The sequence below is a fragment of the Ptiloglossa arizonensis genome, chromosome 2 (assembly GCF_051014685.1).
Source record: "Ptiloglossa arizonensis isolate GNS036 chromosome 2, iyPtiAriz1_principal, whole genome shotgun sequence".
Classification (NCBI taxonomy): Eukaryota; Metazoa; Arthropoda; class Insecta; order Hymenoptera; family Colletidae; genus Ptiloglossa; species Ptiloglossa arizonensis.
Window position 1 is genome coordinate 18,997,825 of NC_135049.1, and position 852,466 is coordinate 19,850,290.

The following is an 852,466-nucleotide window of genomic DNA, read 5'->3' on the forward strand; positions in this document are numbered from 1 at the left end:
AGTCATAGTTCTCTAAGTGGGTGGACGGGTGGGTGGTCAAGTACACACGTAGGAACAGAGCCGGTACACATGTACGACATATCTTCACGCACACCGGTCTGCGCAATACGTGCGCCGCTGGCTGCGCGGACGCGAGTTGGGAGCCGCGATGACGTAATCTTCGAAGGGAAGGAACAACATCGCCGTTGACCTACTAAAGACTCCACGTTTCTTTCGTTCTTTTTCAGCCCTATTTCCACGGGTTCGTAGGGCCATCGTTTTCTCTAAATCGTATCCGTTCCTCGCCAAGGAGTTTCCGTAATGACGAAATTTCAATGCGCTCTTTGCCCCGTTCACTCGACGCTTCGACTACACATCGTGGGTACGCGAACGTTCACCGACGTCATTTCAATTTTTCTTCGCTGGAAGATATGCAAGCTTCCCTAACGACAACGTTTAAATGCACTTTCCGTTCGCTTATTAACATTACTTCGCGTTTTCTTCGCTCGAGGACGTGTACGTTTCCGTAACGACAAAATTTAAATACACTTTCCGTTTGTTTACCGATGCCGTTTTCAATTTTTCCTTCGTTCGAGAACGCCGCGGTCTTTTCCTAAGCGGGAATACGAAAAATAATCCGACGAGAAACACGTGGAAACGAACTCGATTGTAAATTACACGCGGGTTATTCCTTCGCCAAGGTTTCCAAGGTCTTTCGTTCCTTCGAGTTAGATAATTTATGTTAAAAAATGTCCCACCTTTTTAATACCGCGACCTAGTCGGTGGATTTTTTTCAGCCACCGTGAAAAACTTTGGTCGGACGGTGGAATCATTAGTGTCCAACCTTGTCATTAAATGTTCGTGTTGTATCGTTTCACGTGTTGGACAACTGTACCTCAAAGAGTCAATTTTAACGGAACTCGAAACTTGTAATATCTGTAGATATTCTGCAATGTGAAAGGCGAGTAAACGAAAAAGAAAAAAAGAAACGGAAAGTACGATATTTCGAACAAGGTGGATAATTAAAAAGATACAAATTGTACACCACGGTATATAAAATACGTTTAATAATATGTTGGTGAAAATTACTTGTACCACTATAAGATATACATTTCTTTCGGTTTAAAATTAAAAACGCAAGTCCGTGACAAATCCTTCGTATAAAAATACGAGTTCATTACCGAAATCGTGTATCAAGAGTTGAGAAATCGACAACCTCGGAGTATGCATCTACCGTTGCAAAAAAAATTGATCTAAAATATGCAAATACGAAAAGTACCCCCGACTACGTGTCAAGAAATCGAAAAACGAGACGAACGAATACTCGAAACTCAATTATTTCCAAAAAACGAATATAGACGTCCTAATTAGGTTCGTAAAATGAAATTACTCGAAATACGTAATTCGCGAGAGCGCGTTAATCGTTCGATCGAACGAACAACGCGAGCACGAGTTTCTTATTTACCGAGTCTCGCGCGTGTCCATTTCTCCCCGTTCCTGGAACGCGGTATTAAAATCCGGAAAAGTATCGTTTCTTCGAAAGTTAGACGGAAACTAGTCGTGCGCGACTCGCGAGGCGAGAAGAATAAATGCGTGACAAGTGCTGTGTGCCGCAGAAATACCAAAGTAGGTCCTACAGGTCCCTCGATGGACCACCCTATCGTTACGCTGTGGTGACTTCTGACGCGTGAATACGCCCTTTGTCCGTGAGCTGGTGCTCCCCCTCCCTCCCTTCCCCGTGCCAGCGCGTTTCCCTTTATTTCGTCGTCCCTCTCCGCACCCCAAGAGCCCGCAGGTAAGCAGGTAGACAGGTAGCAGGAGCAAAGTCAATTTCGATTCGATTCGAAAAGACCTAAACCCCTCATTGTACCAACCGAGGGGGCACTCCGCGTGAATTGGGGATTATTCGCAGCTGGATCGGTACCGTGGCACTTCAATTCGACAACGATACCTTTCCACCTGTTTTTCCTGATTTTTTTTCCATCTGTTTCTCTTCTCCCGCGACACGGTCAACGTTCAGGAACGAAACGGGATCGTTATCGATGCATCGTGCCCGTAGTAATCGGTACGATCGTGAATTTTGAATAAATAACAAAAAATAATCGAAACGTATCCGATCGGCGAACACGATCAAGTAATCATTCGTTAATCACGAGGCGATCACACATTCGATAACGATTAAGCCAGTATCTTAACCCTTTGGCCACTGCACTCGAGTGTACACGAGCTGTGTACAGTATCGCTCCGGATGCTCGAGTCGGAGAAAAACATCGAGGTGTGGACAAGTTACCGATTCTTGTTTTTTTTAAACGGCTCGATAAGGTTTTCTCGTTTCCTCGTTTCTTCGATTACAGTATCACGCGTGTACGTTGGAAAATTAATCGTGAAAGTAATTCGGCAGCGAGATCGCCACCGTTGCTAATTAATTCGGATCGATCGTAGAAAGGTTAAACGAATCCGGGTAAAAGGTAGGGCAATCTCTCGTTGATTAAAAATTTACGAACCTGGTCGAACAATCTTTGAAATAATCTCGGTGTCGAACCTCTCGATTACTTTTATCGACCGTGGTGTGTTCCTCGGGTCTTTTTCGATCGTACTATCGTGTTAGAAAGCTGGAAACCCGAGGTTCGTACATTCCGGACATTTTTGCCCCAGAGTTGCGTGTATACTCGAATGGAAGAACGCTCGAAGATTAATCGATCACAAAAGAATCCAATTACTATCAACTCTGCTACCGAGTGATTCAATCTGGAATATCACCGATGGAGGAAACTAATCGCTTCGGGTTAGATCGATTAATAATTTTTCCCACGTCGTACGATGTTTCACGAAAACTGATAAAGAATTATTATATAAATTTAACCACTCGTTCCCCCTTCCCCTCGTTCCTTAACCCATTCGAATCATTCGACGAGTCGAGCTTAAACCTTAAAATCACTCAACGACTCGCGACGTTACAGCCCGCGTAAATATGCGTGTAAAATTGCAACGTAAAATATTTATTACCATTTTGACTCTCACTCGTAATTCGATTCGGTGCACCAACCCACCGTCTCATTGAACCAAAATCTACCGAAACCCGAATGAAAAATCTTGCAAAATGTAAAGATACTTGAACCATTGACGCAAGAAATATTTTTATTTTTTCCTTCAGAAATTTCTAAACTGTGTTCTAAGTAGTACATACTCTACCGAAACCCGAATAAAAAATCTTGCAAAATGTAAAGATACCTGAACCATTGACGTGAGAAATATTTTTACTTTTGCCTCGAGAAATTTCCAAACTGTATTAAATGGTACATACTCTACCGAAACCCGGATAAAAAATCTTGCAAAATGTAAAGATACCTGAAACATTGACGTAAGAAATATTTTTACTTTTTCCTTAAGAAATTTCCAAAGTGTGTACTAAATAGTATATACTCTACCGAAACCCGGATAAAAAATCTTGCAAAATGTAAAGATACCTGAAACATTGAAGCAAAAAATATTTTTATTTTTTCCTTAAGAAATTTCCAATCTGTGTACTAAATGGTACATACTCTACCGAAACCCGGATAAAAAATTTTGCAAAATGTAAAGATACCTGAAAAATAAACGCAAGAAATATTTTTACTTCTGCCTCGAGAAATTTCCAAATTGTGTACTAAATTTCCTCCGAACAATGTCCGAGACGAAGAAAACTTGGAGCGTCGAAGGGTCGACACCAGAAGTACCAAATTCGGTGATCTACGTGCTGCTTCGTGACACGATCGTACGAACGATCCCTCGTTAAATCGTACGTTACCAAAGATAAACCCGAGTCGTCGTTCAGTTCCTCCACGGCGACGTAAATTCACCGAAGTGAACGAGAAACTCGGCCGCCAGTGGCTACGTAGGTTCTCGGTTCGCTTCGGACCAGTTGGACGTCTCCCGCTGGCTATGGCGTGTCGGGGTGGTTGCAACAGGTTGTTGCTATAGCAGCACCATCACCCGTAACCGCGGCTCCCTTTGGTTCACCGAATAACCCGGCTAAGCTCTGCCACGGGGAATCCTTTCAGGAACGACATTTGGGGGGGTCTGCGTAATTATTCGGATACTTTCTCCATGGGACCGAAGTCGAAGGTGATCGAGGTACGCACACCGCGCGGAATTAACATATTCGTGTAACCCTCCCGACAATGACGATGTCAAAAATATCGGGACAAACGAGACGACGATTCACCACGGTCTTGTGTATCGCGCGCGAGACACCACGATAACGTAATATCTCCTTTATCTGCCATTATCGCCCTTAGAAAAGGGCATTGCCTCTTAACGAACACGTGTATATACAACCGTATCACGAATTTCCCTCGATCCAGCGGGTAAACCTAGCAATACGGTACGTAGACACTCCGAACGGGGACAAGGTTCTCTCGTTTCGATGCCCTAAGCTGGTAAATCTCCTCTCGAACCGGAAAATTAGAGGTATCCGAAGTTCCCCGAGAGAGTCAAGGTCCCTTCGTTTCCGTGTCGATTCTCCAAACTGGTAAACCGGGGAATCAGAGGTCTCCGAAGTTCCCTGAGAGAGTCAAGGTCCACTCGTTTCCGTGTCGATTCTCTAAACTGGTAAACCGGAGAATTAAAGGTCCCTGGGAGAGTCAAGGTCCTCCTGTTTCCGTGTCGATTCTCCAAACTGGTAAAACGGAGAATCGGTGGTGTCTTTCACGGTGGCAAGGTTCCCTTGTTTCCGTTTCGTGCACGGAACGCGACAACTTCCACGAAACGCAACCCCGCCCTCGTGAAACGGGTAGCGAAGCTCTCACGAGGCATCGAGAAGATGAGCGCAGGATGCTGCGGACGTAGTCTGACGTAATGTAGTGTGGGAGCGGCGTGGCACCGGGGGTCAATGCCCCCCGTAAGAGTGGTCCGTGACGGACCAACGTTCCCCAACAACCCCGTGCCAGAGACGAGAACTCGGCTACCGATCCTTGGTAAACGGCTCAACCCTACGTGATCGGTTCGTCGTTGCTCCGATACGCGATCCACGAATTTCAATTATCCGTGTCGAGTCGAGACAGAAGCGGAGAACAGCTTTCGAGAGAGCGGATCACCGAGCGATCCAGTTTCTTCTTCTCTCGATTAATCGACAAGTGTTTTTCTCGTATTGGAAAACCTTTTGGAGCACCGGTTCGTCATCGAGGATTCCGTCTCGGTTCGCGCGACACGGGAATTTTTTTCAACGGGAATTTTTTTCAACGAAACAGACTCGTAGGAAGAGGGTCCTTAGGCGACGATGAACCATTCTCGCGCAAACTTTCACGAAACTGTTATTCGGTAGAAGTATCGAAGAGGTAGCGAGAATCTATCGTATTGCGATAATCTTACGGTACAATGTTTCACGGAAGAAGTAAAGAAACATAGTGTGAAACAATCGAAAGGAAGATTACTGGACGGTCGAGTAATGTCTGGAGCGTTTCGAGAAGTCCACGAATAAACGTCAGTTCGTGCAACGATAGAATTTGCTGTCGCGAAGTTCTTCGTTGATTCGCCAATTTGCAAAGTTTACGTAAAACCATTCTCTGTGTACAGTGTGGATGAATCTGTCAGACGTTACCACGACACGGCGGATCGTGAGTAGTCTCCGACGATTTCGAGCCTCGGGAAACTATCGTCGAATTGCAAAATTCGAGCCAAGTCGAATTTCAAATTTTGACCGATCGATCGGAGCGTGTCGATCGATCGCCCTTGGACGACAACCTGTGCAACGGTACGGGGCGATATTGCGTACGGATAAGGGAGGTTGTCGCGACACCATAAGAACGGTGTGTTTATCGATCGAGAAAGGTACAGCGCCCGATCTCGCAATTTTTCCGTCTCAATTTCCGATACCGGTGGGCGTGGAACGACGAAGACGGTTACACAGTGGTAAGTTTCACGAGAAATTCGGGCGGTGGATATATCGCGGGTGGGCGTAGATCGTAAAAAAAGGGAAAGAAAAAAAAAATATATATATATGTATATATATATATATACACATGTATATATATATATATACACATGTATATATATATATGTATATATATACGTCGAGAACGCCGCGAAGAAGAGCGCCTTAAGAGAGCTATGAATTTCGTTAAACCCCATTCCACGCGTAAGGATCGAAGCCTGACTGAGCTCTCGGGTGATACCGTTAAACTGACTTCCGTCTGCCCACCTACCTACCTACCTACCTACTTTCGTCCTCGTACATCGTCCGGCACCGTCCGAGCCGCGCGTATTTCGCAATCCGGAGGAGAGAGAATATCTCGAATCAGGGGCTCAAAATATTTGGACGAGTGGGACTCCGCCACGCTAATTTCGTCCAGAAAGTAACGGCGGAAAGAGACGCGCCGCCTTTGAAACAAACTAGCCCCGGCTAAGTGTGCCCCGTAAATATATATTTCGTTTACGTTCGACGTTTCGAGTGAACTTACATTCTTTATCCACGCGGGGTACTCGTTAAAGAACTTTTACGTACTTTATACATATATATTATATATATTATGTATGTATTATATTACATATTTATATATATTATGTATATTATATTATACATTCATATATATTATGTTATATATTTATATGTCTTATTTATATTTATATATATATATATATTCGCGAGCACGTTACGCGAACGTAGAGACAGAGCCAGAAGTTATATAGAACGAACGAAGCACGAAGTGTGTAAAGTGCCGTAAGTGGTTAGGTGTAGTCACGATGGTAATCTAACCTCAAACTTTTGTCTCCGGCCACCTTGTCGTCTGTATAGTTACGCGTACGTAGGATCGTAAGTTATTTTATATAACGTGTAAACGACCGTTAAAGTTGCGAAGAAATGCACGTAATTAAATGAGAAACCAAAGGAGAATTCTTTTCGCCTTTTAAGTAAAAGGAAGCGACGACTTCGCCTTCGTGGCACTCTCGTGAAGTAACCGAACAGCGAGAAATAAGAATTCCGTTGGGTGGAGAGAAAAAAAATGATCGTAATTAAAATTCTCGATGATGTAACACGACCATGTCCCGGCAACGCTGATAAATCTCACGAGTCGGTATCAGTTTGAATTTTTATTCGCTACTGGAGAGATCCGAGCTACGAATTACACTTCGTTCGATAGACACTGAATTTATTATCCAAGTTGTTCCGACTATTGTGGAACAATCTTTGTTTTCGATACGATTGGATTTCAACGAAGATTTATGTTTGCATTCGAGCGTAGTTTTTGATTTTTGGTGAAATTTTGCGTGCAACGGTTCGCTAAAACTCTATCTTCTATATTTCAATTTAACGTACTTTTTCATTTCAGCTTTCATCTTTAGCAATTAGTACATATACAGAGCGCCGCTCGAAAGTCACGGAATATTTATTTTAAAATATGTCGCAGAGGACAAGATTTTAAATAATTTTGTCCTGCATATATAATCCTGTTCAGCTCTGGTTTCCGAGATATTAATAAAATTCCTTTACTGCTGTTACATCGACTTATACATTTAGTATATCCTCGTGTCTAAAGTCCTAATATTGGATCGTGAAAATAACTATATAAATTATCAATCGTACGTCACTGCACTTTCCCACGAAAAAAGTGTGCTTTAAGTACGTAACGAGTAAAGTTTCTTTCAATTTCCATATATACGTACAATTCACTATAACGATAACAAAGGAATTTTTCCTATACCTCAAAAACTGGGCTTGGACGAAGGTTATATATACGTAAAAAAAATTGTTCAAAATATAAATTTTCATAACGTATTTCAAAATCATCGAAATCGAACAATTACCATTCTTTTTCCTCACTGAGTACCGAACATACTTAATATCTGCGAAAGTAAATAAAAATAATTTCAATAATTTGTACGATCGAAATTTGTCAACAAGAACGACCTACGATTTTCTGAAAGGGGGTATAAAATTTCTGAGAATATTTGTCTGAAAGTATTCAATAATTATATCCCTGGATGAGAAGAGTATCGCGTTTCGCGTTCGTCCCCGTTCGTATTTATTTGGTAAACGCGGTTACGGATTAATAAATATGGTGGGCTCGCGCGCGAGTATTCGCGGTTCACGACGGGACGTCGGTACCGCGGCATGTCGGTACCGGCAAGTAGGCTGATCGCGCGAGAGAATCCAGCATATAGAATAGGTCACACCCTCTGGGGACCATTATTGCCGGGCACTGTACGTGCACGTGACTTGTATAGGGTCGACGCAAGTGGGTTGGTGCAGTCGTTACTGTTGTCCTCGGTACCCCCTGCTCGTTCAACGACCCCGCATGTACGCACTCGCCGGCGTACGGTGTACGCATGCACGCATGCATGCACGTGACGGGCGGCGGGCACGGTGCTGCGGGAACGAAGGCGTAGGACGGTGTGACAACGAAAAAGGAAAAAAAGGAAAAAGAAAAAAAGGAAGGAAGAATCGGGAGTGATTTCTCTTCTTTTATCCTAGCGCTCTTCGTGGCGCAGCGCCGCGCGTAACTTCTCCCGAACAATCGCTCGCCGACGGTGAATGTATCTCGCGCATCGACCCATCAACGAACGAGGCGAGGAAATACGGAGATTTAGAAAGGAATCAACCACCTATTGTAGCGTGCGCACGCACGTCGGGCAACGATGAACGTGTGGATCCACGGTGATCGTATGTGAAACGCGGTCCGTCGCAGGATCGCTCGCCGTGACAAATACGACGCGATCGTACGGGAGAGGGTCGCGTGAATTTTACGCGAGACGAAAAAGAAAGAACGAAATGCATGCGCGCGCGCGCAAGGAAGCGAGAGAAAGAGACTCGAGAAGGGAAAAAGCGAATAGGGAGCCGCACGAAGGAATTTTCCAAAGTCTCGCGTCGACGCGTTCGACTCGTTGCGTGCGGTACGATGTGTGTCGCGAGCACGCGGGCGCGGGCGCGGGCACGGGTGCACGCGCGCGCACGCGTTAAATTGAAATTACGTCGGGCGAAGCGGGGGTCACGTGGGCTAGACCAAGCGGGACCAAGGGGTCACGAGAGACAGGAAACCGACGGTATTGTGTACCGGATGTCGCAACTTCCGAGTCCTTTGGCCTCTCTTGTTTTCCTTGGTTCGCGCACGCGATCGCGATCGCGTTGTTCGATGACACCGTTCATCGGATCGGACGAGGGGTTGGCGGGGCGGGGAGGGGAGGGGAGGTGGTAGGGCTCCGGTGGGAGACGGATTTCGCATCGAGGAAATTTCGGCACGCACGAGTCGGAAACGTTTAAGATGCGCGAGCGACCGGCGGAGCGCCCTAACGCGCCCTCCTCGAGAGATCAGCCGACCGGGCAATAGAACGAGAGAGTATGAGTGAGGTCGTGCAGTCGAGGTTCTGATAAGAGCAACAGAGAGAGAGAGACGGAACGAGGGAAGGAAAGAGAGAGGGTACGCAGAGAGGGAAGCGAAGAAAGAAGGGAGAGAAAGGGACGGTGGCAAAAGATCGAGAAGGAGGGCGGTGTCGGCGCGGGGGGGCGACACGAGGGACGGGGACGAGGGAGAAGAGAGGGGGAGGGAGAGGGTATAGTCGTCGTGAGCTCCTTACAGTGCATTGCCTTTACGATGCCTCCGAGTCCCCGTCACACCCCGTGCCCCGACAAATCGCGTACGACGTGCCTCTCATGAAGAGATCCACGAAACCAGCTTCGCTGTCGAGCGATTCGGGTCGTCGAGATTCATCGAGAGGAAGAGTTTCTGTATGCGTGACAATGACACACGAACGCACCGTACCGGGGAACGTGTGTGCGGCACGTAGGGTTTACCGCACCCCATAGACTGACCGATCACCACACGAAGCAAAGGAGCCCGATCTCCCGGCGCAACGTTCTCCTTTCGTTCCCCTCCGAGAACACTGAACTCTCGTCTACCGTACAGTGGAGACTTTCACCGATATGTTGTACGCGTTTCGAGGGTAACAAGATTATCGGCGTCGGCCTCGCCGCGAATTCGCGGCACACCGTTGTTGATACCGGGACACCGTCGAAATGTTTCCACGTAGCGCGTAGAGAGCAGAGATACATACTTACGTACGTGTACACGCCGAGGGACGAATTCCGCGCAACATAACCTACGTTTTCGATCGCGGGCAACCAAATGTTTCTCGTACCACCGGTGACTCCGTAAATCATCGGGAAAAATCACGAGGTTCCCGGGATTCGTTCCAATTCTATTGTTCGGGGGTAACGAGACCGCGTGCACCGCCGAAAACGATTTACAAGTCGAAACGGTTCGTAGCATCTAAAATAGGCTCTTCGAGTTGGAACTTTCGAAACAGCCACGTTTCATAGCGCACGAGCGCCTTCGCAAGAGGGGAGCGCAAAGATGTGTTCGTCCCGATCCCCACCATCCCCCATTCTCTCCATCTTGCTCGGCACGTTTCTCATCTCGATGTCACGACAAATACGTCGCTTCCTTGTCGCGTCCGCATCTGATAATCTGTACTTCGATACGTATTGTGTATACGTATACACGCATGTACCTGCCGTTTGTTTCCCTCTGCCGCGCGCGTCGCGATAAGAAGAACGACCGATGTAGAATAAAAGAGTTTACGCAGAAATAAGCGCTAAACTGATAAAAAAAAAGAGAGATGCAACGTACAGTGTTAGTCAAGTAGCACTGGCAGTACCGTAACGGGTGGATTTGTCGGTGTCCTGCTTCACCTGTGCCTGCAGTTCACGCCCTTCTTCTTTTACACCGTTCTCACTAACGGTTAATCGACGTCGACCACTTCTTGCGTTTAAAAGAAAACCAAACGCACAAGTGACGCCATCGAGTGGCGATATCGTGTAACATATTTTACCGCCCTTCGTTTCTATGTTTTCCGGTTTTGCATTTCGTTCGGTGCATAACCTGAATAAGCGACGATCGTTTAAATGATTTTTTCGAACGTTACAAAGAAATGGCGCAATTATTTAATAAATTAAAATTGGGAGACTTAACGAAAGTGTCGATTAGGTACAAACATGGGCCTGATCACTGGGTTTGTATCTGTGTAGTTTTGTAATTAAAAATTGACTATTTCCTCCATCCGATCGTGAACATGTTGAAATATTAAACTGTTTTTTTATAGTCTGTACTCAAGAAAAAGAAAACAGCTAAGGATAAAGCACTGGAACATTTTGATGACTTTTATGGATCCGTATATGGAGATACATGGAAGAATATACGAGCTGCATTATTGAAGAAAGAATCTAAATATATAGCAGTGGTCAATAATTTTAGCGATTCAGAAAGAATAAGAACAGAGATAGAAGTATGTTTTTATTAAATCTTATGAAATTCTAAGTTGAAAATGAATTTAATAAAAATTATTTTAGTTGCTAGGTGCAATTAATTTGAAATCATTTTACAATGTGTATAAACAAAATATCGATTGTTCGACGTCTAAAACTGTTCAGTCGCAAAATGTACAGAATTCAATGGAGACTTATCTATCTAATGCTCAGTTATCGGAAGTTCAATCTATTTATCCAACTGATCATCAACATTTGCCGGAAACATTAGAGTCGGAAGAAAATGAAGAGTTTCTTACAACCGAGAAACCACCTCCTGTAAAATTACAGTCTATCGAAAAAGACTTAAATGAGATTGAAATAGAGACTAATCGTATTATAGACTCGTCTATGAAAATATCTATGCTTCAAGAGTATGTACCTGCCACAAAATTAAAGGGTTAGTTAAATCGACGTTTTTATTAATTTATTAAGTCAAGAATTGTTAATGTATTATATCTGTGTAAATATATTTTGCAGGTTTGAACGATTGGGTATTGGAATCTGACTATTATAAGTATTATAATAAAAAGACTGATTTTGAAGTAGATATTGTACCTGAATCTATTCTGTCGTTTCCAGAACATTTACATGCGTATGCTTTTGAAAGTGGAAATACAACTAGATTCCCACCTCCTAAAAAAGGATCCACCAATGTCCTAGGTTCGTATTATTTTCTTAATTTAAGTCAGAATAATCTCTTAAGTGTGTAGATTCTAGAATATTATATTAATTTTTAACAAAAATTTTATTTTGTAGATTATTATTTGTTCGATGGTGGATCTCTACTACCACTGTTGGCCCTTGATATACAACAAGGCGATATTGTGCTCGATATGTGCGCTGCACCTGGTGGTAAAGCTTTAACTATTTATCAGACACTCTTGCCTCATATATTGGTTGCTAACGATGTTACAGCGGCTAGAGTGAAGAGAATAACCAATGTTAAGGATCAATATATTTGTACAAAAGATAATACATTCTTTGTAACGAAAAATGATGCTCGAGTAATAGATGATAAAGATATATATAATAAGGTATTACTATTTACTTAATATTTAACATACCTTGATTAACGTACAATAAAATGTTTATCGATTGTGACGAATCTATTTTTCTTTTTTTAGATTTTAGTTGATGTACCTTGCACAGTGGATAGACATGTGCTACACTCTGATGAAAATAATTTATTTAAAGCCTCTAGATTTAACGAAAGAATAAAACTTCCAGAACTTCAATCTGAGATTTTAAAGTTAGAATACATATATTATGATATATATGTATATATATTATTTTGACTTTATAATATATAATTGTTATTCTCTTTTTTCATAGACATGCGTTAAAATTAATAAGAGTGGGAGGTACGGTTGTTTATGCAACATGTTCTCTCAGTCCTGTACAAAATGATGGTGTTGTTCATGTAGCATTGAAAGACGCATGGAACGAAAGTGATTCCATTATGATTGTAAAGTATGTTTTCTTTGGAGTAAATAATTTTATTAATTGTATTGTTTGTAATCATTGTTTGGTATTTTATATAATTTTTAGGGATATGTCAGAAGTGCTGTCGCCTCTAAAATATATTTATAAATTTGCTGATATTGGATTAAAGTATGGCCATATTGTTGTTCCTAGTGTCAGAAGTAATTGGGGACCAATATACTTTTGTAAAATAGTAAGAATAAAATAAGGGTGAGTGATTTGAGAATATATTTTATAATTTAGGATAATACATATATCTAAAATGTATATATAATGAATGTATAATGTTGCACTACTGTAAATAATATTATTTAGTGTAGTATTCGTGAAATTTTAGTAGAAATTATTATGTAAGTCATTTCGTGTAATAGGATATAATTTTTACTGTTTTGTAAAAAGAAGTACCTAATAATATTTTTTAATTTAACATAATATGAATCGGAGAAATGTTTATTTATAGTAATACTGTGATTCTATTATATGAGTAGGAAATGAATAAAAATTAATTCTCACTGTACATCAATTAAATTTACTTTTTAGCATCTTTTAGAGGTAATGTTTGATCTGTTGCTTCTTCATCGATCGGTTTGTTCCAGAATTGTTCTTTACCGCTTCCAAAAATAGTATAAACTAACATTTCAACAATGTACAATGCAACAGTTGCGAAAAATATAATCCTCCAGGCTCCTATTGTTTGCTATAAATAAGAAAAGATTAAATAGATAATGAAGCACATGTTTATTAAGAAAGTATTATACAGGGTGTTACCAGGCATGTGGTGATTCTACTTGCGAAAATAAGTTGAACAAAAGAAATAACATTTTTCTGTTTGTACCTTCGTTTACAAGGAAAACACATGAAAGTGTGTAAGTAATACGTTTGCTATTATTAGGTAATACTTAGACGCCGAGTTTGAAAATTTGTACTGATGCCCTCTCGTTACGAGCACCGAACGCTTTCACTAGTAATTTAATTATTTATGATCGTATACAGCGTATTCACAACGCTGTAGCAAGACACTTATCAGCTAACACACTAATAAGCCTAGTCGATGATCGAAAGTGTAAACGGAAATGGTTATGCTATAAGTTTCAAACTCGCTCTTTTCGTAAACAAAGTTTCGAATGGAAATTTTTTCTCGACTAGTTTTCGCACGTAGAATCACCCCCTCTCCGATGGTGTTACTCATTCAGTAACACCCTGTATATAATAGTAGTTCTATGAAATTTAATATCTCAATAAGTTTAGCGTATTTACGTGTTCATGCATTTCACAATTTTTAAAGGTATAATAATAAAATATTGTTATAATTACTTACATTTCCGTGTGTCAATTTTCCCACAAATATCGGCACTACAAATCCAGGTATAGTAGCGACACAATTTGTGATAGCAACGAGAGTACCTGCAAAATTTGGAGCAATGTCGATATGGTTCGACAAAAATCCGCTATACATTCCACCGATACAAGTTACTCCGATGGTCATTAATGTAACAGCTAATGTTCGATTACAACCAACGTAAGACACTCCTATCAAGCAGATCATGGGGACCACAGATGCTGCAAACAGAAATGGTTTAAACAATCGTTAGCTACATTCGTCTCCTGTTTCAAGCACACACACAACTGGCATAAGTGAGAAACTTACAGAATAATGTACCAATTTTTCTAGACGTTGTTACCGTGATCCATTCTTTATCCTGCATAGTAGCTAATACTTTGCTAAGCACCATGGTGAAAATCCACATACATAAGAATGGCATAGAAGAGAGTCCAGCATTCTGCGGATAAAAAATATTTGATTATGGAGTTGATTAAATATCTGTACCATATTTGGACCAACAATACCCACCGAGCTCATGTCGAATTTCAAGATCTGATTCATAAAAGTAGGCAACTCGATGAGTAACATGTACCAACCAAAATTACTACAAAAGTGTGCGATTAAAATCGCCATGAATGGCTTGGACCTTAACACTTGGCCCCACGGGACCGATAATCTCTGTAAGATAAAAAAAGGTTTCAAAATATTCAGATACAAGCGTAATCTCGTCGAACATTGATCTCTCGAAACTAAACGAACCTCTTTTCGTTCGTTGTCGTGTTGACCGTGTCCCAAGGATTGCATGATGTAGTCCTTCTCCTTTTGACTGATAAATTTCGTTTGTTTTTCCGGGCTGTCCTCGATCATTATCCACCAAGCGGTACACCAAATCAAGCAAAGAATACCTTCTATGTAGAATATCCATATCCATTCCAGATTTGCTGCTAATATCCCCGTCAGCAGTATAGAAATCACGGTACCGAGTGCAGTCCCTGTGGCAAGCAGATGTTAACGTGTATCTTTGCACCAAAAGGAGAGGAACAAGTTTCTAGGAAGAAATAATAGTCTACCTGCATAAACGATAGACGCGAGAACGCTTCTCTCGTTCGGTGGAGCCCACTTGGCGACCATGACATGCATAGCAGGAAACGTTACACCCTACGAGTATAAGATACATCATTCTGCGTACGAATGCGATTATTGCTCAACAAGTTTACAATACTAACACCACCGATCCCCTGAATGACTCTCATCACTATGAACAGGGAGTAATGAATATTGGCCGCAACAGGTGACAATATTGATGCTACAACGTTCAGGAGCACGGATACGTTCATCACCCATTTAGCAGATAATAATTCGGCCATTCTTCCTCCCGGGAGCAACGACACCATGTATCCCCAAAAATACGATGACAAAATGAGACCTTGCAACGGTTCATTCCATACAAACGGACCATCCTGTATAAAAACATTAATACTTTGTACACACGGTGTTTACACTGGAAAATTTTCTTCTTATTGTTTCTATTTTTCTTCAAAGTAACGATTAATGTTCAATTAAAAGTAATAGTTGCAAACTAACGCAAAATTTTATAAAATATCAACAAAGGATCAGTATATAGATGAAAAAGTGTTTTATAAAACGGTGGATAATTTTTAGCGCGATCAACTGTATATCATTTTTGGAAATTCTTTTTAATTAACGTTGGTATTGGATCTGGGACGATTTAACAAATTTTTAGGCATTCGAATATATCTTAAAAAAATTTTAACAACCATATGTTACGAACGTATTGCAAATATTCGTGTATTCTGTGCTGTAAATTAAATTCTTCAAGTTCATTGTTCTTCGAGCGCCACTTTCGTGTCAGATTTTACATAAATTTCCGATTTTCAGTCACTATGTTTCCAGCTGTAGGAAAGACTCTTTCCAGCGTAAGAAATGTTGCGGAAACGAGGCGCTGCATTTGCATATATAGATGTTGTCCATTGGACGCGTACTCGATAGAAATTGTAAACAATGATATACTATACTGCATGTAGTATACTACATCGCAAAAGATCTAATCTAGATATCACCGATGACGAGGTACGATAATTAAATACATAACAAATATATTCGAATAATGCAAATATACCGATACACGTTCGCATTGCAGTAATAATCTCGTAGTACCAGATTGTTCGTAAATTTACTCGTAACGTGCGAGTACATTTAAAATGTTCGAATAGTTTCAGTAAATATAGTGTGATTTGCATAGCATAATTTTGCAACGATTCTCAGATCTTTGTCGTACGTTTTTTATATCTACAAATAAAATAACACGACCATTTAAATACTCGTGTTACCAGTGGAATTGTTATATGCGTCCGTATAAACATTTTTTCATCATTTTTGATCGGTATAAAGTTTATAATATAAATACTTCATAATATAAATACTTTATGTTAAAAATACTTTATACTATATATTTTATATTATATATATACTTTATACAGTTTATAATATAAATACTTCATAGTATAAATACTTTATGTTAAAAATACTTTATACTATATATTTTATATTATATATATATACCTTATTCAGTTTATACTATAAATACTTCGTACTGCACAATTTATACTGTTTAATTTATCCTGTAAAATCAATGGTAATAACGTGTAATTCGTATACCTCGACGACAGCTTTCACCATATCGGAAGATGCACCATCATGGCGACACTCTTCCGCGGTGATCATAGTTGTATTCTCAGATTCCAACTTGTGCAACGTGGATAGCTTTACAGCAGTGTGGTTCACCATAGCGACGATCGCTACACTTACGTTTACCTTGAACCCGTAAATGATAGCGAGCCCGATGGAACCCATGATCGCCATCAGGTATCGCATAGGGAATTTGATACCCTCTGTTCCTGTAAATATATTTTAAAAGATTCAATTTATGTATTAATCAGGAAAGTGATTGTGTTTCAGGGTGAACAATGCAAAAAAATACTTAATAGAAGCTCGATGCAAAGGAGGTTCAAGATTAACATTTTTTAACCAATTCAATAAGGTTTCTCACTTATACTGACTGTGTATTTTCACTACTTATGGCTACTGTTATTTCATTCGAATTAAATTAAAGAATGTAAACCAACAGATCATCACGTGATTAGGTTTTCGCTGGTTCGTTATGACGACCAATTGCTATTCCAATTAGGGGGTGCAATTGAAGTCTCTCGAAGAACGAATCGAGAGATGAAAAAAAATGCAACAGGTGATTGGAGAATCGATGATAGAACTTTCATCAGTGCTCTTTTAAATAATTTTTAAAAAATCTAATAATTGTTACAACGATCGACTCTCTGAATATGTTTACGTTCTAGGTGTTCCAAGGTTTTCTGCAAATTTGGTTTAAATATACGTATCGATAACTGTGTCGCATTGTATCAATGGCAACGTTGTAGAAATGCCAACATGATTCACAGTTACACATCGTTAGATTGCAAAACAACATTTCGTGGAACCTCGCCTTTTCACCATACTTTCTCCATTCGTATTCTTTTAACTCGTATTTGTACTCATTTTTTCATTAAATATTAAAAGAAAAGAAATCAGAAGCGTTACGTGCGTTCACTGTTCAAAACAAATACTGGAATGCTCAAAACATTAAATATACGTGAAAGTAAAGACAGTATAATAAATAGTATCTCACGTGGCTTTCCATACTGGCAACAACTCGTGGAACATCAATCGTGCTATTCTCGTCGTGCAAGTATTTAGCGGGTGACAATTTTCTACTGCTGGAAATGTTGTATCGGCGAGAAATGAACAGCACGAGGATTATTTCAAGGTATTTCTTCAAAGCTTGAAAATTTCAGTACTTGAGAATTAAATTTTAAATACAGTCGGTCGCACAATTCTACCACGAGTTCATCAGAAATCAAATTGAACCAAGCGTATACGTCGGTGTGTGATTGTTTATATTTGTAGCAAAGAATCAAGGGAATATTAAGAAGTAATTGATAAATTATTAGTATTCGTTTTTAGTATAATTATTGGAATTATTGGTTCCATATGGATTATTAGAATTATTAGGATCATCTGAGCAATAAATAATTAGACTTTTCTCCTATACTAGTGATTCAAGGGAATATTAAGAAGATATTAATAAATTATTAGTACTCATTTTTAGTATAATTACGAATGTAATTATTAGTATAAATTATTGGTTCCATACGGATTATTAGAATTATTAGCATCATCTGAACACTAAATAATTAGACTTTTCTCGTATACTAGTGATTCAAGGGAATATTAAGAAGATATTAATAAATTATTAGTATTAATTTTTAGTATAAATTACGAATGTAATTATTAGTACAAATTAGTAGTTCCATACGGATTATTAGAATTATCTGAGCAATAAATAATTAGACTTTCCTCCTATACCAGTGATTCTTTTTCACTGTGAAGGAATATCTTTCTACTGTGAGTTATGTAGGACGAGTAAACGTCTTTCAAGTCCTCGGTCCTAGGAACCATAGTTCCAAGAATCGTACCAGGAAAAAAGTTTCAAGTGACTAATTTTTGATTACTAAATACTCCGCCGGCTTACATTGCTTCACCAAGTATCTCGTTAATATTCAATTTGTTGATTCTCCGTTGTAAATGTATTCGAGCCTCGTAACAGTTTGATATTAAATCTTACACAAAGCATTACCAATAATATATCACTATATTTTATTTTTATCATCACGTTCGTATAAACTCGTATACTTACCATTAATTTCTTGAAAATATTCACAACTTTCAACGACGCGAATAAATAACCCAAGGTTGTAAAATAGTTGACACACGACATATTTGATATCCTACTCGATCGAAACGTTCGATAATTATTCGCGAAGAAATTGAAGAATTTCATCGATATCGATTCGCTGTAATCGTATTTCGTGCAATAATACAAATTCTTAGGGTGTGCAAAAATTTCTACATCCGACTGTACGCGTTGAGGAATTTTAGTGATCCCGATTTGATCTCGATTAAAATATCCGGTACCACCCAATACGAGGTTTTTGAAGTACCATCGCAACCCTAGTAAGAATATATTTTCGGAAGTCGCATGATCTATAGGCAACGTGATACCTTCGTTAAACCTTGATCGTACGATACAAACGAAGGACGTGCCGATCGGCATGAAGTGCATGCAAGTGTGCTTCAGGTCCTGAACTTCACCTGTTGGCACGGATCTGTTAAGTGCGAGGGATACATATAAGTGAAAATAGCGTCTTCTTACGTGACAATTCGTACGTATAAATGTTCCCATTACGATCTACTCTGTTTGTTAAACCACTGACTAACTTCGAATCAACGAAAATTACTCGAATGAGTTTACACGGTGAATTTGATCGCACTTGCTCCAAAAGTAATTTTATCGCGCAAATTCGATTACACGCGATTACATCGTACTTGAAATATTACTCGACGTAACCAATAACGCGCGTAAAAATTTATGCAAACGTTTTACAACGCTCACTGGTTTTCTAATAACGAGATAAAAGTGATCGCGGTTGTTTCGTTACGGTAATATATATTTAATAACATATTATAGTATTTTACGTTTCGATCAAGAAACTCTTTCAAAATATCCACCGATTATTGGTACGATAAATATTTAATATCAGTTGAATCGAGTTCAATAAATTCGTTGAAATGATATTGTTGATCTTGTAATCTTTTACCACTTAATGCAATGGAACGTGTACTCCTTTCTTTGTTTTGACATTCGACCGTAACTTGGCTGTTTAGTGGATACGTTTATTTCCATTCGAAATATAGGTCAACGAACACATAAAATGTTGCCTCCAGAATATCCCTCGTCAAGTACGTGACACACATATGGTTAACAAACCGTTAAAGCGGGTTTATAAAGGTCAATACATCGATATACTCTCGCGATAAATTTTTGATTAAATTTCAAGCAAACGACCGATGCGTATGATTTCCAGCCACCGTGCTAGAAATACAGATTCATAAATCCCATAACCATTTGACAATAACAAAGATGACGAGAACTCGCGCGAATTGCAACGTGATACCTTCGTTAAACCTTGATCGTACGATACAAACGAAGGACGTGCCGATCGGCATGAAGTGCATGCAAGTGTGCTTCAGGTCCTGAACTTCACCTGTTGGCACGGATCTGTTAAGTGCGAGGGATACATATAAGTGAAAATAGCGTCTTCTTACGTGACAATTCGTACGTATAAATGTTCCCATTACGATCTACTCTGTTTGTTAAACCACTGACTAACTTCGAATCAACGAAAATTACTCGAATGAGTTTACACGGTGAATTTGATCGCACTTGCTCCAAAAGTAATTTTATCGCGCAAATTCGATTACACGCGATTACATCGTACTTGAAATATTACTCGACGTAACCAATAACGCGCGTAAAAATTTATGCAAACGTTTTACAACGCTCACTGGTTTTCTAATAACGAGATAAAAGTGATCGCGGTTGTTTCGTTACGGTAATATATATTTAATAACATATTATAGTATTTTACGTTTCGATCAAGAAACTCTTTCAAAATATCCACCGATTATTGGTACGATAAATATTTAATATCAGTTGAATCGAGTTCAATAAATTCGTTGAAATGATATTGTTGATCTTGTAATCTTTTACCACTTAATGCAATGGAACGTGTACTCCTTTCTTTGTTTTGACATTCGACCGTAACTTGGCTGTTTAGTGGATACGTTTATTTCCATTCGAAATATAGGTCAACGAACACATAAAATGTTGCCTCCAGAATATCCCTCGTCAAGTACGTGACACACATATGGTTAACAAACCGTTAAAGCGGGTTTATAAAGGTCAATACATCGATATACTCTCGCGATAAATTTTTGATTAAATTTCAAGCAAACGACCGATGCGTATGATTTCCAGCCACCGTGCTAGAAATACAGATTCATAAATCCCATAACCATTTGACAATAACAAAGATGACGAGAACTCGCGCGAATTGCTAATTGTAGTTGACATTGCATCAACGCAGTGTGGTATGCAATATATAGCACACGCGCAAGTAACGCGTGTCACGTTGGTGCAGTGCACGTTTTTAAATTACATCAGACCGTTCGTTTTCATCTTTCAATTATTCCAACCATACGAGTCGCGTATTTTCTTCAATTGCGTTACATTCACGGATATTTGCATCACGCTTTTAATTCACGTGTACTCGGAAATCACGTGCTCGAACTTTTTCACGAAACACTCGAAACTGTACCGCTGCGCGAAGATCCGGTCCAGAGGACGTTTGAAGGTCACAGGGATAATTTCTCGCAACGATGAAAGAGTGGCGAAATTTCGTACGCAAAATTTCACCTCGAAAAAACGCGATGACGCAATAGCATCGCGGAGCACACGAACGTGATCACTCACCCTTAGAATAATTTTTGTCAGCCATGATTTCCCTTCGGTCGGTGATCCTCACTCGGTTTTTGCAAAATCAATACGCGGTGTACGCGAAATGTTTCACGATACAATTTGATCAACCCGTTGAAAAATTCTACACGCGAACGATTTATGATGTTCAATGTTTCCAAACTCGTACAATTGAATGTTATCGGGGAGAAATCGATGTAAATTCGATTTTAAGCGTTTTTAAATGTTACGGTTGACGAATTGGTCGTAGAAACGATCGAATCGGGCACTTTCGTTCTTTCCGGTTCGATTCCTCGTGCACGCAAGGTGTTACTGAAACTGAGCGGGATGCTCTGATCCTCGGAGCCTTTCAGAGGGAACACCGGGCGTGCGTCTTTTCTATAAATGCCGTACCACGCGTGGACGCAGACTCGAATTCACCGTCTTACACCTCCGGCCCTGTGACGTGACGCACAAATGTTTACTTTTGAGCCAATCAGAGTTTCCAAGAAGTTTCTTTTCAATCTTTCGAGCTTTTTGCGAATCAGTTTTAACGTTTTATCGTTACCCGTACTGTTATTGACTGGCCGGAGCATTCGGTATCGTGTTTCTAGCGAAAGAGAAACGATTTGGAAGTACATGTATGTAAATACATACGCAACAAGTGTGAAGATAAACGTGTACATACGCAACAAGTGTAGAGACCGAAGTAGATATAGATATCTAAATATTTTATAAATAATTAGGACACTATTGATTAAACAAACGTTAATCGTTTCACGTTGAATGGAAAGTTTTCGATGAAACGCGCGTAACGATGTATCAAAAATTTATATCGATGGAATAATCGAGAAACGAAAGAGAATTATTTCGGGGTGAATTTAAATAACGAAACTGATTATGAAAAGGAGAGGCCGTTGATTGAACTTTAGTTTGTTACATTGTGATTCAATTTCACTTATACGATGTAATATTTACAGGTTTTTTAGTGCCTGACCACGTCTGATGCAATACGAAAGTGGCATTGGTACAAAACTTATTCGAAGATCCTCAACCTAGATGAAGTTGCTTTCAAATAGAATACTTTCTAAAGGATGTTTTCCAATCAAATTTAATAATCTGGAGGTTGGCAGAACGTGACAAATGTATAACGACGTCACCAACGAATTTAAATGTATAAAGAAGTGTATTTTTAGATCTTGTAGTTGCAAATAAAATCGAAGTATGAGCCTGGTATCGGAAACTGGCGATAATCTTGAGGAAATATATGTTTGGATCGAGCAAATGTCGTTTTCCAAACCGAAGAAAAGTCTGTCGCGAGATTTTTCCGATGCTGGTACAAGAAAAAAGATTGTCAATTATAAAAGAATTTTTTAATTATTAATACAAGATTTTACCCGTTGAATTTCAGTTTTTATGGCCGAGCTGCTAAAACGATATTATCCGAAACACGTTGACATACATAATTACATACCTGGAAATAGCATTGCAAAGAAGATAGATAATTGGTGCACCCTGAATCGTAAGGTGCTCTCTAAACTCGACATAAAATTGGATAAGGATATAATTAATCAATTAGCAAATTCGCAACCGGGAGCTATCGAAAAATTATTGACTGACGTACGAGTTAAAATTTTAAAAGATTGTAATGCCGACAGGGATTCTTTGTATTCTGTATATGAGGAAAACGGAGAAGGAGGTGGGTAAAAATCATAAAAAAATATGGTATTTGTGTGAACAAATTGGTATGAAAAATTATTTAAGATAAATATTGTTATTGCTTGAAAAGAGGTTGTTAAGTCAGTACTTAATTCTGAAGAAATAGAGAATAAAACTGTTCCGCGACACGTTTTCGTTCGACTCAAGCAGCAGCTAGAAGAAAAAAATACAATTATAAACACGCTCCACCAAAAAGTGATTCATCTTGAATCTTTGATAAAACTCAAAGATCAAAGGATTGTAGATCTTACCACGCAAATAGTAAAACTTGCAGAGCCTTCTTCTGCATTCAGATCTGGTAATTTAACTAATGCAAGCAATACAATCTCAGAATTTTAAGTTAAAATATAGTATATTATAATTCTTTAAATTAACACAGCCATAATATTTCAAACATTATTATACTTCTAAAGTTTATATTGTTTTAAACTTTTATTTAATGTACTTGTTTTAATATAGTATACCACACTTTACTTCCCAATGTTTGTGTCCATGTTATAGGATTTTGTTAGAATTCGGCTAACTTGGTTGAATTTCGTATCATAATTCTTGAATAGTAATACAATAATTGATAACATTAAAGTAGAACTGTACTGTAAATGCTTGTGATTTTTACATACATTACATCTAAGTAAAAAATTTTATATCGGAGCTCTCATACTAGGTGGAGAGACCAGAATTACACCATCGCCACGGACAAAGAGCATAGAAATATTCCTTTTTGTAGTCCGATAAACTTCTTCGTAAGTTTCTTCGTCAATCTCTATAGTTGTCACAGTTTCCTCGGCTTCTCCTAACACCATGTTTAAGTGCTGGTCGTAAGCCTGCAATTAATATTCTTATAAATCCTTTAGATTCAAAACTCGATAAAATATACTCTAAAACAAAATATTTACGTGTAATCGTCCCCGTAGTTCTCTCTCATTTCTCATTTTAACGTATATCCGTTCATCAAGACTTAATCGAATAAGATCCAATGGTTCTTTAACATTTATTGCCGGAACCTAAAAGGAAAGTATATGTTAGATTATAACGTGTTAGGTTAGATTTATGTTTAAAATTACGAATTAAGTGTTTTCACCTGTTCCGTTTCATCAGCCATAATATAAGTAAATTTTGTCGTTGGTAGTATTACTTACAACTTATTAGCAAATTCAGATTATAGTATTACAAGTGTATGAAACAGTAAACGCTACATTTATCTGTAATACAACTAATCATAGCGCGGCATAATTCAGATAAACCGTTAAAAGACACCATTTTATCGCGTTATAGAACAAGCCGACAAGTGGCGCCACACATAAGCTTCGATAAAAATATATAAAAATGTACACAATTTTAATTCAATAATTCGCGAAGAAAGACTCTGACAGGATCCTCGATAATATTACTTCGAACTTTTCAAGGGCACGTCCTTTGATAAATACATACTCGGTTCATAAATTCTAGATAATTATTACGAATTGAAAATGTCATTTAAATTCTCCCGCGTATTAATTCTCAGTTCGACCGCATCGGGGAACTAGCGCTCGTGTGACCAGGCGATGGAAATCAGCGTAGCTTGAGGTATTGCTAGAGCGAGCGAGCGCGAGGGAGTGAACAACGCCATTTTCTTGATTCGCGGGTGAAGTCGGTGCACAGTGCGTGAATCATTTGGCGACGTTTTTTCACGTTTCTCCTTTACGACGACGATATTAGGGGCTGTCCGTCGGCCCTGGTGCGTTAGGCAGTGTTATGCGTGGACACGCGGGCAGCTGTGCGGTGGATATGGTGAGTTCAGAGAGATCGAAGCGCTCCCGGGAGACGTGACGTCTTGTCAGTCGGCCTTTTCCCATTCCCCCTTCTTGGTGAGCTCCCGCAGGGATGGCTCGTGCAGAGTTGTCGTTCATGATAACGTAACAGAGACCATACGACCGACCGACCGTTACGTTCTAAATTCGTCTTCGCGTCGGGCACGATTCACGTGGAATTAAAAGGCTCCTTGAAAAACCGGGAGTCGTAGAATGTTTCGTCCGGGCCAATGGGCGGAGGTTTAGGGCGGCACATGGCTGTTGGGGCGCCGGTTGTACAGGGGGTGGTTTTCCCTACGGCTAGCTCGCGCTGACGAAAATTCACCGTTATCATCGGTCACGGTATTCTGTGGATACGTATCTCTTGATCGGAATTGCGTGTAATTGCGGCCGGTCACGGTTCGAATAACAAGTTCATAGTGACAGTGGAAAGAGAAGTACTCCGTTATATGTCTCGATTTCTTCGCCGAAGAGAGGAAGCTGCCGATGCATTCGGCCTTTCGCGGATCACGCATATCTCCCGTGTGTAGCGATTTGTATTTTGTGCACGTAAAGATCGGACGAAGAGACGACAGCGATCACGGACAATCTCTGGGGAGATATCTGCGATCCTTGTGCGACGAAGCAGGGCCAACGAGTAACGTAAGCTCCTCCTTTCACATTGCTTTTGTAAATTTTCTAACATCGTCTTGTTAACCGCTTAATCCGATCTTTGGCAATGATTTTTCAATGGACCGTTAGATCGTACGGAACGTATATGCGTCAACATTATCGATCGACGGCTGTTGACACATTCGAGACATGGCTCTCATTCTTTTTTACTAGAAACACACAGTGCGGTCCGTTATGTTTCATTCTGCACTCTTGTTCGCTCGTACAGACGTAAAGTTTTACCGATCGCGAAGATCGTTTCGATAATTTCGCACGTTCGACCGTAAATACCAGTTTGGCTGGTTACGCGTATTGCCACGACATTACGTGCTGTAACGTAATGTACGAGCGTGAAGTGTGGTTTTCGTGGCAGGTATCGCCCGATCTTTGAATTTGTGTCATTGATACGAACTTTACCTTGGATTGATCGTATCTCTATACGTCTTTCGCGTACTATACGGTGCTTGGTGGTTAAAATCTACCGTGACATTCATGCACCGATTAACTCGCTCGGTGTTTTGACCTTGTTGACATTTTAAATGTTTTCTGCCCGCCTCAGAAATCCGATAGGTAAGTTCGCCCGCACTTCCGCGGTTAGCTTCTAATCTCGTATTATCTTTTTCCGATAGGTCTTCCCATGCGTATCACTCCTGTCATTCCACGAATTTATCTCGTTTAGTGTACATGGCAGCCTACGCAATTCGTTGATTCGCCGAAACTTACGAGATGAAATTGCCGGTAGTAGTGGCGCTAATAAGTGGCAGTGATGAGTAGTGATGGGATTAAGTGTATCGCAAGTGGTATCGAAATATAATGTAATATGTCCAAGATCTTTACGCGTACAAAACGAAAGCGTTATTTATTCGAATTATTCGACTGAAACAGCTATATTCGGATAATTATCGTAGGTAAATATTCGTTTGAAATTATTTGAATAATATTCAACTGCGATTAAACTTGACGTCGTCATTGGTAAATAGTGCTACTTACAAAATAAATTCGACAATTTTATTTGTATTGTTTTCATTGGTGTATTCGTTTTTTTCTTTTCTTATTAAGTAACGTTGGAAAACAAAATTATGCAATCGGTGGATGAATTAACAGTAATAAGTTGTAGCACTCATTTATGAGGAAACAGCTTGTTTACTCGAACGTTGTCGCTGCTTTATCGTCCGACGATATCTGTATTTTATGTTACAATGACGCAACACGATAAACTTATGATAGACATTTTCTACAAAATCGTACGATTGGGAACTCGATAATAACGGCTTAATTGGAATCGAGGTGGACCGATTAAAACGAGTCTCGGGTAGAAATTATTAGTGGTGTTTGTTTGTAAAATTATACCTTTGTGCCCCGTATAAATATATAAATAATTTATTTATTTATTTATTTATTACGTTAATTTTGCACTTGTAAAAGTATTAGATCAAAGTTTTTTGAGACTTTTAAAATTAGGTAGAATTATTTCGTATGTCGAACTTGATCGATTCTTGTAGTTTCTAAAGAAGAAAAAAAAAGTTTTAATGTGCATGCTGTTTTATGCAATTGGGACGGATCGTACTTCCTGGTTCGTTGAACATAGAAACAAACGGAAGGGGAAACAGTTGAATGGTGTAGCACGTTCTATCTTTCTATGATTATACTTTTTTCTATAAGTGCAACGATGCTCTTGCAAAGTGCAATTGCAATCGTTTTTTAAATGTCACTATATGCTTTTTACATGAAACGGTTCATTTTGAACGTAAAAAATGAAGAAATATTTTTAAAAATATTCAGAATGTAACGGTATATTTTAGCGCTTATTGTAATGTAATAATTTTTGAGAATAATATACAAAATATAACGTGAAGAATTGATAAAATCACGGTAAACATAACTTCACATTGAATAGCAACCAAACGTATGTTTTAATTTCAAGACAATATATAATTGCACATCACGGTTATGAAATATGAACAATAAAACAAGAGACGTGCAAGATGCGTGACACACCCTGTATACATGTACGAAAACTGATCCGTTCACTCGTACAAAACATTTCTCTTCTAAGAAAATAGTGTCCCGTGAAGTTAGTTTTTCTCACTATTCTACTTTCTCACCATTGTTTGCCGTTATGTTTTCTCTACCACTACTAAGGATGTAATCACAAGTAATCTATAACGCAACACGTTCAAACGAAACAAAAATTGAAGGTCTGCGACACAATCCGTTTTTTGACCAATATTTGGAACGTTCGTTACGAAAATTAATTTTCCATTATTTATCTTCTTTTCGAGATATAAAAAATATTGCTTTTTAATTGCCTTAGAAATGTCGATGCGCACTAATGGCTTCGCTGTAAGTTTTTGATGATCGTCGATGAGTAAATTTATTAGATATTTAACAATGAAGGGGGAAAAAAAATGTTTTTGGCGATTACAAATAGACTTACGTCACTTTAAAGGTAAACTCATATTATTAATGCTTATTTGTCCCTACGTATGAGCTCTATTAGCCAGTGAAATTTATTTTTATACTTTTTACATTTAATGTTTTCTCAAAATGTTTAATCGTTTGGTGAATATTTTTCGTGATTCCAATGAGCTCGAAATTGATTTCGTTTTTCATTTTGGCGCGTATAGAGATTGCCATTTTATCATCGTGTTCGAACGACTTCACGTTACAAACGTGAAAGAGAAGAATTGTGTAGTATCGAGCGAAGCCAGGCATGTACACGAACACGTGTTCGAACACGCGACCTGTGCGGGAGAACGAATTTAAAATAACCGTGTGTGTTTTATGGGTGGAGTACTGTCGAGATGTTTCTTTATTCATGAGTGCAAACGACGAAGCACTGTGGGGAACATTAATCCTTTAAAATCGTCGCTCCCCGAATGTATATGAAATGAAGTATGTTTTTATCAGAAGTCTATATTTCAACGTTCTGCGCGAAAAATATCACGCCATTTTCGAAGTTGGTCGGTATATCGATAAAGATCGAACAAAATTGATAACCGGTTACACGTTATCGCTTTACGTGTGTTTGGTTCTATAGTTTTTATTAAGCTCGGAACGACATGAGTCACTTTTACGAACAACATAAAAGAACGAAACACTTTCAGTGGTTAAGGCAATATCGTGTATTTGCGCATAAACTGAACGATTCTGTATATTATTAGAAATATGGAAACATTGTTTTTGCGAAAGTAGATTTGGAAATTGAATTCTTTATATTATTATAAATGCGATTTCGACACCGTTTTCGTTCTTTTGAATTGAAATTTATGTTTTTATCGCGTTGATTTTAACGTTCAATTCATAATTGCTTAAACGAGATAAATGACATTTTTTAATAAATATTACTACTATAATATCGTCAATTGATCGTTAATTCGAATATTTTTTCTAGAAATCTTAAGATATCAACGAATACAATAATTTTTGTGTACACGATACGTCCAACTAATTTAATAGTAAAATACGAAAGAGAAAACAGATTTGCGTGAAAAAAATAGAAATAATTTCGATTACTCGGGAAAAAATAAATATTTTATTCCTTTGGATAGTCGTGTGCGGAAATTTCGTAGCTGCATTCTTTAAGCATACCCGTCGAACGCTCATAAGCGTTCACCGCACGCGGTGCACTGATCGACCGACCCTTTGCAAACGCCCATAGCGAGCCAGCGGATCGTTTGATTCAACGAAATTGCCAAACTTTTGCCTCGAGTATATTCTTCCCTTTTTAACAATAAAGCCAATGTATTGTTCTCATCGCGCTACACCGTATATTGCAAACAATTTCATCGCGGGCATACTTTTCTCCCCTGAAATGCTGTTTTTTCGCTCGTTTTATTTCTCGATTCGCTTTCATACACTCGAAAGTCTATTAGAACGATCTGCGCGTGGCGTATTAAGCCGCGTACGTCATAAGTTCGTACTAACCAGTGATTTATGGCATGTAACATGGTATACGAATAATAACGTCTATCCTGTCCCTTGGTGATTCACACACGCAGGCGTGGATGAACGCCTTCACTTCGTAATAGTCGGCGAACGAAAAAAAAAAGACTGATCGTGCTCTTTGTGCGCTACGTAGAAATGAAGTCCGCGGTTTCGTAGCGAGTGAGGTTTATTATTGACGCGCGCCTGGAACTGATCTTTCAGTTCGGGAGATAACAACGCAGCCAGGTCGAAAAATAAGGTCGTATTTACAATTTATTTTCCGACGAGGAAATTCTTCGGCCGAAAATACATTCCTCCGGGAACGAAATAAGAGAACGTTAAGAATGATCGATTCTGTTATTTATCTTTCGAAAAATCGTCAAATTTTTCTCCATTCGAAACATCGTAAAATCAAATGTTTTCCATTACCATTGGATCGTTCGGAAAGTAATTTCGTTTTCCAAAATCGAGAATATATAATATAATTCAATAAAATGTTTGTACACTCTAAAAAAATCGTGTTCCATTTTCACCAAAAAAAAAAAAAAAAATGAAATGACTTTCCAAACAATCTAATATAATCTATAACATTGTTACAGATACAGTAATGCTTTTTTTTACATTTCATCGCGTAATCCTGTCTTTTTATTGTAAAAGAATAATCGACGTTTAAAATCGAGGGTCACTTATCCAAAGTGTTCGACTTTTCGAAAATCGTGAAATCGAAACAGAAGAAGCTGCGCGAAACAATTGGGGATTCGCGCGATGATACAACTTTCGCTTTCCACCATTCGTGGAAATGATCCGTCGCGATGTGATTTTGCACGCTCGCGGTTTACAGCTAGGAAACGATTAACCTTTCGCTCCGACTCGCTCGAACGGCGTAAGAAGGGCAGAGTCGATCGACGGTTATTGTATTATATCACTGTAATTTCACGAAATTATCTCGCACGGCCGATTGAATACGAATTAAACGGTGAAATCTTTGTGCTCGCCGAGCTGAAATTCGTGCGAGACGAAACGAGAGTTGAACAGGTGCGCTGCACGATGCGAATGTTGACCCTTTGCTGGCTGTTTACGACATAACGGTGCGCGAGTAAATGGTACAAGAATAGTTGTTGAAGGTACGGTTGAGCGATTGCCTCTGGAATCCGTCGAATGCACCAGCTATCTCTCCACTTTTTATTTATCGGGAAAAAGTGCATCATTATGTACAGTGTGTCCCGTAATACACGAACCACATTGGGAATCGATTTTATTCGACGTTCAAAAACGATTAAATGAATTCGTACAAGCGTGTGCCCTGTTTGACCTTGCCTCCGGGTTGCAATAATGTTTGAGCCGGCGCAACGGTTTTCATTCGATTGGTCAGATATCGCGCTCGATATCTTACGTGTGACCTTGTTGACCGTTTCGTAAACATTGTCCCCGGATTTAAGTATATTGGACTTTTTTTTTCTCTTGCGACGACGTTTGAGATTCATTGTTTACAGAATACCCTTCGACGATCGATAGGATTATACTTGGTAGGAGAAACGATTATAATTTAGATTATTACATTGAAACTTCTGAGCTTTGTTTTCGATTCTCTTCCGGTGTAGTGTAAAATGGACGGAAAGGGTAATCAGAAGATTTTTTTTTAATAATAAAATCCGCGAGAAGAATTCGAAGTAAATTATTATTTTTCTGTTACGAACGCGTAAAAATGTAATACAGAGTCGATAATGGAACAAAGAGTTTTTGGATGCGTTTTCACTGTAAGATTTATTTAAAAATAGAAACTTCATCCAGGCTCTGCAAGGGATCCAAGATCACAGTTTGAGCGTTTAATAAATATTTTTAACTTACGTTTCCTTTCATCTGTTATTGTCCCATTCATTATTAGTATGTCGAGCAATTTAAGTATTCACTGCTAGATATGGAAATATTTCTGTAATTGAACAAAGACTACGGAAAATCTAAGCGATATCTGGATGCTTTGGAAAGATAAGAAGATCAATGATAAGGCATTTACGGTTTCGCGTTAAGGTGCACGGTTGTCGTTCTAAGTACTTGTTGCGCGTGTAATTGGATATAGATTGCTGAAATACGAAACTTGTTTCACTTTGGATACAAGCTCGAATAACATACATGTTTGCACGAATTTATTTCATCGTTTTTAAACGCTAAATCTTTTCCGGTGTACTTTGGATCCGTGTATCACGGGACACCCTGTACACCGTATTGTCGGAATCGCGGTGGCTGCGATGATCGTCCGCTTTTGGCAAACGCTGGAATGCGGGAGAAGAAATGGGGACAACTTAGCAGCAAGCTGCTACAATTGAGCATCGATATACTATATTGCACAATGCAACGCGTTTGCAGTGCAGCTTGTTTCCTTCTACTTTCAAACGCCGCGAGATAAGTTTCGAGTTGGAATTACGCGGCACCTCGCACAAAACGTGTTACCGATTATTTGGTGGATAAAAAATTTGTGCAAATGCAACAGTGATCGTTGCAAACTTGTATTAGCGATTGTAGTCGAGAATCAATAATTTGAAATTAATTGTAGTTAACTTGTATTATAGATTTAGTATTGTTTTCTAAAAATGTCGATTTATCATTGGTACCGATTATTTTGTGGACGAAAAATTTGTGCAAATGCAACAGTGATCGTTGCAAACTTGTATTAGCGATTGTAGTCGAGAATCAATAATTTGAAATTAATTGTAGTCAACTTGTATTATAGATTTAGTATCGTTTTTTAAAAATGTCGATTCATCATTGGTACCGATTATTTTGTGGACGAAAAATTTGTGCAAATACAACAGTGATCGTTGCAAACTTGTATTAGCGATTGTAGTCGAGAATCAATAATTTGAAATTAATTGTAGTCAACTTGTATTATAGATTTACCATCGTTTTCTAAAAATATCGATTTGTCATTGATACCGATGAGCTTATCGATAAGTCTTATCCAGTAAATTTTTAATTTTAAATTTGTGAAAGTATTATCAATAAAACATTTTTTCAATGAAAATTAAATATTTGCATTACTTAAAATTTACGGTACTCGAATCGTTTTTCAAAAATTTTTAAATTTGAATAATTAAGAATTGTTCGAACGAAACCGTGTTTGGGCCTTTTTTATCGGAAAAACCTTGCCATTCGATTGATAATATTCTCGTGAATAAGAAATATAAAAATTTGAATTTTGCTACGTAAAAGACTACAAATTTTCTTTTTCTTAAAAATTCAGTTTGCTTTACTAATGTATTCACGATGAAATGATATATAAAGTATAGTATCTGTACCAAGCCTGTGACAATCTGAAAGACAGTTATTATATATAATAAAGACGTGAGTGGTAAATTGTGAGAACGAGTAAAATATCGTTAACAGTGGTGGGAATAATTCTGGGACAATTTGATGTACAAACGGTAATGTAATTTTAGTACGAACTATAATTTACATAATCGACGAAATGTGTAAAATATTGAAATTTCCAATTAGTAGCACTAAAATGTGTAGAAAAAATCGTCTATTTTTTCTTTTTCTGCAATTTCACGTTAAATTTGCTATAACTCCATTAATTTGTGTATAATTTATCTTTCAACGGCAACAATAATTTGTTCAGACGAACAAAGATTTATACTCGGGACTGACAATTTGTGTCTAATAGTAGAAAAGCAACATTATCTAAGAATAATAAATGCATCGCAAGTCACTGACCCATGCAAATCATATGTATATTTCAACGTTATTTACAATCAGTGCTCTGGGAAATGCACGCGCATTTCATGCAATTTATTGACCGCACGATTACGCTTAGATACAATTAAGAGAAAAATTATCAATCGAGAAATTGAGATTGTAGCAATCACGTGGAATTAGTAAAATTGCAAAAATAAAATAGAGTAGACAGAAATGTTGATTGTATAAATATTGTTGATCATGTTATAGAACAAAAAAGTTTGAAAATTTAATTTGCAACAACTTTAGGTACATACGGGCGTTGTTGCTATAAAAGTAAACACCGAGTTTTATTACAATTATTCTAGCAGTTTGCCTCGATAAAATAACAAATAAGATTACATTTTGTTTGTATAAAAGTGTTGATGGGGAATCCGTTTTAGCAATATGTATTCAGTAACGAAAAACGATTAAATATTCATACAAACGCGTAGCTTACTTGACCTTGTTTTCGAATTATAACCGTTTTTGTGTTCAATCACCTCACACCCACGCATCTGTGCAACAATTGTTCACAGTGAGCACTCCTTATCTAATCGTACTATTCTCTGGTGCGTTTGAAAATTTTAAGTTCTCTTTGGATATTTTCACAATTTTCTCGTATAAGTTTTCGAAACATTTAAACGTTAACGATATTTTACAACGATCTGACAAATAAAAGTTTAAAAAACTTAAATTGTCGGTTCACGCTATTGTCCTTGAATCACGTTTAATATCGAGGTTTTTCAATAGCACGCTTATTACATGAAATACAAAATTAAAATAAGAACGAAGTATTTAACGCGTAGTGAACTTTATCGCGGAAATCAGATATCAATTCACACGTGAAGTATTCGAACACGACACAGCTACGTTGAAAACAAGGTTAAATACAGTAGTATCGGGTTTTCGGTTCGGGATCATACCTGGACAGTTCGAGGAATTCTCGCTTGCCACGGGATGGCTAAGTCCGAGCGAGGAATATCGAGCGCGAGTGAGATAATAATATTTGACTCGGACACGATTATTTATTTTGGATAGGTAATGTCGTGGCGGCACACGCCACGAAGCCAGTTCTTAGAACTGGTGGGGGTAAAGGCGGACCGCGAAGCTTGGCGAAACGCGGACCGTAAATAGTGTCCCACGATCACGCAGCCTAAGCAGTTGTCTATAAGCCAAGCCGGTGCTATTGTAAGTTATACATGTTTACAGGTATTATTTCTATCGTTCTCGAACACTGGAATCCCTCGTGGACCGTATGTATTAATCTTGTGGACACAATTGACAAGTATTTTTCATTTCTACGGACACAATGAAAGAAACCGTTTCTCATTTTTCGTAGACACTCGTGATCGACGAACGATCGACGCGTAAGGTGGGAGCGAATGTTTTGGAAACGGTTCGTTCGATATTTAATTCAATCCACGCAAGCAGGATATTAAAGTCACATTTTGTTGTTGTATGCATAAGAAACTGAGCCTCGTTTCCTGTTGCGAGGGTTTAGCGAGTACGACGAAACAGGAAAGTGGCAACTATCGATCCGAGCAGTTTACCGCTATTGCCTCGTTCGATATAATTGTTAATTAGCGAGTTAGCCGAGCGTTCAGCCTCGCTCGCTTGCCCGCGTCGGTCGACTCGCTCTTTTTCTTTCTTGCATGGTCGTCTTCTTCGGCGTAGTTCTTCTTTCGTGTTCAATACGCACGGTTGAATTTCTTTGCGACGATCCGGTGTCACACCAGCCCGACAACTTTTTTCCCTCCCGTGTGACGATTTTCGAGCGTGCACCGCGCGGCTCACGATCCCTCTTCTGCTTTTGGCGTCCATGCCAATACCAGAATGCCCGTAAAAGCGCGTGGCTCTCGATCAAAATTCTGTCGCCGCGTCTTGCAAATTTCACTCGCGACTTCGACAAGCCGGTTTTTATCATCCACACCTTTCACGGCATCGATACTGTTCTCCTTCGCTCCGTGGATATCGCTTTTGTAGTTTCGTTCGCAATTAGTCGAATTACTTTACGCGACAAGAGTAACAACGATTTCATTCTTATTGCGAAATTTTTATTACTTTCATTTTTATTGGGTCGTTCGGAAAGTCGTTTTTTTTTTTTTTTTTTTTGTGAAAATGAAACACGATTTTTTTAGAGTGTACGAACATTTTATTAAATCATGTACTCTTCGTTTTGGAAAACGAAATGCTTTTTCGAACAACCGAATAATTTCGTGCTATAAATAATGGAATATTAGGTTACGCGAGGCCAACATAATAATAGAATATTAATTAGGACACGATTCGTTTAGATAATATCGATTCGAATATTAAATCGGAGAAGCGGTTTTTCATATTAAAATTGATTTGCTTGGTATAGAATTCTTGGAACGAACGATCGTAAACGGTTTTATTGAGCGTACACGGGTGAAAGAAATTTTATTATTAATTTCCTCATTGTATTTACTCGTTTCGAACGAGGCGCGCGTTTCGTTTGCATACATTCTATTTGTGTTCAATTTACACAAATTATACGTACCGCTATGATCGTATATTGCGACACAAACATAATTACGGTATTCCCTCGCCGACCGATCGTGAATCTAGTTCGCGTAGAGTGAACGAACACAATACTGGAGATGACCCTGGTCCAATTATCGGTGAAAAAAAATTTGATCGGTTAACGAGTGCATTCTGCGTTTATTTGTTTTCGTCAAATCGACGAGAGAAAGTTAAATACGGAATTGAAAATCTTTCCAAACGTTTATTATTTTATTCGAACATTGATTGCCTATTGATTTTTGATACACCACTTCGGTAAATCAATTCCGATTGTTTTACAGTCGACAATGAAGCAGAAATTGTTCTTTAATCCGACGTATAGAGAAATATCGCGCTCGAATAATAATTTTAACGATACGCGCACGCTTCGAGATTATTTATTCGCGTACGAACAATGCGATGTAGTGCCCCATTCTTCGCGAACGAATTATGATATTGATAAATGCAACGTGGACGGTGACAGAGCACTGGTATTACCCCATACGTCGTTCACGCAACGTTAACTTAAACGCTGACGCATCGAGTGACTTTATTTGAAATATTTCCCTTCTCGAACAGTAAGAGCTCTTATGGTTGTTTATCCACTGGCAGCCGTTGTAACATTCTGCTAGGTATGCGTATACGCGCGTGACCTTGTACTCTTGTCTTCGACAGGGATAAAAAAAGGAGAAGAAAAAAATTACTCACAATAGAATCTAGAATGGCCATTTGACCGGTTCTAGCGATGAAAGGAAAAACTGGTTAGTTTGCAGGCGTCGTTGCTCGAAAAACTTGTATCGTTGGTAAGTTGCGCTAATTTTTCTCGCGACGTTCTTTCTGCTCTGTAAAATTTTTAGTAACAGATTTTGCGGACGATATTATAAGTATTCCACGAACACAGAGTCGCAGATTTGTTCCACCGTGGCTGACACGGTCATTCGTCTAGATTATATAGGGTGGGTCGTGAAATTGGGACGAATTGTAGATCCAGCTTCGACGAAAATAACAAATAGTGACGGGGGAAATAGTTGCACCGTAACGTCTATTCTTGTACGACTTCACCTTTTTCGCAAGTGCAATAATGGATTTGCAAAACGAAGTCGCGAAATCGAATTTCAAATATTAACAAAGTGTTTATATAGTTTTTGTTACATGACAAATCGACGAGAGTCTCTCGGTTAAAATGAGTCCAAATACGATTTCATTTGGATCATTTTTAATTATACGTTATTACACAGTATTATTTTTGAAAAGTTTTCAATTTCGTACAATTAAATATAATTCGAACTCGTTTTTATCGGGAAATATGCCATCTTTTCATAGATAAAATATAATAAAATATAAAAAATAAAGTTTTCAATATTGAAATTTTGAAAATTAAATCGTCAAACGCTATTTCGTTTACTCTTATCGTTACAATATAAAAAGGCGATCTATAGAAAAATATATAAAATAATTGGTTTACGTTTGACGCGATATTTTGTTAAATATTTCCCATTTTATTTTCCAAAATTAATTCGTTACCCCGAACAGTCAAATACATCACCATTGACATAATAAATATTTTCTAACACTTATTCCACGGTTCTCGTTAATCACTAATTCTAGTTAAGCTATTCGCTAGTTACTTTTCTCAAGTAAAATATAAAATACATAAGAAAATATTAATTTCATGAAAAATATATCCCAATACTTTCGTACACAGAATGATAATGAAATCGATATAAAAAAAAATCATATATTTGCATTCGTTTTAAAAGTGTACCATTCTTTCATAATAAAATTAAGGTTGTAGACTTTCTGATACCATCAACGGTTCCCCCGCCATCTTTTTTCGAGCTTCGACAAAACAGGAGCTACGATCCGTTCCGATTGCGCGCCGTACCGTGTGTACTTGTAATTATCGTAAAGAAATCACGAAAAGTAGATCCAGGAGGCACGTGAAAACGATACATCGTAATTTCCTCGTATAGAGAACAAGAAAATTTTCAGCTAATCAAATTGGAGCAACATACATCGAGACAAGTGGATCCGCCTTCGACGCGATATTTGTGCTCTGCATTAATTTAAGAGAAGGCAGAGTATTACGTATCGTGTGTACTTGTAATTATCGTAAAGAAATCACGAAAAGTAGATCCAGGAGGCACGTGAAAACGATACATCGTAATTTCCTCGTATAGAGAACAAGAAAATTTTCAGCTAATCAAATTGGAGCAACATACATCGAGACAAGTGGATCCGCCTTCGACGCGATATTTGTGCTCTGCATTAATTTAAGAGAAGGCAGAGTATTACGTATCGTGTGTACTTGTAATTATCGTAAAGAAATCACGAAAAGTAGATCCAGGAGGCACGTGAAAACGATACATCGTAATTTCCTCGTATAGAGAACAAGAAAATTTTCAGCTAATCAAATTGGAGCAACATACATCGAGACAAGTGGATCCGCCTTCGACGCGATATTTGTGCTCTGCATTAATTTAAGAGAAGGCAGAGTATTACGTATCGTGTGTACTTGTAATTATCGTAAAGAAATCACGAAAAGTAGATTCAGGAGGCACGTGAAAACGATACATCGTAATTTCCCCGTATCGAGAACAAGACAATTTTCAGCTAATCAAATTGGAGCAATACACATCGAGACAAGTGGATCCGCCTTCGCCGCGATGTTTTTGCCCTGCATTAATCTAGCAGAAGGCAGAGTATTACGTACGAGTTTCACAATATTCTTACGCAGAATAATACCTGACCGCGTTTTCGGGACGCTCAGCATCCGAGAAATCGGGTCGAGATGCTAGGTCCGCGGTAGACGTCTAAAGAACCACAGCTGACCAATTCGAATCCTATTTAAACCGATGACTCCTTAATTCGAGGTCACGTTCTAAAGAAATCCTTGTTAAAATTCCGACGCGGCGTCGAAGGATGCCTGCGAGTAGGAATCTATCACTACGCAGCTGGAAATTACAAAAGTAACGCAAAGTTAATAATTTTTTTATTCCAAGTATTAAACTCGGTATTTTAAAACACTTTTTGAATCTTTGTTACTTATGAATTATTGAAGGAGAAACGATTAAGTAAGGTAGAATCGAAAGAAACTCGGTTTCTTTATTCTTCTTTAGTAAAAATTGAACTGTGCTTAAATATTATTACGAGAGAATACAAAAAATTGAATTTCTCAAATTGACGATTTTTTATATACGATCTAGATTCGCAAAAACTTTTGCAAAATTGTAACAGAAATATTTTCCCTAGATTCGTTTCGACTCTTCGAGTTGTCCTCATTGCGGCCTCTCTTTGTAGGTGCAAGCTGTTTCATCTCGTTTTATTTGTGCCACGTCTAAGAGTGGTTTTGTACACTGTCGCGTGAGAAACGATTTTGTCGATGATTCGTTAGAAAATCGTGCGCTAGGATCGAAAGTTACGAAACGGTTTTCGAGTCGAACGAGCCGATTGCGAGCGAACCGTCTCTGTTTACTCATCGTCGTTTCTCGAATGTGAAAAGTGGCAGTAAATTGCTCGTCACTGTACACCGTAGAGCCTTGTCCGAGTGGCATTGAAACCAATTTTGATATCAAGGTGAGTGGTTCGCGGCATGGTAGAAAATTACTCCTCGATCATCCTCGATGAGGCGATATTGCGCGATCGTCTCGTCGTTGGGTCATCTTGGACCGATCTCGAGTCCTAAGAGCCTGGGACTTGCGTGTTAGATGTTTCTTCATCACATTGACCTCGTACCAAACGTATTTAAATTCTCCATCATGCTCATTTCTATATTTAACTTCTATTTATTCGACTTTTTAATCGAATACTCTTGGAGCCAATTTTTGCGACACGATTAAGCAAGACAGAGAGAGAGATGTGCATTTTTACATGTCGTTATCGTTTAACGCACTCTAAACGTACAGTAAAGCTCAAACCGATCTATCGTCGTGTCACAAAGATATTATTAATACTAATCAAATTATCCAAAGCTATTCTGGACTGAAAATATTCTTCGAATTCAAAAATTGTTTACCTATTACAATCGGATCTTGGCTACCCTGTAGGTTACGGTAAGGAAGTTTGGATCAATATCTCGATACCTGTCGATTCTAGCGAGAATTTCAGTAGGACGAAAAAGTTTCCAAATATAATTTCCAATAACTTTTGTCCTGTGTATTGTTACGATAAAAGCAATGGTAAGCGAGATATCGTCCATTGAGTACTTGACTCTCCGACCAAGAATCCTCTGATCGAGGATTCACCGATATTGTCGGATTTTATCTAATCAATAAACGCGAGTATATTTTATTAACATAAATTAACATCGGATACAGAGATATACGGTTATGTTTTGTAAGCAATACCGCGTTTAGAAATCAATTTTGTGGACAAATCGGAACGAAGATATCGTATTGTCGGTCATCCTTGAATCGAGGATTAATTAAGGTCGAGTGGAGACGTTATTAGAAAGATCTTCACGTGCATATTGCACGCTCAACTCTGACGTTCGGCTAATCTACGTTCGTGTAATCAGCAATCCTCCTCGGACGCAGCTGCAGCTGGACGCGATGAAAACTATTCGTTCATAAGAAAGGAGACGAGCAGCTTGTGATGGACCGACTCGGTCTTCTCGCTTTCAATTTTATTGGTACTCGACGTCGCGAGCACGGGTGCTCGACGTTAATTATACGCTAGAGGGATTAATTTAGATGGTATCGTGCCACCGCTGATTCAAGTTTAAGCCCTAAAGTGCCGTAAATGATTAGCCGGAGCTCAGTGAAACCAACGGTCTCTCTGGTATCGCGCGCAGCGAAAAACTGCGCGTAAAACTAGTAACACGAACGAGACGAACGTTAACAGTGCGTTTTAATTAGCGACGAGTGTTGCAATTAACCGGGGATCGTTTCGACGTTCCTTGGTAATCGTCGCGATTTTCGTTTGATTAAAAAGAGCCCGACGATTCTAGGAAAAGAAACGAGCGATTTCGCGTCACTCTTCGTTTGGAAGAGAACGGTAGATCCTGGATAATACTGTTGGATGAAAATAAATTGGCCGCTCAAGGTTAAACTTTATACGGTATACGTTAACTTTATACGATGTACGTTATACGTTGTGTTATTCGTTATTCGTTATACGTTGTACATTTAAAGTTATACATTATGTGTCATTCGTTATACGTTATACGTTATACGTTTAAAGTTATACATTATGAGTTATTCGTTATACGTTATATGTTATTCCTTATTCGTTATACGTTTAAAGTTATACGTCATGTGTTATTCCTTATTCGTTATACGTTTAAAGTTATACGTTATACGTTTAAAGTTATACGTTATACGTTCAAAGTTATACGTTATGTGTTATTCCTTATTCGTTATACGTTATACGTTCAAAGTTATACGTTATGTGTTATTCGTTATTCGTTATACGTTACGCGTATAGGTTACCGAGAAGTATACCCCACTGTACTTCTTAATTTTTGTAAAATTTTGCACAGTGTACTTGAAACATTGAAAATAATTATGTATAGTTTTAGACGTAGACGGATTACAGTTCAACAGATATCGAAGATTACAATTTTGTTAAGATTTTTCAACTAAGATATTATAAATTGTTGTCTGTAATACTTGAGCTTTTCTTTCTTTTTTCCGTATATCTTATAACACGCACTCGTTGCAAACATTCGATGACAAAAGCAGTACGACGAAAACAGAATTGAACATTGTCCTAACAACTGTGCCACTAAAACTTTAACGTTAAATTTCTTCTAACCTGTTAATCGTCTACGTTTGAAATTATACATTATCAACGTCGATGGTTCAAACACCATCAACGTGTAAAGGGTCGTTAAAAAATGAGCTTTGCATTTAGGTACTTTTTCTGGTCGAACAGAGGGAAGAAAGACAGGTGTCATATTTGGCAATATTGACAGTAGGGAAAGTGACCTTGAACGACAAATCGAATTTGATGCTACTATAGTTTCGTACGATATTACTATTGGCCTGGATTAAACTCAATTCTCCCTTACAAGTTTGCAGTGTTCTCAATATATTACTGCAATCGTAGCACTGACATCAGCTCCTGCAAATCTACGCTTGTACGATCAACGGTGCAGTGATGCAGCTGCAACCGCGCACTTCGATCACAAAAGCGTCCATCGAATGTTGCGTAGCACTTTCGCATTGACCTGGCTGGAAGCCAATTCCTTTTCTCACCTTCTCTTGTTCTTATGTACGGCATCCTGCAGAGTTCACCGTTGGTCGGTTAAAGTTTAGAATAACTTTACGGCCGGACTTATTTTCTACAATTTTGTTCAACAGATTGACCGATAGTTTTTTGAAACTTTGAAAACTCGTCCATTGTAGACGCATTATTTCAATACCTTGTTCAATTAAAGAACGATTCGTATCAATTCTGAAGCGGTCGAGTCAGAGTAAAATTAAGTACAGTATTCACATACGTCGATTAATATTTTAAATATTATTAATATTTTAATATTTTAAAGAAAAAAAATGTTTCGATTGTAAAATTCCAGAGTCGATAATTTTTAAGGAGTGACTTTATCGAGCGAAAGAAAAGGTCCATTAAAAATTAATAACCGAACGAAATTGAAATCACGTTGCTCGCAAAAATTCTATAAAAAAAAAGAATGAACATTTCCACAATGTTTATATATCGGTAGCTTCATTTTCCCCGCGATAAAAAAATATGAAAATTCTTCGATGAATAATTCGTAATTCGAAAATCATCGCAAATTTAAAAGTATCGACACAAAGCTATTTGTGAAAACGGTTCGCGTTTTATTGCGAGATTGGATAAAAATCTACATCATAAAAATTCACTTCGGCCACGGATACATCATTACACGGTTTTTAGTTCATCGTTCATTGTCCCGTTAAAATGTAGCCCGTGACCGCTTACAATATCAGCAGTTTTTCTTCATCCCCGATTCGTTTTTCTTCCCTTCCGAGTCTTTCTTCCTTATTATCCTCGTTCCTCGTTTCTTCCCTTTGTATCCGTTTTTTTCCCCCGCTGTCCCCCTAGCTCCTCGTTTTTCCTCTTCCCGCACACGTGAGATCGTTGCACGAAATGAAATGTCCGGGCCGTGCTTCCACAGCACGAATCGTTTTCTTTTACGCTTCTCCATTTACTTTTACACTCGGAATATAAGTTCCGCGAGATTGCGCGCGCGCCGCGATTTCACGTGAAGGGTGCACTCTGCTATTTTAGCCTGAAAATTGAGAGTTATTTATAATTTCGTTCCCGCGCGAAAAATACTCGTATCGAAATGAATATTAATACACACCTTCTACAATACACTATCGCATCGTAACGTTCAGAAATTAATATCTATCTACTACAATCAGAACGTATCCAAAATCGTATAAAAATTCATACCGTAACGATCGTGCATAAATATCTCCACAAAGTTCTCCGTTCTGTAACTTGGTACTTTAAAAGAGAAAAACTCTTGAAAATTTCCATTTCAATTCACAGTTCCTCAACATCGTTAATCTTTCAAATTTCGTCGCAATCCTTTCACCGTGGTACCTTCTAGGAATCTTTCAAAAATATAAAAATCGATTTTGTTTTTTCTTTGCAATTCGATGCACGACCGTCCAATGTTAATTTTACGAGAAACAGGCGGTAGCTCGCTGGTACCGAGACGCGGACGAAGAATCGCGGTGATTACGCGCGGAACGTACTCTTCGCGACGCGTTAATGGACGGACGGGGTTCATTCAAATTGTCGAGGTAAAGTGTGCCTCGACTCGCAACCGAAACAGCTTTCCACACGATGAATAGAATGTAAGTGAATCTCTGGCCAGATTGCGAGTGAAGGATACCGGTGATTGCAGCCAACACAGGCTTTTATACACGGTTGGCATTTAACAGAACGCAATTAATGGGGCCGCGCGACGAATAGTCCTACCGACGGACGAAAACTACATTTACGATCATATATATATTTTTTTTTTTTTACCATCACCATCGTCGCGACCCCCTCGCAATCGGTGCGCGCGACACCGCGGAAAATTGAACGCGTTTACTTGTACATCTGGTCTGTACGGTTCGCGGAAGTGTTTCGAAATAATTCTGCTCGCTCAGCGCGAGTGTCGACAAAAATTGCATCGTTGTTACGTGCAGCGGGGGGGGGAAAAAAAGCGATGTAATACGCGTACAAAGCGTCCCTGGAATATTTCCCTCGGAGGCGAAGATGGAATAAAATTTTGTACACGGCAGCACGGGGAGAAAGAAAGATTATTCCCGTGGGGTATTGCATTTTGCGTTCCATTTATCATGGCGGAGAATACAATTTTCTGGAATTACGCGGGAAGTACGGAGTGTCGTTGGAAACGTTGGAATATATTTCCCTTGGAGGCGAGGATGGAATAAAATTTTTTTATAGGGGTACTCTGGGGGGATGTTCACCGCTGGAGGATACTTTTCAAATTTATGGGTTGCGATTGTACGCTGCGAATTAAGAAACTTGTAACGTGGTTAAAGAGATTCTTTACAGAGAACGGTTTTCCACGTAGCACGTGTACGGTAACGTGCAACGCGTCAGCTTAACGTCGTTCACGGTGCAATGTTGCAACGAAAATACGCGTTCGCGTTGAAAAGAAACACCGATGTTCTTGAAACTTTGAAAAATGCGTCGTGGATCAAATTCGATCTCGTGAGTAATGGGAATATAATTATACAAACCAAGAAACGATTGCAAAATAATTCAGTGGAAATTTTACTATAACTCTATTCTAGAGTATTGAAAGCTGTTACCAATAAGTAGAACTCGAATAAAAATGAAGAATAATAATAATTGGCAACGATAGGAAAAAAATGAAATACACACAGTGAGAATAGAAATTTGACGATGGATCGACATTACGATTTTACTTAAATTATCCAGATAATTGAGAAAAATAATTACCTAAGATTTCGTTGCATCTTGTCCAATGACACGAAACGAATCTCGTGAAATATATTCAACTTATCATTGGAAATATCTTTGAATCGAGTCGCAATCGTTTAGATTTTGCGTACACGGTGTTACGAAGAAGCGTTACACATAATTTACACTATTTTTACATCCACGATAACCGAGCATGCTTTAGCGCGCACGTAACGATGCATTATTGGTTTCCAATAGTGCGCAGCTTATCGGCCTATGACACAACTCGAGAGGAGGAAATCGTTTTCATCGTTCTATAAATCACGCTACGTATATACAGAGTGTACCGTAACGAGCGATACGATCGACAATGGGACGATTGTTTGTTCAAAAATGAAACGAAAACGCTGAAAAAAACATTTTTTTTTTCGTACGTTGTTTCGTTTTTCGAGAAAATGTGAAAACTTGAAAACTGTTTGGGGAGCACACGCAGTGCGTACCGTGATTCGGTTTACGAGTGTAGAATGTTTACTGTATACGTACGAAACGATCATGGATGATAATTTTTACGCAGAGTCACTATTCTCCTATCGTCGAGCGTATATTTTACGTGCAAACACGATAAGAAAGTGTACCGTGATCCATGGCGAACCTTATCGGTGCAACGCGTTCGCGCAACTTTTGAATCGAATTTTCTCAAAAACGAAGCCCCGTAGAAAAAATGTTCTTCCGTGTTATTCGATCATTTTTTCACATAGAAACACTTCCGTTACGGTTCCACCGTTCATTGCGAAACACCGTACCGTATATCCTTCCGTATACCCGATGTGCATCTGCGATTCCACGTGGCCCCTTATTATGCTACACCATTAGATTAATAAAGACCTCTAGCTATCGCGACTGGTATTTTGTAACGTGTATGCTTGTATGGTTGCACCTTAATCCATGTCTGGGTTATGCTGAAGACCCTCAATCGCAATTAAGGTTTATGGGAGAGCTCGTACGCACATGCAAACCGAGTCGTTAACTCGGTCTATATGCCGACTCGCTTTTATAAACCGTACCTGAATATCCGCCATCGAAAGACGTACAAACATTTATAAGGTTGTTTTATGCACGACGGAACGATCCGTGCGCGCGCACCTTTGCATAAACGATAACGGGAAATGTTTACATTGATTGTAACGGGGGAGAAAAAATAACTGTTCTCCGCGCGTGTAACGAATCGCTCGTACGGAACGCGAGATCTGAATTCAAATTGTATTACCTACCAATTGGGAGGATTAATCGTTAAATCGATTCGTCGACGTACGATCTCGGTGTCGAGGACAGTTCTGCTTTTAAAATTGCAGAACGGTTATGGATTCTCCGAGATTTATTTTTTTATTTCGAATGGCACGAGAGTTGAAAGTGTTTAAATTTTCTATGCACGGAAACTCCTCGTTAAAAGTCCGGGTGTTTACCTCGATTATTGTTCGCGAAAGATTGAATTAAATTTGAAGTGCCTATCACGATGCACTTGGCGATGAACCGAGACTTACCTTTTTAATTCAAATGGCACGAAAGTTGAAAATGTTTAAATTTTCTAAAGTCAGAGTGTTACGAGCGTTGCACAGAAACTCCTCGTTAAAAGTTCGGGTGTTTACCTCGATTTTTGTTCGCGAAAGATTGAATTAAATTCGAAGTACCTAACGCGATGCACTTGACGATGATTCAAGACTTACTTTCTTAATTCGAGTGGCACGAGAGTTGGAAATATTTAAATTTTCTATGCACGGAAACTCCTCGTTAAAAGTCCGGGTGTTTACCTCGATTATTGTTCGTGAAAGATTGAATTAAATTCGAAGTGCCTATCACGATGCACTTGGCGATGAACCGAGACTTACCTTTTTAATCCAAATGGCACGAAAGTTGAAAATGTTTAAATTTTCTAAAGTCAGAGTGTTACGAGCGTTGCATGGAAACCCCTCGTTAAAAGTTCGGGTGTTTACCTCGATTATCGTTCGCGAAAGATTGAATTAAATTCGAAGTACCTAACGCGATGCACTTGACGATGATTCAAGACTTACTTTCTTAATTCGAGTGGCACGAGAGTTGGAAATATTTAAATTTTCTATGCACGGAAACTCCTCGTTAAAAGTCCGGGTGTTTACCTCGATTATTGTTCGCGAAAGATTGAATTAAATTCGAAGTACGTAACGCGATGCTCTTGACGATGAGCCGAGACTTACTTTTTTAATCCAAATGGCACGAAAGTTGAAAATGTTTAAATTTTCTAAAGTCAGAGTGTTACGAGCGTTGCATGGAAACCCCTCGTTAAAAGTTTGGGTGTTTACCTCGATTATCGTTCGCGAAAGATTGAATTAAATTCGAAATACCTAACGCGATGCACTTGACGATGATTCAAGACTCACTTTCTTAATTCGAGTGGCACGAGAGTTGGAAATATTTAAATTTTCTATGCACGGAAACTCCTCGTTAAAAGTCCGGGTGTTTACCTCGATTATTGTTCGCGAAAGATTGAATTAAATTCGAAGTACGTAACGCGATGCTCTTGACGATGAGCCGAGACTTACTTTTTTAATCCAAATGGCACGAAAGTTGAAAATGTTTAAATTTTCTAAAGTCAGAGTGTTACGAGCGTTGCATGGAAACCCCTCGTTAAAAGTTCGGGTGTTTACCTCGATTATTGTTCGCGAAAGATTGAATTAAATTCGAAGTACCTAACGCGATGCACTTGACGATGATTCAAGACTTACTTTCTTAATTCGAGTGGCACGAGAGTTGGAAATATTTAAATTTTCTATGCACGGAAACTCCTCGTTAAAAGTCCGGGTGTTTACCTCGATTATTGTTCGCGAAAGATTGAATTAAATTCGAAGTACGTAACGCGATGCTCTTGACGATGAGCCGTGGGCGGTAGTCGGTCGTATCTGCATCGTGGTCGTTTATCGTTATCGTTGCGCCCAGCCCACGATTTACCAATTTCGGTACGAGTGGCGTGCAATGATAAGGCGTCGAGTTCACGCGGCGTTAGTTTATTGATAACCGTCCGCGCTGAATCAGCGCGACGGATAAAGTCGTTCCTAGCTGCCCGTTCAAGGTGCGCTTACACATGTCGATAAGTGGTCAGACTGGTCGTAGACTTCGCGGTGTGGGTGGACACCTTGACGTTGATCGAGTTACGCGGAAACGGTTCCACGGCTTGGACCAAGTTCCCGATACAGTTAGCCCTGGGGACGAAATTGAAATCCAGAAACAGCCGATTATGAAGCCCGGGTTTCGAGCCGAGACGAATCTTGCGCGGAGGGTTAATTTCGTACCAGCCGAAGAGTCATTGACCTTGCACCAGTTCTACGCGGACCCGGTGCATCTCTACTGCAGTCGTATTGCACGTTTCGGAATTTTTTTATGAAAAATAATTTTTTAAAGAACATTTCTACACGGGCCCAGTGTAAGAATTATATTGCACGTTTCTGAATTCTTTTGTGAAAAATAATTTTTCAAAGAACATTTCTACACGGGCCCAGTGTAAGAATTATATTGCACGTTTCTGAATTTTTTTGTGAAAAATAGTTTTTCAAAGAACATTTCTACACGGGCCCGGTGTAAGAATTATATTGCACGTTTCTGAATTCTTTTGTGAAAAATAATTTTTCAAAGAACATTTATACACGGGCCCGGTCTAAGAATTATATTGCACGTTTCTGAATTATTTTGTGAAAAATTGTTTTTCAAAGAACATTTCTACACGGGCCCGGTGTAAGAATTATATTGCACGTTTCTGAATTTTTTTGTGAAAAATACTTTTTCAAAGAACATTTCTACACGGGCCCGGTCTAAGAATTATATTGCACGTTTCTGAATTTTTTCGTGAAAAATTGTTTTTCAAAGAACATTTCTACACGGGCCCGGTGTAAGAATTATATTGCACGTTTCTGAATTCTTTTGTGAAAAAATAGTTTTTCAAAGAGCATTTCTATATGGGCCCAGTGTAAGAATTATATTGCGCGTTTCTGAATTTTTTTTTATACGTAAAATAGTTTTCAATGGAACAATTTCTACACGGGGAGTTTATGAAATTTTTCGCGAAATACAAATTTCAAAAGAACGTACCGGTGGGGACACACGACTGTCCAAATAATGGATTCGTAATAATGATTTTGGACATTGGTCGTTCTATATTTCGGGCGAAGTAATATAAATGGCGCGTAACAGGAGCGAGAGAATAAAGCAAGGTGATTCGTTTTTTTGTTAAATATACGAGCGTCGTGTTATCAGGTATATTTAAATACATAGTACTGCACCTGTTTTGTATCTCGTATCGGTCTGGGTCTTTTTTCCTGAAAGAATAGTACAGAATTTATATAACGGAGGTTTTCTTCTTTAAAAACAAGAGACTAAAATAAAATAATTCTGATAAGGTTTGAATTTGAATAACTTAGGTACCTCGAATTAAAAATCGAACTCGTATCTCTCTAATGAACAATTTCAGCTTCTCCGTAGTGCTCAAAGTCGATCAAAATAACAAAATATCCACCATTAAAATTCCTACACTATTCACTTCCAAATATATATTTACAGCTCCATATTTATTTATTCGTAGCTTGTTATCCGTGCGTGCAAATCGGAGTACGTTCCAGTCTCAAAATGCACGAATCGTCGACATTAACGTACACACGTGCAAACAACATTTTCGAAGAGATCAAAGACCGACACACGCGAGAAGATTATTTTTTTTTTTTTCTTTCTAGGACATCCTGCACGGTACAAGCGAATCGTGATCAAAGCGAGCGAGAAGGTGTATCGGATCGCACGGAAGTTTCCCAGTTTTCCCGTGATCGTCGGAATCCCTAAAATCGTCCCAGAATTCATCGTCGCCCGACACAAGTGTGCCCGACTTTCCTTTTCACAGCCACCTTTGCCGATCCACCCCGATTTAGCGCGTTCAGTCCCGCTAATTGCAGTTTCGTTGCATCCGCGGATCAATGGCACCGGTAGTTCGCTCTCGGTGCTACAAAACGAAGCGAGGGAAGCCGATATTATTGCGGGATGACTCTCGTCATCCCTTCGGGCCTCTCGTTCTTTTTTTTTCTCTTTTTTTTTTTCCGTTGGACTTGGCTCGAGCGTTGGCTCTCTCGTTGATGATGTTTTTCATCGGCCAACGACCGGCCACGAATCTCTTGGCGGAAACGAGGTCTTGTTCCGTCGGTGCGTCGCGCCTCGGAAGAGACGACGGGCCCGGCTGGCTCGCGAGAAGATTAAATTTGTCGTGGACTTGTTACACCGTGTACATCGGTACAGGGATGTCAAACACGCACCGCGATCCATTACAGTTTGACTAACCCAGACCTTTCTATAATAAGCGTTATTATCCGCGCGGATCGTCCATCTTTCGATAATCTAGAAAGGGTCCAGAAAGTGTCGATAATCTGGAAACAGTGTTTTCAAAAGGGGACATTGAGGAGAGTAGGGATGGACATTTGTAATTTTGCAAAGTTTCAACTTTTATCAATCAATTTGTTTTATTACCTAATCCAGATTTTTCTATGAGTATTATTACATGGATTGTCAATCATTCGATAATCTATAATAGGACAGTGTTTTTCAAAGTGGGCATTGAGGATAGTAGGGATGGAAATTTGTAATTTTGCAAAATATCAACTTTTATCAACCCATTTGCATTATTATCTAATCCAGATTTTCCTGTAGTATATATTATTACTTACACTGATCGTCAATCTTTCGATAATCTAGAAACAGTGTTTTCCAAAGTGAGCACTAAATATAGTAAAGATGGACATTTGTAACTTTTCAAAATATCAACTTTTATCAATCCACTTGCTTCATTACCTAATCCAGATTTTTCTATAGTAAGTATTATTACTTACACTGATCGTCAATCATTCCATAATCTAGAACAGTGTTTTCCAAAGTGGGCACTAAATATAGTAGAAATGAAAATTTGTAATTTTGTAAAATATCAATTTCTAGAACCCCATTTATATTTTGTAAATAATCAAAAGTGAACCAAATGTCTTCTTCCTCCCCAAAAGTTACATTCTCCATACTCACATCGTTCTCTCTACGAAACAATTATAAAAACAATTACATAATCAATTACCTAACTGGAATCTTCCACCCCCAAGATATTTTTCATGATCGCGAAACGATCGCACCGAAGTCTCTCGATATCGTTCCAAACTAGAAATTGACCAAGGTGAAACGAGTTGGTTGGTGTAGACGGCTGGACGATGGTCCCCGGATACATGTGACAGCGGCAACTCTAACCGACTACGAGGTCGACGTCTTCGCATTCACCATGACGAACGTCACCCGACACCTCGCGTCGCTGCTTGCAGATTCTTCTCCGTTTTGTTCGTACCTTTGAATTTTTTTCAACGATATCGTTCCACGAAGGGAGGGGACGACTTCTGCCTTTTGTGTCGTCTCAACCGTCCCTCCTTCTCTCCCCCTTCCCTTCTTCTCTACCCCTTCCCCCGCCACTTCGACGTTGTCGAACTCTGCCGTAACTTTGGTTCCATTCTCGCTTTTCGTCGGAAGCAGGTGCACGAACTTCGCCAACACCAACCGGACAGACCACCGTTAAACTCACCGTGATCGATGGATCGAGATGTCCGCGATAACGTCGCGATTTCTATTCAAGTGTCCCGGAAAAATATCGCGCGCATTCCAAAAGTCCAATTTATCGTGTCGCGGCTACATTCCATCGTTTTCTATTTGAACACCTCGGTGGTAATAATTCAGCGACGACAGGTTACCAGACGAGATCGAATGAAGCACGGAGTGTTTACTTAGCGAGCAAGTTAAATATACTCGTAGGTCGCGCTGGTACTTTTGCGTTATTTTGTACCGGGAAACCGGTCGATTATACTTGACTTATTGTTTGTTCAATGTTGTCGGGCAACGTTGGATTCCGTACAAAGATCTTTATTATCGGCGAACGTTTCTCTCTTTTGTCGTATTAAAGAATTTTGATAGGGTTGGTGACTTTTTTTTAGAAGTTTACCATTTTTGGAATTTTTTGCACTATGGTTTCGTATCGTCACCTTTTAAGGTGGGAGGTATTGTAGAATAGTGTTCGAAATGGAGACATTTGTAGCTTTATAGTGATACGAGGTTATGCCATATTATTGGGTATGGGTACTATTATTCTATCGATTATTGAATGTTCATTATTGAGTTTGGAAATTTATCGTTTGTCCGATATTAAATTTAACTCGCAAATATTTGACCATATGAAAGTGTACAGACGCAGAGTATTGTTTTTTTCTTTTACTTGTAAGAAAGATTTGTTGCGTAACTAACCTTACTTTGATCTTTTGGTAAATCTATATTTGATGTTTCAAGCAGGTGGCCTAGAAACACTTGAACACCTCTGTCTATTGACTTTCTTTATGGATTTTTAATGACTTCTCAACTTTCTTTGTACTTGGCGCGTTGAATGTTTCTAGAATAACAAATTTGTCCAGACAATGCGGAACTTTCGATAAGTTCGAGCACAGTAACATTCATTAAAACCGAAAAGAAGAATTTAAGAAGAAAAAAATTTTATTTAGAAAATTAATGTTTTATTTATTCACAAACCGTGTAAAAATACACAAGCTTGACATCGATGTCTGAGATTAGGTTCACCAAATATCGCTACCTTTCCAGATATTTTTAACAAACGACTCAATACCCTTAGGATTATAAAAACTCCTATATTTTTCATAACATGGCAAATTTGTAACTAGATATGCCATATGCTTTTGTGTCTATTCACGTACACATACATGTAATCAGTAAACGTATCAAGTCGTGCGAGGATGCTCATAATGGTACATATAAATGAAAGAGAGTCGTATATCCGGGTTGAACCCGGATACATGAAACCGAGCTGGTCCCCGATTCGATTTCCTGTAACCGGGTAACACTATATCGCTCGGTATAAATTTTCTCCTCGGTGGCACCGATTGCGTCACTTGTTCGTATCTCCGCGTCGTTGAATGTTTATGTAAAACCTCGATAAACGTCCTGAAAATTGTTCGAACACCTCCAGATATCTAACCTCGAAAAATACACTTTTTTCAAGTACACTCTCACAACAGACAATATTATTCTCACATTGAAAAAAAAAAAATTATTCAATGTTTCCACGTATTCGTAGATATTGCACTATTTAACGAACAAATCGCGAAATCGATTCAGCGTCGCGATTTCACCCGTTGAGACGGTTCGAAATACGCGAAACGATACGTATACTCTTACAACCTCGGTATAAGTTCCAAGGGAACTGATTTCCTCTCGGTAGGAAAAATGTAAACATTTTGCTTTTTCAGTATAGCGTTACTCGGAATACGGTAGCGGCGCGCGGTTCCTAAACCGCACTAAGTCGGTGAACGAGTCAGACGTGTTCTTTTTTCTTTTTTCTCGATGTACACATCGTGGCGATAGCGCAAGGTTAACCGATCCGTAACCGGTTCGTGACATTCGATTCCCTCGATTAACCGCGGACGATTTGGATACGATACAGGTACCGCTGCCCACGTTCCGTGTTATCTGTAGATTTTCTACGATGGCCGGTTTGCGTGCGCGCTCGATATACGTTACACGGGACCGACCGGAAACGTCCACGCATGCGGCAGATCCGCTTAAGCCAGGGATTATACGGTAAAGGTAGACGGCGCACAATCGGAGGGTCAAGTTAGCCTGGACCCTACGCACGAGAGCGGTACTTAAGTACTCGAGTATCCGTCTTGCCACGGTCAATTTTCTGCCTACGTTCCAACGGTTGGTCATCGCGTTTCTACTAATTCTCTTACGTGCAGACCTAGCCGTTTCGGGAAGCGTTCCGAGAACCATTTATTTCGACTCGTGCACCACGCCGCTATCTTGATTCGGTTTCGCGATGCTTTCGTCGCGACTTGTAATACTTTTTTTCAAATTGGATCTAGTAAAAAGAAAAGTTACCGATTATGTACACTTACCGATGAAATTTACGAAACGAAGCAAGCAACGAAGGTTTTTTTTTATTAACGAGGTGAAGAAGATTGGAATTGAAAATATTGGGTTCGAAAAGTCATTTTGTTTTTTTTTGGTGAGAATGATACACGATTTTTTTTAGAGCGTGTAAACATTTTATTTCGTTTTAATTTTGTTTTCCAAAATGGAGAATATATAATTTAATAAAATGTTTACGCACTCTTAAAAAATCGTGTTTCATTTTCATTAGGAAAAACGAGATTACTTTCTGAACAACCTCTTAGTACGAAGAATGGTATCTCGTAACTTTTGAGTGCACTTTGCGTAACGATTATAAGTAACAGTGTGTCGGAGAGACAAAATAATCGTTTGTAAATTGTTGTAATTATTGATGAACAATATTCAATCGTTGTTTCTCGATGTGTAAAGTGTTATCTCTTTCTGTTATTTTGAATCCTAATCGATGTGTCTCGAGAGAATATACAGAAGATCGTAAATCATTACTTTGATCCCCAACTTTTGTAAGTGTATATTATTTTCGTCAACTTTATTTTAATAAGTCTCGATACAAAAGGTACAGAATTATCTTCTCTTTTAATAATTAAAAATTTTCTATCACAGTGCTGTATTGCTCAGCTGTCAATGTCCCGTCGATTCAAATGTCACTTCAAATGTCACTTCGAAATATAGCCAGCAGGAAATACGTTCTATACATCCGGACATGACTGAAATTATTTTAATTAAGTGACTTATATTTTATATTCAGTACGTCCGGCAACTGGATCGTATAAATAGTAACATGGTTACTCGATATGAGAAAGTGATTCGAAAATATGAGTGGAGTAAAATTGTTTCATTCGAGAAAATTCATTTTGAACATATATCGAGTACCTGTGCAATTGAGTACTACTTGGTTAACATGTTTAACTATTATTCGTTATTTCTACGTGCGTTGGAGTTCTTAAACATTAATTGTGGTATGGTATTCGATCTTACCGTCTTCTAACTAAATAAAACCAGTTGAAACAGATAATACCGTATCATAATGTTTACAAATATCGACATAAATAGAAATAATGAGTATTGAATAAGCACGTTGGTTAAGTCGTAATCAATTGCACATATACGCAATGCATTTTCAAAAATCGATTTTTTCGAAACCAAAATATTGTACGAAAAATTGGCAAGTACGTTTTCGTGTTAATGTATAATTAACGAATGTATTATGTGGCTTATTAATTACTATATAACACCTACAATTCAGTACACCGTAATATTTGTTAAATTTAATGTATCCATTCTGTTGCATTGCAGTTCATTGGCCGTTTCGAATCAAATTCAGAAAAGAAAGTTTGAATTACCAAATAATCAACGTTTCATGAAATAAATAACTTTTTAATTGGTTATTTCCTCAATCAGTCACTTTATGTTAAGTCGCTTCTGTCGACCGACTACAGGAAATTAAGTCAATCGGAATACATTAGTTACCATTTGATAACTAATCTTTTCTGCTTAACATTATTTGCAGCTTTTATTCGTAACCTATGACTATAGTCACGTTAAGAGTGTTACTTTGTATAAATTTTTCAATAGAAGACGTTTCGTTCGATATTTTAATTTCTTCGATAATACCGACGAGTATACGTGTTTAGTCTGTAAATTAAATTAAACATTCCAACACAAAAGTAACCGCTACAATTCTAAATAAATATACATAATTAATTTTCCAACGACACAACAATATAATCACAAAATTGATAAATGTCACGAGTCGATATCAATTATTTTAAATTTTCGTCTATCTCAGAAAAATTCATTCTTGAAAATATTCGATCCCTTGTTATGTGTATTTATATACATACATTTAACAAAGATGCAAGAATTTGATAATTGTTAAATGTATAAATTAATTCTCGGTCTCTAAGTTAGTACAATCGCACCGCTAATTTAAAAATTAATCTTTCTCCGTGACGTCAGGATATTAAAGTACGATATTAATTTAATAATAAAAGTTTATTTCGAAAAGCTCAAAAATTGTGTACCTAATATTTTTGAAATGTTGATAACATCCGTAATGATACAGTGTTGGTAAGAGCAAACGTAAGTTCGTAATCGTTGCTAAATTTCAACGTATAGAAATAAATTTTGATCGTACCGGAAACACGTTCGAATACTTTCGTAGGTTAGTGTAGTTTGAGTACACAAGGCACGAAGCTGGGCCGTATTTCGTTCGCGCGTGTAACGAGCCACAAATTAAAAACGAATTAAACTTCGTTCCCGAGTGGTTCATTTAAATTTCAAATATAATCGAACGCGTACATTTTTTTCGCTAAACAGCCTGACGTTGCACCAGACGTTACAAAATGTTTGGTCGCATCCTCATTTGAATACTTAATTAACTCACTCGATGGCCTGGGACTGACGTGTACGTCCCTCGTAACGAGCGGCATATACGGACTTAACTAATACCCAGGAACTCGATAGATAGCACGAATCTACTCGGTTGTACAAAATGGATGTTAACCCAAATAACGAGATACATATATCGACTAAGGAAGCTGCGTGTCCGTTATCTCATTGCCATCGATGCTCTTTGTTTCGTACTATCGATAACGAGCGTGCAAATAACTTTGTGAGCTACATTTTGAAAAATCGTTCTCAACCGAATCAATTATCGAGAATGTTGGATCAATAGTTTACAGGTTAAGAGTGTTACTTTGTATAAATTTTTCAATACAAGACGTTTCGTTCGGTACTTTAATTTCTTCGATAATATCGACGAGTATACGTGTTTAGTTTGTAAATTACATTAAATATTGCAACACGAAAGTAATCGTTACAATTCTGAATAAATATACATAATTAATTTTCCAACGATATAACAATATAGTAACAAAATTGATAAATGTCACGAGTCGATATCAATTATTTCAAATTTTCGTCTATCTGGTAGAAAAATTCATCCTTGAAAATATTCAATCCCTTGTTATGTGTATATATGTATATACATATTTAACAAAGATGCAAGAATTTGATTGTTGTATTAATTTAGAGGCAATCTCTAATTCGTATCGAGTTCAAGTACAGTTTCATTAAACTAACAAACGATCGGTCACGTGTAAACTTTCACGATCGATAATTTAATAAAAAGATTCCCATAGAATCGTTAAAAGCGAATATTCGTTAGACATAATTCCTCAAAATTGACGAACGATCAAATTCGAACACCGAATGAAATCATTCGAAGGGGAAACATCGTTATTTCAAAATCGACGAACTAAATCAGAGTTAATTCTACCCAACTCTGTATTAACATTACCATAAAAACGACTCGATGTTATTTCATCGTTTAAACACACCGTAACAATTTGATACTCTAAACCGTGTATTCGATGTAACGTCTGTTTCCTATGAAATTCAGACGTCTGTCGGACACGAATACGTTAATCCGTGCGGATAATCGTCTGTTTCGAGGATTACTAAAAAAAAAAAAAAAAAAACACGTGTAGTTTCGCCAAGGATGGCGAGAGGTAAGAAAAATTAATTCGTCTCATCCGTCGGTATCTGTACACCGATCGTCGTGTTCCAATTTAATTCGAAATACGATCGTACAAGAAATGCCACTTTTCGTTCGTAGATCCGATCGATAAAAACGTTGTTAGCACAGTAGGCACGAAATGTAAGGCACGCGAATAAAAGCCGGCTCGATGTTGTCGGGCAATAAAGCAGAGTTCGGGTGGCACCCAGTGACTCACGATCAGAAGGGAAACGGTTTCACGCCTGCCCAGCCACGACCACCCAGTTCTTGGTCCAATTTACCAATCGGCTTGATCAATATTGCATGCGGGTACACCGTTAAGAAATTCCTTTTCCATTGCGAATTCTCGTCACTGGTGCGTGTCTATCATCGAAGTTCAGTGGAACACATCGTCTAACCGAAACGCACGATTATCCGAACAATATCGTCTGGCAGAGGTGATGGGAATTAGCTCGAGACCACTGCGTTTACTGTTACGTTTCAGAGTGCAGCTCACCAGTTACAAGCTCTAATTAACGGTGTCTACCACCTACAACGGATTATTATTTAACCTTAATTGGATCGGTATTGTAGGCTCAGATTTAAGGGAAATTTGTACGATCGGCAGCTCGGGTTTGCTTAAACTGCCAAGTTGATAAATCTAGTATAATTTGTACCGGTTGGTGGTTGGATGTTAGCGAAAGGATCGAGTTGATTCAAGGTTGGATATTTGATTAAAGATTTTTGTAAACGCAATACAATCTGTCTAGGCAGTGGTCGAGAATCAACGTCGTGTTGGTTAAACATCGGATCGAAATTGTCTCCTTTTGTCGAATTAAAATATGCTGTTAGTGTTTTAAAAATTTAATCTAGAATCCATCAGATCGATCATTTTTAGAAATATCTGGCGTTATCTACGAGTTGAGGAAATTTCGATTAGCTTCTGAGAAACTAATCGAAATATATTCTTCGATGTATTTTTCCAAGTTATCTTCTAAACATTTGGTTAAACGTGTATTCCATTCCATGTGAGGGTAGTTTTCACCCCTAGAATATTTAATATCCGTCGATCTCTCTCTACTTTGGTTTCAAATTTTATCGAAATAGGAGACTATCGATCGAACGACATCGGTGAATGAAATCCTTCGCAAGTTTCATACCCAACGACAAATAGGATCCAGCGATTGGTACGGTCGTGGAGTTCACTTTCAATTCGTTCCACGGGAAATATTCGATTCCATCGAATTCTAATTTCTGTTTAACGAGTAACGGATACACCGAACGTTGTTTCTCTTTCATTCGTTTATTTGGATACAAGTTCGCTCTGCTGGCCGCTCTGTACATCATCGGTAGCGGAAGTGCCGGTGTATCGGGATGTACACGGCCAACATTTCGTTCCGTGGTTTCGTGTTAGTCAATTTTCCTATTCAGTTCATCGGTCGGCCCTTTCGCAAACATTACTGTGTATAAAACTGGGCGTGTAACGTGCTCGAACGGTTTTTGGTGCACGTTGACGATAAAACGTGCACGGTAGTGTCGTGAACACGGGGACAGGATCGTGTACGCGGACGTGTGTGCGTGAATACACGGATGACGTCACCTGCTCCCCCTTTTATTGCACGAAAGAGGGTAGCTAGTTCTGTTATCGAAAGAGCTGACGCATTACACCCCAATACACATTTCTGCCGATTGAACGTAGCGTGGGAGGGTCGTTGTAGCGAAGGTGACTTTCGTTCTATTTTCTTTCAACGAGAACTCGTCGTAAATCGACCGTATGGTTGTTTCTTAATTCACGACGGAACCCTGAGTGAAAATCGTTGTAATTGTCGATCTCTCGTGCGTGCTGAGGGTGGACGAGCGAAAGTGATTCACACATTGTTCCTTTTAGTGGAGTATCCGATAGGTCGTATCGCGGTCGTCAACCTGAAACATTGCTCGATTACAGAGAACAATAATTTAACAATAACAGAAATCGAGCTCGAAGTTTAGACGGTCGATTGTTTTCGTCGACATTGAATCTCGTTCGCCTAGTCGCGCAACCTGGGGTCGAAAATCGTGAAACGTTACTTTGTGCGAACTTTGATCGAAAGTGTGGAATATCATTTTTTTTTTTTACATGGATATTCGTTTTCGAAAAAATCGATTTTTAAAATTCACGAGGCACGTGTGACTCGACTGTACTTGTTCTTTCTACTCGAGTGCAAAGCCACGAATCGATGAATTTTATTCTATCTGGTTCTTCGGAAACATTTCGTTTTACAAAATGGAGAACGTATAATTTAATAAAATTGTTTATACACTCTGAAAAAATCGTGTTTCATTTTCACCAAAAAGAACGAAATGACTTTCATTCATTCAAATCAATACGTTTTCGATTTACTTTTACACGCTTATTTCACGTTATTCATTTTAGAATCTTTTCTCGATTGTACGACGAATTTAGTTTGCGATCTGTATTGGAAACGTTTCGTTCAGATAGTTATGGTTAAGTCTCGGTGGATACTTCGAGGACCGTGACGAAGTAAATTGTGACTCTGGTTTTATCGAGGGGTCACGAGCTTCTTAAGAATAAAATTTAATGAAGTTTTCGTTCTGTAATGTAAGCCACCGCTAATGAGAACCAGGTGTCCTCAAGGGCGTTCGTCCGTGCACTTCAGACATCTTCTTGATGCACTAACCCGTGTACAGATGTTTTCGCGAGTTGACTTTCACTTGGAACGAGCATAGGAATTTATTCACTGTTTCATGCAACTTGTAGTGTAAAGGTTAGGAAATAATTCTTGTAACTGTTACAAAGAGACAGTCTTCGTAACACCTTGAACGCACAATAATTAAATATCACCGCTGAGATATTTCTCTCGCGTAAAGTGTCTTTCGTATAAATTCAAATGTAAATTGTCTAATAAATTTCTTATTTGTTTTGATAAATAAGTAATGATAATTTATTTTGATAAATAAGAAATATGAATTTTTGCTAGATGAATTTATAAAAATATTTTTCTTTCTCTGTTCAAGAAGATACTTATCAAGATTGAACAACCAAGCAACCAATTTGTCGAATAACGAATGCAATATTTTTTCGAAATTTGTATACATACAAAAATTGTTTTACATTTGTTACAAACAGTGTCTCTTATTTTTTCTCTCGTGTTTGTAATATTGGAAGTCTTTTGGTAGTACCAGATAAATCTTTAAATATCTACGATTTTTGGTTCGAATTTTAATATCGAAAAAAAAAAGAAACATGAGTGGTGCAAATGATTTAATATGAAAATATACAATGGAACGTACCAGATACGTACATAGATTGAAAATGTAACTCGTCAGGAATGAGATTGCACTTGTGTAGAGCCATCTAAATCAGCCCTTTCATCCTGTGCTCCACGCGAGCATATAAACGAAACGTGTGATGTAAATATTGTATGGACCGATCTGCACGTTCCTCTCTTAACGCGCAACCATCGGTATAATTTATTCAACCTGTCGTTAGTAACCCCAACGACTCATATCCTTCCTTTATCAATGACCCAAATATAGCGTGGTGTTACCTGCACGTAATTCATCGACACAAGCAGAGTAATCGTGATAAAATTATATCATCGATAAATAAATTTCACAATGCTCGAGCGAAAAGCATTTACACTTCGATACGATACTTGGTCAACTTTTTCAAAATCAAATATTCTTGTCTACGTATTGATTCTAAATCTATAAACACTTATGTTAATAGGAGTAATTATTCATAAACGATCGTTCGATAAATTACCATTGCAAAAGAAAACGTGTATATATTATATATATATTATAGAAAAATACATTTCGATCGATAGAATCAATTTTTATACAAATTGTACAGTTTTAAATATCTTAATGTATACAATAATTATTAGGAAAATATGGACGAGAACCTGGTGCAGAAGTTTAAAAAAATGATTAATTTTGTAGAACAATGGAGTGTTTAATATATTTATGAAGTTATGTAACGGATAATTCATGAAACTCGAATACCATCGAAGAAAGTCCCAGAGTTTCTATTTCATGAATAAGCACAGCGAGACGTATAATGTCCAATGCACCTCGTTTGATCAAGGTGGATTACTGTACTGGATAATTTAGTGTAACCTACTTTCCCTTATGTAATACTTCTTGGCTACCGGTACGATGGTGAATGGAATTTGGAAATTGGTTGGTGTCCAATGATCGTTATTTTTCTTTCCATTTTAATACGATTTTTAATACGAATCGAAACTCGAGATTTATCTTATTTAAATGTTATCATTCCTCTATATTTTTTAATTAATCATATTATTTGTACATATCGAGCTAGACGTGTATTTAAATCGACTAAGAAAGCTCCTCGCTCCAAAGAAATGTCTAGTAATGTATTTTTGTCCATAAATAATTTGTTAACTCATTGTGTGTACGCATTAGTATTTTTGGTTTTGCATCCATTCACGAAGCTTCTAATTCCCTCGTAAATCTATCCTAGTTATTATGTAATTTAAAATAAAAATTACATCAAGAACGATGATTCTCAAATCTTTTCTCGTGGTAATTTTCCTTGCAATTAATCTTTTCTTTTATATTGACAATTTTTTAAAGACATCTAAAACTTCGGTATTGGAGTGATACAACATGTACAATTTATAATTTGTTTGTACCATTTTTTTTTTCTAAAAAATATCTTTTTTAGAGGCATATTTAATTTTCGTAAATATTTAGGTAAACGTATTGCCAAATACGTAAAGTATACGTATCGTATCGGTAAGAAGAAACCTTTCGTTTCACGTTCGACCATCGCGTGACTATTAACACCCAATGGAACACGACAACACAAGTTCGAAGCATAAACGGCATTAGTTTATATAGATAGAGTCGTCATAGTTACGAATTGGGAACATGGCGACAGAACTGGCGCATGTCATAACAAAGTTTCTTTCGCAGTACAAACACTGTCAAAAAGCTCTTTAGTATTCACATATTGACCAGAACGTTCCATTGTATACACGTCGGTACTTCGATTCGTCATCTTTTGTATCCCTGCAGACCCATTACAGCGCATCGAAACGTAATACATTTATTTAATGCTCGAAATCTTCGTCCGAGTTTAAACATTTTCCAAATTTCCTACCTTTAATATCTTCCCCAGAAAATTTAAATCTTCCAACTTTTACACCTCAAAAAATCTATATCCGAGCATTTCAATTTTCCCACTTTCGTATTTACAGAAAGTATTCAAATTATTCGACTTCGATATTTCTAAGATCGTAAATAGTCGTCCAAGTATTTCGATTTTCCAATTTTCTAATATTTTCCTTACGAGTATGCGCAAGTAGATACTCCAAATGCAACGTGAGAAACGCTAGAATATTTATTCGTCCACCTGCTCGATTCCGGTAATCTTTTATCGAGAACTCGAAAGACGGACGTGTTGTATTTCGTTGCAACAGACTAGCTCGGACCTAGGCCCGAAATCACGGGCGAGTCTCACAAATATACCTGACGAAATGTTGGTAGATACCAGTCACGCGTCGAGTGGCTTCTGTATACGTCAGAAATAGCGTTTTATCTTGCTCCGGGCACGGTTGAATATCGTTATCGACAAACAAGATGAATCGTCGGCACGTTCGCGCCAAGAGGTGTATCTGTTTTTCGTCGGCTATTACCTCTGCAGTCGGTCACGACTGCAACATGAAATATTTAACGAACAGGAAATTTAGGTCGTGGTACTGCGCCAACTTACGAACGTGCTACTTGGCCAGGTAATCCGGGACACGGTGTTCTACGAGTTCCTGACGTTACACCGGCAAAATTGCGTTACGTTCATTGTCTTGGCGAATTCATCGGTCGTGAACCGAGATTTTCAGAATCGTAGCTTTTATCGTCTTTACCCAATATTATCTCGCGTTTTATCAGCGTTTTAACGTTCACATCGGCAAATAAATGGCGTTCAAACATCGAGTAAACATTCTCAGATACTTTCATCCGCGTAATTCGAACGATTTCGTAACAATAATGTGAAATAATATCAAAGCGACTGAGTTGGATGTTTAATATTACCAAGTATTAAAATTCAATTGGTTGCAACTTTAAATAATTGATATCTGAGTAATAAAATGAAAAATTGAATTGCATTTCTTAAACACAGAATAGAATCTTGCGAATTAAGGGATAATTCTCCTAAGAAATTTAAAATTTATGATGAACGCTAATAATAATTTTTAATCACCCGTTAATATTTTAATTAAATTGTCCATTTAGTCTTCCAGATACTATCGGAAAGTATTTCTTTTTGAAAGGAAACGTTACATACTTAAAAATTTACTTAACTTAAAAATTTAGTTAAATTTCATTTAAAGTTCATAATATTGTGGCATCACATCGTTTTTAAAATTACTCAATCGTTAACGGTGCCTTTACCCGCAATATTCATTGCCAATTTTCAAAATAGATAACCAAAAGTACTCGTAAATTAATTTGCCATATATCCATTTCACTTCGAAAATGCGTGCAATATACAATTGATTCGATACAAATAGTATCACTGTCTAGCGTTGAGAGTCAATAGTCTAGACGCAGTTGTAAATTTCTGATATCGATTCGAGGGCGGTAATTGATATCGATAAATTTTCTCAAATGGAACCAGATGATATCGAACTCCTTTTTGAAATTACTCAATTATTAACGGTGCCTTTACCCTCAATATTCATTGCCAATTTTCAAAATAGATAACCAAAGGTACTCGTAAATTAATTTGAGAACAATTTCTCCACCTAACTTCGAAGACGCGTGCGATATACAATCGATACAAATAGTAACACGTTCACCGTCTAGCGTTGAGAGTCAATAGTCTAGACGCAGTTGTAAATTTCTGATATCGATTCGAGGGCGGTAAACGTATCGATAAATTTTCCCGAATGGAACCAGACGATATCGAACTTCTTTTTGAAATTACTCAATCATTAACAGTGCCTTTACCCGCAATATTCATTACCAAATATCAAAATAGATAAACCAAAGGTACTCCTAAATGAATTTGCCATATCTCCATTTAACTTCGAAGATGCGTGCAATATACAATCGTACGATACAAATAGTAACACGTTCACTGTCTAGCGTTGAGTGCCCATAATCTAGACGCAGTTGGAGATTCCTGATATCGATTCGAGGTCGGTAATTCGTATCGATAAATTTTCCCGAATGGAACCAGATGATAATGCGATGTAATCGAAGCGATACGGTCTCACGGACAATTGAAAGATGCGTCCGGTTAACCGGCGTCGTCGGCAACAATAAGCTTATGCTAATGCAGGACGTGCAGCGATTTTGCAACATCAGCCGAACGACACGCGTGCTTCGAATCGAATCTACGACGTGGGACTGCCGCTGGTACACGTGCACAACACGCACGCCTGGAATTCCACGTTTTCCCTCTGTAGTGGCATACCTGAAGCCTTTATCGCGTTACCTTCTTCCTCGAACAATTGAGTCGCAATGCTATTTGTCGATCTTCACTCGGCCGAGTAAATGTCTTGCGAAACCCACGCGAACGTGGAAAACGGGTTTCGAGGTGGTAGCTCGATGATTTCTGTGATTTACGGTGCGCGTTGTGAGTATACCGACGACCACCTTCCCTTAAAAATAAATAGGAGTAGTTTTCAGGGCGACCTTTGCGCAACGTCGTCACCGTGAACGATGGTGTCTCGTGACCAAAGAGTATACTTGTGTATTAACCTTCACGACGTGCGAGTAAATTAATTTTGATTAATTAAAACTGTGAGTGAGAGTTACGTCAGAAGAGGTGTTAGTGTAGCGAAGAGTGGAGTGAAAGAAATTAGTACGAGTTTCAGGCTTGAATGTGGGTCCTCTTTGGAAGATTTTTATCTTGATAAAGAGACACAAATCTTTTGAACGCGAGTCGTGTATTAGGACGCAATTAACGATCGTTAAAGTTAACTAGTATATATTATATATGTGTCATGTCGGTAAAGAAACAATTCCTTAATAACGCGTTATTATTTCACATCTTAAGGAATTGTTTGTGAAATTACACAAACGTTATAATTGTCAATCTCAATTTTATAATATTTGCGTTGTATGTAAGTTTACAAATCCACAATATGCATAATTTTATTACACACATAGATGACACTTTGATACATATTTTAAGTTTAATTTGTTTTACAAAGAGGACCAAGAATATTCAAACCTGAAACATCGGTGATTCGTAAGATTTTTAACGACAAACATATTTTAACACATTGATAACACTTAAGGGGCAACGAATTAAACTTCTCGTAGAAATGTACAAGTATTCCGGAATTCTTAAAAATTGAAGAGATTTTCGACGAATAATTCTACACGTCTCGAGTGTGTTTCGTAATTTTACATCGAAGTGTGTAGCACGTGTGTGTTGTCAAAGGTGATTCGTAGGCGCACTTGGAAGAGGATTACATTGAGCCGGGTATATACGTTCTCGTAGCGTATTGGTGGGTTTCTCGCATGCGTGGTCGCATGTCCATATGGGCAGCATGTGCAGGTTTGGTTTTCATAGCCACACGTGCAGGCCAGAGTGGATCGAGTTGAACGTGAACACGATTAACCGACGACCAAATCATTGCCACTTGCTAATGCGTGTTAAGTAAATTAGAATGACGCCTGCGGTTATTGTTCACGAACCTTTCACTAACGCACATACGAGTATATATTGTTTTTAGAACGGACAAATACGATATCAATCGCTCGAGGTTTCTCAATACAGGGTGTTTCGTTATTATCGATACCACAATCGGTTACTCGTACAAAAGTCATTCATTTTTGCAGAGAAGAATCATTTTATCGAAGATATTTACTCGCAATTTCAACGATTAGGTCCAGATTGCAATATTTAAAAATATATTTTGACTCAAATTAATTTTTATTTGATTACGATTTCTAAACGTGTTTCTTGAGAGAAATTTAAAAAATCCATCGTCGTTGCGTTAATATTGTGCGGAAGCAGGTTAAACTATTCGTTAACGTTGTTGTTTCTCGGATATTCGAAGCTCGGGTCAAGTTTCGTTGGGAATTCCATGGGAAAAAGTATAATTTAGCATTTCGAAAAATTTGATTTGCAACAACTCTTCGAATACTCTTGATTCGTTCGAACAAAGGTACCGCTCTTTCCGTCGGTGTCGCGAATTAATTGCAACGGATAACATTCGTCGAGAAACAAACGTAACGAGTAAAGGTACAATAAAATTAATTACGTCGATAATATCTTGGCGGTAAAAGGGTCGATGAAGATAGAAGAAACAGCCAACGAGAGAATTTTGAAGCTCGTTCCAGATCGAGGTGGTTCTTATCGTTACCGTTAATACCGGAGATAAGTTGCGTACACACAACGATGTGAAACGTGAAAACGTAATTACGCAATTCGATGGAAAGATTATTCACAATCCGTTTACGGTTGTACGCGCGATGAAAATACGTTAAGCGAGCTGATTCACTTTCGAGTCGTCGATTTAAAATGGGACCCAATATTGAGTCGCCTTTACCAGGGATTTATGCAAGCCCATCGTGCGTATCGTTGAAAATAAAACGAATTATACAATAACTGGAACCAGTTTGACAACCTTTTCGTAAGTTCACCAATTATTACGCGCGAGTTTCCCTAATTTGGTGCCCGGTGTTTTCGGTACGTCTCTTTTTATTTTGCAAATTTGAAAAATTATGCTTTCGCGAAATCTTACGTAACTCGATAGGCTGGGAAAGTTCGCGTCAATTTCGAAATTTAAGGAACCGATTTATTATACCTGGAACGATTAAGAAGGAATGAAAGGAGTGAAAAAGTGAGAAATAAAAAGGATAGAAAGAGTATCGGGAAAAAATGAGTGTTGTATTATTTAGAAGTAGATTTTCATTTGTGTTTCCTCTGGAGATACTGTTGTACTTGAAAAATAAAACGACACACCGCACATAATTCAGCCATTCGATAAAACTATCTCTATGTGTTCGTGAAACTTTGTTCCTAAAGTTGTAGTCGATTCTCTTGAATTGCTTGGAAACATGATCCTGTAATTACTTTCAGAGCTACTGGATGAAGATAAATTCTTTATCCAGTTTTCTTCAATCTGGTATTCTAATTGAAGGGAGATGGTAATAGTAAAGAGTAACTCGGATGAGCGTAATAGTGACCTTTAAATGTTGCTCGTCTTGCGTAAGACGATCACGAGAACCGAGTTGAGTTCCATTCACTAGCCCCTGAATGAACGAGATCTCTTTTACTATACAGACTGAAATTGGAAGCTACGAAAATAATAAATATGAGAAGTACGAGTGTCTCAATGTTGGCCATTGTTCTCATATGGGATTACACTTCATTGATATTATTCAAATTTTACAAACGACAAAGAAGGAATATTACGACATCGTTAAAATATTCTGAACACACATTACACGTATTACATATTAGTGCAAAGTTACATATTACACTATTAAAATAATTATAATGACAATATTTTTGTCATTACAACAGTATTTTTTACTTGCATAGAAGTTATTGTAAAAATATTCCACCTGTATACACATTACAATATAATCATAATATAATAAGACTAATATTATTTTTTTCTTGTCAATATTTTAAATTGACTCCTACCAAGTTATTCATTAACATCACAGATGATTTCTTACATACACAATCATAATAACAACAACAATAAGACCAATATTATTTTTTTCGTGTCAGTATTTTAAATTGACTTCTACCAAGCTATTTACTGACATTACAGACGATTTCTTACATACACAATCATAACAACAACAACAAGACCAATATTATTTTTTTCGCGTCAGTATTTTAAATTGACTCCTACCAAGCTATTCATTAACATCACAGATGATTTCTTACATACACAATCATAACAACAACAATAAGACCAATATTATTTTTTTCGTGTCAGTATTTTAAATTGACTCCTACCAAGCTATTCATTGACATCAGAGACGATTTCTTACCAGTTACGTAAACGTTTTCAAACGTCATCCATGCAAATACACTGACAATAATAATAACAGTGACACACAACTAATACATTGACAAGAGTAACAACAATAATACACAACTAATACATTGACAAGAGTAACAACAATAACACATAACTAATACATTGACAAGAGTAACAACAACAATACACAAATAATACATTGACAAGAGTAACAACAATAATACACAAATAATACATTGATAAGAGTAACAACAATAACACACAACTAATACATTGACAAGTGTAACAACAATAATACACATTTACAAAGAAAAAGAAGAAAAAAAGAATTATTTGAAAAAGGAAGATCAAAGTCGGGAGAAAGTGACGTAAATGTTACCCGCGGTTCCGAAGAGTTCTCCGTTGTTATTAAATCTAACCCCGGACCGAACCCTTACGAGCAACAATGGAAAGTGAAGAAGAACGTTGTACGATTTCGAAAGTGAATCGGCGCGCATCGTGTCGCCGCGTTTCGCGTTAACAACGCGTTACCGGCGTTAGATTCTATGCAATCACGTGGCAACGTGGTGATTAACGTCGAACAATTATCCACGGGTTTCTTAATAATGGATTCGCCGCGGTTATGTATCCTCGTTACGCGGTTCGACGAGAACGTTGTCTCGTTTTAAACGTGAAACGCGCGTCGTACGGGCGTATTTTTCATTACCTCGCGGCAAGTTCTTCCGTTCGCCAGCTTGCGTTGAATCAGTAAATCCCTACTTGGCACCAAATGCGTGGGAGCGTATATAAAATGCAGATACTAACGTTGGTAAGGTCGAAGGGGGCTAGGTGTACGGTGACTCATATTATACTCGTATAATCTAACAGGCTGTTCCACTCGGAATCATTGCTCTATTGTATTCGCAATTTTAACGTAATTCTCGCTCTCGCTCTCGAGCTTTGCGAAAAGTTACGGTTATCGGTGGTTGTAAACGTGCACGGGCACGCTCGTATGAAAATATCGACAAGTTCGAAGTAATGGCGAGTAACGCTTGTAGTTTGCAAACAAGGCCCCGGTAATCGTGGTGTATCGAAGCACGGCTTGAATTTTAATCGATAAATCTTTCGTAGCTCGTCGGTATTCTTTTACGTGGCGCGTGCCTCGTCTCAATTTCACAATTATTGCGTTTTACCGCAGGAGACTCGAACAGTTGAGTATTTAACACCTCGAGTTGTAGTTACGGACAATTTTCTGCTGAAAATCGCTCGCAGCTTTCACATTCTTACCATTCGACGAAATTAAATATTTCTGGTAGTCGAATCGAGCATTGTATTTATTGGGTTGTTCGGAAAGTCATTTTGTTTTCCAAGATGGAGAATATACGATTTAATAAAATGTTTATACACTCTAAAAAAATCGTGTTTCATTTTCACCAAAAAAAAAAACGAAATGGCTTTCCTAACTAATAGAAACATTCTTTGATTAAGATCCCCTCATAGTTCGGTTGAATAATTGTTTATCGATATTGTACAGAATTTCTTAATCAGTAGATAATTCAACATATAAAATTCTATACTTTCATGTATAATTATACATAACAGTTTGTCAATGTATAACTCTGATATTATATATCAAGAAGATATATTATGAGAATAAAATTGTAGAAATATTTTACAAATAAAATCAAGTATTAGGATTGTAATTTAAGGTTACAGAATTGAAACTTATGTCTACTGGTATACATATAAACAGACTAGTAATCCTCTAAGTTTGTCTTAAACAAGACTTAAACTTATATCAAGAAGATATATTATGAGAATAAAATTGTAGAAATATTTTACAAATAAAATCAAGTATTAGGATTGTAACTTAAGGTTACAGAATTGAAACTTATGTCTACTGGTATACAAATAATACAGACTAATCTCTAAGTTTGTCTTAAACAATTATTCTTATTGTACGTATAATCTCTTTATACTAAATATACATTAACAATTATACAATTAAATTATTTGGAGACGTAGACGAAAGTCGAAAATTTTCATTTTTAAATCCCATGCTCGATTTGAATACGAGTCTCGTTTCGCTCGCGATCGTGCACTCTTCGAATTACCGAGTCAACGAAGCGTCAAATGGAATTCTTTTAGACGGAAATCAGGGAAACGTATGATTCACTGTGTGTCTCGCGGGCAAAAGCCTACGTCCGCGTGGGCTAAGTGGGGAGATCGATGAACGTTTTAACATGTTGAGATTAATCTACAGACGGACGGAAAACGGATAAGGCGGAGTAGGAACTGGTTCTATGCGATGTAATTATAATGTTCGCGAGATTATATATAGATATATACCTCGTTAAGGGGTTCTCGAAGTTCATGCAAATGAAGCAATGTAACGTGACACAATGATTGGTGTTATACGCAACGCAAGGTTCGGTAAATTTTTTCCATCTCGATTAAGATAATGTGTCGTAAAAGCGTTGAAATCCTTTAGAATTGTGCACGATCGAAGAGACAAAAACAAGAAATTTGTACAGTTACTCCGGAACAAATCACTCAACGCGAAGATTGGAATAATTCGAAAGCAAGTTTTATCGAGTAACGATGGATTCTGTGAATTTTCACAGAGTCGATGACCAATCGTGCCAAGTTATCGTAGAATTGGGTAATCGTATTTTTTTAAAGAAATCGTACAGTGGATAGGGTTCGATAAGTGTCTGGTTCGGTTTGCAGTCGAAGAGCAATCGAACCTGCGAGCAAAAGAAATCATCGGAACAGACTTTCTACTTCTTCGCGAGACGTACTGCACGATTGTACAACGTAAATGTCAGCCCACATGTCGACACGACTTCCATCGAAGGTTTCATAAACCTTAGTAACGATACACTCCTATTGGCCTATTCGTGTAACCGCAACATTTTCCGTGTCACTCGGAGAGTTAAAGGATCTGTAGACGGTGCAGTAATTCCCGCTTTCGAGTAACAAAATCGAGGGATCGTTGATTCCCTTGAAAGCGGTGTAGGTAGCGATTTTGATCTCCAATCGAGGTACCAAAGTAGTGAAATGAACCGTGAATTGAAGTGTGTCGAGAGAGAGAGCGTATTGGTTCGTTTATAAATCAATGCAAAATAAATTTTGTTATATTTGTCATTACATCTTCGGGAGAATACTATCCCTAAATCGGCGAGGTTTTCCAGATGAAAATAAGTGTACACGACACTTAATTCGGACTGTTTTTAAATACACGTTATTGCAATCATTTTTTCAAAACTTTCAATTAAAAACGTGTAATTAAAAACAGTCGAAACAAGGTAGTGTTTGGGCTTATTTTCATCGAAAAAACCTCGATAGTTCATTGGCAAGACTTTAAGAAAGATGTAATAAAAATATACAAAATGGTATTCTCATTGTTGGATGAAGTTCGAAATTGTTACTCGAAAGTGGAAATTGCTGTATAAAAATTCAATATTCTTGAAATGTTGAAATGAATAATTTCAAAACGTTCTTGAAATTATTCGCGTTTCTCTTACTTGTGGTATTGTATTCCATTTAATTTGGAACTGATATTTAAATTTTATACAGTTATCATCTATCGGTGTTAAATCGGAATAAAATCGTGTGCAGATTGAGATCAAGAGACTGTAGGAAAAAAATGGATATTGTTAAAGTAGTATCTGTGTTGTAAGGCTCTGTGCGACGTATCCGAGCAACGACCTCTGGAAACAGAGGGATCAGGAAGTAAAAGCAGGAGGGTTTGGCCAACCCTAACAGGTGCCACCTGAAGCTTTTATTCGGTTACATATACATAAGTGACACAAAGGATAGGGGAGCTTTAACGAGGGAAGGAATAAAACTGAGTTTACCCGCGGCTCCACTAATTAAAAGTACTTTGTTCATTGCAAATTACTTCATGGATATTCAATATATCACGAGGGAAAAACGGGAACGTCTTTCGAACTCGAAAGTTTTCAAGTAACTAAGTATATTTATCTTCTATTTTTCTCTTACGTTGAATTTTTCTAGATTCGTTCGTTAACATTTTAATAACCACCAGCACGTATGCACGATTGATCTAATTGCAGAGACTTTTACTTTCCGTGTAGCGATCATCTAGATTGAATCGATATTATCGAAACTAAATTGAATTAAATTTTGAAAAATATTTCAAACGATTCTTAAAGATAATTAAACTTTGCACAAAAAAATGAAACTCATTCCCTATTTTCTACAATATAAGTAAGAACAAATGAAATGAAACTTTATTCATTGTATTCTCGAACCACATCTTTTTCGCTCGAATTAAATATACCTGTAACCTTTATAAAAAGTTAATAATCCATATATAACAAAAATCTTCCAATCTCTTACCATATTGTTCCTAATATTTCGTACTTTCGTTCGAGTAATTATTTCCTCAATCAAAAGTAATTCCACGAATTATAGTGATCTCGATATTATTGGGTTCTTGAAGATCCAATAGTGTGCACATTATGCAATAAATGGTTAATTTCTTTCAAAGTATCGTACGTTTAATTATACAGAACATTACGAGAATATGCAACCACTGGTGCATGTAAAAACTCGCGATTTGCTCCAATAACCCAAGAACTGCATAGTTTTAGCAGCAAGAAAAATTATAATTTGTTATTACTATTTTTTAACATTTTTATTACATATACGTTCATTTCAACAAGAAATTCGAAAATTACGACCCCTTTGATAATTTTCTAGTAATTGTAAAAAAAATCTAGTAAATTTTTAAAAAATGTTGCATATACGTTAATTTCAAAAAGAAATTCGAAAATTACAACCTCTTTGATAATTTTCCAGTAATTTTTTTAAAAATGTAGTAAATTTTAAAAATGTAATAAATTTTTTTAAAAATTTGTTGCAGATACGTTAATTTCAAAAAGAAATTCGAAAATTACGATCCCTTTGATAATTTTCCAGTAATTTTTAAAAAATCTAGTAATTTTTTAAAAAAACCATAATAAATTTTTTTAAAAATTTGTTGCACATACGTTAATTTCAAAAAGAAATTCGAAAATTACGACCCCTTTGATAATTTTCTAGTAATTTAAAAAAAAAACTAGTAAATATTTAAAAAATTTTGTTGCACATACGTTAATTTCAAAAAGAAATTCGAAAATTACAACCCCTTTGGTAATTTTCTAGTAGTGTCAATCCGCGCGCGCGCGCGCGCGCAAATCGCAACGATCTTTCGTCATTGCGTGCCACGAGAGGAACCCCGTATCTTTCGGCCATCGTGTACGCACATATTTACATGTAGGCCAATATCTTGTTCGCGGTGTAAGTTTCTCACCGCAGTGGCGTGTGCGTTTCTCGTAAGTTCCGTGCGAGGGTGCACCGTTTCACGCGCGACCAGTCTTAAGCCGCTAATTATCGTCGCGTATTGACCCTGGGAGAGCTGCAGCGAACGATAAGAGGCAACAACCGGGGCAAGTTAATCGGGGCCAATGGGGTCGCGAAGGGGGGAAACGTAAGGAAAGGAAAGGAGTCAAGGCGAGGCCGCAGTCATTGCACTCGTTAGAATTCTGTCGATCGAAAGGTATATCGGAGACGTAACCGCTGTATCGTGAAACGCGTTGGAAAAATCTAGCTCGATCGCCGTGAATCCGCCACGCTTCGATCGAGAAGTGTTCCTGGAAGGAGAGAAGAAAAAGAAAAAAAAAGAAAATCGAGTTCGCTTCGTCTGTCGTTTTACAACGTCCGTGAACGAGACAGAGACCGAATGTCGAGATAATGTAAATTCTCTGACCGTGAGAACGTAACGCGTTCGTTGTACGATTTACTGTTTAAAAGTTTCTACGGCTAAGAAACATTTACTGTACAATACTTCGAGGTTTGGAATCTTTTCGGGGAAATACGATTGAAAAATTTAGAAATCATCGAGTAATCACGGTGGAGAAAAAGTTCGAACTCGATGGACGATATTTCGACACGTGATTAATATTATTTCGAAAGAGTATAAATTTGAATCGGAGAATTGCGAGAGAAACCTGAAGAGTTCCCAGAATGTGTGCAAACGGTTGAATCGGGGATGAGTATTCCCTTTGTTGGTGCATCGACGACTAGAACCGATATCGTATCTTCTATGCAACAACAAGATAAAATAATAATGTACGGGCAATGGAGTTATCTGTCTGAAATATGAAATAGTGCCGATGCTCGTAGTATATAAAACACTAATTCTAACGAGAAAATTATACAAAGGGTAACAGTAACAAGATTACGCAAACAGTGTTAGTAATAAAGTTACGCAAACAAAGATGTTAATAAAATTATATAAACTGCGACGGTAATGAAATTATGCACGCGCGAAGATAGTATCGTAATAAAATTTAATTTTGCCCTCAGTTTTATACGTTAAGGAAAAAAAAAGCTGCACACATTCTAGAGTTTCTGTGGTCGACTAGAGTACTGATAAGATCCGATAGTTCGCGCTGCGAAGTTACGTAATTAACGGTCCGGACATCACATTTATTTTAACTCGTGCATCGTGGAAACACGTAACGTCTGAGTTTGCAGAATAAATTAGTCTCATACCGAAGACAGTAGAATAACTGGATGCCTCTCGGATAGTTAGGTCAATAATACATATGGTATATGCAACGTGGAATGCCAGGCATGTATTATTTATCGTATTTACGTATACATTACAGTACAGATTATCATTACAGACGAAGCTTTTTCACGGTAAGAGAATTCCGTGGAACATGAAGATTTAACACGTTTTTAATTGAAAAATATTATACCACAAATCTAGTTCAATTATTGCTACGTAGGAAGCAATCTTTTAGATTAACGAGAACGAATGAATTAAAATCGTTAATTATTCTAGGTTAATTACATGTAATTCAGTTTAAGCTGGAGCTTATTCTTTGATGCTCGCATAGAATCGAGAACATTGTTGTGGGTAAAGTACACTCGATTCAAGTGACTGCACTTTGGAATTTCTTAGACTGCAAAAATGGGGAGAAAGATCTTCGATTCCTTCTATTTAGTATTGAATTCTTTTCCAGATCGTTGATTGTAAAGATTTCAAGCCTATCATTATGTTTTTACGTGTAACTATATGTTTTTAATAGACCAACGTTACTATGCACTGCTGAACAAAGTCAACGAGCCATATAACATCCATCTATTTATTTATATCTTAAACGGTTAAAGACCCTCAATTTTACGCATGCCGTACAATGTATACAAATTGAAAATATATAAAACAGCTGCATATAACATTCTGATTGTAATAAATTAATAATAGAAACGGGAAAAAAGTAGACGAATTTTTAAACAATCGCTTAGAAAATTTTGTCACAACGACTGGCAAATTTACAGCTCCGCCTGTCTTAAAAATTCTGTCTCACAAAACACTAGTATGTCGCAGAGTAATAGTTGAGAATCACTGATATACAGCTAAAAATGATATTACTCTTATTACCGATAGAGTATTCTATATTCATAGTACTATTGACGATAAAAAGCTTTCCTGAAACTCATTACAGGAATTTAATAATAATCTTCAATTGTATATAATTGGAGACCAAACTTCATAAACTGGAAAATAAGGGAACAGACATACATATATACAATTAAATCGATTTTGTACGTATTTCATTATACAAAATGAGAGGTTATAAAATGTAATATAATTCATAAGAAGCGAGAGGCAGTGAAGTGTTGTAAATTGTTACTGAAATCTTGCTTCAAAACTACTTAACATAAAATATAGGTTACGGTAAAGTCGTGTACAATAAATGAAATAAACGTAATTCACGATGGTGAAGTAAACCGTAGGTTGCGAATAACGGGAGCAGGAACAACTTCCTGTAACAACAATTACTCATCCAGCACGATAAACGTCTGTTTCGCTTGATCATTCGTAACAAGCCACTCGTACATTGTGTTCTTCCTCAAACTTGACGACGAAACCGCCTTTCCTCGCTCGTACGGTATTTATACGTTAACGAGGGGTCGTTTGGGTACAAACTCGACAATTTTTTCCTTTACGATACGCTCGTAAATGTTCGACGAAAATATTATTCGCGCCCGGGCGTGTACCAATCGTGGTTTATGAATTTTCGAGGGCGATCCTCGTTCCGGGCTCGATATTACCACGGTATTTCAGTGTACCGTGGTGCTGTCTCGCGGAAAGGGCGAAAATTAATTTCGATCGTCGCGTTTGCGTGTCGCAGAGTGAAAAGATCGCTGCGATTGTGTGTGCGCGCGCGTGGATTAACACCAGACGGCCAAAGGTGTCAATTTCACTTGTTTCGAACTTCTTTTAAAATTAACATATCTGCAATAAAAATATTTAAAAATAGTAATAAAGAACTACAATTTTTCTTTATCGTAAAGTTAATCTCGAAGCAACAAGGAAATCGTACGAAATGAATTCTTTTCGATCGAATAAAGTTCACGTAATGCGTTTGGTATAGGTTAGGTAATATCTGAATCTTCGAACGATGAAACGTCACAGAAGGGATTATGATTCTGACACATCGATTCTTTCCAACGCTAAAACTACGAAAAGGGTTAATTGGACTTGTGTCTTTGCCTACGATATTCGTGGACAATTATCAAAATAGACAACTAACGGTACTCGTAAATTAATTATCCTTTTCCTCGTCCAACTTCAAGGATACGTCTGATACAAATAGTAATGCGTTCACCGTCGGTAGTCCTAGTGTTAAAGGGATAACCGCCTGGCCAGATCGAATATTCATCCCGTTAGCGACTCTCGATGTAGACGAGGTCTTCTCACAGAGAGTGTCGAGTGTCGTCTTTGCACTCGAGTCTACTCCGCTGCAAATTACTTTCCCACGTGTTCGGTCGTGCTGGATGCACCGTCATAAAGTCGTCACGATGACTGATTGAAGTACGAGAGCGTTCGAACGCGAATCACCCTTGCGTGCCATTGAAACGCGGCAAAATGTTTACTTCGTCCGCGATGAATCGACGAATTTGTAAGTCGGCGGCGAAATTACAGAGAGCTGATCTTCGCCCGGGCAATCTCGAACAATTCCTTATCCGGTTCATTATTGTAAATAGGGCTCGGTTCGAATATTTAATCCGATATTGCGGAAGAATATTATAAATTACGCAACGCATCCACGCACCACAAAAATAATGCACACATACCACCGCGTAACTACCACACCCATTTCACGTATCGTGTAACGTGTACAGAACGTGGGCATTTGTGTGCAGCGTATACGCGCGGTGTGTTGCGTTATATTTAATACGCGATCTGTATTATTCGGTGTACGGACCGTATATGGTGCGTATATAGCATTTTTGTAGCGCGTGTGGTGTGTTTTTGGTGATTACGAAGTGTGTGAATTTCATGCGTTGTGTAACATGCGTATGACACTCACGAGATCCATATAAATTTTGTACGATGTGTAACTTGTGTTTAGCATTTACGAGTGTGATTTCTGGGCAGTATCTATTCACACGTCACAAAAATATCATCTATATACCGCGCGTACACACGTAACGTAACTGTTTTATCGACTGCGTACTAAATAAATACTTACTCGGCCGTATACGTTATCGGATAATCTTTTATCCTAGAAAATCTTCACAAGTCAAAATGACCGGTTTCAACTGGTTTTACAAAAAAATTTACTTTAAATTCCATAGTATATTTTCAAAAGGCGTAATGACTTTTTCTATTTTATATATATAATCAATTTCATAAATACAAGAAAGCACCCCAATACGCTGGAATCTATCGGTAGTTTTAATATTAAAGAAATTGGAATCAATACTTCGCGTTCTGCACTCGACAGATCTTTTGCAATCCGACATAAATATCGTAGACAGCCGTCGCTTTCGCGTACCAGACTCCGATAAAAAGACTTCACCGACTGTCTGGTTAACCCGATTGATAATGCAGTTATGCCACGGACGATAGATTTCTTTTCTCTCCACATTTTCTAGAAACAGGATCTCCACCTCGTATCTTCGCAATTCGTTTCCACGTTACCAACGCTTTCTACGAACTCGAGTCTCGGGCCGGCTGAACAACAGCCATTCTCGAATATTCATAGTCCGTGTTTACAAACGGTGAACTCCAACAATATTCCACTCTCGTTTCTGAACGGCGCAAAGGTACGTCTGTTCTCCAGTCTTAGAAGAGCTTGCAGTTTAAATTTGTCGTGTCGAAACTGCCTAGAGCCTCTCCGTGGGTCAGTGGACTTTAAACGTATCGACATCGGGGAAGAGAACACCTTGTCTAGCAAAGAACGGTATAGGTTAAAATAAAATCCAGAAGTTCGATTCTCCGTGAAAAGAAATCCCCATCGATCTTCATCCCGCGAGGTGTACGATGCGAAATGAAATTGTCGACTAACGCGCGACGTTGATCCGTTGTTGCAGGTCTCCAGGGAGCGGTAAGTGATCTTCCCAAGAAAGCCAGAAGAGTTGTCCCGCATCTGGCGAGAACATGCCGCTTCCGAAGCGACTGGTGGAGCCAGTGCTCGTCGCACGCGGCACCATTCCTGAGGACTTCCCGCTACCGTCAGAGTTAGAGGCAGTGACCAATGGCACCTTGGCCAACACCATCAGACAACTCTCCAGTCTCTCGAGGCACGCTGAGGATTTGTTCGGCGAACTGGCGAGGGAAGCCCACGGATTGAGCGACAGGGCCAACTCCTTGCAGGCCAGGATAGACCGGCTAGCCGTGAAGGTTACTCAACTCGACAGCAACGTGGAGGAAGGTTGGTTATCCGATTGACCGTAGAATAATATACGTATTTTTCAAGCAGTTGGCTGAACTTTGGCACATTTGTGCGATTGAAGAACCGTGCAGAAGTGTACACCGAAAGTGTACATTTAGATTCTTCTACACCTGGGATAACGTGGGATTTTTCGACAGCTCGTGAACAGTAGGTCCGATAGGTAAACAGCAGGGATGTTTGAAAGTCTCAGAGACTTGTCGATGAGACGACCAAATGACATTGGCACACTGATTCGCAACACGAGGATGAATTACTGTGTATTCGATAAAAGCACGTACAAAGGGATGCCAGTTTCCCTGCTACCAGAGAAATTCTTTTTTACATCACCTTCGGATCTGATTCCACGTGGTTCACTCTCTACTACTCTTGTTTCAGCCGGTGACACGAAAGCCGAGTCGAAGCTCCAACAGGAAACCTGGCATCTCTGCGTGTACATAGAATATCAGAATCCGTCGAAGAAGACAGTATTCATGAGACTCGAATGAAGACACTTAAGAAAATCACTGATCATTGAACAAGAAAAACTTGGTGTACAGTTTAGAACGTATACAGAAGACTTTTTGCGTCTCGAATCAAAATTACACGCATCGTCCAGTGACTTCATTCGATATGAATATATCATAAGAGTGCGGCACGTTCGCCAGTAGAATTTAAACGATCAGAAATCCATTCATGACCCGTGTCGCAACATGTTTGAATATATCTACGCCAAATCCATGCAAACGGGTAACAATAGTCGGATCAGAATTAATTCTCTGCTCAAGGCTAAAGAGTTTGCCCCACCACATCGGTTGGCCGCTCCGTCGCTCCATCTGGCGGCTTGCCGGGTAAACTCAAAAACTCGCAGTCTCCGTCCCTCAAACAGAGACAAACTAGCGCAACGTGAAAGTAGGAGCCGCGTCTAGCTAGCGTGATTCACAATCAGGAAAGTGGTCCCGAGCGGCCAATTGAGTTCGATCCGACTATAATTAGTAGTATAACTATACTACTTTACTTTGTCGAGTGCCCATGTCACGGAATGCAGTTAATAATCTTGTTAGGTTCATAGCTGTCGCGTTCTCAATAGTAATAAACGAATTTATCGAGGCTTTTAACGGTGTCTATAGTGTACGTTATAAGTATACTACGTGTTCTTGTAGAGTTAATATACATCCACTGTCACCGAGAGTGAATCTTATTGTTATCATTAAATCGAAATGGCTTTCTTTTGTAATATATTTATCGAGTTCTCTAATTTTCAGTTTCGTTGCAAGATATACATATGAGGAAGGCGTTCAAGAGTTCAGTGGTGTTCGATCAGCAAGTTGTCTCCAGGGATACCATGCCAACTGCGATGATGGAGACCTACCATCAGTGTGACACACCACCTCCTCTGGATAAACTTAATGTTTACAGGTATATAAATATTTCATTATTTTTACTGTATTTACAACTTGTATAAAATGTGCATCTATTAAATTTTATATCGTACGTAACTTTATGAATAATTATATTAATATTAAGTTACTTAAACCATCGCATAAATTCATATGTATATTGATTATAAGTTGTTGTGTATAGGTAGTGGAACAAACTATATCTCTTATTTATGTGAATATAGATCAAATTTATGCAAGAAAATATCGTACGGTTTAACGAATCTATCTTCTTTTAAATACCTTTTTTTGCAAGTTCAACACTACCTGCAAAATGAATTAAATATTTTGTTTACGTTATGCTTCGTAATTTTTTATGGAAATAGATTCTTCTTCTTATTTTACATTTAAAACTATGAAGGGAAATTATTGAAGAGTAAATATTTTGCGAGATATTTGAAGATGTTTGGAGCTGCGTTTGAAAGAGTGTGCGCAAATGTCTCATGTAGTATTGATTTCTCCAGGACTTTACCCGAAATAAATGAATCGATTTCTGTAAAAAGATTATACAGTTTGATGTAAAAATAGCACGTTTCAGATGCGTTCCAGAGTTGCTGCATGCATGGAAAAATATGGTCAAAGGTCATACTACATATTCAGTAAATTAAACAGTACAATAATTTCACTAAACTTGCAACATTATTCTCTTTTTTTCAGACCTTCGCTTAGAAAAGTGTTCTATCCCATTTTTTAAATTATTCTGTAGAGTAGGATAAATATAATACACAAAATTAATGCCCATTGTTGTTTACACTATTTATCCATAAAATTTCACAATCTTTAGAAACGCAATAAAGTATATTAAATGAACAGCAGAAGCGAGCATAATTTTTATTCGAAGACAAATTTCGAATGACGACGAATAATCGATGACCGACTTTATAAATTCTTCAAATTTAAAATTCCAATTATAAAATAAGACATTTCACCACGAATAATTTACCATACGTTGAATTCATTCGTTTACAATTCGAATAAAATGTTATCCGTTTCTGTTCGTTGGTAATCTCAAAATATGTGGATAAATTTCTAGAATTAAAAGAGGCTATTATACTCTGTTATGAGAATAAGCACGCACAGCGATTAAGTGAAGCAAGCGCAGGCTATGCAATTAATATTCGCTCTTTTCACATTACTTTCAGGGAGGACGGCAAAGACGGGCTGAAGTTTTACACAGATCCAAATTACTTCTTCGACTTGTGGAGTCAGGAAGTGCTCGAGGAAACAGAAAAGAAATTACACGATCGGGGGAAAAAGGTAAAGAAGTGCCGTTTCTTCTGCGTTTCTAAATGTGCACCTCGAGTCAGCTTCTTTTTTTTCTTCTTCTTCTTCTTCTTCTTTTCGAATGTACATCAAAGAGAAGGCAGCTCTCTATTTAACCCATTATTTTTATATTTTTTTTTCTTCTTCTTTCCCTTACGAATATCTACGAAATACGTTCACTCTGTACACGATCAGCTGAAAAATAAAAAAAAAACATTTCCGAGGTGCGCAGTATCACGATACAGTAACACTTTTTTTTTCTCTTTTTTTTTTCTCTCCTCTCTTCTTTAAATACTTTCTAAGTTTATGCTACGATTCTAACTATTGATACTGTCCCCTTCGTTATAGACCGAGTCTGAATATGCCGAACCGTTCAGAGAGGCAAGTCGATGGTTTGGATCTTTGTAGTTTTTTTTATTACCCTTTACCCAGTTTTAATGAATTATCGATCGCCAACAACCACTCACTCATACATAATCAAAGCTCACTTCTTTGTGGTTTTCCATTAACCGACCTTTATTGCGCTGATAGAGATTGCGCTAGATGCTCGCTTGAAAATTTTTGTAGTCACGTACGCTAGGATTAGCCAACGACATTGCATTCATCAATGTTCGTCCTTGGCAGTGAGTTTCGTTGCGTAGACCGAATGCGTTCGCCCGGTTAGAGAAACAAATTCGCTTTTGTGCATCGATCCACCGAAAGGACGAGACGCGGCGCGTTCGATCTACGCAGAGGAAGCGCCCTTTTGACTCAAGCCCTTTTTTTGTAAACGAGTTGTTTCCGAACTCAAATAGTTTTGTCTTATCGCCATTCACTATTGTCGATCACATGTAATGCCAGTTCTATGCCAGTCATGCAACCGTTGGATGTACTCAATAGAAGTCTCTCATCATTCATTCACACGAGTCATCTTTTCAGTCGATGCGATACCTCATGATCTTGAATCATTTCAGGATTAATTTTATTTCCAATTTCTCATGTTTCATACGTAGGAAAGAAAAGTTCGTGTCTGTGATCTTCGTTTTGTCAATCCTATGAATGTAAAAAAAAAAAAAAAAAAACACGTCTCTCTCGCTTGTACGTTTGAACGGAACCACTTTTCTTTCCTACAAACTTTCATGTTCGGTAGTTGATCCTGATTCGTGGTTAATTTAACGATAAACTGAAAGATTTCGTTGCTCGTTGATGGTCACCGAACTCGTTGCATCGATTCCTACCGATTAATTCACGATAGGGTCCATTTTTCAATCGATAAGAGATTATCATTCGAGGAACAATCGTCGTGCATCCCATGGACGCCCATCGCATAGCCGAGAGTTTGTCGAACACCCATAATCGCCCATAGCAACGAAAGCATGAAAGTTATCTGTACGACACATTGCACTATGAAACGTATTGGATCAACCATCGAGTCATGCTTGACTGATGAAATTAAGCTTGTCTTGCACCTTTGCCGCGACACTCGAGCAATGCAACGGTTTAACGATGGATCTTTTTGCGTCACAGCCACATAGGCCTCGGAACGAGGGTGGCGGCGGTGGCGGTGGCAGACATAAGAAGCGTATAAGGCAACCGCATAATACGAGAGAAAGGCAGAGACAGTTGGCCGTCGGTCATGGCGAGTACATTATGCCAACGCAAGGTGTTCAATACAGGGCACCTCATAATCTACCGGATGAATCTTTGTTGGGCATGGTGATGACCGAGCCACGACCACCCAGGCCGAACAGCATCGAACTTCGACGAAGTTATCCGCCAGAAGAACAACATCTGTACAGTCCTCCTTCTTCCGAACACTATAGGTTTGTAACTCTATGCAACTGTGTTTCCTTTTCCGTGGGAAGCGTGAGAGGTAGCCACCGGTAACGTCGTTTCTTTGAGTCGTTGGTGATTGTCACCTAAGTGATAGAAACCTAGGTGATTGTTACCTAAACTGGTAACACGTTGCATTTATTTGTTCATTTGTATCTGTGATGTTAAAGCGTACATCATCGAGGCAAGGCGTATGTAACTTTATTCGCAGAATATATGGTCCTATTCTGTATAATGGAAAGTAACATCTATAATTTCTGGTGTAAATAATTATAGACGTTGTGTATTTTATCGCGAGGTTTCTTTGATTTATTTTTTTTACAAAGGAGGAATCAAATATTTGAAACGTAAATGGACATGAGATATTCGTAAATCATATGATTTTCTTGAAAATAAAATTACCAATTTTATAAACTTATGAGAAACTGTCGTTACTTTTGCTACCTCTAACGAGAGAGTCATTTTTTATTTAAACGATTGGAAAGAGAATCGAGACTGAGTTCACGATATTTCTCCACAAACAGGGCAGCAAATTACGTGACCCAGGGTTACGAAGACAGCTTGTACGGCTCACACTATGGTTCGGGTCAGGGACAAACGGGTAGCGAGACGTACCAGAGTCCTGGTGGTCAAAGTACACCGAGTAGAAGCGGTAGATCGCGACCTTCTCAACCACCACCAGCCCCACCAAGTAATACTTCTAGCAATTCAACGCCTACTGTAGCCTCTGCTAACAATACACCGACTCGGGGAAGGTCAATGAGTACCAGCAGGGATACCCTTCCACCACCACCTCCGCCTCCTGGTGAAATTATGTCTCCTCCTCCTATGAATGGTAATTGCAACATTAAAATCTATATTCAAATATGTTTGTGTGTAGCTGCATTTCCAATTAATATACTCCATTGTTATTTGTTTTTCAGGTTCTATACCGTCACATTTATTGAACAGGAATGGAAGTCGTTCAAACAGCCCGTTACCCAGTCACCACTCCACTCCTACTCCACCAAATCACTCGACTCAAATCGGACAGGATGAAACCGATCCTACTCCGCAAGATTTACCGCCTCCACCCCCAACTCCCGATCCCACACCGCCCAGACCTATTTCTCCGCCTTGTAATATTCCACCTCCTCCTCCACCACCTCCGCCACCGCCTATTGCTAATGGACCGTCGCCGCCGTTGCCCCTAACCAACGGCGATATTGCTAAAATGATAGCGACTAATCCACCGAAGTTGAAACCCCTGAAACCTTTGAAGAATATCGGGGACGGGCAATTGAGGAAGCCTGTTAATCCAAACATCCCCCTTGTCGATCCACGAAATGATCTACTTAAAGCAATTAGAGATGGTAATTATCCTACAATTCAGTTAATCAAAACTAACCATTTGCGGACCGTATGCCCCTTGACATAGTCCACTAACACATCCACAATTTATTTTGGTAGTCACATGCTCTACAATATAAATGTATAACAATAATAATAGTACGAAGCCTACAATATCAGAATGGATCGTGAAGGCTTCGGTAATTGTCCTATAGTTCCTCTAATCAAACTTAATTATTTGCTGTCCGTATGCCTCTTGACATAGTTTAGCAGTACCAACTTAGAAATAGAATTACTATTATAGAAATAGTAGTAATAATAATAATAATAATAATAATAATAGTATAAAGCCTTAAACAGTATTAGTATGGGTCGTAAAAGCTTCACTTATGTTAATGAGTAAAGTAAATTTCGCACGAGTTTAGTAATTCAGAGTGTACCGTATATTTTTCAGGAATAAAGTTACGCAAGGTGGAGAAAATCGAACAGAAAGAAGTGGAACGCGTGAATGCATTGAACGACGTTGCGTCCATATTGGCGCGACGCGTGGCTGTTGAGTTTAGTGACAGCGATTCAGCGTCGGAAAGCGAGTGCGACAGCGAAGGATGGGGCGAGCAGGAGACAAATCTCGCGTGACCAACCTCGCTTCCATCTACCGCCACTGCCACTTAGAAAAATGGCTGACGAATTTTTTCTTTATTCTCTTTCTTTCCGCGTTTCGTTCATTCTCGACGAAACTTCGACTTCTGTTGCACGTTGCACAAGTCGCAACCTCTGTTCGTGCAAGGCTGCCAAATTTAGGAATTCGTTCTAAATTACGGCGCGCGCAGTGAGGCGATGTCGGATTTGAAAGTAGAATTGAAACCAGCGAACATTTCGTTGCTCGGTTGTTTACGTTAAGTTATTTTTAGTACAGAGAGCGTATAAATACAGAAACCGTTACAATAAGTAGTACCATTAAAAGCATAAATGTAATTCACAACAACGATTATTTTATTACACACCATTTCATCACCTTTAACAGGGTTACATTTTGTTTTGTTACGAGAGGAGAATATTTAAAACGATTTTTTTGTATAAAATATATCGAGGCACTTGTTTTTATGTTAACCACAGGCTCAATTCGATAGTATGTATGTAATTGAAAGGTATGATATGAAAATATTTAACATCTCTCGGACGATTTTTGGAATCGTCAGCCAGAAATCCTTTATTATTTATTGCAGTTATTAAGATCTAATTAAAAAAAGGAAGCTATCGGGGAGTAAGAGTAGACTAAAATAAGGAGAGAGTCTACAAAGCATGATAAACATTTAAGTTCATGTAAATTTAGAATCTTTCCGGAGAACAGACACGTACACATTTTTCCTTTACTGCAGACACTTCTGGTTTTGTTTCACTGTTAAAAATAAAAGCATAAAAATTTATGAAATGGATGTAACTACATGTCTTTCCGATTCTCTGATTTTTAAGCAGAATTCAACGAAGGTAAAGAAGATTGTAGATTAGTAGAAAACACGTGGATAAGAAGAAGGTACGCACATAAAAGCAGGCGTTGACCTATCATTGCTCGTTGTCGGTTGTAACGGAAGTGTTTCCTTATCGGCACATTCCATGCTAATACTAATACCATGTAATAAGAATAAACCTTATCCTCCAGTTTGGACATTTAATCGTCTATCTACCGGCCATATACATTGAGAGGACTCTATATTTATAAATCTGTTGGATATTCTTTTGAATCAAGCACATCTCACTAACGCCATTTATTTCTGTACTGTTGAAAACAATTAGGGCTTTACACACCTGGACAATTAAGAAGTGTAATTCAAACATCAGGTATTAAAGAAATGCTCTCTATTAAATGTAATTCATATAGCATGCAGTTAAAACTCTTAAACTATTGGATATCTTATCGAGAAATAAACTTGTGTAGATGATTCTGTAATTACTTTAAATAACGTATAGAGTACATTAGTATATTGTGAGATAAATATAAATACAGAATATAATAAACTTAACGAGCGGAGGTTTTTTTTTTTATTAGCTGTTTCACTGTTCAGCTATTCTAGAGAATATTTCGGGCAGAAATTTTACTACAATTAGACATTTTCCAATATAATTAAACTAGTGTATTAACCAATGTATTTTCATTAGCGGTATTATTCATATAAATATTCTGTATACTCAACGATCAGTAATAGTTGAGAGTGATACAATTAAAGTAAAAAAGCTCTTATCGAACGAATGCAAGGGAGCAAAGAATCAGAAATTGAATGTTTAGCGCCGCTCAACCATGTATATGACCGGTAGTGTATTTAACTAAATACAAGTGCTCTGTGTATATATACACTGTACGCGTGGGTGCGTGTTGTACGTGAACTAAGTCAAACCGCAGAGCCAATATTTTTTTTCCTCCTCGTGTATAAGGTCTGTAAAATACTTGTACCTTAAATGTTTTTGTATGCTTGACGATTAGGGTAGGTACGTGCTCTCTGTCTCGGCGAGAGTAACGGCAGGTGTTTTCCGGTCTTTTCTACGTTTCCAAGTGATCTTCCATGTCGCGGGTGACTCGCGATATCGTGGAGAACTGAGGTTCTTACCAGCGAAGTGTCGAAAACCAAAATAATACTCCGTTTACTTGTAAGATGTAAGGGGAATGTAATTACCGAACGAGTGAGAGGACTCATATTTTTTAGCGTTTAGAGGAAGAAACTTAATATAGCGAGATATACTACTGTTACGGTGAGGATTACAGTTGCCAATTTTAAGCAGAAAGGATAATGATTGTGATTTATTTTGCATCGATGTTGGTGAGGTATGATGAATATTAAGATATGACATATATGTATACATCAACATTCTATATATATATATGTGTGTGTGTATGTTTGTTGTGTGTGTGCGCGTGTATGTGTATATATATATTTGTATATGTACATACATACAATATATATGTATGTATATGTTATACACAGTGTTTCATTTATTTTGGCCAAATTAATGTTCTCGTTGCTTTTGAGGTCATGATAAAATAATCGAGGAAGAGATTGTTTGCTTTGAAAGAAGAGGTATTGTTATTGTAATATTATAATTCTCACATTGTAACTCTTCTGAAGGTCATTTTTCTTTTCGATGGTTTCAAGACTATCAACATTGTTTTCAAATATATTAGGAATTTACAAGGAATATTTAACGTAAAATATTGAATATTTGATGTCATAATATTTTTTATTGGATATCTAAATTATGTAACATATTGGAAATTTTTATTGGATACCTAATTAAGCAAGAAAATTACTCGAGTAGCCGATTCTCTAATTATACTATGCACGAATTTAACCATGATATGTTAACCTTTAGATGACCTTGTTTGCAATCTAAAGTGTACGTATTTCTGTACAAATCGTTTATGAAATTTTGTTTTTGTCAAAGTATCTATCCTTCGAATAATTCCTACCTTAACAGATGTATTAAAATACTCAAGATAAATGAAACACTTTGTATATACATACATATTTAGGGTTTTTAACAGGTTCTGTACAAATTTTTTAATATGTTCAATGGCCAAAACGACCAAAATATTATGTAAATATGCTTCGAAAAATATTTGGTTAAAAAGTCAAAACATACTTGACGTATAAGTGCTGTCGATAGAATATTTATTTCTTTACTTAAATTTCGTTACGATTTTGTAAAGTGTAAAGTATGTTGTTAAACAACTCTAGACATTTTATACAGTATAATTATTTACACGAAATGATTCAAACGGAATTGAACATTTTTAACAATTTATCGTCCAGTAATTAAGTTTTTCTTAAAATCCATTTGATGGCAGAAAACTGGCTTGTATTGCATTACCTACTTCTATTGCGACAATTTAACAAATTACTTTTCCGGCGCACGATCTTTGTTTTATTTATAGTCGTGGACCGCATTTAACAAATTTTGTATAGAAACCTGTTGGTCATCCGGTACATGTACGCATTGATCGTTAAGATTATTGTATAATCTTATGTGTTCGAGTGACAAGAATTGTTCAGGAAGTCTGTTTTCTCCTCTCTCGTTTTTTAACGTTAACCGGATGTTCGTAGAACAGGGGCGAGGACGTCTTCGTCATTCAAGAACGAAATTTAGGCGAAACCGCCCTTCCAGTCGGTTGGTTGGATTAGCATATTTCTTTTAAATACGAAACAAGTTCGATTGATTCGAACCGCGCGAATGGTAATTTATATTTAATAATAATAATAATTCGTTTCCCGCTGGCGTTCGAGACCAGCATTTTATCTTGTATAAAAATATGTTGCGCGAAGGTCGAGTAGCATACAGATTCATCGGCAACGACGCGTGTACATTCAACATGGTTTTAAAAATATAGTCAGAACGCTATTATAACGTAACATGTATTATGAATTAATTGATCCAGTCTCGTCTGTGTTTATACGTATACATATATATATATACATATACATAGTCCATGTATGTATATATAAATACAATATAACTCGCAGTATGAATTCGTTAGGTTGTAAGAATTACGAGCGGTAGGAATTACTTCTAGCCATTTCGCCAACTACGACACAGTATTTATTGAGGATTTTGTAACGCGACGAGACGCTGGTTTAAGCGTTTTGTGTTGTAAAAGCTTGAATATCGTGCAAGTCTGTATGAATGTATATTATCGTCGACCATGCTTACCGCGAACTTATCGCGTGCTAAATTATTGCGAAGCTGTTGTACCTAAATAAGACGGATATTCCAAAGCTTAATTAACGAAGAAGCGTTTTTATTCGCCTCCGCCAGGAAACGAGAGGTGAGGGCGCGACGATCGCATCGCGCTGTTTCCTGTTTCCACTACGAACCACGTACTCGCTCAGCAAGTCGTCGAATTACCACAGGTGCAAAAAAATAAATGTAGGTGTCTCTATCGGTTGTCGATAACCGACAGACGAACGAAGTTTCCGTAAACGATAAGAGAAACGTCGAACACTTACTGCGGATCCATTGCAATGAGAACGATTTTCGTTCGTGTACGATGAACAGTATGTCGGACAAAGACGCAAGCGTAATAGCCCTACCGATGATTACAAATGTACGACGGTATTATTAATAATAATAAATTTGTAGCAAATCTGTACAGAGCCAAATAAATCAAAAACTTTCATAAATCATCGAAGGACTCTCGGTTAAGCTGTTTTTTATTTACCACCGTCCGAAAGTGATATCAGAGGTCAGTTCTTTTTTATTTCAGAATTTTTCGGGTTGTAAATGTTTATCGTTGTATATATTAACCCGATGAACGTTAATTCCGTAAATCATTTAAAATGCTTCATTGTGAAAATAAATAATATTGCAGTGCGAAAATTGATCGATAAGTGTTTGTATATTTCTTTTTCTACTTTGTTTCCATTCTCTATTCTCTATGTAATTATGAATGATAAGTCAAACGAAAAGATTTGCATTGTTTAGCAGAAACACATGATAACATTTGCGAACAATTTTGACAATGATTTCTTAAGTCGTTAATTAGTTATCATCGATTTTCCGAGGTAATAATTCTTTTCGTACTTACATAATCTATGGGTTTCGATATAATATAGGATTGGTAAATCTTATGTCTGCTTTACCGATATCAGACGCTGGTACCAGGATCGCAAAACGTTAATGGAGGTCTTCTAGCGACCGCAGAGAGGGAGGAAAACAGTGGGTGAGAAGGATGGAGAAAAATTGGCGCAAAAATGCCGCAAACAATAACATTCGAAACATACGTACATGTTAATAACAATCGCGTTTGGGAACAAACATTCACTGAAACTGTACGCCTTCCCGGATTTCGCAATATCTTGACGTTTATTTATTATGATAATTAACAACTGTCATAGGACCATACTTTAAACAATTCTTAATAATGTCCTCGTATAAATAATGGCTTAAAATATCATTTCGTTGAAATATTCTTTGTTCGCGAAAGAATTTTTTGTTGAAATTCAACTGACATTATCAAGGTTACACATATCGATTATCGACTCACAGGTGTTCATCACGATGATTTTTCTATCTAGAAAAGCGATTAATTGAATTTCGGCGCTGTCAAGTAAAAAATACAACTTCCACGCGTATTGTGTAAATTATAAGAATTAAACAAATGTTAAATTAATGTATCTAATAAACAATTCTTACTTTCCATGCTTTAAAACTTTACGAAACACGTTTTAACATCGAGTCTCTATCAAAATCAATTTCTATAAGTTTCTTAATCAATTGTAATGCATAAATAGGATGCACATTCTTCGATTAATATCTGGAATATGCTTAAATATTAGTAACAATCGCGGAAATGAAAAATCATTCACCGAAACCGTTCGCCTTCGCAGATTTCGCAATATCTTGACGTTTATTTATCATAATTATTAACAACCGACGTTGGACCGTAGATTAAACAATTACTAACAATGTCCCGGTACAAATAATGGCTAAAAAGCTATAAATTTGTTGAAATATTCGTTAAATGGAGCAATGACAATCGAAGTAACCGTGCGATAAAATAAATGAATATTTCTCTACATATCGAAATTATAGTTTGTATGCATGCGAATATATTCTGAACGCCCAATTGAAAACTCCTGTAACGTGGTAATTACATGGGTTGCCATCTATTGGAGAAAGGGTTAAACTACACTTAAGGGGTGAAAACACCTGGCGGAGAAACGCTCAAGTTTGTCGAGAAATTGTTCGGACCTTCATCCATAGATGGCCTCACAAGCATTATTTACCGACATTACAGATAACTATCTGCTTTCGAATAATATTCCCTACCGTTCGATAAAATAAATGAATAGTTCTTTACATTTCAAAATAATAGTTTGTATGTATGCAAATATATTCTGAATGCGCAATTCCAAACATTTGTGACGTGGTAATTACATGGGTTGTCATCTATTGTAGAACCACTTAAACTACACTTAAGGTGCAAAAACCCTTGGCGGAGAAACGCTGAAGTTTGTTACGTTACCATTATGCTTATGGCGCCATCTATTGATAAAGGTCCGAACAATTCTTCAACAAACTTGAGCGTTTCTCCGCCAGGTGTTTTCACCCCTTAAGTGTAGTTTAACCCTTTCTTCAATAGATGGCAACCCATGTAAATATCACGTCACAAATGTTTGGAAGCGCGCGTTCAGAATATATTTACCGATATTTACCGATACCACATATAAGTAATTCCATTTGTATGATATTCCCTACCGTGCGATCAAATAAATAAATATTTCTGTACAAACTTTTATATGTATCATCTTTCTTATAAAGGTAAAATAATGTAATTTCCCTGCATTCCAGCCTTCCTTTATACATTTAAAAAAATCTTTAATACCTCGAAATTAAGGCTAGACATATCGATTATCGACTCACAAGTATTCATCACGACGATTTTTCAATCTCGAAAAGCGATTAGTTGAATTACGGCGTTTTTAAGTAAAAAATGCAACTTCTACGCGTATTGTGTAAATTATGAGAATTAAACAAATAGAAAATCATTACTTTCCATGCTTTAAAACTTTACGAAACACGTTTTTAGTTCGAATCTCGATCAAAATCAATTTCTATAAGTTACTTAATCATTTGTAATGCATAAATAGGATGCACATTCTTCGATTAATATCTGGAATATGCATAAATATTAGTAACAATCGCGGAAATGAACAAACATTCACCGGAACCGTTTGCCTTCGCAAATTTTGCAATATCTTGATGTTTATTTATCATAATTATTATGAACCGTCACAGGACCGTAGTTTAAACAGTTAGTAACAATTTTCTAGCATAAATAATGGCTTAAAACGTCATTTTGTTGAAATATTCTTTGTTCGCGAAGGAATTTTTCCTTAAGATCCAACTGACATTCTCAAAGCTACACGTATCGATCATCGATTTACGAGTATTCATCGCGATGATTTTTCTATCTAGAGAAGCAATTAATTGAATTTCGTCGCTTTTAAATAAAAAATGCAACTTTTACGCGTATTGTGTATATTATAAAAATTAAACAAATGTTAAATTAATGTATTTAATAAACAATTGTTACTTTCCATGCTTTGAAACAATAAGAAACACGTTTACACCTCAAAACTCGATCAAAATTAGTTGCTGTAGGCAATTCGATCATTTTTAATGCATAAATGAGATACACATTGTTCGATTAATATTGCGAACAAGCGTAAATGTTAGTAACAATCGTGGAAATGAACAAACATTCACCGAAACCGTTCGTCTTCATAGATTTCGCATTATCTTGATGTTTATTTATCATATTTATTAACAACCGTCGTAGGACCGTAGATTAAACAATTATTAACAATGTTCTAGTATTTGGCGTGCTTCCAAACATTTGTGACGTGTATTTACATGGGTTGCCATCTATTGGAGAAAGGGTTAACCTATACTTAAGGGGTGAAAACACCTGGCGGAGAAACGCTCAAGTTTGTTGAAGAATTGTTCGGACCTTTATCAATAGATGGCGCCATAAGCATAATGGTAACGTAACAAACTTGAGCGTTTCTCCGCCAAGGGTTTTTGCACCTTAAGTGTAGTTTAACCGGTTCTACAATAGATGACAACCCATGTAATTACCACGTCACAAATATTTGGAATTGCGCATTCAGAATATATTTGCAAACATACAAACTATTATTCTGAAATGTAAAGAACTATTCATTTATTTTATCGAACGGTAGGGAATATTATTCGAAAGCAGATAGTTATCTGTAATGTCGGTAGATAATGCTCGTAAGGCCATCTATGGATGAAGGTCCGAACAATTCCTCGACAAACTTGAGCGTTTCTCCGCCAGGTGTTTTCACCCCTTAAGTGTAGTTTAACCCTTTCTCCAATAGATGGCAACCCATGTAATTACCACGTTACAGGAGTTTTCAATTGAGCTTTTAGAATATATTTACCGATATTTACCGATACCACATATAAGTAATTCCATTTGTATGATATTCCCTACCTTGCGATCAAATAAATAAATATTTCTGTACAAACTTTTATAAAGGTAAAATTAAACGAAATCAACATAATGTAATTTCTCTGCATTCTAACCTTCCTTTATACATTTAAAAAATTCTTTAATACCTCGAAATCAAGGCTAGACATATCGATTATCGACTCACAAGTCTTTATCACGATAATTTTTCTATCTAGAAAAGCGATTAATAGAATTTCAGCACTTTTGAGTAAAACATACAACTTCCACGCGTATTATCTAAATTATTAGAATTAAACAAACTTTAAATTCATGCCCCAAATAGACAATTATTACTTTCCATGCTTTAAAACTTTATGAAATACGTTTTAACATCGAAGCTCGATCAAAATTAATTTCTATAAGTTTCTTAATCCTTTGTGATGCATAAATAATATGCACATTGTTCGATTAATGTTGGGAACACATATAAATGTTAGTAACAATCGCGGAAAAGGAACAAACATTCACCGAAACCTTTTGCCTTTGCAAATTTCGCGATTGAACTGTCATTTATCCTATCAATTTTTAAGAAAATAATATATATAGCATAACAACTTAGATTTGTTATGCAATATTTTAAATACTGTCCAATCCCATATTATAATGTAAGAATTCATGTCGCTTTAAGTAATTCAATCACAGAAGTATATAGCTGTTCAAAATTATTTATATAAGTTGTTCGTCGTGTTGGATATCAGTAGGTCCACACAAGCATAACAGTGGTCAAGATAAACATAATTTAAATAATACTATAAATTTAGAATATATTAAAAAAGAGAAAGAGTGATAAAATAAAAGCCAGTTGTTTAATATTATAAATTATCAATCTAATAAGTTACTTACTGTCAGAACCGTTGAAAAATAGCAGTTTAATAATGAAAATACATTAAAGTTATAAAATGAACAATTTTGTTGATTATTTAAAAAAAATTGACTAACATTTAATTGATTTTATTATCCTTAACTATTCCATAATTGTTCTTATATATTTAAAAGAAAAAATCTTTCGGACAATTTTAATATATTTTTATTCTTAAACCTCTATTTTTTCGACTTTTATTTTTCTCGAATAAATTTTTTCCGGATCCAAATGCGTAGATTCATCGCTGATGGCCAAGGAAATATTCTCGTTACGTCCTGTATGAAATGAAAAATCATTACGATAAATTGTGAAGTATAAAAAATGGTAGGCCGGTGTAATAAAATCAACATTTTATTTTGAAAAATTGAGACATACACAGATGCGAAAACAATGGTAGCACATTGGTAGCACCGATAAATAGACGTTGAAACGAATTAACGTTAGACTTTAGAGTGACTACGCGCGGGCTAATAATTGCTCCATCGATCGAGCAGTCGATTAATAACGACGAGAACCGATTTACCCATCGATTCTAGTAAAAAGAAATCTCGCAAACCTCTTCCAACGCGTTGCTATTTTACTTGGCCGTAACAGCAATTTTTTTTTTTGTTCTTTTTGTTCTTTTTGATAAATAGATCGAAGCATTTTTTCCTCACACTCGTTATGTCTTTTCGTAGAAGGCAAGAAACCGAATGAACAAGAACGCGTTTCTTTACCTCTGTCAATCTTTACGACAATGTATATATCTAAATTGGAGAGGGTATATAGAAATACGCGTATCGATCCGCGAATCAAAGTATTTTTCCATGCTTCTCGAAAAGAGACAAGAATCGTTTAATTTTATCAATTACCTGATCACCATCCTCTTCTCCTCTTGCCTAAACTGAATTCTCCCTTGTATTGTTTCGCTTTCGGGAATCGTAATGCTCGAAACGCAAAGAGTGAGACAAATAACAATTTATTTTCTTTCGTCTTTAACAATACGCTAATGATTTTGGAAATATATTAGATGGGCAATTGAAATAATCTCACTCGTAACACGTTGTAATACAGATAGGTAAAAGGAACTATCGAGAACTTAGCGGACTAACTTTCGTGGCCTCTGTGTAGCGTTATATATTTAGATTATTTCGTATCGTGAATTGATCTATCGATTATGCGTGAATTGTAGCAGCTTCGTCGATGGGTCAAAGAACAGTAACGCAACGAAAAATTGGTACAACGGTCCAATAATCTGAGGTTTATGTACGTGTAAGTCGATAATTGCGAATTATTAATTAACTCTCAAGGTATGACGTTTTGATGTCAAATCAAACTTCAATTATTTGTGTTATCGCTTCTACCAAACAGTAACTTATACAGTTTACAGCTGGACCCATGAGTTGATGGTTCTTACTGTGCACGTACTAGCACTGTGGAAGAAAAGCTAATATTGAATTTATTTGAAAAACTGATAGAAAATATGGTCGAAATTATTATCAATGTATTAGATTTGAGCAATATATCAAAGAGGTCGTACAAAGTGTTATATTTTGCTTCGTTAAAATTTAACACACAGTGTAAAAAAAAGTATTGTTCGTATGACTTCCTTTCATTAAAATATAATACTTAATATGTAATATTATGTATAATTGAGTTTTTTGTATGAAACTCTGTGACTTGATAAAAAACTAAGTACAATCCAAATTCCAATCATTATAATATCTATTATCCAGTTACACAGCTTTAATTAAATCATCAATCAGTTTTTATGAACAATGAATTCAATTTTGAAACAGTCCACCATAATTTTCCAATTACAGTACTTTAACTTTGTCATCCAGCAACTGTAGGTTTTAATTTCAATTCTGAAACATTCTACAATAATTATACAAGGTTAATATAATATAGATTCCTAGTGGCAACAGCAACTTTCCTTTTGTATTTATTCTTTTTCTCACACAAGTACTTCAATGTTTTGGATCTTACTAACTTACAAATACAAATAGATTTTCTTTCCTTACCTCCTATTGTAAAATTAAACGAGAAATAGATGAATGAAATGGCACTTAATAAAAGATAATTAGAAATCCATTGGAGTAATTTGTGTAAATCAGTTGCACGAAGTTGAAGATATTATATGTAATTTTGTTATTCGTAATTTGTAATAAATTGCTTTTTATACTATGTATCATTAAAAATAGGTAATTGTAAGAGCTTTACTATTATAAATAATAACAATAAATGGTGCTTACAAAAGTTTAGAGTAGATGTACCTCGATAGCCAGAATATAAACAAAGTTTACATTTAAATCTCTTAGCCTCCACTTACAAAGATATTATTGTTAACACATTATATCTATACCAAATGCACATAACTCTTATAAACATAACTTTTTCTTTCTATTTAAAATTGCACAGATATTAAGGTACATTGTTTTCAATAGAACAATCTGTATGTTTTATGAATGAGCGAGTACTTTCAGAATGCAGAAATTTTCTTCTATCAATAATAATATTTATTTTTTAAAAACTACTTAATATTCCTTCTATATTATAATTTCGTCGAGCCTGTTAATTCCTTTAGTTCTTATTTAAATACATGTACATATGCATATAGGTTATGCAAAACTTTGTACCAAACTTTAGACTTTAAAGTTAAAGGCATATAGAATTCATTAAAATAGACAAAAATAAGTTCAAAATGATATAGAAGACAAATAATATTAAATTTACGTCTTAGTATTTTAACGAAGTAAATAATAACTCAATTATCCATTTTTATATTATTAATGCGACAAAATCTCTATAGTAAAGGTTGAATGGTTTCATAAGATGAATGAAATGCAAAAGAACTTTTTCTCAGATGTTATTTATTTTTCAGCATAAATATTTTTTGTGTAAGATCATAATAACAATTTTTTCACATAGATTTAGAAATTTTTCGAAGACAACTTCAAAACCTTTGTTACACATGCACACATATTTTATTATTAAATTAATTACATATGTTACGAGTAAATGTAAATCAATTTACGATCCTACACATATATTTCTATTAATATCTCAGTCCATCAAACTATATAATTGTAGTTTAAAAATAAAACCAAATATTTATGCATGTGTATCATAGGTTGATGAATTTATTTAACAAAAATTTATAATTCGATATACAGAAAAAGATAGGGTTTTATTTGATTGAATATCGTTGACCCCGACTATTGCAAACATATCTCTGTTCCTCATTTCTACTATGAAACCATTCAATAATTTTCTTGCATCTATTTTTAATTCTTTTGCGATAAAAGAGATAATTTCTGTTGGACTACCTTGTATATAACAGCCATACAAATCTTATTGCAACCTGAATGAAATACATTTCTCAAAATATTTTCTGTTTATTATCTACGTCTGACAAATGCACTATGCATGTGTGTCTAAAGTAGCAACTATAATTCAAGGTAAAAGTGGCGAGCTTATTTCACAGGATGTTTATAAATTCATGTTACAAACTTTGCACTCGTTTGAAACATGTCAAAATTTGAAAAAAAAAATGTATGTAAACAAGGATCGTTTACAAAGCTATCTGAAACCCAATTGTTTTTGAATTATGAAGTACAAAACCTTCTATTTATTCATTATAGTAGGTGTTGTATATGTCTTCTATCAATATAAATGCAAAACTTGGCACATTTTTTCATTGAGCCTTGTGTAGATTACAAAATCACCTTTATATCTTGACAATAATTCTAAATTTATCCTCAGTTCATTGTTTCAATCAGTCTAATAATGCTGAAAATACTATACGTTTCAAATATTCCATAATAAAGAAATGATAATAGAAATGTTTCATTATTTAGGAATGGTTAATTTTTGGTAATATTTAGCATAATATACCAAGTTTAGCTAAATATATATGTTATAAACTAAACTCCATCTTCTTTAAAACTATCTACTGTGTATTAACTTTTGAGAAATACCCATTTATTACATTACTAATATTCTTTTTGTTTTCCTTTGACGAGTACTAAATGCATGCAAAATTTATATTGTAAATTTATGAACACCCTCCATATCTGTTTCATGGCAATGGCATTTAGGTGCAGTAGATGTTACATTAAACTGTAGAAAAATCAGTTTTGTAGTACATCTCAGCAAAGATGCTGTATCGTTACAAGAATAATATTCATCTAATTCTAGTAGTCCAGAACACTTTGAATCTATAGAATCATAAGAGATTCTGTTGTTGGCACTAGAAATTACTTTGCAGTGTTTCATTTTACCTAAGATTAACTGGAGTTAACTGAAGTTTCTGTTTCAATCGATCGCTAAAATTTACATTTGCTTTTCAAATGAGTTAATGATTTCTTTAGTCAAAAATTTTAGATTCAGTCACTATTTGAGACATAATTCGTGTTTGCTTTGTGAGAAGAAAATGATTTTTGAGCAACAAGGTATTGATGGCTTATCATTGGCACTATCATTATTTACCTTGATTGTTTCAATCAGCCTTATTTGTTCTTGTCTGGTAAAAGCTGTGTACTTATCTCTTTGGTTTGTTCATTGCCAAGAAGAAAGTTATTAAAATTGAAAAGAATGAAAATTTTAATACCGTTCAACGTTTTCGAGTATAATGATATTTTGCTTGAATTTATGTTTTACTAGGGCTCTAAGGACACACGGATACCAAAGTATTTTTACCAATTATTGTCTATTTGACACATTTCAATTCAAGTATATAATCTATCATTATATTTTTAAATGTATCATATATCTTGTAAATCTACAAAGATATTTGCTTCAAACTTTATATCATACATAAAGCTACAAAATGACTAGAAATAGTCAAATGTAAAGTATTTATTGAGTATAATAATTGGCTTTTAATTAAACTTTTATAACAGTGTAACAAATTAAACTCTATAATTCATTCTACATAACCTTATTGTTCTATAAACAAAATATTCAAAATTCAATTGTTGAAAATATTCAGATTTTTAAATGAAAATCTACATTTTCCTTCAAGTTTTTATAGTTTTCACAAGTGCACAGCTCCAAGATAGCTCGAAAATAAAACAGGATTGCATTGTTGATGCCTAGGGAAGCCTTAATCTCTAATCATAATATTTAATTATTCTGTCGATTATGCAAAAGGAATAGCTTAAATAAACAACAATTAGAAAACGAACTTTGAGGTTTGTGCGTTCTCAGGCTTCTGAAAGCGAAATGATAAAATTAAAATGGAGTATTGTGGACATCTGTAGGTAAAATATTTCTCTTCTTCCTTTTTAAATAATTACCATAATTTCTTCTAAAAGATCCAGCTGGAAGGGTAAGAATTTTACTTTGTAGATGCCTACAATACAATGCGACTTATATTCGAAAGCGTCGAACAGTATTGGTACGAATTTTATACGAATCGTATTCAAGTAAAGCTTGAATCGGAGAATATGATATCGGTAAAATATTCTTGTCAACTGTTTTCTTTCAGGGGTATCACTGACACTTTCTGTTCTTTACTGTTCAGAGATCAATTGACGACTCCTTGAGTTTCAATCGCGGTGCACCGAAAGGAATGAACCGGTAAAAAATTCTATCAAATCGAGAGAGCTCCCCGATGCCACGAGGTTAGTCCACGAGATCAGATATTCGAAGTGCTTCCCAGAAAAAGTTTGTTCCTCCTGGTATCGCGATCCGCGCAGATTACTTTCTTAATTTCAAGGATCGTACGGGTCTACGCTTTGGCACAAAGATCGCGTCTGTCAAAAACGGTAGTAATTGGATTTGAACTCGACGAATATTCGGTAGAAACTCTACTTTCAGGGGACACCGGGCACTAGTCGGGTTACGAGCTGAAACTTCGCACCTCGAGGAAGTTCTCCACGCGGAGGTTTCGAACTGCGAATAGTCGGGGGGGAATCCCTTTCGCGATCTACGTTTTTCGACCATTTATCGACGCGTCCAGGCTGACTCGAAACTACTAGATTCTAGAACATTCGCGATCGCGCTCGAGACAGTCTGATGGCGTCGAAGAAATTTTAATCTTTATATATATAATATATACGATAAAATTCAAAAAATACAACCGTAACTACGTTAAATCGAACGAAAGGACAACAAGATACTTATCGTCGTTACTTTCGAAAACGACCCGTCGAACTTCGGAGTGTTCGAATCGTGCTTCGCGTCGGTGGTTTTCCATTTAAAAGGAGGGCTACATTCTCTAGTCCCTTCTGTGATAAAATCGAACAAAATTATCTTGAAAATTTATCGCATGTTTAGAGAAATAAATAAAAAATAAACAATCGTTATCTTTTCCCTTCTTTGAAATGTCTAGTTGGGCCACTGGTTGGCGAAAAACTTTCTCGTCGACACGGGAATATTTCGCGTTAAAAAATGCGGAAGTCGAGGCAAAGAAGCAAGGCTCTCGAAAAATCTGGAAACAATTTCAACGCGAAAATCCAGAAACCGTTGCGCCATTACGAACACTCGTCTGTCTCTTTGGCGACCGATACAATAATTAATAAACATTTGACAGAGCAACAACCAAATCGAGGAGTTTCTTTTTTTTCTTTTCTTTTTTTGATCTATCGAAGCAATTTAGAGGAGTACTCTGAAGGTTCACGACAAGGCTCGCGGACGAAGCTGACGGATGTCTTGAAACGTGCACACGTTCAACGCCCACGAGACGATCAAAATTAACAAGTCGCAAAATTCTAACGCGTACCGACATGCATCTCGCAAACTACACGATCGGACCTATCTTGAACTCGTGAGTCAAGACGAGAGAAAGAGAGAGAGTTGGTAACGGAGAATCTAAATCTGTCCGTGTCCTTTGTTCGTTGCTCCACGCTAAACGCTCATGGGATGATTAACCGCGTGTCCTCGATTTGGCAAATCGTCTTCCCTTAACCGTCCGTCAACCGACGCTACTAACGATCCTCGACAACCATGTCCAGGTCAGAACTGACCCAGCCTTTTTTTCCTATTTTGTCATTCTATTTTTCGCTCGATCAGCTCCGAAATAAACAATTCTCGGCTCAAATAACTCGTCACGAGTCGAGGAGATCAACGAGGCTTCCGCGAACACGAGTGAAAACAGACCCGCGCTCGGTTGACGGATAGTTAACGATCATCGAGATCTCATCCCGAGAAAGACGATTCGTTTTCGTTCAATTTGCTACCCACTCCGAGATCTCTCCTCAGCTGTTTCGCTCGCGGCCGACAAGGGTCGTCGTGGACGCTACTTTTCGTTAAGAGATGCGAGCCAGGAGATCAAAACTCGTCCTAAAAACGCCCTTTGTCTCGTCCGTCGAACCGCGGCCTGCAATTCAAGTCTTACTAAATTTAGTAAAAAAATTGTTCAAGCGAATACTGGAACATGTCCGGCGTTCATTCCTGTTCGACGCTAATGTCGACGGTTCTGACCCTCGACGAATCCGTTGGAAGCAGCTGAAGACGCTCGGGCTCCACATCGAGTATGATGATGCACATGAAACTCTTCCCTGATGCTTGGTCGCGCGGGTAGATGGTAACCGGTGCGAACTTGTCGACGGTGCCGTCCACGTAGGCGCGCAGCTTCCTGTACACCTGGGGGAAGTGTCTCCTGAGCGATACGCCCCTCAGTTTCAGTTGTCCCTGGATGTTCGTGAAACTGATCTCTCTGATCCTCTTCGGTGTGTTCTGCCCGTTGTTGCCTGGCAACGAGGTCAACACCAGCATCTCCGGCGACTCCATTTCCCTGGTGATGTTGCAGGGTGATGTGGCCTGTTGTCTGCCTTGGGGCGAGGCAGACGACGAGGACGTGTGGTGTCTACTGGCCGAGTCTAGGTGGATTTTCGCGCACCTGGACACCAGTTGACGTTCCCACTTGACTGCCCCACTGGTAGGCACCTCGCTGACCACGCATACGGCCACGTACAACACCAGCCTGGTGTCCGGGTTGTACGACTTGCACAGTCGTATCACCTCCGCGTAGAGGTCAGCGCCCATCTCGCTGGCCAATAAATCGGACCATCTAACGTACGTGGGTTCGCCCAGATCCACGAAACCGTTCCCGATGAACTTCTCGGCTACCTCGGGACTGGAGAAGAAACATTTCACCGCGCCGCGACCGTGGGACGCGTAGCCGCGTTTCGCTAGCGCCGAGATGTGCTTCAGGGTGATCGGGTCCTCCTTGGCGGAAGACAACACCTGTTTGCAGAGGCTACCGGCACGTGAGTGCAAACAGGTACGTCGGTGGCGCTGCCAATGCGCTTTCCTGCACTCCCTCGAGCAGTAGAGGCAGGTGCAGTTGTGACAGCTCTTGTAGGTTTTCTTCGCCTCGGCCAAGGTGGTGCTGTTGGTGCATTTGTTGTTGCGACAACGGACTATCTTCTCCGCGGCGTTCGCGGTCATCAGACCGTTCGCCTCTTGGTTGTTGTCGAAGGAGACACGTCGGTGGCGCAACGGTCCACCACGCGACTGCATCGTTGTCGCCTTCGAGGGTATCGAGTCGCTGCCCTCGCTCTTACGTCGGACCAGCTCACCCACGTAGTACGAGGCACGCTCCTCGGTGGCTCCTTGCACGTCCATCACGCTTCTAGCGGACTCTGCGACATTTGGTAATCGTTTTGGATTGTCAGAACGTACGTACTCGAGGATCGAGTAGCCTACGACGGTCGTACCAGGTTTACCGCTTGGATGGTTCGAAACGATGTACTGCAAATTCATTCGTGATCATAGTTGGAACGAAATCGATCGAGACCACTTTTACCAGTAAGAGTTATCGCGTCGTACGCGATAAGTGCTCGCGCGAGCTTACAGCGTGGAGCTTGAATTTGTTCGATAAAAGTTCGATAACTACGAGGAAAAAAATTTTCAAGTAGTTATTCGACTTTTATCGTTGCAGTTCCAAGAGATACTTACGGTTGAGCTCCATTTAATCGCGTGTCTGTTAGATGGGACAACGCATCAATGGACGGTACTTTCTGCGAAAGTTCCAAGGAATATCTGTGTTGTTTTCAGAACTAAACGTCCAAGCTCTACGCTGTATCTTTCTTTCGAAGAAACAAAGAACGTGCATTCGATTTGAACGATTCTGTCCATACTACCACACAAATGCACATACTACCACAAAAAGGTGCATACGAGCATTCCTTCAGCCGAATCGCCAAAGATGAAAGCACAAGTTTTCGAAAAAAAATATTTGTGCTTAGGATCGCTTTACAATCATCAATACATATCTAAGGCTTTGAAAATTGCCGAATCATTCCTATTCTACTTCCACTCCGATCATCTGTATTCGTTTTATTCGATCTCCAGTGGGTAGACTGTAGGTTGGACAGAATCGTTCGAGATCTACTGTACGACTGTACGATGGCTCGAAGATGCACGAGTACCGCTAACGGAGGGGCAGCCCCTTCCCGAGCACGTGATGCGCAGCGTAGATGCGCGTAACATCGTTTCTTCCGTTGGTGGATCGCGTGGCACGTGCGTCGCCCCGTCGTGGTGTTGTAGTAACGTAACGCGCAGCCGTCTCGCGCATCACGTGGTTAGAAAGGGACCGTTTCTCCGGGGATACCCACTGAAGTGGCCTTGAGCAGTCAATCGACATCGATCCTACTATAGTTAGAATCGTTTTCACTGCGCTCGCGTTCCAAGCACGGTATCGGTACGATCGAGCGTATTGAAGCAGAATGGAACGTGACAATGTAAGCGATGCCGTGTGTATGGAATGAAAATGATTACCGTGATGTTTCCCTGTGACTGCAGTGTTAGTATCGGACCCCCGACAAGTATCGAGAAACGATTCGAACCACGCGTTTATCGTGGTCGCGAGTCGGTTACATTGCGTGGGCAAAACAACGGATACAACGACTCCGTTTTGAATTTTTGTTTCTTTTTTCTTTTTTTATTTTTTAATTTTTTTTTTTCGATTGGTTAAATCACCCTCCCGAGTGCCTTTTAAAGCTCGTAGTGCGGTAAAACGAAACAACTGAAACCAAGTAGCAAGAGAAAAATAACGAAAATGGTAGAACGTAGAGAAAAAAACTTTGAAAAGGCCTTACGAATTTTTTTTTTGGCATTTTTTAATCATTCGCGTCTTCTGCGTTTTCGGGCGGTCGGCGTCATAAATTGTAATTAGCTCCGGGTCCCAGAATGGCATTGTTTCGGCACCACTAAATTCGTCTCTGATCGATAAGCCTCGCATCGAGACGTCTGTATTCAAAGGAGGCGAGATGCTACGATTCCGCCTCCCTGAACTTTAGACGCCGTTTCTCCGCTGCAAAGGTGTAAAACAACGTAAGTGCAACTGAAAGAGAAATTAAACCAGAAACATCGCGGCCGCGCGGTGTTCTCCGTCGCCCGACGAAGTTGCTTTCTGTCGACCGATCGTGGCTGAGAATGAGACAAGCGATCGGGGGAAACACAATTCGCTTGGAAAACTATGCCGAACGGTGCAACAGGGGAACCAGATCGAGAGAAAATTAGAAAGAAAACAATTCAATCATCTCCTGGTGCACCATTCCGAGCAACGATGTCAGCGTTTCGATGTTTGTTCTCAATGTCACGTGTTTGCTACACCAGTACCCTCAGGATGTTATCGAAGATGCTCGAGAATCGATCGATCGAACTCCACCAATACGCAGGACGATTAATTTGCATATTCCAAGTAAAAATGTAACAATAAAAAATTTTTCCAAGGTCATTCTTTTTGAAATTTCGAGATCAAGAATTTTCTTTCTCTTCTATCGCACTTCTTTTCCTTTAAACCTGACAAAAACAGAAGTTCGTCCATGTATGACACCTTGACCTTCAGATGACCTTGGTCAAGAACGTTAATTCGTTGTGTACACGATTTAAGACTATCGTGGCTAGCACGATCGTCGGATATTTTTTTACACCGTTTACTTTTTTGTTGCGAGAGCATCTTATGAATCAGGTCAACAGCGATGTTTCGACTGTTTCTGTAATGTAAAACGAAGGATTGTACACGCTAGTAGAGCCATTCCTCCAAGAGTACTCGAGAGTGCAACGGTTTTTCATCGTGTCGAAGAATGTGTCAAAGTTGATTGGAAATTCAAATGAAATAGATAAAGATTTACACAGAGAATTCACGAGTTTTGTAAGTTTTCCTTATCTCCTCATCGAGTGTGACATTCTCTTGGCCAAAGTCACCTGAAGATCAATTTCTGATACACAGATGCATTTCTCTTAATGTCAGCCACTAGACACAATGATCGGTTACTCGAATAAAAATTTGTCCATTTTTCTAAAACATTTCGGCTTAGTTTGATCGTTTAATTCTGGCACACCAGTTACAATACTTACCTAAAATAGATTCGAAAGAAAACTCTTTTTAAATGTAATCTCTGCATTTTTTTTAACAATATACAAAAGTTTAAAAATATATGATAGATAACGAATGGGTGTTAGTCTTTTTCGTGCCGATACAACGTAATACGCACGTAAATTGAAAATATATACGAAACGCAAACACCGTTTTTTCATAATGAAGAAATGAGAAGAAAATGAAAGATCGTAGTAAAATATTGACATAAAGAAGAGACAGAGAATAGAGAAAGAGGTAAGGGGGGTGTGTTCGTGAGGGGCGAGTGGCGACGAGGCGAAGAGAAACACAATCGGAGCGCATAAATTGAGGACGAAATTAGAATCACAGTGGTTTCACGATTCAAATGTTAACATGTAAATTTCATGCCTGCTGGTTCGAAAGATTACGTGAAAACGGAAATAACGGAGGACGGAATTTCTCTTTTGAGTTCGTTATTAATTTTCACATTTATTCCACATTTAATGGATCCTTACCCGCGCACGGTAGCGTAAAAATTGTTATCGCGCCGCGATATGGAAATTTCTTAAACATCTTCAAATCAGATTCTTTCCTAAATTAATGCGTCAGACTGTATCGTTGTATCCAAATTACTACTTACGCAGTTTAAACGAACGGTCCAGGTTCGTTTAACCCATGAATTATTAATTTCCTTGGTGATGTCATTTTATGTAGGCTTTATTATGTGGTATCACCGAGTGTAGTGCAACGCACAATGATTTTATCGTAATTCGCGAGGAACGAATTATTCTAAGCGACGCTCACGATGAAAACGAATGAAGAAATTGACTCAACGCTCAATTAATAAGGTGGGGTTAAACGATCCACGATGTTTCATCAAAGCGTATTAGTTGATGGATTGTAACAATTAATTATTTGAAACTTTGAAGACTTTGATGTTCATTCTGGTGTCTATGAGTATAATGGATGAATGATTAATTGCTAAAGCAATGAATTATTAAAAATATATGAAGAGTATCGATGTTAATTGTTTGTAACGAGTCAATATATACGATCGGTATGTTAATCGTTATTGATGTCGTGAGTTTTTTTTACACAATATTATGAAAATCTGTTAATGAAATTATCACTCTTTTTTGTTACCGATAAAAAAAAATGTATGGAGACAATTTTCTGAAAATAATTTTTTTGATCAGTTACTGTTCTGGCATATTTTGAATCTATGTGTGCATCGAATCGTATGATAAAAAATTGGAGTATTTATTGTAAACACACATCTTCCAATACAACTCCATGAGAAACTCGTTTTCAAACACATGTTTGCATAAATTTCTTCGTTGATCCGTTACAGTAATTCTCGTTTTCGAACGACAAAATTGAAATTTGAATCGTTATCCCGATCAAAAATAAAATTTTTCATATTCTACTTCATACCTTCGCAAGAGCATCACCGTTGAATCGTTGAAGTTCTCCCGATAAAAATCAGTTCAAACACGACCCAGATCGGAGTATTTTTAGTTACAAAAATCACATTTCCAAAAAGACCACGTCCGATTAAAATTAATCCGAAATAGGTCGTGTTTGTACTCGTTTTAATCGGGAGAACCTGGCCAATCCGCCGGAAATACTCTCGCAGAAATATTACAACGATGAACAAAAAAATTAAAATTTTTCCAAATAAAATTCGATCTCCCATGTTTCGTCGCTCTCGCGTGGCGGGATTCTCGTAGTGAGAAAACGTAAACGGCGAGTTAAAAAAACAAACAAAAAGAAAAAAAAAGAAATTGTGACTCGAAAACGGGGAATTACCGCACACGGAACATTTACCTAAACATCCAACCAACCTTCTCGGAACACTCTCTACCTCGCCGAGTTAAAAGCGAGACGACAATACGCGCTCGAGTTTCGTAATAGACGTACTCTGCTTTATAATAGTCCACTTTTTTTTTCCCCCAGTGTGCGTGCACTCGGCGACTCCGAGACACCGAAAACCTTCTTCGTGTCAGAAATTCCATGTTAACATTCGAACGAACTGCGCTGCGACTGTATAACACGGATACACACACGCAGATACATACACAGATAGAGTTGGTAGGAAGTACATTAGGTTTTGAGCTCTCGAGTCCCTCGAGAGGATCTGCCTCAGAACGAAAACTTACATAGTCCTCCTACCTTGGAGGTCTTGGCGTAGGTCGCTGCAGCTCTTCCCGGCTTTCGCATTAGCCTGGCCGACGTTAGTTCGATGTCGCATGGTGGCGGATGTACCGGTTACGACTGGTCCTGGCCCAGGACTCGGGGTACGCGACGCGGATGGCAGCCCGAGGAGGGAATCAAGGACGTCCTCCAGGGTGGTGGAACCGGGACTCGGTTTGTTCCGTAGAAGAGCTGCCGTCGCCATCGCCTCATCCGTATCGCTCTGGCCCGATCCTAATCGGTTTCATGCAGGGGTCAAGAAAGAGACAGAGACGTCCGCGTCATCCTCTTGGCCTCGAACGTTCGTTCGTTTCACGACACGTGTGGATCGTGTCGTCTTGTCTAATCGCGTCTCGCGATCGTTTGCGTTCGCTTCGTGCAGTTGTCGACCCTTTCGGTGCTGCGTACCGTCGTCGAATGACAGAGTCGACCGTTCACGGCACGCTTTGCCCCTGCTTCGCGTAAACACGACCCCCACCCCCTAGCGCTCGTAGCGGCCAATTCGGTAAACGCGGTACCGCGCATGCGTATCAATTAAACGCTTATACATGTGCGTAGCATCGAAAGGGTCAAGATCCGTTGAAAGTGCTTCGAGTAGCAGTCGATTAACAAAACCGTGCAACGAAAATTAAGGAAGCGAGGCGAGTTGCGATATCACCCGGATAACTGAACGTTCGCTCGCGAAATTATTCCGGTTATTCGGATATTGTTTTCATTTGTCTGCGTCTCACCAGACCGAGGTCACAGGACCACGGTGGTGGGGACGAGTTCGGGACACTTATCCGGGACGAGGTGCGTTCAGTTATCAGGGTGGTAATGTATTTCCCTGTTCCCACTGCACAATTGGAATATTTGACTTTGTAATTTTGCCCCTTCCCCCCTCTTTCCGGGCACTTGTACTTTCAAGTTTTAAACTGTCGGTGACGACGGTGGGGACTTTTGTAAAGTAAAATTTTGTAAAAAATAACAGAGATTAAATTTGTTCAAAAATTATTCCGTATTACTCGACAATTGTCGATAATTTTATTTCGTCTTTTCGTAGCAACGTAGCGAGCAATATTATTTCGACGTTACGTCTACTTTTTTGGGCCATCATTCTTTATTTTGTTTCTGAATAAAGCATGCGATAACGCCGCTTGCAAGTTTAGGTTAGATTTTAATTTCTATCATATTATTACTTACTACTATTCTCAAATACAATTCTACAATTTTCCGTCGAAACAGTTGAATAATATTACTCCAAAATTGCTCTGGAAAGACGAAATAAAATGTTTACTTTATCCATATTCGGTTCTATATAGGCATCCATCTTTGATCTCGTATACTATACTAAATCAGGCACAAGTACAGTACAAAGACCAGTGTACCTGCAATTTTTATTTACGATTGTCACCGACTTCCGAGTTCTGTTGACAATCGTTTGAGTGTCATCGGCAGCAAAATCTAGACAACGGGACGCAGCGCGTGGCAGTGGGATAACACGATGCATAATGCAAATTACGAGTACTCGAACGCGCGGTATACATTCCGCTGTAAAGCATCGTGATTCATCGCGACAAGCGTCACGCAGGCATCGATTGCCACTCGAAGCATTTTTTATCGAAAGCGCGCGAGAGGCGCGACGTATCCGCGAAAAAGGTCGAAAAACTCCCTGGTTCGGTCGACCGTCAACGTTCTAGGGTGCTCGTCATGTGTTTCGTTGGGGCGTCAGTCGAGGATCCTCTTACGCGCCACTTTTTCGGTAGATCGTCTATTACCGTCTCTCTTTCTCCGCGTTTCGTTGCGCACCAGACGCTACGCGAAACTCTTGCATCGTCTCGACACCCGATAGGACGTCGAGAGCCAAAGAAAAATACCGATGTCCTCGACGGCGCGCGCGTCGTCCCTCAACGAAACCCAACGGGACTCGAACAGCGATCTCCGAACAGCTCTTCCCGTGCAAAAGTGTTCTTACCTCGATCGAAGACGTAAAACGGCGCCGTAACTCGTCCGAAGTCTCTTCGTGAATGTCGACAATTGCTGGAAAGATCCCCCCCACCACGCTCTCTCCGTACGAACCCCGTAACGAGCACCCCCGAGTATCGGCGAAAGTTCTCGAGTAAAGCCTCGAGCGCGCGGTACGCGACAAAACGAAGGAGACGACAAACGTTCGATGAGACGCTCGCGTTTTAAACCGTGTGAAACAGAGGCGTTGAAACACTCGAACCAAATCGAGTTGTACTCGGTTCGAACAGTCGAGCCGATCGGAGCAGCTCGAAAGAATCGAGCAACTTGAATCGAAACGAGTATAACTCGAGAAAACCGAGCGACTTGGAAGAATCGAGTTGTTCTGAGTTATTCTAAAAATGTTACGAACGACAGTTGTTTGGTACCAAGAGAAGCGTGCGATGCGATAATTAATTTTTTTGCTATTTTACATCGAGACTTTTAAGCTTAACATATCACAGTTGACCGTGCTAGTCAAATACGAAATGAATAATGATTAAGGTATACGGAGTAAAAAATAAACAATTACCGAGATATTCTCCGGTGAAAGACGATGGAACTTTTGTGCATGAACAATTCTTACGTTTGTCTCCTCGATACACGAGTTTCGTGTTTATAACGATAAAAAAACTACCGCACTGTACGCTCCACTTGATACTACACAACTTTCGTTCGAAACATTTTGCATCCAACGAACGTAGCTATAGTTTATACAGCTGATGGAGTTAAACAACTTACCCTGTATATTTCAATTATACGTACTAACATGCACAACTACTTTAAATAACGTTTCAAGCATTCGCAACGCTCGATTCTTTCGAGTTCTCGGATCGGATGAAAAATACGTGTCCGGTGTCGGTTCGAATTTCGAGCTACTCGTTCGAGTACTTGAACACCTCTAGTGTGAAACGCTCTCTACGGACCCTCGGGGCCGTTTTATTTCCCCGATGAGTCGCGAAGTTACCCGCGTCAGTGTGCACACACACCGCAAGCGTGCGTACATTTCTCTCGAACTTCTTCGTGCGTGGAGAGATTTTCTCGGATGTACTCGGGGGAATAACCGTGATCGAATCGAAGTGACAAAAAAAATAAGAAAAATTCGAGAAAAAAAAAGAAGTAAGTTCAAAGATAGGAGAGAGGAGTGTAGGAATTTCGTAGACGCCCACGATTTTTCTTCACCTGTCGTCTACTTTTCTCTACAGTTTCTACGTGCTGGACTCTCTACTTGCAAACTGCTACTACAGCTACCAGACGCACGCACGCAGGCACGCGGGCACGCACGCACATACGCACGTACGCGCATGCGCACGCGCACGCGCACGCTAGCCTAGTTCTCTAGCGAGCGGGTGGTAGTAGTTATACTTTCTCTCGGCGGAGCTCACGAAAGCGCAGAGAAGGCAAAAACGAAGCCGAAAACGGTTCTCTTTGAACCGGCGTTTACCAGATATTTACGGGGCAGCCTCGTTCTCTTTTTGCCGGAAGAAACGGAGGAACAGTTTCTTTTTTGTTTCACGCTCTATTTCCGTGCTGGAAGTATCGGCCCGACGGGTGTACACGCGCGCGCATGCGCGCACGTCTACACACACGTCTCTGCGAAAATTTGCGCGGATGCAAGAACAAGCTACCGGGAAAAATAAAAAATTTAGAGAGAAAGAGAGAGAGAGACACAGAGAGATAAAGAGATAGAGACAGAGAGAAAGAGTGAAAGAGAACGGGGGTGGGTAAATTTGGCGGGCGGGGGGGCAGAGAGAGATAAAAAGAAAGACGAAAGCGGGCGAAACAAATACAGCACTTACCGTGACGACACAAGCAGAGCGCATCAACCAAATTAATCGATACACGTACATACGTATGTATGTATATACTCGACTAGAGATACTGCAAAACAGGGAAGCGGTGTCTCGGGGGTGGCTAAGATGCTCGAATTGAACGGTGTAGGGGGAGGGGGGAATTAGGTCGGGGGTGGACAGTGATAGAGAGAAAGAGAGAGAGAGAGTGTGTGTGAGAGAGAGAGAGAGTTTGAGATTCTCATAGAAGAGTATACCGAACGTAGGAGAGAGGAACGTCAAACGTAAAACAACACAAAGGGTAATGACAATAATTTATTGTTGTCAAAGGGTAATTACGCTCTACAAAGAAATGATAAATCGTTGGTGGTGTCCGAACAATAAGTACGGAATTACTTAAGAAAGGCAAAAGCACCGGCACGCAGAACCGTCCGGTACGAGAAATAGAAAGAGAAATAGACAGATCGACGGATAAATAGATAGACGGATAGATAGATACATAGTTATAGATAAGAGACCGATAGAGTGTAGTGTGCGTGTGGGAGAGCCGCGAAATGGAACACAAACGAACGACTCGGTGTGATCGATCGTAGTGGATGCAACTTTCACATCGTGGGCTCAAGGCACAACGAGCGTATTGCGGGAAAAAAAAAATAGAGAGAGAGGGAGAGAGAAAAAGAGCGAGAGATAGAGATAGAGAGAAATATATATATATATATATATATATATATATATATGTATAGAGAGAGAGAGAGAGAGAGGGAAAAATAATAAAAAAAAAATATATATATATATACGTACACAGGAGAAACGCAGAAATAACTTAGAGTACGCTTGTGTTTACCGACGGTTCTGCGAACACTGCACTCGTAATTAAATGAGTAACAATAATAATGGCATAATAATCATAATAATAACAATAATAATAATAATTAATAATAATAATTAATAATAATAATTAATAATAATAATAATATCAACGCGTTTTGCAAGTAATAATGAACGGTGTTCTTTTTTTTTTTTTTAATATATACGAATCGTACGTAACTTTTTCTTCGTATGTATACATACATATATATGTATATACGCGTGTATATATATGTATATATATAGATATTTGTAAATTTATATATATATATACATATACATATATATATATATATATATGTATAGACCGAGCTAGCTATAGCTAAAAATATAAACGCGGACAACTTTACAGTAAACATACATGAACGCAAAAAAGTAAGACTACTGGTCAAAGTAAAGGAGGCTAAATCTGAGACGGGGAGTTTCGCACAAAGATATGTGGAGAGCAAGAGGGGACGTGTACTCCAGGAGCAAAGAGGCAGAGGGTGGGGGGTTGGTGAGGGCCTTTAACGGAGTCTTCCAACGACGAGGGGGCGGTCGTAACAAAGTAACAAAGTTTACTACAAAATAGTCTCGTGACGAAAATTAAAAAGAGACGACGAAAAGAAAAAAAAAAAAAAGAACTCGTAATCGTGGTTGTGTGTAAAAACGAACGAGGCTTATAAAAAGTTCTACCGGGTGGTCTCTCGACGCGTACCAGCCAATCGTATAAAAGTTTGACGAACGACGTCGAGAGATCGTCCGTGGAATGACGAAATATATGTGCGGGAAACGTCGACGAGAAAATCCAGGAAAGCTGAATGGTGTCTCGTTTTTACATTTTTCTTTCTTTTTTTTTTTTTTTTTCGTAATAAATTTCCGGCCTCGATCGCGTTCGACGAATTTCGCGAACAATTGCACGCGATTCGAGCGGTAGCTGGAATTATCAACGTCGACGTTCCACCAACGGAGAATTTCAAGAAAGAGTGTAGAAAAGTGTGGACTTCTTTTTCCAGCTTTGAATTACCCTCCTGGTGTGTGCGTGTATGTGTGTGCGTTCGCGTTTTCGTTACAGTAACTAAAAAAAGAAAAAAAAAAAAAAAAAGAATTGTGTGCCGTAGGGATTGATCCAGACCCTCGAGCAGTCCCGACATTACGGTTCGACGTTTAACAAGCGGCAAGCTGACGAAAACGATAAACGAGGGAGGAGAGATAGCCCCGGCAATCAACGTGGGCGTTACGACTCTAATCTCGAGCTCCGTGATTTTTAAATAAGGAAAGCTATACAGACGAAAAGAGAGCACGATGCAACGCGATCATTATAACCTTTGTCGATCCTCTTCGTACCTAACACACGGGGGATAATGAAAGCACTGCGAGCGTACATCGAAGGGCATTGTTAAGCGACACGAGATTATAGGTTAAAGGTCGAACGAGGTCTCGACGTTTCTTCTATTTGCAAGAAGATGATCGGATAATTTTTATCCGCTCCGGGTTCGACCGCGATGCGTTTAAAGTTCAGTTTCGATTCTTCTCTACGTTTAAAGCTCAGTCCCGATCCTTCTCCACGTATAATGTTCAGTTTCGATCCTTCTCCACGTTTAAAGTTCAGTTTCGATTCTTCTCTACGTTTATACATTTCAATGTCATTTTCTTGCTCCCTTCGTATTAACACGTGACACGTTCCTTCTGGACAGAGTTAGTCAACGATTAATCAATTGTTTTTTTCTTTTCTTTGAGCCTTGAACATCGCTACAAATACGAGATAATTGCACTTGCGTAATTGATTGAATAAAAGCTACCTATACAAATACAATAACACTAACGCGAATACTTGTCAAAAAATATCTACTTTATCCAGCGATTGTTAACAATTCGTAATCGTTCAGTTAATCGTAAATAATTCATATTTAACAACAATTTATCAACAACGACTTCGTAGATGTTCGAATAGGAAAGTATTTTGTTCAATTACGAGTAATGTAATTATTTTCTTTTCTTTTTTCCTTTCTTCCTTTCGGGGGAGGGGGACTTTATCGCGAGTCACTTATACAAAATGCGAGAGAGAAGCGACCAAGTGCGTAAGAAGTAGCGTAATAGCGAGAACCGTGAAAAAGTATATAAAGAGTGCAAAAGCTGCGTATAATGTACAAGGGCAGTATAGATCTTCCAACGTTTGATCGATTCTCACGATTATTCGACGCTTTCGTGCGACTCGTAGAAAGATAAAAATTTACGCAGTTTTCGAACATACATATATACACAAATGATTCGCGAAACCGAACAAATATCCTCGTCCTTCGCGACAAGAAGAACGAACGTCGATCGTCGAGGAACGGTGTCTATACGTTGAGAGCTTGCGAGTTCTCAACGTGGAGGGAACGCGGGTTTCTCGTTTCTTTGAATTCCTCCGATTCGTTCTCGTTCTTGCGGAACAGGCACGAATCGAAAATATTACAGTAGGAGTAGCGAGCTTTTAACGTATACATCGACGTTGTCCAACGTGGCGGGTCCTCGTGCACTTGTCTCTACTTTCGTTCCTCTCCGGCGCAACTTACCTACGATGTCATCGAAACCACGCGACGTTAAAGTGGCAGCCATAAGTGTGAGTGTCGCACGAATTGGCCAACGTTGAGTTGAAACGGTGGTGGGGGAATCCGAAATGCAAGACCCAGCTTTGGACACCGGCGTTGCAAGCCAAAACAAGCTCTCAACGAACAGATACCGTAACTCACTTTCGATATTGGTGCTCGCGTTCGTATGCGCGAGCGCGTGTACATTGCGACAAGGTACAAAAATAATTTGTTCTCTTTCGATCGAAATTCTCGATACAGCGTGGAGCGCGGCACGCGCTCGAGACAGACACGTCTCGAGACGACTGTCGTCACATCGGTCCTCGCGGACTTTTTCGACGCGCGGTAAATAATAGCAGGTCACGTGGAAACTGTGAGATCACGACGTTCGTGACGAAACCAAGTTGCGAGACGTCGATTGGAAACCATCCCGGGCCAAAATACACGTACGAATTACGAACGTAACTGACACGATTCGTGGCAGACTGGTCTCGAAACCGCGTCAGAGGAAGCTCTTCCAAGAAGATCGTTCACTGCTCCCTGCCAAGTCCCGAGAGAAAAAAACGCGCGCGGAATTCGCAAACGGTTCCGGCGAACCGTACAGTCGCGAGACGTTGACAACGGGACAAGAAAGAAGCGACTTTTATCGTGAATTCGAGATGCTTTTTACAGAGCACGGAAGTCCACCGAAGAGATTGATTCTGAACGGTCGGACGATATTAAAGAACGTTCCCTAAAAGAAAGCTTTTACTCGCCTCTACCGTTAAATTTTTTATCCTCGTTCCTTTAAGAGTAAACCGAAGCTACAAGCACTCTCCATTTTAAGGACAAATTGCCATGACGCGCTAAATTGTAACTTCAAGCTCTTTCGTTAAACAGGACCAAATACGTACAGTGATTCTCGCTTTCGATCAACAAAATCGCTAGGTTCGAAAACGGGGAATTTATTTTCATCTCGAGCGGAAGATGAGCCTCGAACGATGGCAATAATCAAACACAGTGACTATGCGCGATCGAAATTTCGAAGAAAATGTTTATATTTCGTGTTACATCCTCCCTAGAGTGCTACGAACGAATAGAATAAATTTTCCCGATGAAAACGAGCCCAAACACGACCCGGTTCGGTCGAGGTTCGCGCGCTCCGTGCAATGGCGTCGCAAACGTCGGGCTCCGAACGCGTACAATTGAAAACGGTCCGAAGCGGGTCGAGTTTGGACTCGTTTCAATCGGGAGAACCTCGCCGATCCGTTGACGGTACTCTTATATCGAGACACGATAAAATAAAAAAAAGAATTTTAATTTCCACTGAAAACGTTGCGATAAATATGACACGCGCCGATGCGCGCGACGAATGATGAAACATTCCGCTCGAATTCGGTGAAAAAAAAAAAACTGGTCGCTCGAAAACAGGAATCACGTGTACCCTCGAAGCAACGTCCCGGATGCGTTTCTAGCATTGGCGTAGCAGCCACGGAGCGTGATCACGAGGCGCGATGCGAATCGTCTTCGTCAGCTTGGGCCTAGCGGTTCGACGTGGCAACGTCGCGCCGTGGTATCGTCCGGTATCGCGGCAACGCGACCGAACAACCTGTGTTCCGTTGCTGGATGTTCGCGACCGTACGTGTTCCCTTGTTCGATCTCGTTTATTGTTTTTGGTTTTCCGCTAGGCGAGCAGCAACTCACCGCGGTGATGGCGTTGCTGTTGCTGCGGTTGCTGTTGATGGTGTAGCTGACGATGATGGTGATGGGGATGATGGTGGTGATAATTGAGCGACGAGGACGGTGACGGGCAGAGGCTGCCGCCGCCTAGTTGCTGTTGTTGCTGTTGTAGCTGGTCGTCGTCGCGGGTCGGCGTCAAATCCAAGAACAGACCGGAGGTCGCGGAATCGATGCAACTGCAGGACTCAGTGCCCGTGGCGTTGCAGCCGGGGCAGCAGTCGGTCTCCGTGGCCAAACTCATCGGTGTCTCCGGCGAGTCCACGGGTCTCGTGCCAACGAACGAGCTCTCCATCCAACACAGCTTCACGCTCCCTTCGAGGAGAAGTTTCATTTCATTAGACACATCGCGAGGAGGTCGTCTCGTCGACGACGTATCCCCGGGACACCTCCACGGACGTTTACGATTCCGCGTACTCTTCCACGAAGAGCGCGGACACGCGTCGTGGGCGATCTCGAGGCTGTATCAAAATGTGTAATCTCTGTTCTGTCTGTAGCGGAGGAACGAACTGTTTTCCATAGAGTAACGCAACGAGCATAGTATTTTCTCATTCTCTGTCAGCTACCTCCCTCCGATCGCGCTTTGCGATCGTTCAACAACACCCCCCTCCCCCAAAAGGTATACGTCGATCCGATAGATCCTCCCAAGCAAACTCGCGGGCACGGCATCTGGCGGTTAATTCGTATTAGTGAAGCTCTCTAATACGGAAATATTAATTACAAACAAGCTGACGTTACAACAACAGGTAACAACAAACCGTGTTCCCGGTGTATTCGATTTGCGCGCGCGCGCGCGCGCGCGTACACACACACACACGTTGTTATCGTCGCGTCCACAGGCACAGACGGTTAGTAGAATGCTCGGAGGTGGGGGCCAGCAGCGCATGGACAAAAGCATGTTCGATGGCAAGTTTCTCCCGTGCAACGAGCGAATCCGGCTCGGATTGATGTTAATGCACCGACAGGCGAACCAACCGCGCAAGGACGTTTCTGTGCGAAGTGACCGGGCAGCCCACGTGCTTATCTTCGCGCTGTTTGTTTTAATTTCGTCTTAAGGTCAACCGCGAGAGAGCGGCGGGTAAGTTCGCCCGCACCGAAAAGCGCACGGAGACAAGAGGGGTGTGATTTAAACTTCAGGGTGATCTATTTCGGTGCCACGACGACCACAGGGGCTACAAGGCTATCGAAATAGCAACCAGAGTCGCTTCTGCATACTTTCGGCGAGACTCTCGTGATTAAAGGCGAAGGTAGACGGAAACACCGAACAACCGACAACATCTCGGAGCTCCCTCGGGACAGAGCCATGGGGAGGGATCGTTCGTTTCGAGTAACGGATACTTCGTGGATCTTGAGCCGTGCGTAAATATTCTCCTCGTCGTTCTCTTCGCTCCAAATGCGACCTCGTCGCGAATCTATGCTCTGGAAATACGATTCGGTGTCAAGGTTGCGTCGTTCGACGCCCAATCTCAGCAATCGTGGCGGAGTCTCGCCACCAGCCGATCACAGGGATGGTACTCCATTCGTTGTGGGGATCCCCGATACTAACTGGTTCTTCGTTACGTGGCGTTTCGAGAACGGTCACGATCGATCGACCCAACCAACTACGATCGATTCCACTGAATATCGTTCTCTCTTTATCTCTCTCTCTCTCTTTGTGGCGGTACGGGACGGTTCGGAGCTCTGTCTTGGGACGGGCCAGTCTTGTTTTTGAGCCTCGAACTTACGCGACAAAGACGATCGAGAAACTTTTGCGCTCTTGCGATACAAGAGCTTCACAATTGCACGATACCAAGGCAATTGGGAAATTTTTATATCATCGCGGACAGGTACAGGGGCCTCAAAATTAGACAAAAAGGATACGAAATTGACCGTAACCTCGCGATACAGGGACCTCGAATTGCACGCATCGAGACATTTTTATATACTCGCGGATAGGTGGTACAAGGGCCTCAATATTAGACAAAAAGGATACGAAATTGACCGTAATCTCGCGATACAAGGATCTCGAAATTGCACGAAAGAGACGATTATGGAATATTCACGTTCTACGTGGCGAGGTCTCGAAATTACACGAGGATCTTATCATAGTTCGAATTTTTTTACGATCTCGCAATCGAGACATTTTTATATCCTCGCGGATAGGTACAAGGACCTCAATATTAGACAAGAAAGATACGAAATTGACCATAATCTCGCGATACAAGGACCTCGAAATTGCACGAAAGAGACGATTATGAAATATTCACGTTCTACGTGGCGAGGTCTCGAAATTACACGAGGATCCTATCATAGTTTGAATTTTTTTACGATCTCGCGATACACGGGTCTCAAAATTGCACGAGAGAGACACTCGGGGAAGTTTTTTATAATCTCGCGATACAAGAGCCTCGACGAAATTACTACGAAAAAGATACTTAACGAATTGTTGTTATCTTACGATACGGGAGCTTTAAAATTACTACGGAACTGATAGTCAAGAAATGTGTACTCACACGATTTGGTAACAGTTTCGATACAAACAACAGTATTACCGTACTTCGTGCTGGGTCAGTTGACCCACCCAGTAAGTCTCCAAGATCCTATCTTGGACGTTATTAACTCTTTACGGTCGTATGCCTGCTCTCAGCCGCCACAGCAAGGAACCATATTAATCTTATACTTTATTCAACTACAGTTTAGTTTACACTTTCTCCTAAAGAATCTTTTCACGAACCAATACGGTGCTTCTATTAGAGATAACCGAATCCAGTAAAGTGGAAGGGCTTAACGATTTTCCTTAATGGAAAACTGCATATATCGCGGCGCTACGAAGATGTAAAAAGTAATGATTGTTCTGTACGTTCGAACGGAAAGACCAAGGTCGAAAGACACCAAACTAATTATTTTTGCGATACACGTAATCGAAAAGAATACACAGGTCTGTACGTTGGAGACTGTTTTGAAAGATACCACGCAATGGAGAACTATAAAATACAATTTTTGCATAAAAACATTACATCGAAACACACTGTTGTACGAACGTATATCTAAAGTTTACAAAAGACTCGATAAATCTTGTTTATCCTTTATAATCTTAAATGTTACGTATCATTGTTTTTTCAAGGGAAATTAATTCCAACACTCGTGTCCAAATTTAATACGACCGCAAAGGGTTAATTGTCCAAACTATCGAGGAATTGGTAACTGTTCGAACGACTGACACTATCATTGCCATTACCACTTGACAGAGGTATGATCTGCAATACACCTTCTCGTACCAAATACATTATCGCGCGAAAAAGAGATCGTTTAACGCACCAAGGAGCCTCTAGGAGGTAACCTCTGGTAATCTTCGAGAGATTTTGTTTGCATCGTGCTTAGAAGAACAACGATCGGGACGTTCTGTAACATCTTCTCGGTATTCGAACACAATTGCACGAAATGACAACTCTGTATCGATGGGGTTGTGGTCGGTTCACGTGCGTTCGAAGAGATGAATTTTCCTTTCGCAGAGACGAAAGTTACACAGTTGGAGGAGGGCGTGGGAGTAGGAGGACGGGGCGTTGGAGGAAACGTTCCAAAGAAAAAGAACAGTGGTAACGTCGCGTGAACGAAGCAACTCGCGATACTCTGAAAAGATACGGTGGTCTTGGGAGCACGTTCAAGTGCAGCATTCGCAGAATGAATGGAGGCTGCACGTGCACGACGATACTATTATAGTTTTCCCGCTCGTGAAAGGCTCGGTACGTTGAATGGGTCGGCGGAGGCAGGGGGCCGGGCTTTGAAAATGATTTTCGTTAGTAAACAGGACACGACGAACAGAGACAGCGAACTGGTAGTGCTTTTTTTCGTATTCTTTCTTTTCTTTTTTCCTTTTCTTTTTTCTTCTCCGAACGGCGACAGAGACGAGTAGAACAACAGAGAGGAAAAAAAATTAACTATTTTACAAACATTCCGTCGGAACGAGATACAGTGTATTATATCAAGAGACAAAACAAGAAGAGAGGCGTCTAAGGCCGCAGAGCGGATGCAGAGACATAGAGAACACATCAAGATGGAAAACTCAAAATTACCTTTCTCGTAGAGAGTAAAAGTGGTGATGGTTGTGGTGGTGGTGGGATGTTTTTTGGCATGGGTTGTTTAGTGCTCACCTCTGGGGCTGGTTGACCTTGCTCCGCCCCTGTCGTCCCAGTCTTCGGGTCGAGGGCGAGGCGAGAGCCTGCCACCTCCAGCAACCTCCTGACCGCTTTGCACGTAGTGCACAATGGCCGAGGTTACCTCCTTTATCGAGTTCCTTACTTCTAACTGCTGATTCGTTGTCTGCTGCTGCTGCTGTTGTTGTTGTTGCTGCTGCTGTTGCTGCTGCAAAAGAGTGTGGCGGTTTTACTGCTCGATTCTGCGAAGATTCGAGTACGAAGGGTTCGGAGAAGGGACGATTACATTGGGTTGTTCGGAAAGTCGCTTCGTTTTCCAAAATGGAGAATGTATAATTTAATAAAATGTTTACATACTCCAAAAAAATCGTGTTTCATTTTTACCAAAGGAAATGAAATCTCTATGGATGCTAACTTTAGATTTCCATTTGTAGTAAACTATTGGGTTGTTTGGAAAGTCGTTTCGTTTTCCAAAATGGAGAATGTATAATTTAATAAAATTGTTTGTACACTCTAAAAAAATCGTGTTTCATTTTTATAAAAAAAAAAAAATGAAATCTCTATCGATGCTACCTCTCGACCTCCATTTGTAGTAAACTATTCAGTTGTTCAGAAAGTTGTTTCGTTTTCCAAAATGGAGAATGTATAATTTAATAAAATTGTTTGTACACTCTAAAAAAATCGTGTTTCATTTTTACCAAAGCAAACGAAATCTCTATCGATGCTGACTCTAGACTTCCATTTGTAGTAAACTATTGAGTTGTTCGGAAAGTCGTTTCGTTTTCCAAAATGGAGAATGTATAATTTAATAAAATTGTTTGTACACTCTAAAAAAATCGTGTTTCAGTTTTACCAAAGAAAATGAAATCTCTATGGATGCTAACTTTAGATTTCCATTTGTAGTAAACTATTGGGTTGTTCGGAAAGTCGTTTCGTTTTCCAAAATGGAGAATGTATAATTTAATAAAATTGTTTGTATACTTTAAAAATATTGTGTTTCATTTTCACCAAAGAAAACGAAATCTCTATCGATGTTGACTCTCGACTTCCATTTGTGGTAAACTATTGGGTTGTTCGGAAAGTCGTTTCGTTTTCCAAAATGGAGAATGTATAATTTAATAAAATTGTTTGTATACTTTAAAAATATTGTGTTTCATTTTCACCAAAGAAAACGAAATCTCTATCGATGCTAACTCTAGACTTCTATTTGTAGTAAACTATTGGGTTGTTCGAAAGTCGTTTCGTTTTCCAAAATGGAGAATGTATGATTTAATAAATAATAGCGTATGTGATTAAAAAAAAAATATCTCGGGTCACACTCGAGCGTTGCTAATTTATTTCCTGCATTTACAATTAGGCAATTATTTGCAAAAATTTTACCGATTATTGATAATTAACGAATTCCACTACTTAAAATTATACCTTTGATTCTCTTGAGATTCTATTTTGTAATTTATAATTATCACTGCGCTTCTTCTATCGAAAGTACCTTACACCAGAGTCGTATAATTTTAATCGATGGATTATCAACACATTACAGTGCCATTTGATCAAAACTGTTTTCAAATTGGCATCAAATTGTATTATTTTATTCAGAAAAAATATGAATAAATATCAAGTCCGAAAAATATCGAAATACCTCCGGTCTTCGAATCTACGAACAAACGATGCTGGGAACAAACATTTAGTCTCTCGAAATCTGTGTTGTTACGATGACATCGAGTTTAAATTTAAATAAAAAGTTTCACAACTCGTTGCAACTTTTGTAATCCCACGAAAATGTTACTACCTGTTCCTAACTCAACGTTACACGCCCGTTAAAAGTTTTCAATCGATATCGTTGCACAAAAGTTTCGCTAACAGTTAACAAACGTTAAAATTTGTTACTTTTATTTCCTTCTACGCGCAATAAAAATTAATAAATGTTAAAGTTTCTTAATTTGTCCCTAGTATACCATTAATATTGACACTTTAAGCAAGTTACTTACCAAATAACTTTACCGAGTACCTTATTCAATTTATTATACAAAAAAAAAAAAAAAGAAAGAAACTGAGCGCTTGTAATCACGTCGATGCGAGTATATTGTTCGAAAAGCGATGTTCGTTTAGAATTGTTCGCAAAATTTGGAAAGCAAAGTGTAACCTCGAACCGGTCGCGGCCATGGCTGACCCCTGCCCCGCCCACGTTCTCTTCGCTTTCCTCTTTGTCCAATTTATTTTTAATTTGCGCAGACAGCGCGCAAATGCTGCGAGGTTTCTAATATTAGAAATTCTGGCAGAAATCCTCGTCCTGGCGTCTACGTGGCCTTTGCAACCCGCGACAAATTGACTGTTACCCGAAGCGCCCTCCTGTTAAGGTTCAACTGGCCAGAGATTTTATTCGACTTCACCAATTATACGTATACTAATATATTTGATCGTTACTAATATATTTAGCAATACAAGAACTTTAACAATTAACAAAAACACTATGTTTCACGATTGCATCTTTCGTCATTGACGATCATTATCGTCGCGACGAATCCAAGTTCACGATCACGCTCGTCGCAGATTTATTTTATTTGCACATTGAAACGAGCAACGCTTCTAGGGGAGAATCGATCGCAAAATTTGATTATATTCTTATTTTAAAATTGAAGGTACTCCAGATCTCTTTATAATTTCAATTGTTCAAATTTTCCTCATTTCCAACGACCGGTGGGAAACATTTCTAATAATAACGAACACATCAGAAGTCGCGCGGGCTGAGTGAAAGAAGACTCGGAATATTTTTAATTTGACGAGTATTTGTAACGGGCGTTAGAGAAGTTGTAAATTTGAAATGGAGATTCAAGTGGTTCGTGTATCTGGCCTCTTGTGATATTTGTTGCGTGAGTCGTTAATTGACAATGTTTTGAATAAAAGATGCCGCGAGATTCGTGAGACCTTCCGGTACACGTGAGAAGTTTCCCACTGTTGCGTTTAAAATTTGACGACCGGCGCCAATTTCCTTGTCCTTGCGGTGGATGTTTAAATTTCTTTGGCATTATTGTTCAACGCGTACAAAAGAGTCTGTTAGACGTTTGACGTTTACGAGATCCAGACAGATATCTTTAATAAATTCGTAGAAAGCAGCGTGCTAACCGAGCTTTCACAATGTCAGATTACTGTACCGAGTGATAAAGCTAGAACCACAATAAAAAGAAACAAGTAATTCCTCGGTAAACATAATATTTCCAAAATTGCTATAAAATTTTTAATATTTACGTTCTTTCGTTCAATAGAAGTATAGTTATTTTATACGTCACGATCTATTGAACAAAATTTCTTGCACCTGAATCTTCGTATCGTTAATATTTGAAACGTCTGTGATTAAAGTCTGAACTCTGAAAGAGTATATTGTATTCGTTTTGAAAACGATTAAGCACAGATAGTCATACGCGGGTGGAAAAACACGTTTTTTTGCGTTACAAACAAATAACTAAAGAAAGAAAATTTACGAAGTTTGGATAATAAAATTCTTCCTCTCGTTTTGTACAATGTCAAGGTGATTTATCCAATCAGATTAGAAACTATTTACCACCGTAAACGGATAAATATAATATTGGTACAATGAACTTTGATAATTGAAAAAATCCAAAGAGAACTACCCGTTCCACTTACAACATGACTCGTTTTCAAGTAACCATCTCTTCTCACTTGTCGACGCGAGACACGAAAGAAATTCCCATACCATTGGATTGCATTTATCAAGGTTTGTTCTACAGAGATTACTTTTATCGAGGTTCCACCGCGCACGTCTTTCTGACGTTGGTTAAATTTTTTTTATAAAACTACACACCTCCTACAAGAAACATTTAAGCTCGAAAGTTATAATTTAAATTTCAAGAAGTACTACGATCTTTTCTGTTCTACAGACATTACTTTTATCGAGGTTCCACCGTGCACGTCTCTTTGACGTTGGTTAAATTTTTTTTATAAAACTACACACCTCCTACAAGAAACATTTAAGCTCGAAAGTTATAATTTAAATTTCAAGAAGTACTACCATCTTTTCTGTTCTACAGAGATTACTTTTATCGAGGTTCCACCGCGCACGTCTTTCTGACGTTGGTTAAATACTTTTTTTTTTATAAAACTACACAGCTCCTACAAGAAGCATTTAAGCTCAAAAATTATAATTTAAATTTCAAAAAGTACTACCATCTTTTCTGATCCTCGATGTAAGTAAGCTCCTAATGTTTGATAACGTATCTCCGAGATAGACTGCACTCAGGATGGATTTAAAATTCTTTTCCTGGACGACACAAAAGAGCTCTCTGTACGATGGAGATTTAAAGAGAGTTTCGCATCGATATCTCTAATGATTCCACAAAGAGGAGCGTGTGACAGATTCTTAGGATAGTCTTGCCCGAGTTACACACAGGGTATTACACTGTACCAAATACACGGTGTCCCTTTCGTCTCTCGATGGATTCTCCAGAATCGTTCGAAAGTGTAATCTCTTATCTGTTTCGTCGAAATGAAAGAACTTCTGAACACGTACCTTGTTTGCTGCTTGCAACTGGGGAAGAATACCCTGAGCGAGACGTTCGGCCGGTGTTCGTGGATTTGTCAATCGTTCCTGTGAACGCCATCCCAAGTATGGTTGTCGATGATTGAACGACGACCGTGCCGAACTTGCTGGCGAACTTCCGGCGCTGTTCAGCAGACTGGTACTCCATCTTGAGAAGACAGGTGGTGTGGGACTTGGACTTAAAAGGGCACCTGAAAACATTTGCCAGAAAACAAGCTCGATAAAATTCTCAATTACGAACTATTGAGTTGTAATTATTGGATTGTTCCGAAGAGTCGTTTCCTTTTCCAAATTGGAGAATATGTAATTTAATTAAACGTTTGTACACTCTAAAAAAATCGTGTTTCATTTTCACCGAAAAAAAAAAACGAAATGACTTTCGAAAGTCATCAAAATTTTTTCAACGAAGAAACCAAATATTTTCTCAAGGTTGACACCGTGAATACTGTCGCCCTTTGAAATGGAAAAGAAAAGAAATTTTTATTTTACGAAAACAAATTTAACACGGCGATAAACTCAACGATTATTTCCCTTTTGTCGACCTCGTGTCAAATTTACGCAGAGTATATCTCAATGGTGTATTTTTTCAAACGAGGTTTCGAAATTTTTTTAAAGAACTTAAGCAGAGAACCGAGTAATTGGATTAAGGATTTCACGCACGACGTATGCGAATATGAGAAACGTATGCTAAATGTGATTAGAATATACGATTATGTAAAGCGACTTATGCAACGAAAACTTGCGCAAAATAAAGTAGTAATATTATTGTATTAATTTCTACTATACGCCGTGAATGCAGTAGATTCTCATACTATTAGTCACTAATAAAGAAACTGTAATTTTAACGTTGTGACTTAATTTAGGTTTTAATAACAGCAATTTTAGCTCCGTTTTTACATTGCACAAAGTTACGCGGTTCTTTTTTTGTACGCTCGTTACACTTACGTAATAAAGAAGGGTAACGGTAATAATAACGGTAATAATAATAATTGGAAAACGGTTGGTTTTTTTTAAATCAAACGCGTTTGATACTTTTCTATTTAACCTTGACGAGTGCACACGAGCGTCTGTACAATGAATTCGCGAATACTTTGTACAGTTTCATGTTTAAGGTCTACAATATAACGATACCACGTCGGAATCCTGACTCGTTTTACAAGCTGTTCGTTACTTGATCCGTCTTTGAAATCGATTACAACAGTAGACACTTTGACCGATGGTTTTGTAAGTCGAGCGATTGGCCAGCGTTGCTAGGGAAGTTTTCAACGATGAAATAAATGCTTATCAACGGTTTAAGTCGACATGTTACGATGTCACCGATATACTGAACGAACCTAAGAATGTTTCAAACGAACATCGATAAATTCTTGACAATGTACCACTTCTTATCGTTCGTCTTCGACGGAGATAACTTAAAAATTTCGAGCAATTATTTCTCTACGAAACGGTCGATAAAAATTTTAGATAAAAATAGTCAAATCTTCGCGAGAGTTTGCGGGAAAATAGTGACAAATTTCGTTAAAATTTATACACGTTTCGCTTTACAAATCACTACTTCATTTAAATTCGATCAATCGTTCGATTTTAATATTGTTACGTAGCCACGGTTTCTCTATTTGCTAACAATTATTTAATAAGTTTTACTTTTACAAATAGACGTTTAATTACAGACAGTTTGCACCAATTTGACCGTTCTCCAAATCTGTCCATTCCTTTCTTTAATTAGACCGTTCTATTCCTCGCTGTGTTCGAATAGTCTAAAAACGGGAGAAAAACATCAAAGACCGAGTTATCAAACCGAGACTCAAAATAGCAAACCGACCAGAAGGTTAAGGATTGCTTAACCTTCGTCGTGCCACGCGCGGGTCTCTTCAGACCCAGAGAGACTTCAACAATCTATAATCGTACCACCGTTGCAATTTACCTTGAAAAATGTATAAAACGATAGAATTCTCATTCCATAAAATGATTTCTCCAACGACGAACATACATTAAGACAATTAAGACACAACGTACATTAAGATACACCAATTCCGGTTAATCGGAGCGCAAGATTGCAAACAGATAACCGTTGATCGCGAGGAAATCGCGCGATCGGTGTCACGAATTTTACTCTCGATTGAGACAATTTTTATTTCAAATTTTTATCGACTGTTTCGTAGAAAAATAATTGCTCGAAATTTTTAAGTTATTCCCGTCGAAGACGAACGATAAGAAGTGGTGCATTGTCAAATCGATTAAAAATTGCCTGGAATTCTAGATCGAATTCTCGAACTCCAATCGAATCTAAACCGGTCGACGAACGCGAAAACGAGGGCTGGAAGAGGGGAGGTAGGTAGAAGCTGTAAATCTCGTAATTAGGGCTCTCCCTTAACAAATTGTCTTCTCTCGTTATAAGCGTCCTTGAAGGTTTCCAAGCCACCCTCTGGAGTCAACCCTTCCGCGGTAACCCGACATGGGTTCGCTCGGTATGTTCGTTCCCCCTCGGCCGAGCCAGACGAGTGGCAGGGTCGAATTAATCGAGTTAACGTGCTCGGCTAAATTTATTAGTCGCTTCCTATTAGCCGTTGCTTGCCGCACCGAGTGAATATCAGCGACTCTGTCGCCCAGAGAGACGCGAAGACGCGCACAAATGAAATTGGCCGACACTCCGCTCGCCACGCGCTAATTTCGGACTGCTACTTGTCTTTTTACGAGCGGAGCCGCAACCACGTTTCGACCATATTGCGCCATTTACCGCGAATCGTTTCGAGGTACCGGCGTCACGAACGATGCATAACGTTGGGTTCATTTTTACGAAATTTTACGAAGCATTTTCGGAAAGGAGAATTTTGAGAGTTCGTTTTGGTAATTAACGCGAATGAAAATTAGACGAGGTTGTTCAGTAAAAGTGTTATGGAGAAGTAGGAGAGGAGATTGTTAAGTTTGTTAAGGAAATGGTAATTGAATTGTATATTTTGGGGATGGAGTAGGGGGATCGGTGTGTAGTCGTGAGATTGAGTTAATTCGGATAAAGTTTCACAGAGTTGATTTAGATCTAATGGAAAGTGAGTTATTTGTGGAAATGGAGGGTAAGGATCAATGTGTTCTTGTGAAACCGAGTTAAGTCGGACAAAGTTCCACAGAGTTAAATTACATCTAATTGAAAATGAGTTATACGTAGAAATTGAGTATAAGGATCAATAGGTACTTGTGAAACTGAGTTAATTCGGATAAAGTTTCACAGAGTTAATCTAGACTTAATCGAAATTGAGTTATTGGTAGAAATGGAGTATAAGGATCAATGAGTACTTGTGAAACCGAGTTAATTCGGAAAAAGTTTCACAGAGTTAATCTAGATTTAATCGAAAGTGAGTTATTGGTAGAAATGGAGTATAAGGATCAATGTGTACTTGTGAAACCGAATTAATTTGGAAAAAGTCTCACAAATTTAATCTAGACTTAATCGAAAGTGAGTTATTAATAGAAATGGAGTATAAGGATCAATAGATACTTGTGAAACCGAGTTAATTTGGAAAAAGTTTCACAGAGTTAATCTAGATTTAATCGAAAGTGAGTTATTGGTAGAAATGGAGGGTAAGGATCAATGTGTACTCGTAAAACCGAGATAATTTGGAAAAAGTCTCACAAATTTAATCTAGACTTAATCGAAAGTGAGTTATTGGTAGAAATGGAATGTAAGGATCAATGTGTACTTGTGAAACCGAGTTAATTTGAAAAAAGTTTCACAGAGTTATATTACATTTAATCGAAAATGAGTTGTACGTAGAAATTGAGTATAAGGATCAATAGGTACTTGTGAAACCGAGTTAATTCGGAAAAAGTTTCACAGAGTTAATCTAGACCTAACCAAAAGTGAGTTATTGATAGAAATGGGGGATCTAAGGTTAACGAGTAGTTACGAAACCGAGCCAATACCCAAAGTTCTCCGGACCTAACCTAGAGCGAGTTACAGATAAAGATGAGCTCTCGAGTTCAATGCGCACTCGCAAGACCGAGTCAATTTCAATGCTCAAGGTTCTCCAGACCTAACCTAGATCGTGTCATTGACACATGGAACTTTAAGTTCAACGTGCATCCATGAAATCGAATCAATTTCAATACCGAAGTTTCGTTTCAGAAGTTCAGATACAACTCGCGAGAAATAATGTTTGCACTTGTAAATTACTTGGTTATATCGGCAGAATATTGGTACCCATCGCTACTTATCGACTAAGTTACATTACACGTACGAGAACTCTGCACAAGGATACTCACGTTTAGTGACGATATCATGGATCAACGCGTTGTATCGAAACAATAAAATTATAATATTATTGAAGCCCCGTTAACGTAACGAGACGTGTCTGGACCTGGAGGCAGTATTGCGTAATATACCAAGAATATATGTGTTTCATAACAGGTGGACTCTTTAGAGGTGGACAGGGGACATAAAGCCACGAAAAAGGTTCGTATAAACGTGTGCCCAGTGTGACCTTGTTTTCAAGTTATTGGCTATTTTTGTACCATTGGTAATTCTGGACGACGAACTGTCACAACCGATTCTGCTGAATTGTTTGTATATAATTCTTCGATAAGTTAAAACTTATTATTGTTATTATTTACTTTTCTTCACTTCGTGTACGTTATTCTTCCAATTAAGTCATCGACGACAATTCCAGTGTGAATCTATGGTCAGAGATGATTGGCTGCAATGTAATCGAACCTGTTTTCCTTGACGTGGGATTGCAAATAAATGTTATGTCAGTTCCTTGGATAATTATATAATTATAGTAATTAAAGTTATAGCTATTTCTGTCCTCTGGGAATTCTGGATGACAAACCGAGCCAGTGTAACCGATTCTGTTTAACTGTTTGTACACAATGCTCGATAAGTCCTTGATACGTCTCGACGTTATTGACTATTCCGTTCTATAAGACAAATTACTCCAATTCATTCGAGGCAATAGGTCCTGCACGACCTATCCATCTGTTAGGAAATTATGCAATTGATTACTCAAGAAACTGACATAAGATTGACCCGTTGATCCTCCATCAAAGAAACCATTGTCCAATTACATTATCACCGATCATCCCTGACCGTGCGTTTACCCTTGATTGTAGTTTACGACTCGATGGAAGTACGAGTGAAACAATGGCAATCGTAACGATGAATAAAGTTTCGAATTATCGAGAATAATTTAGTAGGATCGATTACAATAATTTCTTATCCAGAATTCCTGATACACAACAATGACTACAACTCGTGAACAAGGTCAAATAGGACACACCCATACCCCCGCTTAAAGTCACGAAACACTTATTCCTTCGAACAAACTTTGATTATATAATGTAAATCGTTGAAATTATTTTGTATGTATGTTCGGTATTGGTTAAGTCCAAAGAAAATATCACACAAATATTGTAAATAATAATACAAATACAAAGTCACATACAGACTTGGGAAGCATTCTACGAGAATGGAACGGTATTAAAAAGTCACAAAGAAACTAATCTCTGAGCCATCAAAATAAATAAAACTTACAGCACAGGAAGGATAAGATTCGGTCTAAAATATCGCACATATTCTTCGTTCTGCCTTTGTTAATAACGTAAAACAATACAAAAAGACGTTCTTCTCCGTTACGAACGTTTCAACGATCTCCGTTACTTTTTAGTAAATATTCTACAACTTTTGAGAGCTGTAACCTTCCACTTATTTTAACGATTTTTTTTTCAAAGTTTCTATATTTCTTACGGAGACAGATACCACGCGTTAAACGACGATCTGAGCGTGAAAAATGATGAAAAATATCGTTCGAATAATACCGAGTTCTTTAGCGAAGCGATATTGTTCCATCTGCAACGACGTTTGGGATACCCCTGGAACGATCTCCAAGCAATGTAAAAACAACAGCTAACAGGAGTTCACGGTTCGGAGGGTGACACGCGTTCGTGCGACGCGACGTTAATGTGTTTTCCAGCTCGATGGAGGCCCGTTCGTCCAACAGTGTCTTACAACAGGAATGGTATTTACCTGTAGTCGGTTGTCTATTGGAAGACGACGAAAGGGACGAGAGGGAAGTGGTTTTCGAGCCCAGAGCACGCCATCCTCCGTGCTGTGACGCGTCAGAGTGCCTCTTCAACCGGAAACCATCGCGAGCCGCGGGAGAGTTCTTGTACCAATCCGGGACGTTCAGTCGTTGCAGAGATCTTTGTACTCTGAGCTCGTGCTCGCTGGGTACCCGTTCGCCAATTTTCTGCAACTCGTTCTCCGGCGGCTGTAAAATAAAAAAGAAGGGAAAAAGAAAAAAACGATAATCAACGAGCGTTCCCGCTATCAATTTTCTCGGAGCGTTGCACGTGATGCGGTAATCACCGCTCTGGAGATTGACGATTTTTGCATTCGGATCGCAACGCGACGTACTTTCTACCGACTGTTTGTTTAGCTCTGGTTCCACCGACTGTTAATTCTATTTAATTACTTAGCGATATTATTGTGGATATTGTTGGCTAGATACTAAGATTGTTCTAGATTTTGTTGGGAAAATACTAAGATTGTTCTAGATATTGTTGGGAAAATACTAAGATTGTTCTAGATATTGTTAGCTAGATACTAAGATTGTTCTAGATACTGTTAGCTAGATACTAAGATTGTTCTAGATATTGTTAGCTAGATGCTAAGATTGTTCTAGATATTATTAGCTAGATACTAAGATTGTTCTAGATATTGTTAGGAAAATACTAAGATTGTTCTAGATATTGTTAGGAAAATACTAAGATTGTTCTAGATATTGTTAGCTAGATACTAAGATTGTTCTAGATATTATTGGCTAGATACTAAGATTGTTCTAGATATTATTGGCTAGATACTAAGATTGTTTTAGATATTGTTAGGAAAATACTAAGATTGTTCTAGATATTGTTAGCTAGATACTAAGATTGTTCTAGATATTGTTGGGAAAATACTAAGATTGTTCTAGATATTGTTGGCTAGATACTAATATTGTTCTAGATATTGTTGAGAAAATACTAAGATTGTTCTAGATATTGTTAGCTAGATACTAAGATTGTTCTAGATATTGTTGGGAAAATACTAAAATTGTTCTAGATATTGTTGGCTAGATACTAAGATTCTTCTAGATATTATTGGCTAGATACTAGGATTGTTCTAGATATTGTTGGGAAAATACTACGAATATAATTTTAGATGTTGTATAAATACCAAGAATATTATTCTGGGTATCGTCGCACAAATTCTAACAATATTATTCTAGATATCGTTGTATAAACGTTAATAATATTATTCTAAGTATTGTTACATTACTAACAATATTGTTCCAGACACGAACAATATTATTCTACTGGAATCGAAGAAAGCACCATATACTTATCTTTTTAGATTTTGCAAGATGAAACTGTATTTAACTTTTGGAGTCATTTAAAGCACCCTGGCTAATTTGATTAATTTACCTAACTATCTTATTCCAGATATTGTTATAGAAATACTAACAATAATATTCCAAGTGTTTGAGTTAGAGAAAGCACCAAGTATATAAAAACTTTTTGGTTTCTATGGGCTATTGTATAAAATTCTTTACTTCTTTGTTTGATTTTTACATAGTTACAAGTATTATTTATTTCACGATTGTTTACGCTAAGGATGATACAGGGGAAGTAACGATTTTTAACACGATCCACTCTATTTAACCGTAGTAGTCACTTTAGTGGCCAAATAATGAATTAATAATATTAAAAACAATGATACTTCGGTCTACTCCTATTATGTGCATTTATGGTATACTTTTACACACCCTGGTTTGAAATGGTTTTTCATTTATCGAGTATCAAATTTTCTGGACCACGACACATCTATATAATCAATATATTCGGTGTTTTCGGTTAAGCAACTCCAACTTCTACTTTATCCTCATAACAGAATCATGTTCAGTGGTTGATCCCTTTAAGTAATTTGATACATTCAGCAGAAGATTAGATCATTGCGAAACATTGTGGGAAGCGATGAACTGCGATAAAGATGTAAAAAAAAACAGACCGGTGGTGATGAATTACGATAAGAATCCAGATAAATTAAACGTTAAAAGTAACCGATCACGTCATCTAATTAATGCTGCACCGACGAAACGTATCTGGAAAATTTGTTTCTTATTTATTTACGAATATCGATTCATCGGTTTACGTATAATGGCGCTTACGTTTACCGTTGTCTCTACACCTAGATGGAACAATTTACAAGCAAACAAAGCGATCGATAATCGTAAACATCAATCGGTAATTTTAAAACACAACAATTCCTACGTTTACTGTTATTTCTACACCTAGATGCAACGATTTACAAGCAAACAAACCAATCGATAATCTTAAACATCAATCGGTAATTTTAAAACACAACGATTCCTACGTTTACTGTTATTTCTACACCTAGATGCAACGATTTACAAGCAAACAAAGCGATCAATAATCGTATACGAATAATCGTAATCGAATAATTCGATTCGTGTCTTCGTTAATCGATAAAAAAAGAATAAAAAAGAGAAAAGGCAATACTCTCGATTCGGTTGAATATTTGCCACACTCGAGGCAAAAATAACTTGGAATAAAATTTTTTCCAACGAGACTCATGCGAAGGTACACGCTGGAAATTTACATACAACGTAGCAATTGTTCGCGGAAATTTCTCGTTTTTCGTGAAACGCTCGTTAAACGTATCCTATATATTAAAACGTGAGAACCGTGCTCCGCTGTCTGTGACTTCCACGTGACGCAATTCTCGATGTGCGTTTTATAACTTAATCATCGTGCACCGACGGGATTCTCATCTCGTAATTATTGTCGGCAACATCAGCGCACCGACAGCCTCAGATTCACCCGGCATAGTTACTAGTAGAAATGGTTTAACAATTTCTTAAGCACAATTATTAAGTACGTAATACATACGTTAATACGTAGAACATTTAACGAGTTGATCACTTTTTGCACGATTCTGGCGCGAATTCAAAAAGGTTCACACGTTTGTCACTTTTATTTGATACGATTACGCATTTTCGTTTCGTGCTGAACAAAATCCAGAAAATATTAATTGTGTTCTATGTGTGAGAATTCTGTTAGAAATCGACACGAATTAAACTCAGACGAACAGGTGAATGTTGTGTTATTCAACTGGATGTATCTTCTCTCAACCTTCGCTATCTACTGCTTTTTAGCATATTAGTAAACACGAATCAATTTCAAACGTCCGTCGATGTTCCATGTAACACGATAAAGGTGTACAGACGAACGAGTACAGTCAAGGTGTGCAGATCCATCAAAATAATTGAGCAGACTCGATACTGAAATAACTTGTAAACTAAACGAAATAACAAAGTACACGCAACATTGAAATAACTTCTAAACTAAATTAGATAATTAAATGGATTTAAAATTGAAATAACTTCTAAACTGAATTAAATAATTAAATGGATATAAAATTGAAATAACTTTTAAACTAAATTAAATAATGAAATAGATTTGGCATTGAAATAACTTCTAAACTAAATTAAATAATGAAATAGATTTGACATTGAAATAACTTCTAAACTAAATTAAATAATTAAATGGATATAAAATTAAAATAACTTCTAAACTAAATTAAATAATCAAATAGGTTTGACATTGAAATACCTTCTAAACTAAATTAAATAATTAAATAGGTTTGACATTGAAATAACTTCTAAACTAAATTAAATAATTAAATAAATTGGACATTGAAATAACTTCTAAACTAAATTAAATAATGAAATAGATTTGACATTGAAATAACTTCTAAACTAAATTAAATAATTAAATGGATTTAAAATTAAAATAACTTCTAAACTAAATTAAATAATCAAATAGGTTTGACATTGAAATACCTTCTAAACTAAATTAAATAATTAAATAGGTTTGACATTGAAATAACTTCTAAACTAAATTAAATAATTAAATAAATTGGACATTGAAATAACTTCTAAACTAAATTAAATAATTAAATAGGTTTGACATTGAAATAACTTCTGCACTGACAATTTTCAAAAATAAAATTACCATACTATTCTGTGGAGGAGAACTACGCTAATTGATGCATAAAAAAGTATAGAGATCCATTAAAAAAAAAAAAGTGCAACAATACTTTTTCAACCGTACTGACAAACAAAAGTTTTTAAAAGCAACACAGGAAAATGTCACGTCCAATAATCACTTCATTTTATCTCGTGACATTTAAAAATGCAGCTCGTCGTATGAGACACCCTGTATATATATATTTCATGAAAAAGCATGAAAAAGTGTTTCGGTCACTTTGCACCCGAGTCTCCAGCAGCGAACGGATTATATTTCTAAGGCTAAATAACTTTACTTTAGGTTACACATGATAGTGCTTACGTTGTAAGTACCCTAAAGGCTTCGAAACTATTGTATTGTAATCGAACGATACTCTTACGTAGACAAACGTCTCACTGAATACCAACAACGATACGTATTAACTCTAAAGTGATCTAGTGGTGTTTAATGAAACTCCAATCGACAAACATCGGTCTACAATTAATAAAAATAACGTCCACTGTCAATAACCTACAAGAAGGTAAGCATCGTTACTGAAATTTACACATCTGTCTATAATACACAATATTTGTAAATATTCCAAACAATTGTACACTCTTCGGAACCTATCGAAAGCGACTACGATAATGTAACATAAAAATGTATGTGTTACGCTCGTTACACCGCTACCTTCACCTTGCTTTATGCAACTCTACTCTAGATACAATAAATCTCCACAAATTTTGCCCGAATTGTTTTACACCAAGTCGAAAAACTTCTTTCATCCATTTTACCACAGCATTATACAAGAAAAATTTAAATGTTGATACAAAGAAAAATATCCACCGATACGATGTCAATAGATACCACAATTAATCATAAAATAAAGCGTAGAGATACCTTACCTTTATTATAAAATAAAGGTAAAGTAAATGCATTCTTTCCCATTTGTAATGTATTACAAGAGAAAATTCTAACGTACAAAGAGAAGATCGCTTGTATTATTTAGAAAAATCAATAGATACCACATTTAGTCATAAAATAAAGCCTAAAGATACCTTACCTTTATTATAAAATAAAGGTAAAGTAAAAGCATTCCCACTTGTAACGTATTACAAGAGATCCGTATTACTGTAAATTAAATGCATTCTTAAATGCATCAAAGGTAAATCAAATGCATTCTTTCCCACTTGTAACGTATTACGAGAGATCCGTATTGCAACGGTTAAAAAATTCTAATTTACGAAGAGAAGTTATATCGCGTGTGTTATTTGGAAAAATGATTCCTTGGCTAGAATTTTTCGGTCGGGTTGATTCATCGACGGTACACCCTATGGACAAATGACGCGAGGAGAGTATCGCGAACGACTGGAATACCCGACGAGTGCATTGGAAAGCACTCGTCGGGAGAATAACCGCTTAAAAGCGTTTTCCAATGTCATGGAGCTCGCGTACGTAAGCGTACGAGCATATGGGAAAGCGATCGATGAATTTTTCTGCTTGAAACGCAGGGGCGGACCTCTGGCTGCGATGAGGTAACGCAAGGTACGCTGCGCCGAAGGCCGAACGAAAGGCACAAAGAAACCGTTGACTGCACTCGCGTGTAGGAAGTGCACCGAGAACTCGAGCGACTTCGAATACGGGGGAAACGTGGTTTCACGTACGGAGAGTTTCGCGAAATCGTGTTACCGCCGATTCAATTTGAATTTCAAGGCTGCGAGCCGCGCGACGAAACTACACGGTTTACAAGATTAAGTTATTATGCACCACGCCGCGGGGAGAAACCGGCACTGGTAACTTTTCCACGGGTGAATTAATCGAGATGGAGGGGGGCGTTCGAAACAATTTTGCAATTCGGTTCTTGAAGTTCGTGGGTGTTGTATCGGGTGTCTCGATGGAAAGAAATTCTTATCGGTGAAAAGGTGAAGGAATTTTAGAATTTAGTTTTTGAGGATTGAAGTTTGTAGGTATTAGGATGGTTCGATGGAAAGAAATTCTCATCGGTGAATTTAATCGTGAAAAGGTGAAGGAATTTTAGAATTTAGTTTTTAAGGATTGAAGTTTGTAGGTATTAGGATGGTTCGATGGAAAGAAATTCTCATCGGTGAAAAGGTGAACGAATTTTGGAATTTAGTTTTTAAGGATTGAATTTTGTAGGTATTAGGGTGGTTCGATGGATAGAAAATTCATGGGCTGAATTAATTTTAAGATCTATTTTTTAATAATTGTGCTTCGTGGATTTGGAACTTTTCTGGTATGTTTGAGTGTAATGTCTCGTTCAAGGTCGTCCAAAGGTCACTTTGGTTAAAAGAAATCTGATGAATTTGAAACCTCGAAATGGATAACCTTGAATGGGGAGTGTTTTGTAATTATATTTATTTCTTCGAGATAGATAATTCTTCGTAGTGTAAAAAATAACGGGAATATTTAAGCTGGTTAAGATATAAACGGAACATCCTGTGTACTGTATTTGTATCAAATAAGTTATGTTTAATCTAATACGATATTCTCAATAAGAATTTTAAATGTTCGATACTAATTGATTTCTATTTTTGAGTTTGAGCTGTACCAACAGCATTTATTACCAGTATCGTTTATTTATTCTTTATGCATTTATGCGTATCTGTATTTATGTATTTAGTATTTATTTAATACGACAATGAGTTTCGTTGAAAAAGATTATTATCGCTTATTGCACTACTTTCACTGGAAACTCGTACAACAGAGAGATTCCAGACTCTAGAATTTAAAGTCGAATTCTATTTGTGATTTAATCGAGGATATAAAAATATTGTACGAATTGAAAAATAACGGGTCAGTGAATTATAAGCAGAAAATGATAAAATTGATGATATTTCATTCTTGAATTATGACTGGCCAGCTTTCAAGGAACGGATGCCTATCTTTACAGGATGTCCAAATTTAGTGGCTTGTTTAGGTTAGAGCACATACCTTGCCTCGTTCGATCAAGATTTGTTTTCGTTTGCAATACAGCTGCGGAAACAGTTTCCTTTTATTATAAATCGTTTACCCTGATGTGTAGACCACTGTCATTTCGCAGCCGTACGTGAACGAGGATTCGAATAAATAATAAAGTAATGCTCGTATCCTTACGTTGTGAAATATTAATTCCAGGGTAAATAATCCGTGTTCGGTTTATTGAAAAATTTACTCGAATTTAAAAAGTGTCTACGAACCTGGAACGCTAAACCTTCGATCAATATATTCAACATTGTTGCGAAACTATCGATGATTAATTAATTTTCGAAATAACCAGCAACTTTCTTATCGTCATTACGATTCAATTCAAATTTTCCATGTTTACACGACCATTTCGTGCAATGGATACACAAAGGTTAAAAAAGTGACATTCGTGTGCAATTGATGTGTAAACTCTGGGGATAAATCATTCGTGATATTTTGACAAATTCAGGGCATATGGCCAGAAACACGTTTTAATGCACTGTTGTGTTATTTTTTCACTAAACGTCACTTTTAAAGTGACACGTGATTTGACAATTATTTGAAGAATATTTAAAAACGTGTGATTACGGTATTCGTAAATGGTAGAGAATTCGAAGACTGCTTCTGAATAAATGTTTGGTAAATAATGAAAGGTAATCACATTTTACGATCCTTCGTCTACGAAATCTGTATTTCGAAAACATTGAACGACTTCGGGAGCATCCGACAAAAAAGAAATAAAACTTACAAAGACGCCGTTAAGGCGCCGCAAGTCTTCAGTGTTAAATCTTGACCTATTTTAAGCATAGTTTCCAAGATTTTACGATTTTAAAACATACACAGTAGTCGAGAACAGATTCAGAGAGCAAGGTGATACTTTTTATTTCGTACAATTTATTACGGAACTATTTATCGCTGCATTTTTCTTTTTTTTATGCGTGATCAGCATGGGTTAACGCGTACTGAATTTATTATTAAATAAGGCAAAGTTCTACTCAGTGTACGAGTTATTGGTCTCCGAGAGCTATTTCAATTATGTACAGAGTGTTCCAGAAGTCCTTTGGTAGTTTTACAAAATGGACTTAATTTCAATTTTTTCAACGATAAGTTTATATCGTATATTTTTATACAAACATGTATTAAAAATAAAATACACAGCTCACAATTTTTGCGTCGTCTGTCTCCAAATTATACGTTGTACATTAAAAATGTTTTTTAAATAAGTTTAAACAACTTATACACTGCACAGTGTCGTTTTCATATTAAGGAACAATAACCAAATCACACTACAACTTCAGAGAAGAGGAAATTTTAATGTTAATAATTAGCAATTATTAACTTCAAGCCGACAACTGCACACTGTTGTTTTTATATTACAAGGAAATATCAAAGCGAGACTTTAGAGAGGAGAGAATATTAATTTGAATAATTGATACAATTATTGACTTCACGCCAATAATCTATGCAACTGCATAATATTGTTTTTATGCTACAGGGTAATATCAGAGTCACAGCTTGGAGAAGATACTAATAATATACTAATGCGAATAATCACTGATTTTATTTCAACAAATGACATAACTGCATAGTATGATTTTTAACCTGTAGGGCAATATTAACGTCACAGCTTGGTGATAATATACTAATGCGAATAATCACTGATATTGCTTCAATAATTGACACAACTGCATATTATGATTTTTAAATTGTAAGCCAATATTAAAGTCACAGTTTGGAGCAGATAATATACTAATGTGAATAATCACTGATTTTTCTTCAATAATTGACACAACTGCATAGTATGATTTTTAAGCTGTAGGGCAATATTAAAGTCACAGCTTGGTGATAATATACTAATGCGAATAATCACTGATTTTTCTTCAATAATTGACACAACTGCATAGTATGATTTTTAAGCTGTAGGGCAATATTAAAGTCACAGCTTGGTAATAATATACTAATGCGAATAATCACTGATTTTGCTTCAATAATTGACACAACTGCATATTATGATTTTTAAACTGTAGGGCAATATTAAAGTCACAAATTGAAGAAGATAATATACTAATGTGAATAATCACTGATTTTGCTTCAATAATTGACACAACTGCATATTATGATTTTTAAACTGTAAACCAATATTAAAGTCACAGTTTGGAGGAGATAATATACTAATGCGAATAATCACTGATTTTGCTTCACCAATCGACATAATCGCATAATACGATTTTTATATATTACCACAGAGAAATGTTAAAGTCACAGCTTGGAGAAGATAATATATTAATGCGAACGATTAAAGCTGGGAGAGACGAGAGACAGGTAAGTCTAGCTCGCACGAGCACGCACTTGTTAATGCCGTTGTCTGTACGCAAAGAAATGCGTAACGATTAGTTGTGAAGTCTCGCGTGAGATTTCCATATGGCATACAAAGATGCTAACGGGACCTAATGCCATCGAATCACAAAGGACAGATAGAGGAACGCGTGGCTGGCCTACGCATGGTGCTCCTATGGTTATTAACGTTCTAACAACGGTTACCACCGTGTGTGTACTTGCGAGAACGAGGCTTCGAAGAACGGCAGAAAGTATTTTCAGTCTGCACGTCATGGTATAAACTAATTAATCGGAACACGTTGAACCAATCGCTAATTAAAATACTCCTTATCGAGTTACACGAAGGAATATCACTCGATAACGAATAATGACAAATTTTCAACTTTTATCATAAAAGGTACTCATTGTTCAGAATTGCAATATTCATTATTATTTAGAATTGTAGAATTCTTTGACAATGTTTACTATTAACCGATACATTCTTTCGTATAAAATCCTCTATTATTTGTACCTGTTATAAAAATGTTCAGGAATATATCTGGTACAAATGAAAAATAATATTTAACTGCCATTTTATTAAACAGTTTACTGACAAATGGAAATTAAATTATCACGGTTTCCCTTACATTTTTTTTTTTTTTGATAAAGTGTTGATAATTAGTGATTCTGTATTAACACTTCCTTTGAAAAATAGAAAATTTCTAGTATGTTTTTTGAATATTTTCTTTGTAAAGAGACAGAAAATTTATACAGGAACTTCTCGAAAGTAAAACTGATCCATGAAAATAAAAACTAATGAAAATCGATGTTTTTGAATATTTTCTTTATAAAAAAGAAAAGCAGAAAATTTATACGTGAACTTCTCGAAAGTAAAACTGATCAAAGGAAATAAAAACTAATGAAAATCGATGTTTTTGAATATTTTCTTTATAAAAAAGAAAAGCAGAAAATTCATTCATGAACTTCTCGAAAGTAAAACTGATCAAAGGAAATAAAAACTAATGAAAATCGATGTTTTTGAATACTTTCTTTATAAAAAAGAAAAGCAGAAAATTTATACGTGAACTTCTCGAAAGTAAAACTGATGAAAGGAAATAAAAACTAATGAAAATCGATGTTTTTGCATATTTTCTATGTAATTTAGCTTAAACGGAGAAATTTAGCGAAAGCGAAAGTTCGATCAATTTGATTTCCCAGAGAGAGAAAAAGAGAGAGAGAGAGATTTTTTCAAATGTTTCCAGAGATAGAAACACCGAACAGTGTTAGAGAAAAGTAGTCTGGAATTGATCGCACGTTAAGTGAAAAATCAGGGAAGCCACGAACGTAAGTAGACGACGAGACCTGAAAATTCCAAATGAATATGCAAAAGAAGTGCATCGTTCTCAGAAAACAGGGTCAAGGCGAGGCACGAAGATAGAGAGCGACGAGTCTACGTAAATATAAGAGGGCTCTTTCACGCGATGTAGATAGGAAGAGTGACTGCATCGTTTGATGGGATCGATTTTAACATCGGTCTAACTACTAATGAAATTTCTCGCGGCCTGAAAGCACGTTCATTCGTGACTTTAGCATTGAGGCATTATGATGCCTGGCACGCTGCGGATGAAAAACTGCATACGATTCGCCTTGTGCCGTGACTATGCTAAGAAACACAGAAGCACGTGCATATACATACATCACGCCTACGTAATGTTTTGCAACGAAACCCGGTGTATAACTTAAACAAAGTCCTTGCACACGGTACGACCCAACGGTCATTAAAGGCTTGAAAAGTGACATTAAAGGCCTGAATTTTTTTTTATTACGGGCTGTGCAAGAATAATGCAATAAACTGCACCTCCCAGAGGTGCCGCAACAGATGCATAAACAATACGCGTAAGGTACGACATTTGATCGATGTTATCCACTTTCTTAATTTATTATTGGAAGTGGTATATATATATGTATTACATACGTTGGTAAGATATGAAAATAAATATCAAACACAAACGATATTAATTATTATGTCTAGAAAGATTCTCTGTTTGCTGTGAGAGAAAATTTTCTATTAATGTAAAGAATACTTGTTCCTATTGTGATACTTTGTAAAAGTGGATAATGTATAGAACTCACGGCACGAAAGGGTTAATTGCATTTGAATTAACTATCCACATAGAAAATGAAGAAACTTCTCCGAAGATTGTTTCTTAAACGCGATGCAACTGTTGATCATTAAAACATTTTTTAGTTAAAATCTCCGCAGGATGATAATTAGACCGCAGATGTTTACACAGGTATAACACATTCCAATATGCAAATTGTATGTAAAATTTGTGCAATATATACGCGCAAAGTGTGCAAAAAATATACAGGATGTGAGCTACATTTGTAATCGTAACACCGTTTTGTTGAATTATTTCTTCCAACTTGCATTATAGTACACCGTACCGGTAAATGTGTAAATTATGATTTTTATGATTTTATAAAAATAACTCCTCGTAAGGTCGTGCAAGACGTTATACCTAAATGAATGTGTTTCTTTATAGGGTCCAAGAGTACGGTAATAAAAATACATCGACGACGAGATTTAAATCTTGAAAAATATGACCACGAGAAAAGAATCTTCCAAAGATTAATCCATCTTAATAAGTCATCGGGGATAAACATAATTATTAACTACGGCACAGATATTGCATACAAATTTAAATACAAACGTTTCATATATATGTTATGTAATTATGTTTACACTGAAAATAATTCGGAACGTAATAATCATTTTTTAAGTTTCTCTTTAGAGGTTTTTCTCATATTGTCAAAAACAACGAAGAGAAAGTCTCCATTTCTGTATACGTTACTACCACTATATCTAACATCTATATACACGTTCTAGTGGTAACGTTAGATCTAGGTTAGGTCTAGGTTAGGTCTGAGTTAGGTTTCCATATTGTCAAAAACAACGAAGACCAAAAGTCTCCATTTTTGCATACGTTACTACCACTATAGCTATATACGCGTTCTAGCGGTAACGTTAGGTCTAGATTAGGTCTAGGTTAAGTTTAGGTTAGGTTTAGGTTAGGTTTCTACATTGTCAAAAACAACGAAGGCAAAAAGTCTCCATTTTTGCATACGTTACTACCACTATAGCTATATACGCGTTCTAGCGGTAACGTTAGGTCTAGATTAGATCTAGACTAGGTCTAGGTTAGGTTTAGGTTAGGTTTCTACATTGTCAAAAACAACGAAGACAAAAAGTCTCCATTTTTGTATACATTACTACAACTATAGCTATATACACGTTCTAGCGGCAAAGTTAGGTCTAGGTTAGGTCTAGGTTAGGTTTCCATACTACTAAAAACAACAAAGGCAAAGAGTCTCCACTTGTGTACCCTTTACCCGATAAAAATAAACAAATCACGAATCGACGACGTAGCAAGAAATCGTCCCACCGCAAATCTCTACGCGTTCCCATTATTCGTCGTCTCTGATCCGGATAAAATTCTCGTTCCAATCTCCTCTATAACTATACATATATATACATATATACATATATACACACACACGTATAAATATATATATATATATATATACACGCGTAAGGAACATCCGCGGTAACGTTAGCTAGAAACACTCGGTGTAACTGTTGCGCGTTTCGTACCGCTTCGGAATGTCATAGAGTTTCTCGGTAACGCGTCGTTTCTCTACGCAGTACCGGTGGAATGCTATTGGCATAAAGGAGCCCGCATTTCCGCGTCTGTGAACAGCGGACAGTGGTCAGCGGGCTTAACGATGCGTTCCAAGTGTAGCCGGTAAGCGTTACATAACCGCTCGTCTCGGATGTCAGAAGCGGGCGGGCTGCTGCTGCTGCTGCTGCTCGGTGACAGTAATTTTAATTACGGCCCGCTCGTCTCGTATCCACGTCTTTTCTTTCGTCCCGGCGCGTCCGTGTCGTCAATTGACGCAAATTGGGGGAAAACCGCGTCAAAGACGCGGGGGTACATCCGCCATTAGTCGGCCAAAGACCTCGCTGTTTCTCAACCGGAGTGCACGTGCATCCGCGATGCACCGCGATGCACCGCGCGAGAGCGCGAGCGAGCTCTCGCCATCGGTACGCGTCCTCTCAGAAATACACATGGCAGATATTGCATTCGACGGATGCTGCACGCGTTCCTGCGAGATCCACTTCGCCCTTGGAACGAATCAGAACGACGCGAACCCCCGTCGAAGTATTCGATGTCGATTTGTATCGGTGCATTCGAGATTAGGGGACCGAGAGGAGGGAATGGGAAATATTTCTGCGTGGAAAAATGTACGGATGAGAGATTTTTTTTTTTATAGAGTGAGGTACAGTCGAGATCTTTGGTTGTAGAGTGTGATGAACATTGGAATTACTGATAGATTCCTGTTGTGGTGTTTCTGGTACATATATCAGGGAAATGGATGATCGAGGAAAAAGAGGAACGGATGAAATTTATTTTCTTGTAGAATAGAGATGATCAATGTGTTTTGAAAATATGGTATGGAATTTAATGTGAATTTCTTTGTAAAAGCAGTTGGGAGCAATCATTTCGACTGGTGAATTTAGTGTTGATAGTACTAGGTGAATACGATAGTGTTTAAATTACCGTCTCGATGACGTGGATTTATTTAGTCTGATTCTTGATGATTTCCTCGAATTGTATTTAGGATATTGCGAATAATTCTAGGAATATTACAGTCGTGTCGTTCGGTTGCTCGTGGATTATTGGCATATAAATACTTTTGACTCAACGTGTCGCTAAAAAAAAAAATCACGCGGTGTTAGATCATTGCGCATGATCTCAACAGTCAATGGATGTCGCGAATGCGGAATACGCTCGTCGAAAGAATTCGTGGCAAATTTTCGTAGCGAATTTCAATCGTTTATACTTGTTGCTGAAATACGTATTATTTTAAAAAGATTTGAAAAAAGATTTAAGAAATTTAAATATGTATTATTTTATAGAGATCATCGATGATATTTATAGAACATTAATGAACGTACGTTCGACGATTCATAAATGAAAATCATAAATAAATTACCGCTCCTATTGAAACATTCTTTAGTAATATGCTGAAGTGTAACAATTGTGAAAGTATATTTTTCTTGCCATCTCGTTTAATCAATGGTTAAATACACTAAATTTTAATCGAAGTTTAGAAATATACTACTTGACTTTTCCTTGATTTTTTGTTTTCTATCCTATTATTTGCAACACATAATAGAGTCAATATTATTTACTTTGTATATATATGCACCTAACGTGTTAACGTTTCGATGTTACGGACAATCTTTAAAATTCTCTTCGTATTTTGCTTTTAGTTTTCTTCGATACTACGGAGTGAGAATAATTACGTAAAAATATTTAAAAATAATGATTTTATCTCACTTATTGCACCGATATTATCGATTATGCCCCACTGACACACCAAAGTTGTAGTAACTTTGTACGCGCAAGGAGCGACGTACAAAGTCGATGTTAATCTAATTTCATGGGTCATTAACGGGAAAATCTATGTCTAAGGTACGGGGGAAATGGAACATGGAGTAATAATAATCAAAGCGAGTGTAGTAATGCATTTTGTGGGCCGAAATTAGTACGATGTAAAACGACGAGCACCGAGTAAATAGCCCGAGAATACTCTGTTGATTATGTGTAACTAGAAATAGAGAATCTAAACCTGTTGGTTCGCTGAAATTATTAACTACAATTATCAATTTCCCTTAATGTGAAGCAATTTTTGAAGATCTAAAAAATATCCTTCCAGAAGCTTCATCCAAATATTTTCCTAACCTAAAATTAAGTATATCGTTCCTCGCATTGTACATTTTATTGAAATTTATCCCTATATATTTATTTAAAATACATTATCAAGATTTTCGTACACCATAGTAGCTGATACAAATTAAATTTTCCATTACCTTCGATTAAAACAAATTTTTGTCGTTGAAACGATCAAATGGCGCTCTGACAACTACCACAAGATGGCAACTTCCTGAAATATCGTCTCTCGTCTCAATTTCAATTGCACAATTAAATGAATCATCGTTACCGATGACTGCATCGATGATCTCGAATATATTTCTCTCGATTTATCTACCAAATCAAAACTAACCTCTATACATCGAAGAAAAGATTATCGTAACATAAAATTTTAATCACCGATAGAAATTGAGGTTAGGTTTTCCTAAGAACACTTTCGTTTACATTTTATTGTCACGTACCAGTGACAAGAGCGTCTAATAACGTTTTTGCCACGATCAAAAGAAACGTTGCCATTTAAAGGTACGAAATTACGTATTCACGAACGAGGACGTTTATAAACTTCTTCCACGGATGCAGTCCCTAAGTTGCCACAAGGATTTACGGTTTTTGAACTGCAATGAAACCATGCTACTCGCGTTAATTGGATCTTTCGCTTGAAAGTAATTTTACGAGTATTCGTGTGAATTTCTTCTTCTTTTTTTTTTTTTTTTTTGCTTCCTTTCGGAGAACGTGAAAGACGAATAATAAAATTTACGGGAAATTTTAAGTGCGGTCTCCCGTCACGCTTAAGCCGACGTCAGGTGCTCAAAAGGAGAAGATACAAGAAAATACCGGTAAGCGTACTTTGTTTGTCCCGATGCAAATGTTATGCGTATGCAGCCAGTCGCAGGTTCTTATTCACTTACGTGTACCTCATTCGCATTCACTTCTACGACAGCTCGGTAATTATGGTAAATATCAGCTTTCTATTTAGAAGTATCCGTAGTCTTCAATAGCGATGCAATATTCTTTAGTGGTTAACGCATAAGGTCGCGCGAGTTGTCGCCACGAGGATTATCTTTGCAAGATGGTCAGGGATGTATCAGGAGTCAGTAATACCGACTGACTCACGTGTCGATCGCTTGTCGACTCGTTTCTGCGAATGATTAAACATTGATTTCAAAACGAGCAAAGGATCAGATAATACTATTTTACAAGTGCAAGAATATCTTCAATGATTTCATGTTTACTACAAACTACACTCGAAATTTCGGGTATGTAAATAATCGATAATTAATTTTCAAGTAACTACTTCAGAAGTGTTATGATTCTCCTTGACAACTTCCAATAAAAATGAAATTTTGTAATATTTTTGTATTCAAGAGGAAGTGTAATTTTGATGATTTCATCGAGGAAATAAGGATCGACCAAATGGATTAAAGAGGACGTGTAATTTTGTATTCTTAATGTTTAAATTTGTATTTACATATACCCGAAATTTCGGTAACGATAATTAATTTTCAAGCAACTACTTCGACGCGTTGTATTTCTCCCTGTCAATTTCCAATAAAAACGAAATATTTTTCTATTTTTCTATTCAAAAGGACCTGCAATTTTGATGATTTCATCGACGGAATAAGAATCCACCAAATGGATTAAAGTGTACCTATTAATATTTAAATTTGTACATACGTATACCCGAAATTCCCAATTTTTCAAAGACCATCGACGAGAGATCTATTTTACATTCTTGTATTCAAAAGGGCCCGAAAATTTTGATAATTTCACAACGAGATAAGGATCGATGAAATCGATTAAATCGTACCCCCCGGACGTTCAAATTTCGATTCACGAAGTATCGGTTCGAATCGCGTTGAAATTTCGAAAAATGGTTCGCTGGTGTCCAACGATCGTATTACCATATTACACGACCGTAAAGGCTCGCGAAATTACGCGCCCCAAGTGTATGCGACACTGCACGTGGCATAGATAATAGTTGCAGTGACACGTGGGCACGAGAACCGAAGAGCGCCCACACGTCGTGGATTCTCGTTCGGCCTTCAAGTTTCCTGGCCGGTGCATACGTGGTATTCACGTCTTGTGTGACCGTGTGTGTGTGTGTGTGTGTGTGCACCACGGTGTTATACCTCTCTTCTCTTTCTCTTTATATCCGATGCAATCGTTCTGCCATGAACGGTGCAAATACGTCGTAACTCCGTTCAGAATCCACTTTGATGCTTTCAACCCACTTTACCAACTGGGTACTGGTAATATTTCCCCGATAATGCGGGAATATTGTTTCCAGTAAATGGCACCGCTAGGAGCGCGACTGTCACGGTTGACCTATCGATTACCACGGTCCCCCTGACCCGAAACACGTGTTGTTCCCCTTTCGAGCTGTCAAAGTGACACAACCGGAATTTTCGCGAGTCCGTTACCCTTCATATTTACTAAATGATAGTTCGATCCCTCGAATCGTACATTTTAATCCCTACTGTATCGGTGTTTCGTAGCTGCGCGACCCTGTCAGGTAGACGTACAGCTTACACGTTACCGAAATTAATCGAAACGTAACCAGCACGACGAGAGTACGTTAATTATTTATTAAACCACGGCTTCGAGAGCGTATCGATCCCCTTTTGGGCGCAGTGGAAACCTTAGTGCTTGTTCGAACGGGAGTACCTATCGAAATGGTGGTAGGTAAATAATTATTGTATTGAAATTAATTTTTAGTAAGGTAAGGAATCGTGGATTAATTATTTATTAAATCGATCACGAGTATTGATTCTTTTGAGGCACGATGGGAACTTGGGAGCAAATTTAAACGGAAGTGCTTCTCCAAAGGTTGGGGAATAAATAATTATTGTACGGAAATTAATTCTGGAAAGGTAAGGATCACGGTTGATTATTTATTGAACAGTTTTGATCACGAATATTGGTTCTTTTTTGAAACCTGAAAGAAGATTTAAATAGGATACTATAGGAAGAGCAGAAGATAAATAATTAAGTTACGTTTAATGTAATCTGTATGGATACGAATGTATCGAAATTAATTCTCAAAAGGTAACGAGGAAAGTAAATGAAAGTTAATTGTTTATCAAACCGTTTCGAATATTGATCCTTTGCAAGTGTAAGAACACCTTTGATCAAATTTAAACGGAAATATTATCGAAAGTATGGAAAACAGAAGTGAATAATTAACTTACGTTTACTCTGTTCGTTAGGTTTTGAGAATTAATTTCGACGCGTGCAGAGCAGATGCAACGAATACAGTAAGAGCGAGTTAATTATTTATCGAAACATTCGATCGTGAGGGAGTACCGGTCTCGAAGCAAAATTTCAACAGAAATTGTATCGAGCGAAGAACAAAAATTATTGCAACAAGAACGATAAATAATTTCCATAATTGTGGAAATTTGTAACAAACGAAGGTTACATCGTATAGAAATTCAACACTCGTTGATAAAACTATAACTAAGGATAATACAACTCGTTTATCGTCTATATTCTGCTTACATACAAGAATGGATAAGCCTTCGAATTATTACAACGAAGTGTATTTAATAAATAATAATCTAATCTGTAAATCGATAACCTATTTTAAGCTTCGCATATCGCAAACCTATCGAACAGAGTATTGCTATTTCAGAAATGCTGCTCGAAACTGGGGCTATTGGAATAATTTAATATTCGAATACACCGAATAGACTTCTAATATCACTATTTTCCTTATTTTCAATCATTTTCAATTTCACATACCCTGATTCAACGGCACAACGACCATATCTGTAATAATTGAAAAATTGTGTTTAATATTATATATACCCAGTTTACTCGAGTACCACTTAAACGCCCAAAAACTATTATCTCTACTACACACTTATCCTTTTTTCTCGTTAACGTCCCGTTTATCGAACTCAATCGCTCGTAAATCGTTAAATATTAAATGTTAAAATATTTTCAATCTTCCATAGCAAAGTGCTAATTATTATTTATTAGCCCTAAAATATGACCGTGGACTATACAAAACTCATAATCGTTCGTAAATCAAGAAACTGTGCACGCGTTAAAATATTTTAAATCTTCCATAACGAAGTGCTAATTATTATTTATTAGCCCTAAAACATGACCGTGGATAGACATTTGCTAATTGGTACGACGTGCACTATGAACGCGTTTACATTTATCAAATTGAGCACTACGTGCACTGTGGACGCTTTATGTTTACCAAATTGAGCACTACGTGCACTGTGGACGCGTGTATGCTTACCAAATTGAGCACTACGTGCACTGTGGACGCGTGTACGCTTACCAAATTGAGCACTACGAGCTCAGTGGACGCGTGTACGCTTACCAAATTGAGCACTACGTGCACTGTGGACGCGTGTACGCTTACCAAATTGAGCACTACGTGCACTGTGGACGCTTTATATTTACCAAATTGAGCACTACGTGCACTGTGGACGCTTTATATTTACCAAATTGAGCACTACGTGAACTGTGGACATGTGTACGCTTACCAAATTGAGCACTACGTGCACTATGAACGTGTTTACGCTTACCAAATTGAGCACTACGAGCTCAGTGGACGCGTGGACGCTTACCAAATTGAGCACTACGAGCTCAGTGGACGCGTGTACGCTTACCAAATTGAGCACCACGAGCTCAGTGGACGCGTGTATGCTTACCAAATTGAGCACTACGTGCACTATGAACGCTTTTACGCTTACCAAATTGAGCACAACGAGCTCAATAGACGTGTTTGCACAAAGTCTAAAGTAAAGTATTCAGCGTTAAGATTCGCGACAGTACTCCACGCGAAATACTCGTCGAAAGTATACAGCACCGAAAGCATTGGGCCAGAATGAGTCAGATACGCTTGGTTTTTGAACCGTAAATTAACGAACGTCCCGCAGAAGACTGCGTTCGAACTACACTAGTATCGGATTTACGGGCCCCGTTTCGCCTGGCTTTGGGGTCCGTGTTTGCCCCCACCAATTCTAAGAACTGGCTCCGCAGCGTGTGCCGCCTCGACATTACCTATCCGAAATAAATGAACGCGCTCGAGTTCAAGTATCATTGTCTCGCTCGTACTCGAGATTTTCTATTCTAACTGTTCACTTGTCCCGAGGCGAGCGAGAATTCTTGGAAGGGCAGTTACCGACCGGGTACGGCCCCGTGACTGTAACTGTATTGTTCGATAAATTCGTACGGTAATCGTTTAACGATCAATTTCTTTTTAGAATTATTTATAGGTGCTGCGTTGTGTGTACTGTTCGTTAATTTTTGTTTTTTCGCGCGAGATTCGTTCTGGATGTTTTTATTTTATCTTGATAACTATAAGGGTTAAACACCATTAGTTATGATTTTTACATGCGAGAATCGTTCTGGAAATTTTTATTTTGCTCTGGTAACACTATAAGGGTTAAAAATCATTAGTTTTTATTTTTACACGCGAGAATCGTTCTGGAAATTTTTATTTTGCTCTGGTGACACTATAAGGGTTAAAAATCATTAGTTTTTATTTTTACACGCGAGAATCGTTCTGGAAATTTTTATTTTGCTTTGGTAACACTATAAGGGTTAAAAATCATTAGTTTTTATTTTTATACGCGAGATTCGTTCTGGAAATTTTTATTTTGCTTTGGTAACACTATAAGGGTTAAAAATCATTAGTTTTTATTTTTACACGCGAGATTCGTTCTGGAAGTTTTCATTCTGCCTTTTAACGATAAGGGTTAAAAAGCACGATGTCGAAACGAACGTCTCTGACAAGTGACACGTGATGTCCACGGTGAAGGACATGTTTCTGCGAAAAAAGAGCAAAAACGATTCACATGGTTTAGGGAGGGTAATTCCTCGAACGACGAGCCATCTGATCAATACCTTTCTCGTTATCTTTGAAACGATTCGAACTTCTATATTCATTAGAAACTCCACGAACTTATTGAACAACCTATGTATACAATTTACATAAAACAGTCCTCCATACCATAGACATGAATTTATAAATTATTCTGTACAATAGATTAAACATTATTCAATATTTTTGAAAAGATCAAACTTCTAAATTCGTCAGAAACCCCACGAACTTACTGAACAACCTATGTATAAATTTACATAAAGTAGTCCTCCATACTATAGACATGCATTTATAAATTATCCTGTACAATAGATTAAACTTTATTCAATATTTTTGAAAAGATCAAACTTCTAAATTCGTCAGAAACCCCACGAACTTACTGAACAACCTATGTATAAATTTACATAAAGCAGTCACCATAGACATGAATTTATAAATTATCCTGTACAATAGATTAAACATTATTCAATATTTTTGAAAAGATCAAACTTATAAATTCGTCAGAAACCCCACGAACTTACTGAACAACCTATGTATAGAATTTACATAAAGTAGTCCTCCATACTATAGACATGAATTTATAAATTATCCTGTACAATAGATTAAACTTTATTCAATATTTTTGAAAAGATCAAACTTCTAAATTCGTCAGAAACCTCACGAACTTACTGAACAATCTATGCATAGAATTTACCTAAAGCAGTCCTCCATACCATAGACATGTATTTATAAACTATCCTGTACAATAAATTAAACGTTATTCGATATTTCTAGGAAAATGAAACTTCTGTATTCATTAGAAACTCCACGAACTTACCGAACAATCTATGCATAGAATTTACCTAAAGCAGTCCTCCATACCATAGACATGTATTTATAAATTACTCTGTACAATAGATTAAACGTTATTCGATATTTCTAGGAAAATGAAACTTCTGTATTCATTAGAAACTCCACGAACTTACCGAACAATCTATGCATAGAATTTACATAAAGCAGTCCTCGATACTAAGAGGGGAAGCTGGAGCATTGCTATCAAATTCGTAGCTTTCTTTGGAGATCGACGACGAGATCGGACGACAAACACTACCGGAATTTCATCCACCTTGGAAACAATTCCACGAGCGACACGAGACGTCGAGATAACGACACACCCTTACTCGACGCGCTGGAAAGCATTCAAAAGACGCGCGTCCCTTTGTCGGAGTCACCCTCGTCGTTCCGGTGACCCACTGCTTTTTGTGTCCGTTACGTTCGACCTAGTTTCAAGTCGACATCCCGTCGAGGAGTTTTCGCTCGTGGAGAAGTGTCTCGCAAGGTCAAGGGAGTTTAACTCGAATTATCCCACCGAAACGAACCTTTCCTGTCCGTGCATTCTCCCACGAGCCCGAGCATCGGGATTAATAAGGGCTACGGACGTAACGATTTATCGCACGACGAGTGGATACAACGATAATCGTGCCCCAGAGTCTTTCGGTGATCGAGTGGTGCTCGGGTCGTTTACCCTCTGGTGTAGGGGTCGGTACCCATGCCAAATGATAAATATTAAATATTTCACGTTTCGTGGGGTCGAGAGGTAATTTCGAGGATGTTTTGTGCCTACGTTTACATCGAATGGAAACCAAAATTTATGTAATATTTGTATTGGTAAAATATGGAGTATAATTGAATGTAAGTAGATTCTTTGGGAATTTTTTTTTTTGGAAATTTTCTTCGTGTTGTAATTTTTGAAATTGGAGTATGGTAGGTGTTGTATACGTAGTTGTAGGTAAGATGGAAACCCAAATTTATGTAGTTTTTCTATTGGTAAAATATGGAGTATAATTGAATGTAAGTAGATTCTTTGGGAAATTTTTTTTTGGAAATTTTCTTCGTGTTGTAATTTTTGAAATTGGAGTATGGTAGGTGTTGTATACGTAGTTGTAGATAAAATGGAAACCCAAATTTATGTAGTTTTTCTATTGGTAAAATATGGAGTATAATTGAATGTAAGTAGATTCTTTGGGAAATTCTTTTTGGAAATTTTCTTCGAATTGTAATTTTTGAAATTGGAGTATGGTAGGTGTTGTATACGTAGTTGTAGGTAAGATGGAAACACAAATTTATGTAGTTTTTCTATTGGTAAAATATGGAGTATAATTGAATGTAAGTAGATTCTTTGGGAAATTTTTTTTTTTGAAATTTTCTTCGTGTTGTAATTTTTGAAATTGGAAACCCAAATTTATGTAATTTTTATATAGATGAAATATGGAATATAAATGAGTCTAATTACTGAAGAAAGATATATCGTGAGGACGTTATAGGTCGACTAAAGAAACGTACTAGAGTCGAGTATGGCAATTTTGCAGTTCTGTCGGGAAACTTATTTTAAAATGCTTCTTTAGCTTAGGAACTTTAGTTTGATGAATTACGTGTCTGTCAATCTGTCGTGTGAATAGATTCTCCCCTTGACTTTGTGACTTTTTCGCACTTTGAAACGTTGATCTATCCATTTTTCCAACGTACGGCCTACATTGCTCTTTCGTAACACCGACGTCTCCTTAATAAAAAAGATTTATTATTGCCACCCCGAATTTACCTATGTACTACAACGAGCTGCGAAAAAAGTGTTTGGATGATTTTTAAAATGTAAAAAAGAAAAAGGAACTGTATTTTCGTGTATTAATTGTGTTTTCGTCACTAATAGAAAAATAATCTTTTGCAAAAATTTCTTGACATCAATTGTCAATGTATCATAGTGACATTTGCGGTTGACTTAAAAAAGTGTAACTTCTTGTTTGAGAATCACAAGCAATCACAGCCTAATGAACAATTAATTATTAATCAACCTCCCATATCTGAAAAAAGAATACCGATCGAGGTATTCTCCAGTCTACGGAAAAAAGTAATCGCAGGAAGAATCGTAAAATTCCCAAGTATGCGCTAACGGGTTAATAACTGATCCGCGACGATCGCGAAGCTCCGAAACGGTCACGCGAAACATCGGTGGCGCATTGTTTCTAAAATTCCACGCGAGAGTTGCTGCACACCGTCGAGGAAATACTTACGTAATTTTTACGTCGATAGTATATATATCTAAAATTCGAACTCGTTTATTTTGCCAGAATCGCCTAGAAAAATCCCGAAAGATATCTTTTCGATACGAAGAGACTTTCTCAATAATATCAGAAAGTATTCTCAAATATTAAAGAAAAGATGCACTCCACTTAGATGCACCGAAGTGCATTAGCAAATTTGACAAAAAAGACAGAAAAAAGTATATCTATCGTATTCTCTAGTAAAAAAAAAAATAATTTCACGAAGAATCGTAAAAAGGTTTTTCAAATATTATAGAAAAGTATTCTTCACTTAGATGCACCGGAGTGCATTAGCAAATTTGACAAAAAAGACAGAAAAAATTATATCTATCGTATTCTCTAGTAAAAAAAAAATAATTGCACGAAGAATCGTAAAAGAAATTTTCAAATATTACAGAAAAGTATTCTCCACTTAGATGCATCAGAGTGCATCAGCAAATTTGACAAAAAATGACCAAAGAAAGTATACCTATCGTATTTCCAATTTAAAAAAAAAGTAATTCTATAAAGAATCGTAAAGAGGATTCTCAAATTTCAGAAAATTATTCAGAAAATAATCGTAAAAGAGATTTTCGAATATTATAGAAAAGTATTCTCCACTTAGGTGCACCGGAGTGCATCAGCAAATTTGACAAAAGGACAGAAAAAAGTATATCTATCGTATTCTTCGGTCAACAAAAAAAATAATTGCACGAAGAATCGTAAAGAGGATTCTCAAATATTACAGAAAAGTATTCTTCACTTAGATGCACCGAAGTGCATCAGCAAATTTGCCAAAAAGAACCAAAGAAAGTATACCTATCGTATTCCCAATTTAAACAAAAAGTAATTATATAAAGAATCGTGAATAGGATTCTCAAATTATAGAAAATTATTCAGAAAATAATCGTAAAAGAAATTTTCAAATATCGCAAAAAACTATTCTCCACTTAGATACACTTAGAGTAAAATGACAAATTACAAATTTGCCAAAAATGACCAAAGAAAGTATACCTATCGTATCCTCCGTTCGACGTAAAGGCACGAATCTCGCAAAGAATGGTAAAATTCCCAAGTATGCGCTAACGGTTTAATAACTGATCCGCGACGATCGCGAATCTCCGAAACGGTCACGCGAGGCATCGCGTTCGGCGCGTTGTTTCTGAAATTCTATACGAGACGGAAAGCTGCTACACACCGTCGAAACCTTTCTCCAGATTCCTTTCACACAACACGGGCGCGTGTGGGCACGCGAGCCGAGTGCAGGTGCGGGGGATACACCGATCGATTCGCCAGCTACGGAAAACCTACATGCGGCACAATTTCGTTGCGGCTTACGGAGCGAGATAAATGGCCGGCTGGCACGGCGCGCGAGGGTTTCGTAAATAAGCCGGAAATGCTGGCCCACCTTCATAGACCAGTTCCGTAACGCTATCGAAGGACAAACACACGTATTCATAGAACGTCCGAAAACTTTGATACCAGGTAGACGTGTCGTTCTCGAGCCGGCCAAAGACGTTCTACCGACGGTAGAGTGGGGGGAGTAGAAGAGAGAGAGAGAGAGGGGGTAGAGGAGCTATTATCGTGTAATTTATCGAGAGACCACCTCGTTAAAGCGACGAACTTTAATGCAGCGAAAAGTTGGACGATTTTTTTTTTTTTTTTTTTTTTTATCATGCATCGTCCCTGATATAAAGTTTTGCCGCAAATAGTGTCGAGGGTCAAATTTCCGGGTGGCTCGTGAAAAGTTTTTCGATACGGTCGATTTTCAAAGTGAAGAATTTTACGCTGCTCGTATTTATTTACGCGCGATCGTTTACACGATTGCCGATTATTTTAAGGTGGGAACAATTTTTTTATAAATTCGTTACGCGTGAATTAAACGTAGGTACGTAAAGTTAGTAGTTTGACGATAAATTCTCTTCAGTGGTGTCTTTCATTCGGATCGATCGGAGGAATGAGAATGAAGGATAAAGTGCACACAGGGTCGTGTTCGAGAAATGAATACCGAGGGTGGTTAGAGAAGCGTGGACTCTTATAAACGGGGCAGTCGTTTCAACGAGAAGTGGGTATTATTATAGCGACGCAATTATTACTGTGAACGAAACGACAATACCATTTTTAGTTAATATAATGGAAACGCTTTGGCTTTGGAAGAAACTTTTTACGGTTTATGTATTATCGTAATGGTATTGCCGCGTTTTCTGAAATTAATCGTCTGCGCAATTATCGCGCGGAGAAACGGTTCCCTTCGCCGTGAATAAATAAACGAACCGTACGAAAGTGAATTATTATTCCAAATCTTCCCCAAGTTGACTGGAATAATAAAGTTCCTACGTTTGTACACGTTTATACGGTTCTCCTGGATTCGCGGCCGATCGCTAGTTTGAATTTCAATAGCTCCATTATACGTACTGTGTCAAGTAGAACAGTCAAATACAGCGCGTATTCGTTTCTTTTTTCTTTTATTTTTTCTTTTTTTCAAGCGAGGGAAATTTAAATCCACGCCATGAAAAACTACCTCGAAGAGTTTCACTTTTTGATCAACGATCGCGCGTTACGATAACAAAATACCATCACGAATATGAATATTGTAGCTGCAAGGCAAAAATTTATTAACAAATTTCTTCACAATTTTCCACGTAGTGTGATACAGTACATCGTTGGAAAAAATCGACAGTGACTAACGTCGAAATTAACGATTAAAAGTAGAAAAAGAATCGCTCTTACGACTTTTCTAGCGATACTTTTACAACGAGGAAAATATACTGCTGTATAATTTTTGTTACAAATACACTTCTGTATTCTCAACATTTTCCACGTTAAAAACTTTCCTTCGCTTCTTTTCTCGCTTCGAGAGACATCTTTCAAACAAAGTAGCCTCATCCACCCGAGAAGATCCTGATTCGGATTGTTCCTCGACAAGCTTCGCCTTTGAAACGTTTTTCAAGATCGGTAGGGATCGTTTATCAAGGGAAAAAGTTCGTTTCAACGTCGCTAAGTCGGCGAAAAGTGTGTTTCCACGATAAAAAAGCACGAGTGGCAACGACACTCGTCGCCAAGCTCGAAACAACCCGACACTTTGCTCTCGCTTTGTGCTGAAATCAAGTCGGAGATTAACACTGTGCATAATGCGAATACTTCCGTGGCAGCGTCATCCACCCGTAAACGCACGCGAGAAACGCGTCATTCGAATAAGCGCACCACGCGGCTTTAGTATGATAACCGTTCACTTCGATCCATTCAACTTATAACGCTCGATCTTAAGTTTCTTCGCCCACGGTGTTCGATTGATTCGCGCGCAACGATTGTCACAGTTAACGTGAGCTTACATCGGTGAACAGATAGCGAGCACTGTTTGGGAACAATGTTCAGGAGCAGCTCGCGAACCTTTCGTGGTCACCGAGATAGCAGGATTCTTGGGGAAAAATTGTTTGTTTTTTTTTTTTTTTTTTTTTTGATTGATACGAAGTGCAAGTTTAAATATCGATAGAAAAAATGGAATATTGGTACGAAAATATCGACCGTTTGAAGAATTGATCGAAGGTTGATATCATTGAGCAATCTGTGTATTTGTATTACACGATCAGATTTTACGTATGCTTTGATGTGATAAGAAAAATTGTTGGACGAGGTTTTTTTTTATCGAAAAGAGAACATTGTGTTTTATTTTCAATTTTATGTTGAATAGAACGATTCACGATCGAGTCGACCAATGAAAGATCGATTCACCATCGAATTAAGCTACGAAAAATCGATTCACTATCAAACCAACCAATGAAAGATCGATTCACCATCGAATCGATCAACAAAAAATCGATTTACGATCGAATCGATTAATGAAAGATTCATGATCGAATCGACCAACGAGAAATCGATTCACGATCGAATCGACCAATGAGAAATCGATTCACTATCGAATCGACCAATGAGAAATCGATTCACTATCGAATCAACCAACAAAAAATCGATTTACGATCGAATCGACCAATGAAAGATTCATGATCGAATCGACCAACGAGAAATCGATTCACGATCGAATCGATCAATGAGAAATCGATTCACTATCGAATCGACCAATGAGAAATCGATTCACCATTGAATCAACCAATGAAAGATCGATTCACTATCGAATCGACCAACGAAAGATCGATACGATAGAACGATCTATTGGTGTGAAAAAATCAATCTCTTCAAAAATCGATATCTCTAATCGTTACTCAAACTTTTCGCTAACATTGCTATTAACAATTTACGAATATTTTAAAAGAAATATGTTCGCGAACAGTTTTGCTTGCTACTGTAGCGATTTCTTAAGGTAGTCAAGTATGTTGCAAAAATGTTTGCAATGTTTGTGAGCTGTTTTCCGGTGGATACGTATCTTGTAACTGCCTGTAATTACTAGAAAAATGAAATTCAATGCTGTTCGCAAACTAGTGGAAACGCGCATTAATGCGATCATTAGGCGAAAACCACGTTCAAGAGTTCGTAAATTTATTCGTTCTTTCGTTGGATAACTCGTACACGCACACACACACACACACGACACACGATATATGTATCCTAAACACACGATTGCAATTTATGCGGCTACTTTGCGTATCGTAAATATAAAGAAATATAAACGGAACTTTTTTTCAAGTTAAAAATAATTTCTTTACGAGTTATAATTTACCAAAGTTACCAAGCTGTAGAAAACATTCGAAATCTAGGAAGACGAGTTTGAACCTAACCAGTACTATCGCTCTTATCGTTACTCGATGTTCAATTACAACTATTTACGTTCCGCTATCCTATCCGAGGAACGTCAAATATTCTTTGCATACTTGACACTCTACTCGAATGTTGCCGAACGTGTTTACTAATGCATTTTTGATGTCTGTAACTCGAAAGGGAAGCGTTTAAGTATCTGTGTTTATGTGCCATTTTCTAATCGACCAGAGTTTACGTCCTGGTGACTATAATAACGGTCTGGAGTTAACATTCTCTTTTCCGTATTATTCTAATGTAAATTGACGAAATAGAAATTAATGAAAAGAATAAAAAAGTCAATTTTTTGTTCAGACTTTTTACTTCGACACTCTAACTTCCAGAGTTAATGCTTTCGTTGATAAAATGATTTCACATATTGTTAATCGAGTAATTTATTATATAAGGTTTTTTGACTAATCCTCGGTATAATAATTTTGAAACACTCTTGTAGATTTGCGTAGAAGATTATTATATCACAAAGCTCGATGTAAAGCGATCCATATTTAAAGACAGAAAGAAATTTAATTAAAAGTTCCGTACAAGAAGAACCTTAAACGCGAATGCGAGTTTCTCAAAGCCACGTTTTCAGAAACGATTGAATTCTACAAAAGTTTCGTACTTACGCTCAAAACCGTGATCTTGGACGCGTTGACGAAAGAATGTGAAAAAAAAGAGACAAGAAAAATGCAAAAATCAAAGTGAGAAAAAATGGAACAAAATTTCGTAAAATAAAACAAGAATTTCTCGTTTACATTCTACATTCGATACACGGAATACGTACCTGTCCAAATCGCAATACCTTCTTTACAAATCTTTATTTCTTAGATTCACCACGTGCCTGAAATCGTGTTCATCCTCGAGAAGCTACACCTAGGCTCTAACAATCACTATTACTAATCTCCTAGAGACGATCTAAGGCGAACTAAAAATCGATCTACTACGTTCTAAAGCTCGACGACCCCCTTGAACCAAAAACAACGTTAATTTCAAGGTGGTGCAGTTCCCATAGCCACTACTCTACTCTGAATCGCTAACTCTGCAAGCTCGGTGTATCGTTCTCGTACGCAAGTGTTTGATCGCGTTGGGTCATGTACGAAAGCTGTGCGAAAAACGTTCGTCCATTCACGAGCACCGTGTACAAGAATAAAAATAACGATGGATCACGGTAATTGGCTTCGTTCGATGTCAATAGGCCGCTCTGTCGTTGACTCGGTTCCTGCCTAATACAGATGATTCGCCAACTGAGGTGTACAAAATGGAATAAAGGACACATAGGTGCATGCACGCCTATATCGCGAGATACGGAATCGGAACACACGTGTGTACGTGTACGAGGACGTGTACACCTGTTTGTGTGTATGTGTGTGTGTGTGTGTGTGGACGTGTACGTGGAGTCCGACACCGAGTTCTCCCGACTCGACTGCCGGTGTTCGTCGATCAATACAGCATGCCCGAGGAAGAGAGAGGAGAGATCAGAAGGAGAGGGGACAGGCAGGGTATTGTTAAACTAGTGGATACCAGCACCGGGACGACACTTGAGACCCGTCGATTTCGAACCCGTGCTCCGTCACCTACTGATACCAACGAGGACTCCAGGCGACGGAATATTCTACAGATTGTTCGAACATTCGAATCGTCGTTTTTTGTACCGAAGATTGCGGCAGTTTCACTGGTTGACAGTTAGTATCTGTCCTCTACTCGACGAGAATTTGACTCGTCTACGGTTAGTAGCTCCCCTCCGCTTGTGAGAATTTCACTCGTTGATTGTTAGTGTCTTCTCCTCTACTCGCAAGAGTTTGACTCGTTTATAGTATTAACACTTTACTAGCGAAAGTTTGACTCGTTGGTAGTTAGTATTTGACCTCTACTAACAAAAGTTTGACTCGTTGGTAGTTAGTATTTGACCTTCACTTGCGAAAGTTTGACTCATTGATAGTTAGTATCTTCCCTCTACTAGTGAAAGTTTGACTCGTTGGTAGTTAGTATTTGACCTTCACTTGCGAAAGTTGACTCATTGATAGTTAGTATCTTCCCTCTACTAGTGAAAGTTTGACTCGTTGGTAGTTAGTATTTGACCTTCACTCACGTAAGTTTGACTCGTTGATAGTTAGTATCTCCCCTCTACTAGTGAAAGTTTGACTCGTTGGTAGTTAGTATTTGACCTTCACTCACGTAAGTTTGACTCGTTGATAGTTAGTATCTCCCCTCTACTAGCAAAACTTTGACTCGTTGGTAGTTATTATCTCCCTTTCACTCGCGAAAGTTTGACTCGTTGGTAGTTAGTATTTAACCTTCACTCATGTAAGTTTGACTCGTTGATAGTTAGTATCTCCCCTCTACTAGTGAAAGTTTGACTCATTGATAGTTGGTATCTCCCCTTCACTCGCGAAAGTTTGACTCATTGATAGTTAGTATCTCCCCTTTACTGGCGAAAGTTTGACTCATTGATAATTAGTATCTCTCCTCTACTGGCGAAAGTTTGACTCGTCGACAGTCAGTATCTCCCCTCCACTCGTGAGAGTTTGACTCGTCGACAGTTAGTATCTCCCCTCCACTCGTGAGAGTTTGACTCGTCGACAGTTAGTATCTTCCCTCCACTAGCGAGAGTTTGACTCGTCGACAGTCAGTATCTCCCCTCCACTCGCGAGAGTTTGACTCGTCGACAGTTAGTATAATATCTCCCCTCCACTCGCGACTGGAAACGAAAATTAGAGAGAGGAGTCCTCTTTTGTACCTGACATCGGATATTCGCCCTAGCGATGTCGAGTACGCGGTTCGTAGGTCCCTAAGATAGTGGGCCCAGAAATCCCCAGAAGTCCCCAGAATGTAAGTTTCTGGGACGTGGCCCAAAAATTTGTAGAACGAGGCCCAGAAGTCTCTAGGATACGCCTTAGAAAAGCGATTTTATCGAAACAATTACTAAAAGATATCATGAAGAATTTTGTAACAGTCAAGACTGTAAGAAGCAATTAATAACAGAAATTGTAAAAAATGTTGCAACAGTCGAGATCGTAAGAAGGGTGTCTCGAATACGGAATAATCGTTACTCGAATTTGAAAATCGAGTAGTATTCAAGACACGTGAGAATGATTTTTCATTATTCAATGCTTTGCTTTCCGTTGATGTCGAGGAAGCCAAAAAATTCAAATGAAATCGATCGATATCCAGTGCGATACAGTGCTTGAAAGAAAAGTGCAACGAAGTTGGTGTTCCAGATTTTCATTCGTGCCTGCCAGGATTTACATCTCGTTGTAACGTGGGTATTCGTCGCAAGAATTTTCGCAATGTTTAACAATGAGTAACCAAGCGAACGATTATTCTCGTTTTTAAAGACTGATCGAACTTTGCTTCGGAACGAAACTAACAAACGAACGTTTCGCGTCTATTCGAGAAAACATCGATATCGCAACAAATTGCACCTGACATCGATGAAATAATTGTCGTTAAAGAATGTTAAGCTCATAGTAAAAATTTCTACCATTCTCAATGTATAATATTTTAGATGGAAACACGTACAAGGAACGCTTCAATTATTAACACCAGAAGCACAGACAGTGAACGTATCGTTATCTGTATCGAATCGGATACGTATCTTCAAAGTTGGATGAAAAAAGGACAGATTAATTTACGAGTACGATTGATTGTCTATTTCGATAATTGTCCACGAATATTGTAAACGGAGAAACTGTCGACAATTTGAACCAAAAGTTCGAAACAGGTGAAATTGACCAATTCTATCGTCAACCCTTTGCACTGCAATTTCTTTAATTGTTCTAAGTTTCAATTTTTCAAGAGGAAAGCATCCTACGTGGCTGGAGACAAGTAAAGTACCTTGTATACGGAAAAATCTCGATAATCCAAGTTTATTCAACGATTTATTTTCTTATATGTAAGATTTCTTTGGAGTTTCTCGCGTGGAAAAATGTTTCGAGCGCAAACGGTCGATACACCGAAATCAATCGGTAGCACCGGTGTTAAAACAGCACCACGGTTCGGGAATCCCGTGATGTACGGTGCACGTCTACCCCCACTCGGCGACAGATCGTTGGTAAGCCGTGTTCCATGGACGACATCGGAACTTTCTTCCGAGGTCGGTCGGAAAACGCGCCGGGGGGTTATCGACCTACAGCGACGTCGTCGAATACCCTTGATGCAGCTTCTCTTTGCTCTTTTCTGGCTCGAGTCGGACAACAACGAGCCCGAAGAGGGCTCCGACAATCCGAGCGGTTCTTTATCGTTCGACGTGAAACAGAACGTAGAACGCGTGGTTCTCGTCGATGAAATAAATCGCAACCCGGTTGCGCGGGCCGGCTCGTCGCCTTTTCTTTCCCTTCGATTCACGAGAACGCTGAGGAGAGGGGGTAAGGAGAGGAGTTAGACCGGTGGTGGTGGTGGTGGGGATGGGCCACCTTGCGTAATCCCACACGGCGGGGAGTAGACCCGCGGAGAGAAAAAGGGCGGAATCGTGGCGCGGGAGAGGGGCACGGTAGGGGGTTAGTGGGAAAAGAAAAGAGGGTAACAAACGAGCGTGGAAGGACGGGGGTACCGGTGGAACGCGAAAACGAGAAAGAGCGAAAATTTGGCAGCGAGCCAAACCTCGAGAGAGGGCGCGCCTCGGAGAGGTAGAGCTCGGTGGTCCGGTACGAGAGAGAAGAAATATAGAACAGAAATTAATGCTGGACCTGGTTCGGTCGTCCCGATGCAGAACGCGGATAGCGAGTGGTGGTGGGGGGGGGGGGGGGGGGCAGGTAGTAGGGTACCGAGAACCGCAGCCGGAACCCTTTTTAGCCGGGTCGTTCGTTCCGCGTTTCCGTTGTATCGCCACTAGCGTGCGCCCCGACTGGAGAAGACACGCGAGCGTGTATTTGCGCCAGCACCGGTACCGTAAAAGAACAGTTTCTGCCATTGTTTATTCATGAACGTTTCACGGAAGCGTCTCGTCCGCTGCTCGCCCCGCGCGGACGCACAGTACGTTGCTCGGAACATTATGGCGACTACCGGAGTGGGTAGATGAAACATTATAGCGACTAACAGAGTCGATGGAGTGGGGGTAGCGGGAGAGGGAGAGGGAGTGGGGGAGGAGCGGCGGTGCAACGGACTACTCGTGCACGCTAACTCGCTTTACCCCTGTGTGCTTTCGCGGCACGGACGATGGAAATTGTCCCGTGATCGAATTTCCAAGAATTTTCGGCCGAATTAGCAGCCGCGTACGACGATCGAGAGAAAACTGTGGAAACGATCGAGACGAAGATTGGAGGGTAGCGACGGGCCAACCTGGGTCAAAATTTCAAACCGCTTGCAGCTACGCGGGACCGATCGTTTTTGTACCGAGGAGTTGCCCGTGGAGTATCAAATGCGCTATATCTCGCTTAGGAATTCTTGTACGCGGAAAAAGTATAGCACGAAAGTAGTCGAGAATTAAATTTGGAAACATTCTTGCCCCGTGTATATTTTCGATAGAGTCGATGATTGACTAAAAATTTTACTTGCAACTACGCGGGACTAATTTTTGTACCGAGGAGTTACCCATGGTCTATAAAATGCACTATATCTCGTTTAGGAACGTTCGTACGGGGAAAAAGTATATTACAAGATTTGTCGAGAATTAAATTTGAAAACATTCTTGCCCCATGCATATTTTCGATAGAGTCGATGATTGACTCAAAATTTTACTTGCAACTACGCGGGATTAATTTTTGTACCGAGGAGTAACCCATGGTCTACAGAATGCACTGTATCTCGCTTAGGAACGCTCGTACGGGGGAAAAGTATACCACGAAAATTGTCGAGAATTAAATATGGAAACATTTTTGCCCCATGCATATTTTCGATAAAGTCGATGATCGACTCAAAATTCTACTTGCAACTACGCAGGACTAATTTTCGTACCGAGGAGTTACCCATGGTCTATAAAATGCACTATATCTCGCTTAAGAATTCTTGTATAGGGAAAAAGTATACCACGAAAGTAGTCGAGAATTAAATTTGGAAACATTTTTGCCCCGTGTATATTTTCGATAGAGTCGATGATTGACTAAAAATTTTACTTGCAACTACGCGGGACTAATTTTTGTACCGAGGAGTTACCCATGGTCTACAAAATACACCGTATCTCGCTTAGGAACGCTCGTACGAGGAAAAAGTATACCACGAAAGTAATCGAGAATGAAATTTGGAAACATTTTTGCCCCGTGCATATTTTCGATAGAGTCGATGGCGGCTGAGATATCGACCGTTCCCGCCCGGAATACCTCAGACGGGCGTTTACTCGCGCTCCAGATAACGGAACGGAAAGCGCTGAAATACTTCTCGCGTTCGAACGATGCACTTCCTGCCGTCAGAGGTCGCGTGCTTCGGCCACCGTCGAATCGTCCAACTTTCCCAACTTTTTCTCTCCACCGTTGTTAAACTGCGACAGGGTCGAGCGAAACGGTCCGACGCGAAATTAAAATCGAGGACGCCGGTGTAATTATAAACCGCTCTGAAAATATATACGAACCTCCGAAGTACCTAACGTCCACGTAGTGTGAAGCCTTATGGTAGAATGATAATTTCCTCTCGCTCTGTTTATGGCGTTCATCAGCCATCGATCGTTGAGAATTGCGTGATGAACTAAAAACGCACGGTGCTTCGCTTCGAAAAACGCTTCACCTACCCCCTCGAAACGTGTTCAATTTCGTACACGATCGGAAAACGATCAATTTTTCGTTAAATCGTCTCGATCTTCCCCCTCCCTCTCTCTCTCTCACCACCTACGACGTTCGATGGTATTTTTTCCGCGTGTGCGAATTACTGTGCACCGTAGGAGAACGTGGTGGGGGAAACGGTGGTGGATAGAGGTGAAAAATCGCAATTATGCGTATATCAAAGCGGCGGAACGATGAATGTGAGCCCGACGGGCGCTGTCTGTTCAGCAAAAGTTACAAAAGGCGATAGTAGGCACCCGGTCTAATTACACACGCTTGGTCGTTCCGTTCGGCGATGGATGCAGCGGTAACGATCGAATACGTGCCAGGTAAATTGAAATTCTTCGGCATGCTAATTAGAACAAATGTGCCATGCACGTCCGTGGCGAACAAACGTTGAAGACTGTTTGCTCGCGATTCGTTCGCGCGAGATACGGAGGAGAGCGTTCCTCCTCCTACGTCTCCTCCTTCTCCTCCTCCTCCTCCTCCTCCGCGGGGGAGAGCGTAAATCGAGACGAGTGAAAGGGATTCTAAAGTAAATGAGACTCCACTCCGAGTGATGAATTCGAAATGAAAGTGCTTCCTTTCTTCGTTGCGCGCAACGCACGCGCTTGCCCCAACGCGAACCTAATTTTCGATGGTTGGGATTTAGTTGTGAGGCGCGGGCCTGGAAACAACACCGAGAAATGTTTCAATTAAAAAGCTTTCGCGCGCAAACGATTACGAACTGGGTTTTGTGTCTAAATTGTCCTCTCAAAGTGTAGGAGAATCGAGCAGCGTACGATCAAGTTAGAATTGAATGTGATGGAATTAAGTAAACAAAGTTGAACGGAACGCGAGGGTTGTTTATATTTTTTTTTTTTTTAGTAAATCAAGGTTAGCGATTCTCCAATTTGATACTTTATTCGTGCAGATTCGATCGATCGTATCTGCGTAACAATTTGTATTTAACCCCTTGAACTCGAGGCTTCTTCGTTACCAGAAACCAACGTCTCGAGAAAATCCTTTAAGTCGTAAAATTAATCTGGAATATAAGGTTTTTATATACTTCGCATACACGCGTTTACACTCTACAAGAACGTAACATTTCAATACCAATTTGAATTTCAAACCACCAAGTTTTCCCTGATCGAAAATAGTACAGTGAATTAGTTGGCGACCGAGGTTCTCTTCTCGAGTCCAAAGGGTTAATATCTTGGAAATAATTGGAACAAAACTAATGTCAAAACTGTCTCGAAGATCGTTTGGTAAAAGTTGTTTCTAAATCGAGTTAAAATGGTTACTTTCGAATAATCGAAATAACGATCTTACGACGTAAATTCGTCGTTCTTGTCCAACGTTTACTATCGCCAGACTTACGAGCGGAAGTGTAGATCGTTACATTTAATATGCACGACAACGATCGATTGTGTAACGCTTGTGTCATTGATATTAATAAAAATGTATGCAGCGATCACGGTGGATTGAAATTCTTCCCTCGTATAACATCGTACAGTGCAGCCGGTCGCTTCGGTTATCAATTACACGGAAAAGTGTGAAAATTTCAAAACGGTCGTCCCGGTGTAACATAATTATAAACTCGCGTTATATCTACCGCGTCTAATATTTTATCCGTGAGAAACGGTAGGGATAAAAAACCTTCAAAAGGTAGGTGGTACGCGATACATAAAGAAGGTTTCAAAGGCCAACGATTCTCATCACTTGTCCGATCATTGAAGAGCCCCGTGAATCAAATGATCGACTCGGCCTGCTCCCACGATGCGTGCTCATCATCCGGTGGACTATCCCATGAAGCGTAACCTTATAACTATCGACCCTTATTGGAGCTACCTTCCTCTCACACCTCGATAAATCGTAATCGATTCGACCAACGATCACGAAAATTGAAGGCAAGATAAAAATAACACACGACACGATATTTCACGATTCATTACTCGCGGAACGTCTCTCTGGAACGCTTTGGAGATCGTTAAAACATTACGAGAACTGTCCGAACTCTTACGCTTTCACTTTCACGGTACAGTGTCCAAGCGAGGATTTAATAAGAGATTTTTCTTCAAGTAACATCCACATGAAATTTAAACCGAAGTCAAAGTACCAGAAAATCGACCCTTCGGTTCGAGTTTAACGCAAAAAACATTGTTTTTCTTCCGCGATATAAATCAACAATCTCTTTCGTTGTTGCAAATATTTTTATTCGACGTTTACGACACTTTTTTCAATCCTTTTCATTCCGAATCCCATCCAGATGCAATTTATTCAGTTCCCTATTACAATTGATACAATACGATACGATAAGCTCTCGAATAGCGAAACAATTGATTACTAAATTTAATTTTCATCCAGATGCAATCTTTTTGTCCACCGTAGGTGAGAATTGTGATGCGAAGATAATGTTTACCAAGGTGACGTTCGATAAAATAGAAAATACGAGTCCGAAACGAACGATCGGGGCTTGTTAAATGCAACAGAGCTTAACGATGCCAACCAGACGAGCGCAACGAGCCCGAGAGAGTGTCGAAGTCGTCCCGGTAATTACATCGGCGGCATTATCGATCGATGCAATGATCTTTCGCCAACAGGCATAATAGAGCCGGGTTGGCCGACGAAGTATAACGCGGAGAAAGCAGGACGATGCCGGTCGGCTCCTATCAAAGACTACGACGACCTCTTCCCTTTGGGTTTCGTTGTCGACGGTGCTCTTAAATTCATATCTCGATTCCAGAAGTTCGCGCTATAACGCTTTGCTATAGTCGACCCGGTTGCGTTCGATAGCAAAATAGGGAACAGTTCTCGAGGGCTCTCGTGGATACCCATCGTCGGATCTAGGTGACTACTACGTGCAATCATGGTTAGTGGCACGATGTACAGGCTGAGTCGACAACAATTGGCACCCTGAAATAAATTTAGTCGTTCGTCGATTTTGGGAATAACCGTTCTTCGTGGAATTTAACGAATTATTTCGTTCTTTTGTTTCTCGAATTCTTAGAGATTTCGAAGCAACCGTGACAATTCTCAAAAGTCGAATACAACGATTCGAGTAAACGAGAGGAGTTTTGATAACTCGTGACGATAGATAAATATTTTATAATCTGTGACAATATGATCGAATTCTCAGAGATCTCGAAGCAACCGTGACGATTGTCAAAAGTCGAATACAACGATTCGACTAAACGAGACGAGTTTTGATAACTCGTGTCGATAGATAAATATTTGATAATCTGTGACAAGATGATCGAATTCTCAGAGATCTCGAAGCAAGCGTGACGATTCTCAAAAGTCGAATACAACGATTCGACTAAACGAGACGAGTTTTGATAATTCGTGACGATAGATAAAAATTTGATAATCTGCGACAAAATGACCTTGAAGCGGCTCCAATAAGTCCCGACAAAAGCCGAATTCACCGTGCTGTAACAAGGTCACCTTGAAGTGACTTCAATAAGTCACAACAAAAGACGAATTCAATAGCCTGTAACAGGGTGACCCTGAAGTGACTTCAATAAATCACAACAATGAGCTAACACCGTGGACTACTACTCTAGATTTTCTAATCGTTCAACGAGCGGGGACGTCGAAAGAATTACAGCGAGTTTTCAGGGCGAGAGATATCTTTATTGCCGTGTTTATCTTATCGGTATTAACAAATTTCATTCAAGACGAGATCGAACGAAATTGCATTCCCTCGTGCGATCGAAATCGCATCTTTCTTTGAGAAAGTATTCGCGTCTCTATTAATTTGCGTCGAGGTGAAACAAAGACGTATTATCGTTCGTGTAAAACAGTTTCTCCTCGAACCGACAATTAAAAAATTTCTACCAGGTAGCAATTGTTATCGAACCACCCCGTATATCGTGATCATTCGAATCGAAGTTCGGAGTCACGGGAAGTGTGTAGAAAGTTGACGTTCAACGCTGAACAACGTCTACTTAGTAGAATCTACTTAGTGGAGTCTACTAGAATAACTCTACTACTAAATACGTTGGCTGTCGGCGGAACTTTTCAATCGACATCGATACTTCGTATTCGTGCTGTGATCGTGATGTATGCTCGATATACAGAGTGTTCCCGAGTTAAACGATCGAACGATCACCGTGTGTTCTACGAAGAAAAATAAAGCGAGAACATTGATTCAAATATAGGTCCGAAACGATTTCATCGATCGAGACAAAATTTTGAAAATAAACAAAGCAACGATTCCACTCTGTTCGCGTTACAATGGTATCTGAAATCTTGGAAGTCGGTCTTGAAAATTATTAATACGTAACCTCCAATTAGCACATTACCGTCACGATGTGATATTCTTACACAAAGTTTTGCAAGTGTGTACTGTACACCGGTGAATAAATGGCGCAACTACTTATAGAAAGATAGCACACGTATATTTCTCTAATTGGTTGAATGGTCATTGAACAACTGCAATAACAGGGATAGGTGTGCCTTCTTTCCACTGACGAACAGTACATCTACTATCGTGCAGAAAATTGTTTCTGTTCACTCCGATAAACGGTTACAAATTTTACAAATGGTATCAGTGGTAGAATATGGTCTTTTTGGTTCAAGGATAGACACTTTGAACGAAGATTAGATACTACCTATTCGCGTATCGTAACGTAAATACAGCAAAAAGTTACCGTTTTTCTAATTTTCACAAATTTTGTTGTAACGTTCGGACGAAGCTGTTTCGACACCAATGTTTATGCAATATTCTCGTCTTATTGGGCAAACACAGTCGACCTGTTTCGATATCGCAACGTAAATACACCTATATTATCACAATTTTGTTCTAACTTCCAGACGAAGCAATTATTAAAACCAATGTCTGTGCAATATTTTCATCCTATTGGACACAGTCAACCGACCTACTCTGGTATGTTAATGTAAATATCCCTGTTTTGACATTTTTATTACACCTTTGAAACGATCCGAGACCAATGTCTATGCAACATTTGCATCCTATCAGATAAACGCACCAGACCTGTTCTAATATCGTAATTCAAATACTTTCGTTTTCATAATTCTCTCGCAACTTTCGAACAAAGTTATTCCAGGACCAGTGTCCACGCAACATTTTCATCTTAATGTACAAACACGACCAACCTGTTTCCAAACCGTAATGTAAACACCTTCGTTTCTAAAATTTCGTTACAATTCCCAAATGAAGCTGTCCCACTGTCTAACGTTTCCATGTCTTATTTTTACATATTCGTAGAACCAAGTTATTCTAATTTCATTGTTTATCGTTCGAGGGACACTCTGGTGCAAGCTGGAACACAACGATGAAAAACAAAATCGTGAAAGTTTCCATTTTTGGACGATAAGAGAAATTCGAGTGGTCGGTATCGTTCGATATCCATGTAAAATTCTCTAGTAAGTATCGGTAGGTGTATGTAAAATGCAAATGTGTTGTGTGTATCGCGATTATCCACCGGCGGCTCGGTACTCGCGTTCAAACGATTCAAAAGTTGGCGCGCGCGCGCGCGAACAATAAATTATACAAGCATCGGGCTTACGTACCACCGACCTTGTCGCATTGGGTATCGTCTTTTTGCAGGACATCGGTTGACCGAATACGATATCGCACCAACCGGGAAAAATATCCACGTAACGACCACGGACGTATGCGCGTTTTATATAATGCGACCCCATAAAAATGAGAAAAAATTGTCCGCTGCGTCGCGACAATTCCTCGCGGCGTTTGTAACATTCGAGTAAAAACAAAGGGGACTTTATCGCGACTTCGTTTGTACGAACCGAGAACGTCAACTTGTTATTACTACGGGTATGTAAACGCGCGCCAAAAACGAACAAAATGTAAATATATATATATATTAAATTTAAATTTGTATTTAAATTTTTAGAGGAACTTGTTGGATGAATAGATGATCCACTGTAGGAAATACTTGAATCGTGTTTGTGTATTGTTGTTTTTAGAATGTAAAAAATAATTCTATTTTAGATATTATATTGATTAAATAATTGTTTAATAGTAATTTAAATCAAAATGTATATATATATATTTTCAAAATGGAGAATATTTAATTTAAGAAAATGTTTATACGCTCTAAAAAAATTGTTTCATTTTCACCAAAAAATACTTAATGACTTTCCGAAGAAACCAATATGTATATAACATTCGGATAAAACTTTCTAACGACGTGTAAAATACAAGATCTTGTTATCCGGTATTCGTTGAATGCAAATTTGAAATTCAATTGTAGAACGAAATATATCCCGCACGCGCAGAAATTTAATGCGACGTTTTCGTACGAATGAAATATTTATCCGTGACGCGCACATGTGTACAGAGTGTTCGAATTTGTTTATATTTGAAGTATGAAAAATATTGACGAAATTTACGATCGAGGTACACGGCTTTGTTTAGATGTTAGTGTACGTTTTGGGATCGAGAGTCGTTGTATATTACTGGGAAGAGAATTTATGATTGTAGGTATACGTAATCTGTAAGGGAAAATATATTGGTCATTTTCTAATTGTTACTTTTATCGAGTTGTACGATCGGCATGAAACTGTTACTGCCAGAGTGATTTCTCGTTTTAATGGGGTCGTTTATGTTTAAATTTCAAGTCCTCGAGTATTTAATTCCTTCGTTTTAACGGTTAAAATTAGCTTGAAAATAGATTTGCTAATTTCTTATTAGCAAAGTTCTATTAATTAAAGATTCATGAATTCCTACCGATGTGAGGTTAGATTGCGATGATTCAAATGCTCATAATTTTTCCTTTGGTTCGATAAAATTTAGATCGTGGAATAAGCACAAACATATATTCGTATAAACACGAGTGGAACTTACTCGTTCGTAGCCAGACATAACCTATGCGCTATAAATCGCGGGAAATACGTCGCAATAAAAAAGAAGAAACATGTTAAAATAGGTCGGAAGCTCGGTAAAAATTTACAAAGAAATATGCGACGATGTCGTTTTGTGAACGTTTCGCTGATGTCCTATTCGCAATATTATTAAAAATATCCAACTTGTGTACCACGTATTGCACGAATGTTTCGTAGAATTTGAAAATAAAATTACGAAATTGATTCAACTATTCCAATCTCAAATTATTCAAATCTATTACCATCGTGAATACATTTTTGAATTTCTTTCCAAAAGCTACATCGACAATTTTCGAACAATTTTGAATTAAATTCGTTCTTACGAATTTATCCAACTACTCGAATTTATCCGACTATTGGCAGTCTACGCCAATGATCACCAATTTCTCGAACGTACGAAATATTTTTTCGATTAATTTCGATTTATATCGAAAACGATCGATCGAAAACGTTCGCACACGCGTGTGTACAATTTTTTCAACCAATTGTAAAATTACGAGATTGATTCAACTGTCTCGATCTCAAACTATTCAAATCTATTACCAGCATGAATACATTTTTTTATTCTTTTCCAAAAGCTACATCGACAATTTTCGAACAACTTTGAATTAAATTCATTCTCACGGCAGTCTACGCCAATGATCACCGATTTCTCGAACGTACGAAATATGTTTTCGGTTAATTTTAATTTATATCGAAAACGATCGATCGAAAACGTTCGCACACGCGCGTGTAGAATTTTTTCAACCAATTGTCACTCCCTAGGGGGTATAAATTGAGAAAATAAAACGGGACACCCTGTATTTTACTACGTGCCCGTGCACAAGTTCCACTGATTTAATTTTGGAAACATTCTGCGACCGTTTCACACTGATCGCGCGGTTTAACGGACCCTGTCAATTAAAGTCGCCGTGAATGGAATCGCATGAAATTCAATTTCCATTGCGGTGGTCGCAAGAAACTAAATTGATTTCTCCCGGTCGTTGCACAGTGTGAATTAAAACGGTTCAGTGTGTGGATGCACCGAAAGGTGCGAAGGGAAATCCACGAAAGGCTCCGCCAATGCGGACCCGGTGTTTCACGGTATTCCCAGAACCTTGCACGGAGATTCTATCGATTTCGATTCCACATATTGAAGGAAACGAAAATACGTTTCGTACATACCCGAAAACGGAACACAGTATCCAATGGGTCTAACGGTGTTGTCGATTGATCGCGTTAAAAGGAATCGATACGTCGAAACCATAATCTCTACAGTGACGTTTCGTCGTTCGAAGATTGATACATTACCTAATCTATACCAAAGCGCATCGCGTGAATTTTATTCGAATGAAAATGAGAAGAATTCGTACGATTTACTTATTCGAGATTATTTCAAGGGATGTTGAAACGAGTAACTTTATGATATTGAGAAATTGTAGTTTGTTATTATTTTTATTGCACGTGGAATCGATAAGTCGAAACCATAATCTTTACTATGACGTTTCGTCGTTCGAAGATTGATATATTACCTAATGTATACCAAAGTGCATCGCGTGAATTTTATTCGAATGAAAATGAGAAGAATTCGTACGATTTACTTATTCGAGATTATTTCAAGGGATTTTGAAACGATTAACTTTATAATATTGAGAAATTGTAGTTTGTTATTATTTTTATTGCACGTGGAATCGATAAGTCGAAACCATAATCTTCACTATGACGTTTCATCGTTCGAAGATTGATACATTACCTAATCTATACCAAAGCGTATCGCGTGAATTTTATTCGAATGAAAATGAGAAGAATTCGTACGATTTACTTATTCGAGATTATTTCAAGGGATGTTGAAACGAGTAGCTTTATGATATTGAGAAATTGTAGTTTGTTATTACTTTTTATTGCACGTGGAATGGATAAATAAATATATATTACATAAAACGCGAGACACTTGTCTAAGAATAGTGTTGTAAAATCTAATTTCAATCGATGAATCTTTTATTTGAGCTGAACATTCACGCGATGCGACGAATGCAATTTTCAAAGGTATATTTAAATATCTGTAAATACGATCAGTTTGGATGTTCACGGATTAATAAGTTAAGTCTGTTTAATTTAGCAAAGTGTGCAAACTCGAAGACCAAGGTTGTCGATTATTAATACCGCCTGGTTTACGATTAAATTAAACTCCAATTTTTTGAGAAGAAGAAACTAATGATCTTTAATGCTCAGAAAAATCTGTATCCGTATTTATAATTTAAGAAATTTACTAACCAGTTTCTGTTAAACGGTTCGAGAGTGTTTCGACGACCGACGGTAGCGATTGTTCAAAACTGTTTCCGTATTCCGTTAAAAATTTACCTGACCCGAGTAGAAAAATTTCAATGTGCACCGGCTTCGAAAAAAGTTTCTCCACACAAGCACGAATGCACCGGACTCACTGCCAATCAGCGTGCACCGCCAACCGCATTCTAACCAATCGGAAGTCGGTACGCCTCAATGCATTCGTGGCAATATGGAAAAGTTTTCTTAAAATTATATTGCTTTTGTTTCGAAACCATCGAATCGATAAGGAAATCGATGCGTCGGGATTCTTCGATCGACAAATGACAAAAATGAAGCTATACACTGGACTGCAAAAATAAGAAGAAAAAGAAAAGTTTTCCCTTCATTGAAATATTTCAAAATCGAACCTCGTACTCGACAAATGACAAAAATGAAGCTATACACTGTACTGCAAAAATAAGAAGAAAAAGAAAAGTTTTTCCTTCATCGAAATATTTCAAAATCGAACCTCGTACTCGACAAATGACAAAAATGAAGCTATACACTGTACTGCAAAAATAAGAAGAAAAAGAAAAGTTTTTCCTTCATCGAAATATTTCAAAATCGAACCTCGTACTCGACAAATGACAAAAATGAAGCTATACACTGTACTGCAAAAATAAGAAGAAAAAAAAAATTTTCCTTCATCGAAATATTTCAAAATCGAACCTCGTACTCGTTCCACGCGCTAAAATTCAACACGGTGAATTTACCGTGAAGAAAAATATTTAAGAACACCCCGAAATCTCTCGTACAACGAAGAAATAATCTTCTCTTAGACGAGACGAAGGAATCTAGTTATCCTCGAGTAACTCGGTCCCGAAGCAAACCGAACCGCGTTCACGCTTTCGAGAAACTCCATATTTCGACTTCGAAGTCACGTTCGTGCATCTCCGCGGCGCGATCGTGTGTAATCGCCCGAGAGACACTTAAGTCATCCGAAGCCGATAGATTACTCTTACGAAGCTTAGGGGACTGAATACCTCGCGAATATCTCGCGAAGATGCACGGTTATCGAGTATCTGGCGGATGGAAATCCGTCTAGCGGGAATTAACGACGCCGTGTGCAACGGAGACGAGAGGAAACCTGAAAAGCAACACGTTCGATCGGCCATTGATCACCAAAGGCCTCGTTCGGCTTCCCGTGACTCCTTTAACGTTTGTTTCGACGTTCGCGTTCTCGTGGACGAATCTCGCGGTCGCACGGACGTTTCGTGCTGAAACCACCGTCTAAAATCGTTATCCTTCGATACGTTATCACGGAACGTGTTACACCACCACGCGCGTGTATCGATAACGTTTTTAATAATAGTAGTATCCCCCTCGCGTCGAACGCCTCCGATGGAAGTCTATCGCGAGCCACCGTTTAACGTTCATTATTCGTAGTCAATTAAATTGACAATCGCGGCGAGCGCGCAATTAGCCGGCGGTCGATGAAAACAACCACGCGAAAAACAATCACGATGCGTTTTAATAAATCGTTATCGTCGCGGCGATTAACAATTCCGTTCGACGTACAAACCGTTACGGAGTGAACGTCTCTGAGCGTTATTCGTACTCGGCTCGATTCGACTCGTAATACGATAGTTTCGAAGCCGATTTCTTCGCGATTGGAAATTATCAACGTTGTGAGAAAAATAATCACGAAGTGTTTTAACAAATCGTTGTCGTCACGGTGATTTACAATTTTAGGAAATGTAGGAGTGAATTATTAGGAGTGAATTGCTGGAGTGAATTATTAAGAGTGAATTATTAGGAATGGACGTCTATGTGTGGAATTCAAACTCGACTTGACTTGACTCGAATACGATTGTTTCGAAGTCAATTTCTTCGCGATTGGAAATTATCAACGTTGTGAGAAAAATAATCACGAAGTGTTTTAATAAATCGTTGTCGTCACGGTAATTTACAATTTTAAGAAATGTAGGAGTGAATTATTAGGAGTGAATGTCTATGTGTGGAATTCAAACTCGACTCGACTTGACTCAAACTCGATACTTTCGAAATCGATTTCTTCATGATTCGAAGTTATCAACCTCCAGAGAAAAATAATCACGAAGTGTTTTAACAAATCGTTGTCGTCACGGTGATTTACAATTCTAAGAAATGTACACTATTCGAAGTGAACGCCTATGTGTGGAATTCAAACTCGACTCGACTTGACTCAAACTCGATACTTTCGAAATCGATTTCTTCACGATTCGAAGTTATCAACCTCTAGAGAGAAATAATCACGAAGTGTTTTAATAAATTGTTATCGTTACGGTGATTTAAAATTCCAAGAAACATACCACTCGGAGTGTACGCCTATGTGTAGAATTCAAACTCGACTCGACTCGACTCAAAGTCGATATTGTCAAAATCGATTGAAGGTTCTCAACATCGAGGAACGTACACGCGAAAATCGCAACGCGTTTCGATGAAGCGACGTAATTCGTCCAATTCGTAGAAACGTACACCATTCGAAGTGAACGCCTCCGGGCGGAATTCAAACCCGACGCAACCGAACTCGATCGTTCTAAAATGGATTCTCTCGCGCCGGGACGATCCTTTCCCACCGTTGAACAATCGTAAAACGCTCGCGATACGTTTTAGACGAACGGTTATCGTCGATTACCAATTCCGCGCATTACACACCGCCCGGAGTGAACGCCTCTGTGCGTAATTCAAACACGACGCGACTCAAACTCGACCTTCGAAATCGATTCCGCAACGTCGACCGACAAACGCGCTCGAAACGCTCTCGCAATACCGTCCGAAAAATTCTAATCGTCGATTGACAACTCCGCGGAAACGTACACGTAAATCAGTCCCTATAACTCGACGCGATACTTTCGAAATCGATTCCTCCAGTTTCGATTCTTTACCACGTCTACGCGATAAAAAACACCGAAGAAACACAATTAAACGAATCACCCAGCCGCAACGCGCGCATCCGTAACCAAATCCCCGTTCGTCCAACTCCGAGATCCGTCCCGCGACCCGAACCATCCCGGTTGTTTTCGTTCGCGAAACCAAGAGGGAAAACAATCCTACGAGGAGCTGGTTCCGCACCGAACCTACACTAACGAGAGCCCGTGTCGTCACCATATGCTGCTGTCAACCTGGATCTATCGATTCGGAGCGATTGACGCGTCTCTGTGTAACTCGACCGACCGAACCCAATCCCCTGGATTCTCTCCCCGAGAATCTTTCTAAAAAAAAAAAAAGAAAAAAACACACACACACACGACAGAGCTCCTTGTTGTTTCCTTTCCCCTTTACACGAGCCAATCCCGAGTACCATCACCCAAGCGACGCGACGATACGAGGCTAAGTATATATACATACATAGATATTGGTTAATGTTTCGTTTCTGGTACTCACCTTGACGAAATGCAGATTCTCCTTGTCGAGGAGGAACTCCATGGATTTGTGTGGCCGTTGATTGATGGTGGACGCGGCGCCGTCGTCTTGGGGGCTCCTGTGCGAAGCGCCGACGGGCGACTGGGGTACGTGGAGGGCGTGCTCCGGCCTGAGTCGCGGGGTGGTCGAGGTATGATTCAGATTGAGCAGGCTCCTGGTCTTCTTGCCGGTGGCGTTCGCTGAGGCGGTGGTCGTTGTCGACGGCACGGCCTCGTCGAGGTCGGTCTCGAGCAGGCCGACCGGGCGCTCCTGGGCGGCCTGCATCGCACGGGCTTTCGCCATCTCGATGGCCGCCGGATTTCCAAGGTCCGTGGCCGCGCGTCGGCGCGACGAAGACGACGCCGACGCCGCCGCTACCGCCGCCGCCGATGCCGCCGACGCCGCCGACGCCGCCGACGCGCCCGTCGACGGTCTCGAGCTCAGCGCCCCGACGCGGGGTGGCTGCGGAGGCAGGGGCGGCTTACTGGATACTGGCGCCCTCCCGTTCGCGCTGTGGAAAACCAGTGAATATTTCACCGTCAGTTTCTTTCGTCGTTGCAGGGAGTTACCCGAGCGATTTACCCACCCCCCGTCCCTCCCCCTAAGTCGATAACATCGGGTGGGTTAAAAGTGGGTGGGAATCGATCGCGGGGACATTTCTTCGATTCTTGTGTTCTTTGGTAAAGGAAACCGAGAACAGTGATTTAGATTTAATGAAGAGAAAAGTATATCGACGATCTGGAAATTTCGAGGAAATTTTACTTAACTTTCTTGGGGTGTTTTTAAATTCATTGTGGTAGTGAAATATCGATCATTCGTGGAAAAAATTTATTATTGTCGTTCAGAGCTTAATATTACGAAATAGTTTGCACTTTTGGTGAAAAATGAATTATTATCGTCCAGATTTGGATATCGTACGTCAGATTGCACTTTTGGAGTGCATCGTTGCACCGAATCGATCGCGCGAAAATTTCTTCGATTCTTGAGTTCTTGGGTAAAGGAAACGGAGAACAGTGATTTGGGTTTAGTAAAGACAAGAGTAGATCGACGATCTGGAAATTTCGAGAAATGTTTACTTAACCTTCTCGAGGTGTTTTCAAATTCATTGTGGTGTTGAAATATTGATCATTTGTGAAAAAAATGTATTATTATCGTTCAGAGTTTGATATTGCGAAATAGTTTGCACTTTTGGAGAAAAATGAATTATTATCGTCCAGATTTGGATATTGTACGTTCGGTTGCACTTTTGGAGTGCATCGTTGCACCGAATCGATCGCGCGAAAATTTCATCGATTCTTGAATTCTTGAGTAAAGAAAACCGAAAACAGTGATTTGGATGTAGTAAAGAGAAGAGTATATCAACAATCTTGAAATTTCGAGAAATGTTTACTTAACCTTCTCGAGGTGTTTTTAAATTCATTCTGGTATTGAAATATTGATCATTCGTGGAAAAAATTTATTATTGTCGTTCAGAGTTTGACGTTACGAAACAATATGTATTTTTCATTTTGAAAAATGAATTATTATCGTCCAAAGTCGGATATCGTACGACAGCTTGCATTTTTGGGGTGCATCGTTGCACTCGCGCAAAATTTATCAACGTTAGAGATTAGACATTTCGAGACACTTTTGACTTCTCTCTGCAACAAATTTATCAACGTTAGAGATCAGACATTATAAGACACTTTTCATTTCTCTCTGCAACAAATTTATCAACGTTAGAGATCAGACATTATAAGACACTTTTCATTTCTCTCTGCAACAAATTTATCAACGTTAGAGATTAGAGATACTTTTGACAACATTGTAAGACACTTCTGACTTCTCTCTACAATACATTCATTCTATACCGGATTCTTCTGTTCTCCAATCGTTCGAGAGACTATTCCCTGATCGAATACACCAGTAATGTAGAGAGCGAGTATTCTCGAGTCGAGTGTCTGTAAGATTGACGGATCTCGAATTTGCTTTTAAGAGAATGATTTATTTATATAAACAAGGAAGTCGTGCTCGAGATCGTGTAAAGATCGTGTACATCGATGATCTCGTCAAGGTTTTCAGTAGCACAGTATGGAATAGATCCGGTTTAAAGGAACATGGATCGTTTCGAAATTTCGAGAAACTCGATACGAATTGTTTCAAGCACGACACGTGTCTTAAAAATTATTTCTGATATTCAAAATCACATTTTCGCAAAATTAACAGGGGTCATCGACGTCAGTCCACTTCGAATAAAATAATTCGCATTTGAAGAGATTCCCCCCTTGAATAGAAATGGCAGGCTTCGTTCGCACGAGTGTAATTTTTATTTACATCGTTTTTCTACCATTTTTTCCACTACTATCGTTTCTTTGTAAACCTAACATTCAAGAAATATAATAATACTTTTTCATTCTTTTGTAAATAAATTCTACTCAAATTGAAATATTTTAATTTCCTTTGTAAAAATCGATTGCAAAGAGTCGCTTTGAAATAAAACAATCTGAAAAGTTTGCTTTAAAATGAATAGTAAGAGATTAAGGAGGTACCTTACGAGCCAAATGAAAATCGATTTTTCGTTAACAGTTGTTCATTCGATTGTCTATAATATTTCTAAACGCGCAGTATTTACTTCAACATCTCTGTCGATGGGACTACGGTGTATCGTAGGGAGAAAGGAAGATTAGACTCGAGTTAAGGGGAATGTGGTACTACGAGTAAGTAGAATGTGGACAGGGTCGAGTAATTTTGCCTCGCGAAGGCTGACCATAACGTCTGATCCAATACGCTCGCGTAATACGGAAGTATTCGCGAAATTACGCGCTTATTCTTCGATTTGTAAACGTATACCTGCCCGGTGTACACCAGTCAATATTTGCGTTTACGTAACTATTCTATTTTCTTCAAGAGTGAACACGTCTCTGTGAGTTCCAAGAATCGACTATATGTTTCATTTGCTTATTTAGTTATCCACGATACTTTTGAAAAATCGTAGAAATTTTCCAGTCAAAATTCTCCACGATGTTCTTCGAGGGACCTTGATCATTATCATTCCGTAATTTCATCTGTACGCGTTCTATCTCGTTACTCTTCGATATTGATCGATCAATTCTATCATTGTTCTTGAATTTTTTGCTACTAAACGCTAACTTTATCGAAACTTCTTATCTCTACTCTTTCTTACTCCGACACATACCCTCGTTAAACTCAAGTTATCGCAACTTGTTGAATTTTTCTCGAGTTGAATGAATTTCTTACCCACGAAGAACGTCGTCGAGAAAAAGTGCAACGATGCAACTGCGTACGAAAAAAGAACCCAGTCGATAAAAATAAACGAAAATAAAAATTAGTAATTTTCATAAGTTTCGCGCGTTCCGGTGGGTTCACGTCAGATTTCTCACAGAGAGACGCGAGATCGTCGATTTTCAACGATAGAAAAAAAATTAATCGCCGCGATCGAGCTGCAACGAAATCGTTATAATCGATAAAATTATCGGCTCCGTTCGAAAGAGAAACGGTCCAGTTTGTAGACAACGCGTGCTGCGCGTAGATCAAGTCGTTTGTACAGGTTCGTCCTAGGAGAGCGACGTGTCGTTGAAATTAAACGTCGATAATTAATCCGAAAGCGCGTCGCGGAGGCGCGTGCTGGTTAAACACGATATCGTCACGTAACACTTTCCCGGGCCGGGTTTTGTTTGCTCCTCCTGGCTTTGAACTTCACCGAGCCGTGTAGAGATTCCCCATCGGCCGTGGATCGTTCCGCGCGCTGCGAATTCGTAGCAGCTTTCACGCGATCCGATCATCAATCACGCAGCTCCCGTTACGCGGAGAAGAAAACGCGGAAGCGTGGCCGCGGCAACGTTGGCGCTCGCCTCCTAAGCGCTTGTTTGTCTCGCCGAGACGCCCGAACATCTAAATAACCCACGGGCACGGTGTGCCCGCCGTGCGAGCTGCGCGCGCATCATCGAACGCCGCGTACCCGGTTCGAATGCTTCCCGCCCGTCGACGTTCGATCGCGAAGATCGTCGAAAGATTGCGCGCGCCAGGCGTTGCACTTTTGTCACGGGTAAAACGTTTCACGGCACGTTCTGAACAACGTAATTGGATAAACGCTCACCCGGAGCTCGAGACGGCAGCGTCGGTTAATTTCAGAACGGAGAGAATTGATTTTTTTCTTTTTTTTTTTAAGATTCGAAAGTTAGGAGACTCATCGAGTGAAATGTACTCGAAGAGTACGAACGATCGTTGGCACGATTGGAGGCGTTTGAACTCTGCTGTAACAGGGCACGTTGAAGATTGATTTTTTTTAGGAAAGTCGTGTTTTGGGTGTTGGATACTGGCATCTTGAAGGTGGGGATTTGAAATTAGAATTGTGGAAGGATTATTTTTGTCGAAGAACGATGTCGGTGTAGAGTATTTAATGTTTCTGTTTTTTTTTTTTTAAGGGATTGAGAGAAATTATTATATTTTAGTAGAAGGATTGTATCGCAGAAGTGAATATATTTTATCGAATTTTTGTAATTTCTGAAAATTTGGCACGTTGGTGAATTAATTTAGATTGAGAATTTTTTTTATTTTTCACATATGTACATTCACGACGCAAATTTCTGTATGCGATTATCTCGTGTTTTTGCGAAGTTATTAACTATTTCTTGTAACCTGTTTAAAACACTTGTCTCCGTGTTTGTCACGGTTCAATTAATCTTGGACGTGTAATAAACTAAGAATGTAATTTGACAAAATGACGAGATTTATATAAAAGGGAGTACACGATTCCATTTGACGAAATATTGCAGGTGCGCGTTGCAGAAAAAGTAATATCGTTCGAAGTTAAACATTACCGAACTGTTCGACTTTTTTCTATTCTCGACCATTGCAGAGATATTGCTCGATCGAATTGCGTAACTCGCTCTACATTATACGGTGTCAATCAAGCGTGAACCAAATTGAAAAATTTTAAATACCTCGTAAATTGTCGACTTTTCGAATGCCTTAATCAGTACACAGAGAATTATACCGAGACATAATTTATGTAAAAAGAAACGTACCATTTCATTAAGGAAGAACGTCACCTCTCAGTCTGCAAAAAGCTGCTATTTGGAAATTTTTCTAACGAAACGGAATATCTAATATAAATGCTCCGCGCATACATTAAAAAGTATATACTTGGAGCAATACTTCTACCAATTTCCATAAAAAAATGTTAACGTTAACAGAAAATAATAGCGTTCTCCTGAAACTCTCCCCGAATTCTCTAGTCCAACAGTGGAGTGGATTTGAATTGAGAATTGAATGATATTCAAATGTTTAACAAGTGAACGAACAAGCGATCTTTGTTAATATTTCGAATGTCGTCTTAACATACAAGAACAATATTTACAAAAGTATCTTAAAAAAGAATACATAAAAGAAAATTCGGTTTTTTGAAGATCGAAAAGATGGTCCTCCTTAAGAAACAAAAAACAGTGCACTGTGTAAATGCATCGTTGCACTCGAAACAAATTGTTATCGTTAAGAGTCAGACGTTACGAAACATTTTGCACTTTGGGGGGTGGATTGTTGTACTCGTGAAAATATCACTATCGTTACCGAGTTAGACATTACGAAACGGTTTGCACTTTAGAGGTGCATCGTTGCATTCATGAAAAAGGTGAATCACTATCGTCAAGACTTGGACACCCTGAGACAGTCTGCACTTTAAGGGTGCATCATTGCACTCGTGGAAAAACGAATTATTATCGTCAACAATTGGACACCCTAACACCCTTTGCATTCTAATGGTGCATCGTTGCACTCTAAGGGTGCATCGTTGCACTCATGAAAAAACGAATTATTATCGTCAACAGTTGGACATCCTAACACCCTTTGCACTCTAATAGTGCATCGTTGCACTCATGTAAAAACGAATTATTATCGTCAACAATTGAACACTCTAAAACACTTTGCACTCTAAGGGTGCATCGTTGCACTCTAAAGATGCATCGTTGCACTCATGTAAAAACGAATTATTATCGTCACCAATTGGACACCCTAAAACACTTTGCACTCTAAGGGTGCATCGTTGCACTCTAAGGGTGCATCGTTGCACTCATGCAAAAACGAATTATTATCGTCACCAATTGGACACCCTAAGACACTCTGCACTCTAAAGGTGCATCGTTGCACTCTTTACACACTTTATTATCGCAAACGATTAAACACTCTAAGATACTCTCAACTTCTCTCTGCAACCTTCTACACCACATTCATCCTATTCCCTAATCATTCGACTATTCCCCGATCGAACGGCACGGCTCACCCAGTATAAAAGCGGGCCGCACTTCGGGGAGGTCAGTTTCCTGAGAAAGAATTGACGGTTGCATTTTTACAGACGAAGATTCAGACGTTTAAGTGCGCACTTAAGTCTTTGGACGAATGTCTGCGGTTGGTCGTTTCGTCGTACGAAATGGAGTGGGTGCTTCAAGTCAGACAGATCCGAATCGAACGATCGCTTCAATTACTCTCAATCGTTGGGGGCTCTCCGTCGTTCTTTTTTCTTCCATTCTGTCTGCCGGGGAAAAATCAAATCGTGCGCGGTTGCACGTACGGGCGTTGCGCGCCATTTGCCGCTGTTAATCGCTCGTTGGGCGGTGTTTGCTCGGTAATCGGGCAAATTAGCGTCCGACTTTCTACGCTTCCTCGACGATCGATCGATACCAACAGAAATATAGCCATAGATCGCCAACGGGATGGACACTCGTTAACGAGACACTTTTCCACCGGACGGTTCGCATAAGCGAACCTTTCATCGTACGGTTACCCGAGGAAGACGTTCCGATGGATCTTTTACGCCGGTGGCTATAATTCGCTACCAGCGTGTTCCACGAACAAATCCCATCACTGGAAACGAGCTTTACACGCTCGTAAATACAAGGAAATGGATGCGGCGTGCAAGCGCGATTTTATTGAATCTTTTCACTCATCAATAGGCTACGAAATTTTATGCATCTGCGGCTCGTGGATACGCAACGTGTACGCGGAATATATTTCATATTCGTTAATATCGTTTATAACGAGCCTATTTTTTATACTAGATTTTTCTATCGGTGTATTAAATCGATCAAACGAATATTCGAAATATTGTATCGTATACATACGTGACACTGAACTGTAATTCCGTTGTTTGACACGGATTAAGTACACTCGTATCGATGTCTCATTTAACTTTGAAATTGGTACTCTGGGTTCGTTTAGTGGATGTTTCTCGTGTTCTCATCGTTTTGGTGGAAATTGTCTCTCTTTGGTGGTGAAAATTGAGAACGCGATGGAAAATAAACGTTCTTTTGTTCTTTCGTTAAAAAAATAAAAATCTTCGTTCTTTCGTTGGTTAATAATCATTCCAACTGGGATAAAGTCGATCGTTTCAATTCTTTTACACGTTTATGGTGATACTTTTTTATCTGTTTCGTATCTGTATCGATGTACGGATAAAGTATCGTAAATTGTTTCACGTATTCGTTAATATCGTTCGTAACGATCCTATTTCGTATACTAGATTTTTCAATCGATATATTAAATCGATCAAAAGGAATTTCAAAATATTGTATCGTATACATACGTGACACTGAACTGTAATTCCGTTGTTTGACACGTCACGTGTATCTTAATTTAAGAACATGCTCTCTCAATAGTTATTTTCTTTATTATTTCAAGTATTTGCCGCTAGGTGGCTCCAACGAAGATGTTCTCCTCGATGCTGAGCTTCGGTTGAATTCTTGGCTCGAAGACTGTTCAAATGGTTAATCGTGTGTAATACTGAAGCAGAATCTGTTAGACAAGCCTTAACGAAAATTCCAACTGGCAGATAAAATATATTAATTTAATTTTTATTATCAAAAAAAAAAAAATTATTTTTTTTTTAGCATCACTTTCACGGTCGTATTAATTGCGAATTGTTCGTTAAATTAACCGAGAATCGTCGAGTACCTCTTCTAAAATTAGGATACTTCTCTACGAGAAGCTTTTAAAATTCACGCGCCATTTCGACGTCTGGAAATACATACTCCGCTTTAACGACGAAAAAACATCGTAAAGCACCTAAGATTGCGATTACGGCTGGGAAGTATGTTTTGCATTTGTTTTCACACCGATCTGTTTATAACTCGAAAGAATCGTAAACAAATAATAAGCGTCGTAGACGCTTATAGAAACCATTGTAAAATTCTTATAGAGGAAATGGAGTAGTCAAGAAGCCAAGGTAATAAAATTCGTAACATTTACTTCAAAAACTCGAACAAACGCGAAAATTACCGAATACGTTTGAGAGAGTATCAAATCGTTCGAGCGCGTCGTTCTCCACGTTTGAACGCGTTCACCTCGAAACGATAGTTATTTTTTCTAAAATTGTTATGTCACCAAACGTCAAATAACTTGAAACAAAATTAATATTTCTCGAATCGCAACTCGGTTTATGCATTTTCTCGTAAAACATTTACGACTCCGTGTGTCGGGTTATTCTTCGTATAAAAAAAAAAAAATTCGTTATCCATTTGTGACATAATACGCAAAAGTTCGTATTAACAGAATTAATGAAAATTGATGTATCTCTTCGAAAAAAGTACTTTTACTGCGTTAATAAATTATAATAAAGTTGGAATTATCAAGTTGGATGATAAATTGGAAAATTAAAGAATAATTGATATTTTCTTTTGTAAATTCACACCGAGAGGGCATTGGATGTATCTTCGGCAATCGAGTTGCTGATCGTCGAGAGAGTCAAAAGGAGAATTATATTTCTGCTTCGCACGATGCCACGAACTCGAGGTATGCGAGCATGAACGAGCCTATGGTTAAATATATACCTCTATGCATGTAGGTGTACCAGCCTCAGAAGCCTTATTAATCTTATTTCATTCCAGTACAAGTCCGGAAGTCGTTTGAGGTGGTCCGAGCGTGCGGCTAGTCAGTCGCAGAATTTCTCGCACGACTTTTTTGCTTCTTTGCTGTTTGTTATATAAAGAAATTGACGGCACGGCACTCTGTCTCTATTTTTTCCACTGTTTCTTTTTATCGGTTTCTTTTTCTCCCCACGTCGGTTTACTCGCCGCCCCGAAACGCGTCGAACGATTCATTTAGTCGCTTTAACGAACACTCGATTAATTCCATGCAGGACCTTAAACGTTCCAGAGATGTTCAGCTGTTGGTGTCTCCCTCTATCGAGATGAAACTTCGCATTACGGCAACGAGCTCGCGTAATTCCAGCTTCGCACATTTCGTATCTGCTGAATAACGAACATTCGTTGCTCGTTATTTCTGAGTACCAAGTAGTCTGGATCAAAATTTGGATATTCGAGTATTTTGTAGGTATTTGAGTACTGTGAATGAACTTCTATTGCTTGAGTATTCGAATACCGTTGTACGAACATTTTAGTACTCGTATATTATTATTTGAATATTTGAATATTCGAAAATTTGAATATTTGAATATTTGAATATTTGAAAATTTGAATATTTGAATATTTGAGTATTCTAATATCAGTGGTCCCTCGATTATCGAAAGATGACTCAAAAATACACAACTTGCGAATTTGAATTATTTATCAATTTGCTTTGTGGTCGTACATTAGGAGTCACACTATTTTGAATAATGTTACTATCACGATAAATATCTATTCACTGCTCAAAATTCGACTCGAGAAATATTCACGAGATTTGTCATTGAAATGTACCTTCGACAAGACATGTATTATATTCCAAAAGGGCTATATATTACGCTAATGTACGTAGTTACGTGTACCTACTCCCCTAATCCCCCGTTTTTCCGATCCCCTCGATCATTTAACCAACTCTTCGCCCCTAATAGATCGGATAATCGAGAGAGCACCGTATTCGAATATTAAACTACTCAAATATTCAAGTTCTTCAACATCGTTGCACGAACAATCGTGCATTCGGGTATTTTCAATGCGCGAGTACTTCAAAATACAATGCAAACAACCAACGTACGCGGCTTCTCTAAAATTGTGAAAATTGAACGAGTATCTTCGTACACTGAAGTCCGTCCAAATTTGTCGAGCGAAATCGTTTACAAGATATATATTCGTCCAACGTTGCGTATTCCATCTACCCTGCACCGTTTTGTGATTTCTACAACGGCAGATTTATAGCGAAAAGCTAAACTTAGGAAATCCGAAACAACGAGCGCGTAACTTCAACGTTGCACAAATTGTAACGACACCGTGTTTGCTTCGTTAGTGTCAGACAGCGACGCGTCACGATTACTTAACAGCTCGATAAAATCCAGCGTTGAAGTCACAACTCTAAATATACGATCGCGGCCGCGACGCCTCGGATGAGAACGAAAGGGAGAACCCTCGAGAAGTATTATTACTGGAACGCGGCCCATTTTCCGGTACATAGTTTCGGGGCGCGAGATACGTTCGCATACGTGCCCGAACGTACTCCAGTGCGACGAACGCGTTGCGACTTTTAAAGGTCGTTTGCGATTGCAAACGATGGCTCTTGAATTACAACGTCCCGCGGCTCGCGACGATTCATCGGGCCGAACACGCCCGACGTCGTCGTGGACGTAAACAGCCGTGGGATATCGACCTCGTTACGTTCGGCGCTTTGTTAAACAAACGAAGAATCGCGAGACTCGAATTATTCGCGGCTGGAGAAAGATAAACGGTCGTTGAACGCTCGTAGCGAATTTCCAATGGAACGCGCTAACGGGAAGCCAACAACATTGCGTCGAACGGAACACAGAGAGTAGAATTATTACTTTGTATCGTTCTCTCGTTAATTTCGTGCAAACGGATATTTCAACTCTGTACACAGGCTCGCATCACGCTCCCGAGAATCCCGAATGTAAAATGGGCTCTCGCGTCCCGAGACTCTCGATTCATCCCGCGCCGCTCGGCTACTCTCGGATTATCTCGGCTGCGGTCGGATGATCTCGAGTTCGTTCGGCGATCGCGGTGCACTGGAGCCGCTCGGATGTGTTTCGAGCGGTTTGAAGTACGAACTGGATCCCACTTCTGACAAACCCAATTTATTTTATGTTATTAACGTATCAACGATACACGTAATATTGTTTTAACGATAGTTTCCGAATACCACACGGTGGGTGATAAGTGTACGAAGGCTAACAACGCCACGCGAACTTCGATGGGAAAAAGACCCTGATGGAAATCGGATTTGAAAGCGACCCTTGCACTGGAAAGTGTACTCGCTGAGTAACGAGTTTTCAACTTATCGTGGAAATTCTGACAGTTCGACGAAAGGCCAATGACTCAGGATGACTAAGAGCAAACAAATAGATTCCAACAGTAAGAACGATAAGTCCCGAATGTTAACAAAACATTGTTAAACGTCGGTCCTATGTGCGACCAAAGTGTAATTTCCTTCTGTTCTAAAAATGTACACACTGTCCAACGAGACATCAAACCCAACATTCGTTTGTTTCGTCTCTTCCTTCTTTTAAGCTAATATTTTTACCAAAATTAAATTGTGCCTCGATAATCGTCTCGTTCCTATCGTCACGCGTATCGAAAAATTTCTCGTACGATTATTTCCAAATACCAAAGCTAATTACAATGATCGTATTTACAAGCCGTTTTCCCCCGAGTTTCCTATCACGTGTCGGTTAACCGTTCTCGTTCAATTCGGACGCGTCGTTCCAGAGCAATTTTCCTTTCAAAACGGGCAATTTTCTACCATTGTCCGTCACAGCTGAAACGAACCGCGAGAGCCCGAGCGGCGCGCAAGAAAAGGCCGACGAGGTACAAGCCGTGCTGATTCGGCGGAATTCCGCGCGATAAAACAGATGTTTGTAAAAACCGAACGAGAGGGGATCAGATACGCCTCCCGTTCCGAGAAACGAGTTCGATCGCGAGATAACGAGGCGTGCAATAAAAACGTAGCCACGTCGGCGGATCGGGACTTTAAAGCGGGTCGCTCGTGTGGCGTTTCCGAAAATCCCGTCTACCGATCGCGCTAAGATAAACAACAACGCAGCACGTTGCCGCAGACGCGAAACGCGTACCGCGCTCGCGATCGCCCGAGTAAAAGGAAATGAATCGTTAACGAGCAAGGGTCACGACGGAGATTAAGATTAATTGGCAGAAAAGTCGGACGTGAAACTGACGGTTCGCGATTGTCCGAAGAAAGATATTTACATGAAAGAGGTCGTGACGCATAGAACATAGGGTGGAGCGGGGGTGGGGGGAAGAGGCGGGGCGTTTTTCAGGCAAGCGAGAGGGAAATGACGGAAGGGAGGTGGTGGGGAGGTGCGATAAAGGTTAAACGGGCGACGTTCGGTGTTACGGAATGCAATTAGGTCGAATTACGTGAAAATGACACGGAACGGGGCGAAAGTGAGATTCGATTAAGAGGAGCGAACCGGTGTCCCCGGGGGAAACTTTTTCGTAGAGAAACTCGATCTTTGCGATGTGCGATACAGTGAATTCGACGAAGGGAGGGGGAAGTCATTCATCGGTGTCGCTATCTTTTATCGAGGTTCCACGATATTGAGGTGTGGGAAGTGTGTATATAGAGAACTCGAGAAATAAAATTTCGAGAGAAGAACTCGAGAAATAGAAATAATTGAGAGAAGAACTCGAGTAATAGAAATAATTGAGAAAAGAACTCGAGAAATAGAAATAATTGAGAAAAGAACTCGAGAAATAGAAATAATTGAGAAAAGAACTCGAGAAATAGAAATAATTGAGAGAAGAACTCGAGAAATAGAAATAATTGAAAGAACAACTCAAGAAATAGAAATAATTGAGAAAAGAACTCGAGAAATAGAAATAATTGAGAAAAGAACTCGAGAAATAGAAATAATTGAGAAAAGAACTCGAGAAATAGAAATAATTGAGAGAAGAACTCGAGAAATAGAAATAATTGAAAGAACAACTCGAGAAATAGAAATAATTGAGAAAAGAACTCGAGAAATAGAAATAATTGAGAAACTCGATCTTTGCGATCTGCGATGTGCGATATTAGTGAATTCGAGGAAGGGAGGGGGAAGTCATTCATCGGTGTCGTTCTCTTCTATCGAGGTTCCACGCAATTCAGGTGTGGGAAGTATATATAGAGAACTCGAGAAATAGAATTTCGAGAAGAGAACTCGAGAAATAGAATTTCGAGAAGAGAACTCGAGAAATAGAAATAATTGAGAAACTCGATCTTTGCGATCTGCGATGTGGGATATAGTAAATTCACGGAAGGGAGGGGGAAGTCATTCATCGGTGTCGCTCTCTTCTACCGAGGTTCCACGGTATTCAGGTGTGGGAAGTGGAGCTGTCGGTCATTTTTTTCAATCAAGGCTGGGAATACGAATGTTTCTTTACTCGACCACCTCGGTGATCCGAATACTCCGGAGGGTATCGCTCGAATATTCGTGGAACTGGAGTAACGTGATCATCGACTCGAAACCGCTGCATTGAAGAATGACAGATGTGTGGCAACTGACGGGAATTTTTCTCAGTGTGAGTTATTTGTTTGTAAATATACATTCGATTTATTTTAAAGAGGACGAGAATCGATTGCAGACAGAGAAGAACGTAAATGTAATTTCTTCGATGCTAAAATTATCCACAAGATCGAGTACATTAAAGTGTACTTGGTACGTATATCTTTGGAAACAGAGGTATTCGCAAAATTGATCGTACGTGTAAAATAAAAAGGGCCGCAATCTCTTTAGAGAACATACACGGTACGTAGTTTGAAACAAAATTTCCCCGATAAAAGCATTTGAAAGCATCGCGACCGCCGGTGAATCCAAGTTCCTCAAATTTTGTTTCGAACTTGGCGCTTAACCGAGTTACGAACTATTAAAAAGCAATTTATTTTCAACCCGAAGCTCCGAGCCACGATCCGATACCGTTACACTTTTCCAAACTTTATTTTTATTTTTACTCGCACCGAAGAGGACTAAAAGTTGTACATTGAAATTTCAGCCCTTCCTTTATTTTTGTAAAGGATTTATTTTTATATAAAATATTTATTTATTTTTATTTTCTAACCGTAAACGTTGTCGATTCGTTACCGATTGATATTAAATCCAAACGTTTCTCTGTTGTTCCAGGACGAGCGGTGATGGTAATCCGAGCCGAAGAACCGATTCGTGGAATCGAGCATCGGCCGAGCCATAACGCGAACGAGAGTGAAATCCCATCGATCGGATGAGCGCGCGAAGCCTGATTAGAGTGGAATTAGAAGCGGGATGCGAGGCATCGTTAAGGAGTGGGGGAATGTTCGTTCGTTCGATGCGTGGATGCAGATTCGTGAAGCGTTCACGCAACGTGGGACGCGTCGAAAGCGGAATTAAGAAGCTGAATAAAACCGTACGGATAATCGAGGAGTGGGTGGTGGTGAGCGCGCGACTGGCAGCTGTTCTTCGGCTCTGGCCGCCATTACGAAAGCCCACGGTATCACTGACCTCGTTGCTGCCACTCGTACAAGAGAAACAACACACCTCGAAACGGATTCACGGGCACCCGGAAAGGTTGTTTACGAATCCGTGCCACCAGTCAATGTACTTAAACGAGAAGAAGCTACCGACGATATTTAATTTCCGGTACAAGCGCGCCGTTCCAAACGGAAGGCTGATACCGTATGCAGTGTGGTCTTTCGTAACGCGTCAATTATGTAAGGAACATTACGTTATTGCGCGAAAAATGTATTAATAGCCACAATGAATCGAACAGAATCGAGAATAGTCGACCGTGACGGATTCGAGGGTTTTTTTTCGGGGGATTTGAACGTAAACACAGATGTCCACAATGTAGTCTTAACCATTGTCTCATCTGTACATTTTTTCCAGTTAGGATTGGTACACAACACGTGTACCAAGTATCGTTACATCACGAACAAGAAGAAACCTTTGCGACCGGAACCGTGCAACGGTTAATCGTTTTCGATCGATTCTAAGGAATTCGGTGTTATTGTTTACCGGAATTCTTTCATCGCGGGAATCGCGGTGTATTTTTCACTTGTTGTTATTGTTCGATACTCGGATGTTTCGTACCGTGAACATTGTTCGGTCGGGGCGTAACTTTCCCAAAGAGTTTCTCGTCGTTGTTATTAAAACGAATTCCTAGACACGTGTAGCAATCGTTACGACTACTGTGTTTCAGGCAAGATTGCTCAAAGTTTACCAACAATCTAGATATTACGGAAACGAATCGTCGGCAACTCGTACATAGAAAAGTTATTTACACGCAATAATTACCGATCGTTTCGATCGAGCGTACCTCGACTTCGACAATTGATAAATCAATAATTGAAATAAATAATCCAAAACCAATGATCGTTACACCAGATTCTCTCGATATTCCCGATACTCGAATGAACCCGATAAAAACATAAACACTCGAATCGAAGAATAGAAAAGCTTGGTCCCGAACGACCGATACACACGACCGATCCCTAACCTCAAAATCCGTACGATTTCGCGCTCGAAGCGTTACGTAAATATTTCTCGAGCGTCGAGTCCCCGGTATGTGCACCGTCGAGATAAACAACGTAAAACTAGGCGCGGTAAACGAAACTTTTACCGAAGCGTTTTTACTGCCACCGAGAGATAAATGTTTACAGCGAAGCCGTACGAGGAACCGTAAACCGTGATTCACGCCGACTCCGTGTTCCCGTGTACCTGCGCGGAAACCGTGTAAACAATTGTCGAGGTCAAAGTCAACGGCTATCGATGCGTAACGGGGTCGCCGTAAACAAGACGACGAAAACGGTTACGAACGGAATCCATCGTTCCCGATCGCAACTGATCAAACGAACGAAACAACTCACCTGACGTTCGAGGAGCTACGTTGAACGTCCCCGTGGTTCCTTCTGCCACTGTCCGGGATCTTGTTGTCCACGGTGACGTTCTCGTCCCTCCGTCTCTCGTCCTCCGGTGGATGTAACGGAATAATGATGTAATCCGGCTCCTTTTTCGTCTGTTCCTCGTTCACCTTGCCGCGATTCACTTGACCGAGGGGGTCACTCTTTTTCTGCACCTCGGAGCGCGGCACTTTCGATCTACCACTGAAACGTAGCCTGGAGAACCGCTGGAGGAATCCACCGAGACCGCCCTTTTTCCTTTCCTCTTTGACCGTGGTCACGGGTGACGCGTGATCCACCACGGTTGTACCCCTTTGGAATTTCCCCGTGGAGATATCCTTCTTCGACGACGGCGAGACGAGGGACCGTTTCGTCGTCATGGTCGTTGTGGTCGTTCCCGTGGTCGTCCCCGTGGTCGTGGTGGTCGTCGTCGTCGTCGTCGTCGCCGACATCGTCGCGTCTTCTACCCTAACCGTGGTCGTTGTTGTTGCCGCCGCGTTCTCCTCGTGACGTTTGTCGCGATCACCGCGATGATTCGTATCAACTACCACGGCCAACGCTGGATTCCCACTCCGCTGACTGGGTTCCAGGCAGTCGGTACCGCCGCCACCGTCGGGTGGGGGGGAACGTACACCGTGGACAGTGTGTCCCCTCGCTGCTTCCGCTGCCTCCTCCATCGTTGTTCCCTCTTTCTCGCGCTCTTTCTTCTCCGTCGCGGCCGCCTTCTTCTCCACCACCGCCACCACCGCCTCCTCCTCCTCCTCCACCTCCTCTTCCAGCGCAGTGGCAACCTTCTCCACGGAAGCCTCTTTCTCCGCGGCCTGCTTTTCCACTATGACCCTCCAGAGACGTTCCCCGGCGTTCCTGTTGCACGACGCCGATGAACTCTCGTCGACGTCGTTCCCGTCGTTCTCCGTCATACGACGATGATATTGGTCCCCCTGATCCCGCAACCGGGCGATATTCTCCACGTAGTAATCACCGATGAACGATTTCACCGTAGAATTGGTCGTCGTCGTCGTTGTCGTCGTCGCCATCGTCGTCGTCGTTGTCGTTGTCGTGGTCTCGTCACCAGGTTCACCATCGACCGGATGTTCGATTATCGTTGGAACAACACCACCGGTGTTGCACGAACGTTGTTCGCGCGATGTGTCCGTAGGAACGTTCGTCGGCTCTAAACGCGACACGCCCCCCTCCAGGCTGGATGTTCCTATGGGTTTGGTTTCCAAGCAGGGATAATCTATCTCGTCGTCTACTACGGGATGGGCACTAGCATCGTCTCCATACATTGAAAATAGATCCGAGTTTTTTTTTACCTGACAGAGAAGCGACTCCTCCTGTTTCTTCAGACGTTGGCCCAACTGATTGATCGGTACGCGTACGAACGGCCCTTTCGAGAACTGCGAGAATATGTCCTCCATGGACTTGGAGTACTTCCTGGTGTCCGAACACGGTTCGTTGCAACGGCTGACCAGATTCGAGGTCGAGCTGCTGCTCATCTGTTGCACCATTTCGGTGACCCTGAGCCGCGAGGATCGTCCGGAGACGGGCTCCTCGAGCTCGTCGCACGCGTCCATTCTATGGAACGCGCCCCTGGACGACTGGAGGGCCTTTATGTAGTCGCACTGTTGGGCAAGCTCGTAACTAGCGTTGTTCAACACGCGTTTTCGACCAGCGGTGCCACTTTTCGGCGATCTCGGTGTTTCCTCGGTCTCCTCGTTCGCGACGGTCTCTTTCCGGTATCTGTTCGGACGGAAGTTTCTCTCGTCGATCTCGTACTGCTGGGCCAGCTCGTAACTGGCGTTGTTCTTCACCCTGTGGGGTCGTTTGCCGGACAAGGTTCTCTGTACACCTTCCATCGCGTGTTTACCGTTCGTCGCCTCTTCGACCTCGCGTTTCAGCTGCTTGATCGCTTCGTCCACCATGTCGTTCTCCATGGTGGCGATCGCCATGTCCAGCACGCAGTTACCGCGATCCTGTGTCTTCACGGTCGATGTGACTTGCTTCTTGCCCGATGTCTTCGCGCGATCCTCTTCCTCTTTCGCGTTCTCCTCGAACGAGTCCGACTTACCGTCCACCATTGCGCTTTGGGGCGCTTGGGTTCTCACCGAGCTGGTCAACGAGCTCTTCGTTCGTTCGATCTCGTTCTCGTTCTCGTGATTCCGTCGCGAGGATTCCTCGCGTCTCTTCTCGTGGACGTTCGTAATTTCCGCCATTTCGTGATGATCGCGCAGACTCACTTCGTCGTACCGCGGATCATCGCACGCCGTGGAAAAACCGCAGAGATTCAGATCCACGGGGACACTGGCGACCCTCGTGTAATTCTCGAATAGATTCGACGTGGATACGAGAGACGTTGCCCTTGAGGAGGTGCGACACACCGATGAGAGTGGACCGTGTGCGGACTCGTCGGTGCTGCTGGCCAGACTGGGCGCGCTTTGAGATTTATCCGTGAATCTAAAATTAAAGCACTCCTCCTTGCTCCACCCTTGACGCTGGTGCTGCTGGTGCTGCCGCAGCTCGTGGTAATCGTAGTCGCGACGGTGGTGGTGGTGGTGGTGGTGACGATGGTGGTGATGGTGGTGGTGATACTGTTGCTGTTGCTGGTGGTGGTGCTGCTGCTGCTGGTGCTGGTGGTGGTGCTGGTGCTGCTGTTGTTGATGATGATGGTGATGATGATGATGATGATCGGCAACCATGTTGCGACCGTGCGCCATGCCACCGGCTATATTTAACCTGGTCTGCAACAGACGAAAGGAACTCGACACGGCTGCCTGGCCGGACTTCAGATCCAACAGGGCGTCTCTCTTCGTCTCGACGCCGATCTCGCGCAGATCGATCGTGTTCCTGTAATCGACGGAGGTCGCGTAGTTGCAAGCCGGATCCCCGAACACCATCAAACGATCCTCGATCTCCGAACCGACGCGATTCTCCTTCGATAGGTTACGATCCTCCTCGTCGAAGTCCTCCTCCTCGTCGTCGTCCTCGTACTCCTCGTCCTCGTGCCAAAAGTCCCTGACGACGATCGATTCAAATGTAAAACATTCATCGTGATCTACACGAACCGTACACCGCGCGTGGACCTCTGCGCGGAACACGGGGATCGCGTATACGGGAAACCATCGGACAGAGATCGCGCGAGACCACGTTTCGTTGGTTCGCGGGTAGGTGCGTGTATTTCGGATCTCCTCGAAATTAAAAGTAAAAGTCAAGGAAGTCTATTCGGGGTCGCGATTGCGGTAACTTGGCGAAAATACGAGGGTCGTGTAACGAGCTTTAATTCCGAGAGTCGTTGCCAAGGAAACTCGAAGACCTCCGCGATGAACGTGTCGCGCGCGTGTCCGTTGGTTGGTTACGTTCGTACGAAGTGGAAGATGACCGAACGCGAACGAATCTGGTCGATCGATCTACCGAGTGTGTCGTTTCTTCGAGCTCGAAGCTCGAATCGTATACGTGAGACAATGCTGCCTGTCTGTCTGCCAAGGATCACAGGGACAGCTGCACCGTGCATCGCGATAAATTAACGGAACCCTAAACGATACAACAAAGACATTACCATTCCTTGGCATTGCGCGTAGAACTAGAGAATTACCTTGGACGATGCCCGTTGCTGCGTATCCTCGATAGGTCCGAGTTGCGTTTCAGGTACAATGGTGCGAATCCGTTCGTCAGACCGTTACGTCCGAAATCGTCGTCCTTCTGACAGGTGTCCAGGCTCTCGAAGCTACGGTACGGTCTGATCCTTGAGAAATGATCCGTCGCGTTGCCGAAACCGTTCGGCAGCCTCTCGTAGTCCTGCTCGAGACTGTCCGGGGACGTGTTCTCCGGATGCGAGGCGTTCGATCGATTAGAGTACTCCAACGAGTCGAAGCTGTAACTGGAGGGAGAGAGGGTGGCGCAGGTCCTCTCCAACGACTCGAACTGCAGCAGAGAGCTGGATCGGGACGAGGCCGAGGATCTCGAGGATCTGGGCGAGGCTGGATAGTCCTCGAAGGTCACCTGGTGGTCCCGATCGCTGGTACCGTTGTTCCTGCGCCGTCTCTTCTTCGGTACGACGGAATTGCACTCGCTACCGCTACCGTCCAGTCTCTCGTCTTGCAAAAGATGGTCGAGAAACGAATCGAGGGTTACTTGGGGACACGTTCACCAAACGGGGGAGAACATTTGTCTAAGGACGTTTCACGGCTCGTTTTACGTAACAGTGCTACGTTCATAGAGCGTTTGAAATAATATTTTTACCAGGATTCAATTGTTTTGAGTATCCTGTGATTTTTAAGGTGCGAAGTCGAGTCGGTTCAATTTGAGGAGATATTCTGGTAATCTGGTCGAGAAACATTGATTTCTTTCCAATTTTTTTCTTTTTTAGAGCTCTAAGACTTTTCAATATGTTACTTGGGGACACGTTCAGCAAACGGAGGAGAACATTCGTGTGTTGAATTGTCTAAGGACGTTTCACAGCTCGTTTTACGTAACAGTGCTACGTTCATAGAGCGTTTGAAATAATATTTTTACCAGGATTCAATTGTTTTGAGTATCCTGTGATTTTTAAGGTGCGAAGTCGAGTCAGTTCAATTTGAGGAAATATTCTGGCAATCTGGTCGAGAAACATTGATTTCTTTCCAATTTTTTTTTTAGAGATCTAAGGCTTTTCAATACGGAGTTTTCGCATCGGTATTTATCTGTGCATAGGCTATATTCAAGATTTGTTTTTTGATGAAAATAATAATAATTGCAGGAGTTGCATAATCTTAAGTGAAGCGTATTTTGAAAAAATATAGCTCTTGAAGTTTAAATATTGATTTCTTTCGTGTCTTCTTTGCGCTCTTAACGTGCTAAAAATTCCGTAGTTTATACGGAAAGAAGAGACCTCCGTTGAAGATTCTCTAGAACTCGAGATGTACAGTCGACCGATTTAAAAATTGAAGAGTCTCTGCTCTCTTTGAACATCCACAGCTTGCTCAATTTTACGAAATCGAGAAAATCCTTTTGCACGAATATTTTACAACCTGTACACTTTCGTCGAATATAAAAAACGAATTTTCGAGATCAAATCGCCAGGATACTTCACCTTTATTTCTTCTCCAATTAAAAGTACAGTTTACCTTAATTGTACCCGCGTGAAAACGTCACGATCGTGAACCGGTGATCTCTAATATGTCCAACGATCTATCGGGTCGTTCGGGAAGTAATTTCGTTCTCCAAAATGTTCAATATATAATTTAATAAAATATTTACACACTCTAAAAAAAATCTTTTTCCATTTTCACCAAAGAAACGAACAATCCGAACAATCCAATAGTAACTCCACATATGTGTAGTCGTCCAACTACAGAGTACTTCTACAACCCTGTAGGAGGGTCGCAAAGGCTAAGTGAGACCTAGTGTCGATCGGACCGGTACGTGAACCTCTCGAGCCAGTTCGTGGATAAAGAAACGGAACGAAACGCGTATTAAAATCGTTGACGAGACGAATGCACGATAATGTCCTGATCGATAGGATCGCGGTGAATCGCGTCATTCCGATTGAGAGGCGTTATCGCGGCTCGTGTCGTCGATCACGTGTCACACGACGGTCACGAAGCCGGCAACCGGTGACCGCATAACGCCGTAAGCGTCGCTTCCGGTTGAATGAACCGTGGCTTCCTGACAATCCACGGGGCAGGAGACGCGTAAAACTGGTGGCGGGTGTGCGAACACGAGTACTATTGGCCGGCCCCTCTGTCGAAGACCCACTTCCGTAGCGAGACTTTGCAAACTGGGCCGCGGCCGGGCAATCCACGAACACCCGCGCGACTTTTCACCGTGTTTCTAATACAATCGAGGCTGCCTGCGTACAGAGATGTGGCGCTTGATAAACTTTTGTTCGATGATCGGTTCGTTAACCGAGGGAAGGTGTAGAATGATACAATCTGTACGAGAAACTTCGTTTTACTCGTCTAGAAGATGAGAAACGATCGTAACGTTCGAAAATGTATCGTTTTCTGATTAGAAACTATAATTTTACAGAAATTATAGTGTTTCTTGTTATACTTGGCAAACTTTATACGAGAAATCTTATTATACGAGGAACTTCGTTTTACTCGTTTTGAAGGTGAGAAATGGTCGTAACGTTCGAAAATATATCGTTTTCTGATTAGAAACTATAATTTTACAGACATTGTAGTGTTTCGAATATAATCCACGCTGCGTACAGAGATATGGCGCTTGATAAACTTTTGTTCGATGATCGGTTCGTTAACCGAGGGAAGGTGTAGAATGATACAATCTGTACGAGAAACTTCGTTTTACTCGTCTAGAAAATGAGAAACGATCGTAACGTTCGAAAATATATCGTTTTCTGATTAGAAACTATAATTTTACAGAAATTATAGTGTTTCTTGTTATACTTGGCAAACTTTATACGAGAAATCTTATTATACGAGGAACTTCGTTTTACTCGTTTTGAAGATGAGAAACGGTCGTAGCGTTCGAAAATATATCGTTTTCTGATTAGAAACTATAATTTTACAGAAATTGTAGTGTTTCGAATATAATCCACGCTGCGTACAGAGATGTGGCGCTTGATAAACTTTTGTTCGATGATCGGTTCGTTAACCGAGGGAAGGTGTAGAATGATACAATCTGTACGAGAAACTTCGTTTTACTTGTCTAGAAGATGAGAAACGATCGTAACGTTCGAAAATATATCGTTTTCTGATTAGAAATTATAATTTTACAGAAATTATAGTGAAATTATAGTGTTTCTTATTATACTTGGCAAACTTCATACGAGAAATCTTATTATACGAGAAACTTCGTTTTCCTCGTTTCGAAGATAAGAAACGGTCGTAACGTTCGAAAATATATCATTCTTCGATTATAATTGTATGTTTGTATTATATAGAAATTGCAGTTAGACAAATTATAGTATTTCTTATTGTACTTGGCAAACTTTTGTTCGATAATCGGTTCATTACCCGAGGGAAGGTATAGAACGATACAACGTATACGAGAAACTTCGTTTACTCGTCTCAAAGATGAGAACGATTAGAAATTATAATTTTACAAAAATTGTAGGGAAATTGCATGGAAAATTCATAGAACCCGATCGTAGGATTGAGATGACGAACGTTGCTATAATTTAAATGAAATTTGTTTTATGATAGAAACTATAATAGTTTGTAAAAACGAATACAAATTGAACATACTTTGTAATGTATAAATCTTTTAAACAAATGATACACTATGAGAAGAATTGACTAAATATTACTCTGAAACGAATGTATTAGAAATATCGACTCGTCGATTTTCAATTTAACGCGAGAATTATATAACTGGTAAAAATTGATATTTTTAGAGAAAAGAAAGAAATAAGAAAGTAAAAAATGTATAGAAAAATTAGTAAAATTAATGTAATAAAAAAAAATGAAACATTATGGAGCTTCTTTTCAACCTCAAAATCGATAGAACGAGTTCCTGAAATTTCATCTCGTACTTATGGAACACCGTATATGATTCACAACAGTTACCGATTACAAACGACTACTTGGTTAATCTACAATGGGACACGTGACAATACTACACCGTGAGAAATTAGAGGTGGGAATAACAAGTGGTAGCTGCTATAGGTAGTGGAAATACACAGGGCTACCCGATTATGTACATGAAATAGAATCATAAGTTTTCTGTACCACAAATCGAATTTTTTCACCGAATTCAGTGAGAATTAAAAATCAAAATTTTTATACATTTTAACTATACCGTCACAAAAGTATGACCGAAATTGTTGGAGCACTAGCGAGATTTTTCCGGTGAAAATGAATCCAAACACGGCCACATTCGGAGCAGTTTTAATTCCACAAAAACGAAATCATTTTTTCAAAATTTGGTAATTTCGTATAATTAAAAATAGTCCGATCGAGGTCGTGTTTGGACTCATTCTCATCGAGAAAACCTCGCCAATACGTTGACAATGCTCCAGTGAAGATACAACGACGAATATAAAAATGTTAATTTCCATTGTTTAATGAAATTCGATCCCGGGTGCGTATCTTATTCCTCACGTTGAAGATAAATAATGGTAGAGAGATGATTCCATTTCGTACGTACGGAGAAAATTGTTTCGTACATCCGGAGATTACTGTACTCTGAAAGTGAAGCTCCATGAATCTCGATACTTGCAGGAATTTACAATCTCGTTTCTGCAATTATCAAGAATTGATAATTCCACTGTATTTTCCTACAGGCGAACGCAGTTATTATATTGGATTGTTCAGAAGGTCGTTTCGTTTTCCAAAATGGAGAATATATAATTTAGTAAAATATTTCTACACTCTAAAAAAATTGTGTTTCATTCTCGTCAAAGAAAAACGAAATGACTTTCTAAACAACCTAACAATAGTTTAATCGAACTCGGTAGATTAAAATCGATTTATTGTTTATGAATCGTGTCTAGTACGACACTCATTTCGACAACGCGTCAACTGCGCCACCTATTTAAGATACAGGAACCAAGTAACCAAAATTATAGTGGTGGGGTGATCCTTTCGTGGCCTTGAGCGACCAAACAATTGTGTTTCGACTCTAAGCCACGTTTTCCTCGTACAGTGTACGGAAAAATTCTGAAGATTTCTAAGGACTTCTCTGTGCGTATTAATAGACTCGAATTTAATTAAAATAAGTGTTTACAAGAATTTCAATACGTATCCTATTCTATTGTAAGAAATGTCTGATTAAATTACAGCGAGCTCGGAGTAGTTTGCGTGTCGAACAGAAGCAATTGAATTTACTCCACGACGCGTTGCCCTATCGGTTTATTTTTGCATGATCACATGCACGTGGAATTCAACGGCTAGTCCATGGTAATCCTATATGAATCACGTTGAAGGTGATCTAATATTAGATGCAACGGAAGAGAATCGTGCGTACAATTATACCAGTGAGATACAATCAGGTGTTTCTAACGTTGAATGAAAAGAAAAAAAAAGGATTGCACCTGTGCCGCGATTTCTAACAAGCGTAACAATCGTATTAATGTTATGATAAACATTACAACAAAATACAGGGGGAACAACACTGCTCCCGGTCTTCAATTGTACGAGTTGCACCGCTCGATCTTCGATTTCTCTTTTCAATTACGAAATTATTCGAGAACGTTTCAAAATTAACACAAATAACCACAGTGATCCCTCACTGACAATTAACGATTCTTTGTCGACGAAATATATCGTATACGATTCACACACGTTACCATCTTACATTAATTTAAGAAACGAAGATAATTCTCGTGCAGTGTCTTGCATCGCAGACGCATGACTTTTTTTTCTCTCTCTTTCTCTTCGATGCACTATCTTAGATCAGATAACAGTTATCGATGAATAAATTCTGGTCATCGACAATGGTTACCGACCATCGACAAAATTCCAATCATTCGTACTGATTATCGTAACCGAAATTGAATCTCTTCCAACGGTAACGATTACTGTAGCGAAAACAATTTGTTAATCGTTAAACTTACAATTTTTAATTATAATCGTTCTAATGTCTATTCTTCGCCAAAACCATTTAAATCACCATCAACCATTAAAATTTCTCCTAAAACGGTTCCTATGTTTGTTTTCAAGCTCCTCGATCGGAGTAGAATAAATAATATTCATTTATACGAGTAGAGCAAAGAATGTTAACTCTCGTGACTAGACGAACGATTAATAACCTGGATTGCTATCCGATTACTGTGATAAGTAATTTTTACGTCCAACTCGAAGGTAAAAGTGTACAATCGAAACGATCCGATTTCAATGTTTCTCTTTCGGGTATCGCGCGGAACGCGTCTCATTGAAACGTCCACGGTAAGAAGAATTTATTAACAATTCTTGTACCAACTGCGGGAACGTCGAGGAATCATTTCAGGCTTAATGAACGATCGCTGCAAAAAGAGAAAGCAGCTGAGGATCGCCGCCTGGCGGACAGCAACCAAACATACTCGCACGTTACAACGATCGCATTACTCGAAGGAATCTTCGCTCGCTACGTGACCGATACCACTCCAGCTGAACGTAAAATGCTGCTTCGATTGCAACAATTATCTGTTTAATAAGGTACCACGAACGGAAGAATAGTAAGAGTTTTTAGACGATTTTAGTTTCGATATTGAACAACTCGTTGCAAAATCTCCAAAGAGAAAAGGAAAAATTGTTTTTCTTTTTTTTTATTACACCGTGGACAAGAAGATATATTTTTAAAACACTTTGCAAAAGTAATTTCACACGACAGCTTCGAATAAAAGTAATATTCTCAATCTCGATATCGCACAATTGCTTTTTGTTAAACCTCCTGAAAGACGAGAAGAGCAATTTTTCTTTCATCACACTGTGGATTAAAAAAGTGCATTTTCAAAAGACTTTGTAAAGGTAATGTTCGCGTAATAAATTCGAATAAAAATTGTGGAAAATACTCGTTCGAGAAATGTACGAGTTAGCTAGTGTAAAGCTATTGTAAATTATCATGGGTAAAGAAAATGTGTAATATTAAGAACGATACCTATCACGAGTAACTGCATTTTGGATGCAAGAGACATTCGATGCACTTGGTGCAGCGGTTCTCAACTGCGCGCCGCGGGATATTTGAATTTTCCAAACTCAAAAGTTTCTTCTTTCGAAAAAAATATTTACAACTTGCTTTTCCATTTAAGGAAAAACATTTGGAAGAAATAGTTAAGATGACGTTTGTTTCTGTTCAAATTCTGAGATATGTTTAAATAAACGAAATGCAGCGTGTATTTCAATTGATTTTAGAAGTTGTGGACACAGAATGACATTTGAATTTTCCAAACTCAAAAGTTTCTTCTTTCGACAAAAATATTTATAACTTGCTTTTCCATTTAAGGAAAAACATTTGGAAAAAACAGTTAAGATGACGTTCTTTTCTGTTCAAATTCTGAGATATGTTTAAATAAACGAAATGCAGCGTGTATTTCAATTGATTTTAGAAGTTGTGGGCACAGAATGATGCGGAGTTTGTTTACTTTTGGTCCAAGAAATGAATGGCCGAAAGTTGGAAACTTATTCTACTCACCTTGAACTTCCGAGTTGTAAACACATCCCTTCGGTGGTATAGTTCTGCGAGAATGCTCAGAAAGTTCATAGAGGTTTGATCTTAGGACGGATATCGCTCTCCCTTTCACTTTATACGATGTTAAGCCGACTTATCTAATCACACAAGCACTGATACATTACGGTGAAGCGTGCAACAGAATGATAACACGCGTTAAATAACTATTTACCGAAGCAATATCGATGACCAGAATTTTTGCAAAATGCCATCTCACTCGATTGAAAATGACGCGCGTGTACTCTGTTTTATCGTATGTAAATGTTACACAATGTGTAAACAATTATACCAAGTAGATCGAACGAAAGGGAACAATCGGAGGATAATAATCCCAAGAATGTTATTACACAATCTTTTATCTCGAAAAATTGATTACAGAGTACTACGGGACCTCGATGATTATTTATAGAAAAAAACCCAGGCGTGAAAATTCCTTGGGAATATCAAAACGCGTGCAATTATCGGGGTAACCGATCTGGAATATTTTCTTTTATTTCCAATTAATAATTTAATTAATAAATCTTTTATTCCAATTTAGACTCTTAAGACGATGTTATCGAAATTTGTTCAAATTATTATTCAGAAACTAAGGACATTCTTTTGCAATTTTTTTCACCAAAAACTAAGATACTTCTTTCTAGTCTTTTATTAAAAATTAAAATATTTTCCTACTACTTTACCAAAAAAGTAGATTTTTACCAAAAACTAAGATACTTTTTTCTACTCTTTTATTAAAAATTAAAATATTTTCCTACTATTTTACAAAAAAAATAGAACTTTTACCAAAATCTAAGATACTTCTTTCTACTCTTTTATTAAAAACTAAAATATTTTCCTACTACTTTACTAAAAAAAATAGATTTTTAACCAAAAACTAAGATACTTCTTTCTACTCTTTCATTAAAAACTAAAATATTTTCCTACCACTTTACCAAAAAAGTAGATTTTTAACCAAAATCCAAGATACTTCTTTCTACTCTTCTATTAAAAATTAAAATATTTTCCTACCACTTTACCAAAAAAAGTGAATTTCATATATTCCCCAATTTTTACTGTCCTTGTACAAAACTCGAGAAAGAAAGTGGAGAAAATGTTACATGCTAATTGACTCGTAATAAGATAATCGAGCACCTGTGGCGTACGCTAACCGAGCATGAAATCTTATTATTATAATTCCAGAGCAGAGTCAGATACAATCTAATATCGAACGAGTGACGAATTGCTCGGATCTCATTCTATAAAAGTCAATGAATCGAAGGATCAACTCAAAAGAGAAAGTAGACCGCGGTGTTCACAATACTCAATGCCGCGAGTTCCCTGTGAAGCGAGAATGAGATTTCACAAGATGCATTCCGAGACGAAATACCGCTCACTTTAATGTCTTTAATGTCATACGTCTTGCAGTCACTGGTGCAACGTTGTTGTTTCTTTTTTTTTTCTTTTTTTTTGTTTTCGTAAAGAAAAATTTACGAAAAACGATTTATAAAATACGAGAATGACATCGCATACGATCATAATGAAATAATAAAATATAAATAATAATTTCACATAAAAATAATGAAAAAAAGTTCCTGCGAACGTTCGTGCTCATCAACCTTGACTCCAAGTTGCACAGCCATTTTAACGTTACAATTGTTCACTCGTCCTTAAAAAAAAGTGTTGTTAGAAGTATTCAGAACGTGCCGATCTTAACAAGAGAACTAATTAAAATTACTTGTTAACACATCATGAAAGTGTTCGTAAATAGTGAAATCGTAGTAGTTGTAAATATTTGCGAGTAGAATGAGCTACGCCGATTGAGTTTGATTAGGGTATTAGTGGTAGACTAATTACGACTGCAACTCGGGAACAATGGTAGCTAGGGCAAGCGTTTCCCTCAACATTTTCGTATTATTTATAAATATTACATGTTACGAAACACTTTGTATAAATGATAATAACCGAGATCGTTAACTCGTAAGTAATTGAAGACCACGTTTAATTAACCTGAATTTGTTGCAATGCACAAAGAGCCTGATTAACATGAATTCTAATTGCCATCTAAAGAAAAGAAAAATGGGAGAACTTCGTACAAAATTATGTTTGCAAGGTGACGGGCTAAGGTGCTCAGAAATTGTGTCAAACATCACAAATGATTTACCATGTTTGATCTTGACGATGCATTAGATTATCCTGTGTTGTTAATTGATCAAGAGAGATGAAGACTCGTTTGACAAAGTAACTGAAACAATTCCTGCTTTGTTAACAAATTTCCAGATCAACTGTTCGCCTATTGCGCGAATTGTAAATTAAAAAATCGACCGACAGAAATTGAAAAATTTTTTATTCAAAAATTTCTTGCATTTGTTAAATTTTGAGATTAAGTTTTCGCGTATTGCGCGAATTGTAAATTAAAAAATCAATGGACAGAAATTGACAAATTTTTTATTCAAAAATTTCTCGCGTTTGTTAACAAATTTTGAGATCAAAAGTTCGCGTGTTGCGCGAATTGTAAATTAAAAAATCGACCGACAGAAATTGAAAAATTTTTTATTCAAAAATTTCTTGCGTTTGTTAACAAATTTTGAGACCAAAAGTTCGCGTATTGCGCGAATTGTAAATTAAAAAATCAATGGACAGAAATTGATAAATTTTTTATTCAAAAATTTCTTGCCTTTGTTAACAAATTTTGAGATCAAAAGTTCGCGTATTGCGCGAAATGCAAATTACAAAATTGATAGACAGAAATTCTATTTCTAAATAGAAATTAGTAAATAGTAAATTAAAAAATCGACGGACAGAAATTGATAAATTCTTTATTCAAAAATTTCTTGCATTTGTAAATAAATTTCAAACGCGATAATTGACGACAGTTACTTCCATTTTAGGTCTTCGCAGACGCAATGATTGATGTATTCGTCGTCAGAATACGATCTCTTTTATAAAATAATCAAGTTAATCGTCGTCAGAGTATTTCGGTAGTAAACTCGTTTCCCAAGTGCAAAATCGTTTGGTACTCTTCATAACGTAATGTAACGCGTGGCACACGGCCCATGTTCGGAATTGTTGCCAAATTGACACTCAACGGCCTAGTCCAAGAGCTCCGGTATTTTTAGACCTATTGTTATACTATTCGCGGTACGTAACAATCGAAACGATAATTTATACTCAATGTAAAAAGATCTGACACCGTGATCCTTACCTGCCGATCTCTGTTTCGCCCGTATGTGTATCACGCTCTCCGTTTCCGAATCCGAGCCGACCCAGTAAGTGGTACCACTACGATCGGAGTCGCTTTGAAGATCGTCCGACGTTTCTTCTAAAATAGTCTCTAAAAAATCGACTTGCTGCACCAACACCGTATCTGTAAATCAACACAACACACGAGTCAGTAATATCATTGATAACACAAAGATACATTGATCGACCGAGATTCCATGAGCAGAAAATAAAATTATTCTAAAATTATATTCTTTCAGAGTGTAATAAATAAAATAAAATTATTCGCTCTTTCTTTGGGAGTGTAATTTTAGAAATTAAGTGTACAAACTGCTACGTAGAAACTTAAGGTTGCATAAAAATATTTTGACATTAATTAGTCGAGATTCAATGAGCGAAAAATAAAATTATTCTAAAATTTTATACTTTCGGAGTGTAATTTTAGAAATTAGGTGTACAAATTGCTATGTAGAAACTTAAGGTGGCATAAAAATATTTTGACATCGATTAGTCGAGATTCAATGAGAAAAAAATAAAATTATTCTAAAATTACATTCTTCGAGAGTGTAATAAATAACATAAAATTATTCGCTCTTTCTTTGGGAGTGTAATTTTAGAAATTAAGTGTACAAACTGCTACGTAGAAACTTAAGGTTGCATAAAAATATTTTGACATTAATTAGTCGAGATTCAATGAGCGAAAAATAAAATTATTCTAAAATTTTATACTTTCGGAGTGTAATTTTAGAAATTAGGTGTACAAATTGCTATGTAGAAACTTAAGGTGGCATAAAAATATTTTGACATCGATTAGTCGAGATTCAATGAGAAAAAAATAGAATTATTCTAAAATTACATTCTTCGAGAGTGTAATAAATCAAATAAAATTATTCGCTCTTTCTTTGGGAGTGTAATTTTAGAAATTAAGTGTACAAACTGCTACGTAGAAACTTAAGGTGGCATAAAAATATTTTGACATTAATTAGTCGAGATTCAATGAGAAAAAAATAGAATTATTCTAAAATTACATTCTTCGAGAGTGTAATAAATAAAATAAAATTATTCGCTCTTTCTTTAGGAGTGTAATTTTACAAACTGCTACGTAGAAACTTAAAATGGCATAAAAATATTTTGACATCGATTAATCAAGATTCAATAAACAAAAAAATAAAATTATTCTAAAATTACATTCTTTCAGAGTGTAATTTTAGAAATTAAGTGTACACATTACTACTTAGAAACTTAAGAAGACCCAAAAATATTTTGACATCGATTAATCGAGATTCAATAACCGAAATAAAATTATTCTCTCTTTCAGAGTGTAATTTTAGAAATTAAGTTTACAAACTACTACTTAGAAACTTAAGAAGACCCAAAAATATTTTGACATCGATTAGTCGAGATTCAATAACCGAAATAAAATTATTCTCTCTTTCAAAGTATAATTTTAGAAATTAAGTGTACAAACTGCTACTTAGAAACTTAAGATGACACAAAAATATTTTGACATCGATTAATCGAGATTCAATAAACAAAAATAAAATTATTCTCTCTTTCAGAGTGTAATTTTAGAAATGAAGTGTGCGAACTGTGTGCGTAGAAACTTTGAACTTTTACTGCGTCGTTCTATCGTCAATGGTTAACATCGGATCAACCCCTATGGTAAACAAGGCAGAGTCTATAAACAACAGTTTGTTTGTAAACAGAAGACGGTCGTAGAAAGAAATAAGTCGATAATCGTTCCGATGGAATTACCCTCTCGACATCGGGAAATACGTTGAAACTGAGCGTAAGGAAATTCGCAATGCTCAAGGTCGTCTGAAGGTCACACTGTAATAAATAATCAAATTCGTCAACATCAACGTAACGTCGACCAAAACGCAATATCGATAACAATGTACGTTCAACGTTTAAACAAACACGATTGACCTTGAAATTTGAAGAATCGTGACCTTCGTTTCTCCAGAAATGGTGTTCTTTCACTTTTACATTACTTTAAACATTGCAACATGATCGTAATTACTAATATTGCGAACAAATCTGCTTAATCGAACTTTTACATCGCAACATCAATTTTAAATTTACTTTAAACGATATTGTCATTCCAGAGCCACAATATTCGCTCTTATATTTATTTACGTCGTTACTTTACAAATTTACCGTATCGAAAACAAAAGAATTCTATTTTAGAAAAAAAAAAGAAAATACAATACGAACCGAATCGTTCGAATCTTCCTCGTATCAATTTCACGCACACAGTTTTTACAAAATTAAATAATTCAAACAATAATTTAATAATTAGGGTTTGAAGGGGGTTGGAGAATCGTAATATTGTTCAAAAGAGAAACACTCGATCGTTTCGCGAAAAGTAAAAGAAAACGAACAATTTACGTTGCAAAAGGTCGTCCCGTGGAAAGACGACACGAGTCAATAAATTCGACACACATAACGAAGTTATAATCTGTAAATATTCTTAACTGTAAATATTCCCTCTCTCGGAGTGTAATTTTAGAAATTAAGTGTACAAACTTATTAATTGATCCCACTTAATTAATCGCTTGAGTAATTTTAATAATTTACCGCGAAACACAACGCCGCGACGCAAGAAATCCTCAATTAAAATTCATGACGTTTTTTTCCTGATAACGAATACGAACATAAGTCTCAACAGAAGCAACGATCCGATGAATCGCTCGAAAAACCACGATCGCAATAATAAACGTCCCCGTTCTCGGATTTCGTCGGCGAAAGCGTGCGGTGAACGCGCGGGAAACGAAAGAGGTTCGAGAGTGGGGGAAGAAGAAGAAGAAGAAGAAGAAGAAGAAAAAAAAGAAAAAAATTAAAATACGAAAGAAGCCGCGGTTAAAATTATTAATGAGTAGAACGCACCGTGAGCGTATCGTTCTGGACACGTTTACAGAGCAACGAGAACTCCTAGGACCGATGTGACCACAATTATTACGTTTCGAGATAACATAACCGTTTTCAACATCGCGGTGTAGACCGTGCCACCGCTGCTGCGGTATTGTAATTTATCCGGGGATCGTGTTTCATCGTGCACGATGCACCGATAATCGTGATTCTTCGAATCGAAAAGCTGGAATGGAGTTTCCCTCGTTTTTCGATAATAGTGAACTACGCTAACACATTGGACGCGTGAACGTGAGAAAATTTCTTACGGAAAAATCAATCGTGGAGGATTAGTATCTTCGAATCGTCGCGAAGTTCGTTTACGAATTACACGGGGAGATGAAATTGAATTTTAGAGAGAGTTTCGTTAGGTGGGTTTGGAAAACTTAAATTAGACGGTTTTGGGGAGTGGATGGTGGTTTGAGATATTCAACTTTAAAGTTATGAATGTTTGTTCGATAAGATCGTATTCGTCGAACGTGACAAAGTTGATACGGTAATCGTGGTTCGAATACTGAACCAAACCTGGTGAATAAAATGTAATTAAATGATAATTGTTCGCTGGTTGTTTCGCAACGCTCGTTACACTTGAAGAGAACTTGTACTAGGTATGATATAGAAATGTAAATCTGTATTGAACGTGACGGAATTATTGACTTTAAAATATCATCGACAGGTATAGTTACGTTCGAAAGAGTTAAGTATCGTGTCTCCATAAATATATATTAAATGTCAGTACAGAATAGATCGTACCTCTTTGTCACGTTACCTAAACCGTACTCCGAATTTAATCGTGATGTCGCATCTCTTCGTCTTTGAATTAAAAAACACGATTTTTTAACCAAAATATCCAACGCTCTCGTCGTAATTACAATTGCAGACAAGAGTAACAGAAACGAACAGGATATACTTTTTTTCATCGATTTAGAAAGTCCAATGTACAAATTACGAAATTTTCCAATGCGTAAAAATCGAATAAATAATAATCTTATTGTTGTACAATATTTCAAATTTCTCTCGACAAGCAAACTTCTTGCGAATATCGAAAACGAATCATCCCTTCTTAATCTAACGGTGTAATAAGCACTGTCCAAAATTTATGCAAAACAATTAATCGGCTACTATTCGTTCAACAACCAACGTAAATCTTTGAAGTGGAAATAAAAATTCATTCCCATTATTCCTTTTACCTGTTAATTATTTGAATTTAAAGTAAATATAATAGTTGATTTTTCATTATCGTGTTTGATCGATTTTAGAAATTTAAAAAGGAACACTTATTGAAAACGAATCATCCCTTCTTAACTTAACGGTGTAATAAACAGTTTTTAAAATTTATGCAAAGCAATTAATCGGCTACTATTCGTTCAACAACCAACGTAAATCTTTGAAGTGGAAATAAAAATTCATTCCCATTATTCCTTTTACCTGTTAATTATTTGAATTTAAAGTAAACATAATAGTTGATTTTTTATTATCGTGTTTGATCGATTTTAGAAATTTAAAAAGGAACACTTATATTAATTCTGTTCCATTTTTAAAAATTGGAGGATTTATTCGGAATTTCTTTTCTAGTAGAAATGTTAAATATAAGATAATAGTCGTCTTATTGTCAAATAAGAAAATAGAAAAATATAGACCTGAAACACCGATCTTGTGTATTTCTAACAGATGGACAAACACGTGGCATGGTTAAACTTACAAACTGTTTGTGCACGATTAGATAGGAAATGGTTAGTATGAACACATATCGAACGTAATAGCGATTTCTTGCAACTTTGTCCAAAGACGTCATTTCTGGTAATGAAATACCATTATCAAAGTAACCACGTTGCAATAATCATCACCGAGCAACTTGAATTGCTAATGAACTCGCTGAGGAAATTCCAAATTACATAATGTAAAAGGACTGTTCGATTTATATTAGCATGTGGAATAAATTCTCAAAAAGTGTCACACGTTTTCAGTAATACTTTGTATATTGAAATAAATACCGCAGTAAAATCACAGCTCGTAACTTAAATAAGTTTCGCTGTAAAATCACAACGAAAGAAAATGATCCGGAAAGAGCGAGTCGAATAAATTAACGATGAATCGTATTAATGTTAAACCCGTTTTAAAAATCGCTTTATAAAAGTAACATACGTTCGACGCGTTAAAATATTTTAAATTTGAAACGTGATAAAACGGTCGATAATTCGAACAATTTATCGAACACCATTTAATTATCAATGTTTTTAAACGACAAAGAAAAATTCTCGGATAACAAAACGAACGATCTGGTGTTCAATGAAAATCGACTGTCTTTCTTTTCTCTTTTTTTTGGAAATTATCATTAATACTCATTATCGCGCATAAATCTTAGCTTCTGTATAATTCATAAGTACTCGTGCCAAAGTGAGATATAAGTGTCGAAGACTTTTCATTAAAAAAATTACATTTCCATATGAACTCTGAATCCGGAAAGTGGATTTAAACAGACAATTGTAAAACCAAGTCCCGATACATTGTGTCATATTTTCTGATATTAATAACAATGTTTCGTTTTTTAATTCTCGTGACCTACGGACCTCGGAAAAGATTAATTCAGGCTTAATATTCATAATGCATAGTCATTCTTAGCCATGTATATATATATATATGGGGCACAATCTACACCCGGTTTCATTCTGTTTTGGTGGACTAGGTACGAAGCGTATGAAAAATTAGAAAATTAAAACGGTGTGCATATATGTATACAGTTCACTTTAGACAAAAGAAAAGGATCCATCATGGGTTTATTGGATATGTACCATTACTTGAACACCGAAGTTGCCGGTGAGTGATGTATTTACATATATCGAACGATAAAAGTGAAAAAAAAAAAGAAATCAATCTCGTATCGCAGATAAGTAGAATTACGACGATAAAGCAAAGTGTGAGGTTGAAACGTCTGACAAGATACGATTTAAAATCCCTTCGAAAAATGATCTCTCTTGTTCTCTAGAGTACTAACAAACCGTGACACGTATTTCACAACCATACGGGAAACAATTCCTCGCGCGGAATTCGTTGCAAAGTACCTAACGAGCTTCGTGTCTCGGAAAATAAAGTTTGAAAATACGTGTCTCCAAACTCGTTATCGCTACGCTCGTTACGCGGACTATTGTCGTTTACGAATTTGTAAAATAACAGAACGGACACCTCTGGTTCTTATCATCTCTCTCTCTCTCTCTCTCTCTTTAGTTTCCTCTTTGATTGTTATCATTTTTCTCTACAGTTTCTTCTTTAATTTTTCTCACTTTTCTCACTGAATTTTCTTTTCAGTTCTCACAATAGTTCTCACCTATTTGTTTCAAGCTCAAAAACTTACGTGGACTTAAGTGCCGATTTTAATACACAAAAGTGCATAGTACAGCATAAGTAGATACATTGAATTGTAAAAAAGATATTCTTTTCCAAGTTTCGTAGATCACGAGAATTACAAAGCGAAACATTGTTATTAATATCGGAAAATATAACACACTTAATTGTGACCGTGCACTTCGTTTTACAATTGACTCCTGTTTACAAAGGAAATCACTTCCTCGTCGGTTATACCGTGCGTGATGAAAAGAACCTAAATTTTTTCTTCAATTTTTTTTTGTTTGCAGATGAGAGAACGAATAATTGGACGTTTGTAAGTTCTCCTACACTGGTTATTGTTCTTACGATTATGTACTTGTACTTTATACTAGTATACGGTCCCAAATACATGCAAAACAAACAAGCATACAATTTAAAACAAGGGATTAGAATTTTTAATATAGCTCAAATTGTATCAAACGCCCTTATAACATACCATATACTGGAAGCTGGGTGGTACGAAGTCTGTTCGATCTATTGTGTTCAAGTCGATTACTCTACTAGCCCCCGCGCAATGAAGGTACAATGAAGAAATTTCATTAATTGTTGTATCAACTTTTACATATCACGATATATATACGTATAGTGATTCCCGTTTTCGTGCTACGAGCTTCAATTACATACAACCGGGACCTATTTTACTACAAATAAATTTTTTTACATCGTACATTACAGCTTTATGAAAGCATTGCCAACGTATTAGCGAGATTTTCCTGATGAATATGAGTTCTTATTTGGACTGTTAAATTTAAATCATATTTTTAAAGTTTGCACTAACGTACGATTAAAATCAGTTCGAATAAGCTCTCGTCGATTTCATTGATGACGCTGTCACGAAGATTCGATGAAAAATATAAAATTTTCAATTTTCATTAAAACAGTGAAATTCTACGTGTCACAAGAAACATAAACACTAGAGCAGAGGAGACCAGTACGTTACGTGACTCCGGTGTGAAACGTTGTCACTTGAAAGCGGGAATTATTATCATTAAGAGTGTGCATTTGTTGCGTTTATAAGAGGAAAAATAATATGATTACAGTTTGCTAGAATAATGTGGTATTTGATAATATTGAAACTTAGTGACTACATCGAGACATGCATGTACGTACTAAGAAAGAAAAACAAACAAGTCTCGTTTTTGCATGTGTACCACCATATATCAACGGTCGTCATTAATTGGATAATCTTGAAATATTTTTCCATCAATATGTCGTTAACGGTTCCTCTCGTTAATTGCTCAATACATGTGATAATGTACACATATTATTTATTGACCTCTCTTGGACCCGAAATTCAAAAATTTCTTGAACCATTTAAACCTCTACTTACCATCACACAAATGGTAAGTGATTAAATACTTTAATAATATTTTCTTAAATCTCGACATCGTTAAAACGAAATAAAACACAAGAGACGACTCCGTCTGTTCGTTGCAATTTTGTCCCTTTAATGGCAATTTGCAAAATATGTTACATTGTGCTGTACAGGGTGTTAAAAAAAAAATGATACACGATTGTCATCAGTGTTTTTTACATTATTATCGGAACGTACTGGATAACGTACAATTTGATTCGACGAATGGTCAACAATGAATAAATTTAATTTGTTACAAGAATTTTTTCACAAAATTACTAAATATAAATATTTCTTTTCCTTTTGTTTCGTTATTCAAAATGATTACTTCGACGAACAAAAAAGTCTCTGAAAAAATGTCCGCTGAATTCTTTTTTAACACTCTGTAAAATCACAGGAAAGTCTCGATTTCAAAAAGAAATTTTCCGTGTTTCCATTGTTCTTTATTTTATACTTATCGTTCTCTTTTTACGAACAGGCACAATTCATTTTTCTGATAATATATTCGCTGCAAGCTTTCATACCAGGCTGCCCCGGAACGAAAATTCCAGCCGGCATCATGATACTGAACTTGATCATAAACTTCTATCTGTTTTACGATTTCTATCGGAAGAGTTATGTTTTGAAAAAGTCCAAAAAGGTATAAGAATTCGCTACTGGAAACGTTTACTGGAACATTGAGAAAAGATCCCGCTGGATGCAGGAATATACGTATCGTTAAAAATAATACAAATAAAAACAATGAAACGTAAAAAGAAACGAGTTATAATTTACATAGAACCAAAACTATTTAAGAACAAAAGAAATCTCTGAAAAATCTACCTAAAGATTTACATATTTCGAAATTCGAAGAAATCTCAAAATTACACCGATTCCTCGACTAACCTAAGAATTAACTACAATGTATAATTGTAGTAATATAAATGTATGTTCATGTGTTATTACGTATTCTTACGATAATGTGAGTTTAGAAAATTAATTAAAAAATAGAACTATCGCCATTTGATTGAATTTTCAAAATTTACCGAAAAAGGATCCGTTCGGTGATCGTGTGATTAGTTTCTGTTATTATTTATTCAATCACGTGATCAATTGTTTCTATTATTATTTCTCTGATCGACGAGATCAATTGTTTCTATTATTATTTCTCTGATCGACGAGATCAATTGTTTCTATTATTATTTCTCTGATCGACTAGATCAATTGTTTCTATTATTATTTCTCTGATCGACTAGATCAATTGTTTCTATTATTATTTATCCGATCGACTAGATCAATTGTTTCTATTATTATTTCTCTGATCGACGAGATCAATTGTTTTTATTATTATTTCTCTGATCGACGAGATCAATTGTTTCTAATATTTTGAGAAAATCAAAATATTTTTTTTTTGAGAAAATCTACATTTCACTTACGAGTTTGTATACATTTATTACACATTACATCTTTCTAAGATAAAAGGATCATTGTCTTTTTCGTATGTATTCGCAAATAACTTGATTTTTACGAAAATAACATTAACATTATTTCGAATATGTTTCTAGAATAACCCATGCAAGATGGGCAATCTTTCCAAAATTTTTCGATGAAAATAACGATTCGAATTATTATACGATCAAATTATAGTTCACGTACAGCGAAACAGTTGCGAATAAATACTTGTGGAGAATGTTTTTCGTCATGTTTCATTCGCGTTAAAATTCTAGCAATCTTTACTTTCGAACGACCGTGTATATCAGGAGTGTCGTTAGTGCAATATGCGCCACAAGAGTGCAGCTCTAGCCTCGGTTGCAAACTGGAAAGAACGTGTGCACTCGTAACTTTCCACTAAGGGAAAATGTAATCCACTATCGAATTAAACATTACGCATCTTCGGTATGGACAAAATGAACGTGACCCATTTTCTCGCACGACGTTGAACAGAATCTCTATTTAGGTTCGACACAATTATACCATACGTTAAATTTTGTCCATGTAGCGATTAGGCGGCCAGATTATCCGCAATATTCGGCTTCGATTACAATGAAGCAGCGCAAGCAACTATTGAATCTGTGATTCATTCTGAACAACATATTCAAGAGAAACTGGAAAGAAATCGTTGTTAACAAGTCGCGGTTAACATGTGCAGAACTTAAATTTGAAAATGTATGGAAAGTGAATGAGAAAAAAAATTACACGCAAGTGTATATATTAAATATTACACGTATGTATGTTATCGAACGTTCGAAAAGATATCGGAGAAAACGACCGATAAATGCGTGCAAATCGTTGGAAATGTGTCAACATTTCGAGTGTTCAACCGAATCGATTTTAAATATTACACAACTCTACGCACGAAGGAAAATCGTATTCCTTGATAAGTGCGCGACAAATTCGTGGAATTCAAATGAAATTTACTCGTTAGATAAATGAATAGGTGCAAAAAAAAAAGTGTAGTATTATTGTCGTCGTAATATTATTGTACACTTAATAGAATTTGTATTTTACGAGAAGAGGAAATATTTCATTTACAGTCCTAACGCCCAACTTCCATCAACTCTTGTATCATTAATACAATTTATTTTTACTGCTTATTTCAAGTTAGGTGTTGTAACAGCGTTTCTAGCTGCAACACACCTCTTAGACACTTACGTGTTCTAGGTCTATTTTATTTTTATACGCGGGCATGATGAAATTATTAATAAACACGAGCAATACACCAAAGAAACGTTCAAGCGTGCGAAGAATTCGAATATTATACTATACAATAAAATATTGAAAAAGAAACGTGAATGTTAAAAAAATTCAATATCCTCTCAAGCACGTTTAATTTTCAACCCGATTGTCCTAATTAGAATAATACATTTCCATGGAAAATAAAAAGAATTCACCTACCGATGCATAAACAAATGTATTATACAATTCTACTTAAAAAAAAAGAAAGATAAAATTCAAAAAATATCTACTCGTCGAAGCATGAACGTATTTTTTTATCTCGTTCGATAACTGTAATATTTATCGAAAAAGGGAAACACAAGTCGCGTTGTAGTAACAAAAAATCGATAAGAAAGTTTTTTTCTTCTTTTTTCTTTTTTTCCATATTTATTTATCGAATTTAACGAGTACCGAGGATTCGATAAGTCCCAGGACCCTTTCGTTCAACGTCCTGATGCCTGATGCATTTCGAACGACCAGCGACGGTGAAATCAAAGTCCCCTCTTCCATATTAGAGTAGACGATTACCACGTTTCTTTTTGCCAAAGCGCGAAGATTAGACTTAATGACGATTGTGAGAACAAATCGTCCTCCAGGAACGCAATTTGTCTTGTACAAGTGCGGACGCTACGCACCGCTATGCAACATCATGGTGGAGAAGAACCAGCTGTTGCAGTCGCCTGTTGCCTAGTTCGTTCCGCAACCGGCGGACGTGAATAATCCACCGACTTGCACAAAAATAATCGCTGATCTACCTCGTTTCGTGGACGTGTGTATCGCTCTAATCGCGCCGATACGATGCAACCGAAGAAAGTAACGAAACGGACGGGCAACACGCGCGTGTTACGAACAAGTAACAAGTATACGAAGAATATTCGTATACCATTGAAACGAAATTACGGATAACGATTTCCATGAGACTTGGATATCGAAGATGAAAGGAAACGTTACGTTTGATACGTGGTACACGTGGCGTTAAATCGTGGTATTATTATCGATATTGAATATTCGATCCAAATTGAATTATTGTTCGAAATAATTGTTGAAAGAGTGTATTATTATTGTGTACTTGATATAACGAATTCCATGCGACTTTGATATCGAAGATGAAAGGAAACGTTACGTTTAATACGTGGTACACGTAGCATAAAAATCGTGGTATTATTATCGATATTGAAGATTGGATCCAAATCGAATTATTGTCCGAAATAATTGTTGAAAGAGTGTATTATTATCGTGTATTTGATATAACGAATTCCATGCGACTTTGATATCGAAGATGAAAGGAAACGTTACGTTTAATACGTGGTACACGTAGCATAAAAATCGTGGTATTATTATCGATATTGAAGATTGGATCCAAATCGAATTATTGTCCGAAATAATTGTTGAAAGAGTGTATTATTATCGTGTATTTGATATAACGAATTCCATGAGACTTGGATATCGAAGATGAAAGGAAACGTTACGTTTGATACGTGATACAAATAGTGTTAAATCGTGGTATTATTATCGATATTGAACATTCGATTCAAATCGAATTATTGTCCGAAATAATTGTTGAAAGAGTGTACTTGGTATAACGATTTCCATGCGACTTGGATATCGAAGATAAAAGGAAACGCTACGTTTAATACGTGGTATTATTATCGATATTGAACATTCGATCCAAATTGAATTATTGTCCGAAATAATTGTTGAAAGAGTGTACTTGATATGTAGTATATATAATGTGATATTTAATGCACAATCGAAGCGAAATTATTGCCAATTGTTTTCGTGCGACTGAACGCGAAAGATGAAAGGAATACAAGGTAATGTTGAGTATTCAAATGTAATGTTGACTAATATTTGGAACAATATTTGGCGGATGTAGCAAGTGTGTGTTTTTTTTAAACACAAATTTTGTTTTGGAACAGTGTGATGGTACAATTCTTTAAATGATATATAATTTCGTATTCGAGTACGTATATACACGTAGACAAAGTTCGAACAGAGAATGATTGGTGGCTTCCGGACCGGAAGTAAGGGTATAACTTCGGGCCAAGACCTTTCGAATAATACCTGACTTGTCTCCTTTAGGGCACGTGTTCAGAGAAATATAACTGTTGAAACGTTTCTCTGATTCACTTGGGTGTATAAATTAATATTTGATACACTAGCGAGATTATTGCTAATTACTTTCGCACGAGTGAACGTTAGAAACGAGACGAATGGAATGTATTTCATTCGTTTAATATAGATTTTTGTCCAACATTTAACCGTATAAACATAACGATCCTTTTTTATTAAAATTGTATAAGGTCGTCGTTAGTGTAAGTAATTATCCATTTTTACTTTCTAATCTATAAGAAAGGAAAGTGTTGCAACCGAGGAAAGCTTGGAAAAAATGTTGCTCACAGGAGTATATATTTAAAAACTTGCTGGTCACTTTTTGACTAAAAAAAAGAAAATTTTTTGTTTAAATATACATATATGCATGCACATGCCTCTTAACACGATTGCATTTAAACAACTCAACGAATTTAAATGAAACTTTAAATTCAAGTTTTATACTCTTGTCTCAAAATCTGATCAAATCTTGAACAAAATCAATCCATCGGTAACGATGGTGTATCTATTATAATTTTTTCTCCGATACCACTCTTTATTTCCAAAAATGTTAAACAGTGTTCTAAAAATATCGTAAAGAGAATAAAATTCCGCATAAAAAAAAATTTTAAATGTATTCCCAATCTTGCCCGATAGGGAACAAATGAAACGAAACCTTGTGCACACTTGAAACCATAATTTCACGTCGAAAGGTAGAGTGACGTCACTGTTCATTTTCAACGAGTTCGTAAGTTTCATTTCGCACAAGCAAGTTTCAATTTCAAGTTTAATTACCCTTTGCCTTGTGCGCATAATGAGACAAGTACAGTCTCGTGCAAAGGAACAATTCCACAGGAAATCGTTCGACTATAAAAAAACCCATATATCGCTTGTGCAGGCGAAAAATCACGTTTTCGTGATTGCTGCACGCGTACGTAAATTTCTCGACAAAGTTTACGGAAATTTCACGAGCAACCGTGTGGTGTCTTCCTTGCTAATAGAAATTGCACGACCGGCACCCTACCAGCTCTCAGTTGTAATTTTTCATTAACTCTCGCACGCTCACCCACGGTTGTAGAAAGTAGCCCACATTAAGTCTAGCAGTTAACGAGCGATTTGTATGCAAACCCGCGCCATTTTCTACCCGATGGAAATTACGGTAATGATAGAAGTCTCTGCCGATATCTAGAGCGTAGATGAGCAAAAGGACTCCGAAGATTCGTCGCGAACAGTTTGGTTTTCTGATACGTGGATGATAAATGATTCAATGTCGGTCGAAACTAATGCAGAAAGTTTGTCGTGAGCGAAGATGCAACCGACCGAAAAACTAGAACCGCGCACGTTCGAACGCATCAACACATTCTGGAGCAGTGGTCTTCAAAATTTACCTCAAAGCCAACTTTCTAAAGAGATGAGTGGAACTTTTGCATTCGAAATTGTTAGATGCAACTCTTTTGTTGCGTTTGGTATAACTGATTCAAAATTGTTCGTACTGCTTTCGATCGATTGAGTTTTTCGTTCGTTGCATCGTTCAAAATTTATCTCAAAGGCAACTTTCTAAAGAGATGTGAGAAACTTTTGCATTTGAAATTGTTAGATGCAACTCTTTTATTGCGTTTCGATCGATTGAGTTTTTCGTTCGTTGCATCGTTCAAAATTTATCTCAAAGGCAACTTTCTAAAGAGATGTGAGGAACTTTTGCATTCGAAATTGTTAGATGCAACTCTTTTGTTGCGTTTGGTATAACTGATTCAAAATTGTTCGTACTGCTTTCGATCGATTGAGTTTTTCGTTCGTTGCATCGTTCAAAATTTATCTCAAAGGCAACTTTCTAAAGAAATGGGGGAACTTTTGCATTTGAAATTGTTAGATGCAACTCTTTTATTGCGTTTCGATCGATTGAGTTTTTCGTTCGTTGCATCGTTCAAAATTTATCTCAAAGGCAACTTTCTAAAGAGATGAGTGGAACTTTTGCATTCGAAATTGTTAGATGCAACTCTTTGGTTGCGTTTAGTGTAACTGATTCAAAATTGTTCGTACTGCTTTCGATCGATTGAGTTTTTCGTTCGTTGCATCGTTCAAAATTTATCTCAAAGGCAACTTTCTAAAGAGATGAGGGAACTTTTGTATTTGAAATTGTTAGATGCAACTCTTTTATTGCGTTTCGATCGATTGAGTTTTTCGTTCGTTGCATCGTTCAAAATTTATCTCAAAGGCAACTTTCTAAAGAGATGGGAGGAACTTTTGCATTCGAAATTGTTAGATGCAACTCTTTGGTTGCGTTTAGTGTAACTGATTCAAAATTGTTCGTACTGCTTTCGATCGATTGAGTTTTTTCTTCGTTGCATATAAGAAATTATTTAAGAAAAATCACTCGACGAATTAAATGCTATTAAAACACTCGTACTATTAATTAAAATATATTCAGCATTCTGTGTGATATAAATAATACATTGCAAAAGAAAAAATCACAAAACTCAATTCGTACAATTGCTTGGACTGAGAAGGAACAGGATTTATATTTATATTATATTACATCATGAATCGATACCAGTTTCAATATTTATACTATGAAGAAATGAAAATTATACAAGAAAAATATACTTCCACAGTTATTGAACTCCAATGATTATTGTATTGATAACTGTTGATTTTTAAATTATCTACATTTTCCTACGCGAAATATTTTTTTTCGAACTACCCTTTTAATTATAAGACGTCTTCTAAGGATAGTATCCTCTGCTTTGGAGAACGATTTAGAATTTAAAAGACTCTTAGATCGTTGGTACCGTAATGAATCGATTAATTTATTTTAGAACAGAACGGAAGAAAAATCTCGTTTCGTGACCGTCCGAATAAATTGATCTATAGATTAATAAAATATGTAGCAGGTGCCGAGAAATCCACGGAGTTTACGACGATACGCCAGTCACTTCTTTTTTCAATTATGATCGTTGCAAACGCAGACGAATCAGAAATAACGAAAGCGTGATATAATTTCTAATGCAGAAATTTACAGTGCGTGCTGTATCATATCTTGCCTGCAGCGTTACTCGTATCTTTGATAAATCGCAATACTTTTCGAACGTTTTCTTCAATATTATGTTTCGCGATAATATTAGCATTTCTTTTTTTTTTTTCGTTCGAACAAAACAACAATACTCCCAACGAATTTACAGGATGATTTATTATTTTCTAACATCCACGTTATATTTTACGTATTTGCATATATTTTGCATTCTCTTTTTCACTTTTAAAATGTGCACATAATTACGAGTTTCAAAAGGTTAAAGCTACAAACGTTGCATTACGCGACTGTTTCTCCTCTTTTATTTTTAAATTCACAATAATTTCACCACAATTGTTCGTACCAGAGATTCGTATCTCGGAAGATTTCTTTACGTGTCTATTCTTTTTCTTTTTTTTTTTTGGCGATTCACAATAATTTTACCGCAATTGTTCGTACCAAAGATCTCCTATCTTGGAAGATTTATCGTGTTTACCTGCCCTAACAGAATTGAATTATGGTGCACGAAATGTCCGATTCGTTTTCATTGGAATAATATCTGCCTGATAAAACTGTCGAACCATTCTGTTAACCTTGAGTCACTAAAGAGCACAACTGATAACTTTCCTCTATCGATTGCTAGCCTAAAGCATCACCCTTTATAGTTCCCATTTCAAAGTCTGTATTCGCACAAACTCCAGCTTAGTCATCGAGTAAACGAGGGCTAAGGTTATCCTCTAATATACAGTGTCTGAAGATAATTATCGTTCGAAATAACGCCTAAACGATTGATTCGATGAAATCGTGTCACAGAGAAAGTTTTCTTTTTTCATTTCTCGCATAGATTGCACATGAATTGAAACGATATCTTTTTTCTCGTATTTTGAATATTATTTTGTATTTTGAATATTGTTTCAAGGTCAATTGAAATTCTTTGAATAACGACTCCAACTGCATACGTTGCTCTTTTTAAAAAAGAACTCAACTACACATAATACATGTTCGAGGTCAGAAACGAAACAATATAAACAGATAATCTTCTTTACACTGAGAAGAACAGCCAAGGTTTAAACATTTTTTTGCAAGTCCACTTCTAACGTGAATATTCCATTAGATGTTTTATGTCTGAGTTGAGACATCGAGTTGACCTCGGAACAGCCTTCAAAAATATCATTTTTGTTCCATCGAAGACTATATCTATAAAAAAAAAAGAAGAAAGAAGAAAGAATGGAAAAATGGAAAAAATGGTCCCTCCAATTTTATCCCACAAAATCAACAATTCACGAGTAACTTCAAGTACCTTGACGCAACGTAACTGAATAGATTCTACCCTAAAAATACATTCGAAGTCACGATGATTTATGAGCTCATAGCTCATTATCGGGGATGATTCGGTGGACTCGTCTTATTCTCTGCCGAGTTGCCATAAGTCTGTAAATTCTCAGTTACTTCGTACTTGGCGGTTAGTGTCAATTACCGTGAACTTTTCAACAGTGTTGTAATATCGCGTTGTTGCAATAACTATGACCGAAATACATGGTGACCCAGTTAACTCGAACACCTTAAATACCCCCGTTACTTCTAACGATACAAATGCACGTCCATGAACAAAGTTGCACAATTAGAGGTGACCGTACGAACAATTCGATAAATTCTATAACCGTCACGATTGTCCTTAGATACGTCGTTTAAATAATAACTGTAGCAACGACTGACTTTCCACGCACGAAGAATCCATCGCGCGCTTTCAAAATATTCATCACTTTCTACAAATGATATCGCTACAACCAACGATTCGATACTCTTTTACAATATAATATACAATATCATTGTAACCAATATTTCCTCGTGGATAATATATGCACGTTACATATTCATGACGCGTAAAACGTTTCAAATGCTCTTTCAACGAATGTCACTTGCATTCATCCTTGCATCTTCAATGCGCGGTACAACTCCTCTTCGATAATTAACGAACGTCGAATGAACTGAACTTTTCATACGACCCCGAAGAAGCTATACTGCAGGTTCATTAATGCGTGTCTAGGTCGTTTATAATAAACCGTTAAAACTGCAGACACCTGAGATATCAGACACTGTAGTAATTTCTTCATAGTTATACCATCTTATACAATATTCCCCTACATGGTGACCCTACGTGAAAATTTTGAAACAATTAAACGTATTACGTTCTAAAAAAACTTTCCAACAATCTTGGTTTGTTTCAACTCCGGTTTACCACCCGTAATGGTTAAAATACTATTTGCATCGGACCATATGCGTATTTTTGAAGTTAGATGAGAAAAGGGTAAATTAATTTACGAATAACATTAAATGTCAATTTTGATCATTGTCCACGAATATCGTAGACAAAGACATCGTTAATAATTGAGTAATTACGCGTACCGTTAATTGTCTATTCTAATAATTCTCCATGAATATCGTAGACAAAGACACCCTTGATAATTGAATAATTAAAAAGAAATTTGAAACAAATAAAATTGACCCCTTTGGTAGTTGTACTATTAAACTTAATTAAAATTGCGCTAAATAAGGAAAAAGTTCAACCTGTTCTCTGGTTTCAATGTGTTTTTGTAGAATAATAATAAGTAAAAGATAAAGTAAGGAGATTAATTTGGCAATGTACACCTTAACACCAGAATTACCTATGGTAAACGTATTTCTATTCAATTGGACCCCATACTAGGTTATTTATTACACATACCGTTAGTTGTCTATTCTAATAATTCTCCACAAATATCCTAGACAAAAACACCCTTAATAATTGAATAATTAAAAAGAAATTTGAAACAAGTCAAATTGGTAGTATTTGAAACAAATTACCCCTTTGGTACTTCTACTATTAAACTTAATTAAAATTGCGCTAAATAAAGGAAAGGTTCGACCAGTCCTCCAATTTCGATGTGCTTTTATAGAATGATAACAGATAGGAGATCAAATGAGGAGATCGATTTGACAAAGTATACCCCTTAACTACCTATGCTGAACGTATTTCTATTCGTATCAAACGACATACTAAATTATTCATTACACATACCGTTAGTTATCTATTCTATCGTATTATTCGTAAAGTCGTTTCGTTTTCCCAAATGAAGAATAAACAATTCACCAAAACATTTACACACTCTAAAAAAATCCTATTTCATTTTCACCAAAACAAAACGGAATAACTTTCCCAATAACAACCCAATAATAATTATCCATCTCGAATATCCTAGACAGAGCCTAGAGCCACCCTTGACAATCGAATAATCTAAAAGAAATTTGAAACGAGTCGTATCGACCATTTTGGTAGATCCCATCGTTATAACAACACTCCGAAAGAGCCGGTACAACAACGTACAAACAGCATTGTTCGCTAGGAAGAGAAAGTGAAACAATAACAGTACGAACCATTAGTCCGTAGATCCTCGTGGTCGGGTTGAAAATGGGAATGGTGTTGCAGCTGGAAGCCATAGGCCGGAAGCCAGGGATTCGGTCCGTTCACCAGGTCCATGTCGGTGGATTCGTTCAAGGTCGGTGGCTCCTCCTCGTCCTCGACGGTGGCGACGTCGAGCACCGGCGACGCTGTCGTATTCGTCGTCGCGGTGGTCGTTGTCGACGTCGTCGTCGTCGTCGTCGTCGTCGCGTTTGACTCGTTGGTGCTCATCATCTCCAGCTGTTGGCTTTGACAAAGACGTGACCGGTCGCGTTGTTCCAATCGTTAACCGTTTCGCCGAGCAGTGAACCTTCTTTCGGTTTTCCCGCGTGGGCCCTCATACTCTATATTCTTTTTCTTCGCGTCTGTACACCCTTCTCTCCATCTCTGCAAGAGCGAGTAGAAAGCTCAGTATCCGTACAACCCGATGTAAATTTTAATATCACGCGAATATACACCCCCCTTCCTTCTCAATCTCTTTCTTTCTTCCTTCTTCCTTCTATGTTCGACGAAGAAGGAAGTTTGTCGAAATTACGTAAGAATGGAGGGATAGATACGCACGGTGTAGCGAACGACACAGGCGCCGTTGCGTGCGGGGAATCGAAATTATCGCGAAGACTTTGTTGGAAGTTTATGAACCGTGGCGCATCGCGGTGCTTTCAATGGCTCCCGCGGATTCCTTTACACGGGTTAGAGAGGGAGGGAGGGGAGAGGAGATCGGTTACAAGGTAATATTATGGGAAATTAACTGGCTGTTTTATAGGTGAAATTTAATACCCGTTAGAGGAATCGTTGCACGTGGAATAAGTAGCATAGCTCGTCGCGTATAACTCCTCCCGATGACGCAATTTTCCGCTTCACAATAAATAACGAAACCGTGCGCGCCGCCACGGCACTCGGTATTATTTACTCCCCATTACCGCGCTTAATGGGCCAACTGTTGCAAAGAAACGCGAGAGATACACCCGTTAGCTGAAAAAGACCGAATGGATTTACTACGTTGGTACCGGTACTCGTTGGATTCGTTCTCGAATTCCGTGCAACGACGTCTACGTGGCGTTTGTCGTTGCATCGTCTGGTTTGCGTTGCTGGCAGTACGCGAAACCGCAGCAATAATCGCGCGATCGGTAACGTCACCGGTGTACGGTGACTGGTTTTATTTGCATACGTAAAAATAAAAAACGCACCGCTGCGTGATTTTCGTTTTCGATGGAACGAGAACCGTTCGATATTCCGTTCGTACGTGTTCTGTTAATATCGTCGATTTATGTTAAATATAATGAATCTGTTACACTCGTGTCTAAGGAACGAAAACTCACCGTATCGTACTCGTCCGTATTCTAATTTCGAGTTTACATTGAATGCAACGATCCTATTGCGTTCGCGATCTTCTGTATTATTTTCCAGATCGAGTTAATAATAGCATATAGCTGTAACTCCTCTCTGTATCGTAAACGATATTCAATCACGGGTCAATAAGTATTTAATCTTTATCACTCGGGCGGTAACGGATCAGAATTTTCTTATCTCTCGTTGTTTCAATTTTTATCCGGACTAATCCAACCACCCTTGTTTCTCTATTTGTGACGGTGATTGTAAAACGAGCCTGGTAATATAACAACTACCCTTGCTTCTTTATTTGCGACGGTGATTACAAAATTGGCCTATAAATTAAACAATTATCCTCGTTTCTCTATTGTTCAATCGGCCTAATAATTTCTCACATATTTTTCCATGGTAATAAATTCAATACGCTGGATCTCTCGTCTCGTTTTCGCGGTACCGACAGGTTTCTTCCTTAGCACGTGTCGTCACCCGGTTCCCCTAATTCCAACACGGAACATCGAACCGCGCAATCTCGGTAAACTCGTTGATCTCGGCGCAACCGTATCCGCGTGTCATCGTATTCGTTTAACGGCAACGATCCGCCCATGAAACAATTTGCTCGTATATCTCGGCGTCCATTGAATTCGAGTTCCCGTGGGTTTAATTAAAAAACGTTGCTCGGGCCAAGGAAACGCGTAGGTGTAACGATCAGCCCCGGGGGTATCGGTAGGTACCGTACGGATGAGAGATACAGGGATTTGAACGGTTTTCGCCTCGCTCGCGCGCAAAGGAGACGAGAGAGAGAGATCTACAACCGCGAGCCGGCGTGTAACGTTAAATATTGCTCCCGGGCCACGGATTTAAACGACGCGGGTTGGAATTCTTACGCATGCGTAATTGGATAAGGATCGGGAGAGGTTGTCGCCCCCTCGCGGTCCTCGCCAGCTTCCCGAAACGCACGCCGAAGAAAGAGCGAAACTTTATTGCAGTCGTATTTCTTTGGTCGGACCGGGCGAAACGGTACGCGTACTCGTAATTTTGTCGACCACGGTGGAATCCCTACTCTAACCCTTTCTCCTCCGCCCCCACCCTTCGCCCCGATCGTCGCCAGTTACCGCTGCGTTTTATTATTCCGATCGTCGAAATAATCGACCGCCTCCTGTGAGCCGTTACTTACCACGACTTCCACGGTGCATGGTTAATGACCGAGAAACGTTGAATCTACTATCGCGATTATATTAATTACACACCGGTCCCGTCTCGCGTACGACGTCGGAAAACGAAACAAAGAGGCGATCACCGTTGTGTCGCAACACCGAGAAGACAAAAACAGTATTCGACGCTCGCTACTGCGATCAAGGTTAGGCGAGGTTGTATACAAGCAACGGTCAAACGGGCGGCGTGCGATTTAGCACGCCCGATATCGAGCACAGCGCAAGACTTTAATGTTTTCTAAATTGATGTGTCTTCCTGCGTCATCATCTCGCTTATGCAACGTACGCGTGCTTTTCGATCATGTGATTCATTGTTCTAATTCAACGAGGATCGTGTTATATGGACAGAAGAGGTTCCCTTTTACTTCCTGGTTCGATATGTTATGATTAACTGTTAAAGATCTACGCGTATACCGTGCACCCGATGCGTACGTATGCGCGCGTACGTGCGTTCGATCGTTCCCGATGTCGAAAACACGAATAAGGATTCGGTTCGTCTACGTCACGGACGCGATCGAGTTTGATCGGCGATGTTGACATTTCAAGGGCACATTCGTCTCGCGAAACTATTTGTATCGGGGCAAACTGATCGTCCGCTCGAAGGCAAATGCAACGAGCTGGATGACGCGAGTTTCTCGAGAATAGTATACATTGGTCGTAAATTAGGCAGCAGTCGCGACTTGAAATAGCGATTCTCAACTATTGTTTAACGATACGCGCAGGTTGCACGATGCTGCGTTAGAAATCACTGTTCCTCGTTTTCGAACGATCCGAATCACTGAACACCTGCTTTTTAGTAGAATAGAATTTAACGCGGATGTTGTAAACAATTGTTATTGTCATAAATAATAAAAGTTTCCTCGAGTGTTCTGCAGATCGCTTCCTCGAAATATCAGTTTGAATATTCCATTGTGGAAGAAATATAATAGTTGAGAACCACTATTCCCTGTGTCGAAAACTGTGGTATAATCTCTGTAACTAATAATCCACTAAAAGATTCAATTTGCCTGTAAGATATTTTCTCCTAAACAACTTTTGTATAAGCAATAGTCTACTGCGGTTCGAGAGATGATTCCGTGTATACGTGTTAATCGGACATATTGTGTAAACGCGAGAGGTAATAAATGCGAGGAAAGATTTTCAACCAATGTTTTAATTTCAAGTGTCCGTGGTTGCCCAGCATTCTCACGTCATTTGTCAGATGTCCTTGGCGGGCAACTTCAAAGAAAAGGATACGAACTGTTTCATTCCGCTTGCCACGTCACGCAGGCTTTTTAACAGTACCGAACGACTGACACGTTACCGCTTAATTCGGTACAATATACAGGAGACAGAAGCACGAATCTACCACTAAATACGCATCGGTGAGAAAACGAGACGACGATGAGAGTATATTCGACAGATTGCTTTCGCGTTCTCGTCCCCCGAAAAATATCAAATTGGTACTTCGCTAGAAATGTCCCTTTTCTTCGACAGGAATACACGAGAAATCAAGCGTAACCATAACCGGAATTTACAATATATGATTTTACATCGTTGTATCGCAACCTTTAACATGTTTCTGTAGCCACTTTCACTTTACATAACGTGCTTTGTGCTGCAGATATGTTTAGTAATCCGGGAACGTTCGTAAGATTAACGTTTATTGAAAAAAATGTAATCGCTCCGTCCATTGTCGTAATCGAGATATCTGATTCACTTTGTAACTGTAATAAAGGCATTGCTCCACTGGATACTTTTAATTTCACCTATCGAAATTACATCGTACCGTAGATGTGTTTCAATCCCGAAACTTCGTAAAATTAGTTCCCGTGCGAAGGTGAGGTAAGAACAGACCCCCCGAAGTAATAATTTAAAGCTCGTTAACGCAAGTAAACTTGAACGTTAATACTTTCATTTAACTCAACCGACGAGCCATCGTAATAAAAACGATACGTCACAATAGAAGAAAGAAGGGTAATGAACGACAATATGTCCTCTCTGTCCCCCTTCGCCCCGATATCCAATGAAATAAAACGAGTCGCCTCTACACACACTTCACCGTGACAGCTGTCAAAAGTGGCGAAGCGTCCACACGCAAACGCAGACGCAAGGGAGACCATTCAAAGAAGCAAGATAGAAAGGACGAAGGAAAACGAGGATAGAAAGGGAAGACCGCAGGGAGGTGGACGCTCGCGTAAACACGCAAGCCTTACGCTGTTACGAGCGAGAAGGAAGTAACATATTAAGGATAAAGGAAGAGAGAAAGAAGGTTAGAACCGCACACTGAATTCCGAGTGCGACGGCGCGGCGGTGGATACCTGTCAGCGCGCATTCCACGGTCCCACAGCGTGCTCTCGCCTTGTCGTTTATTACCACTAGACTTTTGCCTTCCTAATGGCAAGGACTGGCATAGTCGCACTCACAAACACACGCGCACACACCGCTGCGAACTCCGGGACGGTATTTAAACGCACACACTAGTCGCTCGCCGAAAAAAACGTATCACTTGCCACGGTAGCCGGTGAATCGCGTGCTGCTCGCGGCGCGAACATGGCGCACAACTCTCACGCGTTCACCATCGAGAAGCACAAGCCCGAGAACAACAGGGACCCTCTACGATGGAAGAGGGACTCGGTGGAACGATGCGAACAATGGAACGTGACTTAAGGACACCGGAGAGCGCGAGAGCCAGCTTTACACCGCGGGGTAAATACTAGAACAAAACTCGCCGCTTTCGCCCGCGATGCGCGGCCGTGCTGGCCAATCCCCACCCGCGCAACGCCGCCACGTGGTACACAGCTTAACCAATCACAAACTGGTTACACGGGGCCCCCCGGACGTGTTCGTGAAGCCGGCTTGCTACCGATCAGTTTCTTCTCTTCTCCTCTTGTACCGATTTAACATTCGGGACGTCACAAAGAAACACGAGAGCCAGCTGTCCTTTTGCCGATATTCTTAAATCGCTTTTTCCCTTCTCTTACACGACGCGACGCCACGTTCGCCTCGCGCGTAAGAAAATCCGTACGTATGATTCGGACGGAAAGATTGCGGTAGGATCAAATGGAAGATCGACTAAAATATCTTTGCGCCAGGGGATAAACACCAAAGAAACTCGCTAGATTCGCCCGTAGCGTTGCAGATAACTTACCAATCCCTACCCACACTGTGTCGGTACGTAACGCAAGATTCACTGACGACGATACCGGATACCATACATTCATAACATTTTCTCGTGATCGGTCAATTCTCTCACGCCTGACCCTCTCCCGTGTAGTTGTTTATCTTACGTGGATACAATGCACGCGCAAATGGATTACACTTCCGCTGACGTCTCGTCGCTTTCCTTTGAGTAAATGCCGTTCGCTTGTCAGAACGTTTCGTTGTTATCGCCGAGTTGTCTTTTGTAGTTGCTTGCGTTCGTGTGTAACGACATACACACCGTAATTGCATTGCTTACATAGATTCGTATACGCGGCTCAACGGGCGTGCGAGCAATTGGAAACATAACCGTGAGTGCTGCCTCGATGCTCGACCAATACAATCAACTTAATTGATACGATGATTTGTTCTATGGGTATAGTCAGACGTCTCAAAGGGGGGAATTACTCATACACGTTTTACAATTACATTACTCAGCAGAATAACGTAGCAACAAAATAGGCATAATGTTGCCTTAATTACAAAAAAATTGACGACGGAAAGAGATCACTTACGATGCTGTTCTGTTTTATCTCGTGTCATTTTAAATTACTTAGGATTAGAAAACCGATTTAACGTATCGTTCGATTATACCTACAATTAAATACTCGATACCATCTATAGACGATGACACGCGAATAACTGTATTGTTAACTGCAAAACATACCTCACCTCGAACATTGTCTTCGAATTGTCGGATATTTGTTGAATGTCAAGTGTCGAGCCACACGAAACCTCCGAAATATTGAACTCAATTTGTCACTCGTATTCTTGTTTATATACGTACAAATCAACATCTCCACACGCAACCTGTTTAAACAATAAACGTGTAAACGAAATTCGATTAATCGGTCGAGCGATGAAAAAAATGCGTAAGAAGCGATAAAATGTATACAGTTCCCTTCGACCGTTACAAAGTTTTTTTACGCGATCGACATAACGAGCAATTATCTCGTCAATCCGGATTATCAGCTTCTCAATAAAATACTATTGTACGTGCACGCGTATCGCGTGTAAAACAACAAAAGAACGTTACGTTGTATTATACGTTGCAAAACGTTGCGTAATTCAATTATCGAGATAAACGTTTCGATCGAGTGGAACAACTGCATAACGATACTCTCGTTCGAACGAACAATCTGTCGTGTTTTACGCTGTTTACGGAGACGTGCAACCCTGATGCTCGTTTCATCGAATTTCTAACGGATAATCTGCCACGAAACTATAGATCGATCGCGGTACGTGGACCCAGTCACCGAAACAAACGACAGGAGGCTCTGAATTCGACTCGAGAGATCGCAGAATCCAACCGTGACTCTGTGTGCGACGAGTGTGTAACGGGCCACTGGCCGGTGGAATTAGTTTCTTTTTTTGAGGCAGGTCACTGACACCGAACGGCGATGGATTGACGCGGCGGGGTCAAGTTCTACGTACGCTGTCGACAGAGCTTCGCGTTTAAAGGTATCGCCGAGCATTCCTTGCGGGATATCGCGTTACTTACGGCACCACGATCAATCGTCCGAACTCAGTCCTTTGGCTATGCAACGGACGATGCGAGTCGTAAATCGTTGCGAAAGGCGCGAACGGCATTGCTTGTGGTAAGCGGTAACTATATATGCTCACTTATTGTTAGACAGAAGGCAAAAGTGTTTCGAACACACGAACGTATGTATACAAACGTATTTGGTAGTTTCTCCTGGTAGACGAGAGTTAAATGTGTCACAAGATACGGAACGATATATAGTATAACCTATCTCGACGATTTTCGCGCGTTTTTCGACCCTCGAAAGTCGACACATGTCATATGTGTAAGGTGGTACGCGTGACTGCGAATTGTTACGAATTATTGCACAAGATGTCTCCATCTTATAACTTTGTTCGATTCGGGTTTCCAGAAAGAACTAAAATATTCAATTCTATCGTAGATCGACCTGGAGATTGTACATAATTTTGACAAAAAGATTCTCACGATTTGTACTAGTTCCACGGTGTATTATATTATCGAATAGCTTTTTAGTGTTTGTTGCTTGGGTTGCGATAACGTGTAATATATATTTTATGCATACGTGACTTTTTCTTTCTCGAAGAATGTTTTCACCTTGAATCGAAATGTTGGGTTAAAATATTCAATTTACCGATACTCTCAGAGTCGAAAGATATTTGTGATATATTTAATTGTTTTAACTCGTCGATATATTTATTTTGTACCAAATATTAGTTCACAACCGATTGATTCCAGCTATTGCGCAATGTTGACACACAATAAGTATTTCCATTCGATTCTAATTTGCATGACGCGGTGACACGGAGAACTTGTTGATATATATCTCAAGAATACTACGTTGATCCGTGAATGTGAATCGATCGAAATTATTTTTTCTCGATGTCTTTAATTTTATAATTTACGAGTAGCAGAGTTACGTTACGTGCCTCTCGGGCACTCTCATTCATTGAATTACCATTGCATCGTATCGCACTTGTTGGTTACCAGTTCTCTTTCTAAATGAAGAACCATCATTATATTTGATGCAAGTACAAGTAGAGCTTGTAGACATTATTCAATCGTTATCTATGCTTACAGTCACACGAATTATTTTCTTCGCATAACTAGATAATTCAGTGAGTTTGAAATTTAATTAATCACTCAACAATTTTAATTCCAACGTTTCGGTCACAATTCATGGCCAGTCGTCAATATTTTGTATCAACATTTGTACGTCTAACATTTCTAGAATCTGTATACACGAACTTCTCTATTAATTTCCAATTGCACAAATGAGTTAGTTAAATTAGTAGATAAGTTATCAGAATCGTTTATCTATGTTTTTCATTCTGAACGTTTATCGTTCTTAATAATTATAAACTGTGTATGAATCGGGTTCCAAGGCGAGTTCGTGGAATGTCGTGTACGAAACTTAATACATACTCTTCGAAGAACAACGAGGAAACAAATTTATTAAGGATGCATAGTTATCGCGTAAAATATCGCACGTAATGAACTTCTGCATTTGAAGAACCGTTTGTCGTTGATACCACGTCTAATCTGTGATAATTACCGGTAAGCATAAAAATATTATATATGAAAATAAATTACGCATACACGGCGCGGTAATTTTCGAAGTAACTGTTTCCCGCAGCTTCTTTTAGAGTCAGAGCGGAAAATATATAAATGAATTCCTAACATAAGAACGCAAATAACGGTGTTCGCTACCAAGATGGAGGTTAGTAATTAATTATCAAGGCACCTTGAGGAACGCTCATTTCATTTTCTTTTCTTAATGTTGCGCGATATCTTCGATATCTGTAGCACGTGATTTTGCATCTTGAGGAATGAGAGGCAGTGATGCATCTCTTCCTCTATTTTAAATGTACATATATGTACAGCAATGACGTAATGGCAGTTAGTCATCATGGTCCATCCACACGAGAGGAGTAAAATCTTGGTGGCCTTTATATTAAACCGGCGATGATGTTTTACGATTTTAATAAAACATGTTTATAATCGTAGGTAGATTTTTTGCGATCGTTTTTTATGAATTGATTCATAGTTACTTTTCATCGTTTCAGGGCGTCAGAGATGCTTAGTTCGGATAATTTTTCAATAAATTCGAATCAAATCTTCTCCGACTGTGCGAAGCCAAATTTAGCTACAGTCATAACATGATAACTGTTGTTGACCATATTCGTGCATGCGTACACGAGAAGCATTTCAAACGCAGCGTTTTATCGACAAAACAGTAGAGATGATCGGTAAATAAACGCTCTGTTTTATCGACTGGCTACTCTCCTCCATACCCCCAACTATGTTTCAAAATTCCAGATTGCCCTCTGCTGCTGTTCCTGAAAAATAAAAAATATCTTTCGGAGATACTCTTTGGTAAAAACAACGGAAATATTCAAGATCACAGGAATTACTTTAAATTGACCTCATTTGCCCTTTGTGTTCCTCTTCGACTAGGTCTACTTTCTTTTGAACCCAAAATTAACTTCAAGGTGAGTTGAAATAAAAATTAAAAATACATATTTAATAAAAACAAATCTTATGATTCCCATACGAAAAGAATTAACATTGCATCCGTTTTCATCCTCTTAGGTAACAAGTCATCAGAATGATACAATATTTTGTTACGATCTTCTTATTCTTATCTGCTGATGCGACGAAAGTTGAGTGGCAGACACTTTGGCTCGTAACACGTCACATACCTCTTCAGCTGTGACTGGTTTTTCGATAACAGCATTGCGAAACACACGGATCTACCGTTGTTGATATTCTCTCCGCGTGGTTTCTTTGTCCGTTATTTTCTTTTTTCACCGAATTATCAAACACAAACAACATCAATCGAAAATAACGTTATGCAAAAATTTCCGTGAACCATTTAACTCTTTCACCGAACATGTAAATACGTCCCGATCGTTATGTTAATCTTTCTCGCGTATATTTCAACGCGAGACAAGCACATCCTTCTGTTTATCTCTTCCTGAAATCTGATTTCAGTTTTACGGCCCGTTCTAGATTCCTTCTGCCGTTGCATGTGTGGGTTTCCCACTGCGTACGTTCGCGGAAGGGGTTTCTAATTGAATCTGCCGACGGATCTTGAAGCTTTCGACAACTAAATTTTCAGAATCAACATAAATGAATAAAACTCAATCCTGAATAACAATCAGTAAATTAACATAAGATCCCAATCTAAACGAACCATTAACCCGTTAAATAGAATGATAAATGTAGTAACACTGATTTTCATAGATATTGGTCTTTTCAGGCAATTGTGTCGATTATGTTTGTAAACAAGGCATGAACTTCGAGAATGAAGCGTTCGCATCTTTCTTTTTACTATTGCTTGAATAGTATTTTTTATTAATTTTAAATTAAATTTTTGTAGTTTTTATTGTATCGATGAAGATGTGTCTAATATATAAAGATTGAAAAATTGAGTTATTAAAATAATGCTTACGAAGGTCAATATGTACCTAAATTAATTTTATGATCACTGAATATGAATTAATTATCTTTCCATGAAGCAATGTAAAAGAGCTTTTTCGTTCAAATAATACGTCTTTTGAATTCTTCAATGAAATTTGTTCTATGCCTTGAATTGCTATGAATCATATACTACTTAAAAATTGCAATCGTTCGACGATCTACGAGAGACACAAAAAATTAAAACAGTACCTATTGTAAGACACTTAAGAACTCGGTTTCTCAGGTAATTTAAATCACCGGTGAAAGTATAGTTATCGGAAGTGTGCAATTTTAAATACCTAAGAACATTGTAGAGACGCTGTAATTCTCTTCATTGTTCTGTCTCGCGAAAGAAACGCAATCAGACTACCGAATTTCGTAAAATATAGTAAAATTTTAAATTAATATAAATCGCACAATGACGATGTTTACCAATATTTTTTTTATATACTCTATTAAATGTTACACAAATGCAAAATTTTTACGAAAAATTTAACACATTGTACCGGTTAGATAATATTCACTAAATGTATTACTAAATAACAATAATTTAATTTATTTTTTTCAGACGTCCAGACAGATAATACACCGATACTTTGAAGCAGCATAAAATTAATTACGTAATTAATTATAGTTTAAGAATAAATGAATTTGATAATGAGATGTATGAATTAGATGAATAATTTTTTGAAAGTAAATTACAATTGAATTTCTATATTATTTGTTAAGAATCTACGTTAGAGAAATGGTATTTAGTATAAACACGATAATGTTTTAAAATGGTATGTCTATCGCCTCGTGGAATTTAAATTTGTGATAGTTATTAACCTAATTTAGTTTTCATTACAGTAAAAATGTTCCACCAGAATTATTATGTCCCTCTCAATGCCAGGTGTACAGTTATCTCCGATCTTCGTTGCGTTTGTCCGTTAAACACCGGGGAATCGGAGCAAAATGTTCAGTGTTACCACTTTCATGACGAACGCTATTCGCACTTCGAACAATGAACTTCCTCCGGAATCTAAAAACACAGAATGGCCAATAACATCGTTAAAAGAATGGAACAGAAGAGTGAAACAACGAGTTTTGGGGTCGTGTGTCTCCAGTCAAATATTTCGACGATTTACCAACAATTCGTATTTATAGATAAATTTATAAATAGAAAATGTTCACATAGATACGACACGGATCGTATATTTATCCAGATCGTAATAGATACTTCGTGGAGTTGTACGTAGTCGTTTAATACAAAATGAATCACTTCCTGTGCACTGATCAAGTATCTGGATATTCGCAGCATATAGACAGTACGGTGTGGACTGTAAATCAAGTTCTTCGAGTTCATCGTTCTCCGCTTTATTTTTTCGAATAATGTTCGAATACACGAATATTCGTATAATAATATTCAAATATTCAAACAACAGTACAAGAATACTCGTATACTCAAATAATAACGTTCAAATTTTTAAGTATACGAATACTTATATACTTGATTAATAACATTCGGATATACTTGATCAATAATATTCGAATACTTGTATACTTGATTCACAACATTTGGATATTTATATACTTGATTAATAATATTCAGATACTTATATACTTGATTCATAATATTCGAATATTTATATACTTGATTCATAATATTCGAATACTCGTATACTTGATTCATAATATTCGAATACTTACATACTTGATTCATAATATTCGAATACTGATATACTTGATCAATGATATTCGAATACATATATACTTGATCAATAATATTCGAATACATATACACTTGATCAATAATATTCGAATTCTTAAATACTCACACACTCGAATAATAATATCCAAATATTCGAATAATAATATCAGAATACTCGTGTATTCAAATTAAAGTATTTCAAGTTTACTCGTAATACTTGAATACCTATAAAAAAATTCCAATTATCCGAATAGTCCCACCATAACCATAGACCAGCCATAACCAGCGTTAAGTCGATAAAACAGTAGTCAAACGTTCGAAACTGAATCGCAAGCGAACGAAAGAACGTGGTGACTTTAAACGTTCCTCAACTCCTGTCGATATTTTCTCACCATACTCTACATACAGTAACCGTTGCGTTGTATCGTCGTCAGAGTCCTTTATAACGGATTTGATCCTACTAGTCTTTTCCATGGCGGGTTCATCGACCTCCAGCTTACCCTCGAAGGCAATCGTCTTAACCGAACAGTACCTTTCGAGCCCTGGTGCTCCAACGACCCTCCGCGGAGGTCGTCCGAGGTCGATCTGGAAAATCCGGGAAAAGGAATTCGCGACTAACTGTCTACTAACCGTAATCGTAATAATGCAACGGTTCAACCGTCGATTCCGTTTCTTCTTCGTCCTTCTCGTTTTCGCCACTCTTATCGACGAAAGCTCTCTCCTCGGTCTCCCCGTTCTCGTCGTCCTCGTCCTCGTCGTCGTAATCGTTATCGTCGTCCAATCGGTGACGAATCGAACGATAAACTCTGCTGTTCTTGAACTTCATTTTCGACGGTCTATTTTCGCGTAACTCGTACTCCTCGTCGCGGTCGTCAGCCTTCAGGAGGCGACGTCGCGGCGGTCGCGCGGATTCCCCGTAGCGGAACGTCTCTAAAGAAAAAAAACACGCGAGCGGGCAGCTCGTTGAGAATCGTTCGAGAACAAAGTTGTCTAAATTGGACCGCGTTGACGAGTACTCGAAATCGGTACAATAACGTCATCTAATTAAATTTAGAGGGCCACCGTGATCGTTCTTTCTTTCATTGTTCGTCGTAGTATTTTTCAATTCGTTTATTCGTGAATATCACGATCGAACGAAACGTGGAAAACGGTCCAATGTAGACCATTTTACCGCAAAGTGTATCGTTTCAACGTTTTCACGAACGGTTCGTGAGAATTTCCCTGCATCGAATCGAAAAGAAAAAATGGCGCGCGTACGAGATTCCAGAGTCGTAAATATTATCCAACGGGTGAGTACCTTCAAACCTTTCACGATCGTCGTTCTCGTAAACTTCGTTCGAGTCTCTGTTGTTACCTGGATCGAGCTCTCCTTCGAAAGTGAATGTTTCAACGTTGCTTGGGTTACACCCTTCGGTAGAAATGCAAGGTTCCGTGAACCTGGCCGCTCTCATAATTCCATCGACGGTGTTTACCTCGCAGTAACATTTACCGAAGCCGTCCGGGCAACTGGAAAAGTTCACACCTTTCGTCACCGACAGGGAATTCGAGGGAACCACCCCAGAGAAGTTCTGGCTCACCAAAATGATCCTGGACCGATACAGTCTGCGGCTGGTCTTCCCCTGTGAAATGTAACGATAGGTGGTAATACAGGGTGATCGGAGGGAAAGGTCTCGTGGTACTTGGAGAGTGTACAGTGCTCGATGAACCGTGTCAAATGTGTGAGAATCGACTCGAGTCGAAAGATTGACCTCGTTAAAGTTCGAAACGACTTTAGACTTCGATAACGAGAGTGTTCGGGGAATCTTCGCTGGTGACGATAATGGTACAATGTTACGAACGAGATAAATTAATATTATAAGTGTATACTACGATTTCTGAACTTCTCGACACTAGAACTAACGATGGTGAACGTGTTTCTGTGTGTACCGGACCGCGTGCGTGACTTTGTAATTCGAAGGGGAAGGGGTAAATTAATTTAGGAGTATAATCAGTTCTCTGTTTAGATAATTGTTACCGGGTACTAAGGGCAAAAGCACAAGTCAATAATTGAGTAATTTTAGAAAGAAGTTCGGATCGAATTCACCTCTTTGTTGGTTCTAGTGTTGAGACAATGTACACTGAGTACTGTGTAGAGGAAAAGATGAATTACTTCGTAAGAACCTAATATTTGTAGGTACAATATATTTAAGATTAACTTTTCGACTATCGATCACTTTTTACACGGTTCAAGGATTACTTGTACACTCTGTAAATCTGGAATCCTTTATCTTATTGCGACATATAATAAAGTGTCTGAAATAAGTGACTGTCGCTCATCGATGAAAGATATTCGGTGAAAGTATCATTGTATACAATTAAATACGTACACTTTCCAATATTTGGTACATTTTTTATATTTGTCACTAATTGTTTCGAGCAGTGTATACAGGATGTTCCAGAAATATAGATACGAACTTAAACGAACTCACAAGAAGAACAAAAGAGTTCGAATATAGATAATTCTGCAATTTAATCGTTTTTAAAATATTCCATTTTTTTAATCGTTAGATTACAAACAGACTCTTTGGAGCAGCTGATATCACGAGAGTTCAGCGTGATAACTACCGAGTGACCTTTTCACATTTACCTTCAGAACTGACTTACTTTGAAAACTCTAAATACTTTTAGTTGGTACAAATTAAATATCAAAAAACGATTAATTCAATTCGTACGACGAACGTCCATAGTCATCCAATGTATATTGGAACAAGACGACGCTCACGCAAAGTGTCTGTTTAGCGTTCATATCTTTTCGAAACCTTTTCGTTTCATTTTGTGAAATTCGTTAATCAGTTCAAGTGGTATCTACAGTTCTCGAACACTCGGTATATTCGTATCTTTCAACGAAGGAGAGTCTTCATTTTTATTTACGTTACTTGATCTTGGCACGAAGCAATGGATACCATGAATCCTCTGCCGCAAGTATTGTTACATTTCGGGAACGACCATCGCGACCATAAAGAACCAATTTCTGGCGGGATCGAGGTCCAAGGTCCAATTTCCTCGCAGAACTGTAAGTTTCGACAAATTTTGAGATTTTATCAAATCTATTGATCTTCAATCGATGGGATCGAAACGATCTGCGTTATTTGTTTACAAAACGTATCTCGTCGTTTATAAAAGACACATTTTATCGTTTACTAGCAATTTTTCACACGAGTTTTACATTATACAGTCTATCTCACAATGCGTTCTTAGTTTCGTATACTGTTGAAAATAATTGCAGGATCGTCCGTGATATTTTAAAAACGAACGTCACACAAACTGTACAAATTTAATTATTTCTTTAGAACATTATTATACTTAAATATGACATGTATTTATACGAACTTCTTTCATTGTTTTTGGGTGTCAATGAACTCTTAAAACGAGTTCCATAAATCACGGATGATTTACGTATAATTAAGAGCCGCGTGTGAAAGACCACGCGTGGGTCCAAAGGGACCCGTAACTTGATCTCACTCGCACAAATATTTCGAACTAAAGTTCCGTGACTCGATCGTACTACATTTCATTTTTAAGACAAGCTATATCAACGTTACGATTAAGCAATGGAAAAATCTCTCTGGGTCTGAAAGGACCCAAGCATGATTCACCGAGGTTTAAACGAAATTGCTGAAACACTACGGTTGTATTTGACGCGTGAAATTACCGGTTGCCTTTGGTGACAATTCGAAGCACATTGCGGCTTGTGTATTCCTTTTATAGTAGTCGCCGAGCACTGTGCAATACCGCAAACGCCGCGTGGTGAACACAGGGACTCGGGTAAAGGATTTAAAAAACACGTTGGAAATCCTGAAAACGACTGTATTTAAAATTTCACGTATCTCCAATACCGTATCCAAACAGTGTTCATGTTTATGTATGGACCGGTGTCTCTAATTATTATTCGTGAAATATTTTACAACCTTCCGTTTTGTATAACCGATGGCCAGCGAGCAAAATGGAACAGTTACAACTTGGAGCGTTTTCACCGAGCAACGTTACGTCGCATAATCGTCTGTGTACCCTTGCACTCGTATTTGAATATGGAGTAGCTTCGACGAAAGTGCAATCAACTTCCCTCTGACTTGTCAATTCGGCCGGGCACAAGTCCCAAGAGTGAAGCGTCAGGCAAGGGCATATCCCGAGGAAGAATTCACCCACGTTTGAATTGTCCAGAAGCTCCGATTCCGAAGGTATGCTACGCAATTCGACGAACAACTGCGAAAAACACGCGCAAAAATTTTAAACCGGGGATAAAATTCATTTTCTCGTTCCACAAACTGTACACGAGGTATCGTACGACGAAAATTATCCGACGAGAATAAGAAATGTGCGATAATTTCTTGCTTACAGCGCAAAATCCTTCACCAATTTCTACGAAAGCGCATTGCTGTAAATGCAATTGTCGCACCCAACGTGTTATATCGTAATTTGGTAGCTCGTCTAGATCTTTGGACACGAACAAAAATGGATCCCAATTGGTGCCATTCACGTTAAATTCGTCCACAACGCAACGAGCTATTCCACGTGAGAAAATTAAGACTATTGATACAAACGTAAGTATAAACATAGCCTAAGTGTTGACATCATCGATTGATAATGGTACAAATTACGGTGTTAAACAACGAGACAGTAACTTGAAGTTGCTCGGTTTTTGGTATTCTATTATTTGTGTTACGCACTGCACGTATGTGTGACACATTGTTTTCCAGAAATATTTTTGCGATACGAATCTTTCTGAATATCGCAATGTTTTTCTCGGTTTTTAATGTTAATGAACGTGAAATTTAGATAAATTAAGACGCGTAATATCTGCATTTATTTGATACGGAATGCACTCTTAGGTGCGGCGATGCATATATAACAGAACATGTCTATACCATTTTAAGAAATGTGTTTTTAAATTGTAGCCTAGTACTCAAAATAAATCTTTGAAACAGCTGTTTGGAATGAAGCCAACATTACTACACGTGCCCCTAATCGCACAAATATTCCTGCAATGAACAACGTGTCACAATAAGTCACGCGTTGTATTCAAATGCATGACACATCATGTGCTGTCTTTATTTTTATGTTAAAGAAATATAAAACCTAAACATCAGACGTTGTATACACGTTACTGCAAGTGTCTCTAATCACGAAATTACTCTTACAATGTAGAATATGTCACAGTAAGTCATGTGTTGTATTCAGGTACACGACACATCATGTGCAGTCTTTATTTTTATGTTAAAGAAATATAAAACCTAGACATCAAACTTATATACACATACATTTACCCGCAATATATCTTATGAAATATATTACTTATGTATTTAACTTTGCTTTATTTAACACTAAACATCACGCAGGATTTTTTTCAAGATATGCTTTTGTTACAATGTCTGGTCGAAGCTGTGCAAGTGTTACAAAGTCTCTACTTTTACAACCTACAACAGGACATCTGAAAACAAAAAATATAATTAAATTTGCTTATTAAAGACGAAATCAAATTTTTATAATACTTTTACCTGGTCTTTTTGTTTATTTTCAACATTTGTGTAATACTTTCTCGATCATAGGTATGTCCACATACAGTATTTTTTATAGGATCCACAATTCTTGTCTTAGAAATTGGATCGATTACATTTATGCCACCTCCTTTTAATTGCAATTCTGTATCCGTATCATTGTCTTCGTCTCCTTTAACAAAAGGCAGAAAATATATATATATATAATATAATTTTATAACAAAAGCAAATACTTTCTCTTGTTTACTAATATAACTGTCAACTTACCCAATAATAACTCTACATGTTTATCAAATTCTAACAACTTTTCATCACTTGATACATCCGTTTTGATTTCAGATATATTAGTCTTGTATTCCTAAAATTTAAAAAGCATGTATCATTTCTGTCACATTATTGCGCCAGTACAATGTAATTACTTGTATAATAGCTTCAACATCAGTCTGCGCATCGTCATTGTCATCATTATTGTCATCGTCATCATTGTACAAACTTAAGAATCGATCTTTTATGCTTTCAACTGACTTCCATTGTTTATCTTGTATACTGTTATTTTGTATAATATTCCTGAGTTTTTTCAATTTATCCCTTCTTTCATTCCCCTCTGGAAAAGTGACAATAAAATTAATCCGTTTAAATTAAAAAAATGTTACAAATTATAACACAAATAACCTTTAGAAAGAATTTTAAGAAATTGAAGATTCATTACATATCAATTTTTACATGTACTGAATTCTTTAATTAATTTACTTTGTATTATTAGAATTTATAATTTCCTACTATCTACCGTTAAACATCTAATGAAATTATCATGAATGACAGTAATAAACAATGATGTGAGGAAACTTAACCTTACAAATGTTTACCATGGTAAGAAATAATATTAGCTGCACTTTTTGTGTAAGAATCATACAACTCTTCGATCACTTGTTGAGATTGTGTCATTTCTAATGTTAAGTCCTACAATAATGCGTTTTAAAAGCCCTTATATAAAATACACAATTCGATGCAATTGTTCGCTTAACATGAAGATGAGTGAGAATAAACAGAATCACATGATTGCGATTGGGTTGTATTAACAGAAGATTATTTGCTGAATAAATACTTATACAAATTATTGTGTATATAATAATGTACCATTATTAACATTTGCCACAATTTTATAATCGTATACCTTATATCAATTTCTCAATCATTTATCATGTTTTAACTCATTATGTATCAAATCTCTATATCTGACCAGACTGGCGGTGTCAATTATTGAAAACGATATATTAGTTTATAGTATATTATATTTATGATAGAAGAATTGTCCGCGAGATGTAGCTTCTTTCTGTATTTGAATGCCCTTTCACTTCAAATGAACCTTTTGAATTACCTTGAACTTTCCTTAAAGGAAATCATTGACAAAGAGGACTTCAGTTGTATACTAGCATACATTTTGGATTGTGAAAGTTCAATGATAGTGTTAAACATAACAATTAATAATTCGCAATAGTAAACAGCCGATTATAAAATTAAAATTGATCACGTTATAAATGAAATCTATCAGTTTATTTTGTCTACTTTTGGTAAGTCTTTTTTATAATGTACTTGACAACATTAATTTCTAAATAATATATACATTTCAAGTCTTATTTAAAATATCATGCACATTTAACACTTTTAAGTTGCTAAGTTTTAGTATCAGGAACAATAATGTTGTGAATAAGTTTTGGGTTTGAGTTTTTTATAGTACTATTTCGATAACAGATGTGATAGTTCATAATACGACTAGTCCAATATTAAATCGATCACATTTTGTATTTAAAGTTATCATCTTATTGGTTTTCAATTTATCCAAAAAATTTGAGAAGTCGAAATTTTCGATTTTTACCCTTTCTTTAAAAAAAAAATAGACAATAATTGAATTATTTTATCTTAATCTTCTCGTAGTCACGTGATTTTGTTTGGATCTTACACCATTGTTTCTGTATATTAACTGAAGTAATGACTATGTTTGAAATTTCTAGTTCCAGATAGATAATATAATGTTTTAACATAATATATTCTATTTCTACCATACTGTTCTTTATATTTACCTAGAATTTTTGAAATAGAAGCAATAAATCGAGCGATTGTTAAAAAAATTGATAAAGTAGATCGCGTCCATAGTGTAATGAAATCAATTTTAGTATACGTACAAAATAGTTTAAATAATTTAAAAAAACTGTATTTAGTAGGAAGTACACTACCAATGGTACATATTAAAATTACTAAGTAATGCTAGGAATTTGTTTTTCCAACAACTTGTTGCGTAAGTTGTGATAAGCAAACGACCAGACGATCTCACTATTAGAATTCTTATTCAATTACATTAGAATTAGTTCAAATCAGTCAATTTGGTAAAATAAGGTATTATACATTAAATGCATTACGTTTGGTAAGGACTTCCTATAATTATGTTAAATTGGTATTTGTGATTGTATCTATCATTTTGTGAGTAAAATAACATTTTAATCTTAAAAAAAATAGATTTTAAAAATATACTTAATAACATAATTAATCACATGTTTTATTTAACTGCGTATATTCATAAATGATCAGTAATGGTAATGCGATACTGTTACAAGCAAATATATGTAAAATACTTATTTGTCTTCTTCCCAAAGACATTTATGAACTGTTTTTTTTATCTATTTTTATCTATAATTGGGTTTTTATTTAAATTATATTTAAAAGTACAGGACTTATCTGTAAATATGTGTTTAGATGTTTAGTAAAACTCGTGTGCTTGGAACAATTTTTAAAGCACCAGTGTCATTATTTACACAAAAAAATATAAGTTCCTCTGCTGTGATGTTCAAATTTGAGCTACCAGATCATTTGAAAAATAATGATGAATCAGTATGGTAAATAAAATCATATTCATTTCGTCTAAAATTTAAATATATGGGAAATTTGTAATATATATGCTTTTAACTAAAATAATTTATTTTAGGGTCGAATATATGCAACTTGCTTTAAAATATAAACCATTGAACTTGGGACAAGGATTTCCAGATTTTCATGCTCCTGAGAATGTAATAAAGGCTTTAGTTGCTGCAACTAGTAGTGATAATCCTCTTTTAAACCAATATACTAGAGGATTTGTAAGTGTATTTATATAGCTTAAAGTAAACATAATTATTTTTTTTATAATGTTATAAATATATATTTATTTGTCTATTATAGTGTTTTTATGAAAATTTATTATTATAGGGTCATCCACGTTTAGTAAATATTATTGCTAAATTATATTCTAAGCTTTTGAATCGTAATTTAGATCCAAATAATGAAGTTCTTGTTACTGTTGGTGCATTTGAAGCATTATATACTACATTACAAGGTCATACCAATCCTGGCGACGAATGGATAATTATTGAACCCTTTTTTGACTGTTATGTACCTATGATTAAAACTGTTCGAGGAGTTCCTAGATTTATTGCTTTAAAACCAGTAAGTTTTAAATGATGCAGTTACATTTTTAGTGCTATAAATACAAATTTTTTCATGGTAGCTGTATTATAATTGCAATTTTCTTTTTAAGAAAAATACAAAAGGACCTCTGAGCTCAGCAGATTGGGTATTTGATAAACAAGAACTAGAAAGTCTGTTCAATGAGAAAACTAAAGGAATAATTATTAATACTCCACATAACCCTGTAGGAAAAGTTTTTACTCTAGATGAATTACAGTTTATTGCTAATTTAGCTAAAAAATGGAATACTCTTGTTGTATCTGATGAAGTTTACGAATGGATCATTTACGAACCATACAAACATATTAGGATTGGTAAGAATTTTTAACAATATTAAGCTTTCTTGTAAAGAATATTTTAATTAAGTACCAAATATATTTTAGCAACATTACCCGATATGTATGAACGTACAATTACTATTGGATCTGCTGGCAAAACATTCAGTGTCACTGGTTGGAAAATAGGCTGGGCGTATGGTCCAGCAAATTTACTGCGCAATTTACAAGTTGTTCATCAAAATTCTATATATACATGCTCAACACCAATTCAAGTAACTATCGAAAATGTTGAATATTGAATGTGCAATGTATTTATTAGTATTTGTTAACACAATAGTTTTCAATATTATAGGAAGCGGTAGCTATTGCGTTTGAACAAGAGTTAGAAAGATTTGGTCAACCAGATTGCTACTTTGTAAGCTTAGCTAAGGAATTAAGACCGAAACGAGATTATATGGCCAAATTTCTTACTGATGTAGGAATGTCTCCAACAATCCCAGAAGGAGGATATTTTATGGTAGCTAATTGGACCGCTTTAAAGGATAAAGTTAAGTTAGAGGAAGAAACGGATCAGTATCAAGATTATCGGTTTACAAAATGGATGACGAAAAATGTTGGAGTTCAAGGAATTCCACCATCCGCATTTTATACTCCTGAACACAAACATCTAGGCGAAGATAACGTACGATACTGCTTTATAAAGGTAAAAATAAATTCAGTACAATAGTGTTATTAATATTAAAATTTTCTTTCGTCGACAAACAATATTTTTTTCTTGCAGAAAGATGAAAATTTGAAGAAAGTGGCTGAAATTTTAGCGAAATGGAAATCTAAATAGTTAATATTTTTTAATAGTTTTAAAACGGCAATTATTTCTTTACTTACACATTGTGTTTTGCGTGTACTTTTTAACAGTTTAGTTATGATCCAACAGAGTATGTACTTTTATCACCTGTATTATTTATTTTATATACACAAAAATATTAGAATGTCAGTAATACAATGGACAAAACTGTTGGTTTCAATTATAGGATATACAATGCATTTTATACAACAAAGTCACCACGAAGCCACCTTTTTGCGTCTTTAGTATTGGCTCCGAAGGTTTTACCAAATCTGTATAGAACAAATGGGGAAATAAAGTAATTTACAATTTTTCAAATCATATGTGATGACCTAGAAATAATGAGTAACCTGAATGTTTCTCCAGGAACATGTCCAAGATAATTTGGTAACATTCCAACGTGCTTGTGATAGATCATAGTCGGTTGAATCATAAGGGGTGGATCAGGCCGCGAAATTGATGCAGGTGCCCATTCTGTGCTTTGTCGTTTCCGATAGTTGGTCGTAAAGTCACAAAGGGCGCTGTTAGTGGCGGGAATGTTCGATGCTCCAAAATGCGAGTATCCATACGGTATATGACCCGCATATCCTTAACGAATGGTCCACGGATATCGTTATTTAACATTTTACGAGAACTAACTAATATTTACATTTCGTCTGATCGATACCAACTTCTGGCATTCTCTCGAACGAAAGAATATCGCATTTTTTGTTCACTGTCCGTAAGATCCATCTGTACCACGATCTTCCATCAAAAATCGTTCGCAAATAATCTTACATACTAATAATATCATACAGGTGTTCACTTCGTTCTTTCCAGTAAAATTGTGAAATACGCGAAAGGTTAAATACTCTAAAAAAAAAAAAACAGTTGAATCTTACGGATGTAATTATTCGAAGACAAATTCAAGATCGTAAAAACCAAACAACAAAGACTCACCGTTAATGAAATATTTCTTTGGATCTGCATTGTTCATGAAGTACGGGGACGGCGAGTGATCTCTGGGTGTTTCGTGCTGTTCGTCTACAAATAAATTCTTCATCACACTTACGCAATCCGGTCGGACAGTGAGCATAGGCAACTTGAATTGACTTTTAATGAGCTGTATTGAAAATTTTCAGATGAGAGTAATTATTAGCAACGGTTCTTCCTCTTTTTAACGTAATTTGAATATCGTATCAATGTACGAGTTTCTTACCAAACGATCTTTTAAATTTCGCGGTTCACCGAGACCACCTTGTACGGTTATTATTCTTTTAAGTTCATTAAGAGCAGCTTTATCTCTCTGTTGTTGTCGTTCGAACTCGGCAAGTCCTTCAGTGGCCAATACACTGTATCGTTGCCCGTTTCTTGCATTTAGCTTTGGCGTGAAACCTAAAACGTTACATTTTTCCTAATATTGTTCATTTTTTTTTGTTGAATTTTTAAAAAATTTTCTCGTATACCCTCGTATCCTGGTACCATAGGATGAACGAACGTAGACTCGGTGCTTTTGTATCGAGCATTTACTGTGTCTATCTCGTTTTTCGGCGGCCTTTGTACCTAACATTTGATAAATCAAGGATCTTTTAGCAAGCAGGAATTGAACAGCGGTTCGTAACAACGACACGAGTGTTACAAAATTATTTTATGGCTACTTCGTAATCGTCGGTGACCCGATTGGACAGAATAAGCGTCTCCGCATGATTCACGGTGGGATCAAGAAGCAATTTATGCGTAACACTTCCGTACGTTTCGCCACATCTGTAGCGATATTGTGGAACATATCCTGCGTACCTAAAACAAACGATTTTTCTTATAAAAGACGTATGCAATGAAGATAGATAAATTTAGTAACGTAACGAGTTTGTAATGCCTCGTTTTTGAATATTTTAATCATTTTGTTAAAACAAAATGTAAAATTCGAAACGAAGGTATGTTACATTTTTTTCGTTTTAAATAATATGTTCAACCATTTACCCTGGAATAAGGTGGGGTTCTGCTGAGGTTAATAATTCCACACCAGCAGACATGTTGATGTATTTTTCTTAAAAATCTGGAAATTTAACCGAATCGTTTATCCGGATTGACTAGAATTTAGTACCTTTACACGAGACTATTGCATTTTTTTCAACATTAATTTATCGACGTGTTGTCAAAGAGTCTCCTGTTACATTACTGCGAATGTAACGCGTGAAACTTGTTTCGGAGCTCTTTTTCACCATTCTCTCGAGATCTGTCAAAACAAACGATAATTTCTATTAGTTTGAAACTAGTATTCATTTAAAAATTTTTCAGTTATATTAAAATACGAGTAACAAGCCCCGCACTCAAGGGGCCTCATGTATTGTTAGTTAGTTACTTCTACATTTGATAAAAAATAAACATAAAATGAATAACACACGAGACATACAATATTGTTTAATACAATCACTTTCCAATGTTAAAATTCATTATCACGAATTGGCTTGTTGTCATCAAAATTTTTATTTCGTATTGGAACGATTAAAAAATTCCAGCCTGTTAAATTTACACCAAAAAAATATTTCAAAAATTTGTACACTCTTGTAATCGTGTCACGATTTGCCAATACCGTTTTGAAATAGAGCTACGATAATCGACAATTAAGGACTAATGACATTTTTATTATAGCTCACAGTTTGGAAGAGTAACCTGACAAAAGTCAATTTTAAAAATTTAACATACGTTATCATTTTATTGTCAATTTAGATAGTCGTACGATAGTTAAGACAACGTACGAATATTTATCTTTTTATTTATCCATTCATGGAACATTGTATTTCATCGAAAGTAAACAATCTTTTACGATATAAGTTTCTCTCTTAACTATTCTTTGAAACAACGTTCACAGTAATCAACCATTTTTGCACGTTGTAAAAAATGATATCAATTTTTATCTTAAAGTACGTTATGTCGTAGATTCGAGCTTTAAACAGTCTTATTGTGTCAATATCGTATGAATTTTGACAAAGTTGTGACAAGTTATGACAATTTGAGGATTGACTACATTTCGACAAAGTTATGACAATTTGTGGATTGACTACATTTCGACAAAGTTGTGACAATTTGAGGGACTACATTTCGACAAAGTTATGACAATTTAAAGGACTACATTTCGACAAAGTTATGACAATTTGAGGATTGACTACATTTCGACAAAGTTATGACAATTTGAGGATTGACTACATTTCGACAAAGTTGTGACAATTTGAGGGACTACATTTCGACAAAGTTATGACAATTTGAGGATTGACTACATTTCGTCAAAGTTATGACAATTTAAAGACCACATTTTGACAAAGTTACGCAACTTTTGAGCATCGACTACATTGTGAAATAATTTTGACCAAAAGTTTTCGCTCCAAATACTCCACTGTGCACGTCCTGAACTTGGGATTCTCTACGATAACGAGAAGGGGTTCGAAGGGAGGACGCGGAGAGGGGGTGGTGGGGAGGATCTCGGGTACTTTTACTTTTAATTGCTCTTGCACTTGCAGACAGCATTAGTTGCAACCGAGCGAGGCTTTATTTCACCGCGTGTTTCAGTCGATAACGAATTAAGGAGCTGCTAATTGACCGCCAGGAGGGCCATCGCGGTCAAGAGGAGTGGAGTGAATTTATGCGAGTCTAGGGAGGGAGGGCACGTCGCGTACAGAGAAACAAGCGAGGTGTGCGATTAACGTTTCGCTTTCCAGTTTTCACAGGGCTACCGCGGCGAAAAGAACTTACCAATGTCACGCACAAGACGCGCTACTGTTTACGAGCGAGTTCACGTCGCGAGCGTGCGTTACCATTTCGGTTGCATTCCTACGATCGAGAAAATGTCACTACGAATCGAGACTACTATTTCGTACGCGCCTAACAAGCGTTTATGATAGCGTGTACGCATTCGTAATCAACGTAAACGCGCGCAAAAAGGTCGAGATTCGATGATATATGGATCGTTGAATAGCCGTAACGTATACACCGTGTCCGAGTTGGAAGAAATTGCGCGGGAAAAATGTTGCGTTGTTTTTCCAACGAACGGCGATATTGTACGCGATAAGATATCAGAGAGCAACATCGAAGCAACGGGATCGAACTTCAGTTTTCATCGTGACGCAATTTTTAACTCATCTAAGAGGAAATGAACTCCGTATTCTACGTGGATATTGATATCAAGTCTGTGCACATGACTAAGAATGAGGGGGTAAGTCGAGGAACAGTTCTAACGAATAATAATACAATAGTTAGTAGTGACTACCTAATGATAAAATATCATGAACAATGATTCCCTCTTTTCTTTTACAAAATTTTGTCTTACGTTGAATTCTTCGTAACTTGAAATGAATTCGTGTTTCTGTTCCACAAACAATTTAGAAATCATCTAATTTAATGTAACACGATCGTCGGAATTTTATTTCGAAAAATGGAATGTTCAAGCTAATAACCGTACAGTCGATGCGACGAAAAATGAAAGAAAAAATTGTAACCGTGATTAATTCAAATAGAAGCAAAATGACAATTAACGTTTCACCGGTTTTGTTTTGTCAATGAATTTTTTTTTGCTGGTTATTCGATACTGTCGCGCTAGATACGAATTTGCGTATTAAACGTGTATTCTACCCGTGTCCGTGAAATTGTTAACTCGTCTGTACGCGTTGCTTTCATTCAGACTAAAATGTTTGTAAAGGAAACACGCTACTATAGAAATTCTACTCGCACCGCGTTGCGAGCCAATGTCATAATAACACAACGCCTTGGAAAAAGTGAAACTTATAAGCGGTAACACTTAACGGTGCTACGTTTATGACTCCTCTGGGTTCCTCGACGGTGAAATGGAACAGTTCAGAAACCGTAAAATTACCCGCACCGTGTGCAATTTAAATGACGCTTTACGTTGTATTTTCCACGGTGAATGTAAACTGAAATACAGGATAGTTCGCTCCAATTCTTCCTTCAGTCGTATCGACTACTGGTACAGATCGATCGTGGAGGATCTTTGTGACTTCGAAGTCACCAAATATTACACTTTTTAATTTTTCATCTGTGTGGACCTATAAAAAAAAAATGTGAATAAACATTCAAATAATTGAGAAAATTAATATAAAATATAAAATAAAACGTTCAATACTACGTCGACGTTGAGTTTGTATCGTTAGAGGTTAAGGACCTTATGAAATGCAAAATTGATTACAGTGCTTCCTTAGCGTTTCGATTATTGTTCCACTTATTCAACGAAGCCTTTCTCGAAGCATATTTACGTTCCGGTGTTTGTCCACGATACGTTATCCAATATAAGGATACAAAATGGAGCGATTTTGAAGCTGAAAATTACGGTGACCAATCGAACGATAATTAAGAGTTCATTTAGGGGATGGTGTCCAGGTGTATGCGCGAGGTAAATCAAACGCGTTGCATCCGGCTCGTGTTCGCCGCTCTGTACAAGCGCCGTGCGGTAAAGGAATAATAATTTTCTTCTCTTCCCCCGATGTTTTGTTTTGTGTCCCTGCGGCTGGCGCGACCAGACCGGAAGCTTTATTATCGCGCGGTTCGTTGTAAGCCGTGGGTGGATGCATAGCTTAACTGTAGGCACAGATATGCACGGTACAAATTCTGTCTCCAAGACTTATTTGACCAATCGCGAATGAAAGTCAACCTAGTACGTCTGTACTCTTCCCAAGTGACGCGTCACTATTTTTCTCTGAAATTCGATAAAAACATTGATCGAAAATGGATTTGTCACGGATCGTGTAGATCGACGATTTCAATTGATCACATACATCTGAATTTTATTCTGTTCGAATAACAGAAATGGATCGAATTCAATTCGAATAAAAAGTAACGTGTACAATCAACGCGTAAGATATCATTCGATTGGACAGTTACAATTCAAATTTGAATTTAACGAGTAACGAATAAAACGTTTGATCTTTTATTCGTTGTTCGAAATTTTATGCCTGGATGACAATTTTGTTCATATCTGCGTAGTATACTTACGTACAACGTATATACTACTACTGAACAACTTATCCATCACCTTCACTTATTAGCACATGTTAATTGGTCGCTTCTTATTCACTTGGCTACAATGACGACATCGAACCTCGGTAAATTAATTTACGAAACAATCGTTGCGCTGCTTTCTTTATTCTGTTTCAAAAGGCACATGTTTTCACTTTCTTGTCCCACATTCTATTGTTTAATTACATCTGTGTGCATACATTCATACATTGAATTATTTATCGATGAAAGGATCAATAAGCATTCTTAAATTTTGTAGGAAAGCGTCTAGTAGAAATAACCTCGATGAATTACTTACAATTAGACAGTAAGAGGCCCTTACTGAGAGACTTAAAGTAGCTTGCTACAAGTCGTTGACGTCATAGTGGCGTCATCTGTACGTTAAGGGTTGAACGGTATCAATAGATATTTTTCTATATCTTAACCTCGGTAAGATATGGTTAGATTGGTTGATTAACGATGATATTATTTAATAAGTAAAAGTATAACGTATGTGCGTACCGTATGTTCTCTGATATACGAGGAGTAATATAGTACAGTGTTAAGAGAAAAAGAACATACAAGAGTAACTGAGTTAAATGATCAATCGGGCAGAATTTTGCACGTTGCAACCAGGAGGTCGTTTTCAACAGTTCTTGGATTAATGCATGTAAATGTAAAGTATTCTATAATAAATAAATGAATCGCGAGTACTTGTACTTTATGACCGTATTCATAAATACAGAATGAGTAAAAATATCGTGATTAATATTATGAGTAATTTAGTCGAAATATAATCAGTGCATTCGGTGAATCTTTAAGGTTAATTTTCACGAAAACGAAATCTCGTATACGAAAATATTTTCGAATTATTTTCCAACAAATATCACGAATATTTACTTTAAAAATTAAACTTGCCAAATTTGTATATAATTTCTGTTTGTACGGTAACTTGAAAATGAATGGGAGCAATTACGCAAACGATAAAGGAAATGGAAGAAACGATAAAACAATGGTCGGGTTACGAGAAGTTCTGCTAACTTAGCGCGTTTCTTCGAATATCAATGATTCTTAGAAAGCTTATTTAAAACAATGTTGTTATTATTACACTGTTCTTATTCTAGTGGTATCATGTGTATAAAAACTTATATTCGAATACGTTTGTGTGCAAAACAGTTAAAAGAAACAATTTATTTTACATAAAGGTTCTTACCTACTTTCAACTTACTTCCATCTAAAAGTGTAACTGCACTTTACAAATGTACCGGTATATCGGTAGATAAAACAGTCATGGAATGTCAGGTCATGCGTTGGCATTCAATCTTCGTCTCAATAGAGATATGTGTATACTATATTTCTCTATTCAAATCCGACCTAGGCGGAAATGATTTGAATATACAATAAATATAGAAATATTATTTAAATAAAGAATCGCACAAAAGATACTTCGTCCTTACTTATTCGTTATTCAAGAGTTCGTTGATTCAATTTTTCCAACTTTACTTTTGAACATAGTTTCCATTTTTATCTGTTTACTCTCGTTCGAAAGTTCTTGACAGAAAATATATTCGTCGGAAATTGCTGTTTCTAAACGGATTAATAGCAGCCCGGACGTTGCAATTGAACCAGGAATAAAATCGTCAGAAGTCCGGTGCATTACTTTTATCGTTTAGTTTTGTCAACAATCGTAAATCGTTTTGGATATCCGAAAGTTTCGCAACCTTATCGCATGGTGGCGCAAGAACGTTCTACTCTCTTCTTGTTTACAGCGTGTAACATTACAATCGGTACGTCGTTAGGTACAAAATAGTCATTGATGAACGAACCGGACGATTTATAGCTGCTCGTTTCTACGAGACGTTCAATTACTTCTCGCATCCTGTCGTCGTTGCGAATGTCTGTCGTTCAACGAACGCTTCCGTGCGAAACTTCGCGCCCTGCCGTAATTCTTTCCGGTAAACAGATTATTTCTCCCTCGCGAACACCAGGACCGACTGCCGTGGCAAGCCGGTGTGTATGCCGCCAATCATGCTCACCCATGTGATCATGCGCAGTGACGTTGATCGATCGTGGATCCCTCCCGTGGTTTTCGACGCCTCGTTCCACGCGTACGTCTTACTTTCCAACGATAAGCAAATAACGAAAATTGCGGGCGATTTATTACACGGCGAGTTATAGTTGCCGCGTTGCTTTATTTGTTCGCGCGTGTATCGTACCTTCAAAAATTTTGTTGGCACGGTTGAGATGCAGCCGAGACGACGATGAAACGAGACTAACATCCGAATACGAAGTCTGTGGACATCTTCGGTAGAAAAACAAAGTTTTAGCTGCTTTTCGATCGAGACGGTATTGACTTTTTTTTTTATTTATTTATCGATATTTCGATCCCACGGGAAGATCCTCTTTAAAAAATACAGAAAATAAAGATTCCGAGTGATGAACAATACTAGAATTAGAACAACGAAATATATAGAAACAAAGAAGGTTAATGTTGAACACTGTAGTCAAGGTGTAGGTTATGTGAACGAAGATTTTAAAAACGATGTGGTATAATACTTTTCATTTCTAATTTCTAAACATGTAACGACGATAAACAATCTTATTTCCTTGCTATTTCCTTGAGGTAACTGTTTCGGTACACGTGGTTTTCTTAACCTTATAATCCTAAAAACTTGACCACCAGTTGAAAACGTTGAATTAATTGTCCAATCCCAACTCGATAAACAGTTCTGGAGGGTCTAATCGAGGAATATTTTAATTAACAGATTTTTCTCGATAAGGAAGTTTATAAAGATCGATCGTTCCATTCAAGTGTTCTCTATGAGGGTATCCCAACAACAGTCCGGTACCTCAATGTTTTTGAACGTGTATCCTGAAAAGACGCGCGCATGTTTACTCGCGTCGGCAGGTAGATTATTTCCCCGTTGCATAAACAAACAGCGCATATAATCGGCTGCAATGGCTTCGGCAGGGTAAAGTATCGCTAAGTACCGATCGTCCTCATTAACGTCATCGAGCGAGGTGGACAGTGATCGATTGCGCGGTTGCCCGTGTGCTCTTCGGGAGTCGTGCATGCATAATCGCGTACGGAGCAACGGCGCATGCGCTTTCGATCAATCGATAAATTATGCAGCCGATTGCCGGTGTACGTAAATCATGCTCGCGCGCGCTCGTTGCTCTGCCCTTTGGTTTCGTCGTTGTTTCTTCTTCTTTATCTTTCTTTTCCCTTCTGCTATTATCGTCTCCGATGTTTCCGCCTTTTCGTCTTTGTGTCGTCCCAGGCTGAGACACATCCATGTGCGAGCCCGCGCGTCGGATGTATCCGCATGATCGGCGTGACTCGCATTGTATTCGCTGCGTTTCATTGTTCCGGTCGCACGAGCCGGGAATATCGACTGCCTAATGCCGATGACCACGAGCCGTGCTCGCGCATGTTAGAAAATTCACGCTGGATGGAAGAAAGAGAGGCGAGCCTTTTAACACGGGCGCTGCGCGCGCTGCGCAATGAGACTCTGACTCATCCGTGCGTTTTATGCGAACGATGCGCGTGTACGCACCGTCGAACAAAGGGTGCACGCGAACCCTTCAACGAGGAAGACGTTTCGAACGTGTGTTGTATTATCACCGATTGAAATGCTATTAACCTCTCCGCTCCTGAATTAATTGACGGTAGTAAACGATCTTAAAGAATTGTCCACGATAGTCGATAAATCTATAACATAAAGGTAAGTTGTTTTTTTTTTTTTTTTCAAAACGGAAAAACAATATTTTTGCAAATTATTGCCCGTTACGTGTAACAAAATTTAAATTACGCAATTCTGTTGTAGATATTAGTACGTCTGCCGGTTGATTCATGGTTCCTCTTTCCTGTCGATACCGCATGTAGAAAAGGTTGATAACCAAGCTCTAAAAGAACAAGGAAAATGCACAATACATTCGGTTCTAATCTAAAAAGCATTTACCAAATACATTTACGTATACGTTTATCCTTTATTGTAGTTTCTAACTATTATTAGAAAAGTATTTGTGCGAAAGTTAATATTTCTGAGTCACGAAGATGGATGATAGCTTGCAGCTGTGTTTAAAGTTGAACTGTCTTTGATCCATACGAATATGGTAGTAAATTATAACTCGTCCCGTTGGTGAATAGATTTCCCACGGAAATAAGGTAGTTATTCCTTTCAACTGTAATAACTAATGGAAAGTATTTCACTGAAACACATTACCCGCTTATCAAGGACAATCGCACGGTTTGTGGTTTTATCAGGTTCTTCGGAAAACCGCAGTTCCTCGTGACCGTATTTCTCAGGAAGTGGCGTTGACTCCCTTGCAAACCTCTTGTAATCTTCTAAAGTGACGAATAAAAAAGGCTGATGGTGTTACAAACCATAGCTATTTTAATTACGACATTACTCTTCCTGGAAGAAATATAATTTAGAGCGATAGAACCGCGTACTTTTTTGCTCAAACTACCAAAAAATGTACACGTTTTTACACGTGCAGAGCGAGAACGTCTGCATTTATCCTCTAATATTGATCTTATCCGTTAGTAGTAGAAACCATTTCGTAATTTATTACATAACTTTACGTATCATCTTTACTATGATAACTGTTCACTGTAAAACAAAATATTCAAAATTAATGGAAATTTCTACTAATTGAATCGATTACGTAAATCTAGTTTTACTACAAATACTTAGGTTCCACTGTGGAACTTTGTTAGACTAAGCGCGAAAATGTTCAAGACTTGAACTTGTTTTAGAAGATACGAGATAAACTTTATGTAACTTAACAAACATTACACTATATCGTCGAAACGACACTATGCATTCACGAAGAATTCTACTCCATCGGTGCAAATAATAAAGCTCGACGTCTCGCCAATTCCTTTTTTCATCGTGCAACGTCCGGAGCCTGAAAGCGCGACTCGTTATTATTCAAGTAGCATTTATATTTATGTCCAATAAAGTAGCAAGCAAAGAAACAGTTTGAGTCCACCAACTTAATACATGTGGTTGATTTATTCTATCCTGGTGGCGATCTTCCATAGAGCTCCCGGAGACGCGGGGCTACTGGGTCAGGAAGTCATACTACATCATGTTGTACCAGGCCATATAAGCGGCTGCGTCTCAGAGACCCAGAACGTTGGTTCACGATGTACTCTCGTGTCCCGGCGATTCAGCAGGAAAGGTACACGTTAAAGTTGAGACTGTGATTTACAGCAGCACGTTGTACATTCCTGCGCAAAATTTTCCTTTTTTTTTCCTCGGCATTGCTGGCGTAGAACTGACAATAGCAATAACGAGTCAGCAAGTAGAATAGGTATTAATGCAGACAGTTTCCTTCGTGACGGTGTTGACTACTTTTCTAAGTGTGTAATTCCCTTTCGTTCCACAGCATGTTCGTTTCCGTGTCCAGTTTTTTTGAGCAAATAAATGAATTAACATCTAACAGGCAAGTAAATTTTATCGAATTATTCGTGAAAGTAAATAATGTATAGACTAAAGGGATAAACGAATCACTATAATTTTAAAATTGTGAACATAATCGATTCGATCGAAACGATAAGTAAGTTACTTGTAAAATAAAGTTGGGAGCGTAGATTGTTGATAAAATACGGTTAAATGTTTGTAATAATCCCTACCAGTAGGAATTTAACTACGAGAAACAGTTAAAATTGGTCGCCATCTGGTGGTGTTTCTGAAAAATGTAATACATTAATTTTAGATATTTTGAGACATTTAATTGTACTTATTACGATCAACTATTTTAAATCGTATTTTATTTTATGAATGAGCTACGTTAAGAAGGATACATATTACTTTTAAATAATATTTAGTAATTCGAGATGAAATATTCTCTGGTGCTCATACTATACGAACCAAAAATTTGAGAAGATTACTGTTTGACAGTATTCAACACGCGTTCTTTTTATTCCTCACTCCTAAACATTTATTTTCATTGGTTCGTTTTACGATCTCTAAATTTCGTAATTAAATTAGGAGGGTAATTTTTGGACTTACCAATATCATACGTGAATCTGACAATTATTCAAGTATTTTTGCATTATACGAAATTTATATTGAATCTTTATTTTCTCGTTTCATTGACCGTTTGTATTTGCTTAAATAATAGCTGAAACAATCGACTAATTCAATTAAATTAAAGCACACACCTTAACGCTGCAATTTCCCGCAATGGAAATGATGTAAAAAATGCATTCTGATAGGTGGAGACACAGATTCTTTCCGGAATGCGGTCAGGTTAGAACCGAATGTGAGAGAATCGTGTCATAGAAAAAGATAGCACAAGCAAGGAAGAGATTGTAATAGGAATGTGGACATTTGCAATGAAGACATTATCTCATTGCAAATGAATTAAGTTGATTCAGCTTCTGAAAAATCGAAGAAAGAATTTTAAAAGAAGCTTAAAATTCGAATTAAATTAAATCAATAACTGTTTATTCGTATATGTATTATCCAATCAACTTAAAGATGAAGTGGATGTAAACAACAAGTGGTCACGTGATAGGAGAATCCTATTAGTCCATTGTGTTGATATATTAAAAAATCATTATAAAAGTTAGAGTTTTTAGAAAGTAGTAACAATAATACTATTTGTACATATATAAATAATAACTTGGGTAAATTCAATTGTATTTGTATCTATTCGAAGTGTAATCGCTTGTGAATACAGCCCTGTCGTAGTCACGTGGTTTTGTTTACCCACTCTTCGTCTTCGAGTCGAACGGACAATAGATGATCGTGACCTTAAAGTCGTGCTTTGTTCATAGTTGGCGGTGTTAGTCGATTCTCGTAAAACATTTTGTCTGGATTATGTGCGTATTATTTATTTTCTCTATTTTCACGTTAATCAACAGTTTGTTCATATTCACGAAAGATATTTAAAATCCAAAATGATTAGTTCTGTGAATAATGACCATCAAAGTTTTCATAACACTTGTAGTTTGCATAACCACACTTAGAATAAAAATGTCTCTCAAAACACTTAATGTAGTATTACAATATGTATACTTAAATAATTTTCAAAATTTATGTATCTTTAACTTCATTAATCTTAGGCTGTTAAGAATGTCAACAATGTAGCTGAAATGTTAAATTATTCTTTTATAAAATTGATTTTTCATTATCGAAGGGTGTATGAATATTTGGATTGTGTAAACAATCATATGTCAATCTTGTTTTTGTATCGAGCGCTATTACGTGTTACGATAGCGTAAAATAACAAGTTTAAGTCATTAACAAAGAAGGAAGTTTACAAAACGTGCATAACCATCTTTCTTTAGTGGCTCAAGTGAAACAAGTGCACACGTTAGGTATTTTTTTACATTATTGTTAGCTATACATGGATTCGCGTGCGATTACCTTTCAAAGGGTGCGATCATCCGTTGATTGATACAAAAGAAGTCGCTTGACCGTCTGGAAAATACGCGATTACGTAATGGTTCCCAAGTTGTCCGCGTACATTTTAACGGCGCTTCTGGTGTTTTGTGCGACGAAATAAATAAAACGTGAAGGTTCCGTGCGTAGACCTTAACGGCATAGATAGTACTTTTCTTTGCCTGCGGCACGACGTGCAACATTCTACAGGTTATAACAAATGAGGAATATTAACATTTATATTGTGCGCCAGAGGCTGCCTTCTACACCATGAGCGTGATTCACAAGTGCCTATCTCGAAGGTTTTATAGTCGAGGCCGTACCATAATCTGTACACCCCCGGGAATAGTGTGCACGATAGTGTGTGTCGAAGTATATCATTAAACTACAAGATCACAGACACCGCGAAAAGTAGTTCGCGCCTGGCTTGCTAGGAAATACGTTTAATATCGGTAAACACGAAGAAAGTGTCTTCACGTGTTCCGCAACGAAAGCCTATAGTTTGCACGTTGAACAAATTCAATAGATAGTAAATCGTGCGCTGATATTCATTGCTGCATTTATACGTTTCGTGATTATTACCCTTTGTGAGTTTTATTCTATTTTACTATTTCACGGTGTATTCGATTCGTATGCAACTTTGTTTACGACGTGTTAACCTTTTCACAGCTTAGCAAACTGTTTACAATAGCTCGCGTTCGAAGTCGTCCTTCGTCCTTGCCTTTGTGTTTCGGTACGTACAACATAATACGCAGATATAATACTTACGTAATCGATATACAAATATTTTCTCTACACTGTTATTTCTCCAAGTGAAAGGAACCACGTACAAGTTTGTAAAGTATTGACAAGTATTTAGTTGCATTACTTCATGATAAATATTTTTATAGCAGGTTGATTATTACTCAGAATTCAGAGTAAATAACTTTTATACGTGTTTGTGAAGTTTAACAATTTTACGATTTTGATTATAGATCAATTTCTAAAAAATTAATTTTTTAATAGTAATATTAATTAGCGCATTTTTTATATTTAAATATCGGCAAGAAAGCAAGTTTTTTGAATAAACGAAATATATCGATATTAATTTCCATTTCGATGTTATACAAATATTTATATCTTTGCAGTCGTCGTACTATTTCTGTTATCATACGTTTTCATGTATGAATATTTTCGTATTATAAAATTTCTTTACGATTTAGTGAAAATATTTAATGCCAATGTAACTTTAAGTTTAAATCGCTTGTTAAAAATATCTAGTTTGTCATAGGAGATTGCAAAGGGTTGCTTATTCAACGATGCTTAAGGGAAGGGGGAGTGGGAAGGGGAAGCCTAGTGGGAGATTCGCGACTGCCACCGGCTCAGTATCGTTCGACCAGTGGTCAGGTGTGTTTCGTGAATCGTACCAGACGAATATCCGATTGGACACTCGTTACTCGAACATTAAATCGTTGTTACGAATTACATCAACGCGTATAACGTGCAAGCATCGGCCACGGACAAAGTGTAAAAACAAAAATACACGCCAGTCTGCAACGACAATCGTGTCGCGCATCCTTTATTCCGGTACCTACGCGATGTGCATGGTTTCTCGACGTTCTGATATTCGATGCAAACGTGACCAGTGAAACATCGTACCCGCATGATCGTGTCAACCATACTTTCGAGCGTGACGGGTTTCCATCGGCGATACTCCAATGACGCCGGACGGAACGCCGAGTTGACGGTGAGTAAACGCGCTTTTTTAAATTCCTCGCCGATATTCGTCGCCTGCGCAGCGAATTCCGCGGGGCGCGTAGCCAACTTCACGGCGCAGTGCGTTGACAGGTGGTTCGTTTCGATTGCTGTGTTTCGCGAAATTCTATTTTCTCGTAACTCCACGAGTTTGAGAATCTTAATAGCGTAGTTATTCCACATCGAGACTCGAAAACGAGCACTGCTTTAAGTGTGACACAATTATTCAATCGTGCAACAGAAGTGCCACTCGATCGATAAATTTTTACCGATTACGAGATTAAAAACGTTGCGTGTGAACAGAGGCAACGGTACACGTGTCGAGCGAGTGAGACAGACCACCAGCGTTTCGTTAGGGTAGAGACGTATTATTGTCACGTTACGCGAGCACACGTGATTGCACAAAATCTACGAACACATAAAATCATGCGGTGTGACAGGTTTCATGCGGTGTGACATAACCTGTCGATTTGAATTCTCTGCTAATACCCTACTGCGTCGAATACTTCGATACCTACGATTACGAGATTTCGTATTATCTAGAACTGCAATTCTTGCATCGTTTACATGTTACGTTTACGAAAGTATGTCCCGAGAGAAAATAAGAGACAAGTGAACTGATCTGCATGATCACGTAACGCCGTATAATGTCACGTAACGTCACGTAATATGCGGTTGGCGATAATAGTTTATCTCCGAGCGATTTAAAAACAACTGCTAATCCGTGCTCACGTTTCGTAGGGCAACGTGCGTTCACGCACGCTCACGTGACGCGACGATAATGCATTCCTTGCACTTACAAACGAGCACAAATAGGGTTATGCTCGAATTACAAGATTCACTGTTCTGCCCGATAACAAACTTAATTTAACAAACTTAATCGATGCTTTTTATTTAAAGAATACATTTCTTACGTTTAAAATACAAATTTAAGTGCCTACATTTCCGAGGATCATTCGTATAGAAATTATTAACGATTGAAACACGAAAGCAACGATTCGTCAGCCGAAAAATATTACCTCGTTAATCGATCGCTGATCGACGTTTCTGCTCAGTTACAGAGGTAACAATTTTTTTCCAAGAATTGATTTGTTCAATCTCGAATCTCGCGCGTGCTTCGTTCTTAAAAATAGGGGAGCGTTGAACGATATTGAGATCATCGTGACGATTGATGGGAGTTTACAGATTTTGGTCGAAATTAGGTGGAACTATTTGGTACACGAGGTTCGCACGTCAATGATATATATTTCGAGCGTGGTCGGCCCATTGTCGTCGACAGTGACAATAGGGAACAAAGTAAACGGACTCGTTCACCGGGACCGTTATTCATTGTTATGCGCCGTGACGTGGACCACGGGTGCGTTTAGCCTCGTTAAGAACAATTAAAAGTAACCGACGGACCGAGTATTGCTTAATTGCCGCCCGCGAACATTCTCTTTAAGAATAGTAAGACCTCCATTTACGTGAATCAAAAGTTTACACGCAAACGAACATCGTATAAAAAAGGATAAATATAATTGTTCGATTATACCAGATTCGTTTCTACATTCATTGGTGCATCGAGGTGGATAAGAAACAAATCGATGAGATTTCGATCGTTCTTTGTTGTATTTTTGAGAAATTTATTACAACAATCGTGAACAACTCGACTGTTTGTCATCAGACCGCGAATTATACGTTTACGTTCTACGGTAATATTGAAAAAATGCTAAATGTACGCAGAATATATTTCGAAAATTAATAAACGATAATATTAATATTTCATTTTGCGTACGTTTGGCGTACAGAGTTTTTTTTTTATATTCGCTGTATAATTCGACTCGAGGAACTTAGATATTGATGGAATTCGACTCGTGGAACGATAGTTGACTCGGAAGCTGATATAGGTTGACTGAATTCGAATCGTGGAACAATAGTTGACTCGGAAGCTGATATAGGTTGACTGAATTCGACTCGAGGAACAGGAACTGGCTTTCAGATAGAAAGAGGTTGATTGAATTTGACTCGTGGAACAGGAACTGACTTGGAAGCCGATGATATATAAATAGAAAGAGGTTGATTGAATTTCACTCGTAGAACAGGAGCTGACTTAGAAGCTGACAGAGCTCGATCGACTTTTACTCGAGGAATACGCGCTGACCCAGAGATTGACCGAATTTTACTCGACGAACGATAATTAATTTACAAGTTGTCAAAGATTGATTTCTTTTCGTTTCGATCGGTTCTGGTCTTTTTGTACACTGTGCACGAAAGTTGTATCCGCACATGGACACACACGTTGTTCGATAAGTTTTCTCGTATTTTTCATTGTAAAAAATATACTATTACACTTTAAATTTGAACAACTGTAAATATACGAATAAGTCGACAGATCTACATGAAAATACGTATAAGTCGACAGATCTACACGAAACTTACGAATAAGTCGACAGATCTACATGAAATTTACAAATAAGTCGACAGATCTACATGAAAATACGAATAAGTCGACAGATCTACATAAAACTTACGAATATACGAATAAGTCGACAGATCTACACGAAACTTACGAATAAGTCGACAGATCTACATGAAACTTACGAACATACGAATAAGTCGACAGATCTACACGAAAGTTACGAATAAGTCGACAGATCTACATGAAACTTACGACTAAGTCGACAGATCTACATGAAACTTACGAATAAGTCGACAGATCTACATGAAACTTACGAATATACGAATAAGTCGACAGATCTACGTGAAACTTACGAATATACGATAAGTCGACAGATCTACATGAAACTTACGAATAAGTCGACAGATCTACATGAAACTCACGAATAAGTCGACAGATCTACACGAAACTTACGAATAAGTCGACAGATCTACATGAAACTCACGAATAAGTCGACAGATCTACACGAAACTTACGAATAAGTCGACAGATCTACATGAAACTTACGAATATACGAATAAGTCGACAGATCTAAATGTAACTTACGAATAAGTCGACAGATCTACATGAAACTTACGAATAAGTCGACAGATCTACACGAAACTTACGAATATACGAATAAGTCTAAAAATCTACATGAAACTTTCGAATACACGAATAAGTCGACAAATCTACATCAAACTTACGTATATACGAATAAGTCGACAGATCTACGTGAAACTTCACAAATGTTAATCAGACAGCGGTACCATACAAAAAAAAAATAAAACGAACCTAATAGCTCCATTTCTTATCGAACGATAAAACTTATCGAGCAACCTATTATTTACAGCACCACTCTTCGCCTCTCCCAAACTCGGTACCTGAGATCTTCCGAAACATTAGAATTCAATCTTGTAATACTCCTCATCGTTTTCACGCGTCTGTTAAAGAGACATTGATTCATAGCTGGCTATGCAAATGCTTCGAAATGACTCCATTCAAGGACAAAATACTCTTAGCCCTTGAACGGATGCAAAGGTCTCTCTGTAATTTTCATTCGTGGTTCAATGTTACCAATAGATTTCATTTCGTCGTACTGCTCGTTGCACAATTATATCAATAAACGTGTTTGAAGTAATATTTGACGAGAGTAGAGTGGTTCAATTGAGACCATTTTCCGTGCATTAAGTACATTACGAATTGATTGGCGACAATTAATGTTATCATTAGCGTTCCGCCTTTTCCTTTGTCAATTGTACCAGAACAGTCCACGAGCAAATACTGCCCTTTGTCGTGTTCAGTTTTGCCATTCTTCTTGCTCAAAGAGTCGGAAGATAATACGGGAACCGTTTGTTATACGGATTTTTGAAAAATTTGTAAGTTTCCCACGAAACTTGCCAGGAACTCGTCTTTTATTCTCATCGCGGTGCTCCTTTTACCGTTTCTTTTCTGCGAGGATTCAGACAATTCAGTAACGAGGACGTGTTATGCAAATCCACGGATATTGTATCTGGCACAACAGAACGTAACAATTCGGATCCTCCATTGACAAATGTACGAGAAAAGGAACACGAGAGCTTCTGCAAGTTCTTCTATTCTACTTGTAACGTTGCCTCGTAAATTTTCGTCCTTCAAGAAAGACATTCACGTGTAAATGGAATGTTGGTACTTTTTTTACACGGAATTTTTACTTTTGGACAATTTTCGACGGTGATTAATCGGGGTGCAGATTTTAATTGATAATTTCGAAATATACTGTTCGAGAAGAATCGATGTACCTCGAACAGTGTAGAGAATAAAATTTCATTTTTTTCGGAATTATTTAACCAATTATAAATTTTCGTGTTTTAAGGCACTTATATTCTTAATTTCTTATGAGAAAAAATTTTAGAACGCAAATAGAAACTAAATGGTAACTTTACCCTTGATTATTGCACGAATTTTCGTTCTTGAAGAAAGACATTCACGTGTAAATGGAATGTTGGTACTTTTTTTACACGGAATTTTTTCTTTTGGGCAATTTTCGACGCTGATTAATCGTGGTGGAAATTTTAATTGATAATTTCGAAATATACTGTTCGAGAAGAATCGATGTACCTCGAACAGTGTAGAGAATAAAATTTCATTTTTCTCGGAGTTGTTTAACCAATTATAAATTTTCGTGTTTTAAAGGCACTTATATTTTTAATTTATTATAAGAAATAATTTTAGAACGCAAATAGGAACCAAATGGTAACTTCATCCTTGATTATTGCACGAATCCAGACACGGATAGAATTTTATTCAAATAATAAAAAACGTCTAAAATCTTTCAAAGAAAACTTTTTCTCAATATTTATTCAATCGAATAGCTATTCAGATAACTTAATATACGTTCCATACAAATGATATAATATTTATCCAACAAGTGACGCGTTAAAAATTCTTTATATTTTACTTGTTATTCTTCATTGTTATCTAAACAGGAATTTCGTTTCTCTGCACGAACCTCGATCGGTACGGTAATTTTCAGCTCCGTTTTCCCGTAACGATCAAGTATCCGTTGTATCGTGATGAAGTTATAAATATAAAAAAAGAAAAATCTAGAACGGTTCTCAAGAGAAGTTTTATGAAAAGAGCTAACTCCCAGCGAGCAAAAACCGAGTAGTACACCTATCAACGTAAGACCTATCACCGAATACGAACAAACGTGTTCAATCGGTGCAATCGTGGTGTAGGATGCATCCTAGCCGATCCTATAGCCGGTTAATAACTGGGGTGAAGAATTGGCGATGGTAGCGATTAACCAGTCACGTTTCTAAAAAAATAACGCTTCTCATCTTTAAATGGTGTTTCTGATAAATCGGTACCGTAAACTCGCTCTAAGGGGGGGAGGATTGACTGTATCTCGTGCACAATGCTGGCCGCGAAATCCTTCGATGTATCCGCGGCGATTTTAAGCGAAAGACCAACGGAAAAACAGCGACTGGAATTATGATTATACGGCTGAGCAAGTCACGCTTTTCAGGTAAAATACTTCCACCGTATTACGATATTATCGGGAACGCGTTTAGGCAGACACCGCGTGGATACGTATCCTCCTTGTGCAAACCTTAATAAGACCAATCCACCATTGCTGGTAGCTGGTTAAGAAAAGGGAAAATGTTCGATAATCGTACCGTATTTATTATCGTAATCGTACGGTACAGTGGATACGATTTATTCTGTAAAAACAGAGAAAGAGAAAGGGACGAGTGAATAGAAAAATAATTTCCGAAACGTTGGACAATTGTTGAGAAATGATACAAATTTTCGGTGATCGTGTCGTATTTATTACTGTGATTATACGGTAGAATTTATTTAAGAAAACAAAAAGGAAGAAAGTAGAATAATCGTACGAGATCACAATTGTCGAAGCTATTGTAAAAAAGAATTTTTGAGACGGTTCGCGTTAAATCACAGATGAGTAATACTTCGAATCTTTAAACGGACATTGGAAAAGTGTGTCACGCCAACGATAACATCGATGTGTTTAACTTTTTTCGACCAACGAGTACGATATTTGGATATTGTATCACAGAGTCTCATCACGACTCGTAACGCAGTATCGTGTGACTTCCGCTTCTCCTCGTGCTCTTGACCCTCCACGTGACTGTTCTATTGTCTCATTATCCTGTGGTTGAATAATTTTCTTTTACGTTTAGTAGGGCAAGGTATCCATTTTATACTTTTCGTTACGTTTTCATCATTTTTCTGTTTGCTAGGGCAAGGTATTAATTTTATACTTTTTGTTAAATTTTCATCATTTTTCAGTTTGCTACAGCAAGGTATTAATGTGATACTTTTTGTTACATTTTCATCATTTTTCTGTTTGGTAGGTCAAGGTATTAATTTGATACTTTTTGTTACATTTTCATCATTTTACAGTTTGGTAGGACAAGGTATTAATGTGATACTTTTTGTTACATTTTCATCATTTTACAGTTTGGTAGGACAAGGTATTAATTTGATACTTTTTGTTACATTTTCATTATTATACAGTTTGCTAGAGCAAGGTATTAATTTGACACATTTTTCTTACATTTTCATCATTTTTCAGTTAATCGTGTACTCTCGATGCGATCTTTTAATTTTTCTTGACTCCTCTATTCGACATTGCACTCATTTTAATGAAAAAATAAAGATCAATTTTGCTACAAGACAGTAGGTCTTGAGTACTATATCCTTTCATTGAAGTTTTCTCACATAAAGCATTTGTCGTTCCCTATTTCGTACACTATTCTATTTACAAGAGACTTTTATGTTTTTAATTAATACGTACCTGAAAAGACCTCTAACGAAGAGAGTCGAAACGTCGTTCTATCGAATCGTCTAAATATCAAAAAGCTGGTTCTTTTATTTTCACATATTTAAAATAAACACTGTTCGAGAATGTACAATTAATTTAAAATAACACATTTGATTTTTACATATTTAAAAGAAACACTGTTCGAGAATGTACAATTAATTTAAAATAACACATTTTATTTTCACATATTTAAAATAAACACTGTTCGAGAATGTACAATTAATTTAAAATAACATATTTAATTTTGACATATTTAAAATAAACACTGTTCGAGAATGTACAATTAATTTAAAATAACACATTTAATTTTGACATATTTAAAATAAACACTGTTCGAGAATGTACAATTAATTTAAAATAACACATTTTATTTTTACATATTTAAAATAGACACTGTTCGAGAATGTACAATTAATTTAAAATAACACATTCTATTTTCACATATTTAAAATAAACACTGTTCGAGAATTAGGTACATAATTGACAAAATATTGGAAACGACCGGTAGGTTCCCCATCCCTGGCTTAAGTTATGTCGCAGGCTAGTCCCAGCTGTGAAATAAAACATTTTTCCGTCACGGTAAGTTGCTACGTTGGGGTAAAAGGCTATTTTATCGTTCAATAAATAATTTCTTTCGTCCGTATTATCCTGGTGTCCGGTAAATATATCGTAACCCGGATACCTAGTATCGAAAATTCTTGAGAGTCGTGGCGCACGATGGTTCGTATTAACCGGTCACGATTCTTAATCTTACCTTAGCCTCTTTAGCCGCGAAGTAAGCTGCCATACGAACATATTCGTGCCGGGAAAACCATGAGCGAAACGCGACTATTGCAAACGTTAATACGTTCGAAGAGCAACTTTGTAGCCGTGGAAGACAACAAAATCGTGAAATTACCTTACAGGATTGTTCTTGCCTGGCTTGAAACGAGATAAGCTTAGCATCGTTACAACTCGACGATAATTGTGCAAATCTTCGTGCGATTTTCAAATCTTCGCGTACAGGGTGTTTCATGGTAGTGTTTGGACTCTTATGAGTACTAGATTTATTCTAAATAAGGGGCAGTGTTTAACCAGAGACTCGACGAATGGAGAACTGACTTAGAAATTGATAGAAGTTGTCTGAACTTGATTTGAGGAACTGGTGCTAACTTAGATATTGATAGAAGTTGTCTGATCTCGACTCGAGGAATTGGAGCTAACTTAGAAATTGTTAGAGGTTGTCTAAATTTAACTCGAGGGACAGTAGTCGACTTAGAAGTTATCTGAACTCGACTTGAGGAACAGGAGCTAACTTAGAAATTGATAGAGGTTGTCTAAATTTAACTCGAGGGACAGTGGTTGACTTAGAAATTGATAGAAATTGTCTGAACTCGACTCGAGGAACAGGAGCTAACTTAGAAATTGATAGAGGTTGTCTAAATTTGACTTGAGGAACAGTGGTCGACTTAGAAGTTGATAGAAATTGTCTGAACTCGAATTAAGGAACAGAAGCTGAGTTAACGATCGGCAGAAGTTGTCTAAATTTAACTCGAGGAACAGTGGTCAACTTAGAAGTTGATAGAAGTTGTCTGATTTCGACTCGAGGAACAGGAGCTAACTTAGAAATTGTTAGAGGTTGTCTAAATTTAACTCGAGGAACAGTGGTCGACTTAGAAGTTGATAGAAGTTGTCTGAACTCAACTCGAGGAACAGATACAGATTTAGAAATCGATAGTTGCCTGAACTCGACTCGAGGAACAGTAAGTAACACCAGATAGATAGAGATGAAATCCTTTAACTATTTCATTTTCGTTAAACGAATCTGCCTTTCAAAAGTCTCGTATCACGTGACTGTAACACGAAATATATTCAATTCTTCGCTCCTTCTAAAATCAAACGATACAGCCTGTCTGGTTAACCACGAATCCCAAAAACTTGGCAATTCTAGTGAACGTTCAGAGTGTCAAACGTTTCTCGAGCATCGCTATCGTATCTTACGTTCCCGGTGAATCGTGAGTATAATTCAATCGTTATCGGTACAACGGTCACGGAACTGCATACGTCTCGAATTGTTTAAACACGTTCTCCCTTTCGCGCGCGAGAGTCAATTTGAAACGCGAATGCACGGAATATCGTAAACGCGTCTCGTTCCCATCGCTACGTCGGCAGAGGGTTAACATCGCTAATAAAGGAGGGATATTCAGGGTGTCTGCCCACAGTTTCCGCTCAAATGTACGCGGATAAATGTACAGGGGGAATAATACGCTCTTAAATACCGAGCCAAAAGCGCGCTCTAAGTGGGCACTTGACGGTACTCTTCTTCTTTTTTCCTTTTTTTTTTTCTTCTTTTTTTTTACCCCTCGAGCTCAACTCCGTGCTCTTTTACCCTCATTGTGTAGACAAGAAGTCGAGGACACGTCGTGCTCGTGAACGCACACGAACGGGGCCCAGGTTGGCTCGCCTACGCCCGCGTTCACGGTTATGCCTTATTTATGAGCGCAACGATGCCTGTGCCTCGCTTCCGAGTGCGGACAAAAGGCAAGAAATATGCCCCACGTGGAAAGTGGAATTCCGATCGCCATCCGTGGCGGCCGGGCGGGCACGCGTCGCGTTAAGGGGGACTCAAATCGGCCTGCAGCTGTGCACGTTTACCCCCCACCCCCTTTTACTCTCGTAAGGGACGTTTCACGATCCGAAGCTTCTCGATTTTTTAACCCTTTCCACTCGAGAAGCGATCCTCGATCGTCACTTAATTCGGTGCACTTAGTCCAATTTGGAGAACCATCGTGGTTTGGAATTGAAATTAAAATTCAATTATTCCTTTCTTTTAAGATGTAAAGGTATGTGTATGAAACGTTGAAATGAAAATGTTTCGTTTTAAATTAATTACACGATTCGAAGCTTCTCGATTTTTTAACCCTTTCCACTCGAGAGGCGACCCTCGATCGTCACTTAATTCGGTGCACTTAGTCCAATTTGGAGAACCATCGTGGTTTGGAATTGAAATTAAAATTCAATTACTCCTTTCTCGTAAGATGTAAAGATACGTGTATGAAACGTTGAAAGGAGAATGTTTCGTTTTAAATTAATTACACGATTTGAAGGATTGTGGTGCTAGTTTCTGGTAGCAGAAAAGCTTCGAGTGTAAAGGGTTGATAGAGTTTCGATCGAGTCTCCATTTCGCGAGCATCTTAATTCTCGAAGGATGCTTAGTTGAGATCGAACTCGGGTCATTTACGACCCGTGACAAAATCACGCAAACAGATTCCAAAGTGTAATTTTTTCCCTTGAATTTTGCAAATAGGTTTATCGTAGAGAAAAAATACGTAGGTTTATTGTAAAAAAGATTTACAAATCATCACAGAATCAGTGCAGGGAAATACTTCGAGGTTCGAGTTACCCATAAACAGATTCCAAAGTGTAACTTTTTCCCTTGAATTTCACAAATAGGTTCATCGTAGAGAAAAAATACGTAGGTTTGTTGTAAAAAGAATTTACAAATTAATGCAGGGAAATATTTCGAGGTTCAAGTTACCCACAAACAGATTCCAAAGTGTAACTTTTTCCCTTGAATTTTGCAAATATTCGTAGAGAAAAAATACGTAGGTTTGTTGTAAAAAAAGATTGACAAATTATCACAAAATCGGTGCAGGGAAATACTTGAAATACTTTGAGGTTCGAGTTACATAGTTGTGCAGCGAAGACCTTTCCGATCGGCGGAAGTTTTAGTTGTAAAAGTCGGGTTTCGAGTGACCCATCGTTCGTTCTGCGTGTTTTAACACACGAACGGAGTCGACGGAGTAAAATGTAGCGATTTTCTTCAGGTCTCACGGTTTCGAGGCCCCCTTGTTGCGCAGGAGTCGTTAAACGGGGGGGTTTCGCAGCGGGGGACGTTTCTCGATCCTAAACTCTTCGCTTTTTGCAGAAGTCTCTATTCCGTGAGCATTCGAACGCGTGACTAGAGTCGATGAAACAAAATGAGAATTCTTTAAGTTAATTTTAGGGCGCCCCTCGTTGTATACGAGCCACCAAATTGGGGAGTTTCTGAATAGGGAAGTTTCTCCCTAAAATTGTTCAATTTTTTTTATAAAAGTCTCCGTTTCTTGAATAGAGTCGATTGAACAAAATATAGCAATCGTCCTTGACCATCTGTGAAGGGTCTGCAACGTACTCCCCTTGTTCGTTTCAAATTGCAAGTGCATCTCGTGCACAAGTGTACAATATCTTCGTTAACATCTCTCACCTGAAAAGATCAAAAGTATTTACTATCAATCGTATTTTATCACATAGAAGACGTTACAATTCGTGGTAAAGCTCGTACAATTTCTCGCCAACATGAAACTTTCGTTACCCCAACGACCATTTGTTAAAGTTCACGTATTTATTCGAAACATTGTCGCGAAGAATAATAAAACGTTTCCTCGTGCTACCTACTTTCCTCGTTACGCACAATACCGTAAATCTGACGTAAAAGACCAGAAAATTGAAATTTTCTCTTCGATGAACAATCGAACGATTTCTCCGTATACTTTTCGAATCACCAGCCTCGACGTAAGAAAAAGAAAAAGAAAAAAAAAAGAAAAAATGACTCACCGTACGAACAATAAAACGAACAATAACGTTACGAGCGTTCAAGATCAAAGAAACATGAGGTAGCAGGTACTCATTCTTGAACGGTTGATAAATAAGAGAAAAAGTCCGTGCGAAGTTGGATAAAAAATGATTTACAGCGTAGGGAGTAGTTACTCGTTCGAAACTTGTTTTCCCGCGCGCGTAGCCAAATTGACGCGGCGTCCACACATACGCGTTTAATATTTGTAACGTGGCACGCACACCCGCGTACCGTGCATTGCAAAACGGTTGTTAAATTGCACGGCAGATTGTTGAAACATTATTACATACTTAACAGGGTAGCATGTTAACAATAGGTTTTTTGCAAAAGTGCGCCGCGCGCGCTCCTCGCTTCCTGCTCGCCTGGTGGCATTAATTTATTGGCTCGTTTTAAAGCATAGCGCACGCTTACAGCACCGATGCAAAAATCCTTTTGCAATGAGCACACAATGGCGGCGAAAGTATCGAGTTCAGGGACACGCGCCACCGGTGAGCCGCTTCTCTCTCTCTCTCTCTCTCTCTCTCACTCTCTTTCTCTCATTTTATTTTTCTTTTCCACGGCTCGAAGATCGTCGAGCCTCCTTAAGCAGCTCGCATTCCGAACCCGCGAATTAAGCAACAAATGCACCAACAAACGATCGTGAATCGGTTCACGGGACCCGTACGTACCCCGTGAAGCGTCCGTTAGTCGATGGATTGATAAAAAATTGAAACAAATATCGAGACGTTTGTTTATAGTGAGGACGGATGATGATATTTTGTCGGAAAGTAAGATTATTATTACGAATGTATCTTGGGTTGTTCTTCTTTATTTTTTTTTTTTTTAACGGTCTGGATAGTTTTGTATAATTTATGTTGGATTTTATATTTTATAACGACGCATTTGGTTTGGATATCGAGCGCGAGGAAGATTAATTGGAAATTAATGAGATAGAACGATTGGTACTTTGTTCTCGAAGTTTGAGCGATTAAGTAGAGAGTTATTTTTGAAATTATTTACGGTGTTGTTTCTAAGGTAATGAAACTTGTGTAAAGTGTAAGGTAAACGATGGGAAATGAGAATGTTAAATAGTCGATTTCGGTAGATTGTCGTTTGCATCGATTAATGGGAAAATTAACGCGATTTGGGAAAATATTGTTTTGTTAGTTCGAATTGTATATTTGTGTAGATATACGTGCGCGAAATGTACATATATAAGTGTATTTGCGTTCTTCGTACGAATACACTTGTGTGTAACGAAGTATTTACACGGTTTAGAACATCGTAGTAACCCGCGAAATTAAACAGTACTTAACGCTAATTCACGAGACAACTGTTCAAACGTTTCTCAAAATTGTATCAATTAATTATCGAATAAAAGATAAATAAATCCTCCTATTTAAATCCTCGAGGTAAAATTCTAAGATAAACGAATCCCGTTAAAATATCATAAATTATTATTATTCACTCCGTGCGAATATCTCAACGTTGATCGAACAAACGTTTCTCAAAATTGTATTAATTATCGAACAAAAGATAAACAAATCCTCGAGGTAAAATTCTAAGATAAACGAATCCCGTTGAAATATTAAAAATTATTATTATTCACTTGGTGCGAATATCTCAACGTTGATCGAACAAACGTTTCTCAAAATTGTATTAATTATCGAACAAAAGATAAACAAATCCTCGAGGTAAAATTCTAAGATAAACAAATCCCGTTAAAATATAAAAAATTATTATTATTCACTTGGTGCGAATATCTCAACGTTGATCGAACTTTCGAAGACAATATCGGTTGCGTACTTTTAATCCGAAGTTTCCGAGAAGTTCGTACGCGAGATTAAACGTCTACTTTGGAACTTACATTTTACCTCTCCTTTGAATTTATTTTCATATTAACGCGTCCGGTTTCTCAGCGCTAGCAATACCCGAAAACGTTACGAACGCTACGTAGGTGCAATGCCCCGGAATCGCGGTACACGTTTCGTTCGCCGGTTCGCCAGGCGTTCGTCAATGAATTCTGTTTCCCGAATCGTTGACAAGCTCCTCGCTCCAATACGCAGGTAGCCGTGCACGTGGTGGTACGTGGTGTGGAACGGCGCGTAACTTTTAACTCGGCGGGCCGCAGTGACGAGCGCGGCACCCTCACGTGTCTCGTCACGCACGCGTGTCTCGCGACGCGGTCACGTGGTCCCGGCCGCCGCTGACACACGCGGCGTATCCACGCTTTTGTCTTATGCTCGCCTGGTAGACGAGCGATCAAGACGTTTGCGCAAATCGCGTGGCGCGACCACGGCCGCGCGCGTATTCTTACGTACGTGCAGCGCACTCGCGTACTACTCTCGCGCCTGTCTCCTCATCAGCCCGCCAATAACGACTTGCGCGCGCGCCGCAACGTGAGATAACCAGTACACGTGTACCAGAAAACCTCTACAACGAACGGAGTTGGACTCTTTCATCGAGACTTGATACAATTGTTACGTACAATTACTCCTTGCAATACACCGACGAAATTTCACTTTATAGCGACGTATCTTCGTCGATTTACGAGGTGATTCAACCGACTCTTTTTCTCACAGAATATTGTATTTAAAAATTACGTATTGTTGGTACGATACATTTTTGTATGTAATATTCTAAATTGATCGAAATTTCGGAGAATTCTCGTTATTTATATTTTTATTACAAAATAATATGTTTATTACAAAATCTATGTTTCATAGTATAATACATTTATTCGATACTGTGTGTACAGTATATAGAGTTCACTCTTTTCAGTGAACAACACTCTCCAGTGTTGTTAATCGTACGCCAGGTACGATTTTGTATAGGTATAAATAATTTTTCAAACAATTGTTGACCTCGTATATCTATATTACCGAAGAAGGCTCGAAACAGTTGGTTGAAATTGTTATAATAATAAAGTTACTTTATATTTCATTCGTTGCGTTTAATTTTTATTCAAATCAGAATTTTTCACATCTTTGGTTTTTTATCGGATACATAACATATTTCCTTCTGTCGGCGTGTAATTCTGCTGAAACTTAAATCGAGTATATCTTAGAACGAAGAAGTTTGCCGACTCATGCTCATTAGGACTTTTTTCTTGGATTCTGAATGTGGAGATCGTCTATTATTATTTACATATTTAGTTAATTTAGTTTTACGAGGTGTAGAGAACACGATACTATTTATGTATTTAGTTTAAAAAATAACGAACGAATACAGGCATTCAATGGTAACGATTAATTACTTAATTTCTATAATTAGATGCAATATTAGTGTGCTTGTCTGGTTTATCATAAAATAATGTAAGCTTAAAAACAAAGCTTGCACTAGTACACGGTACACTCGTACAACGCTGTTGGCTCGTCGACATTAATCAAACATTGATTTGTCCGCGTATAAGTTCAATCGTAGTTAAATTTCCTGTCCATCGAACCATGATATTTATAGACGACATTTATGGATAATTTCGATGACTTGGCCGGTTGTGCCTTAAATTTCCAATGAACCGAGAAACGTTCAACGATTCCACGATCGAACGATCTGCCCATTAAAAATGAAAGTTCGAGTTTTAAATTTCCCGTGTTCGTGTACGTGACTCGTTTCGTAATTTAAGTCGCAATCTTCGGGATTAGATGAATAATTGAAAAGAGCAGTCTGTAATCATCAACAGTAAGAAATTTCTATAAAATATCACGAATAAATATCAATATTTACGAGTTCGCTGATAATTAAATGTTTATCGATTGTGAAAGCGATTCGAAAATCGGTTCTAATTTTGTCGAGATTAATTTTTCCATCCACGTCGACCGAGCATTTTTTGTTTACTTCATTCAGTCAATATTATAAATCTTGTAAATCTCGAAGCTTATTTGTTGCTTTTTCTTTTTTTTTTTCAATCGTTCTCGTCCGTATTGGGCATTGAAGTCTCTGATGGAAAACATTCGAATCTTTTTGTAACCCAATGGATACACAGTTGCCAACGATTCGAAATTTATGATTCTATCCCCAATATTAAGCATTCAGAGCAAGTCGTGCGAACTCAATAGGCCGAGCAATCCGTTAACTCGAGATTCTTACATATTTGAATATCTTAAGGTATCACAGACACCATGATAGGAAAGAAAATGGTCAACAGGGAACAGTCTGCAGCACCGAAATGGAGGCTCATGGTCCGTTGGGTTATTGTTACACTTATTGAAATTCTGATTTAACTGGGAAAGCAGAGAACTATACCGTAATAGTTTACGATGCGGGCAGCGACTGAAACGTGTTAAATTTAACAGCTTTACGCAAGAAAATGTACCGTGAAATATATTCTGTCCTAGTTTATTCATTTATCATCTCTTCGAAGTAGGTTTCTTTTGTTGAGAAGGAACAATGAGAATTTTTAGTTACAACAGGGAGCGCATTGGGTACACTTAGCTATTCGAATAATTATTTATTCGTATACTTTTTTTTGGGTATTCGAATACCAAGCTTCGTATATTTTAATAGTTGAATATCCAAGTGTGTGAATATCGTTATTTGAATTTCTGAATACGCGAATATCATTATTCGAATATCTGAATATTCTTATTTGAATATTTTAGTATTCAAATATCTCAGTCTGTGAATATCATTATTCAAATTTTTGAGTACACGAATATCGTTATTCAAATGTTTGAGTATGTGAATGTTCTTATTTGAATATTTGAATATCTAAATAGTTACTATTCAAATATTTTGGTACTTGAATATTTATTATTCGAATACTTTTGTATCTGATTACTTACGATTCGAATATTTCAGTATTTGAATATGTTTATTCGAGAAATACAAAAGAGATCTAGAGATTTGGTTTATAACCCACTTCAAATTATTCAGGTATCGAATAGTCTGTTACATATTCGAATCACTCAAAAATTTGAATACTATAATACAAAAAATTTGGACAAATAGTTACAGCTGTAATTGATCGTCGATACAAGAGCAATAAACGTTTAATCGTCTAATCTATGGGTCGGAGTTTTCTTCGGTAAAGACCATAACCATTTCATCGAATCGCAGAGGCGTCATAATGTTCGTTTGTGAAGTGAGACCGCCCTTGAACTCAATACTTATTTCAATATGTTAGTGACTCACCGATCGATCATGTGCGCTTTGTAAACGTACTATAGTACCTAGGAGCTCGCGTTACCGTGTTGCATGTATTTTATGTCATTCCATAAAGTCAAAGCAATGATTTTGAACACACCGAAGTATGTCCATTGAAAGTGATCTGAGTCACGTTCGATTCTAAAATCAACGCTACGACAATCATTCTAACGTGTAATTTTGTAATACGGTAAGTCCTTGATATACAAACCTAATTGTAAACATTAATTCAAGTTGTACAGTTCTGTATGCACTTCCTCACAAATGCAGAAATAGAAGACAGGAAAATTTAATTTCCATATATAAATACAAGAAGTGATTTCCACTTCGAAGTGAACAAATAAGATACAAATACATGGAGTAATTTTGAAGTAAAAAAAAAAAAAGTATAAATACACGGAGTAATTCCTACTTTGAAGTAAACAAACAAAATCAGAAGCACAAAATATTGCACTCTACATCTTTTTTTCTTTCTATTTTGTTACACGAAATTCTTTACTCGAACAACAATTTTACCCATCATTCTCGTCTGTGAGTAAATTTTTTATTCGAAAGAGGACTCGAGAGATATAAATATTTATAAAACATGTACCAAGAATATAAGAATATATTTCTTTCGCGCAGTAACAACGTCCACGCGGCTGGAAAAAAATGTTGCCAACTGAACATCATCGTCTAACTGGAAAAGTATGATAATTTTATTACCGCGATTAACGCTTCGATAATTTATTCCCCGCGACGCGTGCAACTTTCGTCGCGAAGATTTTTCTCTCAAAAGTCATCGACATCGTCCAACGTCGTCCCGTATGTTGCATTACTCTCTCCGACAATTAGAAGAAACGCATTAAGTTATGCGGTGAGTAATTCGTATAATTTTTCTGCGGTTGTAACATCTCTTAATCGGTTCTTTTAAAGGAAACCTGTACACTTGTTATTACCAACGTTCTTGACATAATTGCGCCGCCAGGAGAATGTAACTATACGAGAGAACTAATGCCCTCGCTTTCTAACACGAATATGTTTTACTTTTCTTTTCATCGGCACGTGAACGCGTTCGCTGGCTCAGCTAATTCTTAAACGTGATTACCATTTAAGTAGACGCGTGTGTGTACGGATCCTCCTTTCCGTAAAATTAATGAGCTCAGAGGGTGTGAAAATAATCGTTCCTTCGACTTGTCTTGAAACGCGATACAACGCGTTGTTACACGCCCGGACGTTGCCTTTAACGAGGCGCGTTCAAATTGTTATTTATAATGAACGAGATTACAGCGGTACGGAAGGATACTTAACATGCTTCGCGCAGCATCCGTGAAAAATATTATTTGTTCGTCCTGTGACGCGGTACCGCTCTTGCTCGATATCACGAACATGATTTCTGATATTACCGTGAAATTATCAGCTTCGAAAAACAGCAATTTGTTGAACATATTTCCTTTCACCTTGCTTTCTCTGTAATTTCCACGCTGTGTTTTCGTCTACCTGAAGTTTTTCTTTTTTGCCCAATTACGGCGAATAGAGTCGTTGAATGATAAATAAGATAAAAACGTCGAGAGGAACACACACAGTCTATCGATCGCTATCGATGGTCAAGATCATCTCAGAGATTGGAATATTGAATTAGATTTTGCGTCGGCTGTGACATTAGAAGATATGGTTACAGTTATGTAGATATAGTTGAAAGTTCAGGAAGCATTGATTTTGCGAAAGAAATATTTTCTGCATCGTATTCCGCGAATTGCGTCCTTGACTCCGTATTTTCGAAATTAAGATATTCGGTTGCTCGTTTCGAGCGGAGCACACTGTACATTTAATCTAAATTCTGTATACGCAAAACTGATAATCGTTTACCACGATTAATACCGCGATAGCTTGAAAAAGTATATTTATCTCTCGTGATTTGAAAGAAAAAGTTTCTGCATCGTCGTTTGTCTTGTCGTATTTTCATATCGATTCTTCAAAGTTTTTATACTCCACTCTCAACAAATATTAATTCATCGAGTATCAGAAAATTCTTTTCGCCGTGCATTCGCATATTTCAGACTAAAATTACTCCTTTTTTACTTCGATCGTTTCCGGAGTCGTACATTCTCATGTTTCAGATTAAAATTACTCATTTTTACTTCGATCGTTCCCGGATTTATACATTCTCATATTTCAGATTAAAATTACTCCTTTTTGCTTCGATCGTTTCTAAACTCACACATTCTCACATTTCATATCAAAACATTATTCCTTTTTACTTCCATCGTTTCCAAAGTCGTACATTCTCATACTTCGGGTTAAAATTACTCCTAATTTCAATAATTTCTAAAATCGTACATCCTCCCATTTCAAATCAAAATTACCCCTCCCTACTTCGATAATTCCAGACTCGTGCATTCTCACGTTTCAGGTTAAAATCGCTCCTTCCAGTTTCGCTAGTTTCCGGAATCGAATTCGAAATATTCACCCACCGATGTATACCTACTTGTAAACACCGCGTATTGCGTTCTCGAGTACGGCGAACAACCGACACAATTTGTTGGAAAAAGAAAGACAGACGAGCGAAAAAGTTTGCCAGTGTCGCGCGATTATCCGAGTTTCCCCTACCTAATTTCCTTCGGTGAAGTCGTAGTAGCGGAGTCGAGTGCGACAAATCACGTCCGAGCGTAAAATTGGCACGCCGGCAATTCGTCGAAAAGTGGACCGCGGCTTCGGTCGTGACGATTGAAAAAACGTTGTCGGTTGTACGGTGACTCGGCGTCGCTTCTGTCGCCTCGCTTCGTCTCGCGTCGCCTCGCCTCGCCTCGCCTCGCCTCGCCTCGTGCCCGTCCGAGCGACGCGTGCGGCACGACTCGAAGAGACCAGGAAGGGTGCATCCAAAGGACGTCGTCAGCTGCACGTCGATGTCTGGCGCAGACGTAATGCCACGCGTGTATCCGGAGAACAGAATGCACGCGGCACGTGCGCAAAGTATCGCGACTTTCGCGGCATGCGCCATGGGCCACGGTTCCGCGGCAGAAGAAACACGCGTGCATACGGTCACTCGACGATCGTGCTCGAAACGAGCACTGCGTTAAGCTCGATTCCCATTGGCGTTCGCGTAACGCAACGCCCACGCACCGCGGTCCAACGTATCGCCTCGAAAGACGAGTTTGCGTGTTTTCTTTCTTTTTTCTCACTTGTTCTTCTTTTCTTGTTTTTCTCTCTCTCTCTCTTTCCTTCTTTGTCTCTTCACTGGACAGTTTTACGTCGAATCGACCGACACGATTCTATTAGCGAGGTTGGTCGGTTGTTTGTTATATTTTATCTATCGAGTCGTAAGGTAGATTCGTTTGGAGCAGATATCGTGTCTCTGTCCTGAGAATCGATTGTTTATCTCGCTGTTGCGGAATCCAACTGTGATAATAACGAAGTCGCGAGGATTTAGTACCGAACCTGCTGCCTCGTGCAGCTGTGCTGCTGCAGGTTGTTCACAGAGTACAAGGGCTTTACTCCGATCGATCGATAGAAAGTTAAATTTAGGTTTCAATGTTCAAATTTTGGAATTCGAGTGGTTTTTCGAGACTTGAACGTTGTTGAAAATTGTTTACGATTAAATGTGTCGTACGAACGACTAACAAATTCATCTGTACTGACGTTTAGTTGTAAAAACCTATCGAATGTTCTTTGGGAACAAGTAAAGTGTTTTTATACGAGTTATGGTTTGTTCTTTTCTAGTTATGGAGGTTGTTTCGCATTACTATATCCCAGATCAACAATGTTACTCTTGTCGTTCAGGTTGTTCCCTTTAAAGCGTTGCAAACCTTTTTTTTTGTTAGAAAGTATTGAAAGTATTGGAACATTAGAATATGAAGAAACTCTTTCCAAGGTGTTCACAGCTCCAAGAGAACCGAAGAGCATTTAAATTTTTCAAGATTAAAACAATCTTCGCATCGGTACAAATAATATTTAATTCACAAAATACAAATAATTATTCGAGACACTTTCAGTAATTTTTCACAATTAGAGAGCCACAACGAAAAATATGCACGGTGAAACTATCGCTCGTAATTGAAAAATATATTTCAATTAACCGTCCATTAAACGTCACGACGAAATAATTTACGAAGCTTGAAATTTACGTTGTATCCAATTTGAATCGTTGGTCGGGCAACTGTTGCATTCGATCAGGATTGAACGTTGCATGGAAATTAAAATTGAACGACCTATTACGTAAGTAACACGATATTAGCTAAATCTCGATTCTCGGTAATGGGGAAGCGGGTACGCGATTGTAAAATGTATTAAATTTATGATAGTTTCGGTAAAAGTTCCGTGGTAACGAGCCTCTCTGATACGGTTTCTTTTGTACGCAGCTTGAAACACGATCGTTTCTCCAGTAATTACTTCTCCGCGGAGAGAAAAATATTTCAATGTATTTCCTCTCCCTTCCAGCTCCGTTCTAGAAGTAAATGTAATGGAACGATTCCATCGGGCTAATTATATCTAAAAGTCGACCGACGCGGAGTGAAGTAATTTTACATTCTTTGTGAAAGTGAGCCTCCGCGTAGCTGGTAATAATGTTGTTTCTCTTTGTCTACCTGTCCCCTTGCAAGCCGGGCAATTATTAATAATTACAGGTATAATAGAACTTTTTCACCGCGGCGTTTCACGGAATTACGGATCGATGGTCGGTAACGATCGAAACTTTTAACATTTCTTTCGACGATCGAACGACGAGTAAAAATGATAATTGCGCCACGCGTGAGTGTCATACTCGATATATTTAACAATATACGCTCTGTCGCAAGTGTACGGAGCTATTGTAACAAATCGAACGGAAGAAACGTTTCGTGTTTTCGAACGATTAGAATGGATTTTTACGATCGATGATCGAGAGAAAAATAACGGTGTCGTTTAAAACGAACGATCCTTTTTCTCAGGGCCTGTTGTTCGAGCTATTCAAACTTTTACGAGTTCTGCGGATCGTGTTTTCAAATTGAAATTTGGGCCATCGGAGAGCCAGTCTGGTCAACATGAACTCTAAGAGATTGTTTTATGGCTGTTACGAGTTGTTTTCGCTTTGTAAACTGGGGCAAAGTTTCGTTGGAAAATCTATCTTTGCTTTTAGAAGACAAACCCACTCGGAGGTTTTATTACTCCTCTCGGTGGATCTTCCTCGTAGACTTTGGCCTCGATTTTAACGTGTTTTTCACAGAAATGAAGTCACGATTTCATGGGACATTTAGTAGCAGAAACGTCTATCCGGTGAATCTGATTTAAATCCACTTATGAACTGTTATAAACTGTCCGGTATTAATTTTGTCGACACGGTATCCTAATACTATTTTAACGTAGAATCGCACAAAGAATCAAATTACGGAAAGAAAAATTATAGGATTACGTTTAAGACACAAGTGCAATTGCACGTTGCAACTGCACCGATGCACCTCTGCAAAACAGAGGTTTGCGTTCGATGATAACAGAGTTCGACAAACAGTGCAAAATTTTCCTTTAAGATTTCTTTCCATCTGCAATAACTTCGAGGAGCCCTCTTTTTTTTCGAAATGTTTTATAAAAGGCAAATGTTACATTATTATACAAATATACATTACTTTCCTATTAGTTCTCTTATTATATCATTAAACCACAGAAACAGTACTAGATATGAAAAACATTCTTATCGAACTATTTCTTCAAAAATTCCACTCTTTCGTTCAATCTGAACAAACGAACCTACAAAATTAACATTAAGTTCGCTAATATTAAGCTTCAAATAGAATCAGAAAAAAATTAGAATATTGTTCACACCAACATTTTCCTTCTACGTTTCTGAATAGTTGAATTAAAAAATCAAGAAATAAGAAGTTCTGAAGTTTCATTAATTTCACCATAACTTCTAAAAACACTCCCATCAAAACCTACGTCTAAACTAGAATATTGCTCACACCATTTTCTTTCTACGTATGTGAATAGTTGAATTAAAAAATCAACCAATAAGGAGTTTCAAAGTTTCGTTAATTTCGTGGTAGCTTCTAAAAATACTTCTAACAGAATCTACGTCAAAACTAGAATATTGTTCACACCAACATTTTCCTTCTACGTTTCCGAATAGTTGAATTAAAAAATCAACCAGTAAGGAGTTTCAAAGTTTCGTTAATTTCGCGATAGCTTCTAAAAATACCCCTAACAGTATCTACGTCAGGACTACGTGACTGTAAGATAAACTCTTCCAAAGAACCCAAAGGACGTTCGAATTAGAACGCCTTGAACCACGACGCCAACCTTGGGCAAACATTTTGCCACTTACGGCACAGAGATAATGTTCGCGCAAAGGCGAAGCGTGTGGGACAAATTGCTTAATTAATATCTCCGTTGCTACTCCAAGGCAAGATGATACGCGCGGGCTATCCGTAACAGGGCATTACCGCGGTAAGCACATTCCATTATGCACTTTTCCACGCTCATATCGCGGTCTTTGTATCACTCTGTTGTAGCGCAATAAATCCTACGAAGCGGAGGCGCCGCCTTTCAAACAAGAAACCTCACGATAATGAGCCTTAATAGGATTCAACGTACAGGGTGAATCGTTTTGTGTCGTACCAAGACGAAATTCCACGAGTAAAGGATTGATAACAAGCTCGTGAAAACTATAGTCCGTTTGATGCATAAACCTGAAAGTACACCGGAGCCTTCGTAATCCCGACCTAATTGGTTCTGAACAGGGAATTTTCGTATAATGATAACGTTAACTTTCTTCGAACGTCTATCGTTAATGTATTTTTGGCGATGTAACAGAAACGAAGAGATAACACGAGAGAACGATTTACTTAAGAATTTGCGGCTCGAATTATCCGATATGATCCAACGACGCGTAATTCCACGGGTTTTATGTCTCGAGCCGTTTGAATGCACTTTTCTAACGACGCGAGTGCATCGAGGATTTTTAACAAGGGTATTTTTAACTCTATGGGTTAAAAATGATCGAGATGACTATTAACGCGTTAATTGATTTCGAAGCTGGAACAGTTGGTAGAAATTTGGAGGAATAATTGAATTTATTCGCAAGGAAATGGGACGTTAATGGTGGAAGATGAAAGAATGTCTAACAAAGGAGGATAGGAGTATTGGATCTGTTCATGACCGAAGAATATAGATAGACGACTTGGAAAAGATGTCCGTTATAAGTTAGAAAAGATACCCGTTACATTAGACTCTAGATTATTGCACGAGAGCCTCGTTTATTGCAATATGTTGACAAGTGAAAAGGATGGTCACTTAGCAATGAGTGAAGTTAAAGGATAGAAGTAACTGTGTAATAGTGAGCATAGATAATGGAGATATACCGTGTAAATGGGGTTCCATCTCGTTGGATCGTTTACCTTGATTGTTTCACGAACCTCGATTATTCCAGTTCCGTTTTCTTGCAATAGTCGAGATTCAACTGCACTTCAGTTCGAACTTTACCGAATGCATTTTTCCTCTTTTGAATACGAGCTATTAAATGTTACAGCTCGTATTCTCTAGCAGTAAAACGTTGGTCTTCGTTACTCTTCTCTTGAACGGTATCCCTTGAAGATTTTCTATAAAGTTGTCACTATATGCAGAATGATCCGCTAAAAATTGATCACTTTGATAATACCTTTGCTATTCGATATACAAGTTCAAGAACGATGCACTCCGAAACAAGTGTACCTTTGAAGGTATATTTTAAACGTTCCAACCTCGTTTGGTTCGGGCTCCCTTCGTTAACAATTAGAAGTACAGCAGTATTTACAAACGTTATTAGAAGTACAACACTATTTGCAGACGTACATCCGTGTCCTCACTTATCATCGAATAATATGCACACGTCGCTCAATGACATCGCACAATAATTACCAGGTAAGCAAACGACGTCCACGTAAACGTATGGTACGACTATGCTACGTCCTAGTCCAAATAGGCGGTCATTTTCCTTTATTTGCGCCACGATTCTATCTGTTTGGAGCTCGAATTAAGGAACTTCGACGTGGCTGTGCAAGACGCCAAGTTACATTGCACAAGAATTCGCGAGATTTTTCCAACGAGATTCTTCACTATTTTACGGCCCAGGTTCGTTGAACTTTACACGGTAAAGTTACTCGTAAGTAACTTCCGAGTGTAAACCATGCCCTGTTAGAGAAGTATTGCGACAGTATCAAAGTATACGTTTTAGTTTTTCATTCGGAGCGCCCATTCATTCGATCATCGATAAAAAGTTGTGTAATTTTTATATACTGCACTTGACAATCGTACGACTTTTTATTTTTCAGTCTGTTCACTTTTTTAGATTGAAAGTATTCTCGTATTAATTTTGAATCTTTCCCCGCATCGTCTGAACTCTGCATTACCTGTTCTCTACATCACCTGAACTTCGATCACCTGAATACTATAGTTTCTGAACTCTGAGTCATCTGAACCCTACATCATCTCAGCCTTATATTACCCGAACCTTACATAATCTGAATCCTACATCATTCAAATCCTACATTACCTCAACTCTACATCATCCGAGCCATACATCACCCGAACTTCTCATTATCTCAATGTTATATCTTCTGAAACCTACATCATCTGAATCGTATAGCAGCCAAACCCTACTTCGTCGAAATTCTACAACATTCGAGCTCTAAATCAACCGAACCTTGTATCGTGCGAACGTTACATCGAATCCTACAACATTTAAACTCTAAACCATCTAAATCCTAAAAAATCTAAACTCTACAACATTCAAGTTCCAATTCCCAAAAATCTTGTCTTATTCTATTGATAAGACAATCAATATCCCTCAGACAATCAGAATCCCTCTGATTCCTGCTCTCAAACACTTGAAACCCTAACCAACTTCTACCAAAGACTCAAACTTTAAATTATTATACCAGTTCCCAAAGATTCAAACTCTAAATTCTTATACCAGTTCCCAAAGATTCAAACTCTAAATTCTTATACCAGTTCCCAAAGACTCAAACTCTAAATTCTTACACCAGTTCCCAAAGACACAAACTCTAAATTCTTACACCAGTTCCCAAAGACTCAAACTCTAAATTCTTATACCAGTTCCCAAAGACTCGAACTCTAAATTCTTATACCAATTCCTTCGTATATAATTACTACAATGAACTACCTCTGTATCTTTATCACTTCGTTTCCGTATCAACAATTAATCGCTGCACTCCCGCCACAATACCTTGCACATCGATCTCGTATTAAATCGTACAACGAAATCGTCCCACAACAATCTTTCCTCTGGTATACTACGAAACAGAATTCGTCCTCTTTCAAACATTTCACGGTGTATCGACCCTCCGTGAGATCCCCATTAGCACGGATATTATTCAAAATCTCTCCGCAGCAGAATCTCCGCGTGGTTTCTCGCATCTTCGTTCATCGTAGCTCGTCATTTTTACGCGACGTCGGTGCAACAATTGTAGCCGTGGTATCGCACACGTTCGATCTAATGGACAGCCACGGGCCATCCGAGAAGACGACTCGAGAACTCGAGTTCTCTTCTCGTTCCGTCAATTTCGTTCTTACCTTCCATGGACCGTGATGTTTGTCCATTGTCTTGTCGGTTCGCAACAATGGAGACAAGGTTTGCAGCATCGGGGGAGGGGACGAAAAAAGTGCCTACCTACCTGTTATCGTAACTCTTGAATTTAATGGTCGCAACTTTGATTTACGCGCGTTCCTATCTCCGGAACGGTGCCCCAACTCGCGACAGAATATCTGTCCTTCGTATGATACCGCTTGCTATCGTTGCTTTATGTTCGCGATAACCTTTCGGTGTACACCGCTACCATTTGGCGTTTTTCGTTTCGTCGTTGTTGCATATTTACACGTCCCTCGATCGTCGACGGTGGCAGTGAATTTTTTAACATCGACCTGGTTCTTCTCCGTTGAATATTTTAACGCGTTATCTAACGTCGACCGATTAATTCGGTAAATATCGAGGCACGGTGAAATTTGAACACCGGTAAGGTGATTTACGAGCGGATTACACGTATCGATCGATTCACCGTGGCACCAAACGACGGAGATTCGAAAACCAATAGAAACTCGAGAAAGATGTAACGCAGAGGAATTTTATTAAATTTGAGCGTGAACGGAGCAATGGAAAATAACGAAATTAATGCGATAGTAATGTGAGAAATGTGAATGAAATTTTGGGAGAAAATTACACGATGTGGAAGAAAAATTACAATTCCGTGGTATACGAATTTTTTGATAACGATAATAATATTGAATTTTTTTATGTATCTTTGAGTAACATTGGCTGGAGTATTTAAGTGTGATTGTTTCTACGGATTATTAAAATTTGCATATTTTTAATTTTTGAACACTCTTTTGTTATTTTCAAGAAGTGAACACTACTCTCCGATCGGGAAACGTAATTGTATTACGTGCATGAATTTGAGTATACTGTTTAATTAACGTTACATAGTCATTGTGTGTACGTAAGCTTCAATGAACTTAATTTCTATCTACACCGTGTAATCTACGTACGACCGTGTAATTACAGAGATTAGTGAAATTTTGTCTCACGGTGTGTAACAGATATTTAAAAATAATTTTCAAAACTATTTCAATTTTGAAAACTATGAGTACGAAAACACAAGTTATTTAACAATTATCGACGTACATTGGCTCCATACGAACGAAACGTCATTTAATCGTTATTATCACAGATTGAAAATTTTCTGTTTATTTACCGATAAAATGATCCCTCTTCTCAACCGCATCTTTCATTATTTCCATTCATAAATTTAAAAATAATCCCTCTTCTTAACCGCCTTCTTTCATTATTTCCTTTCATAAATTTAAAAATAATCCCTCTCCTTAACCGCATCTTTCGTCGTCTCCATTCATAAATTTAAAAAAAAATTCCTCTCGCTCGTATCTTTCATTATTCTCATTCACAAATTGACAAACAATTCCTCTTCTTAATTATCTTTCCATATTCTTCTTAAGTATCTTTCATTACTCTCATTCACAAATTTACAAACAATTCCTCTTCCTAATCATCTTTCCATATTCTTCTTAAGTATCTTTCATTACTCCCAGCCACGAGTTAAGCTACTTCGAAAGCAGGGTAGCTCGAACGAGCTTCAAACATAGTGTTGAGAAAAAGGCTCGTAGAAATCGCTACGGTGACACATAACACACAATGTCGTCTCGAGCGGTACGATTTTCAGCGATACTCCCCTACACGCGTCGCTCGGCGCGAAAACTGCAGCTGCATACAAAATCCGCTAAAAATAGCGTAGAAAGTAAAAGTACGCGTCTCGCGACGGATCGTCGTCTGAGAACGATACCGGTCGACTTACCGGGCAGACTGTTAAGGTTTCTCCGAAAGGCGCGCGATACCATCGATAAGAAGCGATGGAATGTTTCTCCTCGTACCGAGGCTAGATGCGAGCATACGTGTCGAATCTGTAATTGAGTTGGCGATGTGGCTCGAGGGCCTACCCTGTACACCCTTTTTACTCTCTCCGCGTCCCCATCGGTCCGCGCTTACGCACTTCTTGCGTCGAGCGTAGTCGTATATCAAGTTTTCATCTCCGTTCGCGTTATTGGAATTCTATTACCATACGAGCTTCCTGTTTTCTTGCCCGGTAAAGCACTCCGTACGCGCGTAATCCAATGAAACTCCGTACGGTCTTTTTGCGGTCGTTTACGATGCTCAAACGAAGTATCACATTTTTACGATACCAGCAGGCTTTGATCTTCGAAATGAATTTTCCGTACGGGGAGGCGAGCACACGGTTAAATAGGTTCGTTACGCGGCTGGATTAAAATCGTCGAACGACGATGTGGTTCGGGAAACGCGGATACACGCTCGTAATCAACGATTCAACCGATGCGTGATCGACCATACTCGGCTAATTCGATAACAAGCCGTGTTATCGGATTAATCGAAGTGTTCGGAGACCGTGGGTATTCTAGGTAAACGGAAAGTTGAAGCGGAGAGTACAGAGGTTATTTATTGGGCAGATTTTTGAGAATTTTCGTCAAATCTGTGGGAGAGTATTACGGGCGGTTTGGCGAGGTCGTGCCGAGAAGAATGAGTACAAACACGGCTATATTCGGAGAATGTAATTTTTTATTTACTTAATTGGACGCGTTATTAAAGTTGCTCCGAATGGGGCCGTGTTTGGACTCGTTTTCATCGGGAGAGACTCGCCGATCTAGCGGTAATACTCCCATGAAGATACAATGCAAAATGTACAAATTAAAACTTTGAAAAAGGATTGCAAATTGCCTGGACATAGTTTCATCGATCCGGGGTAAGAATTCTTTCTTAAAAGCGACAAGAATTTCCAAGTTGTACCTTAATTCCCAAACAACGTTCCCCGGAATATTTTAACTATATTTTCAAAAAGAAAGAATTTTATTTTCATTCGTATAAAAATTTCTTCCTTTATTCGCAACCCGAAACATCGATCTGTTTAAAAACGTTAACTGTCCCTGATTTCTAACCTGCAAGGAACATTTATCTCGTTTCCGGACCCTTTGTATGCACCCTTTTTCCGCGCAAACGGCGAGCACCTCGTACAACGCGAATATAATCGCGCGTCAATGAATATCCGGATAATTCCATCGGTCGTTTCAAGGAGCTCTCGCAGTCTTGTCCTCTCTTTTGCGTCTTATTCGTTCCACGGCACCGACGTGCAACAGCTTTCCACCAACGTGTACGTGTTATTACGATTACATCGTACGACACGCTTCCTGGTTCCTTCTGACATAAAGGTAAAGCTTACGTAAGTGCGCCGGTTATGCCTATCTTAAATTCCTAGGTCGTTGTTAGCGCTCCCGCGCGGAGTCGGTGAGCGTGTTCCCAGTCGTCGTTGATGCAGCGCCGAGCCGGGGCAGCTCTCGCGGCCTGGCTGCCGAACATCGCAACACAGGATTTCGGGGAATAACTGCTCGAGAAATCTCGACTCGATCGGGTAAGATTTACAGCGAAACCGTGTTCCGATTCGTCCAAGATTTCTAACTCGATCCTTTCTACGCCGGGGAAATCGGACCGGTAGAAAAGCATCCGTGGCTATTTCTCTTTTTTTGCATTTACACCGGCAAGTTTCAGAGGTCTTTGCATATTTTCCTACGACCTTAATTCCTCGTGTGTGTTTCGCGGTCCGTCGTATCCTCGCATTGTAATGTTTTTTTTTATAATTATTATTACAGTGGAATTGTTGCGACTCGATAGCCTTTGAACGATCACAATTTTTAGAGTTTCTGTGATTCGAGAGTCTCTATAAGATCACAATTTTGAGAGTTTTTGTGACTCGAGAGTCCCTATAAGATCACAATTTTGAGAAATACTGTCACAATCGAATCTCTGTAACTCGAGAGTCCCTATAAGATCACAATTTTAAGAGTTATTATTACAGTTGAATATCTATAATTCGATAGCCCCTATAAGATCACAATTTTGAAAAATACTGTCACAATCGAATCTCTGTAACTCGAGAGTTTCTATAAGATCACAATTTTGAAAGTTATTGTTACAGTTGAATCTCTGTAATTCGATAGCCTCTATAAGATCACAATTTTGAGAGTTACTGAAAATCACAATTTTTGAGTTACAGTCGAATCTCTGTAACTTGAGAGCCTCTAAAAGATCACAATTTTGAGAGTTATTATCACAGTCGAATATCTATAATTCGATAGCCTCTATAAGATCACAATTTTGAGAAATACTGTCACAATCGAATCTCTGTAACTCGAGATTTTCTATAAGATCACAATTTTGAAAGTTACTGTTACAGTCGAATCTCTGTAACTCGAAAGCCTCTAAAAGATCACAATTTTGAGTGTTACTTAAGATCACAATTTTTGAGTTACAGTCGAATCTCTGTAACTTGAGAGCTTCTAAAAGATCACAATTTTGAGAGTTATTATCACAGTCGAATATCTATAATTCTATAGCCTCTATAAGATCACAATTTTGAGAAATACTGTCACAATCGAATCTCTGTAACTCGAGATTTTCTATAAGATCACAATTTTGAAAGTTACTGTTACAGTCGAATCTCTGTAACTCGAAAGCCTCTAAAAGATCACAATTTTGAGTGTTACTTAAGATCTATATTTTTGAGTTACAGTCGAATCTCTGTAACTCGAGACTCTATAAAATCACAATTTTAAAAATTACTGTTACAATTGAATCTTTGTAACTCGGAGGAAAATTATTAAACTTCGTGCAAGGCCTCTGTATATCGAATTTTCATTGATTAAACTTCTTTTACAGCCCTTAAACCTTGATAAATTGAAACCTCTGTAACTCGAAGATTATAGCTCTTCCCTCGAGATTCGAGTTGTCGAGGTTCGACTCTATAATAGATGCGACTGGGATGCTCCGATATTCCCTTAGTCATCTCATCGTGTTATAAAGTTAGAAACCTGAGTTCCATACATTCTAGACATTTTTTCCCCCAAGACTTTGCATGTATATTCGAGACGAAGAAAGTTAAAACGTTCTTTCGTTCGACTGGTACGCTCAAAGATTTTTTGAGTAAAAAATGTACCGAATGTATGGAAATTTTTTTAACTTTTTAATACTTTCTAACTTGTATTTATTACAATAGCTTCAATTATAGAAGAACATTACCAGGCATCTGGTAATTTCAGATTGACAAATCAGTTTCCTTTTTTCTTTCAACTTTCTGAAAAATTCAAATCTTTGAGAAAATTGTTGTAAACTTTAAAACAAAATTTCACACAGTAGTTGCGAAGCATTTATTTTCAATTACAATTACTTTTTGCATTGAATTTTAAAATATTCTGAAGAGCTGCACTCGATTGAAATTAAAGAAACTCTCTGCATGCTTTGACACTACATTCGATAATATCTACGATTATGGCAATTGTACGTATGCATACAAAACGATTTAATATCTGCATCGAAGCCAACGATTCTCCCCTTTCAAATATGCAATTTAAGAAATAAATAACATCGGGAAAGCAGGTATAATTGTGTTCGAAAAATGGAAAAAAATAATCACTTTTGTTTACCTAAACGGTGATCCTATGTGGAGTAATAATATTAACAGTCGATAAAAATAGTTTCGATATCAACGCTATCGCGAACTATTAGTCGAAGTTATGAAAAACACAACCCGAGGACGCGTATTATTTATTCGGTGGTCGATATTCGTTCCATCTGTTTGAGCTTTCAATGAGAAAGTAATCGTACAAGCATTAAGTCTGATTTGCATTAAAGGTATTTTAAGTGGATCGTACCGACACGGAATCGATCTATTTGATAGCGAATACGTGACTGTATGAACTCCTCGCACTGAACAGCAATAATACCAGCCGTGATCTTAAAGCGAGAGAGCTCTTCGTGATCGAGATAAATCGTTGTCTCGATACGCCGGGATGAGAATGCGTTTTCAAAAATCATGATTATCTACGAAGTAGGAACAAAAACGTGCATTGACCAATATACGTAACGGCAACTCGAACATTCAATTTGAGAACGAGTCAGTTCGTTCAATTTGAAAACAATTTGAAAACAAATCCACACCGAAACAATAGTCAAAGGTGTTTCGAAGCATAGAAGGGATTTCTGTAATATAAAATTAACAAAGATTCTTCATCGTATCCTACCTTTTTGCATAAAATTGCATCTTTCGTCGTTTCGTTCGAAGTTACACTGTACATTCTCAACAATTATTTCACTCTTGACTCTGTATCGAGAACTGTACATTTTTTGTATATTAATTTCTTTTTCACGCAATAACGAATCGTAAAAATTAATATACGAACATGAACAGTTCTCCTTCAACTGGTACAAATAACTGGACTCTAGAGCAGACCCCAAAACAAACTTTCGCTCGATATTCGTCCGTTACGAAAACTGGGCCCACCTATATATGTACGACTCGTCGTATGCTTCATTACTTGCATTCCGCTCTGATTGTTGCTCATTATCATATGGTTGCAATTCTCCGGTACGTTCACTGGTGATATAGCGACGAATTATCGACGAGAGACATCTTCGAATATTTCCGATAAATTCTAACAGGAATGTGAACGACCGATCCGACGTGTAATTTTCGTGGTCGAGCGTTACGTTTTTTTATTTTACTTTTCTTCGTGTAATTTAGGTCGATGAGAAATTAATTGTCGTTGCACGTGGCGAATCACTCTAATTTTCATTCCATTCCGCATCAGTGACATCGTTCAGCCATCCTGGAATATTCTTGGCAGTTTTTCTATTTTTCTTTTTTTTTTTTTCTTTTCTTACCACTCGAAAACTAGATCACAATTAACAGGAATTAATACTCGGAGGAAAAACGAGCACTATTGCGTTGCTTTAAAAGGAAAATCTACGTGTTTGGCCGTTTCAATTAACGAGAAGCAGGTGGTTTCTAATGAACAAGTTCACGGTAAGATACTTGGAGTAAAACGCAATTAAGTTTCACTTTTTTTACTTAATTGTCGAAAGATCGTGTTAAGTAATAGGATTGGGCAACGGGGAATTATTCGCTGAAACGTTCCCGATCGATAACGAGCGAACAATTTTGAAACAACGTATTTTCTAAGATGTTTGTTTAACTTACTCGGTTAGTTTACCAACGAACGAGACACGTGTTTCTTGAATTGTTTTCAATGTCACGATACCTCGTACGCGAAACACCCATTTATCCGTTACTTGAAAGATGGAACGATAAAATTATCCTACGGACGATTATTTATATCTCGTGTATCGTTCGTTAAATTATTTCCGATAACACAGTTTGACGAACGTTTATTCTTGGACAGAATTAGAAAATTAATCGCAAACGTACGAACGTATTCTTTCCACTTCGAACCAGTCGCCAAATACGAACAATCGAAAATTTACGCACATGTGTATCTACATTATTCATCGAATTATCACTTTCTATAACCAAATACGTTTACACGGAACGTGAAAATTCTCGATTGAAATTCGAGTCGTTCGTTTCGCAGAGCCGGAATTAAAATGAACGTCGCACGGATTCTCACGAGCGAACAAAAATTGGGTCGTTCGTTCATCCAGTAGGTAGATTTATCCCTCGAAGTACGTAGACGTATTTTCGAGACACCTTGTACGATATTTCTCGAGTTTCGAGAAATTCTCGTATCCAATGATCCAGGTGTTCATTTCGGAACGATATCGCGGAATATTCGTTAAATCGTTAGCAGGAAATTTCACAGTTAATCCCCTTATTAAACGACAGTGTCGAGTAGCGGTACACACAGCATTGGGAATGTATGTTTAACCCAGATCGTTCTCACCGCGCGACATTGTGTTAGGCGTACGCGATAAGATCGCGTCCCGTATCGATGGATGTTGCTCGACCGATCGCGTATCCTCGAAAATAAGTAGCAGCAACCGACACGAGGATGCGAGAACCCACCACGTCCCGATTCCGTGTCCATTTTCTCGACGAATTCTTTCACGCGTGCACCGCGATTGTACACCCGGCGAGGAAACCGAGACGAAGAAAGCGTAACAAACGGAGATAATTATTAATCATACCGCTCGGTGTGTAACCGGGAAAAGTTGACGGCTTAACGACGTCACAAAACTCGTTGGGAAAAGAAAAAGCCGCGAAGCTCGCTAAGATAATATATTTCATCTCTCGTGCTTATTTTGCGTGTCGCTTATAGGCTGCATTCCACCTCTTAACCGCTCCAAAAGGTAAATCGCGAAGCTCGCCGTAATATCTCTCGATCGTCGTGCCAGTTTTACGGCCAAGTGTTTAGGATTGGAATTTTCTAGCGAGGGGGTTAGTCGGATACGGAGCTTTGAAAGAATTCCAGGGAGCAGGGGGGGGGGAGGAAGGGGAAGGGAGGAAGAGATAAATAAACAATTAAGGGGGAACCGGGGAAAGAATTCTACATTTGCAGTACGATAGTCGAGGAAAGAGCGAGAGACGTTGGTCGAGACTGTAAATTAATGGTAAATGATGATATAGTGCGATAGACACCGAGGAACGTTGAAGTTTATGCCGTGAAACATTTAGAATAAAACAGTACACGTGTAAAAGGATATAGAATCGTTTTAATCAGTACGTGTACTGAGCCCGAACGAGAAAATGTCCTGCGGAAGGAATGCCGAGAGGGACCACACCTCGATTCGAATGTATTTTCGGGAGTGGCGTATTATTGGCTGAAGCGATCGGTGCTAACTGGGTCGAGCGACGGAGAAAGTAAATGACACGTATCGACAATTGGTGAGATGTTCTGAAACGAGCCACTGTAACATTTCGTAGGACTTTTCGTGACTCGGGCGCAGTACATGTATCCAAAATAATTGTACGTCGTGGATGGTGAATAAAGTACTTTCTTATTTAGTGGAAAGAAATATTTAAGTTATCTGGATCTTTGGGTGTTAAACATTTCCTGTGAGTCTTCTCTTGAATAGTAAGACGTACCCCCAATTAATATCGTAACTCTTACTTTAGAAGACACTTACTTACTTTTGACATTTTTTCCAAAACGGTGTTTACATTAAGATTTTTTTTTTATTGGCTTTGATATTACGATCTTCTAAAATTTTTAACGGAAATTACTTACTTTTGACATTTTTTTTCAAACCAATGTTTATATTAGGATTTTTTTTTTATTGGCTTTGGTATTACGATCTTCCAAAATTTTTAACGGAAATTACTCACTTTTGAAATTTTTTTCAAACTGATGTTTATATTACAATTCTTTTTTATTGGCTTTGGTATTACGATCTTCCAAAATTTTTAACGGAAATTACTCACTTTTGAAATTTTTTTCAAACCGGTGTTTATATTAGAATTTTTTTTTATTGGCTTTCGTATTACGATCTTCCAAAATTTTTAATGGAAATTCTTCTACTTCTGAAATTTTTTTCAATCCAGTGTTTATATTAGGATTTTTTTTTTTTTATTGTCTTTGGTATTACGATCTTCCAAAATTTTTAACAGAAATTATTTACTTTTGAAATTTTTTTCAATCCAGTGTTTATATTAGGATTTTTTTTTTTATTGTCTTTGGTATTACGATCTTCCAAAATTTTTAACGGAAATTATTTACTTTTAAAATTTTTTTTAAACCGGTGTTTACATTAGAATTTTTTTTTATTGGCTTTCGTATTACGATCTTCCAAAATTCTTAACGGAAACTGTATTTTATTTAGAATTTGATCACGTATCGTGGGTTCGCCATTCTCGTGCCATGTGCCACATTAAATGTAGCACTAGGTGAAAACGGAGCGGCCACTTTGCAGTTATTTTCATGCCACAATAGATAAAGAGCGGAACTCGTTTCTGAAATGTTGAAACCCCATGAAGACATTCCTCGTGATAACGAGAAAGTAAGGCGATATTTTCTACGCGGTTAAACTGCTTTCTACGTTCCAGCTTTCGATGTTTAATTGCTTCTATCTGTCCGGCAACTTTCGTAGTTAATACACTCGCAATCGGTGCTTGCTGTGTGAAAACAATACGTGGTACGACTATTTGAAATTATTCTTTCAATTATATCGAGACACGATAAGTACGATACAATTACTTATTAATTGTTTGCTCTCGAGAAACTACTCTCAATCTACACCTATACTGGTATAATTTTTCTAAAGATCAAAATATAGTGTCTTGATAAAATGTAAAAATACATGGAATATTGAGAAAAAAAAACAGTGGTATTTCGAATCAATCGTACGATTTGTTTTTACTTTCGGTATGTTTATTCGTCCCCAGTTCGAGATTGAATTTAACAAAAATATAAATAACTCTTAGACTCTTTTGCTTAACAACGTATTTCGCGTAGAACGAAATCGATTCCGTACACTTGGGTAATGCCTCTTGTTAGAGAAAAAAAAAAGTGTACACGGTCGATTGACTCGAATGGGAGAGAAACCTTTCATTAGTCTTATCGGAATTTCAAATCTACGAACTTAACGTGGACGATTCGGTAGGAACGAAGCAGAATGTAATTCCCACTCGATAAGATAAATTGTGTATCGTTTTCAAGTAAAGCAATCGGCGGGAAACTAGCGAGGAAAAGAAACGATAAGATAGCTGCCAACCACCGTTATCGAGATCACAATATTGTCGATATTTCTGAAATCGTGTTTCAGTCCAAACAGGTACACATCGGTGACAAAAATTCTCTCCGTCGAACGATACGATTAGAACAACAATAAAAACATTCAAACGGTTTTATCGAAGCAACGAATGGTCGTCTGAAATTCTTTTAAAAGAGTTCATTTATTAACCACCTGACATTTACATACGTTTCAACTATCATTCGAAAAAATGTACTAAAAGTATAATAACTTCAACGTTATTAATAAGTTTAATGTTAATTATAATAACGAGTACAATAACTCGTACGAAAAAATTAAACAAATCTCCGATTACTTTCTTCCTTCTTGCATTACGTTAATGTATAATATTTGTTAAACCAATTCTTCAAACGAAGCCCAAAAACAGAGATCGAACGTTTAGTAAATATTATTAAACAATACTTAGGTTGACCACTCTCGTTTCAATAATCGTCAATTTTCCACGAAATTTGTCCATCGATACGCTCTTGTAATTAATAATGTTGAATAAAATTATTCCTTGGTGCTACTTGAACTCTTCGGAGTGGTTCGATCCGATCGGTGTACTTAGTCGGTGTACTCGGTCGACAGACTGGACTTTCGTAGAGAACATCGATTGCAATAAGAAGCAATGTTTATTCTATTGTAGTCTGTGCTCGATAAGAGCACATTGCCAGCTCCATTATGGAGCACAAGTCAACGCGCGATCGCAGCGCCGTAAATTTCAAATATCGTGTAAACCGATCGAACAATACCAGGCTCGCGTATGACGCAAATTGTTATCTCACCGCTATATCGATTCTCTATTTTATCCCTTTCCTGTCGTTAGCTATATGTCACCTACCGTGTCGCGCGCCATTGTTTCAAGAAGCGACGAAGGGCTCAAGAGCTACCGACCAACTTCTCGTTCAGCGTCTCGAATCGAATGTAATCGAACAGCTTGTCCCTGGGGACACCACCGGTTCATCGACACACTATTATACCAGGTTGTTCGATAAGTTTCGTCGTTTTTTTTTTCAATTGTAAAGAAATACCACGGCACTTCAACTTTGAACGGCTGTAAATATACGAATGGATCTACACGAAACTTCACACGTGTTCGTCAAACAGTGGTCTTTAAAAATATCGTCTTTAAAAAAATAAAACAACGAAACCTAATAGCTCCGTTTCTTATCGAACGACGAGACTTGTTCGAGCAACCTAGTAAGTGGGAGAATACAAAAGAACACGAGATCGCGAAAGTATGAGAATGTTTGTAATTTTTTTTTAGAAATATAAATAGTAAAGGATCTCTTGCAAGGTAAACAAGATTCTCTTGGTTCTTTCTCAAGTTCATCGTAGATGGTTAATTTTCTTGATTTGTTCGTTATATTTCCCTCCTTGTTACATATTTTCAATGTGAACTTGTTTTATGAAAATAATCATTTTTGTACATCTTGGACCTTACGAGGAATATTTTACCAGCTATTTCGACTCTGAGTTGGACTCTCTTAGATTGTAATCGAAGATGCGAATAATCGATCTAAAATTAATGAAAATAGTGTAACATTAAGGTAATAGTAAATGGGTGAATGTACTGTGACTCGATATAAGTGAAAAACTGTATTTCCATGGTAGTAACTTTGATAATGTATCGTACGCGGTACAATGGTTACTTTTATAATATAAAATATTTCATAGAAATGAATAAGAGAGTATACTTACATGACTGTCGTTAAAGTATCAAAGAAATATTCTACATGCATCAAACACGATCAGACACATGACACAATCATGAGATATTTATTCTTTAATAATATTTTCCCTTTGTTAAAAAACGTCTCGACTTATATAAAACATAAGAAAAACAAATCATAAAAATTTCCAAAAGGACATAAATTATAGTAGCTGAAATATTTTTCAAATTTATAATTCTAGTTCTCGACGAAAGACTTCAACCTTGACTAAACAAAAAAATTGAAAAATAATTTTCTTCGATACTATTGCTTTTCACGTCAAAAAAATTCCCACATCGATGAATCGAGTGCTCATTGATCGAACGAAAAAGAAATTTTACTTACATTATAAATTACTTGCAAACTGTTCTACGGACGGAATATTATATAATAAAGAAGAAACTAACTACCAAATACACGAACTCTGTTTTATTGTATCCGATTGCGGAAAGTTGACGCACTCTGCTTGTCAAGGCTTATCTCTCGAAAGATCGCGGAGTATGTAAAAACCCGCACAGAAGGCATCCTTTTGTTGTACACCTGCCTTTACTCGCTGTGTGTACGTACACAAACGTGGAAAGACCATACGTGCCCGCATCATGCGACTCCACCTACTTTAAGCGTTTATACGTAACACCATACGCACGAGCCATTGCCACGTGATTACACGAATGATTTATAAGGGAGATAATTAAAAACGCAAAACGAACCGCGCAATTGGTCCACCAGCATTATTTTTCCAGCCAACGACCCGATGAAAATCTATTAATTATCGATGACACGAATTCGGGAAAAAATACCATTTTTTTGCGCATTTAATTTTTAATCAATATTCAGATTTGCATTTCACGTTCTCAAGTACAACTCTGCAGTCGGTTTGCTCATTAATTATTAGACGAAAAATTGAAAGAGCTAGAGCAGTATGACCTTTGAACGATCTTGAGTAGAAAAATTCATATTGTTAATATTCAAGGTCACTCGAAGGTCGTATTGTTATAGGTGTACAGTACACAGTAGCTTGAAAGATTAAAATTACAATTCTTTTCTCAAATTGTAGATCTTGATAAGTAGCTTGAAAGATTAAAATTTCAATTCTTTTCTCAAATTGTAGATCTTGATAAGTAGCTTAAAAGATTAACATTTCAATTCTTTTCTCAAATTGTAGATCTTGACAATAAAAATGGCTCTAAAAAATATAGTTTTGCTCATCGTTTGCTTGACAAAAAATTGAAAGAGGTAGCACAATATGACCTTTGAACGATCTTGAGTAGAAAAATTCATATTGTTAATATTCAAAGTCACTCAAAGGTCGTATTGTTATAGTTGTGCAGTAAACAGTAGCTTAAAAGATTAAAATTTCAATTCTTTCCTCGAATTGTAGATCTCGACAATAAAAATGGCTCTGAAAAATGTAATTCTCTTATCACGGTACACGTGTAGACTAAATTCTGGTAGAATTTAAACGATAACAACATCTTCGATTATTGTACAATCCTAACGTTTACACGTATCAGACGTACTTTGACTCCTTCCAACAAAATTTACGATTTAAAAACAGAAGTCGATCGGATGTCTCGAAAGTTTTAATCTTGTGATCCATTTTTTATCAAAATTATTGGACATTAATCCGTGATATTACGATATTTATTTATACTTATCTCGTATACTTTGCAACAGGAGTTTGTCTCGACTATGGACTCTTCCTCTTGCTAGAGAAATAATTTCGATCTTTCTTTTCAAGTATAATGACAATGAATTACGAATCTGGCTCAGATTCGTATATTTTACACCGCAGAAGAGAGAAGAAACTAATAAATAGATCAACATCTGATCCTAGCTACATACATACGTATTTCGATGTTGAACACGTAGTTTATCGTTATCACTTTTGTTGCTAACAGTCGTTTAAGATTTCGGGGAAGCTCCGACGTACATAGTATATCACCGCGATAAGAATGTTAACAAGCTTGATAACAACCAGTCTGCGTGACACCATGTTTCGATACATAGTGACGTAACCAGTGACGAAATGATGGCTTTCGCCTAAAACCGGAAACTTCATGATTAGCCAGTACGCGCGAATTATTAACACCAAAGGGTATTCCCCTCGGTGACTAATAAGGGTTTCGATAACAAACTGGTGACCCTGGAGAGTTATGTGTGTTGTAACACAGTGTTACCGACAGGTACAATAAAACTGATAAAGTTTCTCAACAAGATTATGTAATTTCAATATTCGTATTAAAATTGGAGAGTTCATCAGGATAGCATATTTTTCAAAGTGTACACGTTTATGAAAAGAAACTATTCACGTTGAATAATCGACGTATCATCGTTAATGTTTTGTAATTTTAATTGTTCAATTTCGTTGCCGGAAAGTCTCATCGATTTTGACAAAATCTTGAATCGTTGAAAAGGGGATCAAACTATTTTACAACTGTATTTATAAATACAAATAATCACCTTTCTGTAACTCGAACTTCGATCTTGTTCTTGTATTACATTCGAAATTTGAGATTGAGGAATATTGAGTACCAAAGAAAATTTGTTTAAACGTTTCATAGCGAGGAAGGGGCATCCGACTCTCAGCTCCCGTTCTGGTTGCGCTACTGCGCTGTTCTTTATTTTTGTTTTGAAATTCTTTCACGCTTGAAACATTCTACAGTCTCCAGAAAAGATAGTAACGCTCGGAGCACTAACACCTGAGTGAGAAAGACGAAGCACGATCCCCTAGGTTAACCTTTAAACGTACACCATTGCAAAACTGCAACATATTTTAACCAATTTTCATTCCTTTCCCAACCGATATCCGCTGATTACAACCAATCGTATAATCTCTCTCAATTTTATTTAAAAAGCGCCATTACTCACCGAAATAATTTCAACCAGACAACTTAAATTTCATAGATACGTATACATCGTACAGTTAACTGTACCAACCGAATCTCCTACTAAATTATATCTTGCACGAAAGGTGACCTTCGTGTCTCGATGAGAGAATAAACTAACAAAAATCTCACTATTCCATCGTACGCTATTCATAATACACGGAACAATTTTCGTTCGAATGGTTTCTTCATACGACACACGGTTCACAAGCGAGAATCCAGGTGACACGGTTAAACGTCCCTGTACATAAAAAATAAGATAACGCATTGCATTTAAAAAAAATGTAATAACAGTGACGCGAGACCTGAAACAGTGCATCGAAGAACAACATCGAGTCGAGGCACAACGATTCCTTCGCCGGTATCTGTGACACTTCCGTTTACGAAAAATTCGATCGTAATTCGCGCGTATCGTCGAGACGATTGGCGTACGTATCGTCATCGATGTTATCGTTGTACTGCACTGGTAACAGATAACGAACAAGCTTTTCGACAACGGTTAGTCGTACGTTTCTTGCCGCGGAGCGCGGACATTGTTGCGCGTGACAGTGAACGCGTTGACAGCGATAATGTCAATCGGACGATAACACCACAGCGTGAAAAACGTGCCGCGAACTTGTCGCGTAATTCGCGAATGTCTCGTCTAGGCGCGAATCGAGTCGACGAGGACGATGGATCGCTCGATTTCTCAAAGAACGTACCCGACTGAACGGAAGTGTCGTAACGTCTCCGGAGGATAGATTCGCGTGACTCGTTCTACCGACGAAAGGCTTTAAAGCCTTTTCAACAACGTCGAAGCCAATCAATCCCGTTCAATTAACGTTGAACGAGCACCGATTGCAAATTCCTTCGAGCCGCAATGGCTACCGAAGGATCCATCGCGATGAATCAACGACCAAGCAACGCTGGTGTTTTTCGTCACACGTGTCATCGCACGGTTCTCAGTTCACGGATATTCACGTCGATAATTCGTCTACACCTCGCGAAGAGGATTGACGTAAATCGAGGTCGAATTACTAACAGAATCAATCTGTACGTGTAATTACCGTACAACAAACGCGTAACGCGAGCATCGTCAACGTGACCATCTGCTACCAACGATGGACGATGGAACATCGTACCGCGATACTCCCGGTAAATTGTGTCCACGTGTCAAACGGATTATCCGTTAAGTGCACCAGCTCCCGGCTGGAGATAACCCAGAGAAAAAGATTGAAAATTATCACACTCTGGGAACGGATTACCATTGTGTTTCACGCCATTGATGAGAAATTCCGGGACCGTGGTTCCACGGACCGGTGTTGCATCAACGGCGAAGAAAGCTGAATTTTCGCGACGAGAGAAGCTTCTCGAGATTTGGTTGGAAAGAATCGAGGAACAAACAGTCTTGTGGAACTGGTGTCGAATTGTTCGGGTCCGGGAGGACCCTAACGTGATCCATCTCGCGTTAAACGTGATTATTCGTTCGGTTCTGTTGTTTGTTCGGTGTTGCGCGAGGAAAGTTGAATTTTCATGACGAGAGAAGCTTCTCGAGATTTGGTTGGAAAGAATCGAGAAACAAACAGTCTGGTGGAACTGGTGTCGAATTGTTCGGGTCCGGGAGGACCCTAGAGTATTCAATCTCGCGTTAAACGTGATTATTCGATCGTTTCTATTGTTTGTCCAGTGTTGCAGGAAGAAAGTTGAATTTTCACGATTCCTAGAAGCACTTTGAAATTTCCAAAATCGAGGAATATATAAAGCCTGGTGAAACTAGTGTTGAATCGATCTAGGAGGATCCTAAAGTATTCGATCTCGCGTTAAACGTGATCATTCGTTCGGTTCTATTGTTTGTCCAGTGTTGCACGAAGAAAATTGAATTTTCACGATTCCTAGAAGCACCTTGAAATTTCAAAAATCGAAGAATACACAGAGTCTGAAGTAAACACACAGCTAAATCCTCCAAGTCGAGGAGGATCGAACGTACCGGATGTATTCTTCGCGTAAGCTCGAAAGGAACCGAGGAATAGAAACTCCGAAGGAACGGTGCTAAATCATCCATATCCAGGACTGTACGAGGTCCCAGGTGGATTCGATCCCAGGTTTGAATACGATTCTTTGTTCGATCGGTTCGTCGTCAGACAGACGTGTTTTAATCCAACGCAAACAAGCGGTACGCGCGTGGTCGCGATAGCGCGAAAATCGTCGACGATCGCGTTGCATCAACCCGGAGGAATGCAAATTGCGAGGATGAATCATCGTGAAGACATGTGAACGTCGTCGAAAATTTTGGTCGGTTTCTGGGCGAACCGGAGGAGACACTTTCGAGATAAACGTTCGCGTAGACCACGAAGCGAAATCGAATCGACTCGGTCGAGATCCGTGAATGGCTCCGCGGGTGTCTCGCCACCGATCCTGGCCCGTGTACGAGAATACGTTTACCAACGGAGAGAACCAAAGGGAAAAGAAACAAGTGGAACGATAATCATTCGGAACAATGTCGTGCAGGAAGAAGATAGACTCGAAACTCTGGCTGGACTACACCCAAGCGGTAAGAATCGATTGTGTTCGTGCATCGTGATAACGGTTATCCGTATCCCCCCCGGACTAACCGAGGGCCAGCGAACCGGGTTTCTAAGGTAACCGAGTTAATAAATCGATGGGACGTTATCGTGCAGGATTGAATTCAGTTGCTGCTTTCCGTGCCGGAGATATTCCCGTTGGCCTTTTTTTCTCTTTTCCTTTTTTTTCTTTTTTCTCTCTATTCGCCTCGTGGAAGACAGAGTCACGATCAAGGACGAAGCAGTCGTCGGGATGCTTTACGTGCACCTCTCTCGGTGCTCTTTGTCCCGTCAAAATGAAGCGAAACTCTGGCCCGGTGAAAATAATGGCACGTGACACACATGAAAACGGGGTTAACTCGATGCCGTGGTCTAGGTTGATACATCGATCGTTCGACGTGTTAACACTTTCGAGCACCACTGGGGGGTCTCTCTACGCGTTCAATTTTATTCGAGCGTTTGAAATTTTTCCAATTTTTCTTTCCATTTTATTTTTTCTTTTTGTTCGTTCGATTCGTTCATTGAACTTGAATTTGCAAGGGAATTCAGGAGTTTGGAAAAGAGAATTCTTTTACCGAAGATACGGTAAAAGAATACTCTGTGTACGTAACAGTTGTGTAAAAATGTCCGCGGTATTGGTAAACACGGTGGTCACCGATGACCTTCATACTTAGAAACTTTAAACCGCTTACGTGGAAAGAAGCTTAACGTTCGGAAAGTTTTAAACAGCGTTACTGTTGTTAACGACATTGTGAAATAACAAGTGCAAGACTATTGATATATTTATACTGTTCGCGCTAGATTTCGAACAAATATCTTTAAATATAGAAACGAATATTGAAGCAAACGAATATTTTAACCGTGAAGAGTGGTGTTAACGCTGAGACGATTTCTAGGGTCATTTGAGACCCTTACCGAATTTAGGGGGGACAGATACTTTTAGCCAAAAATAGAAAGCAGATTGTTTTTCTTTTGTACGAAGAAATAATTTAATCGGAATAAAAATTAATGTTCATATATTTTATCCGATGTGGATGTATTTTTACGTAACAATTGTTTATCGTTTTCATTAAAGCACGGTAAGAACGAAAAAATGTACATCGTACGATGCGTAAGCAGTACGTGTGATACGTACTAGTTAAGATAAACCGTTAGATTGATTAAAAATAAAATAAGACGAGATAATTAATTTTATCTAACGAGTGAGTCTCAGCAAGGCCGAAAATTTGAAAAATGAGTAAAAATGGCACCGCTTTTTACTCAGAAATATAGAGTTTTTCGTTCTTTATTCTGTTCCTGACAGTACCTGCTAGTTTATTTTCATTTAACGTTGATATATCATCACCATTAATCTTCTGTTTCACTCTTTATCTTTCGAACTGAACTCAGCACTTTCAAACTCCTTGAAACAGGATGGAACAGTGCATTCATTAATGACACGTAGCAAACGTGTAATGTGTTTCTTTTGCTCTTTACGAATTGATGTCAATAATGGAAAGAAAAATAAAAAAAAGAAAACGTTTTCTCTTTTCGTACTATTCGTGTTACTTATTACTATTCTCGTTTTCTTATCAAAATCGTTAATTTCCTTGTTTTAAAACGTTCCTGTACAATACTTTTCTTTCCATAATAATCGAAGACGTGTCCTCGTTATAGTCGTCCACGTTACAAATTTTTGCACTCTCTGCGGCGTAATTTCCTTTTCGAGAATAAAATATCGTTAAACGAGATAAGTCAATATTACGTTTAGTTGTATCGAGACAAACCCTATCGCTTCGAACTGAAATAAAAATTCACTGATACCGTGCGACAACAACATCTCAAGATAGACTTTCTAGAAACGTACACGTCTGAAAAACCAGAACAAATTAATAACTTGACATTATAGTTTGATCGCAATGAGAATGTTATCTGCTCAAAGTAAAATTATTAAATTACAGTACGCGATAACACTGCGCGCTCTGATTATTGAATACCGTAATACTGTTACACACAGAACAACGTTACGTAGAAACGTTATATTTTATTGTGAAAAAAGTTAATAAGAGACTGACTATATTTTATTATGAAATAAGTTAATAATAGATCCGTCGATATTTCCTGCATATGTTCCGTAAGTCCTCGAATCAGTGACCGTAAACCAGAGGTGCACAAAGTCCAACCAATCGAACCCTTTCGAGTTTATCCAACCTTTAAAATAAAGTTAAAAACGGGACCAACAATTTGTACGAAAAGGATGAGAGTGCACTTGGTTCCGTTCGTAATTTTAACCACCTGATACAATAACATTTTATAAAAATATGATACTCAAACTCTTATCTTTTCATAATTATGAATACGAATAAAAACAGTTGCACAAGAACCAGTTTAAAGACGAAAATCCGAATACTATTCTGCAAATTGCTACAACATCGTTGAGATTAAATGTCGAACTTCTTGTACGTAATTCGTTCAATGTATCAATGACCTATTAGAGAGCAACCGGAAAAATATTTTTTACCGGTATTGAAATTTATTTATTTTTAAAGTATAAAGTTTGAAACCCGAATAAAATGTATTGTACTTTTCTTCTAACCTCTTTAACAATATATTACGAATAAAAAAGTATTATATTCAGGAATAATTTACTTGATTCTTCTAGTCTGGAATATTCCCTGATTTTTGTTAATAAAATTAGACCTATCTTACGTTACGATTCTTCGTTAAGGAAAAATAATTGTAAAAACTTGCTAATGTTGTTTTACACAGTACTCGATGCTGTTAAATACTTCTGGTGTTCGGTGTACTATTTACAGTGTAACATATAGAAAATTATTATCAGTTTTGAAAAAAAAAAAAAACACACACAACGATAATTTATTTGGCCTGCTAGGTTGTGCACCACTGGCGTAAACGGACTATTCGTATCAAGACCGGTGTTATCAGTCGCATATAGCAATTACGACGTGCTAAATCACAGCTTGTGAAAACGTCGAATTCCGTGGAAATGGTTCGACCTCGTCCGTCATTACCTGTCGCTGGTTTCCGATTCACAATTAAGGCTTGCGCGAATTAAAGGTGTATCTCGAAGGTGGCTTCCGCAAAAACCAGGTACGCTGCCGTGTGTGCAAGAAGGTCTCGACGAAGTCGTTACGGGGCAATTGCACAACTACCGCGGACCAGGCGCCGACCGGTAGAATCTCGTTTTCTAGGACAATCGCCGTTCTCGCATAGCTGAGAACGATCTCGTTGAGACAAGATCAAGAACGACTGTCTGTGTCGATAACATTCCAACGACGCTGATATCTAGTGTCGTTATGGAAACGGAGAACTCTTGACAGAAACGGTACCGCCCGTGCACACGATGCCTGATGAAATCTTGTCCAATAGTGTAATTCTTACAAGTGTCAGTATGTAATGAATTTTGCAATTTTTTTTCTTTACAAAATTTTGTAGAAAATGGTTCAGCAAAAATGGTACCGTCTGTATATACGATACCTGATGAAATCTTGTCGAATAGTGTAATTCTTACAAGTGTTAATATGTAATGAATTTTGCAATGTTTTTTCTTTAGAAAATTTTGTAGAAGATGGTCCAGCAAAAATGGTACCGTCTGTATATACGATGCCTGATGAAATCTTGTCGAATACTGTAATTCTTACAAGTGTTAGTATGTAATGAATTTTGCAATGTTTTTTCTTTAGAAAATTTTGTAGAAGATGGTCCAGCAAAAATGGCACCGTCTGTATATACGATGTCTGATGAAATCTTGTCGAATAGTGTAATTCTTACAAGTGTTAATATGTAATAAATTTTGCAATTTTTTTTCTTTAGAAAATTTTGTAGATGGTCCAGCAAAAATGGTATCGTCTGTATATACAATGTCTGATGAAATCTTGTCGAATAGTGTAATTCTTACAAGTGTTAGTATGTAATGAATTTTGCAATTTTTTTTCTTTAGAAAATTTTGTAGATGGTCCAGCAAAAATGGTACCGTCTGTATATACAATGTCTGATGAAATTTTGTCGAATAGTGTAATTCTTACAAGTGTTAGTATGTAATGAATTTTGCAATTTTTTTTCTTTAGAAAATTTTGTAGAAAATGGTCCAGCAAAAATGGTACCGCCTGTACAGATGAAATTTTGTCGAATAGCCCAACTCTTTTGACAATCATTAGAAATGGTACCGCATATACCTACACATACACGATATCTTTTGACGAGAATTAGAATCTACCAAATTTTACAATTTTTGTTCCTTAAAAAATTGTGTACAAGGTTTCAATGGAAAGGATATAACGTAATATGTCCATTAGGTGGACATTTGTTTTATTAAAATATTCTTCAGCAGTGGTCAAAACAAATTCTGACTATAACGGTTTAGTATGAATAATCATGTCATTAAAGATATTTTTACATGGGATCGATAACTTTTGCACCTCCTCAAAGTGTTAAATCTCGTTCGGATAACAACTCAAACTAGTTATCATTAAAAGTTTTGCAACGACATGTGAAACTTTCACTAAAGCGGAAGTGATTAACATAGTATTTCAGATAATGAGTAAAAAAATACTTTTAAAACTTTTAATGTAATTATGAGTATTGGGATAAAGTAATTATTCACACGAATATCGGTTCAGTATAAAACAATTAAAACTGCACATTCGTGACTGAAATTTTATCGTTATTATAATTTTACTATATCATTTATTGTAGTAAGTCATAGCAACAGTAAAGGTACCAGTAATGAAACTTTTCTTCTATAGTATTTGTCTTTTTTATAATTATAAGTTTTCAGCAAATAAAATAATTCGGTACATATTTTAATTCCAGTTAATCTCTCTGTACATAATTTATGTTAAAATGCAGTATTCGTATATTTCTTAATTACTATTTTTAAATAATATACATAGGTACAATTATCCTACTCAAATTATAACAACCTGTTATACTTCTCGTAATTTCGATATTATTGTTCAAATAGAACATTTCATTATAATTACCTTCAGGTTCACCTACTTCAATTACCTATTGAACTAATTTTTTTAATCTCTGATAAAATTAACAAATTATAAAATACCACCGATACTACTAATTGTTACCGAATATTAAGTGCTAATTTTTTTCCAAAATAATTTCGTTAATTTATTAGGAATATTGCAAAATTAGCCGTAGTAGTCGAAGAATTTTAATCACCAATGATATTCGATCATTCAATCCTGACACGCCCGTGATCCGGAAGACTGTTTGTGTCAGCTGTGCGCCACTTTGACTTGCAATGACGTGGGTGGAAACACGCGCAGGTTAGTTTCACGATTTACCTGAAAAAGGACATGTTTTGCTCACGTTTACATTACGTACGGTCTATCGGTGGCCCTACCTGTTTTCATCTGATCACGAATGTCACACACAGAAAGAGTACGCAACATTCATGCACGTGTGCACGCGGAACAGGGCTCTTTCTCTCTCTACCTGCTTTTCTTACTTTCTTCCTTCTCCCCGCCTGCCTCCTTGGTTCAGGGCTGCATTTAGAAATCGCGACTCTCGGGGTCCTCGTTAATTATTCGCTAGACAACGAATAGTGTAAAGTGTTTTTAAATCGTCGACAATATAAGAGCAACAGAAAAAATATTTGTGACATTCTTTGTTCAAATTTGTAACCAATTGTTCGTATTAATTTTTTAATTTTCCAAATTAATTATCGTTATTACAGGTTCTAATTCTGAACGATCGTCTCCGAAGTGTTCTCTTTTTCAAGTTTGCTCATATTCCGTTGGAAGATACGAATATAAAACGCTGCCAAGTCGATTCTAATTCCAATTAGATTAAATATTAAATTAGAACCTAATGCGGCTTCGTGTTTAAATAACGTACTCACCTTCGATGATTAAAGAAGGGATAAAACACTGATACTAATTTTGCTACTGTTGTTATTTATTATTTTCCTTTACACCGTGGGCAAATTGCTTCCCAAATCCGAGTCTGCTTCAACCCTCTCCCTACCATTCTTTACTCCCTCTTGGGCCTAACTGTCCACTCGCTGACTGACCAGTTCGTAACCAAAGTTCGTCTCGCCTACATTCGGCTTCCGTCACGCGATCCATCGATCGCCTCGCGTAACAATTGCAAACACACGGCACGGTCGAAAGTTAACGAAAGCGAGAAAATGAACCAGAAGTTTTCACTTGGCTCGGAGAAATAATCGAAGTTGTTTTGGAAATTCGAAGTGCAATATGTCAGGTACGCGAAAACGTTCGGTCATTCACGCTGGTCTTCGGAAAGCTTCGGTGACCTTCGGTACGTTTCGGTTATTCTCGACGGCGCTCGTAACCGGCATCCTCGAGGAGGCGACGCACGACAGATGCCTCGAGGACCAGTGACAGAATGTTATGTCGAAATCAGATAAAATTCAGTTGACTCGTGTGTGATTGTGTGGTGAAATTCGGTGGTATATCATGCCAGTCACGTGTTTGGATTTTCTCGCGAAGATCGGATAAGTGTGCTTCGCTTGGGGGAAAAAAATTAAGGTAACGATACCGAGTAATATAATAAGAACACGCAATTAATTTTTTAATGCTAGAGCTACTGTGAGTAGTAGGAGTTGCTTTGAATGTCAAAGACTTTTTCGGTTCAATTGAACATTCCAGTTTCGAAAAAAATGCGATTGTAAAGAGAATAGAAAATAAGGTTGCGCCAAAGGCATGTATAAAAAAAGAAAATTGAATTACGCGCTCTTGCAAACAGTGCAACTGGAATGCATTTAATATACTAATCAACAGGTTATTGCACTGCGTGCTGTTCTGCGCAGTATATGTAGCATATTTCTTGATAAATAAACGTGCGAAAAAAATGTAACACGTGACGTGGATACAGGTACAAATTTCAAGATCGTGATAGACGGTCGTTCCTTGAAATGTTTGCGCCTAGGTTTTTGTTACAGCCATTACAAAATCGTCCGTTGTTTATCTCAAAGAACGCGCACATTGAATAAAACAACGATTAAAAGCTTCCAACGATATCAATTTTACGACTGTATCACGATAACTGAAACTTTGTACTACCTTTACCCTTGTCGTGCAAACAATAAAGTTTGTTAACATGAGTTATTTCTTATCGCTGTATCGTCCAAGACGCAGTAATTATTACATCGTTTGTAATAAGGTAGCCTGACGCAATCGATGAAGGCTGTACGACAATGACACAATTCTATACTTGTGATTGCAAGAAATACGCGTGCAGACTTGCCAATTCGACGACGCTCGACTTTTTCATTCCCATGAAAAAGAAATCTTGTATCGTTCGATGATAAAACATCTAATTTAATAGCTACTCGATATCCTTGCACTAATTTACCGTTCGTATCGTAGAATTTTAGTGAAATCGCATCGTTCTACTTGCCGATTTCGATACACGTACGCAAGAGGTCAGGAGAAATGTAGTTACGTACAGTTATTGCGCGTTTCGTGCGATAATTATGAATCTCTATTCGCCGTAATGACGGAGAAAGTGTGTTTCTGAGTTATTGACGAAGAGAATACAACGTTGACGTCATTCAGACGCGAGCGTAATCTTTTCGCGTGTGCAATTTTACGCAAATGTCGAGCATTTCTCGCGTGTACGGAACGAAAGAAAAAATTATCTGCGATTGGGAGAACAAAGTGGTATCGCGAAGTTGGCTCTCCTGACCTCTGCACTTGCTTCTGAAAAGAATTTGCCGAACGCTCGAAACGTAAAGCGGGTAACTGTACCGACACGAGGTGTCTCGCTGTGCGGTGAGAAGTCGATTCGTTTGACCTCCAATCGTGCACCTCGATGGACCGAAAAACCGTCGGTTAACAACGGAGAAAGTCGCAGCACACTTTTTCGTCACCTCCGTGAGCCACTTTATAACCTGAACTGGATACGGATGTGGGTGTCGGATCTTCGAAGGCGTATTCATATATTTTTAAACTTTTGACACCGTAGGAGGTCAGTTGCATCGCCTGAATTTATTCCTTTATGAAAGTCGTTCAATTCTTCCGAATATTTCGAATAGTTGTATGTACGTTCATTGAACGAAACTGTACAAAAACTTACATAATTGAACGCAATTTGCATTGATATTTTAAAGTGTTTTTTTTTTTTATTATCGAATAGCTCGACTCGACACGTGACGTGTAAGATACTGAAATATATTCTAAAATAGAAATTTTTCAAGGAACGTAAATATGATATTTTATACTCGCAGCTATTGAATTTTAGATATTTCGAGAATGTAGAATTTTTCCTAGCGAAAGTCATACGTAAATTAAAACTCTGAATAAAGTATTTCATTGAAGAATATTCGAGTTTGATGAAAATATGGTGAAAATTTCTCATGCTTTTAAATATATCTTTGTTTAGTTCATCACGAGACGTCTTAAAAACCGATTGCGTAGATTCTCGTAATACGATTTGTTTCTGCTTCCTCTAGACGTATATAATTTCTCTGCGCTGACAGCTTGAGAAACTTTTGTTCTAATAACTCGGTAACCTTGTAATGGACTCGATCTCTGAGCTTCTTAAGAGCTACGTCTAAGATCCCATTATTAATGATCGTGTTGGTAGACATTTTTCTGGTGTATAAAATAAAAAATAGATTTTTGCACGATTTCTATCTCGGAAGTGATTTATCAATGCCCACGGTGCATCTTTTTTTCTCAACGGTTAACCCAATTAATATATTTCACCTTCTATTGAATTTCGAAACGCTTATTTAAAAACGTGTACAACTGTATTTGAATAGAAATTAATGTTTTATTTATCCCGTTAATATAATACTAAAATTCATTTCTATATTAAATACGATCTTAGCTGATCAGTTAGACAACCCTATTTTTAAACAATAACCTATTGTTATTATTGTTCGTCGTTATTTCGTATTAACGGTGCACGTGATTCGTTCAATTCAATTTCAATAACGTAATCGTGTAATTGAATATGGGGTTGGATTTAATTTCCTCAGATTTCTAATTAATTCTAAGTAGCATCCTATGATTGATTGCGCGACGCTATAATGCTCGCTCATTTACAACCGTTGGCATTCAGGGCACGGACAAGTCATCTGCACTTTCTAGACATTACTAAATAGATATTCTCGCAATCTTGGGGGATTCCTTGTGACGTCATGCAAACTGAATTCGCTGACTAGGGAAAAGTTCTGGTTTGAAGTAGCTGCGTGACGCTTGTATCGCGTGTACCGGGACCGGAAGTCGCATGCGATCTCGAATCGTCGAGTCCGTACCCTTGTACATTCGATGAAACGATACGACTTCATAGTTACGAAATAATCGAAATGAATATCACAACCAATTTAATACACACCCTGTGCGTGCTATTTTAATGTTTCCAATTTTTCCAAAATTTACTTCTCATGTAAATCTTTTTAACAATTTAAAAAAAAAATCAATACATTTGCAACTGGATCTAACGCGTGCATTAAACGAATAATAATAATAATAATAATCTTTCATTTAAATCGACTTTCTCGACGCACAAGAACAAAAATTTACCAAACCCGGAACATTTGACATTTTTGGGGGGTTGGTGTACACTCGTATGTGTCGTGCACACTGTGATCCTAGAAAACGTAAACACGCGATACGATGGTTTGAAAATTACAGCTTGTTACGAAGGATTCGAAAAACACGAGTTATCGTTACAGGAAGGATGATTTATCGCGGCGGGGTTGATAGATAGGTGTATTAATTGCGGTAGAATCGGTTCGAAGAAATATTGCAACAGTGGGGGGAGGGGGTTGGTAGCGAGTCCGTTGTCGATGTCGAAAATCGAAGATCTCGAAGCGGGGTTTTACTTTCTCTGGCAGCGAAGGAAACGTTCAGAGATGCGTTCACTCGCGGCCCAGCCTGCCGCTGTAATTACATCGGGTACAGCTGCGAAAATTTGCAACTTCCTGCGATCCGTCGCTTCCATAAATTTAACGCCGCTCCGCCTTATTGCGCTACTGACAACGAAGGTTCCAGCAACGACTGTTCTAGTTGAACGAAAACGACATCGCCCCGCCGTTCTGTTATTACGTTCGGTTGCTTCACGCGGGGTGAACCGCTCCCCACCATTCGAACCGGCAATTACTTTCAAATAAACGCGCCTTTTTACTGGCACGAGATCAGAATCTTTACTTCGGGATGCGCCTCGCGGTGCCTGGAACGAGATTTACGACAACTACACCCCCGCTCAAAAATCCTTGGATAACTACCGACACGTTACAGAAAAACCAAAAATATTAACTGAGAAGGAAATAGTTGAAATATTCACTATGTGGAGAACAAAATTTAAATTATTTTACACAGATAGCTGGGTGTAGAATAAAAAATATGAGCAATAATTTACACGGAACCAATATAGTAACAATTAGATTTCTTGTTTTGTTACAAAAACCAAAAATATTCATGGAAATGGTTGAAATATTCACAATATGGAAAACAAGATTTAAATTATTTTATACAAATAGCTGGGTGTAGAATAAAAAATATGAGCAATAATTTGCACAGAACGAATATAGTAACAATTAGATTTCTTGTTTTGTTACAAAAACCAAAAATATTCATGGAAATGGTTGAAATATTCACAATATGGAAAACAATATTTATATTATTTTATACAGATAGCTGGGTGTAGAATAAAAAATATGCGCAATAATTTATTTATAGTGGGCTATGACTACTCGCTTTCGTTAATTTTACATTCCTAGGAATTAGATTGTTTATAAGTTTCCTTTATTTAATACCGTTCCATTCGTCTCCTAAAATGGAGACACGAGTCCGTTTGCGGATTTAAAATATTTTTTCTTGTACTTAGGTCATAACTATTAACAAATAGTGAAGAAAAATGATTTTAATAATTCACACTCTATTACCAAAATTTCCTATGATTTTTGAATGGAGGTGTACATAACTCAACTAAAAGCGTAACCTACAAAGCGAAGACGGTCAATATTTTATTCGAATAAAAGATGGCGACTGAAACCAACGTCCAGCAATTCATTCGTGACGTTTATGTTCTTATTTGGTTCGTTGTGAAACATTTCAATCTGTGATAGAAATTTGTGGTTTTATTCAACGAATAACGAATAAAAAGTTGTTTAGATCTCGACCATCTTTAATACAAAGTATGATGTAGTATACAGGCTCGCAACAAGATAATTATTTCTGTTTAACGGTCTCCATTGTGTGTTTATGGTCTTTTTCAGAACGCATAAATATTGATGTATTTCCCGTTCTGAGAATCTGTGTCTGTGGCTATCTTCTGGACAGGAAAGAGAAATATTTATACGTTCTGAAGATGACCACGAGTACATGGTGAAGAACATTAAACAACGATAAATTGCTTGTTACGACTACACTATAGTTTGCAGGTATTATCGCTACAAGCCTTGTTCCTAATTATTTTTAAAGTATGGCCGTCGTAATTTTTTAACTATTTGTATCGAGTTGGACTAAAAGTAAAATTATTCCCTGGATGATGCACAAGATACTTATTAAAACAAAATGTTGATCGAACGACCAAAAAATTTCTATCAGTATTGCACCAAAAATAAAATGAAAGTATATAATATTGAAAGTACTTTTACAATAAACATAATACGAAAAAGAAATAAATGATTAAAGTTTTAATACTGAACATAAAGTAGTGAATTAAATTAGGCCAGATGAACTTGTAATCTTCATTTTTGTAATCTTAAAAAAGTATTACTTTTAACAAGTGAAAAGTAATAGTACGATTGGTAACCTCGACAAAAGTCTTCTCGTTTCTTGCTATAGATAGCGTTTATCAAGCGTAACGTGGTTATGATCTGGTTTAACCTCGCGTGTGCACACATAATCTAATAATTGACGTTTATGAATATTTATGAATATTAATTGTGTTTTACGGCAACAGTTTGAATTTTTTCTTTTTTTTTTTTTAATAACGAGAGACTTTTTTGTTAAGAACCCAATAGAAATATCACAAGAAACGTACGCGTTGATTATAAAAACTAAGATAAGCCATAAATCTATTTTAAGCACAGATACAAACAATCGCCAGAGACAGAAATTGAACAGCAGTAACGGGAACCAGCCTAGACAATTTTGAAACAGCATTTCAAATAACTTTGATTGTTTAAAGTTACCTCTCTTTTTATCAAATAAATTTACAAATAATAATTCTCTATCCGAGGTAATAAAATAATGAAATACTCCGATAAATGACCCACCTGTTCTCTAACTGTAACGTTACAAAACTACGAATCTCTTTACATCGTTAAAATAATAAAATAATAAAATAATCTCGATTCGAAGAAAAGAAAAGAAAAGGAAATCACCGTAACAAATACGATTTTTCATCGATATTTTCCACGTCCGTCGTTTATTTTAAATATTTACAATTTCAAACGATACTGTAAAGATTCATTTTGCGTTATTTTATTATATATCCGAATGCAAGAAACTTGGGGTACCAGCCTAGACAATTTTGAAACAGCATTTCAAATAACTTTGATTGTTTAAAGTTACCTCTCTTTTTATCAAATAAATTTACAAATAATAATTCTCTATCCGAGGTAATAAAATAATGAAATACTCTGATAAATAACCCGCCTGTTTTCTAACTGTAACGTTACGAAACTACGAATCTCTTTACGTCGTTAAAACAATAAAATAATAAAATAATAAAATAATCTCGATTCGAAGAAAAGAAAAGGAAATCACCGTAACAAATACGATTTTTCATCGATATTTTCCACGTCCGTCGTTTATTTTAAATATTTACAATTTCACACAGACGATACTGTAAAGATTCATTTTGCGTTATTTTATTATATATCCGAATGGAGGAGAATTCGACGAGCATCAGTCCTCGTTGCTAGCACTTACGTACAATAGCTTTGTCGAGGATACCGGAACCATTAAAACGAAGTTCGTGAAATGTCAGGAAGTGGACTCGAATCCGCATCGTAAATATCCTCGGCACGGTTCCGTTACCTCGAAATGTTCCTTAATTGAAAAGACGCGTTTCTCCTTCTCGCGGCTGATCAGCATCTCGCGATTTAATTGCACGGCCCAGACTTGTCGATACGATTCCACCACGAGCATCGTACGCCGGACAAATTATTTGCACTGTCGCGGAAATGCACGTTACATTTCATCGACGAATCGATTTTTCCCAACGCTGTAAACCGAGAGCAAAGTGAGCGCAACGACACGATTGCGCATAAATTGCGCTCGGTTATGCATCGTTTCTTCGTAAATACGACGGACTGCAACTATGTACACAGTGTTCTTAAAATAGCGGTGGAAAATTCACAGACGCTCGTTCTACACCTCGAATCGAAGAGAAATAACCTTACGAGTATCCAGACTACGTTTCTCATCGATGCAGACGAGTTAATCATCGATTCGGACGCGTTAAAAGTGACCTTGATATTTTTTATCCCATAAGGAGACACACTTTCTCGCGACGTGCACAGAAACTCCTCGATAAAAGTCACAAGTGTAATTGAGTCCCCTTGGAGACTTTTAACAGGTAAGGTAAACGATTGTTAGGTTGTGTATAGTTTCACTATAGTATTAACAATGTTTGAGTAAGAAATGAGTCCGAACGCGACCTTGGAGGATTGTTTTTAATTGTACAAAATTGAACATTTTTTTAAAGCGATTTCAATCTAGTATTCATCGAGAAAATTTTAGCAATCCGTTGATAATACTCTTACGATAATACACTTTATTATTGGATGACGTAAACAGTGTTGGCGATAGTAACTTTTATCGAGATAAAAATTAACCGAAGCTTAAATCGACTGTACGTTATTACCTCGTTAAATGATAGAATTTTTCCATGTTAACTGAACTGGAAACATTCTCTATTACTACTCTGTTTCGTGGAACGTTACGTGCAAGACAAAAAGAAAGGTTTATTTCCAACAACAACAAAAAAAGTCACGACTCTCCTTCGATAACTGATTAACAACAATTCGCGATCAGTCAGTGATGCAATATTGGGTCTTGGTAACTCGAACTTTCCACACACACACACCCCATATTCGTCACTGTTTTGTCAGATTCATTGTCAGGTACAATGTACATCTATGAAATTTGTGACCCTATTTTTGAAACACCTTGTACACTGGCAACGGTGCTGTTGTAATTTTTAATGGCTGCACCGAAGGGAACGCGAACTGTTGCTGCGCAAATGAAACTTGCGAGGGTCGCGAAGACCCTTGCACATCAGACGCCACTTTATTACCTGGAAAACATCATAAACTGGGATTCTTGGACAGCGTGAACACCGCGTGTGCCCAGGGCTGACCGCGGGTCAGTTTAACCATTAGTCGTCGCAGGCTGATTTCCAAGAATTTCCAAGAACAATATTCGTAAAAGGATCGAGGCCGAGCGCTTTGTAAATTCACGAGACAGGAGGGCAGTTCGTTACCTCGGATCACTTCGAATCGTACATTTTTTTTTTTCGTCGACGAGCAAATATTACAATCGTGTAGTTTGTCGAGGAATCGATCCCGTTAGAAATGAGATTATTCAATTCGTCGGATTTCTCGTAGCATCTCGAGCAGAAAGAAACGTAAAATGGAATAGATCTTGAGCCAAGAGTCGAACAATAAATTCCCTTCCTATTTCGACAGCCCCCCTATTTCGTTTTTGTTGCCTGCTCGGCTTACCGGCTCCTGCAGGTCAGGTCCTTCCGGTCTTCGTCCAGTCTACACCTGGACGAATTCCAGGGTTCGTTTCGAAGTCAACCTTCGAGACTTCTCTTCCCGCGGAACAAAGTGAAGGTCTTCGGCTCTCGTCGTTCACATTGTTCCTTCTCGGGCCTGTGGTATACTTATATCGTCCGAGTGTTTGATTTCGGGAACTCTAGACCAGTGTCTCTCAAACCGTGGTCCAACAGTTCTTGGAAGAAAAAATCATGCGAAGCTGTTCGACGCAGTGAAAACAATGCCACAGCTCGTTCTTATTGAAAACGTCTAATAAAAAGCTTTCTGTTACCGGTAGTAAACGCGTTTAAAAAGTGTATTCAATTCGTTTATTTATTTACTCGTATCTGTAATAATAATTATTATTGTTCATGTTCAGTGGACACAAGTCTATTTGAACAAAGAAAATGGAATTGTAACAGATACGTACGTGTATGTATAAATTGTAAAAAATAGAAAGGGGAGTAATTATAAACAAATGAAATTTATTTTACAGTTAGATCAACAATAATAATTTTAGTATACTGTTATTATTACTTCTTCTTACTTGAAATATTTTCTTATTTATTATTCATTCGTCAACGATTATTTACATGAAAATTTTACTTACACGCTTTCATTTACTACTGGAATCGAGCTTCATATGTACTAAAGCATATTTGTGTTTGCATTATACGTGTTTAGTGTTTAACATTTGTTCGATGAAATGATACTGGTAGAATCAAAAATTGAATGCTGTTAAATTTTACTAGATTGTAAGAGGTGAATATCCCAATTCCTTAATTTATTCAACAGTAACTGAAATTCCTTTGTTCCTTTAATTCTTAACGTATTCTTTAACCCGCATGTTCATGAACCGACTCCCGGCTCAAGTTTGACTACGAAGTGTCATGAGTCGGTAACTTATCCACGTTACAGATTGTCGGTAACTTATGCACGACATCGATTCTCGTCAAAGTTAATATTTGAAAAATTTGTCCCGATAAAATTGAAGCAACCAAAGTATAATAACACTTCCGAATTTTTAATACTTCTGCATCGATGCAGATTTTTCATGCATCACAATGTTTACAGACGGTAAATGTAGGTTAAGTCGAAACGTATGTTGTTACACGCAGACTCAGCGAATGTTTAAACTGACCTGCTTAAAAACGAAACGTCGTATGAAAACACGTTATTCTTTTTCTCGCTCGTAACACAAGCTTCATAATACAAAATCTTTTATATTAAATACTACCAGTAATTATACCAAATCTTAACACTTTTTTCTTCTAATTTAGAGGCAGCTATGTTAACGACTTAAGTACCGAAGTTTATTTAAAATATTTCGTTTAACTATACAGTTACTAATAATTGAATAAGATATTATACAATTATTTTAACAATTGTAGTTATACTACAGTGGTTTGATTTTTAATAAATATATTTTTCGATCAATATTTAAATCGATAAAATTGTAACTTTAGAGTTTCATTTATCTAAAATTTCTACACATACATTATAACTTTTAATACACGAAACGTAACACGATTATTAAGATTAATATATTCTCTTACGACATACTTCGTTACAAAATTAGTCATTTAAATATATTTGCAGGTACGAATTCATATTATTATTAAATTGTTCGGAAAATCATTTCGTTCTTTTCTGGTGAAAATGAAACACGATTTTTCTTAGAGTGTACAAACATTCTATTAAATTATATATTCTCCATTTTGGAAAACGACTTTCCAAGCAATCCAATATTTCAACTTAAAAAAAAATTTTTTAACATCGATTATTTTACATTAAAAAAGAAAAAAAAACACCGACATCCCTAACCAGCGAATCGCTTTTTCAGATGGAAACCGAGGTGCGGACACTCAAGCAAGAGCTGGTTCGCACTCAGGAAGCCTTGAAGGCAGCCACGAAGAGATGTCGCGATCTGGTGAAGGAGCTGGACAATCGCACCACGAGTCACGAATCCGAGAGAACGCTCCGGGACCAACAACTCTCCCGGATACTTCGCGCTCTGCTCGTCCTGGAGGCACGGCTCAAGCAGGAGCAGAAATCGATCAGGCAGCTACTCTGCGAGAAGGACAACGTAATCAGGAACCAGCAACTCGAGATTGCTAGGCTCAGGCGTTACACGAAGAACTACATCAAATGCAAACGCGAGCAAACGCTCGGCAGAGCCTCGATGACGATCGAAACGACGAGCAATATCGAGGAACACGATCTGCAGACCTCAGGAGTCGAAGTGAGTCTCTTAACCCTTTGGACTCGAGAGGAGGTACTCGCTCGCCGCCTAATTCAGTCTACTGTATTTTCGATCCGGGAAAATCTTCATGGTTTGGAATTCAAATTGGAATTTAAATATTACGTTCTCGTGGAGTGTAAACTCATGTATGCCAAGTATATAAAAATGTTCTATTTTCAGATGAATTTTACCATTTAAAGAATTTTCTCGAGGCGTCGATTTCTGGTAATAAAGAAGCTTCGAGTGCAAAGGGTTAACGTAAAACAAAGCCATTACTCTATAATAAAAAAAAGTATTGTTCCATTTGTGAAATCCTCGTCAAGATTTGTACTTCGAAAAAAAAAAAAAAACTTCACCTTGTACAATTCGTATCACGAAATAATTCCATTCGAAGGTTGATTAGTTTTACCCTGAAAATGTACCGTTTCGTTACAGACACGTACTTTGTGATTTCAGGTGGACTCCAGGCAGGACAGTGGCATTAGCAAGGACATTCAGAACTTAAAGTGCGAGATAATCACGAAGCTGAATCCGTCGGCGGTGCCAGTCGCGCTTGAGGACCTGGACAGAGGAGTTAAGAAAACTCACAGCTTCGCTGGCAGCGATATCTCGAAAACGAGTCTGACGAGTAGCGAGAACACGGACGTGTCCATTATCACGACCACCACCGAGGGCAGCCCCTCGTTGCTCAGTACAGAGGGTTTCTGCGAAGGCGAGAGCACGGACGTGTCGCCCGGCTCCACGTTGAACAAGTCCAGCAGATGCACACCCACGATGGTGACCGATAGCGAGAACGAGACAACGATGATCTTCGACGACAACGACGACGAGGAGACCACCACGATCATGGAGAATAGTTCCAAGCTGACGAAAAAAAGAACGGGGATCGGTAGGTCGAAGACGCAGAAGGCTTGCAAAAACACGGAAGCGGTCGAAGCGACGAACATCGCGAGAACGGAGAGCAAGGATGACGGGATGGACTGTAATTTCGCCTCGGAGGACGAGGAGAAGGAGCAAGAACCTATTTACGTTAACGCTTGCAACGAGATCAATTCTAAGAACACGGAGAACACCGAGAACACGATCCCGGAAGCATCGAAAATGAACGAAGATTATAGTAATAATAATAATAATAATAATAACAATAACAATAATAATAATAATAATAATAATAATAGCGGCAACGAGAGCAGTAGTAACAACAATAACGATAACAATGTGTGAGTATTACTCGTTTTTAACTACGAGGGAAGGTTAGTTCGCCGTGTTGGATATAGGTCGGGTAATGAGAAATTTTTGGAAATTGAAAAGATATCTTTCGTTGCTGATTCTATGGAAAATATAGTTTCGCGATCGAACGTTGAGTAGAATTTAATGATTTGAAAGGAATGTATTGAATGTATAGTACAAAAATGTTTGAGCAAATTTGAAAGGAGATAAGCGATTGGTCGGAATTAACCGGATGGAAATTGATAAATGATAAGATTGGGTCAAAAAACAGTAGGTCAAGCTTAAACTGGATACTTTGTTAACTTATTACACCTTTTCAAAAAGTATGATAGACGAGACCAAGTTTATTTTAAAATAATCTCAAATGTCTATTCGACGAGTTTATCAAGGTTCAAATTTGTTCGGAGTCATATATAGAATTTTTATATTATGGTCGTAATTGCTCTTAGAATAAAATAATAACCGTAAACGACTGTAACATAAAAATAACTGTTGTGTTTTATCTACGGTCACCAGTTTATTTTATAACACGCATAAGAACAGTAATATTTGCAAATTAATATTACTGCAAGATTGGCTATCAGAATAATGTAATAAGTATTATTATTTTCCTTTTTTTTTTTTATATCGAGGGTAATAAAGGATTACCCTACTTCGTTCTAATTGATCGAAAGAATCTAAAAGAGAGTCCAGCTAAGCAACTTAATCTCCAATGCCATTAATTTCTTATTCACGATGTTATTGCCAACATAACTATATTTTTGTGGTTAAGTAGGTTAAAAGCTTCCGGATGTAAGCGGTATCCTTTTGAAAAGTGATGATTCTGATGTTTCGATAGTATTGCTTTGTCACGAGGTTGAAGACGCACTGACCCTGAAATGCGTTTATCGGTTTTCATCTACTCCAACTATACGTACACGTTCATGTTATGGATCATTAACCAGTGTCTGCAGTTTCTAAATCAAGACGACGTTCAAGTGATCATTAAGTGTCTCTTTTGAAGTTATTGGAACGTTCCTATGGCTACAGCGCAATGGGTAAAATAGGTCGGTTAAGCGTAAAACTAGAACATAGTAGGAAAGTTGTGATATACGTACAGTATAATAGAAGAAATAGAAGATTGCAGACCTAGAAAAAACGAATAAAGTGTTAACCACTTTTCTTTGTACATCTAGAGAACACATTATACAGTGTAAGCGAGATATTAAACGAAAAAAAAGTACAAGGATCCAAACTCGCATTTATGCTCCACTTTGATATTTTTAAACAATTTCATAATATTAGAAAAGAAACGAGCTACCACTTGAACACTCTCTGCAGCTATAGCCGTTATCAGCTCACTCGGCTGATCAATTAAAAGATATAATTGATGGTTAATAAAAGGAGTATAGATAACTTGAACAAGTCAACCGTAAAACGCACACCAGTATCGGTGTATCTCTAGACTTCTTGATGAATTTCACCGTGAAATAGGCTAAACATCAAACTCGTCATTTTTTTTAAATCTCGATTTACATCCAGAAACCTTTATTAGCTTCTACGTAACAATGTTTTAATCAATTCAAATCAATCGTCGAATCTATAATAGATCTTTCCAACTATATATAATAAACTAAGTGAGGAAAAAATTGATTTTCCTTAAAATAATTTCAAACATTAAACATAATTGAATTTAAACAGAAAGTGAAAATTGAAAACGTTCTGAATGAATAATATTTAATTTTAAGTTTGATTAGCTTCTAACACGTAGAGTGTTTGCGTTAAATGTGAATTATCCATTGATGCATTTTTACAGGCTCCCAAAAATGGAAATGGAGGAACAGAATGTAGAAGAGACCAGCGGGAACTGGTACAGCGATCCGGACGAGGATCGAATCAACGACGATGTTTTTAGGCACAGCACGTATCGACCAAACAGTAACCACAATTCCGTTTTGGAATGCGTGAACCAGATTCTTTTGAGAGACATGGAGGAGGAGGAGAACATACTATCCGTGCCCAGGAGGTTTAAACATCGCGGAAGAATAGTTCGGTTTCAACCAGCAAGATTGTCCGATATTGAATCGGTGGGTTCTGAAATGGAAAGGAAGAATTCTGAAGAAACCGTCACAGAGAAGGAAGTATCCGCCAATGATGTTCCTGTCAGTAGCTTCGAACCAACAGCTACGGAGGACGAGTTCGGGATGAGTCTTACGCAAACCGTTCCCTCGAATGTTGCAACCAACATCACCAGTCACGAGTCAAGCCTCGAAGAGGAATCGGAAGAATCGAAAGCCATTCCAATAGTAATTATAGAGCCAAAGGTCGAAATCAAGGACACGAGGCATGCGATATTCCCTTCGTCGCAGACAGCACAGAAAACAAAGATGTCGGTGGGTGCAACGAATCCACCCCTAAAGTTAGAAAGGATCGAGGAAAAGACCTGTCTGCAAATGTCCACGAAAGGATTGACTATAGCGAAGAACCTTGACTACGAGGACATCGAATCGCTTCCCGAGATAATATCGCCACCGCCTAAAACACCACCAGCGTTGCCGCCTAAACCTCAATTCAAAAACAACACGTTGATCCTGAAGAAGATCCCTAGTCCTTCGTTCCTGATCGACGAAACTCGAAAAAAGCAACCGTTGCTCGAGTCCGGTTCCTCCGAGCATAGCAAAAAGATTTTCGGTTTCATATCCTCCCCGTTGAAATCGACGGGAATCAACATGACGTCAGCGAGAAGCTTGAACTTCGAGGAAGCCATCAGCAAAGTTACAGGAACGAACGAAGAGGGAAGCTTCTGGAAGAACAGGTTCAATAACGTTCGGTCCTCGTTCCAAACGCGACAAAATCACGAAATCGGTGGTGAACAAACGCGGAAAGTACCAAGGGTCACGAACATTGTTCGTCACTTCGAAGAATTCAAGATTGGCGGTGAATCCGAAGAACAGTCGAAAGAAAGAAGCAAAACGAAGGAGAAGCACGTTCATCCTGAGTTTGATCAGGAGTTTGACATCAGACAGAACTTCGAAGAATTTAATCTGGATGAGTGCAACCTGTCCGATGATCCTGACAGACCCGAAGGTGATGGTTCGGAAAGACTTGGCAATCTTGGGGCCGCGATTAGTCAGAATGAGAAAACTGCCGCAACCAAAGACAATAATAATGTTCCTTTTGCTGCAACCAATTCGAGTAGTGGTTACGATCACTTCCTGGAAGCAACAGGTCTTAGCAATAAATCTATCTTAACGCCTTCGAGGTTGCTAAGTAATCACAAAAGTATGCTGAAACCGAAAGACGTAAAGTATAAAAATAAGATTAAAGCGACCGCGGTATTGGAAAAAAACGGTGTCTCTACGACCAATAACACCACCCATGTTAGACATTGGACCGGACCGTTTGTCTGACGACTGGCCCAAGTTTTTCCAACTAACTTATTTCGACAAGAAACTTGTGATGAAGAGAGATAATTTTCAAATAGTTATTCTCGTGCATTTTGAAAGATCAATGAAAACAAACAAGAATTAGTGACTGTGAAAATATAAACTGTGTTTGCAACATAGTTCATCATTAAACATGTTTTGAGTGTAAAATATAATAGTGTAAATTATTATTAATAATCCTTTTTAATGCAATGCTTTTTCACATTTTTTGTTAATCGAAAAATGGAAAAACATAGGAATTAATTTATTTATAACAGTTTCAACGTAAAAGATATTTCGATGTGTTGTATATTTTAATAAAATATTTCATACATATTTATAGCATGACTAATGAAAACAATAAATGAAATAATTCGTAATAACGTATCTTAGGTCGGCTTTTTCTGCTGTGAAATAGCGAATAAATTTGTTTATCATGGAAGTTAATACCTTTGTTATGGTGTTTTCTATTGTAGAAAATCAAAAGTTTTTAAATGTCAAGTTATTGAAACTTGTATTTCATTATGAAAAATATGTGACAAACGGGTGAATCTGTAAAAAGATGAAATATGCTGTTTGCATATAAATTATTCTGCGGTTTTATATTAACCCGTAATTACAGGCTCGTTGCATAAAGATTTTTATATCTTGCCACAAATATTTGTTATCAGATTAAGAATAACAATCGTCCATCTTGAAGTCTAACATATACATGCATATGAATTTTCACTTCATTTTAATTTATTTCAATTGACATTTGAGAAGTTCTATATATGTAACTACGGGTTAATTATTTATCAATATAAACAATATAAAAACAAAATATATTCGCTCTATAAAAGCATTGAAAGTGCTGTATGCTACTAAATATACATATTGACAAAAGTCAATTTGAGGATAAAAATGTGAATGTACTTGTTTTTTGTTGCAAATAAAATTAAAGATGACTTTATTGAAAGAATCTTAAATTTGATTAAGAAATAGGAGTACACCAGTACAATGTTAAATATTCTGTAATGATTTATAAACAACTAGAACATATGATACAATTATATATAACTTCTACTACCTATAAAAATACAACGCAACTCTATAAAAATACAATGCTAACTGTCACTGGTATCAAAATCTAAATAGGACATGGAAGAGAAAAGTGTATCAGAAAATGGACATTATGAAACTCGAACATCTCACCGGTAAATGTTAAAAGGATTCCATTTTCGCGGGATAGTAATCACTCGTTCAGGCACTCTATTACACTTGGCTAGTGTTATATTATCAATACAAATGTATAAATATAGCTGCAAAATTGCATGAAGAATCACACAATTAGTTTGGCACAGTGGTTTCTTCACGTTTCTCTTTCCGCGCGGAAATCGTAACAGAACTGGAAATACAGAAATATAATGTAAGAATATTATCGCACTGACTCACTACAAACATTGATCAAATTTTTACTTTACCTCCTTATCTAAGTCTTCCTGAATCCATACTTTAATCACAGGAAGTTTATTCTGTAAATGATGTAATTGATAAAAATAAGTAGAAACCAATTTACGATATTATTATCAGAATAACTTACAGTAGAGGAATCCGAGTGAACACTAAGACGTGGGTGAAGGACGAATGGGACTCCATCCAAATCGGAAGATCCTGGTAATGTACCATATATTGATGGAGATTCAACAGTTAATGATGAAGGAGGTTGTGGAGCCGGTCTTGTAGGCCTGATTCTTGCATTAGGACTTAAAATTTCATAATCTCTGTCGCTAGATTCATCCAGCTCCTTTCCCGTATTTCCTCCAATTTGTGGATAAATTCCATTTGTTGGTTTTGGTGAAAACTTTGGTTTTGGTGGTCTTTCAGGAGGTATTCTATGAGGTGTTCCATTTGATGGATTTGGAGATACATTTTGAAATAAACTATAAATAAAATATGAGATGTAGTAAATATGAATAAAAATACTTTTTAATTATTTTTCAAATAAAAAATTAATACTTACTCTATATTAACGTACGATTGTGAACTGGAATTCCCATTTGTAATATCCACAGTTTTGTAACAAACACAAACTCCATTTATGACACTGAAAAGTGAAAACTTTAAACGTGAATAACAAATAAATTTATACAGGGTGTTACCGGACAAGTGGTATCATTGGGCAGGTGGTGATTCAACATGCGAGAATAAATCAAAAAAGGAAATATTTTTCCGTTTGAAGCTTCGTTTTTGAGAATTGCAAGTTTGAAAATCGTAGCACGTCCATTTTCGTTTACACTTTCATATTTGTCTTCTGTAATATTTACATTCTGTCCTCGGCCGTACGGCTACCGACTACTCTTATTATCAGTCCGTTCGCATCGACTGAATTGTAACAATGTCTTGCCACAGCGATCGCGAATACGTTAACATAGTGAAAAAATTCGGTGCTCGCAATCAGACTGTGTCTGTAGCAATTAAGTATTACCCAATAATAATAATAAACGTATTATTTACACATTTTCAAACCCGACTTCCTCGTAAACGATGTTTCAAACGAAAAAATGCTATTATTTTTTTTCGACTTATTTTCGCATGTAGAATTACAACCTGCCCAATAGTATCATTCAACCAGTAACACCCTGTATAATATTTTCATGTAAATTCAAAAATCTTTATACACACCCAGCTGCGACAAAACCATTTGGGGCCATGGATGTATAAATCTTATGCGTAATCCTACTACATATAATAATATCTGTAACTGCTTTCAAGCATAATTCCTTACTTCTAATTTTATAGCACAACTGTTTCTTCCTCCATGCCTTCTGCACTAAAATTTATTATCGCAATATACTAAACGAACATGATATTCTAACTAACAATATTGAGATCAATCTTACGTATGCTCACTTGAATCTACAGTATAAGAAATTATGCTGTATCCTTCTGGAGGACAATCTCGTTCATTAATGACTGCTAGATCTTCAATGACACAATGAGATAACCCTTCAGTCTTTGAGAAACATATGTATCTGCCTCTTTTTTTAATAAACAATCCAGTTTCTCTTCCTAAATCAGCATCAGTATCTTGATCATAGGTTCTTGAAATCTGTATGGATTACAAAAATAATGAAAATAAGTATAATTTATAATGTGAATCAATAGAATTCAGATTTATTAATATATTATTAGATTTTATTGGCACATTTTACACATGTGAAATAAAATATATTGCTTATGAAAATTTTTTTATTTAACTTACCACTGTAAAATTTGGTGGACACTTATCTATATCTTCAACAACACTTATGGCTGTGATTGGCCTGTCATCAGGTAGCACAGATGACAATTGATGAACCAACATTTTGTTGCAATTAGTCTTTTTAGACATTGTTACAATCCTATTGCCAAAGTCAAATTTAACATATTTTAATTAATAGATATTGCAAACTGCAATTCAATTGTAAAGGACAATCAAAAGTAGCAGTTATACTTTATCATTCTCATAGATAAGATATTTGTTTTTAAAAGTCATTGCAATAAATAAGTCTCTTATTTCAATTTTCGAAAATATTTTCAGCTGTGAAAAGAAGCAAAAGAATTGCTTCTTATTAGCAAAAAGAATTTTACTAATATCAATCACATACTTCTAACAATATTCATCGCACTTTGAATCACTTATCTCAGTACAAGATATACACTTCTTTTTCCTTTCTTCCCCTGCTTAATCTCAATGACCTAATTTTCGATCAATACAAAAATGTATGGTAGAATAAATTAGCACTAAATAATACCTTCTCGTTTATTACCAAAACTCGTTTTTGAAGCATCACTAGAACTTAAGTGAAGTAAATTGTTTAACTGCATATAAATTATGACGCAGTTCGTGTTCGAAATGTACGCGATAAGTAAATATCGAATTCGACATTTTTTAATAAACCGCAAATCGCGTATATTTCCGATTTGCTTACCTTCGTAAATATCACACGATACAAATTCACGAGTTCAGCATTTTTCCTCCAGTGTTTATCGCCGCACTTCTAATTAACTCTCAAATACGTAATCCCAATGGAACAATACATCAACTTTTCGCCGAGCCGCGATCGAATATTATTTTCTTCGCTACGTAATCTTATCTTTCGAAAGTTTATTCGAAATAGAGAGAAGGTACTTCTGAAGTATCAAAGTGGAAGGAAAGAACTGGCAAACGAAGACAGAAAGAAGGCAAAAAGATTAAAAGAGAGAATAGTATCGAGAGGAAGAAGAAGGTATATACCGGGTGTCTCAAATATAATATTACTAGTTTGTTACAAACTGAATAAAATAATTTGCAACTCAAAATGTGTTGGATCCAATGCATTTCATCTCATTTAAAAGTTTTCATCATATTTTTTCAACTATGGAAAATATTAAAAATATTTCTTTCACGGCAAATTAATAAGAAAATTGATTCAAGATTTTTTATTTTTAGTGTTTTATATATAACTGTTTATTAAGTATGCCATATAATGAACATTAATATTTTACAGAATCTTTCAATAAACAGTGCATAGATATATAAGTTGTAATAAAGCTAATTTGAAATTTATAAAATTTTTTTATATGCTCAGACAATAGTGTGCTGGTAATCTTCAAGTGACAAAAAATAAATTAAGAAAATAATTTAATTTAAGAAATTAATTTAACATTTTGCTTGCTTATATAAAATTTCCTATTCGTTATTCTGTTAATTCTTATTGTACTCGATCTTTTGAACACATTACAATAAGCCTCTGGATTGATTAATACTTACAAATGGTATTAGTAATGAGATAAGAAATCTATGATTAAAGATTTTACACAGTTAAATGACACTTGTTTAATATACCTAACTAATTGATATAAGAATAGTTTTAACTAAATGATACTTATTTTCGAAATAGCTATCTTCAAATTTTAAGTTTATATGCCATTTCATTTAAAAAAGATGAAAGAGGATGCTGTAACTTGCCCTGAAGGTAATTCGGGACCAGATATATTACATAAGTGGTTTCTGCAAACTACAAAATATAGGAAAATAATTTCGTAACTACCTTTAATAGTTTTAGAAAAAACTACTCGTAACACTTTATGCGAGACACCCCATATATCTGAATTATCAATTGTTCACTACTATAAACAATTTAATTTTCACGTTCTACTGAACGATATGGGACACGTAACTGATAACATAACTATTTATTCTCACAAACACTGCTATTTTCCTTTCTGTTACTTCTTTGTTGAACGTTTTAACTAAATTGATATCAATGACATCACTCGCTATACATACACACTACCACACACTACTATAATGACTACCACCATAACTGACTAGGGTAGTGTGTTCAATAAGCTAACCTCTGTTTCCGTTCCTTTCACGCCGTGAAACTTAACGGCACTTTTCTTCGTCGTTCCTACACGATTTACTTCTGCCGGATGTTTGCTTGATCGTACACGTCTCGATTACCGTTGTACTAAGTTAATCCGACGTTTTCCAGGCAATAAGAAAATGAACAAGAATCGTACGCCACCCCTTCATTGGCATTCTTATTGCAAGACGTGCTTATACAAAATTTTTAACATAATTTAAACGTACAACATCGTAACACTTTCCCCAGTCGTGGCCATGACACTCGGGTTTGATCCTGAAACTAAGGAAACAACATGGCGTCTTGTTTATATTTTCACTATTTTTACAGAAATTGTTTTTAATTTAAGTCATTTTTCAACACATACAAACATTTTCACAATTAAAACTTCTTTTTATGAATGCACTTGCTATCATAAATATATTAAATTTCTTATGTGATTATTGAAAAAAGGAAATTGTAGATGGCACTGCGAAATTGTTTCGAACGTATTCTATGAATTCTTGTTATTCGAATCCAAGCATCGAGTGGCTACTGAGGTCGATTTGGGTTGTGATACAAATTCCTGACTTGAAATAATATCTCTGGTATGAAATAACATTCTATTAACACGTACTCCAAATCACAACTACTCTCTTACAGGTAATATATACCAAACATAATCTTCATATTATCATTGAGAATATTATTGTTTTAGTTAATTTACGGTTTAATAATATACACACTTACGTATCGGTTATTAAAATGTTTTATGCAAACTGAAAATTTACAAATTGTATACAACAAATTTTCAATAAGGAAAACTTCAATAAGTATTATAATATATGATAATACAAATATTGTACATATATAGACATAAATATTATCGAGAATCGTTCAAAAATATGATTGTATTTATATACTATAATAATTATTATATTCATTACTTTCATAAATGGAGCATGTTATATATTATTGGTTGAAACTACTGAGAATCACAATTTTAAATACATATATTTCACTAAGTATTTGCAAACTAAAATATGGATATGTACATGAGTATTGCAACTTCATAAATGGATATGAAACAAAGTATTGCAATTTTAAATTCATATATTTCACTAGTTATTTGCAAACTAAAATATGGATATGTACATGAGTATTGCACCTTCATAAATGGATATGAAACAGAGTATTGCAATTTTAAATTCATATATTTCACTAGGTATTTGCAAACTAAAATATGGATATATAGATGAGTATTCCAATTTTAAATTCATATATTTCACTAGGTATTTGCAAACTAAAATATGGAAATATAGATGAGTATTCCAATTTTAAATTCATATATTTCACTAGGTATTTGCAAACTAAAATATGGAAATATAGATGAGTATTCCAATTTTAAATTCATATATTTCACTAGGTATTTGCAAACTAAAATATGGATATATAGATGAGTATTCCAATTTTAAATTCATATATTTCACTAGGTATTTGCAAACTAAAATATGGATATATAGATGAGTATTGCAACATCATAAATGGATATGAAACAAAGTATTGCAATTTTAAATTCATATATTTCACTAGTTATTTGCAAACTAAAATATGGATATGTACATGAGTATTGAACCTTCATAAATGGATATGAAACAGAGTATAGCAAATTTAAATTCATATATTTCACTAGGTATTTGCAAACTAAAATATGGATATGTACAAGAGTATTGCAACTTCATAAATGGATATGAAACAGAGTATTGCAATTTTAAATTCATATATTTCACTAGGTATTTGCAAACTAAAATATGGATATGTACACGAGTATTGCACCTTCATAAATGAATATGAAACAGAGTATTGCAAATTTAAATTCATATATATCACTAAGTATTTGCAAACTAAAATATGGATATGTACATGAGTATTGCACCTTCATAAATGAATATGAAACAGAGTATTGCAAATTTAAATTCATATATTTCACTAGTTATTCGCAAACTAAAATATGGATATGTACACGAGTATTGCAACTTCATAAATGGATATGAAACAGAGTACTGCTAAATTAAATTCATATATTTCACTAAGTATTTGCAAACTAAAATATGGATATGTACATGAGTATTGCACCTTCATAAATGGATATGAAACATTGTACTGCAATTTTAAATTCATATATTTCACAAGGTATTTGCAAACTAAAATATGGATATATAGATGAGTATTGCACCTTCATAAATGGATATGAAACAGAGTATTGCCAATTTAAATTCATATATTTCACTAAGTATTTGCAAACTAAAATATGGATATGTACACGAGTATTGCACCTTCATAAATGGATATGAAACATTGTATTGCAATTTTAAATTCATATATTTCACTAAGTAATTGCAAACTAAGATATGGATATATACATGAGTATTGCACCTTCATAAATGGATATGAAACAGAGTATTGCCAATTTAAATTCATATATTTCACTAGGTATTTGCAAACTAAAATATGGATATATAGATGAGTATTGCACCTTCATAAATGGATATGAAACAGAGTATTGCCAATTTAAATTCATTTATTTCACTAAGTATTTGCAAACTAAAATATGGATATGTACATGAGTATTGCACCTTCATAAATGGATATGAAACAGAGTATTGCAATTTTAAATTCATATATTTCACTAAGTATTTGCAAACTAAAATATGGATATGTACATGAGTATTGCACCTTCATAAATGGATATGAAACATTGTACTGGAATTTTAAATTCATATATTTCACTAGGTATTTGCAAACTAAAATATGGATATATAGATGAGTATTGCACCTTCATAAATGGATATGAAACAGAGTATTGCCAATTTAAATTCATATATTTCACTAGGTATTTGCAAACTAAAATATGGATATATAGATGAGTATTGCACCTTCATAAATGGATATGAAACAGAGTATTGCCAATTTAAATTCATTTATTTCACTAAGTATTTGCAAACTAAAATATGGATATGTACATGAGTATTGCACCTTCATAAATGGATATGAAACAGAGTATTGCAATTTTAAATTCATATATTTCACTAAGTATTTGCAAACTAAAATATAGATATGTACATGAGTATTGGAACTTCATAAATGGATATGAAATAATTGAACTATGTTTGAATATTCGATTCCACCTGTGGTTGTGTATACTATTAAATCAATCTACATTTGTTTTTAATTCTAATATATTTCTCATGAATGTGGAAATACATAATATTAGTTTTTTTTTTTTAGGAAAAGTGTCTGTTATATCAGGTGTTATGTATGATCATGTCATTATATTAATGTAATCATTTTTAATGATATTTACAGGTACATAGTGTGTAATTTATTATTAGACCTTAAGTTTGTTAATTTGTTAGATGTTGGCAACTTGTAGGAAGATATTCTGTTTGATTCCTTTTTTGTTTTAGGTGACCTACGAAGTTAATGAACTTGTTAAGGATATGTTACAAGCCAACTGCCAATCAGACAAATTGATTGAATAAAAAAAACTTGAATATTGCGAATTTTGAATTGTGTTGTTGATAGGAACACTTTTGAAATGATGTTATTGAATTCTTGAAATAATTACAGAGTATCATCAAAATATTTGATCACAATCATAGCTGTTACTTATGCAATTTAAATCCAAGAGATTCTCTAATTGTTAGATCGTCATTGACCTAGATTTTGAAATAGATCTCTCTCTACAAATTGTCATATAGGAGAAGAAAATATAGATTTCTTTTTGGGTTTTAAAAGTGACTAATAAACAGAAAAAACATATTGTATTAACTCATAATAAATTTCTGTAATCTTATTTATAGGCTCCTAGCACCCTTCCATTCCTCAAATTTTCTACATGTGTCCTTATTGTGGTGGGAAAAAGCAAATTATAGAATTTTTTTCAGTATTCTTCCTGTTAGGTACTTAATTTATTGTGGGGTTTGGAAGACTAAAATTTGGATGAACATAAAATTATTTACCTTTATTTAACTTTCCTTCAACTCTACATTTTGTAATTGGAAGTCAAATTACAGTGTTGATAAATGCATTCCTTTTGCTTTTGAATCTATACCAGTTTTAAGTTCTGCTTTAGTTTCATACTATGGTAAAAGTACTGTTTTTCATTTCTCTTTCCTGAAATATTAGTCTTATTTCTATTATTCTAAACTTTTTAGTTGTATAAGAGTTTTTGCTTTTATTGTATTTATTATATATATATATATATATATATATATATATATATATATTATATATATATATATATATATTATTGTATATAGTTCAGTTTAAATTATATCATAAGTTGATTTGTAAAAATAATGCAACATGTTATATATAACTATATATATCATTATTTTTGTCCAGGGAATTTTTAGACGAAATTCTATAATTCCATTCAAATTTCATACAAATTAATAATAAAATCTATATATTATTAAGAAGCAGAATTGTTTCATTTATTAAAAAAAGAAAGAAATTTTTACTCGTGATCAGGGGCGGACCTATACACAGGCAGATTGACTAATAGTTTATCGGTGCGTAATACCGCATAGATTATAAAAAATTTTTTTTTCATTAAGTGTTAGTCTTTACTTATTCGCTATTAATAATTTTAGTATAATACTTTATTATTATGGAGAAGGGTGGTCTAATAATTTCTCTCCCAGAATAACAAAGCAAATGTGACTCTAAATTTAAATATTTTTTAGTAAGATTCAAAATATGAAATCATCAGATCATTATAGCGTTGAAAAAATATTCAATATTTTTCTTAGAAACATAATATACCTTATAGACTTTAAAATTAGTTTTAATAGATATATTTGGAATTTAAGGGGACCTAACTAGAAAAGTTTTATGAATTGCCAGGTCAGAAAAACCGTTATGCGATCCTTTATGATACCGACCTAATACTCCTTAATTTTAGAAAAGGTAAGACTCTAGTTGGTATGGAATTTTTCTCGCTTTCTTCAGTTGAAATACAACCCTCATATAATTCCAATGCGAACATCTACCTACCCCGTAAGAGTCTACCTTGCATTAAATTTGAGAGGTCGCTTCCATTAGTATAGACCTCGGTGATTCGGGTACGGCATAATCAGTACAATAGTGTATTGCAACGCGTGTGGAGTTTATTTTTGAACTTATAAGTGATGTATTTCTACTTGTTATACAGATTTATATGATTTTATTTCATGTTTATTTTAACCTTTATTTATCCAAATTTTTCGTCAAAATAACAAGGTAATTTTATACTATTTTAATATAAAGTGCAAACATATCTAAGTTTCACTATGTGTATAACCTCAAAGGAGATTCACTGGATCAGTTTTACACGTACGTATATAATTTTTCTCTATTATGTATCACAGAAATGAAACGGCATACATCCCGGCACTCGCATTCTGATGAAAAATTGACATCACGTAATGAAGATTATGATGCGGCTCTGCGCTCAAGAACAGGAGAAACATCACAACTTAGACGTAATTGGATAATTCAACAAGAACGAGAACGAGAACACAAAAGATTGAAAGAAAAAAAGATTTTAGAATTTGAAATACAACGCGCTCATAAATTAGGTTTACCACTTCCCAAAAAAGTTTGCTCATATCACAGTTGTAGTAGAAGTAGAAGCAAATCTCCACACAGTCAACATAGAAGAAGTTTTACATCTAGTACACCAAAACTTTCCGTTCTTTCTGAAAAGTAAGTGTAGAGGACACATAAAGCCTCTGATTATTTGTAGTTAAATGAAATATCCTTAAGTGCCTTAAATATTATAAGTATATGAATGAATAAAATAGAAAAATGTTTAATATTTAAGAACCTTTTATATAAAGTAACGCTATTTAATACACTAAAGAAGGAGATGACTCAATGAAAAAAATAATATAATTATCTATTGATATCTCATTTTTTATTGTAATATATAAACTGGTATATTGGTCCATCCTGTGTAACTTTATGAGTTAATTTATGAAGAAAACATTGAATGTTAACAAGTCTAAGTTATGTATCCATTAAATCAAATATCAAAGCAACTTTTGGTTTATCCTGTAGACTACAATCATCCGAAGGAACAACACCCTTATTTAAAGGACCTGAAGGCACAAAAATTAGTACAACAGAATTACGCAAGATCAAAGTAGATATTCACAGAAATATTCCTGGAAAATCAACTCCAAGTGAACTTCACCGGGATATTGTGAATCCTGAAGATGTGGTACTCAAAAGAAGAGCGGGTAATGTGTTGTTTTTTAATATAATTTTTCAACAGGTTTTAGTTATTCAATACATAAGTGCCATAGAAGGAAATAAACTCAACGTGGAAGATGATTATTTCTGGGATTCTCTACAAATCATGATGAGCTCATTCATGTTTCAAAACAGCATATGTTTTTTAATATAAATATGATAGCTCTATATTATACCTTACTCATCACTTTTTCAAATTTATTTAGTTTTCTTATATCTTCCATACTCAACAATTTAAAGAAAAATTAAAAAATTTTCATTTCACCAAATGCAACACTTGAAGAATGACAACTTTCTTTATCAACTTCTACGGCCATGAAGATATGGACTTCGACGTGATATTTTATTTTTCATAATAGTCAAGGATTCATTTAATTGTACAATTAATTCATGAATTTAATACTTGTTTTTAATTCATTCAGGATATAGAATATTGGGAATACAACGTTGGATCGCTGTATTGATCACATAATGTGCAATATGTAAGCACAACATTTTTTACTTTGTGTGTTTTAAAATTGCTATGCTTAACACATTTTTTGCTTGTTGCTTTAATAGTTATTTTTTTTAATGAGCTTGCACAAATTATCTTTCTGCTGTATTAAATTAATATTTTTTAGTAGAAATTAATTTATTGCAAAGTATTTGTAATTTCAAATTTTTATGTCATCATGTTTTGTGCATTCTCTTTACATACTGGTGTGGGAATGCATGCATGTTTAAATATGCTGATTTTTTAAATGCTTTATTCACTACAATGGGATCAACTAAGGGACTCAATTTCTGTGAAGATGTTTTAAATTTTAATATTCTACAATGGAAGTGGCACAGTTCAATATTAAGTCTTATGACACTACATGGAAGAGGCAAAATTAAATATTAAATCTTAGAATTCTTCAAACGTAAAACTAAGTTATATTGTTTATATTATTATGATTTACTTGGTTCTATTAAATTCAGTAAGTGTAACTGTGAGTAATTTAATAATAGTATTACAAAATGTTATATAAATAAGTAGAGCTGGAAAGAAAGTGTTTTTTAAATGTTTAAATTTGAGCATTTGTTTAACATTTGTATATTTTATTTAATTGTTTTATACAGTATACATTACAAACTATGTAATATAAAAATATTGTACGGGGTTATGAAGTTTTGAATCAACAAAATGGAAGATTTTGTAAACATCTTGGAAGATACTATCCAGGACACCTTGGAAGAATTTATCATAGAATGATGAATTTATCAGACACAAATTAATTTTATTTAGTTAAATTTGATTAAAGAATATTGCAAATAAATTTTTTAATTACATTAAAATGTATCACTGTTTATTTTCGAATTTTTATATAAATATTTTAAATTTAAATCTTTAATTTTAATTGCAAAATATAAATTTGGTAATTGTTACAAGTATAAATATATTAATAATTGTTAAGGAAGAACATAATATATGTTCCTTCCAAATTAAAAAGTATTCAGTATGGTTTGTACAAAGATATTAATATATTAATTAATTATTAGTTCATAAAGAGTATTTAAAATGGAAGGATTTTTATTTAAATAATTCCATGAAAATAATACAAATTTAAAGCAGAGTAAAACTATTAATTTTAGAAATTAATTTTGATCACAATATTTTATAAATCACTTTTGAAACATTGTATCTGGCACTTAAAAAAATTGTAAGCCATTTACTTGTAATTGCAGATATGTAAATTACAAAGAATAATTCTTATTTGGAAGTTTAAATGTTTTAAATAAATTTATGTGACTTGCATTTATCAGTAATAATGTTGTCAGAAGTTTATGATAATAATTGATGATATGAAACAGTCTTCAATCATTTTTGTGGAAAGACTAATTTAGTTAATAAATTTATAATAAAATGAATTGGCTAATAATTGTTCAAAACTTGCCAATTTATATTAGTAACATTAACATTTTTAAGGTCTGTTACATCTGCCAGTATTGCTTAAATGCTTATTTTATATATATATTTTTTTTAAGCATTTTCTGTATGAAAACATTTATTTAACTATAGGAGAAGGATCCAAACCAATATTTGAAAGAGAAGAAATAAAAGGAACACCTGTGACCGAGGAAATTGAGGAACATCGTACAGTTGTAACTGTAAATAATGAAACTTTAGGTAAGTTTATTATTTTGAATTAATAAATTTCAATATTTGTTGATAGAATATATATGTATATAGATGTTCACTTTTATATTAATTTACAGAAAATACTTTGAACAAAATAAAAAATCATTCATTTTTCTTTAAATTGTATTATTTTTTTAATATCTCATTTATACAAGAATATTACTTCTATTTTGCAAGAATATAATATTTTATTTTTAGAAAAAAAGTCGGAAACATTTAAAAAGCATGCAGCATCTTTAAATCCTGCAAGAACCCGAAGTCACAGTCCCCAACGTACATTGTCTCGTCATTCCAGGTTTGTGCCTGTATTGGCAGTAATACTTTGCAAAAGAGCAAAGTTGTTACGATTAGTAATAAATAACTGTACCTCGAATTTTCATTTTTTTGTATAATAAGATTTTACAGATAATATGGATATGGTTATTAGTACATAGCTAATTTATGAACAAATGGCATAAATATTAATGCAGAAATAAGTTTATCTTTTAGAAGACCTATTCGTTCATAAATTAGACTATGTATATAAAATTATGCTGAGTATTGCTATTATATTTATACGAGTATGCATATTTGATCATTTTTAATTGATGTGATCAAAGTTCGTGAAAAGATAGTATATGATTACACATTTTATTGTAATATCATTTTATATGATTCGTAAGTATATTAGTACATGAGTAGGTGTTAAAAGGAAAATACATACAAAATTTAGAAAATATTAAAACATATTGGGTGTATAATGGATGTGCTTTGATATTGTATGCATTGAATGTTTTATACATTTATAATATCTAATTTTTTTTGTTTTATAATGTCATGGACAGAATTGTGCTTTTAGATTGCTGTTTTAGGCATGTTTTATTTTATGTTACTACAGTTTCTTCTGTTCTAGCTTTACTAATGCTTCGCAAAGATGTGAAGAAAGGACAAACAGATGGGACATGGACACAATTTGCAATATATTTGATTGTATGCAAATGCTTGCTTATGCTAATACCATTGCTTCTGCTTTAACTTTTAGTATATCAGTTTATATATTTTTCTCAAGGACAATGCAAAGATACAATATATTTTTTTACATATAAATTTGAGTGAATTAAAATTAGTACAAAATTAAGTTTTAGCAAATAACGGGTATAATTTTGTCAGTAATATTTATTGTATTTAAATTGTTAAAATTGAAAGATTACATAAATAAGTTTATTGTTTTCACTTTGATAGTATATACTGCAACCACAAAAGGATTGCTTTAATGTTATCCGCATTAATTTTAAAAATATCTCTAGTAGCGATTTTTATGAACAATACAAACGTAAATATTCATTTCAATTATTTTATTATACTCAAATATTTAATTGGTATTTCATATTTTATTTTTGAGTCTGCTACTTTGTACAGGTAATGTATTGTTTAAACAAAATTTGATAACACTAATAAAAGGTAAGTAATTTAAACTATTAAAATTAAATCGAATAAGAGTATACCATAATAAAATGGATAATATATAATACACTGGATAATATATAATACACTGTATTGCTAACTGATTGACAAGTTCTTAATGTTTTTTCTTTGCATAATCCTTAGCAATTTTATTGAATTGTCTGAGTTTAGTTATTTTTTAATCATTGTATAACACAATTTGTGATGTGCATTGTTCTAAAAATCACCTCACTTACTTTTTTTTGCATCAAAACTTTTCTTTCTACAACTATGTAACTCATAATTCTTATTGTTCTGTTACTTATAACTTTTATTACAGTTCAAATAAGAGTACATTCAATATGTGTTTTAAGGATACAGTGTATAAAGAGTATCACAATCTTGTTCACTAATTATAGATAACAATTTGAATTGAATATTGAATCGAATCCAATAACATATTGAATTGATACTATAAAGAGGTTCGGAAGGTGAAATTATACAATTGTACGATGTGAGAATTAAATGATTTCTTATATAGTATTGTGAAATTAAACAATTATCACAAACATAAATCTGAATTTCTTATATATAATATGTATATAAAAATTTAATTTACATTATAATTATATTTTTCCTTACTTATTCTTTAATGTATATAATTAGTTTCCATAAATTGCAAAAGCAATTGATAAAGTTTTGCACAGATATTAAATAAATTTTCAGCATTTCCAAGAAATGACATACAGTTAATAAAAGTAATATGGATATAGACAAAAAATATGAATTTCGCACGAAGTATTGCATTATGTTTAAATTAGATTAAGCATAAATATAATAAGCTTAGTTACTACATTGAATTTGTTAATATAAAATTTCAAAAGTAGTTAAAAACTGTAATTCTTTGTTAACTTGTTACTCTCTTACAGGCATGAAAGCTCGCGACATGATAGAGGAAATTATAAAAGCGATAGGTAAAAGTAACTTGTGATTTCGTATATTTGCATACTCTTTATATTTTGTCAATTTGAATTCATCAGATTATTACATTATTTATTTAGGGAAAGAGATCGTAGTAGGGGCAAGAGTAGAGAATATAAAGGCAAAGATAGGCGACATACGCAGTCACATAACGTAGAAGAAAAACGTTCCCGGGAAAGAAGTCGTCGCCATGATCATTCGAGGGAGAGAGAGCAAAAAAGATGGGATAGAGATTCTCATCATAGGTATACTACTCAACTTTTTAAATATCATCACTTATAAACTAAATTTAAAAAATATTATTGACATAATAAATCATTTAGAGATGAGAGATCTTATCGAGAATGTCGAGAAAGGTCCAGAGGAAGATCTCGGGAGAGAAGGGATAGAGATAGATCCAGAGAACAAAGGGTACCACCACAACACTACATTGAACAAATTCCTGTTCCTATTTATTATGGAGTAAGTATCATATTTATTTACCAAATTTAATGTTTCATTGAATGTAATACTCATCTATTATTTATTCAGAATTTTCCTCCAAGACCTATAATGGTTGGACCGTTAGTTCCAATTCGTGGACAAGGCCCCCTTGGAAGTAATAGACATCCTATGATGGGACCGTTACGACCATTTGCACCACGATTTATTCCTGCAGATATGTATAGATTACGTCCACCTCTAAATCCAAGTAAGTATACGTATAAATTGCAATGATTATATGAAGAAATATCGTGCTAATTATTTGCATTCTATACAGGATTTGGATCAATGTTTTAATGAAGCTGTGATAAACATATATTAAATTAAAAATTAACGATAATACTTTGCTATATAGTACATGGACACAGTACTTGGCATGCCAAATTTTAATGTATTTGACGATAATTAAAAATTTTATTTTTAATTATGTAGGGCGTGTATGATATAATCATGTAGGACGATATGATATATTGCATTCAATTTCGGATACATTTTAGAAATGTATAAGATGTATAAATATTGTATAATTTTACAACCGCCTTGTTAAATTATAGGAATCCCTTGTATAAACCGTATAAACGTATATGCATGTATCCAATTTTAAACAACAAATTAGCAAGTTAATTTTCTCTAATTTTATTTTTGCAAATTTTATTTACTATTTAATTCTATACATCTATTCTGAGCTATGCATACTATATTGATATAATTACGAAAAGCGTCTAAAACATTTTGTAATTCCTGTAATATACTTTTATTATTCTTAAAAACTTTGTTTCAAAGTGTGGTGATAATTATTGTGTAATTTTAATTAATTGGTAATCATATATCATTATATATGGGAAATATTTTTAAATATAAATAATTTTGTATACTTATTTGATGTATTTATTTTAAATTTGATTTTTTATTAAACCCGATTTACGTTTGGTAATTATCTATTTTATTCAATTCTTTTTAAATTATAAATTCTTAACAGTGTGCATCTCAATTCATGATACTTATTAAGAATAATTATCAAATAACTAAAGATTACGCTAATAAAAATATTCTCCTGTACTTATTGTTTGTAATTTGAAAAAATAAAGATTAAAATGTTTGCCTGCAAGATATAAAGTAAATTTATTTGTAATAATCATCTCAAGCAGTTTTAATATAACGTTTTCGATTTGAACAATTCGATCTTATTCATTATGCAATAATACAATAAACAATCGAAAAATATGTTTCGAGCATTATACATACATGAAAGTACAAAACGGATCGAAAACATATTAAAACTGTTTGTCATGATCATTATAAATTAATGTTATTCGAAAGATATTAAAGCAATACCAATTGGTATTTTATTTTTATTCCTTTTGGGCGAATCGTAAATTCTAAGAAATTCAAGGTACATGAGTACATGAAAATCATAAATTCAGATCAGTTATAGCGGGGCGAAGAGGGGGAAGGGTCGGAAGCATGCCTGTGACCGCGAATTACTGTTCTTTTGGACCGGTAATTTAATACTTCGTTTTTATATTACTTCTAGCACAAAAACGTTTATCGCAATAAATTAAAGGTGTTTGAAAGTCATAAGTATTAGGATTCATAACATGTGACATTCAATAACGTAGTGACAGTCGGTAAAAGGTACTGATGTTCTTCGCGAATAGTTACACGAGTGCCTGTGACAAATTTCCCACGTGATAGCGTGGTAAGTGTCAGTCGACCATCGGCCACCGGTACGTGCGGGTTGTAAAGATACGCGTCCTATCGCGAAAATATTCGAATATTTAGTGTCAACGGATTGTGAAATATTTGACAAATCAACAGGAACTATAAACCAGGTATGAATTTGGATTGTTTATTATAGCAAGTGCTTTAATTATTTTTTGCAGCAACGATCGAGTATCAATATCTTTTTCTAATAATTTGAAACACGCTTTAACGCGCTCAGTTACTTTAATAAAAATATGATAACGAAATTAACAGTCTAGTAATTCTTTTTATTATATTATTTGCTTATGAAACTAACATGAAAATATAATGTTGACTCTATGAATTCGGTATTATGTTAGGTGCGAAAAATAAATATTCAAAATCACACGGTCTTGTTGTGGCAAGTCCTTCGAGATTTCGTTAGCAAATACTTTTAAAACATTTTTTAGTGATACGTAGAATATATACATCCATGTATTGTACAATTAATGTTCTTGTGTTTAGTTTATAATAATCACACTCGATAGACTTTTCCGAATTCAAAAATTAATTTAACAACGAAAACAATTTTTACAAAGTGTTTTTGTAAACATTTGTTCAGTTTTGAATTTATCCATCTTACCGATCACACTACAAGTATAAGATATCTTTCGATGAATTGACACGAGATCGCACGAAGTCTTTAACCTTAAGCATTTTTTCGTATTTTCGTTATGGCGGTTATCGCAAGCAATTTTCTGTGATGCGTAGTATTTGTTAGTACCTGCATGTGTCATTGAACACGTTAATTAGCATAGACATTTGAAAGTGCTAATGTTAATTAACTCTCAATAATTAGCCGATACATTTAGTTCTATTTCAATTCTGTTCATTACCAGAAAATAGTTGTTGGTTTTAAAGAAAACTGAAGATCTAGTTCGAAAGATTAGATGTGAAATCTTTGTATCTTCTTATATGCATAATAGGCAGTTTTAGATCTACTAATTCAGGTTGTATACAATTTGTGTTTTAAGAGTACCGCGACATTTCGATATCATTTAATTTGAAAACGACCGTTGACCGTGTCACGATGCATATCGAGTTACGTAGTTACGAAACAGATTGATGTACATAATTCATAATTGATACTGTTGTTCTACTTTATCTCATGGGTTCATCGATAGCATCGGTAACCTTCGAAAGAAAATAGTTTCGTGTGTTTATGAACTCTGACACGTGTTCGTCAACACGCGAACGTTAATTCGTCGCTTTTTTCCGTTTTTTTCTCCCTGTTCTCTATCTCCCTGTACATTCGTGCTTTTTTTTTCGGTTCCACGAAATTCTGGAAAGAACCTCTTCGTGAATAGAATATAAAGGAATGTGAGGCGATTGCGAAGGGAATCGGTCAGTGTAATTATTAAATGCATATACACCGTCAAAATCATTGGTATGTTTGTAAACATTGCTGCTAGGCTTGTTGTAGCTAGTCGTATTGTAAATGCCTGAAAAGGTACACAGTTTGTTTCAGTTCACGGGCATCGTGTCGTCTTTGTTACACTTTCAAAACGATCTGCGTAGCGACGAACTCGGCCATGAAATTTCGAGATAATTTCGTGTAATTTGCTACTTTGGTATTGTGCGCGAAGAATAGGACTTCCATTCCCGCGAAAAAAAAACAAATTTCTTATGTTTCACGACTTCGTCGAAATACTGGCGTGCTGCGTGCGTCGTGTAATAGATGGTTCGTTACGAAATCGGTTGTAGTTTAATTATCGTATTACGAATGTAAATATATGCTCGACCAGGATCATTTTTTAGTTAAAAAAAATGTAAAATCTATTTGTGTCGAGTTAAATTAATCAGATTATTAGAACATATATTGTAACGATATTAGATTCAGATTTATGGATCTCGTAATGATATTTAATTTAAGAATAACCAAGAAATTGCACTTAATAATGCAAGTTCCCAGATCGTGATGCGAAACGACATCGTCTTGTTATTATATGATACAATTGCATGCATAAAAACGTAGGATATAAAGTGTAGTCATAAATATATATGGAGAGTGCTGTGATCGCGTACGTTACTGTTTATGCGGACTTTTGGGTGCACTATCGTACACTTTACACGTGGTTTAATCCTCGTCTTGTAATAGTTGCTTCGACTAGTGTAATTAGTACAAACTACGTAATTGATAGAATAGAATAAATTCGTCCCCAGACAAAGTGATATGTAACTGTTCATCTTTACATTATTGAAACAGTATTCAACCGTTATTTATCTGCATTATTATTGATAATTACATTATTATTATCATTGTGCATTGTTATCGTTATTATTGTTACAATTATTATTATTATTGTTTACAATTGGAAAATTATGGGCAAAAAATATGCGAGTGTTGTACTTTCCATTGTTAGAATAGTATTGAACTTTTATTCACCTGTGTTATCATTGTTAATTACATTGTAATCGTTATCGTTGTTGGTACTGTTATTATTATTATTATTACTACTACATTCCTTAATTATCGTTTGAAGCCCAAAAATTCTAGGTATAACCGTTTTACCGAATGTTTGCATAAACGCGTTCTAACAATCTAGCGTTAAATGGGATCTTAACGGGCTACTCATTCTAGAGAACGTCTCTTTATCTTGGAACGGTAGTACAAGTCACTTATTTTAGTTCCAGAAACAATCAAGTACCGAAGATCGGCTCGCAACACATTTTCGAGACCATGGAGAGCACAATGACGGAATTCGAGGAAAGCGTATCGTTCGACATCGACGACCCGGATTTTGCTCCTAGTTCCCGCGCTATTGCCCATAACGTCCTTCGCAACGTACAATTTAGCGACATCGCATACGGCGTCAACAAATGTAAGTACATTCACTTTTGATACAGTTCACTTCGTATAGACCGAGGAACACAATCGAATCAGTCATCTAAACCGAACACGGACGAAATGGTAGTCTTCGTTGCGAGTTATGGGACCGTTAACGTGATATTTTTTTCATAACCTATCGCGTACCGTAATTCGCTGTAATAGCACGGAGTTACGTGAAAATTAAATAGAAAATTTTGAAGTTGATATTTATACAAGTTTTCAACAATTTTCATTCATAATTCGAATTGTGTAAGTTCGTTAACATCTCGGGGATCTGTAATTATGGTAATTCAAGTGTCTTCCATACGCGTATAGGGTGTTTCAAGATTTAGTGGTTAATTAGTTCCAGTATATTTTATAAGTAGAAATAAGAGAAAAAGGTCTATAAATACGGTTGTATAGACGCTTTATTAAAAATTTTAATACAAAAATATTGAATTACGACGCATGTGCATTGTGTTTACCATTTGAAGTCAATGGTATAGATAATTGTTACTTGTGAAAGTAATATTTGTTGGACGAACATTATTTTTAAAGATGAATAAATTCAGGAGGGACAGATATCAATTAATACATAAAACATTAATATTGCATTGTTTGAGATGAAGAGAAATCGACACGAAATTTTCTTATTTTTACTCATAGAACACCTGTATACAGGGTGTTCCATAAATAGACGGTCAAACTTTGACATTATATTTCACTCTTCTTACGATTGAAAACAAGGTCGTATAAACATAGGTTCACAAACTTTACTTTTTCGAGATATAAATATTATTTATTTACCTTGAAATTTTACACGAATAGGTATCACACGTAAAATTACAAAAACCGTCGATATTTTTTTCTATTTCGAGTAAATATTATATTAGAGTAAATCATCAAATCAGTTTCTATCTAAACGTTTATAGGGAACACCTATTTAAAACCATATCAAAATATAGAAATCTTTATCGCATGCACGAACAACACATCCGTATTAAATAATTATATACATTTACCAGAAATAAAATACGTATCACGTACATCGTAATTTTCTATACGAAATTAATTTTCTTGGAAATTACCATAGTAATTCAAGTTTTATTCTACAAACGAATAATTATTGGGTCGTTCGGAAAGTAATTTCGTTTTCCAAAATGGAGAATATATAATTTAATAAAATATTTGTACACTTTAAAAAAATTGTCCATATTATTATCATCAAAAAAAAAAAAAAAAAACGAAATGACTTTTCGAACAACCCAATATATTTAGAAGAAAATTACACGCTTCCCTATCTGTACAGGTATCTCGTCTTACTTGGTGTTAAAGCGTTCTATAATATTTTGCCCGAGATGAGACACTTTGGTAAACGTTTAATAATTACAAAAAAAATTAATAAAGGTTACAGAACGAAACGATGTACTTTCCGTTAAGAATTATTTAAATGGAAGATTAAAAAAAAATGGTGCTGAAGTTAACGCGAAATCGAAACTCGGACACTGCAAATTTTTCAGACGCTCTCGATTAATAACAATCTGTTCAATTTGATGGTAACAAGTACAACTTAGAGAAGTACGTCGTGTGATTTTAACGCATTCGCAGCTCTTATCTAAGAGAAACACATCGGTGTTTCGTTTTATCCACCCGTTCGGTTTGACTCCACTTTCTCTTAGTAAAGATAGTGTTATCGGTGTTAGGGACAGGTATTAGACAGTGTTAAGGATAACTTATTTCATTATCGAGCGCGTAGATATTCACTTCGTGTATGGACGAGATAACGGAAACTTAAAAAGCTCAGCTTCTGTATCGGGAATCTTTTCCGTGAAGACGATGGCTCGTTAAGAATGTGCATTTAATTCGATGCATCGTTAACGAAAAGAAACTGGATCTTTATTATTTATTACAGTTAATAACTAGCCTACTATTGTCTCGTCTACTATAGTTCATAGGACTGAACAGATACGCTCGAACCCTTAGAATAAAAGAGTAGATATAGTATGCACTTGGATGCATCGAAGAATATCCAACACTCGGTGCAAGACAAATTGCATTAGAAATGGGAAATGTTTCTCGGGAAGATGTGCACGGAATTCTACAAGAAAATGTGTTATACGTATACGAGTATAAGAACTTCTACCAGCAGATCGTTAATCACAGGTAATTTTTTGCGACTGGTGTTTGCAACAATGCATTGGAATAGCGTTTCTCAGTCTCGTTGAATTAACAACACACTTTGAATTTAACGAGAAAAGAAAAATATTAAAATTTTAGAATAGAAATATTCAAAATCGTAACAGATGCATTTTTATGTGCATACACATTCGTTATTAAAGAAACAATTGTATCGAATATATAACGGTGCTGAATATAATTGAAAAAAGTTATTCACTTGTTTGAACAAAATTACAACGTATGTAATAAAATTCTAAAAATGTAAAATATCACCGCGACACTTGGGTTGGGAAACACTGTATTAGGTGTATCAAATTTCGAAATATCAGATGAGGTAAACTTGACGCGAGTTCCTATTGAAAATTTTCGTAATCAACATTGTAGGAAAATCCACAAGCTGTTAACGAATCTCTGCACCGATATCAGTTTTCGTGCAACGCGTGGACTGCAATTATAGATTCTCTTATCGGTCAGTTTCTCTTTCATTTAAATTCGACGGTAAAAATTACACGAATTTTTTTAGAACACGAACTTCCAACAGTGTTGCAAGAGCAACTGGGAATACGATTTATGCACAATGGACTTCCGGGCCATTTTAGTTGAACTGCTCGAGAATTTCTAAATAACAATTACACCAATTGTTGGATCAACAGAGGGGACCGATTGTATGGCCTGCACGTTCCTCTAATTTAACTACTTTGGTTTCTTTTTTTTTTGTGGGCACGTTCCTCTAATTTAACTACTTTGGTTTCCTTTTTTTTTGTGGGCATGTTCCTCTAATTTAATTTCTTTGGTTTTTTCGGAGAGAGGGACATCCGGAAGATTTAGTTCACGATAGTAATTACAATCGATAGTACGTTGATACTAAAAAACCGAATTATCGTTGCACGTGACCGAATTAGAAATACAACAGGAAGTTTTGAACACGTTCGACTGTTTTCAAGCTTTCGATGCGTAAATATTATTGCGATAGGAAATCATTTGTAACGATTCCTTTAATCAAGTTGCAAACATTTCTAAAAATACTCTCGCAAAGAAAAAGCGTTTACTGTCTCGAAATGGAAAAGTTTTTGGAGAATTTATGGTGTATATAATTTTTTCAAGAGACCTTGTATATTCTGTGAACGTATTTAAAGTTACAAGGGTACATAATCGTATCGTCGGTAACATTGCTAAAGTAACAACTGAAAGAGGTATCTCGAACGTTATTTTCGTGACGCATTTGCATTGTATTTCCGTTACGTTGTTTTTTAAAATTAAGAATAATTCATGGACTCTTTAACGTTAGTATTTCGTATCTGAATGACACGTAACAAATTTAAACAACATAATTATTCATTGTCTCAATGTCTCGTTAAATGACAAACGAAAATATTTTCTCGATGACGAGAGCAGATTGGAAATTTCTATCGTTTATTTATTTCATCGTTCTGGTTGTCGGTCCTCTTCGGGAGAACAATGTGTGCCAATTGTTTAAAACAACGTAACGATAAAAAGAAAAATAATAATAATATACGAATGTAAATCGATACCAGTAATGACCACGTAAAAGTATAAAATTTAGAAATATTATCAAGAATAATTCTACACGATTCCAGTACGGTACAAAGGAAATTATTGTACAAAAATTTATCGGGCAATGTTAGCAAATATTTGTGGCTTCATAGTAAACTTTAGTGTACCTGTGTCTTATCACCTGAATTTTAACCGCAATTATTACAATTGTAAAATAAATGAAGGATTTTTAAAATTTGCTCTCGTTATCGACAAAAAGAAAATATATATATATATATATATATATATATATATATATATATATACAAGAACCTTGTAATGGAAAAGCGAGTTTTCTACTTGTTTTCTACGGATTTGTTAGGCACACTAATTTTAGAGCCGTTTTGGAGATTTACAATTCTAGACTCGATGACGCAACGTTACGTCGAGATACAATAGACGTGTGCGCCTTACGTATCAGAATGGTCTTTCGAATATTTTTGTATTTCATTTACCACCGTACCTTTCGACGGAATAATTTCCAAGGGATTGTTAAAATTCAACTGTTCGCAATTTGAATCGTTAAGTAACGATTTTTTTGCGAATCGTTTAAGTAAATAGTTGGAAACCGAACTCGAACAATTAAATTAAAAAATCGAATCGTTAAATGTCAGTATCAACATTGTTCCTGTGTGTGTGTTCAGAAACGAGAAGTCTTGTACGATCGTACAATATTTATTATATATTATTTATGCACGTATACTGTATACACAGTCGTCGAAGCTTGCAAGCGTGCAACGAAACGAGTCGTGATGTTTTAATAATTAAGTAAAAGGATTGTACGTTCTCGAGATTGGATCTGTTGGGAAACGATGTGTATATATTTAGCGGACATTAAATTTATTTCGAGAGATCGTTATATAGGAACAATTCACGATTCGATTGAATTACGTGTGTAATTTGTTTTTTTTTTAACGACAGCGTGACGGAGCGATTTCGAGTATTTCTCTGTTTGTTGACAACGATTTTTGTTCGATATTAAATCTGGTCTCGTGATATTTATTGTGTCCGTTAAGTACATTAGATAAAATCAACAGATTGTAAATTCACTCGCACGCGTGTATCATTCAAATATCGTGCACAATGAGGTTTCACTGCCTCGGTAAATGTTCCGAAATGTTCCGTTTGTTGCACGTAGATTTATTTTCGAGGTTAAATATATCGCCATTTGCGATTTCAATCTATACTATTGTACTTTGGACGTGGAGAACGGGACTATGAATAATAGATAGAGGAAATATTGCGTTCATTACGTTGTAAATGTCGAACTTGTATTATAATCGTTCGTTTGTTTTTGCAAAAATAGGGAACGTTACGAACGGTGATGTGTACACGGTGCTGGGCAATTTCTTGAACCGTACCCATGGATATTATGCAGTCCCAAAGCTTGTATTGTTAGCCGCTGGCTGACATTTTATCACGTATGAGACGATCGTGTTACGTTTTACGACTACACATCTTGTAGCAATGTCAGAGTGTATGTTTTTGATTGTTTCTTAGCTGAACATCTCGTGGAGTCGAGTGAATGTCAGCCAGGTAGATTCTTCGTTTCGAATTTTTTTTTTTGCGCAAGCTTGTTATGCAAGGTAGATGTTACAGAGAAAGATTTTAAAAAATTTAACGGTTAAATAAAAGAAATACACTGTCGATGTATGTGTAACACACGATACAGTAATTTTCTTCTAAATGTTGCAATTTTATCCCGAGGATTATTGTATTTGTGTCTATTGTACGGAAACTCCTCGATAAGAGTTCCAAAATTGGTTTGCTCGGAGACTTTTAACGCGGCGTAGACGATCTTGTTCTTGAAATTGACCAGGAGTTATTATACACGTAGCTGGAACAACTAAGTGATGTTGTTTACATATCGGTTAAAAACAAATGGAAAATAACAGCTTTTGTATTTTTCATTTTGTCTTCACGAGAATATTGCCAATAGCTCGATGCGACATTTTCCCGATAAAAATGAGTTCAAACACAACTTTGTTCGGATTATTTTTAATTACGTATGATTGACAGCATTTCGAAAGGGATTCGAGTCCGAACGAAGCCGCGTTTAGATTAATTTTCGTTGAGAAAATATTGTCGATCCATTAATAATACTCTCACCAACATATAAGGAAGAAAAAAAAAATTCTAATTTTCATTAGTGAAAATTACGCGTCGATCCCTTGGTAATGGAGCAGTCTCTTGTTATTTGAAGTTGGATCGAATCTGCTCGATTGAATGCAACCAGAGAAGTCATCCATTAATGAAAATTATAAATTTTATATTTTTTATCGTATCTTCGTAAGAGTCTCGACGCAATGTTGAGATTCTCTCAATGATAATCGAGCCTGAATACAACTCATGAGTCTTTTTTCAATTATACGTAATCGACAGAGTTTTTCAAAAATAATTGCAGCATAATACAGTTAAAAATATCCGATCGTATCCGTTTGGATCGGAAAAATCTTATCAATTCATTTTTATTACCATTACAAAAATATAATAAAAATCGTTTACTTTCGTTATTCCGTAAAATTCACGCGGGAAAATATAGACACTGACGGAAGATAATTCCGGGTCTTTTATCGAGGTAGATATCCGTACTTTTAACGATTAGCGTCGGGTTACATTTACATTGAGTTACGTTACGTTGAATCATTTTTCGGTAAAATCGTTACTTTCATCGTATTACGCAATGTCGAAATTAATGGCTAACGTGGTCGTAAGATCCTTGAACGCGATATCTAAAGCACATACGATGATCGTAAACGATGGTATCGTTAAACGATCAGCGTTCCTGTTCGCAGCGAGAAGTGTCGTTTCGCACAATGCGCAGTTGGTTGCGCAGTGGGCACGTGGAACGCGTGCGCGCAACGCACCGTGTCGCTCGGCTCGACTTGTGGCTCTATTATTGTATTAGGTCGTGAAACATGCATAGTCCGCGAGACAAGGAACTCGATCTACGGACAAAATTGGATCCACGTGGATATCAGCTTTCTTCCTGAGAAATCGGCCTCGAGTCGGTGTTCCGTTCTGCACAGTCGATTGCAAATGGTGTCTTGCGTTCGGCGCGTGCACTAATCGCTTAGATAATGGTTCTCCTTTGTTCAGCTGCGAGTGTATCTCGTTGCGTCGTGTGTCCAGTGAGTGACCTGTTGCACGCCTATGCGTCATTAATTTTTTTTTTTACACTTACGGTCGTACCTTTCTACGGCGCCATGGTCGCGCTTCAAGGCGGATTCACACTATCCGTCGGGAGATCGTCGAAGCGTCCTCTAAGACTATTAAGAGTACTTTTAATTTAATTTCCATGGAGATGAGTAAAACGATACGTTTGTTTATAGAACGGCCTAGGTACAGTGAAAGAGAAATTGTTTTTCTATATAATAGTATTTTTTCTTTTTTTCCTTTGACCTTTTGCGGTCCAATTTCCAATGGTACGTCGTCGTTATTTCAAAATCAAGAAAAGACTTTCGTTCGCTTGGAAAATGTTAACCATCTTCGTTCACCGAATTGTTCATCGTTCTTATTAAATTCGAATTCTGACGATGCATTTTCCGTAGCTTGTTCGCTCTACAGGCTACGGTTGATGCGATAGAATTTCGTACTCAAACACGAGACGTGTGGTAGTGTGTTGCCGCGAAACACGATATACGATTCTTTATATTGATCAATGTAGGTTGTTTCTCCGTCAGCTGCTGGTGAAAAATTCTAGCTGGTTGGAGTATGACTCGCCGGGTTGATTCACCTCGCTATGGGAAGGAGTAATGGATAACATCGATCACTGACCACCGTGCAACATTATTCTTGTTGTTAACTCGATTTCGAAATGGGGTTTGGAAGCTTATCGATTGTTGAGAAACCGGTCACGAGTTGTCATACTAGATCCAGTTTTAATCGTACGTATCCGATCGTTATCGATCGTTGATCTAACAAAGACAGGGTTTAAGACGTGGCTACGGATGAATGCAGAAACTCCTCGATTAAAGTCGCAAAATTGGGTCCGCTCGGAGACTTTTAACGAGTACGACACAGGATTTTATTACACGAATCGATCGAGAATATTGTATTGTACACGGTCAATGATCGAAAGTTCGGCAAAATGAAAGTTTATATTTTTGATACTGAAAATTATTTTTCCGAGAGTATTACCAATAGTTTGACAATGTTTTCTCGATGAAAACGAGTCCAAACACAACCTTCTTTGAACTAATTTTAATTGTGTCTAATTGATAAATTTTCACGAACGATTCAGAGTAACGTATAATTAAAAATAAACAATTGAGGTCGTGTTTGGACTCATTTTTATCGAAAAAATATCCCCAATCCGTAAATAATGCTTTCACCGTGATACGATGGCGAATATCAATATTCTATAATAATTTTCATTAATAAAATTACTTCAAGCGCTCTCTTATCATTTTAGTATACTTTCACAAAAAACATCCAATTAATAATTATCTAATTATTAAGAATTCAACAAAATCTGCGATATATTTACTGTCTGTAAACATAGAATAATGATTAACATCAAGTTAGATAGTCAAATTTTTTTATCTTATCGTTTTGAAAAGAATAGATTCGACTTCGATAACTCAAACGTAAGATTACGTTGTTTTACCATTGCCAAAAAAAAGTACGTGCAATCTTAAAAGAGATTCCATCTTACATCTGTGTTTCACAGATTGTGTTTTTCTACCAATTCTGCAAGAGTTCTACGTTTCATAAAATTCACATCGTTTAAACATAACGCCCTGTGAATCGTTCGCAATTACGAATCTAATATCTAATTGTATCGGTATTTCGTAATTTTTTAATTTCTGTTTACGTTCTCTTGGACATTTAATAATTCGACGAATTGTAATTTTTGAAACTTCCCGCCGAATTTCTCACCGTCATTTTTTATCCGCGATCCGTACAGCAGTGTTCTTCATTATCTACAATCACGTACAATTTCCAACGTTGCTGCTAGATGGAGATAAAAGAAGGTTTCCAAGAAACGACAGTATCTCGCTCGATAGTATTAAATTCGTTTTAATTAAATTTCTCGAATCTCCAAATTTTCAATTTATTCGTACACCGATTTTCCATTCTTTTACAACGGTACGTACTCACGTTACGAAACTAAATTCGCTTCGATGGAATTTGCAAAAACAAAAAAAAAAAAGAAAAATGTAATACGTAACATTCCGTAAACAATTGCAGCGATTTGGCACGCGAAACGTTCAACTTTCGGTATTACGAAACTCCGCGGGAGGTTTATTTCGCGAAATTGAAAGCAGAGTATTAATAATTACGTTATCGCGATTTTTCAACGAAACAATCCGTTCGGCACTCGTTTCAAAACACGAGAGACGTATCCTATCGAACACGCTATTCAAATGGCGGTAAACGTTGCAATTTACTTACACACGGGTACATAATACATTATGTAATATTCCGTACGAGATTATCAACATGACAAATGTACACTGTATTGCAATTACACTACGCCAAAGAATTGTGACGCAATGTTCCCGGTAGCGGTGCATCCGAAACGTTAATAAAAAGTCAGGAAACAAGTTCTTCGGGGGATTTTCTTGTTCGTGTTGATCGATATCGGTGCAGCCTTAGGATCCTAATGAATTTTAATGAATTATCGTGAAAGTTGCAAAACCGTAGCGTTGATTCATTTTTTTTTTTTTTCTTCATTCTCTCTTTTTCCTCCCTTCTCGGACGAATAATCGTGTCTGTTTTTATTTTTAAACAACGCTTTAAATCTCGCGAACCGATACCGATCCAATCTGTTTTCCTAGATTTCTCTTTTAAAGGTGCGTAATATCTGGTGTTTAAGAAAAAAAAAAAAATTCACCAAGGATGCGGGTAAAGGTCGGTAAGGATTTGTAAAAACTCGTCAGCTACGCTCGCGAGTTAAAGAGATTAACGACGTGTTGCAATATTGATCGGGTATATCGAACGCGATGAAATTTTCCGCGATGAGGAGTCAGTAAGTTTATCGAGACCCCCTGCGCGCGACAACACGACCTTTAAACTTACACGTACCCCCCTGATAATAACGAAAATAGTTCCTCGACGATCGGCAATAATTCACAGTGGCCAATTACCGCCGACGATCGAGCCTAATAGAATTTCATCGGTCGAACAGTCGTTGCAGAGGTCGCATTTTTCTTCCGAGTACTTCGAAACGACCTAACTCGTTCTACGAAGCTCGTATCACGATCCATAGGGGCCCGTGTAAGTCAACAACCACATTTGCAATTCGTTGTTGTCGAACTGTCACCCATTTATCTTATTCTTCTTTCTTTCTATTTTTTTTTTGTTAAAAATTTTACCTGACCTTTTTTTAAATTTTTGCCTGACTTTTTTTTTAAATTTTGCCTGACCTTTTTTATTAAAAATTTACCTGACTTTTTTGTTAAAAATTTTACCTGACCTTTTTTAAATTTTATCCGACTTTTTTTGTTAAAAATTTTATCTAACTTTTCTTTTGTTAAAAATTTTACCTATTTTTTGTTTTTGTTAAAAATTTTACCTGACTATTTTTTTTTGTTAAAAATTTTACCGTGTGATTATCGCACTACGATAGTGTAGAAATTTGTGTAAATTAATAATCACATCGTTACCAATTTGTACACTATAAGCACGTACTGCGTACTTTGCACGCGTATTTTAAAATATCCTCTGTCTCTTGTCGAGCATCATCGTACGTTACGTTAGCGTAGAAATTAAATCGTTACGAGTATCCGGATTAAATAATACATTACTCCACATAATATTCCAACAGAAACGATAGATAGTTATCAAGGTACCCGTGTTCTTCGAATTTACCTTTACCGTACTATATTGTACTTCCGGTAAACCGTGCCCGATCGAGTCTAAACATCCACGAGTGATAATCGTCGTTTTAGTAATTTCGCGCGTAAAAATCGACGATTTGAAATCGCGCGACCATTTTGCGATCCCGTGCTCGTCAACGAGCGAATTCCACGACGATCCGAGACGCAAATCCTCGTACGACGATATACTCACTTACGCCCGTGATATCTGTCACCGAATTAAGTATACGGCAATAATTATGGTTTGATTAAGGAAGTCGCGTCGTAGAAACGTCGCGACCTTTAAACGGCTGGTTACGTTTGCACAATTCTTTTCACGAGTGGAAGTCTGACGAAATACTTGGAATTTTGTAAGAGTTTCAGTTGTTGTTGCGATTCTTTATCCGACGGCGTGGAAGTCGCGCGAATTCTTTCGTACGCAACACCTTTGCTCTTTCGTTCTTGTGCTCGAGGAGGAAAGACGGTGTAGCTTCGATTCGCGGATAATACTCATACGATGGTATAACACACTTGCAACGTGATTGCAACGGAGACTATTAGGAATAAAGTAACGCGATACGATCGATCATCGTTTAACGCGAATTCGTAATACACGGTTTCTTACGAGTCGGTGAATTCCATTCGTACGATACCGTGACTTGCCTATGCGTAATGCGGGGTTTTGATGTTATATGATACGGAGACCTGCCCTCGTATAACACCGTGAATTACCTTCGTATAATACGATTATCTGCCCTCGTACAACACCGTGAATTGTCTTCGTAGAACACGATGATCTGCTTTTGTATAACAGGGGGATCTGGTCTCGTATAACACCGAGAATTGCCTTCGTATAACACGGAGATCTGCTCTTTTATAATACGGGGATCTGACTTCGTATAACACCGTGAATTGCCTTCGTATAACACGGTGATCTGCCCTCGTATAACACCGTGAATTGACTTCGTATAACACGGGGATCTGATCTCGTATAACACCGTGAATTGACTTCGTATAACACGGAGATCTGCCCCCGTATAACACCGTGAATTGACTTCGTACAACACGATGATCTGCTTTTGTATAACAGGGGGATCTGGTCTCGTATAACACCGAGAATTGCCTTCGTATAGCACGGAGATCTGCTCTTTTATAATACGGGGATCTGACTTCGTATAACACCGTGAATTGCCCTCGTATAACATTGTGAATTGACTTCGTATAACACGGGGATCTGATCTCGTATAACACCGTGAATTGACTTCGTATAACACGGAGATCTGCCCTTGTATAACACGATGATCTGCCTTCGTATAACACCGAGATCTCCCCTTGTATAACACGGTGATCTTCCTCCTTCATCGATCTAATTTTCACCTTTATATCTAAATCGCAGTTATCGGTGAAATTTTTATCTTTATTGTTATATCTTTATGAGAGCCTTGTCAATGGATTTGTGAGGGTTTCCCGAGTGAAATGAGTCCAAGCACTATCTCGTTCGGACTATTTATAATTATACGTTATTCGAAAAAATTTTGAAAAAATTTTGAACAAACTTTGAACAAATTTTGAACAAATTTCCACGCGATTATAGATCGTCCGAACGAGGCCGTATTTCAATTCATTTTTATCTGAAAAACCTCGCCGATCTACCGACAAATTTTAATTTTTTGACGAAAATTACCACCGATGAAATTTCCGTACATGTCGCACTTCGTCGATAAAGCCAGTGTCGAGGTCGACTGCGGTCCAGTTGTCGAAACAAAAATTCAGTTAAAAATAATGAGGGAATATTATTTATAGGTATTATTGTGAAACACGATACGATCGATCGATTTAAGAGTCAAATATATATATATCATTGTTTTTTAGTTCATCTTCAAAAACATTCTACAAATTGTATTATAGAAGATGAATATATACTATTGAAGAGGAACGATTTGTGGAAAGAATTACGAAACCGTAAAATATTATCGTACTCGTGCAATAACGAAATTATGAATTGATAACGCTGTTTAAAAATATCTTTGTATTTATTTCTTTCGTCGATATCGACACCAATAGACTCTGAATACGATCGGTGCATCGCGTGCGACGAACGCCCATGGGCGTTCGGAATTTATATATTATTCAACGTGTGGAAGTTTTCCGCACACGCGGTCGACCGCTGGCATCTCACGTGAAAACCTTATGCTATTTCAAATTTGTACCCAGTGTGCAAAGTCTGTCGTAGCACGTTCAGCGTACGTGAGTTTTCAGATACAATATCGCCAATTATTCGATACTTGATAAAACATTGAAGGAGAAATATAACGAAGATTCATTTCTAAAGTCACTGAACTTGATAATTGGTAGTAGTAGTGATAATAGTAATATATTTGTACAAATACAATAATAAAGCCTACACCACGTAACATGTAACTTAATAATTATATAATTACTTTTTTTAGTTTCTTATCTATTGTTTTGAAATTTGGAGCGTCACGTGACATTTCTTTCTTTTTTTTTCGATTATTGCAAATTGATGCACCCTGCACTTTGCACTGATTTATTTTTGATGCTAATTTAGTTACGTTTCGTGTAACGCGATATTCGATCAAATGGTACTTTAAACGTATCGCTTTGCTGTCCAATTACACGTCGAATAGAGACGTTGTGTCTGCGAAGTGCACTTCACTTTTACAAAAGGAATATTATCTTGCCGGTATTGGAGTTAATTAACTTTGATGTTCGACCTTTCTCGCTTTGCAACTCGCCACTTTTTTGCGCGTATAAATTTGAAAACAAAACCTAGTTCAGGTTCCATCACCGGAACACATTAATTTGCAAACGAATTATGCGATATTATTGATCTCTTTTCAGGATCCGATTTCTCTTTTAAATTCTCTTTCGAGATGGTCGTTAACTCTATTTTTATTAGAGAATCTCGTTAATTGCAGGCGAGTAAGCCCGATCGTTTGAATAGATATTGAAATTTATGCAGTTGTCGAGGTGACCAAACCGATGAAAAGGAATACTGAGATTCCACGTTAATAAATAGAAATTATGCAAAACTTGCTCTAAATGCACCACTGTTCTGGTCACCCTTTCATTTCCAACTTCACTTCTTTCTAAGCGACTTATCCCTTTCACTCGTGAACAGAGTGCAACGAACGAGATCTTGTGCAATCATCGAGGTTACATTTATCGAGGTTACGTTCATCGAGGTTACATTTATCGAGGTTTCGCTGTACTTGTACTCACTTTTCGTCTTACCGTGTATTTTTCGTTCAACGTTTGCCTTCGATGTTTCATTACGTTGCTTTTTCCAAAACTAAATTAGATTTTTTAAAATAAATATCAAGATAAACGATGTAGCCTTCGGGATATTAAATTTCGTATCGTTTGCATTACGGTGAACGATTTTTAAACGTTTTCGTACACTTAATGCGTGAAATGCAATTAAACGTTATACTCTTTGCTAAACAAGATTTCTAAATTCGTCGATACGCTTTTACTTCTTGCACTATTAAATTTCGCTCGCATCGATCGCTCACTACAATACAATTTCACGAAAAGAAACTTGAAGTTTTTTTTTTCTTTTTTTTTTTTTTGGATTTCTTCTCCGATATTTTGTACATCGCGAAATACTGTGTTATGAAACTGTTACGGGATGCTGAGAAACGTTGGTCGCTACGTTTTGGTAATTTTTGTTTTTTTGCACGACAACGTTTGGCTTCTTTTATTCGTGAATATTAGTGGTGCAAAATATTTTATTCTTAATTAATACAGCATCTGTTCGCCACAGCACGATACGTCAATACGTATAATAATTGTGTTCATCAAAAGATTATCGGTTTCTTCGAGGCATTTATTTTTTTTTATTCTAGTATCGTGTTACCCGTGGCTTTTATAATCCCATCAATAATTCAGTTTTATCGTCTGTATTGTTTTATCATCTCGGTTTATAACAATGTTAAGTATATTATCTCTTCAATTGCGTCAATCAATATCCAGTGATTCCAGTGATTCCAGTTCGAAAAATTGTAATTCATTTATTTTGTATTTGTATTTAGTTTATAAGCTTTACGTATTATACAGTTAATATACACTCGATATGTTTTTATCGATGACGAAGTACCGAGGATCTAAACAAGATTATTGTCAACCAAGATCGTCTTAAATAATTATACAGGATAGACCATTTAAATGGCGATACACAAATAGCTCCGTTGTTTATGGTAATTGATATTTAGGACAGAATTGTATAGTTTCTAAATAGAATAAGCGAATATAGTAACAGAAAGAACATTTTTTTCAAAGTTATCGGTGCCTTTTTTTATACATAACTTATTCTATTTTGATTTATTGGACATAAAACATCATTTTGTATATAAAATTACGGACAATGTTCGTAAAATATTTGAAAAAATATCTCCAATTTGTCAACTATTTCTAAATATCTTAAATCTCTCGAATATTTTAAGTTTCATTCAAGATGCATAACAATGTTCGTAAAATATTTGAAAAAATATTTCCAATTTGTCAACTACTTCTAAATATCTTAAATCTCTCTAAATAATATTTTAAGTTTCATTCAAGATGCATTACTTGCACAACAATATTCGTAAAATATTTGAAAAAATATTTCCAATTTGTCAACTACTTCTAAATATCTTAAATCTCTCTAAATAATATTCAAAGTCTCATTCAAGATGCACCAACTTGCACAACAGCTATTATCTGAACCATTTCTTTATAATTTTCGTTCCTAACTACCGTTCGTTGTAAATCTCTGGTCTCGTGTATCGTCTTATTGTACAATACCTACAAACTTCCTCCTCCAAAAAAAAAAAAACAGACATTACAAAACAACACTTTATCGTATACCTTTCAACAACGAAACGAGATACTTTGTAATGTTAAATCGACGATTTATGAATGGTAATGTACGTTTACCTGAATTCGTTAAATCTGTTGCTCGTGGTGAGATTTAAATATCACCGGTTTTCTCAGAAGTGAATCGAACGTAACGTTTCTCACACGAATTCAGTAACGTTCATTGAGTCGGGTCTAACTCACGACATCCATAACACGTCGTGTGTTTACCCACGTACACACACGCGTTCTTCGTCATCGAATATAAAGGACACACAGAGCAGAACGTTCAATTTTGTCGGCCGGTTCTAGTTGCGGTTCCCTGTCTATCAAATTGAAATTAGCACGCACACGTATACGAGAATGGGCTATTTCCTTAATCGAAGGAAGTGAACAAGTGCCGCCTAACCTTCCTTCCAGCAAGGGTCACAACCTGAATGGCGGTGGTGTTCGCGTACTACGTGGAACGTACTCACATGATCGACACGTGCCACTTGTTCTTAAGTGAACCGATTTAAGTGGCTCTTTCGCGCCACGGTAGATCGATCCTCGAACTTTACTACTTCGAACCAGGAACGAAGTATAAGTGCAATTTTTTTCTCTCTCTCTCTCTCTTTCTCTCTTTTTTTCTTTTTTTACCGTCATTCGATCGCTCGGTATGCCGCGAACGTTTCCGTGAACGTTTCCGTGAACATCGAAGGTCAACGTGTTTCGTGCTCCGAAGGAACACGTTGTCTCGCGATACGAAAGTGTGCTTAGAAATTTTTTACGAAAAAAAAAAAAAAAAGAAAAGGTTTCGAATCCATGCGTTTTTTTCCTTATCGAGGTTTTCGTTGCAAACACGTACGAGCGATATTTTTTCTTTCCTTTTTTTTTTTTCTTCGTTCTTTTCTTTTTATTTATACACGGTTCGAAAGTAGGTATAAATAAAGAACGGTAAACACAATCCCGCGGTTCGAAAAACTTTCCTTTCTTATTGAACGAGGTTTGCATCGTGAAGAGGAAACGTCGAAGAATTTCGTTCCAACTGAAAAAAGACGGTATTGAATGGTCCCGGATATTTTCGTTCGTTTATTGTACAAACACAAGTCCCTATTTCGTTTTGTGAGGAGTGGATACTTTCTCGTTTTTCAATTATCTCGCAATCGTGGCGATTAGTGCGTTAATCGTGGTCGATGACTATGTTTGCTTTAAATATTTGTATTATTTACAAGTAACGATTAATAGTCACTTAGCGGAGTCGTTGTTGTTGATACGAGTATCGATTGCATTTCGATGAAAATAATTATTATAATCATTGAAACGATTATCGTAATGTTCGATTTAATATTCAATGTAATAATTATTGTAACTCGATATCAAAATCATCACGATTGTTATCATACTCATCATAATTAACTTTGATTACTCAGGTAAATGATTATTAAATATCCACTATCATAATTGTTACCAATTACTTGGTATCGCAATCATCACAATCATTATCGAATACTCGGTATCATAATCATCGTAACGATTAATGACAACTCTGTATCATACCCATCATAATTAATTTTGATTACTCAGGTTCACGATTATTAAATATCCACTATCATAATTGTTACCAATTACTTGGTATCGCAATCATCACAATCATTATCAAATACTCGGTATCATAATCATTGTAACGATTACTGACAACTCTGTACCATACCCATCATAATTAATTTTGATTACTCAGGTTCACGATTATTAAATATCCACAATCGTAACTGTTACCAATCACTTGTTATCGCGATCATCGCGATGATTATCGATTACCCGGTGTCGTAACGACTATGATGATCGGGTACTCGTTGAAATTAATCATAACCAGTGTCGATCATTCGGTAGTGTAATCGTCGACGTAACAATTTAATTATACAATCGTTACAATCACTGTTAATTACTTTGTTATCGTTCTAATTGATTATTAGTTCGCCTAGTCAATCGTCGTGATCGTTGTTCACTAATTTGATCATATTTTCTTCGTGATCGTTGCACAGAAATGCAACGACTCGAAACAGTTGCACTTTGGGATGGTATTATCGGCGCATGCGCACCGAGACCGCGCAACTTCGAAATACAAAAGACGCTCGAGAATTTGGCGCCAACAGCTTTGAATTATCCTGTACAATAACAGTGGAAGGACACACGGGAAGGACTTTCGTTTTTATTATTCTTGCGCGAGGTTCCTCGTTTAAAGTCGTGGCCCGGTCTGCTTCCATGCACAGGGTTTAATAATACGCTAATAAATTATATTTATATTTAGCCTCTAAGCAGCAGTCGTGGTTATAAATACACGCGAGGCTTGGCTTAGTTTCAGTTTGCCGAACTAATTATGTCTTACGTTGAGGCCCCCTTTGCAAGTTCGCAAATCGTTTCACGGTAGACCACATTCGACGAGTTTTCGTTATGTTGTGTTATTTTATCTAGATCATTAACAATTATCACCTCGATTGTACTTAAAAGTTCGACAGTCGTAGAGTGTTTTTAAGAAAAATGAGTAAAACGTTGCACGGTGATAATGTAACAATTTTTGCCGTAAACGGGCGAAATTTGAACGATTATGAAAGATTATGAAAATAAATATAACTTTGGTTCGTACGAGTTTTGTAATCCAGGTCGTTAAACTTTGCGCAAAAATCTGTTGCAATAGCGAACGAGAAATTATGTTACCATTTAAAAAACGAAACAAATGTTTCCATTATCACCGTATGATAACCCTCCCCTCTTTATATTTATATAACCTTTGTTACACAAATTTTTCTTCGCTTTTTATAGCTCTAGAGACACTCGAGATAATCGTCGGTAGATCATCTAATAAGAGTGTTTCGTAAAATGGACACACGTCTCGAAGTGTTTATTCAATAAACAAATAATAACATATTTATTGCGTCTGACATCTGTCGATCCGACGTCATCCTGTTTTTGCAGCCGTTTTTTTTTTTTTATGCGCGCGAAGGGATTCGATTATTCACATAATTTAATATTCGAATATTTTTTGGATATTCGAACCAGACGAATGGGCTTCGAATATTATTCGAATACGAAAGCATTCGTATACACTTAGATCCGGACTACTTGATTTATAATTCACATTATACTGCATAAATATATACTATGGATAACCGGATATTTGAGCAATGTTGAATTAGTCGATTGATATTCAAATAGGATTTGAATTATATATTTTGAATACTGAATCGCTGAAATGTTTGAATACTTGCAAAATATTCAGAGTTTATTTGCAATATTCGAATACTCTTAAAATACTGAAATATTAAATTATTCGAATACCCTTAAAATACTAGAATATTAAATTACTCGAATACCCTTAAAATACTGGAATATTAAATTACTCAAATACCCTTAAAATACTGGAATATTAAATTATTCGAATACCCTTAAAATACTGGAATATAAAATTACTCGAATACCCCTAAAATTCTAGAATATTAAATTATTCAAATACCCTTAAAATACTGGAATATTAAATTATTCAAATACCCTTAAAATACTGGAATATTAAATTATTCAAATACCCTTAAAATACTGGAATATTAAATTACTCGAATACCCTTGAAATACTGGAATAATAAATTACTCAAATACCCTTAAAATACTGGAATATTAAATTACTCAAATACCTTTAAAATACTGGAATATTAAATTACTCGAGTACCCATGAAATTACTAGAATATTAAATTATTCAAATACCCTTAAAATACTGGAATATTAAATTACTCGAATACCCTTAAAATACTGAAATATTAAATTACTCGAATACCTTTAAAATACTGGAATATCAAATTACTCAAGTACCCTTAAAATACTGAAATATTAAAATTACTCAAATATCCTTAAAATACTGGAATATTAAATTACTCGAGTACCCATAAAATTACTAGAATATTAAATTATTCAAATACTCTTAAAATACTGGAATTTTTAAATTATTAAAATACCCTTAAAATACTGGAATATTAAATTACTCGAGTACCCATAAAATTACTAGAATATTAAATTATTGAAATACCCTTAAAATACCGAAATATGAAATTATTCGAATACTTGGAACTCTAGTTACGAGTTCTCTCAACGAGAAATCGGCATTGAATAAATCAATCCGAATAGCGAATTAACGAGTTCCCGAATAGTAATCAGAATCAGTCAGACTCGAAGCGTTGCCCATGACCTAGGTTGGGGACCATGAGAATCAAATAGGAAGCACGCGAAGGCCAACCGATATTCGCGCACACTATGTCAAAATAACTATTTTTCAGCCAATCATTGCCACGCGTCGTTACCACTGGTCTCGAGGTTTTATTCAAAACCAACACCGACGACGTTGTCCACGAACTTTGGTCGGTCCAAGGAAATCGTCGAGGTGGCTCTAAATAGTTTCTCGTGACTGAAAAACTACGCGATTGTTTGGGGATCGTGTCATCAGCGCCAGCTGCGATTCGACAAAAGGAAAAATAGAATCGAGCACTCCTCACTCTTTGTTTCGATCGCGATGAAAATATTTTTGTCCCAGACACTACGTTACACGAAACGTAAGGAATCGTATCTTCGATCCCAAGTTGCAACAAATGAGACGAAGAAAAATTGAACAGTCACTCGCGCAAATTATTTATGTACATTTTCTTCTTGGTTGACAGTTGTCAATAGATCATCTTGTAAAGTGTGTTCGTAAATTCCATAGACCATTCGAACTGTTTATTCAAAGCGCAGATAATAAAATTTGTATTTTTCGTCTGTAAGAGAATCATCGTTAGTATTAAAAAGAATGGTATCGAGACGCAGTGTTAACACACAGTTGAGTGTCCAATGACGTAGTACAAATATTATAAAAGTAGTTAATTAAAGTTATGTGCGTTAACATCGGTAAAATAAATAAATATATTATTTATCTTTATTACTAACGTCGTTATCATTTTCTTGGTCGTACAAAAAATGAAAGAAGTATCTCGATGTTAAAAATTTATGACAACAGAATTCCTTCGATTTTCCAGCCTCGAGTGGCGAAGATAAACGATGTTGTAAAAAAGTTTGTAATTCAAAGATCTGTGTTATCTGAAACGAACACTTTCGTCGACAAATACGAAGTGCAACATACTGGTTACATACTTGGTGGGAATTCCTCTGGTATTCTCGCAAATATTATCGAATAAATATTAAAGAATTCTTTATAGTTTCTCTTCTCCCTCGAACGTGAATAAGTAAAAAAAGAGCAAAAAATAAAAAGGAGAACGAGAAAATTAATATTATATACACGAGCTTAAAATTTATGCAATAAGGTAGGAGGCAAGACAGACAACTCGATCAAACGAAAGTGACAAGATCGAGTCTTTTATCTTATTCGAAAATTTCTATGCTAATTATAAAATAACAATTTCATCCTGTGATCGATACGCGATGGAATCGAACCGTTAGATTAAGACCGATCACACGATAGAATTGTTCTCGCATAATTGGAACACAAATTTCCATTAAGATAAGACCGATCTTATCGTCTTACATGATCGAGTTGTTGTTGGTTGTTTGGTCGGTTGGTTGTTTTTTTTTTTTTTTTTTTTCTTTAAGTATGATCGTGCATCCTCATTGAAGTTCTTTCGTTGCCAAGTGCCCGTTCCCCTCCTCCTGTTAACCCGGTGCAACGAGATACCCGTGTAATCATCGAGATTATCAAGGTTTTACTGCATCTTGATAATGAACCTTGTAGAAAAGTATTAAAATTTCCAAATTCCCGTCAAAGCTACACGAAACATTCTTATTATCGACAATTCGTCTTTCTATTATTTTCAGTAATCTACTATTCCATTAGGGATTCCAATTTTAAATCGATTTTTCAAAAGATCAGTAAAGATAAATAAATTAGTAGTAGTAATAATAATAGTAGTAATAGGAGTAATACTAATACTAATAACAGTAGTAATAATAGAAATAATAATAGTAATAGTAACAGTAGTAGTAGAAATAATAATAATAGTATTAATAGTAGTAATAATAGAAATAATAATAATAGTAATAATAATAGTAGTAATAGAAATAATAATAATATTATTAATAATAGCAGTAATAGAAATAATAATAATAGTAATAATAATAGTAGTAATAATAGAAATAATAATAGTAATAGTAATAATAATAGTAGTAATAATAGAAGTAATAATAATAGTAATAATAATAGTAGTAATAGAAATAATAATAATAATATTAATAATAGTAGTAACAGAAATAATAATAATAGTAGTAATAACAATGCTAATAATATTAGTAATAATAATAGTAGTAATAACAATGCTAATAATATTAGTAATAACAACCCAGTGTGGGTTCACGGTTAAGAATAAACTCAACGTATTCCTTGCGTGTCGTACAAGGCGACTGAAAGGGAACATCCATGCAAATGGAGAAAAGCAAGAAAAGATGCCTCGGAAAAAGACCACTGTCTGAGGCACGATGGTAACTGATGGTGATCGATTGCTGAGTAGGTAGGCATCTGTCGAGTCACCTAACAGCAGTATATCCGAAAATACCATAATAAGTGATGGTAACCGCCAAACTCGACTGAGCGTGTTTTGACGCTACAATCGTCAACCATTAAATCTGGTCTACGATGTTACTAAAAAGCGACAAAACTGGAAGCAACAGGACACAACTAGTGCAATACAACAAAGACTCATAGGTCAAAAAAAGTCTTCATCAGAAACAATAGTAACCATAGTAATATCTACGACAGGTATTGCATCAATAAAATTCATGCGACATTTATCAACAACAAGTCTACATCCGCAAATACACACAAACATACAAAAGACAGCACTATTGAACACAGCAGCAATAGTCAGGAAAACACTATAACAGTGAAGGAAAAATATACGACACGGAAAAAATCCTGTCATACAACAAAAGCTATAAATGTGAAAAATCAATATAAAAATTGTAACGACAACAACAACAATATTAGTAATAGTAATATAAACAACGTAAGTCGATTATATTTTTCCCAAAGGAATGTAGGTTATATCTGTAGTTCGAATAAGAGGAGTTTGCTAAAAGTTTACTAAATCAAACATCGACGAAAATTTCGTTCCAATAAATGAAGTTTCCTCGTACATCGGTCAGTTTCTAACGAACTACCCTGTAATCCTGTCGCGAAAAAATATCACCGCCTCACCTTTCACCAATCTCCTTTAAACGATTCCCTCGTTCGAGAGGAACGTATCAATTGAACCGTTTCGTTCGAATAGATTAGCATCGTACACAATTGTCGACGTCAGAGATTGTTGCTGTTTGTAGTTCACTGAACTGGATTTTCATCATCTACCGTGAACATCGGCACGGCGCGCGATCGTCTGATTTTATTAAGAGCCGTTGCCTTATCTCGTAGCTGCGATCAGAGATAACGGGAACCGAGGTACAATTTTTGGCTATTGTCTATTTCTTCGTTTCTTAATCCAACGGGATTAACACACTTAACTTCAACCGTTTTGCCACTTTATGGAAACGTACCGTTAACGTGGTCGGTTATTCGACCGATTATAAAATAAAGATTGTATTTTTTCCAAAGGAATGTAGACGATATCGCACAATATAAGAATTTATATAATATTAAACGTGGCCGATTATGAAGTAAAGATTATATTTTTTCCAAAGGAATGTAGGCGATATCGTACAATATAAGAATTTATATAATACTAAACGTGGCTGATTATAAAATGAAGATTATATTTTTCCCAAAGGAATGTAAATAATATCGAACAGTATAAAAATTTCTATAACATTAAACGCGGTCGATTATTTGACCGTTTATAAAATAAAGATTATATATTTCCCAAAGGAATGTAGGTGACACCAAACAATATAAACATTTATATAATACTAAACGTGGCCGTTTATAAAATAAAGATATTTTTCCCAAAGAAATGTAGGTGACACTGAACAATATAAAAATTTATATAACATTAAACATGGTCGATTATTTGCCCGTTTATAAAATAAAGATTATATTTTTCCTAAAGGAATGTAAATAATATCGTACAATATAAAAATTTATATAATACTAAACGTGGTCGATTATAAAATAAAGATTGTATTTTTTCCAAAGAAATGTAGGTAACACCGAACAATATAACAATTTATACAACATTAAACATGGTTGATTATTTGACCGTTTGTAAAATAAAGATTTTTCTTTCCCAAAGGTGATATCTGACAATATAAGAATTTATACAAAGTTAAACGAGCGAACGAACCACCAATTGATACAAAATTTTTCAGTAAATTTTTAAACGGTCATTCGACCGGGCTTGATACGATTAGAGTTAACGAGTGTCTACGATCGTTCAAGGTGAGCCAAAAAAAAAAACAGATAAAAAGAAAAAAAGACACCGACAAATCTCGAAGGACACGGGAGGATCGCGTGTCATTCAACTCTCCGTAGACGCTTGAAGCTGCGTCTAGAATTCGCTACCCGGATGTGACGTTGTCGCTCGTACCCGTGAGTGGGGTGCCGCACTCGAAAATCTTTTGTTTAGGAGGACGTTGGTTAATGGTTCCGGGAATCGTTCGCTCCACGACGCAAAAGCAAGCTTTTTGCGACGAGGTGTTTTCTCTCTCTCTCTCTCTCTCTCTTTCTCTCTTCATCGTTCCTCGGATTCCAAATGCCCCGAAGGACAAGTAAATTTCCGTGCAATCGATATCTCGAAATTGATTTCTCGAAAATTAGCCTCGCGTTCTGAGGGGGAAAAGTAAATAAACGAAAAAGAAAAAAGAAAAAAAGGAAGAAAATAAATAAAACGAGAAACCGTGCGATAAGACCGAGAGTGCACGAATTATGTTAAACATAATTACAGGGGGCATCTCGTGTTACCCGGTGTTTTGCTGCTCGATTTTTCAAACGGATCGAGCTCACGTTATTAAGTAATCGTTGGCGAAGAAAGTATTTATTAATACATATTTTTATCTAAACGAACGATAAAAACCACGCCACACTTTTACGCGTCGGGGAAATAAAAGAACGATCGAAAAACGAAATAGAAAACGCGGACGATCGCAAGGCCAACCGGTAGGTTAAATGAAAAAGTCTGGAGCACGTATGTTTATTTAAATGAGAACGCGTTACAATTTAACCATGCCCGATGAAACGATGGAAAATTTTCCCTCGACGATTGACGTTCGTGATTTGAACTGGAAAATCGTTGGAAAAATTGAAGTGTCATCCATCGAGTTAAGGAAAAACTTTCTCGTTTTTCAAGGACGAGTGTTGCTCGGTTTTAAGGGAAAAATAATATTTACATGGATATTCGCTCGTGACTTGTCGAGAAGAGATGTTGCACTACGGAGACATTTATGTATAATTATTTGATCAGATTGTCGATGATCATTTGCGTATTATAATATTTAAAGTAAATTAGAAAGTAAACGCACCGTACCAGTGTCCTTGAAGAGGTGAAGGAAGGATGGAACGTTTCATCTTGGACATTTTATTGAATACTTGGGTCGAACTTCTCTTAAAATTAATAACACGTGTACTTTTGTGTCGTCTATTTAATTTTTCACTCAATTTGAGAAAATATTTTAAAAGAATTTGTAGAAGAATTCCTTTGTAATTTTTGAAAATAATAACGAGTTTAAGGATTGGATTTTGTTACAATATTTCTAACCCTCGTTTCTTACATACACGTACAAACGCATATATTCTGGTTAGATTTTATTTTTCACATATATTTACGCAGCTTCTTTCACTTATACGTATTGAAAATGTTCAATAGCGATAAGAAAGTTTCACCGGCCACGAAAATGTGTGTTTACATCACCGTAGACGTAATAAAATTTTAAGTTCGTTTGTTCGGAACGTAATAGTCATTTTATGGCCAAAATGAAATCTTTTAATATGTTATAGGTTACGTCAATCGTGTTTTGCTACGCCTTTTTTGTAGCCCGACGTCAAATTCTCAGGCACAAAGGAACCTCAAAAATAAGTTTCGCCTTGATGCATAATTCTTTGCGTCGCACGACTTTATAATTTTTCAATGTCTAAGCGGATGTGACGCTGCTTATGCGCGGCTCTGTTTTCATCGTAAATTTTACCAGTCTCTCGTTAACAAATCTTTGTTTTCATTGTATAAGATAAATAGTAGTTCAAAGCGCGACTCGCCACGTTTAATAGAAATTTTTTTCTCTCTCTTTTCTTTTTGTAAAATGCTTATACGAGCTGTTGTCACCGTTTTGTAAAGCTGGAGATAGTTGGAACAAAGAGACGTAGTGTTTTCTAGGGAAAATCTTTTGTTTACGGAATTTATTGCATCTTTTGTCTTTCCTTATCTCAGAGAAAATGTACGTTAAAAAACGGTTTGTATTTTTTAAATTCGCGTGTAATTAATATGTAGTTGTGAAAAAAAAAATTTCATCGATTCGTACGAACGAGAAACAATCGAATTAGTTATTCGAATATTGTATCGCACGAGTGATTCTAAAATTCCCTGACCTACTCAATTTTATTGCGCATTAAAAATCGATACTTATCGTTCGTTAATTTCAACTGCGCTTAATTACCATTTATTTGCACAGCAATAAATTCCGAAAGTTTGTTTAATATTTTTCCAACGACGGATGGAATTATTCTACTTGACGATCGTGGCTTTAAAAATGTCAACAGCGATCATTATTGATTGATCGCTGATCTGAAAGAGAACGCAAATAGTTGCGTTTCAATGTTCGTCAAATGGAATTCGCACTGTTGCATCATTTAACGAACCGATGTACATATTAATTAATAACACTTCGAATACATAGCTTTACACTACATAACCGAACAGTTTTTAATTAATAAAACTGTCACGGAATGTAATATTTTATTCGACGAATTTCAGCGTGTGGATAAATTACGAAGAATTGAAGAAAGTGGAAAAAAAAAGAGAAAAACAATACATACCGTTGAGAATAATCAAAGAATAACATTTTTAACGAATTCAGAGACTCGATAAATATTAAGGATAAGAAAAAAGATACTTGTGTAGTTACTATTAACGTATATTAGAAACACATATCAAGATAGCTGTATAATATTTACATTAATATTCACTGAATTATTTTGCGTATAATATTTATATTAACATTGATTGAATTACTAATTGTTAGGTAGCTTGTTTCTCTAATTACATTAATCGGTTAGAAAAAAGTATATGTATTGTTAATTAGAAAATGCATAACACAACAACCGTATTAGAATCAAACGTGCATTAAAGTCTGTTGAGTATTAAAGAATCACTGTAATTGCATTCAATCAAATTTTAAAAGACCAATTACCATTCGATTAAAAATTGTAATGTGCCAATAAGGAGGTAATAGTGTCTCCGATTTTTTGCCACGATGGATGCTTCGTAATTCATTGTTTTAGCATAATTTTCATCTTTTATGACGCAGACCGGTGCTATCGTCTTTTTTCCCCTGGCATATACTTGGTGTCAGAATGTATATATATTTCTTAATATGCATCGGTTTATCTTTATTGTACAGGATCTTAGAAAACGATTCAGATGTTTCGGAGTAGGTAGCACTCGTTAAGTGGAGGAAAAAAAATTGTAGCACTCGTTTGGTTCAGGAATTTTTCACATTTTTAAAACTATAAACAATTTTCTCCCTCTATCCAACTGACCATGTTTGTAATATAATATATTTCTCGGTCAATATTAGTTTATTTTGCAGGTTCTTAAAAAAGAAAGATTCAAGACTTTCATGACCGATAGTACTCACCAAATGGACAAAGAAAATCCTAATAAACATTGATCGAAAAATTAATATTCTCGAAAATGAATCACACGACCCCCTCCTTCGATCGATTTGAATTCTCTTGATTTTTTTCTACGGGGATTCCTTAAAATTATGATGTCATTTTTATTAGTGAATGATATTTTTGAAAGATCATTGTAAACATCGACAGAAGAAATAATAAAGCAATCTGTTGTTTTTGTATATTTATGACTATCTTTGAAAATTATTTACAATTCCAAGAATATTAATTTTTCAATTCAAGTGTATCAAGCTTTTTTTTTACACCATGTGGCGAGCACCATCTATTCAAATAGTCTTGGATCTCTTTCTTTGGACACTCTATATGTATTGTTGTTTAAATCAGACACTTTTTTGCGTTAATTAACGTAATTACACGAGTGTTGAGTGGTGAACCGGTTCGATGCAGTTTCGTCCTGATAGCGTTATAAGAAATATTCCAATGGACTACCCAAGTGATGAATGATAAATATATGGCCTCGCTTGACTTTGTAGCTGAAATAACTTTTTACTTTTTGTAACGATTTGTGCAGCACACACTGTACGTTGACGTTACAAACAAATTACAGCAGCAAGCTGTACGTTAGCGATTTTCTTCCCAGATTTCCATCAATTGTATCGGATACAATTATAGCTTTCCTTGGTAATCTCGGAGCAAAGAGCATTTACGATATTTTCAGTTTTTGTGATTAATACGTGATCGATTGTTTCTCGAATATGTAATTCCCTGATCAATTTTCGTGCAATCAGTTCTTAAGATACATATAATCGATAAAATGAAATGCACGAGATTATCGGACGCCTTTTATATAATTTTCATCCATTGTGTTCGTAATGAATTTTTAATCTCGAATTCGTAGAGTCGTAAAAATAGCATTCGTTATTGAAAAAAATTTGATGTATGTTTATTTCTTTTTTCGCGATTTTACGACTACACGTTTACTTCTCCATGACTCTGTAAAAATATTCTTCGTTAAAAACTGCGGACCAAGAAATTTTTGAATTATCGACTAATACTTTGAAAAAAAATTCAATTTTGTTGTTCGATTTCTCTTCAAAAATTAAACTGTTTTCGTTTAACCAGTTTTGGAAAATTGTGGAAGTTAATTTACAAATTTACCAAAACGTAAGTGTAAAGGAAATAAAAAATGATCTTACTAGTAATTAATTTCAGATATCGATTTATGCAATTGAAGTATTCCAATGCTTCGTACAAGTCGCAAAATTATACGATCGTTGAAACGATTAAGAATCTTCGAATAAAATTTCAGTTTAACGCGCATAATTAACAAAAATTAAAAAGTAACGCTATTTACGGTACTCTTAATTATTTCCCAGTTTTCTAGCTTTACGTGCGTTAAATATTTAGTTCCAAGTATGCGCTGAAATTTTCAAGAGAAATATCGCCATAGATTCCTGAGATACGGAAAATTATGCAAATTAGTTCGAATGGTACAACGTTAAATCATACACTCGACTGTTTTACCAATGTTGCTATATCTCGATTTAAGAGAATTGAGATGCGATCGAGAGAGAATACATTTGCATATGGTTAAGAAACGACGAGATTTTTGGAAATTAAACACTTCTGATGGATAAAAACTGCTAAATGTTAATCGATAGCAAAAGTAAATACCAACGACGAAGGAAACCGTAGTTTTCAGAAAATGTCGCGCGAAGATTGTCAATTTTCGAAAAATGTCTCGTGCAAATTATTAATTTACAAAAAATGTCCTATGGAAATTGTCAATTTTCGAAAAATGTCCCTTGGAAATTGTCAATTTTCGAAAAATGTCTCGTGGAAGTTATCAATTTTCGAAAAATGTTTCGTGCAAATTATTAATTTACAAAAAAAATTCCGTGGAAATGGTCAATTTTCGAAAACTCTCTCATAGAAATAACTTTTCAAAAAATATCGCGCGTAGATGATCAATTTTTCGAAGAGCATGGCGCAATAGTAAATTTTCCAAAAATATTTCGCGTAGATAATCAATTTTCGAAGAGTATCGCGCAATAGTAAATTTTCCAAAAATGTCCCGTAAAAATCTGTCAATTTTCGAAAACTCATAGAAATTGTAACTTTTCAAAAAATCTCGCGCGTAGATGATCATTTTTCGAAGACCATCGCGCAATAGTAAATTTTCCAAAAATGTCCCGTGGAAATCTGTCAATTTTCGAAAACTCTCATAGAAATTGTAACTTTTCAAAAAATGTCCCGTGGAAATCTGTCAATTTTCGAAAACTCTCATAGAAATTGTAACTTTTCAAAAAATCTCGCGCAAAGATGATCAATTTTCGAAGAGCGTCGCGCAATAGTAAATTTTCCAAAAATGTCCCCTGGAAATCTGTCAATTTTCGAAAACTCTCATAGAAATTGTAACTTTTCAAAAAATGTCCCGTGGAAATCTGTCAATTTTCGAAAATTCTCTCATAGAAATTATAACTTTTCAAAAAATATTTCGCGTAGATAATCAATTTTCGAAGAGCGTCGCGCAATAGTAAATTTTCCAAAAATGTCCCGTGGAAATCTGTCAATTTTCGAAAACTCCCATAGAAATTGTAACTTTTCAAAAAATGTCCCGTGGAAATCTGTCAATTTTCGAAAATTCTCTCATAGAAATTATAACTTTTCAAAAAATATTTCGCGTAGATAATCAATTTTCGAAGAGCATCGCGCAATAGTAAATTTTCAAAAAATGTCCCGTAAAAATCTGTCAATTTTCCAAAACTCTCTCATAGAAATTGTCACTTTTCAAAAAATCTCGCGCAAAGATGATCAATTTTCGAAGAGCGTCGCGCAATAGTAAATTTTCCAAAAATATCGCACGATAATCGTCAATCGTCGCGAAATGTCTCTCGAGAGCGTTAAGTTTTCACAAAATTCAATTCTCTGTCCGATTTCCCTTTCCGATCCATGCGCTTGCAACTTTCTTGTATCCTTGATACTCCGGCGAGAATAGAGCGTAAATGTGTACTATATACGCGTTCGAGTTCTATACACCGTGTAATACCGCTCGGTGACGACTTCTTGGATAGATTAATTGGAACGTTGAAAACCGTTGACTGGCGTTCGACATTCGGGCAATATTTTGACTTAATTGGCCGGCCTCCCAGTCGGAGCAATTTAATTAGAAATCGCGTACTTTCGAAGCAATCGTGAAAGGAGGGCGAAACAGCGCGATCGCGTTCGTTCTTCTCGGATTCGCTCTTCGAACCGAATCGTGGAAACTCGCTGGCGATGTCGCGGATCTCTCGCCCAGATGTGCCCGCGTGATCGCGACGTGTTTGTGAAATAATCGGTCAGCTCACGTGATTCTTAAACGGTCGTGATTCTTTTCTTTTTGCGCAGATAGACAACACTAACCAAAGTTCTCCGAGAATCGCGACCATTAGAGATATTGTACCGAGAATGTACTAAACGTTCGACGGTTCAACGTATCGAGCTCAAGCGAATACAGTAACGAGCGTACAATTTATATTTGGAAGCTTCGATCGGCGATTTATCGCGTGCTCGCGAAAACGGAGCGTTTAGAATTAACAATTTTAACGCGTGGTCATTTTTCCAGGCGAATGAAAACCCATCCGAGCCACTTTTAGAACTAGTAAGAGTTCGATGTAGAAACGATGAAATCGAAACGATACGATACCTCTTCGAGTATTTACGAAAATAGAATTAAATTAACGATTGTAACGCTTTGGAAATATTTTAGGTCTTCCCATGGTTTTTTCAGTTTTAGTTCCTAACGAAGATATCATTTGATAATAATTATTTTTAATCCCTGTTATGGAATTGCAAAGTTTCATAATTTCACTCGACTGCCAGCTACGCGCAAAAATAGCATTCCTGTTTCTGGGGAATTTTGAAAATGTTCGTGAGAAATTTTATTGGTAGTTTCAAGGTGCACCGAAGCATTCTATTATATCTTTATTTATTCGTACAATCTTCTTCGCTTGTATATCAATATTTTCTTCAATTTTTTCACAATGCACATCTTATGCAATCGCATAATATTGAATAATATTAACATTGTTATCTCCAAATGTCTGTATTTCGTATACGTGGATACATATTCATGAACAACAAGGTGCACTTAAAAGTGCAATCGCGAAATCCAACGTGTACCAACCAGGAACCAAAATATTATACAAAGTGGAAACATTCGAGTATATTTGTTTGATCTATTTATAGATATAATATAATATTATTATATATAATAATATTTATAAATATTTACCTATGTTTTACGTACTTCAATGAGGAAGAACTAGAAGAAAATAAAAGAATAGACCTAAGAACAAAAAAATGCAGTCATATGCAAGAACAATGTCGGATCGCACGCTGTAGAGACAGATTAGAAATATGTTAATGCATATGGTAATGAAAAGTAAGATCTAAGAAAGTGTTGCGAACAATCTAAATAGAAATCTGACTAGTTAACCGAAAGGAAGCCATAAAAAATAGAATTTAAAAAAAGAACCACGCTACCGTTCAAATTTTCAAAATTCCAAAACATTCACCATTCCTCGTTAACATCTTTTGCAACGTGATCCACGATAGGCACGTCGTTTGTCCTTTCGAAGTTCGTTGCGTCGAAATTTAGAAAATCGATAGTTGACGTCGTTATATTGAAAGTTCTCAGTGAAATCCGTGGCTATAATTTATTTCAAGCCCATAATTGGCTGTAACTTAACGTCGCATTGAAAGAGCGGATCGATTGAATGATGTGACTACCCGGAGCAATTTATTTCAGCATATACGGTAACATTTAACAGGGATGGAGAAAGCCAATTCGCGTTTCCAACGCGTTTTCACGATCAAACGATGTCGAGAGTGCACTAGATGTCTTGATGCATTCGAATCGAACGCGGTGACCTGTTTTCACATTCGCGTCGATACGTGTCTAATTATTGGAAACCATTCGAACCCCGTGAAGATCAATTGCTTGTCCTAATAAACGAGCCCCTTTGTTATTACCCTTTGCGGGCGGTTCTTCGGTTTAAAGCCTTTGAATCTCTTCGAGGAGTCTTCTGTTCACCTTCGATTCAACTGGCAGTGAATATCGAACGGTGTTCGATTCATCAACGAACATAATTTTATCTTCGTTTCTCGAAGTGGTTCTCTTATCCGTTGCACGGTTTTGAATTTCGTTACTCTGTCTCTCTTCTCGTTTGAATCAACATTTTCGAAAGATCAATCCGGAAAATTATATTTACAATTGTGAAACACTCTCGTGGTACCCTGTCTGTGCAATCGGTACACAGGTGCAAGAGTTGTTTGTTATTTTATTGACAAATTATTTCGTTAGAGATCACGAATGCGTTAGATTCGATCGTAGGTGCACACGTACGAATATCTGAGCGTCCGTCGCGCGAAAAGAATCATTTAATTACCGATGAAAATTAATACGAGAATTTGAGAATCAAACACCACCACCCGTGTGTTTCGTAATCATCTCGGTGTAAATATTTGCACGGAATTTATATTTGTCGGTGCTTCGGCTCGTTTAAACGCATTGTTCAATTTCAACGTAAATTACGAAGTCTGGACAAAAGTTTATGTAACGCACGGAAACAATTTTGACAGAGTTTAAATATTTGTACGCGAGATAAAAATATACCGATGAATTGCATTTAGAAATTTCCACGAAATTCGTTTTATTTTAGAGAAATATTCCTGGACCTTTAAGACACTCTATACACAATTTTCGGAATAAGTATTCTTTTATTACGTTTAGTAATTAATGATTGAAAACGTAGTTTCGTAATGATTTCGCCTCTAGACGTTCACGATGACGTTAGTGTCGCGCTTCGTGATTGCTATATCTTCGATAAAATCTAAAAAATTTCTACAACAATGCATTTGATATTTATGCATCGATATTAGCTTATCCAGAGAGTAATTTCACTTTTGTTTAACGTCACGTGAGAACTTGAAACAAGACTTATTCTAAAAGACACTTAAACAGGGTGTCCCGTAGGTTTCTGTGTATTTTATTGAAATATTACAAATTTCAAACATATTTCTAAATAATAGATCGTATGCATATTTCTGTAGAAAATACAACTATCTGCAATCTTCTTCGAAAAAAAAACTACAAAATAAACTAATATTTAATTGTACTCGACATAATTGTCCGATACTAAAAAACTCTATTTGTTGATAGAAATCGTTTCCTACGATCGTGTGCAAAACGATTCCCCTTCTAAAATTTAAACATACCTATTACACAACTTACGACCATTCCGCTTAAAAATATCTATTTCTTAGTTTTGCCACGGCTTATGCAATCCGAAACTATTTCCGTAGAATTGCAATTGAAAAATTTTCAAAGATACATTTTCCCTCGTTCGCGGACTGAATAAATCTTCTCCGATCCCATTCAAGCGTAGCAAAAAATAGAAAGAAGCTGCAACGTTTGAAAGCGTGTTTTACTTTGCGGTTCACCGCGGCAACAGAGTTTGTGCACTCGACGAGGAGCGCTGTATATTTCTCTTTCTTTTTTCTTTATTTTCTTTTTTCCTTCGTTCTTTCTTTTCGAATAACACGCTTTCTTCGAGAAAAAAAATCGCTCCAGAATCGCTCGAGAGTGAACCGATGATTTAACGCGCTCTTTCCCGCGCGCTGAACTTATCTCTTGATTGAGTACCGATTCTGCGTCTGCGTGCAGTTTTTACAAACTCTACGAGTTATCATCGATAAGAGAAGAATGTCTCGTTCGTGTCTTGGAACTGCGCGACGACATTCGTTGAACAACGAGAATCGACGAATATTTTTTACATTTCTATCGTTATCAGGTCCCTCGGGTTGTCACCGTTTCCGTTTCGCAGGTTGTTGCGGAAATGTAGAAATATTCGCGTCAAACTTTCTCTGTCTGAGAAGTTGTCGCAGCTTGGTTCCAAACCTGGGACATTTTCTCAGTGATGTATTTTTCTATGTTTGTACAGTACTGTATTTTTTTTATTTCTGTGCAGTACTGTACGTTTTCGTGTATCTACAATACTGTACTTTTTCGTGTATGTACAGTAGTGTATTTTTTTATGTTTGTACAGTACTGTACGTTTTCGTGTATCTACAATACTGTACTTTTTCATGTATGTACAGTACTATATTTTTTTATGTTTGTGCAGTACTGTACATTTTCGTGTATCTACAATATTGTACTTTTTCATCTATCTACAGTACTGTATTTTTTTATGTTTGTGCAATACTGTACATTTTCGTGTATGTACAGTACTGTACGTTTTCGTGTACGTACAGTACTGTACATTTTCATGTATCTACAATATTGTACTCTTTCATCTATCTACAGTACTGTATTTTTTTATGTTTGTGCAATACTGTACATTTTCGTGTATGTACAGTACTGTACGTTCTCGTGTACGTACAATACTGTACATTTTCGCGTATATACATGTCTACTTTCGATCGAGGACTGCAATTTCCTCTGCACTTTGTAATTCGCAACCTTCCTTAGAAATCTAAATTGTCTCGATTCGCACAATTAATAAAGTCGAAACCTTCCGAACGAAATCGTTGCAACAGAGTTTGCTAAAACTCGATGCACGCGATAATTTTGTTATTAATAATATTCATTCCGCGATCAGTCATCGCGTTACGTTCGAATATAGAGGATTCGCACGATACATCGTATTACGCATCAGAGTCGCGTGCATCGTCTTTGTGAATCTTTACGACGAAATACCGAGAAGAACCGAAGTGGAAATTGCAACACAGAGGAGAGTCATTTAATAAATCAACGCGTTGAGTGCAATTTACAAACTGAAAGGCACGAGACTCTTACCGGGGTACCATGAATCGTATTGTGAATCCTTAACCTTAATGGAGCCGGACAGGCTTATACGTTTCTTAATATTTAAACAAAAACACGTTTCATTTTCTTCCCAGTTCTCCTCGTATCCAATTTACGGTGGTAACGGTGAAACATTTCCGTATAAAAATTCCCGATGTTTCATTTCTGTACGACAGCCACGTATCAATTTCACAAGTATTCGACAAAGTTGTTTTCATCGAAGTGTGAGATTGACACGGTGTCCGTATCGGTGTCAAAAAACTTGGTATCCGTGGTTAAGAATCGATGCTACAATTACAAAACGCACAAATTTCCCCTATCGTGTTCACGATTAATTACAAAACGATGCGCAAGACACTCGAACGGTTCCATCGAATTTCCATAGATCGGCACAAAATTGCAAACACTGTCCCCGAAATGCCTAGACGAATGGAACGATGGAAAACTAGACCGCGTGATACTACGCTAGCAATATTTAAATTTAGCTAATCGACCTTCTGTTGGAGACACGTCGCGGATACATTTTACACAGATAAGGAACGTCTGGAGACATGATGAAATTTCACGAAGACTTGAACTGCTTCGTGTGCCACGATAGGGGGACATTTCAATGGAGATAGGTCAAACCTCGACGGCGGCAGTCGAATGTGGAAACTTCCATCTGTCGGGGAATCGATCATGCCAGGGGCTCAGACCTTCTAACCTTCTGCACGCCCTGACCTCACCATAAGGCGATTTTAGTTACGAGCGTGCTTCGTAGGCTTCCCGCGCGTGGATCAGATCTTCTGTTTACTTCCGTTTTGCCTGTTGACATTGTGCCAGACGGCTCGTTTCTTTTTACGACTGTTCGTTTACCTCGAGAAAAATCCCAATATATATATATATATCTTCTTCGTGCTTTCAGCCGGTTGCGGAGGTGTTCGTAACGATGACGTTGAACTTGGTTCGAAACCGTTACACAAAGTGATCTGAAAAGAATTGAAAACATCGGTACGCGCGGAGCGATCGATCGTCATACAGAACGTTCGATTTTAGAAGCTTGCCAAATCTATATTTGGTATACCTCTATGGTATGATTTATTTCGTGGATATTCGCACGTGAATAGTACAGAAAAGTGTACAACAGAATTTTCTGTACGATAATACGGAAAAGTTTAAATTTTTCGAAATTTTGGTAAAAGAAAAGTATCTGATACGAAACACCTAAGGAATTTTTAGAGAAAACTTACGTTTTGCTATCGAAATGGATATGTAGATAAAAGAGATAAATAATGAAATATCTTTCATTTTTTTTTTTTGTGAAAGTTAGATTAGGTAACCTTTTCACATGAATATGAGTTATCGAGTATGACGTTTTCGAAAGTATTCTATTATTTCACGATTCACACTGTAACCAGGAGTAGAGACTACATTGAGAATCTAGTTTATTAACAGTGAAAATTATCAGTACGAGAACCTCGTTCGTTGCGTTTGTATTCATAAATAAAAGGGACGTCTGTATTCATCTTTAATTTAATCCGGGGTGAAGACGATAGAAAAAGTTCATAGAGACTCAATTCTTGTTCGGTGCAGTGATAGAAGTGCAATGTGCATATTGCATTTGTAATATGCAATTGACGACACGAGAGTTAAAATTAAAACTAATTATGCGAGTGTAATTGCTAGGCATGAATGTAATGAAAAATGTAAGAGAGCGAGTAATAAAACGTTTAAATATCCTGCTGGGATAAAGTAACAACAAAACATCGAATATGAAACATCTCGTTAAAACTTTGATACATACAAAATGATGAGAGACATCGATTTGTGTAAAAAGCATGCAAGGTTCAATGGAAGAATCAAGTGCAAGTGCATATTGCATTTGCACCGTTGCACCGATTAAAAAAACGATGTCATAAATTTGTTGAATATTCACTTAAAAAAGAGTAATATAAAAAATTATGCAATAATATATAACTAGTTGTACAAGTTACACAATAATATTAACAACTGACCGTTAAAACAATATCGTTTTATGAATGAGTGTAACTTTGTAGGATTGCATTCTCAAAGGTTAACGTAGTATAATGCTAAGTTTTGTTTTTATACTGCTTCTTACTATATTTATACCTTACTGATTTCTACAGTGTCACCTGATCACTGATGTAACGTATTAATGTCTTGGTAATATTTAATATATAATTTATAGGCATTAACTTGCGCAATCCATTGGCGTGTCAATTTTTTCCTCTATCAAGGAATCTGCATTATCAGTGTAATGGATGTAGAATAATTAATTCTGTCACTGTTGAGCAAAAAATAAAAGAAATTATACGAACAGACGAGGGGAAAAACCGTGATGAATTTAGAATGATGCAAAATACAAGTACGACGAGGAGAAAGGTTTATGTGTGGTTAAAAAGTATACTTTTTACACGTGGAAATATTTACAAATATACGTGCAAGAAAACGAGACTGAAAATTTATAGAAGCATTGAGATATATACAATTATCAAGGTAACCAATCCAATAAAAAGAAGCCTCATTTACGCCATATATACCCACTACTTATGGTTTTTCTACTTCCAACTTCACTCGTTCCTATGTGATCATCCCTTCCACAATCAACATAGTACAGCTAATGAGGTTCTTATGTAACTATCTAGGTTGCACTTATCGAGGTTCTATTATACAAGTGGTGTAAGATTTTTAAAAGAATTTGGAGAAACATTGTTTGAACAAGTATCATTACTTTAACTGATATTTCTACGTTCAACGAAAATTCAAATAATTTATGATTATACTTCAGTGTATTTTTGTTTAAGTGTAAATAATGAATCACACAAATGACACAAATAATGCATACAATTTTATTACAATAATATAGTGAATAGAAAAATTATCTAAATAATGCACAATTACAATATTTACGAAAAATTGTATTATACAATATATTAAATGTTGATATGACAAATGTTTGGATACATTCATTACTCGGCAATATACAAAGTAACGAAAAAAAAATAGAGATTAACACTAATCTAAGTATGGATACATTTATTACTCAATTATAAGTAAGTAATTTTAAAGTTACAGATAAAGATTATCATAATTCATACCGTTAAAATATATCGTTGTGTGAATAATACGATTTTAAATGCGTATTTATGTAAGTTCATCGAAACACTAAGATATATGTAGGTAGTGTGGTTAGATAAAACAACGAGGACGGAAATCGAATTCCCGTACACACGAGATTGAAGGGAAATTCATTGAATTAAAATCTCAAGGTTAGATTGACATTCGTAGGTCACTTTATCAGGGAAAGTACGCAGTGGTTATTTTTAAATTTCTAAATTTTTAAATTTCTAAATTTCTAAATTTTAAAATTTCTAAATTTGTAAATTTCTAAATTTGTAAATTTCTAAATTTGTAAATTTCTAAATTTGTAAATTTCTAAATTTCTAAATTTCTAAATTTTTAAATTTCTAAATTGTTAAATTTCTAAATTTTAAAATTTCTAAATTTTTAGATTTCTAAATTTTTAAATTTCTAAATTTTTCAATTTCTAAATTTTTCAATTTTTAAATTTTTCTTGACCTGTTAAAAACAAGAAAAATTGTATTCCAACTACCGTTTAAAAAAATTGCAGTATCTGGAATAAGTGTCATGCAGATACGATTAAAATTTGAACATTGAATTCAAATAGATATCGAAATTGGTGACTTTGGAAATTTCGTGAATTTTTTATACCGTTTTAAAAATAATATTATTCGAAGAGCAGGTCGAAGTTTTTTATTTGTCATCGATCTTCTCAATTGTACTTACGAGTGAATGAAAATTTAGATTTTAAAATAGGTTGTTTCAATGGTTCCCTTAAAGATTGCTATTTGCAAATGTGCTTATTTACTTCTGCTTTCTTTTGTTTTGTTTTTAATTTATTCTACTCCTCAAAGGAAAATGATAGCTGAAAACACATCCTAATATTGTTTCTGGCGGTTTTTTGTTTTTAATCTTAAGTAGGCAAGAAAATCTAATTCCTGTTTGATCAGGTGTTACAACGGCATTAAAATATGGCAGTCATTTTTTTTCACTTAGGTTTCGTGCTATTCCAGCAAACTGCAATTACCACCATTCCTATTTGCGAAATGCACGCTATTCCACAGGAATGCCATAATTACAGACATTTAATAAAATTGGTTAGTAACAATTCGACTGGTTTACTTTAATCGTCGAAAATTATTCTACGATACAATTACTATAAGCTTCCTAAACAGTATAAATTATTGTTCATTCTTACGATACCATCTAGTATGCCAAGATATACTATATAATATATAACAATACTATATACTAACGTATATACCAATGCTAAAAGCAATTGAATAATTTGATAATCCTTGATAAATACCGTAACTAAACATATTACCAAATGTTACAATTATAAACTAAAATATTTTATTTATAAATCATTATTTTTCAGCATCACTCGAATACTTCTAATGTAGGACAACTACCATTTTACACTAAAATGATTATACTAATAATACAATAAAAACAATTTCCAAATTATTCTATTTCATCTACAAATAACTAGAATATAACATTTCCCTAATTAGGATCTAAAAAATTAGCCGTTTATTGAAAAAAGTACAATTGAAATCGCTACGTGTACACATTTTGTCCCTCCTGGTTAAACTTCTTAGATCGGTTAACGAAATCGGTCGATGAATTATTTCGTTTGTATTTTTGTCAGCAAACGTATTTACTGAAAAAGAGAAAAGAAAGAAAGTCGACAATGTTCGTGATTTCGATTCCGTTCGTCGCGCGAACAATTGTTCGTCCGACCAGGAAAGAACCTTGTGTCTCGTCGTCTGGCGCAGGTCGTCCTCCTTTCGTAAACAAATGTAAAAAGTACAACGACACCGTCGCGTCTTGCGCTTCTGCGACGTTTCCGTGCTTATCATCGTCGCTTGTTAATCTAATAACCTTTAATCGAGTTAACCGAGTTCTGGCCAAACAGGAAAATCGTTTCAAGGTTCTGACTTATTATTGGCTCCATCGTAGACAGACGGATCGCATACCGCGCGATACACACAAAACGCGATAAACACGATGCAAATGCAAAGACACCTCTACATCGCCGATTATGCGGCCACTGTCTGCGTCTCGCGCGTCATAGGCTTTTAATTACCTCGCGCATGGCAAATGTAATGGAGGTCTGCACTTTGTTATGATTTACGATTGTATCGTAGTGTTTTTATTTTTTAATCGCCGTCGTGTAACGCTGTCAAATATCGACGATCTATTATAAAAATTTATTCGCGACTTTTGCCACCGAAACGCGATCGCAGATATGATTGATCGTATCCGAGAAATCTCGAGACGATCGTGACCGAGATAATCGAGCACGCAAGGGTGGCGTGGAGTTTTAACAAATATTTGAACGCGTTACGAAAAATCAATAATGTGAATCGTAGAAATACCAACGTACGAAATCAACGACAATAAAGACACGAGATTGCGCGTCCCGTGGAATCTTCGTTATTTTTCGAACAATTTCCAAGCGGGAGAAAAGAAACGATAAAATAACGAGGGAAACGTAATTACACGATATTAAGCAACGGCTCCCTTTTGTACAATTGAAACGACCGTATCGTGCAGGTCAAGCCCCACAAGTTCTCTTTTTCACGGTTCTCAACTACCCTTTGTTCTCCGCTGTACATTGTTCCCGACCCTCTTCACGGTATACGTAAACATTCGAATACAATGTGTGAATATTTGTAAGCATTCGGCCAGTGGTTTGTAAGATATTCGTCGTTCGAATACTTGTTGAGGTACATTCGAGTCGGTCTGTGGTCCATAGTGCCACAGATGCACAGAGAGAGAGCAACGGGAGAGGGGTCATCCCCTCCCAAGCGTCATCTGACTGATGCGGTTAGCGATGCGCACGGTAGATGCGCAAAAGAAGTCAGATCGCAGTTAGCCGACGAGCGATCCCTTCTCCCACTTGTGGCACTTTTCGTGCATCTGTATAGCACGGAGAGAATCGTTTGAATAGTGTAATAGCCTCCTGCTTCGCTGTAGATAGAATAAAATGGTACCGGAAAAAGTTGATTGGTATAACAAGGACTGTATTCCACTGACCTCAGTTCTTTTCATAATGGTAACGACGAGATGTCACTGAGATTTGATCCAATAAAAGCTCGCGTTATCACCGATTCGAATTAGAGTTTATCGCTATTAGAAGTAAACGTAGCTCAAGTTTTTTCGTTGCATTTGGAGAAAGTATGTTATATTAAAATATATACGTACTATCAAGAAAGTACGATCGAATCTTAAGGTAATTTCTTAAGTATATTAACTTATTAATATTGTGAAAATTTTCTACATTAGTCATTCGTAATATTTTGTGCATAGGGAAATTTATAAGATTAACAATTTTTAGTAGAATTTTGGATGGTTTCTAAAATACTTCCAACGTCGTTCACAGTACAACATTAATATTCCGCACATTACAGTATGCAAGTTCAAGGACGACTGAAATGTACTGTGCATAATGAGACTATTATTCCATAGAATAATGGAGGATTCATTACGCTCCGCAAGGAAACAATAATGTTACTATTTAGCCAATCGTTATTCGTTAAAAGAACCTGATCTCTAAGTATATAAAATACTACAAATTTCTGCATTCGATGTTTACAATTCTGTAATTGTAGTTCTATTTATTTATGTAAACTAGAATTTTTACAAATTTACAAGCACTGCACAAAATACTGCTCCTCATTTGCATTCACGATTTTTGTCATCAATCGAGGAGGTACTCTGCTCTAGATGATCATTTTCGAGTTGATGTTTTACAATTCGAGTAAAAAAATTATTAAAAACAAATTGGTGAAATTTAAGATCCGCCAATCCAACGAAAATGAGTCCAAACACGACCTTGTTCGAATTATTTTTAATTATACGTTTTTCGAAACATTTTCGAAAAATCATTTTTACGTGAAATTCAAAATAGTCCAAAGTAGGTCGTGTTTGGACTCATTTTCATCGGGAGAACCTCGCCAATCCATTATCAATACTCCCGCGACGATACACTGAGACATATATAATAATTTTTATTTTCATCAATGAACGAAACTCGACACCGTTTGCGTAAGCATTAGAAAAAGTGTAAACAATAGTGATCGTTGTAAATATAGCACTAACCATGTTATTTTCACGAAATGTAATCAAATACTTTAAAAACATACAGCTAAGAGTTTCAAGCACAAGAATAATACAAAAGAAGAATATAAATTCTTAAAAAATATAAATTCTCAATTTTCTACGCATCCTCGACCCAATACCACTACGTGTAGTTCTTTGAACTACGTCTAACGAGTTTAATCAAATACTTTAAAAAACATACAACTAAGAGTTTCAAGCACGAGAATAATGCAAAAGAAGAATATAAATTCTTAAAAAATATAAATTCTCAATTTTCTACGCATCCTCGACCCAATACCACTACGTGTAGTTCTTTGAATCACGTCTAACGACACTCTGACAACATCGTGAATCAATGCCACGACGTGTATTGTTCGCGTGTAAAATATTCCATTACCTTTTTTCTATGTCTATTCGCGTCGTGGATCGATCAGAAGCTATTACTTGTAACACACCTGTTCGATGGGAAATTATGCGTGTCGCGTGAAATACGTCGTAGGACAACTCAGTCGGCGAAAGGTTACGCGGTTAAATGGACTTTCGAAAAAGTTTCGTCTCGGTTTTTGTTTCTTTTTTTCTCCTTTTTTTCTTTTTCGTTTCTTCTCCCCACTTTAGCAGCCGTCTGTTCTTGAGAGACTCAACGTGATTTTAAACGCGGTGTTTGGTCTCTGCCGTCAGCGGGAATGTAGTTATTTAGTCTGCCGCTGTCAAATCGTTTCTCTAGTGCTACACGTTTCGTAAACGTTCAATTTTTCATCGCTTTTCGGAAATATTAACGCACGTCACGCACCAGAGAGAGAGAGAGTGTGTGTGTGTGTGTGTGTGTGTCTGCTTTCGTAAAATCTCGAGCTTGTGTTCGTTACGTACGATACGTCGCAAAAGATTCGAAAAGTGTATAACCCCTTTGTTTCGTTTTATTTCCGTACTTTGTACATCGTGTTTCTTTTGCAATATATATGGTGACACTGTAAACTCTCGACCTTCGTTTTCAAACGCTCGTTCGCGATACATTCTTTTCTTTTATAATTCAGACAAGAAAATATTTACTCTTCCGTATAAAAATTATTCTCCCGCGAGTAAACTTAATGTCGCGCTGATTTCATTTCTGAAATTAACCACACGTTCCGATATTAAAATTAATATTCTATTCAGAAATGTTCGAATATTAGAATCAATGTTATACTTAGAAAAACAAAGATTGAAAATATTCAACAATCGCTACCACGACGTTGAATTTCTATCGCGATTGTAAAAAAAAAAAAAAATACCCGAGGGACCTTCCACGAAACAAATGTAGTCGACCTTGTTGCAACAATTCATCAAAAATTCATTTCTCGAGGCGAAAGAAAAATTAACTCGTTCCGAGTTGAATTCGTGAATTTCTGTTCAGGTTTGGTAAACTGCTCCATTATTTCAGTGTGGCCGTAAATTTCTTTGATTTATGAAATTGATATGAAAGTTTTGATACCGGACTCGGCAATGTTCAGTGGAACGGCGTTAGAATATTCATGATTCCGCCATAACTATATAACCTTAATCGTTCTTTTGCTCCCATTTTGCACTTACTCGGCACAATTATTCGCGTACGAGCAACGCGCTCGATTTTCACCGTTTCGACGCCTCGAAATTCACTCGGTGTTTGTTTTCATTTTTTTTCTTTTTCTTCATTGCGAATCTTACCTCCCGTGTTGCATCGGTTGTGCATCGGCTCCCGATGACTCGTTGCAGAATGCACGCGGCGCGAGTGCACTCGGCCGAGCGCAACATCGCGGAAGACCATTGCGAGATTTCAATGATTCTCGACGATGAAATGCGTCTCACGTGTTTGTTACAAAATTAATGGCCGTGTCCTTGAATCCGGATCCCCTTCTTTGTCGCTCCCTACGGAAGGAGCCACGCAAAAGGGAGAACCTGGAACATGGTGAACGGCCTTCGAGACCCGCGGGGACACTTGCCTCGAAGTAGAAACGAGTTGGCGGCTTCTCTACAAGTTCTGTTTCCTTATAGAAAACTCGTACTCGTTTTGGTCCATTTTGTTCCTTCTTCGAGTCGGTATCTAAGAGTACAACAACCCAATTCCTCTGGAAACGGACCACCTGTAAATATTATTTTCTAACAAAGGAAGAAAGAGCAGTCGAGTCCCCAAGACAAATTTTTACCGGGATGGAAAGTTTTGTTGCAAGTGTTTCGAAGTTACCATATTTATCACTTTTCTTCTTCAAGTAGAACGAAGAAAAAGTAGATGAGAAAGAACGAGGAAATTACCACCAATTCTTACGTCTTGAAGAGTCTGAAAACGACTTTTGGAAAAAGTTGTTACGTTGTCATGTTCGTTAATTTTCTCTAAAGCAAAGCAAAGGAAAGTGTGGATGAAAAAAAGTGGAAAAGTTATTTTGAATTTTGAGAGGATGAATTGAAATATTGACGATTTTGAAGAATTTGAAAACGAATGATTTTTGGAGAAAGTTATTATCAATTTTATATTATATTCGACGAAACGAGTTGATAGCTTCTCTACATGTTCTGTTTCCTTATAGAAAACTCGTACTCGTTTTGGTCCATTTTGTTCCTTCTTCGAGTCGGTATCTAAGAGTACAACAACCCAATTCCACTGGAAACGGACCACCTGTAAATATTATTTCCTAACGAAGGAACAAAGAGCAGTCGAGTCCCCAAGACAAATTTTTACCGCGATGGAAAGTTTTATTGCAAGTGTTTCGAAGTTACCATATTTATCACTTTTTCTTCTTCAAGTAGAACGAAGAAAAAGTAGATGAAAAGGAGCGAGGAAATTACCACCAATTCTTACGAATTTAATTTACAATATTCCTCGTCTTGAAGAGTGTGAAAACGACTTTTGGAAAAAGTTATTACGTTGTCATGTTTGTTAATTTTCCCTAAAGCAAAACAAAGGAAAGTGTGGATGAAAAAGAGTGGAAAAGTTATTTTGAATTTTATGAAGATAAATTGAAATATTGACGGTTTTGAAGAATTTGAAACTAATGATTTTTGGAGAAAGTTATTATCAATTTTATATTGCATTCGAGGAACGAAATCGCTTAATTTTCGTGTGAATTAGAATTATTTCTAATTTTAAGGGCAGAGAAGACATTAGATACGTTTCTGATGTTCACCCTGTATACGAATAATTGAAGAAAAATACAACGATAAGATCGTTGTACTTCTTCAGATTATTTCTAATATACTACAATGGAAACGAGAGTTATATTCGATTATATTCAAGGAAACCATTTCCAGAGTTTCGTTCAATTTAGACTTTTGTATCGTAGGATATCGTTTAAACGAGGTAAAGCCTTAACGACGCGACTTCTCGCTAAATATATATTTTCTACATGGAAAACGAAACTCACAAACGTGCACCGTTTCCGCGTATAATCCGCGATAAAACTGCGAATTGAGATACCACGAAATTTTCACGGAAACATCAATTGTCTGGTTTCTGCGGTAACATAAAGTGCATGCAGCAACATCTTCCATTGTGTTTACTCGTGTAAACTCCGCGAAACTTATTTCAGTGCAACCTTGCAGCTTTAACGAGCGAGTCAGAAAATCAAAAGACCCACGAATACTCTTTGTGTAATTTCGTCGTGGAATTAACGAACTTGAAATAACATCTTTCTAGTTCCCACGTCGATATTCTTGATGGTAATCCAGAAGATTAAATATCCCATAATTTCTTCCACTTGATTCAAAGAATCTTCAACCACTCTGTTATTCATTGTTTACCCTGTACGTACAGACAAGTTACCAATAACTGTCCCTACAGTTGCTCAACCTCAGAGGACAGATGATTTTATTTAAAACAATCGAAAATTCAATCACTACCATTTCTATACGAAATATTATATAATTCGTGAATAGAAATCCGAGTATGTACTTGCAATTTTCATAGATCCATTGAAAAATTAAATACCAAATGTCCAGTATCCCTGAAGTAGTTAAAGGTAGTTAAATTTTCTATACCAAATATTCCATAATTCGTGAATAGAAATCCGAGTATTTACTTACAATTTTCACAGATCCATTGAAAAGCTAAATACCAAATGTCCAGTATCCATGAAGTAGTTAAAGGTAGTTAAATTTTCTATACCAAATATTCCATAATTCGTGAATAGAAATCCGAGTATTTACTTACAATTTTCACAGATCCATTGAAAAGCTAAATACCAAATGTCCAGTATCCCCGAAGTAGTTAAAGGTGATATATGTTGGTTAATGTGTCTCGTTAGTGTCTCGATTGACAATATCCCGGCAAATTGAATCGCCATTTATCCGTTTCATTTTTCAATTCCGGCCGAAGCCTCCTCGCTGCTAGGCTGTAAAATTGACCACGGTAATGTGCAGTTCGTGTACACTGTGCATATAAATTTCATGGAACACGTAGTCACATGTTCATTCGATTTCCATTGCATTCGTTTCCCGCGAGCAAGAACAGGTTCTAATCTTTGGACCCTTTCCAAGAACCTCCTCCTTCCGTCTTGTTTTCTTCTTTTCCTTTCATCTCTTCTACTTTCGCAGGCCAGGGTTATACCTAGCCTCTTTGTTCGTGCCACGGGCATACCCCTATTTATTTATTTACTTCTTGTTTCCTTGGTCGAGATGCTTCTGCTGTACCGGCGCTCTCTAGTCCTTCCTCTTTCGATCGGGATCTCACCGTGTCGACCGCAAATCGTCCATCCTGTGAGTACCTGTTTCGCCATTTTTTCTCTCTCTCTTACTCTCTTTTTCTTTTCTTGCTTTTGTTTATCCAAGACGCATTTAGACTCGTCCGTGCGTATATTTAGATACATTTTTTTCAATTCGATGGAAATGTTCAAGTACACGTGGAAGAGCTACACGCGCTGGGCAGCATCGGGAGATCATTTCTGCGAGCGATTCGAAAGAATGACGCAAAATTGCATCAACTTGGTCGTGATATCGCGCACCGTAATATCGAGAGATTATTTCTTGTGCGCGATTTGAAACCATTTTGCAAAAATTTCATCAGCTTCGTTACAAGTGGCTGTCACCGTCGATGGTTTTGATACTTGGAACGGAAGGACATAATCTACGGACATACTGTCGAGAAGCTTTATATCTTTCGAAAGCAATGTTATCTGATCGGGTTTTCGAGCGTAGATATTGGTGAAATTGTAATTTCAGATAAACTTACACAAATTGATTTATTAGAACGATACTGTAATTTTTCGTCGTACGTACAAAATACGTTTATTACAGTTCTTTGGTTTCGCGTGTTTTATATTAGAAATAAGTTTACGAAACGCGAAATAAATTTGCGGTATTATTGTGTAAGTGTAAATCTAAATTATAGAATCGATTTGAAAGTCAAAGAGATTGTTCTAGATTTTTACCAATAAATTTTCGCAGATATAAAATATTGGTAGGTTATTTTTCATGGAGCTCTATTTCCAAGTTTTCGAAGAGATGAGAATTACGCTGGGTATCTTTTTGTGGTTAAACTTCAAAATAAAAGTAAAATAGTAATAATTGTGCAATTGTACAGCTGAAAGTAAATTTCGTATGGAAATTATAAACAAAAACATGTGTAAAAAATCACCGTGAAAAAACACTCTCAGCCACGTGATTACAATTTTGCGAATAATTTCCATACTTGCAAACGTGATCAGTTCGCGAACTATAATTTTCTAAATTTTATTATTCAGTTTCTCTTCGCCGCATAGTTACAATTTTCTCCAAATAAATAACTTAAATATTCACAGACGTAGCTACAATATTAATCAAATCCTCGATTCTAATTTTGAATTTCCCTCCACCAGGTGATCACCATTTTCTGAAAAGCAATATTTTCAAATCTTCCAAAAGTATATACAAAATTCGGTAAATTCTTCCGGTACTCATTTTTTTTATCGAAAAAAAAAGAAACGAAAAGAAAAGAAACATAAGGGTTGAACGGTGATAAATTTTTCACGTTCGCACGCTGGTTAGTCGCGGTTGATGGTGGTTTTCGTCGAGCCAGGTTTTCCCAGTCGGCGAAAATTTTACGGCACATGGTGTATAAACTCGGAAATTCGGACGGAACGGTGAAAAAGCACGATCGCGGCGATAAATCTCGTCTTTGTTTTCGGCCCCCTCGTCGTCACTCCCGTCTTGCCTTTTTCTGTCTTCCATCGTTCCCCCGTGCAAATGTACTTCTGAGGTTGTTGGCTGCGCCATGGAATGCAGACGGGGAGACTCACGAAACCACCATCCTCTTATATCCTGTCCTTCCTTTCTTCTCTCCTTCTCGGGATTTCCTTTTAGACCTTTTGCTCGTCACTCCCTTAGCCTGCTCTATGACCATTTACGCGTGTATTCGTCCGGTTTTTGGTGATTCGCGAACATTCCGCCGTGCACGCACGCGGAATTCATTTTGAGATACTTGCCAACCGCGATTTTAATTGTCGTGCGTTGCGTCGTTTCTTTCGTCGACACTTTTTCGCGCAATACGGTTACACCAATTGGATCGATTACGTACCCGAACGAGCGAAACGAGTTCTCTTCTAAATAACCGGAACGAAATTATACCCACGAGTGTACAATGTGTGTATCTTTGGTACGAGGGACTCGGGCGAGCAAGATTTCAAAGATACAAAATACGTGAGAAGAGATCGAATTTTATCCATCGATGAAAATAAAAATTGTTACATTTGCTTGTGATATCTTCGCGAGAGTGGTGTAGATAGATTGGCGAGGTTCTCCCGGTAAAAATGAGTCCAAACACGGCCTACTTCGGAGTATTTCGAGTTACGCTGAAAAATAATTTTCAAAAATACTTGGAGCGACGCGTTATTGAAAATTGTCCGATCCGGGTCGTGTTTGTACTCGTTTTCATCGGAAAAATTTCGCCAATCTATCTATAATGGTCTCGAAACGATACAACGACACGTAATAAATATTCTATTTTTTTTTTTTTATCGACGAAGATTTATTTTTGTCGCGTATCTTATCGCACCTTGTCTGACAATGTACGCGTGGCAGGGTTCTTAGCGTGAGATAAGAAAGATCGATTTTCGAAATAAAAACTTCTCCCCCTGTACAGTCCACCTCGTTTCAGTTATCCGGGGATTATCGTATTCCTTACACTTTTACTGCAACGATCCCCGCGAATACTAAACCCTGACTGTGTACATAACATAAAAAACGCTTCAAATTGAACATGAACAAAAATTAGCTGTACGATTTTATTATCGCGATACAGTTCAAAATTTTGCGATCTCGCGAAAAAATAATGGAAAATTGAAACGTCGAAACGAACGATTCGATAGGGGAATTTCGCAACGCGAGTGATAAGGGATTGATAGTGTTTCACGTTGCTACCATCTAAATCCCTTTCTTTCCGATATAATTTATTGACCTGTTACCCCGATAAGAGTCTCTTATCGATCTCGATCCGGTTGTGCGCGGTATCTCGATACCGTGACTGACGCGTTGCAACGATAACGAAGAGTGGAAATTTTTCGGCCGTCTAGTGTGTCTCGGTCTCGAAAATTTGTTTCTTTTTATCGTTCGGGACGGGATGCCGTGGAACGGTAGTCGATGTTTTGACACGTCACAGAGAACGTCAAGACCGTCGAGCCTGTTTGCCCATGGCGAGAGAGTATAGTGTAACGAGCGTCGATCGCTTATTTCGCAACGGAAAAGAGCAAACCGCGTCGTAAAAGCGAACGGGCGCGAAAACATTATTTTTAGAAATAGATTGCGCTTTCGAATCCGCGTGTACAACAACAAAAGCATCGATCTTTATCGACCGGTATAAATAACTCCTAGCACACAACGAAATCTAGCCACGCGGTTCTTCGAGAGGATTCGAAATTGTGTGCGAGAGAATTTTTTTTTTTTTTCGATCAAGTGATAGTATTTGTATACTCGAGAACAATAAAATTAGACGGAAAGATGGAATCTCGGTTGCGAAAAAGAAAAATATATATACATATATGCTACGTTTCGCGTAGTTGAATCTACGCAAAGTGTTTTTGAGAAATAAAATTTCACGAATTTCAAAGACGAGTTTGTCGAACGTAATAAGGAAGTTCGCGTAAACATTTGTATCGTAATGTTTAATTATGCGTTCAAATCGCGCATTCTTTTTAATACTGTAATTATTCAGTGGGTTCGTTGTTAGGCCACGTGCACAACAAGATAGACCGTCGTAAACGATAGAATGCCACCACGTTTCGAATACGTAGCACAGTCATTTACTATGCAACACTGAGTATAATATGGAATTAATTTGTGTTCGAGAATTGCTTTCAATTCCTATTATTTCCATTGAACGTTTTAACAACGGCTGCCACGAGTCGTAACATTTATCATTTCGTTATTGCTCGTAACATGTTTTATGATAAATTATTCCTCTCGCGATACGCCGCGCCGTTTTGACTGATGTCAGCTTTCAAATTGTCTCCAATTTGCTGCCACCTAAAAATTTCAAAGAATTCCGAAGAATTCAGCGTACTTTTATTTTTGAATTTTTTCACTCTCTGATCTGCTTATTTTTAATTTCTCTCGTTTAATCCTTTAAAGTTTCTTCAAAATTGTCTTTACCTCAGGAGGATATCGATCCTCTTCGAATTGGATTTTTTCGAAGACTAAGAGTTTTGTATTGTTGAATTGTACGATCAGTTTTCCTTAAAAATGATCAAAAGTACAACGAAACGAGGGAATCATCTTTCGAAATATTTGTGCAAGGGTAACGGGTCCCCATTGGACCCAGACGTAAAACATTTAATAATTCTTTCCTACTTTGTAAGATTTAAACAAACTTTGTTCAATTCTTTCTCTCATTACGAGTATTAAATAAAATTTATTCATTCTTTCTCCTATCGCAATGGTTAAACAAAATTTTCTATAATAGTTCTTTCTTGTATTGCTAGGATTAAATAAAATTTCCCATAATAATTCTTTCTCGTACTGCAAAGTTTAAATCAAATTTTCGATAATAATTAATTCTCCTACTGCAAAGATTGAAAGAATTCTTTTAATTCCTTCTTTCTAATAACTGTTTCTCGTACTGCAAAGTTTAAACAAAATTTTCCATAATAATTCATTCTCCTATTGCAAGGATCGAAAGAATTCTTTTGCTTTCTTCTTTCTAATAATTCTTTCTCGTACTGCAAAGTTTAAATAAAATTTCCCATAATAATTATTTCTCGTACTGCAAAGTTTAAATAAAATTTTCCATAATAATTAATTCTCCTACTGCAAAGATTGAAGGAATTCTTTTAATTCCTTCTTTCTAATAACTCTTTCTCGTACTGCAAAGTTTAAACAAAATTTTCCATAATAATTCATTCTCCTATTGCAAGGATCGAAAGAATTCTTTTGCTTTCTTCTTTCTAATAATTCTTTCTCGTACTGCAAAGTTTAAATAAAATTTCCCATAATAATTCTTTCTCGTACTACAAAGTTTAAATAAAATTTTCCATAATAATTAATTCTCCTACTGCAAAGATTGAAGGAATTCTTTTAATTCCTTCTTTCTAATAATTCTTTCTCGTACTGCAAAGTTTAAACAAAATTTTCCATAATAATTCATTCTCCTATTGCAAAGATCGAAAGAATTCTTTTGCTTTCTTCTTTCTAATAATTCTTTCTCGTACTGCAAAGTTTAAATAAAATTTCCCATAATAATTCTTTCTCGTACTGCAAAGTTTAAATAAAATTTTCCATAATAATTCATTCTCCTATCGCAAGGATCGAAAGAATTCTTTTCACTCTTTCCTTCTCCCTTGCACTTTTGCCTCCCCTCCACTAATGGGACCACTGCATTTGCATACAATGCGCCTGAAACTTGCATCCAACAATCGTCCACTCCGATTTGCTCGTATAATCGAGGCACGTGGTTATTGTAATTTTCTATTACGTTTAAATCACAACCAAAGTACTTTTTCTCACGAGTCGATATCGTTTTTACTACTTTCGCGTAGCACACCGGCACACGTTCCGCATTCTTATTAATTTCTTCTGTTATTGAATCGCGCGTACGATATCTTTTTCTCTGTGAGTGTGTACAGTTTCCCCGAGCTGCGATTAAAACGTCAGAGGCACGTGCATAATCTCCGATCGTGGTCGTCGTTTCGTCAAATTCTCGCGTTTCACATTCGTCTATGGTCACACACGTGCACGTTGTCGTCATGGTCTCCCCTCGAGACATTAGATCGTGAATTTCAAGGGAGGAATTTTTACTCCAGCTGGATAGAAACAATTTTCGGAAACATTTTTCACAACGCGAAACCTCGACGAAATTTTTCGTCACTTGTACAAATAATAGATTGTTCAATAAGTTTTGTCGTTCGATAACCCAGACCTAACCCAGACCTAACAACCCAGTGTATATATTAACATTACACGATATGGAAATTTTTTTTCTGTTACAATTTATCGACTCTTCGCGAAGTAATAAATGTTATTCTCGACGAACTTTTTGCGTCTCGAGCATTTTTTTACTCTCGTCTGGAATAAAAAAATTGAACGGGACTCTTTTCATAATGGAATTATACTTCGTGTACGAATGTAAATTTTATTTTAAAAACTGTAAAATTATCGATAATACGCGGTTCTGAAGAAAAGGAATTTTTAAAGAATTTTTTGAGATCGAACTATGGAATTTATCGTTGATTTTCTATTTTTTTAAGTACACTTTAGGTTCGTTCCATTACGAAAATGAAGTCTTTGATTTCTTTTTTTGAAAATTGTTGCCATTTTCTCTTTAGAAAATCGCGAGGCGTTCGCCACGTGTCGAAAGGAGCGGGGAAAAAAATGAAGATGCGCAACTGGACAATTTTATCTCGATCTATCGAACGAAGCGTTAAACCCCGGATTTATCGGACGATATACTATTATCGTTTTCAACGCATGCGGGGAATTCTCGACGGTCTTATCGTTACCCAATTAATAGAAATTGATTTTCTACGATGCGTGTGTAACAAGGGTTTAAAAGATTAAGTTAAAATTAAATTTACACATCACATAATGCAATTTTAGGTAGACGGTGCTTCTTGCAATCTGCTCAAAAATCGTCTCGTATTGTGCAACACGAAAATCTCGGTTCAGCGTGAATTAATTACGATAATGTTACATGATAGAAATAATAATTTGCCCTTGAAGAAATCTTTCAAATTGAAAGTAAAAAGCAAGTCGTAGAATTAATTTCACTTTCTCATCGGAATACGTATTTCGTATATTTTGTGGTTTACCTTGAAGATTAGAAAGATTAAAAAAATTTTATTACGTTAATCAACGATCGAAAGTCGCCTCTCGATTGCAAAGATTTAATAGTTCACTTCCTATTGTTATTTCAGCGGTAACGTATTTATCCTCTTGTATTTTTCATTAGAAACAAAGGATCCTGGTATAGTCTCTAGAAGATTAAAAAAAAAAAAAAAAAACCTCCCCAAAGTGATAATCATTTGCGTATTTCACAACGATAACCATTACTTTTATGCAAGTGTGCATTCACGGGGGATTACTTTGTAATTAAATAATCATTTCGATCAAGATCCCCGTAACCGTGGTACATGTATTTTTAATAGACCGATGGTATTACACGATAAGTATTCGTACAATTATATTTGTCTCCATTTACCGCCATAAACGGTAAATTATATTTCAGGAGCGTAAATCGTGTTACTCGGGTGTAACGACCAAAAATCTCGCACGACGAAATCACGAAACACGTGCAATGTAATATCTACCAAGCAACGGACGTTTCGTGAAAACGTTAATAATAAATTTCTGGCCAGTGTCCGTCTCGTTGTCAACGTAATTACCAGCCGTCAGAGTCAATCTTTATCGACGTGAATTTTTATCAATGCACGCTGCAAATCAAGCAGTCCACTATCTGCAGTTATCTGTATCGCCATGCTGTTCCATCGAATTACGCCAATTTAAATTATCAGCCTCGCGATCTCTGCGTACGAACAGTCCCGTACGACTCGCGTACCCAATCAACCGGTTACTTGGAAAAAATAATAAATTTTTTTTCTTTTTTTTCCCTTTCGTTTCTTTTTTTCTTTTTTTTTTTTTTTTTTTTTTTTTTTTACCCCAATTTACTCGAATTCGGTGTCAGGCGTTTCCACGTCGACGTGTCGCGCGATTCGACGTAACGCAATAAGAGAACGTGCGCAAATTACAGTGATTCGATCGAAGAGAATTTAATTCCGTATCTCGAGAATTACAGCAATTACAAACTATTTGGGAGAAATTATGCGTATCGAGGACGTAATCCGTGTCGTCGGTAAGTGCGTGCGATTATGTGATACGGTTCGCGAAACAACCGTTTACATCAATTATTTTTTTTCCATCGTCGACGTTCAAATTACCGTACGGATCTTAACAACCCCTCGATACGAGAAGAGATTCGTTGAATTTACCGGAAAGTACGCGAAACACGAATCGAGATTGCAATATTTTTCGTACGTTGTTGTCGATTGGCGATAAATGAAAAAAATAAAAAAGAGAAAGATTAAGCGAACGAATTTTGTTAAATTTATCACGATTACTCGAAATCGAATCGCGATCGCGATACATTTTTCAAAAATTGTCAAATTCACCACGATCGTGCAAAATCGAATCCCTTTTGTAACATTTTCCATTCGTTGCTGTCAATTGGTGATAAATAAAAAATGAAAGGGTTAAACGAACAAAAATTGTTAAATTTATCGCTATTGCTCCAAATGAAATCGCGATTGCGATAAATTTTTCAAAAATTGTCAAATTCACCACGATCGTGCAAAATCGAATCCCTTTTGTAACATTTTGTATTCGTTGTTGTCAATTTCCGATAAATTTAAAAATTAAGTGAACAACAGTTGTTAAATTTATCACTATCGCTCAAAACGAAATAGTGATCGTGATAAATTTTTCAAGATTGGTCAAATTCACCACGATCGTGCAAAATAAAATCCCTTTTGTAACATTTTCCATTCGTTGTTGTCAATTTCCGATAAATTTCAAAAAAAAAGAGTATTAAGCGAACAAAAATTGTCAAATTCATCACTATTACCCAAACCAAAATAGTGTCGCGATAAACGTTTCAAAAATGGTCAAATCCATCACGATTGTACAAAGTAAAATCCCTTTTATAACATTTTCCATTCGTTGTAGTCAATTTTCGATAAATTTCAAAATTAAGCGATCAAAAATTGTCAAATTCATCACTATTACTCAAACCGAAATAGTGATCGCGATAAACGTTTCAAAATTGCTCAAATTTACCACGATCGTGCAAATAAAATCCCTTTTGTAACATTTTCCATTCGTTGTTGTCAATTTTCGATAAATTTCAAAATTAAGCGAACAAAAATTGTTAAATTCATCACTATTACCCAAACCGAAATAATAATCGTGATAAACGTTTCAAAAATGGTCAATTCACCACGATCTGGCAAAATCAAATCCCTTTTGTAACATTTTGTATTCGTTGTAGTCAATTTCCGATAAATTTCAAAATTAAGCGAACAACAATTGTTAAATTTATCACTATTGCTCAAAACGAAATAGTGATCGTGATAAATTTTTCAAAATTGGTCAAATCCACCGCTATTCTACAAAATCAAAACACAATTGTAACATTCTCGATTTCGTCGTCACCTGTGGTCAAATCTCGTCCTTACCTTGGTCATTTTCCATCCAAGGTCGATTCGTTCGGTAAACGAACATTACTTCTTTATTACTCGAAACGAAATCGTGATCGCGATAAACGTTTCAAAATTGGTCAAATCCACCGCTATTCTACAAAATCAAAACACAATTGTAACATTCTCGATTTCGTCGTCACCTGTGGTCAAATCTCGTCGTTACCTTGGTCATTTTCCATCCAAGGTCGATTCGTTCGGTAAACGAACATTACTTCTTTATTACTCGAAACGAAATCGTGATCGCGATAAACGTTTCAAAAATGGTCAAATCCACCGCTATTCTACAAAATCAAAACACAATTGTAACATTCTCGATTTCGTCGTCACCTGTGGTCAAATCTCGTCGTTACCTTGGTCATTTTCCATCCAAGGTCGATTCGTTCGGTAAACGAACATTACTTCTTTATTACTCGAAACGAAATCGTGATCGCGATAAACGTTTCAAAAATGGTCAAATCCACCGCTATTCTACAAAATCAAAACACAATTGTAACATTCTCGATTTCGTCGTCACCTGTGGTCAAATCTCGTCGTTACCTTGGTCATTTTCCATCCAAGGTCGATTCGTTCGATAAACGTGCGTCTTCGAACCGTACAGTCTCGAACACCCGGTTACAGTGTCGACGAACCCGCGGTCGAAAGTTTTTCAATCGATTCCAGACCCGTTTCGCGCATTAACCTTTAATAAACAATCGTTAACCTTGCCGGTACGGTAAGTGCGAACGCTCAGGAACGAATCCTCCTCCACCTACGACCTTGATGAATCATAATCGGCGCGCGCGTAGCTACCTGCGAAACACCGCTGGAAAATAGGTTGCGTAAAACTGCTAATATTTTCAGAGATATCGTTTCTCGTATCAGGGAACCAGCTGACTCGGTGCGTTTTACGAGCACGGTTGTGTGTTTACCGTGCTTTCGAGGGACAGCCTTCTCTTTTAATTGCAATTGCCGGGAGACGATTTTATCGCATTGTCTGTGCCAGGCGAAACAAAAAGAACGATTTAGATACCATTGTCTGTACAAATGGCGGCCATTTATTTCGTTACACGATATTTTACCATATTTTAGTCTGCGAATCGTTTTGCATTTTTATGACCAGGTAGTCGTAACACGTCTACGTGACACGGTGGATTGTGTATGTACAAGGTGTGTAAAAAAAAGGAAAAATAGTGTCAATGATACCGATCAGGGGTTTTTTTCTTCTTTTTTTTTTATGAAGATGTAACAGATCGAACGGTTGGGTAATTCCTTGGTGATAAACTCCGGTGTAAGAAATGCAAAGTAGTGACATAATTTATTATACACGATGTGGATCTTACGATAGAACTGAAGGTGGGGATATGTAGATGAATGAACAGAGAGTGGTAATAATATTGAAAGACGTGTACGAAGTGATCCGGTGAATAGATTTGAGGAAATGAAATTTATTGGAGATACTTTTGTAATCACCGACACGAACAATAAGTTAGCTCGAACAATAGAGACGAGTTGAGTTTTCCTCGAATAGAACGTACAGTTGTTTCAAATATTCCATTGGATGAATTAAAATGAAAAGTTTCAGTATTCGAGGAACAAAAAGTCGTTTTATCTGTCACGTGGATAAAAATTGCAAAAATTTTGCTCATCTTTGATTAAATGGTCGTTTCGTCGTGCTTAGACGATGACGTGTGAAAATATTATTGTAAATAAAACGTGCCAAGGTAAATCGTTGGAAATTAATTACACACGACCGGCTCGATCACGTGATTTAGATCCATTCAATTTTTTTTGTGCCCGTTGATTAACTCGCGATCAATAGTGTATTTATTCCAGCTCGGTGAAAAAGTATCGCAGACTCGCGAATAATGCATGATTTAATGTTCACGTAAGGTGATTAGAAATACGTTGGATGTTGCCAGAGACACTTCATTGTTTGGAATTCTCGATGATACTGTAACGTTGGTGAAAAAATGAAACACTCGTTCGAAATGGAAACACAGTTCGAAGAGTCGAGAAACGATCTCGGCTGTGCGTTGCAAATGTGTGAAAAGCTGAATCTAATATCGTAATTAGAATTACACTAAACGAAAGAACAACACTCGTTGTCTCGCTTTTCTCGGTATTCGTTAACGATGTGAGTTCTATTCATCGAACACGATGAATCACGAACAGGTTTAAATATTATGAAAAATATGATTCTTTTTCTTTTCATTCAGAGGAACGTGCACGTTGTAAAATTGAATCCATCGAAAACGATTCTGTTAACGATTCTAACCACAGTGTAGTCGGGAGATTTTTAAACGAATGAAATATTATTACAATGGAATATTGTGTACGGTATTTGTCATAGAATTTCATCGAATTGAAATGTTATTGAAAAGAAAAACGGTAGGAACGAAAACCTTGCGGTAAGAGTAAATTAGGTGTTAGTTATTTAAAGATGGAAAACAATGGACATTAAAAATTAGAGCTTCATTGTTCCAAATTGAAGCAAATTGTACGAACAAACGAATCCAAAAGTCGAAGAGTCTTAGACTTGAAATAACAAGCTTCGAGAGTGTCATTTATTTGTTTACAGATGGGAGTAGTCTTTATGTAGATGAGAGTAATGACATGTCTAAGAAAATAATTAATACACTGACGCAAATCATGTACATTGCGGTGTTGTAAACGCAGTTGAATTTTGATTAACATTAAATCCAATTCGTATTAAAGAACCGTGTTAGATCATGATCTGTATTTTTGTCTAAGAGAAATTTATTAAATGAACCTAAAATGGTAATCGAAATTTCCGGAATAAAATTAATTTTGTATTGCTCTGAAAAAGATTAAACGAATCTATTACAATTTTAAAATAGTAATAATAATGTATACATCGTTCTGGTATCGATGGTGTGCACAACATGGAAAAAAAAATTGATTGAAAATTGTATTCTATAAGTAGGTATAGATAATTATATATTTACAGTAAAAAGGTAGATATCCTCTATATGTTGTTATTTATCTAAACTCGTATTTTGCTCTCCGTACTTGAATGAACCCTCCAAAGGAATTTAGATTATTGCTATGCAAATTTGAACAGTAATCGATTAAATTTCGAGCACTTAATTGTATTAATTCACGAATTTATTGCCAAAAGTACACGCGATTATCGATCGATTAACCGTTAAAGATATTAATACGTACTCGTATGAATTACATTCCTAATCTAGATTTGTGATTCTTTAACGAATGATTCCTAGCTCCTATTTCAATTTTTCCGTTAATTTTTTGAATCACTCGTAATTAAAATTATAATCATTTCACGATACGAATCAGCCGTCTCGATTATTTGTGTTACACGTTGATCACAAATTATTGATTGCTCGCTAATCACTGGCTTCATTATATGATACTGATAATCGTTAATCATTAATTAGGATACATTCGGTCTGAAACTGATTGCTATAACTGTTTGTCGAATTACACAATCCTGATAATGTTATCAGAGTATTGTATCTGTATAAAAAAACATCGAAGTTACATTTAAACAAAACTTTTACTCCATCGAATGAAAATCGAGCTGGTCACTTTATACAGCAGAAAATAGATAGTAAGTTAAAAAAGTTTTTATCGACAATTCGTTTGGTTTTACCGTGTAATAATATCATATAGGCGGAAATCGAAAGGCGTATTGTTTGATAAACCACGATGATTCAATTTAATCGTAAAACCTGATCAAATTAAAAGAATCGAATTCGGTAACGAAGTATCGTATGGATTAAACATAGTAATTAGTTTTTAGTCTATAATCGTGTGTAAAATTGTAAAATGTTCCAAACATCGAAATAAAAAGGTGCTTGGTAATATTTCATTTCTTTTTTTTTTTTTTGCAGATTGAGAAACAAAACTCTCATATGTGAAAGTAATTGCTAAATTAATTTTTCTAATTTTTAATTTATCGCTTCATAAAGCAGGCTGAGTTAACGTGATTGTAAAGCCTAATGAAATTAACGTAATCGAATTTAATAACGGAGCATCGTACGCATTAGATCTAATAATTATTTTTAAAGGGAGAGATTAATTATTGATCTCCGCAATCACGAGTATGCAATTTGTGGCATACGCTACTATGAAAAGCATATAGATGAATATTTCATAAATTACTATACTAATATTAGTATATCATTTTGCGTAAGAGCATGTGTATTGTATATATTTTTCATATTCTCGTACATCGTTAATACATCAAGCCTGCAGTTTACTTATTCATTAAATACACACTGTCCTCTTCAGAGGACAGTTAGAAAATTGTTTTTTACCGGTTTTAAAATTTATTTGAATAATACTTGAGTTGCAATGTACGAACTCGAGGCTTGAATAAAGCGCACTGTTATTTTTTTGCAACCTCTCTCCTGATGTATCACGAATTAAAAATTATATTCCGTAATAGTTTATTCGGCTCGAATTTCAACCGAACGTTTCGAATTAATTATTTTCTGCAGTTGTACGAGTAGTGTCGAGGCTTGAATAAAGTGCGCTGTAATTGTTCAGTAACCTTTCTCGTAATATATTGCAAATCAAAAATTGTTATTAGAGATAATTCGTCATTTTACGTAAGTGCACGTATATCGTTCAAAATTTCGATTCCAATGAATGAAAATCGACCTCGTCGCTCTTACGAAGAAAAAATTGAAAAATTAAAAGAACCACCAAAAGTGTATTGTTAATTTTCCATGAACGAGGCGTTCTCTCCCGTCTCGATCGATGATGATGATTCTATCGCTGGTCTTTTTTATATTTAACATTATGACTCGAGAAAATCGATAACGACGATAAAGTTGCTCGTTAGCTTCACGGTGCAACACATCGATTCACATCGCCCTGTGACCGTGAGAAACTGACATTACACACGTTCAATTGGATTTTTTTTCATTTCATGGTGTTCCAGATAAGAGCGTGCGATGCTGCACTCGCGAGGATGTGCGCATCGCTTCCGTCATTAATTTCGCTTGCGTCACGGTGCATCAGGTGCTGGCGTCATTAATGTTTGGAAAAAGAAAAAAAAAAGGGAGAAAGGAGAAAAAAAAAAACCGTCGTTGTTTACGGTTGAACTTTTTTCACCCCCAAGTATCCACCTTTCGTCGAGGTCGGCTCGTTTTATTTTTTCCTTCATTCACGAGACGCGTGCTTAATGAAATGTTATTTTTATGAAAGACAAACGCGGCCTGGTTGATAACGGTGCATATTTCATTTATGAAGTTATCCGTCAGTGTCGGCGAAACAAAGCGGACCGGCGAATGTATTATATTTTCGGTGGTTGGCTGTCCGATGCTCGGAAATAATCGTTTCCTTCGTTTCACTCGAATCTTTTATTTCGAAGACGTACCCGGTTTATTCGTTGCCGAAAATACTTTGTCCGTGAACTATTACGTGTACGTAAATAGGAAATTATTGTACACGCGTATCCGTGTAAAATTATTATACATATATAGACGTATGTATGTATGTAAAATTATTATGTAGACGTATGTATGTAAAATTATTATGTAGACGTATGTATGTAAAATTATTATGTAGACGTATGTATGTAAAATTATTATATACACGTATATGTATAAAATTATTATATACACGTATGTATATAAAATTATTATATACACATATGTGTATAAAATTATTATATACACGTATATGTATAAAATTATTATGTAGACGTATGTATGTAAAATTATTATATACACGTATGTATATAAAATTATTATATACACATATGTATATAAAATTATTATGTATACGTATCTACGTATTATTATACAACACACGTATTTATTGGGTTGTTCGGAAAGTCATTTCGTTTTTTTTAAACACGATTTTTTTTAGAGTGTATAAATTGTTAAACACTCTAAAAAAATCATGTTTCAAAAAAACGAAATGACTTTCCGAACAACCCAATATATCAAATTATCGTACAATATACGTATCTATATCAAATTGTATATATATATAAAATATTATATATACATTTGTTATATATACCATCTATTCATGGCTATTCGGAATCTGTATTTATTGATTTATTTATGTAAACGGGATGAAATCTCATTAGCGTACATTAAACGCGTGTATTAAACATTAAAACATAAAAAATAGAAAATGAACGCGTTACAAAGAATTCTATATCAGATTTGGTCCTTGTATTAGCCTCGTTCGATTTTATTTAGCAGTTTTGCGTTCCTCGAGAATTTTCTACTCTTTCAGTGTTTTTCAGTAAAGTTAGAATTTTCATTCTTCGTATTTTTTTATACATAACGCACAATTAATACATTTTCAGTACGTTATACACGACGAATGTTTGCTCTGTTTTCTGATAACCTCTGGTGTAATAGTATTCGCGTTGAAACGATGAAAAATTCACAGCTATGTAATTCAATCTATAGCTTCTGGATTATTCTTTACAGTTCCTCTCACGTCGGTCGTTCAATACCTGCTGTACCAAACGTAACCGTAATTTTCGCGTACCTCGATGCTTCTAAAGCAACGACTTAAGTCGTTTTCCGCTGTAAAAGGATAACGACAGATAACTACAAAGAGTGTCAAATTTTTGCAAATATTTGCTTGCGCTATCTCGCGTTCCACATTATTTATTTTTATAGGAGCATATCGTTAGGGCCGTTCGGGTACAGTTTCGTCTTTTTAATATTTTCAAACAGCGCAACGTTTCATCGGTGCATTACACGGTGTTTGTCGAGCTTTCGAGAAATTTACTATTGTCCACGTTTGTTTCTGGTATCTTTTATCTTTCAAGAGAGCGTTTAAAGATGTTCTCGTTACGTTCTACGCGAAACGTTCGTTTCTCCGGATACTCGTCGAATCGCTTATCGAAGAGATTTTTCATTAAATCGCCGAGTATCGTTTTTGTTAACCATTGTTCGCGTAGAACCTAATTGTAGAAAATGAATACAGAAGGAAATCGATCGTATTTCATTCGCGTTTGAACGAGACATCAGTCTGCGTCCCGATGAGAAATATCTTTACAACGCCAGACGAAAGTCATAAACATCTTTGGCTTTATTTGTCGGATCTTGTTCAAATCGTGGCCTTGATACAGTTGTTCCACCTGCATAGTTATACGAGAGGAGACGTCCGTGACTCGAATATATTATACGGTTACGGATACGGTTTATTAAGCCGAATAAATTAACATTTACACGCTCTTCGATAATCTTCGCCGTTTTCCGTGATAAAGCAGATCCCATTACACAACAGTTCTTCTCGGAAACGTCGACGAACATGACTAATTAATATTGCACTACGCTTGTGAAATTACGTTTTCATTTTACATCGTTGCAGTCCAAGAATTTCTTACGCTTGAAATATGTATTAATCGCTATCGGAACGAATTGTCAACGATAATGTATTTCATTTTTGCAAGATCGAGGGACGAGCGGTGAGTACGTCTCGTCTGGAAATAATGTGTGCGAGTAATTTAAATAAATTCTTTTTCCATCTGTATTTATAACTGGAAAATAATTATCTTTTTATATTTCCGTTCCTCGTTGTATTTACAACTCCACGAATATCGATGTAGACGTTTCTGTACGTGTCTTTGGTTTTGTTTATTGTTCAGAGACTCTAAAAATTTCTACGAACCTAACATTGAGATCGATCAATTGTTTAACTATTCAGGATACGAGCGATTCGCAGCAGTAACAATTATATCGAAATTTGAAATGAAGAGAAATGAGAAAAAAGTAAAGGAAATATTTTACACTTCTTTGACTTTAATTTACCAACCGTTTGCAATTTTATTCTCCATTGTTTGCACCGCAGAAGCGCAATACAACATTATCACGCATTATTCACGCTCGTGCGTACGCCGATTTCTTAATCGATAAACCTCTCTATCGCGTTTTTTATTAATAATACCGTTTATCAGAGATGCTTCTGAACTCGCTTGTTTCCTCATTATTTAATTGATACAAACGGAAATGATGTAAGTAATATACTCAGAAAATGAGTCCCGGTGTTACGTTTCCCTCTCAAAAACGAACGTTTGTTGCGTATCTTTGTTACTTTAAAAAACACAATATCACCGCGATAAAATCGATTCGAGGAATACTCATTTTTCCGAAAACTTCGAAACGATACAATTGTCGTCACGGTACGTCGATCATCGATGAAAGAAGAAAAAATTTTATATAAAATTTCCCCCATGAAAATCGGTCCAAGCACGATCTCGTTCGATCCATTCTCAATTCCTCGTTTCCTTCGAAACAGTCAATTTTCGCAAAAATTAAAAACCATTTCGAACTCAATCGTATTTCCACTCCGTTCGATCGGAAATACTTCCGCCATTGATAACACATTCGTCGAAATACAACAAAAAGCAAAAAAAAAGAAGAAAAAGAATTCAATCTACATTATTGTCAGTCAGATGTTTACACACAGTCGTCGACCGAGCGAGTCGACGCGCGCGAGGGTCGAGCGATGATACTGCAACTTTTAACGGGGTAAAAAATCGAAACTCTTAACGAGGTATTACCGCATTGGCGCCCGTTACGCTGAAATCAGACCCCGGTATACGTACAGACGAAAATAACGTAACCAAAGAAACGAAAGAAGATTCGTTTATTAATGTAGCGCAAACTCACCGTGTACTTAGCTCGATTGTTTCGTTATTGTCCTCGTTCCCGATAAATTCGCCGGGGTCGCGCAACAATTAATATTAATACCGAAGGGAAGCGTTTCTTTTGTTTCGATTCTGCGTTAAGAAATCACGAAATTAGGTCAGCGTGTACACGCAACGGATCCGACCGTGGTTGTCGGGTACGCACGCTCGATGAAATTGATGGGAAAACCTTCACGGATGCAATATCCCACGAGGAGACTTCCTCGTTGCTGGAATTACCATTATCGTGGAACCTCAGCTTCGACCGAGAGATTTCGTCGCGGCCGCGCGTTATTCTTCCGACCTCAGGAACTTCCACTCGTTAATATTCAACGCTCGATTTACGCGAGTATCTTCCATCTGGTGTCTCGTTTCTTTCTTGTTTTTTTTTCTTTTTTTTTATGTTTCAATCCGTCGCAGAAAAAGCTCCATTCGCGTACGCGGTACGGATGTTAACCTTTTTTATTTTGTCAATTGAAACGTAATTGTACGTTTACCATCGATCGAAGGTTAATTGATCATACTTTGACACGAAATCGCGAGAATTTTACCAGAATTTTGCTCACACTTTCGATTTATATATGAATGTTTCGCGAGTTGTTAAATCGTACGAGAGTAATTGAAAAATCAAGTTTTCTTGTGTTTTTTTTTATTTATCGGTTCAACGTATCGCGTAAATCTCTCGTACGAGTGTAATCGATGAATTAATTCTCATTTCTGATTGATCGTCTTTAGGGTATAGTCGTGTGCAAAATTTTTGGGCAGATCGGAACGAAATCGTGTTTGGTAATGTTTTAATTGTTTCTTGGCTCGGGAAATAAATTTTTCGCGAGTTTCTCTCGTAAGTACGAGTGTGCATTTGTAGAGTACGATGTTATGGAAACACGTAGAAAACGTGTGTAGATAAATATTTCTTAAATTATTGTACTAATATTAGTATATCATTTTGCGCAACCGGATGTATTGTATGTATTTTTCATATTTGCGTGCATCGTTAGTGTATAAAATCCACAGTCTACGTATAATCCATTAAATACACAATGTCCTAGTTAGAGAAGAATCAGAAAATTGTTGTTTACCGGCGTTAAAATTTATTTTTATATATATATCATGAATAATACGCGAGTCGAAAGATATGAAATCGAGGCTCGAATAAAGTGCACTCCAATTTATTTGTAATCTTTCTCCTAATATATTACGAATAAAACAATATGCTCGATAATAATTTACCCAATTCAAATTTTAATCGTATATTTTACAATTAATAATTTTCGAATAAAGTGCACTCCAATTTATTTGTAATCTTTCTCCTAATATGTTACGAATAAAACAATGTGCTCGACAATAATTTACCCGATTCAAATTTTAATCGCACATTTTACGATTAATAATTTTCGAATAAAGTGCACTCCAATTTATTTGTAATCTTTCTCCTAATATGTTACGAATAAAACAATGTGCTCGACAATAATTTACTCGATTCAAATTTTAATCGCACATTTTACGATTAATAATTTTCGAATAAAGTGCACTCCAATTTATTTGTAATCTTTCTCCTAATATATTACAAATAAAACAACGTGCTCGATAATAATTTACCCGATTCGAATTTTAATCGTACATTTTACGATTAATAATTTTCGAATAAAGTGCACTCCAATTTATTTGTAATCTTTCTCCTAATATATTACAAATAAAACAACGTGCTCGATAATAATTTACCCGATTCAAATTTTAATCCTACATTTTACAATTAATAGTTTCCTACACGATGGACCATGTTACTGTGCACGATACTCATTATTTGTTCGCTACATTATGCAATTGTCCGATTAGTATAAATTGTTAGCCATTTATTATGCATGGAAATCGATAGATTTAACAGATAACTTTTACACTTATATATATATATATATATATATATATATATATACATTTTTTTTTTTTGCAATTTACGTCATTGCAGGAAAAACTTGATCATCGACCACACGATTTTCTCCGGTTTTGTTGGTAAAACGTAATATGTATAATACAGGCGGTACGTGTACGATCGATCGAAGATTAATTATTCTACTGCGACACGAAATCCTGAGAAATGAAATTTTTTCCATAATTTCACTCACACCGCTTTCGTCGTGTTTACTGGCACATCTAGATACGAGACTCTCGCGATCGATGTAAGAATATTTCACGAGCATAATGTCGCGTGTAACAACAATTATAATTATTTTATTACGCGTCGTCTGAGACCCTGTACCTTTACCGATCCTGTTCCTTTATCTATACAAATGGTGAAAAAGAAAATTTAAAGTAAGAACACTTTTATCTAACGTTTCAGTACAGACGATAAAAAGCGTTAGTAAATCGTGGATTTAATTCCAATTAACAATATATACGAGGTCCCGAGGTAAAAGAATCGCAAACGAGGTCGCGGAACGAAAGAAAGTCCTTTTGGATCGTTGTTTATTTAGAATCTCGGTGTGAGCTTGGAAATGGGACAAGCGCAAGGTTGTTCGAGGAATAAATAAAATAAAGGAAGAATACGTTGTGCCAAAAGTATCGACTTTCTTCCGTAATTTGGAATTTAATAAGGTCGGGAGACGAGAGACATTTATACGTTAAAATCTACAATTCGTACCCACTTTCTGAAGGTTGGAGTTTACTACGTTCTCAATGTTGCATGTTAATTTGGCTCGCTGAATTATGCAGTAAAAAATGACCTCGCTAATTTCATGGAATACATTAATCTTAAAATAGTACACGAGCGGCCATTATTTTTTTAAGTGAAATTCAGTGAACAGTGACGTCCTTCTTTGCGTTATATTGTAATTTTAACACGTAAAAATATACACGCGAACCGTCCAACCGGGGACCCTGAAATTAATGACACCATCCCTTGAAATTAACGATTAACAATCGCGCGGCAAGGTATTCCGCTGCATTTTAATCGTTATCCTTGACGCTCGATACGAATAAATCGATCCTGTGTCGTTCTCCGATTGAATTTCCATCGTTGAAACGAAAGCGAGCTCGATTAATTCTAAATTCCGATTCTGAACGCTCTGAACGGTTCTTTTCGAGCGAATTTCGAAACACGGTACCGATACTCACCGTTGCAGAAAAGATTTCGTTTCAAGAGTCTCCAGTGAAAGACTATTTGTTGATACAAAATTATCAAATTCATCGAACGACAGAGATCGCGTGCCCGTGAGTCTTTTGCGATAATCTGTCTGAAAATACTGAAAAACAAGTGAGTAGAGAGTATCCAAATAATATTTTTATATTATTATAATCTATACGAATATATTATATTTCTTTCCTATACAAGACATTTTTATTCAAAGTGTTACCGTTTGAATGAACTTTTGCGCTAGAAAATAAGCCGATAGATATCCATCGTTATAATTATTCAAATTCACGTACAATTTTTACATCAAATCGCATTCAATTACGTTCATTTAAGCCAAGTAACGTTATCGTAATTATTCCAAATTTACCTGCAACGAAAATCGTAATTAATTCGTAAAATATCGCAAGAAATCACCCATTCTAATTTCTATTACATACGTTCGTTAACGTTACTCAACACCGAGAAATATCGTCGTAATTATTCAAATTCACGCACGATACTTATTCTAACATTCGTTACACATTTAGCCACGCTGGTTCGAGCCGTGAACCAATCGTCGCGATTATTCAAATCGACGTGTAATTTTTACGGTCGATTGTGCATTCGTCGAACGTGGAACTCGAGTCAACGAACGTCTTTCGAACGTACGTGAGGGGAAAATTTCGAGGTTGAAATAAAGTACAGTACGTAACGCAGACCGGTAACGGTATTAATTATCAACGTAAACACGCGAGACAGCTGCCCGAGTGTCTGGCGCACGGTTCAGACTTCGTTCTCAAATTTTAATTAAACCGTGATAATTTGCGGTCGTGCGCGAGCATGTTCGGTGTGGCCGGGTCCAGTTACTTTAAACGCGCCCCCACCCCTCACCCTTCTCCCCTCTCCCCTCTCCCCTCCCTCCCGCCCTTCCCCGAAAACCGATCGCTCCCCTCCGCCAATCACGAAGATCCTCTGCGACCGATCGCTTCGAAACCTGGCTTGATCGATTAACGTCACCGCCAGACGATTCGACTTCTTACGACTGGCTCGAACTGGTTTTACTTAAGACAGCGACCGTATCGACGGACCGCTCGGTATTTTGTCCGGAACGAGACACGTGCGAGCTCGAATACCGCCAATTGTTTGCAATACAGTTTAGCGAAGCAACGATCACCGATAGCACCTTTTCACTCAGTAAGGGAGAACCCGGTGGTACGTTTCCCCCGTGTGTTTTCGATACGTAACCGTTTTCTTATTTACGGCCGATATCTGCGCGATGGGAACCGATAACGCGGCGAGTTTTATTTATGTACAGGTTTCGAGCAGATAACGAGTCTCCGGCGTGCGTTCGCGTTCACTGTTAAACGTCGTGACGGGAAAAATGCTAGATCCAGAGATCCGTCGAACGTCGATCGGTCTCCCTGTTACTTGGATCCCAGATTGCGGGGAATTGCACATTTTTACGAGCACGGCGCGTAGACGTTCGTTTTACCGGGATGTATAGTCGGGTGCAAAATTTTCCGAGCGTCGAACGTAACGACGCATTTTGTAATAAACGGACATTGTTCGTCAACTTTCGGGAAAGAAGTCTCACATACGGTGAACAATCGAGCGGATGAATTTTTCGAATTATTCGATCGGGTGTAAACTCTTCCGAATATCGATATAGAATGGGTTTTTTTGGTTATATTTGAGTATTCCTGTTACATGTTGAAAAATAAGTGTACGAGGGTGATTGATAAATTAATTTTTCCAATATTTCGTTTTACTGATTGATTTTACTTTAATGTACAGTCGCGTAAATAGTTTTTCGATCGTGGAAATATAATTGTGTTTGGTAATGTTTACTTATTTGTTAGCTTTTGAGAAATATATATATCTTATATGAGAGTAAATCAACTTTTCTAATTTTTAATTTATAGTCCAATGAAGCAGGTAGAGTTAATGCAATTGTAAAATTTGATGGAATTAAAAGAATCGAATTTAGTAACGAAGTATCGTAGAGATTAAGTATAATAATTATTTTTGAGGGGAGAGATTAATTATTGACCCTCGTAACTACGTGCAATTGTTGCATATGATATGGAAACACGTTGGAAACGTATATAGATTCATATTTGTAAAATTACTATACCAATATTAGTATATTATTCTGCCTAAACGGATGTATTTTATATATTTTTCATATTCACGTACACTGTTAATACATAAAATCCACACTCTACTTATAACCCATTAAATATACAGTGTTCTATTTAGAGGACGATCGGAAAATATTATTTTAATGGTATTACAGTTTATTAGATTAACACGTATGTTGCAAGGTATGAAATTAAGGTTTAAATAAAGTGTACTGCAATTTTTTTTCTAATCTTCCTGATTATATATTATGGATAAAAAATATATTCAGGAATAGTTTACACAATTCAGATTCTAACCTTGCATTTTAAATTAATTATTTTTACACGAAGAACAACAATGTATTGCGTTTAATAAAAGAAAATCAAATTTACCTTAACAAACACGATTTGTCTAAACCATTGTTCTTATCCTCGTTATCGGATGTGCAAAAATAAGTTCGTTTAAATTTTTTTTTTTTGTTATCAAAACCAGATACCTTTCGATGTTAATCGCGGTATGCTTTAATATTTAGATATATCCATCGATAATAAACGTCTTTAAAATTGACTTACTTTGTCCGGTGAATTAACGAACCTTGCACAGAAACATAAATGATGTGTAATCTACGCGTCACAAGTCACGAGACTATCGCCATCCACGTGATGTTATCGTATGCTAATATCAATTGTGAATAATTACATCACGTTATCTCACTATCACAAGTACGAAATTTATTTGCTCCTCATTGTGTGTCTAAGGAGCATGTGATGCCTTGCGTAGGAGTGGTGCATTTCCTCGTGCATAAGAACCCGCCCTGTTACTTTGCAAGTTCAGATATCGTAGATCGCGAATCCAAGAAGCTCACAATTCAAACAAAGAACGGTATTCGCATTTTCGTGGACTTCAACAATGGCTATCAGTTTTTGGAATGTATCTTTTGCAACGTTTGGCAGAACCTTTTCGAGCAAACGAATTGGCACAACTAATTATGTAAGTTGTTTAATTATTAGAGACAGAGAACAGTTTTTTCACTCGTGAAAGAAGCAAAGTGGAAGAGAATTGTTTAGTATTCGAATATTATTAATAGTCTAAGTAATCGAATAATCGAATATTCGAAAATTTGAATATTTGAATATTTGAATATGTGAATATTTGAATATTTGAATATTTGAATATTTGAATATTCGAAAATTTGAATATTTGAAAATTTGAATATTTGAATATTTGAATATTCGAAAATTTGAATATTTGAAAATTTGAATATTTGAATATTCGAAAATTTGAATATTTGAAAATTTGAATATTTGAATATTTGAATATTTGAATATTTGAATATTTGAATATTTGAATATTTAAATATTCGAATATTTGAAATTTTGAAAATTTAACATTTGAAAATTCGAAAATTTGAATATTTGAATATTTGAATATTTGAATATTTGAATATTTGAATGTTTGAATGTTTGAATGTTTGAATGTTTGAATGTTTGAATATTTCAATATTTGAATATTATATTAAACTATTCATATATTTAAATATGCGTTATACACATTCGAACACTTATGCCGTGTTCTGTGAATTAATTTCTATCGATTCATTCTTTTATAAGATTCACCTTCATTTGACATTTTATAGTTTTTATGAACTTTTACAATATTACGAGTTTGACCCAGAAACTAGAGTCACGTTCGTTTTATTTACGTCACTGGGCGGAAAATAAAGTTTAAAACAAAAAAGAAAAGTGTTACAATTATTAATAGCGAATAGGAAAAAACTAACGTATAATAAAAATAAAATAGTTGTTACTGTTTATGGAATTTCTTACACCCTATTTAATTCGATGCTTCTAGGCAACTGTCGAGATACACCTTTGTGTGTTTGAGTTAGAAAATAAAATATTAAAAGTGAATTGGAAAAAAGTGATGTATAATAAAAAAACAAACTTTCGTCTATAACTTCATTCGTTAAAGATTATGAACTCTAAAAGTACTTATCTATATTATAGTATCCACCACTACCAGAGGATGTGATTCGAAATAATTAATCCTCTCGTCATATTCGAATGATCGAGAACAGGTACAAAGATCTCTTGATTCCAGTTTTCAACAGTTGCAAGGATGTTTATTCTTGAGTTATTTTTACTGTTGAAGTTTAACACAATTCCATCAGGGATATGATCCTTAGCCAAGATATGTCTGTACATATCGATTCGATAACAACGAAAACTAACATATTTAATTCTATGTGTTAACATACATTATTAAAAAACTCATTTTGGTATTGGTTGTGTTCTCAGCTGTAAAACATATTCTCGCGTGAAGATTGACGTAATTGCATTGACGTAATTTCGAAGAACAATAATCTTTATTCACTTTCCATCGGTTTGAGAGTTTGGCGTTACTCTCGTTCGGTTTATTGAAAAATTATTAAATTCCCGTCGATTATTATCTTCAGCTGTTTTTAAAATTGTTTATTTATTGACTACAAACATACGAATATTATCACATTCGAGTGACAATATTCGAATACTTCCACGTTCGAGTAATATTATTCGAAAATGTTCACATTCGAACAATCATATTCGAATACTTCCGAATTCGAGTAATATCATTCGAATACTACATTATTCGAGTTGAGTACTTACAATACAATCGAATATAAAATTATTTGCCTCGACTCTACGTGCAACCGATACTCCGCGTAGAATAAATAGTAGAAAATAATCGATTAGGTTTGAACTTCCCGACATCAATTTTCTCAAGCTCGGTTATTTTTGTATTCTACAGTTGGATAGTCCACGTATCTTCGTAACCAATCCTTAATAAACCAGAGCACAATAGTTTAGTCTTCAACCAATCTCAATTCAAGTTATTATTAATTTGTGATAAAAATAGCGATAGTTGTGTGGTCGTGGCACACTGCACTGTACCGTCGAACGAACCATTTGTAACTTCGACGATCACCAAGACACGACACGAACGCTACTTGATCGAAAATACGTGAAAATACCACAAACTGTCTCGTAGCTCCAATTTAATCCTGCACACGACAAACTATGTTTAGACCAGACTTCTTTGAATTCGGTACTGGAGGGACACTCATCTCGACTATTCGTGAACACTGCACTATTTGGGGAACGTTTTAAGTGTGAGTCAAACAATTCGAAACACGAATCGGATTTATTTCTGCAAGTACTTCGATCACTCTTGTTCCTTTAATAGACCGTTGAACACCTGTTAAGAAGGTCTTCGATCCTCGTGGCTGGTGACAGAAATAGACAAAATTCTTATCCGGATAATACTTTCGTATAAGGAAGCAAATTTACACTTTAACTCGTCCAATAAAAATTACAATCTTATTCATGAAATGAAATTATAATTCATCGATGACTCGAATTAAATTTCGCTCATTTGTGAAACAGCGATTATTCATTCTTAGGGTTGAGTAATCGTGCAATCGATGTATAAAATAAATCGAGTAATATTTATTATCGTGTGTGCTGCAATTTATGTAATTGTAGAACGGAAGTAAGTTTCTAGAGCATTGAAAAATATCACGCGAGTATCTTTTTGTTGCTAATAATAGGGATGAAACGTCTCTTAAAAGTTTGTCAGAAAGAATTCCTGTCGATTGAGAAAATATTTTAAACATCGGCGAGTCGGTTTTAAATCTATTTATTGTTTAAATTTCCATCGAGATAGGCGGATCGAAACGCACGAGAAATTCTCGTAGTCGATTTCCCTGATTTTCATTGAAACCTAGAATTATTTTCGATGGCGGTGATCCAAACTTTTTTCTCCAACAACAACATTAGTTGGCGGGATATAACGCGCAAACGTACACAATTCTCGCCGAATTGAGCAAATTTAAAATAAAAATTACAGACAAATTTAATCTCGGTTTTATACGATATCTATGGTCCCAATTTGATGAAAAAATAGTAACCTTGGAACGGTGTGTAATATACATTTCGATTGATTAGAGCACGATGACTTCTCGATCGGATTCCTCGTATTTCTGACTCGACGAGATTCAACGATTTCTGAAAATGGAAGACAAATACGATTTTTATTTAAGTAAAACCAGAGATGGATAAAATTTGTATCCGTTACACGATGGATGAAAAGTAGAATTTGAATCGTAGAATAAAATACATGAAAGCTTGGAAAAAGTCTGTTCGAAATCAAATTTATTCGGTTAACAAACGAGTGTTAATTAATACGTGCTAAAGTAGTTTTACAAAGAGTAACAATGAGTCAGAGTTATCTCTTAACTACCAATTAAATCATTCCCAGGTGAAATCTTTCGCCGAACGAATGAATAAAATTTATACAGTTCTCGTATCCCTTGTTACACAAAAGATTAACCAGTTCCCGGATAAACTGCAACGTGCACGCGGTCTGCGCGATGCACATTTTCGCTCCTATGCAATCCATCGGTTTCGCGGCACAATATGTGATGATCCTATGACGCGGATAATTCGCAACCGGCGCGTAAAATTATTGAAAATAATACGTCGAATGACGTCAACGAGGCGAACACGATGCAAATCTCAAATTCAGTTCGGTCGCCCGTTTCGGTGAAAGAACGAACGTTGTTTAAACAATTGCTCGTTACGAACGATAACAAAAACCTCGCGGCTGATCAACGGTCGCGTGAACTGTCCAACTTCCTGTGAAAATAAGGAAACAAGCGCTATTCGCGTACGAAAATTGCATTATTATTTCCAGTGTCGTCGCAATCGGCGACGTTAATAGTTTCACTGGTAATCCACGCGCGTGTATAGAAATATCGGGAGACTTCGAAACGAAAGAGATAATTGCAATAATAACCTCGCGATAATAAATATTTTAATTTACGATGCAATTACGTCTTTGATAAATATAACCTTAGGTAAAATGTACGGTCAACGGACAAGATATTTACATTGTCTTCTTTCTAAAAAAATCGATAAGAAATGTATAATTTCGTATAATTAATTCGTTCAGACGTTCTATCTTCGTTTCTAACAACGAAGATTTTTCACGAATTAATTATACCGACATTAGAGTATCCGTTAACGTATTCTCGTTTATTCGATCCATTGATATATTCTATTTTATTGTATCGCAAATAATAACGAAATATAATTAATTGTGAGAAATTATTACTCATAATTTATCTTTAAAAAAAAGAAGCTCGATACATTGTAGATTTATGTTCAAAGTCTTGCAATTGTTCCCTGTGCATTCATATCCGCATACATCCCGTACACTCTAGACTTAATTCTTCCCTGTGCGGAAATACCATTGCTAGGTTCACGAGGCACGCGCCACGAACGCCCATGGGCGTTCACCGCACGCGGTGATCGTATCGAATTTTCGTGGAAACGCTCCCCGCGAGCCGTATAAACTATTCGAACTGTATCGAAGCGTTCGCGGCGATCGTTGGGACTGTGTCTGTGCCCGATACGTCTCGCGAGGCGCCAACGAAATCGCGCCCCGTGACGAGATAACGTACGACCACTCTCTAAATTATGTCACAGTGTCGTAAATAATCGCTGGAACGCGAGGGCAAGATTGTCAACGCGTTCGCATTGACAGCTCCTCGGAATGTTCACGTTACGCGGTGCCGTCACGTGGAAAAATGATCGTTCGCGTCGCTCAGAAATCACGGATGGTCGTTCGAACACGCGCATGCGCGCGCATCCGTATCGTAATCGCGGCAACGGCTTCTGCGTAAAACGGGCATAATTATTCGCCGTTAGATGTAGTCGTACTTCACTCGTTTCCCCGATTAATGTTTCTGTTATTCCCACGATTTGCATATGCCAGTAACCTAGCGAGCAATAAGAATGACGCAAGTGATAATTCCGTACCGATCACGCGCAGATCGAGTTGTCGAGCAGTTCCAATAATTTCATTCCCCGAGAAACTGCGGAAAATTACGAATCCCGCGCGTCTATCGGCGCGATCGCTCGTTACACGCGAACCGATTTCTTTCGAGCCGGTTTTTGTATCGCGATAAAAGCATCGAACGTGCTTCTTTTCGTCCCTGATTCTCGTTCGAAGTAGAGCACGTCGCTTTTGTAATATCCAGCGTGTTTTAATTAGAACTTGTAATCGTGATCTCACCGAGAAGAGAAAAAAAAAAAAAAAAAAGAGAAACTTGCCACGAGCGCTTGAAAATTTCTTCCCTCGTGGAAATACATCGTCGGTTACGGATTCACCGGTGATCGTAATCGGTAAAATCGTAAATGCGAGAATCTCGGTTTAATGCGATATCTATGGTCCCAATTCGATGAAAAAATAGTAACCTTGGAATGATGTGTAATACACATTTCGATCGATTAGAGCACGATGATTTTTCGATCCGATTCCACGAATTTCTGACTTGACGAGATTCAACGATTTCTGAAAATGGAGCGTTTTACCTACACTATGTGAGTCAGTTTCGTCGGTTTGGCGCCGATAACATCTCTCGCGTAAATAGGAGTGTGAAAATTTCCGCGAAACGATATTTTCTGAGGATTTTGAGAACGTTTTGCAAAGCGTTGCAAACACGTATCGAAAGGATTACGAGGTCGAGAAAATAATGGTTTTCTTCCAATTACCGTGAGTATGTGTTTTCGACTCCTAGGTGTAATTACTACAATTAAGTGTAACTATAATTACTATAATTGAGAACTATCCATTGCGAATGAATTGAGAGAATCTCGAATTACAAATATCCCCGCAACGATGTTTATAGTTGTGAAAGTAAGACAGGATTGCCGTTACAAGTAATTGTGCAAACGGCTTGAAACGCATTGAAAATTGTTGAACGTTGTGAAAGTCGTGTATGTAAATTCTGTAACAATTTTTCTTTTATCGATTTATAATGCAACACCGTGAAAAATTCGAACTTGAATCCCCGTAGCACGCTTCAGATTGTCTAGATGATACGATTTTCGTTCGGTGCAACGTTATGCGCATAAATGACACAATAATTTCATATTATTTACACGCGCGGACATGTATTATTCATTCCCGTTTATTTGAATAAATTTTATGCGAGAGATTATGAAAGTGTCCCAAGTCGCACGTATATTGTACAGGAAAGGTGACAAATACAATTTTTCTAAACAATCGATTCGATTTTATCGTGAAATCGATACACGTGAAATTCGAACGTAAACATTTTTCAAATCTAACATGCAAAATAGTTTTTCCGCTGGTGTAATGTAAATTGATACTTACGATATTCTTAATATTTACATTATTCTCAATACTTACATTACTCTCAATATTTACAATATTCTTAATATTTATATAATATTTATATTAATATTCTCAATATTTACAATATTCTTAATTATTCTCAATACTTACATTACTCTCAATATTTACAATATTCTTAATATTTATATAATATTTATATTAATATTCTCAATATTTACAATATTCTTAATTATTCTCAATACTTACATTACTCTCAATATTTACAATATTCTTAATATTTACATTATTCTCAATACCTACATTATTACTCTCAATATTTACATTATTTTTAATATTTACATTATTCTCAATACTTATATTATTACTCTCAATATTTACATTATTCTCGATACTTACGTTATTCTCAATATTTCCGTTATTCTCAGTACTTACATTACTCTCAATATTTACAATATTCTTAATATTTACATTATTCTCAATACTTACATTTCAATATTTACACTATTCTCGATACTTCCATTATTCTCAATACATCCGTTATTCTCAATACTCCCAATATTCTTAATATTTACAATACCGTACATTTGTTATTCATAATACGCAAACCCTACTTTTTGAAAAAGCTTTCGCAAAACGTTCCGTAGAGTTCTCGTTGCTTCCGCGATCCGCGCAACATCCGTCAACCGCGCGTTGAATTAAATGGTATAGAAGTGACAGCGATATCGGAAATTGAACGTGTACCAGGAAAATTAGACACGATTACGCGCGTGGGCGTGGCAGTGATTGTCAGTACAAAGAAACGTTATTGTATCGGTGTAGTCCGTGGCGGTCGTGGAACTTTTGTCCTGCCTGTTTCGCGCGACTGGTTTCAATCGCGTCGGTTTGCATGCGTAGAACCGACACGTGTTAAACTTCTATGCGGGTATCGTTCGATTCCACGTGCACTCGATTTTCCGTGCGACCTTCTAGTCATTTAACCCCCGAAATGCCCGTAGCAAATTGCTTCTACACGTGCGCTTGTTTCTCCATTCAGCCACCCACGTGCAACTGATTCATATCTGCGAATATAGCGCTCGGTAGGGAGCACCAGAAGCTTGCAAACTATGCACAAGTAAAAGTCGTCGGGAGCCCCCCGTCCCCCCTGGGGGGACGCCTCTGCTCTATCTTCATCAAGCGCGAGCTTCGAGACGGGAGCGTGGAATCGTTCGTCGAATTTTTCTGCATTTGAATATTCTCGAATAGTCGAGCATTCGAACGTCTGTGTGTCGTTGGAACAGTTAAATGCTCGGATATTCGAACAGTGGTACACTCGAGTATTTCGGTATTATCGAATCAGTGCTCAAATATTCGAACAGTGGAGTATTCGAATGTTTGAATATAATTAGAATAGTTACGTGCTCAAATATTCGAATAGTTACCTATTCGAATATTTGAGTATAGTTTGAACGATTATGTACTCAAATATTTGCATATTCGAATAGTTCTGTATGAGAATATTGTAATTGGAATAGTTCTGTACCCGAATATCCTAATTCAAATAGTTTGGTATTCGAATATCGTAATTCGAATAGTTCTGTACCCGAATATCGTAATTCAAATAGTTTGGTATTCGAATATCGTAATTGGAATAGTTCTGTATTCGAGTATCGTAATTCGAATAGTTCTGTATGAGAATATCATAATTCAAATAGTTTGATATTCGAATATCGTAATTTGAATAGTTCTGTATTCGAATATCGTAATTCGAATATCGTAATTGGGATAGTTCTATATTCGAGTATCGTAATTCGAATAGTTCTGTATGAGAATATCGTAATTCGAATAGTTCTGTATTCGAATATCATAATTGGCATAGTTCTGTATTCGAATATCATAATTCGAATAGTTCTTTATTCGAATATCGTAATTCGAATAGTTCTGTATTCGAATATCGTAATTGGGATAGTTCTATATTCGAATATCGTAATTCGAATAGTTCTGTATTCGAATATCATAATTGGAATAGTTCTTTATTCGAATATTACATCGTCATTCGAATCCATACTTTGTCAGAACAGTTTTATAGACAGACGAACGTGTACCTTCGCGGACAATGGAATGTTTAATCGGCTTAACGAGCACATATCGTGTACAGAAAATCCTCATCTTAAAAGGAGTGCAAACAATCAGTTAAGATACAGCACGAATGTGTGCTACGGAATTTTCAATACACGCGTGTATGTATCTTATCGGTATGTACTTTTTCCTCTTTGACGCATTAAACAGCAATATCGGTATTTCTTGGAGTTTAACGATTACCCCCTCTATTAGATAATGTTTCGCTATAAATAAGAACACTCGAATATTCGAGCAACGATGAACGAAGTTTATGCGTCGCGTTCGTATGACAATAAAATACTGTAATATCGAATTGCACGATTAGTCGAGCACTTCGGACGACACGAACTCGCTAGCGAGAAGTGAAATGGCACCGGGTGTACCGAGTACACTGTACCCACGACTGTGAAACGAACTTTTAACCTTTTCTACCGTTGATCAGCATCCGCCGTCTCCGCGCGTGGAATCTGTGTCGCCTGCGACCGACGTAGGTGAAAACGAATCATGAATTCCGAAAACGTCGATAGTGGGATCTCTCCCCTTTCTTCCAGATCTGCTTCAATAACCGAGAAAATGTCTCTCCTGGAAATAGAAGCGTAACGATTATAAAAAAAGAAGCGTATTTTAGTCTCGATGAATATTTTGACCTTTTCAATGGAGAGGCCTCGTTGGTAGAACAAAATGAAATTCTTCATTTTCTAATATCGATACGATGAATATTTCACGACTTAATTTATTTTTCTACATTTTATTATCTTGTCATACTTTGTTTAATTAACGTTAACAGACTAGCTATTGTATATTATTTTTATATCTATTTATTTGTGTTCACAATAATTATTTGTACATTTTAGTTAGAAATTAACACGGGTTTATTACACCGATTAGGAGGAGAATTATCATGTACGTATTTGTTAGGGGGCTGTATTTTTTATCAAATTTCTTTCGTATGTGACAAGTAATTCTAATAGATTCGATAATTGTCAATTATCCATCGCAAAGTATTATTCATGATAAAACCTGGGATTGAAATGAACGTAACGACGTGTATTGTAATCAATTCGTGGTTAACGTATGCAGTTTTTTTTTATACACTCGGTGGAAATTAACGTGAAAGAAAAATTGGCGAATTCCGAAAGAATATCGTAACGGAAAGCATCGTTCATCTTCCGTCTATTTTTAGAATTGTCTTGTATAGCTTAGAAAAATGTTTTATATGGATGGAAACAAGGTCGTCTAGCTGTAAATTGGATTCTAAACTCGGACGTGGATTTATAAATTGACGTGTATGAATACTGAAATGTGAATCGGTTACTACGTTTCAAAAATAGCGAAGTAGTTTTTTTCTTTCTCTCGCGCGTTTAGTGTCACGTTCACCAAATTGGTTCGCGAAGAGTACAAATTTATCCGCGTTTGTCAACAATTCGATACGGTATTTTTCGTGCAATAAAAATTGGACTGGAAACGTGTACGCAAATTTCAATTTACGTTTCGTCCATTTGGAATATTTTCTTCGTTTGAATTCGCAACTGTTTACAAGTAAACAAATAGGAAAACGTGGCGTAAATCGTTCGTTCAATATTCATGATTACACCACAGCAGTTGTAATATGATTAACACTTTGATGGTTGCACGATTTACGCAAACTTCTGACCGCTGACCCAACATTCGCAACAGTTTCAATGTAAAGAGCTCTTGCAAACTGTTAAAAACTAATTCGATCCGAAGTTTCCAATTTCAACATTTCTCAGATACCCAAAATTTTATCACCGCGTATTTTTATCGTCGAACGAAACGAAACAAACATCGTATTTAAAAATCATTTTAAATCTCGTACGTTCGTATCGATACATACTTTCTTGTTATCATCTAAAAATTTTTATTGCAAAATGTTTTGAAATTACGAATTTATATCAATTGAAAATTATGGTCAATTTGTCTCGATGGACTGAAAACTGAACCGAGTGAACTGGAATATTATTACAGAAAACTATACACTTGAAAACCATAATGAATGCATTAGTACACAGGACTCGAACCTAAACGAACATAATAAATTGAGCGCAAGGTGGCGTACTCACCCAAAGAGTGGCATTATTTATACGTGACAGCAACTTGATGATCGTTCACCGACGTCACGTATACGTGACAACGGCCGTTAAAATATTAACCCTCTAATGGATCAATTTCGTTTTGTCTCTCGAAGGAAAAACGATTTCACGATTATCTACACGTCCCTGAATTAGTTAATACTGAAACTAATAAATATCTAAATCTACAGGATTATTAGATACCCCCATAAGAAATCATCGTACATAAATTCCATAAAACTTAGCCAACTTACAAACACTGTTTTTATTCAAAATCGATTGTGCAATAGAGAAAATTAATATGAAAAAAAATGTATAACATATCGTGCATAAATATATTACTCTATATATATTAACACATATATATCAATATATATGTATATATTAACACAGTAATAATTTTATCCTATGTCTAACATACGTGGGTCGTACTCTTGCTCAATATTACGTAACAACAATTTCTCTAAACGATATATTTCAATGTTCGTAATCGTTATAAATAAGAAAAATAATTTCAGTTATTCGAATCAACGATCGTTTCGTTATTTTGAACAATTCATCGATATCGGATAAACAATGGCGAAGCATCGTATTTGGCGCGTAAGACCATCAAAAACACGACAATACTTCCGATTTGGTTGCGTCGGTTCGATTCAGTCAGGATTTATTTGTTTATTCTCCACTGAAAATCGCCGCTGATTGAGAACACTTATCACATCGTTGAGATTGTTTACTGTTTGATTCAGTACCGGCTATCGCAGATTTGTCACCGATTTGGAATTAAATCGAAGCAATTGCTGTTCGTTAAATCTGTACACCTCCCGATTTCTGGATCATTCTATCGATAGTTGTCGAAAAACCAACGTGGTTTCCATTATATCAGATCGCGCTTCGAGGTAGCGCGTCATTCCGCGAATGATGCGCGAGAAACTATTCATAACCGAGTGGTCTGCTTAGGAAGCATATAAATAAATTGAATGTGTATTTTTAGAGATTTCGGTTTAACGGCTTGTATCATCAGGTATTCTGCGGAGTCACTAAACTCGGATTAAAATTATATTTGTCTCATAGCGAACGCGTTTATAATCCTTCGAATTAAATGCAAATATGGTCTCCGGTACACCGACGTTAACGAAAAATGTAGAAAGTTCTGTTCTTTATCGTTCTATCGTCAAATCGATCCAAGATTCACGGATTTGTCGAGACGCATCGAAAGATCCAAGGTTGAGTTTAAAGTTTCAATGAACGTAATTGTCATCTCGTTGTTTATTTAATATTATGAAACACAAGAGTCGTTTACGCGCTTCACTTTCTCATTCTTCGGTGTCGTCAATACCGACCATTTTGTTTCGGCGTCTGAAACGCACAACGTTCCTTTCCCAGAACTTTGACCCGCGTAAAAATCACTCTCGAACCCATTCCCTCGGAACGAAACGCAACCATAAAAATCGATCCGCGGCCCGAACGATTTCAAGTTTTGTTACTTTTTATTAAACCTGAATAAATCTTTCGCTCGGATTTCCTACTCGCGACTGCCTCATCAATATTTATGAAGAACCGAGAACGCCCCGAAATGTGCATACAATCTGTCAGACCCGGTTGGAAGTTTCAGAACCCTTAAAATGAAAATACACGCAATACGAGAACTCTTAGGAACGTATTTGCGACCAATAACGTAACCGAGAACGTACGTGTAACCGTTAAAGACGATAATTGTTACAAATATTACGGATCTGTTCGTCGTTTGCAAAAAGTGAATAAAAAAAATAAATCAATATACATACAAAGGTGGTTAAAAATACACAGGAAGGAAAGCAATCAACAGCGGTAAAAATATAACTCTGTGTTGTACTATATGCGTGATAAATACTTCCGTTCCACGGGCCTTAAACAGTGGTGTAAACGAAATGATTTATTAACTGGAAAGTATTTACGCGGCGTATATACTAAATCCTTAAAGAATCATAAATCAAGCCTCCTGACTAGATTAAAGGTTTTTCGTTCTTTCATTTTTCGCTGCGACGCAGAAACGCATTAAAAGGCAGGAAATCGATAGACAGACAACCGCTATTACAACCGAGCTGAGAATCTCTGTCCTCTCTAATCTGCAAAGGTGACTTGACGTATGTCCGCTTATGAATGTAACACGGAGGACGGTGACATTTCAACGTTAAGATAAGTCCACGCTTTTCTTTTCCTCCGCATAATTCGGTGGGGTGTGTGTATACACATATATGTACGTGACAGCCGCCTTTCATTTCCTGGGGTTTTTTACATCCCGTTGCGTGGGAGATGCTTCGGTATTCAGTTGTATAGTTCGGTCGCGCACGAATGTACACCGGCGTGCGATTATCCGTCCCCCGTTAGGAAACTACGATGATTCAGTAACGTTTACCGCTTATTAAAACATCGGAACGCTTTCAATTCGCCGCGATAGAAGGAGACCGCGAAACGGGTGATTATTTCTCGGAGCGTTGCGGTTCGTTTTTTTTTTTTTCGAGAAATGCAAAAATCGGTAAAATATTGTCCGTTTGTGCACGGATATCGTGAGTCTAGAATCTATCCGCGATAAAGCCCGTTATCGTTGTAGCCACTCATTATTTATTTATCAACATGTGCCCGTAACATGCGGCGCCACGCGTGGAGAATCCCTGCCCCCGTGTTCTCGTACACAGACACGCGACCGGCCACTATGTGCGCAACGCACACAATTTCAGTCGGTTGCGCAGATGGGGTTTTCTGCCTCGGCTTTCGTCTTCCCCCACTCCCACGGTTTTAACCACTGCCACGCTGCCCAGCCCACACCGCGGTTATAAAAGGCCTCTGCGCCACCGCGGTTAGCTTCAGTGAGACTTGAAACATCGTAGCGGTTTGTTCGACGTTCAATTGTTGTAGCGATTATACGAATTACACTCGTATTTTCATTTCACTCGCTCAAAATTCGACATACCGTACTTCCGACGACTTTGTCGAAGTCCGAGAACCAGTGAAAGACAGTGCGCCATCGTTGTGCTACTACTGCCGTCCAGTTTTCGAGGATTACTGCGAAACGTAAGTTACAAAAACCCCGTATCTATCGTCCACTTTCCATGGGCGCGCGTTGCAAGCATCGTATCGTTTTGCACGAACGCAGTGTGCACAAATTCGTGAATCAGTTTCACGGATACGTACGGTAAAACGGATTTCGAGGTGTTTAACAATACGACGCTCGGCAATACGAAACCCATAGATCTTTAGCGTCCTCGCACTTTTTGTATTGGAACGTCACTCGTCCATGCTTTCACCATGCCTTCCTTTCGAGAAAGCATGCGAACGAGTAGGGTTTTCTTTCGCGTAAAACGTACTCGTAATGTTTCTTTGACGCTAAGAGCTAGAAAGTCGCGATTTCGAGAGTGTAACACAGGGTAGTTTTTACGTTTCACCTAGGGGCATTAGCGATACATGCATAGAGAGCGAAGAAGCGAACGTAGCGTGAGAATCAATACTCTCGACGTCGAGTCGCGTGACTAACTTCAGATTGGTAACTTCGTTCTAACGCCCAACGGTCGCGTATCGACCGAAGTTTTGACCGTGGTGTCGACGATCGGAAACTTCATCACCGTTAAACCTTTTCTAAACGCGACGGTAATAACGATCAAGTTTATCGGCTCAATATCCCTTGTTATCGCGAGACTTTTAATCGACGAGAAAAACTAACGCGGTACCGATTGTAAATTTTCAACCTGTCAGAATCGGGAAGGTTATCGATCGAAGGTTGGTACGTGATTCGAGAGTTTGAAATACTCGTGTAACGTTTCGATTAACAAACGGGCACACGGTAAGTGGTTAATTTTGCGAAGACGTTGATGTACAACGAACGAGGTCATACCTCGACAATGATTACAACGTTTGTTTGTGTAAGAACTTGGGAACCCGTTACGCCAGTTGTACGACGGCGAATTCCAGAAGTGGAATTTTAATTTCTCAATCCCATTAACGCTTCGTTGCATTCCTGGTCGTTTCGCTCGTGCCTGTTGCTTGGAAACATTTCGTTTTGAACGCATCGAACGCAACAACACAAGGTGGATTTATTTTATATATATATATGTATTGCAGTGTTCCTTTTTAAGAGTTTCGCAAAAATTTCTCGCAAACATCCACATGACACTTCAAGCAACAGTTTACAATGTCAAGCTTTGCGCAAGACTGATTTTTATTTTGATCGGATGCAGCTCTTTGTTGTTTCGAGCTTTCGTTTTCGAAATCAAACTTATTGTATAAATAATGTTAAGAAAATGATGAGAATGAAAAGTCTTTTAAAGTTTGAATGCGTTTATGTACATGGAACATTCTCGACTAGTGTTCGAGTCTTCTCCAATACAATTATATTCTTCATGTGCTTTACAATAGGACGAACAAACATATAATTTATACACTCTGATGTTACGACCATGTTTTAATTCGTAAGCATACAGTATGTTTGTGTATGACTTACATACATACATGCATATATACATTTTGCAATGATATTTAACTCAACAAAAAATGTACGCACCTCCTAATAATAGCAACAATTAAATGCCTACAAAATATACGGTAATTAAAATAATTCTAAATCTTTTCACACAATAATATCAACGAAGATCCAAACACTGATCGAAAAAGTTTTATAGAAGTAAACATAATGAACCTTGAGAAGATTTTTCATTATCATAATTTTCTCAATCACTCGAACGAATTTGCAAATATTTTTACAAACAATAAGGTTGAAAATTATCGATACGAGTTTCCTTCGTTGATTTGCAAATTGTAAAATTGTAATTTTTGCTCGAGTGAGAAATATTATAGAAATCGATAATTCACATGTTGATTCGTTACAAGGAGGTAACGATTATAGCGCGAACCTTTTACGTGGAAGCTTCGATTCCTTTCGAGGTAGCAACTTTGATGCTGTTACCGTATTTAGTGTTACTTAAAAAGGAAACTGTGTTCTGCTGTCATTCCCCGAGTTGCTCGGATATTATGCAATCGAAGGTCCTTGCAATGTCGTTGCTTCACGGCGAATCAAACATTGCAATTACATAAGGTCACTCGAACATACCGTACATTTTTCCATCACGTGAGAAACGTGGAAGTTTGACGTTCCAGTTAACGATTCTTTATTTGCGATTTTACAATCGTTCTCGTTCTCCTGCACCGTCATGATATTGAATTACCGATTTGCGTTAAGTGTGAGAACATCTACTACCCCTTCGGAATTTTTATTCCCCCTTACAAAAATTACGTAAATAAAATTTGCTCGTTATTTATCACAACGTACCTTACACCTTTTTACCCGTTCGCGATGTACTTCGAGTTTCAATCTCTTTTTTTAATTCGTGCTACTTTTGTACAATTTTTTTTTTCTTTTTTCATCAAAGTCTGTGAATTTTTCAAAATCGGATCGTAATGTTAATGGTACAAGAATGCGCCATATTGAAACACGTATAGGTTAGTTTTGCAAAGTATTTCGAAATATGGCGCAACCGAAGAAGAAATTAGCCCCAAAAATAAGAAATTTAGGCGCGGATAGAAAAACGCAGAAATCCCATCAAGGTAAATCCGATTTTCCGTATTTCCGTTCGTATCCCGCAGTCGAAACGACCTGATTCCTCTTTCGTTGTAGCCACGCATCCGCGTGGGAGTTTGTCGGAGTAGTTGGCGAGGTCGATCGATATCTCGAATTCACCCCCGCATTTCCAGAGAGACTGTCACGACCTCGAGGGTTGTTGGCCTCGTTTCAAGCCCTCGGGGAATCGGTAATATATACGCTGCTGCTACCAGACGACGAGGGTGAAGAGCTCCTCACGGGTCACGCATTTAGGTTAGCCCTGTGCGCACTCGAGACGAGTAGAAAGCGTCGTACCACCCTATCCGTAAAATATACATCAACTTCCGTCTGTCGTGCAGAAATTTCACCGTAGAAAATATTCCGTTCGAATGGAACAAAATATACATAGAATAGAAGAAAAAAAAAAAGAAGTAATTCGTGGATGAATTGAAATGTACCTATAAATTATTCTATATAAAATAACGCAACAGGAAGGGAGGGGATGATTCTGCGCGAAAAAACGAATCGAATATGTACCGTGAAATATTTTCGTACGAGTCTTAGTCTTCGAGAATAGTCGGTTCGAAAATACGTGGTGCGCGGGACTGCTCCGCGCAACTTTGAACCGAATTTTCTCGAAAACTGAGACTCGCACGAAAATATTGTACGGGACATTTTCGATTTGTTTTTTCGTGGAGAATTATGTTTTCTAATTACAGAAACTGTTACAGAAATTATTGCACAATTATGAATAAAATATTTCCGAGTGTAAACCACTGCTTTTGCGTTATTATGCTCAAGCCTGGTAGAAGCTTTGAATAAAATTCATTAAAACGAGTGCACTCCAATGAATACCTACCGAGCCGTTCCCTTTGCAAGGTTTGTCGTTTGGTTTTTATTTGCAAGAATTAACAAGAGTTATAAATTTTTGTTCCAATCTAAACACTGTGTACAGTTCTTTCTTCTTCTTCTTTTTTTTTTATACGTATATTCTGATCACGGAGCATAATTTCCGTGGATGGTTTTAATAACTTTTTCTTTTTTTTAAATATCTCGAGTTCAGCAATTTGTACCGTGACCCCAGATTATTTGCTTTGCGCTCACGTTCCACTTTCAAGCGCAAGCACGCATTGCGTGGACTTAAAATACATTGGAATTGGAGATGGATGCGAATTCAGACCGCTTAATATAAGTACTCGGAGTCTCGTGCATAAAGGTTACGTATAAATACCAACTATTTTAGCATACGCACCGGATTCGACATGTGCATGACAATGTATTAGAAATGAAAAACAAACATGTACTCGACGTATACATATATATACACAAAGTGTTCTACAAACAGAGCGTCGTCGACTCATCTCACGTGCAATTAATTATTCATTTTTCTTTTTTTTTTCCTTTCTCACAAATTACTATTACATTTCCAAACGAATTAATTTTCACCTCCCATACTACCGTCATAACTATTGTAACATACAGAGTGTGCAAAGAAATTTGACCTGTGCAAGTTCCTCTTTATTTTCTATAAAAAAAAAAAAAATCACCAAAGCAGAGACGGACGCCTGGTCTTTAAACGGCCTCGTAAATAAAAATACAACGCCTTGTAACGATTGATTTTCAAGCTCATGTTTATTAAGGATCATTTTCTTTGTTTCGAGGCCCGTGAGTTCAACGATCCCACAGTTCAGTGGAAATCCTCCCAGGGTTAAAGATTGAAAATATCGATTATTCACGGACGTACGGGGCAGGGAGTCAAACGTGCCAGACCGGATGTGTTGGTATTAAAGGTTAAATAGAATCACCGTATAGTTTCACACCTGAAGAGGATTCATCGTGCCCCGAACATAGACGCCAGCCTCAGACTACTTCGGCGCATACTACCCGCCGCTCGCATACCCCTTTCTTAACGCTCATCTATTCTCGTACTTCGACAGAATAAAAATACAGGATCACGTGGACTCTCGGCTAACCGTCTCGGGATTCTTGCCAACAGTTCGCGAACCCATTTTCCTCGTAAACTGACAGACCCGAAAGAGGCGAAAGCGTCTCGTGCTAATCTTGGAAGCTCGTTCCCCGATGGAAGCAAAAGGTGCAAAAATTGCTCGGATGTTCACTCGTGGCCGTAGCGTGCAGCAAGCCTGCAATGTGTACTAATGGGAGAATTTAGAATACGGTACAATGCAAACGCGAGTTTTACGATTCGAATTCGAAGTAATCTGTCGCACGATTATTTATCAAAATCGAGAAACTCGTTTTGGAATATTGTGCTTCATTCGTGAAGGTGATTCCCGCTTTCAAGTGACGAGATCAGAAGTAGCACTTGAAAGCGGGGTAGATAGCAATTCGTACTCTCGAGTTGCGGTCGGGAGAAAAATTGTAAAATTGGTACGGTTAATAATTTTGTAAATGATTGTACTCGAAAGGAATATGATATTGTGCTTTTAAAGTGTATTGACAAAAAAGATAACATCGTAAATGTTAGTCCAACTTGGGCGTTATTAAATGCTTCAAATTTTCCTGGAAGCGCCACTTTGGATCGAAATTTTTATTTGGATTCTGTTTTTGTAAAAAAAAACGAACTTTCTTTTGGTCTCTGTTAATTTTTGAAAGTAGGTATTCCGTGCACACAAGTCGATGAAGAAAAATAATATATTTTTCAATGTTTCGTTAAAATCGAAGATTGAAAACAGTATTTTCATTGAAATTTTATTTTTTATTCGATCTCGAGTTCGTGAATACTTAGTGTATTGATAGACATCGCGTGGAACGTCATCAATGTTGCTAAAAATAATACATCCGCTACGTTATGGTCCCGCGTGACGACATAACATTTTAGACGGTTATCGCGTCATAGTTATGTTTCATTGAAAATTTTATTCATGATCGAACTTGCGGTATGAAAACACTTTGAGCGTACACAATCTATTGGAAATTCATTGAGCGCTCAGGGGAGGCTAAAATAAATTTAATAAGCGTGTAACATCTCTCTGCCCGTTTTGGAATTGAATTCGAGGTTGTACCACGGCAACCAAGACACGTTTAATTACAAAAATTGAAATTCAATCATTGTGTTTTATAATTGTAACTGTTAAGAACAATGGTCCGTAAAAAAGTGACGGTTTAATCGATTGAGATATGTTTATGTACAGTTAAAAACGTAGCGAGTGCGACTGTAGAACAATATTCGTTCGTACAACGTTAAAAATAATCAGTGTATCTTTAGAATCGTCTATTTTTACGATCGGATTACTAATACGTTCAGAAGCGACGTAGGAGGGACACGTGAGAAGACATCCTTTATTCGTGTTCTCCGTGTTATCATTTCGTGGACTCGTGTTTTTTTTTCAATGTCACCGAGAATTACAAAAAGATATCTCGGTTCAAAAATTAAAATTTTACCACGTAAAAAAATGTTTACATTAACCAGTACAAAAACGAAGTTGAACAAGTATCATAAAAAAAAAAGCAGATAAAAATAGTATTTTCATAATTACTTTATTCATTTATATTTCCAATACATTTTCTCTTAAATAATTAACAGAATCATATACAGTAGGTATGGCACAGGTAGATAGCCCAGTTTTCTCAAAAGTGAAAAGTGAGGTTAGGAAAAAAGCGGGAAGAGGTTATGTATGTACGTAAACAGAAAAAAATAGGGAAATGGGTGACGTGAAAGTAAAGCAGAAATGGTAGAAATGATTACAAGCGTGAAATAAATAGTATGAAACGTATTTATAGCTTCGTAATCGAAGTTTCTTTGAACACTGACATTTCAAACAGTTGTAAAGCGCGTCGTTCTGCGCAGTGTCTGTTCGAACGTATCAAACAATTAAATGTTTACTTGATTCGAACGCATTGAAACGCAATACGCCTGGAACCGTCATTACCGATGTTCGTAAATGCAAATGGTGGCGTTAGGTAATGATTCTCGGGTTCATCAGTCGCGGAGTACACGTGCGCAAACGGTATCCGAGGAAATTAGGTCGTCGACGACTAATGGGAACTGCATTTATTTTCGAGCCGATGAGGTTGCGCTCGATTGCATTTAGTTGTGCAAATTCAAGCTGTACCTAATTTTTCTTTTACCAATGAAATTGCATTCCATTACATAAACGCTCCGACCTGTCTTTACAATTACGTTCCATGATGTTGCGTTGTTAACGAGATAATCTCGCGGATAAATATACACTTTGTTATCGGTTAACTTTCTTTCAAAGTCTCCTACTGACGGATAATTTGGAGAATACAAATTTAAAAAATTTATTCTCAAACACTTTATCCTTCGATCCTGAAACGAATCAAATTTAGAAATTAAAAAGTTCGAATTAAAAATCTTTTTTAGAACAAGAAAGCAGTTTTTGAAAAAAAAAATCAATGTTTTGAACATTCAATTAACGTTTGTATCGATGGTAAATTCATGTTCTTAAAATATGCAGAAAAATAGAAACATACATTTGCATAACAATAATGTTTACACAGACACATTCTACCACGTTCGCAGAACATTCATTATATTATCTTGTATTTGGAACAGTTTCGTACGAAAGAGATCATTGTGAATTATAACGGTAATAATTACAAAGTAGGCTGGTATGGACTCTCAAGGCCGTGAGAGAATGTCAAGGATTTCATCATTGACACATCGGTAATTCGTTGTGGGTTTCATTATCACGCAGCCACGTGAAAGCCTTGATGTATTCTTAGAAAAGAAAAGCAAGGTGAGAAACTAGTACACGATATCATCAAGAATTGTCTTTAACGAAGAAACATAAAAAGCGTAAGAAATTATCTTATCCCGTGTGTTGGTTACCGCAGAAATGATTCATGCGATCGAACGTAAAATATTAACCAATCGTAGGTGATAAATATTAATCAATCTTTGTATACAAAAATTACGTATAAAATGAAAAAAGAATTGAGAGCTTTTTTGTTGGGTTTAAAAACCAAGTTTTTTGCAATAGAAAAATGTTACTGTTATCGTACAATGTTAGAATATATATAAATTGTATTTTACCGAAAAAGTCGCAAGTTATTCCCAAGGGCTTCCTGGAAATGTTCATGCGCATAACTCACCGCCCCTCACAATTATTCTCGTTATATATAAAAGCGAGTTGGAAAGATACGGATCAAATTTCACCTAAATATCTCGATCGACTTCGAGCCTATGATATTTCACCCAATTGTACTATATTATCCTCCAGTGTTCCCGTGTTGATTTTATTTCGCGTCAAATGTCAACTTCTCTCCGTTTATTTCCATTTGTTTCGAAACACCGTCGAAAATCTTCTACTCGTCATATTAAATATAAATACCTATGCGTTCTCTCCGCTCGATGCGTTTATTGATCCATCGAAGCGATTCTCCTTGGAGAGCAAACGTTCGTTCGATGTTACACAATCTGTTACGATGAAGCGACTTCGATTCGTCAAAATAAAAGATTCAGAGCGTGTCCAGGAATCGTGGCGCGGCTTTCTTTCGTGGAGAAAGTAAAAGTGCTCGTTTCGTGCCAAGGTAAGATCCACGGTGAAACTTATCGCGGATGTCCTTCATAGTTGACGATCGTGCGCCATATATTTCTCGTACATCGACTTTGAATTTTTTTTCTCCGTCACCAGGGGATTTCCAGCCGCGAGTCGTGTTTACACGACATTCTTTCTGGGATTCCATCGATACCCGACCCCGATTCCTCTACCTATACACCGATAATTAATTATCGTCCTCTTTCTGTTTCAGTTGTAACCCATCAAAACATGTCCGTTACCACATCCGTGCAACCTGCTGCCGAGAGTCTGTCTCGCCACGGGTAAGTTTTACTTTCTCATTCTGTGTATTGTTTACTTTGTCGGAAATTGATAAAACTGATATGTAACTCAACGCCACGAGACGATCGTATACAGTGTTCGAAATAAAATCTACCTCGAGGGTTACCAGTACCAACGTAATAATATTCGGTTCGTTTTTCAGAATTTTTCAACACTGTATTATCGATTTTATTTTTTACACGTAATCGTAACTGAGATAATTTTATATATAAAACAATTTATCTCTACTTTGGAATTTTTTAAATCCAATGCTTATTAAGAACAGAGTTCGTGTACACTTTATTTTTAGAAATTATATTACACGTAATATTTACTTACCTTTGTCGATTAGTGATTGTTCGTTCGAAAAATATTTTTACCGAAAAGATAAATGCGATCTTGAATTTAAAGGATATTAACACGTTTCGTGTGCCGGAAATTGTCACTAGAAATTGAAGTGTCCGAAATAATTCGTAAAATATATTTGGAACGTAGAATGGTTCCACGTTTGAATGCAACTGCGATATCGGCTCGAAATTGATACTCTCGTTTTTATCGGTCCGCTTCCATCGTGGCCAATTTATTTCCAAGCACCATAAAAGCGCTCGATGGCGATCGAACTCGCCAGGGGTTGCATATATAACGTTTCGGAACAGTAGCCCAGGGATAGACGAAGGTCTTGTTCGCAAGAATTATTCTTAGTGCTGTATTATTTGTGGAAGTCGCGTCGCTTTTGCATAATGCAGGCACGTGGCTATGGCGCCTTTGCTCGTTACGCCACTGCGCCTGAGAAACCGCGAAGGACGACTTTAAAAGCGGAAGTAGGGATATCTCGTAACGGACGCTCGATTTAAACCAAATGCTATTGTATTTTGCGTCTTACTCGTAACTACTTATAAAGTATCGCGTAGTAGTCCTTGTGTAACGCGGAGGAAAAAAAAATTAGATATTTCTAACGGTTACTGGGCTCGAAAGATTTCAAGAGCACTTTCTTGGCGACTTGGTTAATTAACGAACACGTCTGTTTGCGATATCACCCTGAGAACCGTCGCCACAGAGTCTAGACCTTATTTAGAGATTGCATTCTGTTTAAGAAAGACGGTATTGATTAAATACGGCATGGGTGGCGGGTAACCTAACACCACATTGGATGAACTTTGAAACAAGGGTGTGTTATAGCCACGCCTGACCGTAATGGAGGGGAGAGGGACGACAATTGGAAAGATTGCGATGAAAACACATCTTGTACTTTGATTCTTTACGTGCCATAATATTCTTTACAATACAAATGGTCGAAGAATCGAATCGGGCTCGAAATTAAATATTAAATTATTTTAGTATTATGACTTTAACCATCCTCTAAAATATTTAAGAAAATCTATCATTGTTGATAAAAAGAACCTCTCAGCTTGTTAGGTAGTCGTATCGACCGTATTTTCTGAAACTGTTCGCGCTGTTCTAACTCTCGATCCTGATGTATATAAAAACAAATAACACTGTTTAATTTCTGTGACATCAAACTTTCCTTCAGATTGTATCAACTGGATCGTGCCTGACGTTGGATCGATAAGAGTTAAATAAAGTAAAATCTTTTAATTTTATTGCAAGTATACGAATTGATAATTTATTTTTCAATAAAAACACGCCGCTCGAAACAAGCAGAAATTGTACTATTTTAAAGGGAGCACGTATTATACAATTTAAACGTTCTGTAGAAATATCAGTGTGTAGAATACACAAATATAGTGGTCATTTATATTTGTAAACATTACTGTTTCTATTTTTCCAATTTAAGAAATTTGTAAAAAAATATTTATGTAATTGGTTTCGAAGGAAAGTTGTTTGCCATAGAGAGCACTCGAGGGGATAGAAATTTATTTCTCTTCGGTTTTCCTATTTCACGCGAATTATTTCGTACAGTCGATAATGTGTTTTAAACTTGACGACTGACTATTCGAAAATGATTCGATCTTAACTTTCTAGTTCGAAGTGGGTCTTTCCCGCTATTTGAGAGAATAAAATCGCTTTCCTTGAACCTTGTAAACCAAAGTTGGTACTTTCTAATGTTTGACGCGTTCTTGAAATTTCATTTATTACTTTAACAGCCTACGGTATGATTGTCAAATTCGTAGAACATCACGTGTCTAATTAATACTTTATTCATGATTTGCTCAGAGACCTTATATAATGTAATACATAATACGTGCAATGGATGCAAGCGAGTAACGTTGTACACGGTCGATATTAACAACACGTACTATCGATCGAGAATTTTATTACTTCATTTTTGGATTTTGATCATTTTCTACTGTGTGTGCTTGTTACAAAATAAAAAATGTAGACAATGAAAAATTCCATAAGTTTATTATTAACGAGAGTACTACAACTACGCAAAAAGACTGACGGTCATAATTCACTTTTATGAAATCGTAAATTTCCATTCAGTTCGTCTTTTTCCATTCAGAAAAGAAACCCGAACGATTTATCATTTTTATTCTTCCATGTGTAAATTGTCATGTGACTTCACGTTAGACTACAACGTTTCAAAGTTAGTATCGAACGTTCTCATTAACTCTTTCGGCGTTTGTGTTCATATTTTTAACACTGCTTCAGAATTGGCGCTGCGAACGTTATGAGCGCGTCTGTTTACACGGTGGAGCTTTGACTTTTGGACGATACTCGCAGACTGCCCTTCAACTGAAAAGAATATAGTCGATACGGAACCATGAGTAACGGTTGGAGCGTTCTTTGAAACAACGAAAAGAACGTAAACAGGCTTGAGAAGAAAAAAAATTTGTCCATAGAAACTGATTGGCGATGTTCCAGCAGATTCGTAGTAGTAAGGACACGTTTTTTGATGCCAGTGTACTTCTGGCAGAAAGATCGTTCAAGTGTAGTTGGTTTCGTATGCCGAAAGAATTCGCCGCTACGGTGCGCCACAGGTCGCGAAACATCGTTCCACGCACAAGTTACTATAATATATTATTATGGCAGGCCTGTTTACGAAAGGGGTTCGCGCACCGTTTAGTATCCGATCACTACCATATATCGTGAAAGACAGGTATAGGTTAGAACGAGAAAAACAAATGAAAAAGAGCGGGCATTAACCGTATTGGACGCGTGTCAGTTAACAACTTTGTATCAAGGTGATGGAGGTGGAGTGGGGGAAGCTCTCTAAGCTCCGGGGCTTAACTCGTGCAAGTCTGATATACGATATTCTCTCGATGAAAACTGGATTTTGCGTTCAATAAATACTGGACGCTCTTTCCATCATTTTTGTTTGATTCTATCCTGGGAAGGTGTGAACGAAATGGAAGGGAGCAGAACAGAAAGCGAACAAACTTTGACTACGATCGGTGATATATAGGCGCTCAGTCGAGCAGTCGATCGCGTGCAGTAACACCTATGGAGCGTTCTGCGTGTATGTATACTCGAAGCATGAGACGATCTTCCGCACATAGCGCACTGTTTGCGTCTAAGGCGTCCATATTCAAAGGGTTAAGTATTGATATTTTATCTTGTTCCATCTTTCGGATGCCTGATACTTCGTTCTTCGTGTAATATGATCCGTCTATTTGTTCCTCGTCTGTTATTAGTTCTGACTTTCTTTTATCGCATCTCGTTTTTGCCTTCAGTAAAAAAAAAATCGAGATATACTTTCATCGAGAATATACTGTACTGCGAACAAATTTTTATTTTATTGAAATGGGTATTTTCTTTCATTTTATTTAAATTACAGCCATTTCTTTTTTTTTAAGTTTTACACGAATAATTTTTACACGCCACCGAAACTGTGACACCGTTAAACGAAAGATAAAAAATATCATGCGAATCCTTGTAAATTCAATTTTGCGTTCGTTCGGAGCTTCGCGGGACTGGTCTTCACACCGTCAAGAATGTCACGTCGTTGTCGCGTCGTTAACTTCATCGTGGTTAATTAATAGTTAACGTAGGCCGGAAATTCTCGAAATTACTGAACGAGTACGGGTTGGGAGGGAAGACAGACGGAATAGCTTTATCCTTTAGCGTCCAGAGTCACGTTGTTTCCCGTTTAATGATGTGCGCGCTACGTAAGTTAATTTCACGTCAATGTATTTAGTATAAAGGGTACACGGAACAACGTGCTTACGTAATCTGACCTCCTTGGATGCAAAAATCGCGATTTTAAACTATGAAATGTACGATAGTTCTTTTTACACATGGACGAAATAAAAATTCATTATATTTTCGTCAACTTGACACGTTTCATTTTATTCGATACGTATACCGTGAAAATGACGTTAGATTCAGACACAAAGTTGCACGTTTCGTTACAATGTATTCATCGCACGTAATTACAGTGATCTTTCAGATTTTTCGACATTTTTTTACAGTCCAAGTAACATTTACATGTATGTTATCTGGGGTGAAATATGTCTTTAAAAATCAGTTGGAAATTTACTTTAGATTCATCAAATTTCAAATCATTTTATCAGTCCCTCAACACATGTGCAACGTTATCGCTCGAGTTCTGTCAATATACGTGTACATTACAGTAAAAAAAAACGTAAACTGACATGCGCTACGCACCGATTCCAATGCAATTTCTTAGCCAGTTAGAGAAGAGGGAAAAAATTATTCACTTTGCATTTGATTATTCTCGTAGAAACTGAATAGTTTATGAAATATTTAACAATGAAAATCATGTTCCGCTTGCTGATGCGGTCACTGCGCGCAGTGACGTAGATATAACCGACCGAGGCTAGCCAAAGCTACAATAATTATGCGATCTGCGTCTCAGTTGTATGGAAGTCTCTCGTTTCTTCCGTTATATTCCATTTAAATCGATTTTATTATTTACAGGAAAAGAACGTTAAAAATAATTAAAATATTTTTCCTCGTCATTTATTACGCACACCACATTTTTATTCTAATTATTTCGAGACAACCGGTAGATCCATTACTCTTGACGAAATGTCGTAATACCGTCTAACATAACCTTAAACCTCGTAGGTTCTTTACACTTGACAGGATTACGTAATATTATGTAACATAACCTCAAAGATAAAGCGACAGATTTCTGACTTGTGTTAGATTATAAACACGTATATGTCGAACGGAACACATAAACAAACACTTTATAAAAATTAACAAGTTTCGTGAGTTTGTGCATTTCGATAATACGGTTTTGCGAACTGTATTGACAAAAGTATACAATCGCTAATAATAGCGAAACTCGTACGTTCTTAGCGCATGTGTTATTGTAAAACGTCTAGACATTTAGTACAGTCTACACCTTTACTGTACCATACGTAACATTGCCACGTGAATTCAGTATTTCGTGCAAATTCAACGAGAAAGTTTCACCGAGATAACGCGTGCAATTCTCAAATCGAAAATACTTCTGAATTCGTAGAAACAGTGGTCTATAAATGTAAAGATAAAAAAGGAATCAATGGCGCAGCGGGAACTGCACGCTACGATTCGAATCTTAAATTTGAATCATAACCCCATCGCCTCACTATTTTCATAAAATAACCATCGAACATATACGTATGTTTCTGCACCGAGAATATCGCTACAATATATGTATCCACAAATGGAAAATTTATTACGTCGAAATTGAACCAGGAACGATGTAATTCGAGCCACGCCCAAATTTTGTTCTTCCTCGATCGATTCGCGGAGGATTCTGGATTTTTCTAAGCTTCGGTGCGGTATTAAAGAAGGATACAAGACTACGTGTGCGAAAAAGAGTGTTCAGCCTGGTTCGCGCTCACCGATTCCGAGATTTTACGCGTCATTCTTTTAGACATGCGCGCGAAACGTTTATTACGTGTTGTTCACGTTGTCGTCACGTGAAAGGAACGTTTTTCTTCCTGATTTCCATATCTGCATATTTAGCGCGCCGGCTACGTATATCGCGTTCGTACTTCGTAGATCATCCTCCTTCCTGCTGTCTTCACTACCCCTGGCCCCGGGCCTCCCCTTATCTAGAGTGTTCCGAGGCCAATCACGTGAAAATTGATTCCCGATCACGAATCGGACGAGCAATTGATGCGTGATAACCGAATGGATGAATTCGGTTCGGCTGATATCCTTGTTAGATCGCTATCACTTGACACGTGAATTAATGATCCCCCTTTTATCTCCTCGGTTTTCTTTCTTGCGGCAATCGGTTCGGTTATTAATAAAAGTTTAATTAAAATTTCCGACATTCTTTGCACGTTTAATATCCGTGTACACACACGTGTTGTATCCTATCGAAATAATTTATTTCGATGAAAGTCCCTTTGTCGGATTAATTGTTACCGTTTTTACAAAGAGGACTAAATGTTGTTTTTTTTTTCGTTTACAGTCAATTTATAAAATATTTGTCGGCTATTTCGCGTTAACCGCACTGCAATTTATCTTAACAATATTTAACCGTTCGATCAATTGTGGTTTTGATTCACGATGCACGGTTTTTTTGGCGCATGCGCCACGGAAGATACGGACACGCGTTATTTGTGTGTCGTTTCTAATTTTGTCGAAAAAGTCGATTACTCTGAAAGAAATAACTTTGGAACAAAATTATCTTAGCATCTCATATCCTGTGTGTACAGTCATTGTTATTAAGACCAAAGTATCTAAATGCGCAGATCACAATGTTCGTAGCTAAAAATGAGATTAAGTTTTATCAACAGGATGTTTTGTCACTCAACAATTGAGGTTAGGTTTTACCAGTAGAATTTTTAGTCGTTCAGAATATAACAATTGAGGTTAGGTTTTACCAGTAAGATTTTTAGTCGTTCAGTAATTGAGGTTAGGTTCAGCTACTAACATAGCTGTACCGTTAGTTACTTTTATTTCATCTTTTTTTATTTTTCCATATATATTCATTTACCCTCTTATAAATGTCTCAGTGGATTTTTTATTTTTATTAAGAGGCAACCGAGATATCTAAGTACGTGATTCATTTCAGGTAAGTCATATAACTGATAGTACTTTCCAAGTGGTATTGATTGTAACTTTGCGCTTTGACCGTTATGCGTTTAAATAAATCCACACGATTACTGGTTGATGGGAGCCAGAGTCGCTCACAGAAATTTGTAACGGTCGGTGTAAAAGCATAAAAAAAGAAACCATACTCCGAATTCTTCCGGGTTTAACGGTCGAACGTGTTCAAGGCCACACCTCTCGGTCAGATCCAATCTTCTAGAGAGTCGTCCTGATTCAACGAAGCACACGTCTTCAATTTATCTCTAATCATTGGACGAGTTATTCGAGAATTATCGATGAAATCTTCTTTACTATCGATTATCACCTATCTGAATTATTTTCCTCTGGAATTTTATCAAAACTGTATTTTCTACTCCTATTTACCTTCCACAAGAATTTAAAAAATAATAGAAATATAAAGCTGGGGAATAAACAGGAAAAAAAAATATACACGGAATGTATAAATTATTAATGGGAGAGTTCTCGGTAATCGAAGTATCATTTTTATCCTATTAATTTCAGGTTTTCTCATTTAGTGCGCAAAATCTAATTTAAATTCGCATTTCGTAACTTTCCTTGAATAAGCAATGATTTCAATCTTTCCCAGAAGTTTGTTTTCTGTGTACATTTTTTTTGTCGTTGGGGATAAAGGTATTTATTCGGAATAAGAATACTCCTCGCTTTATGATTCTTGGAAGAGTAAAATTCTAACAAAAGTAAAAAGTCTTTTTTATTTCTCGAGGATTTTGATTCGTTCGCGTATAAAATAATTTTATCTGAAAAACGTAAGGTTCGGGAATTTACGTTTATTAGAATGATATTCTTAGTTTAAAGCTGCGGAGTATACTTGTAATTTTTGCTATTTTTTAATTATCCTTTTAAAATCAAATCACGAAAATTTAACTTCTGTATTTGTAATGATGTAAAAATCTGTTAAGAGTTCACTACCATCTCGATAAAATTAATAAAATAAAAATTGTAATACGAAACAAAGTAACGAACGTCTTTGTTTCGTTGCATATTTAATATATTGCTTATATGAGAATCGTTAAAAAAAATACCTTTAGGTCCAATATATATTCTGCTATATTTTTCCAAGAAAATTAAAAGGCAGCGAAATAACGTTTTATTTTTTTTTATCTGATTCCAGGAGTAACATCTCTCTTTCGTGTCATAGTCTGTGCGGAAGTGTCGACGATGGCCTCCAAGGATCTCATCCTCAATATCAGGATACGATCCTTACTATCGAGGAACTTCGTGCTCAATTGAATTCTTGCTTCACGTGAGTGCTGCATGATTTCTTTCTCATTCTTCTCTGGGAAGATTTAGAGATCAATTATCGTACAACCGATAAAACATTATTCGTCGAATAAAAATTAAATTTAAATTATGGAATAAAATACTGCACGATGAGCAAATAAAAATAAATTAATCTACGTTAATTTTATCCATCATATTTTATTCGAATAAAACTTTTCTCATCTCTGATTACGCGAACCTGCTGTTTCAGTCGAGAGAGTTCAAAATATTGGATAAATTCCTCTCATAATATCGAACTAAACAAAACAAAACAAAAATAACGCGTAAAAGTCACAAAAATCTTTGTTGTTGTAGTTATGAAATTTTCGTTTACGAAATTCCAATTCGAAAAATAATTTTCTCCCGTTTGAGTCAAATTTTACTTTTGACTGCATCGTGTTATCAATTAAAACGTTTGGGAGTTTTTCTCGGAAATCTTAATTTAATTAGAGATACAATAGATATTTCTAGACTCTGTTTGAAATTGCGGGGAAGCCTCTAAAAACGAACGATTGAGATTCTGTTGACCGAAAGTTGTAAAATAGAATGCAGATAAAAACGTATTTAAAATTCTCGAAGAATGGAAAACGAAATTGAAATGGAGGAATGGTGAGGGAAAATTTAATTATCGTAATCCGTGTTATCAAAATAGTGAAAGATGGTGTATACAGAACGTTTAATGCGTTGCTTATCTGTTACGTCAAGTAACATGTTCGTTAGTGTGTTTCATGAAAGCTTGATAAAAGTTACAACTGATCCAACAGACGCTATCAGAAACGATTAACCCGGCTGGCCCTTTCTTACATAATTTTTATATAGGCCAATAATTACAATCTCCACTGTTAGGCTGTTGACTTCTAATCGTCGTACAATCTTGTACGATTTCTGTCGGTTGTCTTGGCTAATCGAGCAGCTTTACTGTTTCGTATACAGGCTGTGTCACGCTACTGGGACGTGTTCTGTGTTTCGTCGAAGATAATAAAAAAAAAAAAAAAAAATCAGAAAGAGAGTTAAAATAAAGCGTAACAAAGATTATTAACCCACGACCTCTTTTGCGCATCTGCAAAGTGCAATTGCACTTTTAAATAAAATCGTATATCTTTATGAACGTTAAAGTGTATTGGAAAAATAAATAATTGGTAAATAATAATTTGAAATAAAAACTTACGGTAGAATGTAATTAATAAATTTCAGATATCTCTAAAAATGTTTATTTTTCAAATAAATCTTTCACCAATATTTTTATACGCGGTGCAACGAGAAAAACCGATTTGTCTAGATATATATATATATATAGTTTCGTGGAAAAGAAAGGCACGATTGCAGTTTGCAGGTGCATCGCTACACGTATAAGAAAAATGAGGTCGTACGAAGAAAGAACCTGTAATACCGTACAATTTTGTCCTCTAACATTGTTTTCTATTTCCAACGGGACGGAAAATACGAGTGACCCGTTCGAATATTGTGACGCAGCCTGTACGACCGACCGCGGATCCTGAGAACGATCTCGCGTATTACGCAGACTTGAACTCGGCCCCGCAATTTGTCGAGCCGACAATAGAATACGATATGATCCAGAACCGTGATGATTAAATTCGTTTTAGATGTTGGGTACACGTTAAGCAGAGAAATCCAGTTTAAACTCCACCATTCCCAGAGTTCATTGCTTCAATAGAAACTGCGTCATTCGTTTCAGGAAAATAGTAGTCGCAAATCTTAAAATTTCGTCGAAACTGCTGCACAGAGGAAGTTACAGTAATTAGGGAATCGTTTGTTGGACCAACTTTGTAAAGTATACTAAAATGCACCGTAGGTGTTTTGTTGTTAATTGATTTAGTCGATTGTATTTAACAATGGACAATCATTTTTTTTAAATAGAGATCGTAACTTAAAATTTACACTACAAGTGTGGAAACAAAGATGTTTAATAATTGAACGAGAAAAATGTGAAATTTCAATTTCGAACTTATAATTGATATTTTCATTCGATCGAGTATTGTGCACATTAAAGAGTGAATACTGTTATGATACTTTTTGATAACGAGAGAGCTCATGGAAGCATAAATTTCAAATTTATATTGAAACGTAATAAATATGATACGATTGTTTGCTAGTTATAAAATTGTCGTAAAACGGATATGGGAATTCTTAATGAATGATATTTTCCACGTGGCTGGAAAATTCTATGGCATTCGCAAGCTCGAATGAAGCAGCAGTGCACTGGCTGGGTTTGAACTTAAGACATTTCCGTAACCTATCGGTTTTATAATTACTTCCACGTTCTGGTTCTATAATTATAGGGATAAGGTATTCAGAGGCTTCAATGAAAATGTCAAATAATACGAGCCATATTCAAAGCGATAGATCGATAAGGCAATATTTGATTGCGTAACGAAATGAATATTAAACAAGGAAACAGAATTTTTATCCATTTTGACTCATTGCGATTCGATTCATTATTTTTTCATTTTTCGTTGAACATTTCAAATAAGTTTGAAAGAACATCCGACATGGAAGTAGATAATATCATATTAGGATAAATAATAATATATCTATTAGAAAAGGATAAATAATCATAATAATAATATAATTGGTCGTTAACTGTAAACATTTTTAATCTCTTATTTTGTATCGCGTTGTATTCTAAATTGTCGTATTTATTTATTTATCATTTTTAAATTACATGCCAATAATTATTCTTTAAATAATATCAAAGACTTATTGCAATCGTAAGAAAGCAGCATTTGTTTAACTTCAATTGTATATTACGAATTAATACTGATTTCATAACAAGAGATACAGGGTGATAAATATATTCTAAGATAGTTGTACAGTTTTACAAGACCCAATTTCCTGCGGAATTTCTAGTCGTTGGAAGAAAAAAATTATCAAGTTTTTTGACCAAAGACTATTTTTATTTCCAGATGTGGGGTTTCCTGGAGCGAAGAACACGTATCTCTTGATTGCAGCGAATGCGGTGGTTATTCCCTTCAACGGCCGTGCCCACTTTGTGACGGACGTTGCCACACCGCGTGGAAACGCGACCTTACCATGGTAAATATCTATTTTTTGCCTTAACCACGATGTACCCTTGTAAACACTGCGAGGAGCGATTCGATCGATCCGTGCCTCGAAAGCAGTACTGTCTCCGAGTATGTACTTGGGAATAGCGAGCCAAACCGAATATTCAAATGTTTCAAACCGCTGGAATGACCGTGCATCCGGCTCGATTCGATAAAGAGTTTCGCTCGGCTCGAGTTTCGAGCTACCCAAATGTTTCGCGATCTCTTGCAGCATTATTCCGAGAAGAAAAAATCAGTTTTTTCCCCTCGTCAAGTAACGTGATAATAAGACAACTTAGGATTAGTAAATCACTATTCTGAAGGGAAAAAAAACAATTGCTTTGTGCATTCAAACAGAGTTATAAGAAAGTTTTCATTGAAATCAATACGAATACTTTTCACATCCGCTGTGTTATACGAACTTTGTACAGAATACGGATGTTTAACGTGCAATATCTATTCAAAAAGTCGAAATCAGTTACAATTTTAAACCGCGATATTTGACATTACCTTTAAGGCTAACAGTTTGTGCTTATCGATTTTACGAATAACATTTACAATATCCCCGTATTACCACGAAGGTCATCTTACCAACTGCCTTGTTCGTGATAAAGTTAAACGAAGTCGATCGTACGAAGTAGTCGATAAGGACTGAACTTAATGTCAGCTTACAATAATAGAATTCTTATAAACCCTGGATAATCAATCAATCACTAGAAATAAAATACAAAAATCAATTCGCCTGTCTCCGTTACAAAGACGTGAACACAATATAAAGAAATACATAAGTAAAAAGTAATGAACGTGTTATTGCAATTAATGAAAAGAAATTTTAATTTTCGAAAAATTCCTGTTATATTACTTTGAAAATCTTTCTATAGTCAATTTAAATAATTAAAAATTTCAATGTACAGAAAGTTGTGCAACTGTCCATCATAGAATAAGTAATATGGATCGTGACACACCTACTGTAGGTTAGGAAGATACCGATAGTTGAAACGTTTAGTGTTTGTTTCTGTTTTTCCTTTTCCTTTTTTCGAGTTATTTATAAATTATTTGTATATTGTTACATTTAAAATGTACTTTAATCATCTTATTCCTATGATGCGTCAGAGTATTGTAACACTATAAAAAAAAATACATTGTTTACGTACAAATCGAAACGGTCTTTCGTTACTTTTTTTGTTTCAGTCCCACGCCAGTGGTAAAGCAAGATGGATCGGCGAATGCGGATTGAGTTGTGGCCCTTCCCTCGAGGAGTCGCTAGTGCCGGCGTTGGAAAAATTACGAGCCACCTCGTGAACGGTGCTCGACGACGAATGCATAGAGAGACGTCATGTACCGTCACTCAGCACAAGACTTAATCCATCACCATCCATATAGTGTCACCCACCACCATCGTGCGAGTCGGAAACGTGTGAATGTGGATTCTGGTTGCATAGATGATACACTTTGTTCCTGAGGAGAGAACGGATGGACGACACCCCACAATGAAATCGTTCTTCTCTCATGGCTTCCTCTTTCAACGATACATCGCCGCGAACGTTCGATTGGCAGAATCTTTTCCAGAGCTAAAATAAACATCGCCATTCTCATCGTCATTGCTACCCTCGATTAAAGCGACGAGCTATTGCGCGAATTATGGCTGTTGGCGATAGGCTTCTTGGTAGATTGTATTCAAGGAACATTGGTGCAATGCGTTGGATGTCATTGTGTATTGTAAATCTCGAATTATATTTCGTTCGGAGCGTACAAATCTCTGTAAAGCACTTACTCCCGCGATCTGATTTTTAATGCGATTCTCTGAAAGAAACATTGGTACAATTGATAAAGTAATTTTGCATTTCAAGTAGCTGGTGGATAAATTTGTAGAACTGCATGCGCTTGGGGAAAATTTAGTTATAGTCATGTTTTCTTGACACTGGTATTAAGTACCGATAGATTGTTAAGAGTTTTCCAAAATCTTTTAATCGGAATAGTCTGAATTGTATAAATATAACTGTACATATGCTTTTGACACCACAAATCGTTGTGCTGTTTTGTCAAAAGCAGCAAAGAAATACATGCACGAAATGCTTGTAAAGCGTAAAAAGTAGCTTCAAAACTATATCACCATGTTTTATGAATCCATAATGAATCTGTTTCATGTTTAGTTTGTAAAGGAAAATTACATTTTAAACCTTTTTTAGTTGAACAATTTTGGTCTCGAAAAAATGTGCAGTAACATTCAAATTTTAAATGATATATCACACAATTAGAAAGAAAAGAAACAATTTCGGTAGTGGAAAAACGAATTTGTCTCATTAGATCAATTTGTTATAAAACTGAAATTCGGGTTAAATTGTTCTCTCGCTTGTATGAATATAAATTTCAGAATAGCAAAATTTAATCTAGGAGCTAAATCTTTATGTCAAAAGCCAAGGGAATGTATCTTTTGAAAATAGTATCCATTATAATTGAGTATTAGACTGATAATAGATGAAATTTATAACAAAAAATGTGTTTCGTAGAGAAATAACACGTACCAAGTTTATGAAGAAATCATTCATTGAAAATATAAACAAGATTCAATTATAAGTGGCAAGCTTCATAAATGTATGTGATCAAAATATACATGTAATGTGTAACTTTTGAATAATTTTCAAATAAGGTACGTTTTATCTACGATTAAATTTCTAAAATTTGGTGCTAAGTGCCAAGAGACACGAAACTAGCCTAAGAAACAGAACTGAGAGAAATATCAGTCAAAGTAGAAGCTAGTAAATGTAAATTAAATAAATTTCATCTTACGAGTTATTAATACTGCGACCGCAATAAAAATTGCGATTTTTAACAATCGCGTCAATAGTAATTTTACTGATGTAAACACAATTTTAAATTCATCCATAGAAAATAGCAGCTAAAGTGCGCAAACAGCCGTTACTGTTTTTGATTAGGACGTTTCTGCTCAGTTCTAACTGAGAATATGTATGTAGCTCACACACAAGAGAAATCATTTAAAAATAAGCATTTATGTTGGTGCCAATGATTTTTCGAATTTTTACTACTTCTTTTTTAATATGATAATCAGACGTGTGTATTAGTTTGCATAAGCAATTGTACATTCATGCACGATTCATTTAAACATATCTGTATTCTTTGATCGTATAATGTTTCGTATGTGAGGACATGTTCATCAAATTCATGCTCATGTAAATTAAACCGTAACTTGTAACATTTTCTGAAGTATTAGCTCAGCGACGAGCTTTAATTTAATGCTTTAGAAAATACCTTCGGTAGAAATTTTTATTTAATCCGTAATATTCTTATTTATGACCAGAACATAAAAATTATGGGTTTAATAAATGATATTCGCCAGAAATTCAGTGTTATTTATAATAAAGATATATTAATAAATATATTGATAAAAATAATTAATATACATGCACATATAATTACGCATCGTGTAGAGTTACTCAGCACAAGACTTAACGAAACGTAAAAATTTATATGCACAGGGTATTTTGTGAAGGAATAATTTTCGCGAATAAAAGGTTATACGAATGCTCTTTTTATTGACAATCTTATGTACAATTTTATCATGCTGCACAGCATGTTCACTCAGTTCGAGTTGTCCCGAAGTACACGATTCCATACGTGTATTGCTTCAAGATTATTCACTTGCACTTGTTAGGCAATACATAGTAAATTATTAATACACAAGTTTAACAGGCAACGTAGAGACAGATTTATTTCGAACAAAAGTACAAAAAAGTAATTCTGAATCCTAAAATACTGAAACTTTGAATTAACTCAATTATTTCATACCTCTTCCCCTTCACCCTGACCAAAAAAGTTTCATCAAACAATTAAATATTGAAAAGTTTTTATTACAAAATATTCAGTCTGGTCATTGCTCTTAATTAAAACTGTTTCCATATTGACCTGTTAACGTTAAGTATTTAGCCGCAATAAAAGTGGCGTACTCTTGCTGCACAACCTTTTAGGGAGTACTAGCCCACAATTTCTCGTATAAAACATTCTTCCATTAAATAACTCTTGACAGTGTTGCGCATATTAATTAACAACGTTACCCGGTACAACAAATTACTCCATTGAGAATTATGAATAGAAATGAAATAATTGAATATTCTACATACAGGTAGGGAGAACGTTCCTCCTTAAAAGATCTGTGCGTGAAATTACTTGCTGCTCGAATCACGCTAATTTACTATTAGTTTACATAAAGGTAGCATTGGTTCGCTAAGAGATCGAACAAACTCTTCTTTGAAATAATGAAGATAATCTCAGCACCATTATCCTACAAGGACAACTAAGCTTGCTCGCAATGCGTGCAAGTATTGACAAGAATTAAACTTTGGTGCACGACGTGATTCACGTGCGTAATAAATAAATTGCTGCGTCGTAATGATAGATCGGTAACTTCTCCTCGTCGGTCGTTCTTTCCTGTGCAAAAATAAAAAATTGCACCAGTGGCCGATTTAATAAAACTTGGGATGACCAAAACTTATTGAATGGCTAGAAAAGCTAAATTGTACATATTTACTTCGAAAAAATCTAATAGGAACGAATTGCAGGTGGAACCGTTGCGCATTCATTTTTATCTAGCGTTTCATCTATTACTGGTCTGAAATCGATCGTTACCTGAAAAATAATTTTATTTTATCGAATCGTATCAAAAACCTAGAATTAGCATATCACACGGTGATAATTACTCACTTCGCCTGTTCTGGGGTTAATCGTTGTCAGGGTGTGCTTTCGCCAGTGTTGATCTAGTGACTTTGGTTGTTGATCTGCTATCGGTTTACTGTAATCCAATTCGTCGATTCTATCTTTGAAATCTTCGCGTGCATGAGCTCCACGACTTTCTTTCCTATTTTCGGCACCTACTATCGTTTGCATTGCGTTGAGCATTAAATTCTGTAATTCGAGGGTTTCTACGAGATCAGAGTTCCATATCAGAGATTTGTCCGACACTTTGAGATCATTCAATTTCTTGTAAAGGGCAGACATCTTTTGACATCCTATTATAATGTATTGATATAAAAATTATCCCAAATTGGTTTATACACATTTGCTAATCAAAATTTTACCTTCTTGTAAAGTTTCAGCCATTCTAAACACAGCTGCATGCGTTTGCATTGTTTTTTGCATGGTTAATCTTAATTCTGCAGTAGTTACGCTACCGTTTGCATTTCTGACCCAATCCAGATTCGCCACACATTCTTCTCCAGCATTCTAAACATATCCAGATAACATTACTTTGCATGTCTCTATGTATATAGATTATACTTAGCTATATAATACTAACAGATCTAAGAGGTCCAATAGTTTCTCCTGGTTTATTCTCTGCTCCGATTGTTTTAGCACATGCACGCCCAAATACAACTAAATCTAATAACGAATTTGCACCAAGACGATTAGCACCGTGAACGGATGCACAAGCTGATTCTCCACAGGCGTAAAGTCCACGTACAACTTTGTCTTCGTTATTTTTTCTCGTTAAAACCTGTCCCTTGTAATTTGTTGGTATTCCTCCTATATGTTTGAATTATTAGTAGTATTAAATAATTATTTCTTAGTTTATTTCATCCATATAAAAATATTAAGTATTCAATGGTTATATTAGAAAACATTTTCCTTTCTCATAATTTCAAAAGGAAATTACGTACCCATATTATAATGTACTGTAGGTAAAACAGGTATAGGTTCTCTTGTTACATCAACTCCGGCAAATATCATTGCAGTTTCCGAGATTCCAGGCAATCTGGCTGCTAATTGTTCAGGTGGTAAGTGATGAAGTTGCAAATAAATATGATCTTTTTCAGGACCAACGCCTCTGAAAAATTATATGAATATATCTGCATTAATTACATAATTCTTATATAGAACGTACGAATATTGTGCGTGTGAAAACATGCAAATTCTTCGTAACAATGTTATTCTCTTTTATTTCACACAAACTAAAGTTGGAATTCCAAGATACAAGCAGTTAATACTTTGTAGTTTGACGATAAAAAATTGAAATCCGCTATTTCAAACTTCCGATACAGTTTATACAATCACACACCGAAATTCTTTGTTATTTTCATTTTTATAAAATAAAATCCCCCATTTATTATGCAATTGCATAAAATATCAATTTTTACGACAGTAAGACAAAAATTGTCTTTTTTATATAAGTGATTATAAAAAAAGATAATATAATAGGATATTAGTGAACTATAATGTATTTGCAAAATGTGTATGCAATTACGGCTCATCGTCTCATAAAATTCGATGTGCAATAAAATGACGACTCGTTAAATAGAGCGATAAATAATGATAGTATTTTCGATTTATTTTGTAGCGAGAAATTTGCATGTTTTTGCTTTTTATACAATTCTGAAACACCCCATGTACACTATTTAGAACGTACCTGCCTTCCCGGATTTCGATTGTCATAGATCTAGATACTACATCCCTAGAGGCTAGATCCTTCGCGACCGGTGCATAACGTTCCATAAACCTTTCACCTTCACTATTTATGAGATAGCCTCCTTCACCACGGCTGCCTTCTGTGATGAGACAACCAGCACCGTATATTCCTGAAATTAAAAATATTGTAAATACATATGTTCAGCCACTGTTTGAATATGAAATTACTTCTTGCATATTATCTTCGTACCAGTTGGATGAAATTGTACAAATTCTAAGTCTTGATTATGTAAATTGGCTCTTGATATCATTGCAGTACCATCACCAGTACATGTATGAGCAGATGTACAGGAGAAATAGGCACGTCCATAACCTCCAGTTGCTAATACTGTATTTTTAGCATGAAAACGATGAAGTGTGCCATCTTCTAGACAAAGAGCAATCACTCCTCTACACTCTCCATCTTCCATAAGTAAATCCAAAGCAAAGTATTCAACAAAATAGTTGCAGTCATAGCTCAATGACTGACCATACAGAGTGTGAAGTAGAGAATGACCTGTTCTGTCAGCTACACAACAACATCTATGGGCTTGACCACCTTTTCCAAACTTTAAAGATTGCCCACCAAAAGCACGTTGATAAATTTTACCTGCAAATAAAAAAATAACTTTTATACAAGTATTAAGTGATATGCCTAATTATTAAAACTAGAATTTTTAATAATTCTTGACATATATGTGTAAATATTGTTTTGAAATCAAAGATTTGCAGTCACATAAGCAACGTTCACACTATTAGTAGAAATATAACAATTTCCTGTACATGGCAACCACAAGATATGATTTGTTGTTTTTAAATGTCAGTTAAAAATTTACATTAATTTATATTTTGATACAATAATAAATTGTAGTAGTGATATTTTTTGTTCAGAATAACATATTTGTGATAAAAAAATGCAGAAATACCAGTATAAATATTAAAGAGTTAAAAGATTTATGTATTTTAATGATGGATGATAATACAAGGCTGGAGAAAAACCACGAAGAATCTAAAATAGTAGCAAATCAAAAAGATTATCCAAATGAAAGGTACAGAACAAATATTAATGACTGTTTTCCAAGAATAAAAGGAATCAAATCAATTTATAAGTTTAAAAACAATATGTAGTGCATCTATTATCTATTTTAATGATTTATTGATTAGATATTCTTTATTTATTGGAATTTGAATAATAATAAATTATTATGTGTATATCTGTATATGTGTACATTTCTAGAATTAACTCAATATCGCATTCTACATCGCAGCAAAATCGAAGGATGCATTTCCATTCTGATTCCCGTTCTCGATCACCAACCAATACTAAAAGCACTAACAAATGGATAAGTTCCAATGCCTTCATAAATTTTGTTCAGGATTTCAGACAGGTTGGCACATAGATAAAATATTTTTAAATTTTGCTACTACTAGCAGAAAGAATTTGACACTTACAGAATATGACCGGTATAAGAAGTACAAGAATATTTCAATTAGCTGGTGAGGCATGGAGACAAATGTCTCTTGAAGAAAAGCAACCTTATTTAAATGCAGCTAAGACCATTAAGAATCAAAAAGAAAAACAGCATAAGAATGAACATGTAACTAAATCTACTACAAACACGGAAATAAAAAAGAATAAAATTGCAAAAAAGCAAACAAGAAGTAGCAAAGAAATAAAAAGACCTAACAAGGTTAATTTTCCACTTATTCAAAGCAATTATAACTTTCCATCATGTATAAATAGAATTAAATTATTGATGAACCATATCAAATGACCCCATCTTTGCTATAGGAACCGAAGCAAAGTAGAAAGAAGAGAAACAATACTGAATCAGATAGCAATACAGCTACTTCAATCTCCTCAAGCACAATAACAACTGATGACAGATCAGATACGAATTGATAAAGGAACAATTGATTACACAAATATGTTAGTACTGTAATTAATTTATACTTTGAAGATTTTTGTGATTCATCATAGAAATCACATTTTATTGCATGTTATAAAATTGATTTCCTCCAATAATGTGTCAAGAATATTAAAATTTCTCTTATATTAGTTTCTTATGTAAAACACAATACATTATAACTCTGTTTCATAATATTACCATCTGAAGTTCGACTGAAAGGCATGCCACAATTTTCCAATTCAATAACTGCCTTTGGGGCTTCACGAGTCATATAATGAATAGCATCCTGATCGCCCAGCCAGTCAGATCCCTTAACAGTGTCATACATGTGCCATTGCCAATTATCATCTTCCATATTACCCAATGCAGCATTAATTCCTCCTTGAGCAGCAACAGTATGTGACCTTGTTGGAAATAATTTGGTAACAACTGCTGTCTTAAATCCTTCTGCAACCAAGCCATAGGCTGCCCGTAATCCTGCTCCCCCAGCCCCAACCACAACAGCATCATAAGTGTGATCTATCAGTGGATACTGTTTAGAAATGGCATCAGAAACATTTGCATTTTTGCCATCTGGTGTATAATGCAATTCACGATTTGTAATGACAGGTAGTCCCAATTTATTCTGAAATAATATAATGAAATATTAACAAAATTTTATCATTATTTTATTATTATATACACACACATACACACATACACACATACACACCATGTATGTAATTGCAAAATCATAAATAGATATTATCTATATAGTGTGCATATATATACATTTAAATACATGGTAACATTTATAGCACTGTTAATACATTGCATTAATCATCTAATTATAAAACATGAAACAGTCTCAGAAACCAACTTGATAAATGTAACATTAATACTCCTTGAAACATTATAAAATGCAAATTAATTTAACAAATAATTGGCCAATCGTTAACTTCTAATATTTCGAAATGTTTATATTCGAAAAATTCTGATATTCATAGATTTTCAAATAATATATAACTTTTGACGAATACGTTTTCTCAAATATCTGCCACGATAAAATCGTAAAAATAATACTTCGACCAAATTTCCAACATTCGTAGAAATTATAAGTAATTTTTTGTTCGAATCAGTTGGAAGTTGCGAAAGACAAATTTTGATAATAACAATGTGTCTTGTTGATAATTAAAATATAAGAACTATCCATGTCATTAACTATCAAACTATGACAATACATACATAACTATACAATTAATTGATAAAACTGATTTTCGGTACAAATAACAAGGTTAATTCAGCTTCGTATAGTTTTACCGAATAACAATAACAAACATAAATCGATATTATTTAATTACTTTTTAACAGATGTATTATTGAAATGAGTGAAAATTGATAACATATTGCAAATTCATTGCGTTCGTCAAAAGAAAACTAAAGATTTCACAATACAAATATCACTTAATGTATGTATATACTTCGCCATATGGAGACCAGACGAAACAATACGTGGTCGATGGGACACTTTTCGTTTCATAATATTTTTTAGCTTTAATCTTTCATTTTAAGTTGATCTATTCCAAAAAAAAAGAAACAGTTCGAAACGGCAATTGAGACATATTCGATACGTAGCGTGTTTCGCAAGGTACCGCTAAATGCAGAGAATAAATTAACGGGAACGCGATACAGTGATTATCTAAAATAATTCTATCGCGTGGTTATCCACAATGAATAACACAGGACTGAAATAAAACTAATAAGATTGAAAGCAGTATAGCTAATAAGTTCATAACAAACGAAAACGCAATTTAAAGAGTGTAATTTCCCGCTAATGCTAGCTTCCCATGCCGGCGGTTCATCCGCAATTATAATTAAACTTCTAGAGCGTATACAGCAAACGGTTACAGTATCATGTTTAGGCCCAATATCTAGACGGTAATAAAACAAACGATTATTTGCCCAGCGAAGATAACCGAAATCACCGTTATTACATCGCAGCGAAGAAGTGTGACTGTATATGAGCCGGCTGCCGTACGGGGTGGCGCGTACGAAATGAGGGAAGTGCGGTAAAAAAAAGACACTCGACGTCAGAATCGTCTGCTAAACGTTCTTTCTTTGAACACAGTTAACTAAGTCATTATTAGTCCTTAATCGTTGTACTTTCGTTATTGTTTCATTTATATTTTTGTTACAAGATCATAATAAGGCGATAGAATGCCCGGCCACGAGGAAAATTTTGCGGCGGAATCGATGCAGACATTCCTCGGAGCGTGTTTGGTAAACTTACGTAATTGATCAACGCCAAGAATTGCACAGCAAAGGTACATCATTGTCGGAATAAAAATTATGTAACTTAATGAAAAACGCCTTACCAACGTTGTCGTACGAGTATTTCTCGCCAGTAAGGACGACAGCTTCAATAGACCACTCATCTTGGCACAGTGTCACGTTCTCGAATCGAAATTTTTGTTTTTAATGGGAATTCGCGCACCTCTTTATTGAATTTGTAATTCAACTATACTGTGTAACTAACCCCAATTTTTGTTAACTTCACTCCCGCACTTCTTGCACGGCGACGTGAAGTGTTCGAGTCGGTTGAGTACCGACTACTGGCGGAAGCTCTCAGATGAATACCAGTGCTGCCAATCGTACCGTCGCGAGTTAACCTCACCTACGAAGTACTCGTTGATTTTTCATTTCAATCTTATCAATGATTATTCGAACTCTTTGATTGATTCAAATACCAGAAAAACATTATTGTATCACCGTTAGTCTCGCAACGTTCGAAATTTTAATGTTAACGTGTTGAAAAATAAGTAACTGTAGGCGGGAAAATTGAACAATACCGCGAAAGAAATAAATCTGAAAGCGGTTCTCATTTCACTTTACGCGTTGATGGGGTGTTAACGGTATTTCGAATTTTGTGGTTGTTCTATTGCGCGAGTTCTAAAGGGAAAGTATCTGCTATAGCTAGTGTAGTATACTATATACTTTTGTCTGTATTTTAGGCAATAATTATTAGACTGGATGCACTGCAAATCTAAGTGATAAATCTGTGCGTGCTTATTGATACACGCTAGTGAAAGGTAAATATTACATCCGAAAGGTAACCCTAATTACATTCGACTCTTTTAGAAATTCTCTTTTAAATTCTGAATTCGATCGTTTGTTATTGGATAAAGTATTAGTTTCGCTCGAGTCGGTTCTCAAGCGTATAAATTACATCGCTTCGTGATACAAACCTCAGATTATACAATTGATTGTTTACGTTTTATATCATGCAACCTTCGAGCGAGTAAAAAAATCTTTTGCTTCACGAAGTTGTTTGCGCGGCTTCATAACGGTGCTCGCGCTTAACCGAGCTTTATTTCCCGCAACACGGGGAGTAGAAAAAAAGAAATGAACAGATTCGTTGTGTTGCAGGGTTGACGGCACGTCGCGTGTCTCGTTTCCCTATTGGTCGATTCGCTGTAGGCTCGTCTCCTTTACATATAGGTAATCCTCGTACCATATGGTGGGGCATTCTATGCACACGTTGCTTAGCCAGATTCTACTAACACAATAGTAATTCGAGTATTGGTAGGCGTAGGAGTACTTTGCGAAACAGGTTTGCTCGTGTCTACAGGGTGTCCTGTAATGTACAGTATTATAGAGGGAAAGAAAGATCGGTCCTGGAAGGAATCACAAGTCGTATTGGCGTTTTAGACAGCCTTATTAGGCGTGAGACAAAACAACAATTAGTCGACACTGTCCTCATTCTGCTTATTCATGGTACTACATTCCCGTGTTTTTCTGCAAACGATACAACCAAGAAGGTAATTCTACATTACACAAATTTCGTACGAGTTTTTGTTACCAAGAAAATTGATTTGAAAATTATTTAACGTGCACGTGCATTTGATTAAAATCTGCCTGTATATATTTACCGTGTTAGCATACAATGTATAGGAATAATAATTTATGATCAGAAGTATTATTTTCTTATATGTTTCATATATAAACGCGAAATAGAAACATTCGCGAAATTAAGATTTCGAAGTCGAGCATGCGCGTTGATTACACACTTTCAAAATTGATTTTTTTAGAGACGGGGACCTGTCTGAAAGCATTCGATTTTACGTTGTCTATTTGTTTTTGCACGTCGACTCACTTCTTCCCCAATTAAACTATTTAATACAGGACACCCAGTGTATAGGTTGATGTTTATAAAGTTATCGATGCGATCATCCTCAGAGTTTGAGGTTATGGAGAAAAACAGTTCGCACGGAAAATATTTACTTTTCGAAGGTGAACAACTGACAGTGGGATAAATTATTGTTTAGGCAATAGTGTTGCGGAGATTTTAAGGTTAATTGTTTCTTATTGGATTTTTATGTGGCCTACATTTCGCATAATTGTGCTATTGCTGGGTATGTTAATAAAAATAGTAACAATATATTTTGTATATAACAAATAATTTAGGTAATCGTGAAATGTTCCTGAGGTTTTCACATAAAAAATTATTGTTTCCGCTATAGGACATCTTCCGAATTGAATATTTTACGTACGGGTAATTTTGTTTATATTTTATACAAAAAGAGTTTATGTATTCGTCAAATGTTCAGACAGAATTTGAAACTAGTGTTTTCTAGGTTGTTTTCAGACATTCGTCGAATAAGTAGCACAGAAAAATTACAGTGTTCAAATGCTACACGAGCAGCACGATAAAGACATTGCCTAAAGCAAGGTAATGTTTATCAAGTCCAAAATGATAACTTCATTAATCATATATTTCGTTCACTCTCAGATTGACTTTTCACATCTGCGATAACATTAATCTTGACTCATCCGAAATAAATGTCTAATTAACGTTTCATGTTGCACATGAATTCTTTTCTGATTTAATACGTATATTTTACCCAAATATATTATATATTAAAAAAATATATAAATATATTATAAAGACATTTCTTCGAAATTTATTTTCTATTGTCAAATAATGAAATGTGTTCAGCGACTTTTTGGGTCACCTTGTATATACAAACACGCGTGAACCGTCATTACACACGTAATTTGCAACTTTTTGTACGTGCTCTACTTATTTTTTTCATCCCTCAAATAGACGTAATGTAGCTTCTTCGGAAGTCTTCATGGATTTCTTATCTGTTTATATTTCTCTGGTATACCATAATTTTTGATAACTCGATCTCACAGTAAATAAGGTTCTGGTGTCTTTGTAATCTTATATCGTCGCTGAAAATTTGTGCCACTTTCTGCGACATCAATTATAGAATTATCACTCAAAGGGCCACACTTCAAACAAAACGTCGCTCGAAATTTCCTGGAAGTAAATTAGCTTTTGGCTGAAATGTTGTAAAAAAAAAAATGATAAATTTGATGCGATATTGGTCACGGATATAAATTTTTAATCGTTTTACACTAATAAAACAGCATTTGACGAGCAATTAAAAGAAAAAATAATTGTCTGACGTATAAAATATAATTCCACAGTTATTAATGGCATTTCGACGCTGGAATATGTAAATAAGATGGCACATCACGGCTCTGTGCCTCCGGTCGGAATTAATTAGTTGTACAATATCACGCGCTAACCGCGGCAAATGGAATGCATGGGGGACACGCGCGTTGAACGACAGTCTGGCTGCGTTTACAATTTCGCGATAACGCGGTATGCCGCGGATTTTAATTACGTCGACGGACGCGTAACGTTAGGCAGCGTTTTAAAGCAAAAACGATACACCACGAATCCAAGGTTATGTCAATACATTCGAACCGATGGCGGGACATGCTGGGCCTCAGCCTCGTCCAATGTAGTGTCGATGACGGGTCGATAAGATATACAGATCTGCAACACAACGAAACACTGATGTTTAAGCGTTAGAAAAATAGAGCTGCACGTAATTACGTAATCTTACTACAAATGTACGTTCAGCATTGCAAACGAAAACAAACGTTTGAAAATGTGAAGCTTGAAATTAACATTGAAATTCGATTAAAGTGTTCCGAATGCGTTGAAGATACGGAGGGTTTCTAAACAATTTAACACTATTGAAAACGTATTGCTTCTTAACGGTTCTACTTGGCACGAATTAGACCAGAAAAAGGTAACGAGAGTTCCAGTTAAACTCGGTTTAAATTACACTTTCGTACGAAACCTGGTTACCGAATAATACATTTTTAAAAGTGATTGTATTTTTTGTGTCACCCTGTACATTTTTGTGTGTTCCTAAAGAAAACGAAGGCATAATAAATTCGGAAAATTCTCTGTGAAAATTTTAATAATTAGTCAGTAGATGTAATTTTCCTTAAAACATTATTTTCCACGTGGAATCGATTACACTTTTGAGTTAACGAAAAAAAAATATATTTGAGATTATGATAACTCACCGATCCATCCGGTCGAGCCCATGAAAGCGTATGTTTACGCCAGTGGTCGCTGTAAGGACGTTTCTTCTGATTTTCGATCGGTTTCGAATAATCGTACTCGTCGACTCTTTCCTGCGAATATAATTTTTGTTTTCATTTTCTTGTGTATTTCCGTTCGGTATTTAGACGACACCAAAAAATGAATCCCGTTAAAATACCTTATAGTCGTCACGAGCATGCGATCCTCTGGATTCTTTCCGGTTTTCCGCCGCGTAAATAATGTGCATAGAATTCAACATCATATTTTGTAATTCTATGGCTTCTACGAGTTCAGTATTCCAAATTAACGACTGGTCTTGAACCTGAATTTTCAATATATTCTCAGATCCATTGGATGTACTACCAAATTGAATTACAAGCTGCTTAAAACAATTACTCTGCGTTCAGACTTGAGCCAGGTGGCGAACCCAAGACTCGATTCTAATACTCGAGAAACACGCACAATTAAAGTATCGTATCTTTACGAGTCTTCTTTAAAGTTATCGACCACGCTGCTGCATTCATCGACATATGCTTTGAAGCACATTGCTATTCTTCTCTTCGTTAAATTTGTAATGTTGCAAAACAAAAGAGTATCGATACAAAAAGATAATTTTCGTCTGGTATGTAAAAAGACGTTGGTAATGCTTGTGGTATCTCTGTCACGTTCGCCCACTCGCTCGAACACTTCCTTTCGTCGAAAGAATAATATATGCACAAGTGGGAGTGCAGCTTTAAGTGGCTCGGCTCAAGTCTGGACGTACTCATATAGGTTTACAATTTTAGCCAGTGTTGTCTACAGGTGGAGCCCCTTACGCGACTGTGTCTCCCCTAAAAATATCTTATTCTGCACAAGGCGTGCAGACACAACATGCCAATAACTAGCATTCATTGGGCGGCACTACACCATTTATATCTATAGTAGACAATTTTTTAAATATTTTTGAACATTTGATGATAACATAGGACAAAACTATCACTTGTAGAACATAAATAATATTGATTATTTTTGCAAAATGACTTTCTGTGTATATTAATGAGGTAGTGAGTTGTTTTCTATGAAAAACAATTTTCTATTAATAGAATATTTTATAAATATGGATTATGTATAAAATGCAAGTCCATAAATGGGTTAATTTTACAGTTTGAGGGGAATATGACATTCCAAACAACTCCTCGTCTTCCTATCAGTGAGCTTCTAATTGTTGAATTGCTAGATGACGCATTACAGGGCATTGCTCTTATTTTATAACGACTCGTGTGACTCGTACAAATAATTTACATATATCGAAAATACTTCTCAAGTTGCGTCATTCATTGAATGAATAACTTATTATATATAGGATGTTTCAAAAAGGTGGGACAATTCGAATCATTTTAAGAGAAATCGAAAAGTTCTTTACCAGTTTCCAATCTGAGCCTCCATTATGGAGATATAAACAGTTAAAATTTTTACACGCATGAACGTTATGGTCACGTGTATGTTTCGTGTGTGAGTGTGCGTAAGTACTTATGTGTCGCTTTGCGACCAATTCACTACGATGTATATACATAGCGCGTGTTGGGAGTAGCATCAGTGAATTTTAACTACTTGTATTTCGAAAATAAAGCTTCACAATGAAAAATGGTAGACTCCTCGATTCCTCTTAGCATGTTTCGAATTGTTCTATCTTTTTGGAGTACCATGTGTACTTGACAGATCATTTTTCTTGTTTTATGGACAGTCAAGCGTGTCTAAATTACATATATCAAAACTCGTTCTCAAAATGTAATGATAGATATTTAATAAATAATACTTAAATTTTTAACCTATTTTAATTTTTAAGCAGAGCTCCTACTAGCTCTCTTTATTATGAATATATTTAATGACTGATAATTAACGAGTTAATCAAATTTGATTATATTCGCTTTAATTATTTGTGTTATTCATTGATTATGATTATTGATTATTCAATAGTTATATTATTATAACTACTGAGTATTATTTTCATCCTGTATTAAATTACAAATTGTCTAATACTACTCAGTAGCTATTGACAATTATTTTATAATGTTGTCGCAGATAGTCATGGTTAGGTTAGATATGTAAAAGATTCGCGCCGTTATATCATGTGATATTTGGTTGGTCGTATGATAATTCTGCAGATGTACAAAACGTCATTCCTGCAGCACCATCTAGCGTTTGAATCTTTCAACAATTAGTGTTATCGCGAGGGAGTAGGGGATTACGTTTGGTATGTATTAAATTAGCGTATTCCCCTCAAACGGCAAAAAATTAATGCCGCCCAATGATCTGTATAGCATGTTAATGGAAGGGTGGGGAAAGATTCTAAAGTTCTAGAACTTATGTTGGGCAGCACTGATTTAACCATTTGCACGAAGAAACGGAATAGTTACATAACATAGTATGTCAAGCGTTGACTCGCGATACCTAGATCATCGAACTTTGCAGAATATTCCTCAAATAGCACTCAAAACAGAGTATCACGTCTTAGATATCTCGTAAAATATTTATATTACTGATATAAATGAATTTTAAAGAGGTCATCGGTTGCAGATTATTCCATTCGGCGATGTGATTCAACTCAACGCATATCGTTTCTCTCGATGCAAATGAATTAAGAGCACAAACGATATTTCAGATACTGAATGTAGAAATATTGTTGTACAGAGTGTTTTTAAAAGATTGTACTTTGGGATATGTACTTTATTAGACCTTCTTTAGTCTTTGAGCTTTTGATCATGTTTTCATTATTACCATATTCTTACCAGACAATTTCAAAAAGTGGGGAAAAAAAAGGAACATTTAGAATGACGAAATAGATCAAGCAACAGTAATGTTAACAATTTATTTCCCCTCCTGATAAACTTAAAAACCTTAACATACTGTAGTTTGCGTTTACGTAAGTGGAAAATTTCGATCAATTCACCTACACACATATCCGGTAAATCGCAGGTGTAGAGTCGCGTCATCTCACGGCATCCTCGTTGTAATATATGACAGGTTCTGAACACCGAGCAGTATCGATGCATAGTCTGCTGCATCGCCTCTCGCAGCTCGACAACGGGAATGTTGCCTTTTGCGTAACGGGTTGAGTCGAAACGACAAATAGATGGCTCGCTAATAGCCTGTTCGCAAACACATTGTAAAGTAAGAAACCGAGTTTGTGTTCTTCGTTTAGCTTGAATATTCGAAAGAAAGGAATCAAGACAATAAGGAGAGAATGAAAAGTAAAAACGCATGTTTTTAAAGAATCATACCTTAAATTTTGAGTCTCGACGATCCACATGAAAAATATTTGCCTTTACGGCGTAACTGGTTATTCGTTTTTGAGATAAGTAAGGTTAAAAATTATAATTTAGACGCTTATGTACCGAGAATTGATATAACCTCATACGTATCAACGAAAGAAGTACTTTGAGAAGTAAGAGACACTATGAATATCTTTTTTAAGATTTAAAAGAGAACAATCTGCAATGCGCCGAGTCGTGCATAAAGAACAAAGTGATCGTCGAAGCAGTTAAAAAAAAGTAAACAGAACGTATATCCAGCAGAGAGGTCACTGTAGTTTAAAAACAATTGGATTGTAGCTTACGACCGTAATAGCACATATCTCTTGTCATACATATAATTTCATAAAAGAATATAGTACACTGTCACCATCATGTTTTTAGTTTGTTCAGTTATTGGTTTCTGAATTTTAATTCTTTTACAATATATTAGAAGGTACATATGGTATGAGAATTTTTCTTCATTTTTGTATTAATTAAAACGGAATCTTAATCTGGTTTTCATTGATAGTATAATATCGCTTATTCGAAAACGGGTTTGACTTTATAGAGGTATCAGTGTCATCTTCAGTATCAAGAATACATAGAAAAACGTGTGTAAATATGTATTTAAAAGTCGTGGGAAGGTCGGTCGATTGTATAAAATTTAAGCGCGTTCAGTGGAAAAGTTACGATCACTTAGGAAAGATTCGTAACATATTGAAATCCGAATTTTACCTTGAAAGTCTGCTCTAATTATTGTCATTATTAAACTACATCGATTATATCTACGAAAAAAGTGAAAAGAGAAAATATTAGAAAATAAAGACACGACTCGCGTTAATCCTACAATGTTTTCTCTCATTAAATAGTAATAACACATTTTTTATACAAATGACCCGAGATTCTCCCGACCGAGCTTTTATAATTTCTTTACTTTTTCTCAAATTTTTCAACCAATAATCGTGCATCCCCTTTGTTCCCTACATTCTCAGACAGTCAATACTGTTTCTTTTAAGTCTTCCTTGAGTTTAGAAATTAACATGCATGTTTGAACAGTTAATATTATTTCTGCAGTAAAGTGCAAGAAATCTTAGAAAGATCTTCGAAATACTTATCATTGTTATTCCAAGGTTGAAGATAAAACTTGAATTAGGTATTACTGAAATAAAATTTATGTGATTTTTGTATGAAGAATTGTTGAAATTGGTGCAAATTATGATCGAATACATCAACGTGTATTTTTCTATGTGATTGCTGTATATACGATCAGCTGATCATGATTCAAAGAGCGCCCTCTGAAAATCGAACTCGTAAATTTGAACTATTTACACTATATCTAAAATAAAGCCTCAGATGGCAAAGTGAAGGTTTTCGATTTCTTTTGATTCGAAGAATTTTTGTTTTTTTTTTAAATGTTTAAATAACTCGTCGAGATCAATAATTCGAGGTATGATTTATTACAATGTGCGTCTCCGTTTCTAATCTTTTTCTTTGCTTTTGAAACTACCGAAATTGAAATTATTTGAAAACTTGACCTTTTCGAATAAATTTTCTCTAACTATGCACGGTCTAATAATAATACACATGGTGATCTGAAAAACTAAGACCAAAGAATTTAAAATAAATTTGTTTCTAACAAATTACGTTTGCCTAGCTTTTATTAACGATAGTGTTTTACGATCGTTCCACATCGTTAAATTACGAGCAAAAAGATTCCATTATTACACTGTTGCATTCAGAAGCGTTAGAGCAGAAAATTACACATTAGACCGACAAGGATGGTTTTTTAAGTATACTCGATCGGTCTTAGATTTGTGCCAATAGAACTCTCGTATTTTTTACCATATATAATAGTTCTAAATACTTCAATATTTTTTTCCAGATCAACCTTTGAACATTAATAGCCTTCGACTGTTGCATTAGAAAATTTACCAAGAACGAAATTATTTAAAATTAAGTCACTTTAAGCAAATGTTTAAAAAGTGTTCCAAACACACTTTTCTTTGTTCGTAACCAATCGAGGGGATTCCTATTTTTATTATAATATAGTTTTTAAATAAATTCCTCTCAAAATATATAGTATATTTTAGTGAATATAGCGTTAATAGGTTTCACTGTTGATATTGCAGACAATTAAAATAAAATTAGGTCGTATCCTTACGGTTGATAGATCCTGATGTCGCTCACCAGGTCTGGTCATACAATCGATCTGGTCGGCGATCGCCTTACCGAAGACGATCAATTCTAACAGACTGTTGGCGCCTAATCGATTAGCGCCGTGGACCGAGGCGCATGCAGTTTCACCCGCCGCCCAGAGTCCTTCGATCGCTTGGTCCTCTTCGTTCTCTCGCGTTATAACCTTGTCAAGAGAATCAACGATTGGTGATTGACACATCACGCGTCGTTATCTTAGGTAACCAATCCACTCGTGTTTTCCTAAGGTTGGAGTTTCACTTGTGTAACGCGCAACGCAGAACGTAATAATTACCATTGTAGAAACCCGTGACGCCACTGTGGCGTCATTTCTGAATCGACGGTTGAGAATCGTTTACGCTGTTGTGGCGTCATCTTTAAATTGATAGTTAAAAGTTCGTTGACACGACGTGGGCGTTATAATTGACAGTTCGAAGCTGTTGGCGATACGCTTTATCGTACACGAAGCACGTTCCTTGCTTATGAAAAAATTGTACGTTTCACTCTGACATTAGTCATTGTCCGGTTGCGTTTAAGTTTACTCCTATCATTAGTTCGTCTAACCCGTATATTTTTTCTGCAGTTACCTCGTTAGAAATTATTGCATGATAATAAAATTTTGTCGTCTACAATGTTAAAGTAATATCATGTAAACGGTGTAATATTCGTTGATTAGTGGGAGATCCATAGGTTGAGAATCACTGTTCAATGTATGCATTTTCTTGCATGCAGATGCGTTGGTTTGAAAAGTTATAGGGAATTTACGAAAGATGCGAACTTGGTGCGTTTGAACCGGCCAGCCACTAATGTGTGCGTTATATATTTTGGTCAACGAGCGCCAATTATTTTCACCGTTCAAGGTTACTGGGTATAAATTCCACTACATCGTCATTGGGCCACTATCGCTCTCCTGATCGGGCAGATCTGTCGACGCACGACCTCTGTGTCTCAAATACAGAGTCGTGTAGCGATACTGTGAGAGAGCAGGTAGTTCGTGCCGAGACTCGGTCGAGGAAAGTGCCTCGAATGGTAGAAATATTTTTCTTTTTCTTTAATAACGAAAACTCGCTGTTTGCTGATAAGTGGCAATTTTTACACCGAGTTCAATTAACGCAGTTGAAAGCGATCTTTCGTTCAGTAAAAATTAATCTTTGTCTAATGAAAATTAAATTTGTATATTTTTCATCACATCTTCGTGACGAACTTCGTGACGTTCGAACACGACCTCATTCGGACTATCTTCGATTACATGAAATTGGAAGTTACTCTTTCAAACATAGAATAAATACTATACAAATATTTCTTTCGAATCAATGGTTGGTACCTCCAACAGGACATTAATATTGTACTGTAATATAGTACTGTATTCGTGGCGTTTGTAGTTTTAAAACAGTTTATTCGATGATTTTTTAAATTTATCTTTCTCGAGCGTCATATCAGATTCTGGCGACACGCGTTACACAAGTAGGACTGCGGCTTTACAGCTCACCTGTCCGCGCCAATTTGTAGGTATACCGCCCATATTGTAGTGCATCGTCGGTATAACAGGAACTGGTTCTTTTTCCACGTTTACGCCGGCAAACACCCAGGCCAAATGTGCAATTCCTGGCAGTTTGGTGCGTATAGATTCCACTGGCAGATGATCTAGTTTCAGATACACGTGATCTTTCTTATCACCGACGCCTCTAGATCATTACGAAACGGGACGAATATTTTAATTAATGTAATTGTGTTATCTAGATGTAATCAGCGAGCTAGATATCGCTTTATGCATTCTGTATAGTTGCTTTCTTTTTCAGAGTATACGATCTCCGTTAATTTTATTGTAAAATTTCGGTTTCATTTTCAAGGTGCCTCCGATTATCTCAAATTTCGAACAAATTTACTTAATTTTTCATGGATATTTTATCACCTTCCTTCGAACACTTCTACAGTTATCGCTCTCGACACGACGTCCCGAGACGCGAGATCCTTCGCGTTGGGCGCGTATCGTTCCATGAAAAATTCCCCTTCGGAATTCATCAGCTTTCCACCTTCTCCGCGAGTGCCTTCCGTTATCAGAATACCGCTTCCGTACATTCCTAACGGAAAAGTCGAACGGTTAAACGTTAGGAATATTTCGCACGGAAAATTGTGTTCCTTTTTGCCGCGCTACGAAATACCAGTTGGATGGAACTGAACGAACTCCATATCTTGAAGCGGTAATCCTGCTCTACAGGCTATCGCCATACCATCTCCCGTGCACGCATGCGCGGCCGTGCAAGACAAGAAACATCTTCCTGCTCCACCTGTTGCCAACATCTGGAAAAAAAGAGCGATAGTACGATGCTGTCGACGACGCGTTAGGTCGTGTTCCACGGTTTTCGCGTATCACACGGTACGGAGTTTGCTAAGGAACAGTGAAACGTTGACAAACGTTTAAAGAGTGCATCGTGTAATTGATAGAGGCAAAAGATGAACGGTGTAACCAGTGTTTGCAATTTCCATAACCTTACATTTTTCGTAAGTGCAACAACGCGCTCGACGAGTGCAGTTGCACTTCTTTTCTGAATGGAACCGTATGCTTTTATTCAGCTACGTAATATTATTATTCGTGTAGAAGTATCAGGGAAAGTAAATACTTCATGGAATATTTGGAAAATGTATACGTACATACACGAATCTCTAAAGGAATAGATATACAAAGGTAACAGAATGTTTTGCATTGTTTTGAACGAGTTTCCACGAAAACTTGCAATTATATTAATTAAGCATTCAATTCCTTGTATTTATTATACGATCCGCGAGAAAACAGTGTCACCTTCCGTGTGACCCAATTCGCGATACCACTTTCGCTCTCGGACGTTCATATTTTTACAAAGTGTTTTCGAGTTAATTCTATTTCGTCGCTTATCCGACAAGCGTCGCTTAATTGTATTTTCGCGATGAGAAAGAATTTCTTTACCGTGTGATGTGCTCGAAAACGATGCAAAAGCCCCGTTTCCAGTTCCCATGCCAAGACCCCCCTGCAGCACCGTCCGTGCATAAGAAGATCAAGGGCGAAGTATTCGACGTAATAATGCACTTCGTAGCGAAGACTTTGTCCATATAAAGTATGCAACAGTGCGTGACCGGTTCTATCCGCGACTGCACAGGTTCTGTGAGCTTGACCGCCTTTTCCAAACTTCATTGTTTGACCACCAAACGCTCGCTGATAGATTTTTCCGTCCTCCGTGCGACTGAAGGGGCAACCTAAAAATCCGAGGATCTCTCAATTTCGTTCAATTTACGCGAGAACTTAGCTTCGATTAATTAAAGAAGAAACGGTAATCGAATCGAGTGGAACGTTGCGTTTCAACCCTCGTTTCTAGGACCGTGTTACAAGGAAGTGTTTTTTTTTTTTGTGAAATTTAACGTGAAATATAAAATATAGAAATGTGAATAATAAAACCGAACAAATTAAACAGTCTCTTTGAAAGAAGAGCCTTGTTAAATTCCTCACGTGTGAATTATTTTATTTGATATTATTATAAATGTCTCGCGACGATATTGCGTTACACATCCTTGAGAAATTTAATTATAAATGTTAATTCGCAATTCTAGTACTTACTTCCGTGTAATAATATTTAAAATAATTTGGAAATTAACGTGCACATTTGTGTCAGTATCTGTGAAAATGTCAGTGTATATTTAGGGATTGTTCAGGGCCTACCATAATTTTCCAGCTCGTAGATGGCGCGCGGTGCTTCCCTCGTCAGAAAGTGTATCGCGTCCTGATCTCCCAGCCAATCGGACCCTTTAACAGTGTCATACATGTGGTAGAGCCAGTTGTCTTCTTCTGCAGTGTTGATGGCGGCATTTATTCCACCCTGAGCTGCCACCGTGTGAGATCTCGTCGGAAATAATTTTGTGACCACCGCAACACGGTACCCCTTACTTCCTATTCGATGATAAAATTACAAATAGAATTGTAAGGTTGTTCGTAGCAAAATAATCAATTTTATTTTCGTATCATGAGTGGACCGATTCACAGCAATGCTGAATATCGATGTATACTTATATATTCTCTGAAATCGATTAATTTTTGAAAATGTTCAATCACACGACGTTCAATGGGAAAAAAATAATTTACGTAACTAAAATAGTGTCACGTGAAAAAGAAAAATTTCGTCGACTCATAATTTTATTTACTTTGATAATCACGCGGTTACAACAAAATTCATTCGACCATTCTCGATCGTGAAATTTCTAACAATAATTGTAAAATAACAAATCGAAATTACCTAGACTAAAGGCTGCTCTTAATCCTGCACCACCAGCTCCTACGATCACGACATCGTAACAATGATCTACCATAGGATAGCTCTACAAGGAACGTTAGAAATTGTTCAAGTTTTCGTGGAACTACCCTCGACAACGCTGAGCATTCGTCAGAAAACTTTGTTTTTTTTTTTTTTTTTACCTTATTTCCTTCGTCCTTGCCACATTTCGCTTTCTCGCCTGGACTGACGTTTACGTGGATACTCCGCGAGCCTTTCCTGTGCAAGCGTTGAGGTTGTGAGACAAATTGTCGCGATAGCGAAGCATTGAGGTCCCTGTCGAGCAGCTTCTGGTAACGGTTGTTCTTTGCGAGGATTCGTGGAAACCGATTTAGAGCACGTAACATTTCAAACGTCTGAACTGTTCCCGAAAATTATGTCCACCTCGCAAGCCATTACACCCGGGAACCATGATTCACAAGCGTTAGTCGTTTGTTAAAAGAAACGCAAACACGTTATTTTCACGGGGGCAAGGAGTCGCGAGCACAGTGTATTTGAACGTATTTTTAAAGAAAAGAGTAGAATCAAGTGGAGGAAGATTGGAGTCAAGAAGAAGAATATTGGAAGAGAGAAAGGAGAGATGGTAAGGGGGGGTGAGGTAGAGATGATTGTGTGATCGTTATCAATGTTTGCAAATTTAGGTCGATGGCTCTAAGGACAAATATACCAGAGACCAAAGATTGTAGTTTGATACAGTATTGTCCAGTTTGGTAGGAGGTATCGATAAATGTGTGAATGGAGCTAAAGTATCATGATAAGGAGTGAGAATTTGTATCGGTATTGGGTTTGGATCAGGATTGGTTATAATGAGATTTGCGCCAGAAGGATTATCGATAATAATACAAGCATAACTTTATTGCACTTGCAAAAATACAGTTTCGAAACATAGACCATTTATTGTTATATTACGATAGTATACAATTAGTCCGCCTTTCTACGGATTCCCTTTTTGGTACTCTTTAGACACCAGAGAGCTAATTGGTAACTACTAGTATATCGAGACTATAAAATTCGTGACAATTCTGCCCTCGTTTCGGATTACCTGTTGTTAGATTCGTTAAAAAAAAAAAAAAAAAAGAAACGCGGATCGTGAGTTTCGGTAAGTTATCTTTGTTGTAACTCGTAATCCCTAGTAACGCGTTTCCACGGTTAAACTACTGGTTGTGTTACTCGACGTAGTATAATATTAGAGAATTGCGTCCATTTCAGATAACACTAAGCTTACGATATAATTATTTCATTACACACACAAATGACGCGTGACTGAATATAGGCGTGTGATCAATTTATGTTTCTTTTTTTTTTCTTTTCTTCCTTGTGCTCTCTCGTATAAAAAGCTTATAAAACAATTATGCTAATTTCATCGAAAAGAAGACTGATGTTAACGCGTTTGTTCTGGGGCAAACACGGAACTTAATTGGTGAGAAAATACGTAAACAAAGGAACAGACGATACTCGAAAAGAGCAAACAAATATCGCTGAGAATAATTATTTCCACCTAAGAGGCGCGATCTTGTGTACTGTTGGGAGACAACGAAAACTACTCTGGCTGGAACGTGTGTCCGGATAGGTCGGTGCTCCCCCCACTCTCTGACGCGTACGATTAAGCCACGCCCAGATAGAGCGCCATCTGTTGGTCGATGTTGAATTTAGACTGTTTTCTAGCACGCGACTGCTTAGCCAGACACAAAGAAACATAATTAAAGCTCGGTAAGTTTTCTTCGGCTGCCAACAGTACATTGAACGCAAGAAAATGCAAACGTGTGACGTTGCATATCGGTAACTACACGCTCATTATTGTAAATTAAATAGAATTTATTCGAAATATATACGTCCATTATTTTCAGGGCAATGTGCACAGTCTACAAGGTGTTAAAAAGGGGCTTCAAGATTTTAGTATGCGGTAGTACTCCAGACCGTACAACAGCTTAATTATTACATAGTACGTCGATCGTGTAACAATACGGTTTTTACGTTTTACATATTTTTTTGTTTTTAACAGCTGCAAACGATATTACAAAGAAGCTTCCTTCCCTCGTGTTTTACACGGTTCGAGTTCGACTCGTTTGAGCATGGACCAAACCTAAACCAATTATTGTTCGGATGCAATCGAATTGAATTTTTTTAAGTGATATCTTAGCGTTGATTACAATCTAATAAAAATCCTCTACGCCGATATATTATTTCGTAGAATATATATTATACGTATAACCACTCGGTTGTCGATTAGTTTCTTGGTTCTATCATCTTCAATTGACGTTTGTTTCTCATGTGTTCCCTAATAACGAGAATTTAATCTCTCTGCACGGTCGCTGGAACTCTCGATAACCGCCATAAGTGACTAGAGTACAAAGCGCGCTTTTAACCTTAGCTTCAAACTACAAGAATCATCTGTTCGGACAATTCACGGATATTTAAAATAATTCTACGTTCAATTCCTTCGTGCCAACGTGTTCGTACCCTCAAAGACCTAAAGTATAGACTCAGAAGTATTCGATGGTTCGTTAAATAAATCAAAATTTATTTCCATTTACCGAAAGCGCGTAGCTGCATCTTCGAGCTTACGTATATTTGTATCACTTTGAGTATTTACTTACGCGGGAACGGTAACGTTACGTGCATTGTTAACTCGTTAGAAATAATAAACTCTTATTCCTCACCAGATGCACACGTAACAAGCAATCGAATACTTTTGAGCGACACTGTACATATTGTGATTACTTGTGTCCAGAGATTTCTATTTCACGTGTATTTAACGTACTTGAGTACGTGTAATTTTAAATACAAGAGTACCTGTGTATCGTTTCACGAATACTTAAATACACGCGTATCAACCTGTACTTGAATTCGTATAATTTTTCAAACATGTTACAGAAAATGTTCAAGTTACAGATACAAAAATAAATTCCAAAACTACCCCCATTAATACAATTTGTTCGATCGATCCTCCGCTTTGGTATAGAAACTTTAATTTATTTATATTTTCTCGCAATGAAAAACTGCATTTTGCAGCGAATGCAATTGGAGATAGAATTTCGAATTTTCCAAATCCACGTTCTCTTTTGAATTTTGGCGATTTGGTGTTCGAATATATTTCCGTACCCTGCCAATTAGTCGTATTCCTAAAATTATACGAATCGAAGTACGCGAATGTTAGTTAACATGCGTGAAATGATCCACGGGACAAACGAGTACTAAAAATTACACCGATACTTTTGGTACACGGGCAATAACAATTACACCGATACTTTTGGTACACGGGTACTAAAAATTACACCGATACCTTTGGTACACGGGTAATAATAATTACACCGATACTTTTGGTACACGGGTAATAACAATTGCACCGATACTTTTGGTACACGGGTAATAATAATTACACCGATACTTTTGGTACATGGGTAATAATAATTACACCGATACTTTTGGTACACGGGTAATAACAATTACACCGATACTTTTGGTACACGGGTAATAATAATTACACCGATACTTTTAATACACAGGCAAACGTGTACCAAAGATTACACACACACACACATACTTTTAATACACGTTCAAAACCATGATCTCTGCTTGTGTTTAGTAACAAGTCGTCGCGAATCGAACATTCCCCGTGTTGTTTAACGCGTGTGTGTATGTTTCTCGATCGCGACTTCGAAGAGTGCGTCACGGAGCTGTTTCCCCGCGATATCGTAGGAAATTGATCTGAAAGTCGTCCCCTCGAGTTTCGAAGTAGTTGTTCGATGTCGAGGAGATGCTTCAGAGGACCAGTCTCCTGATGCCGCACTCGCAGCAAAATTTCGCTGTTTCCGGGAACCTGGAGCCGCACTCGTGGCAAAACTTGGACATTTTACACTTGGACTGAAGCGTGTCGCCATTGCGACGATTGTGTCTCGGTAAGTCTTCCTCGAGGCGTCCCACGACATCGTTGGTGCTGCGTCCATGGTGCGAATATTTGCGATTTAAACTAGGAGGAAGAAATTGAACGGGGTTTTAGGCATGCAGGGGGTTGCACGGTGTCGGGGAACGTTATGGCGTATAAGCGTGATCGACGTCACATATCTAGAACTTGATACTGGATTTATTTTCTTTTCTCACTACGAGAAACTCGTTGGTAAAATAGTAATCATATTTGTCGCAAAGAGCGCTTGCGAAGTAAGTGAAAGGAGAGAATTCTTTTCGACGTTCGTATTAGTTGTAAACACGTACTAATATTATACTCCAATATTTGTACTCGGAAAATGTGCGATAAAGACGTAAAATGAAATACATGAATAAATTATCGAGATACGATAAAAATAGAACCGAAATGTACAGTGTGCAATGATTGAACTAATTTGAAGAAAGAACGAAGTAGAAATTGAAGTTACCTTTTCTGTTTATAGTCAATTTTGATTAAAAATAACTTAACAATCTGTACACTAAGCTTGTCTAAACATATCGAGGTGCTTGAACCCGAACGATCCGAGAATGTGACCACTATGTAATTTTATCGATCGTTTGTCATAAAATACTTTTTCTATCATTTCGGGCAAAGTGACACGCGATTGACCAAATTTTTTCGTCAAATGTATTCGATTGTTTCAATGATCGTAGTTCAATGCGTGTATTTTTAAACGACAGACGAAGGTTTGATAAAATTACACACGCTTTGATCCACCCTAGCAATCATGAACCTACGTGTTGACTTGTTAGTCGTAAAAGAACGTACCGGTACCCTCAAGGTGTCAGTAGCCAATAACGAGAGTGTACTGATACCCTCAAGGTGTCAGTAGCCAATAACGAAAAAGCATACCGGTACCCTCAAGGTGTCAGTAGCCAATAACGAAAAAGCATACCGGTACCCTCAAGGTGTCAGTAGCCAATAACGAGAGAGTGTACCGGTACCCTCAAGATATCAGTAGTCAATAATGAAAAAGCATATCGGTACTCTTAAGGTGTCAGTAGTCAGTAACGAAAAAGCATACGGATATCCTCAAGATGTCAGTAGCCAATAACGAGAGAGTGTACCGATACCTACAAGGTGTCAGTAGTCAATAACGAAAGAGCATACCGATACTCTCAAGGTGTCAGTAGCCAGTAACGAAAGAGCATACCGGTACTTTCAAGGTGTCAGTAGCCAGTAACGAAAAAGCATACGGGTACCCACAAGATGTCAGTAACCAATAACGAGAGAGTGTACCGATACCCTCAAGGTGTCAGTAGCTAATCACGAGAGAGCGTACCAGTACTCTCAAAGTGTCGATCAATCATGAGAGATCGTACTAGTACGCTTACGGTGGTCGAGAGATGGGTTAAGAGGAGACCATAATACAAGATAGTATATTAACCTGCTGTACGCGGAATCCCCGCTCAGTTTGCTGTGATCCTGCCTCTTGTAGCTTTCCGGTGAAGAGAGCTCCTCGTCGCTGATCTGTTCACCACGTTGTCTGCCGCGAATGGGGCTGGACAAGGAATCGTTCTTTAAGAGGGATTTCAAGGATGGGAAGGAGCCATTCTCGTCCTCGAACGAGGTCATCAGCTCGTCGAACACGGAGTTCGATCGCTTGATGTCCACGTCGGAGGACACTATGGAGCTGAGGCTGAGATTGCTGCTCGAAAGGTTAACGTAATTGTTGTTTCGATTGTTCAGACTGGTCGACGAGGACCTCTGACTCTCGTTCCTTTTACGCGATTCCTTCGACTCCTGAGAACTGTTCACGGGTTTTCTATCCGGGGTGGTCTTAGGAGCGGAGGCAGCTCGAACCGAACACGAACGATTCACGGTAGGTCGGACAACCTTAGGTGAGACCTTGTCGAGGATCTTACGTGCTCTATCCGTGCTGCCAACGAAACTCCTGCTACCCCGGCTCGTCGTGTCGTCCACATCTCCACCGCCCAGTGCTTTCGATTTATCGATGATCACTCGTCTACCTAGCTCTCTGGCTGGTGATCTTTTGTCCACGTCTGCCTTCGAGTCTTTCAACTCTTTGTTGTCCGCGAGAAATACCTCGCGAGACAATGAGTTCGTCTCGGTCGAGTCGCTCGAGAAATCGGAGGTGAGGTCATCGAATTCCGTAGGCGGTGCTATCAAGGACGTTCGTTTCTCAGGATTCGAGAAGGATGGTTGATGGGGATATTTAACAAAGGCGGAGGAGTGAGAGAGAGGGAACGATACTTCGCGGTTTTGCTCGAGCGGTGGACTATTCGTCGTCGATTGCTCGCTCGCGTCGGATAGGTCATTCATTTGTTGCTCCGCCAGCAGGAAGGGATCGTAATCCTTACCGCTGAAAGCAGGGAGAAGCCTTTAATGGTGACGAGTCTGAAGATTTTTCTTTTCAAGGTGATTTATCGTCCGATGTTTGGGGTAAGTGGTGACAGTTTGGTATCTAACACTGGTTTTAACAATCTTTCGCTATTATGGATGAAGTACCCCTGGTACTACATTTATTTATTTAAATGGAATGAATTTCCATTAGTGCATAGATATATGTAGCGGATATGAAAGATCGAAACGAAGAGAAAAATAGAAAGACAATGTTGTACACGTTACAAATGAGATATCTAGTTTATTTTATATTACAAGATGGAATTGTTTGTATTCGAAAAAATTCGTTCGAAGAAAATTAAGGTTTAATATTTTAGTATATTAGTAAATATAAAGAACGATCGTGACCTTTGTAAGGCGATCGATCTAGTATCAAGGCTGTGAATGTTTCGAAGAATTTCGAATTTGTTATCAACAGTGTTAAATACCAAATTGATTGTCTTGATGCGTACACAGATTGTATCATAAAGGACGAGCATGAATTCGGAGGAATATTCAAGATACGACAATAAAAAGAGAAATCCTCTCCGTTTGTCGATCCGGTGCAATTAACGGGGTGTGCATGCAGTCATGGAGCTTGCATTTATCGAGGTTCTACTGTAGTTTTTTTCCTTCTGAATATTTATACTTTGCGACAAACGTCATTATCGTTGTAAATTCCTCAATTAGCAAATACTCTTATGTCGTTTCATAAGAACGATACAAATCGACAATAAAGACGGTTGTAATTTAAAAACAATATTATTTGTCACTTTTACCGTTGAATTCGTCTCCGAAATTTTATGAGATATACGTGCAAAGCGTAGCGTATAATTTTCTATCACTGATTGAATTATTTCGATAAAAGCTAATTGAAAAAGCGCTTCGAACGTTTCAACACGTTAACCCGTTACGTCACCGTACCAGCTGCTACTAAAAGTATAATTCAAAACACAAACAAATAACTTTACAATCCTTTAACATAACGATTAATTCGAATTAAATAATTTAATTTTTACACACACGTGTGTACGACATTGTTGCAGGAATTCCTCGCGTTGGTCGCAAGCAAGAAAAAATATAACAAAACCGATAACCTAAGCTAACAGCACTCTCAGTGTGACCAATAAAACCATAACTGTGTTTAGAGTGTCATCTCCAGGCTTCCATGCAACGTAACGTAAATTCGTAACAATTTTGATCTCCACGATTTCTCTTCGTCGATGGGTTTTCAATTTCACCAAATTTTCTTAATAATTCTACAATCCATAATCGAGTAAATAAGACCATCACCCACATCAGGTGTATCAATGTATAAAACGTGCTGTAACAAATGGAACGAGGCTGGTGATAAAAGAAAATTTGCCAAACGTTTTTGTCTTTCCTTCATGCGCTGACGAGTTTCATTCACGAGTACATCGAACTCTCGGATGTAAGTGTCGATGCTCTAGAATATCGGTCGATGCGGTTGCAACGATAAATCCTGTGACGAGATAACGATATGTACACGAATAATCGGTTAAGCCTTTCAGCCTCGGGCAAACGGGCAAAGCATATTGTTCAATCAGTTCCCAAAGCAAATCTTTGTACAACGCAGCGGTTAAATTCGTGTGGTGATAGGCATGCGATGCAGAGTACATCGACGAACGTGCCAAGATTACATTTGCGGTTCGATGTTTTGACAAAATCCGGTTTCAAGCTTTCATCGGTGAACAGCTTCCGCGGGACGAGTTTCGACAACGTACGAACCGTTGGACCATTCAATTTATATATAGATTTATATTTAAGTTAGACACACGTGGATTGGTACGGTTAAAAATTTTGTCCGCGAGAAACCAGAAATCTGACTTGGCAATTCGTTCAACCGCCTGAAACTTACGTTCTACCGCTAAGTACAAGATTAAAATCCGGTCTTCTGCGCACGTAATTGCTCCATACGGGACGTAATGGCAGTGTCAAATTCCTACAATATCGTACGTGTGTTAGGTGAACTCTAAGTACGGTGCAGAAGTCGATGTTCTTCGATGTGTGATTAATTCAGACAAGATCGAATCCTGTGTGTTACGTTTTTATTCGAATTCGAAGCCTGTGATGCAAAATATACTTTTGCCGCAGTGAAAATCGAGTTTGGTTGGATAGAGGGGTTTTCTAGAACCGGTGGGCAAACTTTGGAAGTATAGTCGTCGCAAGGACGACTGAAAATTGTACGGTCACGGATCTGGAAATGTTTACGGTACGATTGGTTCCTAATCTTCTCTGCGTTACGTAGAATGTGTAATTTCAGATAAGGAGGAACTGACGGTGATTCTACATGTCGTAGAAATGGGAATAATTAAGGTAAACAGGTACGGTATTTCCCGCTTTCGAGTGACGGATTTATCAGTTTGCTAGAAACCGGGGTAGGTATTTAATATCTAGAACAGAGGTCGTCGAGCGAGTACGAACTAATACAAAATAAAAATGTTTATATTCTGCATCAGTCTTTCAACGAGGATGAGTCCAAACGCGACCTTTCTCGAATCATTTTTAATTATACTCGAAACGAAATATTTTTGAATTTTGAAAATACCTGTGTCCTCAAATATAGTCGTGTTTGTACTTATTCTTATCGGGGAAACTTCACCGATCCATTAATAATACTGCCATGAATATATAATAAAAAAAAAACAGTGGTGAAGATTCCTAAAATTTTATCGAGGTAAGAATCGGTACTTTTAACGAGGAGTTGCTGTAATCGTGTCGTAAAATTCTCGTTCGAAAACGAGAATCACCGCGATACGAATACACCCTATGAAATTATAAATTATTGTACGATCTGTCAGGCCGGCTCCTACCTGCACTTTATCAAGGTGTTACTGGGAACGGGTGGTAGGATACGAACTTTCGGATTTCTCTTAAGAAACCTGCTCGCCCCCTGATACGGTGGATCGAGATTAATCAATCGATTCTTCGTGGCTTTCGATGCCTTCTCCCAATAAGTTTGCGCGTTAATCGTCTCCGCTTCGCAATTACCCTTAACGATCACCGTGGTCTCTTTGATCTCGGGCAATATCCTGAATCTGATACTTTTGTTCCTTGTACCGAACTCCTCGATGGTCTCCACCTCAACTGACTTTACTTGTCGGACATCGTCAATCTCTATCTCGTCGACGGTTGATAAACTGTCGCTACTGTTGTTACTTTTAAACAATTTACTCTCCGTTTCTGGAGGTTTCGATCGACACGTCTTCAAGTTCGATTTCTTCAGTTTGACGCGAGACTCCGATAAAATTAACGAACGTAGATTTCGTACATCGATTCCATTCTTTCCAACCATAGGAGACTCGTTTGTCGCGTTTCTTATGGCGTTTCCCTTGACAGTATTGTCGCTATCGTAGTCCAAATCTCTGAACCCACGATTCTTGTAGATCTCTTGTACCTCTGTCAGTTTGATCGAGTCCACGAAAGAATTGTCATCCGGATCGACAACGACACTTTTGTCCAAATTTCTACCACACTGTTCAGTCTGCAACTCGTGTTCCCTGGAATCTTCAAAGTCCAATGTAGCTAACATTTCTGAAGATTCTTCCTTGATCGTCGAACACCTCGTACTTCTGTTCTCCAAAGGATTGTCTTCTCCAGGATTGTCACCTGGTGGTTCAAATTCGAAGGATTCCTCGATTCTGGTATCATTCTCTCTTTTGAACTCAAAATAATCACACCGACATTTGCATAGGCTCGTTTGACTGGCAGTGTCTTTTCTAAGCACCTCTTTAGCTATTTCTTCCTTTTGCTCGAATAGAAATGTCGAGACATCAGTTGAGACACTTTCGGTGAAGGTTCTCGCAACACCATCTTGTTGAAGGTCCTTGCAACACGTGTTGCTCGAACACTGTCGACTCTCGGTAACTTTCCTTTCAAAATCGATGTTCGTTGATTTCTGAGCTTGGTCATGAACAATGGAACAGTGGGTAACTTTAGGTTCAACGCGGTACAACATCTCTGCCCCTCTATCCGCGTCTATGGTCATCTTCCACTCGTTCATCGGTGTACCCGATTCTTCCCTCGAGGTATCGTACTCGACACAGTTTGTATCCAAAGGATCTAGCACACTGTCGAACGGTGTGCTCGATCTGTTCAAACGCAGTTCGTGTTGCGTGAGTAACGGTTCAGGTTCCATTGCTATTGATGGTGCAAAGTCATCGTCGTACTCGCTTATCGCGGCAGAAAATTCCAGCTCGTCTCTGAAAGGCTCTGCCGCACTCTTCTTAACAGAATCAGGTTCGTTCTCTTTAACGCTGTGCAAAAAAAGTTCCAACTCGTCCCTGAAAGACTCTGCTGCACTCTTTGCAACAGAATCAGGCTCGTTCTCTTTAACGCTGTGCAAAAAAAGTTCCAACTCGTCCCTGAAAGACTCTGCTGCACTCTTTGCAACAGAATCAGGCTCGTTCTCTTTAACACTGTGCAAAAAAAGTTCCAACTCGTCCCTGAAAGACTCTGCCGCACTCTTTGCAACAGAATCAGGCTCGTTCTCTTTAACACTGTGCAAAAAAAGTTCCAACTCGTCCCTGAAAGACTCTGCCGCACTCTTTGCAACAGAATCAGGCTCGTTCTCTTTAACGCTGTGCAAAAAAAGTTCCAGCTCGTCTCTGAAAGGCTCTGCCGCACTCTTTGCAACAGAATCAGGCTCGTTCTCTTTAACGCTGTGCAAAAAAAGTTCCAACTCGTCCCTGAAAGACTCTGCCGCACTCTTTGCAACAGAATCAGGTTCGTTCTCTTTAACGCTGTGCAATGAGAGTTCCAACTCGTCCCTGAAAGGCTCTACATTCTTTACATCGGAGTTAGGTTCGTCATTCTTGATGCTGTACAATGAAAACTCCAGCTCGTCTCTGATAGATTCTACCACACTCTTCGCATCGGAATCAATCTCGTTCTCTTTGACGCTGCAGGACGTCGGTTGTCTAGCTTCTGGTTCGTCGGACGTGTCCTCTTTCTTGATTGCCGAGTCTTTCAAACTCTCGTGGTACAGACACTCCACCGGAGAAACTGGAGCTTGCAATTTGGTATCGTCACTCGTGTCGGAATGTCCTGAGAGTTCAAGTTTCTCGCAACTCGGCGAGCTTTCGTCGTTTGTTCTCGTCAGGTCGTTCGACTCAACGGTATCATTCTTCTCCACAGGATACACCCGCGCAGATCCTTGTTCCGAATCCACCTGGGTTCGTTCCACGTTCTGTCGCGAGAATTGCGCGAGAGCCGATGACGTGAGTCGTTTCTTCTCCAGAATCTTGCTCCTAGATGATTTGAAATCCAGGTTCTCCAGACTCGTTTGTTCCTGGGACGGTAAATCGTCCAACAGTGGTTGATCTTCGGTCGCAGCACGAATCGTTCTAGATTGATCGTTCGCGTTCAATTTTACCAAGTAAGAGGCATTCAACGAGGAGAAATGCAACCGACTGACTCTCTCCAGGTCACCGAGACAAAACTCTACACGAGGGCTGTGCTTCACCGGTTGCCATTTCTTTTTACTAGCCATTTCGTCGTCGAGATCGTCGTACTTGAACGAGTAGGTTCGATTCAGCCTCGGTGTGTGAACCAGCGGCCAATTCGAGCTTGCGTTCTCCGAGATCGGCTCAGTGGTGTCTTCGTTGTTAGATCGTGCATCCTTCTTAAGAGTATCCGACACTTGGTTCAGCTCGATAGAGCTCTTCACTTGTTCCACGTTTACAGAGTACTCGATCGATCGATCCTTGGGTTCGAATAGACGAGCAGTCAGCATAGGATGTCGCGGATGTCCCACGTCCTCCGAATTGTTGCAAGTTTGGTCCTTCTCGTGGCTGATCCTCTTCCAAGTAGTGAGCTGATTCCCTTTGTGTACTCTACACGGTTTCACCATGATTTCGGTGACATCGTTGTTGATGGAGACGTCGTTCAGTTTCGGTTTACCCTGACTCCTCGCTGTGACGATGCTCAATCTCTGTGATCTAGTACAAAGCAACTGTTGTTGCTTAGGGTCCTGTTTGGATCGATAACTCGGGCTCTCGTGCGTCATCCATGGCTGTCTTTTGTGTCTCTGCGATTGGACGTTGTCGCATTCTTCGAGACATTCTTTCTTATGCTTTAGGGGCGGGACAGGAAGTTGGGAGATTCTTTTAACAGGGGGCGCCGGTCTGGTCTCGTCATCTGGCGGCCTGAGGATAAGGAAACAGGATCAAGGATGTATGCCTGACGTTAGGAAAAGGTCTTTCCGCGTTTAGAATGTATTCGCGGGAACCTAAACATGGTGGTGTACGAGTCGGAGCAATTATTGGGTTTTGTTTTCTTTTTCTTTTTTTTTTTTTTTTTTTTTGGAAACAACCTTGTCCCTTTTCGTTCTCCTCATGCACATTACCGGACGTGTATTTGGACTATGTTCTAGGTATTTCTCTAATGATAATTCTCCGTATTGGTCACGCCAACGTGTAATTAGAAACGAGAAAGGAAGTTTACCTGTTTGTACGATCGATTGGTCGTGATTTCATCGGACCGATTGGACTAGAGGTCTCTTTTGTTTGACCGGAACGTTTACTGTAATAAACAAATTATTAGTGAACTTCGAATAAACCTTGACAGCGATCGGTTGCGTTTGGAGTAGTTTGTCGGTTAGTTAGAATTCTCTTAACTCGGATTATGAATTATTTCCTTGGATGAAGTGAGAAATTATTAATCGTGCGTAGTTATCGATACGTAGTACCATTGTCCAGTAGCGCAACCAAAAATCTCAAACAATATAGTGACCAAGATTGTTCTCTTCCGAAGAGAAAGATTCTTTCTTCTTCGTTCGTAACAACCTTTTAATTCTTTCTCAGGCAAATATCTGTTAAGACATTCTTCTCTTTACCTTTAATCTTGAAATGCACATGTTTATTTATTTTTCATTCTCTGAACATTCATATATACCCCAACAACGCGTTTCTTACCTGCTGTTACACCTTTTACCACACAGTTTTCCATTTTTAATTCATTCCCCAGCCAATATCCACTTACCACGATTAGAATCATTTTTCTCCAATTTTATTCGCAAATCTCAACAAAGGACTGCTCGTTCAAGACGATTCGTTTAATTATTTCTCGGTGGAGCATCTGCGCGTTCTCTGGTTGCGCTACTGTCACTCTTATTGTTTAGAAACACCGACACAACAGAATCGATCGACTCAGAGACATCTCTGTTCTCGAGCATCGTGATAACTCACACGACTGGTTTCTGTTTCACGGGGCTCTCGTTGCCCTTGTTGCAATTTGGCGCTGACACGGTTTCCTTGGCCCTGGCGGTGGTCAGTGTCGTCTTGTTCCCTAGATTAAGCGTAACCGCAGAACCTGGTGAATATTTCTCACGGTTGGCCTGTCGGTTATTCTTCAAAGGGGCACGGTACTTCATCCGCGCCTCGAGACGTTCCTTGGCGATGTTCGTTGCAGGACTCAGCGTCACACGTCCAGCTCGATCCTTACACCAAGCCACGTGCCGATCGTACGCTTTGATGCCAAAATTTCGGTTGCAGGTGGGGCAGGTACCCTGTTCGTTTGCACGCGTCGGTGCACTCGAGGGAGCCATCGAGTTGCTGCATTGTTTCTGCATCGGGCTGTCCACCTAAGCAACATAGTATTCCTATTACGGTATATTGAATTTTTAACCAAAGGTGAGTAAAATTAATGGTGAACTCGTTAACGTGGAAAATTTATCTGAACGCAAATGATCGAGTTTGATTTTTCGAATTAATTATATGTGGCAACTATTTAAGCTTTACTCCTCTTACATAACATTTGATAAATAAATAAGAGTATCTGGAGTATTTGGATGAATGTAAAAAGGACTAATATCGAAGGATAGTTTTATTTGTAATTAAAGAATATTTAAAGATGGAACAATAATTGAATCGTTGAAAAGTGTACAAGTGTTCTCATTGTTTGTTAAAAATCATATTGAATTTAGCTCTTTTGCTTTAATTGTCCGACGTGTATCTCTTTGTCGGTAATACGCACACTTTGAATGTTTAAATTCAAAGTTTGCTCTCGTTACGTTTCATTTTGTTTTTCAAGTCCAGTTGCGTGGGACTTATTGCAAGTCTTGTCCCGTATATATTAAGTTTGTTGATATGTAAGTCGATCTAACGAGAAAAGGAAATTAAATACGACACGTTCTTATTGTTAGAAATGCGGATTAGTGGATACCTTGACTTGAGAAAGTTTAATTGCAATAAATACGAAAAGTGTTGAATCTTATCGATTCATTTTACGTTTTGGAGGTTTAAAAATCTAGCTGAGAGTTGAATGCATCCGATCAACCTGAATTTGGCAACGGATACAACAAAACCGTGATAAATAATATAATACTATCACGGTCCGTGTTACACGGAGAATTCATCTCACGCACGAATGCACTTACATCATTCGCGATGCATCTGGGTTAATCTGCGCTCTACCTGCAATTCTCACCACGCGTTACTCGGTGTTTATTTTATCTTGCAATTGAACTCTTTAGATCTTTTATTATCTCGATCGCGTACCGTTTCCCTAACTGATAAAATAATTATAGCTTTCGTTATTTGCTCTATCGATTTCACGAATTAATTTTACAGAATGTAATTCCTAAGTAATTACAAGAGTCCAAGAATAATGTCGACACTGTTTCAAACTCAGCTTGACGTTCGAATACATTTTCTTATATACACGGTGGATCGTAATAAAAAGTTATTTTTAGTTATTATCTCGAGAGATAGAAAAACACTTGTACATGACTGTTGCATTTTCGAAAAATTACTTTCGACTGGTGATCGATATAATTTTTCATAGTTCGCACAGTTAGGGAAATATGATAAACAATAATTTCTTCCCGAAACGAACACGAAAAGTTCAAAATGGCGCAAATGAAACACATACAGACCAGGAGATTGTTAGTAACAAATTATTTTTATTCAACACTGAAGAAGTTCGGGTCTACAGGACTTGAAAATATTTGTCAATTCTTTCATCGATATTACTGCTGTTCTTGATGCACGTCTTTCATTTGGGCCGTATTTCCATAACTATGCAAAACGTGGAAAAATAAATAAATGAATAGTAGGTATATACACTTACTATACAGAGATCGTAAGTTTTCAAATTCCTACAAACTGAACGACAGAGGATCAAAGAGATTAGGGCCTTGCTCCAACCACTCCCCACCATTTAGGTGTTAAACGATCGCGTTGCATAGGCGTAGAATCTCCGTATACGCGGAAAAAAATTCCTTGTGTATATTTATAAAATCAAGAGCATCTTTAGTACAGATTTGAATAAAAATATAACACTCTCCGAAGAAAAATGTTAGCAATTAAAATATTAATAAAGCCCCATTCCAAGAAATTGTGAATCCACATATTTACCGCAAATACGATGAAAAAGTGATTCAAAACAACCAGCTGAAACTATAAATAGACAAAAAGAGCTCATCGCATACGTAGGATAAACAAACGAGAAAATTTTCGTCAAAATTACATCATTAAATGTAAACAAATGTTCTGATTCCATCGATAGTTAATATTCCGAGTCTACGCCAATGCGTCGCCTCAGTCGTCGCTCGTTTTCGCTTCGTCTCGCTCGGTTTCGACGCCTCTGCTTGGCGACATTTGTCGCGTGATAAACTGCTAGATCCGATCGTCTCAATCGATAACAAAAATACATACAACTTAAAGTAGAATCAGTCCGATTCATTGCAACTTACGATCTCTGCACGTGACAACCTGAAGGACAGTGTTTCCCTCGCTCTTCCCAATATTTGAAATTTGCTCGTTCCGTCACCGATCGTACTCCACGTCGAACGAGATTTGTACAAAAAAAGGAAATCTCGAAAAAACCAAAGCAATGCGCAACTCAGGGGACTTACGACTTCGCAGCGAGCCGCGCGTATCGCGCGCAGAAACTCGTCGTGGTTCTGCTTCCAAGACGCGGACGATCTGCTGGCTTTCTCGTTTTGTCGTTTCTTCTCCTGTCTGGATCGAAATCCCTGGAGCTCCGTGCCCTGGATCCTCTGCTTGGCCGAGTCGAAGACCCTCCTCTTTCTGGCCGCGGTACGCTCGCAGATCCTGGAGTGCTTCTCCAGCGACTGCGGCATAAAAGTCCGCGCGCAGATCGCGCACGGCAGAAGGATGGGCGGCACATCTGTGTCCATTTACCGAGAATTAGTTCCTCTGTTGTTGTCGCGCTGTCCTCGTGCGCGGGAGGCGCGCGAAATCGCCGTAGATATGTACGTCTGTCGTGCAGAGTGAGTCGGAACAATTCCCGTGAATGTTTAAACATCGGTGCACATCGGTGAACCGATAATCAACGCGTCGAGAGATGATCCTTTTTCGGGGTGTTTGCACAGGGAACAGGAACGGGCTGGGGTGGAGTGGAGGGGGTGGGGGAGGAGCGTGTAATCCGATCTGACTCAACCTGCGCGATCCGTCATGCGCGTCGACAGATTTCACGACGAATTAGCGACAGTCGAGCACGGGACAGCCGACCGGTCGTGATTTTTTCACGGTACGATTGTCGGGGTGGACAACAGGACGGACATTACCGCGCAACGGTGGCTATTGGTAAATTGTATCGAACGCAGAGGGATATTGCGAGTTGTGTTCGATATTATTGTAGCTCTGTCGACGGATCGATACGCGAGTAATCTTTGTTGCGCAATGTTGATTCAGAATATGTAAGTACTGTTCACGTCCAAGTGAGCAAACTGGAAATGTTTTCTCGGTATTATGGTCTCAATATTATTGTGTCAATATTGTATCGTCGATATTACCATCTCAATAGCTTTCATATTACTATTTCAATAATATTGCTATTCCAATATTGTAGCTTCGACAATATTACTATTCCAATATTATAGCTTCAACAATATCACTATTCCAACATTGTAGCTTCAATAATATTACTATTCCGATATTATAACTTTGATAATATTACCATTCCGATATTATAGCTTCAATTATATTCGTTCTCAATATTATAGCCTCGGTAATACTGTTTCTCAACATTATACCCTCGATGGTATTTGCTTTCAATGTATCGTAGTCCTGGAAATATTTTTCCTCGATATTATAGTCTCGATATTATCGCCTCGATAATATTACAGTCGGATATCACCGTCTGGGTAACATTTTCCTTCCGTATACCATACTCCCACTATTATTGTCCCCATAATATTGATCTACCGTTACCCAGTCCCGAGCTCGGTTCCACCAACAAATATCACTTCACATCGAAGGTGTTAATCGAAGCCGGAAGGTCCTCGGAACTATTTCGCACGATCATCGAGTACACCGCGTAGTTGACAACGATGGAACGGAATCTTCGCTGCGGTGGCAAGGTCACAGAAACGAGTAAACGCGTCGTAGCTACCCGAGATCAACGCGATGAACATGGTAGCGGATCAGACTTCTAACGCTCGTTAATTAATCCTACGATCCCGATCGATCGCTTGTTCCGTGCTCGCGGATCGCGTACACCTGCGAGATCGTATTAAACACACGACGAGGAGGCCAACGAAGACGAGGTGCCGCCCCCGCGAGAGTGGCTCGCCTACACGAGGATCAAGCTTCCATTTTAGGAGCTACCAGTTACCGTTCGTGCATTGTATCTATTGCGCGCATAGATGAGATCCGCAACGCGTGCTCCAGTGTCGACGATTCCTTCCGTTCGCGGTTTCACGCGATTAGTTATGGCAACGTTACGGTACAACGTCTCTACGAAGTGTCACCTTCGCGAATTTAAGGCCAGCGATTGGTTGTTCGTCGACCACCACTCGAGAACGGGAATCTTTATCGATCCTCGCTTTGTTAATTCCAGGAAGAACCACTGGTCGTTGTTTCAACAGTGGAACTACCAAAGGGGTCGATTCGATCAGTTTCGAACTTCTTTTTAAAATTAACGACTGATTCGTCTACTATATTCCGTGAACAATTATCGAGGTTCACCGTTGATTGTTTTAGTGTTAGAGATTGTAGGACCAGAAGGACACCTGGAAGTCGTCATTAATAGTTCTTTGAAGAATATTTTTCGGGAATGAGTAATAGTTGGAATAATACGGACCAAGAAGTTATTGGTTTCTTTTAGAAAATTTTATTTTAAGAAAAGCTTGTAATTAGGTAGAACTGGGTACTTGACCTATGTAAGAAAGTGTGGTACAATTGTGACTTGGGTAAGGAAGAGTATTATTGGTATTTGTACAAGAACGTCTGCAAACACATTTCGAGTAATGTTACCTCGAGAACTAAGAAGAAAAATTATAAAACCAATAATAACAAAATCGAATCGAATCGATATAGATAACAATTCAAACAAACGCAAAGTTAACATATTATTTCAAGGACAAATATCACAGAATATCTCGTTAGAATACCTTCTAAGAACAATCTGACAATCTGTGACAAATATACAGGGTACTTCTTCAATTGTATACGAAAACTGTACAGGTATATTTTCACTAACACTTCTTTGCTTCTTTGAATGAGTTCTACTAACTTGTATTTCAAATTCTGAAACACCCTGTATACGATAAATCAAATTCTTAATCAACAGCTATTCCACTTCAATATTAACACTCGACCAACTATTAGTAAAAGCAGAACAACATTAAATATATTCTCTATAAACGAGAATCACGAAGTAAAAAAATATTCCCATAAGTAAAATTTGTAATTAACAGCTGGACAAATTCGGTGTTAGTACACGAGCAACTGTTAATAAGAACAAAACAACAACGTTAAACCGTAGACGAAAATTGCGTTCGTTGCATGAAATATTTCCATGAGTACAATTTTTAATTAACAACTAGACAAGTTTGATGTTAGTACTCGAGCAATCGTTAATAAAAGCATACCAACAATCAGATCACTGGTTAAGGAAGATTAGACGAATTTGAAGAGAGCGCGGGAAAATTCAAAAAGAGTTCAAGATTCTACGTAACGTCTCACCTGATTCGGAATATTGCTCGAGCTGTACTATATCCGATTGAACAGATTGCACTTTCGGTGGGCAGTGATCATACGGGGGTACTTGGTCCGTCCTTACAACGGTTCTCCGCGAAACACAGCACAACATCGAACAAACAGCATGGAGACACACCGACTGAGCCGTTCCATAACCACGAAGCTCCTCTTGTACGTAACGTCCACGCGGTCTCTTTCTCCTCTTATAAAAGAGACTTATTTTAGTTGTCACCGCGACAGCATCAAGAGGAGCAGCTCCTTCCTTCGCGTAGCGATGGGACCGAGTAATAACTCGAGCGGAAAACACTCGAGTAAATAGCTTCGACGTATTCCAATCGTTTGAATCTTTTTCACATAAGTATCTTACTTTAATGCGCGCATCTACAACCGTAACCTTCAAACGACTCTAACTTTCTCGAAATGTAATGTTACGTCGTTATAAATTTGCGTGGTTAAGTCCATCTGTAGGTTATGTTTGTTGAATTCAAAATAATCAGAAGTCCTTTCGAAAGCTTATCAAAGAGTAATGTGTATATCTAATTCAATTTACAAAAGATATTATCTTGAAAAATGAAATTTTTATAATAAGAAATTATAAACGACATTGTCTACAATGTTATTCAATTTTGTACAAATTGTTGAACTGACTTACTGCAAGGATTGAAAAATAAAATATGAAAAGTCTAATCCAATTTCTAATACGAACGTATGCTTTTCGACAAATGTGTTCAGATAAACAAAATAAAGTACGATTGTAATTTTAACAAATAATAAATACACTTAAAAATCCGTGATAACAGAAACGAAAACATCAGATCCGATTAAGAAATTGTCGGTAAACATTGAATACATTTTTCTCCCCTTTATATTTTAGTGATATGAGTATACTGGGAATAATGTAAATCTGTAATTGTAAGATTATTTTCTTAGTTTCATATTTATCGAACTTGAAGCCTCCCCGAACAAACGAAGAACCGTAGCGAAGTGACAAAGTATCGATTGTACTCGAGCTCGCGTAATTCCGTTTTATAAATTGTATTTCCGGTAAAGAGTTACCGGTGACCCATGCAATTTATATCACGATTAAATATAACGATTTAATAACCTAATAGTGTACGCGTGACGGATTTAATCAATACTCGAAAGAATACGGTAGGCGGTGAGAATTTGCAAATCGAATATGAACATACATATCCGTATAATTCTATATAAATGATTTTAGGTTAGAGAATAGCGATAGAAATATTCACACAATTATCCAATCGTACGAACAAATAAAAAATCTATCCCTAGCTAATATACGTAAGTTTTCATATTGACATCTACGACACATTACAAAGGCGGTAAAATTAAGTTTTAAAATCGATAAATTATCCGAAAGGTTAGAAATCTCGAAAAATATTTAGAGTAAAATACGGATTATCGAAACATTTAACGTGTATTTAATAAAAGCCAATCGCTGTGCATCAACATTAACATTAACCAATTACTTGTCCACTGTTGCAAGTACCATGGAGATGTACAATTATTTTTTATGTAAATATGCCCATACATCCGATCGCACTCGCGAAGAAAGTTCACGTCGATAATCGATTCACCGATTGGCGGTTTGATTTTACGCACGATAAAATGTATAACCTTACCTCGTGTCACCCGTTCGGTGTCTCTTTCGAGAAACACTGATCGACGCGATCAAATATCGGATATATTAGCTCAGACCCGTCACTAGCTCCTCTCTTTTCCACTCAAGCGTCTGAATACATTCGTGTCCGCGTGGTTCTCGTATATATTATTAGAAAACGGTCCCGGCCGCAAAACTGGAACCGGACGGAAGTGCGACGCGAGAAAAACTTCACGCAGCAATCGACTAGGATCTCTCGACGCGTTATTTATGGCAGACAAACTACTGAGTTTTCGTAAATACTAGCAGAAGCAATTTTCCATATACAAACTTACCCTCAACCTGCGCCATGTTAGTTGTTAGGGGAAACAATGATTGTCATGGTGACCGATGACAGGTTCTTTGACTGTTTCTCTGACTGTTCTCTGACTTACACATAAAGTTCGTAAGTTTGATCAAATAATCGAAACCTCACCGAAGTATAATATCACTCTTCTTTCTTATACAACAATGTATTTTTATGAATTCTTGTTACTATAGAAGCGATCGATTGAAACGGTTCGGCTGTGCATTATGTATTTATACAGAGCTTGTTATATTTTATACAATGCACAGTCACCGTTTATAATCCATAATTCCATTTAAATTACTTCGTGTGAATGAGTCAATGTATATCCCACTAAACACAACCCACCTTATATACATATCTTCACTATTTTAAATAATAGAAAGAAGTGTTGCTTAAGAAAGTTATATAATTTCGAAAACATCGTAATATAGTAACAATAGATTTTTTTTGGATGGAGGTATAGAAAATATTAAAAAGCCAATTTTGTTTTTTAAAATAAAATATCATTTATTGAAATGAAATTACAATATTGAGGTATATTTGTTATATTGTGATGAAGTTAGAGAAAATTTAAGTCATTTTGAATAATACAGAATGTCATTGTTCCACTGATAATTACAATAAATATTCAATTGATAGTGTCTCGTGACTCAAATTTCTTGCAATATTCTTATTACTTCTTATCAAATAATATATGCGACAAATAAATTATTTTAATAAAATAAGGAAATAAAAGATTTGCCCCCCAGAGAAAGTATTTTTATAATACAAAAATTTTCAAAACATATTTACATGAGTACCGAAAGTAACAGACTGCTTATATAACCGATATGTTATCATTTTTTTTTTGATAATGTTATTATGAATCTTCATTACCGATGATTAGTATATATAACAGTCACTCTGCGAAAACCAGGCTTAAAAGTAACAAGAAATTAACCACCACAATTTATAAAAAAATCAATATTTAAAATACTACATCATGTTGAAATTTACGAGGAAAAATAGTTTCGCTTACTTTGAGGTATTCTATTTTCAAATTAATTTCGTCAATACATTATATGTATAGTGAAGGTTACATTAACCTATAATTGTAATTAAATATATCGTATTTATACAGAATGTAACTAATATATTTTACTCTGTACATGTATTAATATAATAGAATTAACGATTTTAACCGAATAGATCTATTTTCTGTTGATACCTGTAAAGATTTACGTAGTTGCGCGATTAGAATCTATTGAGAACCGCGGGATGCTTCAATCTACTATCCTGTCTATTGCATATAAATGTTGCAGGTGGGACGATATATTACAAGGACATTTTATACTAATAAGATGTTGTCTGCGGAAGAGAAATATGTACACATCAAAGAAAATAATGGAGTAAGAGAATATATTTAATTAACAATATTATAAATAATGGGCATTTTATTTCATCAATTTTTCTTATTACATTTCCAAAACTTTTTATTATATAAATTGAAAACTGATAACTGATTGAAATATTTTTAAACTTACATACATTATATATATTATTGTACATAATATATTATATTACATAGTACATACTTTTTTATTAATTTAATTATATTTTTATAATCAGATAAGAACAATAATATTAGATCATCCTTCATCGCGTAATTCTCTATCGCTGGATATGCTCAAGTCTGTCCTGATAAATATCAAAAAGGATGAAAATAACAAAGATCTTAGGTCCATTGTTCTGCGGTCTATGCCAGGAAGTCTATTTTCAGCTGGACATAATTTAAAAGAATTGGTTCGTTAGTAAACCACTAAACAAAGACAGTGGAGTTCTGTTTAATATAGTCAGGATTTTACGTTCATCGCAGAGAAATGATTGGCTTGCGTCGTTTAGACTGCAAACAATGGGAAGCTTCACAAGGAAATCTTTGAAACATGCTCAGAGATGATGCGAGCAATTGCTCTGAGCCCAGTTCCTATAATTGCTGCCGTGGATGGTATAGCTGCTGCAGCTGGTTGTCAGTTAGTTGCTGCGTGTGATATTGCTATTTGTACTGAAAGAAGTTCATTTAGCACACCAGGGTAGATACTTATTTTTTCTGAAAACATTGTTTCTTTGCTATATTCATGCTAATTATATTTTTATATACTAACATGTTTCTGTTAATGAAACATATTTATATTTTTACAATTTTTTATTAATCCTACTTTATTCATACTATATATCATAATATTTTTGAAATAATGATTATGTACAATTAATTTTTAGTGCCAATTTTGGAATATTTTGTTCTACACCAGGTATTCCTTTGGTTCGAAACATACACAGAAAAACAGCAATGTATATGCTATTCACAGGTTCTAGCATTAGTGGAAACGAAGCATACAAAGTAGGTCTTGTGAGTAAGGTAGTACCAAATGATAAATTTGGTAAGTTATTAATAGACTTAATTACTAAAATAAACATTTATAGATAAACATTACTTTCTATTGTATTTCACATTTAGAAGAAGAACTTGACAACATCACTACAGCTATAAACATGAAAAGTCGATCAGTTGTGCATATTGGTAAAACATTTTTGTACGAACAAATGGATCTTGATATTTCAACTGCATATTTCTTAGGAACTGAAAAAATGGTCAATAATTTAAAAATGAAAGATGCTCAAGAGGGAATCAAAAGTTTTATTGAAAAAAGAAAACCTGTTTGGTGTCATGACCATGAAAAAAATTAATGTACATCAATATAAAATGATTAAACTAATTTATGGTTTTTATGCGAGATGTTATCAAATATAATTTTTATTTTTTTTCCATATTGAAGAATTAAAATCTGTTACAATTTCTTTTTACTATTAAAACTATTACTCTGTTTTAAAAAACTTTATTTCTGAAACCTGATTATTATAAGCAGTGCCTTTGTAGGATTCAGATAAACACTGAATCACCTCGTTCATGCATCATACTGTAATCAGGTTAATGAATAAATTATCACGCCACGAAGTTCAGTATACTAAAACAGAGGTTAAGAGATAACCTTTCGAAATAAAAATTTGCGAACAACACTCGTCATCCGTGGCAATAGTAAGTTTATATAATTACAAAATTCTAAACCTAAAACAGTCTTCAAAATTGATATACAGTTGCATATAAGAGAAGCTTATGGTTGAAACAACCTCAATTTGAATTAAATCTGGTGCATAATGTAGAGGATAATGTAGAGAACGATAAGTATAGACACATTATAGAATCTCGAATTCGATTCTCTTCTTCCAATACAACTATCGGAGTCTTGAATAAACTACAAGTTTTTATAAAATAAAACAATAAGGGACTTTCTATCTTTAAAACATTTTCACAGGGAAATGATGACATAATTCCACAAATCTGCAAAACTGTGCCACTTCCCAAGCTATCATTATATTAGGATATCAAATTCAAAGTCTAAAAACCGGTCAAAAATTTTAGACAATATTCGATTTTGGGACTTTGAGAAGATATTCCTATTTCGCGGATTGCTTGGAAATGATATCATTTCCGAGAAATACCATGGCTCAGGAGATAAGATAATTTTAGCAATGGAATAGGATCGTATTAAGGAAGTGGAAGCAAACGAAGGAAAAAAAAGAAAACTATTGTTGCTACTCGAAATGAATTTATTGAAGAGCATCAATACATAAAAGATACAATTCTATTCTTTCGTTTCATTAGCATATTGAAACTTCTATACGAATTTCAAAAATGTTATTTTTTACAGTATTCTATTGGGTTGTTTGGAAAGTCATTTCGTTTTTTTTTTTTTGAAGAGTATGAAACACGATTTTTTGTAGAGTGTATAAACATTTTATTAAATAATATATTCTTCATTTTGGAGAGAACGAGATTGATTCCACGCTCATAAAACTTCTGACCTTTGTTGGTAAAAAATTTTGCAGAAACCGGAACAAGTAATAGTTCAAAGGTGCCAAATCTGGATAATATGGTGGGTGTGGTAGTATATCCCATTCAAGCTGTAAAAGTTTTTGGCGAGTTACCAAACTTGTATGAGGTCTCGTATTACCGTGGTGGAACACTATATTCTATTGATCAATTCTGGCCTTTTCTGTTTGAGTGAATCATTCAATTTGTCCAGTTGATCACAGTACACTTCAGAATTAATCGTGGTATTGCCCGGTAGAAGTTAAAAAAATACGATCCCCTTGAAATCCCACCAAACAGTTAGCATAACCTTTTTTTTTGGTGAATATCGGCCTTCGAAGTGGTTTGAGCTGATTCATCTTTTTTACTCCATGATCTCTTGCGCTTAACATTTTTGTAAACAACCCATTTCTCGTCGCCAGTAATGACTCGCTTTAAAAATGGATCATTTTCTTGACGTTTGAGAAGCAAATCACAGTCGTTAATACGACGAAGCAAATTTCGTTCTGCAAGAACACGTGGAACCCATATGTGAAGTTTTGAAATTAAGCCAAGACGTTTCACGTGATCACGAACGATCGAATTCGACAAATTTAACCTCTCAGCGATCTCACGAGTTGTTATTCGGCGGTTTGCATCTATCAATGCCTTTATTTTGTCTTCATCGGCTTCAATGGGCCTTCCAGAACGTGATGCATCTTCAACATCGAAATTGCCGGAACGAAATTTTGCAAACCAATTTTGGCATTGTCGTTCGGTCAATACATCTTCTCCATACACATCACATAATTTTCGCTTTGCTTGAACTGCATTTTTACCTTTTCGATAGTAAAAGAGTAAAACATGCCGAAAATGCTGCTTTCGATTTTCCATCTTTGATAGGGCACCAAACAAAAACTATTGCAAAGAATCAAACAAAATTTTTAACAAACAAGCCTTAGTGTACTGTCAAAATATATAACGATTATGGGGCTTAAACGTGAAGTTGGCTGTGAAAAAATACAAATAGGTCCTCTGTTGGGAACAAACGAAATTACTTTCCAAACAATCCAATACATTTATTCTTATATTTTAAATAACTATTCTAAATTCGCAGCCAATTAGCTCGGTACTACCCGTGACGAAGAATTATTGTCCGTCGCGAGTAATACCGATTACCAGGTCTCACCACGTGGAGGTTGCTGCGAGCGGAGACCCGGAGAGAGATAGATGGAATCAAGGTTTCATCGATCTCCCTCGACACGCAATACAAACGAAATTACTAAATTGAAAAGATGGAAGGAATCACAGTTTCTCCGATCACCTAGTTTAGATCTGTCGACCAATTACATCGTTGAACGAAGTGAAGCAAAATTGGAAAAGACGCGACTTCAACGAAGAAGGAAGAAGATTCCGTTTAGTTTTAAGCTTAGACTAATTATCGAATCTTTAGCTTATTTTTGCCCGCCCCCTCGTTTCACAGCCCGGTCACCTCTGCTAGTTGCATATGCAAATGACCGACCCTGTAGCTGGACCGAACGGCCGATCGTCGTCTCTCTTGGTGCGTCCGCTTCCAGAGGAAGATGCCAACACAGAGGGAGGTTTTACCTTTGTCTCTGTGGAAGCCACCGATCGCAGGAGAGGACCCTCTCTTCCGTAATCCTTCGCAAGTCGTGTCCACGCTTGCGTGGTTCGCGGCGCGGAGTTGTGGGGAAATGGGGCACTCCTTTCGGCGGCGTCGGCCACTTCCTCCCGAATCTGACCCCGTTAAGGGGAAACGGGACTAATCTAGTAGGCCAACTCCACGATACGCGTCGCTTCTTTCTCAATTTTTCACTATTTTTTTCCATATTGCGATTGCTTGACAGCAATACGGAAAGTATACCAAAGTTCCAAAATTGACGAAAAATTTTAGCAAAAATTTAGAAATTCGTTCGAAACTCCCGCAAAATTTCAATTCGCGGAAATTTCTGGAATTTGATGTCAACGTGGACAATTATACAATTTTTGGAATCCACTAAGTCGCGGGTAAATGACGTCATACGTACTTATTATTAAGATCTCGAAAGACGCTCGTATCTAGTCTTGTTACACAAAGATGTCTCTTCTTTTCTCCCGTCGAATCTTCCTCCCCACTTTTTCGGTATACGAGTTTATAAATTGAATCCAACATTACTACGTGAGCTTAGTACAACGTTAACACGTACCATACAAGGCCCGTGTAGAATACAAGTTTTTTGTGATACACAACAACAGTGATAAAAATAGAAAGATTGTTTCTCATAATCTTATCAAGATCCCCTTTTACTTCTGTTAATGACTGTTTTGAAGTATTTCCGTCGTAGTCGTATAAGGTTTAGTACAATCAAAGACCGAAATCGAAAACTTGTGAGTGTTCAACTCTCTGCAATTGAAACTACCGACAAAGGAAAACCGGAAAAGATAATCATCGGAAACGAAATTGCAGAGCTGCTTTTCGACACTTGCATCGGTTGGGTTTTATTTTGTTATTTGACATATGGGTTTGAAAACCTCGATGGCTAGTATGTTAGAAACAATTAAGAATATAGTTTTGCAATTGTAATATTTTTCGAATACTGGTTTCAGCATTTACTATAGAATTAAACACTACGAGCGATTTAAATCTAATACTTTTCTCCATTGTAGATTGTAAGAAAATGGCCGCTATTCCGCAGGGTGCATATGCAGTGTGCAAAGTTCGCCATAATCTTGAACGCAATTCTCTGATAACACCGATTGAAAAGAGAGAAAAACCGGGCAAAGAAAACATATTCAATGTGAGACCCCCCGTGGAAGGTGTATATCGTAATTATATTTGATGTGTTTTGGTTTTAAGAATTGCGTCTGTCAACAGATGTTTTGATTATTGATCATCGATACGACACAAAGAACTAGAATGAACCGGTTCAATGCTAATTAGTTCAATGCTAATTAAAGAAAAATAATATTCTTCGACTGTCTGATAAGTGATATTGACACTTATCACTCCATTATGTTTGTATGCAATGAATGGTAATAGTTTATAATCTTGAATTGTTCGTACGGTTGAAGAATTAAAAAGCAAACTACGTTAGCAAGAGTTCGAGTAACGATTTGTTCGATCGAAGGGAACAAAATATTGTTATATTTTATTGAACAATACTAACCTTAAATTTGATAAGTTTGCATAGAACGTGTGGAAGGGTATGTGAAATCGAGATTTGGAAAATTTCAATATTACAAACGTCCACAAGTTAGAAATTATAAGTGTTTATCAAATTTTATCCGTATTTTATGAAACACTCAATAACATGCACTAATATTTAATAATAAACATCTCTATGCGAATTTATCTTGCGTTTGAATGTAATACATGAAAAAAAAATACATCACATAAACATGATAACTGGCTGTATGCTATCACTTGTCCGTTATAGAAACAACAAGAAAAGTAGACTACATATTTGTACGTAGTATAAGCTCTTACCGTTCAAAAACAAACGAACGTAAACGTCATTGGTCACGAAAGTATAAATGTACTCGATTAATTAATTTAAAAATTAATTTAACCCTAGTATTCTGTTCGAGTCAATTCAATCCGTCATTAAAGCTTTAAATAATTTTGTGAGAAAATATTTAATTACAGAAAAATGAATTGAATTCGATATTACGTCAGATACGATCTCTTATATATTAATAAAACTTGATAAACGTTATGCGAATTTAATATTTTGTAAAAAAAAAAAAAAATTACTAGAATTTGTAAGTTCTATTTTAACGAGTTAATTTTTGATCTGCAGGTTGGGAGCTTACACCGCTGAAGTACAACAGTAAACTGATGAACAGCATTTGGGGACTTTATAATCGCTATTCGGTGCACAATTTCAAGAAGAATACCGATGCCAATGAAGGGGTGTTTGGGGGTTCGTGGTGGTTAAAAGGGCCGTTTTCGAAAGCCACGCAACCGCCGCGAACACGGTAACTGCAGTTGCAGTCACCAAGAACAATTCTTACTTAATTGAGTACAGTATATTCAAAAAGGATCAGAAGCTAGTATAGGTATTATGGTTTAAAAATTTAAATATTTTTCTGTGAAATTATTGGTCGCTTTGATTAGATACCATGACAATGGAGATAAAAAAGACACATATGATTTATCGTAACTTGAAAAGGCTCCTGCGATATTCTTAACTAAACAGACTGTTATAAATATTTAAAAAAAAAAAAAAAAAAAAAAAAAAAAATGTATATAAAGTCAAGAGTTCTCGTCATGATTTTAAAACGTTTTACTTATCCTATAAGTTCTCGCTTTCCTACGGGGATGCTCTTTTTCGTTTGAACTATTGCAAACGTCCAATTCCAAATCTAGAGAGATTATCGTGGATGGAGATGACTCTAGTTTGTCCTCGGAAGTGAAATTCTCGTACATAACGTTCTCTTTCATGGATGAATCATTTTTTAACTCTTTAACATTCTCAAAGGTCTCGCGATCGATCGTTTCAACACTGTCGTTTATTTTCTTTGTTTTACACGTAGAACACTCGCAACAATTTTTCGTTACACACGGATAGTCGTTTGCGCTATTAACGTTGCTACATGTTGGAAACGTTTTCTTGGTTAGGTTTCTCATCATTTTTCTCGTGATCAAAGCGTTCTTTATTTTGGAAATATACAAATTCGAGTGTTTCGAAAGGAAATTGAAATTTTTATTTTTTCGTTTCAGTTTCGGAAGACCGGTTTGCGTCGATGTGTTCTCGAAATGCTTGTTCTCGTTAGGTATATACGCTTCTTTGGTTAGAGTATCTTTATGGTCGGATTTGGTTCGAGTTTCACACGAGATTGGACACGTGGAGTTTTCTACGCAAGAGTCTAATTCGCAAGTTAACTCGAAGAATCGTGGCGAAAGGATTGCACGTTTCGTTGGAAATATTATTTCATCGTATTGTTTGGTTCCACGTTTTACTTGGTGACGAGGGGCGTCCTCCGCGTTTTCCATTGAAGCGGTTGAATTTCTAGTGACGGAAAACGTTGCAGAAGATTCTTGAGAAGATTTTTCGTTCGTCTGGCTGCACTCGTCTCTCACACACGTGACTTCCTTAGGAATGTGCAACGCGTCACTCTTTTTACCACCGTGGAAAATATACTTCAGGGATGAAAGCAATGGCAGATCTAATATCTTGGGGGCACCGGAAACCTGATAACAAAAAACAGAAAATTAATAACGGGTGGTTAATTATTACAAAAAAAACTGCCTGGAACAATTATTAGAGATCTACACATTCGATTTTATTTCTAATATTCTGATTGTTCAAAGTAATCGAGAAACAAGATCCCTTAATTGTTACAAGCAATGCATACAGTGTGTTTCGCTTAATTCGCGTATCTGAAATATCTCGACTACTGTTAACGGTATAAAAAAATAATCTTGTAAAAAATTTCTTTGTTCTTAGAATGGAAACACTAAGATTTTTTAATCTTAAAAATAGAATAGGTAACAAAGAAATTTCTTCCTAATTATTTCAGGTTGTCGTTATTTCTGCGTTAGATATGAATTAATTTATTTTTTCATTAACTACAATCTTAAAGACAAAAACAAAGAAAATTAAAATTCGCGATCCTCTTTCGAGGGTTGTGTTGCACGAGACATTTTGTATATTAAATCAATTAATATTCTAAACGGATTAAAAATTATATACCTCTTGACACTTCGTAGATTTGCATCTCGGTTTTGGTAAATTAATGGCTCCGATTTTCTTCGCGTATTTCTTCAATTTGTACAGAATACTCGTCTCGTTGTTCCCATTTCGATCGTGACGCTTGTCGGGCAAACGAACTAGGTTATTAGCGAGATAATTATTTTTCAGCACGTCAATCTCAGCTCGTAACTGATCCAAATTGTTTGCGAGCACTTTGATCTGCTCGAGTACTTGTTGAATTTTTCGTTGATCCCTGATACATCGTTCCATTGACATGCTACTGCCCTGGAGATTCTAACGAGGGATTATCGATGTTCCAAAAATATATAATTTTCATATCGTATTACATACTTCGACCTTATTTTTGTAATACCTGAGTCGCTGATAAAAACACGACCGAATTAAACATAATTAACGGACAAAACTCGAACGAAATATATTCAATTTCACATTATGATGAAATTTCAATATAATCGACCGCATCAATAATGTGTTCAATCGTATAACCAAAAAATATACATGAACGAATAAAAAAAAAAAAAAAAAGGGAAGCACAATTCACGTATCGGACAGGAGCGAAGAACAATTCACAATCGGAATTCGAATGTTCTGGAATGCGTACGGGGATTCTCTCGGAAGCTTTGTATTAAATATTGTTTATTTGATTCGTCGTATGTCCTAGGTACATTTAGTCGTCAGTCGGTGTCGCGTATCATAGCAGATTGGCTATCAACGTGTGAAGTTTGGTAATACAAAAGATTTTTCATCCTAGCATGTACATCGACACGTAATACTATGCTTGTATTTGATTTCTATGTACAAATTATAACATTGGCCTCCGTTAAAATAATCATTGAAGGAACACGCGCGCTCTCATCGTGTCCCCTCCACGAAAGAAGAAGAAAATGAAGAAAAAGAAGAAGAGAAAGAAGAAGAAGCGTCCTTCTATCACAACAGCTGAACAGTTAAGATGCAAAAAAAAAAAGAAGTAACCGGTAAAAATACATAAAAATGAATAACAATCGCGCGCGCGGGTACATCGATCGGGAATTGTTTTTTTTTCTTCTTTTTTTCATAATTACAGGCACACGTGTCGCGGGGGAGGGGGGGTGTATAGAAATTTTTCGTAGTTCGTTGTTCGATTGTAAATCGCGTTGTATAAACTCGAGCTGTAAAATGGCATCGTTAATCGTACAATAAATTACTCGTACAAAAAGGATTTGTTACGTTTAGCACACGATCGCCGCAACGGATCGTGGGGCGTTTTATTTATTCCCTTCTGCGTACGTTTGCACAGGCGTTTTTTACTGGAATGCTGTTGTCGATTGCATATTCGCGTGCTCCGTAACCCCGAATCGCAGGGTCGAGACGCGCACTTCCGCTCTAGTAAGTTCACCTAAAATCGAGGTAATCGGGTTGCACATTACACCGTCCACGAAATCTCATTTTGAACGCAATAACACCCTTGGGGAGCGGAGGACGAGTCTTCGGACAAGAAGTCGGTGTGCATCGTGTGATTTTCACCATTTAAGTGTCCCAAATCGTTGTGTAACAATTATCGAACGCGATACACGATCCCGCGACGCTTCGAGACAGCGTGTATCGACACCACGTGTCCGCGTAACCGACAGGGCAATCTAAACGAACCGAAAGAACACGGTCGATTCTTCCGTTCTTACCTATAATACTGATAGCTCCGTGCAGTAACCGAACGAACGACCGTAAACACACGAATCTCAACGATCGTGGCCCGACCTCTCGTCGGGAGACTCCCCACCACCGATTCGCATCTCTCCTCATCGTCACCGCTACGAATCAAACATAATCGTTCCACCGGAGTTGGTCGCGCGCATCGAGCGCGCCATCTTTAATACTTAGCAGCTACGAATGTAAACCTAACGCGTTACTAATGGTATAAATAAAACATAAAAGACGAACTATGATCAGAGAAGAAAGAAATAGAAGCGACCGAAGTATCTCTGGCTGCCGATCATCGAGCGAACAGACTGGACCAGTAAAAATTCTTCGGAGCTCGAGGGGATTCCCCCTGCAGTCTTCGTTTCGTCCGTTTTCTTCTATTTCTCTTCTATTTTTTTTTTTTTATTTTTCCTTTGTTTTCTTTCTTTTTTCCTTAATTATTCTCTGGCACAGCCTTGTTCCTCCCTGCTCCGTCGTGGATCGTGCTAATCCCTCCTTCGGGATGTTTCCTCTCGTCCACGATTTTTCTCGCGACTGAAAGAGGGCGCGGACCTTGCGCAGGACTCGTCCAGGATCCCGGAGGGGATCTGAGAATCCCACCGCGGTACTCGACGTGTTGTACACACGTGTTCGAACGTCGAGCGACGTCCCTTCCACATCAGCTTTAATCCTGAGCTTGTCTGTCTCCCGTGTCTCCCGGTCATCGGCTCGTTTCGGAATGACATTCTCCTCGTATACTCTCAGGCGTGGATGCGCACAGGTGTCGTGTGCTCTCCATGGACTAGCTCAGTTTAATCGGCCGTAGTACGGTCTGTCGGGGATTCGGGGAGGAATATTGGGTACGGGACGCCTATAACACAGACAGTGATTAAATACTCTGGTGATGTTGAGCACGCGCGGCGATATAACGTGTGCTTTTTGAGAGAGAGAGAGAGAGAGAGAGAGAGAGAGAGAGAGAGAGAGAGAGAGAGAGAGAGAGAATGAGAGAGACAAAGCAAGGTGATGAAACTCGTGACTTTTTTGCCCTTCGAATACGAAATCTGGACGAATAGTAAGCCTTAAAAAATTTCAAAATAAAATTTTGGAAAAAAAAAACTAATGGTGAAAATTAAATATTGAAAACGGGTCCGAAGATTTTCTTCAAACTTTGCGTACGTACACTTGGCAGGATGATCTAAGAAGCGTCGAGAACTTCGAAAAAAGAAATTTCAAAAGATATTGAAATTGGGAAAATAATTTCTATCTTTGAAAATAGAAAAATGTCGATTTTTCTTAATAAGAGCTTCAATAACTGAATGTAACTTCCGGGACGATTAAAATTTCTCAATGAAATTTCGACGAAGCTTTCACCGAATAACTAACGATAGAATAGATAAATTCCAAACAATTTTCTGAAGCTTGACTACCTAAACGCAGTAAAGCAATTCCAACTTTTAAGCGACCAAATGGATTCCGCCGGTTCGCTCGAAAGCGGGTTGGGTAGTGATTTCGATCTCGTATCAGGGGCCAGTATCTTACACTAGTTTCGAACGATTTTATCCACACTGTCTTATGGTTTATTATGAACAGAATCGTTCGAATCTTGCGCACTGCCTGACGAGAAAAGTGAACAAGACACAACGAGTGCGAGAGAGATATCAACGATTCACTTTCAATCCATGGGTCGTCATACTTTTCTCAAAGACCTCGATTTGAATATAAATAAGAAAACATATTATTTCGTATAAGAAATAATATTCGTATGAGAATAAATATTCTATCTCCAAAAATGAAGAAATTATTCAATATCGACAACGCCAAAATGTCTCGTTCCGTATTTAAAGGGCTGAACGTAAAATGTCTGATCGACGTCCAGTTAAATTTGAAATTCCATTGGGAAAAGTCAGCACCGTAAAAAAATTAACGAATTTAACTAGACGCCGGAAATACTATTCTTTTATACCGTAACCAAGTGATAAACGTGCGAATGTATTTATGCATAAAACAAAACGGTCATTATTTAAATAAGAATGACACCTCATCGATTTCGATGATTTTCAAATGTGTTATACAAATGAACAATTTTTTTTTCACGTATAACCCCCGCTCAGACCTAGTTTCCTTATGTATCTTGTATTTAAACCACATTTTTTTCGTTAGAAAATACGACGATGTATTCATCTTTAATCATTTATAATTATTTTCACGGACCAATATATTTATATTATGCAAAAGTTTCGTCGTACGTTATTTTCAAACAATATTCAAACATTGAAATTTGTACTCAAACCTATGGAACTACATACATTTTGTAGTTTTTAACATTAGTCGTAGATTAAAGCAAAATTCTCTTTTTACATTTATGGTTCGAAGATTTCGTCCTATGTTATCATTAAACACTATATATACAATTCGATATAATGCTAGCAAAGGAAGTTTGTTAATATTTTAAAAATTAGGACTGAACGGGGGTTGTATGTGTAGGACAAAATTGTTTAAAATTATATTCTTTATAACATATTTTGCAATTATCGAAATCGATGAGACGTACATCTGATCTAAGTAATTACTAACAGAACATCTTTTCTATGCTGTGAAACTGATAATGAAAACATAGGTAATATTGTCGAGTACATGTCGGAACGCGAACTAGACGAATAGATCATCGCCTCAAGAGGGACATAAGTAATAACGATGACAATGCGGAACGGATGATTATGCAACGTGAAGTACGTAAATAGGAGCACTTATATAAATAAATAAACAATACAACTAAAGCAACACGGATGGAATGATGATATGCCCAAGGAAAATTCAACAGATTTGCACAACATGCTCAAGCAGTAGCGAAAAACACATGCAAAAATGAATGTACGTATAGAAAGAACGCTCGAGCTTCGCTTTTTTTCTTTTTTTTTAAATATTCATTTATTAAAATGACACATGAACCGAACCAGAACCTCGAACGTCTTTTTCAATGCACATAAATATAATGAGTTTTATTGGTATTACTTCACAAGATCCTGGATGCGTAAGGGGGGAGTATTAAAGGTCAGCAGACGTGGGGGGGAGGGGCGAGTTCAATCAAAGAAAAAACGAACGCGAATACGCATTCCAGCGTGCGAGGAAAATCGTGGTCTTCCGCACTTTCGTTGAAAAAAAAAATAGCTCAAACTTTCTAAAAGAAAAAAAAAGGAAAGTAACTCGTCGCGTAATCAGCAAAATGAAAAATCAGCGTGTTAGCGATTGAAAATCAAATCCGTCGTGTCGGCACAACGTACAAAAGCATTTGCAAGATATCCGGATAATAGAAACCAGCCCGTTAATTACAACGAATATACATATGTGTATATATATATATACTCCCACGGGCGGAAATGCGTTTCCGGTCGTCAGTTAACTACAGGCTTTTTCTGTCGAATTCTCATTCTTTTATATATAGAGATATATATATTTATAATCTATAACATGTTATTCCCTATATACACATTTATATTGCAGGAAAACAGTGTACGAATACCGCGCGCGCGTGCGTGCCCGCGCGATATTACAAACGTGTGTGAGTCGCGTGAGGTGCAACAATCCGAAAGTGATTCGCTAAGTAACCCCGTCAATGCGCCCCTCTTTGTCCCCGGTGCGCGCGATTTTGTACAACAATACACGGTGGATGCGAATTGACCGTTCGATCGGCGAATAATTCAATTGAACGCCGCCGTTCTATCGGACGTAGAAAAAAAGTTTCTATAAAAATCATGCGTTTAACAGGTATAAAAATTATCACGAATACGCTACTACGCGCTATCAAAACTAGCCGGGGAGCCGGCGTGTCTCGCGAAACCTTGGATATTAGTCGATGCTTTTATTTTATTTTTCTCTTTTATTTCCCGTTCCGTTCTCTCAAAGGGCTCCATTGATGGCGCGTGGGTTACTTAGGTTTCGCCCGTGACGTCGATCCAATTACCTCGCGAAAGTAACGTCGCGAAGAATCGTGGCGCTAGTCGCGGTTTCCGTCGATCAACTTTCCATCACATACGCTTCCGTTTTTATTGGTTTACCGTTCTTTAATCCGCGGTCGATACTTCCCTCCGTCGACAATTTACGTGCGTTTCGTGTTCTACGTATATGCTCTCGGCCCGCGGTGTACAAGAAGATCACACATAGCTTCGCGCTACACGGTGTTGTGTAAGCTTTTGTAACTAGAACTTTGCTACAGTTTTAAGGCTCTTAGATGGAAGCATGTATAATAATCCGTGGCGTGATGGATGAGTCACGGCCACGTGTGTCCGTTCACCGGTCACGGTTCCCGCGCGATTTTTCTTTCCTCTTCCTCTCTCTATTGCGCAAAAAAAAAAAAGAAAAAAAAAATACGAATTCGTGGTAAACGCGAGCGATCTCGCGTACGCGATACGCAAATACACATCGAACGAAACGAAGAACGAACGAATCGAGCAAACGAGCAAAAGTTTTCGTTCGAACGTATCCGGGTACTTGGTAAATTAATGATTAGGTACGCTCTAAGATCACGATTTCTCAGTACTTAACCTCTTCAGCAAGACTGGCACATATGTGTACGTTTCGTTTTCGTTAGTTACTTTAAGTATTACAAGCATGGAAGTGATCGTTAAAATTATGAATAAGTATACGTAATTAATTAATCGTCGTAGCATCGATTGTTTCACAAAGTGAATAAATATTCACCGGTTTATTATCGAACGTTTTTGGTCATTGTAACCTCGCTAATATTTCTTTGCTATCCTTGTAAAAATAGTGACCAAAAACCTACAGTATCGTAAGCAAAATATATTTTTTACTTTTTCATTCTACTAGGATATGTTTTTAGTTTATTATCGTGAACAAATTCGTTTTGCCACGTAGATAAGTCATTAAATATTATATTAAGATATTGGCAAACGTAACATTTATATTTTATAAGTATTAAATAATTACACACTCTTTAGGTACGCAACTAATAATGTTTAACAATTAGATGCTTGTTGAGACTTACGATGAATATTTATTCACGATTGAATTCTCCAATGATATAACGCGGCAAGATTGGCAGATGTCATGGATTAATATCAGTTCAAAATTTGGTTCGTTTCGAACGAAAAATATAATACGTCTCTGAAGAGGTTAGAGCGTCCAAATTAATCAGTCTGCCATAAACGCGCGCATATTCGCTTACTCGGTTCCACGGTTAAATGCTAGGTACGATAACAATATTATTCTAGTCTTTACATGGGGATTAATTATTATTTCCTTTGCATCCATCTGTTAGTGGTTTCTAGTACTGTTAACGGCAACATCGCTAAACATCGTCAATGTTAGTTCCATTGGATTTATATATAGTCCCAAAAAGTCGAGACTATATTCTCGAGGACCCTTCTTGTTTAGGCTCGATACGCAAGGTGTACCGTTACAGATCTCACAATACACGAAGTATAAATAAACAATTATACGAAGGCTTTTTCGAACGAAAGATCGGTTGATCGTTTAATTGACGGCACGAGTGTAAATGAAACATCGATGGGAAGTCGCGAAGACTATCGAAAGCTTCGCGATTTGCCGCATCACAGTCTCATCACTTATCGCCTTTCGTTGTAACGTTTGTAATAAAGATTCCACCCAGCCAGTATCATTCACGATGTAAATTTCTATCGATGAAATAATTTGTCTCCTTGAATGCTCGTACGTTTGATAAAAACCGATATATATGTTCGGTGAGAACCTGTTTTCGATAATGCGTACAGTATAACCTAAGAAACTGTCACAAAGTTATCGTCCCTCTGAATTATCCAAGTCGCGATCGATGTCGACTACCGAATCACTGAAGCAAGAAAAATAAAAAAATTTTATTTTATCGTTATAAGGTTGCTTTGTTCGAACTAGTGAGGTTCTTACAATGAAAACGATACCAAACACGATCATATTTGAACAACGTCGAATTAGAATGACTAATATATAACGAACGGAGCAATATTAAACATGTCCGATTAACGAGCGTTAACTGTACTTTGTCTCCGACGTGTACAAAGGCAAAGAGGTAGCAGCGATCGAATTTCATTTACCGTGTCTGAGAAGTTGCCACGGTTCGTAAGGTACCGAACCTGCGACTAATTCTTAGGCAATACTGTACTTTTGTAAATTTAGGCAATGATCGACGGAAAAAGTAATAGAAAAAAAAAAAGATTGCACGATTACGGAGGGTGGAACCCCCAATATTACCGCCGACCAACATCGAAGAATCTGGACACACCGAAGAACGATCATTTTCAGCGTGTGTATCTATCTGATATGCCCAGTTGTTGGAACGCTACGCCTCGTTACAGCTACATATTTCTAACGTCTCTTTCGACGTGCAACATGAACGACCTGTCTCAAAGGAACGTCTAAAATATAACTCGAAAATAAATCGTCTCGTAATCTACCGGAACATGGAACGTGTTACACGCTACTGAAACAAGTAACGTTACCATTTAATCCTATACAGTATATAATATAATGTCGTTAATCATAATCATAGTAATAATAATAATAATAATACCGTAATCGTAATTATTTCTGTAATTTCAACGTACGATCTACTCAAATCTGTCATTACAGTGCATAAAATGATTAGTACGTGTTTTATGTATATGCATTGTATATCTATATATGCAGATATATAGATAGTTCTGTACAATAACATTACAATAATACCACTTGTGGCTAATCGTGGGTCTTTCTTTTGTCTCTGTACCCTCGTTTTGGTGTTCTGCAATGAATGCAACGTACGCGATATATAGTTCGTACGAAATCAATTGGTACGTAACGATTCAACTGGTGTTTCGTGTTAAAGTGCGAACGATCGATCGATCAATCGTCGGGTACGCGAGCGCGACGTGCTTTCGCGAGAATGCGATTGATTCCGTGCATCCCAAACGTTTCGCGTGATTATATCGACAAGGTACGCCCCCTCGACCGGCATCGTGCGAACTATCGAGCGACAAGCGAACGCCGTACGGCTCTGGAAGAGTATCTATCTTATGGTAAATTTAGCGTAAAGAAAATCATGCTAGAACGGACAATCATCGCCAGGTGTCGTTAGGCCCTTTAAAATATCGAAACGAAGGAATTAGCGACGTGCACGTTTTCGCTTAGCTTCGAGAATCGACACGATCGCCATCGAGCAGAAGAACAAAGACGGTCATTCATTCGTGGTCCTTCCTATTTGTGTTTTTCTTTCTCTCTCGAATAGGATCGAACACGAAGGGCGCAGTGACACGAGTAAACGCGAGTCCATCGTCGTCGATGCTCTCGTAATGTCGTTATCTACCCAGGTAGACCTTTGACGTTCTGCTGTAACGAAAAATAATATTTTCTTTTCTGTAATTGCACTTCGATCATTGCCCTCGGTCATTCGCGCGTCACTGCGCAGAGACATTCGAAGAATCGAACTCGCTCCTAGCGTAGTATCGGTCGCACGACGACAATAACGCGTTCCACGCTTTCGGTTGCTGGCGATCGAACCGTGAGACCGTTTCTCGGAAATATTTACGGGTAGATACACGCGTTTCCTATAGGGAATCTTGCGCGAGCGAAACGGAGCAACATCGAATCGCGTACGTGGTTTAATATTTCGATTTGCCATCGATCAATATCGATCGTGGCCGAAACAAGAACTAAAAACCCGTCCACGGAATCTGTAGAACTGACATCTTCGAGTTGGATGAACGTCTACCGTTAAATACTTTACAATTTTAGATTCAAATTGCCCGGAATATATTTTACCCGTGTAACAACATTTTTATAATTTTATTACACTCGTCTGGTGCACGAACCGCGTACAATGCAACGTTTCTTTTTAATTTTTGCGACGAAAACTGGTGCATGTCTAAGTTTATACGAATACGTCATTTGTACTTTTAAATTAGCTACGATATTATTAATAGTAATGGCAGAGATGTGTAGAAGCCTGACTTGTTCGAATACGTTACGTACACGGGATTTTGTTTAATTTAATTTTTCCACAAAACGATTCAAATTCCGCGGATGGGTCAATCGTAAGCTACTACACGGGATATATACTTTACGTTTTAAGATTCACACGAATTAATCGCAGCACTGATCGTGAGATTATCATACCTGACAAACACGAGGGCAAAACGAATTATTCTATCGTATATAATAATAAATTTATCGAAAAAAGAACTTGAAGATCTCTAAGGAAGAGTTTACAACAAAATTTTACTCCACGTTCGAAATATATGCATACGCTCTAAACTTTTCTTCAGCACTTTCAACGAGCGGAAACAATGTGCAACTTGGAACATAATTTAAGTTAATCCCGCGGGCTGTTTCTCAAATAAATATAAAATGCTCCGCCCCCCTCAAAGTTCCCCTACAATAATCTTATCCAAAATTATATCTATGTACATTTATATTTATATATCCATATATAAATATATATGTAAATTATATATAAATATTACGATTATCGTACAGTCGAAGTGCTTTCGATCGTCGAGTAATGGATACGACGCAAAATCCGAAGCACGTTGCTTCGCGGGACGTGAATTCGTCCAATTTTAAAGAACGCGGTACATCGTATATTCTTCCTTATATACACGTACAATTTAACTAAATTGCCAAGCACGGTCGGGGAGCCTAGGAAACACGTTCCTTCGTAATGCAACACGCAGCTCCTCCTGAACGCCCGTCGCGTAATACACATTCATTATACATTGTTAACGATATGCGATTACTGTTATAATTATTCTGATCCGGTATCAGTTAGTGTCAGTTTAGACCTATTCAGAGAGAAAGATAGAGAGACAGAGAAGAGAGTGAAAGAGAGAGAAAGAGAGAGAGAGAGAGAGAGTGAAAGAGAGGGTTTCGCGATTCAGGATTTTCATGCAAAATCCTCGAAGCATTCTACGCTATATCACATCCTATGTCTGAGCACGTTGTTGTTTTTTCTTTGTCGTTAATATTTCATAGGGATTAGCTAGTTATGTATGTATATCTTCGTACGGTATTTAATATTAACGGCTAAGATGGAACTAAAATACGGTGAACATCTTAAGAGGTAGAGAAACAGTGACTGAATTCTTTTTTTTCTTTTCTTTCTTTTAACGATACTTAAACTTATTCGGTATTAACACAGTTTTGTCGCCGATTTGAAGATCGATCGATACACGATGAAACGAACGTTCGACAATCTTTTCGACATTTTCCCAACAGCATGACATTTTCTGTTTTTTTTTTCTTTTTCTTTTTTTTTCTTTTCTTTCTTTTTGCCCGTGACGAGCGAGACAAAAGAAAAACGGAATAATTTCGAAACGAATCTCTTTTTACGCAATCGATGAATTCACCGTGACTATTATGATACAAAACGTTTCTCATTCGCAACGGAATTCCGTCTAATCGAAACTACCTTTGATCACATTATAGGGTTCTGGTAGACTTTCCAGGATAGATTCACTGGAGATACAATTATATTGAAGATATACTGTCTTTATACATCTATCAGCAAGAAGATCGCACGCTGCTCTGCGCGCGCAGTTTCGACATTGAAAGTGAAACAGAAGTCAAATTTATATATATATATATGTGTGTATATATATATGTATATATATATATACCTTTTCTTTTTACATTAGATTCTGAAATTTTCTGCATCCTTCGATACTATCCGATTGGACAATTTCATCGAATAATTATACAATTGCACGCTGGTTATTCTACGGTTCGTTAAAGCATACGGTATTTAATTTTTTAATAGTTAATCCTTTCTGAAAGGGGGGTTAGAGTAATATACATGGAACGCCACGAAGCAAAAATTACACGTGTTACAAATATACAGAGACATATTACATTAATTCCAGTTTTCTACGTAGCATTATGCAACAAGCACACACTCACAGAGTGTTCACCTCTTTCTGTATATATGTGCACGTATATTAGTAACGATATACAATCTTCGAAGGCATCATCGCTGTTAATTCAATTTCTCGTACCATGCAAGAGAGAATAGAGGGGAGGGTAACGAAGAGTACGTGTGTCTGTTGCGTCTGTGTGTGTGTGTACGTATGTCCGTGTAAGAAAGAGAGAGAGAGAGCAAAGAAGAAAGAAACAACGGTTACGCGCAAAAATTGTTATTGAAAATTCTATCGAAAAACAGTAAGGACATCGAATTAGTGTTCATTCTCAACCCTGAACAGTCTACCAATCTACTTGCGCAACTTAAATAAGAGTACCCATCGTAATGGTGGTTAAGGGTAAGACTCCGTTATAGAAAAGTATGGACAGCAAGTCTATTTACTTGATCTTGAATGCATCCATCAGCTCGTTCACAGCGGCGTTAGCAGCGGCCTGCGTCGCAGCTTGCGTCACCCTCTGTTGTAGAGCACCCCCACGACTAAACATACACCACGTACACTCGGCTTTTACCACAGATCTCACTTTTCCAATGCCTTATGAAATGCATTAATAGTGTATACTGTACAGTAATCCCCGTTTGTATGTCACCGAAACGGGTCCGCTCGTTTACATACATTCGGGGAGAGCAACCTTTTCTTTTTCTATTTTTTTCTAACAGGCATCGACGTCTCTTGTCTCGAACCGAGGTCGAGACTCCCACGGTACTGTCACAGTACCAATAGTAGGAAAGAGCGAGCGAGACAGAGCAACAGCGAGCGAGTCTCGCATTACACATGTTCGACGATCGAAACTTCGAAGCAACACTACTACGTCGAGTATATCGGTGTGGCGCTTGTTAATGCAATTTTTTCTTTTTTTTTTTTAAATATTTTTTATCATACTTTCGCGATAATATTATCAACGAATCGGTGAGGTTTTCCCGATGAAAATAAATCCAAACTTATTTCGATTATTGTACGATTGAAGGTTTTTTAAAATTTTTTTGAACAATATTTAATCAAAAATCGTCCGAATTGGAACACGTTTGGATTAATTTTTTTTTGGATCCTCGGCAATATTTTGGTAACGTTCATGCGGGAATATAACGATAAACGCGGAAATTTTTTATTTTCACCGGTCGATGGTGATCACTGTCGTTTGCGATCGTTGACCAACGATTTATCGTTTGCATTGAACAAATAATAACAACGGTGGGAATGACTCCGTGTAGCTTCTACGCGGGTACATACAAGCGGGGTTTACTGTACACCTCGAACGATACAAATTTGATTTGTTTTGCAATTTTATGCCCGGTTATATCGTGTGCGTGCAATTATTGCTCCAATGATCGAAGGGAGAAAGAAGCTATTTGATCTTGGAAAGGGAAATACAATACTGGGATCGAAACGTTTGAAAGATTATTGTTTGCAAATATTTCAATGTCGCCTGTATTTGCGCAACTGGAACCATATAGATGACTTGCAAAATAATTGAACACTTTCAAAAATATATTTATTACTCAACAATCGAGCGTTATATATAAAGATATAATTTTAAACCAATTTGTAAAGGCACTCTCACAGTTGGTTGCGGTCTAACTCATTCTAGAATAAAAGTAACTACTAAGTAATAACCTTTCAAAAGTGCTCGATTATTTTTTGGATCGCTTATCAATTAATTTTTGTTATATTCATCTTGTTAATTGTCTCTAGAAAGGTAGGGACTCCAAATATCGAAACTATACGCTCAATAAGTTATTAGAGAATCTAAACAGAAAATAACAAACAGGTATTGCGCGATTAAGAATCAGTCGAATAAAAAAGATATGAATATAACAAAGATGACGGTTCCAAAACTCAAGGTTAAAACGGATTACGCGTACTACGCGGAATTGTCGTGTTACGATCGAGTGTTGTAAGCTTCCTTTGAAAAAAAAAAGTTTAAATGCAGGCACCGACATATCTGTCCCTAGTGAATGATTAACAAGAATTTTAAACCGATTTCAATACAGTTTATCGATATTTACGATAGAAAGAAAGAGAGTAAACGGTATTAGACCTAAAAGCTTTCAGACGTAACATGTATTGCAAGACCATCGTGTATCATTATATTACATTCTCATAGTTCTTTCACGTTAAATAAAGTATTGTCTCTCAAGCACATGTAAATGTATTCCATGAGTGAATTCTTTGTAATTAAAATGTCATGCTGTTAGTAAGCAAATGCATACTTATCCACTTGTGATAAGAACCCAAGACCATTTATTTTACAACGTTTTTAGTTGTATATACAGGCATCATGTACAATTCCGTCGAACTAATTTACAATGAAAGAAATATATCACTCTAGTTTTTATTTGTTAGGAATGAGCGCAATTTGTACATAGTGACTTTTCACTAGTACCGATTAATCGTAATCATAGACAATTAGGATTTTAATTAGAGGTGTGCAAAGTTTGTGTACGAGATCGCATACATTTCGTTCATAATGACTTTGAAAATGAGCATAAAGTCTTGGAGACATTATTAAAAGACAAACGATCGAAATATTATGAGAAATCTTGGTCGTTCTTACGAAATAATTGGACCACTCGAAAACAAATGCGGGTCATTGATACGGATTAGATGCGTGGCAGGTGAGATAAGTGACTCGTCAAAATTCTTGGGAGCTGTTGTTGGTCACTAGCTAATGTAAGTACTGTAAATTACACACCCCTAATTAACAGTGATCTTATAATCTGTAATATATGCAGACAGAACATGTAGCATTAGGAAATTGTATTTCGTGTAAAATGTACACTGACTAGATGCAATCTATATATATACATATATATATTTATATATACATATATATATGTATGTATTGATTAGTAGCGAATAGGCGAGTTAGTGCGAAGACTTATTGTCGGCGCCTGCAATAGAAAGTGACGTTAGCACCCAAAGCCCCAATCACACAAAGCTATATGAAGAAGCAATTGCAAATTTCCATTTGAATATTTTAGCGAAGATTATATCAAAAGGACCTTCACCTCGTTACAAAGACACAGGACTATCTTGACACAAACTGGCAGAACGTTGTTGTGCAAAAATTTCTTATGAGTGAAACTTGACAATTGATAGATACTTGACAGTACAGAGTGCTTCAAATTATGCATCTCTTTAATGGTTTCTAATACTAAACTTCGTAAGGTATATTTCTGTTAAATTATACGTGAGTTGTTTTTGTACTTACGATGGTATTAGAGGAGGCGGTAGGCCAGGTGTAGCACGCGTCGGTGGTGGTCCACCGGGTCCAGGTCGGTTTGGAATGGCTGGTGCTGGCCGGCTACCTGCCGGAACCGGTGGTGGCGCTCGAGAACTAGAAAGAGGTGGTGGCTGTGTCACTCCACGTCTTGGCCCACCAGGGGATGGTGGTGATAACCTGCAACAGATACGTTACGAAATAAATAATAGCTACAGAATTTATATAACATACAAAAATATCGGACTTGCGACTGAAACATTTTAATTGAAAATAGTAAATTAAGGAAATAATACATTTTCGGACTCCGGTGAACGAGCATAGTACAAATATAGTTGAGAAATTCACACTTAAGGCTTAATATTCATTGAGAGGGAGTAAGATAATAGCAAACGACTTTTCGAATGTTTTTTTGTTTTAACTTAAATCGTTCTCGTTTAAATGCTAACTTTCAGGTTGAAAGAGACAAAAAATATTTGGAATATATAAAAGAATGAATGATATTTTGCATTATATGCTAATAAGTATATAACTGAGCATACATGTGTACATAAGCACAAACTAAATCTGCTAATCGAAATTTGGGTAGGAGGTTCTTTTCTATAATAAATAAAAAAACACGAAGCATATAAAGTGTATATACAGGTATGGACAAATTTAATTTTTCTTTTTACGGTTTTGAATTAAAAAAAAAAAAAAAGAAAAAGAAAAAAAAAGAAAAATAAAGGTAATTAGTAACATAGTAGCTCTTACCCAAGACTGTTTCAACGGTGTTCAAGTGTATGTGGCAAAAGCAGGCAGTACAAGATTGAAAGATACCAAATTAGTTAAATGCATAAGCGACAATGAAAATAATAACATAATTGTTACCTTGGATTCTCGCCAGACGCCAACCAATCATTTTTCACTGGCGGTGGCACAGGGGTGGAAACTGTTGCCATCGAAACGTCTCCAATAATACGAAGTGCCTCTTTGCAGGCATGATACATGCGCAACATTTCTTCCCGTTTTTGTGCTTCTTCGGGTGATTCCTCCATCATTGAAGCCTGTAATGTACATTAAGTAATTTATTCCTAACTTAAATAACAAAGTTAAATTGCAAAGTGGATTAAAAACAAAAAGGCTAATATGATAAAATAATGATGACAGGCACATTTATTAAGTTTGGTGAACTGAGAGAAGGGAAGGGAAAGAAGATTTATTAGGACATCAATATTTAATTAAAGAAAGGTAATACAATAATATTATATTACAAAATTTCTTTGTAGGTACTTACAATTAGAATATTTAAAACTTATATACATTTTTACCTGATCACCACTTGCATAGAGATGTGCCAGCAACTCTCCATTAATGAAATCCTTTGCATTGTTAATGATCAAATGCATAATTGACTTTGGAACCAGATCACGAGTAGTCTTTGTAACAATCTTCATGTATGAGTCCACTAAATTCCTAATAGTTTCCACTTGACGTTCCAGTTGAGGATCCATAGACGATTGAGCTTCTGATCCACCCTATAAATACGTAAATTATAAGTTTTATATAATTATAGCAACAATCAAAGAAGTTAAAATTGTATATTTACGGTATGTTGCGATACGTAAAAAATATTTAAAAAATTGCAATTGCAATAATTGAAGTGTTATTGATTTTATGTTCAAATAGAAATGCTGCCAGGAAAAATAAAAATAAAGTATTATTATAAACAGCACATACGTATTTTAGTAGCATACTATATTCATAATTAAAAAGCAGAGTCGGGTGGAGGTGTCCTATATTTGTGTGAGTGTTCAGTATTTTGTATGTCTACAAGATCTTACAATCGTACCAACCTCATATCCTTCCTTTAGTTGATTTAGAGGCAAGAAACATTCATTGCAATGTAAGAATTTAATTAATTCTTTACGAAACTAACAAATACACAAATTGTGCAATTTATACTTGTGTTAAAATATAATATTATTAATATTAAAATCATTTTGTTCAAATGCAAGAGCTGCTTTATATTTTGTAGTTTTTTTAACACGTTTATTGCGCTTTATAAAAAGCAAAAATTTATTATATATTTTGATGCTAAAGTAGAATTAGCTTTTATTATTATGAAGCTCTAATAATCAAAATAAGCTCAAAATATCATATAATATTTTAAACTATGATATTTTGTAAAAATGTTAAAAATAAATTATTATTATACTTCATTTCTAAAATGTCACACCACCACACACTTGAAAACGTAATACTAACAAAAATTTTTGATTACGTTTTTTTGTATTAACTCACCCGCTGCTTATCCTAAAATAAATCAAAACAAACTTCTCTAATAAACAAAATAAAATGTATGTTGATTCGTAATAACTATCTTGTCCTTTCACCGGTATAAATAAACGAATAAAAACAAAGAACAATACTTATTTGAATATATAGAATGTGTCACAAAGTTGGGATGATTCGTATCTACTGTTTTGTTAAAGATAGGAGTATCAAGTGACGAGAATACTTTAATTTGCAGTAGCGGTTAATTAGAAGTTGTATTAGATTTTCATATCTGATAGTATAGAGCAAATAAGAATGTAAATTCTCCAGTTATATCTTGTAAATTTTAGAGAAAATAGTAGAAAAATTACTTTAGATATTCTCATTACACCGGACAAAGATCCAATGAAATATAGCTTACATGAAACATAATACGATATAGAACGTACATTAAAGTGTGCCATTAATTATACTTATGAAAAAAGTAAAATCATGAAAAGATAGAATTTTCTATTTTTAATGAAACATTTTATGCTCCATCTTAACTATGTGATACACCCTATATATGCAGTATATTTAATTTTATAATAATGTAGAAAAACTCACCTCTCCTTCTCCATTTGTTTGCTCAGTTGATTTTTCGGGATATACACCAGCTCTGAGAAAGGAGGCCTTCCAAGAATCAACATCATCCTGTGTTTCACAACTCAATTCAAGTTGTTTGTAATCCTTATATACATTTCGACCCTCTGGATTAAATAAAGCAAACAAATGACGTCGAGACATGAATCCTTGTTCCAAATCGCGCAATTTCAACCCATCTAAAGGTAGCATATATTTCTTCTCACGTTCCTAAAAAAAAATAATAAACGTGAATGGTGTTGATATATTATTAATTATACTGCAGGGTGATTCTCTCGTTAGTAGGTTCCAAAGGAGTATCGCTATTTAAACTCGCGGCGGAAGTCTCACATTTGTATACAGTAATCTGTCGATTTAGAGGTCGGTGGGTGTTGCTGTTGTGTCAGGGATTGGTCGACGACCACGAGTACTGAAGTGGGGACACCTATATTTATAAAAGAGAAACAAAATACGACGGCAGCACGCTTTTGAAGTCTACTGGTGAGAGAAGCACTCTGTATAATTAAAATTTTATAATTACTTCTTCATCTTTGAACCAAGAAATACTTTCTGATGTTAAGACAAACCAATAATCTCTGGAACCACCTTTCATTATACCAAGATTATGAATACACATGTACCCTTTACGTATTACTTGATTGCCTAGTGTATGACGCCCAGACTTAACAGCATTTTCTGAAGATTGTTGCGCACTGTAACACAAGGAATAATGTATAATGAAATGTCAAATAGAAGAAAATATTTTTAATACCCATGTACAAAAATTTATTATAACAACTTGCCACAAAAACTTGTTAGTTTATTGTATAAAAAGAACTAGTAGGGGAAAAACCTAGCAACTTTTTATTAACTTACACAGACGTTCACACAATTTCAAATTTAATTTGTTGCTAAGTAAATTATAAATATATTAAATAATTAAAATTTTCAAAACATGTGCATTTGCAATATAAAACCATTAAAAATGAAACATGACAAAGAAATAAGAATACAGATAGGATAATTACATGGACAATATATTTTTTTTATTTATAATTGATTATAATAAGACTCCAATAAAATTTAAAGAATGTAATTTTACCTTTTAAATTGTTTCAATTTATATATGAAAACTATAACATACAACCACACCAATTCCATGCATATACTCTTTCATACAGCATTAAATGTTACACTTGTATATTTCTGGATGTGCACATCATTTATAACATGAAAATACACACAATATCATGACTACTTAATCAACACTGCGGTAATTTAGGAAATCATAATGCATAAAGAACTGCATAAGCGCATGTTACATTCATTGTGGAAAAAAGTCAGAAATGGTGAAAGAATTTGATAGTGCTGTATGAAATATACAATTTGGAGCATTTACGAATGATTTAAGCAATGAATGGTTCATTTGGTAGTATATTTGTTTTGTGCAAATATATACAAAAAATTAAAATAGTTAAATTTTCAATAAATTATGGTCAAATTCTACACTATGTAAAATTATATAAAAAGTGTAGGCAAAGAAAACTCAATAACAATTTATACGTAATAGTGTGTAATGTTTGACAAGATTTCTGTTCATTTTCATTAATTATATTTCCATTTTCTCTGTACATAATAATTAAAATTTGATTTGTATTGTCATTATTACAATTTAACTGGTATATACATATACACACATGTATGAATATAATTTTTACAATTGTACTATATAATAAACTATTATTAATAAAATGTTGAACAATGAATAATGTATTTTGATTTATTTTTTAAAGAAACAAGAATTTGCTAAAAAAAAATGCACTTTATATTTTTTTCATGGTATGGAATATAAAAATGAATTGGAAATCACTATGTTACGGATTATATTTTTTGTTATGAAAAGAATAAAAAAAAAAAAAATAAAAAAAAAATAATAACCGAATGCTAGGGAAAGTTAAATAAAGAATAAGCATAAAAAAATAAAGAGCGTGAAAATGGTAAAGGAAGAAAAATGTAGTGTAAATCTTTGTTCCAATGTACTTTATAATTCTTACCTTGCATTATGGCTACTGGCTGCCGCGCTGCCGATATAATTAAATTATTTCTTTAATTGTGAAGTATTAAGAATTAATGAATGGAAACAAATGTCAGGAGATGTGTATATGCTATGTTATTGAAGGAAAGACATACATACGTTAAATGTTTGTAACAAAATATTAATTTGAGCAATATTAATAATGTACAAATGTCACAACAGTTAATCATAGTCAAGACCAATAGCTGATGATTAGGGATTATTTTTTATATTGAGTATGTCTTGCCTTTAATGATATAAAAGGATGTGTTACAGCAGAAGTTATAATATTATGATACTTTGATTCAATTATTCTTAATCATATAATAACACAAGACATAATATACAAATGTTTTTTTAGGATTCGCGTGGTATGTTCCAAAAAATGAAAAGCCGAAGTAAAATATTACTATAGAGATGATATGAAAATTAAATTAAACCTACAAAAAAATGTTTACAATATCTCATTTCCAAATTGTTTTTCGCATTCTATTTAATAATTTCAATTTTGAAAATGAATTAAGTTTCGAATACATAAAATAGAAAAATGAACAAAAATTATGTTCGTTAGATAGAAATAAAGAATTAAGATATAGAAGTATGCATATTGCAAAGAAGAAAAATATGAGATACACTTTAATATGACTATATATATATATATATGTATATATATAGATATATGACACAAAGTGCCATACAAATATACATGAAATAGACAGAACAGCAGTAAATTCTACTACTTATTAATGATACAAAAAACGTGTACCTTAGCTTTGAAGGACAAAATGGACTAACAATATTTGCTAGTTTAAAGCTTGCTATGTGAACTGATTTTAGCAAAGCATGCACATTTGACATACACCGTATGAACCTGATTACAAACACCATGTTAATATAATTAAGTGTATATTATTAAAAGCAATTTAACTTATACTTACAGATTTTATATTTTTATTTGTAATAAAAACTTTGTTTAATTCAGGAAAATACGGTATTATCATATATTATATATGTGAATATATATTTGATATACACTCAAATACATATCAACATACATAACACAATTTGCATTAAAAAAAAAAAAAAAAAATGTAGCAAGCAAACTAATGTAACTAACTGTATATGTAATCTGTGAGTTTTATTATTATCTTTTTTTCATTTAGGAAACCTAAATTAAAATGTTTTAACAAAACGATATTTTTAGAAAATATTGTATCTGTATTAGTAAAGCATATTATCATCATGTGAGCTATACTATGTGTTGAATTTACATCTGTCATGCAATATATAATTCATTTCTGCAAGTCAGAGAACTTTTTCTAGAGATTAACCTTATAGAATAATCCACCAGAAGTAGAATATCAAATTATCTGATGTTAAAAATATTATAAAGAATTGCATAGCTTTTTTAATAAGTTAATCTGTTTTTATCACAATTTATCAATATGTTTTCAAATTGGAAATTAAACCAGAAGGAATTGAAAGAACATTTTAAATCTACAATTGTATATTAAAACTGATATTATTGACTGGTAAAGTTGATCATTTACTGTAAAACATAATATAATCAATTAATTGAACAATAAAATACGTTTATATCTAGGTTATAGAATATTTAAAACAATATCCTGTAGAAAAAAATATAATTTCCTTCTTTGTATTCGTATACATTAATTCCTTCTCTATTCAAGTACACTATTTTACCAGCTAAATAGGTACTAATGGAAATAATTGTATGTTCTGTTTCTGGTGGACTCCCTTGTATAAACATGTAATTTTGTATTACTCTTGTCTCATATTAGAAAGATTTGCATAAACATAACTAATAATTAATACATATGAGAGATTTTATTGTCGGAAATCATAAATAATAGTATGATTATTTTGAATACTTGAAAGATTAAAGACACATTCTTCAAATGAGAAATATCAACATTTTTGGATATGAATACATTAAAAACTATAGCTGCAGTCATGAATGTAAAAGAACAACATATAGCGCTAAATGTGCGATCTTTAAAAATAAAATTTTTCTATCGTATTATTTACTTTCTTGATTTTGCTGAGTAACTACAAAAACATATAATTTAACATTTAAATAACTTACTTGGCAAAACCAATAAAATCTTCATGATTCGTATTCATATATGCCAGTTCACAATCAACCAAAAGAATCAACTGCTCCTTGCACATCTGTTCTCGTTGCCTAATGTGAGTAGTTATGATACGTTCCGTTTCTTCCCTCAATCTAGGATAACGTGACATCTGCCATACAAAATAAGAATTATATAAACTATAAATTATTTCAAATTTCATTAACAAGGAAAAAGTTCACCTACCCTATCTGTACAAATGCGTACAACATTACTGAGTTCCTGCACAACTAAGTCTACACATTTTAGGCTAGGTTCTTTGAGTCTATTGATTTGTTTCTTGACTATTGCCTCAAAGGCCATGTCAGGGGTAAACAGACCTACCCTGATACCTATGACATTACACAGGTGTTAATATATTTTTAAACCAAAAAGAGGATCAATGTATTTCTGTTCTATAAAAAAGTGTTAAGATTGTAACATTAATTTACCATGAATATTTCTAATGGCAAAAGCAATTTCTCTTCTCAATTCTTTCTCATCAAATTCCATTTTAACTATTTCAAATGGAAAACGTTCATGGAATAATCTGTTTATTTTAGCACCTCCACTGAGTTCATTTGTATTGATTTGTGCAGATCCGGAACCTTCAATAGTCCTTTCAAAATCTGATTGAAGTTGTTGTATCATCCTTAAAAATATTTTTCTTTTAATCAGTGTATAGACAACCATAAAAGATTAATATTAATTATATGGGTAGAGAGTCACAACATTTAATATGATAAAATTATAAATTTAATATATTTTATTAAAATGTTACAATTTGAAAACATTTGTTATTTTTCACCATTTAGTAGGTTAAATAAAAACGTACAATGTGTTAAAATTGTCATGCAAATAATACACACATTGTTAAAAACAATGAAAAAGATATAATACCTACATATACATTTGAATTGATCTGAAAAATAAGAAAAAGCTCTAAAATGTCAAGACCCTCCACCCATGATGTGCTTTAAAAGAAGACTACAAAAGGTAAGTTTAGTTTGTAAAAATAATATTTACGAGTACATTATAAAATGCAAAACATTTTACATAAAATTTGTTATGTATGCATTCAGTATGTGTAACTTTTTCCCTTTGTAAATATAAGGATTTATTAAAATTGTATTATATTAAACAATCAAAATATTAAAGGAATTACAATAATAATAAAATACATCACGTACAGTAAAATATATTTATAAAAGTACTTACTGCAACATAGCTTTTGTTTTAATGGCAGGATCATCAGGTCTGAAATGTTTGTATTGGTCTACATCTTTTTCTAATGTAAGCAATTGTTTTTGTAATCTGTCTCTCAATGCTGGCAAAGTATCCCTGATATGATTTGTCAATTGTTGATTCAAAACTCGTTGCAAATACGGTGTTCCTAATCTATCTGCTAGGTGGCGATAAGATGGATGGCTAAATGCAGAAAAGAATGTTACATATATTTTGTTAAATCATTAAGTTGTGCAATTATTCTTTATTAATGATTTATACCTCAGGAAAAATTTTCTTTCGGCTGCTAAAGCATTTTTTATATCTTTTCGACCTTCTATATCTTTCTGACTCCTATTAACAACACCTATATAACCTCGTCTTAGGGGTAGCAATTTATTTTCTAAAATGTCTCTTGCATCAGTACCATCATCCATAAGATCCAATTTTGTAATAACACCAATTGTACGTACACCTTAAGAAGTTTTCAATATAAAAATTTCTGTCTGTAGTTATTAATACTAAATCTTATATATGAGTAAAGATATACCTTCAGGATCTACTTCTTTAGCAAGCTTAAGAGCATCACTGTTTGCTAAATCTGTGTTTGCTGGAGTTACTGCTAATATAAGACAATTTTCTCTTTTGATAAATTGAAAAATCATAGCTTTGATTTGAGCTTCTATGTCTGGTGGTTGATCTCCAATTGGTACTTTTGTAAGACCAGGTAAGTCAATCAAAGTTAAATTTAGAACTAAGCAATAATAAACATTAATTTAGTATGTGATTGTATGTATTGGTATAAAGAACAATGAGAAATATATTTACCATTAGGTGAATATACTCTTAAATTTATGGGTATATTAGAAATACCCTTATTACTGCCTGTAACCCTGTCTGTTTCTGCTTCAATTTCCTTCCGTACTTCATCAAAATCTACAAACTTTTTACCTTTACAGTGTAAAAACTCAGCATTTTCTATAGAGAAGAAACAACACATTAAATAATTTATAGAATTTTTATAGTATGCTCTTCTTAAGTAAATTTCTAAATAATCTAATATTGGTTAAATATTTTTAGTTGTATAAACTTTATAATGAAACTCACAATGAGCTTGATTTCCTACTTATCAAAAGTTCACTGTCACAGGAAATATGATAATTTTATAGATAACACTTTATACGATAAACAATGAACTTTTATAAAAATTAAAAATGTCAAAAAACTTTTACAGAAAAATGAATAATTTTTAGAAAATATTAGAGAAAAAGTATTCATGTTGAAACATATATGAAAATAGGTTTTTATATAATTTGACCTAGTTATATTTCAAGAATTTTATTTTTAACAATTCTACTTTTAAATATATTTTATATATATAATTTATATAATTTTGTAATCTAGTTATCTATGTGACTCACCAGTTGTACTGTTAATCAATTGTAAGATAAGTGGTCTTCTGGTTACAATGCCTGATCCTCTAGGTAAGAAATCCCTGAAAAATATTATTATAGTGTTACAATTATGATAATTTGAGTATAATAAAAAGTTAATATATAGCGATATATTTTAGATGTTGCACAAAAAGATATTGAATATGACAATAAATTATAAAATGAATAAGAATAAAATATTGATTGGACATTCTTATATCATTTAGGTATTGGAATTGCTTTATGTAAAAAATATAGATCTTAAACAAGAATAGTTGCCAACAAAGAACAATGTATCTTATAATTGTACTACAATTGTAAATTTAATAACCACATTTTTAATATTTTTCTCCATTATATAAATTAATTACTTCTCACAGTATTGTAATAACTATTGTATGACAGTAAAATTTTATACAATATATAATATTTAAACGATTTTTATGAAGTTAATCTAGAAATTTCTATATTAAAAATAAATTTATTAACATTTACATTAACGTATGAGTTTGGATTGATCATGTTAATGGAAAGTAAGATTATACGGCCTATACTAAGAATAATTAAATGAATGATTGTTGCAAAGGATACTTGGGGCAATTCTACGAAAAAGTTATCATAGTAACGAGAAAGAATAACCGTTTGACAGGTCGCAGTGTAGGCGGTCTCATATCATAAAGATATAGTTGATTTTCATGTCACGATCGATAGAGATTAAAATAGTTAACCTAAAGGGGTACAGAAAAGGGGGATAGACAAATTAAAATAACTGATGACGGATATTAAAACTATAACGTGGCGTAGTTCGCCACGCCTTTCATGAATCGTCTGGGTATTCTCCTAGCTATTATATATAATTCTTGGAACATCTTACTGGAAAAAAGACACTGAAATCATCGAAAATGAGATACTTACTTCCCAACAAAGTTCTCAAGAACAGAACTTTTTCCTGCACTCTGACCACCTACCACAGCAATTTGTGGTAGATCGAGTTGCATGTGCACTCCAAGTTGTGTGAATGCATCTTGCAGCTTGTTCACGATTGGGATTAACTGTTCCATACCCACGTTTCCTGCCATTTTGTCGAGGCTGTTTGCTCACTGACCCAAGAACACGATCGTTTTCAGTTTTACGGCTGTGTCCTGTGGGCGACACCGAGCTGCCACCACTTCCACGCACAACCGTCGAGGGTAGCTGCCAGAAGCGATCCTATTCGTTTTCGTGAAACACGCACTACCAAAATGGCCGATTTCGCGAAGGCACGTCGGTCTACATTGAATTTCACCGCATTTTTCCAAAAACCGCGACCGCGAACGGATCACAAATGAAAGATGTCAGCCACTGCCCTACTGCGAGAAAGTCACACCACAAACTTCCACGACCACTGCGTTCATATAAATGAGATCCAGTGTACGGACCAAGGCACGTAACGTTTCAATCGATAATCGAAGCGTGCGCATAGGCGCCTTCATTGTGACCCACTTTTCGTCGCGAGATAAAATCCATATCGTCCTCCTGCTGCTGACCTTTTTCCACTTCCCACTGTAATTTGTGCTCGAAGGAAGCTGGAACTACACCTTTTGCCGTTTGTTGATCCTGTCGCGATTAATTTCTTTTTGAGTGTCCTCATTGATTTTGAACGTTACGCGGCAAATATTTTTACTGGCGCGGAACATTTAGAATCATTATGAAAGTAGGCGGTGACCAATGAGAATATTACTTTCTGGTTACAATTGCATTTGTAAAAACGATTGTCCCATTGGTTCATGCTTAATAGATAAACGTTTATCATACGAAAATAGCTTTTATACTGTAGCTGAGTGTATGCTATGATTTCATTCATCCAAATATCATACATTCTATTGTAATTTCCGATTGAAATAAGTAATGTCAATTAAAATAACTGGTCTCCATGGCGTATTTTTATTTTATAAGAAGTATTTGAAATACAAATGTAAAATAGGATATTTTGTTCAAAATAGAATTCATTTGTGTGAATTTATTAGTTAGAATTATTTATTTGATAAGAAACTCATTTCCATTAAACATTTAATGAATCAATACGATAAATATGTAGTATATATATCTAGAATATTTAATTGGAATGTTAACAATTTTAAACACAACTGAGACTGCGTAGTATAATCGTCAAATATCTTTCTAAACTTTTTTCAGTTATGTATAAAATAAAAATTACTAGGATTCAAACGATATTATTGGTTAGTGTAATCTAAGTGCGCAAAAGTAATATTTTGATGTGTTAAAAAATAAAAATTATATGGTATTGTTTTATAAGAATAGAATAAAGAATTCTTTAAATTATTTAAACATAAAATTTTCACTTTCATGCATATTTTCATTTTATAGAATAGAACCAAGAGCCAATAAAATGAAAGGATTAAAGAGAATTGAAGTTGGTAATTTGTAATCTTACCCTGTCGTAGGTTGTGTTTGCACCTTATACGATGAGAAAGACAATTCGTGATCCTTCGTTAAGTAATACGTTTAAATCTTGTGCCTAAGATGAATAAAAATCGAAAGATCGATTTAAACTGATTCGGTAGAATAATCGTTGAAAATAGAAATCAACTATAAATTCAGTACACATATATGTAGTAAGTGAGGGCGCGATCAGTATTTTCTTGCAATACGAGTCCAAAATGTCAGACATCGATAAATGGATAGAGATTGCAAAAGAGTGCAAGTACCTTCCTGAAAATGACCTTAAGGTAAATAATATACTTGAAATATTATGCCCTGCTGTATCAATTTGAATATATTTGATTGATATATTCGATACGATGTTAAACGCACATTTATAGGTGCTGTATGCCTCTCAATAATTAAGTTAATTTTGTTTAGAAACTTTGTGACATAGTATGTGACTTATTACTAGAAGAATCTAATATTCAACCAGTGTCCACTCCAGTAACCGTATGTGGAGATATTCACGGCCAGGTAAACTTCATACTTTTGTCCTAATCTCAACATCACGTCGATATCTGTAACAGATAACGATATCTATTTCGACATTGGAAGTACAAAATACTTTTTTTAATTATTATTTAAAATCGGTTATCATGTTTCAGTTTTATGATCTAGAAGAATTATTTCGTAATGGAGGCCAGGTGCCTGATACAAATTATATATTCATGGGAGATTTTGTAGATAGAGGGTATTACAGTTTAGAAACATTTACCCGTCTTCTTACACTTAAAGCTAAATGGTCTGATAGAATAACATTACTTCGAGGAAACCATGAATCCAGACAAATTACTCATGTTTATGGTTTTTATGGTTAGTATATATTTTTTTCAGAATTTATAAATTAACACATTCAAAAATGAGTTAATATCAGTTTATTATTTCTGCATGCATAATAATTACCTTTGTTATTATTCCCCATGCAGATGAATGTCAAAACAAATATGGCAATGCTAATGCATGGAAGTACTGCTGTAGGGTATTTGACTTGCTCACAGTTGCTGCCGTTAGTATTCATAAATAATAAATGAATTTAATATACGTATATGTGTATGCATTGCATATAAATATAAATGTTTTTGTTTAGTTAATCGATGAACAAGTACTTTGTGTACACGGTGGATTATCTCCGCTCATTAGAACACTAGATCAAATTAGAATGATTGAAAGAAATCAAGAAATTCCACATAAAGGTACTAGGATTATTATTTTAGAATGTTATATACGATATGTTATACCATACTTGTGAATTTTATTTTACTTTCAGGCGCATTTTGTGATTTGGTGTGGTCAGATCCAGAAGATGTCAAATCATGGACTATTAGTCCACGCGGGGCTGGCTGGTTATTTGGAAGCAATGTGACATATACATTCATGGAGGACAACGACCTTAAACTTATTTGTAGAGCTCACCAATTGGTTCACGAAGGTATACATTTTTACATAGGTATAATATAATGGCAGTATACAAGACTAGAAAAATAATTGTTATTATTGTTTTATTTACAGGTTTGAGATACATGTTTGACGATAAACTTGTAACAGTGTGGTCAGCTCCAAATTATTGTTATCGTTGTGGTAACATAGCTAGTATTTTACATTTCTCAACTGTCGATCGAACAAAGCCAGTGCTATTCCGTGCAGTGCCTGATTGTGAAAGAGTAATTCCACCTTTAACCACTACACCATACTTTTTGTGATCTAACTTAGTGGTCTATTTATTTGGATGCAGAAAAGTGGTATCTGCGTTTAAGTTTTACGGAATTACATGACTGTTTCTTCATGTTGATGGACACAGGCTGGTACTATGACGGAGCATAAAATTTACCGAAGAATATCTAAGGATGATATTATCCAGAATTTTAGTTTAAAAAATTTTTTATGTTTTTATGAGAAAATATGTCACTTAGAAATCAGAGTTATCGTGTGATTATCTGTTCAGGGAAAATGTTCTTACACATTTTTAGGAAGTATATCCATTTTTGTATGTCGGAGAATTAACTTTTATACATAGTGCACCTGCCATTGCATCAGCCTGATTTCTCTAGTTTGAAAAGTGTTTTGCATTGAAACAAATGTAAACACTCTGTGGTCTAGACGCTTTTGCTGTCTACTGTGTACATTATGCAAAGCATTCGCATTTCAGAGCACGGATATCATACGGATGTATTGTACTAAAGACTAAGAGCTTTTAAGCAAGTTACGAACGTAAACAACAAGTGGTTCATTAGTGTATGAATGAATAAATGAAAACCATTTAAACATTTTGGCAATGGCGAGTCTCTGAGTACAGTGAATTCTTAATTGATATTACGATCGTTGTGCGTAGAATTCAGGTTTATTAAGCGTGAGCATATATACTACTGTTAAGGTCTTCCTGAGTATGTAATTAATCTGTTTCTGGTTTAGATACTGTGTGTGCTGCGTGCAATTCTTTTTATTCTAGATGCGCAATCAGTGTTCTTAGCAGCATAAATTCGGCTATTCTGCCGAGGTACAAATAGTATGTAGCAGTAGCCAAAGTTTTTCTGCCTAGGTAAGGAAATTCAGTAGAACAATTGTATTATATAATAGAGGTTTTGTTATTATTTTTATGCGCATGACAATTGTATATTTCATTCTTGTCTTCTTTCTTATTATAAGCACAATATTTCACTTGCAAGACGTTTAAAAATATTCAAATTTTTTTCAGAGTATCGGCCTTTTCAGCCATGTTTCACTTTTGCGTGTACAGAGCAATAGTTTGAATATTATTATATTCTCGGAATCTTTGTACAGTTTCCACATTATATGCCAAATTGCTGTTGTACTGAATAATTGTAATAACTAGATTGTCATAAGTTCATTAATGTAGGGAGCAATTTTTAAGAACCGAGACCTTTAGCAATGTGCCTCTAAATTAATAAGCGTTTGTGTAATATAATGATACGATATTGATACATAATTAATGGAATGCACTGGCCATTGCGTATCATAAGCCTGAATTCTGACCATCGATTTGTTAGCTCATGATATTCCTAACCAATCACAGACCCGACAAAAATAGGGCATTGGCATTGGCATTGACATTGGCATTGGCACTGGCACTGGCACTGGCATTGGCATTGGCATTGGCATTGGCATTGGCACTGGCTGTCAAGTTGAAACTACTCTATTTTGAATTTTGTGATATAGTTCAAGTGAGGCATGTGAAAATTGCGTCGATGTTTGTAACGATTTTCCATGTCAAGATCGTTTGAAGATGTTTTGAAGACTTGTTATTTCAAGAAGTATAATCAACTTTTGAACAGTGCCTTCAGAACTATAACACGACGGTCTATTAGAAGTAAATACTTTTTACTGACGGATAATCATAGACGAACTAGGACGGAACATATAAATAACAGAGAGCTTAACAAGGGAGTGTATAAGGAATTTTCATCACTTTTTTATATTCCAGGAAATATAATTAATAATCCTCTTATTACATTTCGACTTTATTATCTCGTAAGATATTTCGGCATCCAATTCGATTGCTTTACATGGATACTTTTTACAGTTTACAATATTATCGATAGAAAAAGAAAAAGAAAAAAAAAATACGATTTATATATATACATATATCCAGATTGTTACGATATGCAATTACACAATTTGACATTATTTACTGCTTTTATATTTACTTTATCAATATTGTATTAGATAGATCATTATTTTTACACGATGCAAGACACGGAGTTTACGTTACAAACTCGACTTGTCGGTTTTGCAGCCTCTATACCGTAAAAAGAAAGGTGATGCGTGAGAATGCCTGCGTAGTGCGGACATCCTAGAAATCATAAAAGTATTAGCTTCTGTGTCTACCTAGGTATTCACAGGAATCACTTTTTAAATGCCTCTGTCTGTGATCGCTTTAATCTTATCGAAGTGTCCAAGCGCTTGCGATGATTGTAGATTGGTAAGCTCATGGAAATAAAGACAATGATATTAAACAATGAGACTAGTTTAGCTTAATGTTCTATGCAGGAGCTTGAACACTGCGCATAATCCTTAAAGATCTCACAGCTGGACAACACTTTAACGATCTTGTACCTTGAAAGTATAGACTTTGTTATGTTAATGTAGTGAAACGTCTGTAATAAAAATGCGCAAAAATTGCAACTGACATTATCAATAATATTTCCCGGCGTTATTATTGTGATAAATAAAGTACAATATACGTATACGTATATCAAGAGGTATTAAAGGAAACAGAAATACATTATGTAGGCATGGGTATGGCATAATAAAAATTTCATAAAATCTGCTCATCTTTAATTAGTTTATTTACTTGTAATAATATTATTTTCATCGTATATATAATAATTCTATTTACTCCTTACTATTTATATATAATAATATAGTGTATTTATGTTCACTATGTATAATATATTATCTACATTTATAATCCCTATGAAAGGCATCTCCAAACAGACTTCAGATTTACTTTTTTTTTTAAAATATTTTATTTATTCATAAAAATACAGGGGGTTTACGCGCCACCTGTGAAATCCAGCCTGTTTTGCCCGGAACCGATAGCCTCCGATTATTGGTCGGATGAATAACATTATATACCTTACAATCCTTAATCCTTGCAATAACAACGAATTTATTGTTCCTCAACATCGTCTATGTACACGTCTTCATGCAAGCTAATCTGAAGATTTTACGTTCAGCTAAAGGTCTGTAGCGCGCCCGTTGTTTCATTTCTCGTTGTATTGCATTTAATGCGTAATTATATTACTAACATCGCTCGCCACTGGGTAAAACGATTTAAAAAAATCAAACGATTTCGAGAGCTTCAATACAAAGAATGAAATGCAGCGAAAATGCAACGGATAAGCTCGATGAACATCTACGAAATCGTTAGTAACGACGAGAAATAAATTAAAACTAGAACATAAATTTTTACAAATAAACATATATATTCTCTTCTCCACCGACTAGAGTATTTGGTTCAAGACACGTATTGATAAAGTAAAGGAAAAATATACGCAGCTTTCCCAGTCTGTTTAGTGCTCTTTCTTTCAATGATTCGATCAATGTTATTTAAATAAAACGTTACTTTAAAATAATTATAAATCATTACTTCGTTTGTTTGTGCTGAAAGTAAAAGTTGCGATAAAATTGCATGATTTGCACATATGTAAAACTTTATAGTAAAAGTATCTAAGTACAACCTCTTTAAATAATTCTTCGGAAAAAATTATAAAACGTATAAAATATACGAAATGCGTGAATCGAGTTCGAACGATTCCCAGTGGAATAATAATGACTCTACACAAACGCGTTTGATATAGTGTTCGAAATCGCGAAAATCTAAAATCAATTTAAGCGTAGAAATTGTCAATCGCTCGGTAAATCAAATTTCGCGCGCAACTGTAATCGTCAACGAGAAATCGTACTTCGCGCGTAAACTTCGTTAAAAAACTGTTGATGAATGCAGCATCCGGTTCCCGGCAGAGCGGCGATTCACACGGCGCCCAAATCTCAGTTATAAAAGGAATAGTCGAAGGTAAACGAGACGATAAAAATGTACTTCCTAAACGTAGGTAGAAATTGGTAACTTTGACTCACTCATTGAAAAAGTATTTTTTTTCTTGCCAATCCGGCATTCGTGCTTCCTTTCTGCCCGTCGTTTTTGGGTTAACGTTTGCATTTCGCGCTTCTTTCGCTATACCGTGACAAGCAGCACACTTCAGTGTTAACCAGTTCGTTTGAAGTGATGGTGCGCGTTCAAAATCTCGGAGGCAATTTCATCGTTTCAACAAGAAATCAATCATCGAACAATGAAAAATGCGTGTTAGTTCTCTTCGGCGAGCAACGAGGATCGAAAGGGACGTGTCGGTGAGTGAAATTTATAATATCTACATTCAGTTTGCGAAAATTAATTAAACGTCGCATCAGACGCGTAACGGTTTTGATACCTCGGTTCACCGTTCCGATATTCGGGAACAAATTCTCTCGAATGTTTCTCTATTGCCTCGTGTAAATCTTTTCGTATATCGTTTGTCGTTTTTTGACGATTGGAACCGAAACGATTGGGCGAAACAATATATCCGTGTCATTCCAATGGAAAAGCTCGATTGATACGCGTAATTTCGCTCGCGCTCGATCACTTTCTTTGCGCGCCATTAGTAACACTGTGGCGCCGCTTGACACTAGATAAGAGCAGGTATAACACGGAATTATACAAAGAGACAGGACTAGTACTTTCAACATAGTTATTATTAAACCTTTCGTACAATATGTACAAAGTTAAACCCACAAACGAGAGGCAAATGTTTATTTTTTTAAATTTCTTTTTTTCTTTTTTTACTTTTGCTCAATAGACTCTCACTCGCACTTAAATATTAAAGGTTGGGCATGATATACTCGCGGTAGTATAATGCCCTAAGTCTTGCTGATCCAACGCGTAGCTCTCCCGTAAGCAGCTGCTGTACTCCCAGACATCGATGCACATTTCATTTTATACAATATACATATTTATATTTATATTTATATATACTTATATATATAATGTAATATAAAGACAGTCCAACTCGGTGCTTTTTTTTTTCCTTTAACGCGGTGTTCTTTGTTTCCTTCGTTCTTTCGCGACCGACGACACTGCCACTCGTATGTACAACACTAACAATAAATAGGACGCGACGAGAAAAAAGTTCTTCGCGGGAAGTACGTAATGTTTACGAGCTAACGAGAATAAAAATGGGACAAATGATTCGGGTATTTGCCATGGGGTGTTTCAGGAGAGAAAGAGAGGGGGGGGGGGTGGTGGTGGTGGTGGTAGTGGTGGCGTGGATGAGGATGGCATAGAATATTTACGAAGATAGGAGACAGAAGGAAGAGAGCAAAAAGGAACGAACGTATTGCCTACAATATCATACGTTGCTTTCCCCTCTGTATTGCACTATACAAACGGTAACTTCAAAGCAAATTTTTGCGCGCGGATACGACAAAATCATGACGGGAACGTTCACACGCTCAAAGGAAGAAGTGTTTACGTTCGCGAAACGCGGTTGGCCAATGGTCACAGTTTCTTAACTAATTTAGCGAGGTTTTCCTTTCATTTTTTTTCGCACGGGCGCGACCTCATCGACCGTCACAATTGAACACAGAGACAAGTGTACGATGATGTCCGGGGAATACAGGAACTGTTACCCCCAAAGTTCCTTAACCTCAAATAATATACATGTTTACCGTATGAAGTATCCCATCGTCAGTTAAGTCTTATAGTATGGACAAGTATCCCTAGGCTAGTAGGCCCAAGGTCTGTGAATAGTTCGTGTTGATTCTTCGTACGTGCGTTCACGATCACGAGCCCGGCGAGTGAAACCGTAGACACCATAGTCGCGTCTCGATGTGAAAAGGCAACGGTTGCGTCGAGCGTGAAAAAAGTCCCTACGCGTGAATTGTTCGCGGAACAGTTTTGAGCAGAAATTCGGTTAGTGGACTGTCGTACCCGATGCGGAAATCGCGAATGGTACGTCCTCCACGGGACGACGCTCGAAAGTCTACGAAACGAAGGAGATAAATGCAAACGACCGAAGACACCCGAATGAATGTTTTTACTTTACGTACCCACGTGGTAATGGCGGTGGAACGGTGGGGGGTTGGAGGTTGGGCGATATATATATATATATATATATACATATACATATATATATATATATATACATATATATCGTTCTCGCCGTGCTTGTGATCGCGCACGCACCGATGATTAGCGCGTATTTACGATAACTTCTATGGAGGCAAGATGAAACAATCACGTCGCGTTCGAACGTGCGCCGATTAATCATTACATGCGTATACACAAGGAGCATTGCTTTCCCAAGGACACGAATGACGTTTTGATTGGCGTCAGCCATCGGTTTGTTTCTTTCTTTCGCTTTTTTTTTCTTTTTTCTTTTTTCTTTCTCCCCGTTTGTAACGCGTCTTGCGTATCTTAAATAATTGAGCCAATCCGGAGAACCTGGTATTTCTAGATCGCGAGGAAACCGAATATCACAAGTGTCGATGACACACACATACACATAGGTACAGGTATATATGCATACTTGTATTCGCTACAGTGGCAAACTACCGCCCCGAGAAAAATTTATCGAATATTTGATGCCTCGAATGTACGCTTCCCCGCGAGAGAGAAATACCAAGCCTCTCGCTGTTCGCACTTTCCGTTCGTTATACATACGTTTCTTCCCATCCTTATTTCTTTCCCGTTATAATACTATGAAATTATCGCAGTCGTTTCAGCGAGGAATCATAAGTAAAAAAAAAGAAAAAGAAAAAAAAAAAGAAGGAAAAAAAAACAAACAGAATCATTCGTCGCGAATTTCAACGATGAACAACGCCCGGGGCAACGGGAAACAACGAAATGCGCGCCACCGTGCGATCCGATCGCTCGCCACGATTTCGACGGAGAACGGTCGCACGTGCCTCGACGGCCGTGAATTTGTTAGAACCAGGTAAAAGACTCGGTTTGCGATTTTTAAAAATGCTCGCGCGTCGAAAAATCAGCGTTGAAAAATCCATTTAAAAGTTTCGCAAAACATTTGCACAGTCGCCAAGTAAACGTTATCAAAAAGTCATCGAACGTCCCCGAAAGCATTCCTCGCAAGAAACATTCGAAGCAAGGGTCCGCGAGTCGACGTCACCGCGCACAGACGTGAGCGTGAGTGGTTTGTAAATGACTGACTCCGCGTTCGCGCGGTCACGGTCGCGGGCGTCGTAGAGACGGTGCGCACTGCTCCGGCGCACAGCGGCGGGGGAAAGAGGTCGGGGTGGGGAGGCTCCGGCGGAATGGCTCCGCCCACTAGGGTCAGATCTTTCGTGCTCTCGTCTGTACACGCGCGTCTCCTCGTCGGTAAGCTCTAGAAACGAGTCTCGCGATCCGGGGCCGAGGATCGGATCGCGCGTAGGACACGAAAGAGTAGTTACGAACAAGGATATCTTCGACCGGTGAATTGATGCGTCGCGCTGCGTTAAAGATCACGATTCGATGGCGATAAAATTGTAAATTAACAAAACGGCGAATATATATATATTATACACGTAATATATATGTATTATATATCGTATAGTCTTCTGTGTTGCGCGCTTGGACCATGATTCGAAGTGTTGAATGACGACGAGGACGACAATAACAACGAGGACGATAACGAATCGAAGAGTTGTCGCTGCCGCATGCCGAATCCTAACGACTTATCCATTCGAACAGTGAGCTTCTTTTCGGTTTTGTACAAGGGAGGACACCGTTAACGGACGCCTACGAACGCAGTTCTTTCTTTCTCTCGTGTTTCTTCCGTTGCTATTTCGGGCATGTCGCGCGAACGTCATTGTTTCCAAAAAAAGTTTTTCTTTTTTTCTTTCTTTCTGTCAAAGTCCCTGTAACGACGTTCCATTTGATATTCGAGTGGATCGACGACCAGTGTGTTTTCTGTATCTTCTCTTATTTAGAATGGTAACTGAAATATATCACACTTAAGCTTCCAGTACGTGATAACGACGATCGTTAGTCGGGGTTTGGAATCACGTGGATACATCGATGAGAGAGGGTCAAGTATGCAGGCGTTTAGAGAATTATATTAGTCGAGGATGCGTGTGTTCGTGTTCCGGGCACGTATGTATACATATACATATACATATATATGTGTATATATATATGTATTTATATATATTTATATATGCGATATTAAAGATTTCGTATGTATAGCATCGTCGTTGCGTAGAAATACGCGTGGACGCGGCGGTCGATGGTTCGCTGATCGATCGTTTTACGTTTGTGCCATTGCTCGTGACCCGTCGTCGATCATCATTATCATCATCATTATCATCATCATCATCATCATCATCATCATCGTTATGAATGATCACCATTATCATCAACATCGGTCGACTGATCTTTCGGTCGTTTTGGTAGTCTGCTATTTAGTTGATAGTGGTGGAGAGTAGTGGTAATAGTAGCAGTAGTAGTAGTAGTAGCAGCAGAAGTAGTAGTAGTAGTAGTAATAGTAGTAGTAGTAGTAGTAGGTGGTAGTAGATGGCCTACAGTGAGCGTATGTAACGAGAGTCTTATTATCGATCGGATTATGCAACGTGAACACACAATGACGTAGTTGCGCGGTACTGCGTACAGAAATATATTATTATAGTCTTTTAGTTTCGATAAAAAAGTTCAGTTCCCTCCTCGATTGATTTCTCATCTCGAGGTGGCGCGCTTTCTCTCTATATATTCTCGCTCTCCCTCTCTTTCGCTCCCGCTCTCTCGAACTTTTATATTTTTTCATTAATTTTTTTTTTCTTATTTAAAGCATTCTCTCCTCGTTCGTTTCTTTTTTATTTTTTTTTTCTCTCTCCTCCTCTGCCTCTATCCGCGATCTCGTTCTCCTTTTCCGCTCTATATATTTTTTTTTTTCTCGCTCGCTCGCTCTCTTTCTCTCTCTCTCACTCTCTCTCGCTCTTTCCGGTAGTTGCTCCTGTTCTCTATCATTTTTGTTTCGTTCTCGCCTGTTTTATCACGCTTCTCACGGGTTCTCCGTTCCCTTCTCTACCCTTCTCCGTTTGTACAACGCAACGAACACACAGATTTATATTATTTATATGTATATATATATATATAAATATATATATATATATATATATACTTTTATATAGTTATCATACATACGCAAACAAAGCCTTTCCCCATTTCCGGACGAGCTTTCGGGCTTACCCGTTCTCTTTGTTTGCTTTCGCTTGTTTGTTCGGTTCTATTACTTTTTTTTGTATGTATATTTATATATATACATATATGTGTGTATATATATATAAATATATGTATATATATATACTTATATATATATATATATTTATACATATATATTTATATGTATAGTATGTATATAGGTATTCAGCTTCGTTTATCGTCAGTTGGTTTTTTATTTACTATCTTTGAATTGCTGAGTTCAATAGGAAAGGAACGTAGAACATTTTACTCTCGAGTAGAAGAGCTGCCGCTGATTGTACCTGGAATTCAGGAAGAAAACAGGATCGACTTAAGTCGTACGTTTTTGTGGTACTTATTCATTTTTTTTTTTTTTTTTTTTTTCGCAAAGGCAATGTTTTTTTTCGCGAAAGCAATGTTTTTTTTTTCAAGGCGAGATTTTACTGCTCGAACCTATTTCTTTTTCTCTTTTTTTTTTTGTTTTTTTTTTATTCCCGATACAAAGCTATAGGTATTATTATATCGATTGCCCTGCAATTTCGGCTCGATCGAAAGTTTCAACAATTTACGCGGATAATCGGGGTTCGACCGTTGGGAATTTCTGTATTCTCGAACTTACTTCCGGCAACCTGACGAGAAGATCGTGAAATCGACTCGGCTGTTGAGGCGCGCTGTGCTCGACGAAACTTCGCAGACAGCTCATGTACCGTTCTTGTATTTGTTCTAATTCCATTGTACCTCCACGTGCTAAGAGAGGACAGACGTAAGAGAAAGAACTGTGAATAAAATTGCTGTCAGCGTCTCCTATACTGCTACGAATTTTTACTCGCTTTGTTCGTCTAACGGCGAACTTCTTAAACGCTGTGCTGGCTCGAGTAACAAGTTGGTTCGGATTTTTAATAATATTTCAAGGAATATCGTCCGAACAAGCATAGTTTCTTTAACAGGTTACTCTATATTAAAATACCGTACTATGTACTATACTATATTAACTAAGTTATGCTTGCGCGAAGTATATTATTGTAGTACTTATTTTGAACGCGATCTATACATTTTTAAATTAAATTTATAGAACACAGATGCTTGGTTATGAATAAATTAAATCGTAGACGTTGAAGAGAGGGGGAACAGTATCTTACTTCATCGGATTTTTATTTATTCCAAACTTCGTAAAATGTAATAAGATTATTCATGAATTTAGACAATTTAGAGGAAATCTGAGTTTTTAATAGGAAAAATATATGAATGATCTCAAAGATGCTAAATAATTACAAAGGAGAACACTTACACCATTGATTACACATTGACGAACTTATTACTCAACTCAGTATTAAACACGTAACTAACAACTATATTGGAGGAAGTAGTTATTATGGCGCTGGGTAATTATTCGAACGGCAATGGAATTCTATCTTTACTCGAATCGTGCAGGTGTTTTTTGCGTTAACAAATTTATTCCTCAAAGGCGTATATATCTTTCAGTGGTCGAGTGTTACAGAATCATTGAACGGAGTATTTGAAATTTACCTGAAAATTTATAATCGTGACAGATATATCGATTCTCGTTATCGTAGATTTTCAATCGTAGCTTTCGTTCGTTAAAAATTGCAATAGGATTATTTTATTACCCCAGGCATACTATGTTACGAATATTAAGATTAAATTCCCTCGCACGCACTTAATATTGGTTCTTCGTCGCTATGAAAAAACAATTTTGTCTCGTTTAAGATATTATTGATAATTGATAGGTAGATTATTATATTTATATATTTCTCCGCCAGGGTACAACCGTTCGAATAATTGTAAGCGTTACAGTCGTACGAATGGTTGCATACGTTTGTGCAGGCACTTACATTTTGCATCTCCAATTGCAGCATTATCAAAAGGTATACATTCCTTTATATTTTTAGTTTCTCGATAGAACACAGAATAGGTATTTTACGTACGAGGGTTCGTTCTTTTCTTAGAGTTCCTTAGGTAAAAATACTTACCTTGTGAGAGCATGGTGATTACTTTCAGACAGACATACTCCTCCATCCGTAGTCTCACCCTCCTGAACATTAGTGTGACGTACGTGATTTTTTCCACCATGAGCCCTACGTCCTGCCGCAATTGGTCCATGGTTATCGGCCGGCCCATCATGCTGGTTAGGCACGTTTGCAACGTATACATGTTGTTCGAAACCTGAGGACGAGTGTACCAATTAAATACAGTTCTTCAAGCAATCATTGTATCTGAGAATGCATCGTAAAATTGTAACATTGTTGAGAAATTTATCTCTGCGTAAGATGGTAGGGTGTCCAATTAAATATTGCGCGTTTCAATCACTTCACTTCCTATTATTTTTGAATCCATCCACTGTTGCATGATTTTTAATTTATCCTACGATAAAAAAATTATTAAGTTGGGTATTATTAAATTAATACCCAAACAAATTAATTAACGAATTTCCCTTTAAGAAATTGTATGAAATTTTCTCGGGGAATTTTACTCGGGTTGTTTTTTTTTTAAATTGAATACAATACGCAACAGAGAGTCGCTATGTTGTTTTCATTCTTCGTTCGAAAGATCAAATTTTTCCGCTACTTTCGCGCCATTACTAGAAGCAAAACTATAATTCTATAATTAAAATTATAATCCACCCGGTCCAGGTTTTGAATGGTCTTCTCCGAACAACGGTGTACTTTTAAGCGAAAGGTGATTCAATAACGATGACGACATACAACGCAGACGTACGAAGTGTTTTGCATCCAAAGAATCAGACATTAGGAATGCAATTGCTTTCAGAACGGAGGTAGATCATAGATTACCGTGTTTGAAATTACGTTTCGTTGTACAGTACGTGTACCACCGTTCCTTAAAACTACAGTTTCTCGAATACATTGCATACGTGGTACACTAAATTGTGTCCTTGTAAAAAATTTGTCTTGTCTTTGTAAAAAATTACAAATGTATTGAACGTTCAATACACAACAACGCAGACAGTTACCACATTTGCGAGAGTCGAGTTAAAAATATTAACAATTTCGAGACCGATGCAATCTACGGTTACTACCGTAATTATCGCTCAATAAATCGAGTTTCAGAAACGCGCAATATTCCTAGGACATCCTTGTATAAATTATTCGTTAATCGCTTCGACATTTCGTCACTGGTTTCGTCGTTCAATAAACAAACAAACAGGCTCCGTTCGAACGATGCAGACGTCGTTCTTGCGAATCGAATCGTTGTCGCGCACCAAAGATAATTCGTACCGATCCTCGCGGTATCGGTGGTTTACGCGTGGGTCAAAAGTGACCCGCAACTCTCACAAATATTTCGAACGGAAACCCTATCGTTTCGTCGTACTTTTTTCTCAATTTCCGAGGAAATTTTTTTGGTTTTTCACTCCGGGTCCGAGAAGACCCAGGTGAGGCGTAACGAGGGTTGAACGGTCGTTCGACGTTTCGAGCGAGTGGTTTTCGAATCTTCGAACGTTAATCGACGAACGAAAAGACTGTGTAATTACTTCTTGCATAAAATCCGCTCCAGTCCCGTCGGTACCGACATTGGTGAACTTGTGCTGACCATGCATCGCTTGATAGGCGGACGTGGTCAGCACGAGGAGTTCGTGCCACTTGTGGGTGAGCAACCTCGTGTGAACTTCGACCGGTAACTCAAGGTAAAACGGTAACCTTTTGGTCCACTGCACCAACTTGTACACTATGCTGTCTCCTATCTGACACAGCTTCTCACTTAAGTCTGATTTATGGTCCAGCAGCTCGTCCAAGTTCTGCAATGCAAGGGAAAGACACTCGTGAGTGATCGATCGCCGATACGCGTGTTGGTACGGTCAGGTGGATAGCAGAATACACGATCGATGATCGGTAATGAACGGTTGGAAACGGTCCGAGAACGCAAAGTGCGTAAACGCACCCTCAACGTGGCGATATCTTGGAACTCGTCGCAGTCTATAAGGGTTTGGATCATGGCGAGGGTCGCTTCCAAGGGGAAAGCCCGATCCCTCGAACTGCTCACTGCGTTGTCTAGCCTCTGCCTTAAATGTACCACCTTGAACAGAAGAGAGTAACGAAATCAGTTTTATCGACGATTTTTACGTTTATCGTACAGGGTGGGTGAAAACGAAGGACACAGGGTAATCGGTCGCTTAAAAATACATCGAAAAGGTGGAGCGATGTTTTTTTTCAAAAGGCTCCGTTTTCGAGAAACTTGGTTTCGAAAATTCGTGGGCCACGACTTGGTCGACCTGTTGATTTGTTACTTTTTACCCGAGAGATGGTGTTTGTAAACGTTGACGGTGGTACGGTATTGTTTGTTTTTCGTCGATCTTCCCATCTTCTCGCTAGTTGGAACCAATTGAAACGGATAATTCCGTATCGTCGTCGTTCGTGTTTACAAACACCAATATAGGAATAACGAGTAACGAATAGACATTTTTTCTTTAGGGATGTCGTAGTCGGTTGAATTTTTTAAATGGATTTTCTTTGGGAATGTATAGACAGATTTTATCCCGTGTCTTCGATTTATTTTTCCACTACGATTCGTTGTAGATTACTTCGATAACAATCGAGTGTTATTATTCATAATTTTTGGCTCTCTTCGGCCGACTTATAAACGAAAGCAACAACGATCAAAAGTATTCGTTGATTTACTAAAGTGTGGGCTCCGTTCGAGGTTTCGATATCTTTTCTCCGTCCTCGTATCCGAAACGGAAGCGCGCGCGCAAACAAAGCGGGGAAGATCCACCGACACGAGGGTCTCTTCCGCGCGAAATTCGCGAACAAAGGTGCTCAACCTTTTGAAACTTCCGCGAGCGGCAGCGACGAGTACGCGTCGCGGTTCGACGATTTCGATCCCATCGTTCGAGGAATACGCGGTGCCGGTGCTGCTTCCTACGTAAATCCGATCCGGCCTTTCACTGACCTTTCAGACCTCGAAGTACTTCCTCGAGGTCGGTATTTGTAGACTACACGAGAGGGAGAGCGACCTCGACTGGCGATACCTTCGGCGAAAGCTGCGATCCTCACCTCGCTTCGGCTCGACTCGGCTACGCTCGGCTCGCTGAGTAGATACCCTTAAGTTTCGTGCACACCGTGCGAGCCACGCGAACCGTGGGACACGTTCGTCGCTGAAGGCGATCCCGCGGCGGTGGTGGAGCGAGACGAAGACCGTTGGAGGAGGAAGAGAAGGAGGTAGGGTGAGGTCAGTGTCCCTTGTGCAGACTTTCACGAGTTACGAAACCGCCGGAGAACTGCTCGTCCTTGGCACCGGCTGTCGCTGATTTTCTATTGTCCCTACCTCACCGAGTTGTCGTCGTCGTCGTCGTTGTCGTCGTCATCGTCGTCGTCGTTGTGTTTCACTCGGATGCCTCGATGCGACGTCGATAACCACCGACGCCTTTGACGCCGTGACGATTCTTATCGCAGTACCGTGCTCTCCTCTTATCCGTCGCGACGTTCCTCTCGCTACCGCGAAACTCTCGATTATTCCAAATGGTCCTCATCGGGGGATCGTTAATCGAGGGGGTCCAATCCGACAGAATACCATCGATCTCTTCTCGATTTTTTACAGAAGAAACCGCGAGACATTTCGGTACGGGGTTTTCGCGCGCTGGTGTGCCCATGTCTGCGTTAGACGTAGGATTTTTTTGTTAACGAAAATAATACAAATTGCGGGAATTGTACGATTTTTGGTGGAGCGCCTTTTTGGAAAATCGGTCCGATTGGCTGACGCGATTAGAATAGTATCTTGGTTAGTATGAAAGGGGCTAGGATAGGAATCACAGGGAAAAGGAAATCTTGGAAATTAACAAAGTGGGGCTATGGGGTTTGAATATCGATTTTTTAGGGTTTTTTTGTTTTTTGAGAAATGATTGTACTCGTAGTTTAATTTGCCTTTTCCACTTTTTTAATTTCATAGATATTTATGTGGGTTGGTGTAGAATATGTTCATCGTGGATGGTCTTGGTATCGAAAGGTAATTACAGGGCGAAAATATTTTTCGAAAACGTAATTCATCGAGCGACAGGACTCGTTTCTCGTGAGATTAGGCGAATAGAGTTCCTAATAGTAGATAGATGCCTCGAAGTAGACGATCGTTTCGATTTGGATGATAAATTCCCATGGTCGAAAATGTGCAACATTCTTCGAATCGATAATCAAATAGTCAAGGACTAACAATTTAATGACACAGGCAGTGAATGTTTCTGCGCGAGTTTAACCAATAACATCAGTTTTAGTCGAGTAGGTAATTCAGTTACCGAAATATTGTTCCACACTTCGTTAAAGAACTCTGGTATTTTCACACGATCCGTGGACCATTCGTTAATTTTTATTTTTATAAAAAAATTACAATCTAGACTCTTTCTTCTTATGAAAAGATAGATACGATGTAAAGTAAATTCGGTATATGGGTAAAAGTAATTTTTGAAGTCCGATCGGATTGAAAATTTCTGGAATGGTAGCACGGGTCACGATTGACCCGGAACTCTCACGATCTCGTTCCCGTGCACCCCGCCGGAGGGTGGGTAATTTTTGAAATTCGCGAGTCTGTATCCCGCGTCGAACGAGTGGCGATTCGCTCGGAGATGGAAAGTGACCTCCTTAATGGGGGCCTCCGCGGGCAATATTTATCCGGTGTGTTCGAGTCATCGATTTCACTTTTGGCAATGGCCTCTACCGGCCGAATGTTCCCGGTAATTCTTGTCATTGTTTGCATACCTCGCCCGTGTACGAACGTAACAGTGTCGTTCGAATATTCCCAATGGTCGACGTCCATCATCGTTGCCTAACAATTCCTATGGGGCAGTAAGCAAAATAGGGGAAATTCTAGGGGATGAGTCTAATAATCCCCAGACGGGGTACGGAGGTACGAATGAACATTTTTAATGTAGACAAATTTGTATTAATTGTTGTGTCAGTATATTTATAACAGTGTGTATTAATTATTGTATCAGTGCATTTAGTACAGTGTGTATTAATAATTGTATTAGTATAATACATTTGGTACAGTGTGTAATAATTATTGTATTAGTGCATTTAGTACAGTGTGTATTAATTATTGTATTAGTACATTTATCATTGGGAAAGTTAATTATGAATATTTATTCGCAATTTTAACGATTATTTTCATATAAGCAAATTCTCTTTGAGAAATTGTACAGGGTGTTTGGTAACTGGTGGTACAAGAGGCGAGTATGTGAAAGATATAGTGTAATATTTCTTTATTTGATTCATTTATGTCGGGAATAATTACCAAGACTCAACTTGTCTAACATCTATGTTCGTTACTTGTTTTTATTCGTGTTCGAAAGCATCGAAGATGACACTAATTACAACTGATACACTAGTTGTACAATTTCAACCGGTTCTAACTAGTTAAGAGTGCCATAGCACGATCAATGTTTAAGAATACCAAAACACAAGTAAAAATAACGATTAATTGGTACAAACGTTAGACAAATCAACGTTTCATTCTATAACGAGAATATTATCTTTCCCGCGTAAAATAACTTTTCGAACACCCTACATGTACCACCTATCGCTTAATAAATCCCTCCTATCCCTAAATCTTAATTCCAAAGAATAACGCGAAATTGCGCGATACAATTATTTTTCGCACTCTATCTTTACAATTTATAATACAGAAAATATTTATTTATTACTATAAATGTTTCGTAAGTATTTCGCCGAAGACTACCTTCGAACGATCTTCTATAATATTTCGATCGATCGAAATCGATAAGAACGATTTAATTTCGTACCAATTGAATTCAAAATTCTCCGTTCATAAATTTCGCCTCTAGAGATTTCTTCGTACGTCTTTGAAAGTGTTCGAAAAATCATTCCCTCGGAGTGTTCATCACGTTTCGTTTCGACGTTTGAACGTCGATGATCGTAAAAGCGTCGCGCGGTTAACGCGTCGGTGTCTGCGATGCACCGGCACAATTGCATCGTGCCGAAGAAATTCGATTATCGTCGATCAACGACGAACTGCATTCGCGCTAAGACGAGTCACCGTTCGAGGATTAATTTCCAACGTCGAACGAGTTATCGGGCCTCGCGTACCACTGTTTCGCCACCTAATAGGAAACACTTTCACGATGGAACGGATAATACTCTGTTTAGACGAGTGTACGAAAAGACATGCGAGACGACGAACGACGACGACGACCGGCCGGCCGGCCAGCTCTCGAGCTCGTTGTATCTATCGGCTTTCGTAATGTGGGAAACCTTGAGGCTTGCGCAAGTGGCTCGTAAGAAAGTGAAATTGCAACGGAGAGTTCATTCATTTCAGGATCGTTCCGTCGAAGACCAATCGAATTCCGTCGAATTGCAACTCCTTCTTTGAACCGTTTCAATCCCCTTGGGTTTTACCGCGGCACGCCATTGTTTTCTTTTTTCCGACATTTCTGGATCGTTAACGACACGGTCACTGGGTATACACTTATACGCGTTGTACCTTCGTGGACAAAAAACTAGCGCAGGTGTTCCATCTCCGAATAATTTTCTTCTTCGGTTACATGTATATATACATACTATATAACATATAGTACATATGAATTTCCTAGAATATTTTAAAAATAAAATTCGTCAAATATATATACATATATACATACATACACACATATATATATATATATATTATATATATATAAAATTTTATTTTTAAAAAATTCTAGGACATCCGTATGTACTGTATGTTACGTTTGAGAACGTGCACGAAGAAATTTTTCGTTGGTTGATCTTCGGATGACGTAACGCCGCTGACTAACGCCACGATTCGATTTGTATCGCGAGATCGACGACGACGAAAGGTTAACGGTGAAAATTTCCCCGCCGTTTCGAGGCTCGTCTCGAGCCGCGTAAAATCGAGCGCTCGATATAGAATCGCGTCGCGATACATTATCGCGATCGGCTAATCGAGGCCTGCGAACGGGATAAAGGATGCTCCAAGGGTGACGAGGAGTCACGAGGAGGGGCGAGGGGGGGATGGATGGGAGCAGGAAAGATTTCGCGCGAGCATGTGATCCGATCGCGTGCAGCTGCCTCGAAAGTGAAAGTGAAGATGCCTTCGGGACGTTCTCATCAGCATCGCCGCGGATTCCCTCGGCGGGGATCAACTTTTGTCGACCTGCATTCGATTTCTAACGAGCCGCGTTGAATAAATCACAGACGAGTAGGTACGTGGCCACGTACCACGTACGTTCGTATAACGCGGACGTTGATCTATACGAGCTACCGCGGGTGTGCGGGACCGTCTCAACAAAAGGCTAATTAATGTTTCGCGCGTGGAATCGGCTTGTTAGATAATCGCCCGAACGGAGCTGATAGAGAAATCACGTGGAATCTCTTACAACGCATCCCGGTGCGCTTTTGTACGTTATCGCGCGGAAACATCGCCGTGAAATCAAACGCGTTGCGTCACGCCATGTGGATGCTCGCCTCGGGATGCTCCGAGCGATAGGAAAAACCAGCGAAAAATTACTCGAACGAACTCGCACCGAGTTTCGGTGCTTCGGGGCCGTTGTCACGGATGCGTGACTATTCGCGGTGGTTATTCTATAGGTCGTTGTATAGTCGTGCTATTTATTTAATAGCGTTCTTATGTATCGATGTTCTGTTTACAGGAGGTTAAAAAAAATAATTTTTCACCGGTATTCTACTTAGAGAAGGTTAATGAAAATAATTTTTTCATTAGTATTCTACTTAGAGAAAGTTGAAGAAAATGTTTTACCAGTATCCTATTTAGAGAAGGTTAAAGAAAATAATTTTTGACTAGTATTCTAGATAGAGAAGGTTAATGAAAATAATTTTTCACTAGTATTCTGCTTAGAAAAGGTTAATGAAATTAATTTTTCACCAGTATTCTGCTTAGAGAAGGTTAAAGGAAATTTTTCACTAGTATCTTATTTAGAGAAGCTTAAAGAAAATAATTTTTCACTAGTATTCTACTTAGAGAACTTTAAAGAAAATAATTCTACACTAATGTTCAATCTAGAAAACGTTCAGAGAAATAATTTTTCACCGATACGGTGACCACATACAATAATATTTCATCGTACAAGGTGATCACAATTTTTACGATTTGTGGTAAATTCGTTGTTCTAAAATATTTTGTAGTTTATCGATGGCTACGTATAATCGTCTATTTAATTTCACTTAACGATAGAGGTACGAACAGTGGTATCTGAATTCTCGTGAAATGCAGCAAGGTGATCACAATTTTTACGATTTGTGGTAAATTCGTTGTTCTAAAATATTTTGTAGTTTATCGATAGCTACGTATAATCGTCTATTTAATTTCACTTAACGATAGAGGTACGAACAGTGGTATCTGAATTCTCGTGAAATGCAGCAAGGTGATCACAATTTTTACGATTTGTGGTAAATTCGTTGTTCTAAAATATTTTGTAGTTTATCGATAGCTACGTATAATCGTCTATTTAATTTCACTTAACGATAGAGGTACGAACAGCGGTATCTGAATTCTCGTGAAATGCAGCATCGAAAATTTTGGGACGGTGGAACAGTCGGAGGCTTTCGTTACATTGAAACTCTCGTGAAAGTCGCCGCCGGCGGGCAGCAGTCTTCGCGTGAAACCTGCAGCCGCCAAAGTGTTAAGTGGTGTATTCTTTACTTAGCGATCCATTTTATTATTCCACTTGGTCTTGTTGTTTCGTATCGATCGGGTCTCGCTAGCTTTCCTTTCTGCGTATTTCGTCTGAATTTGGTAAACGTACGAGCTGCGTTTACAGAATTTTAGAATGTCAGCTTTACCAATGAAATAGAAAACCAAACTCGAATCACAGTCAATTCGTTTTACTTTTACGACTTGTGGATAGTCCGATGGGTGTATCGATTCTGGGTTATTAATTTCATTTTACGGACAAAATTTTATCGAGACAAATATTTCGGTGAAAAATACTTCGAATACTATTTATCAATTGGACGTTTCTACTTGTTGATCCTTTTCGGGAGAATAGAATACTAGTAGTGTGTAATTGCAAAAAATATAAAATAAAAGGGAGAATGTAGCGTAACAATTGAAAGATTCTTGAACGTCGAATTAATTGATAAATATTATTCAATTTCTGTTGGAAATTCACTCGGAAAGATTTCAATTTCGAGTCACTCGTGAAACTGTTGCATCCTATCGGTAGTTTTACTAAAAATATAAAATAAAAGGGAGAATGTAGTGTAATAATTGAAAGATTCTTGAACGTCGAATTAATTGATAAATATTATTCAATTTCTGTTGGAAATTCACTAGGAAAGATTTCAATTTCGAGTCACTCGTGAAACTGTTGCATCGTATCGGTAGTTTTACTAAAAATATAAAATAAAAGGGAGAATGTAGTGTAATAATTGAAAGATTCTTGAACGTCGAATTAATTGATAAATATTATTCAATTTCTGTTGGAAATTTACTCGGAAAGATCTCAATTTCGAGTCACTCGTGAAACTGTTGCACCGTAACGGTAGTTTTAGGTAGTCAACGGATGTAGTTGCACATGTTTCAGAAATCGGAATTTACGTTTATGGCCCAATGTCATGGAGGTGACTAATTAGCCAGCGATTTTCTAACTTTACCTGCATGTTTATCAGATACTCGCGCTTTATGAGTTTACAACTAGCAAGACCACCTGTTAGAGGCAACATCACGCGAAAACGTTTTGCCAATTAACCAATTCGCGTGTTTTGCAACAACAGTTTATCCATTTCTAAATGTCGCGGAATAATTTGCAATTTTACCACCGAATCGATCGGCTACTACATACTAGTAAAATAGTTGTGTACAATGTTTTACCTTTAACTGAATATATTCTATTGTACGAACCGAAGTTACCAATTACGTTTGCACTATAAACCTCCAAATAATATACAATCAAATAAATTTTTATTATTTACGAAAATATAGACTGTATCGCGAATAATGAGATATTGGATCTCATATTCATACTGGAAATTGAGTTTTTTAAATGAAATCAAAACTCCAGTTATATGTTACTTTTTTTTTGAATATTTGAAAGTGTAAATCAAGTATAGGTTAGGCAAAAAGTTGTCTATTTAAATTATGAATTCGAATTTAAAACCTTTTGGGTTTTTCCATAAAAACTCCTCCATTTTAATAGGGGTTGAACGATGATATGGGACACTGTGTATCCTTTAGCATTCTTTCTACCCTATCAAACCACACAATTCCATTCTAAGCTTTTCTCTTCCTTAATATTGTAATTTTAATTATAATCGATTACTTTTCTGTACAAAAACCCGAAAATCGTTTTCGAAAACTGCTACTAAAATCTTTTTAAAAATTCGCTAATTGTTCGCTATTAGAATTGTCGTTCAAAAAATGGGAATTATTATACGTTACGGAAAAAACGATTTTATTCGATAAAACAGAATTTCCCGAAAATATGTAACAAAATTCCACCAAAGTACTACACAAAGTTCTAAAACAATACAAAATGAAACTTTTGAAAAATACAAAGTATCGCCAACCGATTATCGCGAAAACCTACTTTGAAGTAAAATTCGTACGATTGATCAAATCGTTAAAATTATTTCGAAACATCTTTTTTTATCGTCCGAGACTCGTGTGCACTGCGTACTTGCACTTGGTGGCTCATGTTCGTATATCAGTTTGACGCCACTGATTTATGGCATTCAGAGCTCGAGAGAATCACACACGCGTTCAGGTACGAACGGACACATTTCGACTCGGTGAACAAAGATCGAAGAAAATGTGAACATATAACGAAATAATGGACTCACTTCGGAGGGGTTGGTGAGCGCCGTTTTCAGGATCGTTCCATTGACGAGGTGACCCGAATGCGCTGGGTGACTCGGATGACTGGGGGTAGGTTGTGAGTTGAGCGGATCGCCCGACGAAATTTTGTGATGATGAAGGAAACCACCAGCCAGCTGAGCGTGCTGCTGTTGGCTATGGTGCGCGGCCGCAGCTGCGGCCATGTGCTTGTCCAGCATCGTCGAGCCCATGGTGCCTTTGCTGCCACCCAGGGATCCCGACCCGTTCACACCGCCAACGTTACCACCGCCACCCATGCCACCCATACTTCCGCCCACTCCGCTCGTTTTGTTGCTCTTCTTGTGCTTTTTGTACTTCACCTGGGAAAGAAAACCACCAACGTTCTCCATTAACGAGGGCTTCGAGACTGCCTCGACACATTCGGTAGCTAGAACCCTAACGATCGATAGTCTGGACTTTGATCGGAGATTCTTCAATTTTCTATCGGTGAAATTTCGCGTCGATAATCGCTGAGCTTCGAAAAGCTCGAACGCATCTTTTATGGAGATTCGTGCATCGAATCGATAGGCGAGAGATAAGAAATGTTTAGGTGTATTATGGACAGGTCGGTTCGGGTTAATCGGGTGGATCGTTAATCAATGGTTTTAATATCCAAATTTTTGAACTCGAGTTTCTCGAAGCTCGTTAAACACTACTAACGATTTATACCGTATATAGAAAATATGTATAGCTTGTAAATTGGTGAATCACGAAAGATTACGACCAGTTTCTGGCATTATATGTACTAATATTTATCTGTGAAAATTTTTCGTAATGCTTCTAAATTATTTGATTAGTTTTCTTTCTTTTTTTTATAAGAAATTTTAGCGATTATTGTAATACGATAAATATAATACGATTCGCGAAATATTTAGTTCTTTTTAATCACTACTGAATAACAAGGGGTGGTTTTTTAAAAATTCATCTTAGATTACCTTGTACGTAATTTCTTCAATACTTAAATATTCGAGTAGCATTAGAATTATGTTCACTGGAAATTTTAATCACAGCTTCGATACAGTGTTAGAATCTACAGTGGGTTCAGTGTTACAATTTTGTCAATTTTTCGCATTTCACGATAACTCTTTACGATTATATTCTCAGTATACGAAACTCAAAAATTGAGAAAAAATTAAACCAATCGCACCCCTGTAAAGACACTTTTTAATGTCTTTTGATCCAAAACGGTGAATCATTCGAACACGGTTTAAACGTATACGGTTCAACGAACAATCGACGCGTCGGTAAATGAAAATTATATATTAAAAATGGTATCATACCTTGTAAAGGTTATACACAGCACCAGAATTTCTTCCACCAGGCATTCGATCTTCTCGAACGGCCTGAAGGACCATACCCTGTTCAATACACTTTTTGAAGCGACAGTACTGACACCTGTTCCTCTGGGCTTTCGTGATTTCGCAGCCGCCTTCCGCCACGCACGTGTACACCCGCCTATTTTGTACAGTTCTCTTGAAGAACCCTTTACACCTGTGCAAAAATAGACCACACTGTTTCACTCGTGAAGAAAAAAACAAAGGAAAAAAAGAACAACACGACGACCTTCTCTGTAACAGATCCGGGATCACGCGTAGCCTATCGAAAGTGCTTCGAACTTCGAATTCATCGAAATTGGAGCACCAATTCGTCCGCGAACGATAAAACACCGTGAAAAATTCGTCGGTTATTTCCATTCGCGAAACGTTCACTTTGTCGCGGGAAAACCAAACGAAAATCGCGAGTTTGCGCTGAAATTTACATATATACGTAACGTTACGATATTGGATTGATTTTCGGACGACACGGTTTCGTGTGACCTTTTCAGAAACACTTCACGAAATGTACAGCGACGACGTTGACGTTTGTCCTGCTTTCGAAACGTGAGTTTTATTCGCGAAACGTGACTTTTCAATCGGGACAAGTAGAAATTACACCGCGATTAGTCACCGCGGATTTTTTTGTTCGTACGGACCAAGTTCCGAGGTACGTGGTCCCGCTCCTCGGGGGAATGTCCTGATACTGTGACCTAGAAACGTATTAAAGATTCATACTCGACGAGTTACGGTTATACGGCGAGGAGAGGGGATGCATAGGGGAACTGGCCGTGGACTTTTCCAAGTAATTTGCCAGGTTCGTCCGACGCGACGATAGACGGATTAAACGAGCAAAAAAAAAAAAAACAAAGAAGAAGAAGAAGAAGCAGGTAACGATACCCTGCGGAGACTTTAGGGGCTAATCAACTGCGTTGCAAAATATATTAGAATGGGTAGCACCTTGAAAGATGGCCTTCATTTCGCCTTGTAAACAGAGCAACGTCTTCGATAGAGAAGTCACGGGATTTTGGTTCGTAGAAGGACCGGTCGGCTACCTCGTGGTAATTTCAGGGGCTATTCAACCGCGTTGCGGAATATATTAAAATGGGAAACGTGCCATCTTGAGAGACGACCTTCGTTTTACCTTGCAAACAGAGCTACCGTCTTCGAGAGGAGAAGTCGGTGGATTTTAATTCATGAAAGAAACGATCGTAGTGATTTCAGGAGCTATTGCGGGATATATTAGAATGGGAAGCGTGCCATCTTGAGCGATGATGTTCATTTTTCTCTGGGAACAAAGCTCTACCGTCTACCGAGAGAGAAGTTATCGGATTTGAATTTTTAAAAAGACCGATAGACAGTTCTGTAGGGAATTTAGGGGTTAGTCAACTGCGTTGCAGAATGTATTGAGTGGGAAACGTGCCATCTTGAGAGATTCGTTTTCTGTGAAGGGAACGTCTACGATCGAAAAGTCATCAATTTTTGATTGGTCGAAAAACCGCGTTGGTAATCACGGTCTTGGTAAATCACGATTGGGAACGAACGACGAAGCTTTAATTTCGAATTTATCTTCCGTATCGGAGAAATTAGGTTTCCAGGGGTCGATGATTAGGAGCGCGTGGCGCACAAAGGTCGAACCGAGAAGGAAATAAGAAAACGTGTCACGAAAAGGTAAAGGGTGAAGAACACCGTGTCAGGGGCCATTGTTCTCTATCGTGGGTGGTAATCCATCTATATTCGTAACTCGACCGTGGACACGGTTATCGTCGAAGACACTCGAAACTCATAGTTAACGTATTGCTGCGTTCGATGCGAGGACGCACGTGCAAGCTGGCGATAACCAAAGGTCAGAGTTCGCCCGGAGGCACCCTTTGGCTCGTGACTTAGGTGCGATCCTAAGTTTCTGTACACGGTTCGGTGCAATTATCTCGCTAATTAAACGGATCGTCCAAACTTCCGGCTTGTACAGTGGGTGTCGAAAGCTACTCGAAACGAGACGTTTCGAGATGTAACAATACGTTTGAACCGGTTTTTACTGACACCCGATACGAGCACTTCGATTTACTCGGATACATCGTCCACGATCTCGACGAAGGATTTATCTCGGCGTTATCTAGAAATCAAGTTTCGGAGAACTACCCTAACTTCACGTTCGACGTACACGGTATCCCGCTGTAAATTTCCAGTACAAACGTAATAACGTTTCCATTTGACAAAAGACTCTAGCTCTTGCTCAAGCGAGATACGATTGGTAGGAACGATCGTTACGCGACCGTAGATAGAGGGATGGAAACCGTCGTCAATCGTGGAAGCGGTAAGCTCTAGTGGATCAATCGATAACCCGATCTCTTAAACCTCGTTAAGCCGATTGATCGAGACGATTGAGTTCAACGAATTATTCCAAGTCCACCGAGGGACCTTTGCGTTTAACTCGTTTAACCCGAGACGAAAAATGCTGAACGCTCACCCCTCGCACGTGATGATACCGTAGTGGAGACCGGTGGCCTTGTCCTCGCAGATCATGCAGATCATTGGGGTTTCGTCCTCCTCGTGCTCCTGAGGCGGCATCGGTGGTGCTGGAGGGGCAACCGACATCGATTGCGACGTCGATTCCGACTTGACCACCCCACCGTTTCTCACCCACGTCTGACCGGACCCGGAAGCCGTCAGGTTGAGCGCCTGCATCTGCTGCGCGGCGGGCAGTTGCGTCATGTCCCCGGCCCACAGTTTCTCCATGTTGAGCGGCGGACCGGACAGGTAGGAAACGGAAGGCGGTTTGCCCCTAGACTCCTGGCCGAGGTTCAGGAGTAGCTGAGCAGCCGATTCTTCCGACGAAGAACAGGACGCTGCCGCAGCGGTGGTCGTCCACGACGCCGCTGGCGGCGGTACAGGATCCAAAGGCGGCGCGGACCATATCATCGTCCTGACACCGCCGATCTCGCCCATGAGCACCGTGGGCGGTGGTCTCGGGGGTGCTGGCGCCGGTCTTTGCGCCGGTGGTTTCATCGTTTCGTCTGGAATTGAAAATTAATAGCCAAAGGTCAGGATAACGACTACAGTAGTCTCTCCCCGCGCAGTTTAGGGTTCGAGTCGTCGGGTAATCGTGGTCAAGTATTTTTATTTACCTTCGTCAACGTTTTCGGAGTACCGATTTGAAGATTTTAGATCTTTCTACGCTTGTGTTCGAGTTCTTGACTTGGTGAAATAACGTAACGTTCGTCCGCGAAAAGAAAGCGAACGAGTGTTTATATCCTCGTTTCAGTTTACAGTCTACCAGCTCTCGGTCTACGAACTGGCAGACTGTAAACCAGAGTGCAGATGTAAATACTCGTTTGCCCTCTTGATGCGGACGGACAGTACCTAGAACGTTGAACGATAAACGTTCCAGTTGATAAAAGTACATTGTTTACGATCACCCGACGACTTACTTAATCGGTTGGAAGAGTTCAAGATATACTGGGAGCCGCAAAGAATGCCCCTATTTATCTACGAGCTTTCGAAAGACTACTTCTAATCAGAGGGCATTCTTCGAAGTCTCTCCAGTGTACTCGATGTATCTCGGTTCGACGCTCTATTGCATGGATCTCATTTCAGTTTTCAGGAATTATAAAAATTATTCTTCGGTTAGTTGGCTCGCTCTTCGAAAACTATAAAAGTCTTTTCTTGATCGGGGTAGCTTGAACCGAAAGACTGGACCTGCAATCAGAGTCCGTCTTCCTAACAAAATACCCTACGCAAATCTCGCAATATTTCTTCAGCGAGCTTCGCGAGGTCCCGTCAGGTCCTCCGTCAGCTATACCGTGCAACAGTGGGTGAAACCGATACCTCTCGGCGATGAGACACGCTATATGAATTATCCCTTCACGCTCGATAAAAAAATCCTCATTCGGTTCACTTACACGAGGAAGTCGTCGTGGTCGGCCCCGTACTCGCGGACGTCGACCCGTTACCGCCGCTCCCCGGACTGCTGCTCAGGCTGGTGCTGCTGCTGGTAGACACCACCGCAACGTTCTGCCCGTAGTTCACAGCGCTGCTGATGACCCCGTTGATCAGCTTCTGCGTGGCGAACCCCTGTACACCGGGGTTTTGCGACCAGAATTGGTGATGAGCGAGAAGATGGGGCGGCACCGATGGTGCACGTGGTCTGGGCGGCGTCGGCGGGGTCTGCGGTTGCTGTTGTTGTTGTTGTTGCTGCTGTTGAGCACCGTGAGTGGCGATCGCTCCGGGGCTCATGTTCTGGTTGGAATTGTATTGAGACGAGGGACTGCTCCGGTGACTGGGTTGACTGGAGGTCTCGGAACGGCCGCCGCCCCCGCCACCACTGCTGCCGCCGCCTCCGCCGTCGAAAACCGAGTTATCGGACTCCTCCTTGGTTTGGGCCGAGGACAAGTCACCCTTGTCGGGGCTGTCGCTCCTCGAAGTTGCTTCCTGGGGCATGGGAGTCGTGGAGACCGCCTGTATCGGCGAGTAGGGCGACGATCTGGTCGGTGCCGGGGTACCAGAGCGTTGCTGTTGAAGCTGCTGCTGCTGCTGCTGCTGCTGCTGAGGTTGCTGCTGCTGCTGTTGTTGTTGCTGCTGCTGCTGCTGCTGTGGCTGCTGCTGCTGCTGCTGCTGCTGCTGCTGCTGCTGCTGCTGCTGCTGCTGCTGGTGGTGCTGTTGTTGCTGCTGCTGCTGTTCTTCGACGACTCTGAAGCCCATCGAAGTGGCATCCGAGAAGACCGAATCGGGTGACGCACGGTCCGAGCAACCTGTGTCGCGGGCTTCCAAGCCGCTTGTCGCGCCGCTTCCTCGCAGAGGGTCACGCGGCGTACCTGGACTCGGGATGCCTAGCAGGTACTCGCTTTTGACTTTGACCACGGGGCAGCCCGGCGAGCCCGGCATGGTAGCTTCCGGCGACAGGGTCGAGGTGTCGGCCATGCTCTCCCCTGGAGCAGGAAAGTTTATGGGTGAAGGAGCGTCCGCCGGCTGGATCCCGAGCGGCGAGCCTGCTGATCCGAGGGATACCGGGGAGTCTGAGAAATAAGGCGTTGATCGCACGTTTATACTTGATGGAACATTCGCAACCGCGGTTAGTCCCGACGCGTGTCGTGTGCGCATGATTTCGACCGTCAGCCGTTTCGTGATAATGACGGTGACGTTGATGGCGGACGATTTCGTAGCCGAAGCCGGCTGCTTTTACGATGAGGAGACCGGGGACCGGTGAGATACAGCCTCGACGATTCGGAAAAGATCCCTGGGGGCGGGGAACCACCAAGTCCGGCCCCTTTTCTCACCGGGGGGAACGCCTCTCTTGCCACGCCCCCGTTACCGATTTCGAGGAAACTTTGCGGTTGCTGAACGACCAAAGATATGGGATATGTACTCTTTTCTGTCGGTCGTGGTAGCTGGAGTTTAAGGGACGAAACTGCGCTTTCATTGTCTCAGGCGAAAATCCTATCTTGGGAATGTTTTATATTATATAATATTACGAAACTGTGTTTCGATTTTTAGTTCGGCTCTAGAAGGGAAGAATAAGTATAGGATTATCTCGGAAGAAGCGTGCTTCCAGTATCGAAAATTGACACAATGGATGCTGTAATATAGTAACGATGTTAGAAAGTATACAGAATTCGGAATTACTGTTTCGATCTATTTTTTTTATTACGATAACCAGAGTGTATACAGGGTGGTTACTGAACGAGTGGTACCATCGGGTAGGTGGTGTTTCTATGTGCGAAAATAAGTCAAAAAGAAAAAGGAATAATGTTTGTCCGTTTGAAGTCTCGTTTCGAACCATTTTCGTTCACACTTTCGTATTCGTTGTCTTTCGTAATATTTCGTCTTTGACCGTACGGTTACCGACTACCCTTGTACGTTCGCAGCGGTCGAATTGTAGCAGTGTCGCGCCATAGTGATCGCGAATACGTTGACGCAATGAAAGCGTTCGGTGTTCGTAACGTGAGTGGGTGTGTAGTAGTTATTATTCCATAATAATAAAAAATATATTAACTACAAATTTTCAAACTCGACGGCCAAGTGTCACTTAATAATACCAAACGTATTATTTAAACTCGATGTCCCTACAAACGAAGCTTCAAATGAAAAAATGTTACAGGGTAACACCCTGTATATATACGTCTTATTGCGAGCGAATAATGGTGACTAAGAACAGGATAACACAGTTAAATTACGTTTTTTAGAGAACGAACAAACTATACACAAATGCATATATGAACTTTTATCTTCGTTCGAATCCTTCAAAAATAACCGAGGTGTTAAGTTTGTAACACTTTTCGAAATATTTCTATTTAAATTCGACGAAGAAAAAACCAACAGTACGGGTATATTTTTCATTCCTTCGTACGACGTAGGTGGGTTGGGCTTAGCTGTGCGATTCTTCGTCTCATCCCCACCATTTCTCACCGGGCTCGGGCCACTCCCTCCCGGGATCTTTTCTAGATTGTCGAACTGTACACCGAGGTGATGATTAAAGTTCCTGCAACGAGTTAAACTACCTAGGGAATACTCCCCGCGATATTACAAGTTGAAATATTCGTGTAAATTTAACACCCAGTCGTTACAAACTCCATATACGAATCGTTCCAGCGGTGGAAGTAAATAAATTATCGAACGGAAGATACATCGTCGCTCGCCGTTCTAAATAATCCATACTGATTTGAGAACATCCTAATAGAGATGGACACCTTGTTTGCATTCCGTTTTGACATTTTGCAACGTCAACACGTGACGTATTGTTCGTTCGTTCACTGTACTCGCACGGTTGGCCAAGTCGCGTTTCACCGGGCATTAATAACAATTGTTGCCTGGTGACCGGCGATTCGCCGGCGATTACGAAAGTTCGTTACACGGGGGGATAAAATTGTTCGCCCGTTGGTTAAACTATTCGGTTCAACGATCGCGTAACCGTCTTGAACTCCCGATGTTCGCGTTAATGGGCTTGGTCTTCGGTGGTTTCAGGCGTTATGAAAATGCTATTAATCATCGTGCACAAGCATGCCGGTGGTCTATCACGATGATTAATAGCATTTATCGCCGTGCGCTGCCAATCCGGTGTTTTATAACGTTGACAGCCGTGTTTCGAAAGGAGCGCGTCGTATTTTGTTCCTATCTGTTCGCGAATCGAATCGAGTGCAATGCATCGATAAACTTTAATCTTTGCGTATTGTCTCTCTCGAATCGGGCATGATAGTTCTCTTGTAATATACAGGGTGTTCGTTGCCACGTGGGAAGTACTTGTGGATTCTAAACGTTAAAGTGAGGAACAAAGTTCGTGTAAACAAATATCCTTTGTTTTCAAGTTACAAATTGCTAGGTGTTGCAATGATCCTTCATCCCCTTCAGAGGCACTGCAACTGACCACTACTAGTTTCGTGACAGTGGGAAGTACTTATGGATTTCGAACGTTAAAGTGAGAAACAAAGTTCACGTAAACAAATACCCGATACGACTTTGTTTTCAAGTTACAAATTACTAGGTGTTGCAATGATTCTTCATCCCCTTCAGAGACACTGCAACTGACCACTACTAGTTTCGTAACAGTGGGAAGTACTTATGGATTCTAAACGTTAAAGTGAGAAACAAAGTTCGTGTAAACAAATATCCTTTGTTTTCAAGTTACAAATTGCTAGGTGTTGCAATGATCCTTCATCCCCTTCAGAGACACTGCAACTGACCACCATTAGTTTCGACACGTGCAAGAATTACAGTCGTATCATCGATTCTCGGATAACAAGTGATAACTTGATCTTCGAACAAGTTAGTCAGGATGTTCTATAATACACGTAAAAAGAATTATCGTAACATAAAATGAACCATAATTTGAAAAGAAAGTCGTCTCGAGTATGTTTATATATTTTTTCTTATTCTTAAGTCCAGTACTTGCACTTGCCACACACCCAACAGACATCCTGTACATTTAACGAGTCGATCGTACCTTACCCGGTGAGAAGATACCTTTCACCGCGAGCAAAAATTCCTCGCACTGTTTTGATACTCGATAACTCTACCATCGATTACAACGAAACGAAGAATCAACGTCACCGAAGAAACGAAATTTCCAAGCACCTCTCAACTGGTGAAATTTCCGTTACGTAAACGGGGTGAACACCAGAAATTGCCTATAAACCGGTAACCGGTCCTACTAACCACGAACGAACATCGTACGTATCGTAAACCGATCCCCGCTACTCCCGTAACAGCGCCGTAAAGAGTGGACGAGCGACAGAGCTCTCGCAACGAGTCGGACTTTTTTTTCGCGCGAGCGAGTGTGTGCAGCCACGACGAGAAAAAAATTAATCTCAATATCTCCCGAAGGTGCTCTGGAAGCATCGTTGAAGTTTCCGTGAGTTTCGCGCGAAGCTCGGCGAACGAGAAATCGTGACCACGTAGGTGCTCGTGGTCGCGTTACCTCGAGATCGTCCGAGCGCGGATAACCCCCGTGTATCCAGCATTGTATCGCACCCCAAGGTGCGCGAACTGTTCGAGATTGCACGTGCAGCCACGAGGATACTTTGCAGCGGTAGCAGGAGCAATTTACGCGACCGACACGAAAGTGTAATACTCGCACCGAGCGGTCGGGATCCGTGGAAAGGATGTGGGGACTATGGCTGTTCGTGTAGGTCAAGGAAGGAATGCAGTTGACAAGGCCGAGTTGTGATTGTAGGTACCTAGGTTCCAGTTTCCAAGCTATTAATAGCTAGATCGCCGTGAATATCGGTTCCCGCGGATTAATTCGTTTTACCGGTCGCACTTAGGCTTCTTCGTCCCTCGATCGAACGATCTCCCTGTTGTTGCGGTAGTTTCTTTTCTTTAAATTTTTTTTTTTTGGTCTTTCGATCCGTCTCGGTGTCAAGAGTCGAGTTTTGCGACTTGGGTCGCGCATCGTCGACGAATCGGGATCGATGAGATGATCGCGGCGACGAGATTCGGAACGTGTTTTTTGGCAAAGAGAAGAATCGAAGGGGAGATATATCGGAGAAACGTGCGAGCGGAATGTTGATTCACGATTAGGGGTTGTCTAGCGTATAGTTTCTCGATGATCTTTGAAAAGTTAATCGTGAGCTGTCGATCGTGTGAAAAGCAACGATCGTGAGTCTGTTTTTTTGGAAAAGAGAAGAGTCGAAGGGAACGTCAACGAGAGACATCGGATGGGCAAAGTCATCTGTCAGGGGGTTGTACAGTTCTTTTTGGAAGAAACTTTTTAGACATTTAATCAGAGGCTGTCAATTTATCTGTCAGGTATCGGTAAGGTGACGTTTAAGTTTCAAGAAAGATTAGTGTCATCGAAACCGAGTGTTTTGGAACACATCGGGTTCCCGATTTTCGTCTAATTGCAAGGTGTTGCACCTAGAATGTTTTGGTCACGATATGTCCACCCACATCGTATTGCCACACCCGTGTCTCCAACAAGTTGCTCGAAAATGCAATAAGAAAGAAGTGGAATCTGCGTGGGTATACTCGACTCAGGTTGTATTTCCCGATGCGAAAAGTTAAATTTATGAATCGTTTATCGAGTAAAGAAGAAAGGGATCGAATCTTATTAATAGCTCTGTCTATAAGTATTAGAACGTTCTGTATTATTTGTAAAAAAAGGTGTGAAAAATGCTGTCCTCGCTAAAAACCTCATAATTCTTTTGTATGATTGTTTTCATATTATTTTCAAAGTCTCAAACTATCGTTTTATATAGCTCCGTCTATAAGTATTGGAACGTTCTGTATTGTTTGTAAAAAAAGGGTTGAAAAATGCTGTTCTCGTTGTAAATCTCATAATTATTTTGTACGATTTTTTTCATATTATTTTCAAAGACTCAAACTATCGTTTTATGTAAAAAAGATTTCGATTTCTTCTCCATTGCAAGGGTGATTCGAACCTTTAATGTTTCGTTCGAATAGGTCGATAGTTATCTATTTGTCTTATGACAGGAAATATCAAATAGAGGAATACGATTTCTAGTCTCTTTTGATAAGTTTGTAACAATTTTAAATTCACTTTTGGCAAGAGTTCCAACACTTCTGAACGAGGGTGTATCCATGAAACGAACAGCTACCCTATAAACGTTCTCTCTTTTGATTATACCTAAGCTCAAAGCTTTTAGGAAAAAACTGCCCCGAATGCATTGTAACTCGTGTGTTTAATTCTGTAAGAAAATGAGAAAACTAAAGAAACGCAAGAGCATCCAACCGCATCTGTTATAATAGCTTTGATTATAGAAAAGTATTTCCAAATCGAGAAAACAAGATTACATAAATATTTGAACAGATAAACAAGACTACAGAGAAGCGTTTGTAAAACCATACAATCACGAGGACACTATACGTAAAGAAAGACTCGAGGTACACACTTTGGTTAAGAACGTGATCGTAAATAGATTAATTACCAAGTGCCACGAGATTTGTGTTTCGAGTGTTTTCTAACCCGGTACAAAAGATACGACTCGATACGTTCGATCGTTTGCAAAGATCGATCGTCATTGAAAATTAGGCGAAATCGTCTCTGTGGAAAATTGTTTGTTTACCGAATAACGACGACCGACAGTCCTTTGAATCGTAGCAGCCGTATCGAGGATGGAATGTCGCATACGGGTATATCGTCAGCTGGGAGCTGACGTAACGATGGAAGTCGAAGTAGCTCTGATAAGGCGGCATCGAGAAACCGTTGTACGGGTGATACAAAGACGAATACGACGGGAAACTGTTCAATGGTGTTCGTTGCAGCGTCCTTAAGTCCATGTTCAACGAGTTCCAATTCTCCATCCAGTGGAGATTGGTCGCGACGAACGCGTTGTTCTTCAAGTGAAAATTCATCGTTTTGGCGCTCGATTGATCATTCTCCTCCTCAATGTTCACCGTATCGTCGATACGAGATCGTGCATCGGGTAATGACACACGTTCTACCACGTTGCTACACCACAAACTCGATTCTCTTCCGTGTCTCCAGATTCGTTGCACAGTTTCTCAGTCTGTTCGTGCATCGTTGTTTCTATCGGATGCAGAATTAGGGAAAAGTCCTTGGAAGAAAGTATCTTATCGTAATTAATTTTCAGCCGGTACGAAACGTTCCGCGACACCGAAAAATTTGATTTGTTCATCATCGTGAGAACGTTTATAAATATTCAGGTGGTTCGTTTCGATTATTTTCGACGCGATTTTGCGCAGTTGAACCGTGTCGTTGTAGTGTCGTTCGTTCGAATCGAGTACGCGTGTTTTATTTATTTGCGTTAATTTTGTTACGGATATTGTTGTCGCGAATGGGTTCCATCGATAACGAGAGTCCGGATCTTTTTCTCGGGGCTGTTGAAAATTATTTCAGTCTTTTACGATCACGCGTGGGATTCCCACAAGTAGTATAGCACAGCACTGGTCAGCCATGCCGAAAAGTATAGAATTTCCGTTGCGTTACTCCACGAGTTTAGCGTTTAATTGAAACTTGAGAAACTCGGAAGGATTATTGTTAACATTCGTGGACGATTTTACGGATCGTGTTTTTAATACTGACTGAAGGTAGCTCGGAGACATAATTCGAAATAAAATAAAAATCGTCGACGGAAATCGATATCGTGCGTCCAGGGCTGGAGCTGTTCGAATAACCGAGTATCGTTCCTCGAATATTAAATAAAAATAATCGGAATAGAATTTAATTCTTTTAGACACGCAACAATGATGCGTGATGTATAGGTACATGCATTTGTAAGACTGTACGAATATATTATTAATTTTGAAAAGAATTAACAATTAAGAAAATTCCAGGTTGAAAAAAGAACTTGATTCGTAGAATTGCATTATTCAAGTACTACAAATATCCAGATATTCACTCGGTGCACAGAATACTCAAATCCTCGAGTATTCGAATGGTATGCCAGAAATGTTAGATAATTTCAATCAAATTTTCGTCACTTGCATATGCCTCTACATCATTATTATAAAATCTAAATTCTTGTTCAAAATGATGAAATATACCATTTATTAATTACTTCCTTCTCTAGATATTGATTAAAAATATCCACAATACCACAGTGTTTCTTATATACGTCTATTAGAAAAATATTCAACAAATGTCAGTTTACAAAATACTCTCGTCACAAAAAAACAAATCAACACTGATCGAATCTACCATTAGCCAATTACTTCCTCCTCTAGATATCGATTAGAAATATTCACAATTCCACAATATTTCTCATATACGTCTATTAGAAAAAAATATTCAACAAATGTCAGTTTACAAAATACTCTCGTCACAAAAAAAGAAATCGAAACTCATCGAATCTACCATTAACCAATTACTCCCTTCTCTAAACATCGATTAGAAATATCCACAATTCCACAATATTTTTCATATACGTCTATTAGAAAAAAATATTCAACAAATGTCAGTTTAAGAAATACTCTCGTCACAAAAAAAGAAATCAAAACTCATCGAATCTACCGTTAACCAATTACTCCCTCCTCTAAACATCGATCGAAAACATCGCACAATACCACATCGTTTCGTGGGTTCTTCGATTGCTCCGTAGAAGAAAACAAAAATTGACCGAGCTCCAACCCCGAGAATCCGTACCGGATGGTTTACGTCAGGTCCGTGGGATCGTCACGTCGCAACTTGTCGCGACGATCGAACGGTATTCACCGATCGTAATGGGAAACCAATCAATCGAAGAGTCCCGCGGAGGCGTTTAAACGCGATCTAATCGTTCCCATTGTCCTCGGTAGCGCGCGAACGAAATGTCACTCTCCCCGCGATCGGACCGCGAACCGGGGAAACGAGAGCCAAGAGGCGTCCCGGCGCGTTCGATCTTTCCATATTGTTGCATTCGCGAGCATCGCTCCTCCGCCCCCTCCCTCCCACCCTCCCACCTCGTACCCTCCTCTCCCTCTCGTTCCGGTCCGGCACTGTCGTCACGGTGCAATTGCGTCGCACGCTTCTCGCCGAGTATGACGTTGCCCGGCGCGTGGCCTCGGAAAGAAAGATCAATGATTCTCCGGGGCGGCTCGGGAGCCTCGATCCCGGAACACCGAGCGAAAAAGAACTCATTCATGCCCGCGGCGATGTTACCGCGAACCACGTCGGAAACGCGTTCTCGTAACGCGGTCCGGTCGCGTCGAGACCGTGATACGCGTCACCGAATGATTTTACGTTCCCGACGAAACGAGAATCCAGGTTCACCGTCGTCCTCGTCGTTTTCGTCGTTGTCGTTGTTGTTTCCATCGATTCGGGCTTCCCGCCACCACCGACGGTCTCTTTGACCTTTAATCGCCAGTAGGTCGAGGGTCATTGGTATCGCCTAGGCGTTCGGGAGAAAGCCCTCTTCGAAAAATCGATGCAGCCATATCGAAACTCCCGTGATCGCCGATAGTTTCTCTATTACTGTTCACGGTCTCGCGACAGGAATCGTAACGATGCGACGGAGGGGAAAGAAAGCGGAGAACGTCCCCAAACGTTCGTCACCGCGTGTGCTTGCACGAGTTCAGGCGAAGCCGAACTAAGCACGGGTGCACGTCCGGGAAACCGCGTGGGTTGATATTCTACCCTGCACCGTTGCCAGCGACCCCCCACCCCTCCTCTACCCGGACCTCTGGCCGTCCCTCCTTCGCGTTACACCGACGTCTGTACACGCCACCCCCGCGCGGTAACCAATCCTTCCTAACCGATCGCGCGAAACCGAAGACACAACGAATCCACGCGGTGGAGAGGGGAGGGGTATACGTGGGCTCCGGTGCTAAGAGACGTATCGTACGGGAGGGAGGTAACCGTGTGCGTGGAGGGCTCGCACCGATCCGGGGATTAGGATTTCCGCCGGAGGTGCAACGTTTTCCCCGGTGTCGTCGTTTATGGTGTTATGTCTGGAGAGTTCCGCGGGAACAACCGGTGCGAGAAAAGCCTCGAGTGGTTGCGGGCGGCGAGCACGTGCCGAACAGCGAAACGGACAGCGATGGATTATACGATATCGTGGGCCCTTGGGCGCGAAACTTTTCCGGAGATTGAAATTCGAACGAAGGGACAACAACGGGAGGGGGAGAGCACCGCTATTCGATGCGACGAATGACACCGATGAACGTCGTTGTTTCCAACTTACGTTCAAGTTTCACCGATTGGAATCTAATACTTGGAAACTTTCCGGTAACGTCGTTAGCCTCGTTAACGTGTTTTCGAGTAACGAATACTCAACGAACTGTTGAATATTTTGATTCTTTTTACGTTCCAATCGAACATCGAGGACACCCTTAAATATATATAGAAAAAGAAAGACACTGGGGTGGTACTGGACGTGTTTATTCGTTGCGATCGAATTAAGAAATTTTATATTTGTACAGGGTGGTTTGCACTGTCTCGCGAGTACAACGGATCTGACGATTTTTATTCCAGAATTTTTGTTCGCGTTATTGGAAAATTAACCAACGACTTGCGGATCGATCTCGCGTGTTTCGTTTGTACTCAACTGTCCGTAAGGTACATCTTCGAGAAACTTGTGTCATAAAGTACGTGTATTGCGTTGATTATGCACACCCTCGAAACTGTACAATCCACGTGCCAAGTGTTTCACTTGAGAGATTCGAGTAGAATCGAATATCTTTTGGAATAAAGTCGGATCCACCGGCCGAGAGAACGTGAACGACTTTGGTTGACACCATTATCCAAATAAACAGACGTATATATTTTGTTGCAAAACCCGTAGAACTAGATGCCATTGGAGTAGATTCAAGAATTTCACATTGGTGGATGCGCAGTGGGTAAGATATAATAAATTCGCACACGAGCGGCCGGTTCTAAAAGCTGCGCTTGTATAATGATACGCTCGAGCGTTTATGGTTTTCAAAGCGGAACAGATGAAGTATGATTGATGTTATAAACGCGCTTCGTGCGCCGTACAGTGTAATATACGCAGGTTATGAAAATCGGGGCAATAAGGGTATCAAATATGGCATTATGGGCGGCAACTAATCATTATAGTTGCGCTGACCACTTTCATGACTCGTTCTGGGTATTCTGAACAAGAAAAGATTGCCCATATGCTCCGCGGCAGCCAGACAATGATATACGATCCTTCTCAAAGACACGATTACGCGTCGCTGTTGAAATCTCGATATGCATTGTTTCGCTTGTTTCAGAATTAATGATTCTTTCGCGTAATATGTTTAGATAATTAAAGATTTACGAGCGTTCCAATTTTAGCGGCACAGGGTGATGCTCCTTGCAACGTACCCATTGTTCTCGTGGTAAATAGTTCTCGTTGACAAGTTATCTAACGTGTTGCAAAAGCAAATGTGTATCTTTTTGGCAATACAGTCGAATTGTTCGTTTCACGGAGAATTTGAAACAGAATTTATCGCGACCGACGTTTCTCCATTACGCTTACGTAGACCCACGTGATTTATTTTTCATTTCTAATTAATAATCTATATTTCCATTTTTATAATTCATGGTATACATTCTGGAGATACACGGACAACAGTGAAACGTCGATCGCAATGAATTTTATTTCAAAATCTGTCCGAAATGCGATGCAATCGTTACTGAAAAGAAGACACATTTATTTTTGTAACAATGGTGCAAGATAAAAGTAAATAAAAATAAACTGACATCTTTGTCTAATTTGTACTCATCGTTATATCGGTATCTGTTATGTTCGTTTTATTTTTATAGAATTACCAAAGATAATTATAGCTTCTTTCCTAAAAGACGTGCAAGCAAGGTAAAACAATTTGACATTGCGTAAAACGAAATTAGATCGAAATCTCTGCGCGTTTATCGTCGAATAATGAAAAAGTAATGATGGTAATGAAGTAGCATAGATTCGAGTAATGCTCGTGATACGTTTAACGAGGGACCATTTTTTACGCACGATGTACTACTCGGATTCGATGTGTTAAACAGGTAGAGAAAAAAAAAAAAAAAAAAAAAATGGCGTCTTACCGTCACTACTACATCGGGAGTCGACCTTTCTCCTTTTCAACTTGAGGTCTTGAAACAAGCTCATGTTGTCTAGCTCACACGGGCTGCTCGTAAGGGTCATAATTCCTGTAAACAGAACATCACGCATCGATTAGTTTCGTTGAATCAACAACACGTGAAAATATGTTACTTCCCGTACGTGATTTTCATTCGAGACACGGGAAATTAGAATTCGCTACGAAATAATCGATACCGAATCCGCTGCAAATAAAACCCGCGGTATGTACGTTACGTCGGTGTCTGCCATGAAAAGCGTCTTCATTAATCATAAAACGATCTAGTCACGTTTCTCTTGTGCTGTGGAACAGCGATACGTAAACGAAGAATAAAGTGGAGTGTTTGCGGGGATTGAGTTCTAAAGATTCGATTCGCGAGTAAAAAATATATATTAGAAAAAAAGTTGCGCAGGAAATTGTTTTGAAAATGTTTTCTTAGTGTTCGATAACTTACTAAAATTTTTTTAATTACTCACTACTTTCGTGTCTTTTGCACGAAACATAGTAATATGTTACTACATTGTGTATTGTAAAGTTTGGAACATGTATATATTTAAAGTAGATCGAATTGAAATATAAGTTGTATATTATAAAATTTCTGTTCGAAGGGGTAGTTGTGTATCAACTGTAAAATGTTCAATATCTTAATTACAGTTGTTTTCACATCCAGTGGTCGTATGACAAAAGTTGTTGGAATATTAATTTAGAAACTTTCTGGTTTAATACATATTTTCGATCAAATTGATAATAGTCGAGATATCGATTTTCTTCTGTTTATAATATTTTACGAGAGTGAGCAGCAATGTTCAATAATTTTCAATTAAAACCATTGTAGAAGAGAAAGCGTTAAAATAGTTTTCATATTCTAACGATATTTTCTACCCCGGACAATATCGGTTAGTTCGAGTAGTTGTTCGATATAAATTGGTTTCCGTGTACTATAAATATTGCACGATACTTTTATTTAATTTACGAAACTTTTTCCATGCAACCTTTCGAAAAATTCTACAACATACGTTCCACGAAAACAGCGTTTAAAAAAGTTTCTCTAACTGTGAAAAAGGACGTATATTCTTTTAAACAGAAATCATAAATTCTAAAAGAATTTAGAAAAAATATCAACTGTTTTTGTCGCGAGTAAAATTTCCATTTTGGAATCTTATGAACGTCGATGGTTCTTTTTTGATAAGTATTATGAAATATTAAGTTTCATAATAAATCATCAAAAATTTCAAAAATCATCTTTTAATCGACCAAACATCCACTTTGCGTTAACCAAAAATATCAACTCTCAAAAAGCTATGCAAATTTTATCCACGCAATGCGACATGGATACATCGTGTCTGTTAATATTAATATCATAATTAACAGTTGTATTTCCTGCGAATTCTCGGGGTTGACTTTTTCCGAACGCGAGACGTTACGTGCGAATAGCGCGCGAAGTCATCTCGCGTTGGCCGAGAATATCGGCTATCGCAAAGAGAACGGACTGAATGTGAAAGTACGTGTGTCGGACGCACGCGTTCGCGATTACGGCGAACGCATAGTTCACCATTAACCCCTCTTTAGCCAATAGCATACAATTGGATCGTTGCAGTATCTTTCAACGGTGCAACGCACAAGAAACCCATGCGATTCGATGCATCGTCTTGGCGGCACGAGCGCATCTCCTTGTCACGATCGCGTCGCGGAATCTTTCTGTCACCCCCGATTCTACGCGATACAGAATAATTAGGAAACGTCGTTTACAAAGGAGAGCCGAAGAACAGAGTTAGAGTCTTGCAGAGAGCTAGAGAGCAGAGCTAGAGAATAGAGCTAGAGTCTAGCAGAGAACTAGAGAATAGAGTTTCAGTAGAGAGTTAGACAACAGAATTGGAGTCTCGTAGAGCGTTAGAGAATAAAGTTAGAGGCTAGTAGAGAGCTAGAGAAGAGAGTTAGAGTCTCGTAGAGCACTAGAGAATAAAATTAGAGGCTAGCAGAGAGCTGGAGATCAGAGTTAGAGTCTCATAGAGCGCTAGAGAACAAAGTTAGAGGCTAGTAGAGAGCTAGAGAAGAGAGTTAGAGTTTCGTAGAGCGCTAGAGAACAAAGTTAGAGGCTAGTAGAGAGCTAGAGAAGAGAGTTAGAATCTCGTAGAGCACTAGAGAATAAAATTAGAGGCTAGCAGAGAGCTGAAGAACAGGGTTAGAGTCTCATAGAGCGCTAGAGAACAAAGTTAGAGGCTAGTAGAGAGCTGGAGAACAAAGTTAGAGTTTTGTAGAGGGCTAGAGAACAAAGTTAGAGGCTAGCAGAGAGCTAGAGAAGAGAGTTAGAGTCTCGTAGAGGGCTAGAGAACAAAGTTAGAGACTAGCAGAGAGCTGGAGAACAGAGTTAGAGTCTCGTAGAGCGCTAGAGAACAAAGTTAGAGGCTAGCAGAGAGCTAGAGAGCAGAGCCAGAGAATAGAGCTAGAGTCTAGCAGAGAACTAGAGAATAGAGTTTCCCTAGAGAGTTAGACGACAGACTTAGAGTCTAGCAGAGATCTGGAGGACAAAGTTAATGTGTAGCAGAGATCTGGAGAACAGAGTTAGAGTCTAGCGGAGCATCCCCCCACGTTCTCCCTCGCTGAAGTTTTACGAACGGTTAGACGCGAAGAAGAGGCCCCGGTTCGCGACGATCGGTGCACCAGGTCAGTTTAATAATACTCGACCACTCATCTGGGTGTTCTGATAATGATAAATCGCGTCTTATCGCTCGCGCGCGAGCGAGCCCGGCGGCCTCGCGTAATTAATAGCGGGGCAAGACAGAAGACAGGAACGGTTTAACGATCGTCGCGGGAGAAACGGTCTATGACACACCATGGGTCGTTTTAATAAACGCGACGTCGCGGATGATACAGGCCAATCGTGCGCGATCGTTCGTACGCGACTATATTTACATGTCGCGTTGAAACGCTGCCACACGGGGGCTACCGCCGACGCGGCATTAATTTTGTTTTCGTTGCCTCGGGAAGGGGGAGGATGGTCGACGAAAATGTCAAAAAGTTCGATAATGTTAACCCGCCGTGGACTCTTGGCCCCACGGACAGGTGAAATGTTTTTTTTTTTGCATCAGTTTCGGGGTGCATTTCGGGGCTCGAGGAGGGGCGCAACTTGCAGTGTCACGTTGTTTATAAGGTTACGAAAAGTTCGGGAGGGTGCAAGGGAGTGTTTTCGGATCGCGAGTTTGTCGGTATCGAATAAACTTTCCAGTTCAAATTTAAAAACTGGCATTTCGACATCGATCGATCGATGGATTTAATTTAGTTCCGAACCGAGTAGTCCCCTCTCCCCTCCTGCGCTCGATTTTATGTAAATATTTGCACATCGGAAAACCGCAATGGAAACTTTCTCTTCGTCCGCGACTACCGGTGTTAAATAATGTTCCCCGCGTTTCTGCTTCAGCTCGCTTCGCGCCAGACACATATAAGAGAACCCGATAGCTTCCTCGTGGAATCGTATCGGTTTTGCTTTTAAATAATTTGTCATTTTAGAGCGGAGATTTCTGTTTTTTTTTTCTTTTTTTTTTTGCGAACACTTCGCATTTCGAGGGTTACTTTACGTTCGAAGTTTCTACTTTTCGTTACAGACACTTCGTATTCAGCGTTCTTTTACACTCAACGTTTCTATTTCCCTTTGAAAACGTTTTTGGTACCGTTATTCTATTTGGAACGTTTTCATTTCCCTTTGTAGGCGTTCTATAACTACATTATTTTATTTCACGGTGGAGAAAGATTTTGTTTATCCTCCCAAACACTGGATAGTGTATTATTTATTTATATCTATTATTTCACTCACTAGGTTCTTGTTTCTCTTCAGAGACCGTTTCGTACTTCATTATTCTACTCCCCGTGCACTTTCTATTATTCCTCGTATTTCGTATATCTTTTCGCGTAGGGAATTTCTATTTCCATCCCCGAACGTTTCGTATGTCGCTATTTTTATTCCACCTACAAAGTGCGATACCGTAGATACCGAGAAAGCACGAAAATAAATGAGTCACGAGCAAACTAGCGCCAGGATTAGCCGCGGTGTATCCAATCATGATCCACTTGGATAACACCGTGGTGCTCAAGGGTGCAGTAACATCGCGAACAAAAGAAAAATCGGTCCCACCCTTTGGTGTCCAACGCGATTAGATGAATCGTGCGTCACGATAATTGTGACGAGCGCTCGAGCGTGTAGCGTCGTCGTGGTCGTCCGCGTGCTCAACGCGCCCTCGAAGGCGAAACGAAGACGCGAGTCTTTAACGAAGCTGGGAAAACGGGACCCTTCTACACTACCGTCTCTAGATACTGCGGGGCCCGTTACTCTCGTTCCAATACGCTCGAAAAATGTCCAAGTTTTGGAAATTTGAAAGTTATCCAGGTGTAGAGAATTTGGAAGTTATTGTAAACTCCCAGGTGTTGGAAATTTGAAAATTATTGAAAATTAGAAAATGATCGAAATTTCCAGGTGTGTGTTACGAAGAGCGGGAAATATATCACCAGTATCATAGCGATTGCAATACCATGTCGAATTGTCGAGTAATTTAAAACAAATGACACTTTCCAGCTCTCAGGGAACTACTTTTACTAATTTTCTCCTCTCCGGTACAATTACATTGATTTGCTCTTCGAAGAATAAACGGAAGTAATAAACTCGGGGACAAGTGTTCCGTTTGCACGGTGCTAGGGGCGGTATCGGCCCGGTGGTTGCGATGTAAAACGTCGGGAACGAGTCTGGAGCGACCGGCCCGATTCGAGTCGTTGTGAACGCCGCATAAGCCGGTGGCGGGGCCTCTAGCCACGTGGGCGAGCGTGCGTGCCAGTGATAGCGCGCGACGTTAGATGGCGGTATACGTGCACCGTGGACGAGAGCGGGGCGCTCATCCACCGCACGGTTGCGCGCGCAGACGCACATCGGCGGCGGTGGCGGCGGCGGCGGTGGCGGTGGTGGCGCGCGCGAGCCTCGCAGCACCGAGAGACGCGAGTGTATACGTGGTGCAGCGGGGTCCTTGCTCCCTGGCGTATGTGGGTCAGCAGTCTCACACACACCACCGTTCTTGCGTAACCAATGCATGCACACGACCGGGAGAGCTGCCGGGCGTGCACATGCACACACCGAGACGGAAAGTGCAGCCAATGCACTAACCTACGGTCTCTTCTTGAGAGGCCGGCGGCGATCTCGTTGTGTGTACACGCGCGCGTGCTTGCCGCGTCCGCGGCTCTGTGCCGGGGCTCAAAGCCGCGCAAGCTCGCTATCTCGGCCAAGCTTTTTCGAGGTTCGCGCTTCACCCTCCCTCCCGTCCACCCGGCCGCCCGTCCCCTCTCTACGTCCCCCTCGATATACCCGCGGTATTTGCTTCATTAAACGCGACGCTGTTGCAAGGAGGAAGAGGAATCGCGGTGCCTCGAGATCCCTCCTTTTTCGTCGGCGTTCCGTTGCCGTAGACCCTCTCCTCCCCCTCTCCTCGCCCCGTCGGTTCTCCCCTTCACCGCCCCTCTAGCGTGGCTCCGTGTTTCTAATTGAACGTCGGACGTCGCTCGATAATTGTCAGGTTGTGTAACGCGTTATTACCACGTTTTAGGTGTGTTACGCGGCGACGCCGTCTCCGCGAGAGCGAGATTAACCGCTGAATTTGTACAGCTGTCTAGTACCGAGGAATAGATGTCCAGCGGTTTGTACACCGAAACGGAACGGTTCGGGATCGCGCGCCGCGGTGTACTTTTGGATTCCGTTGCGAGCGTTAATTTCTAATTTCGAATTGAAACGCGTCGCACGACGGGACACGTACGCGTACACGTTGTTAATTTGGTTTAGTGGGCGCGATTATTGGCCCGCGCTCGAAATAAAGCTACCCGCCCCGCTTTCAAGTGAACCGACAGATATACCCGATTTCTTTTTCGCTTCAAAGCGGGGATCGGTGATCGGTGGTACGCACGCTTCGAATTGTACGCAATTCGAAACTCGATACTCGATAGAAGTGTTGCGATGGTTTTTTTTTCTTTTTTTTTTTTCCTTTTTTTTCGATTACCATTTTAGAAATCATTTCCGGTATCGATATTTTACATTCGTAATCTCGTTTAGCCGAGAGCTGAATTATACGAGCCACCTTTGAAGCCGGTAATAACTTTTCGGTATTACTTGAATATATTAATTTTATTCCGGTTGAAATTAAATTTATTAATCTTACTCCGATTAAAATTAAATTTACTAATCTTAGTCCGCTGCTGGAATTGAATTCGGACATTTTATTATCGTTGAAATGAAATTTCGAACCGAAGCGATGTAAACTCACAATTACCGGAAACATGTACGAACGCGTACTTCACAATTTTTTGATTAATAATAAAACCTTGAATTGGAAAGAAATGATACTGTCGCGAATCGATTTGTTTCGTGCCATAAAATGTGAAACAAATTGAACATTTTGTTTCTCCCGTTACTCGTACGATCGTTTTATTTTGCTCGTTGAAAGTTTTTTTTTCTCTTCGAATTTCTCTTTTTTTCGAAACGAAAAGAAGAATCGATCGAGTAAAATAAACACGCGCGAAATTCGTCGACGGTTACAACGTTTAGGATATAGTACTTACATAACAAAATGAAAGGTTATAGATTTTATTTTATGTAACAGGAAAGTAAAATGATCCATGGTCGGCAATATTTTTGGCACATTGTTATTGCATCATTTTCTTTCGCACAAATAATCTCCCTCTATTTTTACAAACAGTACAATTATTTTTGCGAAACTATTTTCAGACACTCGCAAGTATGATAATCGTCGCACCAGGAACTACGTTACGTAATTCTACGAGTGGGTGAGTGAAAAGCATTGATAATCGATTAAAAGTTAAAAAATTCAATATATCCGAGTGTGAATTATAGTCGCGTATAAAAATCATTCGAAATACCTTAACCGAGGAAAGCTTTTTCCAACGAAGGCTTTAAGTAGCCTTCTTAAGTCTTCCGAAATCAATTGTGACTCAAAGATATGCGTGTTTTTAGTCTTTTTAATTTAATCCACATAGTTATTTTTATCACAAGTAGAGACACGCGTGACGTAGGATTAAATTCGAACGTGCTCGATAAACTTTTTCCTCGATTAATACCGGAAAATTACAGCTGGACAAATTTTGTTCGAAAAACAAGGGAACAAAGTAAGAAATAACAAGTATCTCGAACAATTCAAATTGTTCGTCGATTTTCGTTTCGAGTAACTACGAAAAGATAATCGTTAAGATAATTCTTGTTTTGAAATCGTCGTCGAAGGGAAATACCGAGATAAAACTATTTATTCGTACAAAATGGACGAGCGAGCGAATATTTATTCCTCGATAATACTATATTTCGCGTTACTCGAATAAACTCCCGTCCAAACGAACATTTATCCAAATACGAAGCAACTCCTGGCAACTCGTCACCAGATGTACGAATAAAAAGTTTATAGCTTTTATAACCAAGCGTATTGCACTTTCGTCTTGCTCTCAGCCACACGATATGTTCAGCAAAGTTTGTACGGACACCTGTTGGACACTGTATGATCTATATACATACACAATAGATACGCAAGATACGAAAGTACAATTATGCCACCAATTACGTTTCCCTCTTTCGATCGCGATGCATTCACTCCATCAAAGAAATTTATAATTGCTTCTATTAAGAAGAATTGTATTCTACGATATCCAAGTTGTCCGTTATCTAAGAATAATAATCCGTTATCTAAGAATACTTTGCCGTTTCGTTGCATCCTGGACGAAAGATTACTCTTCGTTCAAAATAACGACGATAAAAATATGTAAACAGTGGCTCGAGGAGTGTTAGAGTCCGGATGGGCACGGATAGAAAACCTTGTGATTTCCGTACGACACATTTCCGTCAAGTTGGTACCATCATCGCGAGCCTATTGAAACAGAACGCGTAATTTTATGTACCACGTAGATTTTACCGCTATAGGGGCCGCCGATGGTGAAAGTGACTCTCCCACGCCATGACATCCTAGGTCTACGGTTCCCCCACCACCGCGTCTAGCTTCGGCTCTCTGTTTCTCCTGGCGCGCCGGAGTGGGGGTAAACGAGGAGGAGTGGAGGGGATAGTGGGCCTCTTCCTTTTTCTAGCCTCGACTCCCGTTCGAGTTACCCTGCCACGCGATTGGATCTCGGCGTCCCGCGAGTAGGAAACGAATTCTTGACAATGGTAATGAGCCGCGGATAAAATAATGCCTCACTCGCGGCGACCAGGAAATTTCAGGGCGTAATTTAAAGGCTGGCCGCAAGATCGAGGACTTCGTGTGAAAAGACGGCGGTGTTGCCAGCGTCAAAATTACACGCCCGCGGGGAAAGCGAATTAACGAACTTTAATAATCTGCGGCGAAGATTTCGAATTACAATCAACGCGGTCGACGTGGGTCGTGCAATAATAATAATCCAACTTTTTGCGATTCCACCCCCGGAAGTCGTCGAGAGGAATAAAAATACGTCGCGGTGCAGAGGAGGTACACCCGATACTCGATTCACGCGCGTAAATTGTTTCCGTAAGTGTTCACCGTGACTCGAGATTGACGTTTATATAGAAAACATAGGGGAGACAGGTTCCTCGGGTTTCGTGTTTCATTTCCCAATGTGCAACCGACGAATTATTTTTATACATATCGCGTACGATTCTTACGCGCGAAACGGTCCCCAGAGACCGTGGTTTCAACGTGGAACGTAAAATTCGAGTTTTCTTTTATTCAAACGGAATTCTTCCGTTATTAATTTCCTCGATTCTTGTTTCGTTCGTAATTCGTTCACTTGAAACGTCGATGATTTTCTTTGAACGAAATTCGTTATCGAAGTTTCTTTTTTTTAAATTCTATTCGATTCTCGATTTAAGTAAATTTGAACAGGTTAGATACTTGGAATTTAATTTCGTCGAGCGTGGTTAGTTCTTAACTTTTATTTAAATTTCGCGTTACGTTTCAAATATATATATATAAACTTCGATCGATTAAAATTCAACGACGTTTCCATCGTTCGCCGATCGTACTCTTAGGGGAATATTTGAGATAAAAATTTTACTATCCATTTCACCGAGTCGATTTTTATCTCAAATGAAATTCACTCGCGAACGAAATTTCATTTTAATCGAAGCATTTCGATTTACTTTGTACACTCGTCTCTTTAAATTGTCTCGATCCAAATATATATATACACACGTATTTGAAAAACGACGCGTGTCAAACCGAGCGCGTGAAATGTTTCGCATCTTTTCGAGCATGTTGAACCGAAATCGTGTACAATTCGTGGTACATGTAAATCGAGCGTTAGATATACCTACTTGTGGAATCGTTTACGCAACGTAGTCCGTAATTCGTCGTATCGGGCGCGCGAAACATCGGGTAAGCTTCGCACGCTTTATCTTGCATGGTACCGTTATTTGAAAAACCGACTTATCGCTTATCTGAGCGAGTCTTCGCGGATGTGTGACAGTCCCGTTTCTCGCGTCTCCACCTTCGAATTGACTTATCAGCGGAAGCGACGAATTACTCGCTGCCAACCGAATACTAATTTAAGGACGAATTACTCGTTAACGACTGACACGTCGTTAATTGTCTCGTTCGGTCGAGAAAACACCGTGAAGATTCCAAAAACAAAAAAAGACCGTGAAGATTCTCGTCCAGGTGCCATATTCACCGTGAAACCGAGTCTCAGCTTCGCGTGTTACGTAGGAAACACCCGAACCTCAAAAATTTATCAATTTTTCGATTTATCGACTATTCAGAGTTGCACGAAAATATCTCATTCTCGAAGAATAGAATGCTTCGTACAAATAATCTTCCAATTTCGTTCAAATTTGATTCGACGATCAAATATTTGCAAATTTATCGTTAACGATACAGATGCATTTACTGGAGACTAAAGAGTGGAATTTTTACCAAATGGTTCGACAGACTCTTTTTCAGGAATTTTTATTTCATACAAGATTTGATATTTGCAATATTTTTCTAACCAGTGGTGTTTCTATAGATTTCTTAGAAATTATGAAACAAGAAATGGCTCTTGTTGGTAATTTGCTTCAGGTTGTGAGAAATCTAGATCCGTCACTGTATTCTCCGCAGTTCGATCGTTCCTGTAATAAATCAATTTTTATCGCAGATATATATACACGATGCGCAATTGTTTCATTTTCCTATTGCTAAAGCCGTTGCAATGATAAATTAACAAACTCGAACACTTCGGTCGCGGTTACGGTTTTTACATTTCGTACGCACGCGAAAATTCCGAACGTTGTTACTAATTGTCCCTAATTCCCAACGGAAAGTTTTATAGGTCAAAGTTTAAGGAACCGATGCATTCGTTCGCTGCGCGACAAACCTAATTGCCCATTGATTACAAGTAGAACGCGGTTCACTACACGGAATGCAAAATCTTTTGCTCACGGAATACTTCAACTTGTTACGCTATCGGTCGCAAACGTAAAAAGTGATATTATTTCCAGCAATAGCGATTAACCAGAGTCGAAGTTTTTCGCTCGGTAATTTATCACACCGATGGAAATTCGAGACGCGAAAACAACATCGAAGGGAACGACTCGTTGCGTACTTTTGTGGTAGCCTATTTTGGATGTTTACGTCGCGACAGTCGCTATCGGAACTTTCATTTTCAGAAACGAGACTCTGCGTGTCGTCACGAGAAATTATGCTCGCTTAATTTCTTTTTTTTTTCATTTGTCGAAAAAACTTTGCAACGAGGACCGAATGTTTCCATTCTATAATTTTTGAACTTCTTCGAGAAGTAAAACAGTATCACGTATCTGTATCAAAATACTAAAGTCAATATTAAAACAACCCTGGTCGTTTCACCGACAATTTCGAAACAAACAACCCAAGAGAAACTAACAAAATATACCAAACATCACCATCGTCGTTTTACAGACAATTCACAATGAAATTCTCGTCAAAGAAACACATGGACGATCTATTCTTCCACGTGAATCTAAATAAATTCTCCGTTACAATAAACGTTACACAGTTTCTCCAAAACACAGGACACAACCTCTGACGACGTTTCACGATTCAAGGGGGGCACGAAAGAAAATTTTCAACAAGGAAAACCCCGCACAAGTTCGTTTCTTTTCATCGATACGATATTCGTCTCGTATCGCTTTAAAAGCGCGCCATTCACCTCGGGCGTGGAAGTATTCATTTCCGTGTAAAAAAAAAAGAAAAAAAAAGTCGCCGCTAGGCGTAAATCGAATCGATTCCGTACACGGGAGAAATATTAAATAAATTTCTGATTAAATATTCCCTCGCGCGAGGAGTCTACTGGTTGAAAAAACGGTCGTTTACTTTCCACGCGTCACGAATTTCGGGGGCCCCCTCTTCCAGTCCCCCCCCCAGACACGCGCACACTTATTCGTTTCTGTTGCGCGCCATCGCGGAAGAATCCCGCTCTCTGAATTTCTTGTTTCCGCGGCGGTTTCGAGTCCAGGTTTCTTTCACGACGGTCGCGCAAAAACGGGGATTCTTAATCGGCGCTGTTCACCGAACTTTCTTTTTCCGGGGAACGCGGAGAAAGAGCGAAGCAGAGAGAAACATGAGAAACTCTCCGCTTCCTCGAGTGTATCGCGTTATCTCCGGCAGCCTCGATCCGCTCGCGGTGCCGTGGCGCGCATTTATCTACGCAGAAAACTTCACGTCGCGTATCGGTCGACAATGGCTCGTAGCTAACGCTCGTTGTTAACCTTACGGGAAACAGACGAGAAACGGTGCCCGGAGGGTGCACACCCCCACCCAAAAGTCCGAACGCGCTAATAAAATGTCAAGAAGATTTGAAAAATCTAATGGAAGCTTACCGAAACCTTCCAGAAACATTGTCTCATGTATTATCAGTTCTGGGTAGAAAAGAATATATGTGGAATAATTTACAGGCAAATCTCATCGAGTGATAACAAATGAAACTTTTTTCTTTGTCTATGTATTCTTCGTATAATTTAACTTTTACACTTTCCCTTAATTTTTCTATTCTCAATTAATGGCTTTCCATTCGTTTCATCGAACGTTTCATAGCTTTGTTCGACACTTTAAATATTTTCTGTTAATTAAAACTATTTAATTACTAAGTACTGTTCTTTTGTACCGAGTATGTATTCGTGTACGTAGCAATGTAATTTAGATGATTGATGTTGTATAATTAAAATTCGTTAAAAGTGGTGTTTCCTATCATTTTTGAAGAAAGGTGCGCGCGATCCTCGGGTTTGAGAAATTTCACCGTACGGGCATGACAATGAGGGACATTGTAAATATTCCCGGTTAATTCGTCTTACGTGTCGGCACGCGTCGACGGGAAGGAGGAAGAGAGAAGAGCCGCGACGCGGTGCGGTGCGGTGCGGTGCGGTGCGGTGCGGTGCGGTGCGCGGAGACCGGGAATCGTGTCTTTCGGATGCTCGGGTAGTCGGGCGAACCAGTGAGAACGGCCAGTGAGAGTCGGAGAGCTCGGTACGTTGAACCTCCGCAGTGAAAGTTTCTATTATACCACTGGCCTTACCTTACTTTTCCTACGGCAAGCTCTGCCATGTTGTGTCATAAGCCGACGAGCAGCGTGGAAACATCGAAATCCGCGTCCGTTGTCTGCGTCGCATTTATTTACCTCTAGCACCGGACTTTGACGACCACGTTCGGTCAACGATGCTACACTTAGTTCTAGGTTCGTACGTTTGACGATGTGTGAACTCGGGAGGAGTATAGGGATCCGAGGGGAACGAGACGAAACGATCTTCGACGCGGAGAAATCGGGGATATTTTGAATATTTCTTCCTGTATTAGTATGTTTGTCGTTGGGGTTTGAGGATGACTATTTACCCTTTTGTGTTTATATGTTTGACATCGATGAAAGAATTTTCAACGTGGAGAAATTGTAAATACTTTGAATATTTCTTCCTGTAGTAGTATGTTTGTCGTTGGGGTTCAACGATGACTATTTACCCTTTTGTGTTTATATGTTTGACGTTGATGAAAGAATTTTCAACGCGGAGAAATTGTAGATATTTTGAATATTTCTTCCTGTATTAGTATGTTTGTCGTTGGGGTTCAACAATGACTATTTACCCTTTTGTGTTTATATGTTTGACATTGATGAAAGAATTTTCAACGTGGAGAAATCGGGGATATTTTGAATATTTCTTCCTGTATTAGTATGTTTGTCGTTGGGGTTCAACAATGACTATTTACCCTTTTGTGTTTATATGTTTGACATTGATGAAAGAATTTTCAACGTGGAGAAATTGTAGATATTTTGAATATTTCTTCCTGTATTAGTATGTTTGTCGTTGAGGTTTAACAAGAACTATTTATCCTTCTGTGTTTGTATGTTTGACATTGATGAAAAAATTTTCAACGCGGAGAAATCGGGGATATTTTGAATATTTCTTCCTGTATTAGTATGTTTGTCGTTGAGGTTTAACAAGAACTATTTATCCTTCTGTGTTTGTATGTTTGACATTGATGAAAAAATTTTCAACGCGGAGAAATCGGGGATATTTTGAATATTTCTTCCTGTATTAGTATGTTTGTCGTTGAGGTTTAACAAGGACTATTTATCCTTCTGTGTTTGTATGTTTCACGTCGTGTGAACTTAGGAGTATTGGAATCCAAGGGGAACGAGACGAAACAATTTTCAATGCCGAGAAATCGTGGATATTTTGAATATTTCTTCCTGTATTAGTATGTTTGTCGTTGGGATTCAACAAGAACTATTTATCCTGTGTTTGTATGTTTGGCATTGACGTAAACCTAGGTGGTTATTAACCTCGTTTGATGCTTCGGGTCAGTGTTTTCCAAAGTGGGTTAGGGACAGGAAAATTTATAACGTAGACAACTCTACAAAAACAAGTATAGCAACAGGTAAGAATGGAGTTACAGGTATTTGAAGAAAAAAGTTATTAATTAAATGTCATCTTATATTGAAACTATGAAGTCATCTGTTGAAGAAAACAAACTCGTGGATTTGTTTCGCTTTACTTTCGTATACGATCGATTTGTTTGTCAAATTTTATAACGAATATTGAATAGTCGAATAGTACGTTTTATTGGCATTAATGATACCACTCGTACTACTACTTTCATTTACCACTCGTACGACCTTCGACAAAAAACTTTGGCTTATAAAATTCTAAATAGACATTCGTCATTAAATTTCGCAATGATATAACCCAACATCGTTCCAAGATTGTTACGTAGATGTTACAATTCGAGTTTTCATTTTTATTCAATTCAAACGGAACAATTTCTCGCTGAAAAAGTTAAGATATTTAGTTCTTTGTTACGATACGATCTAAGCACTCCAAGACTAGAGGTAAACAAACTTTAGTCAAGGTAAGGTTTGCTATGCCAGTTTTCCCGATGAAACTTAAATGAACATTTACGTATATATACAACTTCTTCGATTCGACGTTCCAAACCCGGAAAGTTTCATACGACTGCTCTTAGAAAGCCTTAGTTTTGTATGTTTTCTTTGGTTCTAACTTGCTACCGTTTCTGATAAGTATGTCGCTTATGATAAATCGCGAAACACGATACACGTATTTCCGCGTTACGGTCCTGGTAGTAAAATTTTGTTTCTTTTCTATCGGTCTATCACTGGTAATAACTTTATAGCCGTCTATCGAGCATTTACTATCTCGGTGAAAATATTACCTCGTTCAGAAAAAATGAACTTTCAAATAACGAAAAAAATATATCTTGTTTAAACGTTTCGTGAACAGACTTCCACCGTAATAAAGAGACGAAGAAAGAGAATGTTTTATTACCTGTTCTTGAATTAGGTTAGTTGAAAACATTTAGTCTGAAGTACAGTGATAAGGGTAAAATATAACGCATAAAATTACGTCGAAACGAGCTTAACGGACGAACGGACAAACAATTAATTAAAATAATGCAAAGATAAAGTGTACAAAGTAAGGATATAAATGAATGTAAAAACGGATACAAAAAAGGAGAACTTGTACACATAAGAGTGTGTAGAATAAAATAGAAGTGTACAGAAAAAAAAGGTATGTCAAGGTAGAGGACTTTATATAATAAACCATAAGTAACTATGGTGTAAGATCCATTTTTGTGTCAGACTGAGCTAATTGGTTTCATCGAGCAGCGAGATGATGCAAACACATTAAAAAATTTCTAAGAATTTAAAATTTTAATATGTACACGAAATGAAGTATTTTTGATTGGACAGGGTCACTAGATGGTATCGTCGCGGTCGAACTGAGAGAGAGAGTGCAAATAATTGAGAGAGATATACTTTTTGGCAACGGGAGAGGATATTTTTCATTGGATACAAAAGTGTAACTTTGACCGTGACGCGTGACAAATTCTACGAGGAATTGAAACACCGAGTATTTTCAGAAACGATCGAGCCAGAGTAAGGATACCAGTCTATCCCATCAGGGAAGGAAGTCACAGATTGTAAAAGCGTGGAGAACCAGGCAAGAAGATGATTTCAGAGGATTCAGGTGTCGTTCATCAGAAATAGATCAATCTTGGAAAGATCCGATTCGATTTCAAATATTGTCGAGTGTACGATCGGAATCAGAGATCTTAAGCAGATGTCTATCGTCCATAGTACACATCTATATTCGTAATTTCCAACTGTATTCCAGTATACCTACATTTACCAAATAACCAAATATTTTCCAAGAATTTTGTCGTTTAAAAAGAATCATTGACACGAGTTTCGTGATTTATAATTGGATATATATTCGTAATTTCTAATTGTATTCCAGTATACCTACGTTTACCAAATAACCAAATATTTTCCAAGAATTTTGTCGTTTAAAAAGAATCATTGACACGAGTTTCGTGATTTATAATTGGATATATATTCGTAATTTCTAATTGTATTCCAGTATACCTACGTTTACCAAATAACCAAATATTTTCCAAGAATTCGTCGTTTAAAAAATACCATTGACACGAGTTTCGTGATTTCACGAGAAACGTGGTTACCTTTTCATTATTCTAGCTACTACCCAATACCAGTTAGATGGAAATTAGGAGCCCGGGAACTTTGCAACGCTTTCGAGTAAACGTGTACAATTTTCCTTCGTCTTCTCTCGAACCAAAGAGGTAGGATCCACGAGGACATTCACCGTGTAAATTCACCAGTGGTTTCCACGAAACGATCCAGGATTTGAATGAAATTATTATGGACCTATTCGTGTCAACGTGCGATTCGTTCCGTCGTTCTTGGCGGTCGTTTGTCCGAGTCGAGCAATTTCGTCGGATCAGCACATAGCACCGCTTCACCGATCGTTGCAACACGCGGCACCTTCGTTATCCGCGTGACGAAATAGGCAGGAATCTCGTGGAAGAAGAAGAAGAAAAAAAAAAAGAAAAAAATCCTCGTCCGCGTTTCACGAAAAATGCCTGCACTTTGCTGCATAATAGATCCAGGAGTCGAAGTTCGCTCGTTACGAGACACGCCGCGGTGAAGTTTCCGATCGAGACTCGGACTGATGCAATCTGGAGCAAAAGTCCACGTTGTTGCGAAGCAACGAAGAACCCCGTGGTTTCCAGGTTTCTATCGTTTACGCAATCGATCGTGCTCGGATTTTCACGATCGCTTGTAAACTCGCCGGGAAATATCCTTTACGTTGGCGAACACGGTTCGTCGAAAATTCGCTCGACCCGATGATTCATTGTTCCAATAGGAATAATGCAACGTCGAAGATCGTTGCACTTCGAACGAGTAAACAAAAGATTAACAGGAACGGTTTCACGTTTCGTATTAATTCAAGGAACGTCGATGTGTACAATTTTCTTTTTTTCTAATGTGACCAAATTTTTGAGAATCTGTTTGAATAGGGTCAATGTATCTTTTGTATATAGGGAAGGTTTGGTGAAGTTTTCTTGAACGACTATACCATCCCTTGCCCAGATATTCTATTATTTTTTGGATACAAAATTTCATTGTTTTTTGGATGGAAAAATTCAAAGTCGTTCGAGCAAATTTCTCTCGCGATATTGATCATAGTTGTCGAATACTGTTCGTGAACAATTCGATGTCACTGACGATTCGTTACTGCGTTAAGTAACGAGGAAAGAATAATTTCATGTTTCGTATTTTTTCATTCAAGCTCAGCTTCGATGCGCGAATCAAACTGAAGAAAATTTTCGATACGGTCTGGTGTAAGTACCGAAGTTGAACGATTACGTATCGAACGTTCCATTATTTTCGTTGAAAAAGAAAACGAGAACTGCCGGTTCAACGGGTTTCAAATTCGATCACGGTTAACCCTCGAAAGCAACGATCGGGTTCCGTTTCCCAGCGAACGACCTCACTTTTATTTTTCGTCCGCCAGTCGAAAGGAGAACGACTCCAGGAATATTCCGCGTCACCGTTGCACGCGATCGCGTCGCCGAGTTGCAATTGTGATTTGCAATTAGCGAAGCGTGCAATTGTGAAATCGCGGCGCGGTGTTATTGACCCGGAGGACGCTGACGAACTGACACCTCGTTGCACCTCGAAAATTCCAATTCCACGAAATTCTCCGGAGACCCACGCCACCTTCTTACGGATACAGTTTTCATCTTGAACGTATCTCGCGTGAAAATGCGTTCAACGTTACCTTGCGATCCGATACCGCGTGAATTTCTCTCGTTCGCGGGGAAAAAATTCAGAAATAAATTCAGAGATACCGTCGAGTCCGTAAACGATTACCTTTAGCCATCAAGAGGAAAAGAAAGAAGAGAAAAGGAAATAGAAAATAATAAGTGCACTTCGGTGAGAGGACAAGCATCGAATCTGTAACGATTACCCGATTACTTAGTCTGCGAAAAGAAAAAAAAAAGGAAATAGAAAATAATAAATACACTTCAGTAAAGGAAGGACACGTGTAAAATCCGATATTTATCACGTAGGTAGCGATCACTTAGCATACTCGGTTTAAAATACCAGTCCTACCTATGTGACGGCCTTGCAGAACACTCATCTTCGCGCACATGGTATGTCACTGGTTGCAGAACGAAACTCTCGAACGAATTACTATATACGTACGTATATATATATATATATATATATATATGTATATATGTATCAATTACTATACATCCAAAAATCCCTCCCACTCGAGCACTTTGCCGCGATATCAAACGCGTCCACGATATCCACGTACCAGCGCCAGTATCACTATGGTCTACGATCGAGAACGCACGTAACAATCCCTGTCCGCGTCACTGGCGAGGATACTACGCCGAGATCCATTGTTCGAAATCCACGATACCTCGACGATACGATAACCACCACGATCGTCGTCCCGTTTTCGAGGGTCCCTTACTGGTCACTGTCTCGCTACACCATCGTCACGGGGTATCCTCGCGCGGTAGATTCTCGTAGTAGTCCCGTGAATCACGGGATACACTTCCGCGACACACGTTCCACGGTAAGAAAGCGGCGTATGTCCGCTCCGCGCGTCCGAAAAGCCCGGAAGAAACCGACGAATAGCTCCGCGCGGAGGAGCCGAAGTGAACGCCTCGCACAGCCCAAAGTTTTTGGGGGCAGCCGGTCGTGCGGGCCACGCGATCCACCGAAGTCGTGGATCCACGGGTGTTGGGTGGTGGTGGTGGTGGTGGTGGCACCAGTGACCTCGATACCAGCCGAGGCCCTCCAATCCCAACGCCCAATGCCAAAAACTCGACACACGCGTGTGTACGCGGGAACTTTCACTCTCTCGGAGTGCTCCTCTCTGTGACAGCCGGCCGGTCGAATCGGAGAATCACGAGACCGGGTGGAGAGGTAACCGCGCGAGGATTGTAACTCGGATGCACTCCGATCGCACCGTGGAGGACCCGACCGGTCGAATGGGTAACCACGATCACGTGGGGGGGAAACGGGGGGCTACAGCTTTGAAAGATGTCGCGACGGAGAACGACACCGTTCTCCAAAGTATGAAAAATTCACCGGACTACCCGTGGAACTTTCACTCGATCCGAGACGATCGACCGGTCGAGGCTCGGGACCACTGGGTAGGATTTTCGTTAGCCGAGTAACGGGTACCTCAATGCGTCCTTTGGAGGTTTCCAACAGGGAGGTTTGAATCTGTTTACATCTGTATCGATGGGTAGAAATAGTTACTCATGATTGTTTGCTTCTTCGTTTGCCTAGAGTTTTCACGAATATCGATGTAGATTCTTTTTCTTTGGGTAGTAGTGACGAGTAGGTTTGAATATGTTTACATCTGTATCGATTGGTAGAAATAGTTATTGACGATTGTTTGATGTTTCGTCTGCCTACAGTTTTTACGAGTATCGATGTAGATTCTTTTTCTTTGGGTAGTAGTGACGAGTAGGTTTGAATTTGTTTACATTTGTATCGATGAGTAGGATTCAATTTGTTTACATCTCTATTGACGAGTAGGATTGAATATGTTTGCATCTGTATCGACGAGTAGGATTGAGTTTGTTTACATCTGTATCGACGAGTAGGATTGAATATGTTTGCATCTGTATCGACGAGTAGGATTGAGTTTGTTTACATCTGTATCGATAGGTAGAAATAGTTACTGTATAGATTCTTTTTCTTTGCTTAGTGGTGAAAAGTAGGTTTGAATTTGTTTACATCTGTATCGACGAGTAGAAATAGTCACTGACGATTGTTTCGTCTCTGTGTACCTAACTTTTGCGAATATTAATGTAGATTTTTTCTCAGGTCAGTAGTGACGAGTAAGAGAAGCTTGAGTCGAAGGAGTTGTCGAAAATAATATTATCTCTCTTGGTTAGTCGGTGTTTGTATGCATGTGTCAAAGAATGAGAAAGTCTTGCATATTGTTTCATAGCGAGAGGAAGGCATTTGCTTCCTTGCTCCCTTCTAGTTGCATCGTTGTACTTTGGTGTATATTGATATGGACGAACAGGGCCATGTGTACTTTTTTGTGTAAATAGCTATTCAGTGATGTTAGGAGGTATCCTCAATTCTTTGTGCAGGAACCAATCGTAACATCTAGCTGGGGCAAAGTTGTTCAAAGCAACTTCGATAAGGTGTCCACGCAGCATCCCTGGACGAATCGGCAATAATTTTTGTTGCAATAATTATTATAATAATGGTCACTCGTTAATCGAAATAGATCACCTAGTTTTGTATTATTATAGTCTTAACCATTGTAGAAGAATGTTTCTATAATAGAGGAGAGATTCTACATGTAGTGGATCCAAGTATGTCTCGATGATAGAACATTCGAGAAATGATGGACAAAGAAGATTCTAGAGTATTTATATTATCACATTTTTTATCCTTGTAAAAAATGTTTCAATAGAAAAATATTCCACGATGGTTCGAACTGTGTTCCAATGGTAGATGCTAGGTTCCATAGAGGCTAACGAAATATAAAGATTCTAGAGAATTGAACACGTACGAAAATTATAGAAATTGTGCAAGCTCTATTATAGAGGTATGAGCAGATGATTGCTCAAGATCTTTTGGTCCTGATCCGCCTACGTAGTATTAGAAATCGTATCGGATCTTTCGAAGATTCGTCAACCGTTTCTCGTGGATTATACACGAGTCCTCTGGCATCATCGGTTCTTCTAGACGATTCCTCGACGCTTTCACGATCTATCATTTCCCTTTCTGTCAAAATAAACCGTCTCCCGTGTCCCAAAATACTTGATGTTACTTTCGATTTCTCATGGAACTCGTCCCACGTAGTGACCAAAACTTTGAGCCGTTCGTATTCGACCAAAACTTCTCTATTCATTAAGAAATATCCTCTCCGGTTGTCCAAAAACTATAATCCTTCCAGTCACTTGCACTTTCTCTGTTCGACTATGCATGATACCAACCACTGTCTCCGACTTTCCAAAACTGTTTCTTCTCGCGTGCAACATATTCACGATTCTCGTTTCCGTCATTCTTTCTCAGCGAAGCTGACAGATTCAACACGACACCGAGATGTATCACCTTCGTTTACCGTGTAAACTACACCGTAACTTTTTGTCTCCATTTTGTCTTTATGTTTCTTTTTTTTTTTAAGTATATGTTTACCGAACCCAAGTGATTAGAATGGCATAATTCTTTCACTCGGGGCGGGTGAAACGACTTGAAAGTTAATAAAAGCATTGTGTCTTTCACGGACAATATTATCCTATCAATATTGTGTTCATCGAAGTATTAATGGTTGCTTTAATAGACGTTATGGGATGCATAGTATTCACTGGTATCTATTAATGGTATAAAAAATCTGTCCGTTTTTTTTCTAAACCAAACAAGTGTTTTTTATCTCAACATTTTCGTCTTGAAGAAAGAATTCTTCGTTTCTATCGGTACTCTTTTTGTTTATAAAATACCGGTTATCGTTTAGAAAAGTACACTTAAAAAGATCGTCTTCTTCGAAAGGAAACTCGTCGAAGGAACTTTGAATAAAGTGTAATTTACAAAAAAAAGAAAAAAAAAGAACTCGTGTTATTTATCTTTTTATCGAGGATAATTTGCATAGCTCCGTGGTGTATAACGTCCTCCACGCTGACGTATCCTCGTGTCTACGTAACATAATACGTATTAACTCTGAATTTCGTGCTAACGACTACTGCACACGAATTGAATCCACTCTGACAAATTCTTCGATTCCCTCTCATGAGCTACACCTTGCTATTGCAACCTTTCGATCATTATTGACCAAGTGTTTCTCGCGCACATCTATCCACAAATCCTCGTGGACAACTTTCTTTATTCTTTTACATCGCTCCATGTATACCTCTTTTCATTTCCGAATTTCCTGCCCGATAGAATTCTGTTAAACTCCATCAGTAAAAATAATTCAAGAGTACACTTCTTTGCAGTTGTCAAACCAGAACTAAAGTCCTCCGTACTTGACCTCGACGATTCGAGTACAATGAGAGCATTAGTTGTTTTAAACCGGACCCTCTGGTAGAGGATTTAGGGGTAGATAATTCCGATGATACACGATATACACACTCCTTTTTATCATCATGATCGTTAACCCCTTGGTGAACACCTCCATATCTCATACGAACCCCATACAACATATGTCTGGTGTTCTTTCGTTTGCACAAACAAAAATTTTATAATACTAACTATTTGGATCACTCACTCCAAGATACATATATCAAATGTACAAACAAATCAAATATCACACATTCTTAAAATTATTCAGAAGATTGCCAAATGCTACAGTATTAAACAAATTCCGTTGTATATCGTCACAATACAGGAGTATCTTCAAGACAATTGCAATTTAGTGTTACGTTAGCAGAATAAATAATTTTTCAAGTTTTGCAAAGTAAATTCTCCTCGTGGAGAATACCTAAGCACGATACCTCGTTCGTTAAAAACGCAATTTTATTTAAAAATAAAATCACCGAAGACGTTGTACATAATTTGCACAAAAAAAAAAAGAGATAAAAAGACTCGAGAATACCGAGGATTATGACGAGCTCTAAATGACCATTTGGATATCTACCACACGTTGCATCGTCTCTGAACTATTTACACCGGGTCACGTGGAACAGTTTTCGTAGCGCGACTTCTGGCGTGAAAAAGAACCTCTAAAAAAATCAATCAGGCTCCTCCATGAACGGAGTTCTCGTTCAATCCGTGATAAAAACCGCGGGCCCCGTCGCACGCTGGTTACGAAATGTATCGGTGATACCGACGCGGAAGAGGTTGTATAAATCGACGATTAACCCCGGTCGCGTTGCATAAGCGGTCGCGCGCGTGCACGCGCTGTATGCATAAAATGATGAAAAAAATTCCGGGCCCAAATAAGGAACGGGTGGAAGGCGGAGACGCGTCACCTTTCTTTCTTGTCGCGATTTCACTTTCGAACGGTTGTTTCGACCATCTACCTGAACGCTCGCTCGTATTATCGTGACGCTCACGGTACGGATCTGCTCGTGGTCGCATCTCCGAACTGGAGTGAAAGAGGCTGGCCCTGGGTCGGAGTCTTTCGCTCGCCACCCGATAAGAAAGCGAGGAAAGTCGTCGAATGAAAGTTTCGACGCTATACGGTGCTGCAACCGGTCGATTTCGATCGGACGAAGAAGAAGAAGAAGATGAAGAAGAAGAAGAAGAAGAAGAAGGATGATGAGTACAGGGGGAGGGGTTCTTCTTTATGCGCCTATTTATTTAACGAAAGTAAAAGTACCCGGGGGACCTTGCGGCGGGAACGTCGTCACCCGTGCACGACATCGAATCCTCCTGCGTCTTCCTCTCTCGAACCCCCCTCCCGTCCCGCTACACCGTCTTCCCACCATCGTTCCTCTGGTTTCGCTTCTCCGTCGCGCGAAGATACCGGTTTTCGTACCGAAACGATACCATCTTACAGGAAGATCGAACCTGGTGAAAACCGTGTCCTTCGTGGAACAGGGTTAAGTTACGTCACGCGTGTCACGAATATCGCCCGGGCCACCTTCGCGGAGCTGACATTTCGAGGCACACGGGGGGAGGTGCTGCGCGCCGATACCCCGCTTTCGAGAGACGATTCTCGCGCCCGGATTCCTGTCGCGGGACACCGCACTGGATCGCACGTTTCTCACGGAGAACGCAACGCTCGGCTGTGTTTCGAAAATTATGCGACCTACGTTGTCGATTTTTCTTTTATTATTCGTAGATCGCATCTTTTTCTTCCTTTCGGTTGATCCAAGTGGTCACGTGTACGATTATTTTGTTTCGTTTATCCGTTCGATATTTCGAAAATTATGCCACATAAGTTGTCAATTTTTTTTTGATTCGTAGATCACATCTATGAATATTTTGTTTCGTTTATCCGTTCAATGGTAGTTACTTTGAAAATTATGTGACATAAGTTGTCAATTTTTTTTTGATTCGTAGATCACATCTACGAATATTTTGTTTCGTTTATCCGTTCAATGGTAGTTACTTTGAAAATTATGTGACATAAGTTGTCAATTTTTTTTTGATTCGTAGATCACATCTACGAATATTTTGTTTCGTTTATCCGTTCAATGGTAGTTACTTTGAAAATTATGTGACGTAAGTTGTCAATTTTTTTTTGATTCGTAGATTACATTTACGAATATTTTGTTTCATTTATTCGTTCAATGGTAGTTATTTTGAAAATTATGTGACGTAAGTTGTCAATTTTTTTTTGATTCGTAGATTACATTTACGAATATTTTGTTTCATTTATTCGTTCAATGGTAGTTATTTTGAAAATTATGTGACGTAAGTTGTCAATTTTTTTTTGATTCGTAGATCACATTTACGAATATTTTGTTTCATTTATCCGTTCGATATTTCGAAAATTATGTGACGTAAGTTGTCAATTTTTTTTTTTTCTTCTCGGTCACATCTACGATTACTTTGTTTCATTTATTCGTTTGAAACGTTAGGATTTGTCGAGAATGAAGATTTTTTACGATATACGGATTTTTCCGTTAATTATATATTCTCTGAAATCAGTTCGTTGATAGACTTTTTTTTGGCAAAACTTTTTGCACGAATATTTTAAAAACACTCCGAGAGAATATAAAAGAAAAATCAATTTTCCGAAGTCGAATTCCCAGAACAATCCCTTAATGAACACCCTTAATGAAACACGCGTATAGAATATTCTTGCAAGAAGAAAAATACTCGTAGCATTCGAATTGAGGAACGAGAACTGTAAACCGAGTTCTACGTCGTCGTTCCTTTTCAAACTTAACTTTTATTCAGTATTCGCAGCTTATTCGCAACGCGAGTATCTATCAAATGTTCGAATAGTTCCGGTCCAGATCCAAACGAGTTTATTTTAAATATATATATTCCGAGCCAAAATTCGAGTCCTCTCCGCTACACAAAAGTGTATCTATTCCTACCTAGAAATAAATCCAACGAAGAAATAAATTCGAATAATTCGCCACGCAAAAGTGCAATTATTCCGCTGCTATTATCCTAAATATAAATATACAATGCAATAAACAAAATCGAACCGTACGTGCAACTGCAAACAGTTGCAATTCCCAGCAATTGCTTTTACCGATTAGATTGTTTTATCTACTTGCTTTCACCTCTTATCTCGTACACTAGATTCGTTTCTTATTCGAGAAACAGTCTCGAAACCTGCACGTTATCGCGAGTGTTCCTCGCAAAATTATGTTTGTCAAAAAAATCGATACCAAGTGCCCGAGATTTCAACACCTTTCGCCGCTTCCTATCGAGCACCGGGGCATCGAATTACTGGAACATCGTGCACGCGTAATCGTATCGATCGGTGCACGACGTTCCGTACCAACGCGATCCTATTTTCCAACGGTGGTATCCAGGCTGGTCGAGGCACACGACGAGGTAAAAAACGTAACGTTTTCCCATGGTACGTACGAACCGTTATCCTCGAAAATCCTCAACCCTCGAGACGCAGCGGAAAACAATGGCGCGTACCGCGAAACGCAAGGCGTCCCTTTCTCACGTGCAATTTCGCTACAACCTGTTATACCTCGCTCGGTTGCGTAACCAATTCGTTGTTCCGTCGTGGTTCGTTCTCCGAGAGCTCCGAGAAACGAAAGAAAAAAAAAAGAATCGGAAACACAACAGTAATGAAATAATGAAAAAGATGGAAAGAAACGAATAAAAAAGGAAAAACAACGAAGAAAGAGCGAAAGAAATACACGTTGGAAAGGTCGAGCGACTTCCTGATGTAAATGAAAAAAGAACGGTGGTTCTGTTAGGTTACGAAAAATTCCGGATGATCGTCGCCGCGGTGGACGGAAACGCGTTGGCAGTTGGATTTTCTCAGCTGGTTTTTCTAGCCAGCCTAGACGTACGGCGTTCTTACCGCTGCTGGCCGATGTGTTCGTACGCGATAGTGTGGGCAGTGCTGCAGTCGTTCGTACCAGCACGTTGTGAGCGGTCGGCCATGGCATACTTACTGATGTCAATCACACCGGCAGGCATGCACCGTGCGCTTGTGTGGGCCGCACACGCACACCACGGCCGCGAACGTGCCCGCGCACACACGCGCGCCGAAGACGCTTCACTCGCCATCGAATCTCGCGTAGCCTTTTGCCCTTTAACCCGCGCAATTTCCTCGACCATTGATATCGGGTCGCAGCTGCGCCGATGTAGGTCCGAGCTCGCCTACCCTTGCGCGGCGATCGCGGATCGCCCTGAAAGAAATTCAGGACCCTGGATAGAACGTCCCGTTTTCTTTTCTCTTTCGACAATTATTTCATCGAACGACCATGGAAAATTGCCGGACTTTTATTCCCGGTCCACGTTACGGAGAATCGAGCACACGAAGGTGGTTATTTTTATTTTATTACATTACGATGAGTTTACGTTTTCTTTTTGGTTGGACAATGCTTTGAAGTAATCTTTGAGGGAATTGGATTTGAAAGTATTTAAGAGGGAGGTGAATATTTTACTATTTTTTTAGGGAGGTAGAGTTTGCTTGGAAGTAATCTTTGAGGGAATTAAATTTGAAAGTATTTATAAGGGAGGTGAATATTTTATTTTTTATTTGGATTGATTATGCTTGGAAGTAATTCTTGAGGGAATTAAATTTGAAAGTATTTAACGGGGAGGTGAATATTTTACTATTTTCTTTTTTTGGGGGTAGAGTTTGCTTGGAAGTAATCTTTGAGGGAATTAAATTTGAAAGTATTTATAAGGGAGGTGAGTATTTTATTTTTTATTTGGATTGATTATGTTTGGAAGTAATTCTTGAGGGAATTAAATTTGAAAGTATTTATAAGGGGAGGTGAATATTTTTTTTTTTGGGAGAGTAGATTTTGCTTGGAAGTAATCTTTGAGGGAATTAAATTTGAAAGTATTTATAAGGGAGGTGAGTATTTTATTTTTTATTTGGATTGATTATGCTTGGAAGTAATTCTTGAGGGAATTAAATTTGAAAGTATTTATAAGGGAGGTGAGTATTTTATTTTTTATTTGGATTGATTATGCTTGGAAGTAATTCTTGAGGGAATTAAATTTGAAAGTATTTAACAGGGAGGTGAATATTTTTCTTTTTGTAAAAATTATGTTCGGAAGTAATCTTTGAGAGAGTTAAATTCAAGAGTTTTATAGAAATGTAGTTTCGTTTTTTGGTTAACTTTTGTAACAAAGAAGATGCAGAATTGAATCTGTGTTTTTATTCGTGCTGCGTATATTATTATCTTTCGTATCGATTGGTCCTTGGTAGCTCGTACAACTATGAGTTAATAAACGACGGATTCTCGGATTTGTGATAGTAAGTTTTTTCCAAGCGGCGAGGAATATTCTATAAGCATCATTCTTCTAGGTTTCTGTGAATACCTACTCTCAGGAAAAATTCTCGTTCAGAATTCTTGCGATTTGTAGAGAAATAATTCAAACTTTAAATATATAAAAATCGACGGTAATCTATTTTCTTCTCTCTCAAGAATATTGTTTAAAAATTATTTTTCTGGATTTCGGTTAGTACTCACATCTTGTTATTTGAAAAAAAAGCCAATCTAAATTTTAAGAAGCTGAGAGATGAATTTAAATACGTAAAATATATTATAGATACATAAAAAAAAATATTGACAAATATAGTGTATATTTAGATATACCTATGTATATTTTTTAAATTTTCTTTACGCACAATCCCGTCTTTTACTTATTACATTAATTACTTACTACACGAAATTATAAATAAACATATTGACAAATATAGTGTATATTAGATATATTTGTATTTTTTAAATTTTCTTTACGCACAATTCCCCCTTTTATTTACTACAATACTTGCTACACGAAATTATAAAAAAAACATACTGACAAATATAGTGTATATTAGATATACGTATATTTTTTAAATTCTCTTTACGCAAAATTCCCCCTTTTACTCACTACACTATTTACTCATCACGCTAAATTATACTTCCAAGTTTTAGGTATAATTTATATGCGATGGTTTGCTTTCTCGAATTAAACGGTTTCGTTCAAAATGGACTCCACAGTGAGCGGCGCTTTCTATATCTAGGGACTTGACGAAAAATCTCGAAGAACTCCAATGGACCGTGACCATCGGGGCCGTACGTACAGTCGATCGACTAGCCCCGCGAGAAAACGTGTTTCGCGCCTCGAGGCAGAAAAATCGCGAATGATGAGGCTTTAAAGTGTCACGATCGATCGACATTGCATCGCCGCGATGTGTTGCCGGCATTAATCGGTGCTTTTTTCTTATCTGCTAGACTGAAAAGTGCAACCGCTGCCTGATACGATATCGTAGCGCATCCGTTCGTAACGTATTTGTCTAGCTCGTATTGTTTATAATTGAACGCGCAGCTCGTATCAGTTTTCTGGTCTACTGATACCACCTAGCATATGCGGCGACGACGTGTTTCTAATCGTTGGATTCCCAAATCCGAAATGCTCGTTTCCACTCGTTTTTGAATGATCATCGTGGGCAAATTTTCCTCGAAAGGATCGAATAAGAAAAATTTTTCTAATAAATATTACTTACCAGAAGTTACCCATATACTTAGAACAAGAAAGAAATATTCTTACAAAAATTATTTGATACGAAGAGAGATATATAATTTGCCCACAAATGGAGTAGGGACTATTTTTCGATATCTCTAAGATGAAGGATAAAATTTAGAGAATTTTTAAAAATAATTTCTTTTCATATCAATTGATAACTGAGTTCTCTCCACGAAGTATAATTATTCCTCGAAGTTTGCTCAATCTCCATTGTTAAAATCGATTGCAAATTTTCATTGGGGAGGTTCGATTTTTAACGAGATTTCACGTATTTCATTTAAAAGTCTCTTTTCACACACACCGATAGCGTTGAATATTTTAAATTTACGTATTAACACGGATCCACGACTATAGACAAAGAAATGCATCATTACAGATTTATGATTATCGAAATAGCAGTTTCGTGATTTTGCCTTGAAATTCGATCACCGATTATTCTTACAAATCCCCGATCTGGAAAGTAAAAAAAAAAACAAAATTTCACGTTCCTTCGATCTACACGAGTGTGTTAGTATTTTCGACTGTGCTGATGTTGCACTTTTCGCGATGGCTTTGTTTCCTAGCTGAATATATTCCTTCTAGGAGGGTCGAGCAGTATCCGTCGTTTAGTCACGTTTCCCACTGACACTTGGCGCCATGATCGCTGCTAGTTGGCAGAACCGTATGTAAACAAGGAGGTCGGTTTTGGTAAATAGTTATTGATAGTGTGCGGCCACTCTACTTTTCGGTTTCTTACGCGAAGGCTGTGCCAAATAAAGTTCGCCACTCTGTACCCTATAATAATCCGTATCGTATGAATTATTTCCCGCCAAATTTAGCTCGAATTTATCATTCGATTCGCGCAAATTTTTCATTCGATGTCAAGTTTTTTTTTTTTTCAAACTCGTATCGTCCACGCGATCACCGTTTCGAAATTCATCGAATAAAAAGACTTTCGTTTTATTAAATTCGTTACGTTTCCTACCTTGCAAGGTTACCTCGTAGAAAGTAAGGTTAGGGTGCAAAACGGCTATACGTCGAACCTCGTCCTTTCACGGTCGATTTCTATTTTTCACTTTCTACGATACGTTTTTGCAAACTCGTCTCTCGTCGAGACGAACAAATCCAAACGAAAAAATGACATTTGTATCGCAAATACGCGAGAAAATTGTTTCTTAGAATTTGATATTGAAATTAGTAACAGCTACCTCGAAGCGTTAACGCGTCAGCTCGAGAGATCACGTTGTTTCGATTTTACTCGTTACAATTAATTAACGTACAATCTTGCGATCTCCAGATTGAATTGTCTACTCGGTTGATTTAATATTCCAATATTTCACAGGTGTTCGAGTACCGTGTGTCATTCGAATACTCGAGAAAGTGTTCGCACGTGTTGAATTTATTCGTTACTCGAATAATACTACGAGTACTCGGATACTCGGTGCACGAATCACTTACTCGAGTACCAGTACTCGAATTACAGTACTCGAGTAACGTTACTCGTGCAAATTCGCGAAACGGTCCCGTTTCAAAGCTCGATTTGCATTTCAATGCGGATCGGTTCTATCGGCGAAACTTTATTCGTTCTCTTGAAAACGTTCATTCGTTATACGCCGGGGAATAATATTTCTTCGAAGATAGCCGGGACGGGTTCACAGAAATCTCGTAGGATGTTTCTCATCCGGCTCGTCGTTCTCATTCAGAAGCATTAAACAAGCCTCATTAAAGTCTCTCGTTAATCGACGATCCGGAGTCCGTGATCTTGATGGAACTCTCTTTGATCGAAGACGATCCGTCCCGGCTCGATCGCCGCTTGTATCACGAGATGTTGGAACGACCGCTCCTCGCTAGCTATAACAAGTTTGAAGCTATAAGGCCAGCCAACGTCCATGAGAGTCGACCTCAGAGTAGTCGCGACGTCGCGTATCATCGCGATCGTTCTGCGTACACTATTTCTGACGTGCGATTCTGCTCCGAGCAAAGGCCGCCACTTAAGTTTGCGCAATCTAGAAACCAAATTTCTTCCCACTCGAACGCGAGCTCTGTCCCTTACCTCGAGAACGATCCAGAGTCGGTGAGAACGAACGCGAGTTACGAGATTTGGAAATTTAAATGGGGAAAGAAAATCATACGACGCGCCAAGGAATTCAATTAATTGAAATTTTTTATTAATGTACTTTGGATGATAAAACTTGAAGGATGTTTAAAGTTTTCTGGGGAGAACGAGTCTATTTGTGGCTCGGTTAACTCTTCGAGGTATAGTTAAACGTGTGAAATGATATAAAATAAGTGAAAGTGAGAAATAGATTAATTACGTATTTAATTATGCGATGGAATATTAATTGGGTATCGGGGTACTGAAAAGATGGGACATTTTTTAAGTTACTGAAGAAAGTAAGTTACTTAAGTTAAGAATATTTAATAAACAGAATACAGGAAAAAAGTGTGCTCCTTTATTAAAATGAAAGTAATATACCTAAAAAGAAATGTGCTCTTACTAGCAAAATAAAAGTAGTATCTCCAAAAGAAACAAACTATTCTCCTATTACACCTGTGCAATATTTCAGGTTAAAAATTCTGCTCTAGCAAACCGATCTCTTGTGCAAGATTTTTGGTTGAAAAGTTTGCTCTAGAAAACCGATCTCCTGTGCCACATTCTAGGTTGAAAATTCTGCTCTAGCAAATTGATTTTCTGTGGAACATTCTAAGTTGAAAATTCCGTTCTAGCAAACTGATCTCCCGTGCAATATTTTAGGTTGAAAATTTTGCTCTAGCAAACCGATCTCCCGTGCGAGATTTTAGATTAAAAATTTTCCTCTAGCAAATCGATCTCACTGCGAGATTTTAGGTTGAAAATTCTGCTCTAGAAAACCGATCTCCTGTGGAACATTCTAAGTTGAAAATTCTGCTCTAGAAAACCGATCTCCTGTACAACATTGTAGGTTGAAAATTCTGCTCTAGAAAACCGATCTCTTGTGCAACATTCTAAGTTGAAAATTCTGCTCTAGAAAACCAATCTCCCGTGCAACATTCTAGGTTGAAAATTCTGCTCTAGAAAACCGATCTCTTGTGCAACATTCTAAGTTGAAAATTCTGCTCTAGAAAACCGATCTCCCGTGCAACATTCTAGGTTGAAAATTCTGCTCTAGAAAACCGATCTCCCGTGCAACATTCTAGGTTGAAAATTCTGCTCTAGAAAATCAATCTCCCGTGCAACATTCTAAGTTGAAAATTCTGCTCTAGCAAACCGATCTCCCGCGTAACATTCCAGGTTGAAAATTCAGCTCTAGCGAACCGATCCCCTTTTCTCGGCACCGAGACGTCGTATAACGTAAAATACGGAACGAATGGTACTCGGGATCGAGTGCGCGCTAAAAGTCGGGATTATGAAATAACGTCACGCGATCCGTGAAGCGCACCGCACCGATAGTTCGAGAATCGTTTTCTCGAACACGGTGTCGAGCCGTCGTGGTCGAAATGCAAAAAAAAAAGTTCTCAACGCGTTCGTATCGCGAACACACGCCGCCGTGCCTTTTCACGTTCGCTCGCTCGCTCGTTCGCTCGCTCGCTCGTTCGCTCGCTCGCTCGCGCGCGTGTTCGCGTCTAGTTGCGAGCGTGCAGTGTCATACACCTCTCGAGCGCGAGCGTTTCTCTCACGACGAATGGAGCTGGGTATTCGCATACGAATACCGGTACTCGCTTGCTGCACGTGTCAGGGTCAAATGACATCATTCCGACGCAAGGATATTCGCGACGGTGCGGCGATGTTTGTGTCGTCGTAATTCATCCCGTCAATCGTTCGGGCTTCTGGTAACGTCGAGGAAGACGTAGCTGTAACAGCGGCATCTCTTTTAACCGAGAATCTCTTCGACAAAGAATTCTGCGGAATTTTATTCCCCTTCTCGCGTCCCCGGTATCGTTTTCCATGTATTTCTCTCGTCACTCGTCGTCACCAGTTCTTTCATTTAAACCTAGGTTGAACTACTCTCTGGTCGTTAATTCGAAGAAATTGTTTGGAACTTGAAGAAAGAATGAAATATGAAAGTTTGTATCAGCGACATGGTGCACGTGTAAGAAAATTGGTAAATTATAATAATTATGTATCTATGGAAATTGGGAGAACTACTTCATTTTACAGTGAAAGGAAGTTTGTATGTTTGTTAGCAAACGAAATGAAGGAATTGGATAATTTCCGGGTAGAATTGGAAATCAAATAAGAGACAAATAAAAGAACATGTGTGTTCAAGAGAGTGAGTCTATTGAGAGAAGAATGAAGAGAGAAGGAAACGTTTGTGGAGGAATTTAGTGAAAATGTAGAATATTTTATTTTTCTTTTGTTTATTTTATCGCGAAGTTTTATTTATTCCTGAAGTTACATCGAAGGTGTCGAGAGTAGAGGAGGAGATCGTGCATTCGAGAGAACGAAAATGAAAGGGTTGTGCGAATGTAACGTTGAAAGTGAACGAATGAAAACGAAAACTATGATAAACTCGCAAATATTTAATCGACTGGAACATCGATATATAAGGAGTGAGCATCGTTTAGCGTAATTACAACTTTTTACTATCGGTAGATTAATACCTTTTCAATATACGTTTAACTGGGATATTAAGAAAGTAGTTTATTACTATACAAATACAGATCACCTTTCTCTTTGGTTAAATTGGATACAAATGTTTCGATACTTAAAATATTTTTAAAGAACTACTTTCTCGGTAATGGATAAAATTTCTTGAGAGGCTGAAACGAGTTTGGAATATGCGCGTTTATTTCTTCTTCTTTTTAATCAGTGCAATTTGCAATTTTGTACTACGAAGTAAATATCTTCAAACGAATTTAATAGACAAAAATGTAATAATTGCTATGTCTAAAGAAAATTATCTTACAATGTTATATCTCAATTATCAATTATCGTAATCTATTCGTCGAAAGTAAAATTTTGTTTCCTCTGTATCTTTTCTCTTTTATTTTTAATCTTCCTGTTTTCCTCTTACGTGTACACAATATTTAAAAATTGTTGGTTCATTTTATTATATCTTCCTTTGTAGAAGGAGACTCAATTTTTCTGTATCGAAGATTTCATATGTATTATTATATTTATTGACTGTTATAAATCCATTTATTGAATTTATTCTTCTCAGCGAAACATTTCGACCTGAATTTTTATTACGAAAGACCGATCTATCGCTGACCTACGGTATCGTTTCTGTGATAGATTATATTATGAAGTCCTTACCTCTAATCCGTCGCAACAGTAACATAGCAAAGCTCGCACTCCTGGTTGCATTCGTTAATGAGTCACAATAAGGTCGACCACTCGTTCAGTCATTTTTCTTCTACGCGCCAAAGCGACATTACCGCTTGGCATCGTAGTACAAATACATTATTCACATTACGTTCTTTCATGGTTCATCAATTGCGCGCGTTGCCGTTTGTTGCAAAAATTTATTTAACAAAACACTGGAAAACGCGACGAAACGCGTCTCCGATCCGTTTCATCTACGAATATAATAATTCTCCGCGCCGAGATGATGAAATACTCCCAACGTTCTTCGTAAGATCATTTTTCGCGCAACCTTCGAAATCTATTACCATAAACATTGCAACGACGCCGATGTGTAAAAATCACGAGCGAAAACATCGCGATCCATAGTGAATCGAGGTTCCCGAGTTATCGAGAACGATTTTTCTATCGGGTCGTCGTTTCTCGGTGAGGTTAGGTTCAGTTCGAGGTTAGGTTTCCAAGCAGCCTTCGGCTGCGCCTCGCCTTTACGCAATAGGACAATCACTCTGGTGCGATATATATACATACGTATGTATATATACACACTTTCTCCCAGTGTGTGTAATAAAGACGTTATAATAATAATAATAATTGTAGTACATGTGCCGGTGGATATTCTGTCGGCCATTCTGTTTGAACGTCGTTCGCGCGACTGTCCAACGGTGTTAGATCACGACAGATCGCGTTAGAACAGCGTCAAAAGCATGGCGGAGTTCGTGTACGTAATGCCGCGATTACTGGCGGGTATATTTAGTTTGAGATTGGCATAGGTCGCGAGGAGTCTGCTAGCTGTTATCTGTTTTCTACGCACGTGGCCTCTATACGCCGGAGATCTGGCCTGTTATAATCGGCGACACGTACGCCCGCGACGTAGAAACGCCTTGGTGACGTTTTCGGGATAAGGTTTCTCTCTGTCCACCCTGAGACCAGTGGCTCCAAGATCGGGCAAGGTCGTCGCCAGGGTTACCAAACGCGTACGCTTTTCAGAGTACACGCAACGGCCACGGTTGTTGCTACGATCTCTCACGTCTTTATATAAATAGCCGTTTTCAAAGGTATAGCAATACGAATTTTGTGTTTTATCAACCTCGTTCAAAATATAGCGACACGTATTGCGTTTTGTCAACCTTCTATAAAATATAGCGATAAGAATTGTGTTTTGTGGACCTCTTCTAAAGTAGAGCAACACTAATTGAGAGTATGTATCAACCTCCTATAAATATAGTAATACCAATTGAGTGTGTTTATCAACCTCCTCTAAAATATAGCGATACGAATTGTGTCTAGTCGATCTCTTCTAAAATAGAGCAACACTAATTGAGAGTGTGTATCAACCTCCTTTAAATATAGTAATACCAATTGAGTGTGTTTATCAACCTTATTTAAAATATAGCGATATTAATTGTGTTTTGTCAACCTCCTTTAAAATATAGCGATACGAATTGTGTTTTGTCGACCTCTTCTAAAATAGAGCAACACTAATTGAGGGTGTTTATCAACCTCCTTTAAATATAGTAATAAGAATTGAGTGTGTTTATCAACCTCCTCTAAAATAGAGCAGTACGAATTGAGTGTGTTTATAAACCTCCTTTAAATATAGTAATACCAATTGAGTGTGTTTATCAACCTCCTCTAAAATAGAGCAGTACGAATCGAGTGTGTTTTATCAACCTCCTCTAAATATAGCAATTAGAATTGAGTGTGTTTATCAACCTCCTCTAAAATAGAGCAGTGCGAATCGAGCGTGTTTTATCAACCTCCTCTAGAATATAGCAGTACGAATTGTGTTTTATCAATCTCCTATAAAGTATAGTAATATAAATTGAGCGTTTATCAACCACTTCTAAAATAGAGCAGTAGAAATCGAGTGTTTTATCAACCTCCTCATAATTTGCTTAAAATACAGCAATACGGATTCTGTTTTATCAACCTCCTTTAAAATATCGTTCTACAATTATCATACAGAGTACAAAAGTCTCTCTGAGTCCGGGAAGACCCAAGACGTGTTACGACGATGGTTAACGGTGTTCGATAAAAACCTAAACACAATCTGGATTCTCAAACAGGTGGTTTCGTTACGAAACATAAAATACTTATCTATACGTTCCAGGTTTTTGCATCGAACTTGTAAAATTTTTCAATCCGCGTCATCCGCGCCGGAGAAGTTTCCCGCCATTTCTCAATACGGATGTCTCGAGAACCACGGTCCTCGTTCAAGTATTTTCTTCCTCTAAATCCCAATGGTTTTCGTGCAACACATTTATTAATGATCCCGTCTTTATCTTCTCGATTTGTAACGAAGACGTATCTCGTTCGAGAAAGAACGCTCGTTGGAGCGTCGTTCGATAACGAATTCATCCACGTCGATTTTGACGAGAAGAAACGACCCTGGACGATATTGAAAAAGAAAATGGTAGAGAATCGGCTGAAACTCACGATGAATAATCGCTGTCGTGGCCGTGGATCGCGGTACGCATCGTTCAACTATAGTGGAGCACTTGGCTTGCACGTAAAGCCGGCTGCAGACATGTGCAACGCGCAGCTTGGAACACATTGGAGCCCTTATGCAAAGTACGTCGCTTTTTACGAAGTGACGTTCATCGAGAAGGCTGACGAACCGTCAACACCCGCACGCGAAACCATCGTATCGTGTAAACCATTCGAGGGTATACGTGTTTGTTATTGTGTGTCAAACGCTGTAATCTATCCATGTTTCAAAACAAATCGAAACGCGTATCCGAGTCTGTTGCCGGAACGATAAATTTTCAAACGTTACGAGTCAGTTTTACATTTATGCAACTTACTTCTTCACACGTGTCCACTGTAATGTTTATTTCACTTTTTTTACAATTGTAAATAACAAATACGCAATTTTTTACCAATCGATGAGAGAATGTTACGATTTTTGTTTATGATTCAGATACTTACGATTTCGTTCCTTTTGAAAAAGAATAATGTTATTTTTATATCTCGTGCACGTGCGAATACATAATTTTCATTCGTAGAGTTAAAAGTTTGTCGTACGATTAACTCGCGAATATCTCCGGTCAAATTACACACGACCGATTAACTTTTTCGACGATGAGCAGAAATTTCAAACGGAAGTTTTCTATCTCAATTCGCGCAAGAAGTAATTTCAATTTTATTCAAACATTTTATTACGCGATTCTACGAGTACAGACGCACGATATGAAAACGAAGCGGAGTGCAATTAAAACGCTGCCTTACTCCATCGATAATAATAATATAGTCGGTGTTTGCGCGCCCGGTAATATACAGAAATAAAACGTATATTTGTACTATTTCGAAATTGACGGTTTGTAGAGTTAACATAAATACGCGTATCGATTTTTTTTCGAGCGTGGGTGAATTACATCCATACGAAATGTACAAATTTTATTTCGGTGCACTCGTTGATGCACGCGAGCGTTTCACGTACGCACGATGGACCTTCGTTGCGGCTCCGATGAATTTCTGCTCGCTCGTGATGCGAAACGCATCGTTAATTCCTAAGTGCATTGGATATTTCAGAAATTCGTGGCAAAAAGCGTACGATTTCGTCTGAAAGTTCAATCAAGCCGTACGAAAAATTCAAATTAAAAATTACCGCCAAAGGAACAAAGAAGATATAATTCTCACCGAAGAAAAAAAGAGAAAAAATAAAAAATAAAATAATTCTCATGGAAGAAAAAAAAGAACAAATTAATACAGTTAGACCTCACGACCTGTGAAATAGAACCAAATTATCCAAGTTATTCGATTCCGTGCACGCGGTACCGAGCTAACGCTAAAAATTTAAAAAACTTGCGGTAAATTTGATAAAAAAAATGATTCGTAAAAGCACGAGGTTAAAGCACGAGGCGGTTAACCTTTTAGACGTTGAATTAACTCTTAAGTCTCCGTCTTGAATTAACCGCGTAATTCAATTTTGGTCGATTGTATCGGTAAAGGTGCGCGGGAAACGAAACGGATATAAATTAAAAAAAAGAAGAAAAAGAATCGTCGAAAATCGTTCGTCTCGAAAGTCGAAAAATCGATGCCGACCGGTTTTTCCTCTCGGACTCGAGCGTCACGAATAATATTGTTACTCGTTCTCGTTGTATATACTCGTGAGCGCAGCAGTTAAAAGGTTAAAGCTCGACCCTTTTCAAGCGTCTCGAATGGAGTTTTCGGCGCGAGTTGGATGCGCGTGGACGCGATCTGGTCCCGCGCATCGCACGGTCTGCGCGCGTTCCTCGCGAACGGTTGCACATGTCTGGACATGGCCTAACGTGCATTCGTACGTACATTTGTACCCGACCTATCTCAAGCTCCGTCATCGGGAGAGGGCGCGCGTCGAGTACCGAGGTTAGGCTAGGTTAGGGACGTCACCGGCTACTGCGCTCATCCGCCAGAATAACTTTAAGCGGGGTTGCACAACTCTAGTTCCCGCGATGTAGCGCGTGCTCCTTACTTAGCGTGCCTTTAACGCGGCTAACGTCGCGCGTTTGCATACGCGCGTTCCCGTACAGTTATTTATAGCGCCGTAGGGACGAAGGGACCGTTTTCGAAAATTCCGTCGTAATCTCGCCGCGCGAATCGTCGACGAGTTATTGAAAAGAAAAAAGAAAAGAAAAATGAAAATGTACACCGGTGGCGAATCAGGAACTTCTCGAGAGACGTTTCTTTAAGTTATACCGGTGTGTCTACGAATTCGAATACGAGTTGTTGAAATAAAAAAATACTCGAGAAAATTACTCGAGATACTTCTTTGAGTTTTCAGTGTGTCCATGCATTCAAATGTTTCTAATCTGATCTGGTAACGTTTGTCGTGCCTCTGATGCAAATTAGAAGATTTTTCGTTAGAGTTTGCCTCGATGATCGTTATTTTCGTGTGGTCATAGAATTTACACTATTCTTTGGAAATACACTTCGTCGAATATGTGGATACGCTGCAAACGCGATACTAAATTGTTCTGTTGTAATAAATTGTGTTTTTATATTGTCGTACGAAAGTTAAACCGAATTGATAGTATGTGGGTCAATTTCTACGATCACTACTGTACTCTAGTGTCTAAAAATTAATTTTTCGAATCCTCCATCGGAAACTTCGTAAAACTGTATCAAGAATCGCACTATCATCTAAAATTTTCAATATTATTTATTTTATCCACTTTTTCAGATCTGTAAATGAAAATTCCTTTTTTAAGAAATTTTCAACAAATTGCAAACACACAATGCAAGACATAAGAGGAAATTTAACAAACCTTCAAAGAATTGCACTATTACCTAAGATCTTCAATATTATTTATTTTATCCACCCTTTCACATCTGAAAATGAAAATTTTCAACGAATTACGAACGCACCGTGCAAGAATAAGAAGACATTTCTCAAACCTTCAAAGTATCATACTATTACCTAAAATCTTCAATATTATCTATTTTATCCACCGTTTCAGATCTGTAAATGAAAATTCCTTTTCGGTAAAATTTTCAACGGATTGCAAACGCACCGTGCGAGATATAACGTGAAATTGAATACGGTTCGAAATACGAACGCGTTACCACCGGTCCTGGAAAGGGTTGCGATCCACTTTCGTGTCCCGTTCGGCGGCCGAGCTTTCGTAATTTATCGTGGAAAATTCGTTCCTCCGCTCTAACGAACGGGAATGCTCCAGAGGTTTACGAGATCGCGACTTATTACCGAGATTGCACGCCACTTTGCGGAAACGTTCGCGCGATTCGTAGCTAATTCGTTGGTTCGTTTAATATTGGCATCAAAGGGGGTGACGTTTACCCGAACGATGTCCGGTGGCGAGTTTCGTTATCGAGGAAAGCCGATCCAAGATGGAAACATCATTCGGCAAAACTCTCTCTATCTACGTTCGAACTTCTGATGCATTTACGCGCGCGCCGGGCTTTGTTAACATCGGGGCGCTATCGCGCAGATTATCGGGACAACCGAGCTGCTGGAAGTGGGGCAATTGGATTTCGCGCGAATCGTCCAAGACACGAATGTCGATATAGTTTTATTTCCAATCGGGAGAACTTCCTTTTTTTCTCTTTCCTTTTCTATTTTTTTTTTTCAAATTTTTGTTTCTGTTTACCGGATGCTCGATATCCCCCGGTATCGAGGCGCGTATCGCGGTCACTCTTCACGGAAACAATTTCCAAGCTCCCGATGGACGCGGAGAGAATGCACGCGGAGAGAAAACGCATAAACCGTCGGTGCAGCGCCGACGTCGTAAACGCTCTTGTTTACGCAACGCAGTCGCGGTCGGTCTTTGAAAAGTAATTTATCGAAGGGCGGAGCACCGTTTCGCATTTGTTTTCGTGACGCAATTCGCACCGTTGGGTCTTTACGTAATTGTGGGGGAAAGGTTCGAACAAAAGGCGGGACGAGATCCACCGAAACGACGTGTAAAATGTGCAATTATGATATTTTGGAAATGAACTCGAGATCGTGACCGGTGACTACTGTGGGTGTTGGGTGGTGAATATTTTCAGTCCTCGATCTGGTGGAGAAGAAATTTCTACTATTATTTCTTTTATGGTTTTAATTGTTGATGTGCGTACAATATTCGTAAAAAATAGACACCCTCGTGAGCAATTATTCGAAATAAAAATAACTCAGTTACGGTGAGTGTTTGGTGGTGAATATTTTGAGTCCTCGATCTGATGGAGAAGAAATTTTTACTATTATTTCTTTTATGGTTTTAGTTGTTGATGTGCGTACAATATTAGTAAAAAATAGACACTCTCGTGAGCAATTATTCGAAATGAAAATAACTCAGTAACGGTGAGTGTTTGGTGGTGAATATTTTGAATCCTCGATCTGATGGAGAAGAAATTTCTTTTACAGGAGACTTTCACTATTATCTCTTTTATGGTTTTAATTATTCATATGTGTACAATATTCGTAGAAACCCTCGTGAGCAATTATTCCAAATAAAAATAGTTCAGTCTTTTCAAAGATTTCGAAAATTTTGAACAACAGTGATTTTTTATACTTTTGCTCTTTTTAGGTGATTTTATTTATTTATTTTTTTATTGTGTTATTCTCCCCTTTGAAGCTACCAGGAATTTTTTAAACGAATTTTTTCGCACTTTCAGTAGTTTTGAAAATAACATTAAGGGATGAATTTCGGAGGGTAGTTTCGTCCCTTTAGCTCGAGTTACTAAGAAAAAGAAGAAGAAAAAAATACGTATTCTTTATTTTTGACTCTTACACAAATTTGGCCAAGTTCCATCAATATAGACAAGAGAGGGAGATAGACACTTTGTGTATGTTTCTCATGAGACGTATTCGATGCTCTTTGATATTTATACCCTTGTATGAAACTTATTCCAGGGAATGTTGCTCCTCAAAAGCCTAAAGGTATCTTTTAATCAGCCCGAGGAAACGACTAACGAAGAAAAAGAAACAAATTCCATTGCCTCGGAAGGAAGCTTTAATGGAGGTGAAACTAATTATGACAGCGATTATCGGAGATGTAAGTGTTATCGACGCTTCTTTTACTGTTCTCTGTGTTTTATTCGTGCGTTGGATCGTTTTTCTCAGTAATTAACCCCCCTAAATGCTTAGTTTCTTTTTCTCTCGAAAGATGGAAATGAAATTGAAAAAAATGCTTTTCACGTTGCAATGAGATATTGACCGAGAAGTGAACTAAAATTGATAGAAACAGATCGTGAAAATTCAATGGTCGAAAAGGTAGAATGTAAATTTTATCTTTGACTATAAAAAAAAAAAAGAAAACAATGGACTATAACGACAAGAGGAATCGAAAAAAACCCGAAAAAATTAGAATTGACTCTCGAAAGGAACTCGTTCAAAATTTCTTTAATCAATGCATTCGAATTTTCCCAATCGAGGAAAATTTCGTAGCTCGATATTGAAAATAACGTGCCTCTTTAAAAATATATAAAACACTTCGATAAAAGATTCAAATTAATCCTCCAATTTATTCTTATTTTCGAGTCACAAGATTTCTTCGCGGTTTCGAGAAATCTCGAAAATTGTAATCTTTAATTACAAAAGAAAAAAAATTCATCGAGGGTGAAAGGTTAGAGATCAGTCACCCTCGTAGTTCGTAATATTCGATCGATCGAAGCTCGATTTTCCACCACGTTTCGAGAAATCCATCCATCCGTGGATCCCATTTCTATCCGCTTGCATTCTACTGTGTTGCGAACACCGAACAGTCGTACAATGCAATCGGACGTATCGCCACGTCTCGCGTATTTATAGATTGCAGAGAAACCGTTCCGCCCTATCGTGAACAAGCGATCGTGCAAATTGATCTATGATGATCCTGAGAATAGATAGCGGCCAATTAAACAGAAACAATAGCCGTACGGTACGTAAACGCTGACGCTCGCGGATCAAGAAAGTCGGACGAAATAGGATCACAGATAAGTGGTGGGGGTTGATTCGATTCTTTTTAATTACGAATGGGGATCCTCGTCAAACATTCTCTACTTTTATACTTCGACACTCGGTATTAGAGTGTCCCAGAAAATATCGCGCGATTTTAATCCCGGTTGCTTCTTCTTATTTTTAAACCGTCCATCGAAATAAAGCTACTCTATTAATACCTTATCGAAAAAGCCTTTCTCGCGACGATTAAGAAAAGACACCGTGCTTCTGTTCTCGATGTTCCTTTTATTCGTGGAAGGAGTCGCGAATGGATCGAAGCTTCGATGATTTTCACGTCATTATTGGAAACGAAACTATGATATAATTACTATTCAGAGCTTTGTCTAATCATTGGATAAGTGGTTCAACAACGACGAACGAAATATTTTCGATCGTACGTTGTACTTGAAATTATTTAATGCAGGGTTAACTTTTCACGATTCATTCCACCCCTATCTCTTACACTTGAGCTCAACGAAGTCTGAGGAGAACAGAAAAGACACAAGGTGATTTAGAAATGTGTTTGTATAATTCAATGGGTGAATCTACTCAGTAAGACGAGTAGAAAGTATTCTGTGAATATATGTTTCATTGGTTTTCGAGTTACGGATGATTGAAGAAAATGTTCAAAGTGTCTACTTGGTTCTTCAACATTTGTATTTCGGGGTCGTTTGAAATCTATGCTGCATTCAACGAACGTCAACAATGTACTGTGCGCAACTGAGAAGTTGACCTCTGGAAGAAATTGAGAATGTTTTAATCGGACTTTCGAAGACCTGCGACTAACAATGAATAAAAAATTACTCGACGCTGTTCACGTTAATGTATAACACGGTACTATACGCTCTTTAATCCAAGAGTCATCTTTCCAGTTCCCAACTGTACAAGGATACGAAATATTCATGAAACTTTGAACATACTCTCCGATTATTCGTACCTCGAAAACTGAAGTGTACTGGACGTACGTTTATAGAGCATTTTTCATTAATCTTGGTGTATAGATTCGCTCCATGAAGACGCGTATTTCTGTATCACCTTGTATATTAGTAAATTAAAAATAGTCCGATTTATGTCGTGTTTGGACTCGTTTCAATCGAAATGTCCCAAAGAATGCATTGCTAGTATCTTTAAAAAGGTAAGATAAAAACCAAAGAAAGTAAAATTTTTTACATCGCTCGATTACATTTTCATTGTAGCATCCTTTTCAACTCGTCGCTCGACTTACCACATCTCTGTAACTTTCTCCCGTTGCAAACATCTTTTTCTTCGTCGAGCAATGTTCGAGTTTCGATCTACGATAAACTATGCTACTCTGTACGCGAAACTTTCCATTACTGTCTCTCGAATCGTTTCACGGAAAAGTGAACCGTGCGTTACCGTACCTTTGTTAAATTCGTCAAACGTTGTCTAATATTTTCCACGACACCCCGATAACAGTCCACACGTGAACCGTGACTCGATCGTGATTCCATCTGACGGTACCGGTATAAACAATTCTTCGTTTTAACAGGCTGCTCCAAGGTTGTTGGAATTCGTTAAAAAATTATTTTCGTATCTTTGACGCTTGCATCACAGCGTTCGCTGCTCCGCGGAGTCAAAGTTGTCTTCGAAGTGCCACTTCCTGGTCCGTCAAGTATAATTCAAGATGGAGGGGGAGAGGGTTGTCCTTCGCCGAGGTTTGTACAAGAAATTCTCACAAAATTTCGACGAGCCGGAAGGCAGGCATCTGTTAGCCGTCGAATGGCCTAGACCTTTCGACTTGTACGAAACGTGTAACGCTAGATTTGCATCCATCACCGATTACGGTCCCTTTCTTCCCGGTTCTCCTTTTCGCTTTCGAGAGAACGAGACGAGCTGTTAATTGGACAAGGAATTTCCGCGACACGCAGGCCCTGTTCGTTGGAACTCTTTACGCTCGAATTTACGAACCGTAAGAAAAGGATTAATATTCATTTGAATCAGCGGTTCTCAAGTCACGAGTCTCGTGAAATAAAAATGGCACGTCGCGGACCAAGTGTGTCTCGTGCTCGAAGCAGCTGTGACTGACTTCTTTAGGAAACTTTCGATAACCATGGTCTCGTCGAAAAGAATTATTTCAAAGCCGACTCGATCATTGATCGATCTCTTTATTGCGGATAAATTCGGAACGGTTTCGAATAGACGAATTAGCACGAAGTAATAAATTATTTTAGAGCGAGTAAAGCACAGCTCTTTTTATGGGTTAGTAGTAACTTTGTCTGTTTATGTAAAGGATTGATTATTGATTTGTAGCGACACTCGATCAGGAATTGTTTTTCACGATCGATGAGAAGGATCTTTTGAGGCGTTCACGAGATAATTGAAATTTTTTCTAAATTTTCCTGTAGATCATTTTTAATCTCAGAGTACTCCTTGTTTTCCAATATTTGTATATTTTTCACGTTCGTGTGCACATTGTTTCGAAATGGAGAACGAGAAGCAGAATTTCGTAATCAAATTTCGATGATTATAAACAAGTAAAAAGTGTCTTTATCGCTATTGATTTGTAACTCTGAATGGACGAGTTTGAGGCAAGAAGGTGGAAGAAAATTAGAAAGGGACGATTACGTTTCGACCCTGACGAGGGTCCTTTGTAATATTGTTTTATTTTTATCGAGCATATTACAAAAATAATAAAATTGTACGGATGATTGGTAACGATTCAAGAGGCAATTCCACGATATCGCAAGTAACTAACCTTTGCAATACCTTGGAATTACCTCTTGCAATCATCCGTACAATTTTATTATTTCTTTTAGTCCCCTTTGTAAACGAGGCAACCCTCATCAGTGTCCAAACCTAATCGTAACATTTTCTGTGTAAAATTTTCATTCGATAATTATCAATAATACGGAGAATAGAGATTAATTCTGTTAGTCTCCACAGTAGTAACAATGTACACAAAAAGGTCTAATACTTTAAAGTTAACACGTCCCAGAATACATGGCAGCCAATGTAAGCTTACAGGTGGCCATTTTGGACACTTTCTTTCGAGGCAAGTGAACAGGTGACAAATCGCAAGAAAGATCGATTTTAAATCGCATTTGATAACAAACGTATCTCTCAATTTTCACACATACACAATTATTCTAATTTTAATAATTTCCTTACACGTGCACCGTGTAACTATACCGATCCAAACTTCGATACTTTATCCTTTCTGTAAATTCGAAACAATTTCTTCGGTTCAACGTCCACTTTCATTCACACGTGTCAATATTTCCTTTCATTTAAATTTACCATTTCTTTTCTTCCACCGAACAGTATACCCCAAATCTTAGGATTCTAAACACAAAGAATCTTGTGTATCTCACTTACGAATTATATTGAGTTGTTCGGAAAGTCGTTTCGTTTTCCAAAATGGAGAATATATAATTAAATAAAATGTTCATACACCCTAAAAAAATCGTGTTTCATTTTCATAAAAAAGAAACACGAAATGACTTTCCGATCAACCTAATACAAAAAAAAATATATATATATTTTACTATATATATATTTATATATAACCCAGGCTGTTTCATCGTTGGACTGAAAAGAAACTCGACCAATGTACCTTAAACAATAATCCCTCAAAGGAGAACGTACGTACGATCGATATCGTAACAACGATATAAATTATCTGCAAAACGGTGTGTATCTAAACCGATACGGTCGGCATAAAGGGGTTTAAAAAAGCTAGGAGAGTCTCGTCGGTCTCGGCAGTGTACCAACCGACAGTTCCACCTGGTAGACACGAGCTGCTCAAAGAAGAGAAGAAATTGAAATTAATTTTCGTCACTTACATCTTTTTCCGCTTAAGACATCCAAAATACGAAAATCGGTTGCAGATGAACGGTCGTCCCGAAATTCCGGCCCGATAAGCAGTATTGCGGACGGTATATAAGGTCACTGACGCGTCGAGATTGTAGATTCGTCGATCAGGTGTCCAGGGGAGGTTCGTCGTATTGCGTCAGCGTTTGAACACTGGCTGCGCGCGCGCGCACCCACACGGGCACACTCCCACCTATGTGTCTCTATCTGTACAAAGATCCGTGTGTATATATATACATATATATTTATATATACACGCGTAAACACGGACACAGAGACGGCACAAGATCACAGGTCACTGTTCGTTGGCTCCGTTCGAAAACCGTTGATGCTCGTCGTTGAACTCGACGTCTCGTCCGTTTTCTCAAGCACTTGCACGTGCACTTGTTCCTCATTTGTTCGTCGACAGAACTCGGTCTCTGGTCGCCCCTGGTGCCAACGAACCGATCGGATCAGGTACGAACGTTTCCAGCAGCGAGGTTCGTTCGTTGCGTCGTTGAACCTTCCCTCGTCATCGGTTCGTTCCTGATATCGCGAGATCCGGGTAAAATAGGATCGGTGGTGATCGAGCCGAGCTGGGAAACCGTCATGAAAAATATCGTGAAGGTGAAACGACGAGACGGTGTGTACGAGAACTAAATTCGTTCGATATCGATCGATGGTTTTTAAGTATCAAAAGGGAGCACACTGGCGACCGTAAACGGACGGATAGCCCAAGACGTACGATCTACTCGCACGTGCAACCTCGCCCCCGGAGAAGTGGGTTATCCTTTGTCCCGGTGGAAAACAGTCGGTTCGTACGTCCTCGTCTTTCCGATTCCTCCGCGTCACGTGCAGTAACGGTTCACCTCCCGGTTCGCTCGCCCATTTGTCTCTCCGTTTGCCACGCGAGGTCCTTTTGTTGCCTCACGGACTCGTAACAGTTCTCTGTTATCCTCCTAACCGGACTTTCTCGTCTCTGGCCGGTCTTCGTCGAGCAACCTGGTCGTTGACGACTCGCGACGACAAGGGAGTCGAGTTTCCTTCTCGGTGGATCGAGAGCGCGGGATGTTCGAAAATTATCTACGATCTCGGGTGTACCGCGATGGTTCACGAATCTTCGAGCTCTATTGGACGTTCGTGGATCTAGAGGCTCTTTCGAGGGATTTATCACCGATGGAGACTGATGGAGCGGATTGATGTTCACGTGTATCCAAGCTCTATCAGAGCTATATCGAAGCTCTATCGAAGCTCTATTAGAGCTGTATCGAAGCTTTATTAGAGCTGTATCGAAGCTCTATCGGAGCTCTATCGGAGCTCTATTAGAGCTCTATTGAAGCTCTATCCAAGCTCTATCAAAGCTCTACCGAAGCTCTATCAAAGCTCTATCCGAGCTCTATCGAAGCTCTATCGCTCTATCGAAGCTCTATCAGAGCTCTATCGAACTCTAATCGATATTCCGACTCTCAAAGCTCTTTCGAAGGATCCGTCAGCGATCGACAGAAACGTGGCTCAATATTCCCCCTTATGAAAGCTTCTCGTCCGAAACATCGATCGACTCTGTTTCAAAGCGGTAGTATACGTCTTTGATGAACGAAGACCTAGCTCGATATTCGCGTAACTCCTCCAGAATACAAAGACCGTGGGATCGTTGTTCACGAATCCTCGACGTTTGCCCAAGAATTCGTTCAGGAGTCACGGCTCTGAAAACGCTCGACAGGTACGATCGTGAGTGCGGAGCTTACGGTCTCACCGCGACTAGGTCGATCGCGTCGCAAAATCGGAACCTGGCCGCGTACGGTATCACTGTCCGTTTCACTCGCGCCTCGTGCGCGCCGCGGCGTGGCGCGACGCGACGCGAAGCGTTCGCCTTTCGAACCGAGTCCGTGCCGCGTGCCTCCTTTCTCGCAAAATTTCTCCTCGACGAGGAAAAGAGATCCACGGGGCCCGTAGGCGTGCGTTCGTTCGTTCGTTCGTTCGTTGGTTGGTTGGTTGGTTGGTTGGTTGGTTGGTTGTATTGTTCGTTACGTATACACCGCGATACACCTTCGCGTACCGTGCAGTATCCGCGTTCTCGAAAATAGACCACCTTTCGGACACGACGAAAATTCCCACCCGGAGGAGTTCGTTGCACCTCACCCGGGTAACTCGCGCGCGTCTCGCCTTTACGTATCTTTGCGTACGCGGGTTCCGTTCGTAGGATCTCGTTTATCGAAGTCCTTATCGCGCGTCGCTAACGCGGTCGCGCTGCTCTACCATTCATGCTCTTTTCGTGGACACGGCGGAGAGACACGAGGCGAGAGAAACGAGGCGCACGCACTTGGCGGGCGGGCGCGCGCGCGCGCGTGCGTGGACCAAAATGGCGGACACGCACCGCGAGACACGTTACGTAACGGAAACGCTCGCCGTTTTTTTTAATTCTTCCCCTCTCTTTCTTCTTTCCTTCGCTCGAATTTGAACTCCGGTGGTGTAGATGTCGGAAAAGCTCCGATAAATCTTCGGATAGTGTTCCTTCGTCGGCAGTGATTCGTTTTGGCTTGGATCGCGCCGATTCTTCGACCTGGCAGTGAAAATTTCCGATAGAAGCAGTGTGGAGGACGAAGAAACTTTGTTCTCTTTGTTTTTATTTCTTCCTTGGCAGTGTTCGACAACGAAACGCTCTCTTTCTCCTCCCTGGTGTTCAAGGATCGCGCGTTTCGAGCGCGGTCCGCTCTCGGCGCATGCTCGCGAACACAGAGACACGCGTGCACAAACACACGCGGGACGAAAAGACGCGCGACTGGCGACCGTGCGCCACGGGTGGATTAATCACGGGGGGGAAAAACGAGAGAAAAACAAATCACAGTCGAAGAGAGTGTCCGACCGTGGTCACCAGGGGGGGATCAGTCGATCATCGGGCAGTGACGTGTTTCGAGATCGGATGACGACGGTGATCGTTCAACGGAGACTCGTTGCGGTTGTTAGTCCTCGCGGCGTGGCTCGGAGCGCCTCGACATCGTCGAGCCACCGTTTCGGATCGGTTCGGACGACACGCGCTTGCCGAATAGGAAGCGATCGGTTTCGAGCGTAAACAGAGACGGAGACAGAGAAAAAGAGAAAGAGAGAAAGAAAGAACAAAACAGAGAGAGAGAGAAAGACGACGTACGTGGAATAGTAGAAGAGAGAGAGAGAAAGAGAAAGAGACAGACAGAGAAAGGGACAGGACGATGATGCTGAATATTCTCGCTCGATGGCACTTCCGGTTCGAGAGGCTATGCACTTTCTCCTGAACGGCGCGAATAACGATCGTTTTCCTCCTTCAACCTCCCCGGCGTACCTGGGGCGATTTCTCGCCGATCGACGAGGCAATCGTCCGAACACGAATCGGTTTCCCGCGACGAAACACGCACCACCGGCGTAGGAACAACTTTTTCGTACGATTCGATCCTCGATCGGGAACCTTCTGGGAGGGGGAGAGGGCAACGTCTCCCGCGAACGCTTCTTCCTCGACGAATAATAATTCCAAGAATTATTGGAATCTCTTTTTTCTTCGATTCACTCGTGGATCGAGCGAATTGTTTCCCTTCTTGCGAAAAGTTTTCTTGAAATTTAGGGGGTAACTGTCCCCCGAAACGTTTCTTCCTTGACGAATAATAATTCCAAGAATTATTAGAATTTCCTTTTTGTTCGATTCACTCGTGGATCGAGCGAATTGTTTCCCTTCTTGCGGAATAATTTCTTGAAAATTTAGGGGGGTGACGGTCCCCCGAAACGCTTCTTGCCAAAAGAGAACGATTCAAAAAAATCTTCCCTTTCTTCTCGGTTTCACCATTCATGCGACACTTGTACCGATCAACATTCGCGTTGAATATATTCTTCGGATTCAGGGGGGCAACGTACCCCCGAGACACTTCCCTCGGAAAGAACAACAATTCCAAGAATTCTCACAAACACGTTCAATCGGTCGACCGTTCGCAGAACACTCGTTCCTCGCGGGTTCCCTCGCGAAAATGTTCTCTTCGCGTTCAAGGGGGGCAACGTTCCCCCGAAACGCTTCTTTCTCGCGGAATAACAATTGGAAAAATTCCCACAAACACCTCCTGTTCGTCGACCGTCGTTCGTACGACACTCGTTCCTCGTGCGTTTCCTCGCGAAAATGTTCACTTCGTATTCAAGGGGGGCAACGTCCCCCCGAAACGTTTCTCTTAAACGGAGAAACAATCGGAAGAAGTCCCAGAAACGCTTCTTTTCTTCGAAAGTTCGTCGTACACTCGTTTCTCAGGTGTTCTGTCGGGCAAATCTTCCCTTTCTATTTTATTCAGCTCCGTACCCTCTTCGAAAATGTTCTCTCTGCACTCAAGGGGGGCAACGTACCCCCCGAGACACTTGTCCGTCCGCTAACTCGGACAATTGCCACGAGGTCCTCGTGGTTTGGCCACAGTTTGTTAAACTCGCGTCACAGTTCCAGGCTCCGTTGTACTCTCGCGAAAAGATGTTCTCTTCGCATTTAAGGAGGGACACACGCGCACACACTGAACGTTAGCGAGCGAGGGATCCGTGTTGGGTGCGCGCGCGCGCGCGCGCGCGATCGCGCGCTTCGAAATAAAAAAGGGGACGTTACGCGCGACACGAACGCCACGAGCACGTAGCAGGTTGTCGTAGGTCGCGGGAAGGTCTCCTCCTCGTTCTATCTTTCTTCGGTTCGGGTAGCGGGACTGCTGGGCAGTTTCGCGCGCGGCACGTGGTTCGACGGGTCCGGGCCGCGCGGGGGCAGGGACGACGGTACGGGTTTTCGCGCGGGACACTTCCGGTTTGCGGCGAAACGACGTCCGTCACCATCACCATCGCACAGGGCCGCCGCACCGACCACCACCGTGCCGCCACCGCCGCCGCCACCACCACCACCACCACCACCACCGTCGCTGCCGCCGCCTCCGCCGCCGCCGCCGCCGCCACCGCCGCCACGGACACCGTTGGTACGTTTCGCGATCACCGTCTTCCTTCGTCGACCCCCGGAGGTTCCGTGTACCGGGTGGGCCTGTGCACACGTGTGTGTAACGATAAGTGTGTACGTATATTTATAACGGGAGCGTGTATACGCGCGCGTTTCTGTGCGTATACAACGCGCCAACGTGCGAATCGTGTACGTGTGTGCGTATGCCCGCGCCCGCGCCCGCGCCCGCGCCCGCGCCCGCGCGCGCGCGCGCCTCTCTGCGTGTACACGGTTCACGTATGTATGTATGCGCGCGCGCACGCGCGCGTGTGTGTTTACGTGTATACGTATGTATGTATGTATGTATGTACGTGTATGCACGTGTGAGTAAAATGCGTGCGTGTAGGTGCGCGCGTGTGTAACGGTGGGGCGCGCGGGCACGCGGACGTGTGTTTCTCGCTCGTCGTACCGAGGTGTAAACCGAGTGTGTCGAGCTGAGTTTGCTTCGACAAAGTAGGGCGACGACTGGGACAGCGGCCACGGGCACCAGCGCTCACCGACGAGGAACCCGTGCGCCGTGCGGTGGAGGAACTGTGGAAGTGGAAGAGAGAACCCTCCTCGTAAAACGGCAGCGCGTCGCGCTCGTACTACGTTCTCCAGTAGGGGAACCTCTAACACCGCCGCGACAAGCCTAGTCGATTGCTCGCCGTTACGCACGCCGACTCGCGGAAAAACTGTATCTGCATGCTGTGCCCGCCGTCCGGTACCGCCGCGCCGCTAGCAGCCGCCGCCGCCACCGCCACCGCCGCCGCCGCCGCCGCCGCCGCCGCCGCTGCCGTTGCCGACCGACCGACCGACCGACGACGATCGAAAGCTGCGTCGGTTTTCCGCGCTGCAACACCCGTGTGCCGCTTTTGCGGCCGGCTGGCTGCACCCGCGGCCACGGATCGTGTGCACGCAGCCTCGCCGCGAGAAACTCGTACCGTACGGACGGGACTTGCACTTTCTTTCGGTCGATTTCTATTCCGGACGTGAGTCGAATCCGATTCTTATCAACGCCGTACGACCACCACGATGGATATTGAACAACCGCGGACGGTAATCCGCCGCACGGTACTCTTCGCCCGATCCTCACTTTTCTTTCTTTTTTTTTTCTTCTTTTCACCCGGTTTCTCGTACGGAGCTTCTCGGACGTTTGCGGAAATTTCGCGGGTATCGGCGAGGCGTCTCTCCGGCGTTCCGAGATCGTGAAATTTGAAACGATTCGAGGAGTTGACGTTGCACTTTGCGATCAATCGTGCGGCTCAATTTGGTTTTAGAGGGGAATTTTTGGAAATTTTGGATATTTGAGAAACTTGGAGGCAATTGTCGTATTTTTGGATCGTGAAATTTGAAACGATTTGAGGAGATACAGTTGACGTTGCACTTTGCGATGAATCGTGCGGATGAATTTGGTTTTAGAGGGGCATTTTTGGAAATTTTGGAAATTTGAGAAACTTGGAGGCAATTGTCGTATTTTTGGATCGTGAAATTTGAAACAATTTGAGGAGATACAGTTAACGTTGCATTTTACGATCGAACGTGCGGGTTAATTTGGTTTTAGAGGGGCATTTTTGGAAATTTTGGAAATTTGAGAAACTTGGAGGCAATTGTCGTATTTTTGGATCGTGAAATTTGAAACGATTTGAGGAGATAAAGTTGACGTTGCACTTTGCGATCGAACGTGCGGATTAATTTGGTTTTAGAAATTTTTGGAAATTTTGGAAATTTGAGAAACTTGGAGGGAATTGTGTTTTTGGAAGATATTTTTGGATCGTGAAATTTGAAACGATTTGAGGAGATACAGTTGACGTCGCATTTTGCGATCGAACGAGCGGATGAATTTGGTTTTAGAGGAGAATTTTTGGAAATTTGGGAAATTTGGAAAATTTTGAAGGAATCGTTGAATCTTTGAAGCGTTGGTGTTATTTTTGGATCGTGAAATTTGAAACGAACCGAGGCGATAGAGTTGACCTCACACTTTGTGATCAATTGTGCGGACGAATTTGGTTTCAGAGGGGAATTTTTGGAAATTTGGAAACTTTGGGGCAATTTCAAGGAAATTGTCGATTCTTTGGGACATTTGGAGATATTTTTGTAACGTCAAATTTTTAAACGATTCTAGACGATAGAGTCGATGTCCCATTTTGTGATCAATTGTATTTTTAAAAATTTGGCAAACTTGGAGGAAATTTTCGAGTCTTTGAAACGTTCGAAGATATTGTTTCATCTTGAAATTTGAAACGATTAAATTAAAATCGACAACGAATCGATATATCTAGTAGTGATCAGAAACTTCAAAATTATTATGCACTTACTTCTATCTTAAACGAACCATGCAAACTGTATTCGCTTTAATATTTTCTTTTAAATACAATAAGCAATCTATACATTTACAAATTAACTCCATTCGAGAGAAATCGTTCGTTTAAAACAATACCGTACAGTAAAATCGAGAAAATTAATTCCCAATAAATCTCGATCTTACTACACATTATCGCTCTATACTCGAAACAGATTATCGATTACGTGTCAATAAATCTCAATCCTCCTGTACAATATTTCTCTGCACGAATCTCGCATAAAATGACTCGTTAATCGGAGCAACATTCGTCACACGCGATTAATCACACCCTTACCAACATTGTCAATTTATATCAGCGGACAATGCAATTTGTATCGATCGTGCGTTAAAAAATTTTCCATCGGAACGACGCTTAAAAATAAACACTCGAGCGTAACAAAGTAAGTTAACAAGATTGCTTCGGAAACTTATAACTCGGATCGTAATTTGCATTTTTCAAGCCGGACAAGCGAGTCATCGGTGACTCGTGGTCATCGGTGTGCATGTATATTTATGAAACCGTGCTGCGATCTTCGACGATATATATTTCCCACTATGCGTTTGCAATTTGTCCGAAACTGTTCAAGTAAAAAGAAGAAAAAAAGTAAGAAAAGAAAAAAAAAAGAAAAGAGAACCACAAACACCGCGAAATTCCGGATTAGCAAGGGTTAAGAAACGAGATGCAATTGTGGCTGGTCGCGCGAATGGACTCGCAATTAAACGGCTAATGCATTGTGCAGTTCGCAAATGAGAACGTTGTTACGTAACGGAGTCAAACCGTCGATAGTGGTGCATTTATTGTCGCGACACTGAAACAGAGAAACGTGGTTAGGTTTCGATCAGCCGATGAAATCTACCACAGAGCCCTCGAATTGTCCAATACCAGTCGATATTTCGATCGAAGGGCGAGCCGCGATGCAACTGCAGTAAACAATCACGGATAGTGTTATCGATCGTTCACTGTTATCGTAATCGATCCCAAAGTACTCGGTACAAAATTGACTAAAAGTAATCCACCTATTGTAATCAAACTTGGGTTATTCTTATCAATCGCAATGGATTGCACTGAGTGACAAACGACGAGAATACTTAATAAATTTGCATAATGGTAAAAGTAATTTTCTTAGAAACTATCTTTTAACCGAAGCACATTGGTATTATAAGACTACTGTTATTGTTATCATTATGGATTGCTTCTAAATTAGTATCACTATCTGTTTGTGGTTAAAAATATACTAAAAGTAGTTAAAACAGTTATTGGTACCAATCGCGATAATTACGTATCTTACTCGTCTCAGTGGGTACATTTAATTTACATTCACCCCCCTGAAGTATTTCTGAATCAATTTGCACAATAGATTACAAACGTTATTTAATGTGTTTGAAGAAAATAAAGATTCCATGTTCGTGTAACATCGCGTGAAACTTCACTTTAACGTGAAATCCGTTGATTTCACAGATCGTCTATTTAGCAACGTTTCGAAAAATACGTTTCTCGAGAAATCTTCGCTAAATATCATTTATCGATTGAACGTCTCGAGACGTTGATGGTCTAGACGGTATTAAAGACGCATGTATTTTGGACGATCGTTTGCAATCGACGGATATATTTAGAAACAAGATCGATCGTTCGATCTTACGCGCCTCGGGCGTGGCCAGGTGTTAAGAAAAACCACCGTCGTTGAAAAAAACCTTCGAATAAATTATTCGCGAACGTTATTGGTAAATTAGTCAGCTCCTTCTACGGGAAATAACCGCACGCTTGTTCGCGTAATTCTCCCTAATTACCGTACACTTGTCCGTATTCGGAATTCGTGGCTACCACTGGCGCGACAGGAGATTTCAAATAGGAACGAAGAGAGGGGATTTCTTTTTTTATATACATCCGTGTTTCTCAGAGCTTCGCGAATATCGGTATTTCTCGTCGTACATCCAAGCACGAACAAAGGAGAACCATTGCGGACCTTTTGTTTATTTTTAAGAACCTCGATTGCGTAATTGTCGGTGCAACCTATCCTCGAGCCGATGAAACTAGGTGAACCGTTAAATCTCCTGATTTTCTCGCGAAAAGATTCTTTGCATTTGTTACAATAGAACATCGATGGGTTTTCAAAGTGTCTTGCCATAACGTCACAGTTACTGTCAGTGGGGATACACTAGTACACCTGACAGGGATTTTTTGAAACTTTACACTTATTTCTTCCGTAATTCACTGGTCATTATGTACACGAACCTACAAGTGTACAAAGTTTGGTTTAAATCTCTCGAAAGTCACTTTGGAGTAACATTCCTTTTACGAGCCATTTCACCGATTCTATCAAGCCTTCAAAAATGCTATTAAGTAGCGTACCGTGTAACGTTTCTCATTTAAGCACATTGCAGAAATAAATACAAAGAATTCAGCTCGTAAACAAGGCAATAGTAATAATATTTCAAACCTCTTTAAAAAAAAAAAAAAGAATAGAGACATCCGTCTCCTTTCGGTCGCGTTACGATTTTCTAGGAAATTTTTCCCTGGTATACACGCGAAATGCAACGGATCGTGAACGTCGAGACAAATGGAAACGTTGACCGAAACAATGGTCCTATAGGTGGAGAAAAATCTGCTCGATTTTTCGCGAGAGGAATCATTTTTTTCGTTTCGATAGAGGAAACCCCGAAAAAGCGTTGAAGATATTTCGCGTGGTTCTCGAACGGATGGCGGTTCGTTGAGAGAATCGAGGCGAAGCGTACCAGGAAAACACTGTCAGGGGTGGGGTAGGGAGGAGGGGAAGTATTTAGATTCAAAAGAGAAAGCAGCGAGGCATAAACTGCCTACGAGGAACACTCATCGACCTGTGTACGTGTTCTTGTTATTCTTTTACGGTCTAGGCCACGATGTTCGATAACCGAAAAACTTTCACCTTCCGAATCGCGTTACACTCGCGAGTCCATGACCAACGATCGAGCTGTGTGTTTTACCACAGCTGCGAGTAAGCTCGACCGACGATGGCTACGGTTCTCTTGATCTTGATCTTTCAATCGGCCCGTTACATAAAGACACGTCCGAAATATCTCGAACAAGAGACGCGAAGATTTCGCGCCGGTTCCATTACTTTTTCCTTTCACGAGGCACACGTGGGAAACATCGAGACCGGGTTCGAGATTCTGCACGATTGTTTGGTAAATGTTCAATTGGATCGTCGCGGCTCTGCGGATTCTCCTATGAAATATCATTGTTTGCACACATCTAAGCGCGACTGTGATGACGAAACGTATTAAAGTTTGAAATCTAAATGGATGGAATTTATCGCACTTGCTTTGTGCGTTAGAATTTGAAAAAATTGGACTTTTGGAGTTTATGATACAATTATGTTTGTGAAACTCGAGGCTAGTTTTCGGTAGAATTATGCGTAAAAAATTTCAAGTTAGTTACTGATTATAATACCGATTATAATATATTACTGATTATAAACGATATTTTTGAATGTAGTGTTTCGTTGGAGAATTGTAATTAATAACGGGAATTTTTTTATATTTTCTTTTATCTTTGTTTAATCATGACTGTCGATAACGTTAGTTTAATTCAACGTGAAAGTTCAGATCGTGCAATATTTTTGGGGACACCGGTATCGTGAGAAAGGATAATCGAGAAATAGAAGGGAATTCCTGTCGTAAGGATATCCACGTTATAGTATCGCGGCAGGAAGAATAGTCCTGGAAAAAGAAGGATCGTGAGTGGGGGGACCGTTCAGGTCGAAGGCCAACCGGAGTGCTCCTTGGAGCACCGTACGTCACAAGGATCCTCCACGTCGTTGCCCTGACCTCAAAACTAGCTGACTCTCGCTATCGTCGCTACAATTACGATCTCGCTATACTCCACTGGATAAACCACTCGACGACAACAGCCGAAGCAACCGCACTTTCCAACTTCCTCTGAAAATTTTTTAAAAATTCACTTCTCTCCTCGTAATTGTTCAACCACTTAACCCAGACTTCGCATCGGGAATCGTGGAATTTAGTAGAATATTGTTCACAAGGTGACACGTGTGTCATGTGACGGTTCAATACGTGATACACGGAACCGTGAGGAATATTCTTGAACGAGGTTCACGGGTTTACGAAATAATTCGGTAATTTCGAACGTTCGAACATTTGAGTACCTCAGTATTTTGTGCACTGATCGAGTGTTTGGGATATTCGTAGTATTCGAACATTGTGATCTATTTTGCGTCGAATCACGTATTTTGTCTTATTCGAATACTCATGTATTCGAACAACGATATTCGAACACTCAAGTATTTGAATAACGATATTCGAACACTCAAGTATCCGAATAACGATATTCGAACATTCAAGTATCCGAATAACGATATTAGAACACTCAAGTATTTGAATAACGATATTCGAACACTCAAGTATCCGAATAACGATATTAGAACACTCAAGTATCCGAATAACGATGTTAGAACACTCAAGTATCCGAATAACGATATTCGAACACTCAAATATCCGAATAACGATATTCGAACACTCAAATATCCGAATAAAGATATACAAATACTAAAATACTCGAATAATAATATTACTCTACTCAAATACTCAAACGCTCGAATACACAAATACTCAAATATTCGAACAGTCAAAGATTCGGTTACTCGAATGTACTCCATGTGTATCCACGATGTTCGAATGCCTACGAATCGTTCGTAGCGTTGAATTATTCTAAAAAATTTCAGTTCCCGGTTTCAAAACGATTCCGACTTTCGTTAAAAATAGTTACACGCGCGATGGTCGAACGAAACGCGGAACAATCGACATTGTCCGATTCGATTCTTGGTTTCCAGAGGGCGTTTCCTTCTGTTCTCCGGTATTCGTTTCCAGTTCCCTTGGCCGGTGTACTCCTTCTACTCGAAGATCGTTCCACGCGATCGTCGTGTCGGATACGAGCGATTCGTCGACGACGTCTGATCGTGAATCGTTCCTGGCTCGAGGTCTGGCATTCACCGCCATGTAAACTCAGATACGTGGAGCGACGCGACACTTCCTGTTACGAACAATATCCCTGTCGATCGTCCCAGCGGTAAATGATTCACGTAAGCGACATGCTGTTGCGGCCCATTAAGGACGCGCGATCGTCGCGTTGTCGTGATTTCTGGTTTAGAATATTTAAGGGACACGCGGCGGAACAGTTTCTGCTCGTAATCAGGCGCGGTTAATGACCTTTCCAGCGCTCAATTGTTCGTAACGAGCGGCTTTCGTCTCATCAGGGTCGGGACTTGTTCGTCATTTCAACGCGCATATTCGGGTCAACTATTGTTTGTCGCGGTATTAAGCGGCCGCTTCACCGACGAACAATCTATTTCCGGTGACAGATAGTCTCGTTGACTCGTCGTTCCATCGTGCTCTTCTAGGAAGCCCGAATGGTGTCGCTCCTCGGCTCCTTCGTTCGTTCGTTCGTTCGTTCGTTCGGGAAGTGTGTCAGTTCGTCGTTCCACTATTGCTCCGTGCCGTTTCTGATGGAGGAGAAAGTAAAAAATTATGTGCTCCCGGGTCCATGAATTCTACTTCGGCAATGGGGACCTTGTTCCGTGGTTAACCCTAAACGGAGACTAGATCCGAGCCGATGGAGACCGAAGAAGGGCTCCACGATGGGTAACGATATTCGGATACTTAAAAATTCGAAGAACCATGTGCATTCGAATAATGGTAGGTATTTGAATGTCGAAGTGTCCGAATGATGGTAAATGTTCGAGTATTGGAGTATTCGAATAATGGTAGGTATTTGAATATTGAAGTATTCGAGTATTGGAGTATTCGAATAATGGTAGGTATTTGAATACTGAAGTATTCGAATATTGGAGTATTCGAATAATGGTAGGTATTTGAATATTGAAGTACTCGAATGATGGTAGATGTTCGAATATTGGAGTATTCGAATAATGGTAGGTATTTGAATACTGGAGTATTCGAATATTGGAGTATTCGAATAATGGTAGGTATTTGAATATTGAAGTACTCGAATGATGGTAGATGTTCGAATATTGGAGTATTCGAATAATGGTAGGTATTTGAATATTGAGGTATTCGAATAATGGGAGATATTTAAATATTGGAGTATTCGAATATTGGTAGCTATTTGAATATTGAAGTATCCGAATAATACATATTTGAATATTGAAGTATCCGAATAGTAGATATTTGAATATTGGATTATTCGAATAATTGTAGGTATTTAAATATTGAAGTACCTGAATAATAGATATTCGAATATTAGAGTACTCGAATAACGGTAGGTATTTGAATATTGAACTATTCGAATAATGGTGGATACACGGATGCTAGAATATTCGAATAATGGTAGGCATTCAAATAGTAAAATATTCGAATAATGATAGGTATTCGAATATTCAGATATTGAATATCACTCGCAGCACATGAGTAGCTACAAAATACTCCAATAGTAAAATTATTTGCCCAGTCCCAAGACAAATTTACAACGTATTTCTCGTAAACCTTGACTGTACGAACGTCACGAAAACATTTAAACGATGCAAAATTTTCAATCGTAAACACACATCGTAAAATTTCATTCACATTTATGAATATTCTTCGAACTTTCGTAATCCCGATATTCGATCGTTACAGCTCGCAATAAAACTGAATTGTAACTTCATTCTATCCAAGCATTACGCGTTTCGTTCAAAAACGTCGGTACACTTTCGCGAGTTGCTATACTTTCTAGCCTCGGTGTATTATATTAAAATCTCGGAAGTTTTCGGTTCTCCGTACGAACTCGAACTTAATTGGTTACTTTCAACGTTCGTTTTACATTTCAATAATAATTCCGTTACAATTTCCATCACAATCCCCCCCAAAAAATAGTCTCTCCATAAATCACTCCCATATACCGTATACAAACACCCCCGAGATCGATAACCACGTCCAAACAAGTCCATGTTCCCAATGTCTTTCATCGAGATCAATCCTCTCCTAAAGAAAAAAAGAAAAAAGAAAAAAGAAACGATAGCTCCTAGGACAAAAATATATTCCACACTTTCCATGTATTTCTTCGTGGGGTTATTCGGAGGCTGTGCATCAAAATGCACGCGATTCGGTCAGCTGACGCCGAGCTGATGAATACCAAGGGAACGAGCCGCGCGGTTACGCTCGAAAATCGTAAGGCATTGAAGAAGCTTGAATAAAGTTCCCCGGCGAAGGCGAACGCTTCCAAAAGGATAAACGACGCGGATCATCTGGATTACCGTTTCCCGTTCCGAGACTCGAGGCTGCTTAACCGTTGAACGTCGCGGAGGTACCGCAAGCCCCACTGACTCACAGAACTACTTTCCCTTCTTTCTCAGCGTGGTATACCCACTGCCTCCGCCGTGAACAGAGCCCCGTTATCCAGCCGGCTCGTCGAGAGTGAAACGTTTGTATACCGAACCGCTGCCTTCCCACGGAACACCGCAACCGTTCAGCCCACGTAAAAACCTTTTTTCGCGTGTAACCGTTTTCCCGTTTTCGGCCCTTTTGTCTCGACGTCTATTTCTGGGTACCACTGTTTTCGACAATCTCGTTTACTCCCCCGAACATCCGAGGAACTCGAACCGGGATATCCGTGACTCGTATTCTTCGCGATTTCGGTGAACTTGAATGCGGGGTTGGACGGCTCACGGGGTGTTGGAACATTTTGGAGATTTCAACATTTTTTTTACTATTTCTTCGAGCTTTGTTGAGTGAACGAATTGTATTTGTTTCATTTTTTTATTTTTTTGTTATTTTTTGTTTTCTCTTTCTATTGTTACTATTTGACTTTTTGTTTCTTTTTTGTTTGTTTTTATTCTTTTGGTTGTCGAAGGTGAGACTTAGGTTTTTTTTTAAAGTAATGTTAACTTGTTTCTCCGATTAGTATAGTTTTCATTGTAACGTGTAATTATCTTATTTCGTCTCTGAGAGAAATTTGAAGATTTGTAAATAATTTTTATTTTGAAGATTTCTAAATAATTTTTATTTTGAAGATTTGTAAATAATTTTTATTTTGAAGATTTGTAAATAATTTTTATTTTGAAGATTTGTAAATAATTTTTATTTTGAAGATTTGTAAATAATTTTTATTTTGAAGATTTGTAAATAATTTTTATTTTGAACATTTCTAAATAATTTTTATTTTGAAGATTTGTAAATAATTTTTATTTTGAAGATTTGTAAATAATTTTTATTTTGAAGATTTGTAAATAATTTTTATTTTGAAGATTTGTAAATAATTTTTATTTTGAACATTTCTAAATAATTTTTATTTTGAGGATTTTTTAAATTATGTTTTATCTTACTTCGGTTATTACTAGTTTTGAATACAACGAGTACGTTGTCTTATTTCATGAAAGAAATTTGGAGACAATGATTCTGTGTTTGAAATAATCGAATAACGGAATACTTCTTGGAAGTAAATAATGTACTTCGTATTCCGAATTGTTTCAATAGATGAACGTTCAATAATGAAACAATAACGATCGAAGAAAAAAGGAAGTAAGTCTAAGAAATGTACTTTCATTGGTTCCTGCATATTCACGATTCGTATTTATAACTACACGGGTGTCAAATAGGTTTCTATGGAAAGTTCGTTACCGTATTCTCTGTAAAAATAACACGAAAGCGTTGTGTGCTTCGTTAAAGAACTGATTAACTTTCTATTTGCAAATGACGAATCAAGATCTAAACAAGCGGATAAATATTTATACGTTATGTAAACCATTACCCTGTTATTTCACTGTTTATTTCAAATATAAATTATTCCAAGTAAATCGGTATTTCGGTTATTTCCGAGTAACGTTGCGAGAAATAAAACGTTACCCTTATCTTCGTTTAAAATAAAATACTTTCTCGTACGCATCGATAAAAATGAAAACTGAATAAGAGTATGCATCTATATTGAAAGAATTAAAAATTGTTATTTTCACGACACGATGTACGTTATTTCGTAATGGTGATCGGTTCTCATTTTCTGTTTTCCAAGTGTTCGTTAATTTATGGACGAGATTGTACGAGTGCTTCGAAATAATCGGTCAGTATCGTTTCTTACGATTTCGATTTACATCGAGCATGGTAGGATTAGGAATCGGTAGACGAATACGATTACTTTTTCGTCCCTTATATAACGCGTGCACTCGTGAAACTGTTGCGCAATATCAGACGCGCAAAAAGATCATTATAACCTGGCGATAGCGGGAAAATGAAACTGTCGTGAACGACGAGGAGAAACTGCAACTGACCGCTACCTGTACGCACGTTACGCGTTCTCGTAATCTTTCCTTCCTGCCTCCAAACTTAACTCTGGGATAGACGTTTCGCAATTAGAGAACCCGCTATTTAAAGATCACCGTTGCAACAATGGCACCGCGGTTTTTCGTACTGGCAGAATTCGCGGGCTATCGGAACGCGGTCGAAGCGCTTTATTCGTTCATCGCGTGTCGTAATCATCCGGCCGAGACGTTTTCCAACATTTCACAAGTCTAAATACGTTTCGAGTATTCGAGTAATTCGGGTACTCGAATGTTACGAATAAATTTCGAGTGTCCGACAATTCGGGTAAATTTTGAATATCTGAGTACTCGAATGTTACGAATTTCGAGTGTCCGATAATTCGAGTAAATTTCGAATATCTGAGTATTCGAATGTTATGAATAAATTTCGAGTATTCGAATGTTACGAATAAATTTCGAGTATTCGAATGTTACGAATAAATTTCGAGTATTCGAATGTTACGGATAAATTTCGAGTGTTCGACAATTCGAGTAAATTTCGAATACCCGAGTACTCGAATGTTACGAATAAATTTCAAGTGTCCGACAATTCGAGTAAATTTCGAATATCCGAGTACTCGAATGTTACGAATAAATTTCGAGTGTCCGACAATTCGAGTAAATTTCGAATATCCGAGTATTCGAATGTTACGAATAAATTTCGAATATCTCGAGTATTCGAATGTTACGAATAAATTTCGAGTTAGCGAAAATTTGAGTAAATTTCGAATATCTGAGTACTCGAATTTTATGAATTCACTTCGAATACCTGAGTACAGGGATACTGTGAATAACCTTCAAATATTTTAGTATGCGAATATCATTTGAGTATCATTGGTTACAAAAGAAAAGATTCCTATACTTGCACTAGAGCTTCCTTCCAATCGTTTTTTATAGTTGAAAACATAGCAAGTGTAAAAAGAAGCGTACAGAAAAGAAAACTGTTATTACGTTAGTTTCTCATTATCAAAATAGAAATATTGTTCATAAAACGAAAAGAAAGTTTAGAAAGAAAATGACAAACTTAAAGAACTTGCTTTACTTTCAAATATTCGTATCATATTCGACCCGTATTCAAATCAATGAAGTGTTCATAGTTATTAGTAGTTAATACATAGTTAATGTTACGCTTACTGCGTTTACTTGAAAAAACTAGTCAAGAATTACGTGTTCAATTATATACTGTATACTTGGACGAGCAAAAAAACGGAACTTTCTAGTTAGAATTGATGAATCACATTGTCAAGTTACTAAAGACCGGGCTGATATACGTATCGACGACGCTCAAATAGTGGAATCCCGGCAATTCCATACCAAAAAAGAGCTGGAATCAGTTAATGAATCTTTCTGCATTCGAATAAACACTCGTGTATTCAAATATTCAAATACGATTGTAATACTATTCGAATACTCAAATATTCTGACACTTGTACTCGAATACTCGATATTCAATCAATGCTATTCGAATACTTAAATATTCTAATATCGATAATCGAATACTCGTTACTCAAATATTCTAATATCGATAATCGAATACTCATCACGTAAATATTCGAATAGTGATATTTGAATACTCATTACTCAAATATTCTAATATCGATAATCGACTACTCACTACTCAAATATTCTAATATCGATAATCGAATACTCATTACTCAAATATTCCAATATCGATAATCGAATACTCATTACTCAAATATTCTAATATCCATAATCGAATACTCATTACTCAAATATTCGAATAGTGTTATTCGAATACTCGGTGTTCAAATACTCAATACTCAAATATTCCAATATCGATAATCGAATACTCATTACTCAAATATTCCAATATCGATAATCGAATACTCATTACTCAAATATTCGAATAGTGTTATTCGAATACTCGGTGTTCAAATACTCAATACTTAAACATTCGATTAGCGAAATTCGAATACTCGGTGCCGAAATATTCGAATAACAATGTACGAAGTTTGTTCACCGTATTCGAATATCTATAAAATATTCGAATACGTTAAACGATTCGAGTAGCCTCGGCCCTGCTGCTACCATTGTCCTTGCTCTACCTCCGGATGTTCAACGACCCCGAACGTCCCCTAAGAAAAATCGCGTTTAATTAAGACAATTATTCGTATCGGTGTACACGCTAGCCTAGCATCGGATTCTTCGTTTCGGCCCCCGTTTCCTGGTCGGTGGTTCTCGGTACACGTAGCAGCCCATTACTCCGCGCGGCCGTGACTCGTTGCCAATCGTCGATACCGAATCCATTCGCCTCACGGTGAGCACGATCCGTTCTCGCTAGTTTGTCCGTACACGTGTAAATCGTTAAGCCGGTAATGGATCATCACGGATCACGTAGATCCTTGTCGCGCCGCGCCGTGGGAAACTGAGCGCCATCGATCGGAGAAACTCAAGATAAGCCCGATACGAGCACCGGTTCAGCCTCCTAAGATATCGAATCGGATGTCATCGGCTCCGTGAAAGGAGGATAATCGTTCCCTCGTGCACCACGCTCGCCGAGCCGTTTCTCTACACCATTCTCGAAGCGAATACGGTGTTTCCCGGATAACTGAAACGAAATCGGGCCCGCGGGGTTTCAGTTATCCGGGTTGGAGCTCCTTTTTCATTCCAGGAATAGATTTGTCTTCTCTCGAACCGAAATTGAGTCATGTATCTCTCGAGTTTCTCGAGGAGATTGAGTGGGTTATTGCGAGAGTGAGAGAGACGGAGCAACAGGAGCGAGACTCGCATTAGGTCAGTGACTCGCAATCGAGATCGATTGGACACGCGTCAAGGTTGATTTATCGATCGATCTTAAAATTTCTATCGGAGGAAAATCTTCATTGATAATTTTCATTATTCGATGACGAATAATAATGGACTGAATTAAAAATGAAGAAAATTAAGACCAAGACCTACAAGGGACAAAATTGCGATTCAGTTTCAGGATCGAAGGATCAAACGAAGAGATTAAAAAGCCAAATCAACGTTCCGTTCAGATTGATCGCCAATCGATCGATTATATCCGATAAAAGTGACACTCGATGCAAATTTATCCCGACTACCTTCAATTATGCACGACAGAGAGATTTTTAGAAGCGATTTCAGAAGCGTTTCTAAAATTCATTTCAAGAAAGTCGTACAAATACTTTATTTAGATCTCCGTGATTTCTTATTTCGTACATATATATATATACAGTATCGTGTATAAAATATTCAATTCGATGTATATAATTTATTTCTCAGCGCGAGAGCGAAACGGTGCTTAATGTATACTTAAAGAGTCCGTAGTAAGATCGCGTTGGAGGGACATCGGGGTCCGGTCAGTTTCACCGGGAGCGGGATATAATTCTCTTTCAACGGGATTCGAAGGAACACGAGGGAAATATTTGATCCGTGGCGTGGAAATTCTCTCTTATTTTTAGGAGGGTGCCCTCTAAAGTGTTTTGGAAGACGTTCGCGGCGAGCGGTGGCAAGGGGCCGGGGACGCGAAGACGTCTCTCGACCCGTAGGAAGACGGCTGCTCGTAAAAGGTTGCACGGACGCGCGACGAGCTAGCTAGCTAGCTAGCGTTCGTCGAATAAGTGGATGCGGGTACGAAGGTGCACGCCGGTTTCACTGCCAGCCAGCAATAGCGTGGGTCGAACGTCGTTGCCATTGTACGTTGCGCGGAGAAACGGCCCGCTCGGGTTAGCCTAGACGCGTTTAGACCTAGCCTAGGAGAGTACGTGGACCGTGGCGTGAGCGAGCGAGAGAGAAGTCAGCGAGAGGGGGACCGAGCTAGAGCGTAAGTGAGCGAGAGAGTAACAGAGTGAGTAAGTGAGTGAGCGAGAGAGTAAGAGAGTGAGTGAGTAAGCGAGTAAGCGAGAGAGAGAGATCGCGTTCCACCGATACGAGCCTTCGGTGGAGACGGGGTGCGCGGACCGACGCGTCCCAGTTACCAGCTTTCGAGGAAGCCAGCGCGCGAACTTGCTTACTTAAAGGGGTATTCTGGTCTGGAGGATCGTTTACCAGATGATCTTTGCGGATCAAAATTAACGCAGCGCTCCATTATAGTTCCGCTCGAAGGAAACAATTGTGAAATAATAACTTCGGAATGGTCCGCCATGGACGAGGTTCGAGACGAAGTACAAGGTGTGAAAGATCACGAACGAAATATCGAATCGTGAATTATCGGGAAACGATGATCTCCGCGGATTCTCCTCGAAGAGTCCAGGGTAGGAAAAGAAGGTAAAGTTTCCACGTAAAAATTCCCTGCATTTGACAACGAAAGTCAATGGATTCGTAACCACGACCCGTTGAAAGCGGGTAAACTTGCGATCGATCTGGTGAACGAAGCATCATGGTCGGTAGGTAAACAAGGATCGATGTCGTGTTCCGAAGAGGCGAACAAGGTTCGTGGTATCGCGAGTTTCGTTTTCCGTAGCGCGAAACGTATTTCGACACGCTTTCCTCTGCGCGGTCGCCGGGCGCAAAAAGTTGCGAATCGAACGATCGCAGGTACTGGAAGCAAGCAACGTCCGCGGGTTTCAGTTTAACGCCGTCACGTTCCATTTAGGCGGCTGCAGAAGCAACCGTGGTCCTGAGCCACTCTCGAGACCGTAGAAAGTGTTCCTTTGATTATTATCGCGGGAGCCTTAGTCACTTCCTCGTCGGGCTGACCTTTCCCTCCGATTCTCCTTTTCAGCGGCCGAGACCAAGCGAGACGGAAGCCACGCGCGAGCGATCGCATCTACGATCGTTAAGCTCGCTCCTTAGCCCCGGCACAATTCCCTTCGCTGTACGCCCGTAAGGGACACGGAATCGATGCACGCTGGTCGTCGACGCGGTGCTCCAGACTCCGGGGCACCGACGATCCGAGAAAGTTGGGTCAATCTGTGTGCAGGATCGTCCTTCAGCTTTGTTTGTCCACGGTAAACGTGTGTTGCGAAACACGGATGCGGGTTAACGGTACGCTCGGCGCTTTTTTTTTTTTCCCCCGCCGCGTTTGGCGTTTCCATGGTATTTGCACAACGAGTAACGTGCCCGGTGATACGTATCCTAACTGCGATCGAGGCTCGTGCATCCCGTTGCAAAGACGGGATTGTTATTGCGATTGTTATTACACCCTGGCTGGATCTTTACGAACGGATACGTAATATCGAGAAGGAATATCGTTGGTTCTGGTCCCTCGTCTTTGTGTATTATTGTTTTTCTATAATCGAAGCTACTGGTTTTGTTTTTCTATAAACGAAGCAATGGCTGTGATCGGAAGCTGCTATGTCACCTCTGTTCTCTCGTTACCTTGCGAGCTTGCGAACGTGAGTTTCATTCATTTGGAGACACTTTCTAACCAAATACTTTGTGTGTACACACAGAGGGAACAACGTTTCAAGGTTAAGGACACTCGATCAAGATTGGCGAATATTGAGTGAAATGGTGAATTTTTGTCGAATACTCGAATGCAGGGATTTTAACGACTTTCACGGACCGAGTATCCATACCTAATATTTTATATATCTTGTATGTGTACCAAAGAACTTAACTTTGATTATTTATACTTTAAAATCCATCGAGTGTTTCCACTTAATACTTCGTATCTATCGAAAGAGATTGCTGTACCATCGTTCTGCGAAAGCACATTGAAATCAAACTCGGTCAAACGGTGCCCTTCCCTTGTAAGCGCGTAACATCTACCAAAGAACGTAACTTTGATTATTTATACCTTAAAATCTACCAAGTCTACACCTAATACTTCGTATCCATCGTTAGAAATCGCTCTACCATCGTTCTACGAAACCTCATTGAAATCAAACTCGGTCAAACCCTGCCCGTCCCTCGTAACCGTGTAACTTTGGTACACTCGCCTCTAACTGGAAACTGCTTAAAGTGTAACAGTATAAATCTCGTCGATTATCGGTAACCTATTGTAAACGTTCACCACGAACCCGAATTCGAAGAATAAAATTCACTAAAAATTCATCGTGACGAGTCTACGAGGCTTGGAAAGGACGCCGAACGATAGGTTGAACGACCTCTTTAAAAACGCGCGTTCGGAACGGTTGAACGACCTCGAGACGGCCGCGAACCGCGCGCGGCTTTATTTTTTAAACAATGGGGAAAGTCTTGCGAAAGTAACGGCGCCGGCTGTGACGCCGGGTTCACGTGCGAACGCGAGAGCCAAAAGGGGGCAGAGAGTCCACGGTGCTCCTGGTCCCGGGGGCGAGGGAATCCTTTCGTTTTCGCTTGTCGCGGGTCGCTTTCAAGCTCTCCCCCCACCTCCCCCCACCTCCCACCGCTACCCCCCATCGCTGTACCACCGCTACCGAATTATTCGAGCCTTTCACCGCGGTCACCGCGAAACTTAGCCTTAATGGCCGCCACCGTTCACCGCGTTACGAAACGCGGACTCCTCGTACGGTTCGCTCGGAGGAATTCGGCCGAGGGAAGGTCAAGGGCCAGTCGAGCTACAGCTTTCACCAGAAAAACTCGATCGTGCGAGCGGGATCGACATCGCGCCAGCTGCGATACATTTCCCGAAACGTTCGACATTCGTCGAGATTTTCATTCCGATCCTCCATCGGATCTTGTGCAATGGTTTATCGAACGCGAGAGAAATTGCGCTTTCGTGGCTTGGAAACGACGAAATGATCAACGGGCAAGGTTTCTGATCATTAGGTGAGATTTACAGAAGGATCACTTGGTGGAATTTTATTTCAAAAGAATGTTTATTCGAAAAGAATGTTTCTAGACCCTTTTTTGGAATCTTGGGGAACGGAATGGATGGATCGAGGATGTTCCACGAGTGTGTGGAATATAAAATTAGCGTTTGCAACCTTTCTACAGTGTTAGAATCCCTGTCTGGTATTGCTACTCGGTTGTTGACGGTTTGGTGACATTTGAATCGATTAGAGCGCAAGTGGTTTCCATGTTTAGCGAATTTAGAGTCTAGCTTCGAATTAACGAAGAATGTACGTGGAACGTTTAAGCGAGTCTGGAGATATTTTTGTCCAGACATTTGACTTCATTCGGTTGATGTATGCAGCTGGTATCTATCTTTAGTGAAGTTGAAAGTCTTCGCGAAGGATTAGCTTTCAATTAGCGAAGATTTATGTGGAATGGTTCGGTACGTCTGGAGATATTTTGCTCTTTGTATTGGAGTTTAGGGAGAGTCGTATCGTCTGTACAGATATGTGCCTCTTTGTGGACACTTTTAGGGCCTTTTCACACCTTCTCTCGATAGCTAGTCGACAGAGATAAAGACACTCGTGAACGTTTTCTAAACATACTTCTTATCCACTTAACAAACGCCCAAACATCACGCGCTCCTAGCTACGTGAGAAAGTGCATAGGAAGTTTATCTAACACAAGTGCTACGTAGATTCTGGTCACAGCTTACGAACAGAACAGAAGCATTGTTTCCGGTAAATTCATTATTAAACATCCACTTTGATATCGTCGTATCAATTGGTCCCTTAAAATCTGTCTCTCGTCAAAAAACAAGTGAAGAACACTGTTGACCCATCAACTATCAAATTGTGATAGCTTAAAAGTTAATATTTACTTTCTGCAACAGAAACACTCTCTTTAAACGCTAAAAATTGTTCTTTTCTCAGATATATGTCCTATAAATAGGACAACTCGTACCTAAATGTATCAAACAAGACAAAGACACTTGTGCAGCAAACAATGTAAACCAACCAGCAACAGCACTGTAAGTTTCTGTACAAATGGTTCTTTTTGACAAGAACTCGTTAAGATGAAACATTAACCAAAATCTGGGAATCGTCCTGACTAGAAAAATCAAGTAACTTATCGAATATATTTTCTTCAGGGGTAATACATTCTAAGAAAGTTACGAAAATATCGCAGTGCACTTTATCCGGGTGTTTGAGACAGACGGATGATATTTGAAGTAAAGTTCAATATCGTTGGAACAGTGGTTTAAATAGTGCACCGGTAGCCGATCGTTCGAAAAGAAGAAAGTTGCACGAAGCAATCGTAACGAAACACGAAGGAATTCCACGGTTATTTTCACTCTCGATATGCAATTCCGATTCGATTTTGCGTTTTAATAAGGCCCTATCCTGTCTTAGCCAGGCTGAACCGCCCCTTCATTCACACTTATTGTCTCCGGCACTCTGAATGAGAGTGGGTTGCACCGTGAATCCATGAGAAACGATTATTTCCACATTCGTGTTCGCACGATATCGCGCACCGCTCAACGTGTGCGTGTTGCTGGTACACGCGTGTACGTACGAACGCGAGCGAGCGCGTCGATTCCTACGTGCGAACTACGTTCGAGGGATCGATTGCGTAAATGTAGGAAGCGCCGATGCATTCACCTTTTGCGCGGTGCAGCCTTGCTCGGCCAGTGGTTCTCAACGGGGCCGCGGTCTTTCCCGCGGAAAAAGCCACGCTGCCGCTCAATCTTCGACTACTCGAATCGTTTAATATTTGAATCTTTTCCAAGCGCGAATTAATCACGAGTGTTTAAGCGATCGATGGTTACGAATCAATTTCGAATAGTCGAATGGGTACAAATGGGTAGGTACAAATGAATTTCGAATATTCGAGTGTATTACAAGTACGAATAAATGTCAAATGTTTGAATGTTCGAATGAAAAGATTTCGAATATTTGAGAATATTTAAGATTGTATTTCAAATATTTGAGTATCGTGAATGGTTTTGAATATTCGAACGAGTGTTGAATATTTGACTGTTTCGATGTAACTGAGTATCGTGAGTGGATTTGAATATTCGAACGAATGTTGAATATTTGAGTGTTTCGATGTAACTGTTCGAATACTTGAATGCTATTCAAGCGTGAGTACTGTGAAATTCGAATACTTGAATGCTATTCAAGCGTGAGTACTGTGAAATTCGAATACTTGAGTACTATTCAATTCAAATATTCGAATACTATTTGATTTAAATAGTACGAATGGTATACACAAAAGTATCGGAATATTCAAATTATATTCACTGAATATTTGAATCGTCAAAGTATTCGAATACTCGATCAGAAGAAATTTTAACAAGTCTTAATTCTAGTTCGAACAAGGGTAAGTAACGCGGGAAAACGTTCAACAAAATGGCCGTGTTTAAAAGTGTAAAATTTGGTTCTCAGCAATGTATGAAAGCACTGTTGAAAAGCGATTAATTTTTCCGTTATTTAAATAATTCCGTGCGATACATTCTGTAGAGAGATACAGATATCACTCCATAAAATTGAAATTAAAACGCATCCCGATTTAATTACTTCTTGCAGGACTTTATAACTGTCCCGTCTAAAATGAACAATCGCGTCGATTAATATATTAAACAAATATGGTGTGTCGTTAAAAAGAAAGTGTGTAACTGCGCTTTACAGCTGCACGCGTGTACGTAAACGCACATGAAAAATACGGGAAGGTGAAGCTTAGAGAAACATTCGATTACGGTCTTGATTATTTCTTGCATTTTCGATCGTTTCGACGACAAGAGTCGCAGTAATTTTGCCGCAAAAACCGATACTTCTCCGTAAAAATTGCCTCGAGAATTTTTCAATAATTTGACGACACCCTCGAACCGTATCGAAACATCGATACGGGGAGTCAGGTCCCGGTTACAGTATTGGTTAGCAAAGAAATTCGAAACGAACGGTAAAACGTTAGAACACGATACGACGCGGAAGCAATCGAAATTGGTTTTTCGAAATCGCGCTACAATATCATATGATACGAATTCGTGAATCGGTCGAAGTAACAGCGATCTCGATCGGTCGCGTTTTGACTTGAAAACGAGTGGATAGAATTACTCGAGACGGGATCGGTGGCAGCCCGACCGTGTCCTTTCCGATAAAACGCTATAAAACAGAAGTGTGCGGTGCTCAGGAGGCTTCCCTTAGGTCGGTAACTTTCTCCTCGCGTCTTCGTTGCCGACCGACATATCTATCGCCTATCGCGCACGCTGGGCAGATAATAGTCGCTCTGCCCACTATTTATGAGTCAACCGTCGTCAATGCTTCAGCGACAAGGCGACTGTCGGAGCTACGTCATCGGAGTTTAAACGGGTAAACGTCTATAATCGGCCCAAAGAAACCGCACGAATACTTTGTCTGACTACTTACACCGATTCCCGCTTTCAAGTAACCAATTCGACGGCGTCGGTTTACTCGAAAACGGGGTTGGAATCAATTCTCGTATTACTTGTGTTCAATAGCCGAAAGAGAAACGTGGTATCGATCATTAATGTAAAATAAAATGTTTGATATTTTTGATCAAATTTTTAAGAGCTCACCGTCAACGGATCGGCGAGATTTTCCCGATGAATACGAGCCCAAACACGATATCGTTTAAATCACTTTTAATTCGATGGTATTTTTGAAAAATAATTTTCGAAAACTACGCGAGGGTTAAAAATCGTCCGAACATAGTCGTGTTTGGACTCGTTTTTACCGGGAGAACCTCACTAGTGCGTTAGTAATGCTTTCCTCGAGGTATTCTGTATTGTATAAATATTTTATTTATATACAACAAAGTTATACGAAATAAAGACAGCTCGATTAAATTTCATACAATTGGCGGACTGCTTGCCGCGATTACCGTAAATATGAATTTTTTCCAATCTTTCAAGAATTTTTACCCGAACGTGGGAATTAAGACGAGATTTTTCCAGGGTTCGACGATGGTTTAACGTTTCGATTATTGATCACACACGTTCCATAAATAAACGCGAGTAAATTTCGGTCGGTTAACCGAATTTTCAACAGTTCAACATTTTTCACGTCCATGTCGCGTCATCGATGTCTAACGTTTTCCGGATATACTTTCGTTGTTTTCGATTCTTGATTACGCGTGGGCGTCGATCGATACAAGAGGTTGACCGCGCGAGAGTACGATAGCGCGAGTGAAATTGATAAGACGTCACCGGCTGGAAAGCTGCACCGTGGAGAAAGGAGGCAACGTTATGGACTTTGCTATTAGCATAATCGAATGATAATGAGGATAAAATTTGATACCTCGAGCGAGCGCGTTACTTCCGTAAGTTTATCGCGAGAGTCTACCGGGCACACCTTTCACGCTCGACGAAACAGGTGGTAAGGGGGATTTACGCGTCAGTCAGGAAATCGAAAGTCGGAGTACAGGGATTACATTTTTTAGGAGGCGGCCAGCCAGTGAAATTTATCGGGTATTTAAGTCCTTTCACGACCCAGTCGATGCGGATTATAACACCGTGGCGTATACAGAAAATTGGTGAGCAGGTACGCTTCGCGAAATCGTGTTAACTTTAAAAGATTAGATCAGGGACGAGCGAAATTTTATTCGAGCGACAAATGGCAAATTATCACTTACAGAGTACAACTTGGAAATAAGTTTTTGTTCGTTCAGTGTGAAGTCCGATTTATCATTTTGAGTATCTTTTGCTAAATAAATGAGAAATTTACTATGGTAGTTAAGAGCTTCGTTTCAATTTTAATTTCAGTTTTACTATTCTCTTGCACGATTAAATGTGGCAATTGAGATGTATTAATATTCAATATAGTATACTGACGGTGAGGTATTTTCAATGACTATTTTAATATTACGAATACACAATTTTATAAAATGTAATATTATAATCGTTCCCATGAGTGTTCATTGTTATCGAATACATTTCAATTTAGTATTTCGATAATATAAATATTTAATTGTAATTGTTTCGTGCGATCACATTCCAGAAATATATGTTTATTCTTCGCGTGTAATTATTCCGATCGGTAACAAATTTTGCAAAACATTCTGAATTGATAAACAAAATGGAAATCACGTAAGTGTCTCTTCCACGAAAAGAATTTTTATGTAACTCGATTACAAAATTACTTCATCCTTTCGAAACCGCTGTATAATTTTCAATAATATTTCTACAGCAATACACGTGCACTGTCTCCAAAAACATTTTATGTAAAAGTTAAAAATTAAAACTCGTTTTCGATATCATAGAATTTGAAGATCTTCGGTGTAACTATAATAACAACCCAAAACAAAATTATAACGCGTAACAACGAACAAATGTTTCTAAAAGAGTAAACCTACATAAAATATTAAATTAAAACACAAAACAACGTATATATGCAAGTAGCCTTTACATACTACCGTCACAACCATAATTCCAATTTCTCTTTCTCGTAAATAGACAATTGGCAAACAATTACTTCCTTTTCTTTCCTTCGTGACGATCAAAAAAGTCTTTCGTTCATCGAGTACAAAAATTTGCCAATAAAATTGATTTCCCGATGATTAATCGCCACCGTATTTCCACCGAAGACGAAAAAAAAATGCTCATCGAAAACGTTACGTGAAACGATGCTGGTCGATCGGTTCGATCGTTGTGAAAAAATTCACCGATGATTTCGCGAAAGTCTATTTCACGTGCAGAAACTCGTAATGTATTCAAGGTAGCAATAATATTATTCCTCACCTTCGGCTCGTACGGCTCGATACAAGATCACTGGCTCACTCCCGGCCCCATCGAAGGTGAATCTTAAAATTCCGCGTACCCCCCTTATTCTACGCCACTGTCGATGTTCCCTCCTCGCCACCCTCCCTCCACTTCCAATGTTCCCGGTATATCACAGAGGCAGGGTTTCGCTCCGGTCGGTGAGGGGCACTTCAGTGACGTCACCGAGCGCGGACAGGGGTGGAAGTGGAACCGAGAGAGGGGGCGTCAGTTGTGTGTGAAGGGTGGTGGAGGATCGCAGGGAGGTCGGTAGGGGTTGTCGGGTAATGTTGGTAGATGGTGACGGGGTGAATGACCGACCTAGACTCGAAGTCAGGGGTGTGCAATGTATGAAACCATCCGTAATAGCAACCCTCCTTCAAAGCAATCTACAAGGGTAGGCTTTACACCCTCTTTATTCGTGTTTGTGTTCTTCCCGCTGCCTGTGCCTGTGTTCGTTATACGAGAAATGCTGGCGCATAACTCGCGAGGGTTGGAGTGCCTTAATGAACAGAGGAGTGTGCTAAAAACACATTTCTTCTTCTTCTTTTTTTTTTTTCGTTTCTTTTTATTTATTTATCTATTTTTACTTTTCGCGATAAAATAGAGGATACGTCGTTATCGTTAAAATCGAAGACGGTCGATTTTCCTGGTTCCTCCAGGAGACGTTTTTCCCTGTCTTTCTTCGCTCATTCTTGAATTTCGAGGCAGCTCTTTTCCTTCGACTTTCGAGGTTCGGTTCGAGGAAAAAAAAAGAAAAGAAAAGGAAAGTTTGACGAAACGACGATCATCGGGTGATATCGCACGGAACAATTTCATCCTCCTGGAAGTTGTTCTCGGGCCGTTGGTATCGTCCAATCGGTGGATGTCGGTTAATGAAATAACTTTAATTGACTCGGAGATCTTCGTTGTTTTCGCTCGAAAGGATTCGAAAATGGTCGGAAGAGTTGTTGCTCGGATCTTATCGGCGGCTGGGTAATCTATCATTTTATTTGTTGTTGTCGTTTTCGATGTTATCGCGCCGGCTTCACCGTTATGCTCGTCGATATCGCGCGGATCGACTACTCTTTCCATTGTCGTTTCATACGACAGGGGCGTCTCTCGTTCGGTTCGAGCCTACTCTGTATCGTTCCTGGTAAAAATTTTCGTCGTATCGATCACTCGACGTGGTGTCTCGGACATCTGTGATCCGGACATACCTCAGCGATCCACGTCGCTCCGAAAATTCGTCAACGGCGAGATACGTCCATCGGTCTCGCAAATTCAACGCCAACGAGCCCACACCGCGACTATGGTCGCCGGGGTCAGAAGATCATCGATGCAGATCAGCCTCTGTGCACCGATGACTTCGTGTCCCAGAAAGATAAAGGCCGTTCCTGGTCGGTAAACCAACGCGGGCTCCGAGCCCGGGGTGAATCGAGTGCACGAATAGGGTAAACGCGATCGATGCCTGACCAAAAATAGGATCTGCCACGGACTCGTGGAACCTTTATTAGAAAACACTTTCTCGGGACCGCGTTCCCCGGATAGAACGGAAACGCTCCACGGGGAGAACTATCGGTACAGTTCGAACGAACGCATCCAAGACGGATGACACCTCTCTGTCTCGAGATCGCTCCAATTGATTCTAAGTTCAGTTCCAATTGTTTTCCAAACGGTTCGCAATTCGTCGATCGACTGGGTGTCGTCGACGAATTGAAACCTGCGTGGGTCTATATTGACCCGGGGCAAAGGTTCGTCGATCTCGATCCACGACCAGTCATTCGCGCTGTTTATTTCGGAGCAGGTAAGACTGATCGATGAAATGGCAAGAAACCTCTGGGTCTATATTGACCCAGGCGTAGTCGACAAAACGAAACGACGGAATAGAGAACGTAACTCCGAGTGTACATCGATCTATAATTGTTAATTACTGGAAACATCGATCGATGGATTTAAATAAAGAGCAACCCCCTTCGGAGTGCAGTTGTCTAGTCGAGAAGAGTTTCGAGGGGAAATGTCCAGCCGTTGTTACGGTAATGATGGAAAGAAAATGTAAATCCGGGTCTGTAATGACCCATGCGTGGTTGTCGACCGTTGCCTCGGTTTATAGATCGAAATAAAGAGTAACCTATCGGTTAGTGGGGGGGTCTGTAAAGAGTCGAAATTCGTATCGAGGGAAAATGTCACACAGTGTGGCGGTAACGAATTGAACGTTTCCTCGTTTTCGGTTCAGGTTGTTGCGTGCACGAGGGTTAGGCTCGTCGTTTTCCGTGGCGTTACTGCTACACCACGTGGTCCGTATTGATCCTGTTCGGTGGGCACGATGACGGAGAGCGAGCGAGGAGTGGGGTGGGGGAAGCGGGGCCGAGGGAGGGGAGGCCGACCAATGCGTTCACTCTATCGAAGCTTCCCTCGCTCGGTCTCGCTCCCACTCCCCCACTCTACCCTCTCTCTTCGTCGCGCGCTCATCGACGACGACGCCAGAACGTTCTCACTCGTCGCAGAGGGTAGCAGCCTAGTGCCCCTGCCTCTCGGTCGTTCACCCTTCGTACACACTCGATTCCGATTCTCTCTGTTCTCCACTCGTTCGCGTCCCCTGTCCCACGCCCCTCTTCCGCCACCGATACGACCAATCTGAGAACTTGTCCGGACTGTACTTGACCCCACGGATACGCGTCAGGAATTAAGAAACAGGTAGAGTTATGAGAAAGGCCAGAATCGGGGATCGCTTCGTTATCTCCGGATAGAGAAGCGCACGTGATACCTGCGTTCTACGTGGGGGATTACGAAATACCGTTTGCGAGATTTTAGCGCGATTTATTTCGTTTCTCGAAAGGGTGGCTGCATCGACTCGGAACGCTCAAGCGTTACGGATTTTTCGTGAATTTCTCTCTGCACGGGAACCGAAGAGGGTACGATTGTATATACATGGATGTTTAGGTACAGAATTGTACGTGCTCTGGGAATATTTTTATATGTATAATTTTGCAACAGTAGCGAATTTTTCGCGAGGTTTTAGAACGGTTTACTTCCTTTCTTGAAAGGGTGGTGGTATCGACTCGGAAAGCTCGAGAATTTTTTTTTTTTTCTGGAAATCAACGAAGGTATAATTGTAAAAATTTCCACGGGTATTTAGATATAGAATTCAAGGTGCTCTGGGAATATTTTGGTACGTATAATTTTGCAACAGTAGCGAATTGTTCGCGAAGTTTTAGAGCGGTTTACTTCGTTTCTTAAAAGGGTGCTGGTATCGACGCGGAAGGCTCGAGAATTTTTTTTTTTTTTTATGAAAATCAACGAAGGCATAATTGTAAAACTTCCCGCGGATATTTAGATACAGAGTTCAAGGTGCTCCGGGAACGTTTTTTTACGTATAATTTTGCAACAGTAGCGAATTTTTTCGCGAGGTTTCGGCCTGGTTTATTCCGTTTCTTGGCCAGTCTCGGACGGCTCGAGAATTGTTCATTTTTATGAAAATCGGCGAAGATATCATTGTAAAACTCCCCAGGGATATTTAGATATAGAATTTAAGGTGCTCAACGAATTTTTCTGTATAATTTATTGCAGCAGTAGCGGATCGTAGCCGGCAGAGATGCAAAGGGTAAGGAAATTATTAAATTATAAGAGTTGCTCGAAAGCAGCGACGGTATAATTGTATAACTTCAGCAGGAATGTTTGGATATATGATTCAAGAGGCTGTGTGAATATTTTTTTGTATGTATAATTTCGCAACAGTGGCTAATCGTATTTCGCAGAAATGCGAAAGGAAAGGAAGTTATTTAATTATACGAGCCGCTGTATTCCTGGAATTTCACGTATAAAGGGAATATCGAAAATTGTTTTCAATCATAGGGGGACAAGTTGAAAGGGACAGAGTTTGTTTTTGTTATGCAAACGTCACGATTCGAACCTTGGCTGCGCGTTATCTTGAAAAGCTCGTAATGAAATTTGAAAACTCTCCATGTACTGGTCGTGTCTGCGATATCTCGTATCATTGTGCGGTCAATTGACTAGAAACTTGAACATGTTACAGAAGAAATGTTTGTTTAACGATCAAACGTTTGCAACGTCGGCCCAGAATGTTAAATATTTTTATTTATTGCCTCTCTTAAGAAAAAGAGATCGAGTAACTGAATATAGACCGTAGATTAAAGCGGTGTCATTTTCTTAATTTTTAACATTTTTTACTCCACGGTGTAAACGAAAAGATAAAATCCTCCATAGATAAAATATTTAATTTGGATTAACAATATTCTTGAATTTTGTCGGTCATATTAACTATTTACCTAAAATCGTGCACACCAAATGAAGTGTGGTAGCTTTTCTTCTATAGCGTTTTAAATTAAAAAACATAACGAAACATTGCATCTAAAATTGATATATATTTCATCGAACTACGTTGTACAAGGTATAGGTTTAATAATTTCGTACATTTTCAAAGTAGATTCTCAATTTACGAATCAAAATACCCAATGACTTCCTTAAGGACACAGTCGATTCTCACGTTCGTATGTTTATTATATTCAGTCTACGAACATTCGTCAGTCCAGAAGGTTGTCTCGAGTGGTTCGCTTCACATGGTCTCCAATTCATCAACGCAGATTCACGTAAGTCAACAACAATTTCTCAACGCCTTTAGATTATTAACGACACGGACTGCACGAATCGATGAAAATCTATATTTCGTTCGTTCCACTCAACGATAAAAGTACACAGCGGTAATATTCCAGTTAGCGAGATACGTATTTATAAATTTCGAATCGGAAAACAGTTGAGAGGGTTTCGTTGTTTTGAAATTGTGGCGAAGGTTGCCCGCGGCATTTCCCGCGAAACGTGTGTCTGTCAAAACGTTCCACGTGGAACGAAACGTTTGTACATACCGTGGACTAATCAGTTGCTCGAGAGCTCCGATTCTCGAATAATTACGGACATATTTTAAACCGTGTTCGATGATTTTCAAACTCCGCCCTCTGTTTCGTAACACGATTGATCGTAAATACGATAGAAAAAGAATTCTTCAAAAATTCACGCAACACAATTTTTTGCGCGCTTTACGCGCGCACTGTTCGTTCGTTCGTTTGGGTATTAATTGGCAGTAATTTCTTTTGATAATTTTTCGAAAAATAAAATAAAACTCACTTACCGGAGGATTGACTGCTAATTGTAATTTAATCGCTATTAAAAGTACACGCTTTATTAAGAAAACTCGTTCCGTTTTGGATACTCGATTTTGCGATAAATATAAACAAATTTGACACAAGTCGAGAATTGATACCACGAAATGGTCGTTATATTTCATTTCGATAATTTCGCGCAAGACAGACGATGAATTAATTCGATAGGATCTAAACGGTGATTGTTAGGTCTACTTACAATTATTCCGCGGATTGAACCGTACGGTTGGTTAATTACGGTCGGCTCGGACCCGAAAATACGATGTTGGCTTACCTGAAACAGAAAAAGAGAAATGTCGCGTGAATCTTTTTGGCCGACCTCGTTCTCGCGAAATGAAACGCCAGCGTCTCTCGTTTTGTTCCCGTTTCCATTGCGACCTCGCCCTCCGAAAAAGGTTAAGGTCGTTAAAGAACCGTCAAGATGTTGCGACAGGTATACGCACGCGCGCGTGTCCTCGCTAAGTGCGTGCGTGCCGTAAAATAACATCGCTCAGGAAGCGGTTTTCTTCGACCTTGTTTGCTCGACGAGTTCGCGTATGTATCGCGACGTATAATACGCAAGCGTTCCCTGCGTATAGGCCTATTTTTTTCGTTCACGCAACGCGAATAGATAATACTTTCAACGAACCGCACGTTGGTAAAATTTTCTTCGCGTCGTGGCTCGGATCGTTTGGCAACATTATTAACGTCCTATATTCATGCACGTTGTACCTCGAGGCCCTGTTGCTTGTTTTTTTTCAACGAAATTTACATCGTTCGAAGGCGAATGCCATTTCCATTTCACTCAATCGGTAATTCGATATCGAGATTAATCAAACGGCTACGAATTTATATATATTTCAATAGGATCGATGGTGTGCTAGGGATTAGATTTTTATGTAGGAATAAAATTAGTGGTAGATTACAATGGGAATAAAATTGTCGTATAAATAATTTCTTTGCCATAATCAAGTTCAATGAAGAAATTCTCACCCTGTTCGGTGAGCTTTCCTTTGTACAGAGTCAGTAAGTCGTTTTTTAAATATCTCCATTCATGGAAACAGAAAGATCGAAATTTTGTTCATTGAACATCCTTGAGAAACAATCGGGAAAGAGAAACAGAGTAGAGTTCGGTACTGAATAAATAACAGTAGAGAATGCTGGGTAATTTTGTAAAATAAATTTAAAAGTAGGCACGATTTTGAGGAATTGGAGACTGTTCCGTTTTCTATCGCGAGTGCAACTTTAAACGATTCTCGCGGCGTTCGTGTCGGTGTAACCAAACCGTTTTCTCTGCGTTTGAGTGCGTCTGGCACTGGTTAAAGTGAGAGTCAACCCCAGGAGGACTTAAACGCAAAGGTTAAAACGTTTCACGGTACCCTCGTAACGCGGAAAAACCTACGTCGAAATGCGAGGAGGCGTTGGAATAATAGAGAAAGAGCTCGCCTCGTGTCCCACAGGAGTTCGCGATCGCCCTTGTACCCGATGGAATACCGTGCTCTGAAAAATCATCCACCCGGTGTACATTTTCGTTCCAATATTCGAGTTGCGTTATCTGCACCGCGTGAAAGTCTGTTGTTCGTTGGAGGCAACGAACGATTGTTCTCGAAGATGTCGAGAGAAGCACGAGTTGCCCTTCAGATCGGAGAATATACAACGGATACTTGAAAATATCTGTTTGGACACTTCTGTGAATCTTTCGAGTCAATATTTTCCTATTTCCAATAGAAATGTTCGTTCACGGAACGTTATCACGAGAATGTTGCTACTTATCGTTTTCGAGTCACGAAATCGAGACCGAAACTTGTAAGCGGGGTGAGTAGCGATTTTTAGTCCGAGCTGGGAACAATTTGCTCTAAACCGAATCTATTCAATCAAGTACAAGTAACTCTTTGAACTAAAGATAGTCTACTTCGATTTAAATAAGTAGAATTCAAGTAATATTTTAAATCTTCTTAGTTAACATTTGTAATAAACGTTTGCAATAGGTAGACGTTTCTATTGAAGAAACTCTGCAGTATCGTTCGAGGGACGATCAAGTTATTAGCGAGTGTTTTAAATACTTTTATTTTTCGCTCCTCGTTTTTAATTTAATGACAAAATATACACACGTGTCGAGTCTCTTCACTTGTCAATCGATCTTGTCAATCGATTAAAAATTCCTCTAATAGAATATCGTTCTACTAAGCTTGTTTTACGTCCATCTTTTAAATCGGTCACAACGGTGCGTAATATACGTAGACAAATAAAGTCTGCGTGCAACAAGGAAGAAATTTATTCTCTTTCATTGTGCGAGCGTACGGTGTCTGCAGCTGATGATTTCGGGCGTGTTTCGAACGTAGGTGTAAACGGTATCCTGCAACGAACTCGATAATTCCCGTATCGATTAATCGGGCGACGCTGTTAGCGAAACCAGATGTCAGTGAACCGACCCTAAAGTGCATCCTGATTCATAGCCTACGGGCGAATGGAGGGCTTTGACCCCAGCGGGAGGACCGATCAAGGTCATTGACCTTCGAAGGGGATAACTTTTCGCTCCCGCCGAACCGATGAGACCGGGGGTAGATATTAACCCTGGGCTTCGCGAGTTCGATTCTCGTTGAAAAATCAATACCCAACCCTGTCACGACTAAAATTTCCATAGAGAGAAAGAAGAATCAGTCACGGAAGAATTTCATTTTTCAGTCATCGTGAAATTGATCGTACTGTATATTCCACGTAAAACGTGTAAATTGTTCGCACGATACGTACACATGGTGTCACGTTTCTTTTAACACATGCTTTTCTTTCTATACGATACGTACAAGGGTGAAACATATTTCGTTCGAAGAAAAGCGCGATATTCTAGTTTATTTATTTATTTTTTTTTTTTTGAATTTTTAATTCACGACGAGCAAGATTTCCAAGTTATTCTTCACCGATTATACGATTGTTCGTAATCGATAATGATTTCTTCGTACGTGTCCCGTTCCCTTGGTTCACGAAATCGAGAAATTAATTTCCGTTTCGTAGATTTCGTTGAATCTACGTTGTCCGTTTGCTGAAAGCGCTCTAAAGCCGGAATCGGATAAACTTACACCGCCGTGTAAGGCAAGGTTTGCCGGGTCAGCGTTAATGTCGAGTCCCGATCGGTGAAACCTGGACGAAACGCCAATTAAATTTTGTAACCTTCTCGTATTCGTGTTTCAATCTTGGTTATAAATGACGGGATCGTTCCCGGCGCTCCTTCGTCCTCGTTCTTTTGTAATTCTTCGTTTATAAAGCGTCGATTCGCGAAGATAAAACCGGGCCCGTGCGTAATTAACGAAGAGCGGACGAGTAGTGAAACATCCTACGGGATTATTACTCGTTATTATTCGTTATTGAATAATAATCCATCATTAATCACAATTCTCTCGTATCGATATAAATAATATCGAGGCGAGCGTGCCCACCGTAACCCCTCTCTTTCATCGATCATTAACGATACGAATCTCGGCGCGCGTTACAAACCGTTCGTTATTTCGACGCGGATTGACTTCGTTTGCGACGATTGGCGCCGCCGTGAGCTTTCCTCGCGCGAAAATTATTTTAACGATTCGATTGAGTATCGTTGGTGCTCAATTAGGCCACGCCTAGCCTACTTTGCTCGAGTGTGTTCGTATCTCCCCGTGGTGGGGGGGATTGATGCGATGCTTGTCCGTCCACACGGTGATTTCAGGCTCGGTATGCGCATGCGCGGGAACACCGACGCCGGGGACCACGTGCCCGCCACGTGGTCGACGAAGAAAAGCACCCAACGTTGTCGGAGGGTGGCGTTCGCTCCGTAAAAAAGCAGGCTTCGAGGGGATGAGTATCGACCAAGGGCAAGGGCGAGGGCGAGGGCATGCGTATACCACGCATTGATCTCCTAAAACCCGAATCGAGGATGTTTGAACCACTCTGAATGAACCGTACCGATCGAAATTCGTTTACTCGAATTTATCAGAGGCTCCGGATCTCGAACGCTTGGCATTGGAGAGTTATGGATTTCTAGAAGGGAGGGGAGTTCGTTGTCCAATTTGTGGAGAAATTATCGTTAACGTATGGAAAATTTTTACTAATCTTGGTGTAAGAGTGTTAAATATACAAAAGAAGGTATCGCATCTATTGGTTCGTTTACATATGAGGCAGAGGAACATAGTGACTCAAAGATAATTCCGAGGCTTTAGCTATCGAGTACAGTACTGTCCCTCAGGTTGTCACCGAAACGAGTTGAGATTATTTGGAAGGTAATGATGTACCTGGGAAGATTTTTACTGTAGACACACCGGAATACTTTTATTCGAAGAATTCAATTCTGTATCGAACTTTGCTGCAAAAAATGGACATTTTATTACGGAAAAATTCATATTTGAATATAAACTATCTCCGCGATAATCTTCGTGGTAGCTGTGAAACTTTCGCGAGCAATATTACTTCTTGTTCGAAACAACGAAGATAGTAATGTTGTTCCAGGAACAATAATATCCGACTGGACTCAAGGGGTACAATTATCGATCATTGATCTTTAAACATTCACCTATCGTCGTTGCACACCTTCGTTATCGAAACAGGAGGTTCTAATTCAATTTTGGAATAGAATAGGATCGAAACGTAGAATAGTAACGCGATGAACTTGAAAAAGTTACAAGCGTCGTGGACGATGATCGACGACGGTAGAATTTTCCTTTTCTCCTGGTGAAAGTTGAAAAAGTATCACAGTGGCCGGACCACGGAAACGACAATCGTAGCTTTGGTACAGAAACGGAAATTGATGTCCTCTTTCCAGCTCATTTCCGGCGGGCATTCGTGCGCGAGGCTTACGCGCACGTTAAATTGGCTCGGCACGGTTTTGGACAGCCCTGACTATTCGTATCGAGCGGCAATGCCAAGGGCAAGGGCGCCCTTCCCCCATCCTTCCGACGGCCCTCCACACCCCCGTTTCTCTTCCTCGTTCTCTTCCTCTTCCGTCGAATACACGCGCAAGGGCCAGGAACACGCACTCTCGTACACGTTGGTGAGCTTGTTTTTTGCGTCGCGCGGCCGACCGTGGAAATTCGATTTCGGTCGCTGATAGGGACACATTGCGACGAAGATCGACCTTGAGAGCGTTTCGGTTCACGCGATTAACGCGATTGATACATTTTTGTTTGGACTACTAGCGATAGAAAATTTTTCTTTCGGAGGAAACGACGCTGGGAGAGATTTGGTAACGCGATTAATGCAATCAACTCGTTTGTGCTTTGAGGTCTATCGATAGAAAATTTTTGTTTCGGAGGAAATGACGCTGGAAGAGATTTGGTAACGCGATTAATCCGTTTGTGCTTCGAATTTTATCAATAGAAAATTTTTGTTTCGGAGAAAACGACGCTGGGAGAGATTTGGTAATGCAATTAATGCAATCAATTCGTTTGTGCTTTGAGGTCTATCGATAGGAAATTTTTGTTTCGGAGAGAACAATATTGAGAGAGATTTGGTAACGCGATTAATACGATTAATTAATTTTTGCTTCGAGATCTATCGGTAGGAAATTTTTGTTTCGGAGAGAACAACATTGAGAGAGATTTGGTAACGCGATTAATACGATTAATTAATTTTTGCTTCGAGATCTATCGGTAGGAAATTTTTGTTTCGGAGAGAACAACATTGAGAGAGATTTGGTAACGCGATTAATACGATTAATTAATTTTTGCTTCGAGATCTATCGGTAGGAAATTTTTGTTTCGGAGAGAACAACATTGAGAGAGATTTGGTAACGCGATTAATGCAATTGATCCATTTGTGCTTCGTGCTTCCATTTCTATTGATAGAAAATTTTTGTTTCGGAGAAAACGACACTGGAAGCGATTTGGTAACGTGGTTAATAATTTATGCTCCGAATCCTCGTATAATCGACTTCTAAAGAATATCGTTTCTAGCTCGTAAATAATATACTTTTCATGGATAGAAAATTTTCTTTTAGGGAAATTGATGTCGAGAGCGATTAGGTAACGCGATTAATCCATTTGTATTCCGTTTTCTATGTATAGTTTGCTTGTAAAAAATTTCTTTCACGGAAAAAGACGTTAGCAACGATTAATACGTCCGTGTTCTGCTGTCTACGTACAGTTTGTCTGTGAAAAACATTCTTTCTTCGGAAGAAAATTTTCTTTCGTGGAAAACGACATTTGGAGCGATTAGGTAACGCGATCAACTCATTTGTGTCTGGAGTTCTACGTACGCTTTGCCTTTAAAAAGTTTACTTTCGTGGAAAACGACGTTGGGTGTAATTAGGTAACGCGATTAACAGTTTGTGCCTCGAGTTCTACGTATGGTTTGCCTGTAAAAATGATTCTTTCATGGGAAACGATGCGATGGAAGCGATTTGGTAACGCGATTAACCTATTCGTGTCTCGTCTTCTACGTGTAGAACGTCTTTAAAGAATTATCTTTCCATCGATGGAAATAAAATTTCCATCCATAGAAAACGACGTTCAAAGTGATTAAGTGAGGCAATTAACTCGTTTATGCCTCGCCTTCCATGTATGGTTCGTCTTTGGAAAATTTTCCCTATGTTAATTGAAAATTTTCTTTCATAGGGAACGATGTTGAGAATGATTGAGCAACACTATTAACTCATTTGTGCCTCGAGTTCTGTCTATAGTTCGTCTTTAAAAATGATTCCTTAGATTAATAGAATATTTTCTTTCGTTGTTACTTCTCGATTTCAACAAAGAAATCGTCCCTTATATCAATGTCTGTATAATTCACGAAGAAAAAAAGATATTGAATATTAAATCATTTTCAAAACGAAAGTGGTATCGTTTCTAAAAGCGTTTATACTGGAAAAAATATTAGAAAAAATACTTCTTTCTCGAGTTACTTTTAACTCACAGAAACGTTACAACTTTTATTCGAAATATTTTTTAATATTCTAATAAAAGTAATAAATTGTATTATTATCATCATTATTCGTGACTTGTTTGGCTATATCCAGATATTTCGAGGGACGCAACATTGCTCACAGAAGAAAAATTTAACGTCTAGTAATCGTTCCACTTTTTCATTGCTCCAAACGATACAATATTTACAAAGGAAACGGTGCTTTTGCGTTCATTTCTACTACAAGCAACAGTCTCTCAGCAATTAAAGCCAGTAAAAACAGCTACAATCGTATCGCTGCCAATTCTTACGGACTCAAGTAGAAACAGTGAGTAATGGACAGACATATTAGCCAATACGTGTTCCCTTGCGTGCGTCCCCTTCTATGTACAAAAATTGATTGTTCGTACCTAGAAATATACAAGTAGGTAAATTGTACAAGAACCAGAAGAAATCGATACGAAAACCAACGTACTGTACCGACGTAGTCTTTGAAACAATCTTTGTGTACCAAAGACTCAAATTAAAAATATTTGCCTTAACACATTGCACGTCACTCAATTTTTCCATACTTGAAAAATGTCCTCGAAATTTGTTCAAACTTGTTCAAACTCTATCGTGAAAAATATAAATATTCTCTACTCCGTTAGTATATTTTTAATTTTACAATACTAATAACACCAGTATACCAAAGACTCAAATTAAAGATACCTGCCTTAACACATTGCACGCCATTCAATTTTTCCATACTTGAAAAATGTCCTCGAAATTTGTTCAAACTTGTTCAAACTCTATCGTGAAAAATATAAATACTCTCTACTCCGTTAGTATATTTTTAATTTTACAATACTAATACCAGTATACCAAAGACTCAAATTAAAGATACCTGCCTTAACACATTGCACGCCATTCAATTTTTCCATACTTGAAAAATGTCCTCGAAATTTGTTCAAACTTGTTCAAACTCTATCGTGAAAAATATAAATATTCTTTACTCTGTTAGTATATTTTTAATTTTACAATACTAATAACACCAGTATACCAAAGACTCAAATTAAAGATACCTGCCTTAACACATTGCACACCACCCAATTTTTCCATACTTAAGAAATGTCCTCGAAATTTGTTCAAACTTGATCAAACTCTATCGTGAAAAATATAAATACTCTCTACTCCGTTAGTATATTTTTAATTTTACAATACTAATACCAGTATACCAAAGACTCAAATTAAAGATACCTGCCTTAACACATTGCACGCCATTCAATTTTTCCATACTTGAAAAATGTCCTCGAAATTTGTTCAAACTTGTTCAAACTCTATCGTGAAAAATATAAATATTCTTTACTCTGTTAGTATATTTTTAATTTTACAATACTAATAACACCAGTATACCAAAGACTCAAATTAAAGATACCTGCCTTAACACATTGCACGCCATTCAATTTTTCCATACTTGAAACATGTCCTCGAAATTTGTTCAAACTTGTTCAAACTTGTTCAAACTCTACCGTGAAAAATATAAATATTCTCTACTCCGTTACTACATTTTTAATTTTACAATACCAATAACAGCAGTAACGTTACTTAAAAGTTCACAAGTACGAGGATTCGCAACTTCTGAGCACTTCGAAGAAACGCTGTAAGTTCCAAACGTCCACAACCATAACGTTCAACGCGTTGATAAAACGAACTATGCTTCCCAACGCGATAATCAACACGCTTCCGCTCTCGGGCAGCCTAATTGACGAAAACACGCCCTAACCATCCCCGAAACTCCCTTGCGTTTCACCAACTCTCTCACCATCTCCCCAAACCGTGAAACTTTTATCCTTCCGTTAGGAAATTACGATTTCCACTGCAAAATTACACACGGTCACCACAGAGCGATCTATAAATCCCTCAGCGCGAGGTTAACTCTGTCTATGACCGATGAAACGTTCCTCCACCCTACCTCGGTTGTTGATAAATTCCATCGAGTCGCTTCGAAACGATCGAGTCTCTCGAAACATCCGAATACAACCAAACAAGATGATATTATTATCATCGTGAACAATGACGATAATAATACAATTTTATTATTACTTTTATTTAAATATCGAGAAATGTTTCGAAAAAAAGTTGTATCGACTCTGTTCGCCTAGTTATCCCCTTTCTTTCGATCGCGTTTGATCGTGTTTGGAAGAGTTTCTAGGTGCACGGTTAACGGCCCAAGAAATCGAACACGATGGGGTAACCGTGTTGCTGGAATTACTCTCGATTGAAGAAGAGGGGGGAGAAAATTAATACGAATAGACACACGAGGAAAAATACCCAGAACGTGGACAAACCAGGGTGTTTGGAACAGTTTGGAGAATCAACGCGGTTGCACGGGGGTTGGACACTAGGTACGGGGGATGAAGAGAAGGTGAATTTAATCGAGTGCAGAGGAGGATGAGGAGGAGGAGGAGGGAGGATAGGGGAAAGTGTCGGACGAGGAAGGGAGCAGAAGGAGGGGAGGGGGACACACGCCAACGGAGAAAGCCGTGTTCGGCTTCACGGGGTTAACGCACTCGACGTTATACACTGTCTTGCGACTAACGATGATGTTTCTACCATTACGTAAACCCAGCAGCGCCGTAGCGGCCACGGGACTCGCTTCTCTGCACACACGCTCCTCCATCCAGGACTGGAAAAGCTGTTCCTAGTACCGAGGAGAGAGCTGCTCGAGGCGAACCGACGAGACGTTTTGCAGCGATCTCGTTGGCTCGTTCCAAAATCGAGAGGATACCTTCCTAGTCGATGGGATACGGATGATTTCGAGCTTCAAACTCGGTGGGTGATATACGGGTACAAATAAGAATAATAATGTATAGAACAAATAGTATAGAGGACAGAAAATAGTATACATCTCCTTTTTCTTTTAGGGGTGAATATTATTGTATCCGTTTCGAATTGTTTCGCTCAAAGGAAGCTTACGAATAATAATAATATATAGTACAAATACTATAGAGGACAGAAAATAGTATACATCTCCTTTTTGTTTTTTTAGGGGTGAATATTATTGTATCCGTTTCGAATTGTTTCGCTCAAAGGAAGCTTACGAATAATAATAATATATAGTACAAATACTATAGAGGACAGAAAATAATATACATCTCCTTTTCGTTTTTTTAGGGGTGAATATTATTGTATTTGTTTTAAATTGTTTCGAGGTAACCGCTTCGTCGAGTTGCGCGAATTTTTCATCGAGCACGAGTACAAATTGTATGAGTAATTTTGTGTTCGAAAAGATTTTTTTCAGGGGGTTTTCGTTTGTCCAGGTGTCAAATTTCGTAGAGATTAGTGTGAATTAGGAACGAGCTGTGGATTAATTTTGGCGAGTTAATTGAAACAATTTTTGTCTCGAGGTCAAGTTTTGCAGAGATTGATGCATTGGTTTGTACCAGGTGAGGATAGTTTGGGGAAAAACTACGTCGAAGTTGGACATTACGATGATTTTATACCGTGACAAAGGTCGCTATTAAAATTCAGTGATTACTTTAATCGTGTTACGTCCTTCGTTAAATGCGAATAAGGATACTAAAATGTAAAATTTAATTTCACGTTAAACCTTTGAGCAAACGCTTCTTCGCCAGTGTTCTTCGCTTCATGGGTTCGAATACCACTGATAAGAAATGATGCTTCATTTTTTATTAAATTATTAATGTGTACTATCTGAAAGGACACATGTAATTAAAGATTAAAACTGACAAACGTTAAGAAGATTAAAATTGAATTATACACGAAAAGATAAATATTTAATTAAACTAGTAATAGTTACAATTACCAATTGTAGTTCCATAGGGGTAGAGAGTCGTGTTTGAAAACGATGATCGATGAATCTTATTAAAGAAGTAAAGTAATTGATAAAAATTCTTCTCACATCGTGTTCCATAGCAGTCGAAAACTCGGTATCTCCGCAGAAATAGAAATGATAAAATAAGAAATTTTTCAATTTCAAATACAAAATTCAACACAATGATAATCATATTCGATCCCACTTTTTAAAGTAGAGCACCGAGAATAATTAAAAAATCTTACTTTCGCTCTATATTTCACTAAATGCACTCCTTATATGTTTCCAATAATACTCGATAAATTTCCCAAACTGCCAACGATTAATATTGACACTTGCAAATCGGTGTCATCGGTCAAATTCCACTCCAACGATCCAGCGACAAACTCGTCTCCTTTACAATTGAATAAAAAAATGATAGACCAGTACAAATCTAAAACGATCAATTTTTATAAATAATCGTTAAACAATACACAAAACGCATCTCCACACTGAGCTCAAGAACAGTGCAAAAGAAGTACACCAGATCCATTCTTCGAGCTTGGAATCTAACGCAAAAGAATCCTTTCCAAATATTCCAAATTCCGATTTTTGTACCGTTCTTTCGACTACGCGAAATACACGGATGAAACTTGTAAAATTAATATTCGATTAATGGAAGCACTCGTTGCACAACAACGTCGAGGCGCTTCTTCCATGTTTCCTAAAGCCACGCGAGATCTGTTCCGCGTTGCTGACGGTGGTTCCACATGCGCGCGCACGTACGGACTCGCGCGCGAGCGCGCATGCGCGCACACACGCGTGTAAGGATAGTTGGCAAAAAGCAGGAAGTATAACGGAGAACCGCTGAGCGAAGAGAAAGTTTGCGACCGACATATTTCGCGTCCGCGCAACCGTGCGATGTGCGCGTTAGGTGGCCCGTTAGCGCGGAGGATGCGCGCTCTCGCGGTGGATGGTACAGATTGGGACAATCGGACGAAGAAAGGATCGAGCCGTCGACGCTAATAGCTTCATTTGCCACCGTGGAAAGCGGCCCTGCTAAGGCATCAATTAAGGTGTTACGAGCGCGAGCCGCGTTCCCGCCATTTGCGGCAATCGAGCGGAATTCCTTTTTACACGACCGCGCGAATCAGACGGCCCGAAACTTACTTTCCCGAACCACTCGGAGGAACTCGGAGACACTTTGGACACCGTGTCGGTGAAACTTTCCGATGAAAATTTTTTCGTTTTTTAGCAGGAATAAAGAACATTTTTATAACAAACGTTTCACGACGGATGACTCTTTCTAGGAGTACTCGAGTTGCGTCGATGTGCGTTTACTCGAATCCGAACGTTTAATATCGGTTCGTGCGTATGGGTCCTTTAGGAAATTTTTATTACGAGGTGAAAGTAAAATAATGATGAAATTTGATAATAGGTGAGTGCAAAGGTCCTTTCTTCTTCGATAAATGGAAACTTAAGCTTGGTACGGTAATCCCCGCTTTCAGGTAAGTGTCTTTACCCCGGATTCTAGTCACGAAATCTTCTCCGCCAGAGATCCTTATCGCACGCTAGGTGGAATTTTGTATGTTGATAAAAATTAAAGTTTTTATATTCTTCTCGGAGTACGTTATACTTCGATTACATTCGGAGTATTTTTAAGGACAGTTGAATATTTAAAAAAAAATGTTTCGAGTATCGTGTGATTGAAAATGGTCCGATCGAGGTCGTGTTTGGATTCGTTTTCATCGGAAACACCTCACCGATCTATTGGTAATACAATAATCTCCGATTGTATAAAATTTTATTGAGTTGGTATCGTGTAATCGGTAAAGTAATCCACTAGTGGAAATTCAGATTTTATATTTTTTAGTCCATTTTCGCGCAAGAATGGGATTTTCGATGTAAATAAATAAAATTTCAGAGACGTTTCTTATTCGTTCTTTCAAACTTGTCTCTATTATATATTTGTCTTTTACAGTATTGTAGACTATGTTTTCACCGGTAACATCATACTTTCCATCACTTATGAAAACTGATGGTTTCGAATTGGTAATCCTTACGTAATTGTTGCTTTCCTTCTATTATTTTAATTTAACCAACGCAAAACTTATAACCAGCGAACACTTTCCATCAATCATCGTATGTCAACTGAAAACATTTCTTGCGCAACGTTTTATCGCGGTATTGCGCCCAGAACTGACTCACGTTTCACACACGTCGATTATACTCTTCTCGGTGAACAACATCAAAGAATTCCACCGCCTGTTAACGCGCGTTTTCAACGTTATTCCTGTTTTACAGGTAAACGAATTTGCCAGTAGCAAAGTTAATGAACACGTTATAAAAGATCTCGAACAACCGTCTAATCGATGCTGAGAATTCGATCGTACACGTACGATCGGACTCGGAATAAAACGATTCGAACGTATTCGAAAAAATCGCCAACTCGAATTTGCACAAAATTAACATACTTTCCTGTTCGATAAAACTTGTAAATTTAATATTACTTCTTCCTGGGCGAACATTGCCGCTTAAAAGTATCCGATCGCGTGTCTACAGCAAAAATTTATTTCGATGTAACAGCGTCATTGAACTTACAGAGACGTTCACTTTCGTAAAAAAATCACATATATTATTTACTCCTTAAAAATAACAAACCTAAACACTGTCTTACAATTCACGCGCGCAAAGTATTTTGGAGCGTCAGTGTACCCATGTGTAATTTCTAAAAATTATTTCAGCAATTTAAAAATTATTTTAGAAATTTGAAAATTATTTCAGCAATTTAAAAATTATTTCAGAAATTTCTAAAAATTATTTTAGAAATTTGAAAATTATTTCAGTTATTTAAAAATTATTTTAGAAATTTGAAAATTATTTCAGTAATTTCTAAAAATTATTTCAGCAATTTAAAAATTATTTTAGAAATTTGAAAATTATTTCAGAAATTTAAAAATTATTTTAGAAATTTGAAAATTATTTCAGCAATTTAAAAATTATTTTAGAAACTTAAAAATTATTTCAGAAATTTCTAGAAATTATTCTAGAAATTTAACGATCGATATTTGACACCGACATTCAATCGTCATCGATTGCAGTACTTTTGTTGCGTTCCAGGTTTTCTAATCCAGCGATGGAGGCAATTTCGTGGGACGGTAAATATATTAAGGAAGGCTGCATAGCTAAACTGGAATTCCATTCATTCGAGGATCGGTTCGCAGAAATGTCTGAAAGAGTCGTCCAAGGTTCGTATGCATACTTGTTCAATTTACAAACAGTTCGCACGCAGGAAGAGGAAACCTGCAATGCAAGTTTCCAGCCGGCCGGGCAAAGCGATGCGCCATGACGCATGGCGATGCTCGCAGTCACTTTCGCTTTGACCGACATCCTCATTTAACAAGTACGAGTATCTCGTTAATCACGCGTGCCAGCTCACTGAACATAATACAAGGAATATAAGATGAATGTAACCCAAGGAATTACGTATTTCCTGACAATGCGCTCAGACTTTCGGCGTTTCACATCCGAACTGCATTGTGCATTGCCATTAGAGAATTATTCCTAGACGTGCGAACGACTTTTCGAGTTATTCGACGTTTCGTACAGAATTGCATCGAATCCCAACTTCACAATAATTGTATCTTCTTACGTTTATTAGTTTCACTCAATTTTATTACTCGATAATTTTAATTTTAATTCGTCTAGATTCCATCCCTGTATACTTATATCTTCTTACGTTTATTGGTTTCATTTACTTAATAATTTTCATTTTTATAGATTCGATTCCTGTACAATTATATTAGTTTCATTTATTTGATCGTTTTAATTTTAATTCGTATAGATTCTTATCCTTCGTTCACTTTTATCGATATTTGTTCATCATTCGTCTGGTTTACTTTCGAAATCAAATTTTACAATATTTCAATATTGTACGAGGAATGACAACAGTAAGTATGTATTACGAGAATTATGCATAAATAATTTTCACTCGATCGTTGTGTACGTATCTTTTATATATTATTTCTTATATAATTATATATCATTTATTTCCTCTTTTCAATAATATTAGATAGTGTATTTGTTGTTATTGCTCGTACCTTTTACTATATCTTACAAGTTTTATCACCTCTTTCGTTTTATTTTATACGTACCGAAAAAGTCGAAAGTTGGATTGCAATTTACTCGTGCTCTCGGTGGCCAACTACTGTTTCATGCCATGTACTTTTGTTTAACGATGTTTTTGTTCAACTGGCGTCACTTTTACTATGTAAATGCGGTGGGTGGTGCTCAACGTATTTTTGGATGAATTATAATCGGTTGCACGGGGGTAATGTATTACAAAGGAGAGATAGTCCAGCATTATAAATTAGAAAAGTTGGACAATTGTATGTGAAATACTGTGCAGGGTACAATGGAACGTTACATCCACACCGGAAGTAGGAAAGCTGATACGTATGTAGTTCGACTGATAAAGATAGGAAGTACGTGATTTCGATTTTGGTAGTTGCTCGTGAAGGAAACTAAAAAAATATTTTGCGACGGAAAAATTGAATAATTTAAGTGAAAGGGACAGGAAAGATTTGCACTTTGTAATTCTAGTTACCGTAAAAAGAGATAAATGTACTTTAACATTGAAATTAGTATAGTTCAAAGACAAGCAATTTAATTGACAAGGCCGAAAAATTTGCAGTTCGGAGTTCATGTTTTTTAAATGAAAATTAACGGGCATGTGCAAAATACTGAATATATTATGATAAGGCAACATTTTCGTTGTTCAGGGAATTAATAACATACGATGATAAGCGGTACAACTGATAATAATAATACGGTAGTAAAAAAATTCATAATTTTTTCTTCAAAAATCATTGCTGTGAGAACCTAAGTCTACCGGCTAATTTGAAATTGTTGTAATCGATAGAATTCACAAATAAGTAATTGTATGGAAGTAGGGAGCTTGCTATGAACTTTATTACTATAGACTAGTCCAGTCTTGTATTAAAAACCGATAACAATTCTAAAATTTGTAAATGTATATTGGAACATGAAATTCCATTATCGATATTTAAATACATGAATATGCTCCATCAAAATTAGTACACCTTTTATTTATGATACAAAAGATATAATGTTCAATTTGTTATGGTCGGCTTAGACATTGGTTCCATTCTTTTCATTGTGTAAGGAAATTTCAGAAATGCAAGTCTTCGCTTATATAAAATAATACTTTTCCATTTGGATGAAACGAAATGATTTCTACCACTGTTCACGTTTCTTCACGATACAAATGACTCTCAAATGAGAATATTAGTAAAAATTACAATTTTTATATTTAGAATTGCATACTCAGGAGAATGTCATCAACGAATTGGTGAACTTTTCCCAATAAAAATGAGTCCAAACACGACCTTCTTAGGACTACTTTTAATGTTACAAAAACGAACTTTTTGAAAAATAATTCAAACGACGTCTGGTTAAAAATAATCCAAACTAGGTCGTGTTTGGATTCATTTTTCTGGTGGAAACCTCCTCAATCCATTAGTAATATTCTCACAAAAAAAAAATATCAAAATTTAAATTTTCGTTAGTCATTTCTATACAATTTCGATCCAAATGGCGTAGAATTCTTTTCATTTTATATAAAATTGAATTTCTGGAATTTATACAACCAAAACAGGGCATTCGATTCATTTTCATGTAAACGGGGATTATTGGAAACCGAAAAGGTAGTATATTATTTCGTGCTACTCGAATCGATACAATTTGTCGCGTTCGATCGAACGTGAAAATGACCTAACTTGAGATTTCAACTTTTGTAGTTTGTTTACATTGGACGTTCGTTAGAATTCGAGTCCAGTCTCGTTCAAAAAGCACTCGCCCAGACCGCGTCCTCCCCTTAGCAAGTCTGTCGTCACTTTCGCCGCGCTTCAACCCGCCATTCTCGTCGCACAGCCGCGCGTACCTACATGCTGAAGCGCGTGACGCGCATACGGGGTCGTCATTAAGCCTTCCGAAGAAGTAATTCGCGTCGCATATGTGGAGCACGCACGATTCGCGTTTTTCCACGTGGTACGGGACATAGAATCGCCTGTAGAAATTAAAAAACCAGAAACTCGAGTGTTCCAAACTAATTGCACCGTTACTTTCCTTGGCTAACGCCAATCCTTAAACGATAAGACGATCAGCTGGAGACTTGCGAGAAACATCGTCCAGTTTACACTTTCGAATCGCCGTGTAATTTGGCCACTGTAAAACATTAAGCGCGTATTTTTCCGTGGGCTGATAATCGTGCTCAAGCGACGTAAACCATTCCCGAAGTTACGAACGAAATACATATTTGATTAATCGCTTCGAAACCCAAGGAGAAGACAAAAATTGGATATAGTAGCAACTCACAGGTGACTTGCCGCCACTCACAGTGGCGTCGCCTAAAATTTCTATTCAGATTCTGCGATGAACATCTTTGTTCAACTTTCTTCGTCTATTCTATTAATTTTCGAAACGTTCGAGTCAAGGATTGTTTCGTCCACAATCTTGAGAGTGGTTTTCGTTCCACGCACGTACACACGAACATCGATCGACAAGAGAACATTCGTGTACAATATTTCCAATACGTCACTCGAGCTTCTGGTTGCATTCTTCGTAGCTTCGTACGGTACTATTGCGGCTCGATATCGAATAAATTCCCATAGCAGCGTTTCCACGTTCCCGGTGTCTCGAAAACTGTCCCGAAGACGACTCGATGTCATTATCAATTAACGCCGTTAACAACTGCCGACTGGCCCTGACTTGTCCGCGCAAATTACCGAGTCATGGACTCGGTTGCGCGGCGCATATCTCTGCGTGCACTCTTCTTATTCGCGCGTTGCATAGCCGCGAATGCAAGTGCAAGGTAGTGCGGCGGCTAGTAACCGGTAGAGCTGAGCGAAAGTTTCTTACGTCACCCATACACGCGCACAAGCTTGTCCCCGAGCGTATGTGCGAGCGTGTCGCGCAATCCCCGCCGCTGATTTTCGCATTGGCGTCTCCAGCCGAGTTTTGCTTTCGTTTAGCAGAGCGCTATAGAGGGAGAAGTCTTGGCGACCAGGAAGCGAACCAAGTTTCAAAAATTGTTTATCGCTCGCGTTTGCTCGCGATACACGGAGCGAACCACGCGACTCGTTATTATTAATTTTTCTTCTCAACGAAACCGATCCAAATTTTCATTTTGGAGAAAGTAACGTAATTCGAAAGGTCGTTCAAAGTGAGAAAAGTAATTTTGTTTCTTCCTCTGAACAAGGAAGTTGTCCTATTGGAGATTCTCAAGGTCGTACATTATCTTTTGCATACGACTCTATAGTGTCTTTCATGAATATAATTTTACAAGTATTCAAACATCGTTCAAATGATCGACAGTGTATTTCTCGTAACTAACTACTCGACCACACCTTCGATATCGCAATTATTATATCAATCTTTACGAATTCGCGTTTAGAAAATCAATTGTTCCAGTACTACTCTCACTGTTTATGCATTTAGAAAATAAATCTCTTTAAACTCAATTACGAAATAACAGTCCTCGCACTCCTCGTACTTTCGGAATTATACACCAAATGTTACCTATCGATACGTAACGTCGCGTATCCGATCGAACAAACGCCACGTTCATTCATCGTCCGAGACGAGTTTTCGTATTATCGATCCGGGATCAATCGAACGTGCACCGCGAATAATACGAGTGGTTTCCCTTTCAAAAATTCCGGAGAAAGTGGCCACCGAATCGGAAACTGCTCGAGACACGGTAGCTGGTAATTCGAGGCTGATTATCCGGCCCGAAGGAGCTGTTCGATTCACGAGGGACGAATTCGCGGAACAATCCACGACAATCGCGGCGGAAGCATTGTGAATCGCGCTTAAAATGACCCGTCATGAAGCAACGACCCGGAAGCGATAACCGCGCGCGAGGTCGAAACCACGGTCGTTAAGGAGGTCGGTCGCACACCAGCGCGTCACTTTTGCAGGGTGGGTCCCGTCCGTGTGGACACGGCTAATCGAAAGCAATCCGAGACAACACCGATGCGTTCCTGACATATTGCGATCGTGCCGATACACGCCACGTGATTTGATGTATTAGTATTTTTCACGCGATCGTTCGCGGAAACTATCGCGGTACTGTTCAACGGGAGATGCATCCTCGGTGCATATTCGAAACGTGCTGCTGTTTAGCTCGGATCCGAGTTTTCTGACAATGAAAAGAACGAGCAAAAAGACCGGTTTGGCATCCGTCCATATAATTAAGAACGCCTTCCGAGGCACAGTTTGCTGGGTCAGTTTATTGGTGACGAGTTCATCGGTGAAACGTGAACGAGACGACGATATTTGTTTATTCATTTGGCGGGTTTGTTGCAGAATTGAACGATGAAGGATTAGATAAATAGGGAAATGAAGAGAGTGCAAAGAGTCGAGGTTAGGTTAGTGTTGCACGAATTAGTCTCGATTTATTGTAAAATTAATCTTTGGTATGATTGATCAAACTTCTTATCGAATATGTACTGTATATCTGCTTCGAGAGATCGGTAAGTTAGTTTGAGAATTGTTTATTTGAATAAATTTTCCTTGTGATTTGAAATAAAAGGAATTGAACCGAAGATTAATATAATTCTTAGGGTTTGAGGACTAGGAGATCTATGGAGTAGATACACGAAGATACTAAGTACTAGTTAATAGTGTAGCATAGTTGGGATAAAGTTACCTTCTATCTCAAGGCCATCGAGGATCTCTACCTTTCCACGTGCCTACCATCCCATTCAACTCAACTTTTTCAAAATAGAGAATTCTCTAGGATTAGTAATTTGGTAGCTGAACGTCTACCACCACACCTAATTGAACTTTTTCAAACTATAGAATTCCCTAAGTTTGGTAATTTGGTAGCTCAATGCCTACCATCATACCTAATTGAATTTTTTCAAACTATAGAATTTTCTAAGTTTGGTAATTTGGTAACTGAACATCTACCATCATACCTAATTGAACTTTTTCAAACTACAGAATTCCTTAGGTTTGGTAATTTGGTAGCTGAATGTCTACCACCACACCTAATTGAATTTTTTCTGTAGAATTCTCTAGGATTAGTAATTTGGTAGTTCAATACCTACCATCATACCTAATTAAACTTTTTCAAACCATAGAATTCCCTAGGTTTGGTAATTTGGTAGCTCAATGCCTACCATCGTACCTAGTTGAATTTTTTCAAACTATAGAATTCCCTAGGATTAGTAATTTGGTAGCTGAACGTCTACCACCACACCTAATTGAACTTTTTCAAACTATAGAATTCCCTAGGTTTGGTAATTTGCTATCTGAACGTCTACCACCACACCTAATTGAACTTTTTCAAACTGTAGAATTCCCCAGGTTTGGTAATTCGATATCTGAATTCCAAACCCAACGAATCCTTCGAAGTTTCGACAATCTCTAGATTTCCAATCGACGTTCCAGATTTCTGCCAAATATTCCACGCACGGATTAGTTCGGAACAAAGTTGTCTTTTCCTCCGAAGATCGAACCGGTCGGTACGAGAGGATGTTTATCCCGCTCGCGTTCCCCGAGACAATCGCAACCGGCTGAAAATTCGCGTGTGACGCGAACTGAGAACATTGCAACATAGGTATGTCACAGCGTTGAATATCACTTAACAGGTACTCGCGATATGTTGCAATGGCCTAGAAGCGGTAACTAGTCGGAGGGTGAGAAACATCGAACAATGTAATGTATACGACCCTACATCCTTGAAAATTGCTCAATGCGTCCATTAAAACGAGCGAAGGCAACGAAGGAATTCGCTTTAGTTAGATGCAACGCTTCGCCCCGGTGGTCTCTTTGTCGTTTCTTCTGCCCTTTTTCTTTTTTTTTTCTTTCCTTTTTTTTTTAACGTTGACGAACATTCGCAGGAAACCGGAGTAACACGGTCTTTTATAATTTACCATCCGTTGTAAATACAACTTGCCTGCAATGCGCTGGACGAAACGAGACGGATTTTAGGAGCGAGAACGCACCTTTGGAGAAACACAAAGAATTTGTCGCTAATCCGGGAGAAGGAAATTTTAACCGGGGACGGAGTCGATATTCAAACACTGCGACAAACTACTCTTAGATATTGCTCTTAGATTATTGTTCCGTTTAATCGAATTACGGTTGAGTTTGATGAGTAGTAGTAGTAGCTTAGTATTCGGTGAGTTGCGACAGGTAGCTGAGAACAATCGTAGTCGTCTTAAAATTGAAAAGAATCGATAAAATCGTTGGGGAATATTTTCATTGTTGTCTTGTCGTTTGATATCGAGTATAAGTTTATTTTCTAGCGGAAGTAGGTGAAGTAGAAAATCGGACAATACAGTTTATGCTGTAAAGTCAAGTAGACTGGAAGTAACACAAAGATTTCTACACGTTGAAGGACTTTCACATTTTTGAATCGTTAGTGTATTTTATTTTGCTTCTTTCGACGATCAACCTTGTTGGCTCGTGGGTTCTTATTTGTTTAAAAAGCGAGAAAGGTATGATATCGATCGGTATGCATCCGCGATGTTAAGATGTATAATTGTAAACTAAATTTAACGATATGGGGAACGTTTGCCAATATTTCCGGCTCGAGGCATCCTCATTTGCTACCATCGAATCGAAACCTCCGTGTTGAACAAACAAAGGCATTCCTTTCCAGCTGGTCCACAGATATTGCAAACTAACTGAACTACACACTGATAAGACCTACATATGTTCCCGGAGGTCCGAAACGACCTCGGGCGTCAGATACAGCGGAAGTCATCTCAGGGTTAAAAGGAGATTATATCCGTATTTTTGTTACGCTTATTGCAACGTCAGTCACGATACAGGATGTTCTTAAAACGAGCGGCCGAAGTTCAGAAATACACTCGCTATCGAAATACGTTGCACAGAATGCATCGGGTATCGCGTTTCGTTGAAATGCATCCTTTTCGAGTAACACGTCTTCGCACAGTCACACGTCGAGAAAGATACTCGAAACAAAGTCTTCGAATCAGATCGAAATCCACAGTTCAACTATAATTTGCAATATTACTCCAAGTCTACGACTGTTTACACGCTACCAACCTACCCGAGTAATAGCAAACAATGTTTGCACGCTCCAACAGTTTGTTCGGATCCTGGAATCATTCCCCTAATGCGCAAGTTTCAAGGTTTGCAACTCGAGAACGAAGAGCGATATCTACGTGTATTTTCACCGTTGCTACGAGTAGAGTACTCGAGTTTCTTCGAATTATGAAACTATTTTCCCAGTGGACAAGTTTCGAGGTTTGCAACTCGAGAAGTCTCACGATGTCCAGACATATTTTTTAAAAGTTTCGAGGTTTGCAATTCGAGAATTCTCACGATGCCCAGACACTTTTTTCATAAATTTCGAGGTTTGCAGTTCGAGAATTCTCACAATGTCCAGACATATTTTTCACAAGTATCGAGATTTGCAACTCGAGAAGTCTCACGATGTCTACAGATATTTTTTTACAAGTATTGAGGTTTGCAACTCGAAAAATCACGATGTCCACGCATATTTTTTACAAGTATCGAGGTTTGCAATTCGAGAATTCTAACGATGTCCACAAACTTTTTTTACAAATTTCGAGGTTTGCAATTCGAGAATTGTCACAATCTCCAGAAACTTCTTTCACAAATTTCGAGGCTAGCAACTCGAGAAGTCTCACGATCTCCACGCACATTTTTTACAAGTATCGAGGTTTGCAATTCGAGGATTCTTACGATGTCCACAAATTTTTTTTACAAATTTCGAGGTTTGCAACTCGACAATTCTCACAATATCCAGAAACTTCTTTCACAAATTTCGAGGTTTACAACTCGAGAAGTCTCACGATCATTACACACATTTTTACAAGTATCGAGGTTCGCGACACGAAAAATCACAATCTCCAGACACTTTTTCACCGAGAACGATCCTCGAGTTCGTTTCGCGAATATTTTATGAAATATTGCGCGACGTGACGATCTCGCTGAAGGAAAAAAAGACGTCAATCAAGACCTGTCGTCCCTCCTGCGCTCCGAATCGCCACGAGGATTACAAAAATCCATGCCAATTCGCTTTCAATTTCGCTCCCGTGTCGTTCATCAGCGACAATCTTGCAAACGAGCGGGTCAAATCCCCCCTAACCCCCCACCACCAACTCTCCGTGCATAGTAGTAGCAACCGGAGTTCCGAATACCCGTGTCTCGCGCGGCGCTTGTTGTGGACGCGGCTTAACGAGCATGAGTGCCGTGTTGCAATGGCCCAGAAGCAGTAGCTAGGCGAAGGGTCAAAAACACCGAGCGGCACGGTTTCTAGGCCATGCGCTGCTATCTATAAACCCCTGCGAGCTTCTCCTGCCTCTCCCCTCTCTACCCTTCTCTCTCGTTCTCTCTCTCTCTTTCTCTCTATGCCCCCTCCCTACCCCTTCCTACTCCCCTAGATCGCTCGATCCTCCACGTACACCACCTACGGTGCTGCACCTACACTTCCATTCCTCTGGCCACCTTCTCCCGCGGTTTCTCTCTCTCTCTCTCTTTCTCTCTCTATCTCTCTCTCTCTCTCTCTTTCTCTCTCTATCTCTCTCTCTCTCTCTCTCTCTCTCTCTTGCACATATCATATTGTTACATCTATTTTCATATTTTTCACATTTATTTATAACCTCACTTTGTACACTCCTTCTCCTTCGTGCACGACGAAGCCGGTATTTATTGGTTCGAAAGTATTCGATGGCTTCTCGTACGCGGGTATCACGAAGAAGAGTACGATCGTTATTATTAAGTATTTAGTCCTCGAGGAATGTTTCGGTTATGCGTTCCGTTCCCGAGGTATGTTTCGAGCGGTGTATTTTGGTCGTGAATGCGTGTAATGTTAACGATCGAAGGAGTCCGTCGGTGAATATTAAGTTGGAAATCGATGAGGTTGTTACTACATATTTATCTTTGACGAGGAGAACCGAAATAAAGTGGTGGGAATTATTAACGACGAAGCGCCTCCGAGGGCGCAGCGTCGTTCGACATTGTTTTTATTCTAAGTGGGGAACGTAAATTGTTAATTTATTATGTTTAACGGGTGATGCACTTTCACGAAAGTGACTTATATTTGTTGCAAACGTGTATTACATTTCTCTGGTAAACAGATATGCATTTTCGTTGCACCGGACACAAGAGCCAGTGGCGTAGCCAGCGATTACGAGGCCCTCGTGCTAAACTTTACGTTGGAAAATTTTTTAAAAGAACTTCTCTCCGAATCTTTCACGATATTAACAACCAACCGATCGATACGTTCTATTTTGAATGAAAAATAACCGACGAAACTTCTAAAGCAATATTTATAAAAGAAAAAAATATTTCCAACGAAACAATTACGATACTTTTTCTCATTCATTCTTATTTATTTCAAAGCTTTGTCACAAGGGATACAATTACAAATATAATCGAAAATTAACCGTCGGTGTGTTCGTTTTTTATTCGTCGCAGAGTGGAAGGTTTATTCTGCGCATCGTTGATTACGCCACTGGCACGATCAATTATCTTCGAACGGTAGTGTGTATTTTTTAAATAATTGCATCTGGCCATCTGTTGCCTCCGTTTAAGCAGAATCGTGCGTTACGTTTCACACCTGTGCTTCTGCTCTACTGTTGGCTAAATGCACTTAAGGATCTCATTCCAGGGTACGTAATAAACGATCATCCCCCCTCCCGTCTCTCTCGATCCTCCACTGTCTCTGTTCCAGCTCTTTCGAGTCTTCCTTTCGTCCCGTTCGTAAGCGGAGTCGTCCGAAGCGATACGTTTCGGTGTTTGAGACGCAGAGAGCGTCACCGCGAGACGACTCGAAATGGAGAGAACGAAATTTCCGGTTTCGCGAATAGCCTGCTAGGTTACACGGTTCGACAGCCAACCAGTCGCCTGAATGGAGGATTATGGACAGCGATGGGACCGATACGATCGACCGTCGATGATATTCAAACAATTGGACACCAAAGTCTTCTATACCCAACTTAAGAGGCGATTTACTCCAAATAGATTCTGTTCCTATATTTTTAAATATTGTAGTTGTTATAAGTACGTTGGTTTTTAATTTGTCTGAACATCAGTAGAATTGCATTCAGAAATTTCTCTTGGTGTAGGATGTTCAAACAATTGGATACCAAAGTGTACTATGTCCAACTTAAGAGGTGATCTGCTCTAAATAGATTCTGCTTCTATACTTTTAAATATTGTAGTCGTTATCATGCTTATAACGAATGTTTCTTAATTTTTCTAAACATTGGTAGAATTGCATTCAGAAATTTCTCTTGGTGTAGGATGTTCAAACAATTGGATACCAAAGTCTACTATGCCCAACTTAAGAGGTGATCTGCTCTAAATAGATTCTGCTTCTATACTTTTAAATATTGTAGTCGTTATCATGCTTATAACGAATGTTTCTTAATTTTTCTAAACATAGGTAGAATTGCATTCAGAAATTTCTCTTGGTGTAGGATGTTCAAACAATTGGATACCAAAGTCTACTATGCCTAACTTAAGAGGTGATCTGCTCTAAATCGATTCTGCTTCTATACTTTTAAATATTGTAGTCGTTATCATGCTTATAACGAATGTTTCTTAATTTTTCTAAACATTGGTAGAATTGCATTCAGAAATTTCTCTTGGTGTAGGATGTTCAAACAATTGGATACCAAAGTCTACTATGCCCAACTTAAGAGGTGATCTGCTCTAAATAGATTCTGCTTCTATACTTTTAAATATTGTAGTCGTTATCATGCTTATAACGAATGTTTCTTAATTTTTCTAAACATAGGTAGAATTGCATTCATGAATTTCTCTTGGTGTAGGATGTTCAAACAATTGGATACCAAAGTCTACTATGCCTTAGAAGAGATCTACTCCAAATCGATTCTGCTCCTATACTCTCAAATATTGTATTCGTTGTAAGCCCGTTGTTTTTTAATTTGTCTGAACATTAAGTTCACAATCTTCAACCGTGAATATCGGTAGAATTGCATCCATAATTTTCCCATGGTGTAGAATATTCAAGAAATTGATACCAAACCTCTTTGGTATCCTAGTTCAAACCTCTAAAAATTGGCCATTGTTCAAAATTTTCCTTTTGCCAATATTATCGTACTCCGTATTCTTAAAGATTACAATTACAAACACTTTACACTGGTCTCTGTATTTTAAACCATTTCAATTCACACGTTCACCAATACATATTTACTTTACACGATCATTACTATAATTGATCGCGTTACTAAGCTTTCTTTCGATACACTTCTTACGATTTCATACGTGCAGTGATATACATAATTCGTTAGAAACTAATAAATGTTCACGTGTGTGTTAGAAAATGGCTTTAAAATCGAGACTGTGCACGTCTGTGCACGTCTGTGCAATCTCATGTTCTTCGTGTTTCACCGTATATCGATACTTTCATCGGAGTATCGAACTGGTACCTATACGTTTGACACTGTTTGATATTAGACAGCAATTTACGAGCCGGTATCGAGGGTATCGATTCGATATCGTACCCGTCGCTAATTATGCGAAAGCTGTTCAAGGAGAACGATTAGTACGACGATGGGGAGATAATTGTAAGCCTCCGAAGCTTGCGGTTACCCGTGAGACGAATAACTCTGGGAACGAAGAGTCTCGCGGACTGTTCGCTGTCACGATCGTCGAGCGGCTTCTGGATCGCGCTCGATCCCAGTTAGAAAGGAAATCGTTCGATCGTTCGTGTTTCACGGCGCCGACACTAAAATTAGAATTAACCGCATTACTTTCACCGGGACGGTTAAGAGGCACGCATTGACACGGGATTTGCGGACCATTTAGGTGTCGATTTTCGGACGATGCAACGACCTGAGCGACAAGGAAGAAATAACAGTTGCAATACGCAACCAACGCTTCGATCATTCGTTTCACCCTAAGAGATTTGGTAATTCGAAAATTCTGACCGTGAGAAAATTAATCATTTTTGTTCCCCGCGGGAAGAGAACACAAATATTAATCATTTTCTTTTCTCCAGAGAAATATTGGGCTGTTTGGAAAGTCATTTTGTTCTCCAAAATGGAGAATATATAATTTAATAAAATGTTTATACATTCTAAGGAAATCGTGTTTCATTTTCACCGAAAAAAAATGAAATGATTTTACGAACAATCTAATATATACAAAACGGATTATAATAATTTTCTAATTTGACAGAAATAGATACAGAACGAATATTAATAATTTTTTCTCTCCGTGGGGAAACAAAGAAAATATTGATTTCATTCTAATCGGTAAGCAAATTTTATTAATTTTCTTTCTCCGCGAAAGCAAATAATAGTAATATTGATTGGACAATTTTGATTAATTCGCGCCAAGAATTTTTATTCGTGAGACTTCTAAACTTCTAAAGATTCGATAACGCATTCTATAATAAATATTAATAACGGTAAGTTATTGATCGAAGTGTCGATGTGATTTTGTTTATCATAATTCTCGTCGTCAAGAAATACGTCTCGTTCACTGTCACGATTGCGATATCGATCGTCGAGCTCTAGATAGCATAAATTTGGTTATTGGTAATAAATCTCACGTGACCAAGGAAGACGGGAAGGTTTCGGGGCAACCGTGAACCGGGGGACACGCCTTCGATATCGAACTGGCGATCGGCCTCGGGTAATTTGGCGCTTAAACTTGACAATGGCCCGTCGAATGGTCGGACTCGAACGGGGGAAATAATGCGATACGCGTGCACGCACCATTATCCGCGCTTCTTATGCGGTTATACAACCGATCACGCATATCTGCGTGTGCGGGTCGCACGAAAGTTCCGCGCGGACCGTCGACCGATCGCTCTCTCTTCCGCAGAGGTTCTCATCGCTCTTGCCAATTCACCAGCGATGCTTGAAACGCGTAGAAGACGATGGCTTCCTTACGTTACGCGAGGGAAAAATTTGTTTCGAATTCTTCGAACTCGAATACTCAATTTTCCGAATTTAACGGTAGAATTGTCGATAGATTTGTAATATTAAGGTTACGCGAATGAAACGTTTGCTATGAATCCTCGAACTCGAATACTAAATTTTCCGAATTTAACACTAAAATTATTGACAGATTTATAATATTGACATTACGTGAATGAAAAATTTGCTTCGAATTCTTGAACTTGAATACTCAATTTTCCGAATTTAAAACTAGAATTATCGAGAGATTTGTAATATTAAGGTTACGCGAATGAAACGTTTGCTATGAATCCTCGAACTCGAATACTAAATTTTCCGAATTTAACACTAAAATTATTGACAGATTTGTAATATTGACATTACGTGAATGAAAAATTTGCTTCGAATTCTTGAACTTGAATACTCAATTTTCCGAATTTAAAACTAGAATTATCGATAGATTTGTAATATTAAGGTTACGCGAATGAAAAATTTTCTACCAATCTTCGAACTCGAATACTCAATTTTCTGAATTTAACACCAGAATTATCGATAGATTTGTAATATTGACGTTACGCGAATGAAAAATTTACTACGAATTCTTGAACTCGAATACTCAATTTTCCAAATTTAAAACTAGAAGTATCGATAGATTTGTAATATTAAGGTTACGCGAATGAAAAATTTGCTTAGAACTTTTGAACTCTATTTTCCGAATTTATCACTAGAATTATCGATAGATTTGTAATATTAAGGTTACGCGAATGAAAAATTTGCTTCGAATTCTTGAATTCGAATACTCAATTTTCCGAATTTAACACTAGAATTATCGATAGATTTGTAATATTAATGTTACGTGAATGAAAAATTTGCTTCCAATTCTTGAACTCGAATACTCAATTTTCCGAATTTAAAACTAGAATTATCGACAGATTTTGTAATATTAAGGTATACCTTATATATACATATATATCTAAAAGAAAATCAATCGATGAGGAAAAAGAAGAATTTATATAATTGATCACATAATTATAAATGTAAATTTTATTATGAAAGCAGTTGAAATCAGTCATTTTGACTAGTTGGTAAATCTAGTGTTAATATCGACCGATTGAAAATTTGTCGTCATTCATTAAGCATTGTGCGATATTTTGTCAAATTTTCCAAACTTAATATTGTTTAATTGAGAATTTGTCTATTTCTTAAGCATTGCGCGATATTTTGTCAAGTTTTCCGAATTTAATATCGTTTAATTGACAATCTGTCGTTATTCTTTAAACATTATACGATATTTTGTCAAGTTTTCCGGATTTAAAATCGTTTAATTGAGAACCCGTCTTACTCTTTAATCGTTACGTAACGCAATGACAAATTTTCCAAATTGAATATCGCCCAATTCGAATTCGTTGCTATTCTTTAAGCATTACGTTATGTCAAATTTTCCAAATTAAATATAGTCCAAGTCAAAAATTTTTCATTATTCTTCAAGTGTTACCCGACATCTTTCCTCGAGGAAAATAAACACAAATTTTCGTTCAAATTATTACGCAAAGAATAGAAACAATCGTTACTCCGATAAAATATTGCACTTGCAATGTTTGCAATATCACTCTGCAGCGTTTCTAAGGACGTCAATGTTATTAAAAAATTTGCAAGCGTTGTAACTTAGAACTGGATCGTTCCATCCTCTTCGGGTAAAACATTTTACGTTACGCTATAGTACTCTACGATACACTATGACCATTTCTATCATTCACACGGATTTCATAAGCGCCACTATCTTCCGTATTAATTACTCCGACTCGTTGATAACATTTTTTTCCGATTCGTCGTTATCGTAATATTTATTCGCATCGAAGAAATCTCTTCCTTGAATTCTAACACCGAGAACATTGCTCGATTTTCTCGCGTGCTCATAAACGAGCAACAACTTCGAAAATCGAATCCTTCGTGTCCGAATAGAACTTTCGAGCAGCGAACAAACGATTGATTTAAACAATTAGATACCAAAGTCTACTATGCCCAACTTAAGAGGTAATCTACTCCAAATCGATTCTGCTACTATACTCTTAAATATCGTAGTCGTTATCATGATTATAACGAATGTTTCTTAATTTTTCTAAACACAGGTAGAATTGCATTCAGAAATTTCTCTTGGTGTAGAATATTTAAACAATTAGATACCAAAGTCTACTATGCCCAACTTAAGAGGCGACCTACTCCAAATAGATTCTGTTCCTATACTTTTAAATATTGTAGTTATTACAAGTACGTTGGTTTTTAATTTGTTTAAACATAGGTAGAATTGCATTCAGAAATTTCTGTTGGTGTAGGGTATTTAAACAATTAGATACCAAAGTCTACTATGCCCAACTTAAGAGGCGATCTACTCCAAATCGATTCTGCTTCTATACTTTTAAATATTCGTTAATTAATATAAAGTTCTATACTTTTAAATATTCGTTAATTAATATAAAGTTCTATACCTTTAAATATTCGTTAATTAATATAAAGTTCTATACTTTTAAATATTCGTTAATTAATATAAAGTTCTATACTTTTAAATATTCGTTAATTAATATAAAGTTCTATACGTTTAAATATTCGTTTAAATATAAATAGTCGTTGTAAGCACGTTGTTTTTCAATTTGTTTTTCAACATCGGTAGAATTGCATTCAGAAATTTCTCTCGGTGTAAGATATTCAAACAATTAAATACCAAAGTCTACTACGCCCAACTTAAGAAACGATCTACTCCAAATAGATTCTGTTCCTATACTTTTAAATATTGTACCCGTTACAAGCACGTTGTTTTTTCAATTTATCCGAATATTAAGTTCACGGTTGAATACCGTGACAAAAAAATCTCCTCGAACGAAAGATTTAACCGTTCACCGACACCTTTTGTATTTTTCGTTTCGCCGATCGGTCGACGTCGAAAATTGAATTTTTCACGTTTAATCGTCGTCGTACACATACAGGCGTAATTCTCTGGTATCGAATCGAAGCAGTTAATAAAGATATTCTATTATCGTGTCAATAATCGATCCGTGATCCCACACAGACGTAAAGCTCCCGGTGGCTCGGTAAACGGAACACTGTCGGCCTACGTCGCAGTATCGATTTCCGTGGCTCACGGCTCGTTAACTGATTAACAACCAGTATTATAATTCATATATCCGTTGAGACGGATGATGCAACGATTACGAAACCGGCAAGACTCTCTTGCGCGTTTCTAAGTACCGCCGGCGCGAAAAGATTCGCGCCAATCGAAAGGAACGATCGGCAGGGGGACTCGCGAGAAATGAACGGGCACCAAGTCCGGGAGAAATATCGGCGACTCGTTTTATTTTTAGTTTTTAATTTTCCTCCCTTCTCGATTATTTTTCTCTGTTTCTTTCTTTTTTTTTTTTCACGCAGAACCGGCACAGACGTCGCCAGTTCGGTTAGATCTCGTCGTGCATCTGTCCTCCTCGTTCGCGGTGGTCTTTTACACGGTTACTTTAACGCCACGAACTAACGACTTTCACTTAGCAAGAGACTTTACTTCCTGAACATGCAGACCAGTCGCTATTCCACCATCGAACTAGGAAAAGGTGAGACGACCGTTACATAAAAATTCATCCGACAGATCGTCGATCGCTCGACCGTTCGTTTCTTTCTTTTTTTTTCTTTTCGGTCAGTAGATTGCGTAAATTGAAATTCATGCGTATTTCAAGGACGGTTATGGCCTGCAGAAATCGGTACACCGTTCTGAGAGCTTGGCAGATTATTAATGGTACGGAAGGTGGTATTGGTATTTAATGGTAAACGGTGTGGCGTTCCTTAGGCGATCGGTATTACATTTTCGAGTTGCTTCGGATTAATGGAATTCGGGATATTAGAATACAATTTCACGAGTGTTTAATTAATTACTGTCAATTTCACTCGACGATGTTCCACGGAACCAGTTCGAGTAAATGTGCGATTTGTGTTTGAAATTTCATCGAACGATTTAAGCTTCTTGTAATTTCTTTTGGGCTTCGAAATGTGTATTTAACGATAGTGAACGAGCCGTTGTATCATTTGTATTAATTAGCTCTGATTCAACATTTTCTTATATTTCTTGCACTCTTGTCAGTACATTATTAACAATATTCTGTACAATATTTTTATTTTGATAAAGAGAGACCAATCGCGGTTTAGATTCTTCGCAAATAATATTATAATTACGTTCGGTTAATGATACTCCGTTACTCGAATACTCCGATAATGATATTCGAACACTCAAATATTCCAAATTTATTCGAGTAGCCAAATATTCGGAGTTCGTTTAAATACTCAAATATTTGAAGTTTATTCGTAGTACTCAAATACTCAGGTATTCGAAGTTTTCCATAGTATTCGAATATTCAAATATTCAAAATTACTCGTAGTACTCGACTATTCAAATATTCAAAATTTACTTGTAGTACCCGAACATTTAAATATTCGAAATTTACTAATAGTACTCAAACATTCAAATATTCGAAATTTACTCTTTGTACTCGAATATTCAAAAATTCAAAATTTACTCTTCGTACTCGACTATTCAAATATTCAAAATTTAGTACACGAACATTTAAATATTCGAAACTTACTCATAGTATTCAAACATTCAAATATTCGAAATTTACTCATAGTATTCAAACATTCAAATATTCGAAATTTACTCTTCGTATTCGAATATTCAAAAATTCAAAATTTACTCTTTGTACTCAAACATTCAAATATTCGAAATTTACTCTTTGTACTCAAACATTCAAATATTCGAAATTTACTCTTCGTACTCGCACATTCAAACATTCGAAATTTACTCATAGTATTCAAACATTCAAATATTCGAAATTTACTCTTCCTACTCAAACATTCAAAAATTCAAAATTTACTTTTCGCACTCGAACATTCAAATATTCGACATTCGTTCGCATACGAATACCGAAACTTAATTCACGATATTCCATTACTTCTAAAACATTCTAATATCGAACAGATGCTTCCTAGTAGACCGTTGGAAGTCTATCGAAACAAATTCGAAACGTACCGTCTCGTTTCGAAGTTCGCTCTTCGTTCAAAAATGATACCTACGAGTACTGTAATCATCGACAAAAGGTGATGCACCGTGTCGGCGCAGACCTATTTTGGTAGTGCGGCTCCGATCCTTTGTGTAATATTTCATACGCGCGCGATGATTCAAACGGAATAGAGTAGGCGTAGCTGTAGGAGTGGAAGCGAGAGCGTATTGTCTATCCGCTCGGAAGCGAACGAAATCGAGGGTGAAAACGTATCGGAAATTACACGGTCCCCGGTGTATCGGCCCCGCTTCCTTCGCTTTCCTTAATTTCGCGATTCAGAACGGGTCACGGGGAAAAGGATATCGCCGCTGGCGACGCCTACATTTCGTTCAAACGATCGTGTCATTTCACTTCCTGTTGCGTAACCCAATTAACCGCTTATTTAATACCGACCCCGTCCGACCGCAAAACCATGGTAATAGAAGCGCGCCGCGGAAGAATCGAGCTTGGAGTGGGGGAGAGAGAAAAAAAAAAAGAAAAAAAGGCGAAAGTAACGGCCCGCGACCGGGAAAGCCTCGTATTATCCGCACGAAACGATCGCGTCGTGCGAAAATTAGTTTCTATTAATGGCCGCGACATTTCTGGCGTAACAGCTGGGATCGAGCGATCGTTGACGTTTCGTTTGCCCGTGGAACTTGGAAAGAGCCCGAAACGTATCCGCGAGAGCTATTTAGAAATCGGAGTAACCGAGAGCTCTAAGCCTCTCGCCACTCAAATTTTCGAATGTGACCGAACGCATCGCTGGGAACAATTCAGAACAATTCGTTCTTTCAGACGGGTACGATAATAGTGACACTTTTGGAGTGGAATTTCGTTCGCGTACCGTGGATTATAGGAAAGAAATTATTTTTGATTTTAGAGTATTCGTGTAGAGGGGGGAGGGGGGAATTTTGTTTGCACATCGGTGGGAATATGTGGACGAATTTTTTTTTAGAATTTATGTAAGGCTTTTATGACACTTGGGGGATCGAACATGTTTTCGTTAATTGTGCATACAGATGCATTTGTGCGTACAGATGCATTTGTGCATACGTAAAAGAAATTAATGTACCAGTGGTAACGATAGGAATATTATATCGTGAGAGTCGATTGAATTGTGTTGTCCTAAAAGTTTCAATTTTCTAATCGTTAACCGTGTCTTCTTAATTTATAATTTACGAGAAACGAGATTCACGATAATGGAAAATCTCTGTAGGCAATTAACCGTTATTTGAAGGTACTTTGTTATTCGATAGTGGAACAATTTCAATTTTTGTTAACGGAATAAATTATTTTGGTGACAATTTCAATTTTTTCGTAATTGTAATATTTTTGCAACATTACAATTCGAAATTTTCCTAACGGTAGAATTTTCATTTCTGGTAACGGAACAATTGCAATTTCTTTGCAAGATTATAATTGCAAACTTTTGTAAGGGAACAATTTTAATTTTCGGTAAGGGCAACAATTGCGATTTCATTGCAACATTGTAATTGCAAACTTTCGTAACGGAAAGATTTAAATTTTTGGTAATGGTACAATTGCAATTCCTTTGCAAGATTATAATTGCAAACTTTCGTGAGGGAACAATTTTAATTTTCGGTAAGGGCTACAATTGCGATTTCATTGCAACATTGTAATTGCAAACTTTCGTAACAAAACAATTTTCATTTCTGGTAACGGTACAATTGCAATTTCTTTGTGAGATTATAATTGCAAACTTTCGTGAGGGAACAATTTTAATTTTTGGTAACGGAACAATTGCAATTTCATTGCAACATTGTAAATTGCAAGCTTTCGTAATAAAACAATTTTCATTTCTGGTAACGGAACAATCGCAATTCCTTAGCAAAGATTACAATTGCAAACTTTCGTAACAAAACAATGTTCATTTCCGGTAACCGAAGTGTAATATTCGTCCGACCGCGCATCTCAAAAATCCACGAATACCCCGGTAGCAATTTCGGTCCGGCTGGAGCGTTAAAATTGGCCGCCGCCTAGAGTCGATAATTCGCGAGCACACGGTACCACGGTGCCGTTGGTGTTCGTCGCGGAACAGTTTTGAGAGCCGCTGCTCGGGACAAATAAATTCCCGTCTACGTCATTAGGGTAGACCGAACGATCGGGAGCGAGCACGGATGGGCTTCCAAGGGGCCGAGGAGGGGAGAGCGGTGTTATTCAGCAGCCAGAAAACCCGATGGTTGGCAGTCGATAAGAGTGGCTGCCGACTCGGTGGCCCAACGTACGAAGGCAAGGCAGAAGGTCTCGAGCCGCGAGGTTGAGCCTCTCTCGCATAGGTCATTTCCTCGTGCATAACCCAATTAAACCGATTATTTAACGCTCTCTGGCCGCGCGCGCTCTTCCTCCCGTGGTCTTCGGGCAAACCGCCCTCCTCGGGACACCCCTCCCCTCCACCCTCCCTCTTTTACCCACGCCCCTCCCCCGCGCACACCGCGCGGACAGCTAGCCGCGAGATCACCTTCTCACCTACTTTCCCACCTACTTTCGGCGGTGCCAGCTTCGAAGGTGGCGATTCGACGGTAGCCCGCCGGTGGAGGGGAGGGGAGGAAAGGCCAGGGTGGACGAACCAAGTCGAAACAGATGCGAGCCAGCGATCCGGACGAACGGACGTACGCTCGAGACCTACTGGACGATGCGGGGCATCGCGCGTTACGCGGTGCAGCGAGGTAATATTAGAAAGGGGAGGGGGCTCGAACGGGACCGTACGGCCCAGGGCATTGTTGTCTCACGGGAACGGGGGAAAAAGCTTCGAATTCGCGACGCGTGACATCGGTTTTCCCCGCCCGAGGAAAGTGAGTATTCGAACGAAACTACCTACCGATTGAATTATACGTATTGTCGATGAATTGTACTTTCCCGTAAATAAAAGAGGTTAACAGGATGAAAAATTAGGTTTGTATCTATGTTTTTAGAAAATTAGGTACAGGAGAAGTTTATTCGAGCTTTTTGCGTGGAATTCTATGTGATAATTATTCGAAACTTTTTTTAACATTTCTACGGGTATAGAATAGATATCGCGAGAACTATTCAAGAGACTATGAGAAACTCGAATGCAATGTTTCATGGAAGTTTACTCGTTTGGAGGAAACTGTACGAATACGTTGAAACGAAATTCTTTTCTCGATAGTCGGAACGTGATTGGGGGTTCTTAAAACGCATTTTTATTAGCAAGTGTATGCATTCGCTATTGGTGTACATTCGGTGAAAGTGTACATCCACTTGATAATTCGTATTGCGCGGATGGGACGTCGCTACACTGCTTTCCACTCGAAAAGGACTAAGGTAAACAATGCCACGTGATTGCAAGAGAAAATTAAATCGATGGCAGAGCTTCCATTAAGAGCCTTCGGATATAACATAATAGAACGTGTACGTTACAATGGACAAACAGTTGCTTTATCTGTAATTTCTAAACGTTTACAAGTTCTATTTAATTAAGTAACGGTACACGAACAGTATTTCGGTGTTACACGTTGTATCGGTGTTGCGCAATCAAATATATCATACGACCGAATTGATTTATCGCTTTCGCGTGCATATGAGGTAAACTACTCAAAAAACTACTTTCTTGGGAAACTTATAAATTTATAAAATCGTGTCTCTATTAATACACTTTCACCGCTTCGGACAGTGGAAACGTACGTACATTCGTTAACGGCTTCGTGCATTTATTATAATCGTTACTATTTCGGGTTACGCTTTCGCTAAAATTCTCTTGGGTAATCTATACGTTCCTGTTCGGTTAACAATATTTAACGATCGCGAGAAATGTCAACAAGTATGTTTCTTCGTGGCCCTAATGACAGCTTATTTCGACGCCCGCTCGATACTTAGACTCGTACTCGCTGCACGATTGGGAATCGATACGTATCGGTACTAATGAGCGTGTCATTGGATCGGTCCCATCGCTAGCTCGGGACAGTGCTGCCCACAAATCTTACGGGGCCCGGGGCAACTACAGATTGCGGGGTTCGCTATTCTACTGTTTAAAAAATTTTTATTTTTCAAAAATTTATATTTTTCGACAGATCTTTCGTTGACACATCAAACTTGAATCTATTACAAGAATTATGTAATTTGGAAAGTAAATTGACAGAAAATTGTCTCAGATGGTACAATATAAAATAAGTATTTCTATTTTAACACAATTAAAAAGTTTTCTGATGTTGCCTCCCATAATCTATAATACTTAAAAATCTTATGTACAATACTTTAAAAATTTATATAGAAACTAAATTTCCAAGAATTTTCTTTTAAAAGTACATTAATAAAAAAATTAGATTCCGTGAGTGGTACAATTACACTTGTTAATTTTATTCTAGAAACTAACAAGTCCAGGGGCCCGGGGCAAGTGCCCTGTTTGCCCGGTGTTAAGGGCGGTACTGTCTCGGGGCCTCATCGACTGTCCTCGGGGCCCCATCTGTAGTGCCTGGGGGCTCGCTATTCTTATTCCAACACAATTAAAAACTTTCTAGACGTTCCCCGCTACAATATATATTCCACTTTAAAAATCTATATCGAATTTAAATTTTCAAGAATATTCTTCTAAAAGTACCTTAACAAAAAATTGTATTCCTCGAGTGTTACAATTACACTGGTTAATTTTTTCCCAGAAACAAACAAGTCCAGGTGCCCGGGGACAAGTGCCCCGTTCGCCCGATGCTAAGGGCGGTACTGTCTCGGGGCCTCATCAGCGGTCCCCGAGTCTCAATATTCTTATTCAAACACAATTACAAACTTTCTAGACATTATCCGCTACAATATATACCACACTTTAAAAATCCATATCGAAACTAAATTTCCAAGAATATTTTCCTAAAAGTAGCTTAACAAAAAAATTAGTTTCCTCGAGTGTTACAATTACACTGGTTAATTTTTTCCCAGAAACAAACAAGTCCAGGTGCCCGGGGACAAGTGCCCCGTTCGCCCGATGCTAAGGGCGGTACTGTCTTGGGGCCCCATCGGCGCGGCGGTCCCCGGCGCTGCAAGTCGGTCGCAGGGACAGTGGTAGCGGGCAGCAGCGTGCAGCCTATTAGTATTACGCAACCGGTGAAACTATCCCGGCAGCAGCGCGCTGGTTCGTTCCCCGGCGGCGGCCTATCGTTCTATCGCGTTCCGTCGATGGGCTGCGCGCGCTCGTGCACGCTTGGCGCGCTCGCGCTTTCGTGGCCAGAGCGGCTCGAAACCCCCACGGCTCTAGAGCGTAAGTTTATTGCCAAAGTTTTCGGACACAACGACCGCGGGTAACCCTGGACACGGGGAATAGGCCATTGCGCACTCGCGCTGCGAACCTTTCGACGTGTATGTACGAAACGACGTAATCTCGCCAGAGGTTACCCCCCTGCCCCCTTTTACGTCTCTTACGTGTCCTTCCAACGTTCCCGCACACCCTCCGTCCAACACCTCGACTTTTCTCTCTCGTTCTCTCGTTCTCGGGAGGACTTGATTTATCGGTCGACCCGTACTCGTACAAGGTAGCGATGGGAATGATACCGAATCAATACCATCGATAGTCGACGCTACGGTGAATTATAATCCGACGACGAGCGCGTAGGTAGCGATGGAACCGATCCGCCGGGAGTCGTTAATAACGATCGATTTTGCGGTGGTAGCGGAGGAATACCAACGGTATCTGGGGAATACTTGTTGACGGTTCTTGCGACGACTATACCGGCACGAACATCGAGTGTCGTCGAGGCTCCCGACCGTGTAGGTGATTTATAATAAATCTTTATCCGGCTAAGTAAGGTTAAGTTTAGAGATTGCGCCTACTCGCGATTATGGATGTTACACGAACGAAAGGAATGAGATTGAAATGATCGTTGGAGTATCATTTTATCGATTAAAGATCGCATACTTTCGAAACGGTGAATAATGTAATTATTTTTATTTGTCGCGTTGATTCGTTTTTCGTATATATTGTACAATTTACGAAATAAATTTGAACGAAATTGGTATTATAATCGATGAAAATTTAAATAGAAGGAATATTAAAGAATGAAAAATAATCGATCCGAGCTACGAAATTTACGATATACGAATCGCTTAAATTTTTCGACTCTCTCTTCTTGAAATGAAGAAATTAAACGCGAACCGCTTTTGTTCCTTCCGAAAGGTTACACGATCGAACAGAAAGTCACGGACATTGGCGAACATTCGTTTCTCATCGATAATTATAGCTCTCGGATAGTGAGCTTAACAAGCTTAACTAGTTTCCTGTTACCATATCGCGTTACATCGTACCGTGGAAAGGAAACCGAACGACTTCGAACAATGCTCGAGAAGAAAGTTCGGTTCTTTTCGTACGGTTTGGCCGCGTTTTCGATTTATTTCGCCCGGCTTTAACGGCCCTCGTCGAGTATTCGCGTGGAAAACGCGAATCGGTCAACGAAGATTTATTTTTCGTGAACGTTCGCTGCTGGGTAGTTTCACTAGTTGCGTAACCGCAATAGGTTGTCTACTAACTACCACTGCTACTGTCGCTGCGACCGACTTGCAATCGAGACAGTCGAGATCGCTGGAAGTTAATTCGAGAAAGTTCCAACCGGCCGTAAATCCCGAGTCGAAAAGAAAAGTAAACTCGTTGCACGGTGCTTTTCTTTATGTAACTAGTTACCGGTTATCGACGATGCCGCACGCATTCACGTTGCATTTTTATAACGAACCCTCGTTCAGGATCGACGAAGTATCGAAAATTCGATAACACGTTTCGCGAAACTCCGATTTTTACTATAAAGGGTAACATTCTTCGTGGAAATTTTTACGAGGAACGCTGCTTCGCTACGTTCAAGATTTCTTTTTCGTTAATTTCGGACTTTTGACGATTTTTAACGACGATCAACGATAATTCAGTATCGGCGGTTACGAAGAACTTTGGAAAAAGTTTCTTATACAGTTATATCGATTAACTGAATTTCTTCGCGTTGAATTATTATGTATGAGTTTTTATATTGGATAGAATGATTTTTGTACTGTTTTATTTACTTTGTTTGGATTCGTTTGATACGAATATCAATGTTCCTTGCTCGAATATTTTTAATTTCCTAAATTTGAAGTCAAACAGCTACCAAGTGATTATGATCTAACTCTGTATGAAGTAGTGACTTTTGAATGTGCTCGATTTTGTTCGAATCGTTGTGTTCTTTCTCTGATAATGCCATTCTCTCTTTCCATTTCAGGTGCACGATTCGCTATCGTGGTTAATCTTGAACCAGTGACCAGTTGCGGGCAAACGTTGGAACAACGTTGGGACAATAATATGTAGGTATTCAAATATTTGAATAACGATATTCTAATACTCAAATACTCGAATAACGATATTCAAATACTTGAATATTTGAATAAGGATATTCACATACTCAAATACTCGAATAACGATATTCAAATACTCAAATACTCGAATAACGATATTCAAATACTCAAATATTTGAATAACGATATTGAAATACTCAAATCCTCGAATAACGATATCCGAGTACTCAAATATCCGAGCAACGATATTCAAATAACGATATTCGGATACTCAAATACAGGTACAACTCTACGCAAATAACGATACTCGGATACTCAAATACTCGAACAACGATACTCAACTCGCTATCCTGATTAATCCCAATCCAGTGACCAGTCGCGCGCAAACGTTGGACACAAAGTTTCGATCTTGCAAAACGACTGGGAAAAGAAAACTGGTGTTGAGGATACGTGCAAGGATGCCGACCGATCGATTTTCTCGAGCGTTCTTCGTGCATCCACGATCGACAGGTAACCGATAGTTTCACTAGTTGCATAACGAACAGCCGCGCCACACGTTGTCAAACGAACAGGAGCGTGTTGCAATGCAACGAGAACTTCCCATACCATCGTGGCTTAAGCGTCCAAACGAGGCGAAGCGTTTCATTTCTCCGAGAATCTCGGCGTATCTGCCGCGTAAACGAGCACTTTAACGTTTATCGACAACTTCCGAACAACTGTTCACCCGCCATACCTCTTTTTTTTTTTCACAATTTTCACCGAGCAAGCTTCCACCAACGGCGAGACGCACGGTTTCCGGATTCGTGCTCGTCGAAGAAAGACTCTCTTCGCAACGAGACATCGATATTGTACAGCCACCGTAAAAGAGGTTAGAGTCTTTAAATTTCAACGAATATAATCCAAACGAGTTTAGTTTACTTCGAAGGTGTTTACAGGTACGTTTAGAACTTTAATTTAGGTCCTATTTGGTATACAAAAGTGGGATTGTGTATATCAAGAGATGTACAAAGAACTAAACTGTATGGTAGGAATTTGAGATTCAGGAATTGATTATAATTAACAACTGTTTTGTTCAAAGAGACTGAATGTATGGATACTTTTCTATTCCGGTAGTAATACTCGAATAATCATATTGGAATACGTATTCAAATATTCGAATAATGATAGTTCAATATTTGTAATTGGAAAAATTATATTTGGATAGTCAAATATTCGAATAATGGTAGAATATTCATAATTGGAACATTGGATGTTCGGGTAGTCCAATATTCAATCGAGAATGATCGAACGTTCATAATTGGAACAATGATATTTAGGATATCAAACGTTCGAATAACGATATTCGAATACTCAAGTATTCGAATAATGGTGTTCGAATACTCAAATACTCGAATAACGATATCCAAATACTCAAATACTCGAATAACGATATTCAAATACTAGACGATATTCGAGTACTCAAATATTCGAGCAATGATACGCAGATAATGATATTCGAATACTCGAATACTCGAATAACGATATTCAAATACTTAAATACTCGAATAACGATATCCAAATATTCATATGCTCGAATAACGATATTCAAATACTAGACGATATTCGAGTACTCAAATATTCGAGCAACGATACGCAGATAATGATATTCGAATACTCGAATACTCGAATAACGATATTCAAATACTTAAATACTCGAATAACGATATCCAAATATTCATATGCTCGAATAACGATATTCAAATACTAAACGATATTCGAGTACTCAAATATTCGAGCAACGATACACAGATAATGATATTCGAATACTCGAATACTCGAATAACGATATTCAAATACTTAAATACTCGAATAACTCAAATACTCGAACGGTTCTAGATACTTCGGTATACTCGTTACTCGACATTCGAATCCTCGAACCTAGCGTCACATTTATAAAAGAATTCGAGTTCTCATCCCCGGGTCCGAGGTGATCCGATTCCTTCTCTTCCCGCGACGTGACTTCATTGTACTTGGAACCAAGATGGCCGCCGGCCAGTGGACAAAGAATCTTGGCTGCTCGTACGGCGACGTATCACCGCGAAGGGTACGTGCAATAACAGGCACACGGTGTACGGTACGTGTCCTTTACAGTTGAGAACCGCCGTAACGCAGCCGGCAACGGAACGTTATCTCGAACGAAGTGCATTGCTTACGAAAACGCGTGTACGCGGTTAACGAATGCAGAAGTGCATTGCAAGCGGTGGCGACTGCAGCAGGCTTAGCTCGTACGCCGGCTGATAGGGTTGCGCAAACGTCATCGAAAAGTTCATGATACAAAGTCACGTTACGAAAACGGCGAATGACGCGAGCGCCTCGTTTATACATCGACAAGCGCGAGCGAGAGGAACGACGAGGGAGTGCATCGGTGAATGTTAATGCCAATTCGAACACGGCTGTAATAATAATACCGGCGCTGTGGTGCTCGCGTGCCCCGCGCTCACGCACATAATACTCGCCTTTCGGTTATAGCATTCGTCGTTGACGATTTTTCATATCGTCGCGGGGATCGTGTTGCATTTACACGGACAATTTACAAAACGATCGAACGGAGAGAGAACGGTACAAGTTTAAAATTAATCCCTTTTTCGATAATCTTGGAGCTGTGCATTCAATCCAGAGAAGTGGAGACTATGCGTACGCACAACGATGGGAGAACGGTACAAGTATAAAATTAATCTTTTTTTAATAATCTTGGAGCTGTGCATTAAATCCAGAGAAGTAGAGGGTATGTGTACGCACGATGGGAGAACGGTACAAGTATAAAATTAATCTTTTTTTAATAATCTTGGAACTGTGCATAAAATGCAGAGAAGTAGAGGTGTACAATTTATAGATATACACGTTGCAAATGAAATACTCTATGTGCATCTCTATGCTTTACCAATCGTGTTCGATTAATCTCGAGAGTATTATGTATATAAAATACAGAGGACACTTTGGGACGGAGAACAGTGCTAAAGAAGTATTCCTAGGGGTGTACTCTATGTTTTTTTTGGAAATTTTCGAATAATCTCGAGACTACAGTATGTGTGAAATGCATAGAAGTACGTTACTTATGGTTCTTTGATAGTGTTTTTGATATGTTTAAGTAAGTTTTCGATAGATTCCTTTATTTTTGACAATTTTGATCCTAAGAAATATGGAATATTAATCGCGTAAGTTCTTTGTAGAATTAATATTTCTTTTCATCGATCTAATTCGATTCAACAGTTATTTAATAGTAATTCCGTGAGAATTTTTCGAACGTTTCTCGGAAGATTGCAACAGTCGTGAAATACGTAACAGAGTGCAATTTGTTTAAACGTTTCGACTTTAGATACGGGCGAAAATTTGAGTCGAAAGTATAAAAAAGAAGGAGTGTCTCTTGCGAAACATCCTTCGCGGAAATTTATCTGAATACGTGGTTGAAGGGAATTAGAACACTGCATTCTTGACCGAGAAAAAAAATCGCCAAGGATTCTCTTTTGCACGCAGAGGATGCTCCATCACAAAAGAACACTTTTTCATGTTGCACTGTGCATCGACGGTGAAATATCCAAGCAACGAAAAGGTTAACAAAAATTAAATCGGGCTGAGATCTGTTATACACGCTTCAAGATTCTTTTGTGAAAAAGTTTCACGTTAATTCGTTACATTCGTTCGAATTGTACTTTGTTATTAATGTTTCTCGCTAGACGAACTTTCCACAAGTACGATTCCCTTCTCGACGCTCATTTACGCTCAAAGTAAACATTTTCGAAAGTTCGACGACAATGTCAGAACGAAACTGTCACCTACAGGACGAAAGCGACACAAGTATCGTAATCGTGATTGTTACAATTGTTCTTCTCGTTCTTCGTCGCGATAGATAAGACGCGTGAATGAACGTCTCGTGGTTCATCGGTTACGCGTATTCGAGGTTTCTTTAAATTCCGGAAAATGCGAAATGCACTTTTTACGTGCAACCTCTAACCCAGATTTCGTTTTATCTCTCGCATTTCGTGAACGTGGCGTGCTTGAAAAATATCCAACGGCGATAAGAAATCCGTCTGTTATTAGCCGGTAACTAAAATTTCACGAAAGTTCTGCCCGTGATTACCGAAACGCAACGTGTCGAGAGTGTTGCCGCATTATCGGAGCAACGTTTATTCTTGCCGTTATCTTGTGCGACCATATTTCACATGCAAAGTACGAGTAATAAGATAATGATGTCAAGAATGGAACGAAAGTAATATTCATATTTGACACCCTTTTTTTCTTTTCGTTAGAGTGCATTACGAAGTATCGTTTGGTCGATTTTATTTAATTTTTGCGAGAAAATCGCAAATCGTGGTTGAGCGATATTTCAGTTGTCAATTTTCGTTTATTGAAAACGTTTTATTATCGTTAGAAAAATTTTCATTTTCTAATCTATTTAACAGGTGTAACTGGATAATAAAATATGAATTAGATTTAAATTTTCGTGTTGTCACAACCGAGTGAGATCATTCGAAAGCTTGTTTATCGTTGGTGACTTTGAATAACAATTTGTTCTTTGAAAAAAGCAGTATCTTTAATACTATCAGTATCTTTGATACTTATATATTTCTTTGGAATAGGAATCAAGTTTTGTGCATTTGTTCAACGTTCTGGAACTGTCTAGATAATAACTGTTGTAAGTTTGTAATATATTAGTAATTTTTAATTTACATGCACATTAAAACTATTCCATTGTGAAAATTTAGACTCGGTTTCGATCAAATTTTTACACTACGAACTTTTTAAGATTATATCGAACAGTAGCTTTGGCAGAGGTATATTAACAAAATTCTTAAGAACGAGACATTCTCTAGATTTAATAAAGTGGAGTCAGAAAAGCGCTCGAACGATAATATCCGGTCCGTTTTGCTTCCGGCGAAATCGTAATATTCTAAATACGTGTAAAATTATCTTCGAATAGACTTAGGAAAATGAATGAGCGTAAGTGGATACTAACGATTACAAGAGGATCGTTAAAACACACTATATAGAAAATAAATTGATCATTATAGGTTATTGGCTGTTAAAAATCGATTAATTTCGCGTGTAACTTTTTCTTCGTTCAAATATTGCAAACTTGAAAAATCCTGGACTCCAGTTCGCCTGATTAAATATTTTTTTTCCAACTAAATAATTAGTAATGAATTAATTCCTAGACCCTAAACTTTGCTTTGTCTCCCACTGGTACGTTAAAAAAAATTTTCGAAATATTTTTTTAAAATGCATATTGAATTTATATACGTATTTTCAATTTCTCTATCGGTTAATTTCTGAATCGTCGTTCGATCATTATATCGTTGTCGAATTCGTTTCTGTATCGTTATTGTATTAAATATACTATCTTCGAGTTACTGCTAGTTCATTTCCAGTTCGATAACCAATCACTGTATGGTTATCAGTTCGTTTCTATATTGACCACCGAATCTTCCCTATTCCGTTTCAATATCAATAACATTGTACAATCATTCGGTCACCGAATCACCATGCAATTCGCGCATAGCCTATATATTTCGAATTATCGATCGTTACTAAATAAAATCCATTTTCGAAACTATCGTGCACATCTATTTGCATTTTACGGATTAAGCGCCACCTTTAACCAATTTATCGGGACAAAATTTGTCGAAATAGAATTCTTTTTAAAATTTGGCACAACTATTTCTTTCATCAATGATTAACTTTGTATTTTTTATCCTTACTGTAATTTGTAAATCAATTTGTGTCGCGTTTGGCTCAACTTCGTTAAAAAAAAATACAATATACACTATGTGGACTTCAGTGTTGACACATCGGAATTCTTCTCAGGTGCCAACTATACATTTTTATACAATATTGAAAAAGAAAATTATCCTGCATTGTCGAGAAGAGTTCCCACGTTCCAAGTGATAATTGTTAATTAAACTGGTCCTTTGTTCCTGTTCTGATCGTTTAGGATATTAATCGGTGTAAAAAAAGAAAAAAAAAAGAAATGCAACTTTTGGGTTATTTAAAAAAGAAAGATACAAATTTTGGGTTACTCAAACGTGTAAAAACAACTTTAACGATATCCAAAAGAACGATAACAACTTCCACATGAATCGAAGAAGAAAAATAACGTTCACTCTATTCGAAACGAAGAAAAAGAACAATACAATCGTTCGCAGGAATTGTTTTCAAATTCCAATCGTGCGAAAACGATCACGTTCCCTTTACAACGATCTCCGTTCTTGTAACGCGACTTGTGCCAGGACCAGTCTCACTCCCTTCTCTCTTCATAATCCCTTTGAAAACAACTTCATCGGGTGTTCCGCGCTAAAATCACTCCCTCGGAAGCGATAAAACTCCCAAGGCCCGTTAATAAACAAACCCACGGGCGAAACTCGAAACTCAAAGACGCGAAACCGAAAAATAGAGAACGTGCGCGCGCACGTGCCTTCCCCAAAGAGTGAAAGAGAGAAAGAGAGAAAGAGAGAAAGAGAGAAAGACAGAAAGAGTGAAAGAGAGATAGATATATAGATATATAGATAGATAGATAGAGAGAGAGAGGAGTGCACGGAAGTTTCTCGTTTTTCCTTGATGGACGGGAAAGAAAAACCAGCGCGCCACCCTTTGATCTTCTCACTGCCTAAATGACGATAATGCAACGGCCGAGAATCCATTATCGTTCCCGAGGGGCTGCGTTTTTCGCGCAGCAGCTCGCCGCGTAAATTTCTGCCAGGCATCGTCCGCTCGCCGGTTCTAAGCGGCAGCGAGCGATTCACCTCGCGTGGCCTAAATAAACAACCGAGAATACATCGACCCACGAGCTAGCCGAGCACTCACGGGACTCGACGCCGACTTTGCACTGTTTATACGACGGCTAGATTCGATGCCGCTAGGATCGGTCGCCGTGGCGAGACCGGAAGCGACGCCGTCGACCCGCTGGGAACCGATTACGCCTTCCGACAACGCTGGAACGAGTCTCCGCGTACGATATACGCCACTGGAACAGAGCTTCTCGGTGTCTTTGACCATACCACCGGTCTCTCCGTCGAAACTCGCGCGATATTTTTCGATTAGGGACCATCTTTCGATATTTCGACTCCATTTTGTCCAATTGGTCTTTAAAAGGAAACTGGAGGACGGTCCTTCGAAGGTTTTAGATTTATCGAGGTTCGAAGTTAGGTACTTTGGAGGGTTCTGTTCTCGTCTGGAATGATTTATGAAAGGTAGATTATTGTGGAAATGGATTTAGTTTTATTTTATTTATTATTTGAGTATGGTGTCTTTTGGTATGTGAGAGTAATTGATGCATTTGGATTTGGGAGGATCTTTTGGTATTTCGACTCCATTTGGTCCAATTGGTCTTTAAAAGGAAACTGGAGGACGGTTCTTGGAAGGTTTTGGCAGTGATGGTTTTAGATTTATCGAGGTTCGAAGTTTGGTACTTTGGAGGGTTCTTTTCTCGGCTGGAATGATTTATGAAAGATAGATTATTATTGTGGATTTAGTTTTATTTTATTTATGATTTGAGTATAGTGTCTTTTGGTATGTGAGAGTAATTGATGCATTTGGATTTGGGAGGATTTTTTGGTATTTTGACTCCATTTTGTCCAAATGGTCTTTAAAAGGGTCCTTGAAAAGTTTTGGCAGTGATGGTTTTAAATTTATCGAGGTTCGAAGTTAGGTACTTTGGAGGGTTCTTTTCTCGGCTGGAATGATTTATGAAAGATAGATTATTATTGTGGATTTAGTTTTATTTTATTTATGATTTGAGTATGGTGTCTTTTGTTATGTGAGAGTAATTGATACTTTTGGATTTGGGACGATCTATTGGTATTTTGACTCCATTTTGTCTAAATGGTCTTTTGGAGGGAACTCAGTTTTCAGAGAATTTTGGCAGTAATGGTTCTAAACTTATCGATGCCTGAAGGTAATTATTTATTTAAAGATATGAATACAAATTTATTTGTTTTTCTGTATAAGGAGGACATAAATGTCGCGGAGTACTTTAGAGTACTTTTTTCTTTTCTGAATTATTTATGGAAGGCAAATATTATTATTATAAAAATATATTTATTCTCTTATTATTTGAGATTACATTAAATACTGAGAATGGTAAAATGACTAAAATGTTTAAAACATTATTTTATTGGGGTGTAGAAACTGTAGGGGTATATTTATCTTGCATAAAAATTGTTGAATTTAATAACATTATTATGCAATCGTACTTCTAAAATAGTTGTACCAGCTGTCGACCTAAAAGTCGTTACTTTTTTAAATTTTCATTTATCAGGAAACTGTAATCTTCTTGAACGGTGCGCGTTTCAATTTGGATAATAAATCATCAGTGATTTATATAAATGAATCTCTCTCAAGATAACCATATTCAGTTTTCAAGTGAAATTTTAAATGAAAATTCTACCTACAACTACAAAGGTGGAATTTTAACCAAAAATTTAGTACGTTTTTCAATGAAAATTTCATACTCATAATTTCAGCGACGAATTTTCGAATAAATATTCCACGTGTAACATCAAAAATTGAACGTTAAATAAAAACTATGTCTATGACTTCAGAAGTGTCCTTGTAAATAAACTTTCCACCGATAACGTCAAAATGCAGATTTGAAGCGAAGGACACTCGTTAGCTTGCAACGAAAAGCGATAAAATATGAATTTTTCAACGAATCCTCCGCTAATATAAAAATTTACATTTTTCATTCTAACTTCGTGAAAACATTCCAAATCGATCGACGAAGTTGTCCCGACAAAAATGAGTCCAAACACGACCACCTTCGGACAACTTTCACTCACCCGCTACTGACAATTTTTCAAAAAATGACTCAAAAGTCGTATAACTAAAAGTAGTCCGAATATAGTCGTGTTTGGACTCATTTTCATCGGGAAAACCTTGCCAACTCGTTTACAACACTCTCACCGAGGTACAATGATAAATACAAAAATTGATCATTTTCACGTATAACTTCTAACAAGTTTAACGCACGAATCCACGAGTCTTATACCATAAAGAACCCGTATAATTCACGTCATCTATCCATAAAAAAAATAATTTTACACAAATTGGAGTTTCCAGTACTACGAAAACAATCGTGCCACGCTTTGAGAAACTCTGCCCCATAGAGGTCTCTTAGCCGGTGTTTCTTACGTTTGCTGTTTAATTTTTCCCACCTACTCGCCAGCTCGTTAGCGGCGCGGACACGTCTAGCCGCGATAATCCCAAAATAGAGCGTGGAACACGCCTCGTTCAATTGTCGTCGTCACGACGATACAAGTACACCTACGTTCTCCCGAGCGGACCCTGAAAAAAACCCGCGATCCAATCGCGACTTCGGCCCTGAAAGGTCGACGTAGTCGCGTTCCGGGAAATTGAGCCGATAAATACACGAATCGTTCGAGTCCCCTCTAGCGTTACGTAAAGGTGGCCCTACACTCGCGACTCCCGGTTGGCCCGAAGCGCTCGCGCTATCGCGCGGCCATTTTTCCACCTAGTTCTTGGAGTATCAGCGGATTTTTAAGCGACCTACTTCTCGTTATCGCCTTAAAGTCTTAACAGGCTACGCAGACGACCGCCCGGCAACTTGGCGTCCCGCGAATCATTTATACCCCCGCGCGTCGATGCGTCTTCGCGCCTTGTCATTGAAACTGTTCAAGATCTAGTGCAGAACGTTATCGCGAGACTATCAAGCGCTATGTCTAAGCTGTGCGCGCGATCATTGGGATAGAATGAATAGTAGACACTGGTAAGGCTATGGTCCTCGATTAAAGTAAGAATTTTTGATATTAGAATTTAACTTGCGTCTTCATGTCTTGTCATTGATAGTGTTCAAGATCTAGTGCAGAACGTTATCATAAGACTATCAAGCGCTATGTCTACGCTATTAGCGTGATCATTGGGATAGAATAAATGGTAGACACTGGTTAGGCTATGGTCCTCGATTAAAGTAACAATTTTTGTAATAGTACGTAATAGTGTATAGTTAGTTTGTAGTCCTGTATCGATTAGGTTGTGACTATAAAAAGTTCTGCACTGATTAGTTTGTGACCTCAAGAAATTCTGTACCGATTACGATTCTAAATTAAAATAGTAATTTTTGGAGATAGTAAGCAACTACTTGTACAGTTGAAAAGAGTCATTGGTAGTAGTCGTTCTAGGAAGTACTGTAGAAACTGATTAGGTCATGATCTTAAACTGAAACAATTTTTGGGAATAGTATTAGAGTATGTACCGTTATCCTATATCCTAAATGGAAATAGTAATTTTGAGATTAGCAAGTAACAATGTATACAAAGCGACAATGTTAGCTCATGGTCCTAACACGTCTTGTAGAAACTGGTTAGTTTATAGTCTGAAGATGTCCCGTAGAGACTGATTAGGTTATGGACCTAAGTAGTTCCGAGAAACTACAGTGAGCAGGAATTTCCGAAAGTTGCCTTCCCCGATCGATATTGACTGGTATAGTAGAAGCTCGCCTCCGAGATCAGCGAGTTAGCCTTTGTTGGGACGAATTATCTTCTCCGAAATAAATAATAAATAATTTTCTCCATAGATTTAAAGTGTTACTGACCTACGACGGAGCTACGGAACATTTTATTCGAATAAAAGGCGACGAACGAAACCAACGTATAGCGATTCACTCGCGACGTTTATTCGATTGGACATTGATATTTTTACTCTCAAAATTTTTAAAGGTGCACCTCTGGTAAAAATACTAGAGTAACTAAACAAAATGCACATTTTGCAGAAATACTAAAATAACTAGAAATTCATTTTCTACTAGACAGAATTTTGTAGAAATACTACAACAACTGGAAATTCATTTTCTACTAGACAAAGTCTTTTGTAGAAATAATAGAATAATCAGAAATTTATTTTCTCGTAAACGAAGTCTTTTGTAGAAATAATAGAATAATCAGAAATTTATTTTCTCGTACACGAAGTCTGCTGTGAATGTACCGAAATATTTGGAAATTCATTTTCTCCCTCGGATTTCTTGCTCGATGATAAAGAATAATAAACAATTCATACTCGAGCCTTAAGTGACTCGTAGAACCAGTATTAGTCCCACTTTCGTGCACTTCGTAGACGTTGAAAGGCACAGGAAGAGGGAAATAGGATGGAGTCGGTTGCCAGGAGGCAAATTCTGGCTTCGCTTCTACATGTTATTATTGTTTCCGCTACGCGATAGTAATACACTTGCGAACCGTTCTCTCGGACACGAGTGTATCTGTTTGCTGCATCCTGAGCTCATAAATCGTCGCGTTCGAGATTCCTGTATAATGCGCGATTTTGGAAACGCTAAACTCGTAGAGCGTGCAGCTTATGAGACGTTCGGAATCGAAGATCGATGTAGTATGAAACGGCGAGAGATTTCACTGTACGGTATCGTGGATAAATCCATGTAAATCGCGTTTCGTTCCATTCTGTGTTCTCACAGCCTTCCAATTCCAAATTCCACGCGATTTTAATATCCTTACGGAGGATTGGAACAACACTTTTATAGGGTATGGAAAGAATTTTCTTTTTTAATTCTATTACGAAATCGTATCTTCTAAATCCGAGACAGACATTTTATCCGAATTGTAAACGTACGTGTAGAAATTTTTTTCGATGATTCCATTTAAGTATTATTGAACGAACAACGGATTAAAGTTTCTTTTTATCTTTTATTCGTTTATTTCGATAGAAAATTTGCTCATTTATATTTTAAACCTGACGATGGAATGTAATTGTTTACACGAGGAAAGAAATTTTTCTTGCGATTTTTTAAACAGATTTTATTTGTATTTTTACCACAAAAATAAGTTCATCCGATTTATGTGTACTGATTGTACACTTTTCTTTATTCACTGGTAAATTTACATTGTACAGACAGGGTGATTCGACAAAAATATCGAAGAATTTTGAGGAATATAGTACTCGTAAAAATAGACGAAAAATGTCCAATTAACGTAGTTATCCAAATCCAGTTTGACGGATATGTAGCCAATTAAATTTTATTCCTGAATGGCAATTAAATGCAAACCAGGGCACGTCGTGCTATACAGATTAGCACGGAACGTTTACTTGTGTTTCAATACAATTCTAATCCTCGTACATTCATAAATATTTCTTGCACCGATCGAGATGAAAATTATTTTTATTTTCACAAAACATGCTTGCATCTGAATTACGATTCTATCTAAAAGATAGAATCTTCTATCTGGATTGATTATTTTTATAATTATCAGCACGAGTAAAGAATGCATAATGACGTGTAAATAATCTACAAACGTATTCCCTATCTTTTCACGTTACTTGTCAGTCGTCCATCATCACAATTAAAGATAAGAAATATTTAAAAAATTGTGAACAATAATAAGTAGAATTCGAATCGTAGAACGAAACAATACTTTCCTAAATTCTTAACTCTACTTAATTCAGGAAAATTTAGAATTTAGAGAATACATAGTCTCTCAGAAACTAGGGTTACAATTAAGGGGTATTTCGTTAAAATTAACACGTCTCTCGTTTGTGAACTATTGGACATAATTTATTAAAATCGTCATCTCAAAATTTGTCGATACCATCCAAATCCATTCGATCTATCATCACTTGTTTTTTAGGGGACACGTTAAATAAAAAATGTACGACCAATAATGTACAATTGAACTCGAGAACAGTATCCATAAAAATTCCAACGACGCGTAGAACCAGACTCGCGCGAGGAAGTCGTAAAAAATTGCAGTAAAAGTATTCGTGGCGTCAAGAAAATCCGAGGTGATCGTTTAAACGATATTGTGCGAATAATGCCATCAAACACCCTTCAACTTGCATTTTATTTCGTTTCAATACAAAAATCTACCAATACAAACCAGTACAAACCATTACAAACCATTACAAACCAATACAAACCAATACAAACTAGTCCAAACAAATACAAACTAATTAAACTTCGACGAGTCTCAAACACCTCTTCGCGTTGCTCTTTCATTAATTCGTCATCTCCGATAAAATTTCCCCCATTCATCACCAGGACACCACTCGGTATCGAAAACACCATGGCCACGCATCGAGCTCGAAGACCCCCGTGAAAGAATTCAAGGTCAACGATTCGAGGAGAAGATATCCAACGTTAAACGCTCGACACGGATCCGCGAATGTTTCCGTATCACGAGTCTCGCTAATCGTTCGATACGCGATTCCTTTTTTTTTCTCTTTCTCTCTCTCTCTCTCTCTCTCTCTCTCTCTCTCTCTCTCCCTTTCCCTCTCCCTCTCCAGCCTCCTCTCCCTCTCCCTCTCCCGGCGCTCCTGGGGCCCCGGAGGCCGCGATAGGAAAGAGTAAAGTGCAACTTGACTCTGACCTACAGTCAACAAGTAGCAACTACGCGAGGAATTCTTATTCTCTGCGTTCCTTAACGAAATCACGGATAGACAGAGAGACGGACAGAGACAGAGGTATAGAGCGTCAGCGACGCGTCCGTAACCGACCTCGGTCAACGTGTGTGTACGTCGAGGCCATCGCGAGCGAGACTCCGCTTCTAGAACCGGGACTCCTATTTGCTAGGTGAACGTTTTTTCCCTCTCGTTTCTCGAGATTCAAGGATTCCAAACACCACTTGACCCAGATCTTCGTTAAACTTCGACCGCGCGCGACGTAAACAGACCGGTAGCTGGCTAGTCTCGCGCCGTGCCGCGTCAAATAAGGAGAATGTCGCGAGACTTGGCCAGAACACGCGTGGAATCTCACGGTGTTCCAGGAACAATCGGATCTTGCACGAATCGGGACCCCACAGTGTCGTTTCCGAGGAAAGATGCATCCCCCGTGGCTCCACCATTGCTCGAGGATAGGATGTCCGGTTGAAGCAACGCTTGAATCACTGATCTCGCGACATCGTGGTAAAGATTGAGAGTAGCGAGATATATGCTTTTAAACGGGGTATATTAACGAGCAATTCGTTAGGCAATTCTTGGTAAAAAGAAAAAGAAAATTTATTCACGGTAATAATTGTGACAGTGAATAGAACGGAACACTGGTGCGTAATTTGGAACCGAATTATTATGTTCCTTTGAATAATCTCGATTGGAATTAACTATTGTACCATTTTGTACGAATTTGAGTCTTTGAGCGGGATATATTATGCGTTTCTAATGTAGTAAACAAAATTGTAATATTGTAGTTAGTGTATAATTTGGGTATATTTTAGATAATAATTTTTACAATTTAGAAAATTTCCAGCTCTCGATTTAGCGAGTACTAGGAGTGGATTTTTCAAGTAATTATTCAACGATAAAGTCTATCGAAAAATATAATCGACTGAGAGTAACAATTGATCGGTATTCTACGGTTGTTTCTTTTCTTAATTTTTTCTAAGGTAGGAGTGGATTTTTCAAGTAATTATTCAACGATAAAGTCTATCGAAAAATATAATCGACTGAGGGTAACAATTGATCGGTATTCTACGGTTGTTTCTTTTCTTAATTTTTTCTTAGGTAGGAGTAGATTTTTCAAGTAATTATTCAACGATAAAGTCTATCGAAAAATATAATCAGCTGAGGGTAATAGTCGATCGGTATTCTACTGTTGTTTCTTTTCTTAATTTTTTCTTAGGTAAGTTTTGATCAGTGTGCTCTTCACGGTAAATTCTAAAGCGTCGAAATCGTTCCTCGGTTATTTTTTCCAAAAGGGAACGATCGAATTGAATTCTGATTTGTTCCGTGCACAATACGTTAAAACTGTGCAACGTGAACTCGAATAGTAGCCGTGATAGTGGATATTATAGTGCGCTTAGCGTCACGCAAGTTCAATACGATCCGCAGTAGATTAAGCCTCGAGGACCGTATGGCGTCAGACATATTCCGTTTGAGATACCGCGCGCTCGAGAATAAATAATAAACTAATGAGCGTGCCGCGTCATCGCTGCGTAAACCGTTTTCGAATTATTAAATTCGTGTCTCGTAACCAATTGAATCGATACGCGACATTCTCTCGTATAAACATTACCAAAGACACCAAGGAAAATCGGATGACTCATTCGTAAACTAAAACATAATTCTTGACAACGTTGCTCGTACGAGCGTTGCACTGTAATCTAAAGAAACTAGAATTCGAAAAGAAGAGACACCCTGAGAATGATAAATAAACTTTAAACAAACGTATCGAAATTTTTTCCCAATTGAAAAGAAAAAAAATTGGAAACAAGTTTGTTGTTTAGAATTATCTACCATTATTTCTCTATTTTTTATTTTCTAGGATTTCTAGGTTCGAAACGATATTTTCAAAGAAGAAATTTCTTGAAAAACAGTCGTCAAAGGAGAAATTTGTTTTTGTTTAGAATTATCTACCATTATTTCTTTATTTCTTATTTTCTAGAATTTCTAGGTTCGAAACGATATTTTAAAAGAAGAAATTTCTTGAAAAACAGTCGTTAAAAGAGAAATTTGTTTTTGTTTAGAATTATCTACCATTGTTTCTCTATTTCTTATTTTCTAGGATTTCTAGATTTAAAAGAATATTCCAAGAAAAGAAATTTCTCGAAAAGCAGTTGTCAAAGGAGAAATTTGTTTTTGTTTAGAATTATCTACCGTTGTTTCTCTATTTCTTATTTTCTAGAATTACTAAATTTAAAAGAATATTCCAAGAAAAGAAATTTCTCGAAAAGCAGTTGTCAAAGGAGAAATTTGTTTTTGTTTAGAATTATCTACCATTCTTTCTCTATTTCTTATTTTCCAGTATTTCTAGATTTAAAAGAATATTCCAAGAAAAGAAATTTCTCGAAAAGCAGTTGTCAAAGGAGAAATTTGTTTTTGTTTTTTTACCATTATCTACCATTGTTTCTCTATTTCTCATTCTCCAGTATTTCTAGAAAAAATGTTTGCAATTTCGGTGCAACCGATCGCACAGTTTCGTGAATCGCGCAAAGTGTAATTAGGGCGTCTAGTCGCAAAATTCAACGAATCCGGTTTGCGTCTTTGCGAAATAAGAAAGTTATTAATAAATTCCGTCACCGATACGGCCATAATTCGTTGCATTCAAGTTCACAAGTATCCCGCGGCTATTACGCCCGATGAAAAAATGATTGTACACGAATTCCATTGTTCGGGCAAGTTTTCGCATTATTCGCTGGCCGAGGCTGTGCTTTTTACACGCTTGAACGAACCGCGCGTCGAAGTCGGCACTCTACCTTGCACGAGCAATGACTTTTTTCCTCGCATGCGATTATGATTCACTGCATAATATCCTCTCGACGGCCTTAACCGGCAGAAGGAAAACGAAAGGCCGCGGGTACAGCGAGTTTATTTATTTTTATCCGTTTATTATATTTATCCATTAACCGTTTGTCGTTTATTCCACGAGAAACGGGATTATTAAGGCGATTATTAAAAACAACGAGATCGCGGCCCAGCTCCGCGAACGTAATTTCTTCGCGATGGTACCCGGTTCATTTGTTTTTAATCGTGGAGGAATCGTCCGTTTGTTTCTCACAAAAAGAAAAAACAAAAAACAAGAGTCAACAATAACTCCAACGATGGGTAAGTCTAATGGATGAGATTTCTCCGCGAGTTTATTCATTGTTTCGTTTATTGAAAAAAGCAAGTCCACAAATGTAACTTCTTTAATTATTTACCCCGTTAACAGATCCCACGAACTCCTATCCGTTACGCAGAATTTTTCATTACGAAAAATATCGTGCAACCAACAATTATTCTTTGCTCTCGTTGAGCGAAAATTCCTTCGAACGTTATTTCTATCCTAATAAAGTATACCTCTCCTAATAAAGAAAATTAAACGTATTAATTTTCTACTTCGCTCTCAATTTTCCATACTCATCGTTCAGGCTCCCTTTTCAACGTTTTTGAAACATTGATACTTCGAAAATTGTAACCGATACATTTACGAAGATGTAACGTTATTATAATCATAACATTGAGAAACAGTGGGGAAAGTATCGCGACGTTTCGGTTAATTTTAGAACGGACCAAATGCTTTTAAAACGGAACAATGGGTAAACACTCGTTACGGAACAATGGCCGAATACTCGTGACAGAAGTTATGGCAGGATTAGGTCGTTGTCCCACGGATGCAGGTAAGCCGGCCTCAGCGAAAACGAAACCGATCTTTGTCGTGGAAAAACTCTTGCACGAGGAGAGCCGAGACGCCTCCGAGCACCAGTCCCCGTCATTCGCGTCATCGCGTTTCTCCATCGGGCCACGAAGAGGAGGAGAGCCCTCCGTCAATCGGATCGCAAGTAGAGCGTGCACATCGTGTGTACGAGAGTGGACCCTTTTTGCAGGGAACTCGTGTTCGGGGAGCGAGAGAGGGTTCGATGGCGTGAACTCTACGCTCTGCAGCCTCGGGAGTTGTGCACCCGTTACGCTCGCGGAAAAGGAAAACGTTGCCCCGTAACCGAGAATGGCGACCTTTCTTCGCGCTGTTTTCTCTCCTTCGTGTCCGATTTTCCCACAGTAAGCGCCCGGTACTTGGAAATCCGTGAACTCGTTCGTACGTTCAACGATCCGATGATCCGATCCGAACACTCGAGATCGCGAACGATCGTATAGTTTTTCTGTTAAAATTTTTTTTAGAAATACTGGAAAATAAGAAATAGAGAAATAATTGTTGACAATTCGAAATAAAAATAAATATCTCCTTTGACAACTGGTTTTCGAGAAATTTCTTTTCTTAAAATAGTGTTTTAAATCTAGGAATTCTAAGAAATAAGAAATAGAGAAATAATGGTAGATAATTCTAAACAAAAACAAATTCTCCTTTGACAACTGATTTTCGAGAAATTTCTTTTCTTAAAATAGTGTTTTAAACCTAGAAATCCTAGAAAATAAGAAATAGAGAAATAATGGTAGATAATTCTAAACGAAAATTAATTTCTTCTTTGACAACTGCTTTTCGAGAAATTTCTTTTCTTAAAATAGTGTTTCAAATCTAGAAATCCTAGAAAATAAGAAATAGAGAAATAATGGTAGATAATTCTAAACAAAAACAAATTTCTCCTTTAACAACTGTTTTTCAGGAAATTTCTTTTCTTAAAATATTGTTTTAAATCTAGAAATCCTAGAAGATAAAAAATAGAGAGACAATGGTAGATAATTCTAAACAAAAACAAATTTCTCCTTTGACTACTGCTTTTCGAGATTCCTTCTCTTAAAATATTGTTTTAAATCCAGAAATCTTAGAAAATAAGAGATAGAGAAATAATGGTAGATAATTCTAAAAATTTCTCCTTTAACAACTGCTTTTCGAGAAATTTCTTTTCTTAAAATATTCTTCTAATCCTAGAAATCTTAGAAAATAAGAAATATAGAAATAATTGTGGACTTTCGGATGGGATTTCCGATCATAATTACCAATTGTACTGTTTGAATTTAAGATTCCTTAACGATAGGAAATATATAGAAATAACGGTAGATAATTCTAAACCAAAACAAATTTCTCCTTTAACAACTGCTTTCCAAGATTCCTTCTCTCAAAATATTATTTTAAACCTAGAAATCCTAGAAAATAAAAACTACAGAAATAACGGTACATAATTCCAAACAAAAATAAATTTCTCCTCCAACGACTCTGCTCTCTGAGAAACTATTAATTGCATCGCCGTATAAAAATTTCTGAACGTTCCTCAAGAGTCGTTCCACACGTGCGTTAAATTTGAAAACAATCGACGAAACGATTCCTTCCGCATAAATTCCCAAAGATACCCTACATGTCCTTCCAAACGGTGAAGTCCAAACCCGTAACACGTACGCGTACTCGAGACAAATTTTCTCGAAAACGGCCCCACGAATGACATAAAATTTCATTCCACGTTTTCGATTTACTTTCGCGCGCAAAAAACTTGCCTGCTTCCCTCCCCAAGTTCGAAGACCCACGCGTACAATACGCTCGATGGAAACTTAACGATGCGAAGACTCTCGACTTTCGTGGGTGATCGCGGAACGGAAACAATGCTCGTTGAAACGATCGAAAAATTGTCGAGAAACGATGCCCTTAGAATAAAATGAATTCTCCGTAGCGCAAAACGCAACTTAGCGTTACTGTACGCGCGTTATTACTCGTCGTCGCGAACACTTAACGCGAGCGACGTGTTTACAAGCATCAAACGAACGAGCCGTGTCAACGAGATAATGCACCGGCTTCTTCTCTTCTCACGTCTGACATGTTAAATTAATACGTCTCGTCGATCGGTACGCGGATAGGAAAAGACGAGAGAGCCAGCGCTCGCGATACCGCGTGCACACGCGCGTTACTGAAAAATGAATACCGGTATGAATAGAGAATGAACCCGCGCGAACGTGCGAGGCACCACTGAAGGCGAAGGAAAGTGCATTGCGTAACGTAATAAAAACTTCAATAACTTCGTCCTATATTCCGAAGTAATTGGCCTTCCTCTAATATGCGCGACACCTTCTTACAACGCCGAGCGGTAATTCATGCCGCGTTGTTGTTACATATTCTGAAAAATCGCCGACCGGTGAGCGCGTTCTGCGCAAGCCTTGCGTGAAATACGCGTACCGGCCTTTTCGACCCGTCGCGTCTTGGAAACCTTCGTTTACGTTAACACTTTACTTCTTTCTCGAAGTTCCGACTCGCGAGCCGGTGCTTAGATTCGAAACGTGTACGAACTGTGCACGACTCGCGAGAAGTCACTCGAAAGAACAAAGGGAGAAAATCGTGGAACACTGGCCGTTGAAATTGCTCCATTTTTGATTCTTTCAATCCTTTTGGGTCAACTTTTGTACCAGCTTTCCGCGACTGAGTATCAAAGCGTCGAGTTGCTCGAAAGAAAATACTATCGCTACGAAACAATTTAGTATAGCTACTGGGTTTGCTGTGGATTTATATATGTTCGATAATGTGTATTTGTTAGGATTGGAGGATATTCTATGGTGATTATTGTATTTGTCTGTTATTCTTTTACCGCTAATGATCAACTGCTTACATCGACGTTTGACAAACGAAGAACGGAACGAGGAAACGAGTAGTGATTATTTTCGGAGGCAAATTGAAGTAATTGTTACAGACACCTTTCGATAATTACGTTACGAGGTGTAACGAAGGGTACGATGGTTCTAAATTTTTGCTCCCGAATGTATATTCAAGAAATCGATTTTTCGAATATAAGTGTTTCTTAACTGCTTGTTAAAAAATCAAACTGCGTTCGTTTGCATCGTACAGATTTTGGTTTCTCGTAGAGTTTTCTAACGAAAAGAAATTTCTTTACCTTGGTTCTTTTCGTATTTAATTATTGTTATGTATATTTAGGACAATCGAATCTTACGCACCGAGGAGAAGCAAAACACAAACGATCGAAATTTAATAAATTAAATAATTTAATAAACGAGTTAAATTATCCTTGATTCAGTTATTCGTTTCAGAATTAAGTTTCTACGATAATAAACAATGTGTACTAAGAACGAAACGAATATTCTTGAATCAACGTTGGTAAAATCGAAGAATTTGAAGAACGAGTTTCTAAGGTTCGGTTCAAGTTCAAGCTTCCTGTAGGCGACACCGTAACCGGGCGACCTAATTCGAAAATCTCATCAACCTCTCGGAAACTATCCATCGTGCGAGAGAATACACGGGGAACGAATTTCAGTCCCAAACCAAACTCGGAGGAACGGTTTCCCGGAACGCGGAATACCTGAAATATTTCATTCGCTTTCGTCGGAACCCGGAACTCACCCACGCGTGTCCCACGAACACGTGTGCATGTTGTTCGTCTTTAAATCGAAACGATTTTTATCTTCGAAACCATTCGAACGACGAACAATTTGTACAAGTTTGTACGAAGTTGCACAGAGCATTTTGCACGAGATCTATTTATGTAGGATTAGTTTATTGTACTGTATTCGGGCCGATTGAAATGACGTCATTTTTGAGAATATTCGAAATTTCTTGAAACCGACGTCATTTTTGAGAATATTCGGAATTTTTTGGAACCGACGTCATTTTTGAGAATATTCGGAATTTTTTGGAACCGACGTCATTTTTGAGAATATTCGGAATTTTTTGGAACCGACGTCATTTTTGAGAATATTCGGAATTTTTTGGAACCGACGTCATTTTTGAGAATATTCGGAATTTTTTGGAACCGACGTCATTTTTGAGAATATTCGGAATTTTTTGGAACCGACGTCATTTTTGAGAATATTCGGAATTTTTTGGAACCGACGTCATTTTTGAGAATATTCGGAATTTCTTGAAACCGACGTCATTTTTGAGAATATTCGGAATTTTTTGGAACCGACGTCATTTTTGAGAATATTCGGAATTTCTTTGCAATGACGTCCTTTCGGAGAGTTTTCGAAATTTCTCGGAACCGACGTGATTTCTGAGAATATTCGGAATTTCTTTGCAATGACGTTCTTTTTGAGAGCTTTCGAAATTTCTTGGATTCGAAAATGACGTCGTTTTTGAGAATTCTTGAGCGTCCTAATCGCTGGAATGGAAATACCTCTCCTCGGCTTTCCTGTTCCCCTGATACTAAATTCTGAAAATCAGTCAGAAATTTTAGAAAATGTTCGATTTTGGGACTTTGCTATCAGGAGAACACGATCACCGAGGAGGTATTCTTTTTTCGCGAATTCTGAGAAACGACGTCAGTTTCGAACAAATTTCGCCTATTTTTAAATCGCGGGATTTTTTAACGAGAAATTTTTAGTTTGGCAAACGAAGAATTTGCCTAATTTCCGTAATCAGAGATTATTTTAAAAATACAAACGAAAGAGTTTTCTTCAATTTCAAGCAACTTTATTTTCAATTTGTCAAAATTTTGTTACAATTTTATTTACAAAAAGAAACCAACCTACTTTCTGACTATCGATAACGAAACGTTCTTACAATATACAAAAATAATAGTAACCATCTGTAATTATTATAACACTTTCAGCGGCAACAGTGACACAGCAGTTGTATGCAACAGCAGCATCCGAAGATGCAGTCTCCACGATGAAACAAGCGTTCTTTCTCGGCGGGCAATAACGGCCTCGTAACGACGCTAAAAAGACCACAGCGTCTCATTTTTCTTTGCTCGAACAACGGCCCGATATGTTCACGAACAGAACCCGCGCTACGCTTTAGGTGTTCGCGATGTTCTAGGTGTTCGCGTCGCTCGAAGGTTTCTCGAGCCAGCATTACACGTTGGGTACCCACTACATACAGTGTATTAAAAGAGTATTCGTACGCTATATTAAAAGGAAATTCTTCTTACCCGTAAGACTGATTCTAATGAAAGTTTTTACGCATCTGGAGCATAATAGTGCACATACAAAGAAATTTGTTTGCCGACAGGAAATTTCTTTAAGAAGATGAAATCAGGTCTCGAATGTTTCAATGCGATTTTTACATCTTCACCCAAACATTTCTTGGGATATTTTTGCGATAGAGTGCCAAGAGCCGAAGATTTTTCGCACGAGAAATTTTCTCTGTTTCGCGCTATCGTGAAGTTGTATTTGAAAAATCAAAGAGAAAGTGACACTACAAAGACCGATTTCAGCCGATTGTACGATCGAAGAGCTTACAACGACTTCCATCGTCGCGAAGAATTATTTCCTTCGTAACTTCTTAATACCGTGAGACACGACAAATTTCTCACAAGAAATGTTCTCTTTTCAATGCCCTATCGTTTCATTGCGTAAAATCCCCCAAGTGTTGAACTTTCGGTTCGTGATTTTCTCCTCTCGAGAGACCATCGTCGACTTAAAAATTATCTCTGTGTACAGCCAAGTGCGCTCTACGTGCGCGCAAAGTTTCGTTAGAATCGGCCTCGTAGGTACCCAATTGGTTTATAATGCAGTAGACTTTTTCGAGTCACTGTATGTACCTAGGTCCGATCGCCGGCCGTTCGAGCGTCTCGGTGCAGTAGCGGAGTTTAAAAATCAGGGCGCCTAGGCGAGCGAATCCATCCCTGCCGCCCCCCGTCGTTGTGCCCTGGCCGTGGTGGTGTGTTGCACGCGGCTCGGGCTCGGGCTCGAGCGCGGGCGCGGGCGCGGGCGCGGACGCGGGCGCGCAACACGCTCGCGCACTCGTGGCTCGATGCACCGTGAGTGAACGAGCGAGAGCGAGGGCGCGTGCGAGACTGAGACCGAGCGTAACGTGTCCCGTCGCGCGCGAGAGCCGTGTGTACGTGTGTGCGCGGCTACGTGTGCGCGTAGTCGAACGATGGGCCGGGGGAGGGGTTGGAGCGCGGCAGGGAGAAAGGGAGGAGGGTTAGGTGTAGTATCGGTCATTACCTCCGCCGAGTAACTGGGTCAGTCGTCACAGCACCTCGGTTCGCTCACCGGCTGCCCGTTTTGCAGCGTTCTCCCACCCTCTCTCTCTCCTTCTCTCTCCCACGGCGCTGGCTCGGTTCCCCCCACCACTGTCCTCGTCCACCCTACTCTGGCTCTCTTTCCGTTTCTCCGTTTCTCGAGCGCGCTCTCTCGCTCTTCCTTTCACCTCTCTCTCTCTCTCTCTCTCTCAGCCGCCAGCGTTGGCCGGTATTCCCCCACCAACGAAACCTTCCACACGATTCTCGAAGCGGCCACAGGAGGTTAGACCTTGGATTCGAGCCGCGGCTGTGCGGAAAACATCCGCCTTTCCCCCCTGCCGCCCCACCGCCGCTCCTCTACAACATACCCCCCCTCCCCACACGTCACGGGTTTCGTTGCGGGAGAGACGTTTCACGGCTGCGGGTCGCCTCGCGATTTCAAGGAACAACGGGGACCGCTGTTCGAACGGGTCCATTGGGTCTGTATCGCAGTGGAAGGGGTACCCCTGTTCGTTGGCTCCGCTCGGGGTGAATGAAGTTTCGCGATGTTTATTAACCCCCTGTTGCCCGGAGCTATTTCCAGAAGGGTTCTTTCGCAGGTGCAAAGTGCGAGCGTCGAAGCCCTTGGATCTCGACAAGGGTGTTCTTGTTGGAGCGTAGTGTAAAATTAAACAAAAATTTACTCGAACGGCTTGTTGCACTCTCGCGTAACACAGAGAGAGATAATTGGATCGGTAGCCCAGATATTTTCCCCTACGAAGGAATCGAAACGATTTCCTCCATTTTTCTATCCTCGGATAGGAAAATAATCTTTTTCGGCTGAAGAAACTCAAATTTTACTAACGCATACTCGAAATCTGATCTAAACTATCCATAATACTTCGACGAAGACTTTCCCAAGGATCGTAAAAATTGCAAAATTGCACAAGTACAAAATAAACTTGCGCATTCGACGTTCGAGTTTTCACCGTTATTCACTCTACCCTTTCGCGGGTTCCTCGCGTTCCCTCTGTAACCTAACCTCGAAATAATCGACGAAAGCGTTAATTACCGATCGGAAGGAAAGTAACGCTACCTGTTGAGGGTGAAACGGGTTGGTAACCACGTGAAACCGTGGTTTCCACGTGGCACACGTACGACGCGTCCACGCAGCGAAAGAAAGAACTCCGCTCGATGCATTTCGTTATGCAACCGAGCGGCGAAGGACAGGCCGGGTACACAGTGTGCGATAGCAATTACGCGTCAGAAGCGGAAGAACGGGGCAACGAGGGGAGGGAGGGAGGACCGGGTCGGTTGCTAGTGGAGGGGGAGGGGCGAACGGAACCAACCGTGGAGGTGGTTGAGGATGGATGGTGGGGGGCTGAGGGGGACGCGGACTAATTCGCGTCGTCGACATTAGCATTTCGCCCTTGCGAATGACGATAACTAAGCGTAATAATTGCAGCAATAATCCACCCTTTCCGTGTCAATCTTGCCGACAATTAACTTCGACGCTCGAGAACTGGACCAGAGCCGCGTTCGAGGGGTTGGAAAGCGTCTGGCAATTATCGGGACCAATGCGCGATTCTCGTTGTAAATTTCATTCGAGCTTCCGTTTCTCGAGGCTTTGTCGTCGATTAAATCGCGACAAGCCGAGCGCGTACTGTACCAACCATTGTGAAACTTTATTCGTGCAACGGGTGTTGCCTCTTTCTCTCGCTCTCTAAATTTTTCCACTTACCATCGATACGATGAAAAATCGTGAAATTTGGGACACAGACGATGGACACATCGATCGGTTGAGAATGGATGGTGATCGTGAAATTTTCGGGACGAAGTGTTCTTCGATCGTGGAATTTTAAAATCCACGTTTCTGGATCGTGGAATTTTAAAAGGATTCCGGGAAGGCTGGTGTGGGTTAGGTGTAGAAGTATTCGAACACTTTGTAGGGATTCGAGTATTGTTTGAGCAGTGGAGTATTATTTCTCGAGTAGGTTAGAATACTCGGGTATTTTCTTTAGTTTTCGAGCATTCGAGTATTTGAGTATCACTATTGCGTATTCGGGTGTTCGAATACTCGAATACACGAGCAAATTTTTATGTATTCGAATACTTTTCAACATTTCGGGGTTCCAAATATTCGACGAGTGTAACTCGGATGCTATTTAAAGACCTCGGTATTCGAATAGTTCGAATAGATCGAGTATCTGGATATTCATAGTCTTTGAATAATTTGAAATGTATTACGAGTAAAGTCATTTATTTACTACGTTCTCTTTTACACTTTATTCCGGTTTGACATTCCCGTAACAAACTTCGAATAAATACTCAAATATTCGAATACTGCAACATTCGAACGTAAATTCAAACTCTTGACTACCGAAGTATTCGAATATGCGTTCAACTACACGAATACGTACTCAAGTACTCAAATATTCAAATATATACCCTAAAATACTCGAACATTAAAATACACAAACATCTACTCAAGTATTCTAACACACTTGAATACTCGAATATTCTACCAGTCGCGTATTCGTAGCACTCAAACCCCTCTACAAACCCACAAAATACTCGAATAACTCCAACCCACGAATTTAAAGAAAGTATAATCCTCCGTTGATAAATTTCAAAATCCACGAAAGATCCTTGAATTCGTTAAATAGACAATTACCCGCTACGGTACGGTACCTCTCGAAACGAAGGGCCAAGTTTTATTCTAACCACGGTGCTACGCTTTCATCGAACGAGAAAAAGGTTCCCTCATTCCCTTAAAGTAAAGGGGACGCGATTTACCACGGCGTGGAGTTAACAGATGCCCGGGAAAACATTCTGGGAAGCGTATCCACGACGAAAGTCGATTGAAGCTATTTCATCGGGAGCTTGAACGGCCGCCAGGCTCGTCCGTATTTGCGACGCGAAATTTCTGCGGGGCCGCGCGTGCCAAATAAGCCCCGTGGAACCAGATAAAACATAATGCGCCCCGGTCGGTCGGTTATCTTCGATCGGGGGTGACCCAAAAACGCGACGCGGAATAGGTTACTGGAGCCGAAAATTACCGAGGAACTGTCAACACCTGCAGCGGGGGGAAACCTCTCCGTCTTCGTTGCACGAGGTCGGGTTTGTCAAACGGTGGGGAAAATCCGACGACGAGTAGCTAGCTCCTCCCGAACGTTTACGCGAACGTCTATCCGGAGTATCGGTGTTCGTGACTAACCGAAAGACGCGTAATTGCGCTGGCTCGAGCGACGAAAAGAATCAACGAATCAACGAAGCGTCGAGCATTTGTTGCTCGTGACAACGAACAGCCCCCGGAACGATCTACTATATTATTATTGAATAATATTTATTAATTTTTATAGTATGGATTAATTATTATAGTATGGAAAATGAATGACTCGATTGCAATTTAAAAACTGATATAGAAACGGTCTTCGACGTTTGCAATATTGTTCGAACGAATATAAATAATTAATTTTGTAAAATAATCTTTTTGTAAATATAGGTTTGTTTGTTTCCTCCAAGAGAAGCGATATCGAAGTAGTATTCCTCAGCAATTGTTGCATTTGTGGAGGAAATTATTTTAATCATTTGTTTTAACTTGGTAAACAATTCTTGTAAGAATATTTTCATTCTACCTTCGGTTCCTTCTGAGAGTGAAATAGACGCTGTGTGTATTAGTTGAAATGTTAGCCAAAGAAATTTTCATTCGTCGATAAAGGTGTTTTCGTGCAAAACTTTTCGCTCTTTCGCTCACGATCGCGTAATTTCGATAGCTCTTCAAAACCGAAGAATCCCTCTTTCTTGTTGTATCGACACGCGATAGTCGATACGATGAAATCGAACGAAACTCCATCAATTTTCGCGCGAAACAATCGCGGAAACCTGAATAATGCACTCGGTGTGCCGCTATCTTCGCGTTTCGCTGGTAGGCAAAAATTAATTGGCCGTATTTGTTTATCCGATACAACTCCGACGATATTTTTAAACAATCTCCGATGTATCTTCCTCGTAACGAGAGAACAATCGAATCGATTCACGGAGTAGTTTCTCTCGAATTAATTCTCGAAAAATACCTCCAGAACTCCTTCTACAACCCCAATACACTACTACAATTTAATCCAAAACTCGCTAGTAAAAACAATTCTCTGTTACGTAAAAAATTATTGGACAATTGCTCTTTAGATCCTTCACGTATCCCGTAATTGTGCAACATTGTTCCAATAAAGAATGAAAAACAAATCCTACGAAACGTACAACCACGAAGAACGAAATTCCCGGTTCGAAATAATGGTCGAAAAATGATCGCGGTTTCGAAATTCGCACCACTCGAGCATCTTTCGAAGCCCCGAAATCTTGACGGGCCCTCCTGCGTTAAAAAGCCCGTGAATGGAGTCCCGTTAGTTGCGCTATTAACGAACTTGTACGTTCCAGAGATCCTCGGCGGGATTTCGAGTGGGACGGGGTCCGATTCCGTAAGGTAAAATCGCGCGGGGGTCTAGCTTCCGGTCACCCGTTGGAATTTGCGAACCGCTTGTTTCGGGGGGGCGTAAATATTCCCGGAACGAGGTAAATTGCAGGTGGCGGTATACGGTCACTCGTAGTCGACGTACGGTCGCGTCGAAATTGCGAACGGTGCGCGATTAACGGGTTCGAAGCGTTGCATATCAGTATTATGAGGGGCATTCTGGGACAAAGGTTGAGGAACGCTCTCCTCCGCAAGCTCCAACCCTCCGCCACGGTGCCGCCGTCCTGCTTCGACTTCCACGCTCAGCCCCCTCCACACGCTCCTCCCCCTCTGCTCGGTCTCACTCGCGTACCACCACCTCTCTCCGTTCACCACCACCACCTCCTTCTCCTCCGCCTTCTCCTCCTCCTCCTCCTGTTCCACCGCCTCGTTCGACGCCAACCTCCTCCTCCTCCCGCCTGGTCACCTCGTGCTTTCGTCCGACCTACCCCAATATACCCTCTCCCCCTCCTCCCGGTTTGTCTCCTCCTTTTCACTATTCCTCTTCGTTTCCCCCCTCGTCGCGCTCACTCTTTCTCTCTTTCCCCCCGGTCCCCTCGCCCCTCCTCTCCACGTCACCCCGGCACTCTTCCCGTCGATTCCGTCCCCCTCCGTTCTCCGCCTTTCTCCTCAGCCGCGGATGTATCCGATGAGTCTCTCCTTCCGCCTCGATTTCTTTCTCCTTCGCTGACGTTTCTCTGCTCCGCTACGTGCGCGTAAACTGTTCCGGGGTACTTCGACGAGAGACCCACTACCCCCCACGGGTCTACCGTGTTGGCAATCAAGTGGTGGGGAAAAGAGGGTGGATCGCTCGGGGATTAGAATTCGAATTATAGAAATATTCGAAGGGGAAGAATAAATGTTTAAATCACGGGGACCGGAATTCGATTTGCCTTTCCTGTCGAGGGTATGGAGGACGAATTTCGAGCAAGGAAACCAAACGGTGGACATTGTTCGTGAATTTGAATTATAGAAACGTTTTTGAGGGGAGAATTAAATGTTCAAATTAAGGGGAGGAGAATTCGATTTGCCTTTTCTGTGGAGGGTATTGAAAACAAAGTTGGAGGAAGAATTTTGAACAAGAAAGCCAAACGGTGAACATTGTTCCAGAATTTGAATTTGAATTATATAAATATCTTGCAAGAACGAATAAATACTTGAGTATTGGAATATATGTAGCCAGAATTAAATGCACAAATATGGGGAAGGAGATGTAAGTATTCAAGTAACAATACGTTTCATCCCCAGATACGAAGAAATATAACAGTATCGTTTAAAATTGTGGAAATACCAAATGTATCAGTCCTAACGAAAACTGTTCATATCATTACACATTAGTAAATTGTAGCTTGTTTCTTTTTTTTCTTTTAAAGTTTCGTTATTCCTATTCATTTACGTTTTCCACTAAAAAATGACCAAGAAAGAAACTCTCACTCGTAACATTACCGTTCGACGATATACTTATCACCGACATCGTGACTTAATTTTCCCTTCAACAACAACAATTGCACGATAAATCCGTTCGAGGAATATCAATCCACCGAAAGAACGCGAAACAGTTACGATTTACACCGGATTTTCGTATAAAAAAAAAGAAAAATTTGTACCTCAATTGGTCGGCAACTAATCAACGAGGGATTAAACAATTCGCGGTGCGAGTTTCGCGCGTCGATAATAATTTGTTTATCAACGTGACGCACGGCTGGTCGGTATTTCGAAACGTTGAAACGCGAGTACAGCGAACGCACGTAAAAATAGACGACGACCTACCCCAACCGGCTCTAGACGCGCCACCCCCGATCTTTTATCGAACATCTCGCCGGAGCTTTTTCTTTTGCGTCTCCGCCGCTCTCGCTCCATCCCCCACCCCACACCCCTTCTCCGCTGTCCCCTTGACACGCGGAGTCCTCCTCGAATACTTTATGCCCCCCGTGTCCTCTCCCTCTGTCCTGTCGCTGTCTCTTCGCGAATACCAGGACTCAACTTCTTTCGCGGCGGGGGAATTTTTCTCAGCCCCGAAACTGGGTCGTGGGTCCGTATCGCGGTGAATCGAGGGAAATGTTACAACTTCGAGCTCGTCCACGACGGATAAAAAAGATGTCGATAATTTATCACCGCCATTTTCGTTCCACCGCGTTAAGTCGAGCCAATTAGACGCGAAGGGTCTGTGAATTGTTTCTTCGATTTGGTGCACCAGAAGGTTGCTTTTTTGAAAATTTAGGTATTTATCGATCGCGAGAGGGGAGTGATAAGAATTGTCGAAGTAATTAGATGCGAAAGGTCTGTGAATATTTTTATTTAGTGCATCAAAGGGCTGTATTTTTGAAAATTGACGCGTTTATCGATCTTCAGAGAGAGGTGATAAGAATTTTCGAGCCTCGAGAAATAAACGAAAGTGACGATCAATTTTTCGATGAGTAAGAAAACATTGTATAGTTTTATGGTAGAGAAGAATGAGAGATTGTAAAACAATTCTTCGTGTATTCGTACCTGGAACGATTTTGTCGAAATTGTCGATACTGGGAGTTAAATATCGTGTGCCCTGTGCGTCTTGAATTTATTAATTTCAAGTACAACGTGTTATACTCGAACAATGATTATTAGAAAACGTAAACAACAATGATTATTAGAAAATGTAATTATTTCGGCGAGACGAAGGATACGTATTGAAAACGAAATTTATTTGCTCGACGGTTCGAGACTCCGTGTGTCATAATTTTTTTGATAAACTTATTCTTAAGGAGTTGCTGGAGATTTGTGTACATTTAATTAATACACACGGGACGCTGTGCAACAAGTGGTACGATTGGGTGATTCTGTATACAAAACTGAATAAAAAACGGTGGAACGAAAGTTTTTCACAAAGGGCTTCGTAATCGAGAAAATTGATTTTGAAAATGTTTGGGGCACGCGATTCAACAATCGTAATTCGCAAGTAGCGAACAAAATTAACGAAGACATTATACGATACATTTTTAATCCATTTTTTCACATAGAATTCTTCTAGGTTGCATCGCTATGTATCTTAAAAATATTAAAAAAATTCTTGGTTTAATATTCATTTTAATATTTCTCGTACACCATAGCGTTGAAAGCAAGAAAGAAATTCGTATAACGCGTATTTCTAATTAATTCAAATCGATCGCTGGTGAAAGAAATAGAAGCGAATTGAGTTACAAAGTTTAAATAAATATCTCCTCGGATTTTTAAGTCGATGCGACGGACGAAGTAAATATATTTACTAGAGAGCTTCGCAACGAGATTACCAATTTTTTGATAATGTCGAGCCGGATGATCGGACGTAATCGGAGCTCGGATCGAAATTGAATAAATCTACCATGTAATAGAATATTTTGCGACCCGCTTCGGTCAAAGTCTATTCGTCGAAGACGTTTTTCCATTTATTATACACTTCGGTGCATCTCGTCTTCTTATTTTTGCGCCGTGCACAATCCTCATTCACCCTACTTTTTCCACGGTGTACCACGGTATGTAACTGGTTCTAAAGAGTCTTTAATACGTGCAAATGCATGCAATTTACTATATGAGGAAACTCCGAGATCAAAAGGGCGCGATGGTAAAAGGAAAATTTATAGAACTACCTGTCGTACCTGCAAACCTACTGCCTTGCTTTCCATGCTGTTTAATTAATGCAAAGCGCAACGAGAGTTAGAAAATCTAACTGGAAAATGGAAAAAAACGGAATTAAAATTTTATCATTTCATCGAAACTTTTCCAAATCGAATCCAAGGTTCAAAATAGAAGTAAATAGTTGAAGTGTTCTCGGTTGAAATTTTTGGAAAATTTATTTTTCCTCCCTCCTCGGTTACCTTTATTTCCGTGTTTATACATGGAACTATTTCAACGAGACCATTTTAATAAATTAGAATTTCAAATCGAAATCGACTTTATATATCCAGTTAACCGAAGCTCACGTGAATTTTATTTCGCTCGCTTGTCAGTCAACTGTCGTACTTACGTGACACAATCAGACTACACGAAACTTCGAATCCCGTTTCGCGAATTATTTTGAAGCTCACTCTCCTACGAAACTTAATCACCGGGTAAGTGAATTTATGAAGATTTTCATTTTTCATTTTCAGCTACACGTGTCTCTCGTGATATTTAATCGTTTTGCATACATTTCCAATTTTCCGTACCAGAGATTACAGGCTCCACCATTACAATTTAATGCATCGTAAATTTTTTATCCCGTCGGGCTATATATTTATCCGTGTTACGCAATTAGGAAGATTACTCAAATCGAGGGGACGAACGAAGCTTTGCTCGCTACTACTAACAATCTTAGCATGTCCAGTAGAGTTACTGACCCACGAGTGGGTCGCGCCAGTTTTTAATTAACAAATATCGCCCGTACGCAAATAGAACTTACAAAACATGGAACAATTCAGAAAAGAATCTAAAATATCCCCGATGTTTAAAAGAAAAACATACCACGAATATCACCTTTCGAAACATTCATATCCCTGTCGAAAACAACAATTTTCATAACCAATGTTCGCAATTTATAATTTACTGTCTCCTTATCGAACTATTATTTCTCTTTCAAAAATGAGTAAACGTTGCATCAGCTGCACCTTTGATTACTATTCCTGTGTATTCTCCAAAATGCCATTTACTTACTCGTTAATTTATCGCTAAGAAGGTCGATACTTAGTCGCTTAATATTCGCGCTCGTAGCTCTCGCCCAACGAGAAGAAATTATTAAATTCTTAATTAGACTCTTCTTGAACCAGCCTATACGCCTATTGAACGTTTATCGTCGCGCGTCGTTCAAGTTCGAAAGAAAAGCCGCGTCGCGTTGGATAAACGAGGAAAGGTCGTTTCGTTGACGAGTAGCGCGCGATTTCAGAGGATCGCCGCGACGACGTGACGAGCCGAGCTGAGCCGAACCGTGCCGAGCCGCCTAAAGCGAGTCTGATAAAGCGTCTATTTTTGCGAGCATGCAAGCCGCCTCTGCGCGCTGCAGCGGCGCTCCGCGTGAAGAGGGTCGTGCCACAATGCATGCTGACCCATATTCGGGTCGTTGCTATTTCAGATCCATCCTTTCCATAGAGGAAGGTCGTCGGACTACGTGGCGAGCGCGGTTATGTAACGCCGGCTTGTTTTTAACGCCCGCTTCGAAAACATGCGATCCTCACGGCGGGGATTTGAAAATAAATCGTGAAAACGCAGATTCGCCGATCGATCGATCGGTCGGTCGATCGATCGACGAATTAGAAGGGGACACGATTGTTAGGGGAAACTGGTATCTTTTATACGACGAGAGACGAGAGAGTAGAATGTACTCGAATGATCGAATATTTACGCGATTGAAATATTTCGTGAATGTTATTTGAATGGTGTTCGAATATTCGGGGAATATCGTTCGAATTTTCGGTGAATAGAATTCATATGGTATTTGAATATTCGGGGAATATCGTTCGAATGTTTGGTGAATATAATTTGTATGGTATTCGAATATTTGGGGAATATCGTTTGGATGTTCGGTGAATATAATTCGTATGGTATTCGAATATTCGGGGAATATCATTCGAACGGTATTCGAATGTTCGGGGAATATATTTCGAACGGTATTCGAATGTTCGGTGAATATAATTCGTATGATATTCAAATGTTCGGGGAATATAATTCGAATGGTATTCGAATATTCGATGAATATAAATCGTATGGTATTCAAATGTTCGGGGAATATCATTCGAATGGTATTCGAATATTCGGAAAATATCGTTCGAATGTTCGGTGAATATAATTCGAACGGTATTCAAATATTCGGGGAATATCATTCGAACGGTATTCGAATGTTCGGTGAATATATTTCGAACGGTATTCGAATGTTCGGTTAATATAATTCGAATGGTATTCGAATATTCAGGGAATATCGTTCGAAAGTTCGGTGAATAGAATTCATATGGTATTCAAATGTTCGAGGAATATCATTTGTACGGTATTCGAATATTCGAGGAATATATTTCGAACGGTATTCGAATGTTCGGTGAATATAATTCGAATGGTATTCGAATATTCGGGGAATATCATTCGAATGTTCGGTGAATATAAATCGTATGGTATTCAAATGTTCGGGGAATATAATTCGAATGGTATTCGAATATTCGGGGAATATCGTTCGAAAGTTCGGTGAATATAATTCGTATGGTATTCAAATGTTCGGGGAATATCATTCGAACGGTATTCGAATGTTCGGGGAATATAATTCGAATGGTATTCGAATGTTCGGAGAATACAATTAGAACGGTATTCGAATGTTCGGTGAATATAATTCGTATGGTATTCGAATGTTCGGTGAATATAATTTGAACGGTATTCAAATGTTCGGGGAATATAATTCGAACGGTATTCAAATGTTCGTAGAATACAATTCGAACGATATTCGAATATTTTGAGTACGAATGGAGTATCTGTGACGTTAGTATCGTTCGAATAGCATGGAATCGTTTCTTTTCAGAGTTTATTTTCTTTTGAGATTTGAACGGTGATACTTGAATACTCAAATGTTCGAATGATATTATTCTAATGCTCAAATACTCGAACAATGATACTCTGATACATGAATAGTCGAATACTCCAATATTCGAGTAATGATACTCGAGTACTCGAATATTCGAAATAGGATACTCGAATTCCTGTAAAATATTCGAATATTCAATTCGTCAGTTTATGAGCATTTTGGTATATCGTTATACTCGCACGAAAATAGCTGCGTCACGTTTCTAAAGTATCTTTTTAAATTAGCGATTGTTTAAGTTATTCGAGAACGCTGAATCGGTAACATAGAAATACCACGAGAATGCATTTGCAGATCGATATAATTGTTTTTCATCGTTAACTCGAGTTTTCTGCGGAATAACGTCCTCCTACATTCGTTAAGCCTCTTCCTCTGAAATTTATATTTAGCACATGCAGTGATTCAACTTTGCAATTTTCGCGTCGAATTTCTTCTTCCGAAGGTACAATCACAAAACGTCAATGAGAGCGTGTGATTTCGCAAAATCATCGAATCATTTTACATACATCGATACAATTCGAAACACAATGGAATATATTTAAATGATATTAAAAATTTCACAATTACTATAATTGCTACTCCTCTGTTTCTCAGAAACACTTCTAGACCTTCTCTCCCCTTTCCATAGAATGAAATTCCTCGATAAATACCACAATTCTACAAATTATTATTTCATCCTCGTTACCAAAGGCAAGCAACCATTTTTTCAATCGCTATTAATTAAACAACGTTGAAACGTTCTCGTCTCTGTAAATTTACGTCGCAAAAGTGTCGCGATATTTCCGCCAGGGTTGTTTCGTCTCGGATAATGAACAACACGGTTCTGACGTGGTCTCGCAGATGCATTATAAAATTGATACGACGCGATGAGCAACTGCTGCATCGAGTGCAATTGAGTCGATTTATTCCCTCTGTCTATTGTCACGGGCAGTATCAGTTGCATAATGGACACATCGAAAACCATCGTTTTTGTTAAAGCGCAACTTCGCTATCTGGAACACCGTTGCGTCGTTACGCGAAACTCGTTTCACTAACTGAACGAAACGACGCTTTGAATCCCATTCTCCAAAGCGAACCGCGCTCGCTGGACGGAGCGCGATAATTCCGCGAATTAACACGCGAACGGCCGTGACTCGTGCTCGAACCTCTCGTCCAAGACTCTGTCTGACCAGCGACGACTTCTACTACTGCCAGTGGAATTTTTCCTCGCGGACCGCTCCGACCAGGCTCGTGCGAAGACATTCAGAATTGCTAATAAAAATTAACGAAAGTACGTGTCTCGCTCGTTCGGTCACACGTCACAGACAACTTGGACTATTAATTTGTTTATTTATTTTGAACGTGGTAACGGACCTAGATTTACACGATCATTATTTGAAAATATTTTCTTTTACTGAAATATTTTATAGAAGGGAAATGTTTTTGTTATGAAAATTTATTTATTCTTACATCGAATGTAATATTAGATAAAGAAATTTTGTACGGAATATTTTATATATTTTCTGAGAGATTATTGAACTACTTGGTGAATGTATTTGTGTTTTTAATAATATGGTAACGGATGTTAAGTTTGAAATAAAATTAAGAAGGTTTAAAATTGAAAGGTTTTTTTTAGAGGAAAAATTAGAAATTTATAGGTAAGGGATTTTACAACGTTTCAATCGATGTTTAGATCTTTGTATTAAATCCTCTTCAGGGATACGTTAAAAGGAAAGATATGTAAATTAATTACAATTTATTGTGAATAATGTTAACAACGTATAAATAATTGAATTACTCTAAGATCGTCATTCTGAAAGCTATGTCCTTTTTAAAACAGTTTTTAAAGCATTTTTCTGTTTGAAAAAAAGAAATATAATTATTCTCACCGCATTAATTCTGAAATCTAGCGATCTCTGTTCGCTAAAACTATTGTTCGTGTTTTATCTTGCTGGTAGGGTTTTTATCTTCAGCTTAACAAATTTCATTTCTTTTGTCTCGAAGTATTCTGCTAATGATGCTTCAAAAATATATCGTTTTTCAAACAATTGTTTTTGTCCCAGTGCTTGCAGAAAACGAAACAAATAAAAATCAAAAAGGAGGTTGAGAATTTATATCTTACTTAAAACTTGAAAAATACGAAATCTAGTTGTCCCTGTAAATATTTAAAACGGTCTTTTATTCTATACAAATGTCGTTTTAAATCCCTAAATTAAAATTGAGCATTTAAGTTATCTTCAATTCTTAAAATTTCTAATTTAGTTATCTTCTGATTCGATGCACAAAATGCATTGAAAAAGAGAACGTGTACGTCATATTTTAACACTATAAATATTACGTATTACAAAATTTAACGTGCCATTTCTCGACTCCAAATTACAAACCCAAAGTCAACCAGAGTCGTGTACGAACTATTCCAAATGCAATAATACTTGACAAATCATTTTCAGTTCATTTCAACGATTTTGACCACGTTTATTGGAACAGTATCAAATTTCCAGTTACTTTTGAAGTTGACAAATCGTAGATTTCGTTTACGCTTGAAATCAACCTACCTACGATGCTGGTAAAAAGGACAAAGAACTGACTACGGACCTTTTTAAAATTCATACTGTCCGGGACACCAGAATTTCATGCAACAGGAATTCAGAGCTCGGTACTCTATTGACCAAAAAGATTCTAGCATAAGCAGCAAATATTTCGTAGAAACCTGGGACGCGTACTCAAATGAATTTTATTCCGTAAGGTTGCACATAGTATATTTTACTATGCACCACTTTATTACGCGGAACTTTCACTTCACGTTGCGATAAAGTCACCCGAATAACTGATCGCCCGATCGCCTTGAACATTTAATGGTCAAGAAACAATTACTTTCAAGATAATCTTACAAATAATTGCGGAGCAGAAAGCCTCGCGATTGCAGTGGCCAACATCCCTTTTCTTTGTATTTGGTCCTGCAAGAATTGCATTTTGGTCCTTTTTCAATATTTTTGAAAGTATGACAACGTGCGACAGAAGTGTCAACTCCTTGATGCAAATAATTCCAATTATTTATCCATACGTGGTTTCCAATGAAAGAAAAGTCCTATTAATCTCTTCGAAGACAGTGGAGCATATAGTATACATTTACTTCGTAACGACTTTAACACGATGATAACCGTTAAGATAGTAACCAAAAAACATTCGTAATTACACAGTGAGACAGAAGATTGATGTCATAGATCGATATCAGTTTATTCTTATTTCTTCCAAGAAAGATAACTCGTCCCTGAGGCGATTAACACAAAACTTTTAAAATACGTATTACGTGTACAGGGAATTTAAATGTATAAATAATGTAATGTAAAACGTATAAATAATTAAAAATCGCCTCTTGCAGGTCTCGATTAGGTTTGACGTCCCCCGGATAAGAAATTTCAAACATAAATCGGGGCACAATGTTTTTACACTCGTATTTGTAATAATGTAAATAAAAACAAATACCTTCTTCTATGTAAAACTTCACAAATATCATAGTTTACGATGTTTCTATATCTATTTATTTATAAATAAAAATAAATACCTTCCTGTATTCAGAACTTCGTTGAAATAGGGGGCTGTTTTTATATTCACATTTATGAATAAAAGTAAATATTTTTCTTTATACAGAATTTCCTAAATATCAAAGGGCACGCTGTATTTTGAACCGGTGATAATATATATTCCTATTTATTTTTATAAATATAAGATTTCTATATTATATTTATATATTTATAAACGAAAATAAATACCTTATTGCAAATGAAACTTCACAAATATTCAGATGGAAATGTTTGTAAACATAGGAAGAGGAGAGACAATTTTAAAAATTCTCTCATAGAAGGGGGCCCTCGTTCGTATCCCTCCCCCCTGAATCGCAAACCCAAGGAAATCCTAGCTACTCGAGACCACACGTGTCTTCTCTGATTTCCCTGTTCCTACGAATTTTTCTATTTTCCTTTCGAATATTTCTCTTTTCCTAAGAATTGGTCTCTTTCTCTTCCGAATTTTTCTCTCTTATTTTGAATTTTTTTCTTTTTCTTTCGGATTTTTTTTCTTTTTCTTTCGAATTTTTCTCTTCTACCTTAGAATTTTTCTCTTTTCCTGCAAATTTTTCTCTTTTCCCTTCGAATTTATCACTTTCCTGCAAATTTTCCTCTATTCCTTTCAAATTTTTCTCTTCTCCCTTCGAATTTTTCACTTTCCTGCAAATTTTCCTGTATTCCTTCCGAATTTTTCTCTTTTCCCTTTGAATTTTTCACTTTCCTGCAAATTTTCCTCTATTCCTTTCGAAGTTTTCTCTTTTCCCTTCGAGTTTTTCACTTTCCTGCAAATTTTCCTCTACTCCTTTCGAATTTTTCTCTTTTCCCTTCGAATTTTTCACTTTCCTGCAAATTTTCCTCTATTCCTTTCAAATTTTTCTCTTTTCCCTTCGAGTTTTTCACTTTCCTGCAAATTTTCCTCTATTCCTTTCGAATTTTTCTCTTTTCCCTTCGAATTTTTCACTTTCCTGCAAATTTTCCTCTATTCCTTTCGAAGTTTTCTCTTTTCCCTTCGAATTTTTCACTTTCCTGCAAAGTTTCCTGTATTCCTTTCGAATTTTCCTCTTTTCCCTTCAAATTTTTCTCTTTTCCTACGAATTATCCTCCCCACCCTCGTTTACTTTCGCTCTCGTTCTCGACTCCACGATCCCTTTATTCGGTCTCACGATGCCTAGACCTAAATCGCCGCGGACATCGATCCAGCGTCCGATAGGCCGTGGCTTTCGTCAACAATTTCACGCTTCGTCGAACAAGCGAGCCGCGCACTCGCTCGCTCGTTCGCTCATTCGCTTGTACGCGCGTTGTGTCGATGCACGAGCCGGGACAAGATACGCCCAAGCTCGATCTCACCTTGAACGCAGAACCTTAAAGACCATAATCTAGGAAAACTCGTTTTCCCGACCTGTCGGCGAAGCGTGTTCGATTCACTCGCGCTCGCGATATCGGAGATGCATTTAACACTGCAAATCCCTGCCACGTTGGCGTTGCACGCGCGCGCGCAAGCGCGAGCGAGCGAGCGCGCGAGCGAGCGAGCAGCCTCGACAACGGTTCTCGGGACTTTTAACCCGGCGTATGAAACGCTGTTTGCTTTTTGCTGTCGCTGACGTAACCGTGGGGAACTGGAGCAAAAAGCGAATTGTGTTTTAATTGTGCAATTAGCATGCTCCTCCGTTGCGCGGGGACGCGGGGAGAAATTTCGTGCTATCGACTCAAACACGCGTTTTCCAGACGAGAGTAAGTATATGTGTGTGTGTATATACTAGGTTTTTCAATAAGTTTTTTCTTTAGATAAGTATATGTGTGTATGTGTGTGTGTATATATATATATACTAGGTTTTTCAATAAGTTTTTTCTTTAGATAAGTATATGTGTGTATGTGTGTGTATATATATATACTAGGTTTTTCAATAAGTTTTGTCTTTCGAACAGTAGAGTATTAGGTTGCTCAATAAGTTTTGTCGTTCGATAAAAACTTATCGAGCAACCTATTATATATATATATTTCGCGATGTACGAAATTACTTGGAAGCTATTATTTATTTTCGACGTCCCTAAGAGGGTCTTGTATCCTCAAATGTCGGATTTAGGAGAGTGGTTTCTAGTCGATGGCGCGTGATCCTTTACGTGGAGGAGATAAAATAGAACAACATTTTAAAGACGGAAATAAATGATGTCTTAGGTGTACGAAATGATTGTCGTTGGAAAGTAAACTTTTTAATAACGTGGTTGCATTCTGGTCGATATTTTAAAACCCCTTTGTTCGACATTAGATTTACCAATCGGTCGTCGTTCTTATAAAGAAATTTTCTTCGAGTTAGATTGCATGTTTTACGAAGACGTGACTCTTTTTTTATTATATACTTATTGTCGGTTTTATAAATGCTTCTTTTTCTTTAGCCATTGGTTTTCTTGAAATATTGTCGGTAATTCTGGTTCCTGTATCCCAACGTGACGAGGAATACTGTTATTAAATTAATTTCAGACCCGAGAAAGAATTCGTACGTTTAATATTTCGATTGAAAATGATTGATCGACGAACGAATGTTGACTATACATAAATGATATTTAATGCTAAATTTTCATATAACAATAACGCAAAGTAACTTAAAATAACGACACGACTCTCCTTCGAGTCGCTGATCCCAGTAAAAGTTCCTTTCTTCGTTTCCAAAAGATCGAAAGTACCACCTACAGGGTATAAACGTCAACTCCATCCACGATTCTCCGTACTCCCCATACTCACCGATAGAAAACTTCCCATCGAAACAAAGAATATTTTCCATACGCGTGCAAGAAGCTGCAAACCGTTTAAGTAGCTCCGTTCGTTTACCTTCGTCCCCCGATCGTTCCCTAAATCATCGTAGCTCCGTCCGCGGAGGTTCTCCGATACGAAGAACGTCGATCGTCGAACGTTCGGTGACCATACGATAGACCGACTAAAACTGCGTGTTGCTCGGTCGCGGTCGCTGAAAGAGAACGGGGCGACGGGGGTCCCGCGTCGGAAAAGAGAAGGAAAGGTAACCCAGGCTGTCGAGCAAAGCACGAGAACGAGAAGCAGGGGGGTATGGGGGGCTAGGGGGGTACGGAGACGCGATCATTAGTCGTTCGACCCTCGCGGGGGTCCAGTGTCGTCGCATCCGCTGCACTTTCTCTCCCGTCGCGCCGCGCCGGCCGCTGCAGCGGCGGTGCACTCACGGCAGGGTGTGCGTTACGTGTCGTAAAACGTCGCCGGAGAATTCCCCACCTGGAATGCACCTCTCGTCGTCGAACCGCGGCACCGTCCGGCCCCGCCGCGTGGCCAGTCACTCGGTGCCCCCCACCCTAACGCACCAGCAACCCCACCCCGCGGTACACGGTGGTTGCACCTCCCCGACACCCCCACCACCGCGCGAGCTCGCGCAACGAAACGAGATTCCCCGTTTTCCTCGTTACCTTCCGTCCCCCTCCACTGCCGACACGTCGTCCCTGCCGCCGCTACGGGCCGTAGGGTGTAGGTAGAGGAGAGGGGGGGCCATCACCACCAACCATCCACCGTCTCTCCGTTCGACCTCGTACCTCCCCTCCTCTCTCTACCCCGTCCCAGCGACGAGTGTGGCGCGGCGGTCGCCGCCAGTTCGCATGAATCGAGGGGGTGGCCGGAGTCCCCGGTGTGCGCGCGCACGCGCGAAAAATAGTAAACACTCCCTGGGCTGCGCACTGCGACTCGCGTTGAGGCAGGTCCGGCAGCGCGGCGAGCCGACAGCATCGGGAGGACCGGCGCCTAACGCCGCCGGCAACAGCCAGCGCGCACCGACCGACTGCCACCGCTGTCGTTTGTGTAGGTGCGGAGGAGGGTGATCGGGGTGGTGCGGGGGTGCAGAGGTGCGGGGAGGGGGGACCACCACCGCGCACCGAACAGAGACGGAGATACACACAACGGGAGAAGAAGAAAGGGGTGGCTCGGGTGGGCAGCTCGATACCGGTCTGGGTTCAATGCACACCGCTCTTCGCCCACCCCGCCGTTACCAGTCGACCCTTCCCACCACCCTCGTCCTCCTTCTATCCGCCTCTACCCGATTTCTACCCCCATCGTTCGCCCCTTCTTCCCACACCACCGTTCTTTCAACCCCTTCGACCATCCCGCGGATCATGCACTCCTCTGCGTCGTTCAGCCTCGCCCCCTCCCCTCCATTCGTTGCCACCGACAGATCCGGGTGGGACGGAGTGGGTGGGGGTACAGAGGGGGTACTTTTACTCGATCTGTCTTTGCTCGTCGTACTCCACCGACTCCGTCTCCTTTCTTCGAGGAGGGGGGACCTCCGTACTGACGAAGTTCGCAGTGTCCGAGGAAAGGATGAAACACGACAGGGTGGGGGTAGCGGGGCGAGAGATGGAAGGGGGAAGATGTTTTCCATCCGGAGAGAAAAGAGGACAGCTTGCGGATGGTCAGGGTACGAGAACTCGACTCGACGGAGGAGAAAGGACGACACGGTATCTCGAGCTTTTTTAACGAGTGGGAGGTAGGGGAAAGAATCGCGCGGGTTAGGGAGGAGGGGGGGGGGGGGTGGCGCGTTTTCTAGTTTCTTGGGCCTTTTGACGGTCGCGATGGCCATCGAGCCACGAGCGATTCCTTCTCGCGGTACCGGGGAAGAAATTTGAGTATCGTCGAACGAAAGGAACGAGTCACTCGGTCTGTCCGGTGCACGACCATTAAGAAAGTAACGCCGAGTTTCGTTCGGATAAACAGTCCTCCGTGTCAGAGTATTCGAAACGTAGGGACAAAGATCGTCGTAATGACTACACTGTAGGCGAAATTTAAAACCCGAACTACCTAAATTATTCGGTCCGCATGGAGCGCGATAGTTACGATAACGAAGCAATGTTTATCGCGGTTCCCAATTCTGGAGAATTTGGAACGAAGTTAGGGTCGAGGAAACGGTTCTCCTCCCTGGAGCCACATTTCGGTCAAAATTTGAATTACAGATAGTATCGTCGCGGTAAAGATGTGTATTTGATTCGATAAAGGCAAACTCGGGACTGAAATCCTCGATGCTCGGAGGGAAGTGAACTCGGACAATCCTAGAAAGAACTCGTAGCGTGGCTTTACGGATTCATGAAGTGGGTTCAATTACCTAAACTAACCTGTATATTATAATACGCGTTACTCGAACGTGTTTGCTGCATCCATTACTCAAACGTGTTAACTGCCTCCATTACTCAAATACGTTAACTGCATCCGTTACCGAACAACAAAATTATGCAGCCGCACACTAATGATTCATTCCGGATAAAACGTTTCTGGCCCTCCTTGCTCGAACCCGATTCGACGTTCTAAGTACACGGTGTTGCGTAAAACGTGGATACGACTTCTGACACGAATTCAGCACACAACTGAAGTAACGCGATCGACTCGACCTAGATACTTGCGCACGAGTTCGTTGACATTGGGGCAAAAATATAATCTTTTATAATAAATCACGCGTTCGTACACCGCACGGGACGGACAGAATAAAACATTATCAGAATTAATGTCGATTCTAACTTCGATAACCGTGACTTTAATTTTAATTCGCGTCTACTAATCATTTCTCGTTCGGTTTAATTACGATCGTGTCCGTTAAGTCTTGCACAGATTTTTCACAACATTCTGTTCGATGAATCGGTTCATCGTTCTGATTAAAATATTATACGAGTAACGAGAACATTTCTTCTGTCACTTATGTACACTCTCGAGCTGAAAAAAATGATTCTGGAAAGAATGCAAGTCCTACATCAGAAATTTATGTCCTTTCTCACGAGTGAGATCACGAATAGATAATGAATGTAGACATTCGATTAATGCATTGTACCAAACTACCAAAACATCAAATAACTTAATCTACAGTAATCGAAATCATTCTTCTCAGCCCCTGACTGTACATAAATCGCGTAGCTCGCTTCCATAAACTTTCGACCGAGATGAAAACACGGTTCTTCCTAATACAATTACCAAAACTTTAGAAGCCCAGTCCAAAAGTCTCCAAAAGAATTCTTTCCACTTGCCACCTGTACAATTCCAAGTCACGCGACTAGATCGACCCGGTAGTTCCTTAAACCATCTTCCAACGAGACGAAAAACGATTCGTGAACGAAGACGAGCTGGTCGATGACGAATCGAACCGATCTAGTCACCGTTCCCTTGTCACAATCGTGACGTCGAGCTGCGCGAAAACAATGGTTCCCCTGGCAAGAAGCCTGGCGATATTCGCTGCGGTAACAATGATTCGGGGTGAACAGCCTGGTCAGGAGAGCCAACGAGAGGAACGCTGTTGCAAAGTGCATTGCGTCGAAGTTTGCTCGAACGCAGTGCGTTTCGCGTTTTCTATCGTTTTCCCCCTTCGAAGTCTTCCACGAGAGGAGAGAAGAGAGAGAGAGGGGGGGACGCGATCGCTACAGAAACCCGACGACGTTGCATTTCTCCTTGTCACGAGGAACACGACTATCTATCGGCCCCTGACTCCGTGAAATCTTGTTTCACGGTAGATCACGTAATAGCGCTTTATGGAAACCGAGCCGCGCGGGGACACCTGTGTTTTACGCTGACGCCGTGAACAAGTGAATCGGAAGTAAATAAGGACGATGCGAGTACGTTGATACGAGGAGTGTCCAATTGTGTTCACAGTTATGACAACCATCTCGAATGCCAAAAAACACGAGAAATTGGAATCAATTTTAACTGTTATTACTGGCTGAACTGGCAGTTAAGATATTTTGTAATTCCATTTTTGTTATAGGTAAATTGATTGGACCACTTGGACTGGTGTGGGGAGAAATATGAAAAATTAATTTGTTAGAAATATTTTTGTGTTTGATAAATTTAGCTCCTATTGGTTAGAAGGTATTTTTAAAGACATAGCGTGAACGATCGAGCTGAGTCCTTCTTTTATTGATTTTGAATTCCTTGGTTTTTTTTTTCGGAAAATAATTATTCAGTGTTTGTATAAATTTTGGGAAAATATTCTGTAGATTGTTTTGGGAAGCCTACCCGATGTCTGACGTTTTGCTGATGTTTGAACCTCATTCGATGGATTTAATGCCCCGATCCATGGATTCGGTCCACTTTTTCGAGTAATTGGAGTTTTTATCTATCGATAACACTCTTCGAAATAGGATTTTTCGAATTTGCCTGACAACAACTACGTGACTAATTGGAGAAATTTCGCTGGACGTGGAAATAACGACGTTACGTAACAGAACTCTGAGTGCACTCACAGTGATGCGAGCATTCCTGATTGTTGACAGAGTGAAGAACTTTATAAATGATAAATCTGTGCACGAGGATTCCTCACCTAAGGGATGTATTTTTGTACTATTTGAGAAGTCTACACTGCTTGAACATACAAACGCCTGTTCAAATATTTAAATTATTATTACTATTGTTAAATGTCTCTGTTACGTGTGTACGAGATGCAGCTGTACGAAAAATTAGTAAGTAATTACGTAAAATTCAAGGTGCAGCTAAAACTGTTGTTATTGAAATATAACTTCAAATAAATATGCGTGACGATTTTAATTAAAAAAATTAACTCCAATTTTTGGAAAACGAAGTACTTTCACCGCGAAACGTAATTAAATTCTTAATTTTATTTTACGAGTGCATAATTGATACTTCTTTTATTCGATTCGATAATAAAATATTCGTGGGAGCTGTTTCGTCTGTAGAATAAATATTAAATGACAGATTATTTGCTTGTCAATTAAAATCCTATTTGAAGTATTTATTTCGTTTGACACATTCGAAGTAAATATTTGTCATTATACGCTTCAAGTAGCTAATTGAAATATTTGAATACAGACACCAACATGAATATTTCTAGGCTGCTGGTAGTTGGGTGCTAGTTTATATGCATGAACAGCAAGCCTATGTTTGGATTTGCGAGTCATAGAGCCGGTAAGAGGCTGATATCAATAATATGCCAGACAATTATGTGTGCATTCGTACTGTATATGGTTTGTATTCTATATTGACGTTATACGACAGCACTTAAAATTTCGGTCGATGATACACTTATTAAAAAACACGTAATATTTTGACCATTTTTAACGTTATCGTTCGATAATGAAATGTTGATGCATAACAACATAAATATCATAAATATAATACAACTTTGTTACCTATTATTACAAGGAAAACGTTTCAGCGCAAGGTGTAAACAAAAACAGTACCGACCTCGGTTTCGTGGAATCGATCACGTCCCTGTAATTCCTTACAACCGAGGAAGGTAGTGTTTCTGCTCCACGAAACGATATTTTCACATCTCGAATTGACACTAAACCCTACACGTCATACCTCTCGAGGAACTAGGACTCACCGAGACCGAAACAAAGCAACAGCGAACTTCTCGAAAGTCTCTCATTGCAAACTTCGAAATAAAAATATTCATATTTTTCATCAAATCTCAATCCAAATATCAGCAATGATTCGTCGAGGTTCTCCCAATAAAAATGAGTCCAAACACGACCACATTCGGACAATGTTCAATCTCACGTTGTTCCAATCATTTTTCAAAAACGCGAAACCACGTATAATTAAAAATAATCGTAATAGGGTCGTGTTTGTACTCGTTTTACTCGGGAGGACTTCGCCGATCCGTTGCTAACACTCTCGCGAAGATCCAAATTCAAAAATCTCAATTTTCATCCACAAATGAAACCCAATTGCCACCTGCGCGCGACATCGCTCTCCCCTGAGACAGCCACGCGAATCATCGAGTCGCCGACACCGAACTAACCTAAAAAGCGAAGATTGTATCTTACAACCGAAGCTACCGGTGGACATCTTGGTCGTGGTGTTCAGAAACGGCCGTCGTCGCGCAGTATTTTCATTCTTTCGCGGTGGCAGGCCTCCCTCCTCTTCCCCCCGTCGTTGGAGAGACCACCCTTGAATTTTAATTATTTCTCCCATTTTATTTCGGACGGCGTCCGGACTAATCCTCCTTCTCCGTGGCCACGTGGCCCGCGGCGTACCCCTTCTGGCACCCCCGTCCCCCCGACGAGGAAATAATTTATTTGGAAAGGTAAAAAGTCTAGCAGCCCCGGTGTTCTTCGAACGAGGAGACGGTAGGCGAAGGGACGAGGCCAAAGGCAGCCAGTGGTGGGGGCAAAGGGGGTGGGATCGGGGAGTGGGTGGGAGAAACGAGAAGGAGGAGGAGGACATCGAAATTGACATGCCCTCCGAGGATACCTCCGCTGGCATCAATCGTTTCTACGTCGACGTAGTCGATGCCCTCAGCTACTATTTCGATCTCGAGGAAGAAGCGAAAGGAGACACAAAGACGCGGCTACGCGAACCAGAATAGTCCGTCACCGTGGTCTGTTTTGACGAGTGCCGCGTATTTACGATACACTCTTTCGTTCCGCGCCGCCCCGAGAACTCGACGATGCAAACGCCCCGCCGACGCGCCATTTTTATCGCCCCGGCTCCCGTGTTCCCGCGCGGGAAACGAATGAACACTTTTAAGAAATTGACGGCGCGCTAGAGCCTCGAATCTTTAGCCCGAGACCGTAACCCCGCGGACGTTTTATTTTTATCCTCTCGCCGTCCGGTTTAATTCCCTTCACCCTCTACTCCCCCTACGCCCCAGCCACCCTCTCATCGCCCCATTTTCTTTGTCGTCGCTGTACAACCGCGACTCGAGCGTCTCGGATCTTCGATTTCTATTATCTTGTTTCGTCGATTAACGGACCGCAGCACAATTTTTCTTCGCGATTGTGAACAATTTTAGAACGTACGAACGAACGATGGACACGTCAGAATTTTATACCGAAATGAAACTAACGCTAGGTAAAGTTTCGTGTACTTGTTTTTTATAATTTTTGAACGAGGACAAGAGAAATTGTCACGTTCGATTTCTATGCTATTTTTATGTGTGCATGTATTAGAGTTGCAGAGTATAATTGCACTCTTTTTAAAAATAGTATTTTAATGCATTGTTCGATTTGAATTTGTATAAAAAATTATACACAGTTTAATAGTATGTTTAATTAATAGAAAGGTCCAGTGATATTTCAGTGTCGATTAAAAAATAATTATTATCTCCTTCTATTGTGTATGGTACACCGAGTTCGATGCGCAATAATTTAACCAACTGCTACGACTGAAGTATAAAACGTTACGGAAGAAGGAATTAACGATGCGACGAAAAGTATAAAAACTAGAACGCAGAAGCGTTCAGACCGCGATGGATCATTTGAACATGTTCTAGCGCGAGGAATGCGCAAACGATTAAATAAACACTTCATACGCTGCGAGATAGCCTAGATCGATTGATATCAGAAACTGAGTCGTGTTTGCACACACTCACACTCACACACACACACACGATAAAGGTAGAACGTACACGCAAGACAGTACGCGTGTTGATAGATACGAATGCAATTTAAAATGTTCTACTCCTGTTTCGCAGAGAGCAAAAAAGCACATTATATGGTGCATTGCAAGATATACATAAGGCGGTGTTTAAAAAAGAAGGTGCAGCTACGCTTACGTACATAAATGCATAATTTTTTACTCAACTTTTTTCCATATCTCAAACTGTCTCAACGATAGTATCCGTATAGAATATTGAGAAGAAAATACCTTTTATTTTCCGTGCAATACCATTTATAAATGTAATTCTCATCGAGAAATATATTCAGGTTTTGTACATTCAATGGTAAATTTTATACAGGCTCTTTGAAATTTAATATCGAGTATCCCTGTAGAATATTTGTGCACAAGTTAGAAATAATTAGAAAATTGGAAGCATCTTTCGACAGCAGGACTGTATAAATTTTAAAAACAGTCTCGCGCCACCTTTTTAAAATAAATTCGTCGCGTCGACTCCGTTTCTTTAAATTTCATTGATTTGAGAATAAGAAAGGCAATCTTAGTCGTGGAATTGATCGCATCGAATCACAAAATGGGGCAACAATCTCAACCTCGACTCGTGTGATAATTTCGGTCCGGAGAAATGTGAAACAGTAACAACCGAAGGTAGAAATTTGCAAAGAATGAGATCTAATATTTCATCCCAGCCTTCTCGATTAAGCTGTCGGATAACTGCGCTACTTTATAACTAATAACCGTCTTATAATTTAGGAGCTACGTTACTTCATCCCATTATTTAAAAATACGATCCGCTTTGGATAAAGTACGCTTAAGAACTTTGACTCGAATGCCGTTGGAAACGTTGCTCGTCGACTTGGCAAAGCAACGACATAAAGAAACTGGTCGAATCTGTATGGAAACGAATATTCGAGTACACCGGTGATTCGAATATTCGACGAATGTAATTCGAATACTTCGTCACTCGATGCACGCACGGTGAAAATACACGAACACCTTTCCATTCGTATAATATTATTGACGAAATGATACTCGAATGCTGAAACATTCGAAAATTGATTCCTCGTATTCGAATTTTAAATTCGATTCGTCCACTGGTATTTCGGTGTATTTTTCTTCATTCGCGCGGAAACGGACGCTACGTGTTTCCAAAGCGAGTTTCGACGAAAGCAAGTGCACCAACGTGATCGTCTGTGAACCAAAGTATAAAAGAAACCACTTTTTGAACCATTAGAGAACGTTGAACCGACGATACTATTACGAGTACACGTTTACACGCAAATAGCGCGCAGGGGTGATCGGTCGAGCGAAACAGATACTACGTTAAAAATCATTTCCGTAGCTCGCGATATCAATGATCGATTATTGCGCTGCTACTCGTCGCAGTTTCAAACAAAACAAAAGAAACTACCAATCGATGCCCAAGATTCGAACGATCACTAAAATACACAGCTCCTGTCACCAACGTACAATCGACTCGCAAATTACCCGTCCCTAAAAAACTCATTACCATCGACGTTGTAACGTATCCCTAAATACACACACATATTTGCATCCTCGAGTACGAACAATCCGACCAAAAATAAACCCCAACTAAAAATACATCCCTAAATATAGATTACACACGTACACCCCCTGATACAAATAATCCACCGAAAAATATACTCCCCTACGAACAACAACGACCACCGCGTATCCCCCGTACAATTAACCCGATGGCGCCCTGAAAACTGAGAGACGCGATTCTATTTACCAGAAAATTACACCAGAGATTCGACGATTATCCACCATCGGAGCAACGCAGTTCCGCGCGGATAATCCGTCCAGAAGACGCGAAGTTTCGATGCCTGCATGCGGAATCGTCCCCTCGTACTCTCTCTCTCTCTTTCTCTCTCTCTCTCTGTCTGTCTATCTCGCCCCCGTTACAACCCCACGACTCGTCCCCGGCGTCTTCCGCTCGACGACCATCGGGGAGAGCAATCAATCGGTGAAATCGCAATAACTTCTCCATACCTTGGGAAACCGTGGGCATCCGAGTGTAACGACGCTGAGCCAACGGCACCCGTCTACGATCTCCTCCGTCGGCCACCGTTCGAACGAGTAGCAGTAGTAGTAGCAGTAGTAGTGGTAGTAGTAGCCGTTGCTGGATCGCGAACTAGAACTTCGCCGAGGAGTGGTAACGCATTGACCCTGGCCGGCCGGAAGATCCAGTCTCCTCCGGGCCGGCGGTTCTCCTCCGCGTTTAATTCGCCCGGGTGGTCCATACCGCCGGATGCCGGAAATCGGCAGTCGGCATCGGTAATTAGCAAGCCCGGCGCTGTCACGATCCAGGACACCGTGGCGGTGTCGGGTGGCGGGTGGAGGGCGGTCGGAGGCGGAGGATAGAGGCCGCCGTCGGTTCGCGTCCACGCGGGCACAACCGTCGCCGTGACGGGGGCCGCGGAATCGATCGGGGGCGATTAAAAGTCCTGCACCGATGTAAACAAACTGCAGAGCGCCGCGAGAGAAACGGGCCGCGCGAGCGGGCAACCAGAGGGCGGGAGGGAGGGAGCGTGGCCCACCCCACGGGCGGACGCGAGAGTAGAGGGGAGCCGCGGGGATACGCGGTGGGGAGGGGGTGAGGGGCGTTCAACGCGCGAGAAAGAGAACACGGGTGGGGAGACGCGGAGCGAGAGAGCGAGAGAGAGAGAACGTGCGAGCGAGCGAACGCGAAACCGGGGGAGAGAGCGCGCCCGTTGGTGCGTTAGCTCGCTACCGGAGGTCGTTGACCGAGGGTTGGCGGTGAGAAACGCGCCGGGGAGGGGCAAGGGGCGATCCGTTCGCCTACGGTGGGGGAAACGGTGAGGGCGGTTGGGCAGAGGGTAGGGGCGCGCGGATAGGATAGGATAGCGCGGATAGGTTCGTGGAAGGGGTTGAAAGTCGGAAGGAAGAGGGCGAGGGAGAGGCGAGAGGAGTACCGGTGCCACCGAGAGAACCGGAGAGCATCGTTCGTTCGGTGGGGTGTGTTGCGCGTGCAGTTGCATCGACCGACGGCTCAGCTGTGCGTCTCTCCCCATACCCTCTCTGTGTGTCAGCCCTCCACCCGTCGGCCCTCCCTCGTGCTCCGTGGGTCCGCCAAACCCTTGCTTTCGCAGTTCGTTCTCCTCTGGCCTACCTCCCCGTTCCCTCTAACCGTTCCCTCTAACCGTTCGAGCCAACCGTTTCCCCCTCGCCCCGATCCTCCCCTACTCGCCAGCCAGCGCCATCCGCGTGCCCTACCCTTGCGCCGGCAAGTTCGCCAAACGGCACCCTCACACCCCGTTGCGGCCCGGACCTCGCGCAACCACCGAATCGACCACGCCGTCACAGGGGATGCTGCTGCGCTGTGAACGTGACCCTCAAAACGGCACGGCGTGTACACTCCCCGCACACCTACCCCACTATTACTCTCTTACTTCGCGGCAGCACGGTGCCGGAGCCTACGGTGCTGCGGCACCCGACGCCCGAGACACGTATGAACCGCCGCGGTCGCCACTAATGAATCGGGACTACGGCCTGGCTCTCAAGGAGCTTCGTGAACTTCGGCCTTCCCTCAAGAACCGAGACCGGGGTTCAACGAACCCCGGCCAACCTACCGAACCGTCGAACGCCTTTCGATCCCGCAACACCGCCACCAGCTACCTACCTACCTCCCTCCCTCCCTCCCTACCCTCCTTTACCCTGACGCATCGGCCGCGAGAGTATCGACGGGGGTTTTGCGGCCTCCTACGAAGCCGTCCGAGGCAACCGGGCTCTCCGCGAATTAGGTACACTCGACAGAGGCTGCTCGGGCCCGTGGTGGGTGGAATTTTTGCGAGTCTTAACCGCCTCGACTATGGGTGACTCCGAAGGGGTTTTTTTCGGGGACGGTCAGAGGTGGTGATCCTTTTTTAGTCGGCGCGTTACGAGAAACCACGGGTGGTCCTCAACGCGCGTGATTAATTCGCTTCGGAAGTCTTCCGAGCGAGCTGATCGCCTTTGGGGGAGAATCTCGAAGGAGAGGGGAAAGAAATACTATTGGAAGATTCACCTCGTGTCGATGACTAATGACAATTTCTTACCAAACGTAAGAAAGTTTATTTTTTCGAGGGGAGATGCAATATTTTCATCGGTGAAGAGAGTTCGATTCTTTATTTTTAACGACGATCGATTCGAAACTTTCAACGATGATTCGTGTGTAAGTTATTAGCGCACGGTTAGACGAGTAGAAGTGGAGAATGATACCGATTGCGTCCGATTGTTTAAAATGTTTGTAACGGGCACGAAAAGAAAATTGTCGCCCGTCAATTTTCATTACTCGATCGTTTCGTGTATCTCGCCACCAGACGGTCACTATTTTACGTAATAACGTAGAAATTGAAGAGGTAGCCGGCTCCATTAGGCAAATCTCCCCTGCTGGAAGAAAGGTGAACGCGATCGATTCTACACTGGAATAGCCCCAATCGGTTATTATTCCAATCGTCGAACAAGCACGAGAATTATTATCTCTGTCGATGGTGGGCGATCGTGGACGAGTTAAATTTCAAACGAAACGAACGGACCGTCGAAAGGAACGGAGAAATCAGTGTCTGCAATCAAAGTCTGTCCGTTGCTTCTCCATAGATAGAAATCAGCATGTGGGGTACGCAACAAGTCGGTACATCGTGAAACCACGGGACGATGTTATTGTTCCGTTCAATTACTTTATCGTGCTGCTGTATTAAGAGAAAGAACGGACGAGATTGCGTGCAACGATCGTCGGAAGTGCACGATGATCGACGAATTTGTGGAACGACGCGATCGTGACCGTTTAGATTACACGTTTGCAATTTTTCAATCGCGCCTCGCGGACCAAATAAATACAAAGAAAGCTCAGTAACGAAAGTTCCTCCGTAAATTGTTTCTCGATAATAGGTTCGTTACGATCATTTCTCGAAAACGGTCCGGAGAATCGAGATATTCTTAACCTCGATCGATACCCTCTTGGAACAACCGGAACTCTTTTTTCTCGGACCTAGGAGCGCCGGAAATACTCATCGATCTCTTCTAAAAATTGACTCGCGTACAGGGCATGTATAAATTGTTGAGGCAAACTTTGAAACCTCTTCGAGAGAAATACGGGAGAGTCGTTAAGTTGAATAATTAACGATGCGGTTTATAATGGATAACCGTAGAATGCACGTGTCGTGTTGCAGATTATTTTAGCGGCAAAGTGCACCGGTACACGATGCACAAATTCGGGTAGGTTGCATCTACCGTTTTGTCGAGAATAGGAAGAAATGATATCGGATGAATTTACCGGTGTAACGATATCTATCTTCCTATGTATTCGCCTGTCTTACAAATGCAACGATGCACCTGCGAGGTGCAATCGAACGTTAGTATTCAGACGTTGCACCATCGGACTGTCAATTACTTTTACCTTTCCACAATTTTTTCGAACGAGAAACACAAACTGTGGATAACATGTTTCGATGTTATTCGTGAAATAAATTCTCTCTCAAAATTGTCAAATATAGTTTCACCAAAAAATACAAATATGATATGAACCATATTGTATAATCGAAGACAAATGGAGCTCCAACTACGAACCCCAAGAATTCCATTGAACGATCGTTCAGAAACATAAAACAACCATTCCTTTCGATCTTCAAGAAACAATTTCTTTCTTACAATTAACCTCCAAATTTCACTCCAAAACGTAATACCCACAAACTGATCCATCTCGCAAACTTTCTTTCTCCAATTCCCCCAATTCAACCAAAACCCGTCATCCTCACTAGCACAAAGTCTCACGTAAATATAGATACTCCCGTAAACAACACTGACCGTTCGGGAATTATTTCTCAAGAAACAAATTCTCTCGAAATAACCGAACCAAAGCTTCAAACCCTCCGTTGGTTTAGACACCGAGTACAAAGTCGCGACAATTTAAAGAGAGGGATTCCAATGGAGAACCTAAAAAAATTCCAGGAATTTTTTTCAACAGAATGTTATCACCGCGAGAACAGGGTAGGAATGGATTTATCCGAGATCTTTTCATTTTTTCCCCCGTCCGGAGCACCTCGTCCCTGTAACCGGTTCACACTGTAACAGAGCCACTTTATTTACCTGTATGGCGAACGGGAGCGAGACCACGCGCAACAGAGCGAAAGGTCCGATCCGTAGGTCCGACAACCCCGTCCGAGACGACCCCGTGTACCCTCTTGTCGTTCCACCACCGACCCGAGGAGTCCACGGCATAACCGGCTGCAGCTCCTGAGTACCGTTGCACTCGTTTTACGACCGTCGGACCGGTAGTCTGCCGCGTTATACGATATACGAGCGACGCTATATCCACGTGTCTGGCTCGGCTAGGGTAGAAGGAGGGATGGTACCGCGGCGATGGGGAGAGAGGGGGGACATTCAGGTGGGGACGCGAAAAGACTTCGAAAACTCGGTGCCACCGACTCCTCTCCGCGCGACGGGATTGGCCTACGGGAGGTTAGGTTCCCCGGCTACACCCCGTCGAACGTCACTGCATCCCTGCGCGTAATTGCATCGTGGCTGCACCGAATCCCGCGACTAGAGATCCGCGGGGATGTTAATGGCCCCGTGATCGATCCTGGGGGGACAGGGGGACACGGACGGGACGATACCAACGGGACTTCCGGTGTCGATAACGCCTCACTTGAGGATACGTGGCTGCGAGTTTCGTTTCGGACGCAAGATTTTTAAATACACTTAGAACGGTGGAAAAATTCTTGCGAGTCTTGGAAAAGTCTTGGAAAAATTTACGCGGACAATGGAAGATTAATTTTCGCGATAGTTTTATTACGGACCAGGGAGTCTAGTTGGAACACAGGGGGACGTTGTGGATTATTTTGCGGTGGAGAACGAGTGTTGCAGAGTCTCGCGATTGGAGCGGGTAGCTTTCGTTGCACCGAAGACTGTGAACCTGAACTTGGGAACGAATTGGGCGTTTGATTAACACTGGAACTGTCCAAGGGATACATTTGACCTGTTTCGATCTACTTTTTAAATTTACTCGATCGTTATTGTTATTTTGCCCGCAATTACCGAAACAGAGAATTTTTAAGACAGAGGACTAATTAAATTCGTAAATTACTTTGCAATTTCGGAGATACCTATTACGTATTATACATACGTAGCCAATTCTGATGGAACTCTAAATATTTATCGACTCGATCTAGGTAATATGTTGTACCATTCTTGGTACTTTTCGAATTCGATGAAACATCCCCTTGTATCGCAACCATGTTATTCCTACTTGTGTAACTTGTGTTTATAAGCGACCAACTGCGTTGTACAATTTTGTAAAAGTTGTTTCGTATCCGAAACGGTACGATACGGAAAACCGTGAGAAATATTTTTGTACAACAGCTAAAAATGATTCTCACCCATCTTGGCAGATTGTTCAATAAGTTTCGTCGTTCGATGAAACTTATCGAGCAACCTGGCCACTACACTCTTCCCGGTATACTACTTAGTACTTCTCCGCTCTAATCGCGAAACGGAACACGATTTTAATCTCGAAATTCGTCACGCAACGAGAGGGAACCTTACGAATTAATTCACCAAACCCTGTACCGATTACTCGGTCGATCGTTGGGAATCTAGTCGAATAAGGTCCCATCTCGCGAGACGAATTTCGAAGTTTGCCAACACCCTCCGCTCCCTCCCAGTTTGTGACGATTACCATCGGAAACTCTCGTCCGTTGACAAAAACGGCGATCTCTCGCGAGCATTGAAAACCTCCCGGACGGGGCTCCATATCGACGAAGATGATTTCCAGTTATGGGGATACGCAGTATCCATGACAACGTGTGCCACCGCTGATGTACACGTTACACTCGGCCCCGAACGATGGGGTAGGTCAACGTACGGTTTGTCGCTTGGCAACCTAACAACCTACCCTGCGACCAACTGCATCCAAGGACTAAACCCTCCTTTTTTTTTTTCCTTCTTCTCCTTCTTTTTTTTTTTTTTTTTTTTTTTTTTTTAATCAGCGCCTTTGTTCCGCGGTTCGATTGTCTCTGCGTTCGAAGAGCTCGAGAACACGGCGGAGAAAGGGCGGGGCGGGCCTTCGGAAGTTTGATCGACACGAGGGTAGAACGCCTTTGGTTTTACCGAAGCGACGCGGTTGAATGGCCCCGCGCCGCGTGAGCTTATTTCAACGTCCACCCGGTCGAGAGCGTAACCTACATTTGGCCAGCTAGACGGTTCCTCTGTACAACAGGGGAATTAATCAAACTGATAATTACGCGAATCCACGAGCTGCGCGGTTAACTATGCGCGGAACGAGCACGCGACGGTCTTGAAGAATCTCGATTCGCTTCGAGAATCGTTTCGTACCACGGTTGCACGTACATTAACGTGGCGTATTTTCGACCTTTTTATTTTCTTTCGGCGATGGCCAAGAAATTATAATCGCGTCGTGTGCGTGCTTGAGAACTTTTTCCATCGATTTTTGCGTTATTTTTTCTTTTGTCGTTACATGCTTGTAATGGACGAGAGAAACATTATCCTTTCGTGGATTAGTTTGTTCTTAGCTGTACACTTATGTGTCATCTTTTGCTTTTTTAATTTCTTTCGACGATAAAGAAATTATAATCGCGTCGTGTGCGTGCTTGAGAACTTTTTCCATCAATTTTTGCGTTATTTTTTCTTTTGTCGTTACATGCTTGTAATGGACGAGAGAAACATTATCCTTTCGTGGATTAGTTTATTCTTAGCTGTACACTTGTAAGTTATATTTTGGATTTTTAATTTCTTTTGGCCATGTCAAAGAAATTATAATCACGTCGTTGGGTGCTTGAGAACTTTTTCCATCAATTTTTGCGTTATTTTTTCTTTTGTCGTTACATGCTTGTAATGGACGAGAGAAACATTATCCTTTCGTGGATTAGTTTCTTCTTAGCTGTACATTTGTGTGTCATCTTTTGGATTTTTAATTTCTTTCGACGATGTCAAAGAAATTATAATCACGTCGTTGGGTGCTTGAAAACTTTTTCGATCGATTTTTGCGTTATTATTTTTTTTTTTTGTCGTTACATGCTTGTAATAAACGAGAGAAACATTACCCTTTCGTGGATTAGTCTATTCTTAGCTGTACACTTGTGTCTCATCTTTTGCGTTATTTTTCTTTTTGTCGTTACATGCTTGTAATATACGAGAGAAACATTATCCTTTCGTGGATTAGTTTATTCTTCACTGTGCACTTGTTAGCTACGTCATCGTTTGCATTATTTTTTTTCCACAAAGTCAACGAACTGCTTGATTTCCTTGTTCCATTAATTTGGAAATTTTCCAGACGACTTTCGCGTAATTTTTTCCCCGTCGTTCCATTGCTCGTGATAGACGAGAGGAACATAATCCTTTCGTGGCTCGCTAACAGAGTACATGGAATAACCGTGACGGTACACGAAACGATAAAAATCCTTTCGTACTGCGCTAACAAGCGTTCTTTCCATACGGAATCCTTTTTCCTCGCGCAAAGAATGTCACTGTGTGGCTAGCTATTGGTGGACACCGTGAGCTGGAATTCTTGTACTGTTCTAACAAATAGGGCCTACGACGTCTCTATTCGGTGAAATAAATTTTCCTGGTTCTCGTCGGGTTTTCAGAAACTGGGACGATTTCTTTCAAAGAAAATTTAGAATACTTCATCTTATTTATTATCACGGTACTATCTGTCGTAATTTATTTCAAATTTTAAATATTGCACGATGAACTAACGAAATAAGAATTACGAGCAATTACTTGCGCATAAAATTATCAGCGTATCTTGTTAAAGCAAAAATAGAAGGTTTTGTATAGTATTCAATATCGCGGTTACCTTCGAATCGAACATTTAATATTACACGATGAATCGATAATGTTTGAAATTTCAAGGAAGAAGATACAAATTTGCAAACAATTGCATCAAAAATGACTAGTTTAATATTTACAATTTAATGTATTATTATTGTTATTATAAATTGTTAATTATCGTTGATGAAAGGTTCCTTTGTTAAAAAGTATTCGGATAACCGAAGAGGACAAAGATGAACTTTGCGCTTCAACAGATGCAACATTTTTGGGTCATTGTACACACATACACACACGCACACGCACACACACATATGGCTTTTGCCGCATCGCGTGAAAGTTCGAATTCGTACCAGAAAATCACCCGAATCCGATTACCATACACGGGTCCGTTGTAATTTATTTCAAATTATCTTAAACCAATTCGATCGACGTAGCGAATGGCGCCGTTGAAGGCAATATAGTACACCGTGCGCTTTAATTTAATACGCAATTTGTGACTTCTGCTGATAATTCTCCTTCATGAACGCGTCATCAAATATACCGGTTTACGAGTTGCCGTCATTTCGTACGTAATAATTTTAACACCGACGCGTATCACTTGCCGAAATTCGTGTTCACGTATCGAGCGAGCATCGAAGTTATTATCGATTCAATAAGAATTTCTCGATATTCCTCGTAATATCGTTGCAATACTATCATCGAGACATCGATAAGAACACGACCAAACATTCCCTTATTTTCTTCCAACAGTCTTTCTACACCAGAGCTACAATATTGTTACCAATCATCCATTTCTCTCTTTTTTTATCAGAGTCATTATAGCCCCGTTTCTTTTAAACAATCCTCAGTACATTCTATTCCACTGGATTAAGATAAGAATTAAAAAAAAATAAATAAGAAATAGAATTTTTCTTTGATAAATTCGATCGTCTTCAACGACCTCGAGGCGAGCAGGGAGTGTTTATGGGGTTACCAAGGGGTTCGAATTTGGTTGAGAAATCGATCGCTCGGTAATTCCACTAAATTAAGATAAGAATAAAAAAAAGAAAATAAGAAATTGAATTTTTCTTTGATAAATTCGATCGTCTTTAACGACCTCGAGGCGAGCAGGGAGTGTTTATGGGGTTACCAAGGGGTTTGAATTTGGTTGAGAAATCGATCGCTCGGTAATTCCACTAAATTAAGATAGGAATAAAAAAAAGTAAATAAGAAATTTAATTTTTCTTTGATAAATTCGATCGTCTTCAAGGACCTCGAGGCGAACAGGGAGTGTTTATGGGGTTACCAAGGGGTTTGAATTTGGTTGAGAAATCGGTCGCTCGGTAGGTGGTCGCGTAGGTCGTCTGGCAGGAATTAGGTTAAACTACGAGCAATTATGACAGGATATGATTTAGCCTGGCTTTCTTAACCGTCAATTTCTGTGCTGTGCACGCCAACGGTTGTCCGCACGCCATCGTGCTGCCGGTCATGGCCGGCCTTTGACACGTATTCTTCGATAGTTTGTACTATCGCGTTCGATAATCGCGGTACGATCGAGAGAAAAAATTGTTCGACCGTTAAGTAAATAACAATTCGACGGTTGTTGAGTTCAGAAGCGGACAGGTAGCAATTACCATGATTTTGATTACGAATCACGGTGGTTACGATAAATCGTTTCGCTTGTTTTTTTACCACGTTCACGGGGAAAGTGTGTACGTATTTATGGTAATTGTTCTTGTGGAATGAATGAATCGAGTAACCAGGAAAACTGGACAGAATGGTAGAAAAAAGTTACAAATAAGAATGTATTTAAAGGAACACGATATAAAACAAATATGGTACAAAGGATGCAAATTAAACTAGCGGAGTAATTAAATTCCTTTGGAGTAGAAATATTTTACGAGAAATTATTTGCGAAGCTACAATAAACTTTGCGTTAAATACCAAATTATACTTCTTCCAGATCGATGCATACATTATCTGTACATTGTATCAAAAAATATTTCAACAAGAAGAATAATACAACTATCTAAGAAGCTTCTAAAATCATTTTAACAAACCAGTCTTATTAACCAAATTCTGAGAATATTCAGAACCGTGAATATCGAGTGAATTACTCCGAATTGTATTTTTTCCCCCGTGCACAATATACAGTAAAAACGATCACAAATTAAATTACAGCTTTATCAAAGTTTTCGTACCTTGAGAATTATATTATTTAAGTTCGATTGTAAAATTGAAAGAATTGTAAAAAAAAGTAGAAAATAATTTTCCACATACCGGTTTACTTAACAGCGTTAAGTAACACTTATACAGTAAAAACGCTCACAAAATAAATTACAGCTTTATCAAAGTCTTCGTACCTTGACAATCATATTACTCAAGTTCTTCTACCGCTAAAAAAAAGAAACGATAGAAAATAATTTTCCACACACCGGTTTACTCAACAGCGTTAAATGGACCTTGGCGCGATCGATCGGAGCGTACCTTTCGAAAGGGAAACGAAAAGAAGAAAAAAAAAAGAAAAAAGAAACAGTTGCAATCTGGACGCCGGTGCGGGAACACGTTCTGACCCCTGTATGCAAATTAGTTTCACGAAAGGCCCGCGTACGTTTACCGAAGACGAGGAAATCGGCGCGGAAAAGCGAGTAGTACGTCGCCAGCGGCCCTTGAAGTGCGCTTCGACCGATAAACTCGGCGCCGCTGAACCCCGATTACGGTTGCATCTGTTTCCACGTTCGTTTACTCAGCGTGCACGACTCGTTATCGAGGCACCGATGTCACGGTGAAATTGAAAAGCAGCTGTTTTCGTCCGGGAGGACTTATCTCCATTTCCAGCGCGGCTGGTGGCCGCAACCGATGTCGACGACATCTATTATTAACGGCACCGCGATCACTATGGGCTTAGAGTCTTGAGAGGTTTCTAGTTCCGCGGTCACACGAATTTTTTTTACGCTTCCCTTCATTGTCCCCCGCGCCCTAACGATCTCCGACTCGCGCACAAAATTAGAAGTCTATTTTAACCGACGGTAATACACCGCTCGAAATAATTAAAGGATCACGTGCTCGTGTTATGTAACCGATATCTTGGAAGCTAAGCTCGTTCTCGGAGGTAAACACTCGTCACGGATTCCGTGGTATCGATTCGCTGGAGAAAGAACGACAATACGTTTTCGAAACTGGAAACCGTCCGGGAGAAATCAGTAAGTATCCAAGGAGAAAAACTGAAATGAAAATTATATACGTGGAAAAGGAAGGTACGTGTGTTCGAGTTTCGAAACGAGAGAATCGGTAAGAAAGATTACTTCGAAAGTAATCGTTATTTTCATTTCGATTCAATTATTCTTTCGTAGGAAAGAGAAAATTATCAAATTGTTCGTACGGAGAGTAACAATATGTACACCTTGGCTTTCGAATCGAAGAAACGATAACAGAGTTTACTTCTGAGGGAACGAACAACTCTAGACAAGATATCCATTAATTTTCATTTCGATTCAATTATTCCCTCGTGGTGCAACAAATCATAAAAATTGTTCCTCCGTAGGAAAAGAAATTGTAAAATTATTTCTCGACGGTGAACAATTGTTTCACATTGTTCTTCCCATTGTTTCAAATCGTACCTTGCTGGAAACAAAATTGCATCATCGGCGTTTGCTCCGAAACATCAAACTGCATCCTTGATGCACATGCACCGCATATTCGAGTACGCGAGAAATGGGAGAACTTCGGTACGGAAAAAATTTACGCGAAAAATGGTATCACGCGTTGTAATTCCACGGTAATTTCGTCTTAAAGAAGCTATTGTTGTCCATTGTTTAATAATCGGTAAAATCGTGGATAATCCGAAGAATTCTATTTACCGCGAGTAGTTCCGTGACGTCTTCGCCGTTTAATCAGATCGAAGATTAGAAACTGGCCGTTTAGGCTGACACGCGCGCTCGTGGCTTCAACGGTTTTAGGATTAATTATAGAAAGCGAGCGTCAGTGGCCTCCGCTGCATGAAACTGTCGTGCGCGAAGCGGAGAAAGTCACGTGCGGCCGATTAGTATTTAAACGGTCCCGTTTCCGCGTGCGTATACAGGCTCGGGGCACTTGAAATTGCTACCTAGATTCACGTTGTTGTTATCTTCGCGGAAAGAATGCTTCTCGCGAGGATCGAATCGTGTCGAAAGACAAACGCCTGGAAGGGAACTTTTTCTTCTTTCTTTTTCTTTTTTTCCTTTTTGGTCTTCTTTCGCACCGAGTTTCGGTACTCCGTTTCGCACGGTGATTCCCCGCTTTCGAGTGACGATTTTAATTCGGGAACTCATCCCCTTCACTGTTTATATTTATTCGTCACGAACGATTCATCGACCTCGCGACCTCGTCACAGCCTCGAACGAAACAAGATACACCAACGTGATCGAAATCTTACCCTGCGATGGAAATCGACATTTTTTCTACCCGTTATTGTACAACTTCCTGACGATGTTACCAACGCGTCGCTGAGGTCTTCGCGATTGAAACAAGACCGTACACGACCCAGTTCGGAATATTTTTAATTACAGGTATTTGAAATCTTTTCAAAAAATCATTTGAATAACGTGTAATTAGAAGTGGTTCGAACGGGGTCGTGTTTGGGCTCGTTTTCGTCGCGCAGATGTCGTCGATTCATTGAAAATGTTCTCGCGAATGTATAATGGAAAATATAACGTTTTTCGTTTCTCGTTGGTGGATGATACCGGTACCACGTTGCTTTCGAGTATCTGTCTTGAGTAACTAGAGATACTTTTTCTGTAAAGTATCATTGATGTATTTCGTAGAGAACTAGCCGTGAAAAGCTACGAAAATATTTGAATTTTTTACATCAACGAACGTAACAAAAATTCTCGAACACGAAGTGCAATTAGAAACTGTTCCCCACGAATTTAACAACGATGTAAATATAAATTAGAGTTATTCCTCGCGTAATTAAAATTACCCTTTACGCGTTTTAATTCGTTTTTCTTTTAATAAAAATACCAACAGTCTGAATATTGTGTACCAGAATTACGTAGCGACGTAATAACGAAATCCTACAGCGTCGCGTTCGGGATAAACGAAGTTCGGAATACTTTTCGAAATTCTTGCTCCCTAAAGTGTGAAACAACGGGAAGGGGAATTATTATCGTAATTTATAACAGATAAGTTCTATATACACCGGTAACATTAACAACGTTTATCGAATTCATAAATCTCAAGCCAACGTGCCATCCCCATAACGACACGTACAACGTAACATACGATAGTGATCTGTAGTAATCTATAATACCGGTAATTAAGCAGCTATTTGAGCCTTTGCCAAAAGCATCGACATTGATTCTAGGTCTCGATTTTACTCGCAATTTAACCGCCCGAATCGTTGAGATTTTATGGAGTAAAAAGGATATCCGGACAAATCGGTATCGCGATTTGTTAATTTTTGAAACGTTAAAACCGGTCGTTGGACATTCAATATTGCTATACCGAAACACGAATATCGTAGCTCGAACTCGAGTTAGAAAAAACAACGATGAACTCGACGCGCTCGATTTACGTTCCGCGACGAATAACCGGTTAATCGGTGCATAAAATATTCGTATTACAATCGCGCGTACTATGAATTGTACGATAATACGTTCGCGTATACCGTGAATAATATTCGTAGTAAGCTATGAGTTACATTCGCATTTACAGCGTTCGAATATCGGAATACGGGGGAACTCTCGTCGAGGACTCCCAGCACCGCTAATCACTATCGGCGCAAGGGGCAAACAAAGTCTAATCTACTCCCGGATCGTAAGATCGAAGCCTCGAACAAATCCACGAATTCGGCCGGTGAGATCCACCCAGGGACCGTTCTGTACCCAAGAGCCAATCCCACTATCTTACGGTCGCTTTGTAACCGATCGATCGTCTCTCTCTCGCCCCGTCGCGTCTTAAATCCTTTTTTCTCGTCTCTCCCCCCTCCCAGCTCTCTCTCTCTCTCTCTCTTACTCTCTTTCTCCCCTCGCTCCTTGGACACCGCTGGATATACACCGTGTTTCTCCGCGGTGGCCGCGCGATTGCGCACGCACACCGCGCTAGTGTCAGATTAAATTCGAAACGGCCTGTAAAGCGTTACCGAGACGCGTTGTGTTTTGTGTAGTTTGGAATACGTGTAGCGCAGAGTGCGCCGCGAGGTCAACGATCCGTCTACGCTGTGGAACACACGCACGCGTCCACACACAACGCCGTACGTACACGAACCGCGCATACACACACGCGCGAACACGCCGGGAGAACCATACTCACCTACACGGGGAGCCAATATCACCATGCACCTCCACCAGATGGAGCTGAATCTCTTCTCGACGACCCCTTCCCCGCCCCACCCCCTCGACGCCCCGCCCCACCCTCCCCGCTTCTCCTCTTTTCGCTCTATGCCGGTCTCTCTCGCTTTGCTCCACGGCCGAGAATCTAGCTTAGACCATATATACATAGACCGATGCATAGCCCGGCGGAGACAGGTAAGTAATATTCGTAGCGAATTCTGGAGGTGGATCCGACGACAGGACAAACAGAACGTGTACCGCGATAATCGTGTACACGGCGCGCGTGTCCTTCCGGGCCTTGTGTCTTTAACGTAATTCGAGCCTCGGCACGGTGGACGCGGTGGCCCGTCCTCTCGCTCGTTGGGACGACTTTAGCTCCAACGGGTTTCAAGGGTGAAATTATTTTTAGGGGAAAGGTATATCGGGCACGTGTCTCGGTTTGGGAAGATCGAGACGTGCTTTCGAGGCTGCTGGAGACTATTCTGAATGGAGTCGTTAAGAGAGCGCGACGAACAGCTTCGGGTGTGGATAGCTCGATCCGATTGCACGGAATTCTAACGCGAGGATTTCGTTAGCGTTCGACGTTCGAACTTTTACCGGGGAAATTGAAACGAACGATATCGTCCGTACGAAACGAACGGCTAAAAATATTTCATTCACGAATGGTGTCGGTAACAGTCGGTGCTTGTCACGGTATTTGTAATAAATTGTAATCTCTTTCGTGTTCGATTTTTTTGCGAATTGTTCGAAAAGTAACTCGGTGAAATAATATTTCTTAACGGGGAGAAACATTGGGCATCGTTCGTAGAATTCGTTTCGTCGTTGAGAACGAAGTAAACAGTTGAACGGTATACGTACGCGCGATAGGAACAATCAACGAAACAGGCAACACGCCCTACATGGCGTCGCGCGATAAAGTAATTCGCTGTTCAATAGTGCGTGACGCATATACAAAATACGCGGAAGCGTGCGGAGTCGCAGGATCGCTAGGTGTCGAGGCGCATCGGTTGCATCCGCGCGGATGCACGCGGGACAGTAATTATTCCTGGCTGCGTATGAACACTTCTGGGGACAGAAGCGGGGGCGATAGAAAGTTACCGCGCGCCGCCCTCCCTCGAACAAACCCCCCGTTTTGCCCTGGGAAGAATTATCGGGGTCGAATGCCTGCACAATCGAGCAATTATAAACATTATTCGTATTGTGCCGCTCTGACCCGTCGCGGAAGCTCAGAAAGCAGAAAGGAAGGCAGAGTTTAGGCCGGGCGGATCTTTGCACGGAGTTATCGGCATCGAAGCGGAATGCGAAGCGAAAATTCTTACGTTCGTGCGAGAGCGTTCGGTCCCGTGTGTCCCGAGTTTAACGATTTATTTTCTTAGTTGGTTCTTGGGACAGCGGGAAGTAACAGGCATTATTAACCACGGACGATGGAACATCGTCTGTGGTACGGTACGGGTAAAGGGAATCGTGCGACGTCTTCCTCTTTATTGACATCTGAACCGATATGTATCTACAGAGACTGTACAATCTTACATATTTACGAGTCGTACAAGAGTAACGGCTGCAACGTTCCGACGAATCGTGTCACGTGACACCTCCACGAGATCACGCGTATCTCGCTGGGTACGATTTTTGTGTAGCACCAACCTTTTCGTGCAAACGTCAACGGTACAACGAAAAACCGTTCCCGTATAGAATTCATTAGAGCGTAAGATTTGCTCTCGTATCGTTAGTCTAGGTCCTTGACCTGTCCCAGTCCACCTCGTTGCCCGGCCGCGTCCGTCAACACACTCGCCGTGGTCGCGAGTCCCGACCCCATCCGCGTGTTCCTTTTTCCTCGATCGGGTGGCAATCGATCACCCGCACCAGGGTGCATCCCGTTTGTACGACGATGCACGGTAATCTTCGGTCGAGAAACGCCTCTGTCGGGAGAAAATTTCGTTTGACACTCGCGGAACCACGCTGCGACGTAACTACATCTTTCCGTGCGCCCGAAAAACGACGAGAACCGTCGGAGATGCCCGAACGGCCGTCAGTTGTCGCCGAGAGCCGCGGCGTGGCGCACACGCGAGCGACCGAGCCAGAGCGAGAGGGAGACCGAACGAGCGCGGAACGTGGGCCGCGGAGTGAGACGGAGCAAGGAGGATCGTGTTGCGGTGCGAGAGGCAACGAGGAAGGGCGGTACAGGAGCGAAAGAGGAGGGAGGTAGGGGCAGGGGGTCTGAAAATCGACTGGACGTCGTCGTGCACATTCGTCGCGTTTTCACGGTCAGGCTTTATCGATCGTAGAAGGAGGGCGAAGGAGCGGAAGGAAAGGAGTTACGGAGTGCATCGAAAGGGCGTTGAACCCGGCCTTTCGGCAGTCGCGGCGCCCATAATGTAACGATTGTCGTACCCGCCCGCCCGCCCGCCTGCCCCACCCCCCGGCCAGCTGCCGATCTTGTAACGCTCTTTTAACGAGCGCACCGTCGTCACGGCGCCTCGTCGCGCCACGCCGCACCGCGCCGCGCCGCGCGGCTAAAATTTTTATCTCCGCCCGAGAACTTAATGAGAGAGCACGGTCCACGTGGTTCCTTTTGTCGTCTCACGGACGTGTCGCGTCCCGTTGGCGTAGGTCCGAAATGTCGCGTTCCCCTGACTGTGTCCCGGAACCGAACACGCCGTGCCACGTGTTTCATAATACATAATTGTTGCAGTCGTTTTCGCACCAACCGACCGACCAACCAACCAACCGACCGGCGCGTTAGGTTCACCGGCGTGAAACTCGAGTCACCCCGATCGTTATCGGGAGAAACCTTTCGCCGACTCTTGCCAGACGGATCTCGCGCGCGGAACCCGTCTTATTTCTAACGGGGGAGGGGTGTTACGACGCTCGCGGCCGCTACGACGAAACCGCGGCCGCCTAAAACGGTCGTCGATGAAAACCGTTGAAAACGCCGCGTCGACTCACGAGGGCTCACGTTTTTTTTTTTTTTTTTTCGGAGGGCACCACGGACTATCCCACTATTATTATTAGGAGTCCCTTTTCGGCGTGTTCACGTCCTTCGTGGTTTTTTCGTGCATCCCTGGGGAGTGTATCGCGCGGGCGGCCGGGGGGGAGAGAATACGGGGTGGTCGAGAGAACGATAGAAAGGGGGAGAGAGACGGACAGATGGCGCGGTGTGTGTCCACGAGCGAGAGAGACAGAGATGTAGAGAGGGGAGACGCATGTGCGAGCAACAACGATGTATTTCGGTGCAGCGCTCCATACACCGCGTGGAGGTCAATGCCCGTCCTTACTCCGACCCAAGGAAGGAGCGGGAGGGCACGGAGGGAGGAACAGAGGGGCGTGGAGGTCGGGGTAGGGAGACAGAGGGCAAGCACTGAGCGGAAAAAATGAACAAACATTCAGAAAGACCAGAAAACTTAACGTTAAAGGGACGCGGAGTGTACCCACGTCACCTTCCCTCTTTTTTTCCACGAGCTTCGCGTTAACTTTCTCGTTGACGATCTAAGATTTATGCTCGAACGCCCGTTCGAGTTTCACCGCAATCCTATTCGTATTCGAAAGCTAGAGATTGTAGATTTTCCACGAAACTATCGAACGATGAATTATTCCTTCGAAATTTTCCATTATTTTCTCGCGCCCGATTTTTACTCATCTAACTTGCAAATATTTATTTTCGTTCCTTCTCCCACGTATGGAAAATATTGCACGACTATTGGGTTGCTCGGAAAGTCATTTCGTTTTCTAAAATGGAGAATATATAATTTAATAAAATGTTTATGTACTCTAAAAAAATCGTGTTTCACTTTCACAAAAAAGAAAACGAAATGACTTTCCGAACAATCTAATAGTTTCAAATTGTTTGATATTTTTAAGTTAAAAGGATCGATAGTAATTATTCGAATTGTTATTGTATACAATTTGAAGATTTTTATACTACGGCGAAAACGATTGATAATGTTTTGCTTGTACCCGTTTATAATAATAATAATAATAAGTATTATTCTCTTTTACACTGTACATATTTTTAGACATTTAATTCTACGATTTTGAAAATATAAAATTAATTGCAAAGATTGCCTTTGCAATTAATTATGCGCTGTTTGTTATTAAAGATAGAAAAAAATGAAATGATAATTTTCTAAAAGGTTTCATTTTCAAACTGATCAAGTTTCTGAATATTTTTTTTTAATCGCTCATTAAATATTTTTAACAAACCGCACATTGTTAAATTTAAGCTTTAGAAAACCTTTAATTCTATACTTAAACACTGTTCTATTTGTTGGAACGAATGCAACGAATAACAATCAAACGTGTTAAAAGTTTTTAGCCAATGACTGGCGTTAATTTTAAGAACTGCCATTGTATCGATGACAAAGGGTCGTCTGTTACACGGTCAAAGGTTTGGTTATTTTCCTTTAGGTTTTTTTGGTTTCAAGCCGAGAGACAGGAAGGGCACACGATACTATCATGATGCATACTAAGTTGTAATACTGTACATTTCTCGACCTTATATTCTTGTACTTATAATTCATTATATTACTGGACATACGATATACCTGCGTACAGTAATAAACTTTACATTACAATCTCTTACATCTCTTATTATCGATCTCTTACAAAAATTCACTTTCGCCTCATTTGTTCTATCTAAAACCATTGATCGATGATTTTTACATATCTGTAATCTCAAAGTAGATAAATTGCTCCGTTCTTAAAAATCGTTCGATATTAATAATTCAAAAACCGTTTCGATCCGTTACCAACGGATCAACCACTCGATTAGCCACCGATCTCCGTATTTTTAGTTTATTTGTCAGAGTCACCTTTCTAGCGAGAACTCCGCTGCCCGCTCGACTCGTCTACGTAAGAATGGTCTGATTCACCGAGCGTGCCCGCTCCGATAACAATAATATTTATTTAAAGCGTACGCTGGTGCGTCTAGCGGCGCGATACTAATTTCGTATAAACCCGTTTCCACGTCCCTGTGAGTGTCTACCAGCTTGTCACTCGTTTATTTTCGGCGCTGATTATGCAAACTTTTGACACATTGCCAATCGAGCGCGATGATTCACCGTGCGCAGAAATTATTCTACGAAGCCGGAAATCTGCTCGATACACGTGCCGCGAGCCCCGACTTACGAGGATTGTTCGAAGTTTTCCTCATTTCCGCCACGTGAGTACGTGGCCGTTGAACCTGGCCCAATAACAACCACCAGTATTCACGTGGTCTGATTAAAGTCCTATTTTCCGTTTCGACGCAAATTTTCTTCCCTCCTCTACGCCATAGCGGGGAGCACTTTGTTACATTTCACGGAATTGTCGCGCACCGACCAACACCGTGGTACACGGGGATATCTTTGTCCTTGGACCAAAAGGAGCGAGAAACACGTACCAGACTGGTTGCTCGTGCAACATTGATCAGACATTACGACCGACGTCGTTGAGCTCCGGGATATACGATTACAGATGTACCGAATGTACGTACTCCTACATCGAGTGTAATCGTACACACGTCGTATTTATGCGGTGTCTCGCGTTTTCTAAATACAGGGGACACGTGCACTCTTACGCGGCCACTTGTCGGTAAGGAACACTCGTTAACCGTGGATAACTGCGAGCAGATCATTATTACCGAACGAAAGACGAATTTTTACGAACGATGAATTCACGAAAGATACTTGGTTGTTCGATAAGTTTCGTCTCGATTCTTCCATTGTAAAAAAATACTACACTTCGACTTTGACTAAATGTGGATATACGAGTCGATAGGTCTACGCGAAACTTTACACGTGTTCGTCAAACGGTAGTATCATCTTTGGAAAAATAAAACGAAGAATCTAGTAGATTTGTTCACGAACGACGAAACTTATCGAGCAATCTATTATATATTTTATTTCGAAAGTGTAAAGATACACGATTTTACTCGATTTGAAATTTCCTCGGAAAACACTGTTTTCGGAAATGTAAAATTAGGTCTGAAAGCGTATATTTTTAACCACGAGATATAAGTGCAGGTGAGTGTTTCTTTCGAGTGTGAAACGATTATTGTAAAATAGAATTTTAGAACACACCGAAGGGGAGATTGAGTAATTTGGAAAGAATATTCGATTTTCTTTATTTTGGTTAAAAAATTAACGACAAAATTGATTGACCGATGTTTTTTGAAATCTTCTGTATCGTTGTTCAGTTTTACGGGAGAAGTTAAAATTCAAACTGTTTTTCACTATTCTCCCCTCTCCGTTATTCCTGGGTGGTATAGTCAACGACGTTTCTAAAAAATGATCCCCGGTCGGAGTCCGTAACTTTTCTATATTTCTCAACGTTCCCGCAGTCGCTCCATCACTTCGAACTGCATATTTTATAAAGGAAAGTTCACGGAATAGGACGATCCTTCCAAAGCGATTCAAATATGGAAACTGTTGATAAGAAAAGGTATACATTATTTAAAAAAAAATAATTTCGACGGATTCGGAACGATTACAATACCGTTCTGCGATAAATAATAAAATAAATATCGAAACGTTTTTATCGAGGATACGCGAAAGTATTTACACGAATACATGTAAAGATAAAATATTACGAGAATACGTGTCTGCGTAAGAGGCGAGTTACGCACAGCAAAAAATTCTGCTACAAACCTAACCTCGTTTATATTACAGAATGAGAGAAAAAAAGACCCGACCTCGTGAATTTTTTGATTCGTAGAAACTCAACCTAGATCTAAAACGATAACAGCGATTAGAATATACGATACGTTCAACTTCGACCGTTACGTCTATTAACTATAATTTACAACCAACTACAAATAGAAGGTATCGTTTTGAAGCTGAGTATAAATATTGAGGACAAAGTGAACTGTAGATCGGTCCATTTCCCTTGATTATTTACAACTTCGATGTTTAATTCGGTAACGAATTTTAATAGATGTGTTCTCGTGAAACTTTTAACAACGTGGATAGTTTCAACGAAGATGGACTCTATTTTATAATGCACGAAATACTGCTCGCGGTGAAACGCAGAGATAGGTGTGACTGAATTATCTACAATTTTGATACCAAAGTAGATTTACCTGTCAGACTGAAAACGACCTGATTAAGATACACAGCTTAATTATCGACATTCAAACGAATCGATAATCGATCGAACGAATCATCCGTCGGAGTTATTCGGGATATTACGGATTTCGAAGATTGAGATTAATGGGTCAATCTCTGGTTATAGGGCATAGTTTTTCGATACATCAATCGATCTACGTTGACGTCCAGTTGGAACACAGATATTTATCTAAAAGTATCGACACACTACGAAGCAACGTTTGGATAAAAATCAACTGGCCACGTCCAACGGTACGTTTGGATACTCCACTTCGTCTCTTCGTACCGCCAAGTTTCTCATCTGACAGATAGCTCTCTGTCTTTCGAACTACGGGCGATCATTTTATATTACATTTCTCTAGTTTCTTTATATTACTCCAAGTTTTATCACGAGCTTCCCTCGAAAACGAAGATCAACTGATCGACTGAACACCGTTCCTCAATTTTAAAAATAACGTTCAAATATTAGATTATATTTTAACCGTTTTGGTGCTTGTAAAATAGTACTGAATATTTTATATTATTCACAAATTTTCTTTTCCTTTCTCTTTTTATATTATAAGTGAAAATAATTATTTCTAAAGATTCGAGACAATTTTCTCAATTCCTCCACCAGAGGGACATAAATTGTCCACAATTCTACTTATAAACGGTCCTAATTACCTTTCGGTAGCGTGAAATCTAATCTCCCTTTTTTCCTTAAATATTTCAAATTCTTTCACAAGAAGGGGGAGGGGACAAAAATTGTCCACAATTCTAATTATAAATGACCTAATTATCTTTCTTTTTTTTCTAAACATTTCAAATTCCTCTAGAGGGGGTTCAAAAATTGCCCACAACACTACTTATAAATGATCGTAATTACCTTTCTCTAGGGTCAAATCCCATTTACTTTCTTCCCCTGAATATTTCAAATTCTTCCACAAAGGGTGACAAAAACTGTCCACAATTCTAATTATAAATGATCCTAATTATCTTTCTGTAGCGTCAAATCCAATCTCCCTTTTTTCCCTAAACATTTCAAATTCCTCCAGAGGGGGTTCAAAAATTGCCCACAACTCTACTTATAAATGATCGTAATTACCTTTCTCTAGCATCAAATCCCATTTACATTCTTCCCCTGAATATTTCAAATTCTTCCACAAAGTGTGACAAAAATTGTCCACAACACTGCTCATAAATGATCATAATTACCTTTCTTTAGCATCAAATCCCATTTACTTTCTTCCCCTGAATATTTCAAATTCTTCCACAAAGGGTGACAAAAATTGCCCACAACTCTGCTCACAAACGATCATAATCACCTTTCTGTAACCTCAAATCCCCATCTCCCTTCTTTCCCTGAACGTTACAAATTCTTCCACAAGGACGTTCCCTCGACATATCCCAAAGCCCCTCTCTCTTCCATTTTGATTTTACAACCGATCCACGCGGTAATGCACCGACGTCGAACGCACCCCGTAATATTTGCCCGTTTCCATCGTTTCCCGCCATTGAGCCCGTATCGAATCCAGTCGTAGAACAATTACGATTATTCTACGCAGCGGTGTCTGTACGTCGCGCGAATTAAACCCGGTGCCGCGGGCACTGTTTGCACGGTGGATTCAATTCGAAACGGGCGGAAGTTAAAAAGGAAAACAAAGAGGGGGAGAAGGTCTGATATCGGTGCACGACGCCGGATTAAAAGAGGGAGAAAAAAGCAGCGACGAGCGGGGGTATCCGATGTCGAGTAGCGCGGTGCGCGAATGGAAATAGAAACGGGCATATTTAAGCGGTTACACCGGTGACATCGCTCGCGCAGACCTATCGGCCGCGCTCTCATTTATCGCCGCCATTAACCCACTGACACGGTGAACCGTGGTAACCTTTCTTCCGTTTTTTTTTTCTTTTCTCTTTTTTTTTTCTTTTTCCCCCTCCACCGTCCTTCCGTGTTTTCCTGTTCACCGCGCCCTTTCGTTCTCCGTATCTTTGCGCTTTTTCCGAAATTGCGAAATTTCCTCGCCGATCGGTGCTTTCGTTTCCTCGAATCTCAACGATGTGCCCCCGAAAATTATACGACGTCGTCCTGTGGTAACATCCGAGGGCAATGTTACTTGCCCGAATTTGTGACTCAATTTCTCGTTTATTCTTAATTCTAGGAAGGTAGATGTAGAACGTTCGAATGCTTGGAGAATTAAAAGAAATGTGTAGAAGTGTAATTTAAGAGGTACGATAACTAGTATCCGGGGTTCTGTGTATTCTTATGGAAGAATTAAATAATCTGAGGTGTGAAAACATCTCTTCAATAGAACTGTGAATTTTTGTATTATTGTAAATATCTGCGAAATTGTAAATGGTAGTAAATGGTAAATTGTAAAAGTTGTATAGAGTTTCATTCAAAGCTTCGATATTGGAGAAAAGAATATTCGAGGGAAATTTAACAAAAATTTGTTTACCAATTTCTCTCCTCAAAAATTCTTATATCCTCCAAATTATGAACCGAAGACGAATGTCGACCTTCTCGCTGAACGATAAAAATTGGTTCGTTTTAAAATAATTCACTCCTCTTTCCTCGTTTTGTTATTTGTTTCTTTTTTTCTTCTTATGTATATTTATACGCGAATACGCAATTACGAGAGCTCACTGAGAACTTGAAAATTGATTTAACAGCTACTGTATTTTTCGAGTTTGGCGAGCACTGTTCCGAAGTTATCAGCGAACGTGGCCGTGCATACTCTTGCAGCCGGGTTACGTTTGCACGGCAAAGTAAATAGAAAATCAATACGATTACACGCAAATGTTTGAGGATTCGGTATCGAGCAGCGGTCATACCTGACGGACGATAAGCTACTAAATAATCTCGGCCGGCGTTGTGTATTTATGAAGAAATCGCGGAGTTAACCGCGCTTCTGTGCAAATTCTAGAAATCGAATTGTCGAGCTGCTGATAACACGCCGTCATACTTTATCTCGAGTGTGTGCGCCGTGCTCGAGGTCCTTCCATTCAGTTGAAATTCATTGACGATAGATCGAACGAGTCGAAGTACACCACAACTTTGAAATTTACTTTTGAACAATCCCGAAGCTGTATCTAAAACAAATACAACTACACATCGGGACGAAGAACTGTGCAAAAAGAATACCCTATACCCATGTTTCGAGTAATCCCTCGTGTTCAATAATTACAATAAACCAATTTTACAAATACCTCGAAGTCTGATTTCTATTGCAGATTTTTACCTATCTTCGACGCATCGAATCAAATATAATTTTCTTAAATATAATCTCTCCTATCACCGGGACACACCGTCTCAAAATTCGAACCATCGTTTGAATTTTGAAACACGCGTCATCTCGCATTCAAGTGAATTGTTGCGAAACGATTATGCGTTAATCGATCGAATCGTTTCTAACGCGGGCGGGGAATTTTTTGTCGATTCGTATTCGAAGTGAAACCAGAGAAACTCGGTAGAGAATGGCGGCGAGTTCACCTCGGCACGCAACAGGAAGTCACGGGGCCGAACGTCGACAGACGTCGTTTCGACTTCCAAATCTCTTCTCGCTTCTGCGATCATCGTTCTCATGAAAGATTTAACGAGGTCCCGCGTCAAAGGTGGCCCGTCCACAAATTCGAACGGTCTCGCGCGAACGAGAAAGAGGGAGGTCAACCATGAGAAAAAGAGAAGACGCCTCCCACGGAAGAGCTTCCCCTGCATTGTCCTCTTCGGCCACTTTAGCTCCGTGAGACTATTTTCGAACCAGTTCCTCGTGGAACCGAGGATTAGGAAGCCTTAGCCCGGAATAAATTATCAAGACGCGCAAACGGAACGGGGAAACGTTCCTGGCATCTCGAAATGGTCCAGGTGCCGATTGCACGACGATTCTTGCTTTCGAGAGCGAATTTTTACCCCGGATTCAAGCAACGGGAGAGTTTCTTCACCATTGGTCACGTTCGCGTACTGCTAGCAAGCTGAAAACACGCGCGAGAACGATACTTTTTACGAGTTGGGTCAAATTTCCTCCATTAGTGAAAATTACAAATTTTTCATTTTTTGTCCTATCTTTGCGAGAATAGTATAAATGGATTGGCGAGGCTCTCCCGATGAAAATGAGTCCAAACACGACCATATTCGGATTAGTTTTAATTTTACGTAGCTGGCGGATTTTCAAAAATGACTCGAATTTTGGGTAATTGAAAGTTGTCCGATTGGGGTCGTGTTTGGACTCGTTTCCATCGGAGGAACCTCGCCAATTCGTTGAAGACATTGTTGCAAACATCTGACCATTTTTTTTTGTAATACAGTCCATTCGTTTGAACTAATTTGCAAGCAGTACTGATTGCGAAAAGTTTTTTCTGTAGTAGAATCGGGTTCTTTTATATTATCGTTTTATTATTCGAGTGTAAATAAAATGTTCAAAGTGTTATATTTATTGTATTATTATTCAATGAAAGATCTAGCGAGGAAAACAACGAGAAATAACAATACTCTCGCAAAGATTCAACGAAAGGTACGAAAGTTTCAATTTCGAATTTCCTTTGAGCGGATGTAATGCGAGGCTCGCTCGCTGTTGCTCCGTCTCGCTCGCTCTCGGTGTCTCTCGTTCACTTTCCTCGTCGAACGATAAATACGGGGTTCGATTTCAGCTCGGTAATACGAACAAAAATAAAGACGCGAAACTAAAGTGTCCAAAAATGACGAGGTGCTGTCGATGAACCTAATTTGGAAAAATCGTTACCCGCTCCGTTTTTAAGCGAACTTATAGACTCGGTTTTGTCACTTGAAAGCGGGATACACCGCAGTTCCTAGTAACACCGAGGATTAGGAAGCCTTAGGCGGGAATGAATTATGAAGCCGCGCGTCCAGAACGAGGAAACGCGGTATCTCGAATCGTTTCGCGTGTACGTTGTAGTTACATTGTTTCTTCGTGTCCGCGAGCACACACCTCGTTTTTTTTTTTGTCCGCGCTCGCTCGCGCGCGGTTTTGTGTACACTCTTTATTGGATTTGTCATTGTTTGCGCTCCCGCGAGCTTCTAGGATTGGGTGTGGCACGATTAACGCCGAGGGAGTCGCATTTAAATTTCCTTCGTTTCGCGCGCCCGCGCACGATAAAATGATATATTCAGATTTACAATTTATGGTATCGTATATCCTCCTTTACGACTGGACTTGTTTTCATTGATAATAATTAATGCCCTACCGTCGAACGAGTATTTAAAACGTGTTGTCGCGGAGGTAATCAGTTTATAATTGCCACATAATTTCACACCTCGAGCATGCTTAATATATCGATGAGTATAGTACCGGAAGTGGTGACCCGGTTTCTTGATGCGTCGTATCTGAAATTCCCTGCCTGAATCGTTTATCCCTCTTTTCGCGATAAATCGCGTTAAAGGGGAAAATTAAAAAATTTCCATATCGTTGAAACGTTGATACACTTGATCGAAAGTTTCCAAACTGAACACAAATAACCCTAACACTGATCATTAAACGGGCTAAAAACGAATTTAAAGATCGTTAACAAATAAAAATAATTTCAAAACAATACCCTCAACCCGTTGCAACCTCTCCTCCAATTACCCAAGTAACTACACGAACCTCGATACTCGCTCACGGAATTCGCCCCGTTTTCTTGCAACTATCCCAGATTCCGTAACGTTTATCAACGACGCGCAAAATTTCTATTACCGAGATCGGATAAAATTGCCAGCGAACTCGAGAAGCTCCAGAAAGTTCCAAGTTCCGAGACTTTCAAGGTTGCGTGACTTGGATGAATGCTCGAAGGGATTCGAAACGGGATCAACGACTGAATCGATTGAGAGCCAGCGAGGAAATGGATCGAATGCCCCATCGGCAATCGCACGACTTACCGAACGAGCCCGTACAACCGGCCACCCGTAAAGCGTTCAGTAACCCGCTCGGCCGACGTCGGAAGGAGCGTTTAGAAACCAATTTCCCGGACAAAGAAACGGTGATTATTCGAGAGGAATCGTGGCATGCCGGTAGCCGGCCGGCACCAGGAAGCGAGCTCGCTAAACTCCCCCGGTTGCGGTGCAATAGCAATCATCTCGCTGCCTAGCCACTTTCACTAGTGACCTACTGTTACGACAACCTGGCTCGTCGGTGACGCGGCACCTTCCTCGTCGGTTGCCGGTGTGCACGCTCGTTTGACCCTACGCGTGTGAGCGTGCATGCAATTGCACGCCGCCCGCCTATTCACGATTCGTCCGCACGCACGCAGAACCGTTGGGCGAGGCGAAGGAAGAGCGCGAAAACAAAGAAGAGTGCACGGCAACGCGTCGATGAAGAGAAAGGGAGAGTCGGAGGAACGATCGTGGAGGGGAAAGAGGGGAAGGGGTGGGGAGAGAGCTCCGCTACGACTTGTCGCGGCGAATCAACACCGTGATCGCCCGGAGACCTTAATGGGGGTACTTGGAGAACTTCGAAGAGGTCCAAAATCTGAGAAATTTTTATACTGTGCTTTGGGACAATGATGACGATGTGAGGTGATCTTTGTTGAGAATGAGATAGGGAGGTGTCCATTGTGTTTAGATCGTAATAGAAGACTCGTGAATGCTTCGATGTATTTGTGGAGGCTAGCAGGAGTATTTGGAGAACTTCGAAGAAGTCCAAAATCTGAGAAATTTTTACAGCACGGCTTGGGCCAATGATGACGATGTGAGGTGATCTTTGTTGGGAATACTATAGGGAGATAAGTGTCCATTGTGTTTAGATCGTAATAAAAAACTTGTAAATGCTTCGATGTATTTGTGGAGGCCAGCAGGAGTATTTGGAGAACTTCGAAGGGGTCCAAAATCTGAGAAATTTTTACAGTTTGCCTTGGGCCAATGATGACGATGTGTGGTCATCTTTGTTGAGAATACTATAGGGAGATAAGTATCGATTGTGTTTAGATCGTAATAGAAGACTCGTGAATGTTTCAGTGCACTCATGGAGAGTCCAGAGGGAAAAGAATGCTGATGTAGCACTCGATGGTCAAACTGATCTCTTGGAAAGGCTAGCAGGAGTATTTGGAGAACTTCGAGGTAAGAGGTTCAAAATCTGAGAAATTTTTACAGTATGCCTTGGGCCAATGATGACTCGTGAATGTTTCAATGTACTTGTGGAGAGTCCAGAGGGAAAAGAATGCTGATGTGGCACTCGATGGTCAAACTGATCTCTTGGAGAGGCTAGCAGAAGTATTTGGATAACTTCAGAGAGGTAAGAAACTGAGAAACTTTTCTAGCATGCTTCGAGTTAAGGATAACGATGATACGTAGTCGTCTTTGTTTAGATCGTAACACGAAGATAAGAATCAATACCGTTCAGAGTGCAACAAGAAGGTAAGACTTGATCTTAAACGTTCCACGTGGAGAGTTCAAGGGAGACAAAACGCTGATGTAGCTCCAGATCGTCAACCAGATTTCCCAGAGAGGTTAACAGGAGTGTTCGAATAACTTCGTAGAGGTCAAAGTTTGAGAAATTTTGATAGCTTTGAGCTAACGATGACGATGGTAGTCACTCTGTTTAGATCGCGATAGGAAGATAAGAATCAATACCGTTCGGATCGCAATAGGAAGATAAGAATCAGCAGTGTTCATATTGCAATAGAGAAGTCAGACTCCATCTTGAATGTTTCAATGTACACGCGGAGAGTCGTGACGGGAGAAGAATTCTGGGCTTGGACGTGTGGCACTTGACCATAAACCTGATCAGTTGGAGAGGTTAATGGAAGTGGTTGGACAGCTTTCGGAATGGTTCAAAATCTGAGAAATTTCGATAGCGTTACGTTACCATCATTTACGTTAACCTGAAGACTCTCTAAGCGTTTAGCAGAACGTTGTGCTTTCCAAAAGTTTCAAATGGTTTTACCATGTTTATTAATTACACCAGCCAACCGATTTCGGGCATCTGTATATACGGAATAAATAAGACGCTTACGCGCTAATCCTAAGTGCCCAAATATGCGATCTGAATACTGCTACGTACCGATTTAGAACTTTCATGCACTAAGTATCAGCTGCACCTTGCAACAATGTTGTTGCTGTATCTTAAACCCAACATAACTAGCTTCGAGACCGGTGGTAGATCCAGATAATGTTTCGGATCGTGCTACTTGTTCCAACTATGGGTAGAACGTTATGTTAATCTTGCGTCTACTTAGAATTAATTCCGTCACAGTGTTCCGAGATCCAGTTTCCGTTGTAAAACTGTGAATCGTTTCATCTCATCGGAAACTCCCGTTGCTACAATGTTGAACGAGCAGAGGATTAACTTAAGTTTCGTTCAATTTAACTTTCTTACGAGTATTACGACATTAGCATTTTGAATTTGTTCTATTGGCCAGGAATATTCCAAGCCTCGATTGGTGCTTGGAAAAGTTGCGCGTTCTTTTTCTTTTGTTTTTCGATAGTTCGGCGTCATCAAACCCTCCCTAAGTACCAAAGGAAATTGCACTGCTCCCTAGGTGCGAAGTTTCTCATTGATAAATCAGAACTCCACGCGAGAAGTCATTCGGTTAAGGTTGAACTTTACATTTCTTTACAAAATCATAGAACTTTCTTCGGCTGATCTTCGTTAGAACATATTCTCTGTTATATCGTTGTTTGCTGTTACTTTTGTTACAATGTGTAGCGAAATTAGAGCTGAAACTTCGTTCCGTGTAGTGAGTTCCGAACTTGGAGCTACAACAACCAACGCGAATGGTTAACGGAAGAAGACGAAGAGATCATCTACCTAGAAACATCCACCCGTCCTCCCCTCTTCTTCCACGGTTCGACTTCCGCGTCACGAGTGTCATGATCCTCGTCGTGGCTGCCGGATCACGAAACATTCCGTCGAGGAAGATCGATCCTCCACACTGTGATATTCTAGACGCGAAGAAAGGGGACGAAATATGAAGAAGATCGAGAAGATCGCCGCTGGCTGAATCGACGATTCGAAAACGAATCGATGGAACGAAGATTCGTGTATAATTCAAAGATTAACATCGTTAAAGATAACAATGAAAAATAATTACTCGAGCATAGGTTTCGAAGAAACAGAACCGAAAGGTAAATTATTTACAATTGATTTTTCTGTACGAACACCTTTCCATCGATGTACAACTTTCAAGGTTTGTAACCCGAGAAGGAAAAACCTATACCAACCCCCGTTTATAGGAAACTTTTTCACCCATTGTAACGTGTAGAATTCTCTAGAAGTCTTGTGCGAGGATTTACGTTGTTGAAGATAAACTAAAAAACAATTACTTAAGTGCACGTGATGCACTTGTTTTCACAAATGGATCAAATTATTTAGAATCGATTTATCTGTACAAAGATCTCCTCACCGATGTATAACTTTCAAGGTTTGTAACCCGAGAAGAAAAAACATATACCAACCCCCGTTTATAGGAAACTTTTTCACCCATTGTCACGTGTACAATTCTCCAGAAATCCTGTGCGAGGATTTACGTTGTTGAAGATAAACTGGAAAACAATTACTTAAGTGCACGTGACTCAGAAATGGATGAAATTATTTAGAATCGATTTAACTGTACAAAGATCTCCTCACGGATGTACAACTTTCAAGGTCTGTAACCTGAAAAGCATTTACGAACTTCTGTTTCAACGAAATTTGTTTACCCATTATAACTTGGAACATGTACCTCGAAAGTTCGGCTGTTTATTTTGCAAACACTCTATAGAGGCAAAAGTTCACGTAAACGTTCAATGACCGTCGCTTTAAAGATAACGAGGGAAATTATTTTCGAGTCGGGTGTTGCTAAAAATGTCAGCCGATCGCGTGTCACGTCCACAGCTCGTGTTTCAATAATAAAATTCAGTAGAGCCGACATGGCAAAGAAACTGTACGAGAGATTCTACAGTATCGGTCTCAGCAATTTTATCCTTCCCCCAACGCGATCCTCGAGAAGATTCCACTAATTCCTCGGGGCGTTTGTATCATCTTGGATGAGCTCACTTGAGAACGGACCACCAGCGTTCGAGATACATCATCGAGTAGTTTGCATCAACGTATACACCGTTCACGAATAGATCTCTCCGCGAGGGCACGTTCATCCTGCCCTTCCTCCTTCGTTCCGATCTCCCTACATTTCTTGCTCTCAACCTTCGATGGATTTTCAAGTTCAGAAGACTTCTCGTCAGATTCGAGTGTCTCGTAAAATTGACGATTCTCTTAAACATCGACTCAACCATGGAAGTATTTCTATGCTGTAACTTCGTCCTTCTTTTTAAACTCTCTTCAGAAATTTTGGTCGTACAACAAGTACCGTGTTCAGTTTATAAGTTATTTTCAACGATCACCAAAATTGTGGACGAACATTCGCAATGAAATGTATTTTCGTTCGAAAATCGTCGTCACGGGTAAATATCGTTTTGAAATTTTTATTTTTGTTTCAATCTTGCAATTATTCTTGAGAAGGGTCACTAACGAAGAAATGGGATTTGTTTGATTTCAAAATGTACGATTTTTCCCGAGATCTGTGTACCCGATGAGAACCTTCAAAGTGTGTTCAAACGTTTCGAGAATTTTCTTCAAGATCGTTGTTACCTCACCTCAAATCTCACCTCAAGACGATGTTAAACGGAGCACTGCATTTACATAAGAATGTTTGGGTTACACCTGTAGGATGAAACCATCGAAAAATATTATTCGACCGTTTTTATCCGTGAGATTAATTCCTGGTGTGTAAAGACGACTTTAAACCTAGATGTCCGTTTGCCAATTCATCATCCGTTCCACGAGTTTTTCCCGCGATATACATAGTTACGTTGAGCGTGGTCATGGACTCGGAAACCAGTTCTCGCGATCAAAGTTATATGCAGCAGTCGCTTCAACGCCTATCCTATCTCGTCTCCGACAGACTCTTCCCAATTATCCTGCAGGGTTCGAGACTTCGTCGAAGAGCAAACTATCGGATTAGAGGGACCCACGTAGCCCAGACGCTCAATTCGAGAGATTAAGATCAACCTTCGAATGTAAATAATTGTTATAACTGTAAAAACAAATCAATGTCTCTGTCTCCGTTTCCCCCCACTGCTAATTAAGTAGACTTTAACAATATCTTAGGAGACATTATTTTAACATCGATCAAAGTAAATCAAGTTAACCTCACCGACAGAAATAAGACCAGCTTCGTTGCTAAAATACAGCTGGATCGATGTTTCCTCGGGTTGACTGTGTTTAATTTATTGCTGGAGAATAATTAATTTACGTGGAACGTTAAACGATCGGTAGTTTAATAACAAGTATGTCTGAGAAGGTTGCAAAGTTTTCATAAAGTGGGGAGTTACTAACGAATCGAAATTTATGAAAATCAAACTTTTATAGCGTTGAATATATAGTATGAGTGTAGTGGGTAGTAGAGGAATAGTGAATTCTTGAGGCACGTTCAAGTGGTATGCAGTGCAATATGAATGCAACCAGCTGGTTCGAAACTAGTTATAAGTATAGACCCGGTACTATGCAAGTACTAGGAATGAAAGTTAGTGTCAAATATTATTTCATCGATATTTAATAATACGAAATATTTTCTTTAATTGTAATAGAAAATGACGTCAGACTTCATTTCTTGACATAATTCCTCGGTGTAAATGAGCACCCGAGATGAAGTAATTTTTCAAAGTCCAAGTTCCACTCAATTATTGATTCAGGACTTTGAAAGCAAATAGGTCTTTCTTTTGATTACCGCGACACACTGTATTGATTTCACAACTTATCGATGGGTCGTGACCCGCAGCCTGAAAATACTACTCCAATGCATACTAATTATTCTTTTTCTTTCGAGAGTATTTAGCCAAAATTTGATTCTTCTATCTCTGATGTAAGTTGACTTTTAAACATCTTATACTTATTTATTGTCATACGTTTCTTCTTATCCCTCTTCTGGTATAAAGATTCAATTGTTGTACAGATACGTATGTAACCCAAAATATAGTTGAAACGTTTGTTTTTCCTAAATCAAGATATACGTATATAATATCGATTAGTCGTTAATTCATTCCAGAAAACGTCTTTTATTTGACCTAATCACGTGTGAACTTCGTGCGATTGTTACCATAGTATTATCAATGAATTGACGAAATTCTCCCGATAAAAATGAGTCCAAACACGACCCCATTCCGACGATTTTCACTTTTATGATATCTTGATCATTTTTGAAAAATCTCCAACTACGTGTAATTAAAAATTGTCCAAATGTAGTCGTGTTTATACTCATTTTCATCGGGAAAACTTCAGCAATTCATTGATAATATTTTCGATACATACATTTGATACAAAATATAAATATTCCAATTTTCATTATTATAACCTACTGACGTTAATAATATCGCTCTTCCGTGGGTTCGAGCTGAAGAACCGTAAATAAAGATAAAGTATGATTGCTCCTCGTATATACGGGGCAAAGTCTTTGTATATAGTCGAGTACTACATACTCCCATCATTTCACCATTCGTTGAGACAGTGATGGGGGGATCATTCCTCGTCGTATATACGGGGCAAAATCTTCACATATAGTCAGACACTACTTTCCCATCACTTTATTATTCAGTTTCTTCAGTATCGAAGAATGTTTCTGTTAAATCTGATCGTTTTAAAAATTACGGAGCCCGAGGGAACCAAATTCTAATATAAGTACAAAATTTGCAGGTGTTCGTCGTTATAGTCTATAATTAATCCATTATAAAAACCTATATTTTTCAGGAAACTCAATTCTGTCGACATTACCTTCTATAAGAACATAAAAAAAAAATTGAATACTTCGATTGATACGATTACATTCATATATTTTATCTACAATGAGAAAGTAACCAATAATAAGTGGAGGGCCCCTTAAGGGGCCTTCTAAGTGCAAGGCCTGTTAATTTTTCATACAATGTTCAAGTAACCTATAATAAGTGTGAGGTCTTTTAAGTGCGGGACCCCTTAAGTGTAAGGCCTTCTAAGTGCGGGTCCCCTTAAGTGTGAAGTCTTTTAAGTGTGGGTCCCCGTAAGTGTAAGGCCTTTTAAGTGGCGGGCCCCTTAAGCATGGAGCCTTTTAAGTGCGGGGTCTCTTAACTTTTCATAAAATGTAAAGTAATAATAAGTATGGGACCCCTTAAGTGTGGAGCCTTTTAAGTACGGGGCCTCTTAATTTTTCACAAAATGTGAAAGTAACTAAGAATAAACGCAAGGCCCCTTAAGCACAGGGCCTTTTGAGTGCAAGTGCCTCTTAATTTTTCATAAAATGTTCGAGTAACCAATAATAAGTGCGAGGTCCCTCAAGTACGAGACTCCTTAAGTACGGGGCCCTTGAAGTGTGGGCCCTCTGAATGGGTCTTTTAATTTTTTATACAACGTGGAAGTAACTAATAATAAGTACAAGGTCCCTCAAATATAAGTCTTCTCAAGTACAGGGCCCTTTGCGGGGCCCTCGAAGTGTCAGGCCATTTAATTTTCCATACAACATCGAAATAACTAATAATAAATACAAAGTCCCCCAAATATGAATCTTCTCAAGTACAGGGCCCTTTATGGGGCCCTCGAAGTGTCAGGCCTTTCAATTTTCCATACAACATCGAAATAACTAATAATAATTACAAAGTCCCCCAAATATGAATCTTCTCAAGTACAGGGCCCTTTGTAGGGCCCTCGAAGTGTCAAGCCTTTCAATTTTCCATACAACATCGAAATAACTAATAATAAGTACAAAGTCCCCCAAATATGAATCTTCTCCAGTACAGGGCCTTTTGCGGGGCCCTCGAAGTCTCAAACCTTTTAATTTTCCATACAACATCGAAATAACTAATAATAAGTACAAAGTCCCTCAAATGCGAGTCTCCTCAAGTACGAAGCCTTTAAACCGTGAGGCCCCTGAAATACGGGGCCCGGGGCAAGTACCCGTTCGCCCCCATAATCGGGCGGTACTGTTCTCAGACTCAGCGGCCACCGTCTTGCAATACACGGTGATTTTGCAGTGTCAGCGCGCTAAACGCTCAAAGAATCGCCGCCCGTGAGTTGACCTCGGGCAACTTTCACCGCCGCGGGGCCGCAGCGTTGCCCCCATATGCGCGCGCTCCTTCCACACGTAATTTATGCATGTTGCGTGCGATCATGGTCTCACCAGAGCCGAGACCCGCCTGCATGGTCAGGTACACGAGGAGGAGGTTGCGGCTTGCGCAACCACCCACGGTTCATGCACCTTGCCCTCCCGTGGCAACGGCCTGTCGCGTTTTCTCTTCCGCGTTTTCCTCCTGCTGCTGCCCCCTCCCCTCCATCCCCCTACACACCATCCCCAACCCCTCTCCAAACTCTTCCCGCCCGGGAACGTTGTCGAGGACGTTCCTCGGGATGGAAGAGGAATATGTTGACTCCACCGACTCGATATTAGGTAGCTCGTTTGATCGCTGGAGGACGTATACTTGGACCTTCTGTTATTCAAACCCCTCCTCTTTCGAGGGGGCCGGTCTGATAATTTCCAGAGACGAGTAAAATTGTTATTCGAACGAATGTTTCGAATAAGAAACCAAAGGAACTTGTTATTTATTGAAAGATAATTTTTGAATCGAAGATGAATTTAGAAAATGAAATGTATCTATGATTTGTAAAGATATCTGTGTATGTATCTTGTACGATATATATTTATTTGAGTAAAATTTGTCTGATTCCTGGTAATTTTAGATAAAAGATTGACCTATAAAATTTTGATTGTTATTTGACGGATCGGTTTGAAATTTGGACATGCCATGGAAGAATATTAAATTATTTTCAATTTCTTAACTGGCTCGAGAGAGAAAGAATAGAAACTTTCTATTTTTGATTCGTGTGTCATTTTCTTTTTTTTCATTTTTTAATTTTCGGTTTCATGGTGGTTTGAGAGGTCGATGATATTCTTAATAGCCCTTGAGAATCCAGATTGACGACTATTCTAAACTCATTCACAAGTGAGTAGTTCGAACATTTTACAATACGTTTGACAGAACCTCTGTTACACAAACATCGTTCGATTTTCTAACCAAACGTTTCTCGTAAAGCAAGAGTGTTTTATTCAGCGTTTTATGTACTTATACGTCAATTTATCCACTTCCCGTTGAACTTTGGACTTTGAAACTATCGTCGTGGGTTCGTTTGCCGTACAATTCACTTGTCAATCTAAACGCGCGTTCTACTTCCGCTAAACTCGCTTTCACTTATCCATATTTATGCCTCATGTATTATTATCATATTTATGTACGGTAATATTCATGCAGTATTTATATCAATATTTTATATATCAAATTAACATCGATGCAATTCGGTGTATGTACGAATAACTACAGAGTGAACAAGATTTTTAAAACAATACAAAATATGTACTCGATTAATTAATATGTTCCATTGAATATATTTCATAATATATCATTACAATTATTGTCCGTATTCTATTTTTTCCTCAATTGGACGATGATACGTGATATTTCACATTAGCTAGTATTATATAATTATAGTAGTTCTATTTGTCACGACAAATGATAACATTCTAATCCATCAATTCTATTATGTACAGGGTTTACGTAATTTTTTAACGATTTTTTGAATAATGAATTTCATGTTCTTCTAATTCTTCGTTACATTTCGTACAAAGGAATATTTCCTACTCTTTGTAAATGAATTCAATGATAACCCAACTTTACAAATTTATTAAATTAGAAATTATTGAAAATTTTTAATTACTCTTTACTTATTAGAGTAAATTTAACGTTGTAGAATAACATATTTTCCGTGTAATATTTACATTTTCAATTAACGCTCATATCATAGTATAAATATATTTTATGTGTATTCTACACATTTGTGAATATTTTTATCGCATAGAGATCGTAACAATGCATCGGTTTTATAATTCGTTTCTCAACTTGCAAGTAAACAGCGATGTTAGAGTTACAACGCAGAATGCACATCGAAAGAAGTTTCGCGTCGTATAAAAGAGAGAAAGAGGTCGCGGTAGCTGCAACCGAAGTGTCATTGCACTTCGGAAGCCCTGCAGAGCTTTCGAGCTCGTAAAGCTGCGATGGATGCGTGCAGTTTCCTTCGATGTTTTGGAATTTTTAGGGCGTAGACTTCTTTAATCTGTCAAGTAAGAAATATCTTGTGTAAGAAATTCAACCCTCGCGCCATGAATTTTGTTTCAAGCGTGTAAGAAGCTAAACGGATAAGAAATAACGCGAAAATAACGGTACAAATGGTTAAAAATTATTTCGCGTCTCTATTTACACGTGTGATACAACGTGTATGATACGACACGAAATTGGATTGTTAATTTATCGCGAAAAATAGGATTACGAGCACAGTGTACGAGAAATTAATTACTTATGTTTACATTCATGAAATGTCTAAAATTTTTTAAAAATTTAAAAAAACGAGCTTTCCAGAAATTAAACTGATCGATTCCATGAAGTAAAATGTAGAGAAAATTCATATTAATTGTTGGTTCTTAGAATTTAGTCGATATTAAGAAATCTACAGAAAGTAGAAATCGATGAAATTCGCTTCTGAGAAATGGAAACTAAGTATCGTTTTTGAAACTTTGGCTAAAATTAAAAAATTCGCAAAAAGTAGGATCGATCGGTTTGGAAACAATGGCCGGTCAGGCGATTTCCGCAAGTTCCTGCAAGTTTTATTAGCTTTCCACAAATTTAACTTTGTAACCAGGTACGAATAAAATCGAAATGCTTCGGAGTAAATGAAAAAAAAAAGCGAAACTTTCATTGGGCGGTAATTTTTCTCGTGGACGGTTTTAAATAATTGTATCTCGCGAAAGGAATAATAACTTTTCTGCGTTGTCTATAAATACGGTCGTAATTGTTTGCAGGAGATAACCCCTTCGGAAATAAATATTTATTGTCTCTCCATTTACGTCCCGTATCTTTATTTCTCGTATCAGTGTTTAAAAAGTGAAAAATACAAGGCACCTGGAAATGAAATTTCAATTACCGAGAAAGGTTCCTGAAATATCGCATTCAGGTGGCTCGCACTCTGCGCGTTCACGTATCATTTTCGATAATAATTAAAATAAATAATAAATGTTATTTCGTACGTTAAACATCACGTCCAAACGTAATTCGTGTAATATATAACATAGCTAAGTTGGTAATTCTCGCTTTCTTAACATTTGCTTCGTAATTTGATTTTCAATTTCTCTTATATTTATTCTCGAATCGTTACGTTTAATCACGTGCAACGAGTTAATAAAATACATTATACGGAATATTACGTTCACAGCGGGATGAATATTCAAAAATATATTTTTAAATATTGTAAATGTAAAATATTCTCGGTCCAGAAGACGGAAAACTTTGAATCGAGACCTCGTGAATTACCATCGAATTCGTCTCGAAACGGACGAGCGTTGGACTGTTATCGTTGCCGCTGTAGGATTATCTTATTTCATTTTTTATCAAAGAGTCAGCTGACCGCAACAGCGAGGCCTATTGTCAAGTTTCGTATTTGTTATCCGACAGGAAGGAAAGCGTGGTCGAGATTACATTCCCTCCATTGGCAAGGTTTAGGTTGTTGCGCCACATACTCGGCATTCTTCCGCTCCAATATTGAAGGTTAAGGTTCGCCGAAATTCACGAGCACGATTGTCAATAACCAGCAGAGTGTTTTACGTACGTATGTGGTTAAATTTACATTCATGTGTTTCCAATCGAATCGACTGCAGCATAGTGATTCGCAAAATTTTGAGCTGAATAAAGATTTTAAACAACCAATTTCAATCGTAGAATGAAATTATATTTTGCACGGAACGAATCAAAATTGGGAGTAACTGATCACTCTGATAAAAGTTGTTTGTACTTGTTGGTAATTATTCGAAAAATAATATTTTATTGTAGGGCTAGAACCATTCGACTCTTCTTTACTAAAATAGTTGAGTGTGACTCTCAGTGAATATCGCAAAGAATTATTATTTTAAAAACAAACGATATTTTCGTTGTCTCGGCATGTAGGTATTTTTCATATGCATCAATGCGTTTTGTAACGCGAATTTCAATGCACTTTACGATGCAGAATCCGTACACCTTCGTCAGAAGTTCCAGGATGCACCGATACTGGTACACGTCTTACGATTGTCATCTATTTGAGGGTATCCGGGCTCGTGTCACGGATCACTGACCGCCAAGCACAGTTTTTAATTGGTCAGCTGACCAATTACACCCGGAAGACTCGGGCATTATTAACTGCAAGAACCCAAGCAGTAGAAGCCTTGCATTTTTCCAGAGTGCATACGACACAACTTGAACAAACGAATATTTTCTCCGAAATACTTTCTATACTCTCGCTCTTTTAAAATTATCGGTAACCGAGAAAACGAGTACATTACGTTCGTAATGTTTTTGTAAAAATTTTTGTTTTGTGATTTCTAAAATATTTTGTCCTCCAGTCTTCAAAGTAATCAACAGCTAACGAAACAAAGAGGGATCCAGATATTAAGTCATATATTCCTCACTGATCTTGACGTTTAAGGAGTACTAGAGTCCATGTGATATTCGCTCACGACTCATCTTGTCCAGTGTTTCATCGACCACTCAGAGAACGATATTCATCAAGGATTTGCATACGAAAGGGATGGATTTTTCAGAAGAACACAAGTCCTATTTCTTGGTTCACCTTTGTAGATTTATGCAATTCTGTATATCGATAAAAACGAATGCATCAGAAAATATAAATACCCCATTGCAAACAGTTTCGATGATTGATCGTCGAGAGGATATTTTCTCTTAATTCTTAAATAAACTCCATTGAAATTCAACGTGGATTCGATACACTTTCTGCAGCTTCCATTCTTGGATACTTAAAAATTCCTGCATCTTCGACAATTTGTTTCTGTGCAATTCCAAATTTTACTTCAATCGATCAAAATTTTTCAGAATCGAGCGAACCAATGTCTGATCCATTCTCGAAATATTTTCAACAAATGCAATATTCGAAATCCTTTGGAAGAATCCATGTAACTGTTCTCTACAAATTGTGGAGCTTTGAGAGAAGAACAATATTCGAAACAGGTCTAATTCCCAATGAGGGACACCTTGCATCGTTAGACAGTTGCAAGGCAAGTGAATTGGCCCATGTAACTACAACTTTCTATCAATTTTTTTAATTGTAATTTCTTCTCTTAGAATTGACTGAAGAATGGTACGCATTATTTAACTAAACTAGACGCGAGAAAGTTTACGTAGCCCTCGTAAAAAGATGTTCAATAGGGTGACAAATTTGTTCAACTTGTTTGATAGATGATTCCAAATTCCAAAAGGATTGCACACACCACGAATATGTATTTATTTGTTGAGATGAACACTGTTCAGTAGAGGAACGTACCTCTAGAAAATATTAATTTCACTCTAATAGAATTTGAAAAAAATACGATACATAATTCCATTAAAAAAAAGAAACCCAATGACCTTGAGAAAAATATTTCGAACAGTCAACTATGCTTTAAACAGTTTTGGGAGTACAAAAAGTTTACTTGACCCTATGTCTTCGGTGCAGTGTGTACGTGTAGAAATTACACAAAGTTTTCCTTTCCACAATAACATAAATCAACATTAATTAACTTTTGAAACTCGTATTGTACACCGAATGTATTCTAGGGAGAAGGAAAGATCAGTCCTGGAAGGAATGTTCCAGCCTTTGTAAGACCCGCGACTGAGCAAACGTTACTCGGCACTGTTCAAATTCCCCTTACTCGTTATACCATATTCTTCTTAACCCGTGTATAATCTTTCCTACTCCCTACGATACAATATTTACACGATTCGACTTCAGCGCGAAGCTTTCGAACGAATTAACCTACGACCGTTGCATTCGAATTATATTCTGTTGGGACTGTAATCTCTCCACAATTGGAAAGATGCAATACGAACGCCTCTAGCGGCCAATTCTTTCATTTTAACTTTCATTCCTTATTAGATTCTCTTTCTTTGCTCCATTCCTGTCCTACGACGTGCATATTTTCATGCAATACTTTTTACTCGACTTAGCGTTAAATTAGCCTGAATTCATCCCCCGAAATACAGACACGTATTTCTGAATCATCCTGTACATAGCTAATATGTACGTCCGAGTATTCAAATACAGAAAAATTCGACGAGCTCCTCGATCTCGTACTATAGAGAGCTGGTGAGTTGGCGAGCGTCACAGGGGCAAGAAGTTAGTGTTCTAGTTTCCCACAGACGAAGGATCAAAGTAACCTAAGAAAACATACAAACGATAGCTTCTGAAAATTGTAATTACTCAGAGTTTATTCCAATAAAAATCAATCGAACAGCGCTCCTAAGACTCGCCAACTCGTAAGGTCCCTATGTTACACTCTTCCCAATGAAAGAAAATCTCACCTTCTGAAAATTATAATTATTCAGAGTTTATCCCGATAAAAATCAATCGAACAGGACTCCTAGGACACGCAAGTTCCCTACGTTGGACTCCTCGAAACGAAAGAAAATAGTATTCGAATGTACCGCGAGGCAGCTCGATCGATTCTCGGCGTTCAATCGTCAGGAACGAATCGAAGCAGTCGCGACGAGTCCCAGCTTACGCGAAACAAGGTACCAATTATTCCCCCTGTGTTCGGGGAAGGAATCACCCCGTTCGGTTTGGTCGTAGCCGCGAGAATACGTTTCTTTCAGCCGGGGAACAGGCGGGCCGGGCCGTCTTTAGAACCGTTCGACCAAACCCCCGTGACACCCGCCAGAAAGATGGCAACGTTCGGCTCTTTTTTTAAGCCAGCCGCTTTTTCCCGTTCGTTCGGCTTTTAATAACTCCCACGCGTAAAAGCGCGCCCTCCGCGAACGAACCGGGCTGTGCTCGCGAGCGCACACGCACGCTGTATAACCACCGCCACCAGTCAATGACCCGGCTTTAATGCCGAACGCCCATTTGCTCTTTGCACCGCGACGAAAGTCGGCCTGTTGCGGCCGACACTTGCGTCTCGTCGCTCGCCGTTCTTTCCCGCGAATTTTCGTGCGCGAACCTCGCTTATTGTGCGCGGCCAGACGTTTCCGGGGTCGGTACCGCGCTCCGTTTTCTTCTTCCTCCCTCTTTTACACCGTTCGGGTGCACGCGTTGCACCGCGTGGCCGCGTAACGATCTTTCCTCGATTAATTCCCCGCGTATCTTCGAGCGTAGGCATTGTACTCGGGTATTGGGGTATTGGGGTATTGGGGATAGAAATTGAGCATCTTGTGGGCAAAGAGTGCACGAATTGTTAGATATGGACTATACACGTGCGAATGGATGACGATTTTTACAGGTCGATGGAAATGGGAGCTGTGGAGGGTAGCGTTACTCTTTTTAAATAGTCACGTAAGGATTTTTTCTGAATTTATTTCCATGTGTCTTTGAGCGTAGGCATTGCACTTTTAATCGGGGTACTGGGGATAGAAATTGAGTATCTTGTGGGCAAAGAGTGCACGAATTGTTAGATATGGACTATACACGTGCGAATGGATGACGATTTTTACAGGTCGACGAAGATGAGAGCTGTAGAGGGTAGTGTTAGTCTTTTTAAATAGCGTAAGAATATTTCCTGAATTAATTTCCATGTGTCTTTGAGTGTAGTCATTGCACTTTTAATCGGGGTACTGGGGATAGAAATTGAGTATGTTGTGGGCAAAGAGTGCAAGAATTGTTAGATATGGACTATACACGTGCGAATGAATGTAGATTTTTACAGGTCGACGAAGATGAGAGCTGTGGAGGGTAGCGTCAGTCTTTTTAAATAGCGTAAAGTTATTTCCTGAATTACTATAATTTCCACGCATCTTCGAGACTGGTCATTGTACTTTTAATAGGGGTATTGGGTATAGAGTATCTTATGGGCAAAGAAGCCACGAATTGTTAGATATGGACTGTTTTTTAGGTTTACGAGCGAATATACGACGATTTGTACAGGTAGACGAAGATGAAAACTATGGAGGGTAGCGTTACTCTTTTTAAATAGCCACGTAAGAATTTTTTCTGAAATCCTTTTTCTGATTTTTTCTATTTTTTCTGTCTTTGAGCGTAGTCATTGCACTTTTAATCGGGGTATTGGAGATAGAAATTGAGTATCTTCTGGGCAAAGAGTGCAAGAATTGTTAGATATGGACTATACACGTGCGAATGAATGTAGATTTTTACAGGTCGAAGAAGATGAGAGCTGTGGAGGGTAGCGTTATTCTTTTTAAATAGCAGCGTAAGGATTTTTTCTGAATTAATTTCCATGTATCTTCCAGCCTGGTCATTATACTTTTAATCGAGGTATTAGAGATAGAAATGGAGTATCTTGTAGACAAAGAGTGCACGAATTAGATATAGACTATACACGTGCGAATGGATGACGATTTTTACAGGTCGAGAATGTTAAGAGCCACAGGAAGCGAAAATGTCGGTTTCTTATAGTTTTAGTTCTTTTAAATAGAGTCAGGGAACACTGAGAAGGTTCTAAAATTAAAAAAAGAACAAAGAAAAACTTATGCATAATTATTGATTGGAGAGGAATGGGGAAGGTATGGATTGTGTACGAAGAGTAGAGAAACTTTAAAATATCTGTGATTGGATAAAAAGGTAAGAGATAAGGTCTGCTAGATGGGCAAAGCAATAACAAGATAATAGAATGATTAAAAAAGATGCTTGCAAAGGAAATAGAATAAAATAAGTGGTACAAAACGAGATAGGAGAATACCTTTTAATACATTAGATACGAAAATGTTATTAGGTTATATGTGTATCCACGAATTCGTTTCCTGGACCTTATACTATAGACAGTTTATTTCTTCGGTTCAATTTCTTGTTCATATCCACGATTAGCAGTCAAATATTATTGCGATTGTTCGTGATACCAACGAAGTGAAAGTTTAACCTTTAAAAATAAACAGAGGCACTAAAAGAGAAAACAGTTCAATATTTATGGTCCTATTTCCCTACCACTGGAAGCCACTCCTTCAACGATCTTATTAAAATCATTGGACTGTACAACTATTCAAAGGATAATCGTTAAGTACATAGGATGGTACAACTCGGTGAAAATGTTTTTTCCTACCAATTTAAATAATAATTTGTCAACGAGAGTATAAGTATTTGTCATTGGATCAGAACGGTCACTAAGAAGTTACCATTTTTCTCGACCAATCCCGATCGTAATAAAAACACTATGATATTGTTATACATATCAATAATTTATTATACTTTCTGTACTTACAATCAAAAACAGAGGAATTGTGATTAAATCACAAATTAATAGAAAAAAAAGTTTCTCAATGAAAGTGTAAGTACTCGTCATTGAATCGGTACCGTTGCTAAAAAAATTACCATTTTTCTCAATCGACTGCAATCGTAATACAAACACTCTGATATTTTCACACAGATCAATGACTTATTACATAGTACTTACAATCAAAAACAAAAGGCTTGTTCTTAAATCAGAAATGGCGAAAAAAAAAGTTTCTCAATAAAAGTGTAAGTACTCGTCATTGAATCGGTACCGTTGCTAAAAAAATTACTAATTTCCCCAATCGACGCCAATCGTAATACAAACACTCTGACATTGTCACAAAGATCAATGACTCATTATACTCTACTTACAATCAAAAACAGAGAAGTTGCGATTAAATCACAAATGGCGAAAAAAAAAGTTTCTCAATGAAAGTGTAAGTACTCGTCATTGAACCTGTACCGTTGCTAAAAAAATTACTAATTTCCCCAATCGACGCCAACCGTAATACAAACACTGATATTTTCACACAGATCAATGACTCATTATACTTTATTTACAATCAAAAACAGAGAAGTTGCGATTAAATCACAAATGGCGAAAAAAAAAGTTTCTCAATGAAAGTGTAAGTGCTCGTCATTGAACCTGTACCGTTGCTAAAAAAATTACTAATTTCCCCAATCGACGCCAATCGTAATACAAACACTCTGACATTGTCACAAAGATCAATGACTCATTATACTCTACTTACAATCAAAAACAGAGAAGTTGCGATTAAATCACAAATGGCGAAAAAAAAAGTTTCTCAATGAAAGTGTAAGTACTCGTCATTGAATCGGTACCGTCGGTAAAAAAAATGAGGATTTTCCTCTCTCGTTCTCTGTGCATCCTGGCTTTCCCTGCAGCCTGTCCCCTGCTCGTAAATTCTCCTCCGTCCCATTCAGTCGGCGGCGCGCGCGTTCCCGGCTTTCTCCGGCGTGTTCTCGCGTGTCGAGGCCCCGTCCCGAGATACGCGCGAATGTACGCGGCCCGCAGTTGCATTTCGATGTATTTTTATGCCCGAGTCATCGCTCCCACGGTGTATTTTTATCCGCCGCGAGTGATATGTAACGTTCCGTGGCGATCGCGGTCACGTCGGGACACCCCGACGAGGAAGGAAGAAAAGATTATTCGCATCGTTGCTCGAACTCGCCGGCGAGACGATTTTTAGAATGCCTCGAGAAGTATCGGCTCGTTCCGTAAGCAGCGACCAACTTACTTTCCAGTGTAAAACGATCGAATCCATTCTTCTTCTTCTTCTTTGTTTTTTTTTACGAGGTTATGGTCGTCGTAATCGAAACTCGCGGTACACGAACGCGATGTACTGGTTTCATGAATGTCGCCGATTTATAAACGAAGATTGAAACGTGGAAAAAAGATCGAGGATTATTTCACGAATGAACGATACAAAAGTTTGGAAAATAACCGATAAGTGTATCGAAGTGTAGTATTTTTTACTTTTAAACGGCAATACGGAGATCTTTCCTCGAGATGAGGGTCGGTAGTCGTTTATTCCGAAGTGAAACATCGCGTGAACCGTCCGATGCGGGATGCAAGATGCAACGAGTGCGAGAGAGATAGAATCGCAGCGAGCGAGTCTCTCATTAGGTGTCGCGTGGGTGTCGACCACTGGGAAATATAATTTCTAAGTAATCGTTATCAAAGTACTATAGATCGTTTGGTGAAGTTCTCTCGGTGAGTGCACTCGGACTATTTTTAGTTAAAAATAGAAACTTTCGACTACGTCTATTTAAAAATACTCCGAATTGGGTCGCGTTTGGACGTATTTTCATCGGAGAAATCTAACTCTCTGGTAAAAATATTATACAAAATATACAAATTTTTATCCAAACTATAATTATTACTTCTCGTGATATTCCATCGGTAGCTTTTGTACTCCATCGCGGAAAAATGATTTCGGTTCTCGAATGGATGAAATCGTTCGTGACTTTTCGTTCAATTTTTATTTTTTGTTTACATCGATGACGTCGGACAACTGGTTCTGTTCGGATACTTGTGAACGTAACGATGGCTTCTCGTCGAACAAAAGAATTTTTCGCGATACAAAACGTTTCTATTTTTCTCGCCGGATGCTTCTGAGTTTCAATGAGCGTCACACTGCTTGTCTTTCGTTTGTCAAACGATACGGACATTTATCCGTATCTACGAGAGATGACTCCACGCTGGAGAAAGTGTATCGGTGTCAGTGACCTCGCTGTTACATAAGATCCCCGAGTTACTCTCTCATTCATCGTATCTTTATTATTAATGAAATTCAAATTAGCCTACCTATGTATGACGCGTAAATAGTTGTAACGAGTGGCATGATCGCGACTGCGAACGGAATTAGAAATTTGCCACCGCAGTGGCAAAAATTTATTCATAAACTGGAAAAACGTCGGTGCGATAGTTTGGATTAATGTAACGCAACGGAATCACGAACACGCCTGAAAGAACAATGTTTCGGAATTACATACGTTTTACTCGAACCAAGAAGGTTTCGTAATTAGAATTACACGCTTACGTAATATTTCGTTTTCGACGAAATGTGCATTATTAGAAGGGAAAGTAAAAAAAAAAAACTCTCACCGTTTCCTTAAATCCGTTTCTAGTGCATTGCAACGCAACAGTGTATATAAAAAACGTATGAAAAGGTTCTTCAAAAATAATACTTCCTTTGAAATAATTACTTAAAAATCTCGGAAACACACGAACCTATTCTACTGTAAGTTACAATTATCTCTCTTCCTCGTGACTTGATAATTTTTCTTAATCGTAATATCGTTTCTCAATTGTATTTATTCTTTTTCGCGATAATTCGTTCGATATTATAACGATCGTTGAAAAAATCGTAAAAAATTACGATAATTAATCTTCTTTGCGATAATTCGTTTGGAATATCAAAAATCCAACATCGCTTCTTAAGAATCGATCACAATTTCCTTTCCGCTTCAAATATCCTTCTCAACGACGATCGATATTACAACGATCGTTGAAAAAATCGTCAAAAATCACGATAATTAATCTTCTTCGCGATAATACATTCGGAATATCATCAAAAATCCAACGACGCTTCTTAAGAATCGATCACAATTTCCTTTCCGCTTCAAATATCCTTCTCAACGACGATCGATATTATAACGATCGTTGAAAAAATCGTCAAAAATCACGATAATTAATCTTCTTCGCGATGATTCGTTCGGAATATCAAAAATCCAACGACGCTTCTTAAGAATCAATCACAATTTATTTCCGTGCCAAATATCCTTCTCAACGACGATCGATATTATAACGATCGTTGAAAAAAATATCCTTCTCAACGACGATCGATATTATAACGATCGTTGAAAAAATCGTCAAAAATCACGATAATTAATCTTCTTCGCAATAATACATTCGGAATATCATCAAAAATCCAACGACGCTTCTCAAGAATCAATCACAATTTCCTCTCCGCTCAAATATCCTTCTCAGCGACGATCGATATAATAACGATCGTTGAAAAAATCGTGGAAAATCACGGTGAGAATGCGCGGATCGCCTTTTCCATTATTTTAAAATCGTTCTAGGACCGGGTCGGCTTATCTTCGTGTGCATTTCCGTTCACTGGCAAATGCCTTCGAAGAAACGAATCGCAGGTGGCAGACTTCCCGAGCCAACAACCGCGCGCGTTCGGATGGCTGCGCGGTTTTTATCCTCCATCTCGCACGGATCCACCTATTTCTTTTTTTTTTTTCCCCTTTTTTTTCCTTCCTCCTACGCCCCCGCGAAACTAATTTAGCCACCGAGACGATGACTGCGAAGAGAAAAAGAACTCCCTCAATCAGTTCCCCTCGGGACGAAATTGCGCCGGTAACGCGTAAACCTCGAGTTTTAATGCGAGCGAGCCGCGGCGAATTTTTCAGCATCGTTGCGGGCGACTCTCGCGTCTGCAATTTCGTACGGTTTCTCAGACAATTGCAACAATGTAACAGAAACGAATAAAATTGTGTACTTTAATGACGAGTGAAAGATAAACACTCACCGAACACCGTTTCGTCGTTATTCCTCCAATACGAACTACACCGGTTCGATCGAATCGACTTCGTTAATTAATAATCGTTATTGGTACGGTTACCTCTCGTTCGATCCAAACGGTGTCTCCGCGATGCGATAACGATCAATTTCACGCAAACGTCTGGGAATGTTAAAAGGCGATTGGTCTCTTTATACGAATCGAGAGAAAGTGGAATGAAAATTATAGAAAGAGCGAACTTTTTTACTTCCACGATCTCGTTTCGCAAACAAATGTCAATTTATGTATCAGTCGTGAAGCATTCGCGTAACACTTTACGCGGGCTACATCGAGGATAATTTTTAATCACTTTTTAAGGGTTTCTTCTATTTGGTGAGAGATTTTCACGTTCGTGGGGATATTTGGGAAATAATAGTCACGAAATCGAGACACTTCGAGACTTCTCACTCTCGATAACAATTGACGTATCGTACTTTCGGTCAGGTTTTGCAATCCTCCAAGACTGTCCAAGAAGGGAAACTCGTTTTCGCCGAAACCTTCACACTTCGGAACAGGAACTTCGCGGACCTCGGAACTACAAGTTTCCCAGTCTTCGAACAATCCTTTGTACCTCGTTAAACTTTGCGCCTCCACCTCGAGGATAGACCTCGCGTTCCAAACTCGTTCGTTCGAGCTTCGCAGCTTCTATTTTGGACGTTGTAATAGAACCATTCGGTCCCGTCGACTTTATTAACCGGCGCATGAAAGCGACCGACGAAAATAAAAGCCATGGGTTTCCATTCGACGATCCAAGATCCGAGACTACCGAGTTTACTATCGACTTTCGCGTCGAACGACAGTTTAGTCGATGCGGTAAATGATACGAGAGCACATGGATGTCCGCGTACTCGTCCACTGTTCCACGACTCGACGAAACGGTCGAAGTGCCACTCGATTGAAGAATTGATTCGTGGAAACAGTTTAAGTGTCTGACAAATGATTTCCATTTTGGAATTCAAAGTTTTCGTATCGTTTCGCGAATTATTTTTTACGCGTTATGTATTTGTGTAAATGTGAATTAAACAACGATTGAAGTACAAATTTTTGTGTCACATTACCGAAAGTTTGATAGTAACGTAAGAACGAAGAAAGAAATTATTTTATTATCTAATAGACAGAATATTTTTTAAAGAACGATTTTTCAACAGAAATGAAACACACAAACGTGGAACGACGGATGGATCGATAAAAACGATTCAATTTTTAACTAATTTTCAAAATTAAATTAGATTAATTTTTCAAATTAAAAATTACATATTTTTGCAGCGATGATAAATAGAGTTTCTACTCCTTGTCTATTATTCGAATAAAAATCTACCCATGTCTGACCGTGGAAGCCTTGAATAATTGGAAAAGTAACGTTAGGTTCAGAATAAAGTGTATCATTGACACTACAGAAAGAGCCGATTGCAGCAAATGCATCGACAGTTGATGCAACATCGTCAGTTCGATAAAAATTAAAAATTATATTTTTCTACTGTGATAAAAAATAGAGTTTCTATCCCTCGTCTACTATTTGAATAAAAATCTACCAATGTTTGATCCTCGTGGAAGCCTGAAATAGTCGAAAAAGTAACGTTACGTTCGGACTAAAGTGTTCGAAACAACGAACGTACACTTTCTAATATAGAACACGTATAATTGACACAACATAGCGAGTGGATTGCATCAAATGCATCGATAGATGCACTATCGTCAGTTCGATAAAAATTAATAAATATTTATTAGAATAAAAATTAAAATTATACATTTTGAAGATAAATAGAGTTTCTATCCCTCGTCTACTATTTGAATAAAAATCTACCACTGTGTGATCCTCGTGGAAGCCTCAAATAGTAAAAAAAGTAACGTTACGTTCGAACTAAAGTGTTCGAAACAACGAACGTACACTTTCTAATATAGAACACGTATAATTGACACAACGTAGCGAGTGGATTGCACTAAATGCATCGATAGATGCACTATCGTCAGTTCGATAAAAATTAATAAATATTTATTAGAATAAAAATTAAAAATATACATTTTCCTACAGTAAAGATAAATAGAGTTTCTATCCCTCGTCTACTATTTGAATAAAAATCTACCACTGTGTGATCCTCGTGGAAGCCTCAAATAATAAAAAAAGTAACGTTACGTTCGGACTAAAGTGTTCGAAACAACGAACGTACACTTTCTAATATAGAACACGTATAATTGACACAACACAGCGAGTGGATTGCACCAAATGCATCGATAGATCGCCGGTTCCCCATCCCTGGTCTAGCCTGAGTCTTCGTACCGACGCGGATGCAGGACTCCGATTGGTGGGGCCGAGTGCATCGTCCTCGGGGAGAAAGTTTGTTGCAGCGGCGTAATACGTGATCTAGCCCAACCTAGCCGGCCAGACGGACGATCGTGCCAGCTAGGCCTAGGATAAGATTGGCCAGGATTGGATCTCGCTCGAAGCTACGCTCGACCGGCTATGAGGAACGGTTGTGCAACCAGGTTGCAACCGCGTCGAGCGGAGCTCTTCCGAGGCACGAAAAGTGAAATGAGATCCATCAAGCGTTCCTTCGGACGGCTGCTCCCGGGACTTTTATTCGTCAGATGTATTCCACGACGATCCGCGAACGATACGAAGCTTCTGTACCGGTCGACAAGGAGAGGACGATACCACGAATACGGTGAGACGAAAGTTGGAAAAACGAAACGGTTCGTGACTGGCTCGTCCAACAGGCCTGGTGTAGCGATCGCAGAAGCGATTCCAGTGTTTGAAAATCGAGTATCGCGGTAACCTTCGGTTTTACTATCGTTTTTGCACCGTTCAATATCGTGTTTTTTGTTTAGCGTCTATGTAGAAAGAATCCAGTTTCTTTGATTTGGAGAATTGGAGTATTTATAAATTGGGGAAGCAGTCTTTGAAAATTAAGAAAATTTGTAAGCTCGTAGCAACCTTGAGTTTTACCATCACTTTTGCACCATTCAATATTGTTCGAGTATTTAAAAATTGGGAAGCAATTGAAGTCATTGAAAATTATCATTTTTGCACTATTTAATATCGTGCTTTTCGTTGAACGTCTACGTAGAAAGAATTGAGTTTCTTTGATTTAGAGAAGCAATTGGAGTATTTATAAATTGGGGAAGCAGTTGGAGTGTTTGAGAATTAAGAAAATTTGTAAGCTCGTAGCAATCTTGAGTTTTACCATCACTTTTGCACCATTCAATATTGTTCGAGTATTTAAAAATTGGGAAGCAATTGAAGTCATTGAAAATTATCATTTTTGCACTATTTAATATCGTGCTTTTCGTTGAACGTCTACGTAGAAAGAATTGAGTTTCTTTGATTTAGAGAAGCAACTGGAGTATTTATAAATTGGGGAAGCAGTTGGAGTGTTTGAAAATTAAGAAAATTTGTAAGCTCGTAGCAAACCTTGAGTTTTACCATCACTTTTGCACCGTTCAATATTGTTCGAGTATTTAAAAATTGGAAAGCAATTGGAGTCTTTGAAAATTATCATTTTTGCACTATTTAATATCGTGCTTTTCTTTTTAGCGTCTATGTAGAAAGAATCGAGTTTCTTCGATTTAGAGAAGCAGTTGGAGTATTAAAAAATTGGGGAAGCAATTGGAGTTTTATACACTAGCGAGTGAAAGTGTGGAACCACCTAATTTATCGCTTGTATTCTTACTGGCACGAAGAACCATTAATTCGATAAGAATTTTAACCTTTATTTGCGTTGAATGTAATCATTCGACCATCGTTTCGCTATGGCCACTTAATACTGCATTGAACGCTTTGTTCGAGTATTATTAACACAATTTTAAACGTCTCGTAAATCGCCCACTCCTTAACCCAATGATTTCAATGCTGGAAAATAATTTCCAAGTTCCTTGAATTTCTTCGTGTGACTATCTTTGCTCGAAACAATTCACTCCTATACTTTATGAAAAATTCTACGTATAAAAAAAAAACTTAAGACATCAAGCTTCAACTCCAAATGGACGGATGGAATATTCAAAAACAGTAATCGAAACACTTTGTTGCTCTGATTTGAAGTATTCAGAATTGAGCAAATTTTAAGAATACAAGATACTACTCGGGTTTCCAAAAGTGCACTACACAACGAATATTTGTTCGAAACAATTCACTCCTACACTTTATGAAAAATTCTACGTATAAAAAAGAAAAACTTAAGACATCAAGCTTCAACTCGAAATGGACGGATGGAATATTCAGAAAAAGTAATCGAAACACTTTGTTGCTCTGATTTGAAGTATTCAGAATTGAGCAAATTTTAAGAATACAAGATACTACTCGAGTTTCCAAAACTGTACTACACAACGAATATTTGTTCGAAACAATTCACTCTTACACTTTATGAAAAATTCTATGTATAAAAAAAAAAAAACTTAAGACATCAAGATTCACCTCGAAATGGTCGAATGGAATATTCAGAAAAAGTAATCGAAACACTTTGTTGCTCTGATTCGAAGTATTCAGAATTGAGCAAATTTTAAGAATACAAGATACTACTCGAGTTTCCAAAACTGTACTACACAACGAATATTTGTGTACGTTCATCAATTTGTGATAATTATCGTTCCAGCACGTACCCCAAGTAACCACGTCGACTCGTTGCGGTGAAATATTGGAAATAGCGATCTGATAAAAAAGCTACGAAATAATTCACGGAACCGAGAAAAATATTTATCGGTGTTTATTCAATATTCAACGTAAGCATAAAATGCATTTAACTCGAAATATCCGCAATCGCGTTTCCACCGTTTTTACCGAAAATAACCCGTCGAATTGTGTACTAATCGCCGTCAATAATAAATTAAAAGCTGCAGACATGACGCTCGGCGCAATTTCGGCGTTAATTAGAGATAGAGATGATGACCTCCCAAGTGATATCAATAGTTGACGCGAAAGTATTTTGCAAACGTCTACAAATATGTTCAAATTGAATAAATCCGATACACGCTAGTATTTGCTTGAAAATCTGTACCCAATTTTCGAAATTCATTATTATACGAGACCCTTGGAATTCATTATTATACAATGACATATTTTTATGTATTAGTAATTGGTTTCCGTTTGTATTCGAACAAATTTATAATTTCCTCTTCATGAAAGAATTACAAGATTTAGTATTTATAGTAACGTTTTTATTTTCGGTAGTTATCAGCCGGGAATAACATTTCTGCAGAATGAATCCCAATGAAATATTATATTCATTAGTTCTGGTGTAATTAATTCAAAATTGGATGCACATTGAAACACAATAGGATAAGTATTTACATCTCGATATCAAAGAGAAGAAAAGTAACATTTCTTACACTATACTTATTTCACATCCTGGATCACGTAGCAGATCGGTGAGTCACTGCAATTTGTACAAACAAACACAAACAACTCTACGCGTACTCCATCTCCTCTGTTTCTCGTTATCGTGTGTACGCACATATTCCGTATATTCGACTATTTATTCATCTTCTATTGTTAAATACAAATAACATTTCGAATCACATTTCGTTCAAAAATATTCATCCTTCTAACATCCTAAAAATCTCCTACCATCAGAAAATTTCAAAAAAAACTTTCTCCACAATTTCAACAAACTTTCAATTCAATCCCCTATCAATGTAACCAAAATACTCCTCGTGTTCCAAAAACACAACATCTCGTACAATTTCATTTTTTACCCATCTACATTCGTGACTCGAAACTCGATTAATTCAACAGGAAATCTTTTGCAAACTTTTCATCCGTTACCTGTATCAGTACATATTTCGTTAAAAAAAAAATGTTTCAAACGATCAATCCCCCACCCTTCACTAACGTCAACCGCGACAACACAACGTGTACGAAGAGTTGAAAAAGATCCGCTTCGAATCGCACGGTGGCACGCTCGTCACGATTCGCGCGGACGCGAGAAGAAGGAAGTCGTGCTCGAGCCGAGGCTAGAACGTTAAGAAAAGCCACACGGCTATCGCACCTGTAACCCAGTTAATTGTTATACCTCGCGATGCTTGCACAACCATTGTTTCGTCGAGATTCGAGGCGGCGATAGCGCAATTTTCATAGCGCGTAGACGCCGGATCACGGATCTACCGAGTGCACCGATTACACGGGAATATTCTTAGATCGTTTCGTGGAGATCGACGCTATTGATAACACATGAGAAACGTTTTTGTTGCGCGTACGCGAGCCGCTCGAGTAATGTCACGGTCGATAAGACCGCGCCCTTTCGCGATACAACGGTGAATTGTTTAAAGATCGCGGCGCGATTCGGGGAAATCGAATGATTTATGGATCGACGATCATACTCGAACGAGAGCTAGGGACGTTCGACCGTACAGACGAATCGAATTGAGAACATCTCGGTGAAAGAACGTGCAATCGTATTCAGCCACGAAACTAATAGGTCGATCGGTGAGTCGTACGATAAGACATGGAGATTCGACGTTTTATTTTTTTTTTAAAAGATGTAATAAAGTACTGTTCGACGAACACATGTGAAGCTTCGTGTAGATTCGTCCACTTGTTTGTATGTTTACGGTTGTTCAATATTCAAGTGTCGTGGTATTCTTTTACGATGGAAACAACGATCACAGTTGTTGAACAAGCTAGTAGTATGTAGAAGAATATTTTTTTCGTGAGTGTGTTTTAATCTTTGGTTTTGGTTTAGGTTTCGGTTAGGTATTCGGTACTGATTATTGACAATTTAGAAAAAGAATTATTTGAAAATTAATTATGTGTATTATTAAAAATTTAGGAAGTAAGTATTGCGGTGTTATTGTCAATCTCGAGAAGGAATCGTTGAAAATTGAATATTCCGGTGTTGTTCGCAATTAAGAAGATGAATTGTGTGAAAATTAAGTGTGTAGGAAAATTAACTATATCGACAGACAAGAATTGAGTCAAGGAAGTAAAAAAAAAAGAAAGGATAGGTTATTAATTAAACGTCAAGTTTCATTGAAACCATGAAGTCATTCATTGTTAATAGGCTTCCTGTTCCTCTTTGTGTGTGTACATACTAATTAATTCGTCAATTTACTCTCCCTTATCTGTTCCTTTTGTGGTCATTATTTTCAATATTTATTATATCTTCGTTAAGCAAGAGGTCAAAACAATTTTGTTTTATTGGATTCGTAACCTCACAATATTTACACATATTTAAATTCACCAGAACGTTTTACTATCACTTTACAATTTCAATACAAGGTTAACGTTTAAGTAAACCCCATCTTTCTTCCATATCTCAAGAAATCGTACCGAATAATTATTTAAATTATTCTTACATCCATCGTTGTCATTATTCAATCGATAAACGATTAATTGCTACTCAAATCGTACCTCTTTTACCACGATTATGAATTACTTTTACCTAATGTCTCACAGATCAACTGTCCCCGTGGTATCTCAGATTTCACGTTTAAAAACTAAAAATAATAATCGAAACAATCCGTACGAGCGTGTCCGTGTAAAGTCGGGTGTTCCTCGCCGCAAGATTGTACAATAAAAAAAAAAAAAAAAAAAAAAAAAGAGAAAAGAAATTTCACATCGAACGGAACCACGGTACGTGTAACGCTTTTCCGGTAGGAGCGTTGGAACTTTGAAAAAGTTCACCTTCGAAATTCGCGTGCAGAGAGCATACCTGGATTCTCGCACGGGCGCGATAACGCGCGCTCGCGAAACGTTAATATCGATTTCGATCGAACAAACTGAACCGACGATTCACGAGCGGTGTACACGAGCATTGAAATGCTTCCGCGGGTGAACACGACACGGCGCAACGTGGATGGAACGCGGCTAATGAACGTCTTCGAAGCGGGGAAAAATCCTCCTCGTCGGGACGAATATCCGCTGACAGCCGCAAGACGAGCCAGTGATTTATGGCTCGCTTTTAGATCGCGTGGATCTCCCCGGAGAGACATCCGAATTGAGGTTTAGAAAGCAAGACACTGGCACGAGCGGCTCGATTTTTCGTTCTTTTTATTCCTTTTTCCTTTTTTTTTTTTTTTTTGTAATAGCTCGGTGCACAGTACAATCGCCATGAGAACTGTTGCGGATACGTACTTACCCAGGAGGCAACTGGGATCGTGTTCGAGAAATTGTGTACGATAAAACCGGGAGAAATATTTGATACATCAATTTCTGAGATCTGCATCGTATAAAATGCATAACAGTGTGGCACCTATCTTGATCGCGATTATACTTCAACGTTGAACAGTCTCGACACGACCACGGTGTTGGCAATGCCGGAACACCGACCTTTCTTTTTCGTATCAGATGTTCACCTTTGTTTAATCCCTTATTTTGTACAAAAATGTTTTTTATCGCTCCGTTTATCGTGGATAACGAATCGCGCGGATCTAAAAAAAATCGTAGTTTTCTCGGCTAAGGATCGGTTTCCTTTTCGATTCTCTACGAATCTTTAGGAGTGATAGTACGATCATAAGATTACTCGATAATTGTACCGAAACTTGCAAGTCGCAATACTTATATTTTATAGAATTATCCATTGTCGTTATTTTAAGTTTTTATTTGTAGTAAAATTTTAGACTTCGATTCATCGATCTGCGAATTAAATGAGTAATTGATCTCCGTTTACTATCGTTGTCGAAATTTAACTCGAATAGTAGACAAAGAATAATTCGCAACGTTTCTTTCGATTAAAGTTCAATTTTCATTCGTTCATTGTGAAGTATCAGGTTTGTTGCGACGTACTGTCGGTGTCATCGTTTTTAAGAGACTTTCGATACGAATAATGACCATAGAGTCTAAAGAACGTTGAAATGAATCTTTTCGTTAGTCCCTCGATGATCGAGAAAAGTTTTTGTAACCGATTGAAACGGTTAGTGGTGTAGTTCGTGTAAAACATTCCATGCTCCACGAGTTTCAATTTGGTCACAGCGTAACGGATGCAGCAAAAAACATTTGTTTTGCACTTGACGAATGTGCAGTGACTGTTCGCACTTGTTCGACGATGGTTCGCAAAGTTTCGTGCTGGAAATTTCAGTCACGAAAACAATTCGCGAGAAGGACGTGAAAATTGCAATAAGCTCTGTTTTTAACGATAGATCCGCGGAGACGTGACACAAGTTCCAGGTAGATGGGAAACTGTCGTAAACAATTACGGAAAATATACAGTTCAATCTTAGTGCGTTCCCCGGGTCTTTTTCGACACATCAGGTACCAACGACATATTATTTTCCTAGAGAAAAACAAATTCGAATTGAAGTTATCGTAATGGATGCAACTGCATCCTCCTGCATTTCCACGATCCTCGTTACAATATAAAGTTAAAAATATAAATTCTGTACGTTCGGGAAATTTTTTCCGGAAAATTCTCAACTCTAAGAACAAGGTAAGTAATACGTAAGCTAACTTACACAACAATCTAATATTCCTTGATTCAAATTCTAATTTTTCTTTCCACAAGGACTCTTTCAGATCTCTTAAGGTAAGTTACACGTGAGCTAATTTCTTACGTGGCGATCTAATATTCCATAATTCAAATTCAAATTCAGATTTAAATTCAAATTCAAATTCCAATATCTGTTTCGCGAGAAACAGTTCGAAAATTGTCCATGTATTTTTTACTCGTTACTAGATATTTTTACTCCTATAATTCCATCCCATCGGATCGCACATATTCCATAATTCAAATTCAAGATTAAATTCAAATTCAAATTTAAATTCAAATTCAAATTCAAATTCAAATTCAAATATCTGCTCCGCGAGAAACAGTTCCAAAATTGTCCATGTATTTTTTACTCGTTACTGGATATTTTTACGCGCATAATTCCATCCCATCGGATCGCATATATTCCATAATTCAAATACAAAATTAAATTCAAATTTAAATTCAAATTCAAATTCAAATATCTGCTCCGCGAGAAACAGTTCCAAAATTGTCCATGTATTTTTTACTCATTACTGGATATTTTTACGCGCATAATTCCATCCCATCGGATCGCATATATTCCATAATTCAAATTCAAGATTAAATTCAAATTCAAATTTAAATTCAAATTCAAATTCAAATTCAAATATCTGTTCCGCGAGAAACAGTTCCAAAATTGTCCATGTATTTTTTACTCGTTACTGGATATTTTTACGCGCATAATTCCATCCCATCGGATCGCATATATTCCATAATTCAAATTTAAAATTAAATTCAAATTCAAATTCAAATTCAAATTCGAATTCAAATTCAAGATTAAATTCAAATTCAGATTTAAATTCAAATTCAAATATCTGCTCCGCGAGAAACAGTTCCAAAATTGTCCATGTATTTTTTCCTCGTAACTGGATATTTTTACGCGCATAATTCCATCCGATGGGATCGCACGTCTCATTGGACGATAATTCTCCGGCGATCGTATGCACGCGGGTCGACAGACGTTAGCGAAATGGAAGCGAGAGTCGCGGCGACGAGTTACTCGAAAGAGGTGAAAGTCCATAGCCACACCATAACCGACGGTGCCGCCATTCAACCCGTGGAGCAACGTCGTTGACTGGAACGAGCCGAAGTCCAGCCGCGACTGGACTCGCTCCACCGGCTCGCGAAGTAGCGTAGATGAGGATTCCGCTAACTTACTCATGGTACCGCTAGTCCACGGTTATTCCGAGTCTGTGCACGGCACGTCTGCGCCGCCAGATCGCCATGTTGCTGCTTCGCGCTGCGTGGCTTCCGGGTTTTCCCTTTCCGGCTCGTGACTCACGCGTGAGTTAGCGATGGGGCCGATACGATCGATGATACTCGCGCGATTCGATAACGAAACACTGGGTGTTCAGCAGGGGCACTTTTTCTCACCATTTTTTGATACAATTGTTATCCATGACGAAACACAGGGTGTTTAGTATGTAAGGGTACTTTTTGTTACCATTTTTCGGTATAGTCGATGTTCCATGACAAAACACAGGGTGTTTAGTACGTAAGGGTACTTTTTGTTACCATTTTTCGGTATAGTCGATGTTCCATGACGAAACACAGGGTGTTTAGTATGTAAGGGCACTTTTTGTCATCATTTTTTTATATAGTTGTTGTCCATGACGAAACACAGGGTGTAAGGTACTTAAGGGTACTTTTTGTTACCATTTTTCGAGATAGTTGTTGTTGATGACGAAACACAGGGTGTTTAGTACATAGGGGCACTTTTTGTCACCATTTTTTGATACAATTGTTGTCCATGACGAAACACAGGGTGTTTAGTATGTAAGGGTACTTTTTGTCACCATTTTTCGAGATAGATGTTATCGATGATGAAACACAGGATGTTTAGTATGTAAGGGAACTTTTTGTTACCATTTTTCAAAATAGATGTTGTTGATGACGAAATACAGGGTTTTTAGTACATAAGGGTACTCTTTATCACCATTTTTCGGTATAGTCGTTGTCCACGACGAAACACAGGGTGTTTAGTACATAAGGGCACTCTTTGTCACCATTTATCGGTATAGTGGTTGGTTTGGTTTGTGGAGCGATCGTTGTTTACATTGAACATCGACAATTCGTTCCGAAGCGTTTAACACCTCAACCGGGGATGTTCTATGGGTAAATTTGATGGGGTAAGTACCTCGAAATGAGATCGATACGACGATGCTGATGATCGAAGCAGAAATGACTATCCTCCAGTTGTATTGATCGCGATTTACAAAATTTGTAAATGGATTCAAAAATCGACCGATCCGCAACTTTGGGATCTGTGAATATCGAGAAGTTCTAAAAATTAATTACTTAAAAAAAAGAGCGTTGAGTGTGTTCCAAGAAAGTTAATCTTTGTTGTTCAACTGCGAGTATTATTGCAATGCTTGGAAATTTCTTTCGAGAGTTTTATCTAAACGCTTTTGCAAAAGAAAGTAGCACCCTTGAAAAGAAAACACCCTGTATTTTATGAGAACTGAAAGTTACTTGTAAGATCACATAAATGTAACATTTCATTGGTAATTTATTCGATCGAACGATTAAATGAATCAATTTTCGATCAACGTAAAATAATATTTCACTCTACAATGTATACTGTAATTTTAATTTAACCTACAACGGGTTAAAAGTTTATCTTTTATTCCTTGTTCAAAATTTGTACCTAGAAGGACTGTTCGTCTTTCTTCGAGTCACGTTCGAAAATCGAGACCACGAATTATCAATAAGCGAAGCACGGGAAGAAAATTTTTTCTCGACACTGGTCGAAAGCAAACGTACCGCTGAAAGAGGATTATTAATGGTATACTATTGGAACGACGTTCGTCCAGCCAGGATTTTATTTTCATAGGTATTCTTGGAAACGTTAGAGAAGTGTACCACGAATTTCCAGGTACTCGATCGCTGCGCGAAATATTCGAACGTAACGAGTTCGTCGAATTCGCGGTGAAACCTTTCTTAGAATTCCAATACCGTGGAAATTAAATTGTACAAAAACGATGTACTCTGGAAAGAAGAAAAAAAGGAAATAAAATCACTCCTTAATTAAGAACACGATACCACGAGTAACGGAAATGTAAACACTGGGTCGGTCGATGTTTGCCCACATGCAGGCTGTTGAATGATTGAAATATTCATTTCAAGACCGGTCTTTCTTTCTTTCTTCGTGATATATATTTTCATACAATACGAGTTTCGAATGAAAGTTTCGCAGATCTGTGTGTACTCCTTTTTGAAAGGAATCATTCATTTTATCCAGTCGTAGGCATTACGAATGACCGAAACATTCTCTCCAGAACCGATTTCTCTTCCTCCGTAGAATAAATTTCTATACAATATCTATAGAATTGATCATCAAAATCGAATCGAAGTTAATCGTGACCATACGTGCTTCTTTCTCAAAAAAGAAAAAACCGATTCAACGCCCCTTTATGCAAGTACCTACACGTACGAAATACGCATAAGGACAGTAATAGACAGATAATACACAATCGTACAGAAATCCCGAATTTGATTAAAATTTCACCGCTTTCAAAAATCGTGATTATTTGTACAAGAGGTGTTGCACGTAAATATTTCCGATACCATCGTGTCTAGTTCAAAGAACCTCGACGATCGAACGAGATAATCTAACCGCAGATCCCGCTATAGTTACTCACGGTACCGCTAGCCCCAAGGTTATTCGCATCCCACATGACGCATACTGTGTATCATCATGGTGCCCCATGCACACCGGGCGCCCGGTTTTCCCTTTTACCGTTCCCTCCGTGAGATCCCACGAGGGTGAAAGTGTGATCGACGCGTTATTGAAACCGGGAAAGTGACACGCTATTTTCTTCTCCTCTTCTCGCACTTCGTCGTCGTCTCTCTTTTCCTCTCTCTCTCTCTCTCTCTCTCTCTCTCTCTCTCTCTCTCTCTCTCTCTCTCTCTCTCTCTCTCTCTCTCTTTCACACTCTCTCTCACTCTCTTTTTTTAACCAACTTACGTGTACCGCGTTTAATGGCTCGTGCGGCGAAAGGGTGGCTGTTCGATCAACGAAGGGACGAAATCGATACAAAACCGAGGGGATGAATGTTATTTGCAACCGACGAATCATCCGATATTAATACCATCGTCCAAAAAATTAACAACCTTTTCGTACAATTCACGCTCCTGGTGAATTTAAACGTTCTAAACACGATCCCAATTGGAATAAATTTCGATTCTTCTTCGACGATTCAAGTATGCATTTATTGATACGATGATAAAACAAACTATTTGTTACGAATAATATATGAATAATGGCACGTAAAACATTCACATAATGGTATACACTCTTGGTGTTTTCCTCCTATTTTTTTGTCCGTTATTTTTCACTCTTTACCGCATTCTTTGCGTTTTCTATGTAAAAAGAAAAATAAATAAATAGTGATTATATGTTTTCTACATACATTTGCCGATTACTTTTCGTTGCTACTTACCTGTTGCTTGGATCGTTCTCTTTGAAGTGGATAAAGAATATTACAAAATTTCGTAATAAATCCTACCTATTCTTTGACAATCCAACCTACATTCACCTGAATTGTACAATTGCTCGGATTCAAGTAAAACGTGACTCGAACGAAACATTTATTTCAACCTATTAGTCTTAAAAAAAAAAGAAAAAATGATTCAACACATATTGTCACTAATGGTAAAATCAGGACACGACTCATGGAATCGAGATCAGGATCGACCTGTACGCTGTGAGGACCACCGAGCACGCCGATAAGACCGCCACGAAGCCTAAACACCGGGATCACCGATAAACGAAAATCATGTATATAAGCCGCTGTCCTCTGAATAAAAATTCATTGATTGTTCCAACTTAGCAAGCGTGAATCTCTTGATTATTACGCCGGTTCGCCGTTATACATTCTACGGAAATATTTCGTTAAAACAGCCACTTTTGCTAATCGACATACTCTCTACGGAGGTATTCGCCTAAGCAGTGAATTTCGGTATTTATTCAATTATTCCACGGAGCGAAGAATACGTTAAACCGTTTTCATTTAAGTATTAGGTGGACCGGAAAGTAATGTCGTTTCTGCGCATTTCACTATTTGATTGTCATTTGTCAGCTCATTGTGTACATTAAAGTCGTAGCAAAGACATTCTGAGGTTATAGTGACTTGTTTAGTTGTAAATAATTAAATTTAAAATTTTTCTTTACAATTTTGGGTGAAATGGCCAGCCAAATACCAGAAGAGGTACATATCCGGCATTGCATGCTTTTTGAGTTTCGCAAGGGTAGTAACGCAACAGTTGCTACCAAAAACATTTGCGATGTTTATCCAAATGCATTAGACGTTCGTAAATGCCAAAGGTGGTTTTTCAAGTTCAAATCCGGTAATTTTGATCTTTCCGACTCGTATCGATCAGGAAGACCAACAACGTTAGACAATGACGTGTTAAGTGCGGAAGTGGAAGCAAATCCGTGTCAGACAATCGAGGAATTGTCAAACAGTCTTAACCAACCTTGGTCGACCATCCAAGAACAGTTGCAGCAGATTGGGAAAGTAAGCAGAGCAGGTGTTTGGGTCCCGCATAATCTATCCGAAGAGAACAAGGCTAACCGATCCACCACATGCAACTTATTGCTTCAACGGCACAATACAGAAGCGTTTTTTGATCGCTTGATCACCGGAGATGAAAAGTGGGTTCTTTATGATTATCCAAAACGCAAAAGGCAGTGGCTCTCTCCAAATGAATCGCCACAAAGTACTGCTAAGCCAGGTTTACACCCCAAAAAGGCCCTTTTGTGTGTTTGGTGGAGTATTCGCGGCGTTGTTCATTTTGAAGTGCTGAAACCTGGACAGACTGTGAATGCAGACCTTTACTGTGAACAATTAGATCGTGTAAATAAATCTTTAATTGAAAAGTGGCCAGCGATTGTCAACAGAAAAGGCGTTATTCTGCAACACGATAATGCAAGACCGCACTGCGCAAGACGAACCTTGGCAAAAATTAATGAATTGGGGTGGGAGGTACTGCCTCACCCACCATACTCGCCCGATGTTGCACCATCGGATTTCCATTTATTCCGATCGCTTCAACACTTTCTAAGTGGCAAAAGATTTGCAAATTTGGATGATATTCAAAATGCCATCTCTGTATATTTTGCTCAAAAACCAATTGATTTTTATCGATCCGGCATTGAAAATTTGCACACTAGATGGCAAAAGGTTGTTGATAATGAGGGTGATTATATCATTGATTAAAAATAAAAACTCGTTAAAAATTTATGTGTTTGAATTTAATGTAAGGAAACGACATTACTTTCCGGTCCCCCTAATATTTCTGTTACGATCCCGTGCATTTTAGTACGCGAGTGAAAGAAACTCTACTGTTTATATTTTTGTTCGTCGCCCCGATACGGTCCCGTGACAACGCGATCTTCTAGTCGAATAGTTGATCGTGCTAATACACGTGTCCCGTGATCGTAGGCGTGATCCTCGCTTCGAGTGTCACGTCCCTCGAGCGCCGATGCGAATCAACCTTTAATCGAACGATTGTAATTTCTCCCGGGCAATGTTCGGTGATTTCTTACCGCCGCGGAAAGGAAAATGAAATTCTCAGGTGCACTCGATACCCGGGGTCGGTGGCCCCGTTGCATCGCGTTGAAAGTTCTTTTCAAGTTCGTAATTACAAAAGAGACGGAGCCGTCCGTAAAGGACAAACGACGAGACAGAGAGAAAGATGGTACAGCGAGAAAGGGACACGGTACCGGCCATAGATCGTTTCTATGCCGGTGGATTCATAGAGGAAGACAAAGGAGACACCGATAAAGCGCTGATGACACGACGTAATCTAAAGTCACGAATTATCCGGCATGCATAATGCACGATCGCGGGGCTACTGCAACATTCATGCGAAGCTGCGTGAGTCGTGGCCGCGTGCGGTTGAATTTTCGCGATTCTGAATTTCAATGAAACCCCTTAACAATGCCCCGATTCGCTCGCGATCGTCCAGAGGTGTGAGCCGTACCCGCTCGAAGAGAATTCGCGAGTGTTGCAAACAGCCTCGAAATCTGCCGGAACATGCTCGATTCTTACAATTCGCGTAACGTATCGAGAATCGAGATCCTCGTGTTGTCGATACGCGAGACACGCTCGGGGGAAATTTTTCGAAAAGTCGAGATGGATTTTACTTTCGAACGAAAGAAACGATAACGCGACGGTGCAACAATGTGGTAATTGTTTTTATCGATAACCGGTGCGATGACACGGTTGCATGGATGACTTAATGGTACGAAAGTGAGCGATACGGTTTGAAAGAGAACAATTGAAAACGGAGTGTGTAACGAGTATTGTAAGAGAGAGTGCACGTGTGTAGGGAACTGTGTAGAGTACACGTGTGTAGAGAACTTATATTATTAGGTTTTTCGGAAAGTAATTTCCTTTTCCAAAATGGAGAATATATAATTTAATCAAATGTTTACACACTTGACAAAAATCGTGTTTCATTTACACCAAAATAAAACGAAGTGACTTTCCGAACAACCCAATGTTTCCTCGTTTTTGTGCTACATTGTTTGTTAATTAAACGTGGGTATCCAATTGATCCACTCGAGTGCAAAACGTGACTATAATCGACACCGAATTACTAAGTTCAAACCAAGTCACCACGATCACAATGATCATTTCCAAGCAACGTTGATTAAAATAATTTCAAAATTAAAACACATTGTACAGATACCGACAATTCGGTCGTAACGTAACGTAAACGGTGTGTACGTTAATTCGCATTGCAAATTTTGCTTTTCAGTGCGAAGAAGCCCGATGGTGCAACATCGATACCATTTGTATCCATACCCGAAACGTACAATTAGGAAACCAACAGTAACATTTACTACGACCAGTAGTCAAGTTTCGAGTCGAAATGCTGCGTACGAATATTTAAAAGAAGCACACCGGAACGTTGCTAAATAAAATAACTTGGAACCGAAACGCGACCGTAGAGGGACCGATAATTCTGAACCGTGTGTATCGCGTTGGTTTGATTACGGGGACTGTGACTTCCCAACAACGAAGGGTTCATTACACGCCCATTGGTCGCCAAATGAACTCGTAGGTCATCCATCTCTCCGTGATTCGAAAACTGACCGCCTGAAATCTCGTTCGGGTCTGCGTCCACCCACACCCACGTACACACGATGTACACGTACCGAGCCCGTTTTCGATTAACGGCCGCACGTTTCCATCGACGAGATATCGCGTGTCGGCCGGCTCGCGTGCATTCCGTACGCGCCGAAAGACCTTAAGTGCCGCGTATCGACGCCCTGTTACGAGGGCGAGGTTCCTGAAGGGTCCTCGAAGACGCACAGGGACGACGACGGTTTCGTGCATTCCTTCCAGTCGGTCCAGAGCACGCGCGGGGAGAGAAACGGGAGAGAGAACACCATGGGGTAGAAAGCCGGACGAAAGTGTTTTTACACGCGGGAGGTCCTGAAAGCTTAAAAAAGAGCGCGTAGGGAGAGCTCGCGAGCGCGAGACGCGTATTTCGAATTTCCAACCGGAGCCGTGCTCTCTACGTGGCTCGTAATTATTCACGTGACGCGGGCTGCGTGACGAGAGAATCGCGCGATAATGAATGACGCCCGTTCGATCGTGTCCGATCGCAATTTGTAAATCGTACGCTCGATACGAACCAACCGGACAGATACTTGGGACGGGTTCGCGGAAAGAAAACCAAGCGAGAATTTATTAACCGGTATACTCTACGATTTACAAACAAGGGATCCGATTCGACGTGATCCGCCAACCTCTCGACTCGAATTTCATTCGACACTATTCGTTCAATTGAGTTTTATAGAAGATGAATTTTGTTTTGTAAGATTTGTGAAAATAAAGAGTTCTTGTTAAATTAACTTGTTAAATTATTCTCGACGATGGTAACAAAACACGTTCGAAGTAATATTTTCAGATATTTGAAATACTTTCTACAATCTTTATTTAATCTTCATTTTGAACTGATAGTAATACGCGTTTGTGTAGAAATATGTATCACTTAATTTAGAATGAATTTGTAAATTATTATATATTATTCTACGGTATTAATTATATCTGTATAGATGTTTCGCGCGTAATGAACGCAAGAAACGTATGAATACAATTCGGTTAGCCGTATACCCAAATAACAACAAAGCGTGTAATATTAATACTTACTATACTGTACGGATTTGAAATTGATATTCGACGAAGTGACTCGGGCCGAAGCTACAACCGGACTGGTGAGAGTACGGTAACCGAATGACGAGTTTCAAACGAACTCTGGTCGACGTCTGATGCTTTGGTCGCTCGAGACCGCTTCGCAGTTTGTAAATGACGCCACGACTACCCTTCTGCATCTCGTATACTCGAACGGACACTTTTGCGTCAATTTAGAATAACACTCTTTCTCTTTTATTTCAACGTTCACTCTCTCCTCTCCGTTATCTGGATCTTTCGATTCACTTCAAAGCTAACGCGAAGCGATGAGACAACAATAGAATTTACCTCTCTATGATCTCGACCGAACAAAATATTTGGCGAAAAGGCGAGTAAAAATACAACTGAACCGAACTGTTCGAGTATTTAAAAATTTGTCAGAACCAAAGGATAGCATTGGTCAAAGTTTAGTACACCAGTGCTCTCGAGCATGAATCAGGATTCGTTGACGAAGAGAGCTAGGATGACATAGCGTTCGGATAACGATGTCCCGATGACTAAGGAAAAGTTTCAGTAGGAAAGGAAATATTTAGTTAGAAGCTTCGGGAGCATTATTTCGATGCAGAAATTAACTACACGTGTTTCTAATTCGAACACGAAACAATTTCTTCCGAAACGCAATCCTACGAATTTCGTAAGATATTCGTTAAAACACAGGAGAGAAATATTAATTGCGTGCAAGATTCTCGGTGAACGAGGAACAAAGACACGTGTCTGTACAACGATAATGCAATTAATCAGCAAACGTGTTCCTCGTCTGTTCGAATGTAGACTTCGGAAAGCCTTTTCTCACGATTAGCAGTCATTGATAGCGAACGTGCAGATCGCCTATTATTGCCTCGATGTGTTCCAATCGCGATAGCAATCAATAATAAGACCACCATCGTGTGTTTTGATATCTTCGAGACAGGATTCGGGATCGATTCGTGCGGAAATCGAATTAAAAATCAAATCCGAGAAACGAAGTGTCTAACGATCGGGACGATGATCTTTCGAACCACGAGAGTAAATGGAACCAGCGATCCGATCGAATTATGAACAGTTACGAAACGACACGGTTGAAAGTTATCAAACTATTATCAAATTATTAATCTGGATAAAATTTTCGTTTCACCTTTGAAATTTTAAATAAATCGAGATTGTATCGAAGCCAATTCGACGCGAAATTCTCGCACAGAGAGCACAGAAAAAGTGTAGAAAAATTGTACACTTTTAACTTTGTGAATTTTAAAATTGTAGAATTTCATGCAAGGTGTGGAAAACTGGTTTGCAATTTTCTTCGAAACATTCTGAATTTGTTCCCATAGTTGCTTAAAATTTGCTTTAAATTTGATTATCTTTCGACATTTTTGAAGTTTCTCCAGAGAATTTGGAAGTTTTATCCAAAAGGATAAAATCTTTTATCGCAAGCATCGAAAATCACGATTAAACGATCGATCGATGAACATCGGTACCGGTGGTAAAGTCGAACGAAGAAGTCGAACCGTTTGTTGGTATTGTGTATTGTTGGTTATCCAGCTTAGCAATGATTCTCCTCATCGATGTTTCGAACTCTTCCCGGTGTTGCAAGCTTCATCTACATTTCATTTTACACGACCTATTGGCCAACCGCACGATGCTCGAACGGGACTTCTGATATTTAGTCTGCACGAGTTTCGCAACGCATTGTGAAGCATCGTCGTGCAGTTGCAACGTACGGAATTGAATTAATTGCGAGCGTACCGATTCTTTTTCGGACACGCGCGTCCCCTCGACACTGCGATTTATCGTTTAATCGGGGAATTAAATGAAACGCGTTTAGCTCGTGCTGCCTGCGATAACAAGTTCCCCGTCAATTACGTTTTTCCGTGGAAAAAACAAGCCATTTCCTGTTTACGGATGGCAAACCTTTCGGAATGTCCGTGTGAAACTATCGGTGCTAATATTAACCACTGATTTTTAGTATACATTAACATTAATATTAGACAGAACCAGTCACGGTAAATAAGCATTTTTATATAACATTTTTTGAGTTTGTGAAAGAAATATTGTAAAATGTTCGTGTTATCGGTTCTTATTGAATTTTTTACAAGTGAACGAAAGTAAAGAAAAAAAAATACCGAAGAGACGAAAGTTCTATTAGTTTTCGCACGAAATACTTGAATGAATTTTCAATATTTTCAATATACTTGAAAAGTGTCGAAGAGTGGAATTTTTCTATTTTTCGTACGAGAACCCATCAATTTAAAAAATTTTCAATATATTTGAACAGTTTTGGAGAGTAAAATTTCGCTGTTTTTCTTCATAAGGGAACCTGTGAATTTTTAAAATTTAAAATACACTTGGAATTATCAAGGGATCTTTTAATTAAAAAATTACTGCTTTGTACGTTTTCGTATGGAATATCGTGCTCTTTTTTCAAATACGATCTTGTGCTTGATGCGAAACGTATTCAATGACCCCCGATAATGTAAAATCTTAAGCCCGAATATTCGCACAGAGAATGTGAAAACGTACGCCTCGATCCCACTGTAAACAGGTAGACTCTGATAACTCTGATTACCAGACATAGCTGAACGTCTGGTACAGTACCGAAGAAATTGCGATAGTTTCGAGCAATTCGCTAGGGGCGTACATCGCGATAGTGTATCGCGATTAGAGGTAAACTTTTCGAGTCATCTAGCTGTTCGTGGGGGAAAAATTCGCTTGTCACGGACTCGTTCTGCGTTGCGAAACTTTAATGATAAATCGAATCGTCGAGTGAAACGACTCGGGAAGCGTAACATTAAAACATTCCCGTTAGAACGTTTTATCTTGCGACAGTGATTCGTTCACCCGAAACGCCAATTAAAATTAATTGTAGCAATAATGGTGACCTTGTACCTCGACGAATCTGCATAGCGTTCGAAGTAAACGGTGTTCGATGGAAGGACAATCGAGTTGGTAGAATCGAAGTAAAGTGAAAGAAACGTTCCTATTTTGGACAATCGTGAATGGCGGTATTTTAACGCTGAACAATTATGAAATTATATAGTTGGTTTATTCCAATTATACATGAAACGATACAACGACGAAAATGGAGTAATGGTAAAACTTGGGTAAATTATTTGCACGGAACACCTGCGCAACACGCGTCGCGAAGTCTGTTGTTACTCGCCTAACACGAAAGTCAACCGTACGCTGTAATAAAAAAAAAAAAATACGCTACTCCTTGAATCTTGCTCGATAAAATCTACGTATATTTGGTAAATATAAAGTTCGAAGGGAAGAACACTTTGTATTTTACTTCACCGTTACCATTTCCTCGGGTTTGAAACATCTAATTCGGTGTTATCTATTCTCGATACGATTCTGGAAACTTTTATGCAGATTTCGGGAACAGGAACGATACTTTCGCCACGGAGATCCGCGTGTGACGTTTCTTATTATCCGATGATCTCACGTATTGATATAACACGTGTTTAAAACACGCAGCAAGCAAGCTAAGGGGACCAATTCTGTGTACGAGGTCGACAACCGCGATGCTTCGTTGAACGTCTAACCGTACCCATTCGCTGATCCTAAGTCAACGAAAGTATTATATTATCAGCCACGTAACAAGGAATAAAATAAAATAGCCGATAAACCGGCCGTTCGGATATTAGTTACGAGGAAGGTTGTACACTCGACGGACAAATGGAACTTTCGAAGCACCTGATTAAAGGAAACGAAAAGGAACGTTTCTTGGATTCGGAGTATCGAAGGCAAACAAACGATAAGAAATTTATTCCAACTATATTCCCCTTCCCTTTGTAGACGCAAAATACGTTGCGCTCAACTTGGGCAATTACCTTCGTCGAGGACTCTTATTCGTTTATCATTTTCAATATTTTACCGATCGTTCTATTTATCTATTCGTATTATCGAACGGACGAGGTACGAGTTCTAGTTGCACTTTACGATCAAGGAACCGGCGAACTTCGAAGACTACCTGGAATAAATATTTCGGTCGGAATAAATTACAACGATCGTGTGTTACCGAGTCAAAGATCGAAGGAATACGAGAAACAGCCGCGAGAAACAGTTCCAATTTCAAGTTGGTGAAAACAAGGGTTATCCACTAGCTAACAGCTGAGAACGAGGAATGTCACACCTAAGTTTTAGATCCGTCCACCAGAGGTCAGAGGGGTAGTTGAAAGGTTAGCTTGCAAACCCTACATCGCGTCGTATTTGTTCTCGAAACGAAACAAGAGGGTAACGAAAACTGATCCGCCGTTCCGTCTACGTGCTCTCATTTTCGATAATAGACTCTTTCCTGCGTGTTTCGTTTATTTAAATTGCCAACTCGTCGATCACCTTGGACCTCCAAACCGTAATGCTCGGTTAATTGAAAACGAGTACGTTCGGATATTCCCTGTTACGTTAGTTCGCAAAACATCCGACAGATTCGATAGAATCGCGGAAGAAGTATCGTGAAAAAGCTAAAACGGGTCACAAAACGATCGACGGTCCTTCGACTCCTCTGGTCGTTCCCAAAGCCCGAAGCTCGTGGTTTCCTTTCGATCTCGAAGACGACGCGTCGTCGTGACCGGTTTGTTTTCGCTGGCTGGCGCGAGGCACCAAGGCAATGGCGTGGCCGTGCAAGTAAGCCGATTACATATGCGCTCTCGATCGGAGGACGAGAGCGGGTCGCGGACGCTTGCCAGTGCGGGGGCGCTGCTTACGGAGGTTGGCGATGGTCCGCGCCGCGGGGCGGGGTGCGCGTCTCGCCAAGGGGGAAAGGGGTAGGGTATATACTCCGAGGGAGCGAGTGGGGGAACGTAGCGCTGAGCGGCGGTGGTGGGGGCCGTTCGGTGGCAGCAACGGCGTGCTCGGTGTCATTGCCTCGACGCTCGGGGCGGCCAGTGACTCCATCACTGACCTAGTGCCGAGCGGGCACGAGCGCCGACGGAAACCGCCGAGCGTCAGGCCGTCGACCTCCGCCGGCCTCCAGCGCGACACACACCGATACTACGAGTAGCGCCCCGCTACCTTACAGATCGCGCCTTGTCCTTCTCTTTCTCCGTACCCCTCCCCATCGCCCGTGCGTGTCTAGCTCTTTCTCCGTCCTACGGAGCGTCCCGTTTCCTTCCTCCCATACCTCTTTCTCTCTCTATTTCCCTCTCTTTCTCTCTTGGCTTTCGATCTCTCGCGCGAGCCGTCCGTTACGCACCCGTTCTGCCACCGAAAACCGCGGAAACGCGCGAGTCACGGGGTTACGCGCGAGTTTTGTAACTCTACGAGGAAACGAGAGACCGACGGCAGCGGCGGCGGCCGAGGCACGAACCCCGCGGGTGCATCGTGCAGCGAACGAACAAACGAGCGAGCGAGCGAGCGAACGAGTGAGCGCGGGGGGCGGGCGTCACGGAGGGAAGGGGGAGGGGGGTGGGCAAAGGCAGTCTTTTTCCAGCGGAACGCTCGCGCTCTCGCGGCCGGGGCCTAGAAAAACGATCTCTCGTCGACGCGAAAACGGAATCGAGAGCGGCGGGTTGTTCTCTTCTCTCCTCGCGTCGACGCGCGGACGTATCGGTTTTACGACGTAGGTCTGGGGTAGACCTCTCGCCACCGGGCGATGAGAGTTCATTGTTCCCGCCGAAGAAATTTTAGACGCGATTTGACCGCTCGAATCGTCGAATACGGGGGTAGAAAGGGAGAGAGGTGGGGAGGCGTGTTCGCGAGACGACGCGGGAACCGTTTCGCGGCTAATTACCCGATGCGGAGAAATCGTGGTTACTTATTCCGACGAACGTGCAAATGTCGCGCGCGCTGCTACGAACGCGTTCTATTCTCGAACGACGGTCATCCGCCGCTACCGGCGCGCGGTCGTTCCGTCGATCGATCGGCTTCAACGCCTTTCGTTTCGGTTTCCAGTCGAGCCCCGTGGTGGTTCGCGCGGTCCGCTCGTTCGATGTTAACGCATCGCGTTAATTAAACGGTTGCGTTTCCTGCACCGGGCCGCGGTATCGTGTCGTACCGTGCACTCGCGGGGTGCGCTCCCGTCGACGTAATTTCGCCGGACGATTATAGTATTTTCGCGCAAGGAGCTCGTATTGATTTCCCCTGCTCGCGGGCACACCGTCTCTCGGTACGTCCATTTTTATACGCGCGGACACGTTCGTATACAACCGCGATGAAAATTACGCGTCGAAACGCCAAAACGATTCGTGTCCATATTTATTCGGTGAAAAGCACGGTGCTCCGTTTACTCGTACCAGTTCACTCCGCTATCTTCCGCGCGCGGAACACCGGCGAGGATTCGGAGCAGTCGTTCGAAAAGTCGCGGAACTCTCGTCGAACTAGGCAACGATTCGACGTAACTCCATCGAGGATTAAATTTCGTTCCGCAAATACCTGTTCGTTAAGTGCACCGATTCGGCTCGTCTCGATTAGGTAGTTGAAAACGGGCTCGATTTTCCCCGGGATTCGTGTCAAGCGGACGAGGCAAGGGATGACACCCGGTGAACCGACATCCGGGACACCTTGCACGCCAGCGGTCGAACATCCGCGACAAATACAAACGCGGTACATCGTAACTCGAGTGACCGCGCGGAGTCATCGAACGTTACGTGACTCCGGCTGGAAGTCACGTTCGCGAACGAGTTACCGATCGGTGTTTCGCGAAGAGAGAGAGAAAAGAAAGAGAAAATGCAGGTACAAACTGAAAAGTATCGCGACTCGGTGGAGAATCGATTCCACTCGGTCGACGAATGAAAGAACGCTCGTCGAAGTCGATCATAGTGACAACAATGCACGCGCGAGCGAGGAAGTCGCGGGGCTACGTTGCGTGCGTGAAACAGACACGCCCAGGAACTTAACAGTTTTCCATCGGTGTCCCAACGAGACGCGCCCGGTCTCACGAAACACCGTGAAAAAGAAAAAAAGAAAAAAAAAAAAGAACAAGGATCGTATTCATTAGCGCGTGATACGCGTGACCGTCGTTTCCGGGTTAGTATTGTAACGCGGAAATAATCGAGGTACGAGAGCCACGGGTGACGAAGACCGTGGAGAATCCGACGAAAAACGACCCTCGACAACCAGGAACAGACTCCTCGTAAGAATTCGTATCCGATTCTCACAATTGGGATCGGTGTTGCGATTAAACGCCCGTATCAATGAAAAGGCATTTAATCTCTTCTGATACGTGTAACATAATATAGAAATTGAGTAACGTAATATCAAAATATACATATCAAAGGCAAGCAAGATTAACAGTCGGACTTTTTACGTTAGTATAAATATCGCAATACGAGATGTGACCGCTGAGCTTGCGAATAAATATACCTAATTAACGACACCATCGTGGATTCGTAACGCTTTTAACGTTTCTTTGTTTTTGACGAAGCGATCAAACATCCAGGTGGTTAATTCTTCTTTGAACGCTGAAGATACGAGTTATTGTACATTTAGGGGGTAATTTTGAATCAGAATTTACGATCCGTGCGATTTTCAAGGTTTTCAAAGATTTCGACGAATAGAGAATTACTATCAAGCGTAGAAGTTAAATAGTTGAATAATGGGACAGACGGCTCGTTTGTTGTGCACCGTATTTAACGGTAACGTGCAACCAACGAGCAAGAAATTGTGTAATAAATTACACCTGAAATTATAAGTCTCGCTGTGTTTCAAAAAAACATTCACTTTGGGAGTCTAAGGTAGAGAACTTGGGTAATGGACCCAGAGATACTGTAATTTAAAGGGAACGTTTTCCGACTTTATCTATGGACTGAGTAGTAAAACTCTGACTAATAGTCCAACGATTCTTCCGAAGTCCATTCTCGTAAACTCTTAAACGTAACTAACTACTTGCTTTTTTTAGACAGAGTTGAAAATCAAACTTTTAGAGTCTTTAGATCGACGAAACAATCCACACGGGCTTTTAAATCTCGATACAAAGAAGAAGAAAGTCTTGCATCGATTCTTTCCAAGACGAACATTCATAAATAAAAACGCGATTCTCCTTCGAACACCGATTCGTAGTCGACTTCGAGTAATGACAAATATCCAAACGGTACGACTTTAGAGAACTATTGTACAAAATCTTTTTGTTTCTTTCGTCCATAAATCCACGTTCTAAGTGTGTACAATAAATTCTAAAAATATACATACGTAATAAATTTTTAAACTGTAACCACATTTTCTAAGTACGAGTCAATTACCACACACTCTTATGTAAACGCCCCTCTTTATTTCACATCGTACCCTTCTGTCAGATTAATCGTTCGTTACACTATTTACAACGAGGACTGGATTAAAATCAAACCTGGAGAAATACTCGGAACATGATTGATTAATTTTAAAAATTTATTTTTATTTTTCGACGATTACGTCCGATTGTTCTAACGCAAACACCTCGAATATTCTCAACGATATTTGGCCCTGTTGTGGATCTTCGTCGTCGTCGTTCAGATCTACGTGTTTGGCTTTTCTTTTCGTCGCGGTACGAGCGTCCCCTATTCCAGTTATTGTTGTTAGAGTTATTGTATGTGAAAGTAATGGGAGTCGATCGTGTGCTCGGACGGAAAATTATGGTAAGATATACTGGATGCGTCTGCAGCGCGTTTTGTGTACTTGGGTACGCGGTGAGGCCGGAAACGAGATAAATGGGCCTTGCTGTACATTCACAAACGAACCGTTTCAACGGCGAAACACTTTCCAACGTTAACCGATAGCGAGGAATGTTCGGTCGAATCGAGCGTTGTAAAGTGTATCGTTCGTTCGAGGACTGGTATATTAATGGCCTGTAAACATTACAGCACACGATAACGGTAATAAGTATTTTCGTGTTACGTGATGTAACCGTACTTGCTCTTGCGATTACATGCACGGAGAACACGAATTTAACGAGAGAGATTCGTGGGAACCTGGATCAAACGTGGATACTCTACGATCGGAGTTTCCACTCAGATCACTGTTTTTAATAGTTGGTTAGGTTTGCAAATAAATATTTACGAAGAAATTGGAATTTCATGAAAAATAGTAACGGTACCCTTTCACGAGACACTCGATTTGACTCGAACAATTTGGATAGATTTCTAGCTGTTGTAAAAAACACACACAGTGCGAGATGTCATCAATTTCAATTTGAAAAATTACTTTCGAAACCACCGAATCATTTTCATTCGTCAGACTTTGTTATCGTCAATTTCTATTGTTAACGTTTCGGTCTATTGTTAATATTGTTTCGTTACAGCTTCGTACGAGCGATTTATCATTTGAAACTCGGAAAATTTCAATCGATTCAATCGATGAGCAATGAAATCTTTCGCGCGACGATTTCATTTTTACGAAACTCGTCCCCGGGGCTCGTTTATTTTCGTTAACGAAATCTCTATTGTTTTTCTTACGAGTTTGTGTATTTTCACGTAAAACGAAGTTCTTGTTAATACGGCGTCAATCCTATCATTAATGGCCGCGTTCCCTGTTATCGATTACTCTGTCCCGTTTTCCATCGAACACGATAAATAAATAAATAAATGTATCGAGTGAACTGGCTAAAAACGAAAATGGAAAATATTTTATTTGTCCGTCAAATTCGTTAACGATTCAATCGATACAAATTCATGAGTATACAATATCATAACGTTCCACGATATTACATAACTTGATCCTTCAAATATTTCCTAAAACTACAATACACTGTTTTCGACAAATATTTACAGCTTCTACATCCCCTACACCCTTTCCGCCTATTTATTAAACGCGATTAAATACCAAACAATGCTCCAAAAATCCGTAGAACACGCGTAATTCAATACCGAAGCAAAAAAAGATACCATTAAATCTCCCATACAAAATCTTCCAAAATAAAAATTCTCAAAACATAAAAATACCTTCGTTCAATTTACCCCGGTATCTGTGTACTCGGAAAAAACGTTATTCACCGAACGCGCGAATAAGAAAAACTGAAAAACAGAAAGCACGAATCGTTGGATGTAAAATAATTCGACGCGTGCGTTGATTTCGCTGGTTTGTTTATTCCCGGTCGCGTCGTTTCCGTTCCGTGGCGAAAGGGTTGAAAGGAGTTGCGTGGTCGGCCTTTGGAAAAGAAAGAGAGAAACGCGGCAGGTACGGCGCGCCACGTGCGCCGAGATTGGCACGTTCCTAACCTACCCCATTCGTTAACCTGACCCGTGTCGCGATTCCTCCGCAGGTCGATTCCCATCGAGCGCGGATTAACCTACATACGCGCGGGCATTTCTGCGGGGTCGCCGGCACACAACGTGTAGGTGCTCGTCGATACAAAATTAACCGGCCCTCACCCTTCCGCCGCGGCGAACGTTCGATACGCAACCCTCCCCGTGGAATCTGTACGACCTTTTTCCACCCTCGCCCTCGTCCTCGCGCTCACGCTCGTGCGCGTCACCTTCCCCGCGCGAATGAATAATAGAACCGCATTATGAACATATTCACTCGCGCGAACTTTCAACGGTCGTTGATCGCGCGCGGCGCTTCTTGGTAATTGGAATCGGGGTGAAATTGGAATTTTTTTTTTTTTTTTTTTTGCTCTTTCTCTCTTCTCTGGTTTTTTTCTCCACGTCGCGGTTTGGCGCGAGGGTAATCGTCGAAACGAGGTGCGACGCGCCTTTTTTTTTTTTTCTTTCTTCTTTCTCTAACCGGCGATATTCCGCGTATCGCATTGTACGACTATGAACGATGCGAGCGATCGCGAGGGACGACTGTGATTCCGTACGCGAAAATGAAACACGAAATGGGAGATTTTTTCATGTGTATCGTACTCTCCGGTTAATCGATTTCGAAATACGCGCATTACGTGTACCAGAACAAGATTGGTTTGCTTCGACCACGAGCCGCGTCTCTATCGCGTTTATACGCAAAAGCGTATCTACGCATTGCGTGCAAACGCGCGCACCGAGGTCCATTACACCGAATATCAGTCGAAACGCGCCGCGCGCCGTGTAAAACTGATTCACTCGAAATCAGAAACCCGGGAACGGTAACAATTTCGTCGCGAGTTCTCCATTTAATATTTTTACGCGCGGAATCGCTCGTATTGTCAAGTACGCGATAAAAAAAAAAATTTTGTACGCGCGGGGAGCGGAGAGAAAAAAAAATGGGGAAAAGGGAATTATTTAACGCACGGAATTTCGATTTTTCGTCGATTTCGAACATTTTCCACGGGCTGTGTTTGTTTCGTTTTTTGTAACTACCGTACCGGTTGCGTATCGAGAGTATTGATGAAATTTGTAGCGAATGTAGAGGGGAACACTTATTTTCGTAAATGTTGTGCAACACGAGACGTGTCAAACTACGCGAAATTATCGAAGACGGTATTTCCATTTACGGACGTTGGAAAAATGGTCGAATAGGTCAGGATTTTGTTTTAATTTATGAATATCTGGTTTATTAGAATTATATTTGACCAGATGGTCGTTCGAAAAGTCGGCTTACGGAAATAGAGTAACGCGTTTCGAGTATTTGGAAAGTGTAACGATTGTGATTAGATTTTATAAATACGAAGTTGTTCACGTGGGAAACGTTGTTTGAAAAGTATTTTAAACAGATGCTCGAAACGCTTAAATAAAGTTGTGTTACTTGGAAGAATGGACTTCCTTGATTTTAATTTCTGGGGTGGTCAGTGAACCCTGTAACTCCCTTCCTGTTTTTTTTTTCCGTGGCAAAGGAAATCGTCCCTTTGGCGGAATGATAGCTGGCCTTTATTTTAATAAAAGGACGAAGCACAGTGATTAATAAATTGTGCAACGATTAAGAACTTCGTCTGCAGAAATATCTAATAAATCAAAAATTAAAGCGAATACATGTATATCGATCGAGTTACAATTTTTAATACAAATTATCTCTATTAAAATTAATTTAATACAAATATTATATATTTGATACAAATCGTTGATGAACAAAATGAGCACATGTGTAGCTTGTCGATGACAACGAGTGTCAATTACTGTCCACGTAGACTGAGTTTGATATTTATAAAAATAAACAATTATCGAATAATATATTCGAAATGGGGACTATAGCGAGTGCTATAAATAATGGAAAGAGATTGCGACGCGAAGACATCTTCGGTAGAAATCAACTTTCATCGATTATTAGAGACCCGCTTATACCGGAAGTATAACTCCATTTCCGCATCTACCATACTTTATCGATAGGACGTATCTTCGACTCTTTCCCCCTGTATACCTAATTGAAGACATTCGTGCGCTTAACAGCTCGGAAGATAGGAATCCAACATAAACAAGCAATACCGTTCTCGTTATAAACGAATACCGAGTAAATCGTATTGGATAATTATAATTTAACTGGACTGCGTTGCGTCTTTCAAACGGTTCGAAACATAAAGAGAAACTCGTAATGCAAAAATAAGTGCTTTTAAATTACTCCGTACACCTATGTTACCATTATGCACTTGTATGCATCGGTGCAATTACTAAGTGAAATTATACTTTCGTTCAATGGAACACATTTCGGTACACCGTTCGATGCAGTATTTCATTCTTCGATATTGCGACTCGTAACTCGAATATCGTAACATCGTAACGCGAATATTGTAACATCGTAACACGAATATTTGTTAAGTGGTACACTTACATGTACGCGTGAATACAGTTACACGCATAATACCGATAACACGGAAATAAAATTCGAAAAAGTCGCGTGGTGTACACTGTGCTACAATAATATCAAACACGGTGACACACGCGATGGAAGGAACTGCATCCTCGCCAAGAAACGTAATTAGATAATAATCGTCAAAGGTAATTAACGTTTTCGAGGAACTAACTCGCTGAAAAATTTCACCGAAAAATACAGCTACCCTTAGACTACCCATCGAGCAGCCTTACTACGTAATGAATAACGCTGATGAACGTTCCATTTCTTTCGTTCGGCGCGGTCCCGTTTTGCGCGACGCGCATTCGAGACGAAACGAGTCGCATTGAACTGTAACCAGACGAACGTCGAGTGCGTCTGCGACGTTTTATTCAAGAATCTCGGCCAAGCATATATTCCGCCATCCAATCCGGTCAAGTCCACTCGCTTTTCTACACCGCATCGGATTTCGACGAAATCGGTCGAATTCGGTCGGAATTACGTTTTCTCTCGGCGCCCGCGTTTCGCCCTACATTTCCAAATTCCACTATGCACCGACGTGCATCCATGGTTCAATTCGCCGAACCTCGGAATCACCGAACGTTACTTCGACCGGTTTTATTTATTTATTTTTTTTTTTTCTTCTTTTTTTCCGAATTTAATTGCAACTATTCCCGGCTTAAAACTGGGTCTCGGCAAGTCCCGCTTTCGAGCAACGATTTTTTCATACCGAATTCGAGTAACGGGTATCGTTCCCACCGCGATTTACGATCACGTGGTGCACACGAGACATCGAATTTTCACTAAAAAGTGAAATGAAACATTTGTATCTTCTCCGTTGCGTGTTTGTTACACCGATAAATCGACGAGACTCGCCCGATTGAAACGAGTCCAAACACGACCCGGTTCGGATCATTTTTCAAAACAGATTGCTTTTGAATTTTGTAAATACGCGCGCGTCCGAGTAAGGTCCGTGTTCGGACTCGTTCTCAGCCGGAGAATCTCGCGAATTCGTTGACAACAATCTCGCGAATATATTGGGTCGTTGGGAAAATAGTTCCCTTTTTTCATCGGTGAAAATGAAACACGATTTTCTTAAAATGTATAAACATTTTCTCAAATGATATATTCTCCATTTCGGAGAAAGGAAATGACTCTCCGAACAAGCCGATCGAATGGAAAATAACGAGAATCTTTATTTACCATCGCGCGCGCACGTAATGCGAGACACGCCCGCTGTTGATCCGTCTCTCTCGCTCTCGTTGTGTAACGAGCCCGGCTCTCCCGTTTCGTGGACTACGCGCGAGATTCGACCCGCGGACTCGAGACCGAATTCGCAATCGAGCTCGCGAATTAAATGCTTCTGATTTTCCGTCGCTCGAGAACCGAGATTACCGTAATTACGTATTACTTATCAGAGACCGGGGGGGGAGGACACGTTCCATAGGAAAAGGGACGACACAACCCGGTGAACGAGATGCTCGAGTTTACCCGCGAGCTGACAATCGTTTCGCCGTGGAAGAGGCCGCGAATTCCCTTTTCAAGGGAAGAGAAACGCTTCCTCCTCGAGCAGGCGAAAACGAGTCGTGGAAAGAGACAGTGAAGAAGTGAAACTCGATCCAGCGGTACGAGCCGCTGCCTAGAGCCCGTTTCTATCCGCTTCCTTTCCTTTCTACCGCGAGAGTAAAGTTCCTTTCTGCACTTTTCTGCGGCTCGCAACGGTACATTAGAATCGCGAGCGCTCTCTTCTCCCTTTTTCTCGTCGCTCTTAGGTAACGATGTCGTTACGTGACCGAACCGAACCGTTGGATCATCAACCCCTTGCGCTCGAACCGCTGCCGGATCAGAATTATCGCAACGTACTCGCAATTTCCTCGAAATTACGTGTACACCATTCAAGGTGTATACCATTACCCGTATCAATTAATTAGAATGACAAACACAGGAAAATACGTGCCCTGAATTTCTAATCGCAATTAACGAATGTGACGAACTTCTGCCTCGTCGAAACAAAGATCAAGATTAAGTTAGTCGAAACGGAGAATTCTTTGTTTAACGTTTACGACAACGTTCGGTAAAGAAAAAAGAATCATTATTTTAATATTTATTATAGATACCAATTTTTAAATACGTTCTTTTCGAAGATAATTACGCGCTGTTTGCGCCCGTACCGATTCTTTTGGAAACTTTTATATTTTTAAGTTCGGTATCGGGACACCAATCCCCTGAACACGATCGCTTGAAATTAAAATATTTAACTCGCGTTAAAAAGCTAGTTTGCATCTCGTTTGATCCCACGCAAAGGATTTCGATCGAAATCCCGTCGATTTTGTTACCTTTTGTACGGTTAACGGTCCCGTGGCCGTTTAAACATCGTAGAGTAGAATACACTTGACGCGTTGGCTACCATTCACTCGGAAAACCGTCCGCCACAGACCACGCTACATTTGCCGTAATTTTATTTAATGCGCCGCGTGCTTTTAACTATGTACAAATAAAATGCATTAAACAGGTCGACCGAATACTACGAACATTGTTTCCCGCGTAAAACGACCACTGCCCTACAGTTCGTATCTTCGGTGGTATCGATGTAAAATAACCAAAAAAAAAAAAAAGATAATTGTACGCTACACGCGCGTCTGTAGAAACCAACCCGTTTCGTACGAAACAGGTGGGGGAATAAGAGTTACGGAGGATAGATTCCGAGAATCGTTGTATCGTTTCGCGATCAGGGTCAATGCGGGCCCCCCACTCCCCCGTGAGACCGATGGAGTGTGGAGGGGGCCCGGACCAAAGGGATCGAGACGCGCGATTACTCGTCAATATGGCGTGGTGCGTCTTTTGTGGAACTTACATTTTTGGTTCGTCGATGATCGGCCATCAACGTGAGCGCCAGCTGTTAGCGTAGCCTCTCCTGTCCCCCACCGCCAGTTCCGGAAGTGCGAGCCTGGACGACACCGGGCTGGTCTGTCGCGGTCGCTTTCAGCTGCTCCCCGCCACGCACCTGCGTGTCATTCTCGCGGACGATCCGTCGGACCTGTCGTCGGCCGACCCCGGAAAATCGTAACGTCGATCACTTTCACTCCGCGGCGCACGTACGCTTCCGTCTCACGATCACGACGACGCAACGACGAACGAACGACGAAAACCGACGGGACGAGGAACAGGGGGGAAACGAGAAACCGTGTCGAGGAACAGCGGCTACGATGGGAACTCGGGACGAAGAAGAAGAGAAACAAGGACCGAGGGGGGTGGGAGGGACGGGAGGGACGGGCGGGTGGAAGTGAAGAAGGACGGACAGAGAAAAAGAGGCAGAGAAAGAGAGAGTGAGAGAGAGTGAGTGAGAGTGAGAGAAGCGAGAGAAGCGAGAGAAGACGATGACGTCGTGGCAGTAGGAACGGTAGCAAATAGGAGAAGGGGGAAACGCGTGGAGTGCCGGTGGATCGTCACAGTTTCACTTTTAAATTCCTCGAGGCGCTCTGCTCGCTAGCCGCTCTCCACTTGCTCCGCTCCGCACCGTTGCGCCGACTAGGTCGCGTGCGTGTTGTGTACGGGGGTTACCGTTACCGTTAACGTGACGTAGCCGAGCCCACGGTAACGTCATAGACCGCTCCTCGGCCGACTTCGTTCCTTCCTGGGCCGTCCGCGAGCGGTGTGTCTCGCGCTCGACGAACTTCGGGATTCTCGGTTCTCGGTTCTCGGTTCTCGGTTCTCGGTCCGCGAGCGATGCGACCGAACGTCCCGCAGCTGTTGTTACGGCTCGCGGGACGTCGTCGACCCCTCCGTGTATCGATAACGCGCGAGGCTAGGTTCGCGAGGCTGCCGCCTCCACACGGCCCACCGACCGTCTACGCACTGTTTTTTTCTTCTTTGCTTCCGTAACGGTTTTTCTTTTTCCGCTCTCCGTTGCTCCCCTGTTTCGGCCCGCCCTCGGTCACTCCTTCCACGAAGGTCGTAGTTGTTTTCCCCGCGAGAGAAACAGATCCTGCGCCGCGAATCGACGCTAGACGTCGTCCCACGCGCACCAACCGCCACCCGGCTTGTGCTTCATGGTTCTCTGGGTTAATGGTTCGGCCCGCGTTCGCGCTCGGAACCCGCTCGCGAAGACAATGGAGACGATCTGTCCGTGGTGGCCGTTCTGTTTCCTCCTTCTTCTTTTTTCCTTTTTCTCTCTCCCCACCCCCCCGTTCTTTCCTTCTTTCCTCAGTTGTTCGTCAGTCCGGTCTGTGCACTGTGCGAACACTCGAGATGCCGACGCTTTCGGGCACTTTCCGTCGGTGACACGCGGTCATCACAGTTCACCATCGGGCTCGCGTACGGGACCGTGTATCTTCCGGGGACGAGAGGCTCGGGCTCCTGGAAATCCTGGAATCGCGGTGCGCGGAGATTCTTTCTTGTTACGTTCGCTGCACGGAAAGCGAAAGAGGTTCGTGTCACGGATACCCACGGCCAGATTGGCGCAAGTGACGCGAGCGCGAGCCTTCGATCTTTCGGGCTTAGTCGTTTTCACGCCGCGTTCGTAAGTGTGTTCAACGACCTCGTTTCTCGCGGCCGTATCGAATCGAATATGCAAACACGAGAAATAAATAGAAAGATGTAGGAAGAGTAGAAGCACTGATCATCGAATCACAGAATGCAAGGAACGCCGATTCGATCGCATCGACGTGTGTCAGGGAGATAGAATTTAATTCTTTCCGGGAAATATTCTATTTCTTAAAAGTATATTTCCAAATTCGCTACTAAATTCACTGATCGGTGAATATCGTTCGAAGGAAAAATGTACGGTTAAAATGTTATCGTTGAAACCTAATCCCGATTCCTGAACGATTTTCCATTATCGAGTTCGCGGTATCCGAATTTTTCACACTTTCCGTTATGATTTTCAATCGCGTTTTTCGCGTAGCTCGCGTGCGCGTACTTCGCCCGGAGGCCCGTTTTAAGCAGATGAAGCGGGATCAACCCTCCCTGTTGATGATCGATCGCGATCGGTCGCGATGATCGTGCCAGCCAATTAGCTAATTTGTCGCGAGCGGAATTCGAGGACTCGTTTCGGAATTATCGGTCGTTGCTGCGACGAGGGATCTTTGAGCTTCCTTGGTGATCTGTTTCAGCAGAGATGGCCAGATTCGATTCGTAATAGAAACGACGGAATAAAAATACCCTGTAACGATTTACTTGCTACCTTAATTCGATCGATCAATCGCGCGAACGAGAATTTATTCTTATCGATACAATTTTAGCAATTCGAATCGTAATTATCACCGAATGGACGTTTACTCGTTATTCGAATGTTTTATTTAGAAAAGAATTTTGTCCATCTCTGTCTATCGGACCGTTCTGTACGAGATTTTTATTCGATTTTCCAAATACTTCGGTCTACGAGATTTTTACGAATACCGATTTTGTTTTCTTCGGCGACTCGTTCGATCGTCGAAGGGGCGTTAGTCGCGATAAGGTTCAATCGATAATTGACTCGTTATCGATTACAATCCGTGTTCGGCTGGACAGGACCGCCAACCGTATACGACAGCCTCGAATTATTGCTGAACGACAAGATCAATTCGCTTAATCGCCGTTAGGTGAGCTAGTTTAGACCCGATTTCAAAGGTCGACTCTCTCGACGTACCGACAGGAAATCCCTGTATCCTATGACCGATAGCAACGATGAATCGGCATGTCGGATTAGGCGCTCGTTTTCGAAACAGAAGCTGAGACGAGCGTGTATCGCACCGGGGAAAGATTTTCGCGAGAGGAACTTGGATCGATCGATTTCGAAATCGGATGTATTGAATCAATGGCAACGGGACGATTTTACGGGGTCACTTATAGATATTTTTCGCGCGAGATATAAATAAATACGTCTTCCACGAGGAGATATTAAAATTTTCAACGAAACGAAACAGTCAAAAGAAAGTTACCGTACACTCGATGCGATTACAATTTCTAATGAAGATTTCTAATGAAAGTTAGATCGTTAAATTAGCATTTCTGCAGTAATCGAGGATATATCGCGTTGGTACCGACCGACGTTTCTTGCAACGAATTTTTCACGAATTATTCACCAACAGCGATTAAAACGATCGAACCAATTGGCGGCGTATCGGTAAAATTTCCGCGCCAGAAAATTCTATTAATCGAATCGTTTACGATATCACCGCCCGTAACGTACGTCACGAATTATCTGTTTGATTAACACAATCGCTAATTCGCTAGGAAATTCTACAACTATCGATCATCGATATTTGTTCGTCGGTGAACGTTAATTACGAATTACCGCGATAACGTCTACTTTCGAAAAATGAGACGAGAATTAACTGTAAATTTGATTCTCCGCGAGCAACGAATCCGACGATTGCACGTTTAGAGCAACGGAATAGAGTGGTAAAATTTTCCAAAAGCTGCTGGAAAAATCACAAGGAAACGTTCCTTCACCGACTCCCAGCGTGGTCTCTAATTTCCTCTGGAGGAATTCTACGAAATAGCTGTAGCGTAAGACGGCGAAAAACTGACGAGAGGGACTCGTAAAAATCGCAAGAAATTGTTCTTTCGACCCACTGTAATGTTTTCCCCTTCCACCGAAAGGAAAAATCTCCGAGTATTTAACCAACGTCGAAACGATAAATTGTTAATCCCTGTTCTCTGAGTCGCGTGCAATAATCGAGCCTCGAAATTATCTGCAATCGATAAAAATTGCAATACAACAAGAGTGTAGAAAAAATTACGGAAACAGCCTGTGCAAATTAAGAGGAAACGCTCGTTCTATGAATTATTCTTCGATCTCTTCGGCGAGTGGCACGGTGCTCGACAGAAATTTCAGAAAATTTCCTTCCTGTTCAAAATTTCACGAGAGTCGTACGAAGAATTACTTTCCGCGGGAAAAATGTTCCATTTCGTACGAAATTTCGCCGGTTGCCGAAAAGTGTCGAGAAATGGTAAAAATCTCGGGAAATCTTCGACGAGCTCTCCCCACTTTCCACAGCGGAAACTTCGCGAAATAGATGTGCCGCGAGCCGAGGGAAAATGTATAAAAAATGAAAAGAAAAAAAAAATCGAACAATATCTCCACCAGCGTCGAAAAGAGAAACCTCCGTGTGTCTCCAGGGAACGTCGAGACTGTAAATTGTTAATTCCCCGTTCTCTGGGTCACGAATAATAATCAGCTACTAGGGACGATCGGCAGTCAATGGGTGACTATCGCGAGAGACGGCGTTGCAATCGTAAGTCGACGATCGTGCATCGAATTCAGTTTCCACGGGGGTAGACAGGCTGTCTCTATTTTCATTGACACGTTGTTACACCGGCACGAAGGAGGCTCGAGCGTAATGCGGTGCCGCGGCCACGACGCGCGTTTTATTTATAACCGCGTCGGTCAGAAACGGCCTCCGCCGTGACGCGCGTGTCGAATATTACGCACGCGTGCTGCGTCCTATCCGCGTGTGCACGCGCGCGGCACCGCGCCGAAAAGGTGTTACGAGATCGAAAAAGATTCTCACGCCGCGGGAGCTACTTCAACGAACCACACGCCACGTATGGATCACTCGCGCGTTCACGCGCGCTCTCGCGTACGCGAGTTTTTATTTCGCCGTGCTATTCTAATCCCGTTGGTTCGATACGCTCACGGTTTTCGAAACTGGGCAGAGAATTGCTCGATGAACGGACTCGATGATGTTTCTTAAAATACCGAAACGCCGAGAGATTTATATTTAGAGCCCTGAACGAGGAGCGGTTAGACGAGAGGGGGAGGGAAGGGTGAAACGTTTAAAAATTTTCTGCTCCTCCGGAATCGATCGAACGCGAGCGAACGTACCGACCACCGTACCGCAGGGGAAAGATAAAAGAAAAAAAATAAAAGAAAGAAGAAATAGACGAGAAAAACACACGATCGCGGACAAACGGCGGCCAAGAATTCCTCCGGAGCGTTACCCCGCGCGAGGCGAACGATCGATAATCGATCCGTGTGATCTCTCGCCGGGTTCTTATTTTCGTCGACGGCAACCGGTCGTGTTGTTCCGCGTGGACGGGACAGTCGGTGGAATTTATATATTCGTTGATCGTTTCGAGTCAGCGAGCAGACCAGACGGAAAATAAGCGTGGAAAATAAGGCAACGGGGACACAGCTTCGACTGGCAAACGGAGACCGTTCGTTTCGTGTTACTCGCGAGCGAAACTCTCCAACTACGCGTACCCGCGCGTCTAATCTGTTCCACGTTCGCGCGTCACGCGATAAGAATCTTTCTATCTCTCGTATCAGTCCACACGGTCCGATAGATCGACACACCGCTCCGAGCGCAAAGACGATCCTCGACGATTTTCCACGTCCGGCGAATCGCGTAACGCCAATTCGATTCGTTTATCGATGAGAGGGTTTGCTACGAGAGGGGAGGTAGTGTCGTTATCGTCGCCTATCAATTTCGAACGTTTCGTTCATCGCGACGGATCGTCGTTTCTTTTCGTTTCTTTCTTTTCCTCGGCGATTTTCCCGACACGGGAAAACAGCACGGTTCCGTTCCCTCTCTCCACCTCTTCGTCTCTCTCTATCTCGGTCGAGCGTGTACACGCATCGGCCGAGCGACGGGGAAAGAGGAAACGGTGGCCGTGGAATTCGAACGGCGCGCGACCAATCACGGAAACGTCTGACGGAGGCGTTGTTGTTGTTGTTGTTTGTTTGTTTTTTTATTTTTTTTCGTTTCTTTCTTTTTCTTTTGATACTTAAATTTCGTGAATCCGAGTGGTCCGGCGACGTCGAGGAGGTTCCCAAACGATCGACGACCTCGGTACGGACGCGACTGGATCGTGAACGCACCGTGAATTATATGACGGGGGTGGGGTATGGTGTGGCGGGGGCTCGGGGTGATGATTGTGGGGGGGGGGGGAGGGGGCGCAGGAGAAAAATTGAAAGAGACACACGCCGCGGTTCCACGCACCGGAGAGAAGCCGCGAACGGAAACGCGGAGAGATGGGGACGCGGAGAGAGAAAGAATACAACGGGCGAGATACAACGCGGATAATGTACACGATTATGCGCGTGCACGGACACGTGTGCACGACGAACACGCGTGTACACACGGTGGAGATCGTACGGAGAAGAAGAAGAAGTAGTAGAAGAAGAAGAAGAAGAAGAAGAAGAAGGAGAAGAAGAAGAAGAAGAAGAAGAAGAAGAAGAAGCGTGCGTTGTTGCTTCGGCGAGAGCGAGTGACGCGTGGAACGCGAACGAAAGAGAGAGTGGCCGAGGGGGGTGCCAGTGCCCGCGAAGAAGAAGCGCGAAATCGCGAGATGAAACGCCACTGGAGATTGGAGGGTGGGGGCAGGGGCGGGGGCGGGGGGTTAGGGTGGCGACTTTTTGACGAACCGCGAGATCCCGGCGCTCGTCTGCGGGGGGGATTGGGACACACACAAAGGGTACCAGAGAAGCCAAACGAAAAGAAAACGAAAGAAATAGAAAGGTGAAGAATCGGAACTGGAGAACGATCCGACGGGCGCGTATTATCGCGACGAACGCTCGTGTAACGTGTGATGCATCTCTATTTATATGTGATATTTATATGTTTATATATGTATATATATATATATATATCTATATATATGTATATATATATGTATATATATATATTTGCGTGCGCGGGTGTGCATGCACGATGAAAATTCTCCGGGAGTCTCTCTCGCTCTCCGGCTGATCACGACGTGACAGATTTTCTCTTCCTGTTCCTTTATCTTTCCTTTCGTTTTTTTCTTTATTTAAACATATTTCGCCAGCCCCGCTCTCTCTCTCTCTCTCTCTCTCTCTCTCTCTACATCGTTTCCTCCGCCTGTTTCTTTCTTTCTTTCTTTCTTATTATTTTTATTTTTTTTTTCTATCCCCCGTTTCCCGTTTGTACCGCACACCACCACAGGTGATTCACTGATTCCTCCACTGATTCCGCTCGGTCCGGTGCCCTCCACCCGCGATCTTCGCGACGACGTACGTTAGACGACTAACAAGATACGGTTTTACGTATGTATATATTACATCGAGCCTACGAATTATGGTAGAAGAAAACAGGCACACACTTCGGTGAACGACACACTCGCGTAAACTCTCCGCCACGCGTGTATATATTCCGGCCTACGGTAATAATTCCCCCCCTCGGGGGGCCTTTTTCTTTTCTCCCTCCTACCGCCGCGCCTCCTCCCCTTTCTTTTTCGTTTCTTTCGGTTGACCGTGGATGTTCGATAACACGGGCCCGAAAACCGGCCAACGAAACAACAAACGGCGTTCACTATTGTGGCCCGGTCGTCGCACTCGCGGCTCTATTCCTCCTCCACCTCCTACTCCTGTTCCTTTCCGTGCTTCTTCCTTCTCCTCCTCCTTCGAGTCCTCCACCTCCTTCTCCTCCTCTTCTTCTTCTTCTTCTTCTTCTTCGTCTGCTTCAGTATCGAGTAATCCTTGCCGGCTGTCACAACGAAACGTCACGAGGCGCAAACCGGCGTAACAAGCATCGGCGGAGACGTTCACGTGCGAGACGAACCGCGCGTGGAATCGCGTTCACCGTATCAACGCCCGGCCGGGTTGAACGCACGAAAACAAAAACGCATACCGGACTAACCGATAATCCACGAACGTAACACCCGTGACACCCGACGTTAAACACCACTCTCCGTCACCGGTCACCGAGACACCCGTAACCGTCCCGTGGCCACCGCGTCAGGAGCTGCTCGAACGCAAGGAGGATGCGGAGAGACACTCCGTGGAAACCGTTCGGCACGCTCGTCCGCGATAAGCCGACTCTCCGCGCGTGCACGCGTGGAGCCTCGAAGCGCGACAGACGTCTCTCCTCCCTCGTGGAGAAGGGAACGGACGCGCGCGGTCAGAAAAGCCGGGGAAAAAGACACGCGGAGCGAGAGAGACAGAGAGATCGTGGGACAGAGAAGCTGAGAGGTCGACGAAGACGGAACCAGGGACAGAGGGAGAGAAACAGAGAGAGAGACTGTATACGTGTCTATGTGTATGTGTACGTGTGTGTGTGTATATATATGTGTGTACGTGTGTGTGTGTGTGTGTGTGTGTGTGTGTGTGTTTGTGTGTGTTTGTGTGCGAGTGAGAGAGGGAGAGAGATAGTTAGAGAGAGAAAGAGAGCGCGAAAGAGAGAGAGAGACGGGAAAGACGGTCGCGGGAGAGACAAAAAGAGAGAGAAAAAGAGAGAAAGAGTGAGAGAGAGAGAGAGAGAGGGCCGTCGCGGCGACGGGGACGGACGGTACGGCACTAACGAGGGAGAGAATTCTTCTCGCGAGGAACGAGGGACGAAGAACCGATCGAGCCGTGAACGCGCGCCGAAAACGCGTGCCCGCGACGGGAAGTCGGAGGCAAACACGCGAGCGCGCGGCGGCGGACCGTGTGCTCTGTTGCTGCCGTGTTGTGCACCACGGGGGAAGGGAGGCGCGGGGCTGAGGGAGTGATTCGGGGTTGAGGACGCGGGGGACGTTTTACGCACGCACGAAAAAAAAGGAAAACAGTGCCGGAGCGCGGCCGTAACGCGGAACACGCGCTCTCCGCAGTCGGCGCGATCTCTCGTTGTAACGCAACGTCGTTGGGAAACACGCACTCTCTGTCTCTCTCTGTTTCTCGCGTTGCGCCCTGCCGGAATCGCGGCGACGAACAAGCGGCGAGAGAAGGTGAGCGGTATAGGGACACGGAACGTGGAGGCAGAGAGAGAGAAAGAGAAAGAGAGAGTGAGAGAGGGAGAGGGAGAGAGCGAGCGAGGGAGGGAGAAAGAGAGAGTGAGAGAAAAAGAGAGAGACGGAGATGCGGTAACGGGTAACGAGGGAGCGAGAACGCCGTCGACGACGGAGAGGGACAACCAGCGGGACGGTGACGGAGGTGAGAGAGGAGACAGAGGCGCACGGGTCTCTCTCGCGCGCACAGCACACACGAGGTTACGGACAAACGCGGAACAGACGAGGAGAGGCCAGGGTAGCGCGCGAGCGACGTAGCTCTCTAGCAGCCGGCAGCCTGCCGCTCGGGTCAATGACCTCTCCTTGCCGTCGTCGAGCTCTCCTCCGCTTGCGTTCGTTTCCCCCACCAACGACCCGTCTCCCTACCGCGCGCGCACTCGCGCGTTCCCCCACCGTGTCGCCGTTTCGCCCCCCCACCACTATCGTCGATCGCCCCACTACCGCGGTGATTCGCCACCGACGACGTTTCCGTGCACTCCGGACCGGTACGTCGACGTAGAGAACGACGCAACGTCAGTTGGAGCGCAACGACGTTTCGCCCGACGCGTTTTTACCGAACGGAGGGGTGAGTTTCGAAAGGGTTGGAGGGGCAAACGTGTAGAAGGAAGGGGCTGGTACAACCGGTGGGGGAAAAGCGTCGCACACCCCTCTACTCGCGTAAGGGTCCGTTGGTGGGAGATTGGAGGACTGGTGAGCGAGGCGAAGGGGTGGAAACCTTTGCTACTAGCGTTGCTTTCTTTCTCTTGCATTCGCCCCCGACTACCACGACCCCCGTCTCTTTCGCTCCGACGGTGCACCCCTTCCGTCGTTCTTCTCTCTCTCTCTCTCTCTCTCTGTTTCTCTCGCTTGCTCTCTCGCGCGCTGTCTCTCTCTTGCTCCCCCTGTTGGTCCGATCGAGGGTGGGGACGCTCACCTCCACTCGTCGACTACTGTACACCGGGTTCACTGGTACAGTGTACCCTCTCGAACGGTGCAACGCTCTCTCTTCCTGATTCCGCTTCTAATCCCAACTCCCTCCCCCGGATCGCGTCGAGGAGATCGACGCGTATTGCGGCCGTGCGGCCGAGCGAACGGAGTGAGCGCACCCGAAGAAGGAGGAGGGTCAGTGATGACCGATTCCGGCGGTAATGGGATACGTTCCAGGGTCAGATTCGGTGTGCGTGGAAATGAGGGGGTGGGATCTTGCACTTGTCTCTGAAGCGTTCGCGGAATGAGTGTCACGCTTGTCGATGCAACGGGTGTTTGACTTGTAAAATCGTGGCTCCTCGTCGTACATATCGACCGTTCCGCGCGATAATTTCTCCAAGTTTACTTCTTTCGCAGGGATAGTTTTCAAGTTATTCGAATCCATTGACTGCTATTTATGAGTTCTCTTGTAAAAATGGACTTGTTTTTAAGGCAAATATATTCGTAGCAAATAGATACAAATAATGGATAGAGAGCGTTGGAGAAACGGATATTTGTTAACAAAACGATAGCAGTTAACGTTGATGGTACTCAACGTTGTTAAATAACATATGCGCTAAAATTTTGATTAAATTTCCTAATAACGCAACGCAGCATTATCGTAACAAGGTTCAAACGTACTAATTCGTCCGTGAAGAGTTAAAAGTTGAAAGTTGGCAGAGCATTGAAGCTTTTAACTGGGTTTTAAGCTGTAGTTAAAATAAACTTATCGTTATTCTTTACGATTACGGTCCGAATTATCAGTAAAATTGGATAACTTTTTTGAATTCTCGCATTTGGAAACTTATTGCTCAAAGAAAGGAAGAATGGATAAAGTTTAATAAGGATAATGTTTATAGGTTACTATTAGTAGAATTTCATAAGAATCATTTTCAGGATTGTTCAAGTGTTGACGATTCGTATGAACCTACAAAAGTAAACGTAGAAAAATATTTAATCTCGTGTACTTTTAATAACAAATTTCTTCTTATCTCGAGTATAATTTTGTATCAGGATTTGGTATGTGCACAAACGCTTTGTAGGACCCCTATTCGATTCAATTTCAAATATTGGTATTACATAACACGTTTCTTCGATCGATTGAATGAAAATTTGGACAAACTTCTGGAATTTATCTCACCAATTGAAATAGGTTTTTAATGATTGAAAATCACGAAGTAAAGCACTAATAACAGTCGTTATCTACAACGGTGATTTAGATAGTTAATTCTGGTTTGGTGAAGGTCACTGGAAGATAACTTCTGTACAACTCTTATTAGGTATCTAAACCATCGTTATCAATATTCTACTCTGCGATCTAGAATTTTAATAAGTTCCACGAAAATTAAATTCTAAATCAGCGTTATCTGAACTGTGTTTTGCGAGAGCCCGTGAATAATAATTAAAAAAATAAAACAAAATAAATATCGCACAAATGTACACAGCTACGTTTTTATTTTCACTTCTTTCAAAAATAAAATGCAATTCGAGTCTCAATCGTACGTTTTTAATTTTGAAACGAAATAACAAAACGTGCAAGTGTTCAGTAAATATATCGCGCGATGGGAAGTGTTCCGCCAAGAAAGCTTCTGAAAACACTACTCCTCTCGACGTAATCTCGAAAGCTTGATAGTGGTCGTAGAAAAATTTTCCATTCTCGAAATTGAGAAATTTCGTGTAGTTCAAAGTCCCCTTTGTTTCCACTGACCACGCTACTCCATCGTCTTGCCCTTCCAGTTAACGGCACCGTGGCTGTTCAAGGTCAAATTTTCACTGTCGAGCGTCCTTGATAGATTAGGTCTCGTTAGTTCCCGTTATCGACAGCGAAACTCTCCCGATAGACCTTTGCTCGTGACATTGTGTACCCGTCCGTAAGTTTCCTAAGCGTTCAGTATCGCGCCGTTTCGATCGCTGATCGCCGATTAGATCGACGAAATATGGCCGGCAAAAAGTCAACGGCCCCGCTGTTCATTCGATCGACCGAGTGTCGCCTGTTCGACCCACACGCTCGTCGGGGCGAGAAATTGCGAGAGGCAATTAATCATCGAACGGGCCGATCTCTCGATTTCATCGTCGAGTTCTCGATCGTTCAAGGTCCCAGTGAACCTCGGAAGTCCTGTTATCGATCGTTTACGTATTACGCGGATGCCTCTGACGACTTCACGTGGCTTTCACGTTCTTCGCGTTTCCGTACACGGAAGCGATATTCGATGTTCGAGATGAAATCGAAAGTTTCTTCCCGAACCGATTATTTATCCGTTGGTTCAACGGGAAAATGTCTCGTTAATACGAAATAAAGTGGACAAAAATTAAGAGATATAAATATGGATATATTTATCCGAATAAGTAAATGAAAAGTATATTGGGTATTATTCTTGTGCGTGTTTAACGAGAGCCAAAAATATGGTGTGCTGGAAGGAGGGGATGGTTTATTTATGAGACACTCGGGAAAGAATTGTTTACCGATGTTAAAATTGATTCATACATTGGATAAGCATTGATCACCGGTGATCAATGTTTCGAACTTTTTTAAACCGCTTGTCAGGAGTAAATCCAAATTTATGATAAGTGCACCATTCAAGTATCGAAGTTTTATTTATTTTATACTACAATTTGATTCGGTGTTACACTTTACGTTGCTCTTGTAGATAACGAATATCAATTTTATAGATTCAGTTCTTTTAGTTATTTTAGATATTGTAAGGAGATGATGATTGTGAATAAATATTCTTAATAAAATTTCGCAATTATATAACACAACACCATCGTCGTAAGATTAATAGATCTAATGGCGAAGGTATTAGTTGAATTTCTGTTTAATCGAGGCAAATTAATTCGCCCCGAGGAGGTTAATGAATAAAGAGTGACGTCGAATCAATATATTATTTACAAGTTTAGTCTCAAATTGCATAAGATATAATTATTGTCAGCAGGGAAGTTTCGTGAAATATTTCCATATTTGACTATAAAATTTAAAAATTCATAAAATAATATTCTATACGACGATTCTTCTTTAATATATAAAACAATTTTATCGTCAAAGCGTACAGTGTAAAATTATGATCCCGACGAATTTTAATTCATGTCAGTCATTTTGTAATCAATGTGCAGAATAATTGCATAAATTTTTGACAAACCCAATATGCATCGTATAAACAAAATGAATTCAAAGCGATAAAACGAATTTCCAGTTCATGAAGATTTCATTTTTCAATATGGAATATCTTATGCGCGTGTAAATATGTATGGGTATTTACGTGTGTACTAATTTTCTATTATAAATTATATTTTTTTAATACAAACTCCATATGAATCTCCATGTTTTATTCTACAAGTATTTGGATTTTATTTCTTTCTGTTTTGACATCTTAATTTTAGTTCTTTCTGCGTATTAATGCTCTCTCGACATTAATTCAATTATTCATATTTTCATTTTTAACGTTTATATTTATTGTTTGCTTTAATAAACAAAATTTCATTATTTTGTTTTTTTATTTCATCCTAATTGGAATGACTCTTTAGTATATACATATGTATACGGGTAATAAACTTTAGAAAAATATTTCTTTAATGATATTCCTATCTAATTTTGTTTTTAGTCGAAAGGAGACTAAACATTACAAGACCATTAATGGCGTTTCAATCGGTCGGAATGGTCGAGCGAAAAAATTCTGAAATATGTAACAAACTTTGATTGTTGTATCATAAATATAATTATGAGTCCACGCTCTGTTGTCTCGTCGTTATCGCGGATAGTACTTGGCGTATTCGAACCCCAAAAACTTCGCGTTACCTAATCTGAGTAGAAACATATTTTTAGGTCAAAGAGGTTTTATCTCTATAGTCGTTTTCTTGATATTTCGCGACTGTGTTTGCTTTAAAATGTAGCAAATTAGCGAAAACGTTGAAAAGACCGATCGCAATATAATTAACAATAATATAATAATCGTAACCATACCGCGACACGTTCAAAATGGGTCGTGAGCGCAGAATGTAACAAGTTTTTAGTGAAAATTTGCAAAACTTTTTGCATCTCGACGATAAAATTCGCGGCAGAGAGAACGCAAAAAATGCGTTGAAAAAATGCAAAATTTAATGAAATAAAATAATGAGAAGTGTGCTCAAAGCGTGTCGTGTATAGAATACTGGATTTTCGTCGTTTCAGTTCTAATTTTGCATGCAGAAAAAATTACTTCACAGAGTTCCCTTCGTAGAAGAGAATTACATGTTCAGAAGGGTAAAAGCGATACATTTTTTCGAGATTTTTGTATTCAACGCTGTTTTTTTTTTTTTTTTTTTTTTTTGCGCGCGATACTCTTCAAGTAGAAAGAAACGAAATATCGGAGACTCGCTAGGTAACGAGAGAGTATCCGACCTTTCGCGATTATAATCTCGAGTACATTCGTTTATCTGGTCATCGAAATAGAGGAACGAATTTATCACTTAAATCGGAAATAATATCGTTGTGCTTTTGACTAAACATTTTATTTTCTATAATGGATATTATCTGTTTTAATGTACCATTGCGAGAAATTTAATCGTATTTTTCAAATCGTTTCTTCCTAAATATCTCATTACAGGAGTTTACTTTTATTAAAATTACATAGCACGATTAGATATAAATATTTTCATCGAAGTGGATTTTACAAGCAATTCCCCGAGTGGTGTATGAATAAAACATGACGTAATTATTAAAACTGTTGCTTCTTACTTCTCAACATTGGTACAAATTCAAGGTACAGCTGGTAAATTATTAAACTCTGAATTAATAAAAACAAATTGTACCATTTACCGAATATTAAATCGTAATTTACAATTACGATCATTCAATGTTACGTAGTGTTCGATTGTTTAATTTAACGTTAAATCATAGTTTGCGTTGTGATTATTTCATATTACATATAGTAGTATCAAATTGCTTAATTCTCACACTCATCGAAAACTTCCAAGCAACGTACCGATAGCGTTCTGTTTTACGATAAAAACAAAGAGTTTTACTTCGAACGAAAACAAAGGAAAAATTAATAACGGAGACGATCGTCGTTCGACGAGTAAAGGCAGAAAAATGTGACAAACGATTTTCTCGAGAGCCATGCGTCGCTTGAAGTTTAAGGTCAGAGTCAGATTTCGATGGTCTTATCGTGTTTCTAGATACCGCGTTTTATCGTAGCTGAGTTTCGTGTTAATGTAAGCACGGCGCAGAGTTTACTGAAAACTACGTTTGCGCAATCAAAATATTCTACGACGCAGACTGCCTATCGGAGCTTCGAACGGAAGGAACATACACTCGCAGTAAATTTACTTTCAGATTCGGATCAGCTGTATTTTGCAATAAATTTGCATTTTATTAATTTCCGTTTGTTCAATGTGTTATTCCGTTTGGGCAAACAACGTAACAAGTAGACGATCCGCGGCTACGGTGTTATTTTTAACTTGTCGCTAATTGAGAAGTCGACGTTACACGAAATGACTGAATTATAGACGAATTTTCCTCACTTGGAATAGATACGTGTATCTTACTTCAATTTTAAGACAGAAAAATTGCTCGTTTCTTTTTCCCAAGCAATCCATTAATACGCGAAGTATACTTTGGAACATTTACTTTGCACGTTTGTATAGTTTCAAGTGAACGAGTCCATTTGTTTCTGATATATTGTGTCAATGTGTTAAGGGAAATGTTGTGTCGAGGTAAACTGCTTTAAATTGTTGCGCAGTGTTCGAGTGTATCGGGTTGGTATAAATGTACGGTATTTAATTAATATTGAATTCTACCTAACAATTTCGTAGTATCGATATTAAACAAAATTTATCGTCGCAATTGAAATTTGTTAATATTCGAATTCAATGCTTTCAATCGCAGGAAACAATTGTGTCTCTTGAAACTCCAAACCGATTAACTACACTTTCGTTTCTAAATTTTATCTAAATCGTTACGTCGAAACAATAACGTCTCTAACGTCAATTTTGTCTACTCTTTATTTCATTGGAGCTCGTCAGTTTGGCGTTTGAGGGGCTCTGATACTAATCGAGGGAACCAAAGAAGGAAGTTCATTTCCCGGGGCTGAAAGAAAACCAGCGGAGACAAGAGGTTAAATAAGAATCTACGAGAATAGAAAAGGTAAACGACAAGGGCACGTATTTAGGCATCGATGTCTCCGCGGGAGAGAGACGACCGTACGCCGTTGAAACTAGAGCGACGAGGAACGAGAATGCAGTTTCTCGGGCTGCGATGTGGCCGTAATCAGAAAACCATACGTACGGTGGTTCAAGTGTTAGCCAGCAGTCCTTCATAGGACATTGACTTTGAGATATCGTCGGCTGGCTGCGACGACGCTATCTCATTTCGGCTTATCGCATTTGTTTCGTTGTACCTTATCTCTCCGCTGCCTCCTTAAGTCACTTTCTCGTTAAATCGTCATTGCACGTAGCGAGACCACAGCGAAGCGCTCTGAAAATTGTGTAACGGGTTTAATAACAGAGCCAGAACCATTTCTTTGACACTGGTGGAAAAATATGACATTGTCGCGATCTTCGGTCCCACGAGGAAAATATCGAGCAGGTGCACCGATTATTAAAGCAAACAGACAATCTTTCGCTCTTTGCAATTGGTGAAACGAAACTTGGGAGGAGAATGGTATTTAGAGCTGAAATCAACTCCAAAGACACACTTTTTAACGTTTCGATGACGAGAAGTTTTCTAAAAAAAACCTCGGAAAGAAATCACAATGATTGGTAAAGAATTAGAAAGTAAAATTAATTCTTGAAATATGAATGTGGAATTATACGTTAACCATATCGAATATTTCGGTATCAGTTCTTGTTACAATACAGAATTACAACGCAGTTTAAAGTACTCGATGTTGAGTATCGACGCAAGTTGTACCGTCTTGTGGTACCTCAAGAGTAAGTATGATTTGGTCTACGAGTGCGAGCGAGAGTTATAGGTTCAGTTATGAGTGAGTCACGTCTAAACTACTCAGCTAATACTTAACTAGGGTTTTTACGTAACTCGGGAATGACTAATCAACTGCTGCTATTATATTCCTGAGATGCCAAAATTACAGACACTGCACAATGTACAAAGAAGAAACGAAGAGAAATAGCTACACGTGCCAAAACTTGAAAATCTTATCTGCAGGTAGTAGATTGGCGCAACATATAAGGAAAAAGCCCATAACAGAAAGATACAGTACATATGTACTGTAATTATCTATTAAATGTTGTACCGTATAAGAAAACGATATATATATATCACAACTTAAAACGAAACGATTTTATCGTCAAAATTTAAGCAAGTCGAGATCTAATTGCATTTAGTACAGTACTTAATACGGTATTTAGTGCGAAGAGGATTATCTCAGTTTTAAGTTACTGTATAGTTACACGATGAGCAAGACTAGTTCCACGAATGCAGACTTTAAAGTTGAAAGTAAAAACAGTGTCTTAGAAAAACACAATGGAATTATTTAAACTGTTGCAGACTCGTGTAAAATTTCAACCTGCTGATAACCTTTTAAATAATAATTTAAACAGTTACACGATTTACAATGATTCGAGAGTTCGTCGTGCAGGTGACTCCGAAATGATAATTTTTTGATAACGTTGTTTAAGAGGAAAAATAGCTTAAAGGTTCGGCGCATAGGTGACGATAAAATGGTAATTTTTTACTAGCATTGTTTAAGCGAAAGAACAGCTTAACGATCCATGATTCCTTTTTCATTTGCGAAGCAGTAGCATCCTTCAAGCGAGATGACAGCTTAAGAGTTCAACGTTCAGATTACTCTCGAGCGATAACTTTCGCAATGGCATTGCTTAGGTGGGAAAACGGTTTAATGTTTCAACGTTCAGGTTACTATCGAACGATATTAATTCCAATCGCGTCGTTTAAGTGGAAGAACGGTTTCGAAGTGCAACGAACGATTTTCAGTCCGAGTGACTGTACAACGTTACGAATTGTTTTCATTTCGTGTTCTCTATCTCAATATTCGCAACAACAATTCGAAAGGTAGCAACTCGGCGTAAAATTCAAGCGTTTCGTAATAACACAGTTGCCATCTGAAAGAATTATTCCATCAACTCGTAACGTTTTTATCTGCGATCGGTAATTACCGGTCGATCGTATCTACGGTTCAACTATTCCCGCCAAGGCAACATTGTTGTTTGTAAAACGCGGCGTTTTATATCTGGCGTGGCCGCTTTCTGTCGCAGGCCGATGTCTATCGAGGCAAAAGTTAATTTAATTGATCACGGCGCCGGTTCACGCGAAAACCGGCGTGAAATTATCACGTAATCTCCGAGCGTGTCGAACCGTCCGTCGAGTGCAAAACGCTGCAGTAACAACGCTTCTAATTATAAATCGAACTTCAATAGGCTTATCATAGCGAAGCAGGTGGCCCTTGCGGACTGTTATTAATAAACATGCTCGAACGCTCGACGATCGGTGAACCACGGAGCTGGTTCGTTGCAACGCGAAAGATCGGTTAATAAACCTTGACACCGATCGACGTGTTGCTTTTGCGAGCACAGAAATCCGCGTGGTTCAATCTCGAGGGAGAAGGGGGAGCGGATACTTTGTTCCAATCTCGATTCACTGCGCCACTTCGTCGTGTGTCCGTAAACTTTGTTTCATCGTGACGAGTAACGCTTCCGCTTTGATATGTCGCGCTGTTTAACAAGTTCCGCTTTCAAAATGTTTTCAAAATGCAACATAAATTGCGCGACAAGTATTATTACTTTGTATACAATTCAAGATCTTCTCAATAATGTGTTTGATTCAAATTCTTCGCATTTTTGAGATTCTTGGACACCTAACGATGAATAATTCTTGTGTGGTGTTCTCATTTACTGTTCTGTCGATACAATTGAGAACTCTGTTGCTGAAAGTCCAACAGTATTCTTCTTTGTACAAAATATATTATAAAAGCAATGCTAATTCAATTTGATAATTATTTCAATAGTCGACAGGTTAATCCTCTCTGAATATCGCCCATTGCGCATGTCCAGAACTGAGTGAACCGCAGTTTCGAAATTGGAGAATTTTTTTCAACTCGTGATACTTCTTTGGACGATTTTCTTCGGCTCTCAACTGTACACACCCGTGAAAGAGCAATTGGCCGAAATCTAGGGCTTGCAGAGCCGTCGGGGCTTTTTGTGATCGGAAGAAGATTCTCAACGGAAGAAGGATTATTCTTCGAGCTCTTGGCGCGTTCAGATAATAGAATGATAGAGCATTCGGATAACGGAGGTACCGCTGTACTTGATAACGCGTCATCGGGAGCGGATAGACGAAGATAAACCTAGGATTCATTGCCCTCACCTCGACACTGTCCGCTGTCTGTTCGCCTTGGTGTCTCCTTAATCTCTTCCTTCTCGGCTTACAGCTTCGCGGAAGAAACGGATCCAATGGAGATACTTCGCTATCGGGGCCAGGATGTCATTATCACGCGATGACGCCACCGCGAATGATTAATTACGGTGCAAGGTCGCGAGAGCGAAGTCCAACCCCTTGGTTTTGCTATTGTTCGGTAGGTTTTGCAACAGGTACAGGCGATAGTGAATAGCAATGACGGATGGAGACCTCTTCTTCGTTCTCTGCTCGAATGGAGCTCAAACGTATATCGAGAAATCTTGGGACAACGTTTGCTAATATTATCAAACGTATCGAACTCTATGGATGAAAAGTAAACCTTTCCAATCCGAATTCAAAGTGGATTTATAATTCTTACGGTTAACTACGATACTCTTGCCCACTTTCGGTGTTAGTGATTTTTAAATAGGCAAGAACATAGGCAAAGATATGGTTTCACCGTTGAAAAATTTTCTACAATGTTGCCCTGATCCAAAGATCACGAGCTCGAGAAAAATCATTTCTTCCAGAAAAGTATAAGAAATTCAAGCAAGTGACACGAGATGGTCCTTCAACAGCTGATTCTACAGCTCCTTTCTTATACAATGATTACTATGGACTCCCAAATGTTCAAGACTAGGAACTCTAGAGCCTAGACTAGTCTAATTCTACAGCTCCTTTCTTATACAATAAGTACCATGGACTCCCAAATGTTCAAGACTAGGAACTCAGCCTAGACTAGCCTGGTCCAAGTAGGAACCAATGAAATTACAACGATCAACATCCTTGAACTCTGTGCAAGTCCCTCTCAAAGTTCGAAGGACTCCACATCCTTCCAAAGACTTCTGTATATTCCTTCTCTAATTCCTCCTGAATCCTCT

At 38.5% G+C, this 852,466-nt stretch overlaps 26 protein-coding genes and 4 long non-coding RNA genes across 88 annotated transcripts; 16 read left to right on the forward strand and 14 right to left on the reverse strand.

Moving 5' to 3' along the window:
* The first annotated feature begins 10,560 nt into the window (after positions 1-10,560).
* L(2)10685 (5-methylcytosine rRNA methyltransferase l(2)10685) lies at positions 10,561-16,354 on the forward strand. Its single transcript, XM_076304053.1, has 8 exons — positions 10,561-10,962; positions 11,053-11,235; positions 11,300-11,654; positions 11,735-11,917; positions 12,014-12,291; positions 12,382-12,506; positions 12,590-12,727; positions 12,806-16,354. Exons 1-8 carry the CDS (start codon positions 10,882-10,884, stop codon positions 12,945-12,947), a joined length of 1,485 nt encoding a protein of 494 aa, XP_076160168.1. The 5' UTR covers positions 10,561-10,881; the 3' UTR covers positions 12,948-16,354.
* On the reverse strand, positions 13,246-21,900 carry Mfs3 (major facilitator superfamily transporter 3). Its single transcript, XM_076304051.1, has 9 exons — positions 21,511-21,900; positions 16,743-16,981; positions 15,290-15,523; positions 15,134-15,221; positions 14,823-15,055; positions 14,592-14,741; positions 14,388-14,520; positions 14,058-14,299; positions 13,246-13,436 (listed from the first exon to the last, which is right to left on the reverse strand). Exons 1-9 carry the CDS (start codon positions 21,533-21,535, stop codon positions 13,269-13,271), a joined length of 1,512 nt encoding a protein of 503 aa, XP_076160166.1. The 5' UTR covers positions 21,536-21,900; the 3' UTR covers positions 13,246-13,268.
* A 790-nt stretch (positions 21,901-22,690) lies between these two features.
* On the forward strand, positions 22,691-23,692 carry LOC143143129 (sperm flagellar protein 1). The gene is made up of 3 exons (XM_076304056.1): positions 22,691-22,828; positions 22,904-23,191; positions 23,282-23,692. Exons 1-3 carry the CDS (start codon positions 22,717-22,719, stop codon positions 23,548-23,550), a joined length of 669 nt encoding a protein of 222 aa, XP_076160171.1. The 5' UTR covers positions 22,691-22,716; the 3' UTR covers positions 23,551-23,692.
* On the reverse strand, positions 23,233-24,461 carry Lsm3 (U6 snRNA-associated Sm-like protein LSm3). 2 transcript variants are annotated; one of them, XM_076304055.1, is made up of 5 exons: positions 24,293-24,461; positions 24,108-24,215; positions 23,832-24,035; positions 23,463-23,759; positions 23,233-23,364 (listed from the first exon to the last, which is right to left on the reverse strand). In XM_076304055.1, exons 1-3 carry the CDS (start codon positions 24,311-24,313, stop codon positions 23,853-23,855), a joined length of 312 nt encoding a protein of 103 aa, XP_076160170.1. In that variant the 5' UTR covers positions 24,314-24,461; the 3' UTR covers positions 23,233-23,364; positions 23,463-23,759; positions 23,832-23,852. The 2 variants fall into 2 exon arrangements, with proteins under 2 accessions (XP_076160170.1, XP_076160169.1); XM_076304054.1 differs by having other exon boundaries at positions 23,238-23,364; positions 23,463-24,035.
* A 316-nt stretch (positions 24,462-24,777) lies between these two features.
* Positions 24,778-89,909, forward strand: Scar (wiskott-Aldrich syndrome protein family member 3 SCAR). 6 transcript variants are annotated; one of them, XM_076303831.1, is made up of 9 exons: positions 24,778-25,643; positions 78,561-78,901; positions 80,164-80,317; positions 81,480-81,594; positions 81,949-81,981; positions 83,107-83,402; positions 83,937-84,247; positions 84,336-84,764; positions 85,196-89,909. In XM_076303831.1, exons 2-9 carry the CDS (start codon positions 78,628-78,630, stop codon positions 85,375-85,377), a joined length of 1,794 nt encoding a protein of 597 aa, XP_076159946.1. In that variant the 5' UTR covers positions 24,778-25,643; positions 78,561-78,627; the 3' UTR covers positions 85,378-89,909. The 6 variants fall into 6 exon arrangements, with proteins under 6 accessions (XP_076159946.1, XP_076159947.1, XP_076159951.1 ...); XM_076303832.1 differs by having other exon boundaries at positions 24,778-24,981; XM_076303835.1 differs by lacking the exon at positions 24,778-25,643 and adding an exon at positions 34,461-34,481.
* A 9,585-nt stretch (positions 89,910-99,494) lies between these two features.
* LOC143143825 (uncharacterized) lies at positions 99,495-233,896 on the reverse strand. Of its 9 annotated transcripts, none has more exons than XM_076305547.1 (12): positions 233,491-233,896; positions 228,626-229,037; positions 209,755-209,916; positions 199,078-199,579; positions 195,453-198,500; positions 179,667-180,195; positions 131,706-131,949; positions 125,660-125,880; positions 121,132-121,339; positions 116,969-117,316; positions 108,073-108,327; positions 99,495-103,198 (listed from the first exon to the last, which is right to left on the reverse strand). In XM_076305547.1, exons 2-12 carry the CDS (start codon positions 228,882-228,884, stop codon positions 102,000-102,002), a joined length of 6,975 nt encoding a protein of 2,324 aa, XP_076161662.1. In that variant the 5' UTR covers positions 228,885-229,037; positions 233,491-233,896; the 3' UTR covers positions 99,495-101,999. The 9 variants fall into 9 exon arrangements, with proteins under 9 accessions (XP_076161662.1, XP_076161664.1, XP_076161666.1 ...); XM_076305546.1 differs by having other exon boundaries at positions 99,498-103,198; positions 121,132-121,342; XM_076305555.1 differs by having other exon boundaries at positions 103,056-103,198; positions 108,060-108,327; positions 121,132-121,342; positions 233,491-233,895.
* Positions 104,481-104,799, reverse strand: LOC143143832 (uncharacterized). The gene is made up of 2 exons (XR_012991267.1): positions 104,657-104,799; positions 104,481-104,583 (listed from the first exon to the last, which is right to left on the reverse strand). It is a non-coding gene; the product is annotated as an uncharacterized LOC143143832 (long non-coding RNA).
* LOC143143830 (uncharacterized) lies at positions 192,692-194,958 on the forward strand. 3 transcript variants are annotated; one of them, XM_076305565.1, is made up of 2 exons: positions 192,692-193,135; positions 193,735-194,958. In XM_076305565.1, exon 2 carries the CDS (start codon positions 193,832-193,834, stop codon positions 194,333-194,335), a length of 504 nt encoding a protein of 167 aa, XP_076161680.1. In that variant the 5' UTR covers positions 192,692-193,135; positions 193,735-193,831; the 3' UTR covers positions 194,336-194,958. The 3 variants fall into 3 exon arrangements, with proteins under 3 accessions (XP_076161680.1, XP_076161682.1, XP_076161681.1); XM_076305567.1 differs by lacking the exon at positions 192,692-193,135 and adding an exon at positions 193,192-193,272; XM_076305566.1 differs by lacking the exon at positions 192,692-193,135 and adding an exon at positions 193,274-193,362.
* LOC143143165 (very long chain fatty acid elongase AAEL008004-like) lies at positions 215,340-219,911 on the forward strand. The gene is made up of 4 exons (XM_076304143.1): positions 215,340-215,498; positions 216,314-216,585; positions 217,106-217,408; positions 217,898-219,911. Exons 1-4 carry the CDS (start codon positions 215,453-215,455, stop codon positions 218,063-218,065), a joined length of 789 nt encoding a protein of 262 aa, XP_076160258.1. The 5' UTR covers positions 215,340-215,452; the 3' UTR covers positions 218,066-219,911.
* On the forward strand, positions 233,885-240,048 carry LOC143143831 (uncharacterized). 7 transcript variants are annotated; one of them, XR_012991263.1, is made up of 7 exons: positions 233,885-237,428; positions 237,508-237,591; positions 237,755-237,874; positions 237,938-238,120; positions 238,191-238,363; positions 238,464-239,577; positions 239,902-240,048. It is a non-coding gene; the product is annotated as an uncharacterized LOC143143831 (long non-coding RNA). The 7 variants fall into 7 exon arrangements; XR_012991262.1 differs by having other exon boundaries at positions 233,885-235,968; positions 237,257-237,428; positions 237,508-237,874; XR_012991261.1 differs by having other exon boundaries at positions 237,508-237,878.
* Positions 239,929-245,075, reverse strand: LOC143143829 (uncharacterized). Of its 2 annotated transcripts, none has more exons than XM_076305563.1 (6): positions 244,971-245,075; positions 244,715-244,857; positions 243,966-244,073; positions 242,378-242,642; positions 241,654-241,953; positions 239,929-240,354 (listed from the first exon to the last, which is right to left on the reverse strand). In XM_076305563.1, the coding sequence occupies exons 3-6, from the start codon at positions 243,966-243,968 to the stop codon at positions 240,263-240,265; spliced, it is 660 nt and encodes a 219-aa protein (XP_076161678.1). In that variant the 5' UTR covers positions 243,969-244,073; positions 244,715-244,857; positions 244,971-245,075; the 3' UTR covers positions 239,929-240,262. The 2 variants fall into 2 exon arrangements, with proteins under 2 accessions (XP_076161678.1, XP_076161677.1); XM_076305562.1 differs by having other exon boundaries at positions 242,321-242,642.
* Positions 245,063-251,498, forward strand: Kyat (Kynurenine aminotransferase). Of its 5 annotated transcripts, none has more exons than XM_076305559.1 (9): positions 245,063-245,240; positions 245,401-245,603; positions 249,309-249,448; positions 249,538-249,688; positions 249,798-250,034; positions 250,126-250,369; positions 250,439-250,605; positions 250,686-251,036; positions 251,115-251,498. In XM_076305559.1, the coding sequence occupies exons 3-9, from the start codon at positions 249,309-249,311 to the stop codon at positions 251,169-251,171; spliced, it is 1,347 nt and encodes a 448-aa protein (XP_076161674.1). In that variant the 5' UTR covers positions 245,063-245,240; positions 245,401-245,603; the 3' UTR covers positions 251,172-251,498. The 5 variants fall into 5 exon arrangements, 4 of the variants coding, with proteins under 4 accessions (XP_076161674.1, XP_076161671.1, XP_076161673.1 ...); XR_012991259.1 differs by lacking the exons at positions 245,063-245,240; positions 245,401-245,603 and adding an exon at positions 248,852-248,979 and having other exon boundaries at positions 251,115-251,268; positions 251,365-251,498; XM_076305556.1 differs by lacking the exons at positions 245,063-245,240; positions 245,401-245,603 and adding an exon at positions 248,852-248,979.
* Positions 246,060-259,152, reverse strand: LOC143143828 (CIMIP2 protein CG18335-like). 2 transcript variants are annotated; one of them, XM_076305560.1, is made up of 14 exons: positions 258,617-259,151; positions 258,373-258,533; positions 257,479-257,554; positions 257,157-257,368; positions 255,954-256,860; positions 253,137-253,392; positions 252,815-252,953; positions 252,623-252,719; positions 252,376-252,551; positions 252,117-252,279; positions 246,977-247,161; positions 246,825-246,915; positions 246,558-246,729; positions 246,060-246,490 (listed from the first exon to the last, which is right to left on the reverse strand). In XM_076305560.1, the coding sequence occupies exons 6-14, from the start codon at positions 253,187-253,189 to the stop codon at positions 246,391-246,393; spliced, it is 1,176 nt and encodes a 391-aa protein (XP_076161675.1). In that variant the 5' UTR covers positions 253,190-253,392; positions 255,954-256,860; positions 257,157-257,368; positions 257,479-257,554; positions 258,373-258,533; positions 258,617-259,151; the 3' UTR covers positions 246,060-246,390. The 2 variants fall into 2 exon arrangements, with proteins under 2 accessions (XP_076161675.1, XP_076161676.1); XM_076305561.1 differs by lacking the exons at positions 246,060-246,490; positions 246,558-246,729; positions 246,825-246,915; positions 246,977-247,161 and adding exons at positions 250,996-251,449; positions 251,528-251,765 and having other exon boundaries at positions 258,617-259,152.
* A 6,815-nt stretch (positions 259,153-265,967) lies between these two features.
* Positions 265,968-331,852, forward strand: LOC143155117 (uncharacterized). 6 transcript variants are annotated; one of them, XM_076327481.1, is made up of 5 exons: positions 309,858-309,925; positions 315,067-315,217; positions 326,480-326,878; positions 327,335-328,098; positions 329,904-331,852. In XM_076327481.1, the coding sequence occupies exons 3-5, from the start codon at positions 326,480-326,482 to the stop codon at positions 331,495-331,497; spliced, it is 2,757 nt and encodes a 918-aa protein (XP_076183596.1). In that variant the 5' UTR covers positions 309,858-309,925; positions 315,067-315,217; the 3' UTR covers positions 331,498-331,852. The 6 variants fall into 6 exon arrangements, with proteins under 6 accessions (XP_076183593.1, XP_076183597.1, XP_076183594.1 ...); XM_076327478.1 differs by lacking the exons at positions 309,858-309,925; positions 315,067-315,217 and adding an exon at positions 265,968-266,285; XM_076327482.1 differs by lacking the exons at positions 309,858-309,925; positions 315,067-315,217 and adding an exon at positions 295,590-295,686.
* LOC143155121 (uncharacterized) lies at positions 315,001-316,403 on the reverse strand. The gene is made up of 3 exons (XR_012994323.1): positions 315,793-316,403; positions 315,295-315,481; positions 315,001-315,235 (listed from the first exon to the last, which is right to left on the reverse strand). It is a non-coding gene; the product is annotated as an uncharacterized LOC143155121 (long non-coding RNA).
* A 549-nt stretch (positions 331,853-332,401) lies between the features above and the next one.
* Mvb12 (multivesicular body subunit 12-like Mvb12) lies at positions 332,402-337,149 on the reverse strand. Of its 5 annotated transcripts, none has more exons than XM_076327486.1 (9): positions 336,874-337,149; positions 335,466-335,694; positions 334,757-334,895; positions 334,405-334,603; positions 334,177-334,324; positions 333,515-333,598; positions 333,095-333,434; positions 332,976-333,026; positions 332,403-332,899 (listed from the first exon to the last, which is right to left on the reverse strand). In XM_076327486.1, the coding sequence occupies exons 3-9, from the start codon at positions 334,883-334,885 to the stop codon at positions 332,864-332,866; spliced, it is 987 nt and encodes a 328-aa protein (XP_076183601.1). In that variant the 5' UTR covers positions 334,886-334,895; positions 335,466-335,694; positions 336,874-337,149; the 3' UTR covers positions 332,403-332,863. The 5 variants fall into 5 exon arrangements, with proteins under 5 accessions (XP_076183602.1, XP_076183604.1, XP_076183601.1 ...); XM_076327485.1 differs by lacking the exon at positions 336,874-337,149 and adding an exon at positions 336,567-336,857; XM_076327487.1 differs by lacking the exons at positions 335,466-335,694; positions 336,874-337,149 and adding an exon at positions 336,567-336,857 and having other exon boundaries at positions 332,402-332,899.
* LOC143155120 (uncharacterized) lies at positions 335,534-340,676 on the forward strand. Of its 2 annotated transcripts, XR_012994322.1 has the most exons (4): positions 335,534-335,762; positions 337,348-337,526; positions 340,152-340,229; positions 340,331-340,676. It is a non-coding gene; the product is annotated as an uncharacterized LOC143155120 (long non-coding RNA). The 2 variants fall into 2 exon arrangements; XR_012994321.1 differs by lacking the exon at positions 335,534-335,762 and having other exon boundaries at positions 336,782-337,526.
* Positions 340,677-341,895: 1,219 nt separating this feature from the next.
* Positions 341,896-348,944, forward strand: LOC143143228 (uncharacterized). The gene is made up of 10 exons (XM_076304255.1): positions 341,896-342,149; positions 342,278-342,614; positions 342,969-343,150; positions 345,205-345,312; positions 345,523-345,619; positions 347,676-347,720; positions 347,808-347,972; positions 348,051-348,189; positions 348,259-348,418; positions 348,488-348,944. The coding sequence occupies exons 2-10, from the start codon at positions 342,280-342,282 to the stop codon at positions 348,505-348,507; spliced, it is 1,251 nt and encodes a 416-aa protein (XP_076160370.1). The 5' UTR covers positions 341,896-342,149; positions 342,278-342,279; the 3' UTR covers positions 348,508-348,944.
* A 1,000-nt stretch (positions 348,945-349,944) lies between these two features.
* Positions 349,945-458,232, forward strand: Pino (protein pinocchio). Its single transcript, XM_076304257.1, has 6 exons — positions 349,945-350,042; positions 352,582-352,775; positions 445,187-445,256; positions 453,365-453,496; positions 456,438-456,567; positions 457,767-458,232. Exons 2-6 carry the CDS (start codon positions 352,634-352,636, stop codon positions 457,875-457,877), a joined length of 585 nt encoding a protein of 194 aa, XP_076160372.1. The 5' UTR covers positions 349,945-350,042; positions 352,582-352,633; the 3' UTR covers positions 457,878-458,232.
* A 1,859-nt stretch (positions 458,233-460,091) lies between these two features.
* Positions 460,092-464,934, forward strand: LOC143143580 (uncharacterized). The gene is made up of 4 exons (XM_076304969.1): positions 460,092-464,080; positions 464,269-464,419; positions 464,486-464,722; positions 464,824-464,934. Exons 1-4 carry the CDS (start codon positions 463,998-464,000, stop codon positions 464,932-464,934), a joined length of 582 nt encoding a protein of 193 aa, XP_076161084.1. The 5' UTR covers positions 460,092-463,997.
* On the reverse strand, positions 460,105-467,529 carry Sdha (succinate dehydrogenase, subunit A (flavoprotein)). Of its 2 annotated transcripts, XM_076304254.1 has the most exons (10): positions 467,296-467,529; positions 465,140-465,566; positions 463,243-463,641; positions 462,994-463,162; positions 462,248-462,414; positions 461,887-462,113; positions 461,669-461,813; positions 461,295-461,599; positions 461,122-461,219; positions 460,105-461,021 (listed from the first exon to the last, which is right to left on the reverse strand). In XM_076304254.1, the coding sequence occupies exons 1-9, from the start codon at positions 467,353-467,355 to the stop codon at positions 461,133-461,135; spliced, it is 1,986 nt and encodes a 661-aa protein (XP_076160369.1). In that variant the 5' UTR covers positions 467,356-467,529; the 3' UTR covers positions 460,105-461,021; positions 461,122-461,132. The 2 variants fall into 2 exon arrangements, with proteins under 2 accessions (XP_076160369.1, XP_076160368.1); XM_076304253.1 differs by having other exon boundaries at positions 460,105-461,219.
* Positions 467,530-467,985: 456 nt separating this feature from the next.
* LOC143155097 (enoyl-CoA hydratase domain-containing protein 3, mitochondrial) lies at positions 467,986-506,081 on the forward strand. 8 transcript variants are annotated; one of them, XM_076327426.1, is made up of 7 exons: positions 467,986-468,009; positions 494,896-495,033; positions 503,621-503,707; positions 503,928-504,101; positions 504,201-504,388; positions 504,576-504,736; positions 504,814-506,081. In XM_076327426.1, the coding sequence occupies exons 3-7, from the start codon at positions 503,660-503,662 to the stop codon at positions 505,041-505,043; spliced, it is 801 nt and encodes a 266-aa protein (XP_076183541.1). In that variant the 5' UTR covers positions 467,986-468,009; positions 494,896-495,033; positions 503,621-503,659; the 3' UTR covers positions 505,044-506,081. The 8 variants fall into 8 exon arrangements, with proteins under 8 accessions (XP_076183541.1, XP_076183542.1, XP_076183545.1 ...); XM_076327424.1 differs by lacking the exons at positions 467,986-468,009; positions 494,896-495,033 and adding exons at positions 497,846-498,065; positions 503,236-503,343; XM_076327423.1 differs by lacking the exons at positions 467,986-468,009; positions 494,896-495,033 and adding exons at positions 501,802-502,265; positions 503,218-503,343.
* On the reverse strand, positions 470,249-481,132 carry LOC143155095 (succinate dehydrogenase [ubiquinone] flavoprotein subunit, mitochondrial). The gene is made up of 11 exons (XM_076327421.1): positions 481,057-481,132; positions 480,486-480,713; positions 479,739-480,025; positions 478,957-479,095; positions 478,707-478,875; positions 478,284-478,479; positions 476,763-476,960; positions 474,263-474,457; positions 471,508-471,651; positions 471,311-471,421; positions 470,249-470,768 (listed from the first exon to the last, which is right to left on the reverse strand). The coding sequence occupies exons 1-11, from the start codon at positions 481,127-481,129 to the stop codon at positions 470,682-470,684; spliced, it is 1,827 nt and encodes a 608-aa protein (XP_076183536.1). The 5' UTR covers positions 481,130-481,132; the 3' UTR covers positions 470,249-470,681.
* On the reverse strand, positions 481,920-500,637 carry LOC143154845 (uncharacterized). Its single transcript, XM_076326856.1, has 8 exons — positions 500,335-500,637; positions 497,259-497,533; positions 494,590-494,984; positions 493,847-493,924; positions 490,216-493,548; positions 489,261-489,344; positions 486,426-487,361; positions 481,920-485,062 (listed from the first exon to the last, which is right to left on the reverse strand). Exons 1-8 carry the CDS (start codon positions 500,459-500,461, stop codon positions 484,855-484,857), a joined length of 5,436 nt encoding a protein of 1,811 aa, XP_076182971.1. The 5' UTR covers positions 500,462-500,637; the 3' UTR covers positions 481,920-484,854.
* A 2,306-nt stretch (positions 506,082-508,387) lies between the features above and the next one.
* Positions 508,388-510,479, forward strand: LOC143155098 (uncharacterized). Its single transcript, XM_076327432.1, is given in 4 exon segments — positions 508,388-508,696; positions 508,873-509,022; positions 510,006-510,125; positions 510,128-510,479. Coding segments are annotated over 4 exon segments (582 nt in total). The 5' UTR covers positions 508,388-508,521; the 3' UTR covers positions 510,265-510,479.
* Positions 510,466-512,181, reverse strand: LOC143155094 (uncharacterized). The gene is made up of 2 exons (XM_076327419.1): positions 511,902-512,181; positions 510,466-511,399 (listed from the first exon to the last, which is right to left on the reverse strand). The coding sequence occupies exons 1-2, from the start codon at positions 512,175-512,177 to the stop codon at positions 510,482-510,484; spliced, it is 1,194 nt and encodes a 397-aa protein (XP_076183534.1). The 5' UTR covers positions 512,178-512,181; the 3' UTR covers positions 510,466-510,481.
* A 2,127-nt stretch (positions 512,182-514,308) lies between these two features.
* Shi (dynamin-1 shibire) lies at positions 514,309-539,008 on the reverse strand. 12 transcript variants are annotated; one of them, XM_076327415.1, is made up of 20 exons: positions 538,893-539,008; positions 537,374-538,054; positions 536,447-536,520; positions 535,854-536,003; positions 535,576-535,779; positions 535,308-535,500; positions 535,020-535,229; positions 534,706-534,723; positions 534,254-534,453; positions 534,009-534,154; positions 533,777-533,934; positions 531,650-531,676; positions 530,137-530,308; positions 529,581-529,826; positions 529,002-529,013; positions 528,029-528,235; positions 527,589-527,764; positions 526,710-526,835; positions 523,882-523,977; positions 514,309-514,449 (listed from the first exon to the last, which is right to left on the reverse strand). In XM_076327415.1, the coding sequence occupies exons 2-20, from the start codon at positions 537,535-537,537 to the stop codon at positions 514,386-514,388; spliced, it is 2,643 nt and encodes an 880-aa protein (XP_076183530.1). In that variant the 5' UTR covers positions 537,538-538,054; positions 538,893-539,008; the 3' UTR covers positions 514,309-514,385. The 12 variants fall into 12 exon arrangements, with proteins under 12 accessions (XP_076183530.1, XP_076183521.1, XP_076183523.1 ...); XM_076327406.1 differs by having other exon boundaries at positions 526,710-526,898; XM_076327408.1 differs by lacking the exon at positions 534,706-534,723 and having other exon boundaries at positions 526,710-526,898.
* Ppv (Protein phosphatase V) lies at positions 538,845-540,643 on the forward strand. Its single transcript, XM_076327422.1, has 7 exons — positions 538,845-539,187; positions 539,321-539,416; positions 539,548-539,755; positions 539,869-539,948; positions 540,030-540,135; positions 540,210-540,371; positions 540,452-540,643. The coding sequence occupies exons 1-7, from the start codon at positions 539,119-539,121 to the stop codon at positions 540,640-540,642; spliced, it is 912 nt and encodes a 303-aa protein (XP_076183537.1). The 5' UTR covers positions 538,845-539,118; the 3' UTR covers position 540,643.
* Positions 540,644-544,698: 4,055 nt separating this feature from the next.
* LOC143154846 (uncharacterized) lies at positions 544,699-700,249 on the forward strand. The gene is made up of 6 exons (XM_076326857.1): positions 544,699-544,807; positions 586,485-586,543; positions 673,554-673,681; positions 699,663-699,744; positions 699,960-700,016; positions 700,105-700,249. Exons 1-6 carry the CDS (start codon positions 544,757-544,759, stop codon positions 700,247-700,249), a joined length of 522 nt encoding a protein of 173 aa, XP_076182972.1. The 5' UTR covers positions 544,699-544,756.
* Positions 549,845-626,080, reverse strand: Hr4 (nuclear hormone receptor 4). 2 transcript variants are annotated; one of them, XM_076304320.1, is made up of 11 exons: positions 625,620-626,080; positions 579,696-579,800; positions 567,688-568,713; positions 566,256-566,802; positions 563,756-563,966; positions 562,442-562,795; positions 553,581-553,715; positions 553,174-553,437; positions 551,657-551,849; positions 550,285-550,412; positions 549,845-549,967 (listed from the first exon to the last, which is right to left on the reverse strand). In XM_076304320.1, exons 2-11 carry the CDS (start codon positions 579,793-579,795, stop codon positions 549,887-549,889), a joined length of 3,039 nt encoding a protein of 1,012 aa, XP_076160435.1. In that variant the 5' UTR covers positions 579,796-579,800; positions 625,620-626,080; the 3' UTR covers positions 549,845-549,886. The 2 variants fall into 2 exon arrangements, with proteins under 2 accessions (XP_076160435.1, XP_076160434.1); XM_076304319.1 differs by having other exon boundaries at positions 567,688-568,800.
* Positions 700,250-852,466: the final 152,217 nt, after the last annotated feature.

What these genes read in the sequence shown, in the direction of transcription:
- Mfs3 (XM_076304051.1), bottom strand. Translation starts at nt 21,535, where the DNA reads ATGGCTGACAAAAATTATTCTAAGG. An exon ending in TGACAAAAATTATTCTAAGG is followed by an intron (nt 16,982 to 21,510) that starts GTGAGTGATCAC and finishes ATATATTTACAG; the next exon opens with GAACAGAGGGTATCAAATTC. An exon ending in TCATTCAGGGGATCGGTGGT is followed by an intron (nt 15,222 to 15,289) that starts GTTAGTATTGTA and finishes TTATACTCGTAG; the next exon opens with GGTGTAACGTTTCCTGCTAT.
- LOC143143129 (XM_076304056.1), top strand. Translation starts at nt 22,717, where the DNA reads ATGAGCCTGGTATCGGAAACTGGCGATAATCTTGAGGAAATATATGTT. An exon ending in GCGAGATTTTTCCGATGCTG is followed by an intron (nt 22,829 to 22,903) that starts GTACAAGAAAAA and finishes GTTGAATTTCAG; the next exon opens with TTTTTATGGCCGAGCTGCTA. An exon ending in TGAGGAAAACGGAGAAGGAG is followed by an intron (nt 23,192 to 23,281) that starts GTGGGTAAAAAT and finishes TTGCTTGAAAAG; the next exon opens with AGGTTGTTAAGTCAGTACTT.
- Lsm3 (XM_076304055.1), bottom strand. Translation starts at nt 24,313, where the DNA reads ATGGCTGATGAAACGGAACAG. An exon ending in TGGCTGATGAAACGGAACAG is followed by an intron (nt 24,216 to 24,292) that starts GTGAAAACACTT and finishes CTTTCCTTTTAG; the next exon opens with GTTCCGGCAATAAATGTTAA. An exon ending in AACTACGGGGACGATTACAC is followed by an intron (nt 24,036 to 24,107) that starts GTAAATATTTTG and finishes TATTAATTGCAG; the next exon opens with GCTTACGACCAGCACTTAAA.
- Scar (XM_076303831.1), top strand. Translation starts at nt 78,628, where the DNA reads ATGCCGCTTCCGAAGCGACTGGTGGAGCCAGTGCTCGTCGCACGCGGC. An exon ending in CGACAGCAACGTGGAGGAAG is followed by an intron (nt 78,902 to 80,163) that starts GTTGGTTATCCG and finishes TCTAATTTTCAG; the next exon opens with TTTCGTTGCAAGATATACAT. An exon ending in GTCTCCTCCTCCTATGAATG is followed by an intron (nt 84,248 to 84,335) that starts GTAATTGCAACA and finishes TTTGTTTTTCAG; the next exon opens with GTTCTATACCGTCACATTTA.
- LOC143143830 (XM_076305565.1), top strand. Translation starts at nt 193,832, where the DNA reads ATGAGCGCGCGAAGCCTGATTAGAGTGGAATTAGAAGCGGGATGCGAG.
- LOC143143165 (XM_076304143.1), top strand. Translation starts at nt 215,453, where the DNA reads ATGGGTTTATTGGATATGTACCATTACTTGAACACCGAAGTTGCCG. An exon ending in CTTGAACACCGAAGTTGCCG is followed by an intron (nt 215,499 to 216,313) that starts GTGAGTGATGTA and finishes TTTTGTTTGCAG; the next exon opens with ATGAGAGAACGAATAATTGG. An exon ending in CTAGCCCCCGCGCAATGAAG is followed by an intron (nt 216,586 to 217,105) that starts GTACAATGAAGA and finishes ATATGATTACAG; the next exon opens with TTTGCTAGAATAATGTGGTA.
- LOC143143825 (XM_076305546.1), bottom strand. Translation starts at nt 228,884, where the DNA reads ATGATGAGCACCAACGAGTCAAACGCGACGACGACGACGACGACGACG. An exon ending in CGAGGATCTACGGACTAATG is followed by an intron (nt 209,917 to 228,625) that starts GTTCGTACTGTT and finishes GTTGATTTACAG; the next exon opens with ATACGGTGTTGGTGCAGCAA. An exon ending in GGCGAAACAGAGATCGGCAG is followed by an intron (nt 199,580 to 209,754) that starts GTAAGGATCACG and finishes ATCTTTTGCAAG; the next exon opens with ACGAGAGACTGGACGGTAGC.
- LOC143143829 (XM_076305562.1), bottom strand. An exon ending in CGATCGTGAAAGGTTTGAAG is followed by an intron (nt 241,954 to 242,320) that starts GTACTCACCCGT and finishes TTTTTTCTTTAG; the next exon opens with AGACGTTCCGCTACGGGGAA. An exon ending in GTTGCATTATTACGATTACG is followed by an intron (nt 240,355 to 241,653) that starts GTTAGTAGACAG and finishes CTGTGTTTTTAG; the next exon opens with ATTCCGGAGGAAGTTCATTG.
- Kyat (XM_076305559.1), top strand. Translation starts at nt 249,309, where the DNA reads ATGTTTAGTAAAACTCGTGTGCTTGGAACAATTTTTAAAGCACCAGTG. An exon ending in GATTTATTGCTTTAAAACCA is followed by an intron (nt 250,035 to 250,125) that starts GTAAGTTTTAAA and finishes TTTCTTTTTAAG; the next exon opens with AAAAATACAAAAGGACCTCT. An exon ending in CATGCTCAACACCAATTCAA is followed by an intron (nt 250,606 to 250,685) that starts GTAACTATCGAA and finishes TCAATATTATAG; the next exon opens with GAAGCGGTAGCTATTGCGTT.
- LOC143143828 (XM_076305560.1), bottom strand. Translation starts at nt 253,189, where the DNA reads ATGTCTGCTGGTGTGGAATTATTAACCTCAGCAGAACCCCACCTTATT. An exon ending in GAAATTTAAAAGATCGTTTG is followed by an intron (nt 252,280 to 252,375) that starts GTAAGAAACTCG and finishes TTTTCAATACAG; the next exon opens with CTCATTAAAAGTCAATTCAA. An exon ending in ACATGTAGAGTTATTATTGG is followed by an intron (nt 246,730 to 246,824) that starts GTAAGTTGACAG and finishes CTTTTGTTAAAG; the next exon opens with GAGACGAAGACAATGATACG.
- LOC143155117 (XM_076327478.1), top strand. Translation starts at nt 266,202, where the DNA reads ATGATCGTGTCAACCATACTTTCGAGCGTGACGGGTTTCCATCGGCGA. An exon ending in TGCAGACCTCAGGAGTCGAA is followed by an intron (nt 326,879 to 327,334) that starts GTGAGTCTCTTA and finishes TTGTGATTTCAG; the next exon opens with GTGGACTCCAGGCAGGACAG. An exon ending in AACAATAACGATAACAATGT is followed by an intron (nt 328,099 to 329,903) that starts GTGAGTATTACT and finishes GCATTTTTACAG; the next exon opens with GCTCCCAAAAATGGAAATGG.
- Mvb12 (XM_076327487.1), bottom strand. Translation starts at nt 334,885, where the DNA reads ATGTCTAAAAAGACTAATTGCAACAAAATGTTGGTTCATCAATTGTCA. An exon ending in GTCCACCAAATTTTACAGTG is followed by an intron (nt 334,604 to 334,756) that starts GTAAGTTAAATA and finishes TAATCCATACAG; the next exon opens with ATTTCAAGAACCTATGATCA. An exon ending in CAATCGTACGTTAATATAGA is followed by an intron (nt 333,435 to 333,514) that starts GTAAGTATTAAT and finishes TTTTATTTATAG; the next exon opens with TTTATTTCAAAATGTATCTC.
- LOC143143228 (XM_076304255.1), top strand. Translation starts at nt 342,280, where the DNA reads ATGAAACGGCATACATCCCGGCACTCGCATTCTGATGAAAAATTGACA. An exon ending in ACATTGTCTCGTCATTCCAG is followed by an intron (nt 345,620 to 347,675) that starts GTTTGTGCCTGT and finishes ACTCTCTTACAG; the next exon opens with GCATGAAAGCTCGCGACATG. An exon ending in GGAAATTATAAAAGCGATAG is followed by an intron (nt 347,721 to 347,807) that starts GTAAAAGTAACT and finishes TTATTTATTTAG; the next exon opens with GGAAAGAGATCGTAGTAGGG.
- Pino (XM_076304257.1), top strand. Translation starts at nt 352,634, where the DNA reads ATGGAGAGCACAATGACGGAATTCGAGGAAAGCGTATCGTTCGACATC. An exon ending in GAGAGTCTGTCTCGCCACGG is followed by an intron (nt 445,257 to 453,364) that starts GTAAGTTTTACT and finishes ATCTGATTCCAG; the next exon opens with GAGTAACATCTCTCTTTCGT. An exon ending in CAATTGAATTCTTGCTTCAC is followed by an intron (nt 453,497 to 456,437) that starts GTGAGTGCTGCA and finishes TTTTATTTCCAG; the next exon opens with ATGTGGGGTTTCCTGGAGCG.
- LOC143143580 (XM_076304969.1), top strand. Translation starts at nt 463,998, where the DNA reads ATGATGGATGATAATACAAGGCTGGAGAAAAACCACGAAGAATCTAAA. An exon ending in AAAGATTATCCAAATGAAAG is followed by an intron (nt 464,081 to 464,268) that starts GTACAGAACAAA and finishes GTACATTTCTAG; the next exon opens with AATTAACTCAATATCGCATT. An exon ending in AAATAAAAAGACCTAACAAG is followed by an intron (nt 464,723 to 464,823) that starts GTTAATTTTCCA and finishes TCTTTGCTATAG; the next exon opens with GAACCGAAGCAAAGTAGAAA.
- Sdha (XM_076304254.1), bottom strand. Translation starts at nt 467,355, where the DNA reads ATGAGTGGTCTATTGAAGCTGTCGTCCTTACTGGCGAGAAATACTCGT. An exon ending in ATACTCGTACGACAACGTTG is followed by an intron (nt 465,567 to 467,295) that starts GTAAGGCGTTTT and finishes ATATTATTTCAG; the next exon opens with AATAAATTGGGACTACCTGT. An exon ending in TTAACCCCAGAACAGGCGAA is followed by an intron (nt 461,220 to 461,294) that starts GTGAGTAATTAT and finishes ATTATTTTTCAG; the next exon opens with GTAACGATCGATTTCAGACC.
- LOC143155095 (XM_076327421.1), bottom strand. Translation starts at nt 481,129, where the DNA reads ATGGTAGATCATTGTTACGATGTCGTGATCGTAGGAGCTGGTGGTGCA. An exon ending in AAGAGCAGCCTTTAGTCTAG is followed by an intron (nt 480,714 to 481,056) that starts GTAATTTCGATT and finishes ATCATCGAATAG; the next exon opens with GAAGTAAGGGGTACCGTGTT. An exon ending in CGTTCAGTTCCATCCAACTG is followed by an intron (nt 478,876 to 478,956) that starts GTATTTCGTAGC and finishes CTTTTCCGTTAG; the next exon opens with GAATGTACGGAAGCGGTATT.
- LOC143154845 (XM_076326856.1), bottom strand. Translation starts at nt 500,461, where the DNA reads ATGTTGTGCTGTGTTTCGCGGAGAACCGTTGTAAGGACGGACCAAGTA. An exon ending in GTGAAACAGAAACCAGTCGT is followed by an intron (nt 493,925 to 494,589) that starts GTGAGTTATCAC and finishes TGTTTATTACAG; the next exon opens with TAAACGTTCCGGTCAAACAA. An exon ending in GGGGATTCCGCGTACAGCAG is followed by an intron (nt 485,063 to 486,425) that starts GTTAATATACTA and finishes TCTTCCTCCTAG; the next exon opens with TTTAAATCGCAAATATTCGC.
- LOC143155097 (XM_076327424.1), top strand. Translation starts at nt 503,302, where the DNA reads ATGTTGAAATTTACGAGGAAAAATAGTTTCGCTTACTTTGAG. An exon ending in ACATCAAAGAAAATAATGGA is followed by an intron (nt 503,708 to 503,927) that starts GTAAGAGAATAT and finishes TTTTATAATCAG; the next exon opens with ATAAGAACAATAATATTAGA. An exon ending in AGTTCATTTAGCACACCAGG is followed by an intron (nt 504,389 to 504,575) that starts GTAGATACTTAT and finishes ATTAATTTTTAG; the next exon opens with TGCCAATTTTGGAATATTTT.
- LOC143155094 (XM_076327419.1), bottom strand. Translation starts at nt 512,177, where the DNA reads ATGTCAATGGAACGATGTATCAGGGATCAACGAAAAATTCAACAAGTA. An exon ending in AATCTACGAAGTGTCAAGAG is followed by an intron (nt 511,400 to 511,901) that starts GTATATAATTTT and finishes TTTTGTTATCAG; the next exon opens with GTTTCCGGTGCCCCCAAGAT.
- Shi (XM_076327406.1), bottom strand. Translation starts at nt 537,537, where the DNA reads ATGGCAGGAAACGTGGGTATGGAACAGTTAATCCCAATCGTGAACAAG. An exon ending in TAAAGAAGTAGATCCTGAAG is followed by an intron (nt 535,501 to 535,575) that starts GTATATCTTTAC and finishes AAACTTCTTAAG; the next exon opens with GTGTACGTACAATTGGTGTT. An exon ending in CTTGGTTCAAAGATGAAGAA is followed by an intron (nt 529,827 to 530,136) that starts GTAATTATAAAA and finishes ATTTTTTTTTAG; the next exon opens with GAACGTGAGAAGAAATATAT.
- Ppv (XM_076327422.1), top strand. Translation starts at nt 539,119, where the DNA reads ATGTCAGACATCGATAAATGGATAGAGATTGCAAAAGAGTGCAAGTAC. An exon ending in TCATGTTTATGGTTTTTATG is followed by an intron (nt 539,756 to 539,868) that starts GTTAGTATATAT and finishes TTCCCCATGCAG; the next exon opens with ATGAATGTCAAAACAAATAT. An exon ending in TCACCAATTGGTTCACGAAG is followed by an intron (nt 540,372 to 540,451) that starts GTATACATTTTT and finishes TTTTATTTACAG; the next exon opens with GTTTGAGATACATGTTTGAC.
- LOC143154846 (XM_076326857.1), top strand. Translation starts at nt 544,757, where the DNA reads ATGCGTGTTAGTTCTCTTCGGCGAGCAACGAGGATCGAAAGGGACGTG. An exon ending in GGATCGAAAGGGACGTGTCG is followed by an intron (nt 544,808 to 586,484) that starts GTGAGTGAAATT and finishes AACTATTTTCAG; the next exon opens with ACACTCGCAAGTATGATAAT. An exon ending in GTCTGAAAGAGTCGTCCAAG is followed by an intron (nt 673,682 to 699,662) that starts GTTCGTATGCAT and finishes TTTCCATTTCAG; the next exon opens with GTGCACGATTCGCTATCGTG.
- Hr4 (XM_076304319.1), bottom strand. Translation starts at nt 579,795, where the DNA reads ATGACCCTTACGAGCAGCCCGTGTGAGCTAGACAACATGAGCTTGTTT. An exon ending in GGTATCATCACGTGCGAGGG is followed by an intron (nt 563,967 to 566,255) that starts GTGAGCGTTCAG and finishes ATTTTTGCACAG; the next exon opens with GTGTAAAGGGTTCTTCAAGA. An exon ending in CTGTGTATAACCTTTACAAG is followed by an intron (nt 562,796 to 563,755) that starts GTATGATACCAT and finishes TTTCTTTCCCAG; the next exon opens with GTGAAGTACAAAAAGCACAA.